The 1,153,433-nt window shown below is 42.2% G+C and overlaps 8 protein-coding genes, 1 non-coding gene and 1 pseudogene across 18 annotated transcripts; 5 read left to right on the top strand and 5 right to left on the bottom strand.

The window, feature by feature from the left end:
* Positions 1-52,556: 52,556 nt before the first annotated feature.
* Positions 52,557-53,615, bottom strand: foxd2 (forkhead box D2). Its single transcript, XM_041208575.1, has one exon. It carries the CDS (start codon positions 53,613-53,615, stop codon positions 52,557-52,559), a length of 1,059 nt encoding a protein of 352 aa, XP_041064509.1.
* Positions 53,616-138,624: 85,009 nt separating this feature from the next.
* On the bottom strand, positions 138,625-139,857 carry foxe3 (forkhead box E3). Its single transcript, XM_041208609.1, has one exon. The coding sequence runs from the start codon at positions 139,855-139,857 to the stop codon at positions 138,625-138,627; it is 1,233 nt and encodes a 410-aa protein (XP_041064543.1).
* A 140,061-nt stretch (positions 139,858-279,918) lies between these two features.
* cmpk (cytidylate kinase) lies at positions 279,919-309,938 on the bottom strand. Its single transcript, XM_041207775.1, has 7 exons — positions 309,924-309,938; positions 309,477-309,766; positions 306,206-306,352; positions 298,731-298,883; positions 283,519-283,595; positions 283,262-283,358; positions 279,919-282,307 (listed from the first exon to the last, which is right to left on the bottom strand). The coding sequence occupies exons 2-7, from the start codon at positions 309,594-309,596 to the stop codon at positions 282,266-282,268; spliced, it is 636 nt and encodes a 211-aa protein (XP_041063709.1). The 5' UTR covers positions 309,597-309,766; positions 309,924-309,938; the 3' UTR covers positions 279,919-282,265.
* A 17-nt stretch (positions 309,939-309,955) lies between these two features.
* Positions 309,956-404,359, top strand: stil (STIL centriolar assembly protein). Of its 3 annotated transcripts, none has more exons than XM_041207773.1 (17): positions 309,956-309,992; positions 349,942-350,038; positions 350,128-350,235; positions 361,193-361,308; positions 367,046-367,233; positions 368,791-369,038; positions 370,302-370,385; positions 372,608-372,694; positions 375,238-375,388; positions 376,229-376,338; positions 384,369-384,483; positions 385,377-386,450; positions 387,923-388,109; positions 391,265-391,496; positions 396,550-396,766; positions 398,616-398,866; positions 402,491-404,359. In XM_041207773.1, exons 2-17 carry the CDS (start codon positions 350,034-350,036, stop codon positions 403,248-403,250), a joined length of 3,933 nt encoding a protein of 1,310 aa, XP_041063707.1. In that variant the 5' UTR covers positions 309,956-309,992; positions 349,942-350,033; the 3' UTR covers positions 403,251-404,359. The 3 variants fall into 3 exon arrangements, with proteins under 3 accessions (XP_041063707.1, XP_041063706.1, XP_041063708.1); XM_041207772.1 differs by lacking the exon at positions 309,956-309,992 and adding an exon at positions 338,891-339,112; XM_041207774.1 differs by lacking the exons at positions 309,956-309,992; positions 349,942-350,038 and adding an exon at positions 338,891-339,112.
* Positions 404,360-490,632: 86,273 nt separating this feature from the next.
* Positions 490,633-496,480, top strand: tal1 (T-cell acute lymphocytic leukemia 1). The gene is made up of 4 exons (XM_041208273.1): positions 490,633-490,793; positions 493,127-493,701; positions 494,156-494,235; positions 494,711-496,480. Exons 2-4 carry the CDS (start codon positions 493,229-493,231, stop codon positions 495,130-495,132), a joined length of 975 nt encoding a protein of 324 aa, XP_041064207.1. The 5' UTR covers positions 490,633-490,793; positions 493,127-493,228; the 3' UTR covers positions 495,133-496,480.
* A 53,670-nt stretch (positions 496,481-550,150) lies between these two features.
* pdzk1ip1 (PDZK1 interacting protein 1) lies at positions 550,151-578,435 on the top strand. Its single transcript, XM_041208760.1, has 4 exons — positions 550,151-550,228; positions 568,228-568,354; positions 575,813-575,911; positions 577,758-578,435. The coding sequence occupies exons 1-4, from the start codon at positions 550,162-550,164 to the stop codon at positions 577,840-577,842; spliced, it is 378 nt and encodes a 125-aa protein (XP_041064694.1). The 5' UTR covers positions 550,151-550,161; the 3' UTR covers positions 577,843-578,435.
* A 43,444-nt stretch (positions 578,436-621,879) lies between these two features.
* Positions 621,880-1,020,807, bottom strand: patj (PATJ crumbs cell polarity complex component). 6 transcript variants are annotated; one of them, XM_041208336.1, is made up of 48 exons: positions 1,020,290-1,020,807; positions 1,015,944-1,016,003; positions 1,010,362-1,010,531; positions 1,009,692-1,009,904; positions 1,008,633-1,008,772; positions 1,004,619-1,004,817; positions 989,967-990,095; positions 983,064-983,270; positions 972,939-973,038; positions 961,846-961,934; positions 953,562-953,691; positions 952,167-952,283; positions 940,977-941,053; positions 937,317-937,373; positions 923,290-923,424; positions 922,135-922,296; positions 915,607-915,675; positions 913,873-914,004; positions 889,729-889,938; positions 883,383-883,502; positions 880,948-881,286; positions 876,545-876,668; positions 867,576-867,771; positions 865,100-865,219; positions 857,752-857,823; positions 855,239-855,416; positions 853,436-853,546; positions 838,858-838,920; positions 825,752-825,902; positions 764,457-764,653; positions 755,855-755,946; positions 746,975-747,044; positions 730,002-730,100; positions 721,305-721,397; positions 714,747-714,821; positions 711,698-711,827; positions 709,338-709,474; positions 705,771-705,854; positions 680,473-680,666; positions 678,804-678,951; positions 674,499-674,585; positions 672,880-672,991; positions 670,440-670,477; positions 660,893-661,015; positions 653,722-653,826; positions 635,388-635,491; positions 627,676-627,799; positions 621,880-625,224 (listed from the first exon to the last, which is right to left on the bottom strand). In XM_041208336.1, the coding sequence occupies exons 2-48, from the start codon at positions 1,015,963-1,015,965 to the stop codon at positions 625,078-625,080; spliced, it is 5,991 nt and encodes a 1,996-aa protein (XP_041064270.1). In that variant the 5' UTR covers positions 1,015,966-1,016,003; positions 1,020,290-1,020,807; the 3' UTR covers positions 621,880-625,077. The 6 variants fall into 6 exon arrangements, with proteins under 6 accessions (XP_041064270.1, XP_041064271.1, XP_041064272.1 ...); XM_041208337.1 differs by having other exon boundaries at positions 1,020,578-1,020,807; XM_041208338.1 differs by lacking the exon at positions 838,858-838,920.
* On the bottom strand, positions 930,221-930,339 carry LOC121289493 (annotated as a pseudogene).
* Positions 930,719-930,825, top strand: LOC121289491. Its single transcript, XR_005945587.1, has one exon. It is a non-coding gene; the product is annotated as a U6 spliceosomal RNA (small nuclear RNA).
* A 4,215-nt stretch (positions 1,020,808-1,025,022) lies between the features above and the next one.
* Positions 1,025,023-1,153,082, top strand: tm2d1 (TM2 domain containing 1). 3 transcript variants are annotated; one of them, XM_041208060.1, is made up of 7 exons: positions 1,025,023-1,025,155; positions 1,025,857-1,025,930; positions 1,034,854-1,034,962; positions 1,071,956-1,072,047; positions 1,106,248-1,106,321; positions 1,135,992-1,136,123; positions 1,149,341-1,153,082. In XM_041208060.1, exons 1-6 carry the CDS (start codon positions 1,025,040-1,025,042, stop codon positions 1,136,100-1,136,102), a joined length of 576 nt encoding a protein of 191 aa, XP_041063994.1. In that variant the 5' UTR covers positions 1,025,023-1,025,039; the 3' UTR covers positions 1,136,103-1,136,123; positions 1,149,341-1,153,082. The 3 variants fall into 3 exon arrangements, with proteins under 3 accessions (XP_041063994.1, XP_041063995.1, XP_041063996.1); XM_041208061.1 differs by lacking the exon at positions 1,149,341-1,153,082 and adding an exon at positions 1,142,177-1,142,826; XM_041208062.1 differs by lacking the exon at positions 1,135,992-1,136,123.
* The last annotated feature ends 351 nt before the right edge of the window (positions 1,153,083-1,153,433 follow it).

Here is a 1,153,433-nt window from a genome sequence, read left to right as displayed (position 1 = left end):
CAAACTTAAAAAAAAAACTACGTAAATCGCAACAAACTTTCATACGTCACACACAATCTTCTGGGTAGACACACACACACACACACACACACACACACACACCAGCACATATGGCAAAGAAACTTATAGGATTGTTACATGAAAGGAGTATATGGTTAGCTGTTTCTTGGCTGATCTCAATGCAGTGATTCCACGTTATTCAGTTGTCTTCTTGAGTGTAGTTATATGGAGCAGATTTCTACATTATTTTCCAAAATGGTCTCTGTACATTTGTTTCCTCGGGATGGCTACTTTGTAAACCCGGCACAATATTTCTGAGAGAGAGAGAGGCAAAAAGGGCACGAGGCTTCAGACAGCCTGTGTTCAGTACAGCGTTGCTTTTTGTTTTCTCCCTCCTGCTTGTTAAGGAGTCCTTAAAGTGCCGTGCTGGCTATATATTCTAGAGAAATTCATCATGTCTGTTGTAGTTTTTGTTTCAGAACAGCTAATTGCATTTTAATATCACATCTCAGAAACATTTGAGAAGTCTCAGGATGGTGTGAAGCCAACAGAGTATGGGGACTTTCACACTCCCCAGGGTGTTGTGTCTGATTTTTCATTCTACGTGGTGGAATGCAAAATTGTGTGTATTGCAGCAGTCAGGGCAGTTTTCCATTGGCTTTTTAGGACCCCTGTGTTTTTTTCAACCCAACCAGAAAAAGAAAAACAGAAAAATTAGAAATTGCACCTTCAAAAGGTATATCCTCATAACACCTGTCACTCAGCCAATTTCTGTTGTTACGGTCCCTCATATTCCATAAGCCCACAAGTCTATCCCCTTTTCCCACAAGTCTGTTTTGGAGCACTTTAACAAATGCCTTCTGGAAGTCCATATGCACCATCTAAAAAGCATTACCCCCATCAACTTTATCTGTTATGTCATCAAAAATCGCCAGCAAGTTAGATAAACACAATTTGCCCTTAACAAATCTATGTTGGTGTTCCTTAATTAACTTGCATTTTCCCAAACAAGTGATGTCAGGCTTATGTTTTATATCATAGGACAAGTAAGACTGAAAAAAGAAAGAGTTTTACAGTTTTGAGGTCATGACAAAGTACCAATTAATGTAAAAATTGTGAAAACAGTCTTGATTTTAAAGCATTGAGGACACAGAGACAAAATAATATGTAAGCTTGTATACTTGGAGATCCTAAAAGTAAATAGGAAAATTCAACAGAACACCAAAGCCAGTAATATTGACAAAATAAAGAGTGCTAAAAAAAAAGAAAGCGAGAGTGAGAACATGCTCGATTGTGTGAGGGTTGGTGTCAATATTTTCGAGAAAGTACAACAGAGCCACTGACCATGAATTTCACTTTCTAAACAAAAAATGATGTGGATTGTGGACACTTCTGGAAATATTTAAAATTGTGAGCAACACAAACCAATAAAGATTGGCCTCAGTAAGATGGTTGGCAGAAAGTAGGCAACCCATCCCTTACTAGGGGAGTGCAGGTGTACAAACCACCATTCCCACCATTGGTAGGAAGGCATTTCCACTATCATTAGCAAAAAGGCTGTGGTAGGAAGAGGCTGAGACTGTGGTTACTGCAGTCACGTCTAGTGTCCAGTAACAACAAATGTTCTGTCAACAAGCAGCTCTCATTAAATCATTAGGCAAATCAGACAGCTCTGTGGCATTCTCTGTGTTGGCAATACACCCTTTTATGTATTAAAAAAAATGCATGGTTTTTGGATTGCAGCATGGGGTCTATCATTGTGTGCAGTCAAGGCTGAGAAGAATTATATGAGACAGTTGAGGCTTGGAAGCAAATGGCACTACAGTGAAACAGGGCAAGGCAGTTTGTGCATACTGTGGGGTGTTTGAATATTTAGAGAGCAAAGGCCACTTCCATAGAAGACTGAAGTAAAACTAAATTACTCATTGCACAAATGTTTTAACTCAAGTGTTGGAGATGAGTTTTGGCATGTTAGCTTTTGAATCTTTGAGACTGCTGGGATGGGAGTACTACAATATTTTTATATGAAACATAAATAAACCCACATATTCAACTGGTTGGATAGGATAGGGATAAAATATTTCTTTTGCTGATTTCTATAAGCTGATTTCTGTTGTTATTTTAATGGCTGAACATGTTTATTTACCTTGATCTCTGGTTTAAAGAGCGTTGGAATGTTCTTAGCTCATTTATTTCAGAAGTTTTCACTTTGTAGTGCTCTGCTGTCACACTTGATTTTATTTTTAATTATATCATCTCTGCACCTGCATTTAGTTGTAACTGTAATGTATCACATTACTGCAAACCATACTTTTATCTCAACCACCTCATTTTGACTTTGGACACGGGTGACCATTTAGAAACCCTTTAGCCTTTGTCATACCATTACAAGGTGGCCCATAAGCATACTTGACACACATTTCAATAATTAAGGAAACTGTCCATGATATAATTCACTTATCAGAAAACATAGGGCAGAATTTTATGGCTGACGCGTGGGTGGCGGAGCCCGCACATCAGTGCTTAAAATGTCGCGCGAACATCCCGACGTCAGTGCGCAGCATCACAATATTTCGGTGGGCGGGCGCGCTATGAAGCGTGATGCGCGCCCGCCATTAATTAAATGCCTTGTTAAGGCCCTTAACTCTGCATTTGAAGCCGATTTTGAGCAGCCCATGTGATCTTTGCCTCGGCGCCTGGGCCCAAAGGGCAGGCGGCTAACTGATTTTTTAACAAACCAAAATCCACAGGCGGGTTATGTGGGCTCAGAGGGGTTGTTCATGTTTTTTCTGAAGTATTTAATGCAGAAAGTGTTTTACTTGCCTATGTGATTGTTAGCAGTTCAGATCAATTTCCAATAGCTTTCTCTGTACTTTGAAGCTTCAGCTCAGTAGTCTGCAGTCAGTAATCTTTATCAGGCCTGCAGCTTTCCGGAAGCCTCCCTTTAGCCTGGATATGGGTTCTGACATCTCCACTGGAAGCAGCTCCACTGAGGAGGAAGAGAAGGATAGAATTAGGAGGAGGCCAGGAGTGCACAATCAGCCTCCAGGGAGCCACCTTTGGGAGGACAGGTGCAGGCACAAGGGGTGCAGGGCTAAGAGGTTGTCCAAGGTGGAAGGGGCAGGAGAAGATGCCCACTATCCTGCAGCCAGGGTGTACAGGCGGCAAAGCAGCTACCTCAATATGACTGAGGTGCAGTGCAGAAGGAGGCTGGATCTGTTAAGGGAGTCAGTCAACTACATCTGTCAGATTATTGGCCCTGAGATCTCCCCTAACTGTGTGGGTGGACACCCCATGACAGCGGCTCTGAAGGTCACAGTTGCCCTCCACTTCTATGCATCTGGCTCTTTCCAGGGCTTGGTGGGTGATCTTTGCAGTGTCTCCCAATCAGCTGTACACACTTGTGTCAAGCTGGTGACAGATGCTCTGTTTAGGTGTGCTTTGACCTTCATCCACTTCTGCTGCGACCAGACAAGCCAGACACAGCGAGCCAGAGGCTTCGCAGCCATTGCTGGCTTCCCCCGTGTCCAGGGTGCTATAGACTGCACACATATGGCCATCAAGGCGCCAGTAGGTGAGCCCGGTGTCTTCATCAACAGGAAGGGCTTCCACTCCATGAACGTGCAGATAGTGTGTGATCACAGGATGCAGATTCTACAAGTCTGTGCAAGGTACCCAGGCAGCTCCCATGACGCCTACATCCTCAGACACTCCCAGGTGCCGGGTCTCTTCAGTGCTCTGGCCCGGCTTGATGGATGGCTGCTGGGTGACGAGGGCTATCCCATGAAACGGTGGCTCATGACGCCTCTCCACCATCCAAGAACAGAAGCTGAGCAGCGGTATCACATCTTCCACCTCATCAGCTGCAACTAAGGGCTTAGTACAGAAACATCAATGTCCACTCAAACACTCATGATAGGTCTGTGAAACATACAAATGCAGCACAAAGGAAACACCATCAGCCATGGTCAGAAAAGTGGACTTTATTCCCACCAAAATAAATCACAAACATCACTCAAATGTACATAATTATATATTCCCTAATCTAAGGCCAACACAAAATCACCAGTGACAAACCCGTGGAGTGCCTAACGTGCCTTATGCTTTCGTTTGCGGGTGCTACGTCTAGGTGAGCGACTTATGAGGCTGGGGGGGAAAGGGATGAAAGATGTTACTGACTGAACGCTAACTGATGCACTGTACTTGTTGTTAATTTCAACATCACCACCACACGGCCGCCACCAACACATCCAGAGCCCCCCTTCAAGAACCTAAAGAGACTAACATTGGTGGGATGGTAAATAGTCAAGAGGAGGCCCAAACATTACATGCGCACACAGGCAGGCTGGTCAGATGGCCTAAGGAATGTCACATGGAATGTTATGTGGACACGTGTTCGGTTAAGCACTTGGGCAAGATAAGCAAGGTACAGGAATACATGAGTAATGGTAGGACCGTGAAAAGTCACGACGATTACAGGGACCTTGCTGGGCAGACCCGTTAAGGTAGCAGAACAGGAACATAAGGCGTTTAACAAGCTCGAAGTCAGACTTGCCTTTATTAGCCGAGGGATAGAACGTAAGGAAAGGGAGGTCATGTTGCAAGTGCAGAAAACGCTGTCGAGGCCACATCTACACTTCTGCATTCAGTCATGACCTGCGCTTCATGGGAGGGATGGCATTGGAGTGGAGAGAGTGCAGAGGTTCCTGACCAGGATGCATGTTGGCCTGGAGAATTGGAGTGATGAGGAAACATTGTATACATTTGCGACATTTGCTGTGGAGCACAGGAGATTGACAGGTCACATCATTGACCTTCAAACTGTTATGATGGGCATAGACCGGGTGGACAGAAGGCAACATTTCCCCTTGGTGCAGGGCTGACTAACATGGTGGCATTTAATTATGTTGACTGTCATGAGGTTGACAGGTGAGGTGCTGAGGACCTTTTGGACAGAGTAATGTGGGACCTACTGGCTGAAAGGGTGGTGGAGGTACAAACGCTCCTAAGATGCAATAAGTATTTGGATGTGCAGCAGCGATGCCATGGCACGTTAGGCCATGGGGAAAGTTGTCAGAAATGGGATAAGGTGACTTTGGAAGGTGCTAGAGACGCGCATCTTCAAGGGGCCAAGGGACCTTTGTGTATGACCCACACGTTTGACTATATCAGTCTGTCAATGAGCAGTGTTGCTGCATTAACGATTGCAGCAACCATCAGTGCTTTGGATGGTGAGGAGAGAGAGGACTGTGGGCCTCAATTACCTGGCTGCTGGACCCAGCCTTGCCGACAGCTGCCGACCTGGCTGCCTGCCTCCTCCCCTGCTCCATGGCTTGCTCCTCATAGGCGGTGAGGTGCTGCAGCATGGCGTGCCCACCACCAGTCCTCTGGCACTCCCACATATTGCTCTCAGTTTTTGCCTGCAGAACAGAGAAGAGATTTATTGGGGCTGTTCACTCATGTACTTTGCAAGCGCACACCGCTCCCCAACCACAGTGGCCCATCCGAGGCCTCCAACGGCTCCTGTCCACACCAATGGTGATCAGTCCCCAGAAGATAATATGGCCAGTCCCAACCCCCTCACTAACGACCACCTTGGACACATTCGGTGTTCATCACTTTCAATAACACATGGGTCTTAGCTCCCATGGCAAGGAGGCGCAACTAGGTGCGGTGCCGAGGCCAGCAGATGGCTCTTGGTCACGACACCTTGAGGCACCCCTTCCACCATCTCATCACCATCAATATGACATGTGTTGGAGTTCTGACTATGTGTCTAGCTACCTCTCCTGCAGGTTGACCCCAGACTATTCAAATGCAACAGACACCAACATATGCTGCGGGGAGAACACATCTTCCCCTCAACCACTAAGGCTAATGTAAGCATGGTCACTATCTATTTGCCCACCCAGCACGCACCAAATGCCCAATGCAGTAATGACACTAAGACATGGGTGAGGTTTGGGGGGGGGGGGGCTCAAAGGCTAAGGCTACCTGCTGGGTCAAATGGCCAAGGCCGACATGGTATTCACCCTTCCAAAGCACAACAAATCATTGAAGTGCTTGTGGCACTGCGTTCCGGTGCGCTGCACAGGATCATGAGAGCTAACAGCCTTTACCACCTCCTGCCATGCCTGTCTGGTGACATGGGGGGGCCTCCTCCTCCCATCCTCTGGAAACGAGACATCCTGATGTTGGACATCTCTTTGAGGAGGACAGCAAGGCAGGCATCTGAGAACTGAGGGGCACAGTGGCCCCCACCCCCCCCCCCCCCACTGGCCTACCCTGCAGCCTGCCCACCTCCTCCTCCTCTGCCCTCACCTCTTGTGCTCCCTGATGACTGACCATGGTGAACAGCCTAAAGGAGGCTGCCTGTCCACGTTTCGGCAGTGGGGATTGGCTGCCCGCCACCCGCCGCCGAGTCAGTCGGGCTCGCCCATCCGTCAAATGCAAACTTCAGCCCATAGTGATGTTTCCACCATATGCCATTTGTATGTTGTGTGCTCATTGACACGTGTATTTCGGGGAATACATGGTCATTTGCATGGTGAGGTCACTACTCTTCAAAATTGTAGCAATTCACCAATACTTTTGTGCTTTCAGGAAAAAAGAAGCACGTAATAGGAGGGAGTGTTGATACACCAGTGGGATTCCTCCCACTGTTTGAAGCCCCTAACTCATTTTGAATAAAATAAACCTTAAAATTCCTGGGACACTGAGATCAGTTCTGGGATAGGAATAGGCTGTACCAATGGGATGACATAAAAAGAACTGGGACCAGGGAGGTTAACTGCTGTAGTGTTTAGGCCATTATGTGAGGGGAAAGAAAAAAGCAGGAGAGTCTCAGGCAGTTTCAAAGTGAAAGGAAGCACTAACTGCATAGGTAAAGAAAAGCTAAAAAGGTTGATGAGGTCAAACAAGGCAAGACAGTAAAATAAATCAGGACGTGAGATGGTAATATAATACGCATTTAATTAATATTACCTCACTGGCCAACTCTCACTGCCCCCAAAAATCATTGCTAGCTCGACATATAATACTGTACTTATAAGCTAGTTGTAGTCCAGTAAGAAAGGAAATCCCTCAGGCCCTTCCAATGTTCCTGTCAGTGCAGTTTGGCAATGTTGTATGACTATGGTCAGCTGTCATCAGCAGCTTGCTCTTCATGTAGGCCTCAGCAAAATGAAAGGTGCCCCTGTGGGTAACGTCACACCTCATCCATTTGCTTTGGTGATGACTGTCATCTGTCATTTCAAATCTATTTAATTCTGTCATAATAGAGTGAGATATTCTCAGACCTAGGTAAAAACAAATCCACAGATATTTAATGGCTACTTAATGACTTCTGCGAAACAGATCATTTTGGCATATCGTTTATTATAAACACTGAAGAAAAAATAGCTATAACTGCATTTCTGAAAATATTTTTCTTGCACAATATTAAATTTATTATACCATTTGGACCTTTCAGCAATAATGTGGTTAATAGAAAGCTCCTAGTTACAACTAACCCCTACAAATACAAATTCTTTTTTTTCCTTTATCACTTGTTGAACTGTTTGGAATAACATTCAAAATTATTTATATTCAAATCTATAATTGCTCATGTATTTTTTATCACTCCATATTTTCCTTTCTGAAGGTTCTGACTCTTGCTGGAGTTGGGTCCCATGGTTACCTGCTCTTCACCCATTCATCCTGTGTGAGCCTTAAACAATAAACGGTGACATGCTATTAAATAAAGGATAACATCAATCAGAGTCCAATCCTGACCCAAGGTCCACCCAATTTTATGCAAGTGCAGGAGACACCACAAAACACCCACAAGAGGGAATCTTGTGGAACTATTTCCTGCCTAACCCCTTGGTTCTGAGGCCAATTGTCATGCTCCAACTAAAATTAGCTAATTCAACACAGGCTGGGAACTGAACCTGAGATCTTCTGGTTGGTTTATACCACCCTTGGTGGTGCCTTCAACCACAAAGACATAAGGGGAAACCTATTTTAATAGCATCCTGAACCATGTGCTGCTGTGTGGTGAAATCTAATTTGCAGCCTTTAATTTTTCAGGGTGGAGGAAATGCCATTGTGCCTCATTCCATTTCCTGCAGTCAATGTTGTGTAAAATTGAACCCTCAAACTTGCCACAGAACATCATCCATAAACATTGAATTATTTGTTATGTAATCTTCCGCAGAACTTTTTATCAAATATTTATTTTCTCCTTTTTACATTTGTGATGGAATAATAGGTGTCATCTCACAAGCCACCTCTAAAAGCTGACATTGGTGATTGAAAGTAATGAAAGAGCTGAGAAATTTGATTCAGATACCAGGTCACAGATTTCCCAGAAATGAGGGGAGACTGCAGTGACTGATGATTAAATCCAGCTGCTTTTACACTGATGTTTGATGAGGTCTGAATCTGGGAGACCAGTTCCTTGTGTTAATAGTCACTAAATCTGGTTCCTTTACTTCAGCAGCATAATCAAAAATATGGAAGCTTCGTCACTGATATTCTGTGCATAACTTTGTGGGCAACTACTGAGTGTTGAGAAATAACAGCAATAAATTTAAATTCCTGACAAACAGGTCTGGATTAGCCATTAGTAACTCGTGTAGTGAGACTCTTATAATCTTAAAGACTGTGATCCCAGCTGTACCTCTCTGATAGTTTAGAAATTAGATCCTGGTTAGACAAAATCCACCCAATCTTATCAAGTCAGCCTAAACTCAGATTACACCACTTCCAAGAGTAAGATCAATGATCAAACAAGACTGCAACGTTCCATTGCTTGGCAGAGGAATATGTTGTAAAGCAGTAAGGCTGCTGAAGGTGACAGATAGGGGTGAATATCTCCATGTGCTCAGGTGAGTGAGTGCAGCAAGTGCAGTAACAGGCACTAGATGTGCTTCTGCTTCTTCCAGGCTAGTTGTCAGAGGGTCCAGCTCCAGAAGCTTGATCAGATCCTGACACAAAAAGAACAGAATGACTGGGGAGTTGGGGAGTGGGGTTAAAATGGTAACACTATTGGATACACGTGTGCTGTAAGAATTAATGGTAGCAAAAGATGTTGATGTTATGTATTCATCAGGTTTTTGTATCTCTCAATGTCTGATTTATCTCCAAGCAATGCAGAGATGACCCCACAAGTTCAAATGTAGAACAGGTTTTTTCATCTCAGAACTTACAGGATTTACACACACAGACACGCACACACACACACAAACACATGGGGCTGAATGTTATAGGGGGGCAAATGGCTCACCTGCAGCCCCCCCCCCACCAAATACCCTCCTAACCTCAAAAACAAAGTCAGCGTGGAGCTGACCCACTCCACGTTGGCCCATCCCGCAGACATAAAGCGTTGTGGGCAGACTTAACAGGACCAGGGGAGGGAGTCCTACCCTCGGGAGTTTCTGGCCAATCCATCAGTCCCAGCAGTGCCGGGACTACAAGAGGAGGAGAAGAAGGCCTGTGGATCCCTGGAGCCGGGTAAGTCCGGAGTCTCAGACAGGGAGGGTTTGTGCAGGGATGGTTTGGGCAGGTCAGGGAGGGGAGATGGTGGTTTTAAGACTGCAGGTTGGTAGGCATATTACCAGGATCAATTGGCTTGGTAACAAGCCTAATTGATCCTTACTTATTCATTTAATTATGGTTGGTGGTCTGCTGATTTTGGCACCTGCCCACCCTCAGTATTATGGGAGTGAGTTTGGGAGTGAGGGTGGTGGGGTGGGGGCATCAGTCCTATTTTACATGATCTCCTGCTGAAAACACGCCTGACAGGGGCAAGTAAAATGCAGCCCATGGTCTCAGCTCAGGTCGTCTCAGGAAACTACTCTCACTCCACCCACAGGCTTGAGCAATCAAGTAGTTACATAGATCAGAGAACTGACTAACATAATCAAATACACATCAGTCAAACCATTGAACATGACAGCAGAACAATAAAGTAGGAAACTTTCAGGCCCATGAAAAACAGTACATGTTGTGAAGAGCAGACTACATTGAGGCAAACTCAACAATCATCTTCTTCTTGGTGAGAAGCAAAGCTGCCAAATGCTCTACATTGTGAAATCAGTGCATTTCTTCCAGCATAGCCCATCTGCATTGGACTGTATAGATGTATTTCAGCTCCTGTGTTATCTGCTGCTGTGCATTGTCTCCAGGGCCAAGATTTTTAGGATGGTGGGGTTTCTCTTCCCACCACCCGAGGAATTGGTGGCCAACACATCACCACCAATACTGGCTGCCCCGCAATCATTTAACATTCTAAGCAGTGTTAATTGGCTGATGGGGCTTCTGCCCCTCAGTTGGGAGGGAATCCCACTTCAGACAGCTGCCAGCCAATCTGATTGGTCAGCAGCTCTCTAGACCCAACAGCGCCAAAAGCTGCAGTGGACAGGACTGGGGTTGCAATCTGTCTCCAAAGTCGAAGTCCTGGGAGTCCAGGACAGCTTAAATGTTGGGGTCTCAGGACGGGGTGGAGAGGTGAGGGCCAGGGTTGGGGTGGTGGGGGGGAAGTGGGGTGTGGGGCTGTTGGTAGAGAGGCCAGGGGAGAAGGTTACACCAGAGCGCCTGCAGGGGCCAGACTTTGTGGTGAAGGCCCCTGAGATTGAAAGGAGGCTGTTCATAGAGGTGCCCCCTTTCTCACCGGAGGCCTGAGCAGGGGCAGCCTGAGGGCAGAATTTTCTGGTCCCACCACCGACGGGAATCATGGCAGGTGGAGGCGCTAAGCTGGTCATATAGAAAGAGTCAGTTTTCTACCTGCGGGAAATTAGCTTGGAATTTTGATCTCCTAACTTTGATGGTGGGTTAAAGGCGGGAACCACATTTGCATTCATTTGCATGTCATGAATTCTCATTAAAAGGCCAACTCGCCAGAGTTAACATTCCCCCTCCAAATTAAGTGGCCTGTCAGCAGATAATTAGAATGGCCTGTTTCCTGATTGAATATAAATGGCTCACACATGATGAGCTTCATTTCATTAATGACTTGGAGGTCAGATGACACTTCTATCACCTACCTTTAAGAGCATTGCTGTGAGATATTGGGTGCTGTATCCCAAGCTGCGCTAAGGCTGGAAGGGAGAGGCAAGACCAGCAGGGAGGGGGGAAACAGAGGCAAGACTCGGTGGGGGTGGGGTGTGTGGAACACGAAAGAGTGGGGGAGACAGAGGCAGGACTAGCGAGGAGTGTGTGGAACATGAGATAGGTTTGGGGAGATGGAGGCAGGACTGAGGGGTGTGCGGGACATGAGGGCCGTGGGGGAAGACAGAGGCAAGAATAAGGGGTGGTCAAGGAAAAGAGTGGAGTAATCAAAGACCATACTGGGACCAAGAGCCATAAATAAGACTGTCAAAGGAAGAGTCAGAGATCACCCTGTAGCTGAGGCCACACTGTCGGGAACATATTGAGAGACTGTCCTGGGTCTGAGGCCACGCTATTGGGGACATATTGCAGCTTAGCAAGGTAGCTAACAGGAAACGTTCATCAATGGTTGGCATTGGCTGTCTCAGGAGCCGAATATGCTACCTCTCTCCAAACACCAGTTCTTGTGCATAATAATGCAGAGGCCAATCTTGTTACTGAGCCCCAAGTCCTCAGCATTGTCCATCTCATAAAGCCAATCCTACCTATCTACCCCAAGTCAATGAGCGCGCACTCATGCAATGAATTCCATATTGATTGACATACTTTGTCTTTCCGGAAGGATTCACAAAGCACTGCCAGGCAGCCATCCAGGAGCAAAGTAAGATCACCACAGATAAGGAGACACCTTCACCAGGATGAGCACTTCTGATATCACACCTTCATTGCCCTCCAGCAGACATTTCAAATGTCACCGAGAGCGAGAGTGGGAACTAAGAATGGAATAACGTTCAACTTTAAACAAGGAGACAAAAACACGCTGCAGGGAGACATGAAAGACTATGGTGCTCAATGAAGAATACTACTTTCCCCAAAACCTCGCAGTCATAAAATAAATGCCATTGCAAAGTACACTTGTGGGGAATGATTCTCATGTGGGTCGCGACAAATAACTTTTTACGTCCACGAAGTACAGACTTCAGTGTGACAGCATCAGGATAATCACTAACCTTTAACCAATTCTCATGAGGCCAACTAATGTCTGCCTGAGATGCAAGGGTCACATGTGTATTGTCCAGCCCTCATTTTCATATATTAAGTGCCTTTGTTCATGTCGCTGATGTGGAAATGAAGGCGAGTCACTGCGATGAGATTGAGTGAGACTTAATGGAACTGAGGAACCAGAAATGAGATAATTGGGGTGGGGAGGGTGGGTGAGGCTCATTTGGTACCCTTGGATGAATGCAGGGCCATGCATCACATTGATTTGCCATTCAATACCTGAGTCCTGGAGTGGGATAAATGTGAACTATACTTAAAATAGTGCAGATTATATACAGTAAATGAACACCTATAGCACAATTGTGCATTCAAAACTTCTTTAATTTTCTACCCTATCGCTACACCTAGGTGCTGCCCCTGCATCCGCAGCAGAGGTGGAGGCAGCCTGCTGACTGCTGTGCCCCATTATCTGAGATGACTTTTGTGGGCGTCCTCTGGTGGCCCGAGACCTGGAGGGCCCTGGCCTGCTAACTGTCTCCCATCTGGAGCAGTCACACCTTCCTCAGCTTGACCTGCTGAAGTTGGTGGGAGTCACTGGTAGAGTGGAGTTGGAGTTGCAGGGCAATCTTGAGAGTTCTGGGTGGAGTCCTTGCTGGCACTCCTGCTCCCTTTGGGTGCCCAAGGGCCTCTCCCTGTCTCCTTAAGGAGAAAGGGCATCAGGAGGGAGCTTAAGGTGCCCCTTCCCCCTCTCGCCTAGCCACTGCTAGAGTAAACTCTGGACCTGGGTCTCTAAGGAAGCTGTCACCGTATCCATGGAGACTATGATCCACTTGCATGCCAGAGCCACGACATCAGACAGAACATGCATAGACTCATCCATCCTTCGTTCCAGTCTGCTGATGGCATCTGAGAACTCTGCCTGATGTTCCCCTGCCTGCCTTTGCATCTCCAACATTTCTCTCAGGGTTAATACCAGAGGCTCATCATCAGACTCGGATTTTGTAGGGGCCTGGTCTCCAGCAGTCCTCGAAGTGTGAGAGACCTTGGCTGTCACTGCCTCCGCCTGCTGTGAGAACAGTGTCAATGATTGTGAACCCAAGCCAATTCTAGAACTAGGATACACTCAGGTATGTACATCTGCGCTGGTGGAGGGCGCAACACAGTGACGGGTCTCATTGGATGATTCCTCTACCTCCTTATCTAAGGTGGTCTGGGGGCTGGGCTGAGGTGCTTGCTGGAGCTCTTCCTCCACCTTTTCTTGTTGGAAGCTGGAATCGGGAGAAGAAATAATTAGTGATCATCCAGGCAGGCTCCAACACTATAGATCACACAGTCATTGTCTGCATGTGGCCGATGTGTACTGGATAGACCCTCACTGGCTTGTTGTGGGAGGCTGATCTTGCCTTCCATGCAAAAACAATCTCTATCCCCTCCCGTGATCTCTGCCACCTGCTCCTCGTGGGAGGAGAGTGCCCTCAGTTCAGGAATCCCACCTCTGGTCTTGGATGTCTCCTGTCTGTTGTGTGAGATCTTGCCCAGCATACAGACAGATGGATTGAGTGTGAGCACTACGGATGAAAGGGCAATTCAGAAGTATGCATGTCTGTTGGTGTGCTGAGCTGTCCCTAGCAAGGGATTAAGACGTCATTTGTGCAGGTTCTCACATGAGATGGTGAGCTTAAAGTGGCTGTCAGACATGCAGTGCTGATGTCCCATCAGCTGGTAGTGTGTGACATCCCTTTGGATCCTGATCTTTAGACTGCCTGATGTCCTTATAAGAGTGTGAGTTTGGAGTGTGTAGAAGTTTCACTTACCTTGGTGGAGCACGTCAGATCATTCATTATTTTCCTGCACTGCAGGGCGGTCCTTTTTTGTTGGGCATGGGCACTGAGCTCCCTGGTAACATCCTCCCAGGTTGCTGTGGTCAGGTGGGAGAACCACCTGCTCCCATCCCTCGGAAAGAGGACCTCTTGGCTTTCCTGGATGGCCTAGAGGATAATCCTCAGGGAGGCCTCGCTGAACCGTGGAGCAGAGGGTTTTGTTCTTTTGGTTGCCATGGTGAAGCAGAACATACTTGGCCTACAGTGAATGAATGTGTGTGCAGGTGTCATTTAAAAATGGCGCCAGTGCCTTCAATCCCATGAGGTAATGGTGGGGTGGACGAATCCCTGCCCATCCAACCATAAGATTCAACAAGCTCCTCAATGATGCATGATTAATGAGCTGAAAAGCAGAAAATCGGGTGGTAAACCCAACCCGGGACCAACGAGAATCACGCCAACTTTCACATCCGCCACCGCACTCAGGGTGAAATTTTCTATTCTGGAGACTGAGTGTTGAGGCAGGTTGGGAAATGACCCTTAAGTGTTCATTAACTGGCCACTTAAGGGCCTCCATTGGGGAGAGGGTGTGTGGGCCAGGCAATGCCTTGCCCACCCCACTGTAAAATTGGAGAGAGCCGGGAGCGGGTGGAAGCCCAGCTGGAAGCCATCTGAGGAATTTTATGGGCCCCCACACCTGCAAACCCACTGGTGGGGTAACATAAAATTCTGCCCCAGGAGTTTTTGAAATGGTTAGGCCCAATATCGGTTACAGCAGTGCCTTCATCTCTCCACAACTGGCAGCAGCACCACTGTGTCTACCTCAACAAACATCACAGCCCTTTTGCCTTCTTTCACATGCTACTGCCAGAGAACCTGAAACATAGTATCAAAGGATGAAACTTATAGAGCAGTCAGGACCAGCTAAAACAATTTATTGTCTTCTCGCAAGAACACCAAGGCTAATGAAAAAAGAACAATTAGTTACCTTGTCTTGTTCTCTACCTCTCTAAATAGCATTTTGTCTTTAAGATGGGGTTGTGCATGCCAAGTTGCTGTCAAAGCAACTTCCGAGTAGTGAGGGACCCTCTACAAGCCAATTAGGATTTATGTGAACAGGGCCAGCAACTGTACATCTCAATCAATTAGAATGAAAATTAATGAGCAGCACAGAGTCTCAACCAGGAGGTGTCAGTTCAAATATTGAATTCAATGTTAGGTACAAAAAGTGAAATAAAAAGAGGGAAAGTCACACTGGATTATGAGAGGCACAAAAAGAAAATGTTTATCTTTAAAAAAAATTCATTTAAATTTATTTTTTTTAAATTCTCCAACAAAATAGTTAAATCTGAAGAAGGGAAACTCCACACTGGCAAAAACTGAGTTTCGACAACAGAGAGATTGTTTGACAATAAGTACCATTGAAAGGATCCCTAGGCTGGAATGGAAAAGCCCTAGATTTCTGTGGTCTTAAGCTGTTTCAATGATGTCGATGCAGAAAATTTATGCTATTGGAAGACAGTCAGTCAGATGGGCTAACCTTGACAGCAACTTCCAGGTTGTTGTGTTTAACTGTGCATGTGTGCTTGCTGGAAATGTCTGATCTATTTGTTCATAAATAAAGTGGACACTTAATCTTCACTGTTATTTTCATAGCAAAGTCCAGCCCAATATCCCTAAAAAGCATCCAAAATTGGCACCCAAAATTATTACCCATAGAAATCAGTTAAATCATTTAAGTAATATTTGGATATGTTTTATGGGGATTAATTTAAGATAGGACCACTGCAATACATACTTTGGAGTATTCATAGAATCACAGAGTATTCTGGTAACATCTGTGGTATCTGCATTGGTGAAACTACAGAGCCCAAACAGTGTGAGAGAATGAAATAATAAGAGAAATTAAACTGAAATGCTTTACATGCAGTCATGTTAATTTGTCTCCTAGGTGCAGTTTCACACTGTTATGTTGCCAACCAATAACTATTCCATGCTAGTTTTGCTGGTAATATTGCCAAATGTAATATTATCATCAAAAGGGACATAACTCTTAGCTTCTTGCAGTTATTTGGTTTTGAGTGTTGTTAATGATGAGATTTCTCCTTGAATATATTTCCCTAAAATACTACTCTGTTTGAAACATTTAAGGACAAATTTTCTGATTTAAAATACTCTGAGACGTCTCGATGGGTGGACATCCATAACACGAGACTTCTGCCTGTGTACGTCCTTTCCTCATCTGAGAAGACGCACACAACACTGGCCCTGAAGCAGGTGCCTGTATATAAATGAATCAATTTGTCACAAATGCGATTCTGCAGCCTGATTTCCTGTCCTAAACTAGTCGCAAATAATGTGCTGGCCGTCCACTAAAGAAGGGTGCTAGCAAATAACAATTCACTTTTTTATTGCTGTAAGCTGCTGAATTCTGAACTGCAGGAATGTTAGATAGTGAGAAAACATCATAGCTTTGTTGCTATCACAGACTATAAAGGGATCAGTTTGGCTTTTACTGATTTATTTGCATGCCCATGGTGGGTTTCATAGGACACACATCATGAGAAAATTCAACAATGGGTTGCAGATAAGGATAGTGCTCTCCTTCAAGCTCTCTATCATCTCAAGTGTGCCAACCACTGCTTCCACGTGAAATCAGTGCCACCTAATCAATAGCCCTTAATTTACAGTCAGCAGTGAAACAACAAAGTGATGGTGACTGTCGCTGACCTTAAAGAAAGTTGCGCCCAGAGATCTAGCAATCATTGTGGTGAGAAGTTTAACTCTCTTGCTATTTAATTCATTGTAGCAGAATTTAATGGGGATTCTGAGCACCAAGCTGCAGGGATGTTATCAAGCTGTACAAGCAGTCAATCATGTTAAAAAATTCTCACAAACATTAATTCTCCCAGAGGAGATGTGGAGCCCTTAAGCCCTAAATATTTCTGTTCTCCTCAGCAGGTCTCAGCACTCCTGAAGGATGACGAGCCGCAGTGACAGGAGGCCAGCAGTACACCTCTGAGGAGGAGGAGAGATCCTCAGATATTACACCATCACATCATTCCCCACATCCTCCACCAGCACAGATACTTTCATGTTGACAGGTCTGTGTTCATGATTAGATTCAGGATCACAAACTAATGAGCCTATCATAAATGCACTCAAGCAATGGACAGAAGCAGTGACAGCCAAGGCCACTGACAGTCGGGGGGCTGTGGTGCATCAGGCTTATGCTGATCCCCAGGTTAATCACGTAACTCTGGTATTGGCAACAGCAAAGTTGCTGGAGTTTCAGCAAAAGATAAGGGAACATCTGGCAGAGCCTCCAGAGGCTATACTATGCATGCGCAGATGATGGCAGAGCCCATCCAGGCCATGAGAGCTGCCATGCGTCAGGCGTGTGTGTGCATAGCTTCCTCCATTAAGGGTTAGTGACCATCATGGACAGCCAGGTCCAGCAGACCACTCACTGGATGCTGGAGATGTACACAGATCTGCATACTATCACTTTGTCTGTGGATTTTATGCAGCAGTGGTAAAGTGTGTGAGGGATGAGGTACTGGAGTTTCCATTAGGTCCTTATCTTTCAGCAAGGAGGTACAAGTGTGCCTTTCAAGGGAGGAGTAGCTGGAGGTCTTATGCTTCTGGAGGCTCCATTCAGGGCACTCCTTCTGTGGATAGTGACTTCTCAGCCCCTCTGTCAGTAACTCTAGCACCTCCAGTAGGCATGGTGACAGAGGAGGATTCTGCGCCCATGCAGGAACCCTTCAGCCTGTCAGGGCCCCCCAGGCCTCAGGCAGCCTGAGAGCAGTCGCAATGGTCATCCCACCCACCCCTCCCCCGCAGCACCCCCCCCCCCGCCCCCCAAAACCCCCTTAAACCAGCTTATATTTCACCCCTTTCCTATTTTTACTTAGTTCTGTTGAAGGGTCATGAGGACTCGATAGGTCAACTGTACTCTTCTCCGCCGATGCTGCCAGACCTGCTGAGTTTTTCCAGGTATTTCTGTTTCTGTTTTTGTTTTGGATTTCCAGCATCCGCAGTTTTTTGTTTTTATATTTGAAAAAGACTGCTTTGGTCAGCTGCCCTGCTTTGTCAGTGCGCACTGTGAACTTGGGTGCTAGGTGATGGAGTGCAAGATGAATGAGGTGACAGTAAATCCACATAAAGGTGAGGCTTTATTGCACTGATAGTGAAAGGGTATCAGGATCATAAGAAATAGGTACATTTGGGATTGTCCAAGTTCCCCTTCTCGCTTCCCATTGCCTCTGATGCAAGGAGCTCCTCATCTGTGCCACCTGCTCAATAGCCTCCTCCATATTCTAATCCTCAAACGAGGAGTGACCATGGCTGATGTCCTCATTGTCCAAGGCCTCATGCACCTTATACAGAGCACAGCAGACCACACTGAAATGGGAGATCCTTGCTGGGGCATACTGAAGTGCTCCACCAGAGTGATTTAGACAACTGAATCTCATCTTCAGCAGCCCAATGACCTGCTTGGTGGTTGCTTGGGTGGACCTATGGTTGATGTTGTACCTTTGCTGCAGTATGAGGGTCCTTTACAGGCATGAGCAAACACGACTTCAATGGGTTGGCCTTATCGCCAAAGATCCATTCCTGAAAGTTTGCAGGGTGGGAGGAACAGATCTGACTCATGAAGCTGTGAAAGAAGTATTTAGGCATTATGGCTGCTTCCCAGGAACTGGGCACACACCTGAAAGATTGTTTCGGCTGTCGCAGACCAGTTGATGGAATGGAAGCCCTTCTTGTTGATGAAGATCACTGACTGGCCTGTCAGAGCCGTGAAGGCCACATACATGCAGCCGATGACACCTTGCACCTAAGGAAACCTAGTGATGGCCCTGAAACTGATGGGCCTCTCTGCCTGACTGTCTGGGTTGGTTTGGTAGTGCTTACCATTTCCAGCCCTCTTGAACAGAGCATTGGTCACATCCTTGATGTGAGGGTGGGCTGTAACCTGGAATATCCCACACATGTCCCCTGGGGATCCATGAAAGAGCTGGAGGCATCAAAGTTGACTTCCACGGTGACCTTCAAGATCACTGGCATTGGTTGTCAACCGAGGTCCATGGATCTTAGTTCATCTACAACATGGCGCATAAGTCAGCAACCATCTCCCTGGAAAGTCTCATTCACTGCTGCTCAGACATCGGCATGATAGTTGAGCCCTGTGCAGTAGACTCTTTCCAAGGGAAAGGCACTTTTTTGCGCAGGATGCTGTTGAGTTGTTCCTGTACACCCTTGTCTGGTATGCCCACCCAAAGGCTTTCCCTCTTGCTGCTCCTGACACTTTTGACATGCCCCAGCCAGTGTCTTAGCGGCTCCTCCTCCCCAGAGTATGGTGACAGGGTGGGGGATGGGATTGTAGGTGGAGGGGAAACGGGATGCATGAAGACTGGATGGATTAGCTGATGGCAGGGTGCACTCTCCCCTCATTCCTGCACGTTCTGTGCAGTCAATCTTCTCCCACACCTTTCCCTGGCAAGTCACTTGGGAGGAAATGCCACTGCTCCTCTGTGACCCTGACAGCATCCCCTCTCTGTGATGGCACAAATACCCCCCTCCTACCATTCTAGCATCATCAGGCCTCTGTACACCATCCCCTGTTCCACCGCACATTGGCTGAGACAGCACTTAACTCTCGCTTCTATGCCTCCTCCTTTAACTGGATGGATCTTCGAAACCCTGTGGTTCCTGTGCGTTATTGATAAAATACAAATGTGCTGTTAGACTTGAATTAATTGGCTTTTTGAATATCTTAATTGATGTTCCACTGTGTTGATGTCAGAAGCCTTCCTTCACTGTCACTGGGTCAAAATCCTGGAACTCCCTTCCTAACAGCACTGTGAGTGTACCTACACTGCATGGGCTGCAGCAGTTCAAGAAGGCAGCTCACCACCACCTTCTCAAGGGTAATTAGAGATGGGAAATAAATGCTGACCCAGCTAACCAAGCCTACATCCTGTGAATTAATAAAGAAAAGCCTTTCTCCGTTGTTCCTGGCACTATCAAAATCCAGAAGCAAAGTTGGTTTCTGCACACCATGATCCTATTGTAAGGCACCTCCCCAAATCCCACCCCCCACCCCCCACTAGCCCACGCCACCACCTCCAAGCTCACTACTAGTGGCGTAGTAAAATTCTGGCTAATGCTACAGGCCTATGAGCTCCATGGGAACTTCACATATAGGAGGTCATGTATGCCATGATGATGAGAAATGTCCTTTTAAATAAAGACAAGCAGAACACTTGTAGCAGATAAGATTAATTAAATCATGCTTTTGAGTTGTTTTGAGTATTTGCATAGGTCACTATTTGCAGGAGTGAATTTCCCTAACAAATTTAGGGACAAATTTAGAGCAAAACAACTAGGGATGGGCAATAAATGCTGGCCCAACCAGTGAAGCCCACATCCCATGAATGAATAATAAAAAGTGTGGTAAAGTGAAAGGTTAAGTGTGGTAGACAATGTGTATTAGCAGTTGAACCCTATCTTACTTTGACCCTCTTCCTGCACTTTGTAGCAGTTCAAGAGATGGCAGATATTGTATTGACTACCGACTTCACACAATGCACCCAGGCTCATGATTTCCCATTCCCTCCATAGGCTCTCCCAAGGCCCTAAGGTGCTCCAGCCCTGAAGTAGGTGCAAGTTTTTACAGCAGGATTTCAAGTTCCTGTGCTCTTGTGACTGCACCCAACAGGAAACATACATGCCTGCCCATGCAATACCCATGACAGGCAAATTAGAGCGACAGTAGCATCAGGGCATACAGAATAGATGTCAGGTGCAGTGCTGCCAAACATAACACTGGTTTCTATGAGTCAAAGGAGAATTTTCCCTTTAATCTTTACGCTTCAACATGAAATAATATAACGTTACCATGCTACACAGTTTCAAACAGATAAAACATTACATTTTCGAATTAGAGTTTACAAGGCCTCAAAATCTGTTTCAATCTTGAACATCATATGGATTAAAAAAAGGTTATTTTAGCCAATTAATTAATCCCGTTTGCAGACAATTTGAAATCCACCTGAATGGGAACATTATCCAACTATTTAATCAGCAAAACCCATGACCCCAACCTGAAAAGGTATCCAGTCCACCATGTAGAGTATTTGTCTTCTCATCAGTTATGCTTGCAGTTTTTTTTTAAGACTGTTGCAACTTTGATGTTAATTGGCATTAAATAATGCGCAATTCTGCGCTCTAACCTGTGCCTAGCCTCTTTCACCATTGAGCTAGAAGGCACATTTACATGGGTGCCTGTTTCATCCAGTTCTCTGAAGTCTGACATTAACGCATTGGTTCCCTGTGCTCATATCTTGGAAGCGGAATTGTAGATACAAAATGAGTTTATCATTCATGATAGATGATGGATGAAAGAGCTAGTTTTAGCAATGTAAACAAAAGGAACCAGTGGACAGGTGCTGGTCTGCTATGACCTGAACTAAGATATCACCAAAAACTGAATGGTGAGACAGACAAGGAGATGGTTTTAGGGTGTAATTCCAGAGACTGGTTGAAGGCATAACCATAAGAACATAAGAAATAGGAGTATGCCATATGGCCCCTCAGGCCTGCTCTGCCATTCAATAACATCATGAGTGATCTGATTTTGGCCTTAACTCCACTTTCCTGTCTGCCCCTCATAATCTGTGACTCCCTTGTAGATCAAAAATTTGTTTAACTCAGCCTTGAAAATGTTCAATGCCCCAGACTCCACTCTCTCTGGAATAGACAATTCCAAAAATTAATGATCCACAGAGAGAAGAAATTCCTCCTCATCTCTGTCTTAAATGGGAAACCCTTAATTTGAAAGTGTGCCCCTACTTCTAGATTACCCCATGAGAGGAAACATCCTTATAGCATCTACCCTATCAAGCCACCTCAGAATCTTAAATGTTTCAATAAGGCCAACTCTCATTCTTCTAAACTCCAATGAGTCCAGGCCTAACTTGCTCAACCTCTCCTCATAAGACAACACCTTCATCCCAGGAATCAAACTAATGAACCTTCTCTGAACTGCTTCAATGCAAGTATATTCCTCCTTAATTAAGGAGACCAAAACTGTACACAGCACTCCAGGGGCAGAATTTCATCCTTGTCGGCCGGGCTTGGTGCAGGCGGGGACAGTCGGGAAACCGACCGCTGCTGGTGATCGAGACCAGAAAGCGATTTCATGTGGATGGGCCAATTAAGGCCCGCCCAGCATGAAACGTGAGCGGCAGTGGCAGCGTTCAGTGCTGCCTGTGCGGTGGGGTAGGGGGAGTGCGAGCCAGGCGAGCATGAATTCCACACATGCATGCAAGTGAGAGCTTGAAAATCCCCCTGAGGCACAGAGCTACCTCAGGGAGATGAAGAATTTTTTAAAATAAAGAAATTAAAAATGTTATAAAACATGTCCCCTCAACTCTGCCACATGAGCAGGGACATGCTATTAATTAAATTTTAAATGTTTTATTTTATTTTTATTTGATTTAGGAAACCTCATTCCGCCCATGGGTGAGTTTTCCTAAAAAGCGCAAAGGCTGCTTGGCCTTTTCACCTGCCTGCCAACTGTAAGGTTGAACGGGGCAGCGAAAAATTTTATTTAATTGACCCTTTAATGGCTTTAACAGGCCTTTTAACTGTCTGCGGGCACACTCCAGGATTGGCAGCATGCCCGCCAGATGAAATATTGCGCGACTGCACGTTAACATAGAGACACTCCCCTGATGTCAACGCGTGTCATTTTATGCTTGAGTGGGTCGAGCGCATGCCCGCCTGCCGAGCTAAAGGTTTTGCCCCTGGTGTGGCCTCTCCAATGCCTTTACCACCAACATGAAAGTGTTGTAATATGCCTTTAAGAGATATCAACATTACATCACTGGAATGGAAATATGTCTTGTGATCCAGTCTTAGTTTCACTTTTGCTTTGAGCAGAGCACACACACAGCTCTGATGCCTTCAAGCTTTATGCCTATGACTGTTCTCATATGCCTAGTTTTAACTGATGAGCCCACAATGTGTTTAACCAATCCCTTATGAGTATTTCTGCCTTGTGTCTTGTACAGTGAATAAGCCCAAGATATTACATCATTATAATAACATGACAGAAAGCACTATCACAGTTCACAGAAAATGGATTTCTGTCCAAACTGGGCAAGGTTCAAATTAAGAAATGAGCAGATGTGAAAAATGATTGGGTCAATCATGCCCTCTACTCTAACAGTACATTCTTCTTTGGAACAGAATAAGACCTCAATGAATGAAAATGTCAGCTTCCTACAAACCTCAAAAATATTTAAGAGAAGTTCTTCATTAGAATTTCCCATACTTATGCAAAAAAATCTTTATGCTGCATTGTAATTTGGTGCTACAAGGGCCTTTTTCCTTTCTATCTCAACCTAACACTTCCTTCCTTCTTTCCAACCAGACTTCATTTATCACTTCTTGTTACAATACTCCATGACAGAACAGTACTAACTTCTGAAGAAAAAACCCACCTCCAATATAAATGTTTTCTTTCCCTTAGAACAATTCTATTTAAAGCTGTTCCTTAACAAACACTGCTGTAATTGTAAAGCTAAATTTCCATTACTTAAACAAATGCCCCATGAGGAAATCTTCCTAATCTTACATGAGGCCAGCTTTAAGTTAGGAATAACAGAGTAAATGTTTTTCTTCTTTGGGAGGTGACTTCTCAGTTTTAAGGAACACATTTTCACACTATTTTGTCAGTGTTCTATCAAAATAAATATAGCAATTAAAATATTTATACTTTGAAGGGGAAAATAGCTCTTGGTGCTACAATTAGTAAAGGAGTATTTACTCAGGTACGTACAGAAATACTTCAACTCAACATGTTCTGGAAAAATATATGCTTTTTATACTGTATTTATTTATACAATTAAGCAAAATATTCAGCTTGTCAAAATATAAATTGCCATCATCATATTGATGTCACATTATCATGAGCACCACATATGTGCAACAGAAGTGACTTAAGGGAGAAGACTCAATTCTGATTAAAATGCAATTTTATTTGTATGGGGCTGTTTAATGACATTGGCATCAAAAACTGCGTGGGGACCACCAGGGATTTGGAAGGCTGTGGTGTAGCCACATTGGCTTCTTCATGTGTGGTAAAGTAATTATTGTGGACAGGAATTTCCTGTTGGAAACACGTCCTCTGTTGTTCATACACTAAGCGCGTGCCATAAATAATTGTAGGTGTGTTGAAAGAGGCCAATATGTATCAGATGTAATACGATGGAAATGTTTCAGCTATTTCCTTCTCAGAAAAAAAGCCAATCAAGTCTCAATTTTTAGTGAACTGTACTTTTAAGAAAGTTTTCAGAATATTTATCTATCACAAGAAAGCAATAAAAGTAAATTATATGCAAATTTCCTGCTGACAGACCTACAACAGAACATGATGTACATAAAAAGATTATAGAGTACAAGTGCAAAATATGGACTGCATTAATGGAAAGAAGCAGTCATGTTGGCCTACAACAGGACCTGGACAATATCTTGAGAAATGGTCAATGACATGTGTGCCACCTAATTGTCAGGTAATGGCCACCATACACAGGAAAAAGCCCAGCCACATTCCCCAGCTGCACCGCCATTGCAGAATCCATATCTTTGGGGTCACCACTGACCAGAACCAACTATTGCCACACCATGGTGGCAAGAGCAAAGTAGAGTTTGGGAACTCTGTAATGGGTGGTTCACCATCTTCCATCAAAGAGCCTCTGCCATTTATAAGGCTCAGATCAGGAGTGTCACAGAATACTCACCACTTAGATGGATGGGTGCAGATTCAAAACTTTCAGGAAGCTGAACACAACTCAGGATAGAATAATTTTGATCAGCACTCTACCACTGAAATTAATAGCCACCTCCTCCAATAACAATGCATTGCATTTTCCATATGTAATAACTGGAGAATGCACTGTACCAAATCATCAAGCTTACCTTAATGCTATCTTCCACCCCTTACGCCTCCACCACTGGAAAGGAAACAAGCAGCAATATCCTGGACAGACCATTACCTCCAGGTTTTCTGTGAGTCACAATCCATCCTTACATGTATCTCAATTCTTTCATCATCTCTGCATCAAAGCCCTGGAATTCTCTATCTAACACTATTGTGGCAGATACCATCTCTACCACAACTGCACCAGTGGAAAAAGAGTCCCCTTCAGCCACTTCTGGAAAAACTCAGCAGGTCTGGCAGCATCTGCGGAGGGAGAAACAGAGTTAATGTTTCAAGCCCATATGACCCTTCTTCAGAGCTCATCCGGACTTGAAACATTAACTCTGTTTCCCTCTCCACAGATGCTGCTAGACCTACTGAGTTTTTCCAGCATTTTCTGTTTTTGTTTCAGATTTCCAGCTTCCACAGTATTTTGCTTTTATCCTATCAGCAATTTTTGGGGCATTTAGGAATGGGCAATAAATGTGTCTTTACGAGTGTTACTGCACCACTGTACAATAAAAAAAGGACTGTATGAACAGAATATAGAATACATGAACAGAAATGCAGTACATTAACGGAATGTAGCGTATGGAATATAGCTAATGAAAAAAGCATAGGATACATGCTCATCAATATGTAACATGTTGTATGGAGAGTTTTTTTTTACTCTAGCTATTTTTTGAAGCTCAGATTCTTAAATCACTTCCATAAATTAATCCATGCTTCCTGTGTCACAAAAATTACTTTCATTTGCTTGGATATTTAGGTAAGTTTATAAATGCCGAGGGATTCAATAGTGAACACCACTTTATTTCGTTTTACTGGTTTTGTCATGTGTCCACAAGCGATTTCTCTCAATTTCAGATGGCAGCAAGATAAAATAAACACTTTGCCGGACTATAGCTTAAATTTTAACTTCTGAACAAACTTATTCAAACCAATCCCAGTGCAGCTTTGTATTTGAATTGCATGATTAGTCTTTCCTTACTCAAACACTTGGTCAGACAGCCAGTGATTGCAACTATTGTACCATAATAAACTAGGATATTTTCTTTTGTGTTAGGATTTTTAACCACTTTAATACAGAATTAAATAAACCAATATCACATTACATCTTAGACAAAAAAATAATTCATTTTTATACCATCGTCCCTGTAGTTGATTCTAGCTTCTTGTGTCCCAGAAATTACCGGCAGAAATATCACAGTAAATTTGTAACATGCCCAAGAGTAAGGTCTTCCATTTATTTTGTCATGTGCCCTCATGATAATTTTTGTCTTTAGTAGGTGCCTGAATAAAGACTTTACTAGATGTTGACTTTAACTGCCAGATATATTTTTAAAAGCAATAATGGTAGTGATTTGGATTTTACAACAGTTTTTAAACTTAATTATCTCCAAGTATGTAACATATAGTCATGACTAAAGCACTGAATGATATTGAATGTAGTTTTCTTAAAAGTGACTTTTTTTTTTCATTGTTCACAGAATAACTCTGGCGTGACTATTTCTCTGAAGGCTTCAGAGGGACTCCCTACTCTTGAATTGGGTAAGCTGAGAAATACTTTCCAAAAAATGGCTGAGAACATGCAACTTTAAGTTACAATCATCTAAATTCCCAAAAGACAAAGGTAGAGAAGCCAATACAATGCTGCCGCATTTATGAAACAATCCTTCCTCCTTCCTGATTCATTGCTTATGAGTCCCTCAAGTATTTGTAAAAATTGAAACCATGTTTGTTCCTGATGTAACAACATGCCATTGTTCTATTTTTGGGACCATGACAATGTTTAGTCAATAACAACAGTCGTAATTTCAAATCAGATGTAACCATTCTAACTGTACTCGGAATATAAAGTCCATATAAGTATGATTGTAAATTGTGCAACATCCAAATGACACTTAAACATTGCTTTTCAATTGCTGAATAAATCATTTATCATGTGAAAAGCTTTCAACTCTGTTAACAGCTAGCACAGGGTTTGAACATCTTTTCACTTTTCAGCAGTTTCAACGTAGCTGACTGGGAGCAGCTGACTGGGAGTTCCCTCCATGCCAAATCAGTTAATGGAATGCCTATGCTGCTTTACTTTGCAGTGTATCAGTGGGAATACTGGCTAACCCAAGGACTGCCCATGTGTTTATGCTTCTTGGTTATGAGGTTCATCCAGAGTATAATTGCATCTATCTTTAGGCTTATCACGGCTCTGTTTCCCTTCTCCCACATAATGGCCTAGGTAAGATATCCCACTCATGACACTCATGACCCCACTTTTGAGCAATCTATAATTCTGCTGTTGCCATTGGCGTAGATGAAATATACAGATTTTGTAAATAGAATATGGTGTAAATGAACTGAATATAGAATATGGTGTTCAAGAATACATATTTTATATGAACAGAATATAAAATGCATAGACAGAATATAACAGTATTTTAAAAATAGGATGGTATGAATAGAATATGAAGTTAATGAACATATTAAACCTGGATACCTGCATAAGACAGTTACCCATAACTTACAATATTTACAAAGTAGAAACCTTCAAAATTATAATCATAAAAGAATGAGAAAAAGAGTAGGGCGAGGTGGGAATAATGAATGGCAAAAGAAAAAGAAACAGTTGCAGTAATGGAGTTTAAATTGTAACAGGATCATTTCATCAAAACTAACAAGTCTGAGATTGGAGCTATATAAATATAATCTTCAATAATAGAGTTTATCACAGTTATGAGAAGGAAAACACAATTCACTTAACTGACCTGCCTCCTTCCCTTGTATGTAATAAAAAGCCATTAAATTTCTGTTGGTTGAAGCTATTTTCAATTAAATGAATTCATCCCTTTTTGCATACTGTAATCAATATAGCCTTAATACTCCAGCCCTTGAGGGATGATAAAACAAACACTTTTATGTATTACAGTGAAATTAGTGGATTGCAGTTGATACATGAATTTTGAATCTATGATTTCTTTATTATACACCTTGGGAGCATTTCTTAAATTATGGATTCATATTAGTTGTTATTGGCAGTTTTCAAGAGCATTTCCAAAGCACTCCATATGTTCTATTAACCTGCTTTCCGACCTAGTGGTCATTGAAAAGAAATCAAAAGTAGAAAATTTGGTAGAAAAATTAAGCTTAACTAATATATTTATCTGTTCTATTGGAAATTTAGGACTTAATACACTATAAAATGTTTCCTGATAATCCAAATAATTGTGCTATTGGTCAATGTATATGAACTTCCAGAATGAATGGGTGTATATTCACTTGATTATAGATACTGAGATATGAAAGTGCTATCTGGAGAAAGTAACTTCTGTGAATTGAATTATGTCAGTTAGGATAATAGATTGCATTCAATATTATATGGGGGCAATGGGTGGTGTTCAGGGAGAAATATCCCTGAATCTTAAAATGGAACTTTAACCCTGGGGTTTGTCATGTGTTTGGTAGGCAATTGGTAGAATTCCTGATAAGGTAAGTTATGTCTGAGTATAGAAAAATACATTTGATTGACTGAACAGTCCTTTTTTCCTATTAATTTTTATATTATTATTGTATTGCATGTGGCTTGCTATAAGAAAAGAAAACATGCAAAAATATTTACCAACATTACCATACTTGCTGGGTGAAGGATAATCTGAAGGAAGCAGCACTGATAAGAAACAAGTATTGACCGACAGTGATATCATTAGATTAAGCAGATGTCCAATAAATGGACAGGTGTGTGAAAGTAATGATCAACATTCTATCTGAATGAATTTTTTTGGCAAAAACTTTACTCCTACTTTGATGATTTGATCCATTCATCGGGTTTAATAAAACATCTTCTAAATGCAAGATTCCTCTTATTACACAGTATGTGCAATTTTGTGCAGTGAAATACTGATATTCTGTTTCTTTATTGATTCTTTAGTTTAGCCTTGATTCCCTTTCTTTTAAAAGCAGTACCTTAAAAATGATTGTTCATGGTATTCGCGCAACTGCCATCATGTGACATTTTTCACTATTTTAGCTGACTGATCATTTAAAGTAAAGGTATATATTTTTTAAATGTATTCATTAATGGGATGTGGGCATCGCTGGCTAGGCCAGCATTTATTGTCCATCCCTAATTGCACTTGAGAATGTGGTGATGAGCTGCCTTCTTGAACCGCTGCAGCCCATGTGGTGTAGGTACACCCTCTGCACTGTTAGGGAGGGAATTCCAGGTTTTTGATCCAGCAACAGTGAAGGAACGGTGATATATTTCCAAGTTAGCATGGTGAGTAACTTGGAGAGGAACTTCCAGGTGGTGGTGCTCCCATCTATCGGCTGCCCTTGTCCTTCTAGATGATAGTGGTTGTGGGTTTGGAAGGTGCTGCCTAAGGAGCCTTGGTGAGCTGCTGCAATGCATCTTGTAGATGGTACACACTGCTGCCATCGTGCACCGGTGGTGGAGGGAGGGAGTGTTTGTGCCTGAGGTGCCAAACAAGTTAGCTGCTTTGTTCTGGATGCTGTCAAGCTTCTTGAGTGTTGTTGGAGCTGCACTCATCCAGGCAAGTGGGAACTATTCCATCACGCTCCTGACCTGTGCCTTCTGGATGGTGGACAGGCTTTGGGGAGTTAGGAGGTGAGTTACTCGCCACAGGATTCCTAGCCTCTGACCTGCTCTTGTAGTTACATTATTTATATGGCTAGACCAGTTCAGTTTCTGGTCAATGGTGACCCTGGGATGTTGATAGTGAGGGATTCAGCGATAGTAATGCCATTGAATGTCAAGGGGCAATGATTAGATTCTCTCTTGTTGGAGATATTCATTGCCTGGCACTAGTGTGGCATGAATATTATTTGCCACTTGTCAGCCCAAGCCTGGATATTGTCCAGGCCTTGCTGCATATGAAATGGACTGCTTCAGTATCTGAGGAGGCGTGAATGGTGCTGAATATTGTGTGAACATCACCACTTCTGATCTTATGATGGAAGAAAGGTCATTGGTGAAGCAGCTGAAGACGGTTGGGCCGAGGACACTACCCTGAGGAACTCCTGCAGTGATGTCCTGGAGCTGAGATGATTGACCCCCAAGAACCACAACCATCTTCTTTTGTGCTATTTATGATTCCAACCAGCGGAGAATTCCCCCGATTCCCATTGACTCCAGTTTTGCTGGGGTTCCTTGATGCACACTCGGTCAAATACTACCTTGATGTCAAGGGCAGTCACTCCCATCCAAATACTTTACACATCAGTTATTAAAGTTTTCTAGACTTATTTAGATCTTAAGATCTTAGGCCATACTCATGTTTGAATGTAAACATATAAAAGTAACTACTAGTAGATATTTTGAAGAGCATCTGTTACTTTCAGGTGTGTATGAAGCAACACAAGGTAAGAAAAAATTAACTAATATGTAGCATCTGGGATATTTACATATCTGGGACATAAAACAATATTCTCCTTTCAACTAATTATGAGTCATTAAGCATGCAAGAATATTTGTTTTGCACACAGGGCACCATCTAATTTCAACACTGTTGTTCAGGTTTGCTCCATGGTCTTCCTTCACTTACTGTGCTGCTGTCACATGGGCTCGATATTTTTTCCTACTTTATGGCTTTTACCATGAATGGGAAATTAAAGCTCTCATTTATGATCTAGCCATAAAAGTGTTGCATAAGACTTTGTTGTTTATTGAGAGTACACAGTCTGAAACATGTTACAATACATAGGTGGAATGAGATGATTGAGAGTAAAGCTTGAGGACCTTAACAAATATTATTGCAACCCCAGAATGTAATATTATGGGCAACACACTCCAAGGTGTGTGCTAGTTTATGGAAATGCAGCAATTTATGTTCTCTCATATTTGGGAACTACAGTAATGAATAACAATTGATATTCTAATTTCATTTCTGCACTCACTTGATTAGACTCAGAGTGACATTATACCATTTGATAGGCAAGAAGTATTGCAGGGTTTCTTTTAATCTAGGTCAGCACTCTAGTGCAGTACTGCAGAGAGCTGCACTGTTGGCGGTACCATTTTTTCAGAAGAGGCATTTATCAATGCCTTGTTATGCCCTCGCAGGCAGACATAAAAGATCCCATAATGCTATTTGGAGAACAGTAGGTGACCTGTGTTGTAGCCAGTATTTATCCCTCAACCAACATCATCAAACCAGATTACCCGGTCATTATCACATTGATGTTTGTGGGAGCTTGCTTTGTGCAAGTTTGCTGACATGTTTCCTATATTAAAATAGTGACAAGATTCAAAACCACTTCATTGGCTGTAAAGTGCTTGAAACATCCTGAAATTGTGAGAAGTGCTTTATAAATGTATGTTTTTTTTTCTTTTTGGATGATATGGGAGACTACAATATTTATATATATTACAATTACCACCATATGTTATGTGAATTAGGCATACATTCAAGAAACATTAATCATATTTCTGGTAGAGTTGATGATCATTGGAACAAAATTAACCAGCTTACCCTTTTATTGTACAGTCAATACAAAAAACAGTGTCAGTGAACTGTGCAACCAATGAAAAAGTTTACCTGAAACACAAAGAAGTACTGGAAATGCACAGCAGTTAATGAATTTCTTTTTTAACATTTTTCATGCTTTTGAAGAAATTAAGTCATTCAGTACATCAGCTGACAATCAACTATGTTCGTAGTTCAGCATTATTCAATTTAATAGATACATGTTCTCCTGTGATCTTCCACTGAGTAAGAAAGTTTTTTCTAAGCCAGAGTAGTTGGATTGTTTAAAAATTATACCAAACCATTGTCTTTTTAACTCTTCCTTCAAACTCTAAATTGTCTTTTTAGTTTCTTTAGCAAAATTATTGTTACTATTTGTGGAGCAATGGGGCCAAATACTGCTACATTTTTTTGGCAATGCTCTCAGAATGTTTGCAACTTAAGTCTCAATATTTTTATTGTCATGGGTCAACATTTAAAGGTCAGGTACCACATGGTATGTTTATGTTACATAGCTTTTCTTCCAAAGTTCAAATTCTGTTCATCTTTTATATAGTACAAACTTCTCACTCAGGCTGATTTGTGGAAGAACAGATTGCTGAAAGGCTCTGATGCTGCTGAAGCCTGTATCCATGCATTTGGTTCAAGCTTTCCAAGTCAATACAGATGGTGTAGCCCAGAACCTGAACAACACCAGTATGTGCTTCAAAGAAAGCTTCCAGTGCTAGTGCCACAGGCTCCTGAGCTAAGAGCCCTGTTGCATAACTCTCCCCATACATTCCATGGTTGACTGCATTGCTTGAATACACAAAAACCAAGAAAGTTTGAAATGTACTCCTTCATACTGTCCAACATGTGCAGGAGCCCCATGGCAGACAATTTCTGGCACACAATTATCATTTTAAAGGCTTGTTCCTGGGAGTACTCATCCATGTCCTCTGTAGAGAATTAGAATACAAATTCACCCTCTGGAGAGCTTTGACCTGTGCTGTCCTTTCCAAATATCATTACTTCTGCTCATCTTTGTTTGGTAAATCACACATCACAGACACTGCAACTCAGTTCTTACAAATATATGATTTGATGATTTATGATCTGGTACTTGGAAGGGATGAAAGTGTGATGATGTCAGAGGGCTGTCTTCTTCCTTCACGGCTACAGCTGAGCCTAGGACCTGCAATGGAAAGAGCAGAGATAGACAGAGTTAGTGGCAAAAGAAATCAGTATCAGAAATGTGGGAATCCTATGGATCACCAGGTACTCAAATAGAGTGCATGAGAAAGAGACTTTAGTAACAAGAGAAAGAGAGAGGAAGATGGGAAAAGACATTTCCTTCAGCCTGAACATAAGGCTTACTGCCCTCTCTCTCCTAATGACATTAATTGCCATCTCCACCATTTGTGTGATGATTTGGGTAACTGATGGCCATCCTCTAGTTCTTGACATCTCCCTCTTGTTTGGAGGAATGTGTTTGTGTGTGGCTTGTTGAAGGATGGTGAAGATATCTGTGGCAGGTTAGTATAGTTTGTGTGGTAAGAGGCAGTAGAAATATTAAAGAAAGTGCCCAATCATCATCTCCATTGATTGCAATTGAAATGCACATTAGGCAGCTTCTAAAACAGGCAACTAATCCACAATTTTACAGCTGAGTGAAAAGTTGAAAGTCTATCCTATTGTAGCTCATATTGAAATGATGTCATTATAATGGTTACTTCCTGAACTATTAGAATCAACTATTGAAAACAAATCAAGGGATTAACTGGGTTGAACCAATTCCTGGGGTTTTATTGGCAGCTACAGCATTCATTATCATATTACAGATAAGAATTACAACTGAACAATTGCTGAAGAAACATCAAATATGTCAACTATATTGGTAGGGATATTGTTGGAAATTCAGCAATAGTATTAATAATTTTAAGAATTATGTTTATTAACTTTACAATCCAGGGGTATTCTTAGCCATAATCATCTAATAATTTCACACACTTAACCATTACAAATTACAGAGCCTTTCAAATTCCACTTGCCACTGGACCAAAGGTGTAATAATTAGATTAAATTCTTTTTTTTTAAATCAAGAAATGTTGCCATAAAAGACACATAAATTTCAAATCAACCACAACAAAGTAGTTGATCATTGACATTAACATATCCTTTAACCTATCTCAAATAACAATTTTCATCACAAGGGAGGCATTTAAACCCAGGAGATGGTGCAGAAAAAAAGCCACAAATCTGATTCTAAGGCCAGAATTTTATGTTGATTGGTCAGGCATGCACCTGACCCGAACACATTTGAACTTGCGCGAATTGATGTCGGGAGTGCACATTGACGTTATCGTGCACAAGAGCAAAATTGAAGTCGTGGGACACCGAAGGGAGTTGGAGCTGCACCCGCCAACAATTAAAGGGCCAATTAAGGCCATTAAAAACCCTATTGTCTATGATTTTACATTGTCCATGTGATTTCACGCTCATCACACTGGCAAAATGGGCAGGCCGGCAGCCCGTTTTTAATTAAACCTCATCCAAGGGCAGGATGAAATGTCTAGGGTGAAATATAACAAAAAATGTTACCTGTGGGATTGATGTTTTTTGAGTTCTGCTGTCATGAATGTGATGTGCAGACACAGTTTAGTGCATTTTTTCTTGACATTTAATCTGCCCAAGTCTGCAGCTCCCTGAGGCAGTTCTGCAGCAGCTGTCTGCCTTTAGGGAGCTTGCCTGAAGCGCCCACCCGCACCCTTACTTTCTCGCCACCTGCCCTCTTCCCACCCCCCTCAGCAGCACTGAGGCTTTCTCAGTGCACATTTCACAGTGGCTGGCCAATTAATGGAACTTGTGAAATTGCGTTTGGGGACTTATCACGGGCGGAAGCGCATTTCACATCTGCTTCCGGGCCCACTGACTTGGCATGCATGCCAAGCATGAAAGTCAGTCCTAAATGTCACAACAGATTAATGATGAAATGCTAGATAAACATGAGTTTTTCAGTCTTGCCAGGTCTTCATAAAGATGTCAATTTGAATGACAAATACAAGTCCAAACTAAAAATAGAAAATCTTAGAAATATGTGCGATCATTATGAATTTGTGATGGATCAACCCTACCTGAATAACCTAGTTACGTTTTCTGAGGAGAGTGTCCATGGATGCTAACTATATACACTTTCAGAAAGCATTTAATAAGGTTCAGCTCAAGAGCTTATTAGCCAAAAGTAGAGTGCACAGAATTGCAGGGAACCTTGTGACATGGGTCAATAATTGGTTGGGAGGCTGAAAACAGAGAGTAGGGATAAAGGGCTTGTTGTCTGATTGGCAGGATATGGCAACTGTTGTTCCCCAAGGGTCTACACTTGAGTCCCTGCTTTTCATCATATATATTAATGACAAGCGACAGAATAGAGTTGTATATCAAGATTTCAGATAATACTAAGTTAGAAAGTGCAGCGAGTTGTATGGATGGTAGCATAAAGTTACAAAGGGACATAAACAGACTAAATGAGTGGGCAAATTTACAGCAGATGGAGTTCAATGTGGGGAACTGTGAGGTTATCTACTTTGGATCTGAGAAAAACAAATCAAAACAATAAGAGACTAGAAGCTATGAAGCAGCAATGGAACTTAAATACCCATGCACACAAATTGATAAAAAAGCTAGTGCACAGGTCCAAAAAGTAAGATTGAGGAACTGATACTTCAGTTGTACAGAACCTTACGCAGAACTCATCTGAAGTATTGTGTTCAATTCTGGGCAGTGCACCTCAGGAAAGATATGTTAGCCTTACAGTGCAGATTTACCAGAATAATGCCAAGCTGTAAAGTAAATTGTAAGAACAGGTTGCATCAACTTGGCTGGTATTCCATTGAATTTAGCAGATTAATGGTGATCCAACTGAAATATTTAAAATGATATAGGGCATTTAAGAATGAATCAGGGAACTTTTTTTGTACTTGTGATCTTGCGATTATAGTGCTCTTAATGAAAATACAGAAAGTGTTTGATGATGACCTGAGCAAAGCACTTTGCAGCTACCAACCCTGAATCAAGAGTATGGTCTAATTGCAATCGTATGATGACAACAACAACTTATATAGTGCAGCACTGAAATATCCCAAGGTGCTTCACAAGAGCATTATAAAACAAACTGTGACACTGAGCCACATGAGGAGATCTTCGGTCAGATGACCAAAATCTTAATCAAAGAGTTAGGTTTTAAGAGTGCCTTAAATGAGGAAAGTGGGCTAGCAAGGTGGAGAGGTGTAGGGACGGAATTTCAGAGCTTGGTGTTTAGGTAACTGAAGACGTGCCACCATTGTTGGAGCATTTACGCCTTACAAAGTAATACACCTGCATCCTATTAGAAATGATTTACAAAAAGCAGTATCACTTTGGAAACATTTTTTCTATCCATATTACAGAATTGCACAATTTTCTAAAGTTTGATATTAAATGGTCTTATTTTAAACTCAATATCATGGTAATGTTTTGTATTTGCTTTTCAACATTTAAAATGTACAGTCTTTTCTACTTGTGTAGTTGAAAGAAAGGCCAACTAGGGGCAATCCTGAACTTCAAATGAAGGCTATTTTCTATTTTCTCAGAGGAGGTCAAGCCCTGCTTTCAGGACTGAAAGTGGTAGCCGGCCCCACTACAGTGGGCAGTGGAACTCTGGGGCAGCATTTTGTCAGCCAATAAACAGGCTGCTGCAGGGGGTCATCGTCCAATTGAGGACAGTGGCCTGTTTCGCAGAGCTACCAGTCCAATCAGCGGGCCAGCAACTCAGCCGCCCTACCAGTAGCAGTGGCCAGTGCTGAGACTGAATGATAATGGAGAGCACTGCTCAATGCCAAGGCACCCTCAAGGACTGGTGAGCTTTATTGGGGAAACCAGGGCCAGGCAAGCAGGCCCCAATCGAGTTGGGGGCTTGTTGTTCTGTTGGTGGCACGTTAGGTGAGAGAGCATCCATTGTCACCAGGGAAGCCCTCCATAGACCACAGAGCAGCCAACAAGGAGGCCCTCCTCCCCCACCTTCCCATCCCCAACCTCTGCCCAGGAACCTGCTGGGAGGCTGACCGGATTTACTTGACAGTCTTCCCATACAGCAGTAGGTCTTCATGACATGGGCGAAATGTCCACAGGGGTTGGAAGAGATGCTTAATTGGACCCTTAAGTTGCTCAATTGGCCACCCAATGGGTAGCTGTACTACTGAGGTTCTGCCACTGGCAAAACGCCTTGGCCGCAGGAACTAATCAGGTTCACCTCCCGACACCTTCCCCCACCTTTTTGCCAGCACTCCCACCTCCCAGCCCATCTCTAAAAGGCTGGGAAAATTCAGCCCCTTAAAGTCTAAGTTCTTATGAGATACAATTCTAGCCAATAGTGTAAATTAAGACAATTGTCAGATCAGATAACCTGGGAGGTATTGGCTGGAGCACTTCTACCAATATTCAACCAATTTGCTGTGCTTCAGTTTCAATTAAAGCTTTATATCTGGATTCCCCAGTGACTCAGTGAGCTTAAAAAATTAATAAATCATATAAACCAGGTTCAAATCCTAGTCTATGTTGGAATAGTCAAGCTTAGCTTTGGTGGCTGTCAGGTAATCAAATTGGATTCAATGTGCCTGATTTAGGGAGGGAGCAGTCAGCCTGAGCTCCCACTCCTGACCTCTGTTGAGATTATTGACTTATAGATGTTGGATGAGGACAGGTTAAGATTAACTGTGAGAACCCCCATGGTAGAATTGCTTGCTTGCCAAAGCACACTAGCAAGGCTCAAGCATGAATTATGTCACTCAAAGAGGTGGAGGCTTTAACTGTATACTAATAATGAGTCAATCCTTTCAGGAGGTGGTGAGGGGAAAGTTAGCAGGAAAAAATTATTTCTGTATTTTTGTCAAGATTTTTGCAAAATATGTACACTAAAAATCTAATTGGACTATAGCATCAACTATAGCAAATAACTTTGAATTAATCATCATGGGTTTTTACAACATTTTGTGGCTACTGAATTTGATTTTGTACTTTATTGTAAATATTCCTGTTTTAATAACCTCTTTAACCTAGGATTTTGCCCCTGTAATTTTTCCAACACTTCAAAGGTACAGAGTGTTTTATATTTACTGGATGTAATGTTTTATTTGACTGATTAGTCTTGTCTTTGCAGTGTAATTATACTCTTCTCCTGCCTGAAGTCCTGCAGATTTCACACATTTCAGGTATAATGTTAAGATTCATGTCTTATTAGGCTAATAATGCATAGAAGCTCTGACTAGCATGCGTTGTCTCAATTCAGATTTTCAATTACTTCACCCTGTTATTAACTGCAAAATAAAAGAACTTGTACTTGAATGGTTCCTATAGGTGCTTGAATCTGCTGAATTTCAAGAGGTTGTATCATCGGTGGAGCAAACGAAATTCTAATTGTGCAGCCTGGGTTCTCTCACACTATACTCCTTAAATTGTTCTCGTACAAAAGAAAGCTTAAGCCTTCTCACCAAGTGCTATACAATGCATCTTGCCAATCATTGGGGGATAAGCATATCTTTAGAGTTTCATTTTATTCAAAGTTCAAACATAGTTTGCAGATGCACAACATTTCACTGCCATCATTTACACATGGAATATGATCACAATCAGAAAAATGGATTTTCAGCTTTAACTCATCAGGAAACATTTATTGATTTGTTTGAGACACTATTCACAAGTAAGCGGAACATTAAGTTAGATATCTTGCCCATTAAATATATATTCCTGTGCAAAGACCACACCTGAAATACTTAAGTTAAATCTAGGTCACATTAGCTTTCATTAACACCACTTCCTAAATATCATCTTCTTAAATATTAAAACTAATCAAATATTATTTCAGAAGCCCAATGTAGTAACACAAAGTTTCCCTAAATATATTGAAAAAAGATGATGACTTTGATTAACCAGGTTTAAAGTGATATGAAGATGTGAAAATGTCTTTGCTCTGCATTTACTTTTTGGGAGTTGGAGAGAATGCACATAGTAAGGATATGGGAATTTAGCTATTTATTCTTGTGTTTGCCAGCGTGTGTGAGAGAGATGCCCTCTTATTAAGACTGCAACTAAATAATTTCCACTCTTGTACTCTTATCTAAATGAGTGATACAATTTTAACACTGTTTGATACTTTTAATGAACCAGAGAGTGTAGTCTGTTTCTTGGTTAACATTCCTATTGGGAAGACTGTTGTAAATACATCAACAATTCATAGATTGACAATAGAAAATGGTGGACTGGAGATTTTGACTGAAGAAAACTTATTAAGGCGTATTAAATAGAAAAGTGTCCTGTACATATAAATCAAGATATTTTATATACCGTCATATCATGAAATAAATATAATTGCATGTAAGATATATTTGTATTTTCTAATTTAAAGTTGCATTGAGGATTAGCTATAATTATATCTTTGTGGTCAGCTTTAAGTTTTGCCGTTGCTGGTGGAATTTTCAACTTTGTGGGTGCGAAGAGGGGTGGGGGTGCACTTAATGATTGATCTTAGTTTGACAGCCCTTTATACTCCTCGGACATTTTTTCTTTCCATTAAATCGAGGAGGAACTTCAGACGAGGTGTTTAACAAGTGGTCAGTCCAAAGTCGCCCGTTTTTCTCTCGCCAAAGTTGATTGGCAGTGCCAGTGTATGGTATTACTTTTGCCTTGTGTGTGTTGAGGAGGAGGTGTGGGGAGGGGCCACAATCTGTGCAGCGCTTCAGTAGCTCAACCTTCTCAGGCGCAGAGTCCAGAACTACGACTGGCAAATCACACTGCATCGGAATCAAGCGGGCCCAATATTGGGCGCTGCGCAGGCCCTGTGCTTGCAGCAAGATCCGTCTGAGGGGCAGCGGGCAAAATCATTGTTCTGGAGACCAGAGGAGCTCCTCCTGACCCCCCAAAATAATTTAAAACTTATTTTTCAATGGCACCTTCGGATGCATTGCCAGTGGAACTGATGGAAGATATAACCATTTCGACCCTATAAAGTGCCAACTCAAGTTCTATTGTATGATAAAAGCCCTATTTGCATATTTAAAGGGACCTACAACCTGAAACAGGCCGGGTACCCCTCTTAAAGTGGCAGTGGGCCAATTGCTGTTAACTTTTATTTACGTTTTACTTTTGGATCATTTGGATACATTATTGTAATTTAGGAACATTAATAAAACATTTCAGCGTTGAATATGAATCTTAATGTCACTTTTTTACTCCACACGGCTATTTCACTAACTTTATTGGCCTTATTTATTTAAAGGAATGCTGCAAATGTATTTCACAGGAAAGGAAAACAATCCAAAGCCAGCAGGCCCATGATGTCATATTTTTGTTGGGAAGAATTACCCTCCAGCAAATGTTTAATTGAATGAAAAGCGTTTGACCCTGAGCAATATGCTTGGTTCTCTCCCCCCCCCCCCCCCCCACCCCACCCCCAGCAAATAGCCGAGCACCGACTAGGGATTTATACCCGAGCATTTGAACTGCGGCTGAGCCCGGGCATTCACCTCCGAAGGAGTCGAATCGCTTCCAGAGTCCTCCAAGCGTGGAGTGCAAGGATGACAAATTTTCACCTGGGAGACCCCATAAGCATCAGCCCAAAATTGACATTTTCGGCAAGCTCTTATCTTCTTTGGGCAGCAAATTAAAAGGGTTAAACCGCAACAAGGTAATTGATAGTTGGATTCCTTTAAAAGAAACATGATGCAAAGCGTCTCTCAGTTTAAGGGGAATCGGACGCCCCCGACTCTGTCGCCTTTATTTTCAACAGAAAGATTCCGATGGTTTTTCCAGTTGTGCAAACAAAAATAAATGTCTCCACCAGGAACTGTGTCAAAACAAAACATCGAGCGAAAATGTACTTGGGCCGCTGCTGCAGAATAACACCAGAGAAATGAATCACTGAACCTCACCGAGCCAACCCACCGCCGAGTTGACACGGTGACCAACCCTGCTTAAAAGTGCAGCTAATGGAGAAAGGAAAGATTGCGATTTACTACAGGGACATTTTAAAAATCATACAAGCAGTTATCAGGAGACAACAGGTTTTAGGAACACGAAACCCATGATCTGAAAAGATAATTTCAGGATATATATTTATATACATATATATATATATATGCTTAGCAACAACAGTGATACTTTACACAGCATTAGAATAATGCTTGTAACATCGTGTCTGCCGAAGTATTCCGAGTCCTCCGCATTTAACAGGAAACGTTGGTTTCTTATAGATGGTAATGACAATTTATGTTGCTCAATGATGTTATAAGGCTTTGTTTAAAAATTGTTCTATTTGTTTTTGTTGGCCTGAAAAAAATGGTCTCTAGATTGCCCGGGCACTTTTTTTTTGCAGAAGCGTAGATTAGTATCGTGCATATTTCAGACAATAAATAAATCTCGGCTTTAAAAAAAAATTCGTGAATTGACAGTCCTCGGAGGCTTTCGCTCTGTCACATTCTCCATTAGGATCGTAGACCGAACCGCTGACTCTGGGAAATGGGAGTTACGGGATGAATGAGAGGTGGGTTTTTTGAGTGCTACAACTGGTTAATGATAGATGTTGATGTTCAGTTTATTCTAGCTTTGGCAGCCCGAGTTGTATTGGCTGTTGTATGCGCCTCTGGTAAAGTTATTAGGATCCAGGAACAGGGGCACAAGAAAGGCGAGGCAGACAGCAATCACTCCTCTAAATAAACATTAGTCTTAAAAAGTTTGCACTATTGACCTCAACCATTTGATTACGTTTATTTCTGTAAAACCGCATCTCTTTATTCTGCGCAGACTAAATATTTTTTGTTGGCAGTGAAACCGTGCTCTATATGTAATCATTCTGTGGCTCTGCCTTCCTTCCATCGCGGTCTTTGTTATCAGAAAGTTTAATGTTATAAATGCAGTATTATAATAGCATTTACACTTTCCCAATGGCCCATTATTTGGGGCCTTTTAAATTTTAAATATGTCGGTGGTTTATATACGCTCTGGTGGAACTAGAAGTGCACGGGAATGAAAATAAATCAAAATATGTCTGGAATATGGGTATGCAGTAAATTCTAGCGGTGTTCAGTTGCCTGAAATGTGTTGTGAATTACAGGCCTCTGCAAAGGCCAGGTTAAGGGATGCAGCAGCATCAGTGAATTGGTTCACGGAAGCCGGGCAGCAACTAAAGACCAGACTATATTTCTAAATGGACCGAAAACACGAGGTCACATTGGGGTTCGCACTAAAATGGAAAATATATATAAATCACAACGGCGATTTTTGAAATGAAATGTCCATTCTAGCCCCAATGAGAACAGATTGCTTTCAGCGGTAGTTGTTGACGGACTTGAGTTGTTAGGTGGTGTTAACTTGTGTAGCATAGGCGCGCATTTCAATCAAGTGACTTGTGAAGGGGAAACATTGCCCGCTCTTTTAGAAATGAGGGCGCCTGAATCTTCCCTCACAGAACAGGTCGTGGTGATGATGAAGGAGGTCTGGATCGTTCTGAAGCTTTGATGGGGATTTCATAATGAATAGTTGTAAACTGAAACGCAGTATTTATCTTTCACTGACGTTTAGGAAAAACCACAACATTCGCTCCCTACATAATAGTGAGATAGATATGTTTGGGTGTTCTGTCGTTATAAAAGCTAATCCAGTGTACCTGGTTCCAACGTTTATTAATATTGGATGAGGAGACACGTGAAGTGCCGACATTAACAAGGTTATAAATATCCTGTCATCTCTGCCACTCTATTTCTTGCAAGTAAAAACGAATACCCCGCCTCGTTGTATAAACCAACTTGCTCATATCAGGAATTTGAACATGGTTTCGCAAAATTGACAACAGGACCACACATTTCTTTGTGTCTGGAATGCCTTCATTGATATATGATTTGCTGGTTTAATGGATGTTCACACCATAAAGAACTAAAGGCAAAATGCCAGAAGGAGTATGAAAAAAGTTAGCGTATCGCTGGCGGTATTAAAGAAGATATGTATAGGTCCAATCTGATTTCTAAATATGTAGGCGTTATTCAATGTGTCCTTTCCGGGGCTCTTGTTATTTTTTAAATTCCCAAGCCCATAAGTTTATTGTGGATGAATGAAAGGTGGTGTTCACAGCCGGCAGTCGGGCGATCGATTATTTTAATTCAATTGTTTATTTCTTGCAAAGGAAAAAACGATCAGGGTAAAATAAATGCAGAAATGTGCATCAGGGATTATGAAATTTTAAGAAAAGTAATTTTCCAATTTAAATAATTTCTTCATTTACATGTATCTAGACAATGTACCCGGTCATTTACACCTTTCTACACCGAAGTAGGTTCATTTGACAGCGAAGTGCGAACACTGGGTGGTTCGTTTTGTGAAGACAAGTATTCGATTACACCGTAACAATGAAAACTGCATTTCTTCATATTTTGGTCAACAAAGGTTCGATCTTATCCCGGCATCACTCTCGCGCCATCAATTCTTGAGACAAGAGACAAAATGGAAAACGCTTTGCGGACGAAGGAGGAAAAGAATCGGAATGTCCTGGTTTTCGTTGAAAGGCAAATCAGAGCTATGGATATCTGAAGTTCCTTGTACCGTTTACTGGCTGTTTGCTTCGTTTCAATTAATGGTCGGACTGACCTCAAACTGTCGAGCAGATTGTTGAAACGCGATAGCGCCGCTTTAATACGTGAAATGTATCTAATTATTTGAGAAAGATTTTGTCTTAAGAACACAACAGCTACTCAGGGAGGCGGCCCCAGCGGCGATCAGGTTGAATTACCGTAATTGCGGAGGTCACATGTTAAACCCTTTCAATCATTTAGTTAATATCTCCGCCCTTACACTGCACATTTAGTGACTTCTTTTCTCTCAAGCACAAGCCACACACAGTCAAATGCTTCACCCGGGAAAATATGATCTACCGCTTTGCTCCGCTTACTGGTGCTGATATTAAAACTCAGCCGTCCAACAATCAGAGCCAGCTCCCGGCAGGATAATTTCCATTTTACCCAAAGGAAACCGATTGATCAAAATATGGAAGCAAACATACGAGACATAGACCCGCCTTAAAATCACAGAAGGATGCTCTATTGAAATAATTGCTAATGAAAAAGCTTCGAGATTTCCAAATGTCATAAATAAAGCCGATAGAACAATAGCGGGGGCACGCCGTTGCATTTTACACATATTGACGTGCACACCATTCGGAAACTTACACACGTCCCCGAATACACGGATAAACACATTTGCACAAATTATTAAGCGCGCACAGATATTTATGAAAACCGATGGACGCACGGTATACACGTGTTTATACATAATGAAAGGCAGTCACTTCTACACACAATGATAGCACATACCGAGACCTAACTTGATACACGGACCTTCACAGAAATACAATCAACACATGCTGGGAAAGCTGACCAGGTCTGACAGCATCTGCCAAGATCAGAACATAAGGTTAACGCTTCAGGTTCATGGTGTCCTGATTCTGAGCAAAGATCATCGACGACCTGAACGATTAGCCCTATTTTCCTCTCTCCACAGATGCTGCTTGACCAGCTGAGTGTTTCCAACATTTTCTGTTTGTATTTCAAATTTCCAGCATCTGAAATGTTTTACTTCCGCTGTATATTTACATATTGAGAGGCACACAGTGGTATTTATTATCCACCCAGTTTGACACACAGACACTAACGTACACATTTGTAGATATTGCGAGACACATACCCATATTTATATACAATAAGATGCTTACTGGTACACACATTTCGAAATATCGGTAGACGGAGATTGTTACGAGTGCGCGCAAATACACACCTCTTGCTGCATTTCCACGCGAACAGGAGACCACCACATATGTTGTGTAGACAGGAGGGTTTACCTACCATTTCAATGCAGCTACAGGGCTCACTATCAAGCCTTAAAAAAGTAAGACACTTTTTTAGCGACAAAGACTAAGCCAGTATGATAGTGGAATCATAGGAATACATGCATCAGTGGACTCCTGACCTGTATTTAATTTGTATAATACATTTAAACACTTGCACTATATCCGATATTTGATTTTCAACAATTAGTTCAGTCCTTCAGAATCTGGCTCGGTGAAGATAGATTTTCAATTCCACATCATACGCCATTGCAGACAGTTCACTGTTTTTGTCGCATTAATTCCCGTGGTACTATTTTAACAATTATATGTTTCCTTTGCAAATCGCTTCGTTCCATTGTGCGAATTGCTATAATTGTTACAAACAAATCCATCCACTAAATAAGTGCGGATAGTATGTGCGGCTCTCCCTGAATGTATGTACAGTCTGACATGTTTGTAATCCAAAGCAATTAAAACACACGGATGCTTGAATCAGAAACAAAAACAGAACTGCTGGAATTGCATGGCAGCTCAATCAACATCTGCCAGGAAAACTTAGATTAAAGATAAACGAAAGATAGATTAAAGATAAACTAAAGACAAACTAACGGTTTTATCTGACTGTTCGTCAGAACTTGTAATTTTTAGATGCTGACCTGTTATATCTCTATGGGTCAGGCGTTTGTTTATTTTAATTAGCATATATTTGTAGATATATATATAATATAAACTCGAGTTATGTATCTTTGTGCTAACATAGGGACAAACAAAACGTTGCAGGATAAAGGTGAATCATGTCCCCTTGACGATTCGTTGGTTACTTTTTGTTTTGAATGATAAACATTTAAAGACCCTGGAATGTTTAGAAATAGGGCACAAAGGAATTTGCTGCTGCGAAAAGACCCTATGGATGTCATTATAAATTATATTTTACAACCTGAACACCAGGCTAGATTGAAATTAGAAGAAATTCCGATTGGTTTTGTACGAACTTGTTTAAATAATTACCACATGCTAAAGTTCTTGAATAAAAGGTAAATATGTCGTCATGGTTTTTGCTAGTCATGTGAAGCAGTACATTGCAGTTGGCTATTCGTAGAAGATCGGGGGATGAAGAATACAATGGTAAGACAATGTCTGTCTAAAAGCCTGCAAACGGATTAGCGAAACCTTTTTCCCTGTATATGTTTATTGAGATATCTGCATTATGTAAAATTGTTCTTGATCTTGAAGAACAGCTTTGAGAAACCAATTGTTGTATATAAGATAAAGAGACATAAACTCCTCACATAAGAATCCTACGCGCTTGTGTGCTATGTATGTTTGAGTGTACATACGTGTATGCATGTGTGAGTATGTGTTCGTGTGCAGATATATATTTATATAAGTGAGTACTTGTGTGAGCACAGCCTCTGCAGTATTAAGTTTGTGTAACATCTCTCAGACCCTGCTTTTTGGAGTATTTCAGTTAAAACACAAATTGGATTTATCCCAAAATTCAAGTTTGAAAACTCAACAAAGGACCATTGCCCAGCAATAACTCGGTTTAGGTGCGTGAGCACCCAATGGGATAACCAATTCTTATGAAATGTATCCTCTGTAGTCTTTCTTTCGGAAGAAGATATTTTTCTTAATAAAATCAGCATATATCTCTTATTGACGTATATAGGAGTTGCACAGAAGCAGCCAGATCTCCACATTAAAAAGAAATGTTTTCCCTTTCGCAACAAGAGTTCACATTGAAAAGAAGCCCTATGTCCTCACAGTGCGTTTAAATACTGGATAATTATTCTTCCAATTACCAATCTTCTCCAAAGGCCCGTTTCTTCCTATGGCAACGTAACGTATTGATCCAGTTTTTTCTCTTACTTAACATAAGTATGATTATCTGTCACATGAATATCATGGCATTCTTTTTTTCAGTTTAGTTTTTAGAAAATCGAGCATGTTGAATTGTAAGTTCCTTCGTTTTGTAAATGGGGAAGCTATGGAGATTAGAAGGAGGTATTACTTATCTGGAGTGTGTCAGGTAATATGAACTTACCTTGATCCAAGTCTGCTGGCAACGGAGATGTGCTGACTTTTCAGGTGCAGTCACTTTGTCATTCCAGGCGATGGGTCCAGGGTGAAAATGCTGTCAGAGGAGCTGAAAGGAATCGCTGTCAGAAGGATCCAGCTGTCCTCTTCGGAGATGGCGAGGTTAAGGGAACCTCTGTCGCTTGAAAGGATCATTCGAGTCCAAGGCATTTCCAATCCAATAACAGAACCCTACGTGGACATGGCTTAGAGAACCCGGATTTCTTTCTGTTCCAAGTCATCTGTCCAAAAACACAATCATAAATCCACAGGCCATCCCAAAATCATTTTAAATTCAATTTTTATTTCCCAAAACACTGTCACAGATAATTAAATAGTGCATGGCTTTTGCTTGTTTCGGACTAATTTTATTAAGTTGTATTGTGGTTGTTAACTTACCGTAAAACATATTCAATCTCATCTTTGGCCTTTTTTATTTAATATGTGAACATCAAATGTACCAACAGGGCCCTTTCCCGCGTTTCCTTATGTCATTTAAGAAAAAGATCATTGGACTCAACTCTGTTTTTCGAACCTTGTGATCAAAGTGAGTTCCATGAAGGCATTGGTTATAATGCGACCCTCGGCAATCTTAAAAATAGCGGCGTTTTATGAAAAAGACCATGCGAGAGGTAAAATAGACATCGATCCATTAGTGACATTGCCACAAAACGCATTTTGAAATATTCTTATCAACAACACAGAACGCACGCGTCGTGAACATTTCACTTCAAACCTTCAGTTTTGGCCAACTCAAATCTCAAGTAAAAAGCTGCCGATGGGTTACCGGTGAAAACATGAAAAGCGAAAATTATTTTGTTAGTTTGGTTTTTAATAGGACAAGTCTGCGGGAAGAAAGTGCGTTTTACGAGCAGAGCCCCGCTGTATAAATCTGCAGCACATTTGAGAGTTCTGGCGGGACCGCGCTCACTGTGTGCAGTGAAATGACTCGGGCAGGTGTCCATCAATTTGTCACAGTCAGTTAAAAACGTGTCAAAAAACCGAAAGTTAGCACTATGTTTCTTAAATGATTTGTCATTCGCTATCAAGAGTTTATTTTTGAATGTAAGGGTGTAGATAGGGATTTTGTCCCCTTTGCGAAATGAAATAAAATACGTAGTTTTCAGGGACGAAAATGAATAGCCGAGCTTGTAACCCAAAGCAATTTAATACAAAGTGCTGAGAATGAGGCGTCTTGATTCTTTCGAAAATATTTTCTCATTGTTTTGTATGATTCCGGTTTCAATTTCTGTTTGCATGTTCTACATGGAATGAATATTTAGAGAAAACGGGTAATGTTTTTTATGGGTATATTGTTATTACAATAAATGACTCCACAAATGTAGCAGGCCTTTCGAGCGAACAATCAGCTTGTAATTCTTCAGAGGAATACATACAAATAATGAAAAAAACATTACTATGTTTCCTATCTGCTTGATCCTTGCTGGGCTCTTTTAATAGAATAACTTTCTCCGAGATACTTTCTCTCCTTTCACTTTAACATTCCTGGTCTTTCTTCAATAACAATCATTGCGAGGATCCAATGTCATCATATAATCCGTCCGAACAACTGCGTTTACGCACCACACACATCCTCGAGCCCACAACAATCCTTGTACTTGGACCACTCTCTTCCCCATCAAAGCAGAAATCGAACTCACACCATTTGCATCTGAATTGAGTTCGGATGGATGACACCAATAATCTCAGGATCAAAGAAAACCCTCTTGTTCTGAGCGAACCCGACACCTGTTGCAGGAGACCGCGGGCAGAGCTCTCATTTTGATATTTTATCAGGTTATGAAAAGGACAATGACACTTGAGTGCAACATAGCTAACTGGGTGTGGGATTTGTTTGCAATGGAGTAAAAACAATATATTTTTTTGCCCTGTTTCGTAACCTTACATTAAAGAGGATGCCATTTTAAATCCTCTAGTTGAACTGTATGTTCTCATATCAACTAACATCATTTGCTTCGTTTGGAAGATTAGACTATTTACAAAACAGAAAAAAAATCCAAATGATGTGGATAGCACTAGGATTTGGAAACATCTTTTCTGGGATATTGAGCAATCGATTTGAATGTTTATCTTCGAAACGGAAAGCAAATCTCATCCCGAATTTAGAGGAAATGCAGACATTTCGATAATAAAGCACGTATGTGCTCGCGCGGTAAAATCTTTGAAAGTGTAATCTTCTAGGCATACAGATACAAAACATCAGAGTCTAAAATAATTACCACTACATTTGAAAAGCTTAGTAATCGTAATATTGATTTAGTATTACATATGGTAACATCAGCATTGCGCTGTTGTGCAAACCAGTTATTTGCTGGACAGCGATAATCCTGACACTAAACTTGATATTCTGCCTTAGGTCTTAATTAGGTTAAAATTCCAGATTCTTTTGAAAATGTAGGGGGTTGGGGTTGGGGGTTGGGCGGGGGTGAGGAGGGGGGGTTCTCATTAGGAATGTGATCATAAAACAACTTAGAAAACCATTATATCTAAGAAACAGTTAACAGTTTCAATATGTGTTTAATATCAACCCCGGGAAATATGGGCCAGAAAAGGAAGATGTGAAAAGAGCACAAATGACATTTCCCAAATGTTCTATCAATATTATTCGACATTTTTAGTAAATACATGTGATATGCAGTTGTTTTCACTATTGCATAAGTGTAATCATTAATATCAACGGCATTCAAAATTCACCACTGCCACCGAGAAACTGGGTACGTATACACCATAAATCTTTATACGTTTGGGCTCTGCTTCTGGTCCCATTCTGGGCAGAGAGCTTGACTATATTCCAGCCAGATGCCTATTCTCAGTGTTCCGCCTCAAGTGAACACATCCTTCATGTCTAAGCAGCTTTGGCTGCTTCGCCTCACAGACACACACACGGTATAAAACTGACAAACTCCCCTTTGCAGCTCGTGGCTTCAAAAAAAAATCCCCCTAATCAACGCTGAAGCCATTTTCAGAAGAACCCTGTGATCCAGTTAATAGGCAAAGCCCCTTTAGAATAGAAAGGGAGGGCGGGGGGGGGGTTGGTGGGGTGGGGGTGTTGAAATTCTAAACTCTATGAAGCGGACGTTAAGCTGCACATTTAGCAGTATTTACTTGGTTAAAACAATCCAACCTTCAGTGCCCGTGACGACCCATTGAACAATAATTTGAGATTTACACAGTCTACTACAAATGGGTACTGTTTTCAGGCGGTTTTATTGCTGTTATTGCAAATAATCCCTTATTAACATGGTCCTTAAAAGATTTAGGCTGAAGGTGATAGCTCCTATTTCGCGAATGTGGCTCCTTGCTGTGCACACCGTACACGTTGTGTGTGTGTGTGTGAACTGTTTCAGCTGCCATATAAAGAGTTTGTAAGAAGAGCCCTCTTCATAGATTGTTTGTCAGGCAACATTCAAACCCAAGCAAAAAGTGAGGCGGCGGCACTTATTTAAGTAAGGGCATGGATATACTTTCAGGTGTGTTTCCAGTCCTTTACAAATAGGAACAAAACGAATGACCATCTTTAAAAGCCCGAGAACAACGCAGGTTGCAGTTTAAAAATGGATTAAATCTGTAGTTTACAATTCGAGCTTCCCAACATGTTCTCTACGGTTCTGAGTAGGCCGAGTTCCCAAACATTTAAAACCAGATTCTATATCACCAATAAGACTGATAATGTTTTCATAATGGTTAATATTCCTTTGAAATAAACGTCCTCAAATGACACAATCTGTTTCATTAACTTCTAAAATAAAAGCAAAATGCTGCGGATGCTGGAAGTCTGAAATAAAAAAAATACCCAGAAGATTGTTTTCATGTTACATTAACTTATCTAGTGCACATCCCTCCCCTTTCCAGGTCAGTTTCATAAACCGAAAAAAAAACCCGATCACTTTGGATGAAAAAATCTGCACTCATTAAAATATTTGCTGAAAATAAATATTCTCTACAGGAAACTTAAGGGAATAGCAGTTTATACATAAGAGTTGTGTTTGTCTATTTTATTATGTATTTCAATCCTGTTTAAGGCATTTAAACGCACCAAAAGGCTACAATAGCAAGAAAGCGCTAAACAGGGCACTTGGAGAAAAAGTAAGATATTTTTAAAAAACTTGTCGAATTGATTGGAATTTTTTTAATTGCATCCTAGATGGGCCCATCAAGAGGGACACTATTTTTAATTAGGCGTGTTCTTTTTACCCTGTGGTTGATTCTTGAAGATTGTCTTCATTTTTTGCCAATTAGTCGAAATTATGCGGCCGATATGTACAGACTGATGTCAGTAATTAAAAACACATCTTGAGGACCGAAACTACAGAGAAAACATATTTCAGCATCATCAAAGGCTTCAAAAAGAGCTACTTCGGGGTAATGAGTGTGTCAGCAAAACCATACGCAGTAATGTAGCAATTTCCAGAGTCCCAGCGAATAAAATAAATTTACAATTCGAAGTAAAACATTCAGTTGGCAAACTTTTAAAATAGATTCATTGCCCGTCTATTTTGTCCCGTGGCGCGGATCCTCGAGTCTTAAACAACCTTTCTACAGGCAAAGAAACACAAACATAAAAGACAACCCAACTGTCTGAGAGAAGATCGCTTTTCAAAAGCAAATGTGTGAGCTGGAGCTGAGAGCTGAGACCGCTCACTGAGAGCCGTTTATTCAGGACAAGGCATTATCAGCAACATAAACAAACTAGCCGGCCTTTATATGGATTACAGCAGATACAAAGCTTCTGCAAATTAGTGCTGCCCAGAAAATAGAATCCAAAACCAGATCTACCAACAAGCCACTGGTGTACGAGGAGTTGGAAGGAGCAGTTCCAAACCAGTGCCCCCAGATTGACAAGCACCAAAAGTGTGCAAATTGTTAGATCAAACGGTATCCAACCAACTACAGGAAAATACCAACCAAGATACAGGTGGACTAAAATGGCGATTCCAGCTAAACTTTACGCTTGATGAGTATAAGGAGCTTTGTAAAATGTATGAAACTTTTCTGCTGTAGTCGATAGCTACCCCATTAAAAAGCAGCCCTTCGACCGTTTGCTTGTTCCGTACAAAAGCTTGATTTGAAACACTTTGAATAAGACGATTGGCCGTATGGATATAAAAATGACCAGCTCGCACACATTTCATTAATAATGGATATCTTGGCCATTCTTTTGGTTTCCTTTTCTAAGCGGAAATTACGAACTAAAAATGTGCTTTCCCTTGTACGTTAACGATTAACGTTTTTGTTACCTTAAAAGCTGTTATATCTCGCTGAAATAGAACAGCTCGCGCTTTAGTTTCAACAACACTACAAATGAATGTCCCTTGACCCCTTAGTTAAACTAACTGGGCGCCTGAGTTCCTTTACTCGGTCAACGTTAATTAGAGCAACCCTATTTAACACAAACCTAGAATTTGCAACATGTTCCATCAAACTCGAAAACAGTCATTTTTTGGACAATTCCATAGTTAATGTCATCGTATTTGGCAGAATATGTTAACATTAACTGAAAAGTATTACCGCCATTCCTTGACTCTGCTAACATAAGTTGTAAATCGGAAGCACATTTAGTTACTTAAAAGTAGGGTTGGAATTTTATGTGCAAATATTATATACAAATACATGTGAAGACATATTTTTTCAGAGTTCAACACATTTATTAATTTACACCAAAAGACCTGATGGACATTTTGAAACAAACAGCACTGGATTATTCACAGGCATCCCTCATAAAATAGATCGATGCACAACCCAACGGGACAGCAGGCAGGGGGTGCGTGCGTTGTACATCTTTCCTATATTTATATACAAATAATTACAAAAAAACATAAAACAGATATTTAGGGACTAGACCTTAAAGATAACGGAAATGTTAAAAGATCCATTTATTAATTCTCCTTTCGTCAAATTCGTCCATGAATTGCGCATTTTACATCAAAGTCGGTGTAATAATCCTGAGGGTCCCTAACCGTCCTTCAACAGTGCTTGAACAAGGTAGTGGATCAAAATGTTGAAAAGACTTAACATTCAGTACAGAGAACACTATAAAGGGTGACATTAAGAATTCAGTATTCCCCACGCATTCTTTGAAATGTACATATATACATATGATAAATATATTTCGTCTTTTTTTCCAGAACAGAAATATTTGTGTGGTTCCAAATATTCAAAAATGTATCATTCCTACCTGACATGGGACGAGAAATTTAATAGTGACAGGTGTTAAGATTTGTGAGTTTACTTGTAAAGTTCTGTCCAGTCTGTAGAACATTTTCGTGTGTTAAGTTCAGGGGGTTCTGGGACTGTGTGAGTGCCGGAGTTAACATTGCCAATACCTGGGCTTGACTTCCAGCCGGGGTTGAATAAGGCGACCCGGGGGCATTTGATGGAGCAGCCCCGATGATATTGTCTATGGAGAAGGAAGGCCTGGACTGGCTCGGGTCGGCTTTCAATCCTTGCAGGTTGGGTAGAGTGGGACTTAACTGTGGGTAGAAGGATTTCCTGGTTAGGTCGCTGCCGTGTAAAAGCGAGGGGATGGCTGGAGTTTGAAACATTGAGGCTGGAGATGGCACTGCGCAGTGTGGAGATTGGAATGGGAAAGTGCTGGGTGACGCATGGTGATGGGGGTGGTGGAAATTCTGCAGCTGGATGCCATAGCCGCAGCCATAAGGTCCATATCCAAAACTTGGCAGGAAGCTGCTGTGATCTCTCAAGATCTCGGACGGTTGTTGCCTTTTGAAGCGTTTCCTCCTGCGAAGGAAGCTGCCGTTGTCAAACATGTCTGCAGAATCGGGGTCGAGGGTCCAGTAGTTGCCCTTGCCGGGATTGCCGGGCTCCCGGGGGATTTTCACGAAGCAGTCGTTGAGGGACAGATTGTGTCGGATGGAGTTCTGCCAGGCAGGAAACTTTTCTCTGTAGTAGGGGAAACGATTACTGATAAACTCACAGATTTCACTCAGTGTTAGTCTCTTCTTTGGACTCTGGAGGATGGCCATAGTGATCAGAGCGATGTAAGAATAAGGAGGTTTCACCAGAGTACTTTTACACGGCTTGTCACTGCCCCGGGTTGTACTTGGATCAGATCCGCTGGACAAGTCCGGCGACTCGACATTCTCAGAAACGTTTCTGCTTAAGTTATCATCGGAATCATTGTCTGAGTGAAAACTACCATATTTCCCCTCTTTGCCGTTCATATCACCGACCACATCAATATCCGTATCCTCAGAGAGCAGAGAATGATCAGACATATCGGCACCTAGAGTCATTGTTGAAGTGATCGGCCCAGTTTCTTCAATGCTTCTGCCGGTAGCAAATCTCCAGTCTCCCAGACCCCCTAGTGGAGTGGCTCAGAATGGCTAAAAGGAGAACCAGTCGCTATCAGGGAGCCCGCAGTCCTTTCCAAGAGGTCCTTGTTCTCTTTATACCATCGACCACTTTGCAGATCGGTGGATTAGGTTATTTCTCCTTTGATTTTATATTGCCTCTGGCTGGCCGTGCCCTGTTACATACCTATGCATGTGAGTTGTATATGGTTGCCCAGCCGATCGAGGCTGGGTGCAAAGTTTTTTTAAAAAAAAGTTGGCCGGGCTGAGGCAGACTGCGGAAACCTCTTGTGCTCCTCAATCTGCTGTCAATAGACATTTATCCGACAGGGGGCGTCACGTGGCTCTGACGTCAGGGGCGAGCTGGGTTCTCTCTGGGTGAAGAGCTCCGGGCTCCTCTTAAAGGGAGATCAGCTAGATATCACCCAGTGAAACTTAGAGCAGGCACATTCAATCCCAAGATCAGACAGCCTGCAATTCATACTTTTTTAATCACCGTAATCACCAATATTTTATATCACTTGATTTAAAATATGTCATCTCCGATTTTCTCCATTTTTAATCGAATTGTGTTAATACAATGTTTTCTAGTTCGCGTGTCTACATCATCTGATCCATTCCTATGTTGCATTGCACTGCAGAGGCGCCTTTACTGTACTCCCGTCCAGTCGAGATTCTGTCAAAAGCTTTACACAAACACCTATTGTATTAAACCGGCATGGGGCCATTAAAAAGAATGGGATTCTTGCAGCTTATTTTGTTCAATTAAAGTCGCCAATTTCACTTTTCACTGGCTGGAAAACTTACTAAAGAATGATCTCGGCCATTTAAAATAGCTTCTGTAATATATACTTGATCCGTTTTTTAAGATAGCTACCTCGTCAAATATATGCCTTTACTAACATGGGAAGATATGTGGACATCCATATACTTACGTATGAAATATATGAAGAATATTTCCAAGGATTCAAATAGTTTACTGCCGTGGGTTTACTCTGTTTAGCAACAGAAAAAAATCTAACATGCTCGTCACTTCAAACTGACTTGTTCTGTCCCGGGGAAAGAAGGAGACAACAACTTTAATTGTGAATGAACATGGAACAAAAAAGAATCGGCGGTATTACAGTAATCTGACAATCTCAGTTTACTTTGAGCTTTCTCACCACCGCCAGCGCGGTCGCCGCTCATAAAGTAAATCAACTTCAGATTTTCGGTCGCTGGAAAAAAAATGTATACTTTCTTTTAGGATCTGCAATCACAAATTGTTTAAAAATGTACCCAATTTCATGCACTACGTCCTTTTGAAAGATCACCACCTTCTTTATTCAGGTTAAGCTGAATTTATAAATCGCCGTTTTTCCTGATGCATTCTCAAAGACAACGATTGCTGAATTTTACAATGTTACCTAAATGCTCGTTTTGTCGAGGCTCCCATTCAAAATGAGTTCAGTGTGCATCATGGGGAACACCCTCTTCATCACCACGAACGCCGGATATGTTGATTGCTCCCGCTTCGTTTTAGCAGTTTAAGGCAAGAGTTTGCAAAAAAAAACCCCGCACATAACAGCCACAGAACAGATAATTCCAAACTTTATTGGATATAATCAAAATTTATCCAAGAGGAGGCTGATGTGATGGGGTTGTTTGTATACAATTGTAGTAAGGCCGCCAGCTGCTAGTGTTTAACAAATCCTCGCTGTTGTACAATAAATCTCAGTACAACAATGCAATACATCATGTTATCCGCAATGTTTCACAATTATGACAATCAGCTCCGTCCACATTTAGACTTGACTATGTCTATTTCGAGATTTTAAGATAATTAAGAACTTCACGCCAAATGCTATTTCCTGGGGTCACATCTCCTGATTATTTTGTTCTTTTAAACTTGAATTTTCTAAGAGAACGTTTGATTTCAAAGTTTTGTGTTTCCAAATAACCTTAGCGCTGCTACACTGGGCTTAATGCGGCCCAATAAATAAATGGCCAGACACGGTTCACGGTTATCTGTGTTTAACGCTCTTGTCGAATGCATAGCTTTCTGTTTGCTTACTGCATTGGGAATTTGTACATTATGAATCATTTGTTAAAATGGCCAGTTTGACCCCACCTGGTTCTGGTTCATACTGCCAGCAGAATTGCTTTGAGAACTATTGTGGAAACTCATCTCTTTGTTGATGTAAAATTGTTGCAAGTGACTGAAATGGCATATTGAGTAATTTGTAATCCAAGAAAGCTGGACTAAGTTTAAAGGGCAGCTAAGAAGTGGTGTATTCCGCGTATAGCGTTGGTGTACTGCAACAGGTGCTGGCTGGGCTTTCACTCCATGTATCTAGTAAAGCAACAGCAAACGTGGACAACAGCTGTCAATTCCAAATGCCACTCCACTTTCAAATTCCCAACAGTTTGTACTTTCTAAATGATTATGTGATCTCTCCTGTTGATTTCCAGAGCATTCCACAAACACATTGAAACACATACAAGTTGATTTAAACTAAACACACAGCTGATCACAAGCGTCCCTAAAGAAACCCTGTGCTGGCAAATAAAAACTAAGGATTAGGATACTGTTGCTACCAACATCAACGATGTAATCTCTCTATCCTCAATTATCTACCTGAATGCCAACTATTCCTGCAATACGCGAAAGCAGGACACCTCAGCTAAAGCATGTATACATTGACCGGCTGTCACATATACAATGTAACCGGCATTTAAAATGTGATTTAAACAATTAGAAAGAAAAGCAAGATAGTTATAGAAAGGCTCTTTGCTTAGTAATATGAGCAAAGTTATTTTCTTGTTTCGATTTTCCTAACCCGTGAATGTGAGCCTATTTATTAAGTTCAGTGACCTTTTAAATCACACCAGAAACTACAATATCCTGGCGTTTTCTCTAGATAGGCAATAAGATGTGAATGTGATTCTGGGTAAATCTTAACGAATTGTTGTTCCTTGTGTGTAATGGTTTCAAAGGAACAAAGGTCATTTTTTTTACATTGTGCAAGCAACAGCCTCGCGCGTCAGCCAGGACTTTAGTTCTGCTATATAAAAATATTTTAAAGGAATTTTGTTTTGCATCAGTATTTATATACGGATTAAAATATGTTTACCTAAATCCTTTTTCACCAAGTTTAAGTGAAACAGTCTCAACGGTTTGGTTGCGTGTTTCGAGCGATAGAGGACACTAAAACCTCTCCAACTGTTAACATCGAACGGATTCCGCGTGGATTTAAGATCCTGATAACTTGGCGCGGCATATCTGCTTGCCTTTCTCACTTTCGATCGTGATCTATCGGATTGAACACAACACGACCCAGCAAGCTGCAGACTCGCCCCCAACATGAAGGTTCTGATCGTTACTTTCATGTCTCGGTGTCAAAAGAACAACTCCCATTTAGGAAGCCTTGCTAATTTAGCAGGCGAATGTCAAATGCGCCACCTACTGTCTGCTGTGGAGTGGGCGAGCAACAGCCACCTTCCAGAATAACAATCAGCAGCGAGAGTGGATTGCATTGATAGCTTGGAATGACCCCTCCGTTTAACTCATTCAATGTATGTGGGAGAGGCCACCGCTTAAAACGTGGCCAACTTCATCATTCCCCAACTTCTGTAAACCAGGTCACCAGAACCGGATGAGATGTTGAGGGAAGGGTGGAAATGGTGGAGACATTGGCCACAATTTCCCAATCCCCTTTAGCTACAAGTGTGGTACCAGAGGACTGGAGAATTGCAAAGTTACACACTTGCTCAAAAAAGAATGTAAGGGTAAGCCCAGTAACTACAGGCCAGTCAGCTTAACCTTGGTGGTGGGGGAGCTTTTAGGAACTATAATTTGGGACAAAATTAACATCACTTGGGCAAATGCAGGCTAATTAAAACAAGCAAGCATGGATTAGTTAAAGGCAAGTCATGCTTAAGTATCTTATGAAGTAACAGAGAAGTAGATGTGGGTAATGCTGTTGATGTGGTGTACATGGACTTCCAAAAATATTTGATAAAAGTTCCACACAACAGGCTTGTGAGCAAAGTTAGAGCTCATGGAATAAAAGGGACAGTAGCAATATGGATACAAAATTGGCTGAATGACAGGAAACAAATAAGTAGTGGTGAACAGTTGTTTTTGGACTGGCAGAATGTTTACAATGGGGTTCCTGAGGGGTCACTGTTAGGCCTTTGCTCTTCTTGATGTATATTAATGATGTGGCAAGGGCACAATTTCAACATTTGCAGATGACACAAAATTTGGAAGAATTGTGAAAATTGAAGATAGAGTTAAACCTCAAAAGGACATTGACAGGTTGGTGGGATGGGCAGACAAGTGGCAGATGAAACTTGATTCAGAGAAGTGTGAAGTGATTCATTTTGGTAGGAAAAATGTGGAGAAACAATATAAGATAAAGGATACAATTCTAAAGAGGGTGCAGGAGCAGAGGGACCTGGAGGTATACATGCACAAATCATTGAAGCTGGCAGGGCAGGTTGGGAGAGTGGTTAATAAAGCTAAATGCAGGGCTTCCAAAACTGTGGGTCAGTTTCTTTTGAAAAATCCTGTCTTTTCATCAACTTCTCCAATGTTCAACTCCTGTTCCCTCACTCCCCCAGACAAGAACTAAAAGAACTAAAGTACCCCCCACCCACCACCCCCCACCACACCCCCCCACCCCCCCCACCCCCCGGCCCCCCATCCCTCCACAACAACTGAAGCTCATCTGGTAAAAGCCCACCTGGTTCACTAATGTCCTTTAGGGAAGGAAATCTGCCGTCCTTACCTGGTCTGGCCAACAACCACAGCAATGTTGTTGACTCTTAAATGTCCTCTGAACAAGGATGAAATTTAATTAATGATGGGCATTAAAGGCTGACCTAGCCGGTGACGCCTACATCTCATGAATGAATAAAAATAAATGAAGCTTTCCCACCCCTGCTCCCCCTGCTCAGCAACTGAAACCCTTCCCCCCCCGCCAGCAGTGACTGAAACCCCAGCAACTGAAGCCCCCCCTCAGCGACTGAAGCCTTTCTCCCCCTGACTCTCCACCATCACCCTGCTCAACAGCTTTGTGCCCCCGAAATTTTAAATCTGGGATCACATACCAGGAAAAAGCTTGGGAAGCATTGTCATACTGGATGCTGGACTTTATAAATAGAGACACAGAGTATTGAAAGAAGGAAAACACTGGGTTCAGCCACAACTGGGGCATTGTGTCCAGTTCTGGGTGCCACATTTTAGGAAGGATGTGGAGGCATTAGAGAAGATTCACAAGAATGATTTCAGACATGAAGAACTTCAGTTATGTAGATTTATTGGAGAAGCTGAGGCTTTTCTCCTTGGAGAAGAGAAGGTTGAGAGGAACTTTGTGTTATGACCACAATTGATGTTAATTGTTGCACAAAATAAACCACAGAGGGAAACCTGGTTTCCGAAATCCGAAATGGGCCAAACTCTTTTTGTATTCTGAAAACAAGAAGAAAATATACTGATCTTAGCAGCAAGAAGCCCAGAAACACTTTTGGGATTTTAAAAATTAAAAGTAAAAGTTTTATTAACAAGAATAAAAGAAAACTTAAGCACATAAGATTACAGTTACATAGTTAAAATTAGCCTAACAAAACACTCCCCCCAAAAGACTCTCAACTTGGTCAGATCCACAAGTAAACACCTTCCAGGCAGCACTCCCTCATAGGTGTTTAAGTATAAAAATCTAGTAATGTTATCCAAGGCAAACTGCTGTAGCTTTAATAAAGGCATGCCATATGACCTCTTAAACTCTCTCCCAGTGCTGTGGAAATTCACAACTTCAGAATGTGCAGCCCAAGAATTTTCTGTCTTGACAGGATGGCTGATTCAAACTGCATCTTCTCCCAACCTAGAACTGTTTGTAGGAGATCTTCCTCACACAGTCAACAGCTAGCAGCTACCGGCCCCAGCTGCCAGCCCACAGCAACCAGCTACCTTAAGATTTCCACAGTAACTCTAAAATGCTTTTACCCCCTTTCATCTCAGGTTCATTGTTCTCACACCTCTTTGAAACTCAAATCCTTCCAAATATAAAGTTTTTAATGTTTCTATTTAGTCTCTGCTTTCAGGATAATAAACTGTAATACACCCTCTTCTATTTGCCTATGGAACTCCTGCAAGATGCAAACATGTTTCTTGTTACCCATGACTTCCCTTTGTTATTCAAATGAACACTCGATTTATCTAAAAATGCAAATGTTATATCCAACCTATTCACTTGTACCTCAAACCTTACGCCCCTAACCTTTCACATTTTAAACCTCCCAGATGATTTGTCTTCTAGTAAGTTTTGCTCAGTTTAATTAAATCATTTACACACAAACAGACACATAGTCTTCTTCACAGAATACCACAACATTCCCCAAAAATATTTTTAAAAATAATATCCATTCTCACACTTGATAGAGGTATTCAAAATCATGAGAGGTCTGGACTGAATAGATAGAGAGAAACTGTTCCCATTGATGCAAGGATTGAGAACCAGAGGTGATAGGCAACAGAAGAAATTGTGACATGAGGAAAACCAGGGCCGGTGCAACTACTAGGTGAACTAGGCAGTCACCAGGGCAGCAAAACTTTGGGGGAGTTGTGGCAAAAAACTGCCAGCTTTTTTAAAAAAAAATTGGAACTGAAAGCTGGCTGGATACATAATGATGAACAAATAACAAATTTGCTTCCAGCAAATTAATTTATTCATACTGAAAGGAAAGGATTGTGTCCATTATTCCAGCTGTTTTCCTTTTAGAAATAACTGTAACTGAATGGCGTGCATGCTTTAATATCCCTTTAAAATGAGTTGTGGGCATTGTGAAATGTACTAGGGCACCCACCATCTCTTGGACCCTTGCCGAATCCAACACATTCTTCTCCTTGTTAAGTAGAAATATAGGCATCTTTGCTATAGAACTCCCCTCAGGTATATAATCTGTGTGGTACCTCATGCTGCACAATTTACCTGCCCCTTAATTATGTGCAAATGGAAGCATCTTTTAGCTACGGTCAATGCGCTATTGAAAAGCAGTTAATGTAATGCAAATTGCATTGGTTTTACAAGACTCTGACAAATAAAGATTGAAACTATCCTGAATTGGCTTTTTAAGTGTCTCTGTTATTAAACTTAATTGGGCTTTTGTAGTTCATTTTTGTTTTGGGAGAGTTGGTTTAAATTAGCACAATGGAATCAAAAGCTATTGGATTTAGTAACTCATACAGAAATGAAATACAAGCATGTTAAAATTAAGTTTTGGCAAGAGTACAAAGTCTAGCTACAGAATAGCAATAGTTTTAAAATGATAACATTAAAGATAGCTTTTCAGTCTTGTGTGGTGATTGTTTTAGTGCAGTGCTGATGGAACTTGGCATGTCTGATACATTTTGAGATCTCCTATTAAAGTGCAATAAACTGCCTGTGCCATAATCTTAACTACTATATTAAAATTTGTGGTGTTCATAGCTGCCAGTATATATTCATTTGGTGGACGATGATAGAAATCATAGAATCATAGAAGTTTACACCACAGAAAGAGACTACTAGGCACATCGTTCCTGCACTGGCCAAAAAGCAAGCCACCCAGCCTAATCCCACTTTTTAGCATTTGGTCCATAGCCTTGCAGGTTCTAGCACTACAGATATATATCCAGGCACCTTTTAAATGAGTTGAGTGTTTCTGCCTCTATTATCCTTTCAGGCAGTGAGCTCCAGACCCTAACAACCTCTGAGTGGAAAAAATATTTCCTCATCTCCCCTCTAACCTTTCTACCAATCACTCTAAATCTATGCCCTCTAGTCACTGACCTCTCTGCTAAAGTAAAAAGACCCCTCTCATCCATTCTATCCAGGCCCCTCACAATTTTGTACATCTCAATGAAATCATCCCTCAGTCTCCTCAGATACAACCCTGTCCTATCCAATCTTTCCTCATTGCTGTGATTTTCCAGTCCTGGCAAACATCCTCAGAAATCCCTTCTGTACCGTCTCTAGTGCAATTACATTCTTTCTGTAATGAGGTGACCAGAACCACATGCAGTACTCCAGTTGTGGTCTAATTAATGCTTTATATAGTTCCAGCATAACTTCCCTCCTCTTAAATTCTATGCCTCACCTAATTAATGAAATGTCTTCGTAATCATGTTATCAACCTGTCCTGCTACTTTCAGGGATCTGTGGAATTCACTCAAAGGTCTCTCACTTACTCTACACCTCTCAGTATCCTACAATTTATTGTGTAATCCTTTGCCTCTTTTGGCATCCCTAAATGTTTCACCTCACACTTCGCTCGGCTGAATTCCATTTGCCAGTTTTCTGCGCTTCTGAACAGTTCATTGATATCTTCCTGCAGGCTACAGCTGTCCTCCTCACTAAAAACTGTGCAGTCAATTTTCGTGTTGCCTGCAAACTTCTTGATCATTCCCCCTACATTTACTTCCAAATCAATAACATATACCACAAAAAACAGGGGCCTAGACTGAGCCCTGCAGAACCCCACTGGAAACAACCTTCCAGTCACAAAACCATCCATCAAAAATTACCCTTTGTTTTTCAGAGTAACATTTTCCTTATGGATATCCCAGCACAATGTTGTATTTGTGAGGTTAAGATATAAATATGAAAAGGAGAAGCAGCCAGGATTCTTTACTAGAAATAGGGGAAACAGAATTGTTCACGTTCAAAACCACAAAATAAGTAGCATATTGGGGTAGTTTCAGATATTACAGATGTAATAACCATTTACATGTTTAACAGCAATGATTGGGACACCTTGGGAGATCGATGCATTTAGCAACATGTAAAAGAAAAGAATATGATGTAAGAGAAATCGTCACTGGAGCAATTCAAGTTATGTTTCAAAACACTGTTAAAACGATCAGGTATTTTCTTATGATATCAGCTCTATTTTGACATGTTCAGTGATAATACAGATGTTTGTCAGTTACATATTTGAATGTCCCACATGAATTAAAAGATTATAAATGCCACCATTGCTTAGTTCATTAGTGTCTCTCCCAAAGTCTAAATTTCTAGTACCTAAGTCATCATGTAATATGAATGCAAAAAAGTTAATTTAAAAGTTTTGTTATTGTTTCAAAGTTGTTTGCCCATTCAGCATTCGTGGGGGATGGGTGATGCCAGTTAATGAAAAATACCCAGATATGCATTTTCAACCTATCAGAAAGCTCCTGGTTGATCTCGCAGTGATGCTATTGTTGAGATCTCATGAGAGGTGAGGGAGCACATGCGCAAATCAAGTGTGCAGTGCTGAGGGAACATTATGCAGTACAATGAGAGGCTGAGACCAGAGCAAGGGCAGGCCACAGGCACCTGTGAGTGTTGTAGGTGTTGAATACATTTTGATAGGTCTGAAAAAAGCTTTGTGGTCATATTTAGGTTAACTATAAGTCTTTATTGACTCTTAGAACTATTTACCTATATACAGTAAAGGGTACAAGCTAGGAGCTGTCCCCATTATTGCTGGTACACACAGGTCTGTCAACACTCGACTGACCCTGCGTGCAGGCCATGTGCTCTCTTACATCACTGTGTGGGCGGTACTGTGCTCAGTCCTACATTAACCCTATATGTGCCAGACCCTTATACTACAGTGGGTAATTCATTTTCGAAAGTTAATTGGGGGTGGTTGGTGGTGGGGTGGGGAACACCAGGCTGAAGGTTCATCTTGGGTGGCAAATTCTCTTGCACCAGCCTTGAGAAAAACCCTTTTTATGAAGTGGGTGGTTAAGATCTGGAATGGACTGTATGAGAGTGTTGTTGGGACACATTCAATTGTAGCCTTCAAAAGAGAGTTGGATCATTATCTGAAGACAAAATATTTGCAGGGCTATGGGGAAAATGTGGGGGAGCGGTATATGATAAATTTCTCTTGCAAAGATCTGGCATGGTCATGATGGGCCAAATGGCCTCCTTCTGTGCTGTATCTGTTTTATGGTTCTAAAGCAGGAAGTTGATATTCAGGATCCTTGTCAAAAATGCATATTGTCCACACACACACACACACACACACACACACACACACACACAACCAAACTTTAAAACAAGATTCATTATTTTTAGAGTACATCACCAGTTTGTTCAGGATATGTATACAACCACAATCACTGGGGAACACTGGTCCACACATATATGATAGCCTAGGCCAAACCCCAAGGACACTGCCAAAATATTATGAACCCTGAATTTGTGTGGTTGGCACATTATGCTCAACTATATGGCCAATTCCTATTGTCCTATGCTATATATTATGTACAGTTCCCAAAAAAATATAGGTAGGCATTCTCTTTCTCTGAATCAGTTTTATGGTATGATTAATTATATTTGGATGTCCAGAGGTTGTGTGCCAATTGCTTGTCCATGCCACCAATTTTTTTGTGTATTTGCATTAACGCTAATTTAATTCCATTTATTATTGTCAGAACACTGAAAGTCTCCAATATTAATTATACTTTAAAAATGTTTAATGGTATTCTTTTTGTTAACCATACTGTATTACCTTACTAATGACATCACAATGGTATACTGCCTTTTTGAAGATAGCTCTTAGCTTTTGTTTAAACTTTGAAAACATAATGAGTATATATTGCAAACCAGTAAGGGTGCACATACTATGGTTACCTGCCTGAATTATATGTTTGCAGAACTGCTTCCAGTCAGGCAGTATCTTATTTATAGCCTAGATCCCAAATGAATTCTCAGCACCGGCAGAGAGTGCTTAACATGAATAAAATGAACATGTCGAACTTGGCTCCTAGCCATAAATTTAAATTATCTGAGAGTGCACATGTGGTCACCTATACTTTCAATATATTTAAAATAACTGTCACGTTACAAACCTTCTAAATTGGTTTGACATCAGATTAAAATTTCGCAACTTTTCAACAATTCAAAAATGGCAGTATAACTGCATCTTGAATTTGGGAATGGTATGATATTGTTCTCAAATAATCAGTGATACAATTAATGGGCTGGATTTTACAGTGATGGATTGGGCAGCTGTCCCTCCTGTCCTTTCATAAAATTGGGCACCATGATGCAGGTCGGAAACCCAATCTCATGATGCAATAATACGGAGGCAAGTGGAGCGTATAATCGGAAGAACTCCCACCTTCCAAAAATGAACAATTATCGGTTAGTTGAGGCACTTAAAGGTGCAATTGATTGGAATTTTACGTGGATTGTGAGATGTGCATGAGCCAAAACAGGGGAGGAAATCTCGGCAGCTATGTATGGGCGGCACATGGCACAATATAAGAGATGGAGACGGACTCACTCTGAAAAGGTGAAGGCAGCAGCTGAGCCTGCTGCTAGAGATGAGGAGCCTTTTAAATTTTGGTCTTGTGTCAACTTTCCAAGGTGATGCATTGCATAAGAGACTCTAGAAGGGAATCATAGTTCAGGGGGTCTGGAGACACGGAGGGAAGGGTCGAGCTAAGAAGTTAGAGGTCACTGCCCCGTGGGCATGGTGCACTCTGGTGGAGCCACCTCCAATGTGGAGGAGAAGAGGAGGAGGAGGGAGAGGAGGGCAGTAGTCCAGGGACAGATATGCCATGCTGACCAGGCAAATAAGGCTCCTGGTTTTGTTGGAGAGGCAGAAGGCTGCAGCGGCCACTGTCATCAAGACCGTCCAAGAAGAAGACCTTACCCTGTGGGAAGAGTGTCCTGGTAGCAGTCAAACTGCATGCAGCTGTCTAAATGCCAGCGTCTTCACTGGCTATGTCTCTCCTGGGAGACAGTGACATCACTGTGCAAGTTGCTGGTTGGAGAGATAAGTTCAAATTGCTTAGGTAACCACCCAGTGCCTGTAGTTCTGAAGTTAACGAAGGCCTTGAACTTCTATGCCTCAGCCTCCTTTCAAGCAGCAGCCAGAAATTTGTGTGACATTTTTCAGGTATCTGCACATCACTGCATCAAGGTGGTAACTGATGCACTTTTTAGGAGAGTAGGTGACTCCATCAACTATGCAACGGGTAAGGACAGTCATGTCAAGAGAGCCAGAGAGTTTGGTCCCATAGCAGGGTTTCCCAAAGTGCAAGGAGTCACCAATTGCAGACATATAGCCATTAAGACTCCTACAGGCCAGCCAGAGGCTTTTCGTGGACCACAAGGGATTACACTCCCAGAATATGCAATTTGTATGTGACCATTGCCAGAGGATCATGCATGTCTGTGAGCGGTACCTAGGGAGTAGCCATAACACCTATATGCACTCCCAGGTGTTACAGCTATTCACCTCATAGTGATATTGGAGGGATGGATACTTGACAACAGTGGTTTTCCTTTAAAGAGGTGACTGCTGACCCTGGTAAGGAATCCGTGTACAGAGGCTGAGCACTGATACACAATGAGCCATACATCCAGCAGGGCCATCATGACGGACTGCTTAAAATGAGATTCAAATGTCTGATCACACTGGTGGTGCACTGCAGTATGTGCTAGCTTGGGTCTCCCTGATGGCTGAAATCTGCTGCACCCTTCACAACCTTGCGCTCCAGAGGGGGAGACCCTGGCAGATGAGGGTCTAGTTGACTAGGCAACATCCTCAGGTGACAAATTGGAAAAGGATTTGGAAGGGGATCAGGTGGATGCAGATTGGCCAGCTGTCCTACCTAAGGGCCACCAGGGATGGGGTGTCAGGGAGATTCAGGAGTCGCTAATACTGAAGTACTGAAGGCGGTGGAGGCCTTTCAACACTACAATTAGTGCTCCACGATATTCTGCTCTGCCACACTGTATGAGAATTCCAAGCCACTGCACCAAGGTCAGAATTGCATATTTCATCGGTGAATGGGCCTGTGAGGATCCTTGTTTCCACAAGCATTACCAAACAATCCATGGGCTAGTTGCCCTTTATACCAGCATCTGATCACAATATCCCTCAGAACAACAACAGGTACATTCTTGGTCACAAACATTTAATAACGATCCTCAAGACAATTTCTTATATAGAAACCCAAGTAAAGGAACATCAGTGATAACCCATGTGTGCCTACAATGATTTCTTCATTTGTTTCCATGTTCTGCACTGTGATGCACCCCTTTCACTGTCAGCTGGACTGGAGCCAGACTTCTGGTCTTGATGCCCCATTGCCTGGGACTCTTGCTCAGTAGCAGGGGCCTCCCCTATTGCCATGGCACCCTGAGGTGGGATGGACGAGCCGCTCTCACTATCAGGAGTACCCTGAGAGGAGCCCCTCAATGCAGACAACAGTTGCTCATTGTAAAGTCCATTTGTACCTCCTTGCTGTTGTGACAGGAATGAGGGCCTGGTGGAGACTCCAGGCCTCATCCTTCTCTCCCATTGGCACTGCCTGATTGAGTTCAGTGACAATTCGATTGCTTGTAGGTCTGCATGTTTGTGCTTCCCTTTCTGCCACTTCAGGCATGGTAGCTGCTAGGGCTGATGACTGACCTGCTGCAAAAGACAAAAAGAGTAGCACTGCTCAATGATGCAGATAAAGTTCGAAAAGAAATCACCACGTCTCAGACATTTGCCATTTAACCCATGACGCCGAATGATGTCCTTCCAGCCTTTAAATGAGACACATTCATTCCTTCAATGACCACAGCAACACAGCCACCACCCTCCAGACCAAGCAATAGTTCCTCAGATTCTCAACCTACCTCCTCCCACTGGCCTCAAACTTCAGCCTCTCCATGGCCAGCAGATTTGCATCCCTGGTGACTGGCCAGCTGCAGGATGTCCTCCTCCATCTGAGTCATCACTGCCAGGCTTGGGCACTCCGCCACTGCTCCTAGCCCTCCCCTGGGCATTATGGGCCCTCTGTTCCTGCAAAGACAATGGAAGAGAGATGAATTTCACATCTGGAGAAATCATTCCTGCAGGATTGGGCCCACAAACTACAGTGCCTCACTCCTTCTCACATGCCAAACTTACTTTCTAATCTCCAGCTCCCAAAGCAAGGCAGGGTGCCAAGGCTCCTTGAGAATGCATTCTGGCTGTGCTCAATTCATTGATCCATTTCCAAGGCACCCATTTGCCTCGCACATCACCCACATACCCTCCCACAGGTGTGCACCCACATTGAGAGTTAAATTTGTCACTCATTCTTGCAGAAAGGAGAAGGCTGTTTAGTCTCTTGTGCACTGCAACCAAGTCCTAAAAACAACCCGAATGCTACTAACCTCCTCTGCCACATCTATCCAAGATTAAGTGGTCTTGAAGGGAAGTCTCCTCTTCCCATCCTGCAGTGTGAGAACCTCCCACCATTCAGTCACAGCCTCGAAGAGCACATGCAGGAAGTCATCATCAAATCATGGTAACACCTGATACTTCCTTCCTCCATTGTTCCTGGCAGTCGATGCTATGGGAGTGGGTCACTCTGACCCCTGGGGGTGGGGTGGGAGGAATGGATACTCTGGAGGGGCAGCTGTTATTTCCACCTGTTTGTTTTTGTGGGGGCGAAGGGTACTAGAAATTATAACTGCCTGAGGAGTTATCAAGCCAACATCAGATATCCTCTTCTAGATTTCCTGTTTCCCCCTCATCTCTTTTCAGGTGATGATGGAGCCAGCAAGAGGAAAAAACATACTTAACTTCATCCTCACCAATCTACTTGCCACAGATGCATCTGTTCATGACAGTATTGGTAGGAGTGACCACTGCACAGTCATTGTGGAGATGAGGTCCTGCCTTCACATTGAGGACACCCTCAATCGTGTTGTGTGGCACTATCACCATACTAAATGGGACAGATTTCGAGCAGAACTGGTGACTCAAAACTGGGCAACCATGAGATGCTGTGGGCCATCAGCAGCAGCAGAATTGTACTCAACCACAACCTGTAACCTCATGGCCTGGCATATCCCCCACTCTGCCATTACAACCAAGTCAGGGTATCAGCCCTGCTTTAATGAAGATTTCGGGAGGGCATGCTAGGAGCAGCACCTGGCGTACCTAAAAATGAGTTGTCAACCTGATGAAGCTATACACAGGATCACTTGCATGCCAAACAGCATAAGTATATTGCAATAGAGACAGCTAAGCGATTCCACAACCAACGGGTCAGATCTAAGCTCTGCAGTCTTGCCACATCCAGGTATGAATGGTGGTGGACAATTAAACAACTAACTGGAAGAGGAGGAGGATCAACAAATATTCCCATCCTCAATGATATGGGAGCCCAGCACATTAATGTAAAAGGCAAGACTGAAGTATTTGAGCAATCTTCAGCCAGAAGTGCTGAGTGGATGATCCAGCTCAGCCTCCCCCGGAGGTCCCTAGCATCACAGATGCCGGTCTTCAGCCAATTCAATTCACTCCATGTGATATCAAGAAATGACTGAAGGCTTCGGATACTGCAAAGGCTATGGACCCTGACAACATTCTGGCAATAGTGCTGAAGACCTGGGCCGCAGAACTTGCTGCGCACCCTAGCCAAGCTGTTCCAGTACAGCTACAACACTGGCATCTACCCGGCAAAATGGAAAATTGCCCAGGTATGTCCTGTACACAATCAGTTTACTCTCAATCATCAGCAAAGTGATAGAATGGGTCATCAACAGTGCTATCAAGCGGCACTTACTCAGCAATAACCTGCTTATTAACACTCAGTTTGTGTTCCACCAGCACTGCACAGCTCCTGACCTTATTACAACCTTGGTTCAAACATGGACAAAAAGAGCTGGGCTCAGGAGCTGAGTTGAGAGTGACTGCCCTTGACATCAAGGCAACATTTGACCGAGTGTGGCAAGGAACCCTAGCAAAACTGGAGTCAAGGGAATTGTGGGGAAAAATCTCCATTGGAAGGCATCACACCAGTACCTGCATAATGGTATTATATATCTTTAAAGCTATATTTTAAAGACTACATTTTTAAAAAGGCTGGAATGCAAGTTGGCTCTGAAGAATCCCAGATGGTTTTGTGGATCAAATTGTCTTATCTCTTGAAAGGACAAAGTTAACCTTTGATTTGATTATGACTCACTATGGTTTTGGCCAGGGGATAAACTAAGATCTTTAACACCTTCATTATAAAAATTCAGATTTGCCTTGTCAAAACCAAAAGTTTTCAGCCACCTAAGAGCACAGGTGGGATCAGGATCCGCACTGCTGTTGAGTTACTACAATACTTTATTTGGATCATGACTCAATACTTGTTACAAGCTCACATGGGTTCTCTGCTAAAAGATATAGCAAAGGATTCAAATTGGTTGCAAACAGAATTCAATCAGAGAGAAAGGGAGTCCAACAAGCAAAGCCATCTGACTGCTGCAGCTAACTAAGCAGCCCAAGTGCCTAACCACAGTACTTTGAAACAGATTCTCACTCCTCTAACCTGTTCCATCTATAAGCTTACCTGAGAAGTTAACCTCCTGGCAACTCAGCTATAGGAACCATTACACTTATTGTGAAATCTCTGCATTTCCAAGGCCTTCACTTCAACCAAAGTAACAACTTGACTGAGAAACATCAGGCCTGCATTGAAATAGAGACTGAGTTAAATTTCATTTTAATACTTACTGTTTTCTCCTCATCTGTATCTAATTTTAGTGTGCATGTGATAGCGTGGGTGAGCCATGTGAGTGAGACATCACATTTTCATTAACCTCCGGGGCATGTGTGAGAAATAAAGTAACCTTCCTTTTAATACACAAAAGCTTGCTGCTGGGCTATTAAAATTGACTCAGTCATTTCAAGGGTAAGAAGATATACACATACATCCACATACTAATATAGTTGATCTCAGGCAAATAAAAATAAACATCTAAAATATTGTTTGTGACAGTTGGAGTCATATCTAGTGCAAAGCAAGATGGTTGTGGTTGTTGGAGGCCAGTCATCTCAGTTTCAGGACATCACTGCGTGAGTTCTTCAGGATAGTGTCCTAGGCCCAATCAGTTTCAGCTGCTCATCGATGACTTTCCCTCCATCATAATGTCAGAAGTGGGGATGTTTGCACAATGTTCCGTACCATTCATGATTCCTAAGATGCTGAAGCAGTCCATGTGCATATGCAGCAAAACCTGGACAATATCCAGGCATGGGTTGATAAATGTCAAGGAACATTCGCACCACACAAGTTCCAGGCAATGGCCATCTCCAACAAGAAAGAATCTAACCATCTCCCCTTGACATTCAATGGCATTACCATCATTGAATCATCCACTGTCAATATCCTGGAGCGGGTTACCATTGAGCAGAAACTTATCTGGTTCAACCATATAAATTCTGTGGCCACAGGAGCAGAAAAGAGGCTGGGAATTCTGTGAAGAGTAACTCACCTCCTGGCTCCCCAAAGCCTGTCCATCACCTAAAACATGCAATTCAGGAGTGTGATGGATATTCTCCACTTGTCTGGATGAGTGCAGCTCCAATATTAATCAAGAAGCTCGACATCATTCAGGACAATGCAGTCCAATTGCTTGGCATCCTATCTACTACCTTAAACATCCACTCCCTCCACTACAAGATGCACTGCGCAACTTGTCAAGACTCCTTCAATAACATCTTTCAAACCTGTGACCTCTACCATCATAAGGACAAGAGCAGCAGATGCATGGGAACACTGCCACTTGCAAGTTCCCCTCCAAGCCATACAGCACCCTGAATTGGAACTGTATCGCCATTCCTTCACTCTCACTGGGTCAAAATTCTGCAACTTCCTTCCCAATAGCAATGTGGACACACCTGCACCATAGGAACTGCAGCAGTTCAAGAAGGTGGTTCACCATCACTTTCTCAAGGGCCAATTTAGGATTGAAAACAAATGCTGTCCTAGCTAGCAGCTCCCACTTCCAGTGAAAGAATTTTTTAAAAACTGCTTTTCTTCAGAGCTGACAGGCAGCTGAATGCCAGATGCCACCCTGCAGGATGCCTTCAGCACTCCAGGCAGCACTTTCAATCTAGCGCCAGAACTTCTTTCCAGTTCACGGCATGACCCAGCCACTGCCACAGGGTCTTAGGCCACCAATTTTCTCCAAGTCCTGCCGGTACAGCCATTAATTTGCCAGCAGTCCAGCCGTTCACTAATTGGCTGGTCAGCACTTAATCATGGTACAAATGGGGAGATGGGTGGGAGTGGGCATGTTGCTCACTTCCCCTTCTGTCTAGACATGACCTGGTCTCAAGCCATAAAACCCATCCCCCATTCCAAGATTCTTATGTTGCAGGGTTCTGCAGCCTTCCATGCATTGTCTGATGTATGTAAAACATACCTCCACAATTTTGCACTTTTTTAGGTTTCCATTTCATATTTGACTGTCAGTAATTAACTTGTTTCTTAATCAAGCATCAGTTCTACAATTATGGCAACTGCATGTTGCATTAAACATATGTTTTTTCTATCCGTTCATGGGATGTGGGCATCACTGGCTAAGCCAGCTTTTGTTGTCCATCCCTAATTGTCCTTGAGAATGTGGTGGTGAACTGCCTTCTTGAACCACTGCAGTCCATGTGGTGTACAACAGTGCTGTTAGGGAGCGGGTTCCAGGATTTTGACTCAGCAACAGCGAAGAAACAGCGATATATTTCCAAGTCAGGATAGTGAATGACTTGGAGGGGAACTTCCAGGTGGTGGTGTTCCCATCTATCTGCTGTCTTTGTCCTTCTAGGTGGTAGTGGTTGTGGGTTTGGAAGGTGCTGTCAAAAGCACCTTGGTGAAATCCTGCAGTGCATCTTGTAGGTGTACACACTGCGCGTCGGAGGTGGAGGGAGTGAATGTTTGTGGATGGGGTGCCAATCAAGCGGGTTTCTTTGCCCTGGATGGTGTCAAGCTTCTTGAGTGTTGTGATAGCTTCACTCATCCAGGCAAGTGGGGAGTATTCCATCACACTCCTGACTTGTGCCTTGTAGATGGTGGACAGGCTTTGGGGATTCAGGAAGTGAGTTACTCACCACAGGATTCCCAACCTTTGCAGCCACTGTATTTATATGGCTAGTCCAGTTCAGTTTCTGGATGTTGATAGTGGGGGATTCAGTGATGGTCTTGCCATTGAATGTCAAGGGGCACACATCATTAAAAGAAAAGGGGTTGTTTAACAGTATAATAATGCTAAACATAATTAAACTTATCCATTAAATTACTTTTTTGTGTTTTAATGTCTTAATTTATTTTATTAAGAAAGCATAAATTTTTCCAAAAGCCCAGGCTTGATTTTGGCAATTTCCCCCAGGGCTGTGAACCTGAGCTGAATTTAGACTGTGATGTGTTAGCTTGTGCAGGCTGGTTAATCAGCACTATTCTTCAGCTGGATAGATGGGATATTTTTCTTTTCCTTCCAGTAATAGCCATCCAATAAATTTTTTATTCAAATAATTTTGAAAAAACAAGAGGTTAAATTTCAAAAGCTTTACTGAAATAAAATGTACGTTGAGTTTTTTTAAAACAAATTCAGACCCTGTGCCTGTGTTTGTGGCTGTGTGCCTGAAAGAAATAAAAAAAACAGAATTTTGTAACTCATCTCTGGTAATTTTTGTGCTCTGTATAGTTTTAAAAACGTATTAAGCTAATGGAGAAAATGAGAGATGAGTCAGAGAGTGTGAGGGAAGAGTCGGGGAGAAGAAAGAGAGGCAGAGTTAGAGATAACACAAGAGAAAGAAAGGAGACAGATGAGAGAAAGAAAGAGACAATTACATAGAAATTGAACTTCTTGCTCCTGCTTTCTGATGATACAGGAGTCAAAAAGGATCAATTTTGCAGGGCTTTGGCTCACTCCCAAAGGCGCTTGAAATACCTCCAAATCCATACCGGATTGAATGATTTTTCTGGAGTCACTGGTGGCCATTTGAAATGGCAATTAGGCCCCCTTCATATGTTAGTTAGGGGCCTAATGGCTGCTTTAATTCCACTTCCTGAAATTGGGCTACACTGGATGGAGTAAGCATGTGGCCTGCTTCACTTTGGTTTTTTGCCATGAATGCAGCCTAACAAATGGCCAGAAATGAAAAGTAAATTTAAAAAAGGAAAACTTCCATGTGAACTCAGGAGGAGACAGAACACGGCACTCCTGAAGGCTGTTGCTCACCTTGTTCACCTCCATCTCATTGCCCTTCCCACATCACCGCTTGTCCTGACTTACCCAAGAGCCACAGATTTGTTGAAAAATGGCAAGCTGCCTCTGGAGAAGCAACCAGTACTGGGAGCTCACTGCAACTATTAAATTGAATCTCGAGGTTGAGCTTTGGATCATCCTTCAGCCTACCAGTTTGGGTACATTTTGTCTGCGCACCTTCAGTTACACATCAAAAAATCAGTCCAAAAGAAAAATTTCCCCCATTGTTTTCTTCATTTTATGTTACTTTTGATTGGTAACCTCCAATTTATTATCTCCACCTACATTCGTAAAAACAATCACTGCTAATGATTTATACCTGTGAGGCAGAGGTTGTCATGTCTACCAGCTTCGAGACAGTTGGAGAGAGGCAGAAAGATACAAAAAGAAAAAGAAAGCAGACAGGCATTTTTCATCATTATTTTGTTTAAAGAAAAGCCTAAGTTTGAAAGCAAACAAAGCCATTTGAAGGAAAATATTTGAAAGGGGGGAAAAGACGGCAGAGGCAAATTGGTTGACAATGAATGGGCCTCTATTCTCATGACTCCTACTCTTGGAAACAAGTGGGAGTAGAGGAGAGTGGACGGAGGTTTCAAGGATGAGAGACAGTGAAGCAAAAGGGAGGGGAAGATATGGGGGTTAACGGGCTGTCAAAGAGGATGAGGTAGGAGGTCATGATGTACAGGGGCTGGTAGGAAGAGGAATGGGTACTGGGAGCAAAGGGGTAGGGGGTGCAATAGGACAGAGCGGTGGGAAAGGACGAGTGATTCAAGGAGGGAATAAATTGCTGAGGATCACAGTTTCCTAGCAAATACCACCTTAAATGCCACCATCAGCCATTCGTAGCCCTTTCCCCACTGTGCAATGCCATGCAACCCACCAACTCCCCCCTGAAAGAAAAGAGAAAGGCAGAGAGGTAAAAAGAGTGAAGTGAGATTAGCAAAGCAGTGACATTGGAGACAGATAAGACAGCAATTATGTTCTCTAATGCGCTGTACTGATGGGATTACTTAAAAATCCCCTGAGTTTAATACTTGCTTACTATGAATAAATGTTTAATCGAAATATATGCTAGAGTGCGTATGCCATATACCATTGTTACTGCTTGTGTGATCTCAGAGACCTACTGGCTCCAGCAGAGGACAGTTAGGAAGTGGTGCAAGTTTGACAAACATAGGAGAAGCAAAACAATTAAAAGACTAAAATTAAGTGAAAAAGTTGCCTATCAGGAGAAATAAAACAGAATAGAATAGCAAATAGAGACAGCAATGCTATAATGGAAACCAAGAATAGGCAGGTAATCTAATCAACTTGGTGTGATCAAAGTTGCCAAAACTCTTGGCAGTGTTTACTTGCACTACAAGTGGGTTGGACTAGATTTCTGATTGGCTGCCTTGGAGGACAAGACACACCCAACATATTATCTGGAATGTGCAATTAGACTCTGCCTGCTGTAGAGAAATCCAGGGTCTCTCATGTTGGATAATTTGGTCCAATCATAGCCAGGCAGGTTCCAAAATTCACAGGGCTAACATTATTGCCTTCAGAGCACCAAGCTCATGCTCCTGGGTCAGGAGTACTCACACCCAGTCACATTACACAGCACATAGAATGCACAGTGCTCATTGTACCAAGTTCAACAAACATACAGCACTCACAGTGCTGAGTTCAGAGGATGCACAGTAATTACTTCTGAGTTCAGATAGGGAATGGGTTTCAACATGAGGAGGAGAACTTTAAAATTGAAGTGTTGCTGGACTGGAAGTCAATGTAGGTTAGCCAGCACAGCACATGGTTAAAGGGATTTGTTGTGAGTTAGGAGAGGTATAGCACAGTTTTAGATAAACTCAAGTTCATTGAGGGTAGAAGATGGGCAACTGACCAGGCACTGAATAGGTGAACACTACATTTCCCACCACCACCACTGCAACCCCCCTCCCACCACCACCCCCCCGCCGCCCCCCCACCCTGTCCCCTGCACTCCTTGTTAAACTAAAGAGCTTATTTTAAATTAAACCATCACTATGGCCGGTCATTAAGTTCGGCCAATGTCTTTCCGGTCAGAGAATGTGGTTGATATGTGCAAAGTAGGATACGACTGGGTTGTTCAGACATTTTTCCCACTGGCATACTTGTTCTCAAACTGTCCTTTATTAATCTGTTGAATCGTTCAACACTGCCATTCGATTGCAAGTTGTATCATGATATCAGATGGTGGGAATTCCCTAGGGAACTAGCAAGTTCACATAGTTCCATGAACTGACTGGAAACAAGCTGTGGTCCGTTGCATGTAGTGATAGCCTCCAGGAAACCCCATTTTATAAACAGGCTGTCTAGAATGTCAATGACTGAAGTGTGGTTATGGAGTTTGTTTAGTGATTTCTGACCATTTGCGATGTATCATGAACAACAAGCAAAACGCATTGATTCCTAGTAGCTGCTTGCACATCTCTAAAATTATCTAATTGGAGTTGTTGCCATGTTTTGTTGACCTTGATGTTGGTTGAAGAGGTGTGGGAGAGGTTTAACAGATTTTTGATTGAGTGTACAAGCTATGCAGTTTCTAATACTACAGAGTATGTAATGAGCTCACATTGCTTGATGACAACAGTATTGCACACGGAACTCAAGTGGTTAACTCAAAAGTGCTACAACAATGTGTATTGCATCTTGCCCATAAAGGTCATCTGCGCGTCATTAAGATGAAACAACAAGCTGGTGAAGCAGTCTGGAGGCCAATGATAGGTCGCTGCACAGAAGAGTTCATGAGGAGCATGACAGTATTCTTTAATCTCCTCAAATCCAGGAAATAAAGAAGGATGCTGGTGTGTATAGCCTAGGTCATTGATCATGTTAATGCGTGCTCCAGTGGGGTCTTCAAGTTAAAGTCAAACATATTGAAGTTTACCCTCTCACCATAGGTTTCTGCCTTCAGTTACATAAAAAGTGAACCTGATTTGGGTGAAGATTTTTGTCGCGGATTGGAACTGTGATCATTCCCAAACAAGAATAATTGTGTTGTTTTAAGCTTCAAGGGTATTTTTGTTGCAGGAGTGAGAGAAAGTTGCAACAAAATAGCGATGGTAAAGTTTGGCACTCAATATATATACTTCTGCAACAACATTGATGAGGAGTGACATTGAAATGCCTGCATTCTCCACTGAGCATTCCCTAAAATGACCTGAGGTTTTACCATCTGTGACACACATGCTGAAGCTCATTCTCAGGAAGAGACTCCTCCATGTGTCGAAACAATGAAGCCCTCTTCTTCAATGACCTGGACACCTTTGCAAAGGGATTCATCTTTGAGCATGAGCTATATTTTATCCCTCAAGCTGGACATGGTGCTGCAAATTGATGGGTACCTCCAAAATTTGGGCACAGTTTTAAGGGTATCTGACCATGCTGGGTTTTCTGGCATCTCTGGTGAAACGTATATTATTCAATCATCACACTTTTCTTTGGTCCGAAGCATTTTTTGAGAGCACTTACCACTGTATCAAATGTAGACATGTCTTCTATGAGCAGCTCGAATATTTCCTGGGCTTCTGCTCCGAGACAATGTATGAGTATCACCTACTTTTGGATCACTGCTACATCTAGACTGTACATTCCTGTAGCAAGCAAGTAGATCTTGAACCTCCAAATCTATCAAGCCCACTACATGGGTCTCCCAGCAAAGAAAAGAAAGGTGCTAGAGCCAACAAATTCAAACTATTCTCCATCATCCTCATTGCTATGTTGTGTTAAATGCCTCAAAGATATGCAGAGATGATATATTCCAGGTTATATGCTTTTAAATGTCTGCTCGCATGCTGCCAGCTGCTCACCTACAGTTTAGTTTCTTTTTCTCAGTGACCATACACAGGCTTAACTAATCATACACAGTGACCAGTCAAAAGTCAACAGACACACATAATCAAACATGAAGCAAATGAACACAACACTTACCCTGATGGAGGAGACATTGCTTACCATCATTGAAGCAGCCATGATTGAGGCTCTGTTCAGCAGTGGTGCTGATACTATCGAATATGACAGTATCCTCACACCTAATCCTCATTCTCACATCCCAGTCCCCCCTCGCCCCAGAATCTCTCTGATTTATAAGCTGTGGATGGTGTAAGCTAGCACCTGTTACTTTTCCCCATTCCCTCACCATGTCACTACCCTTGTGCCTTTCTCCTTTCAGGTACCCATGAACAGCAATCTGGCCAGGCAGTAATGGAAGAGCAAGAGATGCGAGAGAAGGAAGACAATGAAAAGGAGGAAACGGCATCACTTACTGTCACATTTGCAGCCACCAGGTCAAACACTGGCACTGTGCATACATTATGGCATAGTTTACAAGAGGGACCTGCAAGTGGTGAGACACTGGGTATCAATGAGCTGCAGCCAGGGCAGGGGACAAGGATAGCACAGGTATCAGCTCCCCAGACGGGGAGGTTTCACAGAGTTCTACTTCAGAGACTCAGACAAGGACTTCAATGAGGCAACATACAGAAGAAGGCTGATGGATATGCATACTTAAGTGACTGGCAAACCTGCTGGAAAGTTTGCAGTCAATGTAAAGGGGCACAGAGGAGTCGGGCACTAACTTGGCATAGGACTTTGCGCAGAACTTGGAGCCAATCCTCTCTCCTGTAAGGAAGTGGTAGCCAACTTCATGAAAACACTTGTGGAAACATCCATGATGCAGCATCTGATGGATAATGCCTCAGCTTCCATTACAGTATGAGCAGAGAGTACCCAATGCCTCCTTGCTGCAATTCAAGCACAGAATGCTCACATGCAAGCTCAGCTTGCTGTCACGAGGGTCAAAATGTTGCCATCACAGATGCAGATACCAGGGTTCAAAGGGGCTTGCAGGATGTTACAGCAATGCAGAAATCTATCCTCACACACTGCTAGGATTGATGAGGTGCCATCTAGAGGGAGTGGCAGTGGCGCTGCAGAGCAGGGGCATACTGCTCTTTCTCAGAATTACAGCGTTTGTGCTCCCACCACTGCTGCATCACTCATGCCCTTGCTGTTGACTGTCAGCCAGCCCTGAAAACAGCTGCTCCATGCTGGGGTGGTGCAGTTTGAACCTGGGTCTTTTTGGGCCAGAGCTGCTAGAGCATATCATGCAAAGCCATCTGCAGCTTCCATCACTGAAAGTCAGCAACCTTCCTCCAGCCATGCTGCAGTCACTGGAATAGCATTGTGTAGGAGCAGTAAGACAGAAAAAGCACATTGAAGACTGGCCTAAGGGAATCAACCAGGGTGATTAATTGAATCCTTTTTGGAATATTGGAAGGTTTGATTTATAAATTTGGTTTGAAATATTTGTTTTATGGTGGCTGATATTTTACCATTTTGGCCAAGAGTATGTTATGATGATCAGGGAAGTAGGTAAGGTGTGGGACTGTGGGTGAATAGGGAATTGGGGTTGCATTCACTGATACCACAGTTGTATGGGGAGTCATGGACAGACCATGTGGAAAGGAGATGTGCTGAGTGCCTCCTGCCTTCTTCTTCCTTCTCTTTCACCTTATTCTTCTCCTCCCTCTTTTCCTCCTCCTCAGCTGCTCCTCATATTCCTGGTGGCAAAGGTTGTGCTCTCATAAGAGCAAGGTAGTGCAAAACGCAATGGACACAATAAATCTTGTCATGTGCTCTGCTGAGAACTGCAGGTGTCTTCCGGAATGGTCCAGGCAGGGGTAATATTGTTCAATGACTTGTTTGATGACATCTTGTGTGGCAGCATGACCTTTGTTAAATTCATGCTCCCCAGTGTGTGTGGGTTGCATGCTGGATCCTGAGCCATGTTGTCAAAGAATATCCCTTGTTGCCCAATAGCCCCAATCTGGTTTGTTGTGCTGGCCCAACTGAAACTGATAGAGTGGAATGCCATAGAATGATGGCATCATGATGGCTGCCAGGATACCCAGCATTGACCAGTCTGACACACTGTGTTTGGTTGCACACCAGATGGATATTGAGGGTGTGGAATCCCTTACAGTTGCAGTACATCTCAGGATTGACACGAGGCGCTCACAAAGCAATGTGAACACAGTCAAATTGCAACTTTACATTAAAATCCTCACAAAGCCATATTCTTGTGCTCTCTGCTTCTCTCTAGTAAGAGAGATTGAAATGCTTTCCCCACTTTGTACATGGAACCTCAGTAATGTCTCTTATGCAACAGTGAATGGTGAACTGGGACATGTTGTAAATATTGCCTGTTCCAGTCAGGAAGGAGCCCAACATGTAAACGTCCATGGCCATTGCCTCTTTCTCAGTCATTGGCAACACCATCCTCACCCTCTTCTGAGCCTGCATTTTGGGCTGCAACAAGTGGCAGAATCCAGTGAGACACAGATATCTGATACACTGCTCCTAGCTGAGGTTGCTTTAGGAGAATTGTTGCCTGAAGATTATGGGCAGATATGGCCTCCTGTTAAGAGGCCTTTTCCTGTTCTTCTTCCCTCTTTGAGTAGTTTGTCTTCCTCCGTGTTAGCTCTGTTCATTCTTCCTGTAATGCTGCAGGTCAGGGAGGACACAAACGATTGCACCCATGCCTCGCAGCAAGTGGCCTGAGCAGAACTCTTTAAGTCAGGACAAGTCCTTCAGCGTGTGTCACACCACTCGGTGTGGATTTCAACAACTTAAAATACAGACCGCCAAACAATTCTACAAACTCAGCAAGAATCACCCCAGAAGGAAAAAACAGAAAAGCAGCGAAATAAGAGTACCGGTCCAAACTGGTCTTGCACACCTTAAAATGGAAGACTAGTAAAAACTGGGAAACAAGAGTACTGGCCCAAACGGTTTTTCTCTTCTGGAAATAAAAATTAATCAACAACTAATGTGAAAGTAATTGATGACCCATTTAAGTAACACTGGTGGGAGATGTAGAGTAAAGGGTTAACATCAGAAGCATACATGATACTAATGTAATAGATCACATGACTGAAAAGTAAGAGAGATCTGGAAGGAGGAAAAGCTCCAGCCTCATGTAGAGATCCAAATATGTAAATATTTACTATAAATAAAGAGTATTTATACATATATATTTAGGCAGCAAACTTTGGGAGAATAGACAATCCCCCCAACCCCCATCTAGACACCAACCACACAATGAAATAGGAGAGGGGGCTTCCTTGTGCTGAATCCATGTTCAGCTGTGAATATGTAAGAGGCTGGAGCAGTGAGTCAAAAAATGGTAGTGCTGGTTCGAATCAACATTACAAGCTGACTGACAGTGCGATCTGCCTACTCTGCATACTTGCGGCACATACTCCATTTGCGTAGTCTGGAATGGCCAGCACCAGAAGTGTGCTTGAACACTGCTGATGGCATTTTGAAGCTGAAGCATCACTCTGTGGTGCTGATCTTTGCCTTGGGTCATTCAAGACATGGAGGTTGTTTAGGCATGGTCTAATTGCCAAAACAACATACACTTAAGATGCCAATTAACTTGCTGGGCATCTCCTGTATGTATCTGGATTTGCAAACTTTATTTTTTCCAACCAGTTCTGCAATATTCTGACAACCTGGAAGGTTTATGGCATCATCAGACATTTTGCAACTGAATAGCAGTATTATATTCCCCCCCTCACCTCAAAATGTTTTTTTTTAATTTAAAGAATAGATATATCTTTTAATACATTTTGTCAAATGAAACTAAATATTACACATGGTATAACTAAATTGTATTCTGAATTACATCACTGCTATAAACCTTGTGTACTCAGATGGTTTGAACTAAGAGACACTGTTTAAAAATAAGGAATCTCCCATTTAAGATGGCAATGAGAAGAATTTTTTCCTCTCAGAGGGTCATGAATCTTTGAAATTCTTCCCCAGAGAATGGTGGTGCAGGGTCAATGAATATTTTTAAGGCAGAAGTAGATAGATTCCTGAATAACAAGGGAGTCAAAGGTTATCGGGGGTAGGTGGGAATGTGGAGTTAAGGCCATAATCAGGTCAACCATGATCTTATTGAATGGCAGAGCAGGCTCAGGAGCCAAATGGCCTATTCCTGCTCCTAATTTGTATGCTCGAATGTTCGTTTACAGTATAGAATGATTACAGTATAGAATATCAGTATTAGCTTGCTGGATTGGATTAATGATAAGTCTAAGGCTTCTTTTCACGCAAGGGCAGATATTTATGTCACAATATTAGCTGTTTGAATCACAGATTAATTAAAGAGTGATTGGAGCTGGGAAAGACACTTCTCTTCTCATTAAGATAATTTTTAATATCTTATAAACGCCTGCCATTGCCAGTTAGCTCAGTTAACTAGTTGGCTAGCATGTGGATCAGATTAACACTAACAGCACGGGGTTCCATCCCCATTCCACCTGAGAGTCAGGAACTGCCTCCTCAACATACCCGTAGTGAAATATCGCGGCACTTTGATGTGGAATAAATGCTAAGGACCTGCTTTTGGACAGAGAACTGAAGAAGAAGATTTACGAGCCGATGTGAGAATCTGCAAGGCCAAGTTTGTAAGCTCGCAGTTATTAGTTGTGTGTAAAGTGTTTCTAGCCACAATAAATCTCATTTTTAATGATTTAGATTAATTAGAATCACAGAATTGTTACAGTGCAGAAGGAGGCCATTCGACCCATCATGACTGCACTGGCTCTCCGAGTGAGCAATTCACTTTGCACCATTCTCCTGTCTTCTCCCCATAACCCTGCACATTGCCCCTTTTCAAAAAAACAGTCTAATTCCCTTTTGAATGCTTCAATTGAACCTGCCTCCATCACACTCTTAGGCTGTGCATTCCAGACCTTAACCACTTGCAATGTGAAAAGGTTTCTCCCCATGTTGCTTTTGCTTCTTTTTGTCAATCTTTTCACGTGTGGGAACTGTTTTTCTCTATCTACTCTGTCCAGACCCCTCATGATTTTTAAAGCCTTTTCTCAATCTTCTTTTCTCCAAGGAAAACAGTCCCAACTTCTCCAAACTACCTTCATAACTGAAGTTCCTCATCGCAGGAACCATTCCTGTGAATCTTTTCTGCCCTATCTCCAACACCTCATATCCTTCCTAAAGTGCGACACCCAGAACTGAACGCAATACTCCAGCTGAGGCTTATACAAGCTCAGCATAACCTCCTTGACAGCATAACCTCCTTGCTCTTGTACTCTATGCTCCTATAAATAAAGTCTAGGATACTATATGTTTGACTAACCATTCTCTCAACCTGTCCGGCCACCATTGGCTTATGACTTATGCACATATGCACCCAGGTCCCTCTGCTCCTCCACACCTTTAGAATTATGTCCTTTATTTTATATTGTCTTTCTATGTTCTTCAAACCAAAATAAATCACTTTACATTTCTCCACATTGAACTTCATCTGCCACCCATCTGCCCATTCCACCAACTTGTCTATGCCCTTTTGATGTTCTATACTATCCTCCTCACAGTTCACAATGCTTCCAAGTTCCATATCATCCTCAAATTTTGAAATTGTGCCCTGTGCACCAAGGTCTAGGTCACTAATATATATCAGGAAACGCAAGGGTTCCAACACTGACCCACGGGGAACTCTACTACAAACATTCCTCCAGCCCGAGAAACATCCATTAACCACTAATCTCTGTTTCCTGCCTCTCAGCCAATTCCATAGTCATGTTGCTATAGTTGCTTTTATTCCATGAGCTATAACTTTGCTCACAAGCCTGTCATGTGGCACTGTATCAAACGCTTTTTGGAAGTATATGTACACCACGTCAACTGCATTGCCCTCATCAACCCCCTCTGTTATCTCTACAAAAATCCCCAGCAAGTTAGTAAACATGATTTTCCCTTAAGAAATCCATGCTGGCTTTCTTTAATTAGCCCACATTTATCCATGTGACTATTAATTTTGTCCTGAATTATTGTTTCTAGAAGCTTCATCACCGCCAAAGTTAAACCGATAGGTCAATAATTGCTGGGCTTATCTGTTCAACAAGGGTATAATGTTTGCAATTCTCCAGTCCTCTGGCACTGCCCCCAAGTCTACGGAAGGCTGAAAAATTATTGTCAGTGCCTCCACAATTTTCATTCTCACTTCTCTCAGTATCCTTGGATGCAGCTCAACCAGTCCTGACCCCTTATCCACTTTAAATGCAGACAGTCTATCCAATATCTCTTCATTATCAATTTTAAACCATTCTAGGATTTGGATTACCTCCTCTTTCAGCATGGCCTGGGTCGCATCTTCTTCCTTGGTAAAGACAAATGAGGAGTAATCATTTAATACCTCAGCTGTGCCCTCTGTTACCATACGTAAATCCTCTTTTTGGTCCTTAATTGGCCCTACTCGTCCTTTTATGGCCATTTTTGTATTTGTATGCCCATGGAAGTCTTTGGGATTCCTTTTTATGTTGGCTGCCAGCCTTTTTTCATACTCCCGCATTGTTTCTCTTATTTGCTTTTAAACCTCCCCTGTGAACCTTCTATATTCAGCCTAAATTATTACAAATCTTAAAAATATTACACTATAAAAACAACACAGTTCAGTTTATAAAAATATTAGGACCATTTATTAAATGCAACTTATTGGAAACATTTGTTAAAAAGGGAACACATTTGCAAGAACAGGTTAGATGTGGCTTTATACCTGTGATTCCTGAACATCAAGTTTTGAGATATTGATGTATCATTTGAAAAAGGTTTTGAGTCATAAGTAAACATGTTACCACATTGGATAGAATAAAATTTGAAAGCAATTATCTGAGGTTGTTATTGCTCGTTTCCTGATACTCGTACCCATCTGAAGGTTGACATTTTCAGAAGTCTGTGAGCAGGTTCCTGGGCGACTCTACAATTTAAGGGCAGAATTTTCCCATTGGCGTGCGGAGACGGGCCCCACATGTCCACACGTAAAATGATGTCAGGCGAGCGTCCCTACATCACCACATGCCATCGCGATATTTCGTTGGGTGGATGAGCGATGATATCTATGGCGCACCCGCCATTAATTCACAGGTCACTAAAGGCCCCTGACTCACCAACTGACGTTGATTTTTCGGCGACCGTGCATTCTTCAGGATGGTGTACGGGTGCAATGGGCAGGTGGGCACATTTGTATTAACCTCATCCACGAGTGGGGTAAGAGGGCTCACTGGGGTCGCGAGTGTGCTCTCTCAAGCATTGATTTTTCAAAGTTATTGAAACATGCCTGTGTGATCTACAATACTTCAAAACGCTTACCAGCTGCTTTGTCTGGACTCTTAACCTTCAGGTCAGCACTCTGCAGTGAGGAATACTTTTTGGACCTGCAGGTTTCTGGAAGCTTTCCCTTAGCCTGGGAATGGGAGTTGAACTGTCCACTAGAGGTACCTCCTCTGAGAAGGAAGGGAGGGCTAGAGGGGGGAGGAGGCCAGGAGTGCATTCATCCTCCAGGGGAGCGACTTTTGGACGTAGGCACAAGGGGCACAGGGCCTAGAGGTAGACCAAGGCAGAAGGGGCCGCAGAAGATACCACTATCCTGCGGCAAAGCAGCTACTTCAATATGTCTGAGGTGCAGTGCCGAAGGAGGCTCCGTCTCTCAAGGGAGACAATCAACTATGTCTGTCAGATGATTGGGCCTGAGATCCCTGTGAACTGTATGGGTGGAAACCCCATGCCTGTGGCTCTAAAGGTCACAGCTGCCCTCAACTTCTATGCCTCTGGCTCCTTCCAGGGGTTGGTGGGTGATCTTTGCGGTGTCACCCAATCAGCTGACCACACTTGTGTCAAGCAGGTGACAGATGCTTTGTTCAGGCGTGCATTGACCTTCATCCACTACTGCTGGGACCAGGCAAGCCAGACACAGTGAGCCAGAGGCTTCATGGCCATTTCTGACTTTCCCCATGTCCAGGGTACAATAGACTATACACATGTGGCCATCAAGGTGCCAGCAGGTGAGCCCTTTGCCTTCATCAACAGGAAGGGCTTCCACTCCATGAACGTGTAGATAGTGTGTGAGCACAGGATGTAGATTCTGCAATAATATAATAGATAAAAACAAAAAACTGTGGATGCTGGAAATCCAAAACAGAAATACCTGGAAAAACTCAGCAAGTCTGGCAGCATCGGCAGAGAAGAGCAAAGTTGACGTTTTGAGTCCTCATGACCCTTCAACAGAATTAAGTAAAATAGGAAAGGGGTGAAATATATTCAAAAATCCTGACGGAGAGTAGAACAAAACTTCTTCAAGGTAGGCATTTCTTGAAGAGAAGTGGCAGTCAATTAAACACAGAGATAAAAAAAAAACTGCAGATGCTGGAAATCCAAAAGAGAAATACCTGGAAAAACTCAGCAGGTCTGGCAGCCTTCCGGACTGAATATTGAGTTCAACAATTTTAGATCTTGAAATCCCTCCTCCATCCCCACCTCATTTCCGTTTCTTCCCCCTTCTTTTTGTTTTTTCCAATAATTTATACAGATTTTTCTTTTCCCACCTATTTCCATTATTTTTAAATGTATTCCACCCATGGTTTATTTCACACCACCCCCACTAGAGCTACCTTGCTTGTCCTGCTCTCCACTCTTAATTAGCACATTCTTTTAGATAATATCACCACCTTCAACACCTCTTTGTTCTTTTGTCTGTAACATCTTTTGGTTATCTCCTCCTATCACTGCTTGCTTGACCCAACAACCCACCGCCCCCTTCTCTCCCCCCCACCCCCCCCACCCCCCTTAAACCAGCTTATATTTCACCCCTCTCCTATTTTACTTAGTTCTGTTGAAGGGTCATGAGGACTCAAAAACGTCGACTTTGCTCTTCTCCACCGATGCTGCCAGACCTGCTGAGTTTTTCCAGATATTTCTGTTTTAGTTGCAGATTCTGCAAGTCTGTGCAAGGTACCCAGGCAGCTCACACGATGCCTACACCCTCAGACACTCCCAGGTGCCGGGGCTCTTCAGTGCTCTAGCCTGGCTTGATGGATGGCTGCTGGGTGACAAGGGCTATCCCCTCAGAAGGTGGCTCATGACGCCTCTCCACCATCCAAGAACAGAAGCTGAGCAGCGGTACAATAGGAGCTATGCCTCCACAAAGGCTGTGGTGGAGAGAACCATTGGTCTTCTCAAGATGCACTTCCGATGCCTGGACAGCTCGGGGGGTACACTCCAATACCCCCCCCAGATCATGTGTCAGTGATAAGGGCTGCATGTTGCGCTCTGCACAATCTTGCGCTGGAAAGAGGGTATGCAATGGACGATGAAGACATTGACGCAGTGGATGTGGCTGCACACGATGAGTCCAGCAGTGAGTCCGAGGATGAGCAGGCACAGGGAAATGCTGAGGGGGTAGACGCTGATCCGGGCATACTCCAGGGAGGCAGGGACACCTGGGAGGCTTTAATTCAACAAACCTTCAGCTAGCACACCACAGATGGGCCTCCAGGACAAGCCTGGGCTGTAGGCTCCATACTCGATAACTAAGTGCCAAATCTTCCAGGTTAGGAACAGTATCTAAGGGCCTTGTTAATAAAGCTGAATGACCCACAAAGCACTCATAGCATTTTTGGAAAACATACTCCTGCAGAAGAAAAGAGGAACCCTCAGCCATGGTCACCTGTCTGAATTTAATATCACAAGCAAAGAAACGTAAGCCAAAAAAATAACAATGGTGTTCCAATTCAAAGCAAATCATAAAGACCTCATCTCAGGCCAACACAAAAGCACCAGTGATAAACCCATGGTGTGCCTAAGGTGCATTATGTTTACATTTTCAGCTGCTGCATCTTGGTGCTGCCCCATCGCTGGGAGTGGCATCTGAGACAGCCTGCTGACTCTGCTGTCCTGTTGGCCTCGATGACCTTGGTGGTCATCCTTTGGCCTGTGGAGCCTGTGCTGGCCCCGCCTGGGAGGGATCTGCTAGTTCCACAGCTGGCATCTCCCCAGCCATCTCAGCCTCATCGGATGCAATGGTCAGTGGGAGAGGGGCGGACGAGCTGCCACCCTCACCCGGAGCTCCCTGAGAGGAGCCCGCAGAGATGACAGGAAGCTGCTGCGCTGATTGAGGTCACTTCAGACCTCCCTGCTCACCGTGGATGGATGGGGACTGAGCTGGGAAACTTGGTGCCCACATCATCCCCCACACTGGCACTGACCGTCTGAGGTCAATACCGATGTGAGGGTTTGCTGGTTAGAGCACATCCCCAGGAAGCCCTGATGGATCTCCTGGAGGAGCCTCTCCACGAGAGTCGCTGCTCTCTCCAAGGAGGATGCATGGCTCTCGGACATGAGGCTCATTGCTTCGATGATTGTCCATGTAGATTCCTCCACCACGGAGACCAAGCCAAGCATACGCGCATGTATCTCCCCCAGATGCTCCCGTGCACCTGGCTGCATTTTCTGCATTTGCTGCATCGCGAACAACTCCAGAGACACATCATCAAGCACCGACTGAGCATGTGCTGGTTCCCTGCAGTCCTCAGACTGCTGGCACCATGGGCACTCTCTGTCTCTGCCAGCTACTCCAGCGACTGTGGAGTGCCCTCACCGCTGTGCCCCGGGACACTAGCTGATGTTCTAACTCCCACCGACGTGCTAATATCTGCTCTTGTGCCTACCTGACAGAGATGGTGTGACGCTGGTGAGACTTCAGGGCCCTCAGGTGTGAGAGGGGGCCTCTGCTGCTCCTCCTCCCAGCCCTGCTCCGCAGATGCTGAAAGGAGGGACAAGGACATTGGATCAGTTAACGTGGAGACAATGACAAAGTGCATCCCCGTCCCCCGGATCATTATGTGCTCATCCTTCCATAAGCCATTTTGCAAAATTAAATCACTGAACATTCAGCACTGCCATGGCTGTTGGAGAACAACGGTGACCTCACTGCTGGGCATAAATACCTGCCCGTGACACCCCAGCCTCACCAGCACCGGTGGATCTGGGCACATGGCGCCTCTCCAAATCCAGGGCCTCCTGCTCAAACTGGCTGAGAATGGCTAACTGTGCCTGGCTGCCGCCAGTCCTCACACGCTCTGCAGCAGTATGAGCATTCTTCTCCTGAAAATGAGAGGAGAGCATTGATTTGTACAAATTGCACATGGACTCTTTTCATGCACGGCCCACCCCAACCAGAGTGGGACATATCAGGGCTCTAGTGTCTCCTCACCCTGCTGCTGCCCAACACTCACACAAAAATGCTAGGCCTGTTCCCCACCCCTCCAACCCACCCCCCCAACCCCCCCACCCCTTCTTGGACTCATGCTGCCTACATCACATTAGGCACCACATGGGATATCCTTCCATAGCAAGGAGGCGCAAGCATGTGGAGCTCAGAGGGCAGCAGATTGTTTGTTGCCATGCCACCTTGAAGCTTCCCTCCCAGCATGTCATCATCCTGACTTTGACATGCCCTGGAGTTCCAGCACTTCACCTAGGTGCAGCTCTTCCAGGTTGCCCCCAAAACAGTCATGTGGGTCTCAGAGTACCAAATGCTGCGGATGCAGAACCCATCTCTTCATCACCCTCTCAGGGTGGCCTCGGCATGGGAAATATCTGCTGGCCCACCCAGCAAAGGACACATGCTGTCAATGATTCAATGCAGTCACTACACTTAGACTTGCTGGGGAAGGCCAGCAGGGGGGAATACTGACCTGCTGGGGTTAACTGACCAATGCCAACATTGTCCTTACCTTTCCAGAGCACAACAAGTCATTGAAGCGCTTACAAAACTGGATCCAGGTGCGCCGCACCACATTGCGGGAGCTCACCACCTCCACCACCTCCTCCCAGGCACGTTTCGTCATTTATGGGGGCCTCCTCCTCAGTCCTGGGGAACAGCACTCCCACTGTGCTGCCACCTCCTTGAGGAGGGCAGCAAGGCAGACATCGGAAAAACGAGGGACACACTGGGCCCCCGCCCTACCCTCCGGCCTAGCCTGCCCCGATGGCCTACCCTCCAGACTTGCATCACCAACATTGCCCCTCTGTAGAGCCCTTCGCCCAGCCATTGTGAGCAGCCTTTCCAAGCCTGCCAGGCCTTCCTTTATACAGGCTGCCAAGTCACCACTGGACCCAGAGGGCTGAGCGTGCCAGCTGCCGCCCGCCCATTCTTGCTATGCATGGGAGTCATGAAGTACACTGGGTGTTAAATGGCGGCGCCGATTACAAGCGGCAATTTTGCATTGGTTTTTATTTTCTAACATTCCCCTAGTTTTGGGGAAGGTCCCATTAGATTGGGAAATAGCAAATGTAACTCCTTTATTCAAAAAGGGAGGGAGACAGACAGCAGGACTACATGCCAGTTAGCTTAACATCTGTCAGGGGTAGAACATTAGAAGCTATCATTAAAGATGTTTTGGCAGGGCACTTAGAAAATTTCAAGGTAATCAGGCAACATGGTTTTGGAAAGGGAAGTCATGTTTAACCAATTTATTGAAGTTCTTTGAAGGAGTCACATTTAAAGTGAAATCGGTGGACGTAATGTACTTAGATTTCCAGAAGGCTTTTGTTAACTTTGTAACTTCAAAGTTTATTGCAAAAAGTAAAAGCTCAGTGTAGGGGGTAACATAATGGCATGGATAGAAGATTGGCTAGCTAACAGGAAACAGAGGCTAGGCATAAATGGGTCATTTTCTGGTTGGCAAGTGGAGTGCCACAGGGATTAGTTTTGGGACCTCAACTGTTTACAATTTATATAAATGACTTGGATGAAGGGATTGAAGGTATGGTTGCTAAACTTGCTGATGACACAAACTTAGGTAGGAAAGTAAGTTGTGAAGAGGGCATAAGGAAGCTAAAAAGGGACATAGATAGGGTAAGTGAATGGGTGAAGACTTGGCAAATTGAGTATAATATGGGAAAATGAGAAATTGTCCATTTCAGCAGGAAGAATAAAAGAGAAGCACATTATCTAAATGGTGAGAGATTGCAGAGCTCTGGGGCAGAAATTTTCACTCGGTGGGCAGCTGCGCACCCGACCCACTCGAGTGTGAAATGGTGAGTGTTGACTTCGGCTGCGCATGCCGACAACAACGAGCGGTCATGTTGCCGGGCGTGCATCAGAGCCGGCAGCGCACCCGTCGACAATTAAAAGGACTTTTAAGGCCATTAAATAATCAATTAAATTAATTCTTTCACTGCCCGTCCAACCTAATGATTGGTGGGCAGGCAAAAAGGCCAAGCGGCCTTTGCATTTTTTTGGAAACTTCACCCACGGGCGGGATGAGGCTTCCAAAAGCAAAAGATAATAAAATAAAAGTTTTAAAATTTAATTAATAACATGTCCCTGCTCATGTGGCAGAGTCACATGTTGCATTACATTTTTTAAAATTAATTTTTAAAATATCTTGTCATTCTCCTGAGGCAGCTACATGCCTCAGGGAGATTATGCAGTGCTCACTCATGTGCATGCGCAAAGTTCGCTCTCAGCCCACTCGCACTACCCCCCACTCTCTTCCCCACCCCCCCCCACCCCCACCTGCACTACCCCCCCCACTCCCCCCACCACCCCCACCCCCACCCCCACAACCATCCCCCCCTCCCCCACCTGCATAGGCCGCACTCAGCTCTATTGCTCACGGTTCACGTTAGGCAGGCCTTAATTAGTCAGCGTGAAATCACAGTGTCAGCTTCCCAACCGGCCTCACCCGACCCCGCTGAGCACCCCTGCCAAGGGCAAAATCCTACCACTGAGACACAGAGGGATCTGGCTGCCTTAGTGCATGAATCATAAAATGTTTGTGTCAGCTACAGCAAGTAACCAGGAAAGCTAATAGCTTATTGTGACAAGAATTGAATAAAGAAGTAGAGAGGTTATGCAGGGTATTGGTGAGACTACATCTGTAGAACTGTGTACAGTATTGGTCTCCTTATTTAAGGAAAGATGTAAATGCATTGGAAGCAACTCAGAGAAGGCTTATTGAGGTAATACCTGAAATGGGAGTGCTGCCTTATGAGAAATGGTTGGACAGGCTGGACTTGTATCTGCTGGAATTTAGAAGAGTAAGGGGTGGCTTGATTGAAACATATAAGATCCTGGGGTGTCAAGTCAGGGTGGATGTGGAAACATCCACCCTGTGGGTGAATCTAGAATTAGAGGTCATTGTTTAAAACCAAGGGGTTGCCCATTTAAGACAGGGGTGAGAAGAATTTTTTTTTCTCAGGGGTTTGTCAGTCTTTGGAACTCTCTTCCTCGAAAGGCAGTGGAAGCAGAGTCTTTGAATATTTTTAAGACAGAGGTGGTTGATAAACAAGGGGGTGAAAGCCTATTGGAGGGAGGCGGGAATGTTGAGTAAAGGTTAGAATCAGATCAGCCATGATCTTATTGAATGGCAGCCGAGTGGCCTTCTCTTGCTCCTGATTCGTATGTTCGTAACCAATGATAGAGAACAAACGACAACATGTCATGATGCTTTGCTAAGCAATTGGAAAGAATTCTTATTGCAACTGTTACTCGGGCAAAATCAAGGACCTTGGACTATTTTATACTTTAGAACAGGAATGAGTTAGAGGTGAACTAATCAAGGCCTATAAATAATTAAAGGGCTGGATACTACCCCTATTGTTGGATGGTTCAATTATAACAGATCAGGGAGGGCCAGAGGACGTAAGGTTAAACTTTGTAACAGTATTAACGACAACAACTTGTATTTATATAGTGCCTTCAATATAATAAACTGCCCAAGATGTTTCACAGGAACAAATTTTGATACTGAGTCATATAAGGCGATATTATGGCAGATGACCGAAAGCTTGGTCAAAGAGGTAGGTGTTAAGGAGCATCTTAAAGGAGGAAAGAGAGGTGCAGAGGTGGAGAAGTTTAAGGAGGGAATTCCTGAGCTGAATATACCAGGCTTATAGCCATCTTATATGTTTCAATCAAGCTTATAGTGATGTAATTCAGAGCACGATGTAGTTATACCATGTGCAATATTTATTTTTATTTGACAAAATATATTGGATCTAATATTGCTGTTCAATTGCAATGTCTGATGATGCCATAAACCTTCCAGGATGTCAGAATATTGTAGAACTGATTGGAAAAAATAAAGTTTGCAAATCCAGATACATACAGGAGATGCCCAGCAAATTAATTGGCATCTTAATTGTTTGGTGTTTTGGCAATTAGACCATGCCTAAAAACAACCTCCACATCTTGGAATGACCCACAGGGTGATGTTACGATTTCAAAATATGATCAGCAGTGCTCAAACACACTTCTGGTGCTGGCCATTCCAGATTGCGCAGATGGAGTGTGTGCCACAAGCAGAGAGAGTAGGCAGGCCACACTGTCAGTCAGCTAGTAATGCTGATTTGACTCCAGTACTACCATTTTTGGTTTCATTGCTCTGCTAACAGTCTTTTTAAAATTCACACCTGAAAGCACAACTGTTAATGGTGGAGCAATTAAAGTTGGGATTGCTCAAGAGACTAGAATTAAAGGAGCACAGCTATATCATTATGTTAGGGGCTGGAGGAGATTACAGAGACAGGGAGGTCCATGGCTATGAAGAGTTTTGTAAACAAGATTGAGAGTTTTAAAATCATGGCATTGCTTTATCAGGAGCCAGTGTAGGTCAGCGAGCACAGGGGTCATGGATGAATAGGACTTAGTGTGAGCAGGGAAAAAGGCAGCAGAGTTTTGGATGATCTCAAGTTTACTCAGGGTAGAAAATGGGAGTGCTTTGGAATAGGCAAGTCTAAAAGTAACAAAGACATGGATGAGGGTTTCAGCAACAGGCAGGGACATGGTTGGGCGATGGAGGTGGAAATAAGTGGTCTCAGTGATAGGATGGATATGTTGCTGGAAGTTCATCGTGTGGTCAAATATGACAGCAAGACTGCAAACAGTATGATTCAGCCTCAGGCAGCTACAAGAAAGAGGAATGGAGCCAATGGCTAGGGAACTAGAATTTGAAATGGGAGCCGAAGACAATGGCTTCAGTGTTCCTAATGTTTATTTAGAGCAAATTTCTGCTCATCCAGAACTAGATTTTGGAAAAGTAGTCTGACAACTTAGAGACAGTGAGATGATGAGAGTGGTGAAGCTGAGATAGTTCTAGATGTTGTCAGCATACATGTGGAAAGTGATGCTGTGTTTTCAGATGGTGTTGCCAAGGGGCAACATATAAATGAGGGTTAGGAGGGGGCCAAGGATAGATTCTTGGTAGAGTGATCCCCAGTGTCCTGACCAACATTTATCTTTCAATCAACATCACAAAAACAGATTATTTGTTTATTATCACATTATTGCTTGTGAGGGCTTGTTGTGTGCAAATTGCCTGCCACGTTTCCTACAATGAAACAATGACTACACTTAAAAGTACTTCATTAGCTGTAAAGTACTTTGAGATATCCAGTGGTTCTGAAAGGTACCATATAAATGCAAATCTTTCTTTTTGAGGAACACCAGAGGCAATGCTGTTGCAATGGGGAGAGAAGCCATTGCAGATGATTCTCTAGCTTCAAACTGATAGATAAGAATGAAACCAGGAGAGTGCAGTCACACCCAGTAGGACAAAGGTAGCGAGAAGTCGAAGGAGGATGGTATGGTTAACCATGTCAAAGGCTGCGGGATAGATTACCTTTGTCATAGTTAAATACAATGTCTTTGTGACTTTGATAAGAGCCATTTCAGTACTGTGACAGGAATGAAAATCTGATTAGAGGGATTCAAACATGGAGTTCTTGCAAAGAGGAGCACAGATTTGGGAGGCATTAATATGTCCAAGTTTGGAGAGGAAAGGAAATTTGGAGAATGGAAGGATCAAGTTTTTTTCCTGAGAACATGTTATGATGAAATCAGATTTGAAAGGGAGGGTAGGAATATATTGCAATTTAGGTGGTTGTTCTTTTGCCAGCTGGTGTGGCATGGTGCTACCTCGGTATGACTTCATGAGTGAACTAGCCCAGTACCTGATTGAAACGAAGATTGCATCATATAGAAAGTAAGTATCTCCATAAGTAATGGCTCATGGGATTACATACGATTACATACAGAACAGATACAGGCTATTTGGCCCAACCAGTCCATGCAGCTGCTTATGCTCCAGCCAAGCCTCCTCATTCTTTTCTTCATCTAATTCTAAGCACAAAACTCTCTATTCCCTTCTCCCTCATATACTTATTCAGACTGCCCTTAAATGCACCTATACTGTTAGCATCAATCACTCCATATGGTAGCGAGTTCCACATTCTCACCATTCTCCAAGTAAGAACATACAGCATAAGAACGTAGGAGCAAGTGTAGGCCATTCAGCCCTTTGAGCTCACTCTGCCATTCAATGAGATCATGGCTGATCTTCTCCTTCAACACTATTTTCCTGCACTATCCCCGTATCCTTGATGGTTTTAATATGTAGAAATCTATCAACCTCAGTCTTGAACATAATCTTGAACCAGCCTATTTAATCTTTCCTCATTGGACAATCTCTCCATCCCAGAGATTAGTTTGGTGAACCTTTGTTGGTCTCAATCTATGGCAAGTATCTCTTTCCTTAGGTAAGGAGAACAAAACTGCACACGATAGTCCAGGTGCAATCTCAACAAGGCTCTGTACAATTGCAATAAGACATTTTTACCCCCGATACTCAAATCATCTTGTAAAAAAGGCCAACATACCATTTGCTTCTTAGCTGCTTGCTGTACTCGCTTGTTAGCTTTCAGTGACTCATGAACAAGGACACCCAAGTCGCTTTGAAGTTCAGCACTTCCCAGCCTCTCACCATTTAAGAAATACTCAGTATTTCTGTTTTTCCTACCAAAGTTTCTCCACATTGTATTCCATCTGCCAAATTTTTGCCCACTCGCTTAGCCTCTACAAATCCCCTTGAAGCATCTTTGCAAGAAGTTTCTTCTGAATATTCCCTTTGATTTCTTGGTGACTACCTTATATTGAAGGCCTGGAATGGGTGTGAGGTCAGGGCTGGTTGTGGAGGGTCTGTATCGGGAATAGAAGAAGTGTTAAGCCAGGATGATCTGGTTATCATGTTGTGGTTTTTACCTCCCTGTCAATTTTGTATGTTCATATATTGGTAAAGATAGCACTGTTGTCCAGGTTGCAAGTAAACCATACAGTTTTTTTTTAACCTTTATGTATATTATAATATCGCAAAAAAGTAGTCATTAATCATTCCACAAGAATGTTCTTATCATTAATGTTAATAGTATGGGTAATACCAAAAGATCAGCAAAGAATCCAAATCTGAAATGCACATGAACCTCCATAATCTGTACTCCAATGATCCATTTTCCCAATTATGCACCAAAATTTCTGCATGAAGTGTTGCCTTATATTACAGTACAAGTGTCCTTCTAGCTAGCACAAGTCAACATTCTTAAAACAAGAAAAAATGTATTCCATTTATGTATTTGTATTTTACTTGTCTTCATTCCTGTGATTTGGGTATAGCGGTACCACACATTGATTATCTGTTAAATTCCATTCTTTAACTGGCTAGTTGAGAGGTGGGGCCTAGGGCTGGGGAGGTGGGTTCCCTTCAATTAAGACTTCATTCAAATTGGGCCAAAATTTATCAGTTCTTAAAAATTGAAATTTATATCCTAATTTGGTTGTTCAGATGTATTTGTCAATTTGAAATGCCATGCTAAGCAGGTTGAAAATGTTTCAAATTTATAACTCTCCCTCTGCAACACCAGCTGCATCGGAACAGATTGCATTATAATAAATGATGGTTTTGCATGTTTTTGTGTTTGAATTTGAGGGGTTCATTTTCCGTAATGATCTGCTGGCCAGACATCCATTTTTCATGGTGGTCTATTGAGTTAGACATCTACATTACTTGGTGGTCTACCAGCAATGTGTATACTCTGTTCTGTTGTGGTTTACTGCTGATTTGTGTCTTATTCTCTGGTGGCATTATGCTGGCATGTATCCTATTCACTGGTGGTCCAATAGTGGTGCAGTCCTATTCTTTGGTGGTCTAATAGCAGAATATATCCAATTCTTAATCAGGTTAGAGATACATGAAAACAAGTGAAGTTCACAAAATGGGCCAGCAAAGTCTGTGAAATAGTAACTATCTATTGATGTCTTTTTAACTTTATTGTGGAAACTCATCTGCTAGTTTTTGCTTTTTCTGACTCATGGCATAAAAAGTTGAAGCAGATGGCATAGCTTTTCCATTCCTTTATTCACAATACTAACAATGATAACTTCTTTTTGACAGTATTTAAAAAGAACACTATGGTTCAGCAATACTTATCACATACTAGAGGTCTGTTCCAAACAAGACACTATGAACTCTTGACCTTCGAATTTGATCCTTAGGAATTGTGCTGCAGTGTGTCTCTTCACGCCGATCTTTCCTTTCTCACATAAGGTAACTCGACCTCAATACTTCTATGACTGAGATTTGGAATTTAGCATGCCAGCATTCAAGGGTAAAAACCTGACTCCTACCACTCTGTAGTACAGCGCACTTGTGCTGTCTTGCGATGTAAGCAAAATATTAGACAGATGATATTAAGGTGAAATTCGTGTTCCTTTAAAATGGTTTCCATAGATACATTCTGAATAGGACAAACCAGGTTAAAGTTGATTATTCATAAAAAATGAAGTTATTTCCTAAACAATGACAAACAAAATTGTGAAACAAAGCAGCTTTAAATGATTGACATTGACAAGCATACATAAAAACATTCAAAATAGAACAAGTGGCTTCCAGAGCACAATTCAGGGACTTCTGTTAGCAACAGATAAAAGATAGCCATTGTACTAAAAGTGAAATACTGCAGAAATACTCAAATCACTTCAACAGATCCTCCGAGACTTCATTAAACAATAATGGGAACTGACATGCACTGGGATTAGAGAGTTGAAGCTTAATATAAGGACAGATTCTAAAGCCAACTTTCCTTTTCAAGAGCATTACATAAAATCAATTTTAATATATTATGCAGATCATCAGTGTGGTGTTATAGAGCACTAAGCCTTGATCCTGAGCTGCTTTGATATGCTTCTGAGTAGCCAGCTGAAGAGTAGCACTAACATCGATGAGAGAGCAGATTTCCAATACGTTTCCAATCGCCAGGAATATTTTGACACAGGGAGACTAAAGAAGGGGAGAAAGAACATTTAAAATGAATTAGAACCTGTAGCTGTGATTCACAAAAAATGTGTTTGTTGCTTTTGATGAGATCTATGAAGACTGTTAGTATTTTGGCATAATGTTTGAAAACAGAATGCATGAAGTAGAATAATTCTCACGAAGACAGCAATAGTATTAGTATGACGACAGATTTAAAACTTTCAATAAAATATTCCAAAATGAATCACAGAATCACAGAATTGTTATGGCACAGAAGGAGACCATTCGGCCATTGTGTAAGCACCTGCTCTCTGAATGAGCATTATGACATAGTGCAATTCTCCTGCCTTGCACATTTTTTCTATTCAAATAATCACCTATTGCCCTCCTGAATGCCTCAAATGAACCTGCCCTCACCACACTTCCAGATGGTGCAACCCAGACCTGAACAACTCGCTATGTGAAAAAGTTTTTTCTCACATCACATTTGCTTCCTTTGCAAATCACTTTAAATCTGTGTCCTCTCATTCTTGATCCTTTGATGAGTGGGAAGTTTCTCCCTATCTACATTCTCCAGCCCCCTCATGATTTTGAACATCTCTATCAAATCTCTTCTTAGCATTCTCCTCTCCAAGGAGAGTCCCAACCTCTCCAATTTATCTTCAGAACTCAAGTTTCTCATCCCTGGAACTATTCCTGTAAATCTCTCCTGCACTCTCTCCAGTGCGATCACTGTGGCACCCAGGACTGTGCACAATGCTCCAGCTGAGGTCTAACTAGTGTCTTATATAAGATCAACATAATCTCCCTGCTCTTGTACTCTTTGCCCCTATTAATAAAACCCAGGATACTGTCAGCTTTAATAACTGCTCTCTCCACCTATCCTGTCACCTTCAATGATCTTTGCACATATACACCCAGGTCTCTCTGCTCCTGCACACCCTTAAGAATTGTACCCCTTATTTTATATTGTCTTTCCATGTTCTTCCTCCCAAAATGAATCACCTCACACTTCTCCGTATTGAGCTTCACCTGCTACCTATCTGCCCATTCCACCAACTTGTCTATGTCCTTTTGAAGTTCTACACTGTCCTCCTCACAGTTTGCAATGCTTCCAAGTTTTGTATCATCTGCAAACTTTGAAATTGTCCCCTGTACACTAAGATCAAGATCATTAATATATACCAGGAAAAGCCTGGGTCCTAATACCGACTCCTGGGGAACTCCACTACAAACCTTCCTCCAACCCGAAAAATATCCATTGACCATTACTCTTGGTTTCCTATTATTCAGCCAATTTTGTATCCACATTGCTACTGTCCCTTTAGCAGGAGCTCCCCAATGGCTCAGGTGATAAAAATAGCCAAGATATTTTATTCTTGGATCATTTAGCTGTTTGACACACAAGGAACTATTAGCAAAAGCCAGCATTGAGGATCTCCAAGCGTGTGTCGGGGTACTGTTGGAGATTACCCTGTTAAAATTATGTAATTTAGAAGGATGGGGTCTATATAAGCATTCTCCTGCTTGCCCATCTGGAGCCAAACCTCTAGTTAGGGCATTGACTTACAGCTCACATGTCTGGCTGGCTAGATAATGCCATCAAGAATCTGTGATCAAAAGTCTTGGGGTTTCTTCATTGGCTATTTGATGGCACAACTACCTTCTCACTATGGTGAGAAGACCTGTGCTAGCTAACTGATTTCGAGATGTCTGGATCCAATACCACATACCAGGCATATTCCTCATCAATTGCCTAGTACTGGTATTCCAGTGGAGCTCTTCAGCAAAGAGACATGTCTATCATGAAGCTGACTCTTCTTCTAAGGCGCAGAGTGACAGATTGATGTGGACTTGTCCTTTCATTCAATGAAAGAACTTTGCAGCACAGAAGGAGGCCATTTGTCCCATCACATCAGTGCCAGATTACTGACAAAGATGCTCATTTGGTACTATTTCCCATGCCTTTTCCCTAAAATCTTGCACATTTTTCTTTTTCAAATATATATCCACATCCCTTCTAAAAGCTATTATGGATTCTGCACCCAGCACTGTTTCTGTTAAGATATTCCATGCTCTAACAATCCTCTACATAGAAAAATCTCCTAAACAAAATTACTTTAAATTTGTGCCTGATAGTTACTGAATTACCAACCCATAGAAGTAACTTTCTGCTGATTATAAAATCCGTCATAAAATTAGAGATCTCTTTCTGGCATCATCTGCTGATCGACTGAAAGCAGCCCCAGTTTGTTTACTCTCTTCCTATACCAAAACCCTTTTTGCCCCAGTATCATTTTACTGAATGTCTTCTATATCCTTTGAAGGGGCTTAATATCTTTCCTAAAATTGGGGCCCAAAGCTAGAAGCAATGGGCAGAATTTAATTGAGTGCACAAAGTGGGCATGACAGCATAGGTGCTGGAAGAATTGGGTGAGAGTACCTGCATCGGATTCCCAGCGTCAGGAAAACTGTCTCCAATTACGTTGGGAGCCAGATGGGCCCAATGTGGAAAATACCACCCCTCTCCCACCCGATGGAGGGATGTCAATTAGGCTCATTAATGAGTCAATTGACACAATTATCCCTGAGACCATCAGAATTTAGGAACTCCCGAAAGACAGCCAGGAAACCCTATTGGGCTTGGCAATGACTGGGGGAGGTGCAGGGGTTGAGGAGCGTTGTTGGGGGGCTGGGGGTGTGGGGGTGGCCCAGTTGGTGATCCTCATTGTCAGGCACACAGTGCCCAAAGGAGGACCCAGTATATGGAACACGGGGCACTGAAAACTATACCCTTGTCCTTGCCAATGACCCTTCCTTCCCATTCTCCCTTGGCCTCTCCATGAGATCCCCATCCTGTCCTTACTCACCTTTGACTTAGGGCCCCTAGTTGATCCTAGGCCTCTGGTAGGTGCATTACCGGCAACTAACACCACTCGTTGGTCAGCAGTTATTGGCGGATGGGATTTCTGCTGCCGGAGTCCTCGATCCTGGGAAGGCAGGACAGTGGCCAGTTAAGTGCCTGGTGGGTACATAATTCCCTTAGGTCTCCCCCACAGAATTGACAGGGATTCCTTACATGTCATCTCCAGCCAGTGGCCAAGACCACCATCAGGCTCATTAAATCCCATCCAATAGGTACAAATTAGAGTTGGACTGTAGTGCTAGATGAGCAATAGTGAATTATTTTTTACACATTTCATTCCCAGTTTCCAGTTTCACTCCAAATCTTCCTAAGTGTGACCTAGTCAATGACTATTTAGAATTACCTCTTTGCTTTTGTATTATTTTTTTCTTTATTTTTTTCACAAGATGTGGACATCACTGGCAAGATCAGCATTTGTTGCCCATGTCTAATTGCCCTTGAACTGAGTGGCTTTTGAGGACATTTCAGAGGGCAGTTAAGAATCAACCACTTTGCTGTGGATCTGGAGTCACATGTAGGCCAGACCATGTAAGAATGATAGATTTCCTTCCCTAAAGGACATTAATAAACCAGGTGTGTTTTTATGACAATCAATGATAGCTTCATGATCACCATTACTGAGATCAGTTTTAACTTCCAGATTTAATAATTGAATTCAAATTTCACTATCTGCCATGATGGGACTTGAACCCATATCCCCAGAGCATGAGCCTGGGTCTCTGGATTAATAGTCCAGTGCCATTACCACATTTTGTAAAACCAATAATCCTACCCACTTCATATTGCAGAAAACTTATCCTCTCACTTTTAAAGATTTGTCTATCTCTAAGTTTTCCATCCTTGGGAGAGGAATGAGGTTATCAGGAGTGCAAGGAGGATGTGAGCTGTAAGTCACAAACAGGTACTGGCTACAATACATATTTTATCTATTAGTGACACTGCAGCACTCCCTTTAACTCTCTCAGGATGATTCTGATCTCTGCTTTCACCAACAGCTGAATTTTCCAGGCTCCCTGAAGGTGGGACAAGAGGCCCCAAAAATAACAGCCCTGGGCGATGTGTCAATTTGAAGATGCCGGTCCCAGTGCCAACAATCATCATCAGGGCCACAGGAGGGCGTAACAGGAATCCTGCTTTCCTCCCAATTCAGGTCTTGTTGAAAAGCTTATTTAGAGCTTGATGAAGGGGAAGGGTGGGCTATTAAAAGGAGAGTCTTAGAAGCTGTCGGTTTCAGAACAGTTGAGGGAAGGCAGGTGCACAGTGGGGAACCAGTCATGGTTGCCTCAGGGCATCACCATAAGAAGGTCAGTGGGTCAAAGGGGGCCTGTACACTTGGTAAGGGGGTACCTTTGATGTTAATTGCACAAGTGACAGGGAGAGTGGACATTCAGTGTTAGGGAAGGGAACAGTTAAAGAAGCTTAATTGCTAATTATTACATTGTTTAACTAAGCACTCATTTGGTCGTATAGAAGAGATAACAGCTGCAACTAGTTGGGAGTCTATGGAGAGTTTTATGACAAGCAGCAAAACTCTGTCTGAAGGAGTCTGTCTTGGTTTTGGTCTTCATTTCTAAACACTATTGGAACTTAAAATTCAGCACATTGACTATAATGGGGCTGGCACCTTCCTTGTATCACATGGGTAGAAGAGCAGGGGAGCAAGACTGCCAAGGACAGTTGGGTAGCCATATGCCCAGAAGGAAGGCTCCAACTGGAATTGGGGGCACAACTGTCAGATTTTGGGCCCAGTGGTGATGAGGAACAATACTTTTTGCAGGTAAACCAGAACCCTGGACACCACAAGTGCTCAGGAGAGGAAGGAAGGTCAGGAAGGTAATGGTGCTTGACACACTCTCCATAACATGGCTCTCCAGGAGTGTGGACCTTGAAGACAGTGAGGCCCTGGAAAGAGACAGTACATCAGAGGTGGAGCAGGAGGTAAGACAGCAAAAGGAATTAGAGGTGGAAGGAGATGACCCTGAACAGAGAGAGGTGAGGTGTCCATACTACATGATGAGGTAGCCTCCTCCTATCACCCTGCTGAAATAGGATGTCCCTCCTCCCTTTCACAGCCTCCAGCATTAGATCTAGGTTGGCATTGATGAAGAGGCTGTCCTGCCCTGGGTTCCAGAGCTCGAGCTCCCAAGTGACATAAAATTTCCCTCTGGTGCAGTGGAAGGCTTTGGCGCAATCAGCAGATCTCACCCTCAGGACAGCCAGCAGCCTCAGTGATGGCTGTCATGGGGACCCAAATCAATCCCACATTTCATCTGATCCACCTCAGTTCCCATTCCCATTGGCTCTAAATGGAGAGCAATCTGTCTCTATACAAATTAAGGGCTTATCCCTGTGAAAACCTGACCTATTGGAAGGGAGTTTCTGACGCAAAAACAGACCCAGCTCCTGTTTCCCACTTCCATGGCAGAAATCCCCAAATCTCCAACATTCCCAGAAAGCAGTTCCAGCTTACAGGTATTTTCAATAATGAGAAAGGTAGCAAGAGATATGAACAAAGACAGGTTAAATGGAATGGATGTACAGATCAGCCATGAATTAATTGAATGGTGAAATATGCTTAAGAGGCTGAAAGGTCTATGCTGTTCCAAAATTCTTTAGTTTAAATGTGTTTTATTTCAGTTTGAAAAATTTTGTTTGACTTCTGGTTTGTACCAGCATAAGTATGTTTTTGGAAGTTCTCATGAGCCCTGGGGCCCTGCTGTCATACAGAAATAAATAGCAGCAAGTCACTGCTTCAAGACACTGCTGCAAAAATCTGTTAAAAGTGTCTTTGTCCTGACTTCTGCAGCTCTATGGAGCAATTAACTTTTTTGCCCCTGCATAGGGGTTTAATTGATGTTTCAATTATGATGCACCCACCTCCCCCCGCCCCCCCCAACCCCACAACTAAATAGCCAGTTTACACTCATTTTTTGAGCTCACACATGAAGAAGAATAGCCACATGGATAGTGTGCTCAGTGCCCCCACAGGAAATCAATGTCTCCAGGGAAGAAAGAGAGGAGAAAGCAGAAGACAATTGGAAAATAATGCAGCATAGAAATGCTCACAGGTTCTGTGGGCTGGATTTAGTTGGCTTTACATTAATGTTTTTACAACACTTCATGGCAGAAACACAACTATTTGGTGGCAATCAAAGAATCACATTCTCATCTCCCTAGTAACAGTGAGTGATGCCTGAATTGTTTAAAAATCAAAAGTGCACCAGCCCTAACATTGCTGTTTTTCTCTCTTGTTAATAGGATATGTGTGACATATAGCTGTGAATTACTGCTCAAATAAAAATTATCGCTATGAGTGGTCAGATGCAGAATGGCATTCACAGTTCTCTACGCTAAATTTTGGGTTTTATTCATAATATTTGATTGGGTCACTGAATGGGCATAGGGGTCCCACGAGGACTGATGGGAATCAGAGAATGAGTCACTCAAGATAGGTTAACTGCCATTATCAGAGGCCTGGAAATATGTTGCCTGTCTTGTCTCTTTCTTAGTTGGAGCACTGCATGATTTAGGAAGACCCAAACAAGAGTGATAGAGGAATAATAACTCCAAGTAAAGATTTGCACTCTCTGTCTCTTAGAAAATGTATCTTGATGAAATGCAGATTGTTCAAAATGGAGGGAGGGGTGTGCTGAAAATAGAACAGTCCTTGCAACAGAAACAACCCAATATTTATTTCAATGAAAACAATATTTTTATTAGTTCATTTTTCAAAATAGCTTTCCTAGCTGAATCCTAATGACCTATAAAGACAAATTGTGAGCTTTAGTAAATAAATGACGAAGATAGTGAATATTTTGGTAATCTCAGGGCAATATGATAGTACAAATCTTTCAGTTCTAACAGAGAATGGAATGAAAAAAGCAGCATAAAAACATGAAATGAATAATGTTTGCAGCTGGAAGGATTGACATGTATTACATAAATACTGGCTATACCAGTGAACTAAAATGTTAACATGTTGACCAAGAGTAATAGAAATGGCTAAGAGTCTTATTAAAATGTCTAAATGGAAGATTAAGAGCACTGTTGAAAACACAAGGTCATTTCTGTAACCTGAGAATCCATATATTTTTATAGTTGGACAATTGTAGTCAAGATTTGTTTTATTATATGCTTTGGCCCTGCTCACTTTCAGTACAGCAGAGAGGTTTTAACTAGCAGTTCAGCCACCAATGCATAATTTTACTTTCACATAATCCCTCATGTGCACTGCTGAAGTAACAAGAGCTTTCATTGAACATTATTAACAGTTTCTTCATTTCATACATCCAGATTCAGAACATTACACACACACAGTTACATCTTCACTGTGGATATGAATTTCCACAACAAGAGCCTGAAAAACATTAATAAAATCAGCAGTTTTACTCAGTGGGATTGTGAGAAATGGAAACTGTTAAACTGATACAACTGAAGAGGATGCTGTCATTGCAGATCAAAAATAGGGAGTAAGAATATCCCTTATTTTATGTTAACATGAAGTCTATAAAGGAAAGGATTTGATCCAACAGTTTTGGCCTGGTTATACCATGACTGATGTACTGACAGGATGGTCTTCTGTAAGAATACAGGGACATCTTCAAGAATTTCTGGATCTGAGCTTTTCCATCCATTGATGTTTCCATAAATTAGCAGGCTAGCAGCCTGGTTGTTGATCTTATGAAATTACACTTTAATTCCAAGATATATCTTGGTTGGAGATATCAGGTATCCTTTGACTATTGGGCTCATTTGCTAAAGCCTATGTTTGCAGTTCAAGGGGGTGAAATTGGTCTATGCAGCATGAAATGGACTTATAGTGAGTCGGCAGCCAAGATGTCACCGTTCGATTGTCTTGGAAAATACTGCTAATGTTTTTAGTTTCAATCCAAGTAAAGGCAACAGTGAAACTGGGAAACAAGTCTTAAAAAGAGTTTGAATTATCATTCTGTTTTCAGTGGAAAGAAGATCAATTGCGAGAAAATGTGGCTGTTGATTTGTTATAAGTCTCCTTCATGTTGATAGCACAGACTAAGTTCACTCCCCAACTCTCTGTACTGCTGAAGAAGCTGTGTATCACAATTGGCCAATACTCTTCATGGCTGAGTTTGAATCTAGTTCAGAGTGACAGAATTATAGTTTGATGTCAATTTCATGATCTTAATTGATCAATAAAAGAGGTATTGAAACAAGTAGAGCAATACACATACGGCAGGATCTTCCGGTCGGTGAGAGGGGGTGGGGCCCGCTCACCCACGCATAAAATGACACTGGATGATGTCAGGTGGAAGTCCCGACATCACCCCACGTTATTTCTATTTTCAGGTCGGCGGGGGTGCAGCCGAGTTAGCTGCGCACCTGCCAACCTGTCAATGGCCTACTGAGGCCATTGAGAAACTAATTAAGGTCATTAATGGACCTGCCCATCCAACCTTAAGGCTGGTGGGCAGGCCGGGAGCCCTGGCAGGCTTCAGAAAAGTATGAAACCCTATCCACGGGCTGGATGAGGTTTCACGAGGGTATTTAAATTTTCATTAAAGGTTTCAATAAAAGTTATGAACATGTCCCAACTCATTTGACAGGGCCACATGAGGGGACATGTCAGGGAAATTTTTTTATCATTTGTATTACAAATTTTCATTCCGAGCCAATCTCCCTGAGGCAGCACTTAGCCTCAGGGAGATCTGTGCTCTCTTTCGTGCACATGTGCGAAAGAGCACACTCCCGGCTGAGGGAATCCCCCACACATGCACAGGGAGTGCATAGCGCTTCTGCGTGAACATAATTAATTGGCCCACCTACATGAAATGGCAGCGCCACCCCCCCCAACCCTGATAGGAGGCATGCCCACCTGCGCCCGCTCCCACACTTCACTCCCGACGGGGGAAAATTTTTCCCATAGAAAATACCACATGTGTTATAAAGGTGTAACACACTTTGAAGGATTTAATACACTGCATTGCCAGAATACCACAACGGCTATTGTGTATGACATTGTTAGGATGCAAACTGATGCACAAATCTTCCATTCCTCCTTTTCCCCATATCTAATGTTCTGGCCTTTCAAAGGGACTGAAATATCAGCTTCAGAGTAAACCTCCTGAATGCAGGAGTTCTGAAAATAAATTACTTGCAAACTTCACAATCTGCTTGCCTCCACTTAGCTCTTTAATTAGGTACAGTATTATATATAGTTCTTGTTTGTTTTTTAAATGTATTGCTATTGACAGCCTAGGGGTGGAATTTTATGCCAGTGGGACTTTACAGTCCCGCTGAAGTCAGTGAACTTTTGAACAGCTCACCACATTTTAGGGCCCCGCCCCTGCCATGATGGGGCTGTAGAATTTCCGCCCAGGTATATGTGCCTTGTCTGGTTTGCAGACTAATATCTGCCTTGGAACTATGCATTATTCTAGCAGAATTAGAGGCACTTTGGGATATTGTGAAAGAGATCACTTTCTCAGGATTGTGACATCAGAAATCAAAGGGTCAACATGTTGTGATATCACACGAAAGGAAACTGGCTCATGTTCTGCTGTGTGCAATGCCACTTCCTGCAGCCCAGACTGCACCCCACTTTAGTGGGCCATCAAACCATAAATAAAGAGAAGAATTATACTCTTGGGATAAAATACTAAATATGAGCAGTTTTAAAGTAGTCACAGGGTAACAACAGAGGATAATTCACCTGAGATTATTAAATACAATGGATTGCCCACCAGGGAGAATATTTTAAAACCAGCATTCATGACTAATGTAGGTCTGCTAAGGTAGTGAATTAAGGTTATATTCACAATCTTGTGTAAATTACTGTCATCTGTTGCTCATTGATGTGGGCTGAAAGTAAAAAAAGGATACAACCTACATAAATTATGGTGCAGTTACACTTCAGGTACCAGTTTCATATTGGTAACGGCATAGAACAGAGTGCAGCATCACTCCCTATCATGGGAAGCAGAGGCCTGCATGTACAATCTTACAAGTATGCTCATCATTTTTCTCACCAATGCACCAACAATGTGTAATGTTAATAAAGTGCCATTAGAAGTTAAGAATGAAAAATAATACTACAGGGGTGTTACAGAATTGATGGGAGATGATCTCCTTGAGCTGGTTATGGAATTGATTCCGTGCATCCAAAATCAAATGATTTTCATTATTTCCCAACTTTATTGCAGCCAGCAGGTGAAAGAAACACTGCTTGTATGCAATCAGCAAAAAGGCAGAAAAGTCATCAGGCTTCAGGTTTCCTAGACTTTATGAATTGCTTTTGGCACCTGCTTTGCAAACAAATGCTGAAAAAATCAACTCGCATCCAAAAAGTGATAAAATCAGGAGGGCAATGACCCTGTGTCCTGGTCTATTTCTGCCTGAGGTCTAAGCCAAATTTATCTATAGGTTTCATTTAAAAGGTCCAGTGAGCTGCAAGTGCCATACATCTCTCCTGATACTGCTCATCAGTCAGGTAGAATGAGAAATCAGCCAGTTCAAATGCTTGGGGATATAGATCCTGAGGGGAAGGGATGGGGGGTTCTAGTTTGAAATGGGCCAGGGTTTCTTGTAGGCCCAGAAGCACTTCTGCCTCTACTGAGCCCACATTTTTAAAACACAATCTCCTGGTCCATTTTGTTAATGGGCTTCAGCAGTAATTTTAAGGATATCTAGTTAGACCGCTCTACACCTGGGACAGAATTTTAGATCTTGCCGGTGGGCAAGTACCTGACCCAATTGGACGTAAAATAGCACACGCTGACGTTGGGCAAGCATCCCCATGTCATCATGTACTCACGCGGTATTTAACTCGCCAGGCACGAGGGTGCCGGAGCCGCGGCCGCCATTAATTAACAGGCCATTAACAATCCAATCGATGGCGATTTTCCATTGTTCATGCAATTTCGCACTAGTCACACAGGCAACTCAGGCAGGCGACCAGCCAACATTTTCAAAAACCTCATCCAAGGGTGAGACAAAAATGGTCAGCAGCATTGCCAGTGTGAGTAGTGAAAAGTTTGATAGACAGTTTGCTGCTGGTGATTTATTGGTACTTGGCAGCTTCATCGTGTTCAGGGCTTCATTCTTAGCATTTATAGGCTTCATTTCAGAACTCATTGGTATCTGCAAGGCCCCCAGAGGATTCAGACTGGGTGGACCCTTCCAGGTATCAGACAGCCTTCCCTTACCCTGGTAATGGGGATTATGGTCTCCGCTGGTGGAACCTCTTCTGACGAGGAAGAGAGGGGCAGAAGGGAGAGGAGTCTAGATGTCCCAATGCAGCTTCCTGGAGAGGGACCTGTAGGAGGAGAGGTGCAGGCACAAGGGGCGCAGGGCCAGCAGGAAGTCCAAAATGGAAGGGGCCGTAGAAGTTGCCTCTATCCTGCTGCCAGGGTTTATAGGCGGCGAAGCAGCTACCTCAATATGTCTGAGCTGCAGTGCTGAAGGAGACTCTGCATCTCAAGGGAGACCATCACCTCCATTTGCCAGATGATTGGCCCTGAGATCAGCTCCGACTGTATAGGTGGAAACCCCATGCCAGGGGCTCTGAAGGTCACAGTGACCCTCAACTTCTATGCCTCCAACTCTTTCCTGGGGTCAGTGGGGGATCTGTGTGGAGTCACCCAATCAGCTGTCCACAGTTGTGTCAAGCTGGTGACCAAAGGTCTGTTCAAGCTGGTACTGACCTTTATTCTTTATCGTACAGACGAGGCCAGCCAGGCTGAGGCTTTGCAGCAATTGTTGGGTTTTCCCCTGTCCAGGGCGCCATCGACTGCACATATGTGGCCATCAAGGAGCCAGTGGGTCAGCTGGGTGCCTTCGTAAACAGGAAGGGATTCCGCTCCATGAACACGCAGATAGTGTGTGACCACAGGATGCAGATTCTGCAAGTTTGTGCAAGGTATCCTGGCAGCTGCCATGACGCATACATCCTGAGACACCCCCAGGTGCTGAGGCTATTCAGTGCTCTAGCCCAGCTGGAATGATGGCTGCTGGGTGACAAGGGCTACCTGTTGAAGAGGTGGCTCATGACGCCTCTCTGCTACCCAAGAACAGAGGCAGAGAAACGTTACAATACGGGTCATGGCTCCACAAGGGCATTGGTAGAGAGGACCATAGGTCTTCTGAAGATGCGCTTCCAATGCCTGGACACTTCAGGGGGCGCACGACAATACCCCTCAGAGCAAGTGTCACTGATAGTGGTTGTGTGTTGCACTCTACAATCTGGCACTAGCAAGGGGGGGACCCACTGGAGGAAGAGGATCTTGGTGCAGTTGCACAGGCCATAGAGGATGAATCTAGTAGTGAGTCAGAAGAGGAGCACAGTGAGGAGAACGTTGAGGGCGTGAAGGCAGACCTCAGTAACCAGCAGGGAGGCAGGAACACCAGGGACACCTTAATCCAGCGCTGCTTCAGCTAGGCTGCCAAAGATCTGCTTCCACCTCATGCCAGGGCTGCCGCCTCCATCCCAGGTGTCTGAAAGGAGTCTTTCATTTGAACACAAAGAACATTCAGTGCATGTGCAATAAAGTCCAGCATCACATATGGCGTACACTACACCAATAAAATAAAAAGGCGAAGCATACTCAGGTCATGACCACAAAAACAAAATTTATCTCATTTTGACAATTCCGAACTACTTACATAAACATCTCCAGTCTTCGTTCCCAGATCAGTATAGATAAAGTAAACATAATTGTGCTCATGGTGCCTTTAACTTATGCTTGCGAGTGTTATGTCTTGGCGCTTCCCCCTCACTGGTACTGGCATTGGAACCTGCTGACTCTGCTGTCTTGTTGGCTTTGATGACCGTGGTGGTCATATTCTGGCCACTGGAGCCTGTGCTGGCCCCATCTGGGAAGGAACGGCCAGTGCACGGCTGGCATTCTCCCCAGTCATCGCAGCCTCATCAGATGCCACGGTCACTGGTAGAGTGGTGGAGGAGCTGCTGCTGTCATCCAGAGCGCCCTGAGAGGAACCCGCAGAGATGACAAGCAGCTTGTGCGTCAATGTGAGGCCGCTGTGGACGTCCCTGCTCGCCATTGATGGACGGGCACATACCTGGGATACTAGGTGCCTCATCCATCTCCCACGCTGACGCTGACCACCTGAGGTCAATGCCTGTATGAGGGCTTGCAGTTCTGAGTGCACCCCCAGAAGTCCTTCATTCTGTTCCTGGAGCTGCCTCTCCATGGGAGTCGCCACTCTCTCAATGGAGGAGGTAGTGCGCCTGGCCATCGCGGTCAATGCCGTGCTCACACTCTGCATGGACTCCTCCATCACAGAGACCATGGCACTCATACCTTCGTGGATCTCCGCCAGATCCTCCCACACACCCTGCTGGACATGCAGCATCTACTGCCTAATGGACAACTCCAGAGGCTCATCATCTGCCTTTGACTGAGCATCGTCCTGGTCTTCAGCAGTCCTCCAACTGTCGGCGCCCTGGGCACTCTCTGCCTCCACCTGCACCTCAAGTGAGTGCGAAGTGCCCTCACCAATGTGCACCTAGATACTAGCCACCAAACTAATGCCTATCGAGGTGTTGGTATCTGCGCTGGTGCTTCAGAGAGTGGGTGTGATGTAGGTGCAACAGAAGCTCGGTGGTCCTCCAAAGTCTGGGGTGGCCCTTCAGGGTCCACAGATCGGATGCCTGCTGGTGAACCTAAAAGAGAGAACAAGGACATGTCATTAGTTTAAGTCATCACACTGTCACCGTGCATGCTAGGTACCCTGGTGAGACAATGGAGATCTGCATCATGGTGCCATCATCTTCCAATGATCAAGGGACTCCAGGCTTGAGGCTCACATCAATGAAGAGACTACAGTAGAATGGTTGCACAATCCAAAACTCTCACTTCTCTGCACTGCGCTCTTACCTTCATCTGGCACCCCCACCTCTCCACGCCTGGTTGCACAGGGAATGTGCCAACTCTCCCATTCCAAGGCGTCTTGCTCGAACCTGCTGTTGTGCAGCAGGAGGTTGGGCTGCCCTCCACCTGTACTGGTTATGGCTTGTGTTCTCCTGAAAGGACAAAGGAGCATTGATCAGTCCACTCACTACCTGCAGCGCCATTGCAACCTGGCCAACCCCAGCTGAGGAACACCTCCCAGGGCACATCCAAGTCGTGGCTCTTGAGTTGCAACATACTCAGTCCAATCAGCCAGGGCTCACCCCCTAGGCCAGCTCAGGCGTGATTGACAGTTGGCACTCTGACTCTAACACCGCTGAGGTCCACAGGGGGATGGCCACACCTTAACAGATCTGCACACTGACCCAATGCAACATGGTACTCACCCTTCCTGAGCTCATCAGTCCATTGAAGTTTTTCTGGCACTGCACCCATGGGTGTCACAACACATCATGACTGCTCACCATTGCTGCCAGCTCCTCTCATGCCCTCTTGGTGAGGTGCGGTGGCCTCCTCCTGCCCTCCCTGGGGTCAAGGGTGCCCCTCCTGGTGGCCACCTCCTCCAGAAGGATGGAGAGGCACTCGGAAAAGCAGGGGGCTGAGTTCCCACCCGACCTGCCCTCTCACCTGATGTGTCCAGCTGCACTCAACTCCATTGGGAACGCTGAATAGGCGTCCTTCTGTGGCAGCCTTCCAGGGGCTGACTGGACTGCTTTTAACCCAGCTGCCAGGTCGCCATTGGACCCCGTCTGCCCCTTCCCAGCTAGCGTGGAGCCGCATTTCATTTAATTGGCCCGCCAGCATGGAATCACGGTCGGGGGCCGATCACGGGCGGTGGCCCATTTCCCAGCCGCTGCCAGGCCCACCGGCCGCGTCCACCCGACAACCTCAAAATCCTGTCCCTGGTGCAACTAGACAGAACTTGCAGGCACTCCATTCCTTTGTACCTTATTTTTACATCACAAATCCCACAATCAAAGGAGGACTCTGATTTGCATTCTTAATGTGCCTGTTTCAGGTGGACACCCTGGTCAACGAAAAGTTGCAGAAACCAATGAGATGTGGGATTTGGAGTTTAACATCAATATTACACTAGAGGAAAGAGAAACCATGAGTTAAATTTCTCCCAAAATGATTTTAAAATTCCATCAGTTCTAACCAAACTTTCATTAAATATGCTGGTTAGTACATGATCTGATATTTGCTTCAATGAGGCAAAGAACAAAGATAAAATAAACATTGACTGGATTTTCCAGACTAAAATTACTGAAGAATTGCCTTTTGGCTTATGATTATGGCATTGTTTGCACAACAATGTCCTTAGTTTCTGAATTTGTGCATGCTCAAAGTCTTCTTTGGAACCTAGGGTCAATTCGTTTTTCCAAATTGTTTTCCTTTTGCCCTGAAGTTACTGATTTTTTTTTTTGGATATAATTTTATGAATTCTGTCCATAGTCCAGTACCTCATTGAAGTGACCATCCTACCTGAACATTTAATTTTCTCTTGATTGTTTAGGGATCTGCTGAGAAGGACCACATTTATTTGTCTTGGCTTGTATCTGCTGGATTTTAGAAGAGTAAGAAGTGACTTGATTGAAACATATAAGACCCTGAGGTGTCTTGACAGGGTGAATGTGGAGAGGATGTTTCATCTTGTGGGAGAATCTAGAACTAGGGGTCAGTGTTTAAAAATAAGGGGTCACCCATTCAAGACAGAGATGAGAAGAATTTTTTTTTCTCTCAGAGGGTAGTGAGTCTTTGGAACTCCCTTCCTCAAAAGGCAGTGGAATCAGAGTCTTTGAATCTTTTCAAGGCAAAGCTAGATAGATTCTTGATAAAGAAGGGGTGAAAGGTTATCGGGGGTAGGCAGAAAGTTACAGTCAGCTCAGCCATGATCTTATTGAATGGCGGAGCAGGCTTGAAGGGCTGAGTGGCCTACTCCTGCTCCTAACTCATATGTTCTTAGGTAGGTATTTGTCCCGATTTGCCCTTGAGGATGTGGTGTTGAACCTTCTTGCTGCTGTCCATGTAGTGAGAGTACCTCCACATTGCGGTTAGCTAGGGAGTTCCATGAATTGACCCCAGCAATGATAAATGTCTAAGTCATGATGATGTGTGACTTGGAGGGAAAATAGAGATGATGTTGGTCTTACTGCCTTGTCTTTTTAGGTAGCAGAGGTTGCAGGCTTTTGATGTTCTGTCAAAGAAGCTGTGGCAGGTTGCTGCAATGAATGTTGTAGATGGTACACATTGCAGCCATGATGCACCACTGGTGAAGAGAGTAGATAGTTCAACTCATGGGTGGGTTACCAATCAAGTGGCTTGATTTGTCCTGGGTGGTGTTGAGCTTCCTAAGTATTGTTGTAACTGCAACCATATAGGTGAGTGGAGAGCATTCCATCACATTTCCATGATGTGCATTTGGATCTGGGAGCAGGACGTTTAGCTTGTGCCTTGTAGATGGCAAAGAGGTCTTGGGTGTCAGGAGATGAGTCACTCCCCACAAAAATATGCAGTGAATAGACAGCAAACTTCATACAGTGGGCATTACAGCTGAGCGTAATGCTGTTCTTTCCTGGAGCTTACAAATAAAAATATTAAATATTAATTTAAGATAGTAAGCAGCTTTCTGAAAAACAATATATTGTTTATGTAATAAAGAGAGGAAGTACATTCATATGACAATATTTGTACGTGTACTCTAACCGGGACTTCTAATTGCCACATGGTGGCGCAAGATGCTTGTTGTACTCAGCACAGTCCCCTCTGAGGTGGAGAACATCATAAAAGACCATTTTAACACCCACCATGGGACAGAAACTGGGTAGAAAACATGTTATAATCAAGAGGCTGTGTTTGCTGTCCCATTCTTGCCCTGCACTTGCTTTCTTCCTATTGCTTTTGGTGGGAGCAGAGACACCTGCCTGATTCAGTTGGGCGTCTCATTAATATATGCTCATCAAGGCACTGTAATGTTCAAAGGACACCAATGACATTTTAACAGCATGCTGAGCAGTGTGCCCACCATGGGAGCTGATAGCTTCTGACCCATTTTCACTGAGGAATGAGACATTTCTTGAAGCTATATCAGTTTCCTTCCTCTGTTGCATAAATGCCTGCTGCCAGCAGCATGTCATCAGGTCTGCCATTTTGGACTTGACTGCAATCTATGCTCCTGTTCATCGTTCAGGCAGTAATAGTTGGAGCTAGGTCACAGGTTAGCCATGCTCTCATTCAACAATAGAACAGGCTGGGGGGTCTAAATGGCCTTCTCCTGACCCTATGTTCCTTTGTTGCGTTGTCATTTTTTGGCATCAAGGGGCAGGATGAAATCACCAGGTCCCCAATCTTTGTATTCGAATGACGCACTCACCTATGTGGGGCTAAGGCTTCACACACTGGCTGAAATGTGTCTGTAAAGGTGATATGTGCCATGAAGTGGATTTGGATCCAGGAACAGAAGGTTTAGCTTGTGCTTTGTATTAGATAAGTCACAAAGGCATCATTAATATGTTCATGAAAAGGGCTTCACATCTTTCCTAGCTCCTGGACTGATCTATGTTGTAGATGGCTTCAAGTTGCACCCTGCTAACTCCTGAACTTGATTTCATTCCATCACTACCTTCTGTCCTGAAGCTTCTTCCAAGCCAGACTTACAGGTATTTGACTGCGTAGCTTTCTCTTGCTAACCTCTATCCAAAATTATTTTTTGTTTTGCCCAGCTTTCTACCATTGCTCTATGTAATTTGAGGTTTCACCATTCATATGGAACATAAATGGCTGCAGGTCCAAGGCTCCCACTCCTACACTTCACTTTCAGCCATCTCTGAGCCTATTCTGTTCTCATCTCTCCTTCTACTTCAATCATAATTAACAAGAGGAGTTAAATAAATTACTTGAAGAAAGGAAAAGGCTTATAATTTTGTCAAAAAGAGTGGCTATCCTGAAGATTTGGAGGACTTGAGAAATCAGCAAAAAATGAACAAGAAACTGATAAGGAAAGAGAAAAGAGAATATGAGAGTAGATAAGCAAGAGATATAAAAACATTGTAAATGTTCCTATACATATGTAAACAGGAAGAGGAGAATGAAAGTAAATGTGAGCCAATTAGAGGCAAAAACAGGTGAAATTATAATGGGGAAACGAGGAAATGGCAGAGATATTAAACACCTCTTTTCACGGTAGATGATGCAAAAGTCATTCCATGAAAAATTATGAACCAAAGGTCTAGCAAGAATGAAGAACTTGAAGAAATCAGTATAAGCAAAGAAATACAACTAGAGAAATGAATGGGACTAAGTAATGGAAAATCCCCTGGGCCTGATGGCCTGTATTCTAGAGTTTTAAAAGAGGTAGCTGCAGAGATAGTGGATGCATTGGATAGTTGATGCATGATCTTTCAGAATTTGTTAGATTTGTCCCTCAGTGAAAATGGGTCAGAAACTATCAGTTCCCAAGGATAGGAAAATAACAAACACAACCCTGCTATTTAAGAAAGGAGGAAGAGAAAAAAAAAGACAAGAACTATAATCCAGTTATCCTAACTTCAGTAGCAGGCAAAATGCTAGAATCTATTTTTAGGGATGTGATAACAGGGCACTTAGAAATTCATAATATGATTAAGCAAAGTCAAGATGGATTTACGAAAGGCAAACCTGTTATAGTTTTTAGAGGATGTAACTAGGATGATGGGTAAGGGAGAACCAGTGGATGTCGTGTATTTGAATTTTCAAAAAACATTCATTAAGGTGCTACATAAAAGGTTATTACACAAAATTAGGACCAGTGGGATGGGGGATAATATATTAGCATGGATTGAGGATTGGTTAATTACAGTAAACAGAGAGTCGGAATAGAGCAATTTTTGGGACAACAGACAATACCTAGTGGAATACTACAAGGATCAATATTTGTGGCCTCAGCTATTTACCATCTATTTTAGTGGTTTAGATGAGGTGACTGAGTGTAACGTATCCAAATTTGCTAACAATACAAACTTAGCTGGGGAAGTAAGTGGTGAAGAGGATGCAAAAAGGCTGTAGAGGGGAAAAAAACACTTCAAGTGAGTGGGCAAGAACATGGTAGATAGAATACAATGTGGTAAAGTGTGAAATTACCTGTTTGATAGGAAAAATATAAAAAAAGCAGAAAATATTTTGAATGCTGAGAAATTGGGAAATGTTTGCATTTGTATATGAATCACAGAAAGTTGCAGCAAGCAATTCAAAAGGCAAATGGTATGTTACTTTGGTTGTAAAGAGATTGGAGGACAAGAATAAAGAAATCTTGCTACAATTGTACAAGGATTTGGTGAAGCCACATCTGAAGTTTGGTGTACTGTTTTAGTCTTCTTACATAAGGAAGGACATGCTTTCCCCACAGGGAGTGCAACAAAGGTTACAACAAAAGTGCAGCTAGACTGCTCCCTGGGTGAAGGTTTGCCCTTTGAGGATTAAATGAATAGTCTTGGCCTGGAGATCTTGTGGTGCAGTAGGTTGTGACCCTACCTCTGAGCCAGAAGCTTTGGGTTCAAGTTCAAGATTTTTACCAAGTGTGGTAGTGGGCGGGTAAAACAAAATTTTAACCGCCAGCTGCAATGGCAGCTTTTCATGTGGCATTGTCCCAAACCCGTTGCATTTAATTATGCCTTCCTCGGAATTTCCATGGTGCGCTCCCATTCACCCGCCACACTGTCACCTCACCGCTTCATCACACCCGGCGCCATATTTAAAGTGCAGCTACGTGCACGCCTCTCAGTGGTTCTAGCCAACAACTGCTGCATGGAAGACATGGCCCTGAAAAGCAAGAAGACTGCAGCCCCCAGGTTCAAGGACAGGTCCTTCAAGCACTCTTGGATGAAGTAAAGGCTTGCTGTGATGTCCTCTACTCCCGCTCTGTCTTCAGGATGGGTGGCAACATCACTAATCCAGCTTGGGAGGCAGTGGCAGCAGTGGTCAGTGCCAACGCCCTGCAAAAGAGTACAGCCCCCAGTGCCGCAAGTGAATGAATGATTTCCTTCGTTCCACCAGGGTAAGTCACTCTTCTCATGACTCTCAATTTGCGCACTCACTAACCCATCAAACATCCACAGGGCCCTCACTCACTGCCAGTTTAAGGGACATCACCATTCACTCTCTTACTCACACTATCATTGGCCTCATCCCATCCATGGGACCAACCATGACTCACCCAGGTCATTCATACTTATTATCTGGCCTGGCAGGTGTCCTGCTTACATTCTCTCCATCTCTATCCATGCAGGGCAAGCTGGCACACAACAAGAGGCAAGGTCACAGACCAGTGAGGAACGCCTGAAATCAAGATCCTCACGGACTTTGAAAACAGAGTCATTCAGCTGGCCAGCGAGGATCTGGACAGTTCCTCTGTTGACAGTGAGGGTGCTGCTCTACTAAGTGAGGATCTGGCAATGCAACATCCATCAGACAACCATGCTGTGAGTGACGTGTCCTGTTTCACAGGCCACTGCCATGCACTAGTTATCTCTCCTTACTTTCTCAGGCACATCTGCCAAGCAGCTGACGGAGTCCATGGCTCAAGGCCTCCAATCAAGCCCTGAGGAAACCTCTGAAGAGGAATCTGAAGGCATCCTCCCTGAAGTCTCAACATAGCGCTCACCCACACCCTCCGCTAGCACAGAGACACACACCCAGGTGGGACCTAGCTTTAGAGTAGCCTCGGGATTACAATCTGGTGAGCACATCACATTTTCTGATCCACAGCAGGCAGCGGCAGTGGCTTCCCAGATCCCCTGCACTTGGAGGACTGCTGGAGACCAGAACTTTGCTGAGTCCAAGTCAGATGATGAGCCTCTGGACTCGGTCATGTCACAGTTGCTAGAGCTGCAAATGCAAGCTTGAGAACATCAGGAACCGATGTCCGCTGCACTCTTCAGCTTGCAAGGCATGATGGGGGACTCTGTCTGCCTTCAGGTTGAGGTGATAGTGCCGGCATGCCAATGCACTGAGGTCAACACTGGCAGAATGGTGGCCGCCATGGAGACCTTGGTCCAGGATGTCACTCCTGCACTGCTGAGTGGGCTGATAGCCATCGCTGATGCCATAATTGGTTTCCAACAGTGTATATGTGAGAGGCGTGCTGGGCAGATCAATCTCACTCTAGCTACCCCTTCTCCTCAAGGAGTCAGCCAGGAGACTTTGAGCACCCATAGGAAGGAGGATCAGCAGGTGGGCCTGGGGCCATCCACCCAGGTGATGCCAGGGGTGTCCGACCCATCCGACTTCCCTCTTCCTGTGACCTCAGTAGCATCAACATTACCAGCCGAGGAGGGTGCTGCTGCCACACAGCAGAGCCCCGAAAGCAGGCCTGGGTCTTCCAGATCTTGACCCTCCAGAGGACACCTGACAAGTTCATAACAGACAGGGCGCCGCAGTCAGCAGGCTGCCTCCACCTCCACTGTAGATGTCTAGGAAGCACCAAAACATAGCGACAGGGTTGGGAAAGTTAGGAAGATGTAATTGCACAGCCTGGGCACAAGTGTTAATCATTTGTACTTACTGTTCACTATTGTCATAAACTCCCAAGAATGTTTCCCTGCCTATGGTTCCTTGTTCTGATGAGCAGTGTTCTTGTCACTCAGATGCGAAACCTTTCTGCACAAGATAAAGGCAGGTGTCTCAGTCCAGGGCCTCTTCCCTATGCTCCGTGCAGCCTTCAGACCAAAGTGATGGTCACACTCACTGGACACATTACTGATACCTGCACCTCGATGGTACTTGTCATTGCTGCCAGAATGTTGTGGGCAGGCGTTACAGAGTTCCGTCTCTGTGTGCTCTTAGCACCTTTAAGGTATCTCTTCAGCATCTGTGGCCAGTGATGCTGTGCTCCTGAAGGGTTCAGGTGCTGAAGGTGGACAAAGGATCAGATGCTTCTAAAGTTTCATGGCTATGTCTCTATGATATGACCCTGATCACAGAGCGCAAGGAGTCAGACATTCACAGAGGCTATGTGAAGATCTATGGAGCATTCTTACTGCATGTCGTCATCATCCTCCTGCAATCGAGTGACTTTTCGGGCTCCTGCTGCATCTCCATGACAGGAGCATTCTCACAGAGTGCATGTGCACTGCCATAAACCATACTGGATTCAAACGTTCATAGATGCAATATGAGGATCTTTTATGGGGCAGGATTTTTCATATGGCGGGCAGGCTGGGCGGGAGTGGGCGGGGGCAGGCACGGAGCCGATCACCACCCGAGGTCAGCTCCGTGCCGCCATTTTATGTTGGCGGGCCAATTAAGGCCTGCCCAGCGGAATACGCAACCAGTAGCAATTAGCACTACCTGTGTGGGCAGGGGGAGGAGGGACAGTCCGGGCTGGCGCTCTTTTGCACATGCGCATGAAAGAGCACAGCAATCTCCCTGAGGCATGGAGCTGCCTCAGAGAAACTGAATAGTTATTAAAATGATTGAGTGAAAGATTTAAAAATTTATTTAAACATGTCCCCTCATGTGACTGTGTCAGTTGAGTTGGGACATGCTTTAATATTTATGAAAATGTATTTATTTATTTAATAAAAGCTTCAGGAAACCTCATCCCACTCGTGGATGAGGTTTCCTGAAAAACACAAAGGCTGTTTGGGCTTTTCACCTGCCCACCAACCTTAAATTGCTTCAATTGATTTCTTAATGGCTTTAATAGGCCATTTACATTTTGGTGGGTGCACCACCAACTCCGGTGCGCGCCTACCGAACAAAATATCGTGATGGCACGCAGTGATATCAGAACGCAGGCCTGACATCATCGCACATCATTTTACACATCACCGTGTCGGGCCCACCCCCATACTCCAACTGAAAAATTCTGTCCATAGTATCCTCTCACTCCATGTCGTCATCATCCTCCACAAATCTGGCCGCTGTGAGAATTTCCCAAGCGCGCCTGCCTCATCTGGCCAGTGCAAGGGCCTCAGCACCATCATCTTTGCCATCGAGGACCTCCTTACCCACATCCCGTCAACATTTTCCTCTTCAGAGGAGGCCTCCAGCCCCTCCATTTCCTCCTCAGTCAGCCTCTCCCCATTATAGCGCCAGGCTGTAAAAGGTGCAGCAGGCAACAACAATGTGTGACACCCTCTGTGAACTCTAATGCAGGGCTCCACTAGACCAGTCCAGGCTAAGAAGCCTCATTTTCATGGTTTTCTCCACCAAGTTGCAAGTTGCAGCCTGAGTCTTGTTGTACCTTCGCTCTGCTGCAGTCTGAGGCCGCCGCACGGGTGTCATAATCTGTGTCCTCTGCGGGTAGCCCTTCCCGAGGAGCCATCCATGCAGCCTCTGTGGACCTTGGAAGATGTCAGGGATCTGTGACCAACTGAGAATGTAGGAGTCATGGGACACTCCCTGGAAACCATGCGCACACCTGCTGGATGTGTTTGTGGTGGTTGCACACCAGCTGCACATTCAGTGAATGGAATCCCTTGCAGTTGACACAGTTGACCCTTTGTTGCAATGAAGATCTGAACGCCACATGAGTGCAGTCAATGGCATCCTGCACCTTTGGAAACTCGAGACCTGGGCAAATTCAATCGCTCATGCATCCTTGTTGTCCTGGTCCTGGACAAAGTGCACCAAGTTGTGTGCCTTCGTGAAGAAGGCATCTGTGACCTCATGGATGCATTTGTGGATGCAGGTTTGTGATATCTCACAGAGGTCACCTGTGGAGTCCTGAAAGGAGCCACTGGCATAAAAACTGAGCGCTGCATGGATGCCCTCCATGTTCCCATGGCACCAAATCCTGCAGCAGCTGGCATAAGTGACCGACCAGTTCCCTAGACATGCGCACTCTTCGGCAACATTGGTTCTCGGTCAGCCACAGGAATGAAAGGTGGCGTCTATAGACTCTGAGTATCACTAGGTACCGACCAGCGACAGTTCACTGTGGCTCTTTGAAGGTGTGTGCAGGAGCCCCAGCCACTCCTTCTTCCAGAGGGTGCTGCTCCTTCCTCGGCACAGCCAGGCGCCTCAGTCACTCTCTTCTCTGTCGTTTTTGTTCTCTGTACGCCACGAGGCATATAGCTAGTTCACCAGGCTCCATGATCCTGATGTACTCCTCCTGCAGGATGAAAGAGAGGGACATGTGGGTTAGCATGGGTGTACTAAGAATCTCTCCAGGTTAAGCCTGAAGGCCCCTTAATGCATTCCAGAGTTCTGGCCACCACTTGGATGGCCAGAGTTTAGTGCCCTGCATGGCTGCCCGAAACCCCACCCTTCTCCACCCCACTCCACCTGAGGATTGGGGCAGCTTTGCCCATTGGACTGCATGCTGTGCTCTCAGCTCAGGCGCAGGCATTCTCCTAACCCACACCGCAAGGCTGCATTGTTAGCTTGAACCATGGGGAAGACTGGTCCAAACCTTAATAAAGACATTGCAAGGGGCTGTGAGCACCTCCACCAGTGACTGCTCTATTGCCAGCTTTCACAAGGAGATTGCACAACATGCCCGGTTATCCAACTGTTCTGCAGTCCACTAAAACGCTCATCAGTTTGCAGTCTGTGCCCAAGGGGTGAAAGGTTCTGGAGCATTTGGTGGCAAATTGATGCCTTTGCATTGCTTGAGTGGGCAGACAAGCTAGAGGCCTGAATCCAATCATATCAAAACAAAAATAAAAATACCTGGAAAAACTCAGCCGGTCTGACAGCACCTGTGGAGAGGAACACAATTAATGTTTTGAGTCCATATGACTCTTCAACAGAACTAAGGAAAAATAGAAAAGAGGTGAAATATAAGCTGTCAGACCTGCTGAGTTTTTCCAGGTATTTTTATTTTTGTTTTGGATTTCCAGCATCCGCAGTTTTTTGCTTTTACCCAATCATTTCAATGTGGCTGCACCTGAACTGTCTCAGCTGCAGAGGAATGGTCACTTTATACAAGCCTGCACATGCTTGTGCACTACCTTCAGCCACAGGGCTGTCAATGCGCTACCTCCTTGCCCCAACATGCCTCAACCTTGAAGTCCAACAGGCGTCCCTCATGAGCACTGCTCAGCGTTACTGTGCACTCACCTCCAAGTTCCCCTCAAAGTGTAGCCCACCAAGCGCACACCTTATATATGCTGTTGTGAAACACGTCGACAGACGATCCAGTGGTGGGGGGATGAATCTGGTGGGCTGGCCTTATAATCATATGCTGATATATTACAATAAGGTTCCCGACATTCGATGGTGGGAAACAAAGCCCACCACTGACAAGCTGTGTGAATGATCGCAAACTTGTTTCACAATGTTGCAAAACCAATTTTTGGCCTTCTCACCATATTGTCTGCTCAGGCCACCGAACACACCCGGCGCCAATGGGCATGGAAAATCCCAGTCCAGGCCTTGATGGCCAAGGAAGGTACATTCATAAGACAGCCAAACAAGTTATACCAATGACAGGCAGTAAGAGCAGGAGAGATTCCTGGTTAGCCATGTAGTACACACAGTATTTATTAATAGGGAGCTATCGAATAATATCCAACACCCTACAACATGGTGGCATTGAATGCAAAAACCCTAAATCTCACAAAAAATGCAGAGAAAAACTAAAATCCTGCAAGACTAAAGAAATATTCAAAGAAGCATTCTGATCTGAAGAAAAGCTCAAGAAGTAGACGTGCAAAGGAAAATCACCAGGGAAATGCTCCAAAGAAAGAGTTGGAAGCTGAAGGCAGAAATTTAAAATTCCCACTGCAGCAGAAGACTCCCTGGGATCTCTTGGAAGTCCAGCTTCAATTCCCAGAGTGCAAAGTCAGCAGACTTAGCAGGGGTGAGCTACAACTTTTAAATTCCAGGTTACAGCAAGTCCTGAGAAACTTTTAAGTAGCTCAGTGATCAGAACTAGCCATTTAAAACCTCCAACAGAGTAACTGAATTCCCAAGCCAGCGCCTGAACATGCTCCGAGAAGAAAAAAATGTAATTAATGAATTTGGAAGAGTCACAGTCAAAGAATCAGCTTTAAAGGCCAGCAAAGGCCAGGATTCGATGCCTTTGCAACCCTAAAATATAGCAATGAAATGGAGAAGTCTGCAGCTAGTTGATCCAAGCAGCCATTGTTTAAATTTTTTTCAAATCTGAGTGTGAGCCATTGCAGCAGGAGCCCACCAAAACTGGCAGGTGTGGGTAAACCCTTTGTCTTCAAATGAAAAGCGTGCCACCTTGAATTTAACTTGTTAAATCTGAACCTACATTTTAAAACATTTTAACAATGGATCAAAAATCCATCTTTCCAAATCAGTTTGGACTCAACCAAGGGCCAAACCTAATGGAAAATTGGTGATCTTTGAGAAGAGAATTTTTTTAACTGTCAGAGTACATCCAGTCTAAGTAGACAGTCAGAAAAAGTCCAGATTACTATCTTTTTATACACTGGTTTGGTAAACTTGCAGGTGAAGTAATCCTAATGCATTGATGAATCCTCAACCAGCTTCAATGAAATATTAAAAGTGTTTGATGAATATTTTAATCTTCAAGTTGTGGAGCACACAGAGATTTAAGAAGAGGCACAGAAAACCCTCAGCAAAATGCCGAAAGGGTAAAAGACAATGCTTGAGTAAACCACACGAGGGCACCAGAGAGGCAGGGAACTTGCTGGAAGTCTCAAAAATATATCATTTCAGAAATCCTTACACATTGCCTGAACTGCAACAGCAGATAATAGTGCAGGGCAAGCAGGTGGCTGTGAATGAAGGAAAGCTATCTGGTGAAACCCAAAATAAACAAACCCTGCAAAAAGAAAATGAAATATAGTTGGATAATGTTCATATCAGAACTGACTTGGAAGATTTGAAACTCAAGATTCAAGCTGAGTGTATACTCTAGAAAACACATGAGATACTAAAGTTGTCAGTGAACCAAACTGTTCTAAGATCTGAACAAAATTTTGAGTTGTCAGAGAAGTACAAGAAAGAGACTACAGAAGTGAAGAAAATGGTTGAATATTTGGAAGAAAACTTGGAAAAACATTACATTTTCAAGGAGATATATGAAGAGATGAAAATCAAGAACCTAGAATGGCAAGAGAAAGTAGAAGTTCTCACAAAAGAACATGAGGAGTCACAAAAACAATTAGCAGAAACATAATTACAGATTGTGAGCTTGAATGATAGCACAGAGGAATTATACACTGCCAAAGAAAAATTACATAGAGAATCAGCTTTCACATCCAAAAGATGTATTTGATAAGGAAAAATTAGAACTAATGAGAACACTGGAATGTCACTCACAGGAAGTAGAACACTTGGAAAGATGCTTAAATGATGAACTTGTAGAAACAAATTCAGTAAAAATAGATCTTCAATTAAAACTTGATGAAATTCAAGCATGAGTAGCCTTTACTAAGCATCGTGCAAAATGCAGAGAACAGGACAAGGAATTGATGATGAATCAGAACAGTTGCTTGAAAGCAGAATTAACAACCAAAACTGATGACCTTCTTAAACTTTGGTCCAATCTGAACAACAGGAAGGATGAGATGCGTAGTATGGAAGAAGAATTCCACACTTTAAAAGCAGAAAAAGTGAATTCTATGGAACAATTTGAAGATCTAATGAATGAATTGAAAGAGTCTAAGGAACAGTCAGTGACCATGGAAGAAAAAGTCCGAAAGGAACTGAATGCCCAGGCGGAGTTTTTAAATGTATTCAAGTGTTCCTCAGATAACTCTGAAACAAAAACAATTCAACTTACCAGAGTTGTTGCTGAACTGAATGAAAAGATTCATAACCTCAAAACAACTGGGAAAAAAAGATAATATTCAAAAATCTGGCTGCAAGTGGGAATAAATGTTCCATTTTTGAACCATGAACTATCATATGAATTGTGGAGAGCCATGCAATGGAAGAAGACAAAAAAACGCTCTGGGGATGAGCATAGTATTCACCAACCCCAGAAAAAAACCGGATAAATCAACAACTACCTATCACCGCAACAGCTGAATTGATAAACAGTGATTCAATATGAGCTCAGAGACTTGAAGTGGGGAGATGGGGTAATAATAATCATGTAAATACATGGGGTAAACTAGGATAACTTGAGATACGCTTGATAAAGACTTGGGGAGGTGTAGTATAAGGGTCTGGAATATATAGGGTTGATGTGGGACTGAATACACACCTAGGGATCAGTCTGGAGTTGGACAAAGCCATGTGAACAAGCAAGCATGTAGACAACTCCTAGCTTGAACTCTTTAGTTTATAAATGTACACAGTTCTTGTAGTTAATAAGTGCACACAGTTAACCTTCTTAAGGCTACGAAGACTTCATTAAGACCTAATGAATGGTATCCAACACCCTACAACAAGCCATGTGATGGAAATAAATTAGAGCCTCTACCATCACTATCCATAGCTCTAGGCTCCAACATACACATAAAAGTGTATGTTGACATCAACTTGGACTCCTTGGGGAGCCAGTTGGCACAGCTGGCTGGATGGTATGGTTCAGACTGATGCCAGTAGCAAGGGGTTTGATCCTCGTTCCAGCTTGGATAGATTCAGGACCTGCCTCCTTGCCTTATCCATGGTAGAGGTTGTGGCACTGTGGGTTGGACCTGCCTTTGGGCAAAGAACTGGAGAAGAAGGCCCATAATCCATGGAACATAGATGAATGAGACAGAAAATCCTTAAGGGGCTTAACGATAGATGCTGGGAAAATAGTTTCCATGACTAATAAGTTTAGAACATGGGAGCACAGTCTCAGAATAGGGGGCTGAACATTTGGGACTGAAACAAGGAGACATTCCTTCACTCAAAGGGTTGTGAATCCTTGGAATTCTCTATGCAAGAAAGCTGAGGATGCTCAATCTTTGAGTTTCTTCAAGATGTATATATGTTGATCAATTTTTGATATAAAGCACAAGCGATAATGCAGGAAGGCAGAGTTGAGGTAGAAGACCTTATTGAACAGTGGAGCAGGCTCAAAGGGCCAAATGGCCTACTCCAGCTCCTTTATCTTATATTCTTATGTTATCTCTCTTACACTCACAATCACTACCTTCTTCAAATTCCATTACCTTCTCCATCCAATGGTGGAAAATCTATTTCTCAATGCTCACAAATTAGCTTCAAACAAGCCCAACAGGTCCAAATTGGGAAGCACATTGCTATCCTCTAATGCATTCTTCATGAACCAATTCAAATCAGTTCACTTTTTTCAATAAAGTCCATTACATCTTTAATAATAGGAACACTGGGATTAATATTAATTTGCCAAATTTGACAGTAATGGCCTCAAAACATCAACAATTTGGCTGGTAGAATCCAGCAGTGATGTTTGCTTTTGATAGTGTTCAAAAGGTCTGTTGGATACTTTGATACCTTGATACTTTGTAATGCCACCTAACCTTAACTTGTATGTTCAGGGGACAGAGATTCTCCATTTCTGACAGTCTTAAGTGTTTTAATTTCTAAATGTTGGGAGATAGTTCAGCACATTCATATGTCAGATATTTGCTGCCCACTCTCCCAAATAGAAGTTACAGTTTCAGCCAGATAGGAGCCGAGCAATGTAAACAGAGTTCTGCCTGACTGGAACCTAAACTGTAGCTACTAGTTTCAGATTTGCCTCAGTAAAGATTTCAGACTCATCTCCATATTACAGGTGGTCACTTTCTCCCTTCAACCACTAAGTTAGAAAGAAGTAAAAGCAACCTAATATTTTTTACTAGCCTGAGATATATTTGGGATAAAATAAATGTCCTGATGCTCTCTTTGACTTCTTTACTGTTTATGTTAGTAAATCAAAATATTTTATTCATTGGCTGGACTGGGCTTAACTGCCCATGTTAAAGCATAAGGCTCTGAACAATATTAATGATGGACCCTACATGTCCCATGCCACACAATTGAACCTGACAGATTTTCCTTCAGATTATTCTAAGTACCCCCAATTTCCCAACACTATTGTTAACAGTTGTAATTGCTGAGACACCAAATATTGTTGAAAGCCTGCAATCAACTTGATGAGCAAAGACTGCACAATTCGATTTGTCTGTGATCTCATCCAAGAGACAGCTTTGAACTTAGTGGTAAAAATTTGCTGTCTATTTTTTGTGAACATCTTCATTGCATTGACAGTTTATGTATGAATGGTAGCTGGAAAAAAAAGTTTGCATCTTATAATTTGTCCACATTCCTTCTGTCTCTAACTGACCACAAACTTGCATGTCATCTCCCTCTCACTGCCTTCACTGTCTATTTTTTCCAGCTGGTTGACTGTATTATGTTTGCTTAAACTGGATGTAAGGAAATAAAAAGTCATCAGATATTTTACTCATCAGGAATAGCTGTGCACTTACTTAAATGTTGCCAGTTCTTCAATACTTTTGTACCATCTTTGTAGTTTCATTGCTTGGTGCCTGTCTGTTGCCCTTATATAGTGATATTGAATGTTTTAAATGTGTTTGATACTGGAATACAAGAACAGGCAGATTAAAATACAAGTTATGTGATACATTATTCAACTTTAAGGTTCATCTGAGGACTAAACGAAGCAGGGAAGCAATCATTATTATTAAACTGTTAATACTTGCTTGCTTTACCCAGTATTTTCATATGCAGTTTTTCACAAAATATTTATTGATTCATTTGGTGATTTAATTAAATATTATGAATAGGTTCATGACAAACATGAATTTATATTACACATTAACTTAATAAGCTACATTTATAAACATTATTTCACTTGACCCTCCAAAATGTTCCTGGGTTTTTATGTTTGTTCAAAAGCAGTTCACTGATCTTACTGATTAATGCATATCAGGAATTTGCAAGCTATAAAGTATAGGCCACAGATTCCCCAACCACTACACACCTCTCTCCCCCAACCATAAACCCCACCCCACCTCCCTCCCAACCCACCTCTCTCCACCACCCCTCATCCTCCCACCCAGACATGGCAAACCAATCATGATAGCAGCGTTTATATTTCTTATTTGTCCTGTAACTGTTTAATCTAGAGGTTCACAAAATCTGTTCTCATCATTGTTTCTTTATTGGTAGATAGTTCTTAAATTAGAACACCAAAATCTATTTGTACCAGCAAAGTGAGATATATGCAACAGAGAGGGAACGTAATGGAAACTTTATGGCCAGAGCTATTCTCTGAGGTAGACTTTCGGTAGTGCTGAATTTCCATCAATCCCTCTGACTCCACTGCAAACCCAATATGTTGCAGTGGGACATGGCTTCTTATGGATGTATGCCAGGGTCCAGGCAGAATTCCTGCCACCAAGAAGAAGCCCATCAATGTAGAAGAAATGCTGATGTTGTTGCAGACAGAGTTTGCTCTTAACCTTAAAGGGGGACAAGCACCTTAAAAATGAGGCCAGCTATCACACTAAAGGCCTTAGCTGAAACTGGAGCTATGTTAGGAGCCAGATGAGGAAAAGAAGGCCACAATGGGGAGGGCGGTGGCAGGATATCACCAGGGATGGAGGAAGAAGAGTGAAATCTTGGTCAGAGCAGTGAGACAGCAATAGACCTCATTCTCCATTGCAATCGCACCCAATTTCATGTAAAATCACAGCATAGGATGCAGCCTATGTGACCACCAGTTCAAAGTGCAACAAAAGCAATAACAATTTGCACTAATATGCTAGGTTTGATATAAAGAATATCACAAGGCATTTCATTATGGTGTGTAGAAAATAGAAACCAAACCAAGAGAGAGACACAGAGTGGGAGGAGTGGATGAAAGCTTGCTTAAAAGAAATGAGTTTTAGGAAGGCTTTTAAGGAGGGGGACAAAGGTGAAGAAACACAAGGATTCAAGAAGAATGTTTAGAGACAGCAGAATCCAGCCAGCTGAAGGCTGCCACCAATAGTTGGTTGAAGGGAGGGGTGACTGCACACAAGGCCAAGGTTAGAGAAGAAAGTGTGCAGAGAAGAGGGAATTGAGGGCTGCAAGAGATTACAAGGATAGGGATAAGACCATGCAAGATTTTAAAGTCAAGGATGAGGTTTTTAAATTTGGTGCATCGGTGGCCAGTGAGCCAATGTAGACCAATTAGGACATGCGTGATATGTGAGTTGACCTTACTGTGGAGAAGCTTATATGCAGCAGGGTTGGACAAGTTGGGGATTATGGATGGTGGAGGGAGAGAAAATGAAGCCATGACAAAGTGTGTGTAAGGATGTCAGTAGCAAAGGTCTGAAGTCTGGAATAGAGGCATGCAATCTGGAGAAGGTAGAAACAAGTGAGGTTCAGCTAAGGGTCCAACTGGACCTGGTTGAGCCTGAGGCACAGCTCAAGGAGAGGATTAGTGTAGGGTCTGCAGTAGATACTGATGGCAATAGTCTCAGTCTTCCAAATACTGATCTGGAGAACAATGGATGTTGGACAACAAATCTGACAGCAGGGAGGCAGTCAATGGTTTGACTGGTTGGCAGACAGATCAAGCTGGATGCCATTCACATACACTTGAGGCTGGCTTTTGTTTGTGGATAATGTTTTCCATGGAGCATTATGTGCATGAGGAAGAGAAGGAAGCCAAGAATAGATCTCTGGGGACTTCAGAGGTGACAATGCAGGGGCAAGCCAGTATGAGAGATGTATAGGCTATCTTCAACAACATAGAAATGAAAAGATACAAGGCCATTCAACAAATCTGGGCAACAAAGAAGATGCATTAGAAGGCAATGGCATTCTTAACCATGTTAAATACCATGGAGATGTTGAGGAGTACAAATTGAGGAAATGTACACAGTTTCAGAAAATGTTCCTGACTTTCCTTAGGATCTCTTTGTACCTGAATGGTCCACAATGAAGATGGGCAGAATCAGAATCTCTTTCAAATATACGATTTTGAGGCAGCTTGTCCGGGGAGGTGCTTAGAAGATGTTTCCCTCATGGGGGATATCCCACTTCCTGTAAGGACTCCATCCCATTCTCTCAGTTCCTTCACCTCCGTTGCATCTGCTCTGATGATGCCACTTTCAAAAACAGTTCCTCTGATATGTCTTCCTTCTTCCTTAAACAAGATTTTCCACCCACAGTGGTTGACAGAGCTCTCAACCATGTCTGGCCCGTCTCTCATGCATCTGCCCTCACACCTTCCTCTCCCTCCCAGAACCATGACAGGGTCCCCTGATCCTCACTTATCACCCCACCAGCCTCCGCATTCAAAGAATCATCCTCCGCCATTTCCGCCAAATCCAGCATGATGCCACCACCAAACACATCTTCCCTTCACCATCCCAGGTGGCATTCTGCAGGGATAGTTCCCTCCGGGACACCCTGGTCCACTCCTCCATCACCCCCTACACCTCAACCCCCTCCCACGTCACCTTCCCATGCAACCACAGAAGGTGCAACACCTGCCCCTTTACTTGCCCCCGCCTCACCGTCCAAGGGCCCAAACATTCCTTTCAAGTGAAGCAGCATTTCACTTGCACTTTCCTCAATTTAGTCTACTGCATTTGCTGCTCCCAATGCGATTTCCTCTACATTGGAGAGACCAAACGCAGACTTGGTGACCACTTTGTGGAACACCCTCAGTCTGTTCACAAGCATGACCCAGACCTCCCTGTCACTTGCCATTTCAACACTCCACCCTGCTCTCATGCCCACATTTCCGTCCTTGGCTTGCTGCATTGTTCCAGTGAAGCTCAATGCAAACTGGAGGAACAGCACCTCAACAGCACTTTACAGCCTTCTGGACTAAATATTGAGTTCAACAACTTTAGATCATGAACTCTCTCCAACATCCCTACCCCCTTTCCGATCCCCCCTTTTTCCAATAATTTATATAGATTTTTCTTTTCCCACCTATTTCCATTATTTTTTAATGTATTTCCATCCAACATTTTATCTCTACCTTTTAGCCTATTTTGATCCCTTCCCCCCACCCCACCACCACTAGGGCTATCTGTGCCTTACTCGTCCTACTTTCTATCCTTAATGGCACCTGTTAGCACATTTCGTAGCTAATATCATCACCACCAACACCTCTTCGTTCTTTTGTCTGTGACATCTTTTGGTTATCCCCACCCACCCTTAAACCAGCTTATATTTCACCTCTCTTCTATTTTTCCTTAGTTCTGTTGAAGAGTCATACGGACTCAAAACGTTAACTGTATTCCTCTCCACAGATGCTGTCAGACCTGCTGAGTTTTTCCAGTTATTTTTATTTTTGTTTTTGTTTTGGATTTCCAGCATCCGCAGTTTTTTGCTTTTATCTAGAATTAGAGGGCAGAGTTTCAAAACTAGGGGTCTCCCATTTAAGACAGCAATAAGCAGAATTTCTTGTCTCAGAGGGCCGTTAGTCTTCAGAATTCTTCACTTCAGAGAGCAGTGGAAACTACGTCATTGAATATATTCAAGGCTGAGTTAGATACATTTTTGATCCAGAAAGGAATCAAGGTTTATGGGGGTAGGCAGGAAAGTGAAGTTGGGCCACAGTCAGTTCAGCCAGGTTTGAGGGTCCAAATGTTCTACTCCTGCACCTGTTTCTTATGTTCTCATGTAAACATAGGCTTTCCTGACTGAACACCCAAGAGAAAAATTAAATCTAAAAATCTAATTTGATTCTCACAAATCTCACTTGCTAAATTGAATTACTAGAATGTGCAATAGGTGAGAAAGAGCAAAGTGTATAACAAATTCTGAAAATAACAGCAAATAGGATAAGGGTTTTATAATGGATTCACTCCTCTGAATTACTGCTCTTGCAATGAAGATAAAACATTCCCATGATTTTTGCATTCTTGTCTGTATTTAAAGGGCTTTGATTACATTCAGTTTTGCCTGACACCTAGTGTAAATCACCTATTACTTAGCATTGGCAAGTGGCAAGATAAATGTGAGACTTGCCAATGTACCAACTTGGAAAGTTTAATGAGTTAGCAGAGCTAAGGAAAGGTTGAAGCTGTAATATCTATGTTCCCAATCTTTGACCTGCCCCTTTCCAGACAGACATAAACTCTAGCATAAACTCCAGACAACTTAGCACATGCCAGAACGTCATTTAAGTAGTGAAAAGGGTAAGATAACTGCATTTGAGCTTCAAGTTTTCAGTACAGTAAAGAAAGCAGCTAATAGGATGCCACCAGGGTAGATAATATATTAATTAAGACAAAGAACATCACCTCATAATAACAGCTGAAAATTTAACCAAAGAGCATGAATTTAAGTTAGAGGGAAATAAATATATATTACTAACAATGTCTTTGTTGGAAGAGTGATAAGTGTTAACAATAATCTGTCAAACAGCGTGTGAACAGCAAAATTATTTGACATTCAAAATGTAGCTGATACTTAGGAGAGTATATGTACTAGAGACGTAAGGTTCAATGCGACTAATGTTTTTTCCCCAAGTACTCCAGGCTTGGAGGCCCCATTCGCGAACATACTTCTGAAAACTACTTAGCTGGAGAGTTTTTGAAATTGACAACGTGACATCGTTACAGCAAAATGCATGTCAGTGTTGTCGATTACTTTTTATTTTCAAAATGGGTTCTAATTTCATCACAAAGCCAAAACTCAATAATAGAATCACTTTGTTTTAAGTTGACAATTCCTTTCTTCTTGGATCTCCAAACTAAGGGACCCTAAGCGCCTAAAGGACCCGAACTGCAGAAGAGCACGTTTACACTGAAATCACAGAATACCAGCATTAGGCAGTCGCGTCTGAAGATTTATTCTGTTGTGTGGTGACTGTGTTTACACAACGTCTCTAACATTGCTGGGAAATGGTGACCACTTGACCGTGAAGCTAAATGTACTTTCAAGGGGAAAAGGTATTGCTTCTGATATCTAAGAGGGCTGCGTACTTATACTGCTTTCATTGGAGGAACGAAATCATTCTCCATGCCCTTCTGATCAGATTTTGTAATATTCCATCTTAAGGAAAAGAGATATTACCATTTAAGCCTTTCCAATAATACCTACTACTATTATTCTAGTAATATTGTGCACTGTTACTTCAAACTGAGGCACAATCCAAGCGAGAACTGCACAAACAAGGTCGCAGCTTCTGGCTTCCAAATCATGGTATTGGGGTAAAAATCATTCAGGTCTTTATGTGCACTGATATGGGTAAGTCTTCAGAACAGATTTTTCTTTTAGCTACTTCTAATAAATGAGTTAATGTTCCTAAAACAACGCAGTTGCCATTCATCTAGAGCTACCCAATGGCGGATATCTTCTTCAACAGATTTACCATGTTGCTGCAAATATGGGTGACAGGCATTCCTGGAGTCTGTATTCAATAGCCTGCGACATGTAGGAACGGATTTTCAGCTAATCGTTAGGATAATGGCTAAAGTCCAAAGGACATTACTTCTGGGGTAGCATATATTTTCTAAAGAGAATTCACTAATTGAACAGCATTCCGCAAGATGTCCTCTCCGGAGTATTAGGTACAATACTCTTGGTGCATAACAACAAATGGAATAGGTCCTTTCCTTTGCATTTAACTTGATCTTGTACGAGAATAAAACTTCACAGATTTTGTTCATGTTGGTGATATGCTGCGAACTGTCCTTTAAATGGCAACAATTTCAGAATAGGAGCCGGGCATCGTGGAGGAGCATTCCAAAATAAAGTATTAAGTTAGTACCACGCTTTTGATGGTCAGTTGGGAATGAGGTAGATAGACAAACATTATTTGTATGAAAAAAGCAAAAAAACTGGGAATGCTGCAAAACCAAAACAAAAATAAAAATACCTGGAAAAACTCTGCAGGTCTGACAGCATCTGCGGAGAGGAACATAGTTAACGTTTCGAGTCCGTGTGACTCTTCAACAGAACTAAGGAAGAATAGAAAAGAAGTGAAATATAGCTGGTTTAAGGGGGATGGGGGGTGGGACGGGTAGAGCTGTATAGAGGGCCAGTGATGGGTGGAGATTGCCAAAAGATGTCATAGACAAAAGGACAAAGAGGTGTTGCAGGTGGAATATTATTTGTATGAACCCGGGCACCGACGAAACTAGCGACACTTTAGAAACACTATCTCAGATCTGGCTTTTAAACAAATGCAACCATTGCTACTATCAAGGTCAAACGTGGCATAAGGTTTATAGACTAGTGCTCAACCATATAAACTACCAACCTCCCACCGCGGTGCCGAGAGGTGGCCCAGCCAAGGTCAGCGCACCCCCATGTTAATGCTGAGCAAAACCACCACCGTTGTTGAAGCTTGGGCCCACCTGGTCTCACAAGTTTCACTTGGTGTAGGGCAAGCGTCCACAACCAGAGTGCTAAAAGTTGTACCAGTTTAATACTTTGTGCAGACAATTCTGAAAAGGGTTGTCTGGATTTTCAGGTTTGCATCCATGCTTGCTTGTGTTTTTACATATTAGTCTATGCCACCTCTCAGATGCACAAGCTTAAACACAATCAAATAAGCATTGTGCACGTTTACCTCGTGGATACCCGCTTGAAGGTTTGGCCAAGGTAAGTAACTGTCTAGTGAGTTCCTTCTCTAATATTGGACTTGGAGGCACCCTCGAACTCTTTAAATGCACAATTCATTTATTCAGCTCCGCAGCAATTACTAACATTTGAGGGATATGATGACGAGCAGAAATCTGTATCTTATTTGTCTTGTACTGAGGCCGTTGCCGTAAGTGAAAATTGCGAATTAAGAGATAACTAGGCTTGGTGAGCGGGGAAAGGGTCGCTGGGGTTTTCTGTGCTCACATCCTGTTGTGTCAGGAGAAGTTGACCATTCTGCCTTGCCGGTGCTTTTTCTTTCCCTCCAGATATAATGGTCCAATTTCTTTATTTGTAGAAATCCGCCCCCCACCCTCCAGTCTGAATCCATTATACTGCCCCAAACACGCTTCCCTTTTGTTCATCTGATCATGTGGAATCCCGAAAATTATACTCCACAGTTTTCCCAGTGCAAATTCTTTGACTTGCTCTCCTGAACCCATTACCCCTGCCTGGTAACCTCGATAGGCATTGTGAGCGTTTTCTTCCACTTAACGCCAGTCAGAATTCTCACTGCAAAACTTTTTGCCTTAGGTTACAGTTTGATGCTGTTGATTTGCTTTAAACTCGTACTTCATGTCACTTCAACCTAGTGTTGGAGGCATCAACATAAAATGGCAGCATAACTCCAAGGCAGGTTTCCGATCTGATGTCAAAGCAGATTGGTGGCTGACAGTCCCTCAGAGTAACTGTCACAAACTACCTCAGATTCACTGTAAGGCGCCAATGCCATGTAAAAATGTATTTATAAAGCGTTCAGGCTGTCTGCTTAACAAAATGGCAACTTTTAAAACTTAATTTGAAGCATTTTAAATGTTGGCCAGTTCATTAGGAACTGTTGTCCGGGGAGAGAAGCTCTGAGCATGCGTCCAATTTATAGTGCGCAAATTGAGTGTTAAAGATAACATCTGAGTTCCCAATTGCATGGATCTAACTTTTAAATCAGGTGTCAACTCTGGCCCTGACTTTGAATGCAGGCTCAATTTCTGCTCTAACTGTATGGGTGTGAAAGAAAATCACTCCTCACGGACACTAATATACCAACAGCTAGTGGTCTCCGGCTGCTACCGAAACTCCTTCGTGTTACCATACTCGCTGCCCTGCTTTGCGCAAGGCGATTTTGGCCCTTCTGATTTATCTTTATTATTCATATCTTTGTTTGGGTTTTTTATCCCTCATCTGGCACAATATTGCTCTTTAATTTAAAATGCACAAAAAGATAAGTTAAAATGAACCTATTTTCTGAAGTAGTACTTAGTTGATAAGAGAGCGATATATGCTACGTATTAAAAACTTTTTTTACAATGTATTTATATTTATATTAAATACTTACCCGGGGCAACTACATTATCCATAAAACCCACCAAACATTTCCACTTTCATAAGAATTAGGAGATTTGAGAATGTGCTTGCGTAAGAAATCCTGTCAAAGTGTCTGTCGGCGTGAGCAGAACAGCAAACATGTCAATAATACCAGCTGGAGATGGCGATCAGTGATACAAAAGCCTCTGTCAGACATCCTGAGCGTTCCTGGCTCCACAGCCACTTGAGGTGAAACCAGAACTGAGAGTAGTTACTGGGCAATAAAGTGCAGGAAACTTCCAATAACGCTCCGGGTTCTGCCTCCTCGCTGAACGAAACGAATGGTCCCAATACTCATCAATCAGCCGCATTACAAACGGTCTGTGACTGGGCACATTGTTTATCAATAAACAATATATAACGGCGATTAAAAAAAACAGATTCTGAAAAGAATGTAATGACCTTTTCCATACCGCCGATTGCTTCTTTATTTGATTGAATTTAACAAGAGCAACAACTTCGCTTATGATTTTTATTTAATCTGCATTTGATACCTCGACAAAATAAAAGTGTAAGATTCTCGGGTTATTACTAAGTCCATATGTTGTCAGATTGATCGAGAATTTAGGAAACTAAAAGTAGGATTTCTTTTTAGTACAGGTTCAGAGAATGTAAGTCTATATACACATCCCGGGAGCGGATGAAAAAAAATGACTTCAGACACGTGCCCAAGTATGCGTGTTTTTGCAGTTTCTCTTTTTTTCTAGACTTAGAATTGTTAAACGGCTTTATTTCTAATTATTATTATTTCTAAACATTATTTCTAATATGCTTTACCAAGATTATCTAATTTTCTTTCAGCACCGATGAGCTGCTCCATGCCGAGACTGTAATTGCAGCTTGAGTCTATATTACATTCATTTCTTTTCATATTCTATGCTTTTATGCTTAGTAACATATGAAGATTATTGTAGAGCCCGGAATCTGGAGGCTACCAGATGCGGGGTTTACGTTTGAACAGTTGAGTGTAATCCCAGACAAAGCATTTTAATGTTCTAAAACCATCATTCCCTTCTGTAAATTGTCTTGGAGCGTGTTTTTTATCTAAATCAAAGACATGATATAAGGACCTGCCCCTGGGCAGATCACTACTACACTATATAAGTGCAAGTTGTTGATATTGTAAATGTTAAGATGGTCCAGGGAAATCTTTTTACATATCTCAAAGCAATCCCAGAACATTTGAAACAATGACAAGTTAACCAGGTGTCAGAAAACAAAGGCAGCCTCATCTTCCGTGTAATTAGAAAAACAATTGTTACCCACTGGACAATAGGCTTTCGATCGGTGCCTAATTCGATCAGTGGGCTGCTGCTGTGTAAATCCTTTCCAATTATTTTTGGAGAGCAAACTCCAAATTCCAAATTAACAGTTTAACAAGAATGAACAATACACGGAAGGTGTGGTGTCGTAAATGTAGCATTCAAAATACTGTTCTCAAAGGGAACCAGTTTCGAATTAAACCGTCACTATTACCCATCAGACATATTTGCATTGCTTTTAAATTATTTAAGAAAATAATTTTGTGTAACTCCACTTTTATTTGTTCTCCTTCCCTCCTTTCATTTCCTTTTTAGTTTCAGATATATCCAGATTCAATTTGTAAACACACGTACAGACATGTACACGAAGCCATTTTAAATTCCATATTACTCGTTGCCTCATTAGGAATGTCATCCCCACGCAATAAAAAGCAGAAATACACAGCGGCTCTGTTATTTTTAATTTCTTTGCAAATTTAGCTTTCTAATGAGCCCTGGCTCACAAAACGGATTGCCACATACATTCATTTATTTGTGGATATGCTTCCAAAAAAAAAGACAGTTTCTTTTAACGTAAAAAAACAATATTTATTTATTTTTGTCGTTTCCGGTAAGAACAAATCAGAAATTTTGCATCTAATGCAGCTATTACACAAACTAAACGATAAATATTTTCTCCCCGAAATACATACAAAAAGTACCACAGAGTAAGCGATTAAACTGGTTCTTCTCAATTCTGAAAGGAAACGAAATATTGATTACCTTTAACCAAACAGTCATTACCTGTTGACAAATTGTGACAGATGTGTATCCTTCACAGACAGAAAACAATCCTGTTTGTACTGAAATTTACATTCTTATAGCGCTGAACTAGAAATGTAAAATACGGTATCAATAAAGTAAGGATAGAAAAACGATGAGCTTTGGCAGTATAGTTCGGTATAAATATGTAAAAGAGCTAACCTTGAGTTGTTTTGTGGTTTAGGAATGTCACTGTTTTGCTGCTTCTCCCCTAAAAGTAGAAAACATTCTACATGAATCTTTCAAGTCCAGGTGCATAATTTGTCTGTCTCATGTAGGTGGTGTTGCCATTGAGCTGAGTAAGTCCATTAACCTGATGGTTGGATAAGCCCAAAAGTTGCTCAGTGTGGTCGGAGCAGGTGTTTGCTCTCATGGACGGTATGGCGAGTCGATTTGAAGGACAATACATCTGGCTATTATTGGGTGAATAGCTGGCCTGGGGCATAGGTAAGTGAGGAGGGGACGTGGAATAGGAATAGGTCATGTTCGAAGTCACGCTGTTCGAAGACCTGTTCAACATGGCCCCCATCCCAGTGGGGCTTACCGACTGCGACTGAAAACTCGAAGCATCTGCCCCACCAACTGAACAACTGGCCATCGGTCCCAGTTCCCCATTTACGTGAGAGTTCAAATCAATCCCTGAAGAGGCCTGTAGAACAGACTGTTGGCTAATGAGATTGTCAATACTGAACATCCTGTGCTGAGCCTGGCTCACTGCTGAGGTTTGGTAATGATGCAACATGGCCGGGTGGTGGCTAGCAGTGTGGACCTGAGGACTGTAGCCCGAGCCCACGTTTGGATAGAGTGTATTGGGATAGGAAGGTCTCCCAACTGGGGTTGGAGTGAAGGCGCTGGAATTTTGCATGTAGCCTGGATAGGTAGTGATGTCTGATCGCTTGAAACGTTTCCTTCGGCGTAAAAAGCTCCCGTTATCGAACATATCTTCAGCTGCCGGATCCAGCGTCCAGTAGTTGCCCTTCCCAGGGCGGCCAGGCTCGCGAGGAATCTTGACAAAACAATCATTGAGGGTTAGGTTGTGGCGGATTGAGTTTTGCCACTTCTTGGAGTTTTCCCTATAGAATGGGAACCGGTCCATTATAAACTTGTAAATACCCCCAAGGGTCAGCTTCCTTTCTGGTGAGTTGGCAATGGCCATGGCGATCAGTGCTATGTAACTGTATGGAGGTTTGCCACGCTGGATTGGACGCTTCCTCCTTCTGCCTCCAGTAGTCGGTACCAGTCCCTCAATATCCCCCACGTTCTCGTCATCTCTCTCCGCGCTCGGCGTGTTACCTCTGGGCTCCGATTTGACCATCACCTCATCCTTTCCCGGCGACCCCATTGACACGTCCGCGGAGCTATCCAGGGGGCTCGAAGCAGAGGAAGCCTCCGTGGGCGACTGCTGGGATTCTGCAGTCATGGTGCACATGCCAGTAAAGTACGAAATGTCGGCTAGATTCATAAACTTCAGCCTGAGGTCTTCCCAGTACACAGTCTGATGTAGGTTTGTTGTTGGGGAGGCCGGATCAGGTGCTGAACTGACGCCACCTGGCTTATATGTCAGAGCAAAAGGAGCCTGGCGCCACCCTATTTGCCCTCATTGTGTCAAAGCTTTTAATTAGCATGCCCACCCACCTTCCCCCAAACTCTCCAAATAGGTACACGAAGTACTAACAATACGCTGAAAACGAGATTAGAATTTTAATGTGCAGTTAGAGGAAATCATCAACAAGGAGAATCCGCAAAAAGTTCACAAAGTGCTCGATGATGTGTAAAGGCATTTTATGGTTGAAACTGCATGACCTAGTGGATAGTATTCTGCAATGTAGAATATGTATTAGTTCGCATTGTGTAATAAGGCTCCTCTAATGTGACTACAACATTTCCTAAATCATGCACTGTATATTCTAATTATTGTATTAAATCTTAAATACATTTTGGTGTTGATTTTAACTTGACTATAGGCACAGTGGACTAAATAAATATTTACGTGTATCCTTAAAGGCCCGACTCATTGGACGGACAATTGTTCTGTGCTGTAGAACACCCGATATTGATAGCTTACAAAAAATAATATATTTATATCACTTCTGAAATTATCAATTTCTAGCCCACAGAAAAATTATATCAACGCTTACCACACAATCCGTTGAATCCATTCGATGTAGGATATTTGTTTATAATAGTGTCGGAGGTAGAAAGGTACAAATTGCCATTTGTGCATTTGCCACACTAGTTTCCGAGCTCTGTTCAAGCGAATACGAAACATGGCTTTACTTATGATGGTAGAAAATGATCACTTCTCAGAAAGAAAATGTACGTTTCAATTCCTCTAACATTTCAGCAACGAATTGAATTGGATAATATAAATATTATTTTAAGGGCGTGTGGTCTGCATTATTTCGCCTACGGTGATTAGAGGGTAACATGTAACGAGGTTAGGCATTTATAGAGAAATAACTCTCGCTAGCTTTCGTCGAAACGAAAAAAATGCAGTTCGTCAGCTTTAGAATCAGAACTTTTCTTCTGAACTAGAACCAGGGATAAACCAGTGGGACAAACATATTTTAAAATCAATTAGAAATGTCAGACACGTTAGACAAATGAGCGATATGTTATTAAACATTTATGCTGATTACAGTTACTGTCAATAGTTGAAGTTTAATTTGGTGCTGCTGTTTGTATTGCTGATCACTATGTTAACTCGTCCCTCCCTGCTGCAACAACTTAGCATTATCTTAAAATGCAACATATCGGATTGGTCAGAATTAACCAAGGGGTTAGAGTTAGGAGGAATCACAGATTAAATACGAATTTTATAAAAGTCATCATATACAGGTAAAAAAACAGGCCCGTTATAATTTTCCGTTTCCTGATCAGAAGCAACACGTGCTTAGGGAATTGTGAAACGAGCAACAAATAAGGTGAGGCTTCCGCGGTAGCTCAGCGTTTGGAAATAGATAAGAGGACCGAAGTTTGGCCTCGCTTGTGCTAGGATTATTATCTCGGCAAGGTAAGGAGTATTGTAATTTCAGCAATAATGGTTCATGAATGGTTCCTTCCATTCTGAACGCAAATCTTCCTCGTTGAAACATTGTGGATGGTGCTGTACTCTTACATTTGAGGGTTGTTCTTTTTCAGATGGACTGTCCAACTCTTCGGCTGTCCCCAGTCGACGGCACAGCGTTTGGATCAGGTCATCCACTCGAAGAAACTAAAGCGACCAATGCTTCTCTGGAGCAAAGTGGTTGTTGTTTGAGGTTAATAGCAAGGGCTTGTGTCTGAAGAATACTTTTCAGTCACATCATACTAATAAACGAAATAATTTTACAAATGTATAATTAAAATGCACTCAGGAGATATATTGTTAAATGTTTTGTGTTCAATTCATTTATAGGTTCTCGGAAGTACTGTTTAAATAATTCCGCTCACCATAGATACATTGATAATGAAAAATACATTCATTAATGGCGTTTTATAAGAATGAATTCGGAACTGATTTCTATTATTGTATTTAGACTGTGAAATAGTATTACAGTCATCCGAGGTGAATTTTTATGACAACATTAAGCGTAAATTTCTCCAGTGCATGTCATCAGGCTATATTTCAGATTTCCAGCATCCGCATTGTTTTGCTTTTGTGACAGTTAAAACCTTTCAAGTATTTCATCAGGGGCTGCTGGCGAAACTTTCACTTTCTGGCAACTGAGCAAAATGATCACCGAGCGTATTTGAACTGCACAGGGACCCAGCGAACATAATCAGTTCCTTAAGTTATGAAGAGATATTATCTAAATAAGGAGATTAAATCTCCTTAACCAGCAAAGTTCTCAATTCCAATCAGAAAATATCCTTGCGTCTTAATTTCAATCGCCTCCAAGGTAAGTAGTTGAAGGATAATGAAAACTATATTTTTGAAATATTACTGATGGAACACAGTCAAGTGTAACTTGAACTGTTATCCACATTTTCGCTGTGTCCCCCCTTCCTATCACGATTCTTCAACGTAACCCTTATTGTTTACAATCGTGATTGTACGATATAATTTTCTGCTTTGATGTAGACCTCCGTTAGGTCATCTTTCAATCATTTCCTTTTAAAGCTGAAAGCAAAAGTTTCCCAAGTTTCCTCTCAGCTCAGTCCGTGTGATTAAAAACAAAAAAAGGCTGGAGATAATCAGCAGGTCAGGTAGCATCTGTGCAGAGAGAGAAACAGAGGTCAAAGATCCTTCACTTTTTGTTTTAATTTCAGTTTTCACCTTTATATCATTTTTATAAACATATCAGTTTTACTTGCATGGACAGTCATTTCACACATCGCACTGGGAGAGGAATTAATAATCATAAAACTGTATGATTCTGAATACATTAAAATTCATATCGAATATCTGCTCTCGGTCTGCCTGAATGATTCTAAACAGCACTAAAGAAAGATAAGCTGTTGCCAGCGGGTTTGGAGTTATTGTCAAATCATTTCTAGATTAAAATATTTTGCCGCATTTGCCAATAAGGATGTAATGAGGAATCAGTTTGCAGATATTGCAGATGTTATCATCCAGACACACATCTTTTAATAACGTAATTTGGTTGGAAGTGATCGAGTAGAAATATCAGAGGAGCAATCCCACAAAATAATATATTTCCTACTTGTTATTTACAGAAAAAAAAATAAATGCGACAATTGCATTCTTACAGCCCCTGTCTTATTAATGTATCACTGGATAAAATAGACAACTGTAAGAAAAACTACGATGAAGAAGAATCACTTGTTTATTAAGTTACTGTTTTTCTTCTTATTTTCTGTCCATTTAGATATGGAAATAATATTGAGACTTTGGACAGTCTTGGGCTCTATGGAACGTTAAGTTGATACATGAAACACTCAATTTCTTAGATACAGCTTTAACAAAGGAGGGGATATGATAGTTCTCGTTCAAGCAGGTGCTGAGGTCAAATATATCATGTTAAATGACATACTAAAGATGCTACCTGCTGGTTAGATTTGTGACGGACTTGAAGACACTAGTTCTCAAATTAAATCTTGTGATGCTATCAGTTTACCCGATTTTATTTAACAAATAGATCAACGTCTCCGTTTATTTTCAAAGTATGTGTTAGCTGTTCATACATATCCCACGGCATAAATCCGTACCCTGTGCAGAATTGAAACGTATTCGCAGTGTCTCAATAAAGAACACCAGAATCACTGATAACCATTGCAGCAAAAGTCTCGGTTTATTTAGCGTATTCTCTGGAAGGATTGAGGTTGACATTGAGCATGGGAAAAGGGGGGAATGGAAAATGGGAAGCATGATGAAAGAGGCTTTTGAAGACAGGGCAATTGGGGAAGTGGAAGCGAATGGACGGGACATTCGAGTGAAACAAGAAGCGTGATGTTAGCGGGAGTGAAGGACGTGCAGAGACATAAGCAGGAGATTACTAGGCTGGAGGGAGGCTTGGAAAATAATGGCGAGAAATTTGAAATTGCAATTGATTTTTTATGATGTGAATAATGCAGTACTCGCTGCCTTCTCATTTGACCTTATCCAAAACAAGGGCAACTAGGGATGGGCAATAAATGCCTGCCCAGCCAGCGAAGCCAACATCCTGTGAATGAATAATAAAAACACTCTGCTGCCCATATTTTAACTTGTACCAAGTCCCATTCATCCAGCACCCTACGTTCGCTGACCTACATTTTCTCCCAGTCTTCGGCAAACTTCCCATCCTTGTTTTCAAATCCCCTCAAGTCTTTGTACCTCATTGTCTCTGTGATGTCCTCCAGCCCTACAATCTGACACCTCTGCACTAATTCTCATCTCTTGCACATCTCTGATTTCCATCACTCCATTAGCGCCTATGCCCAAGCTGAACTGCGAAGGCTGTAAATTTTGGAATTCTGTCCTTAAATCTCTCTGCCTATCTACCTCTCTCTCTCTCTCTCTATCTCCTTTAGGATGTTCCTCAAAACTTATTCCTTTGATCAAGCTTTGGCCGCCAAGCTTAATAACTCCTTATTGGCTCAGTGTCAAATTTTTCCTTAGGCTTTTGAAATGTAAGAAGTATAAATGCACGTTGTTGATATTCCTTAGTTACCAATAATAGTTATTTTGTAACTGAACAGATTGCTAAACTGCACCACAAGGGCATTAGGGGTGACTAAATATTGTAAGACTGGAGTCACGTGTAGTCCAGACCAGGTAGTGATAGTCAGTTCCCTTTTCTGACAGTCATTAGGGGCTGGATTTTCACACCTGAGGTGGATAGCTTGAGTGAGGAAATCTGCTGGCTCACTGCATCCGCCTCAGGAAAAAGTGCCCCGCATGGTGATTGTTGCACTGGGGTCAGGTGAGGAATGGAGTCAAGTCAGTTGCCCTCAGAAGCAGATCAGAGGTGGCCACAGGAGCTGCCAAGTGCTGAGGTGGGCTGATTCAAAGGCCTGCCTCAGTTCTCAGGGATTTCATCCCAGTTGTTTTGTTAAATATTAGGCCCTGTGGCTCTCACCCCTCACATTCTATCATTCCCCATCCGCTTTCCCTGCCCCATCCATGGGAACACATGCCTCTCACTCATCTCCATGGCCTTCACGCCCTCCGTGCCAATTTAATGCTTAGCCATGCCAACTCATGACCCCCACCCACCGCCCATTGCCCTGCATAATGATAACAATAGGCACTGTAATTTCAATGTCTTTAAATGAGTTATTTTAGCCAATCTTTTCATTGAGACTCTTGATAAATTTCTGGGAGAATATTCACAAGATAATTGTTCAGGGAGTTCATTTGACCCATCTTAATACATTCATTCAGGAAGACCTTATAGTATCCCCACTGTAGCATTTAACTGGTCCTTAAACAATCCCAAGGTTTTTAACCATTACTCTAAGGGGAAGTTCTCCATGTCCTGATTGTTCTTTGTGAAGAACTTCTTGATATCAACCTTAATCTTGCTTCCTACTAGTTTAAACTTCTTGTCCCTTGCCCTACTCTCAATTTAAAGTACTTCTCTGCATTTATCATTAACATGTTATTTACCTTTTCACATACTTCTACCAGATACTTCCTTTCATATTGAAAGATCCAAGGGGCGGAATGTCTTTAATCATTTGTCATAACTTTGACAGAAGTACAGCAGAAACTCTGAAAAAAAAACAAAGTAAATGTCATTAGTACCTTTTTTCTGGAGTTTCTGTGGTTTTTCCAATGCCACTGCACAGTCGAGCGAACATTAGAGGAGCAGTTTTGTATCTCTGCTCTACTGCCTCCAATGTCACTCTTGTGTCTTTGTGCCCAGAACTGGACATGTGTGATATGATCAGAACACATTTACTGTGTGGAGCTGAGTAATATTCCACTCACACTGTATGGCTCCAGATAGGAACACCCTGCTTGTATTGCATGGATTGTGCTCTAACTTTAACAGCTGTGGATACTCAGGTGTTGAACACATTTAAGAGATCAATAGATTTCTAGATACTAAGAGGGTATGGGGATAATGCAGGAAGTGGAATTAAGGTGGAAGATCAGCCATGATCGTCTGGAATGGCAGAACAAGCTGAAAGGGCTGAATGGCCTGCTTTTGCTCCTATTTATTTAGTTCTTGGGCAGAATCTGCTGGAGTGGCAACCACCATTGGATTGCCACTCTGCTCCTACTTACTTACCTTGCACTGGAGCTCCACATTTCTCACACGGACTTCCAAGCTGGGCCTCCTCAGAAACGTGCTGTGTAGAATCCTCCTTTGTAGTGCAGGAGCACCAGTGGAAACCAAGCCACACCCCTTTTTTACAGCACTAGCTGTCATATTTCAGTAAGCTTAAACCTCCCAAAGCCACTTTAGAAGCTACGGCAAGAAGGTAAGTCATTAGGGGAGTCAGCTGTGTTGGGGGTTTAGAGGTAGTCAGGGGTCGAGGGGTTATAGGAGAACTGGGGGGGTTGTCGAGTCAGGAGGTAGTCGAGGGATTGCAGGGTCATGGGGTGTAGTCGGGTTGGGGAAGTAGTTGGGGTGGTCAGGCGGGGTGGTCAGCTTGGGGGGTGGTTGGGGAATCGGGGAGGTTAGTCGGGTTGGTGGCTAGTCATGGGGTTGGGAGTGTCATTGAGGGGGCCAGAAGGCTTAGGGGCCAGAAGGCTCGCGGGAACTTGCTCGGGTCAGACCTGAGTCAGGAGGGCCAGGGGTAGTCGGGCGCTCAAGGCAGCAGTCAGGATTGGGGGGTTGGGTCCAGTGAGGAGTTGGGTGGTTAGTAGCACCCATGAGTTAGAACTGGTTTTAAATCTTTTAATTTTTCCTGGATAACTATTGTAGTAAATGAGTTGGAACGATCTCTGATTTTAAATTGGAGTTTCAAAGGGTTCCAGATGCAGGGAAATTGCCATTGGAAGGGCAAACTTCCTGGGCAATTCCCATATAGTCATTACATGGGGACCTCCGAAGGCTCCCCCAGTACATCTTGCGGGGTACATCTGGGTTACAACCATCCAGAGCTCAGAAGCTCTGGGCCATAATATTTCACAGTCCTATTTGTTAGAAAAGTTAGAAATGCAAAAGTTCAGAGAGCAGAAAGATGAAAATACCTAATCTTGAAACATTTCAATTAAGGAAAAATGGATTCAGAAATTGTTCTTGGGATGTCCAATGGGACAAAAAAAGCACTTTGCAAAGCAAGTGTGACATATTTCAGTATGCAGCAGGTTTGTAGTTACAATCCAAATTTGTAGCTGGCAGTGGCAGATTTATACCAACTTGCTGTAAATCCAGCTTTCCTGGCCACAAAAGAGTTATGTTTAGAATCTGACCCCATACATCCTGTCACTCCTCCTCCTTTTATATTTGGCTGAGGGCTTGTTACCAGGTTAACCTCAGGTACTTTTGTCCCATTCTTGGTCATGGGTGTGAACATGGTGCACAAAATCGAGTTGTATCCACAGGAACTTGGGATGTGGAGGAATATGTTCAAAGGTTTGGTTCTGCCCGAATTGGCAAAGATTTGTATGGTTCGAGAGGTAGTGCTTTATTTGAAAATTGCAAGATTGGGAGAGGTAAAATTTGTTAGTGACTTGATGGGAGGGCATAATTTGGCTCTTATGGAGGAACCAGCCTAATCTAGTAATCATGGTCTCATGCCAATCTCTAGATTCACAAGATCTGAGTAGTTCTGAGATTTTCTCATTGCATCATATTGGAGAGAAGACTAATCAATCTGGTGAGATGTTCCAGGAGGTACAGATTTGATTCTAAGCTGAAGGAGCTCAAGTGACAGTGGGTTATGATAATTCTTGATTTGTTCCTTCTGAGGGTTGTGAATGGTAAACCATGCAGCGGGTTGGAAGGGAGGCCCTGGTTCCCATTCCTAGCCAATTGTTTTGCTGGGAATAGGGACCATTTGACCTTGGCCACCCATTTACAATGTATGTGGAAGGCCAGTCCTCCCTCCTGCTAATGGGAGGTGGTGTTGACGCATATTCATACTGCTTAAGCACTCAAATGAATTTGGAGGTGCAACTCTCCAGGTCACAGAATAGTTTGGTTAACAGGCAGCATCTCAAATAATTGATGAGGTGAGGAAGAATATTTATCTTTATTGTATGAATTTACTCAAGCCGTATGAGCAGTTTGTTCATGTGATTTGATTGTGGTATATGCTGGTTAGGGGGAATAGTTATTTTGTACAAGGTGGCAATTTGTGGTGTGCCATGCACGTAAAGTTATCTAAAAGTACCCTGGCCATGTAAAAGTTTGGCTTCCCATATTTGTATAGGAAAATCCTCTGTGAGGGTCATTCTTTCTGTCTAGGTGTCAGCTATGGCTCAGCAGGTAGCAATCTCACTTCTGGGTGATGAGATTATGGGTTGAAGTCCCACTCTAGAGATGGGCTGACATTCCAGTGCAATATTGACCATGTTGAAACATATAAGAGGGAGACAGTGGCATAGTGGTAATGTCACTGGACTAGTAATCCATGGCCGAGGCTGATGCTCTGGAGACATGAGTTCAAATCATGAATTCAACTACTGAAAAATATAAAGCTAGCCTCAGTAATGTTGACCATCAAACTATCATCGGTTGTCAGAAAAACCCATCTAGTTTACTAATGTTCACTAATGATCTTTAGGGAAGGAAATCTGCCATCCTTACCCAGTCTGGCCTATATGTGAATCCAGACCCTCAGCTATCTGGTTGACTCTTAACTGCACTCTGAAATTAGGGACGGGCAACAAATACTGGCATTGCCAGTGATGTCCACATCCCAAGCAAGGATGAAAAAAATATCCCGAAGTGACTTGATAGGGTGGATGCTGAAAGAATGTTTCTCCTTGTGGGAAAAACTAGACCTAGGGGACACAGTTTATAAATAAGAGGTCTCCTATTTAAGATGAAAATGAGAAGAATTTTTTTCTCTCTTCCCCAGAGAGCGATGGAGGCAGAGTTAGATAAATTCTTGACTAACAATGGAGTCAAAGGCTTTGGGGATTTTGGGGGTTGGGGGGTGGGGGGGTGGTGGTGGGGGGGGGGGGGGGGGGGTGGGGTGGGGGGGTAGGCGGAATGTGGATATGAGCCCACAATCAGATCAGCCATGATCTTATTGAATAGCAGAGCAGACTTGAGGGTCTGAATGGTCTATTCCTGCTCCTAATTCAAATGTTTATTGTGGGAGCGTGACACTGTCGGAGGTGATGTCTTTCAGATGAGAAGTTAAACCCAGGCTTCATCTGTCCTCTGAGAAGGACATAAAAGATCCCATGAAGAAATCAAGAAATTCAAGGACCCCTGATGAATGTGAATCCCTCAATCAACACACAATGAAAAGCATGTAAACTGGTCATTATATATTGCTGTTTTCAGGACCTTACAGTGCGCACATTGGTCACGTTTCCTACAGTAGACACATTTCATAAATACCTAACTGGTTGTAAAGTGCTTTTAGTCTGGTACTTGGAGGAATAACATAATGTAGTTAGTAAGGTCTCAGTAGTTTTCAGTAGAATCAAGGTGAGATATATTGATCCTAAATATTTGCAGGTGATTTGTCAATCTTCTGTGGTAACTCCAGCAAAAGACTGTGGAATCCAGCAAAAAATAGTCGGGACTTAATTGCACCAGGTTTCTGCTGTTTCCAGGATTTTCCAATCTATCTCGCAAAGGGAAACCTCCAGCTATGTCTAGAAAGGCAAATGTCATTAAGGGTAGAATGAGAGGCTGGGCATCCCTGCTTAGGAATTTCATGTTTCCCTGTCTCAGTCATCCCTGTCTCAGTCTGGACACTGGTCTGCCGAGAGAGATTAGGGATGTCAGCTGCCAGACTGTTAGATCTGAATGGTGACGCCTGAGGCCTGCATGGCAGAGGCTGCCAGTAGGACCTTTGGAGGCGAGATGTTTCGGTTCTAACCTTTTCAATTGAGGAAAATTGCTTTTTAAGTATTACCTGGAGCAGTTCTTCTTCTGTTGCAAGGAGTTTCCTTGCGGGCATTGTTGGATTGTTCTTGAGTTCAGTGATAGAAGGGTGTAGGTAGTCTTGGAGTGGGAGCTGGAACCTGAGCCAGTTGGCTGGCTTTGTTTTGGAATGCTGATCTTGCTGCTTCCCTGTTGTTGCTGTGTTGGCTGGAGAAGCTGGATTCAACATCTTAAACATCAGGGCTGGTCTCTTCATGCTCTGAGTTATAACTCCTTGTGATTAGCACTGTAGATGGGTGGGGTCTGACATCTTTTGAGCTGGGATTTTTTTTAAGTTACACCTTAGATGAATTATATATGGAGGAGCATATATTTAAGTTACAGGAGAGAGTGGTCTAGTGGAAATCAACACTGGGATCAGGTGCTTTCTAGTTGGGCAGCTAGCCAGGTCATGATATGGGCAACAATCTCTTCCTCAGCTTCTTTATTTGTTTGCTCTCTATTTCTAGTTTCCTGCTCATGAATTCTTTATTCACTGCTCCTTCCTTTACTTTTTATTTCACTGTCTCCATTTTCCTCTGGCGTGCGTAACTTTTCTCCTCTCAGCCTTGTGATCTGGGCAGTATGGGGGGCAGGGAGGTGTCAGGATTGCATTTTAGAGAAAGATTGAGGGTTGTAGCAGGAAGATCAGGTCTGCAGGAAAGGCCCAGATTTTCACCAAGATGGAGAGTCCTCCATCATGACGAAAATGGCAGAATTGGCCAAAAATCTTAAGTCCCATCCCTGAACATGGCACTTCCATTTACACAAGGGCAGAAATGGAGGCGGGGCAGGTTTTGCACATGCACTGTTTAAGGAAGCAGCTAGCCATTTAAATCATCAGTTTCCTCCCATTTACTTTGGTAGGGCAGGAGTGTGATACCCGAAGTGTGCAGATTAGGCCAGGTGACAGCAGGTCTGAACTTTGTGGATTAATTTGGATAGCCAGGGTAGCCATTTGGATCCCTTTGGATCTGATCCCGGAGCACATTTGGGGTAGATCAGGTGTCTTTTAGAATTGTTAAAATTGGCATAAATGTGCACAAAAGATGCATAAACTCATTCCTGTCAAGTTAATTGGAACTGTCAACAGATCTGTCAAAATCAAGTCAAAACTGTCAGAAGCACCTGTCAAAGGGAGCTGTCAATGGTTTTAAAAGTCCTGCCCTTTAAGTCTTCAGGAAAAAATGTCAGGAATGTTTTTAAGAAATGATTCTTGCATTGTGGTTGTACCTAGCGGTTCAAGATGGCAGCGCACCACCACCTTCTCAAGGGCGATGGGCAATAAGTGCTGGCCCAGCCAGAGAAGCCCACATCCCATGAATGAATTTTTGAAAATCATTCTGTCCTTGATATAAGCCTGAAAGCTTCCATTACTGGATTAGTGCTGTATGGCTGATTTCACAACAATTCATTATCACAATAGGATGCCTGCTATTTCACAGTTTGATTGACAACTGCAAGTGGTGAAATACTCTTTGATGTGTGACTATGAATTCCAATGCTTATTGTTATAAGGGATTGTGCACTTGAATGAAATGTTAGTTGTTATATGGCTTTATTTAGTTGAAGGAATGTAAATGTAGTAAATGGGTTCTTATGAATGGGAGTGATTTTTTTCAATATAGTGATATCTGTAGTAAACACTCCAAATTTTATTTTATAGAACTTTATTTTATCTCATCTCTGCATGGGTCCTGAGGTCTGCACATAATGGATACTGTGTGAGTTGGCATGGTAGTATAAAATGGTGGGTGGCGGGTATGGATTGGCATGAGTTGACATTGAATTTCCATAGGGGTTATAAAGGGCCATGGGTGTAGGGGCGTGAGGTGTCATGGGTTGGCATGGATGGGGCATGGGGACTGTGTGAGGGTGAGGGGTGAGTGCTGGAGGGATGATTCATGTTTATTTTTAAACTTTGGACACAGTGCTGGAGCCCTGCGGCAGGCCTTCCGCCCAGCCTGCCTGCACACCTGGCATCCTCCTCAGTTTTTTCCAGGTTTCCAGCCTTGGCATCTAATCCAGCCAAACCCCCTCAGCCGCCCCAGACCAAATATCTGACGTCCAGGCAGCCATTTTTAAAGGTCAAGTTCACATAGCCAGGAATTCTCCCGTCTCTGGGCACCCGACCTGGGAGTGAAAATCTGGGTCTAGTCCTCTCCACCAAATGCAATAAAAAACAAGAGAAAAAAAATCTTCATTTAATGCATCTTCCTGGAAGTTAAAGTCAAGCCCCATTTGGCCAGGTCCTCATCTATTTCCCTGTCTGTCAAAATTTGGGTATTATTTAGGGCGGATATATGTGGTGCCATGCAAATGAATGAAATGTATCTGAACAACACTGGGTTCAAAGCAATAATTGTGGGTCCCTGACATCTGGAGTTGATAAGGGAATGCAAGGAGGATTTAAAATTTGAAAAGTTGGTTTCTGTACTGTAATTGATCAGAGTGATCAACTTCATCATGGAAACCAGTTTACTTAAGATAGGGTACCTCTTTCCTATTTCAAACAGCACACACAGCCATTTATACTGCAGAAAGGCACTGCAGCAGATTTCTAACCTCCAATCAGAGGGGCTCCCCTAACTGTTCCACAAATTATACGGGCTTGCTTGAAATTGGTGAGGAGCACATCCACAGGGCATTCCCATTCACCTGAGTCAATGCCCTCCTGAGCATTTTTTTGCACCCTTGCATTTAACTGTAGTTTAAGTCCAATGTCATCACATTCAGCATGTCTGTGGTCACTGCTGCTAAAATTCAGTCATTTTGATGTGTACAATTATGTGCAGCAAAATCCAAAATAAACAGAAAATAATATTGCCCAGTCAAGGTGTTTTTAGTGATACAATATTGAAAGAGGAATGTTGGGCAGGAGGCTTCCTACTCCTTTTCAAGCACAAGCACTTTTACCTCGATAATCAGAGAGAAGCTGATAGCTTCACCATCATTACTCTGTGAAACTGACAGCAACTTCTGGTGGGCATTTAAACATGGACATCCAGAAGCTGCAGTTTGTGATATTGTGCTCTTTCACAGTGTGCACTGTTGTAGTTTTCATAGATATTATCAGCCCAGAAATCAGTGATTTGATGTGAATTTTAACTTCTTACACACTATTCTCACTGTAACAACAACTGAAGATGTTACACTTCTGCTGAATTAGGTGTAACCAAAAGGCATTCAAAGCTATAATTATGGTTGAGCAACCCATGAAAAACTAATTTTAGAAATTTGGAGTATCATTCCCTCCACTGCACAATAAAAATTTCATAGATTCTTAGGAAAATCGAACTTAATCTTTGTTATTGCTTTACTTTCATTTATGACATATCAGTTTCTATTTTAATTCCATGTATATGTCTCAACCTTTATTTTGCTCTCTGTGAAATGACTAAAATTGAATGATAAAAGCAAAAAACTGCAGATGCTGGAAATCTAAAACAAAAATAAAAATACCTGGAAAAACTCAGCAGGTCTGACAGCATCTGCGGAAAGGAACACAGTTAACTTTTCGAGTCTATGTGACTCTTCAACAGAACTAAGGAAAAATAGAAAAGAGGTGAAATATAAACTGGTTTAAGGGGGGTGGGGTGGTGGGGGGGGAGGGGCGGTGGTGGGACAGGTAGAGCTGGACAGAGGGCCAGTGATAGGTGGACATAACCAAAAGATGTCATAAACAAAAGGACAAAGAGGTGTTGAAGGTGGTGATATTATCTAAGGAATGTGCTAATAGGTGACATTAAAGGTAGAAAGTTGGACGAGCAAGGTACAGATAGACCTAGTGGGGATGGGTAGGGGGAAAGAATCGAAATAGGCTAAAAGGTAGAGATAAAACAATAGATGGAAATACATTAAAAAATAATGGAAATAGGTGGGAAAAGAAAGATCTATATAAATTATTGGAAAAAAGGGGGATCGGAAAGGGGGTGGGGATGGAGGAGAGAGTTCATGATCTAAAATTGTTGAACTCAATATTCAGTCCGGAAGGCTGTAAAGTGTCTAGTCGGAAGATGAAGTGCTGTTCCTCCAGTTTACGTTGAGTTTCACTGGAACAATGCAGCAGGCCAAGGACAGACATGTGGGCATGAGAGCAGGGTGGAGTGTTGAAATGGCAAGCGACAGGGAGGTCTGGGTCATGCTTGCGGACAAACCGAAGGTGTTCCGCAAAGCGGTCACCCAGTCTGTGTTTGGTCTCTCCAATTAAGAGGAAACCGCATTGGGAGCAGCAAATGCAGTAAACTAAACTGAGGGAAGTGCAAGTGAAATGCTGCTTCACTTGAAAGGAGTATTTAGGCCCTTGGACAGTGAGGAGAGGGGAAGTAAAGGGGCAGGTGTTGCACCTTCTGTGGTTGCATGAGAAGGTGCAGTGGGAGGGGGTTGAGGTGTAGAGGGTGATGGAGGAGTGGACCAGGGTGTCCTGGAGGGAACGATGCCTGCGGAATGCCGCCAGGGGTGTTGAAGGGAAAATTTGTTTGGTGGTGGCATCATGTTGGAGTTGGCGGAAATGGCGGGGGATGATCCTTTGAATGCGGAGGCTGGTGGGGTGATAAGTGAGGACAAGGGGGACCCTATCACGGTTCTGGGAGGGAGAGGAAGGTGTGAGGGCGGATGCACGGGAGATGGGCCGGACATGGTTGAGGGCCTTGTCAACCACCATGGGTTTTCCTCTAAATTGGAGAGACCAAACGCAGACTGGGTGACCGCTTTGCGGAATACCTTCGGTCTGTCCGCAAGCATGACCCAGACCTCCCTGTTGCTTGCCATTTCAACACTCCACACTGCTCTCATGCCCATATGTCCGTCTTTGGCCTGCTGCAATGTTCCAGTGAAGCTCAGCACAAACTGGAGATATAGCACCTTATCTTCCGACTAGGCACTTTACAGCCTTCCAGACTGAATATTGAGTTCAACAATTTTAGATCATGAGCTCTCTCCTCCATCCCCACCCCCTTTCCGATCCTCCTTTTTTCCAATAATTTATATAGATTTTTCTTTTCCCACCAATATCCATTATTTTTTAATGTATTTCCATCTATTGTTTTATCTCTACCTTTTAGCCTATTTCATTCCCTTCCCCCAACCCACCCCCACCAGGGCTATCTGTACCTTGCTCGTCCTGCTTTCTACCCTTAATGTCACCTATTAGCACATTCTTTAGATAATATCACCACCTTCAACACCTCTTTGTCCTTTTGTTTATGACATCTTTTGGCTATCTCCACCTATCACTGGCCCTCTGTCCAGCTCTACCTGTCCCACCACCGCCCCCCCCCCCACCCTTAAACCAGTTTATATTTCACCTCTTTTCTATTTTTCCTTAGTTCTGTTGAAGAGTCATATGGACACAAAATGTTAACTGTGTTCCTCTCCACAGATGTTGTCAGATCTGCTGAGTTTTTCCAGGTATTTTTAATTTTTATTAAAATTGAATGATATTCAGTGCAGTTCACTTCCGGGTTTGCTATCTGTGAGAATGCTTCAATCTGTTTGGCTGCTCAGTTTGTTAGATGATTTCATTCTTCCTGAATGCCAGAGATCCGCTATAACTTGCACCAGAAAGAAAGTTGAGTGGTAATTGAGGAAATTGATGCCACAGAGCATGCTTAATCTTTGTGGGAAGCTTTGATGCCAGCAGCAAGTGCTGTCCCTTTGCCACTGACTGCAATATCTGTGCCATTTTCTTTTCTCCCACCAGCCTCTAACTAAGACAGATTGCCAAAGCTGTATTGAATGGGAAATGTTCTTAGATGCAAGTAAGACATCATAGGAAGTTTAATTTTCTCAAAGAATTTAAATAATAAATAGTCATTTGGTAGTACAGAACTTGAGTTTTGCTGAAAATTGAGACATGTCTAAGCTTTGCATCTTGCACTCATCAATACATTTCACAAGAATACCAATATAAGGGGAAAACAACAATTTATACTGTATGAGAAGAGAGTGCTCATTGGTTGGCAAGTGGTCTCTGATTGGCAGAGGCATTGTCACAGGGAATGCACCAGTGATGGTGACTGACTGTTAACTGTCAGGCATTGTTTGACATTTAAGCCAGGCAGCTGGACCCTGATTGGTCAAGACATTGCCTTGAGGAATGAGTCAGCGAATAGCTGTCACTTATTGGGCAGAATTTTCTGCCTGTCAGGTTGGTGGGCCCAACCCAATCTCTGGCAGGTGGGGAGCTGATCCCCGCCAGAGAAGCGGCCCGGCTGCCATTTTATGTAGGTGGGCCAATTAAGGCCCGCCCAGCGTGACGTCTGGTGGGAAGCGCTATGTGCTTCCTTTGTTGGCGGGAGGGATTCACCAAAAGTGAGAGTGTGCTCTTTTGCGCATGCACACGAAAGAGCCCACATCTCCCTGAGGCAAAGTGCTGCCTCAGGGAGATTGTTTACACTTTTAAAAATATGAAAAGTGGAAAAAAAATTCCCTCACTTGTCCTCCGCATGTGACAATGTCACATGAGATGGAACATGTTCATAATTTACATAATAAGTTTATTAAACTTTTTAAAACCCTACATGAAACCTCATCCTGCCCTTGGATGAGGTTTCATATTTTATCTATTTGCCGCTGGGGCTCCTGACCTGCCCACCAGCCTTAAGGTTGGACGAGCAGGTCCTTTAATTGTATAATTGATCCTGTCAATGGCCTCAATTGGCCATTGACAGGTTGGCGGGCCCGCAGCTGATTTTGCTGTGCCCCCGCCTTCCTGAACATTTAAATGGGCCGGGATGACGTCGGGGGTTCCGCCTGATGTCATCCCCCATCATTTTACACGTCGGCGAGGGGGTCTTGCCCCCTGCTCGCCGACGGCAAAATTCAGCCCATTTTGTTTAGCTGAAATAGGCACAATGTGTGTACATGTTCTTTCTGTCTGCACAGGACATTGCCTTGTGTATTAATATATGTAGCTTCCAGTACATGCAAGCATGCCATACTACAAGCACGACTGATAATCTTAAATTGGTTGTCAGCGTAATTCTTAATACACTGAGGATTATTTAGCAAATCTTGTCCAATCACGGAATCATATCTAATATTTGACACTGTGATTGGAGTTTTGCAAGCACGGGCTGGTGGGGTACAGTTTGTATCTTACACGTTGTGAACAGCGGCTAGAACATGCTGTTTGATCCGATCTGCCGGCCTTTGGGATGTACGGCCTACATACCAAGCATCACACTGACACTGATATTCATAAACCACATTACTCATTTATGTGATAGGCAGAACATCTTCTTGGCTTGATGGCAGCATCCTGTTACTGGTGAATACCACTCATGTTGCTACTGCATAGTAGCAGTGTGAAACAGCTAGCTTCACCTGTTGCTCAAATTTTTGAGATACCTTTCATTTCCAGGGTAATCCAAGATAGACTGGGCACTTTTCAGTATCAAAATTGACGGCCTTAGGCCCATTCATGACTTTGCATGTTATATACAGTGCGAAATTGTCTGACCAGTGTAGCCATTACCCTGCAGGATGCCTTTGATGCCTATTTCAACATCAAGCTTGCGTGGTTAGCAAACAGCTCAGGCCCTATTTACAAGATTGGCAATAAGACCAATCTTATAGTGTGTGGAACTGTAAGAATCCCAACGCACATATTGACCAGTGAAGGTAGGTTTGTGGTAGACAGTGGTAGAGAACCCCCAACAGATCTCTCAATTAATACGTCAAGGAAGGGAGTTCATTTGACTGTTCCATTTCAAAGATGAATTTGAATGCAGGAAGGAGCTCATTATGGCATGTAAGTAAATTAGTGCATGCAGCTGCGGATTTAAATGTAGCAAACTTATCATCAACATATCTGGAATATGCAAGGGATGGGGGATTAGGTGTTACTCTGTGCCAGTGTGATGCTAGGTATGCGGACCATACATCCCAAAGATTGGCAGATCATATCAAACAGCATGTCCCAGCCACTGTTTACAATGGGCAGGGTACAGACTGTACCCAACTAGCCCGTGCTTGCAAAACTCCAAACACAGTGTCCAACATTAGATGTGATTCCATGATTGGGCAACATTCGCTAAATGGTCCTCAATGTACTAAGAATTACGCTGACAACCAATTTAAGATTGCCAGTCAGGCTCGCAGTGCGGAGCATTTGTGTGTACTGGAAGCTACATATATTAATACACAGGGCCCTGTTCTTTGCACACAGAAAGAACATGTACACACATTGCGCCTGCTTCAGCTAAACAAAATAAGTGACAGCCATTCGTTGATTTATTCCTTGGGACAGTGCTTTGACCAATCAGGGTCAAGCTGCCTGGTTTAAATTTCAAACAATGCCTGATAGTTAACTGTCGCCATTACTGGTGCATTCTCCATGGCAACGCCTCTGCCAATCAGAATCCACTTGCAAACCAAACAGCACTCTCATCTCATACAGTATAAATTGTTGTTTCCTCCTTACATTGGTATTATTGTAAAATATCCTGAAGGGTGCAAGATGAATAGCTTAGACATGTCTCTTTTTTCAGCAATTAATTAATATATGGAGAAAAGTCCACAGAAAATTAATTCAGATGGGTTTAACAAAAAAGACAGCAGAAAATTCAGATTACAGAAGCGTCTATAAACCAAACAGGAAGATAACATCCAGATAAAATCCTGAAAGCCAACCAGTGGTGTTTTTTAAGGTGAATTACTGAATGATTTGAACTGCCATTAACAGAGCCTGTGTAAAAGAACTGCCTATCTCTTAATGGCATTTTCATGCAAAATGATGTATAAAGATGACAGGAGCAACAGAGATGGAAAGCAATATTTTCAGTCATTAAAAACACTGATATCAATCTTCACAAATGAACCACTGTTATTAGTGGAGATCTTAAACAATGTTGAAGTATTATTGTGTAGCTGTGTTAATACCAGTATGCATGACAAAAATAGATACTTCCAATATATTAAATGAGGAACTACTCTATATCTGTATGCATTCCTCAGCATGTTTAATGTAAAAGTACAAAACTTGGCAGGGATTATGAAAATTTTGATTTTCATTATAGAGATGAATTATTTTATTGTTAACCAGCCATGTTGCCACATGAAATGTCATCAAGCCCATTATTGGAGTGCTCAGGCAACAGTTCCATTGGGTTGCTCTGGAGGATCTCTACAGTACTCAGCAAGTTCTGTGCCATGGTTCATCAAAGCGAGCAGAGCCCTTGCCATCTGGAATATGGCAAGCAGTTGACAAGGAGTTAAGGGTGACAAGGAAGGAGGAAAGGAGATGAACACAACGCCTTTCCAGACGGGCTGTCCACAGTTACCTCATCTGATTATGGTATCACTGAACAGAACTCCAAACCCCCATTGTACAACTATCATTGCCATATTGCCAGTGCCCTTGCTGTTGCCTGTCAGCCAGCTAGCCTATACTGCTAGTGAATATGATGATGTGATACAGCCCAAAGTCAGTTCTTCTAGGTTCAGAGATGCTTATCCTGCAAGTCCATCTGCAGTCTCCCCCAATGAAAGCCAGTAACCTTCCACCAGCCATGGGGTAACACTGCGTAAGAAGCACAAGGACAGGCAAAGGCACACAGAAGACAGGTAGAAAGAGAATGCATAAGGGTGAATAGTTGGGCTTTGTATGGGATATTGGATGGTTTGTTTGATTAAGTTAGTTTGGAATGATTCTGGTGGTTTTTGTTCCATCATTGCAGACAAGAAGATTGTTGTGATAATCTGTACTTCTAGGGTGGTAGGTGAGTGGACAGGAGTTTGGTGAATGGGGCAGTATGTGAAGCTACTGGTTCATTTGTAAGGAAATGGATTTGAAAAAGCATTCACTGACCTTGACCACTTCTGTGAGGTCATTAATTTTCTCCTTCCGTTAGATCCATGTCATCAGGACTAGGCTGCTGGTATTGAAAGTGAGAGCTATCTACTCCCATTGCCTTCTCAGCATGTGTCTGGAGATCCTCCTGGCCTACTGTGGCTGGAGGACTTCTCTCCTCCTGTCCATCTCCTGCACCAAGGCTGTCAGTCCAGCATCACAGAACCAATTGGAGCACGCTCTCTGCTCTATTGCACCATCTTCACTCTTCTTCCTGCTCAGAATATCTTCCACACCCTCTTCCAATACTTGCTGCAGCCAGAATGTACCTCCCCTTTAAAAGGTGCAGGCTGACATCAAGTAGTGCAGTTTAGCTTTAATTGGTGCAAGCTTCGCATGAATGTGAACCCACTGGTGAGCCCTGCAACCTATCAGCAGTGCATTCTGTGTTGATTTGCAGGTTACCATTATTTAAATTAGCAGGCAGCATTGAATGGGTATGGATTAATCACACTTCACAATCGTCTTCCCCATTTTTGGGCATTATCCAAATTTTCCCTTGTCAGCTTCACTGGGTCGAGCATCACTACACTCCTTGAGGGTTTCAGAGAAACCTTCCAAGCTGCCCACTTCTCATGCTCACATCACTCAGAGGGCATCTTATAGGAAGAGGAGAATTGGAGTTCATTTAAGTAACTAATCCTGACCTGGAACTATATCACCATTCCTTCATTGTCGCTGGCTCTGAAAAGTTGGAACTCCATTCTTAACCGGATTGTGGGTTCTCTGCAGCACCACTGGGAGCTCTGAAGGTTGTGTTACCTGCCTGGTGCCAGGGTTAAGTACATCTCTTTGTGGCTGGAGGTGAACTTGGAGTGGGGTTTGGGAGGAGGGTGTGGGGTGGTGGTGGGGGGAGACAGTTGCCATGGTCCACATAAGAACCAACGGCATAGGTAGAATGAGGAATGATGTTCTGCTGCAAGTTTTTTAGGAGTTAGGCTCCAAATTAAATGCAGAACATCAAAGGTAATCATCTCTGGGTTGTTATCTGAGTCATGTGCCAAATGGCAAGCTTCAAGCAGATTAGAGGATTAAATGTATGGCTCAAAGAGTGGTGTGGGAAGAAGATACTGCCCTGCCCTGACAATCTCTAAATATTTACTATAGCATTGAGCCTAAATAGGCAAATAAATGGATAGGATTCTAGATTACTTTGCGCATAACTACAAGTTAATCCTGAGGACAAAATCTTAAATTAGACTGTTTGCAACCTGACGAAACAACCACTGCCAACCTGATGGCTGATAGCTACCAACTCCTCTGAAATGAAAACGCCATCCGCCATTCTGCTACAGCATTCACCACCTGACCACCAGCAAAAGGCCACAGGCAGACCCAGAACAAGATGGTGTGCACAGCTCTTACTAAGACACAAGTGAAAGCCCTGAACCCTAACAATTGGAAGAAGCTGGTAGCTGTCCTCTTACGGGTAGGTCCCTAGATGATAGCCTGGCTCAATATTATTCTAAGGCATACTGGTCTCAAATTGCTACTTTAATCTGGCTGCGTACCTATATATCCCAGATAATAATATTCAATAATATTTTCTAGCTTTATGTCCTATTTAAGTTCCTTCATACTAAACTATTTTGTTTTCTTTACAATCAATGTAAAAAACCTTTTATGGTGAATCAGGTCTCTGTTTCTAAACAGCTAAATTCCTTTCACAAACTTTTGATTTTTCAAGAACAACTCTGGCTTTAATTATTTGTTTTTATTTTCTCAATTGGTTGCTTCAGGCTATTTAACAATGATTCAGCAAAGTAAAACAGTTCTTCCAAGGGTAGGATTTGCATGGTAAACTTCAGAAGCGTTTTTGGGACGATTGTTTTGAAAGGACCAAATATTAATCAAAAGAGGCAAAGAGTCTATGTTATTACAATTCAAGGAGACCTCTCATGCATCCTAACTTTTCAAAGAAGTGAGAACTAATTTCGACAAATGATGGCAAAGAGCTCCACTGCGTCAATGTTACTTTAAAATATTAAAAGATAACATCTTTATGATTCACAAATGATTAACAAACCAAAACTGAACAGCACAAGCTCTATACATGGTTCCAGTTTTCTTATAAATGTAAACCTATAGAAGAAATTTTATTGTTGAGCTAATCAATGTAGAGGAGTGCAACAGATCAAAAAGACCAGTGATCATATCATGATGCTAATCTCTAAGGTTGCCAGTGTATCACAAATACTGGTACTGATTTGATATAGTATCAGCTTGGAACAATTCAAGGCCTGCAGACCAGAAGTATACTGCTAGTCTTGCAACACTCTGCTCAGGAAAATAAACTTCTATGAAAATGTATAAGATTTATACTGAAATATTGATTTCATATTTGCAAAGCTAAATGGACAGTGTGTTAGCTGCTAACATAAAAAGTAAGGTGGTGCAGGGAATAATAATTAAGTTTCCAGGGAACTCTTTGAGAATTTTCATTTTTGCTGCACACAGAAGTTAGTTTTAAGACAGCTTCCTGAAAACCTCCTTTACAAAATGGTGTCACACCCCCCACCCCCAAATTCATTTTAGGCAATTTCACTACACTACACAGCTTCACATCAGTCCATACAAGCTGTCTTCTATTGGAGTCTTTAGACTTTTTATTCAGAGCAGTCTCAAGAAGAGTTATTTAAAGTATTATGGTTTAAAGCATCATGTACATACAAATATAAAATGTGAGTCCAAGGTGTTAGGTAGTTTAAGATGCTAATAAGATAGTGTTAATGTTTCCTTATAAGCTGTAAACAATAAGCAATACATTAGTTTGTTTTAGTGATTGATAAACATCTTATATTCATTGTTTTGAAAAGTCATTGAGATCCTTTTTTGGATGTCAACAGAGGGAGAGAGAAAAAAACTGGCACATAAACTGACAAGAGTTTTCTGTAATCAGGAAACTGCTCAGTCATGTTTTAGAGGACAAAGATGCAAAAGCTTCTGAGAGTAAGTGTTGATAAATACTAGGGGAACATTTAGAAGTTACCTAATTTAAGTCAATATTGCTGAAGAGGTGCAAAGAGTCCATTGCAATTCAAGGAAGCCTGTCATGCATCCTATGATGTAGGCAAGCATGGCTTTTTCTTTATTTTTTTAAAATATTATACTAAAATAAATTGTACTGTTTGAATTATGTGATTCCAAGTATTACTGTCATTCTGCATATTTGCCTTATTGTGAAATAAATAAGCTTATCAATTCCCATTAAACTCCCATCTCACCAAATATGTACTCAATTCACCTGCAGAGAGATTGAAGCAGTACAGTGTGAAAGATGTGAATATTCAGTTCAGATTTCAAGAGGGTATAAGTATTAAATGTTGCTCTATCCTATAGGCAGGGGTAGGCTGTGTGATTCAACTAGCACAAAGACGCCCAGACACTCTGAACAACAGACATCGTTGAACCCAGGAAGCTACCTTTGGTGGACCTGAATTTGAAACACAGGTCGATAAAATTTAAAGGGCAGAATTTTTCCCTTGACAGGCGGGCTCAGTGGGGGCAGGTGGGGGCAGACGGGAATCCAACCATCACTTGCGATCAGCACCGCACCGTGATTTCATGCTGGCGGGCCAATTAAGGCCCGCCCAGCATGAAACATGAGCGGCATCGCTCAGCGCTGCTAATGCGGTGGGGGGGGGGGGGGGGGGGGGGGCGGCGGGGTTGCGTAGAAGGACGATCAGGCCGAGCACCAACTTCACGCATAAGTGAGCACTTCATAATCTCCCAGAGGCAGATCCGTACCTCAGGGAGGTGAAGAGATATAAAAAATAATAAAGAAAATAAATATGTAATAAAACATGTCCCCTCATGTGACTCTATCACATGAGCAGGGACATGTTATTAATTCAATTTTAAAACTTTTATTTTATTTTTATTTGCTTTTGGAAACCTCATCCTGCCCGTAGATGAGGCTTCCGAAAAAAAGCAAAGGCCACTGGGCCTTTTTGCCTGCCTGCCAACTGTTAGGTTGGACAGGCAGCGAAAAATTTAACTTAACTGGCTATTAATGGCCTTAACAGAACTTTTAATTGTTGGCGCACTGCTGACTCCGGCGCGTGCCCACCAATTGAACTAACATGCGATTGCTTGGCCGACGTCAACACGGATCATTTCACACGCGAGCAGGTTGGGCACGCGCCCACCCGCTGAGCGAAAATTTCTGCCCAAAGAGTTTTTTTTAGGCATAGTCTTCTAGTCTGCTGGGAAGGCATATTGAGAAATTGTGTGCACAAAGCCCATGATGTCCCATCCATTCACTATGATGGACAAACACAATAAAAATGTATCCTTTAATCATTTGATATAGTGCTAAAATATTGCAAGTTGCCAACAATCTGGAAAAGAATATTTAGATTAGAAGTTGCAGCTTGGCAAAGACCTAACATGAGAAAGTCTCATCAAGATGACATTTAGCAATGGCAACTGCAACATTCTTTGGACATCACATGTCAACATCTAGTTCCTCCCCCAGGTAAATTAGAGTCTGATTGTATGGAAACTTAAACTCACTTACCTTGCCTCCCACCCTGATGAAGAGTACCCACCATTGTACCATTTATTTTTTGTTTTCTACAGTAGCCAGCCACTGACCATTCTGACTGAGACTGTGAAAATTCATACTGAATTCAAACAATTATGTCCTTTCTCTTTATCATTCTCACCTTTCTAGTCATTGACTTTTCAATGTGACCGATTGAATCCAGAACTGAAAAATCATCCCGCTTCTGCCCAGCATTGGACTTCACAAATGTCTTTAAAATTATAACAGGAGATCAGTAACATTTATTTAAAAAATAATAGTGCACAGCATGTGTGTTATACAAAATAAATTAATATTCCCAGACAATTTAATCAATTTTAAAAAGTGGTAGTTAATGGCAGCAGAATCATTATTGAACACATTTGTGTTGATTCTCAATAAGAACATGAGAGATCTCTTAAGTTATAGAGATTTGAGACTGAACTTTGTTCAGTTTGCATCATGAGAATATTAAACGCTGACTAGACTGCCAGAAAGAGATGTTGGACAGAGTGTGCCTCATGAAAGGAAGAGATAATTGGCAGACAAGTTACACTAGGTTATGCAGAAGTCCCTCCATAGTCCGATACTGAAATTAGTTGTTGCCTTGGGAAATGACACTTGACAGGCAAAGGAGCACTAACGATGTGGAAGGAAAATACATTTACCAGAGAGAAGGAAGAAAAATGGCTTTAAGTTAAATCTTTATACTTAATGTTAGAAAGATGCAGAAAATCAAAGTTGTGGTGGCACGGTCAACATTCAAGCATCACTTGTAATGATATATTGTTAAAAAAAATGCAGGATGGGGTGAAATTGCTCTCTTAACAAAAAATAAATCAGCGCTAATTAACAGACAATGATTAGAAATTGCAACTTTCAAGTTCATAGTTGCTTGTAATTTTATTCTACTGTGCCCTCCCTCAGAACATAGAAATAAAAAGTAAGTTTAACCTCCCAAAGATTTTCTTTAAATATGAGTATTTTCCTATAATTTTCCATTGGCATAATTAAAGAATTGTGAATTGATGAAAAACTGCATAAACATATTTGTTATTAAATTTATTAATATTATAATTGTTATAATTTTAACACTGAAGTGAGGAAATAGGAATATTAGTATCATATTGTAGAAATATTAATAAGGTTACATAATGGTACAAAACATTGGCATAATACTGAAACGAGAATTTATCGCTGGTTCTCAGCATGCGGTATTAGTGACCACAGCTGAGATGCCAAAGAATGTATACAGTAAAGGTTGTTTATTTTCTCCTCAGGGAGATAGAGACAAGCTGGAGATAGTCATCCCAGGCAACTGGCACACATGTCTAGAAAGCAGTTTAAGAGGTTGGTAGGAGCCTAGAAAAACACACTTGCACATCCTGTCAATCAAAATAAGAACAGAAAATGCTGGAAATACTGTCAATCAAATTGTTGGGATGATGTAAAAAAGGGGAAGAAAAGAAATTGAAATAATTACGGTTCATGATGGGTGATTTTTCTTAGTCAGATATAAAAATGGCAAAATAGGCATTTTTGTGTATCTTATTATTTTCATAAAGATATTTTAGATACGGATACTTAAAAAGTACTTGAACAAAACATATTTGCAAGTTGTATACTGAATTAGCATTATCAACTAAAATATATTTTAATGGTAATTATAAATTTAAAGCACCCAAATACATGTATATAATACTTTATATAATTTAACATTTTAATATCTGGGATAAAATACAAGACTATCAGTCATCAGTTATTAAAACAAGTCACTAGGTTTTTAACTTACAAACTTTTTATTTGCAAGTTAACTTTCATATAAGCATAATTTAACCAGAGGTTAGAAGTCAATGAATTACATGACCATACACAAAGTGTCTAATTTGGACAACAATACAGAAAAACTACATATTGTGTTGTCAAAGCCAGACATTAACTGCTTTGGACAAGTGTGAGATTTTTGAAAAAAAATCTGCTGGGAAATCTGATTTTCAATGCCCTGGCTGTGAATAGGTCATCCTTAAAAAGCCTGAATGTCCCAGTTAAATGCCTGAAGCACTAGAACTGAGTCTAATCCCTTATGCCATTCTGCATATTAATGGAACATTGTCATAACACATCAAGCTGTTTGATCGTCAAAAAAGTCCGCGTCATTAATTCCTCTGATGAAACGGAAGACAAATGCTGAGTAAACACTTAGAAACCATTCACTGTGCTGTTCTCATGGCGATGAGAAAGTCCAAGCCTTTCTTGCAGTCATAGAACTGCTCAACCTAATAAACTATGGCCCATGTACTGTGAAAACAGTGGCCTGTGAATGATAAAAACATGGATTATTCACATTTCATTCTCCTTGTATCAAACTCGGTTGTGCTTTGAGTTCAGTCATCCTGACGCACAAGCACCCAACTTGGTATTTTGAAAATAAGGCAGAGGCTAATTGAATTTCATAGCTGATTTTTTAATGGTAAAAGAACAAATGTTCTGAATACTTGCTTTGTTATCCGTGGATTAAAATTAAAAGTACACTTGATTAAAGGTAATCAGTAGGCAAATTAATAACTTGTCTATAAGCAGGAGAAAAAGGCTGCTTATATCTTATCATACCTTTCTTATTCCTCTTTCCAAGTAGCAACGCCAGCTACCCATCTTACTCCCTTGTTGATCTCCCTGCCCAGTATGCCTGCTGGAGCTTAATCTTGCCAATCTACTCCCCATCCAACTCATCCCTCCTAATGCTAACCTTGTGGACTTTGCAGGCAGATCAGCTATCACCATTCCTCTCCACTTCTCCTTCTTGAATGTCTATCATTTGTGACAATGCCCTTGCCAACCATGAGCTTATTGTGGATGACTGCTTTGCCACCATGATGGAAACCTGGCTGAGGGTTGATGACACCTTCCATCTAAAGAAGGTATCTGCCTGGCTGTACCTTTCATCACTTGCCCAGCCAAGATTATTGCGGAGGCAGCATGGCTCCTATCACCAAATCATACCTTAGTCTGTTCATTTAATCCTCTGGCTCCTTTCAGCATCTCATCTGTTCAACCCTTCTCACCTCTCGTTTAAAATCTTCATTCTCTACCCCAACACCCAAGTACTATAATAACTTTCTCACTGAGATATCTTCACTGTTTTCTCCCTCAGCCTATGCACCAAGTGACTTCTCATCCTGGTTGATTTCAACCTCCATCTCAACTCATAAGCTGTCTCTCCAAGTTCACTGATCTCTTTAAACTCACTCTCCATGTAAATACTCAACAAATACTCACAGCCACCACCTTGACCTTGCCATCTCATGTGGCCTTGCTACTCCCATTGTATCAGTTGTAGATAAGGTCATCGATCACTCCTTGCATTATTGTTCACCCACATCCTCCTTCGTCTCCTGAACCTACCTCCTTCAGTACCTGCCCCAGGGTAAATGTTCTCCCAATTCACTTACAACTGCACTTCCAAAATCCCAACTGTTTAATCTTTGGTTTCCTCAACCACACCCCCACCTCTACCCTTGATGCCCTAGTCCCCAGTAAAATCATTACCCCTTCTCACTCTGGCCATTCCCCCAGTACGGCCTCTCTGCTTTCTTACGTCCAATGGATGCAGACTTGAATGGATATGGCGGATAACTGGTTTAGCCATTCAGCAGTGGATCTGGCTGGACCACATAAAGTGCTATCATGTCCTGCTCTCATCTGTTAAAATTGCTCACCATTCCAGGACCATAATGGAACACAAAGATAGCTTCCAGCTTCTCTTTTTTTCTGCAAGCTGTCTTCTTAAATTCCTCTCCATTGTCTCCATCACCCTCTAACAGCAAGCGTGACAAACTCATATGTCTTTGTCACTGAGATTCAGGCGACCTGATCACAGGACAGCCAGCAACCCCATCAAGAGAGGTGGGCGCTCATGAGGCAGAAAGGCAACTGTGAGGCAGCCTCAATGTGGAGTCATCTCAATTGTCGGCAGAGCAGTCAGCAAACAATAAGGCCCAAAGCCAGTAGGGCCATCAGGGTGGAGGGAAAACCCCTCCCCAGGATTGCTTACAGTCATAGTTTTGGCCTTTAGCCCTGCAGACCTGTCATGGCAGCCCCAACATGCTGCCAAGAGGCCACTTCTAATGAGTTACTAGGTTTTGCATTCAGTGAGGAGCTGCTCTGACAGCAGGAAAATACTGGTGCCCTAAGTGGGGCATTAATTGCCCTAATTGGCTGCCCGTCTCTGTGTCATGGACAGCCAACCCTGTTCCCTGTCCACACCATGGGAAGTTCTCCCGGGGTGAGAATGTATCAGAAAGCCCCCCTGATGTAGCGGCCGTCCTCTCCTCTGATTAGGCCTCTAGCCTTAGGAAACTACCCACTGCCCTTAATAGAATGGTCAACATGGAGACAGCCTATTAGGAGGCACACCCCTGGAAGGTTGCATCAATGGCACATTGGGGACATGGACAGGCTGGGGACCTCTATTTGGGCTGGATCTCAGGTTCTGGATGCCCACTGGAAAACTTAGCCCACCTTGTCAATTTTCAAATATATGCTATTGACACCACCATTTCTCTCAACCCCTCCATTAAATTATCAATTACTTGTCCGACAACCAGTATTGGATGAGCAGAACTTTCATCCAGTCAAATATAGAAAAGACTGAAGTCATTGACCGGGATGTTCCAGCCCCATCAGCAGTGATCATTGTAGCAGGCGAGATGGGAAAATTTGGTGGGCGGTTAAAAGTCAATCGATGGGGCCGGAAAATCCAGCCCAGTGTATTTGGTCATTGCTAAAACTCTTTCCTTGCCATTGACTCCATCCCTCTCCCTGCAACTAACTGAGGCTGAACCAGACCTCACAGCCTTGGTGTTATATTTGACCCCAAGATAAAACCTGACCCCACATTGTGTCATCAAAAAGGCAGCCTAATTCCACCTCTCAACCCTCATTGCCTGAGCTCCCCCCACCCCCTACCCTGCTACCATCCTGCCTCAGCTCATTTGCTGCTGAAACCCTCATCTAGGCCTTTGTTACTTGTAGACTTGGCAATTCCAATGCAGTCCTAGTCAGCCTCCAATTTTCTACCCCCAGTAATCTTGATGTCATTCAATACTCACACTAAATCCTGTTCACCCATTACCTGTGTTCCTTGACTTAGATTGGCACCTGGTTAAGCAACATTTTGATTTTAAAATTCTCATCCTTGTTTTGAAAACTCTCCTTTGCCTCACCCCTTCCTAACTCTGTAATCTCCTCTAGCCTCACAATCCTTAGAGCACTTTTCTAATTCCATTGAGGAGCCCCAGTTTTAATTGCTCCACCATTGGTGGTCATGCCTTCAGCAGTCAAGCCCCTAAACTCTGGAATTCCCTCCCTAAACATTTCTGCCTCTCTTTCCTGCTTAAGAATCTTTTTAAAACCTACTTCCCTGACCATGAGGTTTTGTTTGTCTTCCCTAATATCTCCTTTCATGGCTGGGTCAAATTTTGCTTTATAATGTGCCCGTGAAGTGCCTTGGGATGTTTTATGATGTTGATGTGCTCTATAAATACAAGTTGTTGTTGTCGTTCCTGTTCTCATACCACATTTTGTCATTTTCCAAGATACACAAGATACCACAAGACATTTCAAGTTACAGAAGGTAGGTGGGAGTTAGGTGGCATTAGTAATATCCGTCTCTTGCAGCTTACTTGTTTTAGGATTTGGAGAGGAACTTCCCAGAGACTTTTTTTTCCTAAATTAGTCCAGTTTTTTTTTTTGCCTCTCCCAAGAATTTGCATATTAATGGTACATGTTAGATGTATATGGGCTGCATCGCAACAGGGTGTGCTGAAGTGGATGGACAAATATAGCTGGACAAGGGAGATTGAAGGAAAGAGGTAAAGGTGGCTGTTTGCAGTGAAGTTACACTGGAAATTGGGAGAAATTCAGGGTTATGGTATTCTCCTGTCCTTTAGTAAATATTGGCATGTTCATATACAATTCCTCGTAAATTCTCTCTGAATACTTCAGGGTTCTGGTAATATAAATTTTAAGAGTTGGAAAAAAACTCTAAATTCATATTTGGACAATGTGACTAATTCTGAATCATGGAGATATTGTTTCTGGCATGCATGAGGGATATGTGAAATAAAAAGCTATCACTGGAAATTATGAGAAAATCATATAGGGAAGTCTCATTGCTTCCTCATCCCATCTGCTTAAGTGCATCATGTCCAGGGCAGTACTGAAAGGAACAAGGATCATAGCTGGGACAGTAATCCTTGTTTCACAATGTCCCATATAGATATATGCATTGATCATATACACACTAACAATCTGTTTATTTTCACAGTCATTCCCTCATTCAATGCACAACTGCTTTGGCTATCCATTGCCAGATCTAGCTAGACATGAGCCACTTGTTATACTTAACCCTGAGATGAGCCTCTGACCATATATCTGTGTTATCAACAAGACAGCCTCCCAATGATTGTTGCCTGAATCCCACCCTCATTCCTTCCAACCCCACCTCAGCTCATTTGCTGCTCTCCTTTTGCAGAACTTTGCATGCTCCAGAACTGTCCTAAAATGCAAAGATAACCCCAGCTTCTTTTTTCCAGTACTGATCATCTACTGAATCTTCTCTTTCTCACCTCTCCATTTTCATCATTTTTTCTATTTATTTGCAAGATGTGAGCGTCACTGGCCAGACCAGCATTTATTGCCCATCCCTAATTGCCCTTGAGAAGGTAGTGGTGTGCTGCCTTCTTGAACTGGTTAATCACTGTGATGTAGGTACACCAACAGTGCTGTTAGGGAGGGATTTCCAGGATTTTGACCCAGCAACAGTTATTTTCAGTGGCAAGTATGTGAAGGTCGTAGACTTCTTTGTTACTAAGATTGAGACAAGTCATTCAACTGTCTCTGCACATGCTCTTTCCTTTTGCCCACCAACCAAACCCCCACCAACTCTCCCTTGCCCTAACAACCTCCTTTAGGTTTGTGCTTCTCCACTGATGCCTTTTCCGAGTTCATCTCACCCATGAAGCACTTGTGTTCTCTGAACCCTATTCCCACAAAACTGCTGACCACACAGCCTCCCTTCTTAGCTTCAAAGTTTGCTGATAAGACCATAAGACCATAAGACATAGGAGCAGAGGTAGGCAATTTGGCCAATCAAGTCTGCTCCGCCATTCAATGAGATCATGACTAATCTGATAATCCTCAACTCCACTTCCCTGCCTTTCCCTCACAATCCTTGATTCCCTTACAGATTAAAACCCCATCTATCTCCGCCTTGAATATACTTAACGACCCAACCTCAACAGCCCTCCGTTGTAAACAATTCCACAGGTTCACTACCCTCTGAGAGAAGAAATTCCTCCTCACCTCTGTCTTAAATGGGCAACCTCTTATTTTGAGATTATGCCCTCTGATCTTAAACTCTCCCACAAGGCAAAACAACCTCTCAGCATCTACCCTGTCAAGCCCCCTAAGAATCTTATATATTTCAATAAGGTCGACTCTCATTCTCCTAAACTCCAATGAGTACAGGCCCAACCTACTCAACCTCTCCTCATAAGAAAATCTTTCCATACCTGGGATCAACCTAGTGAACCTTCTCCGGATTGTCTCTAATGCTAGTATCTAGTATATCTTTCCTTAGATAAGGGGACAAAAACTGTTTACAGTATTCTAGGTGTCGTCTAACTAGTGTCTTGTATAGTTTTAGCAAGACTTCCCTATTTTTATACTCCATTCCCTTAGAAATAAAGGCTGACATTCTATTTGCCTTCCCTATTACCTGCTGAACTTGTATGTTAGCTTATTGGGATTCATGCACGAGGACCCCCAAATCCCTCTGCAGCTTTCTGCAGTTCCTCCAATTAAATAATGTTCAACTCCTCTATTCTTCATGCCAAAGTGCATAATCTCACATTTTCCCACATTATATTGCATCTGCCAAGTTTTTGCCCATTCACTTAACCTGTCTATATTCCTCAGAAGATTCTTTGTGTCATCCTCACCACTTGCCTTCCCACCTATTTTTGTGTCATCTGCAAACTTGACGATAGTACATTCACTTCCCTCATCTAAGTCATTAATATAGACTGTAAATAATTGTGGCCCCAGCATTGATCCCTGTTGCACTCCACTAGCTACAAGTTGCCATCCTGAAAATGCCCCCCTTATCTCAACCCTCCGTCTTCTACTAGTTAGCCAATCCATGCTAATATACTACCCCCAACACCATGGGCTCTTATCTTATTAATTAGCCTTATGTGCAGTATCTTATGGAATGCCTTTTGGAAATCCAAACAAATTATATCTACTGGTTCCCCTTTATCTATGCTGCTTGTTATCTCCTCAAAGAATTCTAATACATTTGTCAGGCATGATTCCACCTTTATGATGCCATGCTGACTCTGCATGATTATTTTATGCTTTTCTAAATGTTCTGCTATTACATCCTTTATAATAGACTCAAACATTTTCCCAATGATGGATATTATAAATTATTTCCTCTCCTCAAGTACTGTTCCCCACCTGTTCAGAACTGCCATCACCACCCCTTCTCTAAAGAAAGATACCCTTAACCCTGCTGACCTTGCAAACTACCACCATTCTCCAAGTTTCCTTTCCTCTCCAAAGGCTTTGAATTATTGTTGCATCCCAAATCTCCATCCATCATGCCACACTCTCTGATCAATTTTCTGCACTTGCCACAGTACTGAATCAGACTTCATCAAAGTCACAAATGTGACCATGAATGTAGTGTACTATTTCCTCTTATCCTTTTATGACATTTCCGCACCATTTGATATGATCAACCACACTATCCGCCACCAATGTCCCTGCTCAGTTGACCAGCAGAGTGGATTATCTTCTCCTGGTACTAATTTTACCTGTCTAATCATAGCCAAAATATATCTAGCAATAATTGTTTGAACCACCACCACACTTTTACCTATGGAGTGTAATTTTCCTTGGTTCTCTCATAAATGCCGCTCCCCTGTAACATAATTGAAAGTGTTAAGTTTCATGTATAAACTGACAATCCATCTCTACTTCTCCACCACCTCTCAACTCAGTCACTGCCTCTGTGCTGTTAGCCTGCTTGTCTAACATCTAATCCAGGATGAGCTTCAAGTTCTTCCAATCAAACATTGGAAGGACAAAACCCATTTTCTTCAGATCCTACCAAAAGCTCCATACCGTTGCCAGTGATTCCTTCCCCCCCTCCCTGGCTACAGTCTCAGGTTGAAACCAACCATTCACAATGTCGATATCTTGCTTTACCCCAAGATGAGCTTGTAACATAAAATCCTCCATCGTAAAGGCTGTCTTCTTTCACCTTCATAACATCACCTATCGCTGTCCATGCCACAGCTCATCTACTGTCGAAACACTCACCTATGTGCTCGTTACTTCTGGACTCAACTATTCCAATGCTCTCCTGGCTGGTCTCCCATCTTCCACCCTCTAAATTTCAGCTTATCTGAAAATTTGCTGCCAATGAGCTATTTGAGATCACCTATTAGCATTGTGTTTACTGGCCTACATTGGATCTTGGTCCCCTGTGCTCAATTCTGGAAAACCAGTTGGCGAAGGAGCCAATCTTTACTCAGTCCTACATTTACTTACAGATTTTACATTTACTTAAACATTGCAAGGGGGAGTTGACAGGGTAGAAGCTAGAGGATGTACCCCCTTATGGGAGAGACTAAAACTAGGAGACACAATTTATAAATAAGAGGTGAGGAGAATTTTTTTTCTCTCAGAGGGTCATTAGTTTGTGGAATTCTCTTCCTCAGAGAGGGGCAGAGGAAAGGTAATTTGAGGATTTTTAAGGCCAATTTAGATAGATTCTCAATTGACAAGGGAGTCAAAGGTTATAGAGGGTAGGCAGGAAAGTAGAGTTGAAAGTAGAGGTCACAATCAGATCAGTTATGATCTTATCAAATGGCAGAGCAGGCTCAAATGGCTGTATGGCCTACTCCTGCTTCTAATTTGTATGTTTGCAAACAAGCATACACCTCCTAACTCAACCATTTCACAATTTCATTAAGTGTCTCTTTATATGTGCTAAAGTGAAACTTTAATTATTAAGCATTAATTATTATGCACAATTGATGTGCAATTAATATTTTACCTCCTCAAGTTTAAAATTCTCTTCCTCTTGTTTGAATTCTTTCTGAGAGAGGGGTGAGAGTATCACTATAACCTCCTCCAGCCTTGTTCCTCTGACCCTGATCTCTTGTTACTCTCCCACCCATTGCTAACCATACCTTCAGCTGTCAACAATGTTTCTACCCCTCCCTCTTCTCTTAAAACCTTTCCTAAAACCCATCACTTTGACAAAGCTTTTAATAATCTCTCCTAATATCTCCTTTGGCTTGGTGTCAATTTTTGTCTAATTTGCTTCTTTGAAGAGCCTTGGGATGGGTTTCTACATTAAAGGCGAAATTCAAGTTGTTGTTGACAATACTTCCAACATATTATCAATTAACTTATTCTACCCTTTATTGTGTAAATATATACACGATTTTATTGCCAATATATATTACCTTACATTTCTGAATACTAAAATGCTACTTTCCTTTTTTGCTATTGCAGAACTATGAATGATTTATTTTTCTTCAAAATACCTTACTTTCCCAACCAGTTTGGTGTCAGCAGTACAAAGAAATCCCTTTAACATGATCATTAATAAACGTTACAGTCAGACCTGGTCTCTGTACTGATCTTTAAATCCTGTCATTGCCAAGTCAGGCCAGCTGGAGCAATTGTCATCAGTATGATTTGCTTTGTCAATCTAATCCATTCAATCTTCTAAAGATCTTGCAAATTTTATACTTGTCGCCCAAAGATAAATCAATTGAAACTAAAGAATATTGAATCCTATAATTACTCATCTTTCACCACTCTTCTTTCTTGACAAGACACATTCATATAATATAAAAGCAAAATACTGCAGATGCTGAAAATCTGAAATAAAAACAGAAAATGCTGGAAAGACTCAGCAAGTTTGACAGCATCTGTGGAGAGAAAAACCGAGTTAATGTTTCAAGTCTGTATGACTCTTCTTCAGAGCTAGAGGTAGAAAGTGATGGAATTTATATTGTGTAAGGGGGCGGCGAAGCTGATAAAGCAGGATAGAAGGTCAGCGATAGGTGAGGGCTAAGGAGAGATTTGCAAAGACGCCATGGACACAAGAGAAAGGGAGTGTTAATGGTAATGGTTCCCATTCAGGGACCATAATGTTCCACTTATATTATCATAGAAACATTGTGCCAGCCAAAAAAACTGGAATTTTTCAGTTAGTCTATGGGTACCCTACAGCGGTGGGAACATGGCGTCTGGCTGGAGTTGGCCTTCTGGAGGCAACCTCCTAGAGGCCAACCAGGAGTTGGAGGCAGTGTGCCAAGATGTCTTTGAGGCTCCCTGCTTACTTGGCCACAGCTGCGGCCACAGGCCGCCCTGTAGAGGTGTTCCCCTCTATGATGGTGATCTGGCAGCTGTGGCCATTTTTATTTCAAAAGTTTTAAAAGTGCAGAGGGTGCCTCAAGATGGAGGCACCTTCTCGTTCCTTTACATGCAATGGCAGGTGCAGTTCCTTATGTGCTGGAGGACCTCCTGTAAGCCCTCCAGCTTCGAGAACCCACATGTCATCCTTAATTGGATGGCGCACATGCTTTCTGTCCAGTAATTGGCCAATCTAGGCAATGTCTGTATTGTGACTTTGTTCCCAGCATCGTGCAAGGTTGAGGCCTGCATATGATCCCAACATCAGGTTCCACAAAATCCTACCCCTCAATTAAATCTCTCCTCAGCCTCCTTTGTTCCAAAGTAAACAACCCCAACTTATCCAATCTTTCCTCACAGCGAAAAATCTCTAATACTGTGACATCCTCATAAACATACATCCTCTGCACTCTCCTTAGTGCAATCACAATGCAGCGACCACTACTGTATGCAATTGTCTAGCTATGGTCTAACTTGTATTTTATACAGTTTTAGCATAATCTCCCTATATTAAATTCTATCCTTAGACTAATAAAGAAAAATGTCCTATATGCCTATTTAACTACATTATCAATCTGTAAATAGTAAATAGTATGGGGGCCATCACCCAGCCTTGCTTGACCCCAGACCGGATTTTGAAGGCATCTGTTTCAGATATCCCATTCAAATAGTTGGAGCCAAATCATCATTGTGATGATGTTTCTTGGGCATCCAAAATTTCGGGACACAATCCACAGAGCCTCATATTTGACTGAGTCAAATGCTTTGGTCAGGTTGATGAACGCAATAAAGAGTTCTTGGTTTTTTTGACATTTTTCTTGGATTTGTCTGGCAACAAAGACCATATTGGACATTCATCTGGAAGGTCTAATGCTACACTGTTTCTCTGGGGGGATTTCCTCAGCCACAGGAAGTAAGTGATTCAGGAGAATGCGTATCAGGATTATTCCTGCTATGAATAAGGGGGAAACACACTGATACTTTCCACAGCATGGTTTATCAACCTTCTTGGAGATAATTACAACTCTTACATTCCTGAAGGGGCATGAGGGTGTGGGCGGCGGTTGGGGGGAAAGAGGGGGTACTGAAGTTCTTTTTCCTTCCAAATCCATATGAATAATGCATAGAGTCTTGATCTAAGCAAAAGTATGCCAAAAGACCTCAGCAGGAATAACACCGAGGCCACAGGTTTTGATGGCTTTCATCTGTTTGATTGCTTGTTGCAAATCTCCCTTTGTTGGTAGTTCACCCATGGATTTTACCACAGGATACTTGGGGATAGCCTGGAGAGAATCAGTGGATTCACAGTTGAGGAGTTGTTCAAAATGATCTTTCCAGTGTTGATAGATGGCGTTGTCACCTTTGGGAAGAGAAACACCATCTTGTGAGCAAAGGTGATTTTGTCCATTCAACCTCAGTCTGTTGATGGTCCTGGCGGCTTCAAAAAAGCTATCATGATGATCAGCACATTGTTGGGATCTCTTCGGCTTTCTCTTTATCTTCTGGGCTTGTTTTTGAACATCAGCCTCGAGCTGTTGGAATGCTGCCTCTTGCATTGTGACCTTGGGTTACTCTGTCAGGCAATGAATGCTGCTGGTTTTTGTCCTAAGAGGTCACATATTTCTGCATCATTTTCATCAAACCAGTCACTATCATCATGATGCTCAAACGTGATGGTTTGGGCACAGGAGTCTAGTACAGGTGACTTTATTTGATCCCATTGTTCTGAAATTGAGTTGGATTAAAGATCAACTTCCCGCTGGTATCAATATTTAATATGTCTGGATCAAACATTTTTCAACCTCAGCAACCTCCATGCCAAAATTAAGCTGGCCACCATAGACATACATGATCTTTAGTTTGCAGATGACTGCAATGTCATTGACCACTCTACACAGATTTTCAATGCACTCTTGATCTCTTCAATTCTGTTTACAAGAAACTCAGCCTGTCCTTGAACGTTGCCAAAACATACCTCATATCAACCCACACCTGGTCAGCCAAATATTCTACCCCTCTTATATGTGAAGGAGAGACTCTGAAATACGTTGAGCACTTCCCATACTTCAGCCCTCACCTCTCTCAAATGTCCACTATTAATGACGAGATCCAACACTGGGTCAACTGCATCAGTTTGGCCTTCGACAAACTACGGTAGCGAGTGTTTGACAACAAAGACCTCTGCAAGTCAACAAAACTCCTAGTGTACAGTTGTCGTCACCACACTCCTGTACTGCAGTGAGACCTGGACTGTGTATTAGTGACACTTAAGAGCACTAGAGAAACTCCATAAACAATGTCTCCACCATATTCTCAGGATTCAATGAGAAGACCATCGAACAAACACTAGTGTCCTTCTTGAAGCAGTTCACCGAGCATTCCGGCAAAACACCTACAAAATCAACTTTGACGAACTGTTCACTGTGCCTGGATGGCCAAAAGCTACCTCTCCACCAGGTCCTATTCTCTCAACTCTCAAATGGCTAACGGTCCAGGGAGGACAAAGAAAACTCTTCAAAGACACTCAAAGCTCTCCTTGAAGGAAGGTGGCATTGACCTGGGAGGAACCTGCTGTCATTTATTCAGAATGACTACAATTTGGCCATCAAGCTGAATCATGCTTTGTGTCCCAACGTCTTAATGATGAGGCAAAGTGGCAGCAGAGGAGGAATCAAATCCTGCGCTACAGATCTCACTGCCTTGTGGGACATCCTGCCCATGTGCCCAAAGACCTGTGGGTTGAGAATCGGCCTTTTCTGTCACAGGAAGACTAAAGGCAGAAACTTGTGACCCTGAGTAGACAATTCTCAAATCAAGGGACAGCCTCTAACTTCATTGATCTGTGGGCATGCACTCCAAGCTTCCTCTGCTCCTATACACTTCTCAGTATCTTAGCATATATTTCCCTGTCTTGTTTGTCCTACACAAATGCTTCCCCAGATTAAATTCCTTAATCCTCACCAGATAGGAATCTAACTATTTTTAGTGGAGTTAAGTAACACAACATTTACTGCCAGCAAAATTGTCTTTTTCTTTAATCTATCAAACTTTTAAAATCATGCTACATATCATTCATTTCCTCATTACCCAATTAAATTTCCCATGAGTTTTTTTTTAGATTAATTATTGATTTATTTTTGGTTTGAAACACAGGTTTCATTAAGATTAAAGACCACTACTGCAGCTCTCGAATTCTATCTTCCAACTGAATAATTATATGAGGTAGCCTATTGGGTCGAATCTCCCAGTTATTTTCTCTGTTCATGCATGTGATATGAGTGGGCGGCTCTCACTGTAACACTGAGAATTTAAAGCCTTCCTCAAAACCAATTGTACATTTCCAATGCCTACTGAGACCATTAACTCCCATTACTTTATATATTTCTTGATTATATTTGTAAGTTGTACTTCATTATTCCAACCAATATCAATTTTATTTAATAAGTCCATCCATTTCAAATATTTTACAGTTTCCTCTCAGCTTGCTCCAGTTCCCAAATATTTTCATTCTAATCAAATTGTAATTGAAGCTACTTTAGCTCTGATTTAAATCTAAGTATGAATTGGGCTGTTGCAGGGCAGGGAAAGCAGCAAACCTCTCCTAACATTATTGCTGCAATCCCCAAATTATTTAACTCTGGGCCTGATTTAGTAAAGTTCTTGAGCTGTCCTGGTTGAGTCATGAATTCCGCAGTTCGCCCATTTTTGCGGTGCAATTTCCAATGTTTACTTAATTTGGGAATGTATTCCTTCAAATAAGTTTGCATGCCTTGATGTCAAGTTTCTTCGAACCATTGTGGATAGAATTCTATAATCAGTAATGAGCCAGAGAGCTGTGTCTAGGTTTCCTGATGCCTCCCTCAAGAAAGGAGGCACTGTTTCCCAACTTGTACAATTGGCGCACTCAGGGTTGTTCAACAAGTGCTGCCCAATCACGGAATCCAAAACAACACATCTACAGTTAGATGTGACTCTGCAATTGATCAGCACCTGAACAATCCTGGTCCAACAATAGCTACACTAACAATCAATTTAAGATGATCAGTCAAGCTTGTAACATGTCTCATTTATGCTCGCTAGAACCAACATATATTCACATGCAAACAAAAGGCATATGTTTGAGCCTTGCACCTTTTTTTGAATTACCCAGGAGCTCAGAGTGCCTTTAGTTCCACATTGCTTTCTCAAGGGCAACATCAATCAGAGTTGACTTGCCAACCAATCAGCACCCTTTTCTCCTGTAGCATGAATTGTTGCGATCATTTGACATTTGGCGTTCTTGTATTTGTCCTGATGAGTGCAAGATGAAAAGCTTCAGCAACATGTTTCTCTTTTCAGAAAACCTGAAGTAAAGTCACACAATGGCCATTTCTCCAAAGGTCCCTGTAATTTGCCTAGTTATTTGTTCCTGAATTGCACCTAGTGCTGGAGCAGCAAATCTGTATGTACAATTTTCTGACACACATTTGTATGCAAATTTTTATTGGTGCCCCTCTTCAAGTGCAGTCAAGTGCACCTACCTGAAAAACTGCTGCAAATCCAACTTCAGTGTAATTCAGGGAACAAAACAGGGGTAATGATTAGGATCCATTTTTGTCTGTGTATGACATTTTTCAGGCAGTGTTTGGGCTCTAAATTCTGAAGAACCTGAAGGAATATGCACAGCTCCTGCTTGGCATAAATAGTCAACTTTCTTTCCACCAGTTCCCCACATTCCAATGGCACTTTCACCTTCTCTCTGGAAGTGACATCAGCTATATCATACATCCATCCAAATGTGGGCAGCCACATTATTATTAGACACAAATGACAAGGATACAAGGTTATTCTTTCTGAGACAAAAGCTGCCTATGCATCCTAGATGTCCAGTGCTGTAATGAGCCACATGAGATGACGCATCACTCCAGACACAATGGAAATAATAAAAATCAAAATGAATATGAATGGTTATATTTTTGAATTATGATTGTTGTTCTGACCCTGGGAAACTGGCAAGTATCAGTGATGAAGGGATTGGGCAGGAAGAGGTCTTGCACTATTGAAGATTCACCACCAATGCAGCAAAGAGTAAAGTCTGTTTTAGTCTTAAGCTGCTTTACAATTCAACACATGATTGCAGCCTAGTGTGAAATCAACTTTTTTAAAGTTTGATTAAACTTAACGTTTAAGAGCACATGCCCAGCACATTACTGTCCCCAAGCAGAGAATGACACAGGAACCAGAGAAGTAACTTGCATCTGCTAACCATCTGCTTTGTGACCAGTATTTGTGGCATTATTACATCCTCAGTATTGGAATCTGTCATCTATAAATAGTATTAATTATTGAAAGTCTTAAATTAAAAGCAAATACATATTAGTGGAAGGAAATAAATTTTAAAAACAGTCATTGTGATTGAACTTGTATAAAATGTTAGAATGCAACCATAAAATAATGTTCATAGTTGAATTAATGGAGCACTTTGCTAATGCTGTTAGTTGCCAAGCAACCTGTAAATAACCTGTCACTTTCCTACTTACTCCACTACATGTTTAAGTCCTTGTGTCTCGGACAGAGCAGAAATCTGTTTACACTGCAAGTACAAAGAAATCCATTCTTTTCATTCTCTTAGCTTACTGTTATAGGTGAATGTAGGATCAAGGCAGTCTCGTCTTCAGCCATCCCAGAACAAATGCATGGCAGCTCTTCACATTTTACCATAAGTCAGGTCTAGCCATGGTATGCAGGCTTTTTGATAAATCCTGTTTTTAACAAGGGGGAGCTATGCCAGTGAAGACACATCTATTCAGCAATTAATGAAAAGAACAGGAGCAGCAGAAAATTTCAAGAATAATCCATGTGCTATTGGTCACATAGAATTGCAATCCATGGATTGGTATTGCACAGGCAACAATAAGTGACAGACAAGAGTATTTTTGCCAACGTCTAACATACAGGTTTGTATCCAGTATCTCCTGCATATACAACGGGTTCAAGTGGACTTATGTCTTGAATGTTAAAAATGATGAACTTAGGACAAAGGAGGGAAGTCAGGCATAACCCTTTCACCTGTATGGCAGCAGAATACTGGAAGAAGTTACCAAGAACCCGATCTAGTGCCCTTACAGCCAGCAGAGAGAGATTTGCAGGACATTAGTCTGTGTTGATTTTAAATCCAGGGTCAAAAGGTATGCTGACCTACTGCATCACCCAGTCTTCTTTATATTGAAATATGCTGGTATGATTGTGCTCAGAAGAAACATTTCTGAAGAATGAAGGAATTGATGACTATGATGAGAAGATGAGTAATGGGGCTGATCCAATTTTGCTCTCTTCCATAAAATAGCTCCTATATAAACCTAAAAAATACCAGCGAACATCCTGTCTTCTAGAGTCTGTTAACTTACAAACCTCTGGAATGTGCTGTACTCAGCAAAGGGCTCAGTTTCATATCCTTATTCCCTTATCTGAATGAATGTTGGGCTCAGCACGATGTTGAACTCTTCTCTGCCACATTCATCTCCGTGCTCCTTCTTTGGCAGGAGTCTTCCTTCTGTTCCATGGACCCTTTCATCCACCTCCAGTATTCTCCCTCCACCTGGACCCCTCCCTCTGGCCACTTACCTGCTCTCGATCTTTTCATTGAGAACTGTTGACATGACATCGGCCCCTCTCACCCACTCTAACCTGTCTCCTTCTGAACTTGCCACACTCTGTTCTCTCAGGTCCAACCCTGACTTTGTTATCAAACCTGCCAACAAGGGTGGTGCTGCTGTTGTCTGGCGTACTGACTGCTACCTCACAGAGGCTGAGCGCCAATTCACAGACACTCCCTCCTACCTCCCCCTGGACCATGACCCCACCACTGAACATCAAGCCATTGTTTCCAGGACCGTCACTGACCTCATCTCCTCTGGAGATCTTCCCTCCACAGCTTCCAACCTCATAGTCTCCCAATCTCAGACAGCCCACTTCTACCTCTTCCTCAAAATCCACAAACGGGACTGTCCCAGTAGATTGATGCTGTCAGCCTGTTCCTGCCCCATGGAACTAATTTGATTCCATTCTCTCTCCCCTTGTCCAGTCTCTTCCCACCGACATCCATGATTTCTCTGATGCTCTACGTCATATCAACAATTTTACAGTTCCCTGGCTCTAACCGCCTCCTCTTCTCCATGGACATCCAATTGCTCTACACCTCCATCCCCCACCAGGATGGTCTGAGGGCTCTCTGCTTCTCCCTTGAACAGAGACTCGAACAATCACCAGCCACCACCACTCCCCTCCGTCTGGCTGAACTTGTTCTCTCACTGAACAATTTCTCCTTAAACTTGTCTCACTTCCTCCAGATAAAAGGTGTGGCTAAGGTTACCCGCATGGACCCCAGGTATGCCTGTCTCTTTATGGTATATGGGGGACAAACCTTGTTCCAATCCTACTCAGGTCCTCACCCACAACTCTTTTTTGGTACATTGATGACTGCTTCGGTGCCACTTCATGCTCTTTTCTGGACCTGGAAAAATTTATCAATTTTGCTTCAAATTTCCACCCCCCTATCGCCTTCATTCACATGGTCCATCTCTGACACTTCCCTTCCCTTCCTTGATCTCTCTGTCTTGGTTTCTGGTGATAGACTGTCCACCAATATTCACTACAAGCCTACCAACTCCCACAGCTACCTCAACTACAGTTCCTCACACCCTGCTTCCTCCATCCCATTCTGTCGGTTCCTTCGCCTCCATCGCATCTGTTCCGATGATGCCACTTTCCAAAATAGCACTTCTGACATGCCTTCCTTCTTCCTTTATCAAGGTTCCCCCCCACCACCAACCCCCCCACCACGCCCCCCGCCCCCCCCCCCACCCTCCCAACTGTGGTTGACAGGGCCACCTGTCTTCTTCGCCTCTCCCACCTTCCCCTTCCTCCCAGAACCATGATAGGGTCCCCCTTATCCTCACTTTTCACCCCACCAGCCTCCGCATTCAAAGGATCATCCTCTGCCATTTCTGCCAACTCCAGCATGATCTCACCACCAAACACATCTTACCCTCACCCCCCTGTCAGCATTCCATAGGGACTGTTCCAGCCGGGACGCCCTGGTCCACTCCTCCATCACCCCCAACACCTCATCCCCTTCCCAAGGTGCTTTCACATGCAATTGCAGAATGTGCAACACCTACCCCTTTACTTCCCCCCTCCTCACTATCCAAGGGCCCAAGCACTCCTTTCAGGTGATGTAGCGCTTCACTTGCACCTCCCTCAATTTGGTCTATTGCATCCGCTGCTGCCAATGTGGTCTCCTCTACATTAGGGAGACCAAACACAGACTGGGTTTGCAGAACACCTTTGGTCTGTCCGCAAGCATGACCCAGACCTTCCTGTCACTTGCCATTTCAACACACCACCCTGCTCTCATGCCCACATGTCCGTCCTTGGCTTGCTGCAATGTTCCAGTGAAGCCCAACGCAAATTGGAGGAACAGCACCTCATCTTCCGACTAGGCACTCTACAGCCTTCCAGACTAAACATTGAGTTCAACAACTTCAGATCATGAATTCTCTCCATCCTCACCCCCCTTTTTAACCCCCTTTTCTCTACATTCATTTTTATTTTTTACCCACTTATTTTCATTTTTATTTTTATTCATTTATCTGTGGCTCCATCCCCATTTTTATCTCCCCTTCTATCTCATTTTCTATCCTTTTTTCTCCACCATCGCCCCCTCCCCCCACCCCATTCCCTACAGGGCCATCTGTTACTTGTTCCATGTTGTTCTTTCACACAACCCTACCCTTGTTCTGATATTATCACATTCTGCTTTCTTACCTTTATGCCACTATCAGCACCTTTTTAGCACTAACCCCTACCATTAACACTCCCTTTGTCCTTTAGTTCATGGGCAGGATCTTCCGGTCAGCAAATGGGGGCGGGTCCCACTCGCTGACATGTAAAATGATGCGGGGTGACGTTGGGTGGAACTCCCGACATCAGCCCGCGTCATTTCCATTTTCAGGTCAGTGGGGGCGCAGCCGAGTCAGATGCATGCTTGCCGACCTGTCAAAGGCCTATTAAGGCCATTAGAAAACCAATTCAGCTCATTAATGGACCTGCCCATCCAACCTTAATGTTGGTGGGCAGGCCAGGAGACCAGGCAGGCTTATGAGAAAACGTGAAACCTCATCCACTGGCGGGATGAAGTTTCATGGGGATATTTAAATTTTAATGAAAGGTTTAATAAAAGTTATGGACATGTCCCAACTTATGTGACCGTGTCACAGGAGGGGACATGGCAGGGAAAAATTTTAAACCCCTAAAGTTGAAAATCTGAGCTGATCTCCCTGAGGCAGCACTTAGCGCGCAAACGAATGCACTCCCAGCTTAGCGAAGACCACCCCCCACCCCCCTGCATTGGGAGCGCATAGTGCTTCATAAAATGGCAGCACGCCCCCAATTGGATGCGCTGATCGGAAACCCACCCACTTGCACACACTCCTGCTCCTCCCCCCAAAGGCGGGAAAATTTTGCTCCATGACATCTTTATCAATCCCTCCTTTGTCCCCACCTATCGCTGGCCTTCTATCCAGATCCACCTGCCCCACCCCTCTTAAACAGTATAAATTTCATCACATTTCCACTTCTCTTTAGCTCTGAAGATGGGTCATATAGAGTCAAAATGTTAACTCTGTTTCCCTCTCTACAGATGCTGCAGCATTTCCAGCATTTTCTGTTTTTGCTTCAGTTTTCCAGCATCGCAGTATTTTGCTTTATCTCAGGAACAAATACTTGGTCCAATTCTAATTATTTTCAGTGCAGAGGACACTTGGCACTCTGTAATGTTGCAGCCATAGAAATCATCATGGGATTTTCCTCCAACCAAAGTTTGTTTTTCCTTATTGTGGAATCTTCTTTCCTGTGCCATATGTCCTCAGCATTCTGGATGAAGGCTCTCTGATAAATCCTGTGCTTTTGACAAAGAAGAGATATGTCAGTGAAGTCACATTCATTCGACAATTAATGAAAAGAACAAGCTCCAGTTCAATGCCCATGCATGCAGCAAGTACTGAGTACAATCAAATTTTCAGCAAACACACTAAATTAGGGTCAAGCACAACCCATGAAAAGTGAGTAATTTACATGGAATTTTTCAAAGGATGTAACATTTGTTTATTTACATCTTTCCCCATTCTCACTGCTTTTACATAGATGGTGGCATGGTGGTAATCTCACCAGAGGTTTGAGTTGAGCTAATGCTTTAGGCATGTAGTTGTGGCCAGATGATTAAGGCTATGGATTTGAAATCCTCTGGGGTAGGTTCAAATCTTGCCGACTTCAGTTCCCTCAACTGTAAATAAATTCCTGCCATAGCACCTGGAGTGTGGGAAAAAAATCCCAAGGTTAGCAAATTAAATTCATTCAAGCCTGACGGCCAGGGTATCATAGCGAAATACTTTTCTCCACCAACAGCTGGAAATCATGGTGACCACTTCCTTGTTTCTTTTTCACTAGAAAAGAAATCTAGTGAGCCATAGTTTTCCGTGGGTGCCAAGTGTTGGATACTCAACCTGAAATGTTACTTTCTGCACCAATAGCTTGTATCTAGACCATCCAGCTGGAACCTGCAGCATCACCACTCCTTCAGTGGCCAGATGTTCTTTCTGTGCACAGTACCCCCCCACCATTATTTATGTACATTATCAACAAGTAGATTAGAGAGATTTAAATTAGGTTTTCTTTTGTTGCTCTCCTCCCAAGTGCTACTTGAACACACAACTAGAATTTTGTATCCAGAGAAAATAATTCAGGCATTTGAAGAAAAAGCAGGCACTTGTGATTTTAAAAAATCAGTGGTTGGTAATAATGGATTTACTTTACTTGCACTGATCTGAAATATCAAGAGCAGATACTTCATACCAACAACATTCCCTCTTTTAAACTCAGTAATAAACAACCACCTGAATTTGTATCAAACTTTAATGGAACAAAATGTCTCAAGAAGCTGGGATATGATGGGCACAAGAAAATGAATATTGAAACCAGGAAGAGGAAGATCAGCTGAGATGACCAAAAGCTTGTTTGAAAAGATGAGTTTGGAGAAATATTTAAAAGATAGATAGAAAATTAAAGAAAATTAGGAAGAAATACCACTGAGAAAATCATTTAACTCACCAGTAACCCTTCCACAGGGTAAACTCAATCTAATAATGGGAAGTACAGGTAGAGATAAATTTGTATCTTTAGTGCACCCAACACACAGTTGCTTGGGGGAAATATTTAGACTATGCACTGAATTCCAGACATATACACCCACTGCATGAAGCTCTGCATCAGTAGAGCCAAAGGCAGAAGTAGTTCCATTTTCTTATTCATTACAAACATATGGTCCATGACTTTTTTCTTCCATTGCACTTTCAACACTAACCTCAAATAAAGTCTCCTGTAAGGGTCTTAAATGAAATTGATTTGAGGATTCTCATTTTAGGTCCTAGTTGGTTTAGGCACAGCACAATATTGGGCTAATATGGCAATAACCAGCAATCTCAGTTAAAGAGGCCTCAGGATGACTGATGTGAGAAATGGTTAAAATGTGCCACAGATGCTATAGAAAAGTTTTTCTGAAGTTAAGATCACTGGGGTAGCGGAGACAATACTCTGTAACTAAGCATAATATACCTGACCTCAGAGAGCTTGATGCTAATGCTGGGTCCCAAAAAAGGAAAGTTTTTTACTTTTTGAGCTTTGCTGAGCATATTATCTGAAAACAAAATGTTGGCCTGAATCTTCCGAGCTGTGGCAATGCTGAGTACATTGCCACCGTGTGCAAAAATTCTCCCAAGCTGAGCTGCTGCGCTTTTCTTCTGGGGATCTTCCGATTCCAGCTGTCAAAGAAATGCACAGTGCAGCATCCCTTGGGATCTCCATCGGACCTGTGTAGGGTCAGGGAAGAGAAGATATGCCCCTTGCCGTGTTCTGGTAAGCTTAAAGGTCCGGTCTTTGAGTTTGGCTTTGTGAATGAGTGGATGGGTTGGAGTGGATGAGGTGGGGGTGGGGGAGGTAGGCGAATGAATATATGGTTAGGTTGGTGAGTGGGTAGGTGGGTCAGTGTGTAGATGTTTGAGTGGATAGGTGGCAGGTGCGTGAGTGAGTAACTGGGTAGGTGGGTGAAGTGAGTAGATGGGGATGTGGATAGGTGGGTAAGGTGGGTAGGTGTGTGAGTGGATAGGTGGGTGAGTGAGTAGCTGGGTAGGTGGGTGAGATGAGTGGGTGGGTATGTGGATAGGTAGGTGAGGTGTGTAGGTTTGTGAATGGATAGGTGGGTAGGTGAGTGAGTGGATAGGTGAGTGTGGTGAATAGCTGGGTAGGTGGGTGAGGTGAATAGGTGGGTAAGTAGATGGGTAGGTGTGAGTGGATAGGTGGGTGAGTGAGTAGCTGGGTGAGTGAGCGAGTAGTAGTAGGGAAAATGCTAGAATCTATTATAAAGGCTCTGATAAATGGATACTTAGATAATCATGATCTGATTGGGCATAGTCAGCATGGATTTGCAAATGGGAAATCATGTTTGATGAACTTGTTGGAGTTTTTTGAGGATGTTACTAAGAAAATTAATAAAGAGAGTTGATGGACGTTGTGTACTTGGATCTTCAGAAGGCTTTTGATAAAGTCCCCCACAAGAGGTTGATAAGCAAAATAAAAGCACATGGGATAGGAGGCAATATACTGGCATGGATTAAGGATTGGTTAACAGGCAGAAAACAGAGAGTAGGAATAAACGGGTCATTCTTGAGTTGGCAGGCTGTGACTAGTGGGATACCCCAAGGATTCATGCTTGGACCCCAGCTATTCACAATAGAACCACAGAAAAGTTACTGCACAGAAGGAGGCCATTTGGCCCATCTTGTCCATGCCAGCCTGAGGACAGCCAGGTGCCCTTTCTAATCCCACCTTCCTGCACCCGAGCTATAGCCCTGCAGCTTACAGCACTATTGGTGCAGATCCAGATATTTTTAAAAGAGTATAAAGTTTCTGCTTCTACCACCAACATGGGCAGCAAATTCCAGACACCCACTACCCTCTGCATAAAAAAGTTCTTCCTCATGTCCCCCCTACACCTTCTGCCACTTATCTTGAATCTATGTCCCCTGGTTCTAGAATTCTCCATCAAAGGAAACAATTTTATCCTGTCCACTCTATCTATTTCCCTCATAACTTTGTACACCTCAATCAAGTCACTTCTCAGCCTTCTTTGTTCTAAGGAAAATAACCCCAACCTATCCAATCTCTCCTCGTAGCTACACTTTTCTAACCCTGGCAACATTCTTGCAAACCTCCTCTGCACTCTCTCCAGAGCTATTATGTCCTTCCTGTAATGTGGTGACCAGAACTGCACACAATACTCCAGTTGTGGCCTCACAGTGTTTATACAATTCCAACATTATAACCTTACTTTTATATTCTATACCTCTGCCAGTGAAGGAGAGCATTCCATATGCCTTCTTTACAACCTTGTCTACTTGAACTGCTGCCTTCAGGGACCTGTGTACTTGTACACCAAGATGTCTCACTTCATCTACCCCTCTTGGTCTATTCCCATTTATTTTGTAATCCCTGTAACTGTTTGACCTCCCTAAATGTATGACCTCACACTTCTCTATGTTAAAATCCATCTGCCACTTTACCGCCCACTCCACCAACCCATCTATATTGTTTTGGAGATTATGGCTGTCCTATACACTATCCACTACTTGGCCAATCTTTGTGTCATCTGCAAATTTCCCAATCATGCCCCCCACATTCACGTCCAAATCGTTAATATATAACACAAACAGCAAGGGTCCCAACACCGAGCCCTGTGGAACACCACTTGAGACAACTTTCCATTCGCAAAGGCGTCCATCAATCATTACCCTTTGTTTCCTGTTACAAAGCTAACCTGGGCAATGGTTATACAATGTATATCAATGATTTGGATGTGGGGATCAAATGTAATATTTCCAAGTGCGCGGATGATACAAAGCTAGGCGGAAATGTGTGTTTTGAGAAAGATGTAAAGTGGCAACAGGAAGATTTGGACAGACTTAGTGAGTGGGCAAGAACATGGCAGATGGAATATAATGTGGAAAAATGTGAGGTTATCCACCTTGAAAGAAGGAACAGATGTGCAGAGTATTTCCTAAATGGTAGGAGATTAGAAAGTGTGGATGTACAAAGGGATCTGGTGTCCTTGTCCAAAAGTCACTGAAAGCTAACATGCAGGTGCAGCAAGCTATTAGGAAGGCTAATGCAATATTAGCCTTTATCACACAAGGATTTGAGTACAGGAGTCGTGAAGTCTTGCTTCAATTGTATAGAAACTTGGTTAGACCACACCTGTGCAGTTTTGGTCCTCTTACCTCAGGAAGGATATTATTGCCATAGAGGGAGTGCAACAAAGGTTCACCAGACTTGTTCTGGGGATGGCGGGACTGTATTATGAAGAGAGATTGAGGAAACTGGGCCTGTATTCTCTAGAATTTCGAGGAATGAGAGATGATCTAATTGAAACCTACAAAAACTTAAATGAATAGACAGGGTAGAGGCTCGTAAGATGTTTCCCCTGGAGTATAGAACCAGGGGACCCAATTTCAAAATAAGGGGGAAGCTACTTAGGATGGAGATGAGGAGAAATTTCTTTACTCAAAGCGTTGTGAATCTTTGGAACTCTCTACCCTAGAGAGCCGTGGAAGCTCAATCATTGAGTATGTTTTAGGTAGACACGGATAGATTTCTGATTAACAATACGTAAAGGGTTATGGAGATAGTGTGGGTAAAAGGCGTTGAAGTGTTTGATCAGCCATGATCGTATTGAAATGGCGGAGCAGGCTTGACAGGCTGAATGGCCTTCTCCTGTTCCTATGGTTCTATGTTCCTATGTGAGGTGAGTAGGTAGGTAAGGGGATAGATGGGTGAGGTGGGTAGGGGTCAGAGTGGATCGGTTGGTAAGTGGGTGAGTGAGTAGGTGGGTAGGTGGATGAGGTGAATAGGTGGGTACATGGATAGGTGAGTGAGGTGGGTAGTTGGGATATAGTCAGCTTGGACTGGTATTATTCGAGTCGTATTGGGTGATAGTCGGGTTGGGTCAGGGGAGGGGTAGTCGGGCTGGGGATGTAATCGGGTCCAGATGTTGGGGGTAGAGTAGTGGGTTCATTGAGCCCAGTCGATTGGAGTGGGGGAGAGGAGGGCATGGCAGGGGATTGTTGGGTGATTGGAGGAGTAGTTGGGTTGGGTCAGGGCGGTAGTGGGGGGTGTTGTCAGGTATTCAGGGTTGGGTGGTGACTGGGGATTGGTATTGGAGTTACCCAGATATTCGACCAGATTTTGAGCTGTCCAACATTTCCTGGGTAACTATCTAACTAAGGACTACGGAACTATCCCAAGTCTCTGACTTTAGCTCAGAGTCAGAGACATCTGTGCAGGCTCAAAGGGAGCAGGGGAATTGCCCATCAGGAGTTTAAACTTCTCAAGCAATTCCCATGAAGGTCTGCATGCCAGGGCTTCCTTAAGATCCTGATGTGCATATTCAGTCATAAATCCGATCTCCAATGCCTTGGAGATTTGGGCCATTAAGTATTAATTAGCCACCAAATGTTGTCACTCATCCAATGATCTCCCTGGTCTCAGATGTCAGTATTGGTTGTAAAAATAAATAGGTCTTTGAATTCACTAAATCATGCCCATATACCATATAAATAGATGTTGAACATAATTTTGTAATATGGTATTATTGGCTTCAATGTGTCTATGTCTTACAAATTGGTTTCTCTTGTCATTAGGTTTTTTTGAAGCATAATTTAAGCATACCTTGACACTACCTTCCCAATCCATGAAGTTAATTGAGATCAGACTCCAAGATATCATCTTGTACTAATTGATGCAAACCAGGTCTGTCCAGACAGAGCAAACATACAATTATAAGATTGTCTTAAACTCTGCACAGCATTCCATTGCAAACTGATGGGCTTCCCTTGTCTTAAACTAGGTACTTTGCTTTAATCTCCATAACCAATGGCAAAAACTCATCTGTTCATTAGAAGGAATAAGCATCTTTCTTTTCAGTGTCAATATCTCTTATAATATGAGTGAATTAGTCCTTTTTTAAAAAAAAAATTAAAAGTTGTATTCAACAATGTGGATGATGTTGGTGTTGGAAAAAGGGGCACTATTCCACTTCAGACATGCATTGAAATTTTAACTGTGGGCCAGCTGCATCAAACTATCCCTGAATGTTAACCTTTGTATATGGATGATGTATCATATATCTTGCTGGTGTCCACCTTCAGAGCATTGTCCTCTCTCTGGGATCATCTGCCTCCTCCATCGTTCCAGATTTAATGCAATCAGAAAGATGATGTCCCCAACTACATCAGATGAAGCTGATGATACCCTTTGCTTAGTTTAGTGCATCAGCTGAGGCGAGCTACAAGGTTATGCCCACTGATGTGTATTACTCACTGCTTGGAGCCATAAGTGAGAGCTGAGGACACTGTGGGGCACCAATGAGCCTTACCCACACTCAAAACTGGAGTGTGCGGCTGACACTAACTCAGAGGTGCTAGTTCTATTACAGAAATTCCTCAAATGCCCCTTGATCATTTTTTATTGCTTGGTAGTATTCTGCACTATGGGGCAGGTCCTTTACCTAGCCTTCTCAATTAAAAAACAAATTAAGTGTTAGGACAAATATGCATTTACCCAGTGTTCCTGCACAGCAAAATATGCACGACAGCTCAGTCCCTTAAACTGAAGTTCTACATATAAAGATTATCATCATAGAAAACTTCTGTAGATATAAACTTATCTAGGGTATCTAATGTTAACTTATCCTTTAAGATACACACTGCAGACAGATTATAAAATACTTCAATTATTTCATTATCCAGCTCACATCTAAAAAAATCTTCTGGCTTGCTGCAGCATTATTTTTTTTAAAAATCTTCAACTGCAATGCATTCAGTATACATAGCTGGATAACTGGTGTTTTTCTTTTAATAGCGTTGCAGTACAGTGCTTAAAATTTATTCTGTTTTTGATCTTTAGCACAAGTTTTCAGAGGCGGTATTTAAGAATAAAAACTGCACACCATCTCAAAATTACCCATAACACTATAATGAAGTTCAAACTATAACATGAGACTCTGGCCAGGTCTGTAAAGCCTCCAGCACTGAGGTGGGTCTGGTTAAAAATAATCTCAGGTAATCCCTATTCTGTGGTGGATGACTCCTAGGAGGTCTGCCTGCAAAGTGAAACAGGTTTGGAAGCTTTAACATATTTGACATGTCATTCACCTTAAGTGCTCTGTTGATTCAATTCTACATATAATTCTAACTGTGATTATCATTTGTCAGCTGTCATATATTGTAAAGGGGGTTTTTTTTTGATGTACAGTGAGTATCAGACATGTCATTTAGTACGAAGACATCATGTTTAATCCCTGGTTATTTTCCACAGGGAATCTTTTCAGTTTATGCTTAAACACACATAAATTGTTTTAAATTAAGTGACTATCACACAAGCTGTTGTCATGATCTCTCAACATTGATAGAATTAACTTTGCAATCAAAATCAAGCAGTTTTCATTTTATACAAAAATATCTAGGTGAATTTGAATTCATTGGCAGAATTATAATACAACAGATTAGCCCATAAAAGTGCAGTGACTTCCCCATGCATTAAGTTCATTTTAACCAGCCAACCTGTTAAAGGAACAGAAAATGAGAGGAGTTGGTATTACAGAGAGAAAAATAAAGAAAATAATCAAAGGACGATTCAACTTGTAGTGTTCTCACATACTTTCTAGCTACTGGGTTAAGACTGCTATAGGCAGAGGTAAAGGAGCAGACACCTTCCCATATTATCACTGAAAAAGCATTTGGGGAAAAAAAAACTAACAAAAATGGAAGTGGGAATACATCAACATACAATTACTCAGATCAACAGGATTTATGTATTTGTAAAAGATCATATGAGTTACATGTCTTTACTTGGAGAGTCTGTTTTAGCAATGGAGGCTTAATTGAAGTGTTAACTTGTCATAATTTATTGAATTAAAGCCATATTGAATAGCAGTTATCATTAGTAGGAGGTAATTTAAGAAAATTATATCCATCCTCAAAAGTTTATATCTGCTGGGATGATATTCTTAGCCTTTAAACAACATATTGGGTTAAATTTCAGGAGCTGCAAGAATCAAAATCACATCAGTGTCACAGTACCTGTTAAACTGCAGTCTGTTTAACAGTGACATAGGATCAAGGATAAATGGAGAAATTATGCAAACATAGATAATCCAAAGATGACTCTGCTTGGAGGGTCTTCAAATGAAATGCATTGATGGCTGACAGTTCAATTTTGTCTGCTTGACGTTTCTTTTGTATGCTACAATATGAGCTGCACAATCACTGTTTGTTTTCCATTAAACAAGCAAGGAAAAATTTTCAAATTAAAGAAAAAAATGAACAAATTTTACATTCAGTCTATTTATTTAAGACATTTTAAATAGGTAAAGAGGAAAAGTTGGCATGCCAAAAATAAATAGTCTCAGAAGGATTCTAAAGTATTTGTTTGCCCTCAAGTCACGGATGACAAGGGAGATAGAGATTATGATGAAACAAAAAAGGAGGATGTATGATCCATATCAGGTGAGTTCTTCAAGTGAAAATCAGGTCAAATGCAATAGGTTGAGAGGGGAGCTGAAAATAAGACTGCTAAAGAGAGTATGAGAACAGAATGGTAGTGAGCATAAAAGGGAACCCAAAAATATTCTACCAGCATGTAAATAGTAAGTGGATAGTAAGAAGTGGAGTGGATCATATTAGGGACAAAGAGGGTGATATACGTTTAGAGGTGCAGGGCAAGGCTAGAATATTTAATGAGTTCTTTCTATCAGTGTCCACTAAGGAAGAGGAATCCAACAAAATATCGGTAGAAGCGGATATATGGAAAGGCTGGAGCTGTGCTTAGGATAGATAAGTGACTTGATTCCTAAAGGAAATGGGAGTGGAGATGGTACAAGGACTTGCCTTAACTTTTCAAGCTTCCCTAGATTTGGGGCAGGGTGCCAGAGGATTGGAGAGAAACAAATGTGACACCCTTATTCAAGAAAGGATGCAAGGACAGCCCTTGGAACTACAGGCCAGTTAACCTAACATCAGTGGTGAATAAAAGTTTGGAACGCTTAACCAGGAAAAAAAATCAACAGGCACTTGGAGAGGTTTGACTTAATGAAGGATAGTCAGCATGGGTTTGTAAAAGACAGATTGTGCTTGAGTAATCTAACCGAACTTTTTTGATGAAGTAACAGAGAAGTTGGTGAAAGGATTGCAGTGGGTGTTGTCTATTTGGATTTTAAGAAAGCGTTTGACAAAGCACCATAAAAGGCTGGTTAACAAAATTGTGGCTTATGGAATAAGAGGGTCAGTGTGCAACTGGATAAAAAAATAGTTTAAGGATAGAAAGCAACAAATCAGGGTAGATTGTTGTTTTTCAAACCGGAGAGTAGTAGACAGTGGTGTTCCCCAAGGGTGATTGCCAGAACCCTGCTTTTTTTGCTATGTATAAATAACTTGAATCTTGTAATATAGAGTAATATTTCAAAATTTGCCAATGCTACCAAAATTGGAGGAATGACAAACAGTGAGGATGAATTGAATTTCCTGCATCAGGACATAGATAGGCTAACAGAATAAACAGGCAAGTGACAGATGGAATTAAATACAGAGAAGAGTAAGGTGATGCATTTCAGCAGAAGGAATGGGGAGGGGAAAAATAGACGTAACGGCACAATTCTAAAGAATGCGCAGGAACAGATGGACCTTGGGGTGCATGTGCACAGATCTTTGAAGGTGGAAGAACATACTGAGAGAGTAATTAGCAAAGCATATGGGATCTTGGCCTTCCTAAATAGAGGCATTGAGTACAAAAGCAGGGAAGTTATGCTGAACATTTATAAAGATCTGATTAGGCCACAGCTGGAGTACTGCGTCCAGTTTTGGTCACCACACTTTAGGAAAGCTTTGAAGTGCTTGAGAGCGTGCAGAGGTGATTTACCAGAATAGTTTCAGGGCTGGGGTGTGGGGGTGGTTTAGTTACAAGGTTAAGCTGGAAAGGCTGGGGTCATTCTCCTTGGAGCAAACGTGATTGAGGGAGATTTGATGGAGGTGTACAAGATGACAGGCTTAGAGAAGGTAGACAAGGGGAAGAATCAGGCGGGCTCGGTGGGGGTGGGCGGGGGCGGTCGGGAAGCCAACTGCTGCCTGTGATTGAGGCCGGAAAGCAATTTCACGCTGGCAGGCCAATTAAAGCCCACCCAGTGTGAAATGCGGGCGGCAGCACTCAGTTCAGCCTGTGCGGCAGGGGGAGGAGTGCAAGTGGGGCAAATAAAGCCTTCGCCCATGCGCAGGAGTGCACACTTCAGAATCTCCCTGAGACACAGAACTGCCTCAGGGAGATGAAGCGTTATGAAAAAAAAATAAAAAATTGAAAAATGTAATCAAACATGTCCCCTCATGTGACTCTGTCACATGAGCAGGGACGTGTTACTAATTAAATTTAAAACTTTTATTTTGTTTTTATTTGTTTTAGGAAAACTCATCCTGCCCGTGGATGAGGTTTCCGAAAGAGTGCAAAGGCCGCTTGATCTTTTTGTCTGCCTGGCAATCGCAAGGTTGGACGGCAGCAAAAAATTTATTTTAATGGCCTTGTTAATGGCCTTAACAGGCCTTTTAATTGTTGGCCTTTTAATTGTTGGTGGGTGCGCTGCTGACTCCGCGAATGAAATATCACGTATCAATGACAAACTGCAAGTTATTTCTCGACAGGTTATAGTAGCATAGTATACTGGGCTCAGTTTCAATTAGTATCAAGGATAAAATTTGCTTGACAAATATTTCCTTTATTGCTATTCCAAATTATTTATAAGAACATGTTTGTAGGATTCAAATTCAACACAATCAAATTGGGGTATCTAGTCAAACTTGGTCACTAAGGCTGGCACATTTTAAAAATAACCATAAGGTGATGGCGACAAAATAAAATTGACAGTAACTTCTGTAATTTTCTTTTTTCTCTTCTATAATCAAAGGCTCCTGAAATCAAACAGGAGCAGCCCATTCAACAACAGGACCAGTGCCAAGAAGTTATTTTACCGGTACACATGCAACAAGAACATTTTTGCATACTAATTTTTCTTAACAATTCCAGATGAAATGTCATGTAGCCACAACCTATTCCATTGGTCAGCATTGCACAAGGTACATTGACTTCAAATTAATACATCCAGGAACACTTGTATGGGAATCCTCCTTAAGTGAGGTCCTAAGTACAGTGTGGATTACTTCAGGAACAGCATAACTAATGATCCAGAGAAATTGAGTTTCAAAATCTGATGCTCATTTACATGCGGATTAATCATGCTGGGGAGTCGGACAGGATCCTGGTGCAGGGTCTCTTGCATCTCTGTGGCCCTTGAAAATGGCAGGACAACTAAAGGAGCAGACAGAAAAAAGGAAAATGGCAGGAGTAGGCATGGATGAGGGAGCCACCAACTACTTGGCCTAGTCAACTGGCCCATGCAGAATTGGAAAATAAACTGGTACAAACAGCTGCCACAGTAGTAGATGTGACCCCTGCAGTTGTGGGGGGCAGAATTTAGTGAAGACTTTGGAGTAGGAAAACGTGCCGGGTGGGGTGTGTTAATTATGCGGGAGCCAGACTGTTGAAATTATCACAACAGCCTCAGAATGAAAAATTAAGTCAGCAGTGTGGCTGTAGTGGGTTGGGCCTCATGCTGTGCTGTGGTGAGTTCCTACTTGCAATACGTTTGCATGCCATGAATACTCATCATCTTAAAAAATTTGAAGTCCTACTTTCAAAATTAAGTCAGTGGCACATGGAAACCTCATGGCACCCAGTACACCTTCATTTAAAGATGGTGTGCACCAGCCGGCTTTGTGTCGTTGTGTGAGGTGAACAGCTGTCTTTGGTGAAATCTGCAGCACCAGGGAGGGGAGCAGCAGACGGCAACTTGGATGGAGGGTCTGAACTGGCAAGGGTGAGGTGGGACAGTGGGGGGGGCATGGAAAAATCAAAATGGCTTTGAGGGAGGACAGGGCTAGTGTCAGGGCATGGAAGACTGGTAGAGGGCTTCAATGGAGGACAGCAGGTGGGGTCAGAGTATGAAAGTGTACAGTGGGAATGCCCTGGCTTCTTGGGTGTCATCGAGCAGACGGGGGCAGTCAGTGAAGATAACAAAAATACAGACCCTACAGGCTGGGGTCAGTACCGCCACCTTTGGGTCCTGTGGGTCAAACTCAGTGTGCTGGCTGGCAGAGGGAATGTTCATAGTCACATGGTGGAGTTCAAATCAGTATTGGGGGAGGTCCAGTCTGAGGTAAGAATATTTGAAGGTCTCGTTGGGTGGGTTCCAGGATCTAATGGAAACTCCAAGGATGATGCATGGAGAGTCTAGGATCAGAGAAGGAATCTCGACAAGGATGGGGGTAGGCTCGGGGGAGAGATGGCATGTCCACTTCCACAGGGTCCAGGGTGACGTGTGAAGGGTCAAGGGTTACAGAGGGAAGGCGCACAGTTATGTTGGAAGGGTCAAGGATGGTGGGACAAAGTCAAAGACAGGGGACAGTGGTGAGTCACAGGTTGCAGATCAAGGGTCAGTGTAACTGGCCATGTCCAAAAGCTTACATCCAAGTGAGAGGAGGCCAATGTGGGATGGGTTTTGGGTGTGGACAATGGGACGAGTGGAAAATCTCACTGCTCAGCAGCTGCATGGCTAAAATCAGGGCTTTTCTCACAGTTGACTTGATGGAATGCCTATGGGTCTCATACACCCTTCAGGAGCAGAAGGAGAGGATGCAACAAAGGAGAGCTCTTGCTGGTCAACATTTGAGGCTGCAAGGCCAGCAGGAGGCAGCACCAGAGAGGGAGGATGGTCAGGAGACAGCCATTGAGGAAAGGCAGAGGAGAAAAAGATCACTGACACAGCAGTACATTTTCAGGATGCGGACAAACAACCTCCAGATGTCCAAAAGGCAATTTCAGCGATGCCCAAGGCTGTCCCTGGCAGCAGTCACCGAAATTTGCCAGATCCTGCAGCAAAAGCTGCAGCCACGCGGATTTGGCTGCAACCCCATGCCAGCGGCTCTCAAAGCGACTGTGACACTCAACATTTTTTGCCGCTGACTGCCTCCACATTTCCACAAGTGACATGTGTGGCATTTTGCAGACTGCCCTATACAAGTGCATCAAAGCCGTGACCAATACTCTTTTCAGTTGTGCCAATGAGTTCATTAGGCTCACCAAAGATGATGGCAACCAGGTAGCTAGGGCAAAGGGCTCTGTGGCCATCGCTCATTTCCCTAGAGTGCAAGGGGTAATTAACTGCACTCATGTTGTCATTAGATCTCCCTGGGCATAACTGCCATATATGAACTGCAAGGGATTCCACTCTCTAAATGTCCAAAAGGCCTGCAACCTCAGGTGAATCACACAATCACAGAATCACAGAATTTTAACGGCACAGAAGGAGGCCATTCGGCTAATTGTATCTGCACCGGCTTTCCAAATGAGCATTATGACCTAGTGCCATTGCCCTGCCATTTCTCCGTACCCCTGCATATTGTTTTTAATCAAATAATCATCTAATGCCCTCTTGAATTCCTTGATTGAAACTGCCTCCACCACACTCCCAGGCAGCTCATTCCCGATCTGAACCACTTGTGTGAAAATGTTTTTTCTCACGTCACATTTGCTTCTTTTGCAAATCTCTTTAAATCTGAGCCCCCTCGTTCTTGATCCTTTTATGAGCAGGAACAGGCTCTCCCTATCTACTTTGTCCAGCCCCCTCATGACTTTGAATATCTCTATCAAATCTCCTCTTAGTCTTCTCTCCAAGAGAACAGTCCCAACCTCTCCAATCTATCCTCATAGTTGAAGTTTCTCATCCCTGGAACCATTCTTGTAAACCTCTTCTGCACTCTCTCTAATGTGTTCACATCCTTCCTATAGTGTGGCGCCCAGAACTGTTCACAATACTCCAGCTGAGATCTAATGAGTGTCTTATATAAATTCAGCATAACCTCCTTGCTCTTGTACTCTGTGCCCCTATTAATAAAGCCCAAGATACTGTATGCTTTATTAATTGCTTTCTCCACCTGTCCTGCCACCTTCAATGATCTATGCACATATGCACCCAGGTCTTCCTGCTCCTACACCCCCTTCAAAATTTCAATCCTTATTTTATATTTTCTGTCCATATTCTCCCTACCAAAATGCATTATCTCACATTCGTGAAGCATCATGTGAGTCATTTCCCAGGGAGTTCTCATGACTCACAGATGTTGAGGAACTGGCAGCTTCCTGAGCTTTGAGGCCCCTGCCCAGATTGACGACTGGATCCTGGGCTATTGCCTCCAGGCCTGGATGATGACACCAGTGAGGTATCCCAACAGTGCAGGGGAAGAGCTTTACAACGTAGCCCACACCTTCCCCAGGGCCATCATCGAACAGATGATGAAAATATGCTTTCGCTGCCTTAACAGGTTCAGAGAGGCCCTGCAGTGCGCACCACACAGGGTTTCATGGATAGTCATGTTATGTTATACACTGCACATCTTGGCCATGCAACACAGCCAACCCTTGCACCAGTACAACAGTGAAGAATAGCGCTCCTCCGCAGATGAGGATGAATGGATGCCAGGGTCATGGAGAGACATGCCAAGGATACTAGGGACAAACTCATACATGAGATTCACCCAAGTTTGAGGAATCTGCATGACCATTGTCCCATCGTCAGGACGATTTTTGCCTTTCCCCCAGAAGCTGCCTCTGAACCTGTGTCGTCTACCACCTAAAATAGTAAAGCTGATGAACCTCTGTCACATACACTTGCTATGGAAGACTGTTACGCAGGACAACTGATGCACCAGTGGGTATATGTCAAGCAGCATATCATGACCAAGATCTCAGAACCTGCTCCATCATTACAAGCCCTTGACTTCACATTGTCCCTGTGGAATATAATCTCAGGCAGTCACTTTGACACTGAAAATAATGGAGTGTCTGCAGAGTCTGAATGTTCCTCAGTGTCCCACAGATGGGCAAACATCAAAATGTATATGCAAGAACATTAAATAAAGACTGATGGTAAACACCACTGTTTCCTACATAATAAAAGAGATGTCTAACATTCCCTTGTAGCCATCAATGATTGCCAACCATGAGGCTTGCCAATATAGTTTGTTCTCTGACCAATCAAGCTCCCAAAAGAGATAGTGATGCACACATGAATAAAATTAAACAATACATTGTGCAATATTCACATGTGACAAAGTGAATTTCATAAAAATCCTATGCCACCTTTGTGCTCTCACAAATTCCTATGATTTCTTTTCCTACTCCTACATCTTGGTGTGAACCCAACATCAGCAGCTTAGGTGAAGGCAGGCTGCTGATTGTGAAGACCCTTTGCCTGCGCTGACTTTGGCATGCGTTCTCTGGAGGTCCCAGACCTTGAGGGCTCCGTCCTACTGGGGGGGGGGCCTTCATGGGTGCAGGGCCTACCTCTTTGCAAACATCTACTGGAGGCAATGTGATCAATGGCAGAGGGGATGAGGAGGAGACTGTTACAAATTATGAGGCTTATAAAAAGGTACAAGGGACTTTATGCTTTGAGACAATGGCACAGTTTCTGAGTTCACAGTGGAGAGTCTCTGGGTCTCCCAAATCCCAGAAAGCTGTTAAAGATATCAGGTTGTAGACAGTTGTGCTGTAAACTGTCCATTTGCTTTTAACATGAAAGAGTTGCAGTCAATATTAGCTAATAAGCATTTCTACCTAGATTCAAGGTCAATGTGTTTCAAAGGGCAGAGGAAGTCATTTTTGAGATCCAGTTATAGACTTCCCTACAAATCAAGGAATATCACCAACAGACAGCAGTTCTGTGTTGTCAGCAAAGAGAAGAGGCTGTTTTGGATTTATGAATTAACACAGCCAGGTGCAGGAGGGAGACAAAAACAAAAAACTGCTGTTCTGATGATTCTACCTTCAAAAACAGTTCCTCTGACATGTCCTCCTTCTTCCTTAACTGAGGTTTTCCACCCACGGTGGTTGACAGGGCCCTCAACCGTGTCCGGCCCATCTCCCGCGCATCCGCCCTCACGCCTTCTCCTCCCTCCCAGAAACATGATAGGGTCCCCCTTGTCCTCACTTATCACCCCACCAGCCTCCGCATTCAAAGGATCATCCTCCGCCATTTCCGCCAACTCCAGCATGATGCCACCACCAAACACATCTTCCTTTCACCCCCCCGGCAGCATTCCATAGGGATCGTTCCCTCCGGGACACCCTGGTCCACTCCTCCATCACCCCCTACTCCTCAACCCCCACCTATGGCACCTCCCCATGCCCACGCAAAAGATGCAACACCTGCCCCTTCACTTCCTCTTTCCTCACTGTCCAAGGGCCCAAACACTCCTTTCAAGTGAAGCAGCATTTCACTTGCATTTCCCCCAACTTAGTCTCCTGCATTTGTTGCTCCCAATGCGATCTCCTCTACATTGGAGAGACCAAATGTAAACTGGGCAACCGCTTTGCAGAACACCTGCGGTCTGTCCGCAAGAATGACCCATACCTCCCTGTCGCTTGCCATTTTAACACTCCACCCTGCTCCCTGCTCTCTTGCCCACATGTCTGTCCTTGGCTTGTTGCATTGTTCCAGTGAAGCCCAACGCAAACTGGAGGAACAGCACCTCATCTTCCGACTAGGCACTTTACAGCCTTCTGGACTGAATATTGAATTCAACAACTTTAGATCTTGACCTCCCTCCTCCATCCCCACCCCCTTTCTGTTTCTTCCCCCTTCCTTTTGTTTTTTCCAATAATTTATATAGATTTTTCTTTTCCCACCTATTTCCATTATTTTTAAATCTTTTATGCCCCCCCCACCCCCACTAGAGCTATACCTTGAATGCCCTACCATTCATTCTTAATTAGCACATTCGTTTAGATCCCTACCCCATTTCTGTTTCTTCCCCCTTCCTTTTGTTTTTTCCAATAATTTATAAAGATTTTTCTTTTCCCACCTATTTCCATTATTTTTAAATCTTTTATGCCCCCCACCCCCACTAGAGCTATCCCTTGAGTGCCCTACCATCCATTCTTAATTAGCACATTCGTTTAGATAATATCACCAACTTCAACACCTCTGTGTTCTTTTGTTCTTTTGTCTGTGACATCTTTTGATTATCTGCTCCTATCACTGCTTGCTTGTCCCTATAACCACACCCCCCCCTCCACTTCTCTCCCCCCACCCAACGACCCCCCCCCCCCCTTAAACCAGCTTATATTTCACCCCTCTCCTAATATTCACTCAGTTCTGCTGAAGGGTCCTGAGGACTCGAAACGTCAACTCTTTTCTTCTCCGCCGATGCTGCCAGACCTGCTGAGTTTTTCCAGGTTATTCTGTTTTTGTGCAGGAGGGAGACAGTCTCTCATCAAAGAGACACATCCTACATACAGCCTTCCATTGGATTTTGGGAGATTTGTCCTGGCATGGCCAAGGAGAAGAAGAATCATCGGAATAGGATTTACTGGTGGTGGCGTATTTAAGAAAGTCTTCAAAAACTGAGGAAAGCACCTTGAGATGGTCACTTGAAGTTACTACTCGATAAAATAGGGGTACAGGAATCCATTGGAAACTCTGGACTGTTTGCTATAAGGGCTGTAATTCCATGGAGAGTGTGATGGGTGATAAGTATAAAATGGAAATGTTCTTCTCTCTAGTATAAGTTGCCTACAAAAAGAAAACAGTGTTGAGTTATGAAGTGCCTTTAGTCATTTGTTACAGTAAAAGTTTTAAAACATGGAATCTTGTCATGTCATTCTTTCAGTTATCAACTGGAGGTTAAAACCTTTTCCAAAAGTTAATGGTCTCCACAGAGGTCATAACAAAATCACAGGTTCTTTGCAGGTTTTTGAATCCGAAGGCTGAGATTGATACACATGGGATTGGCTAAAATTTAAATGAACAAGATTTTACAGTGACTTTTGCTGTATTAAAACTGGCTATGTCTTTTGCTGAAGCTTTATTGAAAGAGAGGATTTGTCTTTGAGTGCCATGCATCAGTTAACAAATGTTCATTTCAAAGTGATAGCAAAAAGGTTGGAAATAGAGTTAAAAGTAGGCACTAAGGGTGGAATTGTCTGGTCCCATTGGCAGCGGGCGGCCAGGTGGTTGTGAGCGGACAATATGGTGAGAAGGCCAAAAATCTGTTTCACGCCAGTTCGTGATCATCCACTCCACTGTCCAACGTTGGGAAATTAGTTTTAATACATTTGTATCTCGTTATTGTGCCCTCAAGCCAGAATCATCCCCCCACATCAAATTTACCACCCATGTTGGTGTGGCTTCAGAACAGCATGCTTCATGACTGCCTTTAAAAGGGGTGCATCTGGCCAGCTGAACTTTGAGGGGAACTTGGGGGTCAGTGCACACAACCTTGCGCCCATAGGTCATCAATGAAGAAGCGGTGCGCATTTGAGGGGTGGGGGGAGGTGTGCACAAGCAAGTCAGTTTTTCCCGGCTGGCTTTCAGTACAGTGCCAGGGCAAGGGCTCCAGTGCAGGTGAGGCCGGAGGGTGGGGAAGGCAGCACATACTGAAGGACGTACACAAGCACACACGTGGAGTGGGGCCTCTGATGCTTATCTGCCCACTCAAGCAACGCAAAAGCATGAAAGTGCCACTAAATGCTCCAGAGCTTTTTACTCCCTCGGGGGCAGACTGTAACTTCATGTGAATTTTAGAGGGGAGTAGACCAATTGGCTGACTGGGCAAGTTGTAGAATTCCCTTTCAAAAGGTGGCCATGGCGCAGTCACTGGTGGAGGCACTCACAGCCTCTAGCATTGTCCTTATTAAGGTTTGGACTAGTATTCATCATGGTTCAAACTAACAGGGCAGCCTCGCAGTGTGGATTAGGAGAATGCCAGTGTCTGAGCTAAGAGCACAGCATCCAGTCCAATGACAGAAGCTGCAAGTGGAGTTGGGCAGAGGTGGGTGGGATTTTGGGCAGCCATGAAGCGCACTATACACTGGCCATCCAAAGTGGTGGCCAGCGCTTTCCTGGATGCCTGAAGGGACCTTCAGACTTAGCCAAGGGAGGTCCTAAGGACACATATGTTAACCCATGTAGCAAACAATAGCCATCTTGAAAATGAGGTTCCGGTGACTCGAGAGGTCCGGTGGAACACTGCAATACAGTCCCAGAGGGTGTTGCGCATCATCATAGCTTGCTGCATGCCACACGACCTGGCGCTGCTGTGGGGAGATGAGCTGGCTGAGGAGAAGATGGAAGAGCTGCATGTCTCCTCTAATGAGGAGGCCATCGGAGGGGATGAGGATGATGAGGTTCTTGAAGGTGAGGATGCTGGCGATGAGGCCTTCGCACTGGCCAGGCAAGGCATAGATGCTCGGGAGACTCTCATAGCTACAAGATTCATGGAGGATGATGACGAGATGCAGTGAGGACAGTCCGACACCCTCACCTTGCACCTGTGAACGTTTGACTCCTGTGTGGCTGATGGCAGCGCACATAACCTCAGTGCTCAAGCTCATGTCATGGAGACACAGCGGAGACCCTAATAGTCACTTGATTCCAGGAGGATGATGATGGCATGCAGTGAGGACACTCCATAATCTTCATATTGCGTCTGTGAATGTCTGACTCTTGTCTGGCTGAGGGCAGCTTGCTTGCGTTCTGTGGTCAGGGTCATATCATGGAGATGCAGTGTGAAACTTTAAATGCACCTGATTCTTTGTCAGAATTCAACACCTGACTCCTTCAGGAGCACAGTGTCACCGGTCACAGATGCTGAAGAGATGGGGGCCAGCCCCACCTCAAAGGTACTGAGAGCACACAGAGAGAATGACAGAATTCTGATACCTGCCCATGACATTCTGGCAGCAATGACAAGCACCATCGACGTGCAGGCATCATTAATTTGTCCAGTGAGTGTGAAGCTGGGCCATCACTTTGGTCTGAAGGTTACACACTGTACAGTGAAGAGGCCCTGGACTGAGACACCTGCCTTTGTCTTGTGCAGGAACCAATGTTTCACATCTGAGAGGCATGAACAATGCTCATCAGAACAAGGCATTAGCGATGGAGTTCAGCCTACGCAGCAGCGCAGGTCCAATGTCCTGAATCAAAGTGTCCATGGTAGCCGCCATCCTGCCAGTGTTGACCTCGGTACATCGGCATGCCAGCACTATCACCTCGGACTGAAGGCGGACAGGCTCCTCCATCGTCCCTTGCAATCTGAGGAGTGCACCAGACATCCCTTCCGTGATTATCTTTGCAGCTCCACCAACTGTTGAGGACCAAGTCAAGAGGCTCATCATCTGACTTGGGACTCAGCAGATTCCTTGCCTTCAGCAGTCCTCCAAGTGCCAGCGACCTAGGATGTCCCTGCCTCCACCTGCTCTGGAACAGATTGTGTCCTGTGCGCACCAGATTGCGATCCCAAGGTTGCTCTACATCTAGGTCCCACCGAGGTGTGGGTCACTGCGCTGATGGAGGGTGCAAGTGAGTGTCTTGACGGGTCTTCAACAGTGCTGCTCTCAGGGTCCTCATCCAAGGAGCTCTCGTGCTGAGGTTGGGATCAAGGTTGCCTGGGGGGGTGACATGTCAGATGTCCCTCGAACAGAAAAAGGAGATTATTAGTGCTTGACAGCCACGTTGAAGACAGAATAATGGACTCAGAGTAGTGTTGAGAGAGGGATGACGTTGTGCAAGATTCTCACGTGGATGTTCACTGCTAACCTCACCATTGCTGCAGGGACGGTTCACGTTGTCTTTGACGTCCGGCACTCCACCCCGCCGGCCTGGGATCTCTCCCATTGATTGTGCACGATCTTGTCCTGCATAAAGACAGGTGGAGAAAGTTTGAGCAAGGCACATGCCAGGCCAAATGAGAAGGATGCCAGGTTTATGTGTATGCTGAGTTATGTGATGGATGGGATGAGGACATTACCTCCAGATGCCAGATGGTTCCGTGAAGGTGTGTGTGAGAGAGTAAGCTGCGATATCCCTTGAGCTGGCAGTGAGTGAGATGCCACTGAATGTGTGATGGGCTTGTGAGTGGGTGAGTTGAGATTGATGAGATGGCTGACTTACCCAGAATGAGAGCATTCATCATTTTTCTGCACTGGATGGCCAACTTCTTGTGCGCAGGGTTGGCACTGACCACCTCTGCTACTGCCTCCCAAGATGGAGAGGTGAGACTGATGTGCCTCCTGCAGCCAGAGTAGGGGTAGAGGACATCATGACGGGCCTCCATGGCCTGGAAGGTGTCCCAGGGATGTGACACTGAATTGGGGACCTGCACTCTTCTTGGCTTTTGGGACCATGTTTCTTCACCACAGCTGTCCTGGGCTGCAAGCATTGAGAACTGTGCACGTGGCTGCAGTTTAAATATGGTGCCCAGCATGAGGAAGTGGTGAGGTAACAGAGTGACAGGCAAATCAGGGGTTGCCTGCCAGCAATCCGGCATGTTTCCTGTGGCTGCATAATTTATGAGGTGGGAAAGGGATGATATGGCGGGAAAACCCATTATTGCGGCTAGTAGGTAAAACATCTTTTTTCACGCCTGCTTCCACACTTAGTGCAAATCTCCAACGATTCAGCTGTAAGAAGTCAGGAATAATTGGAGTATTGGCTCAACATTTGTTCCTTGAGGAAAACAAAGGTAATCTGGATAAAACTCAGACTGAATTGGTTAAGATTCAGTTACAATTTGAATTGGAAAGGGATAGATAAAAGCAAAAACTTTAACTCGAAAGAGGGGAAAAAGGAAGCGAAATGTTGGAAACTTGAATTAGAAATTCAAAGAATAAGACAACCCTTTGCCTTGAATTGCAAAGAGAGAGGGAAGCCAGGAAATTGGAAGTGGACAGAGAAAGTTTTTGATTACATGGATAGAGAGTAACTGGTAGATTTGACAATTGGTCAGATTTAATTCCTGGTTTTGATTTGGGAGGAAATATTAATATGGTGCGTAAATTCATTGAGGAAGGAATTAAAAGTTACAAAGGCCTCAAGAAACTTGACTGATTTTATTACAGAGTGTTTTGATAGGGAAAGCATTGATAGTTTATTCAACTCTTTCAGGTGAACAGATTGCTGGTTATGATATAGTTGAGGTTGCTGTGCTCAATGCATATGAGCTGGTTCCATAAGCTTATGGACAAAAAAATGTAGAAATCTGAGGAAAAAGACAGATTCAGTCTTTTGTAGAATTTGCTAGAGAAAAAGAGATGGTGTCTGATTGAATCACTGAGTCTCAAACAGGATTTTGAAAACCTTAGACAGCTGTTAATGGAGGACCTTAAGAACAGTATTCCTTTAGGAAACAAGTCCCAGCTTAAGACCATAAAGTTTCTAATATAGGGGAGGTAACTGTTTTACCTGATAACTACAACTTTTCACACAATCACATAGGTGACAGCAAACATTGTTTGCAAAACCCACACAGAAGCTGGAGAGATAAACGAGTGATAGGGGACAGAACATGTGCCTCCCTGTTTGTTCAGGAAGGACTTTTATAGCCCTCCCGGCCAGCTAAACTGCTACCAATTCTCCAACGGCAGGATTCTCCAAAGGAAAACTGCCCCCACCATGCAATTGCACATGTTTTACATGCCCACCACAGACACTTTAAATTTTCATAAGAATCTTGTGCCTGCCGGCTCTGGACACGAAAGCGTAATTGGTGCCTACTTCTGGTACCACTGTCAGGAATTGTGCGCCACTCATTAAAATCCACCCCTTGTGTTTAAATTCTAGCACATATTCTCAAAGGGTTGTGAATCTTTGGAATTTTCTACCCCAGACACTTGTGGGTGTTGCATCATGGAAAATTTTTAAGATTGAGATAGACAGATTTTTGGTATCTCAGGGAATCAAGGGATATGGGGAGTGGGCAAGAAAGTGGAGTTAAGGCCAATGATCAGCTATGAACATATTGAATGGTGGAGCAGACTTGAGGGGCTGTATGGTTTACTCCTGCTCTTTTTTTTTATGTTTTTATGAAAAGAGACCATTCACTGCTCTCCCATTCCTTTTTCACTAATCTGAGAAAGTTGTATGTATCAGTGGGCATATGGTGCACTCTATTTTTATCCTTATAACATTATTTGCCTCAGTCTATTTTATTTCTACTACATCTTACATTCCATGTTGTTGTCATGAGCCACATAAGAAGTTGTTCCGGGTCAACCAGGATTCATAAATCTCAACAACTTCTTTGCCTCCAAGTAATTGAGTGACTGTAGCCCAATGTGTTGCATTTTAGGAAATGAGCCACTTTGAAAAGGTGAGGAGCCCTCTCATGCCATTATCCTTAAGAGAAGCGATGATATATGGATTTGTGCCACCTAATCTGATAGATACCATCCAAGCATGACCAGAAAGGAGCCAATGGTGTGGATGTGAAGAGGATGTTTCTTCTTGTGGGAGAATCTAGAACTAGGGGTCATTGTTTAAAAATAAAGGGTCACTCATTTAAGACAGAGATGAGGACAGCTTTTTTCTCTCGGGGACCATGAGTCTTCAGAACTTTCTTCCTCAAAAGGCAGTGGAAGCAGAGTCTATTTTCAAAGCAGACCTAGATAAATTCTTGATTAACAAGCGGGTGAAAGGTTATCGGGGGCAGGCAGGAATGTGAGGTTGAGGTTACATTCAGATAATCCATGATCTTATTGAATGGCGAAGCAGGCTTGCAGGGCTGAGTGGCCTATTCCTGCTCCTAATTCATATGTTCATACAACAGTCAAGATTTTAATCACCGTAGATACAGTATCCTCAGCCCTACAGGTGGTTTGAAAGTCTTGTTGAAGGATATAATAAAGTTCTGTGCCTGTCACAATTGAAGCACAGCTCCTAGAACATGTCCAAGCAACTATCATGGTCTCTACACAAAGCCAGGTACAAGTCCACTGAGTCCTCCTTAAATATAGCGGCAATTGCCTTTGCTCGTAGTTGTAGAATTCTTTCTCACCTTCAATTTTCCCAAGGGCATAAGCAAAAGGTGCCCATCCATGCAGGGGTAACTGTTACAACCCTCTTTACAATTTACTTGAACAGTAGGTAGGAAAAAAGGGTGACATGACCAATAAATGCAGAACCAAGCGGAAATGCCAAAAACAATGCACCTTTATTAGTGAAGAATAGGAACCCCAAAAAGAGCTCTGCCAAAAATTCCAAATCTTCATTAAGTGTAACACAAAGCACAGCTTAAAGACCAGGAAGTTTCTTCCCTGGAATTAGTCCCTGTTTTGTGGTGCTGTGCACCGTATGGATAGACACACAATAATGACGTTTTGCAGTTGATGTGAATTAGCAGGAAACGTGGGTCTGATATGGCCTGCCTCCATTTGTGTGAAATCAGCACCTGTAATGAGGCTCACATTGGGGGAGAAGCAAAAGTTTCCTGCTCTGCCAGCACTGTCTGATGAGAAAATAAAGGACCCTGAATTCCCAACACCTTTCTGGCATCCAGCCAGTCATTTTCAACCATGTTAAATGCAGCACTGCCCGTGCTGTGGTGCAAGGAGGCAAAAAATACATCCTTTTCATTCTCAGTAAGAAAATGATACTCTATGCCAAATATGGTGACTAAATTACTCTGAAAATAAAAGAGCTGATAAAGGATGTTGTCAGTTTGTCCACAAATAATCCATTGAACTGGCTGTAGAAATTATGAGGACAAAGGTTAAAACCCTGTGTCAGGAATAGGAAACCAGACCTTTCCATGAACATTTTCTCCCTGGAGGTGTAGAAGTCAACTTCCTACCTGTCAAGTCTACTAAAAGAAACACGGGCTTCCTGTTAGTTAATTTCCCTGTAAGCAGTCTCTTCTTATTAGGCAGTGACACATTCTGATAAGACATTCTAAGGAAATTTAAACTATCTGAAAAATAAGCTTGTGCAACTAGAGACCTTGAGGAATAGTGACTGAGGGTTAAAAGGTCAATGTGTGCTTTACACATGAATAATAAATACTTGGAATGATTATAGGCCCAACTGGAAGGTTCAGCTGGCATTGTAAATCATGCTGGCAAACTTCATAAGGTTTATACTTGTCATTTTGAACTCTGATTATTGCCTAAATACCCTTCAAATTTCATTTAAATGTTTTTAATTTGTCTTGTTTCAGTTGTATATTTTGTATAATTTTGGTCAGTTTTCATACAGCAGCAGGCACAATCTGGTCATACATTCCTTGACTGCAAAATTCGATCAGGAAGGACCCGTATTTTTGTCTCTACAGATATTGTTTTGTGTTCAAAATGGAGTCTATGCCATGTGCAAACACTTCTGGTGCAGGCCACAATGGCGCTATTTTGGGTAGGTTGTAAACGCAGGCGCTGGGGATGTGCATCAGAAATAGCAGGGCAGGCAGATCCTGACATCAGTTAGCGTAGAATGCTGACCCAATACTAGCAGTGCCATTTCCAACCTCAACGCTCCAGCTAAAACCTTATAACCTTGCACAGCTGAACATGTGTTCAACAGCAGGAAGGACACCCCCCAACCCCGCAGTGCTCTTTAAAGGAATCACATAAAATCAGGTTAGTTGCTGATTGATTTCTATGTGCTGCTGCTAAGGATTGGAGGTTTGCACTGCATTTTATAGTCAGTGAAGGTCTACAGGGAAGTATGTGGTGAAGGTTTTGGTTCTGACATTGAATGTGGTAATTATGGTTTTATTTAGTGTGTAATGTACCTTTAAGAATAATATGTTAGGAAAGATCACATGATCTTCAGTAACCAATAGGAGAGTAGCACAAGCCACCTCACCAGACAGTGTGGAGATAGAGTTGGAGTTAAAAGCACGTGTAGTTGCTTCTGAGTATATTATAAATAAACTTAATGGGCAGAATTTTGCCCTCGGATGGCGGGTGGGCCCCACCATCTCGGCGGCGGGCGGACAGCCAACCCCGCCACTGAAATGGGGGCCCCCTGCCATTTTGAGTGGTTGAGCCAATTAAGGCCTGCCCAGCGGCCTGCCCGACGGGAAAGGCTATGTGCTTCCTGTTCCGGGGGGAGGGAATCCTCAACTGTCAAAGTGCGCTCTTTCACGCATGCGCGCGAAAGAGCACACTGCTCCCTGAGGCAAAGTCCTATCTCAGGGAGATTCGTGATAGGTAAGCAAAGTCTAAAAATAGATAAATATTGAAATTATGAACATGTCCCCCTCATGTGACAATGTCACACGAGATGGGACATGTTAATTATAAACACATAAAGTTTGTTAAATGTTTAAATAACAGACATGAAACTTCATCCTTATCTTAACGAGCCTGTCAATGGCCTCAATTGATTTCGCTGTCCACCCGTCTTCCTAAAAATTTAAAGGGACCGGGATGACGTCAGAGATTCCTCCTGACGTCATCCCGCGTCATTTTCCCCTCGGCAAGCGGGCCCCGCCCCCAAGTTGCCGAGGGGAAAATCCTGCCCAATGTTACCAGCCAAGAAGTGTCTGCATTTCAACTCTATTATTAATAGTAAAGCTCAGCCACCTGACAACAAATTGGCAACGAGGATAAAATAGGATTGAACATAAGAAATCAAGTTAAAAAGAAATCAGCACTGTACCTCACCCAATGATTGTAAGTAGCAAGTTCCATTAGAATTGAAGAAGTTCTCCCCTCTCAAAATGCCACAATTTGGGAGAATTGATCCTTTTGAACCAGCCATAGACAAATCGGCCTCAATACATAGAATGCCTCACATTCTTTCTTCAAGCGAACGAGATTACGGGAGAAGAGGCGAGTGATCCTCTTGAATATTTGTGGGAACAAAACCAATGTTTGATTTGAAGTTTGATGGCACCCAGTGCCCCAGAGTCGAAGAATTTCAATGAATTGGAGGACCTCGTGAAGGTCTTTCAACACAACCCCTAAGTCACGATGCAAATGTTCAGGTTTAATTCACAAAATAGAATCCCGGGTGAGACAATTGCATGATATGTGGCAAATTTGAAACAGCTAATGGAACATTGTGAGTTTGGTATGACTCTGAACAACATGCCTATAGATTGTTTAGTGTGTGGTGTGAAAGAGGACACTATTCAGAAAAGATGATTGTCCGAAGTGAATCTAAATTTCAAGAAGGTGCTAGAGATAGCACTGGCTATGGAGAATGTAGTAAGAGATTCAAAAGCAATACAGGGTGCGCAAAATGGTGCCGTCCTCCACATCGGGCAGGAAACCTCAAGCGAAAATGGCACGAAACAGCGAAACTCTGCCAAGAAGCAGGAAACAGGACCCACCAGACAAAGAATAAAGAAAAATAAGTTAGCAGCGAGATCAAAGGATAATTTTAATAGAGGTGGAATTATAGCGATTGGCAGTTTAAAAAAATTGAATGCTACTGTTGTCACAGAAATGGACATATAATGAGGCAGTGCAAGGAAAGATACAAGCAGGCTTGTAAACAAAAGAAGCCCAATGAAATCTACAATGTAGAAGAGCCTGAGACAACAAATTCAGACATTTACTCGTTGTTTAACCTGAAAGTTGGAGAGACAGGACCAATATTTGTCACAGTGAAAGTAAATGGCAAACCTGTTAAAATGGAAGTAGACATGGGAGCTTCCACTGCAGTAATTGGGGAATGTATCTTCAGATATTTGAATAATGGTGAACTTCAATTAAGTTGAGAAGAAACAGCTGCCAAGCTAAAAACATATACGGGTGAAGACATTCAAGTAAAAGGCATATGCAGAGTAACTGTCCATTATGGAAACCAATCGGCAAAGCTAGCAGTGTTGGTATTGAGAGGCAGAGGACCAAGCCTTCTAGGGTAAAATTGGCTAAGAGAAATCAACCTTGATTGGCCACTGAGATTCCAAAAGGAATCTGGAAGCATTCCTGTTCTGGAAAAGGAGCAAGTAAGTACTCAACAACCTGAAGAAATGCAGGCTGTCTTAAGCCAAAACCTGAAAGAATAACAGAAGAAACTTGAAGAGACCCTGCTTGATGACAGAGTTTGAGACGAGGTGAGCAACCTTCGCAGGGAAAAAGAAAATCTGTTGAAAGACCTTTACACACTACAAGATGCCCTCAAGTCAAAGTTGTACCTCTGGAAAAGCATGAAGAGAAACAGAAAAAATTCAGCACCTCTCGAACAAACTGAAGAATGAGTTGGCAGAGAAGGCACAACAATGATCAATTTTCCAGGGGCCAGCAAACAGATACAAAAAAGAGACAGAAGAGCTGAAGAATCAGCTAAATGAAGCCAAAGGGGCTTTGAAAGCAAAAGTCGCAGAATTTTCCAAGAAGTAGACAGATAATGAAATTTTGGGAGACTCAACCACTGATCAAGTTGAGTTTGTATCTGACAGAAGTCCGGCCAACAGTGAAGTCAAAAAGAAGGCCAAGAATAAAGTCTGCACTAGAAAGAAGGAGGCCTGCAGAAACAAGATACAGAAATACTAACAGGGGCTTTAATTCTGGCAGCATACGAATGCACCTCCGTACATAGGCCTGGCAATCAAATCACAGACATTGATGCCCTTAGGCATTTGCCTTTACAAGAAAATGATGAGCACGTCCCAGCTCCACAGGAACTTGTTTTACTGTTAAATTTCTTAGATTCCTCGCCAGTATGTGCTCGACAGATCAGAGACTGGACGAGTCAGGACACAGTCCTATCTCAAGTACGAGAACAAGTGCTACATGGTTGGTCACAGGAGCCCCTATCTGATTAAATGAAATTGGACTTCAACAGAAAACATGAAATAACCAGTCAGGCTGGCATCTTAGTATGGGGTGCATGAGTGATCATTCCTCCAAAGGGGAGGTAGCCACTTTTAATTGAACTATACAGTGCCCATCCAGGAATTTCCCAACTGAAGACCATAGCACACAGCTTTCTCTGGTGGCCAGGGATGGATGGCAAAATAGAAATAGGTAAAGCATTGTGGGCAATGTCAGCAACTGCAAAAATTGCCAGTGACAGCTAAATTGCAATCGTGGGAGTGGCCAGATAGACCCTGGGTGTGGTTACACATTGGCTACATTGGACCATTCCTAGGAACCATGTTTCTGCTCATTGTCAATGCCTATTCAAAATAGCTGAATGTATATGAGGTAAAGTCACCAACATCGGGCGCTATAATTGAGAAACTATGTCAGAATTTTGCCATTCACGGACTCCCAGGAGCAGATGTTTCCGATAACGGCACGGCATTTACGAGTGCTGAGTTTCAACAGTTTATCAGCCTCAACGATATCACTCATGTAAAAACTGCACCGTACCACCCTTCCTCAAACAGACTGGCTGAAAGGGCGCTTCAAGTATTCAAGACAGGCATGAAAAAGCTAACTGGCAATTCCTTGGCAACTACTCCTCACACAACAAAAGGTGTGTGGAGTTATTGTTGAAACACCATCTCACCGGACGAGATTGAGCTTAATAATGTCGAATTTAGAGGGGAAGGTGGAAAGGAGTCAGGGAAGCCAGAAAACTAGACACGACTGGCATAGTCGCAAGAGGACATTTACTATGGGAGAGTTGGTATACATGAAAAACTTTGTTGAAGGGCCAAAGCGGTTTCTGGGTGCAATAAGTGCGGTAACTGGACCTCTATCTTACCACGGACAGGTGGAAGGCCGGATCATCCATAAATATGTGGACCATTTAAGGAAGAGAGAGACAAATCAAAATATGGTTCCACCGGTGACAATGACTGGGCCTGTGTTTTCTGTTGAGGATACTCAACCCAGGACTGACATGTCAGATGTTCCTGTAAGAGTTGAGGATACAGAACTGCAAGTGTCCACCGAAGCACCTGACTTCAGGCAACTCCGGAAAATGAGGTTCCTGACAAAGAATCTGAAGTTCTGGAGCTGCGACGTTCCACGTGTACCAGGAAGCCACATGAAAGACTGAACTTGAAAATTCCTTACCCAGTGTAAATATTATTTTGTCTTGAAAAATATGTACTTCTAAAATATAATATGTATAGCTAAGTTAAAGGGACAGGAATGTGGCAATTATGGTTTTGTTTCGTGTGTAATGTACCTTTAAGAATAATACTTGTTAGGAAAGATCACATGGACTGTAGCAACCAATAGGAGAGTAGCGTACGAGCAGCAGCCAGTGTAGAGATAAAGTTGGAGTTGAAACCACACATGTAGTTGCTGCTGAATATAGTGTAAATAAACTTAATATTTCCATTTAAGAAGTGTCTGCAGTTCAACCCTATTACCAATAGTACAATTCAGCCACCCTACAACATTGAGTGTTCTGCTCAAATTGCTGCCTCCCAATTATGGTGCTATAGTTTCTATTCCAGTTGGCCCACTTCATGACAGGTAGAATGAGTAATGGCAACACAGAGGAAGACAAGCTGCTCCAAGAAGGACGAGGAGGAAGAGGGAGGAGGAGGCCAATATAGACTCAGAGTCTTTAGGCAGCATTTCCCTATCCTCAACCAAGGCCAGGAACAGTGTGTCTGATGTCTCTTTATGAAGAGATGCTCACTGAAACCTGCCACCTATTGCAGAGCAGTACGAGAACAGCAGAGTCAGTGGCTATAAAGGTGACTGTGGCCATGAACTTCTTCACATTGGGCTCCATCCTGGACTGAAGAGATGACATCTCCAGCATTTTTTATGTCACCATCCACCATTGCATAAAAAGAGGCCACTGACACTCTGTATACAAAGAGAGCATTTTCTCCTTCCAAAGAGCGACAGGCAGAGCATGCTCGCCACTTCACCAGGATAGCGGGCACCCCTGAGGTGCAGTGTGACAATGGCTGCACGCATGATGCTTTTTGGGAACTGCATGTATACAGTGGGAGCCATGCTCCCGCAAGAAATGTCATTAAGCAGATCATTGGGGTTTCCAAACAGCCCTTCTGCATCCTGGACCATTCTGGAAGAGCCCTGCAATACTCATAACAATGCATGTCATGATTCATCATGATCTGCTGTATGCTGCACAACCTCACTATCATGAGGGCACAACGTTTGCCACCAGGAATATGAAGAGGAGGATGAAGAGGAGGGGATGAGGAGGCAACCAGCGCATTCCATTTCCAGCTGGGCTCTCCATGAATGTCTCATCCAGTGGCAGTATCAGTGAAAGCAACTCCAATTCCCCAACCAACAACAGTCCCACATGTTTCCCTCTGTTCCGGACCATCATAGTGCCTTCATGGTCACCATGCTGAAATAAGAGCTACTGCAAAACAATTATTGCAAACCAACTTTATCAAACACATCATCAAATATTCCAAGAAAAGCAATATTCCAAGACTCACCCTTGAGCATTCCCTTAGTGTTTGTTTTCTGTGTGACTTTGCTTGGCCTTGTGCTCCTATACAAGGCCAACCAAGTGATTCCAGTATGGCTGGTGGAAGGCTGCTGACCTTCCATGGGGCACACTGCAGATGACCTTGCAGGATGACCTCCACAGCTCTGGGCCTTCAAGGCCAAGCTTTGGACTGCACCATCTTGCCAGCAATCTGGGTTGATGGGCAACAACACTGTTGGAGTGGCAGTGTATTCTGCTGTATTCTTGAGAGGAATAATAGGTTTGTGCTCCACAGAGCCACTGCCACTCTCTGGGATGGTGCCTTAGCAATCCCAGTAATCTGCTGATGGACAGATTGCTGGATGGCTGAGAACCTGCAAGCCCCTTTGAGTTATGGTATCCAAAACCATAATGGCAGAAGTCAGCCTGCATGGCAGCAAACTGAGATGGTATGACTTCAGTCTAAGCTTCCACTGCAGCGCTCAGAGATTGGATGGATTCTGCTTGTGTTACAATGCGAGCTGAGACATCAGCCACCAGATGCTGCATCATGGTTGGGTTCACAAGTGTTTTCACTTGGTTGGCCACCACTTCTACACTGGAGAGGATGGGCTCCAAGCTCAGCGCAAAGCCCTAAGCCAATTTGGCATCAAACTCCTCCGTGCTCCTTGACAGTGACAGCAGGATTTCTGTCAATGTACCAAGCATTTCATTTTGTATCCTATCAGCCTTTTTCTGTAAACTGACCCATTTAAATCTTCATCCAAGTTCTCAGCAGAAGACTGGTGAGTGGCATTGATGCTACCTTTTCCCCCTTGCCCTAGCTGCAGGTTATTCATGCCCAATGTTTCACAATGTGCAGATACCTCCTCTGAGCTAGCACCTAAAGTAGAAGCAGTGTCAGTATCTGAGCTGATGACCCATGAATGTGAAATTGAGTTATGTTGTTTCTTCATCATCAGTCTCTTCTTCCTCTATTGTTTTTTGCTCCTGCACCACTGCCTGGCCATTTAGCAGTTCTTAAATATCTGAAAGGAGGAAGACACAGAAGTAAGGTTGCAGTATGGGAATGGGAGAAAACAAGAAGTGCAACTCTAAACCATCTGCAGCTTGTCAGCCAGAGGAGTTTCTGGGATGAAGAGAAAGTGGGATATAATGAGGAGGATTAGGTATGAACGTGTCCTCATCTTCAATCCTTTCAGCCCTACCACTGGCCATGGCCTCAATTGTGGCTGCTCCAATAATGGTGACCACCATTTTTTCAGTGAGGTCATGCAGTCATGTCTGCCCCCACCAGTTAGCTTTTGCTACCTGCAGTTGCGCACCACTTTATCCCATGAGAGAGGAGGTGTGTAAGTGAGTTTGATCCAGTTTCTACCAGTTGCTGAAGCATGATGCAAAACCTCAGAAAGAACACTTTCTGCAAGCAGTCCAACTACAACACAACCAACTTTTACTAATCCTTTATGCAAATGAGTATCTTCAGTTTGTTCTCAAGCGCTTCACTTGGTGAAAGTCTGTGATATATATGCTTCTAATTCTAATCTAATTCTTTGAAAAAATGATAGTGTATGGATAAATGAAATATAATAAAGGATATTATGATAATTAGACATATTTTGGAAATCATCAAATAATAAAGATTACAGCACAGGAAGAGGCTATTCATCTTTCACACCAGTGACAGTACTAGCTGTACATCTGGAATTACCTATTCTAATTGATTTTCCCTACTTTTCCTTTATTCCTTTATATTCTTCCCCTTCAAATACATATTCAGTGCAAAGAAGTTCATGGCCACAGCCACCTTTACAGCCACTGACTCTGCTGTCCTCGTAAAATATTCCATAATCTAATAACCCTTCTAGTAAAATAAGTTCTTCTAACTTCTCCTTAATTCTGTTAGTGGCAATCCTTTTTCTGGGTCCCCCTTTTCAATTTTCCAAGTGGTTAAAAAAAAATGCCCCTGAGTTTCCTCGATGCTACATTTCACATATCTGCTGTTCAGTACTGGGAACATCTACTTATCCTTTCTGCTCCTGTGTAAGATACATCAAAAGTACAAGGCTATCTCTGCATTCCAGAGAATTGTGTCTTTAGTATTTGCTTCATTTCCCCTGCTTTACTTCTTCTCATTCCTCTATTACACAGAAATAGGTTTACTATGCAGAATGAAGGTGACGCGGTAATAATATCACTGGGCTAATAACTCAAAGGTCCCAGGCTGGGGATTTGCATTCAAATCCCAACATGGCAGTGAGTGGAATTTAAATAAAATCTGAATTAAAGGCTAGTCTCAGCAATGATGATCATTCATTGTTGCAAAAACTCATTCAGTTCATTCTGCTATTCTTACCTGGTCTGGCCTATCTGACCAGGCCCATAGCAATGTGGTTGACTCTTAATTGTCCTTTGAAACAGTCTAGTAAGCCACTCAGTTCAAGGGGAATTAGGGATGGGCAGCAAATGCTGGCCTTGTCAGTGACACCAGTATCCCATGAAAGAAAAATAAACATCCTTTGTCTTATTTATTTGCCTAATGTATCTGTATTTGAGTCACAATATTGTTGCCTGCCTTGGCTTCTGTGTCTCATGTTCCTTTAGACCAATATTGTCTGGATTGTATTCTGTGCAGGAAGTATTGTTGCACAGCAATTTACAGAAGCATGGAAAACCGATTCACTCCAACCAGTACTCTGCAGTACCAACCCTGAGAGCTCAGGAAGGTTCCCAAGTACAAAAGGCAGAGCAGCAACAAGCACCACTATAAATGCAACTCTGAGACTCACTAGCACCAAACTGCCAAAGATTCCAGCCTGTGCCCATCACTAGGGTTGATTGTCCATGTCTACCTTCTCTGATTCTATCCATACTCACCCATCCACCAATTTAAGAGGTTGATGTAGTTTATTTCAAAAAAATTGTGCATTTGCCTTGGTGTGGTACCTTATGGCCTGGACCCAAGCAGTTGCCTCCACATTGCTATGGGCCTGGAGTCACATATAAGCCAGACCAGGTAAGAACAGCAGATTTCCTTCACAAAAGGAAATTAGTGAACTGGATGAGGTTTTGCAACAATGAATGATCATCATTGCTGAGACTAGCCTTTAATTCCAGATTTTATTTAAATTCTACTCACTGCCATGTTGGGATTTGAATGCAAATCCCCAGCCTGGGACCTTTGAATTATTAGCCCAGTGATATTACCACTGTGCCCCCTTCATTCTACATAGTAAACTTATTTCTGTGTAATAGACGAATGAGAAGAAGTAAAGCAGGGGAAATGAAGCAAAGACACAATTCTCTGGAATGCAGAGATAGCCTTGTACTTCTGATGTATCTTACACAAGAGCAGAAAAGACAAGTAGACGTTCCCAGTACTGAATAGCAGATTAGTGAAATGCAGCATCGCGGAAACTCAGGGGCATTTTTTTTTACCACTTGGAAATTTGAAAAGGATTGCCACTAACAGAATTAAGAAGAAGTTAGAAGAAATTATTTCATTAGAAGGGTTATTAGATTATGGAATATTTTACGAGGACAGCAGAGTCAGTGGCTGTAAAGATGGCTGTGGCCATGAACTTCTTAGCAGTGCATCTCAATTCCCTTGGCATGTGAACTTATAAAGTCACATTCTGCCGAAGCTAGTAGAGCAGGTATTCCTTGCTTAAGGAGCCTCCAGTCCTAACTCCGGTGCCCCAGCAGGGTTTCTAATAAGGGTCAGCATAGATTTTGACCCTTACAAGTTAACTCCTGCAACAGGGTCTGTGCTATTGATATTCAATTGATCTCCGCTGGAGTCAAGGCTGGAGATGGGCTGAACCCTTGAGGAAATTTTGGCCACAATTGCCATTTATCCTTCCAAATCTGTTACAATTTTGAAAAGCTTCTTTGTTCCATTTTTTTGAATTTTTCTTCAAGACTACAATTTTTCATTCCTGGAATCATTCATGCACACAGGGTGAGAAGACAATAAATCAGGCTGAAGTCCATCATGCATCATCCATGTTCTGGTCAGACATAGATCAAATAAGAATTTATAGGCTATTGTTCTGGTCACCTAAAGGAAGCTTCAATCTGCATCCACTTACACTCAATCCAGAACACTTGACACTAAAGCTTCAAAGTGATGTCGCTTTGATTTTCCACCAATCAGGCAATCATTATAGTAACTGAAAGGTGGCAAAAAGTGAAAATTCAGCAATAAATTCATCTTTGCAAGCCAAAATGTTATCAAAAGCACCATAAAGACACAGTTAGCAATTTTTGGTTGCTGGGCAGCTAAGACAACATTTTTTCTTTGCAGACCTTTTTTCAGAATTTATGCCACAGTAGGAAATTGTTTCACAAATATGCTCCAGGGATAATATCAAAAAATACTCAGCACAACATTCATTAATCAAGATGCATTTCAAGGATTAAACAGAGCTCTCTGTGCCATTTCCAAATAGTCAGACTAATAGCTGTCACAGCATGTCACATCACATTGTAAAAGGCTTGTAGCAGTCACAGATAACATAGGTTTCACTAGCACTTTACTCCCATTGTGCATGAGAATCATGTACAGGGCACGAGCTATTGCACATAACAAAGTAAAGTTGGACATTAATTTTCACTATGCATCTAGCAATAACCACAAGGAACATTACTTTAGCTTTGGAGTTTACATGTCAATTGCATTGCTAGGTGGTCCCAAGTTTGTCTCACCATGTAATGCTGGAAGAAATCATAACAAGAGCTGCAGTCACTTTAGAGTCAGGGTCAGTGATCCATAGATTATTCGTCTGATTTGTCTGTTGATAAGAATTCTGACTTACATACCAGACATCTAGATAAAGCATCTGATAGCTTTAATGTGGTGTCGCTTTGATTTTCCACCAATCAGGCAATCATTATAGTAACTGAAAGGACTTAAAAACCATGTTTAACTTCCATTTTATTTTGGCTTTTCTGTTCTGTTTTACACTATTATTTGTTACAATAAAAGATATATTTAATTTTCACTTTTACTACCTGTAGTGATCCTTCATTTAATAAATAGCAAGTATACAGAGACTTAAAAATGCTAACTTGGTATAATTTGATTACATTTTTTATAAATGGGTCTTCAACTTTCTTTTATAAATTCTTACTCTCTCTATGACACATACATGATCCATCCAGCTTGGCCTAACTAGCCAAGTGGTTATGGTATTGGGCTTGTAACCCCAAGATCAAGAGTTCAAATCTCACAATGGCAAACTATGAAACAATGTAACTTCATCTGAAACAGATGGAAACGTGTTTGTACTTGAAAGAGTTACATGATCCATCCAACCTGCCCTATAACTGAGATGCCCTGTGCACTGCAATGTATGCACTCCCACCTTACCAGAAAGCCTTCTAATCTTTGGAGACTGGTTAAAAACCAAATAAAGTCCGGGCAATTAGGGAAAAGATCTGAAAAATTCCTCACCAATCTCTTTAGATGATTGAAACTAGACCAGGAGACCACTTTGGTCCTGATTAATGTTACACAGTATCTACCTAATGTACAAGGTGACCTCTGACCCAGCCAGATATAGGTTCAGTTCTCACTTGAAGAGATTCTGCGAATTAGTATTCCCCACATGAACTGACAGCCTGTTCTATGATTTTCTGTTGAAAAGAGCCATCTCCTAACACCTCACCTAGTTCAGGCCTTGAGATTGTACCTACTGGCCTTTCTAATCTTTTTAGTTGAAATAAAGGGCAGAATCTGCTGGACTTGGAAAATTTTCAGGAGCCGGGACCATTTTTGGGTCCCAACCCCACTTGCTTCCATAGTACACCTTCTGGATTAATTTTACTGGATGCAAACGATTAACTGGCCACCTCCATTGTCAGCATCCAATTAGGCGGGTGGGTGCTGGAGGCAGAAGTTTGACACAGAGCCCCCCATTTAAAGGGCACCCAGCAGCCTTCAATGTGGTTGCAGGCAGACTTTGTCAGAAGAGAGTGGCCCAGGCTCAGGGGAGAAAGGAGCAACATGGAAGACAGTTGTGGAAGGTCAGCCTCATGCTTCAGTGACAGATCACTGAAAATAGTGTTAGAAGCAGTGACAGACAAGAGGAACACTCTGGTCCTGGAGAGGAGGAGGAGGCCAGCCAGCGTGACGATGCATCCATGGCTGGAGATGGCTCAGCATTGCAGTGTCATAAGTAAATCCCATGTAGGAAGTGCTTCAATGATTTTTTGTGGTCTGGCAAGGGGAGTTCCCTGCAAAATGCAGCTGTCAGACCTGAAGGTCTAAAATGATCAGCAGCCCTCTGCATGGCACAGCCTCAAGGCAAACATGTCTCAGCATACTGAGCGATGTGTGCCCAGGACCCTTCCTCAGCAATGGGAAGAGCTCATGTCACTTTTCCTGATGGAAATGGTGAAAGATTGCCTGTGGACATTTTTGTATGAAGAACCTTCTATTCAAATGCACCCCATGAAGTTTTCATGGGAACCTTGACTTTAACAGTCTTGTTCTTCACCTTGCAGGAGCCATATATAAAGCGGGTGCTTGTGTAGCAGCAAAAGGAGATGTCTGGGCATCTGTCAGAGTTTCTTGAGACAGTGTGGATACCTTTGGGCAGATGGTGCTGGAGTCCTATCATGTCATGATTGACTTGATGTCTCAGGCATGTAAACACATAGAGATCCTCCATTGAAAGAATGGCCACCCTCATGAAGAGTCAAATGTGGCAGTCCAGATGCAGGAACAATGCAGTTGCATGCACAATATGTATGCAATATTCAGCAGTGTTGACCATGACAGCGCAGGAACAGCTCAAGGAGCATGGAAACCCAGCCAAATTCTCTCCAGCTCCTGGTTAGCACAGACATAGAAGTGAGACCTGAAAAGTCAGAGGCAAGCAGGGCTACTCTTAGTGGGTCCTCTCCTCAAGAGAGCCCGCAGCAGCGTCTGCCCCCTCAGCCCCTTTGGCTGAAAAACATGCGCTATGTCAAAGCCAAGACTGCTCCCACACAGATGAAACCTGTGGCAGGGCCCTCATAGCCACTGTGACCCCAAAGGCAGATGCCTCAGCCATCACAATTGCCAAGACTCATAACCAAGCAGATTGCCTCCAATTCTGCTTCAGCCACAGTGGGAGCACCCAGCATCATAGGACACAAACATGGCAGTAGCATCTTTCTGGAATTCACTTGGGTGCCTTTCTTTATGCTACTGTGAAACACATTTACCTTATCTGAATGAAATGGCTTGTGTTTGCAACATGATTGGTGTCCTGTATTTAACAAGGGGATCATTAGGAGCTGCTTGAAGATCTCTGTGAGTGTCATGAGCCATATAGTGTTGCCATTGGATGAGTAGTAGCAGTGCAGCGGCTTGTCATTGAGTCCACAGCTGGTAGCACAGAGGACAGGATGGCCGGCTACAGTCGAGGATGGCCCATACCCAAGTGAATCTTGCTTGGATGAGCATGTCCAAGCATCCCTGGTCAATGTGCTGACACCTCAGTGGGACCTCTAGATGGCCATGGAGTGCTGATGGTCATCCTCAATAACCTCCTCCAATTATGCTGATGCTGAGATTGATGAGAATTCAACCCATCTTCCATCTCCTTTCTGCAGGGCTATATTATGCAGACCACCACGATTTGGAAAACGCTTGATGAGTCAAGGCATGGAAACTGGATGCCTGCTCATTTGTTGGTCTTGTGGACACATGGCAGTGGTTGTATCCCTCTTGTGCTTCCGCACTGATGTCATCAGCCATATCTTCAATGTGCACACCATGTTGCCCCGGGAGCCAGCCACCCAAATTTGCCAGTGGCCTTAAGAGTTAAGGCGCCTATTAAAAAATGCTCCGGGCTGCCCCGCCAAGGCCTTGATGGCCACATAGGCGCACTCAATAACATCCTGTACCTGAAGGAATTGTGCCACAGAAGTGAATCACGCAGGCCTCTGGGTATGTCTGACCGCATCCATCTCAAGAGTGATATAGTCCAATGCATATGGCATCAGTAGCCTGAGTGATGCAATTATGGATGGTTGGTTGCGATATCATGTACTTGGCTGCTGCCGCCCCAGAATGTGCTAGACATAACGAGATTCAATGCCACTGACACCAGTGGGTGTCCACCCATACTTGAGGCCTAAGATGCTCCTCCAAGAGGGCGCACAGATCAGCCGCTTCCTGCCTTGATAGGCAAAGCCTTCTGTGGAATGGATGCGCTGACATGTCTATAAATCTGGCCCTTTGCTGGTAAACATTATAGTGAGGATAGTGCCTTCTTCCACCTCCTGCCCATCATCGAATGCCACTGCATTGTTCAGAACCAAGTAACTGCATGTGTTGCAGAGGCTCGTGCTCCATCTTAATGGTCCAGCTGGCCTTTGAATAGGTGGACCCCAAGTCTCTCATTCACCCAGCTAGGTAGCCCAGTTGCATTGGCCTATTATGGTGTTGCTAGGTTACCTAAACACCTCCAGCCCAACACTCTTACCAGCACCATGTCTCAGTGCCATTTCCACAATGGTAGCTCTGTGCCTAAGGGTGATCTCCTTGTTGCTGCTTCCCCTGTATATAATACTGGCTGTATGTCAGTTTCATTTCTCTATGGCTTTCCATTGTGCAGCCACCTCATCTCATTTGATGAGGTGCTGACAAAGCATCGGCCCATGTGACGCTGTGAAAATTGCAGTGCTGTTGGAAACTTGCAGTCAATTACCCATTTAATGACCTCAGTTGGCTTCCCATCGCTGCCAGGCATAGCCATCATCTCCCTGAAGCTACCCCTGGGAAAAGCGCAAGGAGGCTGCAACTTGTCAGGCAACTGGCACACCGTCTTATGGTGGAAATTTTTTGCCCCCCTACCCATCACCTCCAAAACCACCTCTGGGGGATTTCCCCATAACTGTCAACATAAACACAATCTATTTCCTTCATCACCTTATAAGTCTTGATCAAATTATCCCAAAGTTTACACTTCTCCAAAGTATAGAGATCCAGCTATTTGACACTATAATGGTAAGTAAGATGTTGAAACTGAGAATTTATCTTTTAGTCCAACTCTGCACCCTTTCCTCAGCCTCAATATACTCCACCATTCTGGAATGGAATGGACATCAGACAAGCTATTCCACTGCTGCTATCACAGCCATCCTGGAACAATCTATCAGAAGATCTGTAGATTGCCCTAGGTTCTAAGTGAAATGATTTGGGCAGTCTCATCCCAGCTCCTCATGGGTGTACAGTAACTGCACAAAGCTGCCTTAAAATCGTTCCTAAATTGCTACTGACACAGAGTCCATAGGCTTCATGGTGTGGGAAATGGAGAAATAAAACACCAGGGAAGCTATGGGATAACCTACTGAGGGTGTGCCTAATGTACTTTGGGGGGGAAAGCTTGAAACTAACCATATTCTACAACTTTTGGACAGTTTGATATTTTTCACCGCTGGTCTTCTCCTTACTTCTGAGCACAAAAAAAGTTATCAAAACTAAGCAAACATTTGGATCATACCCTTAACCATATTTTTTAGTCAAAATTATTGTCTCCCTAATCTTCTTTTCATGGCTCTCACTCATTTCTGGCAGCTCTAAGTTCTTATTGGTGTTCTTGATTAATTTCCTATTTTAAAGGATTGATAGATTTTTGTGAGGCAAGGATGTTAATGATTATGGATCCAGGGCAGGAAAATGGAGTTAAGATATGTATAAGCCATATTCTAACTGAATCAGGGAACAAACTCAAGGGGCTGATTAGGCTACTGCTGTTCCTACAATAATGACTAATTTGCTTTCTTATTCTATACAGGATTACGCCATGGTTACCACCTTCCCTTTAATGCCATATGCCTTAAATGTTGTTAATAAATCCCCTATGCAACACTTCATCTGAAAACATTTGAAAATCTATATACACAGCATGCATAATTTTTTTGTATCAATACACTCTTATTTCCTCAAAGAATGTTAATAAATTGTCTCAGACCCAATATGCGTTTTACAAGTCCTTGTTGACTGTCCTTGATTAACCCATGTCTTTGCAGAGTAAATATTATTTTTCCTCATTACAGCCACTAGAAGTCTACTCAATGTTAGAAGAAATCTAGGGTGAATTTATGATAATTGCCAAATATTCTATTGAAACATAACAACTCATCTGAAGCAAATTCTCAAAATGTAATTAATGATCTGATGGCATGGGTCTACAAAGGCTATGTGAATAATCAGTTAACCCTCTAGCTCAGTGGTCCCTGGTAAGTTGATCCACCCATGTGCAAAGCTAATATTTGCATTCCAACATTAAGGAATCAAAGTTGGGCATGATTAATGACAGACAATAATATTGACCATGAAGCTATAGTGAATGAAAAGCTATTGCAACATTTCAATCAGACCAGCCTTCCCTTTGGTTGCCAACTTGGCTCTGAGGAAAATAAAGTGAGAAAAAATGCTTGAGGTCTTCCCAGTCTCATATTCTGGAAATGAAATGATTGTTTTAAGCCTTAACACAAAGTCAAAGCAGACTTTGACTGTGGGACAGAGGGCGCTGGTGAAAAGTGACTGAAGCATTCTGGGAGAAGTCAGCGCAGTCACCACGACTCAGGAGGGAATCGAGGAGAAGGACTCTTGCACTCAACAGGAGGAAGGGCATCCAACAGAGGGCGCTGGTGAAAAGTGACTGAAGCATTCTGGGAGAAGTCAGCACAGTCACCACGATTCAGAAGGGAATCGAGGAGAAGGACTCTTGAACTCAACATTTGAAAAAGAGCGTGGATCTTGAAGGCAGGTCAGTTGAAAAAGAGCATGGAGATTGAAAATAAAAGGAGGGGAAACTGAAGAGGAGCGGCCAGTGTGTGAGTGGCCCTGTGAAGGAGTGGAGCTTTGAGGCTTTGGCTCGAGAGGCTTTGGCGAGCAGAGGCTGAGGACGAGCTTGCTCCCAGTGGGGTAGGGCTGGGTAAAGTCCTTTAAGTAAATTAGGAGTACGTAATGGAGGCAGCAGTTGGGGCAGTCGAGTGCAACGAATGCAGCTTGTGGGAAGTCATGGACAGCACAATTGTCCCTGATGACTACACCTGCAAAAGGTGCATCCAGCTGCAGCTCCTGAGAAGCCGAGTTAGGGAGCTGGAGCTGGATGAACCTCAGATCATACGGGAGGCAGAGGCAGTAATAGACAGGAATTTCAGGGAGACAGTCACCCTTAAAAGTCAGGAGGCAGGCAGCTGGGTGAATGTCAGGAGAGGGAAGGGGAATAGACAGAAAGAGCGGAGCACCCCTGTGGCCGTTCCCGTCAACAATAGGTATACCGTTTTGGATACTGTTGGTGGGGACGACCTACCAGGGACAAGTTGTAGTGGTTGCGTCTCTGGCACCGAGGCTGGACCCTCAGCTCAGAAAGGAGGGAGGGAAAAGAGGAGAGCAGTAGTGATAGGGGATTCGATAGTTAGGGGGACAGATAGGAGGTTCTGTGGGAGAGATTGAGAATCCCGGATGGTCTGTTGCCTCCCTGGTGCCAGGGTCCGCGATATCTTGGATCGAGTTCTCAGTATTCTCAGGAGGGAGGGTGAGCAGTCAGATGGCGTGGTCCATGTAGGAACCAATGACGTGGATAGGAAGGAGGAGGAGGTCCTGCCAAGAGATTTTAGGGAGTTAGGTGCTAAGTTGAATGACAGGACCTCCAGGGTTACGATCTCAGGAGTGCTACCCATGCCACGTGCTAGTGAGGCTAGCAATAGGAGGATAATGCAGCTAAATACATTGCTAAGGAGATGGTGCAGGAGGGAGGGCTTCATCCTTCTTGACAATTGGGCTCTGTTCCAAGGAAGGTGGGACCTGTTCCGATGGGACGGTTTGCACCTGAACTGGAGGGGGACTAACATCCTTGCGGGTAGGTTTGCTAGTGCTGCTCCGGGGCGTTTAAACTAGATTTGCAGGGGGAGGGGAACCAGAGTGATAGAGCAGATAGTGAGGTGGAGGAGGATAAAGGTCAAGCGAGGAATGCAGGTATAGACAGAAATCAAGGGTCCGTACGTGATAGAAATGTTCTCAGGTGCATTTATTTCAATGCAAGGAGTATTGCCGGAAAGGCAGATGAGCTTAGGGCATGGATTGGCACGTGGGATTATGACATTATTGCTATTAGTGAGCCTTGGTTACAGGTGGGGCAGGACTGGCAGCTCAATGTTCTGGGGTTCCGTTGTTTCAGATGTGATAGAGGGGGAGGGATGAAAGGGGGAGGAGTGGCATTACTAGTCAGGGAAAATATCACAGCTGTGCGTAAGCAGGACAGCCCAGAGGGCTCGTCTACAGAGGCCATATGGGTGGAGCTGAGGAATGGGAAAGGTGTGATCACACTAATAGGGTTGTATTATAGACCGCCCAATAGTCAGAGAGAATTGGAGGAGCGAATCTGTAGAGAGATAGCAGACCGATGTAAGAAACAGAAAGTTGTGAGAGTAGGAGATTTTAACTTTCCACATATTGACTGGGATTCCCATACTGTAAAAGGGCTGGATGGCTTGGAGTTTGTCAAATGTGTTCAGGAAAGTTTTCTAAATCAATATATAGAGGTACCAACGAGAGAGGATGCAATAATTGATCTCCTATTAGGGAACCAGACAGGTCAGGTGACAGAAGTATATGTAGGCGAACATTTTGGTCCAGTGACCACAATGTCATTAGTTTTAAGCTAATTATGGATAAGGATAGGTCGGGTCCTCGAGTTGAGATTCTAAATTGGAGAAAGACCAATTTTGTGGAAATGAGAAAGGATCTAGGAAGAGTGGATTGGCATAAGTTGTTTTCTGGCAAGGATGTGTTCAGTAAGTGGAAGACATTCAAAGGCAAAATTTTGAGAGTGCAGAGTTTACATGTTCCTGTCAGGATTAAAGGCAAAGTTAACAGGCATAGGGAACCTTGATTTTCAAGGGATATTGGCGATCTGGTTAAGAAGAGAGAGGTCTATAGCAGGTATAGGCAACAAGAAGCAAATGAGGTACTTGTAGAGTATAAAAAATGTAAGAAAATACTAAAAAAGGAAATCAGGAAGGTAAAAAGAAGACATGAGGTTGCTTTGGCAGATAATATGAAGGTAAATCCAAAGGGTTTCTACAAGTATATTAAGAGTAAAAGGATGGTAAGGGACACAATTGGTCCCCTTGAAGATCAGAGTGGTCGTCTATGTGTGGAGCCTCACGAGATGGGGGAGATCTTAAACAGTTTTTTTGCATCAGTATTTACTCAGGAAACTGGCATAGCGTATAAGGAAGGAAGAGAAACAAGCAATAGTTTCATGGAACATATAGAGATTAAAGAGGAGGAGGTGCTTGCTGCCTTACAGCGAATAAAGGTAGATAAATCCCCCCGGGCCTGACGTGATATTCCCGCAGACCTTGAGGGAGACTAGTGTTTAAATTGCAGGGGCCCTGGCAGAAATATTTAAAATATCCTTAGCCACGAGTGAGGTGCCAGAGGATTAGAGGGTAGCTCATGTTGTTCCATTGTTTAAAAAAGGCTCCAAAAGTAAACCAGGTAATTACAGGCCAGTGAGCCTGACGTCAGTAGTAGGTAAATTATTGGAAGGTGTTCTGAGAGACCGGATATATAATTATTTGGACAGCCAAGGGCTGATTAAGGATAGTCAGCATGGCTTTGTGCGTGGTAGGTCGTGTTTAACGAACCTTGTAGAGTTTTTCGAGGAGGTTACCAAGAAAGTAGAAAGGAAAGGCTGTGGATGTTGTCTACATGGACTTTAGTAAAGCCTTTAACAAGGTCCCAAATGGGAGATTAGTTCAGAAGGTTCAGACACTTGGTATCCATGGAGAGGTTGTAAACTGGATTCGAAATTGGCTGTGTGGGAGAAGACAGAGAGCGGTATTGGATGATTGCTTCTCAGACTGGAGGTCTGTGACTAGTGGTGTACCTCAGGGATCTGTGCTGGGACCATTGTTGTTTGTTGTCTATATCAATGATTTGGATGATAATGTGGTGAATTGGATCAGCAAGTTTGCTGATGACACTAAGATTGGAGGCGTTGTGGACAGCGAGGAAGGCTTTCAAAGCTTGCAGAGAGATCTGGACCAACTGGAAAAATGGCAGATGGAATTTAATGCGGAAGAGTGTGAGGTGTTACATTTTGGAATGTCAAACCAAGGTAGGACATACACAGTAAATGGTAGGGCACTGAGGAGAGAGGAGGAACAAAGGGATCTGGGAGTTCAGATACATAGTTCCCTAAAATTGGCATCACAGGTAGTCAAGGTTGTAAGGAAAGCTTTTGGCATACTGGCCTTCAGAAATCTAAGTATTGAGTATAGGAGTTGGGATGTTATGGTGAGGTTGTATAAGACATTGGTGAGGCCAACTTTGGAGTATTGTGTGCAGTTCTGGTCGCCTAATTACAGGAAGGATATCAGTAAGATTGAGAGAGTGCAGAGAAGATTTACTAGGATGTTGCCAGGTCTTAAGGAGTTGAGTTACAGGGAGAGATTAAACAGGTTAGGACTTTATTCCTTGGAGCGTAGAAGAATGATAGAAGTTTACAAAATTATGAGGGGTATAGACAGAGTAAATGTGAGTAGGCTCTTTCCACTTAGATTAGGAGAAATAAACACGAGAGGACATGGCTTTAGGGTGAAAGGGGAAAGGTTTAGGGGGAATATTAGGGGGAACTTCTTCACTCAGAGTGTGGAACGAGCTACCATCTGACGTGGTAAATGCAGGCTCACTCTTAAGTTTTAAGAATAAATTAGATAGATACATGAATGGGAAGAGTTCTGGAGGGTTATGGACTAGGTGCAGGTCAATGGGACTAGCGGAATAATATTTCAGCACAGACTAGAAGGGCCAAATGGCCTGTTTTCTGTGCTGTAGTTTCTATGGTTCTATCCTGATCTTATTTAAAGCCTTTAATAAGGTTTGGCACCTCAACTTGTTTGAGGTTTACCTTTTGACTCACAGAACTAAGCACACAACTTAGTGTCAGGTTTTAGGGGGTTTTGCTCCCCTTTTTAGTCAGGAACAGTCTTGGCAACAAGCTCCACTGTGAATCAACTTTATTGAGACAAAGCCAGGACAAGATTATTAAGTTTTCAGGAAAATTATAGTAATAAACTCAGGCAGTGTGTAAAGATGTACAACTGAGGGACTTCTTTAATTGAGCAACAGACTTTATTTGCAGAGCTACTGGATTAGCTGCAAAACTCCAGCAACACACACTCCAGACTAGGAAAACTCTGCTCCTTATAAACTTCCATGCACTCTGTGTTGATTGGCTGTTTTGATCACGTGACCCTTATTCAGTAAGGCTGGCCTTAAAGCAACAATCAACACATCCCTCCCCCTTTAATTCCTTATTTACACAAATTACTTTATATAGGTGAATAGAAAACAATATCAAAAATCTTAGAAATAATCACACTGGCACTTTATCATGAATTCAGATTATATACTTATATGCATAAGTCCAGTAATTACAAATCAAGTGGTTGAGAGGGTTTTCTGTTCCAGATAGAGCAGCGTAACTCTATAACCTGAGACTCTCCTACAGGATTAACACTAACAGGAACTGTGATAACAAGTACCTCTTTTGGCACAGCACAGGCAGGTCATTATTTGATTCAATGGAAACATCAATTATGCCTATAATAGGCCGATCAGGTACTTCATTGTTTACAGGTTCAATAACATTCCTTGGCAACACTGACTATGGAACTGCCTCCCTGTTTTTCAGACAATCCATTGTCTTTATGAACAATCCGGCCTTCCACGTCTACGCGATATAAAAGGGGTCCGACCTCACAGACAATAATTCCTGGGATCTAACTTGGACCGCTATGGAAGTTTCTTACATAAATTTCCAGGCCCTACAATGCAAATTGTGACTTGTTTTCTGATTACCTTGGTTCTTCTCTATGCTCCCTGGCAAATTTGGAAATATGAGACTCAGTCTCATTCTGAGATGACACTTCATAAGCAGTTCTGCTGGTGGAACTCCAGTTGTTGCATGCGGAGTCGTGCAGTAGCTAAGAAGGAAGCGTGAGATTCTGGTTTCCAACGTTCCCCCGACAACATTTTTAGTCTTGGCTTGAAAGTTTGGATGGCTCTCTCGGCTAGTCTGTTTGATGCTGGGTGGTAAGATGCAGTTCGGATGTGTTTAATGCCATTTAGATCGGTGAAGTTCTGAAATTCAGCGCTTGTAAATATGGCTCCATGATTTAGGGCAACCCATGAGTCAAAAGCGTTAGCGTAACCTTTTGATGGTAGCATGTGATGCAGTGATTTCACCTCAAAAATTTCCATCCATTTTGAGTGGGCATCAATCATGAGTAAAAACATTGTGCTTAGGAATGGACCACGTAGTCTAGTCCACGTAGTTGGATCCAGCCCAAAGTCGGCCAGGCCATTCCCAAGGGTGCAGTGGGGCTGCAGCTGGCAACTTTTTTTTTTGCAGTTGGCACTGTTGACAGTGCTTGACTAACTTCTCGATATCTGCATCTATACCAGGCCACTACACATAACTCCTGGTGAGCATTTTCATTTTCGAAGTGCCAGGATAAGTGCTGTCTAATTTGGTCAGGAGCAGTTCCCTGCCTGGTACAGGAACGACTACTCTTGCTCCCCAGAGTACGATGCCATCCTCACAACTCAATTCGTATTTGCAGGTAAAAAATAGTTTCATTTCCTCAGAGACTGGCTCATTTCTTCTTTCTGTAAGTATCTGGTCTCTCACCTTGGACAGAAGCGGATTTCGATTGGTCCAGTTCCTGATCTGCTTCACGCAGATGGGCGATGCTTCTAAAAAATTCAATACAAGGACAATTTCTTGGGGTACAGGAGTACATATGATGCTTTCTTGCAAGGGTAGGTGGCTAAGAGTGTCTGCGTTCACTATGTGTACCCCAGATTGGTGCCTGAAAGTGTATTCGTAGGTGGACAGAATTAATACCCATCACTGAATTCTTGCCGAGGCTATCAGCAGGATCGCCTTGTCTTCTTTGAAAAGGCCCAAAAGCAGTTTATGATCAGAGACAATAGTAAAGTGCCTGCCATGTAAGTACTGGTGGAATTTTTTAACTCTGAAGACTATTGACAGTCCTTCCTTCTCAATCTACGAGTAATCTTTTTCAGCCACTGAGTGGGTTCTTGATACGTAAGCTATTGGCCTCTCAGAGCCATTGCCCATTTCATGGGACAATACTGCACCAATGCCATATGGAGAGGTGTTGCAGGTCAATATCAATTCTTTAGATGGGTCAAAGTGCACAAACAAGGTTGATGAGTGCAGCAGTTGTTTTACTCCATTGAAGGCTGCCTCCTATGAAGCCTTCCAGGATCAATGATGGTGTTTCTTCAGCAATATGTGCAAGGGGGCTAGTACAGTCGATAAGTTGGGTAACAGGAAACAAAGGGTAATGGTTGATGGATGCCCTTGTGAATATGGGGTTGTCTCAAGTGGTGTTCCACGGGGCTCAGTGTTGGGACGCTTGCTGTTTGTGTTATAAACGATTTGGATGTGAACATGGGGGTACGATTGGGAAATTTGTAGATGACACAAAGATTGGCCGAGTAGTGGATAGTGTAGAGGATAGCCATAATCTCCAAAACAATGGGTTGGTGGAGTGGGTGGTAAAGCAGCAGATGGATTTTAAAATAGAGAAGTGTGAGGTCATACATTTAGGGAGGTCAAACAGTTTCAGGGATTACAAAATAAATGGTCATACACTAAGAGGGTAGATGAAGTGAGAGATCTTGGTGTACAAGTACACATGTTCCTGAAGGCAGCAGTTCAAGTAGACAAGGTTGTAAAGAAGGCATATGGAATGCTCTCCTTCATTGGCAGAGGTATAGAATATAAAAGTAAGGATATAATGTTGGAATTGTATAAAACACTGGTGAGGCTACAACTGGAGTATTGTGTGCAGTTCTGGTCACCACATTACGGGAAGGATGTAATAGCTCTGGAGAGAGTGCAGAGGAGGTTTGCAAGAATGTTGCCAGGGTTAGAAAAGTGTAGCTATGAGGACAGATTGGATAGGTTGGGGTTATTTTCCTTAGAACAAAGAAGGCTGGGAGGTGACTTGATTGAGGTGTACAAAATTATGAGGGGAATAGATAGAGTGGACAGGATCAAATTGTTTCCCATGGTGGAGAATTCTAGAACCAGGGGACATAGATTCAAGATAAGTGACAGAAGGTGTAGGGGGTACATGAGGAAGAACTTTTTTACGCAGAGGGTAGTGGGTGTCTGGAATTCGCTGCCCAATTTGGTAGAGGTAGAAACTCTAAACTCTTTTAAAAAGTACTTTAAGTGCTGTAAACTGTGGGGCTATGGGCCGGGTGCAGGAAGGTGGGATTAGAAAGGGCATCTGGGTGTCCTTGGGCTGGCATGGACAAGATGGGCTGAATGGCCTCCTTCTGTGCTGTAACTTTTCTATGGTTCTATGTTCTAAATCACCATAGTAGTTTACCATTCCTAAAAATGATTAGAGTTCGGTGATATTTGTGGGGGAAGGCGCCTCCTTTATCGCCTTAACCTTTTCTTCCACGGGGTGTAATCCTTGTGCGTCTATGTTGTGCCCCAGATAGGTAACCCCGGTGGCTTGGAAAGTAGTCTCTTTTTATTTTTAGGCGGACTCCAGCTTTCAGAAATCTTTTTACTACTTCCTCTAACTTTGCTAAATGCTCGGCCTCTGTCGATCCAGTTATGAGGACATCGTCAAGGTATGCTACCAACCCGTGGTAATCTCTGTAGCAAGCTCTCCATCGTTCTTTAAAATATTGCACATGCAGAGGCCACGCCGAAAGGTAGACAAGTTTACTGGAATAGGCCTTTGTGTGTGTTTATTGTGACATACCTCCAGGAGGTGTCATCTATCTCGAGTTGCTGGTACCCAGGGCTCATATCCAACTTAGTGTAGGATTGACCTCCTGCCAACTTTGCATACAAGTCTTCAATTCTTGGAATTGGATATTTATCCAACTTGGTGGCCCAATTATCTCTTAGCTTATAATCACCGCAAATGCTGACGGTCGTGTCTGATTTCAATACGGGGACAATAGGTACTGCCCGTTCCACAAATTGAACTGGCTGTGTGATGCTTAGTTCCTCCAAACTGTTTAACGTCGCATTCACTTTCTTTCTTAAGGCATATGTCTTGCCTTAAAAAATCAGGGAGTTGCCTCTGGATCAACGTAAATTCTTTGCGAAGGACGCTGTTTTTTTTTAAATAATTCTAGCAGTCCTCTTGCCCACACTTGAAAAATCTTGGACCAATTTAACTTGATTTCCTTTAGCCAATCATGGCCCAGAAGGCTTAGTCCTTCCTCAGTCACTATTATAACTGGGAGCTGGGCTGACTGCTGCCCATTTACCACGGTGGTGTCTTTTATTTTTACAGCTTCTCCCGTATAAGTCTTCAACTGGGCAGAAGTTCTCTCCTCTGCTTAAAGGTCGGGTACCTCCTCTCAGGTACTGAAATGTGCACTTACCCACCACCGTGGCTGATGCCCCTATATCCACCCCCATAACGAGGGGCTTCCTGCTTAAGTGGAGTGACAATAATAGGGTTTGCGTCGACTGCATTAAGATTAAAAAGAGACCGAATGTCAGAATCAGTTATTTCAGGCTCTTTCACATTATGTACTTCTAACATCTTAGCTGGCTTGTTAATTAGCAGCCTGGACTTAACTCTGCACTGCTTTATCAAATGCCCTCTTTTGTGACAGTAATTGCACTCGGCCTACTTAAATCCACATGTTTCAGGAGTGTGGTTACCCCCACATTGGTCACAATTCAACTTCAGGATCGCTATTTGATTGCTTCCAGTATATGTTTTTGATTTCTGGGTGATTGGGAATGATTCCCGCTTCCTGGCTGCTTCTGCGGTTTTGGCGCCACTCCTGGCTGCAGATTCCCACTCTAACTGGTAAACAGCACCACTTTGCAAGCTCTGTAGGTCCTGTGGATTTTTTTTCAGTGCTTTCCATGGCCAGCACTTTCTCAGTGCTCGCTTAAAATTTATATTGACTTCTGCCAGCAATCGACACTGAATGGCATCATTACACATGCCATAAACTAATCTGATCCCATTGCATGTCGCTCATGTTCACTCCGAAATCAAAATGTTCTGACAATTGCTCCAACTTAGCAAAATAAGTTGCGATCAGTTCACCTGGGGCCCTCACCCTTGGATAAAATTTGAATCTTTGCATAATGACTGATGGTTTGGGCTGAAAATGGCCCTTCACTAAATCCATAAACTCACTGAACGATTTGGATTTGGACGCGCTTAAAACTGTGAGACTGAGAATAAGGTTGTAGGTTTGGCTCACACAGATGCTCAAGAGAATTGCTTCGCCCTTTGCCTCCTCCCCTGTTTCACTGGCCTGGAAATAAAACCCGAGGTGCTTAACATATTGAGTCCAGTTCTCCGTAGAGGAGTCAAATGGGTCGATCCTCCCAAAGATAGGCATCCTAGTGAGTATATGTATCTTTTTCGAAAACAAAATACCTGGAAAAACTCAGCAGGTCTGGCAACATCAGCGGAGGAGAGCACAGTTGACGTTTCGAGTCCTCATGACCCTTCAACAGAACTAAGTAAAAATAGGAAAGGGGTGAAATATAAGCTGGTTTGGGGGGGGGTGGTGTTGTTGGGACAAGCAGCCAGTAATAGGTGGAGATAACCAAAAGAAGTCACAGACAAAAGGACAAAGAGGTGTTGAAGGTGGTGATATTATCTAAAGCAATGTGCTAATTAAGAGTGGAGAGCAGGACAGACAAGGTACAGATAGCTTTGGTGGGGGTAGGGGAATACTAAAAGTGCTAAAAGGTAGAGATAAACAATGGGCGGAAATACATTTAAAAATAATGGAAATAGGTGGGAAAAGAAAAATCTATATAAATTATTGGAAAAAAAACAAAAAGGAGGGGGAAGAAACGGAAATGGGGAGGGGATGGAGGAGACAGTTCAAGATCAAAAATTGTTGAACCCAATATTCAGTCCAGAAGGCTGTAAAGTGCCTAGTCGGAAGATGAGGTGCTGCTCCTCCAGTTTACGTTGAACTTCACTGGAGCAATGCAGCAAGCCAAGGACAGACATGGGGGCAAGAGAGCAGGGTGCAGTGTTGAAATGGCAAGTAAGGACTCCATCCCATTCTCTCAGTTCCTTCGCCTCAGTCGCATCTGTTCTGATGATGCCACTTTCAAAAACAGTTCCTCTGACATGTCCTCCTTCTTCCTTAACTGAGGTTTTCCACCCACAGTGGTTGACAGGGCCCTCAACCGTATCCGGCCCATCTCCAGCGCATCCGCCCTCACGCCTTCTCCTCCCTCCCAGAAATATGATAGGGTCCCCCTTGTCCTCACTTATCACCCCACCAGCCTCCGCATTCAAAGGATCATCCTCCGCCATTTCCGCCAACTCCAGCATGATGCCACCACCAAATACATCTTCCCTTCACCCCCCCAGCGGAATTCCGTAGGGATCGTTCCCTCCGTGACACACTGGTCCACTCCTCCATCACCCCCTACTCCTTAACCCCCTCCCACGGCACCTTCCCATGTGACGCAGAAAATGCAACACCTGCTCCTTCACTTCCTCTCTCCTCACCGTCCAAGGGCCCAAACACTCCTTTCAAGTGAAGCAGCATTTCACTTGCACTTCCCTTAACTTAGTCTACTGCATTCGTTGCTACCAATGTGGTTTCCTCTACATTGGAGAGACCAAACGCAGACTGGGTGACCGCTTTGCAGAACACCTTCGGTGTGTCCACAAGAATGACCCAAACCTCCCTGTCACTTGCCATTTTAACACTCCACCCTGCTCTCTTGCCCACATGTCTGTCCTTGGCTTGCTGCATTGCTCCAGTGAAGCTCAATGTAAACTGGAGGAACAGCATCTCATCTTCCGACTAGGCACTTTACAGCTTTCTGGACTGAATATTGAGTTCAACAATTTTCAATCTTGAACTGCCTCCTCCATCCCCTCCCCCTTTCCGTTTCTTCCCCCTCCTTTTTGTTTTTTCCAATATTTTATAGATTTTTCTTTTCCCACCTATTTCCATTATTTTTAAATGTATTTCCGCCCATTGTTTATCTCTACCTTTTAGCACTTTTAGTATTCCCCCACCCCCACTAAAGCTATCTGTACCTTGTCTGTCCTGCTCTCCACTCTTAATTAGCACATTCCTTTAGACAATATCACCACCTTCAACACCTCTTTGTCCTTTTGTCTGTGACTTCTTTTGGTTATCTCCACCTATTACTGGCTGCTTGTCCCAACAACACCAACCCCCCTCCACACCCCCCCAAACCAGCTTATATTTCACCCCTTTCCTATTTTTACTTAGTTCCGTTGAAGGGTCATGAGGACTCGAAACGTCAACTGTGCTCTCCTCCGCCGATGCTGCCAGACCTGCTGAGTTTTTCCAGGTATTTCTGTTTCTGTTTTTGTTTTGGATTTCCAGCATCCGCAGTTTTTTGCTTTTATCTATATATTTTTTTCCTTCTTTAAAATGAGTTACTCATAGTTGTAGGGCGAGAGGCAATGCCAGGATCATCCCATCCTTGTTGCCAGATGTAAAGATGTACTACTGAGAGGCTTCTTTAATTGAACAACAAACTTTATTTACAGAGCTGCTGGATTAGCTGCAAGCCTCTACCAAGGGTACAATACACTTGCAATCTGTCCGCAAGAATGACCCAAACCTCCCTGTCGCTTGCCATTTCAACACTCCACCCTGCTCACTTGCCCACATGTCTGTCCTTGGCTTGCTGCATTGTTCCAGTGAAGCCCAACGCAAACTGGAGGAACAACACCTCATCTTCCGACTAGGCACTTTACAGCCTTCCGGACTGAATATTGAATTCAACAACTTTAAGTCTTGACCTCCCTCCTCTATCCCCACCCCCCTTCTGTTTCTTCCCCCTTCCTTTTATTTTTTTTTTCCAATAAATTATATAGATTTTTCTTTTTCCCTCCTATTTCCATTATTTTTAAATATTTTTATATCTTTTATGCTCCCCCCACCCCCACTAGAGCTATACCTTGAGTGCCCTACCATCCATTCTTAATTAGCACATTCGTTTAGATAATGTCACCAACTTCGACACCTATGTGTTCTTTTGTTCTGCCGTCTGTGACATCTTTTGATGATCTGCTTCTATCACTGCTTTTGCCTACAACCACACCACCACCCTCCACTTCTCTCCCCCCACCCAACCGCCCCCCGCCCCCCTTAAACCAGCTTATATTTCAACCCTCCCTGGGATTCACCTAGTTCTGTCAAAGGGTCATGAGGACTCGAAACGTCAACTCTTTTCTTCTCCGCCGATGCTGCCAGACCTGCTGAGTTTTTCCAGGTAATTCTGTTTTTGTTGTGTACAATACACTTTCTAGACTAGGAAAACTCCACCCCTTATAAGCTTCCACGTGCTCGTTGTTGATTGGTTGTTCTGACCATGTGACCCTTACTCAGTATGGCTGGCCTTAAAGCAACAATCACCGCAGAGTGATTTACAGTTTAACTTGGATTATACTACCCATATCGAGAACTGGATGGTAGAGTGCACGTATGGTTTCTGTCACAGGTTTGGTGTTTTGGTCTTCAAGCCTCTCTCTCTCTCTCTCTCTCTCTCTCTCTCTCACTCTCTCTACTTCTCCTTTGGCTCATCTTGTTTTCCTGTCAAAAACAAAAACAGAATTACCTGGAAAAACTCAGCAGGTCTGGCAGCATCGGCGGAGAAGAAAAGAGTTGACGTTTCGAGTCCTCATGACCCTTCGACAGCAAACACCAGGAGGGAAATGGAAAGCAAGGAAGGTGAGCAGGGCAAAAGAGAGGAACGGAAATCTTGTCGCAGAAAAGAACAGAACTTTTCCTGTCTCCCTGGTTCAGATTTCTCCCCATACAGAAAACAGAGGAAAGATCTCTTTTATCCTGGCCCTTCCTCTTCCCAATCATCTTTAGTCCTTTGGTAGTCATGCCCTGAGCATGCTTTTCTTGGCCAAACAGGTATTTTTAAAGTGAGCACTACAACAGTTCACGTTTTTTTTTTAATGTTTATCCTTTTTCAGCTTCCTTATCTCAAGGTTTCAGGATCTTATCTCTTAGAAATTACAATCTTGTCTTTCACATGCACAAGCAGTTTCTCATAGGCTTCAAGGCCTTAGAACTCCCAGCTGCAGTAAGCCTTTTATCCCTCTACCTTAGCATCTTTTCTGAACTATGCCCCATTGTATAGTTTTCCATTTACTGTACCACCAAGTTCCTAATAATAAAATTCAATTTTAACAATTAGTATTGTAGTTACTAACCTAATAATCTTACATTAGACAACTCAGATTTCTTAGGTTTGATTTTCACATATTACATTCTTTATAGTTAAAATAGTGCAAATCTGTTCCATTGGGCCTGCTATTACAGTCTACCTTGAAAGTTAGAATCTCCACATGCAATGAACGATTGCCTACGTGAAACATGCTTGCCTTTGACTATATATGGTGGTGTGAATGTACTGTCAGTTGGATACAGACACTACTGAAACTGCCCAACCTGATTGACATACATTCACTGATCTTCTTCCTCATCCAAAAAGCTGACATATTTAGGAATTCTGACTGAGAAACCATTGTGGCATTAGTGGAGCCATTGTAAATAAAAAGAAGCAGCAGAACAATTAAAACCTTACGTGACAATAGAAAGGAAAGCACCAAAGAAATTATGAAAAACAGTCCAGAAATATACATTAAATGAACAGTTGAATCTTCTTATCGCTTCCTGCCCTATTTAAAATAGCCGTTAAAATGCAAACTGGTCATGGTTAGTGTCTGTTTGTCTCTTATTGTATCATCTTTGTTCTAGTCCATTTCATATTTTCATCTGTAATATAATCAGTGTCATCAAATATGGTGCAACTCCTGATTTCATTACCTTTTACCAAATAATTAACTCTCCACCTTCAAAACAAGAAGCAACTGAAACATAGGACACATCCCGGTATTAGGCCACCAGCAATACAAAACAGTGTTAAACAAAAACAGAATTACCTGGAAAAACTCAGCAGGTCTGGCAGCATCGGCGGAGAAGAAAAGAGTTGACGTTTCGAGTCCTCATGACCCTTCGACAGAACTGGATTTCCAGCATCCGCAGTTTTTTTGTTTTTAACAAAACAGTGTTAGTCTGTTTATGCTTATCCTTTTTCAGCTTCCTTATCTATGTTAGATAGGTGAGACAATGGGTCAAATCTTGCTTGTTGCAAGGCATCTGGACATACCTGTTCTCATTCAGGTTTTTAATTATTTTGCATGGCAAGTTGCAGAATGTTTGAGTTAGTAATGGCACAGTGAGGGAAACCAAATATCTGGGACCTGAGTGAACAGGGAAAGTAACAGTGTATATCTTTCAGTCTTTACTTTCGAAGAACCCGCCTTGGAATTTTCTCCAAAAGTCGCTCCACCTCGGACGGCTTCAACGATGGAATGGGGAATGGAGTCTCGGGAGACAAGGTTGATGGATTGTGAAATTAACAGCAAAGTTGTTAGAAGTCCTTAGAAGTAGAAGTAAATTAGAGTGAGTGAATACAAAGTCAACTCAGGAAGAAGAAGGAGAAACAGAGGAGAAATTAATATAGGGAAAGAAAGATTGGATTAAGAGAAATAGAAAAGAGAGAAAGAAAGAAAAGTAAAAACGATGCCATTTAAAAAATCTCTAACAGTAATTAAAATATGAAGGAATAAGACTCCACTCTTGCAATAGTTATTTTTCAGTGCCAGAGAGGTTGGTGCAATAGTAACACTTAATAGGTCATTAATGGGGTAGTCAGACTGGAACAGACAAGATAAAAACAAAAGAAAAAACAAAAAACTGCGGATGCTGGAAATCCAAAACCACAACAGAATTACCTGGAAAAACTCAGCAGGTCTGGCAGCATCGGTGGAGAAGAAAACGTCGACTCTTTTCTTCTCCGCTGATGCTGCCAGACCTGCTGAGTTTTTCCAGGTAATTCTGTTTTTGTTTTGGAACAGACAAGACTTAATTTGTTGTGATGAATTTTGTTTGTATCAAATCATTATGAGATCCAGACTTACCTTACTATCGGGTGGCTGAGAACTACAACTCCCAACATGCCCTGTGGGTTTCTGCGCATGTACAGATCAGGATCAAGCTGCGCATGCACAGCGCAACATTTTGGAGTTCTCAGTGCACCTGCATACAAAGAAAACAGTGAAAAAACCCAGATCATGTGACCTGTGAGTAGAGCACTAAACTCAAAAGAGGAGTCCCAGGTAAGGGACAGGGAGAAGGGACAGGAAGACGTTCCAGTTAAGAAGAAGGCAGAGAAAGAGGCTTCAAGCAGAAAAAGTGTTACGTTTGGAAGACCTTTAGTGAAGAAGACTCAGGAGAAGCCCTGGCAAGCGAAGGAGGCAGCAGAACGTTGGTGATTCCATACGGTGGGCTATTAGGACCGCTTGGAGCAGTATTCTTCTGCTCGGTGCAGCTGAAGAGCTGAATTTGTGCTTGTAAGTTGGTGCTGGAGTGCAGACTTGGGAATCAAGGAGAATGTAGTCTCAGGAGACAAGATTGATACCCTGCAAAGTGGGTCATCACTGAATCCATCTGAGTTGGAGCAACTTTTGGAGAGAATTCCAAGATGGGATCTTTGAAGGTAAAAACTGGAATCCCTCGTGAGCGATTGAGTTTCAATGAGATTGGTTGACTTACAGTTGTTATTAATGTATGGATGAGTTGCTGAGGAATCTGTCTTGTTCGCATCTGCCATCTATTGTGCAGTGTGGTGTGTTCCACCATAGTTAGCCTGTTAATTCACACATATCTCATGTTAACCCTGAATGTTAGGGTATAAGATAAATAAATTGTTTTGTCTTTCTGGCCTTGTAAAGTTTATTTTTGTTTGTTCAAAACCTGAGGAATCTTGTGGCTTTATTCTCTTAGCAAGTGTCTTGAATTTGAAGCTTTGTCTACTTCAAACAAAATGTTATTGGTCCCTAACCAATTCTTACTATAAATTAAGGGGTCTGGTCCAGGATCATAACAATACAAATAAAGTAATTTCACCTCATTCAACGCATTTCAATGCTGAAGCAGACAGTGAGATCCTATTTTCAGGAAATTAGTGTTAGAGTGGCACAACACAGACATCAACTTTTGGATATTTGAGCTTAGCCTTGCAGCTGCCCCTCAACTGAAGTTACCATACCATTTGTGCATAAATATCACCAAACATTGTTAGCGCCATTTTGAAAGCAAAATCTGGTCCAATTGAACTTAAGGTAATTGGTTGGCTCTTAACATTTTGGAGCTCTGAAAAAGGGAGAACAATGAATACAGAGATAGGTTAGGTTCAACACAAAAAGTAACTAAATGGCAGAGGCACAAATTAATGAAAAGAAGTTGAAATAATTGAATTTCTTTGAACATTTTTCCTTTGAAAATTTGTTGCTTTTCTCTTTTTCATGGTGGAATTGCATAACAAAGAATGGCCCAGTTTAGAGCAAGAGTGGGCAACACATGCTCTACAATACTAGAGTTAACCTCTCCCTTTCTTCTCCCGCTCCAAGCCTCCTACTGAAAAGACACAGAGAAAGAACATTAGAGGAGCAAAACTCTGGACCATCTCCTATCTTATCAGTCATTCAACATTATCTACTCTTTTTCTGTAGTCCTTTCTTAATAAATCCTACTAAAGCACACTTCAGTAACTGTTCTACCAAGGGTGTGTCCCTTTTCATTTATTTAGTTCTTTAGTCTTATAAGGAATGCTTGGAAGCATCGTTAAGTAAGATTATATTACAACTATCCCTAACAAATTATCCAGCCAGGTCTCTAAGTAGTTGGGCAATGCTGTCAGAGAGGATAAAAAGGCTGAAAGTGCACCCTCTCACAGCAGAGCTTAAATGGCTGTTGAGTGTGTGATGAAGCAGGGAATGGTTTCAAATGAGTGCGCATTCATTCCCTATAATCAAACAGTATCAGGAAATGGTAGGCTGGTAAGGGAGCCACAAGAACACTTTCCGTAGAGTAACACATCAATGATATCCTGAGTCTCATGACAAACACTAGATGAATGCAATGTAAGTTAAGGGTTTATTCTGTGCAACAGTTATTGAACTCTCAGGATTGTGGCTGCTGCAAGCATGAAGCAGGCCCAAATAATGAGGTTTTAAAACTTGAAAACTGCTGCACTGTATAGGGGAGAGACATGCTTTCCAGTAGCTTAGGATAATTGTTGCATCAAAATAACATATTTTGCTACATTATTAATATGCAATGGTTTTCTTTCATTCATTCCTGGGATGTGGGCATCAGTGGCCAGGTCAGCATTTATTGCCCATGCTTAATTGCCCTTGAGAAGATAGTGGTGAACTGCCTCCTTGAACTGCCACACCCACAGTACCATTAGAGAGGGATTTACAAGATTTTGACCCAGCGACAGTGAAGGAACTGCGATAATTTCCAAGTCAGGATGGTGAATGGCTTGGAGGGGAATTTCCAGGTGGTGGTGTTCCCATCTACCTACTGCCCTTGTCCTTCTAGAAGGCAGTGGTCGTGGGTTTGGAAGATGCTGTCTAAGGAGCCTTGGTGAGTTCCTGCAATGCATTTTGTAGATTCTACATACTGCTGAAACTGTGTGTCGGTGGTGGAGGGAGTGAATGTTTGTAAATGGAGTGTCAGTCAAGCAGGCTGCTTTGTCCTGGATGGTGTCAATCTTCTTGAGTGTTGGTAGAGCTGCACTCATCCAGGCAAGTGGGGAGTATTCCATCACAATCCTGACTTGTGCCTTGTAGATGGTGGACGGGCTTTGGGGAGACAGGAGGTAAGTTATTCACCACAGGATTCCTTGCCTCTGACCTGCTCTTGTAGCCACAGTATTTATATGGCTCGCCCAGTTCAGCTTCTGGTCAATGGTATCCCCCAGGATGTTGATAGTGGGAGATTCAGTAATGGTAATACCATTGAATGTCAAGAATGATGGTTAGATTCTCTTTTGTTGGAGATGGTCATTGCCTGACGCTTGTGTGGCATGAATGTTACTTGCAACTTGTCAGCCCAAGCCTGGACATTGTCCAAGTCTTGCTGCATTTGGATATGGACTGCTTCAGTATCTGAGTTGTGAATAGTGCTGAACATTGTGCAACCATCAGTGAACATCCCCACTTCTGACCTTATGCTGGAAGGAATGTCATTGATGAAGCAGCTGAAAATGGTTGGGCCGAGGACACTATCCTGCGGAACTCCCGCAGTGATGCCCTGGAATTGAGATGATTGACCTCCAGCAACCTCAGCCATCATCCTTTGTGCTAGGAATGACTCCAACCAGTGGAGAGTTTTCCCCTAATTCTCACTGACTCTAGTATCGATAGGGCTCATTGATGCCACATTCGGTCAAATGCTGCCTTGATGTCAAGGGAATCACTCTCACCTCACCTCTGGTGTTTGGCTCTTTTGTCCATGTTTGAACCAAGGCTGTAATGAGGTCAGGAGCTGAGTGGCCTTGGCGGAACCCAAATTGAGCATCAGTGAGCAGGTTATTGCTAAGCAAATGCCGCTTGATAACACTGTTGATGATGACACCTTCCATCACTTTACTGATTTACTGATATTTCAAAGATGTAGTGCTGTTTTATAACTTCAGGGTGTTGTTTAAATATTTTCTTGTGTGCGGCAGTTCCAGTCACTCCAGTAAATGGTCTGAGCTCTTTACATTTAAGGGTGTGCCAGTAAATATACAATAACCCATTGGTGTAACAGTAGTATTGACATGTAACCTGAAATAGATGTTGGTATCATTTGTACATGCCCCCATGTATGCATCTCCATTTTTAAAAAAAGTAGACCAAGAAAGCACAGGTTGCTAAGATGCTTCATTTCACAGACAACAAGTAAGCATACAAAGCAGCAGTAATGATAGAAGTCATTGTTATGGCACAGCTAATGGTAAATGCTGAGTTGTTCAAATCGCAAAGGGAAACTTGAAACAACTGCCACAACTTGTTTTGCAATTTGTATAAATTTCAAGATGCATGCCTTGAATTCAGTAATAATAAGACCACCAAGTCTTATAGGTTTCTATAAAACTAGAGTAAACATTTATTAATAAGAGAAATGATTTTAAACACAGATTTATAAATTACTACTATTATAACTTCTAAATTCTCTACTTAATCTGACTCCCGGTTACAGTTTCGTTAAGGCAACAGTGAGACACATAGATTTTAAAAGACCCAGGCAAGGTATCACACAATACCCTGAACCAGTCGAATTCAGAGTGAGTTTTCTTAACTTCAGTTCTTTGAAGACAGCAGCTTGAGGCATAGATGCTGAAGGCTTTTCACACTTGTTAAGTCTTAAAAATGCTTCCCCTACACACAGCCTTTGCTCCATTATGCATATTTTCCCCTTTGAATCCAAATTCCCATTGTTTCACTATGTCTTTGGACATTATCTTCCTCATAATAAAAAAATCTCTCATAGCACTAAATTTTACCAGTACTCCTTGGGAAAAATAAACACACCGTTTCTGAACTCCACCTGGCCAGGTGTAATATTTCACTCCCTCTTTTGAAAACAATCTAGTCTTGTTTATTTAAAATGCAAATGTTCCCTTTACCTCTTACATTCTAAACTTCCCTATGTTTACCATGTTTACATCAAAGCCTTCAGACCAGCTGCCTTTATTCCAATTAAGTCTCACATACACAGCAACCTATAGACACATTCACCACTATTTTGCAATAAATTCCAATATAACATTATTATATCTTCCTGACATAATTAATTCAGCTGTTATAACTTGTCTTCATAAAACACAAAATAATAAACGCGCAACACTTCTCCATATCAATGAGTGACTTGTTTGATTTAAACCATTTAATGTTTAACCACTCTCTTGCATTACAACCCTCTAACAGATATTCCTTGATCTTGCTATCTGTGTGTATTTTTTAAAATTTAATCTTTCATTGATTATTGGTGTCACTGGCAAGACCATCCCTAATTGCCCTTAAACTGAATGGTCGGCTCGGCCAAATCCGGGGGCAGTTAAGAGTCAACCACATTTCTGTGGGTCAGGAGTCACATGTGGACCTGATCAAGTAAGGACAGCAGATTACCTTCCATAAAAGATATTAGTGAATCAGATGGGTTTTTACAACAGTCCATGATAGTTGTCACGGTTGCAATTACCATTTCCAGATTTTTTATTAATTGAATTAAATTCCTCCATTTGCTGCCAGATGATTAGCCTGGGCCTTTAAATTACTAATCTAGTAACATTACCATTACACCACCATCTCCCTGTTAAAGAATAGGTTAGCCCAATTAGCCACATTAATAAAATAATTAAAAACACTAGCACAGGACCATGCCCCAGTACAATCAAAGAACATCCCCAGTACAACAAAGGATCTATTTTTTTATCATAAAACAGCTTGATGTAATTTCAACAACAATTTTCATTTTTATAGTGCTCCTTATGTAAAGAAAAATGCCTCATTTTGTGGTGGATTTTGTTTTTGCATTGTGTCCAAATGAATGCTGTGATTCTCAGTAACAGTGGGAAGGTAAAGTGTGGTACTGTAGACAAATGGAGGTTGCTTTCCTAGTATTGCAATTGAATGAGTCTATCCCAGACAGGTTGACTACAAAGAGGCTGTGTTGGCTACCTTATTTCTTTCTCTTCCTTCTTAGCTGGCCTCTATGTAGCTGACAGGAAAGGGCTGTTCCCTCAGGATGGTGAGGCTGTGCAGCATTAACAGCACCATGGATGTAACTGCACCACATGGACTGCAACAGTTCAAGAAGGCAGTTCACCACCACCTTCTCAAGGGCAATTAGAGATGGGCAATAAATGCTAGCCCAGCCAGCGAAGCCCACATCCTGTGAATGAATAAAAAAAAGTACCAGACCACCAAAATCTTGTCACCTGCTCTACCAAGTACTTCAAGGTTCTTCCAGAGTGGTCCAAGCTGTGGAAGTATTCTTTAAGGACCCCGGTGGTATGCTGCATCAAATTTCATGTTTGAGCATGGATTTCATGATAAACTTGTTGCCCACATGGGCAACAATATGGACTGTGCACCAGAGTCAGGAGCCACTTCATCATTCAGTAGCAACCCTCTAGTTTTCTGTGGTGACTCAAATGCTGATGTCACAAGGCAAATGCAGTATGAAAGGACTGCTGCCTGGATACTGGACTGCATGATATGCTGTACATGGTCACACACCAGCTGGACATTTTGGGAATGGGATCCCTTTCAGTTGCTGTACATCTTAGATTTGACATGTGGCACCAGTAAAGCACCTTTTATGCACCATGAGGAATCCTGCAGTCCTTGCGAAGCTGAAGCTGTGCACTTACTTCACCTGCTTCTCTCTGGCAAGAGTGAATTAAATTCATTCAGCCCTCTTGGAATAAGACATCTCAGTGACCTCGTTTATGCAACATTGGATGGCAACTGGGAAATGTTGCAAATATTGCCTGCTTCAGGTTGGAAGGAGCTTGTGGCATAAAAGTTCATGACTGTAGTATAAAGGGTTAACAGATGTGATATGCTGATGTATGATGTAGTTAATGATGTACTACTGACATCAGTCAGTCATGTTAGACTCTCTCTCTGAAGCGAGGTTGGAATCATGCCTAGGAGCAACAAGCCTACTCTGTAACCAATTTAGTTGTAGTATTAATAAACAAGTGTTAATCAGATATAAGAGTATGGGCGGAATCGTCTAGTCCCGTTGGTGGCAGGTGTCATGGCGGGTGTGAGCAGGCAATGTGGCGAGAAGGCCAAAAATCAGTTTCATACCATGGTTAAACCAGTTTGCAATTGTCCATTCTGCCCATCAATGGCAGGCCCCGTTTCCTGCCGTCCAACGTCAAGAACTTAATTTTAATGAATTTGCATCTCATGATTGTACACTCAAGCCGGAATTATTCCCGACTTCAAATTTACTGCCCATGTCTTTACTGCATGACATCAGAATGACATCCTTCATGACTGGCTTTAGGAGGGGTGCACCTGGTGACCTGAAACTTCAAGGGGAACTCAGAGGTGAACGCACACAATCTTGCACAGCACTCGCAGGCATTGCCCATATGACATCAAGGAAGCTCATTCGCCAGGGGCACAGGCAAGTTGTTTGTTCCCAGCTAGCTTTCAATGCAGTGCCAGGGCAAAGGCTCCAGTGAGGGTAAGGTTGGAGAGTGGTAGGGGAAGTGGTGATGGTGGGTGGTGGGTGGTGGTGGAGGCAAAGGTAGCACTGACTGAAGGACATACACACGCACATGCCGGGAGGCAGGAATGGATGTTGAGGAAAGTGACCACATACATGGAAAAGCTTGTCAAAAATGAACATTCTTCCTCAGCTGAGACCGTTTACCTGCAGCTCCATTGACATGCTTGAAGTGGGGCCTCTGAAGCTTTTCTGCCCACTCAAGCAACGCAAGAGCATGAAAGTGCCACCAAATGCTCCAGAATTTTTCAACCCTTGGGTGTAGACTGTAAATTAATGTGCATTTTAGGGGAGAGCAGAACAATTGGCCGACTGGGTAAGTTGTAGAATCCCTTTGTGGGAAGTGGCCATAGTGCAGTCATTGTGGAGGCACTCACAGCCACTTGCAATGTCTTTATTAAGATTTGGACCAGTATCCCTCATAGTTCAAGTTAACAGTGCAGCCTTGCAGTGTGGGTTAGGAGAAGCCTGCACCTGAGCTGAGGGCACAGCATGCAGTCCAATTGCTGAAGCTGCCACGAATCGGTCAAGTGGAGTGGGGCGGAGGTGGGTGCAATTTCAGACAGCCGTGAAGCACACTACACACTACCAGATTGTGATCCCGAGTCTACTCTACATCTAGGTCCCACCAAGGTGTGTGTCACTGTACTGGTGGAGGGTGTGGGTGAGAGCCATGACAAGTCTTCAACAGTGCTGCCCTCAGGGTCCTCATCCGAGTGCTCTCGGCGCTGGGGTTGGAGTCAAGGTTGCCTGAGGGCAATATATCAGGTATTCCTAGGACAGAAAGTGGAGATTTTTAGTGCTTGGCAGCCATGCCAAAGACAGAACAGTGGAGTATCGTTGAGAGGAGGATGACATGGTGCAGGATTCTCATTTAGGTGTTCACCGCTGACCTCACCATCACTGCAGGAATGGTCCATGTCCTCTCCAGACACATCCAAAGATGGGCCTTGATATCTGGCATGCCACCCCATCCCCGGCCTGGTACCTCTCCCATTGATTGTGCGCGATCTTGTCTTGCATAAAGACAGATGGAGAGAGCGTGAGCAAGGCGTATGCCAGAGAATGAGAAAGATGCCAGGCACGCATGTGTGCTGAATGGAGGAATGGACAGGATGGGGAGGCCAGATGGAGAAATGAGGGTGTGTGAGAGAATGAGTGGTGATGTCCCTTGAGCTGGCAGTAAGTGAGCTGTCAGTGAATGTGTGATGGGCTTGAGAGTTTGATGAGATGGCTAACTTACCCTGGCAGCACAGATGACATCATTCACCCCTTTTCTGCATTGGTGGCTGATCTCTTGTGTGCAGCATTTGCACTGACCACCTCTGCCACTACCTCCCAAGCCAGAGAGGCAAGACTGATGGACCTCCTGTGGCCAGCGCGGTGATACAGGACATCGCAGCGGGCCACTACGATGTCCAGAAGGCGTCCCAGGGATCTGTCACTGAATCGGCTTGGTATCTGGGCCCATGTCTTCACTGGAGCAGTCCTGGGCTGCAAGCATTGAGAACCGTGCGTACGGCTGCAGTTTAAATATGGTGCCCGGAGTGAGGAAGCAGCAAGGTATCGGAGTGGCTGGCAAATTGGAGGCCGGCTGCCAGTGATCTGGTGTGTTTCCTGTGACTGCATAATTTATGAGGTGGGAAGGGGATGATACAGCATGAAAATCTGCCATTGCAGCCGGCAGGTAAAAGGTCTTTTTCACGCCCGCTACTGCACTTACTTCAAATCTGGGATGATTCCGCTCTATGTCTACAGTCTGCCTAAGATCCAAGTCCCACACCTAAGGAAGAATTTCCCGGTTGGCGAGCAGGGGCGGGGCCTGCTCGCCAACACATAAAATGACGTGTGGTGACGTCGGGCAGGCATCCTAATGTCACTGTGTCATTTAGATTGTCAGTTCGGCAGGCGCGCAGCCGGGTCAGCTGCACGCCTGTCGAACTGTCAAAGGCCTATTAAGGCCATAAAGAAAGGAATTAAAGTTGTTAAGAATGTTGCCCGTTCAACCTTAAGGTTGGCGGGCAGGTGAAGAGCCCAGGCAGCCTTCGCATTTTTGTCTTGCTGCGTATTGCCTCTGCTCATACTCCCTAGCATGCTGTAAGCCAAGGGTGATGTAAACCACTGCCTTCATGTCATGTGAGCAAGTGGCCTATTTACAATCCTTGAAATCAGATCAAATTCTTCAGTGTGTGCCATACTGTAGTCTGTAGAGAATCAGCAGCTCACTTGAAAGTGGTTGATGTTCCTTTCAAATAATGCTGCTGCAGAGTCCTTCCTGTTGCTGAACACATGTTCAGCTGTGCATGGTTGAAAGAGAAAGTTAGCTGGGGCATTTAGCTCCAAAATAGCAGCGCTGTTGTCAAATTGCTGTTGCACGCTGATTGACATCATGATCTATCTAACCGGCATACTTTTTGTGCACACCAACGTCCTCATCAAAATGACATCCAGTACAGGTCGCATCAGAAGTGTCCATACACACACCATTTGGGAGGCAAAATGTCATTCATAGCACCAGAAAAACAGGTGCTACACAAATGAATTTCGCATTTAGGGTTTTAGATATTTTGAAAGTAGAGAGGGAGGTGACAATGAGTGAAACTTTGTGAGATTGTTCTTAAGCTGCATGCAGAAAGTGGAGCAGATCACTGACGGGAGGTAGGAGAAGGCAATGGAGACGTTTGAAAGTGAGAACAAAAATCTTGAAACCAACCTTTTAGGGTGCCAAGGATCAGTAGATCTTGACAAGTGATGGGAGTATGGAATTTTGTGTTGAAGAAGATTCAAGCCACTGAATTCTGAAAAAATTGCAATTTGTAATGTAGAAGTACAAGATGTCAAAAATATAAGAGTTATACTCTCATGTAACTCATTGTATTTGAGTTTGGGGTTCTTTTCTTGTTACAGTCAAATGGTAATTCATTCATCCCCCATAGATTCTTCATGAGGAAAAGTTTAAATCTGTCAGGGCACTCATAGGATGATGGATTTCACAAACTAACAAGAACTTCATTGATGAGTATGAGGGCTTGCTGTGTCCTCCACACAACTGTTTCTTTCATGAGGAACTTTGAGTGACTATAGTCATTTCACATAGGCCAGGTAAGTGCCCTAAAATAGCCCAATGACCTAATGCTCAATACTGGTAGTTCAATTTTTATTAAGCAAAGTACCCAAGTAACATTCAAATAAGCTTAAAAGATTTGGAAAAGTGATGACAGCTGGTGTTTTGGAATAGAGCAGCAGGAGGCAACAATATAAATCCTCACTGAAACATTTAAAGTTCCAGCGTATGATAGAAATGTCGTATGTAAAGGTCAAAATAACAATCAAAGCACCCCAATGTCTACTGTAAAAGAATACAAGTATTCATGATGTGAGCTATACAGTTTACAGGATATATTTTTTAACTGAAGAGAATTTGGCTAAAGCAAATTTAATCTAGTTTTCAAATCAAGACATTTACATTTAAGTAAAGATTTTATTGTTGGAGCTGGAATTCACTCATAAATAATCACCATAAAAAAAAACATTCTTCCCATTAGTCTGGTAATTACCTGGAGAGCAAATCCTCAGTCAGGCTAACAATAGAACAATAGAATGCCAGGCTTTACAAAACTCAAACCTTGGTCCTATTAACTTAAAAAAAATGAAGAGAAAAGCTGCTGTCAATGTTGACAGACTGATTGGAACTGAGGAAAAGAAGGAAGCATATTGAGAAAATTCAGGAACCAATGGAAAATGCTGCAAAAACCAAAGGGAGATATCTGGAAATGGGAATCATTTCTTACTTTTATTTGTTTTTCAAAAATGTTCTTTGCTTTTGATGCAGACAATGACTCAAATTAAGTTATGCTTCACATCCGTGAATAGGTCTCCAAGGGCTGGATTTTATGTTTCCCACATGCAGGTTTGAAGGCTGGGAGCATGTATAATTTAGCCTTCCCTCTGCCTACCCACCCACCCCCAACCTGTCTGAAATTTTACGGGGTGAGAGAGGTGTCAGTTATTCCACACACTCATGGGCCCATTGAGACCTGGGCCTCATCCCACCACTATCAGTATTTTACCCTTAGCGGGTGGAGGCCTATGCCATGCAGGAAATCTGTCAGCTTTAGCTGCATGGGTTGGTGTCGGGCAAGGGTGAGACCTACTTCCCGTGGCCCCCTGGGGCCATAGGAGGCACCCCCTCAAGATTATCCATCTCCCCAGTTTCTTGAAACCGACTCCCCTCCCTCGACACCCCCACCCCCCTCATGGAAACTTCTAACCGTGGATTTGCCTGGGCTCCTTGGTGTGGTGGGACTGTCTGTAGCTCCAGAAATGGCCACAGTTCCCACAGCACCCAATAAAGTCCAGCCACAAGTAACCATTCTTAGGGTACAACCTTGACAGGGAATACCAGCTGCTTATTTGTCCAATGGGAATAACCAGGAAGCAAATCAAGAACATAGCTGGCTGATGCCTTTCTAATCCAGAGGAATTAGTTTTTAGGGCCCTTTCCAATTCCGCAGCTAAGGATACAAATCAGACTCAAATATTTATGACTTTTACAGCTCAGCTATTCCTGAAGCACAGCAGCAATTCAAAGAGTCCAAACGCACTTTTAAATAATTTATTTGGTCCTATGGAAGGCAAATCTTATGTCAGTTATTTACATAGAAGTAGAGCAAGTGAGGGGTGAGATTTTCAAGTAGCACCTAAAATAATCTTGGGGTTTGGAGGCCATCCACTACATTTGTCTGAAAGCTGACACAATGCTGCTGTCATTTGGAGATGCATATTTCTATCATGAAGGAAAGCCGTCAGCTCACACTTCCAGTTGGCAGTTCACCCATTGGGGGCTGTGGAGGGTGTGTTATAGAATGTCAGGAAATCCAGCAAGCCTCCAGCGATTTAAGGGCATCTTGCTCCTCTTAAAGAGGAGGTGCCTTTAATTAATTGTGGATGTCAGAACTACTGACACTGAAGGAAAATGGATGCATCCAGAACCATCAATTTCTCTGACAGTGCCAGGAGTGTCCCAATTTGAAAGGGCATCCAGAGGAAGCAAGCCTTGTCCTTGTGCCTTGACATTTCAGATCAATAGAGCTAAGAACCTCAGGTAGCAATGAAGTGAAAGAACCATATGACAGGCGCATTTTCTTTAAAATAGGCCCGCCATGGATTTTCAGCTCTGAAGAAGTCATACGGACTCAAAACATTAACTCTGTTTTTCTCTCCACAGATGCTGTTAGACCTGCTGAGTTTTTCCCAGCATTTTCTGTTTTTGTATGGATTTTCAGGGTTTCTGTTGTTTGGGCAGCAGACAGAAGATCCTAAGGTGGCAGGCATTACATCGATAGCACCATTTCCAGACTCAAGGCCCTGCTAGAAAGATGGCCCACATCTATCCTCCTGTTGGCCCAGGGAAATGATGTGGACCCCTAAATGTGGGTGGGCTCAGGTCAGGCCAAGAAGCAAACATTTTAGAAGAACATCACCTGTCCTGCACCCAGAGAGTAGGTGGATGGTGGGGGGTGGGGGGGGAGTTGGAATTGCCCCATTGCATTGCCTCTTCCTCTAACTCTTTCCAAGGGCCTGAAAACAGTGGAGTGCTGTGCTTTCCTCAAACTGCCTTTATTCCTATCATTTACAGGTTTTCAGAATTCAAGTTTGGCATCAAGTTCTCTTGATATATCTTACTCTACCTCTTGATATATCTTATTTTTTCAACTTGGCGTTTGACCTAAATTTTCTCAATTGAATTTTAAAAAAGCTGAGTAAATTAACAAGACAAGATGATATCATAAATTACCTCTTGAAGGGAGATTAATTTTCTATAGCACAGAAGTGTAAAAAGCTGAAAAGTTCTTTCACTTTGAAACTGGTGAAACTCATGGCTGTGCAATATACATCTACTAATGTCCCAGTATTAATTATTATATCATGTAGAATCCTACAGACATTTTCTGTCAAGATGTTGCCTGAGAAAAAAGATGAGGTCCTGCACTAAAATTAAAAGTTCCTGACAGACCAACTAAGAACATTTCAACCATCTTCATTTATCAATCTGTCAAACTTTACTTCTCATTAAAGTTCCTGGTAGGGATGTCTATCAGAAACCTTTGGATTTCTATCCAGTGCTTTATATAGAGAGTTTTGATTTGTATGAAGTACTATAATGTGGTTGCTTATCAGGTTAAAACCCATTTATCATTTGTATCATTTAGAAAGAACAGGTCGAGATTCCAAAGCAGCCTTTGTTGTTTTTAATTCTTGTCCTCCAGTTTTTGCTGCAGGTAATATGATGTATCTTTTTACATTATCTTCTGCTAAAGGTCGCTCAGAAAAACTAAATTTGTGCACTATGTGACTTGTTCTCTGCAAAAGGGCAAATGTTACTTTGGGAATGTCTTTAAAGGTCACTGAAAATTTTCTATCCGCATTTGGTGTCTTTGTAAATTTAACGGTAGAGTCTTGCTATTGTGGAAGCAGTCTCCTGAGATTGCATCATCGCCTTAATCTCTTGGGTGTGGTTCACTTTGGTTAACCATATATTTCAAAATATATGGATTTCTTGTACTGCTCATGAAACATTCTAATGTTTGCAGATTATGAGACCATCTCAACATCAGGGTCCCTTCTGAAATGAAATAATTAAAAACTATTTTGAATAGCCGTAACTTTCTTTTTTCTATTCACGTTAGGTAAGGTTGGAGGAGTTGCAGATAGTGAAGAGGATTGTCAAAGAATACAACGGGATATAGATCAGTTGGAGACTTGGGCGGAGAAATGGCAGATGGAGTTTAATCTGGACAAATGCAAGATAATGCATTTTGGAAGGTCTAATATAGGCAGGAATTATACAGTAAATGGCAGAACCCTTAAGTGCATTGATGGGCAGAGAGATCTGTGTGTACAGGTCCTCAGGTCACTGAAAGTGACTACTCAGGTGGATAAGGTAGTCAGGAAGGCGTTTGGCATGCTTGCCTTCATTGGCAGGGGTATTGAGTATAAAAGCTGGGAAGTCATGCTGCAGCTGTTTAGAACCTTGGTTAGGCCACTCTTGGAATATTGCGAGCAATTCTGGTCGCCACATTACCAGAAGGATATGGAGGCATTGGAGAGGGTGCAGAGGAGGTTTACCAGGATGCTGCCTGGTCTGGAGGTTATTAACTATGACAAGAGAAATTCGGATTGTTTTCACTAGAGCGACGGAGATTAAGGGGTGACTTGATAGAAGTTTACAAAATTATGAGTGGCATGAACAAAGTAGAGAGTCAGAAGCTTTTTCCCACGGTGGAAGAGTCAATTACTAGGGGACATAGATTTAAGGTGAGAGGAGAAAACTATAGAGGAGATGTGCGGGGCAAGTTTTTTACGCAGAGGGTAGTGAGTGTCTCGATTTTGCTGCCAGAGGAGGTGGTGGAAGCAGGTACAATAGTGGTGTTTAAAAGGCAGCTTGACAAATACATGAATAGGATGGGAATAGAGGGATACAGACCCCGGAAGGGCAAAATGTTTTAGTTGAGGGGCAATATGATCGGCGCAGGCTTGGAGGGCCGAAGGGCCTGTTCCTGTGCTGTACTTTTCTTTGTTCTTTGTTCTTTCTTTGTTCTTAGGTTCTATTGTTAGTTTTGGTGAACCTTGAAGAGAAAAAGGTTTTTGTCAAGTTGTTGTGCTTTGCAACACAAGGAAATATAATTAACATATATTGTTAAAACGGCATGACATTGGAAACAGAGTTATTTTTGATGCTGATTCTGCTCACTCCTGGATTTAGTAGCATAGATTTTCCAATTGGCCTTATACAGCATCACTAGTAACCAATTTTATTTTTCTAATTTACCATTTCTTTCAATGGATGATTGCCAATATTAAAAAACAGGGATTAAAAATTCATGCAAAGTCATCAACGCACACTATTTAAGAAAAAATATCCAAGATACAATAGGAAGAAAATAGATGCTATTAGTAGTGCAATATTACAGCAATTAAACATTTGATTACTATTTTGTTTTTTAGTATTGTGTTCTCCATCAGCGGTGTAACAGCAATCCCCATGGACAGATCTTTGACCCAAATGATCAGAAGCTGTATTTTTTCTAAACTCTCTCTCCAAATAATTATCCCACTTACAGTAATCTGCTCTCTGAATTTAATGTGTTGTCCTAACCAGTCTTCAAAATATTACCATACAGATCAAAGTTTACATGTTAAACCACTAATAATTTTATTTACAGATGATTAGTAAAGCAAAGAATATAAATGACAAATTACATACTCATCATCAAAGAGTCAATGCTTAATGACCCTCCACCTGAAAAGATCTATCTGCCATGTGCCATCATAGAATGTCCTCACTCATGCTCTGGCTCACTCAGTAATTCCACCCCCCCCCCACCCCACAACCCCCCTGGCTCCCCCCCCCCCCCCCCCCCCCCCCCCCCCCAACAACCAGCTGGATGTCTCAGCTGTAACTTAAATGGATCTAACTGAGTAAATGACATGTGCTGTGAAATGCTTGAAACGTTAAATGGAGGAAAGCCTATGGGGAATTTTCTGGAGCTTCTCCAGTTCCACTGCCCTCTTACAGAAACCCTGGGCTGCATTTCACCAGTGGAGGTGGGAGGCCTCGTAAAATGGTGGCGGAAGTCATCGGGAGGGAAGCTCAATGTCTGCCCACCACGTGGGATATTCTCTGGAGTGGGAACAGCAGTGGTGTGACCCCCGGCCTACCAGAGATGGGCAGCCAATTAAACCAATTCATTGGCCAATTAACAGCTGCTTCCCGCCCCCGCCAGCATTTCACTGTTCCTGTTGCACAGAGACACTGCCAGGTAAACTGTGGTGACCTCCTAGTGGGCTCTGGGAGGGTGGGCCTTTTTGTGGCAAATTCATGGCCCACAGAGGAGCTCACTGGCAGCAATGGCTTCCCTTGTAGCTGGTGGAGGATTCACTCCTCCAATCGCTGGGGCCTGTCTGCCTGGCCCCAACATATTTTTTTAAAATTCCTACCTACCCTTCGAGGGAGGCACCCTCTTCTCCCGTAGCCTCAGCAGGGGCCACCTCTTTCAGCGAGGTTGCTGAGGCCTCTCATTAGGCTGGCAGCTCAATTTGGTGTTGGTCTTGGTAGCAGCCTCTTTATTTGCCACTGCCAGGAATATCCTGCCCGAGATTCTCCACCCATCCATGCAGGTTCATGACCTGCTGTCAGTCCTGGCAGGGGACAACTTAGTATTTGAGAAAATTCCAGCTCAGCTATTACATTAAAAACATCTTCCAAAATTAGTGACGGAGCAGAAGAAGCTCCAAGGACTTTCATCTCTGAAGTCTTCTAGCAGCATATTGAGAGGAGGAAAAAAGGAAGATAAGTTAGAATGGTTTTCTGCTGAGCACTTCCATTACGGGTCAGATAAAGGGAGCAAAATTTGACTCTGTTACTTATGTTCTTTGGGCAACAAAAAGCACAAGGACCCAGATTTTGTGGACAGTATTCACTGTCATTATTACACTGAAACACATACCAAATTCTGCAACAACTTGTAAATCACTGTCAATAATTCTTGGCTTCTTGAAAGATTATGCTTTTGAGGACCCCTCAGGCTTGCATTCAATGGCAAATCTTTGAATTAACATTAACTTTTACTCTTATGCTTAATATTGCTGTAAAAGCTCTTGATAAAGTTACACTCTGTTGAATGAGGTGTAACTGGGCTTTTAACTTTGCTCATAATTGCTGTAAAAAGCCTCCTTGGCCCTAAAAGAGTAATTTTATATTTGTTGAATGTTGTTATGATCCCAGCTGAGATTACCACTGGACAAGCCTGATCCCAGTGTGGAACCCAGCTTGATAGTTCCTAACTTTTATTTGTTTCTTTAGAAAGGTGGAGTGGAGTTACTCACCAGAGTCAGCTAATGAACTTTCGACAAAAGCATAAAACATTTATTAAACAAGCAAAGATCAACTACATTACAATACTCCTTTCACTCACAACTATACCTTTACAGATATATACAGATTTGTAAGGATAACACAAGTTACAAAAGCTATCTTATACTTTTAATGTTCACAGTAAGTACAGTCCATGTAAATCTATGGCATTCTGTGGTCAGACACACCACACTCTGAAACCAAGTGACAGATGCCAACTCAACCAGGTGGTATGGATCTCTCAACTTCCCCCGGCTGCTTGTCACACCGTGAGCTAACCGGTCTCCCTGCACACCGTCTTTCACACAAGCGTTTCCAATCTCCACTTTCCAAGAACTCACCTTGGAGTATTCTCCCAAACCGCACTTTCTCTCAGATGCCTTCCACAAGGGTTCACCTCCAGGGTTTCAAGCTCTCCTTCCGACGTTCCTCTCTCCTGGGGCACCACATGCATTCAATCTGTTTTCCACGCACTCTCTCTCATCGACTCAGCTGTCAACAGTACACCACTGCTTCACATGCCCATAGCAAGAGTTAGAGACCTTCAGTTGTCTGTTTGGATGTTCTTGCCTCTTGCCAGCTGTTCTTGCTTTAAATCTGCATTCTGCAGCTTTTTTCTCTTTAAATCTGAAGCTTGGAGCCTTACTTTCTGCCCCTCACTCTTAACTTCACTTAACAGGACCTTTTCCAGCCTCCTGTCCTTCCTTTGACTAGAAGGTCTTCTTTGGACATTCCCCGTTTCCACTTGCCTGGCTTTTTGAGGTTTTTCTTTAGCTTGGGACTGGCTATCTGTCCCCTTTGCTCCATTTACCAGCACTTGGCCCATAACCTTGAATGTTATGATGTGGCAAGTGCTCTTCCAGGTACTTTTTAAAGGATGTGAGGCAACCCGCTTTCACCACACTCCCAGGCAGTGCATTCCAGACCGTCATCACCCTCAGGGTAAAAAAGTTTTTCCCCACATTTCCCCTAAGCCTCCTACACCTCACCTTGAATTTGTGTCCCCTCGTGACAGACCCTTCAACTAGGGGGAACAGCTGCTCCCTATGCATGCCCCTCATAATCTTCTACACCTCAATCAAGTTGCCTCTCAATCTTCTCTGCTCCAACGAAAACAACAAGGCTTTGTGCCTTAACACGAGGAGTATTCGCAATAAAATGGATGAATTAACCATGTAAATAGATGTAAACAGGTATGATATAGTCAGGATTACAGAGACATTGCTGCAAAGTGACCAGGGATGGGAACTGAACATCCAAGGGTGTTCAGTATCTAGGAAGGACAGACAAAAAGGAAAAGGCGGTGGAATTGCATTGCTGGTTAAAGAGGAAATTAACACAATAGTGAGGAAAGATATTAGCTCCAATGATGTGGAATCTGTATGGGTAGAGCTGAGAAACGCTAAGGGGAAAAAAACATTAGTGCAGGTTGTATATAGACCCCCAAATTGTAGTGGTGATGTTGGGAATGGCATTAAACAGGAAATTGGAGACGCATGTAGTAAAGGAACATTTGTAATTATGGGTGATTTTAATATGCATATAGATTGGGCAAATCAAATTAGTAACAATACCGTAGAGGAGGAATTCCTGGAGTGTATACGGGATGTTCTTCTGGACCAATACATTGAGGAACCAATGAAAGAACAGGCCATCCTTGACTGGGTATTGTGTAATGAGAAAGGAATAATTGGCAATCTATTTGGGGATGAGTGACCATAATATGATAGAATTCATCATCAAGATGGAGAGTGATGTAGTTATTCTGAGACTTGGGTCCTGAATCTTAATAAAGGAAACTATTATGGTATGAGGCATGAGCTGGCTATGATGGATTGGGAAACGTTACTTAAAGGGATGATGGTGGATAGGCAATGGCAAACATTCAAAAAGCGCATGGGTGAACTGCAACAATTGTTTATCCCTGTCTGGCGCAAAAGTAAAACATGAAAGATGGCCAAACCATGGCTTACAAGGGAAATTAGAGACAATATTAGATGCAAGGAAGAGGCATACAAATTGGCCAGAAAAAACAACAGACCTGAGGATTGGGAGCAGTTTAGAATTCAGCAAAGGAGGACCAAGGGATTGATTAAGAAGGGGAAAATAGAGTACGAGAGTTAGCTTGCAGGGAACATAAAAACTGACTGTAAAAGTTTCTATAGGTATGTGATGAGAAAAAGATTGGTGAAGACAAATGTAGGTCCCTTACAGTCAGAAACAGGGGAATTTATAATGGGGAAACAAAGAAACGGCTGACCAACTAAATACATACTTTGGTTCTGTCTTCACAAAGGAGGACACTAATAATGTACCAGAAATGTTGGGGAACACAGGGCTTAGTGAGAGGGAAGAACTGAAAGAAATCAGTATTAGTAGGTGTTGGGGAAATTGATGGGATTGAATGCCGATAAATCCCCGGGGCCTGATAATCTACATCCCAGAGTAGTTAAGGAAGTGGCCCTAGAAATAGCAGATGCATTGGGGGTCATCTTCCGAGATTCTATAGGCTCTGGAACAGTTCCTACAGATTGGAGGGTAGCTAATGTAACCCCACTATTTAACAAGGGAGGCAGAGAGAAAACAGGGAATCATAGACCAGTCAGCCTGACGTTGGTAGTGGGGAAAATTCTAGAGTCCATTATAAAAGATTTAATAGCTGAGCACGTGAAAAACAGTGGCAAAATCTGACAAAGTCAACATGGATCTTTTTCGAGGATGTAACTAGTAGAATTGATGAGGGGGAGCCAGTGGATGTGGTTTATTTGGGCTTTCAGAAGGCTTTCGACAAAGTCCCACATAAGAGATTGGCATGTAAAATTAAATCGCATGGGATTGAGGGTAGTGTGTTGAGATGGATAGAAAACTGGCAGACAGGAAACAAAGAGTAGGAATAAACAGGTCTTTTTCCGAATGGCAGGCAGTGACTAGTAGGGAGCCGCAGGGATCGGTGCTGGGACCTCAGTTATTCACAATATATATGAATGATTTAGATGAGGGAATTAAATGCAATATCTCCAAATTTGCAGATGACACAAAGCTGAGTGGGAGGGTGAGCTGTGAGGAGGATGCAGAGATGCTTCAGTGTGATTTGGACAAGCTGAGTGAGTGGGCAAATGCAGTATAATGTGGATAAATGTGAGGTTATCCATTTTGGTAGCAAAAACTGGAAGGCAGATTATTATCTGAACGGCTATAAGTTGAGAGGGAGAATGTGCAACGATATCTGGGTATCCTTGTACACCAGTCGCTGAAGGTAAGCATGCAGGTGCAGCAGGTGGTAAAGAAGGCAAATGGTATGCTGGCCTTCATAGCCAGAGGATTTGAGTACAAAAACAAGGATGTCTTGCTACAATTGTACAGGGCCTTGGTGAGACCAAACCTGCAATATTGTGTGCAGTTTTGGTCTCCTTACCTGAGGAAGGACGCACTTGCTATAGAGGGAGCGCAGCGAAGGTTTACCCGACTGATTCTGGGATGGCGGGACTGACATATGAGGAGAGATTGAGTCAAATAGGGTTATATTTGCTGGAGTTCAGAAGAATGAGGGGGGATCTCATAGAAGCCTATAAAACTCTAACAGGACTAGACAGGGTAGATGCGGGAAGGATGTTCCCGATGATGGGGGAGTACAGATCCAGGGGTCACAGTCTGAGGATATGGGGTAGACCATTTAGGACTGAGATGAGGAGAAATTTCTTTACCCAGAGAGTGGCGAACCTGTGGAACTTGTTACCACAGAAAGTAGTTGAGACCAAAACATTGTTTGCTTTCAAGGAGGAGTTACATATAGCTCTTGGGCAAATGGGAACAAAGGAAATGGGGAGAAAGCGGGAGCAGGCGATTGGGTTGGATGATCAGCCATGATCATAATGAATGGCAGAGCAGGCTCAAAGGGCCAAATGGCCTACTCCTGCTCCTAGTTTCTATGTAACCCAAGTCTATCCAACCTCTCTTCATAACTTAAATGTTTCATCCCAGGCAACATCCTGATGAATCTCCTCTGCACCCCCTCCAGTGCAATCACATCCTTCCTATAAAGTGGCGACCAGAACTGCACACATTACTCCAGCTGTGGCCTCACCAAGGTTCTATACAACTCCAACATGACCTCCCTACTTTTGTAATCTAATACCTTGATTGATAAAGGCAAGTGTCCCATATGCCTTTTTCACCACCCCACTAACATGCCCCTCCGCCTTCAGAGATCTATGGACACACATGCCAAGGTCCCTTTGTTCCTCAGAACTTCCTAGTGTCCTGCCGTTCATTGAATACTTCCTTGTCAAACTACTCCTTCCAAAGTGTATCACCTCACACTTTTCAGGGTTAAATTCCATCTGCCACTTATCTGCTCATTTGACCATCTCGTCTATATCTTCCTGTAGCCTAAGACACTCAACCTCACTGTTAACCACCTGTCCAAACAATCTTTGTGTCATCTGCAAACTTACTAATCCTACCCCCCACATAGTCATCTATGTCGTTTATATAAATGACGAATAATAGGGGACCCAGCACAGATCCCTGTGGTATGCCTTCCAGTCACTAAAGCAGCCTTCTGTCATCACCCTCTGTCTCCTACGACTAAACCAATTTTGAATCCACCTTATCAAATTACCCTGGATCTCATGTGCATTTGCCTTCTTTATAAGTCTCCTATGTGGGACCTTGTCAAAGGCTTTGCTGAAATTCATATAAACAACATCAACTGCACTACCCTCATCTACACACCTCCTGGTCACCTCCTCAAAAAATTCAATCAAATTTGTTAGGCATGATCTCCCTCTGACAAAGCTATGCTGACTATCCCTGATCAAACCTTGCCTCTCCAAGTGGAGATAGATTCTCTCCTTCAGAATTTTCTCCAATAGTTTCCCTACCACTGATGTGAGACACACTGGTCTGTAGGTCCCTGGCTTATCTCTACAGCCCTTCTTAAATAGCAGAACCACATTAGTTGTTCTCCAGTCCTCTGGCACCTCTCCAGTGGCCAAAGAGGAATTAAAAATTTGGGTCATTGCTCCTGCGATCTCTTCCCTTGCCTCCCTCAGCAGTCTCGGACACAAATCATCTGGACCTGGAAATTCATCCACTTTTAAGCCTGCCAACACCTCCAATACCTTGTCACTCCTTATATCAATTTGCTTAAGAACCTCGCAGTCTCTCTCCCTGTCTTGGGTGAAGACGGATGTATTCATTCAACACTCTACCGATGTCTTCTGGCTCCACTCATAGATTACCCCCTTGGTCCCTAATGGGCCCTAATCTTTCCCTAGTTATCCTCTTCCCATTGATATACTTACAGAATATCTTGGGATTTTCCCTATATTTACCAGCCAGAGCTTTCTCATATCCCCTCTTTGCTCTCCTAATTGCTTTCTTAAGCTCCATCCCTGCACTTTCTGTACTCCACTAATACCTCCGCTGATTTGCTTCCCTTGCACCTGCTAAAAGCCTCTCTTTTCCTTCTCATCGTATCCTGAATATCTGTGGTCATCCATGGTTCTCTGGGCTTGTTACTCCTTCCTATCACCCTAGAGGGAACATGTTGAGCCTGTACCCTCCCCATTTCCTTTTTGAACACCCTCCACTGCTCTTCTGCAGATTTCCCCACAAGTAGCTGTTCCCAGTCTACCTTGGCCAGATCCTGCCTTATTTTACTAAAATCCGCTCTTCCCCAATCCAAAACATTTTTTTGCAAATGTCTATTTCTTTGTTCATAACAGGCTTAAATTGTACAATGTTGTGGTTACTATCACTAAAATGTTCCCCCACCACCACCTCAGCCACCTGTCCGGCTTCATTCCCCAGAATTAGGTCCAGCACTGCACCGTCCCTTGTTGGACCCTCTACATATTGACCTAAAAAGTTCTCCTGTACACATTTCAAGAAATCCATTTCATCCAAGCCCGGGAACTATCCCAATTAATGTTGGGAAAGTTGAAATCACCTAATATAATGACCCTATTGTTATTGTTTTTACACACGTCCACAAATTGTGCCCATATTTGCTCCTCAATTTCCCGCTGACTATCTGGGTGTGTATAATGAACACCTAACAATGTGGCTTCCCTTTTTTATTCCTGCAGCAGTTCAGGAAAGCAGCTCACCACCACCTTCTCAAGGGCAATTAGGGATGGGCAATAAATGCTGGCCTAGCCTCCAATGCCCATATCCCATAAATGAATAAAAATTAAACAAATAAATAAATAAAACTCAGTCATGATAACATTACAACTGTACTGATAATTATCTTGATATCCGAGTGTGGCATTTTTTATCATACTTTTTGAACATCTTTCTATAAAGAAAAAAGCTATTACTTTCACTCTCCATTATGTTTTTACAATGTCAAGAATAAGTGTGCATAGAAGAAAACTTTCAGGAAATAATTTGTTACTAAGCACAAGTAAAATTCAAAAGAAGTATCTGAGTTCAAAATAATTTATAGATTTTACCATTTTTAAAATATTTTTAAATTAATTATGAAACAGCCAAATTGGAAAGTCAAAATAGTCAGAGACTTGCTACACGCAATAAGTCTGTATGCTTAGCCCATTGAGTTAAATATGATTAACTACTGAAAATAACTGCTTCAAGTATAATTTTTAAACAACTTAAGTCATGTTAACAGTTTATTGCTGACAAATGCCCACACATACAAGAATCACAGGCCAAACATCGGATTCAAAATCCCCCAAAAATGTTAGACAATGAAGGAGGCAAATGCTCAGCTCAACCTTTTAGGTTTCTCCATTCACATTGTCTCAAAATATGCCGAGTGGAATTTTAAAAGGTCTGCACAATAGGTTTTGTTTTTAAGCCGCTCTTTTAGCTTATAATTTGAAAGTTTGTAAAGTCCACAAATTTAATTTATTATCTGAATTATCTGTCCACTTCCTTTACTGTTTTTTTTGTGGATTGTGCTTTATTTTGCATTTCTTCCCTATACAGCTATCTCATTATTGAAATAGCCTCTCATTAGCTTAATGAATTGTACAGGGTAAAGTGCCCTTCATGGGTTTGGGTGCTATTCAGCTGTTTCACTGAAACTTCTGGGAGTTAAAGTTGTGTGAAGACCCAAGTGTAGCACTGGTTAACAGGGAAGAGCCACAACTCTACCTTACTAGAACCCAGCCACTCGAGCCTCCTCCTATCTTTTCTCATCTAAAATCTACCATCATAATCATCTGTTCCTTTCTCCCTCATATGCTTGTCTTATTTCCCCCTTAAATGCATTTATACTATTTGCTTCAACTGCACTCCGTGGTGGTGAGTTGCACATTTTTACCACTCTTTAGATGAAGAACTTTCTTCTCAATTCCCTATTGGAATTCTTGGTAGCTATTTTATATTGACAGCCTCTAGTTATGCTCTTCCCCATAAGAGGAAACATTCTCTCTGCATCCACTCTATCAAAACCTTTTATAATTTTAAAGACCTCAATGAGGTTTTTTATTCATGACCTCAGGACATCCCAGTGCAGTTTAGAACAATGAAATGTAATCATTGTTGCAATGTACGAATGCGCAGCAAGCTCCCACAACTGGCAATGCGACTTTTTTTTAATTCATATGGCTGGAAAACCAGTTATAGTTCAATGCTTAGGTTAACAATCCATTCAACGGCATCAGCTGTCAGTGTAAATGACTGTGATATCACCAGGGACAGATATCGCAGGGCAGAAAAGCAGTATGTGGGTGATGGTCTTACTTGGAATTCAAAATCTGAGGTGTTCCTCATGTTCAACTTATGGAGCAAGTGGCCACATCGTTCCTGGCCTGTCCCCAACTGGTTGAGGGTTGTCCAGTTTTTCCATAGAAGGTTGAAACCTGGGGCTTCATCAGTTGGGTCAGTTGCCAGGTTGCGTTCAGTGATGTTCGCAATCAGTCAGAAAGGTGGGGCTGTTGTCAGTTTGCACAGTGTGGAATGTGTTCCAGTGGGGACCATGGTATTTTAAATGAGGCAGGCAGCAACATTCACGTGGCCCTCCTGTTAAAGTAAGTGTTCCAACCTGAAAACCTGTGAACTGCCGTCAAGAAGGCGACCGAATCCCAGCCACCAGGCTTTGGGTCCAAGAAGTAAACACAGAGAAATGGATTTTTAAAAAAATGTTTTGGGGGAATATTGTGTTATGCTGTGAAAAGGCTATGTATGTCTGTGTGTGTATGATTTAATTAAGGTGGGCAGAGATTAATAGGAAATTGTCTGGGGGGTTGAAAACATGAAATGGATAGAGATTAGGTTTGAGGTGCAAGTGAATAGTTTAAAAGGGAGTCAGAGGTGAAAAGAAACATGCCTGCATCTTGCACAAGTTTCATAGATAAATAGAAGACAGGATATCACATTTTATTGACCCAAAAGCAAAGACAAAATGGAAACATGAAAGATCTTATATTTGGAAGGGTTTGAATTTCAAAGTGGTGGGAGGACAATGGAGAGATCAAATGAAGAAAAAAGGTATTTTAGAGTTACCATGGGGAATTTAAGGTAGCTGTTTTGAGCTGAAGGTGTGAGATGTAGCAGCTGGATCTATAGCTGGAGCTGTGACTGAGAGAGGATGCAGTTTGAATTAACTATCCAGTCGAGTCAGAAAAGTCTTGGGCTGCAAAGAACTGTTTTATTCTGAAATTTGGAATTTCACAGCAGAATGGAAAAGAGTTACAGGCCATATGGTATGCCTTTATTGAAGCTACAAAGTTCACCTTGGGTAATAGTACTAGATTTTTTAAAGGTAAACATCACTAAGGGAGTGTTGCCTAGAAGATGTTTACTTGTGAGCCTGACCAAGTAGAGTCTTTTTGGGGAAATGTTTTGTAAGACTAAATTTAACTGTGTATCTGTAATCTTGTGTGCTTAAGTTTTGTTTTATTCTTGTTAATAAAACTTTTACTTTTAATTTTTAAAATCCCAAAAGTATTACTGGACATCTTACTGCTGAGATCAGTACGTCCCCCTCTCGTTTTCAGAATACAAAAGGGTATGGCCCGTAAGCCAAGTTTCCCTCTGGGATTTGGTTTGTGCAGCAATTAACATTGATTGTGGTCATAACAAAACACATTGGAAGATGGATTCGCTCAGCAATGTGATAATGATGAGATAATATGTTTTTATGATGTCAATTAGGGATAAATATTGGCCAGGATGCTGGGGATAGCAACCCTGATCTTTTCTGAAATAGTCGAACAGGATCTTTTACATCTACCTGAGAGGTCAGACGGAACCTTGGTTTAATGTTTCATTCAAAACACAGGTTCAGTTTTTGCTAATTTGATAGAATATCAGGTCTGATCGAAACTTCATTGCAATGGGGGAAGCTAATGGCTTTGGCAGTGGCAGCAATTCCAGTGGGATTGGAGGCATGAGAATTAATAAAATGAAAAATAAGTTCCCCAGGACTCTCCCTCCTGTTGTCCCACACAGAGGACTTTGTCCCATTGTCATGTGGCATCCTTCTTGGCCTCCACTTTTAGCTTCTGGGTGCTACCAACTTGCACAGCCTGCCAATGATTACTGCACATAGTTTCAACAATCTACATCCTGTCAGCTCAAAACTTAGGACAATTCTCTACCACTGCTGCACTTTTGAAAATAAAAAGATGAAATTAACTACATTGAACTAATTTTGAATAATCAAAACTGATTTAAAGTTTCTGTGGAAGTCCATTTGAGCTCAAAAGATATTACTGGCATACTTCTGATGATTTTCTATAATAAAACAATTTGATTAATTTAATCAGTGGCTCTAACATATTGAACATTTCATACTGTAATTCATATTAGTGACAGTGACCAGCACATTCACTAACATATCAATAATAATAACAATATGCAGTTTGGATACATGGATAATCCATCTCAGCCTTCTCCGGAGGTTACCAGCATCACAGTTCAGCTCTCTTGTTCACGTTTCAACCAAGGCATTAATGAGGTCGATCAATTCGATTCACTACACGTGATGTCAAGAAGCAGCTGAACTGGATGCTGTAAATGCATTGGGCCCTGACAATATTCCGGCAATAGTACTGAAGACTTTTCTCCAGAACATGCCATGTCCCTAGCCAAGCTGTTCCAGTACAGATACAACGCTGGTATTTTCCCAGAAATGTGGAAATTTGCCCAGGTATGTCCAGTACACAAAAAGCAGGACAAATCCAACCCAGCCAACTCCTGCACCATCAGTCTACTCTCGATCATCAGTAAAGTGATGGAAAGAATCATCAACAATGCTATCAAGTGGCACTTGCTTAGCAATAAGCTGCTCACTGATGCTCAGCTCCTGACCTCATTCATGCCTTGGTTGAAAGATGAACAAGAGAGCTGAACTCCAGAGGTGAGATGAGAGTGACTGCCCTTGACATCAAGGTAGCATTTGACCAAGTGTGGCATTAAGGAGCCCTAGCAAAACTGGAGTCATTGGGAATTAGGGGAAAGCTCTCCACTGGTTCGAGTCATACCTAGCACAGAGGACGATGGTTGTTGTTGTTGGAGGTCAATCATCTGAGTTCCAGGACGCCAAAGCAGGAGTTCCTCAGGGTAGCGTCCTTGGCCCAACCATCTTCAACTGCTTCAACAATGACCTTCCTTCCATCATAAGGTCATAACTGGGGATGTTGCTGATGATTTCACAATGTTCAGCACCATCCGTGTCTCCTCAGATGCAGAAGCAGCCCATGTCCAAATGCAGCAAGACTTGGACAACATACAGGCTTGGACTGATAAGTGGCAAGTAACATTTGCACTACACAAGCGCCAGGCAATGGCCAGCCCCAACGAGAGAACCTAACCATCACCCCTTGCCATTCAATGGCATTACCATCGTTGAATCCCCCACTATCAAAATCCTGTGGTTACCATTGGCCAGAAACTAAACTGGACTATTGTGGCTACAAGAGCAGGTCAGAGGCTGGGAATTCTGTGGCTTACCTCCTGACACCCCTAAGCTGTCCAGGCAGAAGTCAGGAGCATAACATCATCCAAGACAAAATAGCGCACTTGACTGTAAATCCATTCACATTCACTCCTTCCACCACCAACACACAGTGGCCACAGTGTGTACCATCTACAAGATGCACAGCAGAAACTCACCAAAGCTCCTTGGTGCCCAAACCCACGACTGTTACCATCTAGAAAGACAAGGGCAGCAAACACATGGGAACAGCACCACCTGGAAGATTTCCTCCAGGGCATTCACCCCCTTGACATGGAAATATATCGCCGTTCCTACACTGTCACTGTGTCAAAATCCTGGAATTCCCTCCCTAACAGCACTATGAGTGTACCTACACCAAAAGGACTGCAGCAGTTCAAGACGACAGCTCATCACTACCTTCTCAAGGGCAACTAGGGATGGGCAATAAATGCTGGCTTAGCCAACGATACCCACATCCCATGGATGAATAAACAAATTGTCTGGCCATACTGCTAGGTTTGCAGTTTAAGGGGTGCATTTTTTAGTGGGTTTATTTGATGGGCCATGTCTGAAGCAGATAGAAGCAAGTAGGGCACATTTTGTTTTCAGCACCATTATAAATTGGGAAGGAAGTGAGTAGTAGAAATTATTTTTTAAAAGTGGGATGAGATTCATGACAGATGTTATGAATGCAAGTTTTTAAGACATTTATGTTTTGGGGCTGTCCCTTTAATTCGAGGTAAAATGGAGTCGTGAAAAGAGTCACGTAATCTGTTCTGAATTCTGCTTGAAAAGCCTGGATGGCTGGTTACCATGGGGACAAGGGGCCCCAAATCAAGAGTTACTAAGAGCAAAGTGCAAAATGTTCACACCTGAAACAAAGGTTAGAGCGGCTGGGGCTGAATGCGGATTGCCTTTCTGTCTTCAAGATTTCAGACAGAGAAGGGGAAAGGACTCACAGAAAGATGAAAGGCTGCAGCTAATGTGGTCAGCAGAGGGGAGAGAGTCTTTTCCGTGGACCAGGCAGAATGCAGGAGGCAAGATGGTCTCTGGTCAAAAGGGACGCATCCCATGGCAATCTGAGGAATCTGGAAGACTTGTTCTGACGTAGTCAGAGGGGTGAATGAATTGCCAGAGCAATTCATTCTGGTAGTCAGTTCAGACTTCTCTGGAAGCTGAGAGAAGCCCTTTTTCACGGTCATTCAATGTTATGACTCAGCAAAATGGGGAGAAGCGAATCCATTAGCAGCTGGAAGTGTAAAAACTGCAATTCTGCAGAGAGTAGGCAGTGCAGCATAACTGCGGCGTGGAGTTATCAGTCATGTTAAAGCATTAATCAGGGTTAATTTTTCTGCAGGTTAGAGAAGTAGTTGTTCGTAGTTGGTTTGTTAAAGTAAAAAACTTGAAACCGTCATGCAATTCCTTTAAGATGATCACTGGGAATTCGAACATCTTGTTTAAAGTTATTGGTCTATATGGGGATTGTAACATTTTTACAGATGTGTGTTGTTTTAGTACTTGCTAAGTGAAATGTTTTTTTCAAACTCAATTTCATTTATCGCATTCTATTAAACTTTAAGATATGCAAGCTTCATCCCAATTGGCTGCCAACAGTTGGTGGCGGGGTGTGCGGGTTCATGGAGTAAAAAGTAGTGTGAGGTAAGCTCCCTAGTGTATTGACATGTAAGGGGCTTACCTTCTCTCTCTCTCTCTCTCTCTCATTCTGGGTTATGGTCAGACAAGTTGCCAACTCTCCCTCTCGCTCCCTGGGATAGTCTGACAAGGTACCAACTCTCTCACTCCAAGGTACAGTGCATGTGGGGAAGTACGTAATGAGGAACAGGGATAGGAATGGTTTTGGAAGAATAAATGGTATGGGGGATGGATGGAGATGACATGAGAGGGATGGCATGGGAAGGATGGAATGGCATGGGGGGGGGAGGGGATGAGATGGTGGAATTGATTGTGTGGCAAAATGGCAGGGACAATTATTTGATGAAGCCTTTGGTCAAAGAATAACCAGAAATCCTTCATTTATAGAAGTACTGTCGCAATAAAGATACTAATGTTTCGTGGGTCTCTGCTAGTACATTAAATTTAGAAAGATTTTTTATTTACTTAGCCCTGTTGGAGGTGTCATTGTTCAGATGAGATGTTAAATCAAGCCCTATCTGTTCAGTGAGAAAGAAAACTATCTAGCCAATCAGTGCCCACATCTGTTACATGATGCAATCTTCTGCATCACTTTCCAAAACTTCTGATATGCTAACTCTTAGGAAGTGAAGTGAAGGAAGGAGAAAGAATTGCCCAATTTCAGATAAACTCAAGACAATTCTTCCCCAGCTCCAAAAGGCAATCAAGGAGATTCAGGAAATTGAACGTAACAAATGAATCCCCCCACCAAATATGTCCCACTACACATAAGATTGTAGAATTGTACAGGAGCAAAAAATATTATTTTCTCACAGTTCAGACCCAAAAGTCTAAGTTCCAAGAGACATTAGTATTTTCTGAAAATTGGTTTATTATTCAAAGGCATTTTCATTCTGAAAGATGCTATGGCTTTAAGGCATCAACAAGATCATAGCATATATTTTCAAGTATTCAGTTATTCTCCAGGCACTTCAGCAAATCAACATGAGGAATACCACTAGCAGAAACTGAAAGTCCATTTTTAATGCAAGTCTATAAGTCCACCTAGTGGCAGAACTGGAAACTATCAAAGAAATTGTTGAATTTTGTGATCATAAATTACACAGCAAAGTGGTACCAAATGATTTAAACTGAACTTCAATGTTCATTCATTGGCTGGAAAAATATAGTGACTACATTATTTTGACACCATACAGAGCACTGGGCTCCTTCAATGTGTTGTCATCTTCCAGAACTGTACTCTACAGAGGCATGAGGGAGGAGATGGCCAGAATTGACTGGGAGATAAGCCTAGCAGGAAAGACAGTGGAACAGCAATGGCAAGAGTTCCTGGGAGTAATTTGGGAGACACAGCAAAAATTCATCCCTAGGAAGAAGAAGCATACTAAAGGGAGGACGAGGCAACCATGGCTGACAAGGGAAGTCAGGGACAGCATAAAAGCTAAAGAGAAAGCATACAATGCGACGAAGAGCAGTGGGAAACCAGGGGATTGGGAAGCCTACAAAGACCAACGGAGGACAACTAAAAAAGAAATAAGGAGGGAGAAGATTAAATATGAGGGTAAACTAGCCAGTAATATAAAAGAAGATTGCAAGAGTTTTTTTTAGATATATAAAGGGTAAGAGAGAGGCAAAAGTGGACATTGGGCTGCTGGAAAATGACGCTGGAGAAGTAGTAATAGGGAACAAAGAAATGGCGGAGGAACTGAATAGGTACTTTGCGTCAGTCTTCACATTGGAAGACACGAGTGACATCCCGAAAGTTCAAGAGAGTCGGGGGGGCAGAGGTGAGTATGGTGGCCATTACCAAGGAGAAGGTGCTAGGAAAACTGAAAGGTCTGAAGGTGGATAAATTACCTGGACCAGATAGATTACACCCTAGAGTTCTGAAGGAGATAGCTGAAGAGATAGTGGAGGCGTTAGTGGTGATCTTTCAGGAATCACTGGGGTCAAGGAGGATCCCAGAGGACTGGAAAATCGCTAATGTAACCCCCCTGTTTAAGAAGGGAGTGAGGCAAAAGACGGGAAATTACAGGCCGATTAGCCTGACCTCGGTCATTGGTAAGATTTTAGAGTCCATTATTAAGGTTGAGATTTCAGAATACTTGGAAGTGCATGGTAAAATCAGGCAAAGTCAGTATGGTTTCATCAAGGGGAGGTCATGCCTGACAAATCTGTTAGAATTCTTTGAGGAGGTAACGGGTAGGTTAGACAAAGGAGAGCCAATGAATATTATCTACTTGGACTTCCAGAAGGCCTTTGACAAGGTGCCGCACAGGAGGCTGCTCAGTAAAATAACAGCCCATGGTGTTAGAGGCAAGGTACTAGTATGGATAGAAGATTGGCTGTCTGGCAGGAGGCAGAGAGTGGGGATAAGGGGGTCCATCTCAGGATCGCGGCCGGTGACTAGTGGAGTTCCGCAGGGGTCAATGTTGGGACCACAACTTTTCACTTTATGCATTAATGATCTAGATGAAGGAACTGAGGGCATCCTGGCTAAGTTCGCAGATGGTACAAAAATAGGTGGAGGGACAGGTAGTATTGAGGAGGCGGGGAGCCTGCAGAAGGATTTGGACAAGTTAGGAGAATGGGCAAAGAAGTGGCAGATGGAATACAATGTGGGGAAGTGTGAGGTCATGCACTTTGGTAGGAAGAATAGAGGCATAGACTATTTTCTAAATGGGGAGAGAATTCAGAAATCTGGAGTGTAAAGGGACTTGGGAGTCCTAGTCCAGGATTCTCTTAAGGTTAACTTGCAGGTTGAGTTGGTAGTTAGGAAGGCAAATGCAATGTTGGCATTTATTTCGAGAGAACTAGAATATAAAAGCAGGGATGTGCTGCTGAGGCTTTATAAGGTTCTGGTCAGACCACATTTAGAATATTGTGAGCAATTTTGGGCCCCATATCTCAGGAAGGATGTGCTGGCCCTGGAGAGGGTCCAGAGGAGGTTCACGAGAATGATCCCAGGAATGAAAGGCTTAACATATGAGGAACGTTTGAGGACTCTGGGTCTATACTCGATGGAGTTTAGAAGGATGAGGGGGAATCTGATTGAAACTTACAGAATACTGAAAGGCCTGGATAGAGTAGACGTGGGGAAGATGTTTCCATTAGTAGGAGAGACTAGGACCTGAGGGCACAGCCTCAGAGTAAAGGGAAGACCTTTTAGAACAGAGATGAGGAGAAACTTCTTGAGCCAGAGAGTGGTGAATCTATGGAATACATTGCCACAGAAGGCTGTGGAGGCCAAGTCATTGAGTGTATTTAAGACCGTGATAGATAGATTCTTGATTGGTAAGGGGATTAAAGGTTACGGGGAGAAGGCGGGAGAATGGGGTTGAGAAACTTATCAGCCATGATTGAATGGCGGAGCAGACTCAATGGGCCGATTGGCCTAATTTCTGCTCCTATGTCTTATGGCCATCTCTCCTACCACACCTTTTCTGAACCTCCCCAATCAAATTTCTGCCTCTCCCACAGTACTAAAACAGCCGCAACAAAAGTATGAATGACGTTCGGAGTAAAATGTCTATTTTTAATGTGAGTCTACAAATCCAAGCTACATTAACAAACCTAGGGTATCTCAATTTCCTGGAGTTTCTTGCAATTCAGTCCTTCTTCACTTACAGATCTATATCAGCTACTATATTGGACTGTTACTGTACATCACTGGCACATTCAGCAAATACAGTAGGAGAGCCAAACATTTCAAAGGCTGATGAGAAAATCATGGTTGAAGGATCACTTAGACTCCTACAGCCATGAACAACACTGGCAAGACAGTCAGAGCTGCAAAGGTCTGCTACCTGCCCTCAACATTTCTCAGTCTACTGCAGGTGCTTGCCTGCCTGTACCACCAAGAAGCAGTACTACTGAAGCAGTTCATGTTTCCTTGGCCTAACTATTAGTCAGCTGAACAATTTGCTTGCTCAAGTCAAATGTCCCACACCCAACCTGCTCACTTCTTTGCTGAGTATTTTCCAACCCACTAACACACAAGAATGAAAAGTAGAGAAGAGTAAAACAGACTAGGAAGTAAAGAATAAAAGAGTATGAGAAGAGCCAGAAAGTAAGTAAATGAGTAAGAGGAAGCAAGCATTAAAGGAGCTAGAAATCGAAGTGAAGCATAAGAGAGAAATCAAAAAAAGTGAAGCAAAAAGTGGGTGCAAAGCAGGCATTTATTAATCAGCTAAATGGACGAAAATGACCACTGTGCCTTGCTTCCCATTCTGACTGGTTGTTGCTGCCACCACACCTGGAATACTGCTGCAGTATTAATTGTTGCAATAGTTTTGTAACATTACCCATGGCAACATTCCATCTCTTGAAGAAGCAGCGGTAAGGAGGCAGGACTGGTGCTGAAGAGTGACGCTGGAGGGAAGTACCAATGAGGAGCTTCTCCCATCACTGCTCTGGTTACTCTGGCAACTCAGATGTTCATCCAGTCCAGTACTTTTACAGCCCCAGCCTTTAACCTGCCAAAGTAAAGAAGAAATAACATTAATTTACATGGCCTCTTTAATTTCTTGAGGAAAGTAATGATATGCTTTTTCACTTATTCATTTGTAGTGCAGACAAAAAGAAAACTGCAATTCACAGCCTGCCTGCCCTTCTGCAAGTACATACCATATTCCAATTGACTCCTTGCTTCCTCCTACCAATCCTCCTGGGATGACATTCTACACTTCCTTCTCACTCAACTATTCATACATGATCCCTGGCATGTTGCTTTCCACCCTTGGAACTTCAAAAAGGTAAGATATGGGGCTGAATTTTACAGTTTGTGGGTGGGGGGAGTGGCGAGATTCTTCTTTAAAAAAATGTCATTTGGACTTCTGTCCCTCAGTGGAAATGAAGTTCTGCCCAAAAGGGGTGGGAGGATGGGTTTTGGATGCCAAATGGGGTGGCATGAAGGGCAGACCCCCAAAGGACATGCCCTTACTATCTGCCTTTTTACCAAGTTTGTTAAAAAAAAAGCAGCCATTCCATATTCACCCACTTTACACTGCCCAGTGTTTTATGGCAATGGAGGCGGATTGAGTGCCTTAAGTGGGTAATAATTGGCCACTTAAGCACCTTAATAGGCTTAAGGGCAGGCAGGTTAGTAGGCGCCTTACCTACCCGCCATATTATGGGCATTAGATCGGGGCTGGGCAGTAGGCTAGCTGCCCAACATATTTTACAAGCCCCCCCTGCCGAAAACATGCCCGGCGGGAGGCCATTAAATCCAACGCATGGAGCACATTAGTAAGAGAACTTGACTGAGACCCAGAGACTGAAGACAAATAATAGAGTATAGGGGAGAAAAGACATAGTGGACATATTGAAACAGATACATTGAAAAAGATGGGATAGACAAAGACAACAAAAAAAGTCTAAATAAAGTGACTACAGTTCAAAGTAATTCATTATACGTGAAATATTTTTGAATGAGATCTGAAGATCATCATTAATTAAGTCTTATGTTCCCTTCATGTAGCTGATGAGACCACCGTTCTTCCACGTTTTACCTTTTTATTCATTGTTTTTTCCTGTTGCATCTCCAGACAGGCATGGCTATTGTAGCAGTCGTCTATAGGATTGCTGGGATAGACCCATCCTGTTAATACCTCCTGCTGGGAGTAAGATGGAGACAGTGTGGAAAAGCAACAGCACTCGAAGTATCTGGTATGACACAAAGCCAGTACATGCCTGAAATAGACTCTACTTGATAATTAAGTAACCTGGTCAACAACTGAGGTAAGAGACAATGCCAAGCTAAAACAAAATGTTTAATGCAAATGCAAGGAAAAGTAGAAGTTCAGCAGACTGGGAGATGTATAAAAAGCAACAGAAATATACAAGAGATGCAATAAAGGAACATAAAAAAATTGGCAAGGGATATCAAAGCTAGAGGCAAAAGTATTTATTAAGACCAAGAAAGTAGGCAAGACTATAATGGTAATATAAAAATGGCAATTTGTTGAAAATGCCTTGTAAAATATGTTGGGCAGCTAGCCTACTGCCCAGCCCCGATCTAATGCCCATAATATGGCGGGTAGGTAAGGCGCCTACTAACCTGCCTGTTCTCATACTGAAAGGATAAAATATCAGCGATAGAAAGGAACCTAAAAGTAGCGGAGGGGAGGAACATTGTTGACTTAATGGCAATTTAAACATGGTAAGAGAAAATAATAGGGTTTAAGATAAACAAATCTCCTGGGTGTGTTGGTTCTCCAGTGTTAAAAGGAATAGGTGAGGAAATTGGAGATTTCTAGATTCAGGGGTTGTGCAAAACTGGGATATTTTAAGTAGCCTAATCAGTCACAAATTCATTGCAACAGGCTATTATAGTGTAAGTATAAGCTTACAATTTACACCACTCAAGTATAGTTTTCAATAAATCTTGATAGCTATCAGCATAAAGGAAATAGCAGGAGCAGATTGTTTATCCAGTTTTCCAATGGTTGAGCATGGTGGGTAAAAGGGAAGATTTTTTTAAAAATAGTGTATATTTATAAAGGAATTCAGGTTTTATTACACATTCTAAAGTATAGGAGATTAAGGAGAGATCAATCACCTAGCAAATCAAAACAAATGTGTTAAAAATGTATAAAATGGCAAGACATGGATCAAATTGCAATCTAGCTAGTCACCAGCCTATAAAGTTCGATTAGTTAAAACTTGAAATATGAAAAAGCTTTTCTTCAAAAATTGCTTAGTTTGCTTAAATCTAAAGCAATTTGCAAAAGCGCTAGGTAAGTTACATTATTTAATTCAGCTTTATGTACTAACCAAAGATGCAGAAGTTCCAATGTTGACCTAGGGATAGGAAAACAAATATCAGCCAAAGTTGCCACTCAAGTCTGTTATTCAGTGACTTCCACTAGAAAATGCATGTATGAATGTTGAAACAGGCCATGATGACTGCTTTCCCCATCAGTCACATCTCTTGTCAATACTCATTTATTTAAGGCCACTCTGGCAAGGTATCCAAAGGCCGCTTTCCAGCATCTTCAGAGGACCGAAAACTGACAAAAAATATTGATTCAGCATAATAAACTGGAAGTATGAACATATATTTTAGTACAATCTAAAGCAAAATTATCCTGGATTTAAGCCACTAAAAGCTAATATCATGAGAAAATATGACTTCTCTACAAACAAAATTTGAAACACTTGAATAGGTAGCCAATTTCTTTAATTGTTTTTATTTGGACTGTTATTACATAAGCAAATGGACCCGAATTCAAGTTAAATTAATTACTCAAGAGTATCAAACGTCAGACTAAATTCTATGGAAAGTATCCAGCCAATGTGTAAAATACAAATTATATGCACTTTTCCCACGGGCTGGAACTTTAAGGTATATGTTTGCTATACGCCATGAAACTTCCTTCTTAATTTGTAACAATGCTTACTCCATCTTCATCTGTAACGAAGCAACATATCCACTTTTATCATGGGCAGGATTTTATAGCCCCTTCTGCAGGATATTATGGTCTCACTGAACTGAATGGAGATTTAAATGGCTTGCCGCATCTGCTGGGGGAGACACGCTGCAGCGGGGCCAAAAAATCCTGGCCTATGGCACAACATGTCTATTAAATACAAGACAGGACAAGGTATGATTTTGATTAAGATATATAGCAAAAAGATGACCAACTATTAACAAAACAGAATCTCTTACAATCAAAAAATTGAAAAAAGATACTCTGGTATGGTCTCTCCTTTAACAATCGGACTTAAGCTTCTCAGAATTCAATGCTCAGAATTCCAGCTCAGTGAGTTTAGATAGGAAAGATTCGAATTACAATCATAGTAAACAACTTATCATGATATTTCCAAGCACAAGAATAAAATCAAATAAACATGCTCCAAATACAGAGCATGTCGTTCAGCATCTGTAAAGGGCAAAGACAAGTTAATATTTCAGGTCTAGATCCTTCAATGGAATGTTCTGACAAATGGTGGACAGCTAAAAATGTTAACTTTTTCTCATTTAGATTAGGAGAGATAAACACGAGGGACATGGCTTTAGGGTGAAAGGGGAAAGATTTAGGGGGAACTTCTTCACTCAGAGAGTGGTGGGAGTGTGGAACGAGCTGCCATCTGACGTGGTAAATGCGGGCTCACTCTTAAGTTTTAAGAATAAAATGGATAGATACATGGATGGGAAAGTTCTGGAGGGTTATGGACTGGGTGCAGGTCAATGGAACCAGCGGAATAATATTTCGGCACAGACTAGAAGGGCCGAATGGCCTGTTTTTCTGTGCTGTACTGTTCTATGGTTCTTACAGGTGCTAATTGACCTGCTCTGGATTTCCAGCATTTACAAATTTATTCTTTGCACAAGCACAGTATTTGACAGAAATTTAAGAAAATATCCTCCAGAGTCCTCCTGTACACAAATATTGCAACATAAATATAGTGCAAAATAACATCTGATCCTACTGTGTACTTACACATATCTAACTGGTGCATCTGAGCACTGACTAGTGAGTAGCAAAGAAATTGTTACTTCAGGCTTTCAAATTGTTCAGCAACAAAATAAAATCTTTCTGCACTGGTTTTCCGGCCATCTATTCCAGATTCAACCATTTTCCCTAAAACATATTCATCTTACAGGACACAGTACTGTAGTGTACATACAAAATTTACATGCTTTGAAGTTCTTAAAAATTCATTCGCAGGATGAGGGCACTGCCGACAAGGCCAGTCTTTATTGTTCAACCCTAATTGCTCTTGAGAAGGGGGTGATAAGTCTCTTTCTTGAACTGCTACAGTCCATGTGGTGAAGGCACTCACATAGTGCTGTTAGATAGAGTTCTAGGATTTTGACCCAGCAACATTTAGCTATCATATACTATTAAGGTAAATTTAATTCCTTGAAATAGACTTTTTTTTTTAAAAAGTACATAAATAGATAAACCCAAGGACAACAAACACGTTTTCAGAGACTACTTTTCCCAATTTAATTTTTCCACCACACAAGAAATATTAAATATTCATGAACAACTTTCCTAAATACAGTACTTCACTTTTTGCGTTCCTTCAAGTTCTATGAAATTGCATTCAGATTTACAAGTATGGAATAAGTCGGGCATCTAAAAATCAAACCAGGGTCATGTGCATGGGGGTTGATAAATAATACCCATTTGTGCACCAACTGTTTTAAATATGATTATTTGGTATGAAACAGTCATAACTCACTGTACCTCGCGAGTGAGAGTTTGGATATACACCCTTAGGCAAATTATGTTTTACATGAATAATTCTATTCTACAAATGAACTAGATAGGACTGGAAGCAGGATTAAAAAAAAGTAGCCTTTCCTCGATACACTTGACAAAGAATGCTTTCATACAAAAGTAATAGCAAATAATACACTAATGGAAAGATATTTGTACCCATTCAAGGGTTTCTGTTGAAGAAAATATAGTATTGTAAAATAAAGAAAAATGGTGGAATATAATAGCTATTCCAGCAAACTAGAAGCATCTGATTTTTCCAACTTCAAGAGCAGCCAATTCAGTTTTCAGCATCAAAGATTTTCTGGACATCAACAAAAACCTGAAAGGAATAAATAAAATAAATTCGAAGTTAACATAGAAAATTTTTGAACATTGATCATTAAATACATATAAATTTATGGCAACACAATGTTACATCACAGGTCTTTCTATGTAACAGAAAAGGGGGAAGAATTTAGTTAGCCTAAAGAAAACAAACATTTTCTCCTAAAATAAGTACAAACTCATGTTCCATATTAAGGAGCTACTGGGCAAGACTAGAGATGTAGGGGAAAATTTTCTCCCCCCCCCCCCCCCGGGGGGTTGGGCACGAGCAGGCAGGCGCACAGCCGATCGCCGCCTGCAATTGGCTGCGCGCCGCCATTTTACGTGGGCGGGCCAATTAAGGCCCAACCAGCGTGACGCACACCCAGAAGCGCTCAGTGCTACCTATGCGGGCAGGGGGAGGAGGCTGAGTTGGGACCTGCACTCTTTCATGCATGCATGTGTAAGAGCGCAGAAATCACCCTTAGGCACAGAGCTGCCTCAGGGAGACAATTTTGATTTTTAAAAATTTTAATAAAGGGAAAAAAAATTTAGAGACAAGTCTCCTCATATGGCAATGTCTCATGAGCTGGGACATGTCTATGGATTGTATTAAAAATTTTTATTAATGTTTTAAAACCTTCATGAAACCTCATCCTGCCCATGGATGAGATTTCATGAAAAATGCAAAGGTCACCTGGGCTCTTCGCCTGCCCGTGAACCTTATGGTTAGACCGGCAGCTATTTTGACTATTTCAATTGGAATTTAAATAGCGTTAATAAGCCTTTGACAGTTTGGCGGGTGCACAGCTGACTCTGGTGCGCTGAACTGAAGATCTGAATGACATGCGGTGATGTTGGGTCACACGCCCGACGTCACCATGTGTCATTTTACCCGTTGGCGAGCAGGCCCTGCCCCCGCTCGCCAACCCGAAGGTTCTGCCCCTAGTTCTAGCTACACATCACATACCTCATCAACAGTTTTGGCTCCATCAACTCTTCTTACTTTGCCTTCTTTCTCATATAGTTCTATAATGGGTTTAGTGGACTGCATATATGTCTGAATTCTGAAAAGAGGTACAATAAAACAAATATAAGATCAAAAGAACAGAAAGACACAATTCTTTATAAACAGAATAAAAAGAATGAGCAGAGGCACAAAGGGCCAAATGACCTCCAACTATGCTATGAGTTTCTATGATTCTATGAAAGCAAATTGCATTCTACCTTTTCTCCAGACTCATGATGTTGTCATCTGTTCTTCCACTACCTTTTCCTCTTTCAAGGCAACGCTCTATACAGATCTTTGGGAACCAAAAATTGAGAGAATTAAGTTTAGCTTCCGATAGGACTCAGTATTAAATGACAGAAAAAGGGAAAGAGAAGTGAGAGAAAATAAGAAAAAGAAAGACCAAGAGAGTCTGGCAGACCAGGCTTTCAGATTCTGTGCTCATCAGCTAGTTGTCCATTCAGTATATGTCAGAGGGATTGATGGCGTTCTCTGCAGCACAGAGTGCGAGTCCAGACTGCTGTGTTACTTGCTCGGCGGCAGGGTTTGGGACATCTGATCAGGGCTGGAGAGAGACTTGCAGTGGGCAGGGGAGCACCCAGTTGTTGTGGTCCTTGTTGGGACCAATGAAATAGACACGACATATGAACACATGAATTAGGAGCAGGAGTAGGCCATTCGACCCCTTGGGCTTGCTCCACCATTTAATAAGACTTTGGCTGATCTGAATGTAGCATCAACCCCGATAACCTCTCACCCCCTTATTAATCAAGGATCTATCTAGTTCTGTCTTAAAAATATTCAAAGACTCTGCTTCCACTGGCTTTTCAGGAAGAGAGTTCCAAAGATTCTTAATTCTCAGAGGAAAAATTTCTCCTCATCTCTGTCTTAAATGACTTATTTTTAAACAGTGGCCCCTGGTTCTAGATTCTCCCACAAGAGGAAACATCCTCTCCACATCCACCCTGTCAAGATCCTTCAGAATCTTAAAGGTTTCAATCAATTCACCTCCTGCTCTTCTAAACTCCAGTGGATACAAGCCTAACCTGTCCAGCCTTTTCTCATGAGCCCATTCCAGGTATTAGTCTAGTAAGCCTTCTCTGAACTGCTTCTAACACATTTATATCTTTCTTTGAATAAGAAGACCAGTACTGTACACAATGCTCCAGTTGTGGTCTCACCAATGCCCTGTACAACTGAAGCATAACCTTCCTACTTTTGTAAATCATTTCCCCTCACAATAAATGTTTATTAGATTTCCTAATTACCTGCTGTACCTGCATACTAACCTTTTGTGATTCTAGGACACCCAGATCCCTTCAAATTTCAGAGCTCTGCAATCTATCATTTAGATAATAAGCTTCATTTTTATTCTTCCTGCCAGAACGAAAGATTTCACATTTGCCCACATTATACTTCATTTGCCAGATCTATGCCCACCCATTTAACCTATCTATGTCACTTTGTAGCTTCCTTACATCTTCTTCACAATTTACTTTCCTACCCATCTTTGTGTCATCAGCAAATTTAGCGACCATTTCTTTGGTCCCTTCATCCAAGGAGGTTCTGCATAGTCAGTATGAGGAGCTTGGCACCAAAATTAAGAAGCAGAACCTCAAAGGTCATAATTTCTGGATTATTACCTGGGCCACGTGCAAATTGGCGTAGGAAAAATCAGATTAGGGAGATGAATGCGTGGCTCAAAGCCTGGTGTGGGAGAAGTGGGTTCCAGTTTGTGGGGCACTAACACCAATACTGGGGAAAGTGGGATCTGTACCGTTGGGACAGTCTACACCTGCACCATGCTGGAACTATTGTTCTTACGAGTCGCATAACTAGGGGAGTGGAGAAAGTTTCAAAATAAGTAGTGGGGGCAAGGATACAAATTTGGGAAGATGTGGTAAATCAAAGAGTAGAGACAAGGCCAAAGAGAAAGGTATTATTACAGGAAATGGAAAACAGACGATGACAGCAAGGGATAGAGAGTACAAACCTAAACAGTAAATCAATGGATGAGACTAGAGGTTATAAAAGGGATAAAAGGATAAAACTAAAGGCTCTGTATCTGAATGCACAAAGCATTCGAAACAAAACAGATGAACTGAGAGTGCACATAGAAATAAATAAGTACGATTTGATAGCCATTACGGACATGGCTGCAGGAGGATATGGATTGGATATGAACATTAAAGGGTACAGGACATTTAGGAAGGAAGCAAGGAAAAGGTGGAGGTGTGTCTATGTATTAGCACAATAGAGAGGGATGACCTACGTTCAGGAAACCAGGATGTGGAAACAGTTTTGGGTAGAAATGACAAAGGCAAGAAGTCACTTGTGGAGTCCTGTAGAGGTCACCCTAATAGTAACCACATGGTAGAATGGAGCATAAAGGAGAAAATAAAGGGAGCTTCTCAGAAAGGCATGGCAATAATCATGGAAGATTTTAATCTACACATAGGCTGGAAAAGTCAGATGGGCAAAGATAGCCTAGATGAGGAGTTCACAGAATATTTCTGGGATAGTTTCTTAGAACTGCATGTTCTGGAGCCAACCAGAGAGTAGGTATGGTAGACCTGGTATTGTACAATGAGATGGAATTAATGACCTCATTGTGAAGACACCCCTAGGTAGCAGCAACCATAATATGCTTGAATTTTACATTCAATTTGAGGGAGAGAGGAGTGGGTCTGAGACTATGTTTTTAAAATTAAACAAGGGCAATTATGAGGGCATGAAAGCAGAGCTGGCTAAAGTGAATTAGCAAATTAGGTTAAAGGGATAGGTCAATACAGATGCAGTGACAAATATTTAAGGGGATATTTCAGAACACACAGAATAGATAAATTCCAACAAGTAAGAAAAAGTCCAAGGGACAGACACACCATCCGTGGTTAACTGGAAAGGTTAAAGGTAGCATCAAACTTAAAGAAAAAGTATATAATTGTGCAAAGACAGGTGGAAGGCCAGAAGATTGGACAGAATAAAAGCAACAGCAAAGGATGACTGAAAGGTTAATAAGGAGGGAAAAATTACAAGTACAGGAGAAAGCTAAACAGGAATATAAAAACAGTACGAGTTTCTATAATTTTTTTTTAAAAATGAGTTAACGAAGTTGGTCCCACAGAAAGTGAGTCTGAAGAATTGATAATGGAAAACGAGGAAATGGCAGATGAATTGAACAGGTATTTTGCATCAGTCTTCAAGATACAAGTAACATCCCAGAAGCAGCTATAAATCAGGAAGTGGAAGGAAAGGAGGAACTCAGGAGAACTACAATCACCAGAGAAGTGCTACTGAGTAAATTGTTCGAGCTGCGGCGTGACAGCTGCCCGGGTCCTGATGGACTTCAAAGAACAAAGAAAAGTACAGCACAGGGAACAGGCTCTTCGGCCTTCCAAGCCTGCACCGATCATATTGCCTGTCAAACTAAAACATTTTGCGCTTCCGGGGTCCGTATCCCTCTATTCTCTTATTCGTGTATTTGTCAAGCTGCCTCTTAAATACCACTATTGTACCTGCTTCCACCACCTCCTCTGGCAGCGAATTCCAGACACTCGCTACCCTTTGCGTAAAAAACTTGCCCCGCACATCTCCTCTATAGTTTTCTCCTCTTACCTTAAATCTATGTTCCCTAGTAATTGACTCTTCCACCCTGGGAAAAAGCTTCTGACTATCTACTCTGTCCATGCCACTCATAATTTTTGTAAACTTCTATCAAGTCGCTCCCCAATCTCTGTCACTCTGGTGAGAACAATCCGAGTTTCTCCAACCTCTCCTCACAGCTAATAACCTCCAGACCAGGCATCCTGGTAAACCTCCTCTGCACCCTCTCCAACGCCTCCATATCCTTTTGGTAATGTTGCGACCAGAATTGCATGCAATATTCCAAGTGTGGCCTAACCAAGGTTCTATACAGCTGCAGCATGACTTCCCAGCTTTTATATTCAATACCCCTGCCGATGAAGGCGAGCATGCCGTATGCCTTCCTGACTACCTTATCCATCTGCGTCGCCACCTTCGGTGGCCTGTGCACCTGTACACCCAGATCCCTCTGCCTGGCAATGCCCTTAAGAGTTCTGCCATTTACTGTATAATTCCTACCTGTATTAGACCTTCCAAAATGTATTATCTCGCATTTGCCCGGATTAAACTCCATCTGCCATTTCTCCGCCCAAGTCTCCAACTGATCTATATCCCGATGCATCCTTTGACAATCCTCTTCACTATCTGCAACTCCTCCAACCTTAGTGTCGTCTGCAAACTTATTAATTAGCCCAGCTACATGTTCCTCCAAATCATTTAAGTATACTACAAACATCAAAGGTCCCAGCACTGATCCCTGCGGAACCACCACTAGTCACAGCTCTCCATTCAGAAAAGCATCCTTCCACTGCTACCCTCTGTCTTCTATGACCAAGCCAATTCTGTATCCATCTTGCCAGCTCACCTCTGATCCCGTGCGACTTTACCTTCTGTACCAGTCTGCCCTGAGGGACCTTGTCAAAGGCCTTACTTAAATCCATGTAGATAACATCCACCGCCCTTCCATCGATCATCTTTGTCACTTCCTCGAAAAACTCAATCAAGTTAGTGAGACATGACCTCCCCTTCACAAAATAGCGCCTCTCACTATTACACCCATTTGCTTCCAAATGGTAGTAAATCCTGTCACGAAGAATCTTCTCCAATAATTTCCCTACCACTGATGTTAGGCTCACCAGCCTGTAATTTCCTGGATTATCCCTGCTACCCTTATTAAACAATGGAACAACATTGGCCATTCTCCAGTCCTCTGGGACCTCACCCATAGCCAGTAAGGATACAATGTCAAGGCCCCAGCAATCTCCTCTCTTGCCTCCCTCGGTACTCTGGGGTAGATCCCATCTGGCCCTGGGGACTTATCCACCTTAATATTTTTCAAGACGCCTCCTTTTTTTTGATCTCAACATGATCCAAGCTATCTACACACTCTCCCCTAGACAAATCGACCACTGAGTCCTTCTCTTTGGTGAATACTGATGAGAAATACTCATTTAGTATCTCTCCCATTTCTTCTGGCTCCACACACAGATTCCTACCTCTGTCCCTGAGTGGGCTTACCCTTTCCCTGGCTACCCTCTTGCTTTTTACATATGTATAAAAGGCCTTGGGATTTTCCTTAATCCTGGTTGCCAATGACTTTTTATGACCCCTTTTAGCCCTCCTGACTCCTTGTTTAAGTTTCTTCCTACTTTCTTTATATTCTCCATGGGCTTCATCTGTTCCCAGCCTTCTAGCCCTTACGAATGCTTCCCTTTTCTTTTTGACTAATCTCACAATATCCTTCGTTATCCAAGGTTCCTGAAACTTGCCATACTTATCCTTCATCCTAGCAGGAACATGCTGGTCCTCAATTCTTATCAACTGACGTTTGAAAGCCCCCCACGTCAGTTGTTGATTTGCCCTCAAACATCCGCCTCCAGTCTAGATTCCTCAGTTCCTAATTGTTATAATTAGCCTTCCCCCAACTAAGCACCTTAACCCGAGGACTCCTGTTATCCTTATCCACCAGTACCTTGAAACTTACTGAATTATGGTCACTTTTCCCGAAATGCTCCCCTACTGAAACGTCGACCACCTGGCCGGTTCATTCCCTAATACCAGTTCCAGTATTGCCCCTTCCCTAGTTCTCCTGGATGCACGTTACAAATTCTGCACCGTCCAAAACCCTAGCACTAAGTGATTCCCAGTCAATATAGGGAAAGTTAAAACCACCCACCACAACAACCCTATTGCTTTTACATCTTTCCAAAATCTGCCTACATAGCTGTTCCTCAATCTCCCGCTGGCAATTGGGAGGCCTATAGTAAGCCCCCAACATTGTGACTGCACCCTTCCTATTCCGGAGCTCTATCCATATTGCCTCGCTGCATGAGCCCTCCGAGGTGTCCTCCTGTCATACAGCTGTGATATTCGCCTTAACCAGCAGTGCAACTCCCCCACCTCTTCTACATCCCTCTCTATCCTGCCTGAAACATCTAAATCCTGAAACATTTATCTGCCATCTTATCCATCCTTCAACCAAGTCTCTGTAATAGCAATAATATCATAGTCCCAAGTACTAATCCAAGCTCTAAGCTCATCTGCCTTGCCTGTTATACTTCTTGCATTGAAACAAATGCATTTCAGACCCCCAGTCCCACTGTGTTCAGTAATTTCTCCCTGCCTGCTCTTCCTCTTAGTCCTACTGGCCATATTCACCAGTTCCCAGTCATTTATTTCACCTGCTGACCTATTGCTCTGGGTCCCACCCCCCTGCCATACTAGTTTAAACCCTCCTGAGTGACACTAGCAAACCTCACAGCCAGGATATTGGTGCCCCTTCAGTTTAGATGCAACCCGGCCTTCTTGTACAGGTCCCAGGAAGAGATCCCAATGATTCAGATATCGGAAACCCTCCCTCCTGCACCATCTGTACAGCCATGTGTTTAGCTGCACTATCTTCCTATTTCTAGCCTCACTGGCACGTGACACAGGGAGTAATCCTGAGATTACAACTGTGGAGGTCCTGTTTTTTAAACTTTCTGCCTAGCTTCATCCTAGGGTCTTAAAAGAAGTGGCTAGTGAGATAGTTGATGCATTGGTTTTGATTTGCTTGGGCAAGGTCCCATCAGATTGAAAGAGAGCAAATGTAGCTCCATTATTCAAAAAGGGAAGGAGGGAGAAAGTGGGAAACTAGAGGCCAGTTAGCTTAACATCTGTCATGGGGAAAATGTTAGAAACTAATATTAAATAAGCTACAGCAGAGCACTTGGATAAGTTCAAGGCAATCAAGCAGAGTCAACGTGGTTTTATGAAAGGGAAATCACGTTTAACCAACTTATTGGAGTTCTTTGAGGAAGTAACATGTGCTGTGGATAAAGGTAAACTGGTGGATGTATTGCACTTAGATTTCCAGAAGGCATTTGATAAAGTGCCACATCAAAGGTTATTGCGGAAAATAAAAGCTCATGGTATAGGGCATAACATGTTGGCATGGATAGAATACTGGCTGGCTAACAGAAGCACAGAGTAGGCATAAATGGGTCTTTTCAGGTTGTAACAAGTAGTGTGCCACAGGGATCACATTGCTGGGACCTCAATTGTTTACAATTTATATAAATTACTTGGATGAAGGAATGGATGGGATGGTTGCCAGATTTGCTGATGACACAAGGATAGGTAGGAAAGTAATTTGTGAAGAGGACATAAGGAGGCTACAAAAACTTACACATAGGTTAAGTGAGTGGGCAAAGATCTGGCAAATAGAGCATAATATGGGAAAATGTGAAATTATCCATTTTGGCAGAAAGAATAAAAGAGAGCCATATTATCTAAATGGTGAGAGATTATAGAGCTCTGAGATGCAGAGGGATCTAGGTGTCTTAGTCCATGAATTGCAGGTACAGCAAGTAATTAGATGTAGGAGTAGAAGTGGGCTCCGCTATTCAATGAGATCATGCTTGATTTGATAATCCTCAACTCCACTTTCCTGCCTTTTCCCCATAACCCTTGAATCCTTTACTGATTAAATATCTGTCTATCTCAGCCTTGAAAATACTTAATGATCCAGCCCCCTGCGGCAAAGAATTCCACAAATTCACTATCCTCTGAAAGAATAAATTTCTCCTCATTTCTGTCTTAAATGGTTGGCCCCTTACCCTTACTCTGACATTATGCCCTCTTGTCCTAGACTCTCCCACAAGGGGAAACAACCTCTCAGCATCTACCCTGTCAAGCCCCCTAAGAATCTTCTGTATTTCAGTAAGGTCGTCTCTCATTCTTCTAAACTACAAAGAGTACTCCAATCTACTCAACCTCTCCTCATAAGAAAATCCCTCCATACCTGGGATCAATCTAGTGAAACTTCTCTGGACTGCCCCCAATGCCAGTATATCTTACCTTAGATAAGGGGACCAAAACTGCTCACAGTATTCTAGATACGGTCTAACTAGTGTCTTGTATAGTTTTAGCAAGACTTCCCTATTTTTATACTCCATTCCCTTTGAAATAAAGGTCAACATTCCATTTGCCTTCCCCATTACCTGCTGAACTTGTGTGCTAGCTTTTTGTGATCCATGCACCAGGACCTCCAAATCCCTTGGTGTTGCAGCGTTCTTCAGACTTTCTCTATTTAAATAATAGTCAGTTCTTCTTCTTCCTGCCAAAGTATATAACCTTGAATTTCCTCACATTATATTCCATCTGCCAAGTTTGTGCCCACTCACTTAACCTGCCTATATCCCTCTGCAGACTGTGTCATCCTCACCACTTGCCTTCTCACCTATTTTTTGTGTCATCCGCAAACTTGGTAATTCACTTTCCTCATTCAAGTCAAAAATATATATTGTAAATAATTGTGACCCCAGCACTGATCCCTGTGGCACTCCACTAGTTACAGGTTGCGGCCCCCCCTTATCCCAACTCTCTGTCTTCTATTAGTTAGCCAATCCTCTATCCACGATAATATACTACCCCCAACACCATGGGCTTTTATCTTATTAATTAGCCTTATGTGCAGTACCTTATCCAACGCCTTTTGGAAATCCAAATATATTGCATCTACTGGTTCCCCTTTATTCATTCTGCTTGTTACCTCCTCAAAGAACTTTGATAAATTTGTCATGTATGGTTTCCCCTTCATAAAGCCATGCTGACTCTGCTTGATTATATTATGGATTTCTAAATGCTCTGCTATTACATTCTTTATAATAGACTCCAACATTTTCACAACGATAGCTGTTAAGTTAACTGGCCTATAGTTACCCATTTTTTGTCTCCCTCCCTTTTTGAATAAGCGTGTTACATTGGCAGTTTGCCAATCCTCTGGGGCTTTTCCAGAATCTAAGGATTCTTGGAGGATGACTACCAAGACATATATCTCTGTAGCTACTTCCTTTAATATCCTAGAATGCAACCCAGCAGATCCAGGGGCCTTATCGGCCTTTAGCCTCATTAGTTTCCCTAGTACTTTTTCTCTAGTGATAGTCACTGCATTTATTTCTCCCCCCCATTTTTGGCCCTTGATTATTTAATATTTTTGGAATGCTATTAGTGTCTTCTACCATGAAGACTGATGCAAAGTATTTATTCAACTCCATTTCCTGGTTCCCCATTATTATTTCTCCAGCCTCATTCTCTAAGAGGCCTATGTTCACTTTGACCTCTCTCTTCCTTTTCATATATTTAAAGAAGCTCTTACTGTCCATTTTTATATTACTTGTTAGTTTACCCTCAAAATTTATTTTTTGGTCATCTTTTGTTGGTTTTTAAAACTTTCCCAATCCTCTGGGGTACCACTAATCTTTGCCACATTATATGTTTTTTCTTTCAGTTTGATACTATCCTTAGCTTCCTTGGTTAACCATGGTTGGTTTATCCCCTTTCTAGAATCCTTCATGCTCACTGGGGTGTATCTTTGTTGTGAGTCATGAACTATTTTCTTAAACGTCTGCCACTGTTCAGCAACTGTCTTTTCTGCTAAACTCCTTTCCCAGTCCACTCCAGCTAATTCTGCCCTCATTCCTTTAATTACCCTTAGTTAAGTTAATAGAATATGATCATTTATTGCGAGGGGAATGGAATACAAAAGTAGGGAGCTTATGCTTCAGTTAAACAGAGTACTCATGAGACCACATCTGGAGTATTGTGTACAGTATTGGTCACCTTAAGGAAGGATATAAATGCATTGGAAGCAGTTCAGAGGTTTACCAGACTAACACCTGGAAATGGGCGCGTTGTCTTATGAGGAAAGGTTGGATAGGCTAGGTTTATATCCGCTGGAGTTTAGAAGAGTAAGAGGCGACTTGATTTAAACATATAAGATCCTGAGGAGAATTGACAGAGTGGATGTGGAGAGGATGTTTCCTCTTGTGGGAGAATCTAGAACTAAGGGTCACTCTTTAAAAATAAGGGGTTGCCCATTTAAAATAGAGATGAGGCAACATTTCTTCTCTCAGAGAATCATGAGTCTTTTGAACTCTCTTTCCATAAAGACGGTTGAAGCAGAGTCTTTGAATATTTTTAAGGCAGAGGTGGATAGATTATTGGTAAGCAAGGGGGGTGACAGGTTATCAGGGGTAGGCAGGATACAGATTTAAAGTTACTATCAGATCAGCCATGATCTTATTAAATGGCAGAGCAGGCTCGAGGGGTCAAATGGTCTACTCCTGCTCCTTGTTCGTATGGCATTTGTATGAGTGGAAGATGGCAAGCTGGTGAACACAGATGCAGAAAATGCTGGCTGCAGAGATAAGCAATGCCAAAAACACAGGTCGATGCTATGTGGATTTGAACATGGGTTTCAGGAGGTTTGTTTTCATTCTTTCATGGGATTTTGGCATTGCTGGCAAGGCCAGCATTTGTTCCAATCCCTAAATGCCCTTGAATGGAGTTACTTGCTGGGCCATTTCAGAGGGCAATTAAGAATCCTACTTTGCTGTGGATCTGGAGTCACATATGGACCAGATCAGATAAGGATGGAAGATTTCCCTCCCTAAAGGACATTAGTAAAGGACATTTATAACGATCAATGATAATTTCATGGCATCATTACAGAGATTAGCTTTCATTTCCAGATTTTAAAAAAATAATTAATTGATCCTAAATCCACCAGTTGTGGTGGGTTTTGAACCCATATCCCTAGGGTATTAGCCTAAGCCTCTGAATTACTAGTCCAGTGATATTACTACTATGCACTGTTTCCCCTTTGACTGATAGTTAAATTGCTTCTTTCAGTCACTTTTTTTAAATTAAATTACTTTAGCAGAATACATTACAAAGCCTAATTTTCAATTTCATAATCAGGACTATTTCATACTAACATACGAGGGGAAAGGGACAAAATATAGATCAATTGTCAGCATTAACATTAGATGTCATAACCTTGTACATAGTCCTCCTAAACCACTAGGAATGCTAATTCCCAGAAGAGGCAAATAAAGTGCTGGATTGCAGAAAAAAACCCAGAAGAATTTGTTCTAAGTCTACAACGGAGTCAAGAAAGCTCCAGAAAACCCATGGCTACATATGGCACATCAGTCGGCGAATGTACCCAACCCACTCGCCTCTCCACTACATACAACCTGTCCTCTTCCCTCTGAAACTTGTCAAGTTGTTTCTTAAAGAACTACAGTGTGCCACTAATACACAAATTGAATACAATATCTTAAGTGTTTCAATTTATTTCTGAAAAGGTTTAAGTCTTTACACTAAGAGTGGGATTTTCCAGCCCCACCCTCCACTGGAATTGTCCAGTCCTGCTAAAAGTGAATGGATTTTTGACTGAGCCACTGCGTCCCCTGCAGTGGATCTCACAATGGTGAGGCCTGAAAATCCCAGCCTAACTATTATATCTAACCTACAGTACAGGTATTATAGTTAACATAATGGCCTTAGTTCGCTGTTATTACTGCTGTGAAATCATCAGCTGTGACCGCTGTTACTCCTCAAACTGACACCAACCTTTGCAGTCTGCATTGTTAAAAGTGGAAATCCAGATGTTGCTCATCAGTGAATCTATGTTTTCTCAGAGGGTGCACTGCTGAGGCTGCCCAGAACACATCAATTAAAAATTTACAAACTGACAAGAATTTCCACTCTTACACTTAGTTTCAATATAAAACTCTTCAAAAAGTTACACTGTATTGATGAGGTGTAGCTGTGTTTTTAAGCGATGCACTAAGTTCACTCACTGGCCCTGAAGGAATAATTTTATATTTGTTGAATGTCAAATTTCATCACATCTATTCAAAATAATTAATTTAAATGTTCATGATATTTAAGCTATTACCTTAATCTCACATGCATATTTCAATCATTTATTTAATTCCTGTAAAATCTAAAATTAAAAATGAAGGAATTCGGAGGCTGTTACTTTCTGGTCTGCTGTCTGTTGATTACCCTGCTTGATCACATAATTGCTGCTAGAATTCTGAAAATCCCCTTGACTTGGCAACAGATTCTAACCCTTTTTTTATTTGCTCATGAGACATGGGCGTTGCTGGTAAGACCAGCATTTATTGTCTATCCCCAATTGTCCTAGAACTGCTGCAGTTCATGTAGTGTAGGTACACCCAAATTGTGGTTAGGGAGAAAATTCCAGGATTTTGAGCCGACAACAGTGAAGAAACAGCGATATAGTTCCAAATAAGAATGATGTGTGACTTGGAAGGGAACTTGCAGGCAGTGTTGTCCCCATGCATCTGCTGCCCTTGCAGGTGTGGAATGTACAGTCAAATTAGCATTGATGAATTGTTGCTGTCCATCTTGTGGATGCTACATGTTGCAGCCACTGTGCCTTTCTGATAGAAAGAGCAAAGGTTTAAGGTGGTGGATGGGATGCCAGTTAAGCAAGCTGATTTGCCTTCAATGGACCTGTGTGTTTATGTGCATAAGTCACTGAAGGTGACAGAACAGAATGAGAGCGTGGTTAATAAAGCATACAGTATCCTTGGCTTTATTAATTGGTGCATCGAGTACAAGGGCAAAGAGTTTATGTTGAACTTGTATAAGACATTAGTTCAACTTCAGCTGAAATGTTGCATCCAGTTCTGGGTGCTGCACTTTAGGAAAGATGTAAAGGCATTGGAGAGTGTGCAGAAAAAGGTTCATAAGAATGGTTCCAGGGATGAAGAGCTTCAGTTATGTAGATTGGAGAAGCTGGGACTGCCTTCGTTGAAGAGAAGGCTGAGAGGAAATTTGATAGAGGTATTCGAAATCAAGGAGGGTCTGGACAGAGTAGATAAAGGGCAACTGTTCCTACTCGTGAAAGGATCGAGAATGAGAGGACACAGGATTAAAGTAATTGGCAAAAGAAGCAAGAGCAACATAAGAAAATAATTTTTCACACAGCAAATGGTTACGATCTGGAATGTACTGCCTGAGAGTATAGTGAAGGAAGGTTTAATCGAAGCATTCAAAAGAGAATTAGACTGTTATCTGAAAAGGAAGAATGTGCAGGGTTACAGGAAGGCAGTGGAGAAAGGTACTAGGCACTTTTAAAAAATTCATTCATGGGATGTGGGCGTCGCTGGCTAGACCAGCATTTATTGCCCATCCCTAATTGCCCTTGAGAAGGTGGTGGTAAATTGCCTTCTTGAACCGCTACAGTCCATGTGCTGTAGGTACGCCAACAGTGCTGTTAGGGAGGGATGAAGTTCCAGGATTTTGACCCAGCAACAGTGAAGGAACGTTGATATTTTTTCCAAGTCAGGAGGGTGAGAGGCTTGGAGGGGAACATCCAGACTGTGGAGTTCCCATGTGTCTGCTGCCCTTGTCCTTCTGGCTGGTAGCGGTCGTGGGTTTGTAAGCTGCTGCCTAAGGAGACTTGGTGAAGTCCTGCAATATATCTTGTAGGTGATGCACATTGCTACCACTGAGAGTCGGTAGTGGGGGGAATGAATGTTTTTGGATGGGGTGCCAATCAAGTGGGCTGCTTTTTCCTGGATGGTGTCAAGCTTCTTGAATGTTGTTGGAGCTGCACTCATCCAGGCAAGTGAAGAGTATTCTATCATACTCCTGACTTGCGCCTTGCAGATGGTAGACAGGCTTTTGTGGAGTCAGGAGGCGAGTTACTCCCCACAGGATTCCAAGCCTCTGGCCTGTTTTTGTAGGCACAGTATTTATATGGCTAGTCTAGTTCAGTTTCTGGTCAATGGTGAGCTCCCTAGGATGTTGATAGTGGGGGATTCAGCAATGGTAATGCCACTGAATGTCAAGGAGCGATGGTTAAATTTTTTCTTATTGGAGATAGTCATTGCCTGGGCACTTGTGTGGCACAAATGTTACTTGCCGCTTGTCAGCCCAAGCCTGGATATTGTCCAAATCTTGCTGCATTTGGGCACAGACTGCTTCAGTATCTGAGGAGTCCCAAATGGTGCTGAATATTGTGCAATCATCAGTGAACATCCCCACTTCCGATCTTATGATGGAAGGAAGGTCATTGATGAAACAGCTGAAGATGGTCGGGCCTCGGACGCTACCTGGGGAACTCCTGCAATGATGTCCTAGAACGGAGATGACTGACCTCCAACCACAATCATTTTCCTTTGTGCCAGGTATGGCTCCAAAGAGCAGAGAGTTTTCCCCCCGATTCCCAATGACTCCAGTTTTGCTAGGGCTCCTTAATACCACACTCAGTCAAATTTCCTTGATGTCAGGGCAGTGATTCTCATCTCACCTCTGGAGTTCCGCTCTTTTGTCCATATGGCTGGTCCAGTTAAGTTTCTAGTCAATGGTGGCCCCCAGGATGTTGATGTTGGGGGTTCCAGCGATGGTAATACATTGAACATCAAGGAAAGATGCTCAGATTCTCTCTTATTGTCTGGACTTATTGTCTGGCAAAAATATTACTTGCTACTTATCAGGCCAAGCCTGAATTTTGCCCAGGCCTTGCTGCAAACACACATGGACTGCTTCAGTATCTGAGGAGTTGCGAATAGTGCTAGACACTGCACAATTATCAGTGAACATCCCACTCCAGACCTTATGATGGAGGGAAGGTCATTGATGGAGCAGCTGTGAATGGTTGGGCCTACAACACTGCCCTGAGGACCTTCTGCTGTGATGTTCTGGAGCTGAGAAGATTGGCTTCTAACAATCATCACCAACTTCCTTTGTGTTAGGTATGACTCCAACTAATGAAGAGTTTTCCCCATGGTTCCCATTGACTCCAGTTTTGCTAAAACTCTGAAATGCCGCACTCAGTCAAATGCTGCCTTGATGTAAAGGGAAGTAATTCTCAACTCAACTCTTTTTCCATGTTTGGACCCAGGCTGTAATGAGGACTGAAGCTGAGTAACCCTGGCAGAACCCAAACTGAGCATCTGTAAACAGGTTATTCTGAGTAGGTGCCACTTGATAGAACATGTTGGCAACAGTGCTATTACTTAGCTGATGATAGAGTAGATTGGTAATTAGCCAGATTGGATTTGTCCAGCTTTTGTGGACAGGAAATAGCAAGGCAACTTTCCACAATGTTGGGAAGCAATGTTTGTTTGTGTTGTAGATGTACTTGAACAGTGTGGTTAAAGGCCTGGCTAGTTCTGGAGCACAAGTCTTTAGTACTATTCCAAGAATGTTGTCAGGCCTTTGCTGTATCTAGTGCATTGGGAAAGGGGAAATCATTCTTTTGAGATCACCAGATCTTTGTGGACAGCTTTCTTCAAGAGCAGCAGCGAGCACCGATGTTTTGTCTCTAACTGCAAAATCCAGCCCAAGGTATTTCAGATGATTAGTACAGGACTTTTACATAAATGTTTAGAAAATACTACTGGAAACATAGAATATACCAAATTTACTCTCATGACATTCCTCTGCCTACTTAAGCAGCAGTTTTAGCATTCATCCACTGAAAGTGATTCTGAGGGTCATTCTGAGGGTTTTTTTCCGATAGAAATGTCCATTCAATTACCTCATTGCTACAATCGAAGAAAAGGACAAATTTCACATCAGCATCTTTATCCATTTTCTTGTTCCAGCCTTCAAGGTTGTCCGTATTTCTCGGAAATCCATCAATGAGAAACTTGTTCTTCATGGCATCTTGTGCCATTGTCTCATCCATTGCCTGCAAAATAAGCCAGAAATATAATGCCAACATTTTGTTGAATTAAATTCCTGCAAGCATTTTTAAATATTAAACTAATATCAAAATGATATTAAGTGGGGTCAGGTCAATTGGACAGTTAGACAGGATTTCAGAAAAGTGTTAAAATGGAATTAATTGGGAAAATCCAAACATTGAATGGAAATCTTCATTGGGTCAAACAATCAGTATCAGATCCAAATCATGTCTGCCCAGGAGTGATGGACATAGCTTCAAAATATTTAGCAAGATTCTTTCATTGTTTAATTACAAAGAAAATGCAATTCAAACAGTCATTTGGTAGTACAGAACTTGAATTGTGCTGAAAAGGGAGACATGTTGCCAAAGGTTTTTGTCTTGTACTTATCAGGTCAAACGATGTCAAATGATCACAACAATTTATACTTCAGGAGAAAAAGGTGATGATTGGTTTGCAAGTCGACTTGGATACGCAGAGGTGTTGCCATGGATAAAGCTACAGGGAACTGTAGGCTCCACAAGCTCCCAGGTAACTGAAAAAGGCACAAAGCTTTAACACATTCCCCTTGTTTGCAGAGAATGGGTCCCTGCACATGAACATTCCCTTCCTCATAACTCTTTCGAGTACAAACCCGTTCCCATCTGTTTCAGATGAAGTCACATTGTTTCCCATTGTGAGATTTGAGCTCTTGATACTCTTTTGAGTAAACCTGTTTCCATCTGTTTCAGATGAAGTTACATTGTTTCATAGTTTGCCATTGTGAGATTTGAACTCTTGTTCTTGGGGTTACAAACCCAGTACCATAACCACTTGGCTATTTAGGCCAAGCCTTTTTAAAGAACACATAGGTGTTCTTGTTTTTGTTTTACATTGTTTCATAGTTTGCCATTGTGAGATTTGAACTCTTGATCTTAGGGTTACAAACCCAGTACCATAACCACTTGGCTATTTAGGCCAAGCTTCCCTTCCTCATTGTTTCATAGTTCGCCATTGTGAGATTTGAACTCTTGATCTTGGGGTTACAAGCCCAGTACCATAACCACTTGGCTATTTAGGCCAAGCTTCATAGTTTGCCATTGTGAGATTTGAATTCTTGATTTTGGGGTTACAAACCCAGTACCATAACCACTTGGCTATTTAGGCCAAGCCTTTTTAAAGAACACATAGGTGTTCTTGTTTTTGTTTTACATTGTTTCATAGTTTGCCATTGTGAGATTTGAACTCTTGATCTTAGGGTTACAAACCCAGTACCATAACCACTTGGCTATTTAGGCCAAGCTTCCCTTCCTCATTGTTTCATAGTTCGCCATTGTGAGATTTGAACTCTTGATCTTGGGGTTACAAGCCCAGTACCATAACCACTTGGCTATTTAGGCCAAGCTTCATAGTTTGCCATTGTGAGATTTGAATTCTTGATACTCTTTTGAGTAAACCTGTTTCCATCTGTTTCAGATGAAGTTACATTGTTTCATAGTTTGCCATTGTGAGATTTGAACTCTTGATAATCTTTTAAATCTTTCGAGTACAAACCCGTTTCCATCTGTTTCAGATGAAGTTACATTGTTTCATAGTTTGCTATTGTGAGATTTGAACTCTTGATCTTGGGGTTACAAACCCAGTACCATAACCACTTGGCTATTTAAGCCAAGCATAATGTTTCTTGGTCACCTGTAACAGTTTTCAACCTTGTAACTCTTTCGAGTACAAACCCTTTTCCATCTGTTTCAGATGAAGTTACATTGTTTCATAGTTTGCCATTGTGAGATTTGAACTTTTGATCTTGGGGTTACAAACCCAGTACCATAACCACTTGGCTATTTAGGCCAAGCCTTTTTAAAGAACACATAGGTGTTCTTGTTTTTGTTTTACATTGTTTCATAGTTTGCCATTGTGAGATTTGAACTCTTGATCTTAGGGTTACAAACCCAGTACCATAACCACTTGGCTATTTAGGCCAAGCTTCCCTTCCTCATTGTTTCATAGTTTGCCATTGTGAGATTTGAACTCTTGATCTTGGGGTTACAAACCCAGTACCATAACCACTTGGCTATTTAGGCCAAGCTTCCCTTCCTCATTGTTTCATAGTTCGCCATTGTGAGATTTGAACTCTTGATCTTAGGGTTACAAACCCAGTACCATAACCACTTGGCTATTTAGGCCAAGCTTCCCTTCCTCATTGTTTCATAGTTCGCCATTGTGAGATTTGAACTCTTGATCTTGGGGTTACAAGCCCAGTACCATAACCACTTGGCTATTTAGGCCAAGCTTCATAGTTTGCCATTGTGAGATTTGAATTCTTGATTTTGGGGTTACAAACCCAGTACCATAACCACTTGGCTATTTAGGCCAAGCTTCCCTTCCTCATAATGTATGCTGCTTTCAGCAAGTGCAATGAGCCACGTTACAAGCCCAATCATCTCAAATTGGCTGCTAGTATATCCATCAGCACACTTAGGACAGCTCAGTATGTGCCGGCCAAACACGGAACCATATCCAACAATGGATGTTCCATTCTAAACCCTGCAAACGCAGGCCAGCCAAACACAGCCTGTACTCCACCCACCATGAACAACCAAAGGAACACGCTGTCCAACCAGACCAGTCAACCACTTCAGTTGCTTGTGGTGGGTCGAGTGCAGGTCATGCTCGGCTAGCCCACGCTCACAGGGCCCAGAACAGAACCCCTGCAGTTGGATGTGATTCCACGGTTGGGTAGCACTTGTTGAAAAGTCCTGAGTGTGCTCATTGGCTACACCAGCAGCTAATTTGAGATTGTTGATCAAGCTCATGGCATGGGTCATGTGCACTTGCTGGAAGTGACATACTTTCATACACAGCGACCCATTCTCTGCAAACATGTGGTCGAGCTTTGTGTTTTTTTTTCAAATTTCTTGGAGTTTGTGGAGCCTATAGTTCCCTGCTGCTTTCTCCATGGCAATGCCTTGGCCAGAGCTGACTTGCCAACCAATCAGTGCACTTTTCTCCTGTAATATAAATTGTTGTGACTGTTTGAAACGCATTCTTGCGTTTGTCCTGATGAGTGCAAGAAAAAAAGCTGCAGCAAAATGTCTCTCTTTTCGGCAATAAAACATAATTCTTAAAGTAAACAAGAACAAGAACATACACCCTTAACATAATCTGCATGAGTATAATTCTGCCACTATTAGACTGTAAGACCATAAGACATAGGAGCAGAAATTAGGCCATTTGGCCCATCGAGTCTGCTCCGCCATTCAATCATGGCTGATAGGTTTCTCAACCCCATTCTCCCGCCTTCTCCCTGTAACCTTTGATCCCCTTACCAATCAAGAACCTATCTACCTTGGTCTTAAATACACTCAATGACCTGGCCTCCACAACCTTCTGTGGCAATGAATTCCATAGATTCACCACTCTCTGGTTAAAGAAATTTCTCCTCATCTCTGTTCTAAAAGGTCTTCCCTTTACTCTGAGGCTGTGCCCTCAGGTCCTAGTCTCTCCTACAAATGGAAACATCTTCCCCACATCCACTCTATCCAGGCCTTTCAGTATTCTGTAAGTTTCAATCAGACCCCCCCTCATCCTTCTAAACTCCATTGAGTATAGACCCAGAGTCCTCAAACGTTCCTCATATGTTAAGCCTTTCATTCCTGGGATCATTCTCGTGAACCTCCTCTGGACCCTCTCCAGGGCCAGCACATCCTTCCTGAGATATGGGGCCCAAAATTGCACACAATATTCTAAATGTGGTCTGACCAGAACCTTATAAAGCCTCAGCAGCACATCCCTGCTTTTATATTCTAGTCCTCTCGAAATAAATGCCAACGTTGCATTTGCCTTCCTAACTACCGACTCAAACTCCAAGTTAACCTTAAGAGAATCCTGGACTAGGACTCCCAAGTCCTTTTGCCCTCCAGACTTCTAAATTCTCTCCCCATTTAGAAAATAGTCTATGCCTCTATTCTTCCTACCAAAGTGCATGACCTCACACTTCCCCACGTTGCATTCCATCTGCCACTTCTTTGCTCATTCTCCTAACCTGTCCAAATCCTTCTGCAGTCTCCCCACCTCCTCAATAATACCTGTCCCTCCACCTATCTTTGTATCATCTGCGAACTTAGCCAGGATGCCCTCAGTTCCTTCATCTAGATTATTAATGTATAAAGTGAAAAGTTGTGGTCCCAACACTGACCCCTGCGGAACTCCACTAGTCACTGGCCGCAATCCTGAGAAGGACCCCCTTATCCCCACTCTCTGCCTCTTGCCAGACAGCCAATCTTCTATCCATGCTAGTACCTTGCCTCTAACACCATGGGCTCTTATCTTACTGAGCAGCCTCCAGTGCGGCACCTTGTCAAAGGCCTTCTGGAAGTCCAAGTAGATAATATCCATTGGCTCTCCTTTGTCTAACTACTCGTTAACTCCTCAAAGAATTCTAACAAATTTGTCAGGCATGACCTCCCCTTGATGAAACCATGCTGACTTTGCCTGATTTTACCATGCACTTCCAAGTATTCTGAAATCTCAACCTTAATAATGGACTCTAAAATCTTACCAACGACCGAGGTCAGGCTAATTGGCCTGTAATTTCCCGTCTTTTGTCTCAATCCCTTCTTAAACAGGGGGTTTACATCAAGGTAACTGGTTAATTACCAGGCTGGCGCCTCTGATGCAATATAAAAAGGGAGTGGCAGCATTGCTACTTATATTTAACTTAAAAATTCCTGAAGAATGAAGTCTGCAATGGGTATATAGTTAGTTTGATGAGTCATAAAAGATATCCAGACATGGAAGAATACTATTGGATCAGTACTGATTGTAGAGCACAGTCAAGATACCAGATGAAGTAATAAGGTTGTATAATAAATTACATCTTTAGGGCCCACTGTATATTTTGTAAAGTACGTACTCATACTACAATTGTTTCAGTACACTTTCTTGGGAAGAGATGGCAGTTAAGTAAAATAGACATTGTATGACAGTTATGAAGATCAGAAATAGAAATAATGTGCCAAATTAATTAATTTTAACCACCAAAAATGGTTATTGCTAAGTTAGATCAGGAAGGAGGAAAAGGATCATGCATCTTGAATAATACTACTACAGCCACATTTCAGGAATTTCCCATCAAAACATCTTATTAAAAATGAAAGCAAAATACTGCGGATGCTGGAAATCTGAAACAAAAACAAAAATTGCTGGAAAAACTCAGCAGGTCTGACAACATCTGTGGAGAGGAAGACTGAGTTAACGTTTCGAGTCCGTATGACTCTTCATCAGAACTAAAGAGAAATAGAAATATGGTGAAATATAAGCTGTTTAAGGGGGGTGGAACAGCTGGAGCTAGATAGAGAGCCAGCGATAGGTGGAGGCAATGGAGAGATTGCCAAAGATGTCATAAACAAAAGGTTAAGGGAGTGTTGACGGTAGTGATATTAGCTAAAGGATGTGCTAATGGTGCACCTTCTGCGGTTGCATGGGAAGGTGCCGTGGGAGGAGGTTGAGGCGTAGGGGGTGATGAAGGAGTGGACCAGGGTGTCCTGGAGGGAACGGTCCCCACGGAATGCTGATGGGGGGGGCGGTGATAGGAAGATGCGTTTGTTGGTGGCATCATTTTGGGGTTTCCACTCCAGCACCTTCCCATGCAACCTCAGAAGGTGCAACACCTGCTCCTTTCTTCCCCCCTCCTCACTGTCCAAATGTCCAAACACTCCTTTCAAGTGAAGCAGCACTTCACTTGCACTTCTCTCAATTTAGTCTACCGTATTCGCTGCTCCCAATGCCGTCTCCTCTACATTGAAGAGACCAAACACAGACTGGGTAACCGTTTTGCGGAACACTTTTGGTCTGTCCGCAAGCATGACCCAGACCTCCCTGTCGGCTTGCCATTTCAACACACCACCCTGCTCTCATGCCCACATGTCCGTCCTTGGCCTGCTGCAATGTTCTAGTGAAGCTCAACGCAAACTGGAGGAAGAGCACCTCATCTTCTGATTAGGCACTTTCCAGCTTTCTGGACTTAACATTGAGTTCAACAACTTCAGATCATGAACTCTCTCCTCCATCCTCACCCCCTTTTTGATCCCCTTTTTTCTAATAATTATTATATATTTTTATATCTACATTTTTCTTTTCCCACCTACTTCTATTATTATTTTAAAAATTTATTTCCATCCATTGTTTTATCTCCATCCTTTAGCCTACTTCAATCCCTTCCCCCCACCCCACCCCCACTAGGGCCAACTGTCACTTGCTCATCCTTTCTACCCTTAATGTCACCATTAGCACATCCTTTAGCTAATATCATTACCGTCAACACCCCTTTGACCTTTTGCTTATGACATCTTTGGCAATCGCTCCTTTGCCTCCACCTATCACTGGCCCTCTATCCAGCTCCACCTGTCCCACCTCCATTAAACAGCTTATATCAACCACATTTCTATTTCTCTTTAGTTCTGATGAAGAGTCATACGGACTCGAATCGTTAACTCAGCCTTCCGCTCCACAGATGCTGTCAGACCTGCTGAGTTTTTCCAGCAATTTTTGTTTTTATTAAAAATGAGAACTGCACATTTAACAATTTGTCCTACTAAATTAGTTTTATCTGAATTAAACTGTCATGATTTTAAGTATTTATCAAGTTCCATTTAAAATGAAGCAGAAATATTCTTTTGGAAAGGAGTTGCGTATTCAATATTCTTTTGGAATGGAGTTGTGTTTGTAATTTTAGGAATACAAGAAAAGTGAAGCAATTGGTTCAGCTGTTCTAAAGCTTGTTTTTCCTCCCACAGCAGCTTTTGTAATATAGTTATTGCTAAGTTATATCAGGAAGGGGGAAAAGGATCATGCGTCATGAATAATGTAACAGAATGCTCCATCTGTCTATTGACAACAAGCCCTGGCCCCAAACAAATAAGAATGTTGTGCGCTTTTCATAACAAGTCAGTAATTCTTTTACAAGTGATTATAGTACAGAGACATTCTTCAACAAAGATAAAGACATTACAAACAGGATCCACTGTACATATCCAGCATGTTACCAACACCACCTGGCAATATTTCATGAGCTTGCTATAGACTTTCATTTTAGTTACAATGTTTTTTTTAGAAAAATCATCACAGATGATAAAGCAATGGACAGAAAGCTTTATAAAAGGGAAGTTGTCTGACTTCACAGAAAGCTCAGATCTACAGCACAATTAAAGAGCATCAACTTGCCACAAACTTCTGCCAAGAATCCCAAAATGTCCTTGTTGGATTCAGCAAAGAAAGCTAATGAGAATCATTTCAGGAATTCAATGTGCTGAAATATTACTTCTTTTCAGGTTGTCAAAAGTTGGCTTACCCTTTTAATGAGGCTAATAGTTATTTCCACTGGGACAATTTTTCCATCTTTAATGTAACTGTCAATCAGTTCTCCATACTGAGTGGCTTCTTTGCCTCGTTCAGCACGAAGTAGATCACCAGCAGACAAGTGAGTGTATCCATATTTCTGCACAACATTAACAAAAAAGTGATTACAAGTTTTAATACAATTATGAACTAAGATAGTGAAAATTCGGTGAACTTAATTTTCAAATTCTTGTGGTATTAAAGTGCTAGATTATGTGCAAGATGTTTTCCAGAGCTCACTAAGATGCATTTTTTACTCACTGCAATTGCCATAAAATCTAACCCAAGCTACACTCATCATTCATTTGCAGCTAAATATTTATCTACTGTGATCATGATAAAATGCTATTCAGAACATTTTTTTTCAGAATGTATGCTGCTTAAATATAACCTTAGCAGTATGTTGTAAAAATGGACACAGTCCTCAATTTTAACCTAGTCAATCTCCTGAGGCGTTGCATATGGGAAAATTGAGACTAAATGTAATTTTGAAGTGAAGCAAGATTAGAGGGCAGGGAATAATTGAAGTAGGGCTTGCAGACACAATTTAGTGCCCATTTTAAAGTTATACATTATGTCTGTATTTTCATACTTTCATTATAAATTTCTACTCTGTCATGTTTGATCCTCCAACTCAACAGACTGTGGATCAAGCCTATGTGGTTTAGCCTCACACTAAGCCAAGAGACACCAAGCTTAATGTAATAACATGCCAAAATTACTTTGAAATAGTATTTGTAAAGTTTGATTAAAAGTTTTGTATAATTAAGTTCTAACTAGATTTTCTTAAACAGTGCCAAAAATGTATAAAACTTTACTTGGACCATTGTTTGGTGTTTGAACTGTCTGCAAAATTAAAGCAATGCACCCTTAAATGACAAGAGTGTACTTTTGCCTCACCTATACATTGTACGTTCACTCAGAAATGCGAATGAACCCATTTATTCAACTGAAAAATCAATTATTCTTGAACATGGGCAAGTCCAGCATTTATTGCCCATCCCTAGTTGCTCTAAATTAGATACAACTGAGTGGCTTGTTAGGGTGCTACAGAGGGCAGTCAAGAGTCAACCACATCAGTTTGGGACTGGAGTCAAATATTGGCCAGATCAGGTAAGGATGGCAGGTTCCCTTTCCTAAAGGATATTAGTGAACTAATTGGGTTTTCACAATCCAACAACATCGTGACAAACTTTTCACTGACACAACAATTTGTATTATGTAGCGCTTTTAACATAAGAAAACATCTCAAGGCACTTCCCAGGAGAGGTAAAAAGCAAAATTTGACACCAAGCCACATAAGGAGATATTAGGGCAGATAACTCAAAAGCTTGGTAGATTTTAAGTAGATTTTAAAGAGTGCCTAAAGGGGTAGAGAGATATAAAAAGGCGAAGAGGTTTAGGGAGGGAATCCTAGAGCTTAGGGCATTGGCATGTGAAGGCAGAGCCACCAGTAGTGGAGCAATTAAAATCAGAATTGCTGAAGAGGTCAGAATGGATGAGTTGAGGCAGGGACAGAGACGATGATCCGGAAGTGGTCTTGGTGATGGCGTGGATATTTGACCGGAAGCTCATCTTAGGTTAAATGTGACACCAAGTTTGCAAACAGGTTGGTTCAGTCTCAGGCAGTTACTGGACACAAGGATGGAGTCAATGACTAGGGAATGGAGTTTGTCGTGGGGACCAAAGACAATGGATTCAGTTTTCTCAATATTTAATTGGAGAAAATTTCTATTCATTTAGTATTAGATGTTGGACAACCAGTCCAATTAGACAAGGACATTTTAGACACCAACTTTTCATTTCCAGATTTAAAAAATATGAAATCTGGCTCAGTACCTTCCACTGCTAGTGTGTTTAATTTAAGGGGAGAAATCTTCAGTCAGAAACCCCTAAAATGTTTATCAAAAGGCATATTTATGTCTGGAAGTTAAAAATATGAAAAGACATTAAAAATACACCCTCAAAATGTGAAAACACATTCACAATTTTCTCCCTAAAATAAGAACTCCTACTGAACTATCCCACATACAAAAAATGCACTTTTGCCTTTTTAAAGAATACAAAAGTGTGAAATTGAATTTGCAAAGAACTTAGTTGTCATAATTTTGCTATGAATTAATGTTCTCTTTAGTACATGTTCATAGAATTAAAAGCATCCATTTTTAGAAAATCTGTTGACTGAAAATGTTATTAAATTGGCAAACGAGCTTTCACTTTTGGTTTTTCTATAGATTATTTAATCTCAAAATATAAAGGCAATTTTCAAATTATAGGTAAAAGATTCCAGGTGAAACTGCAATTCACTTATACTTTCAATTTAGTACTGTATACTGCATTGGCCACTCAGAATCTGAGAAGGGGTCTCTTCCATATTGGGGGAACCCAACTCAGATAGCTAATTCTCTGCTCCACTCTCAACCTGAGTTCTTCATCCACAGCCTCCTTCTTACATTGTTCCAAGAAGCTCAATGAAAGCTGGAGGAATAGCACCTCATCTTCCAATTAGGCACACAGCCTTCCAGGCTTAATATCGAGTTCAGCCATTTCAGATCATAATCTGTCCCCACCCCCCATTTTTTTCAGGCAGCAGCTGAGGGTAATGCTTCTATTAATAGCATTGATACCTTCTCTAGATCAATCTTTACTTATGTCATTACCATAGCTTTGCCTTTCGCTATCACTCCTTTTGCCATTTAATCGCTCCTGCCTTTCACCCTATCACAGGCCTGTGCATTTATTTTCTCCCCCTTTTCCTGCTATTGTAATTGCTTAAAACCTGTTCATCTCCAGCCATTTCCAGTTCTGTCGAAATGTCATTGATCTGATACGTTAACTCACTGCAGATGCGGAGTATTCACAGCATTTTCTGATTTATTCCAAATTATACAGACCGATTCATTTTATATAAAGATTAAATGTTTAAAAAACTTCCTACCTAAATCCTATCCATCCCATTCCATTTGCATCAGTCTCGGTCACGTCCTTCCCTGACAAAATGTTGATTTGTTAAAGGCCTCAGCTGCACTTTTAAAAATTAGTCACATCGACCCCACATTAACATTAAGACTCAAATCTCCCCCACTGAGATCAAACAGGTTTCCGACTGAATGACCAGTTCCACTTTACTCTTGAGTGAGTAGTCCGGTTACATGCATTGCTCTGGCCCCAGGGCTGCTCTCCCTCCGGCTCTAGGGACTCGCTATATATGATTTTCAACCCACCTTGACGATTTTGACGCACTGGGTCCCTTTCCCGGCTCCTGGCCCACCGAGGACAAAAACCACTTTGGGCTTCATCATCAGCAACTTCCAGACCAAAGCTCGCCAACAAGAAATAACCATACACCAACACCAGCCCGACTCTTCCTCACTTCTCCCGCCGATAAAGCTGAGATATACTTTAAAAAACCCAGAAATCTGCAATCAGTCGGCCACCTTCTTCCTCCTCTGCAGTCCACACAACCGCCTTCTGACACAAATCACTCGACGGAACGACTGCTTCCGGGTATGAGCTGCACGCAAGCAAGCAAGCTTTGTTCAGTTTAGGGCAAAATGAAAGGTTGAGATTAAGAAGCTTTTTGAAATTTACAAACAATATCAGTTTTAAAACAACAATATTATGGTTAAAATGAAATCAATGTTATTTTCAAAAATCACCACGTGGAATACCTTTCTAAAGCATTACTTGGTTACTCTCCAAGAATTGCACTGGAGTTTATGAGGATACACAGGGCATTGGTGAGACCGCACCTCAAATACTGTCTGCACTTTTGGTCTCCTTTTTTAAGAAATGATATAAATGCATTGAAGGCGGTCCAAAGGAGGTTTACTAGATTGATAAAAACAAAAAACTGTGGCTGCTAGAAATCCAAAACAAAAACAGAAACAGAAATACCTGGAAAAACTCAGCAGGTCTGGCAGCATCGGCGGAGAAGAGTACAGTTGACGTTTCGAGTCCTCGTGACCCTTCAACAGAACGAAGTAAAATTAGGAAAGGGTGAAGTATAAGCTGGTTGGGGGGGGGTGGGGTGCATTGTTGGGACAAGCAGCCAGTGGAGTCACTGGAGGAGATAACCAAAAGCTGTCACAGACAATAGAACAAAGAGATGTTGAAGGTGGTGATATTATCTAAAAGAATGTGCTAATTAAGAGTATAAGACAGGACAGATAAGGTACAGATAGCTCTAGTGGGGTTGGGGGAATGGTAAAAGGTGGAAATACATTTAAAATTAGTGGAAATTGGTGGGAAAAGAAAAAGTCTATATAAATTATTGAAAAAACAAAAAGGAGGGGGAAGAAACGGGAAGGGGGTGTGGATGGAGGAGAGAGTTCAAGATCTAAAATTGTTGAACTCAATATTCAGTCCAGAAGGCTGTAAAGTGCCTAGTCGGAAGATGAGGTGCTGTTCCTCCAGTTTGCATTGAGCTTCACTGGAACAATGCAGCAAGCCAGGACAGACGTGAGGAAGAGAGCAGGGTGGAGTGCTCACTTTCTCCAAATAAAAGGTGTAGCTATGGGTACCCGCATGGGCCCCAGCTATGCCTGTCTCTTTATGGGGTATGTGGAACATTCCTAGTTCCAGTCCTACTCCGGCCCCCTCTCACAACTCTTTCTCCGGTACATTGATGATTATTTCAGTGATGCTTCATGCTCTCGTCGGGACCTGGAAAAATTTATTAATTTTGCTTCCAATCTCTGCCCCTCCATCATTTTCACATGGTCCATCTCTGACACTTCCCTTCCCTTCCTTGACTTCTCTGTCTCAGTTTCTGGTGATAGACTGTCCACCAATATCCATTACAAACCTACCGACTCCCACAGCTACCTCGACTACAGCTCCTCACACCCCACTTCCTGTAAGGACTCCATCCCATTCTCTCAGTTACTTCGCCTCCGTCGCATCTGTTCTGATAATGCTACTTTCAAAAATAGTTCCTCTGACATGTCTTCCTTAACCGAGGTTTTCCACCTACGGTAGTTGACAGGGCCCTCAACTATGTCCGGCCCATCTCCCGTGCATCCGCCCTCATGCCTTCTCCTCCCTCCCAGAAACATGAAAGGGTCCCCCTTATCCTCACTTATCACCCCACCAGCCTCCGCATTCAAAGGATCCCGCCATTTCCGCCAACTCCAGCATGATGCCACCACCCAACACATCTTCCCTTCACACACCCCCCACCCCCGGCGGCATTCTGTAGAGAACGTTTCCTCCATGACACCCTGGTCCACTCCTCCATCACCCCCTACTCCTCCTCCCACGGCACCTCCCCATGCAAACGCAGATGATGCAATACCTGCCTTTTCACTTCCTCTCTCCTCACCGTCCAAGGGCCCAAACACTCCTTTCAAGTGAAGCAGCATTTCACTTGCACTTCCCCCAACTTAGTCTATTGCATTCGTTGCTCCCAATGCGGTTTTCTCTACATTGGAGAGACCAAACGCAGACTGGGTGACCACTTTGCAGAACACCTTCGGTCTGTCCGCAAGAATGACCCAGACCTCCCTGTCGCTTGCCATTTCAACACTTCACCTTGCTCTCTTGCCCACATGTCTGTCCTTGGCTTGCTGCATTGTTCCGGTGAAGCTCAACGCAAACTGGAGCAACAGCACCTCATCTTCCAACTAGGCACTTTACAGCTTTCTGGACTGAATACTGAGTTCACCAATTTTAGATCTTGAACTCTCTCCTCCTTCCCCACCCCCTTCCTGTTTCTTCCTCCTCCTTTTTGTTTTGTCCAATAATTTATATAGATTTTTTCTTTTCCTACCTATTTCCACTCATTTTAAATGTATTTCCACTCATTTTAAATTTATTTCTACCATTGTTTATTTCTACCTTTTAGTATTCCCCCATCCCCACTAGAGCTACCTGTACCTTATCTGTCCGTCTTATACTCTTAATTAGCACATTCTTTTAGATAATATCACCACCTTCAACACCTCTTTGTTCTTTTGTCTGTGACAGCTTTCGGTTATCTCCTATCACTGGCTGCTTGTCCCAACAAACCCCTCTCCCCCTTAAACCAGCTTATATTTCACCCGTTTCCTAATTTTACTTAGTTCTGTTGAAGGGTCATGAGGACTCGAAACGTCAACTGTTCTCCTCTCCACCGATGCTGCCAGACCTGCTGAGTTTTTCCAGGTATTTCTGTTTCTGTTTTTGTTTACTAGATTGATACCTGGAATGAGTGGGTTGTCTTATGAGGAAAGGTTGGACAGACTGGGCGTGTTTCCACTGGAGTTTAGAAGAGTGAGGGGTGATTTGATTGAAGTATACAAGATCCTGAATAGCCTTGACAAGTTAGACGTTGAGAGGATGTTTCCTCGTGTGGGTAAGTCCAGAAATTAGGGGTCATCCTTTTAGGCTGGAGGTGAGAATTTTTTTCTCTCAGTTGTGCAACTTTGGAACTCTGCCTCAGAAGATGGTGGAAGTGGGGTCATTGAATATTTTTAAGGCACAGGTACATAGATTACTGTTAGGCAAGGAAATCAAAGATTATCGGGGTTAAATTGCAATGTGGAAACCGAAACACAAGAAGTTCAGCCATGATCTTATTGAATGGCGGAGAAGGCTTGAGGGGCTGAATGTCTACTCCTGTGCCTATTTCTTAGGTTGTTAAGAGATTTCCCCCAGACTGTCACATTATCTCAATAGAAAAATTTCTCACTCCTCCATCCAGCCTGTCCTACACATAACTGCCTTGTTCATCACACTCCCACACCATACAAAAGCCATGTAATCTCCAAGGGATAGATAAAAAAAGCTAAAACCCAAGGTTAATTAGGAAAAAAACATGGAAAATTCCTCTCCAACTCTCTTGGTCAAATAGAAATAGTTCATGAGACCGCTCTGGTCCTAATTAATGTCACATAGTACCTAATCTTTATCCCAGGTGAGCTCAGCAAAAGATCCAGCTTGAATAAACTCAGCGAATCCCTGCATGAGCCAGCCGCCTGTTCCATATCCTGACAAACAAATCACCTCATAATATATAAACTAGTTTGTTAGTTTTTTTGTCATTCACAGGGTTTGGGCATCACTAGCAAGGCCAGCATTTACTGCCCATCCCCAATTGTCCTTGAGAATGTGACAGTGACTCGCCTTCTTGAGCCACTGTGTGGTAAAGGTACTTCCATGGTACTGTCAGGAAGTTCCAGGAGTTTGGTGCAACTATGATGAAGGAAAATGACCATCTCCCAGCTAGGATGATATGTGACTTGGATGGGAGCTTGGAGATGCTGGGGTTTCCACACGCCTGCTGCCCTTGTCCTTCCCAGTGATAGCAGACATGATTTTAGAAGGTGCTGCCCTTGGCACATTGCTGTAGTCGTCTTGTTGATGGCATACACTGCTGACACTGTGCTCTGGTGATGGAGGGTATGAATGTTTATGGTGGTGGATGGGATGCCAATCAAGTAGGCTGCCTTGTCCTGGATGTTGTCAAGATTCTTACGTGTTGTTGGAGCTGCATGCATCCATGTCACTGGGGAGAATTCCATCACACCCCTGACTTGTGCCTTGTTTATGGTTGAAAGGCATTGTGGAGTCAGAAGGCGAGTTACTCACTGTGGAATATCAGCCTCTGACCTGCTCTTGTAGTCATAGTGTCTCTGTGACTAGTCCAGGTTAGTTTTTGGTCAATGGAGACCTCGAGGATGTTGATAGTTGGAGATTCAGCAATCGTATGACCATCTAATACCAAGGGGAGGTGGGTAGAATGATTCTTGTTGGAGATGGTCATTGCCTGGCACTTGTGCAGCACAAATATTTCATGACACTGGGAATAGAATAACACACCGTGCAATCATCAGTGAACATCCCCACTTTTGACTTTACAATGGATGGAAAGTCATTGATGAAGCATTTGAAAATGGTTTAGCCTATGACAGCAATGTCTTTGAGCTGAGAAGATTGGCTGCCAGCAGCCATGATCATTTTCCTTTGTGCTACATATGACTCCAACGAGTGGAGAGATTTTCACATGATCCCCATTGATGTAAATTTTGCTAGGGCTCCTTGGTACCACACTCGGTCAAATGCTGCCTTGCAGTCAAAGGCAGTCACTCTCACCTCACCTCTGGAATTCAGCCCATGTTAGACTAAGGCTATAATGAGGTCTGGAGTTGAGCGGTCCTGGCAGAACCCAAACTGTCCTTACATAACTTATGATTGTGACTCCTAATCCTTCCTAATCTATTTAGTTGAAACAAACTTTCTACACAAACATAATCTATTCCCTTCATCATCTTATAAACCTGGATCAAATAACTGCTAAGTCTATGCATCGCTGAAGTTTAGAGACCCAGTTCTTTTAGCATTTCATGGTAACTAAGATGCCTTAAACTGTGAATTGATTTTATGGTCCTGCCCTGCATCCTTTCAAAGCCTTAATATCACCCACCATGTGAGGAAACCAGAAGTAGATACAGCATTCAAAGTGAGGTCTAATTAATGTCTTACTTAAGGACAAAAGAGTATGTTTTGTCAATGATTTGTCCTATAATTAAACCCAGCACCCGATTCACTCCAGCTATTCTTCACTACGCTGGTAATAATTTTTAGAGATCAATGCATTAGAACGACCAAAGCTCTTCTTTTTTCCACTGGTTTGGTATTTTTTCCCTGAAGGGCCTACACACACATGCTCAGCGTTTAAATATACTATTTCAAAATTTCTTAAATGAAAATCAGCCGTCAAAGGAGTATAACTTCAGAAATCCCAATCGACCAGCAGAAATGTGGCATACAGAATTCCCATCTTCCCTTGGATCCAGCTTTATCTCCAAATTTCAGAATCATTATCATATTTGGGGTTGGTAAGCTGTGGCTGGAAAAGTGCTTAGAGGCACATGTGTCAATCCATCAACATTATTTGGAGCAGACCATTACTATTCCCCAAGACTTTGGGGTTGAATTTTATTGCAGTTTTTTTTTCTTCAGCTCCATAGGAGCTAAAGGCCTTGATTTAAAAATTCATTGATTATCTTTGACTTTTGGGGCTTTTACAGAGCTCTAAAAAGAACTCTCGCCAGCTCTCAACTGCTCCCAGTTTAATGGGTCAAAAGTGGAGGAATTTACAGAGTAGGCCAAGAATTTTCTCAATATTGCCTCCCTTGACGTATGGTGGAATACACAAAAGAGCAACAGCCAATACAAGCTCTGTGTTGTAACGTGTGGTGACACATATTACAATAATATTGTAATTCATAACAATTCATTTATTGAGAAAATATAAATAAAATATAAATGGCACAGTTATTATGAAAAATTATTTAGTAAACTTACCATTTGTTTGCCAACACATTGGCATAAATTATATACAAACATTTAATTAAGTTACTTGGATTTATATCAAGGTAAGCCATAGTCCATGAGGGATCATACGCATCTCTCTGATAGAGCGAGACAAGTGCTTATATTGCTTGAGAGGCACCACTCTGCATAAAGCATGGGGAGCAAGGCAGGGAGACAGGCCTCCATGAACTACAACAGCCAGTACAGGGATTGAACCTGTGATGTTGGTGTAATTCTGCATCACATGCTAGCCAACTGAGCTAACCAACCCCCATGGATTTACGTCATAAAGGTAAAATATATGACTCTACTGGCATTCCTTCTCTGAAGTTTGGTCAATCTTCCTTTAAGTTATGGAGGTTGTTTTGCAATGACAGAAACATATAAAGGAGTACTTTTAGCAGCTGTGTTGCTGAAATAAAGATGGAGGTCCATTGCATTTGCAACACTTGTGGTGCCCCTCCAAGCATAATCTTGCATATGATTAGATTGTCTACCCACAGCTCTAGTTTCTTTTTATTCATTCATGGAATTCAGGCATCGCTGGCTAGGCCAACATTTATTGCACATCCCTAAATGCCCTTGAGAAAGTGGTGATGAGCTTGCCTTATTGAATAATCCATGTGGTGTAGGTACACCCACATTGCTATGAGGAAGGGAGTTTCAGGATTTTGACCTGAGCAACAGTGAAGTAGCAGTGATATATTTCCAAGTCAGGATGGTGAGTGACTTGGAGGGGAACTTCCAGGTGGTGGTGTTCCCATGTTTCTGATGCCCTTATCCTTCTAGATGGTAGCAGTCATGGGTTTGGAAAGTGCCGTCACAGGAGCCTTGGCGGTTTCTGCAGTGCATCTTGTGGATGATACACACTGCAGCCACTGTGTGTCAGTAGTGGAGGGGGTGAATGTTTATGGATGGGGTGCCAATCAAGCGGGTTGTTTTGTTTTGGATGGTGTCAAGCTTCTTGAGTGTTGTTGAATCTGCACTCATCCAGGCAAGTGGGGAGTATTCCATCACATTCTTGACTGTGCCTTGGTGGACAGGCTTTGGGGAGTCTGGAGGTGAGTTACTTGCCACAAGATCCTGAGCCTCTGATTTGCTTTTGTAGCCACAGTATTTATATGGCTAGTCCAGTTCAGTTTCTGGTCAATGGTAACCCCCAGGACGTTGACAGTAGATGATTCAATGACGGTTATGCCATTGAATGTCAAGGGGAGATGGTTAGATTCTCTCTTTTTGGAGATCGTCATTGCCCGGCACTTGTGTGGTGCAAATGTTACTTGCCATTTGTCAGCCCAAGCTTGGATGTTGTCTACATCTTGCTGCATTTGTACATGGATTGCTTCAGTATCTGTGGAGTCACAAATGGTGCTGAAAACCGTGTGATCATCAGCGAACATCTTCAGCAGGTAATGGGGAAAGCAAATTAAATGTTGGCCTTTATTTCAAAGGGAATGGAGTGTAAAAATAGGGAAGTCTTGCTAAAACTATACAAGGCACTAGTTAGACCACACCTAGAATACTGTGAACAGTTTTGGTCCCCTTATCTAAGGAAAGATATAATGGCATTGGAGGCAGTCCAGAGAAGGTTCACTAGATTGATTCCAGGTATGGAGGGATTTTCTTATGAGGAGAGTTTGAGTAAGTTGTGCCTGTACTCTTTGGAGCTTAGAAGAATGAGAGGCGATCTTATTGAAACATATAAGATTCTTAGGGGGCTTGACAGAGTAGATGCTGAGAGGTTGTTTCCCCTTGTGGGAGAGTCTCGGACCAGAGGGCATAATCTCAGAGTAAAGGGCTACCCATTTAAGACAGAGATGAGGAGGAATTTCTCCTCTCAGAGGGTAGTTAATCTGTGGAATTCTTTACTGCAGAGGGCTGTAAAAGCTGGGTCATTAAGTATATTCAAGGCGGAGATAGGCAGATTTTTAATCTGTAAGGCAATCAAGAGTTATGGGGAAAAGGCAGGAAAGTGGAGATGAGGATTATCAGATCAGCCATGATCTCAGTGAATGGCGGAGCAGACTCAATGGCCTGAATGGCCTGCTTCTGCTTTTACCTCTTATGGTCCTATTTCTGACCTTGTGATAGAAGGAAGGTCATTGATAAAGCAGCTGAAGATGGTTGGGCCTAGGAAAGTATCCTGAGGAACTCCTGCAGTGATGACTTAGAACTGAGGAGATTGACCTCCAGCAACCATAACCATCTTCCTTTGTGTTAAGTAAGACTCCAACCAGCAGAGAGATTTCCCCCGGATTCCCATTGACTCCGGTTTTGCTGGGACTCCTTGATGTCACACTCAGTCAAATGCTGCCTTGATGTCAAGGGCAGTCACTCTCACCTCACTTCTGGAGTTCAGCTCTTTTGTCCACGTTTGAACCAAGGAAGTAATGAGTTTGTAAATACCTGGCATAGAGAAGGACCTGCCTATCAAGATTAGTTATCTGCATGGCTGGGGACTTGTGCCAATTCTAGCAGCAAGAAATATGTTTCCTCTATAATATGGAAATGGTGTTCCATGAGTAGGCAGACATGGGCTTCAACAACAATAAGTTGGACTATGTTATTTTGATGATTTTTTGTTCCACCAGATTTTTACACAATTTTATTACCAGTACAGACCAATTGTGATTAATAAACTGAGGAGGTAAATTTAGCAGCAACTCTCTTCCAGTAAATTTGGACAGTCAATATCACAGTCTATCTATCTCAAGAGTCACTTAACTAGCACCTAAAATATCTCATCATTTGTCAGACAATTTCTTGGTTTGTCTGCCAGATTATATTTAGCTATGACTTACCTTCAAGATGAGGAACTAATCATTCTGTAAAAGGTGGTGTCATCAGCAAAGAAAACAATATTACTACAATGACATCAACTAGGTCACTGGTAAAGAGAAATAAAGTTGGGCCAAGTATGCTCCCTGAGGGATTCCTATTTTGGTTTTGATAAGAAAACCAATAATTATCAAGACCCAATGCTTTCATTCTCTCAGGTAGCCACATAGTAGAGATGCCACAAGATCTGTCTTCTCAATCAGGCTAAAAATATCCCCAGAACCGACTTTTGGATTTTGACCTCCAGCAAGGTTTATTAGGGCTGACTTACTAATATTGCAAATACATTTCCTTTTCTTTTACTTTTACTTTTCCCCTTGCCACATCATATCTGGACATAACCCAAGTCACAATTTGAAAAACTCCATTAAAAACTGTTTGAGCTTTGTACTGTCATTTTAACATTCAATAATTAGATTACACCCCTATGACTGTTTTTTTGAGATTTAAACAGTCTGTTGTAGATACAAAGACAATTAGAGATTATTTCTGTGTTTCTGAAGTAATGATGTCAGTTACCACTGTGTAAATGGCAATCTCTGGCAAGAATTTAGAAAATACATATCAACCACATCAATGTCGCACAAAAGGTTTTCAGAAAAGTGCATTAGGTATTTATTTATTATGCAACTTTAAAATTGTAATCTAATCTTCTTGGATTCTGAATCCTTGATTAGATAAGTGACTTGTAATCATTCCCAAGTGCTTCATTATCCCACCTATAATTGTTTGTAAAGCACTCTGTCTTTGAAAGTGCATGAGGGTTCAAGAGAGGAGGAAAAGGATACATTGCTCAAGAAGGTGTATTTCACACTTAAGTATTTCACCCTTTTTAGGTGGAAGATAGACTAGTTATGAAAATATTGATGACAGAAAAATTATAATGGAAATTAAAGAGATTGGGACTCTACAAAATGAAATTAGAAATCTGAGAAAGGGACAGAGTATCATTGTTTTCGATGATTACTATGTCGACGAAAATCCCTTGCAAGATGTCTTTTAGGACTGGCAATATTGTCAATGAGTAATTCATTGGCCCAGATCTTCCAGTGTCCGGATTGTCGTATCCCAGAAATACCCCAGAAGATGCGCGGGGGACCCCTCAGAAGCCCGATGAGAAATCCCCCTACGTCCGAAAACTCTCCAACTCTGAGTTAGTTGGAGAATTCCAACTTTGGGCTGATTTAAGTTGTTTTTTTCCTAAACTGCACATAGTTTCCTGGAATACCACTAACCCTTGGTCAAACTGAATCTCTCTGGGCAATCCATATTTGTGGTGCTACTCCAACCATAATCTTGCATATGATTAGATTGCCTACACTGGAGAAGGTCATTGCCTGCCTCTTGAGTGGTGCATGAACTAACCCTTCAATTACCATCTTTGCACTCATCTTTCTTAAGGGGAATGGCCTCTAGGAATTTCAAAACAAATCCATGATGCCCTGTTTTGGTTTTAGGTAAGGATCCCAACACAATCCACTAGAACCCTACTAAACAGTTCATCGAAAAAAGGTATAGGGATCAATGAAGCTAGTTTAATTGAAGGCTGGGGTTTTCCAGCCATTGGATATGCGTGACATCTTGCAGAATTCAACCACATTCCTATGCAATACCAGCTGGTAAAAGTGTTTCATTATTTTAGCTGGAGTCTTTCTTATTCCTAAATGACCTGCCACCAGAATTTCAGGTACAATCCTTAAAATTTCCCTCCAATAACCAGGGGGAACTACTCCTGATGGACTACAGACCTCATCCACTGGTCTTTTGAGGAGGTCTCCATTTCCTCATTAATATGTCATTTTTTTTAGGAAATAACATTCAGGAGCTTTTCTGATTCTCCATCAGAATACACTGTCTGAGAAAATCCTCACAAACCAAAAAGCTCCAATCTGATACTTACCAGAAATTGGAAGATAAACCACTTGGTCTGAGTACTGTTTCAAAGATACGTATAAGGATTGAGATTTCTTGAGCCTTCCTCTTACTTCTGGCAAGGTTGCCCCTTCAAATCTCCTCCAACTGTCACATGATTGTAGACGCCCAGTTCAACATAGGCGTTGCTAGCGTCTTAAGTGTAGCCTCCTCAGGTCAGAACACTCCTGGTTCTAATGCTCTTAAACAGTGGAGTCTTGTACCTAGGAACTCTCTTGCTCCATCTTCTCAGCTTGGCTATCCCAGCAGTCCAATTCACTGTCAGTAGAGTCCTTCAGCTATCAATGGTTTTAAAACACTTTTAGCCAGCACACACAATTTCAACTGAATTCTGTTTAAAAGAAACGTTCCCTGCAGTCAGCTTGTTTCAAACTAAAACTAAACTTCTTGAAAACAGAGCCACATGCAAGAATCTACCCCACCCATAATTAACTTCTTGTTTACTTTTTTATTTACTATTGTTTATCTCCCAGGCAGCTTGGTCATATAATCAGTTACTGGAAGCAAGTTGCTTTTTACAAGAAATCATCTTTTAGAGAAACCAAGTTCTTAAAAGGACCATCACCTAATCATAAAATATAGGTTTTCCCTGAAAAGCACATGGGCCATCACAATACTGGTGGCTGAATCTGCCACCATAAACATCCTGTGGGGTTACCACTGATCAGAAAGTTGACTGGACCAGCCATAAAAATACTATGGCCACAAGAGCAGGTCAGAGGTTGAGAATTCTGCAGAAATATTTCATCTCCTGATTCCCTGTAGCTTGCCCACCAGCTACACAGTACAAGTCAGAAGTGTGATGGGATACACCCCACTTGTCTAGATGACTGCGGTTCCAACAACACTCAAGAAACTTGTCACCATCTAGAACAAAGCAGCCCACTTGCATAGTTCCCCATTCACCACTTTAAACATTTGTTCCCTCCACTATCGGCAATGCACAGTGGCAGAGCATGTAATATGTACAAGATGTACGACAACATTTTGCCAAAGCTCCTGAACAGCAGCTTCCAAAACCACAATCTTTGCCACCTAGAAGAACAAGGCAGCAGGTGCTGGGGACATCATCACCCCCTAGTTCCATCCTAACTTGGAACTATATCACTGTTCCTTCACTGTCGCTGGGTCAAAAAAGTGGAATTCCCTTCCTAACAGCACTGCGGGTATACCTACATCACTTGGACTGCAGCAGTTCAAGAGGCAGCTCACCATCATCTTCACCTTGGCAGTTAGTAATGGGCAATAAATGTCAGCTCACTTCCCATGTATGAATAAAAAAAGCATTTCATGGACCTTGCTTTGGGCAGTTCACTTCATAATGATACCTTGAGGCATACGTAAAGCTCTTATCAACTGTTTCTTGGGAATTCCCGGAATTCATTCACCTATTATTGTTGTTTCAATTTTGTCTCCTGCTGTAATGCTCAGTTCTTCTAAAGGTGCTTTCATCCTCATTGTGCCTGTCTTTAATTCTGGACAACTGTGCCTAGTGGCAGAACTATTTCAGTATCTGGCAATCATTGAGTTTTCTATTCTTTGTTTTATTATGGAATGTCTCATTTGTTCCATGAAGGCTGAAGAAAATGACTGTTTCCCTAGGAATTGTTTTTAAGGGAGCAGACATCTCCTCCAAATGGGTCTCCTTCTCTGAGAACGAAACACCAATTAGCATCAGTTGCGTGTCCAAATGAAAATCCTTAGCACAAAGGCACTAGAATCAATTCAGAGATCTCCAAATTGAATTTTTTCAATCTTTTATACAATCTGTTTTCTGAAATCCATCAAATTCTGACCATGCTTCATAGACATTTAACAAATCGGCCTTCTTGTAGATTTCATCCAAAAGCATGAATAGAAAGTTTAAATATTCATCATTATCACAACTGACAGGCGGGAACCTAAGTGGAGCAGTCGCCTGTGTTCCTGCCTCTGAGCTGGGCTTAAGTCCCACACCAGGCTTGTTGGTCATAGAAGAACCCAGCCACTTGTGCAGGATTGCTTGTGTGTATCAGTGCCAATCCCCACCTGGATAAATGAGGAGGGTTAGTGGCAGGAAGGGCATCTAGCTGTAAAACCATCTGCCAAATCCAAAAAATGAGGGTTGATACAAAGGGTGATCAATCAGCATTGTAGCAATCTCATGTAACATGGGAAAAAGTGTAAAAGAAAGCAAGCGAGCAGACTATCACAACTGATGAGCTTCCATCTCACAAAATATTTTACTTCCTGAACGAAGCAACAACATCAAGGTCATATCTTGTTTTCTATTTGGTACGATGTAATCCATGTCAACGTATTCACTTCATTCTTCCACTGGTCATATGGTTCAGACTCAATATCAAAGAGTTGTCGGCTGTCCCTTGATTCGAGAATGACATCTACTCATGGTCATGAGTTTCTGCCATGGGTCTTCATGTGACTGAACAGGCCAATTCTTGACCCAGATCTTTGGGCACATGGGATAGGATGTCCCACAGGATAATGGGATCCAGAATACAGAATTTGCTTCCTTTTCTTCCCTTGTCTGCCACTGCTCTGCCTCATTATTAAGACATTTGGACTCAAAAGCATGATGCAGTTTGATGGACAAGTAGTCGCCATTTTGAACTATTGGTAAAAAGCTCCTCCCAGTGGTTAATGTCAATGCTGCCAAGCTTCAAAGAGAGCTTCAGAGTGTTTTTGAAGTGTTTTCTTGTCCTCCCTAGGAAATCTAGCCATCTAAGAGTTCAGGAAACAGGACCTGGCAAAGGAGGCAGGTTTTGGCCATCTGGAAACAGTCTCCAGGTCAATATATTTGATTTTGCAGTTTTGCATGAATGCTTGTGAAGCTGGCTTCAAGAAGGACACTGATGTTTGTTCAGTGGTCCTCGCATTGAATCTGGAGGATACACTAGAGGCATCACTCATGGAATGTCTCCAGCACTCTTATGTGTCACTGATACAGAGTCCAAATCTCACTGCAGTACAGGAGTAAGGTAATGAAACTGCTCTATACGCCAGGACTTTTGTTAACTTGCTGAGATCTTTGTTGTCAGACACTCGCTGCTATAGTTTATAGAAGGCTGAGCTAGCGCAGCTGATCTGGTATTGGATCTACTCATCAAGGATGATCTTTTGAGACAGGTAGCTGCCATGGGAATTGCTCAACATATTCCAGGGTCTCTCCTTCAACATATATGGGAGGTGGAATATTTGGCAGACCGGATGAAGGTTTTTATATGAGCTTTGTTTTGGCAATATTCAAGGACAGGCCAAGTCTCTTGTATGCAGAACTGAAGAGGTTGAGAGTGGCTTGCAATATGGTGCGGAGTGGTCACTGCAGTCATCTACAAACAATCTATGGTGGTCAGTTTAGTTATGGCATGGAGGCGACTGAGGTTGAAGAGTTTTCCATCTTGGGGGTATTTAACATTCACAGCAGAGGGCAGTTGATCTTTGATGAGGCGATTAGCCACTGTCAGGTAGATTGTAAGTAGTATGGAGGCTACATGAGGACTCGAAACGTCAATTCTTTTCTTCTCCGCCGATGCTGCCAGACCTGCTGAGTTTTTCCAGGTAGTTCTGTTTTTGTTTTGGATTTCCAGCATCCGCAGTTTTTTGTTTTTATTACACAGTCTTGTTTATGCTGGTCAAGAGAATGCATATCAAGAATTTTTCCTGACATAATCAAGGGGGAAATATCTCAACAGTTTCCACAGCATGATTTTTCTCCCTTCTTGAAGATAGTTACAATTGTCACATTCCTGAAGTTGGGGTAGGGGAGAGGAGGGTGTCCTTTTACCTCCCAAGTCCATAGGATGAGTGCATGGAGTCTTAATGTGAGCAAAAGTCCACCTGTTTTGTAGACCTTAGCTGGAATACCATCGGAGCCAGCTCTGTTGTTTTTCATCTCTTTGCTTGTTGCAGCTCTCCTATTGATTGTAGTTTATCCATAGATTCTACCAGGGTACTAGGGGATAGCCTGGAGGATATCAGCTGCCACTGTGGATTCATGGTTGAGAAGTTGTTGAAAATGTTCTTCCCAACATTGATGGGTGGCACTGTCACTCTTAAGAAGAGAAACACCATCGTGCGTGCCAAGGGAATTTTGTCCATTTGACCTTGTTCTATAGTAGCCCTAGTGGTTTCCAAAAAGCTTCGCACGTCATGATGGTCAGCTTGTTGGTGGATCTTTTGGGCTTTCTCTTCCCACCACATGTTCTTTATCTTCTGGATTTGTCTTTGGGTTTCAGCCTTGAGCTGTTGGAATGCTGCCTTCTTGACTTGTGACCTTCGGTTGTTCTGCCAGATAATGAAGGCTGCTCGTTTTTTGTTCCAGGAGGTCACATATTTCTGGATCGTTTTGTCAAAACAATCCTTCCTGGTGGTGAAGATGCTCTAAGCTAATGGTCTGGACACAGGATTGTACAGCTGTTTTTGTTTGATCCCACTGCTCTGGAATTGAGTTGGATGTGTGAAGATTTTCCAGATTATTGTGACCTGCACTTGGAATTCCTCTCTTCGGTCAGGCTGCTTTAGGGCTGAGACATTGATCTTTTTCCTCTTGGACATTTGGGTCTTGAAATGTCTTTCTGCTAGGTGGATGTTCGTCCCTGATCAAATGAGTCGATGATCTGTCCAGCAGGCATCAGTCCCCTGCATGGATTGAGTGATACAGACATCATTCAGCTCTTTGAATTGAACAATGACATAATCCAGGAGTGCCAACGCTTTGACCATGGATGCCTCCATTTGGTTTTGCATTTGTCCTTCTGGCAGAAGAGGGTGTTGATTATTACAAGGTCACGCTGAGCAAAATTTGCAGGAAGATATTATTTGCACTGGTTTTTCCTGTCCTGTTTCCCCAATGGTTCCTCTCCAGACATCTGAGTCACTGCCAAACTTGGCATTAAGGTCCCCCTGAAGGATGATCTTTTCTTCTTTTGGGATAACAGTGAGGACTTCATCAAGGTCAGAATAGAACTTTTCATTCTCATCTTCATCGAAGCTAAGGGTCAGGGCTTAAGCACTGATGACAATGGTATATTGGTTACAGCTGAGTTGTGGATGAAGCATCATGAGTCACTTATATGATTTCGGGGTTCTGGCAGTGGATCCCAGTTCCTATTCCAGATGGCGAAACTAACCATGTGGACATGATGATTGTTGGCAGCCTTTCCTTTCCAGTAGGTACATCCCCCCTGTTTGTCCCTTCAGCTGCTCCTTCCCAGGAATTTGGGTCTCACTGAGGGTGGTGATGTCAATTTGAAGTCCTGATATTTCAAGTGATATGATTGCATTTCTTTTTTCCGGACGGTCACTCTTGATATTGTCCATGAATGTTCCAACATTCCAAGTTCTAAAATTTAAGGTTTTCTTTCTCTGACCACGAAGTGATGATACCGCAGGGTATGGTTCACCAGCCAGGAGAAAGTGGAACTGCCTATTTTTGAGATCTTCATTGTTGTTCAACACATACCGAAATCTGGCCAGCAATTGGCAAAGATCGTATGGACAATGACAGCGTTCCAAGGTCCCTACGTTAAACAGAATCACATATAGGCTTTGATCAGGGTCTATTTGACATGTCCTGTGGCAATGGGGAATTGCTAATGGGGACAGGGCTGTTAAACGAGGAGTCCCAAGTTATGCCTCAACAACTTATACTTGCTAAACAAAAACAGAATTACCTGGAAAAACTCAGCAGGTCCGGCAGCATCGGCGGAGAAGAAAAGAGTTGACGTTTCGAGTCCTCATGACCCTTCGACAGAACTTGAGTTCGAGTCCAAGAAAGAGTTGAAATATAAGCTGGTTTAAGGTGTGTGTGTGGGGTTGGGGGGGGGGGGGCGGCGGCGGAGAGAGAGAGAGAGAGAGAAGTGGAGGGGGTTGGTGTGGTTGTAGGGACAAACAAGCAGTGATAGAAGCAGATCATCAAAAGATGTCACCAACAATAGAACAAAAGAACACATAGGTGTTAAAGTTGGTAATATTATCTAAACGAATGTGCTAATTAAGAATGGCTGGTAGGGCACTCAAGGTACAGCTCTAGTGGGGGTGGGGAGAGCATAAAAGATTTTAAAATATTTAAAAATAATGGAAATAGGTGGGAAAAGAAAAATCTATATAATTTATTGGAAAAAAACAAAAGGAAGGGGGAAGCAGAAAGGGGGTGGGGATGGGGGAGGGAGTTCAAGATCTAAAGTTGTTGAATTCAATATTCAGTCCGGAAGGCTGTAAAGTGCCTAGTCAGAAGATGAGGTGTTGTTCCTCCAGTTTGCGTTGGGCTTCACTGGAACAATGCAGCAAGCCAAGGACAGACATGTGGGCAAGAGAGCAGGGTGGAGTGTTAAAATGGCAAGCGACAGGGAGGTTTGGGTCATTCTTGCGGACAGACCGCAGGTGTTCTGCAAAGCGGTCGCCCAGTTTACGTTTGGTCTCTCCAATGTAGAGGAGACCACATTGGGAGCAACGAATGCAGTACACTAAGTTGGGGGAAATGCAAGTGAAATGCTGCTTCACTTGAAAGGAGTGTTTGGGCCTTTGGACAGTGAGGATAGAGGAAGTGAAGGGGCAGGTGTTGCATCTTTTGAGTGGGCATGGGGTGATGCCATAGGAGGGGGTTGAGGAGTAGGGGGTGATGGAGGAGTGGACCAGGGTGTCCCGGAGGGAGCGATCCCTACGGAATGCCGATAGAGGGGGTGAAGGGAAGATGTGTTTGGTGGTGGCATCATGCTGGAGTTGGCGGAAATGGCGGAGGATGATCCTTTGAATGTGGAGGCTGGTGGGGTGATAAGTGAGGACAAGGGGGACCCTATCATGTTTCTGGGAGGGAGGAGAAGGCGTGAGGGCGGATGCGTGGGAGATGGGCCGGACACGGTTGAGGTCCCTGTCAACGACCGTGGGTGGAAAACCTCGGTTAAGGAAGAAGGAGGACATGTCAGAGGAACTGTTTTTGAAGGTAGCATCATCGGAACAGATGTGACGGAGGCGAAGGAACTGAGAGAATGGGATGGAGTCCTTACAGGAAGTGGGGTGTGAGGAGCTGTAGTCGAGGTAGCTGTGGGAGTCAGTGGGTTTGTAATGGATATTGGTGGACAGTCTATCACCAGAGATTGAGACAGAGAGGTCAAGGAAGGGAAGGGAAGTGTCAGAGATGGACCACGTGAAAATGATGGAGGGGTGGAGATTGGAAGCAAAATTAATAAATTTTTCCAAGTCCTGACGAGAGCATGAAGCGGCACCGAAGTAATCATCGATGTACCGGAGAAAGAGTTGTGGAAGGGGGCCGGAGTAGGACTGGAACAAGGAATGTTCCACATACCCCATAAAGAGACAGGCATAGCAGGGGCCCATGCGGGTACCCATAGCCACACCTTTTATGTGGAGGAAGTGAGAGGAGTTGAAGGAGAAATTGTTCAGCGTGAGAACAAGTTCAGCCAGACGGAGGAGAGTAGTGGTGGATGGAGATTGTTCGGGCCTCTGTTCAAGGAAGAAGCTAAGGGCCCTCAGACCATCCTGGTGGGGGATGGAGGTGTAGAGGGATTGGACGTCCATGGTGAAGAGGAAGCGGTTGGGGCCAGGGAACTGGAAATTGTTGATGTGACGTAAGGTGTCAGAGGAATCACGAATGTAGGTGGGAAGGGACTGGACAAGGGGAGAGAGAAGGGAGTCAAGATAACGAGAAATGAGTTCTGTGGGGCAGGAGCAAGCTGAGACGATCGGTCTACCGGGGCAGTTCTGTTTGTGGATTTTGGGTAGGAGATAGAAGCGGACCGTCCGAGGTTGGGCGACTATCAGGTTGGAAGCCGTGGGAGGAAGATCCCCAGAGGAGATGAGGTCAGTGACAGTCCTGGAAACAATGGCTTGATGTTCAGTGGTGGGGTCATGGTCCAGGGAGAGGTAGGAGGAAGTGTCAGCGAGTTGACGCTCAGCCTCTGCGAGGTAGAGGTCAGTGCGCCAGACAACAACAGCACCACCCTTGTCAGCGGGTTTGATGACAATGTCAGGGTTGGACCTGAGAGAATGGAGTGCAGTAAGTTCAGAGAGAGAGAGATTAGAATGGGTGAGAGGAGCAGAGAAATTGAGACGACTAATGTCGCGCCGACAGTTCTCAATGAAAAGATCAAGAGAAGGTAAGAATCCAGAGGGAGGGGTCCAGCTGGAGGGAGAATATTGGAGGTGGGTGAAAGGATCCGTTGAATGGGGAGAGGACTCCTGCCCAAAGAAGTGAGCCCGGAGACGAAGACAGCGGAAGAAGAGTTCAGCATCATGCCGAGTCCGAAATTCATTGAGGTGAGGGCGTAAGGGTATGAAACTAAGTCCTTTGCTGAGCACTGAACGTTCAGCATCGGAGAGGGGAATGTCAGGGGGTATAGTGAATACACGGCTGGGGCTGGGATTGGTAGATGGGGTGGGGACGGAGGGACAGGCAGGGGTGGAGGGTCCTAGAGGGGTGTTGGTGTCGATGAGTTGTTGGAGCTTGCGTTCCTTAGCACTTGAGAGAAAGAGAAAAAGTTTCTTGTTGAGGCGTCAGATGAGCCGAAGAATAAAATGAAACTGGGGGCACGCGCAGCTTTGAGAAAGGGTACGGCGGTGCTGCTGGAGGGAGAGGTCGAGTGTGTTCATATGGCGGCGCATGGCACTGAGTGTGGATTTCAGAAGGTGACGGGAACAGCAGTCCGAGAAACGTTTTATGTCCCGGAGATACCTGTAATCCTGCGTGTGGTTCGAAACATGAGGGGTGGAATTTCAGTTGAAATCCACGTGGGGTAAGTCGGAGACGGAGACAGTCACTGAGAAAGGAGATATGGCAGTGAAAGCGGGTTTTAGTAAACACCTTATCAAACACCAGGAGGGAAATGGAAAGCAATGAAGGTGAGCAAGGCAAAAGAGAGGTACAGAAATCTTGTCGCAGAGAAGAACAGAACTTCTTCAAGGAGGTAGGCATTTCTTGAAGAGCAGTGGCAGTCAATTAAACACAGAGATAAAAACAGAAAAACTGCAGATGCTGGAAATCCAAAACAAAAACAGAATTACCTGGAAAAACTCAGCAGGTCCGGCAGCATCGGTGGAGAAGAAAAGAGTTGACGTTTCGAGTCCTCATGACCCTTCGACAGAACTTGAGTTCGAGTCCAAGAAAGAGTTGAAATATAAGCTGGTTTAAGGTGTGTGGAGGGGCGGAGAGAGAGAGAGAGAGAAGTGGAGGGGGTTGGTGTGGTTGTAGGGACAAACAAGCAGTGATAGAAGCAGATCATCAAAAGATGTCACCAACAATAGAACAAAAGAACACATAGGTGTTAAAGTTGGTGATATTATCTAAACGAATGTGCTAATTAAGAATGGATGGTAGGGCACTCAAGGTATAGCTCTAGTGGGGGTGGGGAGAGCATAAAAGATTTTAAAATATTTAAAAATAATGGAAATAGGTGGGAAAAGAAAAATCTATATAATTTATTGGAAAAAAACAAAAGGAAGGGGGAAGCAGAAAGGGGGTGGGGATGGGGGAGGGAGTTCAAGACCTAAAGTTGTTGAATTCAATATTCAGTCCGGAAGGCTGTAAAGTGCCTAGTCGGAAGATGAGGTGTTGTTCCTCCAGTTTGCGTTGGGCTTCACTGGAACAATGCAGCAAGCCAAGGACAGACACGTGGGCAAGAGAGCAGGGTGGAGTGTTAAAATGGCAAGCGACAGGGAGGTTTGGGTCATTCTTGCGGACAGACCGCAGGTGTTCTGCAAAGCGGTCGCCCAGTTTACATTTGGTCTCTCCAATGTAGAGGAGACCACAGTGGGAGCAACGAATGCAGTAGACTAAGTTGGGGGAAATGCAAGTGAAATGCTGCTTCACTTGAAAGGAGTGTTTGGGCCCTTGGAAGGTGAGGAGAGAGGAAGTGAAGGGGCAGGAGTTGCATCTTTTGCGTGGGCATGGGGTGGTGCCATAGGAGGGGGTTGAGGAGTAGGGGGTGATGGAGGAATGGACCAGGGTGTTACATTCCAGAAAGGATAGAACTAGAGCCAAATTTTACACACTTATATAAGCATTTATTTATAGAGATACACATTACCATAATATTGTGTAGCACTAGCACTGTGCTAAATGGGTTAGATTTCAAACAGATTTAGCAACTCAAAACTGGGCATCCATGAGGTGCTGTAGGCTATCATCAGCAGTAGAATTGTATTGAACCAGAATCTATAACCTAATGGCCAAGCACATTACCCACTCCACCATTACAATCAAGTTGGGGGATCAACTCTGGTTCAAGTGCGGGAGGGCATGACAGGAGCAGCAGCAAGAAGTCATAAAAACCCGGTGAAGCTACAGAGGACAGAGCTAAGCAATATCGCAACTAACAGATCAGATCTAAGCTCTGCAATTCTTCCAAATCTAATTAACCAATTAAACAATAACAGAGGAGGAGGAGGCTGTACAAATATCCCCATCCTCAGTGATGGGGAAGTTAAGTCCAGCACATCACTGCAACAGATAAGGCTGAAGCATTTGCAAACATCATCAACCAGAAGTGCCATGTGGATGATCCATCTCACCATCCTCCTAAGGTCCCCAGCATCACAGATGCCAGTCTTCAGTCCATCTGATTCACTCCACGTCATATTAAGAAACCACTTAAGGGACTGGACACTGCAAAGGCCATGAGCCCTAACAACAATCTGGCAATATTACTGAAGAATTGTGCTCCACAACAAGCTGTGTCCCTAGCCAAACTGTTTCAGTACAGCTACATCACTGGCATGTACACAGCAATGTGGAAAATTGCCCACGGATGTCCAGTCCACAAAAAGTAGGACAAATCCAACCTGGCCAATTATTGCCCATCAGTCTACTCTCGCTCATCAGCAAAGCGATGGAAGGGGTCGTTGACAGTGCTATCAAGTGGCACTTGCACAGCAATAACCTGCTCACTGATGCTCAGTTTGGGTTCTGCCAGGACCACTTGACACCTAACCTCATTACAGCCTTGGTCCAAATTTGGACAAATGAGCTGAATACCAGAAATAAAATGATAGTGACTGCCCTTGACATCAAGGCAGAATTTGACTGAGCGTGGCACGAAGGAGCCCTAGGAAAACTGGAGTCAATGGGAATCAGGGGGAAAATCTCCACTGGTTGGAGTCATAGCTAGCACAAAGGAAGATGGTTCTGGTTGTCCGAGGTCAATCATCTCAGTTCCAGGACATTGTTGCAGGAGTTCCTCAGGGTAGTGTCCTAGGCCCAACCATCTTCAGCTGCTTCATCAATGACCTTCCCTTCATCATAAGATCAGAAGTGGGGATGTTCGCTGATGATTTCCCAATGCTCAGCACCATTCACAGCTCCTCAGATACTGAAGCAGTCCGTGCTCATATGCAGCAAGACCTGGACAACATTAAGGCTTGGGCTGATAAGTGTCAAGTAACAATCGCACCACACAAGTGTCAGCAATGACCATCTCCAACAAGAGAGAATCAACCATCTCACCATGACATTCAACGGTATTACCATCGCTGAATCACCCACTATCAACATCTTCGGAGTTACAATTGACCAGAAACTGAACTGGACTAACCATCTAAATATTCTGGCTACAAGAGCAAGTCAGAGGTTGGGAATGCTCCCGCAAGTAACTCACCTCCTGACTCCCCTAAGCCTGTCCACCATCTACATGGCTCAAGTCAGGAGTAAGATGGAGTACTCTCCACTGGATGAGTGCAGTTCCAACAACACTCAAGAAGCCCCACACCATCCAGGAAAAAGCAGCCTGCTTGATTCGCACCCCATCCACCTCCTTAAAGATTCACTGCCTCCGCTACCAATGTACAGTGGCAGCAGTATGTGCCATCTACAAGAATGTGCCACTCCCCAAACCAAATCCCTGATGAAATAAGGGTGGCCAACAAGCTCAGAGCCTCTGACCAGGGATGCTCATATCGTTTGAATGGTTGGAATGATTGCTATGAGGTGTCCAGACAGTCAATAGAGAAAGGAAATGGAAAGTGTGCAAGAGCAGCCTGTACAGGCAACCCTTCCACAGTGTAGAATGTAATGAAGGGAACTTCAGAGAGATGGCTCAAGTATGGGGCTGAGGCACCTGAGGGAGGTTTGAGTGCCTGGCACCAGTGAAATCTTCCATCCGAACTGGGTTAGTACAGAGAGGAGTGCTCCACAAGCCTGAGCTACCTCACCACCGAGTGTGGTCAGGGTAAAGCACCATATAAGATTTGTGGTGGCTTTTATCATGTACTGAACACCAGTCAGAGACATGCAATGTAGCAGCTCCTCTGGCGACATCCAGCCCTTATGTCTGTAATCCAGTGTGTCTCCAACTCTGGTCACCTTGTGAGCTGGAGCCCGCTCCTGCACCAGCCATATGAAACCGTACTGATAGAGATATGGAATACAGATACCGGATCCCAGGGGGTAGCCACCACTCCTGAACGGTAAGAGCTCCAGTTGGAGATGACCACGTTCTTGGTAAAAGAGAGAGAACAACCCCAAGTGGATCCCTTATGAACTCTGCAGTCAGTTCACCCAGATACGGGGATGTTCCCCTTGAGAAGGTCAAGGACATGCTCAGCTTCACCAAGCTGATGTGAGCATCGAGCTAGTTTGCCCTCTGGGCAATCTTCAGCAGGTCGTCCCATAAAACTTCATGAGCATCCTCATTGGACAGAGAGAACTGGGCATTGTAATATGCTCAAGTCTGGGCATTCTGAGACCAGGGATTCATCATCGGCCAGCAGCCCCAAGATCTGCTTATGGACTACTCCTCTTTTTCCGGGGAGCCGCAATCCAGATCCTAGAGGAACCGAATGCGTGACCTCATGAACGTGCCCTGAGACCCAACAAGCTGCAGGTCCTTCAGTACGATCGTCTTCTCTTTGTACTCTGTGTCAATAAGGATTCCTGACTCCGATACTCTGTGTCAATGATGATTCCTGATTCTGGTACAGTGTGTGTCAATGAGGGTTCCTGATTTTAGTTCCATGTGTGTGTCATTAAGCGTTCCTGATTCTGGCACTCTCTGTCAATGACGATTCCTGATTCTGGTACACTGTGTGTGTCAATGAAAGTTTCTGATTTGGGTACCTTGTTGTGTCAGTGAAGCTTCCTGATTGTGGTACTCTGTGTCAACAAGGATTCTTGATTCTGGTTCTCTGTTTGTGTCAATGAATGTTCCTGATCCTGGTGCTCTGTGTCAATGAGTATTCCTGCTACTGGTATCCTGTTGTGCAAAAAGGATTCCTGATTCGGGTACTGTATGTCAATGAGGATTCCTGATTCTGGTACTCTGTGCCAGTGAGGATTCCTCATTCTGGTTTTCTCTATGTGTCAATGAGGATTGCTGATTCTGGTTCTCCCTTTGTGTCAATGAGGATTCCTGATTCTGGTACGCTTTGTGTGTCAATGAAAGTTCCTGATTTGGGTACGTTGTGTCAATGAAGGTTCCTGATTCTGGTGCTCTGTGTGAATTAGTATTCCTGATTCTTGTACCATCTGTCATTGAGGATTCCTGATTCTGGTATTGTGTGTGTGTCAGTGAGGATTCCTGATTCTGGTATTGTGTGTGTGTCAATGAGGATTCCTGATTCTGGTATTGTGTGTGTGTGTGTCAATGAGGATTCCTGATTCTGGTACTCTGTATGTGTATCAATGAGGATTCCTGAATCTCGTATTGTGTGTGTCTCAATGAGGATTCTTGATTCTGGCACTGTGTGTGTATCAATGAGGATTTCTGATGCTGTTACTCTGTGTTTGTGTGAATGAACATTCCTGATTCTGTTACTGTTTGTGTCAGTAAGGATACCTGATTCTGGTACTCAGTGTCAATGAGGATTTCTAATACTGGTACTCTGAGCCAATGAGGATTCCTGATTCTGGTACTGTGTGTGTGTCATTGAGGTTTCCTGATTCTGGTTCTCTCTGTGTGCCAATGAGGATTCCTGATTCTGTAATTTTGTGTCAAAGATCATTCCTGAATCTGGTATTTTATGTGTGTCAATGAGGATTCCTGATTCTGGTACCCTGTTGTATCAATGAGGATTCCTGGTTCTGGTTGCCTGTGTGTGTCAATGAGGAATCCTGATTCTGGTTGCCTATGTGTGTCAATGAGGATTCCTGATTCTGATTATCTGTGTGTCAAAAATGATGCCTGATTCTGGTACCCTGTTGTGCCAATAACGATTCTTGATACTGATAATCTGTGTCAATGAGGCGTCTTGATTCTCGTTCTGTATGTGTCAAAAATGATTCGTGATTCTGGTACCATGCTGTGCCAGTAAGGATTCCTGACTCTGGTACTCTGTGTCATTGATGATTCCTGATTCTGGTACAGTGTGTGTCAACGACAATTCCTGATTCTGGTACAGTGTGTGTGTCAATGAGGATTCCTTGTTCTGGTTCTCTCTGTGTGTCAACATTCAATAAGGATTCCTGATTCTGGTACTTTGTGTGTGTCAATGAATGAACCTGATTCTGGTACCATCTATCAATGAGTGTTCCTGATTCTAGTACCATCTGTCAATGAGGATTCCTGATTCTGATACTTTGTGTGTGTCAATGAATGTTTCTGATTCTGGTGCTGTGTCAATGAATATTCCTGATTCTAGTACCATCTGTCAGTGCGGATTCCTGATTCTGGAATGTATGTGTGTCAATGAAGACTCGAGATTCTCTTACTGTGTGTCAATGAAGACTGATGATCCTGGTACTGTGTGTGTGTCAATGGGGATCCCTTATTCTTGCATTGTGGGTGTATCAAAGAGGATTCCTGGTTGTGGTTCTCTATTTTTGTCAGTAAGGATTCCTGATTCTGGTACTCTGTGTGTGTCAATGAGGATTCCTGATTCTGGTACTTTGTGTGTGTCAATGAGAATTCCTGATTCTGGTCCTGTGTGTGTGTCAATGAGGGTTCATGATTTTGGTTCCATGTGAGTGTCAATGAAGGTTCCTGATTTGGGTACATTGTTGTGTCAATGAAGCTTCCTGATTCTGGTACACTGTATCAGTGAGGATTCCTGTTTCTGGTATTGTATGTGTGTCAGTGAGGATCCTGATTCTGGTCCTGTGTGTGTGTCAATGAGGGTTCCTGATTCTGGTCTAGTGTGTGTGTCAATGAGGGTTCCTGATTTTGGTTCCCTGTGTGTGTCAGTGAGGGTTCCTGATTTGGGTACATTGTTGTGTCAACGAAGCTTCCTGATTCTGGTAATCTGTGTCAATGAGGATTCTTGATTCTGGTTCCATGTGTGTCAAAAATGATTCCTGATTCTGGTACCCTGTTGTGTCAATAAGGATTCCTGATTCTGGTACAGTATGTGTGTGTCAATAAAGCTTCCTGTTTCGGGTACCCTGTTGTGTCAATGAAGCTTCCTGATTCAGGTACACTATGTGTCAATAAGGATTCCTGATTTTGGTACATTGTGTGAGTAAATGAGGATTTCTGATTCTGGTTCTCTCCATTGTGTCAATGAGAATTTCTGATTCTGGTTATCTATTTGTGTCAATGAGGATTCCTGATTTTGGTCGTGTGTGTGTGTGTTGATGAGGATTCCTGATTCTGGTACCGCATGTGTGCCAATGAAGATTCATGATTCTCTTATTCTGTATCAATGAGGATTGATGATCCTGGTATTGTGTGTGGGACAATGAGGATTCCTGATTCTGGTATTGTGTATATATCAATGAGGATTCTGGTTGCCTCTTTGTGTCAATGAGGATTGCTGGTTCTGATTTTCTGTGTGTCAAAAATGATTCCTGATTTTGGTATCCTGTTGTGTCCAGAAGGATTCTTGATTCTGATACTCTGTGTCAATGAGAATTCCTGATTCTGGGTTTGTGTGTCAAAAATTATTCTGATTCTGGTACACTATTGTGTCAATGAGGATTCCTCATTCTGGTACTCTGTCAATCAGGATTCCTGATTCTGCCTTTCTGTATGTCAAAAATGATTTCTGATTCTGGTGCACTATGTATCAATAAGGACTCCTGACTCAGGGTCAATGATGATTCCTGATTTTGGTAGTGTGTGTGTGTGTCAATAATAACTCCTGATTCTGGTACTCTCTGTCCATGAGGATTCCTGATTCTTGTACTGTCTGTCAATGAGGATTCCTGTTTCTTGTTCCATGTGTGTGTCAATGAGAGTACACTTTGTCAATTAGGATTCCTGATTCTGGTACTGTGTGTGTGTTAATAAGGATTGCTGATTCTGATATTCTGTGCAATAAGGAATCCTGATTCTAGTAATCTCTGTCAATGAGGATACCTGATGCTGGCACCTTGTGTCAATGAGGATTCCTGAAACTGTTTTTTTCTGTGTGTCAATGAGCATTGCTAATTCTCGTTCTCTCTTTATGGCAATGAGGATTCCTAATTCTGGTATTGCGTGTGTGTCAATGAGGATTCCTGCTTCCGGTACTCTGTTTTAAGGACGATTCCTGATTCTGGTCCCTGTGTGTGTCAATGAGGGTTCCTGATTCTGGTTCTCTTTGTGTGTCAATGAGGATTCATGATTGTGGTTATTTATTTGTATCGATAAGGATTCCTGATTCTGGTGCCATCTATCAGTGCGGATTCCTGATTCTGGAATGTATGTGTGTCAATGAAGATTCATGATTCTCTTCCTGTGTGTCAATGAGGATTGATGATCCTGGTATTGTGTGTGTGTCACAATGAGGAGTCCTGTTTCTGGTTCTGTGTGTGTGATTCTGGTATTGCGTGTGTGTTAGTGAGGATTCCTGATTCTGATATTGTGTGTGTATCAATGGGGATTCCTGATTCTGGCAATGTGCGTGTATCAATGAGGATTCTTGATGCTGTTACTCTGTGTGTGTGGATGAGGATTCCTGATAATGGTATTGCGTGTGTGTCAGTGAGGATTCCTGATTCTGGTATTGTGTGTGTGTATCAATGAGGATTCCTGATTCTGGCACTGTGTATGTATCAAAGAGGATCCCTGATTCCGATGTTGAGTGTGTGTCAATGAGGGTTCCCGAACATGGTACTCTGTGTGTGTTAATGAGTATTCCTAATTCTGTTACTGTGTATGTGTCAGTGAGGATTCCTGATTCTGGTATTGCGTGTGTCTCAATGAGGATTCCTGATTCTGGCACTGTGTATGTATCAGTTAGGATTCCTGATTTTGGTACTCTGCATGTGTGTCAATGAGGAGTCATGATACTGGCAGTGTGCGTGTGTATCAGTTAGGATTCCTGATTTTGGTACTCTGCGTGTGTGTCAATGAGGATTCATGATACTGGCAGTGTGTGTGTATCAATGAGGATTCCTGATTCTGGCACTGTGGGTGTATCAATGAGAATTCTTGATGCTGTTACTGTGTGTGTGAATGAGGATTCCTGATTCTGGTATTGCGTGTGTGTCAGTGAGGATTCCTGATTCTGGTATTGTGTGTGTATATCAATGAGGATTCCTGATTCCAATGTTGAGTGTGTGTCAATGAGGGTTCCTAACATGGTACTTTGTGTGTGTTAATGAGCATTCATAATTCTGTTATTGTGTGTGTGTCAGTGAGGATTCCTGATTCTGGTATTGCATGTGTCTGAATGAGGATTCCTGATTCTGGCACTGTGTATGTACCAGTTAGGATTCCTGATTCTACTCCTCTGCATGTGTGTCAATGAGGATTCATGATACTGGCAGTGTGTGTGTATCAATGAGGATTCCTGATTCTAATACTCTGCGTGTGTGTCAGTGAGGATTCATGATACTGGCAGTGTGTGTGTAACAATGAGGATTCCTGATTCTAGTACTCTGCGTGTGTGTCAATGAGGATTCATGATACTGGCAGTGTGTGTGTATCAATGAGGATTCCTGATTCTACTACTCTGCGTGTGTGTCAATGAGGATTCATGATACTGGCAGTGTGTGTGTGTGTATCAATGAGGATTCATGATTCTGGTACAATGTGTGGGATGATGAGGATTCCTGATACTGGTACTCTGTGTGTGTCAATGAGGATTCCTGATTCTGGTACTCGATCAATGCGCATTCCTGATTCTCGTAATCTGTGTGCCACTGCACCAACTGGACTAGCACTTCCACCACACGCCTACATCATCTACGTGTGGTGTTCTATGTGGACATCGCTTCGCTTCCTGTTCATTATAGATAAAATGAGTTTTCTCTTTTTTATTACAACTTACAGTAACGCTATTATTAACATGTAGAACTTGAGTAACAGATAAAAGAAGCAAATCATTTCATTACCTTTCAACCATGGGAGGCTAACGCAAGCGCAGAAGCCCAAGTTTATTAACCGTTAAATAAAATTGAATGCCAGGCGGCGGGTTAAGTGGCGCGTGATTGGACAGAGCGGGAAAACTGGCGCAGGATTGGACGGGGCGGGAGAAGTGGCGGGTGATTGGGCAGAGCGGGAGAAGTGGCGCGTGATTGGGCAGAGATGGAGCAGTGGCGCGTGAATGGACAGAGATGGGGCCCTGTTGTCGGCATAGCGGGAGAAACAGCGCGTGATTGGACAGAGCGGGAGAGGCGGCGTGTGATTGGACAGAACGGGAAAAGCCGTGGATGATTGGACAGAATGGGAGCAGCATTGTGTGATTGGTGTTCTGGCGTTTGGATTGAACGTGGCGCCATATTTACTTTTGAATGAGGGCCGCGGATAAAGGATATGTGATGGGAGTGGGGGCATGAGAGGGAAGGGCAAACTGCTTGTTTACTGTTTTAAGTGGCTGTCGGTGTAATGGGGAATGGTCTGGAAATCTTTTAACTGAGATGCGTGGCTAAGTAGCAGGTGATTGAATCGGTGCACGAGCCCGCAAGGAATCCGGAAGAAAGCCTTGGGTAAGGGGCGGCGGCCTTTCCATGTTAATAATGCTTTGATGCTATTGTTTTAAAGAGCGAAGGAAGTGCCTTGTTTGCAGCTTGCCTTCAGGTTATTTTTGTTTTTGAGCTTGCCCCCATTGAATTATAAATTCCGCACTATTTAATTTTGCCAATAAATGCCAGTTTTTAGTTGATTTATCTGTAGGGATTTAAATGAAAACATTCTCCCTTGTGAGAGAACTTCATTTTAGGTTGCTACAAAGTTTTAGGTTAAGAGATATCAAATAATTGGGAATCTGAGCTGCAGCGTCAGCATCTGTATGCCTTTCAGACCTGTCAAGTCTCATGAATTTACAGTAAATGTTTTTAGCTTGAAAACTTAACTTCATTTAAGTGTGGTTCGTTGTGAAAAGTAAGCACTGTTCCATTTGTAAATATTAATGGCTCTGGTGTAAATTCAAAATTTAAAAGATCCAATCTCTGCCAAATAAGTGGAATTTAATGGCATGTTATGTGTAATGCAGAGTGTACTTTGTATAACATTCTCAGATTGTTAAGCTCATTAGCACCATTTCTGCAGACTTATCAATATCATTACTTCACATTTCAAAATACATTTGTGAGTAGAACTTGGCTTGGGTGGAACAATTGTGCTGCTGATTTTTAAAATGTTCTTGCTCGCCATGAATTAAATCCTTGTAATGACACGGATGTAAAATTTGGAGTGGGCATTGTGATTTGGTCAGCTATTACCCTTTCATGGGGTTTGCAGGTCTTTAAAGGCCAAACTGTGAAACCAGGAATTCCCAACATACAGTATGAATTGATATTTTGGTGACATAGTTGGTGAAAATATTGCAAATCTTTGTATTATGTCTCAGGAGAATTTTGTGAGGAAAAGGTTTCTTAAAAGTCCTCATTTTCACTGGATTAACAAATTTGGATGAAAAATTGTGTCATTTTAATTCTGTGCCTCAGTTGGTCAAAATATTTGATTTAAGGTTTATTACCACTAGAGATAATCATGCTTTTAGTTTGTTACATCACAAGGTAAACATAAATAAAATGAGAATTGTTTCTGAATGGGAGAGAAATCACTTGAGCGAGTAATCTGAAAATCAGAAATTAAACTTAGTTACCCAATTTTCATTGGCATGTGGCCAACATGGTTCCTAATTATGCAACCGTTGTGGATAACCCATTCTAATCCATCTGTTTTGGCTGGATTATTTCCAATAAAACTTGCATTCTACCCTGCTAGTAGTCCATAAATGATGCAAAATACACTTCCTGAACAATTAGGAAATTGAACTTGCTATCCAGTAGTTTTACTGATAAGTACACTATTGACTTGAGGACCTGATGCTGTTACAGTTGGATTTTTTTGTATGCATTTTCCATTAGATGCTAACACATTTTTAATTTATTGACACTGTCAATTTTGTTGTATTCTTCTACAAATGTGAATGACTTTTAACTTGCTTTACAAAGATTTAGATTGCCTATTTTGTCATGGCCTGATACTGAGGAATGCTTTCATGCCCTACATAAGTGATTGTACTGTAAAAGATATTCATTAGGTCCAAACCATTTGTAGCTATCCTGAGATGTAGTAAAATGCCATATAAAGTCTGTCCGTTCCTTTCTATCACTTCAAAAACAAAAATCTTCCTTCATTAGCCACAATCTCCTTTCTTTCGAAGTTCCTTTCTCCCCTTCCTGCCTCTTTCCACTGCTCTACCTTTTAATAGCTGCATTTCTTTTTTCTCTTTTCCCCCACCTTGTCCCCTTTGTCTTTCCTGGCTCATTCTTCCACTCTTTTTGGGGAGGCGATGGTGTAGTATTGTCACTGGACAGGGTAATGCTCTGGGGACCTAGGTTCAAATCCTGCCAAGGCAGATGGTGAAATTTTGAATTCAATAAAAACCTGGAATTAAAAGTCTGATGATGACCACAAAACTATTGCCAATTGTAAAAATCCCTCTCATTTACTAATGTCCTTTTAGGGAAGGAAATCTGCCATCCTTACCTGGTCTGGCCTACATGTGACGCAACGTGCTTAACTCCTAAATGCCCTCTGAACAGGGAAAATTAGGGATGAGCACTAAATGCTGGCCTAGCCAGCTACGCCCACACCCCATGTATAAATTTAAAAAAAACTCTCCCTTCCCTCTGTGGCTTCCCATTCCATTGGCTCTTTACTCTGTTAGCTTTCTTTCTTCAATATTAGTTGAAGATGTTATTTTAATCAAAGCTGAAAGCAGTGGATACAGCTCTGCCTACATTCTGGCAATAGTATTGAAGACTTGTGCACCAGAACTAGCCATATCCCTAGCCAAGCAGCTCCAGTACAGCTACAACACTAGCATCTATCTGACAATGTGGAAAATTGCCCTGGTAAGTCCTGTCCACAGCAGGATGCATTTAATGCAGTTATTGCATCATGAGTCCACTCTCGATCATCAGCAAATTGACGAAAGTTTGGTTGACAGTGTACCAAGCGACACTTGCACAGCAATAACCTGCTCGCTGGCATTCAGTTTGAGTTCCACTAGGGCCACTTGGCAACTGACCTCATTACAGCCTTGGTCCAAACTTGAACAAAAGAGCTGAATACCAGGGGTTTAATGCAGATGATTGCCCTTGACATCAAGGCAGCATTTGACTGAGTGGGGCATTAAGGAGCCCTGGCAAAAATAATGTCAATGGGAATCAGCAAGAAGCCAGCTCCAAAGCTGGAGTCATACCTAGTACAGAGGAAATGGCTGTGGTTGGTGGACTAAGCCCAACCATCTTCAGCTGCTTCAATGATCTTTTACTTCTCCACACCACCCACCCCTCCCTTTTATTAGGTCAGAAGTGGGAAGGTTTGCTAATGACTGTGCAGCCCCAAGCACAACTCTTCGGATACTGAAGCAGTCCGTGTCCATGTTTAGCAAAACCTGAACAACTTCAAGTTAGGGCTGGATGTGGATAGTAACATTCACTGTGCACAGGCGATGGCCACCTCCAACAAGATTGAATCTAACCATCTCCCCTTGATATTCAACGGCATCACCATCACTGAATCCCCACTATCTACATTCTGGGTGTTGCGATCTACCAGAAGTTGAACTGGACCGGCCATATATGCAGGTCCAAGGCTGGGAATTCTGCAGCAAGTAGCATGCTATGATTCCCCAAAACCACCAACTTCAAGGCACAAGGAATGTAATGGAATACTCTCCACTCGCCTGGATTGGTTTGACTCTAACACTCTAAACGCCACCATCCAGGATAAAGCAGCCTGCTTGATCATTACCCCATCCACCACCTTAAACATTCACTCTCTCCTCCACCATTGGACAATGGCAGCAGTGTGTACCATGTATAAGATACACAGCAACAACTTGACAGGCATCATCAAAACCTGAGACCTCTACTCCCTAGAAGGACAAGGGCAGCAGATGCATTGGAACACCATCACCTGACTTCAATTCACAAGCCACACACCATCCTACCTCAGAAATATATCGCTGTTCCTTCACTGTAGCTGGGTCAAAACCCTGGAATGCCACTGAACATACCTTACACCACATGGACGGCAGCGGTTGAAGGAAGCAGCTCGTCTCCACCACCATCTCGAGGGCAGTCATGGACGGACAACAAATTCTGGCCTTACCAGTCATCTTTACATCCAATGAAAGATTGAAAATAAAATGCTGTCAACTTTAACAGTAATTTCTACTGTGACTAGGAAACAGTCAAAGAAAGGACTTACATTTAGATAACACCATTCACAATTGCAGCACGTTCCAAAATGCCTTGCAGTACTACTTTAATATGGGGAAACACAACAGCCAATTTGCATCCAATAAGGTCCCAATAACAGCAATGAGATAAACAAGTGATGTTAGTTGAAGGATAAATGTTGGCCAGCTCTCCCCAAATGTTCTTCGAATAATGCCATGATATTTTCAACGTCTGCCTGAGAAGTCATTATTTTAATGCCTCATCCAAAAGATTAATCTATTTTTGACAAATGTAGAACTGCCTTGCAACTGCAATGAGGTGGCAGTCTAAACTGTGTTTCAAACTTCCTGCTGGGGTTTGAACGCACAACCTTCTGACTCTGGTGTGACTGAGCCAAGGCTGGTGGAATGGATTTGTAAAAGGCAGGTCATTTTTGAAATAGCACAGTGTACATAAAGGAATGCAACAAATGTATTTTCAGAAGATGTCTAAGAGACTTATTACAAAAATTAAGCTCAGTGGTGTTGAAGGGAATGGAAATATTTAGACAGAGGGGCGAGTCAGAGATAGAAAGCAGGGAGTAAGGGTGCATGATGTTCTTTAGATTTGGAAGTGGTGTGCCCCGGTTGGATTTCTTGTTTTTCAATAATATCAAGACTTGATAAATTAGAGAACAAAGCAAACTGAAGAGAATTACTAGACGTTGCTGGAAAGTATTGATAAGTGAAATGGACAGATGAATGGTAAATGCATTTCATTCTAAAGAAATATGAATTTGTACATTTTGAGGAGCAAGCACATTGAGGAAGATTAAGAATGGAAAACCAGTGATCTATGGTTCAGATAATGTTGAGATGCAGGTATGTTCATTTAAAGCAGGGGTGGGGAACCATTTTCTTATCATGAGCCATTCACAAATAGACAAAATCAGTTGCAGGTCTTGCACACAAAAATCAATTTAGTTTTTTTTAGGGAATACAGAAACATTCAACTCACCCGCTGTTTTAATGCAATGGCTGAATTTGTATATTATTATATTATTGTAATTTAGCTGATGCTTTTGTCCAAAGCAAATGCATAATGATGCTAAATGCTATTTTGAAGGCGACACTGTCATAGGTCCATATTTTTTAGAGACCTAGCTGCGGGCCGGATGAAATTGTTGGATCTGGCCTAAGGACTGTAGGTTCCCCACCCCGATTTAAAGGGCCATATGTGTGATATTGAATATAAAAACAAGGAAATGATGCTTTTAGTGCATTTCTGGGAATAATTAAATAGCAAAGTTATTGGAGTAATAGGATGCAGGTAAGATTCTCTGGAACAAAGTAGATTGTCAACTGTTTGGTACCACTTTTGCTTCTGAGTCAGAAGGATGTGGATTTTACTCATATAACAGCAAGGAGAACAAAATCTAGACTGGCACTGCAGCACAGTACTGAGGAAGCACTGCATTGTCAGAGCTGCCGTCTTATAGATGAGATGTTAAACTGAGGACATACCTCTTCTCTTGGGTGCACATAAAAGATCCCATGACAGTCTTTCAAAGAAGAGCAGAGGAGTTTTCCCTGGTGCCCTGGCCAATACTTATCTCTCAATCAACATCAAAAAAACAGATTATCTGGTCATTGTCTCATTTCTGTTTGTGAGACTTTCCTTTGTGCAAATCGGATGCTGCATTTCCTACGTTTGAACAGTGCCTCAACATCAAAACAACTTAATTGGCTGGAATGTGCTTTGGCAGGCCTTGAGGTTATGAAAGAAGATATTTATTTTTAATTTTTCATCTAATACAATTTACAGCATAGAAGGAAGCCATTTGTCCTTGAAAGAGCTTTCGAATTTAGTCGTAAACCCCAGCTTTCTCCCCACACCCTTGCAAATTAGTTGTCTTCAAATACAAGTCCCATTGCCCTTTCCAGGTGGTGTGTTCAGACCATAATTCTCTGTTCAACATTTCTTCTCATAGTTCTTTGGTCAGTTATTTTTAACTTATGACCTCTGATTACTGATCCGCTTGCCAGAGGGAACAGTTTCTCACTACTTGCTCTCTCAATAGTTTATTTTGAATACCTCTAATAGGACTCCCCTTAAACTTTATACCTTTAAAGAGAGCAATTCCAGCTTTTCAAATCTCGTCTCTTAGCTGAAGTTCCCCTATCCCTGGTAGCGTGCTAGTAAGCTTCCTCTTTACCCTTTCAATTGCCTTGACATCCTTTCTAAAGTGTGGTAGCCAGAACTGACAACAGTACCCCAAGCTGATGCCTAACCAATGATTTTGTAATGTTTTAGCATGACTTCCTTGTTTTTGTGTTCAAAGTCAAATAGCCCAACACTTCCTTAACTGCATTATCAACTTACCCTGTCACCTTTTAAGGTTTTAACCCACCATCCTGACCCCAGAAAAAATAATGCCTTTTAAGGACTGAGAGACTTGCATGAGCTTTATAGTTAAAGCACTTTTGAAGTGTAATCACTGTTGTAATGTAGATAGCACGACAGCCAATTTGCACACAGCATGCTCCCTCAGAGCATAAGAACAGTGCGACAAGAACAGATGATTTGTTTTATGTTATTGGATAAAGACGGTCAGGACACCAGGGATAATTCCCCTACTCTTCTTTGAAATAATGCCACGAGATCGTTGCATCCACTTGCGATAGCTGAAAGAGCCTTGGTTTAACACTTCCTCCAAAAGATGGACCTCTGACAGAGCAGTACTTCTTCAGCACTCTACTGGAGTGTCGTTATAGATTTTGGTGTTCAAGTCTCTGGAGTGGGTCTTGAGCCCAGAACCTTCTGGTTTGGGCAAAAGTGCTACCAACTGAGCCAGGGCTGACACTAATTTGGATTTTACTGCCTCGCCATGTTGTTCCTCCCAATATGTATCACTTATCACTCATTTGTGTAAAATTACATCTGTGTCTGACTATTACATCTGACAATCCTCCTCACTGTTTACTACATTGTTACATTTTATATCATCCACAAACTGAAGCTGTACTCTTTATACCCAAGTCCTAAGAAGGCTAATGGAATGCTCTCCTTTATTTCAAGGGGGATTGAACTTAAAAGTAAGGATGTTATGCTTCAGTTATACAGGGCTTTGGTGAGACTGCACCTCGAATACTGTGTACTGTGTACTGGTCTCCTTATTTAAGGATGGATGTAAATGCATTGGAGGTGGTTCAGAGGAGGCTTACTAGATTGATATCTGGAATGAGAGGGTTGTCTTATGAGGAAAGGTTGGACAGACTGGGCTTGTTTCCATTAGAGTTTAGAAGAGTGAGGGGTGATTTGATTGAAGTATACAAGATCCTAAAAGGCCTTGACCAAGGTGGACGTCGTAAGGATGTTTCCTCTTGTGGGTGAGTCCAGAACTAGGGGACACTGTTTTAAAATTAGGCGACTCCCTTTTAGGGCAGAGATGAGGAGAATTTTTTTCTGAGAGTTGTGCGACTTTGGAATTCTCTGCCTCAGAAGGTGGTGGAGGCGGGGTCATTGAATATTTTTAAGGCAGAGGTAGATAGATTCTTCTTAGGCAAGGGAATCAAAGGTTATTGAGGTTAGTTGAGAATGTGGAAATCGAAACACAAGAAGATTAGCCATGATCTTATTGAATGGTGGAGCAGGCTCTAGGGGCCGAATGGTCTACTCCTGTTACTATTTCTTATGTCCAAATTTTTTATAAATACCAAGAAAAGCGCAGGTCCTAAAACTGACTTCTGGAGGATCCCACTGTGTGTTTGTCAAAAAACGATGCATTCACGACTACTCTCTGCCACCAGCCCTTTAACCAATTACGTACCCAAATTACCATACCTATTAATACCATATGCTTCAATTTCCCAAATACGTCTGTTTAGCCACCTTATTTGAACAGGGATGTAACGTTTGCAATCTTCCAGTCCTCTGGCACCAGACTAGTATCCAAGGCGTATTGAAAAGTTGTAGTCAGAGCTTTTTCAATGTCCACTGTTGCTTCCCTCATCAACTTGTTACAATCCCTGTCAAGACTAATAGCTAAAAAAAGAAATTCAAACTTCCAATTGATAGCTGAAAGAGTGACGTGGCTAGATTTTGTACTTTAAAACTTTTACTGTAGCAAACAGACTAAAACACTACAGATTAAACACTATTTTTGTAGGAAATTTATACTTTAAACTACAGAAAAGAACTTTCCCTTTTTCCTTTTATCACAGCTGATAAGCCCTTTTATACGTCTACTTTACACTGTCCTTTAAGTAGTTGTTTGTTTTTCTTTCCCCCCTGCCTGGACCCAGTCCAAAGTGATTCTCTGCTTCTGAGGGTTTACTATTGTCCCTTTCCTTTCCCAACCTAGTAACTTGTAACTCCAGAGCTGCCTTTCATTGTGAGGGTTTTCCCTAACTATTCTCCTTCTAGCGCAAACGAGGCAAATCATCATTTCAAATCGTCAAGAATTTTGTCTTTTCAATCCAAGCGTGAGTCCGCGTACTCATCTCTGTACAGTGAACCATTGAGTCTTTCGGCCTCTTGCTTCTCTCGCTCTCAGATCCTGGCAGACTAACTGTATGATATTCAGCAATATTTTTAAGAAAAGTATATAACCCAATCTGATGGTGGCTTCCTCTAACCACTTTTCCTCTCAAAACCCATCTCCATGACAGTGTGAATCATATGGACCTTGTATCCAGGTGGAAAGCTAATTAGCTACTCTTTAACCCCTAACTCTATTCTATCCGGGAATCAAATGAGCAGTTCAAAGTATAAGCGTTTGCAAATGGCATTTTCAATACATTCCTGGAGCTTGGATTCTACCATTTTAACCACTATAAACACACATGCTGCTGTCATTGTCTCCAAGTGTGAACACATTACACTTTCTTCCCAGCAGTACCACCTGGGCCTCCTGTAATCTTGTGATGTCACCCAGGCTTGTTGTGAAGCACATTTTAGAACAGGTCACATATCACCTTTAATTTTATCCTAAGGTAAAAACGCAGATTTGAACCATAACAATCTTATAAACCATAATAATCTTTTAAACCTCATTTCTAATAAAACCTAACATCCATCCCACCCATGCTGGGTGGCATTTTATCTTTCAAGCTAATCTATATACCACCTTTCTATTTTTATCCTATTCAATATCTCTATACTCTCTTCTCTACTAGAACATTGTCTTCGAGAGAGGATGAAGTTAGATACAAGCTACTTATTCAGACATCTGACATGCCCTCTGCCTTCACAATTTCCTTTGTCCCTAATTGACATTGTCATTCATCTTTTCTTAATTTGGATTTGGATGCCCTATCTTCCCTCTATAGGAATGTTCTTAGATTTAATCTGATCTGTACTTACCCTGAAAGCCTGCCAATTATGGCCAATCAGTGCTCAAGCCCACCTGAGCTAGATTCTATCTCAAAACACTGAAATTGATTAGCTTTCAGTTGTGTGTTTTCACTTTTGATTTTTCTTTATCCTTTTCCAAAACAACTTTCAAACCAAATTTTGCCTGGATGTTCTCCTACTGCAACACATTTCATTTGCCCTACTTCATTTCCCAGAACTAGTTCTAGCACTGCTTCCTTGCTCTGTGGGACTAAAAGACATTGATTAAGGAAGGTTCCAGGTAGACCTTTAGGAATTCTTCAACCCGCTCCCCTTGCCCTTTGCTCATTTTTCCACAGTCTGTTTGGGGTTATTTGATGCCCCCTACTATTACTGTTCTTTTATTTTTACATTTATATGAAAATTCTGTCTCTCTCTCTCATTTATTCATTCATGGGATGTGAGCATCACTGGCTAGGCCAGCATTTCCAAGCCCTAATTTCTCTTGAGAAGGTGGTGGTGGTGAGCCGCCACCTTGAATCGCTGCAGTCCATGTGGTGTAGGTACACCCCAGTGCTATTCGGATGAGAGTTCCAGAATTTTGATCAAATGACAATGAAGGAATGGTGTATTGCTCCAAGGTGCTGTTGAAGGAGTCTTGGTGAAATGCTGCAAAGCATCTTATAGATGGCACACACTGCTACCACTATATATCGATGGTGGAGAGTGTGAATATTGAAGGTGAAGGATAGGGTGCCAATCAAGCGGGCTGCTTTGTCCTCAATGGTGTTGAGCTTCTTGAGTGTTGTTGGAGCCACACTTATCCAGGCAAGCGGAGAGTATTCTGTCAAACCCCTGACTTGTGCTTTGATAATATTCAGGCTTTGGGGAGTCAGGAGGTAGATTCTTGCCTCAGAATTCCTAGGCTCTGACCTGCTCTTGTAGCCATAAATTTATATTGCAGGTCCAGTTCAGTTTCTGGTAAATGGTAATCCCTAGGTTGTTGATGTCTGCAGATACATTCCTTTAATGCATTATCATTATTTGTGGATTTATAGTAATCACTTAGCAATGTAATATCTCCTTTTCTGTTCCTTAACTCCTAACCAAGTAGATTCAGTCTTTGAATCCTCTACTATGGTATCACATTGTAGATCTGTTATTATTCTTGATCAATTCTACCACCCACATTATGCTTGTTGGCATTGTGTTTTTCCTCTATCTAGTTCCTGCTCATTCTGAATCATGTTTTTCTTCTGTTCTTTTTCTTTCAGAACCCAATAGGTTCCCAAAATTGAGAGCTTTTACAAGCATAAATATGAAAATATTATTTTCATTCATTCATAACAAGTGACTGAGGTTCATTATCTGTAATCAGCAAATGAAGCTAGGAAATCGAAATATTATTTGCACTGGAACAATGGAATAAGGAACACAACCATATTCTGTTACCTTTTCAAATAAATTTTGAGACAGAAATGATAATTATTTAAAATGGGATTTGCCATGCAAGAACGTAAAATGGTATGCAAAAAGGGAAATGGAATTGGAGTAGACAGTTCCAAAGGATGGCGCCAGTACAATTGGGGGAACAAAAACAATCTTCAAAGAGGAAAGCATAGTTATGATATTTCAGGTGCCTGTCTTTCATTAAAATTGGTCATTACTTAGTTGCCACTTAGAGTTTGAAAAGTTGGTACTAGCCAACACGTCAGTGTGTACCATTTGTGAATTTCTGTTTTATAAAAATTTGAAAAGGAAATTTATTAAAACATGCAACCTTTACACATGCTTAATTTCAGGAATGAGTATTGCAGTAAACTTGAAAAACCTTCCTTCTCATCTAATGGAGTTTTCACATAATTATTTTGAAAGCCAGTGGACGCAAAGATAAATGATGTGAGTTTCTAAAGAGTAACTGCAGATGGTTTGATAGCTTGTTTTTTTGATATATATTTTCTGAAGGGTTATATTTATGATCTTCACAGGCCCCTGGAACATGGAATAATGCCTTTCAGCTTTCCCAAGACAAAGTCAGCATTATGGGATCCAACACCACTTGGCGATGCAATAAGCATGCAACTTTCCTATTATAGGTATGATTTGCAATTTCTATTTCTCCCTCTATTTTCAGGTTTAATTTTAGCAACTTGTTCTTCCAAGAAAATAAAAAATTGCTCAACAATAGACTAAATTTTGTTGAAGCTTTTCATCTTGCATTCATCAGGACTGTCGCAAGAATGCCAATGTTAGGGGAAGCCACAACTTTATACTATATGAGAAGAGAGTGCTGATTGGTTGACTAGTGGACTCTGGTACAGGTGTTGCCATGGAGAATGCACCAGTTAATGGTGACTGACAGTTAACTGTCAAGCATTGTTTGAAATTTAAACCAGGCAGCTTGACTCTGATTCATTGCTCTGAGGAATGAACCAGCGAATGGTTATCACATATTTTGTTTAGGTGAAACAGGCACAATGTGTGTACATGTTCTTTCTGTCTGCTGCAAAGAACAAGGCCCTGTGTATTAATAGGTAGCTTCCAGTGCGCACACATGCGCTACACTGTGAGCCTGACTGACCATCTTAAATTGATTGTCAGTGTAATTTTTAGCACAATGAGGATTATTTAGCAAATGTTGTCCAATTGTAGAATTAGGTCCAATGTTGAACACTGTTTAGAGTTTTTCAAGCATGGGCTGGTTGTGTACCTTGCCCATTTGTGAACAGCAGCTGGGACATGCTGTTTGGTACGATCTGTCAGTCTTTGGGATGTACGGCCTACATACCTAGCATCAAACTGGCATTGAAATTCATATACCACATTACTCATTTATGTGATAGGCAGAACGTCTTTTTGGCTTGATGGCAGCATCCCGTTAGTGGCAAATAACACTTGTGTTGCTACTGCATTGTAGCAGTGTGAAACAGCTAGCTTCACCGGTTGCTCAAATTTTTCAGACACCTTTTTCAGCAATACTCAAGTTCTGGGCCAATAATTATATTTGAATTTATGTGGCATTGCAGCATTTGCAAATGTTTTTATCTAAATTCTTAAAACAAAGATTGTTTAAACTTTTGAGACACTAGTTTATGGATGCTTTTAAATAAGTGATCATTCCAGGGGGAAAGTTAACTGGTATTGAATTTGTGAATTATTAGAGATAAATATTAGATTGAAAATGTTATACATCCAAGTAAACAGTGTATGAAATCAAGCCTGTGGGTTTCCAGCATTTGCCTTTTTTTTGTTTGTTTGATCTCCAGCATATGTAGTATTTTACATTTTTATTTGAAAGCTACTGGTGATCAACTCAGTGAAGCCATTAAAGGACCAAGGACATGAATATAGTTAAGCAAGGCAATGAAATAAAGGCAGAAATTGTTTGAGAAGATGCTGTACACTGGCTCAGAAACTTGTTTTTAGTTGGAATGGCAATGGGTTGGGGGTCACAATGAAAATTAGAAGAAAAAATTAGAGTGGGAAATCAAAGGAAGGTTTGTAGGAAGTTTGCATAAAGAACAGGGTTGCTTAGCAAAATATTTACTAATCTGCCTTTGGCCTCGCCAATGTATTCTTCGTACTTGAGCAGCGAATCCACAGTGCCAATTTGGAAGGACTGCACACAAATTGCTGACTTGCATGGAGTCAGTATTTGGGGTTGTGGACAATGGTGGTGAGTTCATCTAGTCTACCTTCTCACTATCCTGGCAGTTTGAGCAATAATATGTTTCTTTAAGGGTGTTGGCCATTGTTACCTGGCCTCATCAATTTTCCTTTGCTATTTGGTCGGTGCCTCAAGTTCCATACCCGAGCTACTAACTCCACTCCCCTTCCTGGTAAAGGTTGAACTTGATAATTTGCATCCTTGATGTCATATTTAACCCTGAGATGAGCTTCTGACTGCATCTACTCCATCACCAAGATCACCAATTTGGACCTCTGTAATTTGGGGCCCTGTCACAGCTTACCTACTATTGAAGTCCTCATCCTTGCTTTGTACACAGGCCTCCCAGCCAAGACCCTATACAAACTTGAGCTTATCCAAAATACTCTCGCTGTATTCTAACTTGCACTGAGTTCTATTCGCTGTGTTCGCTGACCTACAATGACTTCTGGCTAAGCAGTCTTAATCTTAAAATTCTCATCCTGGTTTGCACATCCCTCCCTGGCCTCACCCCTCCCTGTCTCTAATCTTTTCCAGTCCTACAGTCCTAGATACCCCTGCACTCATCCAATTCTGGGCCTCCTGAGCATCCTCAATTTTAATCATCTCATCATTGATGCCTTAGCTACCAAATCTTAACCTTTGAAATTCTCTTCTTAAATTTCTGTGTCTCTCCACCTTTTTCCTCCTTTACTATGCTCTGTGAGACCTACTTCTTTGACCAAGCTTTTGGCCATCTTCTTAATATCTCCTTATGTGGTTCAGTGTCCAACTTTGCTTCATGAAACTCCTGTGAACAGCTTTACGATGTTCTATTACTTTGAAGATATTATATAATATTTGTTTTACACCATCAAAGGAACTTTGTAAATACAAGTTATTGTGAACTATTCCAAAATTTGGCCACCCTCTTGGGAGTAAGACTTATGTAAACTAAAAAGGTATAAACCCGGGCATAACGCATGTGACCTCTTGTCCTCTGCTGTACCAAAGCAAACATCCTTGACCAATGTCTATATTCTGGACTGTTTTAATTTGAATGCCTCCATCATTTCCTCCCTCAGAAGAGCCCCAATTTTGAGTTTATCTTTGTTTATTTCTGTAACCTCTTTTACATTCTAGTAGCTCACCTTTTCTAAAATGCTGTGCAGTGGTAGGATAGCTTCCTTTTGATTCCCTTCACTCTATTCCTCTTTCCTCCTTTTATGCAACCTAGCACCCCACTGCCTTCTTGACAGTAACTAGATATGTCTTATTTTTCTAATTCAGAAACAGTGCTGTACGCAGCAGGGCAGGCAGCATTTGTGGAGAAAAAATATTCTTGTGTGGACCTTTTCATTAGAACTTAACTCCTTGTTCTGATTTGTCTTTGACTTCTGGTCAAACAACATCTTAATTTTAAAATTCTCATCCTTGCTTTCAGATTCTCTATGGCCTCACCCCTCCTTGTCTCTGTAATCTCCTCCAGCCCCACAACCTTAAGATATCTGTGCCCCTCTAATTCTGGCCACTTGAGCTTTTCTGCTTTTAATCACTACATCATTGGTTGTGCCTTCAGTTGCCTAGGTGCTAAGCTCTGAAATACCCTCTCTCTGCTTCTCTACCTCACTTTCCTCCTTTATGGCACTCCTGAAAACCTACCTCTTTGGTCAAATGTTTAGTCATCTAAGCTAATATCTCCTTAGGCTGTTGTAGCAATGTTATATTTTGTTTTATAATGCTCTTGTGAAGTACCTTGGAACATAATATTACATTAAAAGGCATTATGAGTATAAGTCATTGTCAGGATTTTCCCATGAATCTTAAAATTCTCTGCCATTTTCTATCCCCAAATCACTAACCTATTGCCATTTCAATGATCATATTAGCTTTTCCTGCTATTTTGGTGTCCATTGCAAGCTTGCAGTGAGACCCTCTTTCAGGTCAATTATGAATCCTGTGGGACTCCGCCCCTTAGAAAAAATGCAGTTGCTAGTTGGTGGAAATCACATGACAGTAATTTGTCCACAGTGAGTTTTAAAATAGTTTTACTTTAATATTTAATTATTTTCATTAGAATTTTGATTAGACTAATAAATCATCTGGATGATAATTGTAAGGCACTTTAAGAACTGAATAAATACCTGAGAATGGAATGCTTATATGGAGGTGTTTTAAGTAGAAATAATCAGTACTTGGTGAACATCATGTTTTCTGTGCTACGTGCATTGTGGAAATCTCACCTATGCAAGTGACAGGTAGGGGGCCCAATGAAGGAGGCGCAGTGATAGATATATACTACATATGGACGTTTGTTCAAATTTCTGTAGACCAGAGAGAGAGAGCTCTTGAATTCCTTTCCTTTGGGTGACCGAATATGTGGGTTTGAGCCACTGATGACTAAATTTTATTTAATTTGTGCAAAGAATATTTGTCTATTTGATACTTTATGCTTTGATAAATATGCTATTCATGATAGATGTAAAAAAAAGAGTCCAGGTATTTTGTTTCATTGTTCATTTGATGGATTATCAGAGCGTTATCATCTTGTTTATTTTGACTAAATGATGGCCCAGATTTTCTGGTAGTAATGATTGAGAAACTGTCAGCATTTGCCATCTGTGATTCTCTGAAACTGACAGCAACATCTGCAATCCACGTGTGCAGTTAAAAGTGGAAATACAGAAGTTGCTATGAGCAAATTCCTCAAAGGGTGCACTGTTAAGGTTCTCCAAGACTGCAATGCATTCGAATCACTAAACTGACAAAACTGGCTCTTTTATACAGCCCTTAAAGGTACACTTGTTGAATGAGGTGAGACTGGATTTCTGACTGGGTACCAAGTTCGTTATTACTGCTAAAGAACCTTGCTGGCCCTGAAGAAGTAATTTTATGTTGTTGAAGCTGAAATCTTGACATGTTAAGAAATTCCAAATTTTAGAATATCATAAATTTTTTTTTAAATTATTTTCTACCTTAGCTGCATATGAATAGCCCAATCATTAATTTTTTGAAACATTGCAAAATAAAACTTAAAAGTTGATAGAGATTCAGTGGCTTTTACTTCCTGGTTTGCTGTCTTCCATGTAATTGGCTGCTTACACTGCTTAATGGCACCATGATATTGCTGAATGTCTGGAGATCACATTGAATTAGTGCCATATTCAGAGTGACGCCAAGAAAGGGGAAGTCTGTGTCAGTTTTTTACTTATTCGTTCATGTGATGTGGGTGTCATTGGCTAGGGCAGCATTCATTGTCCACCCCTAATTGCCCTTGAGAAGGTGGTGGTGAGTTGGCTTCTTGAACAGCAGTTATGTATTGTGGGAACACCCAGTGCTATTAGGAAGGGAGTTCCAGGATTTTGACCCAACGACATTGAAAGAACATTGATATAGTTCCAAGTCAGGATGATGTGTGGCTTGGAGAGGAATTTGTAGGTGGTGGCATTCCTCTGCACTGCTGCCCTTGTCCTCCTAGGTGGTAGAGGTCGCGAGTTTGGAAGGTGCTGTCAAAGGAGCCTTGATGAGTTGCTGCATTGCATCTTGTAGATGGTGCACACTGCTGTCACTGTGTGTTGGCAGTGGAGTAAATGTCTGAGGTGGTGGTTGGGGTATCAATCGAGCAGGCTGCTTTGTCCTGGATGTTATTGAGCTTCTCATGTTGATGGAGCTGTACTGATCCAGGCAAGTGGAGAGTACTTCTTCAGACTCCTGACTTGTGCTTTGTAGATGCTGGATAGGCTTTGGGGAGTCAGGAGGTTGAGTTACCCATCCACAAAATTGCCAGCCTCAGACCTGCTCTTGCAGCCACAGTATTCATATGGCTAGTCCAGTTCAGTTTCTGGTCAATTGTAACCCCCAGGACGTTGCTAATGGGGAATTCAGCGATGGTAATGCCATTGAGTGTCAAGGGGCGATGGTTAGATTCTCTCTTGTTGGAGATGGTCATTGCCCCGCACTTGTGTGACATGACTTATCAGCCCAAGTCTGAATATTGTCCAAGTCTTGCTGCATATGGACATGAGCTGCTTCAGAGGAGTTGCAAATGGGGCTGTACATTGTGTAGCCATTAGCGAACATCCCCACTTCTGACCTTGTGATGGAGGGAAGGTCATTGATAAAGTCGTTGAAGTTGGTTGGGCCTGAGGTACCCCTGCAGCGCTGAGATCAGGTGCCAAGTGGCCCTGGTGGGACCGAAACTGCGCATCAAAGAGCAGGTTATTGCTGTGCAAGATCCACCTGATAGCACTGCCGATGACACCTTCCCATCGCTTTGCTGCTAATTGAGAGTAGACTGATGGAGCAATAAATGACGGTATGAGATGTATCGTGCTTTCTGTGGACAGGAGGTACCTGGGCAATTTTCCACATTGCTTGGTAGATGCTAGTGTTTTAACTACTGGAACAACTTGTGGGGTGCAGCTCGTGCTGGAGCATAAGTCTTAAGAACTATTGCCAGAATGTTGTCAGAGCCGATAGCTTTGCAATATCTAGTGCCTTCAGCCGTTTCTTGATATCACATGGAGTGAATTGAATTGGCTGAAGACTGGCATCTGTGAAGCTGGGAGCTTCAGGAGGAGACCAAGATGGATCATCCATTCAGTTGCAGATTGTTGCAAATGCTTCAGCCTTGTTGGGTTACCCCATCATTGAGGATGGGGATATGTGTGGAGTATCCTCCTCCTCCTCCTTTAATTGTCCTCCACCATTCAAGGCTGGACATGGCAGGACTGCAGAGCTTAGATTGATCCATTGGTTGTGGAATCGCTTAGCTCTGTCTAGCACATGCGATTACTGCTGTTTGGCATGTGTTGTAGCTTCACCAGCTTGATACCTCATTTTTTGGTATGCCTGGTGGTGCCAAGAGCATGGCATGGTGGTTCAGGGCTGATTCCTGCAGCTTGATGATAATGGGGGTAGAATGGGGAATATGCTGGGCCAAGAGGTTACAGATTGCGATTGAATACAATTCTGCTGATGACTGTGTCTCATGGAGGTCCAGTTTTGAGTTGCTAAATCTGTTTGAAATCTATCCCATCTTGCATGGTGGTAGTGCCACATAACACCATGGAGAGTATCCTCAATATGATTTCAGGACTTCGTCTCCAGAAGAACTGTGCTATGGTCACTCCTACTAATACTGTCATGGACAGGTGCATCTATGGCAGGTAGATTGGTGAGGATGAGGTTGTTTTTTTTTCCCCGTTTTGTTGGTTCCATTATTACCTGCTGAAGACCCAGCCTAGCAGCCATGTCCTTTTCTGATGGAGCTGGCTGAGTCCAGGTGGTACTGAGCCATTCTTAGGGATGGGCATTTAAGTCCCCCAACCAGATTGCATTCTGTGCTTCTTCCAATTGGTGTTCAGCATGGAGAAGTACTGAATCATTAGCTGAGTTAGGGGTGATAGGTGATAATCAGCAGGAGGACCCCCAGGCAACTCCCTCCTGACTGTATATCACTGCTGCCACTGCCACCAGTGAGACAGGACATACCCAGGGATGGTGATGGTGGTCTGGGACATTTATCTGTAAGGTATGATTCAGTGAGTATGACTGTCAGGCTGTGTATAGCTCTCCCAAATTTGGCTCAAGCCCCCAGATGTTAGTAAGGAGGACTTTGCAGGGTTGACAGGGCTGCGTTTGCCATCGTCATTTCCAGTACCTAGGCTGATGCTGGGTGGTCCATCCAGTTTCATTCTTTTTAGACTTTGTAACGGTTTGATACAACTGAATAGCTTGGTAGGCCATTTCAGAGGGCATTTAAGAATCCACCACATTGCTCTGGGTCTGGAGTCACATATTGGCCAGACCAGGTAAGGATATACAAACATACAAATTAGGAGCAGGGTAAGCCACTCGACCCTTCAAGCCTGCTCCGCCATTCAATAAGATCATGGCTTATCTGATTTTAGCCTCAACACACATTCCTGCCATGCCCCTTGTAACTTTTTAGCCCTTGCTTGTCAAGAATCTATCAACCTCTGCCTTAAAAATATTCAAAGATTCTGCCTCTATTGCCTTTTGAGGAAGAGTTCCAAAGACTCATGATGCTGAGAGAAAAGATTTTTCTTATCTCTGTCTTAAATGGGTAGATTTCTGTCCCTAAGAGACATTTATGACACTGGTTATGTGGTCACTGTTACTGAGACTAGTTTTTTTAATTCCAGATTTTATTAATTGAATTTAAATTCCAACTGCTGTGGTTGGATTTGAACCTGTGTCCACAAAGCATTAGCATAAGCTCCTGGATTACTATTCCAGTAACATTTACCACTATGCCACTGCCTCCCCCTGAGGTATTAGAGATATTTGTGGGCAGCTCTCTTCAAGTTCATTGGCGAGCAGCATTGTTTCACCTCTAAACGCAAAATCCAGTCCAGTGTGTGACTTTGCTTCTTCATTTGAAGGTACAATGTACTGGTTTTCTGCAAAATTCGCAATGAAATAGACCTTGGAGCCGAATTCCAATTTGAGTTGCAAGTTTTTTTAATGCAAGTTATCCTCTATGCTCCTTCAGGTTCGAGCGATTACGGAGAGAATCTTCTATTATCTCAGCCAAGTGAGAAGCAAATACAGTCCAGTTCTCCCCTGAATCCTTGAATGTCCAAATAAACTTTTTCACTGAGCATAATAGATATCAGTGGGGGGTGTGAATTTGGCTTTTTTTTTTCTTCTTCCTTTCACAACCTCCATATCCCTTTTCCCACTTTTCCTGTACCAAGGATAGATGTTGTAACAGCTTGATGAGCTAAGCAAAAGCCATACAAGCTGGCAATCAAGTGTGAAACCTTCTAGGTCCATATGACTCCACTGTATATTATGCATTTGTCCACCAGGATACCCCATTGGAATTAATGTAAAAATCAAATATATACAAAGTAGAAATTTTTTTATTCATTCACGGAATGTTGGCGTTGGCTAGGTCAGCATTTATTGCCTGCCCCTAATTGCCCTTGAGAAGGCGGTGGTGAGCTGCCTCCTTGCACTGCTTGCAGTTTACATGATATAGGTACACCCACAGTGCTGTTCGGAATGGAGTTCCAGGATTTCGGCCCAGCAAAATTGTAGTGGTTGTGGGTTTGGCAGGCGCTGTCTAAGGAGCCTTGGTAAATTCTTGCAGTGCATCTTGTAGATGGTACACATTGCTGCTACTGTGTGTTGGTGGTAGAGGGAGTGAATGTTTGCGGATGTGGTGCCAATCAAGCAGGCTGCTTTTTCCTGGATGGTGTCAAGCTTCGTGAGTGTTGTAGGAGCTGCGCTTATCCAGGCAAGTGGGGAGTATTCCATCAGTTCTGACTTTGCCTTGTAGATGGTGGACAGGCTTTGGGGAGTCAAGAAGTGAGTTACTCGGCGCATGATTCCTAGCCCCTGACCAGCTCTTGTAGCTACAGTATTTATGTGGTTAGTCCAGTTCAGTTTCTGGCCAATGGTAACCCCAGGATGTTGATAGTGGTGGATTCAGTGATGGTAATGCCATTGAATGTCAAGGGGCAATAGTTAGATTCTCTCTTGTTGAAGATGGCCATTGCCTGGCACTTGTGCAGCGTGAATGCTACTTGCCACTTGTCAACCCAAACCTGGACATTGTCCAGGTCTTGCTGCATTTGGACATGGACTGCTTCAGTATCTGAGGAATCGCGAATGGTGCTGAACATTGTGTGAACATCCCCATTTCTAACCTTATGATGGCAGGAAGGTTATTGATGAAGCAACTGAAGATGGTTGGGCTGAGGACGCTACCCTGATGTCTTGGAGCTGAGATGAATGACCTCCCAACAACCACAACCTTTGTGCTAGGTATGACTCCAACCAGCGGAGAGTTTTCTCCCTGATTCCCATTGACTCCAGTTTTGCTAGGGCTCCTTGATGCCACACGTTATCAAGTGCAGACTTGACGTCAAGGGCAGCCACTCTCACCTCACCTCGGGAGTTCAGTTCTTTTGTCCATTTTTGAACCAAAGTCATAATGAGGTCAGGAGCTGAGTGGGCCTGGCAGAACCCAAACTGGGTATCACTGAGCAGGTTATTGCTAAGCAAGTGCTGCTTGCTAGCACTGTTGATGACTCCTTCCATCACTTTACTGACGATTGAGAGTAGACTGACGGGGCAGTAAATGGCTGGGTTGGATTTGCCCTGATTTGTGTACAGTACATACCTGGCTAATTTTCCACGTAGCTATGGATGCTAGTGTTATAGCTGTATTGGAATGGCTTGGCTAGGGGCGCAGCAAGTTCTGGAGCACAAGTCTTTGGTACTATTGCTGGAATATTGTCAGGGCCCATAGCCTTTGCAATATCCAGTACCTTCAGCCACTTCTTGATATCTCGTGGAATGAATCTAATTGGCTGAAGACTGGCATCTGTGATGCTGGAGACCTCCGGAGGAGGCCGAGATGGATCATCCACTCAGCATTTGTGGCTAAAGATTGTAGCAAATGCTTCAGCCCTATCTTTTGCACTGATGTGCTGGGCTCCTCCATCATTGAGGATGGGGATATTTGTTGGGCCTCCTCCTCGAATGAGTTGTTTAATTGTCCACCACCATTCACAAATGGATGTGGCAGGACTGCAGAGGTTAGATCTGATCCGTTGGTTGTGGGACCTTTTAACTCTGTCTATCACTTGCTGCTTCCACTGTTTGGCATGCAAGTAGTCCTGAGTTATAGCTTCACCATGTTGACACCCCATTTTTAGGTATGCCTGGTGCTGCTCCTGGCATGCCCTCCTACACTCTTCATTGAATCAGGGTTGATCACCTGGCCTGAAGGTAATGTTAGAGTGGGGGATATGCCGGGCCATGAGGTTACAGATTGTGTCCGAGTACAATTCTGCTGCTGCTGATGGCTCATAGTGCCGCATGGATGCCCAGTCTTGAGCTGCTAGATCTGTTTGAAATCTATCCCATTTAGCATGGTGGTATTCCAACAAAACATGATAATGTATCCACAATGACCGTTGGGTGGTCACTGCTATTGATGGACAGGTTGATGAGGGTGAGGTCAAGTATGTTTTTCCCTCTCTTTGGTTCCCTCCCCACCTGCCTTAGCTGCTAGACTGGGTCTATGCCCTCTAGGCCTCGGGCACCACGATCAGCAGTGGTGCCACTGAGCCATTCTTGCAAATTGGAGTCCCCCACCCAGAGTATGTTTTGCATCCTTGCCACCCTCAGTGCTTTCTCCAAGTGGTGTTCAAAATATTTCCTTGCAGATGTCTCTACCTTTTTCTGCTTTATTTTTAGAAATGCTTGTTCACACATCACCCTTTGCTATTCCACCACTCCCTTCTAAAAAGAGTAAAGATTGTTGTAACAAAACTAATGTATGGAATATTTAAAAATTATTTCTGAAGAGAAATTTGTCATTCTGCTTTTGTGTTTACGCTGTGTAGTAATTACTTGCAACTCCACAGAAACCCAAAGTTGCTTGTGGCAGAGAAGACCTTGCGCCTCATCCATCGTCATGCCAAACAGAGTGAAAACAACAACTTCTTCTGTTTTCTCCTTGGGTCATTTGTAGTGGATGATGGTAAGCCAAATATGACCGTTTTTTAAACAGGAAAATTACACTCTCTTTAAGAGGTAGATGGTTGTTGTAGTTTTAAAGTCTCCAATGGCACTCCTGCTCAAAGCATTGTTTATTGAAACAATACTATAAAGTTTCAGTATTCTTGTTTTAACTTGAAATATTGAACATTTTAATATGTCCTACAAACACTAAATCTTCACTTGCCCACTTTCTGTCAATGTTTTAATGTTATAAATTCCTGTGCAAAAAAGATTTGTATAACAACTTTCACAATCAATAGTTGTACCAAAGTGCTTTAAAGCCAATTATGTACTTTTGAAGTGTAGTCACTGTTATAACATAGTAAATGCAGTTCCATTTTGTGTACGACACGCCCCCACAAACTGCATATGGATGATGACCAGATAACCTGTTTTTTGAGATGTTGATTGAGGGATAAATATTGGCCAGCAAACTGAGAATAACTCCCTTACTTTTCCTCAAAATCATGCCATGGAACCTTTTACATCCACCTAAGGGGACAGATTGGACCTCAGTTTAACATCTCATCAGAAATACAACATATCTGTTGGAGCAGCACTCGTTTAGTACTGCACAGGATTGCCAACCTTGATATTTGCGTTCGCACTCTGAAGCAGGGCTTGAACCTGCTGACACAGAAGGGAGAGTGCTATCAACTTAGTCATGGCAGACACATTTTATGTGCAAACTGTCCATATAAAACTTGTCAGAATATTTGCATTCCCCAGTACTGCCAGTAGCATGCAGTTACAGTATGCTAAGTTAATATATGCAGTTTCCATTTTGGATTATGGCCATAATGTCACATTCCAATGTAAGTATCAGGATAGATTATACAGCTTTAAACGGAGAGTGAATTATGTCTGGATGCCCTGGCCCAATCATCCTCTACCCTCTAAGATCGCTTCACCTGAAAACTACATTTAGACTTGGCTCTTTAAGTGAACCCCATGGGGATGGAGGAGGAAAAGAGCTAGTCATTTTTAAAGTACTTAGATATCTTGTTCATTTCCTGTCCACAAACCTCTTTTCCAGTGACATAATTCTTAAGTTAGCTATCTAGCAATTAAAATGGAAACACTTATAATGTGAAATCCTAATACAAGACGTCAGCTTTTCACTCAGTTTGATAACCAATTGATTCAATATTTTTAAAAATATTTTTGGCTGACATATGTTTAGGAAACTGAAATTCTTCCATGCCCAAAATAAGGAATTTAAGCAAAAAAAAAGATTAAATTAACCCTTTGAATTGTGTTTTGTATCTTTTTAAAATATTAGTTTTTAATTTCAAGGCCTCAGCCTGCCTTAAAAGCCTATGATTTTTTTATCTCCCCTTTTGGGCAGAGCTTACAACCACATCTGTTTTCTGAACTTATGGTTGTAGAATTTCCCAACATGCAGTAAATATAAATTGAAATAGGAGGCCTGTCTTCTCAGCCTGTGAGAATTTGAGAGTTTCTCTGCCTGTTAGCATATTGGGGATTTGATTTCTTAAATGTATTTCAAACAGGTTACTGGTACAAAAATTGAAATTGGCTATATGTTTGAAAGGAAAATTATGCAGAAAGAGTGGGACAAATTGGATAGCTCTTTCAAAGAGCCAACACAATGAGCCGAATGGCCTCCTGTGCCACATGATTCTAACTCCTCACTTGGACAATGCCTGCAGTTATCAGCAACTTTACTTTTTGCCAATTTCAAAAGATAAAATGATTAAGGTATTTCTATTTCAGCAAAGGCTGAAAGATAAGTTCAAAGAATTTTTTCTCATGAACTATTTTTAGGACTCTTCAGGCAATTTTTCTTTTTTAACAAAAATCTCATATTTAGGTATGTCTCGTATAATAGAAAACTATTATTTTTCGAGCTCACTAATAGGATCTATTTTAGAAGAAGCAAGTGCACTAAAGACACAGGTTGTGGCTGATTAGGGGGAAAACAAACAAGGGGGGTCCTGATGGTACAAAAGAAATTGTATGTGGGTGGGGGTGGATCAATATTTTCAGGACTGCAGTTGGAGTTGAGACCTAATGATCAAAAGGACCCTGCTAGTTCAAGCAGTATTCTTCAGCGCCTGTCTCTTCTAAGGCTGCTAGACACTGTTCCTCTGCAATACTACCCTATCCTAGCAAAACCTGGCTTCATCAGAATATTTGAGCTGGACTCCTGCATTTCTTCAAAACTTAGTTTCTTCAGTCCCTCCATTCCCTGCCACAGTTCTGCAACCTACAGCTCTGGAGCTGCATGCGGCTCTTTAACGTTTTAACTTGAGGTTCCCAACCTTTTTCCAGTTGGATCTCAAATATGAAAACAGTCTTTTTTTTTAAACAGTCAAGAAAATTAAGATATGTGTTTTTATTGTGGGGGTAAAGGCTAATATTATGCTTTACTTTACGATTTCAAATGATTATCTTAACAAAAAACATGATTGTGCTCTAAATAAACCCATGGCTACACCATGGTTATAGATAATGCATTTGATTCAAGGAACAGGTTGTATGGTTGCACCCATTAGTGTTTCTAATATACTTGAGATGATAAATTATTCTAAATGTACTGTTAAAAGCTATCTTTATCAATACAATTATTAGCTGAAAAACATTATCTTAATTCTACATATCTGAATTTTGTTTTACTGACTATACAGACAAAATTATAACCAAAAAAGCCTTAAACTAATTCAGTTTAATTTCAACTGTTTTCCTATTTATACATAAATTCAGTACACTATGATATTGCTTTCTATCAGAGACACTTGACAATTTGCTTAATGTTTTGTTCAGAAATTCTGAATTTTTGTCTGGCAACTGAGCAAATATTAAAGGGGAAAAAAATTATGTTGGTCCCCTACCCTTCTGCATTGACTCCCAGACTTTAAGGCCGCCTTGTGCTCAATCCAGGAACACTGTGTGTTCTCACATCCAGTGATCTCTCTCCCTGATGATCCCAATCTCTTAATGATCCATGATCCTTGAGGCTGTTACAGTATTCCCAGAACAATAGGACCTTAAGACCCTGGGAACATTTCATACTACTGCAATCCAATGATTGCCCCCAAATGCTGATAAACCAGTGGCTGTAGCTATTTTGCACCAGAGGTAATGGTGCAGAGCAGGAAGAGAAGCTATTGTAAGTGATTATCTGGCTACGATTAGATAAATAAGAATGCAACCACGTGAGTGCAGTCCCACCCAGCTAAACAACAGTTTCTTGGGGAACTGAATGGTTTACTTCTGCTCTGATTTCTTATGTTGTCCATGGGATTCACCTCCTATTTCCTCAATTCTATTCCCATTAAGCTATTGGTCACCCGACTCCCCTCCCTTAGCTCATATTTTAAACAGTTTCCTCTCTTTAGATATTGTCCCTCTTTCCTTTTTAAATCTGCTGTCACCCTGCTCTAAAAAAAACTTTTGACCCATGCTTGTAAACTCACACCCATCTCCAACCTCCTTTTCTTTTTCCATCTTTCTCTGAGCTCCATAGTTGAATCCCTTCAATCTGGTGCCCATCCTTACCACAGTACCGGAGCAGCTCTTATCAGAGTCACAAATGACGTCCTTTGTGACTGTGACAAAGATAAATTATTCCTCCTTGTTCTTCTATCTGTCTGCAACCTTTTACATGGTTGACCACACCCACCTCCACCAACACCTCCCCACTGTTGTTTAGCTGGATGCACTCTCGTAGTTCCATTCTTATCTAACTAATCGTAGCCAGAGAATCACTTGCAATAGCTTATCCTCCTGCTCTGCACCATTACTTTGGTGTCCCTTAAGGACCTACTTTTGGCCCCCTCCTATTTCTCATCTAAATGCGACCCTTCATCAACATCATTTGTTTCCATGTGTACACTTATGATACAAAAACAAAAATACCTGGAAAAACTCAGCAGTTCTTACAGCATCTGCGGAGAGGAATACAGTTAACGTTTCAAATCTGTATGAATCTTCATCAGAACTGACTGAGTATCAAAATGAGGTGAAATATAAGCTGGTAGAGGGGGGGTGGAACAGGTAAAGCTGGATAGAGGGCAAGTGGTAGGTGGAGACAAAGAAGAGATTGCCAAAGATGTCATGGACAGAGGGGTGTTGATGGTGGTGACATTATTTAAGGAATGTGCTGATGGGGACATTATGGGAAGCAAGCAGTACAAGCAAGTGGCAGATGGCCCTAGTGGGGGTGGGGTGGGGGAAAGGGATTGGAATGTGCTAAAAGGTTTTTTTTAAAGTTATAAATTATTGGAAAAAGGGGGTGGGGATGGAGGAGAGAGTTCATGATCTGAAATTGTTGAACTCAACATTAAGTCCAGAAGGCTGCAAAGTGCCCAGTCGGAAGATGAGGTGCTGTTCCTCAATTTGTGTTGAGCTTCACTGGAACATTGCAGCAGGCCAAGGACGAACATGTAGGCATGAGAGCAGGGTGGTGTGTTGAAATGGCAGACAACAGGGAGGTCTGGGTCATGGTTGCGGACAGACCAAAGGTGTTTCACAAAGCGGTCACCCAGTCTGCGTTTGGTCTCTCCAATGTAGAGGAGACCGCATTGGGAGCAGCGAATGCAGTAAACTAAATTGAGGGAAGTGCAAGTGAAATGCTGCTTCACTTGAAAGGAGTGTTGGGCCATTGGACGGTGAGGAGGGGGAAGTAAAGAGGCAGGTATTGCACCTTTTGCGGTTGCATGGGAAGGTAACATGGGAGGGGATTGAGGTAGGGGGTGATGGAGAAGTGGACCAGGGTGTCCTGTAGAGAATGATCCCTGCGGAAAGCCGGTTGCGGGGGGTGGGGTGGTGGTGAAAGGAAGATGTGTTTGGTGGTGACATCATGCTGGAGATGGCGGAGGATGATCCTTTGAACATGGAGGCTGGTGGGGTGATAAGTGAGGACAAGGGGGACCCTATCATGGTTCTGTGAGGACAGATGCGCGGGAGATGGGCCAGACACTTAACAATACCCAGCTATACCTCACAACCACCACTTTCAACTGCTGCACTGTTGCTAAATTATCAGACTGCTTAGCTGGCATCCAGTACTTTGTGAACAGTAATTTCCTGCAATTAAATGTTGGGAAGTTTGAAGCCATTGTTTTTGGTACCCACTCCAAATTTCATTCCCTAGCTACAGACTCTATTCCTCTCCCTGGCAAGAGTCTAAAATTAAGCCCTGTGTGTCATATTTGATCCCAAAATGAGCTTCTGACCTCCTTCGTGCCATCACTAAGACCGCCTATTCCTATTCCACCCGCGTAACATCGTACAGCGTCTCAGCTTATCTGCTGTTGAAACTCACATTATGCTTTTTTTAACCTCGAGATTTGAATATTCCAACACATTCCTGTTTGATCTCCCATATTGTATCCTCCTTAAAACACAGGTAATTCAAAACTGTTGCCTGTATCTTAACTCGCAACAAGTCCTGTTCCGTTATCAACCTTGTGTTCGCCGACCTACACTGGCCTCACTTGTTTCCTTTTAAGATGCTCCTTTAAAACACTACCCCTTTGATCAAGCTTTTGACTTCATATCTTTTGTGGTTTGGTGTCATGTTTTGTCATATAATGCCCCATTTGAAGCACCTTGGGACATTTCATTATGTTAAAGGTGCTTTGGAATATGTTGTTTTTAATGTTTTTAATTCTTGGTGCAACTTTCCATTGGTTTTATTTGAATAAAATGTGTAGTTGGCTGAGTAAATAAACTTATTTCACTTGACACAGATGAGGAAGGTGTTACAGTAACTGTAGATCGTCTTGATCCTGGGCGAGATGTTGCAGGACGTTCAGACAAGATCCCTACAGCTCTTCTTCCTGGAGATTTTCTCATTCCATGTATAATTGATACTCAAGGACTTGTTTCCAGAGACACCCGTGTCCATACATCGGAAGATTTCAATGCTGCATTTAAGGTAGTTAAATCAGAATGACAACAGCACATTGAATTGTAAATGCACAAATGCAAACACATAAGTGCATGCAGGTGTAGATTTTCCCTGTAAGTAGCTCAACATTCCCTTTTTTCTTTCTTCCTCCCTCCCTTCTGCAGTGATCTAAAATAACTTGGCCCTGCTTTTGTTATCTAGCATTAGACACCCATAGCTTGCAATGCAAGTTTGTACAAATTTTGTAGCCTAATTTATTTCTAAAATGTGAGAATAAACTGGTGGATGTTGTGCATTTTTGACCTATTATGGATTTCGTCCTCCTGCTTTGTTTATTGCTTAAACTTATGTCTATGTTTACAGGATTTTTACTCTGCCTAACTTTCAAGCTTTTTTCTTTTTGAAAAAGCCTCTACATGCATTAATAAAGTTGTTTTTGTCTCTTGCTGATTTATGTGCATTCCTTTTTTATTTAATCGTGTAGCCTGATAAAAAGGCACAATTCTGTCAGCTGTGAAGCAAATAAACTGGAAATTATAGTTTGCCTAATTGTTAGCAGCACATGTTATAAGTTGTCAAATTCAGCTCTCTAGTATTTAATTGTTGAATAATATAACCGCCTTTGTTGCTTTCTCTAAAACCTCCTATTGAATGCCAGGGAACGCCAGCATTACTGAGCTAACCATTTTATTTTTAAATATAATTTTTCAGCACCATTTCTATGATATGGTAACCTAAGACTAAGTCATTCAAGCAAGCAAACAAGTCAGGAAAATTACCAGATGCCCTGCAAAAATAAAATCAAAATTGAACTATCACATTAGTAGGTGACTGGCAAGAACTGATGATATCTCTAACCCTTGGGGAAGTCCAGTGTCATGCTGAAAATGCCAGTGATTCTGTCAAAACCCTTGCCGCCATGTCTAAGTTGTGACCTCCAAAACTTGGCAAACTGCTTCATTGGGATCAAATTCTATCTTCTAGTTGATTGTTGCATTCAGCAATCAAGATGACTACTTACACCACCTCCAAAATTGCTTTGTTTTCTATAAAATCCTGCCTAGTCCTCCTGAAGAGCGGTGTAGTGAGCTATTAGACTTATGATGGAGATCTCAACCTCCTTGAATCCAGATTCATGTTAGCAGGACAGAACCCTGTTATCACTTGAAGTTTTCACAACGATCTTGCTCCTGAAAGAGCTAGAGACGCTATGTTCCATTGTTGTAATGCACTGCAACAACAGCCCCAAAAGTATCAGGCTTGTCCAATCACTCAACTAACTAAATATTTAATCTGTTATGCATTCAGTTGTACAGGTTCAATCCTGCATAAAAATTATATATGATCAATGTGCTTCAACAGAACGCCTTCCCTAACTTTTTTTTTATATAAATGCTTTTTAAAATATATTCCTAATTGGCTGAAGTCATTAAAGTCACTTATTGTCCCTATTGACTGAGGCAATCTTTGTCTCAACAATTTTAAACTAGCCAGCCTTAAGGCTTTTGACACACTCTTGTTTCTGTGTTAGAATAATTGTGAAGAAACATGCAGTTCTGTCAGTAATTGTGCTTAATTTACCAGATGCTGTACCACTATTGCTGTAGCAAGGAAACAGTTGACTCTTCTAGACTCCTTGTGATGAGAGGTTGCATTAACTGCATTGAGAACTTGGATAACCTGACCCTTGAACTTCAATGGGCAGCCATTGCAGTTGCAACCACCTTTGATGCTACTCCAATCAATGCCGTTCCCATCATTCCTACAGCTTTGGCAAGGAATTTAACCAGCCCATTAAATATTTCTCAGGTTCAAGGGACATACAAATTTGGGTAAGTTTAAGCATGAAAATATAGTTGAAATAAGTTTGTAGAAATTTCTTTCATGAACTTTTGGATTTTTAAAGACAATGTCCAATTTGTTCCGCAATTATATGTTCAAGACAGAGAGATTTCTATAGCGATAGTGCAGGAAAATGACTGAAGTAGATGATCAGCCATGATCTCATTGAATGGCGAAGCGGGCTGAATGGCCTTCTCCTATTTCTTATGTTCTTATAATTGTATACCTAATGCTGGGGAATAATTGAATCAAGTTTAAAAGTAAAGTATTATATCAAGTTGGTTGGAGATGTACTTTCAATATAAGGTAAATAGTTTATAATGAAGCTGTTGTATCAAAGCATTATTAATTAGTATGCACATTTTATTAAATTGTTTATCTTTTTCCTAATTTGCCAATATTTTAACTGCAGCAGCTAACTTGATGCAGCTTTATCCAATACTGGAGGAAGTCATGGTTAGTCATTGTATCGATTATATGTTATACTTGTTGATAGTCATGCCATGTCTATGTAGCATAAAAGTGTTGTTGGATCATGTCAGTTGATCTTTTAGAAATTATTTATTTTATGTTCCTTGCCTCATCTCCTGGTAAAATAATGCAGAAATGAAGTGTTTACACATGCGGAATTACTGTAAAGAACTTGCTCTTGGTCAATTGGTTCTAGGTGCTTATTATTGCAAGAAGTTGTAGTTAGAAACTCCTGTATTACTGGAAATGGCTATCGGATATTTCCATTAGGTGGAGGTGGTTTTCCCAATCTTTCATTGTAATTTAATAGTAAATCAATAGAAATTCCCAAAGAAGCTGCATAAACACTCACTTGTGCTATTTTGGTGGGGGGATTCCGCTGAAATTAAGTGGTAGGGAGAATTCCATTGAAACTGCATTGCATAGAATCTTTACTTATAGCACAGAAGAAGGCCATTCAGCCTGTCTGTTATGGCTTTCCACAAGAGCGATTCATCAAGTCCTTTTCCCTGCAGAACTTTTCTCTCCAGATAATTATCCAATTCTCTCTCCCACTGAGGTGGTGTAACTTTTATTTGTGGGTTTTTCAGAATTCCTCAACCTTTTTACACTTTATAACATATTTTCAATTATCCATATTTGCAGGTATAGGTATGATTTTAGAGGTATGATATCACATAGCAATCGAGGTGTTGCGACATCAGTTTAGAAAAATAGTACATAATTAGGATGTTTTCTGCTTTGTAGATCTATTATAAACTGACACTTTACATTAATTACAGGTACCTTACAATGGATCAGACGCGCAAGCTTCTATTAATACTTGAATCTGATCCAAAAGTGCTCACTTTGCCTTTAGTAGGAATGTAAGTATAGTATTATGACATAATACAATATCCCATGTTAAAGAATTTTTGAGTTCAATTTTAAATTGTTGAATAACAAGGACAATGATGCGAAAGTTAGGGCATGTTAATTTCAATATCAATAATGGATAATCCAGCAGGAGGTAAAAGCTTAAAATTTTAGCAGTATTGTTTATTAACCGAAGGAATGCAAGGCGTAAGTTTATAACTGTCATCTGTAAGATGTTTATTTATGTTTCTAATTCATATCCAAAACCACATCAAGCAGTGTTAGGACAGATGAGCACTATTGAGCTCCTGAAATTTGTAATATTTCCCAGGTCACATGGACAGTGGCAAAGCAATAGCATTCACCATTGATTTTGAAGAAAGCTGTCCACAAAGATCTAGTAACATCTCTGTGGCATGCTTTTCTCCTTTCCCAATGTCAGTTTGAATCTGGCGCCAAGTTGAAGGATCTTCAGGAACCCAGCAATAATGATGTCATCAAGGAGCCAATCACATTAAATTGTTCTCTCTGACAGCAACCCAGGAAGTAAAATATGCTGATATGCTTTTACTTTGATTAAATTTTATGTAGAGCAAAATAAACGATTAGGACATACATGTGAGATTAAGGTAGAAGCAGAAATGTTGTAAACTTTTGATAAACATTTTAAAATTGAATTTTAGCATAATGGAGAAATCTGACATTCCACAAATATAACATTAGTTTTCCAGGGCCATAGAAGCTCTCCAGCAGCAACACTGAACTTGTAATGCTTTTTAAAAACTCTTGCACCTCATTCAACAAGGTGTAACTTTTGAGTGTTCTTTTTTACAGTGAGGTTAATAGTGTAAGAGGGCAAGTTCTCATTAGTTCAGTGATTTCTACTTGATTGCAGCTTTGGGGTACTTCAATACAGCCTGTGGAGAAGTATAAAATTCACTGACAACTTCTGGATTTCTGCTTCTAAATGCATGAGCAGGCTCTAGAGTTACTATCAGTTTCAGAGGAATAGTCATGGCGAATGCTAACAGTTTCACTGTCATTATTACCAAAAAATCCAAACCATTGACTCTACTAAAGCAGGTTAGAATCTAATCTCTTGGAAGACACACCTAAGTGTTTATTACCATTTGGTTTTGTGTGGCCTTGCAAGTAGGGAGCCAACATCATGTTTTTTCTCAAGTCAAGTGAGGTTGGAGGATGGCAAGATAATTGCATCAAAGTGGAGAATGGGAGGAGAAAACCAGTAAGAAGAGAGGTTGATAATGGTACTGGGAGTGGTGAGAATTGGGACAGGGAACAGGGAGGTAAAGGATCATTTGGAGACAAGAGGCAGTATTAGAGTGTAGATGCTGTGTTTTTTGCTTTGGGGTTAGGGTGATAGTACAATTTCTGTAACTGCTGCTGGTAGGAAGGTGTGTCACTTATTTTTGTTCTAAATTTGGGAGGGAAGTGAGGTAGTACTTTAGCATGGTTGATTTTGTCACTTCATGCATGGCTAATAGACTCAGTGATTTCTGTGCTGGGTGTAGTAAACTTGGGTTGACTTATTGTGCAGTTTTGACATTTTCTGGTTGGATGGTGCTGAAGTCAGAGATCCCTATATAATTAAGGATTTGTTTTCTTATTAATCAGTGTAAATTTACAGTCTGATTTAAACAGTTCAGAACATCATTTTGCAGGCTGTAACAGTTCTGAGGTGTCTTTTAGATCATCCCTTAATGGACTTTTCTGTTAGTCCGGCATCTTGCACTTTTGTTTTTAAGGTGCTCTGCTTTCCAAAAGTAGGTTACTAACCTTTTTTCCTTCACTATGGGGCACAGTTTAAGACAGATGAGGAGGAATTTCTTCTGAGAGTGGTTAGTGTTTAGAATTCTAGCAAACAGTGAAGGCTGGGTCATTGAATATATTTAAGGCTGTGTTAGACAGATTTTTGATAAGGGAATCGAGGGTTATGAGGGCCAGCAAGTAGCCTGGAGTTAAGGCCACAATCAGATCAGCCATATTCTTATTGAATGGCAGAGCAGGCTTGAGGAGCTGAATGGCCTGTGCCTGCTCCTATTTCTTATGTTATGTCAGATGACCCTATTGAACAACATTTAAAACATATGTTTGCAATGTCACTACAAGCTGGCGTGTTGAGAGCGCAGCATTTTTAATATATATCTTATGTGAAAATTATATTTTTACAGTCTTCCTTTTGTAACTTTATTTCACATTTTTGGTATTCCAGTTGGTTGAGTGGTGCAACCCATGTACATAGTCCACAAGTCTGGGCCTGCTGTTTGCGGTATCTATTCAGCTCTTCCATTCAAGAGAGGTGAGATTTAGAGTTTTTAAAGGGAGCCATTCTTTAAGAGAAATACATTTTCAAACTTTTATTGCAAGTGGACCATACATAATGTGTCTCGTCATGAAGTTAAAATCTAGTACCTTCCATTCTTCTAATGTTCTTGCTGAAATCTGTATTAAGTGCACTCCAGGTTATCAATGCTGAAGTTAAATATGTCCAATGTCTGACCTAAATTCCATGCTATACTTAGATTTGAAACTTAAGTTAGTAATTTAAGAAATTAAATTAAAATTTTTAACAAAACAGTGTGCCAATATAATGGGGACAATTTTCTCCCCGTTGAAGGCAGTTGGGCGGAAGTGGGTGTGCAGCCGATCACTGCCATTTTACGTGGGCGGGTCAATTAAGGCCTGTCCAGCGTGACGCACCCAGAAGCCCTGAGCACTACCTGTGCAGGCAGGGGGGGTGATGGGGGTTGCCTGAGTCGAGGAGTGCGCTCTTTCACACAAGCGTGCAAAAGAGCACAGAAATCTCCCTGAGACATAGAGTTGCCTCGGAGATTAGTTAAGTTCTGAAAATTTTAATAAAGAAAAAAAAAAATGAGAGCTGTCCCCTCATGTGAAAGTGTCACATGAGCTGGGACATGTCTATGAATATTATTAAAAATGTTTGTAAAACTTTAAATACCTTCATGAAACCTCATCCCGCCCGTGGATGCAGTTCCATGATAAATGCGAAAGCCGCCTGGGCTCTTCGCCTGTCCACCAACCTTAAGGTTGGATGGGGAAGCTCAATTTATTGTTTTAATATTTAAATGGTCATAATAGGCTTTTGACACTTTGGGCACACAGCTGACTTGGGTGTGCGCCCAGCGAACTGAAAATCTGAATGACACATCAGCAAGCATGCCCCACCCTCGCTTGCTGACGCAAAAATTCTGGCCAATGTGCTGTTTGTGGGTTTTTTGCAAAATTAATATTAGTGCTATTTTTCAACAGTTCTGGGCAGCGAAGCATTAAAATTTGTTCCAATTGCAAGAAATTAGTGGGGTTTTTTTAGGGAATTTACTAATATTGGAACAAAAATTAAAAACAATGTATGGCTGAGCATTCCGAAGCTGTTTTTATGTTGGAATATGGGTGATAGCAAGGCTACATTTATTGCCTAACCCTCATTGCCTTAAGGTGTTGGGGTGTTTGTAGCATCTAACTGGTTTTGCGCACGTAGCATTGCTACACTGTAATTTAAGTCAGTCAGGTAATATTGGACTGAAGCCACGAGTAGGTTATAATCATACAGCTCAGAAAGAGGCTGTTTGACCCATCATGCCTGTACCAGCTCTTTGAAAGAGCTATCCACTCCTCTGAACTTTCTGCATAACCATACAATTTTTTTCCCATTCAACTGTTCAGTCTGCTTACACCATCCTTTCAGGCATTCCAGGTCACAACAATTTGTTGCGTTAATTTTCAAAAGAAGTCCTTATTGTTCCTCCCCGGTTCTTTTATCAATTGCCAATCTGTTATTTCTAGTTTCTAACCGTCCTGTCAATGGGAACAATTTCTCCATATTTATTCTTTCAAGACCCTTCAGAACTTTGAACATATCCATCAAATATCCACAAACTTTCTCCAAAAGCTGTGAAAAGGATCACAGCTTTTCCCTGTTTATACATAACTGAAATCTCTTATCCCTGGTACCATTCTAGTAAATCTCCCCTGTGACCTCTCCAAGGACTTGACGCTCTCTCCAAAGTATGGTGCCCAGAATTGAACACAATACATTGAAGAATGATTTACAAAGGTTTAGCGTAACTTTTTTACTTTTGTACAGTATGCTTTGTTTGCCTTCCTGAGTGTATTCTTGAACCATTTGGCAACCAATCTGACAGTTTTCATTGTCATTTTTCTGGTGCTAGCCCATAGAATAAAAGATTTATCAAGTTCAGTTTCACAGTTTACCATGGTGGAATTTAAACTCGACCTCCGTATTGCTATATTGTTACTTATCTCTCAAACTGAGGGTAATTTCCTGCATTTGTTCCATATGGACAAAGAACTATAATTTGGTTGGTATTACTGATGGAATTACAAATCTTCCTCCCCATTTCCAAGGGCTCAAGAGCCTCTCCCTAGTCACCTCAGAAAAAACAAGTCAAGCAAGTGCCTGGATTACTACAGCTGTAATAACACTCCAGGGCAGGGCAGTCCAGATGATTGTTGCTCCTGTTGCTGGATATCTTCTCACTCCTCCACAGGCGTGCTATGTTTGCAGTATGTATTATCTACAGGATGCACTGCAGCAATTCACCAATGTTAATTTGACAGCACTTCCTTGGCCTGCGACATTTAGCATTGACCAGGATCCTGGCAACATTATGTTACCTTCAAGTTCCCTTCCAAGGGAAGACACTGGGTGAATTGGAAGTAAAGTATTAATTACCAACGTATGCTGCTCAGCAGAGTGGGTATGCTGCTCCATTAATTGTGGCAAGCTTAAGCATTGTAGTCTTTATATGAGTAAACAAATTTGTTTTATTTGCAATAACCTCTGGCCTTTTTTTCATTTAGAGTTTTCTCAACTGAGCAGAAAAGTTTTCTTCTAGTTCTGTATTCACTTACACATAGGCAGCCAGAGTTCTATGAATGCTGCCCTTGCAGTGAGCACCAGAAATTAGATTTCCAGCTGCTTACTAGTACAGAAGTGTTAAATATTTGCACGGTAAGTACATGGGTTTATTCAAAGGAAGCATTCCGCTTTTAAAGTTACTGTAAACATTTAAAGTCAATTTGTTGCTAATAATTTTGTCTGGCCTTCACATTCTACGAGGAACAAGCTAGGTGTATGATGGGATATTCTCTGCTTGCCTGGACAAGTGCATCTGCAACAGCACTCAAGAAGCTTGACGCCAACCAGGACACAACAGCCTGTTTGATTGGCACTCCACCCACCATATCAAACGTTCACTGCCCCCACCACTGGTGCAAAGTGGCAACAGTGTGTACCATCTACAGGATGCACTACCGCAACTCACCAAGGCTCCTTCAAAAGCATCTTCCAGACCTGTGACCTCTACCACCTAGGAGGATATGGGTAGCAAACTTATGGGAACACCACCATCCAAGTTCCCCTCCAAGCCACATGCCCATCCTAACTTGGATATCACCATCTTTAACACCTTGTTTGTTGATCTTGCTTCATATCTTCTGCATTGTCAAGCTGCTCACTTTTGGTTTCTGTGACACTGACAGCCTTTACTTACACAAAATCATGTGCTCAGTTGCCTAAGCCTCCCCCTTCCACACTACTCCCCCTTCCTCCTTTTAAAATCCACCTTTTCAACAAAACTTCAGTTACCCCATCTAATCTGTCCACCTTTTGGCTTGGAACTTGTTTTTCAGCACCTCTCAAGTGTCTTGGATTTTTTTTGTTAATGATGATATGCTGCAAGTAGTTTTTAATTGTATAGGCAGCTCAGTAAATGGTGAATTGCTAATGATAATTCTACCTGATGAGTTTTAACTCCTAATATTATGAGCAGTTGAACTGTTTTTTTTTCAGAGCACTGAGTCTTCAGCAAAACAGCAAATTGAATTTGAACTAAGTGATGAAAATAAAAATCCAGAGAGAGAGTTTTTTAAGGAGGTGGTTAGCAACATTGTGGAGTCTTCGTAAGTATTGTGCTATATAATACACCATTGTGCATTTCAAGTGGCATTTAGGCTGTCTGTTGGATGGCCATTTCCAGTCAATTTATATATAGATTAACAGAAAAGATGTGCACCTCCAATCTATCTTATTAATATCCCCCTCCTCTGCAACAAATGCCTGTTTATCAATCTGACTCTTTAAGTTGCGTTGTGCATTTAGGACTTTTTTTAAAAACCTAGTGCAGTATCTTTAGGTAGAAGCCTGTTCTCTCTGGGCACTGTTGCACATTTGGATCTGACACAGATAGCTACTTGGGTTCAGTAGTGCCATCATCTCCCTTCATAGGTTGTTATGCATGTTGACTCCTGCTGGCCTTCATCTAATACAAAACTGGTGTCTGAGAACACATAATCAAAACTCCCCTATGGCTTAGACACACATGCACAATGTCTGAAGGTAGACTGAGGCTGACTGCAAAAACAGAAAATGCTGGAAAAAATCAGCAGGTCTAACAGCATCTGTGGAGAGAAAAACGGATGACATTTCGAGCCCTTATGACTCTTCCGAGCTAAAAAGTAGAAATGTGATGAAATCTATACTGTTTAAGGGGGGTGGAGCAGGTGAAGGTAGATAGAAGGCCAGCGCTTTGTGGGGGCAAAGGAGAGATTGACAAAGATGTCATGAACAAAAGGACAAAGTGGGTGTTAATGCCAGTGGTAAGGGCTAAAGGAGGTGCTGACAGTGGCATTAAGGGAAGAAAGCAAAATCCATAAGCAGGACTGTCTCGGTAGACCTATCATGTCAGCCTGTTCCTGCCCCATGGAATTCATTTCTTCTTATCTTGACTCTGTTCTCTCTCCCGTTGTCCAGTCTCTTCCCACCTCTGACTGCGATCCTTCTGATGCCCTACATCATATCAACAATTTCCAGTTCCCTAGCCCCAACCACCACTTCTTTACCATGGATGTTCAAACCTTCTACACCTCCATCCCCAGGATGGTCTGAGAGCTCTCCGCTTCTTCCTTGAACAGAGGCCCGAATAATCCCCATCCACCACCACTTTCCTCCGCCTGGCTGAGCTTGTTCTCTCACTGAACAATTTCTCCTTAAACTTGTCTCACTTCCTCCAGATAAAAGGTGTGGCTATGGGTACCCGCAAGGGCCCCAGTTATGCCCTTCTCTTTGAGGTTTGTGGAACATTCCTTGTTCCAGTCCTACTCAAGCCCCCTCCCAAAACTCAATTTTTCAGTACATCATTCACTGTTTTGGTGCCGCTTCATGCTCTCGTCTGGGCCTTGAAAATTTATATTTTTTGCTTCCAATTTCCACCCCTTCATCACCTTCACATGGTCCATCTCCGACACTTCCCTTCCCTCCCTTGACCTCTCTGTCTCAATTTCTGGTGATAGACTGTCCACCAATATTCATTACAAGCCCACCAACTCCCACAGCTACCTCGACTACAGCTCTTCACACCCTGCTTCCCGTAAGGACTCCATCCCATTCTCTCAGTTCCTTCGCCTCCATCACATCTGTTCTGACAATGCCACTTTCCAATGGGCCCTCAACTGTGTCTGATCCATCTCCTGCGCCCCTGCCTTCACACCTTCCTCTCCCTCCCAGAACCATGATAGGGTCCTCCTTGTCCTCACTTTTCACCCCACCAGCTTCCGCATTCAAAGGCTCAACCTCCGCCATTTCTGCCAACTCCAGCATGATGCCCTCACCAAACATATCTTCCCTGACCACCCGTATTGGCATTCCGTAGGGACCATTTCCTCTGGGACACCCTGGTCCACTCCTCCATCACCCCCAACACCTCATTCCCCTCCCAGGGCATCTTCCTTTGCAATCACAAAGTGCAACACCTGTCCCTTTTCTTACCCCCTCCTCACCGTCCAAGGGCCCAAACACTCCTTTCAAGTGAAGCAGCACATCATTTGCACCTCCTTCAATTTGTTCTACGATATTCACTGCTCCCAATGCAGTGTCCTCTACATTGGAGATACCAAACGCAGACTGGGTGACCACTTTGCGGAACACCTTCTGTCTGTCCACAAGCATGATCCAGACCTTCCTGTCGCTTGCCAGTTCAGCACACCATCCTGCTGTCATGCCCACATGTCTGTCCTTGGCCTGCTGCAATGTTCCAGTGAAGCCCAATGCAAACTGGAGGAGGAGTACCTCCTCTTCTGATTAGACACTTTACAGCCTTCCGGATTTAACACTGAGTTCAACAACTTCAGGCCATGAATTCTCTCCTCTATCCTCACCCCTCTTTTTTTAACCCCCCTTTTCAATATTCATTTTTATTTTTTATCCACTTATTTTTATTTTAATTGTTTTCACTTTTAATTCATTTACTCATTGTTTTATCCCCACCTGTTATCTTATTTTCGATCTTTTTTCCCCCACCACATTCTCCCCTCCCACCATCCCACACCCACAAGGGCCATCTGTCACTTGTTCATGTTTTTCTTTTCAGAGTGCTTACCCTTGTCCTGCTATTATCACATTCTTTCTTTATTAATGTCACTATCAGCACCTCCTTTAGCCCTTACCACTACCAATAACACCCTCTTTTTCCTTTTGTTCATGCCATTTTTGTCAATCTCTCCTTTGCCCCCACATATCGCTGGGCTTCTATCCAGCTTCACCTGCTCCACCCAGCCTTAAACAGTAAAAATTTCATCACATTTTTACTTCTGTTTAGCTCTGAAGAGGAGTCATATGGACTCGAAACTTTAACTATTTTTCTCTCCACAAATGCTGTTAGACCTGCTGAGTTTTTCTGGCATTTTCTGTTTTTGTTTCAGATTTCCAGCATCCAAAGTATTTTGCTTTTATCTGAGGCTGACTACGTTCAGTTTGATTTGAAATCTGTTTTATTCAGTGCGTGTCAAGTATCCTTTATCTGTAAATGTGAAAACTGAACACATCCAAAAATTGCATTTTTTTTAGCCTCATTGATCTTTAGTGTGGAAAGTCTAGTTGTTTGTCTGCACTGTTTACTTTGCGTTTTTTGTGGTGAACACATCAAAAAGAAACTTATTACTGGTACCCTGTATTTATTATTCAGTGATACATCATGCTTTTCTAGCCACTTTATTCACTTTAGACTGCCTCTAACCTATGCTTAGGCTATTGTAATGTAAGTTTATATGCGGTATCCAAAAACCGAAATAATCTGAAATCCAAAATGTAATAGGCCCCGCAGGTTTCGGATAAGGGATACTTGACCGCTAATAAAATATACAGAGCATTAAATATGATGAGAAACACTTGGTACAGTCAACATAACTTCCTATTTGTGCACTATTAAATTTTTTTAAAAATCATTCTTGGATATGGGCATCACCAGCAAGGCCAACATTTATTACCCACCCCTACTTGCCCTCAAGTAGGTAGTAGTAAGCTGCCGCCTTGAACTGTAGTTTGTACAATCCGTATAGTGAAGATAAACCCACAGTGGTGTTTGGTAGGGCTTTACAGGATTTTTGACCCAATGACTATAAAGGAATGGTGACTATATGTCCAAGCTGTGATGGTGTGCAACTTGGTGTTGATGGTGTTCCTGTTATGTCTGCTCTCATTGCCCCTCAAGGTATTATTACAGGTGGTGTGTTTGAGAGGTTCTGTAGAAGAAGCCTTAGCGAGTTGCTGCAGTGCATCCTATAAGTGGCACACAGTGCAACTGTACCAAGAAAAGATGTTTAAGCCATATTTAAGGTGGCCGATTGAGTGGATCACTTTTGTGATATGGTGTTGAGTTTCTTGAGTGGTTGTAACTGCAGCCAATCTAAACTAGTGCTTTGAAGATGGTAAAGAGGCTTTGCGGATTCAGCTGGTGAACCATTCGCCATAGGACCACTTGGGCAATTTTTCACACGATCAAGTAGATGTCAGTGTTGTGGCTGTATTGCAACAGCTTGGATAGAGGTGCAGCTAATTCTAGAGCACAGGCTTTCAGCATTTCAGTGGGATTTTGTTGTTACCTGGAGTCTTTGCTATGTCCAATGCACATAGCCATTCTTTTACCATGTGGAATGAATTTAATTGGCTGAACATAACATAAGAAATCAGAACAGCAGTAGACCACTCAGCCCCTCGAGCCTGCTCTGCCATTTAATAAGATCATGGCTAATCTTGTTTCAATTTCCATATTCCCATCTAACTTCGCTAACCTTAGATTCTTGTTAGGCAAGGGGATCAATCTACTTCTATCTTAAAAATATTCAATGACCCCACCTCCTCCACCTCCTGAGGCAGAGGGTTCCAAAGTTGCACAGCCCTCAGAAAATTTCTCCTCATCTCTGTCCTAAAAGGGGGACTCCTAATTTTAAAACAGTGCCCCCTAGTTCTGGACTCCCCCACAAGGGAAAACATCCTTTTGACGTCCACCTCATCAAGGCAGTTCAGGATCTGTGTGCTTCAATCAAATCACCCCTCATTCTTCTAAACTCTAATGGAAACAAGCCCAGTCTGACCAGCCTTTCCTCACAAGACAACCCATTCATTTCATTAGTATCAACCTAGTAAGTCTCCTTTGAACCCCCTCTAATACATTTACATCCTTCCTTAAATAAGGAGATCAAAACCTGTATAACTGAAGCATAACATCCTTACTTTTATCTACAATCCCTCTCATAATAAAGCATAGCATTCCATTAGCTGCCTTAATTACTTGCTGTACCTGCATATTAACTTCTTGTGACTCATGTACAAGACTCGCATCTGTGAGAATGAGGACCTTAGGATGAGGCTGGTAGGATCATCCACTTTACACTTTTGCTTTCTCACTTTGGACCCTTACTTAACATAATATGAATATGGACAGAGAATTGGTTAACCAGCAGGAAGCAAAATAGGGATAAATGGGGCATTTTCAAATTGGCAGGTTGTAACAAGTGGAGGGTCACAGGGATCAGTACTAGAACCTCAGCTATTTATTTATTTTTTCATTGGACGTGGGCGTGACCAGCAAGGCCGGCATTTGTTGCCAATGCTTAATTTCCCTGACTGGCTTGCTCAGCCATTTCAGAGGGCAGTTAAGAGTCAACCACATATTGGCCGAAGCAGATAAGGACAGCAGATTTCCTTTCCTAAAGGACACTAGCGAACCAGTTGGGCTTTTACAACAATTGATGATAGTCACTGTTACCGAGGCTAGCTTTTCAATTCCAGATTTTTTATTTATTGAATTCAAATTTCACCAGCTACCATCTCATAGGGTAAGATTTGACCGCATGTCCTTAGAGAACTAGCCTTGGCTTCTGGGTTACTAGTCCAGTGACATTACCACTACACCAGTGCCTCCCCCTAAATTATATTAATGACCTAGGTGAAGAGACCGAGGGAAATGTATCTAAGTTTGTTGACGTTACAAAGCTAAGTGTGATTTGAAGTTATGAAGAGAACCCAAAGGGCAGGATCTTCACCTAAAATTTTCAGGTGACTGGACCATTTCCGGGTTTCAACTCCACTCAAGTCAGCAATTCGCTGGCAAAAGAGATCTTCCAGGAGGTGACTAATTAGCAGGCCACCTCTGTTCGCTGTCCAATTAGGGCTGGTGGATAGATTCTGGAGGTAGGAGCACAGAATATCGCAGCCTGTTCCAGTGGGAAAACTGCTGAGGCCCAGTTTGATGGAGCAGCATGGAAGCAATGTGATGCATGGTGATATGAGAGTGACTGCCCTTGACAGGATAGCAGCGTTTGATTAAGAGTGGCATTAAAGAACCCAAGCAAATTTGAACTCGGGAATTTGGGGTTGGGGTGGGGGGTGAGGGGAGAGTCACCACTGTTTGAAGTTATATCTAACACAAAGGAAGATGGTGATTGTTGGAAGTCAATCATCTCATCCCCAGCACTTGGCTGCAGGTGTTCCTCAGGGCAGCATTCTGGCCCAACCATCTTCAGCTGTTTCGCCAATGATCTCGTACAAAGAACAGACAGTTAACATGCAGGTAAAAGAAGCAATCAAGAAGGCAAAATGGCACGTTTGCCTTTATTGAAAGAGGATTGAAGTATAGGAATAAAGAAGTCTTACTACAGTTGTTCAGGGCTTTGGTAAAACCACACCTGAAATAGTGTGTACTTTTGGTCTCTATATTTAAGGAAGGATGCACTTGCATTGGAGGCAGTACAGTAAAGGTTCACTTGACCGGCTTCTGATATGAGAGGGTTGACCTATGATGAGTGGGCAGCAAGGTGACAGATGGAATATAATGTGGGGAAGTGTGAGGTTATTCACTTTGGTCATAGGATAGGGTAACAATATTTTTTTCAAAGGTGTAAAACTTGTAAATGCTGATGTTCAGAGGGACTTGGGCATACTTGTACAAGTACACTGAAGTGCACTCAGGTCCAGCAAATAATTAGGAAGACAAATGAAATGTAGGCTCTTACTTGCATGGATTTGGAGCCCAAGAATAAAGAACTCTTGCTACAATTGTACAGGGCTTGGTTCAGACCACAACTGGAGGACTGTGTACCGTTTAGGTCTCCATATCTAAAGGTACACTTAGTTAGAGGTGGTACAATGAAGGTTCACTTGATTGGTTCCTGGGATAAGAGGGTTGTCCATTGATAAGATGCTGAGCAAAGTGGGCCCATACTCTGAAGTTTAGAAGAATGAAAGGTGATCTTATTAAAACATACAAGATTCTGAAGGAACTTGACAGGTTAGACACAAGAGTCCTGCATGTGGAATCCAGGATACAGGGGTACAGTCTCAGGATAAAGGGGCCAATCATACAGGAATGAGATGAGGTCAAATTTCTTCTGAGGTTTGAGAATCTTTGGAATTCTCTAGCCTAGACAGTTGTGGATGCTTCAATATATTTAAGGCTAAGATTTCTGGTGTCTCAAGGAATCAATGGATACAGGGAGTGGGCAGGAAAGTGGAGTTGAAGCCGAATATCAGCATGATCGTACTGAATGGTGGAGCAGGTTGCATTTGTTGCCCAGCCCTAACTGCCCTTGAGTAGGTGATGATGATCTGCCTTCTTGAATCACTGCAGAGCCTCTGGTGCAGGTTCACTCAGTGCTTTTAGGAAGGATGATCTAGGTTTTTATTGCAGTGACAGTGAAAGAATGGTGATATAGTTCCAAGTCACAATGTTGGTGTGGCTTGAATGGGAACTTGCAGTTGTTGGTGATTCCATGCATCTGCAGTCCTTGTGCTTCTAGGTGGTAGAGGTCCTAGGTTTGGACGATGCTGTCAAAGGAGGCTTGGCAGATTGCTGCAATGCATCTTGCATATGGTATACATTCCTACCACTGCTTGCCAATAGTTGAGGGAGTGAATGTTTAAGTTGGCTTTCGTGTTCCATTTTTTCCCCTTCTATCACCTGTTTAGTGGCTCTTTGGCTTCTAAAACAATTCCAGCAATATTATAAAAGCCTCTTCTTTTATTCTAATAATACCCTTAATTTCCTTTGTAAACCATGGATGGATTTTGTTGAGTTGTTATACAATTTAAATCTATAAGTAGCACTAGTTATTCTAACTTGATGTACCTGTGTTACTTATATGATGCTTTCAAATAAGATGTCGCCTTTGTTTGTTGCTCATGTTGCATTCCAAAAATTAAAACTAAATTGGCACTATTGTCTTATACGTACAAGTGAGGTTGAAACTATGATCAAATTTAAATGGGACTGTTCATATAGGAAAATGTGGCTATTAAGTATACAGCTAACTGGTTTGATTTGTTACAGGATTTTCTGTTGATGGAAGGGACTCCTGGCCAGAGCTGAGAAATACCATTTTCCCCTGGGTTATATTTTGATGTATGATTTTTATTTTTTGTGTGTCTTATTAGAGTTCCTGTCAGTGCTGCAGGTGTAAGCACTAAAAGTATGAAATTTGAGCAGAATTTTTTTTAAGAGCTAAATTAAAAAAATAAAGCTCAACTAGAAGCAGAATGGCGAGTTGAGAGTTATGGGCTGAGATTGTTGCAAATCTCTGCTTTAAGTAGGTGTACCAGTAGAGATTTTCCACACCATTGTAAATAAATCTGATTTCAGTTTTTAAAATTTCTTTTGCAGACCTTGGTGTGAATTGGTTTCAAACAAGATACCTATTGGTGACAATGACTCTGGTGTGGAGGAAGAGGACCTTTCTCCAAGACCAACACCAAGTCCACATCCTGTTGGCCAAAAGGTTATTAATTACTATACATTTTTAATACTTCTAATGTATTTAAAAAAAGATAATTACATGGGACATTTGAAACACACAAGTGTTTGGGAGAGAATATGATAATGTTAGGTAGCCTAGGCTTAAAAGATACAAACATATGAAAAGAAGGACGAGAAAAGACATTTAAACCCTATTCCAGTCAATAGCATAACATAGCACATTGTTCATCCACCCTGTAGCAGTCTCTTGAAATGTGTAAAACAAGCTTGTGACTAATGGAAGGAAAGTGATGGGAAAACCCCACCTTTTGAATCCCAAAGACAGAGCATGCAAGCACCAGTTCTCCAGGTCTTGACTGAAATGCAACTTACTAGCTACATCCCCCATTAATGGAATTGTTCTCTTCTCTCAGAAACTTGTTCCTTTTAAAGGACTGTAGCAGTTTGCTCTTGGCATAAGATGCTTGTGGCCATGTAAATTTTAAATAACCCATTTGTGGCCAGATCCTTTAGAACCTATTTTTGTCTTCAACCATTCAGGTATCCAGCCCAAAACTATAAATATGCATTTGAGGCAAAAGTACAGAGAAAAAGTCTTGAGGCATATTTTCACTCTATAATTCTGATAAATACAGTTGGAATTTGGATAAATTTCCAGTGATGTTTTTAATCCCCAACACTAATTGTCATGCAGAGTGGTTGAGCCTCATGGTTTAAAATGAAATTCTGTTATACTATATGATTTGAACTTTGATTTTTAAATGACACTGTATTACAGGAGCCTAGCACATTCTACGCATGTTGAAATGGCCAAACTGTATAAACCTAGTTTCCATCTTAGAAGTTATCTCCATTAAATGCCTTAACTTCCAAAGTGCATATTAAAATTATTACAATCTTCCTTTGTTAACTTAGTTTCCAAGAATCTATCCTTCTGTACCTGAGCTGTCACTTGTATTTGATGGAAGTTTTATAGAGTCAAAGTTTACTCCAACAAGACTACAACAAAATAAGCCACATCAGACAATGAAAATCTGTGGAGCACCTGGAACTTTTAACTTGACCAAAGAACCTTCTGAAAATGGGCAGCATGGAGTGACATCTCAAGTTATAACTCCTCCTTTAAAACAAAATCTGACGCTCTCACGTGGATCAGCAGCATCTGTTAAGGCTCCTAAAGAAAGACCAGCAAAGCAACATCAGAAAGGTGGCCATTTTGTCAGGAAGAGTTCTGGATCATCATCATCATCTTGTTCTACTCCACCAAGTGGACCTTCACCTGACGCTTCAATAGACCAACCTAAGTTGGTTAGGTCCACTGATATAGTTGATCCAATAAAAAATGTTGGTTTGGGTAAAGGAGGAGTTTCTCCCAGAGGCTGGCAATCCATGTCCAACATAAGACAGCCACATGGGCCATCTTCTCCCAACAAATCCATTCGACAGTCATTACAGCACACTCCTAACTTTCCAACTCATTCTCCTGAAACGCAGCTTTTAGGGCTTCCGCCACATTTTCATACACCGTATCCAACTAGCTGCTGTAATTACTGCCAACATCATGGACCCTGCTGTGGGCCTTCAATGAATGCTAATTGGCAAGGAAATATCCCAACATATGGCTCTAAAGGGGTCCACTCGCCTAATTGTCATGACTGTAGCACCGCAACATGCCAACAAACACTAGCTTATTTACCAAATTCTCACTGTAGTACTTTGTGTGTGAATAACAGTCCAATAAACCAGGGTTTACCTGGACAAGTAGGAAGCACTTCACCTCCAAATAGCAGCTTGATAAAATTGCCTGGTGGCTCCCATATACCACTACCAAATCAGTGTAAAATGTGCACAGTTCCTTCTGCGTGTTTACACTTTCCCATGGGAAGACTGGAGCATGACCAAGAAGGAAATGGAGCAATGGGATTGCCTGTTGATGCTTACAAGATTCTAGTGGAACAGGATAGACAACTAAAGCTCCTTCAAGCTCAGGTAAGGAAATCCCAATAGTTCCTTTTTCATTTTGTGGTCTTCCCCATTTGTCTTCTCTCCCTTTTCTCTCTGCCCAAAAAAGAGAAACATTGTAGTATACTGGAAGCATGTACATTGACAATTATTTGTCTTGTGTGTCATATTTGAGTATGTGGTTGGAAGGCAATGATGGTGATTTGTATTTAAATAGTGCCATTAACATAATAAATGTCCCAAATACTTCAGGGAAGCATTACAAAACAAAGTACGACACCAAACCACGTAAACTTTGTCAAAGAGGTAGGTTTTAAAGAGTATCTTAGAGTTCAATGTAAATAAGCAAACATGGGTTTTAGGTGAATGAGACTTGGTGCGAGTTAAGACATGGGCAGCAGAGTTTTGAATCACCTCAATAGCCAAGTCTAGAGATAACAAAGTCAATTTTAAGAAATTATTTGAATATAAATTAAATATTTTGAGGGCTATGTTAAATAGGCAGCCACTCACAGTTGAAGAGAAAACTGAAGATATGAAATTTTGATAACTGAATTGTGAACGTTTCGTCGTTTATGGCACTTGCTGTTGTAGGATCTAAGTAGAATGATAGCAAGTTGCTCTGCTCGTCATGCTTCTCAGGTAGTTTGCAGTACATTGGGAGACAGCCCAGTTGGCTAAATGGTTAGGTTGTGGTGTAGAATGATGCCAATAGTACAGTTCAACCCTTGTACTGGCTGTGATAGTTCAGGAGGCTTGCCTCCTTTCCTTGACCATGCTTGATATGGAATGATGTCCCTCAAGCTATATAACAACTTGTCTCTCTACAGAAACACCTATGGTCTCTCAATTAACTTAGTTTGCAGTACCTGTTATCTGTTTATCATGAGCTCAAATTCACACTTTTTTTTTCAGTTGTCTCATCAAGTACTTACTATATTTCTTTTAGAATGGGGTGGGTGGCAGAGGGGTGGGGAGGGAAGAAGGAGGAGTGGGATGAGTTGGATTAGTTCCAAGCAATAGCAATTAAATCAATGATATAACAACTGCTACAAACAAGACCACAACTTTTTACAGTGCTATTGACTAACCATCCTGGCTCCATGATAAATGAAGAGGCAACTAGGGATTGGAATTTTTTGCATTGTACTCCAAATAATGCTGCAAACCAGTGATCTTGATGGATCTGAGCTATACCAGCATTTTGAACTGGTTAAATACAGTTTGTTTTCTTCTGGGTACATAAGAATCCTAAAGTACTGATTATTGTCAACCTGCCCTTTGATCCAATGGCCTTTGGGTAAGTGATGCAAGTCCACAGGAAAAAGTGCATACAAACAATCTGATTTGGTTTAGACCTTCACACCACATGTCAAATACAAACTCACCTAAGGGCATCAATCCTTTAACCCGAAAATATTTCAAAATACTAAAGCTTTGTGAAAACCCAATAAATCATTTATATTCTTTAATTAACTTTGTATGTTTGCTTTACTCAGATTCAACAACTTTTGGGCATGCAGCAATATGGTCTTACGACTCCTGTGAAACATTGCTCTTCAAAAACTATCGGCATTTCTAACTCCTCACTGCAGCCAGAAAGACAAGTGGGATTTGTTGCTATGGAAACCCAAACATCTCCTGGAATTCACATGAAAAAAAGTGTTAGCATTGCTGTAAGCACAGGTAAGAGCCTATCCAGCACCTGAACTGAAGAATTCAATTTTTTTTAAATTCAGTATTTAAGAGGAAATATATCAGCTATTTTTCATTAGTTCTTCAAGAACAGCTAAATCATTTGTGTGCCAAATTTATTTTAGTTGCCATTTCTTGGAACACTTTGTTTCGTAACTTAAAATTTATAGAGTCCACTAGACTTGCAACAAGTTGAAATGTCACCTGTGTCTCGGATGGCATCAGAAGAAAAAAATCTTTACCCGGAAATAAAAACAGAAAGTGCTGGAAGTACTCTGGTCTGGCAGCATCTGTGGAAAGAGAAACAGTTAGCATTGCAGGTCCGTGACTTTTCATCAGAAATGCAATAGGTTTTGAGCAAGTGAAAGGGGAAAGGGTGGGAAGGAAAGGGCAGATCCGTGAATAGAGTAGAAGGCAGGAGGGATTAAATGACAAAAGGTTTATGGCGCAAGGCCAAAAGGGCATGGTAATGGGATAAGTAAAGAAACATGATGCGTACAGAGGAGGTATGAATGGTAGGATTCTGAACAGCTGCTTCAAAAAGCAAAGTTAAAGAACTAAAAGGAAAACATGAGGGGGGAATAAAATCAAAGAAAAATAACTCAATGTGGGAGTGGGGAGGTTACAAACTAAAATTGTCAATAATTGTTGAGTCCAGGAGGCTGTAAATTGCCCAGTCGAAAGATGAGGTGCTGTCACTTGAGCTTACATTGAGCTTCATTCAATTACTTTAGCAGGCCAAGAACAGCGAGGTCGGAGTGGGAGCAAGGTAGAGAATTAAAATGACGGGATAGAAGCTTGGGGTCATACTTGTGGACTATACAGTTGTTCTGAAAAGTGGTCACTTAGCCTGTCTTTGGTCTCCGCAATGTAGAGAGATCACACATGAGCAGTGAATATAGTACATTAAACTGAAGTACAAGAAAATCACTGATTCACCTGAAGAACTGTTTGGCATCTTGCTTAATGTAAAAGGAGCAGGTGTTGCATCTCCAGTGCTGGCATGGAAAGATGCCCAAGAAAAAGGAGGAGATGTTAGAGGAGTGGACCAGGGTATTGTGGAGGATTGGTCCATTTGGAATGCTGAAAGTGGAGGGGAAGATGTGTTGGTGGTGGCATCATGTTGGTAGGGGAAGAAATGGCAGAGGATTATTGATTGAATACAGAGACTGGTGGAGCAGAGGCGAGGACAAGGGAAACCCTACTGTGGTTCTGGGAAGAATGGGATGGAATGAGAGCAGAAATGCATAAAGTAGAATGGACACGATCGAGGGCCCTATAAACCATTCCTCAGTTGAGGAAAAAGGAACATCTGTTGGAAGCAATAGTGTGGACAGTTGCATAGATCTGATGGAGACTGAGAAAGTAGAAGAATGGAATGGGTTCCTTGCATTGTGTGAGGAAGCGTAACTAAATAGCTGTTGGAATCAGCGGGCATTTGGTGAATTATGGTTGATAGTCTATCCCCAGAAATAAGTTAAATGGGGGAAACTTTTCTCTAGTCCAGAGAAGTCAAGGAAAAGAAGATAATCCTTTATTTGAAAATTATAAATTTAACTTATGTTTGTATTTACTATTTATGTAGGGAATGTTTTGACTCCAAAGAACTATAGCAATGTCACTTAAGATGAGAGGCAAGAGAGCCAAGTAACTGGCACCTCTGGGTAAATTTCCTTTTGGCTGCTTTGCCTGCCAGTTATTGTTGAGGTTTGGATTTGAATGTTATTTTTAATTACTTTACATCTGTAAAGTCTTCCAAACCTCTTGCAAAAGTAAGCTGCTGACTGTCAACTGAAGTGAGTGTTACTTCGTATTGTAATATATGCCATTTTCTTCAGATTACAAAATACTCCTTGGTGAATCTAAGGAGTATGATGTTTCCAAAAAACTCTAGAACTGTATGCACCAAGCTGTTAGTTGCTATCACATAAGGATTCAGAGGTGCATATTAATGCAACAAGTTTAATCAAAGGTATTACAATCCCCTTAGTGACTAATAGCTTTTAAAAAGATATTGGAATTTCCAATGACTGACTGAAAGGATCATATGAAAAGACTTCAGATTTTAAGGCTTTTACTACAACAAACTAAAAATAATGTTCACTAAACACTATTTTTGTAGACAACTTAAACTCCGGACCACAGAAAAGGTTCCCCCATTTAACTTTTAAAACAACCAAAAATCCCCACCACTTTATGCTGTCCCTTAAGTAGACACTTAATTCTCCCTGAATCAATCCAAAGCTACTCTCCCCTCCTGATTGCTTGCTTCCTTTTTCTTTTCCCAGTTAAATATCTTCTAATCCCAGTACTGACTTACACAGTGAGGGTTACTCTGGAGATTCCTTCATCTAGCCAAAGCTAGGCAAATCACCCGTCCATTTATATACAGTTTCAAAACTCGGCCGTTGTTTTTTAAATAAGTGTCTGAATGTTTGCCTTTTTACAAAAAAAAGTCCTTAACTTTCAAAGTGCATATTCCATTCAAGTTTTTCCACATGTATAATAGCACCATTTAGTTGTCCCATATCAAAGAGATCCCTTGTATTTTATGTTCATGGTGTTACCTTTTGTTTAATATGTTCTAAAGCTATCTTCATGGGAGAACTTAATTGGGCCTGTAATTCAGTGACAATTGCAAGCATCTCTGCTATTATTGGGTATGGAGTTTAAAGGCTTCCACAATAGTTTTAGTGTAGCTGACTAGTATGTAAGACACTGGGAACTTGTATACAAAATAGACAACACACACTTAATTCTACTGGCGATCTACCTGCAGCTGGTAGCTTTTGACTGACAGCTGCTGCCTGAAATTATGGTGTCTTGCACTATCATTGTGGTGTTAATACACAACCAAAAAATGAGTTGACCTCAAGGCATGGAATGCTTGAGCAGTGGCACTGTGGTGGAGATTTCATTGTCTGCCCTTTTATGTACTGTAGTCTGGAGATCCTAAATCCAAAACATGAGTACATGAAGTTAGCAGTCACTCTGAATATGCTTCACTACTGCATTAGAGGTGCTGGTAAATCAAGACCAGGTCTGCTTGTTCTGGAAATTCAGATGAACAATAATGATTCTGTAGCACTATTCGAAGAGAAGGATATTCTTGCAATATCATATTAATGTGACTTATTCTTTCTTAGGTGCCAGTTTGTTCTGGTGCCCACCTGAGGAACAAGAGGCGCATCAATCTGTACCCAACCAAAAGCTGAATGACTCTGAATTATCCAATGAAGAAATGGCTCTCTCTCTTAAAACTGAAGACACCAGTCACACCAGTATTGCCTCTTCTCTGAATGAAGTGGACTTACACAGCTTTGTGGAGAACAGCCAGGGTACAACAGATACTTCTGATCAAGCTAATGTTGTACAAAAGTAAGGCTATAATAAATTGAAATAATTGAAAATAACTTTGAAACATGGAAAAGTATTTTTTCATCTGGAGGAAAATGAGTAATGAAAAATTTGAATGCAGGCCAATATTATGATTAAATTTACATTTAAAGCTACAAAAAGAATAAAACTGCAGTTAGATCTAAAGGATAGGGTGAACACTGATAGCCTGGACATTTGGGTCTACCTACAGTTGAGCTGAGCACATTTAAAAATAATTCTGATGCCTTTTTGAAGCAACAATAATGAGTGGTTTCCATGACTTCTGTATTCCACTGTAAACTGCACGTGGTGGAGGGTGGGCAGAGGCCTGGTTGGGGTAGAGAAGGGGTGCTAAATGGGACAGGGGGACATCAAACTAGAGAGAGATTGCAGTTACTTTGTTCTACTTGCTCTCTTTTTCTAGATTTTCGCAAATGTTGCTCAAATGTTTTAGTCTAACTGGCTATAAGGGGAGACAGTGGTGCAATGATAATGTCGCTGGACTAGTAATCCAGAGACCCAGGCTAATGCCCTGGGGACATGGGTTCAGATCTCAGCACGGCAGCTGGTGGAATTTGAATTCTTCCACCCTTCTCTCCCAACTGTTGATTGCTAACAGTGATGACCACCCCGCCTTTGTTTTCAGTGGAACTGTTTTCTTTGCAGAAGAGCATGTTGCCCTTTTGCTCCCTTCATCCATAGTATTCCCTACAACGATAGACATCTGAATATTCTGGCAAAGTTATAACCAGTAACCATTGGCACACTGCCTAGCAATCTGTTGGACTTTACTTCAAGCAGCTCTTAGTACATTCAGAGTCTTCTCACTCTGGTCTCTCTTTTAGTCAGAGAGCAGACCACTCACCTTTAAAAACGGGTTCCATCATAGTGATGTTAGCTTCGAACCAGTCAGCATTTTTTCCGCTCTTGCTTCCGATTTGTTGAGAATGCAGTGTTATAGATGGGGTCTCGAAGTATGTTCTGTTTTGATCTGCACTCTGGGAAGATGCGCTCCAACATTCCCCCACAATCAAGTCAAGAAACTATTGGTTTTTAGTTATGTAAGCAATATGGCTGACATTGATTAGAAGATGGCATTTCTACTTTGACTGAAAAAAAACTTCATGTTGCATCCTAACCCTGGTGCGCACCAGAGAGTGACCTGTATCACAGTCGTCTCCCCTAAACTCCCACAGTTTAGTGGCATTGTCGCTGGACTAGTAATCCAGAGACCCAGGGTAAAGCTCTGGAGACCTGGGTTCGACAGCAGGTGGTGGAATTTGAGTTCAATAAAAATCTGGAATTAAAAGTCTAATGATGACCATGAAACCATTGTCGATTGTTATAAAAACCCATCTGGTTCCCTAATGTCCTTTTAGATGGTGTCCTTTAGGGAAGGAAATCTGCTGTCCTTACCTGGTCTGGCCTACATGTGAATCCAGACCCACAGCAATGTGGTTGACTCTTAAATGCCCTCTGAACAAGGGCAATTAGGGATGGGCAATAAATGCTGACTTAGCCCAGTGATACCCACATCCCATGAATGAATTTTAAAAAGCTAGTGCTGTGGTAGCTGCATGTATTGAGAATGCTGTTGAGCCGAGTCACATTTGATGGTAATCAGGTCCAGTTAGTGCCAATGCTGTCATCTTGAATGTCTCCAGGACACCTTGTGGCATAGCTTGTTCTGAAAGAGGGTCTTAGTTACACACAGTTTGAGGTAGCGGCAAAGCTCAAGTAGTTTTTGTCCATTCTCATTTATCTTTTCTCAGGCAATGATGCCCAAGGCAAGAGAGTCAAGCCTTGTGGTCCATGCCCACTCTGTTGCATTAAACTCCCCAGTAAGTAAAGATGTCTGTCTTGGGGATTCTGCTGCAAGCAGTACCAAGCTCCTCATAAAACTCACCTCTGTATTGGAGCATAGATGCTCAAGGTTAACTGGCCCTGTTTGAGTTGAGAGACAGATGGAGAGAACACGTTCTGAACCATTTGTGGGGAGTTCTATCATCTATGACAATGAGTTCCTTACAGATAAGCCTGCACCTTGCTCATGCACTTGACTTCATCCTTTACCAGATGAAAAAGCAATGTTTATCTTTTGATGAGCCAAGGCTCTTGTAGGGAAGCAATGTCAGTATTCAGTTTATCAAGTTCCATGTGGATCATAGCTGCCTTGCGCATATTATCGGTCACCTGCAAGTTGTCCGTCAGTTCTGTGCACGTGGTCCTGACATTCAGTTTGCCAGTTGAAGAGTTGCATCCTTTGTTTTGTTTGTCTGATGGGATGGATTCAGTCTACGTGTTAATCAGAGACTTTAAGCTCCAATCACCCATTGAAGCAGATGGAGCATGGTGGGTCAGTAGCTTACTGGTTGGGGGCTGCCTGACTTGAGATGGGTGGTGGCTGACCCGTGGGACACGATGGTACCTCCCACTGCCGGAGACAGACCATAGCACCCATTCTGTATGCCAATTGAGTTGTGATTATCACTCGTATATGTTGTCTCCCATGTTGTGTTAACGCTCTACAGCAAAATTGGAATGTCCTCAACAGGGCACAAGCCTGAGCAAGATTAATGGAGACCCTGGGCTTCCCAAACGTCAGGGCCCCCCTCTCGCCCTCCCCGGTTGAGTCCAAAGGAATGCAAAATACTACATTTGGCAGCAGGAGTGTGCAGAAAGATGACATGCTAGAATTTCCGAGGAGTGGCAATCACAGTCAGATTTCCACTCCACTCCTGTTTACTTACCATGTCGGGAGGTTGCACATTTCTTGCCCACTCTTCCAACCCAGGCCTGGTGAAAAATGTGCAGTGTACCTGGTTCCCGAGGCCTTCCAATGCAGGGCAGCAGTGTCTGGGGAAGTGAAGCCACACCCCTTTTTACAGCACTAGCTGTAGGTAAATTAAATGTCCCTGTGTTTAAATGCACTTTGAGAAGCCAGAGAGAAAGTAAGTGGGTAGGATGAGGGGCAGTGAGTTAGGCCAGATGGGGCAGGGCTGTGGGTATGATGGATGGCGGGGGAGGGTGGTGTGGATGTGGAGGTGGATATGGTCAGAGGGTTGGGTGGATATTGTGGTTACCCAGGAATTAGAAGTCATTTTCATCCTCCTAACTTTTCCTGGCTAACTACTCTGGTAACAGTCAGAGCCATCCAAAGTCTCTGATTTAAATCGGAGTATCGGTTGGTTCTCAGTGCAGAGTAAATTGCCCATCAAAGGTTTAAACTTCCTGGGCTATTCCTATGCAGTCATTGCATGGGGACTTCTGGGGAGTCTCTCAGTGCATCTTCTGGGGTACTTCCTGGGTAGCCCACCACTCTGCGCCCCCCCCGGGGAATGGAAGTTCTGGGATCACATACTTAGACAGCAGTCTGCCTTTGGACTCCACTCCAGTGTTTACTCCCTTAGTCTTCGACTCTGGCAGTGGAGCTAATTTGCCAAAGTTGGGAGTTTGGTTCATGAATGGCAGGGCATGTCCACATGTCAGTGGGCCTGCACATCTCGGAGCCAAACCTCCTCTGGGTTCCACTGAAGCTTTAGCCTGGGGCTGCAAGGGATCCAATTTCTGTGTCACCATGAGGGGAGGACTTGCCAATGGAGTGGCTGTGTATTGACAGGGAGAGACTTACGCATTTGGCGCTCTTTGTTGCATTGCTGTTTGCCAGTGATTTGGCTGAAAATGCAAAGCAAGCTAGTGCACTAAAGCAGAAAAAATGCTAACTCTCTTCACCCACATATTAGATGCAGCACATCAACCTGTTGGACAAAATAGGTAGGAAGCCATTAAAAACTTGGAAGGAGGATGAAAGAATCTATTCAGAAATGAAGCCTTATTGAGTATCAAAGAGATTTTTAAAATGCATTGTTTGTGGGGCCTGTCATAAAAATGGTGTAATCACTCCAAATGTATTTCTGACAAATTTACCTTTAAAACAATTTCTCTCTAACCTAGAATGGTACTTGGATGTTTGGGGGAGATGGTGGTATAATGGTAATGCTGCAGAGGACCAGGCTATTGCTGTTGGGATTATAGGTTCAAATCCCCCCATGGCAACTTGTGGAATTTGAATTCAGTTAATGAAAATGCGGAATATAAAGTAATATAAGCCTCAGTAATGGTGACCACGAAACTATAATCGGTTATTGTAAAAACACATCTGGTTCATTAATGTCATTTAGGGAAGGAAGTCTGATGTCCTTACCTGGTCTGGCCTACATGTGACTCCAGACCCACAGCAATGTGGTTGACTTTTAACTGCCCTCTGAAGTGGTTTAGCAGGCTACTCAGTTCATGGGTAGTTAGGGATGGGCAACAAATGCTGGTCTTGCTGGTGACACCCACATCACATGAAAGAATAAAGAAAAAAATAAACCACATGGCACATAGTTTGTAGTTATTTCCTTCATCCACCGCAAATGCAAGCATTCTTTATTGTGTTAGCTGCAAAGTGCTTATGCATTCTTTTCTCATCTTGATTTTTGGAAAACTGTAGAAGTAGTAATCCTGTCCAGATGTGAAGGTGACTTGCAGAAGACGCAGAGCATCAGGATTAATTTTGTTTGTTGTCCTTGCTCTGATTGCACAAAAACCCAAAAGGTTAACAATTTTTAAAAACTGAATCATGATACTATCACAATTAGGTTATGACAGCCCAAAAGGTGCGGCCATTTGACCTTTTGGTTGGCAGGGGAGAAAGCTGAATGCTGAAATTAATGAAGTTGCAGAAGACATACTTTGAAATGTTGTGAAGTGATCTTTAAAATGTCACCAATCTATGGCAAATATTACATATACAAAAATTTTAGCACATAAAAGGCTACTTCGCTCTTGCCTGAGCTAAACTTGGGTTTCTCAGAATTTCCAATGGTAGGTAAACCATTTTACATTGTCTGTTCAATTTTTTCATTTTGAAAGCCTTTACCTGTCTCATGCAAGCATAGGACATTACCACTATGTGGCAGCATTTGGAACTGTCCTTGCCTGTTTCCGTTTATTTTGTATGCAATTAAAATCTTGTATATTGACTAATATGCTTTTCATTACTATTTAGCTGTTCACCTGAACATACAAAAAACTGCTGGGACCTTCATATCACTTTTCAGAGTCCAGTGCTTGGGGAGAGTGCAAGTACGTACCTGCAAAGTAGCCCATCAGATGTATCGCATCCTATGGGCGATAAAGAAACTGAAAAAAGTGGTGGACATATCACAGAATCACATAGCAACTCCTCATTACAAGATGAGCAAAGGTTTTACCAGAATTTAATGGTGAGCGTTCAGTTATATTTTAGTAATGTTTCTATGCTGCATTTCAAGGCAATTTGTTTATAGAATATGTGAATATATTTCCTTCACATTTTCTTTCCCTTTTCTTCCAATGGTGTTCATTGATGTTGGAAAATCTAAAAATGCTGGTAACACTCCTGTATCCAAATGAGTAGTTAGTTACCCAATACTTAATATTTGTGTGATCCATGTGGAGGCAGTTATCCAACTGAGCTTGATTCTGGCCTTTCCCAAGGGCTAGCAACAATCATGTTAATCAGTCAGGAATGGGAACCCTGATTTTGTCTCTCTTTTTGTCCCCTCCACTCCCCAGTGCAACTGAAAATTGAAACCAATATCTACTAGCTTGAGATGTTTAACTCAGGACTGACTGAAGATCGTGTCTGAAAATTTCTGATCCAAATTATTTACTCCCATGTGATCATATCTTTCAACCACTAGGCTAGTGCTTTCCAAACTGTTTTCCAACATGACATTTTAACACTTGAAAATTAATGTGACCCCAGATGCCAACAAATAGGCAACAGCAATGAGGCAGCAAGGTAAAATTCAGTGTATAATTATTAAAGTTTGTGTTATAGATCAACATATAATACATATAAGTATGAAAATCTTAGTTTTAAAAATATTTTTACGAAGTGCTTTATGTACTCATGTAGGTTTCAGCCATGTTCTCCATATTCCCTGTTGACAGGAGACCCCGTGAAGCCCCTCTTCTCCTCCAAACCCCCCCCAACACATTGTAATCAGTCCCCCTCCCCCACCGCATACACACACCAGCCCCTCTTCCCAACCTCCACCTCTTCTCACCCTTTCCCTATGCACACCCAAGCACACGTACATGCGCACAAGCCCCACCTCTCCCTTTCTCCCTCTTTTAGTTGAATTGCCAGTAAAGTGATGGTGCTATCCCGCAGTAAGGAGTCTGTCAACAGCAAACATGAGCAGAAGCACACAGTTTGAAATCACCACTCACCTTTCTGGCTCAGCCACATGACCTGGTTTTTCCCACACTCGGTCAGTGACTTACTGGCCTCTGCCTGTGCCAATTCAGTGCACAAACATCCTGGGCCCACTCAAACTTGCCACTAAAAGCGGCCTCTGATGTTAAAGGGTGCTTTGGACTCACTGTCCGCGCCATGTTGTTTAGTAGCATTGGTCCAGGGCTGTCCTGCCAGAGCCTCTGCACTGGGCAGCCTCCTCTCCATGGTTGCCATTGCTGCTTGGAAGGTGGGCAGCTCATGACCCCAAAAGTGAAATCTGTGAACCCGTTGGTGATAGTGACCTACAGTTTGGGAACCCCTGCTTAAAATTCTTTGCTGGCTAGATTTGACCCCTGGATTTTTGTGACTTCCACAAAGTGAGGGTGGTTTTGCTCATATGCTGAGTGGAATCCTTCACAGTTTGGTACAGGAGGCATTGTGCTTTTCTAATTCTGTTGTCAGTTCAAGGATACTACATTAGGATAAAGTTTAATTTTGTATACACGTAGTTATGCAAACTGAGTTAATTAGAAAATAGGCCTATACAATTTAATTCATAAATTCTGTCTGTAAACCAATGATGAGCTGAATGTCTGAATTCTGTATCAGAGTTGCTTGGAAGATACTGTTATCGTACTAAGGTGAAAAATAATGCAAATGTAAACTGGGTTGATTATTTCAGCACCTGTTCGCCTAGCTGAAGTGTCTGCACAATAAAGCATTAAAGCAAAGGGGTGGCAGGGGGGCAGTAATTAGAATAGAAGTTACCACAAAAATATGCATTCAATTTGTTGAAGTGCTAACACAATTAGCAGGTTTAAATAAAAGAGTGTTTATTTTTCTACAAGGGCCAAGTGAACCAGCTATTAGAATCTTACCCTGCAAAACAAACCCAGGGAGCAGAGAATAAAGATGCTGAATCAGAAGCCTCTGTGCAGCTCAGTGACAATAGGAACAAGCGTTCTGAACACCAGACTAGTCAAAAGGAAAACAATGATGTGCTGAGTGCAACCCTGCGGCAACTGAAGAAAATGGGAGTGAAAATTGAACTTGAACCTACCAGTATGACCAAGACCAAAAGCAAAGTTGAAAATGCAAGGTATTGATAAACTAATGTGACATTGAAGAAATCTGTGTTTAGACCTTTTAGATAAATTGATCGCTCTAAGAACCCCACAGCTGTTGATTTAGAGAAACTTTCAACAGCAACAGTAATTGGCAAATAATTGAAGTCAGAATGTTTCTTTTTAAACCACTTCCCATCAGGGAACAGCAGCCTAAAGGAAAGGCTGGGTTAGTAGATGAACATTTCACTCATGCTCTCAGCCCCAGCTTATCCACAAGAATGCATGATTTCAATTAGATCAACTTGTTTGTATGGGGTCAAAATAATTTTAGAATTTGTGATTTTTCCAGTTTTTTTTTCTCTGGATATGTGATACATTGGCAAGAGTTTATTTATCATTATCACTAGTATCTCTAAGATGATGATGGTGGGCCACTACACTCCTGCTGATAGTGATGTCAGACAGGGAATTCCAAAATTTTGACTGCAATAATGATGCAGAAACAATGAATGCTTCATTCAGGGTGATGATATACTTGGTGACCATGTTACCAGGTTGTTTGCCCTTCTTGATGGTAGAAATTACAGCGTTGGGTGGTGATAGCACCTTGGAAAGCTTTGCAGTTTATCCTGTGAACTAAAGCCGTAATGCACTAGTAATGGAGGGAATACATAGAGTCCAGTGGCAGGCACCAATCAAGAGGACTGCTCTGTCCAGAATAGTAAAGCTTCTTTATTGTTTGGATTATTCATTTGGATAATAACAAGTATCCCACCACATACCTGACTTGAGCCATGTAGAAGTTGGAGAAGCTTTGTGGTGTCAGGGAAGTTGGGCACTTAACACACAATGTCCATGCATCTGAAGCTGCAGTGTTTATAAGGCTGGTGCTTTTAAGTTTTTGTTTAATGGTGATTCCCAAGATGCGATGATTGTGCAGCTAAAGGTCATAGAATAGTGAATGGCTTTTCCTGAATGAAAGTGGGTATTGCCTGTGCTTATGTGCTCCCAAGTTTACTTGCCATTTGTCAACCTAAGCCTAGCTGATATCCAGATCCTGCTGTAGGCTGACGTGGACTGCTTCATTAGGTGAGGACTCCTGCATTTTGATAAACACTAAAGAATAGTCAGCATGCAGCCCCATACCATGATTGAACCGAGGAACTCTGCAGCAATGTCTAGGCTGTGACTTGACCTTTAGCTGTGTTAAGAATGACTTGTCAGAGGAAGGTTTCCCCCTTGACTTCCACTGGTGATCTCGGTTTCATACGAACATAGAAAATAGGAGCAGAAGTAGGCCATTCGGCCCCTCGAGCCTGCTTTGCCGTTCATTAAGATCATGGTTGATTTGTTTGTGTTTCGAATTCCACATTCCTGTATACCCGCAATGACCCTTAGATTCTTGTTAGGCAAGGGAATCATCTACCTTCATCTTAAAAATATGCAGTGCCCCCCGCCTCTGTCGTCTTCTGAGGCAGAGTGTTCCAAAGTCTCTCAACCCTCAGAAAAAAATTCTCCTCATCTCTGTCCTAAAAGGGCAATCCCTAAGTTTAAAACAGATCTCCCTAGTTCGTGACTCACCCAAAAGAGGAACTATTCTTTCCATGCCCACCTTGTCAATGCTGTTCAGGATCTTATATGCTTCAATCAGGTCACCCTTACTCTTCTTAACTCCAGCGGAAACAAGCCCAGTCTGTCTAACCTTCGCTCATTCGGGTATCAATCTAGTAAACCTCCTCTGAATTACCTCCAATGCATTTAAATCCTTCTTTAAATAAGGAGGCCAAAACTGCATGCAACATTCAAGATGTGGTCTCACCAGTGCCCCGTATAACTGAAGCATAACATCCTTACTTTATGTTCAATTCCTCTCGTTTTATAGAATAGCATTCCCTTAGCTGCCTTAATTACTTGCTGTACCTGCATACTAACTTTTTGTGACCCATGCACTAGTACATCAGGATCCCTCTGCACTTCGGAATTCTGCAGATGTTCTCCATTTAAGTAACACTCCACTTTTTTATTCTTCCTGCCAAAGTGAGCAATTTCACATTCTCCTACATTATACTCCATCTGCTAGATTTTTGCCCACTCACTCAATCTATCTATATTTGTTTGCAACCTCCTTATGTCTTCTTTGCAACATACTTTCCTATCTATCTTTGTATCACCTGCAAATTTAGCTACCATGCTTTCATTCCCCTCAACTAAGTCATTTGATATAAATTATGAAAATTTGTGGCCCCAGCACAGACCCCTGCGGGACTCCACTCATCACATCCCGCCAATCAGAAAAAGATCCATTTATGCACACTATTTTCTGCCAGCCAGCCAGTCTTCCACCCATGGATGTTATTCCCAACACTATGAGCCTTTATACTCTGCAATAACTTTTGTGACACCTTATCAAATGCCAACTGGAAATCCAAGTACACGTCTACAAGCTCCCCTTTATCCACAACGCATGTTATACCTTCAAAGAACTCCAGTAAATTGGTTAAACATGATTTGCCTTTCAAAAATAATGCTGACTCTTCCCGATTACCTTGACTTTTTCTAACGGCCTCTATAAGCTCCTTAATGATCGACTCTGACACCTTCCCCATGACAGATGTCAAGCTAACTAGCTTATAGTTTCCTGTTTTCTGCCTCCCTCCCTTCTTGAATAGAGAGATTATATTTGCTACATTCTAGTCTGATGGAACCTTTCCAGACTCTAACGAATTTTGGAAAATTAACACCACCACATCTACTACCTTATTAGCCACCTCTTAAGACCCTAAGATGATGTCCATCAGAACCCGGAGACTTGTAAGCCTACAGCTCCATCAGTTTTCTCAGTACCGCTTTCCTAGAGATTGTAATTTCACCAAGTTATTGAAATGTTTTTGTATCTTTTATATTGAAGACATAAGTAAAATATTTGTTCATTTCATCTGCCGTTTCCTTATTATCTACTATTAACTCCCCATTCTCACTCTCTAGAGGACCAACATTCAACTTTACTTTTTTTTTCCTTTTTAAATAACTGTAGAAATTTTTGCTATCTGTGTTTACATTTCTAGCTAGCCTCCTCGCATACTCTAATTTCTTTCTCCTGATTAATCTTTTAGTCATTCTCTGCCGTTCTTTATATTCTGACCAATCAGTTGACAAAATACTTGCTAAGAATATGATGCTTTTTAAAAAAAAACTTCCTGGTTGTTTGTAAAGCTTTTAATCTTGTATCCAATATAGTGCCTCTCCTTGACTTGTTTCACTTGGTAGCTCTAATCTGTGGGTTGAGTTGTATGTTCAAGCCCCAACAGCACTTGTTCATAATTCAGTCTTAAAAAGCAAGGGAGTGCTGAATGTTAGAGGTGCTGACCCTCAGGCTCTATCTGCCTGTTCAGGCTGACTGTCAAAGGGCAGGGAGTTTTTCTCTTCTGATGAGCACCCCTTCCTCATCCAACATTCTAAGTTAGTTGCTTGTTGAGTGTCACTGGATTTTGCATTTGCTTACATATGGCCACCTAAAGCTTTGCAGTTTCAATGATGTAATAAAGCATCACACCTCTAGAAATATTTCTAGTTGATGTGCATGGCAGTGTAATACAGAATTTTCTAATAAGCATGTGTATAATGGATGTATTTGTAACTTCTTTTCTTGTTTTTAGTACATTGGCTCGCATAAACCCTGAAGCAGTTATCCCAAGGTTGAACTACATGTCCTTTGTCAATGTTGGCACAAGTGGACTTGGGGCTGGCGGAGTTGACCTCAGTATGGAGGCCAATGCTATAGCTCTAAAGTATCTGAATGATGCTCAGCTCTCCCAGATGTCTCTCAGACATAGTGGTAACTGTGAATCAACATCCCTAAATAGTCTGCTAGAATTGAACACAGACAGAAGCATGGTAGGCCTAAGTCTGATTTCACCCAATAATATGTCATTTGCCACACGCAAATACATGAGAAGATATGGACTCATGGAGGATGCCCACAGCAGTGAAGAGGAGGAAGATTTGTCTGGTACTATCATGCAGCCCATAAAAGCTGATTTGGAAAGCCTTTCTGTGGGAAAACAAAGGTCTGAAAAAGTGGCTGAAGTCCAGATTAAGAACTATTGTACCTTGGAGTCTTCCTCCAAGAGAGATGGAAACATTCTAAGAAATATTACTAATGAAGTTGCTTCCTCAAAACCACAGACTATGGATACACAGGACCAAAATAATCCAAAACACAAAATTAATATGTTTGGTAAAGAAATCTGTTACACCCAACACCCTGAAAAGGAAAATGGGATTGAAATAATTCAGGACTTTTCCAAGAAATTAAGGCCAAATGCTTCTGAGAAACAAAAGTTTACAAAAAGCAGTGATGCAGTGGGTAACATTCTGGATGTAAATAGACTCCGACAACTACCCAAATTGTTTTAACTAACTGGACTGTTTGTAACTCTGATCTAAAAGCCAAGAATTCCCCAAGATATGTATAAGCTTTTTTGTAGGCACCATTTTTTTGTACAAATATGCTTAAGTTTAATATTCTATTGTATTCTAGTGTAGGTCGGTTTAAATATTCAACACTTAGCAAAGGGCTAAAAAAATATACAATGGCAATATCACGGGTCATCAACTGGCAACTCCAAACCAGCTGGAAGTCCTTTGTAAATGTTCTTTACAGCTAATGCTATAGCTTGTTCATATAAGTTGACTTTTTTTGTTCACTTGTAGAAATTTCTGTAGTATGGCTGTCTTGGGATTATAATCGGTGGGTAAATATAGTTATGTGTGGCTTTATACTGGCTCTGGTCAGTAATTAGCAATCAAATGAAAGACTGGCACTTCATATTTAGAAGTGAGTTTGTTTGCTCAGTAGTTACTCTCACATTCTTAATAGCCACTTTTGTTCTCTATTGTGACCAGTGGAGAAGTGATTAGTCTACTTTTTGAGGTGCATGCTTCCAAAATTTCATGAAATGCTATCATTTCTTGCTCTCAGTACATTTTAACAGAGTTTTCAGGCGTTGCTGGATTGAAGGCTAGAAAATCATATTTACAAAACTCTGAAGTATCAGAGCTTGCTAATGTAATACAAATATTAATCCATAAAGGGAAGGGTTTGATGAGTTGATATCTAGACAGTTATGAATGGAATATGTTTCAAGTAGGAAAATTGATGCCAGCTAATAAAAATGGCATTAATGGAGCAGTGCAGAAAATTGTGGTGTTGATTGTTCATTTTCTCCTAAGTACTGTGCTCTTCTCCACTAATTGAAAGTTGCCAATGATTGTATTCTTGATATTTTTGGCTAACACCTTGTAGCTAAAGTTTACAGGAATTCAGGGATATTTGTGTGTATTTTTAACATTCCTGTGTGAAGTGTTTATCAATGTTTCCATTTGAGATGTGTTTTTGATCAGATTGTCATACAGAGCCATTGGATTAATTCTTATCTTTGTGATTTCTGCACAATTATTTTTGCTGATTATTCAATCACTGGATTTTTGCGAACAATTTATAAATAAAACATATGCAAAATTTCTACATGTGGTTAATTGTTCATTTGTATTAGTGTTGTTCCCCACTATCTAAATCTATAATAATGATCATTATTTCCTAGTGCATTTTGTTTGTAATTAAACTTTGTGCTCATTTTTGACTAACCCAATGAATGTATTTTAAGTATAATTTAAGTATAATTTGTTGAGTGTTGGCAGTTATTATTTTAGCAGAGGCACGTTGAGTTTTGGTTGTACATGAAACATTTGGTAAACATAATTTACCCAAATTGAAGACTAAATGTCAGTGCTTAACATTAAGCAACAAAAACTGGTTTAGTAACTGACTCTTATAGGAAAAGCTGGCAAAGGGAGACCATATGGTCTACTCCTTCTATTTCTTGTATTCTTCTGTTCAAGGACAGGAAGTAATCCTGGTACACTAAATTCTGACACCAGAGAAGAATTCAGCAGTTGGTATCATTGGCAGAGAGAGGGTATGCAGCATTTGAGATCAGGAGGCTTGAGGCCCTGAAACTGAATGGATTGCAGAGGGCCTTCCTTCCAAAAATTCAACATCATTCATTCAGCTTTTACAAGAATTTTTTTTTCTGTGCAGCAATAATTTGTGTATTAGACTGCCTGCCAGACAGCTACTTGCAACATGTTAACAATGGTAGAAGAGTCCATTAACAGCTGAGTTCTGACACATGACATTTACATTCTGCAGTCATCCAAGGGACATGTGGTTATTTAACAGGTATTGCCTTGCAATAGCCTGAGGCACCAGTAGTAGCATCTCTCAGGGATGCTGTAACCACAGCTAAGCAACTCTTGTGCTCCATCTCCTGCACGTTGGAAAGGCTGAGACACCAAATGGATAAGGGTTCATTCGCGTCGTGGGTGTCCTATAGCCTGGTCCTCCACAGATAAGTGGAAATGCTGAGTTGTAGCCCCATATCAAGGGCCTTTTATTCAATGGGTGGAATTGGTTATCTATCAATGACAGCATATCTGATGTCACCACGTCCTTCAAGCGATATCTCCCCTCATGCTAGAAAGCCTGCTGGATCTGGTTTCCCTGACAGTCATAGGAACAGTATTGATATCTGTCTTGAAAATTTCAATTAACCTAGCATTCGTAGCCTTTTGAGGAAGTGAGTTCTTGATTCCGCTCCCCTTCGTGTAGGGGGGACAAAAATTGCTTCTTGATTCCACTTCTAAATGCTCTACTCTGTTTTGGATTCCTCTAAGTAAGTAAAGGCCTGAGTTACCAATACAGAAATTTTCATAAATCTTAAATCACCATCAATGCCCCATTACCACGGTTCAATTTTTCTGCAAATTCTAGGCCAGTATCTTAAATGGAATGATGTCTGGTTAAGTGCAGCTAATTCAGCAACAGTGAGACACTATAAATGGCCTTGCTTGCATAGGGTTGGGAAATAAGATATAAGAGTTTCTAATTCCTTGTGAATATTAAGTGCCTCCTAATGAAAATTGCAAGTGTGATTATCATGGGAGAGAACAATTGAGATTGCGATAATGCCTCCACACCTGCAAAGCTCAATTAGCCTGATGATACAGTCTAGGCTCTCAAACAAAGAGCAACCACTTGGATGAGATGCCACAGGATGACTGTTTTCTAGTTCAGATATAATGGCTAAAGGGATGGGTTTGTCATGGATAGTCAAGATTTCATGCTATATCACCTAGTTCTAGCACAATCTTTTACCAGGTTCACAGTAGCTGTTCAGCTAGATTTCCAATTTCCTATTGTTTCACCTGATGTATTGTGAACCATTTGACTTTTTTAATATTAGAACTGTGAAAGGTCTTGTTTTTTTTCTTAAGTAGTTAAGCTTAAAGCTGAAAATGAACCTGTGCAAGCAACCTACATTTACAGATTGGCGAAAGAGAAAGAAAACATTTCTTTCAGGCAAAAATATAATTTTATAGCTCAAAGTTATCACAATTATGGGCAAAAGTCCACGAGAATTGTATTTTCTGAAAGGCATAGTTTTCTTAAAGACTGGGGTGGGTGGGGAGGAATATATTTTGCACCTGGAATTTTTAACTTAACTTTCAAGTTATTCAAAGAATTTACTTCAGATTATAGTCACAGTGCAACATATAGAATTCCTCACAAATGTTCAAGTTGAGCATCTGATAATGGCCACTGTAGTTGCATATTCATCTAGATTAGTTTATCCCTTGGGAGAAAACTAAACATTGTGGGGCAAAGTGAAGTCTTTCTATCCACAAAAAAACTGGGCCTATAATTATGAATTGTGGTTTTTACAAATTTCATGGTAGCAATGAAATTGACTTTAGCCAGCAGGGGGCAATCCGCATCTCCTATTTGCAGCAGAAATGAGTAAGTTTTGGCATTCCAATTTTGTTCATTTTTTATCGTTGCCACCTTTTACCAAACCTAAAACATAGGATAAGAGTGCAAAGACAAGGCACAGTAATGTCATCTTTGGTGCTCATTAAACTTAACTGAAAACCTTAAACAGCTGCCTCCACTACATGATACTGAAGTAAATGGGCAAGGACTTTTATTTTACCATATAGACTTTGGTATTCATTTTTATAACTGACAAATTCCTGGCTAGTTTGGTAAATTCTTTGGCAATTTAAATGGAGATATTCAATTTTGAACAATTTACATTTTCAAGCAAATAATTGGTGTTTTCAAAGAAAATGTTTGAATTTTTAACAATGTCTTGCTGAAACTAAGCTTCAGTTAAATTTCAAATTTAAAAAAATTGTAGAATATTATCACAATGCTTATTGTTATCATGCAATGGTTTTGAAATCAAAGCCCTTCTTTAAAAAAGAGAATTCTCTTGCGTTGATTCTTATTCCGTGTTTGAGAACTTTTGTCTTTGGACCCCCAAAGACAACCTTGGACAATCTGCCCTGGGCTTCCCTCCCCTTCCTCTAATCGAAAGGCACATCCCACCACTTACCTGAGCTTCAGGGACTCTTCCTTCATGTCTTTGGCATTGACCTCCTGCTGACAGAAACGCACCATGGCCTGCCAGCAAGTTAGTACTTTCTGCTGGGTTGGGCTGGAAGACTAATGGGGCAGAACCAGATAAGGCCTGGGAGATAGAATTTCCTGGAGTTCATGTTTTATTTATTCATTCACAGGATGTAGGTGTCACTGGCAATGCCAGCACTTATTGCTCATCCCTAATTGTCCTTGATTAAGTGGTTGTAAGCCCCCAACTTGAACTTTTGCATATGTGTGGTGTCACACACACAATGCTGTTAGTTAAGTTCCAAGGATTTTGACCCAGTGATGCTGAAGGAACAGCAATATATTTCCAAGTTAGGATGGAGAGCAACACGCAGGTGGTGGTGTTCCCATATGCCTACTGCCCTTGTTGTTCTAGATGGTAGCAGCCTTGAATTTGGATGACAGCTGAAAAAAGACTTGGTGGGTATCAGTGATTCATTTTGTAGATGGCACACACTGTTGCCATGTTTTCTGGTGGTGGAGAGAGTGAATGTTTAAGGTGGTGGATGGGGTGCCAGTCAAGTGGGCAGCTTTGGTGTCAAACTTCAAGCGTTGTTGGAGCTGCACTTACCCAAGTAAGTGGGGAGTATTCCATCACAATCCTGACTTGTGCCTTGTAAATGGTGGACAGGCTTTGGGGAGTCAGGTGGTGAGTTACTCACTGCATGTACCCAGCCTCTCTTCTGCTCTTGTAACAACACTATTTGTAAGGCTCAATGGTAACCTTCAGAAAGTTGATAGTGGGGGTTTCGGTGATGGTAATGCTGTTGAATGTAAAGGGAAGGTACTTATACAGTCTTTTGTTGGAGATGGTCATTGCCTGGCAGTTGGGCGACATGAATGTTATTCAACTTATCAGTCCAAACTTGAATGTTGTCCAAGTCATGCTGCATGTGGAATGGATAGCTTCAGTATCTGAAAAGTTGAGAATGGGACTGAACAATATGCAATCATCAGTGAACAGCTCTACTTCTGACCTTAAGAAGGGTGATGGGTCATTGATGAATCAGCTGAAGATGGTTGGGTCTTGATTATTGCCCTGATGAACTTCTGCAGAAGTGTCCTGGAGCTGAGATAATTGCCTCCAACATCCATCATCTATGTGCTAGGTATGACTTCAGCCTTTTCCCTTTGATTCCCATTAGCTTCAGTTTCACTAGGATTCCTTGAGGCCACATTCAATCAAAGGTTGCCTAATTTTGAGGGTAATCACTATTTTTTCACCGCTTCAGGTCTTTTGGTCCATGTTTGGACCAATTCTGTAATGAGATTTGGACTGAGTTGTCCTGGCGAAACCCAAACTGAGCATCAATAAGTGGATTATTGGAGAGTAAGTGCTGCTTGATAGCACTGTTGACAATACCTCCCATCAATTCACTGATGGTTGAGAATAGACTGGAGAAGCAAGATTTTCCCAGCTTTTTGTGAATCGACGTCCCTGAGCAAATTTCCATTTTGCTGTGTAAATACTACCTTTGGTAGGTCTTTTCTGCTGATGAGACAGAATATACCCAGGAATAGTGATGGAAGAGTTTGAGACATTGGCTATAGATATGCTTCAGTGAGTTTGCCTGTCAGGCTGTTGTTTGACTAATCTCATGAACAGCTCTCCCAATTTAGGCATAAGGCCCCAGATTTTAGTGAGGAGGACTTTGCAGGGTAAAGAGCTGAGTGTGCCTTTGTTGTTCCTGGTGTCTAGGTCAATCCTGGATGATCTGTCCGGTTTTATTCTTACTCAACTTTTCTGTATTGGTTTGATACAACTGTATTGGAACAACCTGTTTAGAGCCATGGCTGCTCTGGTGCACGTCTTCAGCACTACAGTCAGGATGTTGACTAGACCCATAACCTTAGCTGTATCCGTTGTGATCAGCTGTTTCTTGATATTTCATGGACTGAATCAAATTGATATTGCTGGGGACCTCAGGAAGATGTTAACATGGACCCCCCACTCAGCACTTCTGACTGAAGATAACTGCAAATGCTTCAGCATATTCTTTTGCACTGACATACTGGGCTCTCCCATTGTGAGGATGGGCATGTACATTAAACTGATTCCTCCCATTAGTTATTTAATTGTCCACTGCTATTCCTGACTGGATGTGCCAGGACTGTAGAACTTTGATCTGATCTGTTGGTTGTCGGATTGCTTAGTTCTGTCTATTACATTCTGGTTCTGCTGTTTTACATGCAACTTGACTTGTTAGCACCTCATTTTAATGTATCCTTGGTGCTGCTGCCATGCTCGCCTACATTCCTTGTTGAACCAGTGTTGGTCCCCTGGCTTGATGGTATTGTTAGAATGAGTCTCAAGGCATGAGTTAAAGATTGTGATTAAATATAATCCTGCTGTTGCTGATGGCCCATTGCACACCTTATGAATGTCCGGTTTTGAGCTGTTAACCTGTTCTGAATCGATCCAATTTACCACAGTGGTCATGTCATTTAGCATGATGGATCCTGGTCCTCAGTGAGGAAACATGACTTTGTTTCTACAAGGGCTGTTTCGTGGTCACTCCTACCAGTATTGTCATGGACAGATGCATCTGTAACATGGAAATTGGTGCGGATAAGGTCAAGTAGGTTTTCCTTTACATTACTTCTCTCAACAACTGCATGCTCAGTCTGGCAGATATGTCCTCCAGACTCAACCAACTCATACAGTATTGGTGGTACTGAGTCACGCTTGATGAGGGACATTGAAGTCCCCACCCAGAGTACAATCTGTGCCCTTGCTATCTTCAGTGCTTCTCTCAAGGTTTTCAACATGGAGGAATATTGATTCATCAGTTGTGGGAGGGCAGTCAGTGGTAATCCACAGGGGGTTACCTTGCCTCTTCTTGGTCTGACACCACAAAACTTCAAGAGATCTGGAGTCAATGTTGAGGACTCCCAAGACCATTCCCTCCTGACTGTATTTATGCTGCAGTGTTGCCACCTTGGGGGATCTTTCCTGCTAATGAAACAGATTATACCCAGAAATGGTGATAGAAGAATTTGGGACATTGTGTATAAAGTGTGATTCGGTGAGTATGTCTGGCAAGCTGTTGCTTGACTAATCCCTGGGATGACTCTCCCAATTTAGGTATTAGGTCCCGGACGTTAAGTGAGGAGGACTTTGCAAGGTCAACAGAGCTAAGTGTGCCATTGTTGTTTCAGGTGCCAACGTCGAAGTTGGTTTTATTCTTTTTCAACTTTTCTGTCATGGTTTGATACAACTGAGTGGCTTGCTAGGCCACTTGAGGGCAGTTAAAAGTCAATCACATGGCTAAGGGTCTGGAGTCACATGTAGGCCAGGCTGGGTATAGTTGGCAGATTTTCTTCCCTAAAGGACAGGAGTGAACCAATTGGGTTTTTACAATGATGGTCACCACTACTAATACTATCTTTTTATTCCAGATTTATTTAATTGAATTTAAGTTCCCCAGCTGCTATGGTGGGATTTGAATTCGTGTCACTGGACCATTAGTCCAGGTTTCTGGATTACTAGTTCAGTAATATAAGCACTATGTTCCACTGTGGATATCGACAAGACTTGCCTCAGTCCCTATCCACATAACATTTATGGGGAATTAAAATCAACCTTTTTGTCTGACATCTGTTATGAGTCATGTTGTTGCTCCTTAAGCACTTTTTTTCTTACTGTTGCTGTTTTGAACAGTAACTGCTATTTCCTTTTAGCTCTTGCCTCCAACCATTTTCAAAATATGCCTCCACTGTTTGTTTTCTCTCCTAGTTGTGTATTTTAATCCAACTATTTTTAAAAATTATTTTTAGTAACACTTCCACTATTTGTGTTTTTAATGTCATCACAGGTTGACTGTTTCTTTTTAAGGACTTCATCCAGTATATCTTTTTTTAGCCTTACTCCCACACCCTGTGTTTTTATTTTGTGTTCACTATCAGGGTTTGTTTTTCTAATTAATATACTCTTATTTCGAAACAACTACTTTCTGGTTTTGTGAATTTCTTTGAAGTCTTCTCACCATTAGAACTAAAATGATTCCTGCCCCCATAAATACATTGGCCTGAAAATTCCTGTGTCTCCACTTTGCTGATCCAGCAGAATCTTTTAGAGAGGTGGAAATAGGTGGGCTTTGCAACAGTGAGGATATAGGCTTAGAAGCTCAGCTTGTGGTTAAATAACACAGGTTGCAAACAGGGTTAGTCTAAGACAAGGACCAGAGAGAGGAATGAAGTTTATGGTAAGCACGTTGAGTATGTGGTAGAGGTTGAAGTTGATGCTTTTAGTGTCACAATGCTTAGCAAGAGGAAATTGTGGTTTATACAAGACTGTTGGAGAATCAGTTCGATTGCACAGAGGTATTGAAAGAATTGAGACACGAGATAGAGCTTATTATCATCAATATATATTAAGCCACAGATGAAGTTACCAAGCAGCAGTATATAGGTGAGGAAGTTGAGGGAACTAAGGATGTAAACCTTGAGTTTTTGTAAAATAAAAGTGCAGGGATCAAAAGAGAAATCATTAGTGAAGATGCTGTGCCTATGAGAAGGGTTGGAACCAAATAAAGATTGTTTCACAGAGCTGGATAACAGAGGTGAGGTGTTGGAGGATGTTGGTGTGTTCAACCATGTCAAAAGCTGCAGAGAGAGCAAGGAAGAATAATTCACTATGGCCAGTCACAATGAATGTCATTCATGTCTTTGAAATGGCCATTTCAGTACTGTGGAAGGATTGAAACATGATTGGAGGGCTTTAAACTGGGACTTTCATGAGATGGAATGAAACCTGGGAACTGACCATGAACAAGGATCTAGGAGAGGAAAGGGAAGTATGCAGTTTCAAAGGACAGGAGGTTTGAGGCTATATTTTTTTTCTGAGGTGTTTGGTAGTTTTGAAAGCGAAGGAGGCCTGAGAAGAGAGGACCATTTAGGCATAGGTTGTGTTAAAGCTTATGGGTCTCCAAATGTGCACAAGGAACTGTTATTTATCTGCCAAAATAGCAGAGCTTACTAGCATGGAGCAGTTTTAGCCTTCTACTCGTCTCTATAGTTAGAGCATTGATCAATTATCTGGAGCCAAGTGGGGAGAGTCCTAGCCAATAATAACAAGGCTACATGTCAGTTTGACTGATCAGATATGCCACTGAGATGCTTCACTCATCTCTTTACCCATCATACTTTTTCTCTCATACATGGGTCTCCAAGGAAACCCAGTTGTGCAAACAGCAACCTCTGCAAGCTCTAGAATCATAAATTGGTTACAGCATAGAAGAAAGCCATTCAGCCTGCCTAATCTTTGTCAGCTCTCCGCAGGAAAAATTCATTGAGTGCCACTCCCACCTCCCCTTTTCCCTGTAGACCTGCAAAGTTTTCTTCTTCAGATAAAGATTCATCTTTCCTTAATTAATACTAGTGTCTTAAACCCTTATGGTAGACAAAATGAGTTCTGTTGGCCTTCGAGGAGGAAGAGGCCTGCCACACCAATAATTGCTACTACGCTGTCCCCAACTCTGCCCATCATACTTTTGCAAACACAGTAAAGATCCCCTACTTATGATGAATTTGTTGAAAAATTAGTATTATTGTTATGAGGTGAATCGTTGCATGTAGAATGAGCACCTGGGAGTAAGGGGGAGAGAGAATGTTGCTCCACCATGGAGGAGGGAGAACATCACTTAGCAGTTATGGGAAATTCCCTGCAAGGTGTTCCAGATGCGGGTAATAGACTCCCATCTCCACTACTTCCACATGAGATTGATGCTCCCTAATCATAACTCTTTTGAAAACTGAACCTCTCAGATCTGGGCCCCTCAGCTGAATGCAACAATGTTCCACCCCTTGCTGAGGCATAGCTCTCTACCTCTCTTTCATTCCCATATCTGCATTCACATATTCACGTAGTACTGCGTGCTTTAGCAAGTGAGAACACTGCTGATTCACTTGCCACTTCTACTCATGTGGGTGACTCTGTGCTACTGCCCGAGCAAGTGAGGTTCATTACTGAGTTGAAGCAATGGCAGAAGTTGTGAATTTGAACATGCCTTGTGCTGTTGTCATCTTCCTGTTAGATTTCCCCATGACATGAGACTTATTAAGCTGTGTACACTGACATTTGCCCTTGGAGAAATAGTTGTGTCTGAGCATTGCAATACTTTGAAAAATCATGTGAAGCTGACGTTATCCATGTTGAACATTTCCAAACTTTTACCAACGTTCTGTTGTCACATTATCTTCATTCTCATCTTCTCCTATGTTTTCCCACCTGCCTGCTTATGGTATTTAAGGCCCCCTCTTCCCAGAGCCTCAAGAAAATTGATTGTTAGCAAAAAAATGATGTTCTAGTTGCATGCATCATTCAATAATATTGAGCTACTTTCTCCATTCAAGGAAGAATAATAAGTTTAAGGTGTGTGAGTGGCATTTGAATAAATGCTTGTGATGTTTGAGAGCTGGAGGCATGTTGTTCTCTTAAATGAAGTATCCCTGAAGACAAAGAGGCGCTCTTTTTTGGGAGACTATTTGAGTACTGTTGAGTGTTTTAGTTTGGTTGAGTGTTTAAAGAGCTTTTGCTTTACAATAATGAGTTTACCTAATGCAAGTGAAGAGGGACAAAGAATAGGAAAATGAGGGAAAGCTGTACAAGTGATAGATGATGTTTATTGATGATGCCTAACAGCCTAGACTTATCATAACCACCCTTGTGAGGTCATTGAAATTCTTTATTGCCCAGAAATCTTGCTTTTCTGACCTTGACTTTTGCCAAAGGGACTTGTCTGGATGCTTCCAAGAATGAGACCTTCCAGCTGCTATAACCCCCAAAGGTTGCTGCTGCTTTAGATATTCTTGCAGAAAATTTATGCTTCCATTTAAACAGGAACAATGACAACATGAACAATAGGAGAGCAAGGTAAGCACAAACAAACCTTACTAACATAAGAGGGAGCAGAGCATATCACAGTCAGGGGATAACACAGGAAGAGTGTAACAGCCTCATCCTTGGACCATGTACGGGATGCACTAATAACAATATTAACCATCACCACCAATATGCATTGTTTTGAAACAACAGAATCAAAAATTGTGAATTAAAATAATGCTTGCAAATGAAATGGATTCAGTGAAACTTTGAATACTTAACTGCCGAAAAGAAGACAAGAAGCCCTTCAGATTTATCTTTACTAAATGCAAGATTTGAAGATCTGATAGTGTTTATTGGTTATATTGGCCAGCAATTATGGTTTCTCATTTAATAATTAGCTAATTTTACATCCGCCAGTGTCTCTGTTTTGAGATTTGATTGATAATTGATTAAATCAATCAGGCCACAGTCATAACAGTTGCGAAAATTACCAGTACGTTATGCAATTTCTGTTCTTTTTTTAAAGTTTGCTGAATCTAAGCTCTTCTCAAAAGTAACAGGAACTGGCTTTGCTTGTGTTACAAAGTACTGCATAAAATGTCATCCAACTTTGGTGAAAGGAATTAGTAGTTATTTCAAATACTATCTCAGGAAAAGACTGTTACATAATGAACAGATGTACAGATAATACTCTGAGGAAAAGGTGAGGATCCAGTTAATACCTTTGGAGGTGCATAAATGGGATGTAGCTGAGAAGCCGGATAATTAATGCTATTTTTATGATATCCAAAACTGAAGTGAGGCCTAAATCATGGAGAGTGCTCAGGACATGTTTTGTGTTGATCTGTCAGTGAAAAATACAAAGTTCCAAAACAGTTTTTTTAAAGGCAAAATCCTTCCATTTGAAGTATTCCAATTGTATTTCTTAGATTTGTCTACAGAGGTAGAGTAAACTTGAACAGAGCTATCCAAAATTTAGGTATGTGGATCAGATACATGTGGAAAACAAATGAATAGGATGGATGTGATTATAAATAAATGCAAGCCGACAAACAAAGTGCAAGGCACCCATATACACAAAAACCAAGACCTTAATTTTCCCTTCATAAAACCCCAACATAGAACTGATGAGACTCCTAAAAGTTGAGCCCCATTCACAAAAAAAAATGAGATTCCCAATGTGCAAAACGTGAGCTCATCGTGCATACAAAATGTGAGGGCCCAGGTTTCACCTGTCCTCCACTGCCCTCGACCTCACAACTACCTCTGTGGCCCATTACTGCTTGGATGACAAATCAAGGTTGAACATAAAGTTGCCCCAGCTCAGCATTGTAGAGAAAAAAACTCCTACCATAAATTCCACTCATCATTATTCCTATTCTACTCTCCAGCCATTCACTCAGGCTGATTCAGGAACTTTCAGTTGCCACTTTTGGACCTGAAAAGTGCCCAGTCTACCTCAAATTAACCTAGAAGGATAAGGTATCTTAAAAATTTGAGCAACAGGTGAAGTTAGCCATTTCACCCTGCTACTCTACAAGGCAGCAGCAAGAGTCGTATTTTCCACTAACAGTGCTGCGGTCAAGTCAAAAGGATGTTCTCCTTACCAGGCAAATAAGTAAGATAGCATATTAATTTCCTTGCTGGTGCCATGCCAGGCATGTAGGCCAATCCCAACAGTTGGCAGATTGTATCAAACAGCACCTCCCTTTGGCTCAAAGCAAAATACTGCGAATGATGGAAATCTGAAATAAAAACAGAAAATGCTGGAAAAACTCAGCAGGTCAGGCAGCATCTGTGGAGAGAGAAACAGTTACTGTTTTGAGTCCATATGACTTCAGAACTAAAGAGAAGTAGAAATATGGATTTTATACAGTTTAAGAGGAGGTGGAGCAGGTGGAATGAGATCGAAGGCCAGGGATAGGTGACATCTAAGGAGAGATTGACTAAGATGTCATGGACACAAGACAAGGGAGTGTTAATGGTAGTGGTGAAGAAGGTGCAGGGAGTTGCTCACTTAGACTTGCTAGAAGCTAAGTATATTTATACAAGGGATCTACCCTCTGTAGTCAAAATGAACAATAGTTCCCTGTTGCATTCTTGCCACAACCTATAAGTGTCCTCTTGCCATCCAATCAGCACCCTTTTCTCATGCTGTATAAATTGTTGCTCCCTTTGAAATTTGGCATTCTTGCCTCTGTCCTGATGAGCATAAGACAAAAATCTTCAACATTATGCCTCTTTTTTCAGCAATACTCATGTTTTGTACTACCAAACCACAACAATCTTCCTTTGTGCTAGGCAAGACTCCAGCCAGTGACATCATTGACTTCCAGTGCATCTTTATAAATAAAATTTTTGTATTTTGCCAACATTGTAAGCATCACACTCAGGGCATTGCAAGTTAAGGGTGTATGTCACATTTTCTTAATCAATTCAAGGGTTACTATTTGTTCAGTTAACTTTGCTGATTCTGTCAAATTTTGGTTAAAAGTCAAATTGCAATATGTTCCATTGCCTGTTTCAGAATGGACCCTGCTAAACATCACAGCACCATTCCACAGGGAATAGTATTATAAATGGAAGATAGTCAAGGTTGATTTCAAGCCTTTTATATATTCTCATCACAAAATTATAACTTTGCTCTCATGGGTTTATTGAAAAATCTGAAACCATTAAATTGGATTATTCCACGTATTACTTTGCACCAGGAAGGTGAGATCCGAAATTGCCATATTTATTTTTCTTGTGCTCATCAAGTTTAGGGGTATTAGTGCTGGTGAATGGAGCGTTTCCCAATTCTAAGGTCAGTTAACATCTGCTTGGAATTTCAGGACGGTTCTCCTGATCTCACAACATAACTTTGAAGGCAATACATAAACATGCAAATTGTTCTTTCTCTGGACAGGAAAGGAAATAATTCCTATTTAACCCTGAAATGAATTTCCAACTCCATTTCCCCTGCTTCACAATCACTGTCTACTTCCACCTCCTTAACATTGCTCTTGTCTGTCCCTACCTCAGCTTATCTGCTGAAAAACCATCTATGCTTCTACTACAATGCAGACTCGATTTTTTTCAGTGTTCTAACCAGCTGCCCATCTTTCATCCTAAATGAACTTGAGCCCATACAAAAATGCTGCGCATATCCAAACCTACACCAGGTCCCATTCACCCATCATCTCTGTACTTGCAGACCTACCTTAGTTCCCAATCTGCCAATACCTCGATTTTAAAAATCTCATCCTTCCATTCAAATTCCTCCATACCTCACCCCTCCCTTTCTTGATGATCTTCTCTAAAATGTAAGCATTCGACATGGATGACTTGGACACAGAAGTAGGAAAGGTATAGGGAATAGGTGGCTGGTGTGGTCAGATGAGAAATGGGAGAGAGATGAAAGGGATTGAAAGTAGTTCAGGGTCTCTGTTAACATATTTATGTGCAGCCTGAATTGGTTTGCTCCAGAATACCTGATGAAACATTGACCCAAAGATAGTGCCTTTTTGACCCAATTAAACCAATGAACAGCAGCACCACAGTGAAGTTCAACTTAACCATTATTTAGCAGAGACAACACAGACTGAGTTGGATGCAACGGTATATTATTGACACAATTTAATTTTAAACTGGAATTGCAATGATCCAGCAGTGCTCTCCTAGGCTTAAGCGATTCTCTACAACCATTAACAAGGTTTAAATCATCTTAAGCACATCAGTAGCCTAACTGTAAACTATGACTCTACAGCCCTCCGAGTTTGCTACTATATCCAATTCTGGCTTTTTGAGCATCTCCAATTTTCATTGCTTCCTCATTGATAGCCATGCCGCCAGCTGCCTAAGCTTTTAGCTCTGGAATTCTCTCCATGAATCATTCTGCCTCTCTACCTCTCTCTTGCCCTTTTAGACGCATCTTCAAACATACGTCTTTGACCAAGCTTTAGATCACCCTACTTAACATCTCCTCATTTGGCTTGATGTCAATTTTTGTCTGTTTACTCTTCAGTGAAATACCTTGGGATGTTTTCTGACATTAAAAGCGCTATGTAAAGTTAACTAACTCATACTTTTCCAGGTTTTATAATCTATGGTCAACATTGCACCCTTCAGTCTCCATTCTCCCACATATTCTGCAGAATTTAAAAACTCATGCCTGGATTCACTTAATCCCTACTTCTTGATTTGCATGTTCTTTTCTTCCTACTCTTTTCAACCTTGATGCTGTCATCTACTATGAGCCTCAGCTCCCAAACCAAGATTTCGCAATACAATAAAAGAAATGAATCTTCTTTTGGGAGTAAAATACAGCCATCAAATAATGATAATTGAATCCTCAAAAGTGGCAGGACAGGCTGAGAAGGTAGTTAAAAGGCAATACAGGATCCTGGGCTTTTTAAATAGGGTGGAGTCGTCCCAGATTTGCACTAAGTGTGGTAGCAGGCAGGATAAAGAACATTTTACCTACTGTATCATACCAATCATTAATCATGCCTTCCTGAAAAACACGGCGTCTCGCTGGCAGGTGGCCTCTGATTCGCCCGCCACACCGTCACCTCGCCGCTTCCTCATGCCTAGCGCCATATGTAAACTGCAGCCATGTGCACATCTCTGTGTTTCCAGCCCAGGACTGCTGCATGGAAGACATGGCCCTGATAGACAAGAAGACTGCAGTCCCCCAATTCAGTGACGCGTCCCTGGGATGCCTTCTGGGCACCGTTGGAGCCCGTTGCAATGTCCTCTACCCTAGTCTGGCTACAGGAGGCCCATCAGTGTCATCACTCCAACTTGAGAGGCGGTGACACTGGTGGTCAGTGCCAACGCTGCACAGTAGAGTTTCGCCATCCAGTACAGAAAGAGGATGAATGATCTCATCCATGCAGCCAGGGTAAGGCAACCATCTCATCACTCTAAACTCACACACTCACAAAGCCATCGCACATTCACTGGCATCTCACTCACTATCAGCCCAAGGGACATCACCACTCACTCTCACACACACCCTCACATCTCCATCCGTACTTATCTCCTCTGGAAACCGCTTCCTCAGCCCTCAACTTCTTGAGGCCACTTGCACAGATCAACATCTGTCCCCACACAGATCCTGGGATGCCCCCCTCCCCTGCAATGTCCTAGCCCAGCAGCCCCTTCCCTTGCCTGAGGCCAATTCTCCCCCTCCCCCAAGCAAGTCACACCCTGCAGCTATTGAAAAGCCACCCCTGTCCTCTGGCTGGTCTCGTAAGTAGAGACCTGTCTATGAGCCCTGCTAAAAGTGATGTGGTGTTGCCTGCAAAGCCAAGTGCTGATGACCGCAAGTGCTGCCAGAAGCAAGAAGTACTGAGCAAAGTGCAGCTTGCCAGGTGCACGTTGCTTATGTTCAGTTGTGAAACACATCAGCGTGATTGCTCAGATGATCCAGCATGAGAGGGTCATTCCAGCGAGCTGTGCTTATGATAATATGCAGATGTATTAGAATGAAGTTCCTGACATGCAGCGGCAGGAAATGTGGTCCGCCACTGATGGGTGGAGCAACCGATTGTAAACTGGTTTCACAATGGCATGAAACTGATTTTGGCCTTCCTGCCATATTGTCCGTTGATACCCGACTTGACACCCGATGCCAGCAGGTGCACAAAATTCTGCATTTAGAGTACGATGTAAGGGAGTTATGATCATAAAACCTCTGTAAAACACAGGTTTGGCCCCAATTGAAGTATTTTCTGTCCAGTCTGAGCATTGCACTTTCAGAGGACATTAGAGAAGGTGCAGAAAAAAATTACTAGAATAGTCCCAGGGATAAGGAATTTCAGTTAGATGGTAGATCGGAGAATATCGGATTGTTCTCCTTAGAGAAGGTTGAGAGGAGACTTGATAGAGGTGTTCAAAATCATTAGGGATCTAGTCAGAGTGGCTAAACAGAAACTGTTCCTATAGGTAGAATTATCGAGAACCAGAGGACATGGGTTAAGGTGATAGACAAAAAATTTAAAACCAAAATGAGGAAAGTTTTTTTACCCAGGGAATGGTTAGGATCTGGAATACACTGTCTGAGGGTGCGATGGAGGCGAATTCAATCATGGCTTTCAAAAGGGAATTGGATAGACACCTGAAGAGAAAACATTTGCAGAGCTATGGGAAAAGGGCACAGGAGTAGGTAAATTGCTCTCACAGAGAGCTGGTACAAACTCTAGGGGCCAAATGGCCTCCTTACATGATCCTATGAATCAAAACACTCTGGGTTCACCATGGCAACAATGGAAAGCCTCAATCCCATGAGCAGTGAAACAACAATCATCTCATTAGAATACCCATATATACAAACCACGCAGACAATGATTAAACAGTTATGTAGCATCTTTCTGCAAAGTATGTAATGGAAAATATTTACTACTCTTATTGTGCACAAATCTCCTTCACTTGTACATATTCTGCATTTTAAAAGATAATATGGATTGAGCTGCAGGTGAATTTGGGATCTGACTGTAAACCACTTCATTTTATACCTAAAACAGATTTTCTAAAGCTTTTTGAAATTGGTTGTACAAGGTAGTGTAATATAGTACAGAGTAAGAATTTAGTTGAGGCCATCACATCAGAAAGATGAGTCTTGCACAAACACAGCTGCTCATGTATATAAGGTCAGTATTTACATGATTTCTCTTACAGGCTTTACCAGGCATAACTTATGACACACATTGGGTATTGCAACTGTATCTCAGGGATAAAAGCTGGAAGGTGTTTGACAAAAAAGTATTCAATATGCTTATAGACATTGCACATGAGGATTTGAAATCATGTGCAGTATTCAAGTCAAGCAGGGTTAGAGCGTGATTCACAATTGGATCAAGAAGCGGTGGGAAGAGGAGGGGAAGGGATGGGTCAGAAGGGAAGAGTAGAGAGGAGGGGAGGGGAGACAGAAAGACATGAGAACCACAGTGAGAGATAGAAAGGGGAGACAGAGGTAGAAGGAAGGAATGACTCAGAGAAGAGGAGAGAGTGGACAGGAGGAGATAGAGAGAGGGAGATAAAAAAGCAAATCAGGTTGAGGAATAGGGTAAAGGGGAAGAGGGAGAAAAGGGAGAGGCAAGAGGAAAAGGTGGTAAACTCCCTCCAGCAGGGGCAGAGGAACAACTTAATTGGGTGAGGTGATACATTACTGCTTCTCAGTGAGGAGCATTCTGATATTCCTGTTCAGAGTAAGCGAGGGAGGAATTTGATTAAAGCACTTTGGGGTATTGGGGACAGATTCAGTGGTGGGGACTGAGAAGGGGTGAGATCCATATCTCTCTTAGCTGTGGGGTGTAGTTGGGTGAAAATCATTAGGGACTAAGGCTTTTTGGAAGTCCATCATCTGATTGAGGTGGGGGAGAAAAGCCTGTGAAGGCTGAATTCTGCAGCTTCTGCCTGTTATGAACTCAAAGACTACAGTTTTTCTAGTGTAGTCTCCTTACTGAACTAAATGTAACATGGCTAGCCCCAGACATTCCCTCATAGCAGAGGTCACATGACTATGGCAAGCCAGGTAGGACACTTATTAATGATTGCATTTCAAAATCCAAACATCCCTCTTTCCATAAAGAACAACAGACAACTTTGCATGCACTATAACTGTGAGTTACCCAAGTTACCCACTACTGCTCCGCCCATGCTTTAACAAACCGTTTGTTATTTTCATCAATCTCTGCACATGCATTGCACACATAGCTGTTAAATCATGTAGGTGTCTTAATGGTATGCATGTGCATTGTCATTGACTGGATGATGTTCCTTCTTCAGGGAGTCTTTCCTGTGTTATGAGACAGCAGTTTGTTAAAGCTGAGCTATTCAAAAATCCCAGGAAACTTTAAACAACTGTCATAGCCTATATTTTTAAGTGGTATGTTTAAGATGCAACTTTAAATTCAGGAATCAGACCCCCAGTTCTCAAGAAATTTTATATTAAACTAAATGAAACAATTTATTAAGTTACAACACATTAAACACATACACATCGCTACAAATTACAAGTATCATAACTTTTAACAAATTCCCAGACTAATCTCCATTAAGGCAACAGTAACCCATAGATTATTAAGCAGACACCAGGCAAAGCATGTTTACCTTACAAATTCAAAATGAGATTCCTTTCACTTTGGTTCCTGTGGAGTCAGTTGGAGGCTTACAGCTGCTTTGATCTTATATTGCCTCTGCTTTGCGCGCACAGAAACTGCTGAAATTATACCTAGCATAGCTCTTTGAATGTAAATTCTCATTGTATCACCAGCCTCTTTGAACCCACCTCTTCTAAAAATAAAATCCAGAGTACTAATTTCATTAGCAATATAAACATATTGCTTGGTCTCTGCTCGGTATGGTGACAGATTTCACTTGCCTTCTTGAATGCTCTATTCAAAAAATGCAAATGCACTTTACCTCTCTTATATCTCAAACTAGTACACATCAAAGCACCCAGACTAGCTGGCTTTAATCCAATTAAGACACACCCACAGACTAAACATCTATTTTAAAATAAAAATATTTTCTAATATTACATACATACATAGCTTCATGACACCTGTGGCACTTGTTGTTATTCCATTTCTGTTGTTGGGTACCAGTGAGCCTCATAGAGTGATTGTTGTTTGGTACTCTGTGCAGCTGGTGAAATCCCATCTTCCTGATTGGCCACCTGCAGCGAAGGATCAGCTCCTCTAGTTGTTCGTATATGCTTGCAGTTGTGCCAGTATATTTGGTCATTCACTTCCAACTCATACGATCAAAGTGACAACTGCTCTACACATCTCCCAAGTTGCCATGTGGACTGAATCCTGTTGAGAGCATTGAAGGTCTGTAACCTGATGGGCTCTCCAATGCTCAACTCTGGCAATGGTTAGGCCTTCTTGTCAAAATGAAATTTGGCTTTCTGCCATTTCATCTTGATTTTTTTCATTCATGCCTATTACTAATTCTGACTTTAATATCTTTTCTGCTATTGGAAGAGTAGTTTGGTTGCAAAGTGACATCAGTCTTTGGACTGGACTACTTTCCGTGCCTTCAGACAGTGGGTTTCTCATTGTTGAGGGTTGCCTTGAATATATCTGTGCTGTATTTGCTTGATTTCTTGATGATCCCTTTGGCAATTTCACTGCAGCCTCAGCCTTTCCACTCGACTGGAGTAGTGTGGAGATGATGTATAATGTTGAATTTCCCAATCCTTTGTGAAGCGGCTGAATTATTTCTCCTGAACTGAGGGCCATTGTCACCCTTCATTATGTCTGGAATGCCATAACGACAGAAATGTTTTTTCAGGCATTCTACTATCTCTGCTGTTGTTGAAGTCAGCTGGTCTAACTCCAGTAGTCAGAATAGTAGTCTACAGTGACAAAATAATCAGTTCCTTTAATAGTGAAGAGGTCTACCCGTAGCTTCATCCATGGTCTGCCTGGGATGTCATACACTGTCAATGGCTTTCTAGCTTGTTTAGCTTGGTACTCGTTACAAGCTCTGCACTGACCAATGTAGTCTTTGATTTTATTGCTCATGTTTGGCCAGTAAACAATGTCTTGCTTTCCTCAAACTCGATTCAATTCCTTGATGGCTTGCATGAGCTTCAGCATCTCTCCCGTAATCTCTTTAGGGATGTTGACTCTATTTCCTTTGTACAAGATGTCTTGGGCTGTCACTTTATCACTGTATGCCCAATATGCTCTTGTTACTACAGGTGTGTCCTTGATGCTCTCAGGCCATTCTTTCAACACTATTTCTTGCAGCATGGAGAGCTGCAACTTGTTGGGTAGTTCACTTGATTTGAGCAATGTGCTTACTTGTCAGATTCAATGTCCCTGTTGGGTTGATGACTTCTAGAGCATGTCGACCTGCTGCCTCATTTCAAATCTGGAAGATTTCACATTCTGTTGTAGCATCCTCAAATTTCTTCATTGGAAATACTGCTCTCCACAGCATGTCAGAGATGTACATCTGTTTCCCTTATTTGTATGTCACATCCAGATGATATCTCTGTAAACAAAGTAACATTCTTTGCAGACACTTTGGAGCAGATAGTAGCAGTTTGAGAAAAATGCTTTGAAGTGGCTTGTGGTCAGACTCCACAGTTTCTTTGCTTCTCTCATTAGGTATTGATGAAAATGCTCATAAGCAAAAATAATAGTCAGGCACTCTTTCTCGATCTGAGCGTGGTGTCTCTCTGTATATATTAATGCCCTGGTTACAAATGCGACTGGTTGTTCTTGCTGCATTAGGATTGTGCCAAGACTTTGTCTCATTGGCATCAAACTGCAAGGAAACTTCATCATTGATGTCATAGTACTTCAGTACTGGTGTTGTTGTCACTAGTTGTTTGATTTAGTGAATGCTGCCTCTTGTTCTGTACCCCAATACCCTTGGCAGTGAGCTTGTGTGATGGTTCACACTCCAATGACAGATTAGGCAAAAATAGTTCACAACTCCAACACATCTTTTCACTACTTTCACATCTGTTGGTCACTGCATCGCTGTTACAGCTCTTACCTTGTCAGGACCTGGGTGAAGACGTTTTGCTGTCAGTACATGACCTGTGTACTTGATTTCAGGCACCTTCAATTGCAATTTTTTGTCCTTAACAGTCCTTCGCCTCCATCGCATCTGTTCCGAAATTGCTACTTTCCAAAACAGTCCTTCTGACATGTCTTCCTTCTTCCTTAACTGAGGTTTCCCACACACAGTGGTTGACAGGGCCCTCAGCCATGTCCGACCCATCTCCCATGCCTCTGCCCTCCCAGAACCATGATAGGGTCCACCTTGTCCTCACTTTTCACCTCACCAGCCTCCGCATTCAAAGGATCATTCTCTACCAATTCCGCCAACAGCAGCATGATGCCACCACCAAACACATCTTCCCTTCACCCTCCCACTGTTGGCATTCTGCAGGGACTGTTCCCTCCAGGACACCCTGGTCCATTCCTCCATCACCCCCAACACCTCATTCCCCTCCCATGGCACCTTCCCATGCAATCGCAGAAGGTGCAACACCTGCCCCTTTACTTCCCTCCTCCTCACCATCCAAGGGCCCAAACACTCCTTTCAAATGAAGCAGCGCTTCACTTGCACCTCCTTCAATTTAGTCTACTGCATTCACTGCTCCCAATGCGGTTTCCTCTACAATGGAGAGAACAAACGCGGACTGGGTGACCACGTTGCGGAACATCTTCGATCTGTCCGCAAGCATGACCCAGACCTTCCTGTCGCTTGCCGTTTCAACACACCACCCTGCTCTCATGTCCACATGTCCATCCTTGGCCTGCTGCAATGCTCCAGTGAACCTCAATGCAAACTAGAGGAACAGCACCTCATCTTTCAATTAGGTACTTTACAGCCTTCCAGACTTAACATTGAGTTCAACAACTTCTGACCATGAACTCTCTCCTCCATCCCCACCCCTTTCTGATCCCCTTTTATCTTATTCATTTTTATTTTTAAATTTTTATTTATTTATTTTCCCCCACTTATTTTCATTATTATTATTTTTTATTTCCATTTTCTTTATTGTTTTATCTCCAGCTTTTAGCCTTTTCAATCTTTTTTCCCATCATTGTTCCCTCCCCCCATCCCACTCCCACTAGGGCCATCTGTCATTTTCCAGAGTGCTTACCCTGGTCTGGCCATCATCACATTCTGCTTTCCACTCCTAATGTCACCATTAACACCTCCTTTAGCCAGTACCTCCACTATTAACAACCCTTTGACCTTTTGTTTATGACACCTTTCGCAATCTCTCCTTTAACTCTACCTATCGCTGGCCTTCTATCCAGCTTCACCTGTTCCGGCCCCCTTAAAAAGTATATACTTCACCACATTTCTACTTCCCTTCAGCCCTAAAGAAGAGTCATACGGACTCAAAATGTTAATTCTGTCTTTCTCTCCACAGATGATGTCAGAACTGCTGAGGTTTTCCAGCATTTTTTGTTTTTGTTGCAACTTTTTTTTTGTTCATCTTCAGGTTGACCTGGCGAGCTGTATATCTGTAAAAAGAAAAAGATTAGTGAAGACAAGGTCCCTTACATTCCAAGATGGGAGAATTTATAATAGAGAACAAGGAAATGACACAACAATTAAACAATTACTTTAGTTCTGTCTTCATGGAGGAAGGCATAAGTAACTTCCCAGAATTGATAGGGAACCAAGGGGTTAATGAGAAGGAGGACTTGAAGGAAATTAATGTTATTAAAAAAAATAGCGCTGGAGAAATTAATGGGACTGAAAGCCTATAAATCCCCAGGGCCTGATAATCTACATCCCAGGTTACTGAAGGAGGTGGCCATGAAAATAATGGATGTGTTGGTTGTCATCTTCCAAAATTCTGTTGATTCTGGAACAGCCCCGGCAGATTGGGAGGTGGCGAATGTAACCACAGTATTTAAAAAAGGAGGTGGCGTGGTTGTGGGGGGAGAGAGAAAACAGCAAATTACAGTCGGGAAAATGCGAGTCTATTGTGAAGGATGTGATAACAGGACACTTAGAAAATATCAATGGGATTAGACAAAGTCAACATTGATTTATGAAAAGGAAATCATGTTTGACAAACCTACTGGAGTTTTTTTGAGGACGTAACTAGCAGAATAGATAAGGGAGAACCAGTGGATGTGGTGTATTTGGATTTTCAGAAAGCTTTTGATAAAGTCCCATATAAGAGGTTAGTGTGTAAAATTAAAGCACATGGAACTGGGGGTAATATATTGACATGGATTGAGAATTGATTAGCAGACAGGAAGCAGATAGTGAGAATAAAAGAGCCTTTATCGGAGTGGCAGGCAGTGACTAGTGCTTGAGCCCCAGCTATTCACAAAATATATCAATCATTTGAATAAGGAAACCAAATGTAATATTGCAAAGTTTGCTGACGATATTAAACTTGGTTGGAATGTGAGTGGTCAGGAGGTTGTTAAGAGGCTTCAAGGTGACTTAGACAGGTTGAGTGAGTGGACAAATACATGGCAGATGCAGTATAACGTGGATATGTGTGAAGTTATCCACTTCAGTAGGAAAAACAGAATGGCAGAGTATTATTTAAATGGTTATAGATTAGGTAATGTTGATGTACAAAGGAACCTGGGTGTCCTTGTACACCAATCACTGAAAGCAAGCATGCAGGTGCAGCAAGCAGTTAAGAAGGCAAATAGTTTGTTGGCCTTCATTGTGAGAGGACTTGAGTGCAGGAGCAAGGATGCAGCTGTACAGGGCCTTGGTGAAACCACACCTGGCTTATTGTGTGCAGTTTTGGTCTACCTGCTAAGAAAAGGTATACTTGCCATAGAGGTTCACCACTTGGATTCTTGGGATGGCAGGATTGTCATATGGGGGGGATTGGGCCGACTAGGCCTATATTCACTGGAGTTTAAAAGAATGAGAGGCGATCTCAATGAAACGTGTAACCTTCTGACAGGGATGGACATACTGGATGGAGGGATGATGTTTTTTCTAGTTGGGGAGTCTTAGAACAAGGGGTCACAGTCTCAGGATACAGGATAGGCTGTTAAACTGAGATAAGGAGAAACTTCTTCACTCAGAGATTGGTGAATCTGTGGAATTCTCCACCACAGATGGCTGTGGATGCCAAATTGCTGAATATATTTAAGAAGAAAATAGATAGATTTCTAGACTCTAAAGGCATCAAGAGGTATGGGGAGAGAATGGGAGCATGGTGTTGAGATAGAGGATCAGCCATGATCATATTGAATGGTGGAGCAGGCTCAAAGGGCCAAATGACCTACTCCAGCTCCTATTTTCTATATTTCTATCTTTCGAGCAGTCATATTAAATTCTGATCATAATCAGCTATGGCATCTTCCATTGAGTCTCCACATCCATAGACAAGTAGATCATCCACTATGGCTTCCACTCCTGGAAAATCACTGACTATCTCATGCTGTCTGCGTTGATACTCTCCTGGAGCTGTGAAAATGCTGAATGGCATGTGCAGCCATCTCTATTTCGCAAATGACATCCAGAATGTAATTAGAAAGCTGCTGTTTTCTTCCAGTTTCACTTGCCAGTAACCATCCTTCGCACCTAGGGTAGTAAAGATCTTTGCTTTGGCACGTTGTGGCAACATTCCTTCAATGGTTGGCATGGTGTAGCAAGATTGCTTCAGTGCTTTATTTAGATCCTTTGGGTCTAAGCCTACTTGCAGCTTTCCAGGTTGTTTCACTGTTACCAGGCTGCTAATCCAATCTGTGCAAGGTGTCACTTTTTTGATTAGTCCCCTCTTTTCCAGCTCTTCTGTCTTTTTTTTTCAGCTGGACCTGAGGGCAGCTGGAACTCTTCTCAGCAGATGCTGAATTGGTCTTAAACTCTCATCTGCTTTGAGATGATATTCTCCAGGTAGACATCCAAACCCTGTAAACATATTTCTGTACTCCTCTAGGATCTGTTCAACAGTCAGTGGGTTTGTGTGCTACTTCACATTGTAAATCTCTGTTGGCAAGTTTAGGGTTGCCAGTCCAAGCTTTAGACTTGTTCCAGCTGAGATGAGTGGCTGTTCTATGATCTGGAACTCTAGATTTTCATTCTTGCCATTGCATCGGGATCTTGCACTAATTTGTCGTCTCAGTATGAGTATCATGCTAATTTATAGCCTCAACTTTACTTTCGAGGGCAAAAACAGAATTACCTGGAAAAACTTAGCAGGTCTGGCAGCATCGGCGGATGCTGCCAGACCTGCTGAGTTTTTCTAGGTAATTCTGTTTTTGTTTTGGATTTCCAGCATCCGCAGTCTTTTGTTTTTATTTTTTACTTTCGAGGGCTTCATTTTTGTATTGCCATATTGAGCCACTTCGCACAGGTCTGTGAAGGTCATGATGTTACATGACACACCAATGCCTATCTGACACTTCCTGTTCACTTGATGCTCTCCTTCTGTGGTCGCCATTCTAATAAGCACAAACTAGTTATCACCTATAGACTTGACAGAACCAACCTGTTGAATGGTGTATTCTCCAGTGGTCAGCTATATAGGCTTGTTGTGATTTTTTTCCAGCCAAACACTCATGTGTGAAATGATTTGTCTCCTTGCAGTTAAAACACTTCTTTCCCCATGCAGGACAATCCTTCTTTTCCTTAGTCCTCTGCAGTATTTGCACCCTTCCCTTTGTCCATGATTGTTCTGCTTTTTCAGCCTGGGATGTCTCCCAGCCTATTGTATCTCCTGGCCTGTTGTGCCATGCATGTGCTCTAGCTGATGTTTTACAACCTCCATGTTTCTGCACACATGTATCACTTTCTTGAGAGTAAACTTCTCCTCTCTCAGTAGACTTTCTCTCACTGTCGGACCTCTTATGCCTAAGACAATTCTATTTTTAATGAGATCATCTTTTAGTTGCCCAAATTCACGTGATTCTGCAAGCTGTGTTACTGCAGTCACATACTGATAATTGACTATTTTTCACCTTGACCCCTAATGTCGAACATATATGGTTCATAAGTTACGTAAACTTCAAGGTTTTCAAAATTTCTGCAGTCTGTTTTTTCTTTGGATAGATTTATGGTGGAATACAATTTGTAGCAGTCTCTTCCCAGTAGTGTTAAAAGTGCCACTACTCATATTGGCTCTGGCTTGTTAATTAACTCTGTTGCAATCTCGTAATTTTGCCATTGCATGTGGAAAAATTGCCGGTTCTGCCACATATTTCCTTTCATTTCAACAGGAGCTGGGAGTGGAAAATTTACAGCCATTTTTGTCTCACCCAGTATTTTACTTGCAGCCTTCAGCTTGTGTTAGCTTCACATTGCCTCTGTTTTTTTTTTCAGCAGCTTTTAGCAGGTTGGAACCTTTCAGTGTTCCTCTTTCAGTAGCTGTGGCTTCTCTGCCAGCTTTTCAAAACTTAATCCCAGCTCCATGCCTGACACCATGTTATGAGTTCAAAGTCTTTCTAGTGTAGTCTCTTTACTGAATTTAATGTAACATGGCTGCCCCCAAACATTTGCTCATGGCAGAGGTCACATGACCATAGCAAGCCAGGTAGGACATGTAGTAATGAATCCATTTCAAAACACAAACAGCACCTCTCTGCGAATACAAGTTCAATTTTGCAAAACTGAATCCACAGGTGAATCAAACTGACTTTAGTAACACTATTAATAACAATATTAATCATTATCCTGTGAGAAATGGCTACGTATTCATGCATTCTCAATCAGTGTCTTGTACTGTAACTCCAAGCTGACTTGAACACTGAAGTAGGAAGGGCAGAGAGAATGGATTGTGGGGACACGGTCAGATGAGAAATGGGAGAGAGATGAAAGGGGTTGTGAGGAGTAAGGGAAGGGGAAAGTGTGATGCTGCTTAGCAGATTGCATCCTTTTTGGACCTGGAAAATCCTTTCCGAGGGGAAGTAACAGTCTATCAATCAGTCCCTGGACTGTAACAGTGAAAATTTCCATGGATCTGTGGATTGTCAATTAAGAGGAGGGTGCATGGAGTCTGGAGGAACCTGCCAAGTGAGAAACAGGGAAAGAGTTGGTGAAATTTAAGATTTTTTGAAAGTCTAGCCTGATTAGTTACTGTTTCTATTAGGGAACTTGTGGTTCAAGGCCATAGAGTGAGTGCTTAGAAATTCAAGGAAGAGGGCAATGAGAATTTTAAGATGCAGGCTTAGTGTGAAACCTGAGAGAGAGCTTAAATAGTGTCCGGATGCAGTGACATTTGGAGAGGTATATCAAGGAAAAGATGGTTATTTAAATAATACTGCAGTGAGGAAAAGAGTTCTAATTAAATAACAAAATCTGCATTGATGCAGCCCAGCTCAGATTACTAACAGCCTAGTTCAGCCAAAGACAATGGTGTGGAATCGGAGTCAAGGTCTAGGAATGTGGTGAAGAGCCAAGACACAATATAATGTCACTTCTGACTTTGATTAGGGTTGTTTCAGTGCCATGACAGCATGGAAACCCAACTTTTATAATTGTGGATTATCTTGGCATTATGAGCAGTTCTGGCAGAGTGGAGAAAAGGATCTAATAGTGCTTGATATATTTCTTCCAGAAGTGGTGATGAGCAGTTAAATCAGTTGTGTGCCAGATACATTTAAGCCTGGGCCTCTTGGACTGAAGATGGGGGCGTGCCAGGGGGAATGAGCAGGGTGGGAGAGATAAGGGTTTCACTGGAGGCAAGAGGGGGTGATTGACCAAATTGATAGCTGCCAATGTATTGCTTGGGGAGATTCAAACATGGAGTTGTGGGAAAAATTATAGATTTAGGAGGTGACAACATGAGCAAGGACTTTGGAGATGGAAGGGAAGTTTAAGGTGTGAGGATAGATTGCAAGGATGGATGATTTAAGCATGTGAGGAGGGAGTGATGACAGCAATTTTGGATGGGAGGGCAACAGTGCCTGAGAAGGTGCAACTGTTTGCAAAGTCAGATAACACGGAGTCCAGGAAGGAAAGTTGTGTAATCAGTACTTTAGTGGGGATGGGATCAAAAAAATAGGAGGTAGGCTTCTTGATCAAGATGAGCTTGGAAGCAGCCTAAGGGGAGATAGGAGAGAAACAAGAGAAAAAATACATATTCAGAGCTGGGCCGGGGGCAACCTTGGTGGTAAGTTTGGCTTGATTTGTAATGATTGAGAAAGGAGGTGGCGGAAGTAATGAATGGGCAGTCTCAATCTTTGCACCTCAAATTTGTTTGAGGTGAGGTTGAAGGGTATACAAGAGGGAGGGTTAAGGAGGTGGTTGGCTGTGGTGCAAAGAAACCGTGGGTTATCTTGGCATTATGAGAAGTTTTGGCAGAGCGGTGAGGAGGATCCAGTAGGGTTTGATATGCTCCAACGAGAACTGGTGATGAACAATTAAATCAATTGTGTGCCAGATACATTTAAGAATGGGCACCTTGGGCTGAAGATGGGAGCATATCAGGGGGAATGAGCAGGGTGGGACATATAGGGGTTTTACTGCAGGCAAGAGGGGGTGATTGAATAGATTGATGGCTGCAGATGCGTTGTGATAAGTGGAAGATCAAAAGCAAAACAGTTCACCAGGCACCTTTTAATCCTGTTGTGGAGAATTTCAAACACCACTCAGGAGGCTGAGAAATTTGAACCATCAAAGCTTTATTCAAGCATATGCAGGGGAGAAATACTGAGGAAATTAAGTCCTGCTCAAAGAATCAAAGGTTACAGTAGTCATGTTTATACTTCCCCTAGAGGAAGATATTCATTACAAAGAGCCAAATCAGGCAGAGTTTCTGTGACCATATTATTCTGGCTAACCCAATTAACTACCATAAAATTCAATCAATTATGATTAGTCCATTAACAATTGTAAAATTAACAAGCAATTTATTGACCCATAGTTGCCCCACACCAATCCTTACTTTAAACTGTGTGTGAAATACAAACACATTTGTGTTGCCACCAAGTGGCTTTTTAATACAACTGCAAGCTTACACATATGATGTCTCATCACTGAAATACAGTCCTGGAAGAGATGCTTCAACTCTAACGTTAAGTGACAAATATTTTAGAATTAAAAATGCAAATTACAGAGCCACATATAGGTATACGCAGTTCTACAGGTAAACAATAAAACCTTTATAACTGATTTTGCCATATACAGTCTGGCATCGGAGTTTTCAGTGTACTTTGAGATCAATGATAACTTCCTCCTCAGCACTTTAAATTTATAGTTACTAGGTATAATTATAGTAGCCCTTCTGATAGTCTGTTATTAAATACTTTGTTTAATAGGGAAATGAGTCATACATACCAGGCTTGATCCTCATCCATGCTAAGTTGGGATCCCGCATCTAACTTCAGTGTCAGTGGCAACTTTATAAAGTCAATTTTGATTGGTTAGCACTAATGTTTAACTAACATTTGAAAGAGAGTGAGTGTAATTGTGGGCATAAATGAAAATCTATGAAGAAGTTTCATTGTCTATGATAGAGAGTAACTTACAGAACGATAGAACTTTTAAACTTTATAGCAGAGAATAAGGTTATTTAGCCCATTGTATCTCTGTTGATTCTTTGCTAGAGTGATTCAAAATTAATATTTCTGCTCTGCTTTCTCCTCATAAGCCATTATCTTCTTCTGCTTCAAATGTCCAATTCCCCCTTTATGGTGTTAGTATCAATTTTTCCCTGTTGCAAGGCATTCACTCTATGAAAACTTTATTAAATCTTCTCTTATCTATTTCTGCTTCTGTGAGAATAGCCTCATTACCTTAAATATCTCCTTACTGATATAGTTTCTTATTCCTGAAATCATCCTGGTATATCTACGTTGTATGCTCCATATGATTTTAATGTCCTTTCTAAAATGGGATGCCCAAAACTGCACATACTATAACAGTGGCCTTAATTTATCATTAGAGTACTTCTTTACTGTTTCCTATGTATCCCTATTGATGGAATTCTCTAGAGATCTTATGTGTCACTGATGTACAGTCCAGGTCTCACTGCAGTACAGGACTGTGGTACACCAGGACGTTTGTTGACTTGCAGAGGTCTTTGTTGTAAAACATTAGCTGCCATACTTTGTGGAAGGCTGTACTGGCGCAGCTGATCTGGTGTTGGATCTCTTCGCCTTCGGTGGCTTTTTGAGAGAGGTGGCTGCCAAAGTATGGGAAGTCCTCAACATATTCCAGAGTCGCTCCTACAACATATATGGGAGTTGAAATACTTGGCTGATAAGGTGCGAGTTGATATATGAATTCTGCATTGGCAACATTCAAGGATAGACCGAATTTCTTGTATACAGAATTGAAGAGATTGAGAGTAGGTTGCAAATCTGGTGCAGAGTGGACACAACACTGCAGTCATCTGCACTGTAGATCATGTATATTTATGGTGGTCAGTTTAGTTTTGCCACAGAGGCAACTGAGGTTAAAGAGTTTTCCATCTAGATGGTATATAATACTGACACCAGAGAGCAGTCTTTTTAGGGAAGAGCTTGCTACCAATCATTCAGAATGGCAACAACTTGTCCATCAAACTGCACCACATTTTGAGTCCCACATCTTAATGATGAGGCAGAGTGGCAGTAGAGAACATACAAACATACGAATTAGAAGCAGGAGTAGGCCACTTGGCCCCTCGAGCCTGCTCCACCACTCAATAAGATCATGGCTGATCTGATTTTAACCTCCCATTTACCCCCAATAACCTTTCACCCCTTGTTTATTAAGAATTTATCTTCCTCTGTCTTAAAAATATTCAAATATTCTGCTTCCACTGACTTTTGAGGAAGCAAGTTCCAAAGACTTACTATCCCCTGAGAGAAAAAAATTCTCCTTAAATAGTGACCTCTGGTTCTAGATCCTCCCACAAGAGGAAACATCCTTTCCACATCCACCCTGTCACGACCCCTCAGGATTTTAAAGGTTTCAGTCAGGTCGCCTCTTACTCTTCTAAACTCCAGCAGATACAAGCCTAGCCTGATCAACCTTTTCTCATAAGACACCCATCCATCCCTGGAATTAGCCCAATAAATACTCGCTAAACTGCTTCTAAAGCAGGAAAGAAAAGGGAGCAAATCCTGCACTCTAGATCCCACTACTTCATGGGACACCTGCCTCATTGCCCAAAGATCTGCCGGTCAAGAATCAGTCACATGAAGACCCATGGCAGAAACTTACAACCCTGAGTAGACATCAACCTTGAGTCAAGGACTTGGCGATGACCATGTATCCCTATTAAGAAAACCCAAAATGCTGTTCACATTTTTTCAATGGTTTTATCTACCTGTGGTCACACTTTCAAGAAATTATGTATTTGTCTCTGTTCATACCCATCTTTCCATTGAATGCATATTCCCATTCCTTGTTCTTTTTCTCCCAAAACATATTACTTCAGAGTTAATCATATTAAGTTGCTTCCGCTGAATGCTTCTAAACTGGCTCCATCTTCCTGAAGTATTTTACTGTCCTCCTCACTGTTTGCCAAACCTCCTACTTTTATGCCATCAACATATTTTGAGATTGTTCCCCTGTACCCAATTCCAAGTCATGTTTATGTATCTCTCTTCAGGTCCCTTCTTCATGCTTAGGGTTGGTTGCAATGTTGCACCAGTCACTTCTAATGTAAGCAACAGCATTCTTGCAATTTGGTTTCATTGCTATATATGGTATGATACTCAGTTAAGTCACAGTCTTTTCCAAGGTGACTGGCTACAAGTCTGGAGAGAGCCTTTGGTGTATCACACACCTTGCTGGTGTCCACCTCAAGAGCCATTGTCCTCTTGTTAGGATAATTTGGCTCTTCCATCATTCTAGACTTTGTGCAATTAGAGGGGTGCATGGAGGCATAAGTAAGAGCTAAGGTCACTGTGGGATACCAATGAGCCTTACCCAAATTCAAAATTAGAATGTATGAGTTTGGACACAGAAATCCACCATAAACCCCTTTATATGCTTAGACCAAAAATTGACACAGCACTGTTAGCCAAACCTCTTACTTTCATGCCATCAGCATATTTTGAGATTATTCTCCTGTACCCAATTCCAAGTCATGTTTATATATCTCTTCCAACTTTTCTCCAGTCTGGTGGGTGCGGGGGGTGGGGGGGCACCTATTTATCCTAACTCTTTGTTTCCTATCCATCAACCACTTGCTTTTATAACAAATACCTGAATTTTTCTAACAGGCATCCTGTGAAACATTTCCACAAATATCTTCTGAAAATCCATACACCTTATATCTGCATTCCCATTTTTTATCTACTCAGTCACTCCTTCAAAAACTAGATTAAACTTATCAAACATAAATTACATCTAACAATGCTCACTAATTTGCACTTCTAATGCTCAATAATTTCATATTGAATTATGAATTACAAAGGTTTTGACCACAACTGACACTAGACTAGCTGGTTTATAATTACCCACTTTATCCTTCTCTTCAATTTTAAACAATGTGTGTGCCTGACAGTCTAATTCAGCTCTTTATTGGCACAGTACAATAATCCATTTAACCCAGTATGCCACCCAGTCCAATTACAAATTCTTTATATATGTGTTATACCAGGACATTCACAAAGGAATAACAAAAAGCTGTCAATGGATGAAAACAACATTCAATTTTAAAGATAATGTGACTTCTGGAAATATTTTTATTTAATATTTCTTATTTCTAAACAGTCTTGTACAACAACCATACTTAATCAATTCCGCCTGATTTCATCCTGCATGAGACACAGGGGTCAAATTTCACTTTTATTGCCTAGTAATAATATGGTGCTATGAGCCTGAAGATGGAGTCAGGAACCTTTTCATTTTGTTAACATAGATGAAGAGGTAGGCAACATTTTGAAAGGGACCTAAAATTGTTTTTCCACCTGTCTCAGGTGGTTGTCCTCTTTTCACATACAACTCAAGGTACTAGTAACCTGTCATTTTAGTTCAGAGCAAGTCAGAGTGTGCATTGTGCTTACTCAGATCTGTTCACTTCTGATGGAGCCAAATAGGCTCAACCAAGATAAGTTTGATATTAGTTTATTGCACCCTAAAGAAGCAGGAGTGCTTTGAGCCCAGCTAAAATAATCTGAGTGACTGGACCATGGCACTCAGTGATCAAAGCCCTCCTCCCTTACCTTTCTGACAATTGGCACAGCCAGATAGTGGTGGGGGGTGGGGGGGGTGGGGCTCCATCTGGTGAGCTGCATCAAGGCACCTGTTTGGCACCCTGTAGTTTGTGGCCTGATGTTAATGAGGCCAGTGACTTAAACTTGTGGCTACTTCATGGGCCTGCACGCAACTTAGATTGACCGAAATTCAAACTGGACCCCATTGAGGCTGAACCAGTCATCAAAACCAGATCTGCTAACAGAATAGGAATTAAATTTAGGACATTCCTGGTCTTTACAGCTCTGGCTCAAACTTCACTAATATTTCCCAAGTGAACCATTCAGGCAGCCAGGAGTAACTTTTAATAAGGACAATAATTATTATTTGTTCATCAATTTCAATTATTGTCAGCAACAACAATAATTTGTGGAACGTACAACATGCACAGATATGAAAGAACAATCTGAATCATTGCCATAGTGGAATGCAGATAATCAAAGACACTGTTACATTGACAGGCAATACCTCGGGTTATATGTGAGTAGTCAACCTGTTTTTACAGTTTCTCAGCTGATCTGATGATCACTGCTGCATGGAAATTTCCAAACTAGTAACTAAATAGCACCTTAATTCATTGTTAAAAAGGCAGCATCTTTTCTTTGGCTTATTTAAAATTAACTAGGTGATTTGTAAATGTGCCAGAGCTATCTTTTGCCTTGGAGAACACTACTTAGACTGGCAAAGTCTATATACATACACTATGAAAATTACTAGATACTATTAGTAAAATATTAGAATAAGATAACCAATTTTTGGGTTGAATGCAAAGAACCAAAAAAGGGAATGATTTCTAGCAATGAATCAAACCAGAAAAGAATACAAGAGGGTCACTGGTTTAAATTAAACAATAAATGAGAAAGTGTGGCAAAGTAAATGTTCAAAATGTTTTTATGTCCTTTAAGATTGATAGATTTGTCATGTTAATTTCATGATTGTTTCTAATAATGGTCTTTTCCTATTACTAACATTTCTTTTGCGCAGTGGAATGTTGAATGAACTCTTGTAGGAACAGATCATTCATGCACCTCTTGGTGTTGAATCAAGAGGGTCAAGGAATTCAACAATTCTGTTTCAACAATTGATTGAGGTTTGTCATATTGTTAGGAAATTGAGATCTTTTAAGTAAGTTATATTGGTATTTGTCGGTGTTAGGAATGGGTTTCAGCTTTAATGTTTAAATTTAATTTGTATTCCTGTATCTGTGTGTTAGGAAAAGGTCAAATCGAGTTTTAGTTTCACTTTAAAAGGTGCCTCCGTTTCTAATGAGAGTTTTATGACTGTTGTAGCTAAGTTAAACAAACAAGAGTAGAAAACAACAGTGCTGTTGCTTAGCAACGGCAGGGCCCTTCCACAGACACACAAAGAAAGAGCTAGAAAAGCAGTTTTGAGTTCAGTTTGAAGCCAGGACTCCATAGAGACTGAACTTTGGATGAGGGAATAGCAGAGTGGGAGCAGATCCCAAAAAGAACCAAAAGGTCCTAAGGCCAATGGAGTGAGATAGAAACAGGGGAAAGTCCCTCGCAGACCTTCTAGTCAAAGGAAGGACAGGAACTTGGAAAAGGTTAATGAAGTTAAGAGTGAGGGTTAGAGAGAAAGGCTCCAAGCTTCAGATTTAAAAGACAAAAGCTGCAGAAAGCAGATTTAAAGTGAGAACAGCTTGCAAGAGGCAAGAAGGTCCAAAGAGGTGGCTGAAGGTCTGTAACACTTTGCTATGGGCATGTGAAGCAGTGGTGTACTGTTGATGGCCGAGTCAGTGAGAGAGTGCATGGAAGACAGCTTGAATGCATGTGGTGACCCGGGGAAGAGGAACATCAGAAGAAGAGTTCGAAACCCTGGAGGTGAACCCTTGCAGAAGGTGACTGAGAGAAAGTGCCGCTTTGGGAGAAGATTCCAAAGCGAGTTCTTGGAGAGCTGAGGTTGGAAGCCCTCATGTGAAAAACTGAGTCCAGTGAGACTGGTTGGCTCACAGTGACAAGAGTCTGAAGGGAGTTGATGAGAGATCCATAGCATCTGGTTGAGGTGGCATCTGTCACTTGGTTTCAGAATGTGAGATGTCTGACCACAGGTCACCTATTAGCTTACATGGTGTATCCTTACTGTGAACATTAAAATATAAAATAGCTTTTGTAACTTGTATTATCCTTACAGATCTGTATATATCTGTAAAGGTGTAGTTGTAGGTGAGGGAGTATTTTAATATAGTTCATCTTTTCTTGTTTAATAAATGTTTTATGCTTTTGTTAAAAGTTCATTAGCTGACTTCGGTGACTCTGTTCAGTAGCCCCTCTCCACATATCTAAACAAAAAAATAAAAGTTAGGATCTATCAAGCTGGATTCAACCCTGCGATCAGGCCTGTCCAGTGGTAACCTCAGCTGTATATCATAATAGTATCAAGTGTCTCTTTATGAGTGATTTGTCCAAGGTAAGTGAGCTATGCCAGTTCAACTGTCCATAAGAACAAAGAAATGGGAACAAATCGTTAGGACCAATAAGCCACTTCTTTCCTGCTTGATTTCAATCACAGGTAGCTGCTTCTTCACCATACCTATCAATCCCTTCTTTCTCAGGAAATACATCTAATAATCTCATGGCCTGATGGACCCAGATTTTGCTGCCAAGAAGGCTGACATGTTTCTGGCTTCAAGGCCTCTACCAATCCTCATTTTGGAGAGCCTCTAATAGTCATGAATTGTTAAGCAGTCTGGACTATCCTGGGAAATTCTTCTTCGCTCCAACTGGGAAGACCACAGACTGTTCGACATCATCAATATTCATGCAATTCAGATCCGAAAGTGAGCTTGCTTCCACTAAGTGTTAGTGTGCCATAGTTCAGCACCATGCTGTTTATCCAAAATATATTTTTGAATGATATTGTTCCTACTTTTCTGCACAGAGACTTAGAACATTATTAAACTTTTATCATGGTATCGTTAAGAAAGTTTACAACATTTTGTTTCACAAATGCATCTCATCCCACAATTTCAAGTTACGAAACCTATAATGCAAAAGCTTTGGTAAATGGTGAAATGCAAGGGTTTGCTCTAAATTGTGTAACCTTAACGTCTGCCAGAATTGGTCATGATGTGCAAACTAGATAGTTCTGCAATTTTTAGTTAGCAGAAAATTATACAAAATAAGAAATGTTAATTTTACTAGTTTGAAAATGATTAATGATAATCATAAGGTACTTCTAAAGCAAAGATTAATGTGAATCATCGCTAACAAAAGCAACATATGACTTGTCTTGTTTGCTTTATTGAAATGGCAAATCTCAATCACAATGCAAAAACATGTTTTTCTTTCTCTGTTGCTTAATTGCCTTGAAGACTGACAAAGTAGTAGTAGTAGTAATTAAGGGCCCCCTCACTGGACTCTGCCCTGGTTCTTTCTTGTTCCCCTTTGCACTCTGCCCTTGTTTCTTGAATTCTTTTTTGAACAGTTTCCAGAGCAAAGGACAATCAATTTTCTGCTTTGTACAGCCTAGGTTTTCTGTTTACCTAGAATGTTTGTTACGCTCAGGTGGGGAGAGGTGGAATGGCTCCCCTTTTCCCACTCCTTGTTTGGCCACAACAGATTTTTTTTAAAAGATGTGCTTGCTAATTCAGTGAGTGTTTAACTATAAAAGAGGTTCTCTTAAGTTGTTTGAAAAGGTTTTTTATTGTGCTTAACCCAGTCTAAGTAAAATAGTAAAAACACTCTGACTTTCATGCGCATGCATAAAATCAGGTTTATACGTAACATAAAAATAGTGTACAGAGTGGGAGGATAGATTAATTGTATAGGATTTGTGGTCTTTCAGTAGGAGTATAACTATCAGGAAACACTGAACAGACTGGGGTTCTATTACCTTGAAAAGGGAAAACAGAGGTGATCTGATTGAGTTTTTGCAAATTATGAAGAGGTTCAGTAGGGTAAACATAGAAAAGATGTTTCCACATTTGGGGGACTCCAAAACTGGGGCCATAAATATAAGATGGGCACTAATAAATGCAGTAAGGAACACAGGAGAAACTTCTTTACTCAGAGAGTGGTGAGAATGTGGAACTCGCTACCACATGGAGTGGCTGAGGTGAATAACATAAATGTATTTAAGGGGAAGCCAGATATGAACATGAAAGAGAAAATATTAGAGGCAAACGGAGCGTAGCTAAGGTAACTGAGTGAAGACTTGCAATTTGGTGAGGGGAGAGTTAATTTTGTTCTTAAATTTTGCTCTTAAAATCTAATCTAATCTGTAATTATCAGTAACTGGAAAGTAGTGTGTAAGCAAGCTAAGTTTTTTCTTTCTTGTAGTTTAGAAAGGGTAAACCCACTCTCAGTTGTAGGAGCTGAGTAGTTAATTACCTAACAGGTTGAACCTGGTTACTGTAGCTCTAGTTCAGTCTACTATAAACCCAGGGGTCTTTAGTTCAACCATGACAAACGGAATGCAGCTGCACTAACTGAGTGAAGACTTGGAGTTTGGTGAGAGGAGGAGTTCGGTGAAAGGAGGGAATAATGTGTTTGTTTCCTCTTTCTATCCTTCTCACTCTGTAGGAATTGGTTCTTGCTCTACTACAGGGAAAGGAGCTGGCTGTTTGGTGAGTATCTGTATGTGGATAAGTTCTATTCTACCCCTAAAGTTTAAAGTAGTACACAAATTGGTGGTAAAGCTAATAAAATATATAAAAAACCAACATAAATGAAGGATCAATATAATTAAATAATTATTTAAAACACATTAAGGATGGCAGGGCAGGTAGTGTGCAATGGCCGCAGCATGCGGGAGTTCCTGGACACCATTGTGACCCAAGGCAAGCATGTCTACAGTGAATTTTTGTGGCTCAAGGAGCTTTGGCTCCGAGTCATTGAGTTGGAGGCTGAGCTGCAGACTCTGCAACACATCATGGAGGGAGAAAGTTACCTGGATGCTTTATACCAGGAAGCAGTCACACAATTTAGGATATGGCCTTCCGATTTGGTCAGTGGTCAGGTACAGGAGGGTGTGACTGCGAGTGAGGCAGCTAATGGGACCCAGAGGGCAGGCGCGCAGGAGTGAGAGCCTCTATAAGGTTTGAGGTTCTCTCAGCTTATCTGGATGAGAGCAGGGGCTGCAGGGTGGATGTACAAATTAGCCTTGGCACTGTGGTACAGGAAGACATTCAAATGGGGGGAGAAAAAATAATGCAGTGGTAATAGGGGACAGTATAGTGAGGGGGATTGCCAGTGTTCTCTGTAGCAAAGGCTGAGAGTCCAGACGGTTGTGTTACCTGCCCAGTGCCAGGGTTTGGGACATCTGCTCAAGGCTGGAGTGGAACTGCAGTAGGAGAGGGAGGGTACAGTCGTCGTGACCCATGTAGATACAAATGACATGCGTAGAACTAGGAATGAGCTTCTGCATGGAGAGTATGAGGAGCTAGGCACTAAATTGAAAAGCAAAACCTCAAAGGTTATAATCTCTGGATAATTACCTGAGCCACGTGCAAATTGGCATGGGGTAAATAAAATTAGAGAAATGAAGACATGGCTCAAAGACTCGTGTCGGGGAAGTGGATTCTGGTTTGTGGAGCACTGGCACCAGTACTGGGGAAAGTGGGGTCTGTCCTTTTGGGACGTCTACACCTGAACCGAACTAAGACCAGTGGCCTTACAAATCACATAACTAGAAAAGTAGAGACGGTTTTAAACTAAATACTGGGAGCAAGGGATCAAATGTGAAAAGATGTGTTATATCAAAGAGCAGAGACTAGGTAAGAGAGGGAAATAATAATATGGGAAATGAGGGTCAGAGAATGGTAGGAAGGACAGAAAGAAAAAAACCTAAGAATGCACAAAGAATAAAAACTAGATGTCACAAAGATAACAAATGGACTAAACTAAAGGCTCTGTGTCTGAATGTGTGTAACATTCATAACAAGGTAAACAAATTGATAGCACACATTGAAGTAAATAAATATGATCTAATAGCCATTATGGAAACCTGGCTGAAAGATGACAAGGATTGGGTCCAAAAAAATTGAGAGGTATATGACCTTCAAGAAGAATAGGAAACTAGATAAACGTGGAAGGGTAGCACTGTTAATCAAGGACAGCATTTGTGCAATAATTAGAGATGACTTTGGTTCAGGAGATAGGATGTGGAAGCGATTTGGGTGGAGATGAGGAATAGTAGGGGAAAGAAGTCACTAGTGGCAGTGGTCTACAGGCCCGCTAACAGTAACCACAATGTAGGACAAAGAATAAGAAGAAATATTGGGTGCTTTTGATAAAGGTCATCAATAATCATGGGTGATTTAATCTACATACAAAAACGAAAAATCAGATTGGCAGCAGTAGCCTGGATGATGAGTCCATAGAATGCTTTTGAGATAGTTTCTTAGAGCAGCACATTCTGGAACCAACCAGAGAGCAGGTTATATTAAATTTGGTACTGTGTAATGTGCCTCAGAGTAAAGGCTCCCCTAGGTAGCAGCGAACGCAATATGATTGAATTTTATATCCAGTTTGAAAGGGAGAAGTGTGGGTCTGAAACTAGTATCTTAAACTTAAATAAGAGCAACTATGTGGGGATGAAAGCTGAGCTAGCTGAAGTGAACTGGAATAATGGGCAAGGATTGGATCAATACAGAAGCAGTGGCAGACATTTAAAGGGATATTGCAGAATACTCAGAACAAGTATATCCCCACTTTAAGAAAAATTCTAAGGGAATGACCAAATATCCATGATTAAATAAAGAAGTTAAGGAAAGTGTCAAACTTAAAGAAAAAGCATATAACTGTGCAAAGATGAATGGCAGGTCAGATGATTGGTCAGAATATAAAGAACGATAGAGAATAACTAAAAAGCTAATCAGGAGAAAGAAATTAGAGTATGAGAGGAAGCTAGCTAGAAATGTAAAAGCAGATAGCAAGAGTTTCTACAGCTACTTAAACAGGAAAAGAGTAGGTAAAGTGTCCTCTAGAGAGTGAGAATGGGGAGTTAATAATAGATAATAAGGAAATGGCAGATGAAATGAACAAATATTTTGCTTTTGCCTTCACTATAGAGGTTACAAAAATACATTCCAGTAATAACTATAAATCAGGAGGTGGAGGGGAGAGAGGAATTTGGTGAAATTACAATCACTAGAAAAGTGGTATTGAGCATACTGATGGAGCTGCAGGCTGACAGGTCTCCGGGTCCAGATAGACTTCATCCTAGGGTCTTAAAAGAGGTGGCTAATGAGGTAGTAGATGCATTGGTGTTAATTTTTCTAAATCAGTTGTTGTCCCGCCGACCTGTCAATGGCCAATTGAGGCCATTGACAGGATAGCTAAACCAATTAAAGGCACTGCCCATCCAACCTTAAGGCTGGCGGGCAGGCCAGGAGCCCCAGCAGGCTTCTGATAATACATGAAACCTCATCCACTGGCGGGATGGGGTTTCATGTCTGTTTTTAAAAAGTTTAATAAAGTTTTTGTGATATTTATTAACATGTCCCATCACATGAGGGGGACATGTTAATAATTTTTTAATTTTTCTATTTTTAAAGTTTCAAACACTGTCAGCGATCTCCCTAGGGCAGCACTTAGTCTCAGGAAGATGTGTGCTGTTTCGTGCGCATGCGTGAAAAAGTGCACTCTGACAGTTGGGGAATCCCTCCCCCCCCGCACAGGAAGCACATAGCAGGCGGCCGGCTAGGCGGGCCTTAATCAGCCCGCCCACTTAAAATGGCGGTGGGTCCCATTTCAGCGGCGGCGATCGGCTGCCTGCTTGTCACCAAGCCAGTGGGGCCCGCCCGCCCATCAAGGGCAAAATTCTGCCCAAGAAGTTTGCAGATGGATATAGATAAGTTGAGTGAGTGGGCAAAAATCTGGCAGGTGGAGTATAATATGGGAAAATGTGAAGTTGTTCACTTTGGCAGGAAGAATAAAAAGGAAGTGTATTACTTGAATGGAGAATGACTGCAGAATTCAAAGATGCAGAGGGATCTATGTGTTCTAGTGCATGAGTCACAAAAAGCTACTATGCAAGGTACAGCATGTAATCAAGAAGGCTAATGGTAGATTATCATTTATTACGAAAGGAATTGGAAATAAAAGTATGGATGTTATGCCTCAGTTGCACAGGGCATTGGTGAGACCGCATCTCAAATACTGTGTGCAGTTTTGGCCTTTTATTTATGGAAGGACGTAAATGCATTGGAGGTGGTTCGGAGGAGGTTTACTAGATTGATACCTGGAAGGAGCGGGTTGTCTTATGAGGATAGGTTGCACAGGCTGGGCTTTTATGCACCAGAGTTTAGCAGAATGAGGGATGACTTGATTGAAGTAGAGTCATAGAGTCATAGAGGTTTATAGCGCAGAAAAAGGCTCTTCGGTCCATCGAGTCTGCACAGGTCATACAAGCACCTAACTATTCTAATCCCATTTTCCAGCACAAGGCCCATAGCCTTTTATGCCATGGCATCACAAGTGCACATCCAAATACTTCTTAAATGTCCTGAGGTTTTCTGCCTCTACCACCCTTACAGGCAGTGAGTTCCAGATTCCCACCTCTCTCTGGGTGAAAAAAATCTTCTTCACATCCCTTCTAAATCTCCTGCCCCTTACCTTAAATCTATGCCCCCTGGTTATTGATCCCTCCACCAAGGGGAAAAGTTCCTTCCTGTCTACCCTATCTATGCCCCTCATATATACACCTCAATCATGACCCCCTCAATCTCCACTGCTCCAGGGAAAATAACGCCAGTCTATCCAATCTCTCCTCATAACTAGAACTCTCCAGCCCAGGCAACATCCTGGTAAATCTCCTCTACACTCTCTCCAGTGCAATCACATCCTTCCTATAATGCAGGTTCCAGAACTGCACGCAATACTCTAGCTGTGGCCAAACCAGCCTTTTATACAGCTCCAGGATAACCTCCCTGCTCTTATATTCTATACCCCGGCTAATAATGCCAAGTACCCCTTATGCCTTCTTAAACACCATATCTACCTGTCCCACTACCTTAAGGGACCAGTGGACATGCACACCAAGGTCCCACTGATCCTCAGTACTTCCCAGGGACCTACCATTCATCATGTATTCCTGTGCCTCGTTTGTCCTGCCCAAGTGCATCACCTCATACTTACCCGGATTAAATTCCACTGATTTGCCACTGATCAGCCCATCTGACCAGCCCATCTATAGCCCCGTGTAATCTAAGGCTATCCTCCTCACTATTTACCACCCCACCAATTTTTGTGTCATCCGCGAACTTACTGATCAACCCTCCTACATTCAAGTCTAAATCATTTACATATGCCACAAACAGCAAGGGACCCAACACTGATCCCTGTGGAACCCCATTGGTCACAGGCATCCAGTCACAAAAACATCCCTTGACCATCACCCTCTGCTTCCTGCCACTCAGCCAATTCTGGATCCAATTAGTCAAATTGCCCTGGATCCCATGGGCTCTTACCTTCATTTTCAGTCTCCCATGTGGGACCTTATCAAAAGCCTTGCTGAAGTCCAAGTAGACTACGTCAAATGCATTGCCCTCATCTATACACCTGGTCACCTCTACAAAAAATTCAATCAAATTGATCAGACATGACCTCCCCTTAACAAAACCATGTTGACTGTCCTTGATTAATCCCTGCCTCTCCAAGTGTAGATTAATTCTGTCCCTCAGAATTGCTTCCAATAGTTTCCCCACCACTGAGGTTGGACTGTAATTCCCTGGTTTATCCCTTCCTCCTTTCTTGAATAACGGCACCCCATTGGCTGTCCTCCAATCCTCTGGCACCTCTCCTGTGGCCCCTGCTTTCTCCCCCCTTGCCTCACTCAACAGCCTGGGATACATTTCACCCGGGCCTGGAGATTTATCTACTTTTAAGCCTATCAGACAACTTAGAACCACTTCCCTTTCTACACTAATTTCTTTAATTATATCACAGTCCTTCTGCCTGATTTCCATACCTACGTTGTCCCTCTCACTTGTGAACACTGACACAAAGTATTCATTTAGAACCCTACCTACATCTTCCGGCTCCACACACAAATTACCACTATGGTCCTTAATGGGCTTTCCCTAGCTATCCTCTTACTCTTAATGTACTTGTAAAATAACTGGATTTTTCTTTATTTTACCTGCCAATGTTTTTTCATGCCCCCTTTTTGCTCTCCTAATTTCCTTTTTAAATTCCCCCCTACGTATTCTACACTCCTCTAGGGCTTCCGCTGTTTTGAGCCATCGGTATCTGCCATAAGCTTCCCCTTTTTCTCTTTATCCAATCCTTTTTATTCCTTGACATCCAGGGTTCCCTGGATTTATTGGTCCCACCCTTTGTCTTTACTGGAATATGTTGACCTTGTACTCTCCTTATTTCTTTCAATGAGTCCCACTTCTCTGACGCAGATTCACCTAAAAGTAGCTGCTCCCAGTCCACTCTGGCCAAATCATATCTGATCTTATTAAAATCGGCCTTCTCCCAATTTAGAATTCTGATTTCTAGCCCATCCTTGTCCTTTTCCATAACAACCTTGAATCTAAAGGAATCATGATCACTATCTGCAAAATGCTCCCCCACTGATACCTCTACCACTTGCCCGGCTTCATTCTCTAAAGTTAAGTCCAGGACCTTTTACATACTGGCTTAAAAAGCTCTCCTGGATGCATTTTAAGAATTATGCTCCCTCTAAACCTATCACACTATGACTAACCCAGTTAATGTTGGGGAAGTTGAAATCCTATTACTACCCTATTATTTTTACATTTCTCCGAAATTTGCTTACATATCTGCTTTTCTATTTCTCCCTGACTGGGGGCCTATAGTACACTCCCAGCAATGTGATTGCTCCTTTTTTGTTTTTCCATTCTACCCATATGGCTTCATTTTAGGAGCCTTCTAGGATGTCATCCCTCCTTACTGCTGTAATTGATTCCTTGATCAATATTGCGATACCCCCTCCTCTTTTACCTCCTCCCCTGTCTCGCTTGAAGACCCTATATCCTGGAATAATGAGCTGCTAATCCTGCCCCTCTCTCAACCATGTCTCTGTGACAGCAAAGACATCATGCTTCCATGTGTTAATTTGTGCCTTCAACTCATCTGCCTTATTCGTCAGATTCCTTGCATTAAAATAAATACCATCCAACCGAAGTATGGATGTTATGCCTCAGTTGCACAGGGCATTGGTGAGACCGCATCTCAAATACTGTGTGCAGTTTTGATCTTTTATTTACGGAAGGATGTAAATGCATTGGAGGTGTTCAGAAGAGGTTTACTAGAATGATACCTGGAAGGAGCGGGTTGTCTTATGAGGATAGGTTGGACAGGCTGGGCTTTTTTCCACTGGAGTTTAGAAGAAAGAGGGATGACTTAACTGAAGTATATAAGATCCTGAATGGTATTGACAAGGTGGACATGGAAACGTTGTTTCCTCTTGTGGGTGAATCCAGAACTAGAGGCACTGTTTTAAAATTAGGGGTCGACCTTGTAGGACAGAGATGAGGAGAATCCTTTTCTCTCACAGGATTGTGCGACTTTGGAACTCTCTGCCTCAGAAGGCAGTAGAAGTGGGGTCACTGAATATTTTTAAGGCAGAGGTAGATAAATTCTTGTTAGGCAAGGGAATCAAAGGTTATCGGGGGTAGATAGGAATGTGGAAACCGAAACACAAACAGATCAGCTATTATCTTATTGAATGGTGGAGAAGGCTTTATGGACCAATGGCCTACTTCTGCACCTATTTTGTATGTTTGTCCGTATGTGTAACTAAAGTTGAGATGAAATAAATAGAATGGAAAGCATAAATCCTGGCAAAGACTGATAGGTCTGAATGGTTTGTTTCTTTGGTGTAAGTTCTATGTTAGAATTAAATAACTTCCTGACATCATAGCAACAGTAGTTGCCAAAGAGAAACAGGCATGCTTTGCATCCACCATTTGTATGCTGCAAATGATGGGAAATTTATGATCATTACAATATGCCCACCCATATATTATTGGATGTATTTTGGAGCCAAAAGATGTTGCAAGGAGCCAATGGCAAAGGTTCCCTGTCCACTTCTTTCCACACCCTCCTAATTCAACAAAAACATTTGCGGAGGAAGGACAGAAATTGAGGATTCTGTGGATTGGATCCTTCCCAACTTTAAAGACAGTTTTCATTGTAAACTTGGTCCTAAATTAATAAAATGTAATAGAGCAGCTTAGTACTAAAACTCCACTGATTCAGAGTGGTTTTCATATTTTTCAATAGCCTATTGTTACTCACTACGATGTGCCCACTGAAAGCCTGCCTCCACCAGTAAAATCCTTGCCCAATGAACATAAATTGTGCAACATTGTCCTCTCACAAAACCAGGTTATCACCCATGAAAATGGAAGCACTGTAAACTGTGAGGAGGACAGTGTGGAACTTCAAAAGGACATAGACAAGTCCATGGAGTGGGCAGATAGGTGGCAAATGAAGTTCAAAGCGGAGAATTGTGAGGTGATGCATTTTGTTAGGAAGAACATGGGTAGACAATATAAAATAAGGGGTACAATTCTTAAGTAGACTACTAAAAAAGGGGATTAACAAATTCTTTGTTACAACAAAGGAAAGCTAAAGCTAATCCATTCTGCTTCAGTAACAATCACATTATATGCACTGTATTATATGCATAGTATCGCACGAGTTATTACACTCTTAATAACTGAAGTGTTCTTTCCTTTAAAATACCATTTACATTGGGGAATATTTACAAAAGTCACTCTGGACTGTAGTTAAAATTAAGATATGCAGGAGCAGAGATACCTGGGTGTATATGTGCATAGATCATTGAAAGTTGCAGGACAGTTGGAGAGAGCAGTTAATAAAGCATACAGTATCCTGCGCTTTATTAGTAGGGTCATAGAGTACAAGGGCAAGGAGGTTATGCTGAGCTTATATAAGACACTAGTTAGATGTCAGCTGGAGTATTATGTACAGTTCTGGGCACCACATTATAGGAATGATGTGAACACATTGGAGAGAGTGCAGAAAAGGTTTACAAAAATGGTAAAACTTCAGTTTATGAAGATAGATTGGAGAGGTTGGGACTGTTCTCCTTGGAGAGGAGAAGGCTGAGGAGATTTGATAGAGATGTTCAAAATCATGACGGGGCTGGATAAAGTATACAGAAGAAACTGTTCCTGCCCGTAAAACGATTGAGAACAAGATTTAAAGTGATTTGCAAAAGAAGCAAATGTGATGTGAGAAAAGACCTTTCCACACAGCGAGTGGTTCAGGTCTGGAATGCATTGCCTGCAAGCGTGGTGGAGGTAGGTTCAGCAGAGGCATTCAAGCGGGCATCAGATGATTATTTGAATAGAAACAATGTACAAGGGTACGAGGAAAAGACAGGAGAATAGTACTACGTCATAATGCTCATTTGGAGAGCCGGTGCAAACATAATATGCCGAATGGCTTCCTTCTGCACCATAATAATTTTGAGATTCTGATTCTGTGTTTCAGTGCACATTAGTAAATGGTGATCCAGCTTACTAGAGGCACTGAGAACCAGAAATGTCACTTAGTGGCCATTTTGAAGCACTTTATCTTCATTCAATCATTTTCTGTGTAAGTTCTGTATGTTAAGGATTGCCTACTACAGGTTTGTTGACAGGGGATACAGAATTCATACATGCCAACCGAAGTGTAATACATCACTCCAATCCCAATCTTTATTTTATTTCTAAATCTTGGCAATTCCACAAGAGCATTGACGTTAATTGTCGAATAAAGCCATTTGCATTCACACAAGGAAAAATCCAGCTTATCTCAACAAAGCAGCTGCAACAAGTATTGAAGAATACTTCACATAAAACAACAGGTGGACATGCTGCAATTTAGCAACTTGTTTGTTATTTGTGATTTCTTTGGAGACAAATATTAATTAAAAACACAAGTAACTGGAACCCTCAGAAACCAAGGCCGGGAATTTACGGCGCTGTCAAGGTGGGGACTGGGCAGTAAAATGCGGCGAGCTATTCTAAACTCCATTGACTTCAGCAGGAAGGTAAAATCCCGCTGCCGTAAAATTCCGCCCCAAGAGTTCACTTTGTTTTCCTGCCTCAGGTTTGAGCATAGCTCACAATGGAAGAAAGTAATATCTGATTGGTTTGAGTCCCACCTTTAAACCTATCAGATTCTGACAGGCTAAAAGTCCCACCTTCCAAATGAGCAGGTTGATTGATAATGACAATGCCCACTGATAAAGAGGCCGATGAGATGGAGGTGCTTTATAATCACTGAGAGCATGGGACCGATATATTTTGGCATGGGTGTGGGAATAGCCTGGCCCCATTTTGTTTCTCACGTATCTAAAGTTATCAGTGGAGGTGATGGAAGTATGTGGATATGTTGTCATCCTTACCTCCAACTATCCCTTATAATTGGGCCTCACCTTAATATGCATTCTGATTTACATTGGTTATGGCAGCATACCCAATTGTAAAACAGAACTGGTGAAGCTCCTTTCAACAGTTTTCCAATGCAATCTTCAAGGGGGAAAAGACAATGGAGCTAAGGCCTGGAAGGGAGAAATCTGAGTATTCATCAGGGATGCAACAAGTGGCCTTATGGCATCTGACATGGATAGATTCTACTGTAGGTGTCCTTGCATGGGATACTCGCTTCTTGGCAGAGTAGAGTTCCATGGATTAAGACAACATACCTGTAGGTAAGAAACATTTTTCTTTTAGAATATGCAATCATTGAATCATAGTATGGTTAAAGCGCAGAAGGGAGCCATTTGGGCCATAATGCCCAAGCTGGCTCTCTTTGCACCCATTTCCCTATAGTCCTGAAAATGTTTTCTCTTCAGATAGTTATTGAATTCCCTTTTGAAAGCAACAATTGAACCTACCTCCACCACACTCTTCGGAGTGCATTAAGATTCCAACCACTAATTGTGTAAAAAAAGTTTTCCTCGTTTTGGCTTTAGATCCTTTGCGAATTACCTTAATCTGTGTCTTTTTCCCTTTAACCTTGCAACTTTTTTTCTTTTCAGATAATTATCCAATTCTCTTTTGAAATCCATGTTTAAACCTGCCTCCACCACACTGTCAGGCTGTATACTCCAGATCTGAACCACTCATAAAATGTTTTTTCTCATGTTGCCATTGCTTTTTTTGCCAATCACCTTAAAGTTTGATGGAAAAGTGGATTGGTGCAGAATAAACTCATCATGGATACTGCCAGGATAGCGGGCATTTGCCAGTATGATGTGCTGAGTGTGGCCACATACCAACTACACATTAAGCAAGTAGTAATCTTTCTGGTCACAGAACATCTCAACAACTCAGCAAAATCATGTGTGTAGTTGCTGGCACCCTCCAACATGGGGAAGCCTGCTTCCTTGGCAAAGTCACCTGCATATTCCACCAGCTTCACTCTGTTCAGGGAAAATACAATGAATTTCTCTCTATTGGCATTAAGAGCCTCCATCACCTTTCTGATGCAGCAATGGGGAGCAATCACAAGGAAATGTTAAACATGTGTCCTGTTCCAACCTGGAAGGATGCCAAAATGAATAAATTTAGGATCACGGTCACCTTAATAGCACCAGTATCATTGTTCTCACATGGCTCTGAGGCCACAGGTCTGCTTCCAAGACATGGCAGAATTCTGTGGACAACTTGTTCTGAATCACAGACAATGCACACTCTGCCTCTAGCTTAAGTAGAGGTAGAGGAACTCCTGGAAGACCGCTCTTATAGTATATTGCAAGATCTGAGCATTTTGTTATATTGCCCTTTCTGCTGCCCTCTCTGTTGGGGAAGGTGCAAATAAAGTTAATTCAATAAGAGCTTCCCACTGTGAGCCCACATGTTAATCTTTTCTCAGTGCAATACACAACAGTCCTGCTGAGAGCCTTTCTCCCCAGCCTCTTCTTCGTTCTGCGAGCAACTTGACCTCTTATTTGTTGCCTCTGCTCCATCTCCCTCTAGTGTTGCAGCCCAAGGGGGACTACTACTGCAGCCCCCATGACTAGGGGCAAGAGTTGTGATCAGAGCCCTTCAATCACAACTAATGCCTTCTCCAAGCGCACCAATTCCTACACACCTCACCAGCTGCAGGCAACTCCAAACATTTACAGAAGCTCAAACAGCACCAACAGAAAGTAGTCAGCAAGAAGCCTGCAAGTCGCAAGCTATAGCTTATCCCTGTTGGTTCTTCCTGCTGCTGAATGCTTTTCAACCAAGCTTGTTCAAAAAGGACAAGAACTAGAGTGGTCCAAAATGACAGCACTGATATCAAAGTCAACGTTATGCAGTGACTGACATCATGATCTGCCTAATATACATACTTTCACCACAAGTCCCTAACGCCCGCACTAACAACCTCATCAACATGGTGTTTGGCATGAACCACGCTGGAAGTGAGCATGAGGAGTATTGGTGCCATTTTGGGACCAAATCATGATCCAAAACACCAAAACTACAGGAATTATGGATCTGAACTTTGCAGCTTTTGTTTTATAAATTAAAAACTTTAAATATACATTAAAAAATTTGAAAAAATTAACTTCAGAGCTGAAGTGCTCTCCAGGGCCTCTCTCAATTGCCTGAAGGGTTCAGAGAGGAATCTTCCACATTTCCTCTCTGCCCAAATTAGCCTGAATTTCTGTCTGTTTTTTTGTCTCTCCCAGCACAATGCATAGCTTCCAGTGGCGTAGAGTGTGTATATGTTATTATGTAAAAGGCATCGGTTTTATAAGACATGTTGGATAAACCTGTAGGTTTTTTCCTGTGTGTCATCTTTAGTATGTTCATATTTGTTGCTTCTGGTCCTTGTCATTAGGTCCACTCCATTACCATTTCCCAAAGCCTTTTAATGTTCAACATTCACATAACCTTGATAGCCACTGACAGCTGAGGAATCAGTATGCAGCATATGGCATAACTCTACCACAGCCTCCCTGGTAATCAAAGCCTTCTTGCATATTGATCTTCAGTCATGTTCAAGTTTTCTGCTGTTGCCTATGCAGTTGGGAGGGTAATAGTAGGTAGGCACATTCCTAATATGATGTAATCCTCCATTCTTCCTCTCGTTCTTCTTCATACAAATACCACAAATAAAAAGGGATTTCCATTGGAACATTTATTGTCCTAAGGGGTTGATTTTTTTCAAAACTAAGTACTTTGAAAACCCTCTTACAAATCTCATTCACCAACAAAGTTAATCACAGAAGAAATCAGCAAAAAATTAATTTAAGTCAAATTGCACCCAAAACTTCGTGGCTGTCCCTTTCAATAACTCTTTTGAAAAGCTCATTCTACCAATTATGGATACGCAACTTATATGGGCTAAAGTGAGAAGCTGTGCATTTCTGGCATTAAGCTCCATAAAGGGTATTTCTAGTTGAATGATGTAACTTCTCCTATTATAATATATTGGGCAGAAATTTGCCCTCGTCGGGCGGGCTCGACGAGGGTGAGCGGGAGCAATCAGGAAGCTGATTGCCGCCCATGATCGGGCCACGACCACAATTTCACGTGGGCAAGCCAATTAAGGCCTGCCCAACGTGAACGCCAGCTGCAGAACGTCTGAGAAGGGACGGGCTGGGACAGGAGCCTGTTGGCCGCCAGGCCCAATGACAACCTGGCGGCTGGTTCAAAAATGATGCAGGCAGCCCCAGGGAGGCTGCTGGGTCAAAGTTGCTGCAACAACATGGCTGCACACAAAGATGTAGACACCAGATGGGAGGTGAGGTCGGCTGGGCACTTGACCCCCCCACCCCCCCATTTTTCCGTTGAGTGCTTTGCCGCCCCCCTGGAGGAAGTGGCTGCCAGAAGGGACACCCTTGTCCACAGAGATGGGAGGAGGAGGAGGCTATCACACCTTACAAAGAGGGCATGGGAGGAGGTGGCATCCTGTGTGAGCAACCATGATGTGGTGCAGCTCACCTGGGTGCAGTGCTGGAAGCACTTCAATGACATGCTGTGCTCAGGAAGGTTGAGTACCATGTTGGAATGGGTCAGTGTGTTGAATTGTTTTGGGCTGACCATCCTCCAGTGGGGCTCTGGGGTGCTAGAGTCTGAGTGCCAACTGTCAATCATGCCAGAGCTGGCCAAGTGGGCAAATCCGGGCTGCTTGGACTGAGTGCCTTCTGCCTCAAGGACCATGACTTGTATGTGCCCTGCAAGGTGCTCCTTAGGTGGGGTTGGCCAGGCTGCAATGGTCCCACAGGTAAAGAGTTGGCTAATCAATACTCCTCTGCCCTTTCAGGAGTAAACATCCCATAACAATATTGAGGGGTCGTGGACTGGCAGAAGACCCCCACACCTCCTCATCCTCCACAGGTACAAGCAGGAGGACTTGGAGCACGAGAGGCACCACGCACCTCATTCAACCAGCCACGGTGAGGCTCAGGTGTCAGATGAAGGTAAGAGTGCGGTGCACTGAGGTGAGAGTTTGGGGTGCTGCAAAAAATCTTGTGTAGTCTCAACATTGATGGGACCCTCCAGACTGGATTCCTCATTGATCATTGAAAGACAATGGTACCCTGATGCAGGTCTCCATTGTCTCACCAGGGTGCCTAGCATGCACAGTGACAGTGTGATGACTTAAACTAATGACATGTCTTTCTTCTCCCTTAGGTTTGCCACCAAGCAGCCAAGCACAGGACTCCAGGAGCTACCCCTGACACCAGAGAAGCAGCATGCTCCAGATGCACCTGCATCACACCCACTCTGTGAACCAGGCACCAGCGCAGACACCAGCATCTTGGTGGGCATTAGTTCGGCAGCTAGTATCTCGGTATACATCGGTCAGGGCACTTCATGCTCGCTTGAGGTACAAGTGAAGGCAGAGAGGGCCCAGGGCGCCGGCAGTCAGAAAACTGATGGAAACCAGGATGATGATTAGTGAATGGCTGATGATGTGCCTCTGGAGGCAGCAGGTGCTAGATGTCCAGCGGGATGTGTGGGAGGATCTAGTGGAGATCCATGAGGGAAGGTCTCCTTTGTGGAGGAGTCCCTGCGGCGCATTAGCACTGCATTGATCGTCATTGCTGAGCACATTGCCTCCTCCATTGAGAGAGTGGCGACTCTCATGGGGAGGCAGCTCCAGAGTCAGTATCAGGGGTTCCTGGGGTTGTGCTCAGACCTGCAAGCCCTCCCACAGGCAATGACCACAGGTGGTCAGTGCCAGTGTGTGAAAAAGATGAGGCACCTAGTATCCCAGCTAGGTGCCCTTCATCAATGGCAAGCAGGGAGGTCCACAGCAACTTTATGCTGGCACACGAGCTGCCTGTTGTCTCTGCAGGCTCCTCTCAGAGCGCTCAGGATGATAGCAGCAGCTCCCCCGCCCCTCTGCCCGTGACCATGGCAGCTGATGAGGCTGCCAGTCATGGCACTGGTTGTTCCCTCCCAGGCAGGGCCAGCCAATGCTCCACTGGCCAGAGGACAACTGCCAAGGTCATCCAGGCCAACAAAACAGCAGAGTCAGCAAGCTCTCTCTAATGCCGTTGCCAGCGAGGGGGGAGTACCTAGACGTAGCACCCGTAAACATAAGTTTAAAGCACCTTAAGCACAAGAGGGACTGGTCATGGGTGATCTTTTGTTCTCCCATTTTTTATTCACTATTTTTAATGGTGTGACCATCAGCACCTGATATTGTTCTGTTCAATAATCTGTGAGTTCCAACATTAAATTCCATTTGCAATTTGTTTTGCTTAATTTGCTTAATTTGTTTTGAAGGCGCAGGGTATGCCAGGATGTAATGCTGGATGTGGGTAACTTGAAATATTATTGCACAGGCACTGAATGTATCTTGGGGGCAAAGGAAAGGGTCATTTCTGCAAGCCAGGATGGTGGCAGCAACCCTGGCATGAGGCTGTAGTTCACATTTGGCAGCCTAGCTGAAGGAGGATTGGATCAAGGTGTCCCTGGTGTCCTGCCTCCCTGGGAGTTATAAGGTCTGCCTCCACACCCTCAGTGTTCTCCTCACTGTGCTCCTCTTCTGAACCACTACTGGATTCATCCTCTGTGGCCTGTGGAGCTATGTCAAGATCCCCTTCCTCCAGTGGGTATCCCCTTGCCAGTGCCAAATTGTGGAGAGCGCAACATGCAACCACTATCAGTGACATCCACTGTGAAGGGTATTGCAGTGCACCCCCTGCATGGTTCAGGCATCAGAAATGCATCTTGAGTATGGTTCTCGCTACCACCGCCCATGGCTCCTGTTGTACCACTGCTCTGCCTCTGTTCTTGGGTGGCGGAGAGGCGTCATGAGCCACCTCTTCAACAGATAGCCCTTGTCACCCAGCAGCCATCCATCCAGTCAGGCTGGAGTACTGAAGAGCCTCGGCACCTGGGAGTGTCTCAGGAGGTATGCGTCTTGGGACCTGCCTGGGTACCTTGCACAGACTTGCAGAATCTGCATCCTGTGGTCACACACTATCATGGAGTGGAATCCCTTCTTGTTGACGAAGGCACCCAGTTGACCCGCTGGTGCCTTTTTGGCCATATGTGCACAGTCAATGGTACCCTGGATGCGGGGGGACACAGCAATCGTTGCAAAGCCCCTGGCTCTCTCAACTTGGCTGGCCTCATCCATATGGAAATAAAGGAAAGTCAATGCCTACCTGAACAGAGCATCTGTCACCAGCTTAACACTGATTGGACAGCTGACTGTGAGACTCCACAAAGATCCCCCACTGACCCCTGAAAAGAGCCAGAGGCATAGAAGTTGAGGGTCACTGTGACCTTCAGAGTCACTGGCCTGGGGTGCCCACCCACACAGTTGGAGGTGATCTCAGACCGAATCAGCAGGAGGTCAGTGTCTCCCTTGAGAAGCAGAGCCTCCTTCAGCATTACATCTCAGACATATTGAGTTAGCTGCTTTGCCACCTGTAAACCCTGGCAGCAGAATAGGGCATCTTCTGTGGCCCCTTCCGCCTTGGACTTCCTGCTGGCCCTTCTGCCTACACTTCTTCTCCCACAGGTCCCTTTCCACTGGAGCTTAGAAGACTGAGGGATGACTTGATTGAAGTATATAAGATCCTGAATGGTCTTGACTAGATGGATGTGGAAAGGATGTTTCCCCTTGTGTGTGAGTCTAGAGTGAAGGGGCACTGTTTTAAAATTAGGGGTTGCCCTTATAGGACAGAGATGTGGGGAATTTCTTTCTTTCAGAGCATTGTGCGACTTTGAAATTCTCTGCCTCAGAAGGCAGTGGATGCAGGGTCACTGAATATTTTTAAGCCGAGGTAGATAATTTCTTGTTAGGCAAGGGAATCAAAGGTTATCAGGGGTAGATGAGAACTCAAAGCATAAACAGATCAGCCATATTCTTATTGAATGGCAGAGCAGGCTCAATGGGCTGAATGGCCTACTTCTGTTTCATATGTTCATATGCTTGAGTTAAGAATGGGCCCTTGGGCACCCGAAGGGTGGAGGAGCGGCAGCTGGACACCCCTGGGTGATCCACTCAGGCATCTCAGAGGCTGTCCCCTCCCTCCAAGTCCACTTTGCCTGGGACCACGCAACCTCATCCTCTGTCACCACAGAGGGGGCAGCTGGCTCACAGGAGGACAGCCAAAACAAGCCAGGGTTCCCAAGGCCTCTGCTCTCCAGGGGATCCATGCCAAAGTCATCAGAGGCATCAGGGCCAACCATTGCCCACCACCCAACAAGGCCCACCATCCCCTAACTAGCAGTTCAGCTGTACGCAGCCAGGCCACAAGGGATTCTGAAGGGAGAAGTATTTGTGTGGAAAGGCCTTTCTCAACCTTGTGCAAGCTCTCTCCCATGCACACGGATCCTTCCTCCATCACACATCTTGAGCAATTTCAATGCTGCCTACTAGGGTTCACTTTCAGTCATCCATCTGAGCTGACCTGCACCTCTGCCCACACACTGATCACACTCCCATATGGCATCTGTTCCTGCCCACCACGTGTCTCTCACCTTCGGATTTACAAGCATGGTATGTTTACTATTCTTCTTTAGCTCCCCCATCTATTCCCCTTCCCCAGTCACCCATTTCCTTTCCCCATCACTGTCGACCCCCCGGCTTCACCTTTCACCTCCCCACCATCACCTGCCAGCCACAACCTTATTCTTTCGGGGATATCAAGGTGAATATGTACGTTCCCCACCTTCCTGAAAATCCCACCTCCATCCACATTAATCTCCCCCAACCTCCTCATTTCCATCCCAAGAGTCCATGTCTGCTTCCAAGACCCTACCAACCAATCTCGCCGTCTTTTCTATTGTCGTCGCACCCTAACCCTCCCACCCTACCGGCTCACTCTGCCCTCTCTCATTCTCATCATTTCCTCCTACCGCGTCCACCCACATTTCGCTCCCCAAAAGGCAGTCATGGACCCTCACTTGCACATTCACCTGGACATCCCCCTCTTACTCCTTCCCCCGGTGGACAAGAAATCTGGAGGGAGGAAGGAGTCTGAGTGGGCAGAAATCCTTTCCCCCTCTGGACTCTTTCCCCTCAAACAGATGCCTTCCCCCCCTCAGGAAACTTCCCCTCAACCATACTCCTTCCACCCTCAGGACTCCTTCCATCCCCGGACTCCTTCCTCCTTCAGGACTTCTTCCCCTTTCAGGACTCATTTCCCCCACCCCAACCGCCCCAGACTCCTTCCCCCCTCAGGACTCCTCCCCCGCCAACCAGAGTCCTATCCCCCCCTGACCTGAAGTCCTTCCCCTCTAAACTCCTTCCCCCCTCCAGACTCCTTCCCCCCAACTGGACTCCTTCCCCTCCAGACTCTTTACCCTCCAGACTCCTTCTCCTCCAGACTCCTCCCCCCCAACTGGACTCCTTCCCCTCCAGACTCTTTACCCTCCAGACTCCTTCTCCTCCAGACTCCTTCACCCCAACAGGACTCCCTCCCCTCCAGACTCCTTCCCCCCTCCAGACTCCTTCTCCTCACGAACTCCTTCCCAACCAGAATCCCTCCCACCTCCTCACTCCTTCCTTCCCTGTACTCCTCCTCCTGGACTCCTTCGCCTACCCAGACTTCTTCCTCCCCCTGGGCTCATTGCCCTCTCCAGAATCCTTCCTCCCTGCGGACTCCTTCCTCCCCCTGGACTCCTTCCCCCATCCAGACTCCATCCTCCACCTGAACATCTTCCTCCCCCTGGAATCATTGCCTCCCCGGACTCCTCCCTCCCTTCCAGACTCCGTTGTCTCTCTGACTTCTTCCTCTCCCCGGACTCCTTCCTCCTTCCAGACTCCTTCCATCCTTCGGACTCCATCCTCCCCGGACCCCATCCCTTCCCCTGGAATCCTTCCCCCCTCCGGACTCCTTCCTCCCCTTGGACTCCTTCCCCTCCTTCCTCCCCCAGATTCTGTCCTCCCCCCAGACTCTTTTGCTCCCCTGGATTCCTTCCCTTTTACCTTCCTCCCACCTCACATCTACATCCCCAGTTGCCGTATTCTCCCTGTTACCCTCCTCCACCTCCTCCCATACTCATTTCCCCCTCCCAACCTCACTCCCCCAACACCTTTGTTCCATTCCTTCCCAACCTCATCACCCGACATCATCGTTACACGCCTCCCAACCTCAGCCCCCCAACACCTTTGTTCCCCCCCAACCTCCCCAACAACAGACTCCTCTCCCAGTCAAACCTAGACCTTCCTCTCCCACTCACAGCTGGGCCTTCATCTCCACCCCCTCGGCAATCATCAGTAGCAGACCATGGCCAAGACACTGAAGTCCCGAAGCAGACCCTCAGTGGTGATTTTCCACTTTCTATGAGCTGCTTCACAGCAGAGCCGTGTCCTTGAGAATCCACCCAGCATGCCATGCATGTTCCTCCAGAATCCCATTGCTGTTGGGCTCCAGCATCTTCTGTTCCTCCTCGGATGTCCGCGATGTGAGCAAGGCCCAGACAATAAGTCCCAACTTCTGCACGTCACACTTGTCAAGACTTGTTCTGCACCGACATGTTTTCCCATCAACATGGACAGTAAATTTGACGTGGGGTGGGTTATGCTGGCAAGCTAGACTTATAATGATATGCAGACGTATTCCAATGAAGTTCCTGACGTTCAGAGGCAGGAAACGGGACCCGCCATTGGCAGGCAGAGCAGACAATTGCAAACATGTTTCACAACGGCATGAAACCGATTTTTGGCCTTCTCACCATATTGTCTGCTCAGGCCCACTATGACGCCCAACACCAGTGGGGACAGTCAATTCCACCCTAAGTAAATCGCAAGTACCATTCATAAGTCACACACACTTGCCTGGATCCACACAAACACCAGTACAGATGGAAGAATAAGAGGATGGGCTTAAGGATTTCTTACAGCTCGTGAAGAAGATAAAACAAAGGCTGTACTTTGGCTGGTCTTGATGCTGCGATTCCACATTGCTGCCATTTTATTTAGTTGTCTTCCTGGGTGTGGTTGTATGGAGCAGGTTTCCACATTTTATTCCCAAAAGATCTCGATTTGCAGCAGATTTCTCTTCTCAGGAGGATTACTTTGTAAATCCGAGCACAATACTTCAGAGAGAGAGAGGAAAAGAGCTTTCGCTGTCTTTTTCAGTACAGCATTGTTTTGATCTCTCTACTGCTTGGTAAACAGTCCCTGAAAGTACTCTGCTGGCTGTATATTCCAGAGAAATTCTATTAATCCATGTCTGCTGAAGTCATTCTTTTAGAACAGGTAATTGCATTTGATGTCTCATCTCAGGAACATTTACAAAGTTTCAAGGTAATGTAAACCAAACAGGGGATGGGGTTTTTCATGCTTCCAAGGGGGTTGAGTGTCTTTTCTTCCATCCCACTTGGTGTAATGCATGCTGTATATCACAGCCACCCAGGCAGTCTCCATTATCCTTAGGGTTTCAGCTTTTTTTAAAATCCAGCCAGAAAAAGAAAAAAATAGAAATTGTGTCTTTAAAAAAAAATCCTCATAAATTCTGATGGAAAAAATGAATTTCAGCAGAGAAAAGAATGGCTAAAATAGCATGAAATATTGGGTATGTTCAGTATCTTGGAGATTGGTGAGTGAATACCTATCATGGGAGTATTAGGTAGTGAAAATTCAAGTTACTGGCAAGGGCAGGTGATTTTTTTTAATTCTTTCATGTGATGTGGGCATTGCTGTCTAGGCCAGCATTCGTTGCCTATCCTAATTGCCCTTGAGAAGTTGGTGGTGAACCATCTTCTTGAACCACGGCAGTCCATCTGGTGTATGTACACCAACAGTGCTGTTAAGAAGGAAGTTCCAGGACTTTGACCCAGCAACAGTGAAGGAACAGTGATATATTTCCAAGTCAAGATGGCTTGCAGCTTGGAGGAGAGCATGCATCTGCAGCCCTTGTGGTAGGGTTAATAGGTTTGGCTGTCAAACAAACCTGGATGAGCTGCTGTAGGATATCTTGTAGATGGTACACCCTGCTGTCACTGTGCATCAGTGGTGGAGGGAGTGAATGCTTAACGTGGTGGATGGTGTGCCAATCAGGGGGGCTGCTTTCTCCTGGATATTATTCAACTTAGCTGCACTCATCCAGGCAAGTGGAGAGTATTCCATCCCACTCCTGACCTGTGCCTTGTAAATGGTGGACAGGCTTTGGGGAGCCAGGGAGTGAGAATATTTAGTGGATAGTGAGAGATTGTGGAAAGAGTGGTTAGCAGTTGGGGCAGTTGACATGTGAGGAAATTGTTACTGGGGAATTATGCAGTAGGAATTGAGGGCACAAAAAACATTGAGATGGGTAATAAGTTTAAAGCTGGTAAATATTCGAACTGGTGCACAGTTGAGGTGGTAATGGTTACAGGAGAATGAAGAAATTACAGAGTTGTAAAGAGCAATTGCAACATGCAGAGAAACTTTTCTGCCCATCAGTCCATGTTGGTGGTTAACCTCTACTTGAGCAGGAATCATAGACCATGTGCCTGCCCTGTTCTCACATTCCTATCAGCCTGCTTCTATCTACTCTGTTCTAAACCCTTATCATTTTAAACATCAGTATCAAATCACCCCATAATCTCCTCTATTCCAGTGAAAGGTGGTCCAATTTTTCAAGTATTTCATTGTCTTTGTATTTCCTCAAACCAGGTAACATTCTAGTAAGTCTATGCTGTAGTCTATCACTTCAATGTACTTATAGTGTGAAGCTCAAAACTGAACATACAACCCCAATTGTGGTCTTACTGTAGCTTTTTGTAGATTCACCATTATCCCCCAACTATTATATTCCATATCACTTGTCTTAAAACTCAGTGTTCTATTAACTTTTTATGACTTTACTTGCTTAAGATGTTGCTTTTAACATCAACGCCCAAACTCCTCTGTCCTTCCATATTACTTAGCTTTCCCCATTGTAAGTATAATAATTACTTTTTTTTAAACTGACCTTGAATGCCATCTGCCACTTTTCTGCTCATTCCATGACCTTATCAATATCCTTTGCAGCTTCCTTTGGCTTCTGTCCAGTCCTCTGACACACATTCACTCACAATGGAACCCTGAAACATAATTTCTAAGGCTTCTGCTATTTCTTCTCACTTTCTCCACTGGATCTTTAGGTGTATCCTGCCAGGCCTTGGCCTTTTGCCCTTCTTTAGCTTAACTAATTGGTTTGATACTTTACTTTCATATATTATAATGTCTCTCATTTCACTTTTAACTAGTCAAGGCTTATTTACCTTGTTCCCAGTATTCTTCTTTTGTGTGAACACTGAAGCGAAGTGCTTGTTAAGTATCACCACCAATTTCCACATATCCTGTACAGAATCACTATCTTCTCCACTCAGGGATTCAGCCTCACATTTAACTTTGTCTTATAAAGATATTTTAGTGGAATGCCTTGCCGTTCTTTTTAATATTTTTGAGATTCTTTCTTCATGCTCCCTTTTACATTCTTCATCATTCTCAAAATCTTTCTTTATTTTCTCATATTCTGCCTTATTTATCAATCATCTCACCAACAGGCACCATATGGTCCCTCCTTCAATTGTAGATTATTTATAACTTCTTTAAGGGCTGAATTTTCTAGCTGGCAAGGAGGCTGGAGCGGGAACAGGCACAGGCGGGCACAGACCCGATTGCTGCCCGCAATCAGGTCCTCATGGCCATTTTACGCGGGTGGGCCAATTAGGGCTCGCCCAGCGTGAATTGCAGCTCCCAAGGACAGCAGGAGTGGGTGGGCAGTGGTGGGTTTGCAATGATTGCTGTGTCCAATAGTGACCCGGCAGCCTGTTTTAAAAAGTTGCTGCAGCCTTTCCAAGGCTGTGAATCATGGCCAGTGGAAGGGCTCCCCAGAGCGCTGCTGGTGAGCAGGCCAGGCAGGAGGGTAGGGCAGGGGGGCACTGTGCCCCTCATTTTTCCAATGATTACCTTGCTGCCCTCCTCGAGGAGGTGGCAGTACGGTGGGAGGTCCTGGTACCCCAGGATGGGAGGAGGAGACACCCCCATATGACCAAACGTGCCTGGAAGGAGGTGGTGGAGGTAGTGAGCCCCCACAACATGGTGTGGTGCACCTGGATCCAGTGTCGCAAACGCTTCAATGACCTGTTGCACTCAGGAAGGGTGAGTACCATGTTGGCATTGGTCACTTAACCCAGCAGGTAGGCTTTACACCCTGCTGCACCCCCACCACCCTGGCCCCAGTATGAGTGCAGTGACTGCATTGAATCATTAACGGTATGTGTCCTTCGCTGGGTGGGCCAGCAGACATTGCCCTGAGGGCGTGGTGAAGAGATGGGTTCTGCCCCCACAGGAAGTGGTACACTGTGATCCACATGACTGTTTTTGGTGCAACCTAGAGGAGTTGCACCTAGGCGCAGTGCTGGAACTCCAGGACATGTCAAAGTAAGGGTGATGACATGCTGGGAGGGAAGTTTCAAGGTGGCGTGGCACCGATCAATCTGCTGTCTTTTGCTCTCCATGTGCTTGTGCCTTCTTGATATGGAAGGTTAGACCGTGTGGTGCCTGATGTGATGTAGGCAGCATTTGGCCAAGGAGGTAGGGGGGCGTTAGTGGGGACAGGCCTAGCATCGGGGTGAGGAGACACTGGAGCCCTGCAATGTCCCACTCTGGTTGGAGTGGGCCGTCCATGAAGAGAATCCAGGTACAATTAGCACTAATCAATGCTCATCTCTCCTTTTTAGGAGAAGAATATACATAATGCAGCCGAGCAGGTGAGGACTGGCAGTGGCCCAGCACAGTTAGCGATTCTCAGCCGTTTCGAGCAGGAGGCCCTAGATTTGGAGAGTGTTGGTGAGACTGGGGTGCCAGGGGAAGGTGTGTATGCCCAGCAGTGAGGTCACCATTGTTCTCCCAGCAACCATGGCACTGCTGAATGTTCAGTGATTAACGTTTGCAACATGGCTTGACCATTGCTTGTGGAAGGATGAGCGCATAATGATCCAGGATACAGGGATGCACATTGACATTGTCTCCACGTTAAGTGACCCAATGTCCTTGTTCTTCCTTTCAGCATCATTGGAGCAGAGCCCGGAGGAGGAGCGGCAGAGGCTCCCTCTCACACCTAAAGGCCCTGAATTCTCACCAGCGTCACACCATCTCTGCCAGGCAGGCACCAGCACAGATACTAGCACCTCGGTGGGAATTAGAACATTGGCTAGTGTTCCAGAGCACAGCGGTGAGGGCACTTCATAGTTACTGGAGGAGCTGGCAGAGACAGAGAGTGCCCATGGCATCAGAGGTCGCAGTACTGCAGGGAACCAGGCACATGCTCAGTCGATGCCTGATGATGTGCCTCTGGAGTTGTCCGTAACACAGCAGGGGCAGGAAATGCAGCCGGTTGTGCGGGAGCATCTGGGGGAGATACATGAGGCTAAGCTTGGCTTGGTCTCCGTGGTAGAGGAGTGTACGCGGACTATCGCCGAAGCAATGAACCTCATGGCCAAGCGCCATGCGTCCTCCATGGAGAGAGTGGCGACTCTCCTGGAGATGCTACTCCAGGAGACCAATCAGGCCTTCCTGGGGATGCACTTGGAGCAGCAAGCCCTCACATCGTCATTGACGTCAGCTGGTCAGAGCCAGTGTAGGAGATGGTCTGGGCACCAAATTTCCCAGCTCGGTGCCCATCCATCCATGGTGAGCAGGGAGGTCTGAAGTGGCCTCACCTCGATGCAGCAGTTGCCTGTCGTCTCTGTGGGCACCCCTCAGGGCGCTCTGGATGAGGGCGGCAGCTCCTCCTCCCCTCTCCCAGTGACCATTGCATCCGGTGAGGCTGTGACGACTGGGGAGATGCCAGCTGTGGAACTGGCAGCTCCCTCCCAGGCGGGGCCAGCACAGGCTCCACGGGCCAGAGGATGGCCACCAAGGTCATCGAGGCCAACAGGACAGCAGAGTGATCAGGCTGCCTCAGATACCACTCCCAGCGATGGGGCAGCACCAAGACGTAGCACCCGAAAACATAAACATAAGGCACCTTAGGGACACTAGGGTTTACCACTGGTGCTTTTGAGTTGGCCCGCAATGAGGTTTTTATGAGTTGGTGTGATTTTTAACACCTTTTTCATTTTGTTTCATTAAGTTTATTTGGTTGTACTATTGAATTCAGACATGTCACCATGGCTGAGGTTGCCTCTTTTCTTCTTCAGGTGGATAGTTTCCAATAATGTAATGAGTGCTTTGTGGGACATTCATCATTATTAACAAGGACCTTAGTTAATGTTCCTAACCAGGCAGGTTTTGGGTTTAGGTCTCGAACATGGAGCCTACAGCCCAGGCTTTTCCTGGAGGACCTTATGTGATGTGCTAGCTGAAGGTCCATTGGAATAAAGCATCCCGGGTGTCCCTGCCTCCCTGGAGTAGTCCCGGGTCAACATCTACCCCCTCAGCATTTCCCTGTGCCTGCTCATCCTCGGACTCACTGCTGGACTCATCGTGTGCAGCCGCAGCCCATGTGTCTACGTTGTCATCATCCACAGCGTCCCCCCTTTCCAGCGCAAGATTGTGGAGAGGGAAGCCTGCAACCACTATCAGTGACACACAATCTGGAGGGTGCTAGAGTGCGCCCCTGAGCAGTCCAGGAATTGGATGCGCATCTTGAGAAGGCCGATGGTTCTCTCCACCACAGCCCTTGTGGAGGAGTGGCTCCTACTATACTGCTACTCAGCTTCTGTTCTTGGTTGGTGGAGAGGCGTCATGAGCCACCTTCTGAGGGGATAGCCCTTGTCACCCAGCAGCCATCCATCAAGCCAGGCTGGAGCACTGAAGAGCCCCAGCACCTGGGAGTGTCTGCGGAAGGAGGCATCGTGGGAGCTGCCTGGGTACCTTGCACAGACTTATAGAATCAGCATCCTGTGATCACAGCCCTTCCTGTTGACGAAGGCACCGGGCTCATCTACTGGCGTCTTGAAGGCCACAAGTGTACAGGCTATAGCAGCTTGGACATGGGGGAAGCCAGAAATGGCCGCGGAGCATCTGGCTCGCTGTGTCTGGCTTGCCTGGTCCAAACAGTAGAGGATGAAGGTCAATGCATGCCTGAACAGAGCGTCTGTAACCTGCTTGACACAAGTGCAGACAGCTGATTGGGAGACACCGCAAAGATCACCCACCAACCCCTGGAAGGAGCCAGAGGCATAGAAGTTGAGGGCAGCTGTGACCTTCAGAGCCACTGGCATGGGGTGTCCACCCACACAGTTCAAGGAGATCTCAGGCCCAATCATCTGACAGATATAGTTGACTGTCTCCCTTGAGAAATGGAGCCTCCTTCAGCACTGCACCTCAGACATATTGAGGTAGCTGCTTCGCCGCCTGTATAGCCTGGCAGCAGGATAGTGGCGTCTTCTGCAGACCCTTCCTCCTTGGACTACCTCTTGGCCCTGCATCCCTTGTGCCTGCGCCTGTCCTCCCAAAGGTGGCTCCCTTGGAGCCTGAATGTGCACTCCTGGCCTCCTCCCCCTTCTAGCCCTCCCTTCCTCCTCAGAGGAGGTGCCTCCAGTGGAGAGTTCAACTCCCATTCACAAGCTAATGGAAGGCTTCCTGAAACTTGCAGGCCCAAAAAAGATTCCTCACTGCAGAATGCTGACCTAAAGGTTGTGAGTCCAGACCAAGCAGCTGGTATGCATTTTGAAGTATTGCAGATCACACAGGCAAGTGTCAGAAACTTTGAAACAACAATATTTGACAGAGCAAACTCGCAACCCCTCTGAGCCCTCTTATCCCACCCATGGATGAGGTTTATACAAATGTGTCATACCAGCCTGCCCGTTGCGCCTGTGCACCGACTGGAAGATTGCACAGGCACCGAAAAATCACGGTCGATTGGAGGGTCAAGGACCTTAAGTGGCCCGTTAATTAATGGTGGGTGTGTATCAGAGAGCATCATGCACCCGCCCAATGAAATATCGCAATGGGGCACGGTGACAGTGGGACGCTCGCCCGACGTCACCGTGCGTCATTTTACGCACATGCATGCGGGGCCCTCCACTGCACACCAACGGGAAAATTCTGCCCTATATTTCCATGGCATCCTGAAACTTTTTAATGGTGTATATTTGCAAGACAGCTTTGCAAACTCCTTTTAAAAATTTCCAGTTGTTGATCTACAGTCCAACGTATTAAGTTCCCTTTAACTGGAAGTATGTCAGATGAAGCACTCACCTCATTAACACTAGGTTTAACTATATCTACACAACTATGACAGAAAATCCTGGAAGTGATAACAGATGCTGAGACTCCGTAGAACAGCTCCTTGCCATATTTCCTAGTCATGATTGCCCCTGCAACTGCTCAAAATCAGAAGTTAGCAGAATGGGAAATTCAGGTTCATACATTTAAAAACATGCATGGTGGTCTGAAAAATGTTGAGGTGCAGAATCCAATTGAAGTAGCCAACCTTTGTCAATAAAGGATAAAGGAGACATGGGACTTTTGGGTGAGTGGAAGCAAAAGCAGGGTAACGTTATTGGGCCTTTTTTCTGGGAATAGAATTTTTTGGGGGCATTAGGGTACTGAAATAAGTGTTTTAGTGATTTTTGAATGGTTGCTCTTTAGTAAATCTGAAACTTGAAACTGAAACCTAAACAAAGTTGGCTGTCTTTGTCCTCTACAAGTATTTCAGAAACCTTGAACACCTTCAAGATGCAAAGTAATTAATTATTCACGTCCAAGTTAAAAACATGGGATCTTAAAAGAAGAAAGGACAATCATATTTCTTGTAAAACTTTAGACTAATATCAGGTAACACATCTGAACAGGGAAAAAATAATTTCTCCAGCCTGATCACTCATCCAGGTCCAAATAATCTCAGGTCCTCCCTTCATATTAGAGCCAAAAAGTTAAGTAATGAAAACCATAATTTGGAAGAAGTTAATCTGCACAAATTTAAAACTAAAATACTGGCAAAAATAATATAATAAAGAGATAGAAAATATTTCTAAATTCTAGGAAGAGATGATTCCAAATTAAACAGGACTTCCTAATTGTGGAGAAACAGTGATGTGGTGGTAATGTCAATGAGCTTGTCATCCAGCGGCCCAGGCAAATGATCTGGTGACTTGGGGAGAATTTTCTCCCTGTTGTGCAGGCCGGTTGGGAGGAGGCGTGGGCGGGCATAGAGCTGATCACCGCCTGCGATTGGCTCCACGCCGCCATTTTACATGGGCAGGACAATTAGGGCCAGCCCAGTGTGATGCATGGGCCGGTAGCACTACCTGTGTGGGTGGGGTGGGGGGCAGAGGGAGAGAGAGTCAGAGCCTGCGCTCTTTAGCAAAGCTGCCTCAGGGATATTAAGTTCATACTGAAATATTTAATTAAAGGAAAGTAAAAATTATTTAGACATGTCCCCTCATGTGACAATGTCACATGAGCTGGGGCATGTTTATGGAATGTGAATAAATTATTTATAGATTTTACTAAACCTTCAGGAAAACTCATCCTGCCCATGGATGAGGTTTCCTGAAAAATACAAAGGCCGCTTGGGCTCTTCATCTGCCCGCCAACCTTAAGGCTGGATAGGCAGCATTGATAATGAGTTTAATTGGCTTTTTAATGGCCTTAACAGGCCTTTAACAGTTCAGCGGGTGCACATCTGCCTCCGGCGCAAGCCCACAGAACAAAAGATCTGAATGATGCGAGGGTGTGCAGGGCCTGTCCCCACTCGCCAACATGAAAATTTCCCCCTTCGACTCAAATCCCACCACAGGTGTTAGAATTTGAATTCAGTTCACAAAACCTGGAATTATAAAGCTCCTCTCAGTAATAGTGGCCATAAAACTATCATTGTTGTAAAAATTCATCGAGTTCACTAATCCCCTTTAGGGAAGGAAATCTGCTGTCCTTACCTAGCCTGGCCTACTGTTGCTCCAGATCTATACAAATTGTGGTTGATTCTTAATTGCCAAGCATGGGGCCATCAAAACTGAATCTGTTTCTTTCTTTACTCAGCCTTCCAATAATGGTCACTGGATAGTGATTAGGAGCAGGTGATGTTGGTGCTGGTGTTCATAGGCTAATTGTTCCAAAAACTACCTCAAATCCATAAAGCATAAATGTATATTAGCAGTGTGAGAGGCCAAAGTTTGTGCCTTTGATTGCTAAACCAATTAAGTGGTTCATAGCTATCAAAATTTCAGTTTGAGACCCTGACCATATATCCCAAGTAAATTCTTCACCAGATAACCAAGAGAATGCTGTTCATATCTTGGACATCTTCCTTGCACCTTGGAAACATTTGCTTCCCTTATGCAGCCCAGAAAGAATGAGGATTATAATTCATTACACCCAGTTCTCACTACCACTACAGTGCTCTGGGCTTTCCTAAGAGTTTTCAAAATATTGGCACCTGGAATACATGCCAGGCTATTGTAAGAGCATAGATGAGGTGGAAGCAGACATTCCTGACATCCTATCTCATTTTGGTTCTGGGTTAAATATCATCCAGAACATCGGGGAAATTCTCCTTTTCTTCTTCAAATAGTGCTCACAGACCTTTTACATTCACCTGAGAGCAATTGTTGGAGGCAGATCATTTATAAATATGTTGAAAAGTTTTAAGGAAGGACAGGCAAACTTTTAAATGCTCTATGTATTTTTAAATCATTCTTTAGATGTGGCATTATTAGCATGGCCAGCATTAATTGCCCATCCCTCGTTGCCCTTGAGAAGATGGTAGCAAGATGCCTCCTTGAACAGTTGCAGTCCGTGTGATGAATGCTCCCATGATGCTGTTAGGAGTGGAGTTCTAGGATTTTGACCAAATGGTGATGAAGGAAGAATGATTGTTTTTATTCTTTCATGGGATGTGGGCGTTGCTGACAATCCAACTTTTAATACCCATCCCCAATTGCCCTTGAGAAGGTGGTGGTGGTGAGCTGCTGTCTTGAACTACTGCAGTCCATATGAAGTAGGTACACCCACAGTGCTGTTAGGAAGGGGGTTCCAAGATTTTGACCCAGCGACAATGAAGGAACGTTGATATATTTCCAAGTCAGGTTGGTGAGTTTTCAGGTGGTGGTGTTCCCATCTATCTGCTGCCCTTGTCCTTCTAGATGGAAGCGGTTGTGGGTTTGTAGCTTGCTGCCTAAAGAGTCTTGTTGAGTTTGTGCGGTGCATCTTGTAAGTGGTACATACTGCTGCCATTGTGCGTCGGTGATGGACGGAGTGAATGTTTGTGGATGGGGTGCCAGTCAAGTGGGCTGCTTTGACCTGGATGGTGCCAAGTTTCTTAAGTGTTGTTGGAGCTGCACTCATCCAGGCAAGTGGAGAGTATTTCATCACACCACTGACATGAGCCTCGTAGATCATGGACAGGCTTCGGGGAGTCAGGATGTGAGTTGTTTGGCACAAGATTCCTAGTCTCTGACCTGCTCTTATCACCACAGTATTTTATATGGCTAGTTTAGTTCAGTTTCTGGTCAATGGTAGCCCCCAGGATTTTGCTCGTGGGGGATTCAGTGATGGTCATGTCATTGAATGTCAAGGGGCAATGATTATATTCTCTCTTGTTGGAGATGGTCATTGCCTGGCACTTGTGAGGTGTAAATGTTACAAGCCACTTGTCAGCGCAAGCCTGGATATTGTCCAGGTCTTGCTGCATTTGCACATGGACTGCTTTAGCATTTGAGCATTCACGAATGGTGCTGAACATTGTGCAATCATCAGTAAACATCCCCATTTCTGACTTTATGATGAAAGGAAGGTCATTGATGAAGCAGCTGAAGATGGTTGGGCCTAGGACACTACCCTGAGGAACTTCTGCAGTGATGTCCTGGATCTGTGATGACTGACCTCCAGCAACCACAGCCATCTTCCTTTCTGCTGTATATGACTCCATCCAGTGGAGAGTTTTCCCCTTGATTCCCATTGACTCCAGTTTTACTAAGGATCCTTGATGCCACACTTGGGCCAAATGCTGCCTTGATGTCAAGGGCAGTCACTCTCACCTCACCTCTGGAGTTCAGAGGATATATCCAAATTTGAATAGTGTGTGATTTGATGGGAACTTAGAGGTGGTGGTGTCCCATGATCATGCTGACCTGCTCCTTCTAGGTAGTAGAGGTCACAGAGGTTTTGGAGGTGTTGCCAAAGAAGCCTTGGCAAGTTGCTACCATGCTTCTTGTGGATAGTACACACTGTAACCATAGTGCACCAGTGATGGAGGGAGTGAATGTTTAAGTCAATTGATAGGCTCCAATCAAGTACACTGCTTTGTCCTGGATGGCATCGATATTCTTGAGTGCTGTTGCAGTGGCACTCATCCAGATAAATTTAGAGTATTCTATCAGATTCCTGGCTTGAGAATTGTAGGTGGTGGAGAGAGTTTGGAAAGTCAGGAGGTGAGCAGCTTGCCACAGTAGCCACAGTCTGCTCCAGTAGCCACAATATTTATATGGCTTGTCCAGTGAGTTTCTGGTTAATGGTGGCATCCATGATATTGATTTTTAGGGAATTCAGCAATTGTAATGTCATTAAGTGTCAAGGGAAGATGGTTAAGCACTCTCTTGTTGGAAATTGTCATTGTCTGTCACTTGTATAGCAGGAATGCTACCTGTCACTAATCAATCCAAGCCTGAACGTGTCCAGCTGTTGCTGCATGTGGGACATGGCTTTCTTCATTATCTGAGGAATTGCACATGAAACTGAGCACAGCGTAATCAGCAGTAAACATCTTCATTCCTGACCTTATGATGGAAGAAAGGTCAAGATAATTGAGCTTAGGACGCTGAGCTGAAGAACACCTATAGTGGTGCCCTTAGGCTGCAATCTTTGGCCTCCAACAAGCACACCCATCTTCCTTTGTGCCAAGTATTACTCCAACCAGTGGAAGCTTTGCCCCAGGGTTCTCACTGACTTCAGTTTTATTAGGCAACCTTGCTGTCAAACTACTGTGGCCTAATTCTTGCAGAATTAGCTGCTCCACATTTTTAGTTCAGAAGTGTTATAAAACTGGAAAGGAGTAGTTCTCCCTGAATTTGGTTTGGTTATTATTCTAGTTTTCTGCCACGACTTATGCATGACATGGAGCATAAGAATTGACAACCATTTTTGTGCTCTTCCTTCCAAGGTGTAGTAACATGGCTAGTGAAATCTTGTGCAAACTACAGGCTTTTCCTGTTTTCATGAAAGTCAATGCTCTTTGCACATGCTTATTGAGAGAACGTTTCCTCACTCCGGGGTACCAGTTTGTATTCCCCTAATTTAGTGTGGATGCGTAGACTTGAGATCTTGACATGGACATTTTACTCATTGTCTTGCCTGTCTATGTTATAGTGAAAATATGCATTTCATTGGTTCAGTCTCTCCAAATGTTCACATTTTGCGGGTTGCACTGAAATTGTGTGCATTATGCTCATATGTTAATCACAGTAATTATAAGGCTCAGGATTCATTCTTACGCCATCATCTAACCATTTTGACTAAAATTGACCAAATGTTTTATTGGTGACTAAAACATCTCCCTTTAAACTGGAAACTGAAAACTATGAGGTTTGCCATATTAAAGGCACATTAAGCTATTTTTTAAATTTTCAGAATTTCTGTGCTTTCATGATTTATTGTTTTATGAATATCTGAATCCCAAGATATTTTTATAAACTGAGATTAAATATATATAAATAATGTGACTTTATATTTCATATGATGAAGTCCTGTGCTATTTTATAACAGGAATTATTTTCATACTTCACACTCCTTACCACAGAGCATGATACAAGCAAAATACGCCATGAATTTATTTTATTTGGTATTAGTTATAAACAGACTATTTTGATGTGGAAGAGGTTTAATACAATTGCTCAAAGGGTAACTGTACTGCGACTCAGGCACACAGGCAGACCAGAAAGATCACCGATACTGTTATGGATGGAGACAATAGATGATTTATGCTACTGAATTACTAGAAAGCTAATAGCACTGACACTTAACCGGTCCAATCATTAACCTATGCTGAAATAGCTGATCTCAAATGTGTTGGCAATAATGGTGCTACAATTGGTACTTGTGGTTTCCAGTTTGAATAGCACACCATTCCCTGTCTAGCCTAACATTAAATCACAGCCCAGTGAATTTTGTGAAGCTAATTCAAATGGAATGTAATTGACTATGAATCATATTGAAATTCTGTTTCCTTTAGTTTTACCATTACCATAACTAAATAATATAGCATTGTTCACCACAGAACTTGAAACTCTGACAAACAGCTGATAAAGATAGGTTAACAGATTTCTAATAATGAAATATTCAAAACATAGCAGTGCTAAGCATCCTTAGGTCAATTCATTGATTCATTCTTCATTGATATTAGCCTAGATCTTCTGATCTTTGGATCGTCGGACACTGGATGTATTCCCACTTCCTGCGGAAGTCCAACACACTGACTCCATGGGAATTGCCCGGGAAGTTTACCTTCTGATGGGTAATTCCCCTGCTCCCAAGACCCTCCAAAAAAAGTCTCCAAGTAAGAGATTAACATGTAAAATTAAAGCGCATGGGATTGGGGATAGTGTGGTGAGATAGATAGAAAACTGGTTGGCAGACAGGAAACAAAGAGTTGGAATAAGTGGATCTTTTGCCGAATGGCAGGCAGTGACTAGTGGGGTACCTCAGGGATCGGTGCTGGGACCCCAGCTATTCACAATATATATTAATGATTTAGATGAGGGAACTAAATGTAACATCTCCAGATTTGCAGATGACACAAAGCTGGGTGGGAGGGTGAGCTGTGAGGAGGAAGCAGAGATGCTTCAGTGTGATTGACAAGCTGAGTGAGTGGACAAATGCTTGACAGATGCGATATAATGTGGATAAAATGTGAGGTTATCCACTTTGGTAGCAAAAACAGGAAGGCAGGTTATTATCTAAATGGCTATAAATTGAGAGAGGGGAATGTGCAATGAGACCTGGGTGTCCTCGTAGACCAGTTGCTGAAGGTAAGTATACAGGTGTAGCAGAAGGTAAAGAAGGCAAATGGTATGTTGGCCTTCATAGCCAGAGGATTCGAGTACAGGAGCAGGGATGTCTTGCTGCAATTGTACAAGGCCTTGGTGAGACCACACCTGGAATATTGTGTGCAGTTTTGGTCTCCTTATCTGAGGAAGGATGTTCTTTCCATAGAGGGAGTGCAGTGAAGGTTTACCAGACTGATTTTGGGGATGGCGGGACTAACATAAGAGGAGAGATTGAGTTGGTTAGGATTACATTTGCTGGAGTTCAGAAGAATGAGGGGGGATTTCAAAGAAATCTATAAAATTCTAACAGGACTAGACAGGGTAGATTCAGGAAGTATGTTCCCAATGGTAGGGGAGTCCAGAACCAGGGGTCACAGTCTGAGGATACGAGTAGACCATTTAGGACTAAGATGAGGAGAAATTTCTTCACCCAGAGAGTGGCGAACCTGTGGAATTCACTACCACAGAAAGTAGTTGAGGCCAAAGCATTGTATGTGTTCAAGAAAGAGTTAGATATAGCTTTTGCGGTGAAAGGGCTCAAAGGATTTGGGGAAAAAGCGGGAGCAGGCTATTGAGTTGGATGATCAGCCATGATCATAATGAACAGCAGAGCAGGCTCAAAGGGCTGAATGGCCTACTCCTGCTCCTATCTTCTAAGTTTCTATGTTTCTATGTAATTCAGAGTTAGAGTCCGATGCACTTAGCTGGGCAGTTACCCAGGAAATGTTTGGCAAAAAAATTGTAGTCTAACTATACAACCCCCACCTCCTCCAATTACTTCCTCAACCTGCCAGTTAATCCCCCTGACCCCCCGACTCCCCTCTGACAACACTTTGACTCCCCCTGAACCATCCTTAATAGGCCCCACCACCCTACTACCCTCCCTGACCCCAAACTCCCCCTGAACCCCTGAGGACCCCACGACCCGAACTGACTATCCCCAACCTGAGGGGAGATGGTGGCATAGTGGCAGTGTCACTGAACCAGAGACCCCAGGGTAATGCTCTGGGGACCTGGGTTCGAATCCTGCTATGGCAGATGGAGAAATTTGAATTCAATCAAAAATCTGGAACTAAAAGTCTAAAGATGATCAAGAAACCACTGTTGTAAAAACCCATCTGGTTCACTAATGCCCTTTAAGGAAGTAAATCTGTTGTCCTTACCTGTGACCAGGCCCACAGCAATGTGATTGACTCTTAAATGGCCTAGCAAGCCACTCAACAATTAGGGATGGGCAATAAATGATGACCTAACCAGTGATGCCCAATCTCATGAATAAATAAAAAAGAAACCTCCCAACCCTACTCCCCTGGCACTGTACCCACCTACCACCATACCCATTTGCCTCAACCACCCTGCCCACCCATTCACACTGGACATTTGAGCTTACCTTACAGCAGCTCATGCTGTAAAAAGTAGGTGTGGCTCCTGAGCTGATTTTCTTCACTACTCTCTGTGAAGATTCCTGTGCTGAGGGAGTTCTTCTACATTGTGGATTGGAAGTCAGAGCTTTTACAACGTACTTGGGTAGTTCACAGTATCCACCATTAATAAGTCCATACAAAACCCACACTTTGTGGCAAAGAAAAGATATATTATGAACAGCAAATTGCCACAATTTCTAGATGATTTGTGCCACTCTTTCATTAGCCTCACAAAAACAGTGGATCACAGTCAAGCTCCCAGCAAATGTCAAGAAATTGCTGAATTTGTGCTGTGAATAAAAATGAATATCACTGCAGGCATTTAAGGTTGATATGTTGTGACATAGGACCTTGTTGATAGCATAATTTATGGTCCAGAAATGAAACTCACCCTTGGAAGCCAAGAAAGGGAACAGCTGAAACAGTAGAGGCTCCCTCCTGCAAGCAGTGCATTCTTTCTGGAGATTTTTTTCATTTTTAATTTTTTTCTAAATTTTCTGTCCCTTTTCTTTCTCTCTCTCTCTCCCTTAATCCAGTGTTTCTATCCAATGTTTATTTCTCTTTCTGATCTCTAATAACTCGAATTCATTCCTTTTCTTTCTTGGTCATTCACTCTGTTTTATTCCCTATTCTTAAGTTTCATTAGTTAAGGAGACCCAACATTCGCAAGGTCCCAGGTTCCCTGTTGACACCACTGCAACATTGCTGTTTAGCAATTTAGTGCCACAAAAATAATACAATTGAAGGGAGAGAGAAGAAAATCTAATTCATTTGTCATGAGATCCACCACTCCAGCAATTCCTGGTTCAAATCCCTTTTTTCTTGGATTTAGTAGGGTAGTACAAAAGTTACAGCACAGCAGGATGGGACAGGCACATGGACTGGTTGGTCTTCATGTGTCCTTCTTCATCCATTTCAACTATTTGGATTAGGGAACAAATATTTTGTGACACTTATTAACAAGGGAGAAAACATCTATAGACTTCTGTAGTTGAAGTCACAACCAGCTCTGCCATGATCTTATTGAATGGCAGAACAGGCTAGAGGAGGTGAATAACCTATTTCTGCTCCCATTTCTTGTGTTCTTATGTTCTAGGTGATGGTTTCTTTCAGTGTAAAACTATGTTAGCTGAGGGCCCATTTCTAGTAATGTGAGTGTAATTGTTTCAGAAATGCAAGTGGCTGAGCTGTTCAGTGAAGCCTCATGATTAAGCATTTAAAGATAACGGAATCTTACAAGCCAGGAAGCTTGAGGTTTGATCTTGAGTCTGTGCTGAGTAAACTTACCTGTGCTGAGGGCAGCAGTTTAGGTGCCATAATTGGTCTCAGCAACCTGGGGTTCATAATGAAATAACAATCACCGTTCCCAATTACTATTTATTGAACCCTGTTGAAAGTGTGTTTGTAGTGTGTGTGTGTGTGTGTGTGTGTGTGTGTGTGTCTCCTAGGATGCTGTCATTTACTTTTGAGGTACACGCATACTGCATAGTCAGTATGAGGAGCTAGGTACCAAATTAAGAAGCAGAATCTCAAAGGTAATATTCTCTGGATTATTACCTCAGCCACATGAAAATTGGCATAGGGTAAATAAGATTAGAGAGATGAATGCGTGGCTCAAAGACTGGTGTGGGAGAAGTGGGTTCCGGTTTGTGAGGCACTGGCACCAGTCCTGGGGAAAGTGGGGGCTGTATCATTGGGATGGTCTACACCTGAACTGTGCAGGGCCATGTGTTCTTGCGAATCGTATAACTAGGGAAGTGGAGAGGGTTTTAAGCTAAACAAGGAGGATGAGGGGGCAAGTTTGGGTAGGTGTGGCAAATCAAAGGATGGATTCAAGGCAGGAGACCATAATAGTAATATGGGAAATGAGGGTAATAGAATAGCAGGAAGGGGCAGAGAGATAAAACCTAAGAATATACCAATAGACTAGATGTTACAAAGATAGCAAAAAGGCAAAACTAAAGACTCTGTATCTGAATGTGCTTAGCATTCATACGAAGTAAATGAATTGATAGCATACTTTGAAGTAACTAAATACGATCTAATAGTAGCCATGATGGAGATGTGGCTGTAGGATGGCATGGATTAGGTCCTGAATATTGAGGGAGAAGTGGGAGAATATTGAGGGAGTAGATGTTACAAAGATAGCAAAAAGGCAAAACTAAAGACTCTGTATCTGAATGTGCTTAGCATTCATACGAAGTAAATGAATTGATAGCATACTTTGAAGTAACTAAATACGATCTGATAGTAGCCATGATGGAGATGTGGCTGTAGGATGGCATGGATTAGGTCCTGAATATTGAGGGGTATGTGACATTCAAGAAGAATAGGAAGCTAGGTAAAGGTGGAGGGATAGCACTATTGATCAAATGTGGCATCGCTGCACTAGTTAGAGATAACCTTGGTTCAAGAGATCAGGATGTGGAATCGGTTTGGGTGGAGATGAAGAATAGTAGGGGAAAGAAGCCACAAGTGGGAAGGGCCTACAGGCCCTCTAACAGTAGGACAAAGTACACAAGAAGAAATATTGGGTGTTTGTGATAAAGGGGTGGCAATAATCATGGGTGATTTTTAATCTGCATATAAACATATAAGATCCTGAGGGGCCTTGACAGGGTGCATGTTGAGAAGATGTTTCCTCTTGTGGGAGAATCTAGAGCTAGGGTTCACTGTTTAAAAATAAGGGGTTGCCCATTTAAAACAGAGATGAGGTGAAACGTTTTCACTCAGAGGGTCATGAGTTTTTGAAACTCTCTTCCTGAAAAGGTGGTGGAAGCAGAGCCTTTGAATATTTTTAAGGCAGAGGTGGATAGATTCTTGGTAAGCAAGGGGGTGGTAGGTTATCGGCAGTAGGTGGGATGCAGACTTCAGGTTGCTATCAGATCAGCCATGATCTTATTAAATGGCAGAGCAGGCTCAAGGGGCTGAATGGCCTACTCCAGCTCCTTGTTCGTATGTTCATATATAGATTGGAAAAAGTCAGATTGGGCCTGGATGAAGAGTTTATAGAATGCTTTCAAGATAGTTTCTTAGAACAGCATGTTCTGGAATATAACCAGCGAGCAGGTTATATTAGATTTGGTATTGTGTATTGTGACAGGATTAATCAATGACCTCAGAGTGAAGGCACCTCGAGGTTGCAGCGACCACAATATGATTGAATTATACATCCAGTTTGAAAGGGAGAAGAGTGGGTCTAAGGCTAGTATTTTAAACTTAAATAAGGGCAAATATATGAACTGGGATACTAAGATAGGGGATAGATCAACAAAGAAGCAGTGGCAGACATTTAAGGGGATATTTCGGAATACTCAGAACAAATATATTCATACTATAAAGAAAAATTCTAAAGGGTGGACCAATCATCCGTGGTTAACTGAAGAAGTTAGAGAAAGCATCAAACTTAAGGAAAAAGCATACAACTGTGCAAAGATGAGTTGCAGGTCAGATGATTGGCCAGAATATAAAGAATGACAGAGAATAACTAAAAGATTAATCAGGAGAAAGAAATTAGAGTATTAGAGGAAGTTACTTAGAAATGTAAAAACAAATAGCAAGAATTTCCACATGTATTTAAAAAGGAAGAGTAAGTAAAGTGAGTGTTGGTCCTCTAGAGGGTAACAATAGGGGCTAGTAGTAGATAATAAGGAAATGGCAGATGAAATGAACAAATATTTTGCTTCTGCCTTCACTATAGAGGATATAAAAAAACATTCCACTAATAGCTGTAAATCAGGAGGTGGAAGGGAGAGGGGAATTTGGTGAAATTACAACCACTAGGGAAGCAGCACTGAGCAAACGATGGAGCTGAAGGCTGACAAGTCTTCGGGTTCTGATGGACTTTATCCTAGATTCTTAAAAGAGGTGGTTAATGAAGTAGTGGATTCCATGGTGTTAATTTTCCAAAATTCCCTGAACTCTGGAAAGGTTCCAACAGTCTGGAAAATAGCAAATATAACACTTCTATTCAAGAAGGGAGGGAGGCAAAAAACAGGAAACAATGGGCCAGTTAGCTTGACGTCTTTCATATGGAAGGTGTTAAAATCGATCGTTAAGGTGGTTATAGCTTGGCACTTAGAGAAACTTAAGGTAATTGGGAAGAGTCAGTATGGCTTTGTGAAAGGGAAATCATGTTTAACCAACTTATTGGAGTTCTTTGTAGGAATAACATGCTGTGGATAAAGGGAAGCCTCTAGATGTGCTATACTGGGATTTCCAAAAGGCATTTGATAAGGTGCTACAACAAAGGTTATTCCGGAAAATAAAAATTCATGGTGTAGGGGTTAATGTATTAGCATGGATAGAAGATTGGCTGGATGGCAGAAAACAGAGTATAATTGAATGGGTCTTTATCTGATTGGCAGCATATGACCAGTGGAGTCCCACAGGGGTCTATGCTGAGACATCAACTTTTTACAATTTATATCAATGACTTAAATGAGGGAAGTGAATACATAGTAGCTAAATTTACAGGTGACATGTAAATAGGTAGGAAAGTATGTTGTGAAGATGACATAAGGAATTTGCAGATGGCTATAAATAGGTTGAGTGAGTAGGCAAAAATCTGGCAGATGAGTATAAAGTGGGAAAATGTGGAGTTGTTCACTTTGGCAGGAAGCATAAAAAAGCAGAGTATTACCTAAATGGAGAATGGCTGCACAATTCTGAGGTGCAGAAGGATCTATTGCATGAGCCACAAAAAGTTGGTATGAAGGTACAGCAAGTAATGAAGAAGCCTAATGGAATGCTATCCTTTACTACAAGGGGAATTGAACATAAAAGTAAGGATGTTATGCTTCAGTTATACAGGGCATTGGTGGGACCACATCTCGAATATTGTGTGCAGTTTTGGTCTCCTTATTTAAGGAAGGATGTAAATGCGTTGGAGGTGGATCAGAGGAGGTTTACTAGATTGACACCTGGAATGAGCAAGTTGTCTTATGAGGAATGGTTAGATAGGCTGAGCTTGTTTGCACTGGAATTTAGAAGAGTCAGGGGTGACTTGATTGAAGTATATAAGATCCTGGACAGTACTGGCAACGTGAACATGGAAAAGATGTTTCCTCTTGTGGATGAGTGAAGAACTAGGGAGCTGTGTTTTAATATTAGGTGTTGCCCTCTTAGGACAAAGATGAGGAGAATTTTTTCTCTGAGAGGGTTGTGCGACTTTGGAACTCTGTCTCAGAAGGTGGTGGAGATGGGTTCACTGAATATTTTTAAGGCAGAGGTAGATAGCTTCTTGTTAGGCAAGGGAATCAAAGGTTATTGGAGGGTAGATGGGAATGTGGAATTCAAAACACAAACAGATCAGCCATGATCTTAATGAAGGGCAGAGCAGGCTTGAGGGGCTGAATGGCCTACTTCCGCTCCTATTTCGTATGTTTTTCTGTTCATAAATGACCACTCGGACTGATGTCCTTAGAACTGTATTATAGTGAAGCATGGAGAAAAAGTTGAGAAAAAAGCAGTTAATTCCATATTATGGCACTTAACTGTAAAATGATATGGTCAGTGGGCTGAGAAACACAGAAACAAACATATATATTATTCTTTCTACATTCTCAGGATATCCAAAAGTGTTTCATTAGTAATGAACTCTTTTTCAAGTAAAGTCATTTTATTTTTTTGACCATAGAGCCAACTGATTTGCAGAGAGCACAGTCCAACACACAAAATGTTACGACACAAGAAAGAGATGTGTTATGAACTACAAATTGTCACAAATTTCTAGATGATTTGTGCCACTTATGGTACAAAAGCAAACTACTGCGGATGCTGGAAACCTGAAATAAAATCAGAAAATACTGGAAATACTCAGATGGTCATTCCGCATTTGTGGAGAGAAACAGAATTAACACTTCAGGTTAATGGCTTTTCATCAGGACCATTTTATATATGAGCTCATGGTGTTGGAGGTGATATATTAGCATGGATAGAGGATTGACTAACAGGAAACAGAGAATCAGGATCTTTCTTCTTTATTTTTTCATGGTATGTGGGAGATACTGGCAAGGCAAGTATTTGTTACTCACCCCTAATTGCCCTTGAACTGAGTGGCTTGCTGGGCCTTTTCAGAGGGCTGTTAAGAGTCAACCACATTGCTGTGGATCTGGAGTCACGCGTAGACCAGACCAGGTAAGGGGCAGATTTCCTTCCCTAAAGAACATTAATGAACCAGATGGGTTTTATGGTCATTATTTCTAAGACTAGCAACAATTCTAGATTTTCTTTAATTTAATTTAAATTCCACTGGCTGCCATGAAAGGATTTGAACGCCTATTCCCCAGGGCATTACCCTGGGTCTCTGGATTACTAATCCAGTGACATCACAACTACGCCACCATTTCCACCCGACTTGAAAATGGCAAACTGTAACCAGCGGAGTGCGGCAGGATAGTGCTGGGGCCTCAACTATTTATGATCTATATTAATGACTTGGATGAAAGGACAAACTGTATTGTAGCCAAAACAAAAACAGGATTACCTGGAAAAACTCAGCAGGTCTGGCAGCATCGGCAGAGAAGAAAAGAGTTGACGTTTCGAGTCCTCATGACCCTTCGACAGATGGTTGGTTCTGTCGAAGGGTCATGAGGACTCGAAACGTCAACTCTTTTCTTCTCCGCCGATGCTGCCAGACCTGCTGAGTTTTTCCAGGTAATCCTGTTTTTGTTTTGGATTTCCAGCATCCACAGTTTTTTGTTTTTATCTCTGTATTGTAGCCAAATTTGCTGATGATACAAAAATAGGTAGGAAAGCAAGTTGTGAGGAGGATACGAAGAGTCTGCAATGGGAAATAGATAGGTTAAGTGGGTGGACTAAAATTTGGTCAAAGGAATATAATGAGTGAAAATCTGAGGTGAAAAGAATGGAAAAAGAGAACATTATTTAAATAGAGAGAGAGAGCCAAATGCTGTGGCACAGAGAGATCTGGGTGTCCTTGTGTATGAATCCCAAAATGTCAGCATGGAGGTACAGCAAGTGATCCAGAAGGTAAGTGGAATATTGTTCTTTCTGGAAAGGGGTGGAATATAAAAGTAGGGAAGTTTTGCTCCAACTGTATAAGGCATTGGTGAGGTGCACCTGGGGTGTGCACAGTTTTGGTCTTGTTACTTAAGAAAGGGTATACTTGCATTGGAAGCAGTTCGGAGGAGGTTCACTAGGCTGATTCCTAGGATGTAGGGATTGTCATATGAGGAAAGGTTGAGCAAACTGGGCCCATACCCATTGGAATTTAGAAGAATGAGAGGTGATCTTATTGAAGCAGATAAGGTTCTGCTGGACTCTGACAAGTAGATGTTGTGGGAAAATATAGAACTAGGACACAGTTTAAAAATAAGAGATCCTCCATTTATGACAGAGATAAGGAGAAATTTCTTCTCTCAGAAGATTGTTAATCCCAGAGAGCAGTGGAATCTGGGTCTGTGAATATATTCAAGGCTGAGTTAGACAGATTTTTGATTAATGAGGAAGTCAAAGGTTATGAGGGACATGCAGGAATGTGGGGTTCAGGCCACAATCAGATCAACCATGATCTTATTGAATGGCAGAGCAGGCTTGATGGGCTGAATGGCCTACACCTACTCCTATTCATTATGATCTTATAACAAGCACAAGGGACATAAGTAAGCAGTTAATTTTCTTTGGTGGTGGCTGAGGGAAGACTGCTTAGCTGGGCCACCAAGAGAATTCACTCCTGTTTCACAATGAGTGTCATGGGATTTTCTAGATTTATCTGACAGGGCAGACAGGGCTGGGTTTAATAACTCATCCAAAATCTAGTACTTCTCTTTCTTTCATGGGATGTGGGCCTCATCCAAGGGCAGTATAAAAAGGGTCAGCAGCATTGCCACAGTGAGTAGCGAGCAGTTTTGGAGATAGTTTGCAGATGGTTACTTATTGGTACTTGGCAGCTTCATCCCTGCTCAGGGCTTCATTCTTAGCATTTCCAGGCCTCATTTCAGGGCTCATTGCGGTCTGCCAGCGCACCCGAGGATTCAGATTGTGTGCACCCTTCCAGGTATCAGAAAGCCTTCCTTTACCCTAGTAATGGGGATTATGGTCTTTGCTGGTGGCACCTCCTCTGAGGAGGAAGAGAGGGGCAGAAGGGAATGGAGGCCAGGTGTCCCAATGCAGCCTCCAGGGGAGGGAGCTGTGGGAGGAGAGGTGCAAGCACAAGGTGCGCAGGACCAGCAGGAAGCCCAAGGCAGAAAGGGCTGCAGAAGACACCACTATCCTGCTGCCAGGGTTTACAGGTGGCGATGCAGCTATCTCAATATGTCCAGAGTGCAATGCCAAAGGAGGCTCCTCCTCTCAAGGGAGACAGTGACCTCCATTTAGCAGATGATTGGGCCTGAGTTTAGCTCCAACTGTGTGGGTGGACACCCCATGCCAGTGGCTCTGAAGGTCACAGTGGCCCTCAACTTCTATGCCTCTGGCTCTTTCCAGGGCTCAGTGGGGGATCTGTGTGGAGTATTCCAATCAGGTGTCCACAGTTGTGTCAAGCTGGTGACAGAAGCTCTGTTCAGTCAGGTCTTGACATTTATTCTTTACCGTACGGATGAAGCCAGCCAGACGCAGCGAGCCAGAGGCTTTGCAGTGATTGTTGGCTTCCCCCGTGTCCAGGGTGCAATCGACTGCACACATGTGGCCATCAAGGCGCTAACTGGTTAGCCAGGTGCCTTCATCAATAGGAAGGGATTCCACTCCATGAACGTGCAGATAGTGTGTGACCACAGGATACTGATTCTACAAGTCTGTGCAAGGTACCCAGGCAGCTCCCATGACGGGTACATCCTCAGATACTCCCAGGTGCCGAGGCTCTTCAGTGCTCGAGCCCAAATGGATAGATGGCTGCAGGGTGACAAGGGCTATCCACTGAAGAGGTGGCTCGTGATGCCTCTCTGTCACCCAAGAACAGGGGCAGAGAAGTGTTACAATACAAGTCATGCCTCCATAAGGGCGGTGGTAGAGAGGACCATAGTCTTCTCAAGATGTGCTTCCAATGGCTGCACTGTTCATGGGGAGCACCACAATACCCCCAGAGTGGGTGTCACTGATAGGGGTTGCATGCCATTCTCCACAATCTACCACTGGCAAGGGTGGGGGGGTGGGGTGGGGTGGGGGGGTGCGGGTGGTGGGGGGGGGGGGGGACCCACTGGAGGAAGAGGATCTTGAGACAGCTGCACAGGCCACAGGTGATGAATCCAGTAGTGAGTTAGAAGATGAGCAAGTTGAGGAGAATGCTAAGGGTGTGGAGACAAACCTCGGTAACCTTCAGGGAGGCAGAGACACCAGGGATGCCTTGATCCAATGCTTCTTCAGCTAGGCTACCTAAGATCAACTTCAAACTCATTCCAAGGCTGCCACCTCCATCCTGGGTGTCTGAAAGGACACTTGCTGAATGTCCAGCGAGATGTGTGGGAGAATCTGGTGGAGATCCAAGAGGGTATGCATGCCATGGTCTCTGTCTTGGAGGAGTCCATATGGAGTGTGAGCACTGCATTAACTGTCATGGCTGAGCACACTACCTCCTCCATTGATAGAGTGGCAACTCTCATGGAGAGGCAGCTCTGGGTACAGAATCAAAGGTTCCTGGGGTTGCACTTGGACCTGCAAGCCTTCACACAGGCACTGACCTCAGGTGGTTAGCATCAGTGTGAGAGATGGATGAAGCACCCAGTATCCCAGCTAGGTGCCCATCCATCAATGGTGAGCAGGGAGGTCCACAGCAACCTCATGTTGGTGCATGAGCTGCCTGTCATCCCTGCGGGCTCCTCTAAGGGAACCCAGGTGACAGCAGCAGCTCCTCTGCCCCTTTACCAGTGACCACTGCATCTGATGAGGCTGTGAAGACTGGGGAGATACCAGCCAAGGCATTGGTCGCTCCCTCTCAGGCAGGGCCAGCACAAGCTCCACTCTCCAGAGGATGACCGCCGAGGTCATCAAGGCCAACAAGACAGCAGAGTGAGCAGGCTGTCTCAGATGCCAGTGCCAGTGAGGGGGAAGCACCTAGATGTAGCATTCACAACCATAAGTTAAAGGCACCATGAGCACAAGAGGGTCAGGTCACGGGTGACTTTATGTTCATTTATGTTTAATTAATGTATACTGGTCTGGGAATGAAGACCAGATAAGTTTACATAAAGAGTCTGGAATTGTCAAAATGATATAAACTTTGTTTTTGTCATTGTGGCCTGAATATGCTTCACCTTTTTATTCCATTGGTACAGGGTACGCCAGTATGTGGAAGTATATGGCTCTGAACTTTTTTGCGCAGGCACAGTCCAAGCAACCAGCTCTCACCCTCTTGGCCAGCTGCGGTGTCATTGACATTTGGCAGTCAGGCTCTAGCACACCTGAGGTCCACGGTGGGGAGGGAGGGGGGTGGGGGGGGGGGTGGACAGCCACACCTTAACACTTCTGCACACCAACCCATGTAAGCACGATACTCAACCTTCCTGAACACAGCAGGTCATTGAAGCGCTTCCGGAACTGCACCCAGGTGCACTGCACCACGTCACAGCTGCTCACCTGGGCTGCCACCTCCTCCCCTGCCCTCTTGATGAAGTGTGCTGGCCTCCTCCTCCCATCTCTCCTCCCTCCTCCCACAAGGGTGTCCCTCCTGGCAGCCACCTCCTCCAGCAGGACAGTGAGACACTCATCCAAAAAGCAAGGGGTCGAGGGCCCACCTGACCTACCCTCCTGCCAGGTGTTTGCTGCTGCCCTTGAGTGCATCTTGAGAAGAGTAGCCAGATGCATTAAAAAAAAACAATTTTAAGATACAGGATGCACTTAGCATGCAATGCTCTCAAAGGTAATCTCCTATGGGAGAATCTGGAATTAGGGGCCACAGTCTCAGAATAAGGAGTCAACTATTTAGGATTGACTTGGGGAAAAGTTTCTTCTTTCAAAAAGTTGTGAATCTTTTGAATTCCCTACCTCAGAGAGCTGTGGATGCTCAGCCATTGCATATATCAAATCAGCCAGTGATAATTTTTTTCACACTGATGAAATCAAGGGATACGATAACATTGCAGGAAGGCCCACTGATGTAGAAGATCAGCCATGATTTTATTGAATGGCAGAGCAGGCTCAACGGTCTGAAGTCTACTCCTACACCTATTCCTTATGTTTTCTGTTCTTATGTCTTGATTGTGGAGGAAAAGGTCTATAAGTGTGTTCATTTCTTAAAGGAAGGTGGGGCGTTTTGCGGAGAGTGACCTAATTATGTTTAGACAGGGACTTAACAAGTTGCACATAATTTCCAGCCAAAGAAATCCCGTTGAAAAATGTCACCATAAAATTATTAAACTGGATTTGGGACCTGACCCATCCTTCCATTGGGAAATTGTGTCATTTAAGTAATCCTAATTTCTCCACCGGAAATGAAAAGGGTCTAGAAATGATGACGAATTGAAACGCATTATTGATACTTTTATTTCGTCCACAGACCAAACATACGACATATAAATAGCCATTTCTTGAATATGTGGAACATTTTATTTTGTTACTATATTTTATTATACTATTCACATTTCCTGATTTAGTTTGTCTCCAGTAATAAACGAATATTAGATTTCCTATAAACATTTCAACCCTCCTGTGGTTTCTTTTTCAAGAAACGCGTTTCATGAAAGCGTCAAATCTGTAAATTGTTGGTGGGCAGACTAAACTGGCGTGACTACAATTATCCCCATTCAATCTACCTGTAATCTGACTCTTCTTGGGTTTCCGAATCTGTAAATTGATTCATAAAGGAAATTGTAGATGCAAGTTATGGGAACTTGCGCACCATACTAGAGCATTTTCTATATCCCATTTAAATTACTTACGTCCCCCAATCTGTATATTTGTATTATACATTTTAGAGACGAGCTGAAACTACTTCATGAAAAATATGATTGTCGTAATGTCCAATACCAGAGTTCGCTCCTCTATAATAATCAGATGAAAAATGTTGTAATTGAAAGAGTACCTCTATTAAAATCAACAATGTTATAATCTAGAGTAAATAATTACAAGTCGCCTTGCTTTCACTCACTTATAAATGGGCAGATCTTATTTTCTAAATGGCTTTGCCAGATTTGCGTCAAAGTGTGTGACTTTTGGAACGGTCAGCCAAAGTTAGTCAGCTGGACAATTTCACAGCAAAATAACAACAAGGCAAACATAGAAACATTCGCACCAGACGAACTACTATTGCCAATTTTCAGCAGTACTTATAACTCTGGTCCCAGTTTTTGCGGGCATCATCGGGTATTACAAATACAGCTGTTTGCGATAAGGTAACCCTGCCAGACTGTCAAGACAGTTACAGCTCATAGTTATTCATTACTTTTTGGAACAAGCCCAGCTAAGCTGTAGCTGTATTTACAGCTATCTATTTTATTTTGTATTTTGCTTCAGTTACCCATGCAGAAAATATGAATGTACAGATAAACCAACATGAAATTTCCAATGTAGTTTACATCAGTCAAAGAGCGTGATATGGCGTCGCAGAGCTCTGAATGGGAGGGGAAGTACTGCGTAATGTACTAAACTGTCTCATTTACCTTTAGTCTGCAAATGATCAGATAGACCATAGAACATGGCTACCTAATTGGCTAAGCTTTCGGCCAATAATGAATCGTGGTAATATTAATTTGGTAGGCAAGCTTAACAGCTAAGTTACTATCTCTCTACTAATGGACATAACGAATGTCCCCATATGTTGACGGGAATATGGGACTCGGAAGAGATTGCTACAGTAAAACATTGCAAAGTGTTAACTGCACTGGTTGTAAAGCCTTTAGGCAAAACACAATCTCCCACTTCTCTATTTTTACAACATGTTTCACCCGAACTAAATTCAATAATGCATATGCTGAATGTATACGTAACATCGCAGGAATCAAGACCAAGTATTCTTCTTTACGATATGGTTATCATAGCAGTGATTAACAAAGGGTTAATAATTATGTAAATTATTGTCTGGGACTGTAATTGTACCAGAAAATATTCTGTTGATCGAGGAAATCTTGGCAATAGAGATCGAATCCAATCCTTTTTGTGATTACAGGAGTTATAAATACACATCTACAGTTAACCTATTATTAGGGAAAAAGAAAGCATAAATTAAACCCAGTGATTAAACTCCCATGGGTGTCGCCCTTTAACTAACACGCCTTACTCCTTTGTGGAAAAATATAGCATCTTAGCGTTATATCCAGTCTTTACAGTGTTTCCCTAGCATGTGGATTCATCGTTCAATTGTATTTAATTTGTAGCTTCAATTGTGGCTTCAATTAATTGTTCTTCAATGTTCAATTCTATTCGATGATCTGATACAATATATAACAAACTAAATGACACATTGCAATGCATTTTATAACAATTAATTTTAAAACGGAAAGCACAATATTGCTATTATTTTCAAAATAAAACGATTTTAACCCTGAAAAGCCAAGTTAAGGAATTAAAATATAATCAAATAATCAGCCTTTGTACAGATATTTTAAGAACATTTTGATAAGGCATCTTCCCTCTTCTGCCCAATTTTAAATTTGTCCTAGACTATTATAGTGCAATCACATCCCTGATAAAAATCATTTCTCTTAAGACTTAAAACATGCCAGAACTTAACACTGTTGATGGTAAAATGCCTGTCTAGGAAATGTCTATATTTTCAAACTGGCGAGGAAGCATGGGAAACTATTTTACTCAATGTCCTTCCTTAACAGCGGCTTTGTTTGGTTCTATCATGAGAGAGAGAGAGAGAGAAACGAACAGTCCCCTGGATGCATTGATTTCGTCATTAAAATTAATTAAGGGCTGAGTAGGTGTTTCCAATTTAATGAAAATATGGAATAATTGCCACAAAGAAAAAAATATATAAATTACAATTCAGGTAGGCAGGCTAGAGCATTTTGCTATTCTGCAGTGCCTTTTAGTGCCACAAAAAACCTATATAAGGTTTTTATGCCTTGCGTTCCAAAGTTATTCCTATGCATATCCATGCAATATTTTTCCGCTTTCCCTCGATAAAATTGCCAAATAATAATGAATCATTTCATAAATAATGGCTTGGCTGTCTTATCTGGGCAGGGCGGCCAGTGCTGGTTTCTTATCTCGCCTGGCCACATTGCTGTAGTGTTCCGCTCTCCATACTAAATAGGAAATCGAACGTGATGTAAAATCTACTCCACTCTCCAAGGCATAAGCTGCCAAAGAAACTTATTACAGCACAAAGATCAGCCATGGAGGGGGCTGAAAATGGCTGCTAACACTTTTCTAATAAACAAGGATGGTGAGTAGATTTCTAATTGCCACCTCTTAAGGGTGTGTTTTATTCTTCTGCGTTTTCAAATGCCGAAATATAACTGATTTCGAATTGAGTGTAAATAATTGCAATATAAAAGCACTTAAAAAACAGCAGGATAAATAAAAAAAAATGGAAATGGCTGCGAGCATTGTTTTCAATAATCCCAGGAGTAGTTTTTTTTGAGACATTTTTGAATCGCTTAATGGATTGTGTATAATACAATCGCTAATGATATTTTAATTTGATTTGTATAAATCGAGATGATTTTTTCCAAGAGAAATGCCGGCACAGCGACAGAAACGGGTGAAGACGCTTTAATATAATGTTACGACCCAATAGTTTTTTTCACAATTGCCATCTTGCGCATCGGAAGAATTTACGAGAGAAAAAATATCCATCTCAATGGTTATTCATTTGTGGGAGAAAACAACGGATACAATTTCCGGCATAAAAAACTACTCCTTTTAAGACATTGTTTAATACAATTTAGCCGATTGCATTCTCTCTGATTCGTTGCAAGAACTTAGAAACCATTTGCCGCTATACATGAACTCGATCGGAGTAGTGTTGGGAATTTGGTCCACCAAATTATTCAGAATGGTGAAAGCAATTTTAAGGACATAGTTGTGAGATCTTGATTTAAAGATATTTTGTTTCTGCAGTGCAGTCAAAATACAGGCTCTTGGTAACATTCAGAGCAAAATGAAGGGGCAATAAATGTCTGCTATTGTTTTGATTTAGACTTCTGTGCACGCTATGGTTAGGTCACTTAAAAAAAAACAAATGTTTTAACCGAATGCTTTCGAAGCTTCAACATATTCAATCATTAGAGATGGAAACTGGCTGCCTACGTGTATGCAAAAGGCCCTCATTTGGTCCTATTGTCCTCATGTGTTTATTTTGTCCTTTCCATTCTGTTCAGGCCTCATGTTGGACTGCCTTCAGATACATGTTACACAGCCCGGGACTGTTCATCTGCACATTAAAGGGACACAGACTAGTTCCCATACAGTTCGTGGATTTTTTTTAAATTGGAGCAACTAAGTGATTTTCTTCGTGCGGAGCATTTACATTAACGTCCATTAATTTGACAAACTCTAAATTTGTTAGATATCATGAACAAAACCCAGGAATTGACTGTATGGAGATGGGGTGCTCACTTAAATCGCACTTTAATTTCTAATCCATCTGCACATTTTAGGAAAGGAGATTTCTCAGAGGATATACACTAAGAGCTGAGCGAATTGCGACCCGCATTATTAACTTCGTTTTGTTTTATTTTAAATGCGTTATGTACAGTGTAGCAGTGTAATCTCAAGGTTAAATTTCAATCTTCTAATATATGTACGTTTCTGAGCTTAATTCATTGAAAAAAAGATTACAACGTGCCCTGCAGCTTTAGAATTTAAAGTGTTTAAACCTAATCCTTAATTGATCAACTGTCTTAAGTATCTCGGCTGATTTTCCATAAACTGCAAAATGCTTAATCCGTCCAAGAGGCTTTTTTTTTCTATAAAAAGAATAAAGCAGCATGGAATGCTGCAGGTGCTGGGTTGCCTCTGTCGACTCTAGTACAAGAAACGAACCCTGTTCCCCAGTGAGCTTAGCACAGCAAGATTCAACAGCGCGGTGCGAATAACAGCAGCCAAAACTCGTTGTAGATCTTGAGCGTCAGTTGCGCTGCAGGGTGACATAAACAAAAACAAACTCGTTATAAATGTCTTCAATATTATCTGCAATACTTCATAGATGCCACGGAGAATATTATATTCTCCTTAGTGGGAGAAATAATAAAAAAAACTGGCGGGATTTCTTCAGGTGAAAGATCACGAAAGAATGCAGCAGTACGTTGTTTTTAGATTATTGAAATACAGACATATATTAACCTATCTTGTGCATAGTTTGAATCTTGATTTCCATTTTCATCAATGCAAAGTGAGCGGGTTTGTATTTACAGCTGAAGAGTTTTGCCTGGTCAACACTGCACAGAGAAATCATCCTGACTTCCGATTTCTTTTTCATTTTTAGCTAATTTTGCATCTAAAATCTGTTAATATTTATATTTGCATTCACTTGCGTGTTGAAAATAGATGGTGAATTTTAGACTAGTCTTGTAAATACATATAGAACCCAATAAACGCTTGATGTATTGCCAAATTACTCGGCTGGTTGTGCTATTCATGATTTTGTGTACATAGATGGGCCTGTCAACTAGGTTAATATACTGCCAAGCTCTTGAGAAAGTTTACTTCATTTTAGTGCAACTAATTTAATTATGAAGTCCTCTTGTCCTTAAATAATTTTATTTTTGTCCTTAGGGGAATATTTCTTGCAGATGAAGTTGTTTCCGCATTTCTCCATCCTTTTGCTATCTAATGTTAACGCAATTAAGACAGTGAAGACTTCCGCTTTTCGATACGATGATGGAAAAAGTCGGGTTGGATCTTGGTGAAAATCGCAGCGATGATCTGAGTCCTGTTGAGAAAGATTTCCCCAGACATAGAGCAGACCGCGAGGAAGCGGAAAACACGAGCGAGCCTGCAGATCAATCCACTGAGGGACACCAGCTCCAAGCTGAGCAACAATCTGCGTCAAATGATGGGGTTTCCAAGGAAACCAGACACGACTCCCCTGATCCCCTATCGGAAGTGCCAGTCATAAACCTGATGCAAAGAGGGGGCCAGCCTATAAATGAGAGTGATCAGAAAGGCACGTTTACTCATTCAGTACCGACCACCGAGTTGTCAAGACCCCCGGTGCCTCTGACTCTTCAGAGCCCAGTGAGTGAGAATCGGATGGTCCAGTTAACGGCAGCTCATCTCCCTCTGCCTGCAGCCAGAGCAATGCTGTATAACAGCACATCGCAGTATCAGACCCTGCCACTTTTAAACAGGTCAGTCTCATTAGGGAAAATAGTTGGATCCAAAAACCCTCCTTTGTGTTGTGTTTTTATTTTGTTGTTTTCTAGTTTGTAGAAACGTAATAGTCACCGGATAAAACCTGGATCGCAAATCGATGTGACTCGGGCTCAGAAAAGAATAAATTGTTGCTGATTGTTTCCAGATTAACAAGTGATTGCGATTTGATTTAATACAAATGATCTAGGGTTGATAAAATATGTAATGATTGTAATTCTCAATGCTGAGAAATTTTCGCTATTTTTGTTTTCTTGATAATTATTGTCGATCAATTCAAGCTGAGGAATAACTTATACCACAAGATTTTTTTTCAAACTGAATATTTAACTCTTTTAACGCCATTATCAGTATGCGCCAGTATCGATCAGTAAATTAGGATTCGGGATTTTCATCGCCAATCTTTCTTTCTTGTTGCAATGGTGTCACCAGTGATCCAGAACCCTTCAACATGTTCTCCAATAACAGAGTGAAAAGAAGACCAGCTCCTTACGACGTGGAAGTCACTACCGGTATGCACAGCCTTAGAATTAACCACATCTTAAACCATACACAGCGCCGCTCGAGCGTTGATACAATAGCCAGATAACAGGCTGTAACTACCCAAGGAAATGTTGCAAAAACAGACAGTAAGACACATGGTTAGTGACATGTAGGGTAAAGCACTGAGATAAAATAGCTGCATTCATAAAATGTTATCTGAAATCTTTCTCACAATGAAAGTCTATTTTATTTCCTTATTTGTGCTGTGTTTCAACAGGTCTTTCTGCATGCATGTCTTGACTCTATACACATGTGTAAGCAGGCACACAGGGAGAAACACACGGGCATGCGCACCCCCGCGCGCGCGCGCACAGGATGTATGCCTTTTCTTGTACACCTTTTTATCAAGTTTATGTTACTTCTGCAAATCCCCTCAATCACTACCTCTGTGTGGGAGCGTGCGCAATTGATCAAAATCACGGCTGGTTTCATTTTTACTACTAGGTGTCTCCCAGCCTAAAATAGTCCGCAGGATCTTCACAAACAGCAGGGAGAGGTGGAGACAACAGAATGTCAACGGGGCCTTCGCAGAACTTCGCAAACTGATCCCGACCCACCCACCCGACAAGAAACTGAGCAAGAACGAGATCCTGCGTCTGGCCATGAAATATATCAATTTCCTGGCCAAATTGCTGAGCGATCAAGAGCAAGAGGGCGAGCAGCGAGGGTTACAGATTAAAGAGGCGGACAGTACCAGGCTGGCCAGCGATGACATCCAGGAGATGTCTCCAGACTCGAGCTGTGGGAGCTGTTTCGATGGAACAGGAAGCCCGGAAAGTCTAAGCGAAGAACACGATCATCTCGAGTCACGACATGGAAACCACCGTCACTCCATACTTCCTCCAGATGTTAATGGACAACGGTGATATCCTTGCAAAAAGAAAAGTGATGCGTCTGGGAGAATGGAAAATTGCAGCTAAAAGAACACAGACTGTTACTGTTTTACCACTGACTGCCGAATCGATTAGCGTTTTATTTGCTTTCAATTTTCTGTATCTCTAACATTTTCAGGTACACATTAAATGCTAAACTTCTGTCCTTTTGGATGTAATTCTAAAACTTTCTGGATATATCATTTGACTGCTGTTTAAAGACAAGAGAATTTAAATTTAAAGAATTTAATTTTATCTTAAAATCGAGGTACATGTAAATATTGTAAAAGCTTCAGCCTTTCAAGCTTCGAGCGCCGTTTATGGAAAAGGAGAAACATGTTTTTGTAATGGAAAAATCTAAGAGGACCAGGATTCATTTCTGTTCAAACAGTAGCATCCCTTTTCCAGTGAATTGCATGTTAACTTTTCATTTTATATATTCAACCACCATTCTGTATAATGCAGCCGAGCTCCAAGCAGAACACGCTAATAACATGTTAAAGAAGCACTGAGCGGAAGAGTGAGGTACTTTTACTTTACATCGCAGTTCGGATCCCCAAAAAGGGATACTACAATTTTAAACAGAATTAGATAAGCTTGTTTGTCTAAATTAGAAGGCAAAAGACATAAATATACTTACATTGCGGGAATATATTGAAATTCAAATAAAACGACGAAGGGTTTAAATCTTTGGAAAGTACATTTCCGGGGATAACTATTTTGTATATTTTCATGATTTGGTCGAAACTTGGGCCATTTTCTGCGTTTAATGAGACTTGTTGCAGCTTTTCACAGGTCCTTGTTTTCTATTTCTTATGGACAAATTATTATTTATTCCATGTGCTCTATAATTCAGATTTTTGGAATAACTGAAAAACCAGGCAATTTTTATGGGTACAAATTGTGACATTTTTCTTAAAGTACTTTAACATTCTGCAAAAGAGAAGAAAACCATGTATTTAATAATTCAATGGACAACGTGTGTTGTTTATTTTATTTAAAATATAAAAGGTATGGTACACTCCTTATTTTCCACGTTCGCTCTTGTCTGCTGTATGTATTGTGAATACCATAGTGTATAATTCACACTGCACTTTCAGTACATTTTGTATGTGATTGTTTTTTTTTCTGCGTTTGCAGAAGTTGGGTAACGAAACCTGTTAACTTAAGCAAATAACTACGACAATGTACATTCTGACAAGGTGATTCTCGATGGATATCCTTTGTAAAGCCTAGTGTGGCTGCAAAGTTTGCGTGCAGTATGTATATCACGTATTGTTGTAAAATATATGCAATGTTATATTACCAAGAATTTACTTTTAATAAATTGTATACAATTTAACTGAACAGTCTCCCCTGCCACAGCTAACATTCATATTACTGAGTGAAATTACTAAAAGCGATTTGATACAAATAAGGAAACAATACAAACAATACTAATCCAGCCCACCAATTAAAAGACATTTTTAATTTGGGGCTTTAGGATTTTTCTGCGATATCGTTATATAAAAATGTAATCGGATACTGAGGAATCTTAATTACACAATAGGTCAGGGAACACGTGTATGAGTATACAGTATAACTCCAATTCTCGACTGGGGAACACTTGCATATCATCACTTTTTTAAATTCATTTACGGGATGTGGGCTTCGCTGGCTGGGCCAGCAGTTATTGCCCATCCTTTGTTGCCCTTGAGAAGGTGGTGGTGAGCTGCCTTCTTGAGCAGCTGCAGTCCATGTGGCGTCGGTACACCCACAGTGCTGTTAGGGAGGGAGTTCCAAGATTTTGACCCAGCGACAGTGAAGGAACGGTGACGTATTCCCAAGTCAGGATGGCGAGTGACTTAGAGGGGAACTTCCAGGTGATGGTATCCCTATCTATCTGCTGCCCTTGTCCTTCTAGTTGGTAGTGGTTGTGGGTTTGGAAGGTGCTGTCTAAGTAGCCTTGGTGAATTCCTGCAGTGGCACCTTGTAGATGGTACACACTGCTGCTACTGTGCGTCAGTGAAGAAAGGAGTGAATGTTTGTGGATGGGGTACCAATCAAGTGGGCTGCTTTGTCCTGGATGGTGTCAAGCTTCTTGAGTGTTGTGGTAGCTGCACTCATCCAGGCAAGTGGAGAGTATTCCATCACACTCCTGACTTGTGCCTTGTGGACAGGCTTTGGAGAGTCAGGAGGTGAGTTACTGGTCGCACGATTCCTAGCCCCTGACCTGTCCAAGTAGCCACAGTATTCATTTGGCTAGTCCAGTTCAGTTTCTGGTCAATGGTAACCCCCAGGATTTCATAGCCACCCTAGAATGGGAGCAGGTACATTACACAATTTACTGTGCATCGGAGACCACGTGCACGTGCATAGATTGTTGATTTTATACCAGCGAACATGTGAATATTTTACATATATATAAATATAGCACTGAATCCTAGATAACACATATATACTACAAGTAACTGCATGTGTGCTATATATTAGCGAATAGGTTTATATAGCTGTACTTTAGAAGTCTAACAAATGGAGAACGTGCATTTGTCTATCATTCCCCTCTGATGTATACCAGAAAACATGGTTCAGCCTTCTAAAGGCCTCGCAATGTGGTAATAAGGGTATTAACCCCGTCTTTAACATATTACATTTCTCTTCATTTAGATAGTGAGCTATCTTAAGGATTCGCAGTTATAAGCAGTACTGTAAATGTGGTCAGCTTGTCTGTTGTTAATAGCAAATATAAGAAAGCCCAGAAAAAATGTTCAAAAGTAGATGAGGCCCATTGTTTCATGGTAACTCACATAGAATAATGTAAAGGTTTCAATATTTTCTTGCTTCTACCAGAATATCATTATGTCGAGGGGAATTGAGGGCGAGAGCGATATTTTGTATTGGTTTAATGTACTGCAGTCTTTGCTTAAATATATGATTTTAATTAGTTCTGTGACATAAAATGCAAGGAGCGCATAAATTATAATCTATGTATATTCTCTGTTTGGTACAGTGTAAAATTGGATATAAAGGGCACATGTTGGACATGCACTGCTTATACATTGAATTATCCAGCCTATCATGTATAAGCAATACAGTTAGCGCGGCACCTGATGCTCAGTATGCTTTGGGATAAATTATTAAAAGTCAATGGAAAATCATTTTTATTATACCACTGCCAAAAAAAGCAAAACAAGTGTATAACGTTATCTTAAAGGAAAAGTCAGACTTAGTAGCAAATTTATTTCAAACATGACGCCGTGAGTGAAGTTTGTTTCGCACAAAAAGTGTCCAAGCTATGGCCCATTGGCCCCATTAGCCAGAGCTTGGGCAATCTATGAGTTTGGGAATGGGTTTTCTCATTGTCTGCGTTTGGGAAAGACCCTTCTTAGTTGTTCTGGTGGTAGATGTATTCTAAATGAGCACAACAAACATGCTGGTGTCTGCACCTTGAGACTTATTTTTGATTTTTTCGTTCACAGTATGTAGCGTCGCTGGCTAGGCCAGCATTTATTGCCACGTGTTAGATGCCAAATATATCCAATTTTAACACCCTCCAAACATCCCAAATTGCTGCTGAATTAATGAATTACTTTTGAAGTGCAGTTACTGTTATTACGTAGCTAAATGTGGCAGCCAATTTGCATAAATCAAAGTTCCACAAACAGTAATGAGAAAAATGATCAGGTCATTCCTTTTTGGTTTAACAGACCGTCTAAAAGAACGCACTTCTGACAATAAAGACCCCCACTGAAATGACAGTGACGATTAGGCACTCAAATCCTGAAATTTTGAATTCAATCCCGTCTGACTCAGAGGTGAGAATGTTACCACTGAATGAAGCCCTCAGGCTCCAGGGTATGCGCTTAAGTGACCTACACAGACAGACACAAAAATACCCCGAACATCCTTGTTTTAACCGCAGAGAAAATTATATGTGTCAAGGATATTACACTGTGGGGTGGACCATATAGTATAAAAAGCTACTTGATAGTATTTGACAGGTAATATGGATATTCATGTAAGGATCATGGTTTTCAGATTAAACCAATAACTCTCCCATCGAGAGTTTTGAAATGACTATCATTCATTTATTAAAATGCTGCCCATTACACTTTGTTAATGAACTCTTTCTATAATTTTCAAATTCGAATGTGAATGATTGGCAGAATAAAAGCCAAGTACTTAATGCAGAAACAGAATTCAATCCCCAATTTACCGTTCCTCCACATTTAATGCTTGCTTCCCTGAAATGGAAGCCAATGTTGATACATTGGGTTTCCAATTTCAACTTTCGCTTTTGCCCAATTTTTTAAACCATTCTAATGATAGAAAAATAGCATAATTAGAATCTCAAATTCAATGCAAGTGAAACATTATTAAATGAAGCACTATAAACTAAATGAAAATGTCTTTATTCTGTGCACTTGGAGAGCGGAAATTGGAGCGGTAATAGAAACTCTTCAGAAAATGAAGGAACTATAATTCTCCTTGAGCAGCAACGCGGTGACTATAATTTCCCATACAGGCAATGTTCACCGTCGCAACCCGGTGAAATAGAAAGTCAGCCCATTATGGAATCTAAATTTCATTCCACCGAAATTAATGAAATGACAGTCAACAATCTGCAACCCCCGAGTTAAAATTCAAAGTGAGATTTCAATGTTAGAACTTCCATCAAGAAGGATCAAGGCGAAACAGAGAATGTAAAAGCAAAAAACTGCAGATGCTGGAAATCCAAAACAAAAACAAAAATACCTGGAAAAACTCAGCAGGTCTGGCAGCATCTGCGGAGAGAAACAGTTAACGTTTCGAGTCCGCATGACTCTTCAACAGAATGCGACAGGTCTGGATTGTTCTCTATTGTGGCCTGTACTTATTTTGAAAGTCATTTTTTTAACAAATTATCAACAAAAAGCGAATGGTTTAGGAGTTATTTAGAATATGGAGCTGTCGATAGGTGTAACTGAATGATTGGCAATATAGTTTGCCAAAGAGCAGAAATTCAATTTGGGGGCAAAACGAGCGCAAAATGGGTCATAGAGCCTGTTCCGCAGAACAACTGCTCTACATTGATGAGGAACATGAGGTATTTTGGCCCTCATGCATTACTGGTTTTGATTGGTCAGCGATACTCATGCTGTTAGTTGGCTATTCGCCGACTGGAGAACGTGCAAGGAATTGAGCTCCAGTGACGCCATTGGAAGGCAGGCGGCAGCCTTTATAGGGAAGCTGCACTTTGGACTGCTTTGAACTATTGCTGTTAAATGAAAATATGAGCTAGAACAAATTTTACGAAGTTGCACCAATTTTCCGACACCGCTCTGGTGTTCTTTATGGACATGGTGATCAGGAGGAGGATGGAGGTACTGTTTCCCGAGAATAGGAGAAGAATACAAAGGCAGCACCTGTCAGATTTGGAAGAGCAGGTTAATACTCAGTGCGTCAAGCCCAGGACCTAGCTGTAATGCCACAAGAAATTTAATAATCTGACATGAATTGCTAGGATAAGATTTATACCCCTCAAAACCATCTCTAGTGTTAGCACTCAGAAGCCTTCACTCCACCGCTTCCTGCAATCACAACAATAGATACCACGAAACCACCTTCGGCTGCCATTCGCAAACACTGCAGAAGTTACTGTCCTTAAAATTACTCCCCTCACTTCCCTACAGCTGTGGCATACTTCACACACTACTCACACGATTTTATCCCAACACAAACACCTTCACAACCCTTCACCCGGCCATACATTAACATAAATAAGATAAAAACAAAAAAACTGCGGATGCTGGAAATCCAAAACAAAAACAGAATTACCTGGAAAAACTCAGCAGGTCTGGCAGCATCGGCGGAGAAGAAAAGAGTTGACGTTTCGAGTCCTCATGTAACGTCAACTCTTTTCTTCTCCGCCGATGCTGCCAGACCTGCTGAGTTTTTCCAGGTAATTCTGTTTTTGTCATACATTAACATGTTCTCCTTTTTCTTGAGGACAACACCTAGGAACACAGGAGAAGGGTCAATATTCCTACAAGTCCTCTGTACATTGGATAAGGTTGCATTGAAACTATTGGGCAGAGTGTACATTAGGAGCATCACAATCAGCAGGGCTGTAGGACATTTCTGGCCAGTTTATCCCCCTTTTCCCTTATTGAAATCTCTCCTTCACAAACTCAGCATAATAAAGTGGTTCTACTTTGTATCACCACTCACCTATCTTTGCTTACACTTCTCACAATTTGCTTTCCCATGACCCACTCTGTTTTCAGGTTCATTACCTAGTTGCAAGAGAGGAAGAAGATATGACTCCACTGTGCAGGCACCAGCTCATTGATCAGCACTGCACACAGTTTGGAGATCAGTTAGAAGGTCCTACACAGAGCACTTCAGCATGCACAAGTGCACAGGTGCAATGGCAGTGGCATAAGACCGTACATACAAGCACTGTAACAATGGGCACAGATGTTGACTTCCTGGACCAAGCCTATGGACAAAGAATGTGCACCACAAACTTCTCAACTAATTGGACTGCCTGGCCTTCCTGTTTATGTATACTCCAAGTTCTTAATTCTTTTTTATTCATTCAGGAGATGTGGGTGTCATTAGCAAGGCCAGCATTTATTGCCCATCCCTAATTATCCTTGAGAGGATGGTGATGAGCTACTTTGCTGAACCTCTCCATTTGTGTGATGTCCATGCATCCACAGTGCTGTTTGATAGGGTGTTCCAGGGAATGCTGATAAAGTTCCAAGTCAGGATAGTGTGTAACTTGATGGGAATGCAGGTGCTAGTGTTCCCATGTGTCTGCTGTTCTTGTTCTTTTAGGCTGTAGAGGTCACAGATTTGGAAGGTGATGTCAAAGAAGTCATGGTGAGCTATTGCAGTGCATCTTGTAGATGGTACACACTGCAGCCACAGTACACCAGTGGTGGGAGGAGTGATAGCTTAGGGTGGTGGATGGGTCGCCAGTCAAGCAGGCTGCTTTGTCCTGGATAGTACTAAGATCCTTGAGAGTTGTTGGAGCTGCAATCATCCAGTTACATTCATGACTTGTTCCCTCTAGATGGTGGAAAGGCTTTGGGGAGTCAGGAAGTGAGTCATTCACCCAGAACACTGTTTTCCTGCTTTGATGCCCCCAAGGGGAAATTGACAAATTAATTTTATTTTGCAAGGAACATATCAGGCACCTGCTAGATGCAGCAGTTCACTGCAAGGTAACTATTATTACTACTGTCACCTGTTACAGCCTGGAATGACCTTGAGATGTAGCAAGAGAGGGCCACAGTGTATGACCTGGTGTGGGACTGCAGTTGGTGCTGCAATAGGTACCATTGCTGTGTCACAGCCTCACCGGTGAAGCAGAGCTGCCAAATATTCCATTCGTCATTTATCAAGTTGCTCAAAATTGTGGAATTCTTTATCTCTCCAAATTTGCAATTTTAAAAACTTCAAGCTTAGTGTCATCTAATTATTTTTTCCTGACTTGTTGGTTAGTATTTTCCTTCCTGAATGTGAAACTTCCCCCAGAGTCAGGGCACAATTGAAAATTAGCTCCATGGCTGCATTAGTTACATGTAAGTGTGTGGTCTGCCATACTGTTCCACCTTTGTACTTAGCCATTAAGTGAATAATGAAACTGCTGAATTGAGAAATTCATTTTGTGCTTACCAGAGGGGTAAAGGGTTCAGCCAAAATAATTCAGTTTTAGTTACAATCCATGTTTAACTAGGTAATGTTTAGCTACTATTAGGCAGAATCTGAATCATGTTCATTGATAAGCTATAATTTGAATGCAAAACCCAGTAAAACTCTTCCATTCTAATGCACTGAAATGAGGTCCAAAGCCAGTTCTCAGTTTGATGAGCATTGAAGTCCAAAGTATTAAGCATGCCAACATTTGCACACAATTTAAATTAATATATATTCCTCCTTTATATTGACATTGTTAGTATCAGAATCTCTAAGATAGCAATTCCATCATCAACTACCTGGTTAGTCCAAATATATAGTTTCTCAAAAAATAATAAAATAAAAATATTTCAAAGGGATAGTATAACAGAACCTCTGCTATATACATGCATGGGCTCCATGGAGAGCAGCTGTGGATTCCCATTATGATGCAGCCTAATTTTCCCCTTCTCCCTACGGTATCTAGTCCAAAGAGATACAAGAGGCTCACTATTGTTCCTGTTCATTTTAGTTGACTAGAGACTCATGATGAAAATGTTCTTCCAAATTGTCAGTAAGGGTGATGGCAGTAAACGCATTTAGACAATTTATAACATGCACTGCAAAAATATCAATTCTATGAATTTTCCCTCTCTGAAGTCTTATTGGGATGAATATTTAATGCGATTGCACTGCATTCTTCAGTCCACTGTTTTAACAGATCATTAACATTTTTTTTATTTCAAATTGATTGCACCTCTGTTAATCTGAAATGGCACTGAAGTCAGCAACTGCACTGCACTAACAGTGGAAGTCAAGATTACCTTTTCTCACTTTTTATACCTCAGAATCTTTCTACAGAGCCATGCAATCAACTGCTTTGCCATGGAGCATTCAATTTAGAAGATAACTGAAGCCCTTTATGCCACTCATCCATCTACAAATGTTTTAGCTGCAGCCATCAGCTAAAGATATTTTAGGAATAAAATAAAAGCAAGAAAAAAATTACAAGTATTTTTCTTTTAAATAGTGGTCTCCCCAAGTTGGACAGGATTATTGATTGTAATCATTCACAGGACAGCCAACATTCTAATCATATATTAAAAAAGAAAAGAGTGCCCTCTCAAAGCAGCACTTACAGACTCTTTACTCTGTGGTTAAGGGTGCCTCTATCTCCTTATCCAGCACTATGGCTACATATTTCTTAGAACTGCCATCCTCCACTGTAACAGTCTCATACATCTATTTATTTAACTATCTCGTATCACTTGACACACTCCTCAACTGACAACCTTATTCACATTTACTTACCTGTTTGCTGGAGAAATTGGTGCACAATGACCACCAAAGGAAGGCCATTGCAGTGGACATCCCCACTTTCAAGCCTCTCACCACTTCAAGGACAAGGTCATGCAGCACGTGACCATTCACTTGGCTTTTGCTGTAGATGGTAAGGTTAGTGGCTTCTTACTAGTGCCAGGGTAGTGACTGAGCATCTGCATTGTTGTCCAGGCAGCCCTGTGGAGCACCACATACACAAGTGGAGGGGGATATGTTCTACTTGCCAGCAGAGATGAGCAGAAGGCTACATATTGCTTTGGAGTTATGGGCCCAGAACCTGAAAGGAAAGATGATTGAGGGATTTTATATCTATGAGTAGAGTTTGAGGTCTTTTCCCAGGATGTGTGACAACTGACAGGTGTGATTGTCTAAAGTGTATCCAGCTCCCTTTTGCAGCAAGCATCAATGCAGCGAGTATTGAAATCTGTGGTAGATCAGCTAGGTAAAGAATGGCCAGAGACCAGTCAGTACTTCCCCAAATCCAAGGAAACACAAGCTGCAGCTCCAGAGGTAATAGAGGATGAACTTGAGTGCAATACCAATCATGGATGTCAGACCACTTCAACTGTTGTGTCTCAGGACTTTCATGATCTGTTTGTTGCCATTGGGCCAGGTATCTCACTGACCAATGGGGCAGCAGATCCAGAGAAATGGCAGCCATTAGATTCAACCTGTTTAATACTGCTGCTTCTTAGAACAGTAATATGTGTCAAGCCTCCAGCCTTCTCCTGTAAGAAATGCACTAGTGATGGCATGATGCCCAGGAACAAGATCCAGAGATATAGCTAGCAGCAGTTCCAGTGCAGGAGGAAACTACCATCTCAGACCACAACAATACAAGGAGTTAGCTATTTCCCAAGATCATTGCCCTCATGTGACACTTAGAAGAAGCACAAGAAAAGATGATAGAAATGGATAGTTAGACATCCAGGAGAAGCATGGTGCTAGCAAATAGGAGGGTTACTGGTAAATATTAAATGAAAATGGTATGTGAAGTGTTTCAACTTATTATTCATGACAATGACAGTCATACAGGAAAAGAAGCTCACATTTCATGCTAATTTATTCACACAACTGATGATTATTGGCAAAGTCATTTTGGGACAAAGAGGGCTGATGTGCTGTCATGTAGTGAGAAAGGTGCTTGTTTGTGAAAATATCTCTTTATTTGCAAGTGGAGGAGAAGGAGATCAGGCAAAGTCACATAGAGAAAACTGCTGGGGCTATCTGCTTTCTGATGTGTTGCAGCTGTCAGTGATGACTCCTTGAGTGGATGACATCCTGGTATCCTGGTCTGAAGTTTGTGCTTCCTCTTCAGCCAAATAAAGCTGCTTTGGATAATAAAGTTATAAAGAGTACAGAAAGCTATCATGTTTTTGGAGACCCTGGCTGACATATACTACAGAATACAGAGCAGCAAAAGTGCATTTTCAGCAACTCAGCATTGAACTCTCAATCATCAGTTGGTAGCTTCAAGTCCTATGATGTACCTCTCCTCTGCTTCTATTCAGAGTAACTGGAATTAGATCATTACAATGATAGTATGGGGTATGCTTTGTCATTAAGTAGACAGTCATTGGTATGGTTTGCTCCTTCAAAACGGTTAGGGAAGGTCAAATGAAAGGGGATGAAGCCTTCATGACAACTTCCTGACATCGACATGAAAGATCTTCTGACTGGTATCACAATCAATCTGCACATTCATTAGAATCTTCACATCAATGAGATATTTTTCTGTGGGACTTTCAATGTGATATGGGTGTAATCAATGACACGTGGGGAAGCCAGCAACCCGACAGAACCGTGGCCCTCTCTCCCTGCTGCCAGGCTGAGACACCAAAGCTAACTAAGTGAGCAATTCAATGGAAAAAGGAATCAAGCAGCATGCAGGAGAGGCTACCAAATGCTATTAGCCATTTTACCCTACTGCTTAAGACCAATTTCAAACACTAAGGCTGAATTTTAAATTGGGGGTGGTTTCCACCCTCCCCAGAGTAAAAGTTGGGGCCAAGCCCTCCGCTGCTTGGTTGGCTCACTCTGCAGCTGTTTAACAGCCATCAGGCTACTAATTGGCTTGAGGGGTGACTTCATCTCCAATTAGGGAGGAAGTCCCAACTCCAAGAGCTGTCGGCCACCCTCTAGTCCTAGCAGTGCCTCTAGAAGTGGTAGCCACTGCTGGCAGCAGTCCCAGAGAGAAGCGAGCTGTGATGGAGTCAGACTTGAAACCCAGTACCTCACCAGAGCTAGGCTGGGAAGCCCCAGCAACAAAGCCAGGGGCTGGGGTGAATGGGGCAGGGGTGGAGGGGAAATGTGCGCAGTGAACTACCTTGGGGGTGGACCTCCAATGGCCACAAGGGTCCAAATATGTGCCCCCTTTTCTCAGCCACCAGTCCATAACACCATAAGACATAAGAGCAGAAGTAGATCATTCGGCCCATTGAGTCTGCTACGCCATTCAATGAGATCATGGCTGATCTGATAATCTTCAACTCCACTTTCCTGCCTTTTCCCCATAATCCTTGATTCCTTTACTGATTAAAAATCTGTCTATCTCAGCCTTGAATATACTTAATGACCCAGCCTCTACAGCCCTCTACGGTAAAGAGTTCCAAGGATTCACTACCCTCTGGGAGAAGGAATGTCTCCTCATCTCTGTCTTAAATGGGCAACCCCTTACTCTGAGATTATGCTTTTTGGTCCTAGACTCTCCCACAAGGGGAAACAACCCCTCAGCATCTACCCTGTCAAGCCTCCTAAGAATTTTATGTGTTTCAGTAAGGTCGCCTCTCATTCTTCTAAATTCCAAAGAGGACAGACCCAACCTACTCAACCTCTCCCCATAAGAAAATCCCTCCATACCCGGGATCAATCTAGTGAAACTTCTCTGGACTGCCTCCAATGCCAGTATATCTTTCCTTAGACAAGGGGACCAAAACTGTTCACAGTATTCTAGGTGTGGTCTGACTAGTGCATTGTATTTGTTTAGCAAGATTTCCCTATTTTTATACTCCATTCCCTTTGAAATAAAAGCCAACATTCCATTCACCTTCCCTATTAACTGTTGAACTTGTATGTTAGCTTATTGGGATTTATGCACAAGGACTCCCAAATCCCTCTGTGCTGTACCTTCTGCAGTCTTTCCCCATTTAAATAATATTCAGCCCCTCTATTCTTCCTGTCAAAGTGCATAACCTCACATTTTCACATATTACATTCCATTTACTAATTTTTGCCCATTCACTTAACCTGTCTATATCCCTCTGTAGGCTCCTTGTGTCATCCTCATTTTTGACATTTTTGTGTCATTCGCAAACTTGGCGACAGTACATTCACTTCGCTCATCTAAGTCATTAATATATATTGTAAATAACTGAGGCCCCAGCACTGATTCCTGGGGCACTCCACTAGTTACAGGTTGCCATCATGAAAATGCCCCCCTTATCCCAACTCTCTGTCTTCTATTAGTTAGCCAATCCTCTATCCATGCTAATATACTACCGCCAACACCATGGACTCTTATCTTATTAAGTAGTCTTATGTGCGGTACCTTATCAAACGCCTTTTGGAAATCCAAATATGTTACATCTCTGGTTCCCATTTATCTATCCTGCTTGTCACCTCCTTAAAGAATTCTAATAAATTTGTCAGGTATGATTTTCCCCTTCATGAAGCCGTGCTGACTCTGCTTGATTAGAATATGCATTTCTAAATGCTCTGCTATTACATCCTTTATAATAGACTCCAACATTTTCCCAATGTCAGATGTTAAACTAACTGGCCTTTAGTTACCTAATTTTTGTCGCCCTCCCTTTTTGAATAAGTGTGTTACATTAGCAGTTTTCCAATCCTCTGGGGCTTTTCCAGAATCTAAGGATCCTTGGAAGATTACTACCAGTGCATCCACTATCTCTGTAGCTACTTCCTTTAATATCCTAGGATGCAACCCATCAGGACCAGGGGACTTATCAGCCTTCAGCCCCATTAGTTTCCCTAGTACTTTTTCTCTAATGAAAGTTATTATATTTATTTCCATCCCACCTTTTGCCCCTTGATTATTTCATATTTTTAGAATGCTATTAGTGTCTTCTACCATGAAGACTGAAGCAAATTATTTATTCAACTCCTCTGCCATTTCCTCAGCCTCATTGTCCAAGGGGCCTATGTTCACTTTGGCCTCTCTCTTCCTTTTTATATACTTAAAGAAGCTCTTGCTGTCCATTTTTACATTACTTGCTAGTTTACCCTCAAAGTTTATTTTCTCCCTCTTCATTACTTTTTGGTCATCTTTTGTTGGTTTTTAAAACTTTCCCAATCCTCTGGCTTACCACTAATCTTTGCCTCATTGTATGTTTTTTTCTTTCAATTTGATATTGTCCTTAACTTCCTTGATTAACCATGGTTGGTTTATCTCCTTCATTGAATCCTTCTTCCTCACTGGGATATATCTTTGTTGAGAGTCACAAACAATTTTCTTAAATGTCTGCCATTATTTATCAATTGTCTTTTCTGCTAAACTCCTTTCCCTGTCCACTCCAGCCAACTCTGCTCTTATTCCATTGTAAGTACCCTTATTTAAGTTTAGCACAGTTGTTTCCAACCCATGTTTCTCACTCTCAAACTGAATGCTAAATTCTACCATATTATGGTCACTGTTTCCTAGGAGATCCTTTACTCTGAGATCATTTATTAAACCTGCCTCATTACACACTCGCAGTTCCAAAATAGCCTGATCCCTGGTTGGATTCACAACACATTGTTCTAAGAAACTGTCCCGAATACACTGTATGAATTCTTACTCATGTAAACCTCTGCCAATTTGATTTTCCTAATCTAAATGAAGATTAAAGTCACCCATGATTAATGTACTGCCTTTTTTACATGCTCTCATTATCTCCTGATTTATTCACTGCCCTACAGTATAGCTACTGTCAGGGGGCCTATAGCTACTCCCACCAGTGTCTTCTTCCCTTTGTTATTCCTTACCTCCACCCATATAGATTCCACATCTTCTGATCCAAGATCCTTTCTTGCTATCGTACTTATTTCATCTAATACTAACAACGCTATCCCACCACCCTTTCCTTCCTGCCTGTCCTTTCGAAAAGTCACATACCCCTGAATATTTAGTTCCAGCTTTGATCTCCTTGTAACCACATCTCCGTAATGGCTATAAGATCATACCTATTAACCTCTATCTGTGCCGTTAATTCATTTATTTTGTTCTGAATACTACATGCATTTAAGTAAAGGGCCATTAATTTTGACTTTTTACCATTTTTTCTCCCCTTTTGCCCTATTTGCTGCTTTTTTTTATGTTTGTACACTCTGTCCCTTTGTGTCACAGTCTGGGTATCATTATCTAAATAACTGATCTGCAAGGCTGCCATATCCTTTTGTTTTGTAAGCCTGTGTATCCCCTTTCCAGAATCCCCCACTCCCCCTCCCCTCACCCCCACCCCACCATTTAGTTTAAAGACTTCTCCACTGCCCTAGTTATTCAGTTCACCAGGACACTGGTCCCAGCATGGTTCAAGTGAAGCCCATCCCACTGGAACAGCTCCCTTCTACCCCAGTACTGGTGCCAGTATCCCATGAACTGAAACCCATTCCTCCCACACTAATCTCTGAGCCACACATTTAACTCCTTGACTTTATTTACCCTATGCCAGTTTGCCCGTGGCTCAGGTAGTAATCCTGAGATTATTACCTTGGAGGTTCTGCTTGTTAATTTAGCTCCTAACTGTTCAAATTCTTTCAGGTTTCCACCAGGTTTCACCTGGCCGGCTGGACACTTGGCACCCGCCATGAGTAAAATCCCAGCAAGGGTGGGAGGAGGCCCTTAAGCCATTAATTGGCCACTTGAGGACCACAGTTGGCCCTTGGGTAAGTGGGCTGCCTGACACCTCCCCACTGCTGGTAAAATTGCTGATGGACAGGCAGGACGGGCAGGTAGCAGGGATGGCTCTGCTGGCATGGAGCCCAATTTTCTGCTCCCCCACACCCTGCCCCTCAAGCACCTGCCATCCTGCACCCAGGGGGCTGCTAAATTCATGCCTAAGAATCCTGTAGCAGCATAGTCCGAAATCCCAGAGCATGACAACCTTTCTCTAGTGAATTCAGTTCTGACCTAATATATAAATACCTCTGAATTCAGTAACCATCTCTCCCGATTCATCTGAAGCTTAACAACAGTACTAACCTCATTTCTGAACAATAATGGGCGTATTCTTGCACTCTTATCTCATGCAACCCAGGCTAACTGCTCCCAGTGCACTGGAATTTCACGAGTCATGCAGTGGAGTATTACAAATTTGTTCACCTCTTTCACAAAACAACCCAAAGTTTTGAAGTCATTTTGGGACAATCTTAGCTTAACCCGTCAGAGGATTGTGAATTTCTCCAGGTCAGGATCCTTAAAGAGAGCAAACTCAATGCTGGCAAACATCAACCAACAAAGTCTTTAGAAAACTTTGTAAATGTATATTCCAGAGGGAGTCTTAATACGTGTACCTGAGAACCTCTACATCACTCCAGATCATTGTGCTAATATTGTTTTATGTTTTAATTTTGAGTTCACTAAGCAGTGTATTGGGTGATTGTGAGCATCATAAGCTACATCAAGCAAATATGACATGAGATGATAGTGAATGCTGGACAGCGAGGCTATGTTCTCCATAGCCCTCCCCCCACCATTAGCATGAGGTGGGTGCTGAATTCATATCTCATTTTAACAGCTTAATAACCAACCATTGATCCAGTTTTCAGACAAAGCTCACTTTTTGAATTTGGCTCCCAACTCAAGAATAAATAGTGAAATCCAGCAAACACAGGAACATAAATATGTAAAGTACTTAAATGCATTTTTTCAATTCCAAGCCAATGCACAGTATCTAGAATAAGTTAAAATTGAGTAAAAGTAAAGTTGAAATCGAATAGGAGACAAGGAAGACTAGCTAATCAGAAGTGTCTAAGTGGCTACTTTAGTTACAGAGTTAATATTAAAGTAGTAAACCTACTCCTAATAGTTAAGTTGTTTCATTGAAATACTTGTGTTTCAATTCTTGTTTCTTGGATTCCTCATAGCCTGCTGGCAATCTTTCTGAACAGAGAAATAAAGGTTAACACCCATTTTTTTTTGCAACTGGTGAGCTGCCTGTCCACAGCTTAATTGTAATAAGGAAATGAGGCCGGTGGACCAATTTGCCATGGTTCTGCTGCCAGTCTCATTAGGTGCATGCAATGTACACAGCACAGGGATCATGCCCCTATCCCAAGTTTAGGTCAGTATTTTAAACTGCACCATTGATGTTTAAAAGAGGCTACCCAGTTCATTGCACCACCCTTAAGCTTCCCTAAGAAAAGAATAATGTGTCCCACCGGTTCTTGTTTAACATTAGAAATTTCCTCCACATTTGGAAGCTGTGAATAAAGCTCTATTTTGGTGCACAGAAAGCGGAATATAGGGCAGTATGACATGCAGTCTGCCCTCACACTTCTCCAGAAATTTGACCGGTTAAACTATTAAGTGTTGTATAATTGCAACCTAAACAAGTGTTTAGCAAAGCAAATAGGAAGCAAAAATATTGTGATTAGCACAGAATAATCCAGCTAAGGTTTGTGGTGTGAAAGGTGTCAGACTCCTTAGCTGAATATGTGACAAGATCCTCTTATTTGAGTAAGGAAACAGAGATTGATAGGTTCTGGTTGTAATAATAATTAAACATAATTAGTTGTGTAGGATAGAGCATTTAAACGTTCCCAACATAGACATTCATGAGCAGCTTCAGTTTTACATTAGCATACTGAACCTGTCACTGGGAGAGTAATTTGCAGTTCTCTTAATAGTGATCATCATGTCCTTCATTCCCACTTGCAATTGAGCATCTAGTAATCTCTGTATGTGAATATCCCCACTAAAGGATGGGAGCTGGAACAAAGGTAGCTAGGCCTCTGGTTCCAGGGGAGCTGCTGTTCTGACTGAGTCCCAGGGAGTCTCAGAGGTCTTTGACTTCTATTGCCCTTGAAGTCGATTCACTGGAGAGCATGGATGTTCCCAAGGCCTGTGTGACACAGCAGAGATTGCTGCTGTTATTTAGTCCATTCTGCTCAAGGTCCCCTGGGAGGCTGAGTCCTTGATAAAGCATCAGTTTAGATCCATGTTCTCACATTCAGCGCTTGGCAAGTGTGAAACTCAGCTCAATGATGGGGAACTTTTTAATTTTTCTTCTACTGTATAGTGTTTTTTTTATTGGGAAGATAATCACCTCGGAACTCCCTCATGACCACATTGAAATGCATTCAGTTTTGCTTGTCTGAAAAAATCCCACAACAAAGGGCACAAAGTGATTATGTAAAACAGAAATTTATGTGTGTGAGTTTTAGTTCTCAGCACCTGCATCTGCCTTCTTGGTCCTTGGCCAAGGAAACATGACTTGAGTTTTGTTTAATTTGTTTAGCTTAAAAAAAGATCCTTACCCCATTGTAGATTTTATTTATCCCAGGTTAAACAACAGGATTGTCAATTCCTCCTGAATCCCACCCCTTCTTTCAGCTTGTTATGCTAATCACTGTGGTTGTTGCCAGTAACCAGATGCAGGCTGCCTCGCCAGAGTTTTAGCTGATAACAGAGAGGAAAGTGAGGCTTTTGTAGAGCACTTGTTGCACATTAAGTACACTTATAAGTAGACAACAATTTGAATCATTTCAGCCCACTGAATAGAAATGAAGTGCAGCTATTAGGTTTGAAACACATATCAGGCATGCATTTCATGCATTTGAACTTCATAGAGGATTGTTTTCAGCACCTTTCTTTCCATATGCTAAAGGCAACTTAAATGCGGGATAGTATGACATGACAGTGACATTCAAAAAACAGGCACACATAAAACCTCCCTCCTGCTTCCTCGAGGAATTAAAAACACCGAGGAACAATATTTACGGTACTCTGGTCCAGTTTAATTTGAGGATTTTTAAATTAGAAACTTGAGAATTTCTAGGAACAGGCTGAGGACATTAGGCCCAATAAACCAATCCTTTTTCAATTGACCAAGCCCACCTACCTGCTTTCTCATTTTGTTCATGAATCCTTTCTTTCTCCAAAAACATACCCAATTGTTTCTAGAATAAATACTTATTCCTGGGAACTTATTCCATTAATTTATTATCTATAAAGTGAAAAGATTGCCTCAGAGCATAGCAGTCTTGAAATGAGGGCCTCAAACAGGCATTAAATCCCTTATTTGCATATTGGAAAAGGCCTAAATGCCTTTAGGCCTGGGCCCCGGATGCTTGACTCCTTCCTTCAGCAATATGGTACGTGGTGTTCTTCTGGTCAGAAATATGCATTGGGTTCCTACCCGCCATGCTGTGTGTTTATTAGGCCAGTTCATGCCCATCAAATGAATACTGCATGGCCGAATGATAGGACATAAAGTGCAACACAGCCATATTGTTTTTTTTAATTCTTTCATGGGATGTGGGAGTCACTAGCAAGGCCAGAATTTGTTGCCCATCCCTAATTGCCCTTGAACTGTGTTACTTCTCAGCCATTTCTGATGCCAGTTAAGAGTCAACCACATTGCTGTGGGTCTGGAGTCACAGGCTGGCCAGATCAGGTAAGGATGGCAGATTTCCTTCCCTAAAGAACTTTAGTGAACCAGGTAGGTTTTTATAATAACCAATGATAGTTACAGAAACTATTACTGAAGCTAGCTTTATATTTTATTAATTGATTTAAATTTCACTAGATTATCATAGTGGGATTTGAACGGTGCCTCTAGAGCATTAACATGGGCCCCTGGACTGCTAGTCTAGTGCTGTTACCACTACACCAGCATCTTCGCCTGGAGTACCATTGATGCACAGTACTCATACAAATTGTAATATAAAATGGGAACTGGAAATCCGATGGCATTGGAAAGTCATTTTTTTAGATCTCAGAATCTGCTACAAAGTGTTGATTTTGATTTAAATATAAAAGCTTTTTACGATAGGAATTGAGGATCTCCGATTCTAATGGAGAGATGCCCTCAAGTACACAGGCCAGAATGGTGCATGGAGCTTTTGGGCCTTTATTTGAGCACAGCTCACGGGGATCTAGTGAACTTAAAATAAACATGGGCCTGAATTTTTCAGTCGGTGCGCGGGGACGAGTCCGATATGCTGACGTGTAAAATGACGCGCGATGATCTTGGGCGTGCATCCCGACGTCATCATGCTGTCTTGCGATGTTTCATTCAGCAGGCGCGTGCCGGAGTTGGCTGTGCGCCCGCTGATATTTAAACAATCTATTAAGGCCATTAAGGAAGTAATTAATGTAATTGTTAATGCTACCCATCCAACCTTAAGGTTGGCGGGCAGGCAAAGAGGCCAAGAGGCCTTCATGTTTTTTAGGAAACCTCATCCATGAGCAGGATGAGGTTTTTTAAAGCTTTTATTAATTAAATAAATATTTTTTGCGAAATGTCAAAACATTTCCCATCTCATGTGACACAGTCACATAAGGGGACATGTTTAATTAAATTTTACTCCATTTATTTAATAATTTCAAAAGCCCTTCAATCTCCCTGAGGCAGCTTCGCGCCTCAGGGAGATTGAAGCGCCCTTTCACGCATATGCCCAAAAGAGCACTGGCCCCGACTCTCTCTCCTCCCACACCCCCCACCCCACCTGCACAGGTAGTGCTGAGCGCTATGGCTTGCATATTACGCTGGGCAGGCCTTAATTGGCCCACACATGTAAAATGGTAGCGCAGAGCCGATCGCAGGCAGTGATCGTCTCCGCGACCACTCCTGCCCGTTCCCGCCGAGCTCGCCCACTGACTGAAAAATTCAGGCCATAGAATAACTAACAACATGGAATGGGGAAGAGGAAACAATGGGCCTGCTTAAGGCTTTGTGAAAATGCACTTTAAAATTTGGTAAATAAATCTAACTAATATAACAGATTATAATAAACAGCCAAAGAATTACAGAACTCCAGTTATTTTCTAACTCGAGGTTAATACGTGCAGAAGCAGCATGACCTTGGAATAAGAAAGTAATCACTGAAAATATCACATTAATATTCATAGCTTAAACATTTCTCACCATAACAATAGTATATTAAGTACTCAATGTAGAATATGTTGAGGCAGGTTGTCCTTTGCTTTCTCTGTTATGTCAAACCTAATTTGCCTTGCCTGGGATCTTTTGGGCATCCCTCAGAATTGGGGCACCCAATAAATGCATGAGGTTCTATGTGAATGTGTACTTTATTTTGCTATCAATGTAGTGAATTGGATCAGTGCCCAGGACAACTGCAATTTAGGCTCTGCACCCAGCCCTGAAGGATCTGAGAATGGGTGTGTATCAGGAAAATACAGGCAGGAAGATGATAGAATTTTTTTCAAATGTCTGGCATCATGGTGCCGAAGGCCTCCTATCTTTGGAGAGGATCCAGAAGGTGGTAGTGCATATGTACCGATGAACATAATGGAGTGAATTTTAGCCCTACTCAGCTGGCAAAACCAGGCAAGTACAGAATTAAACGTCACCATTTCACTAGGTGGTTTATTCAGCGACATCCTGCCTGAGTTTCATCATTCAATTTCAATTACATTCTGGGAGGCTTTGGTGATCCCGGGGTGGGGGCTGGGTAATCACTGATATCATCCAGGAAGTCTGATCGCGGGGTGGGGGGGTGGGGGGGTTGCCATCTGAATGCGGAGAAGGGAGTTCCAATTACTGAGGGTTGTCTTATAGCAGGGCTGAGGGAACAAGTTAGCTTGGGAGTCTGGGAGGAAATACTCCTGCTTTTCCTGCTCCACAACCAAGTATTGGAGAGATACTGAGCTTGTCCATGCAGCAGTCCCCATCTTCCTTTAGCTGTTGCATTTCCCGAGGCCTAAGAAAGACCACCAGCTAGGGTTAAACCTGGAAGAGAGAGAAGAGAAATAAAATCTGAGGCACACAATCTGATTAAAATATTTACTTGAGCAATCTGCTTCCTGAGAGCAGGTTGATCGCCCATTCACCATCCTCCCTATTAAAACTGGAAGTGAACGGGTTTGAGGTGGGTTGGGTTTGAGATGTAAAAAATAATTACATTTCACCTGACCCAAATCCACCCATTTTGGGGGTAAAATTCCTCTCAATGAGTTTGAACTGCCAACAGTTTAATGAGTCAATAAAGAGTAGAAACAGTGCACGTTTTTATATAATTCATTTTGACCAGTAAAATTGCTGTAATAAATAGTTGTTTTACAGCATGAAATATCAAATCAATCTTTCATTTAACATTTGCCAAGCCTTTCTGCTAAGTTTTATAAATCGCTTTACATCCAAAGACAGCATTGGAAATACTTTATTTCATTGATCGCCATTGCTCCCTGGGGATCTTAAAAAAGGGTCCGTCCATAAAGCAAATTATACTTCCTCAAACTAAAGTTGTTTACCTCCCAAACTCTTGTTACCATTTTCGCAGGAGTACATTGCTATATAGCTTATAATTATTAGCAATGAACAGAAACTGTTTTGACATTTTAAATAAAAGTTTCTCCAGTTCCTTCCCAGCCTTCCATGGGTTAGGTTCTGTGGCCACTGATTCATTACCCAAATATCCATTCATCATGTGAGAGCTTTGGCAGTGGTCAGAGGTTGATCTCATTGTATCTATCAACCATTTTTTTCTCCAGAAATGTATCTCTGCATCTCATCCTTCACTTCAATGGTCTTTTTGGATAAGTCATTATTCTTGATGTAATATATACACCATTGGCTCGAGGGTATCCTGATGAACTAGTAGTATGGACAAATCCATTTGATGTCATGAACAATTCATGTATTCATTGGAGAAATGCAGCCCATTGTCCGAGATTTCAAGGTCTGGGATTTCATGTGTTGCAAATATCTCCTTCTAATCACAGCTTCAGAAGTATGACCCTGTAGTTGCTTGACTTCTAGCCATCTGGAATAGTAACCTACTATGATCAAGAAGTTTTTACCTCTGTGTTCAAAGAGGTCCATCCCAAGACATTCCCATGGCCTTGATGGAAAGGAAAAAGACATCAGTGGTTATCTCGTCTCTTGGTGATGAATAGCGCAAGTAATACAGTTTGATATCATCTCTTCCAAACACTTTGAGAGACATGGCCACCAAACAGAATATCTTGCTCTGGCTCGACATTGTGTGACGCTCAATGTCCCTGGTGCAACTGTTGCTGCATATTGAGTCTCACAACTTTTGAAATAATTAATTTTTCATCATAGATGAGTAAATCATCAACCATGCTGATGTGCCCTCTCTGTTCATAGTGCTGTCTGAGAATGGGATTGTGTGGCATTATGCTGGCCATTCCTTGACACAGTACTCTTTGACCTGCTTTTGTACAGCCACCCCTCTGCTTTTAAATTTAACATACTCAACTAACTTAGTTGTTTTTGGGGATATGGTTCTTCCTGTTACTCAACCACCGATTGATTTGTTTTCTGACCTCAGTTCCTTTGCTCAGTTAAATTGCCTTTTTTTAAAGGTTAAATCATCTCTTGACTTCAAGTGGTCAGACAATGATTCATCCAAGACTCCAACAACCATTCTGTCCTTGATGTTAAGCTGCCATATTCACAGTTCTCTGCAAGTTTATACAGGTTGTTGATAAATGTATCAAAACATCTCCCCTCATTGTTAGGTATGCTTGTTAAATTTAGCCTGCTCAACAATGATATTCTTTCGCAGATTGAAGTAGGCATAAAGTGCTTGTATTACTTCATCACATGTAGCTTTTCCTTCATGAATCCCTTGCTTGACTAGGGTATCATCTGCACAGCCAACCATCGCATACAATAGCGTACTGACCAGCTCACTGGTCTCCTTCACATTGAGGCCTGATGCAGTGCAATATCTGCCAAATCTATGGTACCAGTTCAGCCACACTTCTGCTTAATTGGGGCTTGCAACCTGCTTGAAACTTTTGAGTAATGGCAACGCAGAATGAAAAAACAGTAAAAACTGGGAATAAGATTACTGGTCTGAACTGTTTTTCCCTTCTTGGAAAGACTTTTCCCTGCTTGATCTTTCACTTGCTACCACCATATAATATTCTTGGTCTCATTGTGCTAACATAGAATTTTTACAGTGACTGCTGAAGTAAGGAAAACATTAATTTTATTGGAACATCTCTTACTTCAGACTTCTTTGCTATGAGGTCTACAAGAGAGAGTAGGATCATGAGATATTGCATCGCTTCCTGTGATGATGTATACTGTGTCTCATCAGCGTATCACACTGCATGCACCATAGCAAATTTTAACATGACCATCCTGTGGTTGATGTGCATTAATACCTATGCTTGAAATTAATGAATCCAGATTCTATGAAATGTCTTAAATTTGGGGATGACCTGCCTGATATTGCCATTTCTCAGAACAGCAACAATATCAGACCTCCAGTCAGACTCTTGGTGCAGCATGCCATGTGCACAACAAGGTCCAGAGATGTAGCTATGAGCAGCTCCATGCCAGGAGCAAAAGATCATGAGGCGAGAACCACCTCAGTCTCATGACTCTATGATAGAACATGATCAGCCAGCCACGTATCGTGATACTGATTCTTAGGGCCATGCATGAGGAAAAGCACTAGAATAAGTGATAGAGAGACATGTTAACACATGATGGAAAAACATGTTTCCACCTAAGTGAAGCACAATGCTAGAAGAAAAGTGTAGGTTAGCTTCTGTTCACTTTGGATTTTGTTGTCTTCCAATAGAATATGATGCTGTATAATGCTTGTTTAATCATGGACTTTACAGAAATACAGCAAGGGGTGAACTGAGTGTAGACCATCATGATGATCTCCTCTGTTTAGGCCTAGTTCCAATGGCGCCAGGTCCTCCTGTCAGCATCGTCATAATCCAGCCCTTTTTGAATGGCCTAGTTTTGAAGGTTACAACAGGATGTAACTATTTACAACATATGATTTGGAGCAGATTGTAGACTAGATATCAAACATTCTAGACAGAAAAATATTCTCCTCCTAATAACCAATCTTGCAGGTATGCAGCCTTGTAGTGTTCCTCTGCTGCTGTTGGGGAAAATCTTAGTGCAGTGATTATCCATTGCAGTAGGGGACAGTCTTTGTCAATCAGATTTCATTCTTGAAGACATCAGAGAGGGACAAATTTTGAAGGATAAATGCATTGGGACATTATGTGCTGATATGTAGGATTCTCTGCAAACTGTCATGCAATCTGCATGCTGACTGAGTGGAAACCCCTCCTGTTGAGGTAGTCAGTGGAGGAGCATGCCTGGGGCAGGGGGTTGGGGGTTGGGAGTGCAGTTCTGTGGGGGAAAGCAATATGGCCTTTGGAGAAGCCAGCAACTCCTGTAAACTGACCTTATCTTTCTACAGTCTTGTTGTGCGGCTAAAAACAAAGAATTCCCCAGCTTTTCAAGAAGCTATGTACAGGTGCCCTTGTATTTCTGACATATAGATTTTTCAACACAGCAGTGTTTATCGATTCATCCTTAACATTGCAATGAAAAAAAAATGGAATTTGAGGATTAGGACATTTGTTCTTGTTATTTATCCATAATTTCTCCTTCTACCCACACAGGCTACTGAAAGGTGGATTGCTAATAAATCATTGACTAATACCCAGAAAATTGGATCTGCTGGTGCCTCATTATAAAACACATACAATATCATGTTGGACATTAAAAACCTGTAGATTTTAGGAGGAAGGAAAAATTGAGGACAATAAGGAATTCTGCAGTATTCAAATTGTTAGAAAATTTGAATTAGAATAGAATTGAGTAGCTTTGAATTGAACAGAGTGTGAATCAAGAGAGAAAGAAGCGTTTGAAAGACAGTGTTGGAGCTACGAAAGAACAAGAGAACATAGAAACATAGAAAATAGAAGCAGGAGCAGATCTTTCGGCCCTTCAAACCTGCTCCGCCATTCAATATGATCATGGCTGATCCTCTATCTCAACGCTGTACTCCCGGTTTCTCCCCATACCCCTTGACTTCTTAAGAGTCTAGAAATCTATTTACTTCTTAAATATATTGAGTGACTTGGCCTCCACAGTCTTCTGTGGTAGAAAATACCACAGATTCACCACCCTCTGAGTGAAGAGGTTTCTCCTCATCTCAGTTCTAAATGGTCTTCTCCGTATCCTGAGACTGTGACCCCTTGTTCTAGACACCCCAGCCAGAAGAAACATCACCCCCGCATTCTGTTTGTCCAGGACTCGGAGGGAGAGGACAGCCTCTGAGATTCCTGAGTGGATGACCCAGGGGTGTCCTGCTGCCGCTACTCCTTCCTTCAGGTACCCGAGGCCCCATCCTGACTCCTCAAGGGGAAGGAGCATCTGGGGGGACGTTGAGATGCGCTGCTCCCCTCTCACGTTGCCACTGCTGGAAGTCGCCCATGGCTACTGTGATGGAGTGCAGGTCTCCGCATGCATCTCTGTGTTCTGCTGGACCAGGGTCTCCAGGTCATCTGCCATGCTCCCCATGGAGACCTCCATACACGCACATATGGGCACCATTTCATCAAATAACAGGCAGACACACTATTCTGACTTGCGTCCCACTCTGTTGAGGGCTTCCAACAGCTCTGTGTGATGCTCCCACGCCTTCTCCATGATGAGTTGGAAGACCGAAACCAGAGGCTTGTCATCTGACTTAGACTTCACAGATGCCTCTTCCCCAAAAGTCTTCTGAGCGCCAGGGAGCTCGGCTGAACCTGCTTCCTCCTGTTGTGGACACGTGTCCTTGCGATGACCACCAGATTGTGAACCTGAGCCTGCTCTAGATCTAGGTCCCACTGAGGTGTGTGCCTCTGTACTGGTGGAGGGTGTGGGTAAAGCACTGTGACAGGTCTTCCAGGCTGCTTATTTCCAGCTCTTCGTTCGAGGAAGCATCCCCTTGGCTGGAGGTGAGAACGCAGATGGAGCTGAGGGACTGGCTGGCTGAGGGTGTCAGTCGCTTGGCAGAGCTCCCTGTGAACAGAGTAGGGATAAAAATAAAAAAACTGCGGATGCTGGAAATCCAAAACAAAAACAGAATTACCTGGAAAAACTCAGCAGGTCTGGCAGCATTGGCGGAGAAGAAAAGAGTTGACGTTTCGAGTCCTCATGACCCTTCGACAGAAATTGAGTTCGAGTCCAAGAAAGAGTTGAAATATAAGCTGGTTTAAGGTGTGTGGGGGGGGCAGAGAGATAGAGAGAGAGAGAAGTGGAGGGGGTTGGTGTGGTTGTAGGGACAAACAAGCAGTGATAGAAGCAGATCATCAAAAGATATCAACAACAATAGAACAAAAGAACACATAGGTGTTAAAGTTGGTGATATTATCTAAATGAATGTGCTAATTAAGAATGGATGGTAGGGCACTCAAGGTATAGCTCAAGTGGGGGTGGGGAGAGCATAAAAGATTTAAAAATATTTAAAAATAATGGAAATAGGTGGGAAAAGAAAAATCTATATAATTTATTGGAAAAAAAAGGAAGGGGGAAACAGAAAGGGGGTGGGGATGGGGGAGGGAGCTCACGACCTAAAGTTGTTGAATTCAATATTCAGTCTGGAAGGCTGTAAAGTGCCTGAGGTGTTGTTCCTCCAATTTGCGTTGGGCTTCACTGGAACAATGCAGCAAGCCAAGGACAGACGTGTGGGCAAGAGAGCAGGGTGAAGTGTTAAAATGGCAAGCGACAGGGAGGTTTGGGTCATTCTTGCGGACAGACCGCAGGTGTTCTGCAAAGCAGTCGCCCAGTTTACGTTTGGTCTCTCCAATGTAGAGGAGACCACATTGGGAGCAACGAATGCAGTCGACTAAGTTGGGGGAAATGCAAGTGAAATGCTGCTTCACTTGAAAGGAGTGTTTGGGCCCTTGGACGGTGAGGAGAGAGGAAGTGAAGGGGCAGGTGTTGCATCTTTTGCGTGGGCATGGGGTGGTGCCATAGGAGGGGGTTGAGGAGTAGGGGGTGATGGAGGAGTGAACCAGGGAGTGGACCCGGAGGGAGCGATCGCTATGGAATGCCGATAGGGGGGGTGAAGGGAAGATGTGTTTGGTGGTGGCATCATGCTGGAGTTGGCGGAAATGGCGGAGGATGATCCTTTGAATGCGGAGGCTGGTGGGGTGATAAGTGAGGACAAGGGGGACCCTATCATGTTTCTGGGAGGGAGGAGAAGGCATGAGGGCGGATGCGCGGGAGATGGGCTGGACACGGTTGAGGGCCCTGTCAACGACCGTGGGTGGAAAACCTCGGTTAAGGAAGAAGGAGGACATGTCAGAGGAACTGTTTTTGAAGGTAGCATCATCGGAACAGATGCGACGGAGGCGAAGGAACTGAGAGAATGGGATGGAGTCCTTACAGGAAGTGGGGTGTGAGGAGCTGTAGTCGAGGTAGCTGTGGGAGTCAGTGGGTTTGTAATGGATATTGGTGGACAGTCTATCACCAGAGATTGAGACAGAGAGGTCAAGGAAGGGAAGGGAAGTGTCAGAGATGGACCACGTGAAAATGATGGAGGGGTGGAGATTGGAAGCAAAATTAATAAATTTTTCCAAGTCCCGACGAGAGCATGAAGCGGCACCGAAGTAATCATCGATGTACCGGAGAAAGAGTTGTGGAAGGGGGCCGGAGTAGGACTGGAACAAGGAATGTTCCACATACCCCATAAAGAGACAGGCATAGCTGGGGCCCATGTGGATACCCATAGCCACACCTTTTATTTGGAGGAAATGAGAGGAGTTGAAGGAGAAATTGTTCAGCGTGAGAACAAGTTCAGCCAGACGGAGGAGATTAGTGGTGGATGGGGATTGTTCGGGCCTCTGTTCGAGGAAGAAGCTAAGGCCCTCAGACCATCCTGGAGGGGGATGGAGGTGTAGAGGGATTGGACGTCCATGGTGAAGAGGAAGCGGTTGGGGCCAGGGAACTGGAAATTGTTGATGTGACGTAAGGTGTCAGAGGAATCACGGATGTAGGTGGGAATGGACTGGTCAAGGGGAGAGAGAAGGGAGTCAAGATAACGAGAAATGAGTTCTGTGGGGCAGGAGCAAGCTGAGACGATCGGTCTACCGGGGCAGTTCTGTTTGTGGATTTTTGGTAGGAGATAGAAGCGAGGTTGGGCGACTATCAGGTTGGAAGCTGTGGGAGGAAGATTCCCAGAGGAGATGAGGTCAGTGACAGTCCTGGAAACAATGGCTTGATGTTCACTGGTGGGGTCATGGTCCAGGGAGAGGTAGGAGGACGTGTCTGCGAGTTGACGCTCAGCCTCCGCGAGGTAGAGGTCAGTGCGCCAGACAACAGCACCACCCTTGTCAGCGGGTTTGATGACAATGTCAGGGTTGGACCTGAGAGAATGGAGTGCAGTAAGTTCAGAGAGAGACAGGTTAGAATGGGTGAGAGGAGCAGAGAAATTGAGACGACTAATGTCGCGCCGACAGTTCTCAATGAAAAGATCAAGAGAAGGTAAGAATCCAGAGGGAGGGGTCCAGGTGGAGGGAGAATTAGTGCATGGCTGCAGAGTCAAAAGCAGGAGAGAGAGCACTCACAGTTGCGTTGAGAGAGGGATGATGTGGTGCAGGATCCTCAGGTGGATGCTCGCTGCCAATCTCACCGTCGCCGCAGGCACAGTCCACGTCCTCCCCAGTCAGCACGATGACACACTCCTTAAACTGAGTGAGGAGTCTAATGTGAGCCACTCTACCCCTGCTCTGGGACCTCTCCCTGCTGATGTGAGCCAGCTTCTCTGCATGAAAACAGATGGAGCGAGTATGAGCAGGACGCATGGCACTGCATGGAACGTTTGTGTGGTGAGCAGAGATATGGACGGGATGAGGACACATACTCCAGAGGGTATGACCTGATGGAGATGTGAGGGTGTGTGTGAGAGTTAGTGGTGTTGTCGCTTGAGGTGTGAGACCCTTGTGGATGTGATGGGTTTGTGAGTGTGTGAGTTGAAAGCGATGAGAAGAGTGAGTTATCCTGGCAGAATGGATGAGACCATTCATCTTGTAGCGGCACTGGGTGGCTGACCTCTTTTGCAGGGCATTGGCATTGACCACCGCCTCACGTGCTGGATTAGTGATATTGCTCCCCATCATGTGGCTAGAGCAGGGGTAGAGGACATCACGGCGGGACTCACTGCGTCCAAAAGGTGCTCGAGGGACGTGAGCACACGGCTGCACTTTAAATATGGCGCCTGGTGTGATGAAGCAGCGAGGTGATGGCGGGCATCAAAATGGCATGTTTCCCGGGAATGCATAATTAATGAGGTGAGATGCTACAGCAATGAAAAGCCACCATTGTAGCTGGCAGGTAAAGTGTCATTTTTCCCGCCTGCTACCACACTTAATGCAAATCTGGGACAATTCCGCCCATTGTATAATTTGACATTATTTCATGTGAAAACTTTTAAGAGATTAAGGCAGCGAACTAAATATAGGCTCAAGAACCCTGTAGTGCTCTATAAGTGCAGCTAAATATACAACCTCTGAGAAAAAATTTTCAAAAATCCTCTTGCTCTTATCCCACCTCAAAAACTGGCATTACCTTGGCACTAAAACCAACAGAGAATTTGTGCTTTGCTTGTTTGAGCTCTATTGCAGCGCACCGTGATTTACTATGTTTTGTGCTATTATTTCTGCTCAACACTGCACTAAAACAGTTTTGTTGTCTCTGTTTTCCAGCTGACTTAGCTAAAAGTACAGTGTGAAGCACAGAAATTCATTTCATTACTTGCAACAAAACAGCAAAACTTCTCACTGCTTTTAAAGAAACATAAATTAGGGGGCAACACAATTGATGTGAGTAATATAAATCTATCTCCCTGTGTTCTTTTGGCAAGTGACAGAATTATGGGACCTATTGATGTAGCAGGTAGGTAAAATCTATCAAAAATTTTGTGGATAGCATTATGCCCTTTTCTTATTCCTAAAAAAAAATCTTGTTTTTTAAGAGGATAACATACCTGGAAAAATAAGTTAATCTCCCAATATATTAAAAGTAATTCATATATAGATAACTTGGCAGTAATAAAGTATAACAAGCAATTTATCCATCTCCTTTCCCCATTTTCTTGCTTTTTAACACATGAAATAGATGCTGTGTTACTGGTGAAATTGATTGAAATGACTGTGGCATAGAAATTAATATTCAGTGGGCAGACTAATGCAATTAATCTGTTAAATTTATTACAATTATGCAGCTTAAAATTGTACATCCATATCGGTCAGAGTCCTGCAGCAAATGTCTTTCCTGGGACAGTGTCACTTTATACTAATAAATTAGAATTTAGTTACTAGGGACCACCACTGAGGCACCTAATCTATATCAGCATTAGAATGTGGGAAAACAATAATTAGTGAGAACACACATAATGTAGCCTTGTTACATGCACAAAGTCATTTAAATTAATTTTTCCCCAGAGTGGAAGAACTGGAATTGCCTGACCTTTCCCATTCTTTCTGACTAATGGAGTTGCACCAGCAAATGCTTGGTGTGTTTCTATTGGATCACATCTTTGAGATCAAAGGGCAAACTAATTTCTTCTCATGGGAAAGATACATAGATTTCAGATTGACATTCAGGATTCACAAAAATCAACAGCTAGGGAGGACTGAGAAAAATATTGCAAGTATTAATGCATTGTAGGATGGGTGCAGTGGAATATGTTGATTGGCAGTGTTTTAAGTTTAGAATCTTATCAGTTGATTAGATGTAAAACATTCAAGTTTCACCTCCTTTAGGAATCAAACTGAATCTGGAACAACATGAGTTAAACTGGTAAAAACTATATATTGCGATAAGAATGCTTTTTGTATTGCATGTACAGAAGAATGAGACAGAGCACAGGTACTGAAAATAACCTCGGTTGCCTGCAGAATGTCTGTTTTTCCTTTTCTATAGTTCATTACCAAGTTGAATGCACGTGAGTACAATTAATCATGACAAGTAGTAAGTGATGCTGGAAAAAATCTCCCTGACACTTGTTATAATTGTAAATAAATCATACAAACCCATTTCTCAGAAAGCTAATGCAGAAGACATTACAGGTACATTTAAATTATGTTCCACTTGATATGACCTAAAAATAAAGCTCCATTTTAAATTTGCATAATAAATAACCTATACACAAATAGTGGACACAATTTTTAAATTAATTTCAAATTTGAATGTTGCCTTTTGGGTAAATTTATTCCTTTGACTATATACATTCCTACATTGTCATCGTCAGTTTCAGGATGCCGTCTGCTCAGGATTGCAGGTTTCTGCCATTGGTCCTCATGTGACTGAACAGGCCAATTCTTGACCCGCAGATCTTTGGGCACATGGAGCAGGACATCCCATAAGGTAGTGGGATTCAGAGTGTAAGATTTGCTTCCTTTTCCTTCCTTCTACCCCTTCACTGTTCTGCCACATTATTAACACATCTGGACTTGAAGCATGATGGATAATTGTTGCCATTTTGAATGATTGGTAGAAAGCTCCTCCCAGTCATTAATTTCAATGCTGCTGTACTTCAAGGAGAGCTTCAGAGTGTCTTTGTCGTCCCCTGGAATGTTGGCCATTTGAGAGTTAAGAAAACAGGATCTGGTGGGGAGAGTCTTTTTGGCCATCCGGACACAGTGAAGTGGATTTTTGTAGGACTTTTGCCTCAATGCTTGTGGTGAAGAAGAACACTAGCGTATTTCTGAAAAAAGAGACATGTCAAAGCTTTTCGTCTTGCACTCATCAGGACACTTCACAAGAATGCTAATATAAGGGAAGAAAACAATTTATATTGTATGTGAAGAGAATGCTGATTGGTTGGCAAGTTGTCTCTGATTGGTAGAGGCATTGCCTTGGAGAGTGCACCAGTGATGGTGACTGACAATTACCTATGAAGCATTGTTTAAAATTTAAACCAGGCAGCTTGACTCTAATTGGTCAAGGCATTGCCCTGAGAAATGAATCAGCGAATGACTGTCACTTATTTTGTTTAGCTGAAACGGGCACAATGTGTGTGCATGTTCTTTCTGTCTGCAAAGAACAGGGCCCTGTGCATATATATTTTATATATATATATATATACATACACACACACACGCATATATATATATATTATATATAGATGTTAATATATGTAGTTTCCACTATACACAAAAGCGCCACAATGGGAACCTGACTGACAATCTTAAATTGGTTGTCAGCGTAATTCTTAGCACACTGAGGATTATTTATTTAGCAAATGTTGTCCAATCGCTGAATCACGTCTAATGTTGGACACTGTGTTTTGAGTTTTGCAAGCATGGGCTGGTCGGGTACAGTCTGTACCCTGCTCATTGCGAACAGCAGCTGGGACATGCTGTTTGATGCAATCCCCCAGTCTTTGGGATGTATGGCCTACATACCTAGCATCACATGGGCACGGAAATTCACATATCACATTACTCATTTTTGTGATAGGCAGAATGTCTTTTTGGCTTGACGCCAGCATCCTGTTAGTGGCGAATACCACTTGTGTTGCTACTGCATAATAGCAGCATGAAACAGCTAGCTTCAACTGTTGCTCAGATTTTTGGGATACTTTGCCTTTCCAGGGTAATCTTAGGTAGACTTGGCACTTTTCAGGGCCGAAAGTGACAGCCTTAGGCCCATTCATGAGTTTGCATGATATACAGCATGAAATGATCTGATCAGGGTAGCTATTATCCTGCAGGTCCAATGGATAAGAATTTGAGAATGGTATGCATTTTGTTGATATAGTCACACTCGTTAAGGATGACTATTCCTGTCCCTTTGTCAGGTTTACTGATGTGTATATCTGGGTTGATCTTAACAGGCATGACTATATCCACAAAATGCATGCCATTCTTAATGACAGGTCCAAACTCGTATCCATTTGACCTGCTGCTCAACATGACCAGACAAGCCTTGCTCGAAAGTAAGCTTAAAGAATGCTTGCTGGACTTGTGTAAGAGCGATGAGCTACCACGTGATATATATGGCCGAGTTCATCATCACAGTTCGCTACATCCGCATATGTATGGCTGCCCAAGACACTCAATAGTGATGTCCCTTTACTCCCTATCATATCTATGACTGGTTCTGTACAATGTGAATTGGCCAAATGGTTGGGCAATTTTTTACAACCAGTTTTGACCAAGTTTTCCACAAACACGGTGAAGGAATCCTTCACATTTGCGAAGACCATATAGGACTTGCATATTGATAGCAATTCTGTCCATGTCATTAATACACAGGACTCTGTTCTTTGCAGACAGAAAGGGCATGAAACACATTGCACCTGTTTCAGCTAAACAAAATAAGTGACTGCCATTCCTGACTCTCTCCTCAAGGCAATGCCTTGACTAATCAGAGTCAAGCTGCCTGGTTTGCCTTTCAGACAATGCCTGGTAGTTAACTGTCAGTGACCATCAGTGATGCATTCTGCATGGCAACGCCTCTACCAGAGTCCACCTGCCAACCAATCAGCACTCTCTTCACATACAGTATGAATTGTTGTTTTCCCCTTATATTGGTATTCTTGTGAAGTGTCCTGATGAGTGCAAGATGAAAAGCTTCAACATTACTTTGTTCAGCAATACTTAAGTTCTGTACTACTAAACATCTATAAGAATACTAGCTTTTGTTCCACAGTCCTCCCATTGAATCTGAAGGATGTGGTGGAGATATTGCAGATGGAATTTTTCTAGCACTCTTACGTATCGCTGATACACAGTCCAGGTCTCGCTGCAGTACAGAAGTGTGGTGATGAAAACAGATCTTTACACTGGGACTTTTGTTAATTGTCGAGGTCTTTGTTGTCAAACAAGCGCTGCCATGGTTTGTAGAAGGCTGAGTTGGCACAGCTGATCCAGTGTTGCATCTCCTCATCAATGGAGGCAATTTGAGAGAGGTGGTTGTCAAGGCATGGGAAAGGTTTAACATATTCCTGAGTCTCTCCTTCAACATATATGGGAGGTGGAATATTTGGCTGACCAGATGTGGGTTGATATTTAAGTTTTGTTTTGGCAGCATTCATGGATAGATCAAGTCTATTAGATGCAGAATTGAGGAGATTGAGAGTAACTTGCAAACCTGGTGTAGATGGGCAACGGCATTGCAGTCATCTGCAAACAGTAGATCATGTACGTCTATGGTGGTCAGTTTAGTTTTGGAACAGAAATGATGGAGGTTAAAGAATTTTCCATCCAGGTGGCATTTAATGCTCACACCAAAGGGCAGGTGATCTTTGATGAGGTGAATAGACACTGTCAGGTACAATGTAAATACAATGGGAGCTATCACACAGCCTTGCTTGACACTTGTCCGAACTTTCAAGGGGATTGTTTCAGATCTCCCACTCAAGACAGTTGCAGTGATATCTTCATGAAGGAATTGGAAAATTGTGATGAAATCTTTTGGACATACAAACCTCACAATCCACAGAGCCTCAGGATTTACTGAGTCAAATGCTATGGTCAGGTTGATGAATGCAATGAAGAGTTCCTGATGATGTTCTTGACATTTTTCTTGGATTCACCTGGCAACAAACGCCATATCAGAGGTTCTTCTGGAAGGTCTAAAGCCACACTGTCCCTGGGAGAATTTCCTCAGATACAGGAAGTAGGCAATTCAGGAGAATAAGTATCAGGATTTTCCCTGCTATAGACAAGAGGGAAATACCTTGATAGTTTGCCCAGCATAACTTATCTCCCTTTTTGAGCATAATTAGAATTGTCACATTCCTGAAGTTGGGGGATATGGGGGGCAGAGAGAGTGCTTTGTCCTTGCAAATCCATAGGATGAGTGCATGAAGTTTTGATGTGACCATAAACCCACCAGCTTTGAAGACCTCAGCTGGAACACCATCAGGGCTGCAGTTATAGTTTTTCATCTGTTTGATTGCTTGTTGCAGCTCTCCCATTGATGATGGTTCATCCATAGATTTTACCATAGAGTACTGAGGGATAGCCTGGAGAGCATCAGCTGCTGCTGTGGATTCATGATTGAGCAACTGGAAATGTTCTTTCCAATACTGATGAATGGCATTGCCATCCTTAAGAAGAGAAACAGCATTCTGTGAGCAAAGAGGATTTTGTCCATTTGACCTTGGTTTAAAGATTGCTCTGGTGGCTTCAATAAAGTTTTGCATGTCACGCCGGTCAGCATACTGTTGGATCTTTTGGGCTTTCTCCTCCCAGCACTTGTCCTTTATCTTCAGGATTTGGCTTTCAGTGTCAGTCTTGAGCTGTTGGAATGCTGCCTTTTTGACTTGTGACCTTGGTTTGTTCTGCCAGGCAACGAAGGCTCCTTGTTTTTCTTGTTAGTAGCATACGACAAAGAGGACCAATGTCAGCTTTCTAGTACTGTTTTGCATTTAATCCACCTGGAAAGAAAATGCTAAGTAATTTGCAAAACTGGAATGTTTAGCCTTTGTTTGCACATGGGATGGTGAATACAATCAAGATTAATATAATATCACAGCTCAATTAGTTCTTACATGAATCCTTTCAAGTGTCAAGTGCACATTTTACAAAAAAGACCAAGGTTTAAATCTATTTTTTTTAGGATACTGGAGAGGTGGAGTTGTGGGGAGTCCAGTTTAAGCTTGGTTTAGCTATACCAACAATAAATGGAAGGAAAGATTAGGAGTCCTCAAGCTTTTCATTAACAAACTATAAATTAAGGTGAAATCTATAGCAAGTGGTAACCACCCTCATTTTACATCAAGCCCCTCCATCTCTAGCCAGTCACCTTAATTAAAATCCCAGGGAAACTTTATTTCACAATTCACCACTTTTTGGACTTAATCAGATTTGTTTGTTTACCTTATGTTTCCTCATGGCTGAGAACTGCTCTGGCGAGAACACAATTTTAGCTAAAACAGAGGAATGTAATCAGGTAGAAAACCAAAACTTGCTTCAGGATTTTGTTTACATTTTTTTTTAAATTTCTGCAATTATCACTGTAACAGGAAGAAAGTCAAGCTGCAATAATTGGACAACTTTAATCAAACCAGAATTAAAACCTAACTTTTTAAATGGCGGGATTTTTCACCACCAGCGTTGCCTGGTCCCACCGGAAGTCAATGGACTTTTGGCTGGGCCGCCAAATCTCCCACGGTGGATCCCACCACAACGGGGCTGGAAAATCCCAGGAAATGTAACTATTCTGATTTAGTTGAGGTGCAGATGTGCATTATCATGGGAACCACAGTCTGGGTACATGAAGATACTTGTCTTGACATGTTCAGATATTTATTGTGATTATCTGAATACATTTGTTGCAGAGATTTGTATTTAATTTTTTTAGCTGGGTATGTGTAATGTGCCAAAGGCAGAATAGACAGTTGATTGCTCAGTTTGTTTTTAAAAGATGGAACAGTGCCACCCCGTGGCTGAGCACAAGAATGCATGCCACTGGTGATGGACGACCTAGTACTGAGGCGAATTGCAAGTCTTGTAAATCATCCTGTTATTCTCAGTTCCTGTTCCCTAAATGCAGAGTCCAGTGTTACAATTTGTTCATGCTACCTTCTTTTTCTGATTTTACAATGTCGCTTCCTAGTTTAAACAGTAATGGAGAGCTCTCCTGTGGTTTTCCCCTCACTACAGCCCCATTTTCACCCTAAATGGGATGATAGTGAGAAGATAGTTTTTTTTAAAAAAACTACCACTGTTTCATTGCCTGAGGCCTGCCTCATTCAACTTTGGAGCAGGTCTTGCAGCACCTGGAGCAGGAGATATCTAATGGTCCTGCCTCAAACATGTGCGAGCCTCATTAAAATATTTAACACAAAGTCCTAAGTGGGAGTGAATGTTAAGTAGCCAAGTGAACTGCTACAGGCTGAACAAAAATAGGGGAATAATAGCTTTACTCCACTTGGCCCCATACAATTCTTTGTGCCTGCTGTGTGCCACCTTTCGGATAATGCCTTGTGGCTCAGTTTCATGGACTGATCACTGGATTCCTTACTCTCCCTCCCCACTCAAAAATTACCTGTCAACATGTTTTCAGCGAGGCAGCTCACCAAGCTTATTAAAATAAAGACAAAATACTGTGCGTGCTGAATATCTCTAATGAGAGCAGAAAATGTTGGAAACGTTCAGCAGGTCAGACAGCTATGGAGAGGAAAACAGAGTTAATGGACAAAATCTTGTACAAGCAACAAGGGTATCAAGCGCCTGCTTCGAGCAGGCAAGAGCCCACGTCGCCTCTTTTACGGAAGGCCCACTGCATCAAGTGCCAATCAGGGACATAACAGGGCTGGGGCAGGCCTTCCCCAGAATCAGGGACCCAGAAATCCCACCCACCAAGAGCTGCTAGCCAATCAGAGGCTGGCAGCTCCATTGAACGGCACGGCCACTGGCACAGCACCTACCCAAGGCCTAGGAATGTCACTGCATCCCAGGTCAGCAGTGATGGTGGGGACGGAAGGGAGGTTCACAGGGTGCAGCTCACGGGTGGGGGGAGGGGGAAGAGCTGGTTCGACAGCAATGGCAGAGAGGTGGCTCTCAGCAGGCACCCCTTTCCCAATGTCAGATCCCTTGATCAGGCACGGATTGTGTTTGAATGTGAGACCACCCCGCCCTGCCATGAGAGCCCACAAGCAAACTCGCCAGGATTTGGTTGCCGTCCTTTCTGCATGATGAGCCACTCACCCAGTAAGCATTAATTGCCCACTTAAGGGCCTTAAATGCCGGTGGAGCAGGAAGATCATCCATGGGCCTTCCCACTGCGTACTTAATTAAGCTGAAGGCGGAAAGGTGGTGGGAAGAAAGAAAATGGGAGTTATGATTAAGGTCTAAAATTGTTAAACTCAACATTAAAGCCAGAAGGCTGTAAAGTGCAAAGTAGAAAAATGAGGTGCGGTTCATTGAACTTAAGAGATGACCAAGTCTATGCCAGACCCAGGCCCCCTTATCACCCACCACCCTCCTGCCTGATTAAATACCTCCAGCAACCAAAATCACCATGGAGGAGGGTACAAGATTTCACCCAACATTTCATGTCAATGATCTTTCATTAGAACTGGTGGCGTTTGAGATAATAAACTTTTAAGCAAGTACAGAGTAAGGGGAAACATAGAAACATAGAAACTAAGAGCAGGAGTAGGCCATTCGAGCCAGCTCCGCCATTCATTATGATCATGACTGATCATCCAACTCAATAGCCTGCTCCCGCTTTCTCCCCATACCCTTTGATCCCTTTCACCCTAACAGCTATATCTAACTCCTTCTTGAAAACATACAATGTTTTGATCTCAGCTACTTTCTGTGGTAACGAATTCCACGAGCTCACCACTCTGTGGGTGAAGAAATTTCTCCTCATCTCAGTCCTAAATGTTCTACCCCATATCCTCAGACTGTGACCCCTGGTTCTGGACTCCTCACCATTGGGAACATCCTTCCTGCATCTACCCTGTCTAGTCTTGTTAGAATTTTATAGGTTTCTATGAGATCCCCCTCATTCTTCTGAACTCCAACAAATATAATCCTAATCAACTCAATCTCTCCTCATATGTCAATCCCGCCATCCCAGGAATCAGTCTGGTAAACCTTCGCTGCACTCCTTCTGTAGGAAGTACATCCTTCCTCAGATAAGGAGACCAAAATTGCGCACAATATTCCAGGTGTGGTCTCACCAAGGCCCTGTACAATTGCAGCAAGACATCCCTGTTCCTGTACTCGAATTCTCTGTCTATGAAGGCCAACATATCATTTGCCTTCTTTATCGCCTGCTGCACCTGCATGCTTACCTTCAGCGACTGGTGTACAAGGACACCGAGGTTGCACATTCCCCTCTCTCAATTTATAGCCATTCAGATAATAATTTGCCTTCCTGTTTTTGCTACCAAAATGGATAACCTCACATTTATCCACATTAAACTGCATCTGACATGCATTTGCCCACTCACTCAGCTTGTCAAAATCACACTGAAACATCTCTGCATCCTCCTCACAGCTCACCCTGCCATGCAGCTTTGTGCCATCTGCAAATTTGGAGATATTACATTTAATTCCCGCATCTAAATCATTAATATCGATTGTGAATAACTGGGGTCCCAGCATCGATCCCTGCGGTACCCCACTAGTCACTGCCTGCCATACGGAAAAAGACCAATTTATTCCTACTCTTTGTTCCCTGTCTGCCAACCAGTTTTCTATCCATCTCAATACACTACCCCCAATCCCATGCACTTTAATTTTACATGCCAATCTCTTATGCAGGACTTTGTCAAAAGCCTTCTGAAAGTCCAAATAAACCACATCCACTGGCTCCCCCTCATCAACTCTGCTAGTTACATCCTTGAAAAATTCCAGTAGATTTGTCAAGCATGATTTCCCTTTCATAAATCCATGCTGACTCTGTCCGATTCTGCCACTGTTTTCCACATGCTCAGCTATTAAATCTTTTATGATGGACTCTAGAATTTTCCCCACTACTGACTCAGGTTGACTGGTCTACAATTCCCTGTCTTCTCTCTGCCTCCCTTTTTAAATATTGGGGTTACATTAGCTAACCTCCAATCTGTAGGAACTGTTCCAGAGTCTATAGAATCTCGGAAGATGACCACCAATGTATCCACTATTTCTAGGGCCACTTCCTTAAATTCTCTAGGATGTAGATTATCAGGACCCGGGGATTTATCGGCATTCAATCCCAACAATTTCCCCAACACCATTTCCCTACTAATACTGATTTCTTTCAGTTCCTCCCTCTCACTAAACCCTGTGTTCCCCAACATTTCTGGTATGTTATTAGTGTCCTCCTTTGTGAAGACAGAACCAAAGTATGTATTTAGTTGGTCAGCCATTTCTTTGTTCATTATAAATTCTCCTGTTTCTGACTGTAAGGGGCCTACATTTGTCTTCACCAATCTTTTTCTCTTCACATACCTATAGAAACTTCTACAGTCAGTTTTTATGTTGCCTGCAAGCTTACTCTCGTACTCTATTTTCCCCTTCTTAATCAATCCCTTGGTCCTTCTTTGCTGAATTCTAGACTGCTCCCAATCCTCAAGTCTGTTGTTTTTTCTGGCCAATTTGTATGCCTTTTCCTTGCATCTAATACTATCTCTAATTTCCCTTGTAAGCCATAGTTTGGCCACCTTTCCTGTTTTACTTTTGCGCCAGACAGGAATAAACAATTGTTGCAGTTCACCCATGCGCTCTTTGAATGTTTGCCATTGCCTATTCACCATCATCCCTTTAAGTAATGTTTCCCAATCCATCATAGCCAACTTGTGCCTCATACCATCATAGTTTCCTTTATTAAGATGCAGGACCCAAGTCTCAGAATCAACTACGTCACTCTTCAAATTGATGATGAATTCTATCATATTATGGTCACTCATCCCCAAGGGGCCTCGCACAACTATATTGCCAATTATTCCTTTCTCATTACCCAATACCCAGTCGAGGTTGGCCTGTTCTCTCATTGGTTCCTCAAGTATTGGTCCAGAAAAACATCCCGTATACGCTCCAGGAATTCCTCCTCTACGGTATTGTTACTAATTTGATTTGCCCAATCTATATGCATATTAAAATCACCCATAATTACAGATGTTCCTTTATTACATGTGTCTCTATTTTCCTGTTTAATGCCATTCCCAACATCACCACTACAGTTTGAGGATCTATGTACAACCCTCACTAACATTTTTTTCCCCTTAGTGCTTCTCAGCCCCACCCATACAGATTCCACATTGTCGGAGCTAATATCTTTCCTCACTATTGCGTTAATTTCCTCTTTAACCAGCAATACAACTCCACCGCCTTTTCCTTTTTGTCTGTCCTTCCTAGATACTGAATACCCCTGGATGTTCAATTCTCATCCCTGGTCACCCTGCAGCCATGTCTCTGTAATCCCAACTATATTATACCTATTTATCTGTTTATATCTATTTGCGCGGTTAATTCATCCACTTTATTGGAAATGCTCCTCATGTTAAGGCACAAAGCCTTAAGGCTTGTCTTTTTAACATTACTTGTCCCATTCCCACTATTTTTCACTGAGGCCCTGTGTGATTCTAGCCCTTGATGTCTCTGACTATCACTTTTCTTATTCCGCTTTCGGTCTTTTGTTCTTGTCTTTGATTCCCCTTCCTCTGACTCCTTGCATAGGTTCCCATTCCCCTGCCATTTTAGCTTAAATCCTCCCCAACCACGCTAGCAAATGTTCCCCCTAGGACATCAGTCCGGGTAAGCTGCTAAGGAACAAAGGGGTGAGGTCTGCAATGTGGTTGAGGACAGGATTGATTAAAAGGCAAAAGTGATGATGTTGCAGTCAAAAGGAGCCAAGTAGAGAAATAAAAGATAGGTCCAGAGAAGGTGTAAATGGTCATGGCAGAATAGCATAGAGGGAGGAAATCATGGAAAATCTGGTAAAGTGAATCCATCTATTATCTGGTATATGGCAGAAGAAAGTCAGCTAGATCTGCCCAAGCATGAGAACTATTCCACAGGCCATGCACCAATAGGGGATCCACACCTCCTCCATTCCCAGTGGCCTCCATCATCAGCACTATCTGAGAGAAAATGGGAGTTACGTTAAGCTCTGAAGTTGTTAAACTCAACGTTAGAGCCAGAAAGCTGTAAAATGCCGAGTAGAGAAATGAGGTGCGATTTATCGAGCTTTAGAGATGTCCAAGTCCATGTCAGACCCAGGCTTTTATCACAAACTGCTTAATCTTGGTTCCATTGTGAGGAGCTATGGTTCATCATGAGGCTGTCTCCATTGAATCTTTTGGTGACAATCATAAATTTATGTCTCGTTACCAACTCACTGACTTATAGAAATATTGTTTCTGTATTTACTTTATCAAACCACTCATATTTTTGAACACCTTGATTAAACTTCCCAAAACCTTCTTTATTCTAACGGAATAAGCTCCAGATTCTCTTGTCTCTCTTCATATGTGCTCTTTTTCTAAAAGTGTACATAACTCACACATCTTGAAGGAATTCAAGGTTACCCACGTGTTTGAGGAAAAACTAGGTTGCAAGACTGACTTATTCGAAATATGGATATTGCATTCGAAGGATTAACTGACATCTTTCTCAAATTGCTGTGTTCCTTAAGAAAGGCAGACATAATCTGGGACAAACTTTCAACCTTTTAAAGTACCATTTGGACCATCCTGGCACTGCCTTGCAGTATAACATGAATAAAGTTGTTGGAATTATTGTAATATGTTGAATTCCTGAAGTGTCACAGATGCAAAATGCTTTCAAAGTGAATCTTTTCTCTTGGTGCCCTTTGGGAGAGGTAAAGGATGGCATTCACAGGACTCTAAATGCATTGCACAAATGTAGCCCACTTGTGTTTTTCTTTTTCGTTGTGGAGCAAACATAAGTTTATCTTTGTAATTAGTGATACAAACATATGACTACAATCTTTACAGCGCTTATTATTTTTCTTTGTTAATATGTCAGTGTATGAGCACGATGAGTTGAATTTTAAATTTCAGGCCTGCCTGCAACAGACGAGTCCGGCAGCAATAGGGAATGCAGAATTTTCAGAGTACCTGTCGGTAGCTTTTTAACACAGCTACTGCATCTCATATCCAGTTTTAACAGCCAGTTGGAGTGAACAGATGTGATAACAACATTAGTAACATGGTACATTCAACTACAGCTTGATGTGCGTCTAACCCCAAACCCCCTCACTCTATCTTCCCAAGTCTTCTCCTTCACTACATTCCATGTACCAACACACTTTGCGATTGCACCCATCCCCCCTCTAAGCACATCCTCATTTCCCCATCTGACCACCCATCTCTGATACTCAACCTCATTTAATGTCATCCCCATCTCTTGCAATGACTAACCATTAATGTTGTCCTTTCATCCTCTCTAAACATTCTATTTCTTACACTCATTGGTCACTTCTTTCTCTCCTTGTAGGAGAAAAGAGTTCATAAAACCATCGAGAGGCAGAGGACTGGAGGTGGCCCTCCAGTCATCTCAACTTTGACAGCTGTAGAGGAGGCAGTGCTGAAGATAAGCCAAGTCTCAGCATGTTTGGCCACTGGAGAAGGAGAGATAGAGTCTCCCAGATACCTGGTGACAAAGCTAAATATCACATAGCCACATAGCATACAACATACACTCAAGTTGACTTCATGTTAGCAGGCAATGAAAAAGCATAATGTACAGAATGATGACTTAGTGCACTCTTACCTTGTCAGTTCTAATTAATGTCTTCCACTGACCACAGTTCCTATGAGCATTCCCTCAGAAGTGGTGCCAGAGGAGGATGAAGACTGCTCAGAGGAGGTCAATCACCTGGAGAAAGCATTGTCACATGACTTATGTGCATTGTCCACCAGTTCAGATATGTACATCGCGGTGTGGTCACCAAGAGAGGGAGTTGGGCTGTCACACGGTGAAGACACATCAGAAGTGAGCAGAAACAATTGGTGGAGGCAGGTACAATAGTGCAGAGGTCCAGTGAGAAAGCATAAAGTCTCCAAGCTCTGCACAGGTGGATGCATATGCTGTATCTCAAGGATCATGAATGAAGAGGGAAATTCTGTAGCAGCAGCAGCAGAGAATGTGTGAGTTTCTGTCAGCCTTTCCATCTAGATTGCACATGACTGCTGAGATATTGGAGGAATCCATCTCTAGTATGAGTGCCATAATTTCTCAGGCCCAGGCAGTTGTGTCATCAAGGTAGAGCTGCAAAAGCAGTTCCCCTGCTGAGCTGAAGGATGAAAGTTTTGTAAGAAATGGCTGTCTAATAACCTTGTTAAATGTTAAGAAATTAGTACAATATTACAGAAATAGCTCTCTCTCTCTCCCTCTTTCTCATTAAGAAAGATTCTGCAGCAGGTGACTAGACTGACAGACAGAGGGCAGTGTAGACCTGTTACCTCTGCCAAGAGCATGACCCAGTACTGTCTCTGAAACAAGACATTTCTAAAGCTTGGTAAGGTAGGATCTCATAATCTATATCTAAACTAACTGTCTGAATGAAGGTTAAACAGGAGGTCCTAGCAAGCATTAAGTCATGAGATGACTTCATGGACTTTGCACGAAAATGGGAGGAATCTACCTTAAATATCTAATCCTTGCTAAATGAACAATTGAATTAGTGATTGTAATGAGGCATTCACCACCTCACTATAAAGAAGGTACAAAAATGGCTCTTGAGGTGGAAAAAACACTTCAGCCAGGAGACAGTGTTTCAAAGTGGATTCATGCTATGTAGATATTGGGGAACCAGTCGATGTGGTGTATTTGGATTTTCAAAAGGCATTTGATTAGGTGCTACATAAAAGATAAGATAAGTAGACACAGAGCCAGTTCCAAATAAATAAATATAAAAGATAAGAGCTCATGGTGTTGGGGATAACATATTAGCATGGATAGATGGAGAGAGGGGCATGCAGACATGAGGCTATGTCTGAGTGACACACAGATTGAGGAAATAGTTGGGAATTTGGTTCAGGTGGGAATTCAGTGCAGAGGGACAAAGATATGCTCCTTTTTCTACTTTTTTTCAGCCTCCAGCAGTTGGTGAATTTCCTTTCTTGTCACCAGCTAGTTTTCTGTTACTTTTATGTGTAAGTTATTAACTAATTGACTAATGGCAGCACGTGGTAATCTGTGGAATGCACTGCAATCCTGGACAACCATATCTGTAGAAAGTGTCTGTAGCTTAAGCAACTTCGGCTCTGGCTTGCTGAGCTGGAGTCTGAGTTGTGGACATTGTAGGGCATCAGGAGGGGAAGAGTTACCTGGACACTTTGTTCCAGGGGCAGTCACTCCCCTTAAATTAGGCAGAACTTTAGAGTTGGTCAATGGTCAGAGAAAGGAATGCATGACTGCGAGTCAGGCAGGTAAGGGAAAGTGACATGTAATGATGGAGCCGGACTTTGTCCAACAGGTACGAGGTGCTTGCCATCTGTGTAGATGAGGAGAAGGACTGCAAGGTTGATGAGTACTGACCATGGCACCATGGTGAAGGATGCCATTCAAGTGGGAAGAGTGAAGAGGAATGTGGTAGTGACAGGAGACAGGATAGTCAGGGGGATAGATACTGTTCTCTGCAGTTAGAGCGTGAGTCCAGGCAGCTGTGTCGCCTGCCCGATGCCAGGGTTAAGGGCAGCTGCTCTGGGCTGGAAAGGAACTTGCAATGTGAGGGGAAGGATCCAGTGGTCATAGTCCACATTGATACCAGTGACATAGGTAAGACTAAGAAGGAGGTTCTGCTTAGAGAATATAAGCAGCTAGGGGCTAAATTAATAAGCAGATCCCAAAGGTAATAATCTTTGGATCCAGCAGTTAAGGCTAAAGATTGTGAAAATATTAAGTCAGGATTAAAGGCACTCTACCTGACTGCATGCAGCATTTGCAACAAAGTAGGCAGATTGACTGCATAAATAGAAGTAAACAGGTATGATCTAATTTCCATTAAGGAGACGGGCTGCAGGGTGACCAAGGCTGGGAACTGAAAGTTCAAGGGTATTCAGCATTTAGGAAGGATAGACAAATAGGAAAAGGAGATGGAGTTACACTATTTAATAAAGGGTGGGATCAGTACATTAGTAAGAGACGATCTTAGATCAGAAGGTCAAAATATAGAATCAATTTGGTTGGAGTTAAGAAGTAGTAAGGGGCAACAAGTTGTTCATAGGCCATCAAATAGTAATGGTAATGTAGGGCATGGTATAAATCATAAAATTAGAGGTGCATGTAACAAGTGCAATACAGTAATCATGAAGGACCTCAATTCACATACAGACTGGGTAAACCTAATTAGCACTTTTGCTTAGGGGGATGAATTCCTGGAATGTGTATGCGATGATTTTCTAGAACAATATGTTGAGGAACCAACAAGAGAACAGGCTATTTTAGATCTAGTATTGTGCAATGAAAAAGGGCTCATCAGTAATCTCATTGCAAAAGAGCCTTTAGGGAAGAGTGACCATAATATGATAGAATTTTACATTAAGTTTGAAAGTGATGTAGTTCAATCAAAACTAGTGTCTTTAATCTAACCAAAGGAAACTACAAAGGATTGAGGGGCAAGTTGGCTGAGGTAGATTGGGGAACTACATTAAAAGATATGATGGTGGCTAGCATTTAAAGAATTGATACATGGTTTGCAACAAATTTACATTCCTGTAAAAAGCCAGTAGGAAAAGTGATCCAACCATGGATAACAAGAGAAGTTAAGGATTCTATCAGATCAAAGGAAGAGGCATATAAAGTTACCAAAAAAGTAATAAGCCTGAGAATTGAAGCAGTTTAAAATTCAGCAAAAGAGAACCAAAAGATTTATAAAGAAAGAGGAAATAGAATATGGAATTGAACTAGCAAGGAACATAAAAACAGACTGTAAAAGCTTCTATAGGTATGTTAGAAGAAAAGTTTGGTAAAGACAAATGTGGGCCCATTACAGGCAGAGAATGGAGAATTTATAAAGGGTAATAAAGAAATGGCAGAGAAATTAAACAAATACTTTGCTTCTGTCTTCATGGAGGAAGATACAAGAAACCTCCCTGAAATATTGGGGTGCCAAGGGACAAGGTGAGATTGAGAATCTGAAATAAATTAGTATCAGTAAAAAAAGTAGTGCTGAGGAAATTAATGGGGCTGAAAGTTGATAAAATCTCTTGGACCTGATGATCTGCATCTCAGAGTGTTGAAAGAGGTGGCTGTAGAGATAGTGGATGCAATCTTTCAAAATTCTATAGAGTCTGGAACAGTGCCTACAGATTGGAAGGTAGCAAATATGACCCTACTATTTAAGAAGGGAGGGAGAGAGAAAACTGGGAACTAAAGACCTGTTAGCCTGACTTCAGTAGTAGGGATGTTGCTGGAATTTATTCTAAAGGATGTGATAACTGGGCATTTAGAAAATAATGGTGAGATTGGGCAGAGTCAACATGGATTTGGAAAAGGAAAATCATGTTTGACAAAGCTGTTGAAGTTTCTTGAGGATGTTACTAGCAGAATAGAAAAGAGAGAACAGTGGATATGATGTATTTGGATTTTCAGAAGACTTTCGATAAGGTCCCACACAGGAGGTTAGTAAGCAAAATTAGAGCTCGTGGGATTTGGGGAAACGTACTGGCATGGACTGAGGGTTAATGGACAGAAAACAGAGAGTAGGGATAAATGGTTCACTCTCACATTGGCAGGCTGTGGCTAGTGCGGTAGCACAAGGATCAGTGCTTGGGCCCAGCTATTAGAAATCTATATCAATGTTTTGGATGTGGGGAGCAAATGTAATATTTCCAAGTTTGCTGTTGACACAAAACTTAGTGGGAATGTGAGTTGTGAGAAGGATGCAGAGAGTCTTCAAGGAGTTTTAGACAGACTAAGTGAGTGGGCAAGAACATTACAGAAGGAATATAATGTGGAAAAATGTGAAGTTATCCACCTTGGTAGGAAAAACAGAAAAGCAGAGTATTTCTTAAATGGGGAGAGTTCGGAAGTGTTGATGTCCAAAGGGACCTGTGTGTTCTAGTTCATAAGTCACTGAAAGCTAAAATACAGGTGCAACAAGCAGTTAGGAAGGTAAATGGTATGATAGCCTTTATGGCAAGGGGATTTGAGTACAGGAATAAGGAAATCTTGCTGCAGTTGTGTAGAGCTTTGGTGAGACCACACATGGAGTATTGTGTGCAGTTTCGGTCTCCTTAGCTAAGGAAAGATATACTGGCCATAGAGTGAATGCAATAAAGTTCACTAAACTAATCCTGGGGATGGCAGGATTGTCCTATGAGGAAAGATTAAAGAAACTGGTCCTGTATCATCTAGAGTTTAGAAGAATGAGAGGTGATCTCATTAAAGTGTACAAAATTCTTTCAGGGCTTAACAGGAAAAGATGCAGGAAGGATGTTTCCCCTGATTCTAGAGCCAGGGGACACAGTCTCAAAATAAGAAGTAGGCCGTTTAGGACCAACATGAGGAGGAATTTCTTCAGTCAGCGGATCTTAAATTTTTGGAATTCTCTACCCAAGAGGGCTGTGGAGGCTCAGTCATTGAGTATGTTCAAAGCAGAGGTCGATAGATTTCTAGATACCAATGACAGTAAGGGATATGGGGATAGTGTGGAAAGATGGTGTTGAAGAAGAGGATCAGCCATGATCTAGTTAAATGAGGGAGCAGGCTCCAGGGGCCAAATTGTCTACTCCTGCTCCTATATTCCTATTGGTTAGCTAACAAGAAGCAGACAGTAGGGATAACTTCGTTGTTTTTGGGTTGGCAAACTGTAACTAGTGGAGTGTCACAGATAGCAGCGCTGAGGCCTCAACTATTTACAATCTATATTTATGACTTGGATGCAGGCACAGAGTGCATGGTAGCTAATTTGCTAAAGGCACAAACATAGGTAGGATAGCAAGTAGTGAAGTGTCTGCAAAGGGATATAAATAGGTTAAGTGAGTGGGCAAAAATCTGGCAGATGGAGTTTAATGTCGGAAAATGTGAGTTGATCTTCTTTGACAGGAAGAATAGAAAAGCAAAATATTATTTAAATGGATAGAGACAGCATAACACTATGATACTGAGGGATCTGGGTGCCCTGGTACATGAATCACGAACAGCTAGCATGCAAGAACAGCATGTAACTAGAAAGGCAATTGGAATGTTGGCCTTTGTTGCAAGGGGAATGGAATATAAAAGTAGGGCAGTCTTGCCACAGCTGTACAAGGCCTTAGTGAGACTGCATCTGAAGTACATGTACAGTTTTGGTTTCCTTACTTAAGGAGGGATATTATTGCATTGGAAGCAGTTTGGTGGATGTTCACTCGGGTGATTCCTGGGATTAAGGGGTTGACTTATGAGGAAGGGTTGAGCAGGTTGGGCCTATACTCACTGGAGTTTAGATGAATGAGAGGTGATCTTATTGAAACATATAAGATTCTGAGGAGCCTTGACAGGGTAGATGCTGAGGGGTGTTTCCCCTCGTGGGGGAGTCTAGAACTAGGGGGCACAGATTAAAACTAAGGTGACTCCCATTTACCTGAGATGAGGAGGAGTTTTACTCCTAGAGGGTAGTTAGGCTTTGGAATTCTCTTCCCCAGAAAGCAGTGGAGGGTGGATCATTGAATATCTTCAAGGCTGAGTTGGACAGATTTTTGATTGACAAGAGAGTCAAGTGTTATGGGGGGGTGGGGGGGCAGCAAGAAAGTGGAGTTAAGGCCACAATCAGAAGAGCTGTTTTCTTATTGAATGGTGGAGCAGGCTTGATGGACTGAATGGCCTAAATATGCTCCTATTTCTTTACGATTTTATGACCCAAACAATCCTATTAGGAGCAGACTGTCCCATTTTTTATATGAACTTGTACAGGCTTTGATTTCCCTCTACCACCACTCACATCCTCACTGACCTATATTGGTTCAAATTTCAAGTTTGTACTTCAGTGTTTAAATTCTTCTGTGGTCTTGCCCTCCATATCTTAATAATCTCTTCCATACGAAACCTACAACCCCACTCTCCCCCCAAGTTTCCATTCTTCTGATTGTGGCTCGTTGCGCATCCCACACCTGTTCTACCATTGACAGCTGTGCTTTCAGCCACCTAGTTCCACTCCTCTGGAATCCCCTCGCTAAACTATTCCACCTCTCTACATCCATCTCCTCATCCAAGACTCTCCTTTAAGCCCACATTTTTGACCAAGCTTTTTGTCACCTCTGCAAATCTCTCTCTTTAACACAGCCTTTATTTAACACATGCCTCTGTAGTTGTTTATGGTAAAGGTATTCTAATAAATGCAACTTGTTGTTGCTGTTGAGTGTCATTCATCAAAAACACTGCTACTCCATAGTGATATTCCCCTTTAACAACTGAGACAATTTAAGTATATGGTTAAATGCTCATCTTCCAAAATTGCTAACCTCATCGCATTAATGGCTGATGTATAATGTGCTGTCTTAGTTAAGGTTTAATGCTTCACTCTGTCAAATGCACATGTGAAAGTTGAAAATTAAACAGTGCATTTAATGATCCAAAGAGCAAAATTTCAAATCACAACTGTAAAGTAACTACCCTATTCCATGCACTGGGATAATACACGCAGCTGCCCCAAAAAGTGCTCAGGAATCAAGGGGAAAATTGGAAGCAGGATTCATGCTAACAAGGCACAAGGCATATTAAAGCTCTAGAGGATTATTTCATGTTGTGCTTAGTTTTAAAACTGTTACAGATCATCTCAATAGATTCAGGGTTTGTGTGCTTACATCTATATTAGTGATTGGAACACTTGTTGATTATAACAGCACCTTGAAGGAATCTCCTTATGATTTCCATTGCCTGTTTTCAAAATACCTCCTTCACAGTTGCCACTAACTCTTCTCCAAGGAAACTGAAGCTGGCCACAATTTACTCGTCTAATTTGGATCGATAACAGATAGGCACTGTTTTGTGGCTGTGGCCACAAAACGTGACTCCAGGATGGTATGTTGCCTCCCTGGTGCCAGGGTCCGGGATGTCACTGAATGGCTACAGGGCATGCTGCAGGGGGAGGGTGATAAGGCGGAGGTCATGGTACATGTTGGTATATAGGTAGAAAGAGGGATGAGGTCTTGCATCAAGAATTCAGGGAGTTAGGCAGTAGACTAAAAAGCAAGACCTCGCGAGTTGTAATCTCTGGATTACTCCCAGTGCCACGTGCTAGCGAGCTCAGAAATAGGAGAACAGCGCAGATGAATATGTAGCTTAAGAGTTGGTACAGGAGGGAGGGTTTTAGATTCCTGGATCACTGGGGCCGTTTGTGGGGAAGGTGGGACCTGTACAAGCGGGACGGTCTACATCTGAACTAGAACGTGACTAACATCCTTGTGGGCGGGTTTACTAGTGCTGTTGGGAGGAGATTAAACTAATTCAGCAGGGGGAGGGGACACAGAATGTTAGCAGAATAGGGACATATAATACAGTGAAACAATCAAGTCAGAGGGAGCACAGCTGCAATAAGCTTCAAGGGAGTAAGGCAAGGCTGGATGGCCTGTACTTTAATTCCAGGAGTATTACAGGTAAATTGGATGAGTTAAGGGTGAGGATCGACACGTGGAATAGTAGCCATCACTAAATTGTGGTTGAGGGAAGGGCAGGATTGGCAGCTCAATATTCCGGGATATAGAATCTTCAGGCAATACAGGAGAGGGGGTAAAAGAGGAGGAGGTGTTGCATTATTAGTTAAGGAGTCAGTTACTGTAGTAAGGAGAGATGAAATCTTTGAGGGGGCATCGAATGAAGCTTTGTGGGTGGAGCTTAGGAATAATAAAGGGGCAGCCACATTGTTAGGTGTTTATTATAGACCCCCAGATAGTCAGCAGGAAATTGAGGAGCAAATATGTGCACCATTTGTGGAGGTGTATAAACACAATAACAATAGGGTAATTATATTAGGTGATTTCAACTTTCCCAACATTAATTGTGTTAGACATAATGTTAAGAGCTTGGATGGAGTGGATTCCTTGAAATGTGTACAAGAGAACTTTTTAGGTCAATATGTAGAGGGTCCAACAAGGGACCACACAGTGCTAGACCTAATTCTGGGGAATGAAGCCAGACAGGTGGCTGAGGTGGTGGTGGGCGAGCATTTTAGTGATAGCGACCACAACATGGTACAGTTTAAGCTTGTTATGGACAAAGAAATCGACAAGTTGCAAAAAAAGTTTTGGATTGGGGGAGAGTGGATTTTACTAAAATAAGGCAGGACCTGGCTAAGGTAGACTGGGAACAGATACTTGTGGGGAAATCTACAGAGGAACAATGGGGTATGTTCAAAAAGGAAATGGGGAGGGTACAGGCTCAATATGTTCCATCTAGGGTGATAGGAAGGAGTAACAAGCCCAGAGAACCATGGATGACCAGAGATATTCAGGTTACGATGAAAAGGAAAAGAGAGGCTTTTAGCAGGTACAAGGGAAGCAAATCAGCAGAGGCATTAGTGGAGTACAGACAGTGCAGGGTGGAGCTTAAGAAAGCAATTCGGAGAGCAAAGAGGGGATATGAGAACACTCTATCTGGTAAAAGTAGGGAAAACCCCAAGATATTCTATAAGTATATCAATGAGAAGAGGATAACCAGGGAAAGAGTAGGGTCCATAAGGGACCAAGGGGGCAATCTATGGGTGGAACCAGAGGACATCGCTAGAGTGTTGAATGATTACTTCACATCCATCTTCACCCAAGAGAATGAGGATGAAGGTATCGAACTTGGGGAGAGAGACTGCGAGGTTCTTAAGCAAATTGATATCTGGAGTGAGAAGGTATTGGAGGTGTTGGCAGGCTTACAAGTGGACAAATCTCCGGTTCCGATTATTTGTGTTGCAGACTGCTGAGGGAGGCAAGGGAGGAGATCGCAAGGCCTCTGATCCAAACTTTTTATTCCTCTCTGGCCACGGGGAGGTGCCAGAGGACTGGAGAACAGCTAATGTGGTTCCACTATTTAAGAAGGGTTGTAGAGATAAGCCAGGGAACTACAGGTCAGTGAGTCTCAAGTCAGTGGTAGGGAAACGATTGGAGAAAGTTCTGAAGGAAAGAATCTATCTCCACTTGGAGAGGCAAGGTTTGATCAGGGATAGTCAGCATGGCTTTGTCAGAGGGAGGTCATGCCTAACAAATTTGATTGAATTTTTTGAGGAGGTGACCAGGTGTGTAGATGAGGGTAGTGCAGTTGATGTTGTTTATATGGATTTCAGCAAAGCCTTTGACAAGGTCTCACATGGGAGACTTATAAAGAAGGCAAATGCACATGGAATACAGGGTAATTTGATAAGCTGGATTCAAAATTGGCTTAGTTGTAAGAGGCAGAGGGTGATGACAGAAGGATGCTTTAGTGACTGGAAGCCAGTGTCCAGTGGTGTACCACAGGGATCTGTGCTCGGTCCCCTATTACTTATGTGGGGGTTAGGATTAGTAAATTTGCAGATGACACAACGCTTGGCCGGGTGGTTAACAGTGAGCTTGAGTGTCTTGGGCTACAGGAAGATACAGACGAGATGGTCAAATGGGCAGATAAGTGGCAGATGGAATTTAACCCTGAAAAGTGTGAGGTGATACACTTTGGAAGGAGTAATTTGACAAGGAAGTATTCAACGAACGGCATGGCACTAGGAAGTTCTGAGGAACAAAGGGACCTTGGCGTGTGTGTCCACAGATCTCTGAAGGCAGAGGGACATGTTAGTAGAGTGATGAAAAAGACATATAGGACACTTGCCTTTATCAATCGAGGCATAGATTACAAAAGTAGGGAGGTCATGTTGGAGTTGTATAGAACCTTGCTGAGGCCACAGCTGGAGTACTGTGTGCAGTTCTGGTCGCCACATTAAAGGAAGGATGTGATTCCACTGGAGGGAGGTGCAGAGGAGATTCACCAGTGTGTGGCCTGGGATGAAACATTTAAGTTATGAAGAGAGGTTGGATAGACTTGGGTTGTTTTTGTTGGAGCAGAGAAGACTGAGGGGCAACCTGATTGAGGTGGACAAGATTATGAGGGGCATGGACAGGGTGGATAGGGAGCAGCTGTTCCCTTTTGTTGAAGGGTCAATCATAAGTTCAAGGTGAGGGGCAGGAGGTTTAGGGGGGATGTGAGGAAAAACCTTTTTACCCAGAGGGTGGTGATGGTCTGGAATGCACTGCCTGGGAGGGTGGAGGAGGCGGGTTGCCTCACATCCTTAAAAAAGTACCTGGATAAGCACTTGGCACATCATAACATTCATTGCTATGGGCCAAGTGCTGGTAAATGGGATTTGGTATGTAGGTCAGGTGTTTCTCACATGTCGGTGCAGACTCGATGGGCTGAAGGGCCTTTTCTGCACTGTGATTCTGTGAATAAGCTTCATAGCCTCAGTGGAAACATTTGGAAGAGATGTGCCTATGGCTTTTGTAAATGAGGTTTCCACTGCAAGTGTCACTTGTGTTTTCATGTGCTTAGTGTTGAACTGTAATGCAGACATCCATTTGGTTCAACCTAACTTTACAATCTCTTAATGCCATGTGTAGGGAGACAAATATTTGTTCAACATAGACATTCCAACAAATTATTGTTTAGTTGTTGCACAAAGTCTGTTACTTCATCCAATTCAGGTGCACACTTCAAATGGCTCATCAATTCCCACCATTGCTATTCCTTTATTACAAGTGTAGGAAGTTATAGTAATCTGTGTACCCTAAACAGCACACCTTTATGCAGGCCAACTCTCTTCTGGGGCCAAAGCTTTCCAAGTGAGCTGTCATGCTATTTCTGCTTGCAGTATTCTGAAAGTTTAATTTGCTGTGCCTCATGGCTATTGCAGCCTTCATGTTTTATTGCTGGAGTTAAATTGTCTCTGCGTGTTATCTTCCAGAGGGTGTGGATCAAAGACTGTGATCAACTTCTTTGGCAGAGAAGAATAAGCATGCATACGTTGTCACACCTCCTGATAACAACAAACTTGTTCCACGTTTGCTTGTGTACGATCGATTTGAAAAACTACATTGACTCATTCCATAGCCCCCACCCAATCAGCTTTCATCCCTGCTTTAAGGAATGGGAGGTCCATTCTTCTGCACTGCACCTGCAGCAGCACCTCAAATGCATCGGGGCTAAGTACTGGGGTCTTCCCATAAACAGCATTGCACAATTTTATCCACGCCCGTATTCTGCATTCGCTCTGTCCCCGTCAAGAACAAGCAGCAGTCCTTGAGGAGCCGGTAACTTACCTTGCAAAATAATTGGCATGAGCCTGATTGACCATGGCAGAACATTGCCTCAGTTTTGTGCGAGAATAAAAGTGGTGTCAAATGAAGTCCCACATTTCTATCACACCCAACTTCTCTGAGTACCACTACCTTCCTGTTCCCAGTGTGTCAGTTTAAAAATTCTTGTTTTAACTTTATATTAAAATTCCTCCATTTTCTGGCTCTAGTCATTTTCTATATAAAAAAAAGGACTCTTGCAATTAGGCTAGACTGTAGATCAAGGTGAGGTCACCGTAAATGTCAGGTAGAAGAGGCGTGGTGAGCAAGCACACAAAATGTAGATCCTCAGGAATGTCAAATCTCAGCCAATCTGTAACTCTGCACCGAGAGGTTTAATTCAGAGCTTGGGGAATCCGTTCGCAATCCATAATGTTTCGCACAGGTCTTCAGCTGTGTTGTGTTTTTATCGCATTGGTCTCTGTAAATACCCAGAATGGTAGGTGAACAGATTTTTATTTAAAATGTAAATACGAGGATCGCATTACGCGAATCGAATTAAAACTGAGTTAAACCTCAAGAGACCCGTAGTGGTAAACATTTTAACAATGAACAGCTCCATTGTGCACATTGCTCCCTAGTAGTTTATAATATTTAGTAAAAACAGAGTGTTTGGCAAGTATTGATCTCTAAGGTGGTTTAGAAGGCCTCCAGAGAACAGTAACTATTGCATAATTCAAAGATCTGAAACAGGCTCCGTGTTATTTTAGGATCGATTTCATTACTTTTCCTCAAGTTAAGTCAATTTCATGGCATTAGAAGCACATCGGAATGTGATTTCGGATTTTTGTAGTTCAACGTTTTGCCCCGTAGGTATCTTTAAAACAAACTACCTTTACCGTGACCGGAGATTTCAATAAGGGGGGTATGGGCTTAGGACTGAGCAAAATGTGATCGTAGGGTGAAAGGGCTGTACAGTTAACAATGTAAGCCTCAGTGTTGTTCAGTTCTCCAGTGAAGGTATTCCGGATCCCTCGCCAGTTGGCGCTTCAGAATCCACAATTGCAAAGGGACACAGGCCACACAATCCAACAGTTGTCGGCTCCTTACAGCTATCCAAACGCAACGAGGACCAAATATCTATCGGCCACTCTTCTCCTCGAACATTACAAGCGTATAATAAACATAATGTTTCCGGAAACTTCAGGGATTTCAGTATAAGCAAACCACGCGTCAATCCTTATCGGTGCTCGGTCGCCCAATCCCCTGCTGTTTCAATCTCAAAATCTATTTCCTTTAGAATTATTGAACTAATGTAATCCTCATACTTTATTGGGATGGTAGCCCGAGGCGCACTTGCTGCTAAAGGTCTGGTTCGGGGGAGGGGGAATCGTTTGAGCCGGCGCTTTCTGTGGGTGTTGGCATCAGTAATCCGGAGGAAACGGTGAAATGGCACAACTATGCAACTCTTGTTCCAAAGCTCGTTTCGCTGACTACCTCAGTGAGTGAGGTACAATAAGGCCTGCAAGCCGCTTCATCAAAGCTCTCGGCCACTTAGGTTTCTTTATTTTCATGGTTTGCCGTTAGACAAACAATGTTATGTATTATAATTATTGTATTTTCCTATTGTTTGTTGGCGTTTTCCTTAAAATCCGTGTTTTAGTGTTTACCTCCCGCTGCATCATTTTTTGATGCTGCCACCTGACCTTTTGAGTTAAAAGCTTTGAACCTAACACAAACTGTCGTTGACAGGGCCCTCAACCGTGTCCGGACCATCTGCCGCGCATCCGCCCTCACGCTTTCTCCTCCCTCCCAGAAACATGATAGGGTCCCCCTTGTCCTCACTTATCACCCCACCAGCCTCCGCATTCAAAGGATCATCCTCCGCCATTTCCGCCAACTCCAGCATGATGCCACCACCAAACACATCTTCCCTTCACCCCCCCTATCGGCATTCCGTAGGGATCGCTCCCTCCGGGACACCCTGGTCCACTCCTCCATTACCCCCTACTCCTCAACCCCCTCCTATGGCACCACCCCATTCCACGCAAAAGATGCAACACATGCCCCTTCACTTCCTCTCTCCTCACCGTCCAAGGGCCCAAACACTCCTTTCAAGTGAAGCAGCATTTCACTTGCATTTCCCCCAACTTAGTCTACTGCATTCGTTGCTCCCAATGTGGTCTCCTCTACATTGGAGAGACCAAACGTAAACTGGGCGACTACTTTGCAGAACACCTGCGGTCTGTCCGCAAGAATGACCCAAACCTCCCTGTCGCTTGCCATTTTAACACTCCACCCTGCTCTCTTGCCCATGTGTCTGTCCTTGGCTTGCTGCATTGTTCCAGTGAAGCCCAACGCAAACTGGAGGAACAACACCTCATCTTCCGACTAGGCACTTTACAGCCTTCCGGACTGAATATTGAATTCAACAACTTTAGGTTGTGAACTCCCTCCCCCATCCCCACCCCCTTTCTGTTTCCCCCTTCCCTTTTTTTTCCAATAAATTATAAAGATTTTCCTTTTCCCACCTATTTCCATTATAAAAAAAAACGCCCACTAGAGCTATACCTTGAGTGCCCTACCATCCATTCTTAATTAGCACATTCGTTTAGATAATATCACCAACTTTAACACCTATGTGTTCTTTTGTTCTATTGTTGTTGACATCTTTTGATGATCTGCTTCTATCACTGCTTGTTTGTCCCTACAACCACACCAACCCCCTCCACTTCTCTCTCTCTCTCTCTCCGCACCCCCCCCCCCCCCCACACACACACCTTAAAGCAACTTAAACTTCAACTCTTTCTTGGACTCAAACTCAAGTTCTGTCGAAGGGTCATGAGGACTCGAAACGTCAATTCTTTTCTTCTCCGCCAATGCTGCCAGACCTGCTGAGTTTTTCCATTCAATTTGTGGTCTCTTCAATGCCCTGTATAACTGAAGCATAGCATCCTTACTTTTAAGTTCAATTCCTCTCGTAATAAAGGATAGTGTTCCATTAGCCTTCTTAATTCATTGCTGTACCTTCATACCAACACTTTGTGACTCATGCACTAGAACACCTAGATCCCTCTGCACCTCGGCATTCTGCAACCATTCTATGTTAAAGTAATACTCTGTTTTTTTTATCCTTCCTTCCAAAGTGAATAACTTCACATTTTCCCACATTATACGCCATTTGCCAGATTGTTGTCAATCAACCTATTTATCTCTGCCTGCAACCTCATGTCCCCTTCACAACGTACTTTCCTATCTATAGTTGTGTCATCTACAAATTTAGCTATCATGCCTTCACTCCCCTCTTCTAAGTAATTGATATAAATTGTAAAAAGTTGAGGTTCCAGCACAGTCCCCAGGGGACTCCACTTGTCACATCCTGCCAATCAGAAAAAGACCCATTTATGCACACTCTGTTTTCTGCCAGCCAGCCAGTCTTCTATCCACGCTAATATGTCACCCCCTACACCATGAGCTTTTATTTTCTGCACTAATCTTTGATGTGGCACCTTATCAAATGCCTTCTGCAAATCCAAGTACAGTGGCTGGAATTTTCCCATCCTGCCCACAGTGGGTTTCATGGCGGGTGGGAGCAGAGAATCCAGCAGCAGGCAAAAAGTCGGAAAGCCGCCAGCATAAAAACAGCTTGCAATTCTCCCGAAGGTTGTTCAAGGTGTGTCAGTTATCCCACCATTTAGTGGTGTGAACGCCATTTATAATCATTAACATCTCATGAATGCTGATTAAAACAGCTGCTCGTCAACATCTTGTTACGCCTTCCAATCTTGCCAGTGGGAAATTACATCTGCCTCAAACCCATTTGAAAAGGGGTGGCATGCACAAGTTGGATCTCAGTTCACTGGTAACTTTGAGGTGAGTGGAACATACATAGCTTACCTACCATAGCGCTGCACTGGTCTTGTTGTGATGACGCCACACTGCTGGGGCTGTAGGGTTGGACTGCTCCTGCTCTTTGCCTCTGTCCTGAAGAACATCACTGTGCTGTAGTACTCATGCAGGCCTCCACTTTTGAAACCAGCACTTCAACCAGGGTGGGCAAGGGTGGGATTGATGAACACAAGGGGAGCGACAGGGAGAGAAGGCTGTGGAATGGCAGTGAGGGGGAAGGGTGAACATGATGGTGCCTTTCTTGTTGCCACAGGAGTGAACAGGAGTCTGCTTAGAAAGAAAGGAGGAAGACCTTGCAATGAAAACCAATGAAAGCCAATGGCTTCATTTGTACTGTTAAAGAGCTGTACAGAACTCAATGGCTTCACATCACAGTCGCTGCATCTCAAGAGTAACACATAGGAATGTAGAATTTGGGAAAGAAGGCAATAGTGAAGGAGGCACAGCTGTATCATATATGGCAGTTCATCAATGAAGGCCTGTCACGTGTTCACCAGAATTGACACTCCTAATGGGCCAAAGTGCATCCACTCACAGCAGACACATGGGAACACCATCCCCTGAAAGTTCCCCTCCAAGTCACTCACCATCCTGACTTGGAAATATATCGCCATTCCTTCACTGTCGCTGTGTCAAAATCCTTGAACTCCCTCCATAACAGCACTGTGGGTGTACCTGCACCACAGGGACTGCAGCGGTTCAAGAAGGCAGCTCACCACCACCTTCTCAAGAGCAATTAGGGATGGGGACTAAATGCTGGCCTAGCCAGTGAAGCCCACATCTCGTAAATGAATTTTAAAAATTGATTGGCCATTAATATGCCACATCTGAGATTGGAGCACAGAGCTAGGTTGAGTCATTCATCTCAATTAAACTTTAGCATCCCACGCAGGGTTCAAGATGTTATATATCTGAGATGCCATCTTGGTCACCTTGTTGTGTCTGCTCGTGTCTCAGGGACAAGGCGGCATAGCCACCATGCAAGTAGGTCAGGAAAAACTATGGACCCTTACAGTTTCTAAATGTTTCACCTTCTGAGCTTCACTTTCTTGCCCGTTGACTCATTAATGTCTTCAATGTTTCCTTTCAGAAAGAAGGCAAAAGCAGATATGGGTCCAGAACTCAATACTGCCTTTGTCAGGGTCTGAATGCAATGGAGGAGGCAAAGGAGGGAGAGACGACTCCACATGCAGCTCCATCAGGAGGGACATGGTAAGCAGAGCCAGAGCATAAACAGGAGGGTCAGGAGGAGAGACCCAGACAACAGGGGTGACTTGCCAGACCCAGGATTTATCGTCTCCTATTTACAAATGAGTGAGAGGCAATGCCATACACGTCTGTGCTTGTCCCAAGCTCTGGTACATCACACATACCACATTCTTCATGAAGACCTGATGCCACGCGAAGTTGGAGGGTATCCCCTGCCAGTGGCTCTGAAGGTGACCGCAGCACACAATTTCTTGGCCTCTGGTTCTTTCCAAGGATCAACAGGGGATCTGTATGACATCTCACAGTCCGCAAAACATCGGTGCATAAAGGAGGTCACAGATGCCCTTTACAGGAAGGCCCATCATTATGTCAGGTTTGCTCTGGATGAAGATAGCCAGGCTGCGAGATTAACTGGCTTTGCTGCCATCTCAGGCTTCCCAAGATGTAGGGTGCAATAGACTGCACACATGTGGCTATACGGGTTCCGTGGCACAGCCCCTAATGTTTATTTGCAAGGGCTATCATTCCATCAATGTACAACTGGTGTGTGATCACCGGGAGCACATACTGCACGTTTGTGTATGGTACTCTGTCTCTTACATCCTGAGTCACTCCCAGGTGCCTGAGATTTTCAAGAGGCCATTACATCTGTAGGGTTGGCTGCTTGGGGATAAGGGGTACCCACTGAAATGCTGGCAAGTGACATCAGTGCGTTGCCCTCTGAGTCGTTCTGAGGAGAGGTACAACACTACTCACAGCTCTACACACTCCCTTATAGAGCAGACCATAGGGTTTCTGAAGATGCGCTTCAGATGCTTGGACTGCTCAGGTGGCTCACTCCCGACACAGTTTCCCATCATCGCAGTGTGTTGCGCAGTTCACAATCTGATAATGCAAAGAGGTGACCCCCTGCCAGAGAATAAAATAGAGGAGGATGAGAGCTCATCAGAGGCTGAAGATCCAGAGGCCCATGAACCTCGGGAGGCAGCTGAGGGTCAGTATAAGCGCAATCATGCCGTGGAGGAAGGAAGACGTGCCTGTGATACATTAATTGCTGTCAGGTTCCAGGAAGAGTAAGGGGCAGGTGATGGCATAGTGGTATTGTCACTGGGCTAGTATTCCAGATACCCAAGGTGATGCTCTGGGGACCCAGTTCGAATCCCACTATGGCAAATGGTGAAATTAGAATTCAATAAAAAATCTGGAATTAAAAGTCTGATGATGACCATGAAACCATTGCCGATTGTTATAAAACCCCATCTGGTTCCCTAATACCTTAGGGAAGGAATCTGCTGTCCTTACCTGGTCTGGCCTACATGTGACTCCAGACCCACAGCAATGTGGTTGACTCTTAAATGCCCCTTGAACAAGGGCAATTAGGGATGGGCAATAAATGCTGGCCTAGCCAGTGATGCCCACATCACATGAATGAATTAAAAAAAAGTGAGGGCATATGGCCACATTTCTCCTAGCCCTCAATGCCATTTAATTTTATCTCGGAGGATGTCCATCCACTTGCAGTGAGAGCAAGTCCTGCATTCACACTTGCATGTTCTGGCCTCATGAATCACCAGACCATGATCTTTGCTTGGGTCGGTAAGAGGCGCACAGTTACTGAGGGGAGATTTCAACCTGAGTGAGACAGAGAGCGAGTGAGTATATTTGGGAATTTGGTTCAAAGTGGGAATATGGTGCATAGGGGGAAAGAGGTGCTTTAGGTAAGGTTTACTGCAAGAAGTAAAGGGTGCTGAGCAGGGAGTTCGGTGAAGGGCGGGGGGAGGTTCTTTTTTCTCCTACTCTTTTTCAGCCTCCAGTATTTGATTTCCACTTTGGTGCAGCACATGGAGCAGGTAAATCAGTAACTGGTATTATTAGTTTTATTAGTATTGTAAGCACTGTGTTGTTTTATCAGTATTGGAAAGTTTAGTGGCAGTGCCAAAATCTATTGGGAGGTGTGGGCTTTATTAATTATAATTAATTAATTAGCAATGGAGATGGCAGGGCAGGTGATGTGCTGTAATTGCAGGATGTGGAAGCTTCTGGATACCGATGTGATCCAGGGCAAATACATCTGCAGTAAGTGTTTGCAGCAGCAGGAACTTTGGCTCCGAGTTATTGAGCTGGAGGCCGAGCTGCAGACACTGTGGCATATCAGGGAGGGGGAAAGTTACCTGGACATTTTATCCAGGAGGTGGTCACACCTCTTAGAATAGACTCTTCTGATTTCATCGGTGGTCAGGGACAGGAGGGTGTGACTGCAAGTGAGGCAGGTAAGGGGACCCAGAGGGCAGGGGTGCAGGAGCCTCGTCCCTTGCAATTGTCCATCAGGTTTGAGATTTTTTCAGCTTGTTTGGATGAGAGTGGGGGCTGCAGGGTGGATGAGGTAACTGACCATGGCACTGTGGTACAGGAAGCCATTCAAGCAGGGGGAGTTACAAGGTATGTATGTAGTGGTAGTAGGGGACAGTATAGTCAGAGGGATTAACAGTTTTCTCTGCAGCAAAGAGTGTGAGTCCAGGTGGCTGTGTTGCCTGCTCGGTGCTAAGGTTCGGGACATCTGCTCAGGGCTCAAGAGCAATTTGCAGTGGGAGGGGGAGGACCCAGTTGTCATGGTCCATGTTGTTACCAATGCCCTAGGCAGAACAAAAAAGGAGATTCTGCACAGTCAATATGAGGAGCTTGGCACCAAATTAAGAAGCAGAACCTTAAAGGTAAGAATCTCTAGGTTATTACCTGAGCCACTTGCAAATTGGCATAGGACAAATCAGATTAGGGAGATGAATGTGTGGCTCAAAGACTAGTGTGGGAGAAGTGGGTTCCAGTTCACGGGGCACTGGCACCAATACTGGGAAAGCAGGATCTGTACCATTGGGATGGTCCACACCTGAACCGTGCTGGGACTGGTGTTCTTGCGAGCAGCTTAACTAGGTAAGTAGAGAGGGTTTTAAACTAAGCAGTGGGGGCAAGGATACAAATTTGAGAAGATGTGCTAAATCAAATAGCAAAGGCAAGGCAAAAGGGAAAGGTATTATCACAGGAAATGAAAAGCAGACGGTGACAGGAAGGGATAGAGAGTACAAATCTAATAGTAAATCAACAGATGAAACTAGAGGTTATAGAGACAATAAAAGGATAAAACTGAAGGCTCTGTATCTGAATGCACAAAGCATTCGAAACAAAACTGATGAACTAAGAGCACACATAGAAATAAATAAGCATGATTTGGTAGCCATTACAGAGCCATAGCTGCAAGAGAACATGGATTGGGACCTGAATATTAAAGGGTATAGGACATTTAGAAGGAAAGAAAGTGAGGAAAAGATGGTGGGGTGTCCCTGTAGTTAATGATGGTATTAGCACAATAGAGAGCGGTGACCTAAGTCCAGGAAACTGGGATTTGGAAACAGTTTGGGTAGAGATGAGAAATGGTAAATGCAAGAAGTCACTTGTGGGAGTCATGTACAGGCCCCCTAATAGTAACCACATGGTAGGGTGGAGCATAAAGGAATAAATAATGGGAGCTTGTCAGAAAGGCACAATAATCTTGGGAGATTTTAATCTTCATATAGACTGGAAAAGTCAGATGGGCAAAGGTAGCCTAGATGAGGAGCTCATAGAGTATTTCTGGGATAGTTTCTTAGAACAACATGTTCTGGAGCCAGCCAGAGAGCAGGCTATACTAGACCTGGTATTGTGCAACGAGATGGGATTAATTAATGATCTCATAGTGAAGGCGCCCTAGGTAGAAGCAACTATAATATGATTGAATTTTACATTCAGTTTGAGGGAGGGAGGAGTGAATCTGAGACTATGTTTTTAAAGTTAAATAAGGGCATTTATGAGGGCATGAAAGCAGAGCTGGCTAAAGTGTATTGGCAAATTAGGTTAAGGGATAGGTCAGTAGAGATGCAGTGGCAAACATTTAAGGGGATATTTCAGAATACACAAAATAGACACATTCCAATGAGTAATAAAAAGTCCAAGGGATGGACACAACATCCGTGATTAACTGGAAAGGATAAAGATAGTATCAAACTTAAAGAAAAAGTATATAATTGTGCAAAGATAGGTGCAAGGCCAGAAGATTGGACAGAATGTAAGGAACAGCAAAGGATGACTAAAAGATTAATAAGGAGGGAAAACTTAGAGTACAGGAGAAAGCTAGCCATAAATATAAAAACAGATAGTAAGAGTTTCTATAAATATTTTAAAAAGAAACAAGTTAACAAAGTGAGCATCAGCCCTATAGAAAGTGAATCTCGAGAATTGATCATTGAAAACATGGAAATGATGAATTGATAAATTCAAGATGAATTGAACCAGTATTTTTCATCAGTCTTCACTATAGAGGATACAAGTAACATCCCAGAAGCAACTATAAATCAGGAAATAGAAGGTAGGGAGGAACTCAGGAAAATTACAATCACCAGAGAAGCGGTACTGAGTAAATTGTTGGAGCTGTGGACTGACAAGTGCCCGACTCCTGATGGACTTCATCCTAGGGTCTTAATAGAAGTGGCTTGTGAGATAGTTGATGCATTGGTTTTAATTTCCTGAAACTCCCTAGATTCGGGGAAGGTCCCATTAGATTAGAAGATAGCAAATGTAACTCCATGAACAAGAATTTTCTGCCTCTCCTGCCTGGCAGGATATTATGGTCCAGCTGAACTAAATGGAGGTTTAAATGGCTCGCTGCATCTGCCGGGAAGAGACATGCCATGTGAGGCCATAAATTCCTGGGCCATTATTCAAAAAGGGAGGAAGACAGAAAACAGGAAACTACAGTCCAGTTAGCTTAACAACTGTTGTAGGGAAAATGTTAGAAGCTATTATTAAAGAAGCTATAGCAGGGCACTTGGATAAGTTCAAGATAATCAGGCAGAGTCAACATGGTTTTGCGAAAGGGAAATCATGTTTAATCAACGTATTGGAGTTCTTTGAGGAAGTAACGTGGTGGATATACTGTACTTAGATTTCTAGAAGACATTTGATAATGTGTCACATCAAAGGTTATTGCGGAAGATAAAAGCTCATGCTATGGGGGTAAGATATTGGCATGGATAGAAGATTGGCTGGCTAACAGGAAGCAGAGAGTAGGCATAAATGAGTTTTTCAGGTTGACAAGATGTAACGAGTGATGTGCCACAGGGATCAATTGTTTATAATTTATATAAATGACTTGGATGAAGGGATTGAAGGGGTGGTTGCCAACTTTGCTGATGAAACAAAGACAGGTAGGAAAGTAAATTGTGAAGAGAACATAAGGAGGCTACAAAAAAGATATAGATGAGTTAAGCATGTGGGCAAAGATCTGGCAAATGGAGTATAATGTGGGAAAATGTGAAATTGTCCATTTTGGTAGGAAGAATATAAGAACTGTATTATCTAAGTGGTTAGAGATTGCAGACCTCTGAGATGCAGAGGGATGTGGGTTCCTGAGTGCATGAATCGCAAAAGGCTCATGTGCAGGTACAGCAAGTAATTAGGAAAGCTAATTGAATGTTATCATTTATTGCGAGGGGAATTGAATACAAAAGTAGGGAGGTTATGCTTCAATTATACAGAGCACTAATGAGACGACATCTGAAGTACTGTGTATAGTATTGGTCACCTTATTTAAGGAAGGACATAAATATGTTGGAAACAGTTCAGAGAGGGTTTACCAGACTACTACCTGAAATAGGTGGAAAGGTTGGATAGGCAAGGCTCGTATCCGCTGGAGCTTAGAAGAGTAAGAGGCGATTTGATTGAAACATATAAGATCCTGAGGGGTCTTCACAGAGTGGATGTGGAGACAATGTCTCCTCTTGTGGGAGAATCTAGAACTAGGGGGTCACTGTTTAAAAATAAGGGGTTGCCCATTTAAAATAGAGATGAGGTGAAATCTTTTCTCTGAGGGTCATGAGTCTTTGGAACTCTCTTGCTGAAAAGGCGGTGGAAGCAGAGTCATTGAACATTTTTAAGACAGAGATAGATAGATTCTTAGTGAGCAAGGGAGTGATAGGTTATCGGCGGTAGCTTGGATGCAGATTTGAGGTTACTATCAGATCAGCCATGATCTTATTAAATGACGGAGCAGGCTTGAGGAGCCAAATGGCCCACTCCTACTTCTTATTCATATGTTTGTATGGTCCGTGGGGCCCTGTGAATGAGCTCACTCTGGAAACTGAGAGTCCACTGAGGAACAAGAGTGATGCGATAGTAGGCTTAAAGCCTTCGCCACCATCTAACGATGCAAACACTGCTGCGACTGAGATGTAGACATGCCTCGGGATCTCCTCCTCCTGTGCGTGTCGTTTCTTCTGCCACTATCACTGAGGAGACATAAATGCCTCTAGAATATCAATGCTGATGTGCTGCCCTCGCTCAGTGATGTTCCTTGGGGAAGAAGGGTTAGGAACACTTAGATCACACATTTCCAATAAAGATTTAAACACATCTCCCTGCCACCACACAAGGGTGCAGAGACTAGTTCAACTGAGTTTGACATCACAGGAATAAGAATCTCACACTGGGACGCTATCGTTGAGTGGAAGGATGGCTAAACCTTGAAATAAGAGAATTCCAAAGAACAAAATCACAACATCTTCAGTTGCCGAAAACATTCACATAGTCATCAAGTTTATTCACAAGGGGCAGAATTTTGCCCTTGATTGGCGGGTGGGCCCCTCCGGCTTGGCGGCGGGCGGATAGCCAATCGACACCACCGAAACAGGCCCCGCCGCCATTTTGAGTGGGCGGGCCACCCGATGGGAAGTGCTATGCACTTCCTGTGCGGGGGGGTGAGGGATTCCCCAACTGTCAAAAGTGCGCTCTTTCGCACATGCGCCAAAGCACACATCCCCCTGAGACTAAGTGCTGCCTCAGGGAAAGTGTTATAAACTTAAAAAATAGAAAAATAAAAAAATTATTAACATGTCCCCCTCATGTGACAATGTCACACGAGATGGGACATGTTAATAAATATCACATTAAAGTTTTTTAAAACAGACATGAAACCTCATCCCGCCAGTGGATGAGGTTTCTTGTATTATCAGAAACCCGCTGGGGCTCCTGGCCTGTCTACCAGCCTTAAGGTTGGACAGGCAGGGTCTTTAATTGGCTTAATTATCCTGGCAATGGCCTCAATTGGCCATTGACAGGTCAGTGGGTGGCAGCTGACTTCGCTGTCCGCCCACCTTCCTGAATATTTAAATGGACCAGGATGATGTCGGGGGTTCCTCCCAATGTCATCCCACGTCATTTTCGCGTCAGTGAGTTGGCCCTGCCCCCAAATCGCAGACGGAAAGATTCTGGCCAAAGTGTAATTTCTTTACATGTATAGCACACCATGACCCAACAGTGATGTCATTTTTTTTAACTTTCCTAACTCTAGGGCTACACCTGGATGCAGCCCCGACATCCTCAGCAGAGGTGAAGGCCGTCTGCTGACTGCTACATCCTGAAAAGGGACAGCTGCTCAGGGACAGAGGTGCCCTTGGCAGCCTGAGAAGCTGGAGAGGATGGGGTCACAGGCAGAGGGGGCTGTGAGCGGCTGCACACCCTTGGAGTGTCCTGAGAGGAGGCCCCTGGGATTTTTGTCTGATGCTCATCCTCTCTCTGGGTGCCCAAAGGCCCTGCCCTGACTCCAGCAAGAGATGGTGCACCTTGAGGGAGGTCAAGGTGTCTCATCCCCATGTTGCCTACAACCTGATGGCACCCATCAAGGTGTGTGGCCATGGAGTACAGGGCCAAGCGCAAATCTGGCAAAACCTGCTGGACCAAGGCCTCTACAGTTGTTGCCAACCTTCCCATGGTGACCGCGAGGCGCTCGCGTGTCACAGCCACAACTTCAGACAGAACGCGGATGGACTCCTTCATCATTTGCTCTAGTCTGCTGTGACTGTCAAATATCTGCCTTATGTTCTACCACCTCTTGTTTCATCTCCAGCGGCCGCTTTCAGAGGCTCATCATCTGAATCGGACTGAGTGGGTGGCTGGTCTCAAGCAGCCCTCCGATTGCCAGAGAGCTGGGCTGTCCCTGCCTCCGACTGCTGTGGGACATGTCAGTGAGGTGTTCTCCAGAAAGTGAGCCCAAGCCTAATCTACAGCTGTTCCCCACCAACATGTGTGTCTCTGAGCTGATGGAGGGTGTGTGAGAGCACTATGATGGTTCTTCCAGAGCTTCCTCTTCAGGTGTGGTCTTGGGCTTGAACTGGTGCTTGACTGGCTGGGGGCTAGAAAATAGAAAATAGAGTTTCAGTTAATGAGCATGAGCTATATAAGACTGCATATGAGTCACTGTGAATGTCAGGATTTGATGAAGCGATGGTGCTGTGATCTGTACTAGGTTGCTGGGAGAGGCTAATCTCCCCTTCCCCACTCCTGAGTGACTCCTGTCCTCCCCAGCCAGCTCGGCTGCAGCGTCCTCAAACTCAGTGAGGGCAATGATGTCAGTCGTCCCTCCCCCAGTCTGCGGTCTCTCGTTCCTGTTGTGTGCCAGCTTGGCCTGTATGAAGGAGAAAGAAAACCATGTGATGAGAAGGGGTGGAGCAGACGTTGAGTGAGATACATGTCCCTTGTGTGTGATGAGCCCTCCCCAGAAGGGCCAGAGGATGGAGCGTGAGCAACGTGATAGAAGGGATGGTGATGATGTGAAATGAGAGAATGAGTGTTGATATGTGTCCCCCGCTATTGGTTGTGTGAGACCCCTGAAGAGAGTAGCCGTTTGAGTGCATGATGCCATGATGAGAGTTTGATAATGGAGGATGTTGAAGGATAACTTACTCTGGCAGATCAGATGAGATCATTCATCCTCTTCCTGCACTGCATGGCATTTTGGGCGCGGGTGCCAGCAGTGCTGACCTGCTCTGCGACAGCGTCCCAGGCCGGATAGGTGAGGCTGCTGTGCTTCCTGCAGCATCCCTGGGACAGAGCGCTTGACTTTGCGCCTGCACTCCTCTTATCACAGCCTGGAGGGCCTGGTGGGTGAAGCGGGGCGCTGCCTTCTTCTTGAGGCTCTCGGCCTCCTTCTTGTGGCTACAAGACATCTCTGCACATGTCCGCAAGACAGGTGGGCTAGAGAGAGAGAGATTATGTGTTGGGCTGGCCTTTAAATATGGCACCCCGCCAGCTGACGGCAGACAGGCAAATCAGCTCCCGACCCGTGATTCGGCCTGATACTCACCTGTGCTTATTAATGACCCTCCAAGCACGGAATCAGGTGCGAGTTCCTGCCATTCCAGCCAGCAGGATGGGCATCCACTTAATGTCATAAATAGAAAATTCCACCCAGTATATCTACAGGCTCCCTTTTATCCACAGCAATTATTACTCCATCGAAGAACTCCAATAAATTGGTTAAATATGATTTCCCTTTCACAAAACCATGTTGATTCTTCCTGATGACCTTGAGTTTCTCTAAGCTGTAACTTCCTTAATGATCGATTCTAACACCTTCCCAACAACAGACGTCAAGCTAACTGGCCTATAGTTTCCTGTTTTCTGCCTCCCTCCCTTCTTGAACAGAGGGGTTATATTTGCTGCTTTCCAGTCTGATGCAGCCTTTCCAGAATCTGGCAAAGTTTGGAAAATTAACACCAACACACCTATTACCTCATTAGCAACCTCTTTTAAGACCCTAGGATGAAGTCCACCATGATCCGGAGATTTGTCAGCCCACAGCTCCATCAGTTTGCTCAGTACTGCTTCCCTAGTGATTGTAATTTCACCAAGTTTCTCTCTCCCTTTCACCTCCTGATTTGCAGCTATTACTGGAATGTTTCTTTTATCCCCTATAGTGAAGGCAGAAGCAAAATATTTGTTCATTTCATCCACTATTTCCCTATTATCTACTATTAGCTCCCCATTCTTGCTCTCTAGAGGACCGACACTCACTGTGCTTACTCTTTTCCTTGTAGAAACTCTTGCTGTCCATTTTTACATTTCTAGCTAGATTCCTCACATACTCTAATTTCTTTCTCCTGATTAACCTTTCAGTCATTTTCTGCCATTATTTATATTCTGATCAATCATCTGAACTGCCACTCATCTTTACGCATTTATATGCTTTTTCCTTAAGTTTGATGCTTTCCTTAACAACTTTAGTTGACCACGGATGGTGAGTCCTCCGCTTAGAATTTTTCTTTATAGCCGGAATACAGAGAGCATGCAAGTAGTTTTAGGAGTCATATCGTGAATTGGTGATGATTCTTGCTGAAATTGTATAAGTGTGAGGAAGGCTGAGGTTTGCAAAAGAGAGCAGGGACCAGCGATTGCAGCTGCCATGAAGATGTGGCATTGTGGACTGAGTGCTTGGTATTTGCTTAATGCAGCTATACTGGTGCTTTTCTGGGGGATTCTTTTATCCGGCATTCTTCATTCTTTTTATTCGTTACAATAAACGAAGCTTTGAGGATGGAACATGCTTGGCCATTGCTCGCTATGCTTACTACACATTGATTCCACTGGAAAATATCCCTCCTCCCGAAGCACAGCCACTTTCCTCACAGCCAGTTGCTCCACTAAAACCTCCAGACTTTACTTACTGAAGTCAAGAACAACCCTGGGACCTCCTACGGGCAAGCTGTCTAGAAAATAAGCTTCCAAGGAAAGGGTGTCTCTCTTTAAACTTGCTATTGGACCCCAGCTGTTGCACTCCCAGTTCTGTGTGCCTCATTGGCACAATGCTCCCTATGCCCCAGAAGACCATGCAAGAAGCTTATTAAATTTATGCAAATCAGCCAACCCTTTGCAATCTTGCAGAATCAGCCTGCCATTCTGCTAGAACTTGGGAAACATGAGCTATTTTTAGCCAACCTCAGAATCAGCCCTTAAATGTTGCCATAAAATGTATTTCAGAATGTATTGTCAGATAGAACAAACAAAATTATTACCTCAGATACACTCTTCTGATTGGAAATCAAATTCAGTGGGGGGAAACAAATCAGAATAGCTCTTCTTAAAAGTTCACTGCAACGCTGACAGAGATTGTAGTTTGAAATAGCACAAATTCCAAGCTCAATCATTGCAATATTCTACCTACATGGGGTTGGAATAGTTAAGTACTTGTTTGACCAGCACAGACTTAATGGGCCGAAGGGCCTTTTACTGTGCCATGGACCTCTATGACTGTATCAATTACTCCTAGCTTGGAGAGCTCTCGTAGCTAGCTTCCCACTTCTGAGCTAAATATCTATCCATTCTTTTTTACCCCCTATTCTGTAATTCCTAACATTAGCAATATATGGTCAAAAGCTTCCTAAAGATCCAAGCATGCTATCTGATCCTCCTTTGTCAATCTGGGTCTCAGTTGTGGGTTGTGGATTTAAAATGATTCCATTTGGAGATGTGCAGCTGAGCAGACAGCAAAATAAGGATAGCAAAAGCAGAGGCAATGAGGCAACAGCAATATGTCCTAAGCTACTACACAATTTGCAGTACTAACAATGAGAGCCAATTTCAAGAAATGTTGCTGGAGCTTCTCATGCTTCACTGCTGTCACCTTGGCAGGAACTCTTCTTGCACACATAAGCGGAGTTTCTGTCAAAGTTGCAGCAGTGGAGTGGATGAAGCTCCAAGGACATTCTCAGCAAATGCAACCAGATTGAGGAGGATTCAGGCACGAAATTGGAAGGTAACAAATGCAGCTCATTGTGTTTGAGAATAAAATAATTCATATGCAAAAAAAAGAGATGTATGTTAAATGGAATATATATACAGCATGCTGAGCTATTAGGAAATTTAAGGGGTTTGTGGATCTATGAAACCATCAGCTTAGTACTTGTCTGTAGTAAAAAATACTACTATGGATTACAGTAACCATGATATAAAGTCCAGGTTGTTTGGTTGCTGTATGAGGTATTGATCAGACTCCAACTAGACTATTGATCATTGTTATGGTCAATGAATTAAAGGAACATCATTACTATACTTGAGAAGTTCAAGAGCCAAGGAACCAAAATGATTCCAAGCCTCAGGCAATTTAAGAGGACAAAGTTAAGAAGGCTGGGTTTCTCTGGAATTTGTTCACAGTGAGAAAGGTTTCAAACACCAGGCCATTGTAGTTGGAAAGTTAGGAGTAAGAAAGTAGTCTACTTCAATAATGAGCCGGGATGTTGTCATGAAACATAGCCTCTGCTATATCCAGTGCTTTCAACCATTTCGTGTTATCACATGGAGTCAATCAATTGGCTGAAGACTGGCATCCGGGGACCTCAGGAGAAGGCCGAGATGGATCATCTATTCGCCCCTTCTGGCTGAAGCTGGTTGCAAATGCTTCAGCCTTGTCTTTTGTACTAACATACTGGACTCCCCCATCATTAGGGCTGGTGATGCTCGTGGAGCCTCCTTCTCTTGTTAATTGTTTAAGAGTTTTGTGAGGACGTTGCTTGGAATGGAGAATTTAAACTATGATGAAATATTGGATAGGCTGGGCTATTTTCTGTGGATCAGAGTTGACTGAGGGGAGAATTAATTGAGGTGTAGGAAATTATGAGGAGGCTTAAAAAGGGTATTTACTTCAGAAGTGAGATCAATAACCGGGGAGATGGATTTAAAATAATTGATAGAAAGGTAGGGAAATTGAGGAGAAATCTTTGTTTGGGGTTCTGGAACTCACTGCCTAAAAGGATAGTAAAGGCAGAAACCCTCATCGCATTTAAAATGTATTTGGATATGCACTTGAAGTGTCATAAACTAATGGGCTAGGGACCAAGAGCTGGAACGTGGGATTTGGATGGATAGCTCTTTTTCAGCTGACATGAACTTGATGGGCTGAATGGTCTCCTCTGCCATAAATCTCTCTCATCGATGAGTTTCTTAACAATATACTGGTGGAGTGACATCTGTGGAGGTCCCTGAGGCAGCTGTCTGCCTTCAGGGAGCTCTCTGGCAGCACTCACCCGTGCCTGCAGTGACATAGTCACCCGTGCCTGCAGTGACATAGTCACCCGCCCTCTTTCTGCCCCCACCCTGGTAGCGCTGAGCTTTTTAGCTCACGGTTCATCCTGGCTGGCTGTTAATTGGCCAACCAACGTGAAATTGCAGGGGTCCGTTTCCCAGCTGCTCCCAGGCCCGCCAATCACACGTGCCTGACAACCTAAAAATTCAGGCCGAAAGGTTAGTTTTAGTACTTTTTATAATGTTACTAATGTTTGGAATTTGAGGGAGTGAGCATTATAAAGGAAACAGATTTATGAACATTTAAAACATGCAACATCACAAATGCAATATTGTAACTGATAAATATATTACAATTTATGCAGCATTGCATAAAATGTGAATGGCTTCCTTAGAAAGAGGCGTAATTTCTGCATTGAACCATCTTAGATCTATGAAAGGACAATTTAATTACATGAAATGGGTTTAGTTTCTGGTGACTTTATGTCTTTTTTTCAACAGAAGAGCCTAAAGAACAGTCCAGCAGAGGTTTCCAACCTTGGCTTACAGGAATCATTGCAGTCGTTGTGTTTTTGTGCGTATGTTTCATTGGATTTATCATGAATAAACTCTGGTGCAAAAATTCTGAGTAAGTTCCTGGATTATTTTATTTTTACTGTATGAGCTCCTTACTAATTGACAGTTTCTTGATTATGCAAATAATTTTGAAATTTGCAATATGCTGCTTTTAAACCAGTAATTTTCTTCTCTTCCCTGATCTCTCATGCCATCGAAAAGGGTTATATTCAAGGGGGCTGTTCACATACCACCAATCTCTGGGATGTGTATCAGGGTGGTTTGGGATAATAAACGCAGCCTGCAATTTCTTCATGGGCTGAATATTATGCTGATCGGGCAGGTGTGCGCCCAACCAGTTCAGGTATGAAATAGCACGAGATGACATCGGGCAAGCGTCCCTACGTCATTGCGCACTGATGCAACATTTTGCCCGCAACAATTGAGGGGGCAATTAAGCCCATTGACGGTGCAAGTGTCTGCTATTTTCCGTTGCCTGTCCAACCTTACAGTTGGCGGATGTGCAAATCAGATGGGCGGCCTTTACATTTTTCATGAAATCTCATCCAAAGATGGGATGAGGTTTCCGTTATGAAATAAAATAAAAATGCTGCCCACAGATTTTTATTTTTTATCACCTATATTTTCAGGTGCCTGATTGTGATGCGTGGACATTTTTTTTTCCTGCTTTATAAAACTTTATTGGACATTTTTGAGTCTACAGCTCCTTGAGGCAGCTCTCTACCTTCAGGGAGCTTTCAGTCAGTGCTCGCCCGCGTCCGCGTTGACGTCTTCGCACACCTTCCTCCTGCCCCCACCCCGGCAGTGCTGAGCTTTCCAGCACGTGCTTCACGCTGCCTGGCCAGTAATTGACCAGCCAGCGAGAAATCACAGTTGGGGTCCAATTGCGGTTGGCGTGCGGCCTGTTTCCTGTCTGATCCCGTCCGGCCAATTGCGCCTGCCCACTGAGCTAAAAATTCAAGCCCATGACCACAGTTAACACGATTAATCTGTATGACTAAAACTAATGTTTGACGGATGCTCTTAATGTCTACGGACTGGTTTAGTGTATCTGAGTGACAGAGTTAAAGAGAATATACGAATACTTATGTTGTGAAAGGGTGCCTGAAAATTGTTGAATAACATTAATTAACCATGATGACATGTCCATTCTCCATTGCCTGGGAGAATAAAAAAATGATTTAAAAATGTCAAATATGCTTTCATCTTTGCTAAACTTTCAAGTGCTGCCCTGGAGCTGTATCCTGTGCACACGCAATCGAGGTGGGGGACAGGGTAAGTAAGGAAAGTGGCCACGCGTTAGGGACACCTGTATAAACTGACCATACCTCTGCAACTGAGACAGATCAGGCACAGCCACAGTGATATGATTGGGGTTGGGCTTCTAGCCTGCCCACCAAGCGCTCCATACCTTACCATACTTCCCATACGCCCCCAGCACAGACTTCAACTCCACCACCACTTTATTGGGCCACGGAGTAGTTGGACTGCACACGTTGTACAATCTCCTCTCCAACACTGGCCATGTAGCATTCACTGCTGGGGGCGCTCACAGGTCCTTAAAATCTCAGTATCCTGGTTTGGAGCAGTGTCCCCCATGTCGCAGGTTCACGGGCAGCCATGCAGCACACTCATCTCTGGCCATCTGAGGGGTGATCAGCACTCTCTGGGAAGCAGTAAGGGGTGGTCACACAGGGCCAGGAAAGGTGCTAAGAACAGCCATGATAACCACATCTCCCTCTCTCTCTCTTTCATGCTGCAGGAGGACCACATCAGGACCATGGATCCTGGTGACCTAGCTGTATGCCTGATGGCCTATAGAGACCGTAAAAGACTGAGGAGAGAGTGACTGAGGCACCTGGCTTTGCAAAGGCAGGAGCAGCAACCTCATGAAGAAGGGACAGCAGGGGCTCCCGTACACACTGCCCAGGAGTGACCTTGAGCTGTGGCTGGTCAGGGCCTAGTGACACCCAGGATCTATCGATGCCACCTGCCATTCCTGCAGATGACTGAGAACTAGTGTCACCAACAACTGTGCATGTCCAGGGACCTGGTGTCTCACATCTGCCACTTCCTGCATTACTTGGTGCTAAGGGGATATGGAGGGCATGCACTGCCAGTGGCTGTGAAAGTGACCACAGCACTCAGTTCCTATGCTAGTGGCTCCTTTCAGGGCTCCACAGGCGACCTCTGTGAGATTTCACAATCTGCTGCCCACAAATGCATCCATGGGGTCACAGATGCCATCTTCTACACGGCACACAACTTTGTACATCTCACCCGGGACTGGGACAGCCAGGATGCAAGGGCCACTGGATTTACCCTGATCTCGGGATTCCCACAGGTGCAGGGTGTGATTGACTGCACTCATGTGGCGCTCAGGTCTCCAATGCTACACTCAGTGGACTTCATCAACCGCAAGTGCTTCCACTCATTGAATGTGCAGCTGGTATATGACCACCACACATCCTGCAGGTATGCGCACTGTTTCCAGGGAGTGTGCCTATATCCTGAGTCACTCGCAGAGATCCCTGCAGTCTTCCAGGGTCCACAGAGGCAGCAGGATTGGCTCCTCGGGTACAAGGGCTACCCGCAGAGGCCATGGCTGATGACACCCGTGTGGCAGCCTCAGACTGCAGCAGAGCGATGGTATAATGAGGCTCATGCAGCAGCTCACAACTTGGTGGAGCTGATCAGCGGGATGCTGAAGATGCGGTTCTGGTGCCTGGACCAGTCTGGTGGAACCTGCAACATAGTCCACAGCGGCCGTGACACATCAGCGTCGCCTGCTGTGCCCTTTACAACCTGGCGCTGCAACGCGGAAAGGAGCTGGCTGAGGAGGAGATGGAGGAGCTGGAGGTCTCCTTGGATGAGGAGGATGCCGACGGGGATGAGGGTGAGGGGGTCCTTGGTGATGAGGATGAGGATGAGGCTCTCACACTGACTAGATGAGGCAAGTGCATTCGGGAGGCCCTCATAGCTGTTAGATTTGTGGAGGATGATGACAATATGCAGTGTGGATTCCCCGTAGATCATCACATCGCAGTTGTGAATGCCAGTCACAGCACCAATACCCTCTGTGAGACTGCTCCTGTCATGGAAATGCAGTGGAGGTCCTAATAGTTGCTCGTTTGCAGGAGGATAATGACAACTTGCAGTAAGGACACTCCATAGATCTTCACATAGCCTCTGAGAATGTCTGACCCCTGTCTGGCCGAGGGCAGCTCACTTGTGCTCCATGATCAGGGCCATCTCAGAGATGCAGCCATGAAACTTTAGACGCATCTGATGCTGTGTCCACCTTCAGCACCTCAGCCCTTCAGGAACTAGCGCATAGCATCACTGGTCACAGATGCTGGTGTGATGGGGGCCAGCCCCACCTTAAAGGATGTGTGGTGGTCATATACCAGCTGCACACAGAGAGAATGAGAGAACTCTGTGGCGCTTGCTCACTATATTCTGGCAGCAATGACCAGCACCACCGAGGTGCAGGCATCAGTAATGTTTCCAGGGAGTGTGAGGCTGGATCATCACTGTAGTATAAAGGCTGCACAGAGAACAGGGAAGAGGCCCAGGATTGAGACACTTGCCTTTTATCTTGTGCAGAAAGGATTCACATCTGAGTGACACGAACACTGCTCATCAGAACAAGGAGCCATAGGCAGGGAAACATTCTTAGGAGTTTATTGACAATAGTGAACAGTATGTACAAGTGATTAACACCCGTGGCCAGGCTGTGCAACTACTTTTACTTCACTTTTCTAATCCTGTTGCTACATCTTGGTGCTCCCTGGACATCTACAGCAGAGGTGGAGGCAGCCTGCTGACTTTTACACCCTGTCTATAATGACTTTGGCAGGCATCCCCTGGAGGCCTGAGACTTGGAGGGCGTCGGCCTGCTTTTGGGGTCCTGCAGTGTGGCAGTGGCATCCTCCTCGGCCTGTGAAGCTGGAGCTGCTGAGGTCACAGGAAGAGGGGATTTAGATGGGCTGGTCACTCCGAGAGTCACCTGGGTGGATGGCCCCGGAGTGTGCATTTGCTGATCCTCCTCCCTATGGATGCCCAAGGGACCCTGGCTGACTCTGTGAGCAGGAGGGGTAGCTGGAGTGAGATCAACCTGCCCAGCACCCCTTTCGCATACAGACTGTTGGAGGCCAACTAGAGCAATAGCGATGGAATTAAGCGTGCGCAGCAGTGCAGGAGTGATGTCCTGGACCAAGGTCTCCATGGCAGCTGCCATCCTGCCAGTGTTGACCTCGGTGCACTGTAATGCCGGCGCTATCACCTCAGCCTGAAGGTGGACAAACTCCTTCATCATGCCTTTCAATCAGAGGAGTGTAGTGGACAACCCTTCCTGTTGTTCCCGAGCTTGCCTTCGCAGCTTCAGCAACTGTGACATGACCGAGTCCAGAGGCTCATCATCTGATTCAGACTCAGTAACATTCTGGCCTCCAGCAGTCCTCTGAATGCCAGGGACCTGGGAAGTCCCTGCTTCCGCCTGCTGTGAATCAGAAAGTGCGGTGTCCTCACCAGGTTGTGACCCCGAGGCTACTCTAAAGCTAGGTCCCACCAAGATGTGTGTCTCTGCGCTGGTGGAGGGTGTGGGTGAGCGCTGTGACGGGACTTCGGGGAGAGTGCCTTCAGATTCCTCTTCAGAGGTTTCTTTGGGGCTTGTTTGGAGGCCCTGGGTCATGGACTCTGTCAGTTGTTTGGCAGATGCGCCTGTGAAAGCAAGGGGAGATAATTAGTACATGGCAGTGGCCTGTGAAAGATGACACATCACTCACAGCATGGTTGTCTGATGGATGTTCAACTGCTGGATTCTCACTTGGTGGAGCAGCACTGACCTCACTGTCAGCACAGGACCAGTCCCAGTCATCGCCGGCCAGCTGGATGACTGTTTTTGAATTCTGTCAGAACTTTGATCTCCGGCATCCCTCCACCTGTCTGCAACCTTTCCCTCCTGTTGTGAGCCAGTTTGTCCTGCATGGATAGAGATGGGGAGAGTGTATCAGGATGCCTGCCGGGCCAGATGATAAGTATTCCTTGCCTGTGTGAGTGGTGAGCGTTCCCATGGACGGGATGAGGACAATGATGGTGTGTATGAGTGAATGGTGATGTCCCTTGCACCGGCAGTGAGTGAGGGTCCTGTGGATGAGTGATGGGTCTGAAAACGTGTGAGTTGGGAGCGATGAAAAGAGTGACTTACCCTGGAAGAGCGGAGAGACCATTCATCCTTTTGCGGCACTGGGTGGCTGTCCTCCTCTGCAGGGCATTTGCACTGACCACTGCTGCCACCGTCTCCCAAGCTGGGTTAGTGACATTGCTGCCCACCCTGCGGCTAGAGTGGGGTAGAACACATCACAGCAGGCCTCCACGGCATCCAGCAGTCACTTGATGGTCCCGTCATTGAAGTGGGGCACTGCAGCCTTTATTCCTTTGCTGGCCGTGCCTCCCGGGCAGCGGTGGTGAGCTGGTGGCGATGAGCGCTTTGCTGGTGGCAACCTTTTAAAGATGGTAGCCGGCGTGATGCAACAGCGAGGTGATGGCGAGCGGGTGAATGAGAACCCACCCTCCATGGAAACGGTGTGGTTCACAGGAGTGAATAAATAATGAGGCGGGTTGGGACGATACGGTATGAAAGCCCACCATTTTCATCGATGGGTAGGACTCCATTTCACCCATCCACTAATGCACCTAATGCAATTCTGGGAAAATTATGCCTAAAATTATTCATTTATTATCGGTGACCAAATAGCAACAATAAGTTGAATTTATATAGCAACTTTAACGTAATAAAACATCCCAAGGCATTTCACAGGAGCATTATGAAACAAAACATGACAGCAAGCCACGAAAGGGATATTGGGACATTATAGAAAGGAGGAACATCTTAATGTTGGAAAGTGAGATTAGAGGTGGAGAGATATACAGAGGGAATTCCAGCACTTCGGGTTAAGGCAGCCTAACGTCCGGCTACCAATGGCGGAGCGATTAAAATCTGAGATGCTCAAGAGACCATAATTAGAGGAGACTTGTGGGGTTGGAGGAGATTACAGAGGTGGGGAGGGACAAGGCAGTGGAGAGATTTGAAAATTAAGATGAGAATTTTAAAATCGAGGCGTTGTTAACTGGGAGTCAGTGTAGGTCAGCGGGCACCAGGGTGATGGGTGAATGGGATTTGGTATGAGTTAAACGCAGGCAGCGAAGTTTTGCACATCCTCAAATAATGGAAGAGTAGAACGTGCGAAGCTGATCAGGAGTGTATTAGAATATTCAAGTCTAGAGGTAACAATGGTTTCAGCAGCTGTGGCAGGGATAGAGTCAGGCAATATTACAGAGTTGGAAATAGGGCACTTTTGGTGGGTGTGTGGTTGCAAGCTCATCTCGAGGTCAAATATGACAACATGATTTCAAACAGGGTCTTGATCAGTGTCAGATAAGTGCCAGGGAGAGGGATGCAGTCAATGGTTAGGGAATGGAGTTTATGGCAAGGTCTAAAAACAATGGCTTTGTCTTTCCATATATTTAACTGGGTAGAATTTTTGCTCATCCAGTACCAAATGTCAGATGAGTAGTGAAGAGGTTGAAAGAGGTGGTGGTGAAGTAGAGCTGGGTGTCATCAGCCTAATTATGGAAAGTGATGTGTTTACTGAGGAGCAGTATATAAATGAGAAATAGGGGTGGGTCAAGGATAGATGCTTGGGGGACACTGGAGGCAATGGTAAGGAAGCAAGGAAAGAAGCCTTTGGAGGGGATTCTTTCGCTGCAATTAGATAGATAAGAATGGATCCAGGCAAATGCAGTCTCACCTAGCTGGAGTCATGGAGTGGCATTGGAATGGGATGGTGTGATCAACTATGCCAAAGGCTGCAAACATGTCTAGAAGGATAAGGAGGGAACGTATACCTTTGTCACAGTTGCTTTTGTGACTTTGATTCCAAGGCAGGAGGGGAAACCTGATAGGAGGGATTCAAACATGGAGTTCTGTGAAAGAGGGACACAAATTTGGGGGGGGGGGTGGGGGAACATATTTAAGGACATTGGAGCAGAAGGGGATGTTTGGAGATAAGGAGATATTTTGCAAGGATGCTGGGATTTTTGTACCCACAACAAGAGGATAGTTGATTCCCACACAAAATATTGTAAAACATCATAATTCCTTGGTGTCAATCAGTTAAAAGAAATTTTAGCAAAATGCATGTAGAACTATAAACTTGCCAGATGCTGATTAATAGTCGCTAAGATTAAATTTTTCAGTGTTACATATCTAAACATTTTAATTGATGTTCACTTTCAAAACTTCTATTAACATAACCTGCAAAGCAAAGGAAACGAGTACTTGATGTCCGAAAGGTTGAACTTTATATTCAATCCCACTGGAGCTCTGGAATGTGATATTAATATTTCACCAGACAGCAAAGCCAAATGATTAAAGAAACTATGCAGCTGAATTTCAGTATCAAAAATGTAATTTAATTTTGCTTCAATCTTTCTCATTTTTGCTCAGGGAGAGTAATCAACCAGAACCACCAGCAACAGAAGCTGACTATGCAAATATTAATGGAACACAAATCACTGAAACCCTGACTTTAAAAGATGCTGTGAGGTGACTCAATGGTTAATATTTTCCTAAATGCTCTGAATTTCAGCAGTGCAGTGATTCAAATATTTTACTTAGTCACCAGCACATAGCCAGGGACAACAAATGTCATTTACAAAGAAATGTCAACATAAGAGCTGATAGTAGAATCATTTAAGGTGGAATGTTTCTGGAAGCAGTTAGGAATAAGCTTCAAAAAACTTTACAAGCTGTGGTACCTTTATCTTACAGCACTGTCACTGGTGGCAACGTCCTGAGGTAAAAGAGACACTTTGTCTTCCAAAAGCACTCAGAACCACTCACCTGAAAAGGTCCCTTCATAGCACCCTGTTACATATCAAAATAAACAATCAGTTTCAATTTTTGTTCATTCAATTAGTTGACTGTTTGCCATATGTAAACAGCAAAGAAAGCTTTTGCGCTTGAAATCATTACTTGAACCAAGCCTGAAAACAATCGTGGTGAGTGTCAGCAACCAGGATATTGAGTATATTTTCCCGTTTGCAATGTTTAAAAAAAAATACACTCCCCACCTCCTAGCTACTGACTCAATTGGGGTAGTAAATCCCAGAACTAAATCCCAATCACAGAGCTGGACTATAAAGAAACATCAGAGACAGAGGTATGACAGGATGGCTGTGGCAAACTGTGATATCACTTGTATGGAAAAGACAGAGCTATGTGGATGTGCACTTAAACATTTGCATACAGCTCTGCTCTTGACCTTTGGCAGCCAGTGAAATTTCAAAAGAGTAGAAAATAATTGATGGGTGCTTATCAGAACTTTTGAAATTTAAAGATGATACAGTGGATTCCTGTGTCTTTTTTAAACGAATGCAGCTATTCCCTGCTGTTAACCTGGAATGGATGCACTGGGAGAATTGCATCAAATGCCACATTTGTGTGTTACAGCAGCACTACATTGCATGTTGGCAGTGGTGCAACCCAAAAGATGGTGTTGCATCTACAACATGTGGAGAATAACAAGCATAAGAGAAATTCATGGTTGAATCAGAGATATAAGCAGAGGTTTGAAATATTTGCAGGAGCATTTTGCATTTCCAAATGTTTATTTTATACAATGCAGTTTATTAGATGAGTATTATAACACTAGAAAATTGGGCAACAATGTTAGTGCAAAAATCAGAACTGATATTATTTCGGCAACAAAGAATGAAGCAAGGTCTGATTTGTGTTTCTGCATACCAGGTCTGTAAATTTAACAATAAGTACATAACTTTTGAATTAATTATTGCACCCTAGATGTACATAGTAAAATGTAGCTTCTACTACTTTCCCTACTCCTTCTAATGTGCTCAGATGCTGACTTAAACCATTCACTCTGTGCCATATGGTAGTTCTCAACCAACTAGAACCCTTCTTTTGGCCTTATGGTGATTTATTTTTTCCTTTTTTCCTTTTTCCTCTGCCCAGTTCTTTCCCTTCCACTAAGTGCTGACTGTGGTGCCATGGCATATGTGTAAGCCTGGAGAGTGTGTTTTAACAAGCTATTCAAATACTGGGGGCCAGCATCTCCAAGCCAAGCTTGTACGTGGCGCATGCACACTTATGTACATTTCAGCAAGAGCCACAAATGGCGATCAAAAATTGCAAACCTGGCTGATTATAGCACCCCAATTCCTTTAATGTATTTTTTCATAATTATAATTTTTTTTACTAAATCTTCATATCATTATCACTTCATTACCCATCATCATTTGATATGTGTTGTAAAGTGAAATTATTTTACCCTGAACAAGATGGATAAAATAAGAGCACGGTGATTTTAAGAATAATTTTATTTGTTTGATAATTCATACTCACTATTGTTTAACCTTTCTTAATACAACAGATCCAGTGAACATCCTAATGCCTATGAAAACATGTGTGAGATCAACAATGATGAATCGCCAAAGATAACTATAACTGCAATGTAGTGCTATTAAGGTGTTTTTCAAAAGATCTATTTACAGTAATAGATTAATATTGTATGATTTATTGGATGCACAGCACATTTCCTTGCTTATTTTTGAATATGCAGGTGGTATATGACATATTATGGAGAAATTCTAATGATATGGAGCTTTTAGTACAACTTTAACCACATTTTTCAATGAGTCTGAGTATTTCACATGTATGAGCTTTTAAATTTGATTTTTTTGAATATATTTTTATGTAAAAATTCAGATTTTTTTCTTTCCCTGAGCTTTGGGGTAGGCAGGTGACCTGCTCATAAATGCCACTTTGTACATCACATGCACTGCTTACTCCGAAATATGTGACAGCAGTTCAGGATTTTTCAACTTCTGATTTTTGTGAACAAATTCCCCTCTACACTGACTATATCTCCTGAACACAATCATGCCAAGAACTGAACCCTGAACTGAACTGAATTCTGGAAGGAGCCATAGGTTTGAGCCTGACAAGCTGCTGCTCTGAGCAGGCAGCAAGCTCCTAGGTCCACTCCTCCATCACCCTCTACTCCTCAACCCCCTCCTATGGCACCACCCCATGCCCACGCAAAAGATGCAACACCTGCCCCTTCACTTCCTCTCTCCTCACCGTCCAAGGACCCAAACACTCCTTTCAAGTGAAGCAGCATTTCACTTGCATTTCCCCCAACTTAGTCTACTGCATTCGTTGCTCCCAATGTGGTCTCCTCTACATTGGAGAGACCAAACGTAAACTGGGCGACCGCTTTGCAGAACACCTGCGGTCTGTCCGCAAGAATGACCCAAACCTCCCTGTCGCTTGCCATTTTAACACTCCACCCTGCTCTCTTGCCCACATGTCTGTCCTTGGCTTGCTGCATTGTTCCAGCGAAGCCCAACGCAAACTGGAGGAACAACACCTCATCTTCCGACTAGGGACTTTACAGCCTTCCGGACTGAATATTGAATTCAACAACTTTAGGTCGTGAGCTCCCTCCCCCATCCCCAACCCCTTTCTGTTTCCCCCTTCCCTTTTTTTTCCAATAAATTATAAAGATTTTCCTTTTCCCACCTATTTCCATTATAAAAAAAAACCCCCACTAGAGCTATACCTTGAGTGCCCTACCATCCATTCTTAATTAGCACATTCGTTTAGATAATATCACCAACTTTAACTTTAACACCTATGTGTTCTATTGTACTATTGTCGTTGACATCTTTTGATGATCTGCTTCTATCACTGCTTGTTTGTCCCTACAACCACACCACCCCCCCCCCCACCTCTCTCTCTCTCTATCTCTCCGCCCCCCACACACACACCTTAAACCAGCTTATATTTCAACTCTTTCTTGGACTCGAACTCAAGTTCTGCCGAAGGGTCATGAGGACTCGAAATGTCAACTCTTTTCTTCTCCGCCGATGCTGCCAAACCTGCTGAGTTTTTCCAGGTAATTCTGTTTTTGTTATGGATTTCCAGCATCCACAGTTTTTTTGTTTTTAGCTCCTAGTTATCTGCCAGCACTGCTCTGAAACCAGCCACTAGGGGGTGGATGGAGATAGCTCAAAGTGACTTCACTTTTCCCCCTTTGTGTGAAGGTAGAAACCTGCTTTGGATTATTTCAGGATAGAAATTTAGAATCACATTCATAAAAATAATTTTGTTTGATTTGCAGCTGGTACCATATGAATAATTTGTTCTGTTCTTCTGTCTTGCTATGAAAAACAATGTTCAATAATGAGCTCGAGTGATTTCAAAATGAATTAGAAATGCATTTGAAAAAATAATATACATTTGAAAAAATAATATACATTGTGAAAAGATTATTTTGTATTAACCCTTATTTTAACAATATAAAAACGATAAGCCATTTGTGTCATTATAGCTGTACTGAGAATTAAACCAACAAATGAATTGACTCGGATTTTGAGGTCAACATAAGCTTGAAGAACAGCATCTCATCTTTTGATTAGGCATTCTACAACCTTCTGGACTAAATTCAACAATTGCAGCCCATAAGCTCTACCCTTTTTTTTGGACAGTTGTGGTGATGCCGCTTTACCCATTTACACATCCTCTGAATCTTTTATTTCTTGTCCCATTACCATCTCCTTGTGCATTGCACTATTGTCCTCTTGTCAATTAAGCTCTCCTGTTTTCACTCTATCACAGATCTTGTTAGTTCTTTCCTCCCTACTCCCCCTTTCCCTGCCATGCTTAAGAACTGTTATGTCTCTAACCATTCCAGTTCTGAGGGAACATCACTAATTTGAAATGTTAACTCTCATGTCTCTACAGAAGCTGCTAGAAGAACACTACAGGTGTTCACTGTTGTTAGGTGTTGACGAAAGGGTACATTTAGAAATCCAAAACCAGGTATTTTAAGGCTTTCCAGAATTCTTATATCTCCGCCAATTCTGAATTTGACATTGTTCCTGCCAGTTACTTTATCATCTCCCCCTCTGCCACTTGCAATGGGGTTACTTTCAGAAATGGAAATACAATGGGAACTTCATGGAAGAAGAAGGGGGAGAACAGAAGCTGCACCAGAGACATAAGGCACCCATTCCTACTCTTTAGATGCAGTTAGCAGTGCTCCTACTTCCATGTACATAAAGAACAGAAATCTAAAGATCGAAAGTACCACCTCATCTTGTCTGTAACACATTTTGGTGCCACAACAATACAGGAGGATTTAACTTGACTACCATATTGACTCTGCATAGTCAGTCAGAAAAATAAAATTGGATGGAAAGCCCTTCTTACTAACATCTGTAGACTTATGCCAAAATTGGGAGAGCTGCCACACGGGTCATTCAAGCAAGAGCCTGATGTGATCATATTCACCAAATCATACTTATAGCCAATGTCCCAGACTTCTCCATCACCATCCCTGGGTGTGCCCTTTTCCACCGTCAGGGCCGACAGTGGTATACAGTCAGGAGGCAGTGGCTCTGGGGGTCCTCAACTTTGATTCCAGATTCCATGAGGACTCATGGCATCAGGTCAAATATGGACAAGGAAACCTTTGTCTGATTGATAGCCACTGCCCTTTCTCAGCTAATAAATCAGTACCTCTCCATGTTGCACACCACATGAAGGAAGCACTGAGAGCAGCAAGGACACAGAATGTACTCTGGGTTGGAGGAATTCAGTGTTTATCACTATTACTGACCAAGCTAACCGATTTCTGAAGGACACATCTGGCAGGTGGTGAGCGAACCAGCCATAAGGGAAAACTTACTTGATCTTGTCCTCACCAATCTAACTGTGGCAGATGCATCTGTCCATGACAGTATTGGTAGGAGTGACCACTGCACAGTCCTTGTGGAATTAAAGTTCTTTCTTCACACTGAGGACATGCATTGTGTTGTGTGGCGCTATTACAATGCTAAATATTTTAGACTCAGAATAGACCTAGAGCTTCAAACATGGCATCCATCAGGAGCTGCAGGCCATCAGCAGCAGAATTGTGTTCAAAGGATATGGGCCCTGAAAACATCCTGGCTGTAGAATTGAAGATTTGTGCTCCATAACTACTTACACCTGTAACCAAGCTGTTCCAGTACAGCTACTAAACTGACATCCACCAAAAAATGTTGAAAATTGCCCAGTTATGTTCTGTCACCAAAAACAAGACAAACCCAATCCAGCCAATTACTGACCACTTCTGATCATTAGCAAAGTGATAGATGATGTTGTTGACAGTGCTATCAAATGACACCTACTCACCAATAACCTGCTCACCAAAGCTCAGGTTCCATCAGGACCAATTGGCTACATACGTCATTATAGTCTTGGTCAAAGCATGGACAAGAGAGCTGCAGTCAAGAGGTGAGGTGAGAGTGACTGCCCTTGACATCAAAGCAACATTAATTGAGTGTGGCATTAAGGAGTCCTGACAAAACTGGAGACAATGGGAATCAGAGGGGAAAATCTCTGAGGTTGGAGTCATATCCAGCACAAAGGAAGATGGTTGTGGTTGTTCAAGGCCAATTACCTCAGCCCCAGGGCATGGCTGCAGGAGCTCCTCAGGGAAGTGTTCAAGGCCAAACCATCTTTAGCTGCTTCAACAATAATCTTCCCTTCGCCGTAAGGTCAGAAGTGGGGATGTTCACTGATGATTGCACAATGTTCAGCACCATTAATGATTCCTCAGGAATGGAAGCGGTTAGTGTCTGCCTACAGCAAGATGTAGTCAATATTATAGCCTGTGATGATGAGTGGCAAGTAACTTTTGCACTGCACAAGTGCCAGGCAATGACTATTTTCAACAAGAGAGAATCTAACTATCTCCCCTTGACATTCAATGGCATTGCCATTGTTGAATCCCCCACAATCAGCACCCTGAGGATTACCATCGACCAGAAACTGAACTGCCAACAAAACTGTGGCTACAAGAACAGGTCAGAGGCGAGGAATTCTGTAGTGAGTAACTCAGCTCCTGACTACCCAATGCCTGTCCACCATCTGCAAGGCACAAGTCTGGAGTGTGATGGAATACTCCACACTTGCCTGGCTCTGTGCAGCTCTTGATTGGTACCCCATCCACCACCTTAAACAGTCACTCCATCCATTGTCAATGCACAGTGGCGGCCGTGTGTACCATCTACAAGATGCACTGCAGCAACTTGCCAAGACTCCTTTGACAGCACATTCCAAACCCACAACTTCAATCACAATGGCAATAAATGCATGGGAATACCACCACCTCCCCTCCAAGCCACACACCATCCTTTCTTGGAACTGTATCACTGTTTCTTCAATGTCGCTGGGTCAAAATCCAGGAACTCCCTTCTTAACATTACTATGGGTGTACGGATACCACACAGGCTACAGCAGTATAAGGCAGCTGGTTCATCACCATCTTCTCAAGAGTGGTTAGGGATGGGCAGTAAATTCTGGTCTTGCCAGTGATGCCCAGACCCCATGAATGAATTAAAAAAACACCCACTTTATCTTCCTACCACTAACACACCATTACTCACAGAGCGTTTTCCAGAGGAGAGGTTAAAATGGAGTCTTGAGGAATAGAACTAATTTCTTTTCAGTAGCAGGAGGGATGAGGATTGCATAATATGTTTCAGTGACAATTAATGCAGGTTACAATAGGAAAAGAAGTAGCATATCATATCCTCAGTTGAAACATGAATGTCTACTGTGTCACTATCATTGTCCTTTATGGCTTCTATTGCCAGGATTTTCACAATTTCCTCTTCATAGGGTATAAGATATTAAAGATTTTGAATCTGCTGATTATCAGAAAGCTCTCAGCTATTGTGGACAGCCTTCTTGAAGACGAAAATCAAAATGTAAGAATGGTCTTTTGCTCCTATAACATGCAGTGAATCTCCGGTATCAGCATTTATACCATCATCCATATTGGGTGTGCTGATAGGTAAATGGAACATACAATGATATTCCAGGAGATAGTTATGGGGAGAATGTAGGTAAAAGTATGATTGAAAGTGGGGGAGAGGACCATGTTACCTCATAGGCATTAATCACAACTTACATAAGCTCTTCAACACATTTACAGCATGTAGTTCTAAGTGGAAGTCCCTCTATCCTTGCCAGGTTAAAATTTTTGCAGCATTGTGTGGCTGTGTACCTAGTGCTCAGGCCATCTCTGCCCATCTTTCCGCTGGGCTTTGAGGTTCTTCCTTTAGTCAATTCGATATGACACCAACTTCTAAAATTGATCCCCTGATGTCGTATTTCTATGTCAGAACATAAGAACATAAAAAATAGGAACAGGAGTAGACTAAATGACCCTCAAGCCTGCTCCACCATTCAATGTGATCAGGGCTGATCTCCTACCTCAACTCTGCTTTCCTGCTCTCTCCCCATATTCCTTGATTCTCTGGGAGATCAGAAATCTGTCTATCCCAGCCTTGAATATACTCAACGATGAACCTTCTGTGGTAGAGAATTGCAAAGATTTACAACCTTCTGAGGGAAGAAATTTCTCTTCATCCCAGTCCTAAATGATCGATCCTTTATTCCAAGACTGTGTCTCGATATTCTAGATTCTCCAGACAGGGGAAGCAACCTCTCAGTGTCTACCCTGTTAAGTACTTTCAGGGTTTATGTTACCAAAATGTCTATCTGTTTCTCACCTGTGAGTCAGAAGATTGTAGGTTCAAGTTCTCCAAAGACTTGAGCTCACAAGCTAGGTTGACACTTCAGAGCAGGATTACATGAACTCTTTTGATGAAGGACCATCGACTTGAAATGTTAACTTGGTTTCTCTCTCCACATAGTATTTCCAGAATTTGCTGTTTTTATTTCTGAGGTTGTCAGAGGTGCCAACTTACAGATGAGATGTTAAGCCGGGGCCTGTTGGCTATTTCAGTTGGAAGTAAAAGATCCCATGGTATTAAAAAAAGAAAAGCAGGGGTGTACTGGCCAATTTTTATCCCTCAATTAAGATTTTCAAAACAGACTGGGGAAATTTAATAGCAGTAGACTGTTAATGTGAACTGTGTATGGGGAATGATCCATCTGCTGGAATAGGTAAGTCTGAGGCGTGATTAAAATTCAACCTCATATAATTTAGACTGGTGAGCTGCAGATGCCTGCATGTGCCCAGGTGTCTTATTGGTCTGTTCGTCATCAATTTTGGGCCACTACAACATGGACAGCAGATCCTGGGAGGGTCATTTGCCATTGGAAGCCAAATGCTGCCATTGGGCAGGTCTGTGGCCAGAAACCCTCTGACCTTTGAGTATCTGATCGTGCAATCAACTGAATTATGGTGGGAGAGAAGGAATAGACAAATTCCTAGAAAAGTAAAACAGTTAAGCTTTGGAACATTTCATACAAATTAAATCAGAATGTTTTGGTGAATTTTTGTGCCCTTCAAAATGAGGAATATGTAAGTGATTAATTTCTGATATCCAGCTTCAAGCACTCTCAGCTCATTTATAGCACAAGACAGATGCAGAATAACGCATCCTTTAGCTTTACGAACTGTAGTGCAAACGTGTCCCCATTGGGAACTGATTTTAAGTTGACCTGGCTTCTTTCACTTAGGGACACTTAGATCTAAGAACAGGGTTTCATTCCTTCATCCTCTGGGTTCTAAGAAAATATGGAGAGGACAACAGGTGAAAGTTTTGAATTTTAAAGATCTGAACCCATATGAACCCATCTTTACCAAATAATATGTAAAGCAAAATTATTTTTTTTGGACATGAGCAGACTTTGAGATTTTCCAGTTGAAGTTTCCAAGAATTTAAAAGGGATTGGCAATATTTATCCAAACAAATTGTTGCCTTTGGAGAATTTGAAAAGGATTCAAATCCTAGGAGTACATGTTGAAAAATAAAGACGTTAAGAGGAAGAAGTGAAGCGACGTGGAACATTTTTTATGAAAGGTAACAAATTTGTAGAATAAGTTACCAGGGAAAGGCACTGAAGAGAGTAAGTGAACTTAATAAGCAACTGGATATGTTTGCAGAGTATCTATTTATAGCCTTTAGCCTTTTATATTATTTTTAACTGAGCATTTATCCAATTTTTTTTATAGTCAATCATTCATTCATGTGTGCTCTGTCCAAAGGCAGGTCCTTGGCTCATTGCTAATTGTTCACCCTGAGCTGTTTTCCTGGCAGTTCTTTGTTGGTGGTGGTTTATCATTGCCTTCCACTCTTAGTGGCAGCGTGAAGATTCAGGTCCCAAGTCCACCTCAGCCAAATCAGAAATTGAACTGAAGCTGTTAGCACTGAACTATGTGCCTGCCATCTAAGCCAACTGAGCTAATCAACCCCTTCTTTTTATAGCATTAATGAAATTTAGTTTAAGTATTGCTGAAAAAAATGACATACTGTTGAAGCTTTTTGTCCTTTACTAATCAAGACAGACACACGAATGCCAAATTTCAAAGGGAGCAACAATTTATACTGCATGAGAAAAGGGTGATGGTTGGTTGGCAGCTCCATGCTGACTGGGTGAGGCGTTACCATGGAGAATGCACCAGGGAACTGTTGTTCCCCATGTTTTTGTTTCATTCAAAAAAGGCGCTATGCCTGTATGTGTTCCTTTTGCCTGCAGAGGACAGATCCCTGCATATGAATATCTGTAGTTTCAAGAAAGCGTAAGTTGAGCCACAATGCGAGCCTAACTAATAATCTTAAATTGGTGGAACGCCTCCGTTCAGTATGCAAGCATGACTCCCATCTTCCAGTTGCTTGCCATTTCAATTCATCACTTTGCTTTCATTCTCACATTTCTGTTCTTGGCCTGCTGTAATGTTCTAGTGAAGCCAACTCAAGCTTGAGGAACAGCACTTCATCTTCCAATTAGGCACCTTGCAGCCTTCTGGACTCAACATTAAGTTCAACAATTTCAGACCGTGAACTCTGTCCTCCATTTTGTACTTTTTGACCCCTAGTGCCAGTCTGTATCTTGTTCTCATGTTTTGCTTTCAAACAACACTGACCTTTATTTTGCCATTAACACCTATTCTGGACCAATTTCTTTATTACTACCATTACCATTCACTTTGCCTTTTGTTCCATGACATCTTTGGCATTTAATCTCCACCACTCTCTAATCTTTTCATGTCCTTCCCTTTTGCTCCACCTGACCCTCCCCCCGGCCCTTTTCAACAGCATAAAAACATCACGTTACTATCTCTCTCTTCAGTCCTGAAGAAGTCATATTGGACTCGAAACATTAACTCTGTTTCTTTCTCCATAGATGTTATCGGACCTACTGAGCTTTTCCAGCACTTTCTGTTTTTATTTCAGATCTCTGGTATCTGCAGTGTTTTGCTTTTATCTTACATTGTTCGTTCATGTAATTCTTAGCACTCTCGTGATTGTTCGGCAAGTACTATCCAATTGCGGAATCACATCTAAAGTTAGGCACTATGGCCAGGATTTTCTGGTCCGGCCTATGGGCGGTAGGCTTGCAGTAGTCAGTAGTAGAGAACCCATCAGCGGATTTCTCAACCAACACGAGGAAATTGTGCTCGTTAGACTGCTCCATTTTAAAGGTGAATTTGAGCGCAGGATGAGCGCATTAAGGTCTGTAAGGCAATTTCTCCATGCAGTTGCAGATTTGAATATAGCAAACCTAACATCTACATATCTGAAATATGCAAGAGATGGGAGGTTAGAGTTCATTCCATCAAAAATGCATTTCCCATGGAGACCGACAAAAATGTTAGAGAGAGCTGGGCCCAGAGGGGATTCCAAGGCAATATCATCTCTTTGGGCATACATGGTGTCGTTAAAACTGAACTCCACTGTGTGAACTTGCTAAGTTCATAAGCTGAATGAATACAGATCCAGAAAATGGTTGTGTGTCTAGATTGCCATGATTAGTGACACATGGTATATGTATATGGTTTCCTTGAGTGGCACATTAGTGAATAGACTTGCTATATCAAACGAGAACATAGACACAGCACTGCTCTTGACATGCAGGTCACATATAGCCTGCGTGAAGGTGAAGAAATCCTTCATGGTGTATGTGGAAAACTCATTCACAGCCAGTTGTACCAGCTCACTCAACCATTTAGCCAATTCATGTAGTGCAGAACCAGTCATGGATAAGATAGGGCATAATAGGGCATCACCTTATTGTGTGCCTTGGGCAGCTCGTATATATGTGGGCATAGTGAACCATGAGGGCAAATCCTATCATGTAAGGCATAATGCAGCTTATCACTCTTACACCAGTCTAACAAATATTTTTGTAACTTTCTTTAGAGCAGGGTTGTGCGGTCATGCTTGGTGGTGGGTCCAAATTTAATTTACTACTTTTGATGGTGAAGATAAACCACCAAAGGGTGCTAGTACCGTATCAGCTGATACTTCAGTCAGCTGGTGACAGTGAGCATCGGTACACTATTTAAATGTGGGAAAATTACAGCTGAGTCCAGGCCTGTTAAGATCCACAGCTGTACACTTGCAGCAGGGTTTACTGGATTTTACTGCCTGCAGGCCAGTTTCCATTTTGTTTCACCACCTAATTTTGCAATGTTGCTTCCACCTGATGCTGGAATGGACAGGCATAATTAAATGAGGCAGTAATGCTATGATGACACCTTCTGTCCCATTTTACATCATTACTGGCTCATTAATTAAAGATGCAATTCATGCCTGCATAAAACACATTGCTACTTAGCCAGTGAAATGGCCCAATTGTTTTTAATAAAACAATTCATTCTCAGTGGATTTTTGATTTTTTTTTGCCGCTGATAACTGTTTCACAATCTACCTTTATATCTTCTGCCCTGGGATCCCACTTTTCACCTTTATACATTTAAGCTATTGTTGTTTGTCTGCAGCCCCAATGCACCACCCACTTACCAACCACCCCCCCACCCCACCCAGAGCATGTGGCAGCTGCAGGATGATTACAGCAGAGGCCCAAAGAATCCTGCCATGGATTCTCAGACTGCTGTCATAGGAACCTGGCACAACAAGAAAATTCCTGGCACAACAGAGGTGGGGGGAGTGCATCCTCCTCTAGCTTCAAAGGTCTTATTGGTAAATGGTTACAGAGCACCATCTGTCACAGCTAAATTGATACCATTAGGTCTGCTTTCTCACAGATCAGTAATACAGTAGCAATGCACTGACAAAGTGCAATTCTCTTTCAAAACAGCAGATTTGCCTTTGAAAAAAAGTTGAGCTGCAGAGCATCAAATATATGTGCAGCACAGAATGATGTAACACTACTTTTAGGCTCGTGAGCACCTGAGTTTTCTGTCCTCTGCAAGCATCTTTTCTTTAAAGACATGATCCGTAAGATCTTGAAACTTTTTAGCCCAGGGGCTCTGTCTCCCTTCACTCTGGTCACCAATATCTAGTGAATTTCTCTCTGGCTTATTCTCTAATGTCTCTTGGATGGATATTTCTAGGTTGGAGCTTAACAGGGGGAAGGTGATTGATGATAGATCTGAAGTGTAGGCAAAGAGACTGGTTGATCTTCTTCTTTACTGTGCCTGCAGAGGTAGAAGAGAAAGAGGAGAGAGATTAGAATGGGTTACTGAGGAGCAGAGTGCACATCTCACAGGCAAGGCCTTCCTTCTCTTTCTTATTTGGGCCAGCAGCATTCTCACACTGTAGCCTCTGAAAACTTGGAGAACTCTGTACCCCTCAGATTTTCAGCATTTTTTTGAAATCTGTATCCAAAAATACCTGTTACTATGTCTAAACATTGCAGGTATGTAGATTGTTTTTTATTCATTCATGGGATGTGGGCTTCACTGGCTAGGCCAGCATTTATTGCCCATCCCTAATTGCCATTGAGAAGGTGGTGGTGAGCTGCCTTCTTGAGCCACTGCATCCATGTGGTGTAGGTACACCCACAGCACTGTTAGGGAGTGAGTTCCAGGGTTTTGACCCAGCGACAGTGAAGGAATAGCGTAAATTTCCAAGTGAGGATGGTGAGTGATTTGGAGGGGAACTTCCAGGTGGTGGTGTTCATCCACCTGCTGCCCATATCCTTCTAGATGGTAGTGGTAGTAGGTTTGGAAAGTGCTGTCAAAAGATCCTTAGTGACGTCCTGCAGTGCATCTTGTAGATGGTACACACTGCTGCTACTGTGCGTCAGTGGTGGAGGGAATGAATGTTTGTGGATGTGGTGCCAAATAAGCAGGCTGCTTTGTCCTGGACAGTGTCCAGCTTCGTCAGTGTTGTGGGAGCTGTACAGATCCAGTCAAGTGGGGAGTATTCCATCACACTCCTGACTTGTGCCTTGTATATTGTGGACAAGCTTTGGGGAGTCAGGAGGTGAGTTATTTGTCACAAGATTCCTAGCCTCTGACCTGCTCTTGTAGCCATAGTATTTATATGGCTAGTCCAGTTCTGTTTCTGGTCAATGGTAACCCCCAGGATGTTGACAGTGTGGGATTCAGTGATGGTAATGCCATTGAACATCAAGGAGCAATGGTTGGATTCTCTTTTTTTGGAGATGGTCATTGCCTGACAGTTGTGTGGCACAAAAATTACTTGCCACTTGTCAGCCCAAGCCTGGATATTGTCCAGGTCTTGCTGCATTTAGGCATGGACTGCTTCAGTGTCTGAGGAGTTGCAAATGGTGCTGAACATTGTGCAATCATCAACAAACATTCCCACTTCTGACCTTATGATGGAAGGAAGGCCCTTAATGAAACAGCTGAAGATAGTTGGGCAGAGGACACTACCCTGAGGAACTCCTACAGTGATGTCATACAGCTGAGATGACTGACCTCCAACAACCACAACCATCTTCCTTTGTGCTAGGTATGACTCCAACCAGCGGAGAGCTTTCCCCTTTTCCCATTGATTCCAGTTTTGCTAGGGCCCCTTGATGTCACACTCGGTCAAATGTGGCCTTGATGTCAAGAGCGGTCACTCTCAACTCACCTCGGGAGTTCAGTTCTTTTGTCCATGTTTGAACCAAAGCTATAATGAGGTCAAGAGCTGAGTGGCCCTGGCGGAGCCCAAAATGGGCATCATTGAGCAGGTTATTGCTAAGCGAGTGCCACTTGATAGCATTACTGACGACCCCTTCCATTACTTTACTGCTGATCGAGAGTAGACTGATGAGGTGGTAATTGGCTGGATTGGATTTGTCCTACTTTTTGTGTACAGGACATAGCTAGGCAATTTTCCACATTGGTGGTGGATGCCAGCGTTGTATCTGTACTGGAACAGCTGGCTAGGGGCACGGCAAGTTCTGGATCACAAGTCTTCAGTACTATTGCTGGAATATTGTCAGGGACCCATAGCCTTTGCAGTATCCAGTGCCTTCAGCTGTTTCTTGATATCATGTGGAGTGAATCGAATTGGCTGAAGATTGGAGGTCTCGCCTTCCAATCAAAAATTTTATCAATGCAGGTGCCCAGAATATTGAAATTCGGCTGACCCAGACACCTCAACAAAATCAGCACTCTAGTGGTTGGAGAGGTGTTAATCCCACCATGTCATACTTCCCCAACTGCACCAAAAGCTAAAAATCCAGCAAACGTGTCTATGTGAAAAAAAGATCAGTTTACTGAATTAAGCATTCTGCCTTGTTTTCACCCTGAATAACTTCCCCTCATTGTGAGCTTTATGAAATTCTGGTGTGTTGAAGTTCACATTTTTAACAGGATTCACATTTCCTGTGCTAACAAGATCATTCGAAACATTTGAGTAGCAAAATTTGGCTCAATTGCACAGAGAACTTCAGCGCTATGGGTGTAGTTTAGTCCAAAAATGACATCCATACCATTTCGGCACACTTGTTGCACTGAGCACCATCTTGGTGAGGATTTTAGTGTGAGCATTAAATGCATGCAGAAGTAGTATACAGAGTAGGGTAGATTGTGATGTCAGCCTGTGTCCAACACTGATTTGAAGTCCGAACTGCTATTTGGACATCACCAGTCAAGTTAATGCCCTCTCTTAATCACGCACAGATGAACATGCGTTCAGCAGCACATTGTGGTCACCGAACTCTGCTACTTCTTGAAACCAGACCTGCAGCCTCAGAGCAGTAAGAGAACGGAGTTGCCTCTGGCTGTAAATGTGATTGTGACCTTTAATTTCTTCACAAGGTAATCCTTCCAGGCTGGAACAGGTGACATAGCTAACATCTTGCAGTTTGCTGTCCATAGTTGCAATTCAGGAGGTGACAGATACTCTGCATGCCAGGAAAGCAAACTTCATTGTCTTGTATCTAAATATTAGCAGCTGAAGTGTGCACATGGCTTTGCCAGGTTAGCAGGTTTCCCCACAGTGCAGGAGCCATTGACTGTATACATATGGCTTTGTGGGCCCCACATCTTAATGGTGAGCTGTACCAAAACTGCAAAAGGTACCACTCACTAATGTCAGTAGGTATGTGACTACATTCAGCAGATCATACTGGTGAATGCCAACTACCCTGGCAGCAGATATGATTCATTCATGTCAATCTATTGTAGAGGATGTAATAACTGGACACTTAGAAAATGGTAGGATTGGGCACAGTCAACGTGGATATATGAAAGGGAAATCATGTTTGACAAACCTGTTGGAGTATTGAAGTAGATTATAACCTTGTGGGTCTATTCCAGATTGGGAGCACTTTTCTGATAATTACTTTCACTCAAGTTCAAGGTAGACAGCTCTTGTTTGGTTCTGAAGAACTGATCTATCTCTCCCTTAAGGAGGGTACCAGCAAAAAATATTACCTTCTTCCAGATAGCCACCTTTAATTAGCATCAGCTAGGTTATGAATATTCTGAGTATAATAAGAGTCCAGAGGTCTCTCTTCAGTAATGTATCTCTCCACTTAGGAGTATACAAGGAGGGGTTCTTGGAGTTATATACAGAATACCACGCGAGACAACTAACTTATCTAAAAATTTATTAAAGAACTGAACATGGAATATACTTTAAGTGGTTAAGTACATCATAACATTAAAGATTATAAAAATATGGAAAATATAATTTTATTTCTAATATAGAATCCAAAAGTTAAACTTCTACAATGTTGCAATCAAAATATCTTAGAATATCCATCAAAACCTAAAGTAATGTGTTATCTTAAATCCCCGAGTAGCAAGCCACCTGCTTAGCAAGACACTTCTCCTCAATTAAGAGGATATATATCTGACTTTCCATCTGGCACCTTTTACCTTGAGAAGCATTGATTTCACAACTTCTGAGTTTTTAAATGGTGAATTTCCTATCTTTATGCTGTTTCTAATTTGATTAGCTCATCTTTGGCAAATGTGAGTGTTACCCCTCTGTGTAGGTTCGTTCCTTTTCATTCTCCTTATAAGGCTACATCATTCATTATTATTAGTAAATTATTTAATTGTTGAAAATTCTCTTATTATGAATTTGTGAGCTTTTATCTGGTCAAAAATGTTTCTAATGTCTTCGAGTAACAATCCCAATAACTAATTTACTAGTTTTACTAGACATAATCTGTATTTTATAATAAAGGCTTTTAATTTTTTTTTACAAAGAACAGTTAAAGAATATTCCCTCTTTTTTTCTACAGTTCAGTTTTTTTTGCAACCAGGTCATCCAAGGGCTACATCCCAATAGCATGCATTCTTGTAATGTAATGTTCCATTTTCTGTGATTGATACTCCTTAAATTGATTGATAATAGTTCACAAGACATCAGTTCTATCCAGTACCAGACTTTAACAAATTTTTTCTTCAAACTTTAATGATGTCAGGTTACAGGCAAAACTGATATTGAAGTATGTTGATACCCTTTATTCAAAATTATATTATCAGGATTATGAAATAGACAGAACTATTTTTCTGTAATAGCGCGTGCCTAGTACCTATGTTTGAAGAAGCTTCAAAGAAATTCCAACAATTCTAAAATCATTAGGAAATGAACATATATTTTAAGTCAAGGATCAGAGATGTCCCTGTATGAGTGAAAACTTAACCCTTTTCTGCTTATTTAAAAAACGAGTGACGACTTATTCTATTCCATTGTATTAGCTAAAATGTCATGCCCTAATTAATATCTGAATTCTACACACTTATCTATAGTCCTTCACACCCACCTTGGCCAACAAATGCAAGCAATGAGGATAGATAGGCCTAAGTAACGTGCACAAGTCAAACATCCAAAAGAGTGTCACTGCTTATCAGAGGAAATTTCAAAACTGCAAAAGACAATTTCAAAATTACAAGATGTTCAATAGTCAAAACACACACCACAGCAAGGATGGTCCAAGTTTCTCAAAAAAGAACCCTTAATGTTATTGCAAAGTAAACAAAGACCAGAACAATAAAACACTAATTGTTGTTGGTTTGAGGACATGACATATATCAAGGTAAAGTGTCAATATTCAATGAGATGGCTGCATCTTGACATGTCGAAAATCAATAATCGATAGACGAAACCAAGTGATGAGGTACAGGAGTCATGCGAAGTGTGGTGAAAAAGGTAAGATGAGACAAACAACAAGGCCGTTCAATGCTGCGCTGAAATGCCATTAGCAGAGCTGAAGAAATCTGTAGCAACAAAGGACAGAAAAAGAAAAAAGTTCTGCAAAAGCACATAGTTAAGAAAAATTACTTCAGAACGAGAATGAGAATAACAATCCCAATTACAGTGAGCACTGGAACAAGGTATGAGAATATAAGAAAAGTATGCCCAAATATCCCAAGACTATCAGTAAGTTGCATACAATCAGCGAGGGGAGACTTTGGCCTGAGTGAGACATATTTGAGAATTTGGTTCAAAGTGGGAATTGAGTGCATAGGTGAAAAGAGGTGCTTTATATAAGGTTTATTGCAAGAAGTGTGGCTTGGAATAGAGTGCTGGGAGTTGGGTAATTAAGGGACTCAGAGAAGGAAAGGAAAGAGGTGCTCTTTTGCTTTCCGCTTTCTAACTTTTTCAGTTTTCAGCAAGTGGTCATACTCTGCTACAGGAGAAGAAACAAGTTGTTTGGTGAGTATCTGGTAAGTGACTAAAGTTTATTCTATTCCTAAGGTTCAAAATAGTCTAGCAACTGGTGGTAAAGTTAATAAAAATATAAAAAAGTAAAATATATAATTGAATAAAATAAATAAGTAGTTAATTAGAACACATTAAAGGTGTCAGGACAGGTGATGTGTTCCAGCTGCAGCATGTGGGAGCTCCAGGAGGCCAGTTTGATCCAGGGTAAACATGTCTATAGTAAATGTTTGAAGCTTGAGCAGCTTCAGCTCAGAGTTTATGAGCTGAAGGCTGAACTACAGACACTGTGATGCATCAGAGAGGGATAAAATTACCTGAATCCTTTGTACCAGGAGGCAGCCATACCTCTTAGGACATGATCTTCTGATTTAGTCAGTGGTCAGGGACAGGATAGCATGACAACAAGCAAGGCAGGTAAGGGGTCTCAGAGGGTAGGAGAGCAGCCTCAGCCCTTGCAATTGTCCAACAGGTTTGAAGTACTTTCAGTTTGTCTGGATGAGAGTGAGGGCTGCAGGGTTGATGAGCTAACTGGCCATGGCACCGTGACACAGGAAGCCATTCAAGTTGGGTGGAATTCAAAAAAGAATTAATGCTAGTAGGGGACAGTATAGCGAAGAGGATTGACACTGTTCCCTGGAGCAAAGAGCTTGAGTCCAGATGGCTGTGTTGCCTGCTCGGTAACAGGTTGCGGGACATTTGCTTGGGGCTGGTCAGGAACTTGCAGTGAGAGGGGGAGGGCCCAGTCGTCGTGACCCATGGAGGTGCTAACGACAAAGAAGGAGGTTCTGCATAGTCAGCATGAGGACCTAGGCACCAAATTAAGAACCAGAATCTCAAAAGTCATAATCTCTGGATTATTACCTGAGCCATATTCAAATTGGCATTGGCAATCAAATTCGGGAGATGAATGTGTGGCTCAAAAACTGGTGTGGGAGAAGTGGGTTCTCATTCGTGGGATACTGGCACCAGTACTGGGGAAAATGGGATCTATACTATTGGGACAGTCTATACATACATACAACCATACTGGAACTGGTGTTCTTGCGAGCTGCATAACTAGGGAAGTAGAGAGTTTTAAACTAAAGAGCGGGGGCAAGGGATCAAATTTGGGAAGATACGGTAAATCCAAGAGCAGAGGTAAGGCAAAACAGAAAGGTATTATTACGTGAAATGAAAAACAGACCGCAACAGAAAGGGATGGAGAGTAAAAATCTAACAGTAAATCAACAGATGGAACTAGAGATTGTAAAAAGAATAAAAGAATAAAACTAAAAGCTCTGTATCTGAATCCATGCAGCATTTGAAACAAAACAAATAAACTAAGAGCGCACAGAGGCATAAATAATTTGATAGCCATTACAGAGACATGGCTGCAGGAGGACTTGGATTGGGACCTGAATATTGAAGGGTACAGGATATTTAGGAAGGATGGGAAATGCGGAAAAGATGGAGGGTGGATCTGTTAGTCAATGATGGTATTAGCACAATAGAGAGGAATGGCCTAAGTTCAGTAAACCAGGATGTGGAAACAGTTTGGGTAGAGATGAGAAATTGTAAAGGCAACAAATCACTTGCGGGAGTTGTATACAGGCCCCCTAACATGGCCACATGTTAGGGTGCAGCTTAAAGAAAGAAATAATTGGAGATTGTCAGAAAGGTGTGGCAATAATCATGGGAGATTTTAATTTACATATAGACTAAAAATTCAGATGGGCAAAGATAGACTAGATGAGGAGTACAATGAATGTTTCTGGGATTGTTTCTTAGAAGAGCATGTTCTGGAGCCAACCAGAGAGCAGGCTATACTAGAACTGGTATTGTGCAACAAGATGGGATTAATTAACAATCTCATAGTGAAGGCGCCCCTAGGTAGCAGTGAACACAATTTGATTGAATTTCACATTCAGTTTGAGGGATAGAGGAGTGGGTCTGAGACTAAGTTTTTAAACTTAAATAAGAGCAATTATGAGGGCATGAGAGCTGAGCTAGATAAAGTGAATTGGCAAATTAGATTAAGGGATAGGTCAATAGAAATGCAGTGGTTAATAATTAATGAGATTTTTTAGAATGCACAGTTTAGACGAGTAAGAGAAAGTCCCAGGGACGGACACACCATCCTTGGTTAACTAGAAAGGTTAAAGATAGTATCAAACTTAAAGAAAAGCATATAATTGTGCAAAAACAGGTGGCAGATCAGAAGGTTGGACAGAATATAAGAAACAGCAAAGAATGACTAAAAGACTAATAAGGAGGGAAAAATTAGAATATGAGAGAAAGCTAGCCAGAAATATAAAAACAGATAGTAAAAGTTTTTATAAATATTTAAAAAAGAAAGAAGTATTTAACATCTGTCATAGGGAAAATGTTGGAAGCTATTATTAAAGAAGTTACAGCAGGGCACTTGGATAAGTTCAAGCTAATCAGGCAGAGTCAGCATAGTTTTGTAAAAGGGTAATCATGTTTGAAACAGTGCAACATTAAAGGTTATTATGGAAAATAAAAGCTCATGTTATAGGGGGTAACATATTTTCATGGAAAGAAGATTGGCTGGCTAAAAGGAAGCAGACAGTAGGCATAAGTGGGTCTTTTTCAAGTTGGCAAGGTGCATCGAGTGGTGTGCCACATAGGGATCAATGCTGAGCCCACAACTGTTTACAATTTATATAAATGACTTCTATGAGGGAATGGATGGGATGGTTGCCAAATTTGCAGATGACACAAAGATAGCTAGGAAAGTAAGTTGTGAAGAGGACATAAGGAGACTACAAGAAGATGTAGATATGTTAAATGAGTGGGCAAAGATCTGGCAAATGGAGTATAATGTAGGGAAATGTGAAATTGTCCATCTTGGTAGAAAGAATAAAAGAGAAGCATATTATCTAAATGGTAAGAGACTGTGGAGGGATCTGGGTGTTCTAGTGCATAAATCACAAAAGACTAGTATGCGGGTACAGCAAGTAATTAGGAAAGCTAATCGAGTGTTTCTATTTATTGCAAGGGGAATTGAATACAAATGTAGGGAGGTTATGCTTCAGTTGTACAGGGCACTAGTGAGGCCACATTTGGAGTACTGTATACAATATTGGTCATCTTATTTAAGGATGTAAATGTGTTGGAAGCAGTTCAAAGAAGGTTTACCAGACTAATACCTGGAATGGGTGAGTTGTCTTATGAGGAAAGATTGGACAGACTAGACTTGTATCCGTTGAGGTTTAGAAGAGTAAAAGGCAACTTGATTGAAACATATAGGATTCGGAGAGGTCTTGACAGGGTGGGTGTGGAGAAGATGTTTTCTCTTGTGGGAGAATCTACAATTAGGGGGCACTGTTTAAAAATAAGGGGTTGCCCATTCGAAAGAGATGAGATGAAATTTTTTCACTCAGAGGGCCGTGAATCTTTCAAACTCTCTTCCTGAAAGGAAGCAGAATCTTTGAATATTTTTAAGGCAGAGGTGGATAGTTTCTTGGTAAGCAAGGGGGTGATAGGCTATCAGTGGTAGGCGGAATACAGATTTCAGGTTACCAGCAGATCAGCCATGATCTTATTAAATAGCGGAGAAGGCTCGAGGGGCTGAATGGCCTATTCTGCTCCTTGTTCGTATATTCATATCAGTAAGCCATTCCATGGTAGATTTAGCAACAGAAGTTAACCCAGGCATTACCTCCACAATCCCTTGACCAGTGCATTCACTTGCATGAATGAAATCATACATCATGGAGGTGGAGTCGAGAGTGGATTAGATTATAAGTGTGAATGAGCTATCCTATCATACAGATGCTGACTGACCCTAGAGCCTGGTATGATCCTGAGGACTTGATGAAGCCCAAATTAGGGATTTTACACTGCTTATAATAGATTTCAGTTTGTTTTATCAATGGAACAGTGGGACAGTAAGCAGGATGTCCAGTCTCCATTTAATAGATTTAGCAAGCCAAATCGTATTCCCTAGTATAGCTCTGTCAGTAGGAAGGGAAGTAATATTATGGACGTGGAATAAGACATAAATCTAGCAAGGGCTTTTTCACGCACCGTACTAAGACTGAGGAATCTAGAAAAGAATCCCTATATCATGACCAAGGGACTCGATTAGACTGAAGTTTCAATAGGGACATATGAATAGATGTCATAAGGCTATTAATTCACAGAAGCTTTTAAAGTGCAGAAGGAGGCCATTCAGCCAATCAAGTCTGCACTGGCTCTCTAAGGAGAATTTCACCTAGTCCCACTCCCCTGCCTTAGCCCTGTAACCTTGCATATTATTTCTTTTCAGGTAGCAATCCAATTCCCTTTTGAATACCTTGATCGACCTGCCTCCAACGCCCTTTCAGGAATTTTGTTCCAGACCCTCTGGATGAAAAAAAATTTACTCACGTCACTATTACTCCTTTCGCCAATTATTTTGAATCTGTGTCCTTTAGTTCTTGATGTTCTCGAGTGGAACAGTTTCTCATTACTTACCCTGTCCATACACCTCTGCATCTTGAATACCTCTATCAAGACTCATCTCAGCTTTCTTTTCTCTAAGGAAAAGAGTCCCAACCTCTCCAATCTATCCTCATAGCTACAGTTCTTTATCCCTGGAATCATTCTTCTGAATCTCTGTACTCTCTCCAGTGCCTTCACATCCTTCCTTAAGTAGGGCACCCAGAACTGGATGCAGAACTCCAGGTGAGGCCTAACTAGTGTTTTATGCAAGTTCAACATGACCTCCTTACTCTTGTACTCAATGCCTCAATTAATGAAGCCTAAGATGCTTTATTAACTGTTCTCAACATGCCCTGCCATCTTCAATGACCTATGTACATATACACCAAGGTCCTTCTGTTCCTGCACTTCCTTTAGAGTCTGTCCCTTTATTTTATACTGTCTCACCATATTGTTCCTGCTAAAATGAATCACCTCACACTTCTCTGCACCGAGCTTCATCTGCAACTTGTCTACCTAATCCACTAACATGTCTAGATCCTTTGAAGTTCAAGGCTATCCTCATCACAGTTGACGACATCTTCAATCTTTGTATCATCTGCAAATTTTGAAATCATGCACTGCACACCACAGTTTATGTCATTAATACATATCAGGAAGAGCAAGGTCCCAAAACTGACCCCTGGGGAACTCCAATCTGAAAAACAATCATTTATCACTACTCTCTGTTTCCTGTCAATTAGCCAATTTCTTATCCAAGTGCCTGCTTCCCCTGTTATTCCATGACCTCGAATTTTTCTCACAAATCTGTTCTGTGGCACTGTATCAAATGCACTTTGAAAATCCATATATGCTACATCAACAGTATTTCCTTATCAACCTTCTATGTTACCTCCTCAAAAAACTCCAGCACATTAGTTAAACATTATCTTCCCTTAATAAATCCATGCTGGCTTTCCTTAATTACCTTGCACTTGTTTAAGTGACTATTGATTTTATCCCAAACTATAGCTTCCAGAAGCTTCCCTGCCACCAAGGTCAAACTGACTGTTCAGTAGTTGCCAGCTTTATCCTTGCACCCCTTTTTGAACAAGGGTGTAACATTTGCAATTCTTCAGACCTCTGGCACCTTCCCTGTCTCTAAGGAAGACTGGAAGATTATCACCAGTGCCTCTGCAATTTCCCCTCTCACTTCCCTCAGTACTCTTGGATGCATCTCATCCAGTCTTGGTACTTTATCTATTTTAAGTAAAGATAACATTTCCAACATCTCCTCCTTCTCAATTGTAAATTCTTCTACTGTACCAGTTACCTCCTCTCAATTTGGCCTAGGTATCATCTTCTTCTCTTGTAAAGACAGGTGCAAAGGACTCATTCAATACCTCCGCTATTTCTCCAACTTCCTCATGCAAGTCCCCTTTTTTGTCCTTAATCAGTCCTTAGCTTTCTTTTACCACCCTGTTATTATTTACATGCTTATAGAAGACCTTGGGATTCCCTTTTATGTTAACTGCCAGCCTCTTCTCATGCTCTCTCCTTGCTTTTGTTAGTTTCTTCACTTTCCCCCGGTCCTTCTATATTCAGCCTGATTCTCTGTTGTATTTTCTACCTGACATCTGCCGTTTGCTCACTTCTTTTTCAACTTCGCCTCTATCTCTATTGTCATCCAGGGCACTCTGGATTTATTTGTCCGATCTTTCCTCTTCAATGGAATATACCTTGACATTGCCTGTAATACCTTTTCTTTGAAGGTGGCCCATTGTTCAGCCACTGTCGTTTCTGTCAACATTTGATTCCAACTCACTCGACTCAGATGCGTTCTCATCCCATTGAAGTTGGCCTTCACCCAATTAGTTATCCCTCTGGATTGTACCCTGTCTTTTTCCATGGCCAACCTATAAATTTATGATACAATGATCACTGTACCCTAGAGGCTCTCCCACTGATATTTGATACACTTCGGCCAACTCTTTCCTCAGAACTAGGTCCAAAAATGCATGTCCTCTCATTGGGCTGGGAACACACTGCTGCAGAAAATGATCTTGAACACATTCCAGGGACTATCGCCCCTCTTGTTCTTTTTTGCTATTCCTATCCCAGTCTATATTTGGATAATTGAAGTCCTCCATTATGATTACTCTATAATTCCTGCACCTCTCTGTAATTTCTTTGCAAATTTGTTTCTCCACATCCCTTCCACTAGTTGGTGGTCTGTATACTACACCGATAAATGTTATTGTACTTTTCCCATTCCTTACCTCTAGCCAGATTGATCCATCCTTGACCCCTCTGGAACATCTCTCTCCAGGACTGTAATGCCATCTTCAATCAATATTGCCACTCCCTCCCTCTTTTTTCCTTTCCTGTCTCTGCTAAAAACCTTATACCCAGGAATATTTAATGCCCAGTCTTGCCCTTCTTTGAGCCAGGTCTCTGTTATAGCAGTAATATCATAATTCCATTTGTCAACCTGTGCCTGCAGTTCACCAATCTTATTAATCACACTCCATGACTTCAGATACATGAAGATTAGCCCTGATTTAAGCTTTTTTACTTTCCCCCTTATTCTGACGCCATCTAATGACTTACTATTACCTACTCTAATTCTATCAGACTCTCCAAGTATTCTGATGAAGGGTCATTCGGACTCGAAACATTAACTCTGCCTTCGTCTCCACAGATGTTGTCAGACCTGTTGAGTTTTTCCAGCTGTTTTTGTTTTTGTTTCAGATTTCCAGCATCCGCATTATTTTGCTTTTATCTCCAAGTATTCTATCCACCTTGATACTACTCTCTGATATGTCCTCGTTATCAATTGATATTTCTCTACTTCTCACTGCTAGTTTTTCTCCTCTGCACTCCAAATTTCCCCTCAGGTTCCCATCCCCCTGCCAATCAAGTTTAAACCCTCCCCAATAGCACTAGCAAACCTCCCCGCAAGGACGTTAGTCCCACTCCTGTTAAGGTGTAACCCATCCTACATATACAGGTCCCAACTGCCCAAGAACCGATCCCAATGCCTCAGAAATCAAAAGCCCTCCCTCCTACTCCATTTCTCAATCCATGTGTTGAACTTTTCAACCTTCCTATTCTTATCCTCACATGAAACTGGGAGTAATCCTGAGATTTCTGCTCTTGAGGTCTTGCTTTTTAATTCCCTTCCTAACTCCCTAAAATCTGCTTTCAGGACTTCACCCCTTTTCCTACCTATGTCATTGGTCCCAATGTGGACCACGATCTCTGCCTGCTCACCCTCCCCCAAAAGAATGTCCTGTAGCTTCTCTGCAACATCCTTGACCCTGGCACCAGGGAGGCAACATGTCATGTAGTCATGTCTACAGTCACGGAAATGCTGTCTGCTCCCATAATGATGAAATCCCCTACTTGCACTGTTCCTCCTTCCCTCCTGTGCAGCTGAGCAACCTGTGGTGCCATGAACTTGGCTCTTGCTACAGTCCTCTGAGGAACCATCTCGTGCACCAGTAACCAAAATGGAACAAAAACAAAAATTGCTGGAAAGACTCAGCAAGTCTGACAGCACCTGTGGAGAGAAAGACAGAGTTAACGTTTTGAGTCTGCATGACTCTTCTTCATTCGGTCTTTCTCTGCACAGGTGCTGCCAGACCTGCTGAGTTTTTCCAGCACTTTTCATTTTTGTTTCAGATTTCCAGCATCCATACCAAAATGGAAAAGCTGTTAGAAAGTGAAATAGCCTCAGGGGTTCCTGCACTACCTGCCTGTTTCTCTTAGATACTCTGGCAGTCACCCATTCCCTCTCTGCTTGTGTACTTCTTAGCTGCAGTGTAACCACCTCTCTAAATGTGCTTTCCATGTAATCCTCAGAGTTGTGGATGCACCACAGTGACACCAGCCACTGCTTGAGCTCTGTAACTTGGCGCTCAAGTTTCTGCAGCTGATGACACTTTTTGCATGACTTCCCACATGCAGCAGGATGAACATTTCACATGGTTGAGCTGCACTGACATATCTTAACCCTCATATGAAGTGTTTGCTACAGTATTTATTTCCCAATTTATTTTAAATATTTTCTTAATTAATTTAGAATAATTCCTGTGTATACTACAATTTACTATGCTTATTAAATTCTAGTACCACCCACAAATAAAACTAAAGTTATTCATTTCTTAATTGCACAGATAGGTGTTTTAGGACAGGCGCTGTTTTCAACCCCGACTGTCTCTCCTCTTGCACTGTCTTCACATCATGACTGCCTCGCCTCTCACGCTGTTTTCAGTCATCCAACTGCTTCGCCACTCACGTAGTTTTCAATCTCCCAACTGCCTCACCTCTCGCGCTGTTTTCAATCTCCTGACTGCCTCTCCTCTCGCACTGTTTTTAATCTCCTGACTGCCTCTCCTCTTGCACTGTTTTTAATCTCCTGACTGCCTCTCCTCTCGCACTGTTTTTAATCTCCCGACTGCCTCACCTCTCGCGCTGTTTTCAATCTCCTGACTGCCTCTCCTCTCGCACTGTTTTTAATCTCCTGACTGCCTCTCCTCTCGCGCTGTTTTTAATCTCCCAACTGTCTCTATTCTCGCGCTGTTTTCAATCTCCCAACTGCCTCGCCTCTCGCGCTGTTTTCAATCTCCTGACTGTCTCTTCTCTCGCGCTGTTTTCAATCTCCCAACTGTCTCTATTCTCGCGCTGTTTTCAATCTCCCAACTGCCTCACCTCTCGCGCTGTTTTCAATCTCGCGACTGCCTCTCCTCTTCCACTGTTTTCAATTTCCAAACTGCCTCTACACACCCAATGTTTTTCATTCTAATACCGTCATCTGTGGAGAGAAGTTTTTTGTGAGTAGTTTAAAGACCAGTGAAAACAAGTGATTTCTGTAACTTAATAAAGTTCCCAGTCTTGATGAGGCTGTAATCTTGAGCCTGGTTCCATTGCTCTAACATTAGGGCTGATTCCGCGAACAGTAGAGAAGACCGTTGTAGCAAGCGGATGTTCATTAACACAGAATACTGCATACAACACAGGGATAAATCATCTAATTTGATGAAATCTGCAAAAGATTGATTTAAATGTACTACCACTCTGTAAATATCAGATTGATAAATCCGGAGAGGAGTATTGTCAAACGCCTCTCCAGATGACATGTTCGTACAGAAGTAAGGTTCAACAGCTGCAACCCGATACTGAATTGATAAGGTCCTGTTGACATAAACTAATATAAGTTTTTGTTTATTCTAAGTCTCAACCCAGCCAACATCTTTACACCAGGAATAAAGTGGATAAGCCTTTATTTTCAGAAAATTCTTAGGTGTCCCAAAGAGAAGTGTCACTAGTAAATTGATTATCCCTATAACAGGTGTACGTTGTTCAGAAGTTAACTTGGTGATACAAAAGAGGTCACTTCCACCATATTTTCCTCTGTGCCATTGTACATGACCAATGTTATAGTGAATTGGGCCATCACATGCCTTACCATCCTTCCAGCTGTGAGTTGGGTCAAATGCAGAAAAATGCTGGATCTCGGCACTAAATCACAGTCTGAGGTATGCAAATAGTGAGAAATCTCCAGCATGTCACATGCACTGCCTGCACCCGGAAGGTTCCAAACAAGGAATTTATCATTATCATTTGAATGTCAATCTCGAGGCAGACAAGGTTCAGCGAGGCAATGCTTGTCGTCTGATGACTTAAGATGCTTTGCTTTACAATTGTCAGTAAGCATTTGGTCAATTCATCCAACCCATCATAAGTCCATGAATTCTTAAAAGTGTTAGAATAAAATTTTGAGGAGCAAAATATTGTCAAATTGAAAGGGAAGCTACCATCAACAGAGAGCAAAACCATAGGTTTATCATAGTGCCAAAGGTGGAATGTTGATGTCAATTCAGGGACACATTGATGAATAGGGGAAGTGGAACCAATCTTTGTGATGATTCAGTGATTCCACATTCCCTTATGGGAATGTGTTTGTGTAGGCGAAGATATCGGATTGAGAGGAGAATCAGTGTATGGAAAGTCTGATGTGAAATGCTGAGGGGTTAAATTTTCTGCTGACCCCAGTCAATAAAGCAGCAATGTCCTACCTGTTCAAAGCATCACTCATTGCGTGTCTTTTCACCTTGGACCCCTGCCGAAATCCAATAAGACAGATTTTCACCTCTTAAGTTTGCGCATGGTTACAGTAGGTTATGTAACCACTTCATTCTCTTTCTGAACCAACATAATTTAGAGAGTCTTAGCCAAAATTGTGGTATCAAACTCAGCTTGTGTAGGCTGATATATAGAGCCATGTGCTAGCACAAGTGTTTGAGGCTGAGATATAGGAATCATACCAAAAGGAAGAGGTACCTTGGACATTGTAGATGTGTCATTAGAAACTGTGGGAGAACAAGAGTAGAAGCCGTGGTGGAACTTGTACTGCTATGGTTAATAGAAAGGTCTGGAAACAAATCTGCAAATTGAGTTTGGGTATAAGCATTACAGTTAATTATAGCCCACAGAATAGTAACTAATATAACAAGCAGAAGGATAATTAAGGCTGAAGTAAAGCAACAGTTCTTCAATCCTTTCTTCATGCGAGATCAAGTCCTAAAATTGAAAGAAAGCAGAAGATGCTGGGAAAACTCAGTGGTCTGGCAGTATCTGTAGAGAGAGAAACAGAGTTAACGTTTTGAGTCCATAAGACTCTTCTTCATAGCTCTGAAATGTTAACCCTGTTTCTCTCTCCACAGATGTTGCCAGACCTGCTGAGTTTTTCCAGCATTTTTTGTTTTTATTTCAGATTTCCAGCATCTGCAGTATTTTGCTTTTACCATCATTGAGAGACTTTGGTCCATTGTTCCTTCCTTGAAGTATCTCCATTTGCCTTTGCTGTGGCATGATTACCACCAGATGTATCGAATGTGGTTTCCTCTGAAACCAACCACTGAGGAGGCATCACGAATTCCAGTGCAGATGGGAACAACTGGTGATGCAGTCGATTGTAGCTCAATCAGCTTCGTTTCTGATGTTGTGTTCCTGCCTGGCTCCTGGAAGACAGTGTACAACTGCACCTTGGAGTCTTCTTCTATTCCTGTACCCTCAGGACACCTTTTCAGGTTGTCTGCAGAGACAATTTTAAGAGTTTGCTCACCATTTGGCCAATTAGTGAATATTTTCACAGTTCTTTCAATAATAATAGAATGTATTTGAACAGGTTTCTTCCATCAAGGTCTCAAGCCAGGTTTTTTTTCAAACTTTCTCTCCTGAACCCACTCACCTGTTAAAGGTTGCCATACTTTGTTTGTTAGGTGACTTTGTCTATTTGTCTCTTATATCCTCTGATCAAAGTTATGAATCTCATCTGTTATTTCTTGTTTCAGATTTACTGTCATTGTTGGGTCAAGGAATCAGAAAGGGTAGAGGCAATAAAAGAACCATGGTTAAGTGGTGTATGCATATCAACACCATACATTAAATAATATAGTGGTCCAGGAAACACTGTCCCTCATGCAGATGTGGGCACATTATTGAGTATGCTTGCACCTCCAGAATGATAGTGGTCCACTTATTCCCTCTGATTCTCAGCAGTTTGGTCATAGCTTTTTCACTTCCTGGATTATACATTCCACCAGTCCCACCGAGTGCAGATGATGTGCTGTGCTCTGACACAATCGCCCCTTGCTCACCATAGCCCTTGAAGACCTTGGAAACAAAGACTCTGCCTTGATCAGAGTGTAGGATCTTGAGTGCACCAGCTACAGTAATAATGTCAGTAATAGCATTGACAAGTGCATTTTCCGAAACAGTTTTCATAGGGGCCACCTGGCAGAAGGAAGTGCAGCCATCAACCCAAAGAGAATGTGTTTACACCTCAATGATGGAGGAAGTGATCTAATGAAATCAACAAAACATTTTTGCATTGATTGAGTAGGTTTCACAGGAGCCAATGGTGATAGTTTAATAAGTGATGAGTTGTTGATGACTAACAGCAGCAGGCCCCTCCTCAGGGGTTGTCATGCAGACCGAGCATTTCACCTGTCTGTCTGCAAAGTTGTTGCCCTTTGAGTGTACTGAACCAGTGGCATGCTCGGGTACATGAGTTACCTGACAATTATGTTTTTCTATTTGTAAATGGAGGATGTCCTCCCACAGCAACATATGTTTTATGGGCTTGCCCTTATGATTTGTAAAGCCTGTCTGCTCCCAGAGCACCAAATCCTGGTTGTATCCCTGCTTACAATAGTCACTCACTGTACAGATTAACGTGGGTTTAACAGGGTCTGTCTGCTCCAAAGCATACCATAATTGCTGCTGCTTCAGCATATGTGCTGTTTGTTGGCCATGGGTATGGTTAGTCATTCTTCCGGATAAAAAGCATCTCGGAAAGTCCTGACTATTACTCCATCCCAGTTGAGGATTGTTGAGGTCCCTTTTCAGTCATCATTGATGATCCATCGCAGTTCAAAACCTAGTGGCACCCTGTAAGTGGTCTCAGAAGCACTTCTTTAATTCCTTCCTCGGTATCGTCATCCTCTATAACAAGTAGGCTTTCTAAATCCATGGGCGGGATTTTCCAACCCCACTGCCGCCGGGATTGTCTGGTCCCACCGAAAGTCAATGGACTTCTGAATGGCTTGCTGCATTTTAGAGCCCCGCACCCGCCACAACAGGGCTGTAAAATTCCTGTGCAAGCCTGAGGATAGAAATTTGAAAATGAGCATAGGATCACTCAAGAATGAAGCCCATTGGATTTGGGTGGCTCTCTTTTCATCAAAGGCCATCCACAAAACTGACTGCTTATTTCAGTATAGACGGTAATGGGGTGTCCTCCTTGAAGGTTTCGTGCCTTACCATAGGGGACTACCATAGTCATGATTCTCTCTTTTTTTATTGTTTCATCTTCCAATATTGGAAATATGATAAGAATAAAAATGAACAGGCACAATGTGATGCTCATTGTCAAAAAAACAACCTTAGGTGATGTCTAGACGTGAATATCAAGTGGAACTTGCAAGTCTCTTTGTTCCAGCTCGACTGCCTTCTGTACATCACAGCACAGTTGCTGCAATTTTGAGTAATCATCTGGGGAAAATATGAATGGGCCTTTTGCCACGCCGTCCACTCTAGCATACAGAGGTTAAGAGCTTGGCAGAGGTCAGTGTAAAAGACCTAGCAAAGTTAAGGAATCCTAAACTGTAGATTTTTCAGAGTTTGATTGTATTGAACCATGGCTAGTTGCTCTTTATGAGTCAATCCACCACCGTTGCTGGTTATATGGAGGCCGAGAAAATGTACTTCCTCCCTAATGAACTGATTCTTTGTAATGGTGATCAAATATCCAGCAGCAGTGATCCGGGATAAAACTATATCAACAGCTTCAAGTGGTTGAGGAGATCATTGTGAAACATGTATGTTGGCTACATAAGAGTTAACATTAGGCAAGTCTTTTAAAAAATCTATAGCATGAGCAGAGGAAAGAACAGGGCTATTTTGATATCCTTGTGGCAATCTAATCCAGCAATACTGAGCCATCAGGTGCAGTCATTGCTGTTATCTGCCAATCTGTTTCTTTAAGTGCGTGTGACCAATAGCCATTCGCTTAGTCAATACAGGATTTATATTTTTCCCTTTTGAAAATTGGAGAGAAGGGCAGTAGAATTCTGCTGTTGAGAAGTGCATGGCACTGAAACTTTATTCAGGTATGTATCATCAACCACCAACCTCCATCTGCCATTAGGTTTAGGGATGCCAAACAAAGGTAAATTAGTTCTAGAAGGCATTTTTATTAGGACAGCTTGTCCCTCTATATCTCTCATAGCATTGAGAAGATCCAATTTCCCTTTGTGACCTTGTATAGGCCACTTGTTTCTTGGGCTTGTGCCAACCTGCATCAAGAGTGTGAGGCTGTACATTTATCTTGCCACATTGATTTGGATACTGCTGCAAATAGATTAGTATTTATTAAAGAGTTGCACCAGGAGACCTTTATCTCCCCCTCCAGCCAAGTGCAGTCTAGCTGTAACTGAATATGTGTCTGTCGGTCATCCTGGTCCATGGGTGCCTCTGCAGGCCTGGATGAGATTTTAAGGCACGCTTTATATCAGGCTGCCCTGTAATAAGAGGGCAAACCAAATTAGGTACCCGTCCCGCCTCTCGGGTGGCTGTAATACCATTGACAGTAACCAGAATTTGATAAAAGTCAATTAATTGCATCTGATATTGTGTGAATCCCCCTAATGATAATTGATAAGTTGGTGTTCCCAAATCTGCCCATTTAGTTTTGATAAGAGCAGGAGCCAAAACAGAATAATCAGCTCCTGTATCAAACAGAGCTTTTACTTGCTCATCAGTGGGCAGGGTTGCCAGGGCAAAGGGAATTCAAAAGACCCTGGCTGGGTGCCAGTTCATCAGTGCCCCCGAGGATTATATTTTACAGAATCCTGACTGTCAGATTTTTCCTCAGTTCTGATCACGTAAACCAAGGGGCATGCCTCCTTTTCAGGTGTGTCATTCTTCCCTGACCCTTTAGGTAGTTTAGCAGGAGGCTTACAGTCATGATGATCACCCCCTTGGGGCAGACGTCTGTCCTGTTGGGACTCTTTTTGATCCCCGGCCTGATCTGCCCTGAATCCTCCCATAGCTCTCCGATAGTCATGGCCAGTGTATAAGATGTCCCCATATGGATCCCAGCATCCTCTGCTATCCCTATGAGACATGGCCATGTACCTATCCCACCTTTCCACGGAGGGAAGCCACTCACGTTCCTGGCAAGTTAGGGGCGCAGGCCAGCCAGAACGGCCGTCTGGGGGTGCAAAGGTACAAGGTCTGTGACTGACCTGAATGTATAGGAGCCCAGGGCTGATGCTGGTTCTGCCTCTGGGTAGCAGAGACCCTGTCTTCAGAATCTTTATCTTTAGGGTCTAGATTCACGACAGATTTAGCTTGGGGCAGGCCTAACAGATCACGATTTAGGAGGATAATGCAATCAACATTATCAGGTCTCTGTTAGTCATCAGGCTAGGCACTCAGAGCACCCTCACAGGTCAGCCTAAGAGCTGCCTTCTGATACTGGTTGGCCAGACAACTGTGAACAATCTCCCAGTTATCATGTGTAAGGATTCTGCCTAACTTGTAGGACTCTACTAAGCCATTAGACCTGATTGCACTGTGAAGGACTTCCTTAATCGATCCCATAACATGCCCTCCCCGAAGTGCTGTAAGAACATGGGAATAAGTTTGAACCCAGTTGTTGCACCGGTTAAATAGGGGTAACTAAATCAGAGCTTAGCATCATGTGAAGGAGTGACCTAAAATGCACAGCACTCCAGCCCTGACAACAGGTTTCAAGTTTATCAAGGTTGTGCATAATCCAATTTGCTTTGACCTGGTTGGTGTTGCCAGGCTTAACACACATGGCATATATAGAGTTAAGATTTGCATTGCCTAGGGGTGTAATTTGTGGCTGCAGTGGCTGGCACACATGTGCAACAAGTCCTGCTGCCCCAGCATTAGCATAAGATTGAGCAAGTGCATGTCTGCATTGAATATAATGGATCATAAACTATCTGTAATGCTCCTGCAGATTTTGATCATGAACCTCCTTATAAGGGAGTCACATCTTTTGAAGCCCATGGCCACCTTGAATTTAGGGACACCCAGGACCTATTATCCTAACATGAATACCCGCTCCCTGTTATGCACCAGTCATCAGGGCACCCAATTGTGTGGATGTGCTCTTTATTATTAGGGAAGTTAGTCATTCTGAGGCATCAGTCTGATTATCCCACCGGATCCATTCAATTCCTCATCCTAAGGATCAAGCACAATAGTACCATGGACTCTAATAGCACCATCTGTATCAAAGCCTTCTATCTCAAAGGCAATCACCTGATCCTGAGGAAGTATTGGAATAACATTATTTATTCTGCTGAACAACTAAGCCAACTCCCACATTGTTTGCCATTATGTCAGGACCTAATCTCAGCTAGGATTTAAAATGAACTTTAAAGGACATTTCCAAACCCCAATATTGAATTGAGGGAGCCCTGATTAAGTTCTACAAATTGTGATCAAGGGTTTGCCATCTCTAGAAACTTAAATCTGGCAGTAAAGCATTCCTTCTATATTTAAGAATCTAATACACACATTTTAGACACAAGCATAAGTATAGGATTCTGTAACAACTGAGAATGAGTTGGGCACTGTATTGAAGTGGATTATAACTGTAACCCGTTGTGGAGCTATTCCACATCGAGAGCACTTCCGATAATTACTCTCACTCAAGTTCAAGGTAGACAGCTCTTAAAGACACTTGTTTGGGTCTGAAGAACTGATTTATCCCTCCTTTAAGGAGGGGAATCAGCAAAAGATATTACTTATTCCAGATAGCTGTTTTTAATTAGCATCAGCTGGATTATATGCATCCCAGATATTGTGAGGATCTCTTCAATAACGTATCTCTCCATTCAGGAGTATACAAAGAGGGATTATTGGTGTTGTGTACAGAATACTACATGAGACGATGGGCTGGATTTTACACTCCAAGATCGGGAGCATTTCCCAGTTTGCGGAGCATCTTATGGGGCATGATGACATTGGACACGTTTACGACATTATCGTTCCAGTTATCAATAAAACCGCATGCAGGCAAGCCAAAAAGTTGGGAACCTGCTCGTGTTATTTAAATATTAATTTAAAAAGCAATTCAGCTAATTAACTACCCATCTCACTGCAATAATACAGTCAAAAGGCAATAACATGTCTTCAGGGTGAGATTTACAACAGGTGGGGAATCTATTTTTTGAAGGGCAAGCTTGTTTGGATGGGTTTTAAAACTGCAGCTGAGACCAGAATCTCAGTTTTACAGTTGAAACTCTATTGACTGCAGGGACTGTTCATTTGGGTGGACAGAGGAGACTCTTGGATATTTTTCATAAGGAGAACTCTCCTCTGATTTAGAGGGCTCTTTTGAAGAAATATTTTACTGTCCATTTCCCAGGGGTCAGGGGTGAGGGGTGAAAAGTGTCTGAGACAGATGGGGATCATTGGCTCAGTTGGAGACACAACCTGTGGCATGGAGGAGAGAAATATTAGGAGGAGGAAGAGAAGGGTGAGAGGAAGAAGGGAGGCTCAGGATGTTGTGGTTCCTCAGGAAGGGGTTAGAGTAGCTCCAGACCCAGAGGGTCAGGGGGAACCCAGAAACCCTCAGTGGAGGTGCAGACAAGCTTATGCCACCCCAAGGGTATACAGGCAGAGATATAGCTACCTGCAACTGACCTCATGAGGTCACTGAGCTTTTTGTGGCACTGGGACCAAGTCTTCCTCACCAGCTCAACACTGTTGACCTCATCGGCCACCTCCCATGCAGCACGAGTCTGCCTGGCCTTCCGTCTCTTCCCAGTGCTTGGCAGAATTTGGTGACGTCTATCATATACTGCACACAGGAGGGCACGAAGAGTGGCCTCACTGAATCTGGAGGCAGCTTTGCCCCTTCTAGAATGTCTCTCCCTTTGTTTCAGTGGTGCAGATATCTATGCATGGCAACATGTAATAACTGTACAACTCCTGAATGCCAAAAGGTGGGAGACTTGCAGAATTTTAAAACTTCTGCTACCTATGAAGTTTGATATTGTTGGCAGAGATTAGCCGAAACTCAGCAGGCTTAGTAGCATCTCTGGAGAGAGAAACACAGCTAACATTCTGAGTCCATGTGACACTTCTTCAGAGCTGAAGGGAGGTAGAAATGTGATGGGTTTCATACTGTTGAAGAGAGGAGGTTGGAGTGGGTAGAGGAAAATAGAAGGTCAGGGATAGGTCGGAGCTCAGGGGAGATTTGACAAAGATGTCATGGATGCAAGACAAAAGGAATGGTAATGATAGTGTTAAAGACTAAGGAAGGTGTTAGAAGTTGCATAACAATCATATTAGCAGAATGTGTTAATAGCAGAACAAGGGTCAGTGCTCTCTGAAAGTAAAACATAAGTACAAGTTGTCCTTGTGAGGGGAGTGGGTTGGGAAAAAATATCAACATGGAGGACAGAGTTCATGGTCTGAATTTGTTGGACTCATTGTTAAGTGCAGAAGGCTGTAAAATGCCTAGTCGGAAGATGAGGTACTGTTCCTCCAGTTTGTTTCAGGGAGTTGGAGGAACAGCCTTCTGCACTTAACATTGAGTTCAACAACTTCAGAGCATGAGCTCATCACTCCATTTTGATATTCTTCGCCCAAAACCATCCCTCCACAGAGCCAGTTTGTAACTTGTTCTTATGTTTTGCTTTCAGGGAGTCAAGACCCTTGATCTGCTTTTAACACATTCTGCTGTCTGACCTTTTTGCTACTATTAGCACCTGCCTTAGTCTTTAACATGATCATTACCACTCCCTTTGTCTTGTATCAGTGACATCTTTGTCAAATCTCTCCTGAGCTCCCATCCATCCCTGACCTTCTACTTTGCTCCACCCCCTGTCATCAACAGTGTAAAACCCATTATATTTCTGCGTCTCTTCAGCTCTGAAGAAGTCATACAGTCTCTAAACAGTAACTATATTTGTCACTCCATATATGTCGCCAGACCTGTTGAGTTTTTCCAGAATTCTCTATTTTAATTTCAAAATTCTAGCATCTGCAGTATTTTCCTTTTATTTTAGCTAAAATTTAAATTGACTTACTTGGCTAGACTGGAAGATGCACAAATCTTCAGTATGTATGGTAGATGCATTCAACTGATCATCTGATGGGTCTCCTGGCACTGTCAAGTGCCAGACAGCCTTTTAAAATGCTGGCCATTACCTTGTTCCAGGTGCCTGCAGCTTCTGAGGCTAGACATCCCGCCCTCCAGCACTCTTTGGGCAGGATAACAGTCTGTAAGCCATCTTCATCACTAATTTGCGGCAATTAGCATATTATTGGGTGCACACGGACGGCTGACCCAAAAATTGGAATGCTGCCAATTTCTGGGTGCAGAACCTGCCATTGACAAACGATCGTATTATTCAGCCCTATATATTTCACCAGCTTATCTAAAGATTTATTAAATAACCAAACATGCAATACACTTTAGGTGGTGAAGAACATTACAATGTTAAATATTATAAAAAGATGGAAAACATAATCTCATTTCTAATATAGGATCCAAAAGTTAAACCTCTATAATGTCACAATCAAAATATCTTAGAATATCCATCAAAATCTAAAGTAATGTGTTATCTTAAAACGCCAAATAGCAAGGCACCTGCTTAGCAAGACACTTCTCCTCAATTAAGTGGAGATTTATCTGACTATGCATCTGGCACATTTTACCTTGAGAAGCACTGATTGAGAATTTCAATGTTCCAGGACTTCAATCCAATGACAATGAAGGCATGGCAATACAATTTCAAATCAGGGTGTTGCATGGCTTGAACAGGAACTTGCAGCTAGTGGTATTCCCAGGCATCTGCTGGTCTTGTCCTTCTAGATGGGAGAAGTCGTGGGTTTGGACGGTGCTGTTGAAGGAAACTTGGTGAGTTGCTGCAGTGCATCTTGCAGATGGCGCACACTACTGCCACTGTGCGGCGGTTGTGGAGGAAGTGAATGTTAAGGGTGGTGGGAAGGGTGCCAATCAAGTGGGCTGCTTTGTCCTGTGTGGTATTGAGCTTCTTGAGTGTTATTGGAGTTGCACTCATCCAGGCAAGTGAAAGTATACCGTTGCACCCCTGACTTGTGCCTTGTAGTTGGTGGACAGGCTTTGAGGAGTCAAGAGGTGAGTTACTCGCTGCAGAATTCCCAGTCTCTGACCTGCTCTTGTAGCCACAGTATTTATATGGTTAGTCCAGTTCAGTTTCTAGTCAATGGTAACCCCTCAGAATGTTGACAGTAGGGGCTTCGGCGATAGTAATGCTATTGAATGTTAAGTGGAGATGGTCAGATGTACTCTTGCTAGAGATGGTCATTGCCTGGCACTTGTGTGGACCAAGGCTGTAATAAGGTCATGAGCTGTGTGGCCTGGCAGAACCCAAACTGAGCATCAGTGAGCATGTTATTGCTGAATAAGTGTTGCTTGATAGCATTGTCGACAACACCTTCCATCACTTAGCTGATAATCAAGAGTTGATTGATGGGCACAGCCACCCAGTGCCACAAGAGGATGAATGATCCCCTCTGTACTGTCATTGTAAATCACTCTTCTCAACACTCTCAACTAACACACTCACAAACACATCACGCATCCACGGGGCCCTCACTCACTGCCAGTTCAAGAGATATGACCATTCACTCTCTCACACACACCTTAATTGTCCTCATCCCATCCACGGGACCACTCAGCCCCCGCACATGCCAGGCATAGTTATCATCTGGCCTGGCAGGCATCCTGCTTACATTCTCTCCATCTCTATTTATGCAGGACAAGCTGGCACACAACAAAAGGGTAAGGTCGCTTACTGGTGGAGGAATGCCTGAAATCAAGGTCCTCAAGGACTTTGGAAACAGAGCCATCCAGCTGGCTGGTGAGGATCTGGACCAGTCCTGTGCTGACGGTAAGGCAGGTGCTGCTGTACCAAGTGAGGGTCCAGCAGTGCAACATCCATCAGACAACCATGCTGTGAGTGACGTGTCCTCTTTCACAGGCCACTGCCATGCACTAATTATCTCTCCATGCTTTCACAGGCACATCTGCCAAACAGCCAACAGAGTCTATGACTCAGGGCCTCCAAACAAGCCATGAAGAAACCTCTGAAGAGGAATCTGAAGGCACCCTCTTTGAAGTCCCGTCACAGCACTCACCCACACCTTACACCAGTGCAGAGACACACACCTCGGTAGGACCTAGCTTTAGAATAGCCTCGGGATCACAATCTAGTGAGCACATTGCACTTTCTGATTCACATGAATGTAGTGGGTAGGCATCACAGAGTTCCAACATTCTCTCTGTGTGCTCTCAGCAACTTTAAGGTGGGGCTAGACCTCATCTCTTCAGCATCTGTGACCAGTGATGCTGTGCTCCTGAAGGGGTCAGCTGCTGAAGACAGACAAAGAATCAGATGCTTTTACATCACTATGATATGACCCTGATCAGAGACCGCAAGCGAACAGCGCTCAGCCAGACTGGTATCAGATATTTTCAGAGGCTATGCGAAGATCTATGGAGTGTCCTCACTGCATGTCACCATCATCTTCCTGCAATTGAGCAACTATTAGGGCCTCCACTGTGTCTCCATGACAGGAGCATTATCACAGAAAGTATGTGCACTGCCATAAGCCAGACTGGAGTAACATATTCATAGATGCAATGTGAAGATCTTATGGTGTCTCCTCACTGCATGTTGTCACCATTCTCCACAAATCTAGCAGCTATGAGGGCCTCCCAAGCGCCGCTGCTTCATCTGGCCAATGCGTGGGCCTTACCGCTGTCATCGTTGCCTTTGAGGACATCCTCACCCTCATCACCGTCGACATCCTCCTCATTGGAGGAGATCTCCAGCTCCTGCATCTCCTCCTCAACCAGCTCCATGCCCTATTGCAGCACCATGACACCCTCTGTGGACTACATTGCAGCACCCTGGGAGATGTCAGGGAACTGTGACCGGTTGAGAATTTTGGAGACGTGCTCACTCCCTGGAAACCATGCACAGGCCTTCCTGCAGGATGCATTTATGGTGGTCACACACCAGCTGCACAATCAGCGAATGGAAGCCCTTGCGGTTGACATAGTTTACTCCTTGTTGCAATGGAGGTCTGAGCACCAGGTGAGTGCAGTCGATGGTGCCCTGCACCTGTGGAAACCCAAGGCATGGGCAAATCCAATCACTCTTGCATCCTGGCTCACTTGGTCCCAGACGAAATGCACAAAATTGAGTGCCCTCCCGACGATGGCATCTGTGACCACATGGATGCATTTGTGGATGAAGGTTTGTGATATCCCACAGAGGTCACCTGTGAACCCCTTAAAGGAGCCACAGGTGTAGAAATTGAGCGCTGCAGTCACTTTCATGGCCACTGGTAGTGGATAGCCTCCAAGTCCACATGGTGCCAAATCCTGCAGTAGCTGGCAGATGTGACCGACCACTTCCCTAAATGTGCGTAGTCTTCGGTGACACTGGTTCTCAGTCATCTGTAGGAATGCAAGACGGAGTCTACAGACCCTGGGTCTAGCTAGGCGCTGACTAGCGACGGCATTTTGGCAGCATGTGCAGGAGCCCCAGCCGTCCCTTTTTCATGAGGATGCTGCGCCTCCCTCTGCGCAGCCAGGCACCTCAGTCACTCTCTTCACCATTGTCTTTGCTCTCTGTATGCCACAAGGCATACAGCTAGTTCACCTGGCTCCACTGCTCCTGCAGGATGAAAGAGAGAGACACGTGGTTTGCTTGGGTGTTCTAAGAACATCTCTTGGTTAAGTTTGAAGGCCACTTAATGGACCTGGAGAGCTCTGGGCGCCGCTTGGATGGCCAGAGATTAGTGTGCTGCATGGCTGTCTGAGGCTCCACCCACCTCCGCCCCACTCCACTTGGCCAATCGGCGACAGCTTTGCCCATTGGACTGCATGCTATGCTCTCAACTCAGGTGCAGGCATTCTCCTAACCTATGCTGCAAGGCTGCATTGTTAGCTTGAGCCATGGGGGAGACTGGTCCAAACCTGAATGATGACATTGCGAGGGGCTGTAAGTGCCCCCACCAGTGACTGCTCCATGGGCAGCTTTAGCAAGGAGATTTACAACGTGTCCAGTCACCCAAGTGTTCTGCAGTCCACTAAAACTCTCATCAGTTTGCAGTCTGTGCCCAAGGGGTGAAAAGCTCTGGAGCATTTGGTGGCACTTTGATACCTTTGCATTGCTTGAGTGGGCAGATAAACTAGAGGCCCAAATCCAATCATATCAATGTGGCTGCACCTGAACTGTCTCAGCTGCAGAGGAATGGTCACTTTATACAACGTGTCCCTAATGTGTGGCTGCTTCCCTCGCTCACCCCCCCACACCGCCACGTTTGCCCGCTACCTTCAACTGCAGGGCAGTCTTTACCCCCCCAAAAAATTGACTTGGCCACAGGGCAGCATTGCTCCCTCTTCCCCCGAAAGCACCTCAACCTTGAAGTCTAACAGGGATCCTTCGTGAGTGCTCTGCAATGTTACTGTGTACTCACCTCCAAGTTCCCCTCAAAGTTTAGCCTGCTAAGTGCATGCCTTTTATGTGCTGTTGTGAAACATGTCAACGTCCAGATGTAGCTGGGAGGGTTGAGTCCATCAGTAAACCTTATAATGATATGCTGATGTATTACAATGAGGTTCCCTATGTCCAATGGCAGGAAATGCGGCCCTCCACCGACAGGCTGAGCGGATGATCGCAAACTGGTTTCACGATGCTGTGAGACTGATTTTTGGCCTTCACGCCATATTGCCCACTCACACCACCGAATACGCCCATCATTGCGCTCCTGGTACTGTGAATTAAACCCCAGATCTCCATTGTTCAACAGTTCCCCATGGGTCATCACATGGTCTTCTTAGCCACAATTCTGAAATAAAAGCCACCACAAAACAACCATTCCACACCAATTTTGCTCAATTAATCATCTTATGCATTCCCTAAGTGCCTATCTTGCGGATGCATTAGCCTGTCCTAGTGCTCCAGTGGCTGCCTCATGTTTGAAGGGTTGCTGACTTTCAGTTGGAGTCTGCAGGTGGCCTTGCAGGACACTCTCAAGCTTGGCTTTGAAAGCTCAGTTTTGAACTGTACCAGTTTGGTCTGGGCTGACGGACTGACAGGCAATGGCAAGGGCACTGACGGAGTGGCAGTAGTGGGAGCACAAGTGCCGTCATCCTGAAAGATGACTGCAGAGTGTTGTTGGAGCTGCATTCTTCCAGGAAAGTGGAGAGAATTCCATCAGACTCTAGACTTGAGCCTTATAAATGATGGACAGGCTTTGGGGAGTCAGGAGGTGAGTTACTCACCACAGGATTCCAAGCCTGTTCTTGTAGCCACAGTATTTATATGGCTAGTCCAGTTCAGTTTCTAATCAATGGTAACCCACAGGATATTGATAGTGGGAGATTCAGAGACAGTAATCCCATTGAATGTCAAGTGGCAATGGTTGGAATCTCTGTTGTTGGAGATGGTCATTGACTGGCACTTGTGTGGTCCGAATGTTTCTTGCTACTTGTCAGCCCAAGCCTGGATATTGTCCAGGTCTTGCTGCATTTGGACATGGACTGCTTCAGTACCTGAGGAGTCACGAATAGTGCTGAATATTGTGCAATTATCAGCGAACATCCCCACTTCTGACCTTCTAATGGAAGAAAAGTCATTGATGAAGCAGCTGAAGATGGTTGGGTCTAGGACACTATCCTTGAGGAACTCCTGCAGTGATGTCCTGGAGCTGAGATGATTAACCTCCAACAACCACAACCATCTTCCTTTTTGCTAGGTATGACTCTAACCAGTGGAGAGTTTCTCCCGATTCCCTAACATCTAACATTGGGAAAATGCTGGAATCCATTATGAAGGAAGTAGTAACATGATATATAGAAAACCGCACAGTCAATATGGTTTTGTGAAAGGGAAATCATGTTTGACAAATTTATTAACAGGGCGGATAAAGGGAACTAATAGATGTAGTTTATTTGGATTTTCAAAAGGCATTTGATAAGGGGCCACATAAAAGGTTACTACACGAGATAAGAGCATGGTGTTGGGCGTAATATGTTTGCATGGATAGAAGGATTGACTAACAGGAAACATAAATGAATAAACAGGATAAATGGGCCATTTTCCAGTTGGCAAACTGCAGCTAGTGGGGTGCCACAGGGATCAGTGCTGGGGCCTCAACTACTAACATCTATATTAATGACTTGAATGAAGACTGAGTGTATTGTAGCCAAGAAAACAAGTTGTAAGGAGAACATAAAAAGTCTGCAAAAGAAAATCGATAGATTAACTGAGTGCACAAAAATCTGGCAGATAGAATATAATGTGGGAAAATGTGAAATTGTCTATTTTGAAGGGAATAGAAAAGCAGAATTCTGCAGTACTGAGGGGTCTGGGTGAACTTGTATATGAATTGCAAAAAATTATCATGCAGGGAAAGCAAGTAGTTAGGAAGGAAATGGAATTTTGGGCTTTATTTCAAGGAGTATAAAAGTAGGGAAGTCTTGTTACAACTGTAGAGGGCATCAGCAAGAGCACACCATAGTACTGTGCACAGTTTTGGTCTCCTTATTTAAGGAGAGGTATACTTGCATTGGAAGCAGTTCAGAGAAGGTTCACTATGTTATGAGGGGGTTGTCTTATGAGAAGAGATTGAGCAAGTTGGGCCTACATTTATTGGAGTTAGAAGAATGAGAAGTGATTTTATTCAAACATATAGGATTCTGAAGAGGCTTTGACGGGGTCAATGCTAAGAGGGTGGTCCCTCTCATGGGAGAACCTAGAACTAAGGGGCACAGTTTCAAAATGAGGGAGCTTCCAATTAAGATGGAGATGAAGATTTTTTTTTCTCTCGTGGGTCATCAATCTTTGAAATTCTCTATCCCAGGAACAGTGAAGGTTAGATCATTGAATATATTCAAGGCTGAGTTAGGCAGATTTTGATTCACAAGGAAATCAAGGGTTATGGGAGGCAGGCAGGAAATTAGAGTTAGGATACAATCAGACCAACCATGATCTTAATGAATAGTGGAGCAGGCTCAAGGTGCCAAATGGCCTACATCTGCTCCTATTTCTCAGTAAGTTTGGTGTAATATGAGTGTTGTTCCTGCCACAGTTGAATATCTGGCTGTGGGTGCAAACTGTGAGATAAGTGTGTGGCTTCCAGCTGCCCTAAATATAAGTCAGGGGTGGAGGATGAGTAGGCCTCCCCCCACCACCACCACCCCCCACCACCGCCAACCCACCTCCCACACCTCCCCTGACCCCCCACCCCCAGAAGGAAGGAAACCCCTTCCTCCTGTCCACCTCTTGCAGCAATTTCTAGAGCAAGGCACCTGAGACCTTGGGGCATGCTGTCTTGCCTGTTGTGCCACTTCTGTAGCTTCCTCCTGCTAGTGCACTCCTTTTCAAGCATTTTCAGCCCCTCATCTTTAAGGGGTACAGTCTGGCTTTAAGTAGTGCAGGCTAGTTTTAAGTGCTGCAGGCCTTACACAAACTTGGCTCCGCTGTTGAGGTTTGCAACCACTCAGCAGCATGTTCAGCACTGGGGCAGCATGAAGCTTGTGTGCTGCCTGCATCACTTTGAACGAGTTTGGAGTAATCACTGTCCCTGTGCCTGATTTTGAGGGCTATCCAATTTAACACCCTCAGCACCTTTGGCAGATTGTCTAGGAACTGGTTGAACTTTGCCTTGTAGTCCAGCATACTGATCCCTTTTGATGGTCTTTCAAATCAAGGTCTTAAAAAGGAGATAAAAGCAAAAAACTGCAGATGCTGGAAATCCAATTCCCACCTATTTCCATTATTTTTAAATGCATCTCCATCCATTGTTTTATCTCTGTCTTTTAGCCTATGTTGATTCCTTCCCCCTGCCCCACCCCCACTAGGGCTATCTGTACCTTTATTATCACATTCCTTAGATAATATCACCAGCTTCAACACCTCTTTGTCCTTTTGTCTATAACATCTTTTGGTTATCTCCACCTATCACTGGCCCTCTATCCAGTTTTACCTGTCCCAACCCCCCTTAAACCAGCTTATATTTCACCCCTTCTCTGTTTTTTCTTAGTTCTGTTGAAGAGTCATACGGACTCGAAACGTTAGCTGTGTTCCTCTCCGCAGATGCTGTCAGACCTGCTGAGTTTTTCCAGGTATTTTTGTTTTTGGCTTAAAAATGGTAAGAATGTTTAAATGGTAAGAACTTTATTGTTTTCCTCCTGGTCATATATGACCCTCCCTAACCCTTGGCAGTGATAGGACAGGATGTCAGAAAAGCTTTCTAATTCAGTATGTCACCATGATCTTACAAGTTTTCTGATTTTTAATTGAAAATACTAGACCGAACAGCTATTATTCTGCCCTTTAGTGTTATCCAAGTAAACATTACTGTTGTAGTGTCTGTATTGTATGAAAATACCTTATTACTTTAGAGCCATTTTTTTTTGTATTATTACACAGGTATAGTTTTAGCATTGAGGTGTATAGCTTGGCCAGATACATGACAATGACTCATAGCAGGGTTTTGTAAGTAGCATTACAATGTCTAGAGTGTTCAGTGTATGTCATCAGGCTTATCATGGAGTTCCAATTTACTTAAATGGATAAGGCTTAGCAAAAAATAAAATTCAGCTTAAAAATAACAATATAAAAACAACTTCTTTATTGAGTTCTGCATAGTTACCAAAAGAAAACCAGTGAGGGAATCATAGAATAGAATGGTACAGCACAGTAGCAGGCTATTTGGCCTATCGAGTCTGTGCTGGCTTTTTCTTACAGCAATCCAGTTAATCCCACTCTCCTGCTCTTTCTCCATGATTGACATGTTTTTCTCCTTGAATGATTTATCCAACTCCCATTTAAAAGCAGAAGGATGTAGACAGAGTAGATAGAGAAAAAGTGTTTCCACTAGTGGAAGGGTCAAGAACTGAGGATACTGACTTAAGGGAATGGTGAAAGGACCAGAGGTGACATAAGGAAAAGTTTTTCCAGACAGTGCGTCATTAAGATTCTGGAATGCACTGTCTAGTAGTGTGGTGAAGGCTGATACAATTGTGGCTTTTAAGAGGAAATTGGATAAGAAACTGAATGGGAAAATTTGCAGGGCTACGGGGTAAGGGTGGAGGAGTTATCCGGGGTGTCAGTGGAGGTGCTACACTGCACTAGAGAGGGAGATAGGATCAGCCAAATATCTCACTTAATCATTATCTAGCAATATCAAATGGGAAGTTACCATATGTGAGCACTAGGCGAGCACAGGTTTGGGCTAAACCATTATGTCACATCATTCAATAACAACGACTTGCACTTACAGACAGCCTTTAATGTAGTAAAACATGAGCATTATCAACCAAAATTTGATGCCGAGCCACATAAGGAGATGTTAGGCCGGAAAAGGATAGGTTTTAAGGGCTGTCTTAAATGAGGAAAGAGAGGTACTAGGACAGAAAAGATTAGAGAAAGAATTCCAGAGTTTAGGGCCTCAAGAGCTAATGGCTGCCAACAGTGGAGCGATTTAAATCGGGTATGTCCAAAAGGCTAGAATTGGAGGAGCAGAGATCTTGAAGGGTTGTAGCGGTGGAGGAGATTGCAAAGATAGGGTTGGGCAAGGCCATGGAGGGATTTAAAGCAAGAACGAGAATTTTAAAATAGCAGCATTGCTGGACCTGGAGCCAATTTAGGTCATCAAGCATAGGGGTGATGGGTGAATCTGCTAATACTTGCCAAACATGCAAAGAGTAACAACTCAAGGATCCGCTGACATCATGGAATCATAGTTTAGTAAGAGTCAGCAATTTCTGGAGAGGGGACAAAGTCGGAGTGGGGATGACATAATATAAATAGAAAACACATACACTATTAATATCTTAAAACATTCTGAATTGAACAAATTCCATTTTAATTTATTTCAGAATCTTAACTCATGGACATACAAATTTATTACGCTTTCCTCAGCAAAGTAATTCATATAATTTGCATCGATACAAAATGAAACACAATGTTCAGCTCCCAGAAACAATTATTGCATTAACTAAATTCCTCTGGCATAGTATTTTTTGCAATATTATATATATCTCTCTCAGATTTTAATCATTTTTGTTCAATGTTCCAGAATTAAATATTTGAGTGAATATGCAAAATATATTCAGGCAAAAACTTGAGATGTATAGTAGAATAAGAACAAGAGGCTGCTGTTCATCACCACAAAGAACCATTTAAACACACAGGAAACTTAGTTTAATTTTGTTATATTGAAATTAAAAGAAAGCACTCTACACACATCAACACTGGAAGGCATTAGCTGAACGGAATGATTGGTAGTAATAAATTTGTCACTTTACTTTTTAAATCACTGCTTTGAAGTATAAAAGAGTGACTTACACATACATGACAAAATGTGGCACTAGTGTATGCTGTTGCGGTTTGAGTAAGTATTATTAATATCTTATCCCGACCTCTTGCTTGAAGTCCACTCTTAGAAATGCTGGAGCATGTCATAATAGGGTACATGTCTAAACCTATGATTTTTGCACTTTGAACTCTTAACTTCAATCCATTTCATTGTGAATATCATATATTGAGACTCAATGGTACATTGGGGAATGCTCTGATATATCATCACGACAAGCACCCCATTATAACTGAGGTCCGACTACACCATCCCATAGATACTGGCCAGGGTCCTGGCAAGTGTAACTTTTTCTGATTTTAAAAGGATAACTTGTGTCTCCCCCACCCTGATTATGGACAACCTGCATTCCTTATTTACCTTTGCCATATGTTTCTTCACAAAATTTGACACCCACCCTATGATGGTGATGGAATTCCCATTGGCTTTGGTTGGGAATCAGTGTCAAGAACTGCAATGAGGCACGGAAGACAAAACTCCTGGACTCTTGATCTCGGGCAGGGGTGGACAGTTTGCTTCTCACTCCGGCCCACACACCCCGATTACCAGTCTGAGTTAAAGTCAAGCCACAAGAGTTCATTTTAAGTTTTTCTGCCTGAAGTTTACAGACAAAAAAAATGTTCCATGCCCACTTTGAGTGATCTGATTGTTTCCTACTACCAACCTCCAATGCCTGTGGAAAGGGTTAATTTTCTAGCGAAACATGGACAGAAGTCAAAAGGTTGAGTATACACTTGAAAAATTAATGCTTGACATGCAACATATTTTCTCTAAGTATTGATAAATGTTATACTAGGGCCCACAATTCTTTTGTTGTTGCATGGGACTAAGGAAGTTTTCATATATAGTGCAAATTAGAGAATCATTGTAAATATATGCAAATCTTCACTGTTACAAAGAATTAAAAAATCTAAAAAAACTCAAATACATATTGTAAACAGAAGCAAAATAGATCAATGAAATAAATGATTTAACAAGCAAAATATCAAAAAACAGAATAAAATGAACGGAATGAAAATCAGATGGATTCTATAAAGGGTGGTTAATCAGTTCAGCCAGATTACTTTCCATGTGATGAAGACTACAAACTACTATTAAGTATCCAAAGTCAGACTTAGGCACTGCATATCCAGAAAGTTACTATAGTTACATGGTATACCTAAATATGAGAGCACTTAGTGAGATTTGTCAAGAAGCTGCGGCTGGATAATATCAGTAGGAAGATTTTCACAAATCAATGCACAGTGATTGACACATAGTAATTTTGCTACCTCTCTTTTAACATACCAATATTGGTTATCAATAGAGTTAAAAGAAAAAAATGGGTCTAAAATCAATCTTAGTTGAATATCATTCCTGTGTTTGGCAATGTGATGTCATTTCCTGGCAGAATTTAAACAGAGATGCCCATTATTAATCATGGCCACATTGTTATATTCATGACAGCACTGTTAACGTTACAGTTCCTTTTTGTCGTTTCAGGATGGCAACAGCCTGTTCATGAGTGACACCTTCCAAACTTTCTCCATTTACAGCTAAAATCTGATCTCCCCGTTTTAATCGGCTGTCATCTGTCGCTGCTCCCTGCAAAAGGACAAGAATAATCAATTCAGTTGGATCCAAATCCCTGACAGTTTAGAATATATATATATATATATATATATATATATTTTACACATTTTGATTTGCATTTCTGAACCAGCACATTTTTATTCTTTCCGAGGCTGTGCTAAAATATACCTCAGTATTCTGCAATGAATATTACCCAATTACTTTGTGGGCATAATTTTACGGCCCTGTTTCAGTGAGGATGGGGCCGTAAAATGCGGCGAGCCTTTCTAAACTTTATTGGCTTCGGCAGGAACGTAAAATCCCACTGCCGTAAAATTTCACCGTGTGTGCCTCTAGTCAACTGGAATGAATTGGTAACCACTGCTATGATTCTTTATATGATGCAACATAACCAAAATGATTTTCATTTTCAAAGAATTAGCTCTCCTGTTCTGATGATTTAGTGAGCAAATGCATTGCCCAGTTGGTACCAAAATGTGTAGACCAGAGAATGTTCTCAGTACAATCCATGAGCCACGTAGAGCTATCTAATCTAGTTAGGGGAGCAGTTTAGGTGTTGAAGTTGTATTCATAAATTCTGAACAAAAAAAAAAGCTTTGAATTTTTGTCCAGTGACAACCAGTGTTGGCACAGTTAGGACTTCACTCCATGGCCAAATAGTCTTCTGACACTTGCTATCGCAACCAACAGGTAAACTAGGTGGTCGACTAGTGTGGCAAAATTAGGGGGGGCAGCAAAAAATTGCCAGCTTTTTAAAAAAATCGGAACTAAAAGTTAGCTGGAAACCCATAAAGCTGCCCGGAGATCGGAAACAGCCGTTCCCGCTCTGTCAGTTTCTGACAGTTGCTTAGAGTGGAAACTGACTGACTGCAGAGTTGTGATTGGAGCAGCTGCTGCTGCTGCTCCTCCTCCCCTTCCTCCAGTCACAGATTCTGTCTCTCTAGTATAATAAAAATAGAAACTCTGGAAAAATTCAGCAGGTCCGGCAGCATCTGTGGACTGGGATAGGGCAGGGGCAATGGGGGCTCCAGGGGACTGTGGGGAGGCAGCTGGGAATGGAGGCAAACAGCGGGGAATGAGCCAGGTTATGGCCTGAATGGCTGCTGTCTGTGTGCAGTCTTAAAAAAGTGAAAGGACATTCATTTTCAAAGTGGCCAGGGCAAATGGAGAGCCAAGACCCAGCATAGAGGAGGGAAAGATTAATTGAAATTTCATTGCTGTTCAGTCTTTTTGTCCAAACTTTCACTTTTTTTTGCATCAAATAAGCTCTGTTTCAACACTGCCAGGTCTTCAGCTACTCAGCTTCAGAAAGCCGTCTGCATGAAAATCTCCGGAAGTCAGAAGGCAACTTCTTAACCAATTGGTCCAATTAACCAAGTGGGCGATTTCATTTTCTCCTGCTCATCCTCCTGCTCTTGCCCATCCTTGGGAAAGTCAGCAGAATCGGGAATGAAGGCAAAAGGCCGGTACACAGGTCTCAATTCAGGATGGGAAAATCTGGCCCCAATAAAATCGAGGTTGATATTTGCAGTGCAGTACTGAGAAAATCAGAGGTGCCACATTGCGGATGCAATGTTGAATCAAAGGTCAGTCTGCCCACTTAGCCAGTCATAAAACATCCCATCCCACGGTTTCAAAGGAAAGTAGGGAATTTATGTCCCTTGACCTATTTATCTCTCAAAGAACATCTGCTGTTTTTAGGAGCTTTCTGTAGGAAAATTGCTGCCCCTTTTCCTACATTACAACAGTGAGTACACTTAAAATTATTTCATTGCCCCAAAGCCCTTTACAGCCATTCTGTGGTTGTGAAAGTGCCACATAAATGCAACTCTTTCTTTTATTACATTAAATAAATAGGTCACATTAAAACGTACTACTAGTGGCTCCAACACGTTCCACACTTTGTAGCCTGTGTCATTACAGCTACATAGCTGGTGACACTAGATTTTCAGTAACATATGTACTATTAGAACACTTTAAAGTGATCCTTTCATCTAAAATTGGAACCTCCCTTTAACTTGGATATTTTTCTATAAGCAAAAATCTGTCTCCACCATTGAAATTATAAGTTATGTAAAAACAATATAATTGTACTTCCAGTTTGAAGAACTGGGTAAGAGCCATGCCTGATAAGACACAAATCTTTTTTGATGGCTTTAAGAGCCTTTGAAATAAGCTTGGGCAACTTCACCCAGTTTCTAGTTGTAATTGGTCTCTTGCAAAAGAATTTCAGACTAAATTGGTTGCTTTACTTCAAAAAGGCAAAAGGAGAGATGACATGAGAAGTTCCATAGTGGAAAGATTTTCACAGATCAGGTTACCTGCAAGAATAGTTTGACTTGGAATATAAACTATCATAAAGTATTTTTTAAATAAGAGTCTAATTACAAAGAGAACTATTTCTGCCTCCTGATGCAATGTTTGAAAACCACCAAGAAAATTTATCATGAGTTACACAATTACCTTGGCAAACACTGTTTTAACGTAGATTGGCAGATCCCCATGAGGGCTTCCATGTCCTCCAACAATACTGAACCCGAGTCCATCCGGTCCTTTCTCTAAAGTTATGTTTATATACTGTGGATGTCTGATGATGAAAGTACAGCTTATTCATTATGTTCCTGTACATTCTACAATTTTTATTGTTGGAGTACTATAGATCAGACTGTGAAATTACACATTTTAACAAAATTTAAAATAGGAACAAAACTTGAAAATTAACACATTACATCCTTCGTTGATAGTAAGCAGATTGTTTATATAAATCAAGTTTTTGCTTTGAAACTCAAAATGTACATTGGCACATCACTTGTGGACATTGCTCAAAGACAAACTATTAGTGAATGAGGGGTTGGGATACCATGCAAAGCACAATATGTTTTGTAATACAATTGGACAATCTAGATAATCCAACTTTTTGTGTACTATTTTGTTTTTTACATTTTAAAATCACAGTTTTTTGGGCTATTTTTATGCTTACATTTTGCTTAATATTTTAAATGTTTGGATTAATTCAATTTATTTTTTAATTTCAAACCTCACATTGAGATATTGCTGCTTTACTTCTCTTCTAAAAAGCTATTGTTTTATATATTATTTTGTCTACCATTTATGTCTCCATTTTATTATTGCCTTTACTATTTCACTATTATAATTTCCTGCTCCCATTCACTCACTGCTTCTCTTACAACACATTTTGCTCATTCCATCTTTCACATGTACACAATCTACTAAGTAAGAGAACTGCTGATGACGACTGCAAATTGCTGCTCTTAGGCCCAGCAAAAAAAGAAATTATAAGTTTCCTGAGCCAATTTGTGAGCGGCCTTCAGCGTCCCTTTAAGGGCTGCTGGTCAGGCTGCTCAGTGTCTAATACAAATGGCCAGCGCTTGTATGCCGCTTATTTCACCAATTTGTACCTGAAAACTTTAACTGGGGCCGTACATTTGGCATAGGATTCTGTTTTACATATTTAAGCAGCCTTCTGCTTGCTTCAGGCAGGCTGGTTGCTCACTCATTTATAGGCCCATCTGATCAGGAAAGTCTTGTGCATTAATGGAGCAGCCAAGGTTTTGTATGATATTAAAGATATCAAAATATCATGCTTCTCAATTTTTCACTGCCTGAGACTGAAATTGGGAGGTATGTTCATGAAAAAGAAACATTATAGTATAACTATAAATTTGTAATTTAGGCTCTTTTTTCTGAGACTGATAGCTATGGCTCAAGGCCAGGAGTTAATACAATCAAGTAAAATAAGCTGCCTGAGAGTGTGGTTGAGCCATGTTCAATCAAGGCCTTCAAGAGGGAATTGGATTGTTATCTGAAAAGGAAGAATGTGAAGGGCTACATGGAGAAGGTGGGGAAGTGGCACTAGGTAAATTGCTCCTATGGAGAGCTGGCACGGAAACAAAGGACTGAATGGCCTCCTTTTATGCTGTAACAATTCCTTAATTCTATGATTCTATGATTCTGTCAGTTTGGCTAAGTTGGTAACATTCTTGCCTCTGGGTCAGAAGTTTGTAGGTTCCAGCTTTACTCCAGGACGTCAGCAGATAATTAAAGTTGATGCTTCAAAGCAGTGCTTTTGTATACCATGTCAAATGCCCCGCCTGTCTGTTCTGGTGGTTCAGATAATGCAATGGATCTATGGCACTATTCAAAGACCAGGGAGTTGGTCTAGAGACCTAGGCAACTTTCTTACTTCAACAATACACCAAAATTTGGCAATTCATTTCACTTTTCCTATGTTACAACAGTGACTTTAAAAATACTTTGCTGGCTATAAAGCACTTTGGAATGTCTTGAGGTTGTGAATGGCTCTATATAAATGCAAGCTGTTCTTTTTCATTTTTCCACTTGTAGTATGTAGGGACTTGTACACAAATTTGCTGCATCATTTGGTTGCAAAAATAATTTTGACTCACTTCAACAGTAATTAATTGCAGTGGATGTCACTTAGCACTTTGGGGTACTAAAGAAATGCAAATTCTTTCTACTTTACTATTTTTTCATCGATTAAAATTTTCCTTTTTAATCATTGGGTAAAGTCTCTAATGACATTGGGATAGTTGCATTAATAGACTGCATTGAGCTGACTGAGTGAAGTAGCAGTTTTTTATGGAGTTGAAGAGACACACTGTTGAAATCCTATGTGACTGTAAACAATTGCAGAAGTGAAGAAAAAGCAGTAACAACAAAACACAAAGTGAAATGGGAGTCACAAAGGCCTCAAATGGCCTTTGTCTGTTACATTGTGCATCACTTTCCATTTTATTAATTTAGTTTGCGTCTAAGCTAATGCTCCCTTGTTTTGTCAAAAACTCTAACCTGTTGCTATCAATGGTTTTCTATTCAGGTGTATTCACAGTGGGAGACTATGGCCAGAATTTTCTCGTCAGCATGCAGGGGCGGGCCCCATACACTGACATGTAAAATGACGCACAGTGAAGTCAGGCAAGCGTCTTGACGTCACCGGGCGCCATCATAATATTTTGGTGGGTGGGTGTGCAATGATCTCCAATGCGTGCCCACCATTAATCAACGGGTCACTTAAGGCCCTTGAGGCAACAATTGACGCTGATTTTTTTGGGGCCCTTACGATCTTCAGGTCGTTGCGCAGGTGCAACGGGCAGGTGAATAGGCCACATTTTTATAACCTTATCCACGGGCGAGATAGGAGGGGTGAGTGGGGAAAGTTACTGATTCTTGCCTGTGTGAGCAGGAATTCTTCAAAATTCTTCACAGCTGCTTGGACAGGAGTAACAGGCTTCAGGTCAGGACTCTGGAGTAAACATAATTTCTGGGGCCTTGCTGGTTTCAGGAAGCCTTCCCTTAGCCTGGGAATGGGAATTGTGCTCTCCACTGGAGGCTCCTCCTCTGAGGAGGAAGGGAGGGCCAGAAGGGGGAGAAGGGGGAGGAGGCCAGGAGTTCACATTCAGTCTCCAGGGGAGCCACCTTTGGGAGGCAAGGCGCAGGCACACAAGACCAACAGGAAGTCCAAGACAGAAGAGGCCACAGAAGATGCCATTATCTTGCTGCCAGGGTTTACAGGAGGCAAAGCAGCTACCTCAACATGTCTGAGGTGCAGTGCCGAAGGAGGCTCCATCTCTCAAGGGAGACAGTGACCTCCATTTGTCAGATTATAGGTCCTGAGATCTGCGCCAACTATCTGGGTGAGCACCCATGCCAGTGGCTCTGAAGGTCACGGCTGCCCTCAACTTCTATGCCTCCAGCTCTTTCCAGGGGTCGGTGGGTGAACTTTGCGGAGTCTCCCAATCAGTTGTCTACACTTACGTCAAGCAGGTGATAGATGCTCTGTTCAGGCGTGCATTGACTTTCATTCACTACCGCTGGGATGAGGCAAGCCAGACACAGCAAGCCAGAGGCTTTGTAGTATTTGCTGGCTTCCCGTGTCCAGGGTGCAATCGACTACACACATGTGGCCATCAAGGTGCCAGCGGGTGGGCCCGGTGCCTTCGTCAACAAGGAGGGCTTCCACTTCATGAACGTGTAGATAGTGTGTGATCACAAGATGCAGATTCTGCAAGTCTGTGCAAGGTACCCAGGCAGCTCCCTTGAGGCTTACATCCTCAGACACTCCCAGGTGCCAAGGCTCTTCAGTGCTCCAGCCTGGCTGGGTGCATGGCTGCTGGGTGACAAGGGCTATCCCCTCTGAAGGTGGCTTATGACGCCCCTCCACCATCCAACAGAAGCTGAGCAGTGGCACAATAGGAGCCACGGCTCCACAAGGGCTGTGGTAGAGAAAACCATCGATCTTTTCAAGATGTGCTTCCAATGCCTGGACCATTGAGGGGGCGCACTCCAATACCCCCCATATTGTGTGTCACTGATAGTGGTTGCATGTTGCACTCTCCACAATCTAGCACTGGAAAGGGGCGACACAGTGGACATAGAAGATGTAGACCCAGTTGCGCTGGCTGCACATGATGAGTCCAATGATGAGTCCAGTGATGAGTCCGAGGATGAACACGCACAGGAGAATGCTGAGGAGATAGACGCTGACCGGGAATCCTCCAGGGAGGCAAGGACACCTTGGAGGCTTTAATCCAATGAACATTCAGTTAGCCCACCACAGATGGACCTCCAACACAAGCCTGGGCTACAGGCTCCATCCTCGATACCGGAGAGCAACATCTGCCTGGTTAGGAATATTAACTATGTGCCTTGTCAATAAAGCTCAATGACAAACAAGTCACTCATAACATCATGGGTTCCCGTCCACCTGCAGAAGTAAGGGATCACCCTGAACCATGCTCACATATCAAAATTTAATGATTTAACAAAATGAAGCGGAAAATAAAATGAATGCAAAGGTGTTACGTATCACACAAGCTTGTCATCAACTAACAGTGGGGAAACATAAAACCACCACTGAGAAACCCATGGGGCAGAATTTTGCCCTTGACGGGCGGTGGGCAGCTAATTGCCGCCGCAAAACGGGCCCCGCTGCCATTTTACGTGGGCGGGCCAATTAAGGCCCACCCAGCGTGATGCCCAACGGGAAGTGCTATGCGCTTCCTGTGTGGGTGGGGGGGATTCCCCAAATGCGAGAGTGCGCTTTTTCACGCATGCACACGAAAGAGCGCACATCTCCCTGAGGCTAAGTGGTGCCTCAGGGAGATCTCTGAAAGGCTATGAAAGCTTAAAAATAGAACAATAAAAAAAATCATTAACATGTCCCCCTCATGTGAAAATGTCACACGAGATGGGACATGTTAATGAAGTACACAAAAACTTTATTAAAGGTTTTTAAATTCTGATATCAAACCTCATCCCGCCACTGGACGAGGTTTGTTAAAAAAATCACTTACCCGCCTTCCCGTTGGGCCTGTGCGCCGAGCCAAAGTTCGCACGGGCTCCTCAAAATCTTCTTCAATTGGTGACTTAATGGCTTTAACAAGGCCTTTAATTAATGGCGGGCGCGCACCACGCAGCAAAGCGCACCCGCCGACCTAAACATTGCGATGCCGCACACTGATGTCGGGACGCACATGCGACATTTTAAGCGCTGATGTGCAGCATCCGCCACCCGCACATCAGCCAGAAAATTCAGCCCATGGTGTGCCTACGGTGCCTTAAGTTTACTCCCCCTTCATTGGCACCGGCATCTGAGACAGCCTGCTCACTGTGCTGTCCTATTGGCCTCGATGACCTTGGCGGGCGTCCTCTGGTCTGTGGAGCCTTTGATGGCCCTGCCTGGGTGGGAGCGGCCAGTTCCACAGCTGGCATCTCACCAGTCGGTGTAGCCCCATTGGATCCCACGGTCACCGACAGAGGGGTGGAGGAGCTGCTGCCTTCATCTGGAGCGCTCTGAGAGGAGCCCGCAGAGACGACAGGCAGCTTGTGCACCGACGTGAGGTCGCTTCAGACCTCTATACTCACCATTGATGGATGGGCACCGAGCTGGGTTACTTGGTGCCCAATCCATCTCCCACACTGACACAGACCAGCTGAGGTCAATGCCGCTGTGAGAGCTTGCAGGTCCGAGTGCAACCCTAGGAGGCGCTGATTGTTCTTTTGGATGAGCCTCTCCATGAGAGTTGCCATTCTCCCATGGAGGAAGCATGGCGCTCGGCCATGAGGATCATTGCATCGGTGATGTTCCGCGTGGACTCCTCTAGCATGGGAACCATGCCACACATTGCCTTGTATCTCCACCAGATCCTCCCGCATACCCTGCTGCACTTCCAGTGTCTGCTGCCTCACGGACCGAGCATGTGCCTGCTCCCTCCGAATGCTGGCGCCATGGGCACTCTTTGTCTTTGCCTGCACCTCAAGCGAGTGTGAAGTGCCCTCACCGCTGTGTCTCGGGACACTAGCTGATGATCTAATTCTCACTGAGGTGCTAGTATCTGTGCTGGTGCCTGCCTGGCAGAGATGGTGTGACGCTGGTGAGTCCATTTGTTCAGAGCCCTCAGGTGTGAGAGGTGGCCCCTCTGTCTCCTCCTCCCGGCCCTGCTCCGGTGATGCTGAAAGGAAGAACAAGGATATTTGATTAGTTAGGGTGGAAACTATATTAATGTGCATGCCTGTCCCCTGGATCAGTATGCTTCCACAATCTGTTCACAATCAGTGGTCAACCTATATTGGAAGCTTTAATCACTGAACATTCAGCAATGCAATGGCTGCTGGGACACACAAGGTGACCTCAGTGCTCAGCAATCTTACCTCCCCGTGGCACCCCAGCCTCACTGCACCAGTGGACCTGGGTGCATGGCACCTCTCCAGATCGATGGCCTCCTGCTCATATCGGGCGATTATGGCCAACTGCGCCTGTCCTCTGCCAATCCGCATCCGCTTGGCAGCATTGTGTGCAGTCTTCTCCTGAAAAGGAGAGAGGAGCATTGATTAATCCACTCTGTACCTGGATTCCCATTGGATCCCTGCCACCCCAACCAGAGTGGGACATGCAGGGCTCCAGTGATTCCTCACCCCACAGCTGCCACACACTCACACCAAGAAGCCAGGGCTGAATGTCCCCTTACCCACATGCTGCCTCCATCACATTTGCCACCACACGGTCTAATCTTGCAAAGCAAGGATGCACAAATACGTGGAAAGCCAAAGGAAGCAGATGGATTGGTGCCCCGCCAGCTGGAAGCTCCCCTCCTAGGATGGCAGCACCCTGACTTTCACATGTTTTGCAGTTCCAGCACTGCACCCAGGTGCAGATCCTTGAGGTTGCCCCCAGAACATTACTCTGGGTGTCAGTCTAACACATGCTGTGGGTGCAGAACCCATCTCAGCGCTTCTCTCTCAGGGTGAACTAGGCATGGGCAATATCCGCTGGCTCACCCAGCGAGGGCAACATGCCACGAATGATCCGATGCTGTAACTGCACTCAGAGTTGGGGGTTGGTGCTGGGGGAAAAGTCTACCTGCTGTGTTCAGTGTCCTCTGCCAACATGGTACTCACCTTTCCCAAGCACAAGAGGTTGTTGAATTGCTTGCGGCACTGGACCCATGTGCGTCGCACCACGTCATGGGAGCTGACTATGTCTGCCACCTCCTCCCAGGCATGTTAGGTCAGGTGGGTGGGGGGCCTCCTCCTCCCCTCCTTCAAAACAAAAACCTCCCACCGTGTTGCCACCTCCTCCAGGAGGGCAGCTAGGCACTCATCAGAAAACTGAGGAGCACACTGTCCCACTGCCCTACCCTCCTGCCTGGCCTGCTCTCCAGCAGCGCTCTGGGGAGCCCTTCTGTTGGCCATGATGAACAGGCTATTTGAACAGGCCACCAGGTCGCCATTGGACCTGGCAGTCATTGCACTCCCACCGCTGCCCGCCTATTCCCGTTATCTTCGGGAGCCATGCTTCACACTTGGTGGGCCTTAATTGGCCTGCCCATGTAAAATGGCAGCGCAGCTCCGCACCCGCTCCTGAACAGCTTGACTGATGGGGAGAAAATTCTCCTTTATATAACAAGAAAAAATTAAAATAATTTTATGTATTTAATAACAGATACTGCACAGTTTCAGTACTCTGTTCCTTACAAATTACGTACACTTGACAGAAATCAATTTATTGAAACATTATGGAAAATTTGTAGAAGACAGAATTTTTGCAAACGTGCAAAGCCATTTTAAACTCCCATCTTTTAGCATAGAATGTTATTCAGGCTTACAGGGTCTAAGCTGATTTGTCTCATACTTACTCTGGCTCTTCTGGCTGATTGTCAGATGGTGAGTTCAAGTTGGAACCAGTTGACATATTTTCAAGCTGGTTTGCAATAGCAGTGATATTTGTGTCAGCTATGACCTGAAGATAAAGCAATAGGATTCGTTAGTAAAACTAGGCAAAGACAAATTACGGAAAAGGTGGATTATAAGTGCCAACCATAGAAAGCATTTTATAATTTAAATTACACCTTTCTTGGCAATGTAACTCAAGGGGTAAGAACATGTGACTTTGCACCAGCAAGTCACGAATTGGACACCAAGGGCTACCTGAAACTCAAACTTGATTGCTGCCAAAGAATTTAGATAAAGAAAGACTTGGGCTTGAATTTTTCCCGCGTTGGGCGAACTCGGTGAAGTGGTTGCGGAACCAACTACCGCCTGCGATCGGCTCCGTACTGCCATTTTATGCAGGCGGGCCACTTAAGGCCTGGCCAGCGTAATAAGCGAGCAGCAGCGTACGGATCTGCCTCAGGGAGATTGACGCCCTTTTAAAAATGATAAATAAATGCTATAAAATTTTAATTAAACATGTCCCCTCATGTGACTGTGTTACATGAGATAGGACATGTCTTATTTTTCAAAAAAACGTTTTTATTCAATTTGTAAAAGCTTTAGGAAACCTCATCCTGCTCGTGGATGAGGTTTCCTAAAAAAAAGTAAAGGCCGCTTGGCCTTTTCGCCTGCCCACCAGCCGTTAGGTTGGACGGCAGTGTAAATTTGAAATTAATTAGTTTCTTAATGGCTGTAATAGGCCTTTCAATTATCAGCGGGCACGCAGCCGACTCCGACTGAAAAATCCTGGCCTTGAATTTATGAGCTCCTCATCACACCTCTCAGAGACATTCAAAGTGCTTCACATTCAATGGTTGCTTTGAAATGTATTACCATTCTTATGTAGGAAAGCATGGCAACCATCATACACACTGCAACACATAACTGAGGGTTAGCCTCTCTGCTGGGTCACACCAACAATAATCATTTCTATTTGTTAATTCGCCTTTATTTATAGCCAGAGCTATATTTTTAACCCTTAGCTTTGAAAATTCTTTTCTAATTACGTTATCGGTGAAATTTGAGGATTACAAGAATTTGAGGGTTACAAGAAAGTCCTGAAAGTAACTGAAACTAATTTATTCCTTGACTATTTCATCTTAATACTCATACATAATTTTAATTAATCCTTATGTACTACAAAATGAAAATAATTCAATACACAAGATACATCTTAGTCAAGGTCAGCAACTTTTTTTTTTAAAGTAGAAGAAATCCAAAATCCCAGTTATTTACAAAAAGAATGAAGCCACAAAATGTTGCAGTTTAAAACAAAATAATTTTTACTGACAAGAGTCCAACAAAGCAAACACTAAACACCATCTTAATTAATCACCTATACTCTAAAGCCCCAAGTCAATGTTAATTAAACATGAATTAGCAGGCAAATTGTGGTTGATTATTAACTATAAATCACACAACTTAGATCTTACAAAGTAGCTCAGCAGTCTACTCAACATAAAGGTCATCAATTTCATTCACAAAGTCCTTAAAAACTCTGTCTTCCGAGGATGTAACATGATCCTCAGCTGACAAGAGAGCACAACCAACCCAAGTTCCAAGGGCATGGTCTAAACCAAAAAAGGCACACATCGGCAAAACCTCCTCAACTCTGTCTGGATGATATAGATCCACCAATGTTATCTTCCAATAACAGAAACAGCTGCAGCAACTAGATTTTTGCTTGTTCTCAGCTTCTGGAAATAGCCTCTGTCTTCCTTAGCCTGCCCTCACTGCACTACTGGACTCATCCTCTATTGAGCCCTGATGGCTCTGTCTCCTCTGTATAGTTTCAACCAGGAGTTTTGGTTTCCAAATTCAGTTTCAGTCTCAGTTTCCTTAGCAATCAGGAAGGTTAGTTTCCTTTCTCAGTTACTTCTTCGATTTCCCCCTTTCAGTTTCCCTTTTCAGTTAGAGTGTCTTTCAAAAATATAAGCTTTGACCACAGATTCCATCACAACATAATATAATTATGACCACATTGACAATATCAATTAAATTAAAATTCTAGTCCTAGCCCAGTTGGACTAAGGACTAGCTCTGTACAATATCCATTTAAATTTCTACATTTACGGATAGACTTTATGAACTTTCATTCTTAATACAGAACTTTGACGCAGCAGCAATGCATATCAGAATTCAGACATGGAAGTCAGCATGCCCTTCCTAATCTTCCATCCATTAAAATTAATTGACAGAAAACTGTGTGGTAAATTTTGGGGTTTGTGTCCAAATCGCTGTCACTTGAAGGTTTATGTTAAAAATATGAATTCAAAAAACCTACCCTGTAATGTTTCTGCAGTTCTAGTCATGAGACTTTAACATCTACACACAGGCTCTCCGTATTTACATTGCCAAAATTGTCTCTCCTATTCTGACTATACAATCTCTGACCCATGAAAATGTGGGCTATAATTCTCTTGTTATGATAAACAAATCAATTTTGTCAATATGGATGTAGAGAGCCAGTACGTGAACACTAGTTTCATGTGAGCTGAATCGATACAAAAAAAATGGTCTTAAATTGACCCTCCTTGAAGCATATCTATTCTTTCAGATTGTATGTGGCCAGTGGAAGACCTGCTTCACACATTGGTTGAAACCAGTCCCTTCATCTCTCTTTGGTACTTTCATGTTTACCAAATTATATTAAAGGCAGACCAATCACAATGATTAAGTATCAACAATTTCCCAACCCCTATGTTACCCCAGCACCCACACAAAATGTCCAACAACTACAATGAATTTACTAGAAATTCTTTAACTTGGACTCCTTATTTAAGGAATAAATCAATTTCCTGAAAACAAACTTAGCAACCTTGTCATTTCTTAACTTAGATCTAAGGCTAAAATTTTTCTTTAAACAAGCATTAAAAAATATCTCCCCATCTCTTCCATCAAGCTTTTAGTCACCCATCTCGATATCTCTTTCTTTGGCTTAGTGTTGATATTTGTCAGATTAGATTTCTGTGAAGCGCCTTGAACATTAATCGGTGTTAAAGGCGAAGTATCAATTCAATTCAATTCAAATTCAGTTTTACTTTTTTGTCCATACAGATATTCATTTCGAGTACATTGACGACATTGTGTCAATTAGTAAGTTGGAAGTGGGGTGGGAATTACAGCACTTACACAGCAAACCAAACAAGCCTATTTGCAGAGTATATTTTAAGAGTCTCTATGAACTAAGCAGAAAAAACTCAGTTACTTCTCCTAACAGCGCAAGGCAACTCCTCCAGTAAAATGCAGTGACAGGGGAATGGTTATATATTACAAACTGATTATTTCTCTATCAAAATGCAGTAAGTGAAGGATAGTTACATACAAATGATGCGCATAAAATCAATCCCAGTCACTTACAGAAGTGCAGTCTCCAGGCAAAATCATCTACATTCTGGCCAGGAATAGTGGTGTTACTATTTGCAGCCTGCTAAAGCCACTACATAAATTCAAGTTGTTACTTTTGTTATTAAATGAAACAGCTCAGTTATAACAGTGATATTATAGTTTAGAGCGATTTATTAGTTGCCCAGTGTTTAAAAATTCACACTTTCATTGTAAAATTGCAGTAATTGGGCGGCAAATTGCACTGCATGCAGTTTGTTTTTTGTGCAGTGTCACCTATTCCAAATCACTTCAGCCCTATTTGTAGATAACAGATCCACGCTTATGTGATACACTAAGCATATAGTAACTATTGTCATATTTGATTATAGCTATTGATTCATCAATATTTGACATGGTTGTGTCCGCCATATTATTGTTTTGACCTTGGCAGGCAGGCATGGGCAGGGGCGGTCGCGAAGCCGACGGCTGCCTGCGATCAGCATCTGACTGCGATTTCACACGGCCCGCCCAACGTGAAATGCGAGCGGCAGCATTCAGCGCTGCTTGTGCGGGCATGGGGGGGGAGGGCGAATGGCCCAAGTGCGAACTTCGCTCATGCACGCGAGTGATCGCTTCGTAATCTCCCTGAGGCACAGAGCTGCCTCAGGGAGATGAAGTGTTGTTAAAAAAATAAAGAAAATAAAAACCTAATAAAGCCTCATCCCGTCTGTGAATGAGGTTTCCAAAAAAATGCAAAGGCAGCTTGGCCTCCTCACCTGCCTACCATCCATTAGGTTGGATGGGCAGTGAAAAGTTAGGTTAATTAATTATTTAATGGCCTTAACAGGCCTCTTAATTGTCAGAGGCGCACTGCCAGCTCCGGTGTGTGCCCGCCGACTGAACTATCATGCAGCTACGCATTGACATTAGCACGCTCAGCCGACATCAACACGCGTCATTTCAAGCTTGAGCAGGTCGGGCGTGCACCCACCTGCTGAATGAAAATCTCTGCCCCATGGGCCGTAACTTTTGAGTTCCAGGGCGTCGTATTGGGGGGCGGTGTTATGATCCCAGCTGATGTTACTACTGGGCAACTCAGGTCCAAGGGTGGAACCTGACTTGATCGATCCTAACTTTTATTTTTTGTTTAGAAACGTGGAGGGCAGCTACTGAACAGAATCACAGAGTCTGCTGTACTTTTAACAAAATAATAAAACATTTACTAGACAAGAGAAAATGAACTATATTACACTGCTCCTCATCCATAACTATACCTTCACAGATATAAACAGGCTTGTAAGGATGACACAAGTTACAAAATCTATCTTATACTCTAATGTTAACAGTAAATGCACAGTCCATGTAAACCATGTCGGACACACCACACTCTGAAACCAACTGACAGGTACCACCCAAAGCAGATGCTATGGATTTCTCATCAACTCCCCCGAGACGCTTGTCACACCATGAGCCAACTCTGTCTTTCTCCCAAGGGTTTTCAATCTCAATGCTTTAAGTGCTCGCCTTTGAATTTTCTCCCAAATGGCACTTTCACTTGGACATCTTCAACAAGGATCCATCTCCAAGGGTTTGAACCCTCCTTCCGATGTTTTCCTTCCATGGATCTCTACATGCATCCAGGCTTCACTCTCCACACACACACTCTCAGATATCTGGCTATGCCAAGCAGGACACCACTGTTTCACAGGCCCATAGTAAGGAGTCACCCACCATTGGTTGTCTCCCTGGATCTTCTGGCTTTTAGCAAGCTCACTTAGCCTTGATTCTGCTCCCCCACCTTTCTCTCTTTAATTCGGAGCCTTTTCCTCTGCTCCTTACTTTCAATTCTACTGTACAGGACTGGTTCAGGTTCCTGTTCTTTTCCTTTGACTTCCCCCTTCTCCCAGGGACCATCCTCTACCCAGCTCTCTGGTTTTTGGGACTTTCTTCTTTCTCTGGGAACTATCCTTGCAGCTCCCTTCCTGCCTGCTCTGGCAATTTCTGTGGAAAGGTCCTACCCACTGAAAACAAATTGCTTTTCTGTCTCTGTGAGCCCCCTGTTGCAAGGCATCAGCACAGTTTTCCCTACATTGTTTTAACTTCCCTAAACCACTTCAAGGGTCATGAAGCCTCATTAAAATGCAGATACACAAACAGGGCTTCAGACCTGCTGACCCCATCTCACAGAGAAAACTCTAAATGAAACCAGACTCAGGTTTCACCCTTTTAACCCACAAATGAAAAAGAATGAAACTTAAACTTAAAGCTATAGCTTATTCCTAACACACACAAATACACACATAACTCACTTAAAACTATGGCCAGAATATGGCTAGAATTTTACCTTCGGTGTGCGGGCGTGTGCCCTTCAAGCCTGAACGTAATACGATGCGCAATGACATTGAGTGTGTGTCCCAATGTCATCGTGCACTCGCGCAACATTTCATTCAGAAGGCGCGCGCCAGAGTCAGCTGCCGATCATCGAAAGGCCTATTAAAGCCATATACAACCTAATCGACTTGAAATTTATGCTGCCCGTCCAACCTAATGGTTGGCGGGCAGGAGGAAAGGCCAAGCAACCTTTACATTTTTTAGGAAACCTCATCCATGAGCAGGATGAGTTTTCCTGAAGCTAATTCTAATTAAATAAAACCTTTATTTTGAAATGAAAACATACCCCAGGCACAGTCACATGTGAGGGGACATGTTTCATTAAATTTTTATTGTATTTATTAATTTTTATAAAAAGTGTTTCAATCTCTCTGAGGCAGCGCCATGCCTCAGGGAGATTGAAGCGCTCGCTCGCATGCATACGTGAACTGCGCATGAGGTCCGGCTCTCCCTCCTCCCCCCACCTGCACAGGCAGCGTTCAACGCTGCCACTCACGATCCACAAGGAGCTGATCGCAGGCAGCAGTCAGCTCTCCGACTGCCCCCACCCAGCCCGCATGACGAGGGAAAAATTCAGGCCTATGTCTAGTTCCTAACAGGGAGATACCCCAAAGATGCGCTGGGGGACCCAGCACCCCTCCTCCCTCACTGGAAGTTCACAGGTAAGGTTTGCACGGCAATTGCCCGGGAATGGGAAACTTCCCCTTGGCAGTTGCCTTGCACTGGGAACCATCCAAAAACATGATTTAAATTGCAAACCTTGGATGATTCCAACTGGGTTTCATCAAGAGTTACTCAGAAAATATTGGAAGAATTAAAGCCTCTTCTAACTTCTGGGTAACTACTGCATAGGCCCACGCCAGCCCCTCCGCACCAAGGGACTCCACCATCTCCCTGACACCCGAGGGGTCTCCTGCGACTCCCCTGACCAACCCCAGGGACTACCCCCCACACCCAAGGGACTATAGCTCCTGAAGAGAACTCCGCAACCCACTGGATCCCCCCACCCCCTTGGGGGTTCTATCCCCTGCCCCCTCAGCAGGCCCGACTATCACTCCCTCCCCCCCACGCCAGGCCAAACTCTCACCGACCTGACCCCCAATCCCCGTCCAAACCCCTCCTCCCAAAGCCCAACCTGACATGCCCCAAGACCCGGTCCGCCAACCCCCTCCCCCACCATGACCCAACCCCCCACCTATTGCGATCTGGTCTGACCACTTCTCACAAGGCCCAACTTAACCTGATTGCCCCCACCCACTGAAGTTTGACCTCCCCTGCCGACTGAGGCCCGACTCCCCTCTCCAAGGCCCGACACTCCTCCATCCTCCCACCACTGAGGCCCAACCTGACACCCCCACCGTCAAAATTCCCCTAAATCCTACTCACTTACCTTAGATGCTTACCTTCTCCCTGGTCTATCAAGGACCTTTAAACTTGGCTGGACCTTTAAACTTACCTGGTTTATGCCAGCTAGTGCCATAAAAAAATGGGACATGGCTTTCTTGCATCCAACCGAGCTGCCCTCGATGCTAGGCCTCGGGGACATGCTGCACTGCCTGGATCTTGCCCAGCCTGAGTCAGAAGGTCAGGCGAGATAGGATGTAAAAAGGAAACTAGGATCAGAGTGGCAATCCAAATCTGATTGCCACACCGAGGAAGTTCAGGCACCAATGTATTTCAATCTCCACAGACTCTGTACATGTGACCTTTCTAAATAAAGCTAAAAATAATAATATATTTGGGGCAACTTCAACCATGAATGCTGCTTAATGCTAATTGAGCTAAAGTTACAACAACAGTGGGCTGAATTTTACTGTGGTTTTGGGATCCCAACATCGGGACCAAATGGAGGTCCCGAGCCCACATTTGCCAGCAGCATGGACCAGCTTGACAATTTTCTGGAGGCGACCTCCTAATTGGCAGCTTCCAGGCCCACTGTCCAATGAGGAACTGCCAGCAAACTCCTGATGCTAATCAGAGGGCTGGCAGCTCTGAAGTCTCAGCAGCACCATTGGGAAAAAAGGGTGCTGTGGAGGCAGGTAAGTAGAAGTCATAAAAATGATAATATAATAGTAAATTCAGGGTGGCCAAAGGCAAAAGGTCCCATTAATTGGAGGGACAACCCCCTCACAGGGATTGTTAGGGTTGTGGGGTTGCCTATCTTATCTGCAGCACCCTCTTTGGGCTACAGAGCCTCTGGCTCCAATGGTCCCCTGGGTTGCTCCACTTTCGTTAAGCTGACACTTTCCACAGGCAACAGGAGGCCACACCACAACCGACATTGCCTGCGGCACCCCCCCTCACCAGGGGTTCTAATTATGCAAATTGGCCTGCTTCCCACTCCTGTGGTGGGACTGTGTCGGGGGACAATCCTGATATGGATCCCCTCATCCCAACCTCCATTCCTCATCACCTGGGGGCCAGTAAAATTCAGGTGTTTTTTGACTACAAACCAGTCTCAGATTTTGCATTTATAAAACAGACATGCAATATATTAAAATCACTGGTGCTCTCCATTATCAAATGAATTTCACAGCACCAGCAGTAATAATGTAATAGGTCAGATGCCTGCCACAGTATAACTTCTTCACATCACTTATCCAAATTTACTTTGTATTGTATTATTCTTTCCTCTCTCTATAATTACTAAGAGCAATTCTTTTTTACACTAACACTGAGTTTGCATTCACTCAATTGCCCTGCAATTACATGTGTACATAATGACATATTTTCTAAGGTTGACTCTGAGATCACTATCAAATAATCATAGCTATTTTATTTTGATATGTGGTTAGAGATAAAGAAGAATGTCTTCCTATCACTGCTTCAAAAGAGCACTGAGCAGAAATGGATTAAGCAGATATGCTTCAGAGTGCCACTGTATTATGAATAGCAACATCCCACTTATCCTATTATATTTCCTGTAATATAAACAAAGTTTAAATCGTTCAACCCTTCTATTATCATCACTCTCTAAGAAAATCAGTTTTCCATCTGTTTCACTGAAGTTGAAATACAAATGAAATACAATCGATGTGAGATAATATATGGCAGGCAGGGCATCATAAAGAATCCATGATAATTATGTAAACCACATGAGTGAAGTGCTTGCAGTTTTAAAAAAATCAGCAGACATGCAAGTAAATTCCTGCCAGGCAAATTAATCTTTACAGTATACTCATTAAACTTTCATGGTATTACTCACAAAGGGGCTTCACAGAGTAATGAAGGAAACAAAATAAGAACATAAGCTGAGCCATGGTGGGACAGTTGGATGTGTGATTAAAAGCTTTGTCAAAAAGAATGTTTTTAAAGGTGGAGTGAGAAATGGAGAGCTAGAAGGGATTAGGAGCAATCCTTAAAGAATATGAGAGGCTGCTCCTGGGAAGAAGGAAGGGCAGGATGTTAAAAGGCAATTTTTGGACCAACAGATGCAGGAAGGGATATATGGCTGGAGCAAGTTGCTGAAATTAGGTGGGTCAGGGGTGTAAAAGGAATTTAAATTCAATACAAGTACAAATTCAATAGGTTTTTGGATAAGTTAAAGTTTATGGAGTATGGAATAGAGGAGAGCAGCATACAGGGCATTGGAGAAATTGAGTTTGGTGTTTACTAAAATGCAGATAAAAGTGGCAATGAGTTTAAGGTAGGGGTAACAGTGGCCACTTTTGCTAACATGGGAATAAACAATCTCAGTGATGGATAAATTGTGGGATTTTAACAGAGCACCAAAGTTTCACTAGTCTAGTCTAGGCTCAACTAGAGACCAGAAGAGGGGGTGAATCAGGAACAGAGTTTGTCAAGAGCTGAAAACAATATCTTTGGTCTTTTTGAATTAGTATCAGTACTTTCTCCACATGATTCACACATTATATACTGCGAGCTTTAAAAAAATACATTTGTTTTTGTAATTTATACAAAACTATACAAGCAAGATATGGAAATTAAATATTAACACATTTTATGCTATGATAGAATCAAATAAATGCTATTAATAGTAACAGAAATATTTTTTATTTTAGCTTTATTTTTGATTTCGGAAATGTGATTCCCCAAGAGACTGACTGCAATAGACTATAAAGAATTAGCATGTAAAGGGTAAAAATGCATCCCAATGGGCGAAGCAGTCCCTTTTAGCAGATCTGTTGTGGTTTGTACACAACACAGTCAACAAACACCCTCAGCCTTTCCTTATCTCATTACTACACCTGCTATACAAACAGATTAAATCATGCATTGAGCAAGCAAGCCTACAGACACTGGGTTTAGAGGGTGGTAATTGCTCCCTAGAGACCCTAATCTTTAGTTAACACAGCATTTTTAAACTCTTTTAACATCCTATTGAAGACAGGCAGATAATCAACCTACATCCTTGTCATTTACATGAATAAATGCATTATCTGACCTTCTGGTTTAGGATATGGCTAAAAAGCTGATAACAAATACATGTCGTTAACTAATGACGAGCTACTGTGGATTATCTATGCAATACATACACTTCAGAACAATTGTAGAAAATTTCTAAATGCTGCACAAACACTCCTGATTAAAGTCCTGTAAAAATATGACTGTAGCTTTGCTCTAAAGACCTGTAGGAACATTACATTTAGGTTTCTCTGCAGCTTTGTTCATCTAACCTTACACTAATATGCTGACATCAGCAGGTTCCTCTTCCCCAAGAGTTTCAGTAATGTGCAAAACATATCTTTTTCTCACTACACTCTCTCGTATTAAGCAATGTTAAGACGTTACGTTATAGATATCAGTGAATCAATTACAGCAGCATTAGGCTGCCACACCATTCTGTTGTAGACATGAAAAAGAGTTTTGTGCAAGCACAATCATACATGTGAAAACTCTGCTTAATGCTGTCCTAATGCTGGTTGAGGTTTAATGCCAATAAAAGTGGAAATGTTCAGTTGGATAATATATGAGTGGTATTGTGGAGAATAATATGGCAGCAGTGGAAAGGAGATGTCATTTGTGCAAAGAGTGATAAAAATATAAATTAACTTGTAATGGAAACGATGTGGCCCTTTTGGATGGGTGAGCCAAGATGTGTTAAATGCCATTTGCATCTATCTTCTACTTCTCCCCAGCTTCCACTTCCCCCCTCTTCCTCTCTCCCATTCACTTTCCTTCTCATCCTATTCTCTCCCTCTCCTTTGCCACCTCCATCTTCCACCACATCAAGCCCCTTTCCTCTTTACCATTCCTCTCTCTTGCTTTTCCACTCTCCATTCTTCCCTTTTCCCATTCACTTTCTTTCCATGTACTTTATTTTTTTAAACCCGCTATTTTTCAGTCTGTGTCTTTTTGTCAGGATTTCCCAGCTGGTAGAAAAGCCCCAATGCTGCTTTCTCTACTCTCAGACCTCATAGATTGCAGAGGGGGCTGAATTCAAATAGGCCCTGGATGACTGGAAGTCTCCACTGACAAGCCTGTTAAAATTCAGTGACAACTGTACTTGAGGTGAATCGCAAAAGTGATTCTTTTGCTGCTCATGGCAAAATCTGGGCCATTAAAATGCTTTGCTACGTGAAGCATAAGTTTCATGGGGGAAGCTTAATGTAAACTAATTCAATAGGAATAGGTGTCAGAACTCAGCTGTCTTGCCTGCAAGTGCAGTTTGGCAGCTCAGCAGTTCAGCACCAGCACTACATGCAGTTATTTGAGAACATGCCTAGTGCTTTTTGCAAATCACTGCCCACAATTCACACTTGTGCAATGTTGTAACGAGAGCCTACCAAATTGCAACAGTGCTTCTCCTTGGCTGCCACAAAATTTCTGACTGAGGCTCTGCAGACTGGATTTCACACCACGGCAGTTCATTTTGCCTGGATCCATTATGGTTGTAAATCAGATTGATACAGCCATAAGGCAGTGCTTTACAACATTATTGCTCCCATGCAAATTTTTGGGATTGCTAAATGAGTGCCCAGCAAAAGGTCAATGATTACAATTTGCACCGATGAAGAAGATGTCTCTAACTGTGATGCTGAATCTGAAATATCCAACAATCTTCACCCACAAATTCTACTGCATCAATGGCCATGGTACCTTACAGGGCAACCTGTATACACAGTGCAGGAAGTACTGGGCCACCTTCAATCTTATGAGCAGGCACTGACACACAAACAGTGAACAAACTCGCTTCTTCTTTCTGCTGTTAGAAAATAAAAGGCACAAAATTGGGGGGGGGGGGGGGGGGGAGAAGAGAGAGAGAGAATCGAGCAGGAGAGCAAGGGTGCCATGCCCATGGTCTACCTGTCTCTATGGTCTGGTATTTTACCAATGGCAAATTAGATGGTGGGCGTCTCACACATCCTTAGGCTAGTTGAGGCCCCGACATGGTCAATTTATGACCACTTAAGGGTCTCTTCCTGCTGCTGTTGGTATTTACCAGCAGCAGATAGGCACCACCAACTGGGGAGGCCACTCAGTAAATCTTGGTGGCCTTCCTGCATGCTCAGGAGGGAGGAGAGGGGGGGGTGGTCCTGCCTGATTGGGCACCCTTTAGTCTATGGAGGGCCTTGCAGCTTCAAAAGCCACCCCCACTGCAAGATCCCCTGCTCCCCTCACGACCAACCCCTTCCCCGTGACATGCTGGAGCCTCCCTGATTGGCCCTAACGATTCCTAACCCCACTAACCTTTACTCTGGGCCTCCTTGATGGTAGCTAGTCCAGGGCCTGCTGCAGTCCCAGGAGTACCCACCGCTCTCAGAGGTCCTGCTGGGACTGAAGAGCTGTTGACCCTACAATTGGCCAGTTGTTACTAGAGGCGGACCATCCTGCCTCAGAAAGGTGGAAGCCACGACTTCAGCCAACTAATTGCTTGAACTAGATAAAATTCAGCCGTGGCTTCTAGGAAATGGGCTTGACCCTGATTTTCTGGCCAGTAGGTGGGGCAACCATCTCCATGCAAAATCCTGACTAATGTTCCAAAAGAGAAGCCCAGGGGTTACATACACTGTTTACTCCTGTACCACACAGAGTTTGGTTAAATGGGGCTTGGGATTGTTCATACTTCACGGTGTTTAGAGAATGCTTTTGTTATGATGTAGATTCAGATGGTTACTGAGAAATGTGATTGAAGTCAAAGGTCTTGCTTTACGCTCAGAGCAACAAGGGCAATATTTTAAGTGGCTAGGGCATTAATTACGATGTGGAACTGACTGTCCAAGTAGTTAGATTGAAGTATCTGCTTTAGACATTGCTTCATCACTCATGCTGATAAGCCATTTGCTTTGGTAGTTATGCCTTCTGGCTTTTGGATTGGGTCAACTTCTAAATATAGTTGCTTCTGGGGTTCTTCTGCAGCAAATCACCAACTCATCCCGTGCCCGTCTTTTATCAGTTTAAACATCAGAACTTCAGTTTCAAGGTGTTTGCCCCAAACACTGACGTGTTCACCTCATCATATAGTTCATCCATGTCCAAATGCAACAAGACCTGGACAATATCCAGGCCTGGGCGGATACACGCCACACAAGTGCCAGGCAATGACCATCGCCAATATGAGTGAATCTAACCAGCGCCCCTTGACATTCAATGGCATTACCATCGCTGAATCCCCCACTATCAACATCCTGGGGATTACAATTGACCAGAAACTGGGCTAGCCATATAAATACAGTAGCTGAAAGAGCAAGTCAGAGGCTGGGAATCCTGCACTAAGTAACTCACCTCCTGATTCCCCAAAAGTCTGTCCACCATCTACAAGGCAAAAATCAGGAGCGTGATGGAATACTCTCCACTTGCCCGGATGAGTGCAGCTCCAACAACACTCAAGGAGCTTGACACCATCCAGGGCAAAGCAGCTCGCTTGATTAGCACCCCTTCCACAAACATCCAACCCTCCACCGGTGAATAATGGCAACAGTGTGTACTATCTACAAGATGCACTGCAGAAATTCACCAAGGCTCCTTAGGCAGCACCTTCCAAACCCAGGACCACTACCATCTAGAAGGATAAGGGCAGAAGGTACATGGGAACACCACCACCTGCAAGTTCTTCTCCAAGCCACTTACCATCCTGACTTGGAAATATATCGCCGTTCCTTCACTGTTGCTGGGTCAAAATCCTGGAACTCCCTTCCTAACAGCACTGTGGGTGTACCTACACTACATGGACTACAATGGTTCAAAAAGGCAGCTCACCATCACCTTCTCAAGGTCAATTAGGGATGGTGTTAAATGCTGGCCTAGCCAGCAATGCCCACACCCAGTAAATGAATTTTTAAAATCTCTTCCTACATTCAAGTACCTCAGTTTAGTGAACAGCCCCATCTGCAGTGAATAACTTTGATCCACAGCAGCCATTCAGCCAGCCTTCCTGCTCATTCAAATAATGGAACCATGGATCACCTAAAATTAAGGAATCATAGTAGCTACCAGGGCAACCAATATGATTCAGTGCCTATGGTCAAAAACAAGGTGAACATTGATGGAATGGAACTTCTTTTTGCTCATGAAAGGGTTGACATTGTGGCTAGGAACCTGTATGGCCACATCTGTGTTATCAATAACATCGTGCAGTGTGAGAGTTCTAGCTGGACAAAGTGTAGTGCTCCATCTTGTTATTAGGTTTTCCATGAAGAAGCTGATGAATTGAGAGACCCGGGAAAACAAACTGTGACCGGCAGGCTGGGTGATTTGGCAGATTTCTCCTGGTGTTGCTTGGATGAACCCATTAAATAAAAATACAAGGTGGTGGTTACCTTGGCTGCATCTACAAAGCCTTTCCTGTTGCTGAAGTAGTTTGCAGGTTTGGCTACAGGAACATGTGATGTACTGATGCAACCCCTATACTGTTCAGACACTTTAAACACATTGGGCAGAATTTTCGCCCATTGGGAGGGGAAATTTAGGAGCGGGCACGTGGAGGCGCACCTCCGATCAGTGCCCCCGATCGGAGGTGCGCCGCCATTTTACATGGGTGGGCCAATTAAGGCCCGTCCAGCGTAACGTCTGCCAGGAAGTGCTATGCGCTTCCTGTGAGGGCGGGGGGATTCCCGGACCCAAGAGTGCGCTCTTTCACACATGCGCGCGAAAGAGCTCACTCATCTCCCTAACGCTAAGTGCTGCTTCAGGAAGATCGGGTCCTGTGTGAAAAAATTTTAAAAATAGAACAGATAAATTCCCCTGACATGTCCCCTCATGTGCCACTGTCACATGAGTTGGGATATGTCCCATCATTTTCATTGACACTTTATTAAAAATTTTAAAACCTACATGGAACTTCATCCCGCCCGTGGATGAGGTTTCATGCATTTTCTGAAGCCTGCCTTAAGGTTGGACGGGCAGGTCCATTAATCACTTTAATTACTTTGTCAATGGCCTCAGTTGCCCATTGACAGGTCGGCGGGCGCTGGTCCTGCTGAGCCCCTGCCGACCTGAAAATTGAAATGAGGCCAACGTCATCCCGCGTCATTTTGTGCGTTGGCAAGCGCCCCCCGACCCCCGCTCGCCGACCGGGAAATTCTGGCCATTAGGGATATCCCCTAAGTAAAATAAAATTCCAATCCTAATGAAGAGCCAGTGCACAAGTTATAAAACTTCTGGGTCATACTGTCATGTGCACTAAGTAGACCTCAGGGCCCCATAAGATGGAGAACCAATGTCTGATGTGCATCAACACCACAAATGCTGCCAATTGCACTCTTGGCCTTACTGTATAACTCTGCACACCTAAGGAGTCTCCTACAATTAGGAAGAGAAAGTATAGTGCTGAGCATTCAAACCACCAAGACAGAGATTCGATCCTTGGTGAGTACTCAGTTAGCTGATCTTAACCAGGATAGTGGTAGAGGTGTTACAATTGACCTCAGCAATCTTGTCCACTATTGTCCTCTTGCAAATGACTTCCAGAGACTTCTGTTACAATGCACAAGTCAGAATGTTGAGTGAAAACAGAGCTAGATAGTCTAATGCTTCTTTTGAAAGAACAGTCTATGTGCGCACACTGGATAGAATTTAGTTCCAGCAATGCAGATAGCCCCGCATTCCTTCTGTGGGAGAGACCCAAAGTGATTAAAGTGAAATCAGGTACTTCACTGGCAGTGGCAACAGAGCAGTGGCTGCTACTGGTAATGCTCTGAGGCCTACCCAGAGGATTGTCATTTGATCCCTGGAGACAGGTATATAGGGCAGAATGGTCGCAGGGAGAGTTGGCAAAGCAGTCAGAGGCAAGGGCAGGGTTTGCTTGGTGGCCTTCGGGTGCCACAGAAAACTCACAAGGGTCCATTAAATCCATGAGTCACCACTAAATCCCATGGGCTCAGGGATAACTGGTGTCAAGTGGCTCATCAATTCTAATTGGTATCCCATTGCTAGCAGGCAGGATTCCCATGTCGGGCCCTTCCTGCCTCAAATGAGAGCAGTTTTTCCGATGTGAGGAATCAGATGTGGGTACTCCTAGTGATCCTCCCGGCTCCCCCGCCCTCATGCCTGGTGTGCCAGGCTCCACCAAGTTCTGCCCACTGTTAAAGTTCACAAATGAAGAATGTTCTGTGTGGATGAGATCCTGGAAGGTGCACAGAAATGATCAAACCAATGAAGCAAGGGTCTTCATTAGTGAAAGGTAAAACCTGGATGAAATAAAACTAGAAAACGCTTGAAAAACTTAACAGGTCTGGCAATATCTGTGGAGACAGAAACTGGGCTGAATTTTGCTGTCGGTGAGCAGGGGGCGGGGCCCATTTGCCGAAGTGCAAAGTGATGTGGGATGACATCAGGAGGAACCCCCAATGTCATCGCGTCCCATTTAAATCTTCAGGAAGGCGGAGGCACAGCAAAATCAACTGTCCGCCCGTCGACCTGTCAATGGCCAATTGAGCCCATTGACGGGATAATTAAAATGATTAAATGACTTGGTGGGCAGGCCAGGATTCCCGGCAGGCTTCTGAAAAAACACGAAACCTCATCCACCGGCGGGATGGGGTTTCATGTTGGGTTTAAAAAACTTTAATAAAGTTTTAGTGAAATTTATTAACATGTCCCATCTCGTGTGACATTGTCACATGAGGGGGACATGTTTAGGATTTTTTTTATTTTTAAAGTTTATGAAGCTGTCAGCGATCTCCCTGAGGCAGCACTTAAACTCTGGGAGATGTGTGCTCTTTTGTGTGCATGCGCGAAAGATCGCACTCTCGCATTTGGGGAATCATAGCCCGCCCACTTAAATGGCGGTGGGGCCCGATTCTCCGGCATGGATTGGCTCCCTGCCCGCCAGAGATTGGGTCGTGCCCGCCCGCCCGGTCGGCAGTAAATTCTGCCCAGAGTTAACGTTTCGAGTCTGTATGACTCTTCTTCAGAGCCAATGAGAAGTAGAAATGTGATGGATTTCATACTGTTTAAGAAGGGGTGGAGCAAGTGGAGCAGAATAGAAGGTCAGGGATAGGTGGGAGCACAGGAGAGATTTGACAATTTTGCTCCACCTAATCCACCCCCTTTTAAACAGTATAAAATCCATCAGATTTCTACTTCCCTACTTCTCTTTAGCTCTGAAGAAGTCATACGGACTCAAAAGTTTAACTCTGTTTTCTCTCCACAGATACTGCTGGATCTGCTGAGTTTTTCCAACATTTTCTGTTTTTATTTCAGATTTCCAGCATCTTGAAATTTGGATGGATCAGGGTGGGAGCTGGAAGTTCATCATGTATGAAATTCCATTTATGATTGCAAAGACACTCATTCAATGGCACTCTCCATATTCTTGTGTTAATTGGCAGAAGTTTTACTGGGAGGACACAAGCATTAAGTCATAGATTTAAGTGGCAGTATAATTTGTCTGTGTTAGTAGGAGCTCTGTAATGGCATGTGCTATTGTTTTTGCTACAAAACCAGACAAATGTCTCGTGCACAGTGACATTAATTTATATAAAGTTATTAAATTGAGCCTAGCTTTTTGCATTACTACCTGTTGCAATATGTATCTGTCAGAACTTAAGGGGAAATACAATTGCAACCAAAAATGCTGAAACCTGGGATTGAAATGATTTCTGGCATTTTAAAGTGCAGTTGTTACCTGCAAAACTTTAACAAGCAAACAGCAGGATTCATCGTCAATAGTGAATTTTACAGAGTTTCCAGGGGAATATTTTTGGATTCCTAATCTATTTTAAGATGTATTATGTACATTTAAAAAAAAACACAATGAAACCTTATTTGTCATCTTGCTATGTTTCAATCACTGAAGTAAGAGCCAGCTGCTCTTCTGTTGACTTTTTGATAGAAACTACAAGACCTAATTGAAAAGGAAGAATAACGCATCTTAGGGGCAAAAGGCATTATTGTCCAAATATTATGGTTACACTTGTTAGAATTCACAAAAGTGTGCACATGATCATTATAATTGTCATGTGGGTGGTACTGAAATATCTAGATACCAACAGATCTAAAAACTGCCAAATCCTGTGATTCACACAGACTGGAATCTTTATCCCCTCTTTGACGTGGTAATGCTTGCCAGCAGTACTGTACTGCTTTTGAATGAGAGTTATCTGCTGCATGCAGCTGTTGGTGCTATTATCTAAGTACCTGAAGGATAATGCTTCCGTAGGCATTCTTCAACAGATTAACTGCTTCTGCATGAGACAGTCCATCCAAGGATTGGCCATTAATGCTGACAATCCGATCCCCAACCTAATATTAAAAAAAAAGCTAATTAATTGCATGGGAAATTAATTTCAAATAGGAAGTAAACACTTGCATGACTGGAAAACAGCATTTTGTGCATTTTAACTGGATAAAAATACAAATTTGTTAACAAGTTTTGTTGTAATTATTCATCAAATTTAAAAGGGGTGATTTTTTGAACGTAGCTTGTGGCACAGTGTGTTGCAGTCATGAGCGTACATCATGTAATCACTGGGAAGAGGCACACCCATAATTTCCCAAAGTGTCCCCCCCAGCAGGCAAGGCTTTGTGTTCCAAAGTGTTCATTGGGAAAACTGGTCCCAAAATCTTAATTTAAAACAAATTGCTCTGAACATTGGATCCTATCACCAATTAAATTTAATCAATTGCTTTAATCTACAAACATCACTGCAATTGTGTACAAATTGGTCAAAATTTCTTTACAACTAATCGGCCAGTGTAATCACACAAATCACAATAACATATGGCTGGCTCTACAACAGTATAATTTCTGTCACTGCTTAATTTATACAGAAGCGAATATCCACAGTTGAATTTTAAAAAATATTTTAAAACAAATGAAAGATTTTCATTTTATTGTGCCTGGGAACTGAGAACTGAAAAGGGAATGGGTGACGACACCCATTGTGTCAGGTCCTTGCTCCCGCTACACTGCTTTGGGATTTCCAAGGATTACCTTTCAGGTTTATACTAGGGCAATAGGTGCAGACCCAGCCTAACATTCTAATGGTGCAGGAGGGGGCATTTCTGACATGCTGCCTCACTTTTCTGCTCGTCAGCCTATTAGGACCCAAGGCTTGCCACTGGGGTTTAAATTGGGACTTCTGCAGATGTTCCAGGTGCAGTCCAAAGATGAATGGGAAATAATGGCAAATTTTTAGTATATTTCTCACAAAGGACCTTCATCCCCCAGGCCCTCCGCACTTCACAAAAACACAATTGCAGACCTCTTAAGCTTGTAACTCTTTCGAGTACAAACCCATTTCCATCTGTTTCAGATGAAGTTACATTGTTTCATAGTTTGCCACTGTGAGATTTGAACTCTTGATCTTGGGGTTACAAACCCAGTACCATAACCACTTGGCTATTTAGGACTCCTGTTTTTGTTCACCTGCACCCAACTCCATCCCAATGCAGAGCCATGATGGGGAACATAACTGTAAATGACCTGGGTATAAAATGAGTTCTGAATTTTCCAATGTCCACCGTATTAGTGGATACATCATACTTCTATTTGGATGATATCAGGTTTACAAATTCATAGATTCAACTGTACATTACAGTGCATTTTGAAAACAGTGGGTATCAGTTTGCTCAACCACATGAAGAACACAAAGCAAACCTCTTTTCTGAAATATCTTCAATGTATTATGTTTTAAAAACAATAGCTACAACCTGGAATTAACAATCATCACCTGCCTCTTCTTGGAAGTAGTTGGTAGATTTTAAATTGACCTCTGCTTGCAAATCTCCGTCACCGCCCCTCCCCCCACCTTTATATTCTTGCTCATGCCCAGACTTGTCCTTTTTATTTAACTGTGGAGTTGTCCAGCTCATAGGAACCAGTCCTGTGTGAAGATCACACCCAAATCATTGGTTGGGAATTTCCCCAGCGTTGTTCTAGTTCTGTTACCATAACTGCACTGAAAATGTGCCAGGAGACACAGTTTACACATGTATAAAGGCTGTGTGGATGCAACATGTATTGACAAATTTTCATCCTCTGGTATGACATGTTCTGTAACCACAAGGTGCTCCACTGACAACTGCCAAGATAGCAAAATATGAGCTTTGAGGCTGCCAAGAAGATCTGTTTCCCAAACAGCTGCCATGAGCCTTTCTTTGGCTTCATAGTATTCAACACTAAATGATGACGTATTAACTGTGCAAAGTAATGGAAAGCATGTGCCAGATCTTCCAGTGAGCAGCATTGCTGAGTGCACTGCTGCTGCCTGCAAAGATGGAATTGCCCATTTTCAACCAGCACTTCTGATCCTGGCTGAAGAGAAATGGGACAGCATAGACTCTCCAGGGTAAATCCAGTAAGCGTAGGAAAGTCAAAGGGTGGAGGGGACACATCCCCTTTTTACGGCACTGGCTGCCATGTTCAGATAAGTTTTAAAAGATCTCAAGTCTTTTAATGAATGTGTGAGTTAGTGAATGGATGAGTGAGCGAGTGGGTGGGCGAGCAAGTGGGCGGGAGATGGAGTGGGCGGATGTGTGAGAAGGCAGTTAGGTCATGTGGGCAGACAGGTTGGGTTGATGGGGAAGTTGGGACGGTGACGGAGGGGTTTGATTGGTGGAGTCAGTTGTAGTGCTCAGTTCAGTTATGCTGGTTCAAGTTAGACAGGTGTTAACCAGCGTAACTTCTCCTGGGTAAATATCCAGGTAAGTTCCATGTATCTGGCTCAAGTCTCTGCCACCGAGCTCAATGTCGGTGACTTTTGAGGAGGGTCCCAGGCAAATCAGCCCATCAGAAGTTTAAATTTCCTGGGCAATCACAGCGTGTGCACCAGGACTTCCTCAGGATCCTGATGTGCAACACAGACTTAAGTCCAGATTAAGTCCAAGTTCTGTCGAAGGGTCATGAGGACTCGAAACGTCAACTCTTTTCTTCTCCGCCGATGCTGCCAGACCTGCTGAGTTTTTCCAGGTAATTCTGTTTTTGTTTTGGATTTCCAGCATCCGCAGTTTTTTTGTTTTTAAGTCCAGATTTTGCTGGTCTGGACATCGGAAGATTTGGGCCATGATTGCTTATTTCATATTCAGTTTACTACTTTGACTTTCAAATTAAATACCTGCTTAACAAGGCAATATAGAATCTGCTATGCAGAGACACTGGGCAGGATTTTCCATTCCGATTTTCCGGAAATTCCCACCCGAAGTGAACGGACCTTTTGCTGGTCTGTCAAATTTTCTGTCCCACCCACGATGATTCCCGTGGCGGATGGAACAAAAAATCCCATTCATTGAACTGTGGTCAGGCACTTCTGCACAGGAAGTCGGGGCGGGGGGGGGGGGGGGGGGCGGGTGGTGTGGAAATAAGAGCAAGAATCATCATTAAGAACTTCGTTGTAACTGTTTCAGCATGACATTTTGAGGGGTCTGGAAATAGGTTGCTTGTAAGCCCTTTTAACTGCAGATGGTGCATGGTTAAGGTGGAGAAAAATACAGTCAAAAATGAATATTCAATTTAATTTGTTAGGATAGGCAGCATCAGGTGTCATTTTTTCAGAAACCAACTGCCAGGCTAATTGGATAGAAGATATGGAACAACTTAAGAATGAATAATTGGCCCGCCCACATAAAATGGCGGTGCGGACCCGATCGGCGGTGCTGATGGGTCCGCCCCCGCCCCCGCACTCCCCCACCCCCTCCCCCGCACCCCCCCAAAACGGGGGGATAATTCTACCCTTTCTGTCCATGCTTTAATCAATAGCTCATCCACTAATTTTTTCAGTTAATAGAATAGTTCTTCCCTTCCATTCCGATTCCCTTCACATTAGTGACATCCTGCACTCACCATTCATTGTTCTTTTGCTGCTGACTCCACTGGCTTTATCAATTTCCTTCAAGTTGTGGGCAAAATCTGACTATTGCTTTGAGCATAATGTACTAGATGGTTACAATATATATGAAAGTAGATGTGAACATAACACAGGAACAGGCATCAAGAACAGATATAGGGCACAATTAATCTGCATGAATAGACAGTTTAGGATATGGGTATCAACAGACAACAGGTTTGGATCACACATAAAACAATGTTAATTATGACCAAAAATCTTACTGTTCACCACTAAAAAAATTTTACTGGAGCAAATGTAGTATTTTCTAACTAACTAAACGCACAGATGTATTGATTTTTATGATGTGGTTCAATAACAGGTCAAGAACGCCACCTGTTGTCTATTGATGCCCATATCCTAAACTGTCTGTTCATGCAGATTAATTGTGCCCTTTATCCGTTCTTGATGCCGTTCCTGTGTTATGTTCACAGGTCTATTTTCATATATATTAATAGCATTGTAACCATCTAGTACATTATGCTCAAAGCAATAGTCAGATTTTGCCCACAATTTGAAGGAAATTGATAAAGCCAGTGGAGTCAGCAGCAAAAGAACAAGAATGATGAGTGCAGGATGTCACTAATGTGAAGGGAATCGGAATGGAAGGGAAGAACTATTCTATTAACTGAAAAAATTAGTGGATGAGTTATTGATTAAAGTATGGACAGAAAGGGTAGAATTCTCCCTCCCGTTGGGGGTGTTGTGCGGGGGCGGACACTGACCCAATCGGTGCCCCCAATCGGGTCCGCACCGCCATTTTATGTGGGCGGGCCAATTGAGGCCTGCTCAGTGTGACGCGTACCCAGAAGCACTGAGCGCTCCCTGTGTCGGGTCGGGGGGAGGGGTCCCCTGAGTCAAGGCCTGCGGTCTTTCACGCAGGAGCACAGAAATCTTCCTGAGGCACAGAGCTGCCTCAGGGAGGTTAGGTTAAGTTCCAAAAATTTTATTAAAGGAAGAAAAAAATTTACAACATGTCCCCCTGCGACATGTCAATGAACTTTAATGAAAAACTTTATTTAATTTATAAACCCATGGATGAGGTTCCATGAAAAATGCGAAGGCCGCCTGGGCTCTTTGGCTGCCCGCCAACCTTAAGGTTGGACAAGCAGCTTTCTCAATAGGCTTAATTAGTTCATTAATGGCCTTAACAGGCCTTTGACTGTTCAGTGGGCATGCAGCCGATTCGGCTGCGTGCCTGCCGAACTGAAAATCTAAATGAAGCAGGGTGACGTTGGGACGCACCCCCGACGTCACTCCGTGTTACTTAACGCCTCAGCGAGTGGATCCCACCCCCTCTCGCCGAGCCAAAGATTCAGCCCAAAGACTTGCAAGGAAACTACATGAATTTAACAGAACTTTGACGGGAGATTATAACATTATAACTTATTTACAAATGAATGATACTGGTTGCTGATTGAATTTGAAGATGCCCAAGGCATTGAGAAACGATTCATTCAAAAGTTTAAGAGCAGAGTTCCAGAGATATGTAACATATGCATCAAGATCATTGATGGAACAGATGTGCTGAATCCCCCACAATCAACATCCTGGGGGTTACCATTGACCAGAAACTGAACTAGACTAGCTATATAAATACTGTGGCTACAAGAGTAGGTCAGGGCGAGGAATCCTGCAACGAATAACTCACCTGGCTCTTGGCTCCCCAAAGCCTGTCCACCATCTACAAGGCACAAGTCAGGAGTGTGCTGAAATATTCCCCACTTGCCTGGATGAGTGCAGCTCCCATAACACTCAAGAAGCTTGACACCGTCCAAGACAAAGCAGCCCACTTGATTAGCACCACATCCACAAACATTCACTCCCTCCACCACTGATGCACAGTAGCAGCAGTTGTACCACCTACAAGATGCACTGCAGGAATTCACCAAGGCTCCTTAGACAGCACCTTCCAAACCTACGACCACTACCATCTAGAAGCACAAGGGCAGCAGATAGATGGGAACACCACCACCTGGAAGTTCCCCTCCAAGGCATTCACCATCCTGACTTGGAAATATAGCACCATTCCTTCATTGTCGCTGGGTCAAAATCCTGGAACTCTTTTCTTAACGGCACTGTGGGTGTACCTACACCACATGGACTGCAGTGGTTCAAGAAGGCAGCTCACCACCACCTTCTCAAGGGTAACTAGGGAGGGCACTAAATTCTGGCCCAGCCAGCGAAACCCACATCCCGTGAATGAACAATAAAAAAAGAAAACCACAGATCATCTTGAATAGAACAAAAGTTTTAAAGTGATGGAAAATCTGAGTTCACAACAGCAAGTACATGCCTTCTATATCTTTAGAAAGCACTGATGTGGAAAAATTTAGACAATAGCTGCAAGAGTAAAAGCCTTTGCCTTTCTTAGATGTATTTAAACTGGAGCGATCAAAGGCGAACTGTGAATTGTTATTCTGGGGTTTGCCTGATTTTCCTGAAATTAAGAGCACTAAGCATTCATCTATACATCTTCTCTAAAGCGTTTTCAATACTTCCAGGTAAAAAGCCTAGATCTTTGAGGAAGTTTTTATCTGTGGTTAATTAATCTTCTTGGAGGAATAAATCAATCTGAAGAATTCTTCACAGAGCAAACCATTCAGTTGCATGTTGGAAGTAGCTGGATTGATGGGCTGAACAGCTGTGTATTTATACTTCTAATTTGGAATGATAAAGGTGTTTGGAGAGCACACTAATTATTAAGAAAACTGCACGATAAGTGAAAGTCTAATAAGCACAAAAGCAGAATCAATAATTTATGTATTGAAAGTAGACATTTTGCTTCCAGAATCAGTTGGTGTTCCACAATGATAGCTGAGGTTAAATATTTCAGCACTGAAGCATTCTAGAGTAAACATACCTATTCAAAAACAGAATTACCTGGAAAAACTCAGCAGGTCTGGCAGCATCGGCGGAGAAGAAAAGAGTTGACGTTTCGAGTCCTCATGACCCTTCGACAGAACTTGAGTTCGAGTCCAAGAAAGAGTTGAAATATAAGCTGGTTTAAGGTGTGTGTGTGCGGGGCGGAGAGATAGAGAGAGAGAGAGGTGGGGGGGGGGGGGTGTGGTTGTAGGGACAAACAAGCAGTGATAGAAGCAGATCATCAAAAGATGTCAACGACAATGATGATCTGCTTCTATCACTGCTTGTTTGTCCCTACAACCACACCCCCCCCCACCTCTCTCTCTCTCTATCTCTCCGCCCCCCACACACACACCTTAAACCAGCTTATATTTCAACTCTTTCTTGGACTCGAACTCAAGTTCTGTCGAAGGTTCAGGAGGACTCGAAACGTCAACTCTTTTCTTCTCCGCCGATGCTGCCAGACCTGTTGAGTTTTTCCAGGTAATTCTGTTTTTGTTTTGGATTTCCAGCATCCGCAGTTTTTTTGTTTTTAAACATACCTATTACCTGGAATGAATGTTAAATTGCAATAACTGCTGCAGATTTGCAGCAAGACAAATGCCAGTCTGTTGTCCCACCTTTAGCTTATGTGTGCGTGCTGCCACTCCGCTGGCTTGGATCATGGCTATGAAGATAGGCACATCACCGAGAGGGCTTCCCTTGCCTCCTGCTATGCTAATTCCCAGTGCATCATTTGGTCCCTGTGATAAAGGTAAATACAACTGTCAATAATTGGTCAAAAAATACTTCCAACAGGGAAAAAAAACATCAGTACTTATTTCCCAAAATGCATTGGAGCTATGGCTAGTTTGTCTAAAAACCTGCATAGTACGCAAAGTTACTCTCCAAGAGCTCATATCATATGTTGGGTCCAATGTAAGATAGGAGCTGTTTCACTCAGGGTAAGTTCTGCAGATCAATTCCAAACCCAGCCTGCATGTAACAATTTAAAAATGAAACAACTACACAATTTCAGATACTATCTATATCATCTCACTGATGTCAGTATTGCCTGCCTTGTGGTCATATGAATGCTGCTTTAGAAAATGATTTATACCTTTTGAAACTTGGGAGTCACACTGGCACAAACTTTCTCTGTGAATGCTGGTAGTAGTTCTAGATTCAAATCATAACTTCTGTTTTACAACTTACATGGTGTAAATGAAAAATAATAGGCTTGGCTGCAAGAGTCCATTGGATTCTATTATAAGTGAAGGCAACTACACTGCTGTCTTTGTTAAGTTATGATCTAATATGATTTCTGACCTTTCTTTTCAACACAGATCAATTTTCTAGTGACACTGAGCTCAATACCTACCACATCTAGCTAGTTCAATTATAAGTTTTGAGTTTGATTTTGTTATGGCTAGGTGAGGAGGGACAGAACTGGTTAATCAGCCTCCTCGGTTGGTCGCAACAAATGTTTTTTAATCAAACCAGGCTTTTTTTGAGTTAAAGAAAGAGCAAGTTTATTAACTAAAAAACCCAAGGAAAAATAATAAAAGACGCGACGACGCACACACACACACACACACACACACAAACACACAAACACACACACACACACACACACACACAGATATCAAAAATAGGAAAAGTTATAGTCTAAGTAAAAAAAAATCTATGATTAAGTCCTTTGCTTGCCCTTGAGGCATAAATTGTTGAATGTTGCAACCGTCTGAAGGTAGCTGGTTTCCTTTAAAACCCTGGAGTTGAATTGAAGTCCAGGTAACTGCACATTGCTGGAGGCAATTTCCTTTCTATTAATTCCATGATCTGTCTCCCAGAAATCGATGGGGTTCTCCTGAGGTTCTGCCTGATGGACAGTCACTATGTCTTTGGTTGGATTTTTATACTGCAGAAATAGAGCTTTCCTTAACTTGAGAGAGTGAGGGGGAGATTCCTTACTGCTTCATTCAGCAGTTTTTCCAGGTGACTTCAATGACTTTTCTCTCTGTTAAAATCAAAAAAACTGCGGATGCTGGAAATCCAAAACAAAAACAAAAACAGAATTACCTGGAAAAACTCAGCAGGTCTGGCAGCATCGGCGGAGAAGAAAAGAGTTGACGTTTCGAGTCCTCATGACCCTTCCACAGAACTTGAGTTCGAGTCCAAGAAAGAGTTGAAATATAAGCTGGTTTAAGGTGTGTGTGTGGGGGGGGGGCGGAGAGATAGAGAGAGAGAGAAGTGGAGTGGGGGTGTGGTTGTAGGGACAAACAAGCAGTGATAGAAGCAGATCATCAAAAGATGTCAACAACAATAGAACAAAAGAACACATAGGTGTTAAAGTTAAAGTTGGTGATATTATCTAAACGAATGTGCTAATTAAGAATGGACGGCAGGGCATCCAAGGTATAGCTCTAGTGGGGGTGGGGAGAGCATAAAAGATTTTAAAATTTTTTTAAAAAAATAATGGAAATAGGTGGGAAAAGGAAAATCTATATAATTTATTGGAGAAAAAAAAAGGAAAGGGGAAACAGAAAGGGGGTGGGGATGGGGGAGGGAGCTCACAACCTAAAGTTGTTGAATTCAATATTCAGTCCGGAAGGCTGTAAAGTGCCTAGTCGGAAGATGAGGTGTTGTTCCTCCAGTTTGCGTTGGGCTTCACTGGAACAATGCAGCAAGCCAAGGACAGACATGTGGGCAAGAGAGCAGGGTGGAGTGTTAAAATGGCAAGCGACAGGGAGGTTTGGGTCATTCTTGCGGACAGACCACAGGTGTTCTGCAAAGCGGTCGCCCAGTTTACGTTTGGTCTCTCCAATGTAGAGGAGACCACATTGGGAGCAACGAATGCAGTAGAATAAGTTGGGGGAAATGCAAGTGAAATGCTGCTTCACTTGAAAGGAGTGTTTGGGTCCTTGGACGGTGAGGAGAGAGGAAGTGAAGGGGCAGGTGTTGCATCTTTTGTGTGGGCATGGGGTGGTGCCATAGGAGGGGGTTGAGGAGTAGGGGGTGATGGAGGAGTGGACCAGGGTGTCCCGGAGGGAGTGATCCCTACGGAATGCCGATAGGGGGGGGCGAAGGGAAGATGTGTTTGGTGGTGGCATCATGCTGGAGTTGGCGGAAATGGTGGAGGATGATCCTTTGAATGCGGAGGCTGGTGGGGTGATAAGTGAGGACAAGGGGGACCCTATCATGTTTCTGGGAGGGAGGAGAAGGCGTGAGGGCGGATGCGCGGGAGATGGGCCGGACACGGTTGAGGGCCCTGTCAACAACAGTTTGTGTTAGGTTCAAAGCTTGTAACTCAAAAGGTCAGGTGGCAGCATCAAAAAATGATGCAGCGGGAGGTAAACACAAAAACACGGATTTTAAGGAAAACGCCAACAAACAATAGGAAAATACAATAATTATAATACATAACATTGTTTCTGGGAGGGAGGAGAAGGCATGAGGGCGGACGCACGGGAGATGGGCCAGACACGGTTGAGGGCCCTGTCAACGACCGTGGGTGGAAAACCTCGGTTAAGGAAGAAGGAGGACATGTCAGAGGAACTGTTTTTGAAGGTAGCATCATCGGAACAGATGCGACGGAGGCAAAGGAACTGAGAGAATGGGATGGAGTCCTTACAGGAAGCGGGGTGTGAGGAGCTGTAGTCGAGGTAGCTGTGGGAGTCGGTGGGTTTGTAATGGATATTGGTGGACAGTCTATCACCAGAGATTGAGACAGAGAGGTCAAGGAAGGGAAGGGAAGTGTCAGAGATGGACCACGTGAAAATGATGGAGGGGTGGAGATTGGAAGCAAAATTAATAAATTTTTCCAAGTCCCGACGAGAGCATGAAGCGGTACCGAAGTAATCATCGATGTACCGGAGAAAGAGTTGTGGAAGGGGGCCGGAGTAGGACTGGAACAAGGAATGTTCCACATACCCCATAAAGAGACAGGCATAGCTGGGGCCCATGCGGGTACCCATAGCCACACCTTTTATTTGGAGGAAGTGAGAGGAGTTGAAGGAGAAATTGTTCAGCCAGACGGAGGAGAGTAGTGGTGGATGGGGATTGTTCGTGCCTCTGTTCGAGGAAGAAGCTAAGGGCCCTCAGACCATCCTGGTGGGGGATGGAGGTGTAGAGGGATAGGACGTCCATGGTGAAGAGGAAGCGGTTGGGGCCAGGGAACTGGAAATTGTTGATGTGACGTAAGGTGTCAAAGGAATCACGGATGTAGGTGGGAAGGGACTGGACAAGGGGAGAGAGAAGGGAGTCAAGATAACGAGAAATGAGTTCTGTGGGGCAGGAGCAAGCTGAGATGATCGGTCTACCAGGGCAGTTCTGTTTGTGGATTTTGGGTAGGAGATAGAAGCGGGCCGTCCGAGGTTGGGCGACTATCAGGTTGGAAGGTGTGGGAGGGAGATCCCCAGAGGAGATGAGGTCAGTGACAGTCCTGGAAACAATGGCTCGATGTTCAGTGGTGGGGCCATGGTCCAGGGAGAGGTAGGAGGAAGTGTCTGCGAGTTGACGCTCAGCCTCCGCGAGGTAGAGGTCAGTGCGCCAGACAACAACAGCACCACCCTTGTCAGCGGGTTTGATGACAACGTCAGGGTTGGACCTGAGAGAATGGAGTGCAGTAAGTTCAGAGAGAGACAGGTTAGAATGGGTGAGAGGAGCAGAGAAATTGAGACGACTAATGTCGCGCCGACAGTTCTCAATGAAAAGATCAAGAGAAGGTAAGAATCCAGAGGGAGGGGTCCAGGTGGAGGGAGAATATTGGAGGTGGGTGAAAGGATCCGTTGAATGGGGAGAGGACCCCTGCCCAAAGAAGTGAGCCCGGAGACGAAGACGGCGGAAGAAGAGTTCAGCATCATGCCGAGCCCTAAATTTATTGAGGTGAGGGCGTAAGGGTATGAAACTAAGTCCTTTGCTGAGCACTGAACGTTCAGCGTCGGAGAGGGGAAGGTCAGGGGGTATAGTGAATACACGGCTGGGGCTGGGATTGGTAGATGGGGTGGGGACGGAGGGACAGGCAGGGGTGGAGGGTCCTAGATGGGTGTTGGTGTCGATGAGTTGTTGGAGCTTGCGTTCCTTAGCACTTGAGAGAAAGAGAAAAAGTTTCTTGATGAGGCGTCGGATGAGCCGAAGAATAAAATGAAACTGGGGGCATGCGCAGCTTTGAAAAAGGGTACGGCGGTGCTGCTGGAGGGAGAGGTCGAGTGTGTTCATATGGCGGCGCATGGCACTGAGTGTGGATTTCAGAATGTGATGGGAACAGCAGTCCGAGAAACGTTTTATGTCCCGGAGATACCTGTAATCCTGGGTGGGTTCGAAACATGAGGGGTGGAATTTCAGTTGAAATCCACGTGGGCTAAGTAGGAGATGGAGACAGTCACTGAGAAAGGAGATATGGCTGTGAAAGCGGGTTTTAGTAAACACCTTGTCAAACACCAGGAGGGAAATGGAAAGCAAGGAAGGTGAGCAGGGCAAAAGAGAGGAATGGAAATCTTGTCGCAGAAAAGATCAGAACTTCTTCAAGGAGGTAGGCATTTCTTGAAGAGTAGTGGCAGTCAATTAAGCACAGAGATAAAAACAAAAAAACTTTCTCTCAAGTGCTAAGGAACGCAAGCTCCAACAACTCATCGACACCAACACCCATCTAGGACCCTCCACCCCTGCCTGTCCCTCCGTCCCCACCCCATCTTCCAATCCCAACCCCAGCCGTGTATTCACTATACCCCCTGACCTTCCCCTCTCCGATGCTGAAGGTTCAGTGCTCAGCAAAGGACTTAGTTTCATACCCTTACGCCCTCACCTCATTGAATTTCGGGCTCGGCATGATGCTGAACTCTTCTTCCGCCGTCTTCGTCTCCGGGCTCACTTCTTTGGGCAGGAGTCCTCTCCCAGTTCAACAGATCCTTTTACCCATCTCCAATATTCTCCCTCCACCTGGACCCCTCCCTCTGGATTCTTACCTTCTCTTGATCTTTTCATTGAGAACTGTCGGCGCGACATTAGTCGTCTCAATTTCTCTGCTCCTCTCACCCACTCTAACCTGTCTCTCTCTGAACTTACTGCACTCCATTCTCTCAGGTCCAACCCTGACATTGTCATCAAACCCGCTGACAAGGGTGGTGCTGTTGTTGTCTGGCGCACTGACCTCTACCTCGTGGAGGCTGAGCGTCAACTCGCAGACACTTCCTCCTACCTCTCCCTGGACCATGGCCCCACCACTGAACATCAAGCCATTGTTTCCAGGACTGTCACTGACCTCATCTCCTCTGGGGATCTCCCTCCCACACCTTCCAACCTGATAGTCGCCCAACCTCGGACGGCCCGCTTCTATCTCCTACCCAAAATCCACAAACAGAACTGCCCTGGTAGACCGATCGTCTCAGCTTGCTCCTGCCCCACAGAACTCATTTCTCGTTATCTTGACTCCCTTCTCTCTCCCCTTGTCCAGTCCCTTCCCACCTACATCCGTGATTCCTTTGACACCTTACGTCACATCAACAATTTCCAGTTCCCTGGCCCCAACCGCTTCCTCTTCACCATGGACGTCCTATCCCTCTACACCTCCATCCCCCATCAGGATGTTCTGAGGGCCCTTCTTCCTCGAACAGAGGCCCGAACAATCCCCATCCACCACTACTCTCCTCCGTCTGGCTGAACTTGTTCTCACGCTGAACAATTTCTCCTTCAACTCCTCTCACTTCCTCCAAATAAAAGGTGTGGCTATGGGTACCCGCATGGGCCCCAGCTATGCCTGTCTCTTTATGGGGTATGTGGAACATTCCTTGTTCCAGTCCTACTCCGGCCCCCTTCCACAACTCTTTCTCCGGTACATCGATGATTACTTCGGTGCCGCTTCATGCTCTCGTCGGGACTTGGAAAAATTTATTAATTTTGCTTCCAATCTCCACCCCTCCATCATTTTCACATGGTCCATCTCTGACACTTCCCTTCCCTTCCTTGACCTCTCTGTCTCAATGTCTGGTGATAGACTGTCCACCAATATCCATTACAAACCCACCGACTCCCACAGCTACCTCGACTACAGCTCCTCACACCCCGCTTCCTGTAAGGACTCCATCCCATTCTCTCAGTTCTTTCGCCTCCGTCGCATCTGTTCCGATGATGCTACCTTCAAAAACAGTTCCTCTGACATGTCCTCCTTCTTCCTTAACCGAGGTTTTCCACCCACTGTCGTTGACAGGGCCCTCAACCGTGTCCGGCCCATCTCCCGCGCATCCGCCCTCACGACTTCTACTCCCTCCCAGAAACATGATAGGGTCCCCCTTGTCCTCACTTATCACCCCACCAGCCTCCGCATTCAAAGGATCATCCTCCACCATTTCCGCCAACTCCAGCATGATGCCACCACCAAACACATCTTCCCTTCACCCCCACTATCGGCATTCCGTAGGGATCACTCCCTCCGGGACACCCTGGTCCACTCCTCCATCACCCCCTACTCCTCAACCCCCTCCTATGGCACCACCCCATGCCCACGCAAAAGATGCAACACCTGCCCCTTCACTTCCTCTCTCCTCACCCGTCCAAGGACCCAAACACTCCTTTCAAGTGAAGCAGCATTTCACTTGCATTTCCCCCAACTTAGTCTACTGCATTCATTGCTCCCAATGTGGTCTCCTCTACATTGGAGAGACCAAACGTAAACTGGGCGATCACTTTGCAGAACACCTGCGGTCTGTCCGCAAGAATGACCCAAACCTCCCTGTCGCTTGCCATTTTAACACTCCACCCTGCTCTCTTGCCCACATGTCTGTCCTTGGCTTGCTGCATTGTTCCAGTGAAGCCCAACGCAAACTGGAGGAACAACACCTCATCTTCCGACTAGGCACTTTACAGCCTTCCGGACTGAATATTGAATTCAACAACTTTAGGTCGTGAGCTCCCTCCCCCATCCCCACCCCCTTTCTGTTTCCCCCTATCTTTTTTTTTCTCCAATAAATTATATAGATTTTCCTTTTCCCACCTATTTCCATTATTTTTTTAAAAAATTTTAAAAATCTTTTATGCTCTCCCCAGCCCCACTAGAACTATACCTTGGGTGCCCTGCCATCCATTCTTAATTAGCACATTCGTTTAGATAATATCATCAACTTTAACTTTAACACCTATGTGTTCTTTTGTTCTATTGTTGTTGACATCTTTTGATGATCTACTTCTATCACTGCTTGTTTGTCCCTACAACCACACCCCCACTTCACTTCTCTCTCTCTCTTTCTCCCTCTCCGCCCCCCCCACACACACACCTTAAACCAGCTTATATTTCAACTCTTTCTTGGACTCGAACTCAAGTTCTGTCGAAGGGTCATGAGGACTCGAAACGTCAACACTTTTCTCTGTGTCTTGCTTGGCAAAACCAGTTCCCAAAAGACTCCTGTCTATATGTTCCCCAAAAGGAATTCTATTAACGTGTCTTACAGTCATCGTTGTAGAACAAGTAATCACATTTTAATCTTTTATCTCAGAAGCTTTTGACATATCTCAAGATAGTAGAAATCAACAGAAGGTGAGGTTATTTCATCCTCCACAGGAGGTTTTGAGTGTCTGTTTGGTCTATCTGGCTGGTTAGGAGTTTCCATTGCCTTTTACTATTGATTAAAATTCAGCAATTTACATTTTTAATCTCTTGTTCAGTTATAGTGTTGTGTTTGACATTTGCGGTTTACTTTGAAAAATCCGTCTCTTCACACTTCCTTTTAGAGGGGGTTCTTGTTTGCTTTTCTCACCTTCACCTTGGAAGATAGCTTTGCATTTTAAAGTTGTTTGCTGTCTCATTTTTCAAAATATCGAATTTTTGGTCAGTTGAAAGTTTTTAAAAATAAATTTTTGAAAAGAGGCATTTTTGTGACAAAATCAATAGTTAAATGTTTTCTCTGCTGATCACAAAGCTTTCAAATTGATTTTCAGTCATGAGACATATTAGTGAGCTGTACACTTGTAAAAAATAAGTGAACTAAAAGCAGCAAACTGAGTCTTGCCACAAGGCTGCAGAAAGTGGCAGTACAATACCCTTCTTGCACCTTCTCTCTTCCTTTCCTCTTTCTTCCTGTCTTCCTTTAATCTATGGTCATCCCTAGATTCACAGTGCCAGTGAAAGCACATTATAAAAACAATAGGCCTTAAAGTTTAAATGTAGGATTTTCACTGTCACGATGAATTCTAAGGTCTAGTGACTTCTAGCAAGAGAAAACAAGATAAAGGCTGGAATTTTCCAGCTCCTCATGCCAACGGGATCTTCCAGTCCCGCCAATGTGAACGGAAATTTCAATGGCTCACCAGCCCCGCTGTGTGAAACCCGCTGCGGGGATGCTGGAAGATTCCAGCCAAAGTGTCAGAAAAAAAATAGAAAATGCTGATAATACACGGCAGGTGAGTTAACATCTGTAAAGATAGAACATAGGATGAATTTCAGCTATATAAGTGTCAACTGAAAAGTCAGAAATATGAGCAATCCCCTTAATGAAGATTGGTGGAAGAAGAGTCACAGAGAGAAGCAGCAAAGACTTCAATCAGAGGGAGGATGAGGGAATTACCAGCACAAGTCACCTCTGTAACATCGTCTGCTTTCGCTTAACTCACCCTATTAGTTGTTGAAACCTTTATAAACACCCACGTCAAATCCAGGCTTGATTACCACCGTGCTCTCCTTGGAAGCCTCTACTCGACAAACTCCAGCTCCAAAAATCTACTGCTTGCATCCTATCGCACTCCAAGTCTCACGAGTCCAACATGACTGTTTTCGCTAATCAACCTGTTCCCAATTCCTCAAAATTAAATCTTGTGCCCTTGACTTTTTATCTCCCATGGTTCCAACCCTCCTTTATTCTCAGATTGTTCTCCAAACCTACAACTGCCCTTTCACCACTGATGAATCTTTATTGCTCTGATTTCTACTTCTTGTGCAATTTTCCTTCCCTTCACCGCAGCATTGGTAGTCATTCCTTCAGCTCCTATATCTCACTCTCTGGCAATCCATTCCTAATCCATGCCATCTTCTTAATTCCTTGACGATCCCCCTCTCTTTGTCTGAGTTTTGATCACTTTTGCTAATCTCTACTTTGGTTCAGTGCCTCTGTTCTTATCTTATATCCAAAGGAAAGTGTTACTTTTTATGATTATGGATCTTTGCCTGCATACTATAAGAAATAATTAATAAATAGCACTCACCCTTGTTATTTCCACAGTTCTCAGTCCTGTATCTGAACCTAAAAGATTCAAAGTGAGACCAAACTCGTTATTAGATGGTTATTTGTCACATTTTATTGACTGGCAGCAATATTAAATTAAGTTATATTTTTCCAAATGTTGAGAAACTACAAAATAGCATTAAAAATTGTGCTGAACAGAAAGGTTACAATTCCAAACTTTTATGATGCCTAAGTGTCCCTGTCGTGCAACACTTTGTGCAATTACATTATCTTTCTTATGGGCATTAAAGTATACCACTGAGCGACTGCAGAGCAGGGAATAAGCAGGCCTTATTCATGATATTTTCAGTGTTAAAGCAATCCAGTACTTTAAGTTTAAAGGTCCAGTGTGAATGTTAGTGAAAGGATGAATGAAAAAAATGGGTAGGTGTTGCGTAGCAGGGTGGGCAGGTGGGTGAGGTAGGTAGGTAGGATGAGTGAGGTGGTGGGGGGGACGGTAGTGGAGGTGTGAGGCAGTGGGGGTGAGGTAGCAGGGTGTGAGGTGATGTGTGGGTGAGGTGGTGAGGTGCGAGTTGGCAGGAGGGCAGGGTGGCAAGAAGGTGGGGCGGCAGAAGGGTGGGGCGGCAGGAGGGTGGGGCGGCAGGAGGGTGGGGCGGCAGGAGGGTGGGGCGGCAAGAGGGTGGGGCGGCAGGAGGGTGGGGCGGCAGGAGGGTGGGGCGGCAGGAGGGTGGGGCGGCAGGAGGGTGGGGCGGCAGGAGGGTGGGGCGGCAGGAGGGTGGGGCGGCAGGAGGGTAGGGTGGCAGGAGGGTAGGGTGGCAGGAGGGTAGGGTGGCAGGAGGGTAGGGCAGCAAATGCACCGGGCAGCAGGTGGATGGAATGGGGCATAGTTGGGCCAGGAATGCCAAGGTCAATGGATAGTCAGGTTTGGTTGGGGAGGTAGCTGGGTGTTCAGGGAGATAGCGTGGTTGGAACGGGTAGTCTGGTAGGGTCAGTGGGGTATTTGCGGGTTCAGGGCAGGTGGCCAAGGCAGTAGGTAGAGGGATTGCAGGTAATCAGGAGATCGAGGTGGGTGCCAGGTGTTAGGGGGTTAGTTGGTGGGGTGGGACAGGTGGTGTCCATGTGAGTGACTGGGGGTTCAGTTGTGCAGCAATAATCTTGGAGTTAGACTAGGGCCAGGATTTTACATTGGTCGGGCGGGCTTGGCGGGAGTGGGTGGCTGCGGAGCCGACCATTGCCCACAATCGGCTCCACACTGCGATTTCATGCAGGTGGGCCGATTAAGGCCTGCCCAGTGTGGATCGCGAGCGGTAACACTGAGTGCTACCTGTGCGGCCAGGGGGAGGAGGAAAAGTCAGGTCCAGGGCTCTTTCGAACACGTGCATGAAAGAGTACTTCAATCTCCGAGGCACGGAGCTGCCTCAGGGAGACTGAAGCGTTTTTACAAAAATTATTAAACACATTAAAAATTTAATGAAACATGTGCCCTCATGTGACTGTGTCACATGAGATGGGACATGTTTTTAATGTCAAAAGAAAGTTTTTATTTAATTTGTAATAGCTTTAGGAAACCTCATCTCGCTCATGGATGAGGTTTCCTAAAAAATGTAAAGACCGCTTTTCCTTTTTGCCTGCCCGCCAACTGTTGCGCAGCGGACTCCAACACATGCTCGATGTCATCGTGTATCGTATTACATTCCGGTGTGTTGGGCACACCTCTGCTTGCTGAATGTAAAATTCTGCCTTAGGTTTTCTTCTGTCTAACATTTCCTGGGTAACTATTCAGTTAAGTAGATTGGAACTGTTCACAGCCTCCAACTCTATCTTAGAGTAGCGGACCATCTCGGAGGGTCCCAGGGACCAGGGGAATTGCCCATTTAAAGCTGAAACCTCCTAGGCAATTCCCACGGAGGTCAGTGCACCAGGACTTCTGCAGGTTCCTAATGCGCATCTTGGGTATTAAATCTGGTCTCAGACAATCCGGAGATGGGAAGATTTAGGCTATTCTGTTGAATGATTGTCGCTGAATGGTTTTTATTCATTTTTGTTTCATGTTTGAGTATTTCCCTTTAAAATAACTGCACATATTTGCACAAATAATTGTATTAATAGCTGTGCTTTAAAGTGAATTCCCGTCCACATGCTTTGAGTGTTTGTGAAATTCAGTTACTGCTTAAGAATTGAACAACAGTACAAACATTAAAGTAACAATACAGAAGACCGGGATCTATATTTTCTATTTAACATTTAACTTTATAGTGGAAGATACAAAAGAACCAATGGAGTCATTTTCATTTTTGCCATCTTGGTAGTTAATTGGTAAAATGGATTATCCACCTGTTCTAGAATCCGCTCAGGTGGTGAAGGTGAAAATTGCGTCAATGTGGTCAAAGTCTTATGTTTGGAAAGGGTACAGATAAAGAAAGTCAGCATATATTATTCATCTAATTGTGACATTTTACCCGAGTTCCTTTGTGAGGAGTCGGCTGAATTCTTCTTGCTGCCAGTCATGTTTTGTGAAGTCATCACAGCAGCTCCAAAAGTAGGATTACTGACAACACTTACTTGGCTCATCTAGTTTAGAATCAAAATAAGCTCTAATTAATCAAGGCTACCCAATTTGAAAAGAGCAGGCAGCAACTAGGTATGAAGGCAAAAGGCTGTGCCTATTGAAATCAAATGCGTACCTGACTCAGTCTACAATTTTAGCCTAATCTTTTGGGCTGTTTACTTTTAGCAGTGAAGGATGAGTTTATTTTCAGTTCTATATGATACGTCAAACTGTATTTTGCTCATGTTAGCTCGGTGTAGTTGCTGGACATGGGGAATCAACAAATATTTCTGGGCTAACTGTTACTAACGTCGCTATTTCCTTCCATCTCTCCTCCCCAACCAACCACTGCCATCCCATCATTATTCAGGTCCAAACAGTAATGAAAATGAAGGGACTGGTGATAGAGGGAAAAAAAACAAATGTGGGAAGTTTGAAATCAAAACAACAAATGGAAATTCAGAGGCTTAATCATAATTTGGAAGAAAGATACAGCTTAATATTTTGGGTGAAAACCTTTATCAGACAACACATTGTAGAAACTATCTAACAGAGCATGTGATAATTAATGACTTATGTTGCGATAAAAATCACTGTAATTCGAAAACAAATGATTTAAATAAAAATTCCAACTGGAAAATATAATCAAAGTGCCAAATTTTTTATTGTCACCAATCATTTTATATTGACTTTATCAAAGTGCCCAGAGTAATTTAGGTCTTGTTAAGTAGTTCATAATTTTGAATTTTCTTTGAAGACTTATCAATATATTATTTTGAAGCCACAGATAATGGCTGCTTTGCACAGCTTCAATATTTAATACTTTGAGTTCACTGAATAAACATCTTATGAAACACAATTGGTTGTTGTTGCCTTTTATATACATTAATTGATGTAAAGATTTTCTTAATTAATAAACAATCTGAAAATGTATATACAAAATTATATGGAGCTTTGAGAATGTGCAATAAGGATAATGTCTCTTTGAGAAGTTCTGACATCAGCATGAACAATAAAAGCAAAGTTTGAATAATTTAAAGTTAAAGATGGCAACATAACCCTGATTTTGCAATCCTGTGTAAAATGGGGTTGCATGCACTAATGGCAAAGATGCAGCCACATTGGCTGAGAGGCACCGAGGGAGGATTGGAGGCATATCAACGTAGTATTCCAGGTCTAGATGGCGTTGGAGCAACTCAAGGTCATTAAAAGTGATTTTGAAGCTACATGTTTTTGGTCACAGCCAAATATCATCCAGCTTTGGTAGACATGTGACCTGCTTCCAGACCAGTTCATGTGTGACTTGTCGTAAGGGGGTACATTAGATTGGTACATACAAATAGTAACTCTTTTAATATCATTTAATTTCATCGTATTTTGGATAATTCAATGATTGCAAGAGTGTTGTCTGACAAGCATTATTTTAATTAAAATATCATTGGCGTTATACAAAGTTGGGAAATTATGAATAACTTCCAATAAATCCCGTCAGGAAATAGACCGTGGTGGTTATAGGCAAAAGATCCTGACCTGACTGCCTTGTGATATTCTCCTTGATGAAATCCATGACCCTGCCTTCAGGCGACCAACCTGCAACTGAACCAATCCTTGGGCACACTGCACAAAATAACAAAGTTTTGAACAAAGAAATCCAAAGCAGTTAATGGGAGCTATACATTTAAGATCAAGTAAATGTTAATGCATTAATGTTCTCTTTTCACACTGTTAATGGGCTGTCATGCACATCAAGTACACGTGTTGAAAATTATAATTTCTAATGCATGATTTTCCACCCCCAACTGGTCAGAAAATGGTGCACTGCACATGAGTATTACCAATGGCCCAGTTTTTCAGTCAGCAGTGAACAAATGGGCAGGTTATTCATTACACTCACATTTTCTCACAGGCTTTCTATAGGATTTTGCATTGGAAATTGATGTGATTAAAAAACCATTTTGGCTCAGTGCCCTCTACAGGGATCTGGGACTTGTATGAACAGAACAAGCAATTGTATAACACCTTACATATGAATTAGGAGCAGGGGTAGGCCACTCAGTCCCTCGAGCCTGCTCCGCCATTCAATAAGATCATGGCTTATCTGATTGTCGCCTCAACTCCATATTCCCACCTACCCCAGATTGCCTTTTACCCCCTTGCTTACCAGGAATCTATCCACCTCTGCCTTAAAAATATTCAAAGACTCTGCTTCCCTTGCCTTTTCAGGAAAAAAGTTCCAAAAACTCATGACCCTCAGAGAAAAAAATTATCCTCATCTCTGTCTTAAATGGGCGATCTTTTACTTTAAACAGTGTCCCCTAGTTCTAGATACTCTCAAAAAGAAACACCCTTTCCACATGAACACTGTCAAGACCCCTCAGGATCTTATATGTTTCAATTAAGTCGCCTCTTACCCTTCTAAACTTCAGCAGACACAAGCCCAGCCTGTCCAACCTTTCCTCATAAGACAACCATTTTAGGTATCTCTGGACTGCTTCCAATACATTTACATCCTTGCTTAAATAAGGAGACCAATGCTGTACACAGTACTCCAGCTGTGGTCTCACCAATGTCCTGAATTCTCCTTGCAATAAACAACAACATTCTATTAGCTTGCCAAATTACTTGCTGTACCTGCATACTAACCTTTTGTGATTCATGCTCTGGGATGCCCACATCACTCTGCATCTCAGAGCTCTGCAATCTCTTATCATTTAGATAATATGCTTTTTTATTCTTTCTGCTAAAATGGACAATTTCACACTTTCCCACATGGTACTCCATTTGCCAGATCTTTGCCCACTCAACTAACCTATCTATATCCCTTTGTAGCCTCCTTATGTCCTCTTCACAACTTAATTTCCTACCTATCTTTGTATCATCAGAAAATATAGCAACCATACCTTTGGTCCCTTCACCTAAGTCATTTATATAAACTGTAAAAAGTTGAGGTCCCAGGACCCATCCCTGTGGCACACCATTTGTTACATCCTGCCAACCAGAAAATGACCCATTTATGCCTACTCTCCATTTCCTGCTAGCTAGCCAATCTTCTATCCATGCTAATGTCCACGTCTTAACTGACCAGTTTTCTGAGAGGCACAGGGGGTTAAATTGGCTGGGTAGCATCTTTTTTTTTAAAGATGTCAGGTGGCCACCCAATGCTTGAAAATGAGATCTGAGATATGTGTGCATACTTCTAACAGGATGCCATCTTTATAAAGAGATTTGAGTACCCAACCTAATTTTGGCTGGCAGCAGTCAAATTATGACCGGAATCAGTATGTAGCAACACTGATTACAATGACACCAATGTTGCATTTTGCAACTGCACACTCCAGCGCTATCTTAACCTTACACAGGTACAAAGCTGGACATGATGAGCAGAGCAGGGCAAGCTGCTAGAAGAGGGAGAAGGATGGGGGAGAAGAGCTGTCAACAGGAGGTCTTATACATTTAGTGGGAGGAAATGGCATAATGGTATTGTCGCTGGATTAGTAATCCAGAGACCCAGGGTAATGCTCTGGGGACCCGGGCTCGAATTGCACCACAGCAGATGGTGGAAATTAAATGCAATAAAAATGTGGAATTAAGAGTCTGATGATGACGACGATTGTTGCAAAAATCACTGATGCCCTTTAGGGAAGGAAATCTGTCAGCCTTACCTGGTCTGGCCTATACGTGACCCCACAGCAATGTGGTTGTCACTTAAACGTCCCTCAGTTGTAACACACCGCTACAAAGTCACAAAAATGAAATGAAACCGGATGGACCACCTGGCATCGACCTAGGCACCGGAAATGACAACGGCAATCTCAGCCCTGCCGACCCTGCAAAGTCCTCCTTACTAACATCTGGGGGCTCGGGCCAAAATTAGGAAAGCTTGTCTCACAGACTAGTCAAGCAACAACCTGATATAGTCATCCCCACAGAATCATACCTTACAGATAATGTCTCATCATTATCACCATCCCTGGGTTTGTCCTGTCCCACTGGCAGGATAGACCAGACCCAGCAGAGGTGGCGGCATATAATCGGGAGGGAGTTACCCTGGGAATCCTGAACATTGACTTTTGACCCCATGAAGTCTCATGGCATCAGGTCAAACATGGACAAGGTAAACTCCTCCTGACTACCATGTACTGCCCTCCATCTGCTGATGAATCAGTGCTCCTCCGTGTTGAACACCGCTTGGAAGAAGCACTGGGGGTGGCAAGGGTGCAGAATGTACTCTGGGTGTGGGGCTTCAAACAAGAATGGCTCAGTAGAACCACTACTGCCCGAGCTGGCCGAGTCCTAAATGACACAGCTGCTAGACTGGGTCTGTGGCAGACAGTGAGGGAGCCAACAAGAGAGAAAAACATACCTGACCCTATCCTCACCAACCTGCCTGCCACAGATGCATCTGTCCATGACAGGTATGGTAGGAGTGATTACCACACAGTCATTGTGGATACCCTCCATCGTGTTGTGTGGCACTACCACCATTCTAAACAGGGGGATAGATTTCAAACAGATCTGGCAACTCAAGACTGGGCATCCATGAGGCGGTGTGGGCCAATATCTGCAGTAGTATTATACTCGAACACAATCTGTAACCTCATGGCCAGCATATTCCCCACTCTACCATTACCATCAAGCTAAGGGATCAACACTGGTTTAATGAAGAGTGCAGGAGGGCATGCCAAGAGCAGCACCAGGCATACCTAAAAATGAGATGTCAACCTGATGAAGCTATAACACAAGACTACTTGCGTGCCAAACAGCATAAGCAGCAAGTGATAGACAGGGCTAAGCAATCCCACAACCAACGGATCAGATCTAAGCTCTGCAGTCCTGACACATCCAGTTGTAAATAGTGGTGGACAATTAAACAATTCATTGGAGGAGGAGGCTCTACAAATACCCCCATTCTCAATGATGGAGGAGCCCAGCACATCAGTGCATAAAGTATGACTGAAGCATTTGCTACAATCTTCAGCCAGAACTGCCGAGTGGATGGTCCATTTTGGCCTCCTCCAGAGGTCCCTAGCAGCACAGATGCCAGTCTTCAGCCAATTTGATTCACTCCACAGACATCAAGAAACAGCTGAAGGCATTGGATACTGCAAAGGCTATGGGCCCTGACAATATCCTGGCAATAGTTCTGAAGATTTCTGCTCCAGAACTTGCTGTACCCGTAGCCAAGCTGTTTCAGTACAGCTACAACACGAGCCATCTATCTGGCTATGTGGAAAATTGCCCTGGCAGAACCCGAACTGGGCATCATTGAGTAGGTTATTGTTAAGCAAGTGCTGTTTGATAGCACTGTTGATGACCCCTTCCATTACTTTACTGATGATGGAGAGTAGACCAGGAAGCACAAGTTAGGATAGTAATTTCAATGGAAATCATGTACAGAAAGCAAAACATAAAAATTTAGAATTCGACAAAGAAAGAAAGAAACAGAAAGAAAAAGTTAAAAATTTTTTTTTTTACATGTTTTAATTTTAAAATCTCCAACATTAATTAAAACTTGAAGGAATGAGTTCTACACTTATAAAATCTCATATTCAATGCCAGGGCGCATGTTTGACAGTAATTAAGACTTATCACACCCATTAAAGAGGTGTCTACACTGGAATGCACAAGCCTTAACTTTTTCTAGTAAATTTAGTGGGCACCCATCATCCAAGTAATGCAGCTTTGCACCTTTCCCTTTGTTTCAGTGCTGAGTCTCTCAGCGGGACCAATGTACCAAAGAGCAGGGCAACTTAGACAGCAACTTCCTGATTTCCATATTTAACTATGCATGCACAATTTTAAAATATGGTTTTAATGCAGTTTCACCAAGTTTACCTTTAGTATTGTTGCCACAGTTTCCTGAGAAGCATTTCGCACATCCTCTCCATTTACTGACAAGATTTGGTCTCCTTGCATGAGTCTCCCATCAAGTTCAGCAGCCCCACCTTTAACAATGTCTGAGATGAATACTCCTGTTCCATTCCTGTTGAAGTATTTACAACTCAGTCAAGCAATTCATGTGATTTCACATGATATGTTGATAAAGTACATAGACCTAAAGCTCCACTCAATACAGTTAATTTACAAACTAATTGAGTAATCCAAGCTTTTTAAACTTTTATGAGCTATAAATTCAAATGCAAGAAAATAGTATAGAAGCAGTTAAAAGGAAGCTAGATGAGCATTTGAGGGGGAAGGGAATAGAGGATTGCTTTGATAAATTTAGATACGGAATATTGGTAAAGATTCAAGTGGAGTATAAATGTCAGTGTAAACTGGTTGGGCTGGTTGTTCCTGTGTCATATATCCTATGTTTTCAGTGGGATGCTTCATGCACAACAGCACAAATTTCTAATTCTAATTTCAGCACGTGATTTCTAACTAACGTTTTTTTATAACCCTGAGTGATCAGAAGCTGATGCAGTCTGCATGAGCTATTTACAATGTATACATTCGAAAGCTGAAGCTCTGTACCAGGAGCCTCGGCTAATAAAGGCAATTATCCCATATGCCTTCTTAACCACCTTATCTACTGTGCTGCTGCCTTCAGGGACCTATGGACATGTACACCAAGGCCCCTCTGATCCTCTGTACTTCCTAGGGTCCTGCCATTTATTGTGTATTCCCTTGCTGTGTTAGTCCTCCCAAGATGCATCACCTAAAACTTCTCAGGATTAAATTCTATTTGCCACTGCTCTGCCCATCTTACCAGCCCATCTATACCATCCTGTAACCTAAGACTTTCCTCTTCACTATTTACGACATCACCATGTCCTGCTGCTATCCAGCATTTTGTTCAAATACAATTTTGGGGTGTTATGAAACTTTCTCCCTCCAAAATGTGCATTTAATGCCTGTTCCTAAAATGTGTTGAAACAAATATCCAGGGACAACACTTCTAGTTCACTTCTTTTATTTACTTATGCAATATATACAATTCTTATAGGTTTAATCCAAACTAAGAAAAACAGAACTTGAAGCTACTGTACTACATCCCAATTTTAATAGTCACAGACAAAAATCTGTCAAATAATGCTTCTAATTCAATATTTTATAAAAGTTCTTTACTCACAAAGAAGCTAAAAACAGTACAAAAAAGGAGGTCACTATATTTAACCTTACTGTGTTATCTATTTTCTTCTGCCAATACAAGAAGCGCTGGTGAGCTGCTCCTTGCTGCTTATGTTCGTGCTAGAAAGTCATCTAGATAGATTGAATCTGCGGTTACTTTATAACATAGTAAATTTTTAATGAATATTCATTTGGACACAATGTTATTAATAAAAAAATAAAAAGTTATGTTCTGGAAAAATCCATATATGGTACATTTACTAAGGAGATCACTATCACTAAGGATCTGTTCTAAAATTCTGTCAACAGGCAGTTTCTTGCTTATAGTAAACATCTCCTAACACATGGTTCTGAAGACAACTTTACATTCATGTACACTGTGTCATCTTAATTTTTAACATGGGATGTGACAGAAGTCAATCATTCTACATACCGTTTTCCCACAATACTCAGGCCAAGTCCCCTGCCGACTTTCTTCTGCAGATCCACAAGGAACACATCTAAATTTTCCTCATCCTTGTACTGTGCTTCATCCCTGAAGACAGTGAGTCGCACCTTTTGTGGAGTCTGTCTCAATGCTGTGATTGCTTCTTCGTGAGTTGCATTCCTTAAGTCAATTCCATTTACCTAACAGAAAAGAAAGTGGATCTCTCTAGGCATTCATCACAGATCGAGATATAAAATGATAAATAAATTGAGCACTCATGAGAGCTACTGGTGCTTGACATTAAGGCTTCAGTTTCTGCTGAGTTGGAAGGGCTCCATGCCTTAGCCAAAATAATGCACAAGTCCCAATTCCGGAGGTTCTGCCCCCGAACATGCCACTCATCATTTTCACCGGTGGCGGGGGAGGTGGGGGGGGGTGACAAGGAAGAGGAATGGAGATGGGCTGCAGTTTGCACAAGTAAAAGTGCAACTACCTTCAAACAGATGCAATTTTCATTAATGGGATGTCCAAAACATGACCAAAACATGTCCAAAACATGAATCTTGGGCTTGAGACATTTGAGCTAAAGCTAAAGCTGCCAGAGTTATTTGGAGAGTTAGAGTACTCTTTTGGAGAGATCCAGCTATCCCTTTGGGAGAGGTCGAGTGCTCTTTGCGATTGTTAAAAATAGAACGTGCATAAAAAGTGGATAAACTCAGTGGAAATGTCAAGCTGTCAAGACATTTAAATCCCCAATACTTTAATTTTTTAAAAATGCTGCAGTTGAAAAAAATAGTGTTTGCAATTTTACTGATAACATAAGCCTGAAAGTTATTATTACAGACTTACTGCTGCATTACTAATTCTATAACCTGCCATTATCATAATGGGGGTTTGTAAGGTCACAGTTTAATAAGTGAAGTCATCAATAGACACTTGGAATTTATTTCATCTCACCATGGCTCCTGAGGTCTGCCCATGGTGGTTACGGGGTGAGCTGGAGCGGAGGATTTAAAGGCAAATAGTGTGGCTGGGGAGGCATGGGGTGGCATGGGTTAGCACTAAGTTGGCAAAGGGACTATAAAGACAATGGAGGTGGGTAGAAAGACATAGGTTGGCATAAAGGGTATGAGGGCCCATGAGGGGTGGGTAGAGGAATGTAGGTTGGCATGGAAGGTATGGTGGCCATGGGAGTGGTTAGAAGGCATAGGTTGGCATGGAGGGTATAAGGGAGCACAGAAGGTAGATGGGGGTATGCGATTGCAAGAGTTGGCATGGGGAGTGTGTAGGGGGTGAGGGGTTGTGAGGGATGAAGGTTGAAGGGCTGTTTTTGGTTTTATTGTTTTTTTAAAACAGCTGGGCTTGATTCCTGTTAGCAAAAATTTGGCCCCGAGTGGTTCTTTTTAAAAGCTTTCCCCCATTTCCATCTGTCTCACAACTGTCTTTCCTTCTCCATGCTATATTCTGACTTCTGATCTTCATTTTAGATTACAGTGCCATATTGAAAACTGCATTGTGCATTTTGTCTACTTAAGCCTCCCATACATATATACCAGCAGTGGGAGTCTGGAAGTAGAATAAAGGAATCCTCATTTTAACAGCATGTCCAGTTCTGATTCGGAATGCTTCTTACTAAATCTGATGCTTCCCAAGAACTTTACAATACACAAAGGAAAACTTGGAAAATATAATGATTGCATCCCAGTGTAAAAGTGCATCAATGAGATTGAGAAAGCAGCAGTGAGGGTGATAAGCTCTCAGGGCACACATGCAAAGAGATATATAAACCTTTTAACTAAAAGCCTGGGAACAGAACAGAAGAAAAGTTCAGGTCCTAAGAGGGAGGATGTGCATGCAGGTAAAATAGATTTTGGATGCTGGAAAAGGGGACAAGTGAATTTATTCTTAACTTTTGAGATTTCTTTTCATATTTATTGGATTTTTATTTTAAATGTTTTTATATGCAATTTTTTAAAATGAATTTGTCATGGTGAGCAACATTTCAGGAAAAATATCTTTCAAGAATGTAAATGTTATCTTTTTTATAAATGAAAATTTCTTGACTACGAATGAAATAAGTGTTAGTGACTTTTAGGAAGGTTGCCTTTTAGTAGAAGTGAAATTTGAATGAATTAGCATGGCTTATGCACTGCTGACAACGTATGACACACATAGGCAAGATGCAAACCTTTTAATTATACAGATCGATTGTACTAGGCTAAATCTAATTGAGGTAAACTGCAGAATTATTATTTCTCAATCTGTCTCTTTAGACCTCCTTGTATTGTGTATTGTTTTAATGAGTTGATGTCTCCTTTCTATTTGCCAATGTCGCTCTGTGGCTGGCCATGAAGAACTGTGTGTAACTGGCTAAGGTTCAATAGCTTTCTCATTTCTCATCTGTCCACTGAGAAATTGCCCCAGCTTTACACCATACTTTACTCCATGCATGACTGAACTCAGAACTCTCTTGTCGGGAATCCGGAGCATTCAGCACTTTCCACTAGAGCAATGCCCATTTATTTTTAATCAATAATTCAAAGATCCAACATGAATCTGGTTATTGTATTCTATTATCAAAGTCTGAAAAAGATTTAGCTCTTGCCAGCCATTCAAATTTAAAATAAAGTTTCACATATCACTGTAAACACAATTTGAAAAAATGTATAGCTAAAAACATCCAGTCATATTGTTGTTCTTTTGCGGTTTATTTCATAATTACATTAAATTAGAGTGCAGAATTGAACATTCTGCGTTGAGGCTTTTTTAAAACAACCTTTGGTTCAATGGGGTTTGGTTTTAAATACACAGACTGATCAAATATCCATAAAATAACTGCATACACCCCAACAGGATTCCAGTAGATGGCACACTTGACCAACAATGAGTGGAATTTTCCCAGAATTGCACTAAGTGCGGTAGTGGGCAGGTAAAATGGAGGCCAACCCACCGAGGAAAATAGTGGGTTTTCACGCTGTAACTTCCCGAGCCCACTTCATTATATATTCACTGCCACGAAACACGCTGTTTCCATGGTGAACGGGCTCTCACTCGCCCACTCGCCATTACCCTGCTGTTGCATCACGCCAGCTGCCATCTTTAAAAGGCAGCCGCCAGCAAAGCACTCATCACCACCAGCTCACCACCGCTGCCTGGGAGACATGGCCAGCAAAGGCAAAAGGACTGTAGCCTCCCGCTTCAACGACAAGTCCCTCGAGCCACTGCTGAATGCCATGGAGATCCAAAGGGATGTGCTCTACTCCCGCTCTGGCTGCAGGATGGGTAGCAATGTCACCAACCTGGCTTGGGAAGCGGTGGCGACGGTGGTCAACGCGAATGCCCTGCAGAGGAGGACAGCCACCCAGTGCTGCAAAAGGATGAATGATCTCTTTTGCCAGGATAAATCACTCTTTTCATCACTCCCAACTCTTACACTCACAAACCTATCACACACCGACAGGGCCCTCACTCACTGTCAGTGCAAAGGAGATCACCGTTCACTCTTTCACATAGACCATCATTGTCCTCATCCCATCCATGGGACCACACAGGCCAGGCATACTTATCATCTGGCCCGGCAGGTGTCCTGAAGCACTCTCCCCATTACTGTCCATGCAGGACAAACTGGCTCACAACAGGAGAGAAAGGTTACAGACAGGTGGAGGGATGCTGGAAATCAAAGTTCTGACAGAATTCAAAAACATCCAGCTGGTCGGCGATGACCAGGGCTGGTACTGTGCTGACGGTGAGGCCGGCGCTGCTCTACCAAGTGAGGATCCAGCAGTGCAACATCCATCAAACGACATGCTGTGAGTGATGTGTCCTCCTTCACAGGCCACTGCTATGCACTAATTATCTCCCCTTGCTTTCACAGGCACAACTGCCAAACAGCCGATGGAGTCCATGACCCGGGCCTCCAATCAAGCCCCAAAGAAACCTCTGAAGAGGAATCTGAAGGCACTCTCCCTGAAGTCCCGTCACAGCGCTCACCCACACCCTCCACCAGTGCAGAGACACACAGCTCGGTGGGATCTAACTTTACAGTAGCTATGGAATCACAATCTGGTGAGCACATCCCACTTTCTGATCCACAGCAGGTGGAAGTAGGGACTTCCTAGGTCCCCAGCAATCAGAGGACTGCTGGTCGTTTGATGGATGTTGCACTGCTGGATCGTCACTTGGTAGAGCAGCGCCGGCCTCACCGTCAGCACAGTACCAGCCCTGGTCATCGCCGACCAGCTGGATGTTTTTGAATTCTGTCAGAACTTTGATTTCCAGCATCCCTCCACCTGTCCAGCAATCAGAGGACTGCTGGAGACCAGAACATTGCTGAGTCCAAGTCAGCTGATGAGCCTCTGGACTTGGCATGTCATAGTTGCTGGAGCTGCAAAGGGAAGCTAGAGACCAACAGGAAGGGATGCTCACAGCACTCCTCAGATTGCAAGGCATGATGGAGAGTGCGCCCATCTTCAGGCTGAGGTGATAGCGCCAACATTGCAATGTAGAGATCAACATTGGCAGGATGGTGGCCGCAATGGAGACCTTGGTCCAGGACGTCACTCCTGCACTGCTGCGCGGGCTTAACTTCATCGCTGATGCTATAGCTGGCCGCCAACAGTGTGTACACGAGAGGGGTGCTGAGCAGCTCGATCTCACTCCAGCTACCCCTTCCTCTCACAGGGTCAGCCAGGGGCCCTTGGGCACCCATAGGAAGTAAAATCAGCTTGTGCACACCCTGAGGCCATCTACCCCGGTGACTTCAGGTGTGTCCGGCCCATCTGACCCCCCCTCTTCTTGTGACCTCTGCAGATTCAGCTTTACAGGCCGAGGAGGGTGCCACTGCCACACAGCAGGATCCCAAAAGCAGGCTGGGGCCCTCCAAGTCTTGGCCCTCCAGAAGACGCCGGCCAAAATCATCACAGATAGGGCATCACAGTCAGCAGGCTGCCTCCACCTCTGCTGTACATGTCTGGAGAGCGGCAGGGTTAGGAAAGTTAGGTAAAAGTAGTTGCACAGACTGGCCACAGGTGTTGATCACTTGTACATACTGTTCACTATTGTCAATAAGCCCCTAAGAATGTCTCCCTGCCTGTGGCTCCTTGTTCTGATGAGCAGAGTTCTTGTCACTCAGATGTGAAACCTTTCTGCACAAGATAAAAGGCAGGTGGTCTCAGTCCAGGGCCTCTTCACTGTTCTCTGTGACCTTCAGACCAAAATGATGGTCCAGCCTCACAATCCCTGGAAACATTACTGATGCCTGCACCTCAGCAGTGTTAGTCATTGCTGCCAGAATGTAGTGGGTAGGCACCATAGAGTTCTCTCATGCTCTCTGTGTGCTCTCAGCATCTTTAAGGTGGGGCTGGCCCCCATCATACCTGCATCAGCCACCAGTGATGCTGTGCACTAGCTTCTGAAGGGCTGAGGTGCTGAAGGCAGACACAGCATCAGATGCATCTAAAGTTTCATGGTTGTGTCTCTGAGATGGCCCTGATCACGGAGCACAAGCGAGAGACCCTCGGCCATAAAGAAGTCAGACATTCTCAGAGGCTGTATGAAGATCTATGGAGTGTCCTCACTGTATGTTGTCATTATACTGCGATAAGCCAGACTGGAGTCAAATGTTCACAGCTGCAATGTGAGGATCCATGGGGACACCTCATTGCATGTCGTCATCATTCTCCACAAATCTGGCAGCTATGAGGGCCTCCCGAGTGCACCTGCCTCATCTAGCCAGTGTAGAGCCTCATCCCCATCGTCGTCACCACCGAGGACCCCCTCACTCTCATCCCCGTCGGCATCCTCCTCATCGGAGGAGACATGCAGCTCCTCCATCTCCTCCTCAGCCAGCTCCTCACCCCATTGCAGCACCTGGTTGTAAAGGAAGCAGCAGACAACATCAATACATGACACCCTCTGAGCGGCTGAGGATGTAGGCGTTGTGCACAGTCCCTGGAAACTGTGCATATACCTGCAAGATGCGTTTCTGGTGATTGCATACCAGCTGCACGTTCAGTGAGTGGAAGCCCTTGCAGTTAATGAAGTTCACTGAGTGTAGCAATGGACCTGAGTGCCACATGAGTGCAGTCAATCGTACGCTGCACCTGTGGGAATCCAGACGTCAAGCAAATCCAATGGCCTTTGCATCCTGGCTATCCCAGTCCTGGGCGAAATGCACAAAGTTGTGTGCCATGCAGAAGGTGCATCTGTGGAGGATTGTGAAATCCCACAGAGGTCACCTGTGGAACCCTGAAAGGAGCCAATGGCATAGAAGTTGAGTGCCACGGTCACTTTCACAGTCACTGGCAGTGGATACCCTCCATGTCCCCTTGGTGCCAAGTCCTACAGTAAGTGGCAGATGTGAAACACCAGGTCCCTAGACATGCGCAGTCATCGGCGACACTGGTTCTCAGTCACCTGCAGGAATGGCAGGCGGTGTCTATAGACCCTGGCTGTCGCTAGGCGCAACCAGTCACGGCTCACTGTCACTCCTGGGCAGCGTGTACAGGAGCCCCTGCTGGCCCTTCTTCATGATGTTGCTGCTTCTGCCTTTATGCAGCCAGGAGCCTCAGTTGCTCTCTCCTCAGCCTTTTAAGGTCCCTGTAGGCCATCAGGCATATAGCTAGGTCACCAGCATCCATGATTCTAATGTGGTCGTCCTTCAAAATGAGAGAGAGAGACGTGGTTATCATGGGTGTGCTTAGCACCTTTCCTGGCCCTGTGTGACCGCCCCTTAATGCTTCCCAGAGAGTGCTGGTGACCCCTCGGATGGCCAGAGATGAGTGCGTTGCATGCCTGTCTGTGAACCTGCAACATGGGGGACACTGGTCCAAACCAGGATGCTGAGATTGCAAGGGGCTGTGAGAGCCTTCAGCAGTGACTGCTACATGGCCAGTTTTGGCGAGGAGATTGTACAACGTGTGCAGTCTAACTGCTCTGTGGTCCAATAAAGCGGTGGAGGGCTCAAAGTCTGTGCTGGGGAGGGGGTTGGTGGTAAGGTATGAAGTGTTTGGTGGCTCTTTGGAACCTCCGCATTGCTTGCATGGACGGGCAAGCCAGGAGCCCGACCCCAATCATATCACTGTGGCTGTGCCTGATTTGTCTCAGTTGCAGAGGTGTGGTCAATTTATACAGGTGTCCCTAATATGTGGCTACTCCCTTCGTTTACCCTGCAACCCCCCCAACTGCCTGTGCGCGGGCTGCAGCGCCAGGGCAGCATTTGACCACCTCCCACCCCCTCAGCAGTCACCTGAGGCTGGCCAGCACTTGTCCCCGGACAACCACCACCCTTCAGCAGTTGCCTCCAGGGCCAGATGTCAGTTGTCCCCATCCCCCCAGCACCCCTGAGGCCTGTAAACAACGGGTGAGCTGTGGCGAATGCTGCTGCTCACTCACCTCAGTTCCCCCAAAGTGAAGGCCGCCAAGTGCATGTCCCATGTGTGCTGTTGCGAAACACATCGGCGCGCTTTCCTGCCGATGTGGACGGACAATACGACGGGGTTCCAAGAGCCTGGCAGGATGGCCTTTTAATTATATGCTAATGTATTACAATTAGCTCCCCACCGACCGATGGTGGGAAACGCAGTCTGCTGTCAGTGGACTGAGCGGAAGATTGTGACTTGCCTTCATGCCGTTGTGAAGTGGGTCCCGCTATATTTTCCACGCCATGACCTCTCACGCCTGCTGCCAGGCATTATGCTCCTTGCTTTATGCTCCTCAATCTCCTTGGCCTCAAATTCTGCCTGATATTCGTTAATGCCAGTTTCAGGGAAACAAATAATTAAGTGCTAGATGTCAGGGATCAAGAAACACCTTTTCGGCTTTTAAAATTTACATCCTCTTTAAAACAATGTTTGCAAATTTCTGCTAGGGGATTGAAAAGCAGAATGAAACAATAATCCAGAAGATTAGCCAAAGTAAATCAAAATCCTTTGATTTTGTAACTGAACACTATTTTTGTACCAAGAAGATTAAACAGTATATGAACCAAAATGCCATTATGGTCTATTTATTTTCTCAGCTATTTAAAGCTCTTGGGCTGATTTGAAAGCTACTGGCATGAACTCCATGTCACTTTCAGCAGAACAATGGAAGAACCACCATTTGCACTAGGTTTTACTGAGGAAGCTGGTACACAAGTGACTTATATAATAAAAGCAAAATACTACAGATGCTGGAAATCTGAAATTAAAACAGAAAAAGCTAGAGAAAGAAACAGAGTTTATGTCTCAAGTGCAATATAATTCTTATGCTGGTATTACATCAGATCCTATCCACGTAACTTTATTCAAATATTTGCTCTGTGCATGAGTTAAATCTGTCAAATCCCAGCTTAGTTCATTAACGTAGTTCTGCCACATGCAAAAGACCGTAGAACATGAGTTTCCTGGATTTACACTATTTCTGAATGTTTGTAAATTCGTGCCCAAATTTTAGGCACAGCAAATCCCAAAGTAATGATTCCTTTGGCTTTATAGTCATGAATCCTCCAATGAAGTTACAACTTTAGTTGACCAGTAAGTAAAGGCTCCCTTTCCATTCCTCCCATCCATTCCTCTCACTCTATCTCCCTCCCCTCTATCTCCTTTTCTCTCCTCCCTTGTTTTCCATTCACCTCTTCCTGCCTTCATCTCTTCTTTCCCTGTCACAGCTGGGTTCATTTGCCATACTGGATGTCTACTTGTAAAATTGCAGATGATTCCCTGGACTTCTGCACCTCTCTACTGTCCATCACTTTGCTCCTCAATCTTTCTGGGTTTCTAACTCTCATCTGGTTTCTTACTGTTTTTTTTTACTATAACCTTTCCCCGAGGCACTAACCTTGCTTTATGCTCCTCAATCTCCTTGGCCTCAAATTATTCTCTCCATTCCCCTTATCTCCCCACTCCTAACCTCTAGCCCTGTTCTATCTTTCTCATTCATCCTGGTCTCTAATCGTTTTATCCATTCCTACATTCCAGCCTCTAACCCTGTACTTCCTTTGCTATTGTCCTTGGACTCTTATCCTCATCCCCTTTCTCCACTCTACTTTCATATTCTAATTTCTTCTAGCCTCTAACATCACAGTCCTTCCTAGGCCTTGGTCCAATTACCTGCTGCCACTTAGTCCAGATTACCTTGCTCTATGAGGTTTAAATTGTGATGCTGATAGTTTCTTTATTCATCAGAGCTGTTCCTAAATACCCACCCTCAAAGTCAGAAAACTAGGAGGTGGTGGTTGGCTTTCTTTTGCTACTTCTATATATAGTTTTAAATGTCTGCAACAAAGATGTATAACTCTTAAGTATGACTCGAAACATCTATATAATAGAATAAACGGTATGCATTTCCTGAATGCCACACAGAGTTTGGCATTTTACCATTTAACTCATGCAATTTCTGTGCTTCATACTTGCAAGCGATTGACTGAAACTTCAGAAAATAGAGACATGTCAGGAATAGGTAGTAAATGCAAGGTGCAGAAGAGGAGACAATGAAATCAATAAGAATTTTGTGACATTCATGTCTATGTTGATTTTTCACCAAACTGTAAGTTTACAGGTAAAAATGTCAAAATGAAACCCCAAAGAAACAGGGTGTAAGGGAGATTTACCAGAATGGTACCAGGGATGAGGGATTTCAGTTATGTGGAAAGACCAGAGAAGTTTAAATTGTTTTCCTTAGGGTAAGGAAGGTGAATGTGAAATTTAATAGAGGCATTCAAAATTATAAGGGACTTTGCTAGATTAAACAAAGAGGATTGGCAAGAGGGTCAGTAACTAGAGGGCACAGCTTTAAGGCAATTGGCAAAAGAACCAAAGGGAAGAAAAGCAGATTTTTTTTTTAATGCAACATGTTGCTATGATCTGAAATGCATGGCCTGAAAAGAAGGTGGAAGCAGATTCAATCGTAAATTTAAAAAGAGAATTGGATAAATACTTAATAAGATTAAAATTTGCAAGGCTATGTGGAAACAGTAGAGCAGTGGGAATAGATGGATAGCTCTTTCAAAAAGTTGGCACATGTTATGAGGGAACATAGGACTTGGGGGCAGATGTACGCCATTCAGCCCTTCAAGCTTGCTCCGCCATTCAATAAGATCATGGCTGATCTGGCTGTAGTCTCAACTCCACTTTCCTGTCTGGCCCCCATAACCCGATTTGTCTAACTCTGCCTTGAATAAATTCAATGGCCCAACCTCCACTGCTTTCTGGGGAAGAGTATTTCACAGACTAATGACCCTCAGAGAAAAAAATTCTCCTCATCTCAGTCTTAAAAGGGAGATCTCTTGTTCTTAAATTGTGTCCCTTGTTCTCGTCTCCCCCACAAGTGGAAACATCCTCCTGGTATCCACCCTATAAAATCCCCTCAGGATCTTGTATATTTCAATAAGATCACCCCTCATTCTTCTAAACTCCAATGGGTACAGGCCCAACCTGTTCAACCTTTCTTTGTAACATGAGTCATTCGTCCCAGGAATGAGTTGAGCAAACCTTCTCTGAACTGCTTCTAATTCATCATGTAAATAAAAAAATAGGAAACCAAACATAGATCCCTGGGGAACACCAGGAATTTTTTTTTCCAAATAAGATGACCTAAAATGTTATCAATATTCCAGTTGTGGTCTCACCAAGGCCTTACACAGCTGAAGTAAAATCCCCGTACTTTTATATTCCATTCCCCTTGTAATAAACGGCAACATTTCATTTGTCTTCCTAATTACTTGTTGCACCTGCCTACTAACTTTGAGATTTATGTACCAGGACACCCAGATCCCTCTGTACCACTGAGTTCTGCAATCTCTCTCCATTTAAATAGGATACTTCTTACTATTCTTCCTGTCAAAGTGGACAAGTTCACATTTTCCCACCTTATATTCCATCTGCCAAATTTTCTGCCCACTCGCTTGACCAATCTATATACCTTTATAGACTCCTTTAGGCAACTTACTTTCCTACCTATCTTGGGGTCATCGGCAAATTTAGCTACCATACATTCAGCCCCTTCATCCATGTCACTGATGTAGATTGTAAACAGTTGATGCCCCAGTACTGATCCCTGTGGCACCGGACTAGTTACAGCTTGCCAACCTGAAATAAACCCATTTATCTCTACTCTCTGTTTCCTGTTAGCTATAATCCTTCATCCATGCTTTCCTACCTGGGAGTAGGTAAGTCGGGAATTGAGAGCAGCATAAATAGAGACCGGGGATTGGAACGTGGCCTTTCCTACCTGGGACCGGAACAGAGACAGAATGGGGGGTGCTGAAGAAACTGAGCAGAGGAAAAAAACAACTGTGACATCACAGGAAACCAGTAAGTTGATTGGCCGGTAAGCGCTTTGTGTAAGGGACAGTGTGTTAAATGCCAGCTTAGGATACAGGAGTTAAGGTAGACCTATAAATAACAAGAAGTATAACTTTAAAATTAAAAAAAAATTAAAATAAATACCTAAAACACATACCTGTGTAATTAAGAAACATATAACTTTTAGTTGTAATTGTGGGTGGCACTAGCATTTAATAAACACAGCAAATTGTAGTATACATAGGAATTATTCCAAATTAATTAAGAAAATAATCAAAATATGTTAGTAAATTAAAATAAATTAGTAAATAAATACTGGAGTAAATGCTTTATATAAAGTTTAAAGTATGTCAGTGCAGCTTGGCCATGTGGAATGTACATCTTGTGGATGTGGGAAGTCATGCAGGCACAAAGTGCCCTCAATGACTACATCTGCAGGAAGCGTCACCAGCTGCAGAAGCTTGAACTCCGAGTTTTGGAGCTTGAGCAGCATCTGGAGTCACTGTGGTGCATCCGCAAGGCTGAGAATTACTTGGATAGCACATTTAGAGAGGTGGTTACGCCACAGCTAAGAAGTACAGAGGCAGAGAGGGAATGAGTGATCGCCAGAGTATCTAAGAGAAACAGGCAGGTAGTGCAGGAATCCCTTGAGGCAATCTTGCTCTCTAACCACTTTTCAATTTTGGATACTGGTGAGTGAGATAGTTCCTCAAAGGACTATAGCAAGAGCCAAGTCTGAGGCACCATGGGAGGCTTAGCTGCACAGGAGGGGAGGAGGAAAAAAGAAAGTGTTATTGTGGTAGGAGATTCCATAGTTAGAGGAGCAGATAGGCGTTTCTGTGGTCGTAGACGTGAATCCAAGATGGCATGTTGCCTCCCTGGTGCCAGGGTCAAGGATGTCACAGGACGGCTGCAGGACATTATTTTGGGGGAGGGTGAACAGCTAGAGGTCATGGTCCACATTGGGACCACTGACATAGGCAGGAAAAGGGGTGAGGTCCTGAAAGCAGATTTTAGGGAATTAGGAAGGGAATTAAAAGGCAGGACCAGTAATCTCAGGATTACTCCCAGTGTCACACGCTAGTGAATATAAAAATACGAAGATTGAGCAGTTCAACACATGGCTGGAGAAATGGAATAGAAGGTGGGGGGCTTTTGATTTCTGAGGCATTGGAATCGGTCCTGGGGCAGGTGGGATCTGTACAAGAAGGACGGGTTACACCTTAACAAAAGGCCTTGTGGGGAGGGTTTAAACTAGATTGGCAGGGGGATGGGAAGCTGACGGCAGAGGGAAAAAACTGGCAGTGAGAAGTAGCGAAGTATCAACTGATAACGAGGGTAAATCAGACAGTAGTTCAAGGTAGACAGAATACTTGGAGATTCGATAGAATTAGAGTAGGCAATAATAAGTCATTAGATGGGGCCAGATTAAGGGGGAAAGCAAAAAAGTCTGAATCAGGGCTAAACTGCATGTATGTGAAAGCACGGAGTGTGGTTAATAAGATTGGTGAACTGCAGGTACAGGTTGACAAATGGAATTATGATATTGTTGCTATAATAGAGACCTGGCTCATAGAAGGGCAGGACTGGGCGTTAAACATTCCTGGGTAAAAGGTGTTTTGGAGAGACAGGAAAGGAAGAAAAGGGGGAGGGGGGCAGTGGAACTATTGATTAAAGATGGCATTACATCACTAGAGAGAGAGGATGTTCCAGTCCACCAACTAGCAGAGGGATATGGAGTACAAATTTGCAAATAAATTACAGGTGCAAGAATTATAGAGTAATCATAATGGGGGACTTCAATTATCCAAATATAGACTGGGATAGGAATAGTACAAAGGGACAAGAGGGGCGAGAGTTCCTGGAATGCGTTCAAGATAATTTTCTGCAGCAGTATATTTCCAGTCCAACAAGAGGACGTGCACCTTTGCACCTGGTTCTGGGGAATGAGTTAGTCCAAGTTGATCTGTATACTACACCAATCAACATTATTGCACCTTTTTCATTCCTTACCTCTAGCCAGATAAACTCCGTCCTTGACCCCTCTCTCTCCAGTACTATAATGCCATCTTTAATCAATAGTTCCACTGCCCGCACCACCCCACTCCTCCACCACCCTTTTGTGCCTTTCCTGTCTCTCCAAAACAGCTTGCACCCAGGAATATTAACGCCCAGTTCTCTGATCAAATATCAGTGGGAGAGCCTCCAGGAGACAGTGACTATTGTAGTATAATTGTATATTGTATAGATTAATCATGGAAAAGGACAGGGAACAAACCAGAGCAGGGATAATTAATTGGGGGAAAGCCAACTTTGATGGGATGAGAATGCATCTGAGTCGAGTGAGTTGGAATCAAATGTTGGCAGAAAAGATGGTGGCTGAACAAAGAAAAGGTATTGCAGGCAATGTTAAGCTATATTCCCTTGAAGGGGAAAGGTAGGGCAAATAAATCCAGAATGCCCTGAATGATGAGGGAGATAGAGGGAAAGATAAAAAGGAAGAAGGGCAAGTACAACAGATGTTAGGTAGAAAATACAACGGAGAAACAGGCTGAATATAGAAGGACCGGAGGGGAAGTGAAGAAACTAATAAGAATAGCAAGAAGAGAGCATGAAAAGAGGCTGGCAGCAAACAAAAAAGGGAATCCCAAGGTCTTCAATAAGCATGTAAATAATATAAGGGTGGTAAAAAAAGATTAGGGCTAATTGGGGACAAAAAAGGGGACTTGGCGCAGAAATGGCGCAGGTATTGAAGAAGTACTTTGCATCTGTCTATACAAAGGAAGAGGATCCTACCCAGGCTGAGATGAGAGAGGAGGTAACTGGTACACTAGAAAAACTTACAATTGAGAGAAAGGAGGTGTTGGAAAGGCTATCTTTAATTAAAATAGATAAGGTACCAGGATTGGATGAGATGCATCCAAGGGAAGTTAGGGTGGAAATTACAGAGGCACTAGTGATAATCTTTCAGTCTTCCTTAGACACAGGGAAGGTGCCAGAGGTCTGGAGAAGTGCAAATGTTACACACTTGTTCAAAAAGGAATGTAAGGATAAAGCTGGCAACTACAGACCAGTTAGCTTGAACTCAATGGTAGGGAAACTTCTGGAAACTATAGTGTGGGATAAAATCAATGGTCACTTAGACAAGTGCAGGATAATTAAGGATGGATTCATTAAGGGAAAATCATGTTTAACCAACTTGCTCGCATTTTTTGAGGAGGTGACATAGGAGGTTGATAAGGGAAATGATGTTGATGTGGTGTACATGGATTTTCAAAAGGCATTTGATACAGTGCCACACAACAGACTTGTGAGCAAATTTCTAGATCAAGGAATAAATGGGAAAGTAGGCATCTGAACAAGAAATTGGTTGAGTGACAGGAAACAGAGCGAGGTGATAAATGGTTGTTTTTCAGATTGGAGGAAAGTTTGTGGTGGTGTTTCCCAGGGGTCAATGCTGGGACCCTTGCACTTCCTGATATATATTAATGACTTAGACTGAGGTGTGCAGGGCATGATTTCAAAATTTGTAGATGACACGAAGATTGGAAATGTTGTCAAATGTGATGGGGATAATCTTGAACTTCAATAGGACATAGACATGTTGATGGGCTAGGCAGACAAGTGGCAGATGAAATTAAATGCAGTGAAGTGTGAGGTGATTCATTTTGGCAGGAAAAATATGGTGAGACAGTATAAAATAAAGGGAGAGCCTCTAAAGGAGGTGCAGGAATAGAGGGACCTCAATGTATATGTACATAGGTCATTGAAGATGGCAGAGCATGTTGAGAGCAGTTAATAAAGCATATAGTATCTTAGGCTTTATTAAAAGGGGCATTGAGTACAAGAGTAGGAGGTCATGTTGAACTTGAATAAAACACTAGCTAGGCCTCATCTGGAGTACTGCATCCAGGATGTGAGGAAGGATGTGAAGGCATTGGAGAGGGTACAGAGGAGATCCGCAAAAGTGGGGAAGAAATTTTAGCTCGGCTGCATGTGCACCCGACCCACTTGAGTGTAAAATAACGCATGATGACTTTGGGTGAGCTACCCGAGGTCATTCCACACTCACGCGATATTTTGGCATGCGTGAAAATCGGAAGCGCACCTGTCAACAATTAAGAGGGCAATTAAGCCTATCAAAGTTCCAACTGTCCCTGATTTTTCATGATCCGTCCAACCTTACAGTTGGCGGACGGACGAATCGGCTAGGTGGATTTCGCAATTTTGATGAAACCTCATCCAAAGGCAGGATGAGGTTTCCATTGTTAAATAAAAAAATAAAAATGTATGTACAGAATTTTCATCATGTATATGTTCAGGTGACTGATTCTGATGTGTGGACATTTTTTTCTGGATTTTAAAATCTTTATTTATTACTTTTAACGTCTTCAGCTTCCTGAGGCAGATCTCTGGCCTTCAGGGAGTTTCCATTCTGCGCTTCCCCCATGCCCGTGCTTACGTCAGTGCCCGCCTACCCTCCTCCCGCCCCCAAGATGGCAGCACTGAGCATTTCAGCACGCGTTTCACGCTGGCTGGCCATTAATTGGCCAGCCAACATGAAATCGTGGTTGGGCGCCAATCGCAGGCATTTCAGGTACATGACCTTTAATTTTGTTTATCACTCCATAGATCTTTCCTGACCTGCTGAGTATTTCCATCATTTTCTGCTTTCATTTCGAATTTCCAGTCTGCATATTTTGTCTTTGAGCTCCATCTTTCTTCTTTCTTTGAGTCTGTACCCCGGTGATACCCCAGAAGATGCACTGGGAGACCCCTGGACGTCACCCAGCCAAAAATCGCACAGAAATTACCCAGGGAATTTAAACTTTCACTGGGCAGTTACTGTGCACCTGGAACCATCCAATGCTCCGATTTAAATTGGAGAATCCGGATGGTTCCGCCACTCTTAGCAGAATAGTTACCCAGGAAAAGTTAGAAGGATTAAACCACTTCTAACTGCTGGGTGACTGTGGTACTGACCGCACCCTGCCCAACCCCCCAACTACCCACCCTGTACACCTCTCCCAATCCCACACCAGCCCAACCTCCCAACAACCCCCAACCCATTCCCCGATCACCCCCACCAACCCTCCCTTACTCTGACTTCTCCACACCTCTGACTAACCCCATGCCTCCACCCCCCCACCCCCAATGCCCCACACCCGACTAGCCCCCACCTCCCTCACTCCTGACCACCCCCCTCACCCCTGACCACCCCCCTCACCCCTGACCACCCCCCTCATCACCCGCTATAGGTTGTTCCCTATAAAAGTAAACAACTAAGATATTGCAATATATGGAAGAATTCTTGGGGGAAGTAAGAAATAAACCCAAGGGCCTGGCTGTAGAATATACTATATCATTAACTTAATCACATTTGCTTTGTTTAATTGGTTCTATCTACCATAAAGTTTGTGTTTTGTTAAAAAACATCAAATCTTGTGGTGTAATTCAGTTGAGTAAAACAAGGTGTTCGGATTTTTCTTTACATGTTAACGATCCCTAACTGGATTGTAACAATATATACTATATTTTGTAATACTTGTCATTATAATACAGTGCACACTCTGGCACACTGAATAAGTTCACCAGGGCGCAGGCATCCATTAAGTCTTGCCTCCAGCATGCACCATCAGATTCCAAACACTGTACGTATTTTAAAAAATCAAAGAATGCCAGTCATCTATCACTTTTCAATTTTCTTAACCTTGAGGACCTAGTTTCTTTCCATGGTGGGAGCCAGAGGTTTACTCACAGCTGTAGTTAGTCTCTAACTAATATCAAGACATAACTATGTAGGCCACTTCCCCACACAGAGTATCTTATTACAAAGCCACATTAACAAAACCACAGAAAATGAGCTAGTATCCATCTACATATTATTAAAAACGTTATAACATAGGAACATGGGGACAGGAATAGCCATTCAACACCTCAAGTCTATTCCCGCATTCAGTTAGCTCATGGCTGATCTCTAATACAATTCCTCTTACCCACCTCCGTTCCATATTTCTTGATGCTCTTACCTAAGTAAGAGTTACCTCAGTTTGAAAAATTTCAATTGACCCAGAATTTGGATAGTGGATCAAATTTCTACTATTTATGTGAAAATTGTTTTCTGAATTTAGACCTAAACGACATAACCCTAATTTTAAGATTATGCCCTTTTTCTCTGTACTCCCCCAAAGGAATAGTTTCTCTATATCTAACAAGTTAACCCTTTAAATCCTGGTATCAGTCTCGTGAATCTATGTTATATCCCTTTCAAGGCCAATATATCTTTCCTGAGAATTAGTGCCCAAAAATGAATGTAAAACTCCAGATGGGTCTGATCAAGACTGTGCAACTGAAGCATGATTTCCTCAATGTTGCATTCCACTTCTCTTTAGATAAGGACCATAGTCTTTCATTACTTTTTGTACCTGCAAATAATTTTTACTGGTTTGTGTACAACTTGCTGTGCCTCCTGAATTATTGCCATCTGAAACCTTGAATATACAAGTCTCTATTCTGTCATTGATATACAGTGGAATCGCGATGAGTCAAACTTGGATGACATGAAATTCTGGTTATGTCAAAATCACCAACCATTCCCACTGGCAGGAAATCCCATAGAATGGTGCTCATGATAAGCTGAAATTCCCCACTGGTAACTCTGGACCAGTCTGAGCTTGCCATATGACCGTGCCGATCAATTAGAGTGGAGTTAGGTCACACAAGATCGCAAAATCATGGAATGTTGGGCATTTTTCAATACAAAGCTCCGGCCTTCACAAGGTCAAGACTTTTTCCACACATTTACTGCTTTACTGTGTTTTCATTTGGCATTTGAATCGGTTGTTTTTAACATAGACCGCATTAGTAGGCATATTAGATTATATAGAGATGCGTTCATGTGGGAATGGGGCCTCTTCGGTTGTTACAAAGCTTCACTTAATGCAAATTTGAGAGTGGATCCTCTGGGATTTGACTCATTGGGATTTTACTCTATATGGTGAAAATTTGAGGCCCCATAGATCCCTGCAGAATATCAATTATGACATCCAACCAATCAGAGAACAAACCCTTTATCCCTAATCTCTACCTCCTACCTCCCAATCAATTACCAACTCATGTTTCAAGGTTACCTCTAATTCTATGAACTCACATTTTTGCTAATCTCTAATGCAGAACCTTATAAAATTCCTGTGTTCACATAGACAATGCCCATAGGTACTCCCCTATCATCCCTATCATAATATCCTTCTAAAATTCAACCAGATTAGTGAAACAAATTTATTCTGATTCTCTTTGATCAGCTAATACTTTTCCTCACGCTCAGTCATTCTGTTTCTGATGATGGGTTCCAGTAAGATCCCCACAATTGACGTTAAACTGACATGTCTATACTTGCCTGCTTTTTCCCTCTCTGCTCTTAAACAATGAAGTGACTTCTGCAACTTTCCAATTCAAAAGTGCCTGCCATCTTTTATTTTCAAAGTTCTATGTCAACAGTGGCTATTAATTCTTTCACGCTAATTGTGTCTGTACAATTGCCCTATTCATCAATTTATCCATTGACATGACACTGAAGTTTCACAATCTGTCCACTGGGTGTCTCTGAAATTTCTAGTCTCAAATTCCTCTGATACCCATCTTACTACAGGTAAGTTTTAAAACATTTGTAGTACTTAATTCAAAAACAAAAATGCTTCAGTACAACATTAAGGACACCAAAACTATTGTCTTTGCTGTTCCCCCTTGGAAAAATCACTTCCTTGCCCTGGTTCCAGTGTCTGCCCAGCTACTCACAGGCTGAACAGGATTGTCTGACGCCTGGGGCGGAATTGTCCCAGAATTGCACTAAGTGCGGTAGCAGGCATCCAGTTGCAATGGCGGGTTTTTGCACCGTATCATCCCCTTCCCATCTCATTATTTATGCAGTCACGGGAAACACACTGTTTCACTGGCGGGCTTCTTCCGATTTGCCCATCCTGTGCAGCGTTGGCACTGACCACGTCTGCCATTGCTGCCTAAGCCAGAGTGGTGACACTGATGGGCCTCCTGTGCCCAGAGTGGGGGTAGAGGACATCACGGTGGGCCTCCATGGTGTCCAAAAGGTGTTCCAGGACGTGTCAGAAAAACAGTGGGCTGCAGTCACCACGTCATGCCATTACCTTGCTGCTTCCTCATGCCAGGCGCCATATTTGAATTGCAGCCACGTGCACAGGCTTCATTGCTTGCAGCCCAGCACTGAAAGGCAAGATGACTGCAGCCCACTGTTTTTCTAACACATCCTGGAACACCTTTTGGACACCATGGAGGCCCACCGTGATGTCCTCTACCCCCACTCTGGGCACAGGAGGCCCATCAGTGTCACCACTCTGGCTTAGGTGGCAATGGCAGACGTGGTCAGTGCCAACGCTGCACAGGAGAGGTTCACCATCCAGTGCAGAAAGAGGATGAATGATCTCATCTGTGCCACCAGGGTATGGCAACCATCTCATCACTCTAAACTCTCACACTCACAAGCCCATCACACATTCACTGGCATCCCACTCACTGCCAACTCAGGGGACATCACCACTCTCTCTCACACACACTTTCACATCACCACCTGGACTCATCTCCTCTGGAGACTGCCCATCAGCCCTCACCCTCTTGAGGCCACCTGCACAGCTCAACATGTGATTTCACACAAACCCTGGGATACCCCAATCCCCAGTACTGCCCTAGCCCTGCAACCTCTTCCTGTGCCTGAGGCCACTTCTCCCCTTTCCAAGCAAGCCCTAGCCCTGCAGCCATTGAAAAACCACCCTGCTTTATGGCTGCTCTGCCCATGAGACCCCTAAAAGTGATGTGGTGCTGCCTGCGAAGCCTGGCACTGATGACTGTGAGTGCTCCCAAAGGAAGGTAGGCAAACAAACCTCAAAGTCCTGAGCTTAGTGCAGCTCACCAGGTGCATGTCGCCTATATTCAATTGTGAAACAATCAGCCTGATGCCCGGATGATCCAGCATTGAGGGAGATGATGATTCCAGCAGGCAGGCACAATGATGAGAAGCAAATGCATTAAAATTACATTCCTGATGTTGGACAGTAGGAAATGCTGCACTACACTGACGGACAGTGGACGATCGCAAACGTATTTCTCGACGACGTAGAACCATTTTTTTGCCTTTCCGCCATATTATCTGCTCATGCCGCCAAGCATGCCCGCTGCCAACGGGAGTGAACAATTCCGCCCCCAGTATCCACTTCGACTCTTAGCTGAGGGGCAGACACCATTTTTGCATGACAAAGATGACTTTTCTCCATCTCTACAACATTCCTACCTCAAATCCTCTGTCACTAAAAATTCTTATGAATGCCTGTGTCGCTTTCAGACTATAACTCCTACCATACGTTAAGCCTTACTTGCTACTCATCACTGTTTCCACTGACCTGGTAGCCACTGCCCACCAATGCATCAAGTTTAAAATCCACATCTTTGCCTTTGAATCCTTTCTTAGTCTTGCACCATCCCAATTTTGCATTCTCCTCAAGCCCTGTACCCTCCCTCATTCCTCTGACCCCAGCATTTTGGACATCCCCTTCCTTTGTCCCAGCATTGGTCATGGAATCTTTGGTTAGCTCTGTCCTGCTGCCTGGAATTCCATTCTTTTCACCTCTCCTTTAGAAACCACTTCATAACCCATCTCTTCCATTGAGATTTCGGTTACCTCCATTTAACTTCTCCTTTCTTGACTCTGCACCTGTTTTCAATAAGCCTGCTGTAAATTACTTTTGAGGTTTTTTTAATGTTAAAGGTGTTATATAAATAGAAGTTACAGTTCTTATGGCCTTGGTAAATATGATGTGATAAATAAGGTGCTGCTATTCATGCTGAGACTGGGCTGACAGGTGTGACAAAACAGGTGAGGAAGAGATTATGAAAAAGGTTTTTGATTGCATTAAAAAAAAAATTAATGAGGGAGAGAAATTGGAGATAAGATAAATAAACTGTTTTTAGGCCAACCTACTCGGGTGAGAAATAAGTTAGTTTCATAACCAATATTAATCCTTGTGCTGTTAATGAAGCATTTAAAATGCAAATAAACCCCTGAAATTAAAAAAAAGAACAGATTAAAGGAGAGGTAAAACCTCTTAAGGTGCCAAGCACTATCTGTTAAAGCTGATTCTGCTTGCCTGTGACAGCTTAGTGGTTTGGTACGCACGTACAAGCATATATACAGCTTTTGATATGCCCATTTTTCAATGTCTGATGCCAGGAAGTCACTTGTCTAATCTGCTCATTAGTGGGCACTTCAGTGTTTACAGATGATTGAACAGAACAGATGGATGGGTCCTGGCATTTCCATTTTAAAAAAACAGCTTCTGATAATAATGAGTCACTTGTTAAACCTGTTCACAATTTGATTAACTTTTCTTAAAGTACTGGACATAGCAGGAAGTTGGACAGATTTACAATGAACAAAGCACGTAACACAATGTCAGTACATCCAGTGGCTATACTGGGATGCTGAATGCTTGAACATGTAGAGATCAGTAACAAAATATGTTTTATATTCTCTAGCCACTGTTCATATTTCGTTAAAAATATGAAAAAGCTGTTTGAGTTTGACTGTCATTTCTCTTTGTGCACAATTTTCTTTTCTACATTTTTTAACCATAAAATGTAGGTTAAAATATTTTTCCTTTTCTAAAAGTTGTAAATAGAGTATTGTTTAATAACAAGGAACAGCTCAGGATTTACAGGTAAACACATACTTGGTGTGGAGGTGGCTCATGTGAAACATAAGCACTGACATTGATCTGTTGGGCCAAACGGCCTGTTCCTGTGCTGTAAATTCTTTGTATTACTTCCTGTATACAAGGTGGCAGGACTATTTTCAGTCAAAAGCATCAACAGAAAAGCCTCAGAAATTTGACTCTGGTGTTTGTTAGGACAAAGCTGAGGAAATTATCCCTGAGTACTTACAGACAAGTTATCAGTTTTTCAAAGCCTAATGGACACTCCAGCAATTTAAACATTTAGGGATATTTGTTTTTCTTCTTGGCACAGTATAATTGGTTAAACAGCTACAACCGAACTCCTTCAGCTTCCGTTCAAGTACTTTTAATCAACCTACTGCAGTCACACTTTATAAACGTAATCCCTAGCTTTATCAAATAATGTAACAGTTGGGTTTTTATCCTTACTCCAGCTGTGCGGTAATATTGTCACCTCTCTACTCCAACCTTTCCATAAAAAGTATTGTTCAGTCAGTCATTATTCCAGTAAAATAATAAAATAATGTATTGGGATCTTTAGAGGAAAACGTAATCAATCTCTTACACAAAACAAAATCAAAAATACCTGGAAAAACTCAGCAGGTCTGACAGCATCTGCGGAGAGGAACACAGTTAACGTTTCCAGTCTGTATGACTCTTCAACACAGCTAAGGAAAAGTAGAAAAGAGGTGAAATATAAGCTGGTTTAGGGCGGGGGGGGGGGGGGGGGGGGGGGGGTGGTGGTGGTGGTGGTGGTGGTGGTGGTGGTGGTGGGACAGATAGAACTGGATAGAGGGCCAGTAATAGGTGGAGTTTGCCAAAAGATGTCATAGACAAAAGGATAAAGAGGTGTTGACGGTGGTGATATTAGCTAAGAAATGTGCTAATGGTGACATTAAGTGTAGAAAGCAGGATAAGCAAGGTACAGATAGCCCTAGTGGGGTGGGGTAGGAGGAAGGGATCGAAATAGGCTAAAAGGTAGAGATAAAACAATAGATTGAAATACATTTAAAATAATGGAAATAGGTGGGAAAAGAAAAATCTATATATATTGGAAAAAAAGGGGGGGATAGGAAAGGGGGTGGGAATGGAGGAGAAAGTTCATGATCTAAAGTTGGTGAACTCAATATTCAGTCCGGAAGGCTGTAAAGTGCCTAGTCAGAAGATGAGGTGCTGTTCCTCCAGTTTGCGTTGAGCTTCACTGGAACATTGCAGCAGGCCAAGGACGGACATGTGGGCATGAGAGCAGGGTGGTGTGTTGAAATGGCAAGTGACAGGGAGGTCTGGATCATGCTTGTGGACAGACCGAAGATGTTCCACAAAGCAGTCACCCAGTATGCGTTTGGTCTCTCCAATGTAGAGGAAACTGCATTGGGTGCAGTGAATGCAGTAGAACAAATTGAGGGAAGTGCAAGTGAAATGCAGCTTCAGTTGAAAGGAGTGGTTGGGCCCTTGGATGGTGAGGAGGGGGGAAGTAAAGGGGCAGGTGTTGCAACTTCTGCGGTTGCATGGGAAGGTGTCGTGGGAGGGGTTGAGGTGTATGGGGTGATGGAGGAGTGGACCAGGGTAGCCTGGAGGGAACGATCCCTGCAGAATGCCACTGGGTGGGGTGAAGGGAAGATGTGTTTGGTGATGGCATCATGCTGGAGTTGGTGGAAATGGCGGAGGATGATCCTTTGAATGCAGGGGCTGGTGGGGTGATAAGTGAGGACAAGGGGGACCCTATCATGGTTCTAGGAGGGAGAGGAAGGTATGAGGGGGATGCACGGGAGATGGGCCAGACATGGTTGAGGGCCCTGTCAACCACCGTGGGTGGAAAACCTTGGTTAAGGAAGAAGGAAGACATGTCAAAGGAACTGCTTTTGAAAGTGGCATCATCAGAACAGATGCGACGGAGACGAAGGAACTGAGAGAATGGGATGGAGTCCTTACAAGAAGCGGGGTGTAGTCAAGGTAGCTGTGGGAGTCGGTAGGCTTGTAATGAATATTGGTGGATAGTCTATCACCAGAAATTGAGACAGAGAGGTCAAGGAAGGGAAGGGACATGTCAGAGATGAACTATGTGAAAATGATGGAGGGATAGAAATTGGAAGCAAAATTAATAAATTTTTCCAGGTCCAGATGAGAGCATGAAGCAGCACCAAAGCAGTCATCGATCTACTGGAGAAAGAGTTGTGGGCGGAGGCCGGAGTAGGACTAGAACAAGGAATGTTCCACATACCCCATAAAGAGACAGGCATAACTGGGGCCCGTGTGGGTACCCATAGCCACACCTTTTATAAAATCAATTTCTTATTGTAGCAGAAGTTTCAGTGTCTTTGATGTCTTGTAAACAAGAGAACAGTTATTTGTTGAGATGAAACTCAACATTTAAATCTTTCTTCAACACAATAGCATGCTTAGGAGCTCTAAGAAGAGTTTTGTGGATGGATATGTTTTGGAAAGATATAAAAGGTGATGGCTCGAAGTGTCTAATTCTAAGCTGATTGTGGCTCTGACATGTGCTGAAGAAAATTGTGAACTGATTGAGAACTATAAAGAGCCAAATTATCCCACATTAACCTAAGCTAAATACTTATAATACTTAATAGGGTTACAAATTGGCACTTGCGAACCATGAGATTTACTGTAACCATTTCTGCACCATTTATAAAATTTAAAAAAAAGAACATAAAGCATTACATGATTGTCTTTCAAAATTAAGAGCATAATACTTTACAGGACGTGTCCATGCAGCTTGTCCCAAAGTTTGAAAAGTAGCACACATTAACCATACATGGCAAACTCAGAAGTTCACAACATTGACAACCCGATAACAAACTAACATAAAATTACACCTGTTATGAGATATGATGATTGCAGGTTAGGTACTTAATGTGGGATGAGAGCGTGCTTTGACTTGATTTCTTCAAAAAAGAGTTAATTTTGAGGTGATCTGATTGTTTTCAAGTTTATAAACAGCATTGGCCAAACTAACGCAGTTCAACGTAATGATTTGGTTCAAATATTGGAACAGGAAGTAACTAGGTGGAAGGTTTTCACCCAAAAATACTAGACCTTTGGAACTAGTTACTGGGGAAGGTCATTGAACGAGTATCAACAAATTCTAGATGTGTTCTGGAAGGAAAATAGGTTGAGTGATATAGTGAGAAAGTGAAGTCTAGCTCCAAAAAAGGAATTAGTTTATTGGAAAAAAATGCCACAGACTTCAATATTTTGCAGTTATGCACTGCATGTCCAAAATATAATGTAACACTGCTGCACTTACCTCCAAGACTTGGTCCCCAGCCCAGAGCCTGCTGTCTTTAGCAGCTGCACCCTCTTCATATACTTCATGAATAACTATTGCATCCTGAAATAAATCCATAATTATCATTTAGCATTACCAGAATTTGTACACATCTGGAAGCTGCTTCCCTAATCAGTTTAGATAAATCCCAGTGGTATTAATTAAATGCTCAATTTGTTCCCCGAAGAAAAAAAGTAAGAAATAGCAGGCAATGGAAGTGGAAAAATCTTCTGCAGATGGATATCAAAGCTAGAGACTCAAAAGTCCAGAACCCGACATGCTCTCCCTGAAATGCTAACACAACAAATGGTTTTCTTTAAAACTGTTTTGTATCTGAAACAGTGTATGAACATTTTATTACATTAAATGTGCTATATAAATGCAAGTTTTCAGGGTGTGACACCTGGAGTGTGATGGCCATATGCTCAAAAGTGTGGGTTAGCTTTTCATTTTTACTGTCTGGGCAGGAATCTAGTCGAGTAGATCGCCAGCCCTATATAAAACCCACAGATTTTCAATCCATTAATTACAAAGAAATCCTTACTTATATTTATAAAAGGTAAATGTATAAAAATGCACACATTACATGTAGTGGGATGATCAGGCCACCTGCTCACTGCCATCAGCTGACACTCAAACAGTTTTGATGGTACAGGCTTGATTAAAATTACATTAGTGTGCTGCCCCTGAATTTCCAATAGTGATGGGCAAGCAGTCACATTGGAGGTTGGAATTTTTGGCAGGCCCGATGATTATTTAAAGCATGCTTGCAGCTCACAGCTCTGGAACTTTTTGCTGCACTTGGAAGATTTGGGCTGCAACATGTCTAGTCAAGAACAACTGGATTTTACTGGGCAGGATTTTCCTTAGTGCTCCTGAACCATGCTGTCCAGCTCAAATAGGGGTCAGAAGAAGCCCTCACTGTCTGGGAATTAATAGCCAGAGTGTGGGCTCTCAAAGCTGAGATGGGAAAGGTGGGGTATTGGGGTGGCCATGGCAATGTGGGGGGGGGGGGGGGGGCGCAACCAGCCTGAAAGTAGCAGCAGGATGCCATTCAATGTAAGCGAGTGAGAAGGCACCCCAAAATGGAGTGCTCTCTTTCCAACTTTTTCAAATTTAAAATAAAAAAGGCCTTTGCAGCCAGGCTATCATTGTGGTGTGTGCAAGGTGGGAGGGAGGAAAGGGGGATGGCGGGGAGATGGGACGGGCTAGATTGGTAAAGGGGTTAGAGGGGGAGAGGGAAGGAGGATGAGTTGGGGAGGTAATCCTCTCCACAGAGTGGCCTGTGGCTGCTCCCGCGACCAGGCAGGCAGGGAGTGCCTTTAGCCTGCCTGGAACTGCTGGCCATCCCCATCTCCCCCTGGTCTGATGTCAAGGTACCATCTCGAGGTGGCTACATTGTCTCTGGAAGTTAGAAATTCCCAGTCAGCCTCCAACAACGAGCCTTAAGTGGCCACTAAGCAGCTCAATTGGCTGCCCTCATGCCTCCCCAACCCACCTCCAAGGAAATAGGGAGATGCTGGGGTCAGAAGGAACAGTGGAACTGACATGCAGGCCAGCAGTACAAAATTCCGCACCTGCTGGTCTCCGTTCCCCTGCCCCCAATAGTGGCTAAAATTCCAGACCACTGAGTCAGCAATGGAAGATCTTGCTAAGAAGGTGAGGGAACGCCGACAGATCTTCATCCCCGTGGATTGCAGGAAGGTGCCCAAGCAGACTGCAGCATGACTGGAAAGAAGTGGCTGATTAAGCTAAGATCAAGACCATCATCCACAGGACATGGAGTCAGCGCTGCTAGCACTTCAGTGACATTACCAGGCAAGTATAAGGATGATGTCTTACTATCTCTATTTCTCTGCACTATACCTGGTCATAGCACTTCTCAACTTCAGTGTAAACATTTTCCTCCCCCACTCCACATGCTTCTCATCCAATGACAATCATTAGTGTCACATTCTCGCCTATAGCTAGGAGGAAGTCCTCTCCCTGGACCATGACCCCACCACTGAACATCAAGCTATTGTTTCCAGGACTGTCACCCATCCAGTTACTTACCTTGTACTGTAGTATGGGTGCTTCTCGGAAGCGGAAATTCTCTGACTGGCCCACCAGCTTCTTTTCTTATATTACAATATCTTTAATGAAGTTTTTACTTCAAGGCCTGGCAGTACTGCTTTGGGCTCTTAAGGATTAACAGTACAGTGAAACCTGTAAATTGCAGCCAACTAAGGAACTGGCATCAGCTGTCTTTTTTTTTGCAGGTGATATTTTCAAATAGTCATTGTAAACTGACGATGCAATAGCTGCTGGAAGTATTCACACTCTCATATCAGTAGAAACATCAGCTGTTGGATGAATTAAAACTCAGATACCAGCAGTATCAATGGCTGTTGGAAGAATTCAAACTCTGATACCAGCAGAAACAATGGCTGCTGGAAGAATTCAAACTCCGATACCAGCAGGAACAATGGCTGCTGGAAGAATTCAAACTCCGATACCAGCAGGAACAATGGCTGCTGGAAGAATTCAAACTCCGATACCAGCAGGAGCAATGGCTGCTGGAAGAATTCAAACTCCGATACCAGCAGGAACAATGGCTGCTGGAAGAATTCAAACTCCAATACCAGCAGGAACAATGGCTGCTGGAAAAATTCAAACTCTGATGCCAACAGGTTGCAAGGAGATTCAAACACTGAAACTGGCCTACAATGAAAGAATGTAAACCAGTAATTTTCTGCTGAATTCTCTGAACTTGATATCTCCCCAACTGGAGGAGCTGGGGAGTTACAATCAGTTGTCAATATACAAAAATTTTCCTTCCCAACTGGAGTTTAACTATTTTCAGGATGCGTCCACTTTCCTCACAGGAGAGATCGGGACAGTGGCCTTAGCAGGAGAGGCTATTAAGCACAGTTACATCTGAGCAGGTGAAGATCACAGCCCTAGATTGCCTATGTACAATTTCACTGGAGCTTAGTAGGCTCAAGAAATCAAGAAATAATTTAATAAATTTTTGCTTCACTTTGGCTAACTCCTAATTGTGTGTAGAAATTTCTTCTTGCGATCTTAGTATCTACTGTAGTGAGGAAGTTGCCACCTTTCCTTATGGACCATCAAATTGGGTTTGTAAAAGAGATGTGTGTCATTTAACCCGAGTTGGTAAACTACCTCCCACTGCTATTTAATTGCATGATTTGTTCCTTCCTTCCTTCCTTTCTCTTTTGGCTTTTCCCATGTTAAGTGAGATCACTACAATGCTGGTTGATCACTCCTTCTTATGAACCATCATTTTTTTTTGATTTGGCAGGTGGTTTTACAGCCAAACACCGTTCCTGATGCTTATCCTCCTGGCTTATCTAGGCTGGGGACCAGCACCAATATACACTGGCTTGATATTGCATTATTTACGCCTCAGCGAAAAAGAAAATATTTTGCATTTTTTAACTAGGTTTTTAGGTTATATCAATCAATATATTCAATTCACCTTCATGAATTACATACTCCCCACTTTTACCCTTCCTTTTCCCCACAATCAAAGTTACTCACCAACAATGTGTCTCTTCCACCCACAATACTGAGACCAAGCCCAGAACGTCCTTTTGATATTTCTAGGATAGTTTCTTGTCCTGGGACTATTGGACATGTCGCTGGATCTGGCACTACTGCAGGCATTGATATATTACCTTTACAAACAGGACAATTGCATACAGTTAATCCAGTAGGCAGTTCAGGAACATACAGTCAGACGCAGAACTATACAGGCAAAACTTATACTCCAGAAACTGACAGCCGAGAGTTTGTCATATACATATAATCAGCAACTAGGATTCCATGTATCTACTCTAATGATAAATCTCTAGAGAAAAAGTGCATTGTTTAATAGTAAGACAATCATAACTGGAACAATTTTACAATTACCGATGATTTATTCACATGTCTCATTTTTAAAGTTTTATAAACATTACAAGATAATAACAGACAAGGAAGCCCATCGTAATACATCCACCAGAGAGATCTTCACATCCATTATGACGTCCAATTGCCTCTTCAACAATTCCAGGCTTGATGCCTCCAAGACTGTCTGGAAATTTATTTCATACGCTAATCATCTTTGTGCAAATAAGAATTGCCTGACATCGGTCCTAAAATTACCTTTCACTACTTTAATCTGTGTCACCTATTCTACTCCCCCAGTTTAAAGTACTAATAGGGGTGAACATTTTCTATACTCTTAACCGGCTTAAATATCCCTATAACGTCACTTCTCAATTATCTACTTTCCAAGTTGACAAACCCAAGTCAATATTTCCAGGATAGTTTCTTGTCCTAGGACTACTGGACATGTTGCTACTGCAGGCATTGATATGTTACCTTTACAAATAGGACAATTGCATACTGTTTATAAGTCAGCCACTGGTTATCAATTCTGGGGCTATTCGCACAATACCTTCAGCAATTGAATGTGTTCTTGCAATTTGGTGCTTTGATGCTGGTTACAGCATTCAAGGTCTGCTTCAACAATTTGATCATTAAGTCTCTGACTTAGATGCTCCTGTTTTGTCTATGCATTTCAACATCCCATTAACTTTACTGATAATTGTTTAGCATTGATTGAATATATTTAGCATGAAATTTACTAAGATTTTTAAAATTTATTTAAACGCTATTTCCTATGTGTAGCACCTTGTTTAGACATTATTACCAGCACTTTCTGTCAGAGGACAGAGGTAACATACTTCCATGTTGCTGCCATGTACAGACCAGAAAATAACCCAATATTGACTATATTTTCTCTTTGTCCTTTGAGTGCCTTGTTCTGGTCTGGTGACTCAGCTTCCACTCGGAACTCATACTAAATGGACTTGTGGATTCAGATCCATGTTTCATTATTCCATGGTACACAATATTGCTAAATTCACTGTGCCACCACATCATTAATAAATCACTAACACTGCATAGTACTTTGTTAACTTTAAATTAGTAGGAAAAATATGGACCCTGGGAATGATGGGTTTATGAGTGTAGCCCCAAAGAAACTAGTAGAAAATATTATGTGAGATACTAGAAAAACATAATGAAGAGCCCAATGGAAATTGTCTAAGTGAATTTGATAAAATTCTGAAAAGTTGGCTATTGGAAAAGTTTAAAGGTTAGATTTTCCCCTTTATGAGAGCAGTGAAATGCTTAGCTCCCAAGCACAGCAAAACAGAAAAACGGTGGAGAACCATTATGTCAGGTCTCCACCCACCCAGACTTTGCTGCACCAGAGTTTCTTTGAGATTCTCGAATGGGTAGAGGTGGGCTTGAACCTGGAGCAGACATGCCAGAATGCCGCAAACCAGAGAATTGTTGAGTGTCGCAAGCTTACTCTGAAGAGTTTTAAGGAAACTTACATTTCTTCTTTTCAATCCCTGCCTATCCAAAGATGGCAATAAGGACTTCTAACTCCTGGAAGCCGGGAGAACATTCGAAGGTGTTCCAGATTCTGCCATAACGCCTCCGTAATGTGATCAAATTAACACTGGGAGTGGGTCCAGGCCTCTTTCCACACTTCAATGATGCCTATCTATGCCTGTTAGACAATTCTCAGGGTCCACAGTATGTTCAGAGCATGCTGAACTTTCTGTTTTAGTGCTCCTACAAATCATGCATATATGAAGCACAATAATAAATGTTTATCTAAATTATTTTCATGGAGGGAAAAATGATCAACTAATTCTGAAGCACCCAGCACTTGCAAAAAGACTTTCTAATACTTACATCAGATTTATGAATGGGTTGAATATCACAATTTCATGAAAGAACTGTGGATGGATAGCCACAAATTAACCTTTCATTTAGGGTTGCAATGGTAACTCTAAACTTAATTTATTGCAGTATGAAAAGGAAAGGTTGGAAATACTTACTGCGATCTGAGAACTCAGAATCTGTGTTAAGATATGAAGGTGGAGATGCTAGAGATGGTTGCAGGGACCTGTCCTGACAATTGATAGTTAACTTCACTGTTCCTTTTGCTTTTTTGAGAAGGTTTATGGCCTAGAACCAGAACAAAAAGTGCCGAATAAAAAATGTCATATCAGGTTTCAATGAGCTTAAAATACAAAAGAATGGGAAATCAGACCAGTCATCTCTGGTAAATTGAAATGCCAATCTCTGACACTACCTTGTACCTCCCTGTGGATCGTGGCCCCACACCAAACATCAAGCCATGGTTTCCAAGAATATCACTGGCCTCATCTGCTCTGGAGATCTTCCGCAACACCGTCCACCCTCATAGTCCCAACCCACAGGGCCAGCATCTACCTCATTCCCTAGTTGTACAAGGAGAACATCATTTCAGCCTGTACTTGCATCACGGAATTGATTTCTTCCCATATCCGTTATACTTTTCTCTCCCCTTGTTCCAGCCTCTTCGACTTACATCCATGGTTTTTCTGACACTCTCCATTTCCTGACTCTAACATTATCATGGCCATCCAATCCATCTACACCTCCATTCCTCACCAGGATAATCTGAGGGCACTCTGCTTCTTTTTTGACAAGACACCAAACCAGTTCTCATCCCCCACCACCTCTGCTTGGCTGAATCTGTTCTCAAATTGAACAACCTCTCATCTGACTCCCACTCACTTCCTCCAAGTAATGGATCTTACTATAGGTACCTGTATCGATCTTAGCTATGTCTGCCTTTTCCTGGGATATGTGGGGCATTCTTTGCTCCATTCCTACGCCCTTACCTCTTTTTCCAGTACACTGTTGACTGTATCTGTGCTGTTTTCTGTTCAAACCCTTAACTTCAAAATTTCATCAACTTGTTTCCAATTTCCGCCTTTCCCTTGCCTTCATATGGTCTATATCTGATTCTTCCCTTCCCTTTCTCAAATTCTCTGCTCTCATTTCTGGGGATAAGCTGTTCAATATCTACTATAGTCCACTGACTCCCACAGCTACCTTGACTAAGCACCCTCCTACTACCCCACTTCCTGTAAGGAGCCTATTCAATTCTCCCATTTTCTCTACCTCCATCGCATCTGTTCTGACTTTGCCAACTTCCATGCCAATAGTCCTGATATGCCTTCCTTTTATCTCAAATGAGGATTCCCTTCCACTGTGGTTGACAGGGACCTTGAATCGACCATGCCCATCCCATTTCCTGCAGATCTGCTCTTACCCCTTCCTCTCCCACCCAGAACCACAACAATGGTTCCCTTCTCCTCACCTGCTAATCCCCAGCCTCATCATTTAACAAACTCTATCATCTCCTCCAACACTAAACATATCTCCCTCTCCTCTCAAGTGTCAGTCATGGTTCAGTTAGTAGCACACTCTCCTCTGGGTCAGACGGTTGTGGGTTGAGGTCCGAATCCAAGACTTATGTTCAAAAATCAAGACTGACACTCCAGTGAGATACTGAGTGAGTGCTGCACTACTGGAGTTGCCATCTTTCAATGAGAAGCCTTTCCTCTCGGGTGGGTGTAAAAGAACCATGGCATTATTTCAGACAAGTGCAGGGAAGTTAACCCCATTATCCTGGCCAATATTTATCCCTTAATCAGCATAACAAAAACCGATTACCTGCTTTTTATCACACTGCTGTTTGTGGGAGTTTTTTGTGTGTAAGTTGGCTGGCGTGCTTCCTACATTGCAATATCTACTACATTTCAAAAACTGGGACATGAAAGGCGGTATATTAATGCAAGTCTTTCTTTTTTAATTTTCTCTCCTTTCAGCATTGCAAAGGGACTGTTCCCTTCACAACACTCTTCAGTCACCCTCAACAACCCCTTCCTTTTCTACATACCATGGAAGCTCTGGAGATGCAATACCAACCCTTTTACCTCTTCCCTTCTCACTGCCCAGGATCCCAAACATTCCTTCCAGGAGAAACGGCAATTTCATTGTACTTCCTTCAATTTAGTATTCACAAAGTGATTTCATCTACATTGGAGTGACCAAACACAGATTGGGCGATCACTTTGTAGAATGTCTCTGTTCAGTCCTCAAGTGTGAACTGGAGCTTCTGATTGCCTGTCATTTTAATTCTCCACCCCATTTGTACTCTGACCTTGGCCTCCTACATTGTTCTAATGAAGCTTAATGGAAGCTCGAGGAACAGCATCTCATCTTTTTGTTAGGCACCTTACAACCTTCTGGATTTAATAGTGAGTTCAACAATTTCCATTTTTTTAGTCAGCAGCTGTTGTTAATTATTACCATTCACACCTCCTCCAAAAGCATCTTTTGTCTCTTTATTTCCCCCCATGATCATCCCGTTTTTGCCTTGCACCATGATCCCTTTTGTCCTTTAATCTTTCTTGCCTTCCAACCTATCACAGATTTTCCCTTTTTTTACCCTTTCCTTCTCCCACTTACGTCTCTTAACTTTTTCCAGTTCTGATGTAAAGTCACCAATCTGAAATGTTAACTTTGTTTTTCTCTCTCCACAGATGTTGCCTGACCTATTGATATTATCAGCATTTTCTATTTTTCTTTCATTTATGTCTTCACTTTCTATCTGAATGTTTCAGGTATTAAGTATCATGAATAGCATGCTTTACAAAATCAGAGTCTATCATCAACAAGATGGATAGAAGAAGTGCATTAGGGCTGCTCTCTGCTTAACGAAGGCAGTGAGAAAACTCCTGGAACTAGCGGAGACCTCAAGAGTACTGAGTTTTTGCCGTTTCATGGAGGGGCATTCTGTTGGTTTTCCACCAGAGTTATGGCAAGAGAATCCTGAAATCGCGATAAAACTTCAGGATCATTTTTTTAAAAAAAACTTCTATTTTTTGAAAAGCTCACATGTTTTAATGGGCCATGGTTGCTCATAAATTGTACAACATTCGCAAATTATGTAGATTGGGGATGCTGATCAACCAAAGCCATTTAGAAGAAAAAAAACCAGAAAATAATCATCAGTTAACAAGAGGAACCTTAAACTAATCACGTGATTACCTTTTCTGGAGGTTGTGCCACTACATTTTCATCATCCACAGCCAGAATTCTATCACCTACTTTAATTGTTCCATCCTAAAATGATAAATTGCAATAAGTTGGCATGAGATGTCTTTTCTTGCAAAAGGAGTCAGTAACTAAGACTAGATTTAGGGAAGGCTGACTTCAATGGGGTGAGACAGACTGTCCACAGTCAACTGGGAAAATCTGTTAATGGGTAAAACAACAGAATTAGTGGAAGGTGTTCAAAAAATTTGTTGCAGAACTAGTTTTTATCTCTAATGGGCAAGATTTCTTCTTGCCAAAAAAGACAACGATGGATACTTATAGGGCTAAGAGAGAGCATAGAAGTAAAAGGAATAAAAGGAACAGGAGCAACATGGATACAAAATTGGCTGAGTAATAGGAAACATAGGATAATGGTCAATGGATATTTTCGGGCTGGAGGAAGGTTTGTAGTGGAGTTCTCCAGGGGTCAGTGTAGGGAATCTTGCTTTTCCTGATGTATATTATTGATCTAGATCTTGGTGTGCAGGGGACAATTTCAAAGTTTACGGATGATACAAAACGTGGAAGCATTATAACCTGTGAGGAGGCATGTAGAACTTCAAAAGGACATAGACAAGTTGGTAGAATGGGCAGATAGGTGGCAGATGAAGCTCAATATGGAGAAGTGTCAGGTGATGCGTTTCAGTTGGAAGAACATGGATAGACAATATAAAATAAGGGGTGCAGGAGCAGAGAGACCTGGGTGTATATGTGCATAGATCCTTGGAGGTGGCAGGACAGGTGGAGAGAGCAGTTAATAAAGCATAAAGTATCCTGGACTTTTTTAATAGGGGCATCGAGTACAAGAGCAGGGAGATTATGTGCAGCTTATATGAGACACTAGTGAGGCATCAGCTAGAGTATTGTGTACAGCTCTGGACGCCACACTATAGGAAGGATGTGAGCACATTGGAGAGAATGCAGAAGAGGCTTACAAGAATGGTTCCAGGGATGAGAAACTTCACTTATGAAAATAGATTGGAGTGGTTGGGACTGTTCTCCTTGGAGAGGAGAAGGCTAAGAAGAGATTTGATAGAGGTGTTCAAAATCATGGGGCTGGATAGCGTAGATAGAGAGAAACTGTTCCTGCTCATAAAAGGATCGAGAATGAGAGGGCACAGATTTAAAATGATTTGCAAAAGAAGCACATGTGATGTGAGAAAAAGTTTTTCACACAGCAAGTGGTTCGAGTCTGGAATGCACTGCCTGGAAGTGTACTGGAAGCAGGTTCAATCGAGGCATTCAAGAGGAAATGAGATGATTATTTGAATAGAAATAATGTGCAGGGGTACGGGGAAAAAGCAGGAGAATGGCGCTAAGTCACAATGCTCATACTGAGAACCGGTGCAGACACGATGAGCCGAATGGCCTCCTTCTCTGCCGTAACATTCTGTGATTCTGTGAAAAGAACTATACTTTTCTAAAAAATAGAAGGAAAAACATTACTATGGCTAGATTATATGGTTAGAATAACAGCCAGACTATCTGTGCTTACCATTATTAAAGTGTAACTCTGGCACTCACACATGCTCAGTTAAACATGAAAATCAAAAATTACTATATAATTTCCCCTGCTTCGCTCTCATGGTATCTCACTGAAAGACTCGACATTGAAACAGATGAAGGGAGTGAAGGTGCAGTACTTACCCACTATATACCAACTAAACATGCTAGAAAAAGTAAGGTTTATTCCTTCAGGTGCAAGCAAATTTTTAACAGCATAGTTCATTTTAATTCCTGACAACCAACTGAAAATTTAGTTTCAAAATTGTGTAGTTTAATTCTTTCAGATGTTGCCTATTATTTGAGATTTCAAGTTGTTAAAAAAAGCTTTTTGTTTCTGTCCCTTTTAATCTCTTTCTCTTAATCCTATATTACTTCCCTTCTCTTTATTTCTCTTTCTGTACCTGATTTGACATCAAGTTCACAATTCTAACTTACACTTACTGTCGAGGTCATCTTAACCCCCCAAAACAGGTGGACTTGTTTCGGCTCAGAGGTTAAAATGTAAAAAATCTGAAACAAGTATCCACCCCGCCGTATTTCCGTTTTAACGGAAGTGGGACAAGGCAGCGCAGCCAGTCCACTCTGGCATTGAAACCTATTAAGGAGGCTGTGCTTTTTTAAAAATGTATTTAAGACCATAAGACAGAGGAGTAAAAATTAGGCTATTCAGCCCATTGAGTCTGCTCCGCCATTCAATCATGGCTGATAACTTTCCACAAGACCATAAGACATAATCTTTTTTAATAAAAAAAACCTAAGAGATTTTCAAACTTTGTACCCACCAAAAAGTTCCATTGCCCTTTTTAGCTTTTAACTGAGTTACAGAATAGAAAATATTGCAAATTATTTGTTTGTAGGATAGGGGTAACACCAGTAAGGCAGGCATTTATTACCCATCCCTAATTTCCCTTGAGAAGTTGGCAGTGAGGGGCCTTCCGAAGCTATTGGAGTATTTGACTTTTCCATTGCAGCCTGAGATAACTGGTTGGCTTGAGAAGCCATTTTGGAGAGCAGTTAAGAGTCAACCACATTGCTGCAAGTCTGGAGTCACATGTAAGCTAAATCAGGTAAGGAGACAGATTTCCTTTCCTCAAGGATGTTAGTGAACCACGCTGGTTTTTACAACAATCCGGTCGATTCAAGGTCATCATTATTGAGATTAAATTCTTACTCCAGATTTATTTAATCAATTTAATTATTAAAATTAGAATTCCCCCAGCTCTGATGGTGGTTTTGAACTCATGTCTATGGAACATTTGTTTGGGCAACTGGATTAGTAGTCCAGTAACATTAGCACTCTCCTACTGTTCCCTGGGGTACCATCATTTTAACAAATCTTTCACTTTTACCTGATTTTGGCTGGGTTTCCCAGATCTTGGGCAACCCAGCAGATAAAAGGAGATGAGAAAAGTTGAATCCATAAGGTAAGTTCCTTTGCAGCACTGCTTGTGGGAGAGGGAGGGCAGGAATATTTCCTCCAGGCTCAAAAAGCTTATCTATAACCACTCCCTTCTACCACCACCATCCCTACCCCCAACCACGATCTCATACTCCTTGCAATCTGCCTGCTCTCCTTCCATCCCCACCCCCTCTCACCATGATCATACCCTCCAGCAGCATCTCCTCCTCCCCACAACCTAACCATCATCTCTTCACTCCCCTCTACCTCGTTTTTGGAACCCACCACCTGTTCCCCTGTTGCCCCACCCTCCCCCCACAGGCCCACAAAGATGAGGAACCTTGAGGAAAAATAAATTTAAAATGTTCAGGAAACCTGTACTCCCGGGTTTAGCATCCAAACTCCTCTCTGCACCAAACACCTCTGAGCTCTGCATCTCTCAGTGATCCTTTAATCTGATTGGATAAGGAAACGCATTGTTGCTTACCCTGATCACATAGGTCCCAGGTATCTGTTTCAGCTCTCTAATAGCCACAAATCACAGGGCAAAAACTCACAGAAAACTGTGGGGAAGTATAAGTGTAATGAATGGCAAGCTCTGCTCGTTCTCCACTGACTGCAGAATCTGGGCCTGCATCTTTGTTTTGTTTCCTGTCTCATCAATAAACTTGAAGGAGAATGAAATAATATCAAAAATCACAGGATGGGGAGGGGAAAACAGTTCAGGGAAGGTTTACGAGACTAATACTGGAATGGGTGGGTTGTCTTAAGAGGAAAGGTTTGACAGACTAGGCTTGTATCTGCTGGAGTTTAGAAGAGTAACAGGTAACTTGATTGAAACATATAAGATCCAGAGGAGTCTTGACAGGGTGGATATGGAGAGGATGTTGCCTCTTGTGCGAGAATCTAGAATGAGAGGTCACTGTTAAAAAATAAGACGTCGCCCATTTAAAACAGAGATGAGGTGAAATTTTTTCACTCAGAGGGTCGTGGGTCTTTGAAACTCTGTTCCTGAAAAGCTGGTGGAATAAAGAAGATTCATGTCTAATGTCTGTAGGGGTCCATCTTGGCTTGGATCTCCACATAGTTATCATATTTGGTCCTATCAGCAAGTTGTGCCTGGTGAAAATCAGGTGTACCTCTTGAACTCTAGGCCAAGACTCAACTCAAGACTGTGGCTGCAGGAACTCTCAACCTAGGGAGACTTAGACCAACCCCACCCTACTCCTTACTCCAGCTCCACTATTTGGGGAATGGTGGAAATCTTACCACCAAAAGCCAGTACAGGAAATTTCCTTCTGTATCATGGTTGAGTTTGTGGCTATTCTGGCAGACTTCAGCTCAAATTTTGAATAGCCACGTATTTTCAGCTCCAACAGTGCAACAACTATAATTACATGTAGTATTTTGCAAATTTTGAAGCATTCATTGATTTTATAATGAGAGAGTGAGATCACCAATAAAGGCTTCTCTCTGAGGTTTTTAGTTGTATCATAAATACAGTTGGGAGACTTTTGTCTAAAGGTGTAAAACAGTTCTAATTTGGTTAAGTTTGATTTATGACCTATCCAAATCCTAAGTACTAATAGCATTTGATGTTGTGATTAAACTCATTTGTATAACTATTCAAAGTTTTGGATGAAAACTCCAGGGCCAGTTAGAAGAAAAAATACAAGTAGCACCTTTAAAAGACCATTTCTGCTTCCTTTTAACTTAATGGGCCTTTTATAATCTTTCTTCTGGCAGCCCATTTGACCCCACTTTCCTGACAGTTTTTCAAGGATGATCAGGGGACTCAGTGTCCAGCATACATTGTGCACCAGAAAATGGCACAGTGTCCTTTCCCACTCTCTTTCATGAAGCTCTTGCCTATACCAACCCAAATGGGAAAATAGCACCCAAAACTAGTAAGCATCCGACAAAGCTGATTCACCACATTTTCCAATCTCTACTACCACATTTGCAATCTCATGGAGGCTAAAATGAAGAAAATCATCCCAAGTCCATCAAAATATACAAGTGTCAAGATCTGAGACTGCACTCGAACTGCAACTGTTACATTGGTGAAAACAGTTTTGCTGAAAAACAACACCACAGTTTTAGTGTAAAAGCAGCCCATATTTGGAGGGCACAAACTGGCACTTGAGTCAAGTATAGTGAGAACCCCAGTCAGATGGAGTCTCACATTGCTTCAGAGTCGATTCAACTCTTAACACCTGATTTTCGCTAGAAATGTGGAGCACCAGATTGAAGCCAAAATTGCCACATGCTGATGCTAAACATGCATTGCAAATGTACCTTAAAAGGTTATTTGTTAAGTTTATTAAGTGAGTTTTACCTTGTGGAGGCCCCTGTGTGGGTCAAATTATGACTTTCTATTTTGCCACTTCATTAGGTTCATTTATTGTTCTTTACATTTGCTCTATATTTCCATCACTTCTTAAAATCTTTACAGCCGCTGTGTTGTCATAATATTTGTCTGACATCGAGTCCTGGGTGAGTCAGAATTTCCTCCAGTTCAGCATCAGGGATACTGAAGCCATCATCTTAACACTCCGTCACAAGATTATACCCTTGCCATCAAACTTCAACCCCCTGCCTGGCCATTGCTGCAGATGAACCAGACAGTTTGTAACACATGCTGCTTCTTTCATAAAGACAGCCTACTTTTACCTTTGTCCCATCATCATCTGCCTCCACCCTTATAGCATGTCGGTCATTAATGTCCTCACCCATTCATCTCCAAGTTTGACTATTTCTGGCTGGTCTCCCATCTACACCCACCACTTTTGTCCTTGCACTGGCTCCTAACCCAAATTTGAAATTATCAGCATGTCTAAATTAACTTTCAGTCACCTTTCCCATTGCTATAGCTCCTGCACAAACATTCTTTTGGATTTCCAGCATCTGCAGCATTTTGCTTTTGAATCCATTGCTCTGACTCTGACCTTTTCTGCATAGAACTCCACCCCGCCCCCCACCCCACCTGTCACCTCACAAAGGTTGACCATGCCTTTAGCTGCCTAGATCCCATGTTCTGAAATTCTCTCCCTAAAATTCTCCCCCTTTCAGCACGTCCTCCTCAAAACCCTCTTGAACCAGGCCTTTGGTTAATCATCCGAGTGTCTCCGTCTTTGGTTCAGCATTGTTTTTATCCCAAATTCTCTTTGATGCAACTTGGGGTGTGTTTCTATGTTAAAGGCGGTATATAAATGCAGGTTGCCGCTTTTGTGATTGTTGCCATCCTCAGATCGATGCAAAGAAGCCAGTAATATCAAGAATTTATATTATGCAAAGCTGATTGATCTTTGCACTGAAATGGATTGAATTATGGTCAATGGTGTGAGACCACCTATGGTAGACTTACCTCACTTTGCACCTGCGGCAGAGTAGTTTTAACCACTATGGGAGTTCCCAGCCAGCACTGCTAACATTAAAAAAAGTATTCAACATCGTTGAAAAGGGTCTATTCATAATGCTAGGATTCAAAAGCAAAATGCTGCAGGTGCTGGAAATCCAAAATAATGTTAGGATTCAATGTCAGAACTCCAACCTGCCTGGCTAAACAGCAAGTACTTGAAATGCTGATCAAATCGATTTTTTACCTTTACTGCTGCTCCATTGTCAGTAAGACTTTTAATGATGACTCCTTCGCTTGTGTTGTCTTCACTGATAGCAAGACCAAGGCCACTCTGGTCCTATAAATTAGATTTTAGAAGTCAATAATTTAAAGTTGGGGTACTTTTGAGTGTTCATCACCTTGCAATTCTGTGAGCCATTATTAAGTTGTCAAATAATATGCCATAGATTTTCCCAATAACTCAGTGTACTGTCCAGTGGAAATTTGCCTTACAAATCAGAATGTCCCATGTGAAATTCTAGTTTGTATTGTTAGCTGAATTCAGCAATGATAGCAGTGGAAGCACAACAATTGTTCTCTGTGTCCTTGGACTCAGTGCGGTGGGGCAGATGGGGATGGAGAATTAATCAAGGTTTTTGCTCTGGATTGTTACCCATTCTCCTACTGGAGGGCATACTTTTGGTAGTTAAGGTGGAAAAAGGATTGAGATTAACTGCCATGCCTTCCCTGCAAGATTCAAATTCATGCTAACACTCTGAGCTTATACATGAAGAACCGATAAAGGATGAAGTGCTTTAGTACCAATGAAACCAAACCTGGGACAACATTTACCCCGCGTCGGGAGGGTTGTGTGGGAGCAGGCACGGGTGGGTGGGTTCCCGATCGGCGCCCCTTATCAGGGCCAATTAAGGCCCACCCAGCGTGACGTCTGCCTGGAAGTGGTGTACTCCCTGGCTCCCTGTGTGGGCGGGGCAGGAGCCAGGAGTGTGCTCTATCAGACATGCATGCTAAAGAATGCACAGATCTCCCTGAGGCAAAGTGCTGCCTCAGGGAGATTGGCTCAAGTGTGAAAACGTTGTTAAAGGCAGAAAAAAAATATTCCTGACGTCCCCTCATGTGACACTGTCACATGAGCTGGGACATGTCCATTACTTTTATTTTAAAATTTTCTGAACACTTTAAATCCCTCACGAAACCTCATCTCGCCCATGGATGAGGTTTCATGTTTTTTTGAAGGCCGCCTGGGCACTTCGCCTGCCAGCCAACCTTAATTAGGTAAATTACTTTTTACCCGGCTGCATGTCTGTCGAACTGAGAATCTAAATGACGTGGGATGACATTGAGACGCATGCCCGATGTCACCCCGCGTCATTTTATGCATCGGCGAGTGGGGGTGGGGCCCGCTCACCGACCGGAAATTGCTGCCCCTGAGAGGGAGCCAATACTTGTAGGGTGCATGAAAAAAAGGCGTGTCTTTCCAAATATCCAACGCTTCGTCTGTTTATTGAAACAAAGCACTGCATTACAATCTATTACCTTATGTCACATTGATGGATGTATCACAGCAGATAATTTTGTTAAAGACTGAATAAAAGTTATGAAAAATCATTGTAGATATCACATGATGATGATTATTTTTGCATTGTGTTATTTTCCACAGTCATTGAAACATAGAAAATAAGAGTAGGTCATTCAGCCCTTCAAGCCTGATCAGCCATTCGATATGATCATGGCTGACCCTTGATCTCAATGCCATACTCCCGCTCTCTCCCCATAACACTTGGCACATTTAGTGTCCAGAAATCTATTTCCTTCTTAAATATGTTCAGTGACATGGCTTCCACAGCCTTCTGTGGTAGAAAATTCGAGAGGTTCACCACCCTCTGGGTGAAGAAATTTCTACTCATCTCAGTCCTGAATATCCTGCATAGAAAGATAGAAATTAAGATAAAGAAGAAAAAGTGTGCTTATGACAGGTGTCAGGTAGAAAATACAACTGAGAATCAAGCAGAATACAGAAGGGTCAGAGGGGAGGTGAAGAATTGAATAAGTGAAGCAAAGAGGGATTATGAGAAAAGACTGGCAGCTAACACAAAGGGGAATCCCAAAGTCTTCTATCAGCACCTAACTAATAAGAAGGTGGTAAAAGGAGGAGCAGGGCCAATTAGGGACCAAAAAGGTGAATTACACATGAAGACGGGGGCATGGCTGAGGTGTCAAATGAATACTTTGCATCTGTCTTTATCAAGGAAGCAGATGCTACCGAGGCCATGGTGACACAGGAGGAAACTCTGTCACTAGAAGGGTTCAAAATTGATAAGGAAGAAGTGTTGGATAAACTGTCGATACTTAAAGTTGACAAGACACTGGGACTAGATGAGATGCATCCAAGGATATTGAAGGAAGAAAGTGTGGAAACTGCAGGGGAACTGGCCCTAATCTTTCAGTCTTCGCTAGACTCAGGGGAGGCCAGAAGACTGGAAAATTGCAATGTTGTAAGGATAAGCCCAGCAATTACGGACCTGTCTGTTTAACTTCAGTGGTGGGGAAGCTTCTAAAAACAATCATTTGGGATAGAATCAGTACTCACATGGAAAAATGTGGGTTGATTAGGAAGAGCCAACTTGGATTTCTAAAGAGGAAATCGTGTTTCATTAACTTGATCCCTTTGGTTCCCCATTATCTATCCTGCTTGTTACCGCCTCAAAGAATTCTAATAAATTTCTCATGGCACAAGTTCCCCTTCATGGAGCTATGCTGATTCTGCTTGATTATATTATGTATTTCTAAACGCTCTGCTATTACATTCTTTATAATAGACTCTAACTTTTCCCCAATGACAGATGTTAACTGGCCTATAGTTACCTGTTTTTTGTCTCCCTCCATTTTTGAATAAGGGTGTTACATTGGCAGTTTTCCAATCCTCTGGGACTTCTCCAGAATCTAAGGATTCTTGGAAGATTACTACCAGTCCATCCACTATCTCTGTAGCTACTTCCTTTAATATCCTAGGATGCAACCCATCAGGACCAGGGGACTTATCGGCCTTTAGCCCCATTAGTTTCCCTAGTACTTTTTCTCTAGTGATAGTTATTGTATTTATTTCCTCACCGCTGTTTGCCCCTTGATTATTTAGTATTTTTGGAGTGCTATTAGTGTCTTCTACCGTGAAGACTGATGCAAAGTATTTATTCAACTCCTCTGCCATTTTCTGGTTCCCCATTATTTACCCAGCCTCATTCTCTAAGGGTCTATGTTCACTTTGGTCTCTCTCTTCCTTTTTATATATTTAAAGAAGCTCTTACTGTCTGTTTTTATATTACTTTCTAGTTTACACTCAAAATTTATTTTCTCCCTCTTTATTTTTTTTTGGTAATCTTTTGTTAGTTTTTAAAACTTTCCCAATCCTCTGGCTTACCACTAATCTTTGCCGTATTGTATGTTTTTTCTTTCATCGTGATACTGTCCTTAACTTCCTTGGTTAACCATGGGTGGTTTATCCTCTTCATAGAATCCTTTTTCCTCACTGGGATATGTCTTTGTTGTGAGCCATGAACTATTTTCTTAAACGTCTGCCATTGTTCATCAACCGTCTTTTCTGTTAAATTCCTTTACCAGTCCACTCCAGCCAACTCTGCCCTTATTCCTTTGTAATTACCCTTATTGAAGTTTAGCAGTTGTTTCCAACCCAAGTTTCTCACTCTCAAACTGAATGCTAAATTCTACCATGTTATGGTCACTGTTTCCTAGGAGATCTTTTACTCTGAGATCATTTATTAAACCTGCCTCATTACACATTACCAGGTCCAAAATAGTTTGATCCCTGATCAGAGACAAGTTATCCTAGGAAACTGTCCTGAATACACCATGAATTCTTGCTTCTGGCCACCACTGCCAGTTTGGTTTTCCCAATCTACGTGAAGATTAAAGTCACCCATGATTAATGTACTGCCTTTTTCATTTGCCCTCATTATCTCCTGATTTATTCACTGTCCTACAGTATAGCTACTGTTAGGGGGCCTACAGACTACTCCCACCAGTGACTTCTTCCCCTTTTATTTCTTACCTCCACCCACATGGACTCTACATCTTCTGATCCATGGTTATTTTTGCAGTTGTGCTTATTCCATTGCATACTAACAAAGCTACCCCACCACCCTTTCCTTCCTGCCTGAACATTTCCCTGAATGTTTAGTTCCCAGCTTTGATCTCCCTGTAACCATGTCTCCATAATGGCTATAAGATCATACACATTAACCTCTATTTGTGCTGTTAATTAATTTATATTGTTCCAAATATTACATGCATTTAAGTAAAGAGCCATTAATTTTTCTCTTATACCAATTTTTCCCCCTTTGACCCTATCTGCTGCTTTTTTAATGTTTGTACACTCTGTTCCTTCCTGTCACACTCTGGGTATCATTACCTAAATTGCTGCCCTGCAATGCTGCCATATCCTTTTGCTTAGTAAGCCTGCGTATCCCCTCTCCAGAGCTCTTCCCCCCTCTCTACAGCTCTAGTTATTCGATTCGCCAGTACACTGATCCCAGCACGGTTAAAGTGAAGCCTGTCCAACCTTCTAACCCGTACTGCTGCTAGTCCCCCATGAACCCACGCCAATCTTTGAGCCACACATTTAACTCCTTGATTTTATTTACCCTATGGCAGTTTGCCCGTGGCTTAGGTAGTAATCCCGAGATTATTACCTTGGAGGTTCTGATTTGTAATTTAGCTCCTAACTGTTCAAATTCTTTCATAAGGACATGGAGAGACAATATAAAATAAGGGGTGCAATTCTTTAGGGCTTGCAGGAGCAGAGGGACATGGGTGTATATTTGCATAGATCATTGAAGGTGTTAGAACTGGTGGAGAAAGCAGTTAATAAAGCATACAGTGTCCTCGGCTTTATCAATGGGGGCATAGAGTACAAGGGCAAGGAGGTTATGATGAGTTTATACAAGACGCTCGTTAGACCTCAGCTGGAGTATTGTGTACAGTTCTGGGCACTACACTATAGGAAGAATGTGAATGCATTGGAGAGAGTGCAAAAAAGGTTTACATGAATGGTTGCACGGGTGAGAAACTTCAGTTATGAAGACAGATTTGAGATGTTGGGACTGTTCTCCTTGGAGAGGAGATGGCTAAGAGGTGTTCAAAATCTTGAAGGGGCTGGAAAGAGTAGTTAGGGAGAAACTGTTCCCACTCATAGGAGAGGCAGTGGCACAGTGGTATTGTCACTGGACTGGTAATCCAGAGGCCCAGAGTAATGCTCTGGGGACTGGGATTCGAATCCCACTCTTGTGTTGGAAATTGAATTCAATAAAAGTCTGGAACTAAAAGTCTGATGATGACCATTAAAAAAAAAACATCACTAATGTCCTTTAGGGAAGGCAATTTATCATCTTTGGAAAAACTCAGCAGGTCTGGCAGCATCGGCGGAGAAGAAAAGAGTTGACGTTTTGAGTCCTCATGACCCTTCCACAGAACTTGAATTCGAGTCCAAGAAAGTTGAAATATAAGCTGGTTTAAGGTGTGTATGTGGGGGGCGGAGAGATAGAGAGAGAGGTGGGGGGGGGGTGTGGTTGTAGGGACAAACAAGCAGTGCTTCTATCACTGATTGTTTGTCCCTACAACCACACACACCCCCCCCCGCCCCCACCTCTCTCTCTATCTCTCCGCCCCCCACATACACACCTTAAACCAGCTTATATTTCAACTCTTTCTTGGACTCGAACTCAAGTTCTGTGGAAGGGTCATGAGGACTCAAAACGTCAACTCTTTTCTTCTCCGCCGATGCTGCCAGACCTGCTGAGTTTTTCCAGGTAATTCTGTTTTTGTTTTGGATTTCCAGCATCTGCAGTTTTTTTGTTTTTATAATTTATCATCTTTACCTGGTCTACCCAAAGCAGTCTGGTTCACTGGCAGTAGAAGGGCAATAAATGTTGGCCACTTCCCATGAACAAATAAAAAAAATCAAGTATGAGAGGGCAAATGATTTCCAAAAAATACAAATGTGGTGTGAGAAGAAACTTTTTCACACAGCGAATAGTTTTGCACTGGCTGGAAGTGTGGCAGAGGCACACAACTGAGGCATTCAAGAGGGCATTAGATGATTATTTGAATAGAAACAATGTGCAAGAGTATGGGGAAAAGGCAGGATAATGCTCAGAGAGCCGGTGCAGGCACAATGAGCCAAATGACCTCCTTCCGTGCCATAACAATTCTGTGATCCCTTGTTCTAGACCCCACAGCCAGGGAAATCATCTTCCCTGTATCCAGTCTGCCCAGCCCTGTCAGGATTTTATATGTTTCAATGAGATCCTCTCTTTCTTCTAAACTCCAGTGAATACAGACCAAGTCAGCCCAATCTCTCCTCATACAACAATCCTGCCATCCCAGGAATTAGTCTGGTGAACCTTCGCTGCACTCCCTCTATGGCAAGCCATCAGTGTTCTAAGCTGAACGTAAAGAATTTTGGGGCCCAGTGTTCCAGCATTGACAGATAGCAGCATAAATGGAGTGGATCTCCCCAATCCTCTCCTACCAATGTCTCTGCTAGCACTATCTATCGTAAACAGAAACTGTACTACCAACAATTAGCACAGTAGTGGCACTGAGAGTGCAGTGGCAGCTGGTGTCCTTTTTGAAACAGTTACACATGCTTAGCCAAGCTAGTTTGTTACTATGGCAATGGACTCTTCCTGTGGAATCCCATCATCAACCTCATAAGTTGTATTGCTGTATCAGACATTTAAATGTGTACCATCACTACATAACAGGACGCCCATATGTTAGATCTTAATTACACATATGAAAAACTATTGTGTTAGACTGCATGCACTTTTCAAGAGAGATACATTTGTTAGAACCGCTGCCAATGAAGGTGGGTGGAGGGAATGTTTTTGCCCCTGCTTCCCTGCTTATTAGTCTGTAAACAATATACCTCAAAAACTAATGCACAGATTTCAACGGAACTTGGCACAGAGATGGGGTATATCCCAAAAACAAACTGATTAGTTTTTGGCAAAGATGCGGATCTGGATCCAGATCCTGGAATTTTTAAAAGGGTCAGTTAACATTGGAGATAAAGCAAATTTAATTTTTTTTGAATGTTGTGGCTTGTTTCATTTAAAAAGTTGTGGGTCGTTTCATTTAGAAAGTTGTGGGTCATTTCATTTAGTGTGTTGTAGGTTGTTTCATTTAGAATGTTGTGGGTTTTTTCAGCTGCTTGTGGTAATTTGCCACAGCTGTCAAAATTTGAGTAGAGTTTTCAGAGCAGGTTGTTGGGTGTGGATTGGCCTGAAGCCTCATCAAGTGAGATGGAAGCTCTTAATAAAAAGATGTCTTTTCTCAGCTTTGTAGATACAGAGCATCGACCAGGCAGGTTGATCTCAAGGCAGTCTCAAGGAAGAGCTGCATAATTATAATAAAGTTGAATTAACATAGCATGGCAAAGGTATGTGCTCTAAGTGCCCTCTTCACTTGTTCACAATGTATTCAAATAAAGGTAATCGGTTTAAGTCAGGTTTACTCCTTATACAGTAGTCGACCACAGATGGTCATAGCTAATTTATATTCACAAGTCATACAACCTGCTCTTTTTGCTGCTGATTTCATTGTGGCTGCTCCTGGCACAGATTGAAAAAAGCTGCTGTTTTAATGAACAACTAATTCCATTGTGCCACGCATTACTCATGTCCACTAAACAGGGCTCAAGTACTAGGATGCCCCAGCACATCGCTGTAGATGCATGCTTGTATCTTGGGTTTCCTTTCCCGCCATTTGTTGCCTGCTACTCTTACATTTTCTCTTATAATCTTGGGAGAGGCTTCTAATGCACTTAGGTGCATTTCAGATTTGGCTTTCAGGATTTTTATCAAGTTATTGTGACACTCCCTTTTAGTGGCCCCCTAACCAATTTTTCACTCACACCACTAGTTTTCTCCCTGCGCACAAATAACTCTGCACCTGGAGCTGTGCATAATTATGACAAAGAACTGACCCTGGAAACTAGATGCAAATAGCACCCTCCCATTTGTAAATGTCAGTCTAAATCCTCCTCTTTCTAGTTATTTGGGTATATACTGCACCCATGTCAAAAACACCTAATTGCCTCTGTAAATTCTAACAAATGAGATGAAATTCAGCAAACAGAAAACATTGAATGACAATTGACAGTCTTCACACAACGTGGAATATTTGACACAGCTGACTTGAAGAGAATTGCAAAGCTCTAGATTACAACTGGTGATTAATTCATACTTCAGATCCAGAATCTCCTGGGGGATTTTAAAAAATGCGAGTCCTAAAAAAAAGCTTCTGTATCAAATTTTGAATTATAGCAATGCATTTTAAAATATAAATGCTTCAACTTCATTTGAAAATTCATTCTTTTTCTTTTCACAACTCTTCCTAGTTTCAGTGCACAAGCATGAGGTATACTGCAAATTGTATAGTGCGGCTCTGCCCTACTCCCTTAGTCTGTAGCTCAAGTTGACGCCTCTACTCCAGGTCCAAGCCTTAATGGCTATTTTTTATGTTTGAGCTTTCAACACCAAATGGCAGTAAGCTGGCTTGACTGGTGCATAAACTAAATAGAAATTTATCTTTACTAGACTTGAGAAATTCAAATCTAAGCTCTGCATTCACATTTCTTATTGTATTACGTTTTACATTGCAGCCTTGCAGAGATAATTTACTACAATTTCTGTCTCTTCACTTAGACAGATATGAGCTGATATCCAAGTCTGAACTGGGTGAAATAAAACAAAATGTAGCATGTAAAAACTGGTCCAATTTTGACGAAATTGCATTGAGATATTACCTTAGAGCTTATTCCTACGCTTTTTAGCTCAGAACAACAAGGATATCTCATACAAAGGAGAAGAACATTGATTAAAATAGGAATTTGAAAATCACTTATTTGAACTGCTTTTCTTACCTTAGTTAATAGTATATGCTGTACGTTCTTGAAATTTGAAAAACCTGACAGAGAGGATGATTGTTCCAGGGAGGACAATGCTCCTGTGGTATCTAAAATCTAAACACATTACAGGTTATTGCAGTAACACTATACAGAAAAATAAATTCTCAATGTTCCTTGGAAAACCAAATAAGCAGAATTTCACTTTTTTAAACTGTGATGACGATGGAGTTGTGTTTTTGTTTTTTTTATTCTTTGTACTCATCAATTTGATGGATGTGTTTGTTGAGGAATAGAACACCTTCCATTTCATTCACCCAGTGTCAGCATCAATCACTCAAAGAGCAAAGTCTGCTTCATTAATTGCCCTGTTCCAATCTTAGAAAGGACTACACTATTGCAGCATCATTCCCTGGGTCAGATTGCTTAGTCCCAACCTAACTAACAAGAACAAAGTGTCATTTTCAGGTTGCCAAATTGCAATTAGTGGGGTGCTACAGAGATCAATGCTGGGGCCTCAACTATTTAGAATCTATATTAATGACTTGGATGAAGGGACAGAGCGTATAGTAGCAAAATCTGGTGACACAAAGATAAGTGGGAAACCAAATTGTGAGGAGGGCACAATGAATCTGCAATCTACAGTAAAGATGAGTTAAAGATATGTCAGTACCAGTTTTAGTTACAGTACAATGCTTAGCCAAAGCACCCCAGGGGTAAATACTAAAATTCCAGAATTTACCGTGTGATTTACATGTACAAGCCTGACTCCTTAGATGAACAATTTGTTGAACATGAATGAGTGTTGAAATACTAATATAGAATGACTAAGTGCTGGTTTAACTAAGTGGGGAAGAAAGAAAAATGTGGAGACTTAACCAAGAAAGGACAGGGAAAAAGTAACCATAGTCCAACAGGTGTACTTCAGCAAGCTTTAGAAAGACTTGCATTTATATACCACTTTTCATAGCCACCAGATACCTCAAAGCACTTTAGCCAATGCAATACTTTTGAAGTGTAGTCACTGTTGTAATGCAGGAAACGTGGCAGCCAATTCATACACAGCAAACTCCCACAAACACCAATGTGATAATCTCCGTAGAGATGGATAACTTGCAAAAAGAAATTCGAACTTCCAGTTAATAGCTGGAAGGGTGACATGACAAGATTTCATGACTTGACTAAACACTATCTTTGTAGGTGACATATGTTAAACCACAAAACAGAACATTACCCTTTTCCTTTTAGCACAACTGCAAACACACTTCACAGATATACTTTACACTGTCACAGAATCACAAAATCACTGAATTTTAATGGCACAGGAGGCCATTCAGCTCATCATGTCTTCACAGCCTCTCCAAATGAGCATTATGACCTAGTGCCATAGCCTTGACTTTTCCCCGTACCCCTGCACATTGTTTTTATTCATTTGATCATCTAATATCCTCTTGAATGCCTCGATTGAACCTGCCTCCATCACACTTCCAGGCAACTCTAGCAAGTTAATTCCCCTTGAGAAATCCATGCTGGCTTTTCATTTACAAACCATATTTTTCCATGTGACTACTAATTCGATCCCGAATAATTGTTTCTAAAATCTTGCCCACCACTGAAGTTAAACGGACTGGTCTGTAATTGCTGAGCTTATCCTTATCCTTGTTTTGATCGAGGGCATAAGGTTTGCAATTCTCCAGTCCTCTGGCACCTCCCCAGTCTAGGGAAGACTGAAAGATTATGGCCAGTGCCTCTGCAATTTCTACTCTCACTTCCTCTAATATCCTTGGCTGCATCTCGTCTGGTCCCGGTGCTTTGGCAACTTTAAGTACCGACAGTCTATTCAACACTTCTTCCTGATTAATTTTGAACCCTTCTAGTCATAGAGTTTCCTCACCTGGGTAGCTTCTACCTTCTTAGTAAAGACGGATGCAAAGAATTAATTTAATACCTCAGCCATGGCCCCTTCATCTGGGTGTAAATTCTCTTTAAGGTTCCTAATTGGTCCTACTCCTTCTTTTACCACCCATATACTATTTATTTACCTTTAGGAGACTTTGGGATTCCCCTTTATGTTGGCTGCCGGTCTTTTCTCATAACTCCTCTTCACTTCTCTAATAGGCTTTTTCACCTCCCCTCTGAGCCTTCTGTATTCCTCTTGGTTCTCAGTTGTATTTTCTACCTGACACCTGTCATAAGCATACTTTTTCTTCTTTATGTTAATTTCTATCTCCTTTCTCATTCAGAGAGCTCTGGATTTGTTTGCCCTACATTTCCCTTTCGATGGAATAAGCCTTGACTGTGCCCAAACCAATTCTTTTTTGAAGGTAGCCCAATGTTTCAGCTACAGTTTTTCCCACTAATCTTTCATTTCAGTCTATATGGCCCAGCTCTGTTCTTGCCCCATCAAAGTCGGCTCTCATCCAGTTAATTATTCCTACTCTGGATTGCCTATCATCCTTTTCTATCATCATCCTAAAATGTATAATAAAATGATCACTGTCTCCTACATGCTCCCCCACTGACACTTGATCCATTTGGCCCACCTCATTTCCAAGAACCAGGTCCAACAGTTTTCTTGTTGGATTGGACACATACTGCTGTAGGAATTTTTCCTGAACACAATCTTGGAACATTTCCCCTCTCTGCCCTTTAAACTACCACTGTCCCACTCTACATTCAGGTAACTAAAGTCACCCATTATAACTACTATATAATACCTATTTCCCTTCAATTTCTGCAATTTCCCTGCAGATTTGTTCTTCTCGCTAGTTGGCGGTCTATAGACTACACCAAGTCATGTAATTGCACTCTCTTTGTTCCTTAGCTCTAACAAAATTGATTCTGTCCTTGAACCCTCTGGGACATCCTCTTTCTCCAGCACTGCAATGCTCTCCTTAACCAATGCTGCCACCCGTCGTCCTTTCCTATCTTTTCTGAATGCTTTGTACCCAGGAATATTTAACACCCAGTTCTGGCCTTCCTTGAGCCAGGTCCCTGTTATCGCCATATTTCCATGTGGCAATCTGTGCCTGTAACTCCCCAAACTATTTACTATACTCCGTGCATTCACATACATGTATAGTTACCCTGTTTTAGATTTTGTTACTTTCTCCCTCATCCTGACTTCATCAACTTACTATTTCTCTATACTAGTGCTATCTCTCCCTCCCAGTATTTTGTGAACCCTAGTGTTCCTCTCTAATATTTTATCTTGGTTCCCACACCCTTGCCGAGTTAGGTTAAAACCCTCCCAACAGCACTAGCAAAATGCCCTGCAAGGAACTCAATCCCAGCTCTGTTCAGGTGCAACCCATCTGGCATGTACATGTTCCATCTCCCCAGAGCCAGTCCCAGTGTCCCAGGAATCTAAAGCCCTTCCTCCTGCACCATCTTTCCAGCCATGCATTCATATGCTTTATCCTGCTATTTCTGTGCTCACTGGCACATAGCACTGAGAGTAATTCGGAGATTACTACATTTGAGGTCCTGCTTGCTAATTTTCTACTTAACTCCCTAAATTCTGATCACATCCCCCTTCCTACTTAAGTCATTGTTATCAATGTGGACCACGACTTCTGGCTGTTCACCCTCCCCCAAAGAATGTCCTGCAGCTGCTCTGTGATGTCCTTGACCCTGGCACCAGGGAGGCAAAATCTCATCCTGGAGCCATGTCCACAGAACTGTCTATCTGTTCACCTAACCAATGAATCCCCTATCACTATTGCTCTTCCCTTCTTCTTCCTCCCCTCCTGTACAGCCAAGCCGCTTGTGATGCCACACACTTGGATTTGACTGCACTCCTCTGAAGAACCAGTGCCCTCACCAGCTTCCAAAACAGAAAACTGGTTCACGAGCAGGACCCCAGGGGACTCCTGCAGTACCTGCCTACTTTTCTTGGACTGCCTGGTGGTCACCCATTCCCTGTCTCCAGGCCCTTAAGCTGCAGTGTGACCGCCTCTCTGAATGTGTTATCCTTGTAGCTCTCAGCCTCGCAAATGCACCACTGTAACTTCAGCCACCGCTTGAGCTCTGAAACCTGGAGCTCAAGGTTCTGCAGTTGACAGCACTTCCTACACATGTGGTCGTCTAGGACACTGGTAGCAACCATGACTTCACAGATATTACAGGACACACATTCTACTCAACTGAGCTGCACTGCCATATCTTAACTATATTCCACTTTGGATTATTTATATTACTTTATTATATTGGCCCTAAATTTGCCTTATTTCTCATGTTTCTCAGTTAAATCCAAGTATAGCTATTTGTTTATAAATATTACACTTTTCTAATTTACTCACCAGCCCTTACCAAGGCCGTCACTTTTCTTTCTGAGGAAAGGTAGGAAAGGAAAGGAGCACCTCCTCCTTCCTCACCGAACTCCCTCAGTCAACATTGCTCTCAAACTCTCGCCACTTCTCACGCTGCTTTTATAGCTCCTCTGCTCTCCTCTAGCTGCTGCTGACTTCCTGGCTCGGGGTCCTCCTCTCACACTCTCCTCTAGGTGCTGCTGACTGTCTGGCTTGGGGTCCTCCTCTCACACTGTCCTCTAGATGCTGCTGACTGACTGGCTTGGGGTCCTCCTCTCACACTGTCCTCTAGATGCTGTTGACTGCCTGACCCTGGGTCCTCCCCTCGCACTCTCCTCTCTGTCCTTTAAGTAGACATTCAAATTTCCTGGAACCAGTCTAAGTGATTCTTAGCTCCCAAGGGTTTATTTCTGTTTTTTCCTTTTCTCAGCCTTGGAACTTCTAATCTCAGAATTCTCTTCCACAGTAAGGTTTCCCTCCCTAGGAGATTCTTCCTCTACCACAAGCTAGGCTAATCCTCCAGCCCCTTATTAACTCCTAATGAATTCAGTCTTTCCATTCTGAGAGTGAGCTCTCACCTGCATTTCTGCGTGGTGAACCACAGCATCTTGTTGCCTATAGCTGCTCTCCTTCTCCTGGACCTTGGTAGACTAACTTGGAGAGTTTTCAGAGATATCTTAGACCCATCCCCTCTCAAAGCCCACCTCCATGGCAACATGAATCACATGCGCCTTGTATCCAGGTAGAAATGCTGATTAGCTATCCTTGAGACCTCAACTCTCTTTTATCTTGGAAGTAAATGGACAGTTTAATGGATAACTGTTTACAACCCAACATTCCCAACACTTTTCTGGCACTGTTTACTATAAGCACACAGGCTGGTGCCAATGCTTCCAATTGTAAACAATTTGCAATTTCTTTGCAGTAAAACAATCTGGACCTGCTTTAATCTCTAACAATCAAACCATACAGGTTTGCTGTCAGGCAGACTTCAGAACAGGTCACATGACCTCCTTCATTTTACATTAACTTAAAGACAGTCCCAAAACAGAACAATCATATCAACCTCGTTATTGTAACACCAGATAATCTACTTTCATGATGTTGGTTGAAGGCAAACATTGGCCAGGACACCTTGGATAACTCCTCTCTGCTCTTCTTCAAAATAGTGCCATGGGCTCTTGTGCATCCACCTCAACAGGCAGACGTGGTCTGAGTTTAACATCTCATCCGAAAGACAGCACCTCCAACAGTGCAGTACTCCCTTGCCGATTTTTGTGCTCAAGCTCTGAAGTGGGATTAGTACACGGGGCTTTATAATTCAGTGGTGAAAGTGCTACCAACTGAGCCCCAGCTGACAAACAAAACATTAAAGGATTTTGTGGAGGGGTTGAGGGAGATGATGGGGAGATGGGTTGATAGAGAGCCTCTTCATCTTATTTAGTCAGTTTGTGCTGCACTAGCAATACTCAAGCCAGAATCACACATTCCCACTACATTGAAAATAAAGAGACAGATCAGGAGCCATAAAATCATTCCAAACAAGTGAAAGCATGAGAATTTGCTTAATAAAAGCAAAGCTGTATTTTGTTTTCAAGTGACTTCTGACAACTTTTTTGACTTTGTTTTGAGGTCGAGGTGGTGGCTTAGTGAGAATGTCAATGAACTAATAATCCAGAGGTCCAGGCTAATGTTCTGGGGACTGGGTTCAAATCCCACCATGGCAGCTGATAGAATTTAATTTCAATTAATAAATCTGGAATAAAAAGCTAGTTCTGATTGTTGTAAAAACCCATCTGGTTCACTAATGTCCTCTAGGAAAGGAAATCTGCTGTCCTTACATTGTCTGACCTACATGTGACTCCAGACCCACAGTAATATAGTTGACTCTTAAATGCCCTCTGAAATGGCCATGAAAGGTTGAATAGCCTACTCCTCGTCACAGATTTTGATGATAGACCTGAAACATTAACTCACTTTCTCTCCACAGATGCTCCCAGACCTGCTGAGTATTTCCAGCAATTTTGGATTTTATTTCACTTAACCTAGTTGCATGTTTATGGTTCATCCGAGAAACACATTCTTGGTTTTTTTTTAAAAAGTTATCTTTAGAAGCAAAGATAGCATCCTCAAAATGAATTTTGCAATTGCTACTGCTGCAAAAAATACTTCCTGGGGGTGCTCTCATAAATAAAAACATAAGAACTTACGAAATAAAAGCAGGATTAGGCCCTGCAATACAATCATGACTGATCTTTTACCTCCACTCTCACATCTTCCTGCATGATCTCCATGGCTATTATTCCTTTTAGTATCCAAAAATCTATCAATCCCTGCCTTGCATCTACTCAATGACTGAGCATTACAGCCCTCTGGGAGTTGATCACTGACCTGAACTATGATCCCTCATTAGTATGCATTTAAAACCATTTTATATCAAAGAAAAAGTAGTAGTATAATAAAAATACATTTCTAGAAAAAGAGGTGTTTGTGGTATAAGATGGAAGTGAGATCGATCCAGCTACATTGAGTTGAATGCCCTTTTCCGAAAAAAAAATCTCTTTCGTATTTTAGTTGAAAAAGCCTGAGGATGCCAACTGAGAAAAAAATAATTGATTATTTATGATGTATTTACTTCAGTCATCATGAAATTCAATGTAACCAACAAACCGATGGTAATGCAGAGTGATGTTTTAGAATATTATAGCCATGTCAGCTGTGTAATTGAAAATTTTATTACTATTAAATTAAACTGCTCCCCATAAACAGAATCAACTGATTTACGGTACAATTAATGTGTTTATGTAGATGCACTGCTCTGTAATTAACAAATAGTGCAAGAGCTTGACTGTTTTTATTTGCCAGGTCCCTTTCTCTATAAGTCAGAGATTAGATTTTTGAGGCAAAAGAATCAAACTTGAATTTGAAGGCAAGTAACGTATCTTGGATAACTTGTCCTTCTTACATTTATGTTGAATTATTTGCATCACCATGCAGCTACTGAATAAGTATGCTAAAAGTGCAGAGAGAATATTTTCAATATATACTCCAAGTGCTCAAAACACCCATAAATATTTTTTTTTTGGACTGCAGTTAGATTAAATTGTCCAAATAATGCGAGTCTTAGCACGTTTGTATCGGAGAGCGGTGTCTGCATAGTGTGATTGGGGTCAGCATAACAGTTCTATTGCCAGCTCCGCACTGCTTTCAGTTCAGGTGAAACAAAACATTGCTCCTGTATGATTACATATATGTGAAGAATTCCACCTACCAGCACCCAAATACCAGTTAAATTTTGTTATTAAAACCCAATAGGACAGCTAGCTTTTTACTACCATTAAACTTCATTTTGTACCAGTTGCTGTGAGGTCAAAATGTTCTGATGTTAACTCTTTGATGTGGTTACTTGCTGCTCATCAAAATTTAATTCGTGCAACTTCATACCAGATTTGTATTACAATTTTTTAATGTCAATACATAGCCACAGCCACTTTTAATCAATGTGAAATGTTTAGTATCGCTGGCCTATACAAGAACTGGTAATATAATGCTTTTAGATTCAATGCTAGTATATGCTAAACAAGCCTTTGCGTGCATGTGAAATTGTTATGACCAGGTGAGAAGGGGTGAACTGGCTCCCCTCTATTCAACCTCCTCAGTTGGTCACAACAAAGGTTTAAGTTTCTTTTTCACAAGGATATGCCTTTTCCAAATCACAATGTATTTAATTATTTAAGCTGTGAGCCAATCAAATAAGTTTTTCTTCAATCAACGAAAGAGCACATTTATTAACCACTAAACCTGAGACAAATAATAAAAATGCAACGTGAAACATTCAGCCCTCATGCAGCCACTTGGGCACACACACGCATGCGCACACACACACACCAGAAATAAGGGGAGTTAGAATCCAATGAAAAAGGGAAAAGTGTCCTTTGATTGTCCTTGAGACGTAGATTTTAAATGTTGCAGCTGAGTTAGGTCAGCTGGTTTCTTGGATGAGGTCAGATGAAGATGTTGCAATTATTATGAGATCTCGGTTCGCTGGTAGGTTTCTGGTAGAGTTGGCTTCTTGAACTGGGCGACAGTCTTATTTCAAAAGAGAGAGAAGGAGAGCATGAGCCGCCCTCAGCTTGTTTCCTTTACTGAAGACTTTCTTGACAACGACTGTGTCACTTGCAAGCTCTCTATAGCGAACGGCCACCTGCCTTGAAATAAGTCACTCATTGTGTATTTCCAAGAGGTTTTAGGCCGATCTGTCTGTGGTAACCATTGTTTCAATATCCAGTACTTTGTATTTTTAATGTCTCTTCCATAGACAGTTTCGAGTTTTGGTTATAGGAAATGTCTCTCTCCTCACACTCCCCTGAGGGTGATTTTTTAAAAATCACCTCCATCTCGAAATGTGGCCTTGCATTTTAAGCAATTTGTTCTGTCTCAATTCAAACTGCAAAGCTTTTAGTCAGTTGAAAGTTGAAAAATCATGGCCAGGATTTTCCCCTCATCGGGTGGGCTTGGCGGGAGCGGTCGGGAAGCCAACCACTGCCCGTGATCGGGGTCGGACTGATCAGATAGTGCTGCCTGTGTGTGTGTGCGTGTGTGTGGGGGGGGGGGGGGGGGGGGGTGGGCGAGAGTGCAAGTTCGCACACGTGTGCGGGTGTGCGCGCTGGAAAAGCTCTCTGAGGCACAGAGCTGCCACATGGAGATGAAGCGTTTTGAAAGTTAAAAGTAAAGATTTTTGAAATGTTAAAAAACATGTCCCCTCATGTGACTCTGTGACATGAGCAGGGACATGTTAGAAATTAGGATGAAATGAAAAAAAATTTTTTTAATGGCAGATCGAAACCTCATCCCGCCTGAGGATGAGGGTTCACAAAAATTCACAGGTCGCTTGGTCTTTTTGCCTGTCCACCAACCGTAAGGTTGGATGGGCAGCGGAAAATTTATTTCAATTACATTTTTAATGGCCTTAATAGGCTTTTTAATTGTTGGTGGGCAGGCTGCCAACTCTTGTGCGCGCTTGACAACCGAAATATCAAGCAAGTGTGCAATGATGTCAGGACGCTTGCCCGACGTCATTGTGCGTCATTCCAAGTTCAAGTGGGTTGGGTACATGCCCACCCGCTCAGTGAAAAATCTTGCCCCATATTTCCAAAAATAAAGGGGGATAGCATCTTAATAGTTTGCGATGTTGACGTTGAACTGAATTTTTTGGGAAGGTAAGAAGTCCTGCCTCAGGGACCACAGCTGCTGACCCAAACTGAGGGCTGGCAACAGCAATGAAGGTGGCCACTGTTGAAGTTGCAGAATGAAGGAGAGGGCTCTCAAAGGCAGGTCAGTTTGTTTGCTAACATTGCCAGGGCTAGGCAGGCAGGCCCCAGTGATCGGAAGGTCAGGGGAGCGTGTTCATTGCCACAGGGGTGGCCGTTGCCCCCAAGCAAGCCTCTCCCTGGGCCATAAAAGAGGGTCCATCCCGGGAACATGCTGGGAAGCCATCAGACTGACAGCCCCTCCCGATGTTGGTAAAATGCCAGTAGGGTCAGGAGGTGGCCCTTCATTGAGCAATTTAACGCCACAATTGGCCGCCCACAGGCAGCTGTTTTGTTAAGTTCCCTACCACTAGCAATATTCTGTGGCGGTAAGAAGATGTCGAGGTCCCATCCTGACACCTTTTGCCTCCATTTTACCAACACTCCCTTTACCAGCCCTATGTCTTGATAGAGCTGGTAAAATCCAGCCATTTATTTTAATTGGGGAATCCAGTAGCGATATGGATATTTAATAAACCTGATGTAATTCTGAATAATAATGCCTGAACTATTATGGTTCTTTCATATCAATGACAGAAGTGATACATTTGGCTTCTGCACGAGAGTATCCTTCCACTTCTGGTTTTTGGAAGGAAAGGAGAACAGTTATCTCTTCTTTAGTGATCTTAATGCGTTCCTAACAAACAGCATGTTAAACAAAAATGTGCAACATGAAAATCACTCTTCCTGCCTCCAGCTCACTGCTTCCCACCTGATCACTGCACCTCTCATTCTCTCCCACTTAAAATTAGCTTGAAATTTAAATTTTTTTTTTAAATCACTGATCGATGCCTCATCCCACCCGTGGATCCTGCCCTCTGTCTCTGCAACTTGACATAAACTAACAGTTTGTTGAATTATTCTTAGGAAATTGCTCATGTGCCAATAATGGTATTTACATCTGCATGCATTGCTTAAATATGGTATTTCAGATCCAATATCAATCAGTTATTGATGGCTATAATAGGGTGGATGAGGTTTCGCAAAACATCCAAAGACCGCCTGGCCGATTTGTCTGCCCGCCAACTTTACGGTTGGCCAGGCAACGAAATACTTCTTTTAATTATGACTTTAATAGGCTACTTAATTTTCAGCGGGCACACTGCCAGTTGTTGCATGCGCCCACTGACCAAAATATCGCACAAGTGCATGATGATGTCAGGATGCTCCCCGACATCATCGTGCGTCATTTTATGCTTGCTCGGGTTGGGCACTTACCCGGCCAATGAGCGAAATATTCTGCCAAGAGGCTGATCAGACACAAAATAATAGCAGAATTGATTCTCAAATGGAGAACTCATCATTACAGCTCTCTTTTACTAGCTTACATTCATTTAATTTGAGGGATGATAATCTGTCAGAAAAGCAAGAATAAATCCAGAGCGCATTTGATTACATTTTTGTCATTGCATAATCAAATTTGATCATAAGGTTTAAACAAAATCCCATTTCACCCTCAGAAACAAAATGAATTATAGATTAGCTGCAAAATCTTCATATAGTTAACCTGTCAAATGATATTCAATAATTTTTCTGTTTTAATGGAACATTAATATCAAGTGATAAGCAATCACAGCCAGACATTTAAATGATTTTTTAAAACAGTCTGCAGCTGGAAGTTTGATTGTTCCGCTGAAGAGATCATTATTTATCCCAGGCTTTAGAAACTCTGGTTGTGAATTTGGACAGGGTTTGAACGCAGGCACGAATATTGCAATGCATAATTATCTCATGCCCTTTGTTTCTGATGCAACCAGCATGCAAACTTTGTGCTGCCTGTTGATTTGCATGATAGCTGCATGCAACCAATGCTAAATGCATTGTTGAAAGTGGTGCATGCCTCAGTGGGAGGTGCAAGTTTGTGAACATTAGCACCACTTAAAGCTAGCCTATACTGCTTAAATGGTCTCCTCTACATTGGAGAGACCAAACACAGACTGGGTGATTGCTTTGCGGAACACCTTTGGTCTGTCCACAAGCATGACCCAGACCTCCCTGTCGCTTGCCATTTCAGCACACCACCCTGCTCTCATGTCCACATGTCCATCCTTGGCCTGCTGCAATGTTCCAGTGAAGCTCAACGCAAACTGAAAGAACAGCACCTCATCTTCCGATTAAACGCTTTAGAGTCTTCAGGGCTTAACATTGAGTTCAAGAACTTTAGCCCATGAGCTCTCTCCTCCATCCCCACCCCTTATTGATCACCCCTTTTTCTATATTCATTTTTATTTTTTATTTATTTATTTCCCCCTCATTTATTTTCATTATTATTATTTTTAAAATTTATTTCCATTCTTATTAAGTGTTTTATCCCCAGCTTTTAGCTTTATCGAACATTTTTTCCACCACCACCTGCTCCCCCCACCCCACCCCAACTAGAGCCATCTGTCACTTTCCAGAGTGCTGACCCTGGTCCTGCCATTATCACATTCAGCTTTCCACTGTTAATGTCACTATTAGCACCTTCTTTAGCCAGTACCACCACTATTAACAACCCTTTGACCTTTAGTTTATGACATTTTTCGCAATCTCTCCTTTACCTCCACCTATCGCTGGCCTTCTGTCCAGCTTCACCTTTTCCACCACCCCTTAAACAGTATATATTTCACCACATTTCTACTTCTCTTTAGCTCTGAAGAAGTCATACAGACTCGAAACGGTAACTCTGTCTTTCTCTCCACGGATGCTGTCAGAACTGCTGAGTTTTTCCAGCATTCTCTGTTTCTTTATCGCTTAAAGTCAGCCTGCACCTCTTAAAGGAGAAGTGTATTCTGGCTGAAGCAAGTCCTAGAAGTCATTCTACAAGTGATTTTGACCAGAGAAAGAACAAAATGACACAATATGGTATAGAGTGGGCTTTAAGGTTTTCCAGGAATTGGTGCAGTGAGTGGAGAGGGGCAGAGGTGTTTGTTCTCTATCTACACAAACTGTGCAAAGGCAGTGGGAGCAGATTGCTGTGGCAGTCAGTATCAGGAGTTTAGCCCTGAAGAACTGGATCCAGTGCTGCAAGAAGTTCAATTAACTCACACAAATGATCAAGGTCAGTGAATCCATCTTCAAATGCCATATCCCACCAACTACACCACTAGGCTCAGATACTGCTAAATGTACCACATCCCACTATCCATCTACTACCAATCCCTACCAGTCACAAATTATATTACAGGTTCACCTGACCCTGAAAAACCGGGCGCTACAAAGCTGAATTTCACAACCTGCAACACATTAGTCATTCCTTTCTGCTTGAATTCTCAGATTTGTAAATCTCAGATTGGCATTATCTCACTTTCCCTATTAACCTTTTGAGCTTAGATGCATCCTATATTATGGGCCCCAGCTCCTCGCTTTTCTTTCTCAATAACAGATGTGGCTACATTTGTAACATAACCTGTGCGTGTACTGGACATTCCTTCATTGATGCTGGTGAGGGTAAAGGACTATTACATAAGAGGCTTAAGGGAGATGTAAGTGACACAACATTTATTCTCCAGAGGGGATCGGGGCATGCCTTTCTCCCACGGAAAGAGTTTTCACTACTTGACGTATTTTACAGAAATTTGAATTCCACAACAAACACAAATATTGTATTCTTTTATGAAATTTATTCCACCAACAGTTAACTGAGACACCCTTCTGTCTCTAATTTTGCCTTGTTCACAGATACTCTCCCTCATTAAACCACTTCAGTTCAGGGGTACTCTCCCCAACAAACCTGATCAGTTCAAGCAGGCCTTCAACTCCATCATATTATGCTGACATTCATCTGCTTCATAAAGTTCACATTGGCACCTACAGTTCACACCCTATCAGCCCTGGTCTTTGGACTCTATTTTACCTCTCTTCCCTCCCTTCCTCCAGCCCTACTCTTGGGTTTCCCTCTATTTCCCCCTTACCTGATGCCAATGGTGCCTTGTATTTTCCCTTCTCTTCCTTCCCAGCACCATTCTCAGACTTTCTTTGCTTTCCCCTATCCAGCAGTGCCAGACTTCATTTTTCTCTCCCCCCCAGTGATTAGGATCCCTTCTCAGTGCTGGTCTTAGGTACCTATGTCTTTTTGTTGTTCCTCTGAATTGACTACCATTGAGGAAGTTCCTGATCTCTCGAGAACTTCAAATACAGTGTGCAACAATATTCAAAATCGGGCAGGAACAACTGAAGAAAGGAGCCTGCAGCATTGCTGAAGGCAGTATCTCAAGCGTGGCAGAGATTTTCATCTGCTACTGCAGATCTAAAAACCATGGTCCTAAAATGTGAATGTACAAGTTATGTTCTGAAATGCTGACTGCCTGCACCAAACAATATGAAAGGTCCGGATATAGTTAGTGTAGTGCCTTGTAATAGTAGCTGATCTCCTAGTTGTGTTACTATTATTCATTAGGAGGTTTCCCATTTTTTCTACTAAGACCATGCTGGGTTTCATTTGCACATTTCGATTTATTCACAAACATTTCCCAGATCCTCCATTAATTCTTAACTAGGCTCTATTGCACAGCTTTATTTATATGTGGATCTGGCCGTTATATTAAGTATCTCAATCCAGATCATTATATAGTTCCAAAACAGCAGGAAACCCCCAATCAAAGATTCTTTGAACACTCAACAGCCCAATAGCACGTACTTAATTAGTGTTTTTCAACTGGTTCCTTATTCATATCCATACTTTACCAAAGATGCCAAATGCTTTAATATTATGAGCTTGAATTTATTAACAAAGAAAATAAGTTTGCTGAGCACTTTTTATGGTTGTTTTTTAAAAAAAGAAATACATGTTATTCGGTGGTAAAACATATCCGGAAATTCTGTGCCTTCTGATTCTTCCTACATGAGATCATGTTTGTGGTCTTAGGACACTGCACAAGCTGCATAAATCAATTTTTTTTCCTGAAGTAGCCTTCATTTTACATTGCACTGCTAACAACAGGAAGCTCTTTCTGGAAATGGATTCGTATTTGGCTCCTACAAAGTTGCTTAGCAATTGGCTAGACCTGGGAGATCATTTGAAACAAATATTTTCCTAACATTTGATCAAGAAATATTTCCTTCATTTAAATTTCTAGTACTGTTAAATAAAATCCATGCTTGTGTTGGCCCTGAATTCTAGAGCTATTGGACCTTGAACAAAATCAACACAGTTGGGGCAAGTTATTTTATTGTACAGTTTGATTCCTAATGGCACTTAATCCAGGGTTTACAGGAGTAATTCCCTTTCAGACAGAGCCACTAAGTGTCAAAAAGCTGCATTTGATCAAATAGATTAAAGCAAACAAACATTGGTCATTAATACTGATTACGGGAACTAGTTTTAACCATTATTTACTCGAGTTGAAGAAACTGCTGAAAAGTTTCAGAAGAGGACCATTAGATTGAAACCTACTTTAAGAGCTTTCGGGTACCACAATAGGTTTAGGAAGATGATGTTGTTTAATATAGCACACCCTGAAATTTGAGGAAATTTCATTCTGCTCTTAAAAAAAAGGAATAGATTTGATCCATTGTGATGGCTCATGTGTTTTTGGGGGAGAAAACATATTTTATGGTGGGATGATTGCCCCAATGAGAGTTTGGCTTCTCTGAAAAGAGGTTCCTGGTAAAGCACCTGGTTTCCACTGAAAGATTGTGTGACCAAGTTGCCTGGAAGATAAATTATAGAATAGCAAAGGGTCAACTAGAAGGTATTTAAAGGGGTGACTAGATTGTATGTGTGTGGTTCTGATTCAAGCAGGTTTTTTGAGTTTAGAACAATCTTGCTGCAAAACAGGGAACATTTCTTTCCAGCAGAGTTTATTTGAAATTCCATGTGCTGGCTAAAAGAGTTCAAAACTCTTATTAACTGAAGGACTCCTAACAGTGGGTTGTGCTTCTCTGTATAGCCAAGCTGAGGAGAGAGAGAGAGAAAGAGAGAGAGAGTTTAGATGCAAGACTCCAGAGTTAAAAAATACTATAGCCAGGACAGCTCTGACCTGATGTGGCCACACTTAAGGCATTAACAATGCCTGTATTGAGCTGGTAGTCTACAACTGTGGGGAAGTTGGAGGAGTTTTGAAGTGAAATATTGCCCGAAGTAAGCGGAAGGCCCAAGAAATCTCATTCTTCATACGAATCTTCGAAGCTGGACTCAGACCTCAGATTAATCTTCCAATTTCTGATACTCAGACTGAAGTTTATTGGGGTGTAAGTCAAATGGGTGTAGAAGGAAAGTTGAGCTAGGAAGTTCAGCATAAGGTATAAGTATAAAAACAAAAAAACTGCGGATGCTGGAAATCCAAAACAAAAACAGAATTACCTGGAAAAACTCAGCAGGTCTGGCAGCATCGGCGGAGAAGAAAAGAGTTGACCTTTCGAGTCCTCATGACCCTTCGACAGAACTTGAGTTCGAGTCCAGGAAAGAGCTGAAATATAAGCTGGTTTAAGGTGTGTGTGTGGGGGGCAGAGAGATAGAGAGACAGAGAGGTGGAGGGGGTTGGTGTGGTTGTAGCGACAAACAAGCAGTGATAGAAGCAGATCATCAAAAGATGTCAACAACAATAGTATAAGTAAGGTATAAGTATCTGTTTCATTGTACTTTTAATATCTTTAACTTAACTGACTATCTGACAAGATCATAATACCATATGGATACGTTCTTTATGTTAGACAGTTTAGGGAGGACCAGGAATTTATGAAATAATTTGCTGATTCATGCAGGTTCGCTTCAAACATTCAAAAGCGAACGGATAATTTCCTGGAGGAACCTGATATTGCTGCAGATAAATAGTAGGAGAGATGTTGGGTCACATGCATGATGGTTACTGTGGTCTCCTGGAATTATCTTAGGCGTTGGCAAAGAATTTCTCAGGATTTCCCTCATTCAGAATATTAAATGACTGCTTGTGAGGAGAGAAATTTGGAGTCATGAAGCTTAATTATGATGTTAGAAGGGGCAAGCATGATGATCAGTGGTCATTTCCTGTGTAATATTCATAAACATGCTGATACATGCATTAGTTTTACATCTATAGTATCTATTTTACACATTTGGATATCAATAGCTAAAATGATACTGCTAAATATATACTTCCATCCTGATACTTTGAATATGTAGAAAAGGTGTTTATAAAAATCATTCAAATATCATTCTTTGGCCAATTTTCCAATTAAATATCACAAAGGTTGCATTTGACAAATTACCAAGTACTACTTCTGTAACAAGCACGGTTATAGACCAGTCTTACAAAAAGTTCAACTCACATTAAATAATTACTGTAACTATATTGAATGTTTGACAATCAACATTTCTCATAAACCTGCTTCATTAACACAACAGGTTAGATGGCTTTCAACTATTGGAATAGCAACAGCATTGAATGAATAGTGATCAGATCAACGTCCTTACCTCACTAGAATGAGAGCTGGATGGTACAGGATAAGGAGTAACTGCCATTTGATTAACCGCATCTTCATTCCTGCATAAAGTAAGAAAATAATTCAGAAATATAATTCTTAAAAGAATTATATAGGGCCTTGGTGAAGAGTACTGTCTCTCCTTACCCACTCCGGCCTGAGTGAGAGTGCAAATAAGGTTCAATGGACTGATCCTGGGGTGGCAGGGTTGTCCTTGAAGGAGAGATTGAGTAGACTTGTCCTATATTCCGTAGAGTTTAGAAGAATAAGAGGTGATCACTTTGAAATATATAAAATTCTTAAGAGGCTTGACAGGGTAGATGCAGGGAGGATGTTTCCCCTGGCTGCAGAGTCTAGAACTAGGAGTCATAATCTCAGAATAAAGGGTTAGCCATTTAGGACAAAGATTAGCAGAAATTTCTTTACTCAATGGGTTGTGAATCTTTGGCACTCTCTACCCTGAGAACTGTGGGTAAAGTATATTCAAGGCAGAGATCAATAGATTTTTGAATACTCAGAGAATCAAGGTAATGTACTTGTTAAGATGTGAGGCTGAAGGTCAGAAGGCAGGCTCAAAGAGTAAATAGCCTATTCTTGCTCTTATTTCTTATGTTCTTAAGAAATATTCATATACAACTTTCACTTTAACTTACAGCAAAAAGCACAATTAAATTTCAAGTTTTGGATGAGCAGGTGCGATTGATAACATATCATTCTGCTCATTTTAACATTCAATTGGTGTATCTAAATAAAGAATTGAATGATAGATCCAACTTAAAAGCTTGGAGATATGGGACTTAAGTATGTTGGGTTTAAATATGTTATGTGCAAGAACTGGCCTACGGTAAGGATCCCCAATAATCTTTCAAAAATGTTCTGATGTTTAAATCATAAATCAGAGTAATGCTTAAAACTCTTACATAGAAAATGCAGACAAAGTGCCACAAGCTGTTTGACATTTATGGGGATTTCAAAGCCTTTCCCCAGAATAAAGGTAGTTAGTAAAAATGAAGACCTAGCGAGACTGGAGGAATTAAAGGCAGTGGAAGTATTTTTTAAAAGTTTTAATTAACCTAAGTAGTTAGTCAATAATATCAGTAGTTGGGTTGTATTAGAATTAAACTTTATAAGAAACCAGGCTAACGAGATGAAATAAGAACAAAAATGCTGGAAAAGCTCAGGCAGCATCTGTGGAGAGAAACAAGAGTTAACATTTCAGGTCGATGACCTTTCTTCAGTTCTGATGTAATCAAATTTAAATTTGGTGATTATTCCCAAACATTTTCAAAGACAATGGGCAGGATTTTATGCGTCAACGAGTGGAGGCTAGGCCCACTCGCCGACGAGTAAAATGACCCGTGGTGATGTCAGGGGGATCTCCCCATTTAAATTTTCAGGAAGGTGGGGATGCAGCGAAATCAGCTGCGTGCCTGCCGACCTGTCAATGGTCAATTGAGGCCATTGACAGAATCAATTAAGTAATTAAAGGACCTGTCCGTCCAACCTTAAGGTTGGCGGGCAGGCCAAGAGCCGCAGTGCGAACTGGAAAAAGCATGAAACCTCATCCAAGGGCGGGATGAGGTTTCATGTAGGTTTTTAAAAATTTTAATACAGTTTTTGTGAAAATGATGGGCATGTCCCAACTCATGTGACATTGTCACATGTGGGGACATGATAGGGGAATTTTACTTTTCTATTTTTAGGTTTTTTACATTTTGAGCCGATCTCCCTGAGGCTGCACTTAACCTCAGGGAGATGAGCGTGCTCTTTCGTGTGCATGCGCGAAAGAGCGCACTCTCAATTTTGGGATTCCCCCCCTGCCCGCACAGGAAGCACATAGTGCTTCTGTGCAGATATCACACTGGGCGGGCCTTAATTGGCCCACCCACGTAAAAGGGCACCACTCCCCTAATTGGGGGCAGTGATCGGAAGCGCTCCTGTGTGCGCCCGCCCTTCAACTTCGTCCCCACTGGGGGGGAAATTCAGCCCAATGTGTACCTCACAGCTTACAGATTGGGGCATTTGATCAGCTTTAGATATGAGTATTTAAACATTTTAACATAGCTGGGGCACTTATTCTGTTGACTGAAATCTGGAGCACCTTTCCTAAATTACTGAAATGAAAAGTTAATGCTAATAATGGACAGGTGGACCAATAGCATCATAACGTATACCTGTAGACTTTTAATATCTGATACAAAGAAAGATGTGGTAGAAAATAAACAAATTAACATAATATAAAATTAATTAACCAACCCAAGTAAATTAACAAACTAACTGAAATCATAAATTTTGTAGTAACTGATAATTTCCTTTGTGTATCACAAAATACAAGGAAGCAGGGATTAATCAAGGACAGTCAGCATGGTTTTGTTAAGGGGAGGTCATGTCTGACCAATTTGATTGAATTTTTCGAAGAGGTGACCAGGTGTGTAGATGAGGGCAATGCATTTGACGTAGTCTACTTGGACTTCAACAAGGTTTTTGATAAGGTCCCACATGGGAGACTGATAATGAAGGTAAGAGCCCATGCGATCCAAGGCAATGTGGCAAATTGGATCCAGAATTGGCTGAGTGGCAGGAAGCAGAGGTTGATGGTCGAGGGATGTTTTTGTGACTGGATGCCTATGTCCAGTGGGGATCCACAGAGATTGGTGTTGGGTCCCTTGCTGTTTGTGGTATATATAAATAATTTAGACTTGAATGTCAGAGGGCTGATCAGTAAGCTTGTGGATTACACAAAAATTGGTGGGGTGGTAAATAGTGAGGAGGATAGCCTTATGTTACAGGAGTATATAGACGGGCTGGTCAGATGGGCTGATCAATGTCAAATGGAATTTAATCCAGATAAGTGTGAGATGATGCACTTGGGCAGGACCATCAAGGCACGGGAATACATGATGAACGGTAGGACCTTGGGAAGTACCGAGGATCAGAGGGGCCTTGGTGTGCACGTCCAGCGGACCCTTAATGTAGCGGGACAGGTAGATAAGGTGGTTAAGAAGGCATATGGGATACTTGCCTTTATTAGTCGAGGCACAGAATATAAGAGCAGGGACCTTATGCTGGAACTGTATAAAACGCTGATTAAGCCACAGCTAGAGTATTGCGTGCAGTTCTGGAATCCGCATTATAGGAAGGATGTGATCTAGAGAGAGTGCAGAAGAGATTTACCAGGATGTTTCCTGGGCTGGATAGTTTTAGTTATGAAGAGAGATTGGATAGACTGGGGTTATTTTCCCTGGAGCAGAGGAGATTGAGGGGGGACATGATTGAGGTGTATAAAATTATGAGGGGCATAGATAGGGTAGACAGGAAGGAACTTTTCCCCTTAGTGGAGGGATCAATAAACAGGGAGCATAGATTTAAAGTAAGGGGCAGGAGGTTTAGAAGGGATGCCAGGAAGAATTTTTTCACCCAGCGGGTGGTGCGAATCTGGAACTCACTGACTGAAAGGTTGAAAGAGGCAGAAACCCTCACAACATTTAAGAAGTATTTGGATGTGCACTTGCGATGCCATAGCATACAAGGCTATGGGCCTAGCGCTGGAAAATGGGATTAGAATAGTTAGGTACTTGTTTGAGCGGCGCAGACTCGATGGGCCAAAGGGCCCTTTTCTGGAGACTTCTATGACTTTAAAATTAACATTTGACTAGCTGTCACTGCAAATACTACATTTGAGCAGAAACAAATGAGAATATTTGTATATTGATATAGATGACAAGAAAAGGAAATATCTTTGTTTCAGACAGAATTGTCAGTGATATTCTTCAGTGCAGAAGATGATGAATGAAAAGAATTCTCCAGTAGGCTAGGCAATTCCTTTCACTTCTGTTCTCTTTAATGAAACAAACCCTGTGACAATAGGGGCTGCTGTACTGAATTAAATCTTGCACATTTCTCTCTCCCTCTCCACCCCCCACTTAACACTGTTGCTTCTCCCAAATGTTTTCTGCAGACCCGAAATAACTCTACATGTAAGGGTCTTAATGAGTAAGGCATTTAGAAAATCAGGTATTCAGACATGGCCAGAAACACGCTAAAATATAGCTTTACACAGTTTGGAATGTCTTATTTCCAGTACATGAGCTAATAATTGTTCAGAAATTTTGTCCTTTCCAGTTTACTCAAATCACTTTGAGCCTTCGGGTACAAGATTTATACATCAAGCTCAGTGATGAAAGGAGCCTTTTTTGTGTGCATGTGTAACGGGTAATATAATTCAGTTAGCATGATGCAGCTGTGTTATTAAAGGCAGTCCAATTCTATCGGTTCTTCGCAAGCTCTTTACTTAAACCATATATTTCAATAAATTTTTAACTGAATAGCATGCAATGACAATCTTCTTCATATCTTATGTAACTGTCAAACTCTCAAAATGCACTACGATAAAGTGATAAAACATTATGCACTTTGCTTTACTGCTTTCTCTGCAATCATAGGACTACTCAAAATTGTGAACACTTTGTTCCAAATATGTTATTCTATTACTGTAAGCAACCAAAGGCAGATTCATATGTAACATATCCTCTTTAATGTGTTTTTAAGTCATTTGGAGCATGGTTACACACAGGACCATTTTCAATGCAGTTATGGAAGACAAGCTGTGTTGAATGTAGAGGAGACTGCATTTAGAGTTAAGGTGCAGTAGCAGACTGCTGAACAGCAGATATTTCAATTTATGCTTCACAAGAAATCAGCTGGCTGTTGTTGGTGGAATACCATTAGTCTTCATCTGTTCAGACCTCCACTTCTACATAAACTCTGTAACCCTTGACCCATACTGTCATTAGTCTTATCATTCAAAAGATCATATTCCTCAGTTTCCATGCCATAAAAAAGTCATCTTCATACAAGTAAATAAAAGACATGTTTTAGCAAACTCAATATTCCATAGTTTTGTTTTTAGATTCTATAATGTGTATACTTAATTCTAGAGAAGTACCATGAACTTTTACCAAGACGAGCTATCAACTACCCTTTTACGACTACTGTATGTCAAGGATGTTAAGAAATGTTAATAATTACTCTAAAGCTAGTTAAGGGCTATAAGTGCAAAATCTACACAGTAAGTCAAAATGTGAGAAAAAGACCAGCAAGATATATGATCAGGGTGGAGACAGTTACATAAATCAGAAGTCCGTGCATGAATACGTTTAGCATAAGATATAAAACAAATTAGTTAGAAGCACAAATTGAATTAATGGATATTATCTAGGAGTTATTACAGAGGCTTGGGGGTGATTTTGTGCAACCGGCTCATGCTTGAACTTTAGTGAAATTTGGTCCTTGAAACTCATCAGCATGCCATACAAAGATTTCAGTGCTGGACCACCTGCCTCACCAGCACCTATGCTCAGTACATCCTGGGAGAGGCAACTGGAGCAGGCTACAGCAGGATGGGAGGTGGAGGCGACAATGACTGCCGTGGAATCAGGGAAGCACTCCTGCTCCCCTGGCGACACAAGGTGGGTTTTTATAAACCATTTTTGAATTTGTCAACTTACCTGGAGTTGGCTCCCAAAGGGTCTGCTGAAGAATCCTGACTAATTTCTCAATGGAGGTTTGATAGGATAGATACAGAGAAACGATTTCCTGTGCCTGAGAGAATTCATAACAATGGGACAAGCACAAGCACTTTTTCGTACAAAGGTTAGTTGAAATCGGGAACTCATTTCTCCAAAAGGCTGTGGATGCTGGGTCAATTGAACACTGGAATTGATAAATATTTGTTAAGTAAGGGTATCGTTGCATATGGAGCTAAAGTGGGTAAATGGAGTTGAGATGCAGACCAACCATGTTCAAACTGTATGATGGAAAAGGCTAAAAGAACAGAAAGGCCTACTTCTGAGTGGGAGGGTGAACAGCCAGCAGTCGTGGTTTATATTAGTACCAACAACATAGGCAGAAAAAATGATGTGATACTGCAGTCAGAATTTAGGGAGATGCTCATAGGAAATTGGTAACCACAACTTCAAAAATATTAATTGCCACATTACTCCTGGTACCACGTGCAAGTGAGTACAGGAGGAGGAGGATAAAACAAATGAATGCATGGCTGAAAAGATGGCACAGGAGGGAGGGCTTTAGATTCCTGGGACATTGGGACCAGCATTGGGTGAGACACTATGTAGAGGCTGGATGGGTTGCACCTGAACAAAGCCTGTACAAATTTCCTTGTGGGTCGATTTGCTAATGCTATTGGAGAGAATTTAAATTAATTTGTCAGGGGTGAGGGAACAAGGAGGTAATACTAGATTGGGGTTAAAAGAATAGCTAACTGGAAATATATATGAGGCATTTCTTGTTATTATACATTTAATTTTGTAGTTACTTTCTCACAACTCTCAATAAACCACTGGAAGCAAGTGAGTTTTCTATACAATTGATAACTATTATACCTTTACTGATTTCCTTTATATATGTCACCATTCTTCAGAAAGGAATATTTGCCAATGAAAGATGCTAAACCTGATTGCAGGGAAGAAGGATTGGTGTAAGTGCAGCTGATGTGGCTGTCATTTACAATAAGCTATGCGCTTCAGTAAAGCAAGCAGGCTGGTACTGAACAAATTCCATTAACATGTACAATGTTTCATTATTAAATCAGATGCACACAGAACTTAAAGTAAGGTTCAAAGAAATGAAAGCCCATATTTTAACTGCTAGTGAAAGTTGTACAGACAAGGGCCTAGGTGGACGTAAAACTGCCCAGTCCTCAACAGCATGCACCCAGCAGGATTTAACTCTCGGGCCTCCTAGCGATGACTCACGTCAGACTCCAGCCCCAACACTGTGGGATTTTGGGGAAGTAATTAGCGCTTCCTGTCGGATTGTGGCAAAAGGATCCACGATAGTCAGGTAACTAATTGTGAGGGAAATTGGCAGCATTACTATGGAGGAAGGAAGCATTCAGCAGGCGATGTCCAATGTTTCCTTGTGGGCTCTGGAGTAACACTCCTGTTCTTCGTGATCCACAAGGAAACTGAAAACAAAATGAAATCCTGGAAATGCTTACAATTTCATTAAAAATTAGGATTTAAAATGTATTAACTGTATCAGATTTTGATTTAGTTACTCTCAACATGACATTGTTCTACACAAGCTAGTTCATGGATACATTTTTTATTCTTTTATGGGATGTGGGTGTCTCTGGATAACCCTCTGCCTTACCCTTGAGAAACTGCTGTTGAGCTCCCTTCTTTAACCTCTGCAGTCCATATGATGTAGGTACACCCACAGTGCTGTGAGGAAGGGATTTCCAGTGTTTTGACCCAGCGATAGTGAAGGATACAGTTCCAAGTCAGGATGATGTGTGGCTTGGAGGGGAACTTGCAGGTGGTGGGGTTCCCATGCATCTGCTGCCCTTGTCCTTCGAGGTGATGGAGCTTGTGGGTTTAGAAGGTGCTGTAGATGGAGCCTTGATGAATTGCTGCAATGCATCTTGTAGATGGTACACACTGCTGCCACTGCGTGTTGGTGGTGGAAGGAATGAATGTTTAAGGTGGTGGAAGGGGTGCCAATTAAGTGGGCTGCGTTGCCCTGGATGGTGTCCAGCTTCTTGAGTGTTGTTGGAGCTGCACTTATCCAGGCAAGTGGAGAGTATTCCATCACACTCCTGACTTGTGCCTTGTGGATGATGGACAGGCTTTGGGAGTCAGGAGGTGAACTGCTCATCACAGGATTCCTAGCCTCTTACCTGCTCTTGTAGCCACAGTATTTATATGGCTACTTCATTTCAGTTTTTGGTCAATGGTAACCCCCAGGATATTGATAATGGGGGATTCGATGGTAATGCCATTGAATGTCAAGGGGAGATGGTTGGATTCTCTCCTATTGGAGATGGTCATCGCCAAGCATTTGTTTGATGCAAATGTTACTTACCACTTATCAGCTCAAGCCTGAAGGTTGTCCAGGTCTTTAAGCATATGGGCACAGACTGCTTCAGTACCTGAGGAATCACGAATGGTGCTGAACATTATGCAATCATCTACGATAATCTCTTCTGACCTTATGATGGAAGGAATGTCATTGCTGAAGCAGCTGAAGATGGTTGGGCCGAGGACACTACCCTGAGCAACTCCTGCAGTGATGTCCTGGAGCTGAGATGACTGACCTCCAAAAACCACAACCATCTTCCTTTGTGCTAGGTATGACTCCAATGAGCAGGGAGTTTCCCCCCTGATTACCATTGACTCCAGTTTTGCCAGGGCTCCTTCATGCCATACTCAGTCAAATGCTGCCTTGATGTCAAGGGCAGTTGCTCTCACTTCACCTCTGGTGTTCAGCTCTTTTGTCCATGTTTGGACCAAGGCTGCAATGAAATCAGGAGCTGAGTAGCCTTGGTGGAACCCAAACTGAGCATCAGTAAGCAGGTTATTGCTGAGTAAGTGCCACTTGATAGCACTGTCAACAACACCTTCCATCACTTTACTGATGATCGAGAGTAGACTGATGGGGCGGTAATTTGTCCTGGTTTTTCTGATGCTGGGGTCCTCAGGTGGAGGCCAAGTTGGATCATCCATTCAGCACTTATAGCTGAAGGTGGTTGAAACTCCATCAGCTTTGTCTTTTACACTGATGTGCTGGGCTCCCCCATCACTGAGGATGGGGATATTTGTGAAGACTGCAACCAGTGTAGCAAGATCAGTGAAGGTTACAATTGAGATTGGAACAGCAGGAATAATAAGTAATCATGGCAGAATTTTATTACCATTTCCAATTTGTGTATGCAAGTCATTTTGAGTGCAACTGACGGTTCATATTGTTCACTGAAATAGGGATTGGACCTGAGCTCCTACTTTTCCTTGGTTTCTGGATTGATTATTAATCAGATAAAGCAATACCTTTTCAATGAGGGAAATACTATTACCTTATCAGGACTATCTTGACATTGGATGGAGCATTCTTTATAATTGCTGATGCATTTTGATGGCTTCTTCCATAAAGTGTCTGGCTATTAATCTGAAAAATTGAAAAAAGCCAGTGAATAACAGTTGCAAAGGATGCTATTTACAAGTTACTAAAATAATTAAGCGATGCAGTAATTGAGAGTAGTTCTTATTTATAGGACAGAATTTTTAGGTTGGCTTGCGGGCGTGATTAGCGGGCCCAGGAGTGGCCGGGGAACGGACCACAGACCACGATTTCATACCAGCTGGTCAATTAACGACCAGCTAGCGTGAGGACGTGTGCTGAAATGCTCAGCGCTGCCAGGTGGGGGCAAGAGGAGGGCGGGCACTGATATAAGCGTGGGAGAGCACTGAATGAAAGCTCCCTGAAGGCAGAGAGCTGCCTCAGGGAGCTGAGGAACTTAACACCAATAAATAAAGTTTTTAAAATCCAGAAAAAAATGTTCGCGCATCAGAATTAGCCACCTGAACATATACAGGATGAAAATTTTGTCCATACATTTTTATTTATTTTTTATTGAATAATGGAAACCTCATCCCATCCTTGGGTGAGACGTCATCAAAAATGCAAAGTCCGTCTGTCAGGTTCATCCACCAGCCAGTATTAAAGTTGGAGGACCATGAAAAATCAGGGACAATTGGAACCTTAACAACTTTAATTGTCTTAATTGTCTGTGGGCATGCTTCCGACACTAGCGGGCGCCCGCCGACTTAAATATTGCACGAGATGACGTTGGGACGCTCACCCAACATCATCTCATGCGACTTCACGTTCGACTGGGTCAGGCATGTGCCTGCATGTCGACCTAAAAATTCTGCCCATAGAGTTTTACTTCTCGATATCCCAGAAAATCTTTTAACACAACTTAATTTATAGAGGACAGAGAGCTCCTAGGCCTTAGGGAGGAAAATACAGATAAAGGAAATAGAAAAAATGGACAACCAGCTAGGGTACATTATTGAAGGTTGACCAAAAGGTCAATGAGGATAGAAATAATGTGCGAGTGCAGGATAGGCTATATGCACAACTTAAATTGTGAACAAAAGGGAGCGTATGCAGGCTGGATGATGCAAGGCCAAGTAGGAAGACATCAATGGAATAATGATTAAGGTTTCTGCAGCAGCAGGGCAGAAGCAGGCCATGCTGCAACTGTGGAAGTAAACAATTTTGTTGATATGGTGTTTGAAGCCCAGCTCTGGATTGAATATAATGCTAATGTAGGATGGAGCCAGTGCCAAGGGATTGAAGATCTTGGTAGAGATGTGGGTGCCGGGGGCACAAATTATGGTTTTGGTCTTTCCAGTGTTCAGTTGGGAAGAAATTCTGATTCATGCATGACTTAATAAATGCAGGTGTTTATTTGATGTTATGTAGACAGGTGAATTAAAAATTAGTCTTCTAATATCTCAGTAATTTTACAATATAAACAAAGAAGGCTGTCACAGAATAATGCATGCTAAAGGACACTGGCCAACATCTGTATCGGCATTTTTGAATTATATGTCACTTCAACAAACTAAAACACAATTTTCATAGCAATCCCATAGTTCTTGTACAAATGTACAGGCATATTATTTGAGGTGTTGGCAAACGTAGTGTTGTTAGTAATTTAATTTGTGTATTTCACTAATAAGGTATCCTATTAGCAGATTTCTTATAATGCACGCATCATGAGCAATTATAGAACTGGCTGAGCACAAACCTAATATAATATAATGCACACGAACAGGGGAGAGAGCTCATCCTGAGTGAGATACAGCCAGTGAGTGTGGGTATTGGCAATTTGGAGCACGGTGGGAATTGAACTGGTAAGTCTTTCTCCTTAATTTCTCTTTACTTTTTGTAAGTTCAGCAGTCTAGTTAAAAGGTTGGTAAGGTAGCTAACTCAGCTGACAGTGTGACAGTTAACTGTCAATCACCTGAAACCTGATTAGGGCCTGAATAGGTGTTAATTGCTGTTTGAAGCTTAATGAGTATGAGTCACCTCAGCACTATTTAAGAAAGGGATTATTTAGAAGCACACTATAGTGTGCTTGTACACAAACAGGGCAGCGAGCTCATCCTGAGTGAGATACAGCCAGAGTAGTGTGGGTATTGGCAATTTGGTGCACAGTGGGAATTAGGGGGAAGAGGTGCTCTTCGTATTTTTTCTTGGATATCCAACTTCTTAAATCTTCAAAGAGTGGTCTTGCCTTGCTGCAGCAGTAGAGGCTACAAGGGAAAGGAATGATTGGTAAGTAGTGGGTCAGGTCGGGTAAGTATTTACTACTTTAATCGCTTATAGTTTAAGGTCTTTGTGGTTTATAGTTTGTATATTCTATAGTAACGAAGATCAGGAAAGAAAGGCCCTAGAGTAATTGATTTAAAAGGTTTAATTTAAAGGGATAAGTCATGACAGGAGAGCTCAACGCCGTGGTATGCTCCTTGTGCTCCATGTGGCAAGCCAGGGACATTTCCAGTGCCCGGGACCAGCATGTGTGCAGGAAGTGTGTCCAGCTACAGCTCCTGGAAGCTCAGGTTTCAGAGCTGGAATGGCGGCTGGGGACACTGTGGAGCATCTGCGAGTCTGAGAGCATCGTGGATAGCACGTTTAGAGAGGTGGTCACACCACAGATGAAGGGACTTGAGGAAGGAAGGGAATGGCTGACCACCAGGCAGTCCAAGAGAAACAGGCAGGTAGTTTAGGAATCCCCTGGGGTCCTGCTCACAAATCGGTATTCCATTTTGGAGGCTGATGAGGGCGCTGGTTCCTCCAGGGAGTGCAGACAGAGCCAAGCTTCTGGCACCACAAGCAGCCTGTCTGTACAGAAGGAGAGGAAGAGCAATAGTAATAGGGGATTCTATAGTCAGGGGAATAGAGAGACAGTACTGTGGCCGTCAACGTGACTCCAAGATGGTATGTTGCCTCCCTGGTGTCAGGGTCTGGGATGTCACTGAACGGTTGCAGGGCATCCTGAAGGGGGACAAAAAAAAGTGCAGACTCTATGGACCGAAGGGCTTCTTCTGCACTGTGAGATTTTGTGAACAATGGGTGCCTGAGTTTGACTCTTCACCCATTTTCTGCTCAACAGGGCCTGAGGACTCCTCAAAATGGAATACTTTTTGAAATGTAGCCACTTGTAGGTAAGTATGGCAGCCAATTGGTGCACAGCAAGTCCCATAAACAGTCGTGAAATGAATGACCAGTTAACCTGTTTTGGTGGGATTGGCTGAAACATGAATACCGGTACAGATATGAAGAAAACCATGCTCTTCCTTTGAAGAAGTGGCATAAGATCTTTTACATCCATCGCAATAAGCAAACAGTGCCTCTATTTTACATCTCAATCGAAAGCCAGCTCCTCCAACAATGCAACGTACCTCTGCAATGCCCTTAACAATCAGCCTAGATTATGCATTCAAGTACAAGAGTAGGGCTTGAACCTGCAATTTTCTGATTCAGAGGCCCAAGGGCTATCACTGAGCCAAAAGGACTTGAGGAGACATTTTGTGTGGATAAAAGAAGCTGTAGAATGTTCTCAACCTGTAGCATGATTCTGGGGTGGGGGAGGATGGCTAAACTATGAAGGGGAAGCACAGTACACTCAGCATGGTTAATGTAGATCTGATGGAGATTAAAAACAATAGTTGTGCACCTAGTACAAGCAAGATCTTTGGTTCTCAAACTTTAAGCTTTAATGATGGTAATTACCACTGGAAATGCCAGGAAAAGTAATAAGTAAATGCATTGGTGGGGATGAGGACATCAAGCAGAGTTGAAGGAATGGTTAAGCAATGCTGTAATTGGTATAGGGTGAGGAGAAAAGGTGGTGGAAATTCATGAGTATGCTGGTGAGGAAACAGGGTAAGTTCTTTTCCAGGAACAGAAAGTGAGGGTCGAGGGGAAGGAGATGGTGAGCGAGATGTGGATGGTAAGAAATACAAAGAGGAAGTCAGATAATCTTTTATTCATGGTTGAAACCTCAGTTGGCACAATCTCATGAAATGGTGAGACCGAAAGGGTGGCTATTGGGAAGTTTATATGATGTAAGGTTAATTGAACACAGGAGCAGGGAGAGGTCAAAAGAGATTGGGCAGGATAGTTTAGTTGTAGATAACAGTTTCAAAGGGGAGTTGCTCACTGGAGAGTATCCGAGAGGAGATCTCGGTGTAGGGATCATAGTAGGGTTTTGGATTCTAGAAGATGACAAGCATTCTAAAGGAGAATTTGGGGTGTGGAAGATATTGAGATGCTTGAATAAGGAAAAGGTTACAGAAGAGTGAGGGTACCATATGGCTGGGCTTATTGAACCTAGCATGTTTGCACTGGGCCTCATTAAGAAGTAACAGCATAAACCCTCCTCTCAAAGTAGCTTGACAAAGAAGTTCATCTCCATCGGATATTTTTCTATACAATAGCACAGAAATACTTGTATGGATAAGCTGGATCATTTGAAGGATCAGTTGAGCAGACCACTAATGACAGCAATGCTGTAATCGGTACAGGGTGAGAAGGGGAATTTCCTCTATGCCTGTGTTACGAATGCTATTTATATGGATATAAACTGGGCTGGTTCAAAACCAAGAGTAGCTGCAACCAGTTTAAAAATCTTTGATTCTTCAGGATTTCTGGTGCTTGCCAGTTGCTGGTTCGTGGCTATTTAGTAAACAGAAATGGTGACTGGTTGGTTTCAAAAGTGTTGATCAGTATTTTTTTTTTACCTTTCTGAAAGTGGAGAGCTGACTTTAACTCCTGGCAGAAAGCCAGTGGGAGCAGTTGGCAATTCGAGTGGGAGTGACAGTCAGAGGATTTTAACTAACATGCCTCATTTGAATGTGCCAGTCAGGTGTTTAGCCATTTCCAGCAGAAAGTGGCAGCTGGCCAGCAACAGCAGATGCCAAGTCCAGGAGCACAAATGTTGCAAGAACCTTGTGGCAAGGGGGAGCATTCAGGGCAGCAGAGGCTTGGACTTCCCTTCTGGGGCCTGGGGGAGTTACTGATCTCAATTGTGGTGAAGCAGTGGATAAACAACACACATGACCCCATCGTGAGGGACAAAACAAATCAGGAAATCAAATCATCTCTAGGCCACCATGCAATACTTCCAGTAACCTTAGAAACAGATTGCCTGTCTAGCAGTTAGGGAGTGTCACAGACAGAACATGTCGATTTTGAAAACTGGTAACTATTGATGATTAAGGAAATTAGCTAATCTACTTACAGTAATTTACTGGTGAACCAGATGAAATTATGATGGCTCTAACTTTGTGATAAATTAAAGATAGTTAATCCAGGCAGTGGTTTGTAGCTTCTTGTAGCAAGTAATCATTACCCACAGTCAAACTTTAACTGGTGCTTTCTAAGTGCTCAGTTAAACTGCTGTTTATGTGGATTTATTAATTGTTTCTGTGAAGTGGACTTACAGATTTTTGTTTTTTGATAGAAAGATGGATCTTGCTGCTTTTGGCAACAGTCTCAAGAATGCAAAGAATAGTAAGCCTGGTTAATTACCCAGTCACGGTACCTTACTTTAAAATAGTTTTTTTAGTGTTCATTATTTTAGGCCTCCAATACCCTTTTTAAGGATACTCTTCTTGAAAAAAGACATGCATTTATGTAACACCTCTCACACCCCAGGATGTCCCAAAGTGCTTTATAGCCAATGAACTACTTTTGAAGTGTAGCCACTGTTGCAATGCAGGAAACATGGCAGCCAATTTGCACACAGAAAGTTTCCACAAACAGCAATGTTATAATGAGCAAATAATGTTTTTGTGATGTTGATTGAGGGATAAATATTGGGTAGAAATAGCTCCCCTGCTCTTCTTCAAAATGATGCCATGGGATTTTTTTTTAATGTTAACCTGACAGGGCAGATGGAGCCTTGGTTTAACACATCATCTGAAAAACTGTATCTCTGTCAGTCTTGATTTGTGCACTTAAATTCTGGAGTGGGAATTGAAACCACAACCTTTTGACTCAAGAGGTGAGAATCCTATCAACTGAACCACAACTGACATTTAGAACAACAATTATAAGGTGATGGGTCAGGAGTCAGCTGAGAATAGAGTAATGTGAGGTTTTGAAGAGAGATACAACCATCTGAGCTGACCAGAATCAACTTTTCTTTTATAGCATTTACCAAAAAAATGTTCTTTTGACAATTTGTAGCTACAGGATTTTCTTATTATTATTTGATATCTGTTGATGCATTTTTGTATTTTATGTGACTGAAAGTTTATATACTTATGTTGTAATAAGTGATGCTATTTTATCTTGTTATTGAAGGCAGTAATGCAAGCTTAAAAAGTAATTTCCTCTATTTTTTCACTTATTCACCACTTTGCCAAACTGCAAGACTTCTAGATTCTTTAGATAATACCCTTCATATAGTGTTTCTATTATTACAGTAAAAGACAAAACAGTCTAAGAATAAAGCAAATAAGCAATTTATAGACTGCCATGTCATGTCAGTCTGTAATGATTTTCAACCTATTCATGTCTTTTTCAAAAAAAAAGTTCAAATAAATCCATCAATTTTAATTGATGACCAAATGTAGCCAACAATTTGATTACACTCAGATGTAAAACCACATGAGAGCTAAACAGAGGTCATCAGGGTCAGAAAAAATCCATATCTAATTACAGCACCACCATTATATGGGAACTGTAACACTAGGGAACATATTTCATTGTAATAAAAACAGCGGAGTAAACCACAAATCTAGCTGAACATTAAAGATTTGCATTTGTCTCATGACCTGTACATATCAGTGCATAGGTTGCCAATCTTTCTAACTATATGAAATTTTAAATTACTTTCTAAATTTAAATCTAAATATTGGATGAGGCTAGCAACCAAGCAACCAAATTTATACAGGTGAACAGAGCATAGTGCATTAAATCATGACCTTAAGAACAATGACCTGGGTAACTGGAAATGTCGATGTGCTTCCAATGTAATTATTTTATAGATCACACTAAAACCTATATTATTCAGACTAGCCCCTGGTGAAAGTCACTATCAAGCGGTCCTAATTTTGTATTCAGTAAGCAGCCAACGATGAGAGATTTACAATGTGAACACACCTAAGCTGGTGCAGTGAATGTTTCTGCTTCCTTCAGCAAACACTGAGAAGGAAAGATGGCATGCTTTCAGCAAAAATATTTAAAGAGTACATAAGAGCTTGGGCCTGCATGGGAATCACGGTCATTCTCCTTCTCCTGCCTGATCAATTTATAAAAGCATCTGTTTCCATTTTCTCCGGTAGGCATTGTGACATGAATGAAGAGGTGATTTCAGGCACAGTTTTAGCCTGAATAAATCCTTAGCTCATCATCTTTCCATTTTTGTTCAAATCATTATTAGTCAGGGTGAAACATTTAGTAAATTCACTGCAAACCAAAAAAAAACAAATTTCATTAAAATAATTCAACTTGAATATGTTCTCAATTAAGATACTATTGTGTTGTTTCTAGGAATCACTTTCCAGCTGAACGCTTCTACACCTCAACTGAACAAATGAAGCTTTGAAAATGAATTAGCATTCTTCCAAAGAAAAATTATTTTCCTGTCAATAGACGGCCACCAGCCCAACATTTTAACCACAGAGCCTAAATCAGGTGAGAGCCATATACATGTATGCAATTTATATTATATTACATCAGTAGGACCCTGGTGACTTATTCATTGACCTGTGTGTGGGGGGGATGTCACTGGAGCTGCCTGGCTCAGTGAAAGCTGCTCTGAAGACTGCCGAATTCAAAACTGGTAAATGTTAAACTTTCATTTCTGGGGCCTGGAGTCTAGTAGTGTCTTAAAGGAGGAGAGGGAGGTGGAGAGATGGGGTTTAGAGATGAAATCACAGAGAATGAGGTCTAGGAGAGGGGAAGTACACGAGTCAAAATAAAAAAAATTGAGTGTTCAGGAACAGGGGAGGGATTTGTAGACCTGGAAGTAATTGTAGAGATAGAAAAGGGCAAGGTCATGGAGAAATTTCAACATAAGAATGGCAATTTTTAATTGGAGGCTAAACTATGAATATCCAAAAGTTACTTTTCAAGTTGGGAGATCTGTCATTAGCTGGAAGAAGATGGTGCGGTTGACCATTTAATAGGCTTCAGAGAGGCTGAGAAAGACAGGGAGGAATAATACATCACAGTTATAGCTACGGAGACTGTTGTTTGTGACTTTGGTTAGGACCATTTCTATGCTGTGGGAGGGGTAGAAAGGTGCAGGATTGCCTTGGTGGGTAAGAGATTTTTGGGGGATGAAGCAAAGGGGGCTGAATAGATTGCACTCTGTGTTGGTGAAAAAGAAATCCATGTGCATCTTGCACTTCTGGTTAATCAATCAAGTTTTATTACACAAAATCCTTTCATACACTTTTCCTAAGTCAGTAAGACTTCAAGCACAAGAGCAACAATCTATGTTTATTCTGTGCTTCTCAATACATAATTAATCCTAACAAAGTTAAAAAGCTTTCACTTCATGCACTCAATAAAACTGGTGAGCAAATGACATCTGTGTTACATATATATATTAATAGATACATATATGATCCATATTACCAATGCTTACTTCCAAAAGTTCATCGCCAATCCTGATTCTCCCATCTTTTCCTGCAGAACCATCTGGATTGATGCCAACTACGAAAATGCTCATACGAGACCTGTCCTTGTTGCCAGCAAGACTGAGTCCCAGGCCATTCTTATCCTTTTCAAGCTCAATAATGTGTAGATCTCCTGGCAGGTCTCCATACTTCTGCCTGATCTTCTCTGTAGCAAAAAAACATACAAGATGCAGACAGTTTTCAGTTGTAGCAAGGAGAACAAAAGAATATATGATTCTTCAAAACATTTATTTAGCAATTATCATAATCAGAGGATGCCCCAAAGCGCTTTCCAGCTATTAAAGTGCTTTTGAAGTGTAGTCATTGTTGTATAATTTAGGAAATGAGGCAGCCAAGTTATGCCCAGCAAGCTCCCACAAACAGCAATGTGATATTGACTGTAATTTGTCTTAACAGAGTCACAGAAGTGTTACAATGCAGGAGACCATTCGGCCTGTTGTATTTGCACCAGTTCTCTTACCTACCTTCCCTCCATAGCCCTGCGTATTTTTCATTTCCAATAACAATCCAGTTCCCTTTTAAAAGCCTCGATTAACCCTGCCTCCACCACACCCTCAGGCAGTGCATTCCAGATCCTGATCGTTCGTTGAATGAAGAAGTTTTTCTCCATGTTGCCATTGGTTTTTTTGCCAATTAGCTTAAATTCGTGCCCTCTGGTTCTTCATACTTCCACCAATGGGAGCATTTTTTCCCCTAACTACTCTGTCCATACCCCTCATGATTTTGAATACTTCTATCAAATCTCCTCTCAGCCTTCTCCTTTCCAAGGAAAACAGTCCGAACTTTCCTGATCCACCGACATAACAAAAATTCCTCATCCCTGGAACCATTCTCATGAATTGTTTCTGCACTCTCTCCAATGCCTACACATCCTTCCTAAAGTCTGGTGCCCAGAACTGGTTGCAATAGTCCAGGTGTGTTCAAACCAGTGTTATACATAACTTTTAACATAACTTTGTTGCTTTTATACTCTATGCTCCTATTAATAAAGCCTAGAATGCCGTATGCTTTATTAACTGCTCTCTCAACTAGTCCTGCCATCTTCAGTAATGCATGCACATACACATGCAGCTCCTACATCCCCTTTGGAATTGTACCATTTATTTTATATTGTCTTTGTGTTCTTTCTAACAAAAGAAATTACCTCTCATTCCTGTGCAATAAATTTCATCTGCCGCTTGTTTGCCCATTCCACCAACTTAGTCCTTTTGAAATTGTACACTATCCTCCTCAGTTCACAATGCTTCCAAGTTTTACATCATCCAGCAATTTAAATTGAAACACCAAAGTCCAGGTTAGTAATATATAGAAAGAGCAAGGGTCCCAACACTGAGCCTTGGAGAACTCCATTACTAATGTCCCTCCATCCGAAAAATCATCCATTAGCTACTACTCTCTATTTCCTGTCACTCAGACAATTTTGTGTTCATGTTGTTACTGTCCCTTTTTGTGCATCCTCTGAAAGATGGCACCTCTGACAGTGTAGCACTGAGATGGGACATGTTCATAATTTACACTATAACTTTATTAAACTTTTTAAAACCCTGCATGAAGCCTCATCCCGCCGGTGGATGAGGCTTCATGTTTTATCTATTTGCCGCCGGGGCTCCTGGCCTGCCCGCCAACCTTAAGGTTGGATGGGCAGGTCCTTTAATTGTTTAAATGATCCTGTCAATGGTGGGCAGAGGGGTGGGTGGGGGTGTTGATTGAGAAGCTGGGTGAGGGAGGGAAGCATGATGTGGTGGGCAGAGGGTATGATGAAAAAGAAGCAGTTGATGGACGTACTGCCCTTTCCTGCCTGGTGCTTGAGCAGGTTCATTTTCCAGGCTTCCTCCCTGTCCCTGAACTTCTCTTGCCAGCCTGAAAATTGAGACTGGACAGGAAATAGCCCTTAAATGATCATTAATTGGCCATTTAAGGGCCTCAATTGCGGAAGGACAGGCTGGCCAACCCAGGCCTTGTCTGTCCCACCATAAAACTGTGGAGAGGTTGGGAGGCTGGTGGGAAGACTATCCAAAGAATTTACATTCCCCATCCCCAAACCACGCCAGCAGAGGAATGTAAAATTCTGCGCTTTGTAGTAGGTGAGACATGTATGGAATACCAGCTGATGCAATAGATTTATACATAATTTAACAAATAGTCTTTTAATGAAGGAGAATCTTTAGTGGTAGAGTTAAGTGGTAACACCACAATGTTACTGCATCCTTCTGTACTTCAACATCTTACACTTATATTGTGCCTCTAAATAGAAAAGATTTGCCAAGACTCTTCACATAAGTGCAAGCAGACAAAAATTGACACATCAACTTTTAAACCCCAAAATAACATGCAATAAAGTATAGGACCTGAAAAGATTTTACATTTCAATTGACCGGTCCTAGAAACGTTTATTGAGCTATCTAACCTAAAGGAAGGGCAACACTAATTTGCTCATTTTTAGTAAAGGTTTTGAATTCCTGGACACTTGTAAACGTGGAACATGATGCTACATGAAATGGTTGAGGCAATTAGCCCTTAGAAGTTAAAAAAAAAGGAGATGGTAACGGTATAAGTAAAGAAACATAAAATGAGGAGGGTAAGTAGAAAAAGCAGTCATCACCAAAAACTGCTGCCCAAAAGAAATGGGGCAGAGATTGTGATCTGAAATTGTTGAACTCAGTGTTGACTCCAAAAAGTGTAAAGTGCCTGATTGAAAGATGAGTTCCTGTTCCTCAAGCTTATGTTGAGTTTCATTTGTTACTATTCTGTTAGGAGCAGTTAACTTTTAAAGAAGAATTCCGAACACCTGGTAATTAACTGACAGAACTGTGCTGCACAATGTCACTTTTTTTTTAACCAAAAACAAAATTTATTGTATACAAAAATAAATTAAACAGAGCAAGCACCACTACCATAACACTATAATTTATAAAGATGTAGGCTATAAACTCAAGTCTACTTGTTCCTTCCTCAAAACTTTCCTTATCATACAATATCTTGAGGGTTCATTCATTTCTTTAGGTAGCAACCTAAAGGTATGCCACAGCCCTCTGAAAGTTCGCTTTGATTTTTCTTTAGCATTCCAGCTATTCTCTGAGGTAACATTCTTTGGGGGTCCTTTCATTAGCTCTTTACATAAGAAGAGACCTCATGACTCTGGATGCCTCAATTCCTTGCTCAGGTTACTGGCAAATACTGAACTGTCTTCCCACAGCTTTCCAAGCTAACCCTGCTGATTGCTTTCTGCTACAAGGTTCTGCAAGGAACACTGTAGATTTATTCCGCTAGCTGCAAGCCACAGCAAATCTTCCAGCTGTTTTTCCCTCACAAAGTCCGCATTCCACGTGGTGGCCTGAATTTTCCTGTTGGCAATTTGGGGGCGGGACCCGCACGCCAACAGGAAAATGATGCAGGATGACATCAGGAGGAACCCCCGAAGTCATCCTGCCCCATTTAAATATTCAGGAAGGTGGGCGGACAGGGGAATCCACTGTCCACCCGCCGACCTGTCAATGGCCAATTGAGGCCATTGACACGATAATTAAGGTAATTAAAGGCCCTGCCCGTTCAACCTTAAGGCTGGCGGGCAGGCCAAGAGCCCCAGCGGGCTTCTGATAAAACATGAAACCTCATTCACTGGCGGGATGAGGTTTCATGTCAGTTTTAAAAATCTTAATTAAACTTTATATGAGATTTATTAACATATCCCATCCTGTGTGACATTGTTACATGAGGGGGACATGTTAATTTTTTTTATTTTTCTATTTTGACACTTTGAAGCACTGTCAGTGATCTCCCTGAGACAGCACTTAGTCTCAGGGAGCAGTGAGCTCTTTCGCACGCATGTGCGAAAGAGCGCACTTTGACAGTTGGGGAATCCCTCCCCTTCCCACTTAAAATGGTGGCGGGGCCCGCTTCTCCGGCAGAGTTCAGCTGTCTGCTCGCCGCAGAACCGGTGGGGCCCGCCTGCCAACCTAGGGCAAAATTCTGCTCGGTGAATGATAGAAGTTTGTATTTTCACAGTGTCAGTGCAGGCTTAAATTACTAACATTTACTTTCTTTGGTTCTTCCAACTCTGAGTTGCAATCTATACCTAGACCAAAGCTGCAACTGCCTCTGTCTGCTCCTAAACTGAACTACTTTCTTCTGTTAGCAAATAATCGCTGTTAAATTAATAAAAGAACCTCAACCCATCTTCCCCCCCTCCCCACTCTCACCCCCCCCCCCCACAACCCATCTCTGTGACGACTTGGAATGCTTTGGGATGTCCTCAAACAGAAATGTAAATACATTATTTTACCTTCAACAGAACTCTTTGATTTTGTAACCCATATTAATAAATTTCTATCTCTAATGGAGTTTCATGACTCACTTTCCCAGAATTGCTAGCTTCTTTTATGGAGATAACAATAGGCACTCTGGTTGTACCAAAAGATCCAGAAACAGACCATCGTTCAATTGTTTCCATCTTTCCCTCTGACTTTGTAAGATAAATATAGGTTAGCTTTTAACTGTTAATTAGCTCCAAACATATTACAAATGCATTCTCTTGTGCTGCATACCAGTTTCTTAACCAGATGTTCTCATTTATCTACAGTTAAACTTTAATTACTAAAACTAAAAGTTATATTCTAAAACCTACAAATTATGAACTAGATATTTGAACACATTAGAACAATGTAGGAGGCTTAGGGCAGAGGTCAGAATGGGGCCAGGGCAGAGAATTACCTTCACAAACCCAACATCTCCTTTTGACTTACATTATCGTCCCTTTCGTCATTAAATCTCTCCTGCCTCCCACCCTACCACTGGCCTACCCTTTGGTTCTTTCCATTTCCCCCAACCACATACAATCTTATCTTCCCATGTCCCTGCACTTGCTCAAAGCCTGTCACATCTCGAACTTTTACCAGTTTTGGCAACGGTCACCAACCTAAAATGTTAACTCAGTTTCTCTCAACAAATGCTGCCTGACCCGTTGGATTTGTCCAACATTTTCTAATTACATTTTAATTTACATGTAGACTTTGACAGAACATAGCAAAGCTGTGGTAGCAGTACACAAATTGTTGGTTAAGAGCTAATCTGAACATTGTGAAGACTCACCCAACTGCCCTGTTACATACAAACTTGGTTAAAATGCAATATTATTTTTCATTCCACCAATTAAACTTTAGGACTCAAAGTGTGTGGTCAGCGGTAGAACGATGCAGCTCACTGCAGATTTCAAAGAAAGCTTCCCAAAATAATCTAGCTATCTCTCTGCGGTGGTTTTCACCTTTTTTCATGTGAATCTAGCACCAAGTTAAGGGGATCTTCAGGCATCTTGCAATTGTGATGTCAAGCAGAGTAAGCAGCCAATTACATTGAAGAATTCTCACAGGCAGCACACCAGGAAGCAAAATACACTGAAAATCTTTCACTATTACAAATTTTGTGGAGAGTAAAATAAAGATTGGTACATACAAATTTGAAGTTGAAATATTAAACGACAAAAAAAATTAAAGCTATGGCATTTTTACCATAATGGAAAAAAACTGACATCACAAATAGAAAAGTAGTTTTCCAGAGCCAGAGAGGTTCTGCAGCAGTAGCTAAGGCTTAGTGTGCTGTTAAAAACTGAATTAGATGGCATTAATGGGATATAATTTTTCCAGTGCTTTTTAATAGCAACATTAGAGCATAAAATATGAAATTCTCATCAGATCAATGATCTCTAATTGATTTCCATTAGCAGAAACTTCAACAGTGCACCCTATGGAGCAGTGTAGAACCACTAAAAGCAAATTCTGGACTTGTATGCTTAATTGCGTATGTGCAGACTCCAGAAGTAGTTGTCACTTTCAAAGGAGTATTGATGGCGACTCAAAATCTGAGCTCACAAGATTCCTCAACACCTACAACGTTGAACTATTTAACGGAACTATCAATATGGGGAAAAACATGGGCTTGCATCAGCTCAAACTACAAGCAAAATAATATAGCAATCATACAAACATTGGGGGTATTTTTTGGTTTTTAAACTCTGATTGTTGTCCTGTTTTCACAGATAGAATCACACTAAGGCACTAATTTCCTTTATGGGTAGTTTTATAATACTCCAAGCTGGTACTCAGGGGAACTGTGAGGAAATTGCTAGAGGATCTTTAAGGCAAAAAAGATTAAATGATTATTGGAAAAACAAATTCCATCAATTGTTGAGTCAGTAATTAGCCAGCAAAATGTTAGAATCGTTAAAAGAGTAAAGGAGGAAAAAGGAAAGATTTTTTAGGCAACGAAACATTATAATATGGAACACCCTACAAGAAACAGTATGTAGAATCCTACCTTACTGAAAATTGCAGCAATGTAACTACCAAGAACATAAAAAATAGTAGGAGTAGGCTATTCAGCCCATCAAGCCTGCTCTGCCACTCAATTGATGTGGCCTTAACTCCACTTTCCTACCTGCCTCCCAACACTTTTGACTCTCTTGTCAATCAAAATTCTGTCGAAATGAATCTTGAATACATTCAATGCCTCAGCCTCTACTGCGCACAGGGAAGAGAATGCCAAACACTAATGAGCCTTTGAGAGAGAGAGAGAAATTTCTCCTTTTCTCCATCTTAAATTGGAGATCTTTTATTTTGAAACTGTGCATCATAGTTCCATATTCTCCCATGAGGGGAAACATCTCTCAACATCCACCCTACAGCTCCTATCTTTGAAAATACTGGCCATACTGTAACCTTCAATCAACTATTCAAGTGATGTTGGTACATTCTTTTCCTAATCTCTCACCTGTTTTCTGAATTTCATTTTTAAAAATTTTCCTTTTTTTTCCCTAGACTCCTGAAGATCATTACAACTGTGGTGGTGCAGGATTGCCTCATTTTTTGAGTTTGGAGAGTGGGCTTTCTGTGTTACTCATCTTTGCTTTCAGTCAAGCAGAAAGCTCAACAGTTGAGTAGAATTCACTGTTTTCTACCCACAAAAATAGCCAAAGGATCCTTTTTAATTGAAAGAGAATCTGTTGTAAATGACCGTTGGCTTTATCAACAACATTATGGGCCCTTTTCATGAAACAACATCACTGCAATGTGTTAATATTGCAATGAGAATGAAAAAAAGTAAAAACTGCTGTTGGCAGGAACCTAGGTGGGTTATTTTTTGCAGAGCAGTATCAGAGCCGTGCATAACAGCATGAAATTGCAAACTTCGGGCAGGATTCCTGATTTCACATGCAACTATCAATCTAAGTGTGAACGTTAGTAGGCTTGGTATTTAAACACATGGGCCTAGATCTTCTGGTCAGTGGAGATAGTGGACACACTGCTGTTGTCCGTGATGTTTTCTCCAACCTACCAATACCCATTTTCAGCCATATCTTTTTTTTTATTCTTTAATGGAAAGTGGGTATCGCTGGCCAGGCCAGCATTTGTATTGCCTATCCCTAAATGCCCTCTAGAAGGTGGTGGTGAACTGCCTTCTGGAACCGCTGCAGACCATGGAGTGTAGGTACACCCACAGTGCTGTTTGGGAGAGAGTTCCAGGATTTTGATCCAGTGACAGTGAAGGAACGCTAATATATTTTCAAGTTAGGATGGTCTGTGGCCTGGAGAGGAACTTGCAGGTGTTGCTGTCTTGTCCTTCTAGGTGGTAGAGGTCACGGGTTTGAAGGGTGCTATCGAAGGAGCCTTGGTGAGTTGCTGCAATGCATCTTGCAGGTGGTACACACGCCTGCCAACGTGCATCAGTGGTGGAGGAAGTGAATGTTGGAGGTGGTGGATGAGTTGCCAATCAAGCAGGCTGCATTGTTCTGGGTGGTTTCGAGCTTCTTGAGTGTTGATAGAGCAGCGTTCATCCAGGCAAGTGGACGGTATTCCACCACACCCCAAATTTGTGCCTTGTAGATGGTGGACAGGCTTTGGCAAGTGAGGAGATAAGTTACTCTCAGCAGAATTACCAGCCTCTGACCTGCTCTTCTGATCCTGGCTGAAGCAGAAGTGGATCAGGGCATCCTCTCCAGGCTATGTCCACTGAGCGTGGGACAGTCAAGAAAGGAGAGGACACAGCCTCTTTTCACAACAGTGGCTGCCGTTTTCAGGCAAGTTTGTAAAGGTCTCAAGTCTTTTAATGAATCAGTGCGGATTAGTGAATGGATGAATGGGTTAGTGAATGGGTGATAAAAACAAAAAACAAAACTGCGGATGCTGGAAATACAAAACAAAAACAGAATTACCTGGAAAAACTCAGCAGGTCTGGCAGCATCGGCGGAGAAGAAAAGAGTTGACATTTAGAGTCCTCATGACCCTTCAACAGAACTAGGCGAATCCCAGGAAGGGGTGAAATATAAGCTGGTTTAAGGTGGTGGTGGTGGTGGTGTTGGTGGTGGGAGAAGTTGGGGGGGGAGAAGTGGAGGGGGTTGGTGTGGTTGTTGCCTACAACCACACCACCCCCCTCCACTTCTCTTCCCCCACCTCCACCACCTTAAACCAGCTTATATTTCACCCCTTCCTGGGATTCGCCTAGTTCTGTCGAAGGGTCATGAGGACTCGAAACGTCAACTCTTTTCTTCTCTGCCGATGCTGCCAGACCTGCTGAGTTTTTCCAGGTAATTCTGTTTTTGTAGTGAATGGGTGACATGGGGGGGGTAGTCAGGGGGTCAGGGAGTACTGGGTAGTCAGTTAGTTGGGGGAAAGTTGGGTGGTCAGGTCGTAGTCAGTTCAGTTTGAGTTGGGTCAGGGCGGACAGGGGGTATGATTGGGGAGGGTAGACAGGTGGCTGGCAGGGTGATCGGTGGGGGAAGTAGTCAGGTGGCCGGTGGGGTGATGGGCTGGGGGGTTCTCGGTTGTGGTGCTCAGTTCAGTTACTCCAGTTAACCACTGAGTTAGACACTGCATAACATTTCCTGGCATGCAAATAAGTCCCGCATATCTAGCCCAACTCTCCACCCTAAGCTCAAGGTCGGAGAAATCTGTGGAAGGTCTCAGGCAGCAGGGAGTTAACACATCAGGAGTTTAAAATTCCTAGGTGATTTCCATATATGCCTGTGCATCAGGACTTTCGCAGGGTCCTGAAGTGCATCTTCCAACTTAGGTCCCATCTCCAACAATCTGGAGACCGGAAGATTTGGGCCATGGTGTGGTCCCACTGAACAACAAAGCAAAGACATCTTTATGAATATTGCTGTACTACAAAGCTCAGTTTCATCAATCTTTAATTGGAACTTGCAAAGTTTTTTTCAAATAATTGCATGGTTAAAACAATCATCTTCTTTCCAAACAGCAATTTCTCATTGGTGCCAGCTCATTGTACAAAACTATTCATAACTTGGTGCTAATAAGACAAACTTGGACGGTATTTACATATTTGCATTCAATCCATGGTTCAATTTGTCCACCATGATAATAACTTTTGTGTCACTTTCAATTTTATGCTAGAACAATAAAAGGAAACCCATATTTTCAACTAGGATCTATAATTTCAAGCAATATCATTAGTTGAATCATCGGAACAAAGTCACTTTGCATGGTTGGACCAAATCGAGAGTACTGAATCCAGTTTGGTCCCTCAAATGGTGGGTGATATACTAGCCTTGGAAAAAGTTCACAGGAGAACCAGAAGAATGATTCCCTGCTTATAGAACTGTAGTTACTCTGTTAGACTTGGAGAGTGGTGACCAATTAGAGGTAGATAAAATAATAAAAGGGGTGGATTACATATCCATTGATATGTATTTCAGTTGGACAGATTAGAAAGGATGAAGGATCATGAACTTAAACAATTAAAGAGTAGGAATAGGTTAGATGTAAGGTGATTTTTCTTTTTCCAGAGAGTAGTGGACAGTTGGAATAAGTTGCTAGCTGGTGCAGATAATGCTGATGTTCTGTGAATCTTCAAAAGAAAGCTGGATCAGTTCTTGGCTGGAGTGGAAATCAAAGCTTATAAACATTAAGCGAATTACTAATTGATAGAAGCATAATAGCTATGGTCCACTGGCTTGGGAGCTGATGACAGCCCTCCTGCAGCCATTTCCGGGAGTCCCTTCAGGATTAAACCTGAATTAGATAGCAGGCTGACAGTAGCCAGCAGACAAGGGGAATTTCCTGCTGCCAGTCAGAGAAACGGTGGCGACTGCTGGTACTATAGCAGGGCCCATTATACACACTCTCACCCATCTCCCCCGACCCCTGCCACAACTCCGCCACCGTCTTGATCCCATTTGCAAGGGAGGATTAAATTCTGCCTCTGGACTTGTTTTGATCAGCTAAGTGAAGCAGAGAGGAATTTTCCAAATTTCCTTCTCCTTTTTGGCCTTTCTGGTGGTTTTATGCCTCTTCCAGGAGATTACATGGCAACTGTGGGTAGCAAGTATCGAGTTATGTTGCTTCTGGCATCATGAATGTGGGACAAGCTTGATGGACCTCCTGTACCCTAAGTGTCCCAAAAATTCTAGAAGCTTTCACTTACACAGTTAAGAACTCGATTGGTAGTTTTAGTCTGATCTATAAAAATAATCGCAAGGCTAATGACGCTCACTGTTATTTAAGAGCAAATGCGAAGGCAACTTCATTGAGGACAGATACTAGGTTAAAAGTGGAAACCAAAAGGGTGCTTTCCATGACCATGAGCTGATAAATGGCAAGTAACATTATCTCCAGAAAGCATCAGGCAATGACCATCTCCAACAAAACAGAATCCAACCATCTCCCCTTGACAATCAATGGCATTGCCATCACTAAAACCCTCACTATCAACATCCTGGGAGTTACCATTGACAAGGAACTTAACTGACCAGCCACATAAATACTGTGGCTACAAGACTAGGTCAGAGGTTTGGAATTCTGCGGTGAATTCTTCACCTCCTGACTCCCCAAGCTTATCTACCATCTAACAAGGCACAGGTCAGGAGTGTGATGGAATACTTCCCCACTTGCCTAGATGAGTGCAGCTTCAACACTGAAGAATCCCAACACCATCCACGACAAAGCTACCTACTTGATTAGCAATCCATCCACCATCTTAAACATTCACTTATTTCACCATCAAAGCACAGTGGCTGCAATGTGGACATCTACAAGATACACTGCAGTAATTCACCAAGGCTCCTAAGACAGCATCTTCCAAACCTGCGACCTCTATCACCTGGAAGAAAAGGGCAGCAGGTGCATGGGAACACCGCCATCTGCAAGTTCCCCTCAAAGTCACACACCATTCTGACTTTTAACTATATTACCATACCTTCAATGTTGGCATTTATTTCAAGAGGACTAGAATATAAAAGCAGGGATGTGCTGCTGAGGCTTTATAAGGCTCTGGTCAGACCACATTTAGAATATTGTGAGCAATTTTGGGCAGCATATCTCAGGAAGGATGTGCTGGCTCTGGAAAGGGTCCAGAGGAGGTTCATGAGAATGATTCCAGGAATGAAAGGCTTAACATATGAGGAATGTTTGAGGACTCTGGGTCTATACTCGATGGAGTTTAGAAGGATGAGGGGGGATCTGATTGAAACTTACAGAATACTGAAAGGCCTGGATAGAGTGGACATGGGGGAAGATGTTTCCATTAGTAGGAGAGACTAGGACCCAAGAGCACAGCTCAGAGTAAAGGGAAGACCTTTTAGAACAGAGATGAGGAGAAACTTCTTTAGCCAGAGAGTGGTGAATCTATGGAATTCATTGCCACAGAAGGCTGTGGAGGCGAGGTCATTGAGTGTATCCAAGACCGAGATAGATAGGTTCTTAATTGATAAGGGGATCAAAGGTTACGGGGAGAAGGAGGGAGAATGGGGTTGAGAAACTTATCAGCCATGATTGAATGGCGGAGCAGACCCAATGGGCCGAATGGCCTAATTTCTGCTCCTATGTCTTATGGTCTTCACTGTTGCTGAGTCAAAATCCTGGAACTCCCTTCCTGACACCAATGTAGGTGTACCTACACCAGATCGAATGCAGTGGTTCAAGGTGGTAATTCTCAAGGGCCAATTCGGGATGGGTAATAAATGCTGTCCTTGCCAGTGACACTCAGATCCCTTGAAAGAATTAAAATAAGATATGCCACGTCGCCATCAGCCTTCCACAAACAGCATTTCTCTGTTTGGCTCACCATTAAAGTGCATTGAATGCCTTGAAGTTGCTCAAATGGCACATTAGATTGAAACTGAAATCACAGAAAGTTAAGTCTTGTCCACTTCAGTCTAACTATCATTTTAACAGTACAATAAGTGTAAATTATTGCCAGTCAACTTTTCTATCACTGAAAATGAACCATTATAAGTGTAATTGTTTTAGGTTTTAATCATTGGAGATTTTAAAAGTAAAATATTAAATTTAAAATCTTTTTTATTTTTTCTTTCCATCTCTTTTTTTTCTCTCTCTCTTTTGTAATCTAGTTTTTATTTCCCTCTCATCAGTTCTCTTTCTGCACCTGATTTGACATTGAATTCACCCATTTCCTTGTCACTGTGAATTTCAATCTGATTGGTTAAGGAGAGACAGAGTTGCTTGCCCTGTTCATTCCGAACCCAGATGCTTGGTTTCCCATGCTGCAACGTTATCAGCTCGCACTTTCAGCAATTTGCCATGCAAAAAGTTTAAAAATCTAAAGCTGCAAAAGCAAATCTAACTGGTAGCAGGCACTGTTATATTCAGTCTTCAGTAAACTATAGTCTCATAAAATTACCATTTCATATCATTTAGATAAAAATTCAAAATGTTTAACACTACAGGTAGAGTACCTCAAATCCAGCTATCTGAAAACTGGTGGTGTCTGAAAACTGGACATTTTTTAAACGGGCCATGCAAGAATTAAATAAGTGAAAAATCTTCCTAGCTTGGTCGGGGAGTTGTTGCATTAGCACGGTGGCTTGCCGAGCAGTTATTCACTTCACGTGCTTGTTGGTTCCCATGCTCTAAGTGACCTTTGACCCCACCCAACCCAGCATGGAAAAGTTCAGGGACTTGCACTTCTCTGCACAACTTCCATCTCAAGTTTTTCTCTGGTGCTCCACTGAGCTGAAGTGAATACAGTTTTTAAGTTGAGGCCTTACCAAAGCACTATCCAGCTTCAGTGCAGCTGTCTTAGACTTAGATTTGATTGCTGTCAATCTTTATATGATTACACTACAGTACTGTGAAATGCCTCGGGACCTATTTCTGAAAAACAATAAGATCCAAAATCCTGCACAGACTCAGTCCCAAGGTTGCTGGTATTGAGACACTCTAGCTGCACTAAAATCATTAACAATCTTTGGCATTATGGTGTCACACACAAAGATGATTTCCAGTTGTCTGTCTTCATGATCTTTAACTGCAAACACAAAAGATCCCTTGAAAGAAATTATGCATCTTTCAAAATACTTGTAAATCAGTGAATTACTAATGTAACTTACATTAACTTTCCATTGATCTAGGTAATTTTTTATGCTCATCAGGGCAATAGATTTTAGGGATGAGAATTTTTACAATTGCAGCACACTAACATGTTAAGCAAGGCAAGTACAGTATGGGGAATAAAGAGAAAGATCTCACTACTCTGCCTCAGTAAGGCACCATAGATTTAACCTCGGCAGAACACTGACAATGCACAAGTTTTCACAGCCAGCAGTGTGATCTTTGTGAGTTAAGCTGACACTTTCACAATACATGCTATGGGCCTACACTAGAAACTCGAGTTGAGTTTATCCTAACTTGCTTCATACAGTTCTGTAATCACCAGCAAAGACAGGACCTTGTATCTTGTGTCTTATTATATTGAAATATTGGTCTCAGGGGAAAGGACTGTTTGGTCATCTACTAGGTATTCCACATCTAATAGATTTCATACTTAAATGGGATATTTATGAAATAGTGTATTTAGTTAAATTGCCAACCATAAAGGGATAAAGGTAACTACTTAATTGATGCATAATTATTCAAAGGAGCAAGAGAAGACATTGCCATATGGTATACCCAATAGACTGCATTGCTTTCTCTTATATGTGGCAGAGGTCCATTAAATAAATAAGTCATCATGAGATAATTAACAAAAACAGAGTTAATAAATCACATTTTACCCCCAATTGTATGAATATATTATCTTGCCTAAGTGCAGTCAAAATTTGGCCAAAAATTAATTTTTAAAAAACTCACCAACAGCACAGTTCCTAATGGCACAGAAGAAAAAAATTTGCCTAGGTACCTTGGTGATATTTCTGAGCCAATCTTAAGAATTCTAACCCATGATTGGTTGAAAAATTGGTCTTTGCAGCTGATACAGTAGCCAAGAAAAGCTATTGTAAATCAAGAAAAGCCATTGTAAATCAAGAAAAGCTATTGTAAATCTAAGTAGAATTAGAAGCAACTGATAAAACTGGGAGAATCTGGAAGTGTGGAAAATGGGGAAGGCAAATCGTAATGAGCACCACTCAAAATATGTTTATTTTAAGTTCTATGAAGAAATATTACAGTGATAACACTATTTTTGTCACTTGAAAGTTTTGTTTCAGTGCCATGATTATGAGCTGAAAATTTATACATGGCATTCCAGAGAAGAGAATTTCCCTGAAACTACCACCAGGTTCAGAATTTAATTTCTTAGATATTAAATTGGAAGCCTGAAGGACCACCTGTCCATTTTCCTTCCAAAACATAGTGTAGATTAAAACTGAAAATTCCTGGTAACAGCAACATAATGGCCCAAATCTTCCGACTGGTGTCGTAACAGTTCCGACCGACACGCATCACAGGAAAAATACACACTTACCTGCCAATGTTTCTTCAGGCCAGACTTCCTATGCTGGTCATTCCCTCATGCCTCCATTGTGGAAAACCAGGCAGGTCTCGGCAAAATGCAGGAGAGGACAAGCCACGCTCCCTTTTTATGGCACTAGCTGCCGTATTCTAGTAGGTAAGCGTTTAAATGTCCCAAAGCTTGTGTTAATTGTGCTATTTCCAGATTTGTTTCACAGCAGGAAATGTGATTTTCAGTATCTACAATATCCCATGGCTGGCACTTATACATCAAATTACTTGCAATTCTTTCTTTTTTTATTCATTGTCCCTAATTGTCCTTGAGAAGCTAGCGGTGAGCTGCCTTCTTGATGTGCTGCAGTCCATGTGGTGTAGGTATACCCACAATGCTGTTAGGAAGGGAGTTCCAGGATTTTGACCCAGTGACAGTGAAGGAACAGTGATGTATTTCCAAGTCAGGATGATGAGTGGCTTGGAGGGAAACTTCCAGATGCTGGTATTCCACTGTGTCTGCTGCCCTTGTCCATCTAGATGATGGTAGTTATGGGTTTATAAGGTGCTGTCTAAGGAACCTTGGTGAGTTCCTACAGTGCATCTTGTGTAGATGGTTCACACTGCTGCCTGTGCGTGCCAGTGGTGGAGGGACTGAATGTTCGTAGATGGGGTGCCAATCAAGCTAGTTGCTTTTTTCTGGATGGTGCTGAGCTTGAGTGCTGCTGGAGCTACACTCAACCAGGCAAGTGGAGAGTATTCCATCACACTCCTGACTTGTGCTTTGTAGATCGTGGACAGGCTTTGGGGAGCCAGGAGGTGAGTTACTCATTACAGGTTTCCTAGCCTCTGACCTGCTCTTGTAGCCACAGTATTTATATGGCTGGTCCAGTTCAGTTTCTGGTCAATAGTAACTACCAGGGTGTTGATAGTTGGGGATTCAGTGATGGTAATGCCATTGAATGTCAAGGGCAATGGTTAGATTCTCTCTTGTTGGAGATGGTCATTGCCTGACACTTGTGTGGCACGTATGTTACTTGCCACTTGTCAGCCCAAGCCTGGATATTGTCCAGGTCTTGCTGCATTTGAACATGGACTGCTTCAGTATCTGAGGAGTCGCGAATGGTGCTGAATTTTGTACAATCAACAGCGATCATCCCCACTTCTGACCTTATGATGGAAGGAAGGTCATTAAGCAACTGAAGATGGTTGGGCCTAGGACATGGAAAAACTTGTGGGTTTAAAGTTGCCTGGAGCTGTCAACCTCTGAAGCTGCATAGCCTCACCCCATTGACAGTAATAAACCACTTCCACCACCTCACACCCTGTGTTCTTCTGCCTCTCTCACACCCGACAATGTTCAGCACCGCCCCCCACCCCACTCACCTCATGAAAATGCCCAACCACCACCACCCTCCAACTCCATGGCAATGTTGACTTCATCAGCATCGGCTGGGCAGAAACCAGGAATTCCAGAAGGTGAGTCAGGAGAGGTGATGTGGGAGGGGGTGAACACCATCTGGCGGGGGGAGGGGGGGTGGGGGTGTTGGTGAGCACTGTCTGGCGGGGAGGGGGTCAGCACTGTCTCCAGTGAGAAGGGGATGAATACTGTTTGGTGGGGATGAACATTGTCATGAATGGGGTAGCAGTGAACATTATCCAGGAGAGTGTGAACATTGTTGGGAAAGAGAGCAGTGAATATTATCTGGGTGGTGGGTGGGTGAACATTGTTGTCGATGCTGAATGCTTTGACACTCCAGCTGATTTACTTAGAGTTACACTGGCTTTACACCTACCATGAAACCCTCTAAGTAAATCCATGTAAAAACCATGATAAGTATAGCATGAACAGCCCAAGTCTCCATGGTTCCAGTCACTCATGGAGCAATCCGGGAAGGGTAAAACCGGCAATCGGAAGTTTAAACTTCCTGCATAAGTACCAGGGATGTGGCATGTCGGGACTCCCGAGGGGTCCTGACACATTCTTTGAAATACACCTGGGCTCCAACTATCTGGAGACCAGAAGATCTGGTTCACTGTTGCTGGAAAATGGGTTCAAAATGTATATAACACAATTGGCTAAGGATGCTATCAATTTTATGGTAGCAATAAGCAAAGCAGGTTCAATAAAATGGTTATGCTATAAGATTTTTATGTTTTAAATTTAAATAAATATTAAAGGTCAAAGTTGTTCAATGCTTCTATCGATTGGAGCTAATTCACTTCACATTTGCCATGATTGAAAGCTGAGGCAGTATGTTCATATAAAATTAGAGGACTAATAGACTGTTGCAATCATGAAAATATCCAACATCGTCACCCAAAGCAGTGTTACAATATCACAATAAAGTAGCAATACAATTTTCCAATACAAAATGTGGAAATTGCTCCTTCAAGAAAACTTTTCTTAAATGAGCAGCCTGTAGTTTATTAAAAGATCAGTTACAATACACATTTGCAGCTTTATATTAACATAAAACGTGAATTCTAACTCTGGTGCAAAGTTGTCCAAATCAATTATAGGTATTTGGTGACACTACCTCCCACTATTTTTGTTTTCAATATAGCCGGTAATGTAGCAAAGCATACTCTAAAATGTGCCATGCGTTAAATAAATTGCTCTTTTTTTGCAGAAAGCCAACTGTTCCATCTGCATTTTAACATGAAAGGTCCACTATCATTTTGATGCTGATGAACAGAGTTATGCACATGTGTTTGTACACACGGACAAAGCTTAGTTTTCTCTGGTTAAAGATCAATGCAGAGCCAGCAGTATAACTTAGTATCTGCTTAGAGCCAGAAGACCAATTTCAAATCAGTATTAATTTAAAAGGCTTTTAGAAACAACAGTTATGCATTATGGTGCAACAAAGACTTTTTTATATACATAACATAGTTATTCTTAATTCCAACAGCTACAGCCACTCTACTGAACCAGAACATTGGCTTAGCTCTGAGTAATTGACAGAAGGCTCTAGATGACAGATTCCCAATCTTCCAACAATCACAGTATCTGTCTGCTTTCACCCACGCACTGTGGCCTGCTGGCTTTACAGTGATGCTAGCCTGTGGAAATAAATTAATATGTCATGCTGACTGGATTCAGGTCCATCTCAAAATGGCAACTTCAAAAAGCAGATAATGATTTCAGTAGTAATACAACCTCAATGAAGCACATAGTTGCTTTACAGTGAAACTGCAATTATAAGCCAATGGTGTCCTCCACTTATTATTTTATGAGTGTCATTCCACTTGTAAAAAAATAGGTCTATGGAAGGTACAGTTAGTAATGGTCCTGTTTAGGTCATCCAAGGTGAAGCTCTCATTGCTATTACCTCTATACCTATGAATCAATACGATATGTTTTCCTCCCAATTATCAGCAGCAAAAGATTATGCAAAGCTTGCAGCACAACTGTCACAGCATGCTTTTGGAATAGAGAATACCATGGGTTGCTAAGCAACAAAGTAATCCCTCAGGATGAAAAAATTGATTAAAGTCATGGTTGAACTGCTGTCTTTTTGACAGTAATAACAGTAACGAATGTTGAATGAGGTGGATCAACAGTAGTCTAAATCAACACAGTGATGTAGCAGAAAATGTTAGAGTGCTGAATTATGCTCATAATTTGGATACACTAATATTGCAATCATAACTATGGCATTACATACTATTTTTGGGGTTTTTTTGCAGGTTTCTCTCTTTTATCTAAATTTATTTAATGGAGGATAGTATTCTAATCCATTGCAATGAAATGTGACAAAAGGCAACTGAAAAAAGTTTTATCTGCATTTAAAGAATTGTAAACTAGAACTGTATTTTAAAATGCAATGTACTGATGGTAGTGCATTGAGAGTATCTGCATTTTTCACTTGAACGATGGATCATTTCTTTCAAATATAAGCAGCCTCAATCAGATATTCATATTCAAGGTTATAACTTAATTGAAATATCCTTTGTTCCCACAGAGAATTTGCAAACAATTACTTCATTGGAAAAATTTCATTGACAATCAAGTCCAGTTGTGGTTGCCGATAGAATAGGTTGTCACTTCAACAAAAATCACTGGCTTCCAATTTCAAAACATCAATTAGATAATTTTGGCAACAGTGGGAAGAGGGAGACGAGTGGATTTTAAGCTGTTATGAAAACAAATAGGTAATACTTTTTTAATTTTTCCTGTACAGAATGGATGCAAATTGTGCCTGGAATTCAGATCCTTTAACAGTTTTAGAAATCTCAATTCAGAATTCTTGGATCCATATCTATTGCACAAACATACTTATGATTTGATATTTATCCAGTGTGATAATGGATCACACTTGCCAATTTTCTTTTGCATTGAAGTCAATGGAACTGAAAATTGGATGAGGTGTAAAATGAGCTGTTCGTTATCTTTGTCATTGGCCATTTTGTATGACTGGTGAAAACAATTCCACCTTCATCATGTAGAAATACTATAATGTTGGAATAGATTTCTACTACATCTAAAATATCCAGTACTTAATTCAAGAATATCTGATACAATCACAGAACTGAAAAACGTTATCTTTCTCAACTTGATCAGTATAAAATTTATATAGCCTCAACTTAACCTCAAATCGATCAGTAGAGTGCTATATGTATACACTGCATGTCCTGCCACCATCTTTGTTAACGATAGGTTTATCACCAGTGACAGAGTTGCTATCCATGCTGTAATATTAAAGTAATCTTACACTAAAGAAGTCAACTTAAGTTCCAACTGCTGTCTTACAAATCTCAATGACAAACAAAACTATAACAATTCGCCTTTCTATTTTATGAAGTGATTTTGTTTTGCTTAACCCAATGCCTTCATTATTGGGAAAGCTGCTTTAAATGGCAATTTATGTATTGTTGGAAAAAAATTGTTGAGGGCTAAAAGAACAAGTGCAAGGGTTAATAGATCAAGTTTTAAAAGTTAACTTAAACAGTAATTTTTTAAAAAAATGCATTCCTTACAAAAATCCATTATATTTTAGGTGACTACATATATCATACACGTCTACTGAGGTTTGGGGATTGCGGAAAAATTAATTTCCTTTATTAATCTTATCCAACCTACTTCCCCCATCCCTTTACTTTCAACTCCAATTAGCCTTACTATTCCTATTGCCACTCACTCTGATCATTACCTCAATCCTCTTCCTCTTCAAACTACCTGCTCAACTCCTATGTTCACCCTCCCCCCACCACTACAATATTATTCACCTTATTTTTAACCATTTATCTACTTGTGCCACTTGTACGTTTTTCCCAAGAATGAGAGGCCAGAGAGTCCCTCAGCATCAATCTGTTTAGTTGCTATTCTTCCACTGCTTTCAAAATTCATTTTACTTGTTCTTTATTTTTAAAAAGAAATCAACTTAGAATTGAAGAAAAAGACACACTCTCTCTAGCAGACAGTTCCCACAGTAAAAAAAATAGAAAATGCTGAAAATACTCAGCCAGTGTGGCAGCTTCTATGGTGAGAGAAGCAGGCTTAATGGGCAGAATCATCCCAGATTTGCACTAAGTGTGGTAGCGAGCGGGTAAAACAACATCATACCCACAGACCATGATGGTGGGTTTTCACACATCGTCCCAAACCCGCCACATTATTTATGCATTCCTGGGAAACACATGGTTTCGATTGTGGGCGGGATCTCATTCACCTGCCCGCCATCGCCTCACCGCTTCATCACACTGGGCGCCATATATAAAGTCCAGCCGCACGCACACATCTTAGTGCTTCCAGGCCACGACTGCTATAGGGAAGATACCCATGAAAGGCAAGAAGACTCCAGCCCCAGGTTTAGCAACTTGTCACTGGAATGCCTTTTTGATGCTGTTGAGGCGTGATGTACTCTACCCCCACTCTGGCCGCAGGATGGGCAGTGTCATTACCAACCAGGCTTAGGAGGTGGTGGCAGTGGTGGTCAGCACCAATGCCCTGCAAAAGAGGAAAGCCCCAGTACGGCTACAGGATGAATAGTCTCATCTGTTCTGTCAGGGTAACTCACTCTTCTCATCACTCTCAACTCATACACTTACAAACCCATCACACGTACACAGGGACAACACCACTAACTCTCATACACACCCTCATATCTCCATCAGGTTCATATCCTCTTGAGCCCACATCCTCATTCCTGTTCATGACACTGCTCACCGCACAAATATTCCAGTGGCCATGTGTCCTGCTCACACTCTCTCCATCTGTTTTCATGCAGGAAAAGCCTGCTCACAACAGCAGGGAGAGGTCCCAGACCGGGATTGGTGTAGCCCACATTAGGCCCCTAACTCATTGAGGAGCGTGCCATCGTGCTGACTTGTGAGAATGTGGATCCTGCCTGCGGCGACAGTGAGGTCGGTGGCGAACACCCACCTGAGGATCTTTCGCCACATCATCGTTCCCTCAATGCAACTGTGAGAGCTCTCTTTCCTGCTTTTGACTCTGCTGCCATGCACTACTTATCTCTACTTTGGTTCACGGGGAACTCTGTCAAAGGACTGACACCCTCAGCCAGCCAGTCCCTCAGCTCCATCCACATCCTCAACTGCAACCAAGAGGACTCTTCCTCCAGTGTAGAGGTGGAAATAAGCAGCCCGGAAGACCCGATACCGCAGAGGGAGCAGCCGACCCACCAGTGATTCTGGAGGGAAGTGTGTGTGTGTGTGTATGTGGGGCAGGGCCTGTCGGACCCTCATGCAAGCACTCTCACATGCACGCAGGTCCTTCACATATCACACTCATCTCAATGTCCTGAGCATTTTGAACGCTGCTTGCAAAGGTTCACATCCAGTTGTCCATCTGAGCTGATCTGCATCTCTGCCCATCCACTGATCACATTCCCATGCAGCACATGATCCCACCCACCAGGACACTTGTTTCACTTTCGATTTGGACAGCAGGGCACTAATTCAGTTTTACTTTCACTCCCCTGTCCTTTACCCTCCCCCTGTCACCCACTTTCTTTCTCTAATTGCATCCCCCAGCATCACATTTCACTTCCCCTCCGTGACCTACCAGCCCCTACTCTTATCCTTGGGGATGTCCAGGTGAATATGCATGTTCCCTTCCTTCCCAAAAATCCCACCCCCATCCACATTCACCTCCCTAACCACCTCCTTCCCACCCCTGGGACTTGTCTGCCTCCAAATCCCCACCAACCACCCTCACTGTCCTTTCTACCGCTACCGTGGAACACTCACCCTCCCAGCCTATCGCTTCACTCTGCCCTCAGTCATTCTCACCATTCCCTCATACCATGCCCACCCTAGTTCGCTCCCCAGGAGGCAGACATGGATCTATCTGACCCGTCCTGTGCATTTTCACCTGCACATCCCCTCCCTCACACCCTTCCTCCCCTTCATACTCTTTCCCCCTCTTCTCCCTATCACACCCCTTCCTCCCCCTGGACACCCTCCCCTCTCTGCACACTTTCCTCTCCTCAGACACCTTCCCCTCTCCACACCTTTTCCTCCCCCTGGACACCCTCCCATCTCTGCACTTCTTCCCTTGCACCTTCCACCCCTCTTACACCTACCTCCCGAGTTGCCGCCTCCTCCCCCAATCTCGCTCACTCCCTCCCAACACCTTCATCCCCCCTCCCAACCTCACCACACCCTGACACTTTAATATCACCCCCCCCCCACCCCCCCCCCCCCCCCCCCCCACCCCCAACCTCAAAGGAGAGTGACGCAAAGGAGAAAAATCAGCAAAGAGAAAGGAAACCAAATTGGGGCAAAGGTTACAATCTAAAATTGAACTCAATGTTGAGTCCTGAAGGCAGCAAAGTACCTAATCGAAAATGGGATGCTGTTTCTCGAGCGTGTGTTGAGCTTCACTGCATCACTGCAGGGGGCAGAGGGCAGAAAGGTCAGTTTGAGAGCAAGGTGCAGAATTAAAATGACAGGCAATTGGAAACTTGTGGTCATGTTTGTGGACTGAAAACAGGTGTTCCTCCAAACGAACAACAATCTGCATTTGGTCTTCCCTGTATAGAGAAGACCACATTATGAGCACAAATACAATATACTAAATTGAAAGAAGTGCAAGTAAATCGGTGTTTCATCTGAAAGTGGTATTTGAGGCCTTGGAAGCAAAGTTAATGACATTTTCCAGTTCAGAGCCAAAGCAGGAAAGAGCACCATTACGGTCATCAATGTACTGAAGAAACGAGGTGAGGGAGGGAGCCGGAGTAGTACTGGAACAAAGAAGGTTCCACATATCCCACAAAAAGGTGACCATAGATTGGACCCATGTGGGTATCTTTTATTTGGAGGAAGTGATTGAACAATTTCTCCTTTAATTCCAAAGTGAGAAAACGGTCAACCAGGCAGAGGCAGATTGTGATGTTTGGGGACTGGTGGGGCCTCTGTTCAAGAAAAAAAGCAGAGAGTGCTCAGACCATCCAACTGGGGAATGGAGGTTCAGAGGGACTGGCAGTCAATGGTAAAAAGGCGCAGGAAACTAGAAACGGTGACAGAGAACATTGGAAGAGTCATGAATCTATGTGGGAAAGGACTGGATAAAGGAAGGAAAAAAAGGTCCAGATATATTCCTATCAGCTCAGTGGGACAGGGACAGTCAGAAACAATAAGTCTATCAGGGCTATCCTATTTGTAGATTTTGGGAATGAGATAGAAGCAGGCTGTTCAGAATTGGAAGGTTATGACGGTAGAGGCTGTGGAGGGGAGATATCCACAGGAGATGAGGTCAGCAATAACTCTGGAAACGATGATTTGATGTTTGTTGGTGGGATCATGGTCCAAGGGGGCATAAGAAAGAAGTGCCAGGGAGTTGGCGTTCATCCTTTGCTAGGTATAGATCGGCAGTCCATATAATAAGCATCACCTTTATTAACAGAGATAAAAACAAAAAAACTGCGGATGCTGGAAATCCAAAACAAAAACAGAATTACTTGGAAAAACTCAGCAGGTCTGGCAGCATCGGTGGAGAAGAAAAGAGTTGACATTTCGAGTCCTCATGACCCTTCGACAGAACTTGAGTGAATCCAAGAAGGGGGTGAAATATAAGGTTTAAGGTGTGTGTGGGGAGGGGGGGGTGTTTGGGTGGGGGGAGAGAAGTGGAGGGTGTTGGTGTGGTTGTAGGGACAAACAAGCAGTGATAGAAGCAGATCATCAAAAGATGTCACAGACAACAGAACAAAAGAACACATAGGTGTTAAAGTTGGTGATATTATCTAAACGAATGTGCTAATTAAGAATCGATGGTAGGGCACTCAAGGTATAGCCCTAGTGGGGGTGGGGGGAGCATAAAAGATTTAAAAATATTTTAAAATAATGGAAGTAGGTGGGAAAAGAAAAATCTATATAATTTATTGGAAAAAACAAAAGGGGGAAACAGAAAGGGGGTGGGGATGGAGGAGGGAACTCAAGACCTAAAGTTGTTGAATTCAATATTCAGTCTGGAAGGCTGTCAAGTGCCTAGTCGGAAGATGAGGTGTTGTTCCTCCAGTTTGCATTGAGCTTCAGTGGAATAATGCAGCAAGCCAAGGACAGACATGTGGGCAAGAGAGCAGGGTGGAGTGTTAAAATGGCAAGCGACAGGGAGGTTTGGGTCATTCTTGCAGACAGACCGCAGGTGTTCTGCAAAGTGGTCGCCCAGTTTACGTTTGGTCTCTCCAATGTAGAGGAGACCACATTGGGAGCAACGAATGCAGTAGACTAAGTTGGGGGAAATGCAAGTGAAATGCTGCTTCACTTGAAAGGAGTGTTTGGGCCCTTGGACGGTGAGGAGAGAGGAAGCGAAGGGGCAGGTGTTGCATCTTTTGCGTGGGCATGGGGTGGTGCCATAGGAGGGGGTTGAGGAGTAGGGGGTGATGGAGGAGTGGACCAGGGTGTCCCAGAGGGGACAATCCCTATGGAGTGCTGATGGGGGGGGTGAAGGGAAGATGTGTTTGGTGGTGGCATCATGCTGGAGTTGGCGGAAATGGCGGAGGATGATCCTTTGAATGCGGAGGCTGGTGGGGTGATAAGTGAGGACAAGGGGGACCCTATCATGTTTCTGGGAGGGAGGAGAAGGCGTGAGGGCAGATGCGCGGGAGATGGGCCGGACATGGTTGAGGGCCCTGTCAACGACCGTGGGTGGAAAACCTCGGTTAAGAAAGAAGGAGGACATGTCAGAGGAACTGTTTTTGAAGGTAGCATCATCGGAACAGATGCGACGGAGGCAAAGGAACTGAGAGAATGGGATGGAGTCCTTACAGGAAGCGGGGTGTGAGGAGCTGTAGTCGAGGTAGCTGTGGGAGTCGGTAGGTTTGTAATGGATATTGGTGGACAGTCTATCACCAGAGATTGAGACAGAGAGGTCAAGGAAGGGAAGGGAAGTGTCAGAGATGGACCACGTGAAAATGATGGAGGGGTAGAGATTGGAAGCAAAATTAATAAATTTTTCCAGGTTTGCTGACAATGTTAGGGTTGGACCCAAGAGAACGAATTGCTGCAAATTTAAAGATAGACATGTTATGAAGGGAGCAGAAATATTGAGACAACCAATGTCACGACGGCAGTTCTCAACAAAAATATCTAGAGAGGGCAAGAGGTCAGAGGGAGATTCCAGGTGAAGGCAGAACACTTGGTACGGGTAAGAAAGGCCGCTGTGGAGCAGTGTGGGGGAAGACTCCTGACCAAAGAAGTAGAGATTGAACCAAAGGCAGGAGAAGTAGAGTTCAGTGTTGCTTCCCATGATATTCTATCCATAAATTTAAATAGACAGAACAAGTGAAGTTGTGGTATAGATATACATAGATCTTTAAATATAGGAATGCATTTGGAAAAAGCCATAGGAGCAAAATAAATTTTGATTTTCTTCATCTTTAATTGTTACGAATGCAAAGAATTTATATTGATGAGAGGATATAGATACATAACAATTTAAAAATCTGGAGTAATACTCACCATAGGAAAGAGGTTAAAAGAGAACTAAAAGAAATTATTAAATATTTGAAGGGGTTTTAGACCTTAAAGAGTGAAATATTAGTCAATGAAGCGAGAAAAGGGATATTTGTAAATACATTTTTATCTTTACTACCCAAGCATCGAGCATTGTTCAGATAGGGCACAGAAAGGGAAGATGTGGACAGGGTCCATGACATGTTGTCAACATGACCTACCTAATTTTCTACAATAAGTTATTCATAGAATTATCAGGAAGTCTCTATCATACAATCCTACCAGCACAATGTTCCTTTATATTCATCCACAAATGGGGGCATTGCTGACATAGCCAGCATTTATTGTTCATCCCTTATTGCCTTCGAGGTGGTGGTGTTGAGCCACCTTCTTGACAACCATTTCAGAAGGCAGTTAAGTTAATCACATTATTCTAGGTCTTGAGTCACACATAGGCCTGACTGGGTAAGGATGGCAGAGTTCCTTCTCTAAAGGACATTAGTGAAGTAGATGGGATATTTATATCAATCTGGTGGTTTCATGGTCACCATTACGGACACTAGATTTTTCTTGAATTCAATTTATTTAATTAACTGAATCTAAATTCCCCAGCTGCCATGATGGGATTTGAACTCATTTTTTGAATCATTAGGCCAAGCCTCTGGATTACTACTCTAGTAGCATAACCACTATATGCTGCCGTTCCCATAGCAATTCTGTGCTTGGCTCAGGTGATGCTCAACTTCTACGTGGTAAAGATAAAAATCTACCAAATTGGCTGTCACTATAATGGAGCCAGTTAACAATATGGAGCTCCTACTTGACGAAGAATAAAAATATCCATTTTTTTTTAAAGAGGTAATCAAACAGAGCCAGGAAACTGCAGGTCAGCGTGGATAATATAACTCACTGAGCAGGAAATCCATGAGCTCGGGTGGAATGCTGGTTTTGTACTCTGGCCCAATATTATTCTTTACTGATCTCAACAGAGAGGAAAATTGGAGAGCTATAAAATCAGCACTTTACCCAACCTCATACCTTACCCGATTGGCAGGCTAGGTTAATATTCCCCCATTATTTCACATAAATATCGTCAGAAATTATGTAATCTATTGAAAGCAAACATGAGGACTACCTGCATGATGATAACCTAGTACAGTATATAGTAACCAAGATGAATTAAGGAAAAAAAGTCATACTACCTGACCAAACTCCTGGACATTTTTTTTTTAAAGAGTTTCATCCAAGTGGACCATGGAAACCTTTACCATGTCTTGTACCTCAACTTTCAAAAGGCATCCAGCAAACTGCCACATGAAAAGGCAACTATTTAAGTTTGAAGAGGTGAGGATGCAGAATAAAGCCTGGAATAGACATTAAGTTGCTTGAAGGACAGAAGACAGCAAAGATTTGCCATAGGAATTAGGTTGAGTGAGGGTGTAAGAGGAAGTACCAAGTAGGAAACCTCAGGAATCCCTATTATTTACCATTTATATTAATAACTTTGAAATTTTCAGGAAAGATCTTCTGGTATAGTCGGATTAGATCTGTATGTTTGGCTCTGAAGAAGGGTCATATGGACTTGAAATGTTAACTCTGTTTCTCTCTCCACAGATGCTGTCAGACCTGATGAGTCTTTCCAGCATTTTCTGTTTTTGTGCATGTCATATGGTTCCTATGTCTATTGTGTTCACAAACTCATTGTCATCTTCCAGGGTATGAAAGTTTTGGTTTCTTTTCCTTTTCATTCGTCCTGTCGCTCTGTCTCTGATAACTCATTTCCAATCTTCTTGCTTTGTTCTGTACAAAGTGATTTGGCTTTTCCTAGTGATTTGGCTTCCTACAAGCTCTACAATTTGATTTGTATTCTGTCTGTGAACTTATGTGATTGTCCACAGCTCCTGCACATCTTAATCTCTGTCTGGTGTGCTTTATTTGGTTGCTGCTTCACCGCATCAACCCTGCTGTCTTTCTCTTAACTGAAGGCTAGCTTGGCATCATGTGCTCTGGCAGTGTTTGCAGCCTGCAATATTTCCAATCAAATATTTTTGTACTTTAGGGTGTGCAGATCCCCAAATGAGCTGATCTATCAGCCTTTCATTTGTTTCATTCGATTTACATTTTCTGGCTGCATTTTTCAAGCTTGTGAATAAATTTTCAACAGGCTCACCTGGTTCTTGCCTCAGGCTTTGAAACTCATATTGGTAGATCCGATGATTTGACTTTGCCTGGAGATGTGTGCTGAATTTTTCAAAAATTTTGTCTGGTGTTTTAGTGCTGTCCTTATTCACCTCTCAGCTATTTAACAAATTTAACCTTTTCTCTCCAGCCACAAAAAGTGTAGCTGACCCTTTCCTCTTCACTAGTGCCTTTTTGAAAGCTATTGAATGTCAGTCTGCACTTGTGTTTAAACTTCTCAAATGCCTCTACAACATCATCAGCTTCCCAATTCATTATGAGCTGTAGCTATGTGTTTATTGCTGTGCTGGTGGTGGTCATTTTGTTTTTGCACTATTCACTCTGTTTTTCTCTTTCTCTGGCACTAATTTAGGTTGATTTTTCTCATGCAGTGAAGCAGCAACCAAATAAAGCACACCAGAGATAAAGATGTGCAGGAGCTGTGGACAACCACATAAGTTCACAGACAGAATACAAATCCATTGCAATGTTTGGGTCTTAATCATTGACACCTGCTGCCATCATGTTATGTCTTCTGGTTTGAAATAATCACACTTTAGCCTCAAAATGCTACAGCTTCATCGAGTGTATTTTTTTTGCTGCTCTCCATGTGGCTAGTGGACTGATACATCGTTGCTCGACACCTGACTGCAGTGCAGCAATAAATATGGCACCCTGGATATATATCCGCATAACAATTAGTACCTACCTCTTTACAAATAATATAACAGGCAATTAAGGAGAAATGTACTTACCCAGAGAATGGTAAGTATATGGAATTTGTTACTGTAAGGAACAGTTGAGGTGAACTACATGGGTGCAATTAAGCATGAGGGAGAAAGGAATACGATGATATGCTAATAGGGTGAGATGAAGAGGGATGGGAGCAACACAAATGCCAGCATGGAACAGTTAGGCTAAATGGGCTGCATTATAAAATCTAGTAACCATGTGTTATAAACTCCACGTAACTATGTAAGAACATTTGAATGTCAGCTAAGAAGATGATCAGATTCAGCTCTGATGGCCCACTCATGACTATATATTCAGGCTCAAAGAATTTGATGGCACTGAGAACACACTATAGCATGTTACTACCAATTAAAAAGCAAGGAAGAAAATAACAGATGCACGGTAGACATTTTTCTATTAAAAAAAGAGACTATATTTTGAATAAGTATTTGAATTGGTGTTATTTGGAATGTTATAAATCTAATTTCTGTTCAGCATTTTAAGTGGGAATATTGTTTGGTTTTATGTAACTTTTCCCCCTTTCTTACCCCTCACTAACTTTAGCTAATCCAGAACTTTGTGCAGGAAAGCACTCTAGCTACAAACTCTCACATCTCCATCATGTATGTTCTTCACAAACTCCACCTGTTGGCTGTGTTCTCAGCAAAGCGATTTCACGGTTCATGGTTTCATTCCACCCTACCTAGGAAGCCTTTTCTACTCAAACATCCTAGCTGGCATCCTTCTTTGCTTTGATTCTGTATTACCACTACTTTTGTTTTCCCTACACTCCATCAGATATGACTTTTCACTGCTTATATCCTTACTCTCTGAACCCTTTTCCAAAAACTGCTTAATTTTCTCAATGCTCTGTCCATCATCAAAAACCTTCTTAAAAATGAATCCAAAAGCAAAATGCTGCGGATACTGTAAATCTGAAATAAAAACAGAAAATGGTGAGGATACACAGCAGGTCTAGCAGTATCTGTGGAGGGAGAAAGAGAGTTCACATTGGATTTCTGTTAAAACTTCACAATCTGAAACGGTATCGCTGTTTCTCTCTCGACAGATGCTCCCAGACCTGCTGTGTATTTACAGCACTGTTTTCCTTAAAAAAACTTCTGTCTGTAATTGTGTCATCTAAATGTCTCCTCCATTGTAATGTGCTCGGAGACAGGCGTTTACACGAGATGTGAAATAAATATAGAATGTTGCTATTGTTGTTCAAGACATTTTGTAAATTTGCAAACTCAGAATCAAATAAAACTGTTAAACTGCTACATAGTATTTAATGCTATTCTCTGAGAAAGTTTCATTTTTGGATCTGCAATGAGGGAATTTAACTTAAACCATATTATACACTGCAAAGCACAGGCATAAAATCTGCTGCTGCTGCTGAAAAATCTGCCGTTCTTTATGGTTACAAAACATCTGACTATATTCCATGTTTTGGATTTATAATTTTTCTCCCAACAGTAGTTTTCCCTTGTGTGTGTTTTCTACAAGGATTAGCAGCCCCAAGCCCTGCTTCCGAACGACATAGAATTTCATGCCATTTTTCCAAAACATAGAGCCATAACCTTAGCATTAGAGTTAGTTAATTTAAAGGTGATGTAAGAAACTACTTCTTCACACAAAAGCGAGTAGAAATATGGAACTCTCTCTCCAAAAAGCTGTTGAGACCAGGTCAATTGAAAATTTCAAAAGTAAGATCGATCAGATAGGCAAGGGTATTAAGGGATGTGGAATCAAAGTAAGTAGATGGAGTTGAGATACAGATCAGTCATGATCTAATGGAACGGTGGAACAGGCTTGAGGGACTGAACGGCCTACTCCTGACCTTACAATGGTGAACCAGTAACCAGCAGAACTGCTAAGTCTTTTCACAGAGAAAATCAATCAAATAATTAATTGAGCAATAAGATGGTTCAATGATTCAGTACTCCAATGTCATGACACACAGAGTGGGAAGACAGATTCATACCTAAGATTTCCCAAGAGTGGCTATCAAATCGTAACCCTGCTGCCAGGCAAAGGTAGATACCATGAAATTCCCATAGAGGGGAAACAAATGAAAAATTAAATTACTTTGTGCCATGCTTGCAGCATTTTTTTAGTGAATATGAACTAATTAAATAGAAATTTTATTGCATTAAGCCATTTGTCAACATTCGAATGTGTTTAACTTGCACTGTCATTCAATTTGACATTCAATTTGAGGGAGCAACTCAGGTAATAATGCCTTCACCACAGTGATTAATACAATCAAATTAAGCATAATCTCTGAAAAGTCCAAATCACATTCAAAGTGAGGTAGAAGGAACATCTCCTTTTCAAGGGGGCCATCCTCATAATCACCAGTGGAAGGTTTAATGTTTTTGGTTAAACAATTTGCAAACTAACACTGAATTTGACATTGCTATGGTATTCTTTCAAAGAAACCAATGCAGATCCAGCTTCAAAGGTGCAAAGCCACCAAGAGATTTTCCATTCATGTTCAAAATGAACTGAAGCATTTTAACACAATATGTCAGCTTGGCATTGAGACACTGAAATAGCTTGATGAAATTTTCACAGCAAGTGAAACACAGTGCTTAGTCAGATTTAAGTGAAGGTTGATTAAGGTTCAGAATCAAAGCAAAAATAATCTGAATACATGCTATATATTCTATTATTTAAGCCATGTGAGACCTATTCACAAATAATGTGCATGGCACACACATTATAACCCCTTGCAAAAAGTAATCTGGCAAAAAGCTAAAGACTATATTGATGTAAAAATAAAGAAGAATCTCAGAAATGATTACGTCCATTTTCAGTTCAGACTAACAATGCAATATACTATTTGTGCTTATTTTTGCGTTTACACTATAAGATTCATTGGTTTTCCCTCAGAACGTAAACACATTGCGCAATATCAAAGGATATTGTTGATTTACACTAAACAAGAAAGATTACTAGTTAGAAATAGGATACTATGCTGAAATTTCAACAAGATTAATACTGCATTTCAAAAGATGTTTGGATGTTGCTGGGAGATAAGTAGAGAATTCTAAAAACATCAGAAACCAATTAATAACCTTCAGCAGTCTACCAAATAATTTGACATCATGAAAATTAACCAGACAACATTCCTCCAATTTAAATATTGCAATTGAAAAGTATGAATCGGCAGTCAGTCTTAACAACTAGAATATATAGAAATGCAATTGACCAAAAGCAATCCTTCCAAATATCTTACACTAAAACAAAATAAATCTATGTAATGTCTTGAAACACTCTTCAGTTAGGGTTGTGGATAGTTTATGGCAATATATGACAATCTCATTATCTTAGCACTTCTCTCATTTATGTGTGCGTGTATTTTACACTTATATATTAACACAGACATTATTAATTACTTAGCATCTATCAGTCCTTATTAGCATCAGCAAAGTGGCCTATACAAAATCTTGCAACCATTGAATTCAAATGAGGAAGCAATGGAATTTTTGAGTGAATGATCAATACTAACAGCTGCAAAATTTTACAAAAAGTGATTAACTACAGGCCAAAAATGGAGTTTGATTAGAAATGCACAAAAATGTCAATTTAACTTACATGTCACATACATTGTTTAAAGTTAAATTTTTAATAATGTCATTATTTCAGGTAAACATAAACATCATAAAATGCATTTTGTCAAGTAAGTCCAGACAAAAAATAAATTCAACGCCACCATCTTAAACAGCAAATGTATTTTTCTACCTCATGCATAAACTTAATGCAAATTAAATTATGAACATACTTTATCCACAATTTAAAAAAAAATTACTGACCTGGCAGCATTTCCCATGTTTTTATATTTCCTCAGCTATTTGGCCATGGTTTCTCTTAGCTCCAAACCATCATGCTGGATGACTTCAAGCTTAAAACCCAGCTGCTGAATATTCCTCAATAAGGTAACAAGTCACTCCTGTGATGCTGAAGCAAGACAAGCCTTTCGTGGAATGCTCTTACCCAGGAGGCAGTGCTGCAATAAGCAATGTTTTTTTCTACACCTTTCAAGTGCTGTCAGTAGCAGTAAGCAATGATTGACGTTGCAAAATAACCACATTCCCTAAAGCCTCTGGACCTTGCTTCTATTTCACAAATGAAGTCTTTCATGGAATTCCCAGAATACTCTGCTCACGTGTTATATTATCACCCAAAACATTAACGACTTCAGTGCTTATGGGCACCTGACTCAACAGAAAAATAAAAGCATCTACTGTCATCGCCTGTATTTTTGCAAATATATCATTCTTAAACTTACACAGAACCTAACATTGTGGTTTCTGTAACTTTAACCCTTTATGCACTGCAATTTCACTGGAAATTATGAGAACTTCTCACTTAGGAAATGTTACAGACAATGGAGAGGGACAGTCTGAAATCCCCAATTCCCTTTCCCTTCTGTCCGTAATCAGTGTAGTCTAATTTTGATAAGGCTGATGCGTGTTCCCAAACCATTACCACCCCCCCCACCCCAGTTACTGTGCGGTCAATTTAAAAGGCACCAGCAGCAGACTTGCATGGATTTAAACAAGGAATATTATTTTTTCTCACACTCACTCTGGAAAGGTCTATTGCTATGCCAATCACACAACACACACCCAAGATACAAATATTAAAGCCAAACAAAATAGCTTGCAGTTTACATGTCTTAGAGAGTCCAATGAAGAAGGGAGCTTTTCCCACTCTAGAATTTAAGTTCAAATGCTGATTAACTGCAGGGTTCCTACAAAGCAAAGACCATTCACCAGGTCGTGTAGGTAGGCCTGATGGCTACTGTGACCAGAGGTTCAATTTCTTACAGGTGAACTCAGAGCTGTTCAAAACAGATTGGAGGAGGCTTTTAAAAGACTCAACCTCACAGCTCTTGATAAGGCAAGATGACCCAGCCTTTCGTTGCAGTTGTGATGTTGTTGCTGGTATTCTGCTGACTGTCCAGTCTCTCTTTCTCTCCCTCTTCTCAGTTTTTGGATAAAAGGATTTCATATCAGCAGGCAGTTTCAATCACATGATGAATGGCCATTGATACACGATGGAAAGCAAATGATGGTCCTTCATAGTGAAGAAAAAGTTTCAGTCACATGGTCAAAAGCCACTGATACACAATAGAAGGTGGACAGTGATCTTTAGCACTTCACTGTGGATACTCAGTCTCAATAGCCCTCCTATGTTACATGGGAGGCCCAGAATCAGAGAGTTGGGAGTTAATTTTGTCCCTGTGTTTTGGAGAAAGCCTTGACAATAGCAGGTGTGAAATTACATAGAAGAGTGCTGTTTAGGCATGTCCATTCAAGTGAGATTCCTGCCCATTATAATCCAATTTGGAACTTGCCAGAAAGCTTGCAAGACTATTGAGGTTGCAAAAATCAGGTGACCCCTCAGCAGCCATTTTACAGTTCATCAAGGTCCATTTTTAATGGAATATAGTTTTTTTTTTAAAACTGTAATATCTTCATGGCTGCACTGGCATCACAGAAAGGATTAATAGTATTACACTCGATGGATTTTTGGCAAATTAGTTTATGATCTGGAATGCAGCCAGAGAAAGGAGATAACACTAAATAACACAATGTGAAAAATAAATGTTTTAAGGCTAAACAAGAACACTAAGATATTTCTTAAAATACTAGTAGAAAATAATTAATAATTATTTACACACCTCCTAATCCAGTCACACAGTTAAACAAGCAGAAGTCAAATGTGCATTGAATTTAACAGAGTCTTTTACTAGCAGGAATCCAATGGAATGGCTCATGTTAAGTCGGATGACAAACTGTTATACAATTACAGGAATATCATATCATGTAACATTGGCTCTTCTTCAATGCCAAACTTCATGGAATTGCACTTACATGGTTCTATTCTTAGCTGTCTGGATGAAGCCAACACATCTTCAGCAGTGTACTCTACTGCCTTTAATGTATGGTCATCTCCAAATCTCCATTGCTTTTCTTTTTCTATATGCTGCCATTGGATTTTCTCCTTGATGCGCTGGAGAGGCTTTTGTGTTCCGAAGGTACTTGAGCGATGCCATAGGGAGCTCCTTGTAGGGCCACCCATGGTGGCAAGGTCGGGGGTGGCACCAGACAAAGTGCGGTCCAAAAAGTCCTAACTAGTAGAATAGGCGAAGGAAGACTGTCTGTATCACTGGCTGCAAAAGCAGAAGGCAGCTGCAGTAGCAAGGTGGTCCTGGTCATCATGATTTGACACATCACCAAAATCTGACCACCAATCCATCAAGATTGAGCAGACAATGATGGCATCCCATATTCTCCATGTTAAACAAAATCATATATAGGCTTCCACCAGGGTCTATTTGCCAAGTCCTGTGGCAATGGAGAATTGGCAACAAGGACAGGGCTGTGAACCCAGGAGTTGTTAGTCAAGAATCTGTACACTGACAACAGATGCACGAAGGTTTTTGAACACCTGTGTTGCAACGGAAGTGTCTTTGGCAGCAGCATGTGCGGCTGAGCAGTCCTCTTCAGGATACCGTGCTCACCCCAAATTGGGAGGGAGGGGGCTAAAAAAGGTGTCCTAAAAAGTTCCTCTCCAAGGCACTCGCCATCCTGACTTGGAAATAAATTGCCAAGTCACTGTTGCTGGGTCAAAATCCTGGAGATCCCTCTCTAACAGCACAGTGACTGTACCTACACCACTAGGACTGCAGCAGGCTGTAGGCCTAAGGCCTGACGACTGGCAGCCACTAAATTTTGCAATTTTGTATTTTTGCATTTTAATTCTGCTTTACTCTTGATTTTAAGTCTATAGTGAATATTTAAACTAATTTTGTATTAAATCTTACATTGATCTTAACCGAGCTATGATTGTATTTTGATTAATTAATTAATAATAATCAGTGGTGACCTGTTTTCCCAGGCCTTGTTTTTTTCTGTACTGGCCATGCACAGCTGGTATGTAGGCTACATCTTTGTTTTCCATTTTTCAAGCTAGAATACAAAATTAAGTTGTCTTTTGTTTATCATAAGTCCTTTTTCTTACTGCATTCGGCAACCCTTGGACTACAGGCCGGGGCGATGAGTAACCTTATGGTGGTCACCTACTATGGTCATCAGAAGATGAAGTTTGATTGATGGACACAACACTCAAAGGATGACCGACATGAAGACACTTTCAAAAGATGCATAAGCAAATTGGGTATTGTGAAGTGTGTATGGCCTCGCACTGTCTGTGAGGAGAGTTGATAAGAACTGAGACTTGTTTTGGGAAAGGACAGTGCAGGCCTTGGAAGATTGGAATGGAACCAGAAATTTGGCTTGAAGGGAACATTGCTTTGACAACTCATCACTGCAACCATAGTGGAAGAGTCGCCATTGAAGACAGGAGGAAGGTCCAGGAACGGAGTGGACTGACTGTGGTGCCCACCCATGGGTTACTCAGCGACTTGGTAATGTAGGTACCAAGGAGATGGTAATGTATGTGCCAATTTGGGGTGCTGTCATGGAACAGACCAAATTGGGGTTATTCTTTGTGCTTTAAAAAAAAATCTTCCTTTTCTTTTGATATATATAAAATGCTTTCTCCTTTCAATAAAGTTATCTTTCTTTCTTTTTACTTATTTTTCTTTTATATATATTAATGTATTATTATAATTGTCATATCATTATTATTATAATCATTATTCAGTAGTCAATAAAATTGTTGTTTTAACACATTACTTGTCTTAGTCACTCATTCCTGTTACGTCCAGATTATGGCTCCAAGCCTTACTGAGACTAGGAAAGGGACTCTCAGGCCCATCCCTATAGGTTCAAGAAGGCAGCTCACTACCACCTTCTCAAGGACAAGCAAAGATGCGCAATAAATGCTGGCCTAGCCAGTGACGCCCACACCCCATGAATGAATAAAAAAGAGATCCCTTATTTTAAAACTGTCTCTCAATATGTGATCTCACCAATGCCCTGTACAACTGTAGCAAAACATCCCTACTTTTACATTCTATTCCCCTTACAATAAACAACAGCATTCCATTTGCCTTCCTAATCACATGCTGTACCTGCATATTAATTTTTTTGTGATTCATGTACCAGGATACCCAGATCCCTCTGTACCTCAAGTTCTGCAATCTTTCTCCATTTAAATATTACGCTGCTTTTCTATTCTAGTTGCCAAAGTGGAAAAGTTCACATATTCCACATTATGTTCCATCTGCCAAACTTTTGACCACTCACTTAACCTCTCTATATCCCTTTGCAGATTCCTTATGCCCCTTCACAAGTTACTTTCCTATCTGTGTGGCATCAGCAAATTTAGCATCCATACATTCAGCCTTGTCCTCCATATCATTGATGCAGAGTACAGATACAGACAGTTGAGGCCGGACCACAGATTCACTCACTGCATCTTGCCAACCTGAAAATGACCCATTTATGTCTGCTCTCCATTTCCTGTTAGCTAACCAATCCTCCATCCATGTTAATATTTTACGCCTATGCCATGGGCAGAATATTAAGCTCGGCAGGCGGGTGCCCGACCCGGCCAAGCATAAAATGACATGTGATGGTGTCGAGCAAGCATCCCGACGTCATCGCACAATCCTGCTATATTTCGTTCAGCGTGCACGTGCCAGAGCAGGTAGTAAATTCAAATTTACGCTGCCCATCCAACCTAATGGTTGGTGGGCCAGCGAAAAGGCCAAGCAGCCTTTGCACTTTTTAGGAAACCTCATCCACGGGCTGAGGTTCCTAAAGCAAATAAAAATCAAATAAAATTTTTACACTTGAATTAAAACATGTCCATGTCCATGCAGCTCTGTGCCTCAGGGAGATTATGAAGCGCTCATTTGGACGCAAGAGTGAAGTTCATGCTCAGCCCGCTCATCCTCCTACCACCACCTACACAGATAGCACTGAGTGCTGCCGCTTGCATCTCTCGCCGGGCGGGCCTTAATTGGCCCAACAGCATGAAATCGCAGCGTGGTGCAGATCACTGGCTGCAGTCGGCTTCCTGCCCGCCCCCACTGAGCCCACACGCCAAGGGCAAAATTCTGCCCCATGAGCTCTTATTTTGTGTAGCAACCTCTGGTGTGACACCTTGTCAGATGACTTCTGGAAATCTAAGTACACCAGATTCACAGGGTTCCTCTTTATCCACATTGCTTGTTCCTTCCTCAAGGAACTCTAATAAACTAGTCAACCATAATTTCTCTTTCACAAAACCATGTTTACCCTGCCTGATTATTTTGAGGTTTTCTAAATGTCCTGCTATAGCCTCCCAAATAATGCATTCCACCATTTCCCCTATGACAAATGTTAAGATAACTGGCCTGTAGTTTCCTACTTTTTGTCTCCCTTCTTTCCTGAATCGAGGAGTTACATTCATTATCTTCCAATCTGATGGGGCCTTTCCAAGATCCAGAGAATTTTGGAAAATTACAACCAATGCATCTACTATCTCAGCAGCAACTTCTTTTAAGACTTGAGGATGAAGTCCATTAGAACCTGGGGTTCGTCAGCTCATCCTTCTCAGCATCCCTTCCCTCGTGATTAGAATTTTTGGTGATTGTAATTGTTTCAAATTCCTCTCCCTTTCACCTTTTGATTCACAATTACATTAGAACATAAGAAATAGGAACAGGAGTAGCCCATTTGGCCTCTCGAGCCTGCTCCGCCATTCAATAAGATCATGGCTTTTCTTCCTGTGTTTCGATTTGCACATTCCCATCTAACCCTGATAACCTTTGATTCCCTTGCCTAACAAGAATCTATCTACCTCTGCCTTAAAAATATTCAACAACCCCGCCTCCACCACCTTCTGAGGCGGAGAATTCCAAAGTCACACAACCCTTTGAGAGAAAAATAATTCTTCTCATCTCTATTTTAAAAGGGCAACCCCTAATTTTAAGACATTGCTCCCTAGTTCTGGACTCACCTACAAGAGGAAACATCCTTTTGACATCTGCCTTGTCAAGGCTGTTCAGGATCTTGAATACTTCAATCGAATCACCCCTCACTCTTCTAAACTCCAGTGGAAACAAGCCCAGTCTATCCAGCCTTTCCTCATAAGATAGCACACTCATTCCAGATATCATTCTTTCTGGGATGTTATTTGTATCCTCTACTGTGAAGACAGATGCAAAACATCTGTTCAATTCACCTGCCATTTCCTTATTTTCCATTATTAACTCCCCAGACTCATTTTCTAGAGGACCAGCGCTCACTTTACTTACTATTTCCCTTTTTAAATACCGGTAGAAACTCGTACTATTTGTTTTTATATTTCTAGCTAGCTTTCTCACGTACTTTAATTTCTCCTCCCTTATTATTCCTTTAGTTATTCTTTAGCCTCTTGGTAGTACAAAACTTGAGTATGACTGAAAATAGACATGCTATTGAAGCTGTTCATCTTGCATTCATCAGGACAGATTCGCAAGAATACCAAATCTTCTACCAATCAGAATCCACTTGCAACCAATCAGCATCATCATCTCATAAGGTATAAATTATTTTTCCCTTTGGATTACTAGTCAAGCAACAATACCACTATGTCACAAGAATACCAAATTACAGAGACCCAGGATAATGCTCCTGGGTCGGGTTCGAATCTTGTCCACAGCAGATGATGAAATTTGAATTCAATAAAAATCTGGAAACCAGTGTCGACGGTCGTAAAAACCCTTTAAAAGAAATCCGCTGTCCCTACCTGGTCTGGTCTACATGTGACTCGAGACCCACTGCAATGTGGTTGACTCTTATATGCCTCTGAAATGGCTTAGCAAGCCACTCAGTTGCATGAAACCGTTAAGTCTAAAAGGAATGGAACTGGATGGACCACTTGACATTGACCTAGGCACTGAAAATGACAATGGCAAACTCTGCCCAGTCGACTCTGCAAAATTCTCCTTATTAACACTGGGGGCTAGTGCCAAAATTGGGAGAGCTGTCTCATAGACTAGTCAAGCAACATCCTGACATAGTCATACTCACTGAAACATACCTTACAATGTCCCTGACATGACCTCTCCCATTAGCAGGACAGGCCCACCAAAAATGGTAGCATGTGGTATACAGTTGGGAGGGAGTTGCCCTAGGAATTCTCAACATTGACTCTGGATCTCATGAAGTCGCATGGCTTCAGATCAAACATGGGCAAGGTAGCCTCCTGCTCATTACCACACAGTGTCTCCCCTCATCTGATGAATCAGTCCTCCTTCATGTTGAACACCACTTGGAGGAATCACTGAGGATGGCAAGGGTGCAGAACGTACTCTGGATGGAGGACTTCAATGTCCATCACCAAGCTTTACTCAGTAGCATCACTACAGACCGAGCTGGTCAAGTATTAAAGAACATAGCTACTAGACTGGGTCTGCAGTTACCAACCTGCCTGCCGCAGGTGCATTTCTCCATGACAGGATCAGGAAGGGTGACCACCGCACAGTCTTTATCGAGTCCTGTCTTCACATTGAGAATACACTCCATTGTGTTGTGTGGCATGACCTCCGTGCTAAATGGGTTAGATTTTGAATAGATCTAGCAACTCAAGACTGGGCAACCATGTGGGCCATCAGCAGCAGTAATCTGTAACCTTATGGCCTGGTATATCCCCCACTCTACTATTACCATCAAGCCAGGGCATCAACACTAGTTCAATGAAGAGTGCAGGAGGGCATAACAGGAGCAGCAGCAAGCATACTTAAAAATGGGGTGTCAACCTGGTGAAGCTACAACACAGCACTGCTTACATAAGTAGCAAGTGATAGACAGGACTAAGCCATTTCACAGCCAATGTATCAGATCTAAGCTCTGCAGTCCTGCCACATCCAGTCACGGTGGACAATTAAACAACTCAGTGGTGGAAGAGGGGAGTCCAGCACATCAGTGCAAAAGATAAGGCTGGAGCATTTGCAAAAATCTTCAGCCAGAAGTGCCGAGTGGATGATCCATCTCAGATGCCAGTCTGAAATTCAGCTAATTCGATTCACTCCATGTGATACAAGGAACTGGTGAAGGAATGGGATACTGCAAAGGCTATGGGCCCTGACAATATTCCGGCAATAGTACTGAAAACTTGTGCAACAGAACTTGCCACCTCCCTAGCCAAGCTGCACCAGTACAGCTACAACACTGACATCTACCCGGCAAAGTGGAAAATTGTCCAGGGATGTCCTGCACGCAAAAAGCAGAAAATATTCAACCAGGCCAATTACCGCCCCATCAGTCTACTCTCCAGCATTAGTAAAGTGATGATGGAGTCATTAACAGTGCTATCAAGTGACACTTGCTCAGCGATGCTCAGTTTAGGTTCCGCCAGGAACAGTCAGCTCCTGACCTCATTGCAGCCTTGGTTTAACATGGACAAAAGAGCGGAAATACAGAGGTGAAGTGAGAATGACTGCCCTTGACATCAAGGCAGCATTTGATTAAGGGTGGCATGAAGGAGCCCTAGCAAAACTGGAGTCAATGGGAATCAGGGATATGTGCTGGTTGGAGTCCTACCTAGCATAAAGGAAAATGGTTGTGGTTGTTGGAGGTCAATTATCTCTGTTCCAGGACATCGCTGCAATAGTTCCTCAGGGTAGTGTCCTAGGACCAACCATCTTCATCTGCTTCATCAATGACCTTCCTTTCATCATAAGGTCAGGAGTGGGGAGGTTCACTGATGATTGCACGATGTTCAGCACCATTCGCGAGTCCTCAGATACTGAAGCAGTAGATGTCCAAATGTAGCAAGACTCAGACAACATAGAGATTTGGGCTGACAAGTGGCAAGTAACATTCACACCACACAAGTGCAAAGCTTTGACCATCTCCAACAAGAGAGAATCTAACTATCGTCCCTTAACATTCAATGACATTACCACCACTAGATCACACACAATCAACATCCTGGGGGTTACCACTGAGCAGGAACTAAATTGGACTAGCCATATAAATACTGTGGCTACAAGAACAGGTCAGAGGCTAGGAATCCTGTGGTGAGTAACTCATCTACTGACTCCCCAAAGCCTGTCCAACATCTACAGGGCACAAGTCAGGAATGTGATGGTGTACTCTCCACTTGCCAGGATAAGCGCAGCTCCAACAACACTCAAGAAGCTTGACCACCATCCAGGACAAAGTGGCCCACTTGATTGGTGCCCCATCTACAAACATTCACTCCCTCCACCACCGACATACAGTAGCAGTGGGATGTACCATCTACAACGTGTACTGAAGGTATTCACCAAGGCTCCTTAGACAACACCTTCCAAACCCATGACCATTACCATCTAGAAAAACAAGGCCAGCAGGCACATGGGAGCACCACCATCTGGAAGTTCTCTTCCAAATCACTCACCATCCTGACTTGGAAATATATCGCCATTCCTTCACTGCTGCTGGGTCAAAATCCTGGAACTCCCTTCCTAACAGCACTGTGGGTGTACCTATACCACATGGTCTGCAGCGGCTCAAGAAGGCGGCTCACCACCACCTTCTCAAGAGCAATTAGAGATGGGCAATAAATGCTGGCCTAGCCAGTGACACCTAAATTCCATTAATGAATAAAAATAACCTGTTTTCTTAGTTATTCTTTGCTGTTTTTTAGTATTCTGTCCAATCTTCTGACCAACCATTAATCTTCATAGCATGAAATTGAAAGAAACAGTGTACAATTCTATCTTTAACTTCCTTAGTTAGCCACGAATGTTGTGTTCTACCCCTAGAGTTTTGCTTTCTCACTGGAACGTATCTTTGCTGAGTGTTATGAAATATCTCCTTAAATGTCTGCCTCTGCATCTCTACTGACCTATCCCTAACCTAATTTCCCAGTTCACTTTAGCCAGCTCTGTCTTCATACCCTCATAATTGCCCTTACTTAGGTTTAAATCATCAGTCTTCGACCCACTCTTCTCTCCTTCAAACTGAACATGAAATGGCAATTGTAACTATCTTCAAGAAGGGGGATAAACCATGCTGTGGAAACGATCAAGGGAAAATCCTGACATACATATTCCTGAATCACCTACTTCCTGTGGCTGAGGAAATCCTCCCAGAAAAAAAGTGTGGCTTTAGGCCTTCCTGAGGAACCTCTGACATGTTCGTTGTTGCCAGGTGAATCCAAGAAAAATGTCAATAGCAAAACCAAGAACTTTTCATTGCATTCACGGACCTGAGCAAAGCATTTGGCTCAGCAAATTGCACGACTCTGTGGATTGTGCTCCAGAGGTTTGGATATCCAAGAAACTTCATCACAATCCTGCAAATGATATGACAGCAACTTTCTTGAATGGGAGATCTGAAAGAGATGCTTTCAAAATGCGGACTGGTGTCAAGCAGAGCTGTCTGATAACCCCTATACTATTTACAATCTACCTGACAGGGGATATTCACCTCATCAAAGATCAACTGCCCTCTGGTGTGAGTATTAAAGCCGCCTAGATGGAGAACTCTTTAACCTCAATCTCCATGCTAAAAATAAACTGTCCGCCATAGACATACATGATCAACAATTTGTGGACGATTGCAGTGTCATTGACCACTCTGCACCAGATTTGCAAGCCACTCTCGGTCTCTTCAATTCTGCATACAAGACACTTAGACTGTCCTTGAATGTTGCCAAAACAAAACTCATATCAGCCTGCTTAGCCGAATATTCCATCTCTCATATAAGCTGAAGGAGGGACTCTGGAATATGTTGAGCACTTCCCATACCTTGGCAGCTACCTCTCTCAAAAGGTCCACTATTGATTAGGAGATCCAACACTGGATCAGCTGTGCCAGCTCAGCCTTCTACAAACCATGGCAGCGAATGTTTGACAACAAACACTTCCATAAATCAACAGAAATCCTAGTGTACAGAGCAGCTGTCTTCACCAGACTCCTATGCTGCAGTGAGACCTGGACTGTATGAGCAACACAAAAGAGCGTTAGAGAAATTCCATCAGCAATGTCTCCACTGTATCTTACAGATTCAATGGGAGGACCATTGAACAAATGCTAGTGTCCTTCTTGAATCCAGTTCCACAAACATTCAGGCAAAATTCCTGCAAACCAGCTACAACGTACTGGACACAGTGCCCGGGTGACCAAATGATTTCTCCCTCACCTGCTTTCTCAAATCTCAAATGGCCATTGTTCCTGTGGAGGGCAAAGATAATGCTTCAAAGACATTCTGAAACTCCTTTTGAAGCCCAACAGCATTGACATTAATGACTGGGAGGAGCTTGCTACTAATCATTTAAAATGACAACAACCTGTCCATCAAGCTGCATCATGCTTTGAGTACAAATGTCTTAATAATGAGGCAGAGCAGAAGCAAAGAAGGAAAGAAAAGGATGCAAATCCAGGCCCCACGACCTCTTGGGACATCCTGCTCCATGTGTCCAAAGACCTGCAGGTCGAGAATCTGACTGGTCAGCCACATGAAGACCCATGGCAGAAACTCACGACCCTGAGTGGACATCATCCTCAAATCGAGGGGCAGCTGATGATGCAACAATGCTGCCTATGGAAACTTCAACCACAGGCCAGCTTCTTTATGTATGCTGATGACACCTAGTTCCATCTCTTCAGTTCTCAAATGATTTAATTCAGGCCAGCTGAAATATAAAGTCAGACATCATGGCAACTGTCACTGGACTAGTAATCCAGGGGCCCAGGGTAATGTTATGGAGACCTTGTGTCAAATCCCACCATGGCAGATGGTGAAATTTGAATTCAATAAAAATCTGGAATTAAAAGTCTAATGATGACCATGAACCCATTGTCGATTGTTGTAAAAACCCACCTGGTTCACTAATGTCCTTTAGGGAAGGGAATCTGCTGTTCTTACCTGGTCTGGCCTACATGTGACTTCAGACCCATAGCAATGTGATTGACTTTTAAATGCCCTCTGAACAAGGGCAATTAGGGATAGGCAACAAATGCTGGCCTAGCCAGCAATGCCCACATCCCATGAATGACATTGTCACAAGCAAAATAAGAAGGCTCTATATTAGTTAGAAAATAACAATCTAAATAGGGGTAGAGAACAAAAGGATCTGGGAGTACAAATATTTAAATCACTGAAAATGGTGACACAGGTTAATTAGGCCATAAAAAGGCAAACAAAGCACTGGGGTTTATTTTTAGAGGGAAAGAATTGAAAAGTAAAGAAGCTATGCTAACCTTGCAGTGAACCTTGGTCAGACCACATCTGGAGTACTGTGTACAATTCTGGTCTCCATAATATAACAAAGACATATAGGCACAGAGGGTGCAAAAAAGATTTACATGATGATACGAGAAATGTGGGGTTGAACAGGCTGGGTCTCTTGGTTCTTGAAAAGAGATGGCTGATGGGGTAACCTAAAAGGTCTTCAAATTATGAAAGGTTTTGATAGAGTAGACACAGAGAAAATGTTTCCACTTATATGATAAGTGGAAAGATGAGGTAAGGACGTTGCTCCAAATAATTATAAGATTATTTGAATCACTCTCTTTTTCCCTGGACTGATTTATTCATTTATTTGCATATTTAATTCTTTGTTTCTATCTTATGCAACCCATAGCTATATCAGGAATGTCAATATAGCAAAAGCAAAAACAAAATACTGTGGATGCTGGAAATCTGAAATAAAAACAGGAAATGCTGAAAATGATAGCAGGCCAGGTAGCATCATCCAAATAAAAGGGACCACTGTGTAAACTTGCAAGTGTCCTAGCTATGGCTGCCTTTCTGTGTGGTATTTGGGACATTCTTTGTTCCAGTTCTACTGACATTACTAGACTAGAATTCAGAGGCCGTTAAGTTCAGCTCTCATCATGGTAGTTTAAGAATTTGAAATAAGTTTTAAAAAATGAAGAAATCTGCAAAAACAAAACCAAACTGGTATCAGGAAATGCAACCATGAAACTGGTGTATCGTAATAAAACTCAAAAGGTTCATTTATGACCTTTGGGGAAGGAAAGTTGATATCCATAGTCAATCTAGCTGTGACTCCAGTCCCACATCAACAAGGTTGATTCCTAACTGACCTTTGAAGTTACATCAAACAACTACAATGAATAAGCATAAAAAGAATGAAACCAAATGGAACATCAAACTGCAATTGAGTTGTCAAATTAGGACATGACAAAGGCACACACAGCTCAGCAAAAGTTCAGAGAGCTATTTCACAGCTTAGTCAAGCACCAACCTGACATAGGAATGATTCTGAGAGAATGATGATTAGCCAGTGTCCAAGACTCCTCCACCACTAGCCCTGGGTATCCCAGAAGCGGGGGCACAGTGGTATACAGTTGGCTGCAATTGGCCCTGGGAGACCTCAACATTGACACCAGAATCTCACAGTTCTTCTGGAAACCAAGTTGCATGTTCACACTGAGGACACCCACTGTTATGTCACATGGCACTACAACCAGGATAAGTGGGGTAGATTAATGACAGATCTAGCAGCTCAAAGCTGAGCATCCATGAAGCTCTGTGAGCCATCAATAGTGACAGAATTGTGTTCCACCATAATCTGTAAATTCATAGATACGCATACTCTTCAGTCCTCCATCACCATCATGCCAGGGGGACAACCCTGGTTCAATGATGAGCATAGAAGAGTATGCTGGGACCAGCACATATTTATTTGATACTAGGCCAACCTGGTGAAACTATAACTTAGGACTGCTTCAATTATACGGTTCTGGGGGATTGACACTGTTCTCTGCAGCAAAGAGCAAGAGTCCAGAAGGCTGCATTGCCTACCCAGTGCTAGGGTTCGGGCTATCTGCTCAGGGCTGGAGAGAAGCTTGCAGTGGGAGGGGGAGGATCCAGCTGACATGGTCCATGTAGGTACCAATGACATTAGGAGGACAAAGAAAGAGGTTCTGCATAGTCAGTATGAGGAGCTAGGTACCAAATTAAGAAACAGAACTTTAAAGGTAATAATCTCTGGATGATCTCCAGGGCAGGGAGAAAAAAAACAAATGAAAGGGCAATAGTGATAGTGGATTTTATCGTAAGGGGAACAGATAGACGTTTCTGCAGCCGCAGATGTGGCACCAGCATGGTATGTTGTCTCCCTGGGGCCAGGGTCAAGGATGTTACTGGGCCAGGGTCAAGGATGTTACTGAGCGGCAGCAGGACATTCTGAAGGGGGAGGGTGAACAGCCAGAGGTCATGGTCCATATTGGTCCCAATGACATTGGTAAAAGGAGGGATGAGGTCGTGAAAACAAAATATGGGGAGCTAGGAAAAAATTAAAAGGCAGGACCTCAAAAGGTAGCAATCTCAGGGTTACTCCTAGTGCCACATGCCAGTGAGATCAAGAATAGATAAAATAGACCAGATGAATGCATGGTTGGAGAGATGGTGTAGGAAGAAGGGATTTAGATTCCTGAGGTATTGGGGCTGATTCTGGGGAAGATGGGACCTTTATGCGCTGGACGGTTGCACCCTAACAGGACTAGGACCAATATCTTCACAGGGGTATTTGCTAGTACTGTCAGGGAGGGTTTAAACCAGATTGGCAGGGGGTGGGAACCTGAGCGGGGAGTCACAGAAGAGGAAACAAAGATAGGAATGAAAGTCAGAAAAGTGGAAAGCAAAAGTGGAAGACAGAGGAAACAAGGGCTAGCAGCAATAGGGCCATAGTACAAAAAATGTGTAAAAATGTTAAAAAGACAAGTCTAAAGGCACAGTGTCTGAATGCATGGGGCATTCACAATAAGGTAGATAAATTGACAGCACAAATGGATGTAAATGGGTATGACATGATTGTGATTATGGAGACATGGCTGCAGGGTGCACGAGGCTGGGAACTGAATATCCAAGGGTACTCGATGTTTAGGAAGGACAGGCAAAAAGGAAAAGGAGGTGGAGTGGCGTTGTTAGTTAAGGATGAAATCAGTGCTATAGAGAGGATACTGGCTCAGAAAATCTAGATGTAGACTAGGTCTAGGTAGAGCTAAGAAGCAACAAGGAGCAGGAAACATTAGTGGGTGTTGTCTTTCGGCCTCCAAACAGTACTGATAAGGTAGGGGACGTGATTAAACAGGAAATTAGAGGTGCATTTAACAAGGGTGCTACATTAATCATGAGTGACTTTAATCTACATATAGATTGGGTAAACCAAATTAACAATAATACTGTGGTGGATGAATTCCTGGAGTGTGTATGAGATTTGTTTTTAGGCCAGTATGTCGAGGAACCAACTAAGGAACAGGGCATCATAGATTTGATATTGTGCAATGTGAAGGGGTTAATTAATAATCTTGTTGTGAAGGGTCTGTTAGGGAACAGTGACCATAACATGATAGAAGTCTTCATTAGGATGTAAAGTGAAGTAGTCCGATCCCAAACTAGGGTCCTAAATCTAAACAAAGGAAACTATGATGGTATTAGGCATCAGTTGGCTATGGGGAAACTTCATTAAAAGGCATGATGGTGGATAGGCAATGGCTAACATTTAAGAAATGAATGTATGGATTGCAACAGTTATATATTCCTTTCTGGCACAAAAACTCAACAGGAAAAGTGGCACAAGCATGGCTAACAAAAGAAATCAAGGTTAGTTTTAGATCCAAAGAGGAGTAATATAACATTGCGAGAGAAAGTAGCAAGCCTGAGGATTGGGAACAGTTTAGAATTCAGCAAAGGATGGCCAAGGCTATTCTGGATTTGGTTTTGTGTAATGAGATGGGATTAATTAATGATCCCATAGTAAAGGATCCTCTAGGGAAGAATGATTATAGCATGCTAGAATTTCAAGTTCAGTTTGAGTGTGAGAAACTTGAGTCCCACATTTGTGTTCTGGAGTTAAACAAAGGTATGAGGGCAGATTTGGCCCTAGTGGACTGGGCAGGAAGAATACAAGGTAGGGCAGTTGATGAACAGTAGCAGATATTTAAGGAGATATTCAATTCCCCCCAAATAAAATATATTCCAAAGAGGAAGATGGTAAGAGGAGGAAAAAAAGCAAGGAAGCTAAAGGTAACATTAAGGCAAAAACTAAGGCATACCAAATTGCAAAGGTCAGTGGCAAGCTAGAAGATTGGGAAACTCTTAAAGATCAACAAAGGGTTACTAAATAAATAATAAAAAGAGCAAAGGTAAATTATGAAAGAAAACTAGCGCAAAATGTAAAAACTGATAGCAAAAGCTTCTACAAGTATATAAAAGGAAAGAGAGTAGCTAAAGTGAATGTTGGTCCCTTGGAGGATGAGACTGGGGAGTTAATAGTGGGGAACGCAGAAACGGCAGAGCTGCTTAATCAATTATTTTGCCTCAGTTTTCATGGTGGAGGACACTAGTACCACCCCAATAGTGACAGATAGTGCAGAGGGGATACAGAAGGAGGAACTTAGAGCAATCACCATCACTAGAGAAAAAGTACTGAGCAAACTATGGGGCATCAAGGGTGACAAGTCCCCAGGACCTGGTGGCCTTCATCCCAGGGTCTTAAAGGAAGTGGCAGCGGAGATAGCGGATGCATTGGCTATAATATTCCAAACTTCCCAGGATTCTGGGAAGGTTTCCAGTGGATTGGAAAAAATCTAAAAGGGTGGGGGGGGTGGAGACAGAAAGTAGGAAACTATAGGCCAGTTAGTTTAACGTCTGTCATTGGGAAATTGTTGGAATCCATTATTATGGAGTAGTAATGGGGCATTTGGAAAGTCAAAATGCAATCCATCAGAGCCAGCATGGTTTTATGAAGAGTAAATCGTGTTTGACTAATTTGCTAGAGTTCTTTGAAGATGTGACAAGCAAAGTGGATAATGGGGATCCTGTAGATGTAATATATCTGGACTTCCAGAAGGCCTTTGATAAAGTGCCACACAAAAGATTAATACACAAGATAAGATCACAAGGAGTTAGGGGTAGTATATTAGCTTGGATAGGGGATTGGCTAACCAACAGAAAGCAGAGAGTTGGGCTAAATGGATCTTTTTCTGGATGGCAAGCTGTAACTAGTGGAGTGCCACAGGATTCAGTCCTTGGGCTCCAACTATTTACAATCTATATTAATGACTTGGATTCAGGGATAGAAGGTATTATAACTAAATTTGCAGATGACACCAAAATAGGTGGGAAAGTAAGTTGCAATGAAGAAATAAAAAATTTACAAATAGACATCGACAGTTTAGGTGAATGGGCCAAAATCTGGCAGATGGAGTTTATCGTGGATAATTGAGAGGTTATCTATTTTGGTCGGAAGAATAAAAAGGCGAGTTATTATTTAAATGGAGAGAAACTTCAGAATGTTTCAGTGCAGAGGGATCTAGGTGCCCTCGTGCATGAATCGCTGAAAGTTAGTATGCAGGTACAGCAGGTGATAAGGAAGGCAAATGGAATTTTGGCATTTATTGCTAAAGGAATAGAGTATAAAAATAGGGAAGTGCTGTTGCAACTGTACAAGGCATTGGTGAGACCGCATTTGGAGTACAATGCACAGTTTTGGTCCCCTTACTTGAGAAACAATGTAGTTGCATTGGAGGCGGTTCAGAGGAGATTCACTAGATTGATTCCAGAGAAGCAGGGCTTGTCTTATGAGGAGAGATTGAGCAGTTTAGGCCTATACTCGCTAGAGTTTAGAAGGATGAGAGGAGAGATCTAATTGAGGTATATAAGATGCTAAAGAGGATAGACAAAGTAGATGTGGAGCAGATGTTCCCTTGTGGAGCATTCTAGAATGAGAGGCCATAGTTTTAGGCTAAGGGGTGGTAGATTTAAATCAGAGATGAAGAGGAATTACTTTTCTCAAAGGGTCATGAATCTGTTGAATTCACTACCTCAGAGTGCAGTGGATGCGAGGATGCTGAATAAATTTAAGGAGGAGATAGACAGATTTTTAATTAGTAGTGGGTTGAAAGGTAATGGGGAGAGAGTGGGAAATTGGAATTGAGGCCGAAATGAGATCAGCCATGATCATATTGAATGGCGGAACAGGCTCGAGGGGCTGAATTGCCTACTCCTGCTCCTAGTTCTTATGTTCAAGGGATTGATTAAGAGGGGAAAAATAGGGTACAAGTATAAACTTGCAAGGAACATAAAAGCTCACTGTAGAAGCTTCTCTAAGTATGTGAAATTAAAAAGATGGGTGAAGACAAATGTAGGTCTCTTACAGTCCAAAATGGGAGAATTTATAATAGAGAAAAAAGAAATAGCAGGGCAATTAAACAGCTACTTTAATTCTTTCTTCACGGAATGAGAAGGAACCAAGGGTCTAGTGAGAACGAAGAATTGAAGGAGATTAGTATTACTGAAAAAATAGTGCTAGAAAAATTAATGGGACGGAAAGCTCATAAATCCTCAGGGCCTGATCATCTACATCCTAGGGTGCTAATCAAGGTGGCCATGGAAATAGTGGATGCATTGGTTATTATTTTCCAAAATACTGTAGATTCTGGAACAGTCTGGGCAAATTGGAGGGTGGCAAATATAAGCCCACTATTTAAAAAAGGAGGGAGAAAATGGAATTACAGACCGGTTAGTCTAACATCAGAGTAGGGAAAATGCTCAAGTCTATTATAAAGGATGAGATGACAGGACATTTACAAAATATCAATGAGATTAGGCAAAATCACCATGGATTTATGAAAGGGGAATCATGTTTGACAAACCTCCTCGAGTTTTTTGAGGACATAACTAGCAGAATAGATAAGGGAGAACTCATGAATTTGGTGTATTTGGATTTTCAGAAAGCTTTTGATAAAGTCTCACATAACAGTTTCATGTACAAAATTAAAGTGCATGGGATTGGGAGTAATATATTGGCATAATTTGAGAATTGGTTAGCAGACAGTAAACAACGGAGGAATAAATGGGTCTTTTTCAGAGTGGCAGGTAGGGTACTGCAGGGATCAGTGTCTGGGCTCCCGCTATTGACAATATATGTCAATGTTTTGGATGAGGGTACCAAATATAATATTTTGAAATTTGCTGACAACACAAAACTTGGCAATGTGAGCGGTGAGGAGGATGTTAAGAGGCTTCAAAGCAATTTAGACAAGTTGAGTGAGTGGGCAAATACATGGCTGATGCAGTATAACGTGGATAAGCGTGAAGTTATCCACTTTGGTAGGAGAAACAGAATGGCAGAGTATTATTTAAATGGTGATAGATTGGGAAATTTTGATGTACAAAGGGACCTGGGTGTCCTTGTACACCAATCACTGAAAGCAAGCATGCAGGTACAGAAAGCAATTAGGAACACAAATGGTATGTTGGTCTTCACAGCAGGAGCATTTGAGTACAGGAGAAGGATATCTTACTGCAACTGTACAGAGCCTTGGTGAGACCATACCTGGAGTATTTTTGCAGTTTTGGTTTCCTTACCTAAGAAAGGATATGCTTATCATAATGGGACTGCAGCGAAGGTTCACCAGGCTGATTCCTGGGATGGCAGGATTGTTGTATGAGAAGAGATTGGGCCGACTAGGCCTGTATTCACTGGAGTTTAGAAGATTGAGAGGGAGTCTCATTGAAACATGTAAAATTCTGACAGGGCTGGACAGACTGGATGCAAGGATGGTCTTTCCCCTAGCTGGGGCATCTAGAACAAGAGGTCTCAGTCTCAGAATCCAGCGTAGGCCATTTAGGGCTGGGATGAGGAGAAAGTTCTTCACTCAGAGGGTGGCGAACCTGCGGAATTTTCTACCACAGGAGGCTGCGGAGGCCAAGTCACTGAATATATTTTTAAAAATAGATAGATTCCTAGACTCTAAAGGCAGCAAGGGGTATGGGGAAAGAGCAGGAATATGGTGTTGAGATAGAGGATCAGACACGATCATATTGAATGGTGGAGCAGGCTTGAAGGGTCAAATGACCTACTCCTGCTTTCTATAAGCCACCAGGGCTGCAGTGTGCATTAACCACAAGGTGCACTGCAGCAATTGCCAAGGCTTCTTCAACAGCACATTCCAAAGCTACAGCCACTATCGCCAAGAAGGATAAGGGCAGCAGGCACGTGGGAATGCCCCCACCTGTAAGTTGCGCTCCAAGTCACACACCACCCTGGCTTGGAAATATATTTCCTTTCCCTCACTGTTGCTGGGGCAAAATCCTGGAACTCCTTCCCTGACAGTACTGTAGGTAGGCCTACAGCAGTTCGAGATGGCAGCCCACCACCACCTCCTGGAGTTATCAGGGAAGGACAATAAATGCTGGCCTAGCCAGATACTCCCGCATTCCATGATGTAACAAATAACAAAAAAGAATTAAGTTTCATTCAAGTGTTCCATCAATCTCAATGTTCCTATGTTCTAGGCAACAAAGTAATCAGAATTTGAGACAAAATAAATATAGCATCCACTTCTGAACTTTCTTTTCATGACCGAACATATTTTCTTTTAATTTCAGTTCTTAGCTCAGTTAAGTTGAAAGCAAAAAAAGTTTTAGATTTTGTATTACATTCCTACAGTCCCTGCTGAGCTGCAGAAAAAGCCCCATAAATAAGGCAATCAAGAAAACAAACAGTACTTTGGAGTAAGCAAGAACTCCACAGCAGTTCCTTCCACAAAGAGGTAATTACATGCTAAATCACCCAAGCTAATTAATATTTTCTCCAGTGCAATGTACACACAGAAAAAACTGAGACCTGTGCATATGAATACTGCTGAACCATATAATTTGTATATGAGGCCTAAATTGTATATGCGGTATTTATACAGCTGTGAGCTTTTAGTTAAATGCTTTTCTTCTTCTCAGTTAAACAACTTCCTTTGCAGTGGTAGACAAAATAGAAAATTCAAACAAATAAAATCAGAAATTGAATAATTTTTCAGTCTTAAATTTGATGCCTTTTCAGAAGTTAGATTTTCACACAAAGGGTTTACATTGCTGAAGCAAAGGCAATTTTTCACCTTAAAAGGTGCCTCGCTAGAATAAATACTTCAAATTTACCATGAAGCCATCCACTTATTAATGCTGGACAGTATTTGTAATTTCTTTTAGTAGTAAATTAAGTTAATTTAGGTTAACTTTGCAGCTCTCTGCCATCACAAAATTTTGTTGAACGCATGTCAATCAGCTTATCTAAGTATCACTACATCAAACTGAAATCCATTGCAAGGGTAGCAACTTTAAATAATAGTGTCTTTCTTCTCTGAAAGGAACAGGAACTAATTTTGTTATAAGTCACACCCTGACAGATATAAAAGCACAAGTAAGAGCGAGAAATTACAAGCTGTCACACCTAGCACTTTTCCTATCAATAAGATTATAAATTTCTTAAATACATTTTACATGACTTGTTGACTTAGCAATTAGCTAACCATAAAAATGGCACTGCAGTTATCTTAATGGTCAAATTTGCTTGAAACCTATTCTCCATCCTACACAGCCGCTATTGATTTCCCTCAGATCAAAATCCTATAATGCATGCAAGCCATTTTTCCTAATTCAAATAAACCATGTATTCTAGCATGACATGTACAGATCTCAGTGCTCTTACCTGGAAACCCACCTTGCACCATATCTGCTCCAGTTAATTGTCAGACAATTGCATCGATGACAGGCAAGATGTGCAGTAGCTGCTGAGCACTGAAAATCTCTCCCTCTGTCTTCTAATCAATATGGTGTCTCATGAGATTTTTCCCCTCAAGGACAAGCCGTCAGTCTGTTTCACTTATCACCAATAATTAATTATCCTAATTTAATATCAAGAGATATAGGGCATCTAAGCATATTTAGTCATGTTCTAAGTTACTGAAATAAGCAAAAGCCAGTGGGAGAGAATAACATCAAAGCACTACGTTGATCGTCATCAATTAATCCAGTCAAGCACAGTTTCTAGGGCCTGCCAGCCTGGTCTGCTCTGACAACATTACACTAACAGCTCTATTTTGATCCCTGGAGTGATTAGTGCTCTCAAACAGACAACGGTATTATATTATGCTGCATTTCTTATGATGTGCATGTCCTACACTTACTGCTCTATAAGGTATGAACACTTGCATAAACAATGTTTTGTCCTCTGACTGGAAGTCAGGAGAGCAGTAATTTTTGACAAAGGTGAAAAGTAAAACAGATATAAGACAATTCTGGCATTTAGCAAAAAACATTCTCACACACACGGACACTCTCACAACTTCTAATGTACTCTAATCAAAGCTAGGAATCAATCACTTTACACACACCAACACATATAATATTTGCATTTTAATACAAAATAAAAAATAATTTATTGATTTTTATAAACATAATACATATCTTTTAAACCTTATACAAATTTCTTCTGACATACCTGCAATATTGAATCATGAAGCTTTAAATAATAACTTGAAGATAAATTATGTAAGAATAAAATGTATCATTCCATTCAGAAACTTCAGTTTTTATAAATTCTACAAATTGTCAGAATTTATATCTAACTCAATCCTTTGATTTCTATGCAATATTTCGGAAACAGAATAAATGAATAAATATTGGGGCTGCAGCTATTAATTGCTCAGTATAATATCATAAATTATATAATAGAAAATATGTTCACCAATGAGAAAAACAAAATTAAGCACTTAACAAAGGCGTAGATTTTATCTTGCATTATTAAGGAAGTAGCAGCACAACGGGGGTCTTACCTCCTTGTTTACGCCAATACTCCAGCTGCCACCATCCTTAAAGAAGGCTTTCTGTTGGGCAGTCAGTGGCTCCACCTGTTTCAGGTGATCAGCCATTATTAATATGCAAATCAGTATCCTATGACAGACATAGGACTGCCTAATACAATTTGCTAGACAACTGGGCACAAACATGCGCTGCACACAGTCCACCCAGTTCTATCAGGTGTACTGCTCCTGTACTAGGAGAAGAGGTACCAAAAAGCTCCACAAGGATGCAAGAGCTGAATGCCAGAGGAGTGGTGAGAGTATCCATTCTTGACATCAAGGAAGCACTTGACCAATTATGGTACCAAGGAATCGCAAAAAAATAGATGTCACTGGAGTCATAAGGAAAAGCCCTCGGTGCTTGGAGTCATATCCAAAACGAGGCAAGTTGCCAGGCCACAGGAGGCCAAACATTGAGGCCTCAGCATCCTTGGGCTGACTATCTGCAGTTTGTTTAGCAATGACCTTTCCGCAATAACATAGTCGGAGTTGGTGATTCCATGTTATTGAATGTAATTCACAACAAAATCCAGGCTTGAGCTGACAATTGGCAGGTAACATACATAACTCATCAGCGCTGGACAATGACCATCTTCCTTCACCATCACTGAGTCAATAACCTGAAACATTGTAGGAGCTGCACGATTTACAAGAATTGCTGCAGTACAAGGGCAAGGCCCATCGACCACCTCCTCAGAGCAATTAGGGATGGGCAATAAATGCAGTTTTGTCAGCAATGCACACAGGCTGAACTACCTCCATTGAACATCAATGACACCAGCATTATGAGTCCCCCCCCAACAATCAATCTCCTGGTGTAACCCCTGACCAGAAACCTAACTGGAACCAAACATACCAAGATTATGGGTATAAGACCAGCACATTTGCTAAGTATTCTGTGATGAATGGCTCATGTGCTAACCTCTTAATGCTACCTCAGCTTCTCCAATGTTCAAGCCAGAGATGTGATGAAACAGAGAACAAATCAGCTGCAACAATAGTCAGGAAGCTTAAGACTATTCAAGACAGAACAGTCACTTGATCAGCATCACTGCCGCCACCACCACTTGATTCTCAACCCTTCATCACTGGTGCACTATGTACGTACTTTGCAGAATGCATTGCAACAATTCACCAATCTACGGTGACAGATAGATACATGGCCTCTGCCAATAAGAAAGACAACTGCAGCAATATTAGGGAAACTCAATTACTTGCAAGTTCCCTCCAGGTCACACAATATTCTGGCTCAGACATATATTGCTGTTCTTTCACCTTCACTGGGTCAATATCCTGAAATTCCCTACCTAACACAATCACAGGAACAGTATCAACATCAGGATTGCAGCGGTTTAAAGAGAAGGCCCACCATCATCATCTCAAGCTAAGTTATAGGAATGTCACCCAGACGCTGAGAAAAAATAATAAAAGATAGCTGGCTTGTATATCAAAGGCAGCTTTGTTTATCTGGTACATTATACAATTAAGGCCCAATGAAGTCTCCACAAAGCTGCGTAAATAATGGAATCAGGTGTAACCACCCTCTTGCTGCAAATCTGGGCAAATGTCCAAGATTCAATGATCTATTGTAACTTGACTGAACTACTCAAATACAGAATAAAATTACTTTATTACTAACTACACCCAAGGCCGAGTATTACAAATACAGGTCTTGCCTTAGATATGGTCTCCCTGACATAACTGTTAACCTGCCTGCAAAGATATTTTCCTGAACTCTGTTTGAGTGCAACTCACCTACCTTGAACAGGTCACTCCTGCCACAGAACCGGTCCCAATGCCTCTCTCTGGCACCAGGCCTCTAGCCAGTAACTTGCCATATTCTCCAATTTCTATTCCCACGAGTGCATATCATTGGGAGTAATCCAGAGATTACTATCTTTGAGCTCCTGCTTGTTACCTTCCTCCCTACTCCTTGAACTCTGACTACAGGACCTCAATCCTCTCCCTGTCTCTGTCATTGGTTCAAGCTTGAATCATGACTTCTGGTTCCTCCCATTTCCCCACAGCATATTCTGCGCCCTTTCGACAACATCCTTATCCCAGAATGGAACTACATGCCTGTCCCACTGACTCATACTTTGTTTCATGACTCCCAGATGAATAATAAATTATTCTCCATCAAAAAATTAACTAATTTGCTATCATGATCTAATGTGAAAAATTCCAGATAAAATGTGGGCTATAATAGTATCATATGGGTTCATTATCTTAATGTGCAGAATTACCAAAAAAAAACTGGTTACAGAAAAAGGATCAGAAAATGGTGTATCATAGTAATTAGATGCATTTGCCAACATGCAGTGCACAGATATATTTACATTTAATTTTTAATAATTGGAGATTAAAAGTTGATATAAAATGGACCAGCAACTAATCAAATGCATGTGCTGCTTCTGGACTAGTCACCTCATGTAAGTGATGCACAAACTGTACATGCCCAGAGCAATAAGGGACTCTATACACATCTCTAAATTCAACCCTGACCATCTGTTCTTTTGTATTGCGCACAGAGACAGATTTTCATAAAGCAAAAAGGGAAAAAACAGGCAGTATTTTACCAGAGTAAGCTGACTGCAGAGGCAACTAGCCTGTCAACAGAAAAATGCAAGCAGCGAATAAAATCACAGGTGAAATCGTACAACAGATGTCTAATCTCGGAAGCAAACCTTCTGTCTCTCTCACCCATGAAAACAATCCACACTTTTTGTCCCTTTAGATGACACAAGGCTGCAGGAATAAATTGAACTTCAGTATTAAAAAAAACAGCTAAATTTATCCACTTCTCTAATGTTGTTAACAGTTTCTTTATTACAGAATACTTATTATTTCTATTTTCATAGTTTGGAATTAGAGTCTCTACTTCTCACCAACGTCAGAGAAGCTCCAGTAGCTATGCCCCAAAACACTAAGGGGCACAACTTATTTTTTATTTAAGTATGCTATTTAAATCAAACTGTTATTTTAGCATTACAACTGCACATCTAAGCAAGACACAAAAGTTGAAAACAATTTCTTCCCTCTCTATATACGCAAGAGTTATTGATATGCGAAACAGATTAATAATTTAAATTATACTGCCTTGGCTAACTTGTTTAAAAAGATCTGGACAGTTATCTGGTTATGAAAACGATTGACAATTAGAGGGTTATATAAATGACTAAATATGCTATGGACATGAAACTCTGCCAGTGGAATGGTGGTGGAATAGAACCCCCAGTCATCCATGCAGCCTATTGCAGGCCAAGTCACAACTTGCTGGGATCAGTTATTTGCTCCCTCTCGCATTATGGGGCTCTCAGCAAACAAAGGTTCTGTTGGATTTGTTGCCAGCGAGACTTCTTTTCCCCCAAGGGTGGCCACAAAGGAAGTGGGGTCAAGCTAAGTGTGGAATGTGAGTGGTGAAGAATAGATACAAGGGAATGATCAGAGGACGCAACAGGAGTAGGGAGGTTACATGAGATGGGAAGGTCGAGTGGGTTTGTCATGAAAATGGGTGGGGGGGCATTTATATGGAGGAGCACAAGAAATAGGAGTAGGAGTAGATCATGCGGTCCATTGAGCCTGCTTTGCCATTCAGTATGATCATGGCTAATCTTGGGTTTCAACTCCACTTTCCTGCCTGCTCCTCATACTCCTTAATTCCCTGAGATATCAAAAATCTGTCTATCCCAGCCTTAAACATATTCAACAATGAAGCATCCACAACCTGCTGGGGTAGAGAATTCCAAAGATTCACAACCCTTCAAGTGATGTAATTTTTCCTCATTTTAGTCCTAAATGATCGGCTGCTTATCCCAAGACTGTGCCCCATATTTTACACTCCCCTACTAGCGGAAACAATCTCTCAGCATTAACCCTATCAAGCCCCTTCAGAATTTTGCAGGTTTCAACAAAATCGCCTCTCATTCTTCTGAACTCCAGAAAATATAAGCCCAATATTCTTAGCCTCTCATAAAATGACCTCCTCATCCTAGAGACCAATTTAGTGAACCTTTGCTGTACCACCTTCAATGCAAGTATATCCTTTATCAAATGTGGAGATCAAAACAGCACAAAGTATTCCAGGTATGGTCTCATCAAAACCCTGCACAATTGTAGTAGGACGATGTTAAGGGATGAGAGGAAGACAGTGAAATCAGGTGAGATGGGGCTAGATCAGTTGAGTGGGAGATTGTAATCACCGAGATAAGAAATCTCTAACTTCAGTAGCTGAGTGGTGGGGAAGGGAGGTGTAGTGGGTTTTAAAAGAGAGACAAGAAAGGAAAAATGAGGTGTGGTGCAAAAAAGAGTAGAGGGTTTCAGGAGTAGGGAGGATGAGACCAAGATATATTTTGAGAACCCCAGCCAGGACCCCTGAAATAAGGAAGAGTGGATAGAAGATCTGCCTATGACATCACCCACGAGAATTTCCCAGCTTTCTCTGAATGGGATGGATTGCCTACAAAAATAAGTGCTATCCTATTTTCAGGCACTTAAACCAGAGATGTACAGGACCAAATCAGAATGTTGACTCTTAAGATTCCAGTCCTGTTGAAACTTTACACATGGTACCTATGAAATGGAACCTTTACAAATGGAAGCTCTGAAACTGAATAGGTCAGGACTGAATTATGTTAGATTGATAATGAGAAGGTTCCTGGGCTATTGCCTTTAGGCTGCCGAAAACAAAGATTGTACTGTTCCTCAACATGTTGCCTATTATTACTGCAATTATCTTCAAATATTAAGGGCTAGCTCCTATTTAATAGCCCCAAGAAGCAATGTAAATCATAATTGTTAATGCAAAACCAGTCTATGCATAATACAAACTTGATTCCTAATTTGAAATGCCGCTATATGTGCAGAGGTATGTATGATTTCATCATCCCACATACCTGTGCATTCATAATGATGTTCAGTGTTTTGGAGGAAAATAGAAGGTAACTGTTACATTTGCTTGCATGAATGAAGCAACAGTTTAATGCCTTCATTTGCAACACCTCATATGTATCCATAAATCCAACATTAGCATCTACTAATAAACAATCCAAATTCTATTACTAAATGCTGAAAAAGCATGATGAGTCTTTTGATATAAATCAAGTTTAGTTTTATGCCTCATAAGTACTTCCCTATGTATTAAACACAAAATATTAACTCCGTTCTTCTCACTTTAAGTCTATAATCTTTCTCTTCAAACATTGAGAAGCATCTATTTGCAATTATGAATAGCGCTGGAAGATTTGTTTTCCTAAAGATATTTATTCAGTTTAAAACTTATAGCACACAAGAACAAAATCAACCATCCTGTTTTTAAAATGAATCGCAAGCCTAAATGTCAAAAGTCCAGACCCCATTTTCTATTGTTCATGTGGGGATTTATGAACCTTGAATATTTACAGCTAATTAAGGCAAGATAATCCACAAACTAGTAAATGCAAAAGAATTAACATAACAAATTCTCATATTAAAGAACTGAAACATTCTAAATCTGTGGAGTGAAGCTCTGCCTCTTTGTGGTGTTGCAGCAAGTGTTCCACTGCAGCACCACTGGATTTTTCACTGGGGAGTAACAAGCACCATCAATGGAACAGAGATTCCCAAGAATACACCAAGCATATTTAATTTCTCCTAAACCAAGCAGGGTTGAGTTTGTTGGTGCAGCAAAATCAAGGCTAAACAAATCCATTCCCATTTCCTCACCTTGATCAGTACTAAGATCACGGAAAATTTTGAAATAGGGAGTTGTGATGTGATATTTGTTTTTACAAAGATATTTAAAAAGATGGATGGAAGATAAAAATTAAAAAGAATTAACTTTTTTTAAAAACAGAAAGTTTTGCCAAGTTATTTATGTTGAATTGAAAGCACTGCAAAACCTGAATGCATATCCAAAAGTTGGGGGTTATCCACTGCATCAATTGTCACCTTCACTATTAACACTATATGGTCTGAAACATTTACAATTAGACTTGCAGAAAAACCCACAGAAAAATTCAGTGACCCGACATGGAATAATCAGACACATCCTGGTGACAGCATTCCTGCCTCTTCCCAATTTTCCCAGAGTCCTGGCAGGATAACTAAATGGGAAAAAAAAATGCCAAACGTTCGACACCACAGCACTGGTCAGAAATACTGACACTGGTTTAACTACTTTCTTACTGAACTTACGGTCACTTTCATTTCCTTCCTTCAGAGCACTGTCAATGTCTGGTAATTCTTCTGGTTCCTCTAGTTTTGACAATTGCATGTTTGTGGGTTCTTTGTAAGGTGGAGGCAGTCGCATAGGTGGTGGTGGTCCACCTCCAACAGGGCCCAAACTCTAAAAGAAAAGCAGAGGCCGTCAACACATTAAAAGAAAAGTAAAGCTTTAAATTTCTTGAAAATAGTGCTGTCACTGCACAACATTGATTGCCAGTATATTTATAGTTGGTGTGGCTGAATAATCTTATACAAACCATTTCTCAGCAGAAATGAGGGAAATTTACAAAGCAATAGAATGGCATGGCAAAACCAATGTGGATCATGCTCAACTGAGAGAAACAGTAAACAACATTCAAGGTTTATTAGCCAATCTAGGCATGAGAATTTTGTCTTATATGTTCTATTGTTACAATCCTGTTAGGGATCATTAATATTTAAAGAGAAGTCTGAACACCTCATCTTAATCAATAGAACTATGCCACAAGATTTTACATTTCAAAACAAAACAAACTTTATTGTAAATAAAGACTTAAATAAAACAAGCACTATTAATTCACCAATATGGTTTAGAACTGCATATGTTATGCACTTAGCTCCCACAAGAGTTGTATTCTACTTTATGGCATCTTAGAGTTATTTACTTCTGTTGGAATCACCCAAAAGTAGGACACAGTCCTCTGGAATTTACTTTAATTCACTTCAGTTCCAGTTATTCTCTGAGGCAAGATTCTTTGTTTAATACCTCTTGATTGTGGATGCCTTAATCCCTTGTTCTGGTTGCCTACTCAATGATAATCCTGTTGATTACTTTCTTTACACAAGTTTCTGTGGGGACCACTGCTGATTGTCTTCCATTCACTGCGAGTAAAAATAAACTTTCCAGCTGCTTTTCACTCCAAAAAGAGATTAAGGCTCCAGACGCATTCCATGCAGAACGATGAAGTTAATATTTTCTTGGCTTAACTGCTGGCCTGACTCTCACCTATCAGCTTTGGCTATCTTCTCTCAGTGAGCTGCAGACTGCCAGAGTTCAAATTGTAACTAAACTGCCTTTGGAGTAAATACACAGATAAATCAAACAAAATACCCTCCCATCTCCCACAGCTTATCTCCAGGGTGATGTGGCATGTTCTGGGGTGTCCTCAAACAGGCCTTTATGTTAATTATCTCTAATTTAAAAATTCTTCTGTGATTTGAAGTAAATAGATTTTACAATCTTCCCTGTTCACAACTTGCTTGAAAACTCTCCTTTGATTCCTGGATCCATATAATAATTAACATTGCTAATGAATTGACTGTCCTTTCTCCAATATCTCTGGCCCACAAAGAAATCCTCTTGTTTGTAAAGCTTCTTTCAGCTTTCTTTCATCTGAAAATACCTTATTATTTAGTGAAGTAAGTAGAGACTCTTTGGTTTCAACTGAAGTTTAAGAATGGGTCATCCAATGTTTAAGTTTTTGCACCCCTCTCTGACTTACAGATTAGCTTTTAAATGTAATTAACTTTAAGTTTATCTGAATTACATCTGCTTCAGTATTACTTATCAGTTTCTTAGCCAGATGTGTCCATTTATTTACATTTAGCCTTCAACCTAAAAGTTAGATTCTTAAAACTCGAAGTTATGTTCTAAAACACATAAGTAACGAGTTAAATATTCCTGACAATATGTAAATATAACTAACAGGGTTCAATCAAATTGTAATACTACTATGCCACAAATTGCTTTGAGCGTAAGCAAAATTGTAGATAAACACATTATAGATAGGAGAATTAGTGCTCATTCCAGAATTCTCAGCTGAATTTTAATAATGCTAATCGCCTTCAACAAGATGTAGTGTTCCTCCAATTTCTCCAGCAGTTGCAAGTATATCTACAAAGTAGCTAAACAGCAATAAAAAGTTTGCATTGTCTCATAGACTCATAGATGTTAACAGCACAGCGGGCTGCCATTTGGTCCATTGTATCCATGCCAGTCAAAAAGATCTGACTACACCAATCCCATTTTCCAGCGCTTGGCCCATAGTGCTGGAGGCTATGGCAATGCAAGTGAATATCTAAATGCTTCTTAAATGTTACAAGGGTTTCTGACTCAACCACCCTTTCAAGTAGTGAGTTCCAGACATCCACCACCTTCTGGGTGAAGAAATTTCTCAACTCCACTCTTAGCCTTCTACCTTTTACCTTAAATCTATGCTCTCTAGTTATTGACCCCTCTACTAATGAAAAAGGTGCCTTCCTATCCATCCTATCTAGGTCCCTCATAATCTTATACACCTCTATCAGGTCCACTCTCAACATTCATTGCTCAAAGGAAAACAACTCCAGCCTATCCAATTTTTCCTCAGAGTTCAGACCCTCCAGCCCAGGCAGCATCCTGGTAAATCTCCTCTGCACCCTCTCTAATGCAATCACATCCTTCCTGTAAGGGGTGACCAGAACTGCACGTAGTACTCCAGTTATGGCCTAATCAGCATTTTATACAGCTCCAGCATAACCTCCCTGCTCTTGCATTCTATGCGTCGGCTAATAAAGGCAGGTATTCCATATGCCTTCTTAACCACCTTATCTACCTGTCCTGCTACCTTCAGGGATCTGTGGATATGCACACCAAGGTCTCTCTGATTTTCAGTGCTTTCTAGGGTCCTACCATTCATGGTGTAATCGCAGACTGGGTGACCGCTTTGCAGAACACCTTCAGTCTGTCCGCAAGCATGACCCAGACCTCCCTGTCGCTCGCAGACTGGGTGACTGCTTTGCAGAACACCTTTGGTTTGTCTGCAAGCATGACCCAGGCCTCCCTGTCGCTTGCCATTTCAACACTCCACCTTGCTCTCATGCCCACAAGTCCATTCTTGGCCTGCTGCATTGTTCCAGTGAAGCTCAACACAAACTGGAGGAACAGCAACTCATCTTCCGACTAGGCACTTTACAGCCTTCCAGACTGAATATTGAGTTCAACAATTTTAAATCATGAACTCTCTCCACCATCCCCACCCCCCTCCCTTTTTTTGATTTTTTCCCAATAATTTATATAGATTTTTCTTTTCCCACCTATTTCCATTATTTTTAAATGTATTTCCATCCATTGTTTTATCTCTACCTTTTAGCCTATTTCAATTCCTTCCCCCCACCCCACCCCCACTAGGGCTATCTGTACCTTGCTTGTCCTGCTTTCTACCCTTAATTAGCACATTCCTTAGATAATATCACCACCTTCAACACATCTTTGTCCTTTTGTCTATAACATTCTTTGGCTATCTCCACCTATCACTGGCCCTCCAACCAGCTCTACCCGCCCCCCCAAACCAGCTTATATTTCACCTATTTTCTATTTTTACTTAGTTCTGTTGAAGAGTCATGCGGACTCGAAACGTTAACTGTGTTCCCCTCTGCAGATGCGGCCAGACCTGCTGAGTTTTTCCAGGTATTTTTATTTTTGTTACGGTGTAATCCCTTGCCTTGTTAGCCCTCCCCAAGTGCATTACCTCACACTTTTCCGGTTGAACCCCCTTTGTCACTGCTCTGCCCACCTGACCAGTCCATTGATATCCTCCCACAGTTTATGGCTATCCTCCTCACTATTTACCATCCTACCAATTTTTGTGTCATCCGTGAACTTCTTGATCATACCCCCTACATTTAAGTCCAAATCATTTATGTACACCACAAACAGCAAGGGCCCCTCTGCCTTCCAAACTCACTTGCTAGCATTTTAACTTCTAATTCCAGCTCAGCTTCTCTCCCCTCTGAACTACTTTTCAGGGTCCTATCCCCCTGCTAATATAGTTTAAGTGCGCTCCAACAGCATTAGCAAACCTCCCTGCGAGGATGTTGGTCCCATTCCTGTTCAGATGTAACTTGTCCAACTTGTACAGGTCCCCCTCCCCCAGAAATGGTCCCAATGCCCCAGGAATCTAAAGCCCTCCCTCCTGCATCATCTCTCCAACCATGCATTCATCTGCTCTCTCCTTCTTTTCCTACACTCACTACTGCGTGGTACTGGGAGTAATCCGGAGATTACTACCTTTGAAGTCCTGTTTTTCAATTTCCTACTTAACTCCCTAAAGTCTGCTTGCAGGACCTCATTTCTCTTTCTTTCTATGTCATTGGTCCCAACATGGACCATGACCTCTGGCAGTACACCTTCCCCCTTCAGAATGCCCTGCAGCCATTCCGTGACATCCTTGACCCTAACACCTGGGAGGCAACATACCATCCTGGAGTCATATCTACAGCCACAGAAGCACCTGTCTACTCCTCTCACTAATGAATACCCTACCACTATTGTCCTTCCACACATCTTCCTCCCACTCTGAGCAGCTGGACCACCCACAGTGCCATGACCTTGGCTCTGATTGGCTGCCACAGAGGAACCGTCACTATCACCGTTTTCCAAAGCCGAAAAACAGTTTGTGAGCGAGATGCGCTCAGGGGGATTCTCTCACTATCTGCCTGGTCCCCTTCTGTCTGGCAGTCACCCATTCCCTCTCTCCTTACACTTCCTTAAGGTGCTGGGTGACCATGTCCTGAGAAGTGCTATCCACAAACCTCTCAGCCTTGTGAATGCACTGCAGTGGCCCCAGCTGCCGCTCAAGCTCCAAAACCCAGAGCTCGAGCTGCTCCACCTGGAGGCACCTTCTGAACACATGGTCATCCAGACAGCCAGGAGCATCTAAGATTTCCCGCATAGTGCAGGATGTTCAAATCAAGGGACTGAGTTCCCCAAACATATCTTAATAAAACAGAATATGGGCCCTTGCTTTTATTTTACCCTTACTGCTACTTGAGTATTGACTAGATGCTAGATCCTCTAGATAGACCGGATCTTCTAGGTGTTGCTGATTTTCTGTCCCAGGAACCTCCTCTCACACTCTTCTCTAGGTACTGCTGATTGCCTCTCCCAGGGTCCTCCTCTTGCACTCTCTTTTAGGTGCTGCTGATTGCCTGTGCCGGGGACCTCCTCTCACACTCTCCTGTCCTGTCCTGACTTGGTTTAATGGTGGCACTCTCATCTCTGAGTCAGAAAATTGAGAGTAGAAGTCCCACTCTAAAACTTGAGCACAAAGTCTAGTCAAAGTGCTATAGTAGACATCTGCGAAATAAGCCAGTACATAGTGCTCTGAGGACCTGTTGGATGTATCAACATGCTACACATTGACATAATGCACACTGCATCCCAGACTATATAATGAAGAATGGTTTCACTGTGAAGATGAGACTTGGTCTCAACGATCACTCCTATTAGTGCATCTTCTAACAGGTAGATCAGTGGGAGGCTAAGGTCAAATAGGTTACTTCCAGGCGTTGGTTCCCTCATCACCTCATGAGGCTCATTTGGCAGTTTGTCCTTCAGGACTCAGCAACCTCGATCAGTGGTGGTATTACTGAACCAAACTTGGTGGTAGACATTTAAATCCTCCACCCAGACTACATTCTATGTCCTTGCCTCCCTCATCATTCCATAGATTAGAGTTGATTACAAGAGTTGATACAAAAATCTAGTTGTTAATTAGAAATCATTAGTTAAGCACTTTCCAAACTGACAACAATGCTAAATAGTGAACAAATGCACAGTAATCACGCTGTTTACATCATCTCCCCAGGCAACCAAACATTAATTAGGAAATGAAGGATCCATAAATAATACATAAACATTAATAATAACATAAAAACACATTTTGTTGGCTATAAAAATAAATTGCAGATTGCACATAAAAAGTTTTCCAAATTAAAGAACATACAGGCCTGAAGTTTCCATATGATTTCTGACCAGATATCAGCTAATTCTGGGTGGGCAGAATCAAATGAAATAGTGCGAATGATCATAGAATTTTAAATCTGTGTTAGTTGCACTCGATCATTTTATGTTGGAGACTTCATAATCTTCGACTCTAGTTTAAACGTTCATTTGCCCACAAAACTGGTCACAACTCCAGGTAAGACTGGCAAGTTTCCACTGATTGCAGCTTTTCAGAGCTGCTCATCATCACAATGTGATCCGATTTTCAGATGCACAGACACCTGTGGTTACATGAATCCAGCAGAAATCACCTGACCCACAGTGGCCAGGCAATCAACTAAAGCCTGATTCAGGTCTGTTTCCTCTGCTGGTGTCATAATTACTTTATTATTTAAATTGATCTGACCTTGGTACAGAAGATTTGGGTATGTATGACCAGCACTGAACTAAAACCACTCAGGTGTTTCCTACTGTGCTGTAGTAATTAGTTAATTGAACACAGCAGTGACTTGCAGTCAATTAAAGATTATTAAGATGACCAAAAGTATTAAAGCAGTCAATTCAACACCCTATTTAAAAAGTTGAAGAATGATTCATTTCCTAGGATCCCCACTTCTCCTTGTGAAGTTGGAAGATGCTATTTCAGTCACAAATCGACGGCAATTAGCTGCACTGCTTGATTGCGCCAGTTCTTGGGAGATTTAATGTTTGGACCTATGCACTAAAATTATGTGGATACATCAGCATAACTTCATCTGTGGAAAACCAGCACCAAGATCCAAGATATTCTGGGCATATTTTGCAAATTGTGTCCTAGCAGAAATGCCACACCTCAATTCCTTAGCATTATCCTTTAATATATATTACAACCGCCATTCGTAATATGTAATAGCCTATCATTTATTGTAAATGTGCATTATTGAAACACACGACAACACATTACCTGAACAAGTTAAATCAATCAAGAAAAAAACAATCCCTTGAGGTTTTAGAAGCTCAAATAGCTCATGCAATGAGAATACGATCAGCATTGTCAATGTTTTTAGAATTAATACATATAGAATATTATACTGATAGCTGTGGGTTTACTCAGCTCAAGTAAAAGAATCATAATTTAATTAGTCTACCATGAGATCTTTGGAGTGCTTTTCATTGCCTATTTTAACATAAATATAAAAAGCTAATTTATAACAAATTTTTTGCATTTATTTAGTGCTGATCATTCTCTCAGGATGTCCCAAGGGTCTTCAGGGCTAATTAATTACTTCTGAAGTGCAGTCACTTGTTTTTTGATGTTGTTGTTTGAGGGATAAATATTGACTACAATAAGAAGGAAGTCCCAGCTCTTCTTCAGGTAGCACCAGCTGAACAAGCAGACACGACATTTGTTTAATATCTCATTTGAAAGACAACATGTCCAACAATGCAGCATTTGCTCAGTTATGTGAATTCAAAACAGCAGCAGCATTTGAAAAGTGTAATTTTGTTATGTTATCAGATATTAAAATAGTAGCTAAAATATGTGAATATTGCCATGAAAAGCCACAACTCCCAGGACACTGTCCCATTGTTTTCTAAGATGTTAATCTGCACAAACTCAATTTGTTGAAGACAAGCTCCAAATAGACTGTCTTCATCAAAGGGCTTCAACAATACAATATCAAATATTGCATTAATTACTCAGTTTCTATTCTTCTTACTACAATAGGTGGCATTGAATAGAGCTCCACAAGCAGCTTTTACATTGGTACCACCAGAAAATATGCCTCATCAAGAAATTGTTGCCATAAACTGGAAAATCTATGGGCTCTAATCCAGTTTGAATATAATTCAATGTAATGTTTCGCTTAGCATCTTAAGGTTTTGTCTCTTTGCACCATTTATTTGCAGTTACATCCAGAACATTGGTCGGTATCATTCCAGCCATCTGATTTGAAGGGACATCTAGTGGGCGTCTAACATAATGTAGTTTACCACCATCTAGATTGTTAAACCAGGATAAACCATCTCGATGTTGCACTGAGTAAAAATACAAATTTTATAACACAGGATCTGTTTACAGAAAATATGAAGCATTCATGTGAGAAAAATGACTGGCAACTCCTCAAGCTGTAGTGATAGTGATCTAGTTTACCACTTCTTCCCAATCCTGGAATCTTAACCAGTTTCATTAAAAAGTTAATTAATAGTTAAATGTATCGTCGTTCTTTCACTGTTACTGGGTCAAAATCCTGGAACTCCCTTCCTAACAGCACTGTGGGTGTACCTACACCACATGGACTGCAGCGGTTCAAGAAAGCAACTCACCACCACCTGCTCAAGGGCAACTAGGGTTGGGCAATAAATGCTGGCCCAGCCAGCGAAGCCCACATCCCATGAATTAATAAAAAAAGTTAATTAGAAGTAAGAGAACCAGATGCCAATGTCAAACTCACTGGGAGATTCAAGTTTTAAAGGAAGAAATGACCATCTTTTCTGCAAGAAGAATTAATTATGAATACAGGTAAAGTACCACAAATCCAGCACCCTCGGACCAACACTGTGCCCGATTTTCCCAGATTTTAGATGTCCAATCTGGCATGTTGTTCAAAGTAATCCATTTTGTTATCATGCAATAGGTTCATGCAGAGTCCTATATATCAGGTTTACACCCAGTTCTCATGCAATATCGATCTTCAGTTAACTGTTTGTGTTTGGCTTTTTAAAGTTTGAGCGTGTGTTGCCAATCAGAATCAGAGGGAGTAAGCAACGATAAACCCGTGCACGAAACTAGAACCGATCCAGAGTGGGGCTCAACCTGTACAATGCCTGACCAGTACGCCATTATAAAAAATGTCCAGTTAATCAAACTGATTTGTTTTCTTTGTGGACATTCATCTGGGAAAACATTTTTCAGCTGATAAAAACCAGCGTGCAATGGCTCAAACAGTAATGTTCTCTACGACAAAGTGTTCAGTTTTCAGACTCCGCCGGTTACTGGGTAGTCTGATTTTAGGTACTCTACCTGTATGCCTATTAAGTCTTTTTCATGCCATCGGTATCTTTGGAGTACAATGTAATCATAATAATTTGCATCAAAAGTGTCCTTTTTATTCCTCCGTAATTGGCCTGGATTTTTGTGTTTCTGTATCTCACCCAGGAGACTGCATGGCTTTGGATAGGTAGGGAGCATCTTATTGTGATGCACTGAGCATCATGACTGCATGGGACCTAAATGGACCAGTTGATCTTTTCCTTTCTTACACTTTCATGCAGTCATATATTCCACATACTACTAATAACTGACAAAGATATCATCTTAAATTTTTTCTCAAATCCAGGGTAATTGGTTCTCAAATTTCTTGGGTAATTAACCATGGGTGGAATCTATGGGCGGAAACATCCCAGATTTGCACTAAGTGTGGTAGCAGGTGTTTTACCCGCCAGCCCCTTTTCACGCCGTATTGACCCATTCCCGCCTCATTCCGGGAAAACACTCCAATGCGCCTGCCCCGCTGTCATCTCAGGCCTTCAGTAAATCAGGCACCATATTTACAGGCCACCCCTGCCCAGAGCTAGCACTATTCAAGGAATAGGAAGCTGTTGGGAACTGATGGCTGCCAAAGCGAGGAAACATGCAGCCCCCAGACTTAGTGACACCTCCCTCAAGCACCTACTGGATGCATTGGTGGCTCCCCGCGAAGTTCTCTACCCCCGCTCTGGGTGTAGACCAACAAGCAAGGTCCCTCAAAACAGCATTGAAGGCAATGGCAGCAGTGGTCAGCGCCAATGCCCTGCAAAAGAGGGCAGCCATCTGGTGTAGGAAGAGGATGAATGCTCTCATCTGTTCTGCCAGGGGATCTCACTCTTCTCATCACTCTCAACTCACACACTCACAAATACATCACACATCCACAGGGATCTCAACCTCAAGGGACAACCACAAATAATTCTCTCACACACCCTCACATCTCCATCAGGCTCATATCCTCTCGAGCTCACGTCCTCATCCCATCCATGGCTCCGTTCACAACACAAACATTCCATGCAGTGCCATGTGTCCTGCTCACACTCTCTCCATCTATTTCCATGCAGGAGAAGCTGGCTGAAAACAGCAGGGAGAGGTCTGAGTATGGAGGTGGAGCGGCCCGCATTAGACCCCTCACCTACTTTGAGGAGTGTGCCTTCACACTGACTGGTGAGAATGTGGACAGTGCCTACGGCAGAGGTTGCCAGCAAAAACCTACATGAGGATCCTGCACCATATCATCCCTCTCTCAACGCAACTGAGAGTGCTCTCCTGTTTTTGACTCAGCTGCCATGCATTTATTATCTCTACTTTGGTCCACAGGGAGCTCTGCCAAGCGACTGACACCATCAGCCAGCCAGTCTCTCAACACCATCCAGGTCCATGCCTCCAGCGAAGGCAACACCTCCTCCATTGAAGAGCTGGAAATAAGCAGCCTGGAAGACTCGTCACAGCACTTACCCACACCCTCCACCAGCACAGAGACACACACCTCGGTGGGACCTGGATCTAGAGCAGACTCAGGTTCACAATCTGGTGGTCACCGCACAGACATGTGCCCGCAGCAGGAACAGGCAGGTTCAGGCGAGCACCCCAGCACTTGGAGGACAGCTGGGGAAGAGGCATCTGTGAGGGCCGAGTCAGATGACGAGCCTCTGGATTCGGCCTTCCAATTCATCCTAGAGAATCAGCAGAAGACAGGGGAAACATCACGGGGAGCTCTTGGAATCCCTCAAAAGAGTGGCATGCGAGTCAGACGAGAGCATTCGCCTGCTCTCTGATGAAGTGGTGCCCACATGTGTGCATATGGAGGTTTCCATGGGAAGAATGGCGGGCACCATGGAGATCCTGGTCCAGCAGAAAGCAGAGATGTGCACTGCCATGGGTGAGTTCTTGCAGTGGCAACACGAGAGAAACAGGGCACTTTGACGTCCCTCCAGGTGCTCCTTCCCCATCAAGGGGTGAGGCCGGTGCCCTTGGGCACCCAAAGGGAGGAGCAACTGAACACCTTGGGTCATCTACTCAGGAATCTCAGAAGCTGTCCTGTCCCTCCGAGTCCCCTTTGCCTGTGACCCCATCAACCTCGTCCTCTGTCACCTCAGAGTGAACAGCTGGCATACAGGAGGACAGCCAAAGGAAGCTGGGCCCTCAAGGCCTCGGCTCTCCAGATGGCCCACACCGAAGTCATCAGAGGCAAAAGGGCCAACCATTGCACAGGCTGTCTCCACTCCTGCTGATGTCAGAGCAGCACCTATAAATGGTAGGCCTAGAAAAGTTAAGAATTTCTGATCACAAGTGGTTGCACGGGTGAACACATTTTGTCACTTTATAATCTGAAAATATATTCACTCTCACTGAATAATGTTAATGGTGTCTTTCAGCTTCATTTCCAGGCTTCATGAGTTTCCCACACTGCATACCCCCACTAGCAGTTCAGTTGCATGCAGCCTGACCACGAGTGATTCTGGAGGGAAAGATTTCTATGTGGCAGGAACTTTCAGAGCGTCGTGCAAGGATTCTCCCACGCACCCGGAGCCTTCCTCTATCAGACTCAACTCAACATCCTGAGCATTTTCAATGCTGCCTGTCAGGATTCTCTTTCAGTTGTACATAAGAGCTGACCTGCATTTCTGCCCACCCACTGATAGAACTCCCAGCACCTGTTCCTGCCCAACAGGAGGCTCCTCTCACTTTCGGTTTCAGAATCTTGGTGGTTGTAAAGTATGTTTTCAGCTCCCCCATCCTTTTCCTTCCCCAAATCACCCATGTCCTCTCCCTCCATCACTGTTGACACACTGGCATCACCTTCCATCTCCCCACCATTACCTACCAACCAGAATCCTTTTCCTTCCAGGATGTCCAGGTGAACATGTGTGTTCCCTATCTTCCCGAGAATACTACCCCCAGCCACATTGACCTCCCCAATCTCCTGCCTCCCACTCCCTGGGTCCATGTCTGCGTCCGAGTCTCCACCAACCACCCTGAAAGTCCAAAATACCGCTTACCATCGCACCCTCACCCTCCAACCCTACCAACTCACTCTGCCCTCGATCATACTCACCATTCCTCTTACCATGCCCACCCTCAGTTTGCTCCAAAGGAGGCAGTTATTGACTCCACAGACCCCTCCCTTGCACATTCACCTGGACAGCCCCGCCCCTGCCCCCCACTCCTTCCTCCAAACTTACTGCTTCCTCCACCCTTACTCCTTCCTCCCCCTGGACTCCTGCACCTCTCCGAACTCCTTTCTCCCCCTGAAGTCCTACCCCCTCCGAACTCCTGCCTTTACACCTTACTCCTTCCCTTACACCTTACTTCTTCCATGACACTTGCCTCCTCAGTTGCCACTTTCTCCCCCTTTACATCCTCATAAACATTACATAAACTGGCATAAGTTCTACACTCACTCCGTGCTTCCCCATCACCCTCACCCCACACTAGCCAATGCCTTATTATTGACCACTATGGTATTTTATTTGACCCCAAGCTGAGTTAGAACCCCTAATACTCACCAAATAGCTTACTTTCACCTTTGTAACATTGCCTGCCTCTGATCCTGCCTGAGCCTACCAACCAAAAAAACCCTCATCATGTCTTTGATGATTCCAATATTTTCCTTGCCAACACCTATACTGAATAAACTTCAGCTCATCCAAACTTCTGTTGCCCATATCCTATTCATCACTGTGTTCAGATCTCTTCCTAGCTTGGGCCCTTCCTCTCTCTGTAACCTTCACAAGCCCTGCAAACCCATCCTCCAAACTCTCCATTCTTTGAACTCCGACTTATGAATTTACCGACTCCCTCACCACCCTGCCAACCTTCACCCCTTGCTTCATAATGTGCCATTTCTTCCCTAAACTTCTCCATCTCTCTCTCTCTGCCTTCTTAATACCCTCCTTAAAATCCACTACTCTGACCATGTTTTGGTAAACCATCCTAATATCCCCGTCTTCGTCTTGCTGTCCATTTTTGAGTATAACTCTGAAGGGTTTTGGATGTTTTTCTATGTTAACGGTACTACATAACTGCAAGTTGTTTTTATCGTGAGAAAAGATAATTTCCTCCTCCATATTGACCACCGTAGTGAAAATACAAAAAAGCACAGTGTAATACTCAGTTCATTTGGAACTGAATTCCACTCTTTGAATCTAACATTTTCTCTAAAAGTCATATTGCTGTAATCATGAAAACAAAAATACATGAAATAATAGGAAAGTTGAATAACAGCAATGAAAAGGATTCTCATTCTTTATCTCTATAAAATACATTTAACTATGAATAAAAAGTTATTTATTATCAGAATACTCTTTTTTAAGAGATTACCTTTACTAGTTTTTTCCTTTCTCTTTCCCTTTGTCCGGGTTTGTTTTGATATATAGAATATGGCTGTTAGACAGAAATCCAAAATAAATTCAGTTTTAAATGTCTTGCATTTCAGTGCATGAAAAAATACAACTTCTTTGCGTTGCACTACTTGCATTCAACGTCAACAATCTAAAACTTATAAATGATGCATTTTGCTCCTTTCTAATCATGCTGCTCTTCATGACTGATGCAGGTTACACTCTTTTGCACATTCAAATTAAGGCCCTAATGCTGTTTTGAGGCTCCCAATGTTTGAGTTGTTGACTCGAGTCAGTAACTGGGCACGAGCCTGACTTGAATCTATTTTTTTTTTTGACTTATGACTTGATTTGGGGAAAGTTGATTTGAGTACATTCCTCAGTTTAGAAATTTTTTTAAAAATCCTGGCACGATACAGTAGATCAACGTTACCGCACAAACCACAATGTATGTAATCCATCACAGGTTTTGTTTTCCTCCTGCCTGATCTGACCCACCACTGATTGGCTGCCTTGGAGACTTAACTGCTGGATCCACAGCAATGCTTGGCCGAGCAACTTGTCAATCAGGGAGTATAAGCGCCAGATTCCCCATTCCTTCCTTTGTCGCTGATCTTGTGTGAGGGGAGGTATGTTTGTTGCTGTCAGTGGAAAAACCCAGGGGTACAGGAGGCAACTCCAAGGCATGAAATAGACGAGTTGGCCTGGCTCCTGCCGGCACATGAAGCCCAAACACAAAAGCTTTCTATGGTCGTCCCTGACCCAGCCCTTCCATTGCCACTCCCAACCGACCTTTCGAAGGCCACCCCAGAACCAACTCTTCCATGGCTGCTCCCCACCCAGCTCTTCTATGGCCATCCCAGACTGGACCCTTCCATGGCCACCCCAAGGGAGCAGGTCATCAGCACACACAAGCGAAACCTCAACAGTGTTACATGTCTTACATGTACTAACTGCATTGAAATGCTGAGGTCACTTTGGCAATTGCTTCACGTATAACATGTGTTTTATTCTGACAAGCTATACAAGAATCATGTCATCATCAAAAGTCAAATCATTTGGTTATAAAAGCTGTGAAAGTTTGGTCACAAAGAGAACTGCTGCCTGTAAAACGTGTGGAATAAAGGTAGTTGATGGCCCTGCGAGAACATCAAATTTCGTTTGCCACCTGAAAAGCCATACTGAAAAGTAAGGTTCAACATTATTTTTTCACGAATTAAATGCAATCTTTACATGTGCTAATGTTTGAAGAAATGCCATTCTTTTTTTGAATTTATAGCTCTGAATGACTTCAGGGATTATATTAATTGTAATATTGTCATTGAAATCTTTCATCATGAATGACTAAGTAGTTCTGGTAACGTGTAGGCTATGATTAATTTATAATCGATTATCCTGTGGCTAATGTCAAAAAATGTGTGTCCAGAAAGTAGGCAAAGTTCATATAGCAACAGGAATAGGCCTCCTATTTAGGATTATTATTGCTCAGTAAACAAATGGAACAAAGTAAAGGCTTCTTCAATATCCATGTGCATTTTAATCCCTATCAGATTTGTAGGGTATGGTGTAGGAATGCAAAAAGGATAAGAGGACAGGTTACTGACTTTCACTTTAAGAAAAACATAACTTGTGACTTGACTTGACTTGGTTATAACTATAAGATTGATTTGTTGGCTGCAACCTCATCCTTCTCTATCAGTGCACTCTTTACACCATCCTACAGTGCAGAAGCTTCATTTGTCTGACTCTGGCGATTTGTGCATTCCTCCTCTCCTTGACCGCCACTTGTTGCTGTGTCTTCAGTTATCTTGGGCCCATGTCTTAAACTCTCTTCCTAAGCTTCCTCCTTCTCTACTTCCCCCTCCTCTCTTAAGGATGGATGCAGAGATGAAGTTTTCCCTGGATTGGTGGGGGGGGGGGGGGGGTGGTCTAGAACAAGGGGTCACAGTCTCAGGACAGGGAGATGGTGGCATAGTTACATTGTCATTAAACTAGTAATCCAGAGACCCAGGGTAATGCTGTGGGGAGAATTTGCATTCAATAAAATATCTGGAAATAAAAATCTACTGATGACCATGAAACCATGTCGATTGTTGTAAAAACCCTTCTGGTTCACTAATGTCCTTTAGGGAAGGAAATCTGCCGTTCTTACATAAGATCAACGTGGCTGATTTTACATGCCCTCTGAATTAGTCTAGCAAGCCACTTAGTTGTATCAAACTGTTAAAAACAAGTCAATATCGACCTAGGCACTGGAAATGACAACGGCAAACTCAGCCCTGTCGACCCTGCAAAGTTCTCCTTATTAACATCTGGGGGCTTGTGCCAAAATTGGGAGAGCTGTCTCACAGACTAGTCAAGCAACAGCATTGTCATACTCACAGAATCATACAGATAATGTCGCAGACACCATCACCATCTCTGGGTACGTCCATTCCAACCGGCAGGACAGAGCCAGCAGAAGTGGCGGCACAGTGGTATACATTCGGGAGGGAGTTACCCTGGGAGTCCACAACATCAACTCCGGACTCCATGAAGTCTCATGGCATCAGGTCAAACATGGGCAAGGAAAGCTCTTGCTGATTACCACGTACCACCCTCCCATAGTTGATGATTCAGTACTTCTCCATGTTGAACACCACTTGGAAGAAGCACTGAGGGTAGCGAGGGTGCAGAATGTACACTGGGTGGGGGACTTCAAATTCCATCACCAAGAGTGGCTCGGTAGCACCACTACTGACCAAGTCCTAAAGGACATAGCTGCTAGATGGGTCAAAAGCAGGTGGTGAGGTAACTAAGAGGGGAAAACATACTTGACTTCATCCTCACCCACCACAGATGCATCAGTCCATGACATTATCGGTAGGAGTGACTACTGCACAGTCCTTGTGGAGACGAAGTCCCATCTTCCCATTATTGATACCCTCCATCGTACTGCATGGCACTACCACCATGCTAATTGGGATAGATTTTGAACAGATCCAGCAAGTCAGGACTGGGCAGCCATGAGGGATGGTGAGCCATCAGCAGCAGAAGAATTGTACTCAACCAGAATCTGTAACCTCATGGCGTGGCATGGCATATCCCCCATTCTACCAATAGCACTAAACCAGGGGATCAACCCTGGTTCAATGAAGAGTGCAGGGAGGCATGCCAGGAGCAGCACCAGGCATACCTAAAAAGGAGGTGTCAACCTGGCGAAGCTACAACACAGGACTACTTGCATACCAAACAACATAAGCAGCAAGCGTTAGACAGAGCTAAGTGATTCCACAATCAACGGATCAAGTCTAAGCTCTGCAGTTCTGCAACATCCAGTTGTGATGGACAATTAAACAGCTCACTGGAGGAGGAGGCTCCACAAATATCCCATCCTCAATGATGGGGGAGCCTAGCACATCAGCACAAAAGATAAGGCCGAAGCATTTGCAACAATCTTCAGCCAGAAGTGCCGAGTGGATGATCCATCTTGGCCACCTACGGAGGTCCCCAGCATCACAGATGCCAGTCTTCAGCCACTTCGATTCACTATACATGATCTCCTCTACATTACAGAAACAAAAGTAGATTAGGTGACCACAATCCTGAACATTGCCACTCTGTCCAGAGTGTGACCCTGTCTTGCCTATTGTACTTTAACTCCCCTCCCATTCTGACCTCTCTGTCTTTGGTCTACAGTTCCAAAGAAACTCACATAGGCTTGAAGAATAGAATCTCATCTTTCTGTTGGCAAAACAGCAGCTCTTTGATCTTAATGGTGACTTTAGTAACTTTAGGTCTTAGCTACATCTTCCATTTTCTTCACAACTGTGAGTACTTACAATCTGCCAGTGTCCAGGAGGATGGCAGGCTGGCACATATCTAAACCCATGGTGTGACGTGTTCTTTTTTCCTCCAATAATTGCCAGATCTGGGCATTTTCTGTTATAACTTCTTTTCTGCTGCATCCACAGCTTTTGTTTCCTTTTCCATATTTACATGAGCTTCTACAATGTCATTTTACCCTCTTCCTCGACTCTTTACACATTTTGCTTTGTCTCTACATGTTTACATTATCTCACTGATAGGCTTTTACAACACCCAATTTCTATCCAGTAGTTTACAGGCCTCATAGCACATCATCAATTGCCTATGTAACTAGTGTATCTGTTAGTTATCGCCTTTTTGTTCCAAACTTATTCAAATGCCAGTTTCTTTCTTGGCCATCAACTTAATGAAGGACATATATCCAAAACATCCTAACCTGTCTGTTACACTTCACAGATGTTATTGTATATTTCAGTGTCTTTGCTGCTCTCTTGGACTTTAAGATTTTACAGTTTTCCCCATCTTATTTTTCAAGAAATGGAAAAGTGAGTTAAATTAGAGAGAGCATGGAAAGCATTCAAAATAAGGGATTACAATCAAGGCTGTCTTGGAATGTTATTCTTGCTGTATTTTTTTTTTTACTGATTATCAACAAGCCCTTCTGAAGAGCTCAAAATCTAACAGATTAATTTTCTTCATAGTTTTCTTACTGTCACTCAAAATTATTAAAAGATATCCATAATGTCGGAATATCAGACAGCAGTCAACCTGTGAAAACGTATTATGTCACATATGCAATAACCTCAATATTACTTATTATTTGATTCTTCTCATTCTCAAGGAGACCATTTTCAGGATCTTATAGTTAGAGAATTAGAGAAACAATTTGGAAGCCAATGGCATATATCCACATATTATATCTCTTTATTTGCTAATTAGTTAATTGGTAATTAGGGAATACAGAAGCACACAGCACTTTTGTTTTCACAATGCTGCCTTAACTCTTGTTCAACAAATTATCCACTACAATTTTATGTTCGGGAAACACTCGTGTATATTATAAGTACCACTGTAACAACAAGTGCATGTTAAAAGACAGGTTATCATTTTGTGCACACTGACCTAAATGACGTTCAGTAGCTAAACATAATTATTCATATTATATGTACAAGTCAAGTGTGGTGCATTACTGACACTTCATCTCATGGATCAGAATGTAATTATCTTCAGAAATGCACTATAATTAATGAGTGTAAATCCCCAGACTAACTCAAATTGGGATTTGAGCATCTTAAAGTAACTGCATTTGAAAGCTGAACAAAATCCTAAGAAGTGACTGATTAAGTAGAAATGGTGCAACTTCACAAATCAAATAATGGACAATTTTATGCTTCAGGCAAAATCTTGAAGTTACTTTTAATGCATAAACTTAAGTTTCTGCCAAATATACATGAAAAGCCAAAATAAGTTAAAATTTTGTAGAGCATATTGCTGTTAAACCTTTCCAAGGATTTGGTCATCGCAAAGGTTGGAATCATTAACATTTACAGTTCTTCATTTCCCAAACACAGCATGGAAGTTGTATGTGTAAAGTGATATAAAATGGTATTTTTAGAATTTTTAGTAAGATGTAACTAATTGAAGAAATAAACAGATGACATTTTAGATTTGTTGACAATCAGTACAGAAATAATTTTCCATTCTATTGATTATATGCTACCATTCAAAAAGTCTTAGCGCTGGACTTTACAGCACCAGCACCATCAAGCAGCCCCTCCCCACCCCACCCCACCACTGCCCACTTAACAGGGAACAGTAGAGACATCAAATGGGCAGCCCACCTTTGGACCAACTGAGGCCCTTAAGTGGCCCTTGCCTCATCCTGCCCCATCGTTATTTTACCTGCATGAAGGGAAGGCTCATGCCAGGCAACTAGCCTGGCAGCTTTTACCAGATGAGCTGATGGTGCCGGGCAAGGAGGAGCTCTCCTCTGGCACATCCTGTGTCCATCAAAGGCACAACCCCCAAGATCATACCCCACCTTTAAACCCTTACCCCGCCCTCTCAAACTTGGCTCCACACCCCCCCTTCTCACTCTTGGGTCTGCCAGCCAGGCCCAGCCAACACTCCAGACTTGCCTGTAGTCCTTCCTCCATAACCTCCTCTTCTTCAGTAACTACCTGTACTCCCAGCAGTGGCCACCTAGCGCTGCTGGGACCAAGGAGTTACTGGCCAATCAGATGGGCTTGCAGCTCTGTAAGGCAGGACTTCCTCACAGATGGGGGCGAAGGTCTCATCCTGAGCCAATTAATGTCCCACTGAGCATAAAATGGCTGTTGGTCAGCCAGCTTTTTGGTGGGGGTGCTCCCAGCCAATTTTTTTATTTGGGGGTGGGTCAGGGAATAGGTGCCCCATAAATTCCAGCCCTTAATTCCCGATTGAAAGAAATCCAGAACCACAGTAGGAGGCCATTCGCCCACCAAGTCTGTGGCGGAACTCCTGTCTTCCAGAGTCTCATGGTTCGGTTATCTTATATTTCATGTGATGAAAATATCATAGTAATGTGACTACTAAAATTTCTGAACTAGAATGCTGCAGCAACTCAAGTGGAATTTCAGCAGCAACTAGTGCTAATTCTGTGTCATGATTCAATGGCAGGTCATGAGATTTTGAATCTTTAAATTTCAGTATGATAACTATTTTCAAAATACTGTCTAGAACAGTTAAAATGATTATTTCAAACATAATCAAAAACTATTTGCTACTTACAGAAGATATTTACCTTCTATGTTCCAAATAATGGCTAAGCGAGAAAGTTAGATGCACAGTGTAAAGGATTCCACCTCTGAGCCAGAATATGATGGGTTCAAGCCCATGAGGGAATACACCATTATCGGAGGCATTGTCTATCAGATGAAGCAGTGAACTGAGGTCCCGAATGCCTGATTACATGAACATAAACTATCCACTGCTGAAGAGCAAGGGAGTTCTCCCAGTATCTTGGGCAAACTTCATCCCTCAGACAACATCAATAAAAGCAAATTACCTGCTTACTTATTTCAGTTGCCCTTTGTTGAATCTTACTGTGCGCAAAGTGACTGCTGCATTTACTTATAAAAAAAGCAGTGACCATACTTCCAAAATACTTATTGCCTGTAAAGTATGTTGGCACATTGAGGTTGTGAAAGGTGCAATGTAAAAGCAATTTCTTTTATGTTGTTTCAATGACAGGGTTAAGGAATCATGTAATATACCAATACTTGTTTTAAATTAGAAAGGGTCAATAACACCGATCTTCTAAACCTTGTTGATTTACAGTTTCTTAATGTCCACGTATTTTGCAAATGTATCGCCCAAATGGGCAGCTTCTACAAAGCCAACTGAATAAAGAGCTGACATTGTTGAGTGATATAACCCATATATATTTTGCATGGCAGATTTTTTTAAACATGCAATATTAGGAATGTGCTTATCAATAAGGGTTAAGAGAGTAGCATTACAAGAAACACTATGGATGCAGAGCCTATTCCAATGAAGTTTAGCTATTCCGGTTAAGAAAAACAAGGCATAAAATTGGTTGGGGAGTGTGTGGGGTGGTGGGGTTCATGGAACGTGCTAAGTTGCACAGCCATGGAATTATGAACTTCAGGAGCTCAGACTACAATAGATAATATTGACCCTAAATACCTTGGGATAAGTGAGTGTAGTACAAAAGTGTGGATCTTGAAAATCTGAAATAAATATCCCATGGTATTTAAGGTCAATATTATCTATTGTAGTCTGAGCTCCTTAAGTTCACAATTCCTTGGCTGTGCAACTTAGCATATTCATAAGGGTGAAGTGACACACTTTGATACAAAGAACATGGAGAGATAGTGTAAAGTAAATGATTCTATTCTAAAGGGTGTGCCGGAGCAGAGAGACCTGGGTGTATATGTGCATGTCATTAAAGGTGGCAGGACAGGTAGAAGGAGCTGTTTCTAAAGCATTCAGTATTCTACGGGCATTAATAAGGGCACAGACTACAAGAGTAGGGAGATTTTATGAACTTATGTAAGACACTGGTTAGCCCTCAGCTAGAGTATTGGTATAGAGTTCTATAGGAAGGATGTGAACGCATTGGAGAGAGAGCAGAAGAGGTTTACGAGAATGGTTCCAGGGATGATACGCTTCAGTTATGAGGAAAGGTTGGAGAAGTTGGGACTGTTTTCCTTGGAGAGGAGAAAGCTAAGAGGAGACTTGATAGAAGTTTTCAAAATCACTGGACAGAGTAGATAGGGAGAAACGGTTCCTTTTCGTAACTGGATCGAGAATCAGAAGGCACAGTATTAAAATGAAAAAGAAGCAAATGTGAGGTGAGGGAAAACTTTTTCACACAGCGAGTAGTTAGGGTTTGGAATGCAGGGTCTTGAAGAGTGGTGGAGGCAAGTTCAATTGAGGCATTCAAGAGGGCATTGGATAATTACTTAAATACAAACAATGTGCAAGGTTACGGGGTAACGGCAGGAGATTAGCACAAAGTTAAAATGCTCAGAGAGCTGGTGTAGACACGATGGGCCGAATGGCCTCCTTCTACACCGTAACAATTCTGTGAACAAAGAAAATGCTCAAAAACTCTGAAGAAAAGGCAACATCTATGAAGGGAGAAACAGACTTAACATTTCAGGTTCATAACCTCTCATTAGAATTGGGAAAAGTTAGAAATGTAATAGATTTTAAGCAAGTTAAAGGTGGGAAGTGGTAATAGATCGCAGAGGAAGATCTGTGATAGGTCTGAAGACAAGAAAGATCAAATGACAAAGGATTTTTAAATTTATCTTTCAAGGGATGTGGGTGTCGCTGGCTAGGGCAGCATTTATTGCCCAAGCCAATTACCCCTTGAGAGGGTGGTGCTGAGCCACTTTCTTGAACCGCTGCAGTCCATGTGATGTAGGTACATCCATTGTGCTGTTAGAAAGGGAGTTCCGGGATTTTGACCTAGCGACAGTGAAGAATAGTGATATAGTTCCAAGTCAGGATGATGGGTGGCTTGGAGGGGAACTTGCAGGTGATGGTGTTCCCCAGCATCTGGTACCCTTGTCCTTCTAGATGGTACAGGTCATGTTTTTGAAGATACTGTTGAAGGATGCTGTTGGTGAGTTGCTGCAGTGCATCTTGTAGTTGGTATAAGCTACTGCAATTATGAGTCAGTGATGGAGGGAGTGAATGTTCAAGATGGTGGATGAAGTGCCAAACAAGCAGGCTGCTTTGTCCTGGGTGATGTTGAACTTCTTGGTGTTAAAGCTGCACTATTCCAGGCAAGTGGAGAGTATTCCATCACAGTCTTGACTTGTGCCTTGTGGACAGGCTTCGGAGAGTCAGGAGGTGAGTAACTTGCCACAAAATTACCAGCCTCTGATCTGCTCTTGTAGCCACAGTATTTATATGGCTGGTCCTGTTCATTTCCTGGTCAATGCTAAACCCCAGGATATTGATTGGGGAAATCAGTGATGGTAATACAATTGAAAGTCAAGGGGAGATGGTTAGATTCTCTCTTGTTGGGAATGGTCATCGTCTGGTACTTATAAGGCACAAATGTTACTTGCCACTTATCAGCTCAAGCCTTAATGTTGTCCAAGTCTTGCTGTATATGGACATAGTTTGCTTCAGTATCTGAGGATAGTGGTCCTGAACATTGTGCATTAATGAGCACACATCTCCACTTCTGACCTTATGATGGAGGGAAGGTCATTGATGAAGCAGCTGAAGATGGTTGGGCCTAGGACACTACGCTGAGGAACTCCTGCAGCAATATCCTGGGACTGAAATGACTGAGCTCCAACAACCACAGCCATCTTTCTTTGTGCTAGGTACGACTCCACAATCAGTGGAAACTTTTCCCCTTGATTCCAGTGACTTCAGTTTTGCTAGGGCTCCTTGATGCCACATTCAGTCAAGTGCTGTCTTTGATGTCAAGGGCAGTCACTCTCACTTCAGTCTGTGAGTTCAGCTCTTTCGTCCATGCTTGGACCAAAACTGTAATGAGGCCAGGTGCTGAGTGGCTCTGGCACATAACCCAAGCTGAGCATCAGTGAGCAGGTTATTGCTGAGTAAGTGCCACCTGATAGTAATGTTGAAAACACCTTCCATCACTTTGCTGATGATCAAGTGTAGACTGATGGGGCAGTAATTGGCCAGGTTGGATTTGGCATGCTTCTTGTAGGACATACCTTGGAACTTTTCTACATTGTCAGGTAGATGCCAGTAATGTACTGGAACAGCTTGGCTAGGGTTGCAGCTAGTTCTGGAGCAGAAGTCTTCAGTACTATTACAGGGTCATAGACTTTGCAGTGGTGCAGAACCAAAAGAAGTGGTAATAGGGAAAGTAAAGAAACTTAAAAATGTGGCCAGAGGAGATATGAATGGCAGAATAAAGAACAGCTGCCATCCAAAAGCAAAAACAAGAAAAAACTAGGGTGGAAGCGTCCCAGATTTGCACAAAGTGTGGTAGCGGTTGGCAGCTTCTCACGCTGCATTGCACCAAACCTGCTGCATTAATTTTGCATTTCCGAGAAACACCGTTTCCATGGCAGACAAGCTCTGATTTGACTGTCACGCTGTCGCCTCTCTGCTGCCTCACTCCAGGCACCACACTTAAAGTACAGCTGCACACACACTTTTCAGTGCTTCCAGTGCAGGACTGCTGCAAATAAGACATGGCCCTGAAGGCAAGAAGACTGCAGTCCCCAGGTTAAGTGACATGTCCCTCAAGTGCCTTTTGGACGCCATGATGTCCTCCACCCCCGCTGAGACCATAGGAGCAGCAGCAACATTACCACTCCAGCTTGGTAGGTGATGGCAATGGTGATCAGGCCAATGCTGCAAAGAAACCGTTGGCTATCCAATACAGTTAGAGGATGAATGATCTTATCCATGCTGCCATGTAAAGGCAACCGTCTCACACTGGCATCTCACTCACTGCCAGCTCGAGGGATATCAGCAGTCACTCTTTCACACACACTCTCACATCTCCATCTGGCCTCATTTCCTCTGGAGGCTGCTCTTCAGACCTCACCATCTTGAGGCCACTTGCACAGATCAACATGTGCCCCCCTACGCACCCTGGGATAGCCCCCTTTCCCAGTACAGCCCTCAGCCTGTAGCCTCTTCCCTTGCCTGAGGCCACTTCACCCCTTTCACCAGTCAGGCCCTAGCCCTGCAGCCGAACAAAGCCACCCCACCTTATGGCTGGTCTGTTAGGTAGAGACCTGCCTGTTAGCCCCCCTAAGAGTGTGTGCTGTCTGCGAAGCGTGGCACAGATGACTGTGAGTGCTGAACAAAACAAGCTAGGCAAACAAACTTCGAAGTCCTGAGTGAAGTGCAGCTCACCACGTGCATGTCACTTATGTGCAGGTGTGAAACATGTCGGTTTGCAATCACGCCGACATGGGCGGATGATCCAGCATGGGGAGGATGAGACTGACGGGCTACTCTTATAATGATATGCAGATGTATTATAATGAGGTTCATGATGTCCGATGGTGAGAAACACGGCCTGCCACCGATGGACTGAGCGGATAATCATAAACTGGTTCCACGACACCATGAAACCAACTTTTGGCCTTCTTGCCATATTGTCCTCCAAGTATACCTGATGCCAGCGGGTACGGAAAATTCCACCCCTAGAGCTAAACCAAAATTCGCAAAGAAAAAGAGAACAAAATGGGGGCAGAGCTTACATTCTGAAATCGTTGAAACCGGAAGGCTGTAAAGTGCTTAATTGAAAGGTGAGGTGCTGACCCACAGCTTATACTGAGCTTCAATGAAACACTGCAGGAGGCTGAGGACAGAGACATCAGTGTGAGGGCAAAGTGGAAAATTAAAACAATAGGCAACCGGAAGCTTGAGGTCATGCTCGTGGGCTGAGTGGAGACTGTCTGCAAAGCAGACCCCCAACCTGCGCTTGATCTCGATGTAGGGCAGACAGCATCATGTGCATCAAATACAGCATACGAAATTGAAAGAAGTACATGTAAATCACGGTCTCACCTGACGGGAGTGTATGGGGCCTTGGACTGTAAGGAGATAGGTGGTAAATGGACAGGTTTTACATCTCTGGTGCTTGCATGGAAAGCTGCTGTGGGAAGAGGATGTAGGGGAGTAATTGAGGAGTGGGCCAGGATATCACAGAGGAAATAATCCCTTCAGAAAGTAGAAAGGGGAGGGGAGATGTGCATGGTGGTATCATCACACTGGAAATGGCAGAAACGGTGGAGGATGATTTGCGGAACATGGAGGGGTAGAAGTGCAGAAAACCAGTTTCTTTGTCTTCATCATATCTGTTCTGATGGTGCAAACATTCCATACCAACACTTGTGATATGTCTTCTTTTATCCTTAACCGAGGATCCAACATACGCCCCCCTCCATCATAGCTGATACAGCCCTCAACACCATCTGTCACGTTTCCTGCACTGCTACTCTCACCCCTTCCCCTCCCCTTCCAGAACAATGTAAGATTCCCCTTGTCCTCACCTTCCACTCCTAAGGACCAGCTGACCTTATCAAACTGGGTCTTACATGTGACTTCAGTCCCACGCTAACACCGACTTCTAACTTTCCCATGTCTACCAAGCCACATGGTTGTATTAAATGACTTTCAATAAAAAAATCAACTTCTCAAGGCAGCAGGGATGGACAATAAATGAGATGCCGCCATTCTGAGACTGAATAAAAATATACTTATTACTGAAACATTCAAACCATTTAAATGATCATAGCTCTGTTTACAGTGTTGCTCAAAACAAAAACATAAAATAATGGAAACACTTAGCAGGTCAGCAGGACTTGTGAAGACAGAAAAAATGTCTCAGCGAGAAAAGGCATGCAAGAAACACAATGGCATGATTTAGTGATCGGTAGTAAAGCAACAGCAGTTGCCACTGACCTTGAAGAAAGCATCCCACAAAGGTCTAGCAACCTCTGTGATGTGGATTTCCCCTTTCCAGATGTCAGTTTGAGTCAGGGGATCTCCATACATCCAGCAACAGTTATGTCGTCAAGCAGAGTAAACAGTCAATCACACTGAAGTATAATCACACAGATAGCAAACCAGAAAATAAAAACCATGGGATCCCTTCACTTTTAAATTTAAATTTTACAGATGACAAAGTAAATAACTGGGACATAAACATGTAATTAAGATAGAAGATAAAGTATAAAAAAATTAAACACTTTACAGCTTTATCAAAATGGGGAAATGTAACATTCCGCAAATATAAAATGAGGTTTTTAGGGCTAGTGAGGGCATTTAGCAATAATGTTGGAATTCTAATGACCTTAAAACATGAGTTGCACATCATTCAATACGGTGCAACTTTTTACAGCAAAACTAAGAGTGTAAGAGCACAAGTTATAGTCAGTTCAATGATTCCAATTCATTGCATTCTGGGGGGACCTCAACAGCACAATCTCTGGAGAAGTGCCGAATCACTGACAGAAATTTCTGGATTTCCATGTTATTCTGTATATGTGTGAATCCCTGAATTTGCTGTCACAGTTTCAGACAAGTAATGATGGTGAATACTAAGAATCACCATAATTACTATCGCAAAATCCAGGCCAATAATATGTAAAATGTTTGAGTTGTAAACAAGTGGTGGTTAAACAGCAGTGATATTTACACAAGACAATAAGAAGCATAATGAAAGCAATTTATAAGGCACAAAGAATGTGTGGATGGTTCAGGAGGTAGGAGATAAGGTAGGTAGAAATGGAAGCACAAAGAGTTGATAAAAAGGAGCAGGCTCCAGCAGCCCTCTTCTAACATTATTGTGCTCTTAAGAAATAAGTATTAAGCTTTACTTGATTATTTTGTTTTTTTAACCTCCAGTACACCCTCTTCTCTAAAAGAATTATCTTCAGTTAATCAGATATCCTAAATTAAAAATCTGGCAAGATTACAAGTTCTTTCATATTAGGGTTGCAAACTGTCTCAGAAAATGATCCTCACATCAAGTATGAAGTAATTGAACCAAGTGAATTACAAATTAACAGTGGTGTATCAAAGTCATGTTAACTATTGGCCTTGAACAGCATCTCACAACTTTTTTTGGGCTGTCATATCAAGACATCTCTGGGCCCTATACAAAAGCTAAAATCTATTCAGTTTCTTCTACATTTTATTCGACTGATCTGGAGCAAATGAAAATAATGGAATTTTGTTATGCAGAATTGAAATACTTTGGCAGATTTCACATTCTCCTTTCCTAAGACAAAAGCTTGTCAGCTTGAATACAAATATTCATATCCATGATCACGATTTTAGACTTTTTGAAAGAAAAAAGCAAGCTGAACAGCCAGAGTAACAGTGAAATGGAATACTCTCCTGTAATGTTATCAATGTCAGTGAAAAGGCTCTATGGGACCAAAGTAAGTAAATGTTCTTTTCTAGTTAATTAAAACTCTTTTGTGTAGAGATGTCTGTATGAAAGTAAAGGTCTAAAGGTGTCAGTGTTCAAATTAGGATGAATGGATAGCTTTTATGGCTAAACTGAAATGAAACAAAAACAAGATTTGCACTGAAATAAGATGTCTACAGACAGAATTAATAACTTAGCTGCATCATTTCCCAACCTTATTAATAACACTTACCAGCACTTTTACCCAGTAATGAAGTAATCATTAAAGCCCACTGTATAAATTCATACAGTTACAGTAACTGTCTTCAAAAACTATAATGTTAACCTTAAACATTTTGCAGTTTTTACTCACCCTTGGAGTAGGCAATAAGCTTTGAACAACAAAAACAACCGGATTTCCCACATTTTTTATGGCATCCACTGCTTCGTCATGTGTGGCATTTTGCAGGTCTACGCCAGAAACCTGTAAAATAGATTAAGTTGACTCTGTTTGCCTTTCTCAACAGTTGGTATGCTGAAGTAAATGGTATATGGTCTGTTTGAACGAGGAGCCTCACCAACTAAGTGCAATTTTAGTATCTTCTTGTAATACGATTGCCTAACCTGAAGTCTGAGAATTGCATGGCTTTGGAAAGAGGTGGGAGGCATATAGCAGTGTCCCACGAACTTTGTAATTCAAAGTGAACTAATTATAATTTCATGTTTTTGAAATATTTGCCAAAGTAAATTATAGAAGCTATTTAATAATTAATCACACTATGACAATATTAAGCAGTTTTGTTTATAATGGATTATTTATTGCATTCTCTCTCAGTGCACCTCCAATTAAAATAGTGACTGCTAACTGCTTCTGGAAGCTCCAGATAACATACATTTTGGTCTAGTATGATAAAGACTGATGCATCGGTTATTTGCTGCCACTGTATTTGGATGGAGATCCATCTCTAAAGTCATTCAAAATATTTGATTTCCAGGAAGGCAACAAGGCATTTTTAATTACAAAATTCTTGAGAATTGCTAATGATCTACTAATAAAGACACAGTTTTATTGAAAAGAAATTGGAACAAAAATAAATATAAGATATCTCGGAAAGCATAGCACAAGGAACGCGGTCAGTCTTAAACAGCAGAATAAGGAGCACTTTAGCAACATCCTGATTGTGTTCTGCATATAAGGAGTAAAATACCCTTGTTTTAAGGGCCAGTTCAATGTTGACAAACACACTAATGAGCAAAATTTGTAAATTACTGAAATTATACTGTTTGCACCAAATACCATTCACCTGGTTAATGTTCAAGATCTTTATCTAGTGGCTTAGTATCTGTGCTACAGTCTGATACGGTCCATATGCTTCATCCAACTGAGGACAAGGAGGCGTATGTTCCAGTAAACCAGAAGTTAGTAACAAGGCTGTTCTGTTTAACAGTTCCCTACATTTACCTAATATTGTACAGACATTGACACACTCCGGCTTAGTAGAGGTTGCAACATTTATTTATGGGACAGACCAGTGATGCTGAATCCAAGTTAAGTATCCAGCATAAAAAATTAACTGAAAGAAAGAGAAAAAGTTATTTCCTCCATAAGCAAAATGAGCTACTTAAAAAAAATGTAATTTCTCAGTCAGGGATCAGTTTCCACTCTACACATTCATGTAAATTTATTTTAAGCTACTCACGTAGAATGGTTATAAAAGAGTCAGATCAACAATTTTCACTGCAGGGAGCTGAAATACTCAGCCACTGAACTCACTACTGCAGAGATAATAGAAAGAGTGTTGTTTTAGCAATAAAATGCCCTAAATACAGTATTGCACCTTTTAATATATTATCATCTGCAGATTAATGACTTCTGTAATAATTACATAAATTCTTAGTGGCTACATTAAGGTCTTGAAATAATTTAAATTATTTTCCTTTAAAATTGATAACTTTATAATACTGCTTGGGCAGCAAACAACAATCTTCCTCATAAATACATCACAGCAATTTGATTGATTGCTTTCTGCTTCTCTTTAGCGCTCTGAGGCATCTCTAAGAAATTAAGAGTGTACCAAGACATTCCAATACACAACTTATAGCAGTTGCCATAGTTTTTAAATGTTTATGCTTAATATTACATTAACATTATTTATTAAGAAATAAGGTTATTTACCTCGATAATTTTATCCCCTGTCTTCAGAGCTTTAGATCTTCCAGCTGGACTCTCCTCCAAAACATGTTTAATAAAAATTCCTCTCAATTCTTCCCCATTTTTCAGTCGTTTTATTACTGTATTACCACCAACAATACTAATTCCAAGTGATTCCCCTGGTTCTCGCCAAAGCTCAACCCTGGAATGGAAGTATACATTTGCTTGTAACTTAGGCTGTAATGATGAGTCTCAATGCCAACTTTTTAATCTCTCTTGCCAAATTCAAAATTATCAATTAATTCATATTCTTTGCAAAGCATGTATCTGTATTTACAATGAGGTCAAAATGTCTTTCTGGTATAAAGAACCTTTCCTTCTTTATTCAAGTAGCTTTATTTCAAGTTCAAAACTCATGTTTCGTGGTTTCAATCTTTAAAAACGGAATATCTTCCCAAACCAGTGCTTCTATGCAAGAATGTTTTCATAGTATTGAAAAGAGTCAACATTAAAAATTCAAAAATGAGACCAACAAATATATATAAAGAGGGAGAGAAAAGTGACATCCTAAGGAAAATGACATCCTGTGTCAGAAGACTTGATTCTAGAAACTGGATACCACAAACACAAGAGGCTATTTTATCTTGCAAATGCAAAATATTACATGTGTGTTGACAATGTAGCGATTCTTAGTTCATGCATTGATCAGATTGACCTTGCCAATGCCACATCAATAATCTCACAAAGGTGCAAGATCTGCACTAGAGATCCCTCTGTCATAAAATGCGTAGGAACCACCATTCTTTTGGGATAGCTGATGGAAACAGAGCCAGTCATCAAGGTGACACACATAAAATTTCCAACACTTAATATTTTATATTAAAAAATTCCCTCAATCTAAACTCAAATGCATTAAAGTGAACACTGCAGCATATGTCTGCATGATTACAAAATCTCTCTGTGATAAATGCAAGAATCTGACAGTATAGTTCCACTTGCACTTCTATATAATGCATATACTACAGAGAGTCTTGAATTGTCTAAGATACTTTCCCTTGATCCCAAAAGAGAATTTGACAGGGTTGTGTGACTATTTTTTCCAAACACTGGAACAGTTCTGACTCAAACAAATAAGATGCAATGAGTTGCAATCAGATGCAATGAAATAAAAAGCTTTGAAACATTTCTGCATTTTAGTATGTACATGATACAGCAAACATTTAAAGCTTTGATACAAAGCTCACAACATTATATTGCAATTCTGAACAATAAGGAACATAATTAATATTGGATGACCATCTATCATTCCAACCAAAAATTGTTTTAAGAGTTTCTTTGAAGATTCTAGGAGCTATCTTGCTTGATTGAGATAGTAAAAGATTTTTGTTTCTTCTAGATACAGCATTACCTTCATCTACAAATATTATAGCTAAGATAGGGTAAGCCTTATTTGAATCTTTCCATATATTTTTATTTCTTTTTTCTTTCCACAAACTTTATTTTTACAATCTCTTGATCAACCTCATTTGTCTGTCATTTTAATATTTTATTCTTTCTTCTATTTGTGAATAATCTGGCATCCAGAGCCAGATTACCAACGTCAAAAAGCCAACAGCAAATAACAGGCTTTCTTGCTTTTATTTTGTCACTTTGAATTGTGATTGATACAAGACAAATCAGAAAGTGAAAGAGAGGTGAAAGAAAAGTGAGAGAAAGAAGATTTGTTTATAATGTTCAATATTTTTGTTAGTTAAAGTCATTTCAAAGTAAATATTAAATGTAGAAATTCATACCAGGTTACTCAGCACTTCAAAAATAAATAATTTAAGAGCAATGATCCCATCATTGAATCCTGAGGAACACTACCACTGTATTTACATCTCTCCAATCAATAAAGCATCAATTACACTCTGCATTCTGTACTATAACTGACTGGCCATCTGTGCTCCACATTCCCTTTATTCTCAACAATCTCATGCAGTGCCTTATGGTATGCTTTGGGTAAATACATATACCTAACACCCACTGCATTTTCTTCACTAACGCTCCATTATTTCCTCAGAGAACTCTATTAAGAAAATGTTCAACGTGGATTACTTTCCACAATATAAGCCTAAGGCCAGTATTTTCCAGCCCCGTCGAGGCGGGACCCATTATGGGAGATTCAGTGACCCAGTCAAATGTCCATTCACTTTCGGTGGGACCAGACGATCCTGACAGCAGGCAGAGCCAGAAAATCCTGCCCTAACTGTGCTTAATTAAACTAGGTTTTAATTTCATTCTGGATTGTGTATTTTAGAAGTTTAGCCAGTTAATTGGTTACATCGCATTTACTTTGGAGACAGGTGGTGAGAAATAACTGAAAATTTAAGTCACATTCAATAAACAAATTTACCCTTTCTCTCTAAACACTTTGTACAAGTGCAGAGTACCATCTACAATCTAGGTGGTGTGATTGTGTAGCAGTAAAAACATTTACATGGGGAACATGATAGGGGATTATGTAAGGAACAAAAGTCATACACTTTGACTCTTACCATCGTGGTGCCTCCCAGTGACTTAAGACTGGGGTTTCTTCCCCTTCTCCTTCTTCTCTTTCAGGCAATTCACTGATCAAAAAAGAATAAAGCCATGTTGGAATATAATTTAACGATAACTCTTATATTTGAACAATGAACTGCAAATAAGGTAAACAAACCAGATTAGTATATAGAAATACAACTTTAAAATTAGACCAACAAAAATATTTAATATTTGAATTACTACTGCTCATAATCAAATTTAATACTCATTCATCAATCACGAAATATAATTGCTGGCACCTGTGAAAAGGACTTCAATTTGGCAATGAATTCCATATTTCTATGAAAAACAATAAAAAAGAATTGCTAATAACAGGTGACTTGACAAAATGAACTGCAGGAGCAAGCAGCTAAATGAACACAGCGACCATAACTGTGTTTATGATACTGTCATGCCCTGATAGTGCAACCCAAGCTCCAATTAAAGCTTAAGATAAGTGCATGTTAACTGCTAAACAAAAAGAGAAACAAATAAAAATTTAATGGAGTTTCATCATCACCTGTAAAGTGAAAAAATACTTTTATGATTTTTGGTGGGGACTCTTCGTAAAAATTAGCCAGAATATTAAACTCTTTTTTTTCTCTTTTCAGTTGTTGCCAGTTTCACCATGTATTTTCAGTATTTTCTATTTGTTGTTCATAATTTTGTCATGTGCAGTTTTCCCTTTATAATTCTACAGTATTTCATTCGTTTCTGATATCAAAGCTTCCTTAGACTTGTGAAAAGTGGAAAAACGAGACTGTAAGGTCAGTAACTGACAGAAATAGAATTAAGTGATATCTTTGTTGCAGAATGTTCACAAATGAAAAAGCTAGATATAGTATAGAACAATGAGAATCATAACAAGGAGTGGACTGGGACCAGGCTAATGTTCAGTCCATATTCAAAAAGTTGACAAAATGGATACCAGTAATGACAAACCCATTAGTCTTACTTCAATTCCATCTAAAATAGGTGGAATTGATTATCAGGCACAACCTTGAGGGATAGCAGTTCAACAACAATTTTGTAAAATACAACTAATGCAGCTTCGGATATTCAAAACAACTTATCTGACTTCTTTGAAGATGTGACAACATCAATTGATTGTGGTAAACCCAAAGACGCTTTGCACTTAGACTTTCAAAAAGTGTTTGACAGATTAACACATGGAAGGCTGTAGTCTTCCTCTCTGCTTAACTACTAGAATATTAGTAGGCTGCTCTTATTGAAGGATTCTATGATCAAACATTGTTCAATACAACCTTTCGAAACACTTAAGGTTGAGATTGATACTTGTTGTTAGCTAAACTAGGGCATATGAGCAAAAGCTAATGAATGGAGTTGAGATTATATCATCCATGATCTAACTGAAAGGCAGAACAGGCTCAAAGGGCTAAATAGTCCTCTCTTGTTCTTGGTTTTTTAAAGTTAACACAGAAGGTGCTGGGGAGTTTGTCAATATTTGCAGAGAATTTCCATGAAGGTATCAGTGTTCACCACACTCAAGAAAAACTGAAAGCGACAGTTTTAAGGTATGTTTGCACCACTTCTGAAGACTTCAAATTCAACAGTTTACCATTATTTTCCTCAGCTGAACACATGAAAATCATAAACCAACAGCAATCACAGAAGTTAAGAACTCTGCCCCAGATTAATTGTCTGACAATGTGATCGAGTGAAAATACTGCAACTATATTAAATAATAATAATAATAAAGCTCCATTAGAACATCCAGAGGATGTTTGCTAAAATATTGAAAATTTCTTTTGGAATTCCATCTCACACTGATACTTTTTTTGTGTTTAATGAGTGACATTTAGCAAAAATTCTGAATATTAATGTGAAAATATCTTCTCAAATTATTTGCAAAACACAACTTATAAACAAAGTCATTAATTATTATGACCATGTGTGCAACAATCCAATGTAATATGCAGCCCAGGCCCTAAATAAGATAGTGATCTAACCTGTCTTTCAACTGTTAATCAATATATACCATTATTAAAAGCTTTTACATAATGGCTATCAAGAACTCAAGGCAATGCATCAGTAGTATCCATAATAGCCACTTAAACTGCTGCAATTTATTCCATTACAGTCTGAGTTCAAAGCTGGTCACGAAACATTTTTGCATATGTGCTTTGATATGCAAATTAGATATTATGATCCGCAGTAGAGATTTGTGTTTAATCTTTCTCCACAGGTAATTTGCAGCTATCATTTGTGCAAATATAACTGTTCAGACGTTGAAGAATTGTAATAATGCACTAACTTTAATTACAAAATATATTCAATTTTGCTTCATTCAAATGCTTTGAAAAACTAAATAATTACTGCAAAAGTCAATAAGATAAAAGCAAAATACTGCGGATGCTGGAAATCTAAAATGTACACTAAGAATGCTGGAAAAGCTCAGCAGGTCTGGCAGCATCTGTGGAGAGAGAAAACAGAGTTGACATTTCGAGTCTGTATGATTCTTCCTCAGAGCTAAAGGGAAGTAGAAATATGATGGATATTATGCTGTTTAAGAGGAGCAAATGGAGCAAAATAGAAGGTCAGGGATAGGTGGATAGGTACCTATCCCTGACCTATTTTGCTCCACTTATTCCACCTCCTCTTAAACAGCATAGTATCCATCACATTTCTACTTCTCTTCAGCTCTGAAGAAAAAGTCAAACGGACTCAAAAGGTTAACTCTGGGCGGAATCGTCCCAGGTTTGCACTAAGTGCGGTAGCCGACAGGTAAAAAGACATTTTACCCACCAGCCACAATGGTGGCCTTTCACACCGTATCGTCCCAAACCTGTCGTATTAATTATGCATTCCTGGAAAATACGCCGTTTCGATGGCGGATGGGCTCTCAGTCTTCCGCCACAACATCACCTCATCGCTTCCTCACGCCAGGCGCAATACTTATAAGTCCAGTTGCGCGCATACCTTTCAGTGCTTCCAGCCCATGACTGCTGCACAGAAGACATGGCCCCTAAGTTTAAGCTGAAGAGAAGTAGAAATGTGATGGATACAATGCTGTTTAAAAGGGGGTGGAGTAAGTGGAGCAAAATAGGTCAGGGATAGGTACCTATCCACCTATTCCTGACCTTCTATTTTGCTCCATTTGCTCCTCTTCTTGAGAAGAGGACTTGAGAACTTTTTGAATGCTGTGGAGGCCTGCTGTGATGTCTTCTACCCATGCTCTGACCACAGGATGGGCAGCTGCATCACCAATCTAGCATGGGAGGTGGTAGCAGCAGTGGTCAGCATCAATGCCCTGCAAAAGAGGACAGCCACCCAGTGCCACTACTGGAAGTATGGTCTCATCCATTCTGCCAAGGTAACTTACTCTTCTCATCACTCTCAACTCACACACTCACAAACCCATCACACATCCACAGGGATCTCACACCTCAAGGGACAACACCACTAACTTGCATGCACACTCTCACATCTCCATCAAGCTTATATCCTCTCGAGCTCCCATCCTTGGCTCCACTCGCCACACAAACATTCCATGTAGTGCCATGTGTCCAACACACACTCTCTCCATCTCTTTACCTGCAGGAGAAGCCTGCTCACATCAGCAGGGAGAAGTCCCAGACCCGGGGTGGAGTGGCCCACATTAGGCCCCTCACTCACTTTATGGAGCATGTCATTGTGCTGACTGGTGAGGACATGGACTGTGCCTGCGGCGACGGTGAGGTCAGTGGCAAACATTCACCTAAGGATCCTGCACCACATCATCCATCTCTCAATGCAACTGTGAGTATTCTCTCTCCTGATTTTGTCTCTGCTGCCATGCACTCATTATCTCCACTTTGATTCGCAGGGAGATCTGCTAAGCAACTGACGCCCTCAGCCAGCCAGTCCCTCAGCTTCAGCCATGTCCTCACTTCCGGCCAAGAGGGCACCTCCTCCACTGAAGAGCTGGAAATAAGCAGCTTGGAAGACCCATCACAGCGCTTACACACATCCTCCACCAGTGCAGAGACACACACCTCAGTGGGGCCAAGATCTAGAGCAGGCTCGGGTTCACAATCTGGTGGTTACCGTATGGACATATGTCTGCAGCAGGAGGAGGCAGGTTCAGCTGAGCTCCACAGCACTCGGAGGACTGCTGGGGAAGAGGCAACTGTGAGGTCCAAGTCAGATGATGAACCTCTGGATACAGCAGTCCAGCTCATCCTGGAGAGTCAGCAGAATGTGGGGGAACATCACACATGGCTGTTAGAAGACCTCAATAGAGTAGCTTGCGAGTCAGGGGAGTGGGTCTGCCTGCTCTCTGATGAAGTGATGCCTACATGTGCGTGTATAGAGGTCGCCATGGGGAGGATGGAGGATGCCATGGAAACCCTGGTCCAGCTGGAAATGCACGCAGACCTGCACTCCATTACGGGAGACATGGATGAGTTCCTGCAGTGGCATCTCGAGAGGGAAATGGGGCACCTTGACGTCCCTCCAGGGGGTCCTTCCACACGAGTCAGGCTGGGGCCCTCGGGCACCCGAAGAGCAGGAGCAACGGCTGGACACTCCTGGGTCATCCACTCAGGAATCTCAGAGGCTGTTTTGCTCCCTCCAAGTCCACTTTGCCTGTGAGCGCCTCAACCTCGTCCTCTGTCACCTCAGAGGGCCCATGAGTAATTCTGGAGGGAGAAATGTGAGAGAGGCAGGGCCTTTTGGAGCCTTGTGCAAGCACTCTCCCAAGCAGGCGGATCCTTCCCATATTACACTCATCTTAATGTCCTGAGCATTTTCAATGCGGCCTGCTGGGGTTCTCTTTCAGTTGTCCATCTGAGCTGACCTGCATCGCCACCCATCCACTGATTGCACTCCCATGATCTTGCCCGCCACGACTCTCGTTTAACTTTCAATTTGGACAGTATGGTGCTAATCCAGTTTTACTTTTTCCCCCCTCCCCCTCCTTTACCTTCCCCCAGTCAGCTATTTCCCTTTCCACCATCACAGTTGCCCCCCCACCCACCCCCACTGCCCCCCCACCCCCAGCCTCACCTTCCACCTCCCCTCCCCTTCCCTCCGTGACCTACCAGCCACAACCCTTTTCCTTTAGCGATGTCCTGGTGAACATACATATACCTGTCCTTCCCGAGGATCCCATCCACATGAACTATTCCAACCTCCTCCTTCCCACCCCCAGGGTCCGTGTCTGCCTTCGAGTCCTCAACAACCACCCCCACCATCCCTTCTACTGCTACCGTTGAACCCTTAACCTCCCACCCTGCCACTTCACTCTGCCCTCGACCATTTTCACTATTCCCTCATACCACGCCTACCCTCAGTTCACTCCCCAAGCTCACCTGGTCATCCTTACTTCCCACCCACAAGACCCCTTCCTCCCGGAACCCCAACTCCTCCTATCTGGAACACCCGCCCCTCCCACAGACCACTTTCTCCCCTGGAACCCCTTCCCCCCACCCCTCCGGAACCAAATCCCCCACCCATTTAGTCCTGTCACCTCCCACCCCCACCCCCCCCACCAAACTGCCTCAGACACCTTTAATTCTTCCGCCACCCTTAGTCCTTCCCCCCTCTCCCAACTCCTTCCTCCAGCCTCACTTCTTCCTCCAACCTTACTCCTTCCCCCTTCCTGGCTCCCTCAGACACCCTTACTTCTTCGTCCAACTTTACGCCCTCTCCCTTCCCAACTCCTTCCTCGACCCTTACACCCTCCCATGTCTGCACTCCTTCCTCCCTTTGGCTTCTCTCCCCACTCTCTGCACTCCTTACTCCCCCTGGACTCCCTTACCTCTCCACACTCCTTCTCCCTTCTGAACTCTTTCCCTTATGCCTACCTCCCAGTTGCCGTCTTCTCCCCCATTACCACCTCCACACCCCAGTACTCCCTACCCCCTCCCAACTTCACCCCCCGCACCTTCATTCCCCCCTTGACACCTTCAATCGCCCCCCCGACACCTTCATCCCCTCTCTCCCAACCTCACCCCCACTGGCACCATCATTTGCCCCCTCCCAATCTCGTTCCCCAACACTTCCTCCTCTCCCAGTCGATCCTAGACCTTCCTCTCCCACCCCCTTGACTATCATTCGTTGTGACGTGACTTCCCAACTTCTTTGAGCTGTTTCGCAGCAGAGCTATGTCCATGAGAATCCACCCAGCACGCCATGAACGTTTTTCCAGTATGCCATTGCTGTCATGCTCTAGCATCTTCTGCTTCTCGGATGTCTGCAATGCGAACAAGGCAAGTCCTGAATTCTGCACGTCGCACATGTCAAGGCGTGTTCTGCGCCGGTGTGTTTTCCTGCTGACATGGGTGGGGATGAGTCCAGCGGGCTGGCCTTATAATGACATGCTGATATATTACAACATGGTTCCCGACATCCAATGGCTGGGAAGGCGGCCCACCATTGGCGGGCAGAGCGGACGATCGCAAACTGGTTTCACAATGTTGTGAAAACGATTTTTGGCCTTCTCACCACATTGTCCGCTCATGCCACCGAGCACTCCCAACATCAGTGGGCACGGACGATTCTGCCTTCTGTTTCTCTTTCTAAAGATGCTGCTAGACCTGCTGAGTTTTTCCAGCATTTCCTGTTTTTATTTACTGCAAAAGATAATATTGTACGTAATTCAGAAAATAGTAACAAAGCTACTTATTCAGCACTATGAAAAGTGCACACATTTATGTAGATTAAAAAGGTGGAATAATCACTAGGCGCTCCAAATGTACACACCCCAATCCTAATTTTGCTAAAATTCTGTATAAATATGCATACTTATGTCATCAATTTGCCTTCCTTTAAATTCAAGTTGAGAATATACGGCACTACTTTATAAATACAAACTGAAAAACTTAAAAATAAAAAGAAACTACCCAATTTAAAAACAGTTTTTAAAAAACTCTTAAAAGTTTTCTTCTTTCAACGAATAATCTCTTTGCTTGAACTGTTGGTATTTTGAAATGAAATGTCCATCCAAAAATATAAAAAATTAGTTGCTTTCAAAACCTAATTAATGAAATGGGAAAAAAAAGTAAGACTTGCATTCATATAGCACTTTTCATGGCCACCACGTGTCTGAAAGTACTTTACAGCAAATCAAGCATTTTTTGAAATGTAGTCATTGTTGTAATGCAGGAAATGAGGCAGGCAGTACAGTACGTGCACAGCAACTCCCACAAACAGCAATGTGACAATGAACAGTTAATCTGTTTTTGTGATGTTGAGGGATAAATATTGGCCAGGGACATCAGGGATAGCTCTCATCAAGACATCTTGAAGTAAAATTTCAATCCAAAAAATTATGAAAAATTTTCTGTCTTTCAATACATAGATTATGATTAATGTAAATACCTGGCAGCAGTTTTCATCCGGGCTTCTGTTGCCAATATTGCAGCACTACTGGGTCTGGTTTGTTCTGATGCAAAATTTCTTTTATAGTGATCCACATCTTTTGCGGGCACATAAGTAATCCTAAATTCCCACCCAGCCCAAAAGAGAGAAAGTTATTAAACAACCACTTGTAAATCAACATGTACAAAGATTGCACCATGATAGGCAATGAGATACTGGTCTCCATAAAGTCCACTCCACCAGCAGCTGAATTTACAGAGCTAGGTGACCCTTACAGACCATGAAGCTGTTATTTTTTTGATCCCTAGACTAGCTGTTCCAAGGGAAGGCAGCAGGAGTGCTAAAATTTGCCTTAGCACCCATGAATCAGGGAGGAGAACCAAATGAACAAGTCCTTTTTACATCCGCTTTTTATTCTACTATTCTATTTACGTATTTGGGCAGGATTGAAATTGCTATGATCAAAACATTGCTGACATTTAATATCAAGCCTCATAAATAAACTATAGCCACTTGAGAAAGTTAAAGCTTCCAGGGGCTGTCAGGACGTTTAGTCACAAGCAAAGGGATGGTGTGGGGTTAGGAGGGAAGAGAAAAAAAATTGGCAGACAAAATTGGTATGCTTCCCCTTAATAAATGCACAAGTACTAAAGTATAAACATATATAACATCTCTGTAATAGCTATGATTTAAATAAACCATTTAAAGAAATATAAAAAAACAGTATTTACTTTTCTTCTCTTATAGTCTCCTAACGTGCATCAAGCTCACCACTTTTGCAATGCACACAGCACTGAGAAATGAGTGATTTAAGGACCAACAAAAGTTACCTCAAGCCAAGGATTTTGCTTATCCATAACAACATCAATTTGCATTGATATTCCAGGGTGTTTAACAGAAGTGTAATCTAACAAAAACTGATGCTGACCCTTTGAATTATGGCTATTTTATGGCTTATGTCAAGACCAGACTCCATTTGGAAGGTGGCCATGTGTAACAATCTTTTACTAAACATCTGAAACTGCCTTTCACAATCCTAACCGTCTAGCCTTTGTCCTGGTGCACACCATCACATCATTGTAGCTACTGACTTACTCAACCAGACCCTTCCCTCACCTTTGGTGCCATAACCCCTTTAAAATCTTCACACTCTCTCACCCTGATTGATCCCTCTGGTATGGCCCATATTGCCACTCCCCAGACTTCAATAGAAATGCCAGACAATCAGTTTACCCATTTACCATGAGATTTGGCTGGACCACATAAAGCACTGTCAGGCCTTGCTCTCATCTGACAAAATTGCTCACTATTCCATGATCATCCAAGAATACAAAGGTAATAACCAACTTTGGTTTGACATCCACTTTTGAGTGCTCACACACCTGTGAAGTACCTTGAAACATTCTTAGAGGTTAATAGCACTGTGCAAAAGCAAGTTGTTGTTTGAAGCTCAGGTCAGATCTCAAAATATCCTCAGTGATGTTGATTAGCATCTTCATTCAAACGCTGGATTTTGAACGATTCTATTTAATCTCTCTCATGAAATACTCATTTTCTTTTTCATTGAAGATTCTGGTATTGGCCACCACTACCTGGAAGTTCCCCTCCAAGTCACTCACTATCCTGACTTGGAAATATATTGCCGTTCCATCATTGTCGCTGGGTCAAAATCCTGGAACTCCCTTCCCAACAGCACTCTGGGTGTACCTACAGCATATGGACTGCAGTGGTTCAAGAAGGCAGCTCACCACCATCTTCTCAAGGGCAGCTAGGGATGGACAATAAATGCTGGCCCAGCCAGCAAAGCCCATATCCCATGAATGAATTTTTAAAAAAATTACCTGAGCTGTAAGCATAAAGTTTAGTTCGATGATAGCTTAATGGTGATTCTGAGAATTAATTCTCAACACCATTTTTATCTTGCACAGGTTCCATTAATATGTATAATCTACCTTCCAACCTCAGAAATACATTTAGTACAGCTCCCCAAAAAGCCAATCAATCAGTCATCAGTGCACCAACTGCAGTACTCCATCATAAACATCAATAAAGAATTAAACTTAATTCAAGGAAAATGACATTGCTGACAAATAAAAATGTGTAAACTGAAATTTAGTTGCAATATTCTAACCAATCCTATCCATCATAACTTAAAGCACAGGCAGTTTGCTTTGGGTTACAAAAAGAAGCAAGGAAGAATTTGCATTTTCAAATGAACCACAAAATAGAAGGCATCTACTAAATTGTCTTCAAGCATCTCTTCTCAATTTGACTATTCACAAAAATAAAATGCATTTATTTTATAATCAGAACCCTCTTGAATTAGTCAAATGATCCAGGTTTATAGCAAAAAACGATCAGATCATACTGTTGTGCAACTGGGACAAAATGTACTACTGTATTCAAAACTAAAAATAAGCTATAGCAAGTTGAAGGAGTGAAAAACAACTACAAGTACAGCACAAAAAATACTCACATGATTTTGTCATTTGAGGCTTTATTGGCGAAGACAAAATGCATCTGAGCAGAATTTAGACCACTTATGGATTCCTTGTTTACTGCAACAATATAATCTCCTTCCTGGAGTTGTCCATCTTTTCTAGCAGCTCCCTCATTATCAATGTGCTCGATAACTGCCCCAGGTCCTCTGTGATCATTTTTTATATTCAATCCTAGGTAAAAGAGTAATAAAATTCAATACAAGGATATTTAATTGTAACTTAAGGTAATACAATAAGGGATGAGCGCATTCTATCTTGCAATGACTCGTTATTCTGTAAGTGCAAATTCACACACAAAAATGGAAAAATACAACTCATGTGGCCACAATCTACCAAATTTGGTGTTGTGTCAGATCCAGTAGATAATGTAATTAGTAGTCACTTACAATGATTTGCATATGGCAGTAAAAAGATAATTCTGTACTAGCAAATGAAAGCAAACAAGCAGACAGGAGCTTAGATTTTCTTATCAGCATTATTTTAACACGGTCAGTTTCCCATTCCAAGTAAGTGAGTGACTGCCAGATTTGAAATAATACTGATGAGGAAATCCAGCTTCCAGGTTTCTACAGATACTGGGACTAGGATTTTCTGCTCCAGCTAATGTGGTGCATCTGCTACTCTACCCAGTCTTCTGGGATCATGTCGTTTTCCATAAATCAGTGGGAGAAGAACAGAGAATAGCTGTAGCAAAATGCTGTGACTAGCAGCCTTTAGTAATGTTATAATATTACTGGCTATATTTTTGATGAAAGAAACTAGCAAAAATACCTGTTACAAACTTATAATAATAAATTTAAATATAATGAAAATATTATAGGCTAGAAATAGAGATGACTTTACATCTTTGCAATCTAGTTGATCAGAGATAGCAGGGTAGAAATTTGCAGTGATTGCACCCATTTTCTAGATGGAAAAGGATCAATTTTGCAAAACAATGTCCTGCTACCCTCCTGCACCCCCTTCCCCAAGGATAATTTTCATGTACTAGAGCCAATATATATGCTCATATATAACACCCATTTTAAGATCCCTCAGGGAATTTGGGTTGTCACTGAATCACAGAATTGTTACTGTAGGGAGGATGTGAAGGAGGCCATTCGGCCCATCGTGTCTGCACCAGCTCTCTGAGCATTTTAACTTACTGCCAATCTCCTGCCTTTTCCCTGTAACCCTGCTCGTTGTTCCTATTTAAGTTATCATCCAATGCCTTCTTGAATGCTTCAGTTGAACCTGCCTCCACCACACTTCCAGGCAGTGCACTCCAAACCCTAATTACTCACTGTGTGAAAAAGATTTTCTCACCTCACATTTGCTTCTTTTGGAAAACACTTTAAAACTGTGCCCTCTGGTTCTCGATCCGTTTATAAGCAGGAACAGTTTTTCCCTATCTATTCTCTCCAGGCCCCCCATGATTTTGAAAATTTCTATCAGGTCTCCTCTTAGCCTTCTCCTCTCCAAGGAAAATAGTCCTAACTTCTCCAATCTTTCCTCATAACTGAAGCGCTCATCCCTAGAACCATTCTCGTAAACCTCTTTCGCACTCTCTCCAATGCATTCATATCCTTCCTATAGTGTCACGTCCAGAACTGTCCTGAAAAGAGCAAGCAACATGTCTCTTTCACTCAGGGTTTTCAAGCATAGATGCACCTAGCAAGATGGCTCTAAAAGGGTAAGTTTATTCACATGGAGCTAGAAAGGGAAACAGTGATCCTTCCAGCTCTACGCCAGTCCTGCTGATGACTGCTGGCCATAATCGGTTGCCCTTGCCCTCGCACCATTGCTGATGAAGCAAGTGGCCTGAAATTCATTTTCCCAAATAAGCAACGTGCCTGAGGAGATACGACAAGCAGCAGCAGCTCATCAAATATATTCAAATGATATTCAAAGCTGTCAACTGGAGTGTTCAATGCCTCTGGAGGAAAACTAGCCTAGACTATTTTCTACCTCAACCACTGGACAATACCACTTAAATACGATACTTGATGGCACAAAAAATCTTTCCCTATTAATTTAGCAGAATACCAAAGGTCTTTTATCCCCAAAGAAGAGTTTGCTAATGGAAAACGGAGCAGAAAAATTATGTGGATAATCCATTTCGGCCTCCTCCTGAGATCCCCAGCATCACAAATGCCATTGTTCAGCCAATTTGATTTACTCCACATGATATCAAGAAACAGCTAAAGGCACTGGATACTGCAAAGTCTATGGGCCCTGACAACACTCCGAAAATAGTACACAGACTGGTGCTCCAGAATTAGCTGTGCTCCTAGCCAAGCTATTCCAGTACAGCTACAAGATCGGTGTCTACCAGGCAATGTGGAAAATTGCCCAGGTGTGTACTGTCCACAAAAAGCAGGACAAATCCAATCCAGTCAATTGCCATCTCATCAGTCTACTCTCAATCATCAGCAAAGTGATGCAAGGTGTCGTTGACACTGCTTTCAATCGGCACTTACTCAGCAATAAGTGCTCACTGACACTCAGTTTGGGCTCCACCATTCCCACTCAACTCCTGATCTCATTACAGCCTTGGTCCAAACATGGACAAAGGAGCTGAACTCAAGAGGCGAGGTGAGACTGACAGCCCTTGGCATCAAGGCAGTATTTGACCGAATACGGAATTAAGGAGCTCAAGAAAAACTGGAGTCAATGGGAATCAGGGGGATAGCAATGTTCAACACCAATCAGGACTCCTCAGATAATGAAACAGTCCGTGTCCATATGCAGCAAGACCTGGACAATATCCAGGCTTGGGCTGATAAATGGCAAGTAACATTTGCACCACATACAAGTGACAGGCAATGACCATTTCCAACAAGAGAGAATCTAACCATCTTCCCTTGACATTCAATGGCATTATCATCACTAAATCCTCCCCTATCAATATTCTGGGGATTGACATTGACCAGAAGCTGAAACGGACCAGCCATATAAATACTGTGGTTACAAGAACAGGTAAAAGACTGGGAATTCTGCGGTAAGTAACTCACCTCCTGACTTCCCAAAGCCTGTCCATCATCTACAAGGTACAAGTCAGGGGTGAAATGGAATACTCGCCACTTGTCTGGATGAATGCAGCTCCAACAACATTCAAAAAGCTCGACACCCTCCAGGTCAAAGCAGTCAGCTTGACTGGCACACTATCCACCACCTTAAACATTTATTCCCTCTACCACCGATGCACTGTGGCAACAGTATGTACCATTTACAAGATGCACTGTGGCAACTCACCAAGACTCTTTCGACAGCACCTCCCAAACCCACAACTCTTAACACCTTGAAGGTCAAAGGCAGCAGATGTATGGGAGCACCACCAGCTGCAAGTTCCCCTCCAAGCTACACACCATCCTGACGTTAATCTTTTTCGCTGTTTTTTCATAGTCACTGGATCGAAATCCTGGAACTCCCTTCCTAACAGCACTGTGGGTGTACCTACACCACATGCCATGCAGCAGTTCAAGAAGGTGGCTCACTACCACTTTCAGAAGGGTAATTAGGGATGGGCAATAAATGCTGGCCTAGCCAGCAACACCCACACCCACAAAAGACAATAGTGACTGATGATAGAGTTTGGGGAGCTGTCAACTGTTCAGTGTGTTTGTACAGCACAATGCATGCCAACTAGATTAATCTCAAATTATGGTATTGTCTTGTTTTTAGCCAACGTGAAATTTATTTCACTCTCTCCAAATTTCCTTTTTATGTCAAATGAACCAGTCAGATGCTGGGGAAACACTTTTAAAAAAATATCTGCAGTGCCACTGGCACACTATCACTCCCATTATATACCTTAAAGATCACAAAATGTATCCATTTAACCACTATGTAATTTAAACAAATACCCAAACAACTTTATTCTTTCTTAGGGGTTTCATATTTGACCTCTGTTTTGTACTGGACCTTGATTCTTTCCGCTGGTCTTTTGTCACAATGACAGCACCTCCTTTCCTTACAGCACTGAGTGCTACACCAGATGGACTGCAGTGGTTCAAAAAGGCAGCTCACCACCACCTCAAGGGTAATTAGGGATGAGCAACAAATGATGGCCTTGCCAGCTATGCTCACATCCATGAAAGAATTTAAAAATCTCGGTGTGCAGGCTTTAGTCTTTTTCCCCTTTACTTGGACATGTTCAGCCCTCCCTGCAAAACTGTTACTCTTGGTTGCCTATCCCCTCTCTCAACTAGCTAACAGGCCACCATCTTTCTTCCTGTACAACTATAGCTTCACACATTACATATACATCCCATTTTAGACATCTGTGCATCCATTCTGCTTCCAGACATCGTCCGCGTCTCCTCCCAAGATGTTTAGATAATAACTTCCTCATTACCCAGAAGCAATGTAATTGCTCTATACAGCAGATGTGGCACATTCTCTGCTCAACACAAACTTGGTGTGTGCTATCCTTCTCCTCAGCCCAGAGGTTCCAGACATTTCCTCGGAATGCTTTTAGACCACTATGGCTCCCTAGCCACAATCCTCCATGCCCCTGGACCACAGATCTCACCTCCCCTCTGGGAGTTCACAGTAGGCCTCTTCCCAGCTGATGATCACACCCCCTTCAACCAGAACACATTGAATACCATGTTTGTGCATAATCTGCTTTATAATGAAGCTAAGAGATAGAATTCAAGTGATGGTAGCAGATCTCACAAGCAACAACGCTCCGCCAGCAACCCCCAGCACCACCACCACCACCCCCCCACCCCCCAGCTTAGTTTCAAAATTTCCCTCTGTCACAAGTAATTACAGATAGGCTAATAAACTAATTAGAAATAGAACCCAGTTATCTATTTTGTCAAATAATTCTGTTATTTGTGGGTGAGAAGATTTGACTAATAACAAATGTCTTTACCGACAGTTATAATTATAAGCTTATTCTCTCCAAGTGGCTGGCTCGTGCCCCATAATAGTTTTGATGGCTTATACATACAAGTTAATAGCATTCCAATGTTCTTGAAATGTTACCATATGAAAGTTTGTAGTCTCATAGCTGTGATTGACAGCTTTAATGAAATAGTAATTATCTTCTGACGTTTAGTGCTTATTCCACATAGAAAAACATCCCAAGGCACCTCTGAGGCAAAATCAAGAGAAGATGCTGAGACCCCAAAAAAAGGAGATTTAAGAAGAGGTAACCAAAACCTTGCTTAAGAAAGTAGGTTTTAAGGAAGGAGTTTAAAATGGAATTCTAAACCTAAGTATCCAGGATACCTGTTGCCCATGGTGGGGTAAAGGAAGGGAGCTGCATAAAGGTACAGGGTCAGAGGAATAGAGAGTTTGCAGGTTGGGGGAGAAATTATAGGGATGAAAGAGCTTACAGACAAGGGGAGGGATCTTTGAGAAGCAGGGTTGTGACAATGGCTTTGAAATGGAAAAAAAGAATGGCAATGAACCATTTACAATGTCAGCCAACAGGGGGCAGGTAAAGCAGTGGGGTGACCAGGAGTCAAGTGGAAATGTGGCCAAAGCAGCAAGGAAGGGTGATGCCAAATGTGTTTAGAAGGATTGAAATGATGGTGGCAATTGTTGCCAAAATACCTGTATATTCTTTTGGGTACAGCAGCGATAGTTACCCTTGTAAGTGGTCTGAGCAACTTCGTTTCAAGAGTGAGTCAGTGTTGCCGAAAATCAAATTATACAATCATGTAACTGAGAAGCATAACTAAAGGACCTTGTGATCTTCTGGATACTAAGCCTTTCATACACATGCTTCCTTAATATTTGAACATAGACTAAAATGTTTTGAAAGGGGCGGTCCAGATATGTATCATTAAATTGCTTTATTTTACAGATAGCAAATGAACATAGAGAAACAACTAACTATCCAAAACATTAAAAAACGATTTACCAAACCATTCTGATTACCAGGCTTGCTTAATGTATCTTGGTACACCTCACTTCTGACCAACTCCAAATCGCAGATGAGCATTTTCCCCTGCTAGGTCAAGCTTCCTGACCAGCTCTAACTGACTGCAAATGTATCTCTTTTTGTACTTAATTCCTCCATGGTCCAAGCCAATGAGAGGGCAGTCCTTCTAACTTCTTCCCCAATCAATGATTTGCAAGTAGGTGTAACCATCAGGCATCTTCTCCTCCCTTGACATGCAGGTTTAATAAAAAAATTTCCTATTATTAAAATGAACTGCATGCCAACCCTGCTTAATGGGTCCTGAATGCAATAACTGATCCTCATGGTTTCAGTTTGAAGCAGATATTGAGCTACAACATTCCACAGTGAAATATTCCCAACTTGCCTGCAACAAAACTCTAGAGCTCAACACTACCCAGGACAAAACAGCCTGCTTGACTGACACTACCTTAAGCATTCACTCTTTCCACCACCAGCACACCAAGGCAAGAATGTGTACTATCTACAAGATACACTTCAGAGGCTAAGACTCTTTCTACAGCACCTTCCAAACCTGCAAATTCTACCACAAGGACATTAGGTACATGGAAATGCCACAACCTGAAAATTTCCCTCCAAGTCACACACCATCCTGACCTGGAAATATACTGCCATCCCTTCACTGTTGCTGGGTCAAAATCCTGGAACGCTTTCCTGACCAGTAATGTGGGTGTACCTACACCAAGTGGACTGTAGCAGTTCCAGAAGGTAGCTCAACACCACAGGCTCGAGCGCTATCAGGAATAGTCAATAAATGCTGACTTTGCCAGCAATATTCGCATCCCTCATACAAATAAAAAAAGTCATGGAGCGGTTCTGATTTAAGATAGCAATTTTGAGCTAATTTTCACCAGAGCTGGGGTGGGACTGAGGTCAGCTTTGTCTAACCATGCTCTGCAAAAGACAGTCTAAAGGGAGTTGAAGTTTTAAAATATACAGAGAACCTTCTTTTCCTAAGGCTAGAACCAGTCAGTTCATTAAATGCTGATTTATAAATTGAAGCTTGAATAAAGAACAGGCTTGAACACAGTTTTCAATTAAATTAAGTCGTACATTTCATATAAAAAATACAAGGTCCATTGGTTACAATTAGTCTTGCCACAGTGCTTATCAGGTGCCTTCCAGAACATAGGAAAATGTTAGCCTCATGCAAGTTCAAACATGAAACTAAGGGCCTTCTTGTTATGGCCTTTGGGGTCATGCTCTTGCATATCTAGATATTAGTCAGGAAGGTAAATTTCCCATCATAGGGAAACAGGAGGCAGCAGTAACACTGAACCCAAGAGAACAGCTAGCAGAGCATGGATAGACAAAGCTGACCTCAGTCCCTCCCCAGCTCTGGTGAGAATTAGCTCAAAATCGCTATCTTAATTCAGAACCGCTCCATGACTTTTTTATTCGTACAAGGGATGCGTACATTGCTGGCATTTATTGCCTATTCCTAATTGCATGTGAGACTGTGATGGTGAGCTACCTTCTGGAACTGCTGCAGTCCATGCGCTGTAGCTACTCATAACACTCGAGTATGTCAAGATTTGAGCAATGAACATTAGCTTCTGATAGGGCATCAAGACTCTTGCAGGCAGGAAAACAAAAAGGAGATAGAATTAAATTCAAAGAGGTGGTTAGTGGATGTTTTTCGGACTGGAGGAAGCTTTGTAGTGGAGTTCCCCAGGGACCAGTGTTAGGACCCTCATTTTTCCTGATATATATTAATAACCTTGACCCTGGTGTACAGGGCACAATTTCAAAATTTAGGGAAGATATGAAACTTGGAAGCATTGTGAATTGTAAGGAGGATAGCATTAAACTTCAAAAGGACATAGACAGAATGGTGGGATGGGCAGACAAGTGGCAAATGAAATTCAATACAGAGAAGTGTGAAGTGATTCATTTTGGTAGGAAGAACGTGGAGCGATAATATAAAATAAAGGGTACAATTCTAAAGGAGGTGCAGGAACAGAGGGACCTGGGTGTACATGTACATAAAACATTGAAGGCAGCAGGACAGGTTGAGAGCGTGGTTAATAAACCATATAGCATCATAGGTGTTATTAATCGGGGCACAGAATACAAAAGCAAGGTTATGGTAAACTTGTAAAAACACAGGTTCGGACTCAGCTGAAATATTGCATCCAGTTCTGGGTGCCACACTCTGGAGGCATTAGAGACAGTGCACAAAATATTCACATGAATGGTCCCAGGGATGAGGAATTTCAGTTATGTGAGATAGGTTGGAGAATTTGGGATTGTTTTCCTCAAAGAGAAGGTTAAGAGATTTGCTAGAGGTATTCAAAATCAAGAGGAGTCTGGACACAGTAGATAGGGAAAAACTGTTCCCTATCTGTTCGTGGAAGGATCAAGAAGAGAACGCAGATTTAAGGTAACTGTCACAAGGAGCAATGGAGACATGAGGAGAAACTTTCACACAGCGATTGGTTAAGATCTGTAATGCGCTGCCTGAGAGTGTGTTGGAGGCAGTTTCAAATGAGGCATTCAAGAGGGAATTGGATTATATCTGAAAAGGAAAAATATGCAGGGTTAAGGGGAGAAGGCAGGGGAGTGGCAAGAGGTGAGCTGCTCATTCGGGGAGCCGCGCAGTTACAACAGGATGAATGACCTCCTCCTGCGCTGTAACAATTCTGTGACTCTGAAAAATAAGTCGTGAGCTATCAGTTAAGGGGAGCAAGTACCAATCAGTAGTTCATAGGAAAAATTAAGGTTTATGAAAGTCAGATGAAAGCAAGTAGCCTTTTTACTCACCTGCCATGATTTATTGATTTGTGTATAACAATGCTAAATTGGTATGCATTGCACCTGACTTACTCCCAAATAACAGGCATAACATATACCAATTCATAACCCAATTGTTGTGCCTGAAATGCTATCGCAGTTCTTGAAGAAACGAGTACCGTACCATTGTTCAAAATATTTGAGCATTTTTGTATTATGAATGTATTCATTGATTAAAGGAAGACATAGTGACAATATTATAAAATTACATAAGTTATTTAAAATGGGTCAAACCTAGATCAAGGCCATTTATCATGATGGTGACAGTTCTTTCATAATCTCCAGCCACCAGCCCTTGGTCACTGCCTGCTGTATATGTAATGGAAGACAAGGGACCTCCACTGAACTGCCCTTCACCCTAGAAAGATGAAAAATACATCAGCACTTCACCAGCAAATTACCTTCAATTTAGTCCTGACATCAACATACTTTTAGATAATTTCAGTATGAAGAACATATCAAGTCATAATATCTTCCATAACATCCACTTCAATCTTTACTGATGATATAGGAGATTTTGGTGCATCTTTTATTCATTTTCTTGAAATAGTGAAAAATATTTAAATCATTAAATATGAAGATTACTAAATATTATTCATACATTTCATAAATAAATATTTATGTTCATCACAATTCATACTCAGCTACAGAAAGTCAATAGTTTTTTAAGTTTTACGATCATCCTCAGAAATAACAGAAGTTTTGTGCAACATTTCTGAAGTGTATTCAGCAATTATTTTTCACTCACCAACAAATTGTTACATGAAACAACATTTAGGGCAGAATTTTGCCCTTCATGGGCAGGTGGGCCCCACCAGCTCGCCATCGGGTGGGCAGCCAATCACCGTCGCCGAAACGGGCCCCGCCGCCATTTTACGTGGGTGGGCCTTCCTGTGCGGGGGAGGGGGGATTCCCCAACTGTCAGAGTGCGCTCTTTCGTGCATGCGCGCAAAGGAGCACACATCTCCCTGAAGCAAAGTGCTGCCTCAGGGAGATCGCTGAAAGGCTGGCAAATATAAAAAATAGAACAATAAAAAATTCATTAACATGTCCCCCTCATGTGAAAATGTCACACGAGATGGGAAATGTTAATGAAATAAACAAAAACTTTATTAAAGGTTTTTAAAACCACTATCAAACCTTATCCCGCCACTGGATGAGGTTTGTAAAAAAATCTCCTACCCGCCTGCCTGGTGGGCTCATGCGTTGAGCCGAAGTTCGCAAGGGCCCCTCAAAGTCGTCAATGATTGGCAAGTTAAGGGCCTTAAAGAGGCATTTAATTAATGGCGGGTGTGTGTCCTGCTGCATAGCGCCCGCCGACTGAATTATCACGATGCCGCACGCTGATGTCGGGATGCTCGCGCAATATTTTAAGGACTAGCATGCGGGCTCTGCCACCCACACGCCAGCCAGAAGATTTTGCCCTTAAGTTGGCAACCTCTGTTTAAAAAGCTGAAGAGCTAAAATATAATTTCTATTTAGACATGTTGTTGTGACATCAAAGGAGCCTGCAGTCCTATAATACACATTTCTCTTCAGTGTACACAACATCCCAAAGATTAACAAAAATGCCCATCATGAACACAGGGTTGGCCTGGATTTTCCCAGGCCTATCAGAAAAATGCCCTGGAAGAGCTGGAGAACTGTTCTCATCATCCCAGCAGTACTTTACCGCAAGTGGGGAGTTTAATTTAGTATTCAGGATAAGGATCCCATTTCTGACTGTCACTGCATCATTGGGAGAGAGATAAGTACTGTCATTCTGCAGCAGCTTTGTGAGCCAGGAGCACAGCATTTCAATTAGAAGAGAGAATATGAGGTGTAAGAGAGGGAGGAAGAAAACTAAATGAGAATGAGAAAGCAAAAACAAGTTGAGAGTGTATGGACAGCAAAAGAGAGTATAGACATGAAAGAGAGGGAGATGAACAGAGAGAAGAAGAAAGAGGAGATGAGTGATAAGAATGAGACTTAGAGAATACATTCATCAGCCATCAAGCTGGAGCTAGAGCTCAAGCAAGATGTGGAATAGCAGGAGGAGGAGTAACACTGGGTTGGTCTGCACTGGGCAAAGCCCAAAGATTTTCTGAAGCTGATGTGAGGGTCATGTTGCAGAGCCAAGGCCGATGAGAGAGGCTGTTTGACATCCAGAAATGGAAGCCTCAGAAGAAGTAGGTTCAGACAATTGCTACCTCAGCAACGCAATTCAGTGTCATAAATATAATGAAGCCTCACCAGATTGGCCAAGGCAAATGAAGGAACAAGTGCCCAATGCAGATAGTGAAATAATATGCAGTGTGGCTCATCTCCACAGGACTACATAGTCTGAAAGAACAGATTAACGAGGCAGCTATTAAGCATAAAGTACGCTCACCAAAACCCCCACTCTCACTCTCAGCCAAATGTCTTCCTACCACTGCACTGTTCCACATCCCACCTCCTGTAGAATCTATTGATTTTGTTGCATTGTCTGTACCTAAAAGTTGAATAACTGCATTCACCTGGACCTAGGTTAAATTAAGTTATCCTCATTAGCGCTGTGTAATTCATATTGTGATAAATCCTGTGTTTCCCCATGTACCTCCTCCAAAGTGAGTAGCCCTACTTATTGAGGTGGATTAGATATACTATGAAAGCAAGGTAAGGGATAATAACGGTCTTTATGTGGATGCAAAACACCTTTGCTAATGGAATAAATTGAACATATTTCCTGAGAATCCTCATCATGATCAGAAAATTGGTGGTCTCCATTTTCTTCCACTTCACCTTCTGCAGTTGAAAGCTCTGATTATTATAATGGTCCAATTATGAAGGATACAGTAAGCCACTAAAATTTTTACAACCCTAGGAACTCTGTACTCTGTCGCTCATATGACACAGATTCCTATTGTTGAGTATTGCCTGCATGATGATATCACACCGTCCTGGCTTTCATCCTCTGCTTCACCATGCCTTCATCATCCTCCTCCTCAAAGGACTCAAATAATGGAATTACGTAAGGGAAATTCATTATTTCTATAAAAAGAACTCTCTTCAAATTGCTGGAAAATTAAGTGAATATCTTTTGGCACAGAGTTTTTGCAGCTGTTCTGTACTGCAAGTCATTCTGAACCCCACTACCTGTGAGGAAGAATATGGGAGCAATATAGAGACACAGGGAGAAGGGTGAGGGTTTGTGGTGGCAGGAAAAGAGAAACTGAGGATAGAACATAGCCAAGCACAAGGACAAGGATTAGTTTTGGCTATTTATGACCATGAAAGAAATTCCTACTAATAAGGTTGTGGTTATAAACTGTGAAAATAAAATAATTTTGCTCCAGAATTTTTAAGATTTTGCACAAACAAAATTAGTTCTGACTAGCCCTGTAACATCTATAGTTCAGTTAGCTTTATTTCAGCAGGATACATATGGTAAAAATAGCATATTTTGGAGGAACTAATGGTTTTGAACCGATGATCCCTTGAACTTTCCATCACTAGAGAGTTTTCTCACCTTATGGCCAAGATTTTCCTGTCGGCGATTTGGGGGCGGGGCCTGCTCGCCGACGGGAAAATGACGCGGGATGCCATTGGGAGGAACCCCCGATGTCATCCCGGTCCCTTTAAATTTTCAGGAAGGTGGGCGAACAGCGAAATCAGCTGTTCGCCCGCCAACCTGTCAACTGCTAATTAAGGCCATTGACAGGCTAATTAAGATTGTAAAGACCTGCCCATCCAAGCTTAAGGCTGGCGGGCAGGCCAGGAGCCCCAGCTGGCTCCTGATTATACATGAAACTTCATCCACTGTCGGGATGAGGTTTCATGTCCATTTTTTAAAAGTTTCATAAAGTTTGTGTGTTTCTTATTAACATGTCCCATCTTGTGTGACATTGTCACATGAGGGGGACATGTTAATAATTTTAACAATTTTCTATTCTTGGGAGTTTTTTTTACCTGTCAGTAATCTCCCCGAGATAGCACTTGGTCTCAGGGTGCAATGCGCGAAAGAGTGCACTTTGACAGATGGGGAATCCCTCCCTCCCCCGCACAGGAAGCGCATAGCGCTTCCTGTCGGGCAGGCCGCTAGACGGGCCGTAATTGGCTTGCCCACTCAAAATGGCAGCGGGCCCCATTTTGGCAGCGGAGTTCAGCTGCCGCCCGCTGCCGAGACAGTGGAGCCCCCCCGCCCACCAAGGACAAAATTCTGCCCTATGTCTAGGTATACTATAGGATAATTGACTGTCACAACTCCATTATCACTGTATCATACGATTACCAAGGTGCTAGAAGGTGAACTAGGTGGACCATGGTCTTTATTCATCTAACAACTTCTATGTTCCTAGGATAACACCCTGTACTGTCTTGGCATAAGTTCAAATATACTTTAAAAGGGAACTATCAAGGGTAGCAACCGTCTAAGGTACAGGGAGAATTACAACTTAGAAAATAAATAGATTTAAAATGAGAGCATCATGCTTTTCTCAAAAGGAAGCAAAGTTGCAGGAGGATGTTGCCCATGTTCTTCTAATTACTATAATGTATGTTTAAGGGTTGGGGTGAATCAGCTCAGTGGCAGCGTGAGTACCTATAAATTTTTAAAAGAACAGTTAGTGGTTGCGACTTTGCAGGAGCATGCTATGCATCACTGAAGTTATTCTTACCTCTCTTGCATTAGTATATTGCAATAAATGTGAAGCATTAAGTAGTTGATCATCAGTTGTTTTTATGTTTGTTGGGGTTGTCAGCTCAGAATATTCCAACTGATCATTTATATGCTGCTTGTTAACATTTTCATAAATCACTTGGTCCAGGTCATTCTCATCATCCACCAACATTTCCCCCTGTTTATTGTTTTGACTCCATTGATCTCCTGCAAACTTCTCTGTTGCCACAAGTTCAGCTTCATTGCCAATCTTGCTGGGATGTAAATTCAACAACTGTAAATGCACCTCAGGCTCATCAACTAGTTCTTCATCGGAATATGAAGCATCCTCAAATTCCTATTGGCAGCAAAGAAGAAACATACTGCTAAATGGAGTTCACTTGTAATGTAACAAGACATTTAGGGCTGGATTTTATGGGACACCATGTTCCACATCCTCCCCCAACTTAAAAGTTGGTCAGGGGCCTGCTCACAAAAAAGCCAGTTGCTGCATAGCCATTTAACGCTCGGTGGGGCATTAATTGGCTCATGGCAAGACTTCTGCTCCCATCATGGGAGGACGTCCCGCCTTAGAGAGTTGCTTCATCTGATTGGCCGACAGTTCTGTATTCCCAGCAGTGCCACATTTGAGTTCCTGCTCTGTCTACAGCAGTCTCCACAGAAGAGGGGGTTATGGAGGCTAGAATGAAGTCCGTTGCATCTGTGGGCCCTGGCTGGCAGGCCCCAGTGAGGGGACTGAGTGGGGGGTGGAGGAACAGGTTTGAGAGATGGGAGGGGTGGTGGGAGGGAGGATTAATGGGGAGGGGTATGAGCTTGTGGAGGGGGGGGCTGCCTCCAATGGGCACAGAGGTCTCCCCACCCGACACCAGCTCATCCAGTAAAAGCCGCCAGGCTACCGCTTAGCAGGGGCCTCCCTGTGCTGCAGGTTTGGTAGGGACAAGGGCAGGATGAGGTACTTAAGTGGCCATTGGCTACCAAAGGGCCTCAATAGGTAGACAGGTAGGGGGATGGGCGGGTAGGCTGCATGAAGGCCACACGCTGCCTTCAAACACGCCGGCAGGGTAGCATAAAACCCAGCTCTCAATTTAGGCATGAGTACAGAAAATCAGTCACTGAGCTCTTCACAATAATTCTGAATATCAAAAACTATTTCAGCCAAAATAAAGTTTGATAAGGAAACATGGTTTATTTGAATTCCAAGTGCAATTCTGCAATCCATTTTATATGCTGTGCCATATTTTTTCCTTTAAGTTCTAAATATCATAAAGTTTGTGCAATTAAGAAATCCATGTCATTCCTAATGATGAATGAGCACTCTGAAAAAATCTATTTGCTGTAAGCATTATCAGTTTCTATTTTATTAAAGCACAGAATTCAGAGAACCATATTGTTCATGCAAGTGCTGAATTTAGCAAATGTCTTTCAAGAGGAAAAAATGAAAACCAATGTGTTACCTATAAACAGAAACTTTAAAACAGTAAACACTAGGTTAATTCTGAATTAACTGTCAACAGTCTGAAAAAGAACTGTTCACCACTACTCTGCTTCCCGTCAGTCAGCCAACTTCATATCCATGGCGTCTGTCCCTTTTATCACTTAGGCTTCAACTTTGCTGACAAGACTATATATATGGAACTTTATCAAATACATTTTAGAAGCCCATTAACACCACATTACCTTCATCAACACTCTCTGTTACCTCATCAAAAAAACTCAATTTGCCTTTAACAAATTTATGCTGTCTTTCCTTAATTAATCCACACTTGTCCAAGAGACTATTAATTTTGTCCAGGATTATACTTTCTAAAAGCTTTCCCACTATCAAGGTTAAACTGACTGACCCGTTGCTGCTGGTTTTATCTTTATCCCTGGTTTGAACAACGGCGTATGCAGCATTTGCAATTCTCCAGTTCTCTGGCATCACCCTTAATCTAAGGAGGAGTGGAAGATTTTGGCCAGTCCTTCTGCAATTTCCATCCTTATTTGCCATAGTATCCTTGGATGGATCTCATCTGGTCTTGGTGATTTATCAACTTCTAAGTACAGGCAGCCTTTCTAATAACTCCTCTTTATTATTTTTTAATTTGTAATTAATCCAAAAAAATGTTCTGAGTTTGATTTTTTGGGGGGAACTTGTCACACCTGACAGAAATTTATACAATTAACTACATACCAAACAAAAATGATTCTTTTGAATCATTGCTCCCACTAAGCACCACCAACCACCCACCCCCACCAACCCTCGCATGCATGCATAGGTCAATACTGTTCATAAGTCTGTTAATTTTATTGTGTGGCATTTACCGCTGCCTTGTCCAAGGTGAAGTTCCTAATGAAAAAAGCTTAGATATATTTAAAATTAATGCAGGTAAATACATATGTTAATGAAGTAATTTAAAATCAATTTTAAAATCCTAACATATAAGCACTTACATGGGGTACTGGCAGATTTGAGGAATAAACTAAATTCAATATTTCCGAGTCATTCTTTGTATTTTCTGTGGTAGCACTTGAGCCAGTGAAGTCTGAATTGTCATCTTCATTTGCTTCGGTCTGAGAAGAAAATACTTGTTTGTTAATTGTGAGTCTTTACTGCCTTAACTCCACCTTAAGGATGTCAACAAATACAGCAAAGTGACAATCTAATCAAGTGATATTTATAATGAGCAGCCTCACTAAGGCTCAACTTTGCCACTTTGTTGGAGTCAACAACTAAGAACGTAGAAAAGATCCATGATTTTCTTACACATTCTGATGACAATATAGTTAGAAATTAATGAGATACTTGTATTATGCCTAAAATCAGATGTCTTAAGCTTGAAATTCAGATCTTTTTGTGACTGATTTCAACATTTCATTAAATGACACCCTTACGGATGAAATCTGACATTTAAGCTATAAGTAATTGCAGGAATGAAATCATCAGGGTGTTGGTGGGTTGAAAATGAGACATTATAATAAGATTATGAATCTCAGCTGTACTTATTTAAAAAGGATTTTCTCATGACTTTGTGAGCAAATGTTCAGCTTAGCAGTGAACTGAGGCATACACAGCTGCAAAGGTCATAGCTTGAATCCTTAATTCGTACACAGTTAGTTGATTTTGACCGAAGAGTGCTGGAGCATTACCCTCATCGTCAAACAGTAAAGAGCAAAACATTTCTGCCAGGTTCTTACTTCTGATCGCTATGCTGTGACTCCTGTTAGAGTGCATGTGCACAGTTTGCTTGGTGCCCTCTAGGTTTACTAACCTATGTCACTGTTACACAGGAATTGGGCAAGATACTACAGAATAAGACAGAATAATGTCAAGGTGTTATAACTGATCTATTCAGGGGAAAAAGGTCGTTGAGCCATCATGCCTGCACACAACCTTTGAAAGAGCTAAACAATCAGTCCCAATTCCCAGATCTATCCCCACAGCCCTGCCTGCAATATTTTTCCCAAGTACATATTCAATTCCCTTTTGAAATTTACTGAACCTGCTTTCACCAACTTTTCAGTCAATGCATTCCAGATCATAACAACAAATCTCATTACTCCCTGGATCTTAACTGAAGTCCTTTATTCCTGATATCAAGAGTAAAATACTCTGGATGCTGGGAATCTGAAATAAAGAAATGGAAAATACTGGAGATACTCAGCAGGTCTGGCATCACCTGTAGAGAGAGAGAAACAGAATTCACATTTCAAGTTGTAGGCAATGCGTCAGAACTGAAACTGCTGAGAGATATAACAGTTTTTAAGGAGGGCAGGAAAGAGCAAATGGGAAGGTCTGTGAAAGGATGGAAAGCAGCAGCGGTTAAAAGGGTGATTGCGAAGGGCAAAAAGAGATAGTATTATGGCAGGTGATAAAAATAAAAGCTAATGATTGGAGTAGATGTAAATGGAAAGGCAGAATCACCATCAACAATTGCCATTCAAAACAAAACTAGGGCATCAGTTTTCTCATTTAATCTCTCCTGCCTTCCACTCTCTCACAGCCTCTCCTGTTTGTTCTTTACTCCCTCCCCACTTTCCCAGCTTGGCTTAAAAACTGTTACATCTCTAAGAACTCCTAGCTCTGACAAAGGGTCACCTACCTGAGCCATTAACTGTTTCACTTTCCATAGATACGACTAAAAGTGCAGATTAATTCAAACACTTTGTTTTGATTTCCACACCCTGGTACCATTCTGGTAAATCTCCTTTGCACCCATTCCAAGGCCTTGACTTCCTTCCTAAACACTGGTGCCAAAATTGGATGCCTCCCTAACTGAGACCTATGTTTATAAAGGTTTAGTATAACCTCCTTGCTTTGTATTCTATGCACTTATTTATAAAGGCAAAAATATGGTGTTTTTTTAGCATGAACAGCTTGCCCTGCCACCTTCACACATTTGTGTGAGAACTTCTAGGTCTCCCTGTTCCTGCAGCCCATTCATAAATTGATTATATTGCCTCTTATCCTCCCTCAAAAACTGCATTCCAAAATGTTGTATTAGAGCTGTATGACGAATGACATACCTAAGCAAATGCTGAATATGAATGGCCTAATTATCAGTTTCGCTTGATTCTGGGCATTGTAAGGCCTAAGGCAACATCATTCAGTATTAAACATTAATTCCATAATAGACAAGGATCCCTTCTGTTTAACAAATCCATAATATAGCATTCTTTCTGTTGTCCAAACTGTAGCATGTTGCAAGATCTGAGCATTTTGTTATATTGTCTTCTCTGCTACCCTCTCTGTTGAGAAGGTGTAAATGAAGTTAGTTCAATAATGCAATTACCTGGAAAAACTCAGCAGGTCTGGCAGCATCGGCGGAGAAGAAAAGAGTTGACGTTTCAAGTCCTCATGACCCTTCAATAGAACTAGGTGAATCCAAGGAAGGGGTGAAATATAAGCTGGTTTAAGGTGTTGGGTGGGGGGAGAGAAGTGGAGGGGGGTGTGGTTGTAGGGACAAACAAGCAGTAATAGAAGCAGATCATCAAAAGATGTCACAGACAAAAGAACAAAAGAACATATAGGTGTTGAAGTTGGTGATATATATCTAAACGAATGTGCTAATTAAGAATGGATGGTAGGGCGCTCAAGGTATAGCTCTAGTGGGGGTGGGGGGAGCAGAAAAGATTTTAAAATATTTTAAAATAATGGAAATAGGTGGGAAAAGAAAAATCTATATTATTTATTGGAAAAAACATAAGGAAGGGGGAAGAAACAGAAAGGGGGTGGGGATGGAGGAGGGAGTTCAGGACCTAAAGTTGTTGAATTCAATATTCAGTCCGGAAGGCTGTAAAGTGCCTTGTCGGAAGATGAGGTGTTGTTCCTCCAGTTTGCGTTGGGCTTCACTGGAACAATGCAGCAAGCCAAGGACAGACATGTGGGCAAGAGAGCAGGGTGGAGTGTTAAAATGGCAAGCGACAGGGCGGTTTGGGTCATTCTTGCGGACAGACCACAGGTGTTCTGCAAAGCGGTCGCCCAGTTTACGTTTGGTCTCTCCAATGTAGAAGAGACCAACCATCCATTCTTAATTAGCAGATTCGTTTAGATGTCACCAACTTCAACACCTATGTGTTCTTTTGTTCTTTTGTCTGTGACATCTTTTGATGATCTGCTTCTATCACTGCTTGATTGTCCCTATAACCACACCACCCTCCCTCCACTTCTCTCCCCCAACCCAACCCCCCCAACGGGCGCCCCCAACAGCCCCCCCCCCCCCCCCCCCCCCCCCCCCCCCACCACCCCCCCGCAACACACACACACACAAATACACACACACACACACACACACCTTAAAGCAGCTTATATTTCACCCCTTCCTTGGATTCACCTAGTTCTGTTGAAGGGTCATGAGGACTCGAAACGTCAACTCTTTTCTTCTCCGCCGATGCTGCCAGACCTGCTGAGTTTTTCCAGGTAATTATGTTTTTGTTTTGGATTTCCAGCATCCGCAGTTCTTTGTTTTTAGTTCAATAATGGATGCCTGCAGTTGAACATGTGTCCATCTTACTTGGTGCAGTACATAACAGGAAGATGACGACGAGGCTAGGTTATAATTTTCTTTTGCAGTTTATTTGAGAAGTTAAGGACAAGAGAACATTGTCATACATTTTTGGAACCCCTAAAGTTGATTTTGAGGAGGTTTGAGCTACTTGAAAGATTGCTTTATGTACACATCGTGTTCAGGTACAGAGTGAGTCAGCATGGGAAGTAATTGAAAAAATAGTACTGAAGTCACACTTGGGGACAATGGTGGAATTCAACCCTAATAAAGAGGACTGGTGTAATTACACATTTGGCTGAAAGGGAATAAAATAGGAGGAGGAAAATGTCAATGTTTTCCTCACCATAATGGGGCCAGACGCTTTTGAGGTGGTACCTAACTAGTGTTGTTCAAAAGACCCCAGTACTACTGACTATTGTGAAATTAATGAGACTCTGGACTCATAGCACAACTAAGAATGGGATTGCACTGAAAGTTATGTTCCATCAAAGGATGCAGAGGAAGCAGTTGCCAAGTGACACAGTTGCAGATTACATACGCAAGTTAAAGAAATTCTCTTGTCACTATGAGTATAGCACAAACCTGGAAATCAACCTTAGAGACAGATTTGTTGGAGGCCTAAAGAACAACAAAATTCAGGCCAAGCTTTTGAGTTGAGGCAATAAGCTGATGTGGAAAGAGGCCTGCCATGAGACCAGAGCCATGAAAACGTAATACTACAAGCTGCAAGGGAGTCCCTTTCCTGATCAGCAGGGGTGGTCCTCCAGATTTCAGTGGGATCCAGGTCAAGGCAGCCCAGTTCAGTTTCAGAGTCAGAAATTTAGATGTTACAATTGCCATGATGACCACCAACCATCAGAATGTCTAATTTCTGGTTATTGATGTTGATTGAGTCATATTGTATTCTGGAAACTTATGTATATGTACCATTTTATATTTTAATGTAAAAGTTGTTTCATTTTAGTAGGAATGGGGTGCAGTACATTGCAAGATCTGAGCATTTTATTATATTGCCCTCTGTGCTGCCCCTTCTGTTGGGGAGGTATAAAGAAAGTGAGTTAAATAATGGCTGACTGCAGTTGAGCATGTGTTAGTCTTACTCAGTGTGATTCACTATAGCAGCTTTGTAAGAACTTTAGGGAATATGAAAAGATATCTCAAACCAAATTTATTGTCATATGATGCTCTTGGCAGGGGTTATACCTATACCTCCTGTGTCACCTGCAGACTTGATTATGTTAATTTATCAGTTACTACTTCGTTAAAAATACAAGGCCATTTCAAGGTTGCTAATAGGTGGCTGCAGGAAACTTCCTACGCCTAACAGATTCTTCCACTATAACTATGCAAATGTGGTCACGTTTCAACTAATAGCAAATAAACTCAGAATTTCAAGAAATTTCATGCAATTAAGGAAAAACAATTTGCTAACGTTCTAAGGTCTGTACTGAAATTTATGACATTTGGGCTTTTTAGAGATGGGGAAGCTACCTAATTTAATATTTTAGTTTTTATTGTATTTTAGAAATTTTGAATGTACTCATTTTTATTCATTTTATGAGATGTGGGTGTCGTTGGCTAGGCCAGTACTTGTTGCCCATCACTAACTGCTCTTGAGAAGGTGCTGGTGAGCTGCCTTCATGAACTGGTGAGGTCCATGTGGTATAGGTACAGCCACAATGCTGTTAGGGAGGGAGTTTCAGCATTTTGACCCAGCAACAGTGAAGGAACTGTGATATATTTCCGAGTCAGGATGGTGAGTGGCTGGGAAGGGAAATGCCAGGTGGTGGTGTTCCCATGTGTCTTCTGCCCTTGTCCTTCTAGATGGTAGAGGTCGTGGGTTTGGAAGGTGCTGTCTAAGGAGGCTTGATGAGTTCCTGCAGTATATCTTGCAGCTGGTACACACTGCTACCACTGTGCATTTGTGGTGGAGGGAGTGAATGTTTGTGGATGGGGTGCCAATCAAGTGGGTTGCTGTGTCCTGGATGGTGTTGAGCTTCTTGAGTGTTGTAGGAGCTGTACTCATTTAGGCAAGTGGAGAGTATTCCATCACACTCCTGACTTGTGCCTTGTAGATTGTGGACAGGCTTTGGGGAGTCAGGAGGTGAGTTACTCATCACAGGATTCCTAGCCTCTGACCCGCTCTTGTCACATTATTTATATGTCAAGTCCAGTTAAGTTTCTGGTCAATGGAAACCCCAAGGTATTAATAGTTGAGGATTCAGCAATGACAATGCCATTGAATGTCAAGGGGTGATGGTTAGATTCTTTGTTGGAGATGGTTATTGCCTGGCACTTGTGTAGCACGAATGTTACTTGTCACTTGCCAGCCCAAGCCTGGATATTGTCCAGCTCTTGCTGCATTTGGACATGGACTGCTTCAGTATCTGATGAGTCACAAATGGTGCTGAACATTATGCAATCATCAGCGAATGTCCTCACTTCTGACCTTATGATAGAAGGAAGGTCCATGTATGAAATTGAAATCATTAGCTATTCCAACACTGAAATGATTAACCCATCAGTCCAAATTACATTGTAAATGAACATATTTCAAATGAAGCAGTTTATTGGAATACTGTATTATATTGACTTGCACAGAAATAAAGCCAAGTGATTATTTCAGTTATATTTCAATTGTATTCAATTTTAAGCAAAATCTACAAATATTCAGGGTAACAAAATAAATTGCAAGTTTCTGTCTTGCAAAAGTAGTCTCAGAGAAGTAAACATTCTTTTATAACCATGAAGTAATCAAGTTTTTGTATTTCATTAACATTATTGGTGCTTACCACCATTGGTTTGCAGATGCCAAGGCGGACTTTGCCAGTTGGAGCGTCTTTCAGGGCCTGAACAGCTTCCCCCAAAGCAGTATTCTCTAGATTGTGGTCATTGACAAAAACGAGCCGATCCCCGGGTAGCACCCTGCCATCACATTCAGCAACCCCACCAACCACCAAAGAGCGAATAACAATAACAGCACGTGCGGGATCTAAAGGATCCTGCAGAGGGAGCCAAAGACCACAAGAAGGAGGTTAGATTAAAAAAAGATCCAAAGTAAGCTTAGACAAAGGTACACAGCATGCATAAAAAGCACCCATAACTAAAAGCATATATTAATTTCACATGCTTTCTTTGTAATGTACTTTAACAAGGCATTAATCGACAAATATTCCTTGAAAAATATGTAATTTGCTGATGGTTTATTTTGCATAGGCATGCCACACTAACAAAGCCATTACTAATTTATGAATGTTCAGGACTTTTTGTGAAAATGGAAAACAAAATTTAACCAAATGCTTAACAATATTAATAACAAATCAAAAAAACATTTGGAAATCAAGGAAAAATGCCTAAAAGGAAACGCAAGCAAGCATTAGGTACTCTGTGCCACTGTACCAGCATAGTGTAATTGAATGTGGTTTCACATGCAATTAGCTCCTAAACATGGCAACACCATCAGGGAAGGTTCTCTGTGGAACTACACTCCTTCAGGAAAGGAGGAGGATGCTAAAGGGGCAGTCATCAGCCCCAATCACTAATGCCTTTATCAGTCTTCAGTCAGCTGAGGAACAGGAATGACACCAAACTGTTTGACTACACACTAAGCCATGGATTAATATATTGCTCAGAGGGAAAAGTAAGTAAAAGTGCAAATGGGAAATGAGAAAAGTTAAGAGTTATCTACAAAATTTTAGTAATATTTCCAAAGCTAAACATGCTGGTTCTTGTAAGGTGTGAGAATGGTTCCTTTGAGTGGAGCCTTACAAAATGTTGTATAGACACAGGTATTAAAGTTATTAAATAAAAGCATCAGTAATTCACTATTGCCAGACAACAGTCATTCATAAAAGAGACTGTGTCAGAGACAGAAAGCAGCTCCTGGTGAAAAGGTGGTAAGAACAGTTTTTACCGGTCTCACTATGGAAAAGGTATGTTATTGATAATAAAACCAGCCATCAGAGAATACAAGACAGGTGACCATACATGCATTTAAACTTGCATATGTGAAGTTCTGTTTTCCCCCAGTCAAAAGCAATGTGGCAATATGCTAAAAATAGCCATGCTGTGCTACATATACAGTACATTTGAAGCTTCAAACTAACAGCATGTTGTACTCTCTGTTAGCATGTTTCAGGAAATAAAAAGCATTGAAAAAAAATGAACGAGGAAAGAAGTGTCCATGCAATATACTGTTAATGAATTTGACTCGTCCTTGTGGATGAAGGTGGGAGTTTCCCACATTGAAAACAGGATTGGTACTCTGAGAAACTGGATATTAGAACAATCAGCAGCTCTATTTAAAACAAGTAAACATGAATACGCAAATATTAGTTGCTGATATCACAAAGGCTTTGTTAATTACATATTACACCATGTATTATGTTTCTATGAAAACTTCTTAAACCAATATTTTTTTTAAGTGCTCTATCAATGTTCTTCTTCTGTTATGCAGGTGAATGTGTTAGTAAAAGGTATCAGTTTAAATTTATAACATATAATCGTTCACAAATTAATGAGCACGCTTCACATTATTGGTTCATCTTCTGGCATGCTTATGTAAAATCAACTAACCCATTCCTCGTGTTATAAAAAAAGTTTTCGTTGTGACAACCGTGTACTAACAATATATGAATCCATATGAATCACAACAGAGCTACGTCCAAAGATATCTTGTTACAAAGTAAAGAAAAATGAATATATTCTCTCATAGTTTATTCAAAGTAACATGCACTGTTTATGAGACTGAACTAGTTAAGAAATTTACAATTCAGTTAAGTAATTTGGAAAGATATTTTCGAGTTTTTCATACAGTGAAAAATTGTCAAGATTCCTGGAATGGAAATTTTCTGAAGTAATAACTTATAATTTAATTCCTGAATTGGATCTAGTGACTGGGGAGATATTGGACTAAAACATTTTTGCCCTTAACCAATTTATCTGGCTTTAACTCCAAGTTAATAATATTTCAAGTATTTATATGCCAAGAATTTGTCAAACTCCTGCACATCCTGCCGTAAAAATATAAGGAAAACAGATTAGTCAGAACTCTGTGATGTGAGCTGTTAAAGTTCTAGGTATGTGTACACATGTGTATTATACACACATATCAATCTGTGAATACTTGTGAACGATCTCCCATTCTCCTAATGTCATTTCTCTTAATTGTGCACTCAACAACTAAAGTGGAAAAGTGGAATTTAACACGCAGTAAAGACTGTCATGCAGTTAGAAAGGCAGTTTGCAACTTGCTTACTGTTTGTCCTTACCAATACAAAATTATCCTTTAAATAATGGACTCCTAAGACAGTAAAAGTTTATTAGATGAGAATAGGAATACAGGAACAGTAGTAGTAGTAGTAGGCCATTTAGCCCCTCAAGCCTATTCCACCATTCAACGGGGTCATGGCTGATTATGCAACCTAGCTCCATATATCCATCACTAGCTTTTCACCATTTAGAACTTATCTTGTTGTATCCTTTTAGGTCCAAAGTGGATGACCTCATAATTGTTTACACTGAACTCATTTGACAGTTTTGCACGCTCACTTAATCTATCAATATCTCCTTCTAATTTTGCGCTTCCATCTGCACTGCTTTAAATATCACCTATCTATGAGTCATTATCCCTACCCTTTGTGTCCTTCCTTCAGCCACTGGCCTAACCAGGTTAATAATTTGCCTTCAACTCCATGGGCTTCAACTTTAGCAAGCAGTCTCTTATGAGGGACTTTCACAAATACTTTCTGGAAGTCCATTTAATAATATACATCGAATGTACCCTGTCTGCTACTTCAATAACCTCTTCAAAAAATTCAATAATATTCATCAAGACCTACCTTTCAAAAATCAATGCTAGCACTCTCAGCTCAGCTTTGAATTTTCAAGGTGTTCAGTCACCCTATCCTTAATTATAGACTCCAGCAATTTCCCAGTAACAGCTAACGGATCTATAATTCCCTGATTTTCCTCTGCCGCCTTTCTTAAATAATAGCGATGTGCTCAATTTTCCAATCTAAAGGAATGATTCCTGATTCAAGGGCAGGTTTTTCCGGTCGGTGAGCAGGGATGGGGCCCGCTCGCCGACATGTAAAATGATGCAGGGATACATCGGGCGGGCGTCCCGAGGTCACCCCACATCATTTAGATTTTCAGTTCGGCGGGTGCGCAGCCGAGTTGGCTGCGCGCCCGCCAAACTGTCAACGGTCTAGTAAGGCCATTAAAAAACTAATTGACCTGATTGATGGACCTGCCCGTCCAACCTTAGGGTTGACAGGCAGGCTGGGAGGCCAGACAAGCCTCAGAAAAAGCATGAAACCTCATCCATGGGTGGGATGAGGTTTCATGAGGCTATTTAAATTTTTATTAAATGTTTAAATAAAAGTTATGGACTTGTCTCAACTCATGTGACAGTGTCACATGAGGGGACATGGCAGGGAAATTTTTTAAACACCTTTATTGGAAGATTTAAATCGGAGCCAATCTCCCTGAGGCAGCACTTTGAGGCCATTTGCAACGTTCTCACCGATCTCTTTTCAAAACCTGGGGTGGAAACCAGCTGGTCCTGGGGATTTGCCGCTCTGTAGTGCCATAAATTTCTCCATTACTGTTACCTTGTTTATATTAATTTTGTTGAGTCCATGATGCAATAAGTTTCCTTAGGACGTCTGGCATCTCTTCCTCGACTTCAAATACTGACACAAAGTAATTCTTCAGCGTGTCTACCATTTCTTTATATTCATCGACAACATCGCAATTCTCGGTTTTCAAAGTTCCCTAGTTGTTTCTGACCACCCTATTTTCTCATGTAATTGCAAAAGCTTTTTGTGGTTATTTTGGCATCCCTTGCGAGCTTCTTTTCATGCCCCCTTTTTTTCGCTTGTATAATCCATTTTGTCACCCTTTGGTGCTCTTTGTATCTTTCCCATCTCCCAGGATCTGTGATTTTTTTTCTTGTATTTATAAGTTTTTTCTCTTTTCACAGAATCACAGAATGTTACGGCACAGTAGGAGGCCATTTGGCCCATCGTGTCTGCACCAGCTCTCCAGATGAGCATTATGACTTAGTGCCAATCTCCTCCCTTTTCCCCATACCCCTGCACATTGTTTCTATATTTAAATAATCATCTCATTTCCTCTTGAATGCCTCGATTGAACCTGCTTCCAGCACACTTCCAGGCAGTGCATTCCAGACTCGAACCACTTGCTGTGTGAAAAACTTTTTTCTCACATCACGTTTGCTTCTTTTGCAAATCATTTTAAATCTGTGCCCTCTCATTCTCGATCCTTTTATGAGCAGGAACAGTTTCTCCCTATCTACTCTATCCAGCCCCCTCATGATTTTGAACACCTCTATCAAATCTCCTCTCCAAGGAGAACAGTCCAAACCTCTCCAATCTATTTTCATAACTGAGGTTTCTCATCCCTGGAACCATTCTTGTAAACCTCTTCTGCACGCTCTCCGATGCGTTCTTATATCATCCTTCCTATAATGTGGCATCCAGAACTGTACACAATACTCCAGCTGAGGTCTAACTAGTGTCTTTTATAAGCTCAGCATAATCTCCCTGCTCTTGCACTCTATGCCCTTATTAATAAAGCCCAGGATTCTGAATGCATTATTAGCAGCTCTCTCCACCTACCCTGCCACCTTCAAAGATCTATGCACATATAGGTCCCTCTGCTCCTGCATCCCTTAAGAATTGTTACCCTTATTTTATATTGTCTCTCCATGTTCTTCCTACTGAAACACATCACCTCACACTTCTCCATATTGAGCTTCATCTGCCACCTATCTGCCCACTCTACCAACTTGTCTATGTCCTTTTGAAGTTCTACACTGTCCTCCTCACAGTTTACAATGCTTCCAAGTTTTGCATCATCCTCAAACTTTGAAATTGTCCCCTGCACACCAAGATCTAGATCATCAATATATATCAGGAAAAGCAAGGGTCCCAAAACTGACCCCTGGGGAACTCCACTACAAATCTTCCTCCAACCTGAAAAATTCCCATTAACCATTACCCTCTGTTTCCTATTACTCAGCCAATTTTGTATCCACGTTGCTCCTGTTCCTTTTATTCCTTTTACTTCTATGCTGTCTCTTAGCCCTATAAGTATCCATGGTTGTCTTTTTTGGCAAGAAGAAATCTTGCCCATTAGAGATATAAACTGGTTCTGCAATGCATTTTTTGAACACCTTCCACTAATTCTGTTGTTTTACCCATTAACAGATTTTCCCAGTTGACTGTGGACAGTGTCTCACCCCACTGAAGTCAGCCTTCCTTAAATCTAGAGTCTTAGTAGCAGTTTCATATTTCTCCCTTTCAAACACTACCTTAAATTTTACAATAACATGATATAATGTTACTTGAAAAATGTTATAACTTGAAATATAAATGAGTGCTCACTAGAAAAGCAGAGCCACATTTATAAAATAAAAAAAAATCAGTTTTCAAAATCCCTTCACTTTCCACTGTCCCAAACTTAGAAAGTAGGCAGAAGATCTGCACTCAGGCTTATGTTATTGCTGTACTGAAACAAATCAGAAAGTGGTACACACTGGTAGCCTAGGGTAACTGTCCAGGCAACTTTTTCTTCCTACAGACAGCATGTGCCCACTGCTCTAAACCTATCATGATAGAACAGTTTGATCACTCACCAACTGGTGGATTGCAAGCATCCTGGTACTCTATGGCACAATGTGTTTCAGGTCCAAAAGTCTGTAAGTGTCATAACACTCTGTGGTGCAGCATTCTGAAGATGTGATATGCTTCAATACAAAACTCTTTCTTGGCTTTTTAGCCATTGTTGGGTAATCGGACTGGGCAATACCATGAGGTGAAACTTACAATTCTCTATATCAATCACAATTTACATTAATCATATATATCAATGACAATTCTCCATATAAATCATGAACTATAATAATAATATAGGTCACACAGAAAAATCAGTTGCCTAACAGAGTTTCATGAAATATCACAAGCAAGATAAGCCAGGGAACTACAAGCCAGTGAGTCTCACGTCAGTGGTAGGGAAACTATTGGAGAAATTTCTGAAGGAGAATATCTATCTCCACTTGGAGAGGCAAGGTTTGATCAGGGATAGTCAGCATGGCTTTGTCAGAGGGAGATCATGCCTAACAAATTTGATTGAATTGTTTGAGGAGGTGACCAGGTGTGTAGATGAGGGTAGTGCAGTTGATGTAGTTTATGCGGATTTCAGCAAAGCCTTTGACAAGGTCCCACATGGGAGACTTATAAAGAAGGCAAAGGCACATGGGATACAGGGTAATTTGATAAGGTGGATTCAAAATTGGCTTAGTTGTACAAGGCAGAGGGTGATGACAGAAGGATACTTTAGTGACTGGAAGCCAATGTCCAGTGGCATACCACAGGGATCTGTGCTCAGTCCCCTATTATTTGTCATTTATATAAACAACATAGATGACTATGTCGGGGGTAGGATTAGTAAGTTTGCAGATAACACAAAGATTGGCTAGGTGGTTAACAGTAAGGTTGAGTGTCTTGGGCTACAGGAAGATATAGACAGGATGGTCAAATGGGCAGATAAGTGGCAGATGGAATTTAACCCTGAAAAGTGTGAAGTGATACACTTTCGAAGGAGTAGTTTGACAAGGAAGTATTCAATGAACGGCATGGCACTAGGAAGTTCTAAGGAACAAAGGGACCTTGGCGTGTGTGTCCATAGATCTCTGAAGGCAGAGGGGCATGTTAGTGGGGTGGTGAAAAAGGCATATGGGACACTTGCCTTTATCAATCAAGGCATAGATTACAAAAGTAGGGAGGTCATGTTGGAGTTGTATAGAACCTTGGCGAGGCCACAGTTGGAGTACTGTGTGCAGTTCTGGTCGCCACATTATAGGAAGGATGTGATTGCACTGGACAGGGTGCAGAGGAGATTCACCAGGATGTTGCCTAGGATGAAACATTTAAGTTATGAAGAGAGGTTGGATAGACTTGGGTTATTTTCGTTGGAGCAGTGAAGACTGAGGGGCGACCTGATTGAGGTGTCCAAGATTATGAGGGGTATGGACAAGGTGGACAGGGAGCAGCTGTTCCCCTTAGTTGAAGGGTCAGTCACAAGAGGGCATAAGTTCAAAGTGAGGGGCAGGAGGTTTAGGGGGGATGTGAGGAAAAACTTTTTTACCCAGAGGGTGGTGACGGTCTGGAATGCGCTGCCTGGGAGGGTGCTGGAGGCGGGTGGCATCACATCCTTTAAAAAGTACCTGGATGAGCACTTGGCATGTCATAACATTCAAGGCTATGGGCCAAGTGCTGGTACGTGGGATTAGGTAGGTAGGTCAGGTGTTTCTCACGTGTCGGTGCAGACTCGATGGGCCAAAGGGCCTCTTCTGCACTGTGACTGTGTATGATTCTGTGAATCAAATTCACAATAGAACATGTTTTTGCCAACTTATTCATGCAGATTGCCTATTCTGCAGCAGTGTTTTGGTCCACATGCAAATTTTAAACCCATACTTTCTAGTAGTTGCAACTAATTTTACCATTTCTACTGAATTGCCTCCTTTTAGAAAAACTAGGGGATGATTCAAAGAGAAGCCAAATTTCAAAACCACACATGGCAAAAATCGGGAAAATTGACTTAAACCTTAAATAAACTTTTGACTAAGACACTAATGTTTAAACCTCTTCCTAAATAGATCAAAATAGTAAAAACATTTTATACATTTTAAACATGATATAGGAAGCCTAAACAATGGCGGTCTTTAAATATTCCAATTCACATCAAGTGTAAGAATAGAAATAATTTCTAATATCAAATTTTCAAGGTGAAAATACAATACGTTCTTTGTAAGTTGTAGAAGGAAAACTTCAAATCGTTCATTAAAAGCATAGAATTATCTATTAAAACAAGGGTTAAAATTGCTGAAGTGTAATTTCCATCTTCTTTCAGAACAAAAATGTACTTTTCAGATATGTCATATGTAGATTCCATTTATGATGGATGCTCCAATTTATTCCCTTCATCTGAGTTACAGAACTCAAAATATATGTTTAACATGTCAACCCATTGGCCCAGATTTCACTAGGAAAATAACAGAGTTTCATGTGCACGCTGTTCGATGTGTATAAATAACCCAGCAATTTATGGCACAAAAGAGGCACGCCTGAGTTGCAAATCACCACAAATTGCTGGATTATTTGAGCAACTAACTTAACATTAGCAACTTGAAAGTGACAGCACAGCGCCAAACTTTCTGTATGTTTCAGAAATTTACTGTGTTATGCTCTTAAAATAAATTAAAATCACCACAAAATTAGGGCCAGTACTGAACATAGGAATCAATTTAATCACAAGATTTATGATCCTGGCATGCCACTCAATCTTGCCAGGCCAGGAAGGGAGCAATTGAAACTATGGAGTCTTGTAACAAACTGTTCTTAAATTGTACATATTAATTTTTTTCTTAATTTTTCTTTTCTATTTATCTAGTCTTCCTTTCCCTTGCTTTATTTGAATCTAACCCACTCTACTTTCTTCTGCATTCTTCCTCTGTTTTTTTTCTCTATTATTAAATCGCATTGGTTAATCAGATAGCCATTGGTCCCATTAATCACCAAAATGTTCGATGTTCCATTATCAACCACACCACCAGTAATTGCTGTACAAAAGATTTTCAAGGTAAAAAGTGGAGAAAAGATTCTCACAAATGGTCCATGCAGCAAATTCTGAGTGGTGACAGTTACTTAGTAAACCTCCCATTACAGATCCTGCCACAGAACAATTGAAAATTTAACATATTCTACTGTAATCCTATTTTTCATACTGAATACTTTACAAAGTTAAAAAAATGTTACTAAACAACATATTCATATTAACTACATTAAAAATCATAAAATTTATAATGGGAGTTTATTTCTGAAACAATCTTCTCATTAAGATACAGGAAAAGGGAAAAGAATTAAAATATTTTGAGAAATATTTCAATGAGGCTTACAAATATTCTTTAAAAGTACACTTTTTGCAAGATAATAGTCATACCATCCAGAAGGTAAATACAAAAAGAAAATGCGTTGTGTTGTACAGCTTGTGACAATCACATTCTCTGGACCCTGGGGAAACTGTTTGCATACAGAAAGAAAGCACTTCATCTGGAACGTCTGCTTAAATGCATTGTTAATTTGTACAAAAAAATTAAATAAAGTACAATTTATAGGAAATGTCTTTATTCCAAGGTTATTATAACCTTGTTGACCAGTTTAAGTTACAAGTAACTTAATTTTTCCACTGTATTATGAATGATCTAAATTGAATTATTAAGATCAGAGTATTCTATGTTTCTTTAGTTAAGTTTGGGCAACAAATACACTTGCAGCATTTTCAACAAAAAAGGCAAATTGCCTCACAGATTCAATAGCAACAATGAACTAAATTCAACACTTCTGGCAGCAATAGTTTTGTTTTCTAATTTCAAAATTATGTTTGGTCTCATTAATTTTTCTTAATTTTTTTGTCATTCAATTTATCATTTTCAATGTTATTCTCTTTCAGTTTTTTTCCCTATAAGCATTTACAAAAGTAGTTTCTTCTTAAGATGTGCATTTTCAATTTGCTATTTCTAGTTTCCTTTAAAAATTCAGAGTTCCTCACACTTTTAAGTTTCTTTGTTGTCTGTTGTTTTAAAGCATGTTTAAAATCTTTTCTCTTTCTTTGTCATGGTAATACTTATTTGGCAGTTAAGTGTAAACAAATTTTTTAGTCCTAAACAGGAACTTTTGACCACAGCTTTCTATCCAGCAGGAATAAATCCAAAAATTAAATATGTCAGGAATTTAAACCTTGAGTTTAAAACAGCTTCTAGCTTGACAAACAAATTAAAAATGGAAACAAATGAGAGTTAGTCAAATTGTACAGTTTACTTAATGTGATCCTGTCACAAATGATACAATTTTAAGTTACTAAAATTATTTTCAAAAGATTTGATTTAACAACAGACCAAATTAGTTAAAGCAACCAAGTTTACACTTTTCCAGACCCACGCAAGCATGAAAATTTCGAAAAACTTCGAAACTAATGTGGCTTATTATAAATAAAATTATGCAAATATAGAAGGCTTATATCACAGAAGGAAGCCATTCAGCCTGTCCTGTTCATGCAGGCTATCTGCAAGAGCAATGCAGCTAGTCACATACCCCTGCCCTTTCCCCACAGCACTGCATTTTTTTCTCTTCAGGTGCTTATGCAATCTCCTTTTGAAAGCTGCAGTTTCCACCTCACTGCATGCATTGCAGGTCCTAACCACCCTCTGCATAAAAAATGCTTCTACGTCTATGTTGCTTCTTTTGCCAATCACCTTAAATCAGTGCCCTCTGGTTCTTGACCCTGCCACCAACAGGAACAGTCTCTCCCCATCCCCACTTTGTCTAGACCCTCATGAATTTGAATATCTCTATTAAATCTCCTTTTAACCTTTTCTTCTCTAAGGAGAGCAATGCCAGCTTCTGCGATCTATCCGCAAAGTAACATTTGGGAAAAATAAACACATTGTTTGGCTTAGCTTCTTATGGCTAGGTGTTATCTCTTTGAAATTCAAACTAACCTAATTTATCTAAAAATGCAAATGATCCTCACACCTCACATTCTAAAATTTCAGCCATGTTTGCGTCTTTAGCATTTCAAACCTAGCTTCCTTTTTGATAACTCAAAAACTCCAGACGAACTGCCTCCAATTCAATTAAATCCACCACCATACATATCCACACAGAGAAACTAATCCAAACCCCACTATTAACCTACCTTTACAATAAATCACAATATTATGAAAATTATTATATTTTCAAGACAGGCTGATAGGTGAATGGGGGTTTTGGTGAAAGCAAGAACATGGGCAGCAGAGTTTTGGGTGACCTCAAGTTTATTGAGGGTATTATGTGGGAGGCCAGCCAGAAATAGTCAAAACTAGAGGCAATAAAGGCATGATTTGAGGGTTTCAGGAGCAGATGAGCTGAGAGCAGTGTCAAAATTGGGTGATGTTACAGAGGAATGAAAATAGGTGGTCTTAGTGATGATGTGGCTATGTGGTTGGAAGATCATCTCTATGACACCAAGGTTGCGGACAGCCTGGCTTAGCCTCAGATGGTTACCGGAAGTGGGATGAAATTGGCAGCTATGGAACAGAGTTTAGAGCGGGGACATCAACAACACCAATTTACATTTATATAGTACCTTTAACAAAATGAAACATCACAAGGCACTTCACTGGAACATTATAAACAAAATATGAAATTGAGCTACAGAGGGAGACATTAGGTCAGATGACCAAAAACCTGGTCAAAGAGGTAGGTTTTAAGGAGTGTACTAAAGGAGGAAAGTGAGGTAGAGAGGCAGAGAACTGCAAGGAGGTAATTCCAGAGCTTGGGGCCTAGGCAACTGAAGGCACAGCCACCAAAGGCGGAGCAATTATTTCTGATAACCCACAAGAGGCCAGAATTAGTGGAGTACAATATCTAGAAAGGTTGTGGTGTTAAAGGAGATTACAGAGATAGGGCAGGGGGGGCAAGGCCATGGAGGGATTTGAAACCAAGGAGCCATTTCAGTACTGTGGCAGGAATGGAAACACAATTGGAGGGGTGTAAACATGGAGTTCTGGGAAAGATGGGGATGGATTTGGGAGGCGACAACATGTTCAAGGACTTTGGAGAGGAAAATGAAGTTGGAGATGGGACAGCGGTTTGTAAGGATGGAAGGGTCAAGGGTTGCTTTTTGAGGAGGGAATAATGACTGCAGGTTTAAAGGATAGACAATCAACACCCGAAGAGACAGAAACATTTACAGTATTGGCTAAGATGGGGGCCAGGAGGGGAAGTTGAGTGACCAACAGTTTAATGGGACTAGGATCAAGGGACAGGAGCTGGGTCTTGTGGACAAGATGAGGTCAGAGGTAGCTGGAGTGGAGATAGGAGAGAAACTAGAGAAAGATGTGAGTTCAAAGCTAGGGCAGGGAGGCGCATTAGAGGAAGTTTGGGCAAGTGGACCAGTGGGAGTGACATGGCACAGGCAGCTGATCAAAGTGAAGAAATCACACTGATAAAATTTTTAATTGTAACTGGGAGGGCAGTACAGAATGATGATTTTTGAAAGAAAAGTGAGAGGAGGGAACAAGGTAAGATGCTCAAAGAAGGAGAAAGTGCCAGAGGAGTACAGGGTCAAGCCAATGTGTGATCTTGTGATAAGAGCCATACTGCCACTGATGGTCATGATGGGGTAAGTGGTGGAAGAGGTAGCTAGGTGGAGAGGCTTTTTTAAGGGGCAAGGTGTCATCACCCCGAGCCAGGTTTCTGTTAAGGACATGATGTCAATACAATTATCCACAATAAATTGAGAAAAGAAGCCGTGGGTTATTTTTGCATTCCCAGATGATTCTGGGATAATGAGCAGTTTTAGCAGATGAGAGTAGTAGTGTTTTAAGTGGTCCGGCTAGATTTGCCAGTGGATGATTAAACCAATCATCCACCATATCCTTTTAAGACTGCATCCTTTGGATTTAAGTGAGTGGAGATAAGGGCCATATCAGGAGGAATGGCCAGAGTGAGAGGGAGTAATGGTTTTATTGGGGACGAGAACATCAAAGGTGGTGATGAAAGAGAGGTTTAGTAAATCAGTAGCTGCAAAAATGTGTGACGAATGGAGGACAAAGGCTAGGTAGTTGGGAATTTGAAAGTGCTGTTGTAAGTGGATTGGGGATTAGATTTTTCCCACGATGGATACAGGAGGAGATAGGGTTGGGGTGCGGAAGGGGGCTGTGGGTGGTGAGTGATGCAAGGGATCAGAGATGTCCTTACCTGTGATTGAACCTATGGGAGTAGAGAGACCATGTGAATGGCAAGGTCATGGGTGTGGCCATGAATATGGGTCAGAAAGTTTATATGGAGGGAGAGATTGAGGGAAGATAACAGGCAATGAACTCAGAGGAGGCAGAACATGATGAGTTGGAATGGAGGTTGAAATCACAGAGGGTGAGAAGTCGTTCAGTTGACAGGCTGAGGGAGGAAAGAAGTGAAGAAATCATGGTGATAACATTTTTAATTGTAACTGGGGAGGCAGTGCAGAATGATAATTTTGATAGAAAGTTGAGAGGGGGGAACAAAGTAAAATACTCAAAGGAGAAAGTGTCAGAGGAGTACAGGGTCAGGCCAATGTGTGATCTTGTGATAAGAGCCACACTACCACTGTGATGGTCTTGATGGGGTAAGTGGTGGAAGATGTAGCCAGGTGGAGAGGCTTCTTTAAGGAGCAAGGTATCATCGCCCCCTCAGCCAGATTTCTGTTAAAGGCATGATGTCAATGCAATTATCCACAATAAATTCATGGGTGGCAAGGGCCTTATTCAAAAGTGAATGGGCATTCTGGAGGGAGACTCGTGGAGGAGAAGTGAGAGCTGATCTACTTGCAGAGTCCCCAGGGAAGGGGTGAGTTGGACAGGAAGTAGATTGGCAAGGTTAATCCCCGGTGAGCGCAATGGAAGGGCAAGTTAACAAGATAGTGGGTTGGGGTAATTGGAGCTGCTGCTCGTATTGAGCCAGCACCACATGCCTCAATGAGCCCGTCGAAGGATGCCATGAAATGCACGGAGGGAAGCTGGAGGCTTATCTAACAGGGAGTTGAGCCTGGCAGGGTGGCAAGAGATCAGGAAGGTTGAGGACTAATGAAGGATTGGGGCAGGGAATTGGAAGAACAGAATAAGTGAGAGAGAAGTGAATGGTGAACTAAAGACAATGGCTTTAGTTTTTCCAATAATTAATTGGAGAGAATTTTTGCTCATCTAGTACCGGATGTCAGATAAGCAGCATGATAATTTACCAACAGTGGAGGAGTCAAGGGAAGCATCGGTGAGATAGGGCTAGATGTCATCACTGTAAAAACTAACACCGTGCTTTCAATTATGTCATCAAGGACCAGCATGTGGATGTGAAATAGGAGGGGGACAAGGATAGATTGTTAGGGAACATCAGAGGTAACTGTTCAGATGCAGGAAATTAGGGATGGATAATAAATGCTGGCCTTACCATTCAACAGCCCATGAATGAAGAATATAAAATAGAGAAGCCATGATTAGATAGTTAAGAATGGAACTGAGCGAGTGCAGTCCCAACCAGTTGGATGACAGCGGAGAGGCGCTGGAGGAGAATGGTGCAATCAACTGTGTCAAAGGCTGCAGGCAGGTTGAGGAGGATGAGAATGGATAGTTTGCCTTTATCACAGTCACAAAGAATGTCATTTGTGACTTCGGTAAGAGCCCTTTTGGCTAGGGCAGAAACCTGATTTCAGGTATTCAGACATGGACTTCCAGGAAAGATGGACACAGATTTGGGAGGCAACAACATATTCAAGGACCATGAAGAGAAAGGGACGCTGGGGATAGCAGTAGTTTTTTTTTTAAGAGAGTGGTGATGACAGCAGACTTAAAAGGAGAGAGAGACAGCACCTCAAGAGAAAGAAGGAAGCAGAGAGAGAGAGAGAGAGAGAGAGAGAGAGAAGGATGATAACTAAAAAATTTCCTTCTTCTAATTGCTGGATAGCAAGGTGTCCTCATGCAACAGGTCACTGCATATGTCTCAACTAATTCATAGGTTTGTCATTTGGGATACCAATATTTACAAATGTTTGATGAATGTCAAAAGAGCACAATACTTTAAAATTAGAGATGAATGGTACTTCGCAAGGACAGAGGGGTCATTTGTGTTTTTTTTTTGCAAAAGTAAGTGAAAGCTGTTTGGAAAGCTAGGGAGATTATACCTGAGGAAAGCGAGCTCTTCACAATGCCAGATAGTATAAGGGCCAGGAAGGGAATTTAGGTGGTGAGAAGGTTAAATGAGAATGGGGTCAAGAGAGCAGGAGGTGACAAGTTGACAAGGTAACAGAAGTTGGAAAAATAAGAGGAGAAACACACAGTCTCAAGGCTAAAACAGACGGATCTTGGAAAAGCTTAGCTGGTGGACAAGGAATAGAAAGAAATTAATGAAACAAATTAGTCTCAACCTTAATGACAAATCCATGAGCTCCACATGCTTGTTGGAAGTAAAGTTGGAGGGATGAAAAGGGGTTCAGGAGACAGCTTGGTAGTGAAAGAAAGAAGCCAGGAGTCATTTTTGTTTTTCAGTATGATTCTGGATTTGTGGATGGTTTTGGCTGAGGAAAGTGAAACCTTGTGATAGAAGAGTCAACCAAGTAAGTAACAATAGTTCCAGGCAGAAGACCTATGATCCATCTAGTCAGCTATCAACAGTATTCCCTTACTGCATTTTTAATAACCCTGAATTCCACTTGTTGACAAGAACCTGGTTCCTTCTGGCAAACCTTTAAGATTTCTTGTTCCAGCATCTGTGCCTGTAATCTTTTCCAAATATTTCCAACCTCTTCAATAAAAAAGTTCTTCCCCCAATTCTTATCTTTTTTGTTGTCCTTAATTTATGAATATGGCAAGGTGTCTCTGAAATACTTAGCTAAGCTGATATGTAATAAATCTTATTTTTAACAATGTCTTATACAAATGAAATTAACATGGTGTATTATGCAGCTTACTGCCACGGCATATTTGGTTAGGGGGGCAGTTTGATTTTATTTAAATTCAGTACAGGCCATTTATCTTTTTATAGTAAGGAGGTTAAGTATTCTTATGCATTGTGCAGTTAATCATAAAAATCTAGCAAGAATTGCGTATGTTTTAAATTAAAAATGGATTGAGAAGTAACAACCCAATAGTCTTGTGGCTGCACCACCAGCTTACCAACCAGATGGTCACAAATTCAAGATTTGGCGCTGCCTATCATTTCAGTCTGGCAGCTATAGCTGGGGTGAGTTTGATCAGTCTTAACTAGGCTGTAAAATGGACGAATGCATAATAAATATCCTACTATTTCACTTTGAAAAAACCCAAGGAGTTATTTCACTATCTACAAGCCCAGCACCTGTTGGCTGACCACAAAACAGGCTTCCTCCAGTACTGTCAAACTGTCAACAATGTTGGGGGGATGGTTGGGGGGAGTGGGGGTGGGGGGGGGACGTGGGGGGAAGAAAAGAGCGCTGAGAATCTTATAAGTTAGACTTCATTGTTGAACTTGATAAAATTATTCTGAAGCGTCAGGATTTTGAGGATAGGATGCTCAATTGATTTCAGCCTGGTTATATAACCCGGGACACACTTAGGCCAAGTACGTCGAAGGTATGTTCCCACGAAGGGAAAAGGTAGAGCAAACAAATCTGGAGTTCCCTGGATGACAAAAGAGATAGAGATTAAGATGAAGAAGAAAAAGAATGCTTATGACAGATGTCAAATGGATAGTACAACCGAGAATCAGACTGCATATGGAACCCGTTAGTTCACAGGCCAAACCAAGCGAGGGAAGCATGGGGGCTGGTGTCCACACCTAAGGGAGAACGCCTATCTCCAACCACCCTTGCACAAGTGCACAGCAGTAACTGCCTTAACGGATGTAGCAGGGGAAATGGTATTCCCTTACTGGTGCTGAAAGCATTGCAGCACAGCTGTGTAACAGCTGTAAATTTCATTGGCACAGGCACAGAAAGTGCTGCAGATCATCCACTGCAGTTGACTACATCTCCAGTCATCTCAACTTATCAAGCCACCAGAAACAGGTGAGCAAGACTGAGTGAGTGGGGCTGGCCAAGCATAATCCATCTCCACTGTAATCAACTCACTCGCAGGTGTTTTTTGTAAGCACACCTTACCTACTCCTTCACACAAATCCCGTTATATCCCGAAATGCACTCCTTTAGTATTCACCCATATACTACAGTATATTGTAGGCAAGACAAAAAAAAAGGAACAGGAACTTTACTTAGATTCTTGGACATAAGAGCTCTACCAGATAAAGGCAATAGCTCACGACCCCAGCGCAGAACTGCTCTAGTTGGCAGGGAGCTATTGTGAAACAATATTGACAGTGCTGCTTTAAGCAAAATGCACAGAGGGCCAGCTAACAGAGCTATCAGCAGGCTACGCAACCCTCTGGATAGGCAAGCCAAAGAATGAGAAGTTAGAGGTAGATGTCTCCTTTGCTATCAAGTCTGACATCGCAAGAAGTCTGGACACTCTCCCTATGGGTATAAACGATTGCCTCATAAATCTATGACTACCTCTTGTGAACAACTAAAATGCGACAATCATCAGTGTGTATGTTCCAACAATGATTGGTTCTGAGGATATCAAGGACAAATTCCATGAGGACCTGGACAAATATTGCACAGGAAGACAAGGTCATTGTGGTGGGGGGCTTCAATACAAGGGTAAGAGCTGACTATCAGGCTTGGGATGATGTCCTGAGGAATCTAGCAGTGGCATGCTTCTCCTGAGTCTTTGCACCCACTGGAATGTGTCAATCACCAACACCATCTTTAGACCGAAGACAAAGTAAAAAACATTTGGATGCATCTAAGATTTAAATACTGGCATCAGATTGACTTTATCATCACCTGGCAGTGCAACATAAGATATATTATGATCACCATGGGGTGGGGGAGGAGGTGGCATAATGATTTTGTCACTGGACTAGCATTCCAGAGACCCAGGGTTCCAATCCAGCCATGGCAGATGGTGCAATTTGAATTCAATAAAAATCTAGAATTAAAAGTCTAATGATAACCACAAAACCCATCTGGTTCACTAATATCCTTTAGGGAAGGAAATCTACTGTCCTTACCTGATCTGGCCTACATCTGACTGCAGCCCCACAGCAATGTGGTTGACTCTTTAATACCCTCTGAACAAGGGCAACTAGGGGTGGGCAATAAATGCTAGCCTAGCCAGTGACACCCACATCCCATGAACAAATAAAAAAAAAACAGGGTTATTTGAGGAGCAGAGTGCTCTACAGACCACGGGGTCCTACACTGCAAAATTAAATCTACTATCTCACCAAAAGGCCACCAACATGTACTAGATATGCAGAGACAGACATCGCAAAGTGTTGTGAACAATTCAGACTCCAAATTGAGGAACAGCTGTCCTCCAAAGAAAGCCCAAGTGGTGATGATGAAGTGCCATGGTCAACCATCAAGTCAAGAGTTCCGGAAGCTGCAAACGATGCCCTGAGAACGCAGAAAATAAATGACTGAGATTTGTTTGCTACAAACATTGATCAATTAAGGAAATGCTACAGGAGGAAAATGCAGCATATATAGCATGGCCACTAAGAAATCACACCAGGAGAGCAAAAGGAACCTCCAGCAGAAGTTGTGTCCAATACAAGGCACATGGCACAAGCTAGAGAGCTTCAAGTCTACGCTGAGCAGCATGAAAGGAGGAATTTCTATAAAGCCTTGAAGACGGTGTATGGGTTATCCTTGCATGGCTACTATCCAGCTCTCAGCACTGATGAGGAATTCTCTTCTGATGTGCAGGATGGTTATCAAAGAGCACTGGCTGAGCAACTTAGCGGTGTGCTTAACGGGCCATCCACCATAAATCAGGCAGCTATATACAAGCTTCCAGACTGGCTCAAATGTGAAATCATAGGCAGCAAACCCTGTGTCGTGGAGGTTGACAAAGCCATCAGATCCCACCCTTCAAGAAAAGCTCCAGGATCAGACAAGATCCCAAGAGAAATATACAAATCCGAGGGACCCCAGCGAGCCATCACATTCACACAATTATATCCCAGAATGTAAGATCAACAAACAATTCCTCAGGAGTTTAAGGATGCCATGATTGTTCACTTGCACAAAGGAAAAGGACAGAAATCTGTGTGTGACAACCACAGAGGAATCCCACTGCTTGTGATAGCTGGTAAGATTCTAGCAAAAGTTCTACTCAACAGACTGCTGAACAACATAGCTGAAAGTTTACTGCCAGAAAGTCAAAGTGGGTTCAGGAAAGGTAGAGGCACTTGTGACATGATCTTCACCCTTAGACAAATACAACAGAAATGCCATGAACAACAGATGGGACTCGACTGTGTCTCCGTTGACCTGTCAGTAAGGGGTGCTTGAGTAGACAGGCAACTACAGCGGAGTGAGAGAGCTTGGCCTAAATAGCCAAGTGGTGATGGTACTGGGTTTGTAACCCCAAGATCAAGAGTTCAAATCTCACAATAGCAAACTATGAAACAATGTAACTTCATCTGAATAGGAACAGATGGAAACGTGTTTGTACTCGAAAGAGTTACATCGGAGTGAGACAGAGACTGAGTGAATAGCAAATTAGATTCACATGGTAAGTTCTATGAAGCCCTTTTCAAGTTTTAACTATAGATTAAGAATCAAAATCTTGACATAGTCCTGGCTTTCAAGTAAGTTAGCTTAGCTTGTTAAACAGAGAATGCATGGAGTGGCAGTTATCTGTCAATCACCTGAAAGCAGTTGGTTCAAATGGTGTTAATCACTGTCACAGGAAGCTAAACTAGCTAGTGACTCATCAGAAGGTCTACAAGAGAGAAAGGTTTTGCAAACTGCAGAGTCAGTAAAGGGTTTGTGAGGCAGAGACTGAGTGAGTAACAAATTGGGTTCATGTGGGAATTTGGTACATGGGGAAAGAGGTGCGGTATATTTGGGAATTACTCCAAGTTAATTGAGTAATTAAATTAACTAAATAACATAAGTAACAATGGCAGGACAGGTGTTATGTTGCAGCTGTGGAATGTGGGTAATTTTAGATGTTAAGGCAACTCATGACAAACAGGTCTGTAGAAAGTGTAAGTATCTAGAGGAATTCTGGATCAGGATTATTGATTCTGGATCAGGATTATTGATCTAGAAGTTGAACTGCAGACACTGCACAACATAAGGGAGGGGGAGAAACATCTGGAAACTTTGTTCCAGAAGAAGGTCATCTCTCTTAGAAGAGGGTTGTCTGTTTTGCTCAACAGTGAGGGACAGGAGGATGTGACCATGAGTGAGGCAGGTAATGGGACTGAGCAGAGAGCAGTGGAGGTGCCTCAGGTTTTGCAATTGTCAAACAAGTCTGAGGTGCTCACAACTTGTATGGATGAAAGCAAGGTCTGCAAAAGTGGATAAGCAGGCTGGCCATGGCACCATGGTTCAAATGGGGGGAGCAAACAGAAATGTAGTGATAGTATAGTGAGGAGGATTGAAACTGTTCTTTGCAGCAAAGAAAGAGTCCAGAAGATTGTGCCTGGTGTCAGATTTGGGACATCTGTTCAGGGCTGGAGAGGAACTTGGAGGGGGAGGATCCAGTCATTATGGTCCATGTAGGTACCAACAACATAAGCAGGAAGAGAAAGGAGGTTCTGCATAGTCAGTATGAGAAGCTAGGGACCAAATTAAGAAGCAGAACTTCAAAGGTAATAATCTCTGGATTATTACCTGAGCCATGTGCAAATTGGTATAGGGCAAATAAGATTGGAGAGATGCACGCATAGCCCAAAAACTGGTGTTGGAGAAGTGGGTTGTGGTTTGTGGGGCACTTGCACCATTATTACGATAAACTGGGGCTATACAGTTGGGATGATCGACACCTGAACCATGCTGGGACATGTGTTCTTGAGAATCACATTACTGGGGTTGGGGGGCAGGAAGCTGTAGGCCAGTTAGCTTGGCATCTGATGTGGGGAAGGCATTGGAATCTATCATTAAAGAGGTGAAAGCTGGGCACTTGGAGAAATTCAAAGTAATCAAGAAGAGTCAGGCTGGTTTTGTGAAAGGGAAATTATGTTTAACCAATTTATTGGAGCTCTTTAAAGGAGTAACATGTGTTGTGGATAAAGGGGAGCCTATTGACATGCTGTACTCGGATTTCCAGAAGGCATCTGATAAGGTGCCACAGCAAAGGTTATTGCAGAAAATAAAAGCACATGGTGTATTGAGGTAGCATATTAGCACAGATAGAAGATTGGCTGGCTGGCAGAAAATAGAGAAAATGCACAAATGGGTCTTTATCTGATTAGCAGGATGTGATGAATGGAGTCCTAAAGGGGTCTGTGCTGGGCCTTAACTTTTTACAATTTATATCAATGACTTAGGTGAGGGGAGTGAGGCATGAGCTAAATTTGCGATGACACTAAGATAGATAGCAAAGTATGTTGTGAAGAGAACATAAGGAGGTTACAGATGGATGTTATTAGGTTTTGGAGTGGGCAAAAATCTGGCAGATGGAGTATAATGTAGGAAACTGTGGCAGGAAGACAAAAAGCGGAGTATTGCTTAAATAGAGAATGGCTGCAGAATTCTGAGATGCAGAGGGATCTAGCTGTACTAGTGGCATGAGTCACAAAATTAGTATGTAGGTACAGCGAGTAATTAAGGCTAATAGAATGCTATGCTTTATTACAAAAGGAATTGAACACAGAAGTAAGGATAAAAACAAAACTGCGGATGCTGGAAATCCAAAACAAGAACAGAATTACCTGGAAAAATTCAGCAGTCTGCTGAAGGGTCATGAGGACCCGAAATGTCAACTCTTCTCTTCTCCGCCGATGCTGCCAGACCTGCTGAGTTTTTCCAGGTAATTATGTTTTTGTTACAGAAGTAAGGATGTTATGCTTCAGTTATACAGGGCATTGGTGAGACCACATCTTGAATATTGAGTGAAGTTTTGGTCTCATTATTTAAGGATGGGTGTAAATGTATTGGAGACAGTTCAGAGGAGGTTTACTTGATTGATACCTGGAATGAGTGGTTTGTCTTAAGAGGAAAGTTTAGACAGACTGGGCTTGTTTCCATGAGTTAGTGAGGGGTGATTTGATTGAAGTATATAAGATCCTGAACAGTATTGACAATGTGGACGTGGAAAGAATGTTTTCTCTTGTGGGCGAGTCCAGAATTGGGGATGCTGTTTTAAGATTAGGGGTCACCCAGATGATGATGCAAGAGAGACACACATGACTAAGTCAAGAAGGAGAATTCTCATGATTTAGACTGAGTAACACCTGTTGTCTTGTGTATATAGTTATGTTCATTCAATAAACCAGTTATTGTTCAGACATATCTCTGTCTCTACAATCACTCCTTAGCTATTCACAACCAACAAACAACACTGGTAATACCTACCTTCCTGTGAGATAGGAACTACATATTCCAGACATATTAACAGCCTAAATAAAAACAAGAAACTACGGATGCTGGAAATGTAAAACAAAAACAGAATTACCTGGAAAAACTCAGCAGGTCTGGCAGCAGCGGCGGAGAAGAAAAGAGTTGACGTTTCGAGTCTTCATGACCCTTCCACTGAACTGAGTTAATATATGGAGAGGGGTGAAATATAAGCTGGTAAACTGGTTTAGGGGTGAGAGAAGTGGGGGGGTGGCGGGGGGAGGGTGACAGAAGTGGGGGGGCGTGCAGGGGGAGGATGAGAAAAGTCGGGGGGGTGTTGTGGTTGTAGAGACAAGCAAGCAGTGATAGGAGCAGATAATCAAAAGATGTCACAAACAAAAGAACAGAGGTGGTGATATTATCTAAACGAATGTGCTAATTAAGAATGGATGGTAGGGCACTCAAGGTAAAGCTCTAGTGGGGATGGGGTGGAAAGACTAGCAGGGCATAAAAGATTTAAAAATAATGGAAATAGGTGGGAAAAGAAAAATCTATAAATTATTGGAAAAAACAAAAGGAAGGGGGAAGAAACAGAAAAGGGGTGGGGCTGGAGGAGGGAGTTCAAGATCTAAAGTTATTGAATTCAATATTCAGTCCGGAAGGCTGTAAAGTGCCTAGTTGGAAGATGAGGTGCTGTTCCTCCAGTTTGCATTGGGCTTCACTAGAACAACGCAGCAAGCCAAGGACAGATATGTGGGCAAGAGAGCAGGGTGGAGTGTTAAAATGGCAAGCAACAGGGAGGTTTGGGTCATTCTTGTGGTCTGTCCTAGAATAAGCACTTTATTCAGAACTGTTTAATATTGTTTAGGATTTTCTGGTAATTTTTGCCATGAAGCAAGTTGGTAGCTGAAATTAGCTTCATAAAACTTTCAGAGAATTGATTACTTGCCATGTCTTATTTGTCAGTATAGCACTGGTACAATTCTAACTTGCATAATGTACCAAAAATGCAGCACTGGCTTTATTTTCAGAGATGTAAGTTGGAGCCATATTTTCTCTGCCAGCTTGAAGTAATGTCAATCCAGAAAAGACAAAGCTCTATACATGGGATCCAAATTCACATAAGGAGTATTGTGCACTGTCTTCCAGAAATAGCTAATGGAATAGTCAATTCATTTCAATCATTAAAATTTAAACTGCAGTACAGATGGCTATCAAACATTAAATGTTAAACATGTTGTCTTTTTGGTTTTGCCTTTTTGCTACAGCAATAGGTTCAGCTTTGATATTCTCCCATGGGCAAAGAGCTTGCTCGCATTAAATTGAAGAATTTCCTCAAAGAAACAGCTACAATGAAAAAAAGTCTTAAACTTCCAAAAATACCAGATATCATAACATTCCCACCATCAACCTTTATAAACATGCACTATCCTGCTGGATTTATTTGTTGCATAAATACCTTCAAGTAGAAACCAAACATTATCTGACAGAAACAGGCAAGAAACCCAACTAGATTAGACTGTGTTATACACAGTAGAGCAATATAAAAAAAAATTCAGAACCTAATAGTGTCCTCAACCATTCATGATTGTGAAAATCTCCATGACCAGGAATATTGTAACTGGAGTATATGAAAACAACCCAAATTACTTTTTAAATGTTCAAGAACAGAGCTTGGAAACAAAAAATTGAAACAGAAACTAAAAACAAAAAACTCATTGATATTTCATTACTAAATTAACGCTTAGTACTGAAGATATAACAGTTCATGGAATAAAAGATGTTCCTTTATCAAGATCATCTTGTTTTATGTTCAGAACTTCAAATAAAGATTCTTAATGGTTTAAACATATTTGAAAAGTTGCTTTAAAAGCTACAACCTGTAAGTAAGTTTTTTCTGTGTTGATTAAAAAAGCAAGTATATTTTATGAATTTCAAAATACCTGATAGTCCAGGATGCTGAAACCTAAACCTTTTGAACCTTTATTCAGTTCAATCACTTTCACATCTGAAGTCCATAAAGCTAACTCCCCAACTTCATCTTCTTCTGCATTTGTCTCCAAATCCAAGTCCACCTTTAGGGGGGAAAAAAAACTTACAATTACTAGATTACATGAATTTCCTGGTCCCGACCCTGCATAGTGTTGGTATCTGATCTTTCACCAGCAGGCCAATTAGTGGTCAGGGCTTGTACTCGCCAACCAATTAATGATTGCAGGTGAGCTCCCAAGACGAGAGGGCCAATAGCAGGCCCTATGACAATGATATAACAGCAGGCCCGCTGCCTGAAATGGGAGCTGTTGATGTGGGTATGAGAAGGTGCCTCACAATGGAGGTGCTCTCTGAAGAAAGGTTAAATTTTATCATTAAAAAAAACCACATCTGCCACGTCATCACCATCTGAAGTGGCAATCCTTCCACTGGACAGCCAATGCCTGCAGCTGTGGCCCAACAACTGAGTGTTGAGAGGGGTGTCCTGGCCACTTCCAGCCTCTAGCTGTTACAGTCTCATTGGGGAGCCTACAAGCCAACTGCAAAATTACAGTCAGCTTCTGCTCAATGGTCTAAATAGGCCACTCAATAGATCTAATCCGCTTGTAGCAGGGAAGCCATCAAGAATCCCTCCATCATCCAGCCCCTTCCAGAACGAAAATGGCCCAAATACAGGAGCATAGCAGTGGACCAGCACATAGGGCCAGTGTCAGGAAATTGCAGGCCCATCTGTTTCCAGTCCTGCCTCCAAGGCCGTTTCATAATACAGTCTGTAGTCTTCAGTTAAAGGTGATTTTTATTTTGTCAGTGAAAGATTTTAGTTTCAGTTCTAGGCTGTGGAAAATCTGTTTCACAGATTTTGCCTTCCTGTGTCAGCAGCATGTATTCCCAGGTCAGCTGAACTGCAGGAATTTGTAGTTTTGTTTTATTCAGCCACAACATGCCTTAGTTTTGACCTTAGCAAAGTATCCTCTATTGCAGTGGTGTTTTTTTTTCACTTCCCATACTAGTCATTCTTAAGACACTCTGAACGGGACGGACCGTTTTAAGTCAATCTACGTAGAATTTTGTGAACGTATTTATAAGTATGGCCAAGACCCTATGATTTAGATTGCCCAAACTCATTTCACATGGAACCCTTACAATGAGAAACAGATTTCCTCTCATCAGTATTAAAAATCATGCAACACTGTACAGCTTAACATGATACAACTGGTGTAAAGTTTAAACTGTACATGACTATTTCCTTGTTTCCCACACAAAGCTAAGTTCAAAATGAATACTGTTTTGGTTGAATTTATGTTGGATATTTTGTCATTAAGAAATCAAAACTACTTTGTAATATTCTAAAATGTGTGGTACATAAGGGCAATTTTTAGTGGCTCAGTGCCATTGCACATTGGTGAGATGCAAGTACAAGGCCACTGTTCTCCAAACAGCAGTTTTAAGAACTGCCAGAGCATCAGAGAGAAAGGAACAAGAGTGGAGGGTAAGTCGTCCTGACTACTCTCTCAATTAAGCTGGATATAAAAATTGTGGGCAAGGGTGAACTATTTTAAACATAAACAGAGAACAGAGAAAGTGTTTTATCAAGATACACATACAAATACACACTCACTCCCCATCCCCTTTTGATTCATAGTTCAATAACACAAGCTTCAACAGAAATTTCATCCTCTATTTACCTGGCTGATACAATTCTCACTATTCCAGGGAGATGGTGGCCGAATCACTGGATCAACCTTCTCTGCAGCCTAAGAAATATCAGATTCAAATATTTAATGATTCAAGAGCTGATTCTTTTATGGGCAGCAACAATCTTAGACCATCCATTCTTATAATCTCTTACCAAGAGACACCATAGGCATATCTTGTCCAGAGCAATATGCAGAAATCTCAGACAGGAGTGCTTAGAAAAACTTCAAACAAAAGATTACATTCACTTCCGCAGTCTTTTCTCAACCTTACACAGTGACATATTAAAACACCGGAATGCAATGTCAGACTGGATTATCTTGGCAGACAGATTAAACCAATGAGCAAAAAGTGAGATTATTTAAAAATATAAATCATTGAAAAATTGCATCAGAAAACAAATTTATTCCAATGGGATATTCAAATGTCAGCACACGATTTTCTTCACTTTAAAACCAAGTAGAAATATTTAACGTGCAACCTGTACGGAACTATGTAGATAGAAATGTCTGAAGTGTTTGAGGCCAGTGTCATGGTGATGCTGGTGTTTTCCCTCTGTCATTACTTACTTGAAATGATAAACCAACAAGACAGCAATCAGCGAGGCAACGACTTCTCAGTTTTCATGTGAGATCAGAGTGATGACCCTTGACACCAAGGCAGCATTTGAGCAAATGTGGCATCAAGGAGCCCAAGCAAAATTGAACTCAATGGGAATCAGGGGGCAAACTCTGCACTGGTTGGAGTCATGCCTAGCACAAGGGAAGATGGTGACGGTTGTTGGAGGCCAATCATCTCAGCCCTACGACACCATTTTTAGCTCTGTTCATCAACGACCTTCCATCCATCATAAGGTCAGAGGTGGAGATGTTTGCTTATAATTGAAGAGTGTTCAGTACCGTTCTCAATTCCTCAGATACTGAAGTATTCCGTGCCAAGATGCAGCAAGACTGAGACAACATTCAGGCTTGGACTGATGAGTGGTGCGAATCTTACTTTCCACTTAAGTGCCAGGCAATGACTATCTCCCCTTGACATTCAATGATATTACCATCACTGAATCCCCCATTGTCATCATCCTGGAGGCTCACCATCTATCAGAAACTGACCAGCCATATAAATACTGTGGAGACATGAGCAGGTCAGAGACTGGGAATTCTGCAGTGAATAACTCACCATCCTCGATAAAGCCTGTCCACCAGTATAAGACAGGGGTATGATGGTATACTGTACACTTGCCTGGATGATTGCAGCTCCAACAACTCAAGAAACTTGACATCATCCAGGACACAGCAGCTTGCTTGAATTTTTTTTTTAATTATTCTTTCATGGGATGTAGGCATTGTGAACAAGGCCAACATTTGTTGCCCTTCCCTAATTGGTAGGCCATTTCAGAGGGCAGGTAAGAGTCAATCACATTGCTGTGAGTCTGGGGTCACATGTAGGGCAGACCAGGTACAGACAGTTTACGTGTTTGTGATATTACCAGTACATCACCATCTCTCCAATCCACCACCTGAAATATACACTCCCTCCATTTCCAGTGCACAGTGGGAACAGTATCTACCAACCACAAGATACACTGAAGCACTTGCCAAACTTCCTTCAATAGTGTGGATAGGAGATTAATGGTTTGACTTCTGACTTCTGCTGTGGGGTTGGACTGTTGGGCTACCATTAAGTCAGCTACTGAGCCCACCCCCGTCCCCCCTCCATCCAAGAGTATCAAACAGCCATGTGCTGTGTATGGAATAACTAAGTTGCTTCTATCGTCTTACTGTTCAAAGATCATCATGTATTAGATTCCATGGCTGGCTGTCTCATGAATGAACACTCATTAACATCCTCTTTATGTCAATGAAACAGTCTGCCTTCCCCTGTCAAAGTGACAGACAAGATGCTGGTCATTTAACAATTTACCTTGCGAAATCTTGAACCCGAGTTCATATCAGAAGCATGTCATAATTAAATCAAAGCCTCTCCTAAGTCAAACAGCCAAAAATCCTACAGCACAAAAGCAAAATACTGTAGATGCTGGAAATCTGAAATAAAAACAGAAAATGCTGGAAAAACTCAACAGGTCTGGCAGCATCTGTGGAGAGAAACAGTTAACATTTTAAGTGTGACCTTCCATCAGAAATTCTGACAGATCTGCTGATTATTTCCAGCATTTTCTGCTTCTATAGCCAATAATCCTAATTGGGACACTTAGGTTAAGATGTATCAAGGTAAGACTATAATACTAATTCAGTTATGTCACGTTAAACTGTGCTCAACTAATCTTATGTTGATGTGATTTTGAAACTAAGTTATTGTGCTATTTGTGAAGATCACTCAGATAACCAGCTTAATTTTCTCTATGTAGAGAAAATAAATTGGCGTTAGAGGTATAACTTTATTTTGTCTACTGTTAGAATTTCTTATTATTCAAATTGATTAATCCAACAATTTGAAGGTACTATTATTTTATTAAATTCTAGATACGAAAAGATCAATTCCAACATATTCCATACACACAACCACAGATTATAATACCAAAACCAATGTCCAAAGAGATACATTTTTCTATTCTAATATGTGCCTAGGTCCCAAAACTTGAATTTCTAATCTTAACAGGGACTCTGGAACATACTGCTTAGGAGCAGTAGTAGGCCATTCGGCCCTTCTAACCTGTTCCGCCATTCAATAAGATCATGGCTGATCTGGTTGTGGTCTCAACTCCACTTTCCTGCCTGTCTTCCATAATCCTTGACTCTCTAGTCTATCAAAAATATGTCTAACTCTGTCTTGAATGACCCAGCCTCCACTGCTTTCTGTGGCAGAGAATTCCAGACTAACAGCCCTCAGAGAAAAAAAATTCTCATCTCCATCGTAAAAGGGAGACCTCTTAATCTTAAACTGTGTACCCTGGTTCTAGTCTCCCCATAAGTGGAAACATTCTTGCAGTATCTACTCTAAGTCCTATCAGGATCATACGTTTTAACAACATCACCTCTCATTCATCTAAATTCTAATGGGTATAGACTCCTGCTCAAGCTTCTTCATAAGATAAGCTCTTCATCCCAGGAATGAGTCAAGTGAATCTTCTCTGACCTTCTAATGCAATTATATCTTTTTTTTCAAAGAAGGAGATCAAAACTGTACAGAGTTTTGCAGATGTGGGCCCGTAACTTCCACACTCCCCAGAGTCAGATTTGGCGGTACCCCAAAGATGTGCTCAGGAATCCCTCTGGGAAGTCCCCAGGTAAGGGTTTGCATGGCACTTGCCCAGAAGTGCACACTTCCTCTGGACAATTGTGCCGCACTGGGAACCATCCTATAATGCGGTTTAAATCACAAACCTCGGATGGATCCGGCAGAGTTATACCAATAGTTACCCAGAAAAGATTAGAAGAATTAAAACCTATTCTAATTTCTGAGTAACTATTATAAAGACCCCGCGGGACACTCCCACTACACCCCACCCCCACCCCACCCACTCTCCGAACCTGACCTCTAACACCCCAAAACCCTCTTCAATAAGATCACGGCTGATCTGTTTGTGTTTCGAGTTCCATATTCACATCGATCCCCGATAACCTTAGATTCTTGTTAGGCAAGGGTATCAATCTACCTCTGCCTTATAAATATTCAGTGTGTCTGCTTCCATTGCCTTTTGAGGCAGAGAATTCCAAAGTCACGCAAACCTCTGAAAACAATTCTCCTCATCTCTGTCCTGTAAGACAACAGCAAAGACAAGAATATGCCAAAAGAATGTTGGCACCAGAAGCAACGCTGTTTGGCCCCACTGAGGATCTTAAAGGGTTCCGATGTTGCCCCATCATAGCTCACCCTTACCCATCATCCATGTTGTCATGGAAAGAGTTCACATTGAGCAGCTTCGATGGGCAGGCAATTTTCCTCAGCAGCTTAAATAGAAGGCATCTGCTCACATGGTCAAATGATTTGATGAAGTCTATATATAGTCATCTCTTTCATTCATGGTATTTCTCATACAAATGCTGGCTGAGAAGGTCATGTCAAATGTCGATCTTCCAGTTCTGAAACCACACTGGATTTCGGGATATATGCATTTGGCCAAGATATGCAGTCTGACAAGGACAACACAGGCAAATACTTTTTCCACCATGCTTCGTAGGGAGATGCCTCAATAGTTGTTGCAATTGTTGGGGTCACCCTTATTCTTGCACAGGGTTGCAATCTTTGCATCATATCGTGGGGTACTGCCCCCTCCCTCCAGCAGGTATGAGAAATTTGCACAGATGCTGCACAAGTGCTGGTTTCCTGTGCTTGATGAGTTTAGGCAGTGAAATATCATCACCTGGAGCTTTGCCAATGGATAGCAAGTCAATAGCTTTGCTAAGTTCCTCCATTGTGGGTTCAATGTCCAGCTCTTCCATGGCAGCCAGGCTCTCTATGATGTCCAGAGCTTACTCAGTGATCATATTCTCCCTGGTGTACAACTCAAGGTAGTGGTCCACTAATGTCTCCAATTGTTTAATGCAGTCCAACCATTCAATGACCTCCCCTGCCATTGTTGTCAATGGACCGGTTACCTTTTTTATTGCGTCATATATACCTCTAGCATTCTGTCTGTCAAACGACATCTGGATATTCTGGTAAAGTTGTAACCAGTAGTCATTGGTGCACGTCTAGTAGTCTGTTGGATTTTGCTTTGAGCAAAACGGTGTATTCAGAGTCTTCCTACCCAGATCTCTCTTGTAACTAATGAGAACAGATCATTTGGCTTCAATGATAGGGTCCATTTACAGTGCTGCTAGCCTCGTATCATTCAGTGGTTTTCTGCTCTTGCTCTCTCTTTCCTGTAGTTTGAGAGTGCGGTCTTAGAAATGGTGTCTCAAAGTATGTTCCCCTCGCTTCTACACTTTTGTGTGGGGAAGCTGGAAATTGCCTGTTCAATCAAGTTGAGGAACCATTGGTTCTTATCTAGGTAGACAGTATGGCTGACATTGATACAAGGATGGTATTTCTGCTTTGAATAGAAAGATTAAAGGTTTGCGTCTGTATCACAGTCAGTGCTGTGGTAGCTGTGTGTATTGAGAATGCTGTTGAGAGAGTCATGTCAGTTAAATCAGTTTCAGCTGGTGCCAACATCTTGATCCTGGATGCCTCCAGGACACTTTGTGCACATCCTGTTTTGAAAGAAAGTGTTAATTACACAATGTTCAAGCAGTCTCTGTCAATTGTCATTTATCTTTTATGTGCCATGACGTCTGAGGCAGGAAGGCCACGCTTCATGATCTGCGCCAACTCTTGCATTGAAATCCCCCAGTGGGTAAAGATGCTCTGTCTTAGGGATTCTGCTGATAGCAGTGCCAGGGTCCTTGTAGAACTGGTCTTTCATCTCTGCAATGGAGCACACCATAGGAGCAGAAACTCATGATGCAAACTGGCCCTGGTTGAATTGAGAGGCGAATAGAGAGAATGTTCTGAACTTTTTGTGGAGTCAGGGAGTTGTTCTATTGAGATCAGCAGGTTCTTTACGACGAAGCTCACATCCTGCTCATGTTCACTCCGAGCTCCTTCCCTGCCGGATGAACGTGTAAAGCTTTTCTTTCAGTGATCCACTCTCAGCAAGCCTTGCCTGTTGGAAAGCTCTGTCAATGTTCGGCCTTCACATTTCATGTTGATCACAACTTTGTGCATATTTTCAACCAGCTGCAAGTTGTCTCTCAGCCCAATGAGGTTCTAGCTTGCCAATCAGAGTTGGCAGCTTCTTTCCTTTTTTTGTTTGCCTGGTGTGATGAACTCGGTTCACTTGTTAGAGGACAGCCCATAGAACCCATTCTCTATGGTTGGGTTCAGCACATTTAACTGCTGTCTCTAATGTTGTGTTAACATTCTGCAGCAAAACTGGAGTATCCTTTCCAAAGTATAAGCCTGGACAAAATTTAGAGAAATTCTGGGCTCCTCAAACATCAGGGTCCCTGTCTCCACCTTCCCTGTTGAGTCTAAAGGAATGTAAAGAACTACATTTGGCACCAACTTGGTTGCACAAGTTGCCAGAAAGATTACATATTTAGACATCAGTCCAGCTTTGGGCTCCAAACCAGATTTTTTTTTTTGTTAGAGTTTACTCCCTTACCCTTCAATTCTCTCAAGGTATCCAGAAAACAGTGGAGCTATTAGTATGTAGCTGGGAACTTGGTTCATGAGTGCCAGAGCACATCCACGTGCCGGTTGGCCTACATGCACTCCATGTCTGGGGCCTAACCTCCTAGAAATTCCTCTGAAGCGTTAACCTGGGACTACGAGGGTCCCAGTTTCTGCCACAAGGAGCACAGCAGAGGACTTTCAGATGGAGAGGCTGTCCGCTGACAGACATTAGGCTCTCCTTTTTGCACTGCTGCTAGCCAGTTGTGTAGGCTGAAAATGAGAAGCAAACTATCACATAGAAAGTGGGAAGATAATTCTCTTCACCCTCACACTAAATGCATCACATCAACATGTCGGACACACATCTATGTCCCAATGACTCTATGACTACATGGCCTCACCTGGGAAACTGCACTTTCCGTGACACTGGATTCATCCACAGGCATCTCTTTTCCATCCTCAAATAGTCGCCGACAACAGACTAAAGTAAATGGAGCGGCAGCATCTTTCAGAAAGCAAACCACCTCACGCCGAGATTTTCCATACAACTGCTTTCCATTCACCTGAAAAGCAGTGCAAATATTTTAATCCAGAAATTATTGGTTCCCCTACTTGCCTATATATGGTACTTTAATGGATTCATAGAGTTTTTTGAAATGACTGGAAATCAAGGCAGGATTATTTTTATTACTCCAGGGCGTTTTTAAAAAGTTGTTCTCTAGAATTACTACAACAAAACACACTTACAAGTTACCACTCAGTTCTACTTGTACAAATTCTTTTATCACACTGCATTTTCTAATCTCACACTTGATCTAAAGACGCAAATCAATAACTCTTATCAGATTAACAGTTTGTTACTTACATTAGGCAATCAAGTGACAGGACCAGAACTATTGTCCTACTCGTCTAATTTGCTTATTCTCTCAAAAATGTTATTTCAATAATTTGATAGTGTTACTTTAGACTTCTCCCTCCATGACTCATTAATTGGCAAATTGAGAAGAGTGAAAGCTGACAGAATAGGCACTTCTATTGGAAATTCGTGAGTAAAGAACTGTTTGACAACACCTCGTACAATAATTTAAGTTCTTGATGACAAACTATAGTGCTCCTCCCCATCAGCCAGTAAAACAAATCTCAATGTTAATTTTGGCCAATAGATATCAGTTAACCACACATGACTAACAGCAGCAAAAATAAATTAGAAGATTGTGCAAAAGGCAAAACAAAGTCCTAAATTTGCATTAATAGCAAGCTATATTATACTGTGGGGCACCTGGAATGATTTTTCACGTCCTTGATAGAATCTATGACTTAAGCAATCAGAAGATATGAATTATATCAAATGATCAAAGATCTCAAACCTACACACCTGAAACCATCAAATCAATAACAATAATGATAACCTGACTCTGCTCATACGCTGTGATTGTCATATCACCTTGCTTAACAGCAACCCTACAAAAATAAATCTACCCTAATAGGAAGACTTAATTACCAAATTGCGGTGATTTCAAATCTTACATGAATAATTTTTTTTAAAAAAACGATACCTCTAAAATTTCATCTTCTAGTTGTAATAATTTAGTTTGGCCTATTGGGCCATCAGGAACAATTGATGATATGTAATGGTGTCCATCAAAAGAGTCCAGCTCCACTCCAAACCTCAAGGTATGAACTGGTAACAGCTAAATTAAAACAGAAGTCAAATGTGAGGATGAATACACAATATTACCAATGTTCAAGATTTCAATCCAGCTAAATTCAAGTTCCTTCTGTCCCATTGCTCCAGGTTCATGTTGCAGCATCGATGACTGAAGACATAGAAAAATATAAGTATCAACTTTGCCTCACCGATAGCAACCTCAACTTGGGGCTAAAAGATCACTGCTTCAAACAGAATCTTGAGCATGTAATTTAATTGGCACTTCACTGCAGTATTCAGAGAATGCTACATTGTCAGGAGAACTGTCCTTCAGATGATATGTTAAACAGAGAATTGATCTGCTTTCTCAGAAGAACATAAAAGTAATTGAGAATACTATTCTAAGAAGGCAGAGGGGTTCTTCTGGTGCTCTTGATCAACATTTATTCCTCTGCCAACATTTGAGAAAGATAAACTGGTCATTTATTTCATTGGTGTTGTGGAACCTTGCTGTGGGCAAGTTGACTGTCCAATTTCCTAAATTACAACTGGGGATTAGACTTCAAAAAGTTCCTCATTAGCTGTAAAATGCTTGTGGAGGTTCTGAGGCCATTAAAGCTGTTATTACGAATGCATATTTCTTCTTCTTTCTCATGAGTAATTAGGATTACATAATAAAGATTCACCTTTTAACAGAAACTTCAACAGTAAATAGGTCTTAAATCACTTTAAATGCCAGTGCCCTATAAAACATATAGTTACCATATGACCAGCTGTAGCTTATCTTGATTTTTCATGAAATTAAAATAGCTTGACTTTATTTTTGCAATATGTTACAATTATGAGGTTTATAAGATTGTATTGTTTTGGGACTGTATCATTAACTTAAGGTTAAAAAAAAAATAAAGGGGGTCACCATGGTCTGTTCTGAACGCTGCCAGGCAGCAAGCCTGGGTGGTTTGTTTGTTGGATTATATTACTAGGAAGAAGGTGCAACATTTTTACATTTCATGGCAATAACAGCAGCCTATGTGCTCAGTGGGTAGACTGCGAGTCTCAAAGTCCCAGGAAAGTGTTGAGCTGTTAGCTGGTGTGCTTTAAACTGGCCATTTACTTCCAAGATAAAAAAAGCATTGGGCTCTCAAGGATAGCTAATCAGCATTCCTACCTGGTTTCAAGGCCCATGTGATTCATGTTGCCATGGAGATAAAACCCTTTCCCCTCTCAAAGCCTAAGATATCTCTGAAACTCACAGGCAAAGTTAGTCTGTCAGGATCCAGGAGATGGAGAGCAGCTCTTGACAGCAACATGCTGTGGTTCACTACAAATGAATGCGGGTGAAAACTCGTGCTTGGATTGAAAAGACAAATTCACGATGAGTTAAAACCATGCTAGAGGAATAGCCTAGCTTGTTTTGGAGGGAAAATCTCTGGGGGAAGAAAGCCTCACCTGTGAAAGACAGTCCTGAGATTAAAAGTTGCCAGGCTGATAAAGGAAAAGGACAGAAGTAAACCCTCAGGAGTGCCTAATAATGGTTCTACGATAATTGAATGTCCACTTAAAGGATAGTGTAAGTATATTCGTGAAGTATGTTTTTGGCTGTGCTAAAAGAAAACAGGGAATGTTTTGTTTTGAGGTTTAAAATATAAGTTGCCTACAAAGATAATGTTTAGTCAATAGTGCTTTTAGTCTTGTTACAGTAAAAGTCATTAAACATGAAATCTTGTCAAGTCATTCTTTCAGCTATTAACCGGAAGCTCGTGTTTCTTTTTAAAATGTATCCTTCTCTACAGAGATCATAACAAATAGTTGCACAGAAGAATTTAGCAACTTCCCAAATAACCAATAAAAATTTTAGTCTTCTGGATGCTCCTTCACAATTGGAGATGAACTTGACTGCCATCACAAATCCCTTTTTTCTAGTTAATAAAACTCACACATCTAACTGGGCTTTGGTGCAAAGATGCCTGAAGGGAATGGGGGTTATTCAGTTTCTGTATTGTTTCCTGTTGTGAACTAGTCAGGGTCTCTGCAATGAATTGGTTTTCTCACAATCTCAGCCTTCAAGTATCACTTTCTTGTTAATGTTGAACTCTTAATAATCTTTTAAATGAAAACAATTAAACCAAATCGACAAAATTGGGATAAATCAGGCACAGCCCCTAATTCAGGTCAGCTGTAAAACCAAGGACAAAATTTAAAGGAACCTTACAAACTTTAAATCAAAATGTGATTAAAGGGGACAACAAAACACCCCAATCCCCGCGGTGCCCACCGAGCATGGAAGGCCACGAGGGTGTCAGCAGACACCGCGTGCTCCCTCTCCAGGGACATCCGGCAGCGAACGTAGCCGCAGAAGAGGGACAAACAATCGGGCGGGACTCCCCCGTCGATTGCCCGCTGCCTGGACCTGTTAATGGCCAACTTGGCCAGGCCCAGGAGCAGGTTCACGAGGACGTCCTCCTCCTTCCCGACCTCCTTCCGCACCGGGTGCCCATAGATCAGGAGCGTGGGGCTGAAGTGCAAACAAAACATCAATAAAAGGTTTTTCAAATAACTAAAAAGGGAGTGCAGCCTACAACACCCTATGTATACATGGTCCACGGACTCCACAAAACCGCAAAAAGGGCATGTGTCCTGAGAGTCCGTGAACCTATGCATCCTCTTATTATAGGGGACTGCTGCATGCAACACCCTCCAACCCAAGTCCCCGAGAGAAAGGGGAAGGACACCTCCGTAGAGGGCCTCCCATCGGGGGCCTCCGCCGCCGGACGGCAACAAGGCACACCAGGGCGTGTCCGGGCAACGGACAAGGGCGAGAAAATGGAAGGTGTGCAGCAGCAGTCCGTACAAAAAGCCCCTCTTTGCCGTGCCAAAAGGCACAGAGGGCATGTTCCCGAGGTGGCTCATATTGCGGGGCACCAGCACCCAAGGGAGGGTTCGGGGCTTGAGGCCAATGTGGAATTCTGTCCGAACAGGGGAACGTTCAGACGGAAGACCACCGCGCACCTGGGCCACCTCAAGACCCAAAATAACGTCGGGTCCGAGCACGACCGTTCTCAGGTCTTGGATGGCATCGGCTGCGACCTGGACACTCACAGACGCGCGACGCGCCAACTCCTGCGGGAGCATCCAGCCCAGTCCTCCGCCACCCAGCACGTCCCCGATCCTGGTCACCCCTGCGGCCACAGCCCTCCTCTCCGCCAACCATTGAAAAGGACGGAGGGGCGGATTCCTGAGCAGCGGCTCTCTGACAATAGCCGCTACTCCTGACGGGGGAGAGCTGCGTCACGAGGCGACCACTTTCCAGACTTTGATCAGGTCCTGGTAAAAGACGGGCAACGCCTGCAAGGAGCCACCGAGGCCCACCTGTTCTAGAAACAGGAGCTGCACGTCATAATTCAGGCCGTGCACCTGACGGAAGAAATACGTCGTCAGGGCACACCATCTAGGAGGAGGCTCGACGTAGAGGTATTGCTGCAGGGTCTGAAGGCGGAAAGTCACCACCTGTGTGAGTAGGCACACTAGCGCCTGACCACCCTCCCTAAGCGGGAGACTCAGAACCTCAGCAGCGACCCAGTGCAATCTTTTGTCCCAGAAGAAGTCGACTAACAATTTCTGGATTCTTGTGACAAAGTCCGGGGGAGGGGTCAAAGTGACCAGTCGATACCACAACATGGCGGCGATCAGCTGGTTTATGACCAGAACTCGACCCCAGTAAGATAGCACTCGGAGCAGTCCTGTCCAGCGCCGCAGGCGAGCGGTGACTTTCGTCTCCAGTTCCTGCCAGTTTGCCGGCCAGGATTCCTCAGCAGGGCAGAGATGGACCCCCAGGTAGAGGAGGCTGGTCCTGCTCCAGGTGAAAGGCCTGAGCTCCTCGGGTAGGGGATCCATTTGCCACTGACCAACCAGGAGTCCAGAACATTTCTCCCAGTTGATCCTGGCAGAAGAAGCGGCAGAGTAGACCTCCTGGCACTCGCACATCCTCCGCAGGTCAGCCGGGTCACTAAACATAAGGAGCATGTCATCGGCGTAAGCCGAGAGGACCACCCCAATGCCCGGCCCGCGCAGAACCAATCCCGACAACCTCCTCCGCAAGAGGCGCAGGAAAGTCTCCACGCAAATAGAATACAACTGGCCAGACAGGGGGCAGCCCTGACGTACCCCTCTCCCAAAGCGAAAGGGCGCCGTCAGGGACCCGTTAACTTTCACTAGACACTCCACGGCAGTGCACAGAAGTTGGATCCGGGCGACAAAATGCGTCCCGAACCCGAACGCTCGCAGAGTTCAGAGTAAGTATCCGTGATCCACCCTGTCGAACGCCTTCTCCTGATCGAGAGACAGGAAGGCGCTCGACAGACCAGCCCTCTGGGAATGGTGGATGATGTCCCGGACCAGATGGATGTTATAACTAAGAGTAACTCTTTCGAGTACAAACACGTTTCCATCTGTTCCTATTCAGATGAAGTTACATTGTTTCATAGTTTGCCATTGTGAGATTTGAACTCTTGATTCTCTTTTCTCTCTACTCTTTTTTCAGGGTCTGACAAGAGCAAACTCCCCTGTTAAGCACGTCCCTTTTCACTGTCCAGTGACCTGTAACTCTTTCGAGTACAAACCCGTTCCCATCTGTTTTTTTTTCAGATGAAGTTACATTGTTTCATAGTTTGCCACTGTGAGATTTGAACTCTTGATAATCTTTTAAATGAAAACAATTAAACCAAATCGACAAAATTGGGATAAATCAGGCACAGCCCCTAATTCAGGTCAGCTGTAAAACCAAGAACAAAGTTTAAAGGAAACTTACAAACTTTAAATCAAAATGTGATTAAAGGGGTCAACAAAACACCCCAATCCCCGCGGTGCCACCGAGCACGGAAGGCCTCGAGAGTGCCAGCAGACACTGCGTGCTCCCTCTCCAGGGACATCCGGCAGCGAACGTAGCCGTAGAAGAGGGACAAACAATCGGGCGGGACTCCCCCGTCAATCGCCCGCTGCCTGGACCTGTTAATGGCCAACTTGGCCAGGCCCAGGAGCAGGTTCACGAGGACGTCCTCCTCCTTCCCGACCCCCTTCCGCACCGGGTGTCCATAGATCAGGAGCGTGGGGCTGAAATGCAAACAAAACATCAATAAAAGGTTTTTCAAGTAACTAAAAAGGGAGTGCAGCCTACAACACCCTATGTATACATGGTCCACGGACTCCACAAGACCGCAAAAAGGGCACATGTCCTGAGAGTCCGTGAACCTATGCACCCTCTTATTATAGGGGACTGCTGCATGCAACACCCTCCAACCCAGGTCCCCGATAGAAAGGGGGAGGACACCTCCGTAGAGGGCCTCCCATCGGGGGCCTCCGCCGCCGGATGGCAACAAGGCACGCCAGGGCGTGTCCGGTTGACGGACAAGGGCGAGAAAATGGAAGGTGTGCAGCAGCAGTCCGTACGAAAAGCCCCTCTTTGCCGTGCCAAAAGGCACGGAGGGCATGTCCCCGAGGCGGCTCATATTGCGGGGCACCGGCACCCGAGGGAGGGTTCGGGGCTTGGGGCCAATGTGGAATTCTGTCCGAACAGGGGAACGTTCAGACGGAAGACCACCGCGCACCTGGGCCACCTCAAGACCCAAAACAACGTCGGGTCCGAGCACGACCGTTCTCAGGTCTCGGATGGCATTGGCTGCGACCTGGACACTCACAGACGCGCATCGCGCCTACTCCTGCGGGTGCATCCAGCCCAGTCCTCCGCCACCCAGCACGTCCCCGATCCTGGTCACCCCTGCCGCCACAGCCCTCCTCTCTGCCAACCACTGAAAAAGACGGAGGGGCGGATTCCTGAGCAGCGGCTCTCTGACGATAGCCGCTACTCCTGACGGGGGAGAGCTGCATCGCGAGGCGACCACTTTCCAGACTTTGATCAGGTCCTGGTAAAAGACGGGCAACGCCTGCAAGGAGCCACCGAGGCCCAGCTGTTCTATAAACAGGAGCTGCACGTCATAATTCAGGCCGTGCACCTGACGGAAGAAATACGTCGTCAGGGCACACCATCTAGGAGGAGGCTCGACGTAGAGGTATCGCTGCAGGGTCTGAAGGCGGAAAGTCGCCACCTGTGTGCAAAACACAATTGCAGACCTCTTAAGCTTGTAACTCTTTCGAGTACAAACCCATTTCCATCTGTTTCAGATGAAGTTACATTGTTTCATAGTTTGCCATTGTGAGATTTGAACTCTTGATCTTGGGGTTACAAACCCAGTACCATAACCACTTGGCCATTTAGGCCAAGCCTCCCTTGCAGAACCTCAGGACATACTAAAGCACTTTACCATAGTGAGATTTGAACTCTTGATTCATAGTTTTGCCATTGTGAGATTTGAACTCTTGATTTTTTTTTATATATATAGGCCTCAACTGTAACTCTTTTGAGGACAAACCTGTTTCCATCTGTTTCAGAGGAAGTTACATTGTTTCATAATTTGCCATTGTGAGGTTTGAACTCTTGATTGATATTTTGATGATGTAACAGATGTTGTGTAACTCTTTTGAGTACAAACACATTTCCATCTGTTTTTCAGATGAAGTTACATTGTTTCATAGTTTGCCAGTGTGAGATTTGAACTCTTGATCTTAGGATTACAAACCCAGTACCATAACCACTTGGCTATTTAGGCCAAGCTAACATGACCTCCTGACTCTTGTAACTCTTTCGAGTACAAACACGTTTCCATCTGTTCCTATTCAGATGAAGTTATATTGTTTCATAGTTTGCCATTGTGAGATTTGAACTCTTGATCTTGGGGTTGCAAGCCCAGTCCCATAACCACTTGGCTATTTAGGCCAAGCCTTAAAGCGTACTGCACCTGGTATTCCCAGGCAGTCTCCCATCCAAGTACTAACCAGACCTGAGTCTGCTTAGCTTCCAAGATCAGACGAGATCGGGCATTTTCAGACTAGTATGGCCTTAGGCCTCCTGGTGGCTTTTAACTCTTTCAAGTACAAACCTGTTTCCATCTGTTTCAGATGAAGTTACATTGTTTCATAGTTTGTCATTAGTGAAATTTGAACTCTTGATACTCTTTTGAGTAAACCTGTTTCCATCTGTTTCAGATGAAGTTACATTGTTTCATAGTTTGCCATTGTGAGATTTGAACTCTTGATCTGGGGGTTACAAACCCAGTACCATAACCACTTGGCTATTTAGGCCAAGCTCTTGTTAATGTTGAAGTTGTTCTGCAATCGAGTGTATACTTAAAGTTGGTAATTATGAACAGCTGTCTCCAACTGGGGAGGCATTCGGACTTCATTACTAGAGTATAAATTAGTGTTCACACCTGAGGTGGGGGGGGGTGCTCACTTCGGCAGCACATATACCAAAATTGGAACGATACAGAGAAAATTAGCATGGCCCTTGCGCAAGGATGACACGCAAATTCATGAAGTGTTCCTGAGGTGGGGGGGCCGGAAGAGTCTGCGTATTTACTCTGCAGTCTTGGAAATAAACCTATCTGAAGGTACAGGCTGGCTTCAGACTCATTCGTTCCTCAAACATATGAGTTAACATAGTAGCAGAGGGTGGATACTGAGCTCTGGTAATTGGTTGTTGAATAAGAATGTCATTCTCCATTCTCTGAGAGAAATAGAAACATACTATTCCTGGCACCCTCAGGTACAAAATGGCAGGACACAGATATAAAATTGCAAGCTTAGACTATCCAGTGGCTTTTTAACTGAATCTGAACCATATCAGCAATGGAAAAATAAGGTGGAAGTGTGGACATGGGTTATCTCTTTATCCTGGAGGAAGCAAGGAATGGTTTCGTCATTACCAGAAGAGAGTACGATTAGCATTGAAGTATTTTCGGAAATGGATGTGAATGACTTGGACACCAAAGACACATTAACCCTTCTATTCCAATTTTTGGATAACTTTTAAAGAAAAGGTGAGTTGGTGGAAGCATATGAGGCATGGTCTGCTTTTGATAGATTCAAGACGACAGACTCAGTCGATGGAGGAGTACATTTGATAAGTGGAAGAGACTGAAAAAGTTTAATCTTGAAATCCCGGACTCTGTACTGTCTTTCAAATTACTGACTCTGCACACGTTTTTCATGTCAATAGGCTTTTGGTTTTGATGGGGTTCAATTTCCTGGCAAAGACTCTCTATTAGACCAAGTGGCTGCTACCATTAAAATTTTGGCAAAGCAATCATTCCCAGCTGCTTTCCTATCAAACACAGGCAACTCTGCTATAAAGCAAAGGACGGAAGACTCCGTGGTTACCGAAGTTTGAGATCGCCAATATGTTAGACACAGATTTCAGTATAATGATGGGGTTGTTGATTGACAGCCTGAAAACTATAGCACTTTTCACCAATTTGGGAATCGAGGCAAAAAGGAGGCCTGGTATAGTTACCATAGGCACTTGAAGCCAAGAAATGCATGGGAAATAATTAATCAATGTTATCGGTGTGATTCTAAATATTATTATGCAATGAGCTGCCCTCAGCAAAAGAACCATGTTTTTGAAGCAATGCATGAAAAAGAATTCAGATGCTAAGAATGATGATGGTGACTGCCATGAAAGAATTGTGTTGCTCACAGGGAGTTTGGGTCAGGTGATAACTGATGACAAAGCACCAGCTGTATTGTATACTCATTTTGTGGGGCACTGCGAGAGAGACAAGATGTGATAGATCAGGAGTTAGATATTGGTAGAAAAAATGAAAGGAAGGGGCTATTTTGTTCAAAGGCCATTTCCCAAAATGGATTCCCAGGTATTGCACCATCCAGATGTATTGGATAACTGGAGGGATGCATAAATAGTGGGACGGGCAGGAAAATCTACTGGGGAATATAAGAATTGGCTGAATGTCCAGGACGATGGACAAGCAATGAAGGCCATGGACTGGTAGAATGGAGTACGAGAAGGGAAATAAGGAAGCATAGCCCAAGTTATAGTAATGGGTCGGGTGATGAATCCCGGATGAGGACACATTCGCATATGGTGGATAGGACCTCAGAGGGGGTATACAGAAGATCTAACAAGAAGAGCTCAGAAAGACTTCAACAGGCAAGGAGGAGGTCACAGCTTGACCAGGCAACATAGAGTGGTAAATGCTGAACCAGTACGACAAAAGAGCAGAAGCAGAAGTCCCCATGACAGAGGGGTTTTTGTAACAGCAACAAGTTAGGGGATAAAGCTATATGGGAGGCTAAACAGAAGGAGTTGCATAGTTGGAGGGAGCTTGGTAGTTTTCAGGGATCTCGAATGGGGGTCAGCCAGCATTATCACAAAACAGGATGGGTCTAAGGTTACGTTATACCAACAATCGTATTGGGAGAGTGTTAGCCCCACCACAGTCAGGCACTCGAGGTCCTTGCAGAAAGATGCTGATGCTTTCAAGGATGAGGAAGCAGCTGCAAAGTCTGATTGGACAGTTAGATTGATTAGGCAATGCAAGCCGGATGCAAGCTTTGATGTTCTTGCACTGAGTGCTATAATGATAATGAAACACGCTAAGGTCGAAGACATCTCATAGGTGAGCAAAACATTTTTTTAAAAAAATTAGAGGGAGAAATATGTACTGAAGTTTCCATCTTTGGGTGACCCTAAGAATATAAAATTGATTGTATTCAGTGGCTCCTTTTGACGCAAACCTTATTGTTGGGTTTTCAAGTACAGCAGGTTTCATAATATTTCTCGTGGGTGAAAATGGGAAATGTTGTCCTTTGGCTTGAGAGAAACTACATGGGGGAAATGACAAAGGAAATGTCCCAATAGAATATTATGTTGACAACTGATCCCTTTGGGATAACGTACACTCTGCAGAGTGTAAGTGAAAGAGGGTTACAAATTGATATCACAAGTACCAAACAAATGGTGAAGAAAAATGAAATCTCTAAGTTCCAAAGGGTCGATGCAAGGCATCAGTTCTCAGCTTGACTCACAAAGGATTACTTGCAACGGAAAAAAAAATGTTGAGGGTATTAGACAAGGAACGACTCGGAGTCTTGAAAATGTGAGACTTATTTTTCTGTTTTCGATTTCTACTTTTTATTATCTGAAAAGAAAATACACTTTTTTTGGAGAAGGGAATCTGTTAATATTGAAGTTGTGCTGCAATACAGTATATGCTTTATGTTGGTAAGTAAGAACAGCTATTTTCAATTGGAGAGGTATTTGGGCTTCATTACTAGGGAATAAATAGGTGTTCACGCTGGGTGTTTGGTGGGGGGGTGGGTGGGATCTGGAAGGGTCAATGTATTTACTCTGCAGTCTTGGAAATAAAGTCTAAAGTTAAATGCTGGCTTCAGGCTCATCCTTTCCTCATGCATACAAGTATTAGGACTCACTAATAACCTGCTCATCAATGCTCCGTTTGAGTTCCCCCAAGCTCACTCATTCCAAACCCCATTGCAGCTTTGCTCCATGCATGGGCAAAAGAACAGAATTCCAGAGATGAATTGAGAGTGACTGCCTTTGACATCAAAGCAGCATTTGACCCAGTGTGACATCAAGAAGCCCAAGGAAATTGAAGTAATTGGGAATCAGGGGAAGAACTCTCCACTGATTTGGAGTTGTGCCTAGCACAAAGGAAGATGATTGTGGTAGTTGGAGATCAATCATCTCAGCTACAGGACGCCACTGCAGGAGTTTCTTGGGTGGTGTCCATCTTCAGCTGCTTTATGAATGACCATCCCTCCATCATAAGGTCAGAACTAGGGATGTTCTTTGATTACAGAGTTTAGTTCCATTCACAGCTCAGATAACGAAGCAGTCAAGGCTTGTATAAATCAAAACCTAGACATCATTCAAGCTTGGGCTGATACTTGGCAAGTAATATTTGTGCAATGCAAGTGTCATGCAATGAGCATCTCAAGGTGATTAGAATCAAATCACTTCCCTTTCAACATTCAAAAGTATTACCATCACTGAATCTCCACTACCAACATCCTGGAGGTCACCATTGCCCAGAAACTGAACTGGACCAGCCACATAAATACAAAAGCAGGTCAAAGGCTAGGAATTTTGAAGTATCTCCTGACTCCCCAAAGCCTGTCTGCAAGGAACAAGTCAAGAGTGTGATGGAATATTCCCATTTGCGTGGATGAATGCAGCCCCAACAACACAAGAAACTAGACGCTATCCAGGACAAAGCAGCCTGCTTGAGTGGCATTCCATCTACCACCCACAAATAGTGTGTACCAAGCTCCCTTTGACGGCACCTTCCAAACCAGTGACTTTTACTACCTAGAATAACAAAAGACAACAGGCACATGGGAACACATCCGACACAAATTCCCCTCCAGTCACACACCATCCTGATTTGGAAATATATTCTTGTTCCTTTATCATTGCGGAGTCAAAATCCTGGAACTCCTTCCCTAACAGCACTGTGGGTGTACCTACACCACATGAACTGTAACAGTTCCAGAAAGTGGCTCACAACCACCACCTTCTCAAAAGACAATTGTGTATGGGAGATAAATATTGGTCTTGCCAGTGAAGCCCACATTCCATGGAAGTCCACAAATACCAGGGCAAATCGAATCTGGTCAATCATTCTACTCTCGATCATCAGTAAAGTAACGTTAAGGGGTTGTCAACAGTACTATCAAGCAGCACTTACTCAATAATTGCTCACTGACACTAAGTTTGGGTTCAGCCAAGATCACTCAGTTCTGAGCTACATTACAGCCTTGGTCCAAGAACGGACAAAAGAGCAGGATTCAAAAAGTGAGTGACCTCCTTGACATCAAGGCAGTATTTGACTGAGTGTGGAATCAAGGAGCCCTAGCCAAATTAGAATCAATGGAAATCAGGGGGACAACTCTCCACTAGTTAGAGTCATACCTAACACAAAGGAAGATGGTTGTGATTGTTGGAGGCCAATCATCTCAGTCCTGGGACATCGCTGCAGGAGTTCCTCACGATAGTGTCTTAGGTCCAACCACTTTCAGCTGCTTCATCAACGACCTTCCCTCAATAATAAGGTCAGAAGTGGAGATTTTTGCACAATGTTCAGCACTATTCATGACTCCTCATACTGAAGCAGGCCGTGACCATATGCAGCAATACCTGGATAACATTAATGCTTGGACTGATATGTGGCAAGTAACATTCACACCACACAAGTGCCAGGCAATGACCATCTCCAACAAGAGAGGATCTAACCATTTTTCCTCAACATTCAAAGGCATTAACACTCCTCTATCAACATCCTGGGCTTTACCATTGACCAGAAACTGAACTGCACCAACCATATAAATACTGTGGCTATAAAATCAGGTCAGAGGCTGTGAATTCTGCAGTGAGTAACTCATCTCCTGACTGCCCAAAGCCTGTCTTCCATCTACAAGGCTCAAGTCAGAAGTGTGATGGAATGCTCAGCACTTGCCTGGATAAGTGCAGCTCCAACAATGCTCAAAGCATGACACCATCCAGGGCAAAGCAAACCATTTGATTAGCACCCCATCCACCACCTAAAACATTCACTCCCTCCACACCAATGCACAGAAGCAGCAACGTGTAACTTCTAAAAGATGCACCACAGCAATTCACCTAGGCTCCTTCAATATCGCCTTCCAAACCCATAACCTCTACCACCTCAAAGGACATGGGCAGCAGATATATGGGAACCTTACCACCTGCATGGTCCCCTCCAAGCCACAAGTCATCCTGACTTGAAACTATATCGCTGTTCCTTAGCTGTTGCTTGGTCAAAATCCTGGAATTCCATTTTCTGTCAGCATTGAGGGTGTACCGACGCCACACAGATTGCAGTGGTTAAAAATGCAGCTCACCACCACCTTCTCGAGGCCAATTAGGGATGGGCAATAAATGCTGGTCTAGCCAGCGACGCCCACACCCTGTGAAAAAATAAATTAAAATTAATTTTAATTATCTTGCCACTGGTAGTTTTCACATGAGGCTTTGATGTTTCTGCTGTTGGTAGGAATGTAACAGTACAATTGGAGCGGATATTTAATCTAAGTAATAGTACTTAACAGTACAATCTTGAGTTACCAAATAAACGTAAACCTCAATCTGTGAATCATGACAAATTGATTTGCTTTTGTACTTGAAAATCTGTGGTAGGTATATTCTGTTCCTGTTGGTACAACTATTAACTGTCTGAATGATATATAATATTGGAATCCTGTCCTTGCCTTTTATTGTAACAGCACTTCTCAGATCTTTTCCTCTCATCAAGCTTGAATCTTATTCGATCACTAGGTTATAGCTTCAACTGTGCTTTGTCAATTTTCTGCAACATCATTTTATTTCAGATTGCTATTCACAGTTGTAGTTTTAATCTCCTTTTTCCATCATTAACTAGGCTATTAAATGTAGCCACAATTGGAGTTGTTCTGCAATTCAGAACAGAAGAAAAAGTTGTTCTTTCAGAATTTATTTTGGCTGGTGATGCAGCTCCCTCAGCCGTACATTAGCCTATAAATCATAATTAGTCAAACTGAGCTCTCAGGATGTGCTACTGTGCATATACCGAGACCTTGTGGATATCCCAATATTCTTCAATTTTTCAATAGTATAATTTGTTATTCTAAATTTCAGTTGTTGGGTATAACTACTTTTGTCCTATGAACTCATACAAAATCACAGCAATCTTCTGCCATGTTTATTCTGGGAATTACATCTTCACCAAAAAGTTACTTCCCCAAACTGCTTTGCCCGGTAAGGCAAATGTAACAAAATTTTCTCTTTGATATTATTGCTGATGCCAGACCATCACAAGCTTGCCTTTTACAAGAACTTTGTAAATCTTCAGTGTCCTCATGGTTTCAGTCAAATAATTTGCTCTTCAAGTCATCAATTTAAAATCTTCACTAAGAGTAAGGTGAGAGAAATGGGACAATTCTGAAACAAAATAAATATTTACCCATTTCCGTCATTAAGGTTTTGGAAGTATTGCATGTCAGTACCTTGGAGTATTTCTGCAGTTCTACTTCATCATAGGTCTCGGTGTCCAAGTTGAGTAACTAATTATAAATAAGGAAAGTAGTGTGAGTTAATTTGACTGAATTCAACATATGAACATTACATTTTCACTTGTATATTAACCTAATTATTCATGATGTGATAGTTCAACATTGAGCGAACCTGAAGTCTTAATTTGTAGCATGGAAGGTATATTCTTTCAACTATTATATGAAATCATACTTCTGGGTTTGCTTGGAGAGGATATAAAGAGCTCCAAGATATACAAAGCAACTGGCATCAAAATTCAATATTTTTGTGGTATTTTTAGTGTCTTGTTAGGTTTCTTTTGATATGCATGTTCTGACAGCTATGCTTCCATTATATCAGAGCCCCATGCTTGTATTATTGTACCTCTCATTGAATAGCCAATAAAAGACTGGATCATAACTTTGCATCTGTCCTCATAACAGGGGAAGAGGACTATATACAGTGGAATATAGAAAACTAAAACTAAATCACGGGAGGAACTTATTGGATTTAAAGTAGGTTCAAAAATGGCAATGGAGAAAATAATGAAACTTAAGATAGATAAATCTACAAGACCTAATGGCTTCTACATCATGGTATTAAAAGAACTGGGTGAGAAAATTGCAGATGTATTAATTATAATATCCAAGCTCTTCTCCTGCCCCTCATGTTAGCTGACATATTAAGTGTTTCCCTTGCTTGGGCACTGTCTGTTTCTATTTCAAAAGTATTGAAATCTCTATTCCTCAATAAAGAAGAAGTTTGACATCTCTCTATCATTGCAAACTACCATCTCCATTTCCAGCCTTAATCTTTTTATAGCTTTGTCAGTGGTCAGACTAGAGATGCCGGGGAGATAACAAACTTAAAGGGGAAACCGTGATTCCAAGTAGCAGAGTTTATATGGTTAGAGATTTAGGGAATATAGCAAGATGGTGAATTGATGACAAGGGGAGATGAAATCATCAAGGATGTGGAAGCTGAGAAAGATATCTTGAAGAGAAACAATTATAATCAACAGCAATTAATTTTCCTTACAATATTATATCCAGCATTTATTGATACTACAAAATAAGCACAGCAAGAAATTTAGTAGAAATGCAGGAAGTACAGAAAATCTAAAAGTTTCAATACTCAAGTAGAAATTATATCTTTGTGCTCGTCAATTCACAGGAGGACTCAGCCCTTTTCTAAATATACTGAAACTGTTAGAAATACACAATATGTCTGCTTGTGATCATTAAACTCAGTCATTTGAACTAATATATCAAATATTATATGACAGGGCAATATATCTGGTCTTGTTGATGCATTTGTATATCAACTCAGTTGTCTATTCTTGAAATGTACAGGTCTCTGCATCAGAAGTTAATCTGAATACAACAAAAACAGAAGAACAGATCTTCCATCAGGTTAGACCTGATACGTTTAATCTGTTTCTGTCTGCATAAATGCTGCCAGACTTGCTGTGTAATTCCAACGTTTGTGTTTATTTCAGATTTCCAGTACCTACTTTGGTAAATTTGAATACAATCCACTTCAAATAAGATAAATCCTTTTCTCTTTATTCTTTCATGGGTCATGGGCATCGCTGGCTCGGCCAGCAATTTTTATTGCCCATCCCTACTTGCCCTTGAGGAGGTGGTGGTGAGCTGTCATCTTACCCACTGCAATCCATGTGGTGTAGGTAAACCCACAGTGCCGTTAGGGAGGGAGTTCCAGGATTTTGAACCAGCAAAAGCGAAGGAACAGCGATTATATTTCTGAGTCGGGATGGTGTGTGGCTTGGAAGAGAACTTGCAAGTGGTAGTGTTCCCATGCTTCTGCTGCTCTTCGCCACCTTGGTGGTAGAGGTTACAGATTTAGAAGGTGCTGTTGAAGGAGCCTTGAGTTGCTGCAGTGCATCTTGTAGATAGTACATAATGCTGCCACTGTGCATTGGTGGTGGAGGGAGCGAATGGGATGAGAATCAAGTGGGCTGCTTTGTCCTGGATGGTGTTGGAGCTGCACTCACTCAGCTAAGTGCAGAGTATTCCATCACACACCTGACTTGTGCATTGTAGATAGTGGATAGGGTTTGGGAAATCAGGGGATGAGTTCCCAGCCTGTGACCTGCTTTTGTAACCACGGTATTTATATGGCTGCTCCAATTCCATTTCTGGTCAATGGTAACCCCAGCATGTTGATAGTGGGGGATTGAGCGAAGGTAATGCCGCTGAATGTCAGAGATGGTTGAATTCTCTTTTGTTGGAGATGGTTGCAGCCTGGCACTTAAGTGTCAAGTGACACTCGTGCCACACACCAGCTCAAACCTGAATGTTGCCCAGGTCTTGCTGCATATGGACATGGGCTGCTTCAATAACTGAGCTCTCTCCAATGGTGCTCAACACTGCGTAGTCATCAATGAACATCCCAACCTGAGATCTTATGGAGAGAAGATCATTGATGAAGCTTCTGAAGACAGTTGGGTCTAAGACACTACCCTAAGGGACTTTTGCACTGATGTCCTGAGACGATTGACCTCCAACAAGCACAACCATCTTCCTTTGTGCTAGGCGTGACTCCAAGCAGTGGAGAGCTTTTACATGATTCCCATTGACTCTAGTTTTACTGGGGCTTCTTGATGTCACGCTCGGTCAACTCTAGGCAAGGGCAGTCACTCTCACCTCATCTCACCTCTTGTTCAGCTCACTTGACCATGTTTGGACAAAGATTGTAAGGTCAGAAGCTGAGTGAGTGGGGATGGTGGAACCCAAACTGAACATCAGTAAGCAGGTTATTATGGAGTAAATGCTACTTGATAGCACTGTGGATGACCCCTTCCATCATTTGGCTGATGATCAAAAGTAGGCTGATGGGGCGTTAATTGGCCAGGTTGGATCTGTCCTGCTTTTTGTGGACAAGACATACGTGGGCAGTTTTCCACGTTGCCAGGTAGCTGCCAGTGTTTTAGCTGACCTGGAACAGCTTCGCTAAAGATGCAGATAGTTCTGGAGCACAAGTCTTCAGAGCTATTGCCTGAATGTTGTCAGGGCCCATAGCTTTTGCAGTATCCAGTGCCTTCATCACGTGGAGTGAATTGAATTGGCTGAAGACTGGCATCAGTGATACTGGGGATCACAGGAGGAGACAGAGATGGATAATCCACCCGGCACTTCCGCCTGAAGGTGGTTGCAAATGCTTCAGTCTTGTCTTGTGCACTGATGTGCTGCGCTACCCCACATTGAGGATACCCTCCACCATCTTGTGTGGCACCACCACTATGTGAAATGGGATAGATTTCGAACAGATCCAGCAACTCAAAACGGGGCATCCATGAGGTGCTGTGGGCCATCAACAGCAGCAGAATGGTATACAACCGCAATCTATAACCTCATCATGAGAATTAGTGCAGACGAGCATTTCACAAAATCTATTAAATTTCCAGTGAAGTCATGGTTCTCCCTAACATATGCACATTGATTAAGTTGGATGAAACACTACTATTTAATCCGACTATGCTTATAAATAGAAATTTCATTCTACAATTTCCACAAATAAAATTAAGATCTTTATCATTACTGACTTTATTGCATAATATTATTGTTTCCTGAATCTCAATTCTTGTCAATGGAAATGATGCTGGAAAATCATACCATCACTTCATACTCTGGTCCCAGCAAATTTTCCCATCTGGATTTTAATTCTTCTCTTGTTGTAGTAGGTCCGAATCCTAAAATTTAAGTGCGTCATGTTAATTTCCTGTTAATATTTACATAAAATCTAAAAATGAATCAATAATGAACCAATTCATCCAGTTGCAATGGCAGCAACAGCCATAAATGCTACACAAGAGGCATTATATACAAGTTTCTAAACTCATACCTACGTAGTTGTGCTCGACTTTAGCTAGGAGTGCTCAGGGTTCTTAAAATTATCAATGATTCTCCATGGAGAATCTTGAACTGGCTGCTGTTTGAGATGAATGGGTCTACTGACCCCAAGTTCAAACACACATCAAGTTAACTTTCAATGTTTATCATATTCACTTTCTTGTGCATTGTGCTGACTTATTATACAGGACTTGATGTCATAGGAATTAGTGTTGCAGAAACCATAAACACAATGGAAAGAAGTATTTTCTTTAAAAAAATGTTATGGTCACAGCAAGCAAAATATCAAAGATGATTTAGAATATTTAGATAATTTTAGAGGAGTGAATAATGTGACTGAGCTTTTAATTTTTCCTCCAATAGCATCCAGCACAGAAAATGGTCAGCATTAATTTTAAAATAGTATAACTGGAGGAATACAGGATGCATTTGAGCTCAAAGAAAATTTACAACTTGAAAGTTCTCCAATGTTTTTTGAATTTTCTGGGGCACATCCTAGTTGGTGGATGATAGTCTTCTGCCGATTAGTCATTTTGAAAAATATGTGATTAATTTATGATGTTCTGCAAAATGGGAGATTTAAAAGGAGGCCTAATAGAAGTCTTTAAAATTGTCAAAGGATTTGATAAGGTGAACATGAAGAAATTGTTTCTACTCATGGACGAGTGGAGAACAAGAAATCATAATTAAGATAACCACTAAAAGAACAAGACTATGCATGGAGGCAGAGGACATGGCTGAGGTACTAGATGAGTACTTAGCATCTGTCTTCACCAAGGAAGTACTGCAAAGATCTGCCCGTGGCCTCTTCCTCATTTACATCTATATGTCATTCCTCAGGCATGTCATTCATAAAATTGGATCGTCTTTCAAAAGCATTTGTCAGGCTGTATAAAAGGTTCCAAAAGCAGTGACTGGAAATACTAGAAAAACACAGCAGGCCTGGCAGCATCTGTAGAGGGAGAAACGGAGTTAATGTTTCAAGTCCAATTTGACTCTTAACGCTTCAAGTTGAATATAACTCTCATCTGTTTCTCTCTCCACATGTTGCCAGACCTGCTGAGTTTTTCCAGCACTCTTCAGTTTTTATTTCAGATGTCCAGCATCCACAGTATTTTGCTTTTATTCCAAAAACAGTAAATGGATTGAATTATCAGTCCATGTTGAATAACCAATTAATTTTGTTTTTGGAAGTGCTGTTTAGAAGAGGAATGTTTGCGAGGAGATATGACTTATTCCTTTTCTTCTAATATGACCATAGGATCTTTTACATTCACTTGTGCAGGTATTCAAGTCTTCAATGCAATATCTGATCTGAACAACAGAGCCTCAAACAGTTGCACCTCCCTCAATGTTGGATTGAATGTCACCATCTGGTTATATGCTCAACAATGTGGCAAGCCTAGGTCACAGATGAACTTGCAGAATACCCGGTCTCCATCCAAGGATAGCACTTATACATTTTAGTCAAACAATATGAATCAATAGATTGCAGTAATATCTCCATAAAAAAACATACCCTCAAAAATCTGGATAACTTATAACACTGATTTATTGCAGTAATCTTTGGACTGAGTACCACAATGAATTATACAAGTTATCAAAATTCTGTTGGTGTATGCATTTAAAGCTGAAGGAACAAAGGAACATATGAACAGGAATGTCATTCCGTCCCTTAAACATATTCCACCATTCAATTATGAATGATCTGTACTTAAGCTGCATTTAACTACCTTTGATCCATATCTCTTGAAACCCTTTACCTAATAAAAAAAAACTGTTACTCTCAGCCCTGAACATTTAAATTGAGCGATCATCCACAAACTTTTGGGGGGGAGTTTTCTGCAGTTACTTTTGTTAAAGGAACTTCCTGATTTCATTCCTGAATGATCTAGTGCAGGGGAGGCTAACCTCCAGCTCTTTAACAACTGATTTGCAGTTCCCAACCTTTTTCCAGTTGGATCACAATTTGTTTTGGCTCATTTAATAGTTAAATCAAGAAGTGTAAGAGCCATGTTCTTATGGGGATAAAAGGCTAATCATTATGCTGTACTTTTCGGTTTCACATGATTATTTTAACCAAAAACATCATGTTCTCAAACCTGTTTGAGTTTTATAGACAGCTACACCATGGTTATAGATAATGCCTTTAGTTTGAGGAACAGGATTTAGGGCTGTGACTATTATTGTTTCTATCATAACTGAGACAGTAAATTATTCCGTGTGTGTTATTAGAAGTTATTCATAAGGATCTAAGAGCATAACGAACAGGAGCAGCAATAGGCCACTCAGCCCTTTGAGCCTGCTCCACCATTCAATAAGATCATGGCTGATCTGATTGTGGCCTCAACACCTCTTTCCTGCACAATCCTTGATTCCCTTATAAATCAAAAACTGTCCGACACAGCCTTGAATATATTTAGTGACCCAGGGTAGAATTTTGCTCTCATTGGGCAGGTGGGCCCGGGAGTGGTCGCGAAGCCAACCGTTGCCAGTGGTTGGGCCCCGGCCACGATTTCATGCTGGATAACCAATTATCAGCCAGCCAGCATAAAACGTGTGCTTCAGCGCTGCTGGGTTGGGGGTGGGAGGAGCGCGAGCATGAGAAGTTTGTGCATGCGCCTGGGTGCGCGTAGTAAAAGCTCCCTGAGGCACATAGCTGCCTCAGGAGCTGAGTTTTTAACCATAAAAATAAAGATATTTAAAATCATGCAAACATGTCCCCTCATGTGACTGTTACATGAGCAGGGTCCTGTTAAATAGGAGTGGAAAAAGTTTTTTTTTTAAAATCACTGGTCGAAACCTCATCCCGCCCATGGATGAGGTTTTGCCAAAAATGCAAAGGCCGCTTGGCCTTTTCCCTCACCCACCAACCGAATGGTTAGACGGGCAGCGAAAAATTCTACTCAACTGATTAAGGGCCTTAATAGGCCGCTTAATTGTTAGGGGTGCACTGCCGACTTCTGCGTGCGCCTGTCAACTGAAATATCGCGCGATGACGTTGGGATGCTCACCCAACATCATAGTGTCATTTTACACTCGTTCGGGTCGGGAGCACACCCGCCCGACGAGAGAAATTCTTCCCCCCGTCTCCACAGGTCTCTGGTATAGAGGCTTCCAAAAACAAATGACCCTCTGAGAAAAAGAATTCCTCCTCATCTCTGTCTTACAAGGGAGACCCCTTATTTTTAAACTATGACCTCTAGTTCTAGGTTCTCCCCCAAGGGGAAACATCCATCCAGCATCTGCCCTGTCAAGCCCCCTCAGAATTTTATATGCTTCAATAAGATCACCTCTCTTTCTTACAACTTCAATGAGTATAAACCTAACCGGCTCAACCTTTCCTCACAAGACAAGCCCTCCATCCTAGGAATTAACCTAGTCAACCTTCTCTGAACTGCCTCCAATGCAAGTATATCCCTCCTTAAACAAGGTCACCAAAACCATACACAGTACTCCAGGTGCTCTCTCACCAATGCCTGTATAAATATAGCAACAGTAAGGAACACTTCCTTACTTTTGTTCTCCACCCCGCCCCCATGCAATAAAGGCCAACATTCATTTGGCTGCCTAATTAATTGTAATAATAATTATTTAATAAATAAATGCTAACATTTCAAGATTCATGTACAAGGACAACCAAATCCCTCAGTACTGTACCATTCTGTACTCTCTCTCCATTTTATTATAATTCTGCTTTCTATACTATTATTCCTATCACATTTTCCCGCATTCTAATCCTGTTTTTTCACTAAATTAGTATAGATGCAAACTCTGCATTCTACCAGATTCAACTGGCAATTTGCCATGTATTTGGTTTAGAAATGCTAAACTTTCATCTTGCGGCTCCCAATAGTTTTCCTTTTTTTTTGAAAAGGTTCCTCAGGTTAAAAAAAAAAATTGCCTTTTCTTGTCCCTGATCAAGCTCTATAGTTTTAATACTGTTCCTCTTGCTCTAGGCTCCCCAGGCAGAGAAAGTAACTTCTCTATCAAATCTTTTCATCATTAAATCAAGTTAAATTAAGTGTTGAAATCTTACCATGGGAAGTTGTAAAATGCCATTTAATACATCTGGTAATTTGTGGTCTAGCATCATAAAATGGGCATAAAAGCTGTCAAACTGATTCACTAATGTCCTTCAGGGAAAGAAGCCCAACACCCCTACCCAGTAATGCCTAAATTTCCAGTCCTGCAATAAGTAGGCAATTTGTTGCTCTCAGGTAAACTAGGGATTGGCAATAAAATATTCTGTCTTGTCAGTTTTGCCAATACCACAAACAAACGTTCAAATCCAAATCTCTCTGTCACAACCCTCAAATTCCAGCAAATGCTTATACCGGTAACCTCACAATCTATATTCATCTTTCACCATACTGGACATTGCATTTCCATGGTCCCATCAGCTCAGGATTCATCAAGCTTTATCTGTCTCCATTTATCTTGCATCCTTCAGATATTTATCCAGCCTTTTTATTTGATGTTACTCAATGCTGTATTAATTGCTTCAGCTCTATCTTTCGTACATTGGCTTTTTAGTGATTGGAGAGAGAGAAGAGGAAGAGAGGATGCTTTCTCATCTCAAATCTTGCCTGAAATTTGTTAATTCTATGCTCACATCTGCTCACAGTCCACAATGAAAGTTAAAGTTATGGTTTATATTATCTTATTCCTCGCTACGTTTTCATAACTCGAATTTTGTTTGGAGCTAGTTCTAAATTTCTAAATTTGCAGATGACACCAAATCCACAGCAAACACAGAGGAGGACTGCAAAAAATTATTGAGGACATCAATAAACTTTAAGAATGGGTAAATAACTGGCAGATGAAGTTCGGTACAAATAAAAATGAGATTGTACATTTTGATAGAAAGAGTAGGGAGATTGCAAGATCTTTTGTAACTATATAAAAGGGAAGAGTGTAGCTGAAGTTAACATTGGTCTGTTAGAATCAGAGACAGGAGAAATTATCATGGGGAATGAGGAAATGGCAGAGGCATTGAACAAATATTTTGTGCCTCTCTTCACAGTGAAAGACAGAAGTTTCATTCCAGAAATAGACGATGAACTAGGGGTTCAAGAAATTGGAAATTAGGGAAATTAATATCAAAAGGGAAAAAGTATTGGAGAAACTTAAGGGACTAAAATGTGACAAATCCCTGGGACCTGATGGCCTATACCCTAGACTCTAAAGGAGACAACTGCAGAGATAGTGGACGCACTGGCTGTGCTTTTCCAGAATTCACTGGATTCGGGAACGGTCCCAACAGATTGGAAGTTGCCAAATGTTAATTTACTTTTCAAGAAAGGAGGGAGAGAGAAAATAGGCAACTACAGGACAGTTAGCCTAACATCAGTTGTTGGGAAAATGCTCGAATCTATTCTTAAGGAAGTGTTAACAATGCACTTAGAAAGGCATTGTATCATTAGAATAAGTCAGCTGGTTTTACTAAAGGGAAATCCCATTTAGCAAATTCATTGGAGTTTTCATAATTCTGAATACATTGACTAAGTCACCTCTCAGCCTTTTTTCAAGAGAGAAGAAACTCAGCTTGTCAATCCTTTCCAGATATGTTAACTATTGCAATTCTGGTAGTAAGGTAGACAAAGGGGAACCAGTAGATGTAGTATACCTGGATTTCCAAAAGGCTTTTGATAATGTGCTACACAAAAGGTTAATAAGCAAGATAAGTGCACATGGAGTCGGAGGTAATATATTAGCATGGATAGAAAATTGGTAAATCGATAGGAAACAGAGTGGGCATAGATGGGACTTTTCCAAGTTGGCGCATCGTGAACAGTAGAGTACCACAAGCATCAGTGCTGGGGCCTCAGTTATATACAATCTATATTAATAACTTGAATAAAGAGAGAGAGAGAATAGGGTATCCACATTTTAGAACTGAGATGAGAGGAAATTAAGTCAAAAGGGTTGGAATTCTCTGCCACAGAGGGCTGTGGATGTGCCATCATTGAATACATTTAAGGCTGGGATAGACAGATGTTTGGTGTCTCAGAAACAAGAGAATTGTGGATTGGACAGGGAAGCGGAGTAGAAGCTCAAGATCAGTCACGATCGTATTGAATGGCGATGCAGGCTCAAAAGGCCATATGGTCTACTCCTATTTCTTGTGTTTTTGAGTTCCTGTCACTTATTACTTAAGAGATGGTGGCATAGTGGTAATGCCAGAGGCACAGGCTAATACTCTGAGTAAATGGGTTCAAATCCCACCACAGCAGATGGTGGAATTTAAACTTGACTAATAAAATCTGGAACTGAAAGCCAGTCTCAGGAATGGTGATCATGATCGTTGTAAAAACCCATTTGGTTCACTAATGTCCCGGTCAGGCCTACATGTAACTCCAGATCCACAATAATGTGGTGACTCTTTATTGTCCTCTGAAATGGCTGAGCAAGCCACTCCATTCAAGGGCAATTAGGGATGGGCAACAAATGCTGGCCTTGCCAACAACTCCCAGACCCCATAAAAGAATAAATAAAAAAAATTGGCAAGTGCAGGTCGAGGTGGGATAGAAGAACAAAGGGATCTCGGAGTACAAATACATTAATCACGAAACGTTGCACTACAGGTTAGTGAGGCCTTATAAAGGCAAACCAAGCACTAGGTTTTATTTCTAGAGGAATAGAATTGAAAAGTAGGAAAGTTATGCTAAACCAGTATCAAATATTGGTCAGACCACACTTACAAGTATTGCGTGCAGTTCTGGTCACCACATTATAAAAAAGGTATAGTGGGATTGAAGAGGATGCAGAGAACATTTGAGGATGATACCAGAATTGCAATAGTTTGTATATCTGGAAAGGATTGACAGGCTGGGTTTCTTCTCTCTTGAAAAAAGAAGGCTGAGAGGTGACTTAGTTAAAGTATTTAAAATTATGAAAGGTTTTAATAAAGTGGATACAGAGAGAATGTTTCCTCTTGTGGGGAAGAGCATAACTAAAGGCCTTCAAGGTAAGACAGTCACCAAGAAATCTATAGAGAATTCAGAAGAAACTTCTTCACCCAAGGAGTGATGTGAATGTGGAACTTGCTACCAGGGACTGGTTGAAGTAAATATACAAATGCATTTAAGCGGAAATCAGACAAGCTAATGATAAGGAAATTGATGGTTACAATGATAGATTTGGATGAAAAAAAATGGGATGAGGTTCAAGTGAAGCATAAACATCATCATGCCCTGATTTGGCTGATTGGTCTGTTTCTGAGCCATATATCTATCCTGGGATAGTTATGAAAAAGGGCATGAATTAAATTATATTGCAATCTCCTCCTGTGGAATGTGCATATACAAGGTTCTGGATTCAAGTCACTGACCAGTATTGCAACCTATTGCTCTTGTACCTTGCACAGGACCCAATGTTACAGAAAAAGAGTACAAACATAAAAATATTTTGACAGAAATTTACTACCTACAAATAAAAACATAAGTACAATCTTGAAAAATGACAAATCATTGTGGTGCACCATCTTTATTTCAGGCTCTGACGAATGGGCTTTAAAATAAAAATCAGAAGGAACTAGGCTGAAATCCCAAACTGTGATTTACTCCCGATGCTCTCTGAAGTGAACCAGCAAGCTACTCAATTGTAAAATAAAAGTCAGAAAGATCTATCAGCAATCCAAGCTTCCCTTCAAAACAAGCCATAGTCAATCTCAGCTTGCTGACCCTGGAGTGCTCCCTAATTACATCCACTTCTACACAGGGCTACCTGCAAGCTAAGCAACACAGAGCAAAGCCTCTCCCAAGAACTTATGTTGTCAGTGGAAAAAAACGAAGGGATGGTGTACAGAATTTTAGAGAAGATTGATGGGCCAATCTAGCAATCAACACACCAGGGCAAATTTCTGTAACCCTACCACATCTAGTCAAAAATGCTGTTAACAACCAGGCAACAAACATGGACCCTCCATGAACAAGCTACATGAACCATTGGGAAACCCTGCAAGAGACAAGACTGAAGTCTTTGCAAGTGTCTTCAACAATTCAGTTCCCTCTGAGGATTCCATTATCATGATGCCAGTGTCTGGTCAATCAGGTTCACTCCATGTGACATCAAGTCATCAACTCAGACAACCAGACGCTGAAAGGCTTTTGTCCCTGATAAAATGCGGATTAGAGTACTGAAGATCTGTCCACTAGAGCCAAATGCTGCTCTAGCCAAGCTGCTCAAATACAGTTTTGATACTGGCATCTACCCAACAAAATGGGAATTTGCCCAATTCTGACTTTATCCTAACGCCATCACCCTAATGGCCAAAACTGGACAAGCCATTCAATACCATGGCTGCAAGAGCAGGGCACAGGTTGGGTGCTCTGCAATGAGCTAATTTGGGCCTTCACCTAAGCAGAAAGGCACAAGTGTTTTCTAATCAATCCTGGCAAACATTGCACAGAATTTTACAGCACAGAAACATGCCATTTGGTCTACAGATATATGCAATGTTTATGTTTCACTTGTGCATCTCCTCTTCAAATAATCTCACTCTATCAACATCTTCTATTTATTTCTCATTCTTTACCTTAGATATGTTTAGGTGGAATCTGGTTAAGTATTCATTTCAACCACTGTATCTGGTAGTGAATTTCATCAATCAAATAAAGAAATTTCACCTGAATTCCTGAACCTGTAACTTTATGTAAGTTTCTCCTGAATTCCTTTTTGGATTTATTAATGGTTATCTTATATTTATCACCCATAATTGTTGTACTCTGCCACTGGTGGAAAGATTTTTCTTCTCCCTATCAAACCCCATTAAATTTTAAAGATCTGCATCAGGTTAACTCTGTTTAACTTTCAAAATATTTGTACCCTCTCAGTTCCAGTACCAAGGTTCTTTATCTTTTTCCACTTTCTCCAGAATGTTTATAATATTTTGTAATATGGAGACCAGAACTCTTTTTTTTGTTATTGTGAGCATCGTTAGCAAGGCCAGCATTTATTGCCCATCCCTAATTGCCCTCAAAGTGATGGTGAGCTGCTTTCTTGAACCACTGCAGCCCACCTGGTGTAGGTACACCCACAGTGATGTTAGGGAGTCCGTTCCAGGTTTTTGACCCAGCAACAGTTAAAGAACGGTGAAATAGTTCCAAGTCAGAATGGTGTGTGGTTTGGAGTGGAACTTGCAAGTAGTGGTGTTCCTACGCATCTGCTGCCCTTGTCCTTCTAGGTGGTAGAGATCTTGGGTTTGGAAGGTGCTCTTGAAAGAACTTGGTGATTTGAAGCAATGCGGCTTGTAGATGGTACATATTGCTGTCATTTTGCGTCAGTAGTAAAGGGAGTGAATTTTTAAGTTCGTGAATGAGATGCCAATCAAGTTGGCTGCTTGTCCTGCATGGTGTTGAGCTTGAATGTTGTTGGAGCTGCATTCAACCAGGCAAGTGGAGAATATTCCATCACATATTCTGACTTGTGCCTTGTAGATGATAGGTAGGCTTTGGAGAGTCAGGAAGTGGAGTTACTCCTTACAGAAATCTGCCTCTGACCTTCTGCTATTGTCACTGTATTTATGTCTGGTTCATTTAAGTTTCTCATTAATAGTAACCTTTAGGATGTTAATTATGGAGGATTCAGTAATGATTGAATGTCAAAGGGAGATGATCATTGCTCAGCACTTGGTGGCATGAATGTTACTTGTCATTTAACAGACCATTCTGTGCCCTTGTTACCCTCAATGCTTCTTCCAAGTAGTGTTCAACATGGAGGAGCACTGATTCATCAGCTGAGGGAGAGTACGGGGTGGTAATCAGTAGGTGTTAATCAATAGATGGTTTCCTTGTCCATGCTTGACCTGATGACTTAAGATTTTATGGGGTTTGGAGTCAATATTAAGGATGCCTAGGGCATCTCCCTCCTCACTGTAAGCCATCTCAGGTGAATGTGTCCCACCAGTGGGGCTGGGCATACCCAAGAATGATGATTGAGGAGCCTGTGACATTGACTGTGAAGTATGATTTGTGAGTATGACTATGTTAGGCTGTTGCTTGACTAGTCTGGGGGAACAGCTCTCCCAATTTTGACACAAGCCCCCAGGTCTCAGTAAGGATTTTGCAGGTTGACTGGGCAGGATGTGCCATGGTCATTTCAGGTGCCCAGGCTGATGTCAGGTCATTCATTCAGTTTTATCCCTTTTCGACTTTTCTATAGCGATAATTGTCTGTTTTTGAATTCTATTCCTCTAGAAATGAACCCCAGTGGTTTGTTAATCTATATCGCTATTTTTAATAACTTGTGGGTCCCTTTCCACCTCTATCTGATTTATTTTCCAAGAAATAGATGGCTTCCTTATTTCTCCTACCGAAATGTACCACTTTAGTCTTGTCTATATTGATATTCATTTGATATTTACATGCTCATAGATTACATTTATCAACTGATCACCTTTTATGTCTTTCAATACCTCAGTAAAGATTTACTTGAAAATATTAGCCCTTCCCAAAAGCATGGCCACAAAATTAATACTTTTGATCACATTTGACCCTGCAAGCTAAATTTATATTGTGCGGTTTGATGGTGCAATGTATCTAATTTCCAACAGTTGTGCTGATATTTTTCTTCAGCTTCGAGCATGATTTACTCAGATTTTCTTCATTGGAAAATAAGAGGACAAATCTCAAAAAGCTTTGACATAAAATCTATGCTGTATATGAGGGAGAGACGGAGCAAAAAATAACAAATTGGAAAATCTCTTTTCACCTGCTGTTGATTGAGGAATAAATACTGGTCAGGAAACCGGGGAGAGCGCCCCTGCTCTACTTCAAAATAATGCCATGGAAACTTCTACTCCACCTATGAGAACAGGCAGGTCCTTGATCTGATCTCTTATCTGAAGGATAGCCGTTCTGAAAGTGCAGTACTCTATCAGCATTTCACTGGCACTTCCACCTAGATTTTGCACTCATATCCATTTAAGGAGGCCACATAAACAAAACATACCATCACTTTTACATTCCTGTTTCTTCACTTGTGCTCTTTCCAGCTCATTAACTGCAGAATGAATGCTACTTTCAGTGATAACTGTATTTGCCATGTGAGTTACATTATCCGGTTCAGCTATAAAACAGGGAGGAGAGTGCTTTCTTAAAATTACATATTGAAACCATTCAATATCATTAAAGTCTGCATTTAAAAACCCCTCAGTGTCATGATTGTTTTAAGAACCACCACATATTGTTCGCAGAACCATCTATATTGAAATGAGTTCACTTTCTTCTTTGTAGGAGTGATTAAGTCGCTGGTGAGAGTCATTTTAGAGGAATGCAATGTGGAAGTGGTGTACAATATTCTACATAGCATTTGGCATCATCTGATGGAAGAGTCAACAAAGTTTCCAATGGATAGAGTAGAAACCAGAGCTGTGCAATTGTGTGCCTTGTTTGAAGCAAAACAAATCAATTACTTCGGTTTCTGAAATTAAACAGATTTATGGTTTTCCTATTCTTAAGATTCTATAAATTATTTACTTCTTTATTTTTGCTATGTTGCATATCATTTTACTTCTATGCTTCTCAGATTCTGAGCCAACAGGATGGCAGCCAAAACTATTCTTAAAAAATATTTGAAGCAATTTAATTGTTTACTTTTATTGGGAGTTGTTTACTAACTGTTGATGAGTGATGGATTTGATCCAATTTACTAATTGTTAATTGTCATTTTCTGTGTCTGTTCATTTCTGATTTGCTGTTTTATGGAAGTGTTATTTAAATCAGATGTAAATATGACACACTTTTAAGTATGAAGTTATAATTAATTGAAGTAAAATACAATGTATCTACTCTACTATCAAGCAAGATAAGATTATGCTATTGGAAAACATGGAGGCTCATGAGAGATGCTCCTAGAGATATTCCCCTAATATAGCACAGCTACATAAAAAATGAAGCTGTGTAGGTAACATGTGAGAGCAGCAGTTCCTGCACTGGGTGAAGATAAAGGACAAATCAGAACAATGGATTTGTGAAATTTTGCAGTAGAGCATTGTGGAGGATGATGGAAAAGAACAGTGTGTTCCCTGAAGTCACTTCAATTAAACTAGAAGGAAAGCAAAATAATTCTGTGGCAGGTTACACATCTGAAAGCATGGCGCATTACTATTGAAGTTTACATTGCAGGTTGACTGAATTTCTATGGCAGCAAATATATTTTGAGTGGAGGGGTATGTTCAATTTTATTCTTTTGCATGACATCGATTATTTTTTAATTTTAAAATATTTGCATTATAATTAAAAGCCAAGTGGAAAGTGTTCTTTATCTTGTCCACTAAAAGTGAATTATTTAGAATTTTGTTAAACAGTTGCAGCTTAAACAGAACCAAGGTACAATGTAAACTACCTTTTTCAAAGGATTCATAATCAGCATGTATCTTCCTCCTTGCTACTGTAAGCTTTACAGTTTTTCCAGTGTTTCGTAAAGCATCAATCCCTTCTTGATTAGTAAATTCCTGAATGTTAACCCCGTCAACCTTTAAAAATAGTAATAAATGTTAACGGTAACTAATAACCACGATGAGTCAGAAATGAACGCATCCTAAGGTTAAAAAAATAAAACCACCAATCTTAAGACATAACTAGGTGTATTTGAGATGTATTTCTTAAAGACAATGAATAATATTGTCTTTAATATTAAAGACAGGATATTATGCATAAAATAAAGACAGCATCACCAATAATTATTGATTCATATCCAACCTAGTGAATTTTCTAATAGAGAAATAATACAAGCTGCAAACATATTGGGACACTCTTCATAAATCAACAATATAAATGCTTGAAATGCACTTTTAAAAACTCATTAGTAAAAAATAAACATACTAATATCAAGGTCATCTGAGCAACTGGGATTTATGGTATTATGAAACAAAGAAAATGATTTGGCAACCAGTCTAATGTGCAAACCACTATATTCAACACAAATGAATATATGTTGATCTCCTCCTTCATGTTAATTTTAATTATTCTCCAAGTTTCATAATGAATCTTCTTTCCAATTACTGATGAAAATATGAACAGCAGCAGAGCAAGAGCATCCACCCTTGATTGTGATTTAAACTGTCCACTTACCATCTTACACCGCAGCCTTTGCACCTTCTGGTCTTGGCTCCAACAGGAATCCAACAAAGAGCAGTCGGGAGGCCAAGTGCTGAGTGTAATTCTAGCAGAGCCAAGTCCATTTTTTGTCATGAACTGAAGATATATCCCTTAAGGTCTGTTTTTAAAAGGAGCTGTCAACACCAACACTGCAGAATCTCCCTCACCAACTCTCCCCCAAACCCCAAAGAAAATGCTCATACCCCAACAATGATTGTCACCCTCCCCCTGACAATGTTCAGTCCCCCCGCCACCCCAAGTGTTCACCTCTCTATCTCTCGACAGTGTTTAACCCTTCCCTCCATGCTGACAGTGCTCACCCCATTCCACCACCCCAACGGTGCTCACCTCCTCCCTTATCACCTGACAATGCTCATCCTTCCACCCTCATCCCTTGCCAACATTCACTCGCCCTCCCTCCCTCATCCCCTGATAGTATTCACACCCCCTCATTAACCCCCAGACAATACTCTCCTCACTCTCTCAGCCTCCGACAATGCTCACCCTCTGAAATGCTCAGCTCCTCCCAGCTCACCCTTCCCCTCACACATCGAACAATGCTCATTCCTCCTTTCTGTGCATCCACCGACAATGTTGATTGTCCTGACATTGGCCGGACAAGAGTCAGGGATTCAAGAAGGTGCGTTGCGAAGAGGGCGGTGAGCACACTGGGAGTGGGCGGTGAGCATCGCTGGGAAGGGCTAAACACTGTTGGGAGGGTTAAACATCGTTGGGAAAAGGTTGGTAAGCATTGCCAGAAGGGAAAATGTTGGAGCCTGTCTTGACAGAATTCAGTTAATGCAGATATGTGTTTACGTTAGGAAAATGTCTTATCACTTAAATTAGCTCAGCTACAATGTCGGTGGCCTGTGTGCATCATTAAAACAAAAAACAAGACATGGGGCTGAATTTTGCCCTTGACAGGCGGGCAGGCAGCCGATCGCTGCCGCTGAAACGGGCCCCGCCACCATTTTACGTGGGCAGGCCAATTAAGGCGCATCCAGCGTGACACCCAACGGGAAGCGCTATGCGCTTACTGGGCGGGTGGGGAAAGGATTCCCCAACTGCGAGAGTGCGCAAAATAGCGCACATCTCCCTGAGGCTAAGTGCTGCCTCAGGGACGCTGAAAGGTTGTGAAAGTTTAAAAATAGAAAAATAAAAAAATCATTAACCCGTACCCCTCACTGAAAATGTGAACATGAGATGGGACATGTTAATAAAGTCCGCAAAAACTTTATTAAACTTTTTTAAAGCCAAATGTAAACCTCATCCCGCCAGTGGAAGTTCGTATGGGCTCCTCAAAAACATCGCCAATTGCCATATTAAGGGCCTTAACAAGGCCTTTAATTAATGGCCGGCATGCATCACACTGCATAGCGTGCCCACTGACCTAAACATCACGATGCCGCGCGCTACGTCGGGACGCTCACAAGACATTTTAAGCGCTGATGTGCGGGCTCCACCACCCGCACGTCAGCCAGAAAGTTCAGCCCGTGGTGTTAGAAGTAAACTAACCACAACAATGGAGGTTCTGAAACCACCTATAGACCTCCGTTTGGAGGGAAATCTCGCCAAAAACTGGAGGCGGTTCCAGCAAAGATTTGAGCTGTACCTCAGTGACGGGCAGTGATTAAAAGAAAAAGTCCCTCAGGTACAGTCTTCCTTCTTTCTTCATGTAGCAGGGGAAGCAGCCCTAGAAGCCTATAATACATTCACGTTTGAAAGTGATGAGAAACAAAATGACTTGAAAGAAATAATGGAAAAACTTGAAGCCTAACGCAGCCTAAGAAAAACATCACGTATGAAAGATACTGATTTTTTACATGCACGCAAGGCAGTGACAACATTAGTCAGCATGTAACTAAACTGTGAAAATGAGCTAAATCGTGTGAATTTGGAGAGCTTGAAGAATCACTCACTCAAGATAGAATAACTTGTGGAATCACAAATGACACTCTGAGGACAGCTTTTGTGAGAAGTTGATCTCGTGCTGGAGAAAGCAATAATTATCTGCAGAGCAGCAGAGACAAAAAAATGCCAGATTAAAGAGATGACAGAAGATGATAAGCCACACATGGCCAAGCAGTTAGATGCAGTTAAACAGAAACAGCCCCAGGGAAGAAAAAATACACAGTCTGAACATAAAAGGAACAAAACTATTAAAACATTTAAGTGCAAACGATGCAGAACAGATTGTTTACCACATCGTTGTCCAGCCTACGGAAAGCGCTGTTAAAACAGTGATAAACTAACTCGCTTCGCTAAGATGTGTAAATCGAAGTAAGTGCACACAATTGACACAGATACTGAAACTGAACTTTTCATTGGTGCAGTAACAACAAATTCCAAAAGAGACGAATGGTAGGTTGATTTAGAAATTGCCAACATGATCATAAATTTCAAACTTGATACAGGTGCACAAGCAAATATCATTCCCATAAGCCTGTATTGTAAAATAAGCAAAGAAAAACAGCTAACTAAAACAAAAGTGAAGCTGTCTGCTTATACAGTTGAAAAAATTGCAGTAGAAGGCAAGTGCACACTTAAAGTAAAATACGAATAGAACAGTCTCAAGCACTTTCAAAGTAGTGAAAACTAATGCAAAACCCATTCTTGAAATCAAAGCTTGTGAAAATCTGAAGTTAATCAAGAATAATGACTGTCACTACTGATGACACACTGAGCGAGTCTAAAGATGTGTTCCAGGGATTGGTTGCCTAAAAGAACACACCATCAAGACAGATAAAATATACCCATCCAGGAAAATACCAGTAATGCTGAGAGACCGACTGAAAGCAGAGTTGGACCAAATGGAGGAACTTCACATCAAGAAAATTGAAGAACTGACAAAATGGGTTAATCCAATTTTAAATGTAGAAAAATTAGATGGAAATCTGCAAGTCTGTTTGGATCCCAGAGACCTAAACCAGGTAGTACAAATAGAGCATTACCAACTGCCCACTGTAGAAGAGGTCACGTGTAAGTTAGCTGATGCTAAGTATTATTCAGTCTTGGATGCGAGTTCAGGCTTCTGACAGGTCAAGTTGGATGAACGCAGCTCCTATCTCTACCTTCAGCACACCATATGGGCAATGCAGGTTTTTACACTTACCTTTTGGTATTAATTCAGCTCTGGAGAAATTCCACAGAACAGTGAAACAGCTGTTTGAAGGGTTAGAGGGTGTGGAAACCTATATCGATGATGTGCTAGCCTGGGGAGCCTCATGTGAAGAACACAACCACAGACTGAGCTAGATATTGGCCAGAGCTAGGGAAAGGAACCTGAAATTGAAGAAGGAAAAGTGCAAAATAAGTCTTCAAGAAATCAAGTACTTGGGACATGTGCTAACAAGTGAGGGACTGAAGCTGAACCTGAGTAAAATCAAAGCAGTCATGAACATGCCACTCCCAGAATGTAAGAAAGACTTGGAGGCTTTTGGGAATGGTGACCTATCTTGGGAAATTCATTCCGAACATATCAGACCTAACAGCACCTCAGAGAACTTCCATAAAATGATGTGGAATGGGACTGGGAATAAAGTCACCAGGAAGCTTTGACCAGTCTGAAGAGAACACTGACCCAGGCACCAGTGTTACGATGGCAGTCAGCTGGTCAAAATCTCAGTGGATGCTTCAAAGACTGGCCTGGGAGCTGTCCTCTTGCAAAAGCATACGCTTCAAAGGCAATGACTGAAACACAGCAGCAATAGAAAAAGAAATGCTAGCAATTGTGTTTGGCCTAGAACGCTTCCATCAGTTTGTCTATGGCAAAAATGTGGAGGTAGAGTTTGATTATAAGCCTTAAGAAGCTATACTTAAAAAGCACCTCACTATGCACCACCAAGAATCCAAAGATTGCTAATGCATTTTCAGAAGTACCAGGTCAAAGTTAAATACAAGCCAGGCAAGGAAATGTACATCGCAGACACTGTCACGTGCTGACAAAGAACTTAACTGTGGCTGCAGCTAAACTGGATGAGATCAGGAAAGTGACCAAGGACGACCCCATCCTGAGAAAACTGCAGCAGATTGTGCAAACTGGCTGGCCCAAACATCAGAACAGAGCCTCTTCTGCTATACAAAAGTACTGCAACTTTCATGAGGAACTTCATGCAGCAGAAGCAATACTTTTCAAGGGAGAAAAGATCATGATTCCTGCAATACTGAGGAAAGAAATGCTGCAGCGCGTACATGTCACCTCGGCATAGGAACATGCAGGAGAAGAGCTCAAGACGTAATGTATTGGCCTGGAATGGGAGCACAAATTGGGGAAATGGTAAATGCACATGCAGTGTGCCAAAAGTACAGTAGGTCGCAACAGGAAGAATCATTTCAACCACACAGTGTTCCAGAGAGGCCCTGGCAGAAAATTGGATTGGACTTGTTCACATCTGACAACAGTCAGTAGATTATTACTCAAAAAGTTTTTTTTTGAGTCCGTGCTGCTGGGAAATGATAGTAACAGCATCACTGTAATAAATTATTTAAAATCAATTTTTGCTCGCCATAGCACACCTGAAGTGCTCATCACAGATAATGGTCCACAATTCTGAGTTTTGCAAATTTGCACAGGGCTGGGAGTTTTGCAACACTACATCAAATCCCAAATATCCACAATCCAACAGAATGGTGGAACGTACCATAAAACACCTGTTGAAGAAAGTAAAGGCGGACAGAAGAGACCCTTACCTGGCTCTGCTGGATTTCAGGAATACACTATTAGAGGGATCATCTCCAGCACAGCTACTTATGGGGAGAAGACTAAGAATTAAGCTTCCAATTGCACCCCAACTGTTATTTCTGCAGCCAGTGAGCTACAGCATGCAGGACCTGCTCACACAGAAACAGCAGAAGCAGAAACAGTACTTTGATTAAGGCAGCCGACCTCTGCCTGACTTGAACATGGGAGAGATAGTGAAGATTCATCATGAGGGAATCTGGAATCCTGCTGTTGTCACAGGAATCACAGGAGAACCAAGGTCTTAAATAGTGCAGACTCCAAGCAGACAACAGTACAGGAGGAACCAGAAATTCTTATGGAAAACAAATGAAATGCAACCTTGTACTGACCCATAAAGTGTAGCTGAAGATCAAATAACAGAATTTACCAGTAAAGCAACAGATAACCAGACAAAGCCTGAGTCCTGAAAAATATCCAAGGGGTGATAGTGACACAGAGCTGGAGAAGGCCCCTTGTCCTTTAAAATCACCTCTGTCACCATTCAGAACATCCTATAGAAGAATTGTGAAAAAACCACAGAGATACAGAGATGAGTAAAATACAAAACAGACTGATCAAAACAGAACGAGAAAGAATAGATAAGGGACTTTATATACTTCAATTGTATAACAGTTTTTTTTAAAAAAAGGAAATATTATGATAATAGTTTATTGTGGTGGTGGACTCCAGTATTAAGATACTATATGGTACTCTGTACTAGATATGGGCTCACCTGACCTGGAAGTTGAAGGTCAGGAAGCTCATGTTGAAGCCTGTCTAGATAGAATTCAGTCACTGCAGGTGTGTTTATGTTAGAAAAATGTGTTATCAATATAGTTCAGTTACAATGTTGATGGCCTGTGTGCATCATTGAAACAAAAAACAAGACAAGGGGATGTGATGAGCATTATCGTGAGCGGCGTGAGCATTACGAGGAGGGGGTGTGAGAGAGGTGAACATTGCAAGGGAGGGAGAGGTGAACACTCGTGGGAAGAGTGGGGGGTTTGGGGTGAGGCTGGGTGGAGGTGAAGGGGAGGAAGGGGTGAAAATTATGGCAGTGGGGGGTAGGAATGGTGAACAATGACAGAAGGGGGCGAATATTGTTGTGGGGTGGGGGCGGGTGGTGATGAGATATATCAGGATTGCTCTGAGTGCTAGAGGCTTTAACATTCCAGTTGATTTACTTAGAGCTTTTACTAGCAGGTATAAAGCCTGCTGAGTGGTGGAGTATGTGTAAAAGCCAGGCTAAGTGTAGGGCAAACTGCCAAAGTCTCTGTGGACATGGCTTTCTCATCCCACTGCTTTAGGGAATAGTGCAGCAATCCGGACAGGGTAAAACTGACAACTGGACATTTTAAACTCCCTGTGTAATTACTGTGCATTTGTGTGAGTAGGGGCTTCCTCAGGATCTCAAGTTGCATCAGCAGCCTACATTGAGATTCAGGCCTTTATGTTCAACACACTCGTAACTTACCCATTGCTGCTCCTAAAGTTTGCTTAGTTGTGCAGATTAAATAATTTATCAATTATACTTTGAGATGTTGTCTTCTAGTCTGTAATTTGAACTGTGCAAAGTAATGCAGTATGGAACAATATGGGACAATCTATGTCCCAGATTTTAATTTATCCTTTGCAACGCATTCTATAAACAAGGAATTTCTCCATTTGGTTAATTGCAAAGAGGAGCCAGAAGTATGATAAATTGGACCAATTCCACATCCAAAAACAGGGATAAGAACTGCTATTAATCCAGCCAAATAATACCTTAAAGTTTGGATAACATATCCCACTTGGAATTTTTACTGGGAAACATTTCAAAATAAAGTAAGCAGGAGGCAGAGTGATGACAAATTATGCATTCAACAAGAACATAATATTGTAAACCAGGTTTGTCCACAATACAGCTATCCATGTTTCAGAAAACCAAACAGAAGATTAGTAAAATACAAAAGCGTTATTTTAAAACAAAGGGTTAAGCTTCAGTTAAATAAAAAATTCTCACTGGAGTACCTTGTGCTGGTGTGAGTCAACTCTCAAGCCTCAGTTTACCCCAGAAATTTCTAATGAAAAGTTCTAACTTCAGCTTTATTTTGTAAGACATTTCAAAGTAGTAACTTGAATTTCTATAAGATTTCCTTTTGGGAATTTAGTGTGTGTTCCACAATTAATTAGAATTATTGAAAATAAATACAATTTTTGTGAACCACCTCTATGCATCATAGAAACCTTTCTAACATTGATCTTGCCTATGTGTGCCAATAGTTCAAAATAGGCACCATGTAAATTTTGTAATTGAAGATGTCTGTAAAGGACAATGTAGATACAAAACATGTATGCATTAAAGATTCTTTCAACTCAATTCTTACACGGCAAGACGGCTCTCAACTCCATCTGAATGTAATGGATTCAAGTACCACTTCAGGACAGGAGCACATAATCTATGCTTGATTCCAGTGCAGTATTAATAGGGTGCTATACTGTCAGAGGTGCGATAGCCCCTTGGAACCTTCCCCCTGCCAGCTTGCCCAGGCTGAACCAGTCTGTACCCAGTCCTGTTAACTTCAAAATTCAAAAATTCGATAGTAAAAAAACTCATATCCTATTTATTACCAAGGCTTTTATCTTCACACTATTGCCTGGCTGCTTGTTCTAAATAGCACAGAGAGCTCTTCTGATGCCCTGGATAATATTATCCTTTCAAACACCATCAAAGTAATTAATTGTGCCTGATTATGAAGAATGGCTCATGATTCAATGAGAAATATAAGCAAATGTGAAGAATTATGATACAAGATAAAATGTCACTTACAGCAATGATCCTGTCATGGACCTGAATACGTCCATTCTGTTCTGCAGCACTTCCTGGTATTATGCTTTTCACAAAAATACCAGAGGTATCTGTAAATTATAATATCAAATTATTCCATTCAGTAATTTCCCCAGTAATTCTGGACTCTAAATACATCTCCAATTTTAAACACTCCACCACTGGAGTTGTTTTGGATTTCCAGCATCCGTAGTTTTTTGCTCTTTTCCTTTAGGCTTTAGTCACTTATTCGGTTGCAGTTCGATCTACTCTGCTTCATCAGAGATCCAAGAGATACCAATTATCACCAATATATCCTTGAATGTCTGTTTTCTATGGAAAACTATCATTATTTCTGATAAGTCTAAACGGTGGCCAAGACACCAAAACTCCCCTGCTCTTCCTCAAATAGTGCCATGGAATCTTATACTTCCAACTGAGAGCAGACTTTGCCTTACTTTAACATCTCATCTGAATACATGACTGTGTCAGTGCAGCTGTCCCTCATTACTACACAAGAATGAAAGAGAAAAGTGCAGACTTTCATTTAAAAGTGCATCTTCCACAAACTCAGAACATTGCAAAGCACATTATAGCCAATTAAATATTTTGGAAGTGTAGTCAGTGTGTAATGTAGGAAACCAGGAGCCAATTTGAAGACTGTGAGCTCTCATGACAGCGATGTGATAATCTTTTTCTGTTGTCTGTTGAGGGATCAATATTGGCCAGGCCACTGTAAATAACTCAGTAGCTCTTCTTCAAAATAGTACCATGCAATCTTTTACATTCACTTGTCAGGACAAACATGGCCTTTATTTAACATCCCATCAGAAAGATGGCACCTCCACCAATGCAGCACACACTGTGTCAGCCTAAAATGATATTTGATCAGAAATGGAACTCATGCTGCCGAGCCTTTGGTCCTCCTTTCACTAGAAATTTTGACAATCACATCAGCATTAAGAGCAGGCAGCGTGGATTCAAGCAATATTGGGCCACCTCCCACTGGAGTAAAGACAGATAATTTTATTGAAGTTTTCAACTGAAGAAGAAACTTGACAGGGTCAGTAGGGAAAGAATATTTCCTCTGCGTGGGCAGTAGTGCCGTGTCCTTAGTTTAAAACTGTCACCTTTACTGAGGAGAGAGGTTTGGAGAAATTTATTTAAGCATGCACTTTTAATTCATTTATGGGATGTAGGCATATCTGGCCAGGCCAGTATTTATTATCCATTCCTAACTGCCTTTGAGAATGTACTGGCTTGCGAGATCATTTACTAGTGCAGTTACGAATATATGAATTAGAAGCAGAAGTAGACCCCTCGAGCCTGCTCTGACATTCAATAAGATCATAGCTGATCTGATTGTAACCACAACTCCACATTCCCAACCTCAATCCACATTCCCACCTGCCCTGAACAACCTTTCACCCCATTGCTTATAAAGAAATCTAACTCAGACTTAAAAACAGTCAAAGACTTTGCTTCCACCTTCTTTTGAGGTAGAGTTACAAAGACTCACTACCTTCCAAGAAAAAAATTCTCATTTCTCTTGAACGGGCGACCCCTTGTTTTTAAACAGTGATCCCTAGCTCTAGATTCTCCCACAAGAGGAAACATCCTTTCCACATCTACCCCGTCAAGACCCCTCAGGATCTTGCCTCTTACTCTTCTAAACTCCAGTGGATAAAAGCCTAGCCTGTCCAACCTTTCCTCATAAGACAACCCTCCTATTCCTGTTATTAGCATTGCAAATCTTCTCTGAACTGCTTCCAAAGCATTTACATCCATCCTTAAATGAGGAGACCAATACTGTACACTGTACTCCAGATCTGGTCTCACCAATGCCTGGCATAACTGAAGCATAACCTCCCTACTTTTATATTCAATTCCCCTCACAATAAATGATGACATTGTATTAGCTTTTGTAATTAATTTCTAACCTGCATAGTAACCTTATGCGATTCATGCACTAGGACACCCAGATCCCCCAGCATCTCAAAGCTCTGCAATCTCTCACCATTCAGATAATATACGTTTTTATTCTTCCTGCCATAATTTCACATTTTCCCACATTATATCCATTTGCCAGATCTTTGCCCACTCACTTAACCTATCTATATCCCTTTGTACACTCCTTGTGTCCTCCTCAAAACTTACTTTCCTACCTTTCTTTGTGTCCACAGCAAATTTAGCAATCATACCTTCAGTCCCTTCATCCAAATCATTTATCTAAATTGAAAAAAGTTGAGGTCCCAGCATGAATCTCTGTGGCACATAACTCATTACATCTTGCCAATCAGAAAGTGACACATTTATGCCTACCCTCTGTTTCCTATTAGCTAGCCAATCTTCTATCCATGCCAATACATTACTCCCTGCACCATGAGCTTTCATTTTCCTCAATAACCTTTAATGTGGCACCTTATCAAATGCCTTCTGGAATCTGAGTCCAGTACATCCACCAGTTCCCCTTTATTCACAGCATAGGTTACCTCTTCAAAGAACTTCAATAAATTAGTTAAACATGATTTCACTCACAAAACCATGTTGACTCCACCTGATCACCTGAATTTATCTCTGTGCCCTGTTAGTCTAACATTTTCCCTATGACAGATGTTAGATTAACTGGCCTGTAATTTCCTGCTTTCTGTCTCCCTCCCTTTTTTCAATAAAGGAGTTACATTTGTTATTTTCCTATCTATTGGAAACCTTCTCCGAATTTTGGAAAATTAAAACCAACACATCAACTACTTCACTAACCACTTATTTTAAGACCTTGAATGAAGTCTATCAAGACTTGGGGACCTGTCAGCCTGCAGCTTCACCAATTGCTCAAACCTGGTGATTGTAATTTTCTCAATTTCATCCCTTTCTTCCAGTTCCTGATTTACATCTATTTCTGAAATGTTACTTGTCTCCTCTACAGTGAAGATTGATGCAAAATACTTGTTCAATTCATCTGTCATCTCCACATTTTCCATTATTAATTCCCAGACTCACTTTCTATTGGACCAATGCTCACTTGGTTAACTTTTTCTTTTTTAAATATCCATATCCTTGCTTTATTTATTGCTTCTGAATTCAGGGCACAAATCTCAAAATAAATACAAATTGCAATACCATTTTGATAGCATGATCAAGTTTCCCTTGTGGATTTGATCCACCTGGCACACATCTGCCGTGTCATAAAAAATTGGGCGCTTTTTGTGGGATATTTAAAATTCCTTGATTGGTTTGGAGTTGGTGAATCTTAAGGTTACGAGTACAAGAAGCACTCTGAATTCAGGAGTTGGTGTGAGGAATTTTTAAAGGGGTGAGACTGCAAAAATGGCTGTATTCATGGCTAAAACATTTTTGGAAGTAAAACATATAACACTGATTGTGTTACAAAAAGTATCTAAGGGAAAGTTAACAGAGTTGGTGGATAAGTTGCAGTTGTGGTTACCTGTAGGGGCAAAGAAAGCAGACATAATTGAAGTGATAGAATAGCATTTAAAGTTGGAAGTGATACCTGACACTAGTGAGTCACAGCTGGAGGTAGTGTGACTGCAGTTAGAAACGAAGAAGCTTGAATTTGAACAAGCAAAGGAAATGAAAAAAACTGCAACTAGGGGCAGCAGAGAAAGAAAGGGCATTCCAAAGGGAACTGGCAAAAAGGCAGGAAAGAGAAAAAGACAGGAAAGGGAATTCGAAATGGTGAGGTTAGAAAAGGAAAGGAAAAGAGTGCCAACTTAAAAAGCTGGACTTTAAAAGAGAGACCTCAGAGTATTGCAGGAACAGGTGATAATAAGCGGGGTTCATGGAGATGCTAAACCTATTCCATTGTGGGAGGAAAGTTCTGATCATGAAAAAGCCATTAACTTAAAACCCAGTGGGGAGACGTTTAAATTTGTGTAAGCTCTTCCAAAGTCTGAAGAAAGAGATGTGGAGGTGTTCTTTATTTCATTTGAGAAGATAGCTAAACAGATGAAATGGCAACATGAAAACTGGACATTGCTATGTAATCTAGGTTAGTGGGTAGAGCACATAAGGTTTATGCTTCACTGTCAGAAAAAATGTCAGTGGATTATGATGTGATTTAAAAAAGGCAATTTTAAGTGCATATGAGTTGGTTCCTGAAGCATACAGGCAGAAATTTAGGAACATGAGAAAACAGCTGGGGCAAACTTATATTGAGTTTGAGAGAGTAAAATGAAGTAATTTTGACCAGTGAATACAGGCATTAAAGATACCGGTGGCATATGCAGCTCTGAGATAAGTAATTCTTTTGGAAGAATTTAAAGATTCAATTCCTTCAGTAGTGAAAACTCACGTGGAGGAACAAAGGGTTAAAATGGTAAGACAAGCAGCAGAAATCACTGATGATTATGAGTTAGTTTATTAGATCTAAACCCTTTTTCCTCACTCTTTTGAATCAGAGGACAGAAAGTGGGAAGGTGAAAGGAAGGTGGGTAGTCAGGGAAGAGGAGTAGGTAGAAATTCCCAGGAAGTTTTTTTCTCAGGCTAAAAAGGAGCATGTTGAGCGTTGAAGTGATACTCGAAAATTGAGGTGTTTTCATTGTAATAAAGTTGGGCACACAAAGTCAGTATGTTGGAAATTACAGGGAAAATCTGTTGGAATTATTGGGATGCAGAAAAGTTCTGGAAGTAAAAGTACTATGGGTTCTGAGGTTCAGGCACAGGAAAAAGCCAGTGGTTTGTGTACAGGTAAAACAGGAAGAATCAGTGATAAGTAAAGAAGTGGGAATGTGTTCACAGTTTACCCAAGGGAGTTGAGGAGCAGGTTGCATAAATGTTTAAAGGGGAAGTCTTTCCATGTGTACAGAGTGGAGTAGGTAGAGATGTTAAAATTTTGAGAGACACAGGGGCTAGTCAATCCTTAATGTTGTGGGATAGTGATATTTGTTGTCCAGAGGGAGTATTGTAGGAACAGGTGATAATAAGCGGGGTTCATGGAGATGCTAAACCTATTCCATTGTGGGAGGTAAATTTAAAGAGCAAGTGGGAAACAGGCGAGATGATTGTTGGAGTAGTGGAAAAATTGCCCATTGCAGGAGTTTAATTTATTTTAGGTAATGATATAGCTGGGTCACAGATGTGGGTGATGCCTATGGTAGTTGAGGAGCCTGTAGAGTTGTTTTCAACAGAAGTGTTGCAGAAAGAGCATCCTGGATTGTTTCCAGATTGTGTGGTAACAAGATCACAAGCTCACAGGTTGAAACAGGAATAAGAGGAAGTTAAAACACAGGGAAATTGTGTTGAAGTTCAATTAGGTGACATTGTCTTTGATAAGGCTGTTCAGGAAGAAATAATGGAAGAGAATGCAGCTGAGCTACTTAGCTCAAGGCAGTTGGTAGAGTTACAGGAAAAGGATCCACAAATAAAACAGTTATATCAGACAAATTACTCAGAAAAAGAGGAAGAATGTATTCTAGAATGTTATTACCTTAAGGGTAATGTGTTGATGAGAAAGTGGTGGCCGTATCAGGTTTCAGCAGATGAAAACTAGATAGCAGAACATCAGGTTGTTATACAAATTGGATATAGAAATGAGGTACTGAGAATAGCTCATGAAATTCCAACGAGTGGACATTTAGGAATTAGAAGGACATGGGCGAAAATACAAAAACATTTTTTATTGGCCTGGATTGCATAGAGATGTAGTTAAAGTCTGTAGAACATGTCACAAACGTCAGCTGATAGGGAAACCACAAGCAGTGATTCAAAGGAAGAACCTTTCACTAGGCTCATGATTGATTGATCGTTTAGGACCCCTCCCTAAGACGAAAAGTGGAAATCAGCACATACTGACAATAATCAATGCGTCTACAAGGTTTCCTGAAGTGATGCCTTTGAGAAATATTACAACAAAGAGAATTGTGGAAGGGTTGACTACATTTTTACAAGATATGGCTTACCTAAAGAAATACAATGAGGTCAGGCTTCAAATTTCATGTCACAGCTATTTAAGTAATGAACAATTTGGGGACAAAACAGTTTATGTCAACAGCTTAGCATCCCGAGTCACAAGGTGCTTTAGAAAAGTAGCATCAAACTCAAAGGTATGATGAGGGCGTATAGTCAGAATTATCCACAGGATTAGAATAGGGGAATTCCATTCTTGTTTTTTGCTATTCAGGATGCTCTTAATGCATCAACTGCATTTAGTCCTTTTGAATTAGTCTATGGTCATGAGGTAAAGGGACCACTGAAATTGATTCATGAGAAATTGGTGGATCAAAATTCAGAAACGACTCTCCTGGATTATGTATTAAAGTTCAGAGGAAAATTGGACAGAGCACGTTAGCTGGGGAATATTTAAAGATATTGCAGCAAGTGATGAAAGTGAAGGCAGATAGGAGAGCCATAGCTCATAGATTTGTTATTGGGGAAAAAGTGTTGCTTTTGTTACCAGTACTGGGTGATTTGCTAAAGAAATTGAATGAAGTAAATTATTTAATAAATACTCCAGATAGAAGAAAGAAGCAGAGAGTGTGTCATGTAAATATGCTTAAAGAGTACTTTGACAGGGAAGAGGACCAAAAGGAGGTATTAGTGATGGTAGATAAGGAGGAAGTCGTAGAAATGAAGGATTCTGAAATTGATCTTCCTCTAATCAAATTGACTAATGCAGGGATACTTGAAAATTTAAATGTACTATTGAGTTACCTTCCAACCAAGTGTCAAAGTGATTTGGAGAAACTATTAAAGTCACACAGCTATTTGCGGGAATAAGCTGGGAAGGACAAATTTAGCTACATATGATGTGTCAAAGGTTCACCTTCGATCAGGCAACATTCTTATAGATTAACTTGCAGTAACTGGAGTTCGCCTATTGTGATGGCACCGAAACCGGATGAAACACTAAGAATGTGTGTGGATTATTGAAAGGTGAATGCAATGACAAAAATGGATTCATATCCTATATCACAGTTGGAAGATTGCATTGAGAAAGTGGGGCAATCAAAACTTATCACAAAGATTGACTTGCTGAGAGGATATTGGGAAGTACCGTTATCAGATAGAGCAAAGGAGATCTCGGCTTTTGTGATGCCAGATGGACTATATCAGTTTAAAGTCATGCCATTTGGTATGAAAATGTACCCACAATATTTCAACGGCTGACAAAGTAATTGCAGGATTGAGCAATTGAGCTGTGTATTTGATGACTTGATAGTTTTCAGTCAAACGTGGGAGGAGCATTTACAACATCTGGAAGAATTACTGAGCCGACTACAAGGAGCAAATTTAGTGATAAACTTGGCTAAAAGTGAATTTGCAAAAGCGCAAGTTACATCTCTAGGCCATACCATTGGATGGTTAAGGTGGCTCTGACAGATATGAAAGTCAAAACTAGCATGGATTTCCCCATGTCTACAACAAAATAAGAAGTTTTGTGATTTCTGGGTGTGAGTGGGTTTACAGGAAATTTGTACCAAATTGTAATAATGTGGTTGCTCCAATGATTGAACTATTAAAAAAGAACCAGAAGTTTCAATGGACACAGGAGTGTAGAAGGCATTTGACAGTTTGAAAACTGTATTGACTACGACACCAGTTTTGGCAGTACCCAATTATGCCAAGTAATTTAAGTTGGCCATTGGCACAAGTGATATAGGCAATAGGGCCATACTGTTGCAGGGTGATGAACCTAGAATTAAAAAACCGATAGGGTATTTTTCACGGAAGTTGAATGTACAACAGAGAAGATATTCAATGATCGAAAAGGAGACTCCGGGTCTGGTGTTAGTGTTGCAAACAATTCGTCAGAAACAATTGTTTATATAGACCACAATCCTTTAAAGTTTCTGGACAAATTTCGAGACCGAAGTGCAAAGCTATTCAGATGGAGTTTATTACTTCAGCTATTTAACCCACAGATTATACATGTGGCTGGACGAGATGCATTGCAAGAGTTTAAAGTTCAAAGGGAAAACTAGACATTTAATTATATATAGTGCATGCATCTGGTAATGTAACAGCATACATATATAGATAAGTATAGGAGGTAGCGCAAGATGGGTAAGAAAATAATGGTTCATTTTCCCGAAAGGAGGGGGTGTCATGAAAGTAAAATGATTTTCATAATGTTACTGTGATTTGTAAAAGTAGGTCGACAGTGGGGTTTGGACTGTGTGTGTGTGTGTGTGGTTGGTGGGGGGTGGGGTGGGTTTAATTGAATTGGAGACAGCTGGTCTGGAGGCTTTGACTCATCAAAAGAAGCTAGGTTTGAAATGCTAAATATGTAAACATGGCTGAAGTCTAAGAATGCAAAGTGAGGAGAATTTGCATTTTTAGATAAATCAGGGCAGTTTGAATTTCAAAGTGATGATAGGATGTTTACACCTAGCCAGAAAAGCTAGGCTAAGCAGTGTGTTCATTTTTCCCCAAAGGTTACTGACAATATTAGCACCATGAAAAGATTTAGATTTTGAGAAAGGTAAAGTTCCAAAGACATTGGGGAACAATGGAATTTACATTGAAAGGAACATGTATAAAGGGGAAAGAGGCTCTGTGTTAGGGAATGCATTGTAAGATCTACCAGAAGTGTGAGAAGCCTCCAGTTTTTGTGCATTAATTGTGCTGTCTACAGAAACGGAAGCTGAGAAAAGCCAGCTTTTCCTTCTGTCCAGGATATTGTGTTGACTTGCCTGGATCTGTTTAAAATCTATTTTTTTTTTACTGTTGCCCTAGTTGGGGTGTAACTGGATGCCAGATTATTTAGGGGTTTTAGGAGTTATTATAGTAGTAATTTGTAGACCTATGTATGTGCTTGAAATATTTTCTTTTGTTAATAAATGTTTAATTTTGTTTTTTTTAAAATACCTGAAGTCTTGGTGGACTTATTTCTTCTGAATTCAGGGTACACATCTCGAAATAAATACAAATTGCAATACCGTTGTGATAGCATGATCAAGTTCCCCTCATCGATTTGATATGCCTGGCACACATCTGTCATGTCAAAGCTTTGATGGTGAGTTTTAGCAAAAACTTATCATCCTCAGATTAAACTTACCAAATAAATTAACAGGGTCAAAGGAAGCCATCTTAAAAGTAACATGTGATTCCTTGACAGTAATCAATTTATATATTACTCTATTGACAATGAATTAGATAAGCTGGCAACAGATGATTTTAAGATATTGAACCTCAATTTTGGTGAACATTAGAATGAAGCAATATTTATTTTAAAAGGCTCAACAATAATAGGCCCTTTTTATTAAACAAGGGTCTTTAGCAAAATGCACGACACTGCAATATTGAGAACTTTTGTCACAATTCAACATTAATTGCAACATGTACCCTACAATGATACAATGTATCACAATATATAGAAACATGTACCAGTAATTTCAAAATTGCAAGCAGTTTGTCTTTTAATAACAATCAAAGATTTAACCCTGGATTATTGTGAGAAATGGCATTACTAGTTCAGCTTTCATTTTAGCTGCGTTATGTTACTTTTGTTAAGTTTTCACATTTTTAATTAAGATTAATTCACCAGAATTACCTTTGTTGTCTTAAAACAAGACAGATCTGCATTATTGAATGTGTGTAGCTATGGAAACAAAAGATAAGGATAGCTGAGATTTTGATGCCTTCATATGAATGGTTGGATCCTAGCCTAGAAACTAAGATTGATCTTCAGCTATTCTGATGGAAGATTAGATGAAGCATGCTTTTGTGGAACTGATCACCTGTTGAAAGCCATAGAGGTCTTTTGAATAAGGTATGAGTTCTTTTGAGTTATGTACTTGAAGTTAGTTTAGTGTAGAAAGTCAGAGAATGATACTTATGAGAAGGTTTAATTGTATGGATGTATGAGTCCTATATATTTTGACTTAACTAATTCTGTATTGTAATTCCATAATTTTACATGACAATTCTGTACTATTTTATATTATTTAAAGAAAGCTACTTTGAATTCACTATCTCGCCTTACCTTGTGAGTTTAAAGTATCATTCAGAGCCCGAGAGTTAAAATGAACTACTGGTGAATTGGATTGAATGCAATTGGAATCCATCCAAAAATCCAACACCAATTTAAGCTAATTTCCTTAATCAACTAACTTCAATTGCTCTCCAGTGGAGAGTTTGTATATCTCTGCTTAAGCCTTGATGAAATTTAGAATTTAAACAGTAAATTTCAGTTACATATTAAATGTTAAATACAAATAAAATTAGATTTTTAGGAAGAGATTAAGATACCCTCATTCAGTCAACTTCCAGAACTTTTGTTCATAGTTGCACTCCAGTTAAGAGTCAACCACATTACTGTGGGTCGGGAGTTTCATTTAGACCAGACCAGGTATGTGCAACAGATTTCCTGAAAGATATTTGTAAACTGGATAGGTTTATATGACAATCTGGTTGCCTCGTGCTCAACATTATTGGTAATATGACTTAAATTTCCTTATTTATTTAATGAATTGAATTTAAATTCCCCAGCCACTATCATGGGATTTGAAGTCATGCCTGTAAATCAGTCTAAGTCCAGCAACATATACACTCTGCTACCATACCTGCTGCTTTGAGCATGGAATTCTTTACCGCATGGAGACAAAGGACATCACTTCTTTCAGGGAAGAGTAGAGAAGATTTTGTTTTATTCATTCATGGGATATAGACGTCATTGGCAAGGCCAGCATTTATTGCCCAGCCCTAATTGCCATTGAGAAACTGAGCAGTTTCCAAGGCCATTTAAGAGTCAACCACATTGCTGTGAATCTGGAATCACATGTAGGCCAGGCCAGATAAGGACAATAAATTTCCTTCCCTAAAGAACATTAGTGAACCAGATGGGTTTTTGCGACAATCGACAATGGTTTCACGGTCATTCTTAAACTTTTAATTCCAGATTTTATTGAATTCAAATTCCACCATCTGCTGTGGTGGGATTCAAACGCAGGTTCCCAGAACATTACCCTGAGTCTCAGGATTATTAGTCCAGTGACAACACCACCAGGTCACTGTCTTCCCTCAAGATGCAGGTCTGTGGGGAGGCATCAGAGCAGTGGGATTACTTTTGGATTGCTCTAGCAAAGAACCAGTATAGAATGGCTTCCTGGTTCATAATTCTTTATTTGTGAACTCACCACCATGGGATGCACCAACATAACCAACAACCGTAATGCCCAGGCTTTGTCCATCTCTCTTGAGTTCAACATTATCAATATCATAATCATCTGCAGTAACCTACAAAGATCAAACAGAACATTTTACCAAACGCTTTTCATATAACTAAGCTTATACGTAACAAAGATATATCATTTAAAATAAACAGATTGTTTATCAAATCAAATCAATCTGACTGACTGACAGAATTATACAATGAAAATATTTATTACGTGGAGGTAGTTTTCACCCATTGGTTAGTCTATAAACAATATATCTCAAAAACTAATGGACGGATTACAACAAAACTTTGTACACAGACAAGAGTATCGCCCAAGGAAGAGCTGATTAGTTTTGGCGAAAATGCAGACCCGGATCCTGGAAATTTTCGAAAGAACTGGTGGATTGGGTGAATTGGCTTTTTTTTTAAGAAGGTTGAAGGTTGTTTGATTTAGAATTTTGATGATTGTTTTAAAATGTTGTGGATAATCTCAGCTGCTGAGGTGCAATTTGTCACAGCTGGAAAATGTGAGCAGAGTTTCCAGAGCAGGTTGTTGGATGTGGATTGACCTGAAGCCTCCTCAATGAGATGGAAGCTATTAATAAAGATTTCTTTTTCAGCTTTGTAGTTACATAGCATCAACCAGGTAGGGAAAAGTCTCAAGGAAGAGGTGCATAATTGTAGTAATGTTGAGTTAACACAGCGTGGCAGAGGTAAATATTCTACTGAGTGCCCTCTTTGTTTGACTTTTTAATGAAATCCCACAAGTAGTGGAAGATTTAATAATTTTAAATCTAAAATTCATAGGCTTTTGCTAGTCAAAGGATTGAAAGGGTATGGCGCCAACAAGGTGAGAGTGGCCAAAGACAAAAAAGTCTAAAATTTTCTTACAAGGAATTATGCAATTATAGTATATTTTACGATCTGTAGTAAATTGAAAATGCTTCTAGGTGACTTAGGGTGGGAAGAATTAATAGACTTGGGTAGAAACATTAGTTTTTTGTTTGTTTTCCTTCTGTTACCATCACGACTGTGGACCAGTGCAAATGTTTTCAATCACTAAAGTGGCCTCAGCATTTCAGCATTCAATGCAGTTAGTATATGTAATACAGGATGAAATCTATTCTAAAAATACATCTAGGTCATGTTCTTTTATGTACCTGTGAAGTGAAGCAAAGGACCAGGGCAGTGCTTCACAAACTATTTTCCAATGTGGTCCCATTTTAACTCACCACCACCTTCTCAAGGGCAACTAAGGGGTAGACGACAAATGCTGGCCTTGCCAGCGACGCCCACATCCCATGAACAATTTGTAATTACAGTTTTGATAAACGTAGGGCTGCAGCTTTAAGAATAATGCTGTGGTGTAAGATCACATGATCTGTGTAAACCAATGAGTTAGCAGCATGGGGAATCTTGACGGGGGGAGTTCTTCTTTAGTTAGAGTTTGATGCACACCTTGTTGCTGTCTCGTAAATAAAGTTCAATGTTTCCATCAAGAACAGTTGCCTGGAAAATCAACTCCCTAACAAATTGGCAACAAGGATGGGATCAGATCTAGTGCTGTCCCTTGCCCAGTGAATGTGAGCATCTAAGATAATTAAAAAGAAAGGAAGATATACTCATCTGAGATGCCACAGTTTGGCAGAAATCGATCCCTTTGAGCCAGCCAGAGATGACTGGTCTCAATATACAGAACGTCTTGCATTCTACTTTCAAGCCAATGAAATCACAGGAGAGGAAAAGAAGAGAGCGATTCTCCTGAGTATTTGTGGGAGCAAGAGCTACAGTTTAATTCGAAGCTTGGTGGCCCCCAGTCCCCCAATTCAAACAGCTTCAGTAAATTAGTAGACCTTGTTAAGGGGCATTTCCAACTCCAGCCCTCAGTCATAATGCAAAGGTTCAGGTTCAATTCACAGAAGAGCCCCAGGGAGACCATTGCTACCTACGTGGCAAAATTAAAACAACTAACGGAATATTGTGATATCGGTGAAACCCTGAAGGCTCAGGGATCGTTTAGTCTGTGGCATGCAAGAAGATGCTGTTCAGCAAAGATTGCAGGCTGAAGTGAATCTTGATTTTAAGAAAGCATTAGAAATAGCGCTTGCGATGGAGGCACTAAGGGATGCAAAAGTAATTCAAGGTGCGCAAAATGGCGCCGTTTTCCTAGTTGGGCAGGAACGGTCAGCCAAAAGTGGCGTGAAAAGCCCGGACTCCACTGCAAAGCGGGAAATAACCGGTAACTTAGAGGAAACAGCTTAGCAGCAAACTCGAAAACAAATTTTTATCGACATGGAAACAATCATACTCCTAAAGATTGGCAATTTAAAAAGGTGGATTGTTATTTTTGTCACAAAAGAAGGCACATCTTGAAACATTGCAAAGGCGTGATTAAAACAAAGGCATCAAATGAAGACCAATGAAGCATATAGTGTGGAAGAACCAGAAACAACCAATTCTGACACTTATTCCTTATTCAACATGAAAGTTGAGAAGACAGAGCCAATTGCTGTCACATTGCAAATGAATGTTAAACCCTTAAAAATGGAAGTAGACACTGGTGCTTCTACCACTGTGGTAGCAGAACACACTTTCAGATATTTAAATAAATGTGCTCAACAATTAAATTTGGAACAAACCTCTGCCAAGTTGAAAACGTACACAAGCGAAGAAATCCAGGTAAAAGGTATCACCAAACAGCACGGCCACCAGTGATAGTGGTAGAAGGTGAAGGACCATGCCTGCTAGGTCATGATTGGTTGAAAGAGATTAAATTAAACCAGTCCAAAATCTTCCAGTTGCAAGCAGGTGGAATACCAGAGTTGATAAAAAAAATGACATCATCTTTAAGAATGAACTGGGAAAAATCAAAGGCCTATAGGCCAAGATTTACATGGACCCAGAAGTAACTCCTCACTTCTTGAAAGCAAGACCGATTCCATACTCCTTGAGGGAGAAGGTTGACATTGAACTGGCTAGAGAGGCTGGGTGTCATAAAAGCTGTTCAGTTCTCAGAGTCTCATAGGCCCTGTCCTAAAACCGAATCAGACCATGCGGATCTATAGGGATGACAAACTAATGGTCAACAAAGCATCAAACTGGACAGGTACCCTATTCCCAAGATTGAGGTTCTCCATGCCAAAAACTGCACCAAAGCTTTTCTATCCATGGATTGCCAGGAGTAATCATCTCAGATAATGGTACTGCATTTACAAGTGCTGAATTTCAAACATTTGTCAGCCTAAATGGTATCAACCATATGAAGACTGCACCATACCATCAATCATTTAACGGACTAGCGGAAAGAGCAGTACAAACTTTTAAGGCGGGAATGAAAAAGTTAACAGGCGAATCGTTGGAAACTAAACTTGCTCATTTCTTATTTCACTACAGAACAACCCCCCAAACTACGACAGGTGCATCACCTGCAGAATTATTATGAGGCGCCATCTTCAAACAAGACTAAGTTTGATACTTCCCAATTTGGAGGAGAAGGTGGAGAAAAGTAAAGGGAACCAAAAACCAACTCATAATTTGCATAGTGGTGAGCGACAATTTACTGTTGAAGCAGTACATGTAAGGATTTTCGGTGGAGGACCCAAGTGGTTGCCTGCTAAAGCAAGTTCTGTGACCAGACCATTGTTGTACCACGTGGAAGTGGAGGGCCGGATCACCCGTAGGCATGTGGATCACTTAAGAAGGGAGATACCCCAACAAAATGATGTTCCACCTGTAACCATTGATGAAACTGTGCTTCCTGTTGAAGTTGCTGAACCAAGGATAGACATGCCCGATGTCTGTGTCGGAGTAGACAATGCTGAACTGCCTGTGCCTAATGAGGTACCTGACGTTAATGCGGTTCCAGGGAAGTTGGTTTTTGTCAAAGAAACGGAAGCCGTGGAGCTACGACGTTCCACATGGATCAGGAAACCACCTGAAAGACTGAACTTGTAATTTCATTACGTGTGTAAATATTGTAATGTCATGAGATAAATATCCTTGTAAATACAAAACATACAGAAAAGTTAAAGAGGGAGGGATGTAGTAATTTTAGTTTGGATAAATGTAGGACTGTAGCTTTAAGAATAATTCTGTATTCTATGATCACATGATCTGAGTAAACCAATGAGTTAGCAGCATGGGGGACCTCAAGGAGGGAGTTCTTCTTTAGTTATATAGTTTGGTGCACATATGTAGCTGCTATTGCTGTCTTGTAAATAAAGTTCAATGTTTCCATCAAGAAAAGTTGCCTGGAAAGTCAACTCAATAACACAGCTATAATAAAAAAATTCTTCAAAATTAACGCTGACATCAGCAAAAACAAAATAGCAGTAAAGTATATCATATAAATATGAAAACCTGTGAAGTACTTTGTAAAAATATTATTTAATATATTCATGCAATTTTCAGCCAAGCTCTTCATATTCCCTGGTGACAGAAGACTCAGTGAAGCCCTTTTCTGCTCACCCACACATTGTAATCAGCCCTCTACGCACACCCTTCTTTCCAATACCTCCATCTCATCTCATTCAGCAGCCGCTCTTGCCAATCACCCTTCCTTCCCCTGAGCCTGATGAACCCCATGGAGACTCAGGCTCCAATGCTCCACTGGGCCTGTCAAACCCCAAGGAGACTTGGGGTTCAATGCCCACCCCAACAACACCCCCTCCACCCAGCCTCCCAAACTCCGCAGATACTCTGGCTCCGCTGCTTCCCCACCCCTGGGCTGCCAAACCTCGAGGAGCCTTGAGCTCCACTGACTTCATCCCCAGGGCTTGCCAAACCCCATGAAGATTCAGGCTCCAGTGCTCCCCCCAACTCCCAGCCTGCCCCACCATGCAGTCAACAACACAATGAGCCCATCTGATGGAATTAATGACAGCACAATGACCAGGCTGGCACAAGGCTGAATGGCGGCTTCCCTGGCTCCTGCTCTCAGCTTTGTTACTGACAGAGATTTCCCAGGCTGAGACTCTTCTTCCAGCTTTTGCATTGGAGATGGCAGTGTCCAAGGGGCATGCAGATGTTGGAAAAAGAAATAAATGAGCAGGAATCCATTATCCAAATGTTGAAATTCTGCCAGGCAGGAGAAATTTCTCATCTCTGCACCAAGACAGAAGGATGGAGTTAAGATACAGACGAATGATCTCAATGAATGTCAAAACAGACCTGTGGGCTGAATGCCCTACTCCTGTTCTTATGTCACTCTTTAAGAATTGGCAATTCATTGAAGAGCCAGAAAATAGCTTTTCAAGTAGTTTAGGATTAGAGCTATGCAAATAAGTAAAGTTCCTTTTGTCCCTGTAGGAGTCTTCCTGTTGATAGGTTATTCAGGAACTAATTAGCTTCATTCTCCTTTTTTGAAAATGTATAAGTTCGTTAAAATTTATTTCATAGAATCATAGGAGAATTATTGAAAATTACAGCATGGAAGGCAGCCATTCAGCCCATTGTGTCCATGCCAGACAGCAAAGAGCCTTCCAACCTTTCCCACTTTCCAGCTCCTGGTCTGTAGCCTTGCAGGTTATGGCACTTAATTTGCCTATCAAAGTACTTTTTAAATATATGACAGTTTCAGGTTCTACCATCCCTTCAAACAGAGCTCCAGATCCCCACCACTCTCTGAGTGAGAAACTTTCCCCTCAAATACCCTCTAAACATCCTACCTCTTGACCTAAATCTATGTACCCTAGTTATGGACTACTCAACCAAGGGGAATAGGGCCTTTCTATCCACTCTATTTAGACCCCTCATAGTTTATACACTTCAATTAGATTTCTCCTCAGCCTCCTTGTTCCAAAGAAAGCAACCCTAGTCTATCCAATCTTTCCTCATGCCTAAAATTCTCCACTCCAGGCAATACCTCCGACATCTCCTCTGTACCCTCTCTAGTGCAATCACAGCTTTCCTCTACTGCATTGTCCAGAACTGCACATGGTACCCCAGTTGTGGTCTGTCCAGTGTTTAATACAGTTCCAGCATAACCTCCCAGCTCTTATATTCTATGCCTCGGCTAATAAAGGCAAGTATTCCCATATCAAAAACAGAATTACCTGGAAAAACTCAGCAGGTCTGGCAGCTTCGGTGGAGAAGAAAAGAGTTGATGTTTCAAGTCCTCATGACCCTTCAACAGAAGTATTCCCATATGCCTTCTTGATCAGGGTTCCGTGGACATGCACTCCAAAGTCTCTCTCTCTTCCTTTAGACTTCTCAGTATCTATTTATCGTATAAATTCTCACCCTGGTTTACAAATCTGTTTATGGCCTCCCCCCTCCCTATCTTTATAATCTCCATCAGCCCCATAATCCTCTGAGATACTATGCTCCTCCAATTTTGACTTCATGTGCATCCTCAATTTTAATCATTCCAGCTTTGGTGGCCTCAGTTGCCTCAGCTCAAAAGTCTGGAATACCCTCCCTGACCTCTCCGCCTCGCGAACTCGCTCTCCTCCCTTAAGACACTACTTAAAACCTACCACTTTGCCCAAGTTTTGTTCATCTGACCCAATATTTCCTTACGTGGCTCAGTGTCATACTTTGTTTTATAATGTTCCTGTGAAGCGTCTTGGCATGTTTTATTACATTCATGGTGCTATATAAAGTTCTTGTTGTTTTCCCTTTCCTTGTTAGCTATGCCCAAATGCATTACCCTCACAATTCTGATTGAACTCCATTGGCCACCATTCTGCCTACCTGCCTAGTCCATTGATATCTTCCTGCAGTCGACAGCTTCCTTCTTCAATATCAACCACACAGGCAATTTTTAGATCGTCGTCTGAATCCCACCCCTACATTCAAGTCCAATTCACAGATAGTTAGCACAAAAAGCAAGGGACTTAGTACTGGGTACTGTGGAGCCCCACTGTTAACAACCTTCCGGTCATAAAAACACGCATCAATAATTAACCTTTGCTTCTTGCCTCTAAGAAAACTTTGGAATCAACTTGCCACTTTGCCTTGGATTCCATGGGCTTCTACTTTTGTGGCCAGTCTGACATGTGGGACCTTATCAAAAATCTAGCTAAAATCCACATAGTCTACATGAAATACACTACCTGCCCCTCATCGACCCTCCTTGTTACTTCCTGAAAAATCCAATATTCGTCAGACACAACCATCCCTTAACAAATCTCTATCTTTGACTAATCTGCGTCTTGCTAAATGAAGATTTATCCTGTCCCTCAGAAATTTTTCCAATAATTTTCCTATGCCAATGTTAGGCTTACTGGCTTGTAATTACTCAGTCTATTCCTTTCTCCTTTTTTAAACATTGGTTCAATGTTTGCTGTCCTCCAGTTCTCTAGCACCATGCCTTTAGCCAGACAGGACTGGAAGATGATGGTCAGAGCCTCTGCTATTTCTTATCTTGCTTTTCTGAACAGCCAAGGATACATTCCTTCTGAGCCCAGGAAAGTATCCACTTTCAAAAATGTTAAATCCCTTAATACTTTGTGTCACTATGTTAATTTCATCTGATATTTGACACTCCTCCTCCCTGATTGCAATGTCTGTATTGTCCCTCTACTTTGAGAAAACAGACATAAAGTATTCATTAAAAACAAAACCAATATCATCCACCTCTACACACAGGTTACTCCTGTGGTCCCTAATAGGCCCTACTCTTTTTTTAGTTATCTTTTTGCTCTTTGTGTTTCTATAAAATATCTTTGGTTTTCCTAGGTTTTACTTGCCAATATTTTTTATGCCCTCTCTTTGTGTTCATAATTTCCCCCGTTTAAGTTTCACCCCTATACTTATTATATTCCTCAGTGTTTTCTGCAGTATTGAGCCTCTGTATCTGTCATAAGCTTTCCTTCTTTCCCTTTATCATCTCCTTTAAGCCTTTCTTTAAAGATGAATACTATGGTGTTATACGGGTATCTGACTGCAAATGTAACTCTACATTTCAACAGATACAATCAGTTCAGGTAATCAGTCTGGTCATTTCAACTGTGTTAATTCAGCTCTTCACTGGAGCCCGTCCTAAGATGCCATTAGGACTCACTGATTTAATAAAAATAGACAGCAAATTTAAATTTTTATAACAATTTTAAATTGCATTGCTGTTCATATTAACTATGTTTATTTTTTAATTTAAAATAGGGACCTTGAAACTGATATTTATTCATTTTGCCATACTAGGCACCAGATTTCTGGAAAATTTAGGAAATAAGTATTTTAATCCAATGTCTTTTCTTTTTTCTCTGGCACTAAAGCCTAAATTCAACTGTATAAATGGAATGGAAGACACATGTTACAGATCGAAAAGCAAAGTCACAGCTTAACTCTGCAGATGGGTCCTGGTCCAACTCCTGACCAAAACAAAGCCTGGAAAGACGGGACCAACTCTTGCAAATGTTCTCACACCACTTGGTTCCACAATGGATGTAGTCCAATTCAAGTACTGTTCAAAGGCACTGGACTACTTGGGAACTTTCCAAATTTAGTTTGGAAACTTAATGTGAAGAGAGAAATTAAGTGCTCATGGCACAAAGTTCCACGCAAAAGCTGAATAAGAAGTAGTCAGGTCTGCAAGTTGCACATTTCACCATGCAGCTCCTGATGATAAAGTCCACATACTAAATTGCCTGCAAATACATTAATTGCAAATCTCAGTCCAAGAGACTTAAATATATGAAAAGGAAAAAAAACACATATAATATGCTGTTTCTTCTCATTTAATAACTTATGTTTATATAACATGTACCAGATTCTCAAAATATCTCAAAGCCCTTCAAAAGCAGTGAACAACTTCAGAAGACTAATAGACAAACATAAAAGACCATTTATACATAATACACTCCCACAAAACAACTTAACAGCTGATCTATTTTCTAATGTTGGTGAGGAATGAGTGGAGAATGTTTTTAAGGGAGAAGGGTGAAGCAGAAGGAGTTTCAGCATTAAGTGTCCTCCCCATAAGTGGATCCTTTAATGAGCTGAATTCATATTATATTTTCCTTGAGAGGAGTCATTTCTATTTTTGCCTATCAAAACGGAACCTACGACCTCCAGTTTGCCCAGCAAACAGCTGGAAAAAGTGACTCTGGATGCCAAGTTTTTATTTAACACTTGTGAACAGAAATTGGAGAACATTGAGAGGAAAGGCTCAATTTTATATCCACATGCAAAGCAAAAACAGAGAAAAATAACCCCTTCACCCGTTAATAAACAGAGGGATCCACAATTCATCAACTCTTTCCCCACTGTTAACAGGCCGCGGAATAAAATGCCAACAGTTGCTGTCAGCAGTGTGGATCCACGGCTTCAGGCTCCTGTTCAGCACCCAAAGACAGTGTTTTCTGCTCTAAACCCTCACCACGGCATATGGAAGACTATCTCCAGCCAGCTCTTTGAAGCCCATGTTGTCCATGGTACTCCTCTATGTTAGTTCACTAAAAACCAGAGAGAAGTCTAGTTGAAACAGAAGCATTTAGCTCACAATTGGCACTGAAAAATATTTCCTGTGGAAACAGACGTTAATTTTGTGGAAACAAAGTGAATGCTCCCTCCTACTCCACTGTTATAAAAAGGATATAAGATGCAAAAAGTAGGGAAGTAGAATTAGATTAAGTAATTCATGTGGAGAAAACACATAATGGGGGAACTGGCCTGCCCACGTGCTTAAACGTTTTGTGACTCCTCTATGGGCACACACAAAATCACCCCAGCAAATCCAGTACTGGACCAAACAGCTGGCAGAGAAAAAGGAAGTCTCGACTAAATAGCCAATGATGGCTGGACGATCTTGTTTTATGGCATGCACTGCAGGTTGACAATAGCAAATATGATATTAACTGAGTTCCCTCAACTTCTTTAGGCCAGTTTACCAATAATAATCCTTCTTTGAATACAAATCTTAATCTTGAAATATCAACAGAAATAACTTGAAACAAACTCAAATCCCAATTTAGTGTTACATTTCTTTCATTTGGAGAGGTTTTGATGGAAAGACTTACCTTCTTCCTTAATATATAGGAGCAAGGTGGAAAACATCCCAAATTTTAACAGGATCAATCCTCACTTTGGTGAAAATATAATTTCCAAGTTCAAGTAGAAAAATTAATAAACAGTAATTTCACTACTGTAGTTCAATGGTACTTACAGCATTGGACTGGTCTTGAGAAGGCAATACAGCAGGAATAACTGCAGAAGATTTAAAAGAAAAGTCCTCGCGTGGATCTCTTGCCACTACCATGTGCACTCGACTACCACAGTTTCTCAACACCTGGGCAATCTGTTCACTTCCCATTCCCTGGACATCAGTGCCTCCGATCTGGAGTATATGATCACCTGTTCTAAGCCTTCCATCCTAAAAACATGCAATAAAATCTTTAAATTCTGGATATAAAATTTGGAAGTATGATGAATAGAAATTTAAAAGTAATGGAGTCTGACAAAAAGGGATCAGATGTATTTGGATTTCCAAAGCACATTCAATAAACCACCAAATAGAATGTTACTTAAGAGCTCATTGTGTTTGGGGTGATGTATTAGCATGGATAGAGGATTGGCCCAACATATAAGAAACAGAGAGTCAGGATAAATGGATCATTTTCAGGTTGGCAAACTGTAGCAAGTGGTGTGCTGCAGGAATCAGTACTGGGGCCTCAACTGTTTACAATCTGTATTAATAACTTGGGTGAAAGGACAACCTGTATTGTAGCCACATTTGCTGGTGATATAAAGATAAGTAGGAAAGCAAATTGTGAGGAAGATACAAAGAGTCTACAAAGGAATGTAGATATGTTAAGCAAGTAAGCAAAAATTTGGCAGATGGAACAGAATGTGGAAAAATGTGAGGTTGTCCACTTCGGCAAGAAGAATAGAAAAGTAGGGTACTATTTAAATGGAGAGAGATTGCAGGATGCTGCCGTAGAGGGGGATCCGGGTGTCCTTGTATATAAATCACAAAAAGTTAACATGGAAGCACCTCAAGTAATTAGGAAGGCAAATGGCATTTATATGGACGAGGAATGGAGTATAAAAGTAGGGAAGTCCTGCCCCAGCTGTACAGAGCATTGGTGAGACCTCATCTGCAATACTGTGTACAATTTGGATCTCCTTACTCAAGGAGGCATATACTTGCATTGGAAGCAGTTCAGAGGTGGTTCACTAGGCTGCTCCCTGAGATGAAGGTGTTGTCTTATGAGGAAATATTGAGCAGGTTGGGCCTATATTCATTGGAGTTTAGAAGAATGGGAGGTGACCTTATTGACACACAAGATTCTGAGAGAGCTTGAAAAGTTTTCATTTTTTCATTATCAAAGAAATTAATAAAATGTTTCTGAGAAGCTATCAATACAATTATTAATTCCAAGTTATTTATTTACTGTCTTCTCTTGGTGGCAGCAGTTCATGCTAGAATTCAGTTCAACAGGTGAAAGCAGACCACAAATACTTCACTTAACTGACTGCTCATTACACATGAGCCTGAGAAACGAATGTCAAAGTACTATTCAACTAGTGAGTACTCAATGCTGATCTTAACAGGCATCTTCAGAATCACACCTCCAGAAGTAGTACAGGCTTCCAATTACCACAACAATCAGAACACTAGCTAAATTTTCTCTTCCATAACCCAGAGCTGCTGAAAACAATGGGCAGGTCTTTGGTCTTAGCAACACAAAACAGTGCCAGTCATTTGTTAGAATAATTCTCAGACTTTCTATGCGGTTTTGAACTGGAACAGACTGTAAATTAGAGAGCCAAAAAGTGCAGCACACTTAAGATCATCTGGGATCTGTGAGAACAGGACAAGCAACTTTGTATGTCCTTAAGGAATCAGATTGAAGAATCTTTAATGAGCAGTGCAGGGTCCTAGTTAAGAAGTGTCAGTTAGAATATACAACTCAATACTAAATCAAGTACAGAAGCAAAATAAAGAGGGTGAAATAAAGATTGGCTTAAGAGAGATAAGGCAGAGAGAAAGTGTTACAAAGTTTTTTTTAAATCTCCAACAATAATTAAAGTCCAAGAAACAAGACTCCATAGTTGTAAAAGTTAATTTTCAGTACTGGAGCAATTGTTTGACAGTAATTAAACCGTATCATGCCATTAAAAGTATGCTTATACTGAAAAAGACAAGCTCTATCTTTTTCTGGCAGGTTTAGTTTGTATATAAAGCAAGTACAGCAACTTCAAGCCATGTAACATAACTGAACAGGGAACTACACAGTGACATGCCAGTTTCAGGAAGTATTTGAAGGAAAACCACAGCTTTTCATGTTTAAAGACACATGCACTCAGCAGAGATTGCTCTGAATTCCATCTAAATAGTGGTGAGCACTGTTAACCTTGTCGTTACAGCTACAACAAAATTCGGCCCATTGTTATGGCTCTCCAGCTGACACTGACTAATTCAGAGTAAAAGCTGAAACTAAGGACTCTCTCAGTTAATGTAGCTATTATCATATTCTAAAATACAATGTGTTTCCCAAATTAACTTTAGCAAATCAATTTTTTAAAATAATTAAATATATACATCAAAACAGAGTCAAGCTATTTGAATGATTTTTCTGTTACATAATTTCCCCAAGATGCCAGTACAATGAAATGTGCTGCTTGTTGGCCCTAATTAAAAAAAAACATGAAAATTACTTCTTCAGAAATAGTGAAATTATATTCACAAAATGTTCCATTACTTTATAATATAAAAGAGTTGGTGTTAATAGAACTTAAAAATCCAGATGGAAAGAACACAGATACAAAAAAGTACCAAAGTTCATGTTTTTCCACATATCAATTTAATGTCAATATCTTAGTGGAAGCACTCAGGAGAGGCTAGGTACTTCTCCAGAAAAACAGAGGGAGAAAAAAAAATCAGTCACAAACACAGCTTCTGATAGCTAAGTAAAAAACAGCATTCATTGACAACAGCATTCCAAACCTTCTGTCTCAGTTTTCTGCGCAGAAAAACTCATGGTACAAGTTGACTGAAGGAGAAGAATGGGGAAATAAGTTAACGCTAATAAAAATTACATTTCCAAAAGACCTCTGTTTAATTATGTCAATTGTTACAATTATAGGTTTGTGAGATTATGTTCTAGGACTGTGACACAAATATCCCCATCCTCAATGATGGAGGAACCCAGCACAACAGTGCCAAAGATAAGGCTGAAGCACTTGCAACAATCTTCAGCCAGAAGTGTCGACTGGATGATCCATCGCGACTTCCTCCGGAGGTCCCCAGCATTACAGATACCAGTCTTCAGGCAGTTTAATTCATTCCAGGTGATATCAAGAAACGGCTGAAAGCACTGAATATTGCAAAGGCTGTGCACCGTGACAATAGTCCAGCAATAGTACTGAAGGCTTGTGTTCCAGAACTTGCCATGCCCCTAGCCAAACTGTTCCAGTACAGCTACAACACTGGCATCTACCTGGCTATGTGGAAAACTGCCCAGGTATGTCCTGTACACAAGAAGCAGGACAAATCCAACCCAGCCAATTAGCATCCCATCAGTATACTTTCAATCATCAGTAAAGAAAGGGTCATCAACAATGCTATTAAGCTGCACTTGCTGGGCAATAACCTGCTCACTGATGCCCAGTTTGGGTCTCGCCAGGGCCACTCAGCTCCTGACCTCATTACAGCCTTGGTTCAAGCATGGATAAAAAAGCTGAATTCCCGAGGTGACAGTGACTGCCCTTGACATCAAGGCTACATTTGACCGAGTTTGGCTTCAAGGAGCCCGAGCGAAACTGGACTTAATAGGAATCAGGGGGAAAGCTCTCCACTGGTTGGAGTCATACCTAGCACAAAGGAAGATGGTTGTGGTTGTTGGAGGTCAGTCATCTCAGCTCCAGGACATCACTGCAAGAGCTCCTCAGGGTAGTCTCCGCTGCCCAATCATCTTCAGCTGCTTCATCAATGACCTTCCTTCCATCATAAGGTCAGAAGTGGGGATGTTCACTGATGATTGCACAATGTTCAACACCATTTGTGACTCCTCAGATACTGAAGCAGTCCATGTCCAAATGCGGAGGAAGTCGCGATGGATCATCCAGTCGACACTTCTGGCTGAAGATTGTTGCAAATGCTTCAGCCTTATCTTTGGCACTGTTGTGCTGGGTTCCTCCATCATTGAGGATGGGGATATTTGTGTCACAGTCCTAGAACATAATCTTACAAACCTGTACAACACCTAGGCTTGGGCTGACAAGTGGCAAGTAACATTCACACCACACAAGTGTCAGGCAATGGCCATCTCCATCAAGAGAGAATCCAACCATCGCTCCTTGATGTTCAATGGCATTACCATCTCTGAATTCCCCCAATATCAACATCCTGGGGGTTGCCACTGACCAAACTAAACTGGACTAGCCATATAAATACTGTGGCTACAAGAGCAGGTCTGAGGCTAAGAATCGTGCGACGAGTAACTCACCTCCTGACTCCCCAAAGCCTGTCCACCATCTACAAGGCACAAGTCAGGAGTGTATTGGAATATTCCCCACTTGCCTGGATGAATGCAGCTCCCACAACACTCAAGAAGCTTGATACCATCCAGGACAAAGCAGTCCACTTGATTGGCACCACATCCATAAACATTCATTCCCTCCACCACCAATGCACAGCAGCAGCAGTGTGTACCATCTATAAGATGCACTGCAGGAATTCACCAAGGCTCCTTCGACAGCACCTTCTAAACCCACAACCATTACCATAGGGAAGGACAAGGGCAGCAGATAGATGGGAACACCACCATCTGGAAGTTCCCCTCCAAGTCATTCACCATCCTGACTCGGAAATATATCACCGTTCCTTCACTGTCACTGGGTCAACGTCCTGGAACTCCCTTCCTAACAGCACTGTGGCTGTGCCTAGATCACATGGACTGCAGTGGTTCAAGAAGGCAGCTTACCACCAACTTCTCAAGGGCAACTAGGGGTGGGCAATAAATGCTGGCCCAGCCAGCAAAGCCCACATCCCATAAATAAATTTTTTAAAAAACTTTAAATTTAGGGTAAAAGTGACCAGGGGTCATGTGACCTGCTCTGAAGGCCACCTGACAAGTCTGGGTGGTTTGACTGCTAAGCATTAAAAGGGACACAGATGTTTTTACTGGGAAGAAGATGTAAGATGCTTACACTTGGATACATTGGCAGCAACCTGTGTAGATACAGTGGTTGGGCTCTGAGTTTCCAACATCCCAGAAAAGTGTTGAGAATGTCGGGTTGTGAACAGTTGAGCTTGAAACCGTTGTGGTGGAATCTATGGTTGCAAAGCTTGTATTTTTTGAGAGGGATCCTAACTGAGAAGGGAAACTGAAAAGGAAACTAAGAAAGGAAACTGACCTTCCCAGTTTCTTAGGAAACTAAAGCTGCAATTGGAAACCAAAACTTCTAGGAAGACTGAAACTAGGTGAAGCGTATGAAAGGAAACAAAGCCCTCCAAGCTCAAAAGCTGATGAGCCCAGTGGGTGCAGTACAGGCAAGATCAATCCAGAAGCTGAGAACACACAAATATACAGTTGCTGCAGCTGTTTCTGTTACTTGAAGGTAACATTGGTGGATCAACATCATCCAGACTGAGTTGAGGAGGTTCTGCAGATATGTGCCATTTTTGTAGAAAACCATACCTTTGGAACTTGGGTTTGTTATGCACTACTGTCAGCTGCAGATCAGGCTACATTCTAGAAGAAGAGGAGCTGAAATTCTTTGTAAGGAAAACAGGGTTTTAAAGAACTTTGTGACCAAGTTTGATGACCTATGTACTGAGTAGACTGCTGAGCCAATTCCTAAGGGTTGTCTTAGTTGTATCTGCCATTGAATGTGTAATTTATAGTTTATAATCGACCGTAATTTGCGTATTAATTCATGTTTAACTTACATTGATTCTAGGTTTTAGAATATAGGGGGTTAGTAAGATAGTATTTAGGTTTTGCTTTGTTTGACTCTTGGAAACTAAAAATCCTTTTGTTCAAACCATAGAATCTGGCGACTTAATTCTTTTAGTGGGATTTCGGATTTTTTCAACTTTTACAAAAAAGTTACTGGTCTCTACTGAGATCGTAACACCGTCCAAGTTCCAAGATGGAAGAGAGTTGGGCTTTCAAGGATAGCTAAACAGCATTTACACCTGGGTAAAAGGCTCATGTGGATTCATGTTGCCATTAAAATGGGCTTTGAGTGGGAAAAGGTTTTGAAGATATCCCAATAAACTCACGGACACAGTTTGTCTGCCAAGAGAGAGAGAGAGCAGCTAGAGTCCGAAAGTTTCTATGGTTCACCGTACCAGAACGTGGACGGGAGCTCATGCTCGCATTGAAAATTGCAAATTCACGAGGAGTTAAAAACAAGCTGGAAGATTTGCCTCACTTGCACTAGAGGGAGCTTCTCCAGTAACATTCTCACAATGAAGGACAGTTCTGTGGTTTTAAGTTACTAGGCTGAGAAAAGAAAAGAACAGAAGTAAACCCTCAGGAGCTAAGAATTATTTTGGACTGATTTTGGGAGAATTAAATGCCTACTGATAGGACAGCGTAACATGCCTGTGAAATGTGTTTTCTCGGTTGTGCTAAAAACAAGAAGGGGCAGGATTCCGTTCGTTCTGTATTTTAAAGTATAAATTGCCTGCAAAGATAGGGAATAGCGCTTTTTGTCTTTAGTTACAGCAAATGTCTTAAAATCTGAAATTTTGTCATGTGATTCTTTTAGCTATTAACTGGAAGTTTGAATTTCTTTTTAAACGTTATTGGTCCATATGGAGATTGTAACACAATATAGAAACAACAGATTTATCATAACTGGATTCCAGTAAACTATCTTATATGAATTTCCGTTCTACTGGTAATCTAATACTGGGCAATTATCATCATAAACAAAAAAAAGTCATGTTTCTCACAGTTCTTCTCATTACAAGTATTTTTCAACTGGAACTGGTTATATAGGAATCCAAAGACTGGTAGCAGGAAATCTTTTATGGTCTTGCATTCAGTAAAAATCTAAGAAACAGGATTAAGAAATTCTACCTTTTGTGGTAATACAAAAGTGAAAAGTTTACCCGATCAGCTAATCCTCCTGGTACGACTGTTTTCACAATTACTCCAGTTGGCTTTCCTCCTACAATTCCAAATCCTAAGCCTGATCCATCACTGACCAATTCAATTTCTTCTACATGCCCCCACTGAATCTGAAATAGATGGAAAACAAGAAAATTTATTATATAGCAAAATCTGTCAGACTTTTATAGGTTGAAATTAATCCCTTCACAGGTGACTGAAATTCAGCAAGAGCTCAAGAGCATTTATTTTATATAGAAATGAGTTTATAGAGACAGGTGCTTTTTCTGCTGGAATACATTAATTCTTAGAGGACATAAACATCTTAATTACAGTTTCTACTCATGTTAAAAGCAATGCCCACATCATTAACATGCTCAACAATAAACAGTAAAATATTCCTAGAGTACTATACAAGGCTATGTACAAAGATTTGCATGTTGTTTATTTGAATAATTTAGCTTTGATAGTTTAATATATCATTAAGGGAAGGAAATGCTGATGACATTGCTGGTTAATCAGGTGATTAAGTTCAAGGAGGCTGCCATTTGTTACTGTCTACCACAGCATACTGACCAAGAGGAAACAGTAAGCTGTCAATTATACAAATTGCATCATTTGAGTAACAGTCGGAAGTACGTTCTAAGGCAGTGATGCATCACAGGCTAGGTTTCCTCTGAGGTGTCAGAGGATAAATGCGCTGCCCAGTGTAAAACTGAGCCATACAAATCCAGACATTCCCATCGGAAAGTCTTAAACCAAACACGTACAAACATAAATCCTGCCTTCAGCTAGACGGGTACAAATTATGCTTTGTTTCTAGTTTGGCACCCCACAAACTGATGCAGTGGATCACTGATACTGCAAAGAACAGAAGTATCTTTTAAAAAGCTGTTGCTGGTAGAGCCCCTATTGCTGTTATTCTGATGAATTGAATGAGCTTCTTGTTACTTAATGTAGACAAAAGGAGGTATATAGACCAAAACCTGGAGAAAAAGAGTTTGATTAACTTCTCATATCCACTCAAAAATAACTTCTTTATACCTAGTCATCAACGTGCATAACACAGCATAAGCTCATATGATGCATTCTGTGTCAGTACAAGCACTCAACTGTTGAATTGATTATTGGCTAAATATGGTGTGCTGTAATGCAACATGCTGATGGAGAAAATAAACCAACAACAATTTGCATTTATATGGCGCCTTTAGCATAGTAAAACATCCCAGGTGCTTCACCAGAGGCAAAAAGTGTTGAGACACTTAAGGAGATATTGGCTCGGATCTTCCAGGCAGTGATAATGATCGTTGGATTGCCGCGGCGCTCATAAATGCCCCTGGTTCAACGCTGCTGCGCATTTCGTCCAGGGTCCTCCAAGCCCAGCTTTTTTTTTTGAAAAATATTCTTTATTCATAAAATATCTGAAAGAATATTACAAAACATTTCTAAATGGCCATCACAAAAAACGCAATCATATTCAGCTTTTACATATGGATCACGAGGTGCTTCAATACAATCAATATTACAGTCATTACAGACAGTGCAATGGGATTGGAGTTATTGACATACATCATGTTGCACTCTGAGATGCTTCAATACAATTATAATAAATTTCGTATTCATTACAAACACTTATTGTGAGTTGTACAGCCCAAGGGGTCTATACGATTCCCAGTCCCTCGGTGCCCTTTGGCAGAAAGGTCTTCAACAGCAACCTTTCCCCATTGCGCCGACTGCCCCAAGCTTTAGTGCGTCCCTCGGCACGTAGTCCTGACCTTGGAATGTGCCAGTCTGCAATACTCGGTCAGGGACAAGTCTTTGCACTGGAAGACCAGCTTTTTTTTTTTGAAAAATACACATTATTCATAAAACATCTGAACAAATATTATAAAACATTTCTAAATGGCCATCACAAAAAGTGCAATCAGATTCAACTTTTACACATGGATCACAAAGTGCTTCAGTACAATCAATGAATATTACAATCATTTCAATATGGTCATTACAGATAGACAGTTATCAACATACATCATGTTGCACTCTGAGGTGCTTCAATACAATTGTAATACATTTAGTATTCACTATACATACATTCATAGTGAGTCATACATCCCGAGGGGTCTATACAATTCCCAGCCCCTCCGTGCAATATGGCAGAAGTCTTAGACAGCAACCTTTCCCCATTGCACCTTTGCAGTGGCTGCCCCAAGCTTTAGTGCGTCCCTCAGCACGTAGTCCTGAACCTTGGAATGTGCCAGTCTGCAACACTCGGTCGGGGACAACTCTTTGCCCTGGAAGACCAACAAGTTTCGGGCAGACCAAAGAGCATCTTTCACCGAGTTGATGATCCTCCAGCTGCAGCTGATGTTTGTCTAGGTGTGTGTCCCTGGGAACAGCCCGTAGAACACAGCGTCCTGTATCACGGAACTGCTCGGGATGAACCTCGACAAAAACCACTGCCTCTCTCTCCAGACCTTCTTTGCAAAGGCACATTCCACAAGGAGGTGAACAACAGTCTTTTCCCCAACACAGCCACCTCGAAGGCAACGTGCACAGGGGGTGAGACCCCTGGCGTGCTGGAAGGATCTGATGGGGTGGCCTTTCTTACCACCAGCCAAACTACATCTTGGTGCTTGTTGGAAAGTTCTGGTGATGAGGCATTCTGCCAAATAACTTTGACAGTCTGCTCGGGGAACCATCCCACAGGATCCACCCTCCTTTTCTCGGAGGGCCTCCAAGACGTTACGTGCCAACCTCTGCCTGATGAACTTGTGGTCAAAGGTGTTTCTCTGCATAAATTTTTCCAAGAGGGACAGGTGCTCCACCTACTTGGAGTGTTCCATGGCAGCGTGGCCAGACCCATCCTTCGCAACACCGGGGACAGGTAGAACTTCAGCACGTAGTGACACTTGGTGTTTGCATACCGAGGGTCTACGCACGGCTTGATACAGCCATACACAAAGGTGGCCATCAGGGTGAGGGCAATGTTGGGCAGGTTTATTCCCCCTTTATCTAGAGGCTTGGACATCACGTCCCTGTGGACACAATCCATTTTCAACCTCCAGATATAGCGAAAGATGGCTCAGGTGATTGCCATCACGCAGGAGCGAGGAATGGGCCAGACCTGCGCCATGTACAGCAACCCCGAGAGTGCCTCACACCTGATGACCAGGATCTTACCCGCAATGGAGAGGGAGCGTCGCTCCCATATGCCCAGTTTCCTTTCCACCATTGCCACTCACTCCCTCCAGTTTCTAGCCCATGCCCCGGTCCCTCCGAACCATATCCACAGCACCTTCAGGCCGTCTGACCTGACGGTGAATGGGACAAAGAATCGGTCAGCCCAGTTCCCAAAGAACATGGCCTTGCTCTTCCCACAATTTACCTTGGCTCCCAAGGCCAGTTTGAAATGCTCGCAGATGTTGATCAGTCTGCGCACCAACAGCGGATCCGAGCAGAAGACGGCAACGTCATCCATGTACAGGGAGGCTTTGACCTTAGTGCCTCCACTGCCTGGAATCGTCACTCTTCCTATGCTTGGATCCTTCCTGATGGACTCAGCAAAGGATTCTATGCAACACACAAAGAGGACAGGGGAGAGAGGGCAGCCCTGCCTGACTCCAGATTTAATTGGAAAGCTTTCTGATTCCCACCCATTGATTGAAACTGCACTACTGATGTTAGTGTAGAGCAGTTGGATCCAGTTGCAGATTCCCTCCCCAAACCCCATTTTGGAGAGCACATCCACCATGTAGGTAGGCGATATTCTATCAAATGCCTTCTCCTGATCCAGGCTGATGAGGCAGGTGCCCACACCACATAGGCAATAGTATCCCTGAGTAGCGCAAGGCTGTCAGAGATCTTCCTGCCGGGCACAGCGCAGCTCTGGTCAGGGTGGATCACCAATTCCAAGGCAGACTTGACCCGATTGGCGATGACCTTATAGTCCACATTCAACAATGAAATGGTTGCCAATTTCTAATTTCCTCCCTTTCCCCCTTCCGCTTGTAGATGAGGGTGACGATGCCTTTCCTCATGGATTCTGACATGCTGCTGGCCAGAAGCATACTCTTCTAGCAGGTCTGGGCTGATCCAGTCCCACAGAGCCAAATACAACTCAACCGGTAAGCCATCATTTCCAGGCGTCTTACTCTTCTTGAAGGACTCAAGGGCCTTAGTCAGTTCGTCAGGAATTAGCGGTTTGTCCAGACTCTCCCATGTACTGTTGTCTAAGACCTCCATGATAGAGGGCAGGAAGGACTGGGAGGCCGTGCTGTCTGTGGGCTTCACTTCATATAATCTGGCATAAAAGGATTTGCTGATCCTCAAAATGTCAGACTGCAATGACTTTAATGAGCCATCTTCTTCCTTCAGGCTGCTGAACACAAGGCTCTCTCTGTGTACCTTTTGGAAGAAGAAATATGGGCACATCTCATCCTGCTCCATGGGAGTGGACTCTGGACCGGAAGATGAACTTGGAGGCCTCCAAGGCAAAGAACGAGGCTTGCTGGCTCTTCACCTCTTGGAGTTCCTCCTTGACATCGACCCCCATTGACCGCAGCCAAAGAACATGGCCTCAGGAACATGTAGCACAGCATCCCTCACGGAACTCTGTCAAAGCAGAGTAGAGTCGGAGAAAGACAGGACACGTCCCCTTTTTACTGTTCTAGCTGCCATATGGTAAGTTTAATGACCCTGGCCTGTGTAAAGGACATGGGTTCTCAAGTTATGGAGATTCCAAACTAACATTAAACAGTCATAAACAAAGAAATTTAGTGTCGAGGGTCATTTTTAAACTAAAATATACAAATACATTTTCTACTTATTTCAAGGATTTTGCATTACAATGTAAAGCACTGCCCTTGCCTCTCCCACATCTCAGCACTTGCCAATGAACGCATATTTCACTTAAAAATGACACTGAATCAGCATAGAGAAAAAAACATGCAGGAGGTGGCATTTTCAATTAAAACATATCAAGTGCTTTGCGCACGTACTGCTATTTAAATTTTGCACTTTACCAAAGCTCTGAAAGGTGTTTGTCACACACTGTTCCTGATATGATGGAGCTTGTAATGTGAAATCCCCCCAACCCTTGCCATGTGAGACTGACTATAGCGCAGTAATACACACACTGTATCACATTCATTTTGGAAGTGTGTTTGCTGCCATAAATATCAGCTTTTTAACATTGGATTGTTGTGAGAAAAGCAGCAGCAACCAGTTAAACATAGCCTACAGTTATATTGGGTGGTGGCAATGTATTCTCTAAGTCACATTGCTTTAGGTGCTATTCTGATACTGTGCTACTACTTTGCTAAAAGCATCCAGTTTCCAATTGACAGACAATCCCTATTTGTCTTGGCTCGAAGCGTACCATTCATGTATGTTGATTGTTTTTGTCTTGTTAATGGTGATCCTTTTGTTGTTTTTGTGCCTCTGCAGAACTGTAGAGAAATTCACCTTGACCTGGACAACAAATTAATGCAGGGAGGCCATCCTAAATAGTGTTACATTCAATATGAAATTAAAAAGGTGGGACCCACCTACCAAAACCTATCAGATAACTAATTTGGCACAAACGCATTCCTGAATTAAAACGGCCACAATACAGGTGATTTCACAAAATGATCCTTTTAATGCGTGACTGCACAATATTTTTATTCACCACACAAAAATGTTGCTTGAATACAGTCAGGTGGAGGGGTGGTCAGGGGATGGTTGGGTGGTCAAGAGGTAGTCAGGTTAGGTTGGGGGTGGGGGTAGTCAGGTGGGTAGTCAGTCTGGTCAGGGAGTTGTCGGGTGGTCAGGAGTGGTATTCAGGTTGGGGGGGTAGTCATGTCAGGATGGTGATTGGGTCATATCAGGTTGGGGGCTCATGGGGGTGCTTGGTCGGGGGTGAGGGGTAGTCAGTTGTGTAGTTACCCATATTTTAGTCTAGGTTCTAATCTAACATTTCCTGGGTAACTACCCAGGTAAGTATATCGGAACTGTCCGAAGTCTCTGTGTTCAGAGTCGAAGACATTCGCGGAAGGTCCCAGGTAACAAAGGAATTTCCCGTCGGAAGTTGAAACTTCCTGGGCAGTTCCCACGGAGGTCCGCACTTCAGGGCTTGTACAGGGTCCCAAAGTGCATCTTCAGTTATACTTCCGGTCTCTGATAATCTCGAGATGGGAAGATTTGGCCCATTGAGACAGATGACCAAAAGCTTGGAGATTGATGTAGGTTTTAAGGAACAGCTTAAAGGAAGTGAGAGTGGTAGGCAGGTGGAAGCTTGTGGCATCTCCTGCTCCCTAACCTCTTGCTGTCAATGCTCCTACTTGCAACCTCTCCTGTTCCCTAACCTGCCTTCCTGAACCCTCATCTTTCCCTCAGGAGAAAAGAACAGCGAGCGGGAGAGTCAGGGAACAGGAGGTTTAGCAAGCGCTAGGGTCAGTGAGAGGGTGGGTTAGGAAGCAGGAGAGATCGCAAGTTGGAAGTCAAGCAGTGACAGAAAGGATCAGGGAGTGAGAGAGGTCACTGCAAAATGGCACTGATCAGGTCATTTGGCCCTATGTCAGGCCAGTATGAAATGACTTTAAAATGAAACTCACAACACTAAATGAAAATATAGGCCCTATTACCTGAATGACATTAAAATGAAGCACCATAAAATGGAGCAATGTAAAAATGGGACTTACTGTACCAGACCAATTAAAATCGAGATGCGCAAGAATCCAGACTTCAAAGAACACAGAAATCTTGAAGGCTTGGAGCACTGGAGCAGACCACAGAGACAGAGTGGAAAAGCCTTGTAGGATTTGAAAATAAAGGCAAGAATTTTAAAATTGAGACATTACTTAACCAGGACACAGTGTAGGTCAGTGAGCGCAGGGATGATGGGTGACCAAGACTTGCTTCTTATGACAAGATCAAGTTACGATATGGACACTCGAGTTTTGGATAAGCTCAAGTTTCTGTGGTTGGAAGATGGAAGGCCAGCCAGGAGGGCATTGGAGCAGTCAAGTCCAGAGATAAAAATCAGAGATATATGAGGGTTTCAGCAGCAGATGAATTAGGCAGACATGGAGTCAAGTGATGTTACACAGATGGAAGCAAGCAGTCTTGATGATGAAGAAAACTTGCGGTCGGAAGCTCATCTTAGTGTCAAATATGACACCAAGATTGCAAATCATCTGACAGACAGGTGCCAGGGAGAGCAATAGAATCAGTGGCTGGAGGGTGAAGATGAAGTGCAGATGATGGCTGTGTTCCCAATATTTGGCTGAAGGAAACTTCTGCTCATCCAGTGAGCCACATCGAAAAGATCTCCTGGATTCTCTATTCAAGCTCTGTGTTAAATAACTCGGTTGTGGACGAAAGGAACAGTGAAAACAATACCCAGCTAGGTTGCTGCCTCTGATACCTTGTTGAAGTAAATATGAACACACAAGTTTGGGCAACTGATCAAATAATTTGACAATACCATCTAGGCTCAGGCATAACGAATAAGGAAATGGAGGCACAGCCTGCTTGTACTGCCATTGTTCATTTTTAACCCTGTTCAGGAAATGTGGAAGGGTGTAGATAACTCCATAAAAACATTGAGTTTTTGATTTACAGTCAGCTTCAATCCTAATACAAAGATCTAATAAGTTGTTTTAGAATGCTAGCCACAAAATCAACTTTCCAAGCTTCATGTCAGCTCAACTACACTAATGTCCTTTAGGGAAGGAAATCTGCCATCCTTACCTCGTCAGGCCGATATGTGGCTCCAGACCCACAACAACGTGGTTGACTCTTAACTGCCCTCTGAAATGCCTTAGCAAGCCACTTAGTTCAAGGGAAACAATGCTTACCTGGCCAGCGACACCCATGTCCCATGAAAGAATAAGTTTAAAAAAAGGTGTAGGTTCAATGACCTGAAACTAAGTCTCTGCATATTTGGATTTACTTAGAGATCAAAACTGAAATAACGTCAGAAGCCCTTTGACTTGCTGTCCATCTCCCCTCTTGATCAATTTTCCCCTGCTTACTTATTTGCTGAACTTTCCAGGCCCCTCCCAGTAATCTGAGTTTTCAAGACCTCATGCTCCCCTCCAACCACCAAGAGGATTTCCTAGATAGAGATACATTGCATGTAACAGACTCCTCTGTATACAACCCTCAGTGTACATTCCCCCCGAGCATTTTCTCTCTCTTTGGCCCTTCTCCCCACTACCACTTCATCCCCCCCCCTTCTGTGCCTTCACTATAACTCCCTTCATCCCTTGCCATTCCTCTCTTACCTTGGCCCAATTTCCACCAGCCACTTATCCTGCCAATTATGAACTTGGCCTTGGTTTTAAATTCCCCATATGCAGCACCACAGTACATGAATTGGCATTTGAAAATGTTCACTCTATTGTTTGGGAATATAAAATTAGTACAGAGATGCAGAAACCAGAAAGAAATTCCCAAATCCATCATCATGTTTAGAAGCCAGCATCATCTCCATTTTTATCTGGAAACGCCAGCCCCACTTCACCAGCCATCAAAAAGTTATTTTTCTAAGCTTTGTAAGCTGGCCTAGATTTTAGATTTTATTTTAATTGGATTTAGGTTGCCTACTTAACTTGACCATTTTAGAGGCTTTTGCAAACACATATATTCTGCATTAGGCTAACAAAGTCAAGCCATCATTTTGTACTGACACTTTATGTAAAAGAAGCCATTTTGTAATTTGAACACCTGCTGCCAAATTATGCAACATTTTGGTACACTAACCACTAGTATTCTAACTAGCAACTGACTAACAACAGGTGATTATTAGAAGAAGTACTTCAATTACTCTGTAATCGAATAAGGAATTAATCAGGTAGTTAATAAGGGTTGAATTCTATTTATTCATGTGTTTCTACTAACATTCCTAGCTTGGCCTAAATAGCCAAGTGGTTATGGTACTGGGTTTGTAACCCCAAAATCAAGAGTTCAAATCTCACAATGGCAAACTATGAAACAATGTAACTTCATCTGAAACAGATGGAAATTGCAGGGTCACTGGCCATATTGCTTGGCCTAAATAGCCAAGTGGTTATGGTACTGGGTTTGTAACCCTAAGATCAACAGTTCAAATCTCACAATGGTAAACTATGAAACAATGTAACTTCATCAAGAGATCAAATCAAGAGTTCAAATCTCACAATGGCAAACTATGAAACAATGTAACTTCATCTGAAACAGATGGAAACAGGTTTACTCAAAAGAGTATCAAGAGTTCAAATCTCACAATGGCAAACTATGAAACAATGTAACTTCATCTGAAACAGATGGAAACAGGTTTACTCAAAAGAGTATCAAGAGTTCAAATCTCACAATGGCAAACTATGAGCTTGGCCTAAATAGCCAAGTGGTTATGGTACTGGGTTTGTAACCCTGAGATCAAGAGTTCAAATCTCACAATGGCAAACTACGAAACAATGTAACTTCATCTGAAACAGATGGAAACAGGTTTACTCAAAAGAGTATCAAGAGTTCAAATCTAAGAATGGCAAACTATGAAACAATGTAACTTCATCTGAAACAGATGGAAACGGGTTTGTACTCGAAAGAGTTACATCTACTGTGCCTGATTTATCCCAATTTGCTGGACAGGACTGCTCCGAGTGCTATCTTACCGAGGTCGAGTTCTGGTCATAAACCAGCTGATCGCCGCCATGTTGTGGTATCGGCTGGTCACTTTGACCCCTCCCCCGGACTTTGTCACAAGAATCCAGAGATTGTTAGTCGACTTCTTCTGGGACAAAAGATTGCACTGGGTCGCTGCCGAGGTTCTGAGTCTCCCGCTTAGGGAGGGTGGTCAGGCGCTAGTGTGCCTACGCACACAGGTGGCGACTTTCCGCCTTCAGACCCTGCAGCGATACCTCTACGTCGAGCCTCCTCCTAGATGGTGTGCCCTGATGACGTATTTCCTCCGTCAGGTGCACGGCCTGAATTATGACGTGCAGCTCCTGTTTATAGAACAGCTGGGCCTCGGTGGCTCCTTGCAGGCGTTGCCCGTCTTTTACCAGGACCTGATCAAAGTCTGGAAAGTGGTCGCCTCGCGACGCAGCTCTCCCCCGTCAGGAGTAGCGGCTATCGTCAGAGAGCCGCTGCTCAGGAATCCGCCCCTCCGTCCTTTTCAGTGGTTGGCGGAGAGGAGGGCTGTGGCCGCAGGGGTGACCAGAATCGGGGACGTGCTGGGTGGCGGAGGACTGGGCTGGATGCTCCCGCAGGAGTTGGCGCGACGCGCGTCTGTGAGTGTCCAGGTCGCAGCCGATGCCATCCAAGACCTGAGAACGGTCGTGCTCGGACCCGACGTTATTTTGGGTCTTGAGGCGGCCCAGGTGCGCGGTGGTCTTCCGTCTGAGCGTTCCCCTGTTCGGACGGAATTCCACATTGGCCCCAAGCCCCGAACCCTCCCTCGGGTGCTGGTGCCCCGCAATATGAGCCGCCTCGGGGACATGCCCTCTGTGCCTTTTGGCACGGCAAAGAGGCGCTTTTTGTACGGACTGCTGCTGCACACCTTCCATTTTCTCGCCCTTGTCCATCGACCGGACACGCCCTGGCGTGCCTTGTTGCCGTCCGGCGGCGGAGGCCCCCGATGGGAGGCCCTCTACGGAGGTGTCCTCCCCCTTTCTATCGGAGACCTGGGTTGGAGGGTGTTGCATGCAGCAGTCCCTTATAATAAGAGGATGCATTGGTTCGCGGACTCTCAGGACACGTGCCCTTTTTGCGGTCTTGTGGAGTCCGTGGACCATGTATACATAGGGTGTTGTAGGCTGCACTCCCTTTTTAGTTATTTGAAAAACCTTTTATTGATGTTTTGTTTGCACTTCAGCCCCACGCTCCTGATCTATGGGCACCCGGTGCGGAAGGGGGTCGGGAAGGAGGAGGACCTCCTCGTGAACCTGCTCCTGGGCCTGGCCAAGTTGGCCATTAACAGGTCCAGGCAGCGGGCGATCGACGGGGGAGTCCCGCCCGATTGTTTGTCCCTCTTCCGCGGCTACGTTCGCTGCCGGATGTCCCTGGAGAAGGAGCACGCGGTGTCTGCTGGCACTCTCGAGGCCTTCCGTGCTCGGTGGGCACCGCGGGGACTGGGGTGTTTTGTTGACCCCTTTAATCACATTTTGATTTAAAGTTTGTAAGTTTCCTTTAAAACTTTGTTCTTGGTTTTACAGCTGACCTGAATTAGGGGCTGTGCCTGATTTTTCCCAATTTTGTTGATTTGGTTTTCATTTAAAAGATTATCAAGAGTTCAAATCTCACAATGGCAAACTATGAAACAATGTAACTTCATCTGAAACAGATGGAAACAGGTTTACTCAAAAGAGTATCAAGAGTTCAAATCTCACAATGGCAAACTATGAGCTTGGCCTAAATAGCCAAGTGGTTATGGTACTGGGTTTGTAACCCCAAGATCAAGAGTTCAAATCTCACAATGGCAAACTATGAAACAATGTAACTTCATCTGAAACAGATGGAAACAGGTTTACTCAAAAAGAGTATCAAGAATTCAAATCTCACAATAGCAAACTATGAAACAATGTAACTTCATCTGAAACAGATAGAAACATGTTTGTACTCGAAAGAGTTACTGGGCTTGTAACCCCAAGATCAAGAATTCAAATCTGACAATGGCAAACTATGAAACCATGTAACTTCATCTGAATAGGAACAGATGGAAACAGGTTTGTACTCGAAAGAGTTACTAACATTCCTATCTGTATGTTAAACATGCTGTGAGTGTGTCATGTGGGAAGCAACTGCATTATTCTGGCAAGGCCCTATTGTAACACACTGTCCTTGACTAGTCTGGTACTTGGCCTAATGAGATAATATTGAGATAAGGAAAACACATTGAAGTACTCCATTGTATTCATGTCTAAGGCAATGTGTGCAGATGGGCAGATCTATTGAAATTAACCCTTACAACATTATTGACCAATTGGCTGTTAACAACAGCTTTGAATCATGGTTGGGTGAAGCCAGAGTTAGGTATAAAAGACAGTTTCAGGAACAATCTAGTTCATATATTGTGTTTTCTTGGGGTCAGAGGTGGAATTCCTGTTGGCATGAGAAAAGGTAATGTAGCACTGGGCCTAGAGACAGAGGCAGAATTCCTGTGTTAGGAAATAAAAATAGTTTAAGTAAGTTGTATTGGTATTTATGGATGTTAGGAATGAGTTTTAGTTTTAATGTTTAAGTTTGATTTGTATTTCTGTATCTGTGTGTTAAGAAATGTCAAATTGAGTTTTAGTTTCATTTTAAAAGGTGCTTGCATTTCTAATGAGGATTTTACAACTATTGCAGCTAGAGTAAACAAAAAGTAGAAGAATTGGGCTGTTGCCTAGTAACAGGGGTCCAAAGAGGCAGGTCCCTCCCACAGACACACACACAAAAGCTAGAAACAGCAGTTTGACTTGGAAGCTGTGGGAATTCAATTGATTTGAAGACAGCTGTCAAGCAGAGGAAACCTAGAAGGGGTAGACAGCCAGTCCCAAACTAAAGTTAGTTGAAAGTAGCTGCCAGGAGAGAGTGGAGCAAAAGGGACAGATAGCAAAGTCCCAAGCTAAAGAAAAGGCCCAAAATCCAGGGGAGTGGAACAGGAGAAAGACCCAAGCAGACCTCTAGTCAAAGGGAGGATAGGATCCTGGGAAAAGGTCCTGTTAAGTGAAGTTGAGTGAGGGGCAGAGAAAGGTTTTAAGTTTAAAGCTTCAAGCTTAAGGAGATAAAGGCTTGAGAAGGTCCAAAGAAATGGCTGAAAGACTGTAACCCTTTGCTATGGGCATGTGAAACAGTGGTGTAATGTTGATGCCCGAGTTGGTGAGAGAGAGTGTGTGTGTGGAAGGCAGCTTGAATGCATATGGTGACCCAGGGAAGAGGAACATCAGAAGGAGAGTTTGAAACCCTGGAGGTGGATCCATGTGGAAGGCATCAGAGAGAAAGTGTCAGTTTGGGAGAAGATTCCAAAGCAAGTTCTTGGAGAGTGGAGATTGGAAACCTTCATGTTGAAGACGGAGCTCAGTGAGACTAGTTGGCTCATGGTGTGACAAATGTCTGGGAGGCAGAGGGAAGCTGAGAGATCCATAGCATCCATGTGGATGGCTCCTGTCACTTGGTTTTAGACTATGGTGTCTCTGACCTTAGGTCGCCATAAGTTTACATTGACTGTGTATTTACTGTGAACATTAAAGTATAAGATAGCTTTTGTAACAAATGTTATCCTTACAAATCTGTACATATCCTATAAAGGTATAGTTATGGGTGAAAGATTATTGTAATACAGTTATTTTTTTTTTGTTGAATAAATGTTTTATTCTTTTGTTAAAAGTTCATCAACTGACTCCTGTGACTCTGTTCAATAGCTATTCTCCATGTAACTAAACAAACAAATTAAAAGTTAGGATCTATCAAGCTGGGATCCATCCTGGGATCAGGCTTGTCCAGGGGTAACCGCAACTGGGATCTTAACACCTGTCAGTGAGAAGTGTCCTGCTTCTTCTGGACTGACTATCTACTTGAAGTCGTGAAGCCTGTAGTGTCTAATAAGCATAAGGTTTTTTGGGGGGTTTTTTTGCTACTTTAGTTAATTGATAAGTGCATTGTTATTCTTTTATTCAATAAACTTTGGTATTATTTGTTGATTCAGTGTTTAAGCCTTTGTCTGATGATTTATCTGTCAAACTAAAACAGTTTAAAGCATTAATTTGGGATCCAGTAATTAGGCTGCATGCACCCAAATTAAATCAGTCCAAATTTATCAAAACACCCTTTTTTAAAAAATGTAGAGTTTAAAGACCAACAGTGATTTCAAGACTATCAATCTTATTCCATTGTTCTTCAGTCATTTACTGGTTTAACATCCATCAATATCTCAATCACTGCCTTGTAATTATTCAAATCAGTTAAACTCTTTTATTGGCAAGAGCTGAACATTCAATTTATCATATACAAATTTAGGGAGGTATATTCAATTCTATGAACATATGCTAGTTACATCAGAATAAGAATATCACCTGCTGTTTAAGTTTAAAAAAAAACTATGATGTCCTCAGCTTCATAGGCTGTGGGTTACAATAAAAATTCAGTTCATTAAGCATTGTAGTCTAATAATTGGTAAATGTCAGATTGCTATCCCAGAGATTGTGCTCATGTCTCTGACAATCAGAATTGTCTTCATAATTTTACATGTAGTTATTTAGCTCAGAATATGAAGTAAACTGAAAACATATTGTTATATTAAGTTAAGCATTACACTTCAGAAAAATTGAAGTGGATTGGCCAAAGACCCAATTGGAATTTTGTTTTGAGTACAATTTTATTTTGCGACCTCTATTGCGATAGATGTTAAAACATTGCTTTGATCATGATACGTACACCAGTAATAAAATCCAAAACTGTACATTGGTGTATCCAAATTTTATCACAATCTACAAAAGGCAGCTTAGAAGATATATTTCACTGAAACTTACTTAGTTATTTTTAAAATATATCAGTAGGCAATGAATGTTAAGACACATAATATAGGTAACAGCATCAGCACATTAAGAAAAGATAGGCCTTGACATCCAACAGCACTTAAAACTCAAATACTTAGAACTCTAGATTTATTAAATGATTAAGTCTTTATCTTAAAAACTCAAAACAGAACTTACTGATTGTGAAGCAAAGGATAAGTCTGGCATTTCTGTTGGATTGGCAGACCTTCTTTGAAGAGATCCTCTGGCAACCATCAAATGCACAGATCCTTTGGTCTGCTGAAGCAGTGCAATGGCTTCTTGGTGGGAAATGTTCTCATCCAATGGTGTTTGATTCAAGGCCAATATCTGGTCATGTTCCTGTAACCTGCCATCCCTTTTCACAAAGCCCCAAAACATTTAATTAGCATTCTAAGCAGAAAGTATAACCATTTTTGGTTATTCAATAAACTGCACTTCAATCTTTTTATGAATGAAGCTATTTAATAATGATCATTCATAATTTGAATAATTTAAAATTTCAACTCCATGAGGCTGCCTAGTAGTGTTGAACCAATAAGTGCAAATCTGAATCCCAGCCTTAACCGACATTCAAAATTACCTGTAGTATGAATAAATTTAATAATTGTAATAGCATTTAGTTAGTGCTGGGAGTAAAGTGCTGAATAACAACAACTTGCATTCATTTAGAGTGTTTAATATAGTTAAAGTCCCAACATGCTGGATAGAAGCGCAATGAGGGGAAAAAATGATACCAAGCCAAGAGACTGCTGACCAAACATTTGGTTTCAGACCGAAATATTGAAAGTGGAGAGACAAAGGGGTTTGGGGATAGAATTCCTGAGCTTCAAGCCTGGACAGCTGAAGGCAAATCTGGCAATAGGGAAAGGATGAGGGAAGTGGGGATTGCACAAGTGGCCTGAGTTAGAGAAATGCAGAGTTCTTGGAGGGTTATAGGGTTGAGGGAAGTTAGAGACAGGGGAGGATGAGGTCAGGGAGAGGTTTGAATACTTAATCATAGATTTAAGAGAAAAAAACCCTCCGAGCATAAGCATCCCTCCTGTCATTTCATGGAAATCTATAACACAGACCACGTAACTCATCCATTAAGAGGGAAATGTGATGCAGGAAAGCTGCAGCAGGGGAATTCAGAGGGAACAAGTTATGTAAGTGCAACTTTATATCAACAAATGATGATTTCAATCATGTTAAAATTAACAAATGCAAGCTAAATCGTAAATGGAGAGAAAAATTTTGTATTGGGACGAAGTATTTTGCACTGTAGGACAATTACAATTTTTATACATATGAATGCAGAATTTAAGGAAAGAAATGTTTGTTCCACTGGATAGGTTTTATGCTGTTCATGAGTATTTCAAATAAATGCGCTTTTACGAAGCAAGTCCTCTGTCCAACAAATACCTTTTTAACAGGTCAGGGATACAGGAATTCTATGACTTAATATTAAACACCTCATACTTGACACTAATAACGTGCCCCAATCTCAGAGCACCACTCATTCTACAATAGTGCAACATTCTATTTGTACTGTGGATTAATAGTCACCAAGAAATGAGTTGAGGCACTCTAAGATTGAGCCAGAAATTATTGAAATGCTGCATTTCAAGGTGAGGGGCATTACTTTGACTTTTTAACCTCATCAGCGTGATTATTTGTGTCACAAATTGCTGTAACATCAAAACAACAATTGTGCAATGTCAAGGTCATATCCAGAACCTCAAGAACATCATGCCCAATGATTTATCTCCTTAATCAAGGAAAGAAAGGATAAAGAAAAGCCAACAACAGAAAGAAACAAAGCCAACAACAGAAAAGAAAGTGGGGTGAATTAGAGACAAATAGATAGAAAAAGAAAAATACAAAGTTGAAAGAAGAGGGGATTAGAAGGAGAATTAAGACAGAAAGGAAGGTCAGAATTTTAAAAAAAAAGTGAAAAGGACATTGTAGCCAGATTGTGTTTGGGAATTGTTGCATTAATCCTTGATTAATGAGTGAATGGCAGGGTAGATTATGAAATCTACAAACATTCTTGACCCATGAAGTATAGAGCCAGCACCACGATCAGGAACAGTAGATGTGCCTTCATTGGAAGAAGGAATTTTGAGACAAAAAAAGACCAAGCTCTATCAAGATTGCTTTCTATTATTCTATAAGTTGTTGACTAATCATAACAATAATCTCCATCAATTATTCTATAATAGAACCATAATCCCAGTGATGAACAACTTTAGGAACCAAAGATCCAAATTCACTTTTCTCCTCGCAAGCATTTTACACTTAGCACATCACATCTCAAATTATTCATATACTGTGCCCCAAAATTATTTGCTGAAATAAACCTGCCTAATTTTCCGAGAGTCAAAAGAACTTTGCACCCTGAAAACTATTGCCATCTGACATGAACAGATGTGTGGATGGAAAAATTGGTACAAAAATACTGCCAAAGAAATTAAAAACATACCAAATCTCTCAGAACAATTAACTACCTACTGGAATGACACACCATTTTCCCCTTTTTGGGCCTCCAATGTTGAAGGATCATAAATCATGTGACTAAAAAAAATCTTTTATGAATTACCAGCTCTAAATGGCTGCATTGAGATTAATTAATATTAATGGGGTAAATCCAGCAATTTCATGATGTGCAATTAATTTCAACAGGGAAGCACACTGTTTGGCTTTTTTGGTTTTGTCAAGGCTAACATTGGAATACTGCAAATCGTCCAGCAATTTATGGAGTGTTGGAACTCATTGCATATCTCCTTTACCATTAAAGGATTGACAAGCTTTGTTATTTTACCATTATTTTTTTGAAAATTTCTGGATGGTTCCTTCATTTTGGATTATCCAGAACAGAGAGGAGGCTAAAACCAACACCATGGATTCAAACCTAGCTTCAAGAGATGAAAGGGCTGTATTCTAATCCATGTTAAAAAGATATTGAAGATTGGTAAACTCACCAGATAGGTTATGTTTTGTGCTTACAGTTTTCTATAACTCCATGGCAGTATTCTCTTGTTAAGTTACACTTCTGGTAATTTAAGCTTTGGACTAATTTCCAAAATTAATGCATGGAGTATTCTACATTTGAGTGGTTACTCAGAAATATAGCAGTCCAAAATTGCTGTTAAAATAATGGCAAGGATAATAGCACTCACCATTGTTCATGCACAAATGCCACTGCAACTTCATGCAAGGGCAGATGGGTGGTTAAACTCAAAATTGAAAAGTTGCTGTCCGACATGCTGTTAACTTTGCAAAAGTAGCATTTCACTGTCTAGCTCACTACTAAAATGAATTGAGCAATGATTATTTGCTGTACTTGCACAGTTGATATGGACATTACAGTAAGCTAGAAATGGTCCGCAAGGAGTCTGTTTTGGAGCCATTTAATAGTTAAGGTCCATTTGATATTTAAGTAAACTTGGAGTAGCTGTCAGATTTTAATTATGTGCTAAATTGTTAATTACTGCCAATGAATTTCTTTGGCACCAAAAATTAACTATTACACCATGGAGACATATTCTTTTAGGTGCTAATTGTTATTAGATATTTTTAAATGCAAAATTTACATTTTTATTGTTACTTTTCCCTTCCATATCTTTTATCTCTCACTCTCTTTCGCAATCCAATCTTTCTTTCCCTTGCCATTTCTCTTTCCGTAAGATTTGATGTTGAATTAATCTACTCTAATTAACACTCCCTTGACAGTCCTTTGAGCTGCTCATTTCACAATCCTTCTGGCTGATTGCTTAAGAAGATGCTCAGTTCATTCAGGTCCTGGATGCCCAGTGTCCCTCACTGCAACATTTTCAGTTCACACTCCCAGAAATTTACAGCACCAAATAATCGCTCAGACTAAATGAACAAGTTATGTCCAGTAAATGGTAAATACTGTTAGATTTACTTCTGGGCAAGTTATGGCCCTGTAAGTACTATATTCTCAATGTTGCAAAAGGAAATGATTTCACCACAAATGAAAAAAGTTTAAACTTTAGACAAGGATTTCTGAAAAAGTTAAGCTGCATTGGAAAATTCTTAAAAATGGAAAAATAAAAAAAATTGTAACATGACCACTTAAAGTGGATTTCTCAAAACACTCAGTAATATGTTTTTTTTAATCCAAGCATGAATACCAGCATCAAAGGGATATGATTAAAACACTCTTACCTGTCTGCTATGCTATCCTTTTGTATTTCTCGTATAAATATACCAAGTTCACCTATATTGTCATTTTTAAGGCCAACGACACTGAATCCCAGGCCTCCCATTGCTGGCTTGTTCAATTCAATATTTTCAACTTGTCTTCCCTAAGATTTTTTTTTTAGAAAAGTGAATTAATAAAAGGCAAATATTAAATTACAGTTCAAGTGCATAAATACCTAAAGAGTCAAGCAGAATGTTAAACAAAACCAAATCTTATCAAGGACTAGCACCACAATTACAACAGATGAGAACATGAGAAAAATATCCCTGACAATAATTATTAACATATAATGCAGGGCTTTAGAAAAATTTCAGTGAAACTGTGCAATAATCAGTGATTAAATTAGCAAATTGTGAAGTGTTATGCCTATTAACATTGTTAAAACGAAAACTGATCAAAAAACTCAAGAAGAAAAGAGTTGACGTTTCGAGTCCTCATGACCCTTCCACAGAACTAGGCGAATCCCAGCAAGGGGTGAAATATATTTCACCCCTTCCTGGGATTCGCCTAGTTCTGTGGAAGGGTCATGAGGACTCGAAACATCAACTTTTTTCTTCTCCGCCGATGCTGCCAGACCTGCTGAGTTTTTCCAGGTAATTCTGTTTTTGTTTTGTATTTCCAGCATCTGCAGTTTTTTGTTTTTTGTTTTTAAAAAACTCAATAGATTGCTTTCCATGATTCACTCCAAATGAGAGAACTAAAACATCAAGGGCGGAATCTTATGGTCTCTCCTGCCAGCAGGATTTCCCGGTCCTGCCAAAATCAATGGAGTTTTGAACAACTCCCTACATTTTACAGCCCCGCCCCCACCGTAACGGAGCCGTAAAATTCCACCCCATGAAATTCAGCAATCAAATCCCATGACTCTCGGTGCCTTTACACCAGGAGTTTTAATACTTCAATATCCCATGGTAGCCAAAACAACAATGTCATAATTTTACCCAAATACTGTTATCAGTGCTTTTGCACAATTTAATTTTGAAATAATAGTTTATTCTAACATGTCAAAAAGAAACACTAACCTGGGCTAAAACTTGAATAATTTTATCAAACTCATTTTGTGTTCTTTCAGATGTTTGCAACAATCTTGGTTGGTCATAAATTGGAGTATCTGGAAACAGTTTTGTGTCTTTTGCCGAAACTGGATTATTAACAATGCGTTCTGGATTGAATACCAAGAGCCCGGCTTGTGAAAAGTCAAAGTTAGGAGATGCATTTGTGGACATGCGGTTTAGCTGTGGACAGATAGATATGAAGTTGCATTGTACAATCTTGCACCATTTGAATTATAAGAGCATTCACTAACAAACAGGCTGCGGTTAAGGCTGCAACTATACTCAATAACTAAATATTTACTCCCTAAAGGAAGACTTTTCAATTTACCGTGGGACAGTTTAAAGATCTATTTTGTTCCAAATCATTAAGGAATCCATTTAAAAAGATATATAGAGTTTCAGTCTGGTCTGTATTGTGCTCACTTTAAACTAATTGCTACATGGCTGGGAACAGCCAAACTAAATAACCACATGTATCTGTCACAGAGTTATTTCTCTGAATTAGAACTCAAGAAAGTACAACTTCACAGAAGTTACATCAAGCACGACTAATCTCAGAATGCAATGTATTTTTCAAGCAAAGCAAATGAAGACAGAATCACCTATACAATAACATAGCAATACGTTAAGCACTTGCCTGTTCCTTCAGTTGTTTGATCGAATGCTGAAGGGTTAGTATTTGATTAAATAGAGGGCTTGCAATTGTATCACGTAAAATATTTAGCTTCTCATGTTGAGATGTATCGCCTTTCTCACCCAATCTTGACTGTAAGCGAGCCACTGCTTGTAAAACCTGCTGTTTATCGACTGTATATTGAAAAATTCATTGAAAAAATTAGCTTACTCCAATTGCAACTACATAAAACATTTGTTACAGCATATATTCTAATAGATCTCTTAACCACATTGCTCACATTGAGTCACATATTATACTGTTGTAGTGAAGTTGGCATCTGTAATGTGGGCATATTTAGGTGTGTTGAGGTGACAGACCTGAAGGGGTCAGAGCTAGAACTAGAATGTGGAAGGAGGAGAAGATCAGACTGTGGCCTCTTTTGACCAGGGAGACTGCAATGGAATAGTCTTGAAGCGATTTGGGATTGAGGGCACCAGCTTAAGGATGAAATGTAATGTCACAATGGAATAATTGGAATGAAATTAAAATAATATGACATACTTAACATCTGAAGAAAAATAAGTGGCATGCAATTCCCTAAAATCAACACCATAGGATATTCTACAAGAATATATTCCAATTCTTACATGTAATGTAGACTTCCTATGTCATAGTTTCCCCATCATGCTTTTCCTTTTTCCGCTTTGTTGATAACTGTCCAATTGCATTCAAACATCATATCCTCCAATTCACCTTGGGTATTGTCATGGGACATCAGCTGGAATTATTGATAAATGTGTGTCCATCATGTCCTTCCTTTTTGTCACATTTCCTGTGCCAAAGCTTGGTCATACCTGGCTAATCAGGTCATTTTTTTTAATCAATTTCTCCTTTGGCATGGGGGTCAGATGGACAACTTGTTTTTCAGACAGCAAAGAGGTTCAGTGATATGCTGATAAGCAGATAAACTGGACTAGTTTTGAAATAGCAACATTTTTCATACCATAAAGCCAAGTGTATGTTTTAAAATGTATGAGAAAGTGAGTTTTGTGATTATTATTTTATATCAAGGAGAATGGTGTTGGTTTTTACTGTTTTATATTTTGCATTTATTTAAATAAGCAAACTGTTGTTTTGGGCCCAAGTCTCAGTCTGACAATTGGCTACATTTTTCATTAAGCAGCTGACCTCAAAAAAAGCTTCCCACAAATATCTAGCAATCACAGTGACATGGATTTCCCCTTTGCAGGCAACAGTTTGAGTCTGACATCATGTCAAGAAAATCTCCACCTGTCCAGCAGTAGTGATGTCAGGAAGCAGGTTAAACAATCAATCGTGTTGAAGTAATCTCATGAAAGACAAAGTTAAGTGAATTTAAAAGCTCTGAATCTCTTCATTTTTAATTTACATCTTCAGATACAAAATAAATATTGATTTGATTAGAGGCTGAAATGCTACAAACTTTAAATAATGTAAATTTGACATTCAGAAATAGAACATTAGCTTTTCAGGGTCAATGAGGTTGTGATCATGAAGTCAATACAGCATTAAAAATCAAGTTCAGGGGGTTTAACTGACTTTGAGAGTATGATTATCCCTTAGCATCACTGGGGAAATGCTGCAAAGATTAGTGGTAGGCCAGAAGATTGGGAAAATTTTAGAAACGAGCAAATGACTAAATAAAAAATAAAGAGGGAGAAATTGGAGTATGACAGAAAACTAGCAAGAAATATAAAAACAGACAGTAAAAGCTTCTACAAGTTTATAAAAAGGAAAAGATTAGCTAAATTGAGCATTGGGTCCTTAGAGGGTGAGACTGGGGAATAAATAATGGAAAACAAGGAAATTGCAAAGACTTTGAATAAGTATTTTGTATTTGTCTTTAGACAGTTGAAGGCACAAAAAAATCCCAAGAATAGTAGAAAATCAAGTGGAAAACTAAAGCAACATTTTTAAAAATTCAAATGGGAAGTCAGTTTGATGTCGAGGTTAACAATCCATTCAATGGCTTCAGCTGAGGCAATGTGAATGGTTACAACGCCACCAGCAATGGATCTGTCAGGCTGAAGTTCAGTACATGGTGATGGTCTGAAATGGAGGGCCACAGTCTCAATTTGAATTGTTCCTCATTGTCTGGTGAACCTTCACTGCACTCAGTGGCAGTAATATCCTTCCTAAGGGGTCCAAAACTGCACACAGTACTCCAGGTGCAGTCTAACCAAGGTTCTATACAATTGAAGCAAGACTTTGCTACTCCTGTACTCAAATCCTCTTGCAATGAAGGCCAACATACCATTAGCCTTCATAACTGCTTGCTATACCTGCTTGTTAGCTTTCAGTGATTTATTGACGAGGACATCAGGTCCCCTTGTACATCTACACTTTCTAATCTCTCACCATTTAGGAAATACCCTGCATATCTGGTCCTCTTATCAAAGTGGATAACCTCACATTTTTCCACATCATATTCCATCTGCCATGTTCTTGCCCACTCACTAAGGCTGTCCAAATCCCCTTGAAGCCACTTTACATCTTCTTCATAACACACATTCCCACCTAGCGCGTATCATCCATGAACTTGGGAATATTACATTTGGTTCCCACATCCAAATCACTGATATATATTTTGAACAGCTGGGGCCTTACAGGAACCCACTAGTCACAGCCTGCCCATTTATTCTCACTCTCTGCTTCCTGCCTGTTAACGAATCCTTAATCTATGCCAATATGTTACCTCCTATCCCATGTGCTTTAATTTTGCTAACCAACCTCCTCTGCGGGCTTTATTGAAAGCCTTCTGAAAATCCCAAGTACAATACATCCACTGACTCCCCTTTATCAATTCTATAAGTAACATGCCAAAAAAACTCCAACAAGTTTGTCAAACATGATTTCACATTTATCAGTCCATGTTGACGATGCCCAATCAGATTATTATTATCTAAGTGTCCATTTATTACATCCTTTATAACAGATTCCAACAATCCTCCTTACTACTGCTCTAAGGCTAACAGGTCTGTAGTTCCCTGTTTCCTCTCTCCCTCCCTTCTTAAATAGTGGGATGACATTTGCTCCCTTCCAATCTGTAAAAACCCATTCAGAATCTATAGCGTTTTGGAAAATGATCACCAATGCATCCACTATCTCCACAGCGACCTCTTTCAACACTCTGGGATGTAGAATATCAGGTCCCTAGAACTTTTCAACTTTCAGTCCCATTGATTTCTCCAATAAAACCTTCTTACTAATACTAGTTTCCTTCAATTTCTCATTCTTCCTAGTCCCTTGGATCTCTAATTCTTGGTTTCTTGTATCTTCCTTGGTGAAGACAGACACGAAGTAATCATTTTGCTTCTCTGCCATTTCTCTGTTCCCCATTATAAATTCTCCTGACTCTGCCTGTAATGGACCCACATTTGTCTTAGCTAAATGTTTCCTTTCTACATACCTATAGAAGCTTTTACAGTCTATTTTTATGTGTTTTGCTAGTTTACATTCATATTCTATTCTCCCTTTCTTTATCTGTTTCTTGGTCCTCCTTTGCTGTATTCTAAAATGTTCCCAATCCTCTCTAACCCAAATGGATAGAGAATTAACTAACTAATAGGAAACAAAGAGTCAGGATAAATGGATCATTTTCAGATTGGCAAACTGTAACGAGTGCAATGCCGGAGGGATCAGTACTGGGGCCTCAACTACTTCTGATCAATATTTATTACTTGGATGTGGGATTAACTGAATTGTAGCTGCATTTGCTGATGATACAAAGATACATAGGGGATATAGATGGGTTAAGTGAGTGGACAAAAATTTGGCTTATGGAGTATAATGTGGAAAAAAATAAGGTTGTCCACTTTGGAAGAAGAATAGATAAGAAGAAAATAATTTAACAGAGACTGCAGAATTCTGTGTGTGTGATTCACAAAAAGTTAGCATGCAGGTACAGCAAATAATTAGGAAGGCAAATAGAATGCTGGCCTTTATTGCAAGAGGGATGGAAGTCTTGCCACAGCTGTACAAAACTTGCTGTGACCGCACCAAGGATACTGTGAACAATTTTGATCTCCTTACTTAAGGAAGGTTATACTTGCATGGAAGCAGGTTAGAGAATGTTCACTAGGCTGATTCCAGGGATGAAGGGATTGTATTAAGAGGAAATGTTGGGCTTATATTCATTGGAGTTAGTTATGCACATCATTGGCAAAGCCATCATTTTTGCCCATCCTTAATGACCCTTGAGAAGGTGGTGATGAGCCACCTTCTTGAACCATTACAGACTGTGTGGTGCAGGCACACAGTGTGGTTAGGGAGGGAGTTTCAGGACTCTGTACAGGCAATCAATGATGGAGGAACTTTCCAAGTCAGGATAGTGTGTGACTTAGGGGGGAAGTTGAACATGGTGGTGTTCCCATGCATCTGTTACTCTTGTTTCTCTAGATGGTAGAGGTCGCAGGTTTGGGAGGTGCTGTTGAAGAAACCTTGGCAAGCTGCTGTGGTGCCTGTAGATAATACACACGGCAGTCCCTTTGCACTGGTAGTGGGGGGAATAAGGTATCGGTTGCCAATCAAGTGGGCTGCTTTACCCTGGATGGTGTCAAGGAAAGCAGCTGGTAGCAAGACTGGACAGAAGCAGATTTTGCAAACGAGCAAGCTAGAACAGTGCAAATGAGTGGAGATGGAGGCAGAATTTTAAGAGCCAGTAAATCAGAATCAGAAATTGCATTAGGCAAGCCAAATGGTCAGAAGGTGGACTCAGAATCAGAAGCAAAGCCCAATGGGAAAAAGAGACAGAGAGAAAAACCAGAGCTAGCAGGCTTAAGCAAAGACAGGGTCAAAAAGAAAGGAGGAAAGTACATGTCTGGAGAGAAGAAAGAAACATTAAATTAAATATCTACAAAATTAAAAATTAACTAAATTATTAGACTTGGCAAGCAGGAAAAAGTAAATTGAGAAAGGAAAATGCTGAGAAAACTTAGGCAACTTGCCTATGGGACCAGCATTTGTAGAGCTAAGTAACAGACAATTATATTTCAATTAAAAGTAGTAATAGCAAGAATTACTTTGCATAGTTCATTTTTTTCATGCACATTGCCAAGTGTAACAGGTACCAAGTTTCACAAACGTATGAGTATTGCTGATAAAAGAGACTTGCTGTCAAAGCTTTTTGTCTTACACTCATCAAGACAGATTTTTAAGAACATCAAATCTCAAAAGGGAACAACAAATTATACTGCATGAGAAGAGGATGCTGATTGGTTGGAAAGTGGACTCTGATAGGTAGGTAGAGGCGGTGTCGTGGAGAATGCACCAGGGATAAGTTAACTGCCCAGCTTTTGTTTAAATTCAAACCTGGCAAGTCAATTATGGTTAGTCAAGGCATTATCATGAGAAATAAACTAGGGAATCGCTGTTCCCCAAAATTTTCTTTCGTTGAAGAAGGCTCAATGCATGGACATGTCCTTTCTGTTTGCAAAGGACAGGGCCCTATGTGACAGCAAATTGAGAAAGGTGCAACAGGAAGTCTCAAGAATTTGAACATATTTTTTACAGATAATAGATATTTCAGTTGCTTAAAAAAGTATACAAATGGATGAAGGCAATACCTGCTACAGGCTTTTCTGGCATGATTTTTTTCTTTGATTGTTTAGCCTTTTTCAGGAAATCTATAACAATGAAATAGACATTGTCAAAAAATACAAAAAGGTACATGGCATCCAACTCAAATCAGTTTCTAATTCAACAGTTACATTGCTCTCCTACACAACATTTATTACATGCGGTTCTAGTCACCCTGCTACATTGGGACATATTGGCTTTGATGACAGGACTCCCAAGATTGACTAGAACTGATACTTAGGCACATATTTGCACTTCTCATTGATCAGCTTTTAGTCTGATATACACAGAGGCTCCTCATCATGTTAAAGAATATCCAGATACAGCCACTGACAATTTTACACATATCTGTAAGGCTTCTATTTGCTCAACATGGAAGGCCTATTCTCTCTTCATTGGGTTGCATCCAAAAAGCTTAAAATACAACTGACAGAACCAAGAGTGGATTTATAATGAGCAACTGCTATTAGCACAGTAGAAGGGTCTGCACATGTCATGCAACACTTCTAATGTTCTCTACATCTAAGTCCTATAAATCTGTATTTCAAGCATAGGAACATAGGAACAGGCCATGCAGTCCATTGAGCCTGGTCCACCATGCACTACAATCATTGCTGATCATCCACTTCAATACCTTTTCCCCACACTATCTCCATGTCCCTTTAAGTCATTGGTATTTAGAAATCTGTCAATCTCTGCTTTAAACATACTCAATGACTGAGCATCCACAGCCCTTAAGGTCGTGAATTCCAAAGATTCACAACCCTCTGAGTAAAAAAGTTTCTCCTCATCTCAGTCCTAAGTGGCTTGCCCCTTATTTTGAAATTGTGTCCCCTGCTTCTAGAGTCCCCAACCAGGGGGAACATCTTACCTGCCTCTACCCTGTCTATCCCCTTAACTGTTTTGTAGGTTTCAATGAGATCATCTCACATTCTTCGAAACTCTGGAAAATACATGCCGAGTTTCCCCAAACTTTCTTCATCCTGCCATCCTGGGAACAAGTGTTGATGAACCTTCGCTGCACTCCCTCAATGGCAATAATATCTTTCCTAAGCTAAGGGGATCAGAACTGCACATAGTACTCCAGTATTAATTATCAAATGTTTAATCCAGGTATGAGGGTCTTCCGCAACAAGACACACTCACTGTGAATTAACCACTTCTCCAGGTTTCTTCATTCAAAGACAACATAAGCCAGGACCCCTTCCACCTCTATCACATCTGTTCTGATATTGCCAACAGCCACAGGAGCTTTGGAAGTGGATTTCAATTTAACCAGCCAATGATTCCCTTCCAACCTGACTGATAGGATCCTCAGTTGAGTAGGTTCTATTTCCTACCTTCACCTACTCTCTCCCCTGCTCAGATCTAAAGATCCCTACTCTCACTTTCCAGTGCCCCACAAGCTCCACATTAGGAAGGAAGGACTGATCATTGCTTGGTTCATTCTTCCATCGCACCAGCACCTGCTCTCCTTCTGCTGGCACCTTTCCACGCAAGCACAGGAAATGCAACAAATTACCCATTCACCACATCCCACATGGCCGCAAGCATTCCTTCTAGGTGAAACAGCAATGGTTATGTACATCATCCAATCCAGTCATTGTTTACAGCACAATACCCTCTACATTGGGAAGACCAAACACAGATTAAGTGGTTGCTTTGCCTGCCCCTACGCCAAGTACACACTTCATGCTGACGGGTGATATTTAGAGCCATTTAGAATCATTTACAGGACAGAAGGAGGCCAGTCAATCCATCAAGTCCATGCTGGCACTCCATGAAGCAATCTAGTCAGTTTCGCTCCCCCATTCGATCCCCACAGCCCTGTAGGTTTATTTCTTTCAAGTGTTCATCCAATTTAATTTTGAAATCATTGATTGTTTTCGCTTCCACCATCCACGTGCGCAACATATATAGGACCATTTTCCCCACCAGATTGCTGGTTGCAGGAGGGTTTTGTATGTTTTCTATTCAATTTATCTAACCCCTTTAGCTCTTCTTACACTGTCATGTAAATGTTGCTTTTTTACATTTGTCTCATTATGCCTCACTGTCCTCTGCAAATGCATTTCTGCCATTTAACTATTTTTTGTTCCCCACCTTAGCATTTGACAGATTATAATATTTATTTGGGCAGGGGGGGAGGTGTGGGGGTGTGTGTGTGTGTGTGTGTGTGTGTGTGTGTGTGCGCGCTTTCATCACCACTCTCCTTAAAAAAACAACACTTGACCCCTCATCCCTGCAAACTACCAACCTATCTCCAACCTCCCTTTGCTCTCCAAAGGCCTTGAACGTCTCACCGCCTCCCAAATCCATGCCCATTCTTCCCAGAACTCATTGTTTGACTCCCTCCACTGTACTGAAAGAGGTCTTATCCAAGTCATAAATTGCATCCTACATAACTCTGACAAAGGTAAACTTTTTCTCCTCATCCTTCTTGACCAATCTGCAGCCTTTATCATGGTGGACTACACCACCCTCCTGGAATACAGCTCCACCATTGTCCAGCTGGATGGTGCTCCATTTACCTGGTTTCACTCTTGTCTATCTGACCATAACCAGAGAATCACCTGCATTGGTTTTATTTTCCACTCCTGTACCTTTAGTTCTCGTTTTCCCCCAAAGATCTATCCTTGACCTCTTCTACTGCTCAGCTAAATGCTACCACTCGGTGACATTATCCACATTTACACTGATGATAACCACTATCTCTCCAACTCTATCTCGCCACCACCTCTCTCAATCCTTCCACTGTCTCTAAACTGTCAGGGTGTTTATCCAACTTCAGTACTGGATAAGAAGAAATTTCCTCCAATTAAATATCGGAAAGATCAAAGCCAATGTCTTTAGACCCCGCCGCCACAAACTGCATTCCCTAAACACTGACACCATCCCTCTCACCCAGGAAGACCCGAGGCTAAACCAGACAGTTCGCAATCTTAGTGTTAAATTTGACACCAAGATACGCTTCTGACCATTCGTCTGTGTCATCACTAACACCACCCATTTCCACCTCCATAATAATGGCCAATTCTACTACTGTTTCAGCTCATTAGCTGCTGAAACCCTCACCCATGCCTTTTTACTACTAGACTTGACCATTGCAACTCACACTTGATCAGCCTCCCACATTTTACCTTCCATAAACTTGTCATCTAAAACTTTTTGTTCATGCTCCAACTTGCACCAAGTTCCTTCCACCCACCACCCCTGTGCTTGTTAATACGCCCTGGCTCCCAGTTAAAGAACACCTCAATTTTAAAATTCACATCTTTGTTTTCAAATCCACAGTCATGTTCCTTCAATTCTGGCCTCGTGAACAACTCCAATTTTGATCATTCCACCATCGGTGGCCCTGCCTTCAGCCAAAAAGGCCTTTAGCTCTGAAATTACCTCCCTAAACTTCTCTGCCTCTCGTTCTTCCTTTAAGACACCCCTTAAAACCTACCTCTTTGATCAAATTTTTGGTCACCTGCCCTACTGCAGATTTTTCTCAAATTTTGTTTGTTAATGCTCCTGTGAAGCTCCTTTGGATGTTTTATGTTATGACTGCTATATAAATACAAGTTGCTTTTAAAACATTAACTAATCTGTATACTCTTCACAAATGCTCTTTGGCCTGCTGAGTGTCTAATGTTTTCCCATTCCTGCACCATTAACTCTGGTGTCCCCCAAGGATCTATCCTTGACCTCTGCTACCTTTCAGCTAATGCTGCCACTCGGTGACATTATCCAAACACATTATATCAGTTTCCACATTTACAATAACAATAGTCACCATCTTACCGCCACCTCTCTCAATCCTTCCATTAGCTCTAAATTGTCAGTCTACTTGTCCAACATTCAGTACTGGATGAGCAGACATTTCCTCTAATTAATTTTGGAAAGATCAAAGCCAGTGTCTTCAAACACTACCATAAACTCCATCCTCTAACCGCTAACAGCATCCCTCTCCTGTAAAATGTCTGAGGTTAAACCAGACTGTTGGCAAACTTAACACCCAGATGAGCTTCTGACCATATGTCCATGTTTTGTTTCAGCCATCCATCAATCTGTTGTCACTGTGACATTACTTTCAAGTGACTCGATCATTATTGGAGGCACCTTCATGTTTTTATTGTTTATCTTTGTACCAAAATAAGTTTCCAAAAGTTTGCTGTTAAGACTGATGTCCTATCATTTCAGAGCCTCATTAACTAGAATGAAGCGAGAACAGTATCTATAAAAATCTACACACAATTAACAAATATTACTTAAATTGCCCGAACATATTTTAATATACTTTGTGCAATCGATGGGATGACCATTATATCAATAGCAAATAACTCACCACACTCTTTTAAGATTTAAATCTCTAATCAGATGAAGGTAGGCTTAGATTTATGACTTCCCTGCAACTCCAAATATATGTCCAGGTTTCAGTGTCAGCGGCCCACCATAGAAAGCAAATGATATTAACCGGACAGATTGTCGGTTAACCGGACAGATTAATCCACCCCCCTGAGGACATTTCTTTAAAAGCAAATAAAAGACTAAACCAGCAGTCAGTTCACATACGAATATAATCTTCAGTGAAAATGTCAGCTCCTTATCGGATAAAAACTTTGCTCCCACTAACGTTTTGGTCCAGGGAAAATTCCTCGGTTGTTAGCTCCAGGCCCGAGTCACAAATAATTTGCACTTTGCTCTTTCACCAACTTTCCCCAAGAAACCTCACAACCGCATCGAGGTCCAGTTCACTGCACCGCCGGTCGGCAACATTAACTCGGTCCGTAACTTGACTCAGCAGCGGCTGCCCGGCCCCCAGACCCCAGACCCCGGACCCCAGTCTCCGCTCCACTCTCCGGCCTCACCTGCCCGAGCGGAAGTGACTCACACCGCAAGCGCTCACCTGAGACAGGAAACACCGCGAGGAGGAGCACCGCCCCCGGGGACTGACTGTCCCCAGCCCTATCGGGGTTGACTGTATCCGCCCCCCAGTCCACCCGGGTTGACTGTACCACCCCTCCCCACCACCATCTCTGGAACTGACTCTACGATCACCCCCACTCCCACTCCCAGAACGGACTGACCCCCTGTGGGACCAACTGCTCCCCCCTCCTGAACAGACTGTGCCCTCCCTGGGACTAACTAAACCAACCCTCTCCCCCCAGGACCGACCCAGGAACAGGCAATACACTACCCCCTGGGACTGACTTTACCCCTTGAAAACTGTCTGTACCTCCACCCAGGATTGACTGTCTCCCAGCTGAACTGACTGCACTGCCCCCCCGGAATGTCCCATACATCCTGTACCGTCCCTGCGAGTGACTGTTATCCAGCCGCCAGGATTAACAAAACTGACTCAGAGTGACTGTAACACCCCATCTACCCACACGGCCACTCTCCTCACCATCCTGAGAGCACTGCAGTGCCCCTGGATATGACTAACCCTCCTGACTGACTGCCCATCTCTGGAACTGACTGTACACTCCACCCCACCCCTCTCACCCCCGCCAATAGGACTGTACATCCAGTCCTCCTGGACATACTTTCTCCCCCAGCCCCTTTGTTGTTGTTGAACTGAGTAAAACTGAAGGGTCATGAGGACTCGAAACGTCAACTCTTTTCTTCTCCGCCGATGCTGCCAGACCTGCTGAGTTTTTCCAGGTAATTCTATTTTTGTTTTGGATTTCCAGCATCCGCAGTTTTTTTGTTCTTAAACTAAAACATGTTCAACTGCAGGCAGCCATTATTGAAGTAACACCCTAACAGAAAGGGCAGCAGAAAAGACAATATAACAAAGTATCAAATCTTGCAACAGAAGATCGTACACCTCCCCGAGATAGTCTCTGCTCCCTTCTCCCCCATCTCGCCTTACGCATCACCCATTTCAGTCCCTTCACCCCTTCACCACTCTTCCCCCTTCTTCCCCATCTCCCTCTTTCCCCTCTTCCTCCTTTCTCCCCCCTCTATCCCCCTTCTCCCCTCCCTTCTCCCTCCTTCTCCTCAAACCCAGAACAATCTGTCCTTCTTCTCGCAGGAAAATTTCCCAACCTCCCAGGCTGTTGACTTAGAACTGTAGCATCTGTGGAGAGTAAAAAAACTAACATCGCAGATCAAATATCAACCTGAAATATTAACTCTTTTTTTCTTCACAGAAACTGTCAGACCTGCCGATTATTTCCAGCATTTTCTCTTTTTATTTCAGATTTCCAGCATCCTGAATACGTTGCTTTTATTTCGAAATAGATCTGTAACTGGAGGCTAGTTTATTTCCCACTTCAGCCCAAAAAATCTGCAAGCTAATGCTGTAATGCAATAATATCAAAACTTTTGGAATTGTGTGTCACATATATATTAAAATCAGTAAGTGTACTGTATATAAATCTCCCATGCACATCAAAGCAAGATTGCCTTGGTACAAGTTGAGGCTGATTTCTTAGTTTCAATGTTGTCATTTGGTGCTGCACTACTTGCTGTGCGTGGTGGTTCTAGAATTGGTTGAAACAGGGCCGCGACGTGAACGCTTCTACCTTATTCCACTGCCGAATACGCCTGCCCTGCATAGGAAAGATCTCCTCATGCTAAGAAGATGGATGCCATTCTGAATGCAAGCTGCCGATTTATCACAGGTTGTTTAAAACTAACAAACACCAACAGCCTATATTTCCTGGCGGGTATCGGTCCCCCTGATATAAGAAGAACAGTAGCCAGCAAGAAAAAGCGACCCTGTCAAACATCCGATGAGAGGCACCCTCTACATGGTCATACACCTACACTTAGCTGCCTAAAGTCAAGGAAGAGCTTCATGAACAGTGTTGTTCCATTACAATCAAACCCATCTGAAGCTCGCATTGCTTTGTGGAAAGACCGGCTCGCCAGTCTCGAACAACCCCCAGCGATGGAAATTCTACCAGATGAAAGCCTTCCCCCAGGAGCTAATTGCAACTGGGCAACCTGGAAGTGCCTTAACAGACTTAGGACTGGTGTAGGTCGTTCAAAAGTGTCACTAAGCAAATGGGGATATACAACCAGCCTGACAACTTGTGAATGTGGAACTGAGCCACAGACTATGCAACATCTCCTGCAATGCCTATCTGCACTGTTGCAGATCTTGTCAAATTCAACAACAAGGCACAAAAATGTGTCCAGTTCTGGCTGGGCCATGTATAGACTGGTCGTGGACACGATAAGAAGAATTTGGTTCTGCAAGTGAATCTAAAGCCCTTTGTTTTCTGACGTTCACTTGCCCAGCCTAATATCTACTCTTTTGTCGTGTGACACAGGATTGCAGTAATTATACCCTTTTGTGATCTGAACTGGATACTCATATCTTCCATAGGGTAACCCCACATGTGCCTCAATTTATTTTGAAGGCATGACAAGGAAACATTTGACAAGATGAGGCTAAATATTATTCAGTATCATAGAATGGTTAAAGCATAGAGGGAGGCCATTTGGCCCTTGTGTCTGTGCTGGCTGTCTGCGTGTGCAACTTGCCTTACCCCAGTACCCTGCCTGTTCTCAGTAGCCCTACAAAATTTCTTCTCTTCAGCTAAATATCCAAATCCATTTGGAAGGTCATGATTGAATCTACTTCCACTACACTCTCAGACTACGCATTCCAGATCCTAAACACTTGCAGCATACAAAATTTTTCCCCATTTCACCATTGCTTCTTTTATCAACCACCTTAAATCAGTATCCTCAGGTTCTCTATCCTCCCACCAACATGAACAGCTTCTCCCTATCTACTCTTTCCAAACTTCCCATCATTTTGTACGCCTCTATTAAGTCTCCTCTTCTTCAAGGAAAGCAGTTCCTGCTTCTCCAGTCTATCCATATAACCAAAGTTCCTCATCCCTAGAGCCATTCTCATGAATCCTTTCTGCATCCTCTTGAATATTTTCATATTTCCTAAAGTGTGGTGCCCAGCACTAGACATTGTACTCCAGTTGAGGCTGAACTAATGTTTTACACAAGCTTTTCATAACTTTCTTGCTTTTGTACTCTATGGGCAGAATTTTATGGCCCTGTTTTGGCTGGGACGGGACCGGAAAATGCGGCCGGACATTCTAAACCTTATTGGCTTCGGCGGGAACGTAAAATCCTGCTGCCGTAAAATTATGCCCTATGCTCCTATTTATAAAGCTCAGGATCCCATATACTTTATTAACCACCTTCTCATCCTGCTCTGCCACCTTCAATGATTTGTGAAAATATATCCCTCGGTCCCTCTGCAATTGCAATACCTTCAGAATTAGTTGTTGTTATTTTATTTCATAGCAAATAGAATTATGAGGCAACAGTTACAGTCAGACTCACTTAATTTAATCAGTATTTCACTGTCTTAATATAATAATACAATATGATCAATATGTTAGTTTGCCACCTCAATAAGTACCCATGTTCGACTTAAAGAAAATAATTCCGAACTACCCTCTTGCATTCTCCTGAGGCTGATGAAAACCTCTTGTCACAGCTTTCTGCTAAAAGCTTGACTGACTTTTATTGTTGGATATTTCGGGTGCATATCATATTTGTATATCAGTATGCATTATTTATGTAGCAATACTGTATTTCTCAATGAAGTATATTTTACTACATTAAGAACAGTATGTAAATGCAAAACATTGTATATTTGTAATGTATTTATGGGCACCTATACGTGGCAGCATTATATTTATCTATCAGTACTTGTGTACAATATTTGAGTAACAGTGTCACACATGTATATTCACATTTTATTTTTGTACAATTTGGGGTTACCAATTCTGCGGATGTATATTAAAATTGTTAGTTCCAGTATTATATTTGTATACCTATATTGTGCTTGAATAGACGTTTTGGGTACCAGAATTATATTCGTATAAATCTGACATTTGGTAGAATTTTTTCGGTACCAGTATTATTTATTTCAGTATTATATGTGCACAGTTGCATTTGTGCACAATTCGTTGTTGTTTTATGCAGTTTGTGTTTCGGTATTGTACTTTGTGCTGTTTGCGTTGTATTTGTGTTGAGTGACAAGTGATGGACACACCTCCTGTCCTGTTTCCTGTACTATAAACACCACTGGCACGTGATCAGATTCCAAGATGGCGCTGCCCAGGGACCGGTTGGAGCTACGGCTCTTCCTACTGCTTCTGTGTCTTTGTTTTTTAAAAGCTGCTTCTGTTGATGTTGATAAATGCGACGAGCTGCGACTCGGGCAATATCCTTTACTCTATGTTATTTGTCTATCATCAGATAAACTGGTTGACGAGACAGCTAAAAGTAATCGAGCATTTGAGCCAGTGTTTTAGATACAGGACAGTAGAGGACAGTAATTAGGGATCAAAATTCAGGGCCAACACCGCAGGACCGGCAGTGGTGAGATTGATGCATATTTTTTTGAAGTGACACTTGTCACTTTAAAGCAACATGAGGATTTAACTGAAAACAAAGGGGATCGAACTGTTAGATATATATTGGTATAACGTATATTACATTAATGTGAAGCTGTTAATTATATATACTGTATGTGGATAAAAAGCATTTTGTTCCTTTCTTTACAATACAACCACTAAGTGGTGGGGAGAGTAGCGTTGATCATGTAAGTTCTTCTGACATTCACCTACGCATTTGTAACACAACTGTATATGCCCAGTTTTATTAATACGTCAAGTTTGATATATTGAAACCGGTGGTTTCAGTGGGGATATATTTGGGACACTTTTTTGAGATTTAGATAACTTCCATGTTACAATAAATTAACTATTTATAAAACCATGGAAATATTTGAAAACTTGCTGTGCACTGTTTATACCCTCCTAATACTGTTACTGGCTTTCAATATTAATGATAAACACTAAATATATGGGCCCTTGAAAATATATAATTTAAGAAATGATTCCTTAATAGTTGTTTCCATACATATATCTGCGATACTCCCAAGATAAATGATGTAACACAAGAGCCAGAAAATTGCACAAATGAAACGGCTTTTGGTACGTGGTATTTTCTTGCCAGTTATATGATGGTTCTCAGTTCAAGGGTGAATTACTTGTTTCCTTGCTTTTGGCTGTATAACCTGTCTCCCTTCTGAGATGTGTAAGAACAGCTTGGGCTTGCCTTCCCTGCTATGGAAGAGCATCTGAGATTCATTATCTGCCTTCTATTGGATAAACCCATTACCCATTAAGCAGATTTGTACAACTAGAGGTGATAATACAAGAGAAAAGTACTGCAGATGGTAGAAATCTGAAAACAGAAAATTATGGAAATATTCAACTGGGGTGGCAGCATCTGTGGAGCTAGAATCCAAGTTAACCTTGTCAGTCATCAACCTGAAACACTATCTCTGTTTCTATCTTCACAGATGTTGTAAAACCTGTTGAGTGTTTCCAGGAGTTTCTGTTTGTTTTGTCAATAATAAATGAAGTCAATGCCCTGGATTTTGAGTTTGTAATGACTGTGAAACTATCAGTGGTCACTGATAGTTTCACAGACAGTACAACTGTGAAATTGATAGCAACAACTGTCACCTGCAAATGTACAGTTAAATGTGGAAATCGAGAGTTGACATCAGGGAGTCCATGCTTCTTCATGGTGCTTTTGGAAGTTCTTGCAGATGGCAATATTTAGACATTTAAACTGACATGAATGTACCCTTTTATGCTGTAATGTTGCTGTTTTAAAAAAAATCCTGTAAAAAAATATGCTTTGAATGAAGTATGTCACGGACAGAATTTGTGTGTTTTATTGTGTCCGTGATCAAAGTGTTTTAATGTGTGAGGTTAGTGTTTTCTTACCTTCAGAATAGTTGTTCCAATTTAAATGATTCCAGCAGCAAGGTTTTGTGAATTTAAAAATAAAAAGAAATATTTATTATCACACACTTACCCCAGAGTTTTGAAATGTGGTGCCTCCCACACACTATCACATACACAAAGATTAGATACAGATGAAGTAAAAAACAATATGATTACAATCTGAAATTGTTTCAGTCTCTTTCAAAGCAGGCCGGTAGTTTCTTGGATGAACTTATGCTTTAGCTAGAGCGGAGGTCTTGTAAAAGCAGAAGATTCTTAGAAGCTGCAAGGCTTCTTGTAAGTGAATTGCAGGAGTTCGGCTTACAGGTGGACCTGAAGTTGGAACAGGTTAGGGTGAAGAGCCCTTCTCCCACTTTCAAGGCATTGCTGTATATTATCTTGGCTGCATGGTTGTCTTGCAACTGGTTTGATGGCTTAGATAGTGTTTCTGATGGTATTTGTTTCAGAAAGCTTTTGCTGTTATTTTTAAAAGTAGGTAACAAACATGGCTGCCTTACGCATGTGACCTGTTTCAAGTCCAAAGTCCTTTTGTAAATGTGTTGGATTGGTGAACATCCTGTGCTATGGCTTTTCACACTTTGAAAGTTTGAGACATCCAAGTTACTTGTGTTTGGATGTGGAGCCATCACAGTACAAAGAAAGGTTGAAGTGATCCATTTCATTTTTGCCTACACCCATGGAGTTTCCACGTCCCTGGTGTAACACAGAAATGAGTTGTCTGCAAACCTTATTGTCTGGAGGTTTTTGGTCCACTCTTAAACAATGAGATGTGTGAACCTCACAATTGGATGTGAAATTTCTTCACTCAGGTCCATATTTAATCACATATTGGCTGCAGAATCCATTGTATAGCACTTCAGATGTCACATGATATACTGCAGCCATATTAAGCTGCATCCAATTTTGAAAAACAAAGCTTTAAAATTTGTAACATCTTCATGCCTATGCTGAACATGACAAGCGTCACTTTTTTTAATGGCCCACTAAGTCATAATTACATATGAGCAACCTTCCTGGCCCAGAAAATCTAATTTTATACTTGGACAATGTCAGATTTCTCCATTATGATAATTCCTTATGTTTTTAGCATATCTAATTTAAAAAAAAATGTTTGATATTTCAGCTCCTGGCTTATTTCCATGTATGTGACTCGATCTTTATTTCAATCTAAAATTTATAAAGCTCCCTTACTGTTGGATATAACCATACCTAAAGCTTTGTGATACCTAGTTGCTTGAACAAATTGTGAACTAGAAATGAAAGGCCCCACCCATTTCACACCATCCTGTTACTTCCCATCATTGTTTTTCCCAAGCTATACCTTTGTTGTAAATTCTATAATCTCATAGCAGCACATTAGCTTGTATATCAATTGAATTGTATGCTTTTCTGATGCTTTACCACTAATTCATAGTTCTTGATAGTATTATGCAGTGCACTCTTAGTAACTCATAAATGGAAATGTATAGAACTTGCCACATGAAAATGGGTCATTAAGCCTCACAAGTCTACGTTTGCATTTATCCTCCACTAAAGGAAATGGTTCCCATATTTTTTCAACCACTTCCTTCATTCACCCAATCCAATCTAATCCTGAATGTTTAGTTAGTTTCTTCCTCCATTGCTAATGCTGGAAGTGAATCTTTGATCTTTGAACTATATTTGAAAAAAAAAGTTTCTATTGACCTTTGTTCTACATCTCTTACATTCAATCTTGTACCTTTAGCCGCTCATTGTGAAACATTTTCAGCAGGGAAATGACCCTGATGTAGAATGGATATTAACATGACCTGCCTTCTCAATAACTCATGTAATGATGTCAGTGGGGAACTGATGTCATATTTTTCCCAAATTGCCCATTAAGTTTCTTTGCTCATCATATTTTTCTGGAAATTGTAGCTGTTTCAATGAAATATTCTAAGTATAGAAGTAATTGGTTGAGAAACTTTTTTTCCTGGATTTGAAGTTGGATACAATGAACAAATTTACATTGAGATTTTACAACATGAATCTCATCAGTCTCCATTGTGATCATGCACCATGCACCAGCACATGACGATTAGGTGTTGAAGTGCAATATATAAAGCAACATTTAAATATGAACATTCGAATAAGGAACAGGAGTAGCTCACTCAGCCCTTCGCACCTGCTTCACCATTTAATAAGATTATGGTTGATCTGATTTTAACCTTAACTTCACATTCCACCTACCCCCAGTAATCTTTCACATCCCTGCTTATCAAGAATCTATCTAGCTCTGCCTTAAAAATATTCAAAGACTCTGCTTCCACCGCCATTTGAGGATGATAGTTCCAAGTCTCTCAACCCTCTGAAAGAAAACATTTCTCCTTGTCTCTGTCCCAATAAGCAACCCCTTATTTTTAAACAGTGGCCCCTAGTACTAGATTCTCCCACAAGAGGAAACATCCTCTCCAACTCCACCCTGTCAAGACCCCTCAGGATCTTATATGTTTCAATCAAGACACCTCTTACTGTTCTAAACTCCAGTGGATACAAGCCTAGCCTCTCCAACCTTTCCTTATAAGGCAACCTGCAAAATCCAGGTATTAGTCCAGTAAATGTTCTCTGAACTGCTTCCAATGTAGTTACATCCTTCCTTAAGTAAGGAGACCAATACTGTACACAGTACTCCAGATGTGCTCTCACCAATGCCCTCCTAGACACCTAGATCCCTCTGCATCTCAGCCCCACAGTCTCTCACCATTTAGATAATATGCTTTTTTTCCCTGCCAAAATGGACAATTTCACATTTACCCATGTTATACTCCATTTCCCAGGTCCTTACCCACTCACTTAACCTATCTATATCCCTTTGTAGCCTTCTTGTGTCCTCTGCACATCTTATTATCATAGCTATCTTTGTGTCATCCGCAGATTTAGCAACCATACCTCCAGTCCCTCCATCCAAGCCATTTATATAAAAGATGAGGCCCCAGCACTGATATCTGTAGCACACCACTCATTACATCTTCCCAACCAGAAAAAGACTGATTTATGTCTACTCCTGTTAGCTAGCCAATCTTTTATTCATGCTAATATTTTACCCCCTACACGATGAGTATAAATTGAGAGAGGGGGACATACAGCGAGACCTGAGTGTCCTCATACACCAGCTGCTAAAGGTAAGCATGCAGGTGTAGCAGGCGGTAAAGAAGGCAAATGGCATGTTGGCCTTCAGAGCTAGAAGATAAGTGTACAGGAGCAGGGATATCTTGCTGCAATTATACAGGGTCTTGGTGAGACTACACCTGAAATATTGTGTGCAGTTTTGGACTCCTTATTTGAGGAAGGATGTTCTTGCTATTGAGGGAGTGCAGCGAAGATTTAACCGACTGATTCCTGGGATGGTGGGACTGACATATGAGGAGAGCTTGAGTCGGTTAGGATTATATTTGCTGGAGTTCAGAAGATTTGGGGCAGGGGGGATTTCATAGAAACCTATAAAATTCTAACAGGACTAGACATGGTAGATGCAGGAAGGATGTTCCTGATGGTGGGGGCGTCCAGAACTAGGGGTCACAGTCTGAGGATACGGGGTAGACCATTTAGGACTGAGATGAGGAGAACTTTCTTCACCCAGAGAGCAGTGAGCCTGTGGAATTCGCTACCACAGAAAGTAACTGAGGCCAAAATATTGTATGATTTCAAGAAGGAGTTAGATATAGCTCTTGGGGCGAAAGGGATCAAAGGATATGGGGAGAAGGTGGGGGCAGGCTTTTGAGTTGGATGATTAGCCATGATCATGACGAATGGCGGAGCAGGCTCGAAGAGCTGAATAGCCTACTCCTGCTACTATTTTCTATGCTTCTATGAGAACATCCACTGGTCCCCCCCTTTATCCACAGCATATGTTACTTCTTCAAAGCACTCCCATAATTTGCTTAAACCTGATTTCCCTCTCACAAAACCATGTTGATTCTGCCTGATTACCCTGAATTTTTCCAAGTGCCCTGCCATAACATCTTGAATAATAGCTTCTAGTATTTTCCCTATGAAATATGTTATGCTCACTGGCCTGTAGTTTCCAATTTTCTGTCTCCTTCCCTTTTTGAATACATTTTGAATTATATTTGCTATTTTCCAACCTAATGGAACCTTCCCGAATCTGGTGAATTTTGGAAAATTTAAAGCATCGCATCAACTATCTCACTAGCCATTTATTCAAAGACCCTAGGATGAAATCCATCAGGACCCACGAACTTGTCAGCCCACAGCTCCAACAATTTGCTCAGTACCACTTCCCTGGTGAATGTAATTTTCCCAAGTTCATCCCTCCCCTCAATTCCTGATTTACAGCTATTTCTAGGATGTTATTTGTATCATCTATAGGAAGGACTGTTGCAAAATACCGATTCAATCTATCTACCATTTCCCTATTTTCCATTATCAATTCTCCACTCAGTTTCTATAGGACCAACACTCAATTTGTTAACTTTTCTTTTTTAAATATCTACAGAAATTCTTACTATCTGTCTTTATATTTCTGGTTAGCTTTCTCTTGTACTCTAATTTTTCCTTCCTGAAGTGAGAATGGATTTTTTGTAAATGTTTTTGGGGACTATTGTGTTATTCTGTGAAGAAGGCTGTGTGTGTGTGTATACATTATTTGATTAAGCTGGGGAAAGTCACTGGAGACGGATTATCTCGGAGGTTAAAAAATGAAAGGATAGAGGTGTTGGTATGCATTTGTAATGAAAAATTATGGTGGGTTTGAGGTACAAGTAAATAGGTTAGATCTAACATTTGCATTTTTGATATGTTGAGAGTTTGTTTGTGTATCAAAGGGAAGCCAGAAGTGACAAACATTTTTTGCATCCTAAGGAGATCCATGGGTAAACGGAAGAGGGTTTTTATTTTATTGACCTGAAATAGAAACATGGAAGATTTTATATTTGGAAGGATTTGAGTTTCAAAGAGGTATGAGAACAATAGAACCTGAGATGATGGCGAGAAAAGGAATTTTAGAGTTATTATGGAGAGCTGGCCGGTGGCTGTTGGTGCTTGGCTGTGTGAGGAAGATCTCCTGGGTACAGCTCAAGCCTGGGAGCAGTTTAAAATCAGCCATCCAGTAAAGCCAGAAAAGTCTTGGGCTGCAAAAAGCAATATTGTTCTCAAGCCTTGGATTTCCAAAGCAGAGTGGAAGAGAGTTTGAGGTCGTGTAGTAAGGCTGCAGCAGTTTTGCCTTGGGTAATATTACTGGATTTTTATAGTAAGGGAGTGTTGCCTGGAAGGTATTTACTTCTGGGTCTGACCAAGTAGGAAATCATTTGGGGGAACGTTTTGTAAGACTAATTTTAACTATGTAACCGTAATCTTGTTTGCATAAGTTTTCTTCTTGTTAATAAAACTTTTACTTTTAGTTTTTAAAATCTCAAAAGTATTACTGGACTTCTTGCTGCTGAGATCAGTGTTTTCTTCTCGTCTTCAGAATACAAAAAAAGGGTATGGCCCGTAAGCTAAGTTTCCCTCTGGGATTTGGTTTACTCAGCAATTAGCATCTGCTATGGTCATATTGCTTATCAATCTTTTGTCATTCTTTGCTGTTTTTTTATATTCTGTCCAATCTTCTAACCTGCTTTGAGCAATTATTTGCTTTCTCTTTAACTTTAATACTATCTTTAATTTTTTTTTAGTTAACCACGGATGATGGGTTCTCTGTTTGGAATTTTTCTTTCTGCTTGGAATGTGACTTTTGAAATCTCCCTTAAATGTCGGCCACTGCATCCCTATTGACCTATTTCAAACTAATTTGTCAGTTCACTTTAGCTAGGTCTGCTTTCAGCCCTCATAATTGCCCTTATTTAAATTTCAAATACTAGACTTGGACCCACTCTTCTCCTCCCTCAAACTGAATGTAAAATTCAATCATATTATGATCGCTACCTAGGGACGCCTTCACTACGAGGTTAATTAATCCTATATCGTTGCACAACACTAGGTCTAGTATAGCCTACTCTCTGGTTGGTGCTAGAACGTACTGTTCTAAGAAACTATCCCAAAAGCTTTCCATGAATTCCTCATCTAGGCTACCCTAAGTGTGCCCATCTGATTTTCCCAGTCTATATGCAGATTAAAATCCCCCATGATTATCACCATATCTTCCTGACAAGCTCCCATTATTTCTCCCTTTGTACCCTGACCTCCTATGTGGTTACCATTAATTGTTTTAACTCAAAAGAGTTACGTGGTTACCATTAGGGGACCTGTACACCATTCCCACAACTGACTTCTTGCTTTTATAATCTCTACCCAAATCGTTTCTACATTCTGGTTTCCTGAACTTAGGTCATCCCTCTCTAATGTGCTTATACCATCATTAATTAACAAAGCTATCTCTCCACCTTTTCCTAGCTTTCTGTCCTTCCTAAATGTCATGTAATGTTCAGGTCATCCAGCAGTATGTCTCTGTAATGGCTATCAGATTGTACTTTTTATTTCTATGTGTGCGATCAGTTCATCCGTTTTGTTTCAAATGGTATGTGCATTCAGATACAGAGCCTTTAGTTTTGTCCTTTTATTATTTTTCTTGCCTCCACCCTTAAATGATGATTTACTCTTAGAGTTGTACTTCCTGTACTCTCTGTCTCTTTCTTTCATGGTCTGCGTATCATTTCCCATATTAATAGCTTTTTATCTTGCCTTTTTGCTACACAATCTACCAAACCTTCCCACATTTGATCCCTTGCCCCGACTATTTGGTTTAAAATACCCTCTACTTCCCTAGTTATGCAACTTGCTAGAACACTAGTCCCAGCACGATTCAGGTGTAGACTGTCCCAATGGTATAGCTCCCACTTTCCCCAGTACTGGTGCCAGTGCGACACGAACCAGAACCCAGTTCTGCCACACCAGTCCTTGAGTTATGTATTCACCTCTCTAACTTTATGTACCCTGTTCTGCACATGCCCTCTATTCAGAACCTCTTTCCTAGTTCTACCTATGTCATTGGAATCTACATGGACCATGACAACTGGATCCTCCCCTTCCCACTGCAAGTTCCTCTCCAGCCCTGAGCAGATGTCTGAAACCCTGGCAGCAGACAGGCAACACAGCCGTCAGGACTCTCACTGTTTGCTGCAGAGAACATTGTCAATCCCCTCACTATAGTCTCCCTTACTATTATACATTTTCTTTTTGCTCCTCCCACTTTAATGGCTTCCCGTACCACAGTGCTATGGTCAGTTTGCCCATCCACCCTGCAACCCCCACCCCTTCATCCAAACAAGCTGAGAGAAGCTCAAACCTATTGGACAGTTGCAAAGTTGAGGTGCCTGCATGTCTGCCCTCTGGATCCCCTTACCTACCTCACTTGCAGTCATGCCCTCTTGCCCCTGACCAAATCCCTATCCTAAGTGGTGTGACCACCTCCTGGGACAAAGCATCCAGGTAACCTTCCCCCTGAAAAATGAAACATCAAAAAAAGTCACCCATTCTATTCCCCCCTTCTAGTAGTTCATATCCTATTTTAAACCTTAGGACTGGAATAGACCTTAACCACTTACCAGATACTAACCAAACAGCTAGCTCCTTTTCCTGTAGTAGAGTAAGAACCAATTCTGCATAGGTTCTGCATAGAGAATATGAGGACAACAGGGTACATAAAATTAGAGAAGTGAATACATGGCTCAAGGACTGGTGTGAGAGAATTGGGTTCTGGTTCATGGGGCACTGGCACCAGTACTGGGAAAAGTGGGAGCTGTACCATTGGGATGGCCTGCACCTGATCCCTGCTGGGACCAGTGTTCTAGCAAGTTGCATAATTAGGGAAGTAGAAAGGGTTTCAAATTAAATAGTTGGGGCCAAGGATCAAATGTGGGAAACTCGGGTGAAAAAGGTAGAAAAAGCAAAAGGAATGGAACACCAGCTTACCCTCCTCACTAAACTCCCCACCCACCAAACTCCCAGGTATGCACTCAGTTCCAAAAGCTGCATTCATATTAGTTTTCAGAGGCATTACTATATGCATAATAGCTACATGTGGAAAAACTAAATTACACAATTTAACATATCTGCTCTGTTCACGAATATAAAGTAAAACTTTCCATAATTTAGTTAATGTCTTTCATTTTGTTTCTAGTTCCTTGTATGCCAGCTCCAAATATCACCTGCAGAAATTATAGTGGGGTTGTGAACACCTTCAGTGGAAAGGAAGTAGGCTTCTATAAGCCCTTTTCATGCCGTAATGTGTAAGTATTTCAGCCCTCAATATTGTGCTACACTGTAAAAATACTTTGGTTCTCTATACTATCGGTCTAGCTTTAAAACATAGCATTTATGTAGCATTTAATTTATTTCACAACATAATTGAAACAGATTTTTCAGAAGTTAGTTAGATAGTTGTTTGAAAGAGAATTTTTCAAGTTTACGGGGTTAAACTTGGTTGCAGTGGAGACAAAAAAACATTTATAAGTCAAATGGCTTGTTTCTGTGCTGTAACATTCTATAAATTTCTTTGCGTAGGTTAGCATGGTGGCCATTTTGCATGCAGCACAATCCCACATAAAGCAATATTCAGAATGATCAGCTAGCCTGTTAAGCAAGGAATGTTGGTTTGGGCACTGAAAACTCCCTGCAATTCTTCGATTCATACTCTTTAATGTTCATTTTCGACACTAAATGGAACATAGTAACTAGAGATTTACTAAAAATTACGATTTTACCCAAATTACTAACTTTATCCCATCTGCTATATTTAATGCTGCTTTTGTTTGACATTAAAATATTAAATTTACTCTTTCTCCTAATCTTTTCCAAAGTCATGAGAGTGCTTTTTACAAAAAGGCAAAATAATAAAATAAATTCTGAAGTGCAACATTCATTTAGCACCCTGTTGTTTGTTATGCTCATACTATTTTTTTTAATGTTCTGGTTCTGAAAGTGCTGCATGTTTCTTTTAAACTTATTAGGATCTTTTCGCTTTCTCTGGTTTCTTCAATGGAATGTATTAGAGTATTAAATGTTGTTAATTGTTATTATTGGACCCTATAAATAAAATTATGTAAAACACATCTAACTTTGAAGTAAATGCCTAGAATTTTGGACTGAGCCGCGAGTGACTGTTAATCAAGCCATAGATGCACTTGCAACTGCAAAAACTGCAGTGCTAACTTTGCCATTAGGTCTTCAAAATAAAAACGTAACAAAATATTGTCTCTTATCATCATCTGGTTGTCAATAGTTAGAATTCCAGTGTCCTCATGTATGATTCAACAAGTGATATTAAATGTGCACTTCAAACTTTGTGTGAAAATAGATGGGAGTTCCAAAGGAGAAAGGAGTGATGGCTGAATCTCTACTAATAATATTCTGACTGTCCCTGGGAAATGCACGAGACTGCACGAATTCATCTTACATAAGACCCTTAACAGCCGTTAGAGGAGAATTTTCCTTCACGTTTATTTTAGCTGGATTGGAAAAGAAAGTTACTGTCTGAGCAGTTGCTGCTTCTCTCGTTCTTTTCTTCCAATTCCAAAAAAACTCAGAGAAACTCTAATGTAATCTCCAACAGTCTTAAGCAGTCAGGACTATTTCAATTTCTTTTTAAGATACCATTTCCTGGACAAGGCATTCACAACTCTGACCTTTTGTGTTTATTATTCCTGAATGGGATTTATCCTGCTGCAAAGAATAGGATTTTGCACCTCATATTTGTTGTATCTGATTGATTGATTAATATCAAATTGAATATTAAAATAATGCTGTTTACAACAGCGAAAGGGACCACTGTCATGACTCACTAAGGATAGCGCGCTGTAGTATCAAGCACCACTGCTGCCTGAGCCGTGACAAATGTGAGAAAGTTTATTCAGACCATCAAACTGCCCCAATTTTACCTAAATGTGTAATTTAGTTTAATTTAGATTAACAGAATACAAGCACCAGGTTTGTAAACTTAACAAGTAAATGACTTTATTAAACAAATTGTTTTTAACCAATGACAAAAGAAAGAAATTTGAACTGCTAACTCTTAACTTTATAACTTACTCTACGCCTTTTAAACCCCTACACACAAAACACACATAAGACACACAGAACAAGGATTTTAAGGGTGAGGTAAAAACAATTTGATAACACCAACCCGGAGTACAGGGTTAGATGAGTTGACTTTGCTTGAAGTCTTCCAAGTTCCTTGACTTGTACTGCTAACACGAGGTGATCTTTCAGAACTTCCAGTCTGTAGCTTACTAGTTGAAAACCTGCTCTTAATGTCTCTACTAGTGAGTTCTCCCCTTTTCTCTTGACAGGGGTTTCTCAAAAAAAAAACAGGATATGGAAATGTGAGAAATAGACAGCCAATTACTATGCAGAATTATTGGAGTTTTACCAAAAGGACAGGAGAGAGTGGTTTTTAGGCCTTTCCTCTTGGCAGGTTAGGATCCTACTGGCTACTGACATCACAAAACCCTGGTTACCTGGGCAGCAGCTAATCAAACACCGTTGCTAGAAAGTTCTCTCTTAAACCATGTCCTTTCCGGCACCATTGTCCACTCTGGCACATGCTGTTCAAAGAAATAGCAGCATTGTAGATTTTCTCTTCCTACTTCAGGGAACTTTTTTCAAAAGTTGTAGCCACTGTAGGCTTTAAAGCCACAGTCAAACCTTGAAGTCACAGCCCAAGAAAAATAAGAAAACTGTTCTTTACACCACCCATGAATGGCTGCACAACTCAAGTTGATCCGAATGAAGCAAAATGGATCTCTTCATAGAGTGTTTTCGGGCCATTTTCTTAGAGCAGCATGTGCTAGAGCCAATCAGAGAGCAGACAATTCTAGATCTGGTAATGTGCAACTAGACAGGATTAATTAATGACCTTCTAATAAAGGTGCCCCTGAGGTAGCAGTGATCATAAAAAAATTACATTTTGCATTAAGTTTGGGGGGAGGGTGGGTCTAAGACTAGTGTTTTGGACTTAAATAAGTGCAATTATTAATAAGGACACCGGGGGAGACGGGAGAGTGGTATTATCGCTGGACTAGTAATCTAGAGACCCAGGGTAATGCTTTGGGGACCTGGGTTTGAATTCTGCCATGGCAGATGGTGGAATTTGAATTCAATAAAACAAAGTCTAATGATGACCATGAAACCATTGTCGGAAATCCAAAATTCCCTAGATTCTGGTTCACTAATGTCCTTTAGGAATGGAAATCTGCTGTCCTTGCCTGGCCTGGCCTACTTGTGACTCCATACCCACAGCAATGTGGTTGACTCTTCAATGCCCTTTGAACAAGGGCAATTGAGGATGAGCAATCAGCAATGCCCACATCCTATGAAGATAGAACTGGCTAAAGTGAGCTGGAAAATTAGGTTAATGGATAAGCCAGTAGAGATGGAATGGTAGATATTTGTAACACTCCACAAAGATACATTCCAGTGAGAAAGAAAGACTGCAGGGCAAGGACGTATCATCTATAGCTAACTGAGGAACTTAGAAATGTACACTTTTTCTTTCAAAGATTAGGTTAGAAGTTTGGACAGAATATTAAAAACAGTAAAGAATGGCTAAAAAAAGACAAAAAAATTAGAGTACAAAAGAAAGCTAGCTAGATTGAGTTTCTACAGGTATGTAAAAAGGAAAACAAATGTTGGTCCTCTACAGAGAGTGTCTATGGAATGAATAATAGAAAATAAGGAAATGGCGGATGAGGTGAACAGATATTTTGTATCTGTCTTCACTGTAGAGGATAGAACTAACATCTCAGAAATAAATGTGCATCAATAGGTGAAGGAGACCGAGGAACTTTAGCAATTACCATAACCAGGGAAAGAATATTGAGAAAATTATTGTAACTAAAAGCTGACAAGCTCCCAGGCTCTGATGGACTTCACCCTAGGGTCTTAATAGAAGTAGCTGCTGAGAAAGTAGGGGCATTGCTTTTAATTTTCCGAAATTCCCTAGATTCTGGAAAGGTTCCATCAGATAGAAACATGCGGTCAGTTCCAATCTGATGGGACCTTTCCAGAGTCAGGTAGAGTCAACATGGTTTTGTAAAAGAAAAATAGTGTTGGTTGCTAAATTTGCTGATGGCACTGTTGTGCTGAAAAGACCACTCTCGGGGCACTGTTGTGGTGAAAAGACCACTCTCGAGTCTTCAAGTAAGCAAAGATTTTATTCAAGCATATGCTGGAAGAGATCAGATCTATCCTGGTTGCTTTCCCAAGTATCTCAAAATAACACACAGTCTGTCCCACAATTTATTGTTCTTGGTTTTCATATTGCAATACACTGTTTGGCACAGTCCTCAATCACTACTGTTCCTTTAACATATACACATAACGTAATCAATGAGTGAGGCAATTCTTACCTCCAGATATTCCCTGTTATCTCAGCTTTTGGCCTTAGGAGGTTTGCTATCATCTGAGGCTTAATGACTCCCTGTCTGTTTCCTTATCCCATTAACATCTTGTTTACCCAAGCTGTGAAGACCATTAAGCTTTACGGTTAGCTAGGTTCTCAAAGTACTAGCTGCATATCCCATCATGCCTACAATTTTGACTAAGTTTCTATTATGCCTAGAAAGAGCTCTCACTACATTTGTCTATTCTAAAGCTGTTAATTTGGCGAATCCAAAACCTATTAATGCAAAACCTGTTATGCACATTTTAATATCAATCCTAATGTGAAATCATTTCAGTTATCCCACTTTTACACAAAGGAAGGTAGGAAAGTAAGTTATGAAAAGGACATAAGGAGTCTGCAAAGGGATATAGATAGGTTAAGTGAGTGGACAAAAATTTGGAAGATGGAGTATAAAAACAAAAAACTGCGGATGCTGGAAATCCAAAACAAAAACACAATTACCTGGAAAAACTCAGCAGGTCTGGCAGCACCGGCGGAGAAGAAAAGAGTTGACCAAGGAACGGGGTGAAATATAAGCTGATTTAAGGTGTGTGTGTGTGTGGGGGGGGGGGGGCGGACTGAATATTGAATTCAACAACTTTAGGTCTTGAACTCCCTCCTCCATCCCCACCCCCTTTCTGTTTCTTCCCCTTCCTTTTGTTTTTTCCAATAAATTATATAGATTTTTCTTTTCCCACCTATTTCCATTATTTTTAAATATTTTTAAATCTTTTATGCTCCCCCCACCCCCACTAGAGCTATACCTTGAGCGCCTTACCATCCATTCTTAATTAGCACATTTGTTTAGATAATATCACCAACTTCAACACCTGTGTTCTTTTGTCTGTGACATCTTTTGATGATCTGCTTCCATCACTGCTTACTTGTCCCTACAACCACACCACCCCCTCCACTTCTCTCCCCCCATCCAATCCCCCACCCCCCCCCCCCCACCTTAAACCAGCTTATATTTCACCCTTTTCCTTGGTTTCACCTAGCTCTGTTGAAGGATCATGAGGACTCGAAACGTCAACTCTTTTCTTCTCTGCCGATGCTGCCAGACCTGCTGAGTTTTTCCAGGTAATTCTGTTTTTGTTTTAGATGGAGTATAACGTGGGAAGATGTGGACTTGTCCACTTTGGCAAGCAGCATATTATTTAAATAGAAGAGATTGCAGAAAACTGAGGTACACAGGGATCGGGTGCCCTGGTACAACATGAATCACAAAAGATTGCTCTGTAGGTACAGCAAGTGATTAGGAAGGCAAATGGAATGTTGTCATTTATTGCAAGGAAAATGGATATAAAAGTAAGGATGTTTTGCTACAGTTGTAAATGGTATTGGTGAGATGACACCTAGAGTACTGTGTACAGATTTGGTTTCCTTATTAAATAAAGGACACAATTATTTTAAAAGCAGTTCAGAGAAGGTTTATTTGACTGATTCCTGGGATGAGGGGGTTATCCTATGAGAAAAGTTTGATGAGGTTGTGCCTATACAGTAAAGTCTGCTGCTCACAGGGGGCTATTTTCCTGCGAATTCTTGCAAAGGGCAAAATTGCGAATGGCAAGCATGCTTTATAATGGGAGTGAATTGGATAGGTTCCAGCCATCCCAAAATTTGACTTTTTCTTGTCTTTGGGCCCCCCATTCACAGCCTGGAAACCTGCAGGATAATACACTGTTCTTGCTTTTCATCAAAAGAAGGTCCAAGTACAGTTATCCCAGCATCAACAGAATAAATTAAACACTTTTACTAACTGAAACAATTTAACAAAATTAGCTTTCCTCTAGAAGAAATTGGTAATGCTTTTGGGATTTTAATCCTGGAACAACCAGCTGGGTAAAGGTAGCACTGATGATGAATTCATCAAATATTTTCAGGATAATTTCTTAGATCAGTACAATCTGGAGCCAACCAGGGGGCAGGCTACATTGGACCTGATATTGTGCAACAAGCTAGAATTGATCAATGACCTCTTGGTGAAGGTCCCCCTAGGTAGCAGTGATCATAATATGACTGAATTTTACATTGAGTTTGAGGGAGAGAGGAGTGGGTCTAAGACTAGTATTTTAAACTTAAATAAAGGTAATGACAAGGGCATGAAAGTAGAGCTAACGAACATGAACTGGCAATTTAGATTAAGGGATAAGTAAATAAAGATGCCATGGCAGACATTTAGGGGGATATTTCAGAATACACAATAGATACATTCCAACGAGAAAGCAAAATTCCAAGGGGAGGACCTACCATCCGTGGTTAACTAAAAAAGTTAAAGATAGTATCAAACTTAAAGACCATAAGACCGTAAGACGTAGGAGCAGAAGTACCCATTCACCCATCGAGTCTGCTCCGCCATTCATTAAGATCCTGGCTGATCTGATAATCCACAATTCCACTTTCCTGCCTTTTCCCCATAACCCTCAATTCCCTTACTGATTAAAAATCTGCCTGTCTCAGCCTTGAATATACTTAGTGACCCAGCCTCTACAGCCCTCTGCAGTAAAGAATTCCACAGATTCACTACCCATTGAGAGAAGAAATTCATCCTCATTTCTGTGATATAGAAGAAGCATATCATTTCACACGGATGGGTGGCAGATCAGAAGACTGGACAGAATATAAAAAACAGCAAAGAACGGCTAAAAGATTAATAAGGAGGGAAAAATTGGAGTACAAGAGGAAGATAGGTAGGAATATAAAGACTATATAATAAGAGTTTCTATAGATATTTAAAAGAGAAGAGTTGACGAAGTGAGCATTGGTCTGATCGAAAGTGAGTCTGGGGAGTTAATAATGGAAAATAAGGAGATGGCAGATGAATTGAATAGATATTTTGCATTGATCCTCACTATAGAGGATATAGGTTACATCCCAGATATAGCTATAAATCAGGAATTAGGAGGGAGGGAGGAACTCACAAAAATTACAATCAACGGGGAAGTGGTACTTAGTAAATTGTTGGAACTGCGGGTTAACAAGTCCCCAGGTCCGGATGGATTTCATCCAAGGGTCTTAAAAGAAGTGGCTAGTGAGATAGTTGATGCATTGCTTTTAGTTACCCAAAATACACTAGATTCAGGGGAGGTAAAAACAAAAAATTGCGCATGCTGGAAATCCAAAGCAAAAACAGAATTACCTGGAAAAACTCAGCAGGTCTGGCAGCATCGGCAGAGAAGAAAATAGTTGACGTTTTGAGTCCTCATGACCCTTCAGCAGAACTGGGTGAATCCAAGGAAAGGGGTGAAATATAAGCTGGTTTAAGGTTGGGGGGGGAGGGGGGTGGGGGGTGCAGAGAAGTGGAGAAGGGTGGTGTGGTTGTAGGGACAAGCAAGCAGTAATAGGAGCAGATCATCAAAAGATGTCACAGACAAAAGAACAAAAGAACACAGGTGTTGAAGTTGGTGATATTATCTAAACGAATGTGCTAATTAAGAATGGATGGTAGGGCGCTCAAGGTATAGCTCTAGTGGGGGTGGGGGGGCATAAAAGATTTAAAAATAATGGAAATAGGTGAGAAAAGAAAAATCTATATAAATTATTGGAAAAAACAAAAGGAAGGGGGAAGAAACAGAAAGGGGGTGGAGATGGAGGAGGGAGGTCAAGATCTAAAGTTGTTGAATTCAATATTCAGTCTGGAAGGCTGTCAAGTGCCTAGTCGGAAGATGAGGTGCTGTTCCTCCAGTTTGCGTTGGGCTTCACTGGAACAATGCAGCAAGCCAAGGACAGACATGTGGGCAAGAGAGCAGGGTGGAGTGTTAAAATGGCAAGCGACAGGGAGGTTTGGGTCATTCTTGCGGACAGACCGCAGGTGTTCTGCAATGTGGTCATCCAGTTTACGTTTGGTCTCTCCAATGTAGAGGAGACCGCATTGGGAGCGATGAATACAGTAGACTAAGTTGGGGGAAGTGCAAGTGAAATGCTGCTTCACTTGAAAGGAGTGTTTGGGCCCTTGGACGGTGAGGAGAGAGGAAGTGAAGGGGCAGGTGTTACATCTTTTGCGTGGGCATGGGGAGGTGCCATAGGTGGGGGTTGAGGAGTAGGGGGTGATGGAGGAGTGGACCAGGATGTCCCGGAGGGAACAATCTCTACAGAATGCCGACAGGGGGGGTGAAGGGAAGATGTGTTTGGTGGTGGCATCATGCTAGAGTTGGCGGAAATGGCGGAGGATGATCCTTTGAATGCAGAGGCTGGTGGGGTGATAAGTAAGGACAAGGGGGACCCTATCATGTTTCAGGGAGGGAGGAGAAAGCGTGAGGGCAGATGCGCAGGAGATGGGCCGGACACGGTTGAGGGCCCTGTCAATGACCGTGGGTGGAAAACCTCGATTAAAGAAGAAGGAGGACATGTCAGAGGAACTGTTTTTGAAGGTAGCATCATCAGAACAGATGCGACGGAGGCGAAGGAACTGAGAGAATGGGATGGAGTCCTTACAGGAAGCGGGGTGTGAGGAGCTGAAGACGAGGTAACTGTGGGAGTCGGTAGGCTTGTAATGGATATTGGTGGACAGTCTATCACCAGAAATTGAGACAGAGAGGTCAAGGAAGGGAAGGGAAGTGTCAGAGATGGACCACGTGAAAATGATGGAGGGGTGGAGATTGGAAGCAAAATTAATAAATTTTTCCAAGTCCCGATGAGAGCACGAAGCAGCACCGAAGTAATCATCGATGTGCCAGAGAAAGAGTTGTGGAAGGGGGCCGGAGTAGGACTGGAACAAGGAATGTTCCACATACCCCATAAAGATTCAGGCATAGCTGGGGCCCATGCGGGTACCCATAGCCACACCTTTTATTTGGAGGAAGTGAGAGGAGTTGAAGGAGAAATTGTTCAGTGTGAGAACAAGTTCAGCCAGACAGAGGAGAGTAGTGGTGGATGGGGATTGTTCGGGCCTCTGTTTGAGGAAGAAGCTAAGGGCCCTCAGACCATCCTGATGGGGGATGGAGGTGTAGAGGGATTGGATGTCCATGGTGAAGAGGAAGCGGTTGGGGCCAGGGAACTGGAAATTGTTGATGTGATGTAAGGTGTCAGAGGAATCACGGATGTAGGTGGGAAGGGACTGGACAAGGGGAGAGAGAAGCGAGTCAAGATAACGAGAAATGAGTTCCGTGGGGCAGGAGCAAGCTGACACAATCGGTCTACCGGGACAGTTCTGTTTGTGGATTTTGGGTAGGAGGTAGAAGCGGGCCGTCTGAGATTGAGCGACTATCAGATTGGAAGCTGTGGGAGGAAGATCCCCAGAGGAGATGAGGTCATTGACAGTCCTGGAAACAAGGGCTTAATGTTCAGTGGTGGGGTCATGGTCCAGGGAGAGGTAGGAGGAAGTGTCTGCGAGTTGACGCTCAGCCTCCACGAGGTCAGTGCGCCAGACAACAACAATTTCTCTGCTCCTCTCACCCATTCTAATCTGTCTCTCTCTGAACTTACTGCACTCCGTTCTCTCAGGTCCAACCCCAACATTGTCATCAAACCCGCTGACAAGGGTGGTGCTGTTGTTGTTGCACAAACTTTACTTTTTTTTGAAAAAAAAAACTGTCTCTATTCCATAACCCCAGACCTATTATTGTTATTACAACTTCACTGCAGATCATCTCATTCAACAACATCCCTTATCCTTACAGGAGTACTGTTAATTCCCAAGCTACTAGCATATAAGTACATAAAATTAAAACAACAAATTATACGTATTCACTTGTTCTTTACCTTAGATAACATTTTACTAGGCAATCCATCAAATCATACTGGCTACAATGTATTGTTTCTATATAACTTGTCCCTAGTTCAAACAATAATATCGTTGTTTAACAATATATTCAATTTATTTCTCTTCAAATAAAAAGATTCTTCCTCGAACTACCTAGACTGTTTTTTATTAACTTTTCCTTTAAAATTAAAAATCCCATTAATCCTTTTAAACTCAAATAAATTCCCTTTCCCTTTGAGTGCATGGTACATCAACTTCTATCAATTTAAATTTCAAAATGTTCAGGCTTGGTGGTTTTAAAATCAACTTACCAGAGAGAAATGTGTCTATAGTTATAGGGAAGTCAACTCCAATTGATTGACAAACACTCTAAGTCTCAAAAGATAACAAATGGTAACAAATCTGAATGAGTTTGAAGCCAACTCTGTTTTTCAACAAATAAAGGCAAAGCCTTCAGTCCAAACTATCAGAATACTGTCATAAAAGTTCTTTGATCATTAAAGATGTTACAATTGTTTGCTGTGCTGATTGAGTCTACCTGGTGAAAAAAACAAACACAAGACCTGAAACAGAAACAGAAAATGCTGGAAAAATTCAGCAGGCCTAACAGCGTCTGTGGTGAGAAAGACAGAATTAACATTTCAAGCCTGTATGACTTCAGAGCTCTGAAGAAGAGTCAGAAGGACTCGAAATGTTAACTCTGTCTTTCTCTCCACAGATGCTGTTAGAGGTGTTGAGTTTTTCCAGCATTTTCTGTTTTTGTTTCCGATTTCTAGCATCCACAGTATTTTGCTTTTGACAAACGCAAGATCTGTTTGGCTTCAGCCCAAATTAATTAGTTTAGTCCAAATATATCTTATCAAATTAAAAATTTATAATTCTATATATCCCTGCAGGCAGCTGAACTCTGCACTGTAAAGAGGAACGAAGCTATTCAACTCACTCAGACAATTTCTAAAGTGTCCTTTTCCCAACGTTTTAACCCTTTTTGTGAAATTTTTTTTTTTGTCATTGTCTGAGCTTAAAGCAAATGGTTTGGGGTTTTTTTAAGTTCCAATTAACCGTCTCCATATTTAATACTAACTCACGTGAGAACCTATGTCTGGATTAAGATTCCCACATGTTTAACAAGATTAAATTCGAATTGTGACTTTGATTAGAAATGTCAACTCAGATTTATAACTTAAAATGTTTACTTGTTTCAATTACTTCTCCTTTAATCCAGATAACGATTCCTATGTGAAATTCCTTTTAAACTCAAAGGTGCTGAAACAAAACTTAAAACACACATCTTCCACACAAAATCTTTTCTTTTATGCACGCACACACATTCTGTCCAGAAGATTCCCAGAATGTACCTTGCATTCTCCATCCACACATTTTAACACCTTGAATAAAATCAAAACAGTAGAATTTTTTTTTTTAAAAAGAGACCGAAGGAATAACTTAAACCATGAGTCTCAGTTCCTCCTCTAGCTCTTCTTTCTTCAAGGTACTGTTTCAAAAAACCATAAGCAAAAACGCAAGTAAAAGTGACTTTTCAACACGTTTAAATCCACTAACTTCAACTTCAGCCTCACACAGCATAAGGAGACAAATAGAGTCTTTGAGAGTTTGCTTACAGAACAATCAAAGTGACAAAGCTTACAATCACAGCCACACTGCCATAAGACCATAAGACACAGGAGCAGAAATTAGGCCATTCGGCCCATCGAGTCTGTCTGCCATTCAGTCATGGCTGATAAGTTTCTCAACCCCATTCTCCCGCCTTCTCCCCATAACCTTTGATCCCCTTACCAATCAAGAACCTATATATCTCGGTCTTAAATACGCTCAATGACCTGGCCTCCACAGCCTTCTGTGGCAATGAATTCCATAGATTCACTACTGTCTGGCTAAAGAAGTTTCTCCTCATCTCTGTTCTAAAAGGTCTTCCCTTTATTCTGAGGCTGTGCCCTCGGGTCCTCGTCTCTGCTATTAATGGAAACATCTTCCCCACGTCCACTCTATCCAGGCCTTTCAGTATTCTGTAAATTTTAATCAGATCCCCCCTCATCCTTCTAAACTCCATCAAGTATAGACCTAGAGTCCTCAAACGTTCCTCATATGTTAAGCCTTTCATTCCTGGGATCATTCTCGTGAACCTCCTCTGGACCCTCTCCAGGGCCAGCACATCCTTCCTGAGATACGGGGCCCAAAATTGCTCACAATATTCTAAATGTGGTCTGACCAGAGCCTTATAAAGCCTCAGCAGCACATCCCTGCTTTTATATTCTAGTCCTTTTGAAATAAATGCCAACATTGCATTTGCCTTCCTAACTACTGACTCAACCTGCAAGTTAACCTTAAGAGAATCCTGGACTAGGACTCCCAAGTCCCTTTGCACTCCAGATTTCTGAATTCTCTCCCCATTTAGAAAATAGTCTATGCCTCTATTCTTCCTACCAAAGTGCATGATCTCACACTTCCCCACGTTGTATTCCATCTGCCACTTCTTTGCCCATTCTCCTAACCTGTCCAAATCCTTCTGCAACCTTCCTGCCTCCTCAATACTACCTGTCCCTCCACCTATCTTTGTATCATCTGCAAACTTAGCCAGGAAGCCTTCAGTTCCTTCATCTAGATCATTAATGTATAAAGTGAAAAGTTGTGGTCCCAACACTGACCCCTGCGGAATTCCACTAGTCACTGGCCGCCATCCTGAGAAGGACCCCCTTATCCCCACTCTCTTCCTCCTGCCAGACAGCCAATCTTCTATCCATGCTAGTACCTTGCCTCGAACACCATCTTCCTCAGCAGCCTCCTATGCGCCATCTTGTCAAAGGCCTTCTGGAAGTCCAAGTAAGTAACATCCATTGGCTCTCCTTTGTCTAACCTACTTGTTACCTCCTCAAAGAATTCTAACAGATTTGTCAGGCCTGACCTCCCCTTGATGAAACTATGCTGACTTTGCCTGATTTTACCATGCACTTCCAAGTATTCTGAAATCTCATCCTTAATAATGGACTCTCAAATCTTACCAACAACCAAGGTCAGGCTAATCAGCCTGTAATTTCCCGTCTTTTGCTTCACTCTCTTCTTAAACAGGGGGGGTTACATTAGCGATTTTCCAGTCCTCTGGGACCCTCCCTGACTCGAGTGATTCCTGAAATATCGCCACTATTGCCTCCACTATCTCTTCAGCTATCTCCTTCAGAACTCTGGGGTGTAATCCACCTGGTCCAGGTGATTTATCCACCTTCAGACCTTTCAGTTTTCCTAGCACCTTCTCCTTGGTAATGGCCATCATACTCACCTCTGCCCCCCGAATGTCTTGAACTTTGGGGGTGGCACTCGTGTCTTCCACTGTGAAGACTGACGCAAAGTACCTATTCAGTTCCTCAGCCATTTCTTTGTTCCCCACTACTACTTCTCCAGCGTCATTTTTCAGCCGCCCAATGTCCACTTTTGCCTCTCTCTTACCCTTTATATATCTAAAAAAAACTCTTGCAATCTTCTTTTATATTACTGGCTAGTTTACCCTCATATTTAATCTTCTCCCTCCTTATTTCTTTTTTAGTTGTCCTCCGTTAGTCTTTGTAGGCTTCCCAATCCCCTGGTTTCCCACTGCTCTTTGCCGCATTGTATGCTTTCTCTTTAGCTTTCATGCTGTCCCTGACTTCCCTTGTCAGCCATGGTTGCCTCATCCTCCCTTTAGTATGCTTCTTCTTCCTAGGGATGAATTTTTGCTGTGTCTCCCAAATTACTCCCAGAAACTCCTGCCATTGCTATTCCACTGTCTTTCCTGCTAGGCTCATCTCCCAGTCAATTCTGGCCATCTCCTCTCTCATGCCTCTGTAGTTGCCTTTATTCAACTGTAATACCGCTACATCTGATTCCAGCTTTTTCCTCTCAAATTGCAGGGTAAGTTCTAGCATATTATGGTCACTTCCTTCTAAGGGTTCCTTCACCTTAAGCTCCCTTATCAAATCTGCCTCATTACACATCACTAAGTCTAGGATTGCCTGTACCCTAGTGGGCTCCACCACAAGCTGCTCCAAAAAGCCATCTCACAGATATTCCACAAATTCCTTTTCTTGGGATCCACTACCAACCTGATTTTCCCCGTCTACCTGCATATTGAAATCCCCCATGATCACTGTAACCTTGCCTCTCTTACACACCTTTTCTATCTCCTGGTGTATCTTGTGCCCCACATCCTGACTACTGTTCGGAGGCCTGGACATAACTCCCATTATAGTTTTTTTACCTTTGCAGTTCCTCAACTCTACCCACATAGATTCTACATCATCTGATCCTACATCATTTCTTGCTATCGATTTAATTTTATTTCTTACTCACAAAACAACCCCACCCCCTCTGCCAACCTACCTATCTTTTCGATAGGATGTATATCCTTGGATATTTATCTCCCAGTCCTGATCCCCTGCAGCAATGTCTCCGTAATGCACACCACATCATACCTGCCAATTTCAATCTGCGCCACAAGCTCGTTTACCTTATTTTGTATACTGCGTGCATTCAGATACAACACCTTCAGTGCTGTATTTCCCGTCCCCTTTCTCATTGTCATCCCTTTATCTGATGTGCTTGAAGTTAGATTCCTAGCCCTTTCCAAACACTCTTTCCTATTCTGTGTTCTGGAGACTTTTAATAGCCTCTCCTAGGCTCTCCTTTCTTTTCAGTTTTTTCATAATTTTCCATGAAGTTGAATCCACGCCTCGACACGCTAACCTACTGCTTTGTTTCCCATTAGTCATACTTCTTGGAGTTTTACCCTTCCCTCCTCCCTCATTTTCTAGTTTAAAGTCCTGTTGACCACCCTATTTACCCTTTTCGCTGGAATATTGGTCCCAGATTGGTTGCCCCTAAGTGCTGACTCCCTTTCAGAAAAACAATTGCTTCATTCCTTAATGAACATACAGAACCAGACCACAAGGAGTTATTCAACATTTAAAGTCAGTGGCAAACGTGGACACTGTCTTACAAGCACACAAAGAAAATCACACACGTAAGAATTACAAATATCCCTACAGCTGACACACACAATTTCCCTTTTTCATTTTCACATGCAGCAAAACTCAATGTTATTTACTCTGACCATTGTCTTTAACTTTAAAGTTTACTTTGTTTCTCTCACCTCTAACGGCAGCAAAACTGTGAAAAACACTTCAACTGTAACACCCGTTTTATGTGTTTACTGAGTCCCAAGTAACTACTGATAACTATAATCATGCCTTTTTTTTCCTTATCCTTGCTCTGGGCATCCCACCACCCTTTCTGCTTAGCCGGGGTCTTTCAGATTCAATCTTTTCTTTCTCATCTTCTCTATTAGTTTTCCATGTTTATTTGTTATAAATTTGGCTATCGACTCTTCTGGTCTCCACTCATTCTTGTCTAGTCTGGTCATGGTTATGAAGTACCTCGTCTCTGGCCTGTTGCCTCGGGATGGTTCTGACCTGCCTATTGACTGCTCAAGGCTAACAGTATCTATCCTGTGGCCTGCGCTCTGCCACTTCTGACCTGCCTGTCTCTTGGTGTGGCTGGACCTGGCCTTTCACAGAGGGACATTTGTGACCTGCCTACTGGCATCTTGTGGCTAACTGCACAGCTCCTGCTTCCTCACCTTTCAGCCGACTCTCAGGTTCGTGTCTCCATAAACTGGACTTACACCCTACCTATGGGTGGTAAAATAAACGTACTCACCCAGCTGGTGCGTCCAACTGGTTCCCCAGTTTCTGGTTGAGACCCTGCTCACAGTGCCAATTGTTGTAGAATATCTAAAGATACACCTCATAGAATCAGCTGTAAGCAAATCAAGCAGCAGTTTATTTAATACGTTTATGCATACAGGGGAATGCTCTCTCAGGACGCTCTAAGAGGCAATTCAAGGACACACCTTTTCCGTCAGTTATTTATACCATCTTTGTGATACCTCATCAACTCTTAACTTGTACACCTAATTCGGTACATCTGCAATTACAGATGAGTATACAAAATAATTGCGGAATGACCTGACCTTTACCGCAAACAATGCCCACAGTTTAGTGAAACAGGACCTTTGCCTTAACTATTTTGACAATTTACTACATTGTCCAGTCACCTGCATGTATTAGCCTAGCCCTGAAGGTCTCATTCCTTAGCTTGTCATGATCTGACCCAAAAGGTCATGTTCCCTACTACATCCAATCTAGTGTTTTTTTTTAACTGCAAACATTTTTAAAACTTAAACCAGCAACTTGGTGAAGCCTGGGTAATCCCATGATACACCCCTTCAACTATAATCATTCTATGATTCTATATAGCCATTCCCTCCTGTTTGAGATGAGCTTCAAAAAGAATGTAATGCGACTGGCTAAAAGCCAGCTCTAAAAGATTTTTTTAAGCAACTTAAATACCTCACCTCTGTATCAGGCCCAAATTAATCTCACCTTGTATTCCTACCACATTTTGTGCATTTACATGCATGCATTCTAAATATGTCTTTGTATTCCTTGTAGTCCTTCCTGGCCTGTTCCTATATAATATGTTACTACTACTTTGTCTTGTGCTATCCATTCCCTCAAGCCTTTATGCGCCTTATTCCTTTTTTCTTCTTCTGTATGCTCGTGCCCACTCCCCTCTCAATTTAGCTTAAACTTTTTCCAAGCTTACCACGAAGACACTGGTCCCCAGCCTGTTAAGATAGAGCCTGTCTCTTTTGAATAGATGCTTCCTGCCCCGGAACTAATCCCAATGCCCGAAGAACCTGTTGCCCTTCCTCATGCTTCATGCCTTAAGCCAGGGATTTATTCTTCTTACCTTCATATTTCTATTCTTTAAAAATGTCCTCCTTTTAAAATTTCCTTCCCGGCTTCTGGAAGTCTGATCATAGTGAATAAGATTGTTGAACGACAAGCACAAATTGCCATGTAGGAAAATGATGAAATTGCAATAATGGAAACGTGGCTTAAAACTGGTGAGAACTGGACACTTAATATTCAAGAAAGTGTTGAAGGACATGCCAAGTAACTACAAGCCAGTCAGTTTAATATCAGTGGTGGGTAGTATTTTAAGAAGAATAATCAGGGAAAAAAACTAACACCAACTTATTTATTCCTTATTTATTTAGGGATGTAGGCTTTGCTGGCAAGGCCAGCATTTATTGCCCATCCCTAATTGCCCTTGAGAAGGTAATGGTGAGCTGTCTTCTTGAACTGCTGCAGTCCATGTGGTGGAGATACACCCACAGTGCTATTAGGAAGGGAGTTCCAGGATTTTGACCCAGTGACAGTGAAGGAATAGCAATAGATTTCCAAGTTAGGATGGTGAGTGACTTGGAGGGGAACTTCCAGGTGGTGGTGTTCCCATCTATCTGCTGCCCTTGCCCTTCTAGATCGTAGTGCTCGTGGGTTTGGAAGGTGCTGTCAAAGGAGCCTTGGTGATTTCCTGCAGTGCATCTTGTAGCTTGTACACACTGCTGCTACTGTGCGTCAGTGGTGGAGAGAGTGAATGTTTGTGGATGTGGTGCCAATCAAGTGGACTGCTTTGTCCTGGATGGTGTCAAGCCTCTTGAGTGTTGTGGGAGCTGCAATCATCCAGGCAAGTGGGGAGTATTCTATCACACTCTTGACTTGTGCCTTGTACATGGTGAACAGGCTTTGGGGAGTCAGGAGGTGTGTGTGTATACGTATGTATGTGACTTAACCGAATTAAAGGCAGCTGGTCTGAAGGCTTTGATGTGTCAGAAGGTAAGCTAGGCTTGAAATGTTAAATAGATAAACATGGGGGAAGGTTTAGAATGTGAGTTATACAGGGAACATTTGCATTTTGAAATAAACCAGGCTTTCTTGAATTCAAAAGAGGGGGCAAGTGTTTCACCTAGCCAGGAGAAGTTACGAAACAGTGTGTTTATTTTTCCCAAGATTACTGGTAAAATTGGCACAATGATAGATTTTTATTATTAGAGAGGTAAAGTCCAAAGACATTGTGAAACAATGGAAATTTGCATCCAAAGAGGAAAATATGTATAAAGGAGAGAAGGCTGTGTGCAAGGGAAGGCATTTTAAGATCTAACACAAGTGTTAAAAGCCTCCAGCATCTAAGCTTCAAGCTCCTGTCTACAAGGAACTGAAGCGGAGAAAAACTCATCTTGAATTCGACTGTCCATTGTGCTTTGCTTGGGTCTCTTTAAATCTATGTTGTTTTACTGTTGCCTTAACAGAGGTGTAACTGGGAGTTCGATTAACTAGGGGAACTAGGGGTTATCATAGTAGTAATTTGTAAATGCATGTATGTGCTTAAAATCTTTTTTTATTTAATAAAGATTGGATTTAGTTTTGTAAAAAACCTATAAGACTTGGTGGCCTTATTACTACTGAATTCAAGGCACACATCTCGAAATATATACAAATTGCAAAACCGTTATGGCAGTTGTTTCAAGTTTCCCTTTGGGATTTGAGCAGCTCAGCATTTACCATTGGCAGTGCCATAACAAACAATCCGAAGTGGAACTTCTAAATTGAAAGAGGGCAAACTTCAGTGGGATGAGAGGGGAGCTAACCAAAGTAAAATGGAACTAAAGTTTAACAGGAAAAACTGTATTGGAACAATGGGTGAATTTTAAGAAAAATATACTTCAGCTACAGAATACTTACATTGCAACAAGAGGGAAAGGCAGGGAAACCAAAGCCAGGGCTCCTTGGATGACAGGGGAGATTGTTTCATCATATACTGTAAGAGGGTGTCAGGTTAATTTTTCAGTCCATCCAATAATTTTCCATTCTTCCTTCAAAATGAGAGGCTTAGAAAGAAACAAGTAGGAAATAACAAATGAGCTTTGTTTTGAAGATATGCTTGAGATATAAAAATAAAACATAATTATAAAACACTTAGTATAGATACATTGATAAGCAAACTGACTAAAAAAGTGTCTGAATGTAACGGGGTAATTCTTAATTGCACTGCCCTAATTTGGGCTTTCTTATATTTGGTCAGAGTGCACGTCAGTTTGTTTTAAAAACTTACATTTATGTAGCAACTTAAATATAGGAAAGTGTCCAAGCAATGTAAATTATACAAAAATTGGCACCACACCAAAGAAGGAGATATTAGAATGAATGAATGGAAAAGAATAGCCAAAGAGTTTTTAGGTGAGTCTTGAGCAGAGGTGGAGGACTTTAGGGAGGGAATTCCAGAGCTTGCGGCTTAGGCAGCATTGCTGCCAGTGTTGGAGTGAAGGAAGTGGGGGATGCATGAAAGTTTACTGTTGGAGGACTAGAAGATGTTACAGGGATAGGGACTGTGCGTGAAAATTTTAAATTGGAGATTTTAGGAGGCTAGAAATCAATTTAGGTCAGTGAGCAATATTTTACTGAAATTCTGTTTGAGCATTGTCCTCACATTTTTCAGTGAAAATTTAATAGGAACGAAATTGGTTGGCAATAAAATTTGCAGTGTTGATTAAGAATTAGCACAGGGCCCATTTGATGCCAGCATTTTATTCAGCTATTTTTGTGGGTTTTTTTATTATTTTAGATTTCTACTTAACAATTCTGTTGGTTCGAAATCGGTCTATTTATGTGATATTGCAAGTAAAACCAGTCTGTTGCAGCATTAACACTTATGCCTTTTCCATCTTGTAATTTAAAGTGGTCCTTAACTGTACCTCTTTTAGTGCTAAATTAAAAAAAACAAATGTTACTGACTTTAGCAGGTTCTTTACCATTTCTGGTGAATATTTGAGCCTCTCTGGTTAAATGATGATACTTGGGATATTGTCTTGGAGGAGTTATTAAACCTGACAGCATGAGGGAGCTGAAATAATTTCAATTGATGGGCATTCACCCAGTCTTGTCATGTGCTATGAATGCTTGTTTCATTACATGATACTGACTGGTTCAATGACTTCAGGTCAATTAGCCTCACTGGTGCCATCAATATGTAGTTTCTTTGAATCTATCTTAACCCTTTATTGTATTGTATCTGACTGTACTGTTGCCACTGTTAGTTGGTTAAATATACCATAATGCTTGAGGGAAATTATACTGTAATCCTACCTCATGGAATCAAATGTAATTTTATATCTGTTCCCAGATGTGTCTAGTCAGAGATATTTTTTCAAACTCACACTCACCAAAGGTTCTTGTATTCGTAGAACCATAGAAATTTATAGCGTGGAAGGAGACCATTTGGCCTATACTGCCTGTGCTGGTTAATGAGTCATCCAGCCTAGTTCTTACTTGCCAGCTCTTGGTCCATAGCATTGTAAATTACTATATTTTGAGTATAAATCCAAGTACTTCTTAAATGTTAGGGATTCTGACTCTAGCACCCTTTCAGGCATTGAGCTCTAGATCCCCATTTCCCTCTGGGCGAGAAAATTTCCCATCATACTGTCTCTAAACCTCCTATCTCTAACCTTAAATCTGTGCCCCTGGATTATGGATCTCTCATTCAAGGGGAATAGGGCTTTCCAATTCACTTTATTTAAACCCCTCAAAATATTATTTAATTAGGCCTTTCCTCAGCCTCTGTTCCAAAGAAAACAGATCGGGTCTATTCCTCATAACTAAGATCCTGTAGTCCAGGCAACATTCTTGTAAATCTCCTCTGTATACTCTCTACTGCAACCACATGTGATGACCATAACTGCACTCAGTACACCAGCTGTAGCCTAACCAGTGTTTTATACAGTTTCAGCATCACCTCCCTGCTCTTATTTTCTATGCCTCAACTAATAAAGGTGAGTATTCCACATGCCTTTTGGGTCACCTTATCCATTTGTCCAGCCACCTTCAGGATCTGTGGACCTGGCCAGAGCGCAAGGACCCACTTTTCCTCTATACTTCTCAGTATGCTACCATTTATTGTGTATTATTAGCCTTCCCCAAATGCGCTACCTCACACTTCTCCTGACTGACAGAAAACAGAGAGTAATGGTTAATGGATGTTTTCAGGGCTGGAGGTAGGTTTGTGGTGGAATTCCTCAGGGGTCCTTGCTTTTCCCAATATACATTAATGATCTTGACCTAGGTGCACAGGGAACAATGTCAAAATTTGCAGATGATGCAAAACTTGGAAGCATTGTAAACTGTGAAGAGGACAATGTAGAACTTCAAAAGGACATAAACAAGTTGGTGGAATGGGCAGATAGGTGACAATGAAGTTCAATGCGGAATAATATGAAGTGATACATTTTGTTAGAAAGAGACAGTATAAAGAGGGGTGCAGGAGCAGAGGGACCTGTGTTTATACGTACATAAGTTATTAAAGGTGACAGGAAATAGAGAGCAGTTAATAAACCATACAGTATCCTAGGCTTTATTAATAAGGGCATTGAGTACAAAAACAAGAAGGTTATGTTAAACTTGTATAAGACATTAGTTTACTCGCTTTACTATATAATATATAGTTATACTATACTAGTTGGCATATTGCATAAAGCTCTGGGTGCCACATTTTAGGAAGGATGTGAAGGCATTGGAGAGAGTGCAAAAGAGATTTACAAGAATGGCTCCAGGATTGAGGAATTCAGTTATGAAGATAGATTGGAGAAGTTGGGACTCTTTGTCTTTGGAGAAAAGAAGGCTAAAGGGAGATTTGATAGAGGGATTCAAAATCATGATGTGTCTCGACAGAGTAGATAGTGAGAAACTGTTCATTAAAGGATTGAGAATGAGAGAGCACCGATTTAAAGTAATTGGCAAAAGAAGCAAAAGCAATATGAGAAAATCTTTTTCATACAGCGGGTGGTTAGGAACTGGAATGAACTGCTTGAGAGTGTGGTGGAGACAGGTTCAATTGAGGCATTCAAGAGGGAATTAGATTATTATTTGAAAGGAAACAACGTGCAAGGTTATGGGGAGAAGGCAGGTGAATGGCACTCAGTGAAATGCTCATTCAGCAAGCCAGTGCAGGAACACTGGGCCAAATGGCCTCCTTCTGCGCTGCAACAATTCTGTGATCATTTCCAGCAGAATGCTCCACAACTGTTACCCCTTCCATTTTCCCTTGCTTTATTCCCTGAAACTAAGTCCATTGTTGTCTATTTTCTAGTCTGTTTCCTTTGCCTTCCAAGTATGCTTATTAATTTTGTGCTTTTCATTTACAACATTTCTTTTTTCAGTTTTGTATCTACTCTCGGGTTCCCATCCCCCTGCTAAACTAATGTGAAGCCTCCCCAACAGTTAGCAAAACCCCTTGTTGAGATGTAACCTGTCCAGCTTGTACAGGTCCTACCTCCCCCCAGATGTCCCAATGCCTCAGGAATCTAAAGTCTCCCCTGTCGCACCATCTCTCCAGCCACACATTTGTTAGCTCTATCTCCCTATTTCTGTATTCACTAGCACATGGCACTGGGAGTAATTTGGAGGTTCCTATCTTTAAGATCCTGCTTTTCAATCTCTTTCCTAGCTTCCTAAACTCTGCCTACGGGACCTCATCCCTCTTTCTGCCTAAGTCACTCGTGCCAATATGGACCACAATGTCTGTTCCCCCTAGTTCCCCCTACCCCCTCAGAAAATCCTGTAGCTGCTCAGCAACATCCTAAGCCCCTGGTTCCAGAGAGGCAACATAGCACCCTGGAGTCATGTGCTACCACAGAAGCACCTGTCTTTTTCTCTCACTGTTGAATCCCCTATCACTCTTGCTGTTCCAGTCTCATGGTGCCATGGCTTAACTGTGCCTGCAATGCCCAGAGGAGCCAGTTTTCAGAATTGAATACCAGTTCAAGAGCAAGATGGACCCCAAGGACTCTTGGACTACCTGCCTGGTTTCCCTTAACTATCTGGCAGTCAGCCATTCCATCTCTGCCTGCACCTTAAGCTTTGAGTGACTACATCTAGAAACCTGCCATCCATGAAGCTCCCAACTTCATGAATGCACTACAGTGATTCCATTCAATACTGGAAGTTTGAGCAATTCCAACTGGCACCACTTCCTGGTTGTGTGGTTGTCTAGATCATAAAGCATCCACGATTTCCCACATGGAACAGGATGTGCAATCCATGGGCTGAGGTGCTCTGCTTCACTTTTCCTTTCTGACCTATTCATTAGAAACATTAACTAGCTACTTATCAATCTGCTCCTTCCTTGGTTGTGAGATCACTATAGTAGTTTTACTGATGTTACTCTCCCCTCCACTATGCTCCCTACACTCGGTTTCCATCCACGTCTGCCACCGCTGCTACTGCCAGGTTGATAAATACTCCCAAAATGTTTCCTAAATTGACATGCTTGTTTTTCCATACATCTTGCAGAACTAAAAGGGTGGACAGAGATATGTTTCCTGGCTGCTGACAATGCTACTTTATCATTAGCATTCAGGAAGTGCATGCCTGTGAGCTGGGAACAATAGCATATATGGGGTTATATAGGATATACAGTACTGAAACAGACCATCAGTCAACCAGTCCATGCCAGTGTTTCTGCTCTACTTGAGTCTCATCCCAAATATACTCATCTAAATCTGTCATCATAACCGTCTATCACCTTCTCCCTCATATGCTTGTCTGCTGCCCCTTAAATGCATTTATACTCTTCGCCTCAACTACTCCCTAAGGTAGCAAGCTCTACATTCTCAACACTCTTTGGGTAACTCTTTTGTCCTGGGAGTCCTCGACATCGACACCAGACCCCATGAAGTTTCATGGCATCAGGCCAAACATGGGCAAAGATAATTGTGATTACCAGTTACCAGCCTCCCTCAGCTCCTCCATGTTGAACACCACTTAGAGGAAGCAATGAGGATGACAAGGGTGCGGAATGTACTCTGGGTGGGGGACGTCAATGTCCATCACCAAGAGTGGTTCGGTAGCATCACTTCTGACCAATCTGGCCAAGTCCTAAATGACATAGCTGCTAGACTGGGTCTGCAGCAGATGCTGAGGGAACCAACAAAAGGGAAAAACATACTTGACCTAATCCTCACCAACTTGCTTGCCGCAGATGCATCTGTCCATTACAGTATCGGTTGGAGTGACCATCGCACAGTTGTTATGGAGACAAAGTCCCGCCTTCACATTGAGGATACCCTCCATCGTGTTGTGTGGCACTACCACTGTGCTAAATGGGATAGATTTCAAACCGATCTAGCAACTGAAGACTGGGCATCCATGAGGCACTGTGGGCCATCAGCAGCAGCAGAATTGTACTCAAACACAATCTGTAACCTCATGGCCCAGATTATCCCCAACTCTGCCATTACCATCAAGCCAGCGGACCAACCCTGGTTTAATGAAGACCGCAAGGGGGCATGCCAGGAGCAGCACCAGGCATACCTAAAAATGACATGTCAACCTGGTGAAGCTGGAACACAGGACTACTTGCGTGCCAGAAAGCATAAGCAGCAAGTGATAGACAGAGCTAAGCAATCCCACAACCAACAGGTCAGACCTAAGCCGCAGCAGTCCTGCCACATCCAGTTGTGAATGGTGGTGGACAATTAGACAACTCACTGGAGGAGGAGACTCCACAAATATCCCCATCCTCAATGATGGAGGAGTCCAGCACATCAGTACAAAAGATACGGCTGCAGCATTCACAACAAACTTCAGCCAGAAGTGCTGAATGGATGATCCATCTCGGCCACCTCCAGAGGTCCCCAGCATCACAGATGCCAGTCTTCAGCCAATTCGATTCACTCCATGTGAAATCAAAAAACAGCTGAAGGCACTAGATACTGCAAAGGCTATGGGCCCTGGCAATATTCCGGCAATAATACCGAAGACTTGTGTTCCAGGATTTGTCGTGTCCCTAGCCAAGCTGTTCCAGTACAGCTACAACACTGGCATATACCCAGCTATGTGGAAGATTGCCCAGGTGTGTCCTGTACACAAAAAGCAGGACAAATCCAACCCAGCCAATTACTGCCCCATCAGTCTACTCTCAACCATTAGTAAAATCATGGAAGGGGTCATCAACAGTGCTATCAAGTGGCACTTGCTTAGCAATAACCTGTTCACTAACACCCAGTTTGGGTTCTGCCAGGGCCACTCAGCTCCTGGCCTCATTACAACCTTGGTTCAAACATGAACCAAAGAGTTAAACTCCCAAGGTGAGGTGAGAGTGACTGCCTTCGACCGAGTGTGCCCTAGCAAAACTGGAGTCAATGGGAATCGGAGAAAACTCTTTGCTGGTTGTAGTCATACCTAGCACAAAGGAAGATAGTTGTGGTTGTTGGAGGTCAGCCATCTCAGCTCTAGGACATCATGGCAGGAGTTCCTTAGGGTTGTGTCCTCGGCCCAACCATCTTCAGCTGCTTCATCAATGACTTTCCTTCTATCATAAAGTCAGAAGTGGGGATGTTCACTGATGATTGCACCATGTTCAGCACCATTCGCAGCACCATTCACGACTCCTCAGATACTGAAGCAATCCATGTCAAAATGCAGCAAGACCTGGACGATGTCCATGCTTGAGCGGACAAGTGGCAAGTAACGTTCGTGCCGCACAAGTGCCAGGCCATGACCATGTCCAATAAGAGAGAATCCAAAAGATCATTGCCCCTTTATGTTCAGTGGCATTACCATCATTGAATCCCCCACGATTAACATCCTACGGGTTACCATTGACCAGAAACTGAACTGGACTAGTCATATAAATACTGTGACTACAAGAGCAGGTTAGGGGCTAGGAATCGCGTGACGAGTAACTCATCTCCTGACTCCCCAAAGCCTGTCTACAAGGCACAAGTCAGGAGTGTGACGGAATACTCCCCACTTGCCTGGATGAGTGTAGTGCCCACAACACTCAAGAAGCTTGACACTGTCCAGCACAAAGCCCACTTGACTGGCACCACATCCACAAACATTCACCCCCTTCACCATCAACGCACAGTAGCAGCAATGTGTACCATCTACAAGATGTACTGCAGGAATTCACCAAGGCCCCTTCAGCAGCACCTTCCAAGCCCACGACCACTACGATCTAGAAGGACAAGGGCAGCAATTAGGTGGGAACATCACCACCTGGAAGTTCCTTTCAAGTCACTCACCATCCTGACTTGGAAATATATCGCCGTTCCTTCACTGTCGCTGGGGCAAAATCTTGGAGCTCCCTTCCTAACAGCAGTTTGGGTGTACCAACATCATTTGGACTGCAGCGGTTCAAGAAGGCAGTTCACCACCACCTTCTCAAGGGCAACTTGGTATGGGCAATAAATGTTGGCCTAGCCAACGAAGCCCAATCCCATGAATGAATTTTAAAAAAAGAAAAATCTCCTGAATTCCCGCTTGATTTCTTGGTGACTGCCTTATATTGATGGCTACAAGTTGTGCTGTTCCCCCTAAAAGGAAAAGTTCTCCCTGCAACAACTCTATCAAAAGCTTTTATAATTTTAAATACTTCTATTAGGTCACCCATCTGCTGCCTTTTTTAAAGAGGCAAGAGACCCAGCCACACAAGTGCTGGGTAGTGGCCATCTCCAGCCAGAAAGGATCTAACCATCTCCCTTTGACATTTATCACCATTACTGAATTCCCCACCATCAATATCCTAAAGATTACCATTGATCAGAAACTGAACTGGTCCAGCTATATCAATACTGTGACTGTGGCTACAAGAGTAGGTCCAAGGCTGGGAATTCTACAGCAAGTAACTCATCTCCTGATGCTCCAGAGTCTGTCCATCATCCACAAGGCCCAAGTTAAGAGAGTAATGTAAGAATCTTCACTTGCCTGGATGAGTGCGGCCCAACAATGTGTGAACTCTGTACCATTGGCACCCCATGCACCATCTTAAACATCCACTCCCTCCATCACCGGTACACAGTTCTATCAACAAGGTGCATTGCGGCAATTCGCCACAGCATTTTTCATGAAATTTATCATCTGGAAGAGTAAGGGCAGCAGATGCATGGGACCACCATAATCTGGAAGTTCACCTCTAAGTCACACACCATCCTGATTTGAAGCAATAGGCTGTTCCTTCACAGTCTCTGGGTCAAAATTCTGGAATACCGTTCCGCTGTGAGTGTACCTACACCACAAGGGCTGCAGTGGTTCAAGAAGGTGGCTTAACACAACCTCCTCAAGGGAAATTCGGGTTGGCAACAAATGCTTGCCTTCCCAGTGATGCTTACATCCCACGAACGAATAAAAAATAGCCATTGACATTTCTTTCCCCGGTTGCGTAGTTGAATCTGTTTGCCACACTGAGTTGCATATTAGGAAAATAAAATCCAAATGGCTGCTTCATTTCTCATATTATCTAGATTCAGAAAAAGCATGAAACTGAAAATGTTGCAAGCTTTCCATCTCATGTTTCATGGAGAGTTGACATAGGTTAGCAATAAAAATGTAGAAATATATGAAAATGCTACAGTCCTTGCATTTCTTATATTCCTATACTTAGCTCTTTTACAATGATAAAGGAGGACTTGATTTAAATAGTTTATCCATAAATTATCTAATGGTGTTTGGTGCTGCAGTGTTGTAGCAAAATCAAGTTTGGAACTTAGCGAGTTTAATCCACAGAAGCAAAATTATTATTTTTTTCTTGATTTTTCTGCTGCCTTCCAGGTTTTTCAATTTTAGAAACAAAACTGCACCGGGGAAGTTTTATATTCATAAACAAATCCAACCTATGAGCTGTTTGAGGTCAACTTGAGATATCAGCACTTTGAATGCTTCATGATGGGAAACTCAGGTCTAGTGAAGTCAGGAGACAAGTCTGAAGATTTTTAAAATGTTGCAAATGAAGATTGTGACTCTGGACTGCCATTTTCCTGCAAGGAAAAATGACTACTTAAGTCTCGTTAGTCATGTACATTTCCTCACTAATGAGACTAAAATTTCCTCACCAATGAGACTAAAATTACTTCAAAATTGTCTATTGAGAGTGTATCCTGTTAAAAAAAGATAATTTTGGAAACCATTATAAGTCATAAGTTTTTATGTCAACATTCATATTCTTAAAACTGTCAGACAATTTTATACCCTCTTCAGAAATGTTCATTTGTTCTAACAAACTTTTTTCTAAAGAATGATTTATATTTCTAACTGATTTATATTAGCTGCTCTGTTTAAGTCTCTGCCGCACATACCTTCCATAGCCAAAAGGATGGAGTAGAAGTTTGTTCCCAGAGCACAGTGGTTGGATTGCAGGAGATGGATGTCTATGACCTGGGGTGACTGACCTTCTGAATTTTCTTTACCTTAGTTTCTTTACCTTTACCTTTAGCGCTTAGCCTTTGCTTAGCACCTTCTTGTTATGTCAGGATCTGGAACTCACTGTGGAGGACATAGAACACAGTCCCATGTGCAAACAATCCATGAGATAGTGCATTGAAATTTCAATCTGCCATCCCTGGAAAATGAGTTATGGAGAAAGAAAAATTGTTCTGTTTGGATGTTCTAATTGACTACAGAGCTGGTTAACATGATACTTTATAAACATGTTCTAGATGATTTACAATCCAATTTTACATTTCAAAGTGAAATGCAGTTCTGTAAATACTGTCCTTAAAAGCAATATATTGATTTATAAGGCATTATTCCTGGGTAAAATATGCAAAATGTTTTGAATCAGTATTGAAATTGCATGAAGATAATTCAAAATATACAACCAATAAAATCATTGGTTTATCTAATATTCTGTGTAATATTCATAGAAGATTATTCCTGTGCTATTGATTCTACTGTTCATTAAAATATTATAAAGCAGCTCTACAACGCAATGATACATGGCTTACAGTCCATGACCAAGCGATGAGGATGAAAACAACCCAATATTGCACATGATAAATGGAGGCAAGAGTTGCCTTTTTAATTCAGTATTTGCATAATAAACAAAATATAATCCAAATATGTTTTATTCACGTGAAAGATGTCCCAACTTACAAAATCTTCATTTTAAAGACATTCCAACATGGATAATAACTTCAGCTCATAGAAAATTGAAATTATTTGGGAATGATAAACCATTCGTTTTGTTACCTATAGTTTATGTTAAGTCTGCCAAGATCAGGTACAGTAAAGTCCATGTCGGACTACATAGTCAAAATAATTGCAGATTACACCTTGACTACTTTAAGTTTGGTCACCAAGAAATAAGGGAGACGTTCAAATACCAAGAATAGTATGGAGAAGAGTGTTGAGGTTGGTGTCACAGTTGTGAGTAGAGGGAAAACTGGTGAGACCTGGGCATATCAGCCACTAAAGGAGATGTGCGAATGTGCAAAAATAACACAGTAACAGATCTACAAGTCGTTTTAGTCAGTTCAAAGCAGCTGCAATAGCTTGTGTATCACATTACGTATATTCCCCACCCTACCTGGAAGCCATGTAATATCCTATGACAAACAAAAGAAAACAAAAACCCAAGCCAATTAGAAACAGAAAGACTTGGAGCACAGAAGGAAACCACAGGCCTTGTCCTGTCTGGCTGGCCAATAAGCTGCTTTCCAGTCTAATCCCACCTTCCAGTTGATGCTCTGTTGGTTACAGTGCTTCAAGTGCATATTCAAGTTTTTTTTTAAATGCTGTGAGAGTTTCTGCCTCTTCAAACCTTGCAGGCAGTGAGTGGCAGACCCCCAACACCCACTGGATGAAAAAAATCACCCCTTAATTCCCTTCTATCCCTCCTATTTACTATAAATCCTTGGCACTGGGTAGTATCAGAGGGGGAAATATCTGATCAGTTCCACTCTGACCCCCTTGGATGATCAAAACTAGTCCACGAGATTCCTCTGGCCCAAATTTAGCTATCACATCTTGTACGATCCCAGAAAGAAGCCCAACACTTCCATGAAGCAAGTCAGTGAATCTGTGTTCACTGTGGAAGCAAGCAACCTCTCCCACAACTACACTGTTCTCTGGAAAGGAAGAAGCACTTTGCATCTAATCCAGTTTTGCTCTTAATTTACTTATGAATGTGCCTCGAACCTTCCTAATCTAGATAATTCAAGCAATTGATCAATTGTGTCTCAATGTGAGAGGTGATAGAGATGTGAAATATGGTCATTTCATTTTCATTCATTCATGGGATGTGGGCTTTGCTGCCTGGACCAGCATTTATTGTATATCGCTAATTGCCCTTGGGAAGGTGGTGGTAAGCTGCCTTCTTGAATCACTGCAGTCCATGTGGTGTGGTTCAAGAAGGCAGCTCACCACCACCTTCCTAACAGTGCTGTTAGGAAGGCAGTTCCAGGATTTTGACCCAGCGATAGTGAAGGAACAGTGATATATTTCCAAGTCAGGATGGTGAGTGACTTGGAGGGGAACTTCCAGGTGGTGGGGTTCCCCACCATCTGCTACCCTTGTCCTTCTTGATGGTAGTGGTCATGTGTCTGGACGGTGCTGGCTAAGGAGCCTTGATGAATTCCTGCAGTGTATAAGACCATAAGACATAGGAGCAGAAATTAGGCCATACGGCCTAATCGAGTCTGCTTCCCCCATTCAATCATGGCTGATAAGTTTCTCAACCCCATTCTCCCACAACCTTCGATCCCCTTACCAATCAAGAATCTATCTATCTCGGTCTTAAATACACTCAATGGCCTGGCCACCACAGCCTTCTGTGGCAATGAATTCCATAGATCCACCACTCTCTGGCTAAAGAAGTTTCTCCTCATCTCTGTTCTAAAAGGTCTTCCCTTTACTCTGAGGCTGTGCCCTCGGGTCCTAGTCTCTCCTACGAATGGAAACATCTTACCCACATCCACTCTATCCAGGCCTTTCAGTATTCTGTAAGTTTCAATCAGATCGCCCCTCATCCTTCTAAACTCCATCGAGTATAGACCCGGAGTCGTCAAACGTTCCTCATATGTTAAGCCTTTCATTCCTGGGATCATTCTCGTGAACCTCCTCTGGACCCTCTCCAGGGCCAGCACATCCTTCCTGTGATATGGGGCCCAAAATTGCTCACAATATTCTAACTGAGGTCTGACCAAAGCCTTATAAAGCCTCAGCAGTACATCTCTGCTTTTATATTCTAGTCCTCTCGAAATAAATGCCAACATTGCATTTGCCTTCCTAACTACCGACTCAACCTGCAAGTTAACCTTAAGAGAATCCTGGACTAGGACTCCTAAGTCCCATTGCACTCCAGATTTCTGAATTCTCTCCCCATTTAGAAAATAGTCTATGCCTCTATTCTTCCTACCAAAGTGCATGACCTCACACTTCCCCACGTTGTATTCCATCTGCCTCTTCTTTGCCCATTCTTCTAACCTGTCCAAATCCTTCTGCAGCCTCTCCGCCTCCTCAATACTACCTGTCCCTCCACCTATCTTTGTATCATCTGCAAACTTTGCCAGGATACCCTCAGTTCCTTCAACTAGATCATTAATGTATAAAGTGAAAAGTTGTGGTCCCAACACTGACCCCTGCGGTATCTTGTAGAAGGCACACACTGCTGCTACTGTGCGTCATTGGTGGAGGGGATGAATGTTTGTGGATGTGGTACCAATCAAGCGGGCTTTGTCCCGGATAGTGTCAAGCTCCTTGAGTGTTGTGGGCACTACACTCATCCAGGCAAGTGGGGAGTATTCCATCACACTCCTGACTTGTGCCTTGCAGATGGTGGACAGGCTTTAGGAAGTCAGGAGGTGAGTTACTCGTCAGGCGATTCCTAGTCTCTGAGCTGCTCTTGTAGCCACAGTATTTATATAGCTAGTCCAGTTCAGTTTTTGGTCAGTGGTAACCCCCGGGATGTTGTTGGTGGGGGATTCAGTGATGGGAATGCCATTGAACATCAAGGAGCGATGGTTGGATTCTGTCTTGTTGGAGATGGTCATTGCCTGAAACTTGTGTGACGCAAATGCTATTTGCCAATGTCAGCCCAAGCCTGGATATTGTCCAGGTCTTGCTGCATTTGGCATAGATGGTTTCATTATCTGAGGAATCGTGAATGGTGCTGAACATTGTGCAATCATTAGCAAACATCTCCACTTCTGACCTTATGATGGAAGGAAGGTCATTGATGAAGCAGCTGAAGATGGTTGGGCCGAGGACACTACCCTGAGGAACTCTGACTGTGATATCCTGGAACTGAGATGACTGACCTCCAACAACCATAACCATCTTCCTTTGTGCAAGGTATGACTCCAACAAGCGGACAGTTTTCCCTCTGATTCCCATTGACTCCAATTTTGCTAGGGCTCCTTGATGCCACACTTGGTCAAATAGTGCCTTGATGTCAAGGGCAGTCACTCTCACCTCACCTTGGGAGTTCAGCCCTTTTGTCTATGTTTGAACCAAGGCTGTAATGAGGTCAGGAGCTGAGTGGCCTTGGTGGAACCCAAACTGGGCTTCAGTGATCAGATTATTTCTAAGCAAATGCTGCTTGATAGCACTGTTGGTGACCCCTTATTGATGATCGAGAGTAGACTAATGGGGTGGTAATTGGCCGGGTTGGATTTGTTCCTGCTTTCTGTGTACAGGACATACCTGGGCAATTTTCCACATAGCCGAGTATATGCCAGTGTCGTACTGGAACAGCTTGGCTAGGGATGCAACAAGTTCTGGAGCACAAGTCTTCAGTACTATTGCGGAATATTGTCAGGACCCATAACCTTTGCACTGTTTAGTGCCTTCAGCCGTTTTTTTTTGATGGAGTAAATTGACTTGGCTGAATACTGGCATCTGTGATGCTGTTGACCTCCAGAGGAGGCTGAGATGGATCATCCATTCGGCACTTCCGGCTGAAGATTGTAGCAAAAGCTTCAGTCTTAAGTTTGGAACTGATGTACTGGGCTCCTCCATCATTGAGGATGGGGATACTTTTGGAGCCCCCTCCGCCAGTGAGTTGTTTAATTTTCCACCAGCATTCACAACTTGTTGTGGCAGGCCTGACGAGCTTCGATCTAGCCCTTTGGTGATGGGATGGCTTAGCTCTATCTATAACTTGCTGCTTATGCTGTTCGGCATGTAAGTAGTCCTGTGTTATAGCTTCACCAGGCTGACACCTCATTTTTAGGTAGGCCTGGTTCTGCTCCTGGCATGCCTTCCTGCACTCTTCATTGAACCAGGGTTGATCTGCTGGCTTGATGGTAATGGTAGAGTTGGGGATATGCCAGGCCATGAGGTTACAGATTATGTTTGATTACAACTCTGCTGTTGCTGAATACCCACAGCACCTCATGGCTGCCCAGTCTTGAGTTGCTAGATCTGTTCGAATTCTATCCCATTTGCATGATGGTAGTGCCACACAACATGCTGGAGGGTATCCTCAATCTGAAGGTAGCAGTTTCTCTCCACAACTACTGTGTAGTGGTCACTCCTACAATGCTGTCATGGATAGATGCATCTGCGGCAGGCAGGTTGGTGAAGATGAAGTCAAGTACACTTTTCCCTCTTGTTGGTTCCCTCACCACATGCTGCAGACCCAGTCTAGCACCTACGTCCTTTAGGACTCGGCCAGCTTGGTCAGTAGTGCTGCAACTGAGCCATTCTTTGTGATGGACATTGAAGTCCCCCACCCAGAGTACACCCTGTGTCCTTGCCACCCTTAGTGCTTCCTCCAAGTGGTGTTCAACATGGAGGAGTACTGATGCATCAGCTGCAGGAGGACTTTACATGGTAATCAATAGAAGGTTTCCTTGCTCATGTTTGACCTGATGCCATGAAACTCCTCATCTATCCACGTTAACTAGAAGCTGAACTGGACCAGCCATGTAAGTCTGAAACAGAAACAGAAAATGCTAGCAAAATTCAACAGGTCTAATAGCATTTGTGGAGAGAAAAAACACAGCGTTAACATTTTGAGTCCATATGACTCTTCTTCAGAGCTAAAGGGAAGTAAAGATGTGATGGGGGGGGGTGGAGCAGTTGAAGCTGGATAGAAGACCAGTGGAGGAAAAGGAGAGATTGCCAGAGATGTCATGGACAAAAGGACAAAGGGGTGTTAATGATAGTGGTACTGGCTAAAGGAGGTGCTGATGGTGGCATTAAGATCTGAAAGCAGAATGTGATAATAGCAGGACAAGGGTAAGCACTCTGGAAAGAACAACATGAACAAGTGACAGATGTCCCTTGTGGGGGGAGGGGACGGTGGTGGGAATAAGGATTGAAAGTAGGATAAAAGTTGAGGATAAAACAATGAATAAAAATGAAAATAAATAAAAATAAGTGGATAAAAAATAAAAAGGAAAATGAATATTGGGATAAAGGGGTTAAAAAAAGGGGGTGAGGATGGAGGAGAGAGTTCATGGTCTGAAGTTGTTGAACTCAATGTTTAGTCTGGAAGGCTGTAAAGTGCCTAGTCGGAAGATGAGGTGCTGTTCCTCCAGTTTGCATTGAGCTTCACTGGAACATGGCAGCAGGCCAAGGATGGACATGTGGGTATGAGAGCAGGATGGTGTGTTGAAATGGCAAGCGACAGGAAGGTCTGGGTCATGCTTGCAAACAGACCGAAGATGTTCCGCAAAGCGGTCATCCAGTTTGCGTTTGGTCTCTCATGTAGAGGAGACCACATTGGGAGCAGCGAATGCAGTAGACTAAATAGAAGGAGGTGCACACGAAGTGCTGCTTCACCTGAAAGGAGTGTTTGGACCCTTGAACGGTGAGGAGGGAGGAGGTAAAGGGGCAGGTGTTGCACCTTCTGCGATTGCATAGGAAGGTGCTGTGGGAGAGGGATGAGGTGTTCGGGGTGATGGAAGAGTGGACCAGGGCTTCTCAGAGGGAACGGTCCATTTGGAATGCCGACGGGTGGGGGGGTGGGAGGGTGGGATGAAGGGGAAATTTGTTTGGTGGTGGCATCATGCTGGAGTTGGCGGAAATGGCGGAGGATGATCCTTTGAACGTGGAGGCTGGTGGGGTGAAAAGTGAGGACAAGGGGGACCCTATCATGGTTCTGGGAGGGAGAAGAAGGTGTGAGGGCAGAGGCGCAAGAGACAGCTTGGACACAGTTGAGGGCTCTGTCAACCACCGTGGGTGGGAAACCTCAGTTAAGGAAGAAGGAAGACATGTCAGAAGCACTGTTTTGGAAAGTGGCATCATCGGACCAGATGTGACGGAGGTGAAGGAACTGAGAGAATGGGATGGAGTCCTTACAGGAAGCGGGATGTGAGGAGCCATAGTTGAAGTAGCTGTGGGAGTCGGTGGGCTTGTAGTGAATATTGGTGGACAGTCTATCACCAGAAATTGAGACAGAGAGGTCAAGGAAGGGAAGGGAAGTGTCAGAGGTGGACCATGTCCGCAAGCGCGACCCAGACCTTCCTGTTGCTTGCCATTTCAACATCCCATCCTCTGTCATGCCCACATGTCCATCCTTGGTCTGCTGCAATGTTCCATTGAAGCCCAACGCAAACTGGAAGAACAGCACTTCCTCTTTGGACTAGGCATTTTGCAGCCTTCCAGACTTAACATTGAGTTCAACAACTTCAGACCATGAACTCTTTCCTCCATCCTCACCCCCTTTTTTATCCCCTTTTTTCAATATTAATTTTCATTTTTATTTTTTATCCACTTATTTTTATTTTTTATAACCTTTCATTTTTATTCATTGTTTTACTCCCACCTTTTTATCCTATTTTCAATCTTTTTCCACCACCTTCCCTCCCTGCCACAAGGGCCATCTGTCACTTGTTCATGTTGTTCTTTCCAGAGTGCTTACCCTTGTCCAGCTATTATCACATTCTGCTTTCTGACCTTAATGCCACCATCAGCACCTCCTTTAGCCAATACCACTATCACTAACACCCTTTTGTCCATGAGATCTCTGACAATCTCTCCTTTGCCTCCACCTATCACTGGCCTTATATCCAGTTTCACCTGTTCCACTGCCCTTAAACAGTATAAATTTAATCACATCTTTACTTCTCTTTACCTCTGAAGAAGAGTCATGCGGACTCGAAACATTAACTCTGTGTTTTTCTTCTCCACAGATGTTGTTAGGCCTGCTGAGTTTTTCCAGCACCTTCTGTTTTTGCTTCTGCAGTATTTTGCAGCGTCTTTCCAGCATCTGCATTATTTTGCTTTTAGCCATGTAAGTGCTGTGGCTACAAGAGCAGCGCAGAGGCTGGAACTTCTGCAGCGAGTAATTCACCTTCTGACTTCCCAAAACCTGTCCACAAGCCAGTAGTGTGATGGAATACTGTCAACTTGCCTGGATGAGTGCAGCCCCAAAAACACTCAAGAAGCTCAACACTATCCAAGACAAAACAACCTGCTTGTTTGGCACCCCATCCACCGCCTTAAGAATTCACTTCACCACCGATACATAATGGCGGCAATGTGTACAGTGTTTACTGCAGCAATTCACCAAGGCTCCTTGACAGCACCTTCCAAACGTTTAGGGGAATGCCACCACCTGCAACTTCCCCTCCAAGCCACGCACCATCCTCATTTGGGACTATATCTTCACTATTTGCTATTCCTTCACTGTTGCTGGGTCAAAGTCCTGGAACTCTCTTCCTAACTGCACTGTGGGTGTACCTACACCACATGGACTGCAGTAGTCTAGTGGGCAGCTCACCACCACCTTCTCAAAGACAATTAGTGATGGCAGTAAATGTTGGCCTGGCCAGTGACTCCCACATCCCATGAATGAATAAATTGAAATGAAAAATACTTTCTTCATCCATAAGTATCTTGTGGTTTTGAACAGCATACCCCCTGCCTCAGATGTGTGTTTAAAGCCCTGCCTTGAAAGGTGGGTAGTTTATTAATATTTTCCATTCATCCCACTTTGTGTCCTCTCTGATGAATATTGCAACATTGTGTGGAGCCTTTTTATGTTGTAGTGCCATAACTCATTAGGAGGTGGATTAAGATTAACTGAACTCATTTCATTTTATAACTTTACAGCTAACACAGAGAAGGGAGGGTTTTTTCCCCAACATTTTGGCTATTGTTAAGCCATGACCTGAGGTTTAAAAATTCTGATAATTCACTGAAAATAAAAAGGCAGATTTTATTTTTCAGCTACAATGAAATTCTTTTAATGCATGCTTGGTGTTCATGACTAGCTGTAAAAATAGTAGAGCTGAGATTAGTAATTCAGTAAAGTGGGACACTATTTGCAACCAATCCCAAGTATTGCATACTAACAGTCTCCAGTGCTGTGCAATTGTGCCAGATTGCTATTTTCCTTTTAACTAGTAGATTCCCTTAGGTAAACTTACTAAACACAGCAAAACGTTTCTAAGTCTCAGTATATTCCACTTAATCTGTGGCTGCTGCATAAAATTTTAATTTTAACATTTTTTTTCTTTTGTTAAAGAACTGGTTACTCTTATAAAGTGGCGGTGGCCCTTTCCTTGTTCCTTGGATGGCTAGGAGCAGATAGATTCTATTTGGGATATCCAGCGCTGGGTAAGTATAATTCAAATGTTTTCAAATGCCACAAGGACATCCAGGAGTTGAATGCGTTTGTAACACTTTAGGCACATTATCAGAATGGCAGTTGTTTCAATGTAGACCATATGGAAGCTGATTAAAAGATAAGAATTTTGAGGTTTATTATTATTATGGCACCATCTAATCCAGTTGAGTTTGGAACTTCAATTTTGGGCTAGTCTACTTGAACAGTGGATAAAATAGATAAATAAAACATGCCACATTTGCAGTAGAATGTATCATATGTGTATCCATGACATCACATCATCGTGCGATGTATTCCAAGATGCATCATTCAGGAAACAAAACGGTTTGCAGCTACATTGCTACTGGGTGCTTTACAAAACAGGCTTGTAATCATGAGACTCCATCACTAAGATTGAATTTGGACTCATTTTAACATCCTACTGTTCAAGCTATAAAGCAAGACTTAAAGTTTAACAATCTGTTTAATCTTTCATTTTGTGTAAATACCGTAAAAGGATATTATCTGGTATTGCTTGTAGATGTGATGGTCATAGCTATTTTCTAGGAGAACCAGAATTGAATGCACATTTGTAATAATATCCACAATGTATATGCAGATCTTAAAGCAAACGTGGAAAGATCTTTATATTCACTGTAAAGGTTAAATATGTCAAGAGTGGAGACACTGAGGAGTGGTAACTACTGCAAAAGTGTATGTTGAATCCTGAAATATTGTAGTCTTATGTGTTTGGTTTCTGAGACCCATTCTTTCAGTAAAGTTGATGGTTTCACAGTAATGGCTGATTCAAATCTATTTTAAATTGGGCAGCAGTAGGGTTTGCAAACATTATGCAATCAGCCAGGCAAATTAGCTAAGCAAACGGAATAACAGACGCATAACTTTTTATTTTGTCTTTTTTATTTGATGACAATTTTCAACAGGTGGATTATTCCCTGAGCAGGTGATTCAAATCCAAAGTATTTAAAACTCCCAAAAATATTTATATATGGTTCTGTGATTAAAATAAATGGTATGTGGTGTGGATAAGTGGTTTGAACATATTCTAAAAGCGCATGTCTACCTGGTAGTTACAATTGTGGCAAGTAACCCAGAAGTCCGGAGGTCAGTCCCTGAGAAAACTGGTAACTTCTTTGCTAGCTGCTGGATTGTCATAAAAATTCAACTGGCTATTATCAATGAAGGGAACCTAGCTCCCCAATTCAATTTTTCCCTTGATTCCCATTGACTCCAATTTTGCTAGGGCTCCCGATGCCATACTCTGTCAAAAGCTGCTTTGATGTCAAGGGCAGTCACTCTCACTTCAGCTCTTGAGTTCAGCTCTTCTGTCCATATTTACACCAAGGCTACAATGAAGTCAGGAGCTGAGTGGCACTGGTGGAACCCAAACTGAGCATTAATGACTGGGACATTTCTGAGTAAGTGCTACCTGATAGCACTGTCGACAACCCCTTCCATCACTTTTCGATGATAGAGTGTTCACTGATTGGGGGCGGTAATTGGATTTGTCCTGCACAGGACGTAGATGGGCAATTTTCCACATTGCCGGGAGATGGCAGTTTGTAAATGTACTGGAACAGTTTGGCTAAGGACGTGGCTCATTCTGGAGTGCAAGCCTCGAGTAATACTGCTGGAATGTTGTCAGGGCTCATAGCCTTTGCAGTATCCAATGCCTTGCGTTCTTTCTTGATATCATATGGAGTGAATTGGAATAGCTGAAGACTGATGTTTTTGATGCTCAGAAGGAGGCTGAGATGGATCATCCACTCTGCACTTCTGGTTGAAGATAGTTGCATATACTTCAGCCTCCTCTTTTACACTGATGTGCTGGGCTTTCCCATTGTTGAGGATGGGGATATTAGTGGATCTTCATCCTCCTGTTAGCTGTTTAATTGTCTGCCACCATTCAAGCTAGACGTGGCAGGATTGCAGAGCTTATATCTGATCCATTGGTTGTGGGATCTTTTAGCTCTATCTATCACATGCTTCTTCCACTGTTTGGCATGCAAATAGTCCTGTGTTATAACATGATTGGTGCCTCATTTTGAGGTGTGCCTGGTGCTGCTCCTGGCATGCCCCCCTGCACTCTTCATTGGACCAGGGTTGATCCCTTGGCTTGATGGTAATGGTAGAGTGAGTGATATGCTGGGCCTTAAAGTTACAGATTGTGGTTGAATACAACTCTCCTTCTGATGGCCCACAACGCTTCATGGATACCCAGTTTTGTGTTGCTAGATCTGTTCAAAATCTATTCCATTTAGCATGGTGGTAGTATAATACACGACAATGGAGGGTATAGACAAGTGCACCTGCAATGGGTAGATTGGTGAGGACAAGATAAAGTTGATTTTTCCTTCTTGTTCGTTCCCTCGCCATGTGCTAAAGACTCAGTCTGGCAGCTGTGCCCTTTACGACTTGACCACCTTGATCAGTAGTGATGCTACTGATCTAGTCTTGATAATGGACATTGAAGCCCCCTATCCAGAGTACATTCTGTGCCCTTGCCACCCTCGGTTCTTCCTCCAAGTGGTGTTCAACATTGAGGAGCACTGATATACCAGCTGAGCGGGGAGGAACAGTTGGTGGTAATCAGTAGGATAGTTCCATGCCCGTCTTTGACTTGGCTGGTGTGGAATCAATGTTGAGGATTCTGTACAACTGTGCTGCCATGTCGGGGAGATCTGTCCTGTCAGTGGGTCAGGACTGGCCCGGGTATGGTGATGGTGGTGAACAATGAGCCTTATTCTTGAGCCAGACCTTAACAGACAATGATGCCTTGTAGCTTATTCTTGAGCCAGACCTTGACAGGCTATGATGTCTTGTAGCTTATCAAAAGTTAGAAAGATTTATTTGTCCCAACAGTTACTGCTAACTCTGCATTTCCTTGAAACATTTAAGCTTATACAGTATTAATTTAAAGTAAACCATCTCCCTTTTTTCTCTCTGCTGACCACACAGAACCCCTGCTATCTGACTGATATTCATTGATTTGCAGGGAAGCCTGCAACCTGATTTTGAAAATAGCTCCCTCTCCCTCTTCCCCATGGGAACATGAAACACATTAACCTTGCATCCAGGTGAAAATGCTAATTATCTTTGCCCAACTCCTTTTCATCTGAACTGTTTACACCCCAATACCAACTGCACCCTTCTGGGACTTTGGGAGACTCAGAGTCTACTCGTTGCAAACTCGGAGAAGCTGCCATTGTCTCCAAATGTAAATACTTTACCTCCAAACATAAATACCTTGCACCTTCTTCTCAGTAAAACCATCTAAGCCTTCCTTTACAAGAACAGAATTACCTGGAAAAACTCAGCAGGTCTGGCAGCATCGGCGGAGAAGAAAAGAGTTGACGTTTCGAGTCCTCATGACCCTTCAACAGAACAAGGCTTCCTTTGATCTTTACCAATCAAACCACCCAAGCTTATTGTCAAGAAGATGTTATAACAGGTCACATGACCCCCCTCATTTACTCTAAATTTAAAGCTACAGTACCAAACCTCATAATGTTAACAGTAATCACTGTTGTAGGAAATACAGCAGCTAGATTGTGCTTAGCAAACTTCCACAAGCAACAATGTGATAACCAAATAATTCTTCCTTTGTGATGTTGATTGACAGATAAATATTGGTCAGGACATGAGATAACTCCTCTGCTCTTCTTCAAAATAGTACCATTGGATCTTTTAGAAATTAGACAGGGCCTCGCTATAAATGGTTATTTTAAATTGCTTTTAAAATCGGTTAGAACATTTTTTGCAAATATGATATTCCTGCAATACGATTTCCAGTAGGTATTGACATATGAACAATTTTACTTCACTCTGATTGTAGAGTAGTTGTTGAAGCTGTTAAACACCATTACATTTGTTTGAACACAAATTTTATGGAAATAATATTTCAGGATCATTGAATTCCTATTGTTGAATAAGTTATATCTTGCAACTGTACAATATGTATACACAATCTGCATCTTGTAGTTGACACATTTTCTTTTCTGTCAGAAAATTTGAGAACAAAAATCCTTCTCATTTTAAGAGTTCTGACTCATTTTGTCTTGCTTGCACCTGAGCAATTCAAAATAGCTACTTCTGCATTCAGGTAGACAGGGGGCACTGCAACTCTGGCTTCTGCTTAAAACGCAGTGTTTCTCAAAAGTTATCCCTGTGCTAAGGCTCACAGAGCAGTTGGCCACATCATCTCTCAGTTCAAGTGGCCCATAAACGGGATAAACAGAGGTATTTTAGGCAAGGTTAAGAATGGACACTAATTATTTAAAGATAAAATAAATATATTTTCATGTATTTTTTTACCTACTAGAATCAGAAAATAGACGTATCACCTGACATTGGGCTAGGCACCAGACACAACAAAGGTACACCCTGCCCTGTCAGCCCTGCAAAGCCCTCATTACTAATGTGGGGACTCCTGCCAAAATTGGGAGAGATGTCCCACAGATGATTCAAGCAACAATCTGACATAGTCATACTCTCAGATTCATTCATACCTTGCATCCACGTTTCCGGACTCACCTATCACCATTCGTGGGTGTGTGCTGTCCCGTCAGCAGACCCTCAGTGGTATACAGTCAGGAGGAAGTGACTGGGGGTCTTCAACATTGATTCCAAGCTCCATGAAGCCTCAACATCAGGTCAAGCATGGACAAGGTAATTTCCTGATTACCATCTACCATTTGCCCTCAGCTAATGAGTCAGTACCCCTCCATGTCGAAAGCCACTTGGAAAAAGTGCTGAGCACAGTGCTCTGGGAAGGAGCTTCAATATGTGTCATCAAGAGTAGCTCGGTGGCATCACTATTGACCAAGCTGGCCAAATCCTGAAGGCCATCGCTGCCAGATTTCACTTGTGGAAGATAGTGAGAGACCCAACAGGAGGGAAAAAACTTATTTGACCTTGTCCTCATCAATCTACTTGTCACTGACAGGCATCTGCCTGTGACATTATTGATAGGACTGATCACAGCACAGACCTCATGGAGACAAAGTCCCACCTCTGCACTGAGGATATTCTTCATCGTGTTGTGTGGTACTGCCACTGTGCTAAATTGGATAGATTCAGAGTAGGTCTAGCAGCTCAAAACCGGGGCAGTATGGCCCATCAGCAGCAGCAGAATTGTATTCTGCCACAATCAACGTCAAGGCTTGTTATATCCCTCAGTCTACCATTATTAGCAAGCCAGGGGACCAATCCTAGTTCAATAAGCGGTGTAGGAGAGCATGTCAGAAGCACCAGGCATACCTATAAATGAGGTGCCAACTTGCATGCTAAACAGCAAAAGCAGCATACTGTAGACAGAATTTCACAAACCAACAAATAATGGATCAGATCAAAGCTCTACAGCCCTACCACTTCCAGCAGTGAAGGATGGTGTCCAATTAAACAGCTAACTGAAGGAGGCTCTGTGAATATCTCCATCCTTAATGATGACACAGCCAAGCATACGAGTATAAGAGGCAGGTCTGAGGCATTTGCAACCATCTTCAGCCAAAAGATCCATCGCTGCCTCCTCCTGAGGTCTGCTCCTGACTACCCCCTCTATCATAGAAACCAGACTTCAGTCAGATCGATTCACTGCACATGATGTCAAAAAACAGCTGAGTGTGCTGAATACGGCAAAGGCTATGGGCCCTGACAACATCCTGGCTATAGTGCAGCAAGCTTGTGCTCCAGAACTCACTGTACCCCTAGCCAAGTTGTTCTGGTACAACTACAACACTGGCATCCACCAATGAATGTGGAAAATTGCCAGGTTAATCCTGTCCACAAAAAGCAAGACAGCTCCAATTAACCTACTCTCAATTATCAGCAAAGTGATAGAAGATGTCATTGACAATGCTTAATCATCAATAACTTGCTCACTGTTGCTTGGTTTGGATTCCTCCAGGACCACGCAGATCCAAACCTCATTCCAGTCTTGGTCCAAACATGACAGAAGAGCTGAGTTCTAGAGCTGGGGTGAGAATGAATGCCTTTGACATCAAGGCACTGTTTGACCGAGTGCGACATCAAGGAATTCCTGTAAAAACGAAGTCAGTGGGAATTGGGGAAAACTCTGCACTAGATGGTGTCATACCTAGCGCAAAGAAAGGTGGTTGTAGTTGTTGGAGGCCAATCATCTCAACCTCAGGACATCACTGCAGGAATTTCTCAAGGTGTTGACTTAGGCCTAACCAACTTCAGCAATGACCCTCCCTCATCATAAGGTCAGAAGTGAGGTTGCTCACTGATGATTGCAATGCTTGGTTCCATTTGCAGCTCCTCAGATAATGAAGCTATCTGTGCCCACATGCGGCAAGACCTGAATAACATTCAGACTTAGGCTGATAAGTGGCAAGTAACATTTGTACCCCACAAGTGACAAGTCATGATCTACAGAAGAGGGCCTAACCACCTTCTCTTGACCTTCAATGGTATTATCATCATCAATGAATCCCCACCATCAACCTCCTTGGGAGATCACCATGAATCAGAAACTTAAGTGAACATAAATACTGTAGCAACATGAGCAAGTCAGAGGCAGGGTATGTGAGGGTATGTCACCTATATGTGGTGAGTGACTCAACACTTGACAGAATGCCACTTGATAACACTGTTGATAACATCTTGCATCACTTTGCTGATGTTTGAAAGTAGACTGATTGGGTGGTAATTGGCTAGATTGGATTTGTCCTGCATTTTGAGGACAGAACATAGTTGAACAATTGGTAGATGATAGTGTTGAAGCTGACTTGAACAACTTGGCTGGGGATGTGATTGGTTCTAGAGTACAAGGTTTCAGCACTGCAGTTGAAATGTTGTCAGAGTCCAAAGCCTTTGCTGTATCGATTGCATGTTCAGTTTCTTGATATAATGTGGAGTGAGTCAAACTGACAGATAACTGACAGTAGTAATGCTGAGGATCTCAGGAGGAGGCCAAGAAGATCGATCATAGGGAATATAGGCCATTTATCCCCTCGAGCCTGTTCCATTACTCAGTGGGATCATGACTGATCCATGACCAACTCCGTTTACCACCTTTTCCACGTATCCCTTAGTACCTTTGGATAATAAAAATCTTGTCAATCTCAAATTTAAAATGTAAATTTGAACTAACATCAATTGCCATTTGCCGAAAAGTTCCAAATTTTTACCATCCTTTGTGTGTAGACATGTTCACTAATTTCACCTCTGAAAGCTCTGGCAATAATTTTATTAGGCTGTGCCCCCTACTTTAGACTTCAGAACTAACAGAAATAGTTTCTCTCTATCTAATATCTTGAAAACTCTGATCAAATCACCCCTTAACCTTGTAAGTTTTAGGGGACACAATCCTAGTTTGTGTAATCTCTCCTTGTAATTTAATACTTGGAGCCCAGGTATTATTCTGCTTTCATCCACTTGACACTGGCTGAACATGGTTGCTCATGCTTCACCCATGGCTGTTGCACTCAGATGCTGGACTCTGTGATCATTGAGTTTAGGGATGTTCATGTGAGCCACCTCATCCCATTAGTTGTTTAACTGCCCACCAGCATTGACAACTGGATGTGGCAAGACTGCAGAGTTTTAATCTGATTGTTTTATTGTGGAATTGCTTAGCTCTCTATATATTAGTGTTGTCCAAAAGGATTTTGATGCTCGCCAAAATTGTGATGATCAGGTCACCATATTTGCCACATAGAGCAAATTATATGCATATATATCTGGTTTTATTCTTAGAATTTTTCATACCAGTTTGATACAACTGTGTGGTGTGCTACCCTATCTCAGAGCAGTTATATGTCAACCACATTGATGTGGGTCTGAAGTTGCATTTGCTCAACTGGACTAGGACAATGTACTAAGATAAAAGCAAAATACTACAGATGCTGGAAATCTGAAACAAAAACAGAAAATGCTGGAAAAACTCAGCAGGTCTGACAGCATCTGTGGAGAGAAAGACAGAGTTAGCATTTTGAATCCATATGACTCTTCTTCAGAGCTAAAGAGAAGTAAAATGTGATGAAATTTATACTGTTTAAGAGGGGTGGAGCAGGTGAAACTAGATAGAAGGCCAATGATAGGTGGAGTCAAAGGAGAGATTAACAAAGATGTCATGAACATAAGTACAAAGGGCTGTTAATGGTGGTACTGGCTAAAGGAGGTGCTGAAGGTGATATTAAGGATGGAAAGCAGAATGTGATAATAGCAGGACAAGGGTAAGCACTCTGGAAAGAACAACATGAACAAGTGACAGATAGCCCCAGTGAGGGTGGGGTGGGGGGAGAGGATGGTGGTGGGAAATAAGATTGAAAATAGGATAAAAGGTGGGGATAAAACGATGAATAAAGGGGATAATAAAGGGGTGAGGATGGAGGAGAGAGTTCATGGTCTGAAGTTGTTGAACTCAAAGTTAAGTCCAGAAGGCTGTAAGGTACCTAATCAGAAGATGAGGTGCTGTTCCTCCAATTTGCGTTGGGCTTCACTGGAACACTGCAGCAGACCAAGGACGGACATGTGAGCATGAGAACAGGATGGTGTATTGAAATAGCAAACGACAGGAAGGTCCAGGTCATGCTTGTGGACAGACTAAAGGTGACTAAACGCAGACTGGGGGTGACCGTCCTGGCTGCAATGTTCCAGTGAAGCCCAACGTGAACTAGAGGAACAGCACCTTATTTTCCGATTAGGCACTTTACAGCCTTCTAGACTTAACACTGAGTTCAACAACTTCAGTCCATGAGCTCTCTCCTCCACTCTCACCCCTTTTTTACCCCCTTTATTCATTGTCTTATTCCCACCTTTTATCCTATTTTTGATCTCCCCACCCCACCCCAACTAGGACCATCTGTCACTTGTTCATGTTGTTCTTTCCAGAGTGCTTACCCTTGTCCTGCTATTACCACATTCTGCTTTCTGACCTTAATGCCACCATCAGCACCTCCTTTAACCGGTACCACTATCATTAACACCCCTTTGTCCTTTTGTTCATGACATCTTTGCCAATCTCTCCTTTACCTCCACCTATTGCTAGCCTTCTATCCAGCTTCACCTGCTCCACCCCCCTTAAACAGTATAAATTTCATCACATTTTTACTTCTCTTTAGTTCTGAAGGAGAGTCAGACAGACTTGAAATGTTAACTCGTCTTTCTCTCCACAGATACTCTTAGACCTGCTGAGTTTTTCCAGCATTTTCTGTTTTTGTTAAGGACAATATACTGACTGCCAACCCAACTATATATATGAATGATTATGTGAAGAACATATTTTAGGTTAAGCATGAACATATTATAAATCGAGCATGAATAAACATGTATTATACATAAAACCACTTCTGTTCTTGTAAACCGCAAAAGCATAATGTTGGAGTTAATGTAGTTTTCAATCTTGCTCATTGTGTATTCAGTCATGTTTACTGACTCATGTCATTGATATTTGAATGATTGAATTTTTTAAAGAACAAAGCTGAAATAATGTACTGGAAAAGACAGAACTAAACCTGCTTTCCTGAGTGCAAAGATAGCTGATACTTATCCACATTGCTTATTTTTCATCTGATTCATGCCAAATTCTAATTAGAACACCTGGTTGCTTTGTTTAATTATAAGCGTGTTACAACTAAATTACTGCATTCTCTTTTAATGGAGTAGCAACGTTTCTGAGAGAAGACCTTTGTCTATTTCCACTCTGCCCAAAATCCAGAAGTGTACTTTTTAAGTAAACTGGCTTTGCAGATGGCTGCAGATGGCTTTGCTAGTAAACCAGTTTTGATCAATTATTTACCAGACTTTAGATGGGCTACTTGTACAGCTTCTCTCTGTTGGATGAATAGTACCTCAGTGACCTGGACCTTTTGTAAGCTAAATTATCTACTGTTTATTTAGAAATTAAAGATGCAGTGTAGAATCAGGCTAGCCTAAAACAAAGCACAGATATTGAGTGTTAGAGCAAAAGTAAGAAAAAAAAGGTTCCTTTATCTACTTGAACCTTGCTTTTATGAAGATGTGTTTATCAAAGAAAATTATCAATCAAGAAAAGCCTCAAATTTTCACTACAGTGCTTTTTGTAATTGTCCCGCTTATCTATCTTCATTTTGAACAATGGATACCACATTGATTATATTCCAGTTTTCTGCTACATACATCAATTGAACTCTGAAATGTAATTTTTATGGCTTCAGCGGTTTTCTCCTTTACTTACAGGATTATAGGATATATCCTGCTGGCCCTGGTGCTTTATCTTCCTTCAGGACAGCTAATTGATCCAAAATTTTCCAATTATGCATCATAACATTATTCATCTCGCTCTCAACCTCGTCAGGATTCACTTCTTCAATATGCTTTTTTGTAAATACTGGTGAAGTGCAGACACTAATTAACTATTTCTACAATTTTTGATCATTAGGAATTGACAATCCACATCTCGGAAGTCCCATCTTGCTTTTTAACAATTCTGCTTTTACTGATGTTCTTCTAAAATAGTTCAATGTTTGTTTTGGATTTTTTTCTCATGTTCCTTCTGAGCCTTTCTTGTCCCACTCTTAACTGCTTTTTAAAAACATTTGCTAACACTTTCCTTTTTTTCATCATTATTATTAATAGAGTTTTCATTCTTAATTGGTTTTGAATCTCTGTTTGTCCGTTGCATTCAAAAGGCTAGGATACCAGTTTCCGTTTCAAATGAAAAATGCTTGCTCAGTACTTTTGCATTTTCTTCTTTCATTCCAGTGTTGCTCCAAAGCCCTGTGTTGCAGTTTCTCCTTCCAGTTCACCCTCAGCTCGTTTTTCATCTTCTTAAAATGTGCTCTAACCTAACCTGCTATTATTGGTTTTGTGCTGACTTTTTCTTAAGCCTGATAATATTGTGGTCACTTTTCCCAAGGTTCTCATCTATCTGATCTGTTTCATTAATTGTAAACAAATCTAACAGCATCTCCACTCTTGTCAGCCTACCAACACACTGCTTGAGGAAGGAGTCCGGTGCGCATTTCAGGAATTCCATTTTTTTCTCATTTACTTCCTATCTGTCTCAAATGACAGTATCACTCTAAAAATGTGTTTACATAAATACAGGAAAATAGAAATCCAGCAGATTAGAGAAATTTATAAGAAGCAAAGAGATACAAAGAAAGTAATGAGGTGCAAAAATAAAAGGCTCACAACAGGTAGTGTAGGTAATAGAAAATGTTCTTGTAAATCTATCATGAGAAAGAGATGAGTAAAGGATGTTGTGGGCTCATTAAAAATGAATGCAGGTAAAATTGCAGATTGTTAAATGTGCACTTCATACCTGTTTTTAGAGGGTAGACAAAGCACAAAATGCCAGCAGCCCAAGAAAACCTAAAAGTAAGCCATTGGGAGGACCTTAATGCTTTTAATATAAGATTTTTTTTTAATAAGTGGTGGTAGATTAAGTGGTGGATTGAAAATCTCAGGTATCATTCCCATTATTTAAAAAGGGAAGGAGAGATAAAACAGGTAATGACAAACCTGTGTTATGAAATCCAAACTTCCTTTACAGTGATTAAGTGGTGGATTGAAAATCTCAGGTATCATTCCCATTATTTAAAAAGGGAAGGAGAGATAAAACAGGTAATGACAAACCTGTGTTATGAAATCCAAACTTCCTTTACAGTAGAGCAGAGGTTGTGAAATCCAAGTCCCCAGGCTCAAGAGTTTTGCACATGTGCATGCGCAATCAAATGTCTTTGCTGAGAATGGGCCCAGTGCACCTGTACATAAAGAAAAATGGTGTGAAAACCTGGATCATGTGAACGAGGAGCGGAGTGCCATTGCAGACTTGTGTCCCAGGCAGGAGGATAGGGAGAGGTCCCAAAATAAGAGTCCCAGACAGGGACAGAAAGAAGACCCAGTTAAGTTAAAAAGATTGGAGTAGAGAAAGAGGCTCCAAGCAGGAAAAGCACTGCAGTTAACAGACTTTAAGCGAAGAGGTCTCAGGAGAAGCCCTGGCAATCGAAGTGGGCTCAGGAGAAGCTCTGGCAATTGAAGAGGCTCAGGAGAACCCCTGGCAATTGAAGAGGGCAGCAGAATGTTGGTAACTCCATGCTGCAGGCCATTTTTTTCTCATTTACTGAGTTGAAGGGACTCCTTTAGAGCAGTAGTGTTCTGCTTGATGCAGCTACAGGACTGAAGTTGTACTTGTGATTTGGTGCTTGAGAGCAGATTCAGGAATCCAGGGAAATGGAATCTAGGGAGACGAGATTGAAACTCTGCAAGGTGAGGCCATCCAAGCTGGAGCAACGTGTGGAAAGAATTCCAAAGCGAGATCTTCGAAGGCGAAGACTGGAATCCCTTTTGAGAGAGACAGAGTTCCAACAAGACATTAGTCGTCTCAATTTCTCTGCTCCTCTCACCCATTCTAACCTGTCTCTCTCTGAACTTACTGCACTCCATTCTCTCAGGTCCAACCCTGACATTGTCATCAAACCCGCTGACAAGGGTGGTGCTGTTGTTGTCTGGCGCACTGACCTCTACCTCGCGGAGGCTGAGCGTCAACTCGCTGACACTTCCTCCTACCTCTCCCTGGACCATGACCCCACCACTTAACATCAAGCCATTGTTTCCAGGACTGTCACTGACCTCATCTCCTCTGGGGATCTCCCTCCCACAGCTTCCAACCTGATAGTCGCCCAACCTCGGACGGCCCGCTTCTATCTCCTACCCAAAATCCACAAACAGAACTGCCCCGGTAGACCGATCGTCTCAGCTTGCTCCTGCCCCACAGAACTCATTTCTCGTTATCTTGACTCCCTTCTCTCTCCCCTTGTCCAGTCCCTTCCTACCTACATCCGTGATTCCTCTGACACCTTACGTCACATCAACAATTTCCAGTTCCCTGGCCCCAACCGCTTCCTCTTCACCATGGACGTCCAATCCCTCTACACCTCCATCCCCCACCAGGATGGTCTGAGGGCCCTTAGCTTCTTCCTTGAACAGAGGCCCGAACAATCCCCATCCACCACTACTCTCCTCCGTCTGGCTGAACTTGTTCTCACGCTGAACAATTTCTCCTTCAACTCCTCTCAGTTCCTCCAAATAAAAGGTGTGGCTATGGGTACCCGCATGGGCCCAAGCTATGCCTGTCTCTTTATGGGGTATGTGGAACATTCCTTGTTCCAGTCCTACTCCGGCCCCCTTCCACAACTCTTTCTCCGGTACATCGATGATTACTTCGGTGCCGCTTCATGCTCTTGTCGGGACTTGGAAAAATTTATTAATTTTGCTTCCAATCTCCACCCCTCCATCATTTTCACGTGGTCCATCTCTGACACTTCCCTTCCCTTCCTTGACCTCTCTGTCTCAATCTCTGGTGATAGACTGTCCACCAATATCCATTACAAACCCACCAACTCCCACAGCTATCTCGACCACAGCTCCTCACACCCCGCTTCCTGTAAGGACTCCATCCCATTCTCTCAGTTCCTTCGCCTCCGTCGCATCTGTTCCGATGATGCTACCTTCAAAAACAGTTCCTCTGACATGTCCTCCTTCTTCCTTAACCGAGGTTTTCCACTCACGGTCGTTGACCGTGCCCTCAACCGTGTCCGGCCCATCTCCCGCGCATCCACCCTCACGCCTTCTCCTCCCTCCCAGAAACATGATAGGGTCCCCCTTGTCCTCACTTATCACCCCACCAGCCTCCGCATTCAAAGGATCATCCTCCGCCATTTCCGCCAACTCCAGCATGATGCCACCACCAAACACATCTTCCCTTCACCCCCCGCTATCGGCATTCCGTAGGGATCGCTCCCTCTGGGACACCCTGGTCCACTCCTGCATCACCCCCTACTCCTCAACCCCCTCCTATGGCACCACCCCATGCCCACGCAAAAGATGCAACACCTGCCCCTTCACTTCCTCTCTCCTCACCGTCCAAGGACCCAAACACTCCTTTCAAGTGAAGCAGCATTTCACTTGCATTTCCACCAACTTAGTCTCCTGCATTTGTTGCTCCCAATGTGGTCTCCTCTACATTGGAGAGACCAAACGTAAACTGGGCAACCGCTTTGCAGAACACCTGCGGTCTGTCCGCAAGAATGACCCAAACCTCCCTGTCACTTGCCATTTTAACACTCCACCCTGCTCTCTTGCCCACATGTCTGTCCTTGGCTTGCTGCATTATTCCAGTGAAGCCCAACGCAAACTGGAGGAACAACACCTCATCTTCCGACTAGGCACTTTACAGCCTTCCAGACTGAATATTGAATTCAACAACTTTAGGTCGTGAGCTCCCTCCCCCATCCCCACCCCCTTTCTGTTTCCCCCTTCCTTTTTTTTTCCAATAAATTATATAGATTTTCCTTTTCCCACCTATTTCCATTATTTTTTAAAAAAAAATTTTAAAATCTTTTATGCTCTCCCCACCCCCACTAGAGCTATACCTTGAGTGTCCTGCCATCCATTCTTAATTAGCACATTCGTTTAGATAATATCACCAACTTTAACTTTAACACCTATGTGTTCTTTTCTTCTATTGTTGTTGACATCTTTTGATGATCTGCTTCTATCACTGCTTGTTTGTCCCTACAACCACACCCCCACTCCACTTCTCTCTCTCTCTCTCTCTCTCCGCCCCCCACACACACACCTTAAACCAGCTTATATTTCAACTCTTTCTTGGACTCGAACTCAAGTTCTGTCGAAGGGTCATGAGGACTTGAAACGTCAACTCTTTTCTTCTCCGCCGATGCTGCCAGACCTGCTGAGTTTTTCCAGGTAATTCTGGTTTTGTTTTTGTTTTGGATTTCCAGCATCCGCAGTTTTTTTGTTTTTATTCCAACAAGATTGGTTGACTTACAGTGTTTACTGATGTCTGGGTGGGTTGTTGAGAGGCCCATGGAATCTATCCTGCTTGCATCTATTATTTATTGTGCAGTTTGGTGTGTTCGACCACAAGTTGCTTATTTTCCTGTTAATTCACATGTACCTCATGTTAACACTGATTTTTAGAATACAAGATAGAAATTGTAAATGGTTTTATCCTTCTGATCTTCTATAGCTAAATTTTATTTTTATTTGTTCAAACCCTGTGGAATCGTGTGCCTTTATTCTCTGAGCAAGTGTCTCAAATCTCAAATGTTGTCTACTTTAAACAAAATTAAATGGATCAATTTTCAAACTTTAGGGTCTGGTCTCAGATCATAACACCTGTCAGACCAGTTGTGGGGAGATTCCTGGAATCTTTTATCAGAGAAAGAGGAATTGAGCACTTGGTCATTTATCTGAGAGAGACAGCAGGGATTTGTGAAGGGTATATCATGCCTAATTATAATGTTGTTGATTTTTTATGAGGAAGTCATTAGCTTGGTCGAGCCTTTGAAAAATAATCAGAAAATGCTAGAGATACATGACAGCATTTTCTGTTTTTATTGAAGTTTTCCAGCATCCATAGTATTTTGCTTTTGCATGAGTCTCTTTGAGTGTTGTTTATGGACTTCCAAAAAACATTTGATATAATTCTGCACAAGAAATCATTAGCAAAAATGAAGTTATGTGGAATTGGAGATACCCTTGTGACATGGACTAATAATCAGTTGGGAGATACCAGACAAAGTGGGGATAACGGGCTTGGCGTTTGATTGATGGTGTGTGACATATAGTGTTGCCCAGTATATATAACACCTTGGTTAATAACAGTTGTATATTTAAGTGAGATTAGGTTTGAAGGCACAATAAGTTCTGATTGGGTATAGGAAGCTACAAATAGACATAAATAAATTAGATAAAAACAAAAAAACTGCGGATGCTGGAAATCCAAAACAAAAACAGAATTACCTGGAAAAACTCAGCAGGTCTGGCAGCATCGGCGGAGAAGAAAAGAGTTGACGTTTCGAGTCCTCATGACCCTTCGACAGAACTAAATTAAGTGAGTGGACAAAACCATGACAGATGGAATTCAAAGTAAAGAGGTTTGAAGGTATCGCTTTTGAATCTGAAAAAGGCAAATCAGAATATTTACTTCAAAAGCAAAATACTGCAGATGTTCGAAATCTGAAATAAAAGCAGGAAATGTCGGAAGTACACTGGAGAGAGAAATGGAGTTAACATTTCAGGTCATGACCTTTCATTAAAACCAATGATCTGATGTTCTGCTGAAAGGTCATGACCTAAAATGTTAACTCTTTCCCTCTCCACAGATGCTGCTAGATCTGCTGAGTGTTTCCAGCATTTTCTGTTTTTATTTCAGAATATTTACTTAATGGTTAGAGACCACAAACTATGAATACACAATGGGATTTAGGTGTCTATGTACACATATCATGACAAGCTAGTTCATTGGTAAAAGAAGTCATCAGGAGAGCTAAGGGGATGTTGTTGGTCTTTGCCTCAAGGGGGTTGGGATTCGTAAGTGAGGAAGTTATGCTTCAATTGTACGAAGCCCAATTGCACAAAGACCCCACATGGAGTACTTTGTCCAGTTTTGATGACCAAATCTTAGGGGAGATATCTTGGCTTTGGAAGAGGCACAGTGCAAATTCACCAGAATGACATCAAGGTTGAAAGGGTTAAATTAGGACTGTTTTCATAAACTTGACTTGTAGCCTTTGAATTTAGAAGGTTGAAGATGATCTAATTGAAGTTCCTGAAATGATAAAGAAATTATGTTAGGTAGATACAAAGAAACAATTTTCTCTTGTGGGGGAATCCTAAACAAGATGGCATAATAATTGCAGCTAAACTATTTTAGAAGTGAAATCAGGAAGTGCTTTTTTGCACAACGTGTATTAAAAATTGGTATTAAAAATCAGGAGCTCAATGAGATTGATAGATTTTAGATATAATTAAAGGGCGAAATATTCCCAATGGCCCAAGAAGATGATTGACCTGCCCCTGCTTCTGTGTTCCTATGACAGTTGGGTGATAAAAATCTCCCAGAACAATAATTTTATAATTGCTATTCTTTTCGCTAAACTGACGGTAGATTTCTTCTTCCTTTTCCTAAATTTGAAAGTCTGTAGTAAACCTTTACGAATGTAGCAAGCTCTATTTTAACTTTGAACTCCAGCCATATTGACTCTGTGAGCTGAATTTTGCTGTCGGCAAGCAGGGGGTGGGGCCCGCTCGCTGACACATAAAATGATGCGGGATGACGTCGTCCCGCTCCATTTAAATTTTCAGGAAGGCGGGAGCACGGCAAAATCAGCTGTGGGCCCGCCGACCTGTCAGTGGCCATTGACAGGATCATTAAAACAATTAAAGGACCTGCCCGTCCAACCTCAAGGTTGGTGGGCAGGCCAGGAGCACCGGAGGGAATAGAAAAAACATGAAACCACATCCACCAGTGAGATAAGGTTTCATGTAGGGATTTAAAAAGTTTAATGAAGTTTTAGTGAAATTTATGAACATGTCCCATCTCGTGACATTGTCACATGAGGGGGACCTGTTAAGGATTTTTTTTTTTCTATTTTTAATGTTTTCACAACTGTCAGCAATCTCCCTGAGGCAGCACTTTTCCTCAGGGAGATGTGCGCTCTTTAGTGCGCATGCATGAAAGAGCGCACTCTCGCATTTAGGGAATCCTCCCCGCCCGCACAAGGAGCGCATAGCGCTTCCCGCCAGGCGTCACGCTGGGCGGGCCTTAATTGGCCCGCCCACTTAAAATGGCGGTGGGGCCTGCTTCTCCGGCGGGGATTGGCTCCCCGCCCGCCGGAGATTGGGTCGGGCCCGTCCGCCCAGCAGGCTGAAAATTCTGCCCTGTGCTCTTTTGTCCATGTGAAACCTCTGTATAGCATATTTGACAAATTTGCTAGTCTGTTATTCTAATTTATCCTATTGTTCTTTATCCACACAAATTTATTTTCAATCTTTGTTCAGTTTTCAGAATGGAACCAGTTGATCCTCTTTAAGTCTAGACCTTCCTGTAAAATAACATGACACTATTATTTTCAGCTAACAGTTAACATGGAGACCATGTACTTTTTGTGCACAATTTTATAAAGAAGACACTAGGTTCCAAACAATAACCCAAAATTGTATACCAATTTCAAACTAATGTAAATACATATTACAGTGGAAGGAAGGTATTTATTAGGTATAAGCTGAACCCTGCTTTAACAATTATTCAGACACAATCTGAGCTACCAATATTAACAGTTAAGGCAACCAGAGTGTTGCCCACAACAATCTTTACCTAAAGCTATGAACACTAATATTTTTCAATGAGGTAGCAACACACAAACAAGTTCATCTGAAATTTCTCCCTTGCTATTTAGTAGGGGCATTAATCCATTAAAAGGAATTTTAGACAAGTGCATGAAATGTTCTTTTGCTGGTGACCCATGGCACAATTTCAAAGGCCAAATAGTTAGATTTGTACAAAAGATTCTGAGACATATTCCTGTTTTCAGCACGCTGTCAAAAGTTTTAGCTATTTTCAGACCTAAAGATTAAAATTTTAGCATTAGGTGGAAAATAGCAATGCTGTTTTATAGGAACTAGATTGAAATCAAACTCATTTCACATTTACCCTTCTACCCAGTAGCAGAAAAGGTTTTCCTTCCAAATTAGGAAGCCTAGATTTGTACTCCAGTCCCAAAGGTGAAAGCATAGTTAGCACACAGGTTCAGTTCTCTGTTGGCATCTATGGATGGTGCCATCAGTCTTTATGCCATAACTGGCATGGTAGCTGTCAATTAAGAGAGATTCTGGAAAATGTGGGCCATGTTTTAGGTGCATCTCTCAATGAAGGTAGCCATAGATGACGAAATTCAAAATCACCTCCAATGTGCCAGTTCAGTTTTCAGCCGACTGAGGAAAAGGTTATTTGAGGACCATGATCTCAAAGCCAAGACCAAGGTCATGGTTTACTGGACAGCAATGATCCCTGCATTTCTAAATGCTTCAGAGACTTCGACAAACTACTGCAGGTACCCCAAAGCACTGGAGTAGTTGGTGCCTTTGCAAGTCCACCAGAAAGGTGGTCCAATAGCAGCATTCCTTGCCCAAGCCAACATGCCCAGCATCGAGGCATTAATCATACAAAACCAGTTCCATTTGGCAGGACATGTTGTTTGTATGCCTGACCCCAACTACTCCGCTCAGAAAAAAGCAAAATACTGCAGATGCTGGAAATCTGAAATAAAAACAGAAAATGCTGGAAAAACTCACAGGTCTAGCAACATCTGTGGAGAGAGAAACGGGATTAACCTTTCGAGTCTGTATGACTCTTCTTCAGAGCTAACTCTACTCAGAACTTGGTTGCAGCAGGAGCCTCCTAGGAGGAGGGTGAAAATGCTTTAGGGGTGTTCCCAAAGCATCCCTGAAGAGGTCAAACATCCCTGTCAACTCATGGGAGTCCCTGACTTGTGACCAACCAAAACAGCAAAGGTTAATTCGGGAATGCACCAAACGCATTAAGAGATTTTGAGGTGTCAGAGAGGCAGAAGCCTCCTAACAGCTCATCTACCCGAACCTTCAAGCACCACCTGCTGTACATATGGCAGAGCCTGCAGATTGCACATTTGAATCATAAGCCATTTCAGAACCCATTGAACTGGAGTGGAAGCAAGTCATCCTTGATCCCAAGGGACTGCTTAAGAACCGAAGGTAGTATCATTCTGGTGTAAGCGTGAAGATATTGCAATTTTTTAAAAAACTGTATTCCTTTTAAAGTGGGCCCTGATGAACTGTAAGATGGCTGCCAAAGGGTCATCTGATTTTTGCAACTGAAACAGCCTAGCAAGCTTCCTGGAAAGTTTCAAATTGATTATAATGAGTAGGGGTCTCCCTTGAATGCCTAAACAGCACTCTTTTGTGGAATTTCACACCTACTATTATCAAAGCTTACTCCAAAACACAGGGAGAATAAAACTCACAGATTCTCTGATTCCACGTCTGCCATGTGACAAAGGAGGGCTATGGAGAGTGAGTACCCGCATTGAAGTGCTAAAGATCACAATCTACCTTCTATTGTACATGAATGGCTTTTGACCATGTGAAATTCCTTGTTCATTATGAAAGACCACCATTTGCCTTCCATTGCGTATCAATGGCGATTTGTCATATGATCAAAACTTCTTTCTGATTTTGAAATTCTTTTTTCCAAAAACTGAGACTGGGCAATCTGCAGAACACCAGCAACAACAATACAGCAGCACAAAAAGGCTGCAGCATCTTACCTTTTCAAGACCTGTGAGGCTTAAAGTTTTTTAAACATCTCCTCTAAACTGTTTCAAACAGCTCCAAGTTGGTCTGTAAGAACTTGGATGTCAGGTTACACCAGCCATCAAGGCCTGTATACGCGACTTGCTGAATAGTCTTTACTTCGCAGGAACCCTGCAGCTAATCCAGGTTTGACCACAGCCATCTGAACATACCTGAACTTCAATTCTAGAGTGGGAAAAGCTCCCTTCTTCACTGGATCCTCCAAGAAACATGAACTGCTAGCTATACTGTTTGGTTTTAATATTTGTAGATGTTTGTAGAAGTGCCCTACTTCTTTAATTTTATCTTTCTTGGGTGTCTGTGTGTGATTGACATATCAATAGACCTTTCTGGTGTGTGTGTGTGAATAAGTAATGTTCTTTGTGTAAATCCATGAAAGTCTACTGCTGGTGACTTTTAAATTGACTGCACACTAACAGAGAATTTGGGAACAAAATGATCAAATTATCAAAATTAAACTACGTTGATTACAGACAGAAAGGAAAAGTAATTGGATGTTTCACGCTATCTCTCTCCTCTGTCCGTAACAATAGCTAAGAGAATGATGCAGCAGTTCCACTGTTGTCAAGGCGGTCTTGGAAAAGGAAATGATTTTTTTTCCACACCAAAGGGAAATTTGGCCTTCTAGCTAAGAAGACTATTTAGAATGCCAGTGTAAAGTGCACCAAGAAGCTACCTGCAGCCTTTATTTTCATTTCACGACAATGATGTTGCACAATCATGTCACTGAAATTTGGATTTAGCAAAAAATATTTCTTATAATTCAGGATTAATACAATTTTATTATTTAAACCAGTTTTTTTTCAGTGTATAAAACTTCAAATTTATAATCGTTTACATATACAGGTCCTGCAATAGATTTTACTCTTTCCCATTCGTTGCCTAATAGAAAGAACACTTAGTAACATAAAGCTTTTCAATTTGGCATTCTGTGAATGGCCAAGAAACCCATTGTTGCCTTAAGAACAGCAGCCCCAACTATCTCATTCTCTCGCTGATGCTCTCAACTACTTTGTTCTCTTGGGGGGAAAAACCAATGGTCATTTCACCCAGCACTGCTCCCTTAGACTCTGCCCACTGATTAAAGATCACTACCGTTCTCAGTTTTCTCTCCAGAATGTCGATTCGCATGTGAAAAAGGCCCATAATTGTATTGGCACCCAAACTTTGACTGAAGCTTAGCTTACAATTGCTGGTGCTTTGACTGTTGCCAAAGCCTCCCCATTTGGCTATCTTTTCCATCACCTGCGCTGTCCAAACCGCCTCGATGGTTGCATGGCCCTCATAACCAAGTCGCACCTTGTTTTCCTGATACTCATCTGGTTTCTTAACCTGTGAATGGCTCCAGTTGTGTCATTCTCACCTCTTGTTCAAGATGATGCTTGTTAATGGCCTGATCCTAACCCGATCCTGAGTTTCCTTCCAGGACGTCGTCATTCCTTTCCATCTTTCCTTTCCACCTTCTACCACTATACTGAAAGACTTCTCATTCTATCTTAGCTCCTTTTCCCTTTCACCTCTGAATTCATTACTCTCCTGTCCTCCCTAAATCCCTCCATTGATATAAACATTTTGTCATATTCATGATCACCCCTTGACCCCGCATGACCTCTCTACTCCAAGGGTCTCAATTACAGGCAAGATCTTCTCCAACTACTTTTTTGTATAACTTATCCACGTCTTGCTTCCAATCCACCACGAGAGAAAAAAGCTTGTTAATTCTCTTACCAGCTTAGACCTTGGCTCTCCATTTGCTATGACTTGCTAGAGCCTCTGTCCACACTTCCACATGTGATGCCATTGTTGCAGCAAAAGTTTACTATTGTCACTGCTGGGCAACGTTCCGAAGAAGAGTCATATTGGTTTCGAAATGTTAACTCTGCTTCTCTCTCCACAGGTGCTGCCAGACCTCCTGAGTTTTGTCAGCAATTTCTGTTTTAATTTTAGATCTCCAGCATATGCAGTATTTTACTTTTATTTAGCCCCCAAATACGAAATTTAATTTTTATGTTTGAATCTGTTCTCGATGTCCACCATCCCTATACTTAACCTGTTCCAGCTCCACAGCCTTTCTCCACCCCACATAACAGAGCCCTTTAGGCTTGTGAGCCTTTTATTCCTCTAACTCCAATTTCTTATACAAAGGGAATGTCTTCATTCACTTAGGCTGCAAGTTGTAGAATTCCCTCCCTAAACTCCCCAACCTTCTGCTTGGAAGCCCTCCCTTCAAGCCCACCTTCATACTCCTGCTTTGGTTCAACATTCATTTTTCCCTTTACGCTTGTATGAAGCACTTTGAGACGTTTTTTCTGCAAAAAATGCTATTGTAAATTTAAGTTATTATTACCATTATTTTGCTGATTGCATATGATTTGTACTTTATTTATTTCATATCTTCAGAACTACAAACGATGTGTAAACATTTATCCTAAGTGTACATTAATTTTAGAAAATTGTTTATTGGCAATTGTAGAATTTAATGAAATTTGGATTGAAAAAAATCACATTGCACAAGAAATTAGTAAATACCAGGCAATTGCTATAACCAATTGCAAAGTTATTCAAGTTAGCTTTTATGGAGACAATTAAAAAGCTTCTGCCACTTTAAGGAATAATGTGTAAGTGCGTAGTTCAAAGCATTCTTGTGGTTTGGCATAATCTTCAACCCTGGAGGGAGGAACAATAGTTTCAAGTTTATCTGTTACCCTCTGTCAGTGATGTCTTGATGTGCCAGTTTTATGGATACTTAAAAAATTATTGATGCTCAAGGATATTTTTGTATGATTATTCATTGTAAAAGTAGGTTTCACCCACACATGCCCAAAGAAAACAAAAGATCATTCTGTAAAAACACAATGAATATCGTAAGAAAATGAGAGAAACAAGCGGTATGACTTGAAGGGAAAAAAAGTATATCTTCATTGTTACCAAATAAATTAGGTCAGAGTCTTTGTACTCCTCCATTACATAGCTGCATGATTTAGTGTTCACTGTGGAATTTCTCTCGATCCTTTTTTGTTTCATTGGTTCCCATCCCTAAACAGTTTTTCCCATTGTAATAAAAACAAAAAAACTGCGGATGCTGGAAATCCAAAACAAAAACAAAACCAGAATTACCTGGAAAAACTCAGCAGGTCTGGCAGCATCGGCGGAGAAGAAAAGAGTTGGCGTTTCGAGTCCTCATGACCCTTCGACAGAACTTGAGTTCGAGTCCAAGAAAGAGTTGAAATATAAGCTGGTTTAAGGTGTGTGTGTGGGGGGCGGAGAGAGAGAGAGAGTGGGAGGTGGAGTGGGGGTGTGGTTGTAGGGACAAACAAGCAGTGATAGAAGCAGATCATCAAAAGATGTCAACAACAATAATACAAAAGAACACAGGTGTTAAAGTTAAAGTTGGTGATATTATCTAAACGAATGTGCTAATTAAGAATGGATGGTAGGGCACTCAAGGTATAGCTCTAGTGGGGGTGGGGAGAGCATAAAAGATGTAAAAAAAAAAATAAATAAAATAAATAAATAAATAATTTTTTTTTCTCTCTTTTTATAATGGAAATAGGTGGGAAAAGGAAAATCTATATAATTTATTGGAAAAAAAAGAGAAAAGGAAGGGGGAAACAGAAAGGGGGTGGGGATGGGGGAGGGAGCTCACGACCTAAAGTTGTTGAATTCAATATTCATTCCGGATGGCTGTAAAGTGCCTAGTCGGAAGATGAGGTGTTGTTCCTCCAGTTTGCGTTGGGCTTCACTGGAACAATGCAGCAAGCCAAGGACAGACATGTGGGCAAGAGAGCAGGGTGGAGTGTTAAAATGGCAAGCGACAGGCAGGTTTGGGTCATTCTTGCGGACAGACCGCAGGTGTTCTGCAAAACGGTCGCCCAGTTTACATTTGGTCTCTCCAATGTAGAGGAGACCACATTGGGAGCAACGAATGCAGTAGACTAAGTTGGGGGAAATGCAAGTGAAATGCTGCTTCACTTGAAAGGAGTGTTTGGGTCCTTGGACGGTGAGGAGAGAGGAAGTGAAGGGGCAGGTATTGCATCTTTTGCGTCGGCATGGGGTGGTGCCATAGGAGGGGGTTAAGGAGTAGGGGGTGATGGAGGAGTGGACCAGGGTGTCCCAGAGGGAGCGATCCCTACGGAATGCCGATAGGGGGGGTGAAGGGAAGATGTGTTTGGTGGTGGCATCATGCTGGAGTTGGCGGAAATGGCGGAGGATGATCCTTTGAATGCGGAGGCTGGTGGGGTGATAAGTGAGGACAAGGGGGACCCTATCATGTTCCTCTGACATGTCCTCCTTCTTCCTTAGCCGAGGTTTTCCACCCACGGTCATTGACAGGGCCCTCAACCGTGTCCAGCCCATCTCCCGCGCATCCGCCCTCACGCCTTCTCCTCCCTCCCAGAAACATGATAGGGTCCCCCTTGTCCTCAGTTATCACCCCACCAGCCTCCAGGATCATCCTCCGCCATTTCCGCCAACTCGAGCATGATGCCACCACCAAACACATCTTCCCTTCACCCCCCCTATCGGCTTTCCGTAGGGATCGCTCCCTCAGGGACACCCTGGTCCACTCCTCCATCACCCCCTACTCCTCAACCCCCTCCTATGGCACCGCCCCATGCCCACGCAAAAGATGCAATACATGCCCCTTCACTTCCTCTCTCCTCACCGTCCAAGGACCCAAACACTCCTTTCAAGTGAAGCAGCATTTCACTTGCATTTCCCCCAACTTAGTCTACTGCATTTGTTGCTTCCAATGTGGTCTCCTCTACATTGGAGAGACCAAACGTAAACTGGGCAACCGCTTTGCAGAACACCTGCGGTCTGTCCGCAAGAATGACCCAAACCTTCCTGTCGCTTGCCATTTTAACACTCCACCCTGCTCTCTTGCCCACATGTCTGTCCTTGGCTTGCTGCATTGTTCCAGTGAAGCCCAACGCAAACTGGAGGAACAACACCTCATCTTCCGACTAGGCACTTTACAGCCATCCGGACTGAATATTGAATTCAACAACTTTAGGTCGTGAGCTCCCTCCCCTATCCCCACCCCCTTTCTGTTTCCCCCTTCCTTTTCTCTTTTTTTTCCAATAAATTATATAGATTTTCCTTTTCCCACCTATTTCCATTATAAAAAGAGAGGGGGGAAAAATTATTTATTTATTTATTTATTTTTTTACATCTTTTATGCTCTCCTCACCCCCACTAGAGCTATACCTTGAGTGCCCTACCATCCATTCTTAATTAGCACATTCGTTTAGATAATATCACCAACTTTAACTTTAACACCTATGTGTTCTTTTGTATTATTGTTGTTGACATCTTTTGATGATCTGCTTCTATCACTGCTTGTTTGTCCCTACAACCACACTCCCACTCCACCTCCCACTCTCTCTCTCTCTCCACCCCCCCACACACACACCTTAAACCAGCTTATATTTCAACTCTTTCTTGGACTCAAACTCAAGTTCTGTCGAAGGGTCATGAGGACTCGAAACGTCAACTCTTTTCTTCTCCGCCGATGCTGCCAGACCTGCTGAGTTTTTCCAGGTAATTCTGTTTCCCCATTGTAATCTATTGAAACCAATTTTCTAATCTCCATTGATGTACAACTCATTAACTTCCAGTAATTTCATACGTGTAGCTTAAATGGGACACACATAGGAATTATGTTTGCTGTATATTGCAATGTCAGTGCAACAAGCATCAACCTCAAAATAAGCTTGCTGAATTTGGTAAGGCTTTGATGCTGGGTTTATGGGCAACAGAATTACATCCACAGGTCTGCTGCCAGGACATGAAGCAGGATCATGGAACATAAGTGCTGAATTTCTGAATTAAAGCAGTGCCAATATAAAAATAGCATGTTATTGGGTAAGTGTAAAATGCATGTAGATTCATGAACTGCAAATCAGTGAGCATTAAAACATTGGCATTCTGACACTACTCCCAATCAGAACTCCATTACAGATTCCCATGCTAATCATTAACCAGCATCATTTTAGGACATTGATCAAGATGTATTTGGTAGAGCTTACAAACTAGCCAATAAAGAGAGTTGGAGGTGGGGTGAGTGAGTAAATTATCCTTGAAAGTTTCATTTAGTTATTGCTCAATCCTTTTCCAGCTGCTGATTTTCAGTTGAGTCACATTTCCCATCCCCAAACAACTTTCCCCATTGTATTCTATTGAAACCAATTTTCTAATCTCCATTGATATACAATTCATTAACTTCCAGTAATTTCACATGTGTAGCTTAAATGTAACACATATAGGGATTAAGTTTGCTACTGCCATGTCAGTGCAAGAATCATCAACCCCAAAATGAACATTTCTGTGCCACGTTGTATCTTTTTAACATAAGAATATTAGACAAAATTCATCTGTAACAAGTCCAAGCTTCAAAAACTTGCTGCCATAATAGATTAAGACAGCAAACTTATTTTTTTCCCTTGGTTCAGGCTAACTCCAGCGTTACTACCCATAAAATGTGGTGTTTTAGAGTTGTTGGTTATTTTATAATCAGCATAATTACAACATTAAAACCTTAACTTGAAGCTGCTGATAGTAACTGTTTTTAGTGAATGTTTGATTTACATGTATGGTGCTGTATTACTGTAAACTTCTGGGACTTGAGCCTTCACAGTATTAAAATTAAATTATTTCATGTGCGTGCATGGCGAAGCCATGATGCACATTCTAATTTCACTGTTTACCAAAATGTTATGTTTTCTTTCATTCATTCATTTGTGCTCTTCCTGAAGGCAGGTCCTTGACTTACTGTCTGCTGATGCTTCGTCCTGAGCCTTGGCAGTTTTTTTTTGTCAGTCGTGGTTTGCATTGCCTCCTACTCCAGGGGCAGGGTGAGGAGCCAGGTTTCAAGTCTATCTCAGAGGGAACGGGAATCGGATGCTGTTGGCATTATTTTGAACCAAAAGCTAGTCATCTAGCCAACTGAGCTAACTGGCCCCTTCCTTGTGCTTTATCAATATCATTATTTTATGCTCTTCAAAAAGTGAAGGCTCTGAGCATATTCTTAAAACACAAGTAGATGTTTACTGTCAGATGTGTCGCTTTAAACAAGTAGAAGCCCAGGTTAGAACAGTATCAATGTAGAGTAATTGATAATGATTAATTGTCATTATTAGTCAACAGCTCCATTAACTGTCAAATTTGTAGAGGCGATCTAGATGGAACTTATTATTTTTATGTGTAGCAATTCTATGTTCCTAAGGGTTAATGTTTCACTAAATATTCATACATCCTTTGTGAATGTATTTGACTGAAACATTTTTTGTTTTAATACTTACTTCTCTGCTCTGACCAATAGCCTACTCCCTGGAACTTGAACACGTCTGCTCCCTTCACAGATGCTGGTTGTTTCCAGCCATTTTTTTGTTTGTTTTTGCTTCCAGCATCTGTAGTTTTTTGCTTACTATTTTTATATTTATTTTACTTTATCTTCCATATCAAAGCTGTTTAATGCTGTTGTGGGTATATAGTAATATGCATAAGAGCAGAAAGTACAAGATCTAATGGGATGGAGAGGCTTCATAACCTTCTGGCTACAGAATGAATCTGGGCAATGTCAATCCAGCTCCTAATTTCACAGCACAAAGCTTTTCATGATTTGGCACAAATTTGGTAATCTCATGTGGTAAGGTGGTGTGGGTAATGGGTAGGTGTCAGTTAGGTGATCTTTTGATGTTGAACTGAGTGCCTTGATGGAGAATAGTAGAGAGAGTTTTATCCTTGACCTAACTGTATTGTACCAAACCTGGGAGCACTTTGTTACTGATAATGGGTAACTGGATACTCAAAATGAAAGTTGTTCGATTCTCCATCGTGAACATTCATTTTAGAGCATCATAAGGAAGGTAGAAGAGTAAATATAAAGCAATTATTAATGAGGCTAATAAAGTATCCCAGGATATTTGTTTACAAATTGAAAAAAGTTACTTGGACCTCTGTGCTTACAAAGTCAAACAGCCTACTTAATTTCCATAAGCTTTGCATCTCAGTATTTTAAAAATCTGGCTAACATCCCCCTCAACCTTGTTTGATTGAAAATAAATTTAGCTGTGTGAATTTTTCTTCACTAGGAAGGTTCATGTTTATAGAATCATCCTGGCTACTCTTCTCTGAGCTTCGGGTCCGAACAATCCTGTGTATTCCCCCTATGCATGGTCTGTACCCAGCGAACTGACTCCTTAAGTTTGGGGACATGACATAAATAGACATATTTGAGAGTTGGACTCCGATGTTACAGATTACAATTCCAGGGGCCCACCATGCGACAAGGACTTCAATACATAGGATTGCATGGGATTACATAGGATATACAGCACAGGAACAGACAATCAGCCTAACCAGTCCACACTGGTGTTTCTACTCCAATGCAGCCTTCCCACATCCTTGGTACTGTAGTGGATTCTCACCCTCTTTGGGTAAAGAAGTAGGTAATTAATTCTTTGTGGATTCTTGGTGACTGTCTTATATTGATGGCCTCTGGTTATGCTTTTCACCATAAGACGAAACATTCTCTCTGTATTCAGTCTGTCAGAACCTTTCTTACCACTTATTTTAAGCTGACTAGTCTATAATTCCCTGGACATGTTCTGTCCTTCTTAAGTGTAGTTATTAAACATAATTATTAAATATAATTGTAATGTCTCGGCCAACTCTTCCCACTATCTCTTCCCTAGATTCTTTTAAAATGCGTGGACGCCATTCATCTGGATCAGGGGTTTTATCCTCTTTGAGTTTGTTCAGTTTGTTCAATACATCCCCTTTTTTTATTGTAAATGCACTTATTTTTGTTGTTCATTTCATCATGCAATGTCTTGTCGACCTGTTCTATCTCCCTTGTAAATGCCAAGTGAAATAACTATTTATTATTTCTGCCATCTCTTTCTTGTTACCTGTGGTATTATCCTGTCTATCCTTTAATGGTCCTATTCCCTTCACAAGCCTTTTTTATTGATGTGACTGTAAAATATATTTGTGGAAAGAATATGTTTTTATTTGTGAGGGCTGAAGATGGTAGCTTTGGTTTTGTTCATATTAAGAAGTAGGAAATTTTGGTACATTTTGCTGTTAATGTCAAATTTGTAGTTGAAGATAGCAACTAGTAGCAAAGACCATTAGCTTATTAGCTTGATAGGAGGAAGTGGCAAGGTCAAATTAGATATTCTCAGTTTATGTGTAAAGCATATGTGCTTCTAGATAACATCAAGAATTAGCATTTAAATGATGCAGGAGGAGGACCACTGATACAACCATGGATCTCTTCATCATTCTCATGTTACCCCATTGAACCAAACTACATACAGTTAGGAGTTTGCTGCTGATGAACAAACTCAATTGTACTTCAGCAGAATTGCAGCCTAAGGAATGTAGAAACAAGAGGGACAGTTGATTTTGGTTGGAAAGGAAAATAAACAGCTGGTGGAAGGGAAATAAAGGCATTTGAGAGGAGAAAGGAGAGAAATTTCTGGTGGACAGAGTGGAGAGATTAGAGAGTCTGTTGAAGGGAATAGAAGGAAAAGGATAAACATCTTAAGTGGGCAGAAGGGAAAAGAAGAGTAGCTTATTGGAGAAATATACTTTTAAGATGAAAGCGGTTTGAACAGAGGTCAGGAAGGGATCCTCCTGTGACAATAGAGAAGGACAACCTGTTCAAGGGATTGGTTAAGCAAAAAGAGAGTTTGATCCTTTCAAGAGGGTACATGGTGGGTAAAAAAAAAATGGCTTTCCTGGGAAAAGGAGACAATTTTAATTGAGTCTGAAATAAAAACAAAATGCTGGAAAAGCTCAGTAGCTGGCAGCGTCTGTGGAGAGAGAAACAGTTAACATTTCGATTCCGATATCACTCTTCTTCGGGGCTGTTCTAAAGTTGTCATATTAGACTCAAAACATAACTCTTTCTCTCTCCACACATGCTGCCAGATCTGCTGAGTTTTTATTTCAGGTCTCCAGCATCCACAGTATTTTGCTTTTATTTTATTTGAGCCTTATTGGGACCGTGTTATAAAAACTTAGTATTCTCTGACTTGGTTTGAGCAACACCACATTACATTCACCAATTCTTTTATGATTCAGTTCCCTTCATCTCATTAGGAAAAAGGCATCATTACCATTTAGTGAGAAAAAGAACATTGGTCTAGGCTGTTGTCTTTAGAATCACTATCAATACTGTTTGTGACCTCTGAAGAGGAAGGATATGTAAAGTGGGATGCAACCAGTTTGTCAGTCTTTCTACCTTGAAATTCATTTTCTGAACTACTAAAGGTACTCTATCTGCCTCACCCAAATCTGAGAAAGCGTTCCTTTCGGACTGTTAGATTAATATACTTTAATTTTCTGGGGTTTGAGGGTGCTAGTATTAGATTGTATTTTAAGCACGATATTGTCTGTTTGGTCTTTGCCAGCGTATACTTTCTCAATATTCATTGTTACAGTCTATAAGATTCTACAATTTTCAGTGTCAGAATTAAATGTATGTTATAGATAATGTCCTTGTAGTTTTGTAATTTGCAGAGGGAAAGTTGAATGGTTTGTGACTTGTCACCAATCAATTAATTAATAAATCTACAATAAACAGCTATTAATAATCATTAATAATCATGAAGCTACCAGATTTTCATAAAGATCCCATCTTTCACTAATGTCCTTCAGGGGAGGAAATGTGTTATGCTTATCCGGTCTGGCCTACATGTGACTCCAGATTCATAGCAATGTGGTTGTTCTTAACTGCCCTCTAAAATGGTGTAGCAAGCCACTTTGTTGTATCAAACCCTACAGAAAAAAACTGTCTCTACGTGTGTGGACTGCAGTGGTTCAAGTAAATTGCTCAACACTACCTTTACAAGGGCACTTAGGGATGGGTAATAAAAGTTGGCCTTGTCAGTGATGCTCACGCCCCAAGAACAAATTTTAAAGTTTATTGTGGCTATTTTTGTCAACGAGTAAAATTAATTTGTGATTGTACTCGGGTGGTAGTCAATGGGTTAAAGTCCAGCATTTTGTTTGTTAGTCATCTCCTCAGGTTGTCCCTGGCCTTGACTCTACCCTCTGGCATAGCTCCTAGTGTTGGCTGTACAACTTAAACTGCAAACTTGGTTCTGTTTTAAAATCCAGAGAACAAGGAAGCTGTACTGACTGGTTTCTTGCCTCTTGAAGTGCACCCACCCTAGCAACACATTTATTTCATTTCTTGAACTATCAAGAGCAAATTACTGCAGATGCTGAAAATCTGAAATAAAAATAGAAAATCCTGGAAATTAATTGGAAGTACATTTGGCAGCATCTGTGGAGAGAGAAACCAAGTTAACATTTCAGGTCAATGACCTTCCATCCGAACTGAGGGTACTTGGAGATATAACAGCTTTTAAGCAAGACAAGGAAAGGGGAAGAGAGGAAAGAACAAAAGGGGAGATTTATCATAGAATGTAATGCAGCGGTGATTAAATGACAAAAGGTATGATGGTGCAAAGCAAAAGGAGGTGGTAATGGAACAAGTAAAGAAATAAAAATTATGTCCAGAGGAGATGTAAATGGGATAGACAGCATCACCAACAGCTACTGCCCAGAAATTCGGCACAAAGATAAAAGCAAAATACTGCAGGTGCTGGAAATCTGAAAGAAAAACAGAAAATGCTGGAAAAACTCAGCAGGCCTGACAGCATCTGTGGAGACAGAAACAGAGTTGACGTTTCAAGTCCATGTGAAACGTCAACTCTGCTTTTCTCTCCAGAGATGCCATCAGACCTGTTGAATTTTTCCAGCATTTTCTGTTTTTCTTCCAGAAATTAGGATCTGATATTGTTGAACTCAGGCATTGAGTCTGGAAGATTGTGAAGTGTCTTGTTGATAGATAAGGTGCTGTTACTCAAACTTACATTAAACTTCATTGTTACAGTGAAGGTGGCTGAGGAAAGAGAGGTCAGAGTAGGAGTAGGCTGGCAAAATAAAATGGCAGATGTGAGGAAGCTCAGGGTCATACTTGCAGATTGAATCACAAAATTGTAGATTGCACCTCTGTTCAACAGGAAATGACCATCTTGTTTGTTTGACTGATCAACTTAGCCTGTTGTTTCCTGCCTGACATTTCAAACGAACGTGAGATGAAATTAAAACCATCCAGATGGTTAATGTGATCTCAGTGCTAGTCTATTTACTTAGCTTCTGCTGCTCCACTATTTTGACCAATTTATGAGATGCCTTCTACATTATACGAGACGTGCTAACCCTTCTGCTTGTTGTTGCTTTCCCATTGTCCTGACCAGTATTAGCATATCCAAAGAATATTAACATATTCTTATCAGACAATGACCCTATAATGCGATTACTTTGAACGATTCTCAATTCAGGATGGTTAATATGGCCAAGCAAGAGGTGTCCATTTTACTTCTGTGCCCAATATTCTTGTATCCTACATAAGCATCAACCACATTTTTTGTAGCTGGTTACATGTCGTCCATATCAGAATGTCATTCGTGACCATTTGGTTTCTAATGGCAATTTGGCAGCCTTTTTCTGCTGCCAGCTCATATATTACTACATCTTTTGAATTCAGTTTGAACCTTTGAATTGCTAGTCCAGTATCATAACCGCTATTCTACTGCACATGATGACAAATCTGAAAGCAAAATATTGCAGATGGTGGAAATCCTGATATAAATACAAAATGCTGGAAACACTTAGCAAGCCTGGCAACATTTGCAGAGATAGAAAGAGAGTTAATATTTTAGGTCAGTGACTGACCTAAAATGTTAACACTGTGTGTCTCTCGCTCTCTCTCTCTCCACAGATGCAGCCAGACCTGCTGAGTGTTTCCAGCATTTTCCATTTTTATTTATGACTTATCTGAGGATTGACAGTTGTGATTTATGTGTTTGAGATATTAACTAAAAGCCACACCACCATAAATGTTTTTATTTGATGTCCTGATTTACATTATTTACCTTTTTGATTACATTGCCACGGTGCCATATACAAAAACCAATATGGTCCAAATTCTCTGCTCTCCAGATTGTTGGAGACAAAACGTATGACTGAAGATATGTTTTGGGACCCTGCAGAAGTCCTGACACACAGACCTCCATGGAAATTGCCGGAAAGATTCAATTTCTGATGGGCAGTTCCCCTGCTTCCGGGACTCTCCGTAAAAACCTCCAGCTTTGAGTTAAAGTCGGAGATCTCGGACAGGTCTGATGTGCTTAATAGGGTAACAAAAACAGAAAATGCTGGAAAAACTCAATAGGTCTGACAGCATCCGTGGAGAGAGAAAAACAAAGTTAACGTTAATGTTAACCCTGCTGACCCCCCTACCCTCCAAACACCTAAATACCCCACTTGACTACTCTCCCAACTCAACCACCCTACCCCCTGAACCGACCCGATGAACCCCTGACCCAACCTGACCTATGACCCGACCTGACTAACCCGTGACTTGACTACCCACACATCCATCTGACCCAGCTATCGCCTCATCCAGCTGTCACCTCACTCACCCTACCTACCCTGCCTACCTAACCCACCTGCTACCTCACCCACCCTACTATCTCACTCACCTACCCCCATCCAGATCCACCTACCTATCTCACCCACCTACCCATTCACCCATCCACTTATCCATTAACTAACATTCAAATTGGACCTTTAAAGTTACCATAGTGCAGCTAGGTGTCTTGTCTTCCTCCTACTCAACTCTGCTGCGTCAGAGTCCCCCATTGAACACTGCACTGCATGTTTCTTGAAAGGCCGGGCTCATAAGGCTGCAGAAGAAATGTGGAGCAGCATCAGGTCAGGGGAATTTTCAAGTTGGCAATCCAACAATCATTGCCGCTGCTCAGAAGACCCGGGCCTATATGCACTTTTGTTCTTCTAAACTGAAAGTTCAGATAGTTGCATCACTGCTCTTAGAGATGTGGTGAAATAATTGCTAAAACGTTCAAATAATTGCCCAATATGTGTTATCTATCTACAGAACGATGCACAAGGATTTAATTAAATCTTTTGAATTTTCTATCCAGGTTTGTTGAAGTTCTGCACAGTTGGATTTTGTGGAATTGGCAGCCTTATTGACTTTGTTCTTATCTCTGCGCAGGTGAGTTTATAACCATCAGCTCAAGAGATCTGCCAACCTGCTTGCAATCTTTTATGTTGAATGATATGTGGATAATGTTTTTGTAGACTGGTAATGCCTTAGTTAAATACCATATAAACCATATGCAGGCTTGCACTGAGTTGTGTTATTTAAGCAAAATTAAATAGATAAATGGTTAAGCTGGAAGTTCCATGAAATTTCAGCATTAATTGAAATGCGACTCTGGTGAATGGTGCTGCTATCTATAATAAAATTGTCTATGCTAAAGTCATATTATGGTATACATGTATATGACATGCATCTTAGGCTCCATCTTGTATATGTGAGCTAAAAGCCAATTCAGGAATGGTTATGCTCATTTATGTTCATCTTTGCAGAAATGTAGCATTTAAAGCTAAGCAACAACACAAAAAATGGTGATCTATATTAGTTAAGTGCATGTGAAGAATTAAGATCAGATAAAATGGGGTAAGAGAGCAGGGAATAATTGGACCATGATGTGCAGAAATAATCCAATAGTCATTTTAATTTCCTTGTTTTTATGTAATATTTTGGATTTATAAATAACAAAATAGAAAAATATATAGTCATTTGGGAAGCCAAGAAGTAGAGTTTGTTGAAGCATAGGAATTTCTCAGCAGCACAAGCCAGGAAGCTGTGAGGTGCTCCTCGGTGTGGAAGGAGGGTGTAATTACAGCTAGAAAATATATGCATAAGTATGTTGAAAAATAGATGGGAATGTAAAAATTTTACACTAAAATTCAGCTGAAATGTAACAATTAAATAGCTATCAATAGATTTAATTCTATACTCTAGTAATAACTTAAGAGTGCAAGGATTCTGACTACTTTATTTTAGTATTAACTAAGGCAACAAAGGAAAAGATTCCAAATCAAACTAAATAAATAGTTGGTCTAGGTTAACTATCATTTCTTCCTCAGCATGAAAACTGAATATGAACAAACCTAAAAATAAACTTTAGAAATTGTATTCCATTCAGCACATCCTCACCTAAACTCCATTTATTTCTCTAAGACAATATATGGGAATGAGGGACAAGACAAGCCTTCGATTGCTAATAACTTGATGAAAGATCAATCGACATTTGGGAAAAAAGTGATGTAAAACTTATTTTTAAATATAATTGTCCTATTAAAGCAAGCCTGATATTGTTCTGAATTTTCAACATCAACTTAAAAAAAATGGCTTGACTTGTAAGCATTAATTTAGCTTTAGGCTTTGTGCACCTGGATGTTGCTTCTTTTCAAGTTCTCTCAGTACAGTTGTTGGCCTTTTTGTCTACCTTTATGCAAGTGTATTAAAATATGGATCAGATACAAGACTTCTATCAACACACATAAGAGTAACTTTTAACTTATGGTTCATTGCTTCAGTAAAGAGGTGTTCTTGAGCGATTAAAAGGAATGTGGTTTTATAATTTAATATCTCCACCCAGCTCCCTCCAGGTGTAATGAAGGTGTGCAGCAAACCATAAGTTCTGTTGGAACATGCCATGTATTCCTTGATTCGAATAGCATATCAGTGATGGTTCATTTGCGTACCGAATATGAATGCTTAAAATAAGGCGTGTATTGTGATTTTAAAAATGTGAAAGAACACAGCTTATTTAGCTGCTGATCAATGGAGCCTAACAGGAAAATTGCTTTAATGTGAAGCCGAGAATATTTGCTAAATTACAAAGAGAACATATAATTAAGTCAGAGTCATTTGTAAGTTGTAAAACTATCTTAAAATGTTAGTGGATGTTTGAATTGTCATACTGCTGTCCTCAGGCTCTGACATCAGTGGCTTACTACAAAAGTTGCAGCAGAAGTTGTCACCATTATGAGTAATGACAGCAAACTCAGTGTTCGCTGTCATTGCTCCTCTGAATCTGACTGCAACTTCAGGACTTAGTGCAAGTGCAAAAAATCTTGAGGTTGCAGCCTGACATTCACTGTTCTACTACAGGTTGTGCTATGGCGCTCCCCCAAACCAACCCCACCCCACACCCCAACCAAGTGCCAAATTTGGCAAAATCAATTGTTTGAAACATCCCCTTTTCCCCTCTAAAAACGTTATTAATTTTAAAAATCTTGTTCATTGAGCAAGGGAAATCTGGTTCACAACTACTACTGAACAACTGATGTGGTCCTGAAAAGAATAATTTTATATTTGTAGAATGTTGTTAAATGTCTCCATTATGGCTCCTGGCTAGGTTTTTAAACTAGATTTTTAAAATAATTTTAAAAATTAAAAGTTTGTTCATGATATTTCAGCTTCTACCTTAACGCATGTGCACATCCCAATCTTTATTTTGCGGTCTGTAAAATATATTTTAAATTATTTGATTATTAATGCTTTTCATTTCTTGGTTTGCTATCTGTGAGAATTCTTTGATGTGTTGGCTTCTTAGCTTGATGACATCACTGCAGTTCAATGCTAGGAAACCCAATAACCTATGCCAGAATAAATTGCATATCAAAAAGGTTAAAGGTCTCAACACAAAGATCACTAGATCTCTCAGCGCAGCTTTCACCGAGGTCAGCAAAAGGTAGCCTTCATTCACTGCTAATGAAAATCCAGTCAAAGAATCATGCCTGCTCACAGTTTGCTTGCATAAGTTCTCTTTTTACATGATTCATTTTGATTGGACAGTAACTAGTGTAAACACAAAGCTTTGCCAATTATCTTGTTGCCCAAATGAAGCATAGGTTGTTAATATAAGCTGTGGCTAAGCAGAATCTTCTTAAATTTATTGTTTCATGGGATATGAGTGTCACTGGCAATGCCAGTATTTGTTGCCCATCCCTAATTGCCTTTGAACTGAGTGGCTTGTCACACCATTTCATAGGGCAGTTAAGAGTCAATCACATTGCTGTGTCTGGAGTCACATGTAGGTCAGAGCAGGTAAGGACGGTAGGTTTCTTTTCCGAAAGGACATTAGTGAACTAAATGGGTTTTTACGACAATTGACAATGGTTTCATGGCCATTACTACTGAAACTAGCTTTTCAATTCCAGATTATTCCTTTAATTTAAATTCCACCTGCTGCCATGGTGGGATGTGAATCCTTGTCCCAAGAACATTAACCTGAGCTTCTGAATTACTAATCCAGAGACATTACCACTATGCCACCAAATTCCCCTTATCTAAATGCTTTTACACCAAATGCTAAAATTCCCTTGGATATGATTGCTGTATTTATCCTGTTTGCTTTTGCAGACACAAAATCTGAAACTATAGGTAATCCTATAGCTATCTGTGAGAATTCTTTAGGAGGAAATGGTGTAATGGTATTGTTGCTGGATTAGTAAGTCAGAGACCCAGGGTCATGCTTTGGGGACCCAGGTTCAAATCCCCCCATGGCAGATGGTTGTGGATGATGGAATTTGATTTCAATAAAAATCTAGAATTCTGATGACCATGAAACCATTGTTGATTTTTGTAAAAACCCATTTTGTTCACTAATGCACAGTCCTTACCTGGTCTGGCCTACATGTGACTTGTAAAATGCCTTCCGAAATGGCCTAACAAGCCACTTAGTTGTATCAAGCCGCTACAAAGTCTCAAAAAAGCAATGAAACCGGACGGACCACCTGGCCTCGACCGAGGCGCCAGAAATGGCAATGGCAAACTTAGCCCTGTTGACCCTGCGAAGTTCTCCTCACTCAAGAGCTCTCTCACAGACTAGTCAAGCAACAGCCTGACATAGTCATCTTCATGGAATCACAACTTACAGATAACGTCCCAGCCATCACCATCATCATCCCTGGGTATGTCCTGTCCCACTGGCAGGACAGGCCTAGCAGAGGTAATGGCACAGTGGTATACAGTCGGGAGGGAGTTGCCTGGGAGTCCTCAACATCGACTCTGAACCCCATGAAGTCTCATGGCATCAGGTCGAACATGGGCAAGGAAACCTCTTGCTGATTACCATGTACCGCCTTCCTTCAGCTGATGTATCAGTAAATCCATGTTGAACACCACTCAGAGGAAGCTTTCAGGTGGCAAGGGTGCAGAATGTACTCTTGGTAGGAAGACTTCAACGTCTATCACCAAGAGTGGCTTGGTAGCAACACTACCGACGAGTCCTAAAAGATGTAGCTGCTAGACTGGGTTTGCGACAGGTGATGAGGGAACCGACAAGAGGGAAGAACGTACTTGACCTCATCCTCACAAACCTGCCTGCCGCAGATGCATCTGGCCATGACAGCATTTTAGGAGTGACCACCACTCAGTTGTTGTGCTGATGAAGTCACGCCTTCATATTGAGTATACCCTCCATCATGTTGCGTGGCACTACCACCATGCAAAATGGATAGATTTCGAACAGATCTAGCAACTCAAGACTGGCCAACCAAGAGGTGCTGTGGGCCATCAGCAGCAGCAGAATTGTACTCTAACACAATCTGTAACCTTATGGCGCGGCATATCCCCCACTCTACCATTACCATCAAGCCAGGGGATCAACCCTGGTTCAATGAAGAGCGCAGGAGGGCATGTCAGGAGCAGCAGGAGGGCATGTCAGGAGCAGCACCAGGCATGCCTAAAAATGAGTTGTCAACCTGGTGAAGCTATGACACAGGACTACTCACGTGACATACAGCTTAAACAGCAAGTGATAGACAGAGCAAGGCGGTCCCACAACCAATGGATCAGATCTAAGATCTGTAGTCCTGCCACATCCAGTTGTGAATAGTGGTGTAGAATTTATCAACTCACTGGAGGATGAGGCTCCATAAGTATTCCTATCCTCAATGATGGGGGAGCCCAGCACATAGTGCAAAAGTTGAGGCTGGGGCATTTGCTACAATCTTCAGCCAGAATGGCCGACTGGATGATCCATCTCAGCCTCCTCTGGAGGTCCCCAGCATCACAGATGCCAGCCTTCAGCGATTTCAATTCACTCCACATGATATCAAGAAACAGCTGAAGACACTGGATACTGCAAAGGCAATATCCTGACAACATTCCGGCAATAGTACTGAAGGCTTGTGCTCCAGAATGTGCCGTGCCCCTAGCCAAGCTGTTCTAGTACAGCTGCGACACTGACATCTACCCGGCTATGTGGAAAATTGCCTAGGTATGTCCTTTACACAAAAAGCAGGACAAATCCAACCCAGCCAATTGCTGCCCCATCAGTCCACTCTCGATCATCAGTAAAGTATTGGAAGGAGTCACCAACAGTACTATCAAGTTGCACTTGCTTAGCAATAACCTGCTCATTGATGCCCAGTTTGGGCTCCGCGAGGGCCACTCAGCTCCTGACCTCAATATAACCTTGGTTAAAACATGGACAAAAGAGCTCCCAAGATGAGGTGAGAGTGACTACCCTTGACATCAAGGCCACATTTGACCGAGTGTGATATCAAGGAGCCCTAGCAAAAATAGAGTCAACGGGATACGGGGGAAACTCTCCATTGGTTGGAGTGGTAACTAGCACAGAGAAAGATGGTTGTGGTTGTTGGAGGTCTGTCATCTCAGCTCCAGGACATCACTGCAGGAGTTCCTCAGGGCAGTGTCCTTGGCCCAACCATCTTCAGCTGCTTCATCAATGACCTTCCTTCCATCATAAGGTCAGAAGTTGGGATGTTTGCTGATGATTGCACATTGTTCCGCACCATTTGTGACTCCTCAGATTTTGCACAATGTTCAGCACCATTCACAACTCCTCAGATACCAAAACAGTCCATGCCCAAATGCAATAAGAACTGGACAATTCCAGGCTTGGGCTGATAAGTGGCAAGTAACATTCGCACCACACAAATGCCAGGCAATGACCATCTCCAACAAGAGAGAATCCAACCATCGTCCCTTGACGTTCAATGGCATTACCATTACTGAATCCCCTACTATCAACACCCTGGGAGTTACCATTGACCAAAAACTGAATTGGACTAGCCATATAAATACTGTGGCTACAAGAGTAGGTTGGAGGCTAGGAATCCTGCGACAAATAACTCCTGACTCCCCAAAGCCTTCCTACCATCTACAAGGCACAAGTCAGGAGTGTGATGGAATAATCCCTACTTACCTGGATGAGTGCAGTTCCCACAACACGCAAGAAGCTTGACACTGTCGAGGACAAAGCCTTTTGTTCCCTGCAATCAACTGCCCCTTCCCCTTTTGCTGATAATGCACATTCCATTACTGCGCACTGCTTCTATGTTGACATCCTTTACCATCATGCTCCATGAATGTTGCAGCTTGCTTAGCCTTTCCGGCTATACCACCCAAGCAATTCCTTGAAGTTCTCCTCCAAGTCACTCACCATCTTGACATGGAAACATCGCCATTCCTTCACTGTCACTGGGTCAAAATCCTGGAACTCTCTTCCTAACAGCACTGTGGATGTACCTATATGACAGGGACTGCAATGGTTCTAGAAAGTAGCTTACCACCACTTTCTCAAGGGCAACTAGGGATGGGCATTAAATGCTGGCCCTGCCAGTGAAGCCCACATCCCGTGAATGAAATTTTAAAATCTGGCAAATATGGCACAGATTAGAAAACATGGGCCTTGAAAAGGCCATTTCGTCCATCTGGACTGATGCCACAAATCATGAATAATCTGTCCAGTCATGTTCTACATGTTTTCGCCCTAACTCTCAATAATCAAATTCCATAATAGCTATGTCTCCCAAATTTCCACTGGTCAGGTTCTTTCACAGATTATGTTCCTTGGTCTTGGTAATGCAGAAAAAATAGTGAGGTTTCATGGAATATTCTGAAACAGGATCTCACTGAAAAATGTTCATATTGTTCTGTACCTTACTATTTAGGTACATAGTAAATCTATTCTTCAGAAAAAGTCTATAGGTCTCACAATACCACAACCACCAATTTTCTCTGCTTTTTACTGCTCTTTCTGTTTCAATCTGCTTCCTCCTTCATTACTGTTGCTTTCTTTTTGTTGTTCTTTTCTCCTCTTCATTTCCTTGTCCATTACTATTCTGCTTCCTTTCTTTGCTGTTCTTTATACTTACTTTTCTATTTTAAGCTTTGCTGCATTAAAAATGGTACTGTTTTAATATGTTTGATTCACGGAGCCGGAGCCAGAGCAAACCGAGAAAAAACTGATCTCCGGTTGGATAAAAGCAAAATACTATGGATGCTGGAAATCTGAAACAAAAACAAAAGTTGCTGGAAAAAAATCAGCAGGTCTGACAGCATCTGTGGAGAGAAAGACAGAGTTAATGTTTCAAGTCCATATGACTCTTCTTCAGAACTGTGATCTCTTGGTCTCTGTAAATTGTGGATGTTAACACACGGGCAATTTGCAAAACAAATTAACAAGTTGCAAATATTAATAATACTGTCCTCCTATTTGTCTCTAATAAATACTTCACTTCCCTCCTCCCCTAACTTCCTGAAAACCAGATGTGAAGGAGAAAGAAAAAGGAGAGAGCAGGAATGTAGTAATTATATCGCAATTTTAGTAAGACTGATATTAATTGACTGGGAGCAAGGGAGTGGGATTTGCAGACCCTGAATTGGAAATAGCTACTGAATTGTGTGGGACCAGTGACAGTTGTGCAAATATGATTCTACTAGTTGATGTTTGAGTAATGCAGTTGCTGGAGACTTATTATTTAGCTCAAGTAGATAGCAGATTAGTGGATATTATGAGTTATCTCAGAGCACGACCCCACAATTAGAAGATCTTCCAGCGGTGACTCATAACATTTTCAGCCTTTGAAACAAACCAAGATTGCCTCACTGGACAATCACCTGCTCCCATGAAATGTGCAATACTTCTGGTGGATCTAACAAGTGGTGGTGTAGCACCTACACAAATGGCCTTTCCCTTCCAAATTGGTATGCTTCCTCAGTATGTGTGTGGGATGTAAAATGAAGAAGAAAAATGCAGTTATTTCATTTTTTAAAAATTATAGTTTCTCAGAGCATTATTTCCCTTTCCAACCCCTACCAGCTGTATCCATCCCAGCAGGCCTTAGGAGTGGATCATCTGTGTTTGCAGGCAAATGTTAATATTAAGTGGTTAATATCTTCAATAAAAGCAAACTAGTACGATGAGCAATTTTTCAAATGGCAGAATGAAAATTTCTGCTGTGAGATTACGTCAGATGAAGGCTACTAAACCATTTCATTTTACAGTAACTGAGCATACAGTGTAACAGTTAAAGCAAATTCTATATTCCTTCACTTAGTCACATTTCTTTCCTTGAAAATTGATAAATCAGGCACTCTGTCCCTTTTGTGGGCTGACATTCATTTTTTAGCATTGCCTTTCTTTCTAGACAACATCTAATCAAAAACTTGTCCTACTGCAACTTGCCTGTCAGCTTCAGGTCTAGACCTGTACCTCACAGTCTCTTGTTTAGATCCTGAGTGACTACTAAGTGTCCATTGTTCCCTTTCAGTAAGTGGAAACCACTATGTCTTCAATTATTTTCCCATTCAGGGAATCACCAATTACCTGCTCTTCCAAGTGTGTATTTCCAAAGATACCCCCTGCTAGACTGACATGAATAGAATTATCCTCGTCATAGAAGACATGATTTGGCTATGTGAGAGGAGCGAACATTTTCTTCGCGTCCTCAGTTGACAGAAGGATAGTTAGATAATTATATCCTCTATCATTTCAGTGGTTGCACCCTATGGTGTTTTAGCTCTGTGCAAATTCCTTTTGTTTTGAAGTATAACACTTTTGAATATAAAGCTATGTTTTCAGTTTAAATAACTCAAATGTTTCCACAATTTTTTGTTGATTCCTGCAGTTGCTAGGGGCACCCACTATTATTTATGGTTTATCCATATTTGAGAATATCTGACCCATTCGGAGTGGTGCATTGAAACCAAGGAGGAGAGCAGTTGGGTGGGTGTTTGGCACAGTGAGATGGACGTCACAGCATGGAATCAGGAAATGAAGCAGCCAGAATAAATTTAAAATATATTTTGTTATATCTGGAATTGAATTCATGGATCTAAGATCATAACATCATAATAAATAGAAGCAGGAGTAGGCCATGCAGCCAATCAAGGCTTCCCGTCATTCGATTAGATCATGGCTGATCTGACTGTGGCCTTAACTTCATTTTCCTGCCTGTCCACCATAACCCTTAACTCCCATGTTGAGCAAAAATCTGCCTAACCTAGCCTTGAGTACATTAAATGATCCAGCCTGCACTGATCTCTGTGCAAGAGAATTCCAATGACTAATGACCCTCAGAGAAGAAATTATGCCTCACTTCAGTCTTAAATGAGAGACCCCCTTATTTTTAAACTGTGCCCCCTAGTTCTAGATTTGTCCACAAGAGGGAACATTCTCTCAGCACCTACCCTGTCAAGCCCCCTCAGAATCTTATAAATTTCAGTAAGATTATCTCTCATTCTTCTAAACTCCAATGAGTATAGGCCCAAACTGCTCAACCTTTCCTCTTAAGGCAACCTCTTCATCCCAGGAATCAACCCAGTGAACCTTCGCTGAATTGCTTCCAATGAAAGTATACCCTTAAATAAGGAGACCAAAACTGAACATAGTACTGCTGGTGTGGTCTCCCCAGTATCCTGTACAAGGCTTGTAGCAAGACTTCCCTACTTTTCTACTCCATCCCCCTTGCAATAAAGGCCAACGTTCCATTTACTTTCCTAATTATTTTTCACTCTGCATGCTAACTTTTTGTGATTCATGTACAAGGACACCCAGATCCCTCCTCTGCAGCATTCAGCAGTCTCTCTCCATTTTGGTAATATTGTGCTTTTCTATTCTTACTGCCAAAGTGGACAAGCTCACATTTTCCCACATTATATTCCATCTAACAAATTTTTGCCCACTCATTCAATCTATCTGTATTGTTCAGCTGACTCTTTGTATCCTTCTCACAACTTGCTTTCCTACCTATCTTCATGTTGTCAGCAAATTTGGCTGCAATACATTGGGTCCTCTTCATCCAAGTCATTAATATAAATAATAAACAGTTGAGGCTCCCACATGGATCCTTGCAGCAATCCACTGGTTATAGTTTGCCAACCTGAAAAAGACCCATTTATCCCAACCTTTCTGTTAGTTAGCCAATCCTCTATCCACTCTAATATATCACCGTGAGCTCTTATCTTTTGCAGTATCCTTTTATGTGGCATCTTTTCGAATGCCTTTTGGAAATCAGAATACACCTGCTGGTTCCCCTTTATCCACCCTGCTTGTTACATCCTCAAAGAACTCTTATAAATTTGTCAAACACAATTTCCCTTTCATGTTGACACTGCCTGATTGAATTGTGGTTTTCTAATTATCCTGCTACTACCACCTAGTATTGGATTCTAGCATTTTCCCAATGACAGATGTTCAACTAACTAACGTATAGTTTCCTGTTTTATGTCCCTTTCATTTCATTTCTAGAATAGTGCTGTTACTTTTCCAGTTCTCCAATCCACAGGGACATTTCCAGAATTTAGGGGATTTTGGAAGATTACAAAAATGCATCCACTATCTCTGCAGCCACTTTCTTTAAGACCCTGCAATGTGGACTTGTCAGCTTTTAGTTCTTTTAGGGGTCCTAGCATTTTTTCTCTAGTAATAGTTTTAAGTTCTTCTCTGCCTTTGTACTATTCTCAGAATTCTTTTTTGTGTCTTCTACAGTGAAGAAAGATACAAAATGCTTGTTGAAAATCTCTGTGATTTCCTTGTTTCCCATTTTCAATTCCCCAGCCTCGCCCTCTAAGGGTCCAATATGCACTGTCACTACCCTTTTCCTTATTATGTAATTATAAAAACAGATAGTTAAAAGCTTTTACATTTCTTGTTAGTTTTCTCTTATACTCCAATTCCTCCCTTGTTTTTTTTTGGTCATCCTTTGCTGGTTTCTGAAATTTTCCCAATCTTCTGGCCTACCACAAACAATGCAGCATTCTGCATCTTTTCTTTCGATTTGATATCACATTTATCTTCTTTGGTTAGTCATGGATCGTGTATCCATCTCATAGTCTTTCTTTCTCAATATAATATATTTTTGTTGAGTTATGAAAATTCTCTTTAAATATCTGCCACTGCTGCTCTATCACCTTAGCTTTTAACCTAGTTTCCCATTCCACTTTAGCAAACTCTCTCTTCATACCCTTGTATGTAGCCTTTATTCAAGTACACTAGTTTAAGATCCAAATTTCTCACCCACAAAATGAATTTGAAATTCTATCATGCTGTGATTACTGTTGCCTGGAGGCTTACTTATGATGAGATCATTTATTAATCCTGTCTCATGACACATTACCAGGTCTAAAATCACCTGTCCTCTGGGTGGTTCCAGAACACATTGTTCTAAGGAACTTTCTGGAATATACTCTATAAACTTGTCCTCCAGGCAACCTTTGCCAATTTGTTTCCGCCAATCTATTGGGACATTAAATTCTCCCACAATTATTGCTGTACCTTTCTTACAATCTGCCATTATTTCTTGATTTATACTCTGTCCTACAGCATAGCTACTTAGGTTTTGAAATGAAGTTACACTTAACAGTTCAGAAGTCAGGTCCAGTGCAGTATAGGGATTTACTCGATTTGTTGGTCTTGAAGTTTGTTTTTCATTGTTCTGAGCTAACTGCTCATTCAGTGGAATAGCTATTGGATGAACTGTAGTTTGAAGAAATCAGGTTTTTGCCCCACCAGGGTCTGTAAACCCCTCCCATCGGTGACTTCTTTCCTTTTTCATTTCATATATCCACCCAAACTGATTCTATATTTTGATCCTCCAAACCAATATCATTTCTCACTACTGTACTGATCTCATCCTATATTAACTGAATACCCCACCTCCTTTCCTTTCTTCCTGCCCTTCTGAAATGTCAAATACCCTAGAATTTTCAGGTCCCAGCTATGATCACTTTGCAACTGTGGATCTCAAGACTGAAGGACTGACCAGGGAACTGAACTTAAGCTGAGAACTATTACAATTATACAAATTAACACTGAATAAAGTTTACAATCTTCACATTTTAGTAAAATTTGGATAAAACTGCACCTGGATGCACAGAGCCATTGTGATGAATAGAGTGGGGTTAAACTTTGACTGAAAAATAAATAGAAATACAAATTAAATGCAAGTAAAATGGAAAAAGATGAATAAAATGTTAATGTTAAGAAAAACCTCACCAATTTTGAACTGAAAAAAATCTGCCACAAGTTTGATTACTGTAATCAAATCCATCCTGCCAACAGAAGTGGGAAAGATGTGTTTTAAAAAGAATAAACAACTACATGATAACCAGTGATCAAGTGTTGTCATCACTATACAGAAATTTTTTTTTTTTGATTTTAGTTTTATTAAAGGCTGCGGTTTCAATACAATCCTTTTCTTAAAAGCATTTTTGAAGCACAAAGTGAATTGTTGTCAATCCGACAGTTTGTCTATTGTGACCATTAAGCAGCTGCACTTAAGGCCTCCAAGAATCTAATATTTTCAGGGAGAGACAGTAGCATAGTGGTAATATCATGGGACTAGTATTCCAGAGAATCAGCCTAATGCTCTGGCAACATGAGTTTAAATCCCACCACGGCAACTGATCGATTTTGAACTCAGTTAATAAATCATCGATTGTTGTAAAAACCTACCTGGTTCATTAATGTTCTTTAGGGAAGGAAATCTGCCATCCTGGTCTGGCCTACATGTTACTTCTGACCCACAATGTGGTTGACTCTTAAAGTCATCAATGAAGGACAATTAGGGATGGGCAATAAATGCTAACCTTGCCAGCGAAGCCCACATCCCATCAGCGAATAAAAAAAAGGATGGAAACAAGTAACGTGATCACAATTTGTCAGTAACCTGGTACAGCAGGAGTTTTCACACACTTTTTCATAATTTATAGAGAGCCACTATCATGAGGCATGTCACATCTTGTAAGCATAAAAAAGGAACAGGTTTTATGGCAGAATTGGCAGCACCTTTTTGAAGTAGTTGTGGTTGTTATTTTCCCTGTTCATGATAAGGTTTGCCTAATACTGAAACCAGTTGCAGGCCTACATATTTGTCACCATTATCTTCCAACGTTATATTCAACATTATTGAACCAGATTATGTGCTTGCAGTTGTTTATGTTGCTGATTTTTACTTAGGTTTTGAAATGAAGTTACACTTAACAGTTCAGAAGTCAGGTCCAGTGCAGTATAGGGATTTACTCGATTTGTTGGTCTTGAAGCTTGTTTTTCATTGTTCTGAGCTAACTGCTCATTCAGTGGAATAGCTATTGGATGAACTGTAGTTTGAAGAAATCAGGTTTTTGCCCCACCACACTTCGGAAATGGCACTTATCAGAGTCACAAATTACATTCTACTTAATTGTGATAGTGATAAACTATTCTTCCTCGTCTTTTTCAACTTGTCTGCCAGCTTTGAAATGTTGATCACACCATCTGCCTCCAACACCTTGTGACTTTTGTCCAGTTGGATGGGACTGTGCTCATCTCGTTCCATTATCATCTATCCAGCCGTAATCAGAAAGTAACTTGCAATGACTCTTCCCACACACGCACCATTACCTCTGGTGTCACCCAAGGATCCATCCTTGATCCACTCCTATTTCTTATCTACTTGTTCTCCTTCAACAAAATCATTGGGCAGAATCGTCCCAGATTTGCACTAAGTGCTGTGGTGGGCGGGTAAAACAACGCTTTACCCACCGGCCACAATGGCAGCTTTTCATGTCATATCGTCCCAAACCCACTGTATTAAATATGCATTCCTGGGAAGCATGTCATTTCCATGGCGGATGGGCTCTCATTCGCCTGCCACGCCATCATCTTGCAGCTTCCTCACGCCAGGCGCCATACTTAAAGTGCAGCTGTGTGCACATCTCTGTGCTTCCAGCCTACGACATCTGCAATGACATATGAACATACCAAATTAAGGGCAAGGAGTAGGCCACTCGACCCCTCAAGCCTGCCCTGTCATTCAATAAGGTTATGGCTGATCTGAATGTAACCTCCACCCCACATTCCTGTCTACCCCGATAACCTTTCACACCCTTGTTAATCGAGAATCTATCTAGCTCTGCCTTAAAAATATTCAAAGACTCTGCTTCCACCGCCTTTTGAGGAAGAGTGTTGCAAAGAGACTCAACCATCTGAGAGAAAAAATTTCTCCTCATCTCTGTCTTAAATGAGGGACCCCTTATTTTTAAACAGTGACCCCTCATTCCAGATTCTCCCACAAGATGAAACATCCTTTCCTCATTCACCCTGTCAAGACCCCTCGAGATCTTATAGGTTTCAATTAAGTCACCTCTTACTCTTCTAAATTCCAGTGGATGCAAGCCTAACCTGTCCAGCCTTTCCTCCTAAGACAACCCACCTATTCCTGATATTAGTCTAGTAAACCTCCTCTGAACTGCTTCTAATGCATTTACATCTTTCTTTAAATATGGAAGCCAGTACAGTACACAATGCTCAAGATGTGGTCTCACCAATGCCCTGTACAACTGAAACATAACCTCCCTACTTTTGTAATCAATTCCCTTCACAATAAATGGTAACATTCTATTAGCTTTCCTAATTACCTGCTGTACCTGCATATTAACCTTTTGTGAATCCATGCACTTAGACACCCAGATCCCTCTGAATCTCAGAGCTCTGCAATCTCTCACCATTTAGATAATAAGCTTCTTTTTTATTCTTCCTGCCAAAATGAATGATTTCACATTTGCCCACTCCATACTCCATTTGCCAGTTCTTTGCCCACTCACTTAACCTATCTACTTCACTTTGTAGCCTTGTAGACATGGCCCTGAAAGGCAAAAGACTGCAGCCCCCAAGTTCCAATGACTCGTTTCTCGAGCGCCTTTTGGACTCAGTGGAGGCTTGCCGTGATGTCCTCTATCCCCACTCTGGCCGCAGAATGGGCAACAACATCACTGATCCAGCTCGGAAGGCAGCGGCAGCGCCGGTGCCCTTCTAGAGAGGACAACCACCCAATGCCCTTCTAGAGAGGACAACCACCCAATGCCGCAAGAGGTTGAATGACCTCCTCTGTTCTGCCAGGGTAAGTCATTCTTCTCATTACTCTCAACTCTCTCTCTCTCTCTCTCTCCCTCACAATCACTCTCTCTCTCTCCCTCACAATCACTCTCTCTCTCCCTCACACTCACTCGCTCTCTCTCTCCCTCATACTCACTCGCTCTCTCTTTCTCTCTCACACTCACTCCCTCTCTCACACACTCACTCACTCTCTTTCTTTCTCACACCCTCTCACTCACTCCCTCACACTCTCTCTCTCACATTCACACTCTCTCTCTCACACACTCGCACTCTCTCATACTCTATCTCTGTCACACACACTCTCTCTCTCTCTCACTCTCTCTCATACTCTGTATCTCACACTCTTTCTCACAAACTCTCTTTCTCACACAATCTTTCGCACACATTCTCTTTCTTTCTCACACACTCTCTTTCTCACACTCTCTCTCTCACACTCTCTATCTCTCTCACACATACCCACTCTCTCTCTCTCTCACACACACTCTCTCACACATACACACACACACCTCACACACACTCTATCTCTCATCCACAGGGCCCTCACTCACTGCTAGTTCAAGGGACATCACCATTCACACTCTCGCACCTTCATTGTCCTCGTCCCATCCCTGGGACCACTCACCATCCACACGTTCCGAGCATACTTATCATATGGCCTGGCAGGCATCCTGCTTACACTCTCTTCATCTCTATACATGAAGGACAAGCTGGCACACAATAAGAGGGAGAGGTTGCAGACCGGTGGAGGAATGCCTGAAATCCGGGTCCTCACAGACTTTCAAAACAGAGCCATCCAGATGGACAGCGACGATCTGGACTGGTCCTGTGCTGGCGGTGTGGTTGGCAGTGCTCTACCAAGTGAGCCTTGGGATCACAATCTGGTGTCCGGCACTTGGAGGATTGCTGGAGGCCAGAAATTTGCTGAGTCCGAGTCAGATGAGGACCCTCTGGCCTCGGGCATGTCACTATTCCTGGAGCTGCAAAGGCAAGCTCGGGAACATCAGGAAGGGATGTCCACCACATTTGTCAGATTGCAAAGCACAATGGAGGAGATAAAAACAAAAAGATAAAAACAAAAAACTGCGGATGCTGGAAATCCAAAACAAAAACAGAATTACCTGGAAAAACTCAGCAGGTCCGTCAGCATCGGCGGAGAAGAAAAGAGCTGACGTCTTGAGTCCGCATGACCCTTCAGCAGAACTGATGGAGGAGTCTGTCTGCCTTCAGGATGAGGTGATAGCGCCAGCATGCCAATGCACCGTGGTCAATACTGGTAGGATGGCGCCACCATGGAGACCTTGGTCCAGGACATCGCTCTTGTACTGCTGTGCGGGCTGAACGCCATCACTGATGTCATAGTTGGCCTCGAACAGTGTGTACATGAAAGGGGTGCAAGGCAGCCCAATCTCACTCAGCTACCCCTTCTCAAGGAGTCAGCCAGGGGCCTTTGGGCACCCATAGGGAGGAAGAACTATAGGTGTACCCCTGGAGCCATCCATCCAGGTGACTCCGGGAGCATCTGGCCCATCCAAATCCCCTCTTCCTGTGACCTCAGCAGCTCCAGTTCCACAGGCCAAGGAAGATGCCACTGCCACATAGCAGAACCCCAAAAGCAGGCCGGGGCCCTCCAGGCCTCAGCCCTCCAGAGCACGCCTACCAAAGTCACCACCGACAGGGCGTAGCGGTCAGTAGGCTGCCTCCACCTCCACTGTGGTTAAGAAGGTTAAGAAGATGTAGTTGCACAACCTGGACACGGGTGTTTATCACTTGTACATAACATTCACTATTGTATATAAAATCACAAGAATGTCTCCCCGCCTATTGCTCCTTGTTCTGATGAGCAGTGTTCGTGTAACTCAGATGTGAAACCTTTCTGCACCAGAAAAAGGCAGGTGTCTCGGTCTAGGGCCACTTCCCTGTGCTTTGTGCAGTCTTCACACCAAAGTGATGGTCCGGCCTCACACTCCCTGGACACATTACTGATGCCTGCACTGCGACGGTGTTATAATTGCTGCCAGAATGTTGTGGATAGGTGTTACAGAGTTCTGTCATTCTCTCTGTAAGCAGCTTTAAGGTGGGGCTGGCCCCCATCTCTTCAGCATCTGTGACCAGTGATGCTGTGCTCTTGAAAGGCTCAGGCACTGAAGGTGAACAAAGGATCAGATGCTTTTAAAGTTTCATGGCTGCGTCTCTGATATGACCTTGATCACACAGCGCAAGCGAGTTGTCCTTGGCCAGACATGAGTCGGACATTCGCAGAGGCTATGTGAAGATCTATGAAGTATCCTTTCTGCATGTCATCAACATCCTTCTGCAATCAAGCGAATATTAGAGTCTCCACTGCATCAACACTACAGGAGCCTTATCACAGAGGTTATGCACACTGCCATAAGCCAGACTGGAGTCAAATGTTCATCGATGCAATGTGAGGATCTTATGGTGTCTCCTCACTGCATGTTATCATCATCCTTCACAAATCTAGCAGCTATGAGGGCCTCCCGAGTGCGCCTGCCTCATCTGGCCAGTGCAAGTGTCTCATCGCTGTCATTGTCACCTTCAAGGACCCCCTCACCCTCATCACCGTCGACATCCTCCTCATCAGAGGAGACCTCCAGTTCCTGTATCCCCTCCTCAGCCAGCACCTCTCCCCGTTGCAGCACTAGGAAGTAAACTGCGCAGCAGGTGACAACAATGTGTGACACCCTCTGGACTATATTGCAGGGCTCCACCAGACCATTCCAGGCACCGGAACCTCATTTTCAGCATCTGGTGGTTTGCTCCACCAAGTTGTGAGTTGCAGTCGGAGCCCTGTTATACATTCGCTCTGCTGCAGTCTGAGGTCATCAGCCACATCCTCTGCAGGTGGCCCTTGTCCCTGAGGAGCCATCCCTGCAGCCCCTGTGGACCCTGGAAGATGTCAGGGATCTAAGACCAACTGAGTATGTAGAAGCCATGCACATTCCCTGGAAACTGTGTACAGACCTGCAGGATGTGTTTGTGGTGGTCACACACCAGCTGTACATTCAGCAAATGGAATCCCTTGCGGTTGACATAGTTGACTGAGTGTTGTGACGCAGATCTGAGCATCACATGAGTGCAGTCGATGGCATCCTGCACATGTAGGAAACCTGAGATCTGGGCCTTTGCATCCTGGCTGTCCTGGTCCCGGGTGAAATGCATAAAGTTTTGTGCCTTTGTGAAGATGATGTCCGTGACCTCTTGGATGCATTTGTGGGTGGGGGCTTATGATATCCCACAGAGGTCACAGGTAGAGCCCTGAAAGGTACCACTGGAATGGAAATTGAGCACGGCTGTCACTTTCCTGGCTACTGGCAGTGGATGTCCTCCATGTCCATGTGATGCCAGATCCTACAGTAGCTGGCTGATATGACTGACCAGTTCCCTCAACATGTGCGGTCTTCGACACTGGTTCCCAGTCATCTGCAGATACAAACGGCAGCATCTATGGACCCTGGGTCTAGCTAGGTGCCATTCAGCGACGGCTCGCTGTGACTCTTCAGTGGCATATATGGGAGCCCCAGCCGCTCCTTCTTCCAGAGGGTGTTCGTCCTCCCTCTGCACAGCCAGGCGCCTCAGTCACTCTTTTCCCGGTCGTCTTCATTCTCTGTACGCCACAAGGCATATAGCTAGTTCACCAGTCTCCATGTTCCTAATGTACTCCTCTTGCAGGATGAAAGAAAGGTGTGAGTTAGCATGGGTGTACTAAGAACCTCTCTCATGGTTAAGTCTGAAGGCTTCTTAATGCATACTGGTGAGTTCTGGCCACCATTTGGATAGCAAGAGATTACTGCACTGCATGACTGCCCAAAATCCAGCCTTCCTCTGCCCCATTCCACCTGACCAATTGGTGACAGCTTTGCCCATTGGACTGCATGCTGTGCTCTCAGCTCAGGTGCAGGCATTCTCCTCACCCGGGCTACAAGGCTTCACTGTTAGCTTGAACGATGAGGAAGGCTGGTCCAAATTGACATTGATGACGTTGCAAGGGGCAGTGAGTGCCTCCACCAGTGACTGCTCCATGGCCAGCTTTAACAGGGAGATTATACAATGTGCCCAGTCATCCAACTTCTGCAGTCCACTAAAACACTCATTAGTTTGCAGTCTGTGCCGAGGAGTGAAAAGCTCTGGAGCAGATGGTGCCACTTTGATGCCTCTGCATTGCTTGAGTGGGCAGATAAGCTAAAAGACCAATTCTAAACTTATCAATATAATATAAAAGCAAAAAACTGCGGATGCTGGAAATCCAAAACAAAAATTAAAATACCTGGAAAAACTCAGCAGGTCTGACAGCATCTGCGGAGAGGAACACAGTTAACGTTTCGAGTCCATATGACTCTTCAACAGAACTAAGGAAAAATAGAAAAGAGGTGAAATATAAGCTGGTTTAAGGAGGGGGAAAGGACAGGTAGAACTGGATATAGGGCCAGTGATAGGTGGAGATAGCCAAAAGATGTAATAGACAAAAGGATAAAGAGGTGTTGAAGCTGGTGATATTATCTAAGGAATGTGTTAATTGGTGACATTAAGGGTAGAAAGCAGGACGAGCAAGGTACAGATAGCCCTAGTGGGGGTGGGGTGGAGGGGAAGGTATCAAAATAGGCTAAAAGGTAGAGATAAAACAATGGATGAAAATACGTTTAAAAATAATGGAAGTAGGTAGGAAGAGAAAAATCTATATAAATTATTGGAAAAAAGGGGGGTGGGGATGGAGGAGAGAGTTCATGATCTAAAATTGTTGAACTCAATATTCAGTCCGGAAGGCAGTAAAGTGCCTAGTCGGAAGATGAGGTGCTGTTCCTCCAGTTTGTGTTAAGCTTCACTGGAACATTGCAGCAGGCCAAGGACGGACATGTGGGCATGAGAGCAGGGTGGAGTGTTGAAATGGCAAGCGACAGGGAGGTCTGGGTCATGCTTGCGGACAGACCAAAGGTGTTCCGCCATTCCGCAGGGATCATTCCCTCTGGGATACCCTGGTCCACTCCTCCATCACCCCCTACACCTCAACCCCCTCCCACAGCACCTTCCCATTCAACCGCAGAAGGTGCAACACCTGCCCCTTTACTTCCCCTCTCCTCACCGTCCAAGGGCCCAAACACTCCTTTCAAGTGAAGCAGCATTTCACTTGCACTTCCCTCAATTTAGTCTACTGCATTCGGTGCTCCCAATGCGGTTTCCTCTACATTGGAGAGACCAAACGCAGACTGGGTGACCGCTTTGCAAGCATGACCCAGACCTCCCTGTCACTTGCCATTTCAACACTCCATCCTGCTCTCATGCCCACATGACCGTCCTTGGCCTGCTGCAATGTTCCAGTGAAGCTTAACACAAACTGGAGGAACAGCACCTCATCTTCCGACTAGGCACTTTACTGCCTTCCGGACTGAATATTGAGTTCAACAGTTTTAGATAATGAACTCTCTCCTCCATCCCCACCTCCTTTTCGATCCCCCTTTTTTCCAATAATTTATATAGATTTTTCTTTTCCCACCTATTTTCATTATTTTTAAATGTATTTCGATCCATTGTTTTATCTCTACTTTTTAGCCTATTTTGATCCCTTACCCCCACCCCACCCCCACGAGGGCTATCTGTACCTTGCTCATCCTGCTTTCTACCCTTAATGTCACCTATTAGCACATTCCTTAGATAATATCACCACCTTCAACACCTCTTTGTCCTTTTGTCTATGACATCTTTTGGCTATCTCCGCCTATCACTGACCCTCTATCCAGCTCTACTTGACCCACCCCCCCCTTAAACCAGTTTATATTTCACCTCTTTTCTATTTTTCCTTAGTTCTGTTGAAGAGTCATATGGACTCGAAATGTTAACTGTGTTCCTCTCCGCAGATGCTGTCAGACCTGCTGAGTTTTTCCAGGTATTTTAATTTTTGTTTCTAATCATATCAATGTGGCTGCGCCTCAACTGTCTCAGCTGCGGAGGAATGGTCACTTTATACAGGGTGTCCCTAATGCATGGTCAATTCCACCAATTGTCTTCAGTCCCCGCTACAAACTCTGTCCCCTAATCACCAAGTTCATCCTTTTCCCTGGCAGTCAACTGAGGTTGAAGTGGACTGTTTGCAGCCCTGGTTTATATTCGACCCTAGGATGTGCTTTTGACCACATATCTGTGCCACCTGTAAGTCTGTTTTTTACCAGTTGGGCAACTTCACTCCCCTCTCATTTTGTCTTCAGATGAAATCCTCATTCATGCCATTTTTACCTCTAGGCTTCATTATGGCAACATGCACCTGTGTTCTACCTTACTCCTTCTGTAAACTTTTCATCCAACACCCTTGGCTGTATAGTTACTTGCACCAAATCCTGTTCACCCATCGCCCCTGTGCTCGCTGACCTACATTGGCTTCCAGTTAAGAAATGCCCAGATTTTAAAATTCTCACCTTTGTCTTCAAATCCCTTCGTGGCCTTGTCCCTCTCTATCTCTCTAACTTCCATCAACGCAACAATCTTCTGACTTATCTGCACTTCTCCAGTTCTGGCCTCTTGCACATTGAGGCCACGCCTTTCGCTGTTGAGGCCCTAATCTCTGAAATTCCCTATGTTAATCTCTCTGTCTCTTGAACCTTCTGTTCTCCTTTCAGGTGCTTCTTAAAACGGGCCTCTTAACCAAGCTTTTGATCATTTATCTAATATCTGCTTGTGTGATTCAGTATCAAATTGTGATTGATAATGCTCCATTGACGCACCTTGGGATGTTTTCCTCTATGAAGGGTACTATATAAATACAAGTAATTATTGTTGAAATGGAAGGCCCTTATTTCGAACTGAGGTTCAGAAGGAAAATATCCAGATCGGTCACGCTTTTTAAAAACATAAAACATTTTCTTGGTTCAGTGATCTGCAAAAACCTGTTAGAATTATTGCTCCTCCTTCTTTATGTAAGTTTGGAAAGTGATGAGCAAAAAGCACAGCTGTACAAATATTTATCTATTGATCTTTATGAAATGTATGGATTTTTAGTTTTGCCTTTTCTACAAATCATTTACTAATGCCTTAAGGATTGGGTGGGGCAAAGTTATAGCCAACATTTAAAGTTTTCTTTTACATGGAAAAAAGTGAGCTGCATGGCTTAAGATCGCTGCAATTAGATATGAACCAGCTGTGACTGCTGTGGAAAGATTTTGGCCTGCAATAAGATATCAGTGTTAATAAGAAGAAAAATACGACTTAAGCATTTCAGAGCAACTGTAAATTTTAAATTAAATAAATTTAAAATAAGCAGTTTCTCCAGTTCAAAATCGTTGTATTCGCTAAAAAAATCCAACAATTTGAATTACGCAACATAACTAACACTGAAATGAAAAATGGGTTTTAAAATTAAATTCTTCAAACTTTGAATAGTTCACAGATATATGCAAAAGGACATATGGAATAGGAACAGGAGTAAGCCATTAGCCCTTCGAGTCTGCTCCACCTTTCAACAAGATTATGGCTAATCATCTTCCTCAGCTCCACCTTCCCATACTATCCCCATATCCCTAATTCCTTAATACCCAATCTTAGTCTTGAATATATTAAACAACTGAGTGTCCACAGCTCTCTGAGGTAGAAAATTCCAAAGGTTCACAACACTGAGTAAAGAAATTTCTCCTCATCTCAGCCCTGAATGGCTGATTCCTTATTCTGACACTGTGACGCTATCTCCTAGATTGCCCCAAAGGAAATATTTTCTCAGCATCTACCCTGCCAAGCCCCTTAAGAATTTTGTGTGTTTCAATTAGGTCACCTGTTTTGCTTTTAAACTCCAGGTTTTAAGATTTAGCTGACTCAGTCTCTCCCATTAAGAGAATCCCCCTCATCCCAGAATCCAGCCCCATCAATCTTTGTTGCACTCCCTCCAAGACATTTATATCCTTCTTTGGGTAAGGAAACTAAAACTGTTCTTCAGGTATCACCTCACCAATGTTCTGGATAATTGTAGTAAGGTTTCTTTATCCTTATACTCTTAATTGCTTTGTAACAAAAGCTAGCAAACCATTTGCCTGCCTAATTGCTTGCTGTGCTTGCATATTAACCTTTGTGATTCATGTACAAGGACACCAAGTTCCCTCTGAATGCAAACATTTCCTAGCCTCTCACCATTCAAAAAACATTGTTTTATTTTTCCTACTCCAAAATGGATAACTTCACAATTTGCCACATTGTATTCCATCTGCCAAGTTCTTGCCCACTCACCCAATCTGTCTCTTTCCCTCTGTAGCCTCTTTGTGTCTTCCTCATCACTTACTTTCCCACCTAACTTGAAATTTTCCACAGACTTGAATATTTCAGTCCCCTCATCTATGTCATTAATATAGATTCTAAATTGCTGAGGCCCAATACTGATTCTTGTGTTATCCTGTTAAGTCTGGCCTGCCAACCCGAAAGTGCCCTCTCTACTCCCACTCTGTCTTTTCTGAGCATTATTGAGTCCTCAATCCATGCTAATATATTACCCTCAATTCCATGAGCCGGATTGTTGGAGATGGTACTACCCTAAATGTGCATTGGGACCCTGCAGAAGTCCTGATGTGCTGGCCTCCGTGAAAATTGCTCAGGAAATTTGAACCTCTGATGGACAATTCCCCTGCACCCCAAGACCCTCCACAATGACCTCGACTCTGAGTTAAAGTTGGAGACTTCGGCCAATTACTAACCTGGATGGTTACCCAGGAAATGTTAGACAGAAAATACCGAGTCTAACACTTGGGTAATTACGCAACTGACCCCATCCCCCACAATCACACAATAACTACCCCAATTTCCCTGACCTGGCCCAACTACCCACACTACCGCAACCACCTGAGAACACCCATGACCCTCTGACTAACCCCAACCAGACCTGACTACCTCCCCTGCCCACGCCCCCGCCCCTGCCTAAATTAACCTGACTAACCCCTCATCTGACCCACATAGCCACCTCACCCACCCTACCCATTTACCCACCTACCCACTCTGCCATTCACTCATTAATCCAATTACCCATTCACCCATTGACTAACATTCATCCATTCACGAACATTCACCCTGGACACTTAAACTTATTATGCAGCAGCTAGTGCTGTAAAAACGGGGCCTCTCTTGTCTTCCCCCGGCGCTATAGTGATGGAGTTCTCTGGCGGATGCTGCATTCCGTATTTCTGGAGGCGCCGGTCTCGGAACAGACAGTGACACAACGACAAAGATTACCATTCCACATAAGATCCCGGCCAATAATAAAGGTTTTCTAATGCTGTGATTTAAGGTTATTAAATCTACTTCACTAAGTTGTGTGAGTAACACTGATCACCATTCTAAATCAGAGTCCTGACATTAAAAACAATGTTTGAAACAATTATAGTATGTTATCTGGTTAACTGCTGTCCAGCAAATGTAGTAGCACCAAGGCTCCTTAGCACCTTCCAAACCCACAACCATTACCATCTAGAAGGACAAGGGCAGAAGACGTGTGGGAACACTAGAACACTACCACCTGGAAGTTCCCCTTGAAGCCATTTCCCTTCATGACTTGGAAAAATATCACTGTTCCTTCACTGCCGCTGGGTCAAAATCCTGGAACTCTCTTCCTAACAGCACTTTGATGTACGTACACCACATGGACTGCTGTGGTTCGAGAAGACAGCTCACCATCACCTTTTCGAGGGCAATTTGGGATGGGCAATGAATGCTGGTCCAGCCAGTGACGTCCACATCCCGTGAATGAAAAAAAAATCAGTGAATTCTAATTTTTTTAAAATTACATATCAAATTCTTATATTAAACAAAGCTGGCTCAAGTAAATGACGGTTTTTTTTCAAGTAAAAATGCTGGAACTGCACAGAAGATAATCAACACCTCAAAGAGAAACAGTTGGATAAGGCCCTTTATCAACATTTTCTGTTTTCATTTTAAACTTCTAATATTTGTAATTTTTTTAAATCTCAATGCAATCCATTGGTCAACTTTCAAAGTAGTTCTGCAAAATGTATCGTTTTTTTTTCTCCTCAGTCCACAACTCAAATGTAATTTTTATTGCTAACCATGAAGAATAGTGTCTGACTCTGTGGCAAGCCACCAGGAATTTGGGTGAGCCACTGCAATTTTACTTGCTGACCATATTTCTGGCTGTTTTTGAGAGTTCAGAAACTTGATTGTAAAGATTTACACTGTAGTTAATTCATGCTGTCAGTCGAAGAAATAAAACTACTGCATAAATTCATTTTTAATCGTTTAGATGCATGGAATTGCATGCACTTAAAAACGAAAATAATTTGGACAATGCAGAGACTAATATCACAATTTTCTGATCCTATTAGGCGGCATGGCAAACTGAAAAAATATATAGGAGACTATGGAATGAAATAAGTTAGAGAGCAGCAGCTCAGAGGAAAATAACTTTGAATTCTGCATTTTGTAGCGAAAATAGGATGGAAATATATCCTAAATGGCAATATTCTAAATGGAGAGGAAGAACACTGAGTATTAATGCTGAAGAGAAACAGATTCAATGAAACAGAATTAAAGGTGGACAAAAATGTAAAAGGGTCAAATGATATTTTGAGTTTTACATACAAAGTTGTATGGTAAACCTGTTCAAAACACTGCTTAGGTCACAGTTGAACTACTGTGTGCAGTTTGGAAACTGATTATAGAAATAAATTGGAGCCATTGGAAAATCTGCAGTGTACAGACAAATCTCTGTTATTCAGCATGCTTCAAGAATGGGAGGTGCCAGTTAATCAAATATGCTGGTTAACTAAGATGTAAGGTAAGTTCCGTGTTTTCATCCAATCAGGAAGCTCCAAGGTGATCACGCAGTGTTGCAGGTGTTGAGGTCTCGTGAGAGGTACAGGAGCGCATGAATCTAATGAGCGGTGCTGAGGGAACATAATGCTGCAGAACAGTGGGAGGCTGAGACTAAAGCAGTGATAGGCTACCAATAGCAACCACCAGTGAGTTTGACAATTATTAGTGGTTCTGTGAGAATGGGACTGATGGGAAACGTTTTAGTGCTGATTTCTGAGGGATGAGAGACGTCTTCAGTCAACAAACAGACCCAACCCCAGAATTCCAGTTAATTGAATTCTGGTAGGCAGTGTGTCAGTTAACAAATTTTACTGTACATTCATGAACATGGCATCAGTGAAGATAAGATGTAACACTTCAGGACTTACTAACCAGTTTTTATACAGAGGATTTGAAAAAAAATGTCATTGAACTATTTTAAAAGCATATGGCTCCCTTACTACAAGTGAAAACAAGTGCAAGTAACCAAGGTTATAAGTTAAATATTCCTGGGTGCTTGACCTTCAAAAGAGAACAGACAAAATTGAAAAGGAGGAAGGATTTCTTGATAATAAAGGATGGAATAAAGACAATAGGGCAAAAGGATCTTACTTCTGAAAATCAAGATGTAGAATCTAGCTGGGTCAAGCTAAGAAACAGCAGGGGGCAGAGAACAACGGTAGAATTAATTTATACAGCCCCTGGCAGTAGTTGTAGTGTTAGGTAGAGTATAATAAATCAGGAAATGGGAGGTTATTGTAACAAATAATACAATAATCATGAGTGCTTTATTATTCAAATAGACTAGGCAAACCAAATTTTCAGCAATAGTTTGGGAAACAAATTCATGGAATGCATTCAAGATAGTTTTCTAGATCAGCATGTAAAGGAACCAACTAGGGAATGGGCTATTTAAATCTAGTTTTATGCAATGAGACATGTTTAATTAATAATCCTGTAGTAAAGGAGCCTTTGGGGAAAAGTGATCATAATGTGATAGAATTTTATATTGAGTTTGAGAGCAATTTAGTTAAGTCTGAAACTAGAGTTTTAAATCTGAACAAAACTAATTATGTCAGTATGGGGGGTGAGTTGCCCAAGATAGGTTGGGAAACTAAATGAAAAAATGTAACAGTAGATTCGGCATGGCAAACATTTAAAGAAGTAATTCATGATTTACAACAATGATATACTCCCCTAAGGAATAAAAAACCCATGGGAAAAGCAGGCCACTGTGGTTAACAAGATAAGTTAAAGATAGCATGAAAGGAGACGGCTTATAATCTTTCCAAAAAGAGTTGTAAGCCTAAGGATTGGGGGGGATTTTAAAATTCAACGAAGATTGATAAACAAAAAAATAGGATATGAGAGTAAACTATGGGCCACTTTATTTTTCTGAGAATGTAATTGGGGTGGGTAAGGGGGTATCTGAATTGAGGGTATTATATTAACATTAATTTTTTTTATTCATTCACGGGATGTGGGCTTCGCTGGCTGGGCCAGCAATTATTGCCCATCCCTGAATTGAGTCCTTAAACTCTGAAATTCACTCCCTAAACTTCTGCTCCTCTCTACCTCTCTCCTCCTTAAGATCCACCTTAAAATCTACCTTTTTGACCAAGCTTTGGACCATGTGGCCTAATATCATCTTTTGTGGTACTATGTCCAACTTTGCTTCACAGCACCACTTTACAGTGCTTTGGGACATTTTATTAACTATGTTAGTACACATTGTTATTTGGTTAATGGACAGAAAACGGAAAGTAAGAAAAAATGGACCATTTTCAATTGATAGGCTGTAATTAGTTATGTTAGTGGAATACCACAAGGATCTGTGCTTGGGCTTCAGCTTTTTACAAATCTATATTAATGACTTAGATGAGGGGAATTATAATGTATCTTAGTTCATTAACAGTACAAAGTTAGATATGAAAGTAAGCTGCGAGGAAATCACAAGAGGCTGCAAAGATTTACAGGTAGTGAGTAGCCAAAAGCATGGCAGGTGAAATATAATGTAGAGAGATATGAAGTTATCTACTTTAGAAGGAGAAATAGAAAAGCAGTATGTTGCTTTAAATTGTGAAAGTCTGGGAAATGTAGATATTCAGAGAGATCCGGGTGTCTGAATCACAGAAAGGTAGCATGCAGGTACAGCAAGCAATTAGGAAAGCAAATAGCATGTTAGCATTTATTACAAAGGGTTTAAGTACGCAGGTGAAGAAGGCTTAATGCAATTGTATAGGGCCTGGTAAGACCACACCTGAAGTATTGTGTATAGTTTTAGTCTCCTTACTGGAAGGATGTACCTGTCTTAGAAAGAATACAACAAAGGTTCACTACTGATTCCTGGGATGACGGGCGTGAACTATCAAGAGATTGAGTAGACTAGGTCTATGTTCCATAGAGATTAGAAGGATGAGAGGTAGCCTATAAAACATATAAAACTCTTAAGGGGATAGTCAGTGTAGATACTGGGAGGACATTTCCTGTTTCTGGGGAGACTAGAAGTAGAGATCACAATTTCAGAATAGGAGGGTTGGCCATTTAGAACAGAAATGAGAAATTTCTTCATTTAAAGGGTTGTCAGTATTTGGATTTTCCTACTGTAGAAAACTGTAGATGCCCAGTTGTTGAGCTTGTTCAAGTCAGATAAGGGAATCAAGGGATATGGTCATAGTGAGGGAAGGTGTAGCTGAGGTAGGATCTCAACCATGATCTTATCGAATGCCTATTCCTGCTTCTATTTCTTATGTTTTGTTCTTATTCTGATTCTCGGACCCAAGCCCTTCAATCTATTGCCACTTTTGCTCTTTCTTTTAATTTCTTTTCTCTTTACCTCTCCTAGACTTTTATTGTTGTGCCTGCTTTCACTTCTCCCTCAGGTACTCTGTATTCTCAAATCCCTTCCCCAACTCTTCAGTTTTCCTCAACCTTCCTGTTCTCTTGCTGCTGCCCCAGGCTAGACTCCCTGTTAGATAAGCCAACATCTTCCCTCTGTGCCTTTTTTGTTATTCTTTGATGGGCTCATCAGGGCACTTGCGTTGACTCATTATGTGCAGAAACTCCACTTGCCCCATCCCCACTTTCTCATCAGCTTACTCACCCATTGCAGCCTCTGGGGGTTAACCTTGTCTAGCTTCTTCCTCTCCATCTCACCCCTCCCACTGCTGACGCTGTTGACTCTGTCAGGGTTTAGCTCTCTCCAGCGCTCTATGCATCTCACTGCAGAATATCCATTCACTTGTGATCAAGGTCGTTGCCATCCACAAACTTATTGTGATGTTTAGATCAAACATCTTGGCCTTAACGTAATCTTGGCTGAGAGGTGATGACAACTTGCCCCTAAATGAAATCTTCCTACCTGGTAAATCTTCCACCACTCTCCTTATCGAGGATGGGGGTGTGGTGCTCATCATCAGATCACTCCTTCCCTGACCACCTCCTCTCTGGCACATTCTCCTCCTTTGAGCATCTTGCCTAGTTCCATCCCTTTCACCCCTCTTTCAAAATCATTGTTCTGTACTGTCCTCCCCGGAATATTTTATCACCACAATTTCTTCACTGCCTTCCACCCTCAGCCTCTATAAGACCATAAGGCATAGGAGCAGGAGCAGGCCATTTGGCCCATCTACCCTGAACGACTTCTCATCCTTGGTGATTTCAACCTCCATGTCATGTTCTCTCTCCTCTGAGTTCACTGCGTATATGGAAAAATAAAAATACAAAGTAACCCAGCACAGAATGGACACCTTACTATTAAATTAAGCTGTTTGATTGAAAACAGCTGTTTGAGGCCAGAAGTTAAGAGTTCTATATTTGGGATAATTGTTTGTAAGTGGTATGAAATTATTGGAATTGACTGTCCTCACTTTTTTTTCAACTCTCTCTAGATTGTTGGACCTGCAGATGGCTCAAATTACATCATAGATTACTATGGAGCAAGACTCACAAGATTAGCAATAGACAATGATACATATAGAAAGACACAAATGGAACTGTGAGCCCTGAAATTTAGAATTCTGGTAGGTTTTCACTAGTAACCTTTTCACATTTTATTTTACATGGTTACCCCCAGTTAGAGTTCTTTTTCTTTACTTCTCATTGGGGATTTTGCAAGACTTTGATAATTTTGGTTTATGATTAAGACCTAAACCATAGTTTGGATACCTACCATAAGAGAAAAAATGTTCTATGTTAGGTGTTGAAAATGACTGATAGTTAATGTCCTCAGAGAATTTGGGAACATTTATGTAAAATCCTTTTTGTAAAAGGTGTAATCTAAACATTTTTAAAAATTTAAATATTGGTAAAAATCTGATTAAAATTCTGTTTTGCATAAGATAGTTAAAAATATGTAGCAGAATTCTGTGAATACATTCGAAGGCTTTTCCAACAGTGAAATTTCTATTACTGTTTTATGTTGCCAAAGGAATAACAACCATAGTTACAGAGGCTGAATTTTATCACTTCTTTGGGGACGCTGGAAGGCAGGAACGCTGACAAAATGACATGGGAAGACTTCGGGTGGCATGCTCAATATCATCTTGCCACTATGCCACTCTGCAAGCAGTGTGAAATATGGCAGATGAGCTTCTCGCCCAACTGAGCCACATAAGCCAATTAAGGGCCACTTTCTGCCACTGCGGGTATTTTGCTTGTGTTAGGAAGGCCCACTGCAACGTGGCAGCCTCCCAGCCAGCAGGAGGGCAAAGAGATCCTTCTGCTTGGGCAATCTCTGATTCTCATTCTAAAATTGATCATGTAAGCAGTGACCCAGTACCACCGTATATTTATGACATGTAAATTAGTACTTGAAGTAGTGGGATGTGGACATATGCCTCTTTTCCACATGCTAAGTTCCTGATCTCATGTGAGTTATTGGCGGCTGAGAGCTGGGCTCTTGAGGTTGGAAATGTTGCTGCTGTTTAATTTAGTTACCTGGTTACAGAGCAGCCAGAGCTAGGAACAAATCATCAGCTCATTCTTGTTAAAAGATAGGAATTATAAATTACAATAAAACTGGCTATTATTAGCTCAATTGTACAGTTCATGTTATAGACTAAAAGTTCTGAATTGCTATGATGCATTATTTTTAATGCCAGTGTATAGAAATGAGCCAAGTATATATAAAGTCTTTCTAACCAGATTTCTCACAGCCAGCAAATCTTGGGAGAAGCAGCAGAGGGCACTCACAAACTGTTCACCAGACTTATTCTAAGGACAAAGTTTCCTTTTTCAATGTTAGCATACAATACAAGTGACTGGTTTTGCAGCAGTTGAGTTCTTAACTAAGTGCTGTGCGGAGAATTTTTATAAAATCATCCTTTGCAATCCCAGTTGAAATTAAACCTTGATCAGAACTGAAATCTATAGCTAAAGATAGAGGCCGTGGCATTTTGAGGCCCTGGTCTCATTTGATTCGGTCTTCTTATGATCCTACACCAGACCCTAAGTATTTGATAAGATCCAATTAGGGACCAATAACAACAGACAAAGCAATAACAGCAGGCAGACTCTTTCCAAACCATCCCCATGACCATTGGAAAGATAAGCAGAGCAACATAAATAGGAAAGGCCCTCCACCCAGACAGGACAATATAAATGAGGGTGCGAGAACTCTTCCTGCAGCCTCAAACTTACCCCTTGGAGGGCATGGCACTATGTATGTCCGAGCCAGACAAACTCCCAGAGAGTTTTCAAAGTTTTGTCCTTTCAGGAACAGTGTTCCCATCCCAAGATGTGAACAAGTCCGTGGTACTGCTGCGAGCCACTCAATCCATAATGTTGGAGGGAAACATAAACCTACCCCCACCCCACCCCCGAGTCCTCCCTGAAGGCCAAGACACTGATCAGTGGAGTGGGAGGAGGATCAGTACTTGTCCCCCTCCAGAGGGTTCATCTGGAGTGTGACCTAGTTTCAGGCCCTGTAACAATTGGAATTGTCCCCAATCTACCAGTAACAGGAATTGATTTCCTCCTTGAAAATGATTTGGCTGGCAGCAAAGTATTAGCTAGCTAAAGAAAAGAGGCCAAAATTAGCCAGAAGAGAGCAGAGAGCCGGTCAATGTTATGAGGCCCTAAAAGGTGAAATAGAACCTATAACAACTGAACGAGAGCTGTTTGAATTTAACAAGTCTGAAGCCAGGACAATAGAGTTAAAAGAGGTCAGGGAGGGCAAATAGAATAGAAAACAGACCCACCAGATATCCTAGAATTAAACAGGAATTAGAGAACTCCCAGAGCAGGAAAAGAGATTGAGAGGAAGGTGCCCCACGTAGTCGAAGGGCCTGAGGAAAGGCAAATTATTAAAGCAGGAAAGTAAAAGGTTACAGAATTGCCAGAAATATGGCTGGTAGAAGCCTTCTTTCCTAATTTAAATGGGGACCAAGGAAGTTCCCAAATAGAAGCAGAAAATATTGCTGAAAAGTGATTTTTTTTGTCAAAGCTTTTCATCTTGCACTCATTAGGACAATTCGCAAGAAAATACCAATGTCAGGGGGAAAGCGTATTTATATTGTTTGAGAAGAGAGTGCTGATAGGATGGCAAGTGGACTCTGGACATTGGCATGGAAAATGCACCAGTTGATTGTGGATGACAGTTAACTGCCAAGTGGCTTGACTCTGGTCAAGACATTGCCCTGGGGAATGAACCAGCGAATGACTGACACTTATTTTGTTAAGCTGAAACAGGCACACTGTGTGTACACGTTCTTTCTGCCTGCAAAGAACACAGCCCTGCGTATAAATATATGTAGCTTCCAGTACATGCCTTACTGCAAGCCCGACTCTCAGTCTTAAATTGGTTGTCAGCTTAATTCTTAGCTTGCACATAGGCTGGACACTGAACCAGAATCCCTAAAAGGGGCCAAAATTGCCTTTAAAAACCCCAATCTCCTGGCAATCAGCCTGACTACAGTAATATAAAAGCAAAATACTGCGGATGCTGGAAATCTGAAACAAAAACAAAAATACCTGGAAAAACTTAGGTCTGACAGCATCTGCGGAGAGGAATACAGTTGACGTTTTGAGTCCATATAACTCTTCATCAGAACTAAGGAAATCGAGAAATAAGGTGAAATATAAGCTGGTAGAGGGGGGGTGGGACAGGTAGAGCTAGATAGAGGGCCAGTGATAGGTGGAGGCCAAGAAGAGACAGCCGAAGATGTCATAGACAAAAGGACAAAGGGGTGTTGACGGTGGTGATATTATCTAAGGAATGTGCTAATGGGGACATTAAGGGTAGCAAGCAGGACAAGCGAGTGGCAGCTGGCCCTAGTGGGGGTGGGGTGGGGGGAAGGGATCAAAATGGGCTAAAAGGTGGAGATAAAACAACAGATCGAAATAAATTTAAAAGTAGGTGGGAAAAGAAATATATATTTTGTTAAAAATGATAAATTATTGGAAAAAGGGGGATCGGAAAGAGGGTGGGGACGGAGGAGAGAGTTCTTGGTCTAAAGTTGTTGAACTCAATATTAAGTCCGGAAGGCTGTAAAGTGCCTCGTCGGAACATGAGGTGCTCATGTGCTTCCTGTGGAGCAGGAAGGTCACATGATCAAAGACTCTGGCTTTTTGAGCAGTTTAATATTACCTTTCTAGGCTGTGCAGCCAGTCTGCTGTTTTAACATTAAACTGGCAGGCCACACAGAAGCAAGCTCTGTCCAGGCTGGATCACCGGCCTAGCTAAACTGACTCTGTTGGAAGATTTTGTGTCATTGCCTCCAAAACTGATGCAATCTCCGCATGTTTACTTCATCTTGCGACATCAATGCTACCTGAATAAGTGAATCTTACAACATCGGTCTCCAGCCAGCCGACCATCAAATGCCTTCGTGAAGGACTTCCTCTTTGGACTCTGACTTTACTCACGTGAACCAATATTCAGTTTTTCTGCATTCCTTGTACTGTAAACCCCCTTTTCTCTATCCTCCCCTTACTGTGTGAATGCAGAATGGGAAGTTGTGAACACTCCTTTTTGCAGGTTTTGAATATGCACAATAAACTAACTTGCTGAGTTAATCCTAACTCAAGTTTACTGTGGGATTATTGGTAAAATTGAATCACAAAAACTGAGAGGTTTTGAAAATACACCACCACTTATTCATAAAAAAAACAAACTAATTCAAAATACCTTCTGTTTATAGACAGTTGGTAAGAGGAAAACACTGCTGGTTTGAACTGACCCCCTCCTGTCTGTAAAAATATGAATTAACAGGAAAACTGTGGTTGAACCCACCACACTACACAATAAATGGCAGATGTAACCAAGATAGATTTCATGGATTTTTCAACAACCCATCCAGACGTCAGTAACAGTCTGAGCCAACGAACCTTACTGAAATTCACAAGGGATTCCCATCTTCAACTTCAAAAATCTAACCTAGAAATTCTCTCCAAAAGTCGCTCCAACTCGGATGGCATCATCGACAGCCCACCACAGAGTTTCAGTCTCATCTCCCAACATTCCAGAGATTCCCCTGGATTCACGGTCTGCACTCAAGCACCAACTCTCAAGTACAATTTCAATTCTTCGGCCATACCATGCAAAACACTACTGCTTCAAAGGGGTACTTCTGTCCAACAGTCCACAACACGGAGTCACTAACCTTCGGCTGCCTTCTTGGGCCTTTAGAGCTTCCCGAGCTCTCTTTAATTACTAGGGCTTCCCATGAGCCTTCTTCACTTAAAGTCTGCTACCCACAATCCCTAGCCTATTTTCTGACTTAACTAGGACCTCATCCTGTCCAGGCCCCTTTTGGAACCTTTCCCTTTGAGACCTTTCCTGGCCCTCTTCCCTTTGGGACCTCTCCCTTTCCTCACTCCCTGGTCCCTGCCCGAGACACGTGCCGGCAATAATGCTCTGCTCCTGGACCCCAGCCCAAAGAACTCTAAACTGTCGAATTGCGCATGTGCAGCCCACGCCTGGTCTGCAGATGTGTAGAAATTCCGAGTTTGGTAGCGACTTGGAGTTCCCGACCTCTGGTCTGCAACGAGGTAAATGAGGTTTTCAAAACTTATGAACTTGGATGCCAAATGATCACTCCAAGGCAGCATGCTAGTTTTAAACCACAGGAACGTTGGCTGGTTGAAATGCAATGGCAGGTGCAGATAGGCCTTGAGATTTGGAGGGCAAGGCTGAAAGGGGCAAGCTCAGGCTGGCAACAACCCACAGTATTTTGTGGAGCATGGAAGAGTATTTCTGACCTCATAGAAATTAGCTGAATCTTGTCTTTCCGGAATTTCTTCAGTTCTATGGCCTTCGGAATTGGTCAGAAGTGCACCATGTACTATTCAACCAGTGCCACCCTGAGATGACAATTGGGGTCCTATGTAAGTTGTAGGACTCCAATTTGGAGGTCAAGAAGAATCTGTGGCCTAAAAAACAGGCAGGTAGTCTGGCTGTCCAGTGGTAGGGCCCTGTAGGTGTCATAGCAGGATGATCATTGGGGTTACTGGGGTGGCTACTGGTATTAGAATCATATCTCTCAAGGCTGAATTTTTCTTTTACAAAATGGAAGAACATGGCATGATCTGACATTTGGATGTTAACCTGGAATTTTTTTTAAAAGGTCATAAGTTCACTTTGGAACTGTCAGCAAGCAGGCCTCTTCCAAGAAATCACCAGACTTTTATGGTACTTGAGGTAGATCTGGCTGTTTGTTTTGAACTGCAATGACTTAAATTGATGGAGAAAAAAACTGAAAAGGAAGTTTTGTAACTTGCTGGAAATCACTGGGGTGAGAGGGAAAAAACTTAAGTGTGAACCGGCTTATATTTAAGGCTCGGACTCGAACTCAAGTTCTGTCGAAGGGTCATGAGGACTCGAAACGTCAACTCTTTTCTTCTCCGCCGATGCTGCCAGACCTGCTGAGTTTTTCCAGGTAATTCTGTTTTTGTTTTGGATTTCCAGCATCCGCAGTTTTTTTGTTTTTATTTTTAAGGCAGTCTTGTTGGGGAACAAGTTGAGGAAGGAAGGCTATCTTAACTGGCTCCCTCTCTCTACCTTGCCTAAAATTGTGTATGGCTATCAACCTGTAGCCAGAGAACCCTCATCTGAATGTAACCAATCTGCATTTAGACCTGCAAAGTTGAGACCAGTCTGAGAATTTCGAGACATCCACCGGGACCAGATTCGCAAGAGGGAACTACACATCAACAGCGTTGAGACCCTGCAGACTTTATCCTTTATTTTATAATGCCCATCCTCCAAAGCCCATCTTTGCATAGAGACTCTCTTTGTTTGTCCTTTGTTTGTCTATGTATATGTTGGGGGAATTCTTTAGGAAGAGATGGATAATTATACTTCCCGATTAGAATTGTGTGTTAACTAGTACTTGCAATTTGTCAAAAGACATGTTTTGTTTTAAAATAATCATTCTGCATTTTTTTTAAAGAAGCCTGGTCAGGGTTTCTTTTATTTAGGGTACTAGAGCTATAGGTACACAATTGGCCATTTCAGTGAGAAAATTAAACATTTAAATTAATGGTATGGCCTGCAGAGTAGTGGGGCTTGATAACTCGCGCACTCCTACCATCCCTGTCGTAGCACTGGTAGGACTACTGATCCTGTTTTGAAACTATTATCACCATTGGTGCTGATTTCAGCAGATTTAAATGTGATTTTTACAAACCTTAATATTTGAATTTTTGGCAAATTCCTTTTTTCTTTGTAATGTACAGTTTTATTAAACCATGGAATAGAAATACATGATTAATGTAAAATTTAAATGAAAGTATTGAGAATACTTTTTACTTATAATGATTTTGTGCAGAATATTACTGACATTTAACCTTGCACGTAAGATCCATGCAGATCAGACCAGCTAATAGTTTGCTTAGCTATAACTTTGCATTTCCTTTGTGTTCCAGTATCCAAGACTTAAACCGGACCTTAACATGCATCAATAGATAATCTGATAGACATTATTTTAAAACCACCAATAATCCTTTTAAATAGGTTAACATCCAAAATAAATAATATCTATCAGAAAATCTTGCCTCCAATGCTCCTATATTTGTCAGCGAAATTGCCTTGTACTTATAGTTCCATATTTTCACTTTTGCTGCAGCTCATTCATATAAAGCTACAACCATGCTGGTAGTACGCTTTCTTTGGGGCAGCTAATCTTGCTGCAGTACAGTTACTGAATGGTTCATCCTGTATGCTGGAACATTATATTTGTATTGTCAGATGACCAGATTTTTTTTATATTGATTGAGGGATGAAGGACACCAGGCATAACTCTTCTGCTCTTCTTTGAAATAGTGCCATGGGATTTTACAACCAGCCAAGCAGCCGGATGGGGGCTTTGGTTTAAGGTTTTATCCAAAAGAGGGCACCATCAACTTTGCAGCACTTACTTAGCACTGCACTGGAGTGTCAGCTTGATGTTTATGCTAAAGACCTAGAGTGGGATGTGAACCCAGGACCTTGTGATTCAGGGGCGAGAGTGCTATCAACTGAGCAAAGGCTGGCACCTGTTTCTGCTTCTAATGGGCCCACATATACTTTAATTAATCTGTTCCTATTTATATATCTAGGGAAACATTTATAATAAGTTTTATGTCTCTTGCTAGCCTACTCTCATATTCTCTTTTCTCTATCCTTATCAATTTATTGGTCCTCCATGCTGAATTCTAAAATCTTCAGGCAACACAAGCTTCTTCCTTTGATTTAATACTATCTTTAACATCTTTTGATAGCCATGTTTGGACCACTTTTCTGTGGGACTTTGGTGCCTTAAAGGAATATATATTTGTTGCAAATTATGTATTAATTCTTTAAATGCTACCATTTTTGTGTCTCATCATATCCTTTAAAGGAATTTCCAATCTGCCTTAGCCAACTCTCCCCTCATGTCTATGTATTTTTCTTTGTAGACTCTAGCTTTGGATTTAACAAAATTGCTTTCAAACTCAATATAAAATTCTATCATATAATGAAGACTTTTCCCCAAAAGCTGCTTTCCTACAGGGTTATTAATTAACCTTTACCTTTTGCAGAATACTAAATCAAAAATACCCTTTCCCGAGTTGGTTCCCCGATATACCGATCTTGAGAACAATTATGCATAGATTCCATGAACTGTGCTCCACACTATCACTGCAAATTTGATTTGCCCCATCTCTATACAAATACTATACAATACCCCTTGAATACTATATTACCTTTACATTTGAACATACAAAATAGGAGCAGGAGTAGGCCATTCAGCCCCTCGAGCCTGCTCTGCCATTCAATAAGATCATGGCTGATCTGTTTGTGTTTTGGATTCCACATTCCCGTCTACACCCCATAACCTATGATTCTCTTGACTAACAACAATCTATCTACCTCTGCCTTAAAAATATTCAATGACCCCCACCTTCAACACCTTCCAAGGCAGTGTTCCAGAGTCGCACAACCCTCTGAGAGAAAAAAATTCTCCTCATCTCTGTCCTAAAAGCACAACCCCTAATTTTAAAACAGTGCCCCTAGTTCTGGACTCGTCCACAAGAGGAAACATTCTTTCCACATCCACCTTATCAATACCGTTCAGGATCTTATATACTTCATTCAAATCATCCCTCACTCTTCTAAACGCCAGTGGAAACAAGCCCAGTCTGTCTAACCTTTCCTCATAAGACAACCCGTTCATTGTAGGTACCAATCTAGTAAATCTCCTCTGAACTGCCTGTAATACGTTTACATCCTTCCTTAAATAAGGAGACCAAAACTGCATACAATATTCGAGATGTGAGCTCACCAATGCTCTGTATAACTGAAGCATTACACCTTTACATGTATGTTCAATTCCTCTCGTAATAAAGGATAGCATTTCATTAGCCTTCTTAATTCATTGCTGTAACCTGCATACTAACTTTTTGTGACCCATGAATGAGAACACCGTTATCCCTCTGCACCTCAGAATTCTGCACCCGTTCTCTGTTTAAGTAATACTCTGCTTTTTTATTCTTCCTGCCAAAGTGAACAACTTCAGATTTTCCTACGATATACTCCACCTGCCAGATTTTTGCCAGCTCACTCAACCTATCTATATCCGTCTGCAACCTACTTATGTCCTCTTCACAACGTACTTCCCTACCTATCTTTGTGTCATCTGCAAATTTAGCTACCATGCCTTTGCTCCCCTCATCCAAGTCATTGATTTAAAATGTAAAAGATTGAGGACTTCATTCGTCACATCCTGCCAATCAGAAAGAGATCCATGTATGCATACTCTCTGTTTTCTGCCAGCCAGCCAATCTTCTATCCATGCTAACATCTTATCCACTACACCAGGTGCTTTTATTTTCCACAAAAACCTTTGATGTAGCACTTTATCAAATGCTTTCTGGAAATCCAAGTACAGCACGTCTACAGGCCCCACCTTTATCCACAGCACATGTTACTCCTTCAAAGAAGTCATAGGGAAAAGTTCCATATAATTGCCCTTATCTAAGTTTAAAATACTAGTCTTAGACCCACTCTTCTCCCTTTCAAACTGAATGTAAAATTCAATCATATTATGGTCGCTGCTACCTAGGGGCACCTTTACTGTGATGTGATTAATTAATCCTGTCACATTACACAATGCCAAATGTAATACAACCTGCTCGCTGGTTGATTCCAGAATATGCTGCTCTAAAAAACTATCTTGAAAGCTTTCTATGAACTCCTAATCCAGGCTACTACCACAAGTCTGCTTTTTCCAGTTTATATGTAGATTAAAATCCCTATGCCATTTTGCGCATGGCTCAGGTAATAATCCAGGGATTATTACCTTTGAGGCTCTGCTTCTTAACTTGGTGCTTAGCATCTCATACTGACTATGCAGAACCTTCTTCCTTGTCTTGTCTGTCGTTGGTACCTACATAGACTACAATGACTGGATTCCCCCTGTCCCACTGCAAGTTCCTCTCCAACCCTGAGCAAATGTCCTCCACTGGGCAGGCAACACAGCCTTCTGGAGTCTTGCTCTTTACTGCAGAGAACAGTGTCAACTCACCTCACTAAACTATCTCCTACTACCACTACGTTGCTGTTTGCCCCCACCCTCCCCCGAACCGCTTCATTCACCTTGCAGACCTCAGTTTCGTCCTCACTGGTTGTGAGCACCTCACAAACCTCTTTGACAGTTGGAAGTCTGATGCTCCTCCACTACTGTCTGCTCGGTCCCATTACCTGCCTCACTCATAGTCACATCCTCCTGTCCCTCGCTGCTGACCAAAACAGAGAACCCTCTTCTAAGAGGTGTGACCGTCTTCTGGAACAAAGTGTCCAGGTATTTCGGCCCTCCCTGGCCATGTTGCGCAGTGTCTGCAGTTCAGCTTCCAGATCAATAATCCTGATCCCGAATTCAGATGATTACACTATCTGCAGACATGCTTGTCGTGGATCACCTTGACGTCCAAAAAACCCACATTCCACAGCTGCAACTTAACACCTATCCTACCATTGTTACTTATATTATTTAGTTAATTTAATTTAATTGCTCAATTAACGTAGAGGCCAGCATTTTCCTGTCGGCGATTTGGAGCCCACTCGCCGACGGGAAAATGATGCAGAATGATGTCGGGAGGAACCCCTGACATCACCCCGGTCCCTTAAAATTTTTAGAAAGGTGGGCGGACAGTGAAATCAGCTGTCTGCCCACTGACCTTTCAATGACCAATTAAGGCCATTGACAGGGCCATTAAGATCATTAAAGACCTGCCCATCCAAGCTTAAGGCTGGCGGGCAGGCCAGGAGCCCCAGCGGGTTCTTGATAATACATGAAACCTCATCCACTGGCGGGATGAGGTTTCATGTCCGTTTTTAAAATGTTTAATAAAGTTTATGTCGTTTTTATTAACATGTCCCATCAAGGAGGAATTGTTAATAATATTTTTATTTTTCTATTTTTTAACTTTTGTGCACTGTCACTAATCTCCCTGAGACAGCACTTAGTCTCAGGGAGCAGTGCACTCTTTTGTGCGCATGCATGAAACAGCGCACTTTGACAGCTGGGGATTCCCTCCCCCCGCCCCCCTGCGCATAGGTAGCGCATAGTGCTTCCTGACGGGCCCGCCCACTCAAAATGGCTATGGTCCCTGTTTCGGCAGTGGGGGTTGGCTGGCTACCCGCCCACCGCTGAGCCAGTGGGGGGCCCGCATGCCCAGCAAGGGCAAAATTGTGCCCAGAATAATTCCTATGCATGCCAGATCTCTTGCCCCATGCACCAGACTCCCACATGATCCTAATTTGCTACTCACTCAGTCCCCATCTGACTTTGGTGTAGTCGCCTGTCTGCTTGCGCACCCCTTACTGTCTGTGTGATTTGAAAAGCTTGCCTCTTTTTTTTAGACCTTCTGATGAGTCACTAGCTAGTTTAGATTCCTGCAACAGTAATTAACAGTAAGTAAGTATTTGGATATTGAGCAACAAAACTTTAGCGTTTATGGTATGTGTATTTTAATGCAGTGATGTTCAAACCGAGGGTATGGTAAGGGGGATAAGATAAAGGATGCATGGAGTATTTAAGATATAAACTGGGATATGTTGCAGGAATCTTACAGTAGATAGGATAGCACTATGTAAATTTCAAACTACTGCTGTAAGGCAACAGAATAACAGACCAAAAATTGCTGGCAGATATTTTGCATTGACCAATGACATTGCACTATATTTACATTCTAGATTGCTGGAACATCAATCCAACAGCAGTACAGCGATGTTGATGTCACATTTGGGATCTTGTGAACATAGTACCCTATATTTTACCTCTTTAACCAATGAAAGGAAAGAATAGAGAAAGAAATAGAAAGACAGTGTAGGGCATTGGGTGAATTAGACAGTAAGAGAAATAGAGGGGGTATAGGAGAAATGAGACAAAGACAAACTCAGAGAAAAAATAAACTTTAAATTTAAACAAGCAGAAGATGACAGTGTAATCCAGTTGTGTTCGCGAATTACTGCATTAGTCCTTGAGAAGTTAATGAGTGAACGACAGGGTAAGTGTGCAAGATATACAAACAATCTTGACACATGAAGTAAAGGACTATCCATCATGATTAGGAACAGTGGAACACCCACAGGGTACACTATTGCATTGCTTTCATATGAACATATTGCTAACTTCAAAGTCCATCTAATTCACCTTTTACCATCCCAGGAGCCACATAATACAATAATAATAGAATTGTGGACTAATTATTGCATTCAATTTCCCATCAGTTAGCCTCAAACAGACCAGATAGGAGTAAAACCCTTGCGTTGAAGAAATTTTGAACCATAGCTTCAAGGTCACTTTTTTTCCTCTCATTTGAATGAGTGGTCCCCTGCTGCGTGTCAATATAACTTTGTATCCTGAAAATTATTGCAATCTAACAATAATGGGCATGTGGTTGGCAGGGCTGGCACAAAAAAATGTTGCCAAGACAGTTAAAAGGACACTCAACCTCTAGGTACAATTCACTGCCTGCTGGTGTGAAACTTCACAGCTTCATTCTTCCCTTTCTGGGCCTCCAAGATTGAGTGTCAGGTCAGGACCATGAATCGCATCTTCAACAGAGTCCTATATGATATTAATTACAGCCCTAAGTTGCTGTGATAGGAATAATTAGGAATAACACGTAAACCCAACAATTCCTCGATCGCAATTCAATGGAGCCTCACGACAAAAAGGTACTTTTACCAGCTTTGGTGTTCTAGCAGTGAAGCAGTGTATATTGTCCAGCAATTTGATGAGAATCAAATTCCTCATTTAATTTTTCAACTAACTAATAATGGTAAGAACTTTTGATGTGTCATTGCAATGAAGTGACTTCCTGGAATTTTCTGGCGCAACAATAGAGATGGAAATAGGGGCTGCAAAGGGGAGCAAAGCCTCTTACTACATGATGATTTACTGTAGCTGGGTGTGTAATCCATTGCAAAAAGTTGATGCATAGGATTTAAATTTGTTTACACAGCATTGTGCTAAACCTTCTCTTCCAAAATGTGCATGATACTGGATACACTTCATAATACACAATAAAGCATACATAGCGTATTCATATTTCCCCCTCTCTGCTTCTGATCTATGTTGTTTTCTCAAAAACGAGTGCAGCTATCAAGTTTAGTTGTGGTGTGCATTGACTCAGTGCATTTATTTACCCAATTCAAGTCTGATCCCACAGCTATGTTTTGCTGTCCATTTGGCTTTTGTTGACTGAATTGAATCTGATATCTTTAAGTTATAAATTGGCACAGAGACAAACATTGTCCATCCTTAATTCACAGAGGAAGCCCATCAAGGAAACAAAGGAACAAAATGAACGTTGCAAGGACGGCAGTGGCAAAAACATTGGACAACCTGATTGTTCTTAAATCTCCACTCAGTGATTGGTGTGGATGTGACAAACAACAGGCTCTGAAGCATTTTGAACAGGAATTAACCAGCTGCCTTTCTGCAGTGATAAAAACCTGGCAACCATCAGTATGGTTGTAAATAGCTGGGTCAAACTGGCGACACTGTAACTAAATCAATATGCATGTGCAGCCTATATGTATCTTTCTAAAATGTTGATTTTTTTAAAAAAAATTTTATAAATATGTTCGATATAATTCTGTTCATAATGGCTATGTGCTACTTAAACATGTGAACTGATGTACTTCATTGCTTTGCCAAAGCTAGGGTGTCCAAATATCTCCCAATCACCGTGTTTCATAACATGTTGATTTCTACAAAATTTTAACAAATTCTCTTGAAGTGGCTTCTCTGTGCAGTATTGCTCTCTGTTCTGTAGCTCATTAATATTCTGAAATGTATTAGATTGTTAAGATTGCAGGTGTCAAATTTGGCTTTCACACCTCTGAGCCAATTTGAGCATATTATCTCAACTTCCGTATTGGGGGAATAATGTTGTCGGAAAGGCCATCTTTCATATGAGACATTAAACCAAGGTAGATGTCAAAAATCCTATGCCATTATTTGAAGAAGAGGAGTTCTCCCCGGTTGTCAGGCCAAAATTTATCCCTCACCCATCATCACGAAAACAGATTATCTAGTCGATGTAGCTAATTTTTATGATCTTGTTGTTAACCTGGTTGCCTAATTTCCCTACATTACAACAGTGACTACACTTCAGTGATACTTCATTGGCTGAATAGTTCTTTGAGGCATCCTGAGGTTGGGAAAGACCCTACATAAATGCAAGTTTGTTTTCTCTTTTAATGTTTGTGTTTACTTCAGTATTATAGGAAGCTGACAGATTGTTTGGTATTATTTTTTAATGGAATTTGGCTCAAAAACGAAAAAGTTGTCAATACTTTTTTTTTGCTAAAGTTGTATCATTGTCTATTTTGTTTTGCTTTTTTCTCCTTTTATCATGATTTTATGTTGTCATTATTTATGGTGGTGGTGGTGGTAGAAGCTTCCTCAAAGTAATGCCAATATTTATTTAAAATTTTGGCAAATTGCACATGGAAGTCTTAAACTAAAAGCCAGTGAAGAGTATCAGGCTGTAGAAAGATGCTAATTAGGTAATAAAGAATACTTGACAGGTGTAATGTCAGAGTGGAGAGAATTGTCGAGCCCAGCAGGAGTCAGTGCCTGGATTCCTGGAATCAATTAAATGGATATTGACAGTATCTATAATACCACCAGCATCCCAGGGCAAGTAATAGAGACAGAAAATTGCTGGATATTTGTAAAAGGATGTAATATTTTTTGCAACTCAACTATATGAGAATTTGTGCTTCTAATTATAAAGTATGCCTCAGAAGCATGGCCTCAGAGTTGTTCACAAAAAATGGACAGATTTAGTGAATGCAATGCCCAAATATGAATTTAAAAAACCTATAATTCCATGTAGTAATTACAAAAACCTGTAGACCTAATTTATAAACATGTGGAACTGTGATGTTTTGAGAATCATGTTCCAGTTAAACCTCAGAATTCTGTGTAATAAACATGGGCTCATTAGACACTGGAAAACAATAGTCTTGTTCATAAATCAAAAATGTACAATGAATACAGTTGAAATAACACAAGGAACATTTTTAAAACTACGAGAGCAGTAATAGACATGAAAACTATTTTGTAAAGTCATCAGTTGCATCCCTTGAGGCTACAACCATGCTGCATTATTTCTTGTCTTTTCATCATAAGTCACACCCATACTTCTGCATTACACCTCCTCTGGTTAATCACTATAAGAGAGGTCTTGTATGGCTTAATTCTTACCTGCCCAAGAACAGCAGAATCTCTTCACCAATGGATTTTCCTCCCAGCAACGTATGTACATCTATAGTATGCCTCAAGGTTTCATCCTGGGCCCCCTCCTATTTCCCTCACTTACATTTTGCTTCTTGGAAGCATCATCCTTAGACATGGAGTCATTTCAATCTTCTAAATTTTACAAATGTAGCAGGATATTGCAGTCATTTGCAATGTAAATTCTGATTTGCCAACTCATCCGTGAACATGAACATTTATACTGTAGTGTATAGATGATCAGACAGAAAGATTTGCCTTTTTGATATTGGAATTTTCACATTGCATGTTTTGAAACAGGGAATTTTAAATAGTTTGCTGCTTATTTTATTAAAATTTTAACTTTGGACTCCTCCCTGAAGACTAATACATCCTTGATATTCAGGTGGCTGTATAACTACAAGTTTTACTTCTGATTTGAAGTTTTTTTTGTAAGTTATAGATGATTAGTCATAATTCAGTGATCTAACTTAGTCACTGGAGGCAATAATTCCCAGTTCAGTCCCAGGTTCTTGGAATTTAATTAAAATATTAGAGAAGTAACATAAAATGCACTGTCCACAATTGCCTTGCAGTATACGAAAATTGATTATTATCGCAAAATATTTGTACGCCATCAGTAAGATGCATTAATATCTTCTGTATTTTTAACTTCCAGTGGAACTCAATGAAAATTAGCTATTAGTTCTCAAAAATTAAGGTTATTATAACTTTTTTAGTACAAGGCTTTTAGTGAAAATAAAGTAAAAACCAGGGAATAATTATATTTCATTGTGCGCACACCACATTTTGGGAGAAATTGAATTTGCCTTAGAAGTCAAACAAATATTAATGATTCCAAGATGGTGATCCTTACTCTGTGTTTACAATGTGATTTATTAGCTGACATTCAAACAATTTATCATTATTTGGTTTCTGGTTCCACCCATTCCCCAGAAGAAAACAATTTGAAGCATTCCAGTTAATAACTTCTAATTTTAGAGGGAACAGCAGAGGATAAGTTACTGAGGAGAATTATGTCAGCTTTATATTTCTATGTTGTGAATCATTTCATTACCTGTGTAGGCTATGGAGAAGTAATGTTAAATATTACACATATTGGTAACAATTGAACACAATAATAACTGTTTTTGTTGTGACTTAGCTGTATTATGTTTCAAATCAATTCTTCTAACCCATAGAGCAATAGTTAAAAAAGAAACATTCTCTTTCCTAATCTGTTTTACATATTGGCAAAATGTAATACATAACGTTTATTTGTCTAATAGGTTACATTATCTATTTAATCTTATAACCGAAACTTCCTTTACATCTATCAATTTGGGTCTCTGAATTCTTGAAGAGCAATTTTATTGGTGTGAGCAATTGGCTTCATCAGCTTACGTCTTTAATGCTGATCAGAAGGTATTAATGATTTTAAAATTGAAGACAAAATGGATACTACTATTATGTGGAACATAAAAGTATAGGTTTATTCTAGAACTCTCCAATGCTGGCTATGGACCCACTGAATCTCATACTAACTGCAGCACAGGATTGTGGTTCTTGAGAATTTTGCATTCAACTTGAGTAATTATGGAAACAGTAACAACCAAAGTGTTCAAATATAAAAGCAAAAAGTTGCAGCAACATGTCTACAGTGTACCATGTCCACAACTTGTTGCACGTGCAAGAAATGAATTAATTGGAAAGGGAGAAAGTCAACAATGATAAATCATTGTGAACTAAACATATACAAACATTGAATAAAAATATATTGTTTCTGTACTCTTGGAGTAATTTTTCTTTTGTGCAAGTGTAGACGAAAGTTATGCAAAACACTTAAAAAGAAACATACAAAAGAGCCTGGCCTTAGTCTGGGAACTCTTGCACTTTAACCCTGGGACATTATTTTACCAATGTGAATCTTAATGAGCTTATGTCAATGAAAGGTAATTTATTAAATTTCACTAACAGTTATTCTCTATATTACAGAAAGACTGGAAGGTATTGTAATTTTAATAGGCAGCCTTATTTTACCCATTGAAGGTCGTGTAGGCACTTGTTGATACACAATCAGAACAGGATTTAAGAAATCTAATTACAAAAACTCCCAAGTTGTCTAGAATAATAAACATT

The sequence above is a fragment of the Carcharodon carcharias genome, chromosome 16, assembly GCF_017639515.1.
Source record: "Carcharodon carcharias isolate sCarCar2 chromosome 16, sCarCar2.pri, whole genome shotgun sequence".
Classification (NCBI taxonomy): domain Eukaryota; kingdom Metazoa; phylum Chordata; class Chondrichthyes; order Lamniformes; family Lamnidae; genus Carcharodon; species Carcharodon carcharias.
Note: the sequence above shows the minus strand (reverse complement) of the source record. Positions and strands in the feature narration are given on the sequence as shown.

Excerpts from the sequence above, each read along its gene's own strand:
- foxd2 (XM_041208575.1), bottom strand. The coding sequence starts at position 53,615 with ATGACTCTAGGTGCCGATATGTCTGATCATTCTCTGCTCTCTGAGGAT.
- foxe3 (XM_041208609.1), bottom strand. The coding sequence starts at position 139,857 with ATGAATCTAGCCGACATTTCGTACTTTACTGGCATGTGCACCATGACT.
- cmpk (XM_041207775.1), bottom strand. The coding sequence starts at position 309,596 with ATGGTTATTTCTTGTTGGCGAGCTTTGGTCTGGAAGTTGCTGATGATG. Across the intron at positions 306,353-309,476 it reads AGTGCGTCAAAATCGTCAAG|AAATATGGATACACTCACTT; the intron begins GTGGGTTGAAAA and ends AATGTTGTGCAG. Across the intron at positions 283,359-283,518 it reads ATCATGAGTCTGGAGAAAAG|AATTCAGACATATATGCAGT; the intron begins GTAGAATGCAAT and ends ACCTCTTTTCAG.
- stil (XM_041207773.1), top strand. Across the intron at positions 369,039-370,301 it reads CAAGGGACATACAAATTTGG|GTACCTTACAATGGATCAGA; the intron begins GTAAGTTTAAGC and ends CATTAATTACAG. Across the intron at positions 391,497-396,549 it reads CAAGCTAATGTTGTACAAAA|CTGTTCACCTGAACATACAA; the intron begins GTAAGGCTATAA and ends ATTACTATTTAG.
- tal1 (XM_041208273.1), top strand. The coding sequence starts at position 493,229 with ATGATGGAAAAAGTCGGGTTGGATCTTGGTGAAAATCGCAGCGATGAT. Across the intron at positions 493,702-494,155 it reads ACCCTGCCACTTTTAAACAG|TGATCCAGAACCCTTCAACA; the intron begins GTCAGTCTCATT and ends TGGTGTCACCAG. Across the intron at positions 494,236-494,710 it reads CGACGTGGAAGTCACTACCG|GTGTCTCCCAGCCTAAAATA; the intron begins GTATGCACAGCC and ends TTTTACTACTAG.
- pdzk1ip1 (XM_041208760.1), top strand. The coding sequence starts at position 550,162 with ATGTTTCGCACAGGTCTTCAGCTGTGTTGTGTTTTTATCGCATTGGTC. Across the intron at positions 550,229-568,227 it reads CTCTGTAAATACCCAGAATG|AAGAGCCTAAAGAACAGTCC; the intron begins GTAGGTGAACAG and ends TTTTTTCAACAG. Across the intron at positions 575,912-577,757 it reads ACTTTAAAAGATGCTGTGAG|ATCCAGTGAACATCCTAATG; the intron begins GTGACTCAATGG and ends TTAATACAACAG.
- patj (XM_041208336.1), bottom strand. The coding sequence starts at position 1,015,965 with ATGCCAGAAAAGCCTGTAGCAG. Across the intron at positions 857,824-865,099 it reads CGGATGAAAACTGCTGCCAG|TGAATTGCCTGAAAGAGAAG; the intron begins GTATTTACATTA and ends TTTTTTGATCAG. Across the intron at positions 680,667-705,770 it reads CTGGGGACCAAGTCTTGGAG|GTAAATGGAATTGACTTAAG; the intron begins GTAAGTGCAGCA and ends CTTTTCTGTTAG.
- tm2d1 (XM_041208060.1), top strand. The coding sequence starts at position 1,025,040 with ATGGCGCTGCCCAGGGACCGGTTGGAGCTACGGCTCTTCCTACTGCTT. Across the intron at positions 1,025,156-1,025,856 it reads GACGAGCTGCGACTCGGGCA|ATATATCTGCGATACTCCCA; the intron begins ATATCCTTTACT and ends TTGTTTCCATAC. Across the intron at positions 1,025,931-1,034,853 it reads CACAAATGAAACGGCTTTTG|TTCCTTGTATGCCAGCTCCA; the intron begins GTACGTGGTATT and ends TTTTGTTTCTAG.